This window comes from Carcharodon carcharias, chromosome 15, assembly GCF_017639515.1.
Source record: "Carcharodon carcharias isolate sCarCar2 chromosome 15, sCarCar2.pri, whole genome shotgun sequence".
NCBI classification, from domain to species: domain Eukaryota; kingdom Metazoa; phylum Chordata; class Chondrichthyes; order Lamniformes; family Lamnidae; genus Carcharodon; species Carcharodon carcharias.
In genome coordinates this window covers 58,590,113-59,743,545 of record NC_054481.1, presented here as the reverse complement: position 1 = coordinate 59,743,545, position 1,153,433 = coordinate 58,590,113, and the positions used below count along the sequence as shown (strand labels likewise).

Genomic DNA, 1,153,433 nt, shown 5'->3' with positions numbered 1-1,153,433 from the left:
AGAATCCATTATTAAGGACACAATAATAGGGCACTTAGAAAATCATCATATGACTGGGCAGAGTTAACGCAGATTTATGAAAGGGAAATAGTGTTTGACAAATCTATTGAGTTTTTGAGGTCGTATCTAAGGTGGTGGAGGGGGAAACCAATGAATGCAACGTACTTGGATTTTCAAAAAGCATTCAATAGGGTGTTGTACAAGAGGTTGTTATACAAAGTTAGGGCTCTTGGGATTGGAGGTAACATATTAGCATGGATTGAGAACGGGTTAACAGACAAAAAGCAGTAAGAATAAAGAAATCATTGATAAGACTAACGAATGGGGTACCGTAAGGCTCTGTGTTGGGCCTCAGGTATTTACAATTTATAGCAATAGCTTAGATTAATGGGATTGAATGTAATGTATCCAAGTTTGTTGCTGATACAAAACTAGCAAAAGTAAGTTGAGAGAATGGAGCGCAAAGAATCTGCAAAATGATAATAAATATTAAAAGTTACTGGCAAGAACATGGCAGATGAAATAGAATGTAAAGAAATGCAAAGTTGTCTTTTTTTTCACATCATTCATGAGATGTGCGGTAGTGAGCCACCTTCTTGAACCGCTGCAGTCCATGTGTTCTAGGAACATCCACAGTGCTATTAGGAAGCAAGTTCAAGGATTTTGACTCAGCGAGTGAAGGAACAGCAATATAGTTCCACGTCTCGATGTTGTGGGGCTTGGAGGGGAACTTGCATGTGGTGGAATTCCATGCATCTGCTGCTCTTATCCTTCTAGGTGGTAGAGGTCACGGGTATGGAAGGTGCTGTCAAAGGAAGTTTGGTGAGTTGCTGCAGTGAATCTTGTAAATGGAACACACTGCTGCCACTGTGCATTGGTGCCCATGGACAGAGTGAATGTTGAAGGTAGTGGGCGGGGTACCAAACAAGTTGCTTTGTCTTGGATGATGTTGAGCTTCTTGAGTTGTTGGAGCCGCACTCATCCAGACAAGTGGACAATATTCCATCACACTCCTGACTCGTGCCTTGCAGATGGATGACAGGCTTTGGGGAGTCAGAAGGCAAGTTACTTGCCGCAGAATTCCTAGTCTCTGACCGGCTCTTGTAGCCACAGCATTTATGTGGCTAGTCCAGTTCATTTTTCGGTCAATGGTAACCCCCAGAATGTTGATGGGGTGGACTTAGCAATGGTAATGCTATTCAATGTCATAGGAGATGGTTATATTGTCTCTTGTTGGAGAAAGTCATTGCCTGACACTTGTGTGGTATGAATGTTACTTGCCACTTTATCAGCCCAAGCCTCTAAGTGTTGACCAGGTCTTGCTGCATATGGACTCGGTTTGCTTCAGTATCAGTGGAGTGAGGAATGGTGAACATTGTGCAATCATCAGCCAATTTCCGCACTTCTGACCTTATGATGGAGGGAAGGCCATTGATGAAGCAGCTGAAGATAGATGGGGCCTTGGGCGTTACCTGTAGCCATGTCCCAGGGTGGAAATGATTGACCTCCAACAACCACAATTATCTTCCATCGTGCTAGGGTATGACTTCAACCAGCAGAAAGTTCCCGCCCCCCGCCGATTCCCACTGACTCCAGTTTTGCTCAGGCTCCTTGATGCCTTACTGTCAAAAGTGGACTTGATGTCAAGGGAAGTCACTCACCTCGAGGTCAGCTCTTTTGCCCATATTTGAACCAAGGCTGCAATGAGATCAGGAGCGAACTAGCCCTAGTGGAAACCAAACTGAGCATCAGTGAGCAGATTATTGCTGCTTAAATGCTGCCTGATAGCACTGTCGATGAACCGTTCCATCACTTTGTTAATGATCGAGAATAGACTGATTGGGGCAGTAATTGGCCAGGTTGGATTTGTTTTGCATTTTGTGGATAGACATAACCGGGCAATTTTCCAAATGGCGGGGTATATGCCAGTGTTGTAGCTGTACTGGAACAGTTTGGCTAGGGGTGTGGCTAATTCTGGAGCACAGGACTTCAATCTTATTGCCAGAATGTTGTTAGGGCCCATAGCCTTTGCGTTATCCAATGCCTTTTGTTGTATGTTGGTATCATGTGGAGTGAATCGAATTGGTGCAAGACTGGCATCTGTGATGCTGGGGACCTCAAGAAACCAAGATGGATCATCCACCCGGTGCTTCCAGCTGAAGATGGCTACAAATGCTTCAGCCTTGTCTTTTGCACTGATGTGCTGGGCTCCCCCATTTGATGGTGGGGATGTTTGTGGATACTCTGCCTCCAGCAAGTTGTTTAATTGTCCACCACCATTCACAACTGGATGTGGCAGGACTGGAGTGTTTAGATCCGACCTGTTGGTTGTGGGATCACTTCGCTCGGACTATCACATGCTGCTTCCACTGTCTGACATGCAAGTAGTCCTGTTTTATAGCTTCACCAGGTTGACACCTCATTTTTTAAGTATGCCTGGTGCTGCTCCTGGCACATCCTCCTGCACTCTTCATTGAACCAGGGTCGAACCCCTGGCTTGATGGTAATGGTAGAGCGGGGAACATGCCGGGCCATGAGGTTACAGATTGTGGTCGAATACAATTCTGCTGCTGCTGATGGCCCACAGTGCCTCATGTATGCCCAGTTCTGAGCTATTAGATCTGTTCAAAATCTATCCCATCTAGCACGATGGTCATGCCACACAACACAATGGAGAATACCCTCAATGTGAAGGTGGCACTTTGTCTCCCCAAGGGCTGTACAGTGGGTCACTCCTACCAATACTGTCATACACAGATGCACATGCAACAGGTAGGTTGATGAGGACGAGGTCAAGTAGTTTTTTCCCTCTTGTTGATTCCCTCACCATCTGCCGCAGATTCAGTCTGCTAGCTATGTCCTTTAGGCCTAGGCCACCTTGGTCAGTTGTACTACTACTAAGCTACTCTTGGTGATGGACATTGAAGTCACCCACCCAGAGCACATTTTGAGCTCTGAGCACCCTTGGTGGATCTTCCAATTGGTATTCAACATGGAAGAGAACTGATTCATCAGCTGAAGTGGGGTGGTAAGTGGTAACCAGCATGTTTGATCTGATGCCATGAGACTATAAGGGGTCCAGAGTCAATGTTGAGGACTCCCAGGGCAACTCCTTCCCAACTGTGCTGCCACCTCTGATGGGTCCTTCCTGCCAGTGGGACAGGACATACCCAGAGGTGGGGATGCTGACTTGCCTGTGGGGCAGCTCTCCCAATTTTGGAACAAGCCCCGGATGTTAGTAGGGAGGACTTTGCAGAGTTGACAGAGCTGGTTTTACTGCTGTTGTTGATGGTGGGTTGATGCTGGGGGGTCCGTCCGGTTTCATTCTTTTTAGACCGCGTAGCAGTTTGATACAATGGAGTAGCTTGCTTGGCCTTTTCAGAGGGCATTTAAGATCCAACCCCATTGCTGAGAGTCTGGAGTCACATGTAGGCCAGACCAAGTAAGGATGGTAGATTTCCTTCCCTTAAGGACATTAGTGAACGACATGGGTTTTTACAACAATTGCAATGACTTCATGGTCATAACTGAGACTAGCTTTTTAACTCCAGCGTTTACAAATTGAGTTTAAATTCCACCAGCTGCCATGATGGAATTTGAGCCCATGTGCCCAGGGTATTAGCCTGAGCCTCTGGATTACTAGTCCAGTGACAATAGAATTAAGCCACCATCTGGGTTGGAAAAATAGACAATAGAATATCTTTTAAAATGGCAAGAGACGTGGAATTGTTGGTATTCAGAGGAATCTGCAAGTCCTTGAACACAAATCACAAAGTCTACATGCAGGTACAGCAAGCAATTTGGAAAGCAAATGGCATGTATAATCTACTCCATTTCCACTTTGCACTAAAGGCTAAAAACAAAGAAGTCTGACTGCAATAGTTAGGGCCTTAGTGAGACCACACCTGGAGTTTAGTGCATCATTTTGGTCTCCTTATCTAAGGAAAGGTATACATGCCTTAGAGGGAGTGCAACTAATGTTCATTGGACTGATTTCTGGGATGAGGGTACTGCCCTAAGAGGAGAGTTTGAGTATAATCGACCTATATACCTTCTCATTTAAAAGAATGAATCTTCGTGAATCACAAAGTTAATAAAGGGTTTGACAGAATAGATGCTGGGAGAATGTTTCCCCTGTCTGATTGAGTCCAGAAATAGACGTCCTACTCTCAGAATATGGGGTTGGTTACTTATGACTGGGATGAGGAGAAATGTTTTTACTCAATGCATCGTGAACCTTTGGAATACTCTACAAGAGAGAGCTGTCATTGCTCAGATGTTGGGTATGTTCGAATCGTAGATCAATGGATTTTTGGCTATGAAGGGACTCAGAGGAATTGGGGACACTACAGGGTGATGTAGCTGAGGTAGAACAGCCATTATCACTGCGTGACAGAGCAGGCCCAAAGGGCTGAATGGTCTATTCATGTTGTGTTCTTAGAAGCAGGCCATTTGGCCCAAGTGGTCCGTGTCTCTATTAATGCACCATATGAGCCTCCTTCCACCCTACTTCACCTAAAACTCATTTAATGCTTGGATTTTGGTGCAGGTCTCAAACAGGTTAATTATATATATGCAGAGTAAACAATAAGAATCAGAATGAATTGCTGGCAATCTCCAGCATCTCCATGGATACCAGTCAGGTTTTAGCCTTGCCAATTTCTCTGAGCTGGTCTGAGAAATCTGATACTGGGTTCCAGGATCTTTCGCTACAGCTAGAGAATATATTTTCTTTCTTCCAAGTAGAACCACCAGTGAACCTCCAAAATAGTAGATCATATACAGGCAGGAATTCAACTTGGGGGGTAGGGAACAAAACCCAGTGTCTCATGAAAGTTCAGGAAATACAAACTGTGATTATAATAGATGGATCTTACAGAATTTTGCCACTTTTTGCTCATTGCTCACTTTGGCTGTATAGAAGTCTGAATAGGCCCTAAGCCTCCATATTATGATCTTTACAAGAATGCTGGCTTGTGGTACTAGGTTCCTTTATGTTGGTGTTGACCTAAAGGTATCCTATCCATTGCATTCTAAATTGTACAGTCTGTGATTTATGAATTCAGTCAACACACCATAGCTAATTGAAAACAATGGAACATTTCAACTGGACTTCACCCAGAATTCATGCCAATTTATGTCTTTCCTTTTCTTCCCTTAACCACAAAACATGCCACCAAAAAGAAGTGGATGGCTTCTGCTCTCCATGTATTTTTAAAAAGGTGGTGTTTTTCAAATCAAAATAACCCAGAGGGTTCCAAGGCAGTGTTTACTTTCTCTCTTCTTCCTCGCCAACCACTACTCCATTACCTGATTGATGGCAGGTAACATTTAAAACTTTGCTACTATTTAATGCAGTGCTTGGATGAATTTTCTCTGCTTTCAAGGTGATGGCTAGGATGGTTTCAAAATGAGGGTACTCAGTGTTTCTAATCCATCAGCTGCATAAGTCAAGCTTGCCTTGATTGTAGGAGAGAGGCCACAGGAAGCTTACTGGTAATTACTAGGGACAACCTCCATGGTTTCAATCATGTGCCAACACATAATTGTTCTAATTCCATCCAAACCTGCCATTAAATTGCCAAAGCCTCTCAGGAGAATCAGATCAAGTAAGCTTTCCATGCATAAGGTAATTATGGTGCAGTATTACAGCAAAATACATCATAAAAGGAAAATGAATAAATGCAGAGAATAATACTCAGTTTTTCTTCATAGGAACACTACTGCACCTATGTGCACCTAATGAGTAATATCAGACCTCATTTAGTCTTGATTGCCAGGGATCCTCAGTGTGCATCTGTAAAGGGATAGCATTAAGTTAATTTTAAAACTAAATGTCATCTGCATTACAAGGTCCACCTGGGCCAGGAATGGTATTAAATTTTGTCTTCATGTGGAGAGCAGGCTGACCACTGCTGACCTAAGTCAACATTCAGGCCAAGCATTGCTATCAACCAGCCCCACAACCCACACATGGTTATCAGGAAGTTCTAAACTGTTTATTGATTGGCATGTTCACTCACGTTGAAGTCAGGTGGGAATATCTATTGCCAAATCAACATGGAGAATTGACCATTGTGAATCGACTTAGTATGTTCACTTTCCTGTACAGTTTCACTACAACATGCTAGCTACACCCTCCCAAACAGCGCACAGATTAATGGCATACTCCAACACAAAAATCAAAGAGAATCTTTGGAAAATTACAATTTACTAATTCAATCAAGAGGTGAGATGGTGTCACTCGCAGTAAAGAGCAAATAGGTTGTGTTTGTAAATCTGAACAAAATCATAATCTCTCAGTGCAGAAGAGGCCCTTCGGCCCATCGATTCTGCACCTACACGAGAAACACCTGACCTACCTACCTAATCCCATTTACCAGCACTTGGCCCATAGCCTGGGATGTTATGAAGTGCCAAGTGCTCATCCAGGTAATTTTTAAAGGATGTGAAGCAACCCGCCTCCACCACCCTCCCAGGCAGCGCATTCCAGACCGTCACCACCCTCTGGGTAAAAATGTTTCTCCTCACATCCCCCCTAAACCTTATGTCCCCTTATGACTGACCTTTCAACGAAGGGGAACAGCTGCTCCCTATCCTCCCTGTCCATGCCCCTCATAATTCTTGTACACCTCAGTCAGGTCACCCTCAGTCTTCTCTGCTCCAACGAAAACAACCCAAGTCCATCCAACCTCTCTTCATAACTTAAATGTTTCATCCCAGGCAACATCCTGGTGAACCTCCTCTGCACCCCCTCCAGTGCAATCACATCCTTCCTATAATGTGATGGCCAGAACTGCACACAGTACTCCAGCTGCGGCCTCACCAAGGCTCTATACAACTCCAACATGAGCTCCCTACTTTTGTAATCAATGCGATTGATAAAAGCAAGTGTCCCATATGCCTTTTGCACTACACCATTAACATGCCCCTCCGCCTTCAGAGATCTATGGACACACGCGCCATGGTCCCTTTGTTCCTCAGAACTTCCTAGTGTCATGCCGTTCATTGAATACTTCCTTGTCAAATTACTCCTTCCAAAGTGTATCACCTCACGCTTTTCAGGGTTAAATTCCATCTGCCACTTATCTACCCATTTGACCATCCCATCTATATCTTCCTATAGCCCAAGACACACAACCTCTCCGTTAACCAAGAGAAAAAAAAAAACTGCAGATGCTGGAAATCCAAAACAAAAACAGAATTACCTGGAAAAACTCAGCAGGTCTGGTAGCATCGACAGAGAAGAGTTGACGTTTCGAGTCCTCATGACCCTTCAACAGAACCGAGTGAATATTTGGAGACGGATGAAATATAAGCTGGTTTAAGCTGGAGAGAAGTGGGGGGGGGGGGTGGGTGTGGTTGTAGGGACAAGCAAGCAGTGATAGGAGCAGATAATCAAAAGATGTCACAGACAAAGAAACAAAGAGGTGTTGAAGGTGGTAATATTATCTAAACGAATGTGCTAATTAAGAATGGAGGGCAGGGCACTCAAGGAACAGCTCTGGTGGGGGTGGGGTGGAAAGACTAGCAAGGCTTACAAGATTTAAAAGTAATGGAAATAGGTGGGAAAAGAAAAATCTATAAAAATTATTGGAATAAACAAAAGGAAGGGGGAAGAAACAGAAAGGGGGTGGGGATGGAGGAGGGAGTTCAAGATCTAAAATTGTTGAATTCAATATTCAGTCCAGAAGGCTGTAAAGTGCCTATTCGGAAGATGAGGTGCTGTTCCTCCAGTTTGCGTTGGGCTTCACTGGAACAATGCAGCAAGCCAAGGACAGACATGTGGGCAAGAGAACAGGGTGGAGTGTTAAAATGGCAAGCGACAGGGAGGTTTGGGTCATTCTTGCGGACAGACCGCAGGTGTTCTGCAAAGCAGTCGCCCAGTTTACGTTTAGTCTCTCCAATGTAGAGGAGACCGCATTGGGAGCAACGAATGCAATAGACTAAGTTGGGGGAAATGAAAGTGAAATGCTGCTTCACTTGAAAGGAGTGTTTGGGCCCTTGGACGGTGAGGAGAGAGGAAGTGAAGGGGCAGGTGTTGCATCTTTTACGTGGGCATGGGGAGGTGCCATAGGTAGGGGTTGAGGAGTAGGGGGTGATGGAGTAGTGGACCAGGGTGTCCTGGAGGGAACGATCCCTATGGAATGCCACCGGAGGGGTGAAGGGAAGATGTGTTTGGTGGTGGAATCGTGCTGGAGTTGGCGGAAATGGCGGAGGATGATCCTTTGAATGCGGAGGCTGGTGGGGTGATGCGAGGACAAGGGGGACCCTATCATGTTTCTGGGAGGGAGGATGCGCGGGAGATGGGCCGGACACGGTTGAGGGCCCTGTCAACTACCATGGGTGGAAAACCTCGGTTAAGGAAGGAGGAGGACATGTCAGAGGAACTGTTTTTGAAGGTAGCATCATCAGAACAAATGCGATGGAGGCGAAGGAACTGAGAGAATGGGATGGAGTCCTTACAGGAAGCTGGGTGTGAGGAGCTGTAGTCAAGATAGCTGTGGGAGTCGGTAGGCTTGTAATGGATATTGGTGGACAGTCTATCACCAGAAATTGAGACAGAGAGGTCAAGGAAGGGAAGGGAAGTGTCAGAGATGGACGATGTGAAAATGATGGAGGGATGGAGATTGGAAGCAAAATTAATACATTTTTCCAAGTCCCGACGAGAGCATGAAGCAGCATCAAAGTAATCATCAATGTACCGGAGAAAGAGTTGTGGGAGGGGGCCAGAGTAGGACTGGAACAAGGAATGTTCCACATATCCCATAAAGAGACAGGCATAGCTGGGGCCCATGTGGGTACCCATAGCCACACCTTTTATTTGGAGGAAGTGAGAGGAGTTAAAGGAGAAATTGTTCAGTGTGAGAACAAGTTCAGCCAGACGGAGGAGAGTAGTGGTGGTTGGGGATTGTTCAGACCTCTGTTCGAGGAAGAAGCTAAGGGCCCTCAGACCATCCTGATGGGGGATGGAGGTGTAGAGGGATTGGACGTCCATGGTGAAGAGGAAGCGGTTGGGGCCAGGGAACTGGAAATCGTTGATGTGACGTAAAGTGTCAGAGGAATCACGGATGTAGGTGGGAAGGGACTGGACAAGGGGAGAGAGAAGTGAGTCAAGATTACAAGAAATGAATTCCGTGGGGCAGGAACAGGATGACACGATCGGTCTACCGGGACAGTTCTGTGTGTGGATTTTGGGTAGGAGGTAGAAGCAGGCCGTCTGAGGTTGGGCGATATCAGGTTGGAAGCTGTGGGAAGAAGATCTCCAGAGGAGATGAGGTCAGTAATAGTCCTGGAAACAATGGCTTGATGTTCAGTGGTGGGGTCATGGTCCAGGGAGAGGTAGGAGGAAGTGTCTGCGAGTTGACGCTCAGCCTCCATGAGGTAGAGGTCAGTGCGCCAGACAACAACAGCACCACCCTTGTCAGCGGGTTTGATGACAATGTTGGGGTTGGACCTGAGAGAACGGAGTGCATTAAGTTCAGAGAGAGACAGATTAGAATTGGTGAGAGGAGCAGAGAAATTGAGACGACTAATGTCACGCTGTTAACCACCCGGCCAATCTTTGCGTCATCCGCAAACTAACTAATCCTCCCCCCCACATGGTCATCTATGTCGTTTGTATAAATGGCGAGTAATAGGGGACCCAGCACAGATCCCTGTAGTACACCACTGGACACCGGCTTCCAGTCAATAAAGCATCTTTCTGTCATCACCCTCTGCCTCCTACATCTAAGCCAATTTTGAATCTACCTCTTCAAACTACCCTGTGGTCCCATGTGCATTTGCCTTCAACATAAATCTCTCATTGTAGGACCTTGTCAAAAGCTTTGCTGAAATCCATATAAACTACATCAACTGCACTACCCTCGTCTACACACTTGGCCACCTCCTCAAAAAATTCAATCAAATTTGTTAGGCATGACCTCCCACTGCTCCTCTGTAGATTTCCCTACAAGTAGCTGCTCACAGACTACCTAGGCCAGATCCTGCCTTATTTTACTAAAATCCACTCTCCCCCAGTCCAAAACATTTTTTTGCAACTTGTCTATTTCTTTGCCCATAACAAACTTAAATTGTACCATGTTGTGGTCACTGTCACGAAAATGCTCCCCCACCACCACCTCAGCCACCTGTCCGGCTTCATTCCCCAAAATTAGGTCCAGCACTGTGTCGTCCCTTGTTGGACCCTCCACATATTGACCTAAAAAGTTCTCCTGTACACATTTCAAGATATCCACTCCATCCAAGCCCTTAACACTATGTCTATCCCAATTAATGTTGGGAAAGTTGAAATCACCTAATATAATTACCCTGTTGTTATTGTTTTTACATGCCTCCGCAAATTGTGCCCATATTTGCTCCTCAATTTCCCACTGACTATCTGGGGGTCTATAATAAACACCTAACAACGTGACTGCCCTTTTTTTATTCCTAAGCTCTACCCACAAAGCTTCATTCAATGCCCCCTCCAAGATATCATCTCTCCTTTCTGCAGTAACTGACTCCTTAACTAATAATGCAATGCCTCCTCCTCTTTTACCCACTCCCCTGTCTCACATGAAGATTCTTTATCCTGGAATGTTGAGCTGCCAATCTTACCCCTCCCTCAACCATGTCTCAGTGATGACTACTTTATCACAATTCCACGTGTCAATCCTCACCCTTAACTCATCCGTTTTACCTGTAATACTCCTGGCATTAAAGTAGAGGCCATCCAGCCTTGCCTTACTCCCTTGAAACTTAATGCAGCTGTACTCCCTCTGACTTGATTGTTTTACTGTAGTATGATGTGTCCCTATTCTGCTAACATTCTGTGTCCCCTCCCCCTGCCAAATTAGTTTAAACTCCTCCCAACAGTACTAGCAAACGTGCCCACAAGGATGTTAGTCCCGCTCTGGTTCAGATGTAGACCGTCCTGATTGTACAAGTGCCACTTTCCCCACAAATGGTCCCAGTGATCCAGGAATCTAAAACCCTTCCTCCTGCACCAACTCTTAAGCCATGTATTCATCTGCGCTATTCTCCTATTTCTCAGCTCACTAGCACATGGCACTGGGAGTAATCCAGAGAATACAACCCGATAGGTCTTGCTTTTTAGTCTACTGCCTAACTCCCTGAATTCTTGATACAAGACCTCATCCCTCTTTCTACCCACATCATTGCTACCAACATGTACCATGACCTCTGCCTTATCACCCTCCTCCTTCAGGATGACCTGCAGCCGTTCAGTGACATCCCGAACCCTGGCACCAGGGAGGCAACACACCATCCTGGAGTCACATTGACGGCCACAGTAGCACCTATCTGTTCCCCTGACTATAGAATCCCCTATTACTTTTGCTCTTCCTCCTCTCCTATATAGACAGGCTGCTTGTGGTGCAAGAAGCTTGGCTTTGTCTGCACTCCCTGGAGGAACCAGTGCCCTCATCAGCCTCCAAAATGGAATACAGATTTGTGAGCGGGGCCCCAGAGGACTCCTGAACTACCTCCCTGTTTCTCTTGGACTGCCTGGTGATCACCCATTCCCTTCTTTCCTCAAGTCCCTTCATCTGCGGGGTGACTACCTCTCTAAATGTGCTATCCACAATGCACTCAGACTGGCCGATGCTCCACAGTGTCCCCAGACGCCGTTCCAGCTCTGAAACCCAAGCTTCCAGGAGCTACAGCTGGACACACTTCCTGCACACATGCTGGTCCCGGGCGCTGGAAACGTTCCCAGCTTCCCACATGGCACATGAGGAGCACACCATCGCTTTGAGCTCACCTGCCATGACTTATCCCTTTAAATTAAACCTTTTAAATCAATTACTCTAGGGTCCTTCTTTCCTGATCCTCGTTACTACAGAATATACAAACTATAAACCATAAAAAGACCTTAAACTATAAGTGATGAAAGTATTAAATACTTACCCGACCTTACCCACTACTTACCCAATCATTCCTTTCCCTTCTAGCCTCTACTGCTGCAGCAGGGCAACACCACTCGCTGAAGATTTAAGAAGTTGGATAGCAAAGGAAAAAATGCAAAGAGCACCCCTTGCCCTGTGCACCAAAATTGCCAATACCCACACTCACTATGGCTGTGTCTCACTCACGATGAGCTTTCTCCCCTGTTCGTGTGCCCGCCCTCCCCCACCCCCCCAGGCAGCACTGAGCATTTCAGCGCAAACTTCACACTTGCTGGCAGTTAATTGGCCAGCCAGTGTGAAATCGCGGTCGGGATGGACCTCTAATTTATAACACTATAAAGTTATCTATCTACACTTTAATAACTGAGTCTTGGACCCCTCTTTGCTTGCTGATTGGTGCAGTAGTGCTCAATTACAGAATTTGAGGGAAATAGTGGACACTGGAAAACTGAAAATGCAGAGATCAATCAGAACCACAACATTCAGATACTGCACAGCTACAAAATTTTGCAGTTTTCTCTTAAATGGAGGCTTCGCCTCATGAGGGAATGATGCAAGCTTAAGTTTCCACACAGTTTTCCCCAGAAACAACTTGAAATTGGGAATACAGAAAGACTATAAATTAATCTTAAGGATTAGATGGAAATAGATCACTATGCGCCTACCCAAAAACAAACATGAAAAGTTTTAAGAGTGTGGAAGTAAAATCATGAACTAAAATTATTCTGATCACAGAAAGCTCACTGCACCTTCTTCAAAAAGAAATGTTAGGGACATGGAAGTAGGTTCAGTTTCTGTGTCATGTCATAGAACTGGACTACAGCCCCCTTTGAAAGCCCAGACAACTCAGACTTAGACTTATATGCACTTAAATTTCTCTCCCCACTAACTCCCCCTCCTTTACTGCAAGTCCTGAAAGCTGCATTAGTGTTGCTACCCTATTGGTGGAAAAATCATAAATCACTACCCTAATATCATTAACTTGAAGTATCTGCAGATTGATGGGAAAATTGATTTAAATGTGTGCACACTTCCTACCAAGACGCTTCAACGTGGGCATTTCTACAGAGGGCTGTGGTTTTTGTGCAAGAGAGGGCATGCAATGGGGAAGAGAGCTCCTCACAATAGCTCTAAAATGTTTTTTAAATGAGAAGTGCATCATTTAATAGCACAGGAGAAGTCTGATCACAATATTAGCATTCTGTAAGACTCCAAATGAACACAAAAATTAGCACCATTCTTAGCCCAGGTGGGCCTTGTAACGCAGATGACCGAGTTTTAAAAATAACAATGCTATTCCTGTACAGATGCACATGGAGGGTCCCTGACAATCAAGTCTACATGAGATCTGATATTACTCATTAGATGCATGTACAACAGGAAAAGCTTTTAAAATTGCACCTAAGCCACATAAAAGACACTTCAGAGAGACATGCAAGTCTGTTAACACCATCAAACATAAAACACAACAGACACGCCAGGAAGTAAAGCAAGCTGGCTGAACTCAACCTATATCCCCAGTCAGTAAGCACAAGCAAACCAGCAGATATTACGTGAACAATCACTGACACAATCTCCTCGTTTTTCAGGGAGTGCAAAATCAAGCCACAGTGAGATAGTTACAGAAAGGAAGGGAATGGACGGGAAGACAGAAGGAAAAAGAGAATGGAAAGAAAATATAAAGCTTTAGTCACCTGACTGGTTAGGGGAGTGGCTGACCAAATCCCGAATGGGAGGCATGCCTAAGAAAAAGCAAGAGAACCATAAAAGGTGTCAGGGTTCAATATATTCTCAGTTCACTCCTGATCAAAGAGTAAAACTGAATTCTCCCTCATCACAGTTAAAACAATAAAAATACCAATATATTTTTCAAAATTTTACCCACCAGCTTATCAGTCACCCTTAATTCTAATTGTGTGGCTTTTAAATTGAAGCTGTCCCAGAACACAAAGTGCGCCGGACAGTGGCTCTCAATAGCACTATACTGCAGAAAAACAAACTCATTTAACAGCACTCAAATGCAACAATTTCTATCAGGAATAAACTCACGAAAGGCAGCCCAAATCACAAGAATCAGACATAATTAAGTGAGAGTGCTTCGATACAACATGAATTCTGGGATGGGAAGGAAAACCCAAAAAAAGGAAGAGGTACAAGTGGAGTGTGACATTGAAGTTCTGTTTCACCATTGCATGTGGCATGAGCAAGTGAAAAGGCTGGTGAGCTACTAGGCTAAATTCACTTATGAAGACAGTCAGGGCTGCTTTTTTTCAGATGAGGGTGGATGCAAAAGATCCCAACCCATTAATGGAAGAGCAGGATATTTAGGCCTGCATTTATCCCTCAACCAACATCTGAAAAACACAGATGTACTAGTCAATTCTCTCCCTAACATGGTATGCAGTGAGTTAAGATTACAAAACACAGGAGATAATATGAAAGCATATTTGACATGTTAATGATATAGGACCCCAATGAGAAAATTTAACACAATGGGCAGCAATAAACAGAAATCATTAGTCAACAGCTTGTGTAGTCACAATATCAACAAATAAACGTAAAACATTCTGCTTTAATATCCAATATATGAGAAAACTTCAATGACCTCTTAAAGGGGCTATGCAATTGAAATGATAATGGGGCGGGGCGGTAGTTATATTTTCAATACAAAGGAGAAAGTCAGCTTAGAGATGAGCCACCAATTGGTGCATTAAGTACGAAGGACACGATCCTTAGATTGCCAAATGTTTGAAAGATTCCTGCCTTCCTGGGCCAACTTGTTTTGATTATTTTCAATAAATTTGCTTCAATACTAATAAATACTTAGTGATCCAGGCACAGATATCAGGAGGAACTTGATGACAATATTGACTCCAACATATACTTCAGTTCTCACATTACACCCCCATTCATCCCTTTCTTTACCATTTGCATCTAAAACTTAAATGTTACTTTTACAATCTGATCTATCACGTCCTTCCCAAAATGTAAAAAAAATCAAGCACACTTAGCAACAAGTACTCAGCATTCAAGTTAAATTGTCATGACAGGGCTGGGCAAGGAGAAAGATGGCAATCTCTTCTGTATTTGTGAAGAGCTAGTAAAGGTTCGGCAAAGCAAAAGTGATCAGCTGGCTGACAATGGCAAAATATTATCACTTTCAGAAAGTATACAGCTTCTGTCAATGGCAATATTAACAAAATTATGCCTGCTGGAGGCAGCCATGTCTTGGTTGCCACTTAGAGGGAAACAGTGGGCAAAGTACAATGGTCATAGAGTTACAAGTGGGTGTGTGCATCACCCATGGAAACTGACCTACAATATATAAACAGAGAACTTTTTAGCGTGAGAATACATGGTTGGTGCTGAAATATAATTGTGCAAGTCTTCTTGGCAAATTTTTAATCATGATTTTATAAAAGGGAACTGGATAAGCACTGAAGGGAGTGGGACCTACAGAAAAGGGCAGGGTGTGGGACTAGCTAAATTGTACTTGCAAGAGACCAAGCATGGACTCAATGGGCCAAATGGCCTCTTTTTTGATGTAACTATTTTATGTATATCAGGATGGCATTAATCACATATTAAAATATCTAAAAATTAGAAAAGGATTTGTTGAGTATCTATTAAATAACACACCCGAAATTTTAAAAAAATTTAAATCGCAGGAGCTTAAAGTAGCTATAATCGCCAGCAATTAGATTGAGCATTTTCACAATAGGATCCCTCAATTTATACGGGTTCATCATTATTAAAGACAGTTTGAAATGATCCCTTCATTTGTGCTATCTGGCCAGGAAGACTACACCCCATGATTGGGAGGGAGTACAAGAACAAAAGAACAAAGTAAAATACATAGCAGCAAAATGTACTGATACCCAAGTGCGTTATGACAGAGTAGGAACCCTATAAAATTTAGGGTGCATCTGCAGAATAGTTTAATGCATATGCACTTAAATTAGTGCCAGAGTCTAGCATTACAACCACTTGTCTCTTCAGGTGAATTTTCCAGATGTTAGCATAAACGTCGCCACACTCATGGTTAGAGAATTCAGATAACTGAGCAAGTACATTGGCAGCAACAAACCCAGCTAACAGAATTCTTATCTGAAGGCAGCTGTATTCCAAAACAATTCCAAAACATTCATAAGGAATACAAAAAAGATGCACAGTTAATTGATCCTTTCCCAGAAGGTCGAAATCAAACCCTTAACTAAACCTCATACTACAGTCACTGCCATTATTCTCAGTATAGTGATTAGGTGGTGATCAGTGCTAAAACAATAATAAGAATGTATAGTCAAGTTACTGCAACTGTGCAGATCTGGTGTAATATCAGAATGAAATTTTATCATTTTAAGTGAAGAAGTATTTCTTAGCCTTATTTACATTCTGCAGAGGCAGTTACCTGGCTGAATTTTGCTGCTGTATTGCAGCTGCCCGTTGGTCAATGGCTGCAGAGTAACAGCACTGCCTCCAGACAGGCTGGTCAGTACTGGTGTTGCGGTCCCAGATGCTGATGGTAGCTGCTGGCCCCTTTTCAGCAGTTGCTTTTGCTCCTGGTGTCGAAAGCGTGGCGGTACTTCACGAGGTGGATATCGAGACAAGGCTTGCTGCTGAGTGTTGGATGGGACCCGCTTGGCATTGCTATTGTTGCTGGTAGTTATGGAAGTGCCGCTGTTAGGGTTGGCAGGCTGAGGCTGGCTTTGACTGGTCTTGGTTGGTTCTGGCACTTGATGGGGGGAGGGGGGGGAAAAAAATGATCAGTTAGTATTACTGCATGGACAGTTTATTGAACATTCACTGCATCAATGAACACTGGTGAACATGAAAGGGGTGTTTTTTGCAAGGAAGTGGGGGAGTGGGGGAAGAGAACAGAACACCTCAATCTGGTTAATTTCATATCCAAATTTCTGTTAAATACAGCAGTGGATAGCAAAATTCCAGAGCTTCCTTTCACTGAGGTGCTTTACCAGGAAAAGAACTGAGCAAGTTTCCAGGAAAGAAATGGGGTGTACAAGTGCAGAGTGAAATCTTAAGTACCTTAAAGAATTCAAACATAATTTACAAGAATATTCATACCAGGCTAGCCTGAATACAGTTGGTTAATTTGGAGCCCCATGTGGGAGCTCGTGCAGTTAATGTCAATCTAAGTACTGAGCTGCAGTGTCGCTTAAATAAGGAGCAAATACTCAATTATACTGAATGAAGAGAAGGCCGAACAGAAAAATTCTCCTGGAGTCTGTTGGTAAAGCACGCCAAGTGTCTCTTGCAATGCGTAAGGTGTAACGTTCTTTCAATGTGTAAAACCCAGGAACAGTAGCCTTTGCCAAACTATTTTTATTGGTTGGATCTCTGCAGATTCCAAATGAGTTTCACCATTGCATCTTAATGCCTTTAAAACATTATTTGCCAAATTAGGAACCCTGACAACATTTTCAGAGATGGAATTTAACCTAGAGCTCAGTATAGTATTCAACCAAATATACACAGATAGTAAATGTATATCAGGCAATATATGTGATGGAGGCTGTTCCCATGCAACATTCTGCGTGGCTCATGTAACAAAATGTTACACAAAATTACTGCATTCCACAACATACACAAAAGACAAACTTCTGACCACAGTAAAAATGCATATCCATTACCGTTCTTATTAACCACCTGGAGTAGAAACGGACAAGGCCCGTTGAACATTGATCAGCAATGCTCACATTCCCAGTCCATATAGCCAACATCACACACACTAAACTACTGAAATCATGGAAGGCTCGGCATTATTCCATTGTCTTCAACCACCTTATATAAAAGGCTGAGAAGAAAATCCTTCTGTAGACACCACCACCCCCACCCAGCAAAATACTGCAGATGAAAACAAACTTGTTATAAGCTTCATACAGAATTATATTGGAGTGCTATGGCTATAGTACATAAAATTGTCACATTATTAGAGCTCAATGCAAAAGAGAAGCAGCTACAAACCTCAACATCATTTTCAAGGACACAGAAAATAGGTATTTAGTCCAGAGTAAAAGAAGCCAACCTTGCCCCTGACCCCCACCAACCCAAAGCAGGGTTGGCACGGTGCTGACCTAATTTTCTGTTATTTCACAGCTGAGTGAGTACTGACAAGAGGCAGGCAGAAGAGCTGTCCATGCACATGGCGGTTGAAAGCAGACAGCTCAGTGGACGCTCACAATACTGCACATCTGATTACCTGAATTCTTCTGAAGCAAACTGCTGGATTGTCCTCCAAACAATACACCTTAGTCGTGCTCTCTTCCTGCCAAAAATTCTAAACTGCATCCTCTTAGTTAGCTGGGCTCTTATTATTTTGATTGAATTTGTGAGCAGTGTCTGTGCTAATATGGTTGTGTGGAATATTAAGCTGGATGGGTTCATGTAGCTCCCTTAGCTCATTAGTTTTACTGTACATTTCCAAATTCCAAGGGCCACCCCATTTGCCCTCCCCTCCCCACCACCCGCCGCAAGCCCCCCACCCCACCACTGCATTGCAGACACTTACTTTCTGTTGCATTCTAGGTTATAAACTTTGAAGATCAGTGTCAGAGCGAATGCTACATATCTAAACATTAATGTATCTTGTGTTTGCTACACAAATGTTCAACTATGCAAGCCAGCTAACAGTAGCAATATCTTTGAATCTGAAGGCTTGGCTAGGAACAAATACATCTTCATTACAATTGAGTAGATGAATCAAGCTCAAATGCTTTTGAAAAATTGTGCACATAAATAAATTCTTGGTAATATATGAAGACTGAACTTCACAGTAACTAGAGTTTTCAAAATATGTCTGGAGGTCAGCTGTCAAACATACTTTAAATATTAAAATTGAACAGACAATTCAGTTGCTGCAGGGAAGAAATACAGATTCAGCACAACTGTTACTAGGATACAGAAATCAATTATTTACTAACAGCAACGCAGCTAAACTGGCATAACCAAAGATGATGCACTTATAAGGTGATGTATAATTTTTTTAGTCAGGCTTTATGCCATTTTCTTAATACAAAGATTTTGCATCCAATAGGGCATTACCACATCACAGAAATGTCTCAAAGCACTTCACTGCAAATTATCTATAAGCGCAGTGACTTGTGCAGACAAATGCAGCAGCCATTTTGGACACAGCAGGATCCCACTAACAACTGACAAGGGGTTTCAGCAGTGTTTGATGAGGGAGGAATGCTGTCCTGATTGAGTTTAGATAACTAAACACACTAATTCTTTGTTTAACATTGTAGCTGCATTCCTGAAAAGTGCAACTTTAAATGAAAAAAAGTTAAGCAAACCAGGTTTTCCCATTACAACCAATAAGCTTCAGTTAGGACCTTTTCCGTCAGGGAGAAAATTAAAACACTAACACCCTGTAAGCTTAAGTACTTTACATTGCTAAATTAGCATATTCATAAGCTAAGTAACTTTAAAAATATAAAATAAACATGCTAACATTTTCTCCATGCACACCCCCACCAAGCCCGCAACCAATCATGCGCCCCAGCCCGCCGCTGTCGACCCTCCCACCTGTTGCCAACTATGCTCCCTGACCCTCCTGCTCGCTGCCACCGACAACCCCCGCTTGCTGCTTCTTCCCCCCTCAACCCTAAGTATCAGTAAGGGCTCAGGAGATGAGCAGCAGGAAGCAACCTGAGTATCAACAGCATCAAGCTGCAAGATCCAGAGGTAAGCTGAAGCGGTGACGAGCAGGAGGTTCAGCCAGTGGCGGGTCATGGAGTGGGAGAGGCCACTCCAAAATGGTGCCAACTGGGTAACATGACCCCAATTTACACCCACTGCAAAACAACATTATTGCGAATCCATAACGCTAAATGCAAGTACTGGCCCTGTTAAAAACAATGTTAAAATGAAACGACTTACAATGGGTTGGCTTGAAGCAAGGACTGTTTTTGAATATTAATAGTTCTCACAATAATAGCCAAATATCACAAGATCCCAAGAACAACAGGAACCACTACAACCAAGATTAGTTTGTAGTGGTGCTGAATCACCACTGCTGAATCAGTTATACAGATGATTTTTAAAGCATATTTATTCAGAATCTGACTGGAGCTTGAATCCTTGCTTTCGCATCTTCAAACAATATTCACATTAACGCTTTGCAGTATTAATTCAATTCAGAATATAATAAATTAGACTCAACTAACAACTTGAAGTTCACTTAATAATCAAGTCTGGATGAAATTCTGATGTCTCCCAGTACTGTTCTTCCAGCTTCAAAACATCCAAGTGACAGTTGTCTGTAAATTCATCATTACCTAAGGAAGAACTGCATGCACCACAGGCGCAGAGGAGGAGGAGAGGGGCTCACAGAATTCATTCAATGAGTTAACTGGAAAGTCCCAGGTTAAATCATCAGTTCATACTGAGCTAACAAACCTCAGCCATGCCAACAGTAGTGGTGCTACAACTAACCTCAGACATGCTGTAAAAGTCAGCTTCTGATCACTATTCACCGGCCCTTGTTTAAATGTTTATTTGTGAATGGCAGGTGAGGATGGGTGGCTGTGATTTTGTGTACTGGTTGATTGCTTGCAAACATGAAGAAAGGACACCTGGGAAAGCTGCTGGAAAAGGCCAGGTGACTAAGGAAGGAGTCAATCTCTCTGGGGCAGGTGGGGTGCAGGAAAAGAAATGCATACAAGAAATGGTAGAACAAGAGAAAGGCAATCCTACAACAGCACCATATGAGCACTGAAGGACTTTAACATCTAGCAATACCTGTCCCATAACCTAATTTTCATTATATTACGAATGGGATAAAATAATATTGAACTATCGAAATAAACTGACACTGCAAAATCCTCCTACCAACATCTGGGGACTTTGCCAAAATTGGGAAAGCTGTCCCACAGGCTAGTCAAACAACAATCCAACAGTCATATAGTTACCAAATCATACCTTACAGCCAATGTCCCTGATCCCTCCATCACCATTCCTGGGTATGTCATGTCCCACCGACAGGACAGAACCACCAGAGGTGCCAGCACAGTGGTATACAGTGAAAAGGGGGTTGTCCTGGGGGCTCTCAACATTGACTCTGGACACTATGAAGACGGTACTGAAGGAACACTGCACAGGGTGGGGGAGAGTGTCTCCGTTGGAAAAAGGGAGGTACTGAGGGAGTGCCGCCCTGTAAAAGTAACACTTTGGGACAGGTAGGAAAAGTGGAATAAGGCCAATCTTATTGCACGGTGGAGCAGGCTTATTCATTCCTTATTCTTTCCTGGGATGTGGGCATCGCTGGCTAGGGCTGGGGGTCACATGTAGGACAGATTTCAGGAAATCTGACATCATTAAATCTGACATCCAACATTAGTGAACCAGATGGGTTTTTGCAACAATCGGCAATGGTTTCATGGTTAGATCATAAGACTTTTAATTTTTATTGAATTCAAATTTCACCATCTGCCATGGTGGGATTCGAACCCCGGTCTCTAGAGTGTTACCCCAAGTCTCTGGAATACTAGTCCAATGACAATACCACTATGCCACCGCCTCCCCTCCTATTTCTTACTATCTTACTGCTCCATGCTGAACATCGCCTGAAAGAAGCACCGAGGGTAGCAAAGACACAGGATATACTATGAGCAAGGGCTTCAATATCCATCACTAAGAGTTGCTTGGTAGCACCGCTATTGACTGAGCCCTGAAGGACATATACCTGGACTGAGCCTGCAGCAGGTGGTAAAGGAACCAAGGGGTAAACTTACTTGACCTCGTTCTCACCAGCCTACCTGCCACAAATGCATCAGGCCATGGCAGCATTAATAAGAGTGACCACTGCACAGTCCTTGTGGAGACACAAAGTTTCATCTTCACACGGAGGGTATTGTCAATTGTGTTGTGTGGTGCTATCAACATGTTAAATGTGATAGATTCAGAACAGATATGGCAGCTAAAACCAGGCATCCACGACGGCTGTGGGCCATCAGCAGAATTGCATTAAATCACAATCTATGACCTCATGGCACAGCATATCACTCATTCTACCACAGCCATAAGCCAGGGGATCAACGCTGGTTCAATGAGGAGAGCTGGAGGGTATGCCAGGACCAGTGGCAGGCAAACCTTAAAAATGAGTTGCCAACTTATGAAGCGACAACACAGGACCACATGCATGTTAAACAGTCGAAGCAGTACGCAATAAACAGAGCTAAGCGATCGTACAACCAACAGGTCAGATCAAAGCTCTGCAGTCCTGCCATATCCAGTCGTGAATGTTGGGGGACAATTAAACAACCAACTGGAGGAGGAATTTCCATAAACATTCCCATCCTCAATGATGGGGAAGCATTTGAAACCATCTTCAGCCACAAGTGCCGACTGGATAATACAACCCAGCCTCCTCTGTGGTCCTCAACATCACAGAAGTCAGTCTTTAGCAATTCAATTCACTCCTTGTGATATCAAGAAATGGCTGAAGGCACTGGATACAGTAAAGGCTATTGGCTCTGACAACATCCCAGAAGTACTGAAGACTTGTGTTCCAGAATTAGCCACACTCCAAATCAAGCAGCTCTGGCATCTACCTGACAATGTGGAAAATTGCCCAAATATGGCCTAAACATGAAAAGGTCAAATAAATCTGTCCAATTACCACCCCACCATTCAACCCTCAATCATCAGCAAAGTGATGGGAGGTGGCATTGATAATTCCCTCAAGATTAGCCATGACCTTAATGGCAGAGCAGGCTCAACGGGCCATATGGTCTATTCCTGCTCTTATCTCGTGTTCTTGTGACACTTATTCAACAATAACCTGCTCACCAATGCCCAGTTTGGGTTCCAACACGACTACTCAGTTCCTGACCTCATTACAGCCTAGGCCCAAACATGGTCAAAAGAGCTGAATACAAGAGGGGAGGTGAGAGTAACAGCCTTGACATGATGGCAGCATTTAACCATGTGCATGGCATTGAGGAGCCCTTGCAAAATTGAATTCAATGGAAACAGGCGAAATGTTCCACTGTGGGAGTAATGCCTAGCACAAAGGAAGATGGTTATGATGTTGGAGGCCAAACATCTTCAGCTGCTTCATCAGGGACCATCTCTTCATCATAAGGTTAGAAATGGAGATGTTCGCTGATGATTGCAGAGTGTTCAATACCTGGTGGGCTGATATGTGGCAACTAACATTCGTGCCACATAACTGCCAAGCAATGACCATCTCCAATGAGAGAAAATCCAAACATCTCCTCATGACATTCAATGGCATTATCGCCACCAAATCCCTCATCATCAACATCCTGAGGGTCACCGTTGACTAGAAACTGAATGGGATCACCCATACAAGTACTGTGGCTACAAGAGGTTGTCAGAGGCTGGGAATTCTGCAGTAAGTAACTCACTTCCTAAGTCCCTAAAGCCTGTCCACTATCAACAAGGCACCCGTCAGGAGTGTGATGGAATGCTCACCACTTGCCTGGATGAGTGCAACTTCAATAACACTGAAGAAGCTTCACACTATCCAGTACAAAGCAGCTCACTTGACTGGGGCCCCACCATAATAGTTCACTCTCTCCACCAGTGCACAGTTCAGCAACTTGCCAAGCCTCTTTTGACAGCACCGTACAAGCTTGCAACCTATACCACCCTAGAAGGACAAGGGCAGAACACCATTACCTTCAAGCTCCCCTCCAAGCCCCACACCATCCGGACTTGGAACTTTATCACTGTTCCTTCGATGTCACTGGGTCAGAAACCTGGAACTTGCCTCCTAACAACACAGGTGTACCTAAACCAGATGGACTCCCTGCTGTTCACCATACTCTCAAGGGCAATTAATGATGGGCAACAAATGCTGGACTGACCAGCCCTGCTCATATCCCATGAAAGAATAAAATGCAAAATTCCATATCTGATATTTAAAGTTTTCTAGACATCATATTCAAGGTAATGCCTTTACAGTCCTTGAGGCTCCGCATTATCACTGGACAGCACTAACAAAGGATCTACCCTCTTTATAGAAGATCACAAGACTTATCCTTGCAGCACATAAAGGAACCTGGGCAAATTTTTAATACACACCATTACCTTTGTTACCTTCTAGCAAACAGTATTTTACTGTTCACTTTCCTAGTTTTATATTGTTACTGACCAGCTAGCGTAAATAAGAACACCAACACAATTTGCAATGTTTGAGGTACATACAGAAATAGTCACAAGACATGCTCACAATACACTGCTTGTAATGAAAACTGTGTTCAGGTGCTACAACTTCACTGCTAAACAAGAATGTGATTGCCCAGCCATGTTTTTAATGTAACAGTTATGAATTGAAGGATTAGTTCCACTGTTCCAAGTTTGGTCTCCAGTCTGTGCTGAGTTAGCAGATCACAGTTCAGAAGTAATAATGGTGCTACAACTGGCCATTGCACTTCCGTTTAGAGACGTCAGCCAAGCCAGGATTCCCACTCCAGATCACTCTGGAGTGACGCCTCTGGAAATCACCTGTAGAAGTCTGAAATGGACAGGATGGGACTTGGACATGATATCCTCTACAGTTAGATAATGGGTTTAGGAGTTATGTTGGGATGCACACTAAAATCTTTTCCAGGTGATGAAGTTTAACACCTTCAGGAAGACAAAAGTTGGAGAAGACAAGCAGAAAAATGCTAAGGGTGAAGAGTAGTGAAGTGAGGTCAAAGATGACTTACAATCACAGCAAGTGCCAACACCCAGAAGCAACCTATTATGCACTGAAGACAATTAAATCAACAGTCACCTGTAACAATATTAAATGGACTTTGGTTTCTGGGATTTCCTGTAAGCTGGCTTCCCAGACCATTACAAACCCCTTCCACTTTTACTCACTGACTGGGCAACACAGAACCATCTCAGTTCTTGCGCACATTATATAGTTTGATACTCCATTGCAGTATTCGGAATGCTGTATTGTCCAAGAGATGACATGTTGAACCAAGGTCCTGCCTACCTGCTCAGGTGAAAGTAAAAAGATTCCACAACACTACTGGAAGACAGGCTTAATTGCCACGCAGGACAATGGGTAGCAAGACTCCACCACTAGTCCCTGTCCATCGCAATCTCTCTTGCTCCAGCCCAGATGGTGTCCTATTCTTTAAGGTCCTCCATAAATGTTCTTTGTTAGGTCTTCTTTGACCAGCCCCAACAACTTTTTCCATCTGGGGTGCCCATTCCACTGACACTCTGGTGGGGTCTAAGTCCAGCAGGCAAAATACATGTCCTGCAAGCCTCAATCATCTCTCTATCATGATATCCTGCAGGCACCTCTGACTGGTCCTCTGTAGTGCTTCTTCATTGGTGGTACTCTCTCTCCATGTGATGCTCAGGATCTTATGCAGGCAGCACTGATAAAAGCCATCCAACTTATGTGACACCCCTTCCATGTCTTGCTGGCATAGGTTGCAGTTGATACTACTATGGACATGCAGAACAGTAGCTTCATAGCAGTGCTGATGGTTTGGCTGCCCAGATATCGTGGAGCCACTGGAAGACGATGCTGCTTTGCCAAATTTTTGTTTGGACATCAATCTCTACATGGCCCTCCCTGGAAATGTTGCTTCCTAGGGACGGGAAATGGTCACGTCCTCAATGTCCTGTCACCCGACGGTGATGGGCAGGCCTTGCAGTTGTCCATTTGTCATCGCCTTGGTCTTCTCGCAGCTGATGTGTAGAGCAACCTTGGCGCATCTACTCTGAAGACTGGTGGTTATGTCTTGGAGTGCACATGCGCAATTCATCGGCCAGCAACGAGATGTCATCTGCAAAATCCAGGTCTGTCAACCGGTGGTGTTGCCACGGGATGCGAAAGTTTGCAGCCGCCATCGCTGACTTCATGATGAAATCAATAACCAAGAGGAAAAGGAACGGGGAGAGTAGGAAGACTACTGAAAGAGTAGGAGGGTATTCTTCTTCTTTCTTGGCCAACATTAATTCCTCAAGCAACAAAAACAGACTAAATGGTGAAATATTCGCCTGTGCTGCTGTGTGTTAGACTCTGTTGCATCCCAATTTCCTGCTGTATTTGTCTTCATAAGTCACTGAAAATATTTAAAAGAAAAGGGTGCAGTGCCACAGACTGGCAGATAGTTAAAGTCGGAACTGTATAAAATGCTGGTTAGGCCACAGCTAGAATGTTGCATGCAGTTCTGGAATCTGCTTTATAGGAAGGATATGATTGCACTAGAGAGAGTGCAGAGGAGATTTACCAGGATGTTGCCTGGGCTGGAATGTTTTAATTATGAGGAGAGATTGGATAAACTGGGGTTATTTTCCCTGGAGTAGAGGAGATTGAGGGGGGACATGATTGAGGTGTATAAAATTATGAGGGGCATAGATAGGGTAGACAGGAAGGAACTTTTCCCCTTGGTGGAGGGATCAATAATCAGTGGGCATAGATTGAAGGTAAGGGGCAGGAGGTTTAGAGGGGATGTGAGGATGAGCTTTTTCACCCAGAGGGTGGTGGAATCTGGAACTCACCGCTTGAAAGGGTGGTAGAGGCAGAACCCCTCATAACACTTAAGTATTTGGATGCGTACTTGCGATGCCATAGCATACAAGGCTATAGGCCCAATGCTGGAAAATGGGATTAGAATAGTTAGGTTCTTGTTTGACCAGCGCAGACTCGATGGGCCTTCTTCTGTGCTGTAGACCCCTATGACTCTAATTCCTATTCCAAGGGGGACAGGGAATTATAGACCAGTTTAACGTCAATGGTAGGAAAAATAATAGAATCCTTACTAAAGGAGAGAATAGAAGAACATCTAGAAATTAATAATAATAAATAGTCAACATGGATTTCAAAAGGAAAAATTTTGCTTGATGAACTTTATTGATTTTATTTAAAGGAAGTTATAGAGTGGACAATAATAACAGTAGAAATAACTTATCTGGATTTTCAAAAGGGCTTTGAGAAATAGCCCCATAATAATCCCGTAAAAATGGCTGAGGAGTAAACTTAAAAGTGGTATGAATAGTTTTGGTAGAGCAGATAGAGAGAATGTTTCCTCTTGTGGGGAAGAGAGTCACCAAGAAATCCAATAGGAATTCAGAAGAAATAACAGAAAACGCTGGAAAACTTCAGCAGGTTTGGCAGCATCTGTGGCTGCCAGACCCAAGTTTTTCCAGCACTTTGTTTTTATTTCAAACCTCTAGTATCCACACTAACTTGCTTTTGATTTACAAATTCAGAATCTCACAGTGCAGAAGAGGCCCTTCGGCCCATCAAGTCTTCACCGACACTTGAGAAACACCTGACCTACCTACCTAATACCATTTATCAGCACTTGGCCCATAGCCTTGAATGTTATGACCTGCCAAGTGCTCATCCAGGTACTTTTTAAAGGATGTGAGGCAACCCACCTCCTCCACCCTCCCAGGCAGTGCATTCCAGACCGTCACCACCCTCTGGGTAAAAAAGTTTTTCCTCACATCCCCCCTAAATCTCCTGCTTCTCACCTTGAACTTATGCTCCCTTGTGACTGACCTTTCAACTAAGGGGAACAGCCGCTCCGTATCCATCCTGTCCATGCCCCTCTAATCTTGTACATCTCAAATCAGGTAGCCCCCTCAGTCTTCTCTGCTCCAACCAAAACAACCCAAGTGCATCCAACCTCTCTTCATAACTGAAATGTGTCATCCCAGGCAACATCCTGGTGAATCTCCTCTGCACCCCCTCCAGCACAATCACATCCTTCCTATAATGTGGCGACCAAAACTGCACTCATAACTCCAGCTGTGGCCTCACCAAGGTTCTATCCAACTCCAACATGACCTCCCTACTTTTGTAATCTATGCCTCGATTGATAAAGGCAAGTGTCCCATATGCCTTTTTCACCATCCCACTAACATGCCCCTCCGCCTTCAGAGATCTATGGACACACACGCCAAGGTCCCTTTGTTCCTCAGAACTTCCTAGTGTCATGCCGTTCACTGAATACTTCCTTGTCAAATTACTCCTTCCAAAGTGTATCACCTCACGCTTTTCAGGGTTAAATTCCATCTGCCACTTATCTGCCCATTTGACCATCCCATCTATACCTTCCTGTAGCCCAAGATACTCAATCTCATTGTTAACCACCCGGCCAATCTTTGCGTCATCCGCAACCTAATCCTCCCTCCCACATAGTCATCTATGTTGTTTATATAAATGGCGAATAATAGGGGACCCAGCACAGATCTCTGTGGCACGCCGCTGGATACTGGCTTCCAGTCACTAAAGCATCCTTCTGTCATCACCTGTCTCTTACAACTAAGCCAATTTTGAATCCAAGAAGAAACTTCTTCACTCAAAGAGTGGTCAGAATATGGAACTTGCTACCATAGGACCTGGTTGAAGTGAATAGTATAGATGCATTTAAGGGGAAGCTAGACAAGCATTTGAGGGAGAAGAGAATTGAGGGGTATGATGATTGATTTAGATGAGGAAAGATGAGAGGAGGCTCAAGTGTAGCATAAATGCAGACATGGATTGTTTAGGCCGAATAGCCCGTTTCTGTGCTGTCTATCCTATGTGATATATGTAAACAATTTGTCAAAATCCTGCACCTACTGCATGATGGTATGGTTGAACGTATTTGTGCTTACTGTAAGATGACAGGTTCCTTCGCAGTAACCAGCAGCATAAATCAAAAATGCGCCTTGCCTCCATCCATGCAGCACCCACCCCCGCCTTGACTCTTCAATCTCTTCTTTGCTGCAATGCTTCAGGAAGCCACCAGAATCATGCCTGCAAATATCACATTCGATCCCATTCAGAGAAACTCTTCAAGCTCTCCAGGCTATGTGCCTCCACCAAAGTCAGAGGCAGTAATCAAGAGCTTCTGAATGCAAATGACTGTGCCCTAATTGCCCACAAGGAAGACATCCAGACTATGAAAAAAAAATTCTCAAATACTGCCAAAATTTTTGGTCTCCAAAATTCTCTCGCTTTGTTAATGTGTTCTCTACAGGTGCCATTATTGATGAATGTATCCATGCACACATCCAGAAAGCAAATTCTGGCTACAGCTGATTCCATGATTGTGCATTAAGCTGTAGACTAAAATCAAACCCCACCAGACCTCTGTCCTTACCACCTTTGGTACCAAATCCTGGTTGGCTGTAGGCGCCACATCAAAACTCTGGAATGCTTCCAAAGACACCCAAGGTCCATCATAAACAACAAGATCTTCCATGTGCTGGCCTCAAACAGCATGGAGAACACCCTCCAGAAAATTCAATTTAAATGACCAGGTAAAGTCTCCTATATGGTTGATTACAGGAGGCCCAAGCAGATCTTCTATGAGGAACTGTCTCAGGGCAAATTACATCAAAGTGATCAGTGCAAACAATAAAAAGGCAGCCAAAAAAAAAGCCTTACAAACTTCTGCATTCTAGACCAACCCTTTTCAGAAAACACTGCAGCCAATCTTCACAGAAGCAAGCACAAACTTGGTTCAATATGTTGAGGACCATCTGTGCCAAACTCAACAGCTGATTGGCCCAGAGGAAGGCCAGAGGTGGTGCAGCTGCAGAAGTTCCCCAGGCCCAACAACATGAACTGCCAGTTCTGTGGGCACCCTTGCTGATTCTGCATTGGGCTCTTCAGTCATGACAGGACCCTCAGGAGGCTATGAAATCATTTACAGCTTGGACATTTTCGAACAAGGAATCTACCATGATATGACAACATATAAAAGCAATTTACTGGTGTGAAGCAGTGAGGTTTTCAGGTCACTAGAAGGCAGCAAATGCAAGTGAAAGCTCCACCTTTACTTCAAAACTTTTTTCTAAGTTTGGAGTATAGGAAACCAAATATTAATACTCTTTCTTTGAACTCTGAATTTAAACATTTATTGAAGCAAAATGGTTTGGGGCGGAGAAAGCAAAGCTCCCAGTGCTGATTGTTGCCCTGGTGCATGCATTTCCAGTGGGCATGATGGGTAAAAACAAAATCATGTTCAGTACAGCATCCTCCACATGTAAACAATCTTGATTATTGACCAGAAGCTTGCTGGTACCCATGAAACCCTACCCCAGCAATATCAGAACATGAGGAATAAATTCTTGGGGATGGGGAAAGACACCAGTCTCAAATCAGTTTGTATTTAGGAAATGGATCAACAAACGAGGTCTTATTTGCTGGTGTACTTTGCACAAACATAAAACTTACAAAATAGGAACAGGAACCCTGAGGTCTAGTGACCATTAAGCAGGGAATTATAGTGACTAGTTTGCATACAGAAAGGTCCTATAAAAGTGAATAACCAGTTAATCTGTTACTGACAGTGGAGATTAAGGGAGAATTGTTAGTAGGATACTGGGAACTAATTACTCATCATATAAATGCTGAGATCTCTTTAACGGTTAGTTGTCATTCTAGGCAGTTCTGTATTAAAAATGAGCCACTGAAGCAATTGTATTTTTGACTGCCAAATATAAAACTAACAACCCAATGGTACCACAAATTCACATTTGCATTGGCCACGAGACTCCACCAACCTCTTAATAGTAATATTTTTTTCAGGAGCACCAGCACCAAAGAGATAGGAGTGGAATCACTGGTCTCTTTGGCTACTCTTGGGGGCCACACAATTATGTCTTCCCCCACTCCTGCTATGCAGAATCCCCTCACCCTTGAAGCTCTCCCAAATTCCAGACAATTCTGGTATTCACACAGACTGCCCCCACCACCACATTATCCTACCATAAGCAACGTCATGGGAGACCAACTAGTTTAATATACAACCAGCTAAGCGCTCCAACAAATTATCCAGTCAGAGTGGAACACTCTTAGCAAGGACCATTCATCAACTTTCCACAGAATGCTGTCAGACACGATCAGTCAGAAAAGCTGCTGCCCACAAAGTCAGTTCTTATAGCCATAAAAAGCCTACAAAGCAATCAACTGAGTTATGGTATTTTGTACTGGACAAATGTTTATTCAATGGGATATTATAATATGCTGGCAAAAGCACCAGCTACAAACAGCAACTCAACAAAACCCATAAATGTTTCCTTTCTACTGTTGAGTGCCCCTTGTTTCCTGACCATCAGAATGTTATCTGCACAGCATACCTACCCAGGTCCCAAGAAATTAAAAAGGGCTACTGCTTGAGATGCAATTCCTGAGTTGCACAAAACCATTCATTATTCCAATCTTTACCACCAGGCAACTTTTTGCTAAACAAAGGTATTTTGGGGAAGGTATTCCTCTCCAAGCAACGTGCAATCCTTGTACAAACTCTTTAGGTTACAGGTTTATCTCCTATAGAGATTTAAGCAATTGTGCAAATGCAGTTTTCCTGCTGGTGCTGAATCTGTCCAGCAACACTAGATGGATGCAGCAACAGCTCATTCAGCTCCAAAATCCCATAAAATAGAAACAGGATCAAAGCCTCAATTAAAGTACAATGACATATAGAAAGGGTTTCTATATTATCTGCTCTAAACTCCATGCCATTTCTCAGTGACTGCTATAATGAGCATCCACTCATTGAGGCCAACCAAGTGGAAAGCAACTGCTTTTGCAGCTTCAAATTCTCATGTATTAACCATCACATTTATCTCTGGAGTAAAAAAAAACAAGTGCAATGCTATTAGCTGTAAGTCACTACTTAGTAATAAATATTTACTTATGCATGAACCAGATTTTTTGGTCATCACAATGGAGGCAAGGCTTGCAAATTGGGGTGTGCTTCCTAAACATCAGTCATTCCCCACCCAGCCCAACCTCACCACAGTAGTCAAAAGTAAAATGACATCTTTCTATAAAAGGACTCAAGATAATTGTCCTTCAGAGGGACACGGTAGAACAAAGAGATGAGGGAACAGCATTCCGATCATCCAAAATGCTGTGTTCTTGTTAGGATTCCCTTTGATTCTGCCACATAGGAATAAATATTTATATCTGAATGCATCCTGAGAACCTTCAGCTTCTTCCCATCTTGAGCAGAGCCCTTATCCTCACCACCCTGCCCATCACCAAACTCTTTAATCGGGAAAAGCTTCACCTAAATTTGCATTCATTACAGTTGCTGGCAATCCCACAAATTAATCAAGATTAAAGTAGCTGCTCATCAAGTTTCATATAGCCTCTTAATCGTAGTTTCATTTTCCTTGCTGCTCTGAAATCTGATAGGAATATATTTGCCATGGATTATGTTTAATGAACAATTGAACTCCACTTCTGGCTCTACTTTTCAATTGTTGAACCTCACTCTTGTGGTCACTTATTTTTAAGTTTAACAGACAAAAGCTTGGCATCACCAAATCCTGCAAGATTACATTTGAAAGAACACACCACCACAACCAACCCTGCAAAAACTGGATGCAAGGCTTAAAGTCATAGGTCCAATTAGTTCACTCCAAGCTCAATTTACCCAATGCAGCCTAAATGCAAGAGCACTACTGGCAGAGAGCAAGAAGCAAAATAGAATATTCCAGGAAAAACAGGACCTTTCCACTGAGAAATGTGCACCAAACAGCCAACTGTTAAACTCGATTGTGTTGCTCAAGGGAGCCTTCCTATCAAACAACCAGAAGCTCTGAAACACCAAGGTTTGAATTTAGAAAACAGACCAATTAGAGAATAATCACACCAGAAAAATACAATGCAAATGCTTATGTTAACCTCCCTGGCCCATTGCCCATGAATAAACTCTATTAGTCCCCTGCATCCACCTTCAGATAGCAACTTGTATTTATATAGCACCTTTAAAATAAAAAATAATTCCAAGGCACTTCATAGGAGCATTATGAAACAAAATATGACAGCCACACGGAGGAGACAATAGTGCATGTGACTAGTGGGTTTTGTTGTATTATGGGTTCTTCTGATGTCTCAATGGTGAGATCTTGAGACTTGTATGTTTAAACATGAACCATTTATTGTTAATCTTTAACTATGTACAGGTCCCAGTTAATGGCATGCATGGCGCTGCTACCAACTGCTTGTAGAATGTTGAATCTAATACAATGTGACTCTATACATCATAATGAGCGGTGCTATTCTCCAGTCACACCTTAACCCTTGCTCTGCTGAACATCTTTACATCACAATGGCATGCAGGTGCATACAACAACATCTTTCTTCTCAAAAGCAAACTTTCCTCCCTTCCAACGGAGTATAACTATTTACGATACAATCATCCTTACTTGCTATTCCTTCTCCCCGGTCTCAAGTCTCTGACTTTATAAATTCAGGTAGTCTTGAGGCTTGACAGTTCTGTCACATCTTGGTCTGTCACATTTGGAGGAATGGTAGTACTACTCTGGGTTTCTAGTACTTGGTTATCTCCATGTGATTCGCCTTTTGCAATCCTTCCAATTGCGTTCCTTTATTAGCCATCAGCTTTCTTCGGACACTGAGTTTGTCCTGCTCCTTCCAAGGAAACACGTACTCCTGGAGTGGACTCAAATTTTCTTTTTCCATGATGTCTACCGTGTTCTTGCCTGGTGCATACCTTTCGCAAATGGGGCTTCATTTCCACTTGTTTCACAATTTCAACCAAACATTTGTTTGCTGTTTTATTTTCAGATTGTTTTGCAAGCTTATGAACCTTTTCATTCAGGACAATGGTTCTCCGTACATCTGAGGCATCCAGTGCTTTTTCTTCTTCTGGTTCCTTGTGCTTCTTTGTTGGAATTACATTTTCTGATCTTATTACTGTCTTTTCTTTTTCTGTCTGCAGCATAACTTTGTCCTTCTCCTTCAGTTTGGATTCACTGTTGGTCAGGTCTGTCTCCAGCAAGTCTTAACTTGTTTCAGTTCTGTAATTGTGCTACTCATGGCTTCATTGTCCACTTGCAGCTTGGAAAGTTCTACGGGCTTTTCCTTTCAATGCCTCATTTTCATTCAACTGCTTCTTCAGCTCTTCAGTCTGTTTCTTGTAGCTTTTGGCTTCCTCCTGGGACATAGAATTTTTTTTTATTCATTCATAGGATGTAGGTATCACTGGCTATTAATTGCCCATCCCCAATTGCTCTGGAGAAGGTGGTAGTGAGCTGCCTTCTTGAACCACTGAAGTCCATGCTGAATCTTCTCTGTCAACTGGTCCTTCAATTTATTTAAAGTGACATTAAATTAACTTTCCTTCTCTTCCAAATTTTCCAGAGGAATAAACTTAGTCCTCAGGGATTCTTGCTGCACCTGAAGGTTCTTCAACAGGGTTTTCTTTTCTTTGCAAAGCTCGCTTGCTTCATTTTGAGCTTTTCTGTAATTCAGTAGAGTCTCTGAGTTTCTTCTGCTGTGCTTCCAATCTGCTGCTAAAGACAGTCTTCATTTCTTCATGCTGCTGAAAGGTTACGCATTTCTTTTGCATTTGATTTTGAAGGACAACCAACTATTCTTTCAACTGTTTATTTTCTTGTTGACCACATGTCAACTCACTCTGGGCTTCAGGGCATTGTTTAATTGAAACTGCTACTTCCACCGCAACTTTTTCTAAAGTAACATTCAGTATCCTTTTTAGCTTGTTTTTCCATGCCTACATATTGATTTTGCAAGGGGTCTTCCAAGGTCACAATATCTGTGTGCCTTTTCTGCCTGCTGTTTTGACTGGCTGTACACCTGGTTGAGTTCCCCGAACTCCTGCTTTGATTTGCCAACCTTGAAATTGGTCATTATTTCCTCCTGGTACCTTTGCGTCGTCTATGAAATGTTTGTTCAGATCTCAAACAGCTTGGTTCATGGAAGATTTCAGTTTGCCATGCGTTTTCAAACATATATACTCAGCTCGAATCTGGCACTTCAAATCTTCCAGTTTGGCTCTGGTGCGAGCATTTTCCTGTAGAACAACCTTCAGTTGCATTTTGCACGTTTTGCTCCTTTTGAGTTAGCTCAGATAGCCTTTCTTCATTCACAGTCATCTGCTCACTCCGCAGTGCCATCTGCTGTTTAATGTTGGGTACTGTCAACATTTTCAAAAATCTATTTTTAAGCTTCTTGGCTGCTTCTCAGCTGCTTTTTTCTGCACTAAACTCTTTGGCTCATGCATTTCATTGCACTGATATGGTCTGCAAACATCTTGTGATTTATTTGAATATTGTCTCCCTCGTTCTGGGGTTTTCTGTCATCCTCGCTCTGGAGACTTCTGTTGCCCTTGGTGGTTTATTTGGGGGGGGGGGGGGGGGTCTAGGCTATTTTCTAGGGTCTGCGTTCTCTGCAACTTGAGTTAAAAATATCTGTCAAAAGCCTTTTAATATCTCACCAAGTATTGTTGAGTATTGACCTATACATTGGGCATGGAGTACTTCACCATATGAACCAGCAAAGATGAATAAAAACTTATCAACGTGTACTTCCTCTGATTCCTTATTTAATCCTGTAATTCTCCTGTAAACAAAAAATTCTCTTCTCCAAGGCTCCCAGTCTTTGGTCTAGGTTAGCCCTTTCCATAGCAAAAAGATGTCTGGCTCTTCTAATTTTCTATCCATGGCCCTTTTCTTATAGTAGTTACAGCTTAAATTATCTTTGTCCCTTTTGGGGCTATGTGTGCAGTAACCTTTTTTTACTCATGCTGTCTGCAGCTGTCAGTTTCTTTGTCTGTGATTTTCTCTCACTTTTTCAGGTTCAACAGGATGTCCACGGTTGTGGACCGGTTTTATTTTTAAACTTTCAAGATTTAACTTTGCAGCAGAAGCTTTTTACTTATCCCGATTGAAAAAAAGTTCCCTCACAATCGCAAGACGTTTCTCTTTTTTAAAAAGCCTTTAAATCTGCAGCAACTCACTCCTCTGAGCTGCAAAATCAATTTCAGGGCGATTCTTCTTTCTTAAACTCTGTAGGTCTCTTTTTTTCACTTTGCAGAGTCGTCTTCTGCTCTGTCTACTATTTCTTCTCTGCAACATTTTTTTAAACTTGCAGCTATCTTCCAACATCGGCAATTTGCTGAGCCCCTGAGGCTGTCACTTGTTCTATAACGTAAGTACATCTTTTTTGTAATTTTGATTACCTGTATCTGACCAGGTTCCTCAACTCTGTGCCACTCAGGGTCTTAGCTTCTTTTTTTGTATTTTTGCTCACCCATCTTATGATCTAAGCAGATTTTTATTTTACTTGCGTCACTCAACAGTCTTGCAATAGTCTCACTCTGGTGGATTCCTCAACTTCTAAATCTGTAGTGAAGCTTCTTCAACTGTTCAATTTTTCTTCTTAGGCAAATGTCTCTCTAGTTAGGCTGCAGCTGTTTTTGGTTTTCCATATCTTGTGATACTGTTCTGGGTTCATTGCTTAAAATGCTACCTTTCTTATCATTGCTGATCACCATGTTGTGTTATGGGTTTGTCTGATGTCTCAATGATGAGATCTTGAGACTTTTATGTCTAAATATGAACCATTTATTGTTAATCTTTAACTATGTGCAGATCCCAGTTAATGACATGCATGTTGCTGCTACCAACTGCTTCTAGAATGTTCTGAGTCTAATACCATGTGACTCTATACATCATTGTGGATGGTGCTATTCTTCATTTGCATGTTAACTCGTGCTCTGCTGGGCACCTTTACATCACAATGGAGTGCAGGCACTTAAAATATCATGCAACAGGTTTTAAGGAGTGTCGTACAGGGGCAATGAGAGGTAGAGGGGCAAGCAGGTTTAAACAGGGAATTCCAAAGCTTAGAGCCCAGGCAGCCTAAGACACTGCCATCCAGTGGTAGCGTGATTCAAATTAGGGATGCTCAAAAGGGAATTAGAAACTGGAGGAGATTAAAAATAGGGAGAGACAAGGACATGGAGGGATCTGAAAACAAGGATGAGAACTTTAAGACTGTGGCACTGTTTAGCTGGGAGTCAACGTAAGTCAGCAAGCACAGGGGTGAGGGGTGAACAGGATTTGATGCGAGGAACGACAAGAGTTTTCGATGATGTCATTCAAATAACTCAATGGGTAAGTGTACCACATGTGGCAAGTACCACAGGTTTGATCACGGGTTTTGAAGCACATTTACCAAATGCAAGTGAGGAAGTTATTGGGTGAAGCACATGGAAATGTGGAGGGGGGTGGGGAGGAACGGACAGACAACACTTTTAGCCAACCACTCCTAATCAATCTCCAAAGAATTTTGTAGAGATGTACATCCTATAAAGGTTGGATCTGGCGATGTCCCCACATTAGATATCCCAACAACCTTGTTTGTATGGACTTGTAATAGAAGTAATCTGTATAAGGTACAAAGATAACATATTTGTGTATTGGAGCATGAATCACAATCAGGACCTACAGGGCTATGGACTAGGTGCGATTAGGCTGGATTACTCTTTCTCAGCCAGCACAGACATGATGGGCTAAATGGCCTCCTTCTGTGCTGTAAATAGTCTAGGACGCATGCAAGGAGGAAAGAAAGTCCAAAGGAAAATTAGAGGATGTTTAAGTGGAAGTGAAAAACATCCTTAATTTTACATCATAAATCTATGTGCCATAAATCCCCCTCAAAATTCACTTCACAGCCCTCCTCCCCCTAACCAGTTTTCTCAACATCCTTTACTCTTGCTGCTTTTATGCTATTCTTTTACTTAGGAATCAAAGGCAGCTCCCAGCCTTCATACTCTTCCTTCAGTCCGTTATAGCCTTAAAGCAGACTTATTCATCCAGGTAAAATCAAACCTGTCTACGGGCTACAGGAAACTATCAGTATGATTATCATCAGGAACAGGAACACAAGTGCCAAACTAAAGGAACATTTTAAAAGCAGCTCAAGTTGTTTCATCCCATTTGCGCCAGAATAAATCTATAATGCTTACTGTAGGAATATAACCAATGGGAGACATGAATGATCTATCATTACACCACACTCCACTAATAAAACAATTAAATTGCCATATTTCACTGCATGGCCCAACATACGTAAAAGTAAAGAGAGGGCAGAGAGAACAACACGGGAGATTGTGCTCCTGAGAAACTGGCTGGAAAAAAAAAGGCACTTTTAAACTGTCTTGGTTTGATAATCACATTATCATTTCTTCCTTAGTTTTTCAATTACTGTTGTTAACAACTAAACCCTTTGAGGCCAAACAGACAAGTTATTACATTTTTTTTTTGCATTTCCAAAAGTCATGTTTCAAAGAACTAGTAACACAAACTTAGCTATTAAAGCTATTGGGTCTCTTCCAATATAATGAAATAATCACCCAAAGTAAAACACTTTGGTGGTGTACAATGTTTGACTGTTATCGCCAATGTCCATAATTACAAGAGTTCAAATCAGGTATATCCGCTGGAAAATTATTCCTCCATTTACAGCTACTTCTCTACATGCTTTTACAGTGCACCTCACACAGATCCTTTAAAAATAGCTTCAAACCTCAACTGCTCAACATACAAGTTACAAGTCATTTCAAAAGATCTCATTAATTCAGCAGCTGTTACAGATTTCCCCTGGGGCACCATTTTTAGGTGCTTCTGGAGATGAAATTCAGCTACGTTTTTAAGTATTTACACATTCTCCCAACAAATGCCTTTTAAAAACGTACACTTTCAGAAAACAAAGAACCTGTATGCACACAATCTACAACTAACCTGAACAGAAGCCACAATTTGGGATGGCAGCAGAGGGGAGTTGGGAGAACAGGGGGAGTGGTAAATTACGGCAACAGTTTGAAAGGCTTTTCCAACTTCTGTTTGCTTTTCTGCAAACTTCATTAGAAAATGGAGAAGAAGCATGGTATCATTTTACTGATACAAAAGAGCAATGTTTGCCAACTCTTCCAGTAGTAGGGGCCCAACGCAAAGCTGGGTTAATTTAAGAAAAGTCTGGCAACTTCCTACACCATCAAGAATAAATCAAAGGCAGATGGGACAGCTTCAGACAACCAGAATCAATACAGCTCATCAATACAACTCAGCAACACAAACCTAAAACTGCAAACAGCCGCAACAGTATGCAAAAATATTTTCAGCATGCAGACCTACAGCCAAACAGGTTTCTTTCCTGCTCTCCTCTGCAGTTTTTACTGTACATTTCCTATACTTGTCATGCCCCAAGGAGATATCAGTTAAGGAATGTTGAGGGCCAAGCAAAGGGAAATTTGACTTTCAGGCAGACAAACGTATCTTGCGGTGCTGGAAATTCTGTAGATGTGGGGTGGGGAGTGAAGAGGAAAAGTAACTGAATTTGTATCAAAGCTAACCTAGCAATATCTCAATGGCAAGCAACACATGCCAAACTCTGCTTCGTTCAACACATGAATTACCAGTACATTCATTAACAATTTGACTGGGTAAAATCAAAAACACCCATACTTTTCCTGATTTTCAATGAGCCCAACCAAAAAAAGGAACACTATCTCCTGACACTGAACTGGAACAGGAAGTTGGCACCCAGTTCGCCCACTGACATCATTGCTGTGTGGCCACTGAACGCTCACCACTCACTCACTGCCTCCCTCCAATCCCTTGCTACCTCCCGCTCACCATCCCTTCCTGACCTCTCACTGCCTCCCACTCGCAACCCTGTTCCCGGCCTCTCGCTGCCTCATGCTTGCCACCCCATTTCTGGCCCCTCGCTCTTGACTCCTCTCACTGTCCCCCTTGCGTACTGCGAGTGAGAGCTCGAGCAACAGCAAGCAAGACAGCCAAGGATTGACAGCAGGGCTTGGGCTAGCGGGGCAGTGACAGCACATCAAGAGGAGTGGTAAACAGAGCGGTAAGGGAGACTGCAGTAATCAGGAGGAACCAAAACAGTGTCCTTTGATCTAGGCAGCTGCTGTGGCGATGTCAGCAGTGACGTCAGAGGCACTGGGACCGCATGCGCAGTAAGTGCGTCCCCTACAGTTGCAGTGCCAGCAAGTAGCCAAAAAGGGAAAGAACAAGAGAGCTCGCATTAGTACAGTGTCCCTCACAGCCTCAGGATGTCCAAAAGCACTCTACTGCCAAGTAACTACTTTTTTAAACTGCAGTCACAGTTGTAATGTAAAGAAATGAAGCAATTTATGCTTGCACAGTGAAGCCCCACAAACAGCAATGAAATGCTAATCAGAATCTATTTTCAGCGATAATGGCCAAGGGATAAATATCAGCCCAAGATACTGGGGCAGAACATGCTGTTCATTTAATATCATATCTGGAAGACAATTCAATGCAGCACTCCCTCAAAACTGCATTGAAGCATCAACCTAGATTATATGCTAATCTCTCCACAGGGGATTGAACCCACAAGTTTGACTCAGTGTGCTAACGCTGTGCCAAAACTGACACCAAATGATCTTCTAACTACTGACCCTGGTACTGTAAATAGTAATAGCAAATATTTAGTTCTATTGATGAGAAAAGTAGAACATTTTCAGCTTCGGAGCTCTGACAGTGTAGCTCAGTAAATGTCAAATCCTGTCCAGAATAGCAATAGTGGAGAACTCAAGGATGGACACCCAAGGAATTGAAGGGCGCAGCTGGGCAAATTATCCAAGAGCTTTGTGGAACACCTCTGTTCAGTCTACAATCATGACCCCGAGCTTCCGGTGGCCTACCATTTTAATTCTCCATCTTGCTCTCATGCTAACATGTGTCCTTGGCTCACTGCAGTGTTCCAATGAAGCTCAACGCAAGCTCACCGAACAGCCACTCCTCTTTCAATTAGGCACTTGACAGCCTCTTGGACTGAAGTTTGAGTTCAACAGTTACAGACCATAATCTCTGCTCCCCTATTTTGTTTCCATTTCTCTGTAGGGTTCGCTCTTAGTCATTTTTTTCTCATTTTTGCTTTCCAATGGCAGTTGCTCATACACACCTCCTCTGGGTTCATATTTTTTGTTTCTTTACTTGCTGCAATACTACTCCCTTTAGCTCTGCCCCACCAACTATTTTGTCATTTAATGTCCCTTTTCTGCTCTATTAGAGACCTTCCCTGTTATTCTTTTTCCACCCTCCCCCATTTCATCTCTTTTAAAGCCATTACATTTTTGACTTTCCCCCAGTTCTAATGAAATATCATGACCTGAAATGTTAACTGTTTCTCTCTCCACAGATGGCTCCAGTCCTGAGTATTTCCAGAATTTTCTATTTTTATTTCAGATTTCCAGCATCAACAGTATTTTGCTTTTAAATTAATCTAAGGGACCTGGGCCATAAAGGATTCTTAATTGGATTGGTTTGCTGCTTGGGCTGAGCTGAAATGTTGGGTGTGGGTTTTCCATGTGACAAGGTCCAATATCTGCAGTAAAAACAGAAACGTTAACTGTTTCTCTCACCACAGATGCCACTTTACCTGCTTTTCAACTAGAGTCCAATGTCCGCAGAGTGCACTCCACGTTCTTCTCGACCCACCTCAATGCAGCTGGCTCTTGATTAAGATTGGGTACCAGAGGGAAGTGAACCTGGGAAATTCTGAAAGATTGAAGGCTGCTACTTCAAATAAATTAAGTCATCTATCTCCATGCATTCATTTATTCCCGATACTAGCAAGTCAATGGATCAAACTCCAAAGCAATGTAATTTGAAGGAACACAAAACAAAAACAGAATTACCTGGAAAAACTCAGCAGGTCTGGCAGCATCGGCGGAGAAGAATAAAGTTGACGTTTCAAGTCCTCATGACCCTTCATTCTGTTGAAGGGTCATGAGGACTTGAAACGTCAACTTTATTCTTCTCCGCCGATGCTGCCAGAACTGCTGAGTTTTTCCAGATATTCTGTTTTTGTTTTGGATTTCCAGCATCTGCAGTTTTTTTGTTTTTATTACTTTGAAGGAAGGATTGGTAATCTAAGCCAAGTCCTGGCCAACATTCCTCCGATCAGCCATCACCACTAAAAAAAAGTGAACTGGTTACGGTACTTGACTCTGAGCTATTTGGCGGCTGTGTTTGCTTCTACAACAATGTCAAAAAAAAACATTTGCTGCCATGTGTTTTGGAACCTCCCGAGAACATGAGAAGTGCTACGTCAATGCAAATTTTTTCACTGTGCCAAACCTAGTTATCGTAACAGGAATAACTTTAGTTGGTAAACTAAGACACAGAATTCAGGACAAGAACTTGCCCGCCATTAAGTATGACCCCCGCCTACCCACCTTCCTGCCATTCCCCTCAATCACTTCCCATGATCAGGACACATTTATTTGCTCTTGAATAAAAGCAAAATACCGCAGATGCTGGCAATCGTAAATAAAAACAGAAAATGCTGGAAAGGCTCAGCAGGTCTGGCAGTATGTGAAGACCAACTGAAAATTTAACTCCGTCTCTCCACAGATGCTGCCAGTCCTAGAGTTTTTCTAGCATTTTTTTTGTTTTTATTTGTTCTTGAACACATTCAGTGCCCATATTCAATGAATCTCCTGTTCTACTTATTCCACTTATCCTTTGGGAGAAAAGATCCACCAGAACTCCCTTCTTATTTCAAACTTCTTTATGTTAAGCAGTCTCCTCAAGTACAAGTTCTAAACCAATGAGCTTAAAAAGGTAAAATAAAAACAGAAATACCTGGAAAAACTCAGCAGGTCTGGCAGCATCGGCGGAGAAGAAAAGAGTTGACGTTTCGAGTCCTCATGACCCGTCAACAGAACTGAGTGAATATTAGGAGACGGGTGAAATATAAGCTGGTTTAAGCTGGAGAGAAGTTGGGGGGTGGTGTGTGTGTGTGTGTGGTTGTAGGGACAAGCAAGCAGTGATAGGAGCAGATAATCAAAAGATGTCACAGACAAAAGAACAAAGAGGTGTTGAAAGTGGTAATATTATCTAAATGAATGTGCTAACTAAGAATGGATGGCAGACACGCAAGGTACAGCTCTAGTGGGGGTGGGGTGGAAAGGCTAACAGGGCATAAAAGATATAGATTTAAAAATAATGGAAATAGGTGGGAAAAGAAAAATCTATATAAATTATTGGAAAAAACAAAAGGAAGGGAGAAGAAACCAATGTGGGGATGGAGGAGGGAGTTCTAGATCTAAAGTTATTGAACTCAATATTCAGTCCAGAAGGCTGTAAAGTGCCTAGTCGGAAGATGAGGTGCTGTTCCTCCAGTTTGCGTTGAGCTTCACTGGAACAATGCAGCAAGCCAAGGACAGACATGTGGGCAAGACAGCAGGGTGGAGTGTTAAAATGGCAAGCGACAGGGAGGTTTGGGTCTTTCTTGCAGACAGACCGCAGGTGTTCTGCAAAGCGGTCGCCCAGTTTACGTTTGGTCTCTCCAATGTAGAGGAGACCGCATTGGGAGCGACGAATGCAGTAGATTAAGTTAGGGGAAATGCAAGTGAAATGCTGCTTCACTTGAAAGGAGTGTTTGGGCCCTTGGACAGTGAGGAGAGAGGAAGTGAAGGGGCAGGTGTTGCATCTTTCACGTGGACATGGGGAGGTGCCATAGGTGGGGATTGAGGAATAGGGGGTGATGGAGGAGTGGACCAGGGTGTCCCGGAGGGAACGATCCCTACGGAATGCCGCCGGGGGGGTGAAGGGAAGATGTGTTTGGTAAAAAGCTTAAAAAGGTGTCCAATTTAGGGCTTTAGCACTTGAATCACAGAATGGTTACAACACAGAAGTTTAACACTATCCTCCTTCCAGTTCACAATACTTCCAAGTTTTGTGCCATCTGCAAATTTTGCAATTACGCCCTTACATCCAAGTCTAGGTTACTAATATATAGCAGAGAGAGCAGGGGACCTACACCCTTACTTACCTCTGCATGCTTGGATGCATTTCATTCGGTCCTGGTGGTTTATCAGCTTTAAGTACAGTCAGCCTATCTAATACCTAATGGACTTAAAAGTTTCCCAGCTTGTTTCCTTCCATTTGGTAGAGGTAGTGAACATGGCCACAGGTTTCTTGTGATCTCATTTTCAAACGATATGGATAACTGAATGGATTTTGATAGTCCACACAAACTTGTGCGCCACAGCAAAAAGCGGCATTTCAGACTTGCAAGTGGCTACAGAATAACTTAGTAAAACAAACATGAAATCCAAGAACAATCAAGAATTTCAGATAAAGCCCAGTTTCTGTTAAGGGACGCTAAATTCACGGATCGAACCAAAATCTACCGCCACCAGCTTTTGAGAAATCCTCAATCCCAACAGTAATGACATTGTCAGGTTCAAATGGGAAAAAGCACAATTTCACCCATTTGACAACTCCAACATTACTAGTTATAATAAAGAAAATATACTCTATGTCATAAGCATGGAAGGGTTTCTGCATAATGGTGTCAGCTGTAGCTCAGTTGTCAGCAAGCTTGAGTTAAAAGGTTTCGATTCAAATTACATTCCAGGGCTTAAGTACAAAAATCAAGGCTGATAATCCAGTGCACTGCACTGTCTGAAGTGCTGTCTTTCAAATGAGATATTAAACTGAGGTCTCATTTAACTGCTTGAGTGGATGTAAAAGATTCCTTGGCACTATTTCAAAGGGCAGGGGAGTTACCCCCAGTGTTCTGGCTAATATTTATCCCTCAATGATCAAGTAAAAAAAATCATCTGGTTATCATCACATTGCGGGAGTGGGAGTTTGCTGTATGCATATTGGCTGCTGTATCTCCTGCATTACAAGAGTGGCTACACTTCAAAAAAAGTACTTCAGTGGCGATAGAATGCTTTTCAACATCCGATGGTCACGAAAAGTGTTTTATAAATGCTTGACACTTTATAAATAAGAACCTGACTTGGAAAACCACACACCAATTTCTGAGGCCATGTCAGAACATTTTCAATTGCCTTGATACTTGTGCTGCCTCATAAAACAAAATCATACCTCTCAGGTGGGATTCATTTCCGGCATTAAGAACAGGTAATCACTTGTACTTTGCAAAGCATAACTTTCAAATTACTGGAGATCCAAAGTGCCATGCTTGCTCCTATTGCAGCAAACTATTTTTAAAATCTGCATAAAATTCTTGAAGCATAAGCAGGGAGTTATCACTGTACTGGGATCAAAAGGAGGTTACAATAATTTACTAAAAAGCTAAGATCCATTCCCAATATGCTTAACACAACAATATTTTTTTTAATGAGTCTCTGGTTGTACAGCGCCTTCACAAAGGCCCCATTTATAGCGATTTGGCTATGCTCCACCAAATCACTGAAAATATATCTGGATGGGAAGTAATCATACCTTAACATCCTTAAAAGATTCTAACGACTTGTAGGAAAGTTTGTTTTTCGCTCCATCCTCCATTTACACTCCAGTCTTGACCAAGGTACTACTGCAAACAACCTACCCACTGGTGTAAAGCATAAATATTTTGAAAATATATTACTAGCTGGAGTTTTGGGAATTGGATAAACGGAAAACAGATTCTATGGTTTGACACATACAACATTTATCAAGCATCACTGCATTGTGCACAGCAAGATGGTCTAAAAGATCTTGATTTAATGCATTATGAAGTGTCGTTTCTATAGATTTGTTGTTTATGGTACATTAGTATACAATACTTAGTACGTTTAGATATTCAGATCAGGCAATCAATTCTTGCTGAATTTTAAGTCACGAATCATTTCCCTGAAGAGAAACCTTGACCAGGCAACTGAAAATCAATTTCACAGCAATCAGCAGCAGTCAACCTAAACAGTGTCAAATGTAAAGATCAAGAAGCAAATGCGATAAAATGAGCCACTGAATATAGGCACAAGGTTAACTTTATCATTCAGGGATTAAAGCTAACAGTGTGATAGGAAGAGCATGTTTGTAAAGTGAAAATACTGCTTCCACAATCTTTATGGTATATTGGTTAAATACAAAGACATGACTTATTTGGTCTCGATAAACCTTTATTGTAAAACAGAGGATCATTGCAATGCATCAATCCAGCTTTACAATGCTACAGGCCTCATTTCACCAACCAACTTGACATAATTGTATAGTGAAGTTCAATGCAGGCTTGAGTAACAGCACCTCATCTTCTGATTAGGTACTTTACAGACTTCTGGGTGCAACACTTGAGTTCAACAACTTCAATGGCTGAAGGGGGACAGCACCAGGAGTAAGGGGGGGCCGAAGGCGGCAGCGCCAGGAGTGGGCAGGGTCCAAGGGCAGTGACACAAGGACTGGTCAGGGGCGGAGCTGCAACAAAGAAACTAATTTCACATGTGTTTTGCGGGTCTCTGTTAGTATTTAATAATTTATTAGAAAAAGGTTAATGCTAGAGGGCAGGCGGATAGCTAATGAAATTTCAATATTTAAGGGGGACCGAACATTGCCAGGGAATAAGGGACCAGTTAGTTCACCATTAGTGGTGAAAAATAATTTACTTTCTCCTTTAGGAGGGATTCTAAGACCACTAGGAAAGAAAAATATAACAAATAGCATAATTTCAAAAGCAAAAATATTGCTTGAACAACCTTATTACATTTTGAGGTTACAGAGAGTAGACAAGTGATGCAGCAGTTGTACATTTTCTGGGTTTCCAAATGGCATTTGATAAGGTGGCCCATAAAAGACTAATGAATGAAGAAGGCCGAGAGGTGTCTTAGTAAAGGTTTTTAAAATTATGGGAGGTTTTGATAGAGTGGACACAATATTCCATTTGTTGGGAGAGAACATTCCTAGAGGCCATCAATATAAGATAGTCACCAAGAAATCCAATAGGGAATTCAGAAGAAACTTATTTGCCCAAAGAGTGGTGAGAACGTGGAACTCTGTCATGGAGTGGGTGAAGCAAATAGTATAGATACATTTAAGGGAAAGCTCGACATGCATATGGGGATGGTGGCAATGGAGGATTACAATTCTAGATTCAGATGAAGAAAGATGGGAGGTGGTTTTGAGTGGAACACAAATGCTTGTATGGACTGGTTGGGCCAAATGGCCTGTTTCCGTGACCTATATCCAATGTAATTACATACCAGTCCTAGTCCCACAAACCCTTGCTTAGAGTGTTACATGTGCTGAACTTGCCAGAGTTGTGTGCTTTTGCAATAGAGTATGCATAAAGATTAAAAGTCATTGGTAGTATAATGTTTGTAGATCATGATTGTAGACCCATGACATTGATCACAATATTTCAATCTTTCCCCCACCCCAGGCACGCCACAATAGAGGGTTTTTAAGGCCTTCCTATGGCAATAACTTTTAAAGAAAAGACGTGCAAAATTAAAAAGGAACTCAGACTATGTCTGATAAAGGAAAGGGATACTTTGCAAAACAAAAATGAAAGAAACTGAAATGGTTGCAGAACTAACATTTTTACTGGACTTTAAAGTCATGAGAAAACTCTTTCAGAAAACCTCAAATCCAATGATTCAACCTCTCATAAGGAAAGCGAGAAATGTCTTTGAGTGCCTCCTGCCCACCTCTAGTTAACTGTTTTCAACAATGAAAGAGGCCATGCTCTTGGTCCTATATTACTATTCAACTAATTCTAAACTCTGTGGTCAAATCATATATTCAAAGGCTGCTAGTATGGTAAATTTCACCAAGCTGAACATTTGTTTTCTAATGAACCAGCCATCAGAAATATTTCTATCCTTGCAGTAGCCAAGGCATTATACCTAGGAACAAATGTCTTCCAACAGAAGATACCAAGCTGGGTGCAAGTCAAAAGACCACCTCATAGAATAAACATGTCTAATTACTAAATTTAAATACAATGTGTGCCTTTAGATAAAGCCATAAAACACAGATGACGGCATTACACGTCATGGCCTTGTCTTTCGTAGCAAGTTCATATCATGTCATGAAAAATCTGTCAGTTGAAAGGTGTTGTCATTAACCCACCCAGATACTGAGCCAGAGAATTTCCTCATTTATGTAGCTCAGCACCATGCTAAGTGCTGCCTTTAACCACTTACTTAAGAATAAGTGGAAGATAAGAATCAGCGAGCAAGTAGTCAGAGTGAAGAGTTGTACACCAAAGCCCTTGGAAGCATGGTAACTGGTCACCCATTCACATACCTCACCACAAGCTACTCCTCTAACTCATAAGCTAGTACTCACTTTCGGATCTGAAATGGCTGATCTCAGGCAGGCTAAGGCTGGAGCAATGCAAAAGGCCTCAGCCGCATTAGGAGGAAAGAAATCAGTAAGGATCCCAACTTCCAATTACTATCCACTGATCCCTGCGTGCTGGTGGATGTCTCATGAGGTGAGGATCAACACAACTGCAAAGGCCTCTCTGAACTTATAGCAAATCAAAGCTGGGAATTCTGAGGTCTTTATGGCTCAATATCTCAAAGGGTTCAAGACAAAGCAATTCAACCAGCAGATTATTGCTAAGAAACCACAAAGCGTGTGGATGGATTTGATAAAAGACTAAGTTCATCCAAGTGGTCAATGAGAGGATGGTTTTAAAATCAACCAGCAAGTTAGATAAAAATCTGTAATACCATGGCCCCCTCAGTGGAAGGTACAAAGGCCATTATTTTCATAAGAGCTTTGAAATCAGATGATGAGACAATGAAATTTGATATTGAAGTAGTGAAGCAAACATTGAGCAGGTACAATTTTCTGATTAAATGTATGCAGTAATTACATTTTTCAATCAATACTCAGTTTGCTTAGCTAATAGGTGGAAGACTAAAAATACAGTTGAGTGTTTCATATTATTACCTCAACTTGCCAACCTTCTAAACAAAAGGACATACTCACTGAATCAAATGTGTACACCAGCTTGGCTGTAGCACATCTTTGGAATTGAAAGTGGGATAATAAAACAATGTTTGTGAAAACAGAAAGCCAATATCAAGCATCGTGAGATAATAATTTCACTGAAGATCACATTCTAATCAAGACCCACACTGCATATCTACAGGGCTCATCAAGCACTTGCTGTGCTCTCCACCTTCCAGTCCTATCAAGTTTGCTTTTAAAAAAGCACTTGCATCTTCCAGGCTAGATATTTTGAAAATAAATTACTAATTTATAGTTGGTGTAGATGAGCAGTTTATTCACTGTCTGGATTCCTGTAGAAAATCTGACTCTGGCTTCAAAGTAAGTCAGGCAAATAGGACCACAGTACAACTTTAAGTTATCAAAAAGCACATTTAAAACCACTTAGCCAGGGTAATCTCTTGATTCACAAAGGTGATACATGTTTGGAACAACCTGTCATGTAGGTAATAGAGAGAAAAATATCTGAGGTTCAAAAATACAGTTAAATATTGCAATGGGACAGTAGGAATACCAGAGGAGTAAATTTCAATGCTAGAATTAGAGTACCAGAGGCAATCGCAATGAACTATCCTTCCAATCCTTCTCAACCTGTTTGCAGCCTTTGACACTGTTAAACCACAGCACCCTCCTCCAATGCACCCCTGCCATTATTTGGCTGGTGGAACTGCTCTAAGCTTGGTTCCATCCTTATTTAGCTAATTGTTGCTAGACATATCAATCACCTGTAATGGCTTCTCTTCCTGCACTGCTACATCTGGTGTCCCCCAAGGATTAATCTTTGGCCCCCTTCTATTTCTCATCTGCAAGCTACCCCTTGGCAATACCATCTCTATCTCATTACTGCCTCTCTTGACCCCTCCACTGTCTCCAATTTGTCACACCGACTGACAAGAGAATGTTGAGCGAGCAGACATTTCCTTCAACTAAATATTGGAAAGGCTGGAAGTCATTGTCCTTGGTCCACAAATTCCTTTCCCTGGCTACCATTTCCATCCCTGGTAACCATCTTTTGCTGAATAAGACTATTTACAACAGGCTTGCCCAACCAGCAAGCCCCTCAATGGAGCCCCGGGAGCCACTGTTCAAAACGTGGGTAAGGAGGGAAGACGACTCCTGCTACTAGCCTAGTAAAGGCAGAATCAGACATTGCTGCAATCATTTTGGTGCAGTAGCCCACTAAAATTCTTTGTCTCTGCTCACAGATGAAAACTGACCATAGCATGTTTTTCCAGGATGGAGTGACTCCAGGTTTGCCACCAGGCACTCAAGTCATGACCTCCACTGTAATCAATGAAATCATTGCAACTGCAAAGGTTTCTCCATGTCATAGACACGACTGCAGCAGCCTGAAGGCAAGCATAACTAATATAATGGATTTTTGCTTAAGTAAATGGATGGACACGAAGAAAAGTTATGGCATAATTTGTTTTCTCTGAATACACAATATGGGAGGTAGGGAGAGGGCACTTTGAACAAAATGTTATTTGAATTTATAAAAGATAACGAACCAAAATCGTTCACCAGCATGTTACTCAGCAAAAAGAAACAATCACTGCTTAGTGCTGAACACATGGTACAGTGGCATAGCTTCACTTGCAGTTTTTCATTTGGAACTTGCAAGTTCAATGTACAGATTATGGTCATTAATGCCTTCCGTGACTTTTTTTTAAAACCTAGTTGTAGTTAAGTTTTTAAAGGTGTTCCCACTAGATTATGTTGATTGATCATTTAACACTGAACCGGAACGGCCACATGGCTTTGAGGGTAGAACACTGCTCCCAACCTCCTTTGCTGGTAACCTCCAATTTACTTTGTCATCTCCCTATTCCCTTCTCCTAACAGCAACAACAAACCACCGCACTTTAAACTCATTGTGAACCATAATACTACATAGTGAAAGTATTATGCAGACACCACTAGCCCTATTTAGTCAGAAAGCTAAGTTACATAGCAACACTACCAAAGAGACACAGTAAAAACTAACCAGAAAACATACAATAACCGAGCAACAGAGGTCATCTTACCTTTGTTTTTTTGTTCAATTGCCTGTAACAAAAGAAAGCCGGTCAGTATAAAAATAAACCTTATGCCTAAATCACCAAAGCAGCTACATAAATAGATTATGCCCTCTTGCTAAAAACACATCCTATAAATTTTTTTAAAATCAGAGACACTTTACTACAAAAACTTATGCACCACAGCCAACTGATACATCAGAACAATTGCAGAAACAAATTTTCACAGTAGTACATTTTCAACAAAAGCAGATATTTATTAGAGAGAGACACCTTGCATTACACATGGGCAGACTTCTAGGTGTTAGATGCATTCCTACCCTCCCAACAATGCAAATGAGTCTATGAATATGTTGAATTAAGACAGATACCATAAAAGGTGGGCAACTAATCAGTGATGTTACCATTGATATAGCAATGAGGTTTCCTCATTGCACAACAGCACCTAGCCAAAGTAAAGGTGAGTGATGTGTGCAGATCACTCTTCAGAAAGGAACTGTTAGAGAAGCTTTGCCAGACTCTCCTCAGGTTCCATCTTGTATAGTGTATTCCATTTTGTAGATAATAGCTTCTGGACAGGCAGGGTCTGGAATGCATCCAAAATAAACCTCATGGTCCCGACATAGCTGGTACAAGCTGGAATCAAAGATAATTTTCCGCTCTTCTGACCTGCTGGTAGATAAATCCATCAAGTGCTTCTACCCTTTCCCACAGATGTAAAATAGCTTATGCTATAAGTCTTGAAGCCGACTATAAACTTAGATGAACGACGGCCATGGAGGCTGCACCCACTGATAGCATTATCACTACAATCTTAAATCCCAGCTACATAAGTAACTACCACTTCAAAAGTGCTTTATCACTGTAAAACACTTGGGACATCCTGAGGTCATGAAAATCACTATATAAATGCAAGTCTTTCTTTCATTACTAGTTAATGTAAACCAAGGGTAAAAGCCATGTAAGAGTTAGAACGTAATGAGGTGGATTTGAGTATAAAACAGGACCAATGTGATGCAAAATTGGATTGCGAGTTGGCCACAGATTAGTGCTGATAACATCCTCTGCATCACTGGGTGCCGTTGTCTGAGCATTGTTTCCGCTAATAAATCTGTAAGCAAGAGTCTCTGCATCAAGAGAGCAGTTCCAAGGTTGCCTCTAATATATCAAATAAATATAATAAAAACACCTCAAATGGGAGTGGGTTAGGTGTTTTTGTATAGCTATGTAGTATGGCACCAGCTTATTTGGAAGGCTATCCCTTAAGATGTAATTTTAAAAATCTTCCTAGTACATGGGCAAGAATTCCTGCTTCCTTCAAAGGATAGACTATATGGAGTGTCCTATAGATGTTTAGATCTTCACAATTAGACGGGATCATTAATTGGTGGGGTTGGGGTCCTTACCATGTAACCCTACAGAAGTGCACAAATGTGGGGGCTGTGCATGTGCGCTTGAGAAAACATTGAAATTTTTCTCCAAATCAACAGAATAGCTTTCGCCTAAAATGTCAAAGCTTTCCAATAAAAATGTTACTCCAAGCTACATCCTTCACTGCCTACCCCACAATTATGCACCAGTACTTTGAATATCCTTAAATATCTTTTGAGAAAGGGTGTATTTCATTTGAGCATTATGTTGCCCCTTCAAAAGTAAAGGACAATAAATACTATACCTTCTTCAAAGCGGCTTCCTTTTTTTTCTTGTCGTCTTTTCTCTTTTTCCTTTCTTCCATCAACTGTTCTTCCTTTTCTTGCACTCTATCCCTTTGGAACAAAAACAACAAGATTCAGGGTGCGCACACACTACCAAGACCAATTATCTGTTGGTTGCTGGAATAAAAGACTTGATCTGATATAACTGGAAAATAGGAACAGTTCTGTCTAATCTACTTATGGGATTACCCTTACATTAACCTTTCAATTAGTAGCTCATAAAACGTTGTACCTATATGTAACAGGGCACTAGGCTTCAGAATTCAATCTGTTTTTAAAAACATATTGCTCAAAGTACCTTGATTTTACAAGTGCTTCTGAATCGCCCAAGTAATTAGAATGGAAAAATTAAAAGTTTACACTAACATATGCACGTTTCTAACCAAATAGCTCTTAGCTAGGCTGTATGAGCACAAACACATTCTGGAGAATACAGCATTACTTGGATTTAGTGTCTCAAAAATAAACTAGCCTAATGGACAACTGAAACATTTCTTCAGGTATTGGAGGATGATTGGTCTCTTGGCGCCACTCTTCATTGTTTCCATTTACTATTAATAACTATTGGGGTGTGCAAGGCCAAACCCAACAATACAATGGCCTGGTCTGGGAATACTTGTACCTTCAGGTTGAAGAGTTGAGGAAACTTACAATTTGACTTTTCCCTACCATTACAAAAGGATCATGAAAAGCTTTGGCTGAACAGAATTTAGCAAATATTCTTATTTTTCTTCCCCCTCAATTGCAGTTCTCTGGCCACTGATTGCTGCTAATGTAAGCCTGCCAACTCCCCTTGTTCCAGCTGTTGGATAAATCCTTTCTCATGCATTGTAAGAGCTGCCACTGTATGTGCCCCCTCCACACACACACACTGGCACCAAGAGACCAATCATCCTCCAAAACCGATCACTAAAACAAACTTGCTTTGAGAAACCTAGATGAAGGGAAAAGGCCCATGGTGCAGTGCTCCAGAATTGCTGGTTCAAAGCATTTAGAAAAAGGCTCTTACCACCACTGCTGTAATAATTTAAGTTCCACTTCAGCAAGGACATGATTGGAAATACAGGGTTATGGTAAAAGAAAATTTCATCCATATCACTACAGGAAAAGGGAAATTCCACACGTCAGTTTATTGCTGTCTTGAAACATAATGAGGGAAACAAGGAGCGGCAGACAGTGAATGCATAGATTTCCTTTTATGGTGTCAGCTTGGCTCTGTTGGTAGCACTTTCATCTGCAATGCAAAGCTGTGGGTACCAGTTCTACTTCAGGGCATGAGCAATTATGTGGATCTACACTGCATTGCGTTATTGCATTGTCAGAAATGTTAAACTGATCTAGGCAGTGGACATAAAATATCCCATGGCATCTCTACTCCAGGCAATTACAACCAAGGAAGGCCAATCAAACCATTTTTATCCATTGTCACGTCAAGAAGGCATGAAGGGGGAAAAAAACGAAAAGAAATTTGTTTCTGTTCCATATTCTGTTTAAATTTTTTTTTTAAATGAGCAATTGCTGGGCTGATAAAATGACCACAGCTAGTCACATGCTGGTAGTTCTGTAAAATTTTTCTTTTTAAAAAAATTCATGGGATATGGGCATCACTGGCTAGGCCAGCATCCATTGCTCATCCCCAATTCCCTTGTTCAGGGGGGCATATTTTAAGAGTCAAGCACATTGCTGTGTGCCTGGAGTCACATGTAGGCCAAACCAAGGAAGGACAGCAGATTTTCTTCCCTAAAGGGCATTAGTGAATCAGGTTGATTTTTACAACAATCAGCAATGGTTTTGCGGTCATCAGACTTATATGGAATTCAAATTTCACCATTGCCATGGTGGGATCTGAACTCCCCAGTGCATTACCATGATGCCACTGCCTCCCCCTGAGCAATTATGAGCAGTTCCAATGGGCAAAGGCAAACTCATCAAGCTCCTGGAACATGTGAACACTTCAGCCAAGCAAACACAAAATGCAAGTCGATGAAACATCTGCCCCAGCCAGCACTGAACAAAGGAAGAGCTATTTGTGACTCATCTTCAATGTTGTACTAACTGTTCTACAGTTACCTGTTCAAAATACAATGGGTTTTAACAAGCAGGCCTTAAGGTACATTAGCTGAATGGCTCGACCGGAAACCACCTTGTCACATGACCTAGAATGGAGCTGTTTGAGTTATTTTAACTACACAGCTTTTGGACTGTTTTCAGTTATGTTTAACCTCAGAGATAGCAGCACTCCAGGATATAGCAGCCTGCCTCTGACCTCCATCTCTCTCAAAGCCTGGTCTCCAGAAAGAATCCTACAGTTCACCTACAAAGTGAACTAATTCCCAGAACACAAGCATCCTCACCGGCCTCAGCCTTCAACCGAACTCCTAAAAAGACCAGGACTTCTGCCAGACAAAGCCAGCTGAAAGAACCTCCTTGGACAGTGACTCAATGGGCTCTGGACTTAAGTGAAACAATAGTTCTTTTTTCTGTAGTCTTTGCCCTGTAGCTCTTTCATGCCCATATTTCTCTTTCATTGTGTGAATGTACCGCGGTTATGTAGCGACACACCCTCTCCGCATTTTTAGTGTGTGTAAAAAAACTAACCCTCTGATTTCACCCTATGTCGAGTTTGCTGCAGGGTTAATAGAGGGCGGGGTCACTCCAAAAGTGAAGGGTGGGGGAAGAAAACGGCACCACTTATAAAGGGGAAAATCAAGAATCAAAACTACCTTTGTTTCCAAATGGTGGCAAGGGGGAAAATCAGGGCTGTTTAAATTAAACCCCCTCCTGTGTAACACTATGCACCCAGGAAGATCCATAAGTACAACAACTGCAGTGCCCAAATTATTTCATCAATGAATTCAAGGTCTTTGCTTTCAGTACTCTTATGCAAAGGTCTGTTCCTTACTGATCATTCTGTGGGAAGAACACCCCAATCAGTTCTAAAACAAACCTTTACTAATTTGAACTCATGCCTCCTTATTCTACTCAAAGTAATTCTGGATTCCTCCTTTTTTTTTAAATTCATTTAACTACTTCAACTATCTTTTTTAAAAATTCACCTCAGTTGCTTCCTTTTCAAAATCAAATGCCCACATTTCTCCAGTCTTTCAAGATCTCCCAAATTCAAGGATGATATTTGAGGCTATTATTTGCACTCCAGGGCTTGAATGCTTTGGAGATCAGAACTAGATGAAGTATTCAAGATGCAGTCTCACTATCACATTACAAATTTGATTTTCTGACTTGTACTACTTTTGTTGATTTTCTACATTTGGCAGATTCAACTCAAGTCTGACCAAGACTCTAAAGCCACTGTTGGTTATGTCCTTACCTATTTTATTATAAATCATGAAGTACTGATGCATCTATTTTTCCTTCCCTTTTTATTCTTTCACGGGACGTGGACGTCACTGGCAAGGCCAGCATTTTTATTGCCCATCCCCAATTGCCCTCGAGAAGGTAGCAGTGAGCCATATCCTTGAACTGTTGCAGTCCATGTGGTGTAGGTACACCCACAGTTCTGTTAGTGACTGTCAGGAAGAGATATTAATGTAAATAATGTTATTGGAATTTTTTTTTTAAAATAGTCTGTGTTAATTGGATTAAAGCCAGCTAGTCTGGATGATTTGATGGATAGTAGTTTTGAAATATAAACAGAGATAGACGGTACATTTGCATTTTGTTGAACAGAGCACTTAAAATGAGTGAAATCTTGCACCTAGCTAGGAGATACCAAGCGCTGTTTATATTATGAATAAAATTGGTACTATGAAAGGGGTTTTATTGTTAGAAGAGGCGGAGATCAAAGGGCCTGGTGATACAAAGAGAACTTGCATTCAAAGGGAAGGCTAGGTATAGTCTGATGAGAGTTTGTATGCAGGTCAGAGGCATGTAATATCTAAGCAGCTGTAAAGCTACAACTGTCTGCAAAGGAAACAAATTGAAAAGAACCCCATTTTGAATTCATAAGGTGAAAATGCTTTGCTTGGTGTCTGGTTAAGTTGGTTATTGTTGCCTTAGTGGAGATTAATTTTGGAATTTATTACAAGTTATGATAGTGGTAATTTGTAGCCACGTGTATGTGTTTAATTTGTAAATTAATAAATGTCTCGTCTACTTTGATATAAAAACCTCTATGATGGTCTTATTCCTGAATTTAGAACTGAAATTCAAAACATACCAACAGAAAATATAAGTTATGACAATTATTTAAAGTTTCCCTCTGGGATTTTAAATAACAGCCTTTACCAACTGCTGTGTCATGACAAGGATGATGGTCCAAGATTTTGACCCAGCGACAGTGAAGGAACGGCGATAATAGTTCCAAGTCAAGGTGACGCGGGGCTTGGAGGGGAACTTGCAGGTGGTGGTATTCCCATGCATTTGCTGCCTTTGTCCTTCTAGGTGGTAGAGGTTAACGGTTTAGAAGGTGCAGCACTTTATACATGCCCACATTAAATTCCCATCTGCCCACTTATATATTTTGTTCAACTAGTTCTGAAGTTCAGTTCACTCCCTTAACCAACACAGGCAAAAATATTAACTGCTCATTAACTTATTTGTGGCACCTTGTGTATGTTGGCTGCTGTTTTAGCCTGCACAACAATGATGGCACTGAAAAAAATAATTCAATGGCTGTAAGGTGTTTTGGGATCGCTTGAGGATGTGATAAACACTACAAATGCAAGTTCTTCCTGTCTAGCATTTAGGATTATGAGACTGTTCTGCAGAATATGAGGTCCCTTACCTCGCTCTTTCAATCCTGGTGCAATAATGATCTAGAAAGTAATTTTTCTTTAAAAATTAATTTGTAACTCAGTTTGGGGATGTGCAAATCAGACTTATTTCCTAAGTTTTCAGCTGGGTGTTAGAGCTACACCACTGGTCCTGTCCCCCAAGGAAGGGAGATTCAGTGACGATTCCCACTGCAAATGGATGCCAGGCAAGTACCGTCAATTTAATCTGCTCTGGGGATGGGAAGGGCTTGTGAATGCCCCCTGAGAACATGACTAGGGGCAGATACGTAGCTCCCATGGTAAAATAGCCTTCCCAACGTTCAAGGTCTAGACCACATGTGATAGCATAGATATGTAACCACAAATATCCTTTTTACTGGATATCCCCTGGAGGTCTTGTGGCTCAGCAGATAACGCCCCTGCCCTTGAGCCAGAGGCTTCAGGTTCAAGTCCCACTCCAGGACTTCTCGACCATGGAAGGAGTGTTCATGACGTGGTTCAAACCGTTTGATAATAGGCCTAGTCTAATCCCTCCAACATTTCCCCACTATTCCCCAAATCCCTCCAGCACTTCCCCACTATTTCCCAAAGGGGGAAAGTGTGAGAAGGGATACAAAACAAAAACTGGAAAGCCCAATAATTTTTAAGAAAACAGGCAGGATATTAATCAAGGACACACTTGCCATTCCTTAACTGCATGGCACACATATCAATCGCACTACAACACAAGTGTGCACTGATAGCACTGATTAGTGTCTGCACAAAAGCTGTTTTCACTTCACATCAACCATTAGGCTAATTCCATCAGGAATGAAACAAACGAGCCTCCAGTGTCAGACTGGTTCTGATTCAGGTTCTATTTACACTATCAGTGTGAAATCAAACCACTTACTGAGAATCAAAGACTCAGGATACCAGAGCAATCTTTTTGAAATGTGCATCAAGTGAAAAAACATGACAAGAAAAAGTGTCAAGTTTTATAAGAGTTTAAATTTTACATATACACTGGGGCCCCATGATAATGTGGTCCACAAAGACAATCTCGAGACCACGTTATAGGTGAGAACACGTTATGACAAGATCCGTTCAAAAGCACCAAGTCAGTAGCCAGAATAATGCAGAACCACAGATAAATTGATATACAATCTTTAACAGATAAACCATCTAATTTGTTGCAAACAAGACTTCTAGGAACAGAATTTAAATGTACAATCCGATGACTTAAATCCACAGATCATCAGGTCTTGCTTATACGGAGTATACAAAAACATTTTGAGTGCACACAAGCAAAATCATAGGTCATTAATTGAATGGATGGATGCATATTAAAGGAGTAAATTAAACTGCTCATATTTACTCCTCGCCTCTGCTAGATGTTGGATGTTCTGAAGATGTGTCACATTTGCAGTTGATCTTGCGTTGGTTTCCAACCACCTCAGCAATTCTTCTAGGTAGTGGATAACTATATGGAATGATGGGAGAGGCTCAGACTTGGCATTATTCTCGTCATCTTCTTCAGCTTGCTGAATGCCTTGAGGGCTTGGATCTGTTATACAGTCCAATATTTCATCATTCATCATCATCTCTAATAGCTTGTAGGTTGTCAATATTCAGCCATGCATTGTTGCCAGTATCTAGATCAGCTCCAAGTAAGGGCCCTGTGTTGTTTAGATCGTGGGCACTAAACTTATAATAGTCCACAATTCAATTCTCCTTGTCCTCTCTGTTGATACTAGTGATACCAGGTTCTCTGGGGGTGGGTATGCAGGGCAGATGCCAAGCAGGAAGGTGGCCTTCTTTGGTAGTTTGTTCCAAAATGTTTTATGAGAGTTAAGAGTTCATGGTAGTCTTCAAAAACTGATGAAGTCATCTAGGCTTTAGCACTACAGTACTGACATGGTGATGATTTTAGGTTTAGATAGTGCAAGCGGCATGGTTTGTTGAATTTTTTGATGATGAGCAGACTCTGCTTATGTCAGTCAGTTTTGGGGCAGCAAAGGACTGGAAATCTCGTCTTTATCTAATTAAATCCAAGTCTTTTGTTGGTGTTATTTCCTTTTGCCAATGGCTTCCCTGCCAACATTTTCTAGTACAGGGCCATCTAGTCAGTTGTAGATCTGTTCTTCGGCGTATCATCCTTTGCCCAAAATCATCTTTAATTCAACGAGAAGTGATGTTGGGGCTAAATTATCAGCAAATCATCGTTCTCTTTTTAAAGTAACTTGCAAAATTTTATGCAGGTTCTTGAATCTTGTAGCCATCTTTTCTTGGCTTAAAACTGTATTTGGATGCTGGTATTTTTACTAATTTGTTGGCAAAACAATTTAGGCAGAGCTTGAACAACAGGACCAGAAATGGAAGGGAATGCCTTTGGCTCTCTGCTGGGTGAGCCACATGTATACAGCTGTGTCGAGATGTATGTTATTGGCATTCAGGGCTTGCTTTCTCACTTGGCTACCTTCATCCATCCTAATTGACACCCTTCTCAACTTCCTGTTCATCATTAAGCCACACAAAGCGTTGATTCAGCGACTCCCATTCTTTTCAAAACAGATGCTTGCACAGCGTCTTCCTTGATCCGGTCGATTATTTTCAGCTTCTCGACAATGGTTAAGATTTTTTTTTTAGTGACTCAATGGACAATTTTATGGGTATCATTGAAAGTACATATGGCCATATCCTAAATTTGACATGCATTTTTTACAGAGGAAAACGGTGTTCATATGTTAGGAAAATTTCATCACCATATCCCTTAAATTCTCATGAGGCTGCCATCTCATTGGCTGATTCAAACTACATGCTTTATCAAAAATTTATTATAACAATGAAAATATAACCAATAATCCAGCAGTTAATGAACGGTTTTGTGAATATTATATAGTATATTTATTTAAATTTATATTTCCATATGAAGTGTGCCCTGAAATTTAAAAATTTGACAATAAAGTTTAATTTTATTGAATCGCTTGTTGTGTGGCAACAAATTTAAATGAAAAACTCTGGGGTCCAAGACAGACCCATGAGTTCCAGGATATAGCGGGCCACATCATAGTGGGGCCCCAGTGTAGCATGATGGTCATTGCTGTGTCAGGGCTAAGAGAAGAAAAGTCTTTTCTCATGAGAAGCATGACTCCAGATCAAAAGTACTACAGGAAAAAAAATTGGAAACAAGGCATTATATTTAGGACTTCATGCCATACATATTGACCCATGCAAAGCCTGTTCAATAAAGAACATTTCCACCCCAACTGTGAATTGAAAGGTGCACATTTCGGAATAATTGGTGGGAGGAGTGAAATATTCTCTATGTTCATCCCTCACCCCAAAACTAAGACTAAACTCAGATGTAAGGAAACCAGAAAAATTATGAGCACTGATCATTTAAACAGATTTTCAAAAATCAGGTAAATGCCAGATTTGAGTGTACAGATTAAAAAACTCCCTGCTCACTACCAAAATACTCAGTAAGAAATTTTGAAATTAGTAGATTAAAACCAATTGTATGGTGAAATTTTAATTTATTAAGCTGCTCCTGAAGCCTAGTCACAAAGAAAAATAAAACCCAAGTTATCTAAAACTGCATGCTTGATAATCGAGATGTGACCGGTATACTGTAATAACCGCTAGGCCTCTGGAGTACACTGAAATGCCTCACATGCATGTTTTGGCCATGAGCGAACACATGAGTGCTCTAAACTCACCGGAGACCACTACTGACAGAAATTTGGTGCGGCTCCATTACAATACTGTACCAAGCTCATAAGTCCAAACCTTCTGCCTCTGGGGATCACTTTGCATACTATGGAGCCTTGTGGGCCACTTGGAAGATTCAAATCAATGTTTCCATTAACCTACAAACAGAACTTGGAGGTGGCTTTTTTTGGCTTTGTCCACCAAAGGGGGTAGCAAAACTAGGAACTGCCCTAACCAGACTTTTAAGGTACCTGAAGTTCAAACAAGTCAAACCAATGAGCAAGAAATAATTGCAAACAGAACTGAACTGCTAGGATCCATGGTCACCCTGTCAGCAATGTAGAATCTTGCTCACACCACTCAATTCAATCACACAATTCCGTAGAATTTAATAACACAGCCATTTCTCCCTTCTACAGCCAACTCTCAACTCAAGCCCTCCAATTCATCAGTATATTTGCAACCTTCCATAGTATAAATTTGGTTTGGTCATGACAATGAGCCCTTAAAAAACTCAATTCACAATGGTCAGTACACCAGAGCTCAGCTAGTTGATAAAACTGGTATAACTGAACTATAAGGCAACTGGCATGGTGAGCTGTTGACTCAGCACATGCTGATCTCAATTCCTCTCCTCATTCAAAACAAGCCAGCTGAACACAGAAAAAGCCACAACTTATGAATAGTAAACAAAGAGTCAGTTAGGTTGTTTTGTTCTACAGTAATCTTGTTATAGCTCACATCAACTAGCTTTTATAGATATGTCTTGTATTGGAATCTGGGTCATGCCCTTTAGTCTTCAGTATGCATAAGCTTGATGCCTCAAACATTTCTATTAAAATCACAAAGGGCAGAGAATGATACAAACAGCCACAAATCTCAAAGAAACAAAATGACAGAGTATGAACTCAATGTCATTTTACAGAAAGGACCTGCATTTGGAAGGCCCTTATTAACTGATAGGGTAGTGGCTAGTGACACCAAATGTCAAACGGTAAAAGTTCAAGAGATTAGAATAAACATCACAGAAATGGACCATTCAGCTCCATTAGTCTATGCGCCACTCGTGCTTTGTCCCTTCCTTCCTCATCTAACTATCAGCATAACCCTCTGTACTGGAAATACACAGCTCAGCTAGTATTGTACAGAGAGAAGACAGATTATGACATTTAGGTTTACCTCTCAAAATGTTCTAATAAGGGTTACACACCTGAATAATCATAAACTGTCTTTTTTCTTTATAGGTACTGACAGGCTTGTTTATTTCAAATTTCCAGCATTCACAGTCTTCCATTTTTATGTAATGATGTGAGAAAACATTCATTGGACAGAATACAAACATGCACCGCAAAGCTAACACAACATATCTGGACTGAGGAACAGGGAACAGACAAACACTGGTTTGTTTGATGCCAAGGCAGGAAAAGCCCAACCAGCTTTGAAGTGCATCTACAAGCCTATTAGTGACACACAATCTCCAACTTCATTTATACAATTCTGTCAATCATTAGCTCCAATAACTGGTTACCGTGACATTAGATTTCAGTAGTAAAGGCACCAATTGCGTACAATGTGCAGTTTCACCCAAGTTTTTATGAGTTCTAAATGTCAGCATGAGGCTGGCATACTCTCCGAAGCAAGCACAAGATAGCAGCTCATGACTTAAGTGCAGATCAAATCAGTGTAAGCTTGAGAACTTACTGAGGGAATTTTAAGGGTTAATGTTCTAAAATCTAGTCAAATTTGCACTTAGCATTTTGTCTACAATTTACCACTAAAGTTAAGTTTTTCTGAGTCTTCACCAGGGATAAACAAGCTCCCTGCTGGAGAGACCATTAATTAGTTAATTAGGAAGCTGGTTCAAATTGGTTTCTCCATCCAGCAGTGCCTGACACAGCTTTGTAGAATTTCAGCTAGTAAACATACAAGTGGCACAAAGACAGCACAGCTCGAGACCAAGCACAGCCCAAGATTTTGGTTAGTGATGGAACTCAGTGCAAGGGAGGAGATGCCGTTCTGACCTTTTATAAAATCGGACTGGTCCAAGAGAGGAAGCTGGAGACCAGTAGCATGAAGGGAGGTTTGGAAAGTTAGAGAGAAAGGACAAGGCATTAATGCAGGGCAAAGATATCCAGAGTGCGACAGGAAGGGGCAGGGCGTACCAGAGTGTACCAGCAAATAATGTCAGAGTAGGTAAAACCAGTAAAAGGCAGAATTAAAGGCTCTTTATTTAAATGCTCATAGCATTTGTAACAATATGGATGAAGTGATAGCACAAATAGAAGTAAATGAGTACAATATGAAAGTCATCACAGAGACATAGTTGCAAGGTAACAAACGCTGGCACCTGAATATTCAAGGATATTTGACACTTCAGAAGTACAGGAGGAATGGGAAAGGAGGTGGGGTAGTTGTGTTAATAAAGGGTGATATCAGTACAATAATGAGAAGTGATCTTGGTTCAAAAGATCAAGATGTAGCTTGGGTGGAGATAATAAATATCCAAGGAAATAAGTCACTGGTAGTAGTTTATAGGGCCCCAAACAGTGGCTACACAGCAGGACAGAATATACATCAAGAAAGAATGGGGCTTTGAAAAAGGGTATTGCAATAACCATGGGCGACTTTAATCTTCACATCGATTACACAAATCAAATTGGCAAAGATAGCCTTGAGGATGAGTTAGTGTGTTTTCGGAACAATTTCTTAGAACAATACGTTCAGGAACCTACCAGGGAACAGGCTATTTTGGACCAGGCAATGTGCAATAAGACAGGATTAATTAATGACCTCATAGTAAAGGATGCTCTAGGCAAGAGTGATCATAATATGAGGGAATTTCATATTCAGTTTGAATGTGAGAAATGTGGGCCCCAAAACTGATGTGTTAAACTTAAGTAAAGGCAATTAGAAGAGTTAGCTAAAGTGAGTTGGATACATAGGTTAAAAGGTAAGAAGGTCTTAAGGAGATATTTCATAACTCTCAACAAAGATTTATTCCATTGAGGAAAAAAAGGCTCCACCAGAAGGTAGCACCATCTGTGGCTAAGGAAGTTAAAGGTGTATCAAATTGAAAGAAAAGACGCACAATGCTGTGAAGATTAGTGATAGGCCAGAGGTTGGGAGGTCCTAGAAACCAGCAAAGGATGAATGAAAGAATAAAGAGGGAAAAACTGGGGTATGAGAGAAAACAAACAATAAATATAAATACAAGCAGTAAAAGCTTCTACAAGTATATAAAAAGGAAAAGGGTAGCTAAAATGAACACTGATCCCTTAGCGGGCAAGACTGGGGAATTAATAAGGGGAAATGAGGAGGCTTTGACCAAGTATTTTCTATCTGTCTTCAGAGTAGAAGGCACAAAGTATCCCAAGAATAACAAAATCAAGAAACAAATGGGAAGAAAGAACTAAACAATCACTATCACGAGAGAAAAAGAAATGGGAAAACTAATGACCAGTCCCTTGGAACTGATGGCCTGCAACCTAGGGCCTTAAGAAGTGGCTGCAGAGATAATGGATGCATTGGTTGTAAAATTCCAAAATTCCCTAGACTCTGGAAAGATCCTGGCAGATTGGAAACCCCCAAATTTAACACCTATCTTGAACAAAGGAGGGAGATAGAAAGCAGAAAACCATAGGCCACTTAACCTGTCTGTCCTTGAGAAAATGCTACATTATTAAAAGGGGTAGGCAGGCAGAACATGTAGAAAATCATAACACTATCAGGTAGAGTCAACATGGTTTTATGAAAGAGAAACTGTGTTCGACAAATTTATTAGAGTTCTTTGAGGAAGTAACATGTGAGGTGGGTAAAGGGGAACCAGTACATTTGGTGTACCTGAATTTCCCAATGGCATTAAAATAAGTACCACATAAAAGGTTACTACATAAAAGTTTATGGTTTTAGGGGTGATATATTAGGGTGGATAGAGGACTGGTAAACTAACAGGATAACAGCTTTCCTAATTACCTGCTGTGCCTGCATACTAGTGAGTCATGCAGTAGGACACCCACCCTCTGAATCTCAGAGCTGTGCAATCTCTCACCTTTTAGATATTAAGTTTTTTTTATTCTTCTTGCCAAAATGCACCATTTCATATTTGCCCACATTATACTGCATTTGCCAGATCTTTGCCCACTCACTTAACCTATGTTCTTTTGTAGCCTCCTTATGTCCTGTTCAAAATTTACTTTCCTACCTACCTTTATGTCGTCAGCAATTTTCACAAACATACCTTCATCCAAGTCATTTATGTAAATTGTAAAAAGTTGAGGCCCCAGTGCTGATCCTGTGGCACATCACTCGCTACATTCTGCAAAACTCAGTAAAAGACCCATTTATGCCTACTCTGCTTCCTTTTAGCTAGCAAATCTTCTATCCATGTTACCGCCAACGCCATGAGCTTTCATTTTCCACAATAACCTCTGATGTGGCAACTTAACAAATGTCTTCTGGAAATCCTAAGTACAGTACATCCACCCTATATCGACAGCATATGTGACTCAAAGGGCTCCAATAAATTGGTTAAACATGATTTCTCTTTCAAAAAAACATGTTGACTTTGTCTGATTGCCTTGAATTCTTCTAAGTGCCCTGCTATAACATCTTTAATAGCTTCTAATATTTTTCCTATAACAGATGTTAGCCTAGTTGGTCTGTAGTTTCCAGCTTTCTGTCTCCCTTTTTTAAATAAAGGAGCTTTATTTACTATTTTCCAATCTAATAGAACCTTGCCTGAATTTAGGGTATTTTGGAAAATTAAAACCAAGACATCAATATCTCAGTAGCCATTTTTTTCAAGACCCTAGGATGAAGTCCATCCGGACCCAGGAATTTATCAGCCCACAGCCCCATCAATTTGCTCAATCCTGAGTTGCTGCCTCCCTTCCATTTCTTGATTTACAGCTATTTCTGCGATGTCACTTGTACCTTCTATAGTGAAAACCGATGCAAAATACATGTTCAATTAATTTGCCATCTCCCTACTTTCCATTTTCAATTCCCCTGACATACTTTCTATAGGGCCAACGCTCAATTTGTTAACTCTTATCTTATTTAAATATCTATAGAAACTCTTACTATCCATCTTTCTATTTCTAGCTATCTTTCCCTCATACTAATTTTTCTCTCCTTAATGTTTTTTCTATTCGTTGTTGTTCTTTATGTTCTGTCCAAACTTCCGACCTGCCACCCTTTTCTGCACAATTATATGCTTTTTAAGTTCGATACTGTCTGACTTTTTTAATTAAGCACGGATGGTGGGTCCTCCCCTTGCAATGCACCTATTCTGAAATATCCCTTTACATGTCTGCCACTGCATCTCTATTGGCCTATCCCTTAACCTCATTTGCCAATTCACTTTAGCTAGTTCTGTTTTCATGCCCTCTTAAATGCCCTCATTTAAGTTTAAAATACTAGCTTCGACACACTTCTCTCCCTCAAACTGAATGCAAAATTCAATTACATTCTGATCTGCGCCTTCGCTATCAAGTAATCCTATCTTGTTGTACAATCCCAGGTCTAGCATATCCTGCTCTCTAGTTGCCTCCAGAATGTGCTGTTCTAAGAAACTATCACAAAAACATTTTATGAACTCATCTACACTACCTCTGGCCATCTGATATTTCTAGTCTATATGTAGATTAAAACTCCCATGATTATCGCTGTACCTACAGACAAACTCCCATTATCTCTTCCTTTATACTTTGTCCTGCTGTGTGATTACAATTAGGGGACCTGTACACTGCTCCCACAAGTGACCCAGGGTAATGCTCTGGGTACCCAGGTTTGAATCCCACCATGGCAGATGGTGAAAATTGAATTCAATAAAAATCTGGAATAAAAGTCAGATGATAACCACGAAATATTGCTGACTGTTGTAAGAACCCATCTGGTTCACCAATGTCCTTTAAGGAAATCTGCCGTCCTTACCTGGTCTGGCCTACATGTGACTTAAGACCCACAGCAATGTGGTTGACTCTTAAATGCCCTCTGAACAAGGGCAATAAGGGATGGACAATAAATGCTGGCCTAGCCAGCGATGCCCACATCCCATGAACAAATTTTTAAAAGTGACTTCTTACTTTTATTATTCCTCATCTCAACCCAAACCACTTCTATACCCTGTTTTCCTGAACTCCGGTCATCCCTTTCTAATGTGTTAATGCCATCATTAATTAACAGAGCCACCACTCCACCTTATCCTAACTTCCTGTCCTTCCGAAATGTCACGCACTAACATTTAGGTCCAAACCTCTGTCACCCTGCAGCCATGTCTCTGTAATGGCAATTAGAATGTACTTATTTCCATTTGCGCTGTTTTTTTTCAAATGCTATGTACAATTAGATACAGAGCCTTATCTGTTGATTTACTCTTAGATTTGTACTCTGTTCCTTCATGTCCTGCAAAACACTTGGATGAAGGGACTGACTACATTGTAGTCAATTTGTTGATGATATGAAGACAGGTGGGAAAGCAAGTTGTGAGGAGGACACAAAGTCTCTAAAGGGACATGGATAGGTTAAGTGAGTGGGCAAAAATTTAGTAGATGGCATATTATGTGGATAAATCTGAGGTTGTCCACTTTGGCAAAAAGAATAGAAAAGCAAAATATTATTTAAATTGAGAGGCACTACAGGATGCTGTAGTACAGAGCGACCTGGGTGTCCTTGTACACGGATCATTACAAGTCAGCATGCAGGTACAGCAAGTATATTTTTATTTGTTCACAGGATGTGGGCATCACTGGCTATGCCAGTATTTATTGCCCATCCCTAACTGCCCTTGAGAAGATGGTGGAACCTTCTTGATCCGCTGCAGTCCATGAATTAGGTAGACAAATGAGAACGTTGGCCATTATTGCAAGGGAGTGAAGTACCAAATTAGGGAAGTCTTGGCTACAGCTATACAAGGCACTGGTGAGACCACACCTACAGTACTGTACACAGTTTTAGTCACCTTATTTAAGAAGGGACACATTTGCATTGGAAGCAGTTCAAAAAGGTTCACTAGGCTGATTCTTGGGATGTGGGGTTTGTCATATGGGGAAGGGTTGAGCAGGTTGGACTTATACCCGTTGGAATTTAGAAGACTTGAGAGGTGATCTTATCGAAACATATAAAGGCTGAGGGAGTTTGACAGGGTAGATGTTGAGAGGATGTTGTTTCTTCTAGGGGAATCTAGAACCAGAGGGGTCATGTCCCATTTATGAAGAAGTTGAGGAGGAATTTCGTGTCTCAGAGGATTATTAGTCTTTGGAATTCTCTTCCCCAACAAGCAGTGAAGGCTGGGTCACTGAATATATTCAAGGCTGAGTTAGACAGATTTTTGATTGATAAGGGAGTCAAGGGTTTTGGGGGGCAGGCAGGAAAGTGGAGTAAGGCCACATCAGAGCAGCCATGATCTTGTTGAATGGTGGAGCAGGTTTAAAAGGCCAAATAACCTACTCCTGCTGCCATTTTTAAAGTTCCATCACGTCCTTTCAGGTTTTGCTCAGGCAGGCAAAGGAGAAGGCAGTTTTTAAAAAGTTAACTTAAAGTTTTGATTTCAATGTGGAAAACTCAATTACTGCAGATCCAGTTCAAGACCTTTTAAATGAATTGAGAAATCATTTTATAAATGAAATATTAGAAATTCAAATCAGCTGTGGGGAAAAGTATATCAAAAATATTGGATTGATGATGTAGGGATCCTGAAAAACAGATGCCCTTCTGGAATTTCTGTCTTACCAAAATATCTATTGACCTGAACCACAAACCCTTCCTTCTCAATCTACTCACTTTATTCTGATACGTATTGAATTGGGGACTTTGTAAGGGCTGCCTTGTCTTCTGCCATACCTCTACTCAGTGCTTAAAAATGCACTTTAATTGCATTCACTGTTTCTCTCAAAATTGTAAATGCTTAGCAACCATTACACATACAGCAAAATCTCAAAACAATGGGACTGGTTACTCTGTCACTAATCGTGCTGGTTTAAGGCAGGAAATAAAACTTAATAGGAATAGTCCATTCGGCCCTTCAAACCTGTAAAGTCAATATTATGGCTGATATTCAACCTCAATTCCACCTTCCCACCCTACAACTGATATCCTACAATTCAACAGAAATATTTTGGAAATTTTGGTTATCCATAGCTCCAATACATTTCAACTATAATCTTGTTAAATCCAGATGGGGGAGGGAGCAGTAAAAAAAAATGTCTTGCCGGTATATGCACAATATCAATGGGAAGTTGCAGCACCTCATTGCTGGCTATGAACTTCAGACAGGGAGAAAAGATCCGGATTTAACCAGGTTAGGGTATAAATATGTTGGAGCTACAGAATGCCAAGAACTCCAAAATATTTCCATGTTGAATTGCAGGAAACCATTCCAATTCTAAACAACTTAATGAAAAAAAATCCAACTTCAGTTCTTAAAACAAATGCAATATTCCTGCATTCCTGTTCTGCAGTAAAATAAACTGCCACAGGGCTCACAGCCTCCTCCTAAGTATACTGCGATCAAGACATCAGCCCAGATTATGGGATTTTTAAAAAATAGTGCCCATAATTATCTTCAGATAGCACTACACTATAATTTGTGTAATGGATGCTTTTGCTGGTTTAATGGATTAATGAATATTTAACTGCTGGAGCCCTACAATCACTGTAACAAACTGCTGACCTGTTAACCTACTTGGGTCACTGGGTTCTACAACACTGCACTATGCATCTCATTTCAGAGACTTCAATCTGAGCAGAGAACTGTTTCAGTATTTACAAATCTGATCCTCAGTCAGAAAGAGAATGGTTGTGCAAGGTGTGTGTGGGGTGGTGGGACGGGGCACTGAGGGTGGTAGGAAAGGAGAGAGCAAGGCTGCTGTTGTAAGACCTATGCAAAATATTGGTTTCATTTCTTCGAGAATGTTAACTGGCAATTAAACACAAATGATTTTTTTGGTTAAAAGACAATAAACTCCACTCCACATCATAGCTGTAATAGTACACTGTCTGGAGTGTATCTCGATATGTGCAACAAGGAGCCTCATTTGACATTCTAACTAACGAAATATGGATTCAAATTCAAGATGCAAAGCATATCTCTCTCTCTCAAATGGTTGCACTAACATTGCACACTCAGGAAGTGGTCAGGTTAAGGATGTCACATGAGTAAATATGGGAAATTGGTCTGTGTTTGCACACTTTGGGTGTCCTTATTGTATGATAGAACCCAGCATCTTTACAGACATCAGGTCCCAACATGGAATGAGAGACAAGAGACAACAATCCACCAAAAGTACTCCCAACTACCAAGAATGGTTTTGTGCTAGATTTCTCTTGGGATTTCACTCAAAGTTGTTAGTGCCTCTTCAATTCAGAAGACCAAGTAAGGCGCCAACATAAAAACAAAAAAACTGCGGATGCTGGAAATCCAAAACAAAAACAGAATTACCTGGAAAAACTCAGCAGGTCTGGCAGCATCGGCGGAGAAGAAAAGAGTTGACGTTTCGAGTCCTCATGACCCTTCGAAGGGTCATGAGGACTCGAAACGTCAACTCTTTTCTTCTCCGCCGATGCTGCCAGACCTGCTGAGTTTTTCCAAGGCGCCAACATCATTGGAACAAGACCACCAGTCTATGGTTTCCTAAGAAAATGGATGGAATCAAGAAATTCAGCACCCAAAATCAGCGACAAAGATTCTAGAAAATTATAGAAACTCATGCAATAAGAACAAAGTTTTATTTTTTTAGTTGCCGTTACCCAGTGACCATAACTATGAACAGACAGAATTCTGTAATTTGACCCTATAAAACACAGGAAAATCCTGGAAACGGAGGTAAAACAGCAATGAACATTTTTTTGATAAAAGCAAAATACTTTGCAGCTGGAAATCTGAAATAGAAACAGAAAAAAACTAGAAAAACTCAACAGGTTAGGCATCATCTGTGGGGCAGGAAACAGGATTAATGTTTCGAGTCTGTATTAACTCTGCTTCTCTCTCCACAGATGCTGCCAGACCTGAGTTTTTCCAGCACTTTCTGTTTTTATTACTGAACATATTTGGTCACCATACAGCAGAAACCCTGGCCATGAACTGACCAACTTGCTAAATGATAAGGTGATGGGAGGAGATAGGAGCTCATTGTTCATTTTGTAATATCCATATAAATCTAAGCTCTGCATAGCCTTCCATTTTCATGACTGCAACTACCTATTTTTGAAGATGGTTTTTTCATGAGGCAAGTGGGAGTCAAATCAGAGAGCACAATACAAATTAGAAATACTTGCTCTACTACTTGCTAATTTCCCCAAGTTCCAAACTTGGGTGAAAACCACAAATGCTGAAGCCTAAAAATTTCACAAGTGGTGACCATACCCAGTTAAAGATCAAGGTAGACAAAACGCACAAGTCAAGTCAGATTCTGCTGCAAAGCCCTACTACTGAATGTTATAGTAATTAAACTCGAGGATAAGAACACACAAAATACAACCCAAGCATCCAGCCACCTTGGAGTATTTTTTTAAGAACAAATTTGAGGCAGATCAATAAATTGAAGTCCATTTTTGCAACAAGCTTTATAATGCAACCATATGAAATCTCTTTTTGGATCTATGATGGCATGAATAGCTGCCTGGGAGACCCAATCCCAAGAAGCTTTTTGCCTTTTCCTGTCCATCTACATTGCCCAAGGAATCGAGCATGACGGACTTGATGAAAATGTGGCTTTGGTATAACTGGGCATTACCATATCTAGTGAGCATTTACAAGACACCATAAGGACAAACGTCAAACTTATCAGCATCAACTACTGAGACAAGCTTACAAATCAGTCCTCTAGCAGCATCGTGAATTGCTACTAAAAATATTAACAGCTGCAAAGAATTCAACGTGATATCATGATTGGATTGAAAGCACCAAGTCCATCTGGTGAGCTGAAACAGGTTTGGCCTTCTATTGTTGAAGATAAATTTCACCCAGCACCACACCACCCCAGCTGTTTCAGAGAGATGAGTGACATATTTGGAAATTCTGTTTTATCCCCACAAACGTAAATACAACTATGAAGAATACATTGATTACTGTTGATTCTTCTAACCATTTCAGATCTTTTGTAAAAATACCATCTTTTGTAAAAATACCAATCTCTTGCAACCCCCTCGAGTGCCTTTTTGCATAAACCATATAAACAAAGGTGATTCCAGGTTGCCACCATTTGCCCAAATTGGCCTCAACAATTCAATAATATGGAGGGGAAACAGGAATTAACAAGTAGCTACTGTTAGAAAAAGAGAGGGGAAATGTTTCCCAAATACAATTACGATGATTTATGCTACAGGCTGCCTGGAATAAAAAGGACTGGCAGTGAAGACACCAACTCTCAGGAAAAACTTTCAATAAATTTCCTGCCAGCAGCACCTAGATCTGGTCTGCCAATTTAAACCTGGATTAGCACATCTCTGGGTTTTCAGTACAGGCTAGTGACATCTGCAACATGCATTCACTCTTCCTAACTGGTATGGATCTTCTTTCACCATCAAGGAAGGAACCACCCAAACTGAAGTGTTATTCATAATTTTCAATCAATTGCATATATGCAACTTTTCATTACTACAAAGTTCCCCCTCTAGTATAAACAGGTTTAGTTGCAGCGACCAGTGCAAGTTCCTAACGCATTGGTCTTATTGTTGGCAACCTGAAGATAAAATCTGCTAGGTTTCACCAAGGCCTCAGTGAATCTTGGCAGATTTACCTTTGGGATTTGGATGCCAAGCAAGATCCTTGTGTTGTGAACTGGTGGTGCAAGAACAAGCTTCACATCTAATAAAAGCAGCTCAAATTATACAAAAGCAGGAACAATGAGGTCTCCATGTAAAGCACATAGTTCGGGAAGTAAGTAATTGTGCAGAGAAGGAATTTATCAAATTGATCGGAGGCAGCAAAAACTTCCCCACGTTCTTAGTCAAAAGCTTGATTCTAAATACACATTTCTCTTTTATATATTTAAGATGTAAAAATAATCTCAAACTCCTCCTAAAACCCAATTTTGATATTTTGAAGATGGGAGAACTGAACAAATGGAGTGTTTTTAAACCAATAGTCTGAAAAGCCATGAACAATCATTCAACAACCAATGTTGTGCTCATTTGCACTTGAATGTGGCCCTTCACTCCCTTACCGTGTTTGGGAGACAGTTTAACAGTGCCCTTTAATAACAGTCTTTTCTCCTGCTGGCCAGCAGTTGGCTTTGTAGCAACAATGGGGCAATTGTTCCACTCCAGACAGCCTTACACAAACGTTCACAGCTACTACCACCCGCTGCAAAGTACATCCCTTATTACCAAACCTGACCTCTCTTTTCAAGGTCAAATACTGACAGAGGGAGTTTGCAATAGACTGTCTGCAAGTATGGCCTACAGGATTAACAAAAACCCTGACCACAACAGCAACAATCTGACAAGCCAATATGAATTGCAGTTGCTGCATGTAATATGAAAATGCATTTCATTAGGCTGGGATAAAGGGTATTTTGGCCAACATCCCCTCATTTACAGTCAAATATGTACCAGGTTGGACAAATCAGCTTTTTGAACGGGTCTTAATTGGCCATTTTGATCTACACCACTAACACCAAGTAAGCCAGATCCACTCTTGCAACCTCCTTCCGTGTCTCAGTTTAATTTTCTTGTCATTAAGATAGGACACAGATGAAAGGCATGTTATGCTTCTCTATCTCCTTCAGCCATGTACCTTTTTGTAGCTGGTGGGAGGAAAGAACCCAAACTCATGCATCTACCTATGTCACATCCTATCAACTTCACTCACTGTATAATTTCCTGTAAATGACACAGCACAATTTTGTATAACATGAGACAATCACAGGTGCAAAGGGTGTGTACTGACACTCCATCCCACACTCTTCTCATTCGATTTACATTATACAAGCCAGTGTGGTTAACCCATAGCCCTCATGGCTCAAGCACATGAAGTGAGTAGCTGAAAGTACAGGCCAGGGAAGTCCCAGCTGCAACTCACCAAGTGCATGCGTGTGGAAATCAGCCCATACTGTTTGCCAATCTGTGCCCAGTCATTGGGAGTAGATGGTAGCATTAGGCTTTGGTTTTGGTGCCTCATACAGCTGAATAACTAAAACTTACTATCAATGCACACAAATAGCAGCTATCTGGGTGAGGTAATGAAAGGTAAACAGTACCCATGTAGCTGTCCCCCCATTAAGGTATGAATTTCTGAGAAGTGGGGGGAAACTAGTCAGAAATGAAGAGAAGCAAACTGCCCAGATAGTAATTTGAAGGCAGAAATCAGCAGAGCTAGTCAACTAACAAAATCTATCCATCGTATTTAACATCACTGTCACTTACTCACCATTATCGTCCCCAGTTCCCTGCTGTATAGACTGCATTGACATAGTTCAAATTTGAAGGGATATTTTATGAAGCAATGCTGATATGATAACTCAGCATTACAAATGCACAGCAGCATGATAAGAACCCTATGTATTAAATGTGTGGTTCAAAAGGCTTACTACTGAATGTTGACCCATATACAGAAATGTAAAACAAAGGATCAGAATCCAAGCTGGACTTAACTGATTTCCTTCCCCTCTGTTGCACAGATTAAAATAAAAGCAATCTGCATGAAGAAAGTTAAGCCGTGACTAACACTGTCACCCCTTCTCATCCATACCTGATTCCCATCAGACAGTGGCTCAGCATTGGCCGTTTAAGAAATAAGAGCAGGAGGAGGCCATACAGCCTCTTGAGCATGCTCCGCTATTTAATAAAAAATCATTACTGATCTTGGACCTCAACTTCAACTTCCAATCTGATATTCACTGATCCCTTAAGAGTCCAAAAATTTATTGATCTTAGCTTTGAATCAACACCTCTTTGTTCTTTTGTCTGTGACATCTTTTGATTATCTGCTCCTATCACTGCTTGCTTGTCCCTACAACTATCCATCCCCATCCCCCCCCCCGCCAAAAGCATCCACACTTTTTTGTTTTTATGCTCTATGCTAACCCTGCTTCAGTTATGTTGAAGCGGGTAGACCACTTTCACCGGAGATGATGAGGGCTGTCGAGACCGATGATGTTGATGGTCATACTAGCTCTCACTTCCCCTCGTCCATTACTAACGAGCCAAGCTGAATGCTTAAGTTGAAACTGGATGTAGAATCTTTGTCAACACCAGGTTGGGCTGACGACCATGAGCCCCTAGGGCCAAGTATTAGTTTCTAGTTCCTTATGCCCTCTGCAGGGCCATGGCCAGTGACTAAAGTGATGCTGAGTTTGTGTTAATTGAGTTGCTTGGGAATTGAAAGTAAAATTCAGGGCCATGGATATTGTAACAAGATTGGCGTGAAATTTACATTAAACTACTTGTTTGGAGGAGACAAGTAGCCACTGGTTAATCCTTTGAAATTGTCACATAGGCCCCCAGTTGGGAACCCCTAATCTAAGCCATTAAAATAGATTGTAAAGATAGGATTGCATAGAATTACACAGGATATATGGCAAAAAAAATGTTTTGGATTGGGGGAGAATGGATTTTAGTAAAATAAGGCAGGATAGGAGGATAACCAGTGAAAGAGTAGGGCCCATAAGGGACCAAGGGGGCAATCTATGGGTGGAGCCAGAGGACAACGCTAGAGTGTTGAATGAATACTGCACGTCCATCTGCACCCAAGAGAATGAGGATGAAGGTAATGAACTCAGGATGAGAGACGAGATTCTTGAGCAAATTGATATAGGGAGTGACAAGGTATTGGAGGTGTTGGCAGGCTTAAAAGTGGGCAAATCTCCAGGTCCAGATGATGTGTGTCCCAGGCTGCTGATGGGGGCAAGGGAGGAGATCGCAGGGGCTTTGACCCAAATTTTTAATTCCTCTCTGGCCACGGGGGAGGTGCCAGATGACTGGAGAACAGCTAATGTGGTTCCGCTACTTAAGAAGGGTTGTAGAGATAACCCAGGGAACTACAAGCCAGTGAGTGTCACGTCAGTGGTAGGAAACTATTGAAGAAAATTCTGAAGGAGAGAGTCTATCTCCACTTGGAGAGGCAAGGTTTGATCAGGGATAGTCAACATGGCTTTGTCAGAGGGAGGTCATACCTAACAAATTTGATTGAATTTTTTGAGGAGGTGACCAGGTGTGTAGATGAGGGTAGTGCAGTTGATGTAATTTATATGGATTTCAGCAAAGCCTTTGACAAGGTCCCACATGGGAGACATATAAAGAAGGAAAAGGCACATGGGACACAGGGCAATTTGAAAAGGTGGATTCAAAATTGGCTTAGTTGTAGGAGACAGAGGGTAATGACAGAAGGATGCTTTAGTGACTGGAAGCCAGTGTCCAGTGGCATACCACAGGGATCTGTGCTCGGTCCCCTATTATTCATCATTTATATAAATGACATAGGTGACTATGTGGGGGGTAGGATTAGTAAGTTTGCAGATGACACAAAGATTGGCCGGGTGGTTAACGGAGAGGTTGAGTGTCTTGGGCTACAGGAAGATATAGACGGGATGGTCAAAAGGGCAGAAACATTTAAGTTACGAACAGAGGTTGGATAGACTCGGGTTGTTTTCGTTGGAGCAGAGAAGACTGAGGGGGCTACCTGATTTGAGATGTACAAGATTTTGAGGGGCATGGACAGGATGGATACGGAGCAGCTGTTCCCCTTAGTTGAAAGGTCAGTCACAAGGGGGCATAAGTTCAAGGTGAGAAGCAGGAGGTTTAGAGGGGATGTGAGAAAAAACTTTTTTACCCAGAGGGTGGTGACTGTCTGGAATGTGCTGCCTGGGAGGGTGGTGGAGGCAGGTTGCCTCACATCCTTTAAAAAGTACCTGGATGAGCACTTGGCACATCATAACATTCAAGGCTATGGGCCAAGTGCTGGTAAATGGTATTAGGTAGGTAGGTCAGGTGTTTCTCACGTGTCAGTGCAGACTTGATGGGCTGAAGGGCCTCTTCTGAACTGTGATTCTGTGAAACAAGCCATTCAGCCCACGTGGCGTTTATGTTCCACCCGCTTCCTCCCATCATTTCTCATCTAAATCTACCATCTATTTCCTTCTTCCTCAATGTGCTTGTCAGGTTTTCCCTTAAATATATCAATATTAATTGCTTCAGCTACTCCCTTTATTAATGAATTCCACATTCTTACCACTCTTAGATTATGGAAGTTTCTTCTGAATTCTTTCTATACACTCTATCAAAACCTTTCATAATTTTAACGACCTCTATCAGATCACCCCTCAGCCTTCTTTTTTCCCTCTAGGGGAAGAGGGAACCAGCCTGTCAATCCTTCCCTGATACATTTACCCATGCATTTCTGCTATCCATCCTTGTATATCTTCTCAGCAAATTCCCAGTGCCTCTATATCCTTCTTCTAATATGGCAACTAGAACTGTGTTAGTCTAACCAAGATTCAATAAAGGTTTAGCACAACTTCCCAACTTTTCAATTCTATCCCTCTAGAAATAAAACCCAGTGCTTGGTTTGCTTTTTTAAATGGCCTGCTAACCTGTGGCACAACTTTTAGCAATTGTTATTATTTGTACTCTGATTCTTTTGTTTCTCTATGCCATCTAGACTTACGCCTTCAAGTAATGAGCGACATCCATATTCTTCCTACCAAAAGGTAGTACTTCACATTTACCCACGTTGAACTTCATTTGTCAACTATTTGCCCATTCTGCAAGTTTATTAATGTCCTCCTGTAACTTGTTTCAGTCCTTCTCAGTATTGAATATACACCTCCTTTCCAATTACATCATCCACAAATTCAAAAATTGTGGTTTTGATTTCAAAGACCAAACCATTATTGTAAATTGTGAATAGCCACTCTGAATAACTACCCTTTATTCCCACACTCTGCTTTGTTTCAAAGCCAACTAGCAATCCAATCCTGTCATTTGACCAGACTCCACATTCTCTGACCTTACTCAGTCTATTATGGGGCAACTTATCGAAGGCCTCTTGAAAATCCAGATAAATTACATCAGCTGCATTACCATTGTCTACTCTGTCTGATAACTCAAATTCAATAAGGTTTGTCAAGCAAGGTTTTCGCTTTTAAAATTCAATTTATTACAAATAAGTACAGCTACTCCACACCCTATAATGACTATTCATTATTATATGTTTTATTTCTAGATGTTCTTCGATTCACTCCTGAGGATTCCAATGTTTTTTCTACCATTGATATTAAGCAGACTGGATCTATAATTCTCCGGACATGTTCTGTCCCGCTTCTTAAATAAAGGAATTACAATAGCCATCCATCAGTCCTCTGGCACTACACCTTTTTCTAACAGATATGAGCAGTAATGCTAGATTCTTCTAAAATATCTGGATGCAATCCATCTGGACCAATGGCTTTATCCTGAGACTTTTAGTTCATTCAATGCATATTTTTCTATTTTAAGTGCACTTATCTCATTACTCGTATCATTCAATATCATGCCCACTGTTCTCTCGCTTTAGTAAATACCAAAGCAAAATAATTATTTAATATTTCTACCATCTCTCTCGTCACCCGTGGTATTATTCTGCCTATCTTTTAATATTCCTATTCCCATCCCAGCCTTTCCGTTTTTAATTGATGTGCCTATACAATATTTTACTATTTTGTTTCACGTTCCTTGATAATTTAATTTCAGAGCTTGCCTTTGCTTTTTTTTAAAAAAACTTGTCTCGTAATCTCTTCATATTCTCTCTGATCATACATTAAGTACATAGACAGCAGAAGAGCAAATGCCTCTTTCCTAACCACCAATAGCTCTCTAATGTCCTTATTCATCTACGGGGTCCCACTAGTGTTTAGGTTTTTTTCCCCGTTTAGCTGAATATATTTTCCCTGCATTCTGTTGAACATCATTTTAAATGTTTCCCATGTTGTTCTACATCACTGTTTGTCAATTTAGTTGCCCATTTTATTTTCACCAAGTTCTATTCTCAGATCCTCAAAATCAGCTTTTCTCCAATCCAAGTTCTTGGCTTTTGTCATAATTGTATCCTTCTCTACCACCTTAAAACATATGTGGTTTCCTGTTTCCTCCCTCCTTCAATAGCGGTATTACATTTGCTACATTCCAACCAGTTTCAGAATTTAAACCAATGCATCCACTAACTCTGCAGCTACCTCCCTCAGACCCCTAGAATGTAGGCCATGAGGTCCAGGAAATTTGTTGGCATTTAGTTCTATTAAATTAATACTAGTAAAGAGAAAGTACTGGAGAAATGAAGTTCCTCACTCTCATAACACTCTTGGTTCCCCAATATTTGATTTTCTCTTCCAAAGGCAAAAGTATTTAACGACTCTGCCATTTTCTTATCCCCCATTATAATTTCACCACCTCAAGCTGTAAGAGACATACATTTACTTTTGCCACTTCCTTCCTTATTGCATCCTTGTATAAGCTCTTACAATCTGTTTCCTATATTACAACAGTGACTACACTTCAAAAAGTAGTTCACTTGTCTTGTACAGTGCCTTATTATGTCCTGTGATTGCTAAAGGCATAAAATAAATGCAATTTTTTTTCCATTTTTATACTTCTGGCTAGTGTACTAGCTCCATTTTCTCACTCGCCAATTTTTTGGTGGTTTCTAAAGCTCTCCCAATCCTCAGGTTTATCACTGCTCTCGGCAACATAAGCCTCTTCTTTTAATTTAGTACTATTATTAACTGGCATGCCCCCCATATTCTACCCTCTGTAAACCTGACGTTACCTAAAACTCTGCTGCCCATATCGCAATTCACACCAAGTCCTGTTCGCTCATCACCTTGTGCTCACTAATCTACATAGCTTAATCAGGAGAGAACACCTCAATTTTAAAATTCTCATCCTTGTCTTCAAGTCCCTCCATGGCCTTACCCCTTGCTGTCATATTTTGCCCCACAATCCTCAGAAATTTTCACTAGTTTAATTCTAGTCGATGGAGCATTCCCAATTCTAATCACTCCGTCACTGGTGGCTGCCTGAATGCTAAGCTCTAGAATTCCCTCTCCACCTCACTTTAAAATGCTCCTTAAAACTTGCCTCTGACCAAGCTTTTGGTCATCTAATATTTCCTTATGTAGCTTGAACTTTTGTTTTATGCTGCTGTGAAGTATCTTGAGGTGTTGTATCGTGTTAAAGGTGCTCTATAAATACAAGTTGCTATTAACCTTTCAATGGAATGTAAATTGAAAGAATCATGAAATACTGTATTTCTTTAAATGTCTGTCAGATTAAAAGGCATGATTGTCAATTGTAGATTAAATTAAGATAGGCAAATTTCTTAATCCTCCTTAGCCAACTTGCCCCTCATATCTATGCAATTGGATTTAAGTGCAATACTCTAGTTTCAGGCTTAAGTATGCCTCTCAAGAATTCAATGTGAAATAATATCATATGATCACTCTTCCCTAGAGGACCATCTAAGAGATTATTAACGCTATCACATTACACAAGGCTAGATTCAAAATAGCCTCAGCCCTTGTTAGTACCATGATGCATTGTCCTAGGAAACTGTTCCGGACTCAGTCCATGAACTCCTTCTCCAAGCTACTTTCGCAGTTTGATTTGTCTGGTCTATATGAAAATTGAAATCCTCCATGATTATTGCATTATTCTTATTATAAGTTCCCCTTGTCTTTTTATTAATACAATGCTCAGCAGCATAGATGTTGCTAGGGAGCATATAATAGCTTTCTGACCATTGCTATTTCTTATCACTACCCATGCTGATACTACTCTGTGCTTTGTCGAACCAAAACCCTGCCTCACTACTATCCTTATGTTATTCCTAATATTAGGGTTCCACCCACCTTTTTTCCATTTTACTTTGCACCAGTGTCATGCCATCATGAGTCACCCAAGGACAGATGGTCTGGTAAAGTTTCGTTGGAGAGAACTGCATAAATTCTCCAGCTCCAAATATGATATTGTTTTCCTGATTATTGTTCAGAGGTGCTATAGGGCCGCACCCTGGCCATCTTTTGAAGAAAAGGTCAGGCAGAAGACAGAGGTGATTCGTTTCTAAATATACACGGTCAGAATCCCTATCTTACCATCCTGCAAAACTATCTATTGCAATTGCTCTAGGCCTTTGAGAGAACGTCAAGTAATGCCGAAAAACAAATGTTTTGCATGCAAATCTTGTCAAAACCATCAAGGACAAAAAAAACAACATACTAGTGAGCAACAGGAACCCACAGAGCTAATACTTGACCTCTACCAGGATGATCATGGCAGGGAAGCCCTGATGTGGCTTTTTGATCAGCGCATTTGTTTAACTAACCAATTTAACAATCAATCATGAAGCAGTCTCAATTTATTTTTCATCCAGAAACAAGCAGTCAACAGCTAGGTCCATCTCATTTCCTTCCTTGCCTCACTAAGGTGACTTGGCAAAATGCACTTAGCTATCAACATTATAAAAAAAAACATTTTAATGGATACTTTACATATAACTGTTAGTCAGTTTCTAAACCAGCGCTCTACAAAAGGGGAGGTAGTGGCATAGTGGTATTGACACTGGGCTGGTAATCCCAGAGTAATGCTCTAAGAGCCTGGATTCGAATCCCACCATGGCAGATGGTGGAATTTGAATTCAATAAAAAAAACTGGAATCAAAAGTCTAATAGCCACCATAAATAAAACCATTGCTGATTGTCGGAAAAACCCATCCAGTTCACTAATGTCCTTATCCGGTCTGGAGTACATGTGACTCCAGATCCACAGCAATGTGGTTGACCCTTAAATGCCCTCTGAAATGGCCTAGCAAGCCACTCAGATCAAGGGCAATTAGGGACAGGCAATAAATGCTGGCTTAGCCAGCAGAACCCACATCCCATCAACGAATTTTAAAAGAAGTACTTGTTCAATCAGAGCCCAGTGCTAGAATAACAGACCTGCTCAGTCTGATTTGTCAAGGGGCTCATTATAATGACGCTCAATTTTTTCAATTACTATAGTTTGGTCAATCTAACAAGGTGCATACAGGTTTCTGCTGCCACTTATTATTGTAACAATATTTCCTGGCATCTTCTCTTCACATTGCAGTCCCCACCATTCCCTAATCAAGAGAACAAACATCTGTTCATAGATCTCTGCTGATCGCGAGGTTTGAATGCAGCCAATTCCCCTCAAAATAATACATGCTGATGTAGAATCATCTGACTCTAACGTAGCTTGCCAGAACTCATACTTGATATGCGGGGGCAATCATACCAATGGCCTAGTGCTCTCAGTTCTGCAGTCTGCATCATGATCATACAACAAAATACCTATGGTAGCAACAAAACTCAATCTATCTTTGTCTGTTCCTATTTATCTTTCTCAGCCATGGTGCCAAAGGCACAAGGACCATGTCTCATGATCCATGCCCACTTTTGCTTTGAAATCTCCCAATAGTTCATGTTCTGACATAGAAATTCTGATGTTGTCAAGTTCCTCGTAGATCTGGTCTTTTGCCTCTGCATGGAACAGTATTGGCAGCATTGATATTCATAAGGTTAACTAATCCTGTTTGAGTGGACAGGAGAATGGAGAATATTCTATCATCAAGAGTAGCAAGTTCCTTACTGCTCAAGTGTTTCTTCTGAAATCTTCCCCCATCAGTTGAATACGTAATGTTTTTCTTTCATTCTGCAAGCCTTGTCCCTTGTAGGGAAGCAACGTCAATGTCCAGCCTATTAAGTTCCATGTCGATCACAGCTGTCTTGTACCCATTATTAACCAGCTGCAAGTCATCAGTCAGCACACTAAGTAACATACCAGGGAACAAAATAATGTCCACAGCAAACAGTAGTTACCAACAGATGAGGGCTGGGGTGTAATGGAACCAAACACTCCGACAGCCAGCCAGAAATCAGAGTCTGTACTCACTGTAGCAAACAGGTTAACTGAAGCACAACATCTGCATTAACAGAAAGGGCCAAATAGTTAGTCACACCCCTCTATTGTAGCAAAGCATTACCGAACATGAGGTTCCAGGTTTGACAGGCCAGTACCAATCTGAGACTGAGGCATAAAGCCTGCATATGCATGACCTCACCCAGTCCACACCTAGTCCTCAATATTTATCTCTCTCTTTGGAGTGCCCACCAAGCCCAGGAACTAGCATGAGTAGAATCGTAGGTATGAAGTGGAACATTGGCCCATTCTGCCATCAAAAGCACTCAGTTAAAACAAACTCCAACATGCCAAAGATTTTTTTGCAGAGCTTCCGCAGTAAGCTCTGTTCCAAGTATTTTTATGAACACCAGCATTATGAAATTATGAACCCATGTCGACACTGTTTTCAAAACCCTTTTCTGAACCATACACTGATCCTGCAGGAAGCCAGAAAAACGTATTAAAACAACAGGGCTTGTCTACAAAACTTAAGAGTTGAGATTTTGACAAGTTCAAATATGCATTTGTGAAAGTACATCTGGTATGGTACACCAACTCTGGTTGTACCATGCATTGGTATATTTTTACAAAGGAACACAGCAGTTCGAAGTTTTAATTAGGCTAATTTAGACAAACTGCATGTTTCTGGGTCTCAAAAGTTGCCAGACAAAAAATGCTGGCACTTCTATCTGAAACATCAAGAATAAACGGCTTATTCACTCTTTTACTGAAGTTGTTGTTAAAATCCAGCTTGAAATGCAAATCTATGCTGGTGTGCTTATCAAATTTAACAATCCAGAGACTTTCCCCTGATGGTTCAGACTCCATCCTTGGAGGAGATGCAGCGGGACTTGTACTGAGTTAAATCATTTTAGCCAGAGCGATAACTGGGTCATTATAATTAGTTTAGTGCCTCCAGTTAAAGGGACATGGATAGGGCTATCCAGGTTACTGATTCTGATCATCAATATCTCTTATTGAAAATGCACGTGCATAGATATCAGATGATGGTTATTTCAACGACCTGTAAATCAAGGTCCAAATCAAACAACGGCAAGTTGAACAAGGTACCAGAGAACACTGAATGAATCGTTCCCAAATGTGGAAACTCTCTTCAGGACAGATAGGGTGGTGAAAAAGACTGGAGGGAGTGAAACAGCATTGTGATGTAACAGAACGAACACACCTGTAATTATCTACAGCACCAAAAGAAGAACCTGAATTTAGGCCAGGTGATGCAGGCAAGTAGTAGATATCAGGTAAACAAAGGGAGAGATGCACTGGAAGGTCCATCAATATAGCAATTCTTGAGGTGCCATTGCTAAATTAGAAATTAATGATGAGCATTACCCATCTTCAGCCAGTTCCATCAACTATCTATTTTTTCTTAACTTTAAAGCTCTGGTTACTGCACTAGGGTTTTCACAGTCTGATTCGAAACCAAGACCCACTCATAAGTGGAAATTATCAGTGCTTCCTGCTCCCTTTCACCCTCAGTTATGTTATTCAATTTAGCTGCAACTTCATTTGAGCAAATATTCTCCAGCTTGAAGGACATATTTTCCCTCATGCAGTAATGCAGTTTCATCACAGGTCATTAAAAACATGGATCATTGAAAACACCCCTAATTATTGCCGAGAATAATTACTAGAAACAGCTCTCAAACTTTGGAAGCTTTGAAGAACTTTGAAAAAACAATTGTAACTTAACAGGTTAACACTAAGACACTCGCCAGAGAAGTTAAGGGCACAGTTTGCGGGTGGGAAGAGGAGAAAGGACATAAATGTTGGAAATCCTTGCAGTAACGTAACACCTCGATCAATCGCAGAATGTGTCAAAGTTTCACATGCTTCAACTATTATGCAAGTTAACTGGGGAGCAAATATCCTTCAGTTTAAGGGCACATTTTCACCTTAATATTTTCAGCACTGACACAATTAAATAAAACAAGGAGTCCAATTTACATTAAGCCTGATAAAATCCCAACCAGGTATCTAACACCCACATTTCGATCTGAAGTTTCAGCCATTTAAAATAATTCCCATCATCTCCTAAATTCAATCAATCAGCTTTTAAACAAAATCTTGCGACATATTTGTAAAATTAAGAAAACTTGTTCACAAACCCAAATGCCTATTATCACCATTTTGGTCACATTTTTCTGTTAATATTTACCATTGAAATCTGCTCCTTAAGACTTCCTATTTATTTTATTAGGTCAGCTGTTACAATGAAGTGCAGGATGCTTCTGAAGCCTCACTTCTAATTCTGTTGCCAACCTACATAGAAAAAAAAATCTTATACTGATCAACTGAATTTTGGTAACAGTCAGTTTAGCAAGATTACAAATGGTATATTAGAAAATTTACAGGTATAGGTCAAGGGTATATGATTCAAACCAGCAAAGAACATTTAGGATTTCCAGATAAAGTGGGGGTGATGAGGAAGAGAGAAAGTAACTAAGATCTTGCTAGGTGAATGAATGAACTAAATGACTATCCCTTTCTCCAGTTATCAGGTGACCTTGCACTTCTATAGCGCCTTAACCCTCCACAGGCTAAGACAAAGTGCTTTATAATCAATTAATGGCTTACAAAGTGCTGTTTCATGGCAATTTTCACATCAAACCCAAAAGACAGCTGGGGTCTTTATTTAACATCTCAATACAAGAGACAACGCCTCCCACAATGCAGCACTCTCTCAGTACTGCCCTGGAGTGTACAACCAAATCCTATCTTTTACACCTGCAGCAGGAATTGAACCCACAACTGTTTCAGACTAGAGAGCAACCAAGGAGTTAAGTCATGACCAATTAACTGAGTCAGCATTGTTATAATGCAAAGCACAGATTCTCGTGCTCTATTCTGTTCCTTCCATCTCCCCTCCCTCAACATGCCTAAGGAACACTTTCGAAGCTTCAGCAGATAAACCCAAGCCCAAGAAAGAATTTGTAATCATATGGCATTTTTCACATGCTCATGTCATCTTACATGCTGCACAGCTGACTTTGAAGTGTGATAATTACATAAGCAAATTTGGCAGCTAATCTGAACACAAGATGACCCCATAAACAGTACATCAGATAAATGACTAGTTGATTAGCCCAATATGGTCTTCTCATTTTCAAAACAATGGGTAGGATATGAAGAGATGTGATAGACTGATTAGCTCTTGTCACTGGAGGTATGACAGGGACACTAGCTATATTGGCACAGCAGTCAATGAATGGAGAACTAATATCCTTAAAATTACTTTTAAAAACACCATCCATTCCTAAAGGTTCAGAAACTCAAAGAAACGTAACTGCCTTGATAAAGTGTGAAATGGGCTTTGCAACTGTTTGCATTGAAAAAGGATACAGCATCGAAAATATTAAAATGCAGAATTCAGTACTGCAGCTAGGGAATACCTGTGTACAATAAACAAAATACTCTGTCTAAAGCTGAACAGTAATAGAAGTATTTCTTTGAGTAGCTCCAATGCCTCTGAAGTTTGTAGGGCGAGGGAAGAATAATCTATGAAAGGGAGAATTGGAGGGTAGTACCTCCATGAACTGGGAAAACAGAACAGTACTTTAAAGTCTAATGGAATGTTGGTCATTATGTCTAGAGAACTAGAATACAAGGGGCTAGAAGCTATGCTCTGGTTATGGTTAAACCATACCTGGAGTACTGAGAGCAATTCTGGGCACCACCTTATGAAGGATATATTGGCCTTCAAGGGAATGCAGCATAGATTTCTTCGAGTTTTCTGCCCAAAGGCAGGTCCAACCCACAGCACCGCGATCTCCACCACAGGTAGGGCAAAGAGGCAGGTCCCAAATCAATCCCAGCCAAAACAGGGACATTGAACACTCTGCTGTTGCACCAATCTGATCCATACCAGCCTTCTAATCAACTGAGCCAACCAGGTCCCCAAGGAGCCCAAGTTGCTGTGGCAACATACACTTTTATATGCATGTTGTAGCCTGGAGCTATGGATAATGATGGTAGATGCTCCAATTTCTTCCACTCACACGGCTGACCAGGGGTCTCTCCCACTTTTACTACCTGCCATTGGTGTAGTGGTATTGTCACTGAACTAGTAATCCAGAGGCCCAGGGTAATTCTCTGGGGGCCCGGGCTCAAATCCCGCCATGGCGGATGGTGGAATTTGAATTCAATAAAAATCTGGAACTAAAAGTCCGATGATGGCTAAGTCAATTGTTGTTAAAAACCCACCTGGTTCACTAATGTCCTTTAGGGAAGGAAATCCACCATCCTTACCTGGTCTGGCCTACATGTGATTCCAGACTCATAGCAACATGGTTGACTCTTAAATGCCCTCTGAACTAGGGCAACTAGGGACGGGTAATAAATGCTGGCCTGGCCAGCGACACCCACATCCAATGAAAAAATTGAAAAGAATGGGAGAAAAAAATTAACACTAAATCGACAGGGCAGTGGTCCCCAGATGGGAGAAGTGCCAGGAACAAGCCATCTTCCATAACAATGGTCACTGAAGGGTTAAGTTACTTCAATATAATATCAGGCTAAACAACAGTTACTTTTCTGTAAGAAATTAGGGAATTTTTGGCACAATCAGCTGCAATTTTCCAGTGGCCTTGGCTCTAAATTAAGATGAAGTCCATCATGTGGGTTTGGGGGGGGTGGTGTCAACATACAGAGGAGAACAATGGGGAAAAAAATCATTCTTTACAGCTTTTCCTTTCACGTAACCCAGGGTTCTGGATAAATAAATTAATGAAAAAAGCGATATTATTTTCAATTTTCTGTTACCTGGCTTTGACACTCAAGAGTTGCTATACTACAGATTAATAATGGAGATAATCTCAAAAGGGAGAGACAGATATAAAGAAAAACAATTAATCCATAAAAATAATTCAGGAGCTAAAATGTTTAAATAAAATCAAACATTGAAACTTTATTCTTAAAATGGGCATTCTTACATTGCTCCTCAGTTTTAGTTCTTTGAACAAATACATAACAAATTTATATACTGGTATAGAACGATTTTGCCAATATTACATAGCATAATTTCAACCCACTTGTATGTACCTGCTAACTATTAAGGATACACTTACCTCAAAACTTCCTCAGGTTGTAATCATACAGCCTCATTCTGCACAGAGAATTTCCCTGAATCCATCCCACTTGCTTATAGTGAGGGCAAATTCCCTCCCAGCTACCTTGGAGTCAACTACAGTGAAGGCTCAAAACACGCTTTCCATTTTTAAAGATTTAAATCTCCATTTAAGTACATATTCAATGCATCTCTCAAAGACTTTATCATTTTACATTAGAATTCCATTAAGGAAATTGTTCTTTAAACAAGTGCATCCTATTTCTCTCCAGGTGAGTTGGAGAAATAGGTTGGCACATGTTAATATTCACCATCATACCATTCTTAAATGCTAAGCCAAAATTGGAAACTTTAAATACAATTTGCTCAGCTCTCTTTACATGCAAAATTGTCAAGGAGGACTGCTAGTGTATTTTTACATTTCAAGCTTATATGTGGCATCAAAACCACAACGTTCAAATCCACTCAAACCAGTACCAATGTTAAGTAGCATTGCAAAGGACTTTAAAAAAAACAAAAGCTTACCTACCAGATATAAAAACGTTGGCTAGGATCCTAGCAGGCTCAGCCACTGATCTATTCTAGGTGTTCCAATAAACCCAGCTTTGTTTGTACAACAAGAGCAGTGTGTGTCTAGCACTAATTGGGAAAGCAATCCATGTGAGATACAAATACAAGGAAACTTCTGGAGTATGGAGCATGTATTTTCCACAAACCAGAAACAACCAGGGAGTTAGAGGGCATGTAATTCATGCTAAAGTACAATGAAAAATGAAAGGTCACCATTCAGTCACTGAGCCTTCTGCATGATAATGATCATCTGCCTTCCTATTTAAGAGATACCTTCAACATGACTCAGTCCTGGTTTACTGAAGCTCTGGATCACAGCCACTGATAAACCAACTTCCATTTTAGTCAAACAAATTATAGTTTTTAAAAATACTGACAGCTGCTTCCTACATTTATTAGTGCTATGTAACTTACAGTAACTTTAACCAAGTGGCAAAACACATGCAATTATAATTACAACCATAAAACTGTAACCAACAGAAATCGACGAATGCAGGAGTCTTGATATATTCGAATACCTTCAATATATTTTGTTGTCCCAGTCCCTCAAGTAAAACTTCAGCTATCCTAAGTAGTTGTAAATTATTGTACATATGACAGTATTAGGAATAGTGGGTCCACAGGATGAGCCAAGAGATCAAGACTTCAATCATCAGCAGCATGCATCAGAATCAGCTGATTCAAATTTAAGTTATCTTCCTCTGGTACTGGAAAGCTAGTTAAGCTCTAAATATTGAAATTTCAGCATATACCAGTGCTTATCAAGTTCACCTTTGGCTATTTGGAAACTCCAGAGTAAAGATGAGGAACAAAAGAAGCTTTCCAGTAAAAATTAACACCCTAGTTTTCCTGGGCAAAACTGATTAAGCACACAATTGCTCACTTTTTCTCTTCTCTGCTGGCCCAGCAATAAACCAAGCATAATGCAGAAGTACACAAAGTACATATCCCTAAAACTATCCTCTGCTATGGTTCAGAGTCAGGTTTGATCCTGAGCCTGTGCTGAATTAGACAATCTCAGCCAGGATGAGTGCTACAGTAGGTTACGGGAGGGAAAAAGTTGATCTGAATCCCTACTCCTGATAACTATCCAATAACACAGGGATTGAGCTCAGCTAAATTCCTTGTTCGTAGACACTGTTAAGACCTCCATATGTTGCACATTAACTTGGATGAGTCCTAGCCATTGAACAGTTCCCTAGAGAGTCAGTCCTTGGAACAGGAAAGGCACTAAAACTGAAGGGAGTGGAAGGGGACTGTAGAGAAAAAGAGTAAGTTTTTTTTTAAATTCTCAAATGCCTCCCCGCAGCATCAAAATTGCCTTTTTGAATATAATTCAAGCCAACCGCTGGAAATTAGATTTAAACTCCAATTTTTTAAAAATCACCTTTACTTGCCTCTTTCTATGTGATATCTCAGAAACCCAGCGTCTGGGGGTAAAAGATGGATACAAGGCCAACATAAGTTAATGTAGCACCTTTTACAGCCTCAGGGCATCCCAAAACTCTTCAAACAAATGATGCATGTTTTAAAGTGGTTACTGTTGTAATTTAGGAAGCAGGGTAGCCAATTTGCACACAGCAAGGACTCACAAATGTGATAATGACTAGATAATTTATTTTTGTATTGCTGATTGAGGGACAAATATTGACCAAGACACTGAGAAGAACTCCCCTGCTCTTCTTTGAATATTACCATGGGATTTTTTATGTCCTTTTAAGACAGCAAAGTCTAGTTTAATATCTCATGTGAAAGACAACACTTCTGACCGTGCAGCATTGCCTCAGTACTGCAGTGGAATGTTAGGCTAGATTTGTGTTCAAGTCCCTGAAGTAGGACTTGAACCCACAAACCTCTGACTCAAAGTCAAAGTCAAGATTGCTCCTAGCTAAGCCAAAGTTGACACGTTGATCTGATCTCTTATCTACAGGAAGCATCTTTAACCTTGTCCCATAGCATAGTGAGAGGGGAAGTACTGGAAGGGCAGGCATCCTTGAAGGTGGATAAATTACCAGGGCCAGATGGATTGTATCCCAGGCTGTTGAAGGAAGCCAGGGAGGAAATAGCGGATGCTCTGAGGATCATTTTCCAACCCTCGCTAGGTACAGGCAGGGTACCAGAGGATTGGAGTTCTGCAAACGTTGGACCATCATTCAAAAAGGGTGCAAGGTCTAGGCTAGAAAATTATAGGCCAGTCAGTCTGATTTCAGTGGTGGGCAAATTATTGGAAACAATTCTGAAAGACCGGATATACTATCATTTAGAAAGGCATAGATTGATCAGGGATAGCCAGCATGATTTTGTAAGGGGAAGACCATGTCTTACTAACTTAATAGAATTTTTTGAGGAATTAACAAGGAGGATTAACGAGGGTAGTGCAGTGAATATTGTCTACATGGATTTCAGTAAGGCATTTGACAATGTCCCACATGGCAGACTGGTCAGGAAAATGAGATCTCATGGGATACGGGGAAAGGTAGTGCATTGGATCCAAAATTGGCTCAGTGACAGGAAATAAGAGGTCATGATTGATGTATGTTCTTGCAAATGGAAAATGGTGTTCCAGAGGACTGTGTTGGGGCCCTTGCTGTTTGTTGTATATTTCACTGATTTAGACTTAAATGTGAGAGGCATGATTGGGAACTTTGCAGATGACACAAAAATTGGCCATGTAGCAGATAGTGAAGAGGATAGCTGCAGACTCCAGAATGATATCAATGGTTTGGTTGAGTGGATGGAGAAGTGGCAACTGGAATTCAATCCAGAAAAGTGTGAGGTAATGCATTGGGAGAGGGCAAACAAAGCAAGAGAATACTCAATAAATGGGAAGTTATTGAGAAGGGTTGAGGAAGTGAAAGACCTTGGAGTGCATGTCCACAGGTCCTTCAAGGTGGCAGGACAGGTGGGTAAGGTGGTCAAGAATGTATATGGAATGCTTTCCTTTATTGGGCGAGCTCCTGAATACAAAAGCAGGGATGTAATGTTGGAACTGTGTAAACTGCTAACCAACTGGAATTGGGTAGAGTGTGCTGGTCAGGAAGGGCATAATTGCAGAGTGCAGAGGAGATTTACAAGAATGTTGCAGCTATGAGGAGAGATTGGATAGACAAGGGTTGTTTTCCTTAAAATGGAGGAGGCTAAGGGGTGACCTAATTGAGTTGTAAAAATTATGAGGGGCCTAAATATGGTAGACAGGAAAGACTTGTTTCTCCTACATGAGGGGTCAATTACAAGGGGGCATAGGTTTAAGGTGATTGGGGACATGAAGAAAAACCTTTTCACTTAGAAGTTGGTGGGCATCTGGAATTCACTGTCTAAGTTGGTGGTCGAGGCTGAAATGCTCAAATCATTTAAAAAAGGTACCTGGATCTGCACCTGAAGTGCTGTAACCTGCAAGGCTACGGATCAGATGCTGGAAAGTGGGATTAAAATGAACAGCTAGTTTCTTTTTTCTCTTTTTTTTTTGGCCAGTGTAAACACGGTGGGCTGAATGGCCTCTCTCTGCACCGTAACCTTTCTATGGTTCTGTTCAGGAGCTTACCAATTGAGGAAGTGCAAGTACAGACTTATGTCAACATATGACTGCACTGGCCATAGAAGAAACTTTCGCTTAATTCAGATTTATTTACAACCTCAGCATCATATTTGACTTTGCGTTGATCTACTGATCCCATATCTTCTCCATGACAAAGGCAACCTACCTCCGCCTCAATAATGCATGCCTCTATCCGACGGTCATTGAAACCAATGCCATGAGCATGAGACCCCGCCGCTAAACTTGACTATTAAGGCGTTCTCCTGGTCAGTTGCACAGCCTTCACCTGTGTACATCAGCTCAATTAAAAAACTTTATTGCTTGTATCCTACCACACACCATGGCAAAAATCACCCCTCACAACAGTTCCCCAACAGTTCAAATATTAAATGCTTATCCACAGAAACAGGCAGGAAGAGAGACTGGATTGATATAACACCTTTCATGAATAGCAAAATACCCAAGGCACCTCAAAAAGCCTTAACAAATTTGATAATCACATAAGGAGATATCACAGCAGATTAAAGAGAAAGGTTTTCAAGAAGCATCTTAAAAGAGTAAAGAGGTACTGAGGTTTAGGGAGGGAATTTCATTGTACTAACTCATTCGCAATCGATTTTTCTTCTTGGGCCTAACAATGAATATTTGCGAAGGCATCTCTATATTCTAACTAGCCAGAGCCAAACGGATATCAAAAAACCCACATGACCTCTCACTAAAAAACTTAATTTCCTGTAAAATTTTCAAAACTCTATAACATTTGATGTTATCTTTATTGTTAGATCCACAGTGAATGATGCTTTAATCACAGGATCCAGAGACAGATCCAGCGCCTTGAGTTTTTTTAGTAATGTCAGTAGGTATTTGAATTTCTAACTTAGGGAATCCCAATCCTCCATTCTTACTTCTGGCATCTGAAACACTATCTGAGCTTAGCACCTTGGCAGCTGAAAGTGCAGCCACCAATGGTAGAGCAATTAAAATGGGAGATGCATAAGAAGCTAGAATTGGAGGAACACAGATCTAAGAGTTTTAGGGCTGGAGGAGGTTACAGGGGTAGGAAAGGCCAAGGCCACAAAGGGATTTGGAAACAAGGGATGAGAATTTTAAAGTCAACACTTTGCTTAACCAGGAGCCAACGTAGGTCAGTGAGCACAGGATGATGGATGAAATGGACTTGGTGAGGGTTAGGGCATGGACTGGAGTTTTAAATAAGCTTAAATTTTGAGAGTGTAAGATGAAGTGTTTTTGAAGTGTAGTCATTGATGTAGAAAATTCTTATTCTTCTGATAAATCCCTCCACAGCATCTCTTCTCCCATCCACATAACTTAATTCAACCCTACATTAATATCCCAAACTCTCCATCCCTCCCCCTTCCTTTGCATCATCATTGGTGGCAATAGCTTCAGCTACTTAGGCCTCATTCTCTGAATATCTCCCTGAATGTCTCTGCCTCTCCACCTCATAAGGAACTACCTGAGAGTTACACAACAGGTAAGATCAATCTTTTGCTGAGTGACTCCTTGTGCCTCAATGTCTCAGAAATATCTTGGAACATTTCTCTACATTTATAGATGCTACATAAATGACAAGTTGCTTTGTGAATACTATAAAAATGAAAAGGTATGAGGATTCGACATTCTTCTTGGCTTTTGAGACATGCACTACATGTCTGTGTGATTCAACAGCAAAGGCAAGACAATAGCCATAAACAGCAGTCTCAATTTTGTATCAGCTAACATCTTGACATCCACCCATCTCATTAGCTGACCTTTGATATATTTGCATTCATCCAAAACTCTACTGCGAGTCCCGTTCATCCCTGTGCTCCCTGGCATACGTTTTACAATTCGCATCCTATGTTCAAATCCCTCCATGGCATTTCCCCTCCCCTTCTCTGCACCCCCTCCCACCAGCCTCCTGAGAAACTTCCAACACAGGCCTCCACTGCACCCCACCTTCCTTCTCACCACCGTTGATCATGCCTTAGCTGCCTGGTCCGCAAGCTCTGGAAATCTCTCCGTCTCTTTCCCCCCTTTAAGATACTGCTTACAACCTACCTCCTTAAATCAAGCTTTTGATCATCTGTCCTTACGTTTTCTTTCACTCGGTGTAAATTTATGTCTGATTATGCTCCTATGAAGCATTTTCAGATATTTTATTACATTAAAAAGGTGCTACAAAAATGAAAGTTGTGAAAAATAGGCACTCTGGTAAGGTTCAAGAGATACCCATCACCCAAGAATGGTAGTGACTGCCTTCAGAAAAGGAGCAAACTAAATACTTCCAACATGACTGTGTTAAAGCCTCCTTTGGAGTAATTTTAACAGCAATCTATTTCCAGCCATCCTGTAATAACTAATGTAATCAATTACATATACTAATTAAGCAGCCAGCTGAAAGGTTAATCACACTTGAAAACCTCTGCTGAATTATTTTGAAATCGGCAGAGACCATCTCTTCCTCCAGTCCGTTTTTTACATTCTTTCTCTTGCAGTGAGGCTGATCGATTCCTGCGAAATGCACTCAGTTAGGATCCAATTCTGTGAAAAGGCAATACAGCCCCTCATAGGTTAACATGCCTTTCCCTTTTAGATGCCAACTGGCCTCATTTCCAATGTTATTTCTTTCAGCTTATTATTTCCAACATTTTCAAGTTTTGTATTTATTCTATTTTTCTTCACAGCTGAATTCATAGATGGAATGGGGGGTGGTGGGGAGCTTTATTTGTATTGAACTAGTGGTTGCTGAAGGTCACACGTTTTCCTTCCCAAATTCAGTGTGTGTGTATAATATGATGTGTGTGTGTATATAAAAAAACTGCAAAATGAATTAAAAGCAAATCTTACCTGTTTAGTTTCTCTTGAGCTTCTTTGGTAGCGTTAGCCTCCAATCCTCTGCAATTAAACAGGCTAGAATCAGAAAGCCATTATACGTGTTATTTTTAAAAACAGAACCGCAGTGAAAGGCCTTGAAATGAGAGCGCTGCAATGCGGGATTTGCACACAGGCCCAGTCCTGACGGCTGCAACAGCCGAGGGGCCCAGTTGCCCTGCCTGCCTCACTCTGTCTGCCTCCCAGCCCCCTCCCCCGACGGGCCCCCGTTTAGCGGCGGCACGGCATCAAAGAAAACGGTCGGAGGGACTGCGAGTGCCCAAGCCGGCTCACTTCCCGCAGTCCCGAGGGAAGGCAATTCTACTCACCTCATTAATGTAAAGTGCAGCAGTGAGAAATTCGAAAGCTAAACATGCGTGTAAGGCTTTAACAGTGAGTGTGCGAGTGGCCGCGGCGCCAAACACAGCGCTCCCTTTCCACAGCCGCCATCTTCTTCTAACTGACAGGAACTGGCCCAGGAGCGCGCGGCTGGGCACTTCCGGTCCGCAAATGGCTGATCACATGGTAACCAGGTGGGAGGACGCCATGGCAACCAGGGCGAGAGGACAGGCCGCAGGTTGAAAGTTAGGACTCAGCCGTATGCATATGAATAATAAAGCGTACTGGAGTTGGAGAAGGAGTTGAGTGAGTCTGACTAGTTGGATGTTTTCTTTCAAAGATCCAGCACAGGCATGATGGATCGAAAAGCATCTTTCTCTGCTGTACGCATGAATCTCACTTTTGGAGGAAAACTAAATGCAATATTCCTCATACCAGTTTCTCTTTTCCCTGCGCTGGTCACCCTCGCCCATTCTTCATGGAGTGTCAGTGTGATATTTTACTGGAGAAAACATCACTGCACAGTCTTCATCAGGTCATCACATACCTGCTCTTTCCAACCACTAGTTTCCAAACTCCGTTTTACTGTTCTCATAGAATGTTCTGCCCTTGGCACTTTCGCTTACTCCAGCGGCTGAGTTCACTCAAGTTTTCATTCTGTAGAACTATCTCTGCAGTTGATCTACAAATTCTTTCATTCAGTCCTTATTTATTTTGTTATACACACTCCAGTTTACAATCTTAAATTTTATGGTGAGTTGTGCTACTCACCAAAGTTATAGATACGTGTTGGTGAATTGAACAATTCCCTCATATTTTGTGTTGAGTACCAGCATTAAATATAGCAAAGAGTAAAGGGACTCTAACACCTTGAGGTCAAGCACATCATGAATTAAGTATAGAATAAAACTGCCTCAACAATATTACATCCAACACTTTCAGGCCAAGTACAGCAAAGGTTTGGTATAGAGTAAAGCTCTGTCAACACTGTCCTGTTAAACACGGCCAGGGCAGATACGACATGAGTTAGATATAGAGTAAAGCTCCCTTTACATAGCAGTCCCAGGGCAGTTTACAGCACAATTTAAATGAGAAGTAAAGTTTTTTCCACACTGACAATTCCTATTTCAGAAACCAATGTGAAATTTTCCTTTCCCACGACCCCTGTCCTGTGCTTTGTTAGATTGAATCTGAAACTTAGTGATGACTTCTGGCATTTTTACCTCTGCCACTGAAGATGGGAAAGAGGTAATGTTTCACCCATTAGTCTGTTTATCTGTAAACAATATATCTCAAAAACTAATGGATGGACTTCAACAAACTTGATACACAGTTTGGCTATGGTACAAGGAAGAACTGATTATTATTAAGCCAGGATGTGGATCCGAATCCAGATCCTGGTGTTTTTTAAAAGATCTGTTAACATTGGGAGATGGAGTGAATTGACTTGTTATAGAATGTTGTGGGTTGTTTTATTAAGAATGTTGTTCATTGTTTTAGAATGTTGTGGATTGTCTCAGCTGCTGTGGTGGAAAGTGTCACAGTTGTGAAAGTGTGAGCAGAATTTTCAGAGCAGGTTGTTGGATGTGGATTGGTCCCTGTGACGTGGAAGGTCTTAATGAAATTATTTCTCTTTTCACTTTGTAATTACAGAGCATCAACCAGTCAGGGAAAAGCCTCAAGGAAGAGCTGCATAATTGTATTAATGTTGAATTAACACAGCATGGCAGAAGTATGCACTCTATCAAGTACCCTCTTTACTTGTTCTATGTTTTGCTCGCACTCTTTTATGTCATCAATTGAATCAGTATCTGTACCCTAATCATTGATCTGAATTATTCTATACAGAGTTCTTAATTCATTGATCGTGAGAAGTATAAAATAACAATGAACAGTAACAGGAGGCTGATGAATTGGAAGGGGCAAAATGATACCTGTGATCTGAAGCTGAGCATGCAAGGTGCAGATCCCTTTGTTTGTCCCACAAGTTGTAATGGATTTCCAAATCCAGTGTACATTGCTGGGGATTGTAGCCTAGTGGGCTTAACATAATTGCATTTATGCATATACCTATATTATATACATAAGTTAAGCCCATCCACCAGAGGTGGATGAAGTCTTGAGTTATTCTTTGCTCAGTTTCCACACTGAACTGCAGCAATCTGAGGCTGTCACTCCTGATACAGCAAGAGGGAAAATGAAGATAAGATTCCCTCCAGTGATCCCTGGCACCTCCTGACCATCGGACACAAGAGACATTGGCAGTGAACTGCGAGCAGATTATATATTCATCCTCCTGTCTGCTTCAATTGGCCTTAGCACATCTTACAATGAGTCGGGGAAAGATCAGCCAGCTTTCTCTATTCTCATCACTATGAAATGGCTCAAATGGACACTGGGTGAGTACAGGATGGGACTTGGTTGTTATTCACGGTAAAATTACCTGCTGACATGCCTCAGCTGAGACTAGCACAACATCCAGGCTTGGGCTGAAAAGTGGCAGGTAATACCACTGGCAAACAATTCCCTTATGCAACAAGAAAAAGCTTAATCACTCTGTCCTGATCTGCAACAGCAGCATCAATAAAAATATTTCCATCAGCAATACCTTTGGAGTCACCATTGACTAGAAGCTTAAATAAACCAGCCATTGAACATTCTGGCTACAGGAGCAGGGCAAAGGCTGAGTAATCTGTGATGTCAGTCACCTCCTGATCCTCCAGAGCTTCTCCAACAGCTACAGGGCTGAAGTCAGGAGTGTAATGGAATGCTCACCACTCACATGGATGCATGCAGCTGTCATGAAGGTTAACACCATCCAGAATTGATTAATACTCCTTTATTGGATTCAATATTCATCCCTTCCACTACCAGTGCATCGTGGTTGCAGTATTTATGGTCTACAGGAAGCAATGCAGCAACTCACTAAGCTTACTACTACAGAATCTCTCAGTTCCACTTGGGAATCCACAAATTGCCGAATGGAGAGTTGAGTCTGCTGACACTCACCAAGAAATTCAGCTTTAAGCAAACTTCACCAAGTCTAAAAATCTCTCTGTCCAAAGGTTGACTGATTCCAACAGATGATCGTACCAGCACCAACAGGGAAGGGACCAGGAGCCATGACTTGTAACAATTCAAGATGTGCCAGTGCAAAGATATAAATAGAATGGAGATGGATATCACAACTGAGTCTCATATTGCCTTCACTCAACTTCCACAATTCCTCACCTTTCTTCAGGGGTCATCAGATATGAGAAGAGGCAAATCCTCAGTTAATTTTTTCTCTTCTCTAACCCGGGGGTACTGAGGACAAGTATAGCACCCAGTTGAAACTAGCCAATTCCCCAAAGACTTGATTATATCGTCAGAATAATGTCACTTACTCAAAGCTCTCTCATTTTGTAGGATAGAAAGTTTCTTTCATCCTGTTTCCTTCATTCACTCTTCTTCTATCCCTCGTAATTTAAGATACAAAAAAGCAGACATGCCAGCCCCACGACCTCATAAATCATGAGACAAACTCTTGAAAGTCAAGAGATTTGGCATAAAAACTGGTACTATATAAAAAAGTTTCTATTTTTTCAAGCACAATCCAATATAGGTTAACAGTTGTTGTATATACCTCATTAGTGGCTTAGTTAATCTCCAACAGGCCAGAGCTCTTTACAAAAACTGCATCTGAAAAAGCTTCACAAAAAAACCTATCTCAAATTCCCACCAGTTATCCAAGTATAATCAGGTCTATCCGATTTTTTTCCCACACCCTGCATTTTCCCCATAGCCCTGCAACATTCTCTTTTTCAAGCACATATAAAGGAACTAGCTCTTCTCTCCCCAGTCACTGTCAATAGAAGGAGTGAGTGACTGCTTTACACACAGCATTGAAACACCTTGGAGAAACAGAAATGCAATGCATACTAGAACCTTGGTTGAACAGAACAGAAACCCAAACAGAAAACATGAAGATATAAAGCTGTTGGATATTTAAAGCCCTTATTGTCAGAGGAAGGGCAGAATGAGGGAGGGGAGAGGAGTGCTCAATTTGATATTCAAGGAATGTTGTTGCTCTGTGCTCCTTATGGTAAGCTCCTGAAGTCAAAATTAACACAATATTCTGAGAGCTGAACAGAGTATTGTGAGGACCCAACTCTCAGAGGAAGAGTCTTGTGTCTGTTACTCATCGTCTCCCAAATTGAGCCTGAATATGCCTGGCATCACTTGGAACTTCAGTTAGAGTTTCAGGGTGTCACATAAAAGCACAATGAGGAACAAGACAAGATGGAAATCCCTGTGAGAGACAACTTCACTCAGGTGCAGGTTTAACAAAGCAATGTACTTCAGCAGACCCCTCTACTATTAGCACTCTGGAATCTAGGCTCATGTATGGGCGTAACCAATGGGTGGTCATGCACAGTCCCAGACCTGGTAAGCAGTCACAAAAGGATTGTTAAAAATTCAGAGTTTTTAGCACCCTCCCACATGATTGCAAGAGAGGCTCAATTTGATGAGAAATCGCATCTGTCAACTCACCCCCCCCCCCCCCCCCCCCCCCCCCCCCCCCCCACCATATTCCCCACCAACACACAGCCATGTAATCTCCTGGGACAGAAAAGATTTTTTTAAATGCCTCAAGCCAATTCAGGGAAAGGCGGATTCTGGGAAATTTCTCTCTGACCACCAAAAGCAATCATAAACCAGTTTCAAGAACTCCATGCATGAAGGAGCTCTTAAAGAGAGAGGCCATCTTGTGAGAACGCAGGATTTTTGTTTCAACAATCTGTTTTGAAGTTTCTCTATACTTTCCCTGTATATTGGCAAAATCTTGACCTTGCCAAATATGATTATAAACTACCATAAAATGTTGTGGATATATCGCACACTTTTATATTGTGGCCATTACACTGTGCAAAGTGCAAACTGCAGGCTGAGAGCAGTCATTTCAAAGGTACACTGTTGATATCTGATATACGATGCTGTGTATGGTTATGCCAATTTTTTCATCTTTAAACATAAAGATATATAATAACTCAGTAAATTCACAATGTTTAATGATTGGAAGGACATAATGCATTTGAAATGTCGGATGTAAGTAGGGATTGTCAGTTTATTGACAATATTCTTTTAACAACTGAGTGGGCTTTGCAGCCAGAAATGATTGTTGCATTTGTGTGACACCATACAATACTCACCAGGTCTGGCTTTGTGCAAGGCAGGTTCATTTGAAAAGGTCAAATAAAAAGGGCAACTTTAATCTTTTCAATTTATGATGGATTTGCCCAACCTTCCTGGAGACTGCTCCCTGCCGCCAGGCCGGAACTTGACATTCAACAAGCTCTGTGCTTGTGTAGGTGCAGTTGATCTCTCTGAAGATGGAAGAGAACTTTTAAACTTGCTCAGTGCCCACAATGACTCAGTGGATCAATAGTGTACAACTGAGCCTGAGTCTCTTGGTCACACTCATAATCCAGCTTGGCACAAGCAAAGTGGGCAATGGGGTTAAGTTATTGGAGGATGCTTGGTGCCTGTTGAACTGTAGCCCAGGATTTGTCAGGACCTTAAGGAGAGATTTGGTGAAAGGGAGAATGCTGAGAAAAGAGGCAAGGTTCTCTAGTATAGTTCATTAATGGTGCTCAGCATGGGTGCAGCAGTCGTTTTGCCACCTTGTCCAAATGGCCATTCTTCATATGTGGCCTTACATAATAAGTGTCATCAGACTATTATGTGGCATAACATCTGAGCTTGTCGTCAACACAAAGAGAGTTGCAACATAGCAAACCCTGCCTAGCTTTTAACTGAGAATGAGCATGTATCTTCTGCTGTTCTTGACCTGGAAGAACTTCAGGAGAAAAGTCAGGTGAAAATTGTGAAGAAAGAAAACACTATTCGCTGAATTCCACCTCAAAAAGAAACTCGCACAAAATATCAGAACATTTCCCAAAGAGTGAAAGAGCAGAAAAGAAACAGGTATAATTCTATAAGCAAAAATATATAACAGAGTGAATGGGAAAGGTATGGTCCATTGGGGTTACATATAATGTGAGTGAATAGAAGAGGGTTTTGTCCATTGGAATTTTATGAAATGGGAGTGAATAGGAAGGGGTTTGGTTCTTTGGCATTCTCCACAATGGAAATAGAGGGAGCATTTTTTACCCAAAAGTTACCCATATGTTACAAACAGAAATTAAATGATCAACATGTTAATCTGATTTTTGGTGGTGCAGGTTGAAAGAAACACTGACCAGATACTGGAAAAACCTTTTCAGCAGTGCCTTTAGACTGGATCAGGTAACAGGGCCTTAGCAAGGTTCAATTTGCAGCAAGTAGTTGATCTCTGTGCAAATTTGCAAAGACTATTTATTCCTTTTTGAAGATCTTCCCATCCCTAAATGCCTGCAAGACACAATTCCATGGGTGCAGCAGTCGTTTTGCCACCTTGTCCAAATGGCCATTCTTCATATGTGGCCTTACACAATAAGTGGCATCAGACTATTATGTGGCATAACATCTGAGCTTGTCGTCAACACAAAGAGAGTTGCAACATAGCGAACCCTGCCTAGCTTTTAACTGAGAATGAGCATGTATCTTCTGCTGTTCTTGACCTGGAAGAACTTCAGGAGAAAAGTCAGGTGAAAATTGTGAAGAAAGAAAACACTATTCGCTGAATTCCACCTCAAAATGAACTCGCACAAAATATCAGAACATTTCCCAAAGAGTGAAAGAGCAGAAAAGAAACAGGTATAATTCTATAAGCAAAAATATAAAAGGATAGGCAGAACGGTAGGGGCCAAGGTTTCATGGTCTAAATGGTGCTGTAATTTAAATTCGTAATAGAGAGAAAAGGGTCTCTAAAATGTTAGTTCAAAATTTAAATTAGGTTCATTTGTATTATGTAACTATTTTTTGTTAATATATTGTATAGGTTATACCTTTAATGCCCACAAACCTTACTTTCTGTTTTCACAATTTTGGTTGTGATTTTCTAATCACATTCACCATTGTTATTTGCCACGTCAACTGTCACAATTACAGGTTCTGACCACTGGGTGGCTCTGTAAGGGGAGTTTCAGAACTCCCTCAACTCTGACATCAACTTAAATAATAAAAACTTCTATATGTCAAGAGATTGTGAGCAATTCATTAATATTCCTATAATAATGCATTTAATAACATTAATCGATGTAACATCACGGTTTATAATCTAACAGTGGACAGCGAGAGACCTCAGTTTACTTTGTAATGCATGTGCTGGATTTAAATCCCAATTAACTGAAGAGAACAATGCTCAAATTGAGAGTTCAGAAATTATGCAATTGTAACAATTCTGCTCCTAACAGAACACCAAACGATTTGATGAGACCACTCTGGCATTCGTTGTCGTCAGCTGTCCCTCAGTTTGAGGACGATGTCTACTCAGGGTCGCAAGTTTCTGCATGGCCATAGATCTCTGGGCGCATGGGGCAGGGCAACCCGCAAGGTAGTGGGATCCAGAGGGCAGGATTTGCTTTCTTTTCTTTCCTTCTCTGTCGCCGCTCTGCCTCATCATTAAGATGTTTGGACACAAATCATGATGCAGCTGAATGGACAAGTTGTTGCCATTTTGAACAATTGGTAGCAAGCTCCTCCCAATCAATGTCAATGCTGCTCTGCTTCATGGAGAGCTTCTGAACATCTTTGTAGCATTTTCTTTGTCCTCTCCAGAACGCTGGCCACTTGAGAGATGAGAAAACAGGACCTGGCTGGGGAGAGGCTTTTTTGGCCATCCAGACAGTGTGTCCAGTCCATCGAAGTTGATTTTGCAGGAGTTTTGCCTGAATGCTTGCGGAATTGACTTCAAGAAGGACACAAGTGCTTGTTTAATGGTCCTCCCATTGAATACTGAGGATATGGTGAAGGCATCACTGGTGAAATTTCACTAACGTTCTTATGTGTCGCTGATACACAGTCCAGGTCTCACTGCAGTACAGGAGAGTGGTGACGACAACTGCTCTGTACACAGGGACTTTTGTTTACTTGTGGAGGTCTTTGTTGTCAAACACTTACTGCTGTAGTTTGTAGGAGGCTGAGCTAGCACACTGATCGAGTTAATCTTTTGAGAGAGGTGGTTGCCAAGGAAGTGCTCAACATATTCCAGAGTCCATCCTTCAATATATATGGAAGGTGGAATATTTCAAGACTGGCCAAGTCTTGGTTGATATATGGGTTTTGTTTTGGCAACGTTCGAGGACCAGCCAAGTCTCTTGTATGCAGAGTTGAAGAGATCAAGAGTGGCATTACACAGCACAAACAATACTTTAAACATTATCTCACTGAACCTTCCATCAGCTTGTAGTTCCTGTGAGAGTCTGCTATACACCTCAACCATTCTCTTCTATTGTCTGTGACAGAGGCAATTTCACAATTCTAGACAAAAACAGAATTACCTGGAAAAACTCAGCAGGTCTGACAGCATCGGCGGAGAAGAACAAAGTTTACATTTCGAGTCCTCATGACCCTTCAACAGAACTAAGTAAAAATAGGAGAGGGGTGAAATATAAGCTGGTTTAAGACGGGGGGGGGGTGGGGGAAGAGATGTTGGGGGGTGGTGGTTGTGGGGACAAGCAAGCAGTGATAGGAGCAGATAATCAAAAGATGTCACAGACAAAAGAACAGAGAGGTGTTGAAGGTGGTGATATTATCTAAAAGAATGTGCTAATTAAGAATGGATGGCAGGACGCGCAAGGTACAACTCTAGTGGGGGTGGGGTGAAATAAGACTAAAAGGGCATAAAAGGTATAGATTTAAAAATAATGGAAATAGGTGGGAAAAGAAAAATCGATATAAATTATTGGAAAAAAACAAAAGGGAGGGAGAAGAAATGGAAAGGGGGTGGAGATAGAGGAGGGAATTCAAGATCTAAAGTTGTTGAATTCAATATTCAGTCCGGAAGGCTGTAAAGTACCTAGTCGGAAGATGAGGTGCTGTTCCTCCAGTTTGCGTTGAGCTTCACTGGAACAATGCAGCAAGCCAAGGACAGACATGTGGGCAAGAGAGCAGGGTGGAGTGTTAAAATGGCAAACGACAGGGAGGTCTGGGTCATTCTTGCGGACAGACCGAAGGTGTTCTGCAAAGCGCTCGGCCAGTCTGAGTTTGGTCTCTTCAATGCAGAGGAGACCGCATTGGGAGCAATGAATGAAGTTGGGGGAAATGCAAGTGAAATGCGGCTTCACCTGAAAGGAGTGTTTGGGCCCTTGGACGGTGAAGAGAGAGGAATTGAAGAGGCAGGTGTTGCATCTTTTGCGAATGTATGGGGAGGTGCCATAGGTGGGGGTTGAGGAGTAGGGGGTGATGGAGGAGTGGACCAGGGTGTCCCAGAGGGAACGATCCCTACGGAATGCCGCCGGTGGGGTGAAGGGAAGATGTGTTTGGTGGTGGCATCATGCTGGAGTTGGCGGAAATGGCCGAGGATGATCCTTTGAATGCAGAGGCTGGTGGAGTGATACGTGAGGACAAGGAGCACCCTATCATGTTTCTGGGAGGGAGGAGAAGGAGTGAGGGCAGTTCAAAAACAGTTCCTCTGACATGTCCTCCTTCTTCCTTAACTGAGGTTTTCCACCCATGGTCGTTGATAGGGCCCTCAACCATGTCCAGCCCATCTCCCACGCATCCGCCCTCATGCCTTCTCCTCCCTCCCGGAAACATGATAGGGTCCCCCTTGTCCTCACTTATCACCCCACCAGCCTCCGCATTCAAAGGATCATCTTTCGCCATTTCCGTCAACTCCAGCATGATGCCACCACCAAACACATCTTCCCTTCACCCCCCCAAGTGGCATTCCGTAGGGATCGTTCCCTCCGGGACACCCTGGTCCACTCCTCCATCACCCCCTATTCCTCAACCCCCACCTATGGCACCTCCCCATGCATACGTAAAAGATTCAACACCTGCCCCTTCACTTCCTCTCTCCTCACCGTCCAAGGGCCCAAACACTTCTTTCAAGTGAAGCAGCATTTCAGTTGTATTTGCCCCAACTTCATTTGTTGCTCCCAATGCGGTCGCCTCTACATTGGAGAGACCAAACGCAGACTGGGCGACCGCTTTGCAGAACACCTTCGGTCTGTCCACAAGAATGACCCAGACCTCCCTGTCGTTTGCCATTTTAACATTCTACTCTGCTCTCTTGCCCACTTGTCTGTCCTTGACTTGCTGCATTTTCCAGTGAAGCTCAACGCAAACTGGAGGAACAGCACCTCATCTTTCGACTAGGCACTTTACAGCCTTCCGGAATGAATATTGAATTCAACAACTTTAGATCTTGAACTCCCTCCTCCATCCCCACCCCCTTTCCGTTTCTTCCCCCTCCCTTTTGTTTTTTTCAATAATTTATATCGATTTTTCTTTTCCCACCTATTTCCATTATTTTTAAATCTATACCTTTTATGCCCTTTTAGTCTTATTTCACCCCACCCCCACTAGAGCTGTACCTTGCGTGTCCTGCCATCCATTCTTAATTAGCACATTCTTTTAGATAATATCACCACCTTCAACACCTCTCTGTTCTTTTGTCTGTGATATCTTTTGATTATCTGCTTCTATCACTGCTTGCTTGTCCTTACAACCCCCCCACCAACTTCTCTCCCCCCACACACCTCCCCCCCCCACTTTAAACCAGCTTATATTTCACCCCTCTCCTATTTTTACTTAGTTCTGTTGAAAGGTCATGAGGACTCGAAATGTAAACTTTGTTCTTCTCCGCTGATGCTACCAGACCTGCTGAGTTTTTCCAGGTAATTCTGTTTTTGATTTGGATTTCCAGCATCCGCAGTTTTTTGTTTTTATTTTTAATTTCACAATTCTACATGGGACCACTAGTTGAGTCACTGAGGACCAATCGATACCATGTATCCCTTAGGGGTGGTGCATTGTAAAATGACAACAGTCATATGCTTCTTGATTACAAGTCTGAAGAGTTCCATGTTTAACACCATCTCATCGAAGATTAGCTTTACTGAGAGATAGAATATGATCAAGGAGAGATTTTTATCAGCTTACTTCTGTTTGGTCTAAGGCAAACCTTGCCTCGCTGTGAAATACCTTTCACCTAACTTCAACTATCTTGAAAATCCCGGAGTTAAATACGTATAGAAATGTTCAGTTACTCCCAAACTGATAAAATGAGCAGCACTGACACAACTCGTTTTTTTAATTACAGAGAGATAAAAACAAAAAAACTGCGGATGCTGGAAATCCAAAACAAAAACAGAATTACCTGGAAAAACTCAGCAGGTCTGGCAGCATCGGCGGAGAAGGGTCATGACGACTCGAAACGTCAACTCTTTTCTTCTCCGCCGATGCTGCCAGACCTGCTGAGTTTTTCCAGGTAATTCTGTTTTTGTTTTCGTTTTTTTAATTCCCTACTCCCAATGTTTCTTCCTTCGCTCTCTTGTTGGCTCATTGCCACACAGAAACAAGTCATTCTAATCTCTGTCAGTGCTTTCCTTCTTATCTATTGTAAACCCATTTAGATACCCTATTATATTCTTCTCAGATATCCAACTTTTTAAAAAATTAAGTCATGAACCATGCTTATTTCAGAAAATTCTGCATTTTACCTACGCCTTGTGTAAACATTCTTTTTTAATCACCCCTTATCCTGATGCTTTAAATTTGTGCCTGTTCACTTATTTCCGTACACCTCTTGCAGGGGAACAGATCTCTTGTAATTCAGCCAAAAAAACCTCATACCTAAGCCTAGACAGTATGTGCCAGTTATTCATCAACAGGGGGCATCATATCCGAACTTGATTCTAATCATATATAGGCACACCGCCATCTGTGTCTCCGACTGACTTTCTGGGAGACGGCAATGCTGTGAGACATTGCTCCAGAATTTCCACATGGTGAGTTACATCTCTGTTCCAGCAATAAAAATAGATTTGCGAACGCCGATTATCTCGATCTCGGTAGGTATTTACGAGGGTTTTCTGAATTGATTCATTTGCATACCCATTGGATTAGTGTTTAGTGTAAATCCCATTTAAAACAGGTTTATCAGCTGAACAGCATGAAAATTGGAGTTATAGCCTTTAAAAAGACAAATCAGCTTGCACACGACAGCAGCAGACTGTGACAACCGGATGGAGCAGTGCTTGGCTCTCTCACTTGACTTGCAGAAAGCTTCATTGCATCAGTCTTTTCATCATACTGTTCAAGATAGTCCACAGCAGGAGATGGCACCAAGCAGGAGAAAAGGACACTGCAGGTCATCGTGATGTTATCCCCTATTCAGTTCTGGCTTCCTCCCCAGCAATGTCAACGTCGTGAAGGGCACAGCAGACTAGAAGTATTTGTGGCACACGATCTAATGCCCTTCCTAACCTATCCAGTTAGTGAAAGCGAGTCTTAAGATCCAAATAGTGCTTTTCTCTACCAACCTTAAAGAGGCCATGTGTTCCTCTGTGGCTGTTATAGTCACCCTTACTGGGGTTATTGTCCACGGGAACAGGGGGCAAACTAAGACCGTGACACCAGGTTGACCTGATTTTCTTCTTTGAAGCAGAGAAAGCCAAATTTTTAAATATGAAAATAGTGTGATAATTTCTAGCACATCTGGTATTGGTATATACATATACACATTGAGGGAGTGGAAACCTTTCCCTTTGGGGTGGTTGAGCGCTTTCTGTGGGAGCCCTTGGGGAAGCCAGCAACCCTAAAAAGTGGATGGACCCATCTCGTTGTTGCTAGCTGTGATGACGAAGGTGATGAATTTGCCAATAGAAGTTGTTGGTCACCTGACGAATGCAGCTGCACGCATCCTGGCTGATATCACAGAGATTGTTTGTGGCTGTCTGGAATGAATGCATTGTCCACGTCCTTAGCTACAGTGCGGGCAGTTGACAATGGCAGCAGGCCCTCATGCAGTAGGTGACACTCTCCTATTGTGTAGCGCACTTCTTATGCGCATCTCCTCAAAGGTTCTCATATATCTGTGCTGCCCGCTTTTCTATGAGGAGAGGGCTTGCGTCTTCCTTAAATGCTGCCTATGTCTCCATTGCCCAACCAATGCTGTGCCTTCTCCGTTATAATGGATACAAGCACTTTCCCAAAGGGAATGTTATATCTTATCCAGGGTAGCCTCGCTATGGGTAGACGATGAAAGCGATTCAGGATAGCTGGTGCGAGACGGGAGCACTAATGGAATAACCCTGTTGGATACAGTGACTAGCAAGTCCAGATGCTGTAAGCAGAATGGCAACAAAATAATGACTGTACAAAGTGATTCTCCGCTCCAGAAAGCGCAACTGAAACTCGAGATTTTCCTGCCTCATAAATTCCTGACGTGCAGCTTCTGAACCCCAGACTGGACCAAGCAGGAAACTGGGGACTGCAGTGCATTGGCCTTCAATGATAATATATTAATGAGATCTCGGCAGATGGAAAGTTTCAAACTGCACAAGAGAACCTGGGGCAAAGCGACGCAATGGCGGAAATTGGGTAGAAATGGCTTCTGCCAGGAGAAAAAGTGTATTATTTGTACATCGCTAACACACTGAAAACAGCGAGGAAATTCACCCCACTATCTTTGATCAAGATTACCATTTTATTATGAAAGCAAAAAACTGCGGATGCTGGAAATCTAAAACAAAAATAAAAATACCTAGGAAAACTCAGCAGATCTGACAGCATCTGCGGAGAGGAACTCAGTTAAAGTTTCGAGTCCGTATGACTCTTCAAGAAGAGGTGAAATATAAACTGGTTTAAGGGGGGGAGGGGTGGGACAGGTAGAGCTGTATAGGTGGAGATTGCCAAAAGGTGTCATTGACAAAAGGACAAAGAAGTGTTGAAGGTGGTGATATTATCTTAGGAATGTGCTAATAGGTGACATTAAGGGTAGAAAGCAGGACGAGCAAGGTACAGATAATCCTAGTGGAGGTGGGGTGGGGGGAATGTAAAAGGTAGAGATAAAACAATGGATGGAAATACATTTAAAAATAATGGAAATAGGCGGGAAAAGAAAAATCTGTATAAATTATTGGAAAAAAGGGGGATCGGAAAGGGACTGGGGATGGAGAAGAGGGTTCATGATCTAAAATTGTTGAACTCAATATTCAGTCCGGAAGGCTGTAAAGTGCCTAGTCGGAAGATGAGGTGCTGTTCCTCCAGTTTGCATTGAGCTTCACTGGAACAATGCAGCAGGCCAAGGACGGACATGTGGGCATGAGAGCTGGGTAGTGTGTTGAAATGGCAAGCAACAGGGAGGTCTGGGTCATGCTTGCAGACAGACCGAAGGTGTTTCGCAAAACGGTCACCCACGATTTTATTTCTGTGTTTTAATACAGAGCAGAACTGCCTTCAGTTATTCTCCTAGGTCTATAAATAGCTACAGAGCTAGGCTGTTACTGTAATTAGATCTGAATTGTTGTGTTTAACTTATCTCCTTGAAATAGTGGCACAAACCCAGCGCCGTTCATTATCAGTTATTAGTTTTCTCTCTCAGAACCTTCTTGCACTGTCTAGTTTGTGTGTTTTTTGTTTAGCAGGATGAAGGACAAGGCTGGATTGTAAATAATCACACGTTCCCAAACACTGCAGCCTGTCTGCTGTCAAGGTTACGGGGCTCATAAAAGTCCCAGGGTTCTGTATCTAATGCGGTGGAGTGATGCACATCAATAACACTGACAGTCCTAGCTTTTAAATTAAATGTAATTGATTCTGTATATGAACGCTGTAAAGAATGTTGATATTTGAAATGCTTCATAAACTTTCTGCCTGTTTCCCCGATCCCACATTAAAGACATACTTGAGCACGGGGCCAGCCACATGTCATTTCTGTTTCCGCAGGAAAGCCCGATTTAAAGGTGGACATTCTCGCTGACACTACAATGTCGGAACTTCTTTTAGAGGGATAGTCTTGCCGTGGGTTTTTTTTAATTATATGGAGATTGAACTTGAACTTGATCTGCAGCTGAAATGTAGATTGGGCAATAGTGAATTGCTGGCCTGTTTCCATCCTCAATTTTCTTTTCCACCAAAAATCGGACTGGCGGCTGATTCGCTATCTCCTGTTTTGCATAACTGCTCAAGACCAATTTTACCTGTGTCAGCTGTGGCTGTACTGATATCTCTCCTCTCTGATTCATGAGGGACTGAGTTCAAGTCCCAGTGCAGAGATTAGAGCACAAAGTCTAGGGTTAATACTCCAGTGCAGAACTGAGGGAGTGCTGCAGTGTCAGAGTTACCATCTTTCGGGTGAGACATTAAACTGAGGCTTCATCTGTCCTCTCAGGTGGACATAAATATCCCATCGCACTTTTATAAGAAGAGCAGGTGTGTTCTCCCTTATCTCCTAACCAATATTTATCCTTCAACCAGTGTCACAAGAAGAGATTATCTGTTCATTACCTGCTGTTTTTGGGAACTAGATTGCAGAAATTGGCTGCCGTGTTTCCTACATTACAACGCCGACTACACTTCAAAAAGTACTGTAAAATGTTTTGAAATGTCCTGAGATCCTGAAAGTATGATAGAAATGCAAGAATTTCTTTCATAGTCTCATCAGTACACCACCTTGTGGATCCCCATTTTTTTTATCTTCCCTCCACTCTTGATTCATTGTAAACTACAGTACTACATATACTTAGCTACTCAACTGTCCATTTTCCATGAATAACGGTTGGCACGGGCCACACTAGTCACAGCATTAGCCCACTGAGCTCTCAAAAACCAGCATCGGGAATTTCCTCAGAGTTAGTAGAGCACTAGGATGGTCAAGTCTGGAATAAGAAAGGTACAGTGTTTCATCAACAAATGTGCTGAGATAGGTAAAGGCTGAGGCAGGATGGGGAGGATATGAGGTCAAAAGCTCAGCTAAGGGGCAGATATGACACCATGTTTGCAAATAACCTGCTTCAGCCTGACAGTGGCCAGCAATAAGGCTGGAATTGTACCAAGGAGATAAACTTTGTGGCAAGGTCTGAAGATGATAGCTTTGGTCTTCCTGATGTTGAGCTGGAGTAAATTGCAGCTCACCCTACACTGAGGCAGATGCCCATGAATGGTTCCATTGTGCTGTATTATTAAGGCCCTGAGAATCCTGAAGAATCAGACAGCCTTTTGGGTTGCGCCTCTGTCCAAGACTGGGATGTTAGACAAGGACCTTGACAGCATAGAAACAGTGAAGGGAGGGGTTGAGAGGGGCAATGGAGAGGTAGAGTTGGATGTCGTTGGTGTATATGTGAAAACTGTCCCATGTCTGAGAATGATATCAAGTGACAGCATGTCAGTGAGGAAAAGGAGGAGTCTAATGACAGATCCTTGGAGGACTCCAGAGGTAACAATGTGGGGATGGGAAGGGAAACCATTGCTGGAGATGCTCTGACTATGGGCAGACAGGGTAAGAGCAGTTCCACTGAGCTGGGCAATGGGTAAAGGTATTGGCAAAAGCGTTATGTGTTCAGCTGTGTCAAAGACTAATAACAGAGTTTGAGGAAGGATAATGTATCTCTTAATTTCTTGGCAAGCAAGTTAAATATTTTTCCTCCCTTCTCTCCTGCAGGCGCTAACTCTTGCTGTGGGACAGATCCATGGGTGCCAGCAGCACTCCTGTACACACTCAAGAGGTAATACCATGACCTGCAACTCCAGTGGGAATTTATGCTCATACCAACAACTTGCATTTATATAGTGCCCTTAACAGAGTAAAATATCTAAAGGTGCTTTGCTGGAGTATTATTGGGCAAAATTTAACACTAAGCCACATGAAGAGATATTAGGACAGTGACATGGTTTTAAGGAGCCATTTAAAGGAGAGGGGGCAGAGATGTTTAGGGAAGGATTTCCATTAGAGCCTCGGCAACTGAAGCCACGGAATATTGGAGCAATTAAAATTTGGATATGCAAGAGGCTAGAATTGGAGGAACATAAAGATCTTGGAGGGTTGTAGAGCTAGAGAAAGTTAGAGAGATAGGGAGAGCCAAGACCATGTAGAGTTTTGAATACCAGGATGAGAATTTTAAAATCAAGGTGTTGCTGGACTGGTAGCCTGTGTAAGTCAGTGAACACATCTATGACCTGTGCTTCTTGCAGTCAAGCTCCCTGCTACCAACACAAGATTGTAGAAACAACCCTTACATGTGAGCTGAGACAGTCAGTGTCAGTCAGCTATTCTATCACAGGAGCTTCACTTAAATACCAATCAAACTCAATATCCACACGTGCATTATATTGAAACATGTAGTGAATGGAAGCAGGAACCTTAGTGAATTCTAGTCTCTATCTCAGGACATAAGTCCAATTCTAATGGCCTGAATGCTGCCCTGAAAATTGAATCTGGAACCTACAAGTATGTAGATCTTAATGTAAGACAGGACGAAGCTTTTGCCCACAAGGCCAAAAGGGGAGGTGTTGCTGATGTGCTTATCAGGGTTTAACTAAAGAAACCTGATCAAGAATGAAGAAAAAGGTAGCTGATTATACAAATGACATTTAAAAGATTAATGTTTTCCTTGGAACTGCTGGATGCACGTGGACGACACAGAGCTCTGTCACATGGTCATACATGATTAAACAGCTGCTGCCTCTCATATCCCCATGGTAATGAGCAGCCATTAGTTCTGGGCTCATAGATTCACTGCCTTGCCTCAAGGCTTCAATTCCATTTGGAGCATTATTACAGCATGCGAAGTGCTTGCAGCCCGGAGAACAGGCACCGAAGTTATTAAACACAGAATTCAATCCCAGCCTTTAAATTACTGAGAATTATGGAAGAACGACCTTTTGCTGCTGTTTTAAGTCAAGGCAAGCTGGATAGCCTGGCTGAGCAATGTATGCATGTGGAAGAACTGCAAGATGGAGTCATTCAGGCTCAGTTGCACTCTGAATGACCCTGGCACTGTCAGAACAACAGCCAGACTATACACAACCAGAGCAAGAGATAAATTGGTACAAGCAGCAAGCAGAAAGAAGAGGAGAGGGTTAGCACAAGGACTGTGAGACCTGTGTCTAACATTTCCTAGATTATAAATTTCTAATCCTATTACATCAAAATGGAAATTTCTTCCATCTGAACTAGGATTCCCAACCTCCCAGGATTGTACTTAAATCTCGAAAAATGGAAGATTAATCTCCCAGTCAATTTTTGCAAGAGAAAAATCATAGGGCCACTAACAATGCTGTGATTCATTTTCCATTTTCTCTGAACACTTTTGTTTATTAGTTCTAAAACTAATTAGGGAGGACAGTTGAGTGTGGTAATGTCACTGGATTAGTAATCCAGAGGCCTGGGCTAATCTTCTGGGGGTTCAAATCTAACTGCAGCAGCTGGTGGAATTTAAACTCAACGAATAAAATTTAAAATCGAAAGCTAGCCTCAGTAATGGTGACCATGAAACTATCATCGGTTGACATAAAAACCCATCTGGTTAACTAATTCACAAGTAACAAGTATCAGGCAATGATGATCTCCAACAAGAAAGAATCCAACCATCGCCCCTGATGTTCAATGGCATTACCATCACTGAATCCCCCACTATCAACATCTTGGTGGTTACCACTGACCAAAAATTGAACTGGTCTAGCCATATAAATACTGTGGCTACAAGAGCAGGTCTGAGGCTAGAAATCGTGCAACACGTAACCCACCTCCTGACTCCCCAAAGCCTGTCCACCATCTACAAGGCACAAATCAGGAGTGTGATGGAATACTCCCCACTTGCCTGGATGAGTGTAGCCCCCACAACAGTCAAGAAACTTGACACTGTCCAGAATAAAGCAGCCCGCTTGTTTGGCACCACATCCACTCCCTCCACAACCGACACACAGTAGCAGCAGTGTGTACCATCTACAAGATGCATTGCAGGAATTCACCAAGGCTCCTTCGACAGCACCTTCCAAACCCATGACCATTACCATCTAGAAGGACAAAGGCAACAGATAGATGGGAACACCACCGCCTGGAAGTTCCCCTCCAAGTCACTCAACATCCTGACTTGGAAATATATCATCATTCCTTCACTGTCGCTGGGTCAAAATCCTGGAACTCCCTAACAGCACTGTGGGTGTACATACACCACATGGACAGCAGTGGTTCAAAAAGGCACCACCACCTTCTTAAGGACAATTAGGAATGGGCAATAAATGCTGGCCCAGCTAGCAAAGTCCACACCACATGAAGAATTTTTTAAAAATGTCCTTTAGGGAAGAAAATCTGCCATCCTTACTTGGTCTGGCCACGATGTGATTCCAGGCATGCAGCATTGTAGTTGACTCTGAACTGCCCTCTGAAATGGCCTAGTAAGCCACTCAGTTCAAGGGAAAATTAGGGATGGGAAACAAATGCTGGCCTTTCCAGCAATGCCCACATCCAACGAAAGAATTAAAAAAAAAACAGATCGGCAAAAAAAGAGCTGTTTGTCTGGTGGTCACAGGCAAGTCTGTTCCCTTTCCAGTTGCCTATGGAATGGCGGTGTGCTACAGGAATGGGTGTATCAGGAGACTAATGGGGGTGCAGTACTGTTGGAGGCAGGATATCATCTGATGAAACCTCTTGTAATACATCCAATCAGAGTTGGCAATTCTATCCTGGACTCTCACTCCAATTCATTACGATTTCATCTCCTATAATCTCCAGACATTTGTCCTCAGATCATTATTTCTTGATCTACCTAGTCAACTCTTGTACTCATTCCAATCTTGTTGGTGTCTTGCACCATCCTTCACCCAAGTGTCCTAAAAAAGAAAAAGCACATAAAGAGTCTGAGTGGAGGATGGTGCAGAACAAGAGGCAGAGTCACTGTGGAATATTCTCAGCAATCTCCAGGCAGCTGACTTCCAGACTGGTAATGGCAGAGATCTGGGAACAGTTTATCCACCCTCTTGGCTGCAGATCCTATGTAGCCCATCAAAACTAGAGCACTGGGAAGGGGAGTGTCATGGATGTTGCATTTGCTTGTTTCACCTTTAATGAAACAAGCAGCCATTCTTTCTGATTCTCAACCAAATTGGTTCACTGATTTAAATTGTTCATGTGCCCATCAATGTAAATGGAGCAGGGGGAGATGACATTTGATATTGTATGAATGAGCTAATTGTGTGTCCATTCTGAATGATTGGTTGCATGGCAGCTGACAGACAAATTTGACTGGAAATTTGTGAATTGAGTGACACATTGCAGATATTTCTGCTTAAAAGGTCTGAGTCTTATTGAGAGCTATGCTTGCCTCGATTTATTTATTTGGTATTTTTATATTGAACATTTTTGTATTTATGAATCTAGGGGGCGAATTTCTGTGGGGCATTTGTGCTGTTTCTCCCATTATGTAATTAGGATTGTTTGGAAATCTGACAAAAGAATTCAAGGATTAAAACCAAGTCTCCTAACCAGTAATCATAACTCTTGTGACTTCTAGGCATTGACTTGACCAAAGGCTGAATGTAAATCCTTGATGTTGTTCTATTATTCGATACAGTCTATGTGGTTCTACTGATACATAAGAAGTTACAGCTGATTGCATACATCTTGCAGGTAATCAGGATTTGTTTCTTAAACTAAATTGGATATACTAGTTCTTCCAACATTCTTTTTATTCTTTCATAGGATGTAAGCATCGCTGGCAAGGCCAGTATTTGGAGCTTATTCTTAATTGCTCTTGAGAAGGTGATGGTGAGGTGCCTTACAGGAGTAACTGACATATTATGGACCACTACTTCATTTAGTTTAATAAATCATACTGCTTGCATTTAGTCAAACTTTTGTGGTTCATATCACTATTTAACGTGAAAGAACAATAATAATTGTGGTCTGTAAAACCAACACCCCACAGTAACAGTGATAATGTCAAACAAGACTATGTAAGATGTAAGGGGGTTACTCAACAAGTTGAGTATTTGTTAATCCCCAGCCAGGCAGTTCTGCAAAAATACTCTATAGAAAGGTGCAGGATCTGGAGGGGAAAGACCAAAGTCACCTTTTTTAATTCAGTTATGGAATATGGGTGAAGCTGTCAAGGTCAGCATCTATTGTCAACTCCTAATTGCCCTTCACAAAGTGATTGTGAGCTGCCTTCTTGAAACGCTGCTGTCCATGTGGTGAAAGTACCTTCACAGTGCTGTTAGGTAGGGAGTTCCAAGATTTTGACCAGGCGGCCATATATTTCCATGTCAAGATGGAATGTAACTTGAAGGGGAACTTGCAGGTGGTGGCTCCCATGCATCTGCTGCCTTTGCCCTTCTAGATGGTAGATGGCAAAGGTTTAGGAGGTGCCGTCAAACAATTCTTAGCCTGGAGCAAGTTGGTCCAGTACAACCTGTAGATGATATACATTGCAGTCATGGTGAGCCAGTGGTGGCGGGAGATTAAATTTAAAGTGGTGGATGGGATGCCAGTCAAACAGATACCTGGATGGTGTTGAGCTTCGTGAGGCATTCATCCAGGCAAGTGGAGTGTATTCCCTCACACCCTTGTCTTGTGCTTTGTACATGGTGAAAAGGCTTTGAGAAGTCAGGAGGTGAGTCACTCACCACAGAATTTCCAGCCTCTGTTCTGCTTTGCAGCCAAAGTATTTATATGACTGATCCAGTTAGGCATCTGGTTAATTGTTGGTGGTTGGGGATTTGTTAACAATAATGTCATTGAATATCAAGGAGAGGTGGTTAGACTTTCTCTTTTAGGGGATGGTCATTGCTTAAACTCTTGTATGCTGCAGATGTTAGTTGCCCCATATCAGCCTAAGCCTGTATGTTGTCCAGGTCTTGCTGCAATTGGGCATGCACTGCTTCATTATATGAGGAATTGCGAATGGAACTGAACATACTGTAAGCATCAGTGAACACCTCCACTTCTGACCTTATACTGAAGGGAAGGTGATTCATGAAGCTTTTTAAGATGTTGGGCCAAGCACATTGCCCTGAAGAACTCATGTAGCAATGTCCTGGGGCTGACCTGATTAGCCTCTAATAATGAGCCTGAGAAAAACTGGAGTCAATGGGAATCGAGGTGGGGGGGAGCTCTCCACTGGTTGGTGTCAAAGCTAGGACAGAGAAAGATGGTTGTGGTTTGTTGGAGGTCAATCATCTCAGTTCCAGCACATCACTGCAGGAGTTCCTCAGGATAGAGTCCTCGGCCCAACCATCTTCAGCTGCTTCATAAATGACTTTCCTTCCATTATAAAGTCAGAAGTGGGGATGTTTGCTGATGATTGCACAATGTTCTGCACCATCCGCGACGACTCAGATACTGAAGCAGTCCATGTCCAAATGCAGCAAGACCTGGACAATGTCCAGGCTTGGGCTGACAAATGGCAAGTAACATTCACGCCACACAAGTGCCAGGCAATGACCTTCTCAACAAGAGAGAATCTAACTGTCGCCCCTTGGGATTCAATGGCATTACCAATGCTGAATCCCCCACTAACAACATCCTAGGAGTTACCATTGTCCAGAAGCTGAACTGGACTGGCCACATAAATACTGTGGCTACAAGAGCAGGTCAGAGGTTCTGTTGAAGGGTCATGAGGACTCGAAACGTCAACTCTTTTCTTCTCCGCCGATGCTGCCAGACCTGCTGAGTTTTTCCAGGTAATTCTGTTTTTGTTTTGGATTTCCAGCATCCGCAGTTTTTTTGTTTTTAGCTCAGAATCCTGTGGCTGGTAACTCACCTCCTGACTCCCCAAAGCCTGTCCACCATCTACAAGGCGCAAGTCAGAAGTGTGACTCTCCACTTGCCTGGATGAGTGCAGCTCCAACAACACAAGAAACTTGACACCATCTAGGACAAAGCAACCCGCTTGACTGGCACCCCTTCCACAAACATTCACTGCCTCCACCACTGATGCACAGTGGCAGCAGTGTGTACCATCTACAAGATGCACTGCAGAAACTCACCAAAGCTCCTTAGACAGCATCTTCAATCACTTCCATCTAGAAGGACAAGGGCAGCAAATACACCACCACCTGGAAGTTCCCCTTCAAGCCACTCACCATCCTGACTTAGAAATATATGAGCGTTTCTTCACTGTTGCTGGGTCAAAATCCTGGAACTCCCTCCCTAATTGTACTGTGGGTGAACCTACACCACAGGGACTGCAGCAGTTCAAGAAGGCAGCTCACCACCACCTTCTCAAGGGCAATTAGGGATGGGCAATAAATGCTGGCCTAGTTAGCGATGCCCAATTCCCATAAATGAATTTTAAAAAACCATCTTTCTTTGTGTCAGGCATGACTCCATCCAGTGGAGAGTCCCCCCCCCCCCCCACCCGCCCAACCTCCAATTTCTATTGATTCATTCATGGGACGATATCCATTTCACCAGGGTTTCTTGATGCTTGCTTTGTAAAATGCTGCCTTGATGTCAAGGGTAATCATCTCAAACACTTCTGGAATTCAGCCTTTTTTTTATGTTGTTTGGACCATGGCTGTAATGAGATCTAGAGCTGTGTGGTCCTGGCAGGTCTGAAAGCAACTGTAATTGAAGATGCTTTTAAATATACCTCAACTCCATACACCCACATATTGAACCCCCACACAAAACACCCACTCACTGTACCGTCACATATGGTACTGTCACACTTTAGCCCAATACTGTAACCCCATGTACACTGTACTCCCCACAATGTAATACCCACACTGTATCCCTATAGAGCTACCTGCAAACTGTACCCCCAAACACACTGTGCCCTGCCACAGTGTACCCCCACACTGCAAACCCGCATAACGTACCTCCATATTGTACCCCAAACACTGCACATGCAACACAGTAACACCCACATGATGTATCCCTAAACACTGTATCTCCAAAACACTGTAGCCCCATTATTTCTATGCCACCAAACTGCACATCCACATTGTTGATTGGATAAAAGTGTCATGAAAATGTGCTTTTTGTCAAATAATGATTTTAAATACATTGGATGGAAACCTGAATTAAACTTTAGAAAACAGAGACTTTTTAATTACAGTGTCGAAAGGTGACTTGAGCTTGCAGCCTAGATGGCTACCCTAATTTGCATTACTATGCATTCCACAAACCACATTCCAATCCATTAGAATGGAGACAGGTTTTTCTGAAATATTATCAAAGACAATGACCTCAGGGAAATTTGAAGGACACACAACTCCTCTCTCATTAGCAAGGCATTAAGGCAATCACTGAGGTATTCAACATCTGGATGAACCATTAAGCCTAATCACTTGGTCAATGGGACCCTGGCTATGACAGCTTCGCAGACATGATCTAATCAAATTACCTTTGGAATACATTGACAAGACCTTATTTGGTTCCTCTGGGCAATTGGAGGGAGGTCATGTGACAAGTCAACCCTTTGCATGTTTAAGCACCCGTTGCTCCACAGAACTGAGGACAATCAGCTGAGACACAGAGAGAAGATCTGAATGGGGTCCCTGTTCCCCCCCCTCTCTCTCTCTCCAATTCACCTTGCAAGCTTTTGAACCCTGCTTGGTCACCATGACCATCCAAGGACATCCCTGCTGCAGGTAGAGACTTCTTAAAAAAATTTAACTCAGAACTACCTTGTCCAGAAGAACAACCAAATCAGTAATCCACATTTTAAAATCGGAAGCATCGGAACCACCAAAGGAAAGCTGCAAGACCACCGAAGTCAGCCTGAAGCCAGCCGAGTCACCAAACTACAGACTGTATATTCCTTCTGCTTTTTAGGGACTCTTATTATTTGACCAACCTATCCTTCCCCATTCTATAATCTGTGTGTGTGTGAAAGTTGGAGCGTATTTTATTGTTTTACTCAGATTGGTTTAAGTATAATAAAGCTAACCTTTTTCTTTGTTAAACTCAAGAACACCTGTCCATTTGGTTCTTTATGATCACAGTACGTAAACCGTTAAGTATCCACTGAATTGGCAAGTATGTCCTTTTCAACAAAAGAACTTGTCAAATGAGGAGAGGAAAAGGAGGGGAGCCATTCAGCCCCTCCTGTGACCATGAATGCGAATTCGATCCCAAGCTGGTTGGTGAAGTATAAAACTAAACACTAGTTTTTTTTAATAAGAGGTTTATTTACAGAATGCAACATTACATGTGCCTGCTTCGTAAGAACAAAAGAAATAGGAGCAGGAGTAAGCCACTTGGCCACTCGAACCTGCTCCGCTATTCAATAAGATCATGATTGATCAGCTTGTGTTTCAAATTCCATACTCCCATCTACCCTCAATAACTTTTGATTCCCTTGCCTAACAAGAATCTATCCACCTTCGCCTTATAAATATTCAATATCGTCTCCAACACCTTCAGAGGCAGAGTTCCAAAGTTTCACAACCCTCAGAAAAAAAATCTCCCCTCATCTCTGTCCTAAATGGCAACCCCTAATTTTAAAACAGTGTCCCCTAGTTTTGGTCTCATCCACAAGAGGAAACATCCTTTCCATGGCCCAGCTTGTCAAGACCATTCAGGATCTTATATACTTATATCAAATCACCCCTCACTATTCTAAACTCCAGTGGAAACAAGCCCAGTCTATCCAACCTTTCCTCATAAGACATCCACTCATTCTGGGTATCAATTTAGTAAATCTCCTCTGAACTACATCCAACACATTTACATCCTTCCTTAAATAAGGACACCGAAACTGCACACAGTATTTGAATGCCCCGTATAACCAAAGCATAATATCCTTACTTTTATGTTCAATTCCTCTTGCAATAAAGGATAGCACTCCATTAGCCTCCTTAATTACTTGCTGTACCTGCATACTAACTTTTTGTGACTCATATACTAGCACACCTATATCCCTCTGCATCTTGGAATTCTCCAGTCGTTCTTCATTAAAAAATACTCTGCTTTTTTATTCTTCCTGCCAAAGTGAACAGCTTTACATTTTACCATATTAAACTCCATTTTCCAGATTTTTACCCAATCACTCAACCTATCCAAATCTGTCTGCAACCTCCTTATGTCCTCTTCACAACATACTTTCCTACCTATCTTTGTGTCTCCTGCAAATTTAGCTACCATGTCATTGCTCCCCTCATCTAAGTCATTGATGTAAATTGTAAAAAGTTGAAACCCCAGCACAGACCCTTGCAGGACTCCACCTGTCACTCTTACCAATTAGAAAAAGATCCATTTATGCATACTCTGTTTTCTGCCAGCCAGCCAATCTTCTATCCATGCTAATATGTTACCCCCTACACCATGAGCTTTTATTTTCTGCAATAACCTTTGATATGGCACCTTAGCAAATGTCTTTTGGAAATCCAAGTACAGTATGTCTACAGGCTTCCCTTTATACACAGCACATGTTACTCCTTCAAAAAGCTCCAATAAATTGGTTAAATATGATTTCCCTTTCACAAAACCATGCTGACTCTTCCTGATTACCTCGAGGTTCTCTAAGTGCCCAACTATAATCTCCTTAATGATTGATTCTAACAACTTACCCACAACAGATGTCAAGCTAACTGGCCTATAATCCTGTTTTCTGGCTCCCTCCCTTCTTGAATAGAGGGGCTATATTTGCTACTTTCCAGTCTGATGGAACCTTTCCAGAATCTAGTGAATTTTGGAAAATTAACACCAGTGCATCTACTACCTCATTAGCCACCTCTTTTAAGACCTGAGGATATAATCCATCAGGACCTGAGACTTGTCAGCCCGCAGCTCCATCAGATTGCTCAGTACCACTTTCCTAGTGATTGCAATTTCACCAAGTTCCTCTCTCCCTTCACCTCCTGATTTACCTACTAACCTGGTGACCCAGCAGTCTTTCTTTATAAATTCTCCAAGTACTTAATTAAACAATTGTCCTTCTCCTGTATTTGTAAATGATATAATTGACACACCACTAACAGATTCCCTTTTCTTTAAACAAAAACTTTATAACACGCTCAAATAATTACAAAACAAATCAGAAAAATTGATTTTCCATATTTCATAAAGCCTATCATAATATAGGTCATCCCTCTTTTAGGATCTCCAGTAATTTCTTTGAGCAAGTGTTCCTTTTTTTAAAGCAGTCTGATAACTGGTGACTTGTGTTGAGCCATTTTATCTTAGAGATCTCTTTTCTCTCTAACCCTTCTTTTATACTAGCAAGGTCAATCTTTAACCTTTTCTTTGTCACACTCTTTGTTGAATGTACATTATCCCATAGAGAAAGGTACTCCACTTGGCATTCAATGAGCAAACTTTTCTCAGAATGCCCCTTGTATAGGATTTACCTCAAAACGTTTGATGAGTAAAATCCCATATATATCACTTCTACTAGAGCCAGTGTTTCTGCAACTAGGGTACTTTAACTACATTTTTTATTTTCTTGGCTTCATAGGCCAAGGGACAACACTTTTCATTTTTACCCACCAAGAATACTCTAAATCTAGCTGTTCTCGAATACCCATCTAGAAGATTGGCATGAGAAGCATCACTAAAAATCTAATGTTGGGTCCTTTGAGTCACCCAAGGCTGGAAACCTGAGTACACATTTCTCCAAATTTAATTTCTTTAATTTTTCTTTTTGCCCTCAAAACCTCAAATGTAGCTTATTGGTACTTATTTCCAATAATCATAACTGTCATTGGGTCTTGTCTGAGTAGATATTCAATTTAACTGTCCAATCAAGCTTCTTAACTGCTCAGTTTCTTCTTCGGATGCAAGATCATCTTTCTGTGGCAACCTAGCCTGATTTATCAGGATACGTGGAACACTTTCGAGATATGATTGTTGATTCAAGGTTACCCCCAACCTATGTCAATTAATGTTGAAGATAATATATTTAAAAGCTGCCCAAAGCCTGACTTCCAATCTTAAATTCTCCTTTGATCTTACCTATAATAAATTGCTCAAATTCCTCCCCATAGAAAGTCATCAATATGCATTATAAAGATGCCTGGGAGTTTCTCTTTGTCATAAAGTAGAACAGTGCTAGATTTGCTTTCAGTTGAGTATAGCCTGCTTTCAGCAAGACAGACCAAACAGAGAAATATCATACCCTTGACATATCATTCAATCCATAAACACATGTTTATGGAAAATAATGTTCATAGCTTCCCTTTTACATTACTCATTTCTTTAGGTGGTTCCAAAAACACTTCTCTTTGAAATTTCTCACCCTGCAAAACTGCAGGTTTTATATTAATTGACCGACATTACCACCTATATATAGCCAATAGAGCTAAGAAAATTCTCAAGATTGCTTTTCTTGTTGTGAGGGAGCCACTCTAGCATCTTGATCTCCAATTCTCTCTTCAAAATCCTGAGCCACTGGTCTTTAGCCTTACATGTGCCATCTGGGAGTATTTTTTCCATACATATACATGTGTGTGATAAGGTGAGCTGACCCCTACCTGGCACTTCAGAGTAGACACCAAATTCCTTCCAACTATCCAACTCTTTTTCTTTGGCCTCTCCTCTTAAAAATTACCTTCCCATTTATGTGCAGCCACCAAAACTTCCCGGTCATAAGGGCTTCTACTTCTAGTAGTGTTCCTTGATTGTTCTGTAGTCCTTGTTCTATTGCATAGCCTAGTCAAGCTATGGCATCTACTTCCCCTCCTATCCCTTTCTGGAATACGGTTGCAGGATCTTTCCCTCCCATGATCAGAGGTTCTGTAACCCATATGTGATCATTTCCTAGTGCCTGAGTCACTTCCAGATCCACCATGGGGACTTGGACTACATTTTCTTGCTTTCCACTATTTCACCTCATTTTGCCAGTCCCTAGATCTCACCTCTTGTCCATGATCTTGGACATTTGTCCAAAGTTCACCTTTGTTGGTAGCTTTCTCTGTTCTGCCTACAATGATTGCATCCCTATATTCACTGGACCCTTCTGGTACATTACCTTAGTACTGACTTTAGGCAGTTATCCTTTGGGTACAGTAGCACTGTTCTGTGCATTGGTATCATTTTGACCACTGTTATCTGGCCTGTTATCTACCATAATCTGTTCTTCATAACTCAAACATATAAACATAGGAGGTATAGGGCGCCTCATTGCCTTCTGTTAATTGCTCAGATTCTGAAAGTTTATAATAATTCTGACTTACTGAAGTGAATGGATCTTAATAGTTTGACTACCATGTTGGAGATCCATGGTCTTCCCATCACATCCTACTACCTTACCTGGACCTTTCTACTCCCTGACCCTCTCATTTATAGTATACCAAATCCCCAGGATTAAAGTTTATCTCTGATGGTCTTTTGCAATATCATAAGGCTTGCCAAATTTTCTCAGACTTCTGCCTTGATAAAGGCCCTTCTCCCTGCATTCAAGTGAACAGAAAAAGTGGGACTAATTGTGGTCCCCTCTAGGAGGGGGGTATTATCACACAGCACAGAAGATATTTTGGGATTATTCCCATAGACCAATTGATACACTGCAAACCATTTGAAGTGAATTCTTTGCATGGACTACCCCGCCAGGGCAGATATTAGCTTGCAATTTGGTTGGTTGGCCAAGATTTACGGAGCATCCCATTAATCACTGTGATTTCTTTCACAGAGTCCATTTCTGAAAGAGTTTTCAGTTGCAATGTTCATAACTACAATGTTCATATTTTCGCACCTATGTAAATTCATCACTGGAAATCCACCACCACCCCCCCCTCTCCCATTGTCATTCAGGAATTTAGCCAGTGCTCCCAGTCCAGTCCCTATCCATTTTGCCAATGATTTTATCTACAATCACTCTTTTGTTTTTACCATGTCTTGCTATAAAAAGGCTGAATCTGGTTGCCATGTCTATAAAATGCAAGATGGAAATGTTCCTGTCCTCATCATACATCTTTAAATCCATAGTACTACTTCATTAAAGGCTCATGCTGTTGTGAGACTTATAGTAGGCCGTGATGGCATCCTCCATTACTTTTTGCATAGGTCACATTTTTCACTAATCTCTTCAATGAGCTTTGTGTACTTACCATCAACCACCCCTGCATCCTTTAGTAGGTTTTTAAATCTGTGACAAGAGGGATCAGCAAATTGTCGATTTACTTCAAGGCAATTTGTTTTTTCTCTCAAATTCCTATCACCTGATGCTATTAGCGTTTATTTAACATTCTGAATAGAAATACCAGATTTTGTTAAAGGGGTGCAATAATGTCCTGAATGGGTAAATTTCAAATCGACTGACTTCCAAAGACAATTGTTTTATCATGGTCCATGTCCAGTTTTATATGTGCCTTTTTCGTGGAAGGCCTGCTCAGCACTAAGGGTATCTCACTAGATATCACAGTTGCACTAATAAAGTGGCTTACTCCAGCTATTTTTCATGGAATCACCACTCTTTTCAATTACCTCAATGTGTTGTTATCCCTAAACCTGAAACAAATAGAACTTTCATATTCCCTGAGCTTACCTCGAATCTAAGTTACACTTTAACCAATCCATTCCACGTACTGTCGATGCGCAGCCACTGTCCAACATGGTGCAATTAAACAAATCTGCAACTAATACACTCGTTACCAGACTGAAGCTTCTTGTGACCACTACAATTCCCTCAGAGTGATCAATATCATCATTTTTAACTTCCGAAGTTTCCATGTCTTGCGTCACTTCAAAAATCCTATTGTTCCGCTTTGGATAATTTACAGTATAATGATATTTGGAATCATATCTGAAGCACCTGTTAACAGTTTCCCGGGCATTCCTGGGGTTCATTCATCTAATATTATTACTCCAATCCTGCCATTTGCCAGATCTGCCAAAAATGTCTTCATTCTCATCTGTTTTGACTGTGATTCCGTTGCACTGACGCCTGCACCCTGTATCTGATCAATCTTGAAAGGCTAAAATCATTGAGTCCTCTGTCTTCTATGACACTGCCGAATGTCTCATTTGTGCCATGTAGGCTGCTGAAAATGACTGCTTTCCCAGGAATATTTTTTTAAGTATCAGGAATCTGATCCAAAAGTTTTCTCTTTCTGAGAACCTAACTCCAGCTAAGACCAGGAGCCTATCCGTGTGTGACACTTTAGCACAATCCGATAATTTGAAAGTGAGCACTAAACAAGGAATTTCCATTTGGAATTTCTGAAATCTTTTATATGTTATATTTACTTTATATATTAAAATCCATGATATATTCCTCCAAGGAATAACTGTCCATCTTTCTAAATCAATCAAAGTCTGACCATGCCTCGTAGGCATTTAATATATCATCTTTCTTATAAATTTTATCCATGAAACTTAATAGAACTTCCAAACCTTCATCAGTGTCCAACTGATGGGAAGCCAATTCACAAAAAAATTTGCTACTGATTTTGCTTTTGTCAGGAAGTGACAATGCCAAGGCCTTGTTTAGTAATTGGTAAAGCTGTGATCCGTGTCCACATATCCACTCTATTTTTCCATTGGTCATTAAGCTTGGATTTGGAGAACACTTTATACCTGTCTTCAGTCATTTGTTTTCACAAAAGTAACTCAGATTACAATCTTTGATCTGAAAAATCATTTCTTAGTTTCCAATCTTCACTGTAGGCAACCACCCTCTGCCACCATGTTAACTCAATCCCAAGCCAGTTGGCAAAGTATGAAACTAGACACTAATACTTTTCTTGATAATAGGTTTATTTACAGAACACAGCATTACAAATGTCCACTTCCAACCTACTAATTCAATGTTCCAGCAATGTCTCTTTATAGGAGCTCTAAGTACTTCATTAAACAATGCCCTTTTATCTGTGTATTTTAATAGTATAATTAACACACCATTGTCAATTAAGCTGTTGACTGTTGTCAGAACCCAACTGGTTCACTAATGTCCTTGAAGGAAGGATTCCAACCATTCTTACCCAATTTGGCCAGTATACGACTCCTGCCCCACACCAAAATGGCTAACTCTTGACTGCCCTCTGAAGTGGCTGAGCAAGTTTCTGTGTTCTATCAAAGTGCTACAATCAAATGAACAGCAGCAGTGCAAGAGGCAGTGAACCTCCATCTTCTCAGGGCAACGAAGGATTGGCAATAAATGCTGGCCTTGCCAGTACATGCTCACACCTGAGAACGATAAACGGACAGTGATACCCATAGGGAACAGTTTCATCATTTTCCTCAACCAGCCTGCAATATGCTAAAAAAAGACAGCTATTTAAAACTGAACATAACTAGCATGACAGACACGGAGGCAAGTACTGATCCCCGATCTAAACAACTAGACAGGAGAACTACTTGTGTGAAGGCCACAGAAACTCTGGGTCCAGATGTGACAGACACACAGGAGCTTTTGCTACGAATTATCTGCCTTGATCTGAATTGGCTGCCACTGCTTAAAAGGATAGCTGTGCTGATCACACTCTCTCTTTAACTCTGTTGACTTGCCCCTAAGGCTCCCTACATCTATATCCAGGCAATAAAATTCCAGCCTGCATCGAAAGGCTTTCAATTATCTCAAATGCACTTCCTAATATGCTGGCAATTCCTTTAGACAGATGAATGCAGAGTGAAAGGCCTTCACAGGACTCTGTGGGGAATTACAGGAATGTGGATGGAATTACACTCCCTCCACCCTTTCTGAGAGCAAAGGCAAAGCTGTGAGCATGTGTATTTATGTGTATGTCTATGTTTGTGTGTGCCTGAGTGCGTGTGCGTGTCTAAGCATATGCCTTGGTGTCTATTTGTCTGTGTATCTGTCTGTCTGACTACATGTGTCTGTATGTATGACAATGTGAACACATATCAGTTTGTGTCTGTTATAGTGTGTGTATGAATATGTGTCTGTTTGAATCTGTCTGTTTGTACGTGTGTCTATTTGTCCTTATGCATGTATGTCTGTTCATTTGTCCTTGTGTGTTTCAGTCTGTCTCTCTGTATGTGTTTGCCTATGTGTGTGTCTGTGTATGGGTGCATTAAGTACTTATAGATCAGAGGGAAGAGACTGAGTGGAATTAAGTCCCAACCGTCGACTATGAGAACATCAAATATTATAACATTAGTATTAATATTATGGTTTTGGAGGCTCTCTTTTTCTCATTATTACCACATTGACATTCACATGTATATAAATGAGCATACACAAATACAAAAGCAAATAAATACATGTATGGAGACAAACACATGCATAGATGTGAATACAGAAACATACATAGCCATATATAAATGGGCATACACAGCCACACAGACATCAAAGTATCCACTAGTAACACAAGTACAGCTATGCACATGTATGACTGCTTTTGTGCATCTGTGTATGTGTACATGTATTTTGCCATTTGTGGATGTCTGCATAGGTGTGTATGCCCATTTATGTGCGGCTATGTACGTTTCTGTGTTTGCATTTATGCATGTATTTGTCTCTGTACCTTTATGTATTTATTTGCTTCTGTGTATGTATATGCTCATTTATATACATGTGAATGTCATGTGTATATGTATTTGCATGTGTCTGCATGTATATATGTATATGCATATATATTTTTATATACACACACACAGATACATGCATATATATTATGTTATATATATATATATTTATACACATACACACACATATTTGGGCAGAACATAGATTAACGGTTTGTAGGATCTTCTGAACTAGGTTACTCTCACCTGGATTTCCTCTCTGCTGGTTTCAGGCTTTGGGAAGACTGCAGTGCCTGGGCTCCTAATAGCGAGCCCACAAGGCAGGGTGTGGACTCCATGTACATTTTTCACTCAGATTAAGAAGGTGATTTGACCAGTCACAGCACTGCTCCTACCCAGACCTACTCAAAAGTTACTTGGGGTGGAATTTTTCGCTCGGTGGGTGGGCGCACGCCCGACCATGAAATGATGCGCATTGATGTCAGACGAGCGTCCCAACGTCAATGCGCATTCTCATGATATTTCAGTCAGCAGGCGCACGTGGGAGATGGAGCCACGCGCACCGTTAATTAAGACACCAGTTAAGGCCCTTGTCACTCCAATTGTTGGCGATTTTATGTAGCCCATGCGATTTGTCAGCTGTCGCACAGGCAAAACGAGCAGGCCACAATTTGCAAAAGCTCATCCACAGGCGGGATAAGAAGGGTCCGCATTATTGTCAATGTGAGTAATGAGGAGTTTTGGAGATCGTGAGCTGCTGGTTACTTATTTGAAATGGACAGCTTCATCTTGCTTCAGAACTTCATTCTGAGCATTTCTAGGTTTCATTTCAGGACTCATTGTTGTTTTCCAGGCCCTGGAGGATTCAGACTGTGTGGGCCTTTCCAGGTATCAGACAGCATTCCATAGCCCTGGTAATGGGGATTGTGGTCTCTGCTGGAGGTACTTCCTCTGAGGAGGAATAGAGGGTCAGAAGGGAGAGGTAGCCAAGTGTCCCAATGCAGCTTCCAGAGGAGTGACCTGTGGGAGGAGAGGCGCAGGCACAGGGTGGGCAGAGCCAGCAGGAAGTCCAAGGTGGAAGGGGCCGCAGAAGACACCACTATGCTGCTGCTAGGGTTTACAGGTGGCAATGCAGCTACCTTAATATGTCTGAGCTGCAATGCCCAAGGAGGCTCTGCCTCTCAAGGGAGACCATTAACTCCATTTGTCAGATGATCGGGCCTGAGATCAGCTCTGACTGTGTGAGTGACACCCCATTCCAGTGGCTCTGAAAGTCACATTCACCCTCAACTTCTATGCCTCTGGCTCTTTCCAGGGCTCGAGGGGGATCTGTGTGGAGTCTCCCAATCAGCAGCCCACAGTTGCATCAAACTGGTGACAGAAGCTCTGTTCAGGCGTGCATTGCCTTTCATTCATTTCCACACGGACAAGGCCAGTCAGGCTGAGCGAGCCAGAGGCTTTGCAGTGATTGCTGGGTTCCCTTGCGTCCGGGGTGCCATTGACTGCACACATGTGGCCATCAAGGCGCCAACGGGTGAGCCTGGTGCCTTCGGCAACAGGAAGGGATTCTACTCCATGAACATGCAGATACCATGTGATCACAAGATGCATATTCTGCAAGTCTGTGCCAGGTACCTGAGCAGCTCCCATGATGCTTTCATCCTGAGACACTCCCAGGTGCTGAGGTTCTTCAGTGCATCTGAGTGGATGGAAGGCTTCTGGGTGACAAGGGCTATCCCCTGAACAGGTGGCTCCTGACGCCTCTCCGTCACCCCAAGAACAGAGGCCGAGCAGCGGTACAACTGAAGCCATGCCTCCACAAGAGCAGTGGTAGAGAAGACCATTGGTCTTCTCAGGATGTGGTTCCAATGCCTAGACTGTTCAGGGGGCACAATGCAATACCCCTGAGTGGGTGTCACTGATAGTGATGGCATGCTGCACTCTCCACAATCTGGCACTGACAAGGGAGTCCCAGCGGAGGAAGAGGATGTTGACTCATCTCCACAGGCAACAGATAAAGAGTCCAGTAGTGAATCCAAGGATGAGCATAGTGAGGAGAATGCTGAGGGTGTGAAGGCAGACCTGGGTAGCCTCCAGAGAGGCAGGGACACCCGTGACACATTGATCCAACGCTCCTTCAGCTAGGCTACCAAATAAGAACCACCACGACATGTCAGGGCTGCAGCCTCCATACTCGATCCCAGAGAACAGCATTTCCTTGGCCACCAACATGCACTCAATGCCTGTGCAATAAAATTTCGAGAGACACGCGTCCATCATTAAGTATTGGCCTGCGCTGCACCTACAGAACAAATGAAGCATACTCAGGCCAATAACACAAAATCAAATGTCATTTAATGTTGCAAGTGACAGATTGCTGAACTAGACATTAACCAATGTTGGTTGTCACACCATTAAATAACTAAAAGCAAAATGGGGGAACAAAATATCACTTGTGACAAGCCTGTTTTGTGCTTAGGGTTCTTTAAATTTATGTTTGCACGTGCTACGTCTAGGTGCTCCCACCTCGCTGGCACCAGTATTGGAGACAGCCTGCTGACTCTGCTGTCTTGTTGGCCTTGATGAACTTGGCGGTTGTCCTCTGGCCAGTGGAGCCTGTGCTGACCTTGCCTGGGAGGGAGCGACCAGTCCCACGGCTGGCATCTCCTCAGTTGCCACAGTCTCGTCAGATGCCACAGTCACTGGCAGAGGGGCAGAGGAGCTGCTGCCATCATCCCGAGCACCCTGTGGGGAGCCCACAGAGATGACAAGCTGCTCATGCACCAATGTGAGGTCACTCTGGACCTCCCTGCTCACCATTGATGGACAGGCACCTAGCTGGGATACTGGGTGCCCCATCCATCTTACACATGGACACTGACCAGCTGAGGTCATTGCCTGTGTGTGGGCTTGCAGGCCTGAGTGCATCCCCAGGCACCCTTGATTCTGTCTCTGGAGCAGCCTCTCCATGAGAGTCGCCACTTTCTCCATGGATGAGGCATTGCGCTTGGCCATGAGGGTCAACACAGTTGTCCTGCTCCACAGGGACTCCTCCAAAACAGAGACCATGGCACACAGACCCTCATGGATCTCCACCAAATCCTCCCGCACACCCCGCTGGACATCCAGCATCTGCCACCTAACGGACGGCTCCGGAGGCCCATCATCAGCCTTTGACTGAGCAGCGCCCTGGTCTCCAGCAGTCCTCTTACTGTTGGCACCCTGGACACTCTCTGCCTCCATCTGCACCTCAAGCAAGTGTGAAGTGCCCTCACCAATGTGCACCGAGATAATAGACAGTGATCTAATGCCCACTAAGGTGCTGGTATCTGTGCTAGTGCCTGCTTTACAGAGCGGGTGTGATGCAGGTGTGTGGGGAGCATGGTGGTCCTTCGGGGTCAGGGGTGGCCCTTCAGGGTCTTCAGTGCGAATGCCTGCTGATGAACGTAAAAGGGAGAAGAAGAACATGTCATTGTGAAACTCATCACACTGTCACTGTGCATGCCAGGCACCCTGGTGAGACAACGGAGATCTGCTTCATGGTGTCCTCATTTTTCGATTATCAATGGGGACTCCAGGTTCCAAGCTCACATCAATGAAGAGACTACACTAGAGTGATTGCACAAGCCAAAATTCTTACCTCTGTGCACTGTACTCTTACCTTTGACACCCCAACCTCACTGTGGCTGGTTGACTAAGGTGCATGCCACCTCTCAAGCTCCAAGGCCTCCTGCTCATAGCAGGTGAGGATGAGGAGGTGTGGGGGTCCCCTGCCAGTCCATGACCTCTCAATACTGTTATGGGATGTCTTCTCCTAAAATGATGGAGGAGCATTGATTAGTCCACTCTCTACCTGCTGCGTCATTGGCAGCCTGGCCAACCCCACCTGAGGAACACCTAGCATGGCACATCCGATCCGATGCAAGGCATTCAGTCCAAGCAGCCAGGGCTTACCCCCTTGGCCAACTCTGACGTCATTGATAGGTGCCACTCAGACTCTGACAGCCATGAAGTCCACGGGGAGATGACCAGCCCATAACTGTTCTCCACACTGACCCATGCTAACACGGTACTCAAGCTTCCTGAGCGCAGCAGATCATTGAAGCGCTTCTGGCACTGGAGCCAGGTGTGCCACACCACGTCACAGCTACCCACCCGGGATGCCTCCTCCTCCCTTGCCTTCTTGGTGAGGTGCGGTGGCCTCCTCCTCCTGTCTCTGGGGACAAGAGTGTCCCTTCTGTCAGTCATCTCCTCCAGGAGGGCAGCAAGGCACTCGGAGAAATGCGGGGCCCGCCAACCTCACCTCCCATGTGGATTCTCCTTCTTGGGTCACAGCCATGTCGCTGCTGCAACTCTGACACAGAGGGCCTCCCTGGGGCTGCCTGTGCCACTTTTGAATCAGCCGCAGAATTGCCATTGGACACAGCAGATAACAGGCCACCACCCCACCTGCCCCTTTTCGTAGGATCTCCAGCCGCCTTTCATGCTAGGCGGGCCTTAATTGGCCTGCCAGCGTGAAATCGCCTTCTGGCCATGAACGTGGGCGGCAGTCAGCTGCCCAACCGCCCCCGCCAAGCCTGCCCAACAAGGGCAAAATTCTGCCCTTGATGTTCTTACACAAAGAGGGCAATCTCCTTTTAAATACAGTCCTTCTCATTCCCAAGCCACACTTGATCCAGGAAAGTAATCTAGGATCAAAGGTAAGTACGTTAATCACACTAGCAATCTTGATATAAATAAAAGATTATAAGAGTCTAATAAACCTATGTGCAGGAAGAAGCATCAATACTTCGAACGCCTAATATTATAAGGTTAGTTCTGAGATACGCAGGGCCAGGGAACCATTCTCTGTTTATGGTATCTGAGACTATTAATAATAATACAGATATTATAAAATAAGTCAGAGATCATCCAATATGAACAACATTGGAAAAACACTGTTTGAGGACTCCAAACAGGAGCTCCGTACCTACATCTGACATCTTGGTATATTTAATATAATGCAGGATATGAAGATAGGCGGCCATTCCATTCCATTTTACTTGTTGAACTCCCAGGCATTTGCAGGAGTCCAAAACTGAACTATAGGCATCATAATGTAGAAAATCATCTCATAGTAATTCTGATCTGCCCTGTATGTCTGCAGCACACTCTATCTATCCAGGAGGCAGTCTTTACTGAATGCAATTGTGATATCTATTGTGCCGGAAAGCAACATTATTTTACTGACCAGGTTTCTAGTTTAAACTTAAAATCTCATTTCACTCAGAATCCTTGGAGAGAGAGGAGTTTTATTTTAATTCCTTCTTGGGATGTGTGTGTTGCTGGAAAGGTCAGCATATGACCATTTCTAATTGTCCTGAGAAGGTGGTGGTATAACTGAATGGCTTGCTAGAGCACTTCAGAGGGCACTCAAGAGTGAAACACATTGGTATAGGACTGTTAAAGGGTAAACCTACTCAAACAGTCTAAAGTATGTAAATAAGTTGCATAATGCAAAAAATAGGCACACCCTTGTAAGATTATTAGGTTATTAACAAGAATCCTAATTGTTAAAATCTAACCTGATTAGAAATTAACATCTAACCTTTTGGTTTACTAACACTTGACTTTATAGGTATTCCTCTTTGTATGATAATAAAGTGGGAAAACTTAGAAGCAGGGCACAGTATAGGAAAGATGCCAAGGTAGAGGAACTCTGGGAGTTTATATCACATTATAAAGAGCTTGCTCACAGCAAAAATAGATAAGACCTTGAAGACTGTCTGAGAAAAACTGTTTGCAAGTATGGAATGTTAATGACTATCTCTATCATAAAGAGCTATGGCATGTAAAAGCATTGAGATTCAAAGGACATTACTTACGTAAATATGTAAGGTTAGCAACAGCCACATAAACTATTCCTGGTTGGTCAAGGAAAGTGTTATCACAAAAAGGGTTGAGGATGATTGGGGTAAGGGAGGGGTTAACTGGATAACATCCACAATAAACGTCACATCAACAATTTCCAGTTCCCTGGCCCCAACCGCCTCCTCTTCATCATGGACGTCCAATCCCTCGACACCTCCATCCCCCACTGGGATGGTCTGAGGGCTCTCAGCTTCTTCCTCAAACAGAGGCCTGAACAATCCCCATCCACCACTACTCTCCTCTGTCTGGCTGAACTTGTTCTCACACAGAACAATTTCTCCTTTAACTCCTCTCACTTCCTCCAAATAAAAGGTGTGGCTATGGGTACCCGCATGGGCCCCAGCTATGCCTGTCTCTTTATGGGGTAAGTGGAATATTCCTTGTTCCAGTCCTACTCCGACCCCACCCACAACTCTTTCTCCGGTACATCGATGATTACTTCGGTGTTGCTTCATGCTCTCGTCAAAACCTGGAAAAATATATTAATTTTGCTTCCGATCTCCACCCCTCCATCATTTTTACATGGTCCATCTCTGACAATTCCCTTCCCTTCCTTGACCTCTCTGTCTCAATTTCTGGTGATAGACTGTCCACCAATATCCATTACAAGCCTACCGACTCCCACAGCTACCTCGACTATAGCTCCTCACACCCCGCTTCCTGTAAGGACTTCATCACATTCTCTCGGTCCCTTCGCCTCCGTCGCATCTGTTCTGATGATGCTACCTTCAAAAACAGCTCCTCTAACATGTCATCCTTCCTCCTTAACCAAGGTTTTCCACCCACGGTAGTTGACAGGGCCTTCAACCGTATCCAGGCCATCTCCCGCGCATCCTCCCTCACGCCTTCTCCTCCCTCCCAGAAACATGATAGGGTCCCCCTTGTCCTCACTATCACCCCACCAGCCTCTGCATTCAAAGTATCATCCTCCGCCATTTCCGCCAACTCCAGCATGATGCCACCACCAAACACATCTTCCCTTCAACACCCCTGGCGACATACCGTAGAGATCGTTCCCTCCGTGACACCCTGGTCCACTCCTCCATCACCCCCTATTCCTCAACCCCCTCCTACGGCACCTCCCCATGTGAACGCAAGATATGAACACCTACCCCTTCACTTCCTCTTTCCTCACCATTCAAGGGCCCAAACACTCCTTTCAAGTGAAGCAGCATTTCACTTGCATTTCCCCCAGCTTAGTCTACTGCATTCGTTGCTCCTAATGTGGTTTCCTCTACATTGGAGAGACCAAATGCAGACTGGTTGACCGCTTTGCAGAACACCTTCGGTCTGTCTGCAAGCATCACCCAAACCTCCCTGTCGCTTGCCATTTTAACACTCCACCCTGCTCTCTTGCTCACATGTCTGTCCTTGGCTTGCTGCATTGTTCCAGTGAAGCTCAATGCAAACAGGAGGAACAGGAACTCATCTTCCAACCAGGCACTTTACAGCCTTCTGGACTGAATATTGAGTTCAACAGTTTTAGATCTTAAAATCCCTCCTCCATCCCCACCCCATTTCCGTTCCTTCCCTCTCCCTTTTTTTTTTCCAATAATTTATATAGATTTTTCTTTTCCCACCTATTTCCATTATTTTTAATGTATTCCACCGATCATTTATCTATACCTTTTATGCCCTTTTAGTCTTATTTCACCTCACGCCCACTAGAGCTATCTGTACCTTGCTTGTCTTGCTATCCATTCTTAATTAGCACATTCTTTTAGATAATATCACCACCTTCAACATCTCTTTGTTCTTTTGTCTGTGACATCTTTTGGTTATCTGCTCCTATCATTGTTTGCTTGTCCCAACAACCACCGCCCCCCCTTAAACCAGCTTATATTTCAAGAATAATAAAAACAAAAAACTGCGGATGCTGGAAATCCAAAACAAAAACAGAAATACCTGGAAAAACTCAGCTGGTCTGGCAGCATTGGCGGAGAAGAACACAGTTATCGTTTCGAGTCCTCATGACCCTTCAACAGAACTAAGTAAAAATAGGAGTGGAGTGAAAGATAAGCTGGTTTAAGGTGGGGTGGGGTCGGGGGGCAGGGGGTGCACGGAGTGGAGGGGTGGGGTGGTTGTAGGGACAAGCAAGCAGTGATAGGAGCAGATAACCAAAAGATGTCACAGACAAAAGAACAAAGAGGTGTTGAAGGTGGTGATATTATCTAAAAGATTGTGCTAATTAAGAATGGATAGCAGGACACACAAGGTACAGATAGCTCTAGTGGGGGTGGGGTGAAATAAGACTAAAAGGGCATAAGAGGTATAGATTTAAAAATAATGGAAATAGGCGGGAAAAGAAAAATCTATATAAATTATTGGAAAAAACAAAAGGGAGGGGGAAGAAACGTTAAGAGGATGGGGATGGAGGAGGGAGTTCAAGATCTAAAGTTGTTGAACTCGATATTCAGTCCAGAAGGCTGTAAAGTGCCTAGTCAGAAGATGAGGTGCTGTTCTTCCAATTTGCATTGAATTTCACTGGAACAATGCAGCAAGCCAAGGACAGACATATGGGCAAGAGAGCAAGGTGGAGTGTTAAAATGGCAAGCGACAGGAAAGTCTGGGTCATTCTTGCGGACAGACCGAAAGGTGTTCTGCAAAGCGGTCGCCCAATCTGTGTTTGGTCTCTCCAATGTAGAGGAGACCGCATTGGGAACAACGAATGCAGTAGACTAAGTTGGGGGAAATGCAAGTGAAATGCTGCTTCACTTGAAAGGAGTGTTTGGGTCCTTGGATGGTGAGGAGAGAGGAAGTGAAGGGGCAGGTGTTGCATATTTTGCGTATGCATGAGGAGGTGCGGTAGGTGAGGGTTGAGGAGTAGGAGTGATGGAGGAGTGGACCAGGGTGTCACGGAGGGAACGATCCCTACGGAATGCCGCCGGGGAGGTGGGTGAAGGGAAGATGTGTTTGGTGGTGGCATCATGCTGGAGTTGGCGGAAATGGCGGAGGATGATCCTTTGAATACGGAGGCTGGTGGGGTGATAAGTGAGGACAAGGGGTCCAATCATGTTTCTGGGAGGGAGGAGAAGGCGTGACAGAGGATGGGAAATGGGCCAGACACGGTTGAGGGCCCTGTCAACTACCATGGGTGGAAAACCTCAGTTAATGAAGAAGGAAGACATGTCAGAGGAACTGTTTTTGAAGATAGCATCATCAGAACAGATGTGACAGAAATGGGCCAGACACGGTTGAGGGCCCTGTCAACTACCATGGGTGGAAAACCTCAGTTAAGGAAGAAGGAAGACATGTCAGAGGAACTGTTTTTGAAGGTAGCATCATCAGAACGGATGCGACGGAGGCGAAGGAACTGAGAGAATGGGATGGAGTCCTTACAGGAAGTGGGGTGTGAGGAGCTGTAGTCGAGGTAGCTGTGAGAGTCGGTAGGCTTGTAATGGATATTGGTGGACAGTCTATCACCAGAAATTGAGACAGAGAGGTCAAGGAAGGGAAGGCAAGTATCAGAGATGGACCATGTAAAAATGATGGAGGGGTGGAGATTGGAAGCAAAATTAATAAATTTTTCCAGGGCCCGACGAGAGCATGAAGCAGCACCGAAGTAATCATCGATGTACCAGAGAAAGAGTTGTAGGAGGGGGCCGGAGTAGGACTGGAACAAGGAATGTTCCACATACCCCATAAAGAGACAGGCATAGCTGGGGCCCATGCGGGTACCCATAGCCACACCTTTTATCTGGAGGAAGTGAGAGGAGTTAAAGGAGAAATTGTTCAATGTGAGAACAAGTTCAGCCAGACAGAGGAGAGTAGTGGTGGATGGAGATTGTTCGGGCTTCTGTTCGAGGCAGAAGCTGAGAGCCCTCAGACCATCCTGGTGGGGGATGGAGGTGTAGAGGGATTGGACGTCCATGGTGAAGAGGAAGCAGTTGGGGCCAGGGAACTGGAAATTGTTAATGTGATGTAAGGTGTCAGAGGAATCACGGATGTAGGTGGGAAGGGACTGGACAAGGGGAGAGAGAAGGGAGTCAAGATAACGAGAAATGAGTTCCGTGGGGCAGGAACAGGCTGACACGATCAGTCTGCCGGGACAGTCCTGTTTGTGGATTTTGGGTAGGAGGTAGAAGTGGGTCGTCTGAGGTTGGGAGACTATCAGGTTGGAAGCTGTGGGCGGAAGTTCTCCAGAGGAGATGAGGTCAGTGACAGTCCTGGAAACAATGGCTTGATGTTCAGTGGTCCAGGGAGAGGTAGGAGGAAATGTCTGCGTGTTGACGCTCAGCCTCCACGAGGTAGAGGTCAGTGCGCCAGGCAACAACAGCACCACCCTTGTCAGCAGGTTTGAGGACAATGTTAGGGTTGGACCTGAAAGAACCGAGTGCAGTAAGTTCAGAGAAGACAGGTTAGAATGGGTGAGAGGAGGAGAGAAAGTGAGATGACCAATGTCACGCCGACAGTTCTCAATGAAAAGATCAAGAGAAGCTAAGAATCCAGAGGGAGTGGTCCAGGTGGAGGGAGAATATTGGAGGTGGGTAAAAGGATCCGTTGAACTGGGAGAGGACTCCTACCCAAAGAAGTGAGCATGGAGATGAAGGCGGCGAAAGAAGAGTTCAGCATCGTGCCAAGCCCGAAATTCATTGAGATGAGGGCGTAAGGGTATGAAACTAAGTCAGTGTCGGAGAAGGGAAGTTCAGGGAGTATAGTGAACACACGGCCAGGGCTGGGATTGGAAGATGGGGTGGGGACGGAGGGACAGGCAGGGGTGGATAATCCTAGATTGGTGTTGGTGTCGATGAGTTGTTGGAGCTTGCGTTCTTTAACACTTGAGAGAAAGACAAAAAGTTTCTTGTTGAGGCGTCGGATGAGACGAAGAATAAAATGAAACTGGGGACACATGCAGCTTTGAAAAAGGGTGCGGCAGTGCTGCTGGAGGGAGAGGTCGAGTGTGTTCATATGGCGGCGCATGGCACTGAGTGTGGATCTCAGAATGCGATGGGAACAGCAGTCCGAGAGACTTTTTATGTCCCGGAGATACCTGTAATCCTGGGTGGGTTCGAAACATGAGGGATGGAATTTCAGTTGAGATCCACGTGGGGTAAGCCAGAGACGGAGACAGTCACTGAGAAAGGAAATATGGCTGTGAAAGCGGGTTTTAGTAAACACCTTGTCAAACACCAGGAGAAACTCGCAGACACTTCCTCCTACCTCTCCCTGGACCATGACCCCACCACTGAACATCAAGTCATTGTTTCCAGGACTGTCACTGACCTCATCTCCTCTGGAGATCTTCCTCCCACAGATTCCAACCTGATGGTCGCCCAGCCTCGGACGGCCCGCTTCTACCTCCTACCCAAGATCCACAAACAGGACTCTCCTGGCAGACCGAGCGTGTCAGCCTATTCCTGCCCCATGGAACTCATTTCTCGTTACCTTGACTCCCTTCTCTCTCCCCTTGTCCAGTCCCTTCCCACCTACATCCGTGATTCCTCTGACACCTTACGTCACATCAACAATTTCCAGTTCCCTGGTCCCAACCGCCTCTCCTTCACCAATCCCTCTACACCTCCATCCCCTACCAGGATGGTCTAAGGGCTCTCAGCTTCTTCCTCGAACAGAGGCCCAAACAATCCCCATCCACCACTACTCTCCTCCGTCTGGCTGAACTTGTTCTCACACTGAACAATTTCTCCTTTAACTCCTCTCACTTCCTCCAGATAAAAGGTGTGGCTATGGGTACCCGCATGGGCCCCAGCTATGCCTGTCTCTTTATGGGGTATGTGGAACATTCCTTGTTCCAGTCCTACTCCGGCCCCCTCCTACAACTCTTTCTCTGGTACATCAATGATTACTTCGGTGCTGCTTCATGCTCTCGTCGGGCCCTGGAAAAATTTATTAATTTTGCTTCCAATCTCCACCCCTCCATCATTTTTACATGGTCCATCTCTGACACTTGCCTTCCCTTCCTTGACCTCTCTGTCTCAATTTCTGGTGCTAGATTGTCCACCAATATCCATTACAAGCCTACCGACTTCCACAGCTACCTTGACTGCAGCTCCTCACACCCAGCTTCCTGTAAGGACTCCATCCCATTCTCTCAGTTCCTTCGCCTCCGTTGCATCTGTTCTGATGATGCTACCTTCAAAAACAGTTCCTCTGACATGTCCTCCTTCTTCCTTAACCAAGGTTTTCCACCCACGGTAGTTGACAGGGCCCTCAACCGTGTCTGACCCATCTCCCGCGCATCTGCCCTCACGCCTTCTCCTCCCTCCCAGAAACATGATAGGGTCCCCCTTGTCTCACTTATCACCCCACCAGCCTCCGCATTCAAAGGATCATCCTCCGCCATTTCTGCCAACTCCAGCATGATGCCACCACCAAACACATCTTCCCTTAAAACCCCCCCCCCGTGGCATTCTGTGACACCCTGGTTCACTCCTCCATCACCCCCTATTCCTCAACCTCCACCTACGACACCTTCCCATGCAAACGCAAAATATGGAACACCTGCCTCTTCCCTTCCTCTCTCCTCACCGTCCAAGGGCCCAAACACTCCTTTCAAGTGAAGCAGCATTTCACTTGCACTTCCCCCAACTTAGTCTACTGCATTCGTTGCTCCCAATGCAGTTTCCTCTACATTGGAGAGACCAAACTCAGACTGGGCGACCGCCTTGCCGAACACCTTCGGTCTGTCTGCAAGAATGACCCAGATCTCCCTGTCGCTTGCCATTTTAGCACTCCACCCTGCTCTCTTGCCCACATATCTGTCTTTGGCTTGCTGCATTGTTCCAGTGAAGCTCAATGCAAACTGGAGGAACAGCATCTCATCTTCCGACTAAGCACTTTACAGCTTTCCGGACTGAATATTGAGTTCAACAACATTAGATCATGAGCTCCCTCCTCCATCCCCACCCCCTTTCTGTTTCTTCCCCCTCCCTTTTGTTTTTTCCAATAATTTATATAGATTTTTCTTTTCCCACCTATTTCCTTTATTTTTAAATCTATACCTTTTATGCCCTTTTAGTCTTATTTCACCCCACCCCCAACTAGAGCTATCTGTACCTTGTGTGTCCTGCTATCCATTCTTAATTAGCACATTCTTTTAGATAATATCACCACCTTCAATGCCTCTTTGTTCTTTTGATTGTGACATCTTTTGGTTGTCTGCTCCTATCACAGCTTGCTTGTCCCTACAACCACCCCCGCCCCACTTCTCCCCCCACTCCCCCACCTTAAACCAGCTTATATTTCACCCCTCTCCTATTTTTACTTAGTTCTGTTGAAGGTTCATAAGGAGTCGAAACGTCAACTTTGTTCTTCTCCACCGATGCTGCCAGACCTGCTGAGTTTTTCCATGTATTTCTGTTTTTATTTGAGCTTATATTTCACCCCTCTCCTATTTTTACTTAGTTCTGTTGAAGGATCATGAGGACTCGAAACGTCAACTTTGCTCTTCTCCGCCGATGCTGCCAGACCTGCTGAGTTTTTCCAGGTATTTCTGTTTTTGTAAAAGATCCCCTGAGTTTGCTTTCAGCACAGTGAAGAGAAAGACCATCCAGAGACGAACAAAGGAAGACTAGAAACAAGGGAGAGAGAGAGAGGCTCAAAGACCAAAAGGGAGAGAAACCATCTTGCGCGCTCTGCCATCCAGATCTTGACACAGGAGTATATTCTGCGTTAAACTGTACATCACCACCTGAGTTTGTTGACATAGTTTATTTGAGAACTTAGTAAACTTGCCCTGAATTTGTCTCAATAAAGTGGATTCACAGCAAAGCTTTGCAGTCTGTTCCTGCCTTAAAGGGGTGCAGGAACCCACAGAACCTTACACCCTCAAAGGCAAAAGCAGCAAGTTGCATACTCTGTGGTCAGGGCTGGGGCAGGGGAAGATCTGCTCAACTGAGCCTAGGGTAGGTTGTGGCCTGGTTACAAAATATTTTATATAGGCCTGAGAAAAGGTCACATAAACCTCCCCTCAACCCAGTGATTTCAGACTGTTTGTGAGTAGTCCTACACCAATGTTTTTGACTTTAAATATCCTCTGAAGTGCATTCAAAATGAGCTAAATCAGGACAAACCAGGAAGTAACAGGGTGACAGTTTACTGGTCAATGTGTCAGAGATCCCCACCTTATGAAACAGGGACTCTCAATTCCAACTAGCTGTTCTGACAGTCAACTGTCTTTTGCAGCCTGTTGACAACAGTGAGCTGTGCCATTGGATAATTGGTGCTGGGAGCCCCTGCAGTGTTACTGCTGTGTTACTGGCTGTTCTGCTTATAGCAAAACCAGATGGCAGCAATCAGTCTGTCGCAGGTCAGCAACTTGACAGAGAACCGAGTCTGCAAGTCACAGTACACAGTAATTACACATTTCTTTCCAGCAATGTCTCTATACTTCACGTGCGGATGAACACAGGTAACAAGCACCTGGAAATCCCCATGATTTATAAACTGACCCCAGGTGAAATGGAATGAAATGGAGTCCCTACTCCTCTGGCCACAGCAAGGCTCTGGCAGCCCAGAATCAATGGATCTACTTCCACTGTTTTGGCTAAGTCTTAAAGTTAGTAGGACCATGTACCACGTATGAGTAACAGCACACACAATAGGCAAATCCTATCAGGAAGAGGATCCAGACTCCTAAGGATTATCCCAGTCCCATTCTATTTACACCACAGCCTCAGTATAAGGCTCTTGATCATAACATCTTGGATGTTATGCCCAAACTTTAGTTTAAGACTCTCCCCTTCCAGTCATAATACACTCCCTGTTACACCCTGTCCTCAGTATAAGGACAGTGTAAAGGGAGATTTATGTTGTATCTAACCAATTTCGTAGGTGCTCTGGGAGTGCTTGAGGGGACAGTGTAGAGGGAACTTTATATCTAACTTGTGCTGTACCTGACCTGACATTTGGATAGCATTCCATTTTTCACTACTAACATCCCAGAAAATTCACTTGGTAGTGTGCTGAGAAGGTAAAGATAAAGTAAAACAATATATAAGAACAGAAAGAGAGGATTTCTGGATGCCACCAGATTTATTGCCTACATCCCAAATCCCTTTTGGCTGATTGACGTTCCCTGATTAACTGCTTATTTCTGGTATTTAATTACACAAATCAATAATAGATGACACATGTCCTCTCCAATTTACTGCAGCATACAGTGCGTAGCTAGGGAGTCCAGTGCTAGGCAACCATTGCAATTACACACTGGCTTAGATAGAGAGAACAATGGGACATAGAGAATGAGCACTGGGGGACAATGGAATATAAAGAGGGTGTACACTGGAGAACATTGGGATATAGAGGATACATGCGAGAAACAGTGGATAGAAAGGGGACACACAGGGAACAGAGGGATATAAAAGATACACACTGGAATCTGGGATACATAAATAGTATACACTGGGGAGCAGGGGAATATGGAGAATATGTGCTGGGAACAGTGGGATATAGAAAGGGCACACGAGAGACAATGAAATATACAGGATACATACTGGAACCAGTGGGATACATAAAGGATAGACAGTAGGATATGAAGAATTCATGCTGGGAGCAGTGATATAGAGGGGACAATTTGGGAACAGTGGGATACAGACACAGTAGAAACAGTGAGTTCTAGAGGATAGTCTTTAGAACAATGGAATATAGAGGGGACACACCAGGAACAGTGGGATATGGAAGAAAGACACTGGGGAACAGTGAGATATAGAGGGCAAAGACTGGGACCAGTGGGATATTGAGGATAGCCACCAGCAGGATATAGAAGGGTCACATTGGGGAAGAGTGGGATATGGAGGAAACACAATGAGCACAGTGCGATATACAGGATAAACACTGGGAACAGTTGAAAATAGAGAAGGTTCACTGGAGAATCATGGGATATAGAGGGGACATAGGGAACAATGTGATATAGAGGAACACACTGGTGAGAGTGGGATATAGAGGGGACACACTGGGAATAATGGATAGAGAAGGTACATGATGGAAACATGCAATGTAGAGACACACCAGGAACAGTGGTATATGGAGAGAACACTGGAAACAGTGGGATATGGAGGGTAATGAACAGGAACAGTGGGACATACGCTGGGAACAGTGGGATATAGTGGGGACACACAGGGAACCGATGAATATCGAGAAGATACATCACCAACCGTGAGATATAAAGGGGACACACTGGAAATAGTGGAATATAGTTGGGACACACTGGGGACAGTGGAATTTAGAGGACACATTAGGAACAGTGAAATATAGAGGGGACACATTATGAATAGTGGAATGTAGGGGGACACACTGGGAGCAGCGGGATATAGAAAGGACACAATGGGGGCAGTATAATATAAAGGGTGCAAACTAGGCACAATGGAATATAAAGGATAAAGACTGGGAACAAAGGGATTTAGAAGGGACACTGAGGACCGTGCGATATAGAGGTACATACTGGGGAACTATGGGATGTAGGGTATTCACACTGGGGAAGTGTGGGATAGTAAGGATATTCACTATGAACAGTGAGATACAGAAGATTTGCACCTTGGCTGGTGTCCATTCTCCCTATTTTGAGCTTTGATAGTAACTCTGAGCACAGTATTCAAATGTTAGAAGCATCACTGCCTAGCCCAATCCTGCTGCTGCATAGATGGCTTCATTTTCTCCTCTGTACCTCAGGCATTAGCCAGGTGCTGAATTGAAACACTCTTATTCACTGCCATGGTCAGTATTAGATTACTCAGCATGAGTGAATTCCACATTAAGCCACTGCTTGTGTCCAAAGAACACTCTTATTGAACCACTGAACTTTCTCTTTAGATTTCACATATACATTCCTATGTAACAAACTGCAGGAAAATACCCTATATGACGAAGATGCAGGAGCCAAGAAATGTTTCCTTGCAATACAACAGTGGCTACACTTCAAAAGAACTTCACTAGCTGTAAAGCACTTTGGGATGTCCTGAGGTCATGATAGGCACTATAGTCTTTCTTTTTCTTTTATGATGCACATATGGAATACAAAGGTGAATGGGTAACTCCGGACTGATCCAAGAAACTGTTGTGTTATTAAGTATATTATTTTATTTGGAGCTATTGTTTATATCATTAGTGGAGGCATAAGGTATTGGTTACAATAATTGTTTTTATTAGACGATATTCAACCAACTTAATGTCATGCACCCCTATTAATTCATTAAGATACAGGGCTAAGCAACTGATGGAGTCCATGGGGCAGGAACAGTATATTATGGAGCAGTAACATACTGAGCAGACTGAGCTGAAGGATCAAATGTTTAGTAATGTTATTTGTGTCTGTGTGTCCTATACCAGCCATTATGGCAGATTAAGTAATTATGAGGGTTAAATATCATTAAAAGTGGAATTGTGGTAATAGGTTGGAGCCTGTTTGCAAATTGAATATTAATATCAAAAATTGTTACTTCTTTTCTCTGTGGGGAAAAGATGACTAAAATGCTGCCAAGCCTAATTATATATGGCTTTAAATTAATCAATCCTGCTTAATGCGTTGCTGTGGTGATTAAGAAGGCCTTTGTGTACAATGGTTCTGACTTCTGTTCAAACAGATTTTCACAGGAGCTGGGAATCAGAACATTGAGTCGATCACAGGCACTCAACACCATAGAGAGAGAGAAAAAAAGACTGTGACACAGTTTGGAAAGGGACTAATTAATTCCTTCAATAATTAATTCAAACGCTCATGGACATCACAGACTCTGTCCTAAGTGCTGCTTCAGGCTTCCCTCTTAATCCACACTTCTGCAGCTGATATTGCACAGGCTGATTTCAACCCCTTACTATTCCCTGGGTGCTGATTTGTTGCTAGTATCTTTTTTCTGGTGCTGGCGTATCAGTTCATGAGATCACAGAGTGGTTTGGGACTTTCCTGATTGTCTCTCCACCCTTCCTCCCATGCCCAGTGGGCTGCAGGAGATAGTGCAGCCATGAACTGGCCCCTCCTCCAACTCCAATACAAGGAGGGAAATTGGGCATGCAAGGCACCACACACTTGCTCTCATTCACCTCCTTCTGTAGGAGACCGGCAGTAGCAGGCACCCAGGGACAAAATGCCTACTTGCTAGGCTGACACAGTCTGCGACACAGGCAGAATTAGAGGGGCGGAGTGATCACAGAAACAAAGGCAACGTTAGTAGCCTTAAGCACAGGAGATCCTGGGTATACGGTTAAAGAATACTTGGAGAGTACGATTGTGCTCCAGTATGGGACTTTCTTTCTAAGCAGACTGGAAGTGGACTGCACTATCTGTGAATGAGTTCATGTTTTTATGGACACATTTGTACAGCTTGTGAAATGACAACTGAGAGCAATTTAAAATAGCTAATAGAATGAAAAGGGCAGAGATGCAAAAAGGCAACTTTGCATTGTGGGGTTTCTGCTAAGGCCCTGTTTGTGGCCCCAACATTTTGTGAGCCATTGGCAGTAAATACTAGTCTTTCTTTATAAATTTCTGAGTTGTGAACATCACTGGCAACACCAGCATTTATTGCCCATCCACAACTTCCCTCAAGAAGTGAGCCGCCTTTTTGAGTCATTGCAGTCTCCATGGTGTAAGTACACTTGGAGAAGGAATTCAGGATTTTGACCTAGTGACAGCGAAGGAACAGTGATTCCAAGTACAGTAGTTCCAAGTCAAGATAGTACCAACCGAGGTGGTGGCGTTCTCATGCGTCTGCTGGACGGCTGGTTTGTGGTGCAGAGTGACACCAACAGCATGGGTTCAATTCCTGTACCGGCTGAGGTTATGCATGAAGGCCCTGCCTTCTCAACCTCCCCTCTCACGTGAGGTGTGGTTAAACCAGTTGTCTCTCTTTGATGAGAGAGCAGCCAATAGTCCTCTGGGGCTACAGCGACTTCCATAACTAACTAGCTGCCCATGTACTTCCAGGTGATAGAGGTTGTGGGCTTGGGAGGTGGCAGTGTTGCAATTGTTAAAAGCAAAAATAAATGTTTGTATCAAACTAACTGTACATTTGTTTCTGTGGTGGCTGTAACTTGATTTATATAATGTACCCATTCATTTAAACTGTCAGAACCGGAAGCGATTGCATTGCCTTCAGTGCAACCACTGAGGGCTGGGATACAGCAAGTTTGGGAGGCTGGGCAGATCTTGGATCCTGAACTCAGGACCTGTCCCTGACAATGCTCCCTGATCCACGGCCCCCTGATCACCCTCCCCACCACCCAACTCCTCTCCTCAGCCCCCAACCTCACCCCTAGCCCCCTGACCCTGCTCCCCAGCTCCTGACCCTACATTCCCCACCCCCCCACCCGCCCGCTGCCGCTTCTCAGTCTCCTGACCCCTCTTTCTGGCCCCTGACTCACTTCCCAAATAATTCTCCCCGGACCTGCTCTTCCAGCATTTCCACCCACCCCACCTGCCCCAGTCCCCTCTGCTCCATAAATCGAACAAAGAATTCTGCTACTCCCTAATGTTTCAAATCAACCTAATGAAGTTGTGCCTGTCAGGCTACGCTAACCAATGTAATTCACTACATGAACTAGAGGGGATATCTATACAATTCACCTCAACCACTCCCTGTTGGTCTAAGTTCCACATTCTCTGGGAAAATTCACTCTTGGAATTATTAGTGGCTATCTTATTTGTGGTCTCCCCAACAAGTAAAACATTTTTTCTCTGCCTACCCCACCAAACCCTTACAGGCTTTTAAATGATGAATCAGGTTGCCTCTCAGCCTTAAAATAAAAACAGAAAATGCTGGAAAAACTCAGCATGTCTGGCAGCATCTGTGGAGAGAGAGCCTCTCCTTCAGAGCCATATGGACTCCAAACATTAACTCTGTTTCTCTCCATGCAGATGCTGCCAGACCTGATGAGTTTTTCCAGTATTTTCTGTTTTTATTTCAGGTTTCCAGCATCCACAGTATTTTGCTTTTAACCTCTTAGCCTTCTCTTTTCTAGAGAAATGATTTTCAATGATATGTTAGCTCTGTTTTTCTCTCCAGATGTTAGACCTGCTGAGTGTTTCCAGCATTTTCTGTTTTGATTTATAGATTATAACCAGCTCAAACTTTCTCTCCCTTTCTCTCTGTCTACCCCTCTGGCTGCATTTCTTTTGTGTGACTCTCCCCACTCTCACCTGCCTGTCACTCGAGAATTGGACAAGTACAAAGACCTCGGAGGAAGATCTAGGATGGAAGAGTTAAGAGGTAGGGTGGGGTGAGGCAATGGAGGGAATTGTAAACCTAGATGAAACTTTTAAATTTGAGGCGTGGCTGAACTGGAAGTCTGCAAATAACCCTAAGAACGAGACACTTCTGTTACGTGGAGAGATTGGAGAATTTGGAGTTATTTATTTTCTTCAGAGTGGAGAAGCTTAAGGGAACATTCAGTGAGTTGTTCAAAATCAAGAAAGATTTGATAGAGTAGATAGGCAGAGACTGTTTCCACTGGCAGGAGGTACAGTAACCAAAGGGCGTAGATTTAACACAATTGTCAATGAAACCACGGTGGGGGGGGAAAAATGAGGAAACATTTTTTTAAACACAGCATATTGTTATGGTCTGGAATGCACTGTCTGAAGTTTTGGTGGGAGCAGATTCAATCCTAACTTCCAAAATACAATTAGATAAATACTTGTAGAGGAAAACTTACCAGGGCTATGGAGAAGGAGCAGGGAAATGTGGAATTGGATAGCTCTTTCAAAGAACTAGTACAAGCATGATGGATTGAATGGCTTTCTTCTGCGTGTAAGGTTCTATGCTGTAATATTATTAACATTTCACTGTCCTGCTGCAGATGGGACCTCGAATTAAAGACCTGAATAATGGAAATGGTTTCATGCTATATTGGGGCCAAATTACCTTTTATTCCAGGCCCAGTCTCTGCTTTACTTATTCCTCAGGGTGTGTCTGCGACACTATCAATGTCTGCACTCTCAGATGGATGCAAAGGAACCCAAGACATTACACGAAGAACAAGAAGTTCTCCTCAGAGACCTCTTAAGTACTATTCCTTCAACCAGCATTACCAAAATAGATTATCTGGCCATTGTCACAGTGTTTGTGGGATCTTGCCTTACATAAATTGGCTGCCATGTTTCCTATATTACAGCAGTGGCTACACTTCAAAAGTAATTAATTGGCTGTAAAGCGCTTTAGGTGTCCTGAGTTGATGAAAGGTTCTATATAAGTTCAAGTTGGTCCATCCTTTACATTTGCAGAGAATATGCTGGTTATCCAGGAGAGTTTGAGGAAAGAGGAATGGGCTCCCACCTAAGTGTTATGAAATAGGTGGGACTGCAAATGGGAGCAAGACCATGTCACTGCACATTGGCAACTATTATATAGAACAGCATGTTTGAGCTTTGGTTGAGAGGCAATTCTTTAAAGAAAACATTAAAATGTTTGCAATGTGAAAAAAATCTCAGAGAACTGTGGAATCTCTTCTTGTATAATAATGTAATTAACTGATCAGTAAAAGGGAACAGGACTTGTGTAACTGTTCAGTTTGAGATGCAAATTAATTCTGAAAGCTGAGAATGTGCAGCGTATTGAGTAAACTGGGATTCAGCATGGCAGCGAGCCCCTTCCTGTCGGAGTCCAGTACATGGTAGCAGATCCGCAGTTTCCAAATAGCTAGGGAGATGGTGGTGGCAGGGAGATGCTCTTTGGAGCTGCTATCTTTTAATGAGGCTCCTGTTTCTCCCTCATCCAAAATATCGCAACGGTATCTGCAGTTTGGAACTGGGGGGGGAGGGACGGGTGTGGTCTGCTCTTAGCACTTGCTATGCTTATGGGTCGAGCCACAGACAGCAACCGGTGCTTTGTGTGTGGATGCAGCAAATGCAAATTTATCTGAAGCGAAAGAAAAGCATCGAGCCAAAAACAGTAAGAGATTCACTGGGTGGGAGGGAATTTGTGCAGTAATCGAGTTTCCGCACATTGCACAAAGAAGTAAGAATCGACTAACACCTTGAACACACAGATACACACAGATGTTTTATTAGCTCATGATTAATTCCGTGTCGGTGAAGGATCTAGACCCGCACTGGGTCCAGAACCCTCTCATCACTCTTCCTCACTTTAGAACCATAGAATGGTTACAACACCAGAGGTCATTCCGCCCATCGTGTCTGTGCTAGTTCTCTATAAAAGTCACTCAGCTGGTCACGCTCCCTACCTTTCCCAGTAGCTCTGCAAATTGTTTCTCTTCAGATACTTGTCCAATGCTCTTTTGAAAACCACACTTGGATCTGCCTCCACCACATTCTCAGGCAGTACATTCCAGACCCTAAACACTCGTTGTGTAATTTCTTTCCCTCATGTCACCATTGCTTGTTTTGCCAATCACCTTAAATTCCCTGGTTCTCTACCCTTCCACCAACAGGAACAGTTTCACGTGGTCTACCTGTTCAGAACGCTCATGATTTTGAGCACCTTTATCAAATCTCTGAACCATCTTTTTGCTAAGGAGAACAGCTCCAGCTTCTCCAGTCTATCCACATAATTGAAGTCCCTCATCCCTGGAACCATTCTTGTAAATCATTTCTGCACCCTCTCCAATGCCTTCACATCTTTCCTAGTGTGGTGCCCAAAATTGAACATGATATTCTTGCTGAAACCAAACCAGTGTTCATCATACCTTCCTTGCTTTTGTACTCGATGCCTCCATTTATAAATCCCGTATGCCTTATTAACCACTTTCTCAACCTGCCCTGCCATCTTCAAAAATTTGTGCACGTATATCCCCAAGTCCCTCTGCTCCTTTACTCCCTTTAGAGTTGTATCCTTTATTTTATATTGCTTCTGCTCATTCTTCTTACTAAAATGTATCATTTCATATTTCTCCACATTAAATTTCATCTGCCATGTGTCCACCCATTCCACCAGCTTCTCTTGAAATGTATTACTATCCTCCTCACACAACACTTCCATGTTTTATGACATCTGCAAATTTTCTCTAATTTTTGTATTTTTTCAATATCCATGGTTAAAATTTAAAAATGTTAACTTTGTTTTTTTAAATATTTTTCAGGTTTCTTAGTTCCCTCGGTCTGGAATACGTTTTCATTCTTGATTAGTTTTGTTCTGTAGGTTTTTCTGTGCCTTTCTGTGCCACTCCCTGTCTCTCCTCAAGGGCAAGATCCTGGTGCTGATGCCCTTCACATTCTCTCATAGCCTCAGTAAGATTATTTGGTTGTTAGGAAGGGGATAGTGGGTTCTACTGTTTTTTTCACTAGTTTTATATTAATTATCAATTGCAGACACCATTCCCCCATCTTCTCCTCTGACTTGCCCTCCCAATTCTCAAGAGGTCCCTTCATATCCCTGACTGCCTCTCCCAACTCACTCAAAACCTTCCTGAATTAGGACTATCCTATCAATACATGGCAGTACCAATGGCAGCATCACCATCAATACGGGGAAGCTGCATTTAACACTAGTTTGTCAGAAAGATGGTCATTGCAGAGGGAGAGATGGCCACTGCTCAGAAACAGAAATGGCCGTTACCGAGAAGTGTGGTTACTACACTGAGAGAGGTGTTCACTGCACAGAAAGTTGGTCACTACAAAGAGAAAGATGGTCACTGCACAGAGAGGGATGGTCAAGACGCAGATCGAGGAATGGCCACTTCACAGAAGGAAAGATGGTCACTACAAAGAGAGGGAAATGGTCATGACACCAAGAGAGATGGTTACCAAATACAGGGAAATTGTCTTCACAGGGAATGTTGGTCATAAGAGATAGAGGGCTATACAGAGGGAGAGAGATGTTCACTACACAAAGAGAGATGATCAGTAAAGAGAGAGATAACCACAACACAGAAAGAAGAATGGTCACTATAGTGAGAGAAATGGTCACTGCACAAAGAGAGATAGATGGTCACTGCAGAGAGAAAGCCCACCATAGGTAGAGATAGTTATTACACTGAGCATGATCACTATACAGAAAGATGGTCACAAGAGAGAGATATGTCCACAACATAGATAAATAAATGGCCACTACAAGAGTGGTAGTCACTACGCTGAGAAAGATGGTTACAATACAAAGAGAGCATGAGTTGCTCACTGTACACAGAGAGAGGTGATTACTACAGAGAGAGAGAGATGATCACTACACAGGTATGGTCACCCTACAGAAAGCATGATGGTCACTGTAGAAAAAGAGAAAGAGAGGTGGTCACTACACAGAGTAATGATACCTACACAGAGGAAGATGGTGACAACAGAGAGAGAGAGATGGTCACTACGAACATTATTCTCACCATGGAGAGAAATGGTCACTCCACAGAGAGAGATAGTCAGTACAGAGAGACAGCGATGACCACGACACAGAGAAAAGAAAAAGTTACTACATAGGAGACATAGACACAGGTTGAGAGGAGATTTGATAGAGGTATTCAAAATCACTAGGAGCCTGGCCAGGGCAGATAGGGAGAAACTGCTCCCAGTCATGAAAGTAATTGGTAAAAGAAAGAAAAGTGATATGAGGAGAAACATTTTTTAAGCAGCGAGTGGTTAGGGTTTGGTATGCACTGTCTGAGAGTGTGGTGGAGGCAGGTTCAGTTGAAACATTCAAGGGATATAGACTGTTATCTGAAAAGGAAGAATGTACAGGATTACGAGGAGAAGGCAGGGGAATGGTACTAGATGAGTTGCTCATTCGGAGGACTGTTGTAGACACAATGGGCCAAATGGCCTCCTCCTGTGCCGTAACAACTCTGATTATGTGATAAGGTTGCTATAGAGAGAGAGAGATAGTTCAAGGAAAGATGATCATGACACAGAGAAAAATGGTCCCCATACAGATAGAGATGGTCACGACACTGGGAGAGAGATCATCAAAATACAAGAGAGGAATGGTTATGACAGAGATAGAGATGGTCACAAAATTATCCAGAGAGAGAGATTATCACTACACAGAGCATAAGGTCACTGCAGAGAGAGGGAGAGATGGTTACTACAGAAAAAGATAGATGGTATTACAGAGAAAAATGTTAACCACACAAAGAAAAATGATCACTACACAGGAAGAGAAATGGTCACTAAACTTGGAGAAATAGTTACTGCACACAGAGAGAGGGTTACCATCTATGGAGAGAGATGATCACTACAGGAATGGGGAGGTAGTCACTATAGAGAGGGATGTTCACTGCACAGAATGAGGTAGTTACTAGGCTGAGAGAAAATGATCATCACTAAACAGAGAAGCATTTGGTCACTACATAGAGAGAGACAGTCACTGCACAGAGTCAGAAGGTCAATACAGGGAGAGATATCATCACTGGAGAGTGATCTGGATGGCACAACAGAGAGATAGAGATGGTAACTACGCAGAGATTGTTGTTACATTGAAAGAGATATTCACCAAACAGGGTGTTGTAAATATCTGATTCCATAACTCATATGTTTTAGAGGTTTAACTTTTAGCTTTAGGAATTAAAGTGTTAGAGGTCGGTAAATGGAAACACTTGGCTGAGGAACTAGTAAATAGACCTGGAGTAATTACAGTCCAGAGTGTTTCTTTAATGAGGTCAGAATTAGAAGAGGGAACACTTAAACAATGGATGATCCATCTCTAAATTTGTGATAATGGAGGTCTATATCAGCTCAATAAAAATATTAGATTATTTATGTAGATTCCAGATGAAAAGAAGTTCAAGGAGGGAGTTTCTTGGTGGAACTAGCAAGAATGGAGAAGAGGGCTGTAACTCCATTAGAGATATAAATTAGTCATGTGGATCACTGAATCAAGGGTGTTGATTTGAAGATAAAAGATAGTTGATTTATGTTTCTGTTTGGAACATCCCAAATGGGATGTGTGCCACACTATAGGAAGGATGTGATCGCCTTGGAGAGAGTGCAGAAGAAGTTTACAAGAATGGTTCCAGGAATGAGAAATTTGAGTTGTGAAGCTAGATTGGAGAGGTTGAGACTGCTCTCCTTGGAGAGGAGAAGGCTAAGAGGAGATTTGTTAGAGGTGTTCAAAATCATGAGGGGGCTGGATTAAAGTAGATAGGGAGAAATTGTTCTCGCTTGTAAAGAGATCGAGAACAAGAGGGCACAGATTTAAAGTGATTTGCAAAAGAAGCAAATGTGATGTGAGAAAAAACTTTTTCACACAGCAAGTGGTTCGAGTCTGGAATTCTAGAAGTGTGGTGGAGGCAGGTTCAATCAAGGCATTCAAGAGGGCATTAGATGATTATTTGAAAAGAAGCAATGTGCAAGGGTACGGGGAAAAAGCAGGAAAATGGCACTAAGTCATGATGCTCATTTGGAGAGCCGGTGCAGACACGATGGGCCGAATGGCCTCCCTTCTGCACCATAACAATTCTGTGATTCTGTCACATTGCCATGGCAATGGGCCGTGGGTTAGGGAGGTTCATTTGGTTTTGTGTGTGTGTGCGCGAGCGCTTCCTGAAGCAGGCAGCTCAGTTTAGGAACAGGCAGAGACAGTTGCAGTGTACTGAGTTGATATTAGCTGGGCCTGCACCTTAAACAGAGAGAGAAAATACTAACTTTATTGTTCACAATGCAGAATGCGGGCGGCAGCTCCAGTTTAGTTTGGAGACAGAGTTTGTAAGGGAAAAGGGTCTGGAAGATTTTCCTAGCTTGAAGCTAGAGGAAGAAATATACAGTAACCCTCACAGTGAAATCACACAATTAGCTTGGAGAAGGCAGAGAGAGAAGAGAGTCTGCCAGAAGATATGTCTGCCCAAAGCCAGCACTAGGATTGTAGAGGCCATTAGTAATGACCATGTTGAAATGTCTGTAATATTCATTGATTGTATTAAAGCACCTCATGATCCATGTGGGAAACGTGTATCTGTTTGCATTTTTTGTGATGGCCATTTTGAAATGTTTTGTAATGTTCTTTCAGATATTTTATGAATAAAGTATATTTTTCAAAAAAAGAGGCCATTAGTAACCAGGGTTGTTCCTGATTTTTAAATCACTGAGCAAAAATGCAGTGAAGTCCATGCTTGAGCTGAGAAGTCCACAGTTGTGAGGTTTTGAAGAAAGGTTACAGGATTGCTTAGCCAAAAGCTAATGGAAGGATCTTGTACCTTGGGAAATAGCTGGTACACTGAGGGGCGAAATCAAAGTGAATTCTGGAGCGCTGTGACATACTTGGTTTGAATTCCAAAAGGAGAAGTGAATATATTCTAAATCTTAACAAACTATTGTGTTAAATTAGTAGTGCTTGCTTTGTTTTTTTTTAGTTTACAGTGAAGTTCGTTTTTATTTAAAAATGTGAAGTCTTGTGGCGAAATCTCTTTCAGTTAATTACTGGGTGTTGAAATTTCTCTTTAAACATTAACTGCTGGGATCATAACAAGGGAGAGAAATGGTCATTACACAGAGAAAATTGTACTATACAGAAGGACAGAGTATCACTACAGAGATATATAATCACTACAGAGAGAGAGGGAGCTTGTCACTACAGAGAAAGATGGTCAACACACAGAGGGAGAGCAATGGTTACTGCACAGAAAGGTATATGGTCAAAAGACAGAGAGATGCTCATGACACAGAGAAAAATGATCACTACACAGTGAAACAGTGACTACACAGAGTGGAACATGGCATTAAAGAGAAAAATGGTCAACACAGAGAGAGAAGAATGTTCACACACAGAGGGCTGGATTTTGTCCTACTGTCGATATGTCCACCAGTGGGCCCAGAACAAGTCGGGAATCTTGGAGCAGGAAGGATGCAGCCCCTTGTACCCTATCACGTGACATTAAGTTCATGAATACATATGACACAGGTTTGCTACCAGATCATGTGGCGGGTCCATGCTGAAAAAAGAGGAATGACCTCCTCCACCCTGCAAGGGTGAGTTTGAGTTTCATGCTGTCAAGAAGTGTATAAAAGGTGGGCAGGAAAAGTAGAGACATTGAATGGTTAAGGGCTAGGACAAGCTTTGAAGTGTAAAGTGTTCCCCCTCACTAGCCTCCATAGTTGCATAAGGCTGCACATGTGTACATCACCAGTATGTGCACCTTCTTCTGTGCCTTGCCCAGATTCCCTGACAACATGAGAATTGGAACAACAGGTGGGCACCTGACACTCTGTGGGACCAGGAGAACCCAACAGTCAGGCATTTTCCTCAGCATCACTGGAAACCTCACCTTTTCTCCCCTAATGCTTGCAGGACAAAAGTGCCCACAACATCATGGTGGGGGTGGAGGTGGGGTGGCAGGGATTGGTGGGGGTGGCAGGTAGCAGAGTTCTGGAGGTCCATCTACTGATGAGGCAGAGACGGAAGCCCTGGAACTGGCAAAAGGAGTAGGGTGGTCGGTCCATATCTGTGACGCTGAGTTTGGATTGGCCAAGGTAGAGAGTGAGGAAGAGTTGCACTTCGGCATTATTTCTGGCTACCATGGCAACCTGCTGCAACCATAAATGGTAGTAGCCCTTAACATCATCACTCCAGTAATTGCTTTTATGCTTCATTTCCAGGGTCAACTGCCACAGAGAGCTGTGACCAACCCCAAGTGTTCCACCTGACACCTCGGAGGAGGACAAGTCTGTATGTCCCCAAGGGCACAATGTCACACCTGTCCCCTGCACCCAGCACCAGCATAGATACACACACCTTGGTAGGGATTTGATCACATCCCGATCCGGGGTCACAATCTAGTGAGTACCACACACAGTCATGGAGATGCAGATGATGGAGGCAGTGACAGGCAAGGCCACTGACAGTTGGAGGGCAGCTACCTGCTGCGTCCCAGGCTGTGTCACACTGAGCCTGTTGGGAGTTGCAGAGGCAAGCTGGAAGAATCTGAGGCTTTGAGCTGACATGCATGACAGGATCTCTGCCATGTCTCAGGTAGGAGAATGCATTACTTCTTCCATGGAAATGGTGGTGACCGCCATGAAGAGGCAGGCCCAGGAGACCAAACATGGATGACATATGTCAGAGCAATCCTGCAGACCACCAATGACGCCATAAGCTCAATGCCACAGTGGGCCAGGGAGAGGTTGTTGGTAACCCTGGACACCCTTTCAGGTACACCTCAGTAAATGGGAAGCAGGGCAATGCCATGTTGCACCAAGTGGCCAGAGGAGATGCAGCTTGACACACTTGAGACAGTCCAAGTGTTGTCAGGAGCCTCCCAGCCCCTCTGACCACAAAGGATCCGCCTGCACTGGGATAGAGAGAGCAGCAGATTGTTCTCACCACATCCGTTGATGTTGGGGATGCACCTCGCCGTAGCACACGGAAACATTTCAAAAAGTTCACTTTCACACAGTTAGGCAGCACTGGTGTTTATATCATTAGGTTAAGGAAGAAGTATTAGTGTCACATGAAAAGTTGTTGTACTTTATTCAGCATGTTTTTTTTTCAAATGAGGGTCTCATGATGTTTCCCCTTCAGAGATGTATGATGTTTAATATCATGTGTTAAAAGGCACTGACTGCTTGATCACAGATTGAGATGTGGGCCTCAATGTGATGACCGAGGAAGAGCATTGCAATATCTTAGATTTAACAATATCCATTGGAAAACAGGTAAGGCTGTTGATTTTATGTCATCTGATGGTGACCAGGCGGTTGGAAGCAGGTCAGTATGAACTGGGCCCTTGCCTCCCATGTGTTTTTTTTCATGGTACATGCATCAGCAGCAGCCTGGTCATGTGGATCTCCTTCCATTGTCATTCTCTACTTCAGAACTTCAAAACTTTGAAAGCAAAGACCCTGGAACAGATGGAATCCCTGCTGAAATTCTGAAACATAGTGGGAAGACATTCTGGGCATGGCAGTATAACCTCATTTCCTCATCCGGGAAGAAAAGCACATTCCAGGGATCTCAGGGACACTGTTATCCTGACTTTTTTCAAGAAGGAAAGCAAGTCTGATGCAGTAACAACAGAGGAGTCTCCCTGCTGTCTGCCACAGGGAAGATTATTGCAAGGATCTTCCTAAACCGCCTCTTCCTAGTGGCTGAGGAACTCCTTCCAAAGTTGTAATGTGGTTTCTGCCCATTGACAAGCACCACAGACGTGATCTTCACAGCATGGAAAATTCAAGAAAAGTGCGAGGAACAGCACCAATTACTGTACATAGCTTTCTCGACCTCACAAAAGCCTTAAACTCTGTCAACTGCAAAGTCTTAATGAGTATATTCCTTAAATTTGGCTCCCCTCAGAAATTTGTCACCATCCTCTGCTTACTCCATGATGAAATGCAAGCCGTGATCCTCACCAACGGAATCACCACAAACCCTATTACAATGAAAACTGCGGTCAAACAAGGCTGTGTCATTACACCAATTCTCTTCTCCAATTTTCCTCACTACAATAATGCACCTCACCTCCAGCAAATTACCCACAGACTTGGAGATAATCTACAGAACAGACTGGAAGCTGTTCAACCTACACCGCCTCAATCCAAAACCAAAATCACTCCAATCTCTGTCTTAGAGCTTCCGTATGCAGATAACCCTTGTGTGTGCATTCACTCAGAAGCTTAGCTGCAGGCCATTGTCAACTCCTTCTCCGAAGCATTTGAGAAAATGGGCCTTTCACTAAACACCTGGAAAACTAAGGTCCCCTTCTAACCAGCTCCTGGAGCAAAACACCTCCCCCTTGTCGATTAAGATCAACTGCAAGATCCTTTTCATATCTTGGGAGTCTGCTCTGGATGAAGACAGACATAAAGGACGAAATTCATCATTGCCTCCAATGTGCCAGCTCAGCCCTCAGCTAGCTGAGGAAGAGTTTTTGAGAACTAGGATCTCAAACCCGAGACGAAAGTCACAGTTTACACGGCAGCAGTGGTCTCTGTGTTCCTATATGCTTCAAAGACTTGGACAACCTAGATCAGGCACCTCAAAGCACTGGAGAAGTACTGCCAGCAGTGCCTTTGCAAGATGCTCCAAATCCAGTGGCTAGAAAGGTGGTCCAACAGCAGCGTCCTCTCCCAAGCACAGCATTGAGGCACTAATCACTCAAAACTAGCTGTGCTGTGGCAGGACATGTCATTCATATGCCTGACACCAGAATCCCAAAGTAATAGCTCTACTCTGAACAGCAGGAGACTCCCAAGGGGACAGCAGAAATGCTTTAGGAATGTCCTCGAAGCATCCCTGAAGTGGTCAAACATCCCCATCAACTCATGGGAGTCCCTGGCTTGTGACTGACCAAAATGGAGAATGGAGAAGGCTCATTTGGGAAGGCACCAAACACACTGAGCATCTTTGCAGAGGTGAAGTCAAGGTGTCAGGGAGGGCACAAACCTCCAAACAACCTATCTACCCAACCATTCAAGTACCACCTGCTCCATATGTGACAGAGTCTGCAGATCGTGCATTGGACTTATCAGCTATTTCAGAACCCTTTGAATCAGAGTGGAAGCACGTCATCCTCGAACCCAAGGGACTGCCTAAGAAGAAGAGAAGACTTTCTACTTTCCTGTGCACCTAGTCGGATGAGGCTTCTGCCTCCTCTTCTTCCTTTGGGTTTACGTTGTCACCCATCTGCATGGTGATATTATGCAGCATACAATGACTATCTGTGACGCCTTTACTGGGTCATACTGGAGAACAGTTCTGGAACGATCAAGGCAATGGAAGTGTATCTTCAGCAGATCAATAGTTTGCTCTATGATGTTCCTTGTTATGCTGTGGCTGACATTGAACCTCTTTTGCCTCACTGAGGGTTTCTGATGGGCATCATCAGCCATGCACAAGGAGGGTAACCCTTGTCACGTAGGATCCATCCCTTGGTTTGTGGCCTAGGCACAAACGAGTGTGGCACCTACGAGTGTCGAAGCACATAGACATCATAGCTATTGCCAGGATAGCAAGCACACACCTGCATGATTCAATTCATGAGGTCACAGATTAACTGCACATTGAGGGAATAGAATCCTTTTCTGTAAATAAACACAGCTAGTTGCTTGGATGGTGCCTTGATGGCAATATGGGCTCAATCTATTATAACTTGAACATGCGCAAAGCTGGCAATGGATGTGAATCCCATTGCCCTCTCCACCTGGCTGTCCTTATCCATTCAGAATCTCATGAATTCTCCAGCCCTCTTGTACAATGTATTTGTTACCTCCTTGATGCAGTGGTGAGTGGCTGCTTGGGAGATGTTGCAGATGTCACATATAAACCCCTGGAAGGAACTGGCTGCATAGAAGTTAAGAGGTGCAGTAACTTTCAATGCCACAGGCATAGGGCGCCCACTGTATTCCCGTGGATGCAGTTCATCCTGCGTTAGGGCATATAGTTCTGTGACAATCTCTCCAACATACTTAGGTACATCGTCCTGGTCCTGTAAACTCTCAGATGCACCAGCAGCCTGCATCTGCCTCTACCTTGCTGCCTGGCCTCCTGAGGTTGTTCTTCCTTCTGTTGCCACTGCTGGGCTGCCTGCACTGGTTCTTGTGCAGTGCTGATCCCCTCCAGTGCTCAAGGCTGAAGGAGTACAGGGTGAATGGTTCCCATTGTGCAACACCCTCTCCTTTTCTTTCAGGAAGGGTTGCCAACTGTGATTAAATGTATTCCTGGAAGTTTCATCACATGACTTCCCCCCCACCCCCACCCCGCACTCCAGCCATTAGTCGGCCAACACCTCCAACCTTGTGTGATGTACTGCCTTCCTATGCCAACTGGAAAGCAAAAAGACTCATTATCTAATTGGCTAACACTTGACTGTCAGCAAACAGCCTTTTTTGCCCCCCATTTTCAATATTTTTCTATCTGTTAAATTTTGAGAAATGTTGAAAGAAAATGACAAAAAACCCACATTTTTTTAAATGTTCCAACGATTTTTCTCTAGGGTTGCACACAGCAGTGTCCTGGTGAATTAATCTTCAATTCTTGGTGGCTCCAGCCAATCCTGGAGGATTGGCAACCATACTTTCAAATCAGCCTCTGAAGTGCCCTCACCTTAGGCACTCAGATATATATAATGCCACTTTAATGATCGGCCTGTATGACCCTAGGCTATGCTCTACCCTTTAATTTTTGGGAACCAACACTTTAGGCTTAGCCAATTCCTACCTCAGACTCTGCCCCTCAAGAATGTAAGATCATCAAGTTTGAAGAGAGAAAAACTCTCCAAAGGAAATGCAGCTCTATGTGACTCACTCTCCTGCAAGTCAGAAGGGCTCTCACAGTGAGTCAGGTAAGCCACATTTAAGCTGCCAATATTCAATGGGCAGGTTATTGAAGGCATAGGAGACTCATGTCAGTCTCATTTACTGGGGAAGGGGGCTGCATTAAGTCCTGGCAAATTACATTTAAATTGCTTGCAAATGGTCGATGTTGAATATTTATGAGGTCCCTCAAGGATAACGGGCGAGTTTCCTGCTTGCTTCCCCTCCCACCGCTGTCAAAATCAGAAAGTTTTACTGCTGCCAGTGTTCCGACATATGGTTCCCTGCACAATTCTCTGAGCCCACCCACTATCTTGCCCATTCCAGTGGGCTCCACAACATTTGGCTCAGAGAAGGAGATGGTCACCACACAGAGAGACAGTTGGTCACAACACATACACAGATGGTATTATGAAGAGAGGAATGATCATGACACAGAGAGGAATGGTTACAGAAAGACAGATGGTCCCTACAGAAAACTAAGATAACTATATTGAGAGATTTTCACTATACTGACCATTGATGATTACTGAACTGAGACCAACACTCTCTCTACCTTAAATCAGTCCAACCATTTGTCAATAAGACTTCATTCTGCCCATTGCCCAAACAATTTAAAGCAAATATTTACATATAAGATGCAAAATATTGTTGAGAGAAATGGACAGAAGCTGAGCCTATGACTAGCCCTCGGCCATTGGAGACTCTACTATTATTTAATAATTTAAGCCAACAATCTTTGACATTACATGATTAGTCACTAGCTCTGAATGGTGGGAATGTTCATAACTTAAGGTAAATCAAGGTTATGTTTGGAAAACAATTAAGAGGTAATTATTTGAGCAAATATTGATTTCCTCGCGTCTGCAGAGTCAACAGAGGCTGGATGCAAATTATGGGGACCTGCTTTGACATGAAGTTATACTGGACACAGAGACAGAAAATCAAAAAGATGAAAGGAAAATATCAGGTCTCAAAGGAATAGGAGTTTGCTATTCAGCCCCTCAAGCCAGTTCCACCCTTTAATCAATCATAGCTGCTCGTACATAAACTCTGTTTACTCATCTTTGCTCCATATCTCTGGATACTCCCACTCAACAAAAAAAACTATCAATCTCCATCTTGAAACCCCCAACTGACCTCCAGCATCCAAAGCCTTTCTAGGGTAAGAGTTTCAAATTTGCACAACTCTTAAATTGGACAAGTGTTTCCTGACATCACCTCAGCCCTAATTTTAAGGTAATATCCCCTTGTTCTGGGTTTCCCGCTGTGGTGACCCATTTGCTTTGGGAAAAGCCCATATTTTCTCGTTGTGCAATGTCCCATTTAAGACCAAAGTGAAATTGAGAGGGATTCTGAAAGGGTTGTAAGTGGATTTTCTAGCAGATAGCTTAGTTCCAAGAAATGTGACCTGAGGTTGCCACGGAGTTGAAAAGCTAAAAAGCAAAGGTAAATAGAAAGATAATTGCAGTAATGTCAGGTTTCAGCCTGTCTTTGTGGCACACAGTTAAGAACAGAATCTGCAGTTCAAAACAGATCCTGGTGTTGAAACAGGTATCTGAGAATAAAGCAGACACTGTTACTGTGTGTGGTATACAGTTCGAAAGCTCTTCGAAGAGCTGAAGACAGGAACAGCAGGGAATGTGGATTGAACAAGATAAGACTGCTGTTTCAGTGTTGTCAGAGCCAACTATGCATTTAAAGGGATAGGAAAAGAGAGTCTCTGGGATTCTGTGTCTTCTGGTCTGTCATGACCCGAGTGAGAGAGGGTTTATAGACATGTGCCACATCAGTGCTAAAAGTGCCCGGTGACTTTGGATGGAATAAGGCTGTTGGTGAATGCAACTCAAGGGCCAAAACAATTGATTGGGAAGTGACAGACCCTACATAAGTGACAGACCCTACAAAATAGAGGTTGAGTTGGAAAGGCTGTGAGATTGAATGTGATGCCACACTTGTATGGGACATAATGTGAGCTTCTAACTACTTGGGGTTAATCTTTGTTGTACTGACTATTTAAAGTGAAATTTACCTTTTTATTTGAAATATCCTTCACCTGTTAATTAATGTTGGTGTTAGGTTGATTTTAGTTGCTTTGTTACAGTCAAAGTTTTTAAAAGTGAAATCTCGTCCAGCTGTTGGCATTACAGAGATTCCTTTCCTTTAAAAAAAGTTATTAGTCTCTACGGGGATCGTAACTACCAGTGGGAAAAGTTTCTCTCTATCTCCCTTATGGAACAGGATTAACCATTGTGTTTGGAAACACTGTAGATTTCCATAGCCTTTATGGCCTTTCCAACTTATTTCCATTCTTTTCCCCCCTGACAGTTTAGTAAATATTGGGGGGAAGTGGGTAGAGCAGCCCAACTCCCAATCAACTCTCTCCAGTCCACAACTGATGGATGATGTTATCACACAGAAGAAACAGCATTGAAATAGGCCATTTGGTCTGTGCTGGTGTTTATGCCACACACATGCCTTCTCCTACCCCTCTTAATCTAATCCTATAAATTGTTTCCTTCTGTTCCTTTTTCCCTCATTTTTACCTCATTTCCCCTTAAATGTTACACTGGCACTATCCACTCCAACTGCTGATTAGACTCCATTCTGGATCTTGTGAGGGGTATCAGGGTGGTGGTGAGGAAGTTATCAGCACACCCAGAGGCTAGACAAACTCAGGTACAGTCTGATAAAAGCAAAATACTGCGAATGCTGGAAATCTGAAACAAAAACAGAAAATGTTGGAAAAACTCAGCAGTGGTAAGTCCATATGACCCTTCTTCATACAGACTCGAAACGTTACTTCTGTTTCTCTCTCCATAGATGCTGCTAAACCTGCTGAGTTTTTCCAGCATTTTCTGTTTTTGTTTCAGGTACAATCTCCTCCCCAGCTCCCCACTTTATATCTCAAGCTGAGCTCTATCCTTTCCCTGTTAAACATGAAGCCACCTTCTTGTATCAGTTCTCGCAGCTCATTAATACGCTCCTCCCAGCTCTGATTCTCACTGATTGCTTACTCAGTGTAACCCTCTATTGCTATTCAAATTCAAATCATTAATTGCAGTAAAATTACCACCGTAGGAACAAGTGTGATTAAACATGTCAGACAGACACCACTCACAGTCAGCAGTCAGATTGCCTGATTATAATGTTCCAGTTCATGGAGCAAGCATCATCTAATATTCCATTGTCTTCCCTTTGTACTTTAGTGACAAGGCAGTGAAGTGCTCTTTCCTGGCTTTTGAGTCTTTAAACCAGGCCCTCATGTTTACATAATCAGAGAATAGAGGTTATTAACTAGGTGGCACAGACTCAAGTTGTGGAGAGCTTTAACAGGACATGTCCTTTCCCTCAGTCCCTCAGTCACTCCCTCTCTGTCTCCCTCCCTCAGTCACTCATTGACTCCCCTCACAGCCCCTCCTCCCCTCAGTCTGCCCTTTATCCCACAGCCTCCCCTCCCTCTCAGATTCTCATTTAATTCCACTAATTGTCTGTCCTACCCCTCATAGGCTATGCAATGGAAGAGAGACTTGCTTCCGTCTCTCAGTCCCTTGTTCATTCACAAAGCCATGAGGTAGATGCAAATTAAAAATATCATTTCAGCCATTCGAGGAGCCCCAGACCCTCTTTAATCATCAGCATTTCTTATTTTTCACTCTTCAGGATATGGGCATGCTGAGAAGGCTGACATTTTTTGCACACCAATGCTGATGGTGAGCCATCTTGAACCATCGCAGTCTATTCAGTGAAGTTTCTCTCACAATGCAGTATCAGCCATGTCTCAGTGAGTTGCACTCTTGCCTCTGAGTCAGGGGATCATATGTTTGAGTCCCTCTCTGAACACCTAAATACAATATTTAGGTTGACACTTTAGTGCAGTACTGAGAGCGTCACATTGTTGGAAGTGTTATCTATTAAAACATGACATGAAACTGGTCAGTCCTCACGGATGGACATAAAAGATCCCACAGCAGTATTTCCAAGAAGAACTGTGGAAATTCTCTTGGCGTCCTAGCCAATATTCATCCCTCAACCAACATCACTAAACCAAATTATCTGCTTGTTGGATCTCACTGTGTGCAAGTTGGCAGCTGTGTTTCCTACATTACATTCCTATTAATTGGCTGTAAAGTGCTTTGGAACATTCCGAGGTTGTGAAAGGTGCTATAGAAATGCAAGTTCCAGGATTTTGACCCAGCAATAGAAGGAACAGCCAATATACATCCAAGTGGGTGGAGAGGAACTTGGAAGTGGTGTTCCCATGCATCTGCTGCCCTGGATGTTGTGGATGTGGGAGGTGCTGCTGACAATGAACTGATCCCATCATGAGGTCAGTGAAATTGGTGAAACAAATTAGCCTGATTCAACCGAAATGCAAGAAATGTCATTGAGGCCATCACCCCATTGAAACTAATCATAATAAAATCCAGTCATAAAAAACTGAAGTGAACCTTCTGGGAGGATTTATCAGCTTGGCCGATTCTCCTTTATCCAGTCCAGGAGCACTACAGACAATTGAAGCTGCCCTATCAATGTCTGGTCAGAGTTCCTCAGGGTAGTGTCCTAGACCCAACCATCTTCAGCTGCTTCATCAATGACCTTCCCTCCATCATAAGGTCAGAAGTTGGGATGTTCGCTGATAATTGCACAATGTTCCATTCATGACTCCTCAGACACTGAAGCAGTCCATGTCCATATGCAGCAAGACCTGGACAACATTCCAGGTTTAGGCTGATAAGTGGAAAATAACATTCAAACCAATGCCAAGCAATGACCATCTCTAAGAAGAGACAATCTAACCATCTCCCCTTGACATTCAATGGCATTACCATCACTAAATCCCCCAACTATCAACATCCTGGAAGTCATCATTAACTGGAAACTGAACTGGACTAGCCATATAAATACTGTGGCTACAAAAGCAGGGAATTTAGTGATGACTAACTCACCTCCTGACTCCCCAAAGCCTGACCACCATTTACAAGGCAAAAATTAGGAGTGTGATGGAATACTCTCTACTTGCCTGGATGAGTGCAGCTCCAACAACACTCAAGAAGCTTGACACCATCCAGGGCAAAGCAGCCCACTTGATTGGCACCCCATCTATAAACATTCACAGAATCACAGAATCTTTACACTGCAGAAGGAGGCCATTCGGCCCATCGAGTCTGCACTGGCTCTCTGAATGAGCATTCCACCTAGTCCCACTTTCCTGCTTTATCCCCGTAAACTTGCATATTATTTTCTTTTCAGGTAACAATCATTCACTTTTGAATACATCGATCAAACCTGCCTCCTTCCTTTCAGGAAGTTTGTTCCAGACTCCAACCACCCTCTGAATAAAAAGATTTCTCCTTGCATCACATTTACTCCTTTGTCAACTATTTTGAATCTGTGCCCTTTAGTTCTCAATGCTGTCTTAGTGGGAACAGTTTCTCACTAGTTACCCTGCCAATACCCCTCAGGATCTTGAATACCTCTATCAAGACTCCTGTCAGCTTTCTTTTCGCTCCCTCCACCATCGATGCAGTGGCAGCAGTGTGTACTATCTACAAGATGCACTGCAGCAACTCACAAAGGTTCCTTCAACAGCACCTTCCAAACCTGCAACCTCTTCCACCTAGAAGGACATGGACAGCAGATGCATGGGAACACCACCACCTACCTACAAGTACCCCTTCAAATCACACACCAACCTGATTTGGAACTATATTACCTTCACTGTCGCTGGGTCAAAATCCTGGATCTCCCTTCCTAACAGCACTGTGGGTGTACCTACACCACATGGACTGCAGCAGTTGAAGAAGGCGTGTAAACACTACCTTCACAAGGGCAGTTAGGGAAGGGCAATGTGACACCCAAATCCTATGTATAAATAAATCAAAAAAAGCTAACACTTAACAGACTGGGGATGGAACCTGGGTCCTCTTGGCTATGTGTGGCTCAGTACCACATTGGGAAATGTATTCACCCAATGAGCCACCTGTTGGTTGATAGAATGCTTCATTAACCCTTAGCATTTAAAAAAAAGTGTTAGAAGTAGAGTCACCAATCTCTGACCCTTGACCAAGAGGCAGGTACATGGGCCACAATAGGGAAAAGCTACCACTTCAAACACTTGTTATCAATACAACAATCCACCCTTTTGATTCCATCAGCTCCATTTAGAGTCCCTCCCCCAATTATATCATTTCAAAGCACAATTATTGACAAATTGTCAGAATTTGTCATATTCTGACAAATTACGGATATTTTTTCCCCATCGGCCACATAAATGTATAGTCTAAATGGCTGTGCGCAGACTCTTGGTCACGCTACAGTGTGTGGATAATGCCCAGATTTCTCTCCGCCACCTTGCCTCTTATTGAAATAATGTCCAATCTACCTGCAGCTTCAGATCTTGCTGATTTCAGGATATTGCCGTGTAAAGGGTCATTTCTTGTTTTAATTATCATGCTGACCATCACTTATGAGTTTTCTACAGCCAAAGATTGCTCAACAAGCACCAACCAGATGCTTAGCAGCATATACTGTCCCAACATTTTAATGAGCTGTTATCTCCTTCTGCCTGCTGTGAACAGCAGTTTCGACTTGACTAGATTAGCAGCAAAAATGGGGAGCAGAACAGGGTTAAGAATCATAGTTTACCAAGTAATGGAAGAGATAATATACAGACTAATAATATACACACTGACACAATGTGTATTTCCGTAGCTCTTTTAATATAGTAAAACACCCACAGGAGTGTTATCAAACAGAATTTGACAACTATTTGAGTCACAAAAGGAGATATTATCACAGGTAACCATGAACTTGGTCAAAGAGGTAGGTTTTAAGGATTGTCTAAAAAGGAGGAAAGAGAGGTGGAGAGATTTAGGGAAGGAATTCCAGAGGTTATGGCCTTGGTACCTGAAGGCACGGCCGCCAATGGTGAAGTGACAGAAATTGGGAATGTGCAAGAAACTAGAGTTGGAGAAATGCAGAAATCTCAAAGGGTTGTGGGACTGGAGGAAGATATGGATGGACAATGCCATGGAAGGTTTCGTTTTCATAAACAAGGTTGCCAAATTCACTGGTCACTGGTAAAGGGGATGACTGTGAAAGGTGAATACATGTGGTGACTGAAGACCTCCATCTATCCACAAAGGCATATCATGGCAGCATTTGAATGAGATACGTGTACTATAAAGGAATGATTCGGTAGAAGGGAAGGTTCAATTGAGGCCAATAGCCTGGGTTAGACACATAACAACAGGAGGAGGCCATTCAGCCCCTCAAACCTCTTCCCCCATTCAATGAGATCATAGCTGAGCTGTATCCTAAATCATTCCAACTTCCTTGTCTCCTATCCCTTAATACCCTTGGCTAGCAAAAGTCTATATATCTCATTCAAAATTATAAATTGAACTAGTATCTTCTAATTTTTGTGAGAAACAGTTCCACACTTCCACTGCCCTTTACATGAAGAAATGTTTCCTAACTGTCCTTGTCCTACACATCCCCAACAGCAGAAATAGTTTCTCTCTATCTACTCAATCAATTATTTTTAAACTGTTAAAAACCTCAATCACATCATCCCGTAATCTTCTACATTGAAGGGAATACAAGCTTAGTTTATGTAGTCTTTCCTTATAATCTAAAACTTGGAGCTCTGGTAACATTGTGGTGAATCTGAACTGCACTCCTTCCAAGACCAATATATCCTTTTGAAGGTGTGGTGCCTGGAACTGCTCCCAGTATTCAAGATGTGGGATAACCAGGGCTTTGTATAGCTGTAGTAAAACATCCTCCTCATTATATTCTAGCCTTCTAGTTGTAAAGACTAACATCCCATTAATGTTTTTTTTTATATATCTTGTATATTTAGTGATTTGAGTATGTGGATCCCTTTTGGGAGCTCTAATGTCCCTGGCTTTTCACCATTTAAATAATACTGTCTTCTTTTTTGGACCAGAATGGATGACCTTACACTTACCTGAGATCCATTGGTCACAGTTTCACCCATTCACATAATCGAACAATATTTCTTCAGAATTTTACGCTGCAGCCTTTACAACTCATCACCAATAAGTACACTTGTATATATGACTCTCTATTGTATTATCACAGTCATTAATAAATACAGAGAATACTTGAGACCCAAGCACAGACCCTGTGAGTCACTTCCTCCGATTGTTGTACATACCCATTTTCCCTTCTCTCTGCCTTCTATTGCCTAACCAATTACAGTGATAAGAGATGTTGGAGTTATGAAACTCATGATTGATCAACTATGGCCAATATCAAGGATACAGAATCCATTTTATTTATTTAAAGATGGTGTGGGGAGGGGGAGTCACTTGGAAAGGGTGTTGGGTAGGATCTTCAAGGTGGCTGCAAGGTAGATACCAAATTCACTGCCAATGACATGTACAGATCATCAAGGGGCGGTGTCTTCATTACAGCACCTCTTCAAATTACACACTCTTGTTCCAAGTCATGATTGGTCCTTGCCTGTCATCATCATCCCTGGCAAATTCAGCTTCTGCCCCACTCGGTCTCTCCAGCTCACTTCCTCCAGGTGCTCCTCCATCACACAGCGCCCCCCCAAACTCAATTCCTGGAAATAGGAGGGAGCTTGCGTGAAATGTCAACACCAGTTTAGACATTTCTGTGCTGCAGATTCTATGTGATTCTAACACAGGTTTGATGAAGAGTGAAGTGTGATGTGGTTGAGACTGAGTGGGTGCAGGGATGAGAAGCAGCAGAGGCGAGATGGGGTTGGTCAGAGATGAAACATGGCAGGGTAAGATGGGACTGTGGCAGAACAGGATGGGGTGGGAACGAGGGTGAAAAGAGAATGGGTGTGTGATGTGGTGGGACAAGACAGGGCAGGGAAAGGTGGGGTGGGGTGAGACAGGATGTGGTGAGATGGAACAAGGGCATTATGGGGTGGGGATATCAAGATAGGGAGCAGCAAAAGAGGGAAATGTGGTGGGGCTGAGATGGGGCAGGGGCAAGATCAGGATGAGATGAGATGGAACCCAACCGAGACGGTCGAAACAGGGTGGGGGCAGGGTGTGACCAGATGGGAGGGCATGGTGGAATGAAGACAGGGCGCATCAAGACAGGGTTAGGAATGAGATGGTCAGGCAGGTGAAGACCGTCTGTTGCGACAGACACAGCTGCAGACTCGGACTGTCACCAGGAATAGCTGACAATTCACAAACCAAAGACTTGCTCTGCTGATACATGCATTTTCTAACACGCTGAGCACATCACTCACTTTCGCACTGCCTGTGAGTTATTGGGAGCAGTTTACTGTCTGTGAGCCCCTGGAATTAGACACAAAGCTTTTGTAATTAGAAAATGAAACAAGCTGCTTTGATGCCAGGCCTTTTGCTGAGCTGATAATACAATAATAGGCCTTCCCCTTGGATAAGCTGCTGATGTCTGAAAGCTTTATTCAACTGCCAGCATATCTAGCATTGAGACCAAACACTCCGAGGGCAGGTCCAGCACAGGTTAGAACGCTCCCTCGACATTGCCCCATCAAACATTCTCAGGACAGGTACAGCATGGGTTAGTTATAGAGTAAAGCTTCCTCTGAAAGTTTCTAATAATGTGTTTGTATCGAAGCCCATTGTGTAACGATACCATTTCTCATATAATCACTCCCTGAGCAATCAAAATAACAATTCTTAGGATAAGGGCAGCATTGGCAAGGCTGCATTCATTGCCCATTTCTAGTTGCCCTGTGAAGATGATGGACCTTCTTTTAGAAGCAACATTTTTTTTACAATGGTGTTGCTTGTGAGAGGTGATAGTCTCAAAATTAAGAACACCAATTGGGTTTGTTACCAGAATGCTTTTCTGAAACTAGTGTCTCATGACAGGTCCCTAATATTTTGAAGAAGAGCAGGGGAGTTCTCCCCACATGTTACAGGAGATGCAGCACCTATTCTTTTACCTCCACCTTTCTCGTGGTCCAAGGCCCAAACAAGTGAAACAATGGTTTACATGCCAGGGATGGGGTAAGATTTCTGCTCCTGAGGTCCTGAGGAAGGTGTTCCTGAAAGGAGGTGGCATGGGGCTCTCACTTGCTCTCCAACTGGTGGGCAAGACCCCTGTAGCCTTCATCAAAAACCACCCATTAACTGTTTCTGTCTCCACAGATGCTGCCTGACTGTTGAGTATATCCGCATTTCTGTTTTTAGTTCTCCCTGGTGTCCTGGCCATTATTTACCTACTTAACTAAAACACACTATCTGGTCATTATCACACTGCTGTTTGTGCTTCCTTTTTGCTTGCATGTTGGCTGCCATATTTCCTACATTACAATAGTAAATATATTTCAAAAGTAGTTCATTAGCTGTAAAGTGCTTTGGAACAACCTGAGCATGTGAAAGATACTGTAGAAATACAAGTTATTTCTTATTCTTTCTGAGTTTGATTGTAATGGCTACTTGCTCCTTGCTCCCTGCAGCAGTGTTTAAGTGACCTGCTTCCTAACACTGGAAAGAAACTTCACCTCCTGCTACCTGCACAAGACAAGACATGAGGGAGCCATCAGCCGAGAATGTGCAGCCAAAGACTAGCTCAACCAGCAATCTGCAGCACAAGTTGACTAATCCTAGACTTCAGGGCTAATGGATCTTGACAGAAAGGAGGGCCCTAGAATGAATGGCATACTCAACGTAAAATGTGCCAAGCAATAATTTAGCAAGTAACCTCTGCCAGGAAGTACAGCAAAGAGGGCAGGCGCAGGACTCCATGTGATACTCCTCATGGAGGATCAGCTGCTAACTACCACTGTTTGGATTGATAGATGATGAATACTCTGCAGATCCTCACTCCATGAAAGCCAGTTGGAGAGGAAGTACTTCAGGAAACAAAGTAGAGTTCAGAAAGATGGCTGTATTAATGCTTCTTGTCTCTCTTTTTTATATAAAACCAATGGCAAATGTTTATCAATTAAAAGTAGTAATAAATGCCCTCTTCCTAAAGGGACAGCAATAATAAGCTAACAAACAAAATTCAAAGGAAATTTCACTTAAGGGGGCATTGCAAAGGCAAATAGATTTCTGCTTCTTCATTGTAAACCAATCACAAGTCTTTATCAATTAAAAGAGGTAATAAGTGCCTCCTTCTGAAAGGGGCACCACTAATAAACTATAACAAAAAAACCCAGAAGTTTAGAGGTGACTTAACAAAACAAATTAAATGAACTTCCGGGGCGATGATGCACTCGAGTCTTTCTGGTGCCCATCAGCTATGAAAAACCTCACGTGTACCAGATGATGCCTCGTGCTCCCTGCCAGGGATACCTGTGCATGATGCTCCTTATCTATCAGTACTCAGTATTGTGACAATGTTTGGAGGCTGATGTAACAGGGAGATGTACTTTTATCTCTCTGTAATAATTGTCCAATATCACAGCCTCCGGCTACACCTGTTCTTTAAGAGGCTCCTCTATTTCATCTGCAAAATTAACTTAATTATGTCAGTCATTTGTCATTTTCAAGAGGGTTTTTATATTAAAGGCATTTAGAAGAGATTAAAGCAGCACATCCATCCCTTGCTGCTGCTCCAACACTGATTATTGATGCCTTTCATCACTGCCAGCAGCAGTTAATTCCATACAAGTGACTGGTGACAGGGGCCAATCAGTCCCTGTGATCCATACGTGTCAGTGCTGTTCACTGCTGGTGTGCCCACATCATTGAATATCAGAGGACCCAAGTTAACAGGTCCAGAAGGCTGGGTTGAGAGGTCAGTTCAGAATGTGGATTTTCCTGGTTTGGAATATGCCTACTCAGCACTCACCTGACAGAAGACCTGTGAGAGGTAGATTAATGCTGTGCTAATGTTACTGGATGAATAATTCAGAGAATCTGAGTTCAAATCTCTCTGTAAGCAGTTTGAAAATTTGAATTCAAAATTGAAACAAAAAGCTAGGACCAGTAAAAGTGATGATGAAGCTATCAGATTGTCATAAAAACCCTACTTGATCATCAATACCCTTTAGGGAAAGAAATCTGCCATCCTTACCCAATCTGGGCCTATATGTGAATCCAGTCCCACAACAAGGTGGTTGACTCTTAACTGCCCTTTGAAGTGATATAGAAAGACACTTTATTGCATCAAACCAGCAGTTCAAGAAGAAATAAAAACAAAAAAACTGCGGATGCTGGAAATCCAAAACAAAAACAGAATTGCCTGGAAAAACTCAGCAGGTCTGGCAGCATCGGCGGAGAAGAAAAGAGTTGACGTTTCGAGTCCTCATGACCCTTCGACAGAACTACAAGAAGGAAGCCCAGCACAACTTTCTCAAGGCAATTAGGAATGGGCAATAAGTGCCAGCCAAGGAAACACAACATTACATCACACCGATAGAAGAAATAATAATTGTGTATAAACTGTTGGTTAGCCCACAGATAGAGCATAATTTTGGGATCCCCATGGAATGATCATTAAAGCCATTGAGGGAATCATAGAAATTTACAGCTCAGAAGGAGGCCATTCAATCCATCATGGCCATGCTGGCTGACAAGTAGCCTTCCAGCCTAAACCCACTTCTCAGCTCTTGGACTATAGTCTTGTAGCTTACGGAACTTTAAGTTTGTATCCAAGTACTTTTTAAATGTTATGAGGGTTTTTGTCTCTACCATACTTTTAGGAAGTGAGTTCCTGATCCCCACCATCTTCTGGGTGAAAACATTTCCCCTTGAACCCCTCTAAATTCCTACTTCTTACGTTAAATCAATGTCCCCTGGTTATGGATCGCTCAATCAAGTGGAATAGAGTGGATAGGAAGGTCCTATTTGTATCTCTCAGAATTTTATACACTTCAATTAGGTCTCCCCTCAGCCTCTTCTGTTCTAAACAACCCTAGACTACCCAACCTTTACTCATAACTAACATTCTCCAGTCTCGGCAACATCCTTGTAAATCCCCTCTATACCCTCCCTGGTGCAATCACATCTTTTCTATAGTGCAGTGCATGCAGTCCTTCAGCTGGGGCCTAATCAATGTTTTATACAGTTCCACCATAATCTCCCAGCTCTTATATTCTGTGCCTCAGCTAATAAAGGCAAGCATCCTTCCTTTAACAAATCCTTGCTGACTGTCCAAAGTATACTGTGTACATTCTAAATTATAGTTATGAAGAGAGGCAATGAGGTTACATATAGGAAACCTCTAGATCCAGTGTTTGGAGATGGGAAGAAGTGCTGATTTGGAGTGTGGGTTTTCATGGACCAAAGGATTTTCTTCCTACCACCAAATCTCTGATTTTATGATTGAATTTTATCAATTATCCAGAGCATAAGACCGTCTTCTAGCTGTGGAGCTCTGAGTCAGTCTATGACTTGCATTTATATAGTGCCCTTTTGGCATTAAAACATCTAAAGGTGCTTCACAATGCAAATAAAATTTGAAAACAAGCCATATAAGAAGATTTTTGGACAGGTGACCAGAGGTTTGGTCAAAGAGGGTGGTTTTAAGGAGTGTCTTAAAGGAGGAGAGAGGAATATGAGGAGGGGCTTAGGGAATGAATTTCAGAGCTTATGGCCTAGTTAACTAAAAGTGGAGCAATTGAAATTGGGAATGCACAAGAAGCTAGAATTGAAGAGTTGTAGAGAAGTCAGAGGCTTGTAGGGCTGGAGGAGGTTACAGAGATAGGAAAGGACGCAGCCATGGAGGGATTTGAAAACAAGGTGAATTTTAAGACCAAGGCATTTTGGAACTGGGAGCCAATGTGGGTCAGCAAGCATGGGGACAGGGAGTGATAAGTGAAATTGACAGCAGAGTCAGACAGAAACAGGGGTTTCTGATTATTAATGAGAAGGAGGAAGAAGAGCCTAATCCCCTCTATCCTCCTTAGAGGAGAGACACTGAGGTCAGGTTTAATGCCTCTATTATTATTATCATCAGGTCTAACATTCCTTTCTGATGCAAAAACATACAGGAAAAGCATCCAACCATGGCTAACAAAAGAAATTAAGGATAGTATTAGATCCAAAGAGGTGTCATATAAAGTTGCTAGAAAAAGCAGCAAGCCTGAGAATTAGAAGCAGTTTAGAATTCAGCAAAGGAGGACCAAGAGATTGATTAAGAGGGGAAAAATACAGTATGAGAGTAAACTTGCAAGGAACATAAAAGCAGATTGTAAAAGCTTCTATAAGTATGTAAAAAGAAAAAGATTAGTGAAGACAAATGTAGGTCTGTTGCAGTCTGAAACAGGAGAATTTATAATAGAGAACAAGGAAATGGCAGAGCCATTAAGCAACTACTTTAGTTCTGTCTTCACGGGGGAAGACACAAATAACTTCCCAGAAATATTAGGGAACCAAGGGTCTAGTGAGAAGGAGGAATTGAAGGAAATTAGTATTACTAAAAAAATAATGCTGGAGAAATTAATGAGACTAAAAGCCAATAAATCCTCAGGGCCTGATAATCTACACCTCAAGGTACTAGAGGAGGTGGCCATGGATATAGTGGATGCATTGGTTGTCATCTTCCAAAATTCTATTGATCCTGGAACAGTCCCGGCAGATTGGATGGTGGCAAATATAACCCCACTATTTAAAAAAGGAGGGAGGGAGAAAACACGGAGCTTCAGTGGTGGGGAAATTCTACAGTCTATCACCAAGGATGTGATAACAGGACACTTAGAAAATATCAATGGGATTAGACAAAGTTAACATGGATTTATGAAAGGGAAATCATGTTTGACAAACCTACTGGATTTTTTGAGGATGTAGCTAGCAGAATAGATAAGGGAGAACCAGTGGATGTGGTGTATTGGGATTTTCAGAAAGTTTTTGATAAAGTCCCACATACGAGTTTAGTGTGTAAAATTAAAGCACATGGGATTGGGAGTAATTTATTGGCATGGATTGGGAATTGGTTAACAGGTTGGAAACAGAGAGTAGGAATAAATGGATCTTTTTTGGAGTGGCAGGTGGTGACTACTGGGGTAGACAAGTTGAGTGAGTGGGCAAATACATGGCAGATGCAGTATAATGTGGATAAGTGTAAAGTTGTCTTACTTTGGTAGGAAAAACAGAATGGCAGAGTATTATTTAAATAGTGATAGATTGCAAAATATAGATGTACGAAGTATACCTGGGTATACATGTACACCAATCATTGAAAGCAAGCATTTAGGTGCAGCAAACAGTTAAGAAGGCAAATGCACATTGGCCTTCATTGCGATTTGAGTACAGGAGCAAGGATGTCTTACTGTAGCTGTACAGGGCCTTGGTAAGATCACATCTGGAGTATTGTGTACAGTTTTGATCTTCCTACCCAAGAATGGATATACTTGCAATAGACGGAGTGCAGCAAAGGTTCACCAGACTGATTCCTGGGATGGCAGGATTGTCGTATGAGGAGAGACTGGGCCAGCTAGGCCTTTATTCACTGGAGTTTAGAAGAATGAGAGGAGATCTCATTGAAACATATAAAATTTTGACAGGGCTGGACAGACTGGATGCAGGGATGATGCTTCCTCAGCCAGAGGGTCCAAAACAAGGGGTCACAGTCTCAGGATATGGGGCCGGCCACTTAGAACTGAGATGAAGAGAAACTTCTTCACTCAGAGGGTGGTGAACCTGTGGAATTCTCTACCCCAGAAGGCTATGGAGGCCAAGTCACTGAGTATATTTAAAAAGAAAAGAGATAGATTTCTGGACTCTAAAGGCATCAAGGGGTATGGGAAGAGAGCAGGAGTGTGGCGTTGAGATAGAGGATCAACCATGATCATATTGAATGGCGGAGCAGGCTCAAAAGGCTGAATGACCTACTCCTGCTCCTATTTTCTATGGTAATGGTGAAAGAAGTACATCATCCTACCCAGCAGTGATCCTCAGACATTCCTGATTTGTGTAACTCAATACCACACTGCACAGTACATTGACAACTGAGCTCTGGAACTCCCTTCCTCTGTCTTCCTGCACATCCCCCGACTCCTAGTCCCTTCACCCCACTGTTAGTGATGGTGCCTTCAGTTGAGTAGGCTAAAAGCTCTAAAACCCTTCCACTCTCTCTGCTCCTTTAAGACCCTTATTATAACCCAATTCTTTGGAGCAAGCTTCTGGTCGTTCGGCTTTATATCTCCATTTTTATAATTGCATGCCCGTTGTTTGTGCGATATCCTAGTGAAGCTAGACCAAAAGGTCCGAGATTAAGAGGTGTTTTATAAAGAAAGCCTTGCTCTTATACGGAATAACCTCAGGACGAAAATTGGGCGGGGCATCTTCGTTGCGCCCGATCAGTGTTCCCTGACCGGCGGTACTGGGTTAAAATTGACCCGAACTCTATGCGTGGCAAGGATATCACCACCTGTTCGGACTGGGTTGAATCTTTTCCTTTTCCCGAGTGATTTATCTCTCTTTGTGGCACTGATCCTTAAGCAAAAGACCAATAATTCGATCAGTTTGCCTGTATCTTTCAGCAACTGCTCGTCCTTTCCGAACTGCATCCGCTTTCCCCTGCTCTCGAGAGAGCTGGGCTCTGCCAGGATTGAATCTCAATTAGACAGATTCGGGGCTCCGGCCTCTCTACAGTTTTTTAAACTCGAGCCCTAACTGCAGCTATCAGCCGCTCCAAAATTAAACCGCTGGACACAGGGAGTAACTTGACCCCTGGTTCATTTCACATCAGAAATACAGCAGATGAAATTAACACTTCCACTGCCAACCGAATATTTTCACCACCCACATCAACCCAATTGCTGCTGCACTTTATTGGAAGAGGGATTTTTCGCGGCTGTTTCAACGTCAGTATATTTTTAAATTGCAAAATAATTGCTTTAACTCAGCACTTAAAACAGCAACTTCACATTTCAACATTCATCCCTCTTAAATTGTCAACTGTACCAACATCCTTTTATTTTTTATTTTTGGTTTGCAAACGTATGATTAAAAAAAAGACAATCGTCATTAACCGGGTTGCCCAGACTCCGCAGCCGGCAGCCAACAAAAGGACGACATGTTCGCTGAATTGCTTCAAGGATTTTATTTAAAGAGGTTAAACTGTGATTTCTGCTCTGGCAGGAATCTTGGCTCCAGGTCCGACATCCGTCTTGGACACATTGATTTAAATTAAAGAGCGATTATAATACAAGAAATGAGAGAGAAAGGAAGTAAATCAAGTAAAATTTTTAAAAAGCCATGTTGGATCGCACATAGTACGAGGAATACGAGTGTACAAAAAGACGGATCTAGACAGGGAGAGGGATTTATACACACAGAGGGGAGATCTGTGCACACAGTGAACTCGACATTGGTGGCTATTGACTGTGCGCCTGTGTAATTTCGCCTGATGAAATTGCCCGCCTATTTACACCCAACGCCGCGCCACGCATGCTAATGAGTTACACTGGGTAAACCCACAAATTAATTAGTGAAAGTAACTGTTAACTTACCGAATCACCAGTCCCGCTGCCGAGTGATGTTCAGCTCGCCTTCCTGCGAAGTGGTGTCTCTGTGCTGAGGACCATGCTATTACACTCCGTGTCAGGCTGTGAAGGTGAAGATTCAGGAAAAGCTGCTTTATATTTTTCCTATTTAAATTTCTGAGGGTCTCAGGTAACATTAAGGGATCACATGTTGCTCGCTGGTATCGGTCCACCTGGTCACATGACAAGGGTCACAAGTCACATGATAATAGGGGCCGATGAAGTGTCATTTCACCGATAACCGTGGACACTAAGGGGTCTTTCCCCGGTTCACAGTCTGGGTATTGGATATTGAACGGAAAAGCTCTACGGACGGAAGAATCAAACACAATTTTCTTTTTCTGTAAAGAACCGGAGTGCAGTAAAATGCCAAGGCGGTTATATTTTCATGTATAATTGATGTGTCCTCCTCCCTCCCTCCCACTTTACAAGCTCTGCTATTTTGGACTAGTGCCAACTTCATTTCAATATTCTCCTTTGTTAACTTCTGAAGCTGCGACTCCCGTCCTCCCAGCTTCAGCACTGCAGTGTGCCGTGTACTGCGCAAAATGAGAACCCATGGACTGTGCACACAGAATCATTGAGGATCTGTGCATTGGATACAGTGGAACTGTGTGTCTGTATACTTGGACATATGTTTAGTAGATAAAGAAAGACTTGCATTTAAAGAAAGACTTTGCCTTTCACGATTTTCCTAATCGTTTTAAATGTAAGAACGACAGCAGCCAATTTGCAGCAAACTTCAGTTTAATGTCTCATCTGAAATTGGTTACCTCTGACAGTGCAGCACTCCCTCAACACTGCACTGGAGTGTCAGCCTTGATGTTTATGCTCAAGTCCTGAAGTAAAAAAAGATGGTAGATCCTGTCGGATGGTTCCCTGAGCAGATTGTCAAAGTAATTTGGCAGAATGCCTCATTGCCAGAACTTTCCAACAAGCACCAAGATGTAGCTTGGCTGATGATGAGAAAGGCCCTCCCTGTCAGATCCTTCCAACACGCCAGGTGTCTCACCCCCTCTGCACATTGCCCTTGAGGTGGCTGTGGTGGGGAAGAGACTGTTGTAAACCTCCTTGTGGAATATACCTTTGCAAAGAAGGTCTGGAGAGAGATGCAGTGTTTTTTGTCGAGGTTCATCCCTAGCAGTCCTGTGACACAGGACTCTGTGCTCCATGGGCTGTTCAAGGGACACACACCGAGACAAATGTCAACTGCAGCTGGAGGATCATCAACTCTGTGAAAGACACTCTTTGGTCTGCCCGAAACTTGTTGGTCTTCCAGTGCAAAGAGTTGTCCCTGACTGAGTGTTGCAGCCTGGCACATTCCAAGGTCCAGGACTACATGCTGAGGGACGCACTAAAGCTTGGGACAGCTGCCGCAAAGGCGCAATGGGGAAAGGTCACTGTCTAAGACCTTTCTGACATTGTGCACCAAGGGGCTGGGAATTTTATAGACACCTCAGGGTGTATGGCTCACAAAAAATGTATGCATTGAATACTAATTGTATTATAATTGTATTGAAGCACCTCAGATTGCAACATGATGTGTGTTGATAACTCCAATGCCATTGCACTGACTGTCTGTAATAACCATATTGAAATGACTATAATGTTCATTGATTGTACTGAAGAACCTCATGATCCATGTGTAAAAGTTGAATTTGATTGCACATATTGTGATGGCAATTTAGAAATGTTTTGTAATGTTCTTCCCGATATTTTATGAGTAAAGAATATTTTTCCAGAAAAAGTCCTGAAGTGGAATTTGACAGAGGCAAAAGTGCTACCAAACCAACCATGACTGATGCTATATACTGCATGTGGAGTAGTGTGTGCGCTGTGCATGTAAAAGTACAGCATAATTATATACACCAGGGTGCTGTAGACTACATACACCGTAGTGTCATATAATAGCTACAATAAGGTATCTCATATTGCCCATAAACTAAAGGATTATATACACTGAGGTAGTACATACATCAAGGAATCATGCACTGTGTTTGCTGAGCCATGTGCACTGCACATACTGAGGTCCGTGTAACCTATATTGAGCTGTGTGTGCTATACAAACTGAGGTGTGTCTACCCTATACTGAAGTGCATGTACTGTATCCACTGAGATGCATGTACTATGTGTACTGAGGTGTGTCTACCTGGTATTAAGATGCATGTACCTGGTACTGAAGTGTCCATACTGTGCATTACTGAGTGTATCTGCCCTATACATACCCTATACTCAGGTATGTGTACTGCATATACTAAAGTTTGTGCGTCATTTACTAAGGTGTGTGCATTGCACAAACTGAAGTACTGTATCTTATACTAGAATGCATGCACTGCAGATACTGAGTAATGTGTGCCCTAAACTCAGATTTGCGTATTACACATACTGAGGCGCATGGACCCTATACTTAGATATGAATATTGCACATACCGATGTCCATGTACTCTATAGAAGGTGTGTGCAGTGCACAAAGTGAGCTAAGTGTACCCTATAATGGTGTGCATGTACATTATGCTAAGGTACATATACTGAGGTCTATGTATCCAATACTCAGGTGTGTGCATTGCACGTATGAGGTGTGTATACTCTATACTAACTGTATGTACTATGCATAGTGAAGTGCATGTACTCTATACTAAGGTATGTGTGCCCTATACTGAGGTGTGTGTAGCATATACAGGAATGCATATTTTGAAGTACATGAACCTTATACTGAAGTGCATGTACCCTATACTGAGGTATGTGCACCCTATAATGGAGTAGCCTATACTGAGGTACATGTGCTGCACCTATCAAGATTCATGTACCATATCCTGAGATATATTGACCCTATATTGAAGTGCATTTACCCTATATTGAGGTGTATACAAAATATACTGAGGTGAGCATACTGCACATACAGAGATGTGTGTAACCTTTACTGAGGTGCATGTATTGCACGTGCTGACATATGTGAATCCTCTCTAAGATATGTTTACCCCATTCCAAGCTGTATATACCCAAACTAAAGTGGGTGTACTATATACTTAAATGTGTGTATTGCACATATTGAGGTGCATGTACCCAATATTGATGTGCATGTGTTGTTTATATAGTTGTGTACTATGTACCAAAATGTGTGTACTGCACATATGGTACCATATACTGAAGTGTGTACCCTATACTGAGATACGTGTAACTTTTACTGAGGTGAGCGTACGGTACATACTGAGGCATGTGTAACCTATACCGAGGTATGTGTACCTTATACTGAAGGGCATTTATTACGCATACTGAGGTGCTTGTATCCTATACCAAGTGTGTGTTACCCTATTCCCAGGTGTGTATACTGTAGAGATTGAGGTGTGTGCACCCTATGCTGAGATGCCTGTACTCTATTTGAGTTGTGTGTTCCCCAAACTGAGGCGCACATATCTATACTGAGGTGCACATACCCTTTACTGAAGTTCATGTACTGTATACAGAGGTACATGTGCCCTATAATGAGTGTACCTATACTGAAATGTATGTACTATCCATACTCAGATGTGTGTACCCTATGCTGGAGCATGTACCCTAAACTGAGGTGCATGTGGCCTATATTGATGTGTGTGTATTGCATAAACTGAAGTGCATGTGATGAATGTACTGTGCATACTGAAATGTGTGTACCCTATACCGAGGCATACAAACCCTATACTTTGTGCGTGTACCCTATATTGAGGTGCATGTACCTTATGCTGAAATGTATGCACTACCCATACTCAGGTGTATGTACTCTATACTGAGGTACATGCACCCTATACTGATGTGCATGTACTCTCTACTGAGGTGTGTGCAATCTGTACATAGGTGTGTACTGCATGTACTGAGGTGCATGTACTGCATTTACTGATGCACATACTATGCATATTGGGATGCACATTAATCTATACTGATGTGCATGTATCCTACACTAAGATGTGTGTACCCAACACTGAGATCTGTGTCCATTGTACTGCAGTGCACAAATGCTATATTGAGGTCTGTTAATTTTTTTTAAATTATTCATTCATGCTATGCAGGCATTGCTGGCTAGGCTAGCATTTATTGCCCATCCCTAATTGCCCTTGTTCAGAGGGCATTTAAGAGTCAACCACATTACTATGGGTCTGGAGTCACATGTAGGCCAGACCAGGTAAGGACAACAGATTTCCTTCCCTCTTACATCTCCTAAAGGGATTGGGTAGGTAGATCAGGTGTTTCTCACGTGTCGGTGCAGACTCGATGGGCCGAAGTGCCTCTTCTGCACTGTGTGATTCTGTGATTCTGTGAAAGGAGGTCCACCAATATTCATGACAAGCCCACCAATACCCACAGCTACCTTGATTACAGCTCCCAGCTCCTCACAGCCTGCTTCCTGTGAGGACTCCATCCCATTCTCTCAGTTCCTTCACCTCCGTTGCATCTATTCTGATATTGCCACTTTCCAAAACGGTGCTTCTGACATGTCTTCCTTCTTCCTTAACCGAGGTTTCCCAACCACTGTGGTTGACAAGGCCCTCAACCATGTCCGACCCATCTCTCGCGCCTCTGCCCTCATACCTTTCTCTCCCTCCCAGAACCAATGTGGGGGTCCCCCTTGTCCTCACTTTTCACTCCACCAGCCTCCACATTCAAGATCATCCTCCGCCATTTCCGTCAACTCCAGCATGATGCCACCACCAAACACAACTTCCCCTTAACTGCACCCCCCACCCCCGTCAGCATTCTGTAGGGACCTTTCCCTCTGGGACACCCTGGTCCACTCCTCCATCACCCCAACACCTCATCCCTTTCCCACAGCACCTTCCTATGTAATTGCAGAAGGTGCAACATCTGCCCCTTTACCTCCTCCCTCCTCACCATCCAAGGGCCCAAATAATCCTTTCAAGAGAAGCAGAGCTTCACTTGCACCTCCTTCAATTTGGTCTATTACATTTGCTGTTCCCAATGCAGTCTCCTCTACAATGGGGAGACCAAACGCAGACTGGGTGACTGCTTTGTGGAACACCTTCGGTCTGTTCACAAGCATGACCCAGACCTTTCTGTTGCTTACCATTTCAACACACCATCCTGCTCTCAGGCCCACATGCCCATCCTTGGCCTGCTGCAATGTTCCAGTGAAGCCCAACACAAGCTGGAGGAACAGCACCTCATCTTCCGATTAGGCACTTTACAGCCTTCCGGAATTTAACATTGAATTCAACAACTTCGCACTCCTCCATTTACATGCTTTTTAAATTCATTTTTCAAAATTCATTTTTATATTTTATCCACTTATTTTTATTTTTATTCATTTTTATTTTCATTCATTTATTCATTGTTTTATCCCCATTTTAATCCCCCTTTCTTATCCCATTTCAATCCCTATATTGAGGTGCATGTACCCTATACTGAGGTATGTATACCCTGTACTGAGGTGTGTGTACTCGATTCTGAGGTGTGTGTACTCTATACTGAGGTGTTTGTACCCTGTACTGAGGTATGTGTACCCTATACTGAGGTGTGTATACCCTAAACTGAGGCGTATGTACCCTATACGGAGGTGTTTGTACCCTATACTGAGATGCACAAACACTACACTGAGGTGTATAAACATTATATTGAAATATGTGCATACATCACCAAGGAACTAAGTATTATGTGTCTTTAAGTGTTGTGTTTCTGCACATTTTTCTAAATAGCTCATTTCACTGCCAGTTTTTGTAGTCTGCATAAAAATCAATTTAATGCTTTTGTTTTAATTCTGCTCTCTGTTCTCAATTTCACCTTGCTTCATTTTGTTTTCTCTCTTTCTCTGTGATTTCCTGATTCTTTGTTTGTTTCTTGCGTATCTATTTTCTCCCCATTCCATTTCTTTTCCCTCTCTGTCGTTATTCCTGCTTGTCCTCTCTGTCACTGCCTCCTTTTCTGTCTCAGTCAGAATATCGACTTAATATATGCAAATAATTTGAATTAAACTGAATATATTTTTCCAACATTTTCTCCTACACTCTTTCTCAGGAATGAGAAAATGTATGAAATTTGAACGTACATTCCTAAAATAATAGCTTAAAATATAAAGCTTGTTTGTGTTTAATTTGATGTGTGTAGGAGTGTATGTGCGTGAGTGTACATACACACTGTGGCACCTGAATACCTCAGTGTCTCGGCCAATCCTTATAATTAATAATAATTTAATTGCTTTCTCAATTTACATTTTTAATACGATGGATTTAGAATCGGGGCTCCTATGTCAATACTCAGACTAAAATTTCATTTGAAAATAAAATCACCTCCTAAAATTAAATGCATTTACCGACTCGACATTCATTTAAATTCTTAGCACATGGCATTCAGTGCCTGACAGTTACAACGCAGCACTAGGACGATGAAAGGCTTGACTTGGAGCTCGACCTACATCGCCCAGGAACTACCCGCTTCCTTCCATGAACCTGCTATTCTCACAGAATCCTTCACCCACCCTCTCTCCCCCCACCCCCGCCCCCTCCTCCTCACCGCACCCCCCCCCCACCCCCCCCCCCCCCCCCCCCCCCCCCCCTATTGTCCTGTCCAAGGCCATTCCGCCCCTCTGCCATTGTCATGGAGATTCTGCTGATACTAGCTCCGAGGTGAGAGGTAACCTCACAAACTAGTGTCAGAGACTGTCGGAATGCGCTGTCTGAACAAGTCTGTTGTGTCTGCTCTCCCAGCAACTGCTGTTTGCCCATGTCCCGCTATGTTCCAGGATAACCTTGTGTAGGACACCGCATCTACATATCGAGTTATTCTTTTCTCCTCGGTGTTTTCTCAACAGTTTCACAGTCTTGTTAACCTATGTGGCCCCTTTAATTAATGATGTAACATAACATTAGGTTTATGTTTCTGGTATAAAGAAAGCGCGTAAATGTTTTCAGAAACCAATGAACACCATTTTTGACGTGGATTCATTTCCAGAGCCAACACTGGACAAACCCAGGCCCTTTCTTCCCGCCACACCTGCCTACTTGAGCCTTTTCCCCAACTCCTCCATGTTCACCTCAAACACCAACTAATAAGAGTTGATGGATTTTTCACCTCTAACATGGAGACATCATCCTCCACCTCTCCCACTCGCCCTCCTGCCCCCACTCACTCTCCCTCACTTTCTCCCCACCCTCTAGCTCCTCCTGGGCCTCCCGCCCCATTCCCTCCCATCCACCCCACCCTCCTTCTCTCCTTCCCTGCCACCCTCAATCACCCTCCTTCCCTTCCATTCTCCTTCCCACCCCCACTGATTTTCTCTCCTTCCCTCTCTCCTCCCTCCCTTAACCTCTTTCCCTGCAAGGTGACCAGAGGTTCACGTTTGGTAAACTGATGGTGAAACTGGCAAATGTGATCAGGAAAGCTCCTGGGGGTCAGATAAACCCAATGGGTTCACCACTGACGGTGCCCCTTCCCCTTCCCAACTACTCTTCACTAACTCCAGTTCCACAGCACCCCCTATGCCCTCTGGAGTGACTGAGGGTGTCACTCAGTTGTGCAATAACCACTCATAGTCTTCTCACTGTAATAGAGGCATTCGAGACCAAACAAAAAAAGAAACATGATTTCCATCCATCACTTCGAATGATGCCGGTGGGAGAAATGCGGAGGTTGGTTTTGATAGGTAATCACTGTGAAGGGCTTTTCATCATTTACAGTTACCAGGAGGTGAATTTGCCCTGGCCATGATGGTGGTGGAGGCTAGGTTGGGAGGTATCGGGCGATATTCCAGGTGCCCCTATGAATGGTGCCAATATGAAGGGTTCTTGATTGGGCCCAACCACTTTCAGCGAGAATTGTGTGTCCTTTTGGGGGCAATCATTCAGCCCTTGTTGGTGAGCAAAGCCCAGGGTCTGGTTCATCTGCTCAGCAAGGGGTGAGATGCATTTTTTTTTCAAGCCAAAGACATATAGTACAAATAGTATAAAAGCAAAATACTGTGGATGCTGGAAATCTGAAATAAAAACAGAAAATGCTGGAAAAACTCAGCAGGCCTGACAGCATCTGTGGAGAGAGAAACAGAGTTAACGATTTGAGCCATCACCAATCTTCTATTACTAATAGTTTGCCATTCTCTGCACATCCTGAAAGCCCAGTTCGTCATCGAACTCTGAACTGTCTGAAACTCTTTGGGTAGTCTGAACAATGAGACTGTAAATACATAATACAGCTTAATTAATGCACTGCCTGGCCAGCACGTCACTACTGGGAGAAGCAACACTGTCGCTGATTAAAATAACAACTATCTCAGGATTTACATTAGATTTTAGTCCAGTTATTAAACAAAGCAAAATCCCGATTTGTGTTAAGCATTTTTGCCAATAAACTTAGACTAATTTTTCTAATGAATTCTAGCTAAGCATCTTTTTATTGGTTCCAAGCAGGTATTTTGTTAAAATAACGAATTACTGGGGAAAAGCTCTGTAGAATCCAGATGGATGCTTTCCTCTTTTATAGTTGGATACAGCTCCCTCTACACTGGCCCATCAAACACTTCCAGATGAAGTACAATATCAGTGTGTGCCGAAGATGATAAAGTTCAGAATGTCTTGCCACCTCCAAACATTCATATTTGCACATAAATTCAATGATACCCAGTCAATAATAATTAGTCTTGTGCAATGGTCAAATCACAGTGTTGCATGTTGCTCTGAGCTCCCAGTAACAGGGAAAATACATGGAGAGGAAAACAAGTGAAGATTCAGTTCAGGAGTGTGATATTAGTGTCATGAAGAAAGTGCTTTAAAAATTTAAGCTTGGTCATTGGGACAGAACAGGTTAAGGAGACATCTGGCAGAGGGTTTCAACACTGTGAAAGGTTTTAAGTAGTGAATCGGTAACAAGGGGCATCTAGACTCAAGATTATCATTAGAATGGAGAAGAGATTTAGATTCAATGTTTTTAGTCATACATCATGAATAGCTTGACCACAAGAAGCTATTGGAACAGACTAAAATATAATTTAAAATGGATTTTGATCCATATTTGAAAAATATAGTAAAATAATATAGAGAAGTTGATTTAAGAGTAGATAGCAGGTCTGACAGCATCTGTGGAGAGAGAAAAACAAAGTTAACATTTCAAGTCCACATGACCCTTCTTCAGAGCTGAAGAGAAGTGGAAATGTGATGAAATTTATACTATTTAAGGGGGGGTGAGGCAAGTAGAGCTGGATAAAAGGCCAGTGATAGGTGGGAATAAATCTTTTTTATCCCATTTTCTATCCTTTGTTTTCCCCACCACTATCCCCTCCCCCCAACCCATCCCCCACAGGGCCATCTGCCACTTGTACCATGTTGTTCTTTCACACAATACTACTCTTGTTCTGCTTTAATCACATTCTGCTTTCTTACCTTTACACCACTATTAGCACCTTTTTTTAGCACTACCATTACCAATCCCCTTGTCCTTTAGTTCATGACATCTTTGACAATCCCTCCTTTGTCCCCACCTATCACTGGCTTTCTATCCAGCTCTGCCTGCTCCCCCCGCCCACCGCCCCCCCACTTAAATAGTATAAATTTCATCACATTTCCACTTCTCTTCAGCTCTGAAGAAGGGTCATATGGAGTCAAAACGTTAACTTTGTTTTTCTCTCTCCACGGATGCTGTCAGTCCTGTTGTGTTTTTCCAGCATTTTCTGTTTTTGTTTCAGATTTCCAGCATCTGCATTTTGCTTTTATTTAAGAGTAGATAGCTTCAGTTCAACAGCTAGGCACAATGTCAATGGCACACAAATGGTTACAGCTGTCTGAAATCCTTGCCAGTTGCTTCATGAGTGTATTCACTGAGTGCAAGTTTTCTTGATCGCTCTTCACAAGAATAAGTTGAGGACAGCATCTTTGAATGTTCCCTTCTCATTGCTCAGTTTATCTGCTCCCGTCAGCCTGTTTTTTGTCCCTTTTGTTATAGTTTTAAGTTATCCTGGAAAGTTCCCTAAAATAGAATTTCTACCCACCAACTCCTCCAGTTAAGGTTCTAGTTCCTGCTCTGTATAGTTCTAGATTTCTAAATACTCAATATTTTCTGCTAAGGATTTCACATCCTACTTTGCAGGGTTGAATGGTGGAACTCTTAATTTCTGGAGGTAATTGATTGTGAGAATCGGGGATCTTCATTTTTTGCTGTTAGATTTTTTTTATTGACCTGTTGGAAAACTTGGTCCAAAATATTGACGGGGATCATATTCCCCTTCATTCATTCCCACCAGACACCTGGAAAAAAACCACTCACCCTCCCACAAGCTGTAAATCATTCAACCCCTGTCTTGACATATTTAGATCTCCCCTATCCTTCACCTTCATCATCCAACCAAATGCCTTCCCTTATGGCTGCCATAACCAATCACGCCCCCCAGCCCTCCATTAGTGGCAGAGCCTTTCACCATCCCGGCCTATCTTTCTGATTGATTCCCAGGCCTGCGATAATTATGACAATAAAAAAAAAACACATTGCAGCAGCGACCCTATTTTTGTTCATTACATTCATATCGTATAGGCCTGCTCTGGAGCAATAAAGAATGACCAGATGAATTCATTAAGTGCTATCCTCAGTTACAATGAATGCACTGAAAGTGAGATTCCTATTTATTATCACTTGAATTTTTAATTCAGTTGAGCTTTTAGAGGCAGCTTATGGTTCATTGCTGGTATCAAGACAGACTGAGTTTGGATAGAAAGGTAAACAGCAATACCTCATTCGCAAATGAGTGTACCTACACCACATGGACCGTGGCAGTTCAAGAAGGCAGCTCACCACCACCTTCTCAAGGCCAATAATTATCAAGGACAATAAATGCTGTCCCAGCCATCGACTCCTACATCCCATGAATGAATTTTTAAAAAGTTAACAGTCTACTGACCCAGGAAGTTGGTCTTTCTCAAGTACCAGCTGGAACAGAAATCAATTTTCTTTGTTCCTGCCCTATGTTCAAATTAAGTAGCTCAGTGGTAGCACACACATCTTTGAGAATGTCGAATATCCAAGCCCCACTCCAGAGTTTTGAGCACATGATTCAGGGTGACACTGCAGTGCGGGCATGCTCGAGTCTCTGGAGTGGGATTGGAACCAAGCCAAGGCTGACACTTGAAAACAAAAATAAAAATACCTGGAAAAACTCAGCGAGTCTGGCAGCATCTGCGGAGAAGAACACAGTTAACGTTTCGAGTCCGTATGACTCTTCAACAGAACTAATTAAAAATAGAAAAGAGGTGAAATATAAGCTGGTTTAAGGGGGTGGGGAGAGTAGAGCTGGATAGAAGGCCAATGATAGGTGGAGATTGCCAAAAGATGTACAGACAAAAGGACAAAGATGTTGAAGCTAGTGATATTATCTAAGGAATGTGCTAATTAAGGGTAGAAAGCAGGACAAGCAAGGTACAGATAGCCCGAGTGGGGGTGGGGTGGGGTGAAGGAATCGAAAAAGGCTAAAAGGTAGAGATAAAACAATGGATGGCAATACATTTAAAAATAATGGAAATAGGTGGGAAAAGAAAAATCTGTATAAATTATTGGAAAAAAAGGGGGGATCGGAAAGGGGGTGGGGATGGAAGAGAGAGTTCATGATCTGAAATTGTTGAACTCAATATTCAGTCCGGTAGGCTGTAAAGCGCCTAGTTGGAAGATGAGGTGCTGTTCCGCCAGTTTGCATTGAGCTTCACTGGAATAATGCAGCAGGCCAAGGACAGACATGTGGGCATGAGAGCAGGATGAAGTGTTGAAATGGCAAGTGACAGGGAGATCTGGGTCATGCTTGCAGACAGACTGAAGGTGTTCTGCAAAGTGGTCACCCAGTCTGCGCTTGGTCTCTCCAATGTAGAGGAAACCACATTGGGAGCAACGAATGCAGTAGACTAAATTGAGGGAAGTGCAAGTGAAATGCTGCTTCACCTGAAAGAAGTGTTTGGGCCCTTGGACGGTGAGGAGAGGGGAAGTAAAAGGGCAGGTGTTGCACCTTCTGCGGTTGCATGGGAAGGTGCCGTGGGAGGGGGTTGAGGTTTAGGGGGTGATGGAGGAGTGGACCAAGGTGTCACAGAGGGAACGATCCCTGCGGAATGCCGCTGGGGGCGGGGGGGTGGGGGGAGGGGGTTGGGGTGGGGGGAGGGAAGATGTGTTTGGTGGTGGCATCATGCTGGAGTTGGCAGAAATGGCGGAGGATGATCCTTTGAATACGGAGGCTGGTGGGGTGATAAGTGAGGACAAGGGGGAACCTATCATGTTTTTGGGAAGGAGAGGAAGGTGTGAGGGCGGATGCGCGGGAGATGGGCCAGACACGGTTGAGGGCCCTGTCAACCACCGTGGGTGGAAAACCTTGATTAAGGAAGAAGGAAGACATGTCAGAGGAACTGTTTTTGAAAGTGGCATCATCAGAATGGATGCGATGGAGGCGAAGGAACTGAGAGAATGGGATGGAGCCCTTACAGGAAGCGGGGTGTGAGGAGCTGTAGTCGAGGTAGCTGTGGAAGTCGGTAGGTTTGTAATGGATATTGGTGGACAGTCTATTACCAGAAATTGAGACAGAGAGGTCAAGGAAGGGAAGGGAAGTGTCAGAGATGGACCATGTGAAAATGATGGAGGGGTGAAAATTGGAAGCAAAATTAATACATTTTTCCAGGTCCAGATGAGAGCATGAAGCAGCACTGAAGCAATCATCGATGTACTGGAGAAAGAGTTGTAGGAGGGGCCGGAGTAGGACTAGAACAAGGAACGTTCCACATACCCCATAAAGAAACAGGCATAACTGGGGCCCATGCGGGTACCCATAGTCACACCTTTTATTTGGAGGAAGTGAGAGGAGTTTAAGGAGAAATTGTTCAATGTGAGAACAGTTCAGCCAAATGGAGGAAAGTAGTGGTGGATAGGGATTGTTTGGGCCTCTGTTCGAGGAAGAAGCTGAGAGCCATCAGACTATCCCAGTGGGAGATGGAGGTGTAGAGGGATTGGACATCCATGGTGAAGAGGAGGCAGTTGGGGCCAGGGAACTGGAAATTGTTGATATGATGCAGGGTGTCAGAGGAATCACGGATGTAGGTGGGAAGGGACCAGTCAAGGGGGGAGAGAATGGAGTCAAGATAGCAAGAAATGAGTTCCGTGGGACAGGAACAGGCTGACACGATCGGTCTGCCGGGACAGTCCTGTTTGTGGATTTTGGGTAGGAGGTAGAAGCGGGCTGTCCGAGGCTGGGAGACTATCAGGTTGGAAGCTGTGGAAGGAAGATCTCCAGAGGAGATGAGGTCAGTAACAGTCCTGGAAACAATGGCTTGATGTTCAGTGGTGGGGTCATGGTCCAGGCTGAGCGTCAACTCGCATACACTTCCTCCTACCTCCCCCTAGGGCTATCTGTACCTTGCTTTTCCTGCTTTCTACTCTTAATTAGCACATTCCTTAGATAATATCACCAGCTTCAACACCTCTTTGTCCTTTTGTCTATGACATCTTTTAGCTAAGTCCACTTATCACTGGCCCTCTATCCAGCTCTACCCTCCCCCCTTAAACCAGCTTATATTTCACCTCTTTTCTATTTTTACTTCTTTCTGTTGAAGAGTCATACGGACTCGAAAAGTTAACTGTGTTCCTCTCCACAAATGCTGCCAGACCTGCTGAGTTTTTCCAGGTATTTTTATTTTTGGTTTGGATTTCCAGCATCCGCAGTTTTTTGTTTTTATGCTGACACTTGAAAGTTAGGTTTATACAACAGGTGGAATACAAATTTTAGAAGGATTAGTGCAGATATAGAAGGTGTGGAATGAGTTTTTTGGCAGACTATGAGATTTACTGTGTATTTAACTCATGCTGTACCTGCTTTGGGAGTGTTGGGGCAGTGAGGAGGAAGTGTTGGAGTCATAAAATGTTAGAATCTTACAGCACAGACGCAGGCTTTTGAACCCATCATGGCTGTGCCAGCTCTTTGAAACAGCAATCCAGTTTAGTCCCACATCCATTTCTCCCCCAAAACCCTGCAAATCAGTCCTCTTCACATAATTGTCCAAGTACCATTTGAATGTTCCGATGGAATCTGATTCCACCTCCTGCACTTTCAGGCACTGTGTTTCAGATTTTAACAATTCTGTGCATGTCTCCTCATTCTCCACTTTTTGTGAATTATTTTAAATCTATGTCCCTTGGCTACTGATCCATTTGCCAGAGGTAATAGTTTATCCCTACTTGCTCTATCAGAACTCCTCATAATTTTGAATAACTCTATTAGGTCTCCCTTTAACCTCCTCTGGTTAAGGAGAACAATTCCAGCTTCTCCAATCTCTCCAAATAATTGAACTCTCTCATCCCAGGATCATTCTGGTAAACGTCCTCTAAACCCTCTCCAGGGCCTTGATATTCTTCCTAAAGTGTGGGGCCCAGAATTGTAAACAATACTCCAGGTGAGGCCTAACTAGACATTTATTAAGGTTTAGCATGCCTTCCTGGGATAATTTGATAGGACAATGTACTCTGTATTTAGCCCATGCTGTATCTGACTGGGGAGTGCTTGGTAGGGCAGGGTACAGGGAGCTTTATTCTGTCTTTAACCAATGCTATACTTAACTTGAGTGCTTAAGTAAATATAAAATTAATAATTTTTGAGCAAAATATATTATTTAAAAAATTGTCAATCTTACTATCACCCTTGCTCACATCTTATGATTTTTGAAATATAAATGTCATTTAATATTAAATATTAAATTAAAATAAATTTTATTGAACAACATTCTGTTTCATTCTCAACCAGATTGTGACGTTCATCCATTGATACACAATTAACAACAAATTGACACCATGAGTGGCTTTAAAGCAATTCATTAGGAATCATAATTAAATATGTTACACAGGATGAAACTAACAATTACTCTGAACAAATCATGATTCTAATCATCTGTTCAATTATTAATAGGAGTGGCAAACCATTCATCAGCACGCACAGAGAAACGGATTCACCGATAGTCATTGGAAGAATTACATCTGATGACAAAGGGTCTGGTAGGAGGCAGAATAGGGAGTGGGGTGTTCAAGGAGGGGCCTAGGTCTGGAAGGAGCTAAAACTGAAAGTCTGACTTCCCCCTCCACTAGCATTAATGAGATTGGAAATCTCCAATGCTGGAAGTTAAGACTATGAACTCAACCCACTTCTCACCTCAATACTCTGTGTCATCTCCTCATACCCTCTGCTGCCAGTAGTTTTTAAGAGTGACAATCAGGATAGGAATCAGAGAGCAAAACAAACTTACATCTGTACAGCACCTCATCACGTTTCTCAGAAATGCCCTAAAGTTCTCATGGGAGGCCATTCAGCCTTTTATATCTGTGCCAACTCTTTGCTAGTATAGTGTTATCCAATACATTAGTCATTAGCTACATGTGATTATTTGGAAATATGGATGTGGCTAATTACAATTCTGACTGGTAAAAGACACTATGGTTGGGCATTGATCTCAATGCTCATATTCACATGGTGCATTTTGTGCATTTGCTGGTATAATAATAACATGAAAAGCAGAGTGTTTGTATGTTTTTAATTATTGTGAATGTTTTATTTCCTTGGTTACTGAATGATGGCAGAGGTTTAGGAAAATACACACATGACATACATTTACCCGATTGGGTTTAAGGTGTTTTCCAATAAAATTAGCGCAAGTGACTAAAATAATGTTTCTGTGGTTATATCTATGACCTGTCAGTCTTTACCATTGTACAATACTGTGATTGAGTAACCTAACCTAATTTCAGTGCCCTGTTCTCTCCCTGTGGTCCTCTGTCTCCATGTGCATGGATCCCTTTCTCCCTCCTTCCCATCATGTCTCCCTCCCTTCCTCTCTCCCTCCCTCCCTGTCACCCCCTCTCCCTAAGAGAACCTCTCCCATTATCTCTCTCTCTTTTCCTTCAATGCAGCAGGTGTAGCAAGCAGCAGAATGGAAAGAAATATTCCAATGTGCTCAAGACCTGCCTCTTAATCACTAGTCACTGGGCATGGACTAGAGATACTTTATGTCTCGATACTGTTAGTTACACCCCGCTAATTTAAGAGCGAGGGGGTAACCAAGCTAATAACACATTCTCACAGGTCAAACCTGATCTGTGTTCTCTCACCTGACTGTGCTTCTAAAGAACATCACAAGCAGTTAAGAAGAAGTGAATGAAGGAATGTGCAGCTTAAAACAACAATCAATAAATGAGTTTCAGTAGCTGATAGTTTCTGATTATGAATGAACTCCCCGACAGTAATCAATTTGTACAATCTGTTTCTTTTTAAACAGCCAGAAAATTGAATTATCTGACAATCCTGATCTCCCGTGTGTGCTTATCATTGATAACATCAGCTATTTGAAGTCTCAGGATTAATGTCAATTCCATGTGGGAACAAATGAAGTTAACTGGGAAAAAAATAACCTGTGGAGATGCCGTTGATTGGGGCAAGTATCTCTAGGACACTCTGATAGATCAACATTAGTATGTGGTGTTTGGAGCAGCAAATAATCAAGGGGGGGCACATGCAGGGATGGGGAAAATCAAAACTACACAACAGAAAATTTTACTGAGAAGTGAATTGTGTTTTTGTAGCTTTTCATCTTGCACTCAGCAGGACAAATGCAAGAATGCCAAACTTTAAATGACCCTAACAATTTATACTACAGGAAAAAAAGGATGTTGATTTGTTGACAACTTGACTCTGATTGGCCAAGGCATTGCCATGGGGAAAGCAATAGGAAATTATAGGCTCCCCAAATTCCCAAGTAATTCAAAAAAGGTGCAAAGCTTGAATGTATGCCATTTGTTTGCCGAGAACAAGTCCCTTTGTATGAATGTGTGTCACTTCTAGAAAGAATAAATGAGCAACATTGTGAGCTTGACTGATTATCTTATATTGGTTGTTAGTGTAGCTATTGATGCACTCAGGATTTTTAACCAAGTGCTGCCCAAACACAAATCCCATCTAATTGTAGGCATTTTGTTTTGGGTTTTGCAAGCACAGCTTGGTTGAGTATTGTCTATACTCTGTTTATTACGAACAACTGAAGGAACATGCTGTTTGATTCTATCAGCCGATCCTTAAAACCATAAGGTCATGAAATGTAGGAGCAGAAGTAGGCCATTTCTACTTTGAGTCTGCTCCTCCATTCAATGAGATCAGGCTGATCTGATAATCCTCAACTCCACTTTCCTGCCTTTTCCCATAACCCCTGATTCCCTTACTGATTAAAACTCTGTCTATCTCAACCTTGAATATATTTAACGACCCAGCCTCTACAGCCCTCTGTGGTAAAGAATTCAACAGATTCACTACCCTCTGAGAGAAGAAATTCCTTCCCATCTCTGCCTTAAATGGGCGGCACCTTGCTCTGAGACTATGCCCTCTGGTCCTACATTCTCTCAACATCTACTGTGTCAAGCCCCTTAAGAATTTTATATGTTTCAATAAGGTCACCTCTCATTCTTCTAAACTCCAATTAGTACAGGCCCAAACTACTCAACCTTTCCTCTTAAGAAAATCCCTCCATACCTAGGATCAACCTAGTGAACCTTCTCTGGACTGCCTTCAATGCCAGTATATCTTTCCTTAGGTAAAAGGACCAAAACTGTTCACAGTATTCTAGGTGTGGTCTAACTAGTGCCTTGTATAGTTTTAGCAAGACTTCCCTATTTTTATGTTTGATTCCCTTTGAAATAAAGGCCAACATTCCATTTCCTTCCCTATTACCTGCTGACCTTGTATATTAGCTTTCTGGGATTCATGCAGGAGGACCCCCAAAACCCTTTGTGCTGCAATTTTCTGCAGTCTTTCTCCATTTAAATAATATTCAGCTCCTCTATTCTTCCTGTCAAAATGCATAACCTCACATTTTCCCACATTATATTCCATCTGCCAATTTTTTGCCCGACCTCTTAACCTGCCTATATCTCTCTGTAGACTTTTTGTGTCATCCTCACCACTTGCATTCCCACCTAGTTTTGTGTCATCCACAAACTTGGCAATAGTACATTTGCTTCCCTCATCCAAGTCATTAATATATATTGTAAATAATTGTGGCTCACACTGATCCTTGTGGCACTCCACTAGTTACAGGCTGCCATCCTGAAAATGCTCCCTTTATCCCAATTCTCTGTCTTCTATGAGTTAGCCAACCCTCTATCCACGCTGATATACTACACCCATGACAATGACTATCCTGATCGAATCACTGTACACTCTGTATTGTGCAAACTCACAAATGGACCAAAGACTGCCACTTTTGGACCAGAAAAGTGCTTGTTCTACTTCAATATATTCTATAAAGGCAACATATCTCAAAAGTTTGAGCAACAGGTTGAGCAAGCCATTTTATGCTGCTACTAAGCAGTGGTTATGCGAGTGGTATTTTCCACTAACAGAATGCTGCCATCAGTCCAAAAAGGTATTCTGCTTACTGCACAATTGAGCAACATCTTGTATGAATCTCAGTGCCGGTGTGATGCCAGGCATGTAGGCTATACTCTCAGTGATTGGCTGATTGAATCAAGCAGCATGTTCCTTCAGTTTTTTTTATTCTACAGAGTACAGATCATACCCAAACAACCTGCACTTGCAAAACCCAACACAAAATGCCTATTATTAGATGTGACTGCAACTGAGCAGCACTTCCTGAACAATCCTAAGTGCACTACTAGCTACACTGACAACCAGTTTAAGATAATCAGTGGAGCTTGTAATGTGGCTCAGTTATGCTTGCCAGAAGTGATATATGGTCATACACAGGAACTTATTCTCAGCAAATAAAATTAATATGTTTAAACCTTGTGTCTTTTTTGAATTAACCAGGAGCTTGGGGAGCCTGGCTTGTCAACCAATCAGCAACCTTCTTTCCTGTACTGTAAATTGTTGTGATTGTTTCAAATTTGGCATTCTTGTGTTTGCCTGATGAGTGCAAGACAAAAAGCTTTGGCAAGATGTCTCTCTTCTCAGCAATGAAACAGAAAATGCCATGACATACAGAGGTCAGTGAACATTCTAGAGACACGTTATATAATAGGGAAAGGACCATGATCCTTCTTCTTAGGCAGACTGATAAGTCCAATGCAGATTCTGCCAACTGTGGGCCATGTGGTGCTTGAAGGGTGCAGCAGATGAAATGCGTGGAGGTTTGTGCACTCTCTCTGACCCCCTGACACAATGTATGATAGACACAGGAAACACTTCCCACTTCCCTAGTCCCTTTGTTGTAATTTGAGTTCAACCATTATTGCCCTTTCAATCACATTACACTCTCCATTCACCTTAATTTTGCTGGGGTATAAAATGTAATTGAGCCTCTCTGTGCTTGATCACTCCCTGGATTGTGAATGCAATGTGGTTTGCCAATATTTGTTAAATGCTCCATTACATTGAGTGTGTGCAGGAGCTCACAACATTATGGAGCAGTGGGATGTTGGTGTTAATCTTTAACCTCTGAATCTGTGGAACAGCGTATCTCTGTCACAATATTGGGGGTGATAGCCAATAACCTAGGGAGGTAATGGGAAGGAGTCCTCCCTGGACACCTATCGCTTCTTTCTGGAAGCTGATAAACTTTAACATGGGTAGGTGCAATTTACCCCTCTGCCATTAGACTAATTATGGAACCAGAGGGAGGAAATAGGGGGAAATGTTTTACATATAAGTCCAGACAAGTCTTCTTTATTGAGGAATGAATCTAAAAATAATATACCTATTGACAAGAAGAGAAACAAAACTAATACACACAGAGCAATGTCAAGGAGACAGTGTGATGGATATAGTTGAGTTATTACATCTGAGAAAGAGATATTGTTAAGGTTTCTTACCCTAAATGAAGGAAGGAGGAAGATGGTGTCAATTAATGAAGAAGGTTGGGTTGCCAGTAAGACCTCTGATATATGCTTTAATACCATGTTACACAACTAGAGCAGGCAGTGTATTAAATCACTAGACCTCTATGTAACAATTAGAAATGAAGAAGAGATATAATGCTGACCAAGAGCTGGTAATAGAGTTTATGATACAAGTTACTGGGTCAAGGTGATTTTGTGAACACTGGGTCAATAGACCAGTGTAATTCCATAAAGTGTTCTGGATGTGTAGGTATGATCGCTGGAGTCAGTCACTCTCTGCACTTGTGAGCTGAAAACACTTTAGACTAGAGGATTTGGAGATATGTTTCTGTATAAAGAGTTTAACAATGATCCTCATCTTAATTATGAGTCAGACACAGAATATGATATTGGCAGTAGATCAGAGATATGTGAATATTGTGGTGCAGCAAAGTGGAACAAAAGAGCCACCTTCAATGTGTTCCACAAACTGTGAAGTACAATTGCCACCCTCAATTGAGCTACCTGGCTTAACAAATGTTCTTTTTATGGGAACAACAAAATAAAAACACTTCTTGAAAACATCAGTAAATAACAGGTGAGTAGGATTTATTTTCACTCAAGGAAGAACTTCTAAAATGGTCTATCATGAAACATTTAAGGTTTCAACAAACACTGGAAATGCAGATTCTGACGCTGAAAATGTATAGAGTGATGCTACAGATGTTGCTTTGATGCTGATAGTGAAATATTCAGAGTATTAACAAACATTAAGGAAATAAGTGTAAATGATTTTGATCATGAGGATTTTGTGAGTGACACTGAGGATGTAGAGAATGATTAGTAGAAATCATATAAAACTGCAAATCTAATTAAACTAGAATCAGGCCAAGTAAAGTAAATTAAAGTAGATTCATTGTGAAAATGAACATCTTTTTGTCAAATGAGTATAATAATTTTGTGTGAATTTAAGTATTTGTGTTTCATATTTGTGGGATTAAAATTGTTAATTAAAATAATTGTGAGAAAGAAGGTAATTAGGTGAATCACTGAATGAAATCTGCTGGATATAAGGAATACTGCAAATAAATTACTTCATTGAAACGCTTTTGTAGTCTGATTTTCAGCTTTAATTATTATCTCATTCAACCCATATGCCCGCAGGGCAAACATCTCAGCTTATTACTTCATAAAAACATTTTCTTTGTCTTATTTTTAAAAATTTTATTTTTAACTTTCATCCCTTTAATTCCTGGACATAAGACGGGTGGCCCAGCTTGTGTCTACAATATATCTAAACATTTCTACAGTGTATTCAAATTTATCTACAATATATCTAAAAATATCCAATATATTTCAACTATCTACAATGTCTCCAAACATATGATCATGATCTTACAAAACTCGTTTGATTCAGGAATTGCCCCCCTGGATTGTCAATGTCATTCCGTTATCTAAGAAAGGCAGGAGAGATGATGTAGAAAATTATAAGTTGTGGGGAAGATACTGGAATCTATTTTTTAGGGAAAAAGTGACTGATCACTTGGATTAACATGAGTTATCAGAGAAAGCTAGCATGAACTTGTAAAGGGGAGGTAATTGCTAATGAACCTAGTTGAATTAATTAAGGAGGTAAATGAAAGTGGTAGATAAAGGACTATCATTGGATGCTACTTTTATGAACTTCAAGAAGGCATTCGACAAGGTTCCTCTACATTGGAGAGACCAAACATAAACTGGGCGACCGCTTTGCAGAACACCTGCGGTCTGTCCGCAAGAATGACCCAAACCTCCCTGAATGGCAATTTCAACACTCCACCCTGCTCTCTTGCCCACATGTCTGTCCTTGGCTTGCTGCATTGTTCCAGTGAAGCCCAACACAAACTGGAGGAACAACACCTCATCTTCCGACTAGGCACTTTACAGCCTTCCGGACTGAATATTGAATTCAACAACTTTAGGTCTTGACCTCCCTCCTCCATCCCCACCCCCTTTCTGTTTCTTCCCCCTTCCTTTTGTTTTTTTCCAATAAATTATATAGATTTTTCTTTTTCCCACCTATTTCCATTATTCTAAAAGATTTTTAAATCTTTTATGCTCCTCCCAGCCCCACTAGAGCTATACCTTGAGTGCCCTACCATCCATTCTTAATTAGCACATTCATTTAGATATATATCACCAACTTCAACACCTATGTGTTCTTTTATTCTGTTGTCTGTGACATCTTTTTATGATTTGCTTCTATCACTGCTTGCTTGTCCCTACAACCATAACCCCCCTCCACTTCTCTCCCCCCACCCAACACCCCCCCCACCTCCCACCTCCCCGCCGCCCCCCCCCCACACATACCTTAAACCAGCTTATATTTCACCCCTTCCTTGGATTCACCTAGTTCTGTTGAAGGGTCATGAGGACACGAAACCTCAACTCTTTTCTTCTCCGCCGATGCCGCCAAACCTGCTGAGTTTTTCCAGGTAATTCTGTTTTTGTTTTGGATTTCCAGCATCCGCAGTTTTTTATTTTTGTTTTTATCTATGTGTTTTTTTGTTCTGTTGTCTGTGACATCTTTTGATGATCTGCTTCTATCACTGCTTGTTTGTCCCTACAACCACACCAACCCCCTCCACTTCTCTCCCCACCCCCCCACCCACCCCCGCCCCAACACCTTAAACCAGCTTATATTTCGCCCCTTCCTTGGATTCACTCAGCTTTGTTGAAGGGTCACGAGGACTCGAAATGTTAACTCTTTTCTTCTCCGCCAATGCTGCCAGACCTGCTGAGTTTTTCCAGGTAATTCTGTTTTTGTTTTGGATTTCCAGCATCCGCAGTTTTTTTGTTTTTATTCCATCAAAAGATTGTGAGGAGGTGTAATGTGTCTCAGGGTTTAATTGTGTCTACATGGAATTGGATTGTGTGTAAATGATATTAATTACATTTGAAATAATGTGAAGATGGCTTATCTTTTTTTATTCACTCATAGAATTTGAGCATTGTTGGTAAGGCCAGCATTTATTGCCCGTCCCTAATTTCCCTTGAGGTGGTGGTGAGCTGCCTTCTTGAACTGCTGCAGTCCGTATGGTGTAGGCACACCCACAGTGCTGTTAAGGGAGGGAGTTCCAGGATTTTGACCCAGCAACAGTGGAGGAACAGCAATGTATTTCCAAGTTAGGATTGTGTGTAACTTGGAGGGAAACTTGCAGTTGGAGGTATTCCCATGCCCTTGTCCTAGGTGGTAGAGTTTGCAGGTTTGGAAGGTGCTATCGAAGGAGTTGCTGCAGTGCATCTTGCAGATGCTAAACGCTACTGCCGCTGTCACCAGTGGTGGAGGGAAGAAATGGTTAAGGAAGGAGATGGGGTGCTGATCAAGCAGGCTTTTTTGTCCTGGATGGTGTCAAGCTTCTTGAATGTTGTTGGAGCTACACTCATCCAGGCAAATGGATCATATGCCATCACTCCCCTAAACTGCCTTGTAGGTGATGGGAAGGCTTTTAGGAGTCAGGAGGTGAACTGTAGAATTCCAAGTCTCAGACCTGCTTGTGTAACCTCAGTATTTATAGGGCTGATCCAGTTAAGTTCCTAGTCAATAGCAACCCTCAGGCTATTGATGGTTGGGGATTCAGCGATGGTAATATTACTGAATGTCAAGGGGAGATGGTTATTCTTCTTGTTGGATGTGGTCATTGCCTAACACTTGTGGTGTGTGAATGTTACTTTCTGCTTATCAGCTCAAGCCTGAATGTTATCCAGCTCTTGCTGCATGTGGGCATGGACTGTCTCAGTACCTGAGGAGCTGTGAATGATATTAAACACTGTGCAAACATCACCATTTTTTACCGTATGATGAAGGGGAGGTAACTGTTGAAACAGTTACTGAAGATGATTTGGAGTAGGACACTACCCTGAGGAACACTTGCAGCGATGTCCTGGAGCTGAGATGATTGGCCCCCAACAACCACAACCATCTTCCTTTGTCCTAGGTATGGCTCCAGACAATCAAGCATTTCTCCCTTGATTCCCATCAACTTCCATTTTGCTAGCGTTCCTTGGTGCTGCATTTGGCTTAATACTGCCTTGATGTCATGAACATCTTGGAGAAGGTGGTGGGTACATTCATTGATTTAATGAAGCACATTCCCTTCAGGAAGATGACAGCATATTAACCCAAAATGCATATCCTTCCTTTATCCCACAATAGAAAAATCTAGTCATTAAACTTGAAACAAGTGTTTTTATAGAGTGGTGATTTCCTGGTTCTTCTCTATTCAGTCTGGTTTACAATGAATACAGCACACAACACAAGGCATGGAGCAACCAAACCAGAACAGCACTACACAGGAACTGTGTCAGAAAAGCCTTATCCATAGTCCATCAAAAGGTGGAGTTCTACGATGAAGTTCAGACAATGGATCTGAAAAAGAATTGTGCTCTGAGGATCCATTTAGTTAAGGACATTCTTAACTGTTCTTCATTGTAGGCATTGGAGTCCAATGTGAAAGGAAGCTCTAGCAGTGTCCACAAAGTCAGCCCCATTCCCAGCTCTCTCACACAATTGTTCCGCTCTCCCCAGCCACGACTTACTCATATCTCTCAGAGCCTCTTGTGGTGAACTATTGTCATTTGGCAGCTAATTTATTGCATTTAGGTATATTTCCCTCACTCTGTGATTCTGCTTTCTGAACTGCACCATTGTTTCAAACTCTGTGCCAGGCAGATTATAAAATAATCATCCTGTTTTTATGAGCCCAGGCTCTTGGACGGATTCCAGAGCTCTTATTGCAGTGCACTCAGCTTCTTGTTTGGGCCAAGAGCTCTGATACACAAGAGAAACTCTCAGCCAAAACCTTAACCTTGGCTAACAGACAAATGGAGATGCCAGGAAACACTCTGCTGGCCTCCACTCCTTCCACAGTGTCAGCTGTGTCTCAGTGGGTAGCACTCTTGCTTCTGATTATTAACTTTGTTAGAGTTCACCTCCTTGACACATTTGTGTAAATAATAAGGCTTAAGTTATAAAATTGTACTGTACATAAGCTTAATGATGAAAAGACTTAATTTGTATGTATTATCGGGATGTTGTTAAGTCTTTAAGTTGGCATCTCTATGTGACAAATACTGTACTGTAGCTTTAAGAAAGAACATGTGGAGTTATAGCTCGGGCACACTTGGACTCCTGTGAGTCTAGAATTAGCAGTAAACGGAAACCAAGACTGTGATACTGATTGGCTAGAAGGATGGCCTGAGGGCTACATCTACCAAGGCCTCTGGTCAAAAGAGTACAAACTAAGATTTGTTTGTTGGAGGGAAGCCAGAAGCACTCTTACCATTGGTCAATAATTGCAAACATTTGATTAGAAGTTGCTAGTTGTGTTGACCCAGGTACGCATAGTGGGGCTAAATTTTGCAAGGTTACTTGCAAAAAACGGGAAAAATAGGGATGCATCAATAGGGTCTTATCACTTGCCAAGGGATAGCATTGATCAGAAGATACTTGTTGGGGGAATTTGGTGGGAGAGAAAAGTTAGGAGTAGGGCACTTGCTAGGACGTTGGCATTTACATGGGACATTGCCGGTGGAGGGGTAATTGTCAGAGGTTGGGTGTTGCCATAAGAACACAGATTGACTAACATAATTGTCACTGGTTGAGAACTATCATAAGAATCCAGTATAGAGATCAGTATTAAGAATCCAATATTAAGGCTAAATATAATCACCTTAAGAGAAAGTGTATATTCTTTGTTAGGAAGCAGCCTTCAGCTTGAGAGAGAGAGAGAGAGAGAGAGAGAGAGACTCAGCAGCAGCTGTAAAGTGTGTAGCTTGAAAGAGAGAGAGGGACAGAGAAACATTCAGCAAGCAGCTATGAAATGTGCAGCTTCAGCAGTTAAGATGGAGTGAAAGCTACACCAGATAAATAGGCTTGGAAACTAGAGTTGAGGTCTTAAAGCTGTAAAGAGAGTTTGTATATATGTTAAAGTTAAGTTGACAAGTTGAGAACCTGAAGGATATTGGGAGTCAAAAGATCAAGGAGAGGAGAAGACCCCAGAAATTCTGGGGTCCATGGAAAGACTGATTGAACATGTGTATCATGCCATGCCTTGACTAGTGGAATGTTAAGTGTTAATATTTGTTAAAATAAAAGCAAAATACTGCGGATGCTGGAAATCTGAAACAAAAATAAAAATAAAAATAGCTGGAAAAACTCAGCAGGTCTGACAACATCTGCGGAGAGGAATACAGTTAACATTTCGAGTCCAAATGACTCTTCATCAGAACTAGGGAATATAGAAATGAGGTGAAATATAAGCTGGTTGAGGGGGGGTGGGACAGGTAGAGCTGGAATGAGGGCCAGTGATAGCTGGAGGCAAAGAAGAGATTGCCAAAGATGTCATAGACAAAAGGACAAAGGAATGTTGACGGTGCTGCTATTAGCTAAGAAATGTGCTAATGGTGACATTAAGGGTAGAAAGCAGGACGAGCAAGTGACAGATAGCCCTAGTGAGGGTGGGGTGGGGGAATGGATCGAAATAGGCTAAAAGGTGGAGATGAAACAATGGATGGAAATACATAAAAAATAATGCAAATATTTGAGAAAAGAAATATATATGAAAAATATAAATGATTGGAAAAAGGGGGATTGGAAAGGGGGTGGGGAATGGAGGAAAGAGTTCATGACCTGAATCTCACAGAATCACAGTGCAGAAGAGGCTCTTTGGCCCAACAAGTCTGCACCAACGAAGTTGTTGAACTCAATGATAAAAACAAAAAACTGCGGATGCTGGAAATCCAAAACAAAAACAGAATTACCTGGAGAAACTCAGCAGGTCTGGCAGCATCGGTAGAGAAGAAAAGAGTTGACGTTTCGAGTCCTCATGACCCTTCAACAGAACCGATTGAATATTAGAAGAGGGGTGAAATATAAGCTGGTTTAAGGTGTTGGGGGGGGGTGGGGGGGGGGGGAAGAGAAGTTCGGGGGGGGGGGGGGGGGGTGCTAAGTCCAGCAGGCTGTAAAGTGCCTAGTTGGAAGATGAGGTGCTGTTCCTCCAGTTTGCGTTGAGCTTCTCTGGAACATTGCAGCAGGCCAAGGATGGACATGTGGGCATGAGAGCAGGGTGGAGTGTTGAAATGGCAAGCAACAGGGAGGTCTGGGTCATGCTTGCGGACAGACCGAAGGTGTTCCGCAAAGCAGTCACCCAATTTGCTTTTGGTCTCTCCAATGTAGAGGAAACTGCATTGGGAGCAACAAACGCAGTAGACTAAATTGAGGGAAGTGCAAGTGAAATGCTGCTTCACTTGAAAGGAGTGTTTGGCCCTTGGACAGTGAGGAGGGGGGAAGTAAAGGGACAGCTGTTGCACCTTCTGCGGTTGCATGGGAAGGTGCCGTGGGAGGGGGTAGAAGGTGATGGAGGAGTGGACCAGGGTGTCCTGGAGGGAATGATCCCTGTGGAATGCCACCAGGGGGGTTGAAGGGAAGATCTGTTTGGTGGTGGCATCATGCTGGAGTTGGCGGAGGATGATCCTTTGAATGCGGAGGCTGGTGGGGTGACAAATGAGGGCAAGGGGGACCCTATCATGGCTCTTGGAGGGAGAGGAAGGTGTCAGGGCGGATGCGCAGGAGATGGGCCGGACACAGTTGAGGGCCCTGTCAACCACCGTGGGTAGAAAACCTCGGTTAAGGAAGAAGGAAGGCATGTCAGAGGAACTGTTTTTGAAAGTGGCATCATCAGAACAGATGCAATGGAGGCAAAGGAACTGAGAGAATGGGATGGAGTCCTTACAGGAAGAATTATTAGTATTTGTTGTTCAATAACCTTGTTAGTTTACATTCTAAATTAGTGATTATCCTTTTTGCTAATAAGGCTATTCCTTGACAAGAATTTTCTTGCTTGGTGTTTAGTAGAATCCAAATCCTTCCAAATTGTAGGTTTAGGTCAAGCTCTGACACTGGAGCCTATAATTCAGGTTGACACTCCTTTGCTGAGGGAGTGTGGCATTGTCAGAGGCACCATCTTTTGGATCAGAAATTAAACACAGGCTTCATCTGCCCTCAGGTGGATGTAAAAGATCCCAGTGCACTCTTTTGAAGAGAAGCAGTGGAGCTCTCCCTGCACCTTCCCAATATTTATCTCTTAATCAACATTACCAAAACAGTTCTCTCCACAGGTTGCCAGACCTGCAGAGTTTTTCCAACACTTTGTTTTTATTTCAGATCTCCAGCATCTTCAGTATTTTGCTTTTATTACCAAAACTGCTTATCTGATCATTATCATTGCTATTTGTCAGATCTTGCTGTGTGTAAATTGGCTGCCGCGTTTCCTGCAACAGTGACTGTACTTCATTGATTGTAAAGCACTTTGGGATGCCGAGGCAGTGAAAAACATTAGTTAATAGAGGAACAAACTTGTATTTATATAAAGACAAGCTTAAAAACCAGACATGGAACACTTGCCATCAATGGCTATCACACAGTAATATCAGCCTCGCAGTGATGCAGATCTCAACAAAAACAAATCAAAATGTTACAATGAATCTCTCTTCATTTTGTTCATTCCAGCAGTTTAAATTCCAAACAAATGACTCCTAAAGTAGCTGGATTGGATTTGTCCAAATTATATATTTTTAAACCTAGAGCGTGAGGGCCAGGACAGCAGAGGCAACTCCAGAGAATTCTCCCATGACTTTTTTTTCCACCAAACAATAATCCTGGAATTGTTTTCAGCTGTCATGAAATATAAGCAAAGCCAATTAGGTTATAGAGACTTGGCATAATGACTATGCCCACTGCTGCCTCAGCGTCTCAGACCACAGTGGGGAAGAGGAGGGGACAGAACAATAATAAAAAAAATATTCAGGGAGAGAAAAGTGCATGGTGCTCAGTGATGCTCCCTTCCTCTGCCCTGCTGCAGCGCTGTTTTTCCACCTAACGTGAACAGTCGCAGTTTAGGCAGCAACAAAGCATAACATGGTTCTCATATAAATTAAGCGAAGGAATTTCAGCACATTACTAATTAACCACCTCTCATTTACCTCTCAGCCAAATGGCCATTTCATCTGCTTCTTTTCAAAATGTCCCACTCGATGAAGAAAGATACAGTAAAATTGAGTCCAAAATGTTTGTCTAAATGGGGCAGGAACAACAACAGCCCCTATTTGCCAGGAGCTACCGGAATGCAAATTAAGATTTGTGTGAGGGAATTCTGCCTGTTAAGGCCCTGCACACATGACACTGAAAAGATTTATATCAGAGCTGAGGGGGTGAAACTATCAGGAAAATCTAACAAACTGAGATTTTTCTTTTCTCTAGATAAAGATGACTTGGATGTGACCTAATCGTGGTCTTTAAAGTTATGAAGGATTAAATAAGATAAATGTATTAAAAATGTTTCCACTTGTGGAGGAATCTAAATTTAGAGGCTCCAAATAGGATAGCCTCCCGAATGTTTTGGACAACTAATTGTATGTTGATTTCACTGTCCCATACCTTTAAGACTTTGAAATTATCATTCCCTTTGGGGACAATTGCCCTGAAAATTTGGTTAGTTTTCTGAATTGATTTTAGGGCTGAAGTTTGCAGTCAAACTTATTTGCATATTTATAACCTTAAAATCTTTCATGATTCAACGCAATTTAGAACATAGTTGTTTATTTTTTCCCTGCATTAAAAACAATTCTTGACATATTTAAGAGTAACATGGTGCAGTTTTAATACAATTGAAGATGGGGTTATCACAAAAAATAAGCATTTTTAAATAGGTGTGCCTGAGTGTAACCATTTCATTAATGTACGCATCACTTTTTTAATAAATGGAATATTTTGTAATATTTAAAAGGTATCTAATTTTGAGGGAGTCTTTGAAGGGCCACAAACAGACGTAATTAGCGGAAACTTGCAATGGTGTGGGAATATAGCCAATTTTGTGGCGGCAGGATCAGCTTCTCGTGGAGTGTTTTTTAAACCAATGGAGATGATTGAAGAAAGTCGATTTGTGCTGGATGTAACTTGCGCTTGAAATTCCTCGATCTTTTGCACTGATTTGCCAATTTTAGGTGAAGTGCGCTGTAAAAAGTGCGACCTAGCAGGAACTCACGTCAGTGTTTTGTGAAGGCGAGTAATATTAACTCCTTTGTTCCTGATAACATTGCTATGTACAGCATACAATAATCATTTCGTTACCCTTCGACTTAACAATTTTCTAACAATTACCGTGATCCTGCCAATACTGTTAACTTTGGTCCAATTCCATGATCAGTCTCAATTTATTAGTGCCTCTAAAGTGTTAATTATTCATGTGTGAATAACGGCTATTAATTAGGAACAGCCTCCTCTAGACTTTTGATACAGAAGCGATTGCAAAACATCCTATCTGAAATCAGCTACCACCCTGCAGAGCAGGGATTGAATGTGATCACTGGTAGTCTGTAAGGAGTTACTGAGATGCCAAACAAATAGGAAACACCACCATAAACAATACGAAAATATTTCAACATTACAGTAAAAGGAGACAATTTCTCGTGATTTTCTGCTAGTTTGAGGCCCTAGAATGATCAGTGTTTTGGTTGCACTGCCATCTAGGGGCTGTCTCTGTATAACCAACAAGAAACAAATAATTATGGTTATACAAGCACCTTTCATTACCTCAATATATGCCAAAATACTTCACAGCCAATCAAATAGTTTTGAATTGTAATCACTCTTGTAATATAGGAAACATAGCGGCCAATTTGCACACAAGATCCCACAAAGAACAATGTGACAACCAGATAACCCTATTCTTCTACAGATAGTACCATGACATATTTTACATCCACTTGCAAAGTCAGACAAGGGTTCCTCAATACTGTAGTAGTGCGTCAGCAGAACATCTTTTTGGCTTGATGGCAGCATCCATCAGTAACGTGGTATGTAAATTTCAGTGCCAGTGTGATGCCAGGTTTGTAGACCATACCTCCCAACAACAAAGTACAGACCATGCATGTAAAACTCAAAACGGTGTCCAGCATTGGATGTGATTCTGCGATTGGACAGTACTTGCCAAACAATCCTGATAAGAATTACACTGAAAACCAATTTGAGGTCAGGCTTGCACTGTGGCTCACTTACACATGCTAGAAGCTGTCACTGGAGTATTATTACTGGAGTGGAACATGAAGCCACAACTTTCTAACTCAGGCAAACGTGCTACCCAATAGGCCACAGCTGACACCTAACCTGAACAGCATCTCCTAGGTTAATTTACCATTTGAACGCAGTGTCTCAAAGGATGATGAAATGGGTGGGAACCAGCATGAAACAGTCCAAGAAATAGGCAGAGAAAGAGACTATATTAACATCGGAAAACCTCAGGTCTTTGTAAAGTGTAACACAAAGTCAAGCTTGTGCAAGAAAAATAAATAACTTGAAAAATATAGCACCTTATCACAGCCTTAGACCTTCAGGCCTAATGAATCATAACCTTCCAATACATGAACATTCAGCTGCCTAGTTTTTAAAGAGTTTCTGATTTGGTCCCATGTTCTAAGCTGTATTCCCCATGTTTTGAATTTGATGCAGTCTTTCATGTATGAATTTCAAAAGTTTTCTTAAAATTCAAATGCATTTATGTCACAGGGGTACCACCATCTACCATTCCTCCACAAATTCACATAACTTGAGTATTGCTAAAAAAAGATATGCTTTTCAACCTGCAATCAAGACAGTTTGCAAGAATCTCAATAGTAAAGGAACAATTTACACTGCATAAGAGTGCAGATTGGTTGGTTGGCAAGTGGACTCTGATTGGCAGAGTTGTTGCCATGGCGAATGCACCAGGGAACAATTAACTGTTCAAATTCAAACCACGGTCAACTGCAATTGGTCAAGGCTTTGTTCAAGAATGAACCAGGGAGAGGCTGTGCCTTAAGCTTAGTTTTATTGAAAAAGAGGCAATGCATGGACATGCTCTGTTTGCAAAGGACAGCAGTGTATATGTGTGAATATATGTAGCTTCTAGCATGTGTAAGTGAGCCACAGTGCAAACCTGACCTGAAATTGGTTTTCAGTGTAATTCTCATCAGGATTGTTTAGCAAGTGCTGTCCAATCGCAGAATCGCAACCAATGCTGGACACCATTTTGAGTTTTACATGCATGGTCTGTACTTTGTTGTTGGGCGGTATGGTCTACAAACCTGGCATCACGCTGGCACTGAAATTTATATACACGTTACTGACGGATGCTGCCATCAAGCCAAAAAGATGTTCTGCCTAACACACAAGTAACGTGGATATAAATCTTAGTGCTGGTGTGATGCCAGGTATGTAGGCCATTCCTCCAGACAACCAATTGATCGTATCAAACAGCATGCCCCTTCAGCTGTTTTCACAATAGGCAAAGTGCAGTTTGTAACCAACCAGCCCGTGTCCCAAAATTAGATGTGATTCCACAATTGGACATTTGCTAAACAATTTTGAATGTACTAATTACACCGAAAACCAATTTAAGATTATCAGTCGAGCTTGCGGCGTGGCTCACTTATGCATGATAGAAGCTATATATATTCACACACAGGGCCCTGTCCTTTGCAGACAGAAGGGGCATGTCCGTACATTGCTTTTCTCAACTATACAGAGCTCGGGAGACAGCCATTTCCTGGTTCATTCCCCATGGAAATACTTTGACCAGGTTCAACCTGTCTGGTTTGTATTTGAACAGAAGCTTGGCAGTAAACTATTCCCTTGTGCATTCTCCATGGCAACACTTCTACCAGAGTCCACTTGCCAACCAATCAGCACTCTCTTATGAAGTATACGTTGTTGCTCCCTTTGTTGATATTCAGCCAAGTTGATAGACGGAGTGACAGGTTTTGGGGATCAGCTAGCACAAATCAAGGAATTCAGTATTGGATCACTTGGAAATTTTGTCAAGCCACTCAATAAAGGTTGTTTAAAATAAATTTCCCACTGGTAGCTTAGTCATCTCAGATCTTGAGCTCAAATTGCATTGTGACAAGAAATTCAATAAATTTGCTACTCCGTGGTTTGACACCAGAAAGTGACCATGAAAATGTCAAAACATCCAACTTGTTCACTAGGATATTTCAGGAACAGAAACTAGCTATCCCTGAACATACATGTGACTTCAGTGCTATACATGGTTGAGTCTTAATGGCCTAAGTATTACACAATTTACAGCAGGAACAGGACATTTGGTCTAATGTCTATGCCAGTTCATGCTTCACACAAAGCTCCTCCAACCCTTCATCTAATCCCATTAACAGATCCTTCTATCCCCTTCACTTGTTCCCTTGAATATACCTATGCTATCCATCTCAATGACATAATTTGGTGGCATTTTCCATATTCTAATCACAAGCTGGGTAAAATTACTCGATCACATTTCTATTTCGTTCTGAAGAGTCATATTGGACTCAAAACGTTAACTGTTTCAGTCTTCACAAATGCTGCCAGACCTGAGTTTTTCCAGTGCTTTATTTCAGATCTCCAGCATCCAAAGCATTTTGCTTTTATCCTGAATTTCCTATTGGATTTATGATTATTTTATATTGATAGCCTGTAGCTCTAATCCTATTTGCAAATAGAAATATCTTCTCTATGTCCACCCTGTCACAATCTAGAGAACTTAATCAGGTCACTCCTGTCCTTGATTGCCTAGAAAGCCTGTTCGATCTTTCCTCAGATATAACCTGTAGGAATGGGCAATAAATTCTGGCTTGCCAGAGTTGCCCATATCCAAACAACCCTAAAACTAATTCTCTATTCAGACCTATAACTACATGTTTCAAACCCCAGAACAGCTGGATGGGTTACAATAATCTTTGCCCCCATGCTGTTTGTTCCCTCCACTCTCAGCAGCTACTTGAATATTCTGTATGCATTACTCTCCAATATTCAAATTGACAAAAATTGACGAGTGCATTGAGAACATTAAACAAGGACTAAGCTGTGTAATTATAGCAATCATTGTGACTAGTGATAAGAAATTGTATTACTAGATAATAAAATTCATTGCTCTTCCAATAGATATCACAAGGTTAACCTAATTGCATTAGTCTATATTGAATGAAAAAAGTTAGAAGCTTGAAATTCAAATATTTCTCAAAGTGGCCTATACCACAGCACAGAGGTTACCATGAAGGTCAGGCTACAAAAGGCTTTTGGGTCCAGCAGGATCTGCTGTGTGAACAGGTGTGGCAAGCTGCACCCAGTTCTTGAAACCTCCTGTTTCTTACCCTCATCCTCCTTGCAGTTCATTGTGTCTATCTCTCAAGAATTCAAACCAGTGACTTTTAACATCAGGCATTCCCACCCCTCGCCTTCCTAGACTGAGCTCAGTTAAGCTTGCAGAGATAATAGTGTTCAGTTTTTGTATATGCGGGCTTTGTCTGATATTTGAAAAATGTTTGGGTCAACAGGAGCTGCTGGACATTTTCTAGACCTGGACTGACACTATAATGGAGTTATATCGCCCATATGGTGTCAAATGAAAGTGCTTCAAGAATTGCCTGCCAGAGTCTTGCCATCAGCAGAGGCCACTCAAAACCTACGTTTGGACTTCATGTGTAAAGCTGCAAAAACTTTTCACTGATGTCAAACTTCTGTTAATCCACCCAGTATCTTTAAAAATATTTGCTACAGCTTCATATGGCCGGGTTGGAAACACTTTCTCCTATCATCAGTACTCTGCCTAAAAAGCAGCCAACCCTGTATGAGAGATATTCTGAATATTACCCCACTCACGACGAACCCAACCAGCCCATAAATGAAACCCTTACTATTATCTCTTATGAAAAAACATTGGCTGCCCTACTTGAAACCCTCATTTCCACCTCACTAATGAAGCAGAGCAAGTATCTGCAAGTCTTGACGTCATTAACCAAAAGAAAATACTGTGGGAGTGAAATCTTTTGTGATGCACGAGTGCTATTCTTGGTGGTATTAGTGCGGTGGGGAAGAGCAGTGACACATGGTAGTTGCAATGACTAATGAATTCAATGAAAATTTATTCAGTCAAAAGATGACACAGTGAGGCTTTTACTTTATACTGCAAATCATCAGGCAAAACATTTACATTAATTACACTGTCAGCTTGTATACACAGCTATAAAAAAAAGTTTAGTGAAAAATTTTCACAGTAGTTCCCAGTGTAGTCTGATAGTTTACTTAAAAATGCTGCAGCATAATCTGCCCATACCCATGGTCAAACATAATTCTGTACAAAAACTAATTTATAAACCTTCAATATTACAGAAAACAAAATCTTTGAAGTTGCAGTAGACTCAGCGCAGAATAGCAATGTCCGAGTGAATATTTACAAAGCTTCTAATGTATTTATTACAGGATCTGATCAAACATTCCAGCCACCCCATCTAATCAGTTTCTGCTGTTCGTAAGATGACAGATGATCGGACCTTCTGGTCGCTGTCCTTGTCCTTCTCTTTGTCCTTGCTTTTTTTAGACTTTTTCTTTTTATGTTTGTGTTTCTGTGTTTTGTCAAGTTCAGATTCAATGCCCAAGTGTTTCTTGTGCTTTTTGTGCTTCTTGTGTTTTTTATGTTTCTTTTTCTCCTTTTTCTTCTTTTTCTTCTTGCTGTCCTGAGTGTCCTCCGAGCTGACACTGCTACTGCGGCTGCGAGTCTGGCTCTCACTTGGGCTGTGACTCCGACTGCAAATGGGGCTCAAGCTGTTTTGGATGTGACTTTTAGCGTTGCTGTTTCTGGAGCCCACCTTGACCTCTCTAGATTGGTCCAAGATTTCTTTTGCCTCCCTTCCCTCCCTCAGTGCATGCTCCTCCTCACTCTCACTCTCACTATAGTCAGGTTCAAAGGCTGCCTCATCAGTTTCTCTGGCCAGGTCCAGGGAGTGTCGAGAATGCCGAGCAGAGCGACTGACAGGCCCTGGGGGTTTGTTCCGACTGTGGTCTTTGTCACCCCGCCCAAGAGAATGCTCTTGATCGCTCTTTTCAGCTGATATTTCAGTCCGGTGAGAAACCTTATTCCCACTCACTAGCCTGTCCTTATTGCTCCTCATTTCCAACGTGCGTTTCTCCTTCTCTCGGCTGGAAATGGTTGATTTTGGTTCTTCAATGGCACTTCTAGACTCTGACCCACTCCTGTGATCTGCCTGTGGCTTCCTGTCTTTCCCAGGACTTTGGTCATTTTTCTTGGGCTCAGTACTACCTTTCCTGCTATCTGTCTGTTGCTCCTTGCCTTTTTGACTGTGTGTCAGCTCTTCACACATACTGGGAGAATCGCGTCTCCTAATATCTTTGCTTCGTTCCTCTCTGCGCTTGGATATCGGAATTTGCCTGTCAACACTTTCCACCTTCCCATCAACACAAGGAACTGTGTCTTTGTTTGAAGCTCCTCTACTGCCTGGCTCTAACTTCTCAACTACTCGTTCTTTTGAAAATTGAAGAGAGTTTCTACCAATTGCTGACTCGATATCCCGCTCTGCAACTGCTGGCTTGTCGGGCTGAACCAGAACTTTCTTCTTGTCTGCAGTCTCCTTGTCTGATACATGCTCCCTATCTTTGGTCTTCAAACCTTTCTCACTTAGAGTTGAGATTTTTGCAGGTGCTTTGGGTTCCTGCTGAACCTCATCAAGGTTTGGTTCTTTAGCAGTTTTTGGGGCTCTCTCGGTAGGACCAGCCTCTTTATCGGTTTGCTTTGTTGGGTTTACAGACTTCACACTGGCACCCGGTCCAGAGCTGGCAGCTTTCCCAACAGTTAATGCAGCAGCTGCTGCTGTCTTCCCTTCATCTTCATCAGTTTCATAATCCTCCTTCTCCCACTTGGAACGAGGAACTTGCACAATGACAATTTCATCTTCAGCTGGGGGTCTAGTATCGCTATTATACTCCTCCATAGTTTTGATCACTGTCTTCTTTGCATCCATTTTCTCTTCTGCTTTCCTAATGGGGCTCCCTCCAGCAGAACTGGTACTGGGGTGGAAAAATAAGAGTACAATTTTATCATGTTTACTGTCAGTTCTCCCTTCCCCACATCAATAGCCACAATTCCTAATTATGGTCACGTAGAAAGGTTCATACAATGCAGTAGACACACCAAGCATTCAAGCACTAAGCTGAAATAGCACATGTCAAGCACACACAACTCGCCCCACCAAATCCACCTCAGCTTTGTTGGAATGCACTTGCCTGTATGGAGAGGAAGTCAGAGCGAATGTCAGTAGAGTGATCTCATGCACCCACCCTAAACCCGTTGGATATGGTTGGTGCATAATTAATTTGGGTTTGGTGGAGAACATTCTGCTAGACCAGTTGATCTTGTATGCAATGGTGGGTTTGAAATAACATTAGTTTTATGCGGCGAAAGCAGACGATTTTTCAAAGCAAGTCTGATTCTAGCTGAACAGGACGTTTTATATAGTTGCTGCAATTAAGAATCAAATGACAATGGGAAAAATAAATACAAACAGCCACACAAAGATGTGCTTATAGTGAGAAGACAGATGGTTTCCTCCTTGCTCCCACAACTGGATTTAAAACTGCAATAGCATGCTCAACATACAGATTTTTTGTTGTGGAAGGTGGGAGTTTAAAATGTTTTGACAATCACTAAAGTTGGCACTGGAATTTTGTGGCTTTGGCTATCAATTTCATTTGGAATCAGGGAATGCCAAAACTTGGTTGTGGTAACCAATCCATATCACAGGAACACTAACTGGGTACCTTGATAGCACTTCAAGTAAAATACACAGAACCACACTTAGTTCCCCCCTTTCCCAGAAACCAGGCCATCCAATGATAACCATGCCAAACAAGAATAAGATCTGAAGTGCACTAACCTTGTGTAATCCACAAGAGTTGAACCAGCCGCTTCGCCCCCAGCCACTTTCCTTCTCGTCTTTGTTCTCACTTTCTCAGGTTTGGATTTCCCGCCGTTCATTTCCGCTAACTCCGTAGGCTCTTCAAGTGCAGCTGGGGACTCCCCGCTCACTATCTTTTTGCCACTCTCCCGGTTTATTTTGATCTTCCTCACTGGCACATTTGCTGGAGTGACCTTCTCCTCTTCAGTAGGCAGGTCCATATGTTTTTCTGTTGATTTCTCAGTGCCAGAGTTGAATTTGCCTTTCACTGAAGGTTTTGATGCCTCTGGTGTGTCTACTTTTGATGATTTAGTTGGAGGTGTTCCAAGTTCCCGCTCTGTCACTTTTTCGTCAGTTTTTCTTTTACGCTTGTCAGCTTTTACCTCTGCTTTACTTGGCTTTTCATCTGCTTTAACTGCCTTTTTTGATTTGTCTTCCCTGTTGACTGCTTTTTCATGTTTCTCGTGTTTGGTCTCGTCCCTAGGGTAATCCTTTCTTTGCTTTTCCTCTTTTGCAATCTTCATCTCCTGGTATTCACGTCCCATTTTAAGCTGCACCTTCCTGGGCAGGAAGAACTTCTCGCTTTTTGGCAGCAGATGGATTTTTGCCCCCTCTACCTTGGGAGGACATTCCTCCCTTGCTTTCTTTGTGCTGGACTCACTGTAAGGGGATTTATCCCTTTCCCTCTCTATGAGCTTTTCTTGAGGTGCTTTTGCTGTTTTCCCTGAGGATTCTTTCTTGGGCGTGCCACTCTCTGCTTTGCGTTTCAACTTTTCACCTTTTGCTTTCGACTTTTCCTTTCTGTCCTTGTCAGATGTGGATTTGTAAGGAACCGAGTCTCCTTCCATGGGCTCATCTCTCACAGGTGTCGCATCATCCCTGCTGAGGGGCAGAAACACGGTGGACCCTTTCCCTTCATCACCTGCAATCTCCCCAGTCTTCTTCCCGTCCTGAGAAGATTCTGGGTTAGTGACCATCTCGGTTTCATCTTTTTTCTTCTTCCTGTGTTTTTTATGCTTCGTTCCTTTAGACTCAGGACGAAGATTTTGTGCTTCTTTTTCCTTTGACCCCCCCTGTTCTTTCGCAGCGTGACTCTCTTTGTAGGGATATTTTTCTGGATAATTACCAGCACTAGCCACATTACGACTCCGGGAAGCCTGTTCTGCTGGATAATCATCCCGACGGCCTCGGCTGTGAGGTGAACTGTCGCGCCTGGCACCAGCTGTGCCAAAGCGTTCTGGAGAGAAGTGGTCCTTATTTGAGGGAGACCGAGGTCGTGGCTGATTACCACTGCTGTAGCCCTTATAATATTCGTACCACGCTCTGCATCGTCTTTCCCACTCTCTGTACCGCTCCCTCTCGTAAGAGTCTCTTGGATCACGAGGCCTATCATAAAGTTCTCTGTAGTCGAACGGAGGTGGCGGTTCTCTGTAGCGATCATAATACTCACGATCATTTTCACCCTGTGGGGCACTTCGTTTGTAAGGAGAATGGGTTTTGTAATTCGGAGATCGGGAACGGGAGCGATAGCTCCTGTAGGATGGTGACCTGGATCTGGACCTGTGGAACCCACGAGACCGTGATCTGGATCGATAAACTCGACTCTTCCCACTACCTCTTCGATACGAAGGAGATCTTGAATAGGAACGACTTGGGGATCGACTGACTGACCGAGAATAAGATCGTGAGGAATGAGATCTGGACTTGGAATAAGAGTAAGAGCTTCCACTGAACGATGATCCACTATATGAACGTGACCTGGACCTGAGCAGCAAAAGAGAAAAGGGGATTACATATCAAACGTTACAATCAGATATTGCGAACAAATAATTGAAGTGCATAAATTTTCTACCATATGTCTGAAAAGGCAGCCATTTGGATTGTGGGTTATAGGTTTCCCAATATATAAGGAATAATGGAACCAAGGAAAAGGTGCAAGAAATATTTATTAGAATTCTTCTGTGGTCAGATGAGTTATGTTCAGAGACTTGAAAAAAACTAGGGCTACATTTAACTAAGCTGGGACGGTAATGGGTTAGGGGAAATGGAGCAAAATTTAAAAAGGGGGTGGCGATCGGGGAAGGGGAAAGGGTTGGAGCGGGGATCTACAGGCAGTCAGCCTGAATGGAAGCAGGTTCTGGCTATACACTCTGCTTTATCTGCTGCCTCCAGATTTCAGCTGTTCCAAAACTTGATGACGTCCATTACAGTAACTCCTCACTTTAAATCAAACCACTTAACATTGTTTTGTTTTCACATAACTTATTCTTAGGGCCTTTTATCCATTTTGCATCATTTTCGCTTTAATGCCCTTTGCACTCTAGGCCAGTCGTCATCATGTTTTGATGCTAGAGTTGGGGGGGATTGGCGGCAAAGGAGGGAGAGAGAAAAGAGACAGTGGGAAATGAGAGAGAGTAAAAGGAAAGCAAGCAAAAAGTTGAGCTGAGTGCTGTAGGTGAGACAGTAGCTAATCCATTGTGTTATACTATAAATACTTAAATGAGATGTGTTATATTCAGTGATTTATTTTACTTACAAGTTATTCTAGCTAGGAATTCAGTGCTGCACATGTATGATACAGTATTTCAACTTGTACATTGGTTTCTCCGGGAAAGAAATGTCATTAACACTAAATTAATTATGGGTGCCCATAGGAATCCAAGTTGCTTCACTTAAAGTCGCGATTTTCAGGAACGTAACCATAACTTTAAGTGAGAACTTAATGCATTCTGAAACCATGTTGAGCATTACACTTGGAGTAGCAAACTTCTAATACAAGCTTTTGAAATTACAGAAAACTAAGCACTGCAGAAAATGTCGGAGAAAAACAATATTTATCTGGGTGACATCACAAGTCCACTCTGTAATACCACAATAGGGACAGAGGTCTGAGGTACCAATCATGATATGCAAAGACACCAGAGAGCTTTGATCTCTTCATGAGAGAGGGAGATGAAACTCCTCTGAATGTAAAATTGCAGGCAGAGGGAAGATTAAGTCAGCAAGTGCATAAACCTTACTTTGTATCATTTAAGGTTAGTTGTGCACCGAGGACACTCTGCTCCGTCAAACATTAAATTGCAAGTATTCCAGCAACGGACAGAAAATAGGACTGAGAGAAGAGTAGGGATTGAGACACCTTCAGTGTAAAAGTACTTACACCACCCCCAACAGTTTTATAGGGATCAAAGAAATGATGATGATGATGATTACAGGAGAATGCCATTTTGTTACACCAGCACAATAGTACTTGTGGTTGCCAGATCAGACTGTCCCTCCATCTACAGGCTAAATAAATGAGCATCCCAAACAAGTTTCACTTTTTACCTGCTGCAGGACTCACTGAGATCTGCTTATGGTCAGATTTCACTACAAGCCAATTACCTGGAGTAGGAGCGTCTGCGTTCCTTTTGGATTTTTCTATACTCCATTAACTCTTTAGCGAAATCATTGGTAAACTCATCAAGCTTCGACTTTTTCTTCTCCCTAAAATGTTTTTGGTGGCAGAGGGTGGGGGAAGGACAGAACGTGAAAAAGACCAAAACTTAATAAAACAAATATTGCAGGACTTTAAATATTTAACACAGCAAACACATTGCAAATGTAGGCTCTCTTAAAATGCTAACAGCAGCAGTGTTAACTGTCGTACTTTTATACACATGAAATATAGAACTGAATCTGGTTACAAGTTGCATCATGTGAAGTAAAGCTACAACCCTGCAGCCTCCTCACTTAGAACCATTTCAAGAAATAGATTGTAATACAGCCTAAGTCTGTTGGTCACACAACAGCTTGCTCTCTTACAAGCAGTGTACAGCCAGTAAAACAGTAAAATATTCAATTTGCACAGCCACACAAGCTGCTTCCCTCTACTTAGCACTAAAATACGGAAAAGAAACTTGCACAAGGAGCATTTATAGTATTTGCAAATGCTGAGCTGCAGCAGGATTATTAAATACTGTAGAAGAAAACATCCATGCTGGTCTCCTCCTCTGATCATTAAGCCATCGCATGCACTTTATGACAGGACAGTCAAGTTGTTGATGATCTTGAGGCTGCCATGAGCACTAGTGCAGGACTGACCAGCAGATAATAGACAGTTGGACAATGGCTGCTTTTCACTGGATTCACCAGAAGTAGTGCTACACCAAGGGAAAATAAAATCACAGCTGTTGGAGGGTTTGGGCCCATCCTGCCAATTGTCAGCCCACTCAATGGATAGTGTTCTTATTCATTGCCAGTCAAAAACAATGTTTGTCCTGCATGAACCTGTTAGTCACTTGCAGCCTGAGAAGACTGAAATGCTACACAGCATTGACGTTGTTAAAATTCAGCCCAGTGCTTATGTCAACACTAAACAACATTTGATTCAATTTGTGTTCTCGGGTTGCATGGAACAACCAGGGGCACACTGAATGAAATGCTGGGGCTCTTTACAGACAGATTTTGTTCCAATTTTTTTTTGCAATTACTATGGCTATTGCTGAAAAGAAACATATGTTGCCAAGCTTTTAGTCTCACAGAACTCATCAGCACAAGAATATCAAATTTCAAATGATAACAAATACACTAGAGGAGAAAAGGGTGCTGATTGGTTGGCAAGTTCACTGATTGCTTTCTTTATGACAACACCTCAGCCAATGGGTAACACAAACAAACAGCTAATTGTTACGCAAACAATCATTTTAAAATAATCAGTTGAGCTTGTAACGTGGCTCATTTATGTAAGAAATATCATACATTCATACACAGGGGCCTGTTCTGAGCAAACAAAAGGAGAATTACTGTGAGTGTCAAGCCCCTGTCCTGCATTCAAGGGTCAACAAGATAAACTCAAAACAAACATATGCTTATATGTTTATAGCAGGACTACACAGAATTGTATACCATAGATAAAGATCATTAGCTATTGAACCAGAATTGGGCAAAGATGCTTCCATCTCACAGTAACTCTTGGCATGACTCCTGAAAGTAGCAACTGAACTTCAATTACATTTAATGTAATTATTGCTAGAAAATTATGAATGTCTGTAGTTCAGTCAGCATCTGAAATATAGGCTTTTAATGTGTGGGGTAGAAAATCATCAGAACAGTTCTGATGAAGGGCCCCATCTGAAACATTCACGGATGCTGAATAACCTGATACGTGTGATTTGCATTTTTATTCAGATTTTCAAAAGTTATGGTGCAAATAATGCATCTAATGACAGTTCAACTGTAGCCAGCTTCTCAAAGGAAGAACCCCATTATATACACAGACAACAGAAAATACAAAGACCACTCACTCCTCTTTTAGGCGTCGCTGCTCCCTGTAGAACTCCTCCCTGGACAGCGGAGGTGCTTGTGTAACTGTTGGTATTACACTGGCAGGAGCCGCTGGGGTGGCAGGAGGTACCCATGGGGCAGAAATTGTGGCAGGAGCTGGAGGGAATCCTGGAGGTGGGATGCTAAATCCCGTGGGTGGGGGTTGGCCAGGAGGAAACTGTGGAGGAAACTGAGGGGGAGGCACTCCTGGAGGAAGAGGGACAGGGTGAGGTGGTGGAGGATACAAGGCTGGGGGGTGCACATACACTGGTGGGGGGTTTGTTGCCTGTGTTCGGTTCCTTGGAACACGATCACCCTGCTGATGTCCTCTGTTAGGTGGCCTAGGGGAACAGATTAAACAAAGATAAGCAGAAATACTAAGTCGCAGTAGAAGATCATCTATAAGCACCTGAGAAAGGTTTCATGTTTGCCACATGATACCCATTTTGAGAACTTTCCATTATTGCAGATGCATTGGTAGGTATTCTCAAACATGGTTTTTCAAGGTAAATGTTTTAGCACCCTGTGGGAAATTGGGAAACCAAGATGTCAAGGAGCAATACTGGCTCCCAGAGATTGTTGTGGGCAGCTCAACTAGAAACTGAACTGAAAGTCATCATACTCAATTTACACTGCTTGCTGAAAAATCATAGAACCATGCAAAATTATACTTGCTACAATCTGTAATGATGGAAATTTATTCTTAAATGGAATTAGGATTTATTGAAAAAATGCAAATAAAGATCTGAATGAAATAGTTAAGAATGCCTAAAAGAGTCAGTACCATTTGAAATACATTGATTCCTATAACCATATATCTATGAAATAAAATTAGAAATCAGCTAAACAACAGCTTTATTTCGGTAATTATGTTGAATGGAATGAGGGAGGGGAAGTATTATTACGTTTATGTAGGGCTCCATCACATTAAAACATCTCAAGTATTCCACACCACCTGTGCTTCAGCACACAGTCCTGCTGCTGGGAGCACCTTAGTTAGAATGTAGCCCAGGCCAACTTGATGAGTGTCCTTCTCTTTTCTGGTTGCAAGAAAATCCCACCCAGGAACTAGTGGCTGCAAGTGGCCAATACAGAAGTGCTCACAATTCAAAATGTCAAATCCACACAGGAAAGCCACAATGCAATCAAGATGTGGGTAACTGGAAATGCTACAGCTGGAAATGGTACAGTTGCTTTTCTGAAGTTGGGACCATAGTTAAGAATGTTAGGGGAAAATCCACAGAAAGCTTTATGCTATACTTATTCTGTGTTACACGCAACCTGGGAGGGCTTGCCAAGTCAGGTTAAGGATTTCTAAATCAACGTCTAACCCTAATAGCAGGATTTTCACTACAAAAGGGGAAAAAAACTATTCCCAAAAGTAGAATTAGCATTCATAGATCCATAAGATTGAAAACTATCTAGGAAGATACAATTTGTTGAATTTGGACACAAACTCAGACTGGCTCCTACTTACACTTCCCAGCCAGGTCTGTTTCCTGGTGGTCGTACCCCACCGGTCCTCATTGGCTGACCTAAAGAAAGTACATAGAAATTAATGCTTTGATTTGGTTGTTATAACAAAGTCAATCTGAAAACAATTTCTGAACAAACCTGTTGTGGGTATGGACTGTCCATGTGAAGCAGGATGACCAAGAACAGGAACCTGATAACCCTGAAATGGAACCAAATGACAATTAAGCCAGTCAAAGTAATGGCACATCACTAACTGGGCAGATTACAAGTTAATTCACAGCTTTAACCAAGTGCAAGAAAACAAACCAAGGTTCTTCCAAGTTATTCCCACTGAACAGAATTCCAATGGTTCTCATTTATAAAATTGCAACAAACCAAACTTCAATTTCTAATGCAATCTCAATGGATCAAAAATCTTGCCCCACAGCATAAGATTTCAATGGAACACACTGCACCTCACTTATTCCCATTGCATAATTACGGCTTTTTACCTCCTTACAGGTAAAAGATAGTACAATTTATCAGTATGTTGGCTAGACTGCAAGGAAGTACACTTCCAAGTTCTAACCACTAGTGTTGCTTTTGGTTAATCATACCGCATTGTTGTGCATGCTAAGGTCAATGACCCATTAGTCACCGATCCTCTCAAAAAGCCTGCATTTAGAGTTTTATATCCCGCTTTCCATTTTGGTCCCTGTTTAGCATTCTATTTCTTCCTGGCCTCTTCCATTACTCTTTCCTATATCTTCATTTTCCCACTCCTAGTCCCAAATGTTGCGTGCAATAAATTGCCTCTTTTCATAGCTTCTGTGAGCTGAATTCAGTGCATGAAATGAAATTGAGGGATGAGGATGCTTTTTATAAGGTGTATGCAAATTACCCTATGTCTGTCAGTGCATCATGCAAGACAACTACGTATAACTGTAAAACAAAGAAACGTGATAAATGACTTACCTTCAATGAAGAAGTACTGCTTGTGGACATAGATGGGCTGCTAGTGGTTATTCCAGTAGTGGCAGTAACTACAACAGTTTTGCTGAGTTCACTGAACATGAAAAAAGAATAAAACACTTTTGCTTTTAATTCAATTGAGATTTAACTTCAACACTTACTGCCTGTTTAGCGATTGTGGGAATGGGTGAGTGTTCACTTGAATTAGTTCCCAAGGTGATTTTATGATTATTTGAACAATATCCTGTTCTGCATTTATGCCATGTGTTATAGAATGCTGATATAGGAGTCCAAATTCTTCAGCCTACTCCCATTGTAGTTTTGGCCAAATGTTATTATAACCAGCTTCCTCCATTTACGTAATCTAATAGCTGCACAGAATAAACAGTTTACAGTGACATACTGCCTTTAAAAGAGATAAGTTGACAATTAAGAATGGTGATTAAGGAAGGCAACAGAGTAAAACCAGGGAATTATAGACAAGTTAGCCTAACATGTTGTTGAGAAGTTGCCATAGTTTATAATTAAGATTAGGGTGACTGAGAACATTGCCAGCTGATTAGAGAGCACCAGTGTGGATTTGAAAAGGGTAGATCAAGCCTGAATAATCTGATTGAATGTTTTGAACAGACAGCTAAAGTCGTGGGCAAAGGAATGTCGATGGATCAATGGATGCCATCTGATGAAGTCCCTCATAAGAGGCTTTTATCTAAAGTCGAAGTTCGTAGAACTGATGACAAATTATTGACCTGATTAGGAAACTGGCTAAGCAGAAGGAGAGACAGAGGGAAGGAGAGAGTAGGGGTAATGGGCAGGTATCCCAATTGGCAGGAAGTGACTTGGTGTCCTGCAAGGATCTGTGTTGGGAGTTTCAACTATTCACGTATTTATTCACAATTTAGATGGCGGGATAGAAAGCCACATATCCAAATTTGCCAGTGACACAAAGATAGGCAACACTATAAGCAATGTAGATGGAAAAGATATCAATCCACAAAATGAATGGGCAAAACCATGGCTAATGGATTTCAATGCAGGTAAATGTAAAGTCATGCACATGCAGAAATGTGGGAAGGTGGAATAGTCTTAGACAAACTGCAGAACTTGGGATGACAACAGCTGAAGTTTCGCCATTAATGGACAAGAGGGAAAAAGGATTGGGACACAGCAGTCCAAACTCAAAACAATAAACTGGGATACATATCATTGGTGTTTAAAAAAAGAGTCACCTTTCACTGTTCTGGACAATGCTCATCTCACCCACCACCACCCCCCACCAAAGTGGATGGTGTCATGAAAATCATTTGAAGACACAAGCAACTGAATAATGAAAAAAAAAACTAACCACTGATGCTAATGGCTGTAAAGACGTTCTATATAAGTCATCCAGCTTGGTTAATATCATAAAGAAGTGGTTGATAAATGTCACATTACTTGCTGGAATCCAATCAAGGGTTTTGGAACAGATATCCAGGGTTAAGTTACAGACAGTATTTTATCTGAATATTGATCTGGTGTTCTGGATTGTAAAGTGGAAGCAAAGATTTTGGAATTGCTCAAGAGTTAGTTAGGTACTGTCATGGGGTTGTATTCTGTCCATGGAAGAATAAAGATGATTAGCTGAGTGGTTTATTATTGTTGGCTGATGGTTTATATATAACAAATGTTCAGTAATTAGATAGGAAAGGGTGAAATTTTGATTGTGATAGTAGGAACATGTTGAACCAGTTGGACATTTAATGTGAGGCGGCAGCACAAAATCTATGGGCTAAATGGCCTGGTTTTGTGCAGAAATCCCTGTGGTGATCTACTAAACAACTTCCCTGAAAAGCTGACAGCAAGATGCTACTGCAATCGCTAAAAGGTTTGTCAAGAAATAAACTTACAGAATATCCCCTTCTTCGTGCTTTGGAGGTAGATGATGAACATGAACTGCAGCTGTTGACAAATCTGGAGCAGTGTCGTTGGCAGTGGAGGGAGCTCTAACAGTTTTCACAGGGGAAGGAGCACGTACTGGGGCAGGGGCTGCACTTGGAAGGGAAGCTGGGGCAGATGTGTGGCCAGTCGGAGTAGTGGTGTTGACTGGCATGTCGGGTGGCTTTGAGATGGCTACTCTGTTTACAGGGAGAACAGGCTGAGGGTTGAGCTGGGGTAATGGCCTCAGAGCAGACTGTTGATTATGCATTTGATGAGATGGAACTTGTCGCTGCTGCTGAGTCTGCTGTTGCTTGCGAGTTCTTTTTGTGTAACCAGTTTCATTTTTGAAGTTGTTAACAGCCTGCAAATAAAAGAATACTGTGGCTGAGAATAAGTTCGAAATTCTATCCCATTCTATTCTCAACACACAGCTCGATAATTTGTTCTTCCATCTGCACTCAGATTTTTAGGATTTTACTCAAACAGCAGTTTAAGGATGCAGTTCATACCATAGGTAGATGTGATAAAACTAACTTGGTGCTACCAAACTAAAAGTTGCACAGCAAATTTACATTGTAACAAATTAGATTTAGAATGACAATGCAATTACCTGAGAGATCCATTTTACTTTATATACATGTCTTTACCAAGGAAGATGCTACCCAGGTAAACTAGGAGGTAATTCAGACACTAGATAAGTTTAAAATTGAAAAGGTGGTGGCATTGTTTAAGTATCTGTACTTAAAGTTGATAAGGCACCAGGATCAGATGAGATGCATCCAAGGGTATGGAGGGAAGAGAGAATGGAAATTGCAGAGGGGCTGGCCATAATTTTTCAGTATTCCATAGACTCATTGATGGTCCTGGAGGACTGGAGAATTGCAAACATTACACCCTTAGAACATAAGAACTAGGAACAGGAATAGGCAATTCAGCCCCTCGAGCCTGCCCCACCATTCATTACGATCATGGCTGATCTAATTTCGGCCTCAACTCCAATTTCCCACCCTCTCCCCATAACGTTTCAACCCATTACTAATTAAAAATCTGTCCATCTCCTCAAATTTATTCAGCGTCCCGGCATCCACTGCACTCTGAGGTAGTGAATTCCACAGACTCACGACCCTTTGAGAATCTCTGATTTAAATCTACCACCCCTTAGCCTAAAACTATGGGCTCTCGTTCTAGAATGCCCTACGAGGGGAAACATCCGCTCCACGTCTACTTTGTCTATCCCCTTTAGCATCTCATATACCTCAATTAGATCTCCTCTCATCCTTCTAAACTCTAGCGCATATAGGCCTAAACTGCTCAATCTCTCCTTATAAGATGAGCCCTGCATCTCTGGAATCAATCTAGTGAACCTCCTCTGAACCGCCTCCAGTGCAACCACATCTTTCCTCAAGTAAGGGGACCAAAACTGTGCACAGTAGTCCAGGTGCAATCTCACCAATGCCTTGTTCAGTTGCAACAACACTTCCCTATTTTTATACTCTATTCCTGGAACAATAAATGCCAAAATTCCATCTGCCTTCCTTATTACCTGCTGTACCTGCATACTAGCTTTCAGCGATTCATGCACGAGGACACCCAGATCCCTCTGCACTGAAGCATTCTGAAGTTTCTCTCCATTTAAATAAAAAGTCGCCTCTTTATTCTTCCGACCAAAATGGATAACCTCACGCCTATCCATGTTATACTCCGTCTGCCAAATTTTGGCCCATTCACCTAACCCGTCCGTATCCATTTGTAAATTTCTTATTTCTTCATGGCAACTTACTTTCCCACCTATTTTGATGTCATCTGCAAATTTAGCTATAGTACCTTCTATCCCTGAATCCAAGTCATTAATATAGATTGTAAATGGTTGGGGCCCAAAGACCGAACCCTGTGGCACCCTACTAGTTACAGCTTGCCATCCAGAAAAAGACCCATTTATCCTGACTCTCTGCTTTGTTGGTTAGCCAATCCTCTATCCAAGCAGATATATTACCCCTAACTCCATGTGATCTTATCTTGTATATTAATCTTTTGTGCGGCACCTTATCAAAGGCCTTCTGGAAGTCCAGATATACAACATCTACAGGATCCCCATTATCTACTTGGCTTGTCACATCTTCAAAGAGCTCTAGCAAATTAGTCAAACACGATTTATTCTTCATAAAACCATGGTGACTCTGATGAATTGCATTTTGACTTTCCAAATGCCCCATTACTACTTCCTTAACAATGGATTGCAACAATTTCCCAATGACAGATGTTAAACTAACTGGTCTGTAGTTTCCTACTTTCTGCCTCCTCGTCTTTTTGAATAAGGGCATTATATTAGCATTTTTCCCAATCCACTGGAACCTTTCCAGAGTCCAGGAAATTTTGGAATATTATAGCCAATGCATCCACTATCTCTGCTGCCACTTCCTTTAAGACCCTGGGATGTAGGACATCAGGTCCTGGGGTCTTGTCACCCTTTAATCCCAATAGTTTGCTCAGTACTTTTTCTCTAGTGATGGTGATTGTTCTAAGTTCCTCCTTCTCTATATCCTCTGCACTACCTGTTACTATTGGAGTGGTACTAGTGTCCTCCACTGTGAAAACAGAGGCAAAATATTGATTAAAGCGTCTCTGCCATTTCTGCATTTCCCACTATTAACTCCCCAGTCTCGTCCTCCAAGGGACCAACATTCACTTTAGCTACTCTCTTTCCTTTTATATACTTGTAGCAGCTTTTGCTATCAGTTTTTACATTTTGCACTAATTATTTTTCATAATTTACTTTTGCTCTTATTATTTTTTAAGTAACCCTTTGTTGATCTTTAAAAGTTCCCAATCTTCCAGCCTGCCGCTGACCTTTGCAATTTGGTATGCCTTAGTTTTTGCCTTTAAGTTATTTTTAACTTCTTTGCTTAGCCATGGATGCTTTTTCCCCCTCTTACCATCTTTCTTCCTCATAGGGATATATTTTACTTGGGAGGAATTGAATATCTCCTTAAATATCTGCCACTGTTTATCAACTATTCTACCTTGTAGTCTTCCTGCCCAGTCCACTGGGGCCAAATCTGCCCTCATGCCTATGTAGTTACCTTTGCTTAACTCCAGAACATTAGTGTGGGACTCAAGTTTCTCGCTCTCAAACTGAACTTGAAATTCTAGCATGCCATGATCACTCTTCCTTAGAGAATCCTTTACTATGAGATCATTAATTAATCCCATCTCATTACACAAAACCAAAACCAGAATAGCCTGCTCCCTGGTTGGTTCCACAACATATTGCTCCAAGAAACAATCTCTAATACATTCTATGAACCAATTTGATTAGTCCAGTCTATATGCATATTAAAATCACCCATGATTATTGCTGTGCCTTTCTTGCATGCTCCTAGTATCTCCTGGTTTATACTGTGCCCTACTGCTAAACTACTGTTTGGGGATCTATAGATTACTCCCACCAGGGACTTCTTTCCCTTGCTTTTTCTCATTTCTACTCAGACTGACTCTACATCTTGCTCTCCAGTGCCTACATCATTCCTCACGATAGCACTGATCTCTTCTTTTACTAAAAAAGCTACACCACCTCTTTTTCCTTCCTGCCTATCCTTCCGAAACAGAGCACCCTTGGATATTCATCTCCCAAACTGTTCTCCCTGTAGCCACATCTCAGTAATCGCCACCAAATCATACCTATTTACCCCAAACAAAAACACCTGGAAAAACTCAGCAGCTCTGATAGCATCTGTGGAGGGGAATACAGTTGATGTTTCGAGTCCGTATGACTCTTCATCAGACCTATTTATCTCTTGTTCATAAAGAGGGTGTAAATATAAGCCCAGCAAGTATAGTCAGTTTAACTTTGGTGGTGGTGAAACTTCTGGAAACGATAATCTGGGACAAAATTAATAGTCACATGTACAAATGCGGGTTAACTAAGGAAAACCAGCATGGATTTTAAGGGAAAATAATGTTTATCTAACTTGGAGAATTTTGAAGAGGTAACAGGGAGGGTTAACGAGGGCAGTGGTGTTGGCATGTGTACATAGACTTCCAAAATGTGTCTGATAGTGTTGTATGACAGACTTGTGAGCCAAGTTATAGCTCATGGAGTAAAAAGGACAGTAGCAATACGGATATGGAATTGACTGAGCAACAGGAAACAAAGTAGTGGTTAATGGATGTTTTTTTGTGAAGGTTTGTAGTAGAATTCCTCAGCGGTCAATGTTGGGACCCTTGATATTCCTGATATATACTGATGACCTAGACCTTAGTGTACAAAGCACAATTTCAAAGTTTGCAGACGATACAAAACTTGGAAGCATTGTGAACTGTGAGGAGTGTCATGAAGCCCATTGACCTGTGGAGCTTGTAACATTCAACAGGACATCCAATTCTGGTTACACTGGTTCCTGCCTAGTAACAAAGGCGGGACCCTCTAGGAGTATTTTGATAGGTTGCCCAGGTCAGTTCAAGGGTCAGTGAACTCAGGCAGTCTGCTAGCTGAGAGGTGTCACAGACATAGGGACAGCAATAGGCCCTGTTAAGTAAAAGAAAGGAGCAAAGAAATAGGCCTCGATTTAAAGAGAGAGCTGCAGTTAGCAGACTGACTCCATACTGTGGACTGTTGAGGCAAAGGTATCCCTTTGGAGCAATGACATTCTGCATGACACGGCCATGGGTCTGAAAGTGTGCTGGTGAGCTAGTGTTGAGTCACTCAGGAATCCAAGGAGAAGGAACCTCAGAAGGCAAGATTGAAAGCCTGCGAGGTGGGCCATTGCTAAAGCCGTCTGAGTGGGAGACACGTTTGGAGAGAATTCCAAGGCAGAATCTTCCAAGGTGGAGATTGGAAACACTCGTGAGAAGGATAAATTCTAGTAAGATTGGTTGACTTGCAGTGGGACTAGCCTCTGGGCGATTTCTTGAGAAATCTACGGACTCTTTGTCTTGGTTGCATCTATCATTTACACTGAAGTGTGTGTGTTTGACCACAGTTTGTCTATCAATTCACATGTACCTGAGTGTTAGAGTAGAAGATACATATTGTAAATTGCTTTATCGTTCTGGACTTTAGAAAATTGTGTTTGTTTGTTCAGAACCTGTGAAATCTTGTAGCTTCATTCCAAAAGTGGATGTCTTGAATCTCAACCTTTATGTACTTTAAACAAAACATTACTGGCCCCTAACTGGATCTCCCCCCACGTCCCGGGGTCTGGCCAAGGACCATAACAGGAGGATCGTGCAGGACTTCAAAGGTGGACAAGTGGCTGATGAAGTTCAATACGGAGAAATGTGATGAGATATATTTTGGTAGGAAGAACATGGAGAACAAGATAAAGGGTACAAGTCTAACAGGGGTGCAAGAGCAGAGGGACCTGGGTGCCTATGTACCCAAGTCATTAAAGGTAGCAGGACAGGTTGAGACAGCGGTTAACAAAGCGTTGTTTCCTGGGCTTTATTAATAGGGGCAGAATACAACAGCAAGGAGCTTTTTTGAGCCTGTATAAATGACTAGCTCAGCCTCAGCTAGAGTATTGCATCCAGTTCTGGGCACCACATCTTAGGAAGGCATTAAAGAGGGGGCAGAAAAGATTCATGAGAATAGTTCCAGGGATGAGGAACTTCAGTTATGAAGACAGACTAGAGAAGTTACGACTGTTTTCCTAAGAGAAAAAAGAGGGCCAAGAAGAGATTTGATAGAGGTATTTAAAATCATGAAGAGGTTGGACAGAGTAAACAGGGAGAAACTGTGAAAGGATAGCGAATGAGAGGGCAGAGATTTAAATTAATTAATAGAAGCAGCAAAAAAAAAGTGATACGAGGAAAAACATTTTCACGGAGTGAGTGGTTAGGGTCTGAAATGCACTGCCTGAAAGTGTGATGGCGGCAGGTTCAGTTGAAGCATTCAAAGGGAATTAGATTTGTTAACTGAAAGGGAAGAATATACAGGTTTATGGAGAAGGTGGGGGAATGACAAGATTAGCTGCTCATTTGCACAGCTGGTGCAGGCATGATGGGCCAAATGGTCTCCTGCTGCGGCAAAACCGTTCTGTGATTTGTATAAGTTAGGAGCTATTAAACTTTGAATTAGGAATTCTAGGTTTGGTGAAATACCTGTCTTAAAAATTTGTTTGCAATCAAAGCATCAGGAGAAACATCTGTCTGGTGGCAAGTTGGGCAGGTGTGTTCCTCAGACTCCAGTAGTGATGTTCTAATACCTGCACATAGGAATTGGAGAAGGAAAAAATTACTGTTAAGACTAAAAAAAAGTACTTAGCAGTACAAAAAACACAGATCATCGCAGGAGAAATGATGGTGAATGGAAGACAACGACTTGCGTTTATAGCGTTTTTTTACGATCACTGGATATCTCAAAGTGCTTTACAGCCAATGAAGTATTTTTGAAGCGTAGTTATTAATGTAATGTGAGAAACATGGCACTCAATACATGCACAGCAAACTCCCACAGACAGTAACGGGATAATGACCAGGTGATCTGTTCCTTTTGTGGTGTTGATTGATGGATGAATATTGGCCAGGGCACTTGCTCTTTTTTTGAAATAGTGCCGTGGGATCTTAAACATCCAGCCAAACTGGCAAATGGGGCCTTGGTTTATCTGATGATCAAGATGAGACCTCCTTTCACTCAGTACTGCACTGGAGTGTCAGCCTTGATTTTTGTCAAGTCCTGGAGTGGGACTTGAACCCAGAACCTGTTGACTCAGAGGTGAGAGTGCTACCCACTGAACCATAGCTGACTGTAGAGGAATCCCAGTGTCCAACCAGCTTAGGCACTTGCTTGAATAGCAATGCATCCCCCAGATGGTCACTTACAATCATCACAATAACTGTTCCCACAGCATGGTATGACAACAGCATCCATCATAAGATCCTTGCAGATAAGGCACAACAGTTCATCAGGGATTGGATCTTCCTCTTCTGATGATGATGAGGGCTCCTCAGGCAAGAATGGTGGCTTTTCCTTCTTGCCCTGTGCATATGCTTCTCTAGAATAGAGAATATTTAATGGTTAGGTATTCAACCAGCAGCAGAGGCAACAATTAAGAGACGGTGCTTTAATCGATCTATTCCCTTAAAGACTGCAGAGAGATTTTATGTTTGATTACTTCATGCAGAGGTTGGTTAACATGGGGAATGACTGCCCAGGAAGCTAATTAAGGAAGGTAGTTTGGAAAATGTTCTAACAGGAGAATTGCACAGTTGTGGACCCATAACCCTTGCAATCAGATTAGCCCTATGCATGCATTAGGGGTTTTTAATTAAGGCTAAGTATTCACCAGACAAGCAGCTCAGTATTGTAGGTTAATAGAAATTCAAGTACTTACGCATCAATTGTGGGTATAGCGTATTTCCCAGTATTGGTGAGCATTGCACCCTTCATGTTTGGGTCATCAACTTCTACCATAAAACTGCGGGGAATCCCTGTGCTTTTCTTAATCCTTGGCACAGCTTCAAAATTTTTGTCCTGAATTTTATCAAAAGAAGTTGAAGTATTTATTTTTAAAATATATGCAACTGTCTTGCTGACAATACAGCTGCTCCAATGCGTTAGTAATCTTCTGCAGTTGCAGAGAATTTAGTGTTGAGCTAGCATACCTCCCAGAACTATTACCTTGACTTTGAAGCTCATCCATAATTATGAAGATTCAGTTGCATAGTTTATCGCAGAGTAGTGAGAACACATTAAAGCCAAGTGTAGGGCCAATTTCACACAGAACAGGTTTCACTTTTCCTGACAAGTCCAATCCAGGACAAAACACAAACTGAATAGTTTTAATCCTATAATTTGCTATGTTCCAACTCTACCAAAAAAGATTAAAAGGAAATTCATCCATCCCAGCAGCGAATAATGGATGACTGAATGAAGTTGCCTAACACTGTTTGATCTGGCCACGTATCTAGCAGATGACCAAGTACTTCAAGTGGACACCACAAAGTAAAGGATCAAAAGCACCATTCTAGATAACACTAGGTCAATACAATAAAAGTACAGCCTCCAGCAATATTGTTCTGCCACTAGGACAAATTTTAGATGTATTTCTGAAGCATTTCCGACTGGACCAACTTGTTCCTCCAGTTTAACCATTGGCCAGAGAAGGCAGGGAGTTTCAGGATCCCACTTCAAGAGCAACACAGTATTGTTACTACAAAATAAAAGGTTGAACCATGTTTACCCACCCCATTTGTTGGGCAGTTTTTAATGTAATGGCCAGGTTTTCCACAACGAAAACAAGTATAAGTTGGAGGAGGAGGACCCAAAGGTTTCTTCATGTAACTAGGAAAGAAAAAAAAAATAATATATGCTATCAATTGCCACCTGTGGAATATCAACCTTTATTGAAATTTTGAATTGTGTTCTCTTTCCAACTTACTTGACTGGATCATATTCTTGGCCAGACTGAGTCATCATTGCCTTAATTTTATCTTCCTCTGAGGCGTTAGCTTCAGCCAGATTGGCCGTCTGTTTGATAGGCGTGTGTTACAAAAAAGATTACCACCCAGAATTTATTGTACACTCCAGTCCACATCCTGTAAAGAGTAGCAGGAAACCCTGTCCCTATTGCTCTTAAAAGTATGTCCACTTATATATACAGTACCACCTTCCATCCAGCTTGTTGATTGGGGTGGGGGCAGATTTATGGGAGGAAGGATTTGTCAAGCCTGTTATCTGCAGCAGAATTATAATACTTTCAGGAAGTCAAAGGCATTATATAATGCTCAATGTAATGTTAAAAGGACCCCAGTGAAGCCCTCAGTGCCAGGTCACAGCCCCAGTGAAGAAATTGGAGTCAATGTGAGCATCTGAAATTTTCAAAGACCAAAATAATCCTAAATCAAATTATATTTCTTTCTATTCTTTGAAAAAATGGAAATTCTGCAAAACAAAAAGCAGTAGAAACGCTGTTTAAAAAGAAAGCTTGGAAGAATTTTTACTGAAGCAGACTATTTGGGGGCTGCTAGTCAAATGAGAATGATGGACATGCTTCATGGAATCTGTCACTTGTCTCAGAAATAGGACAAAGCCAACGATGAATACTCGGTCAATGACAGAATGAACTGGATGAATATCATTCTTGCTTCTGGATCAATGCTGCAACCTCAGTGTAACAAACTCAAAGACCCAGTTCATCTAAAATGTAAATGTAAAAATATAATTTGAATTGTTCTGCATTAAATAAGGAGGAAATACAAACTTGCATGAAGCAAAAACAGCAGCTGTGAAGAAGCTTATTTTAGGTTGGGGGAGAGGGGTGTGACTTAAGGTCAGCATCTTCTCTTCCGTCAATTTACAGCAATTAACATCTCTAGCTCTTCTGACAGTCCAAAACATGAGAGATCTAACATAGCAGAGTTCTTTGGAGATCTCACATAACCACACCCAGCCTTTTGGGTTCTATTCCACACAATTTACCTAGCCATTTGGGTTCTATTCCACACAGCTTACACTCCCTCAGCACCATTTCAAACACTAGCAGCACACACATGTACAGTAAAACCCTTGGTAAGACCAACTCTGCTGACTTTTCATTGGAAACTGACAATTAAATACCAGCAATTTTCTGTGTGGGTGACTGCTCACCAGTTTCCCAACCTATGTTTTCATTGGGTATTTAGGCATTTTGATTAGAAATTAAAACTCTGAACTTAGACATTACAACTGATGAGCTTATTTTAATTGTCTGTGAACATGAAGTTAATAGGACTTATTTTTAAAAATTGCATAAGAGGAGGAAAGATTTTGCATTGGGTTCACTAATCTGCAATAAGCCTCCAATTGTGGCCATGTCATCAGGGTAAAAACTGCAATTTCCAATAAATTAAAGATGGATGGTGACATAAGACAACGCAGCCCAGTCCTGTAGTCCTGCCATCACCCAGTTCAAGGGAAGACTGGGTTTTCCGGAAAAAATCTAAATGTTAGTGGCATTTATTCCTATGGAATCATGTAGGATAACTTGCAGAGCATCAACTTCTGAGGTTCTCTCATTGTCACTGGTTATTAGAGATTATGAGTTGGATTTCACAATATCTAAAGGAGCACACAGGCAAAAATCACTCTGGCCCTATCAGGCACTGCACCAAGATTGTTAATAGGATGCTGTAACTCAAAACATTCAGAATTTGCACTCACACACTGAAACCTTCTGTCTGAAACAAAATTATCCACACAATAAGTGGGGGCAACTTGACAGCTTTTCTCTTAATTTTAAGAGCAAAATACAATCCAGTCACCAACTTGTAGTTCAGATACTACGCACGACACAGACATTCTCAATTAAGCATGGAACCCCTTTTAATATAAACACAGATAACTCCTGCATCATGACAAATTATCACCCTGAAGTAAACTATTGTAATGGGGTTAAATCCCACTCCTAATAGTTCAGGCAGCTACCAAATTATAATTGATAAAACTCCCCATGTCAGAATCCAGCCTAACTACAAACTCATAGCTTTGATTACTCCCACATTAGAATAAATAATTTTCTTTCTGTACAACATGGATTATTTTCTCATTCCTTATTATAACTGGATAAATTCCCCACTTGCCTCATTATAACATGGATAACCACCCCTATAACCCGGAGGAACTACTCAATCTCCAATAAATTAGTTATGCACAACTATAATCTGAGTATCTCCCTCACATTTCTTAGATATCCATCCCTGTAAGCTGGGTAACTCAAGCTCTTCCACCAACAGATTTTGGCAAACACTTCACAAAGCTCTACATATCCATGGCCTTAATGTCAAAACCCATTTCAGAGCAGAAATTAAATATCAGCTTTTTAGAAAATTGAATGGTAACAATGTGTAAGAAATACAGTATTGCACCAAATATTTTACCAGTTTTACATTAACCTTAATGGACTCATTGAGTCTTGCAGATGGAAAACAACTTCAGTTGCATGGAGAAATACTCTCCATCTCTTATATCACGGTGACCAGAAAATGGGCCTGTATCTGTTTTGCTAGCCCCGAAGGGCTTGTTCTAGTGCTCCCACCTTTAACTGCAGTTATCCTGATCCTTCAGGTTATTCCACACAGGAAAAAAAAAAAATCAGATTTTAAACTGATCCTGTATTCATGATTTTCATTCCTGCACCACCTAATTCAGGGAGCGCTCCCCATGGTCATTTTTTTTTAATATAATACAAGACCAAAGGCAAATTAAAAACCATAATGTTCAGCAAGGAATCCAGCCTAGTTAAATACCTATCAATGTTGGTAAGTTTCTATTCCAATGGCTATGCAAAAGCTACCTATAGAGAAAGCAACACAGAAATCAAATCTGTATTGAGTCGCCTGACAGGACAACCAGGGGTTTTGGGAGGTGGGAGGGAGGGGGAGTCCTGCAAACTTGTTAATCGTAAACAGCTGATTTTGGAGGGGAAAGAAAACCAGAGGACATATTTTCCTTTCTAGTTACGTAACGGTAGAAAATAGGCTCCACACCAATGGACATTGCAAAGGAATTAGTAGCATTGGCTGATCCAAATTTCAATACAGTTAAATAGTTTGTGCTCTAAATTGTGATCAAGATCTTCTCAAAGTCTCATGAATGATTGAAATAGGATTTCAAAGAGTGGTTACCAGAGTGGTAGGAAAATGTTGAATTACATGGAATTCAGGCATCACATTGTTCAGGAATTTCAGTCAAGATTCAAAAACTGTGGTCTTTCCACATGGCAAATGAATTAACGGTATGAAGTGACTAAGGTATGTAATTATCTTCACCTTGCTCTGGCTCAAACAGCCTGTGTGTGCAACTTGATATACCAACCACCTGTGGCTTCTTTGAGTGTCAGCTTGTGCTAGTCAGATTCAGAGTACGTGCTTCAATTCGGATGTCTAGTTTTCCAGTTGCTGGATGATTGAGGCCTTTCCCAGGCAGGAACTTGGATGCTGATATACTGTAGCACTTACCTTCATGAAAGCAGGCTTTTGGCCCTTGTGCAGCATAATTTAAACTTCTGTAAATCACAGATTCCATGCACAGCTGAGATACCAAGTAAGTTTTGCAGCACTCCCCAAATATAGTCACAGCATGATTTGAACATATTCCCTGATACCACCCAATTAAGTCAGCTGGAAAAGGTCTGGATTGAAAACAGGTTCCTTCCTTCCTTGTGGCATTTGGAGTTTTATGTTGAAGTATTTGCATTTGATATCAACTCTGAATATTTCTGAGTCAGTTATGAAACATTGATCAGTACTGGACCTCTTCTTTTTGGATGCTCCTTACAACTTGGCAGAACCTGTATGAAGAGTGAATAGGCAAGTACGAGCCACAGCTAGGAAAAGCCCTTCTTTGTAGGTGCAGCAGATTTTCAAGCCAGACTCTGGAACCAGTCTTTGTAGTACTGGCTAAGAGGAAATATTCTTACTCTTCCAGGCAACACAAAAACCACCCATGCAGATGGATGAAAAGTAAGATATCCACATGGGATGTTGATACATAAAAGTAAACAAGAGGGAAGTTACATGTTGCTGAACATCCACTGTGATCTGTCCTATTAGATCATCTGACCTGTGATGTTGAGAACGAGATGATGATATTCTCGAGCAACCTCTATTTCAGACAGAATTCAGAAATTGCATTTAAATATATCCGAGAAGTGATTAGGTTCAAATCACAGTATGCTGCACAAAGAAACCACTTATTTCAACGGATAAACGTCTGCTTGAATAGCATTCAACAAAATGCCCACGGAAACACAACGCAATGCTGTGAGGCTTGCAAATTAAGAGAGCATCAGGTGAGAGAACCTCACTGCTCACCCGTTCTTTAGATGTTATTTAGTAATTTAGCTTTAATTCCATGATACAGCAAATAGAGATTGATCCCATCAAGGTTTAACTGTACTGCTCACACAAAACATATTTGTTTGAACCCAAACAGCATTTCACTTTAGATAAACACATGGCTAGAAATGATCAACTGCAGATACCAGTGAATGCATGTGGAGTTCTGCAGGTATACAAATCTTCCACCCCTAAAATGAAGATGTGTTTCCTGTGCACAAAGTAACACTGGATTTAAATTCAGATGATCTAGAGAGGTCTACAAACCAGGAGGACAAGTACAGTAAGTTAAGGCAATGTAAATACAATGAGTGGTAACTGGTATCTGCATTTTTTGCTCCTAATGGCACAAACATCCACTAATATGACTAGCACTTGTCTCTCCCTACAGATTAGCCAAGATGCAGCAACAAAAAACAATTTCACAAAGGTTTACAGTCTGTGTTCAAACAAATGACCACCCATATACACCCTTTCCAACATCTGGTCTTAAGAGAAGATAGTTTATTGTATTTAGCGGTTTACATTTACATGGTCAATGCTAAGCTATGCAAGGGTCAATACAACACGGGATTGGCATACATGTATTCAATTCATGGTTATTTGAGTGTAGACATTTGCTATAAAATTCAGGAAAAACTTACACACAAGATTTATACTTTCAATAACAACAGAGATAGCTTTTATTTCTTGGCTGTATTGCTGAGATAACAGTCTTTATGCTTACAGCCATACACAGATTTGACGGTGCTAAAGGTAAGAACCTTCATACCAATCACTGTATCCAGTGATCTGGGCTTTTTTCATTCTTCTATCGCCTTCTTTACTAGCGAGATGTTCAAAGCCAACAAAGGTGAAATAACCCATTTAGCATTCACCACACCCCAGATTAACAAAAAGACAATTAGCTAAGGTTTAATCTTGCTGTTATTTTCAAAGCTGACTGGGGTAGACGAGCATTATGGTAACTAGGTGAGGCTGTCGAGGGACTCCCCTTCCATCTTCCCCATATCACTCACTCTTTACAGGATATTCAGTATATATTGTTTCAAGTTACTAACATTTTACACAAATTACAATACTTTTCATGACAATATAAATGCATTTGAATATATGTAACATTATGCAAAATGATAATATACAATGCATTAATGTAAATTTGCACTGGATAATGTATGGGACAATTACAGATTAGTGCAACATTTAATACAATTAAACTTTGCAATGAATTGAATTGGCAGGGGGAAAAAACACCACTAACAGCAAAAAAGAAACATTTTCTACCTTTGTAAGCTGGGCCAGAGAGATAGATGTTCCAGAGTCATCAATCTGTTAACGGAAGAATTAAATACAGACATTCACATTTAAACCATGATAAGGCACATAGTTCAAACCCAAATAGACAGTCCGGTCATTACTCACATTTTAGTAACAAACTCACCTGAATAAGCATTTGTTTATAATGCGCATTGCTAATGTACATGCATTGAGTGTGTATGTGCTGGGATGGGAGAAAGTTTAAAAAATTCACACTACAATGAAACCTTAATTATAACTTTTGGATTCAGACTGTATTTTAATAGGTGAACAGATGAATAACAGTATGAGCTCTAAAGCAGAAGTGACTGCATACAGTTGCCACTGCAACACAGAACAGAACTGACTGACATGAGGTTTGAAATATTTTGCAGAAAAGCTACATGAAGTGTGAGAGAGAAAAAGGGTTTAATATTCTACCCAAAGTATTGTTGTGTTGGGTGGAAGGCAAAGTGTCAGCTCCATGTACTGAGCACAATCTTTTGAGCTGCTAAGGATGTAGTGATGAAAATGGGGTTTAATATAGTAAGATCCAAAACTGCAATCCATAGATTAATAGTATTGCTTTTTTGGGGGGGGGGGGGGTGATGACTTCATTCAGATAATTTTCAGTTAGTAAATTCAAATGTGTTGGGAACATAAACACTTACAGAATCAGCAAGCATTGAATTGAGTTCTTTACACTTAAGACAGATCACAAAAGTGAGGCTGAAAGACGGTCGACATCTTGGAAAGGCATGAAGAACCAAGTAATCCACCCCTAGAAACCTTTGACAGTGGGAAACAGTATACAAGAATGCTGCCTACACAGTATGGCAGATGCTCTTGATGCACTCTATTTCCATTGTGCACCATGAAACAGACTAGTAGCAATGTCTCCTCCCTTCATTCCACATGTCAATTATAGTGAAACTTTTTCTGCCATGACACGTTAACTCATGTGAACATAAAACAATAATAGTTGATCTCTGAACTTAAAGAATAGATTAAGTCTACATGTATCGGCCTGTATATGTTGTTTCCTGCTACTACATTGCTCACCTCCTGGTACTATGCATTTCTAATTGCATGATTCAATACAAGTCAATGCTCTGTGGTCTTGCTCACAGATGGTGAGGGAATAGCATGTCCGTTAAATGTGTGAGTAGTAACAGATTGAGTGTGCCTAAATTGCCTTCTCTGGAATCGACAAGAACAGGTTATTTTTGTAATTGTGTTCTTTTGGAGTGGCAGCACTAACTGTGGATCAAGAACAGAAGTCGTTACAGCATTGCCGACTTAAACTAAAAATGAAATTAGAGGATGGGACTTAATTGGACCATGTCAAAAGGACTGGACATAATTCACCCTGCTCATGCACGCTGCCCTTACTTGATTTGATATGATGTATAACAGCAAAATTCGGAAATTTGTGAAGCAGCAAAGTAGAATTGATTGCAGCACAGAAGTTTCATTGCAGTACAGGCTGAGGGAACCTGGGAGGCGTAAAACTGAGGTCCTTCAGTGTCAACACTGGCAGGAAGGTCTAATTAGTGTGACATGCAATCTCCCATTGAAGTGCACACAAAACCAAGATCACATTCAGTTGTGTGTTTGGGTGGGGATCAGGTAGGAGGAATAATTGGACCAGGAGACAGTTAATATTCAGTCCCTATTTTGAATGTTCTATTTCATATATTCTGTTGTTAAATTTTTTATGTAGAAAAGCTTAGTGCCATTTTCAAAGTAAAGTTGGTTTGGCTATCTGCAGTATAGGTAGAGGAGCTGGGAAGGCAAAACTAATGTGCTACAGTGCAACCACTGGCAAGAGAGCATATAAATATGACAAGTTGAGATATATAGTTCCTATTATACATATGGACACAAATCAATAAATAGAATTACTGAATGAGTACAGCACAGGAGGATGACATTCGACCCTTCACACCTGTGCTAATTCTCTTTAAGAGCAACCGTTAGCCCCACTTCCTTGCCCTTCCTCTCTATACCTTGTACATTTTCTCGCTGTAGGTACATATCCAATTTCCTTTTGAAACGCACACTAGAATCTGCCTCCATTACACTTGGACAGTGCATTCCAGATGCTAAACACTTGCTGTGTAAAATAGATTTTCCTTATGTTACTGTTGGTCTTTTGCCATTCACCTTAAATCAGTGTCCTCTGGTCCTTGACTTTTCCAACAACAGGAATAGTTTTTATCTCAACCCTGATGATTTTGGAAACCTCTATCAAATCTCATCTCAATTTTGTCCCTAAAGAGAAAAACTCTAGCTTCTCCAATTTATTCTCATAAAAGTCCCTCATTCCTGGAACTATTTTCTGCATTTGCTATAAAACCTTCACATCCCTCCTAAAGTGCAGTGCAGGTGAGGCTGAACCAGTCTTTTATAAAGGTCCATCAGAACTTACTATCCTTTACACACTATACCTTGGTTTATAAAGTGCAGGGTCCCATTTGTCTTTCTCAACCTGTCCTGCCACCTTTAACAATTTGTGCACATATATCCCAGATCTGGGTTCCTGCAGCCCTATAGAATTGTGCTCTATTTTACATTGCCTCTTCAATCCCATCCTTCCTACCAAAAATATATATAGTGGAGAGAGTAGCTATTGTCTCCAGAATGATATCAATGGTTTGGTTGAATGGGTGGAAAAGTGGCAAATGGAATTCAATCCAGAAAAGTGCAAGGTAATCCATTTGGAGAGGTTAGGATAATTTGGTTAAAAAATGATGTATGGTTAAAAAAGAAAACGTGATTAAAAATTATAATGTGGTTAGGCCACAGCTGGAATTGTGTACGCAGTTCTACTCACATTACAGGAAGGACGTAATTGCTTTGGGGAGAGTACAGAGGAGATTTACAAGAATTTTGCCAGGGCTGGAAAATTGCAGCTACAAGGAAAGACTGGATAGACTAGGGTTGTTTTCCTTTGAACGGAGGAAGTGGGGAGGTGACCTAATTGAGCTGGACAGAATTATGAGCGACCCTAGAAAAGGTAGACAGGAAAGATCTGTTTCCAGGGAGGTCAATTACCAGGAGGCATAGATTAAAGGTGATTGGTAGAAGGATTAGAGGAGGCATGAAGACTTTTTCACCCAGAGGGTAGCGGATGTCTGGAATTCACGGCCTAAATCGGTTGAAATGCTCAGCTCATTTAAAGGGTACCTGGCTCTGCACCTGAAGTGCTGTAACCTGCATGGCTACAGACTAGGTGCTGAAAGATGGGATTAAAAATGAGTGGCTAACTTCTTTTTTTGGCCGGCGCAGACACAATGGGCTGAATGGCCTCTATGGTTCTATATATATTACTTCACAATTCTCTGCATTAAATTTCAGCTGCCATCTGACCAGCCATTGCACTGGCCTGTCTGTTCTTTCAAAATCTATCACTATCCTCTTCAATACAAAATACTTCCAAGTTTTGTCTCATCAGCAAATTTTGAAAATGTGTCCTGTACACCCATGTCTAGGCCTTTAATATGCATCAATTGCATTCCTGCCACCTGCCTGAAAAAAAGGATTCACCATTATCTTGTTTCTTGCCATTCAGCCAAATTTTTATCTAATCTACCACTATTCGTGTAAAGGTTAACAGGATATGCTTATTTAAGATACATATGCCTTTATTATGGAAAGGAAATGTTAACCCATTCTCCAAACTTACATTTATGACCCTGGGAACATTTTTGAAGAGGACTGATTTTTGCATTTGTGAACTTCATTTGTATAAATTAAAAGTTGGACTTCATTTTAAGCTTAATTTAGATCAATGCCTTGTTAATTCCTGCAACAGGAGTACCCAAGGTTTTGGTCTCTGTTAACCACAAAGGTACATAGAAGAGTTTCAAGGGTTTCCCATTGATTTGTACACATATTTGGCCTTGGTGATTTGAAGAAATCTTAGCATCTTAATATAGTAAGGATTCCCAAAGAATTAAATGGAAGCACAGTGAAAATGCATCAGTGTGTTACCAGACAATTATGTAGAGAAACTGGAGGTAAATCATTTTTCCCTGGACCTCAGAAACCTAAGGGATTTGGTAGAGTACATCAAGACAATGAATAATAAATAAGTAAATAGAGAGTCATTGTTTGCATGTGTCACAAAGATGGTAACAAGAGGGAACAAATTTATATCAAGAAAGTTAGAATAATTTACATATAGGGAAGGTGGAATGTGGAATACTCTGCCATCAGCCATTGCTGCAACAAAGTCTATAAATTCTCTTAGAAGGAATTTAGATAGTTGCTTGAAAAAAGGATATGCAGCGCAAGGAAAGTAGATTTGGACGAGCTGCCTCATATGGAGAATTATTCCATAGAAGGCTTAATGGTCAGAATGGGTCGTTTTAGTGCGGCCAAATTCTATGATTATGGTTTTAAAATATTGAACTGTGAATACACCCAACTGAAGTTTAAGATTTGGCAAATATGAGGGTTGACAAAAGCAATTTTCCCCACTCCCCAAAAACACATTTTTTTTGAACCAGGACATATATAAAACAGTTAAAACCAATCTGTGCCTAAATAGTATAATATATATAGTACACACAGACAAACAGTTAGCTTATCAGCCTGGCGAGTTATCCTGTCACTTCCACATTGCAAAATGATTCTGGATCCATTGATGCATATGTAGTAAAAGGCATTTTAGACTCCTCTTCTGTGCAATTCTATTTCACTCACTCAAAGGGAGATAGTTGATAACTGGCTGTTGGACCCCGTTAGTCAAACATACAACTCCCCAAGTGCCACGACAATGTCGACAGACAAGTAATTAAGCAAGCATATACCTACTGGAATTCTGGATGAAAGCCTCTTCCCCTCTGTTGGACTAAAACAAGCTTTATATTTAGACAGTGTGAACATGCTTTATTGGATTTAAGTTAATTCCCTCATTGGGCTGAATTTAGTGTTACATTCATGGTATTCAAGGACAAAATGAAGCACAGATCTGCTTTTGTTATGAAATGTTTTTGATGCAATGTTGCAACAACTCCAGTCCAAGTGATGTCTTCACAAGCAGTGATATATTTTAAACTTTGTTACTCTTCAGGTTGGCCAATGATGCTCTAGTTAGTTGTAATAAAAAGGGACCACATATCTTCAACAATTTTCCAAATTTCCTAATTTACGCGATTCTCTGAGATTAAAAAATACATAAAAAAGTACTGAGGGCTCGCATATGTAACAGCAGGATTGAGTATCTTGCTGGGACAACACGGGAGTTTCATTCTGCATCTGATCTATATTTCAAACTATGCTGAGTACACAATGTTAATATGGTGCAAAATACATTGCATTGCTCATCTAAAGTGAACAGAATTATCCAACTGTGACACAACCACCCCATCCACCGCCACAAAATACTATCCAACGTCTAAATAGATAAATAAATCTAATCATCACCTACAACTCAAGTGTTAACAATACTACAAGACTTGTTTATATCTCTGGCTAGTGCTCCTATCCAGCATTAACAACAATGTAATAAAACTGTTAATTAGCACAAACTCCATGTATTGGAACCACATACCAGCTAAATATTTAAAGAGCATCACTGAACTCAATAAAAAGCTGCTTATGGTCCAATATTTGCATAGCTTCAGTATCAAAAACAGCCCTAATGGTCACCTGCTAGATTGTGCCTGCAGAAAAATTATATTGAATTGGGAGATCATTAAGGCCTTCACAAAGTATTAGATGAGGGAGAGTTATATTCTATACAGCAAATAGTTTTACTTGAGCTACTTTCACACAATGTGCTGCCCAATCTTAGTAGATTCTGATAGACAGGGTTTGAGAAACTGGCTACAATCTGGAAGTGATGTTTTTGGTATTTTCTAACGCAGCAGCAGGCAGACATGACAGAAATAAACCAGGCGACTAACCCCAACATGTTTACACGCTTGTTGCCAGCTGCCTGAAATTGGTGTGCTGGGGACTGCTATTGTCAGCATGGTTACAAAAGCAACCTTGAGTGTCAACATGAGAGAAAAAAATTTATTTAAAATTATACATGAAAATGCTGGTAGTAGCCAAGTTTAAACTGCGACAAGACAAAACCAGCAGTCTTTTTATAAAAAGGGAGCAAGCATGGCTGATGTAGGAAACAGAAGAGTCACAGTTACTGTGGAGTATTCAGGAATTGGGAATTAACCACATGAAGAATAATGGCATTACATTTGCAAAAAAAGAGTCAGATAAACTATATTCTTTTATAAAAAGATTTATTTAGGTGAACAGAGCAAGTGGGATCTTAACATGGCTAAACTGCAAGGGCAAGCTCTGAAGAAGAGTCATATGGACTCGAAACGTTAACTCTGTTTCTTTCTCCACAGATGCTGTCAGACCTGAGTTTTTCCAGCATTTTCTGTTTTTAATAAAAATTGTTGCATTGGCCATAGGTGAGATTCGCCTCACCTTGAAACTGTTGAACACAAAACAATAGAAAAGCACAAGTACTGTACTCAGGCTTCTTCAAAGAGGAAAAAGTTAACTGATTTTTGATAGAAATTCCTCCATTTAACTTGGAAGCCTTGCTGTCAGAAAACGATTTAGTGTAAAAGTCTGAAATAATTTCAAAACTTGCTCGTGACCCAATGCATTTTGCGGTGCACATAAGCTGCTCTTATCACAATGTTTATTGCCAGTTCAATGATCTCCAAGACCTCTAAAAGCAGCCTAGAATCAACTTTTAAAAAGGTCCAAGGCTGATGATATGATTTTGGCAAATCAGTTATCTTTATAAACACCAACTGGTCATGTGGAGAAAACTACAAACTGTCCACAACTACCAACCCCACCCCACCACAAACACAATGAGCTCCACTAAGTTCAAAAAGATGGTTCATGTTTTAAATATTTCCATGTTGTCTTGGTTTATTGCTGCCAGTGAGCAGTGGGTAAACTATTTACCCAGATGAGCATTGCTCAGAGACATTTGTAAAACAGGGCAGCTTGAGATAAAATGCTTAATTACTTTGTAGCAGCTATTTTTGGGTCAGATGTGCAAGCATATTGCTAATTCTATGCACTTACTTTTCAAAATGGCCATCCATCCACTTCTCCATTACAGAGTAAACCACCAATTCCAGCAGACCAAAGTCTCGCTGAACTATATTAAGCCCTAATGCATTCCCTAGGATACGGTCCCTCTACTACCAGCGCTTAAGGCTTTCAAAATGCTCAATATTGATTTAGCGTGCAGTGACTGGCTTGGAGAACTGCACAAGGCTGCAACATAACTGCCATCATTTACTATAAACAGCAAAACTAAACATTTTTGGTGCTTTCACCTTTATACTGAATATGGACATGTCTGATAATTCAGAGTAGATTTAGCCAAATAATCTGCAGCATTCCTATTATTGTAATATCATATATTGTGGATATGGAATGCATTGGCTGCTACTACAAGTCAGTTAAACATCTGGTCCATATAGATAAGGCTGCCAAGTGCTGCTGAAGTGTCATCAAGACACGAGCTCCAGGATTAACAGTCAAACACATCAAATTTAGCACATTCAATTTGAAACTAGTTTTGAAGCCTTGAGGTTAAATGAGGCAGCTCATTCTTAGTTGGCTAAAATTATTTCATTTCTAACACTATATAAAAATACTCTGATTTATCCAGCTATTTATAGTATCATCCAACCCCCAACAAGTCATTTAGCTATTTGGACCAACTTTGGCAAGTATACTGTCTCTATCTCAAATGTGATCAGAGGAAGAGGTTTCCTTTGATACATGGTATATAAACATTTAAAGTTTGCATACAATATAATAACTGAAAGGAATGGTTTCAGGCCTCAATAATTTAATCTTCATGACCAATTGATAGCACAAGGGACCTAATTGCCCTGATAAAATCAATATCCTAAAGAGACTAAACAAGGTTTTGACAGCTAATGTTTTTGAGATGAACAAAGATGGCAGAATTCTGCCTGCAAAGAGTACATACAAGATGCTCACATTGAGATGAATGTAAAATGCCCCATGGTACTATTCAAAAGCAGGATACTTCCCTGGTATTCTGGCCAACATAAAATTCTGTGGGACTGTGCTGTGTGCAAATTGGATCTTGCATTTACCCATGCATCAGTGACTACATTCCAAAATTAATTCATTGGATCTGAACAGTGAAGTGTTCCAAGAACTGAAAGTGTATATATAAACAATTTTTTTCTCTGAGTGATTAAAAAAAACTCAAGTGGTCGAGTTGAAGGAGCTTCATATATTAACCAACTGTCTAGTAACTGATTAGTTATTACTGATAATCAACTGCCATTTCCAAACACGGGCATCTTCAGATTCTGACAACTTAACCTATGAAAATAGCATTGCCACACAGTGGAACACGAGAGCATCAAGTTCTGCACTATCAAGTGGTATGATGTGGGTTTTGTGCATTGATGCCTAACCCTGCTGATTTATCTGTCGCAATCAAATTGCTGTGGATAAACACTAAGCAGGGGCGGAGTACCCAGGCTACTCTTTTATACCACCTTACAGCCAATTAAAAATAGCATAAGGCAAACAATGGCTTGGGGGAGGTAAAATAGTATCAGAATACTTCAGGGCTTTAGATTAAGTGTCAAATTCCACCAGTTTTCTGAGCCACATTTTTAACACACCTAACTTAAAAAAAAATATAAAACATTCTGTTAATGACTGCTTAATTTCAGGAAGTAAATTGCCTGAAGTTGGTAGGAAACAGTTTTTGAACTATATGTGAATTAAAAGGTAATAAAGGACGAGCAGATGGATCTGGCATGAAACAAATTGGGTTTTAAATAGATCAGGTCTTAAGTGGGGATTTGAAAACAACTCTTTCTTCCAATGAAACTCACCTATCTTTTCTGTTTATACCAAAAACATCCTACTTAGTATGCTTGTATATCCCATTACCACTGCTAAACACTGACCTCGCTTAGCTTTCCCTGCAGTCTGGTAACTAGGTCTGTAACCTCTTTCTCTTGCCTTCCCCTGCTGCCTCCGTAAGCAAAAGGATAAAACTTGACAAAACAGAATGAAGGAAAACTATGAATTCAAAAAACAGTAGAAAATGCAAATAAAGAGAAACAGGTCAAGACAAAGTGGAAAACTGTTTCACAAATACAAATGATTTAAACATTGCTGAGCGGCAGTTACTGAATGTTGGCATTATGAATACAGGAATATAAAAGCAAGGGAAAGCCCTGATATACCCATAACTAAAGGAAGATAAATGCTCTCAGATTAAGGGAAGGTTGAGAAAAGTAAAGCACACCATTCATACCTTACTGCTACAAAATAGCAAGTAGTCAGATATTAACTAGTTAACATTTCTTCATTACTGAGGGCTCGGTCAATAATTACAACACTAAGTTTAAACATTCAGTACAGTATTTCTTTGCAAGAAATAGTTTAAGCGCGTCCATGAAATTAGTCAATTGTGGTGGTACATGGGCAAGCTAATGAATCGTGAATTTACAGATTATTATCAAAGATTTTAACAACTGTGTACATTGTTATCCTAGTGTTTTAATTTAAGTACAAGAGCTCCCCCACTGTAAACTTTCCCCAATGGTCAGTTCTTTCTTTGAAATAACTGCCATCTTAGATTGTTACAAACTGCAAAAATCTGAATACAGTCTACACTTCAAATGATCTGATCAAATTTCCACTTGGCTGATTTACATTGCTTAGTACAAAGCAAAGTAATAGCGTAAATATACTTCCAATTAACGAGTGTTAAGTGTATGCTTATTCCTGTATTTCTGGATGAGGATGCACCCAACACACTTAAACATGGAAGTACAGTAACATGAAAGATCATTCTCTCGCCATTTCTATCTTAAGAATAGGATTAACTGGTACAAATGTTCTAAACTCAAGATCAGAGGGCTTCCTATGTTCATTCTCAGTGATCTGAGTCACATACCAGAACAACCTGTAACATTGTAGGTTTAACAGAGTAGTTTCAATGGTATTCCTGCATTTTTGTGCATTTTGCTAATGTTGTTAAAAATTAGCAGTTGGTTTTTCAATAAGGTCACCTAATGTTTAACTAAGCATTTAGGTCTCATCCTTTGGATAAGACATTAAAGTAAGGTCACATTTACCTGGTCCAGTGGTTGAGGCAAATGCTTAAGACTGCATGACACAATTAAGAACAGGGAGCTCAGAGATCCTAACCAACAATCCTCCTTCAACCATCAATAAAAAAACTTGGCCCATTCATCTTAGTGCTGTTTGTAGGATGTTGTTGTAAAATGGCTGTTGCACTTACATGTTCAACAGCCACTCCATTTCAAAACAAATTCCTCCTGTGCAGCACTTTGAGACTTGACAAGAGAAACTACATAAATGCCAATATCTCATCTGTGAAGGTTCATCAGGAATCTATTTTTGTTTTGATAAGGTCACCTGCACTATTATTTTTGTGGCAGGAGGATTGAGAATATGGGGAACCCATGACATCATCATGGTTCAACATCCTGGTGCATTTTTCTATTCACACCGAGGGTGGGGACAAATTGGCCTGTATATGCAGTCACAGAATGGAGCTGATTCTGCTCATGTTTCTAAAGCTTACTTAAACTACCCCATCTTTCTTGATTTTTAAAAGAAACTTCTATATCCATAGCTTTTATTAGCCTGATTTTTACCATAATTTGGCTAGCAAATTTGGTGCATTAAAACACTGCCCCACTGTACCTTGGTGAAGGTCAAGGATGTGGCCAGAATGCATCGAAATCTCTTGACACACAACTTAGTACGGGGCTCAGAAATCTCAGTGCAAGTTACGTGGAACTTCCACCATTCACTTTTCCCCATCACCCCCTGCCCCAGAGTGGAATTAATTTAACCCTTAGCTGTCAGTGTTCAACACATACACATATATAGATTTACTTATATTTAAAGTGAATCGTAAGTAGGTGTTAAGTACTTTTAAAACAGACAGCACATAACTAAGCCTCAAAAAAAAACAGCAGCATTAGCTCTCAGCAAAGTAAGAGACAGAAAAGGCCCTAATTTTATAATCTGAAATTTACCTGGCCTGTAATAGTAAATCTGCAATTTTTTTACTGTAAAGTAAACCTCATTTAACAAGGTAAATGTCATGGCAGACACCACCCCTGTTAACAGCCTCTTTCAGCTAAGTTGAAACTTCCAAAAATGCAGAACAAGTCACAGAAGCAGTTTTATGAAGATTAGAGAATTGACTGGAAAGGTTTGCAAGCTACTTTTCAAGTTTAAGTTTCCTAAATGCGTGGAGATTCAAAATCAAACCATACATTTAGTGTTGATATTAACTGGCTATACCCATTAATAAAGTAGACAACCAAATTCTTAGTGCGCCTCATTAGCACACTCAACATAATGAAAGTTTATTATTTTAGGATATATATTTTATTTAACAGGCTCAAACAAAAAGCATTCAACTTTTACTTCACAGGTAACACACAGAAGGGCAAAACAGCCAGAATTAAGCTTTAAATTGTCAAGTCAGGGGATTTCTGTGGTGTGCAAGTGAAAAATCATGTACATACGGTATGGAATAGTTTATTACCAATACAAACATAAAAAATATACCAGTTTAAGTAGCACCACAAAAGCCTACTGACTTCCATTTATTTGCAAAGTTCTGTAGCCAGAAAAGGAAAATCAAGTAACAGAAGGATTGAATATTTCTGTTATTTAGTGATACTTGTCAAATTTTAGTTTGTTTGAGCTCAAAGTTTTTTAAAAAAGCGCTGTTATGGAAATGGATTATCGAGGAAGGAAGTGTTAAACTGCACAAATTCATCATCTGCTTTATATCCATCAGGTACTAGAGTCTAATGTGGATTTTTCATGTGCCTTATCATAGTGTAAAGAAACCTGTTTCATAACTATTAAATCATAAAAAGTTGAGTGATACAATGTGAAATGGAAGATAATACACTTCAAACATTCTTTATTTGAATAAACAGAATGCACATAGCCTATACACATGTAATACTAAATAAAGACAGACATCACAGGAACACTTTCATGTTCACCATAGTAGACCATTGAACCACAAGCTCTGAAAATGATCATACACTGATCTGTACAACATTAAGTCATACAGAAATTAACTAGCATTTTCAATGTGAAATACAGTGCATTATATTGCACCATTAGGTCACACATACAGATAATATGTGCATATACGGGCAATTATTTCTAAATATTATCCATCAGTATTTTAAAATACTACGAATGCATTTTAGTAGGCATTACAGAACATACCCTGGTCAAATGTGTACCATGATTTACTTAAGTTTATGCATTGCTTTTAAAACTATTTAAAAATCATTAACATTATTGTCTAGTGGTTATCAATCATTTAAAAATAGCAACTTAGATGTAACAAATCAAGAAAAGAAAGGTTCAGATTGTATTTTTGTTTTACATACTGCTTTCGATGTTCCACTTGCTGGTTCAGAACGATCTCTGGAAAGCAGAAGACAGTTTGTAAAGATGTTATAATCATGGGTTTTGCATTTACAAGAAAAACGTAAAAGATACCCCCAAACAACATGAAGATGAAGAGGGACAAAACATCATTTTCTGGCAAAGTGTGCAGCATCACAGAACTACAGAATCCTTCTATTAGGAATTCTCAATCAAAAATATTTCCACAGTGGGCTCTGAAAAATCTTGAGGGACTATTCACGAATAAAATAAAGAACAATCTTAAGTTGTACATCTCAAAAAAAAAGGATACATGATTCACTCTCAGTGAGGAAAGGCCATTTGATCCAGTGTGCCTTATCATCTTGGTCGAATGCATCTGTATGACGATGGATAAAGGCACACAACATATTCTGATTCAAAATAGTTTTGAAGTCAAACACCAATAAAATTTAGCATCAATGACAGATCCATACACAGACAGTCAACACAAGGAGCTTAAAAACATTTCTGTGGACTGATATAAATTAATCTAACTTAAAAATTATGGACGACATTTATCTTGGCATTCTCATCCAGAGCTCAAAATAATAGAAACTGGTTGACATAATCTGGACTGTCCCGAAACTACCTGCAGCAATTCCACTGACCCAAGCAAGAGATCAACAGGTTACTAAATCTAATTAGTGCACTTTACCAAATAAAATTATAGGATAGAGCACTTGAGGTTGACACTACTGCAGCACTCTGGGGATGCATTAATTCCACTGTTTTAAGTGGATGTTTACAATGCCATGACATCTTCTAAAAAGCTAGTTTTCCTAGCATCCTAACCAACATTTTTTTGCCCCTTTAGCCAATAACAGATTAGTAGTCAATTATCTCATTGCTGTTTGTGGGATCTTGCTGAGCACAAATTAACAGCATTTGTCAACATAACACATGCTGCAAATCAAAGTAATTTGTTGTACTTGAAATGCTATGCAGCATTTGGGATGGAATACTGTAAGAATGCTTGTCTTTTTTCAATTGTATATAACCTATTCGACTCAAAGTCAATTAAGTCAATTATCCAAATTCACATCTTAAGCACTTAATTCCCACTTTTGATATTTACACTTAATTCAATACTGGGTATAACTTAAGTACAAAAAATAGATGAATCAGAAGAGTAAAAACTTTTGATGCAACACAATAACCTTGTTAGACAATTTCAGTCAATGCCTCATCAAGTTTAAAGAATTTACACTTAGATTCTCTAGTTCAGCAGTAAGACATCACCATTAAAAGACTTTGAAATAGAGAGAAAATGCTGGAAATACTCCGCAGGTCAGGCACCTGTGCAGAGAAACAGTTAAGATTTCATGTCGGTGACTCTCTAACTGCTGAGTGTTTCCAGCATTTTCAGATTACCAGCATCTGCAATATTTTGCTTCCTGCTTGGGACATGTGAAAATGCCCCAAGTTGCAACTAAATTAAGTCAAAAGCCTAAGAACTAACAAAGTACATTACACCAAAAGAACTGTATATTATATTGCACAGGAATGCAACCAACATTCTCCACCAGCAGGAGAACAGGCACTTCATACATACAGCACAGAAAAAGGCCATTCTACCCAAGTCCATTCAGGTGTTTATGCTCTACACGAGTCTCTTCCCACCCTACTTCATCTAACCCCAATGTATCCTTCTATGTTTTTCCTCCTCATTTATATCCAGTTTCCCCTTAAATACATCTATGCTTTTAGTCTTAGTTACTCCTTGTGCCAGCAAGTTTCACATTCCCACCACAATGAGTGAAGAAGTTTCTCCTGAATTCCTTACTGGATTAATTAGTGACTATCATTTTTATGGCACCTAGTTCTGGTCTCACCCTTACAAACCCTTAGTCAGTCTTAAAGCCTTGGTCAGGTCACCTTCTCCAGTTTAACCTTTCCAGATAGCAGGGTCTAATCAAGCTTCTAAACCTCCTCAGCTTTTCAATTCTATTCCTCTAGAAATGAACCCCAATGCATAATTTGCCTTTATGGTTATTGGCATTGTTAAATTTAATTTGTCGAACTGTACCCTCCAAATCCCTGTAGATGTTGATTTTCAGAACAGTATGTGATCTCCTTATCCTCCTTATAAAATTATACCACCTCTCACTTTTCTACATTGAAGTTCATTTGCCAGCTATACATTATACACCCATTCTACAAGTTTATTTATGCCTTCCTGTATTTTGTTACAGCTCTCCTATTAACTATAACCCCAGTTTATGGCAAATTGAAATGGTGCTTCCAACACCAGTTTAAATCATTTATCATTGGTGAACAATAGTGGACCCAGCACTGATCCTTGTGGGACATCCATTCTCAGTTTGCCAGTCTTATGACACTAGGTTTGAATCAATGGAACTTGAATTATCATGGTCTTACAATATCAAGATGCGAAAACATGCTCCCTGTGTGTTAAATATAATAGTAACATGAAAAAGATGCAACAAGAAAATTTAAATATTAAAATGTTACTTTAAGGTAATTTACTTAAACTTAAGTTTTACATCTCTTCTCATACAAAGGAGCAGAAACAGAACTAGTTTATTTTGGATTAAATGCCATGCTTTCCCTAGTGTGAATAGAATGGCATTACTGTGGAACGCTCCACATTTCCAGTTACCACTGATAGTATTAACTCTCATTGTAAAAAAATGCCTTTATATTCTTCCCAGCACATCCTCTTGAACTGTTAGAATATGCCCCCATCAAGAAATCACTATCCTCAAAATGCATTTACAGACCAACCAAAAATCACATTCAGGTACTCCTCCACAGATTGGTAATTTGGATAAGGTTCAGCCACTATGCCAAGTGATCACTTCCAGAAAGTTAATTTAGGGTTCAGACAACTGCCCCAAAAGCACAATGGCCAATTTAAAAAATATTTCACTAGACTCTGCTGTATTTATTTAGCTAGGTTCAGAAGGAGGTAAACTGAGAACATACAACATAAACAGTTGCAAGAAATGCATACTGCTGGTGCTTGGTAGGAAAGGACAGGGCAAAAACAAGAGAAAAATTAAGTCATAAGATTAAGATGGTCATAGAACACGACCATTACCAACTCCCAAGGGTTTACAGCTCAGTTCTATTTGTGCATTATGCTTCTTGTTTTGAAAGGCTGTACCTGTTATGGATAAATCCTAAGAATATCCATATTAGTTTACTTCTGCAGCTTGAGGCACATAATGGGAATATCAATGTAAACTTTGTAATATGGTCTATCTATTGACCTAAACAGCCCACGAAGTCAAAGTAATGAATACTGTATTAAAATTTAGCAATGTCAGATTTATTGGCAGTATTTCAGTAATAAGAGACTTGGGGTGACTGATTAGCTCATGAAAGGGACAAGATCTACCTGATGAATCAGATTAGGCTTGGACTGCTATCAGCTAAGTTTGTTTGATGCATGATAACAAGAGGCGAACACAATGGGCAACAACACAATGAGAGCCCATTCTTGTCTCTTCCAGGTCAAAACCCCAGTTTTGCCTGTCGCATAAGGCACTCTATCCTTTAACATTATAAAAAATAATTCTAAAATGCAGTACAGCATATCTACAATTTTATGCATTTGCTAGGCACTTTGCGATTATACTGAAACAACCAACGACCATCCATTGTTATTGCAGACATCCAGGCAGCTTGTTGTTTCCTTCAACACAATGGCATATGCATATTCACAACATTCAAAATATTTGATAGGTTGATAAATGACAGAACTATGAGATACTGCAATACATTGTTGGCCTTACATACTCACTAAAATCTTATCTGCTGCCATTCACATCTAAAATGAAAAACAAAAGGCTGCAGAGTGCATCTCCAGTTAACATTCAAACATATGAATTAGGAGTAGGCCCCTTGTCCCTTCAAACCTGCTCCACCATTCAAGATGATCATGGCTGATCTGATTGTAACCTCAACTCCACATTCCTATCTACCCCAATAACCTTTCACCCCCTTGTTAACCAAGAATCAATCTAGCTCTGCCTTAAAAATATTCAAAGGCTCCGCTTCCACTGCCTTTTGAGGAAGTGAGTTCCAAAGACTCTCGACCCTCGGAAAAAATTTCTCCTCATGTCTTAAATGAATGATCCCTTATTTCCCAGTTCTAGATTTTCCCATAGGAGGAAACATCCTCTATGCATCCACCCTGTCAAGACCACTCAGGGTCTTAAAGGTTTCAATTAAGTCACCTCCTACTTTTCTAAATCAGTGAATAGAAGCCTGGCCTGTCCAACCTTTCCTCATAAGACAACCCACCCATTCTTGGTATTAATCTAGTAAACCTTCTCTGAACTGCTTCTAATGCATGTACATATTTCCTCAAATAAGGAGGGCAATACTGTGCACAGTGCTTCAGATATGGTCTAATCAGTGCCCTGTACAACTGAAGTATAACCTCCCTACTTTTGTAATCAATTCCCCTCACAATAAATGATAACATTCTTTTAGCTTTCCTAATTACTTACCATACCTGCATACTAACATTTTGAGATTCATGCACTAGGACACCCAGATCCCTCTGAATCTCAGAGCTCTGCAACCTCTCACCATTTAGATATTTTTCTTCTTCCTAACAAAATGGACAATTTTACATTTGCCCACACTATCCTCCACTGGCTAGATCATTGCCCACTCACTTAACCTATGTCCTTTTGTAGCCTCCTAACGTCCTCTTCACAACTTACTTTCCTACCTATTTTTGTGTTGTCAGCAAATTTAGCAACCATACCTTCAGTCCCTTCATCCAAGTAATTTATATAAATTGCAAGTTGAGGCCCCAGCACTGACCCCTGTGGCACACCAATTGTTACCTCCTGCCAATCAGAAAAAGACCCATTTATGCCAACTCTCTGCTTCCTGTCAGCTAGCCAGCCAATCTTCTATCCATGCCAACATGTTAACCCTATACCATGAGCTTATATTTTCTGCAATAATCTTTGATGGGGCACCTTATTAAATGCCTTCTGGAAATCCAAATATAGTAAATTCCCCGGCTCCCCCTTAATCCATAGGACATGCGACTCCTTCAAAGAACTCCAATAAATTGGTTTCAGACGATTTCCCTTTCACAAAACCATGTTGACTCTGCCTGATTGCTTTGAATTCATCTAAGTGCCCTGCTATAATGCCTTTATAATAGCTTCTAACATTTTCCTGATGACAGATGTTAAGCTAATTGGCCTGCTGTTTCCTGCTTTCTGTCTCCGTCCCTTTTTGATTGAGAGTTGCATTTGCTATTTTGCAATTGAATGGAACCATCCCTGAATCCAGGGAATTTTGGAAAATTAAAACCAATGCATCAACTATCAACACCAGCCACTTCTTTTTAAGATCCTAGGATGAAGTCCATCAGAACCCGGGAACATATCAGTCCACAGCTCCAACAATTTGCTCAGTATCACTTCCCCGGTGATTGCAATTTTCCCGAGTTCCTCCCTCCCTCCCATTTCCTGATTTACAGTTATTTCTAGGATGTTACATGTATCCTCAATGGTGAAGACCAATGCAAAATGCCTGTTCAATTCACCTGCCACTTCATTTTCCATTATTAATTCCCCGGACTCACTTTCTATAGGGCCAATGTTAACTCTAACTCTTTTCTTATTTAAATATCTATAGAAACTCTTACTATGTCTTTCTATTTCTAGTTATCTTTCTCTCGTACTCTAATTTTTCCCTCTTTTTTAACCTTTGTCATTCTTTGCTGGTTTTTATATTTTGTTCAATCTTCTGACCTGACACCCTTCTTTGTGCTATATGATTTTTCTTTAAGTTTGATATTGTCTTTAACTTTAATTAACCCTCCCCTTGGAATTTTTCTCTCTCATTAAAATGTATCTATTTTGCATATTCTGAAATATCCTTTTAAGTGTCTGCCACTGCATCTCTATTGACCTATCCCTTAACCTCATTTGCCAGTTCACTTTAGTTAGCTCTGCTTTCATGCCCTCAATTACCCTTATTGAAGTTTAAAATGCTAATTCTGGACCCATTCTTCTCCTCAAACAGAATTTAAAATTGAATCATATTATGATCATTGCTACCTCGGGGTGCCTTCACTGAGGTTATTAATTAATCCTATCTCGTTGCACAACACCTGGTCTATAGCTTGCTCACTGGTTGCCTTCAGAATGTGCTGTTCTAAGAAACTATCCTGCAAACATATGAACTCATCTACACTACCTTAGCCCACCTGATTTTTCTAGTCTATATGTAGGCAGGAATTCCCCATTTTTATTGCTATACCTTTCTGACAAACTCCCATTATCTCTTCCTTTATACCCAGCCTACCATGTAGTTACAATTAGGGGGCCTATACACCACTCCCACATGTGACGCCCTGCCTTCTGCACTTCTCATCTCAACCCAAACTGCTTCTACGTCTTGGTTTCCTGAGCTTAGGTCATCCCTCTCTAATGTGCTAATAACATTAATTAACAGAGCCACTCTGCCACCTTTTCCTAGTTTCTTGTCCTTCCTAAAGTCACATACCTTTCAAAATTTAGGTCCCTATCTGTCATCCTGTAGCCATGTCTTTAAAGGGTATCAGATTGTACTTGTTTATTTCTATTTGCACCATCAATTCTTCTGTTTTGTTTCAAATGCTACATGCATTTAGATACAGAGCCTTTAGTTTTGTTATATTATTTTTGTAGCATCTAGTCTTATCTGATTTACTCAGAGCTATGCTGTTTCTTCCTGTCACAGTCAGTTTATTATTTCCCATATTATTAAGTCCATTATCCATTAATATTAAGTTCACATCTGCTGTAACTGTCACACAACCTCCTACTATTCATTTAAAAGTGAACGTGCTTCTGCCATGCATCTACTAAAGAACAAGATTGGATTGCATTTTAGCAATTAGCAGAGACCCCTTCAGCTCTCAAAGGCATCATTCTCAAGCTCTGAAGATGTCACTCCTTAACACACAGGTATATTTTGCATGAAAAAAATTGCAGATACTTACATGACAAATGTTTTGCCTGCAGATTTCACACCTCCAATAGGAATTCTTTTTATAATGACAGATGAATTCTTCGGGATTAAAGCATTATCATCCGTGTATTCTGTAAATTAAGGAAACCATTATTCTACAGGTGTCAGATTACGAAGAATAACTTTCTTCCGAAATGTGTGATACAACTGCAGAATGCATGTCAATTTCATTCAATTGCTTTAATAATTCACAAATTATATGGATCAGACATCAGTTTCTTTCTAGGAAGAATGGTTTTTGGAGAGGAGGGTGTCACACACTTTTGGTAATGTGGTGGGAGATTATCAACATAACAGTAAAATTTATTTTTTCCCAACAATTTGGAAGATGGTTGCTAGAGAAACAGAACTTATTTAATAAAATAAGTTCATTTAAACTGAAGAAAGTCAATCCAGTAGACTGGATTTGTTAAACCAAAGAGCTTGTCAATTTAAAGTGCTTCTTGGGGGGGCTGTGGCAGGGGAATCCCTAAAGCAATTTACTAGAAAGCTCTATTGATAAAAATGCAGTGCTGATTAATCTTGAATGAGCCCAAAGCAAGAGAGGACTTGAGCGCTGTGACACATCTTAATTTAAAATAGCATTTCAACATAGAAATATGCACAGGAATCCTATGGTCTAAAACCACCTCATCAGCATCTTTCCTTTTCAGTTATATTAATTCTGACACTTGTAGAGCAAGGTGCTCATTTCATTGCTCAACAGAAGTCTAGCAGATTGCTAGTTTCAATATGTCAGAAGCATGTGATCATGGAAGTCTTGTATGTGCAACAGGAGACAGTGGAACAGAACACATGTCAAGCTAAATTGTATGGTACTTTTACTGACACAAGCTTTTCTACTTATGATTTTGCAAACTGAATTTAAATTTTCAAACTGCCAATTCTCTGGAATATTGTTTAAGGTACATGGGTTACAAGTCCAATGGCATAACTGCAACTTGCATGAGACCACAGGCTAAATAAACTTGCTAAATTGGCTAATTTTCATGACTTACTATTTGATTTCCTCTGATGTCACAAAACATAGCATTCCTGCCCTCAGTAAATCAGAAGATGTCATTTAATATTTAAACAGGAGGAAAATATTTTGCTTCAAAGGAGCATAAGAAAACCCAAGTAAAATGTAATAGCTGTTTTGTCAGAGAATTTTGCAAATCACCGAATGGTGTCTCCAAATCAGAGCAAAAGTTTAAACTGGTCTTCCCTTTTGAAGATGAACTTTTTGATGATTGCAGATGACTCCTGATTGGTCAGCTCCCTACCCTTTTGCTTCTTCTCCCCAAATCTGCTCACTTCCACTATTTAAGCTCCCTGGCTCTAATGGTGAGTGCCTTTTAGTCCTAACTACAAGTTAATTGCTAGTTTAAATGACCACTATACTATCACTGACCATACTGGCTCTCGTTTTCCCCAGCAAGCACAGTTTTTTTCTCTCCCTCAAATTTGGACTTCTCTGAACATCAAGTTTATGCTTCTGCACTGCAGCGCACTAAAAATTCTCACCAGGATACTGTCATGCTTTTCTCCCTCAGCCTCTGCATCAAGGGGCTTCTCATACTTGGTGATTTCAAATTCCATCTCAACATGCTCTCTCTTCTCAGAATTCAGTGTACCCCATCCTTCCTTAATCTCTCCCTTCAGATAAACTTCCCAATCCATATTCACAGCCATCCCATTGACCTTGCCTTCTCAAGTGACCTCACTCCTCCCATTGTGTAAATCATGCAAGACCATTTCAAATGACTTCCTCGTATCCCTCTCCTCTCACATCCCCTTCCCATCAATCCAGCCCCTGGGAAGGGAAAAAACTCTCTCCGGTTCCTTTAAACCTGTACTTTGAAAATCCCAACTGGCTTGCCTTAGGCACTCCATTCACCTCAATACATCTGCTCACGCACATTCTCAGCTCATCCGCTGAAGCCCAAATCTTCATTACAACCATTTACCTCTCTCACACTGGGCCCTCCCCATGGTACAACCTTTATTCTGACCTCAAGTCCAAGGGATGCAGACTGGAGTGGATACTTTAGACAACCAGTTTAGCCACTCACCTACAGATCTTGCAGGACCATGTAAAACATTACTGGGTTGTTTTTTTCATCTGCCAAAACTGCTCCTCATTCCAGGACCTTCCTGGAATGCAAAGATAAGCCCCAGCTTCTTTTCTCTACAGCAAACTGTCTTAATACCCTCTCTCCATCCCCTCTATGCTCAACTCCAACATTCAAGGAGCTCATGGACTTTGTTACTAAGATTGAGAACAGCCAAGTAGGTACCTCTGCCTTCCCCTTTCCGAGCCCACCAGGTTAAACCTTACCTAAGAGCTACCTGTCCCAAACCCTGAACTTGCTCTTTCGCTACTTTTTTCTCTCTCTCAAAGCTCAGCTTGTTCTCCTGCTCCCTCAACCCTATTCCTACTAAGCTGTTGATCACCCCATGTCCCACCCTGGCCTCCATGATAGTTGGTATTAACCTCTCTGTTCTCCTCCCTTCAAATCTGCCATCATCGCGCCCTTAAAAACCCAACCCTTGAACCCCTTCAGCCTTGCAAACTTCTGCCCCATTTCCAACGTCCCATTTCTCTGCAAAAATCCTTTAACATAATGTCAACTCTCAAATTCATGCCTATGTCATTGATATATTAAAGGTCGGAGTTAGACCTTAAATTTTTGATCAAAGATTTTAGTCAAAGGTTACGGGGACAGTCAAGAAAGTGGAGTTAAGGCCACAATGAGATCAGCCACGATCTTGCCGAATGGTGGAGCAAACGTGAGACACCAAATGAGCTACCACTTCTGCTATTTTTCATATGATTCCAGGAACGCAATCCCTTCAATCAGGTTTCTTCGCTCACAGCATCAAAATAATTCAAAGACACAGACAATATCCTATGTGGCTGGAATGTTGTTAAACTATCCCTCCTCAGCCTTCCTGACCTGTCTACAGCCTTTGACACAGTTGACCACACTACCTGCCTTCAATGTCTCCACATTATCCAGTTATATAGGAATGCACTCACCAGGTTCCATGCTTATCCATTCAGTCATCAACTGCTCCTGTACTCTTACCTCTGGTGTCTCTATCAGAGCCCAAGCCAGACATTTATCAATCTATGTTTCATATTTGACCCAGAGAACAACTTCAGACCATATATCCTAGCCATCATTAAGGCTATTTTCATTTGCGTAACAGGGGAAGTGGTGGCACAGTCACAGGACTTATATTCTAAAGACTCAGGGTAATGCTCTGGGGACTTGGGTTCGAATCCCACCACGGCAAGTGGTGAAACCTGGAATTAAAAGCCTGATGATGGCCATGAAACCACTGCCAATTGTCATAAAAGCCCATCTGGTTCACTAATGTCCTTTAGTGCTGTCCTTACCTGGTCTGGCCTACATGCAACTCCAGACCCACAGCAATGTGGTTGGCTCTTAAATGCCCTCTGAACAAAGGCAAGTAGGGATGGGCAATAAATGCTGACCCAGCCAGCAACGCCCACATCCCATGAATGAAGAGAAAAGCAAAATACTGCAATGCTGGAAATCCAGAACAAAAACAAAAATACCTGGAAAAACTCAGCAGTTCTGACAGCATCTGCAGAGAGGGATACAGTTGACGTTGAATCCGTATGACCCTTCATCAGAACTAAGAAATACAGAAATGAGCAAAAAAAACATTGCCTGACTCTGCCCTGCCTCAGTTCGTCTGATACTGAGAACCTCACCCATGCCTCTGAAGTCAAGACGAATATTCCAAAACACCCATATCACATTCCCATCACATCAAACTGGAAAAATCATACACATGGAGTGGAGTCCTGAAATTAAGGAACTCAAGATCATAAAATACCTCCTATAATGACTTAAGTTCTAACCCCCATAAATTTGGAGTCATCTAAAACTTTTCTGTTCATGTTTAAACTCGCCCAAGTCTTATAACCCATGCTCATTGGCCTACAGTGTCTTCGATTTACAATTGTCATCCTAGTTTAAAGAATCCACTATAGGCTTGCCCCCCATCTCTAATCCCTCCCCATACTCATATTTGCGCTCGTTCGATTCCAGCCTCTTTAACAAACCCATTTTTAAATGCTTCCATGAGCCGCCATGCCTTCAGTTGCCAAGACCCTGAGCTCTTTAAATTGTATGTTCTGGATTTGGAGAAATGCAATAGCCTGGTATGTTGTTTAAACTATTTTCTCAGTCCCAAAACAACCCAAAGTAAAAATGTGGCTGTTTTTAATTTTTATTTTATTGGCTATTTAAATGAAACCAATTTTAAAAACATGGAGATATAAATGACTGGTATACACTGATGTTCAATGCCACTAATACATGGCCTAGTCACTACACCTATCAGGCATACAGAAGACAATGGAACAAGGTTTTTGGGGGTGGGGGGGGCAGGGAAAGAAGAACCAGGCAATAATTTGCATGTGGGAAATAATAAAGCAGTTATAGAAAGAGCAAGAGCTTCTCAGGTTACAATTTATTACTGCAATCCCCATCAGGTTTTCCAAGAGGCGGATAAAATTCTGTGGAGCCAAATGCTATTTGACAAAGTAGCATTAAAATGCCACCATATTTATAAACTGTCAAAATAAAATCAAACTCCAGTAGAATTTCATATCACATACCCATCACATCAAACTGGATCAATCATACACACTGAGTGGAGTCCTGAAATTAAGGAACTCAAGGTCATAAAATAGCTATAATTACTTTTTTCTCCAATTCAAACTGGAAAATATATAAAGTTACACACATTTCTTGAAATATTCTTCAACTTGTAGCAGGCAACACAAGAACCAGCATAAATCACAAAAGATCAACATGCAAAGACTCAAAGACCAAACTCTTTTGAAATTATGCACCAATATATCTAGCTGGTCCAATGTACTGCATCATTGTTTATTCCACTGGGTCAAGATCAAATGAAGACACACATAACCCATTTAACTTTCTTGTTTGAGAACTCACTACTAAAACAAGACATCTTAAATTATGTTGCATATACACCAAACAGATTTAATAAAAGAGCACGTATGATGACTGGCTTATCACAGATCTCAATAACTTCAATTTATATAACACCATTAACGTGGTAAAACATCCCAAGGTGCTTCACAGCAGTGTAATCAGATAAAAATTGACATTGTGAAAGGAGCCGACACTAGGACAGGTGACTAAAAGCTTGGTCAAAGACATAGGTTTAAGAAATTTCAACGACAAGAGGTGGAAAGGTGTTGGAAGGGAATTCGAGGATCTGAAAGCATGATCATCAATGGAGGGTGAACAAAGTGTGGGATGCATTAGAGAGCACAGTTCTTTGAAGACTTTAAGTCTGAAAGAAGTTAAAAAGACGAGGAGAGAACCGGTTGAGGGAATTCAAATAATATCAGAATTTTAAAATTGAAGTGTTACAGGATTTGTTAGTGTTTGGTGGTGATGGTGAATGGAACTTGGCTAACTTTGGAAAGGGTACCGAAGTCTAGGATGAGCTTAAGTTTATGGAGACAGACCAAGAGAACAGTGGAATTAGTTAAGTTCAAGTATGACGGCAAGGCTGTGAACAGCCTGTTTCTGCCTGATACATTGGCCAGGAAGGCAGATTAAATCAGTAGCAAGGGAGTGCAGTTTGCGGCATTGGCTAAACACAATAGCTTTGATCTTCCCAATATTTAGCAGGGAGAAATTTCAGCAGCCTGACAACAGTCAGCAGAGAGGTCAAGAGAAATGTTGGTTAAATAGAGCTGGATGTTGTCAACACACACATGGAACTCGATGTTGTGTTATGGATGATTTAACAATTACAAAAACTATGCTTAGGAAGAGTTTCATTGTCTGTAATACGATCTTGGATGCCCTGTGAAAGGTGTTAGGTGCAAGTCTTAAGCCTTTCATATCTGCAAAATATTGTAGGAGTGGCAAAGAATAGATTCCATGGAACTCGATATAACTTTATGGAAGCATGAGACGCCATTGCAAGACATTCTTTGATGATGACTCCATAGGTAAGAGTGGAACCAAGTGAGGGTAATCTCAATTAGCCGGACAGAGGCAGCACATTGGAAGATGATTTTTAAAATTCTTTCATGAGGTTGGCATCACTGGCTAGGCCAGCACTTATTGCCCATTCCTAATTGCCCAAGAAGGTGGTGGCGAACCACTGCCTTGAACTGCTGCAGTCCATGTGGTTGGTACAGGTACAACCAGTGCTGTTAAGAAGAGTTTCATGATTTCACTGGTTAAATGTCAAATGCAGCAGGCAGGTCAAGAGGAGGAAGTACATCATGGTCACAGTGAATGTCATTCCTGACTGACAGCATAAGCTACAGAAACTGTGCTGAAAAGGCAGCAAAATACTTCTCCAATTAGACTGCATGTTCAAATATCTACATTCTACGACTTCACTGATGAGAATTTGCAATAAAATGGCAGCATATACAGACCCAACTCATTTTTCCTCCAACATTATAGAATTTTCATTCTGTTCAGAGGACAGCCAATCAACCCTACTAATTCCCATTAGGAAAAATGTACAGCAGATGGTAGAAAACTCTAAAGCCAGCAGTCACTGCAATTCAAAAACGAGTATTTAGGAATGAAATGGTACACAATATTTAAGTCACGTGAAAATTCATCTTAAAATCGATTTGTATGCGGCAATTTGTTTTTAAAATTAATATTTTCAAGAGGATGCAATCCAGATTCCTACAGGCTCGAACATTAAAATATTTGCCAATTGCTGTCATTATGTGCACATTGATTCAGACCGTCATCGTCTGAAGGGCACTCTTCGAGACGACGCAGTAGAGAAGGCGAGATGACCTCCAAGGAACATTAGCAGGGAGACTGAGCTCTAGCACGAGTTCTTGAAGTTTCATGATTTACCCATGGAGGCGGGACGGCATGAATGAATTTATGAACGACAAAGGGCAAGGAAAGCATTTTTATCTTGGAAAAAAAGTCACAGGAAAAAGCAGATGTTGCCTGCCGGTGACTTAAAAAAAAACTGCTTTAACTAGCAGTGAAGATCAAAAGGATAATGCTGGAGAAGTTATATCATGGCGCCATACACATTTAATGCGCTCGGTTTGGTGTGCCCCAACGTGCAAATATGTGTCCTTACGAATTCGGAAAAATCCAGCAAACGTGCGCCATCTTGTCTACCATAACATATGAGTTAGAGGCAACACTAAACAAAGGACAGATAGGTAAACAGTATTTAAATGGAAAGAAGTCACTGCGGTTAATTTACCTTCCTTAGTCTGTGCGTTGGTGATCTGTAAATCGCAGTCTGCCGCCTTCAGCTTCTCTCTGGCCATGATGGTCTTCTTTAGATCACTCAAAGAAATATGAAGCCCATCGAAAGTGACCGTGTCATAGTTCAGTTTAGAAGAAAATTTGTAATGTACACACGACATTTTTGTTTTTTTTTAAATGGGACAAGCCTTACCCACAAAAAAGTTTTACCCTTTTACCACTGCAAAACACAAAAACAAAAAAAAAAATCCTCTTTTGCACAATTTAATATCTGAAATTCAAGTATTTTAGACTTTGTTGTATTAAAGCAATTTATAAAAAACACTATACTGGATGGTAAAGTCAGGAAATAACTGGCTTTCTTTCAAATGCACATTGCACAAAATTAAATACTAGCTGCTTTACTCACTAATAAACCGATAGTTCAAAAGTCAATGGTATAGTTTAAATGTCCAAGAAATTGTACGAAGTCCAAAGGATTTATTTCCCAAGGTAAAGTGTTCAAAAATATTCAGTTTATTTTCCCTCTTCCTTTTTATTACAAAGCCGCAATGCAGTAGATCTCGGCGCAGTTTTTTTTTAAACTAAGAAAATCAGATCCACGTTTGAGTCTTGGTTTCATTCGGAAAATCCTGTTGCAACGATTGTGCCTAGCTTCGTTTCTCACCCACAGACACTGTCTTCAGGGGCATCTCTAAGTATCGTCTCCTTTTAAGATTGGGAGGGTTTGTTTTAAACGAAAAAAGTCACTCGTATTAATGGTAAAGTAAAAGAGGGAACAACAACACATAACACACACAAGGATCTAGTACCACCAGAGGTGCGCCTCTTTTTCCTCGGCAAGCGTAACTCAGGAGCAAGTGGAATCCATGGCCTATTGTCCGAAAGACTGAGGGGACAAATAGGAAATAAAGGGGGGTGGGGGTGGGGGTGGGGAGGGGGGTGGGAGGAATGGGGAGCTGGATGTGATACAGGAACGCAAGAATCCGCGCTCCAAATGGACGGCACACTAGACAGGCCGACTTCCTGGCGGGTGGTTCCTAGGCTCAGCTCCAATCGAGAGGCCCGTCAGCGTCTCTCAGACACATCTTCGTACTGCAGCACCCTAACGCTCACCCATCACTACACCTCGCATAGCCAACACTTAAAAAAAAAATAACCATTCAAGTACTAAACTGCTACACAGGGGCGGCGCATTAATGCCAAGTCTGAAGCAAGTCCCGCAGTTTCAAACCAACACCACCTCTCCGCCACAACAATGGCGTCTCCAACGCAATAACGCCAGGGGCTTCCCACAGCCAAGTGCAGGGGCGTTTGCGTCATAATCACCACGAGAGTGTGTCCACGCTGCGGAAGTGACGCGCCCCGCCTGTCAATCACAGTGCTTTGTTCCCCCGCCCTCACTGACACAGCGCCAATTCCACCGCCGCCAAAAAACCGCGAGATTGAGGTAGGTGCTCGAGCTTTATCGTCTCCCTCAGATTTAAGATGGCGTTCGTTGGAACAGGGGTAGGTATCTCCTTGTAAAAGTTGTTTTTCTTTAGCTTTTAAAAAAAACGTGCATATGTTATCGCTTTCTTCGGCTTGCTAAGAGCCAATAATGAACGCGAAGATCTGACGGCTAGAGTGGCAGTTCGTTTATAGCGAACTATTTTTGTGTTTATTTCTCAATGTTTTAATATAAATTATGAAGGAAGTTAACTTGCTTTTTGAAAATATTTCTGTATATTCATATAGAAGCAGTTGGGGTTATACTGATAAACTGGACAGTTATTTTCCCAGCATTAGCTGCTTATCCTGTGTCCTCAGGACGGGTTGCCCCAGCTCAATCAAGCTGCTCTCACCTTCTGTCATGTCGTGTCCAATCATTTGGCAGATCTGTGTATTTCATGTAATCCTAATAAAACTGGTAAGTAACTGTGTTAAAACGTGCAGTAACTGGTGCGTAAATTCTGCTACCAAATTCCACCGCCCCCAAAAAAGTTTTCCTTACATTCCAGATCTGTCATTCGGCAGCTGTTCATTTTAAAAAAATTGAGGCAATGCAATGTAGCCTTAACCTGAAAGTCTATTGTTAAATATGGTCCTCTCATTGAGTAGTCTAAGAATGCTGATGCCAAATGGGCAACAAAAACTGCTTTGTCACTGGGTGTATTAATGTACTGGTTTGAATGCAATATTGGGAAACCACACGTCAATTTTGAATGGTATTTTTATTTTTCCCATCAAATTTCTTCTGTTGCCATCACTTGTGACAAGCTTGCAATCACTAGTGTCTTATCCTACTTCAGACACCTCACAATGTTCATTCAATATTTAATCCCTCATTGCACATACAATTCAATATTGGAAGAACAGAGTTTACAATTGTGCTGTAGGGTGTTTATCCACAGTTTCTGTGGACACAATCCGAGAACTTTTGGTCATTCACCATTCCTTTTTATTGATGTGGTAATGAAAACAGAAGTAATGTAAAGGCTGAGCAAAATTTATATTCCTATGACACTTTGGTGGTATAATGTTGGTTATTTTCAAACTGATCAGGGTTGGAAACATACAAAATAAATCCTGTGCATAAGTTTCAATAGCCGTGAATGAAGTTTTGTCTTCTCATTCCAGTGTTGTGCAGTGTAACTACAGCTCCCTGTTCTACTTGCTGCTATAAAAAGTGACTGCATAAAAAAATCAAGAAAAAGCTACGGGGTTGAATATGCAGCTGGATAGATTTCTTTTGGTGCTATGAGTGTGAACCATCAGAACAAAGTTATGAGGACCCGATTTAATGACATCTTTAAAACAATGTATACTGATATAGGTATGAATGCGATAACTTTTAAGGAGGGAGACCTGATCCTCCTCTGTTTAAAAAACTGAAAATGCAGGAATATTCAGCAGGGCAGATAGCATCAATTTTAGGTCCATGACCTTTCATTAGAACCTCCATCGATTGTACTTCATAGTGTGAACAGGACCAGCTTCCTTATCCTGCCAGCATTGTAGACATCTGCTGTTGTAAACATGGTTGGGAAGCTAGCATATTGCTGTTTGTTTCCCATCATTGGACCCAAATTACTGAATGTAAATGCTTTAGATTAGGTGAGATGCATGGTGATGCATATCAAGTATGGATATGAGAGAAGGGAATTTTACGATGTTTTGAATAGTGAAAAATTTTAATGCGTATTTCAAGAAAAAGTCTTCGTATTGTGACTTTTAGGGAGCTGGGTAAAACCATTTTATAAATATTTTGTGCAATGTTTGGAGGAACTGCTTTAAAAAATAAATATAAATGTCATATTGGTGTATCAATTAATTTCACAGTTTTGTGGGTTGTAAAATTACTTGTGATCATGTGGTTTAGTTATTGTGTTGACATGCTTGCTTTTGTGAGAAAGGTTTGCATTTTTGTTTTCAAACTTTGTACCCTGTTGCAGCACTCGTTGTGTCTCATTTCCCTCCTATTTCCTTGTATTTCTTTTAAAAACACCTCTTTTCACTTTTATCAAATGTAACACCCCTACTCAGGAAAGGAGGGAAACAGAAAGCAGGAAACTGTAGGGCAATTAGCCTAACATTTGTCATTGGGAAAATACTGGAATCCAATACTAAGGAAGTAGTAGCAGGACATTTAGAAAATCAATCAAGCAGAGTCAGTGTCATTTTATGAAAATAAAAACGTGTTTGACAAATTTGTTAGAGTTCTTTGAGGATGTAACAAGCAGGGGAGATAAAGGGGAGCTAGAAGATGTAGTGTATTTGGATTTCTAAAAGACATCCAATAAGGTATCATATGAAAGGTTACTATGCAAGATGGTCTTGGGGATAATATATTAGCATGGATTGAGTCTTAGCTAACTAACAGTAAGCACAGAGTCAGGATAAATGTGTCATTTTAAGGTTGGCAAATAAACTGTAACTCATGGGGTGCCACAGGAATCAGTGCTTAGGCCTCACCTATTTGCAATCTATTTTAATGATATGGAACAATGAATCCGGCTGATTCCTGAGATGAAAGTCTTATAAGGAAAAGTTGAGCAGGTCGGACCGATACTCATTGGAGTTTAGAAGAATGAGGGGTGATCTTATTGAAGATATCCAACTCTACCTGCCCATGACAATATTGGTTGGAATGACCACTGCATTGCCCTTGTGGAAGTGAAGTCCTGTCTTCATATTGAGAATACCCTTCATCGTGTTGTGTGGCACCACCATCGTGCTAAATGGAATAGATTTCGAACAGATCTAGCAACTCAAAACTGGGCAATCTTGAGGCTCTGTGGGCCATCTGTAGAATTGGATTTAACCACAACCTGTAACCTCATAGCCTGGCATATCCCTCGCCCTACCACCAAGCCAGGGGATCAACCCTGGTTTAATGAAGAGTGCAGGAGGACATACCAGGAATGGCACCAGCCATACCTGAATCTGAATCTAGCCTTAAGTCCACTTCCCTGCCTGCCTCCCATAACCTATTCATTCCCTTGTGGATCAAAACTCTGCCTAATCCAGCCTTGAATATATTTAATGACCCAGCCTCCACTACTCTGGTGGAGAATTCCAAAGAGTAAATGACCAAGAAATTCCTCCTAATCTCCTGGGAAAGCTACAACACAGGACTACTCGCATGCTGAACAGCAAGCAATAGACAGAGCTAAGCGATCCCACAACCAATGAATCAGATCTAAGCTCTGCAGCCCTGCCACATCCAGTCGTGAATGGTGGTAGACAATTAAGCAATGAACATGAGGAGATTCCACAAATGTTCCCATCCTCAATAATGGGGGAGTCCAACACATCAGTGCAAAAGACAAGGCTGAAGCATTTGCAGTCATCTTTGGCTAGAAGTGCCGAGTGGGTAATCATCTTGGCCTTCTTCTGAGGTCCCCAGCATTACAGATGCCAGTCTTCAGCAAATTCGATTTAGTCTACATAATGCCTGAAGGCATTGGATACTGCAAATCTAGCAGAATGACAACATTCTGGCAGTAGTACTGAAGACTTGTGCTCTAGATCTAGCTGCACCCCTAGCCAAGCTGTTCCAGTATAGCTATAATGCAGGCAACTACCCGGCAGTGTGGAAAATTTGTCCAGGTATGTTCTGTCCACCAAAAGCGGAACAAATCCAACCTGGTCGATTACTGCCATCAGCAAAGAGATGGAAAGTGTCATTGACAGTGCTATCAGGTGGCGTTTACTCAGCCGTAATCTGCTCGCTGGCGCTCAGTTGGGTTTCCATCAAAGATCAGCATTAAACAAAAACTGAATGGGACCAGGCATATAAATACTGTGGCTGCAAGAGCAGGTCAGAGGCTGGGAATTTTATGGCGAGTAACTCACTTCCTGATTCACTAAAACCTCTCCTCCATCTACAAGGCAAAGTCAAGAGTGTGATGGAATGCTTTCACTTGCCTGGATGAGTGCAGCTCTAACAATGCTCAAGAAGCTCGACACCATCCAGGACAAAGCAGTCCGTTTGATTGGAACTCCATTCAAAAACATTTGCTCTCTCCTCCACTGACACACAGTTGCAGCAGTGTGTACCATCTACAAGATGAACGGTAGCAATTTGCCAAAGTTCCTCTGATAATAGATTCCAACCTGCAACCTCTATCACCTAGAAAGGCAAGGGTAGTAGATGCATGGAAACACCACCACTTGCAAATTCCCCTCCACACATGGATCATCCTGACTTGGAACTATATCTCCATTCCTTCACTGTCATTGGGTCAAAATCAAGGAACTCCCTTCCTAACAACACTGTGGATCTACTGACACCACATGGACTGCACCAGTTCAAGAAAGGGTTCACCATCGCCTTCTTGAGCACAATTAGGAATGGGCAAAAAATGCTGGCCTAGCCAGCGCCACCTACATCCTGTGAAAGAATGGAAAAAAAGATTCTGAGGGGGCTTGATAGGTAGATGTTGAGAGAATGTTTCCTATCATGGGAGAATCGAGAACTAGGGGCTACAGTTTTAAAGTGAGGGGTCTTCCATTTAATATGGAGATTAGGAGGAATTTTTTGGTCATTTACTCTTTGGAATTCTCCACCAGAGTAGTGGAGGCTGGATCATTAAATACATTCAAGGCTGGATTAGGCAGAGTTTTGATCCACAAGGGAATGAATAGGTTATGGGAGGCAGGCAGGAAAGTGGACTTAAAGGCTAGATTCAGATTCACCATGACCTTATTGAATTGCGAGCAAGCATAAGGGGCTGGATGGCCTACTCCTTTTTCTTATGCTCTTATCAGTTTTGCTTCTGACACCACTTCTACTCTACGTTATGGACTTGTTTCTCTTAAACGCTTTTGCTGCTACAACTCCCTCACACTTTGGCCTCTTTGACCAAGCTTTTGATCAGCCGTCCTAATATCTTCTTTTGATTTTATTCCCAAAATTTATACCCAGTGACAAGGCAAGGAAACATGCCTTGAAGAAAACTGCCCATGGAGATCTAATAATTTCTCTGATGTAGTTTTCTTCTTTGCCAACATTGTTTCACTGGTGTCGAGTCAAGAGGATGTTTTGGCATGCAGGAGCAATGATGTCAGCAAACAGGCAATCACAATGAAGTATTCACATACTGCAAACCAAGAAGTTAGAAGGAAATAGTCATTTGGTAGTACAGAACTTGAGTATTGCTGAAAAAAGACACTTTGTCAAAGTTTTTCATCTTGCATTCATCAGGACAATCGCAAGAATACCAATGTCAGGGGAAGCAACAACTTTATACTGTGAGAGGAGAGTGCTGGTTGGTTGGCAAATGGACTCTGGTAGCGGCATTGCCATGGAGAATGCACCAGTTAATTGTGACTGACAGTTAACCGCCAAGCATTGCTTGAAATTTTAAACCAAGCAACATGATTCTGATTGGTCAAGGCATTGTCCTGAGCAATTAACCAGTGAACGGCTATCACTTATTTAACTGAAAGAGGCGCAATGTGTGTACATGTCCTTTCTGTCTGCAAAGAACAGGGTACTGTGTATTAATATATGTGGCTTCCAGTATGTGCAAATGTGCTATACGGCGAGCCGACTGACGATCTTAAATTGGTTGTCAGCACTATCTTTAGCACAATGAGGATTATTTAGCAAATGTTGTCCAATTGTGGAATCACAGCTATTGTTGGACACACTGTTTTGAGTCTTTTTCAGCAATACTCAAGTTAGAAGCACTTGGATGTTCTTCACTTTTAATTTAAACTTTCAGATATTAAAATAAATGATTATGAATGGATTAAGATAGAAGCTAAAAAAATTAATAATGTGGACCTTTTTAACATGACTGATATTCTGCAGAAGAAATTCGCTTTTCAGGGCCAGTGAGGGTGTTTACCAGTAATTAATTAGGTTAGTATGCAGTTAAGAAAATTCAACACTTTTTCAAGGGTTTTGACAGCAAAACTAATAGCATAAGAGTGGAAGTTCTCATCAATTCAATTTATTTCCATTGGTTGCAGTCTCAACAGTGTACCCTGTGACAAAACATGGAATCACTGACAGCACTTCTGGATTTCCGCGTTATCATTCTGTGAACAGCTTCTAGAATCTGCCGTCAGTTTCAGTAGAATAATGATAGTGAATGCTGACAATTTTGCCTTCATTATTACTGTAAAATCTGGGCCTTTTTTATGATTTTTAATGTTTTTACATTGTGACTAAGTGCACACCAACTAGGGTCAGTGCCTTTCCCAATTTGATTTCTACCAATGTTTTTGTAATACAGAGCTCTTTTGGAGTTGGTTCTGTAGAATATGGGAGCAAGAACAGAGATAAACAGCAATTAAACTTGTTAGTTGATTGATAGAACCATAGAAAAGTTAACAGTGCAGAAAGAGGCCATTCAGCCCATTGTGTCTGTGCTGGCCAAAAAACAAACTAGCTGCTCATTTTAATCCCACTTTCTAGCACCTGGTCCATTGTCTCGTAGATTGCAGCATTTCAGGTGCAGATACAGGTACCTTTTTAAATGAGTTGCATGTTTCAAGTTTAACCACCAACTCAGACAGTGAATTCCAGATGCCCACACCCTCTGGGTGAAAAAGTTTTTCCTCATGACCCCTCTAATCCTTCTACCAATCACCTTAAATCAACGCCCCCTGGTAATTGACTCCTCAGCTAGGGGCAACAGGTCTTTTCTGCCTACCCTATCTAGGCCCCTCATAATTTTGTCCACCTCAATTAGGTCACCCTTCAGCCTCCTTGGTTCTAAGGAAAACAACCCTAGCCGATCCAATCTTTCCTCATAGCTGCAAATGTTCAAGCCCAGGCAACATTCTTGTAAATCTCCTCTGTACTCTCTCCAGAGCAATTATGTCCTTTCTGTAGTGTGGTGACCAGATCTGTGTACACAATTCCAGCTGTGGCCTAACCAGGCTTTTATACAGTTCCAGCATTACATCCCTGCTTTTGTATTCAACATCTCGTCCAATAAAATAAAGCATTCCATATGCTTTCTTTACCACCTTATCCACATGTCCTACCACCTTCAGGGACCTGAGGACATGCACTCCAAGGTCTCTCACTTCCTCAACCCCTCTCAATATCCTCCCGTTTATTGAGTATTCACTTGCTTTGTTTTCCCTCTCAAAATGCACTACCTCACACCTCTCCAGATTGAATTCCATTTGCCAATTTTCTGCCTATTTGACCAAACCATTGATATCATTATGGAGTTGACAACTATTCTCTTCACTATCAACTACATGGCCAATTTTTGTGTCGTTTGCAAATTTTCCGATCATACTTGCCACATTTAAGTCCAAATTGTTAATATATACAACAAACAGCAAAGGCCCCAACACTGAGCCCTATGGAATGCCACTGGAAACCGCTTTCCATTTGCAAAAGCATTCATCAATCATTACCCTTTGTTTCCTGTCACTGAGCCAATTTTGGATCCAACACGCCACCTTCCCTTGTAACCCATGAGTTCTTACTTTTCTGACCAGTCTGCCATGTGGGACCTTCTCAAATGCCTTATTAAAATCCATGTAGACAACATCCACTGCACTACCCTCAATTCTCATCAATCCTCCTTATTACTTCCTCAAAAAAATATCAACTAAGTTAATAAGATGTGAACTCCCCTAATACAACCATGCTGACTATCCCTGATCAATCTGTGCCTTTCTAAGTGACAGTTTATCCTGGATCTCAGAATTGATTCCAAAAATTTGTCCAGTACCAAATTCAGACTAACTCAAATGCCTATAATTTTCTGGCCTATGCCTTGCACCTTTTTTAAATAATGGTCCAAATTTTACAGACCTCCAATTGTCTGGTACCTCGCTTGTATCTAGTGAGGATTGGGAAATGATCCTCAGAGCACCTGCTATTTCCTCCCTGGCTCCCTTCAACAGCCTGGGATACAGTCCATCTGGCCCTGGTGATTTATCCACCTTGAAAGATGTCAGTCCCTCTCTCATTTTGCTTATTGTATCTAATATTTCACACTGCTCCTCATTAACTAGAATGTCTGCATCATCCCTCTCCTTTGTGATGACAGAGACAAAGTACTCACTAAGAACCCTGCCCACATCTGCATCAACACATAAGTTATCTTGTACATCCCTGATGGGCCCTACTCTTTCCTTAATTATTCTCTTGCTCTTAGTGTACTGGTAAAACATCTTTGGGTTTTCTTTGATTTTACCTGCCAATATTTTTCTGTATCCTCTCTTTGCTTTGCTAAGTTCCCTTTTTACTTCACCTCTGTACTTTCTGTACTCCTCTAGACTTTCTACAGTATTAAGCTTTTTGTGACTGTTGTAAAGTTTCTTTTTCTGCTTTATCTTACCCTGTATGCTTCTCGATAACCAGGGGGCTCTAGATTTGGCAATATCATCCTTTTTCTTTGTGGGGACATGTCCACACTGTGGCCATAGAATCTCGCTTTTGAATGCCCCCCACTAGTTTATCACTGCTTTCCCTTCTTGTAACTGTATCCAGTCCACTTCATCTCAGCTTTGTAAAAGTTTGTATTTCCCTAATTTAGAACTTTTACTCCTGTTCTATCTTTGTCCTTTTCCATAATGATGCTAAATCTAACTATATTATGGTCACTATCTCCAAAATGGTCCCCACCGCTACTTCATCCACTTGCCCAGCTTCATTTCCTAAGACTAAATCTAGAATTGCACCCCGTCATTGGGCTTGTACATGCTGGCTAAAAAGAATTCTCTTGAATACAGTCAAGAATTTTGTGCCCCTCTGTACTCTTCACACTGTTTGTATCCCAATTGATATTAGAGTAGTTGAAGTCTCCAACTATTATTGCCCTATTGTTTTTGCACTCAGAAATTTACCTACATATTTGCTCTTCCAGCTCCCTTCCAATATTTGGGGGTCTACAGTACACTCCTCGCAGTGTGGCTGCTCCTTTTTTCTATTTCTGAGCTCAACCCATATGTCCCCATTTGATGCTTTATTTAGTATATTATCCCTCTTCACAGTTGCAATTGATTTTTTAACCAATAATGCTACACCCTCATCTTTTTTTATCCCCCTCTCTATCCTGCCTGAAAGCCTTGTATCCAGGGATGTTGAGCTGCCATTTTTGCCCTTTAAGCTAAGTTTCCATTATAGTGATGATAACATGCTGCCGTGTGTCTATCTGTGCCCTCCGCTCATCATGGTTTTTGTCAGTGTTTGTGCTCCGCGTGTGCCTCCACCCACCCCTTTTCTTCTCCACTTGTCGGTGTGTCCTTCTGTTCCTTTCTCCCTCATGTGGGTCTGGCTTCCCCTTGAATGTGTTCATGCTATTCACCTCAACCACTCGCTGTGGTAGTGAGTTCCACATCCGGCTTGTACAGATCCCACCTTCCCCAGAACCAGTCCCAATGCCTCAGAAGTCTGATGCCCTCCTTTCTATACCAGCTGGTCTTGCTTTTCAATCTCCTTCTTAGCTCTCTACAATCTGCTTTCAGGACCTCATCCCCTTCCTACTTAAGTCATTTATACCAGCGTGAACCATGAGCTGTGGCTGACCGCCTTTCCCCAGAAGAATGTCCTGCAGCCACTCTGTGGTATCCTTGACCCTGTCACTCGGGAGACAATAGACGATCCTGGAGTCATGTCTAGAGCCATGGAAACACCTATCTGTTCTGGTAACTAACAAATCCCCTATCACTACTGCTCTTCCTTTCTTCCTCCTCCCCTCCTGTACAGCAGTGCTGCCTGTTTGAAAAAGAACTTTTGAAGATTAAACCAGTACTGGATTCAACCTCAATGGCTTCTGAACTTAGAAAATAGATGCATCTCCTGAATAAGTATTGAACAATTTATCAAAAAAGCAGCTTTCATTGATATAATGCTTTTAAAGTCAAAAACACTAGTGTTTTATTTGGTGGGGGGAGGTGGGGTTGTGGTTGGGGGTAGGTGTGTGGTCGAGGAAAGGATACAGATACTAGAACTGGATAAGGGAACAGAAACCCAGCATTGAAGGCAAAGGATAGAAGGGTCAATTAGAATAAATGTTTGAGAAGGTTAATTTTTTTGAAAGGGGAGAGAAGGCAAATGGTGCAAGGGTTGAGGGTGCTGTCATGTTTCCTCTGAGTGGGAGAAGATTTCACAAAAAGTCTACAATTACGAACACTGGTTTGAATCTCAAACATTAAGGAAAGACGAAGTCAAGGAGGCTATTTTTGTTCCAAGTACCCTAATCATTTTCTTTAAAAGAAGAAAGTAAGTTGTACTGTAAATTTCTTTTGACATTTTCTTTTAAGTTGGAGATCCTGAAATGAATTCTGTTGCCTTCAGGGCCATTTCAGTACTGTCAGTTATAAATAAGATAGTTATAAGTTTCCATGCAGGTCCGTAGCAAACAGTGGTTTGTGAGATTTCAAATTTGTGCATGAATATTTGTAGAGCAGGGTGACGCTGGGAAAATTTGTATTCCCAGCCAGTAAATTAGTTTGAATTTGTGCCGCATCCTTTTTGCTATTGGAATCATTCTGGTATGCAGTCTGGTCTTAGTCTCATCATTGGAATAGCCTAGCAGGGAAACTCAATTTGAAGATCTTCATGTGGGTATAAACTGGCTTGGAAAGTATCCTGCCTTCAAGAATTATTCATATAATGGCATGCCTGCTGCTGGATTTGTGCAATATATTTTCTTTGTAATTTGTAATCTTAAACTTTGTTTCTCATATGCTCATAAGACTCACTCATCCCAAAGAACATTGGGCCCAGTTATTCCTTTCTTTCTCCTTCTCTCCAAGTGAGGTGTTGGGGAGGGAAAAAACAAATTCAGCTTGAATTTAACAAATTAAAAGCTTACTAAGAAATACAATTAATATTTGTATCCCTGAATTGTAGATTGTTGCTGGGTAAACTCATCGTGTGTGATGATTAAACACAGTTTATTCAATTTATTTAATTGATCTGGGCATTCTTCTGTGTCAAGGTAGAGCCAACCAGAAAAAAAATGCTGAATGCTGAACAAAACCACTCTTCAGAAATTATATTGGGTTATTGAAAAGAAAAAAGCAACTAGTTTAGAAAATGATCTTAGGTTTCTAATAGTTTTGGAGTTTTATCTGTGCCCTAGGGTGTTATTAATGCATTGCGACCACTTCCATGTATCTGTCAGTCAATATAGATATTTTTGTAAACGGAACTCTGTTTATTAAGAAATATGGTGGCAAAATTGCAAACTTTTTTATTTTGACCATTCGTTGTCCAGATGCCCAGGTCAGTTTAGACTCTTAAAATCTAACTCATCATGTTACTTATTTTCAAGGTTACTGATGCATCGTGTGTTTTGTACCATTTGTCATTAGCAGAGAGCTGGTGGCAAGAATTAATTAGTCCTGAGGAATAATTTGCCTGCTAAAATGAGATTTCCATTTCCCTGGGTGTATTTTTGCCACTGCTGCCCTGTCCCAAAAGTATATTTTTTAAAATATAATTTTCTTGCTCAATGCTTCATATGCCCTAATTTTGAGTTGCTGTATACATTCTGCATGTTTTATCCAACTGTAGCTTTTACATCAGGTTTAGCTATTTTATTTAAAAGAAAAGATAGATCAGTACCAACATCTTATTTTGCATTCTATTGCTAAGGAAAGCCAGTTCTTTTCTTGCCATTTCTGTTTTGTGATACAATTATGAACACACAATAGATTGATCAGGCATTTTACCACCCTAGACTACATAACTTAAAATGGACTGTGGCAGTGCTCGTGTATTGACATTTTCACCTATTCCTGGACTTGGAGTTGTCAAGTAATGACCAGAATTGAGATTTCTTGTCTAACTTTTTTTTTGAAAGATACAAAGGAGTTCCCTAATTTTATTCCCTCTTCACTTGTTTCCCGTTACCCTTGTTCCTTCTAAATGCCAGACCAACCCACCACCACCCCGCCCTCTTAACAATCCATTTGAACTTTGAGCTTGTGTAGGGTTGGAGGATAGTACAGTGTCAAGCACCCAAAGTCTTCACATAGATTATATATTCTTGTTTCTGGCTCCTAGTGATGTTATCAGCTTTGGTTATGGAATGAGCTGAATGCAGAATTAAGCCCTCTTGTTATTCTGGTTCCAATGATCTACCTCTATTCCATCCTAATAGGCAACTCCACTAACTGCAGTGGATTTCGCCTTACATCAACTGTTACCAGGCCTCTTAAGTGACACTCAATTGAGTACTCAGTAATAAACCATTGTCTCCACACTCTCGCATCAACTACTTCTGGTAAATTTTTGACAATCAGCTACCTAAATGAATTTCACTTTTTAGTTGTGTGAAAGACAAAGACCTAAAATGCAGGATTCCACAGCAGAGATTAAAAATAATAGGATAGAAGATGAGGTAAATTAATTAGTTAATTAATTAGTTAAATTAATTAAATTAATCCAGTTCTGTCGAAGGGTCATGAGGACTCGAAACGTCAACTCTTTTCTTCTCCGCCGATGCTGCCAGACCTGCTGAGTTTTTCCAGGTAATTCTGTTTTTGTTTTAAATTAATTAGTTGTGGCTGGTAACTCCAAAATGGCTGCATAGAGAGGTGAGTGAGAGTTTTGCAGTTGAGATCCTGAGCAGAAACCGCTGTTTTAAGCCATGGTTTAAACATGGTGTGGTTGAATTGAGAAGAAGTGTGGTTAGGATAATCTTGTTATATAATTGGGCTTGCAATTCAGAGACCTGGTTTAATAATTCACAGAATGTGAGTTCAAATTTCACCATGGGAGTTCAGATATTTCAATTCAATGGCGAATTATGATGTAGGACATTACTGAGAAGCATTTATAATGGCGTTCAACAGAACCAAGGAAAAATATATATTCTGGCTCAACAGTAGTGAGACACTGGCTGAATAAAGAAAGATATAAGGAAAAAATTGAGGGTGAGGAAGGGGATGTACATTGCGTACATGGACAACATAAGACCAGGGAGAATATAAAGCAATCAGAAAAGAAGGCGAATAGGAACTATTAAATTATCAAGGAACATTAAACAAAGCCATAAAATATTCTACAGGCAAAAATTTTAAAAATGTTTGTATGTTAAGGAGCAGTTGGAATAAAACCAAAGGCAAGGATGGCTAAATGGAAGAAATAAAATAATTATTTTGTTTCACTATTTAACCACTGAGTTAGATCAAGTGAACATGATGTTGGAAGATAAGATTAGAAATTATATAACCACATTTTAAATAAAAAGAAATATTAAAGAAGCTAATCAAAACTCAGGATAAAATCCCTGGTCTGGATGGAATGCATCACAGATTTAGAGAAGAGATAGGAGAGACTCTATTAGACAAATTTAATATATTTTGTTTAAAAAAGATGTAATGCCATTGGACTGATTGCTATCTATATTTAAAAATTAATGTCCAAAGAACTATAGATCAATTATCTTAAGATCAACATTAGGAAAATCAAATCTTGCTTCACTAGCCTCATTGAATTCTTGGTAGAGGGGTAGAATTGAAAAGTAGAGCGGTTCTGCTCAACTTGTTTTGGACCTTGATTAACCGATATCTGGAATACTTTGTACATATGTCATATAAAATGATACAGAGGGACTGGAGACAGTCCAAAAAATGTTTACAAGGATAATACCTGATGATGCAAGCTTTTACCTATCGGGAAAGGTTGAACAGGCTGGGTCTCTTTTGTCTTGAAAAGAAAAGACTGAGGGGTAACCTAATAGGTGGTCTTTTAAAATTCTGAAAGGTTCTGATGGAGTAGTCAGAGTGGGGAAGAGCAAAACTGGACCCCATCACCATAAGCCAGTCACCAAGAAGTCAAATGAATTCAGAAGAGACTTCTTTACTCAGAGGGTGGTGAGAATGTGGAACTCATTATTCACCTGAACTACTCCTTGAAGTAGTGTAGATAAATTTAAGGGGAAGCTAGTCCAGTTTATGAGGAAGAAGGGAACTAAGGAGATTATCCTGATAAAGGTAACTGAGGAACAATGGGAGGAACCTTAGAACATAAATGCCAGACGTTTTGGATGGGCTGAATGGCTTATTTTTGGGCTGCATATACTATGCAATTCAGTTTAAAAGTGAATTTGCCAACCATGACCGAGAATAACGTGGTATCAGGACCAGTGACTGTTGTTTTAAAAATCCAATTAATTCATCACAACTGCAAGAACAACTTGCATTTACATAGTGCCTTTAACACAAAACATGCCAAAGAGTGTTATAAAATAAAATTTGACACTGAACCATGAGATATTGAGACAGATGATCGAAAAATTTAAAGCTTTAAAGAGGATCTTGAAGGAGGCAAGAGAGATGGAGAGTTTAGGGAGGTAACTCCAGAGCTTAGGGCCATGGCTGGTGAAAGTATGGTTACCAATGGTGGAGCAGTTAAAATAGGATGTGCAAGAGATGTTGCGACCACAACAGATGCTATTTGCTGAGCAAGCCAAATCCCAGAGGTAAACTTGTCTTACTGATCATAAACTTTTTTGTATTTTGAAAATGAGGGAAAAACCACTGACCCCAGAAGAATAGAATCCCAGTAACATATTTAGAATTTTAAAATTAAAAGATTTATTGACAAGAAAAAAAAAACAACTCAAGATTAAAGTTTCACAGTTAAAACAGTTTTATAAAGCATCTCCCAAGAAACCCCACTTGGTCAGAACACACAAGTAAACTACTTAGCAACAGCTCCCTTATAGATACTTAACCATAAAAATCCAGTAATATTACAAGGCAGTAACTGCTGTCACTTTAGTAAAAGGTATACTACATGTCTCCTCACTCTCTTCCACTCCGCTGTGGAAATCCAAAAGAAAGGTTCAGAAACAGGCTATTTTCTGAGGCAAAAAACTTCTCTGGTTTGACTGGATGGCTTTTTCAGATTTCACACGTTTTCTTGGCACAGAGCTGGTTTCAGGGCAACTCCCCCACACAGCCACCATAACTCAACTAAACATCTTTCCTTAAATATCTTTTCCCCTTTCATCTTGGATTCCGTTGTCCTGAAACACCTCTTTGAAGTCAACTTTTCCAAAATATAAAAGTCTCATGTTTTTCTATTGCATCCACTTTTGGGTCAAATAAAATTTAATAACGTTCCCTTGTTTACTGATTAAACCTTTAAGTTGTATAAGTCCCTTGACATTTCCAAACTCCCCTTTGAAATTTAACAGCTGAAAATCCAAGTCTCTATCTCTTAATACAAATGTTTACACCTAACCTATTTACTTATAAATCCACTTTACCATAGCTTCTCATTATAAATGCATGCATCTAGCATCTTTACTGTTCATCTCTCAGTTCCCACAAGCAAACTCTTTACTAACCTTCCCTTACTTTAATTAATCATGCATACATACATGCATGCATGTACGCACGTACAGCCTTCTTTACAAAATGCCACCACATTCCCAAAAATATTTTTAAAAATCCACCTTCACAGAGATTAAAATGGAACGCGTGTTCAGATCTTGGACACAAATGTCCTTTTGATTAACAATGAGATTTCTTTCACATAATCAGGCTTGTCTGTGGCTTGTAGCTGTTTGAAGTCAAGCAATTCAGTTGTTTCAAACCATTCGAGAAGTAGGTCCACCACCATCACCATCTGAGGCCAGCTAGGAATGGGCAGTAAATGCTGGAAGTGTCCACATTTTGAAAATAAATGAAGTTCAACAAATGTTCAGAGATATAGAATATTAATTAAAATAGAGAAGGACAAGAGAGTTGAAGCCTGGATGTGAGAGAAGAAATGCATTTCAAATGACACAATATAAAGGCAAAATACTATGGATGCTGGAGATCTCAACTAAGTGTTGGAAAAAAATCAGGTCTGGCAACATCTGTGGAGAGAGAAACTGAGTTAACGTTTTGAGTTGAATATTACTCTTGGAACTGAAGAGGTATAAATGGAATGGGTTTTATGCTGTTGAAAAATGGGGTGGGGCATGGGTCAAGCAGAACCTAATGGGTGATCAGGGAAGATTAAATACCAAAGATGTCATTGTACAAAAGGCAAAGGGATTGACAATGGTAGTTAGTAAAGAAACAAAGCATTGGTCCAGAGTAGGTGTTAATAGCAGAATAAAGGTCAGCTTTGTCTGAAAGCAAAAGCATGAAAACAAAATACAAACTGGCACTTTGGGGGGGTGGGGGCTGGGGGAGTGTTCAAAATGGAGAACAGAGTTCATGGTCTGAAGTTGTTGAACTCAATGTTGAGTCCACAAGGCTGCAAAGTGCCTAATAGGAAGATGAGGTGCTGTTCCTCTAGCTTGCATTGGGGTTCACTGGAACATTGCAGCAGGCAGAGGATGGAAATGTGAGCGTGAGAGCAAGATGGTGAATTGAAATGGCAGGTGACTGGAAGGTTAATGTTATGCTTGCAGCCTGAGTGGAGATATTCCACAAAGCAGTCACCCAGTCTATGTTTGTTCTCCCCAGTGTAGAGGAGATCATGTTGTGAGCAATTATGACAGAATACTAAATTAAAAGAAGTACAAGCAAATCACTGCTTCACCTGGAAGGAGTGTTTGGGGCCTTGGACAGTGAGGAGAGAGGAAATGAAAGGGCAGCTGCTATAAGGGAATGGATTGTTGGGGACGGTAGACGAGTGGAGCAGGGTGTTATGGAGGGAACAAGATACATTGTTGCTTTTATTCCTTTCAGCTGGAAGAGCATCACCAGAATTGCTAAGTATTCAAGCCTTAACTTGTGAATTTAATTTTCAACTTAAAAAGGTTTCAGATAGGAAGTTAAAAATCTTAATTCATTTAATGTAGAGTTAAGAAGACACACAGCTGTACCATTGTTTCTATTCATGAGTCAATTAGATCTTAATTTGCTTGGAATTTTAAATAAGATGCTTATTTTTCAAACATGAATTTTTTTTAATGTTGAAAACAAAAGAAGAAAGCAATTCATGTTGGAAAGTGTGCTTTCTAATGTCACTCTTGATCTATTGTTAAGCTACATTTTCAAATACTAGAGGCTTGCTAAGAATGTTGAACAGATTAACTAAAAGTAAACTAAAAGTTGTCACAGAGTTTTAGTGCCACTAAAGTACTTGTCCTAGAAATGGTTGATACTGTTATAAAAAGTGAAAACTCTTTAGTTTCTTCAGACTGACATCCCATTTTGAGGATCACTAAAATTATTCACTAGATATTGAAAAAAAAATTATTTTGAAGCCTTTTGCACTCGTTGCTCATCAGCCTCTTGCTCTAGCCAAGAAAGAGAGAAATAACAAGCAGGTTTTTTTATGGCGCTATTACTGTGTCATACTCCTCAGTTACTTGTGCATTATTTCTGTCTTCATGTGGATATCATAGTAAATAAATGGCTGCTTTCCTGAATTAACAAATTGCTAAAAATTAAGGAGCGTTCAGATTTTTTGGGTTTCATGTGTTTTCTTGTGTTCCCATAAATGAATGTATACACATATTCAGTGACATTCAGATGCCCTCTGCAGTGAGGGAAACAGAGAGACTGCAAGCTTAATGGAACTGAATTACTGTGGTTGGGGAAAATTATTTTGAGGCCTAGGATCAAGTAGCTTGTTGTCCTCTTTTGAGTGTTTAACAAGTACCTCTGGATGCTGTGCAAGGATGGTAGAGGACTTGCTTTTCAACTAGTGCAAAGCAATTGGACAAATGTTTCTTCAATTAATTTGTAACTATCTATTGCAGGTTTTGGTCTGAAACATGGCTGAAAGAAAGCCTGGAGAGTCTTGTGACCAAGCATACCAGCAGGCCTGGCTGCAGAAGTGTAAGCTGGCATATAACTGCAAGGAAGCGCTGAATGTAACCAGCTACACTGATGGTTCTACTGCATCAGTCGAGGCTATTAGACTTCAGGAATTACTGTACAGAATCTTATGTCTCATACGGCTGGTAAATACTTTATTTTAACCAAAATATTTATGTTTTGATTTGAAAGGTTTCACAGCACTTAAAAATGTTGGTCTTGTTTCTCAAAGGAGTCATTTTCCATTGATGCACTGAGCAGTGCAGGCTCAGACACAATTGATTCAATTTTTTCATCTGATTTCAAAAAATTGTAAAAAATCTGGTTCAAAAGGACAAAAATGATGTCTTTGTAAAGAAAAACTGGATTTCCAACTCTAGATTACATGGTTTTCCTTCCATGGTTCAAGTTAATCCAGCCACAAAGTACAGACCACTTTCTGAACCAGAATTATTGAATGCTACAATAAAATAAATAAAAATATGAAGGTAACTTGGGTGCTGTGGGGAAGTTGTTCCCAATGGTTTTGCAGTTACCCATTTAAATTTTATGTAAATTCAGCAGTGAATCATGGGAAGGAATAGAATGCACTATGTTGAGGTACTGCATTGGCAACCTGGAAAATGGTTTTGGGCGAGGCAGTGGGTGGAGGAGTGGAAAAATACTTGGTTTAAGGCCTTTTTTACAGATTGAGAATAATGCCTGCCTTCAGGTATGCTTTGATTAACCTATTGATAGCAACAGAGGAATCTTAAATGCCAATAGGACTGATGGGAATAAAGTTTGAAACCGCAGCAACAATTCAGACTTATTCTGAATGGCTTCTCGTGTTTAGATTAAACTGCTGTTTTCTTGAGTAAGCTTGCTGTCTTCTGAGCCAAAACATGTTTATTATTTGCCACATATGGATTAATATAGCACTGGTTTAACAGTTACATCCGACTCATGATGAATTGCTTGCTGGGAAATTGTGAGATGGCCATCACATTCTGCTGTCACCTGAAAAGGTGGAGAAAGCAGCATCAGCCCATGACTGCATACAAAAAAGGTCAATATTTATTAACGAATAAAAGCGACAAATCAGCCAGGTACTATTTAATGCATTATGCCATGGAGAGGTAGAACTAATTAATTTACCATATTCCAAAAAACTGCTTCTTACAGTCCCTGTAGGTAACACCCTCCTTTGTATTAAACAGCTTTCTGTCTCCTATTTCATTTGGGATGAGATATTTCAAATGGAATGCATGAACTTCAAATATTCATGAAGTTCATGACTGTTTAGGACAGGATTGAGGAATATTGAAAAATAAGCAATATTGTACCTTTTTGGGCTTTAAAGACAAGACAACAGGTGCTTATGAACAACGGCAGAATACATGAGAATAATATTAGCTTAACACCGTCTGCATCATAAGTACCTGATAAAATTTGACTATCAGCTTGCACCCAGCATGAAGCAAACCAGATATTCTTTTCATCAGTAATTTCTAGACTTAATATAAATCTGCTCGTTTTGAATGTTGGATTGAAAAGGGAAAAGACTTTGTGTTTGTTAGCTATCAAAGAGCCCTTCCCTTAATTGATTTTTGAATAGAGGGTAGTGTTTCATTGCATACAGCTATCAAGTCTCCTGCCTTCAATTCTAATCCTTAGTAAATAGAGAGCAGCCACCTTTTAAAATAAAGATAAATTCCCATTTGGACAGATTTTGGAATTTTCAAAATGCAGCAATCAAACACTCAGTTTGTACTGAGTAATAAAATATATATTTTTTGAATTACCCAGAAGCATGGGGAGCCTATAACTTCTCTGTAACTTTGACCAAGGCATTGCCATGGAGAATCAGAATAGACTTGCCAATCAATCAGCGCCCATTTTCTGCTGTAGAATAAATCGTTATGATCATTTGAAATTTGGCATTCTTGTGTTTGCCCTGATGAGTGTAAGATGAAAAGCTTCAGCTACATGTATGCCTCTCTTTTCAGCCATATTCATGTTCTGTACTACCAAGTGACTTAAAATAAAATGCTTGATTTGAATCCATCATTTTAGCGTATATATATTTCGTCTATTCCATTCTGCTGAAAACTGCATTTCAATAACTGAAACCCATGGTGATTTCAATGTTTATCTTGGTACGTGTAAATGCACAAGCCTTACTTTACATCAAGATGCTGGGGAAGCCATGTGAGTTCTCGCAGCATTTCGTTTTGTAACTACAGAAGGTAAAATAGATTTATATGTTGAAATTGTGCTGTTAGAACATAGTTGTAGGAAAAACATACATAACTGGCACGCTTATTACTAATTGAGCTTTTGTTGCGAATTGTGCAGATTGTAATGTAAGGCCATTCAGAAAGCATCAAATTAATTTTCCTTTTTATTTTAGTTTTATTAATAAATTTGATTAGCAAAAATACTATATGTCACATTTATTTATGCATGTCATTTCTTGAGATTCATTTAATCTTTTAAGAGTTTATGCACTTCATGCAGGAAACCGATTTTCAACGTTTTGTATATATAGTTCAATGACCGTATGTCTCTTTTGAAAATAAAGTAAAATGTGTAAGTGACTCTCTCTGCAGAAATGCTTTTCAGGAAGATAACCCAGTTCATTGCAGGATGGATAATTGAAGTTGCAGCTTCTGTTTACTAGATGCTGTTTCTGATGGCTTCTCCTTCTGTAGCTACTTATTTTATTTAATGTATTTTTATTTTCTGTAACATCTACCTTGCTGCTCCCTCCTTCAATCCCTACCCCCAGAAATAATACTATGCTGTACTCCATAACAGTGGGTTGGTGTCTTGTTCTTTGGCAAACCATTTTTTTGATCTACGGAAGGATGAAAACATTTTCATTTCCATTACCTTGCTAGTCCCTGTTGAGTCATTACAGGGGAAGAATTCTACTTGCAAATGTTGGAAGCAGGAAATTTAATTCTGCCAAGCTGTTCCTGGAAACCTAAAAACTAGAACACCCAAAGAGGCCATTTGGTCTATCCCACCTGTGCCATCAACTGGAGTAGTTGGTTCTAATTCAATTTCTCTGCCCTATCCTTGTATGAAATTTATATTTTATCCTTGAATTGTTACCCAGTTTCTTTTTTAGATGATGCATTTGCCACTATCTCAATAGTTACTTCAAGGTAACAAGTTCATAAAGTTTTTTTTAAGCTCCTCTCTCTCTCTGTTCAATCTCCCAGTAATAATTCTGACTATATATCTCCATTTTGCTTTCATTCTAATCATTGTAGAATTGTAGCACAGCGCTCTTGGAGCTCAGTCAATACTGATCTCTCGCTACAAAGTGATGTACAAGAGTGACCCTGGAGAAACACGTGGCCTTTGTTGTACACTTCTGCTGACATGAGGTACTTAGTGTGTGAGTAATGATAAACTCAGACTTCCTTTGTTCCACTCTGTGACACAGCACACTGGTATCCCTGTGTTCTGTGCTACCACTGTTGCTGAAATGGAAGAGTAATATTATTTGTAACAGAGTTAATGGATCTGTTCCCTATGCTCTGTCTGCAGAGCCATGAGGCAAGCATCACATTTATTAGAGTTCATAGTGCGAGGATATTTTGTGATATTTGATACAAAATTGAAGGAAAAGCGACTTGCATTAAAATAATGTCTTTATCTTTCTCAAACCTCCTAAAGTGCCCTTGTACAACAGACTACTTTTTAAAGCCATGGTTAAGCGGGTGAGCAAAGAAGTCATTTTGCATGCCACAAGGTCCCTCGTAAGATGAATGGGCAGTTAATTTTTTGGCTGTGGTGGCTGAAAGTGGACACAGAGAACTGTCTAAGATAAAAGCAAAATATTGCGAATGCTGGAAACCTGAAACAAAATCAAAAATTGCTGGAAAAACTCAGTGGGTCTGACAGCATCAGTGGAGAGGAAGACAGAGTTAATGTTTTGAGTCCATATGACTTCAGATATATTTCACATTTTTCTTTCTCTTTAGTTCTGAAGAAGAGTCATATGGACTCAAAATGTGAACTCTGTCTTTCTCTCCACTGATGCTGTCAGAGCTGCTGAGTTTTTCCAGCAGTTTTTGTTTTTGTTTGTGATAGAGAACTGCCTGTTCTTTGAAGAGTGCTGGAGAATCTTTAGCATCAATATAAGCCAACGCACAGTAGGCAGAATCTTAGATTAATGTCTGATAGCACTCTGGTGTGATATTGAGCATCAATTAAATTGTGCTTGATCTCAACCTTCTGACTAAAGGGATAAGACTTTTGCTAAGTCAAATTAGTGCACATATTATTGTGAATGTTTTTCATTTGTTTATACATATCTCTATTCACATGCGTGTTTGAAAACAATATCATTCATGCCTATTAACTTCCAAATATGTAGATTTCCGGCTAGTATCTTGCATTCCTCAGTTTATGTAGTTGAAAAACAGGTAGTGTGCAATATTGTATGTGTGTTTTTACAGCGTTCAAAACACATTCAACTAGTTTACTGTGAATTGTTTGACAGTCATGTCTTCCCTAGATGAGTCCAGGGCACCTGAGAAGATGCAGGTATATTTTACTTAATAAAAACAATAGGCTGTGTATCGTTGCCTGACACTGATTATTTCTTAAAGTTGCTAAACTGGCTTGAATTTTACTCTTGTGATTTGATAGAGACATTGTTTAGTTGAACTACTATCTGTAATTCTCTGTCAACTATCTGCTGAGTGTATTTTTCAAAATACTGTTACAGATGGGGAGAGGTGGTGAGGTAACTTTTCCCCTTTTACCTTACCTCTCGGTTGTTTGCAACAAGATGTATATTTTAGAGGGAGTGTTTTAAACCTTTTGAGTGTTGTGACTTTAAAGGATAAAACACAAAACAAGCTTTCGGGTAAGTTGAAATCAAAAGACAAGATACACGTTTATTCACACAACACCCAGAATGTAAACACAATACAACACTCATTCCCTCAAACACACAGGCATATACACACAAGGAAATATATATTTTACAGATGACTTGTGCACTTCGATTTTCTTACTATTCTGTTATTAATCTATCACATGTTTGAACCGATCCTTTAAGGTGAACTTGTTGCAGGCCTGGATGGGGGCCCTCTCTTGTGGTTCTTTGAAAGTGAATGGAGATTGGAAATCTCTAGATTTTCAGACGAAGTTGCATTCGAGCTTCTGTAGACAAAAGAGATTTTTTTTTTGCAGATGGGAACGAATTAGCCCCTCTCCCACTGCCTTGGTTGACTGATTGTTAGGCAGAGATCTGTCTTCTTCCTGGAGGATGGTCCCTCTTGTGTCCTATGTGTTGTCTCTAGCAAGTTTTGATCATGTGACCGTGTGATCCATGGTTCTATAATCCACACAGACGATATGATGTTAGAAACCATTACCACACAATGGGGGATGTTCACATCTGCTTTTAATAAACTGGGTTCTCCCCAACTCTCTAAAACAAAAACGAAAATACCTGGAAAAACTCAGCAGGTCTGGCAGCATCTGCGGAGAGGAACACAGTTAACGTTTCGAGTCCGTATGGCTCTTCAACAGAACTAAGTGAAAATAGAAGAGAGGTGAAATATAAGCTGGTTTAAGGGGGAGTGGGACAGGTAGCGCTGGATAGAGGGCCAGTGATAGGTGGAGATAACCAAAAGATGTCATAGACAAAAGGACAAAGAGGTGTTGAAGGGGATGATATTATCTAAGGAATGTGCTAATTAAAGGTAGAAAGCAGGACAAGCAAGGTACAGATAGCAGATAGCCCTGGTGGGGTGAAGGAATCGAAATAGGCTAAAAGGCAGAGATAAAACAATGGATGGAAATACTTTTAAAAATAATGGAAATAGGTGGGAAAAGAAAAGTCTATATAAATTATTGGAAAAAAAGGGGGGGGGGATCGGAAAGGGGGTGGAGATAGAGGAGAGAGTTCATGATCTAAAATTGTTGAACTCAATATTCAGTCCGGAAGACTGTAAAGTGCCTAGTAGGAAGATGAGGTGCTGTTCCTCCAGTTTGCGTTGAGCTTCACTGGAACAATGCAGCAGACCAAGGACGGACATGTGGGCATGAGAGCAGGGTGGAGTGTTGAAATGGCAAGCGACAGGGAGGTCTGGGTCATGCTTGCGAACACACCGAAGGTGTTCTGCAAAGCGGTCACCCAGTCTGCGTTTGGTCTTTCCAATGTAGAGGAAACCGCATTGGGAGCAACAAATGCAGTAGATTAAATTGAGGGAAGTGCAAGTGAAATGCTGAGATGTTTGGGCCCTTGGACGGTGAGGAGAGGGGAAGTAAAGGGGCAGGTGTTGCACCTGCTGTGGTTGCATGGGAATGTGCCGTGGTTTTATCTCCCCAACTCTCTGTTAGCTTTCAAGCTATCACATACTGAGTTGGAGGGGAGTGTGGTAGTTTCTGTAAATATCCAGACAATAAGATGGTGGTGGGGGATGGTGGTGTAATGGTAATGTCGCTGGACCAGTCATCCAGAGGCCCAGGCTAACATTCTGGTTCAAATCCTACCACGGCAGCTGATGGAATTTAAATTCAGTTATTAAATCTGGAATATAACGCTAGTCCAACTATCAGCAATTGTTGTAAAAACCCATCTGGTTCACTAATGTCCTTTTGGGGAAGGAAATCTTCCATCCTTCCCTGGTCTGGTTTACATGTCCTCCTGACCCCCACAGCAATGTGTTTGACTCTTAACTGCCCTCTGAAATGGTCTAGCAAGCCACTCAGTTGAAGGACAATTAGGGATGATCTTGGCCTTGCCAATGAGGCCCACATCCCATGAAAAACTAAAAAAAAAAAGAGATAAAATGAGAGGTGGTTTCGTATCCAGAATGCCCCTTCAAGGGAAGAGCACACCACCCACGGACATTTGCCATTTAATGACTTTACAGAGACATGAGCTTGTTCTTTGTCTGTGCAGAAATTACAGAAGTCTCCTGACCCCCATGCTCCATTTTGGGGCAAGATACATTATCCAAAATGTCCATTGTTTTCATACGCTTGCGGGTTTGATGCAAGCATGACATTACCCAGAGCTTGTTATTTAAAGATTTTTGTACTTTCTGGTGAGCCCACAAATTCTTTTTTCTGTGAAGTGATTTACACATTGCGGAAAAATTTGAGTTGCAGTTGGATTAAAGGAACTGTAACTAAACATGATTGACAGAATAGTGACTGGAATTTTTTTACCATTGCTGTCTTTGAAAAGTAACTATTGCTAACGTTTTCAGCACTAATACATTTTGTTTAGTATGAAGGAAACCTGCCTGTTGCACATTTCTCTGGAAAGAAGATGGGAAAGTTGAGGGACTGTACCATCCCCCAGTTGGGAGCAAGTATCTGCTCACATTTTCCCCCAGAAAATGGTCTCTGATGTGAGTGGATTTTTTTTTTAAGCAAAGAGTGAACCAAAATTTCTTTGTTTTAATATTTGTTGCAGAGAGTAATTTTGAAATCAGATAGGGCACCTACAGTTCTGGCTTTCTGAGCTTGCTGCACTGCCAGCAGGAAACCCAAATTTAAATCCATTTTAGTGTTTCGAGTCTAACATGATTCTTCTTCAGAACTCCAAGTCATATTGGACTTGATGTCTCTTCTTCTCTCCACAGATGCTGCCAGAATTGCTTGGTTTTTTCAGCATTTTGTTTTTATTTCAGATTTCCAGCTTCCGCAGTAGTTTTTTATTTGAATCCATTTTGTTGGACATGTTATAATTGGGCTTCCTTCACATTTTGTCAACATCTGCCAGTGCACAAGGACGGCACAGGGAACAGAAACTGGAACACTGTCTTGGTTAAGATGTTTTAATACCCTGCTCAAGTTACGTTCCCAGTTGGATATGCAAAGGAGTGAGAAGGAAACAAATTATGTTCATGGGGCAGATGTAAATGATCCCTCGGCAGTATTTGAAGAATGGGGACATTTTTGTGTGTCAGCTAAAGTTTATCCCTCTGCTAACATCTTAAAACAAATCTGATCCCTTAACTCAGTGGTATTGGCTGTTGTGTTTACCTACATAACACAGTGGACAACCAATAAACATTGTTGGTGCATTCTGAAGACATGAAAGGTGCTTTATAAATGAAAGTTTGTCATTAAGATGCAGATTGACGGAGCCAAGGGTTATTGATTAACTTTGGGGCTGGAATTACTGCTTGTCCAGCTCCGATTGCCATACCTGTCTGAAAATTGGATTTTCTTTAGCTAAGTCAGAAAAATCCAAGCCTCCAGTAATTGGTCCATTCTTACAGCTTTTATTGCTGAGGCAGGCAAACTGACCGATAATCAACAATGTCCTGGAGTAATGCATACTTGTAGGGTTCTTGTATTGGATGACCTAATCTTAAGCTTCTATCACCAGTTTTGTAATTTTCGGCCAAAAGGGACCTGTTTTTATATCTTCCTTCTTACAAGAAGAGTTGCAAATCAGTTATTAGCCAACTGATGACTGTGGATTTGTGTCCTTGTATATCCCATGGAGTGGTATTTTCACCAGTTGGAAGTGTAGCAGTTCGGCAACACCTCCTTTTCACAGCCCAATCATGATGGATATTGAATCCTGGATATATGTTTGCATATTCTCATCTGTGGCCTCCAGGTAAAAATCTTCCAGCAGTAGTCAATTTGATTTTGGGTTTTCTCAACAGCAATTACCTTTGTTGTGGTGGAATGACCTACAATAGGATACTGTGTTGTGTTAGCCACAGTGTTGTTGAGATGGTTCGCTTATCCCCAACAGCTTAATTGTGCTCATCTTAAAGGTATTAAGGAATATGAGGCTAAAGGAGATATAGAGTTAGGTTGCAGATCAGCTACAATTTCATTGGATGGCAGAACAAGCTTAAAGGGCTAAATGATCTACTCATGTTCCACTGTTTCTAAAGAGGTGCATCTGCTATGAGACTGCCTCCAGTGTCCACAGTGATAGGTTGACATAGGCCCTGAATTCATCTCAATGCTTTGTTCTGGATCTTGAATCAGGTGAAGACCCAGAGGCCATGAAGAGCTCTTTCAGACAGGTCTTGTACACCTTATGCTTGCCTTGGATTAGGAAGTGGCTGTTGCTGAAGAAAGACCATTTGAATAGGGTCCTGAAGGAGTGACTTCCAGGACCCTGAAAGATGACAATGAATCAGAAATGTATATATCTTGTAAAACCCTTTTAAGATCCCCTCTTAGGCTCTATAAAGAGGCACTATATCTGAGATGACCTACTACTATATTTCACAGTTTAACCCGCTGATTCACATTCTGGATAGAGTGCACTGGGCCCCAGGTGAGTCTGCTATTGTCTGCAAAAAGGAGCACCACGATACTTTCAAAAAACATGTACAACTGACATTAAGTCCAGTCCTTAGATATAATTCCAAAATATAATGGATGAAGGACAGTGGACAGCCTCTCATTGGCTATGTGATCTTGTTACCCAGCCTTTTAGTATTTGAGATCTGAAGTACTTTTTTCTCAATGACGGTTTGAACTATTTTGTTGCAGTTGGATAAAGGTAACAATGTGGAAGGCAGTGTTCTAGGAATCCCGAACACCAGGAACAAAAATCCATGTAATTGGCAGCATGGAAAGAACTTGCAGTTTTACTGATAGGTAAATTTATTGAGAGTTCAGGAAACCATGGAACTGAGCTGAAAAGAAGCTGAATCATACATTTACTCAATATGTAACTTATACTGGACCAATGACAAGTGTTACTGATGGGTTGATGACATTGAGGAAATAACATTCAATGTACTTGCTAAAAAGTGCCTGATTTAATGTATAATGTAATGCTTTTCCTCAAAGCTAAATGGACCTAATCATGCAATGCTTTCCAAAAGCTAAGAAGGTATTGTATTTATTCACTTTGTGAATAGGAGACTAAAAATGTTCTGTTCATGATATGAAGGGGTGAGATTGGCAGGCACTTTTCAGGAAAACATTGACTGGCTACCTACCTACAAGTTTACAAACATGTCTTCACAGTATTGTCTGCAATGAATATAACTATAATAGATGTACTACACAAGATTTACAACCCAGTTAAATATAATTTGCACATGTATGAGCTTAATTGCAGGGCGAGAGTCACTATTTTCCTAAATTTACTGAATTGTTGCCAGTCTGCAAAGTTCAAAGAGAAGGATGGTGATTGAATGTAGGGAAATATTTGTGATGGGTAGATGTTAGTTTGGAGACTGTATCCAAGGCTAGGCATTGGAAGTGCTTTGCAGCATATACCTGCAACATTGCCTCTTTTTTAAGAAAAAGTCAATCATGGGATGTGGACATCCATGGCATTTATTGTCCATCCCCAGTTGCCTTGAGAAGGCGATAGACCATCTTCTTGAACAGCTGATAGAGGTTTCGTACAACAAAGTGCCTTGCTGGGGCAATTAAGAGTCAACCACATTGTTATGGGAACTAGAGTCACTTATAGGCCAGACCGGGTGGTAGGTTTCCTTCCGTAAAGGACATTAGTGAATCATTAGGGCTTTTATGGCAATCCGACGGTCCTTCATAGTATTGCCATTTTATTTCAACATTTCTTTTGAACTGAATTAAATTTGTCAAACTGCCCTGGTAGGATTTTAGCTCATTTTTCTCTGAATTATTACTTCAGGCACCTTGACTACTAGTCCAGTAACAACTACCTAACTGAAACAGTTGCTCTTGCTTTTTTTAAAAAAAACCACCAGATGGGGTAAACAGTAGGTGGGAAGAGAAGGTGATGAAAAACAAAACATTGTTTGATACTGGGCTGACTTAGAATAAGAATGAAAAAGATACAAATGTTTCTTGGCATGTTTTTATTATATGGCTAACTTGATTCGTGCTTAGCTTGTAGCAATTAGTCTATGATTTTGAGAAGAGATGATCTTTCAGTTGGCCTTGAAGGTATTAATTGCAGAGTACACTTGCAGCTAACATACTAAGTCACACAGCTGCATTTTTAATTATTAATGAGGGTATTGATTGTGGTGACAATTGGTCAAAGTAACAAAAGTTAAAATTGAATTTTAAAAGTCTATGAAGAATGCGATCAGGAATTAACTCCTGATTTTGCCTGTGGCTGGGTGAAGATAGTCAAGATGTTCTTTTGAATGAGAGAGAGAGAGACACTCGCACATTCAAAGGGCTTGGTGACTCAATTTAATGTAATTGGGCATCTAACATGGTTAAAGAAGAAAATTTTTTCCATTTGTAAAACTGGTCCATGAAGTTCAGGATGTGGTAACAACTTTTCAATAACTGCACTTTTTCCATAGGTGTTCCTCAGTTCCATTGGTGCTAACCAAATACTGTAAATGTCATTCATGCACTTTTGTTATTTCTAATCTTAAGAATAAGGTTGGACTTAGCCTACAAATTACCCTATTTAACAATAATGCTCTACATTAGAATCCATGTTGGATTTTGACTACTTTGCCTGTCTCTTGAAAAGTGGAAAAAACATATTTGGAACCAGACTGGTGTAGCCTGAAATTATTTCTTCAGTTTATTTGTGTCAATTCAATTTACAAAAGCAAAGATACAAGATAATTAATACATGTAAAATGTCTGGAGACGTTCTACAGAGAGCAACTTAACATTCTTTCAGCTTCATACTCTGATGCTAAAAAAGAAACAGTCCTGTATACTCTGTGCCAACAATGCCTTTGAGTTCAATCAAGGTTTTCTTTCATAATGTAAGCTTTTGTTACAAAGCTGCTTCATCCTGATGTGCGTTCACTGAGAGAGAAAGCTGATGAACCATGACACACTTTTAAAATTTACATGCAGGTTGTGGTTGATGGAAAAGTCACAATTTTATTGCCCATCCTTAGTGGCTCTGAGGAAGTAGTTATGGGTCTTTTCCTTAAACTGCTGCAGTCTTTGTGCTAATGGAGCTCTCATTGTGTTAAGTAAGGAGTTGAATCATAGCCTGTGTACAAGTCAGGATGGTGGAGAACTTGAAGGTGCTGGTGTTCCCATGCTCTTTCCTGTGGTAGAGGTTGCAGGACTGAAAGGTGCTGTTGACTTAAGCTTTGTAAGTTGTGACTGTGTCCTGCAGATCGTACATACTGCAACCACAGTGTAATAGTGATGGAGGCGTGATATATTGAGGTAACAAGCAGATTGCACTGTTCTGACTTGTTGAAACCATCTTGAATATTGTGGCAGCTGTACCAAAATAGGAGAGCGAAGTATTCCACTATGTTGTCAACTTGACCCTAGTAGGTGGCAGCAGGCCAAGGGATGAGCTACTTATTGGAGTACCCTGCCTCAGCCCGGCTTTCAACCATGGTGCTTCAATTAAGCATCTGGTCAAGATGTTGATGGTAGGTCATTTGCAATGATGGTGTCATTTAAGTTCAGCAAGAAGTGTGTTTTTTGTTAGAGATGGTTATTTCCTGACACTCGGGTAGTGTGAAAGGTATCTGTAACTTGTCAGCCAAATGTTATCCAGGTTCTGCTGTAGACTTGCATGTGCTCCTTCATTATTAGAAGAGTTGGGAATGGAGCTGAAAATTGGGAAATGGTTGATAAGCAATTACAATTATGAATTTATATTGGAGGAAAGGTCATTCATCAAATGGCTGAAGATGGTTGAGCCAAGGAAGCCGTTCTGAGGCACACCAGCAGCAAAAAGTCTTGAGGCTGCGATGATTGGCCTTGCCAATCACGACTGTCTTCCTTTAACTATGATTCCAGCCTTGATGGCAGCCGCTGTTTGCTTTTCCTCTGATAATTAGCTTGTCTTAATATCTCGATGATGGTGTTGATGAGATCCGAAGCTTTTGAAGATGTGATTACTCAGCGACTATCTCAGTAATAATGCTGTTCCCCTATATAACAACACAGATTCTCATAAGATTTACCCGAGGCTGAAATGCATTATTATGGAAACCAACCACTGGAGACAGCTGAAGGACCTTTTTGAAATAAATTAGCACAATCTGCAGTGGGGGTTTGTAGTTTGCAGTGTCCTGTCAACATTTTAAACAAACTGTTCTCATCAAATGGATCCTTTTTTCCTAATTAACTCTTGATGAAAGAGAAACTGCCTATTTTATTCAACAGATGTTAATGTCCATCATTTTAAACTTGGGGAAGGGACAACCTCTATTTTAAATTTCAGTTTCTTTTGCAATCTTTCATGTGGTTAGGTTTCTTCCATGAAATAACAAGGAGGACTTTACAGAATCATAGAAATTACAACATAGGCAGTCAATCAGTCATAGCTAATGCTAGTTTATCAAGTCCCCCATTAAATACGTGCCCTTGCCACTAATTTCATAATTTTTGACCACTTGTCTAAGACTGCATCATTCATTTGCACCCTTGGCATCGTGTTCAACCTTGAATTGACCTTCAGTCCTTATACTCTTTCCATCATAAAGACTGCTTACTCTCACCTGTGCAACATTGCCCACCTCTTCCCATTTCCGTGCCTATTCCACTGAGACCCTCAACATGCCTTTGTTTCTTCAGATTTGATTGTTAAACACTCTCCTTGCTGGCCTTACAGTCTCTATCCTCTTAAACCCCCACTTATTCAAATCTCTGCTACAGATAACATATCCCTCTTACCAATTCCTTGCTGATGTACATGAGCTTCCGGTCCTTCAAAGTATGAATGTAAAATCCTTGTTTTCATCCTTAAATCTTTTTGTGGTCTTATTGCAACCTCATTTACCCACAAGCAGCCTGTTTTTCTGATGCTGCTTCTTGCACGTTTCATCCTTACTTTGTCCTTCTATTGCTGGTATATACTTCAGCTGGTATATCCTCCCTTCTTTGCATGGGGGGAGAGGAGGTTAATTTTACAATGAAAATAGCTTGCATGCATTTGAAATAAGCATTGGCAAGCACGTTTTTGTTATTTTTAAATGTGTATTTGCTGTGTTTCACATGTAGTTCATTGGCAGAGCATGGAGCACACTGTCGCAGATCTAGGTGTGCTCTTAGTTTTTGGAGGGGTGCAGATGAGGAAAATGGGAGAGGTATAAATTGAATGTAATGCGTAATATTGTCCTTAGGTGAATACAAACAATCTAAATTTTAACACTTTTTAAATTGTATGTTATGTGATGGATTTTGCCAGTAAACATGGGAATAGTATTAAATATTAGTTATTGTGTAGTATTTTGGCACTTGATTGAATGTAAATATTTTTGTATTTCTTTACAGAAAAATTACAAAGAGGCTGAAGAAGATTGTAAAAGTGGTAAGTTGCATAAAATGGCTTCCATTAATTATATGTTTAAATGTAATATAATGTTTTCTGTTGCGGTTTTTTAGGAATTGTTCTTAAAGTTTGAATGTTGAAAAAAAAACAACCTATATATATTTAGTATGGCTTTTGGTGATAGATGTATTTTTCACATGTTAATTAATTAACTGTTCTGTTCCCAAGTTTTATGCTTCCATGAAATTCTGGGGGAAAACCTGTTAAGAGATGTGTTGGCATCACTGGTTCTAGAGGGAAAACTGAAGGATGTTTATGATGCTTTGTGCGATTGTAAGACTGAAGACTGTATGGTAGGTCAGCATTTTGGCGATTGAAATTCGTTTTTTTAATTAATGCAATTTCAGTAGAATTCATAGCGCACAAAGCACATGTCGCTTTATGCTTCCAGAATGGAGCCTCCTTAAGTCATCTGAGACGGCTGCTGCACTTACTGACGGAGTTGCAGGTAAGAGATTAACGTATGATTATAGAACTTAAATATGTTTCCCTTGAAACAAGTAATGCGAGAGCAGGTAACTGTTCTGTGCGTTTTTGGGAGGCTGGGAATTTGAGTATACTGCATTATTTCATTCGATACAGAATGGATGATATGTTAGGGTTAAGTTCCTCCTACTGTCACTGACAATATGCCTCATCTCCAATCTCTGAGAAGCACACCCAGCTATGTCAGTGTGATATGGTAATTTGTTAAATCAACAATCTGTTGGTGAGAATGCTATATTAGGTGCTGATTCTATTTTGTGTATGGATTCATGGCTACTGGGAAACAACCCTCTGAACTAGGACCCCAGCATCTGGTAGAGACCAATGATGATCTGGGCTAGATCAATTTAAGGCACAAAAGTTGAGAATTTGAACACTGCTATTGTATTGCCATTATTAGTAGTTTTTGAGATCTTGTCTATTGCTTTATTATCAAAGATTCTTTCTGGCTAAGTTGCTAAAAATGGTTAACCCCCCTCCACGGGCCCGACGTGACTTCGCCCTCCCAGGCCGCCAAAACCTCGCCCTCCAGGAGCCTGACGTACCTGGTTCCCTGGGCTCCAGCCTCGACGTTCCAGGCTTCCTGGGCTCCGGCCCTGCCATACCTTTGCTTCCCTCGGTCCAGTAGGCCTCAACACACTCATCAACGCCATAGTTTTCTGTCCTCCAATCAGAAACTGTTTCTTTCCCTCATGTGGGAGAGAAGCAGTCTCTGATTGGACGAGCAGCTCCATGCAGAACCTTCTATCAAAACTCAGCTATTTTACCCGAATTTTGAAAACTGGCTCTGGGGGCTGCATCCTGTGTGGGCTGTACATTGGACAAGCCTGCGTTAGAATGTTTGAAGTTTCAGTGTGCATTATGTTAACAGTGAATGCTCTGGACTTTCTCAGAACAATATAACAAGCAATTGTAAATACTTACATTTCCAGTTCTAGATAGGACCCAGGTACCATACCGTACCTTGTTAAAGCAGGTCATAACAGTTCCGAAGGTAGAGAATATTATGTGACTCATGTACAGTGGTTTGCACGATCTATTATAAATGTGTTGCAGATACTTAGTTACATTTGTAAACAGTGATGCAGAAGATTAACAGAAACTTTAAGGATTTTAATTATTTATGTGAAGTTTCTTCTTTTTTTAAGCAGGCTGCAACTAATGGTGCTCTCTTTTCATCAGAGCAAGATGCCAAAGGTGTGTGCTGACATTGTGAAGCTAAATTCATTCCTGCAACAAATGATAATGCTCTTAAAAAAAAGAACAGTGTCACCTCTGACACTGACAGAATCTTTATTGGTATGTCTCCCTGATAGGAGAAAGTTGTGCACACTTCACTGAGATTGCACCTCACCTGGTGTTTGAGTAGCTTTGCTAGAGGTGGCTTTAGAAAATGGCTAATACAGCGCTATTTTAATATTCGTTATTATTTGGCACAAATGTAGTATCTATATAAAAAGAAAACTAGGGTGATGTTTGGACCCTTCAACCTATTTATAGAACAAATCAAAACTTACAGTGAGTTATTAAAACAGTGGTATTATGCTACATATTTTCAGGGATGCTTATTTATCAACACTGGGGGTGGCCCTGGGATTTGAGATCACTGGGAAAGGGGCTTCAGATGTAGTCACACTTGGTGGGTCGTTCTTGTGGTCTAGGAGTACAGGAGAGTTGGGGGATGGGGGGGGGGCAATGGTGGTTGGTAGTGGTAGCGGTGCACCTGAAATCATTGGCACAGGACTCCTAGGATCTGGAGTATTGTAGAAGGAGGTTCCAGTGTTTGGGTGCATTGTGTTGGTTTGAGATTAAAGAACGCTGAATAGTACAAGGATTGAACAATGCAATATAGAGGTTCTGAGCATGAAGGGATCTTGGAATCGGGAAGGAGTTTTGAGGAAGCATTCTTGGGCTCCAGCAAGACTGTTTATAAGCTTCTTTATTTAGGAGGAATTGCCAAAAGACTTGAGAATGCTGCATTGAATTTCTAAAAATATTCCTGGTCTATATGTGCATGCACATTGTTCCACCTCCTTTCCACATGGTGCAACAGGAGCTGTCTTTAATTGGATCATACCTAATTTTTATGGAAAACTTAGTGAACTGAAGTTAAAATAAATCTTTGATGTTTGGTCTTTTTACTTAAAAAAATTGGAGTATGGGATGGTTTGTGGAGCAGTAAATGGTGTTATGGAGTGAAATGAGAAGAGTTTTAAGTTGGTGTTTCATTTGAGAGCAAGGATGAAAGTTAGAGGAAGATCAGATTTTCTTTGCTCTTTTGAGGCTTTTGAGAGTTGATTTGAGGAGCAGCACTGAGAGTAAGCTGCCTATTTTGCATAGAAGAATAGAATAGAATGATAGACCATTCCTGTGTCGACTCTTTGAAAGAGCCCTCCATTAAACCCCACTCTCTTGCATTTTGGCCCGTAGCTCTGCAAAAGTTTCCTTTTATAAATGTATATCCAATTCTTTTTTTGAAAATTACTGTTGAAATACATAATTCAATCATGTATCTAAAATCCTCTTTTGAAAGGGGAAGAATAATAACATCTTCCCCACATTTTTGATGGCAGGAGGGAGGTGTTGCAACTGATAATAATTGAACTAATAAACTAATAAATAGTATAACTCTTTGGTGAAGAGCCAAAAACATGGGGGAGAAAGATTTTTGGTTCTTTTCAGTCTTATGGTTAACCATGCTGATTGATTGTAGAGAGACAGGATGGTGGTTTATCACTGACCTTTCCCACATGGCACATTTGGGTTTCAGCTAGAGCCATTTGGGAATATGGCTTCCTTAAGTGATGTGAAGAAAATCAGAAGGGAAGAATCTTCTAAAATTCTACTGTCTGCATCTTTTTATCCAGGATGCTGACATTGATTAGCTACTAATCGTGATCACTGGACCAGATTCTTGCTTACACCCTGGGGAGGCTGAATGCATGTTATGGAGACCTTAGACAGAAAAGTAATTTTTTCAATTGTCTTTCAGAAAGTGAATGTCGATGGAAGTTCCGTCCACCCCCACGAGGTGTTGTTGGAATTGATGAGTATTCCTTGTGTTGCCAGTAAGTTTATGATTATTAATGCCTGATACAATACCCTAGTGATGTTAGTAGTGCTGTGCTGTATTTATAAAAATCAGAAAATGCTGGAAGTCCTCAATGCCAGGTAGCATTGGTGGAGAGAGAAAGAGTTAACTTTTCAGGTTGATGACCTTTCATCAGTATTGGAAAAAAGTTAGAGAAATAGCAGGTTTAAGCAAATACAAAGGCAGGAGGAGGGGAAGAACGATCTCCACTTTTGTTCTGTGGTAGGATGGAAGGCAAGAGAGGTTAAATGACAAAAGGAATAATGATGCAAGATGAAAGAGGGTGATATTGGGATTGATATCATCAGCTGGTGTTCCATGGTGATAGTCTGTGGTGTGCTAGGGTATTGGTTTCCTGATCAAGATTTCTCACTTGGTGAAATAATTATTTCAGCTGTACTTTGGAGGACATTTACTAAATTGATGCAAGTCTTGCATCCTTAGTGTCTGAACTTGTTTTCATTGGGGATAAATTTTATTAAGGGAGGGTGGAGAGGTGGGATCCAGATTTTTAAGATGTTGATATGTGTAAGCAGGCTTTTTGGCTTCAACTTGGTGTAGAATTACAAGGCAGAGCCCTAATACTTAATGGGTCTAGCCCTAATACTTAATGGGTCTCAGTGGAGCCTACAAGGCTTATTGTTACTCAGTGGTGAATGTGTAGAACTGATTCCCAGATTAAGTAGTTGAAGCTGTATTGAATCTTTGGTTCCTTTTTACTTGCTTTGAAAGAGTTAGTACCTTCATTGGAAATGGAGTTGAAAGCTGAAGGGGTTTTTATTGACTGAGATGGTTGAATACTTTATGGAATACATGATTCCTCAGCTACTAATTCCCTTGTCTTTAAATCTGCCATCATTAACACTCTGCAAAAAAAAAGAACCCTTGACCTCTCTGTGCTTGCAAAGTATCACCCCATCTCCAACCTCCCTTTTCTCTCCAAAGTTACCTCCTGAATTCTTGCCCATCTTTCCAAGAACTCTATATTTGAATCTCTCCAATTAGCTTTCAATTTTTGCCACAGTATGACAACTGCTTTTATCAATTGCTATGATCCTAGCTGCTGTTAATACTGGACAAGTTGGATCCCAGAGTGAAACCTGGCTTAGTAGATCCTTTTGTTTAAAGAAACTGGAGGGAAGTTACTGAACAAATTTAGAGGAGTCTGCTGAAGAACTTTTAATACAAAGGACAAAATATTTATTAGAACAAGGAAAGTGAACTATCTTACACAGGACAAAAACGTTGGAATGATCACAATACAAACTCAATATGACGATTCAAAGTCCCATTATTTCTTTACCCCAGCAATAACTTTACAGACACATAAACCAGTGAAGAGTAACCACTAGCTTAACACACAGACTTGGGACTGGTATAGTTGTAAGTGGGCTTCTTCCGGTGAATTCCTGAGCATTCACTTGATGCTTCTCACTCAATTTGTATCTCTCCCTGAGACATCCAAAAAACACACTTTAAACTCACTGTTTTGTCAACTGCAGAGCAAACAAATGAGTTACCTAAACTCAGTCTTCCAGTGGTGCCTCTGCTAAAGTGATCACTTTACTGAGTCCTATAGCTAACTATTCAGTTAACTACTGTCCCAAAAGCCTTGTAGTTTTTTTCTTATCGGAGAGCTTAAAACCCCTGTCTTCTCTCGCCCTGGCATACCCTTTGAACCGCGCTCTGTCAACTCCTGTCTTTTTTGTGTCATTGGATTGCTGTTGCTAGGCACGAGTAGAGCTTTTTTACTTTGTGTTTTTTCCCCAGAATCACTTAACTTTCAACCTTTTTTAACCCATCTCTCTAACTTCAGGGGTTGTAATACCTCATTAAAAATGTGTATATACAAACAAACCTAAAAGACCTGAAAGCAGTCACGAGTCTATCCAGACTCCCAGGGCAATGTTTTCCCCCCCGTTGAGGGCGATGTGTGGGCGTGGGCAGCCGAGCTCCCAATTGGCGCCCCCAGTTGGGGCGCGCCGCTGTTTTACGTGGGCGGGCCAATTAAGGCTCTGTCACATGAGTTGGAACATGTCCATAACTTTTATTTTGAAATATTCCGAGATTTTTAAATCACTTATGAAACCTCATCCTGCCCGTGGGTGAGGTTTCGTGCTTTTTCAGAAGCCCACCACAGCTCATGGCCTGCCTGCCAACCTTAAGGTTGGACGGGCAGGTCCATTAATGATTTCAATTAGTTTTTTAATGGCCTTAATAAGCCGTTGACAGGTAGGTGGGCATACAGCCGCTGACCTGAAAATCTAAGTGATGTGGGGTGACGTCAGTATGCATGCCTGTCAGTGTCGGTGAGCAGGCTTCGGCCCGCTTGCCGAACAGAAGATTCTGCCCCCAAGCACCAAGGTTCATAAACAAAACCTAAGTGAAACTGAAACAATTTTTACCTTTCTTAATACACAAGATTTTATATATATATATATAGATATAAAAACATATATATAAATTCAACTTAATATTATACATTGTTTATTACACCACCCTGCAGAAAAAAATGAGAAGGCATCGTTAAGAGAAGTTTTCATTTTCTATTAAACAATCCTCTCTTATCACTATCTCCATCTTAGTTATACAGACCTTCCTCTAGCAGTAACAATGTATTTACATGAATTGTACAAGCATACCTGACTTTTCAATGAAAATTATATTTCACGACATCCATGCTACTCCACACTTAAGCTCTTGATAAAGCGTCTGCTAGGATATTGTCTCTTCTTGCTACATGAATAATTTTCAAATTATATGGTTGTAGCATTAAATTCCAATGAAATAGTCTCAGATTCTTGGAATTAAATTTTTTTAAAAAAGTTAGAGGATTATGGCCTGTATAAATAACAGTATCTGCAGGGTTGTTAGAGATGTAGAATTCAAAAGGTTGTAGAGCCAACAACAAACTCAGTCTCTTTATCCACAGTTGAATTCAGCTTTCGAGAAAATTAACTAACTGGCCGTTTGAACTTAATCTCATCCTCCTGCAATACAACTGTACCAGCACCTACATTGCTGGTGTCAATTGCCAGATTAAACGGTTTAATGTAATTCGGAGCTGCTAAAACCATTGTGGTAGTCAGTACGGCTTTCAGGCTGTCTAAAGCACTTTTACATTCCTTTGCCCACTCAAATTTCTTGCTTTTCTTTAACAAGCTTGTCAGGAGAGCCACTACAGTGCTGAAATTTGGAACGAACTTCCGATAGAATGCATTTGATAGAATATATCCCAAGATCTCTTGTTTTGTCTCAGGCACTGGAAAATCCATAATAGCCCTTATTTTTGCTTCTCTAGTCCCTAGTGGGCCTTGTCCCTCAGTGGTGGCTCAATTAAGTTACTTTCATTTTCATAAGTTTACTTTTTGCCGAGTTTATGACCAAACTGGCTCTTTGTAACCAATCGAACAGTTTGTTCAAGTGTGGAAATGCTCCTCCCAGGTTTGGCTGAACACAAAGAAATCATCGATATATACCACCCAGTTGCACAATTCTTCAATGACCTTTTTGGTTAATCTTTGAAAAGTTGCTGGTGCAACTTTTTATTCTGAAAGACATGACATTGCATTATTAAAGTCCATCTGGGGTCATAAAAGTTGATATTTCTTTGGCTGTATTGGTCAATGGAACTTATCAATATCTCTTCAATAATCAATTTTTGTAACGAGCATTGCCTGTCCAATCTTCTCAATGCAGTCAACTAACTGTAGAATTGCATATGAACCTGTCTTCATTACCACGTTAACTTTGTGATAATCTAAATATAATCGCTGTGATCCATCCGGTTTCAATACCATTACAATAGATGAGTTGCGGATACTGTGAGTCGGTTCAATAAGGTCATTTTCCATTATGAACTTGGTCTCTTCGCTCACTTGAGGTAATTCTTTGTAATTAGTCTGGGTAATGCATCCCCTACATAATCCTCATGTATGGCCAAAGATGTTTTCCCTGGCCTATTCCCACTCATGAGTTTGTAATAGTTTTCATAAGTTACCTCGATAATTTTCTGGAAGATAGCTTATTATTGCATCTAACTTTTTAAACATCTCCATATTATTCAATCTGATTACCGGAGGGTTGACTTCAGAATTTTCAACTTCTGATTGATTCGGAGTGTTCTGACACCTTTATTTCACTTCCTATTTTTTTTACTACTGTAAATGCATTCCTATCCTGCCTATCTTCCCTCTCATAATTTTGTTTTAACATATTAACATGACACACTCACTGACTCTTCCTCCTGTCTGGAACACTCATTATATAATTTACATCATTGATTTTCTTTTTGATTTGGTAAGATCCAATGAATATCGCTTTTAACAGTTCACCAGAGACGGGTAATAATACTAATACCTTGTGCCCAGCAACAAATTTCCATCTTTGGCATTTTTATCTGTTCTAATTCCATTGTTCGTTGGTGATTTTCAAATGCTCTTTGGCCAATTCACTTCCTTTAGTTAATTTCTCCTGGAAATTTGACACACAGGTCAGAAGTGTAGTCTGTGAGTTTTGGTTTATAAAGCTTTCCTTAATTAATTTAATGGATCCTCTCACCTCATGCCCATGTATCAGTTCAAAAGGACTGAATCCTGTTGATTCATTAGAGGCACCCCTAATGGTAAATAGTAAAAATGAAATTCCCTTATCCCAATTGTTAGGACATTCCTGGTGATGGGCTTTAATCATGGTTTTAAAAATTTGATGCCATCTTTCTAATGCTCCTTGCGACTGTGAATGATAAACTGAAGACTTAAGTAGTTTTATTCCCAAACTATTCATTATTTCTTTGCATATTCGTGACATAAAATTTGAGCCTTGATCAGATTGCATTTCCTTAGGTAATCCGTATCCTGTTTAAAAAAAAATTGAATGAACTTTCACTTTTGACTTCCACTTTTCATGATCACTTTTGCTGTAATTCTCCCCGAAGGCACCGCCTTAGGAAGTCTTGTCTCAACACCCATAATTGTTAAAAGATATTGATGCTCATTTCTGGTTTTAGGTAGGGTCCTACACAGTCTGTTAAGACCCAAATAAACGGTTCTTCAAAAACTGGTATCAGAATTAAAAGTGCAGATTTAATTAGTGATTGGGGTTTCTCCACTACCTGACATGTCTGGCAGAATTTAATCATGTCTTTATACTATACTGGCCAAAAAAGTGTTTCATTATTTTAGCCTGTGTTCTCTAAATACCTAAGTGACCTGCTATTGGAATTTCGTGAGCTACTCGTAAAATTTGCTGTGATACTTGGATGGAACTGCCACATGGTGAACCACTGCCCACTCCTCATCTGCTGGTATTTGAGATGGTCTCCATTTCCTCATTAGCTCTTTGTCTTTTAAATTATAACACTCTGGTATTTGTCCTGATTCAGGCTGGGAGTAGATTGTTTGATACAGTTTTCTCACATTAGGATCAGCCTGTTGCATTTCTACTAAAGATGGGCTAAACATGTCAGCCTCATTTTTTTACCTTCCTCCTTTTTGCTCAGGGTTTTGAAAATAGTGTCTGATAACTGAATTTCTACTTCAGCTCCCTTTTTCATAGATTTCTCTTCCTGTCTAATTTTGTGAGCCTGAGATCTAGTCACGACATAGTCAAGAAACAATCCATGATGTTTCTCCTGTAGCATCTCAGTTACTTTCACTTCCACTGGTTGTTCCAACATCCTCAGTGAAGTTCATATTTTTGAGCCAGCCAGGTCACTTCCAAGATAAAATCAATTTCTGCATAGGCATTTTATGCACTACTCCAACTGTAGCCTCTCCAGCCACTAAATCATTACTAAATCTTTAATCCAATTCGATATTGGAACCAGTTTATGACATCTGTGGATACCTCTATTTAATACTTTTTTTCTTCATTAACCATTCTGGAGGACAAATTGTATCATCAGCCAACGTTACTGACTGATTTGCTCCAGGGTCTCTCAATATCCTTATTGGTTTACCTCCTTGATTAGAAGAATAAGGAAATATACTTCCTTTATAAAGAAAATCTTCAATCCTTTCTGTAATTTGTTTTTCCAAATTTTCTTGACTACTCTGAGGAATTATCTCTACCGCTGTTAGATTCTGAGCCTTCACTTTGCACTGGCACTATGGCTAATGTTTTGTCACTTGTCTCCTTCCCTAAGTTACTTTTTGCTGAAGATTCTTTAGGCATCCCTATTATTGCAATAAACCTCAATTAATTACCAGCAATTAGCCTTAGTATGTCCAGTTTTATTGCAATAGAAGCATACTATTTTCTTTACATTGCTTTTAGGCTCTAGCTTATCTCCTTTATTATTTTGGAGTCCCTCCGTCTGTTCCCTAGAACTAGCTCCTTTTCCATCATCAGATTTTCTATTCCTCCAATTTCCCTGTTGATCCCCAAATAAGCATTTCATGACATGTAACTGTCTGTGTGAAATATCATAGTTATCCGCCAAAACTGCCGCTTCTTGGATCTTTGATAATTGATGCTCATCTAAGTATGGTCTTAATGATTACTGGAGTGCTATTTCAGAATTCTTCTATAATTATAATTTCTCTCACATTAATAAAAGCCTGTTACACCTTTAATGAATGAAACCGTGGATCCCACAACATTTCTTTTTCTCTTGCAAATTCAATAACTGTCTGATTAGGCTTTTCCCTTATGTTCCTAAACTTTAATCGATAAGCTTCGGGGACAAGCTCATAAGCATAAAGTATTGTCCTTTTAACCGCTTCATAGTCTGCAAACTGCTCTCCTCACAGACTAGTGTACACGTTATTGTTTCATGGTCAGCATTACTGAGACAAGCTCTATATTCCAGATTTTTTATTTGTTGAATTTCACCAGCTGCTGAGGTGGGATTTGAACCCATGCCCCTAAAGCATTAACCTGGGCCACTGGATTACGAGCGCAGTGACATTACCACTTATAGCTGTACCTGTCAGGGCACTTTAGGGTCCAAACATCTTTTGTCCACTTCAACTTCAGAGCTATCTTTTCAAATGATATGAAGTATCTATGAACTCCATCCTCTGTAAGCTTAGGTACTAAACAAAGACTTTCAGTTAAATCAAAATCCTCAATGGAATCAGACTCATCTTCTGAACCACTATCTTTCCTTTCTTTCTTTAATCTAAGCTTTTTCCCAGCCAAGTCATGCTGTATGATTTCTTTTTCTGTTTGAAGCTCAGGCTTTCACATTTTCATTTCTTCTAATCTTTCCTTTTCCTCTTTTCTTATTCTCATTTCATTTTATTTTTCTATTTCAAGTTGCTTCATTTGCAACTGAATTCTAGCTAACTCTAGTTGTGATACACCAGTTTCAGATTTCTCTTCTTTTAATTCTAAATGCTGGGTAATCACTTTAATCATATCATCGTTATGAAATCCTGCTTTTATTTCTGCATTCAATTGATCTGTTAACGCTTAGTGCAACCTTAGTCAAGCATTTCGAACAACATTTTCTACTCCCAGAAAAGTGTCAGCAACAGTCAAACAGTCATTTTTGCGTTCCAACAAATGTAAAATAGTTCACAACTAATCCTGTGCCTCCATGTACTTGTTTATTTAAGGATTCACAGATCTCACTTAAATTCAAGGATTTTTGATCCCAGGCGAGCCTCCACTCTGTTACGATCCTAGCTGCTGTTAGCACTAGACAAGTCAGACTGCAGAGTAAAATATCTGGCTTGATAGATCCTAACATTTTTTTTAAGGAACAATGGAGGGAAGTTATGTGAACAAATTCACAGGAGCCTGCTGATGAACCTTTAATACAAAGAGCAAGATATTTATTAAAACAAGTAAAGTGAATTATATTACACGAGACAAAAAGGTTGGAAGATCTCAATACAAACACAATATGACAACTCAAATTTCCACCACCCCAGTAATATCTTTACAGGCACATAAACCAGTGAGGAGTTACACTAGTTTGGCACATAGGCTTCTTATTTGGGACTGGCACAGTTGCAAACAGTTTTCTTTCAGTGAATTCGTGAGCATTCACTTGATGCTTCTCACTCAACTTGTACCTCTCCCTGAGCCACTCAGAAAACGCACTCTAAACTCATTGTTTCGTCAACTGCAGAGCAAACGAATGATTTGCCTAGATTTAGTCCTCCACTAAACTGATGGTACGACCATAGAAATTAGGAGCAGGAGTAGGCCACTTGGCCCCTCGCACCTGCTTTGCCATTCAAAAGATCATGGCTGATTTGAATGTAACCCCACATTCCTTCCTACACCCGATAACGTTTCACCCCCTTGTTAATCAAGAATCTATCTAGCTCTTCCTTAGAAATGTTCAAAGACTCTGCTTCCATCACCTTTTGAAAGAGAGTTCCAAAGACAACCGTCTGAGAAAAAATCTCTCCTCATCTCTATCTTAAATGAGTGACCTGTTTTTTATAAACAGTGACCCCTAGTTCTAGATTCTCCCACAAGAGGAAACATCCTTACTGAGTCTTACAACTGATAATTCAGTTCCCATTAGCCTTGTAGTTTTTGCTTCTCAGAGAGCTTGAAATCCCTGTCTTCTCTCTCTGCCACACTCTGAACCCTGCTCTGTCCATTCCTGTCTTTTATGTGTCATTGGATCACTGTTGTTAAGCAACAGTAAAGCTTGTCTACTTTTTGTTTTTTCGTAGAATTGCTTAACTTTCAACCCCTTTTAACCCATCTCTTTAACATCAGGGGTTGTAAGACCTTATTAAAAATGTATATATACAAACAAACCCAAAAGACCTGAAACTTTTAGGTCACAAGTCTATCCAGATTCCTAGGCATCAAGTTCATAAACAAAACCTAACTGAAACTGAAACAATTTTTACCTTAACACACAAATGTATATATAAATTCAGCTTAAAATTATACATTGTTCATAACACAATGTCACTAGTTGCATCCTATGTGACTGTAACAAACGTAAGCTATCCTTCTCAACTTAGCTGCAAACTTGGACACGGTTGACAACACCATCCATCACCAGCCCTCTCCTTCGTCATCTAGTTTTGTGGGACGGCCTATTTACACTTCCATTACATCAGCCGACTCAGCATTCACCTCAGCTCATCTGCTAAACCTTCATTCATGCCTTTGTTGCCTCTGGAATTGACCACTCCAATTAACTCCTGGCCAAAAATGTGTTGCTGGTATATTCAATCAGACCAAATCTTATTCATCCATCAATGCTGTGCCTGCCGACCTACATTGGCTGCTGATCAAACAATGTCTGATTTTAAAATTTTCATCCTTGTTTCAAATCCCAACATGGCCTCACCCCTCCATACCTCTGCCACCTCATCCAGCCCGACAGTCCTCTGCGATATCTATCTGCCCTCCTGTAATTCTGATCTCTTGGGCATCCCCAGTCTCAATTGCTGCACCATTGGCAGCTGTGCCTTCAGTTATCAAGGCTCTAAGCACTGGCATTCCCACCTTAAAGCTCTCCACCTCTCTGCCTTTCTTTCTTCCTTTAAGATGCTCCGTAAAGCCTATCTCTTTGACTATGCTTTTGGACATCGGCCCTAGTATTCTCTGATGTGGCTTAGTGTCAAGTTTTGTTTGACACTCCTGTGAAGTGCCTTGGGACATTTTACTACATTAAAGGCTATATAAATGTAAGTTGTTGTCCTGTTCATATTGTTCTGTGCTGTTAACATTATTTCATCTTAATCCCATGGAGTACAGTAATGTAGTGCAAATGTTTATTTGAACTTATTGAGCAATTTCACCAACTTAATGAAGAGGTAAAAGCGTTTTGTACCTTGCATACATCTCATCCTCCTCCTACGAGATATTCTTGTGGTTTCCTGTCTTTCTTGTCTCCAATTCTGCATGCTTCAGTACTGTGCGGTCCACTATGGAATATGACAATACTTAGTCCTATTGGCATAAGTGGTACTGTATCTACTGTTATAAACCTGTTTGGACATTAAAATCAATTAAGCCAGTTTGTGCAGTTATATTACATACGAGTTTTCAGGAGCAAGCTGATATTACAGATAAGGTGGTGTGACTATGGCATAGCATGCTAACTTAAAAAACAATATATACTTATACAGTGCCTTTAATGTAGAAATATGCCATGATACTTCAAAGGATACAATAATAATGCTGACATAGCTTAGAAAATGTCCATTTATTGAATCGGGCTTAACATATCTATATTCAATATTCCACTCTGGCACAGATATTTGGAATGTGGAGCATGTCATTTTGAGGATTTCTGTGTGTTTGCTCACTCTGACGCTGAACTGCTGGAATGGAGAGAACGACATGCTTACAGACGACTTCAGTATCAGCAGCAAAGGGAGCAGCATCAGCAAGGTGCCAATTATAGTGAAAGATTGATCGAGAAATGGATTAATAATCCAAGCCCAGACAGAGTGGTAAGATAAAATGCCATTGTTTGCATAGCACCTTTGGTGTAACCTTGTATCATTTTACGTTGCACACTTCCTTGCATATTAGATTTACCAAGTTGTATGCAATTTTCAGAAATGAATCTTCCTGCGGATACAATTGTCAGTCCCCACTTCAATGGATGTGTCGGGGAGGCTGAGACAGTCTCCTAGTTTATGGATTCTGCAGGGTTGAAATGGCCTTTAGCTGAAGGAAGATTAGAACAAAATTAGTTCTATGTGGAAGACTATCAACTCAAGTGGGACAAGGCAAATCTACAGTTTCCCACAGCACTGTTGATGATTGATCAGGCAGCCTGGGTCATTGATGGGAAATGGGGCTGGAGGAAGAGAATTGTCATCAGGAGCTGGAATTCCCCCAAAAACCTCTGTGTAATTCAGTAAGTTAGTGTCCTAATGGGTAGCAGATCCTAGCATGACGAGCAGCAGGTACTTTGTCTATATACAAAACTTGGACTTTGCTAATTTGTGCTTAAAATATCCTTGCCTATCAGACATCACGCCACTCGACAACTCTTTTGTCTCAATTAACCCTCGCAATACTAGTGTCATATTGTGTTTACTGCATTATGTTCCTATTTGAGATTAGGGTTGGTTGCAACTGGGTGGAGCTAGACGGACTTAGTGGTCACCTCGCTTGTCATATTTACAAACATACAAACAAGGAGCAGGAGTAGGCCATTTGGCCCCTTGAGCCTGCTCCGCTATTTAATATGATCATGACTGATCTGATAGTAACCTCAAATCTGCACCCCACCTATGCCCGATAACCTAGCACCGCTTTGCATACCAAGAATCTATCCACTTCTGCCTTAAAAATATTCAAAGACTGCTTCCACTGCCTTTTTAGAAAGAGAGTTCCAAAGACTCATGACCCTCTGAGAGAAAAAAATTCACCTTATCTCTGTCTTTAATGGGCGACCCCATATTTTTAAACAGTGACCCCTCGTTCTAGATTCTTCCAGAAGAGGAAACATCCTCACCAGATCCACCCTGTCAAAACCCCTCAGAATCTTTTATGTTTCGATCAAGTTGCCTCTTACTCTTCTAAACTCCAGTGGATACAAGCCTAACCTGTCCAACCTTTCATCATAAGACAACCTGCTCATTCCAGGTATTAGTCTAGTAAACCTTCTCTGAACTGCTTCCAAAGCATTTACATCCTTCCTTAGATAAGGTGACCAATGCTGTACACAGTACTCCAGATGTGGTCTCACTAGTGCTCTGTATAACTGAAGCATAACCTGACCACTTTTGTATTCAATTCCCCATGCAATAAATGATAACATTCTATTAGCTTTCCTGATTACTTGCTGTTCCTGCACGCTAGCCTTTTGTGATTCATGCACTAAGACACCCAGATCCCTCTGTTATCTCAGAGCTCTGCAATCTTTCACCATTTAGATGATATGCTTCTCTTTTATTCTTCCTGCCAAAATGGACAATTTTATATTATACTCATTTGCCAGATCTTTGCCCACTTACTTAACCTATCTATATCCTTTTGTGGCCTCCCTACTTCCTCTTCACAAATTGCTTTCCTACTTATCTTTGTGTCAACAGCAAATTTGGCAAACATCCAAACCATCCCTTCATCCAAGTCATTTATATAAATTGTAAACAGTTGAGTCCCAGCACTGATCCCTGTGGCACACTACTTGTTACATCTTGCCAACCTGAAAAAGATCCATTTATGCCTATCTCTGCCTCCTGTAAGACATACATTCTTCTATCCATGCCAATATGTTAACCCCTATACCATGAGCTCTTATTTTACATAATGACCTTTGATGTGGCACTTTATCAAATGCCTTCTGGAAACCTAAGTACAGTACATCCATCGGTTTCCCCTATATCCACAGCACATATTACTTTCTCAAAGAACTCCAGTAAGTTGGTTAAACATGATTTCCTTTTCACAAAACCATGTTGACTCTGTTTGATTACCTTGAATTTATCCAAGTTCCCTGCTATAACATATTTGATAATAGCTTCTAACATTTACCCTATGACAGATGTTAAACTAACTGGCCTGTAGTGTCCCACTTTCTGTCTCCCTCCCTTTTTGAAAAATGGAGTTACATTTGCTATCTTCCAATTTAATGGGACCTTCACCAAATATAGGGAGATTTGGAAAATTCAAACCAATGCAACAACTATCTCACTAGCCACTTCTTTTAAGACCTTAAGATGAAGTCCCATCCGGATCCGAGCACTTGTCAGCCCGCAGCTCCAACGATTTACTCAGTATCACTTCTCTGGTTATTGTAATGTTCCTGAGTTCCTCCCTCCCTTTCATTTCCTGATTTATGATTTATAGCTGCTTCTGGGATGTTACTTGTATCCTCTATAGCAAAGACTGATGCAAAATACCTGTTCATTTCATCTGCCATTCCTTTGTTTTCCATTATCAATTCTCCAGACTTGCTTTTTTTTAAGCTTGATACAAATCTTAACCTTTCTAGTTAACCATGGATGATGTTTCCATCCCTTAGACTTTTTCATACTTGTTGGAATTTATCTATTCTGTGTTCTGAAATATCCCCTTAAATGTTTTCCACTGCATCTCTATTGACCTATCCCTTAACCTAATTTGCCAATTCACTTCTGCTAGCTCTGCTTTGATGCCCTCAAAATTGCCTTAATTTAAGTTTAAAAACATAGCCTTGGACTCACTCCTTTCTCCCTCACACTGAATGTAAAATTTGGATGTTTGTAATAGGAATTAGATTTCTTGGCATAAGTTAGCAGGACTGGACTTTACACCTTCATGAACGATTATGACACAGCTCGATGGAAAGGCTGAGTTGTTTAAATTCCAGGGGGAAAGTTGAAACAACTGTCATAACCAATTTTTACAATTTGTATGTTTGAGATGCAGGCTTTGAATTCAGTTCTAATAAGACCACTGAGTCTCCAGAGGTTTTTAAAAAAACTAAATTAAACATTTATTAATTAAAAGATTGCAAGCACATACATGTGTCTACAAACTACTACTATAATAACTTCTAAAAATCCCTCAATTAATCTGACTCCTGCTTACACCTCCCTTAAAGCAACAGTAACACGCACAGATTTAAGTGGACTCCGGGCAAAGCAAACTCTGGACAGTTGAATTCAAAATGAGTTCCTTTCGACTCAGGGTCCTTGCAGACAGCAGCTTGAGACTTACAGGCTGGAGGCTTTAGATCTTAGAATCCTCCCCTTTTACCAACAGCTTTCTCTTCCTTTACACATATTTTCCTCCTTGAATGCAAATTCTCATTCTATCACCAGGTTTTTTGAACTTTACCTCTTCTAACAATAAAACCCTTTCATAACACCAATTTTCTTTGTAAGCTTTGTAAAAAGTAAACACATTGTGAATGGTTTATTTAAAAATGCAAATTCCCCCTTTACACTGCACCTTGTAACTTCCCCCAAGGTTACCTAATTAACATTTTAAACCTACTCCTCCTCTATACAGCAAAACTTCTAGACCAGCTGGCTTTAATCCAGTTAAGACACACACGCGCATACACAGACACAGTCACCACTAGAACTCTACTTTAAAATAATTTCCAATAACATTATAGACATTATTATATCTTCTTGACATCCCCCTCTTTATAGAAACATGAACCGTCATAATCCTAAATAATGGCTTGTCAAGAAGATATAAGAATGTCTATAATGATATCGGAAATTATTTAAAAATAGAGTTCTAGTGGTGTCTACATCTATGTGAGTGCGCGTGTGTGTGTTTGTGCTTAATTGGATTAAAACCAGCTGGCCTAGAGGCGTTGATGTACAGAAAAGAACTAGGTTTGAAATGTTAATTAGGTAAATTATAAGGTGAAGTGTAAAGGGGGCAATTTGCATCTTTAAATAAACCATTCAAAAGAATGGGTGAAATATTACACCTAGCCAGAATAAGCCAAACAAAATTTTTACTTTTTCCAAAGCCTACTAATAAAGTGGGTATTATGAAAGGGTCTTATTATTAGAAGAGGTAAAGTTCATTGATACTTTCCTCTTCGAATGCAATTTTCATTGTGTGTTTAGAGGACGAAAAGGTTGTTGGTAAAAAGGAGAGGGTTTATAAGATCTAAAGTCCCCAGCCTGTAAGCCTCAAGTCGCTATCTGCAAGGACCCAGAGCTGAAAGAAACTTATTTTGAATGCAACTGTCCAGAGTGTGCTTTGCCAGGGGTCTGTTTAAATCTGTGTTTTACTGTTGCCTTAATGGAGGTGTAAGTGGGAGCCAGATTAATTAGGGGATTTTTGTAGTTATTATAGTAGTAATTTTGTAGACATATGTATGTGCTTATAATCGTTCTTGTTTTGATAAATGTTTAATTTAGTTTTATAAAAAACCACTTGAGACATGGTGGTCTTATTACTACTGAATTCAAAGCCTGCATCTTGAAACATACAAATTGCAAAATTGGTTATGACAGTTGTTTCAAGCTTCCCTCTGGGATTTGAGCAGCTCGGCACTTTAACATAACTATTATATATATATATATTTTATATATATATATATATATATATATATATATATATATGGTTGCAGTAATAACCTCTGTCTGAATAGCCTTGTATTTCTGTCTGGAAATTTGTGCAGAAACTTGAAAAGGTTATGGTCTGTATAAGCAATTGTGTCTGATGAATTCTTTGCCACATAAATTTCAAAATGCTGCAATGCTAACACCAACGCCTCCTTTTTGATCATTGAATATCTTCTCGGTTGTGCATTCAACTTCCATGAAGAATGCCATATCGGTTTTTCAATTACTGTGTTGTCATCTTGTATGCCCCCATTACATATATCGCTTGCGTTAACAGCCAACTTAAATTGCTTAGCGTAATTGCTACTGCCAAAACTGGTGTCGTAGTTAATACAGTTTTCAACTGTCAAATACCTTCTGATATTTCTGCGTCCATTGAAACTTATTGTTCTTTTTTAATAGTTCTGTCAGTGGAGCAACTACTCTGCTAAAATTTGCTACAAATTTCTTACAAAACCTATTCATGCCCAGAAATCTCAAAGCTTCTCATTTTGTAGGCACTGTGTAATCCACGATAGCTTTGACTTTCACATCTCTCGGAGCCACCTTACCATGTCCAATGGCATGGCCTAGATACGTAACTTACGCTTTTGCAAATTCACTTTTAGCCAAGTTCATCATCAAATTAGCTTCTTGTAATCGAGTAAATAATTCTCCCAGATGTTGTAATGCTCTTCCCACATCTGACTGAAAACTATTAAGTCATCTATTAAACAGCACAATTGCTTAGACCTACAAATACTTTGTTAGTCTTTGAAATGTCGCAGGCATATTCTTCATACCAAATGACATGACTTTAAACCGATATAGTCCATTTGGTGTCACAAAAGCCAATATCTCCTTTTCTCTCTCCAATAATGGTACTTACCAATATTCTTTTAGCAAGTCAATTTTTGGATAAATTTTGATTGTCTCACTTTCTCAATACAATCCCCCAATCATGGTATAGAATATGAATCTACTTTGTCACCACATTCGCCTTCCGATAGTCCACACACACATTGTGTTCCATCCAGTTTCGATACCAGTACAATAGGCGAATTCTAGTTACTGCAACTAGACTCAATGACTTCATGTTTCAAAATGATATCAATTTCTTTCTGTAATTGTGATAACCTTGCCTTAGGATGTTGCCTTATCGAAAATGAAGCTTCTAAAGAGACATCATGTATAGCTAAATCTGTCCTCCCAACTTATTTCCATGAATAGCTTTGTGTGACTGCAATAGTTTTTCCAAATCGCTTTGACACTTGTCTGGAAGGTAACTCAATATTACATTTAAGATTTCAAGTACCCCCTCATTACCCAGTTTGCTAAGAGGAAAATCAATTTCAGAATCCTCCATTTCTACTTCTTTCTCATTATCTACCATCACTAACAACTCCTTTTCTCTCTCTTCCCTGTCAAAGTACTTTTTAAGCATATTTACATGACACACCCTCTGCTTCTTTCTCCCATCTGGAGTATTTATGAAATAATTTACTTCAATTTTTTTTTTCTTTCATTTTTTTTTTCATTCGTGTAAGGCCCATTAAACCTTGCCTTTAATGAGTCACCCAGTACTGGTAACAGAAGTAGCACTCTCTCTCCACCAACAAAATTTTGAGCTGTAGCCTTCCTGTCTGCTTTCACTTTCATCACTTGCTGTGATATCTTTAAATGTTCCCTAGCCAGTTTACACGCTCTGTCTAATCTCTCTCTCAGGTTCAATATGTAATCCAGGAGAGTGGTTTCTGAATTTTGACCTATCAATTTCTCATGAGTCAATTTCAGTGGTCCCCTCACCTCATGACTATAAACTAGTTCAAAAGGGCTAAAATCAGTCGATGCATTAGGAGTGTCTCTGATAGCAAATTACAAGAATGGAATTCCCCTATCCCTCCTGTGGCTAAACCTGACAGTACGCTCTTATCATAGTTTTTAAAGTTTGAAGCCATCTTTCCAAAGCCCCTTGTGACTCAGAATGATGAGCTGTTGACTTAAACTGTTTTATTCCCAAACTGTTCATTATTTCCTTAAAGAGCTGTGACAAGAAATTTGACCCCTGAACTGATTATATTTCTTTAGGTAAACCATATCTTGTAAAAAATTTAGCTAACTCTCCCACAATCTTCTTTGTTGTAATGTTTCTCAAAGGTATTGCTTCAGGAAACCTGATAGACACATTCATTATTGTCAGTAAATACTGATTTCTGCTTTTAGTCTTAGGGAGGGGTCCTACACAATCAATCATGACCCTAGTAAAAGGTTCTTCAAATGCTGGAATAGGATTAAAGGTGCCAGATTAATCACTATTTGTGGTTTCCCCATCACCTGACATGTGTTTGACATGTTCTACAGAATTTGACTACATCCCGATGCAAACCAGGCCAATAAAAATATTTCTCTATTTTAGTTTGTGTTTTCCTAATTCCTAAATGTCTCCCCATTGGAATTTCATGAGCTATCCTCAGAATCTCATTTCTATACCCAAATGGGATAACAATCTGATGTACCTCCCTCCAATTTTCGTTTGCTGAGTCAAGATCCGGCCACCACTTTCTCATTAAAATGTCACGCTTAAGGTAATCACATTCTGGAATACATTTTGCCTCTGTTTCCGTGTAAGTTGTCTGATATAACTGTTTGAATTGCAAATCCTTTTGTTGCAACTCAATTAACTGCCTTGAGCTAAACACCTCAACTGCCTTTTCCTCTGCTGTGTCTTTCTGAACAACGTTATCAAACACAGTGCCTGCTAATTGTATTTCAATACCTTCTTTCTGCCTTTGAACTGCCTGCCTGTCCTTGTTTTTCTTGTTTCAACCTATTAACCTCATTATCACACAACTGGAAACAATCCAGGACGCTCCTTTTGCAACACTTCTTGTTGAAAAAAAACTTCTACTGGCTGCTCAACTACCATAGGCATCACCCAAATCTGTGACCCAGCTATATCATTACCCAAAATAAATTGAACACCTGCAATGGACAATTTTTCCACTATTTCAACTGTCACCTCATCTGTGTTCCATTTATGCTTTAAATTTATCTTCCACAAGGGAATAGGTTTAGCATTTCCATGAACTCCACTTATTATCACCAGCTCCTGTTATGTTCCCTCTGAATAACTGTCACTGTCCCACAACATTAAGGATTGACTAGCCCCTGTGTCTCTTAAAATTTTAACATCTTTACCTATACCCTGTTCACATGGAAAGACTTTCCCTTCACATACAAAATCTCTAAAGATTTCTGCAACCTGCTCCTCCAAATTCTTTTGGGTAAATTGTGAACACATTCCCACTTCTTTACCTATCACTGATTCTTCCTGTTTTACCTACACACAAAACACTGATTTTTTCCCATGCCTGAACCTCAGAGCCCACAGTACTCTTACTTCCAGAACTTGTCTGCAAACCTATAATTCCAACAGGTTTTCCCTGCAATTTCCAGCACACTGACTTTGTGTGTCCAACTTTATTACAATGAAAACACCTCAATTTTCGAATGTTTCTTCTACTCTCAGCATCTTCCTTTTTATTCTGAGAAAAAACTTCCTGGGAATTTCCACCTACTTCTTCTCTTCCCTGAGTACCCGCCTTCCTTTCACCTTCCCACTTGCTATCCTTCTTGGATTTGAAAGGGTGACAATAAAAGGTTTAGCTCTATGAACTAGCTTTTAATCATCAGCCTTCTCTGCTGCTTGTCTCACCATTTGAACCCTCTGTTCCTCCACATGACTTCTCACTATTGAAGGAATTGAATCTTGAAATTCTTCCAAAAAATTACTTCTCTAAAACTGCATATATTGTTCCTATTTTTAATGCCTTTATCACCTGCCAAAATTACTTTGTTTTACTCTTTCAAATTCAAAATAAGTTTGCCCAGGCTATTTTCTCATGTTCCTAAATTTCTGTATGTATGCCTCAGGAACCAATTCTTAGGCATTCAAAATAGCCTTGTTTTACCACATCATAATTCACCAACATTTCTTCTGACAGCCAAGCATATACTTCATGTGCTCTACCCACCAACCTGGATTGCAGCAACAACGTCCAGTTTTCGTGAGGCCATTTAATCTGTTTAGCTATCTTCTCAAATGAAATAAAGAATGTTTCAAGATCTTTTCACTCAAACTTTGGAAGAGCTTGTATAAATTTAAACATCTCCCCACTGGGTTTTAGGTGAAAGGTTTTTTATTATCATTGGAACTTTCCTCAGAATCTGATGTCCCTTTTTTTAACTTCCAGCCTTTTAAGCTGGTATCCCCTTTCTCTTTCCTTCTCTCTCTTTCCCTTGCCTCTTTCTTTATCCCTCTCTCTTGCCTGGAATTTCACTCCCAGCTTCCTATCTTTCTCCTGTCTTTTTGCTTGCTCCATTTGAAATGCCCTTTCGTTTTCTGCTGCCTCTGGCTCAAGTTTTTTCCATTGCTTGTTCAAGTCAAGCTTCTTCATTTCTAACCGAAGCTTCATTACTTCCAGCTGTGACTCACTAGTGCCAGGTATCGCTTCCAACTTTAAGTGCAGTGCTATCATTTCAACCATGTCTGCTTTCTTTGCCCCTACAGGTAACCCCAATTGTAATTTATCTGCCAATTCTGTTAACTCATTCTTGGACACTTTCTGTAACCCAATCAGAGTTATAACTTCTACTTCCAAAAAAGATTTAGCCATGATTACAGCCATTTTTGCAGTCTCACCACTTCAAAAATATCTCACACTCAACTCCTGAATTCATAGTGCTTCTCATACTTGTAACCTTAAGATTCACCAATTTCAAACCAATCAAGGAATTAAATATATATCCCACAAAGAGCCCCTAATTATTATGACACAGCCAATTGTGAAGGATGAGTTGTTCAAATCCCAGAGGGAAACTTGCAACAACTGTCATGTCCAATTTTTGCAAATTGTATGTTCGAGATGCAGGCTTTGAACTCAGTTATAATAGGACCACCGAGACTTCAGAGGTTTTTATAAAACTAAATTAAACATTTATCAATTGAAAGATTATAAGCACATACAGATGTCTACAAACTACTACGATAATAACTTCTAAAAATTCCCTAATTAATCTGATTCCCAGTTGCACCTCAGCTAAGGCAACAATAACACACAGATTTAAACAGACCCCTGGAAAAGCACACTCTGGACAGTTGAATTCAAAATGAGTTTCTTTCAGCTCTGGGTCCTTGCAAACAGCAGCTTGAGCCGTACAGGCTGGAGGCTTTAGACTTTAGAATCTCTCCCTTTTACCAACAGCCTTCTGTTCCTTTATACATATTTTCCTCTTTGAATGCAAATTCTCATTGTATCACTAGGTTTGTTGAACTTTACCTCTTCTAACAATGAAGCCCTTTCATAACACCAATTTTCTTTGTCAGCTTTGTAAAAAGTAAACACATTGTTTGGCTTCTGGCGTGGTGTAATACTTCACCCATTCTTTTGAATGGTTTATTTAAAATTGCAAATCCCCCCCTTTACATTGCACCTTGTAACTTCCCCTATGTTTACCTAATTAACATTTCAAACCTACTTCTCTTCTATACATCAAAGCCTCTAGACCAGCTGGCTTCAATCCAATTAAGACATACACACAGACACAGACTCCACTAGAACTCTATTTTAAAATAATTTCCAATAACATTATAGACACTATAATACCTTCTTGACATGAACCCTAAAACTATTGGCAGAATCTTCTGGGTTTGTTTAAGTCCCACAACTGTTCCATATTCATAATCGTGATTTGATGAGCACAAACTATCTGGTAAAGTTCTGAAAATGATCTGAACATAAACCTGGGCCTTTGATTACTGCACCTCACTGCAATGCAAAGGTCAAAAGAAGAATATTTGTCATAAGTTCTATAACATAATTGAACTAGACAGGAGCAACATTAGGGAAGAGATTTGGTAGACACAGACAATAATTCATGGAGTCAGTAGACAGTGGGGAGATTTAAGAAACAATTTGATGCTACAAAGGGCAGGTTAGGATTTCTCTAGATCAGGCTTGTGCAACATGTACATGCCTCTATCGGGCCCGCCAGGCTTCATTATCCAGTCCGCCAGGCCTCTTTATCCGACTGTGTTCAAAACGTAAGAGAATTCGAAGACTCTTGAAAGAACTGCTCCTCCAATCACAGGCCATTTCTCTCCTGCGTTTGTGGTTGCTAGAAGGGGAGAGGGAAAACTAGCTGCAGGCAGGCTGGGGGGGGAGGGAAGGGACTGGCTGCGGATGGGTAGGGAGGAAACTGGTTGCTGGTGTGTGTGGGGGAAAGGACTGGCTGCGGGTGGGTGGGTGGGGAGGGTAAACTGGCTGCTGGTGGGTGTGGGGGGAGGGGAAACTGGCTGCTGAAGAGTGTCTGGCTCAGTCCCAAACTTAGGGTTCGCTCTTACCTTCATCCCCACACACAAACACGCTCACACTAACTCACAGAGTGGGGGTGGGTGAGGGTGAGGGAATAAGTACCCTGAGACTGCGCGTGAGCTGGAAAAACACAATTTAACCCTCTCTAATGGTCATCTTTATTAATCACTCATTATTTTAAATTATTAATTTATTGCTTTGACATTGCTTTACTTTTGCTCAGCAAGTTGTTTCCTTTCTTCGTACATCAACATTATATTGAGATTCATGTGTAATGTTGCGCCAAACTTTATCTTTTCGATAAAGGCAAAAAACTGCGGATGCTGGAAATCCAAAACAAAAATAAAAATACCTGGAAAAACTCAGCAGGTCTGACAGCATCTGCAGAGAGGAATACAGTTAACATTTCTAGTCCGAATGACTCTTCAACAGAGCTAAGGAAAAATAGAAGAGAGGTGAAATATAAGCTGGTTTAAGGGTGGGTGGGACAGGTAGAGCTTGATAGAGGGCCAGTGATAGGTGGAGATTGCCAAAAGATGTCATAGACAAAAGGACAAAGAGGTGTTGATGGTGGTGATATTAGTTAAGAAAATGCTAATAGGTGACATTGAGGGCAGGACGAGCAAGGTAAAGATAACCCTAGTGGGGGTGGGGTGTGGGGAAGGGATCGAAATAGGCTAAAAGGCAGAGATAAAACAATGGATGGAAATACATTTAAAAATAATGGAAATAGGTGGGAAAAGAAAAATCTATATAAATTATTGGAAAAAAGGGGGATCGGAAAGGGGGTGGGGGTGGGGGGGAGAGTTCATGATCTAAAGTTGTTGAACTCAATATTCAGTCTGGAAGGCTGTAAAGTGCCTAGTCGGAAGATGAGGTGCTGTTCTCCCAGTTTGCATTGAGCTTCACTGGAATATTGCAGCAGGCCAAGGACGGACATTTGGGCATGAGAGCGGGATGGACTGTTGAAATGGCAAGCGACAGGGAGGTCTGGGTCATGCTTGCGGACAGACCGAAGGTGTTCCGCAAAGCAGTCACCCAGTCTGTGTTTGGTCTCTCCAATGTAGAGGAAACCGCATTGGGAGCAATGAATGCAGTAGACTAAATTGAGGGAAGTGCAAATGAAATGCTGCTTCACTTGAAAGGAGTGTTTGGGCCCTTGGACGGTGAGGAGAGGGGAAGTAAAGGGGCAGGTGTTGCACCTTCTGCGATTGCATGGGAAGGTGCTGTGTGGGGGGTGATGGAGGAGTGGACCAGGATGTCCCAGAGGGAACGATCCCTGCAGAATGCTGCCAGAGGGAGTGAAGGGAAGATGTGTTTGGTGGTGGCATCAAGCTGGAGTTGGCAGAAATGGCGGAGGATGATCCTTTGAATGCGGAGGCTGGTGGGCTGATAAGTAAGGACAAGGGGGACCCTATCATGGTTCTGGGAGGGAGAGGAAGATGTGAGGACAGATACGCGGGAGATGGGCTGGACATGTTTGAGAGCCCTGTCAACCACCATGGATGGAAAACCTCAGTTAAGGAAGAAGGAGGACATGTCAGAGGAACTGTTTTTGAAAGTGGCATCATCAGAACATCTTATTTTTTCGACATTTGCTCATTGGCCCCTTGAGTGAGAAAAAAATTGAAATGTGGCCCCTCGCATGAAAAGGTTGGACAAGCCTGCTCTAGATAGATGAATTCAAAGATGAATGGCCTTCTTCAACTGCAATTATCTTGTGAATGTTGAGCTATTTTGGCTCGTTGCAATTCTGTGCAATGAGAATGAATAAGCAGTAGCTGATTAAACAAAATTCATTGCTCTAAAGTTTGGATTTGATGTTTCTCTTCGTAATCAGTGGGAAGAATGTCTAGTCCAGATTCTTCCCACTGAGTGATGCTATGATGGATTTTAACTGAACTACAAAGAACTGTTTCTATATACCATGATTGCCAATTGCCACCAAATGAAGGTATCCAGGATCTAAGTGATTTAACAAAAATGAAAAAGAGCAGATAAATTTAATAGGCCTTAAAATAAAGTGAGAGGAAGATCAAGGGGAAAAATAGAAACATGGATGATGAATATTCAAGGTTTAGCAATTTGTTTTAGAATCAGCTTATTAGTTTAATGTTTTTTCAAAAGAAATTGTTTCTCTCTCTAAATCAGCAACCCAGGATTTTCATTTCTGTGTTTCTAATATTTCCACCGCCCTTTCTTTCACATATCCTTTTCTCTGCTTTGGTGAGCATTCAAGGTACCTAATTGGTACTGTACATACACAGATCAGATACTAAAATATACATAATTTGTACAGCATCAGACGTTAAGGAATTATTTCCTTTACCCAATGTGTACAGTACTGTAATCTATTGGTGTTGCCACGCAGTACGTTTTAAACACATTGTGTGCGGAAATCCCTTGAAAACGTTGCTACAACTCTGGTACACCAAGTCCTAAAAGACCATTTCAGTTAATTGAAGAAAAACATTGCTATTATTGTAGAAAACTTTTTAAAAATACATCAACAACAATCATGTGCTACTCAACAAATAAATGCTATGAGTGGTGGACAGAAATCTGGATTTCCTGGAGGGCTTGCCTAGGTTCCGGCAACTGCACTTTAAAAACCTAGATGTAGATGGATGTGAATTGTGGCCTCTTTGCATTCCAAAATCAATTCAAGGCTAAATTTACCTTTTTTGTATGGTAACTAATTATTCACTATTGTTGTTTGTTTATTTAAATGTGATTTTCTTCACTAGGTGAGTGGGGCTATTGAAGGTGTGAGAGTGGAATGCAATCAGGAGCTGAATCAGGTCTCTGATGGCAGAAAATGTGACTTTTTGTGGACATTTGTTTTTACTTGTGATGTAAGTTCCAAAAAAACTGGTCATTTTTAGCTCACTTGCATACTTGCAATGTTGCTACATACTTGATAAAAATCCAGGCATATGGATAAGAGTTAATTTATAAATGAAAGATTTTGGTCATTTCTAGCAGATGAGGGCTACTGTAGGCCTTTTTCATCCCTGAACTTGGGAGACAAAAAAAATCAATATTTCTGCTTTTAGTCAGTCTTCAGATTTCAGAAAATGAACTGTTCCCATGAACAGTACAGGATCTGAGTTCATCATTGCTCCTTGTTCTACCACGGAGAACTATGACTACTATAACTTCATATCGACAGTTAAGCACCACTCGTCCTGACCTATCTCCTGCACAATTTTCTCTCCTTAGTTCTTGAAAGAACTTATTCCTTGATAACCTACAGCTCCACAGGCAACAGCAACCTGCTGAAAGTGCATGGGTAGACATCAAGTGAGAACAGGATTAGGCTGGATCAACAGGAACAACCTGAACTTACTGTCTAGATTGGCTATTGGAATGAGATATGAAAAGAATGTGGATCCCATTTCGATATCCTGTTTTCTGTCTTTTTATATTTTATATTTACATTTTATATGATTTATAGTTGAATAGCAAACATTACACAAAGCGAAAAAGTAAAATTGGTTGCGGTGTTGAAGGTCTCTGCAGTGCACAGTTGGGAGATGCAAAAATGAAGCCCAACAGTGCCACCACTAATGGGAAGATATAATTAAATTTTACAAAGGCAGTTTCCATTATAAAGATGGACCCAAGAGTTTATGTTGAAAATAATTGGCAACAGGAAGTAAATTTTTGTATGCTAGTGTATGCAGGCATGTAATTTTTCACTATGTTACAAACAGATTTATCAGGTTCATCAGCCGTTTTCCATACCATCTGTACTGAATGCTTAAAACGCTAGAACTAGACAAAAGAATTTGGAATATTTTGTACCTGTTTTTCAAGAAAGCTTTGATGTTGAGGGTTTCTATAGAGGATATGATCACTTCTTATTCTGTGCAAAGTTATTGTAAAGTCCTTTTTTCATTTTCCAACAGCCTCCACAGTTACTCCACCATGTTGCATTTCTGACTAATGCCTACACATCATGCTTCCACATTGCTTCTATTGCTGCTGGTGACTCTGACAGTCTTCATCCATATTCCATATTGTCCAAATGTCAAGAATGGAGTCGAAGCTCAAGTGGCCAGAACAGGATTGAGGAGCATGTTTACCAAATTGCAGTCAAATTTTCTTCAGAAGTCTTTGGAAATTTTCAGCAAACCATATTTTTTGATTTTGGGTCAGAGCCAGTGCTGATGCAGACGGTTACTGTGTCTGCCCTATCAGATAAAGGTATTTAGTTGCTTTTCACAGTTTGTATTTGTTAAACTAAGGTGAAGGCCATGGCTCTTAATGTAGGACACAATCAAGATTGAACAAGATAAATTGGTAAGCAGTGATGCAAAGTTTGTTCTTCAAAAGCCTGCTGGTTGTAAATGGAAGAGAAAACAAAGAGGTTAAGACCTCCACAATCCTGTAGTTCTGGGAAAAAATCAGTTTGAGTAAGTCCGTCTTGATTTCAACACCATAAAATTATGTCTTAGAAGATCTGTAAAATCAAGTATTGAAGTGGCACCCCAGGTTTAGAATAGAAATGGAGTAGTCCAGTATTGCAGTGTGAGCTTTAACATGCTGTGCCATGGAATCTTTGATGTTGGCTTATGTCTAATGTAATGCATTACATAGTGCATTAGTTCCAGGACTGTTCCAATGCAACAATTGCATTAATATATTCCCTCTACTGCAGAACATATGCTGGCTTTTTAGAAAAGCCAGATGAGAAACGGACATTGACCCATGGTGCAAGATTTAGGGAAGTTGACTGAAAGCTTCGTTGAAGGGAGAGGTATTGGAAAAAGTTTATACGATGGTGAAATAAGTGGAGGATGTTTAGAGGGAGGAATGTCAAATTGGGCGAAGATAGCTAAAGGGGGTGTCACCAATGGCTGATGGAGCAAGATGGATTGAATGACTGCCTCATTCTTTCTTTCTTTCTTTCTTGGGTCTTTTCCTGGTTTGATCTCAATCATGAGAAACTGCAGAAGATGATTTCATAGCTTTTGAATGTGGGAGAAATATTTGTATTGTGAAGAGGGCGATGGCGGCGTAATGGTAATGTCACTGGATTAGTAATTCAGAGGCCCAGGCTAATGCTCTGGGGACATAGGTTCAAATGAAACCATGGCAGCTGGTGGAAATTAAACTCAATTTATAAGCCTGGAATATAAAGCTTAGTCTTAGTAATGGTGACCATGACAACTATCGTTTATTGTCATAAAACCCACCTGGTTCACTAATTCCCTTTTAAGGAAAGAAATCTGCTGTCCTTACCCAGCCTGACCTACATGTGACTCCAGACCCACAGCAATATGGGTGACTCTTAACTTCCTTCTGAAATGGCCTAGCAAGCCATTCAGTTCAAGGGTAATTGGGAATGGGCAACAAATGCTGGCCTTGCTAGCGATTCTCTCATCCCAGGAAAGAAAAAAATGGCATTGAATGTTGTTCCTTAGCTGGAAAGAGGGTTAAGAAGTGAAACTATTTGATTTACTTAGATACCCTTTTTTTAACAGGTACAGATGCATTGCTACAGCATCAGCAGCAATCCCTAACGACATCACAACGCTGGGATTCAACATGTAAGCAAGTCGTTGATTTTCGACCTCAAGAGCAATCTGATCTTGATTTGACACTGTTGGTGACCTATCAAATTCCTGCTGCTGCTGACCAATTGTTCACCCGGTCAGTTCTGGACAAAGCCTTGAACAGACACAACTATCATTCTCGCTTCCATGATCTTCTCTACATTGAAGAAAATGCACAAAATAAAGATATAAGCAAGTAAGGTCTTTTCACATTTGAATTTTCTGGGAAAGCTGGAGGCTTGGCTACTGCTGAAACTTTGAGAATGTGCCAATTTACCTGTCATCTACAATCTAATCCCTCAATGTAGGATGGCTCGAGGTTACCTCAGAAAGATGACATCCTTTAGTTTCCCTCCTCCCAACATTCTATTTTGTTGTCTTCTCATTTTCTCTGCATTGACATAGTGCCTCAACCTCATACGGACAACCCTGGTGTGAGCCTCTGTGTTGGTATGCTATTTGACCATGCAGAGCTACCCATACTAGAACATTGGTATTAGATGTTACTGGATGGCAATGTTGGCTGCTTTTTCTTCATCTCCTTGGCCCAGGATGTTAATATTAATTGTAGTGACTTGATCACTGACCACGCTGATGCGTGCAGATCCAGAACCGTTTTAACTGATTGGTTCAGCTACACACTGTATACTGACTGTGCCAGCATCCAGCCAATTTTTTCCCCCATAGCTAAATTTAAAACTAGAACAAAATGTGCCAAGAATGCATAGATTTTGAGTGCAGTTTTGAAAATTGTTAGTGATACTTCTTTTAAACACAAAAGGAGCTAGGAAAGTTCCACTTTTCTTTGCAGAGGGCAGAAGGAAAGGACATCTTAGGCCAAGGTTCCTAACCTTGATGCTTAACTTGTGATTCAGACTGTGTTATGATCTCAGTTTGGGAAAAAAAGGACAAAATGTGAAATATTGGTTATTTACTAAAAGAATGAAGCCACTGTTTAAAACAAGAAGAATTTTTGCTAAACAAGAATCAAACAGAGCAAACACTTAACACTATCTTAGCTAACCATCTATACTCTAACACTCAGAATCAACATAAGTTAAACATGAATTAACAGGCAAAAAATTGGGACCAGATATACACTACGAATTACATATTGAATGGCAGATACAACTAAGACAGATCTAATGAATCGGCTCAACAGTCTCTTCAGCATGAGGATCATCAAACATGGTCACAAAGTCCTTCAAAATGATGTTGTCCTTGCAAAAAATTTCAGGCCCTCTGTTTGTAGCAGCTAGCCTGATCCCCTGCCACCAGCAGTGCACAACCAACCCGAGTTCCACAAGTACGGTCTTCACCAAAACTTATACAGGTCTGTAGAATTGCCTGAACTCTGCTTATGATGGTCTGATGACATAGATCCACTAATGTTTTCTTCAAGTAACAGAAACAGCAGCAGCAACTATCTCTTTGCTTATTCTCAGCTTCTGGTTCTGGCCTTTCTTCTTCAGCTTGCTTATACTGCACCACTGAACTCATCAACTGTTAACACTGAGCTTGGATTGATCTGTGTCCTTTTTTTATCTTTCATCCAGGCCCAGTCTCCCTTGAAGTTTTGGTTTCCAATCACGGTTTTAGTTTTCATTTCCATAGAAACTGGGAGGGTCAGTTTCCTTTCCAGTTTCCTTCTTCTGTTTCCCTTTTCAGGTTCTGTTTTCAGTTAAGGTCTGTCTCAAAAAATACAAACTTTGAAAGCACAGATTCCATCACGGCTGGAAAGTGCACATGTGTAGCTATCTGATGAGGTGAGGATAAGATCAGGTTTGCCTATGTTACCCACACAATCAAATAGCTGGACATAGATGAAGAATGGCTCCTGAGCAAGTTATTGGAAAGTATGCATGAAACTTGATAAGAATAAGGATCTTGAGCAGAGAAGAAGAAAAAAAGATGTAAATTATTCAAATAAAGGGCAGAATTTTGCCCTCGGATGTGGGCCCCACCGGCTTGATGGTGGGCGGCCAGCTGACCCCCGCCACTGAAATGGGGCCCTCCGCCATTTTAAGTGGGCGGGCCAATTAAGGCCCGCTGAGCGGCATTCCCAACAGGAAGCGCTATGCACTTCCTGTTCTGGGGGCTGAGGGATTCCCCATCTGTCAAAGTGCACTCTTTCACGCATGCGCGCGAAAGAGCGCACTTCTCCCTGAGGCAAATTGCTGCCTCAGGGAGATTCGTGACAGGTAAGTTAAGTGTAAAAATAGAAACATTAAAAAATTATTAACATGCCCCCCCTCGTGACAATGTCACACGAGATGGGACATGTTAATAAAAAACACATAAACTTTATTTTTTACAAAACGGACATGAAACTTCATCCCGCCAGTGGATGAGGTTTCATGAATAATCTGGAGCCTGCTGGGGCTCCTGGCCTGCCCGCCAGCTTTAAGGTTGGCCGGACAGGTCTTTAATTACTTTAATTAGCCTGTTAATGGCCTGAATTGGCCATTGACAGGTCGGCGGGCAGACAGCTGATTTCACTGTCCGTCCACCTTCCTAAAAATTCAAACGGACAGGGATGACGTTGGGGATTCCTCCCGACGTCATCCCACGTCATTTGCCCCTCGGCAAGTGGGCCCTGCCCCCAAATCGCCAAGGGGAAAATCCTGGCCAAGGCTTTTTATTTACCTCAAATAAGCTTTTGAGCTTTGGTGCTGTTTTCTCTAACATTGTTGAAATCTTAAAATTAGATTCTTACTTTGTATATGAGATTCATCTGTTGTTCTGTAGATCCTTTAGCAAATTTTTTAAAAAATTGCTGTTCTTTGATTAGTTTTAAGTTTTTTCTTTTTGTACTAGGTTTAATATCAAAGCAAATTTGCACATAACGACGTCCTATGCAGTTCCTGGCAATCATGGTGCTGCTCGGCATGTTCAGAATGGTCAACTGTTTGCCTGTGTTTTGTTGAGTGATACCGTGATAACCAAAGACACTGCTGCTGGGAGACTCGTGATGGAAAAGGTCACCAGTGTTCTGCTGATACCCCTCAGCAAAAAAAAGGGTCTTGGATCGAATCAGGGGAATAAGGAAAAAGTGTACGAAGCACTTGTGGAAGACAGGTCCAGGGAGTGTATGTTGCTGAGGCTCTCCAAAGAGTGCTGTGAAGATCTGAAACTTCGACCGGAGAGAGACATAGAGGCAAGTTTATGTGAAATTTGTACCCTTAAAGTTTTGAGGTATTGCCTGTTAACAGAAATTTCTTCCCTCCTCCTTAGATCATTGCTTAGAAGCCAGAAACAAAACTTGGATTGAGGAATTCAGTCTGTGAATCGGAAAACCTAAGATCTCTGAAGGAATGCTTGCTTATCTCTCAACCCACTAAGCAGAATAGAACAGCAAACATAAAGTACCATAGCAGGCAACAGCACCTCATCTTCCGATTAGGCACTTTACAGCCTTCCAGACTTAACATTGAGTTCAACAACCTCAGATCATAAACTGTCTCCTCCATCTTTACCCCTTTTTTATCCCCTTTTTATCAAATAATTATTTTTTAATTTTTATATGTATATATTCCCCCCCACCTATTTCTATTATTATTTTTAAAATTTATTTCCATTCGTTGTTCTTTCCCCACCTTTGGGCCTATTTCGATCTTTTCTCCCACACCGTCCCGTCCCCCCACCCCACCCCCACTAGGGCTATCTATCACTTGCTCATCCTGCTTTCTACTGTTAATGTCACCATTAGCACCTTCTTTAGCCAGTATCACCACCATCAACACCCCCTTGACCTTTTATTTATGACATCTTTTGCCATCTCTCCTTTGTCTCCACCTATCACTGGCCTTCCATTCAGCGTCACCTGTCCCACCCCCCTTAAACAGTATATATTTCACCACATTTCTACTTCTTTTTAGTTCTGAAGAAGAGTCATACGGACTCGAAACGTTAACTCTGTCTTTCCCTCCACAGATGCAGTCAGACCTGCTGAGTTTTTCCTGCAATTTTTGTTTTTGTTTCAGATTTCCAGCATCCGCAGTATTTTGCTTTTATCTTAGGGTTTTAACAAAGCCTTCTCTTCAGCATTCACCTGTAAAATTAATTAAATATAATTTATATCTCATGTTTTTAAAAATATCTTGTATTGCAACTAACAACAAGGATAGTTGGCAGCCCGATTTATCACTTTCATCTTGGAATTATTAATCTAAGTTTCTGAAGCTGAACGTCTTTATTCAAGATGTGGTCAGACCACCACTTCTGTTATTGAAGAAATTTAGCAGACATCATCTGATTTATATTCGAATGAATTGTTTATAATGCTATTTAATTTATGCTCCATGATGACTAGCTACATAAAGCACCAAGTTTAACAACAGTAGATTTGCTTTAATTTTACCCTTCAATGTATTGTTCATGTGGTATGCATATCATTGTTTTTTACAAAATCAACAAATTATGAAGAAATTCTTGTGTGCAGCACTTGCATATGTTTAAATTGAATTTGTATGCTGCTGGTCACCCACTTTGTGATTTTAACATCCTAGCATTGGGTTTAAAATTGCTTGGAAGATGCATGGAGTTCACAGGAAGTCACAAAAAAAAAACCTTGTGAAAGACCCAATGCTGAAGATCCATGGCTTCAACTTTCTGTGAAGCTCATGGTAAACAGTAAGCAGCATCAAGTTCTACCATGACAGATATGGATACTTCATGCAAAAATGGAAAATTAAAAAATCTTCACTGTGTATGATATAATATTGATGGAAGAGCAGTAGAGTTGTAAAGCCAAAATGGCATATAAGGAGTCCATTCAACCCATCGGGTCCTTATTGGCATCAAGCTCCAGGTCATGACCACTTGCTGTGCAAAATCGTTCTTCCTCACATATGCCCCCGTCTTCATATCTTGTCTCAAACCTTAAATCTGTGTCCTCTAGTCCTTGTGCTAATTAAGATAGAAATTAAAGCGTCCAACTTAATCAGAATCAGAAATGAGCTGAGGGAGCCTAGTCATAACCAGATGTCTAGCACAATCTAATCTTTGAGTTTTACTCTTTGAACGTTTTGTAGATAAGTTCTGAAGTTACCTTTATCTCTCGAAATGTATGCCTGATTTGTGTTATTTCCATAATGTTGGTGAGAGCAAAATAGTATAGGAGAAGAAGGATGATTTTTACAGGTACTTCGCTGTGGATTACCAGTAATTAAGCGGTTTGGATGACTATGTTACTGTTTGGAGGAAATCAGCTGCTGTTGGTTTATAATGTGCTCAGTATTCTGTTCTTTCCCTCAGTATTTCTGTAATGCTTGCTATAGTCTATTAATAATCTCAAGTCTAAAAAAGTGGCATCTTTTGCCAAAAGCTTAACAGTATCTGCCACATCAATTGCTGTGTTACCTAATACAAAATCAGTGGGCTGGATGTCTGTCATTATCTACTTCACAAAAATAAAATTAGATATTGCTGCTTTGAGTCTGTAAGATGCAAAATGGGGTTTTCTGCTGTCTTAAGTAGCAAATTCCAGTGCAGAATTTGGCTCTATAGATCGTGTGGACTGTGTTTTCGATGGGCATCATGCATTATGAGTACTGTGCACCAGTAAAGACCAGAAGTAGCTACACTCCACTTGTAGTATTCCATTTGACGTCAGCAAGTTGAGTGTAGCATCAGAAAACCACCCCAACACTCTTGCTGCCCATTGCACATCAGTCCCATGCCCATTCATTGCAACCCTCTGCAAAGTATAGCAAATTGAAGAAAATCAATGTCTCCCCCTGCACCAGGATCTCAGAATTGTCCCTCAACGCTATCTGAAGTCACACAAGCCCTTTTGGACTCTCAAGCTTAAATTTCAACAATATAACTTCAATCCTGATGGGGCTTGTAAGCTGCATGGAGTTCACAAGAAGTCACAACAAAGCACCTTGTGACAGACGAAATGCTGAAGGTCCCTGGCTTCAACCTTCTGTAAAGCTCATGGTCACTGGGCAGCATCAAGACACACCATGACAAATATGGATACTTCATGCAAAAATGGACAATTAAAAAATCTTCAATGTACATTTGCAGCCACCCAGGACAAATCATGGAATAGATAATGGCTGAGTGCCTGATTGACAAATGCAAAAGTGATTCACTTTTCTACTCTTGACTTATTTATCTGGCTTAATCACCTGAATGTAAAATTACAGTTGTTGCTCTACAACTACATCAGCCATAAGAAAAGAAATGTGAGCCGAAAATCAAAGCTAAGAACAATGCAATTGTGAGTCACTCTAGTATTGTCCAGCTTACTTGTGCATTGAAAAATAAAATGGGAAACTGAGGGTTTTTCTCCCCTTGCTCTGCTTACTATAGAATTGTCAGGTATTGGACAAAACTCACATAAATTGGTTGTATGAGCTTTTCAAAGTGCATTCTGTTTCTTTAATGTTTTTGAATTGCTTAGTGATCTTTTGGTTCAACCAACAGGTGGAGCTTCAGTTTCAGTTGAACCGTTTGCCGCTCTGTGAGATGCATCTAGCTTTGGATAATCTTAAAGACTGCAGCCTGGTCTCCCCAGATATTTCTCCTCTTCTGATGCTTGATTTGCCAGACAGGTATGGAACACTTTTGGTGTGTTTTCTGGTGGCTGCCAAATGCAGTGTTTTTTCCAAATAGCTTATTTGCATTTTGTATGAAATCCTTTGGGATGCAATAGGGGTGGTGGAAGGGAGGAGAAACATAACAGAGACAATTAAAATTATAATGGTTATAGAATCAGCAACTTTCAATGCCATTTAAGGAAAGGTGACACCGATATTATATCCTCAGAAAATGCTGGAAGGACTCAGCTTTAGCTATGAGAATCAAGTGACATACAGACAGAAAGTTCTTTGATATCAGTCTGTTTATTATCCTTTGCAGCAGTAGATTGTGGACAGCCTTGCAATGATGCTTGTTTTTAGGTGAAAACTAACAATTATTTGCTAAATTATGTGTGTTAGAAAAATAATAACTAATTTGTGGATGCTCTCCTATTTTTGTTCTCAAGTCACTAAAGACATTCATTTGGGGTTGTGACCTCAGCTGGGATTTTTCTCTTACTTTTACCTCTGTCTCAAGATTGTTGAAGGTCAGTTGATATCAGTCCTACACCAAACTTTCAAAATAATGATTTCCTCTTTGTCTCACAGAGACTGGGGAAAGCAGTTGGATCTAAGGCTGAATTCCAAGCAGAGAAAAGCAGCTGATATCATTACAGCTCCTACATCATTCAGTCTCCCACCAATTCTTCTGACCGGGCCATGTGGCACTGGGAAAACTTTCACTTTGGCACAAGCAATTAAACAATTGGTGAAAGACTCTGACAAAAGGTAGAGTGAAGTTGATTGATAGACCTGAAAATAATTGTAAAATAATCCAGCCTTTGCCACATGAGTGCACAAATAGGCATATGTTGAAGTGTTTTAGGATTGTGCCAGTTTCCTTGATGAATGGATAAGGAAAATACTTTCAAGTTTATTTTTTTGCCTTGCAACACAATTTTTTTTCTCCAGCTTTCTCTCCTTGCCCACTTCAGATGGTGACACTTGCTGGCAAATGATTGTTTCTTGAACCTTACCCCAAGTACTTGTTTCAAATCTGAGTCTGCACACTGAGTGTTGATTGGCTATGCTCGAGTTGACTGTATCTGACCAAGATCTGTTATATTAGAAGTCTGCATATGCACTTCTAGCAGGAATCAGTGCGTAGTAAGGGTGAGTGGGAATCGGGGGTGTGTGTGGGATTTCTCCTCCTTCTTCCCCGAGCTGTTGAAGCCAGTTGCGGCCTTCCTAGCGTTCCAGCTGAGACAAGCTAATTGAACAGAGACCAGAAACTGATGCTTCTGAATAGCTCAGTACCACATCATATGACACATTTACTGACTGAACCACTGCAGTTGAACCTTTATGACCAGAAGAATTCCTGATATTAGAAATCAGTTTCTGTGTGGTGTTGGGGGCAAGAGGAGAGAAAGCGAGAGATGGATGAACACACAGATTACTATCACAGATCTTAAGGTACATTGTGTCATGTTTTCCATTTTACAGCTGACTCACATTTGTGTTTCTTCCTGTCTCAGGATTCTGTTCTGTGCACATTCAGATACTGCAGCAGACAGTTTCATAAAGGACTACCTCTCTCCTATTTTTGAAAACGATGCCAGTGATGTGAGACTTCTCAGGTGAGGGCACTATCCATGATAACATTAGCAACACGCTTCCAGATCATAGTCCTCGCAAAAGTTCATGCTCACTTAACTCTCCCACCCAGTTTTTAACAGATTTGTGATCTGTTCACTTGGAATTGGTAGTCTGTGCATTCTCCTCTAAGTAAGGAAAAAAAGAAAGCTTTTCTGTGTCTTCACAAAAAACACCAAATAGCAACTTCCAAGATGATTTAAGGGTGGGTGGGTGGAGCGAACAATTTTGTTACAGAGGGGCACCATTTGATGCATTGTAGCTGACTATCCCACAGGAACTGTCCCGTTGAATCTCATTTCCTTGCTCTTCTCTGAACATTGTAAATTTTTTGTTGTTTTTATCTATGTACTTCTTATTTGTAAAGTCATAGTAAATCCTACGATTTCTTATTTAGATTGCATATCACTAATGGTCATGCTGCGGTATGTTACGAAAGGGGGGGTGCCTGGGAACTCCAAGTCCTTACAATCCATGTGAGCTTCCACGCATGCGTGGACTGAAAAGGGACTAGGCATGCATGATTCAGCGTTTTAAATTCTGTGGCCCAAGGGTGGTCCCATTGTGCCTGTGTAAAAAGAAAAATGGCGTGAAAAATCAGGTCATTTGACCCAGAAGCGCGGCACCATATCTTGGCGAAGAATCCCAAGCAGGGGACAGGGAGAAGTCCCTGCTCAAGAGAATGAGGAGCAGCGAAAGAGGCTCCAAGCAGCAAAAGGGCTGCAGTTGGCAGACTTTGTGATGAGGGCTCAGGAGAAGCCCTGGCAATGGAGGCAGCAAAAGGTTGATGATTCCGGCTGTAGGCCGTTGGGGCAAAGGTACCCCTTTGGATGTGCCGTATTCTGTTCGGTATGGCTGAAGAACTGAAGTTGTGCTTGTGAGTTGGCACTTGAGTGCAGATTTGGGAATCCAGGGGAACGGAGTCTTGGGAGGCGAGATTGAAATCCTGCAAGGTGGGCCGTCGTTGAGGCCATCCGAGTTGGAGTGACTTTTTGAGAGAATTCCAAGGCTAAATTTTCTAAGGTGAAGACTGGAATCCCTTGTGAGAGAGTTCCAACGAGATTGGTTGACTTGGTGTTTATTGATGTCTGGGTGGGTTACTGAGAAATTCGTGTAATCTGTCTTGGTTTCATCTGTCATTATTATGTGGTGTGTTGGAGTTTGCCTGTTAATTCACATGTACCTCATATATTGACCTTTAAATATTAGAGTGCAAGATAGATATTGTAGATTGTTTTATCTTTCTGATTTTGTATAATAAAGTTTGTTTTTGTTTGTTCAAAACCCATGGAGTTCTGTGGCTTTATTCTCTTAGTAAGTACTTTAGATCTCAAACTTTGTCTACTTTAAATAAAAAGTTATTGGTCCCTAACTGGATCGTACCAAAAACCTGGGGGTCTGGTCCAGGGGTATAACATATATATTGGGGTCTCTTGTAGGATTTCGAATCCACAAACAGATACAAGTACTGGTACTTGCTGAGGTTAAGATTAATAAGATTTCCATGATTAATTTTACTATACTGGTGAAAAGCAGAATGACTTTGTCAATTGCTACAATTTGTCTGGAGAGGAAAGATTTATGCCTGAATGATTTGCAACAAATAATCAAGGCTAAGTTAATTGCATTAACAGACAAATTAGTGCTAAATGCAGGGGCTAAGAAAACAAATAATTGAGGAAATAGCGCAGCATCTGGGTTTGGAAGAAGGAAGAATTAATCCAGGTAGCAATTTAGTTGAGTTAGCTAGAATTCAGTTGCAGATGAACTAGCTTAAGATAATGAATGAAATGAAGCAGCTTGAAATAGAAAGAGGTAGAGAAAAGCAAAAACTTGAACTTGGAAAAGAGGAAGAAGAAGAGTGAAAGAAATGGAAATGTGAAAGCTTGAGCTTGAGTGTCAAAGGGAGAAAGAAATCAGATGGTATGAATTTGCTAGAGAAAAGCTTCGGTTAAGGAGTCAAGTTCGGATGAGGAATCTAGTCCCACTTTGAGCTTCGATAAAACAAAAAATCTTCGCATTGTGCCTAAATTCACCGAAGACTGAGTTGAGAGTTTTTTTTCTCATTTGAAAAAGTGGCTACAAAGTTAAAGTGGCCAAAGGACATATGGACTCTCATTTTGCAAAGTGTTTTAGGTAGTAAAGCAATGGATGTGCATTTTAGCCTTTTGGAAGAACAATCCTCAGACTTTAAGGTAGTTACTGTGGTACTTAATGCTTATGAGCTTGTTCCTGAAGCAAATCAGTTGAAATTTCCGACTTTAAAGAAAAGACCGAATAAAAAGCGCAGAATTTGTTAGGGAGAAAGAAATGTTGTGGGACCAGTAGTTTTGGACACGAAGTTGAACAGAATTGAGAATGTGAGAGAGTTAATACTAGAAGAATTTTGAAACAGCATTCCAATAGCTATTAGGTCACACCTGGAAGACCTTAAGGTTCCTAAGGTACAGGCAGCAGTGGTTCTGACAGATGGGTATGATATATCACATAGGTAGCTAGGGGGCAGTAGATCTCCATTTGTAAACTTATGAGGGAACTGGAGGAATAGAAAGGAGTCTAGCTTTAGGGAGAAGGCAGAAGGTGTTCCAGTCAATAAATATTATAGTAGTGAAGTTGAAGTGATGTAAAGAGCCAGTATGTTTTTATTGCCATAAGACACTGCATTTCAAAGCCAGTTGTTGGAGCTGAACAGTAAACTGGTGGCAGCGATAGGAATGCTAAACTAGCCTTCAGAAAAAGCTGTATCAGAAAAGGAAATGGGTGTTAAAATCTACTAGAGAGGGGAATGCAGCTTAGGATAGTCAAGTGGATTCTTCTTCGAATACTGCTGAAGTGAGCCAGGTTGGTGGAGGTTACAGAGGTTTTGTCTCTAAGTATTCCCTTTTTTCTCCAACAAAAGTAAAAAAACTAATATTTTGAGAGATATTGGGGCAGATTCATCATTGATGTGGCTGATGATATGATTTATGTTCCAGATGGTTTGATGAAAAGAAATGTATTAACGGGGTATTCATGGAATTTATGAACCTCTTCCCTTGTATGAAGTCAGTTTATGAAGTGATTTAGTAAACTGAATTGTTACTGTGGCAATTCTTCCTAGTTTACCCATTGAAGGGGTAGATTTTATATTGCATAATGATATGGCCAGCGTAGGTGGTAACATGGCGACGACTATGTTGCAGCAGTTGCTTCATTATGCTGATCTTGCCAAACTCCTCAAAACGTGAGAAGTTTATTGCCGATAATGAGCAATTCAAGGAAGGCCTGCTGAGTGTAGAGAACCAACTTCCACGCATGAAAGAAACGTTTACTAATGAAAAACGAGAATGGGTGAGAAACCGGGAGCGTTGGTCACAGGATGTTCTTTTTTATCATTCACAGGATGTGGGTGTCGCTTGCTCGGCCAGAATTTTTGCCCACCCCTAATTTCCTTTCAGGAGGTGGTGGTGAACTGCTGCCTTTAATCACTGCAGTCCATGTGGTGGACACTACAGTTTTGGTAGGGAGGGAGTTCCAGGATTTTGACCCAGCGACAGTAAAGGAACGGCAACAAATTTCCAAGTCAGGGTGGTGAGTGGCTTAGAATGGAACTTGTAGGTGATGGAGTTCCCATGTGCCTGCTGCCCTTGTCCTTCTAGATGGTAGTGGTTGTGCATATAGAAGGTGCTGTTTAAGGAGCTGTGGTGAGTTCCTGCAATGCATCTTATAGATGGTACACACTGTTGCCATTGTGGTGGTGGAGGGATCAAATTTTGTGGATGGGGTGCCAATCAAGTGGGCTGCTTTGTCTTGGATGGTGTTGAGCTTCTTGTGTGTTGTTGGAGTTGCACTCATCCAGGCAAGTGGAGAGTGTTCCATCACATTCTTGACTTGTGCCTTATAGATGGTGGACAGGCTTTGGGGAGACAGGAGGTGAGTTACTTGCTGTAGGACTCGTAGGTTCTGACTTGCTCTTGTAGCCATAGTGTTTATATGGCTGGTCCAGTTCAGTTTCTGGTCAATGGTAACCCCCAGGATGTTGTTAGTGGGGGATTCAACGATGGTAATGTCATTGAATGTCAAGGGGTGATTGTTAGATCCTCTCTTATTGGAGATGGCCATTGCCTGACACTTGTGTGGCACGAATGTTACTTGCCACTTGTCAGCCCAAGACTGGATGTTATCCAGGTCTTGCTGAATTTGGACATGGACTGCTTCAGTTTCTGAGGAGCTGTGAATGGTGCTAACATTGTGTAATCATCAGTGAACATCCCCACTTCTGACCTTGTGATGGGAGGAGGTCATTGATGAAGCAGCTGAAGATGGTTGGGCCTAGGCCACTAGCCTGAGGAACTTGTGCAATGATGTTCCGGAACTGAGATGACTAACCTCCAACAACCACAATCATCTTCCTTTGTGCTAGGAAGAACTCCAACCAGCAGAGAGTTTCCCCCCGATTCCCATTGACTCCAGTTTTGGCAGGGCTTTTTGATGCCACCTGCTGTCAAGTGCGGCCTTGATGTCAAGGTAGTGATCTCAGGATTACTACCAGTGCCACATGCTTAGTCAGAGTAAAAATAGCAGGATATGTTGGATAAATACGTGGCTGAAGAGATGGTGTGAGGGGGAGGGTTTCAGATTCCTGGGACACTGGGACCGGTTCTGGGGGGAGGTGGGACCAGTACAAACTGGGCGGGTTACACCTGGGCAGGACCAGGACTGATATCCAAGGGGGAATATTTGCTAGAGTGGTTGGGGAAAGTTTAAACTAAAATCACAGCGGGGTGGGAACCTATGCAAGGAGTCAGAGGAGAGGGAATCAAGAACAGGAACAAAAGACAGAAAGGAGAATAAGAAAAGTATAGGCAGAGAAATCAAGAGCAAGAATCAAACAGGGCCTCAGTGAAAAATAGTGGGAACGGGACAAGTAATGTTAAAAAGACCAGTCTTAAGGCTTTGTGCCTTAACAGGAGGAGCATTCACAATAAAGTAAATAAATTAGCTGCTCAAATAGATGTAAACAGGTATGATATAGTCAGGATTATGGAGACATGGCTGCAGGGTGACCAGGGATGGGAACTGAACATCCAGGGATATTCAGTATTTAGGAAGGACAGACAAAAAGGAAAAGGCGGTGGAGTTGCATTGCTGGTTAAAGAGAAAATTAAGGCAATCGTGAGGAAAGATATTAGCTCCGATGATGTGGAATCTGTATGGGTAGAGCTGAGAAACACCAAGGGGCAAAAAAATCGTTAGTGGGGGTTATATATAGACTCCCAAACTGCAGTGGTGATGTTGGGAATAGCATTAAAGAGGAAATTAGAGATGCATGCAACAAAGGAACATCTGTAATTATGGGTGACTTTAATCTGCATATAGATTGGGCAAATCAAATTAGTAACAATGCTGTAGAGGAGGAATTCCTGGAGTGTACATGGGATGTTTTTCTGGACCAATATGTTGAGGAACCAACTAAAGAACAGGCCATCTTTGATTGGGTATTGTGCAATGCGAAAGGAATAATTGGCAATCTAGTTGTGCGAGGCCCCTTGGAGATGAGCGACCATAATATGATAGAATTCTTCATCAAGATGGAGAGTGACGTAGTTGATTCTGAGACTAGGGTCCTGAATCTTAATAAAGGAAACTACGATGGTATGAGGCAGGAGTTGGCTATGATGGATTGGGAAACATTACTTAAAGAGATGATGGTGGATAGGGAATGGCAAACATTCAAAGAGCGCATGGGTGAACTGCAACAATTGTTTATTCCTGTCTGTCGCAAAAGTAAAACAGAAAAGGTAGCCAAACCATGGCCTACAAGGGAAATTAGAGATAGTATTAGATCCAAGGAAGAGGCATTCAAATTGGCTAAAAAAAAACAACAGACCTGAGGATTGGGAGCAGTTCAGAATTCAGCAAAGGAGGACGACGGGATTGATTAAGAAGGGGAAAATAGAGTACGAGAGTAAGCTTTCGGGGAGAATAAAAACTGACTGTAAAAGTTTCTATAGGTATGTGAAGAGAAAAAGATTTGTGAAGACAAATGTAGGTCCCTTACAGGCAGAAACAGGGAAATTTATAGTTGGCAACAAAGAAATGGCTGACCAACTAATTGCATACTTTGGTTCTGTCTTCACAAAGGAGGACACAAATAACATACCAGAAATGTTGGGGAACACAGGGTTTAGTGACAGGGAGGAACTGAAAGAAATCAGTATTGGTAAGGAAATGGTGTTGGGGAAATTGATGGGATTGAAGGCCGATAAATCCCCAGGGCCTGATAATCTACATCCCAGAGTACTTAAGGAAGTGGCCCTAGAAATAGTGGATGCATTGGTGGTCATCTTCCAAGATTCTATAAACTCTGGAACAGTTCCTACAGATTGGAGGATAGCTAATGTAACCCCACTATTTAAAAAGGGAGGTAGAGAGAAAACAGGGAATTATAGACCAGTTAGCCTGATGTTGGTAATGGGGAAAATTCTAGAGTCCATTATAAAAGATTTAATAGCTGAGCACTTGGAAAACAGTGGCAGAATCAGACAGAGTTATCATGGATTTACAAAAGGGAAATCATGCTTGACAAATCTATTGGAATTTTTTGAGGATGTAACTAGTAGAGTTGATGAGGGGGCCCCAGTGGATGTGGTTTATTTGGACTTTCAGAATGCTTTCGACAAAGCCCCACATAAGAGATTAGCATGTAAAATTAAAGCGCATGGGATTGGGAGTAGTGTATTGAGATGGATAGAAAACTGGTTAGCAGACAGGAAACAAAGAGTAGGAATAAACGGGTCTTTTTCCGAACGGCAGGCAGTGACTAGTGGGGTACCACAAGGATCGGTGCTGGGACCTCAGATATTCACAATATATATTAATGATTTAGATGAGGGAACTAAATGTACTATCTCCAAATTTGCAGATGACACAAAGGTGGGTGGGAGGGTGAGCTATGAGTAGGATGCAGAGATGCTTCAGTGTGATTTGGACAAGCTGAGTGAGCGGGAAAATGCATGGCTGATGCAGTATAATGTGGATAAATGTGAGCTTATCCACTTTGGTAGCAAAAACAGGAGGGCAGATTATTATCTGAATGGCTATAAATTGAGAGAGGGGAAATGTGCAATGAGACCTGGATGTCCTCGTACACCAATCGCTGAAGGTAAGCATGCAGGTGCAGCAGGTGGTGAAGAAGGCAAATGGCATGTTGGCCTTCACAGCAAGAGGATTCGAGTACAGGAGTAGGGATGTCTTGCTGCAATTATACAGGGCCTTGGTGAGACCACACCTGGAATAGTGTGTGCAGTTTTGGCCTCCTTATCTGAGGAAGGATGTTCTTGCTTTAGAGGGAGTGCAGCAAAGGTTTATCAGACTGATTCCTGGGATGGCGGAACTGACATATGAGGAGAAATTGAGTCGCTTAGGATTACAGGAGAACTTTTTAGGTCAATATGTGGAGGGTTCAACAAGGGACGGCGCTGCGCTGGACCCAATTCTGGAGAATGAAACTGGACAGGTGGCTGAGGTGGTGGTGGGTGAGCATTTTAGCGATAGCAACCACAACATGGTACAGTTTAAGTTTGTAATGGACAAAGAAATCGACAATTTGCAAAACAATGTTTTGGATTGGGGGAGAGTGGATATTAGTCTGGCCAAGGTAGAATGGGAACAGTTACTTGTGGGGAAATCTGCAGAGGAACAGTGGGGGGTGTTCAAAAAGGAAATGGGGAGGGTACAGGCTCAACATGTTCCCTCTAGGGTGATGGGAAGGAGTAACAAGCCCAGAGAACCATGAATGACCAGAGTTATTCAGGTTACGATAAGAAGGCTTTTAGCAGGTACAAGGGAAGCAAATCAGCAGAGGCATTAGTGGAGTACAGAACGTGCAGGGTGGAGGTTAAGAAAGCAATTAGGAGAGCAAAAAATGGATATGAGAAAGCCCTGGCTGGTAAAAGTAGGGAAAATCCCAAGATATTCTATAAGTATATCAATGGGAAGAGGATAACCAGGGAAAGAGTAAGGCCCATAAGGGACCAAGGGGGCAATCTATGGGTGGAGCCTGAGGACATCGCGAGACTGTTGAATGAATACTTCACACCTGTCTTCACCCAAGAGAATGAGGATGAAAGTATCGAACTCGGGGAGAGAAACTGAGAGGTTCTTAAGTGACAAAGTATTGGAGGTAAAAGCAAGGGTCATACGGACTCGAAACGTTAACTGTATTCCCCTCTGCAGATGTTTGTTGGACCTGCTGAGTTTTTCCAGGTATTTTTATTTTTGTAAGGTATTGAAGGTGTTGGCAGGCTTAAAAGTGGACAAATCTCCGGGTCCAGATAATTTGTGTCTCAGACTGCTGAGGGAGGTAAGGGAGGAGATCGCAGTGGCTCTGACCCAAATTTTTAATTCCTCTCTGGCCACGGGGGAGGTGCCAGAGAACTGGAGAACAGCTAATGTGGTTCCGCTATTTAAGAAGGGTTGTAGAGATAACCCAGGGAACTACAGGCCAGTGAGTCTAACGTCAGTGGTAGGGAAACTATTGGAGAAAATTCTGAAGGAGAGAATCTATCTCCACTTAGAGAGGCAAGGTTTGATCAGGGATAGCCAGCATGGCTTTGTCAGAGAGAGGTCATGCCTAACGAATTTGATTGAATTTTTTGAGAAGGTGACCAGGTGTATAGATGAGGGTAGTGCAGTTGATGTAGTTTATATGGATTTCAGCAAAGCCTTTGACAAGGTCCCACATGGGAGACTTATAAAGAAGGCAAAGGCACATGGGATATAGGGTAATTTGATAAGGTGGATTCAAAGTTGGCTTAGTTGTAGGAGACAGAGAGTGATGACAGAAGGATGCTTTATTGACTGGAAGCCAGTGTCCAGTGGTGTACCACAGGGATCTGTGCTGGGTCCCCTATTATTTGTCGTTTATATAAACGACATAGATAACTATATGGGGGGTAGGATTAGTAAGTTTGCAGATGACACAAAGATTGGTTGGGTGGTTAACAGTGAGGTTGAGTGTCTTGGGCTACAGGAAGATATAGACGGGATGGTCAAATGGGCGGATAAGTGGCAGATGGAATTTAACCCTGAAAAATGTGAGGTGATACACTTTGGAAGGAGTAATTTGACAAGGAAGTATTCAATGAACGGCATGACACTAGGAAATTCTGAGGAACAAAGGGACCAAAGCGTGTGTGTCCATAGATCTCTGAAGGCAGAGGGGCATGTTAGTGGGGTGGTGAAAAAGGCATACGGGACACTTGCTTTTATCAATCGAAGCATAGATTACAAAAGTAGGGAGGTCATGTTGGAGTTGTATAGAACCTTGGTGAGGCCACAGCTGGAGTACTGTGTGCAGCTCTGGTTGCCACATTATAGGAAGGATGTGATTGCACTGGAGGGGGTACAGAGGAGATTCACCAGGATGTTGTCTGGGATGAAACATTTAAATTATGAAGAGAGGTTGGATAGACTTGGGTTGTTTTCATTGGAGCAGAGAAGACTGAGGGGGCGACCTGATTGAGGTGTACAAGATTATAATGGGTATGGCCAGGGTGGATAGGGAGCAGCTGTTCCCCTTAGTTGAAAGGTCAGTCACAAGGGAGCATAAGTTCAAGGTGAGTGGCAAGAGGTTTAGGGGGGGATGAGGGGAAAAAACGTTTTTACCTAGAGGGTGGTGATGGTCTGGAATGCATGGCCTGGGAAGGTGGAGGTGGGTTGCCTCACATCCTTTAAAAAGTACCTGGATGAGCACTTGGCACGTCATAACATTCAAGGCTATGGGCCAAGTGCTGGTAAATGGGATTAGGTAGGTAGGTCAGGTGTTTCTCACGTGCAGGTGCAGACTCGATGGGCCGAAGGGCCTCTTCTGCACTGTGATTCTATATCTGCTGGAGTTCAGAAGAATGAGAAGGGATCTCATAGAAACCTATAAAATTCTAATAGGACTAGACAGGGTAGATGTAGGAAAGATGTTCCCGATGGTGGGGGAGTCCAGAACCGTGGGTCACAGTCTGAGGATACAGGGTAGACCATTTAGGACTGAGATGAGGAGAAATTTCTTCACCCAGAGAACGGTGAGCCTGTGGAATTTGCTACTACAGAAAGTAGTTGAGGCCAAAACATTGTATGTTTTCAAGAAGGAGTTAGACATAGCTCTTGGGGTGAAAGGAATCAAAGGATATGGGGAGAATGCGGGAGCGGGCTATTGAGTTGGATGATCAGCCATGATCATGATGAACGGTGGAGCAGGCTCGAAGGGATGAATGGCTTCCTCCTGCTCCTATTTTCTATGTTTCTATGTCAAGGGCAGTCACTGACAACTCACATCTGGAGTTCAGCTCTTTTGTCCGTGTTTAAACCAAGGCTGTTATGAGGTCAGGAGCTGAGTAGCCCTGGCAGACCCCAAACTGAGCATCAGTGAGTAAGTTATTGCTAAGCAAGTGCAGCTTGATAGCACTGTTGATGACCCCTTCCATCCCTTTACTGATGATCGAGAGTAGGCTGATGGGGCTGTAATTGGCCGGGTTGGACTTGTCCAGTTTTTTGTGGACAGGGTCTGTCTGGGCAATTTTCTACATTGCTGGGTATATGTCAGTGTTGTAGCTGTACTGGAACAGCTTGGCTAGGGATGCGGTATGTCCTGGAGCACAAGTCTTCAGTATTATTGCTGGAATGTCATCAGGGCCCATAGCTTTTGAAATATCCACTGCCTTCAGCTGTTTCTTGATATCATTTGGAATGAATCGAATTGGCTGAAGACTGGCATCTGTGATGCTTGCGGCCTCTGAAGTAGGCTGAGATGGATCATCCATTTGGCATTTTTGACTGAAGATTGTTGCAAATGCTTCAGCCTTATCTTTTGCACTGATGAGCTAAGCTCCCCCATCATTGAGGTTAGGGATATTTCTGGAGCCGCCTCCTCCAGTGATTTGTTTAATAGTGCACCATCATTCATGACTGGATGTGGCAGGACTGCAGAGCTTAGATTTGATCCATTGTTTGTGGAATTGCTTATCTCCGTCTATCACTTGCTGCTTATGCTGCTTATGCTGCTTGGCATGCAAATAGTCCTGTGTTGGAGATTCATCAGGTTAACACCTCATTTTTAGGCATGCTTGGTGCTGCTCCTGGCATGCCCTCCTGCATTCTTCATTTAACCAGGGTTGATCCCCTGGCTTGGTGGTAATGTTAGAGTGGGGGGATATGCCGAGCCATGAGGTTACAGATTGTGGTTGAGTACAATTCTGCTGCTGCTGATGGCCCACAGTGCTTCATGGGTTCCCAGTCTTGAGTTGCTAGAACTGTTCGAAATCTATCCCATTTAGCAGTGTCATACAGAGCCACACAAAATGATGGAGGCTATCCTCAATGTGAAGACAGGACTTTGTTTCCAGAAAGACTGCGCAGTCGTCACTCCTACTGATACTGTCAATGGCAGATCCATCTGTGACAGGCATGTTGGTGAAGATGAGGCATGTCTTTCACTCTTGTTGGTTCCTTCACCACCTGCCGCGACTCAGTCTAGCAGCCATGTCCTTTAGGACTCTGCCAGCTTGGTCTGTGGTGGTGCTACCGAGCCAAGCTTGGTGAAGGACGTTGAAGTCCCCTACCCAGCGCACATTCTGTGCCCTTGCCACCCTCAGTGCTTCCCCAAGTGATGTTCAACATGGAGGAGTACTGATTCATCAGCTGGGGGTGGGTGGGGGGTGGGGTAGCAGTATGTGGTAATCAGCAGGAGGTTTCCTTGCCCATGTTTGGCCTGATGCCATGAGCCTCTATGGGGTCTGCAGTTGATGTTGAGGATTCCCAGGGCAACTCCCTGTCAACTGTATACCATTGTGCTGCCACCTCTTCTAGGTCTGCCCTGCTGGTGGGACAGGACATATCCAGGGATGGTGATGGATGGTATGTTTCCGTGAGTTTGATTATGTCAGGCTGACTAGTCTGTAAGACAGCTCTTCCAATTCTGGCATTAGTCCCCAGATGTTAGTAAGGAGGACTTTGCAGGATCAACAAAGCTGAGTTCGCCATCGTCGTTTCCAGTGCCTAGGTTGATGCTGGGTCGTCCGTCTATTCTATTCCTTTTAGACTCTAGTGATTTTAATACAACTGAGTGGCTGGCTAGGTCGTTTCAGAGGACAGTTAAGAGTCAACCACATTACTGTGGATCTGGAGTCACATGTAGGCCAGACGAGGTGGGGACAGTAGATTTCCTTCTCTAAATAACATTTGTGAATCAGATGGGTTTTTATGACAATCCCTGTACACAGGTCCCTGAAGGCAGCAGTTCAAGTAGACAAGGCTGTAAAGAAGGCATATGGAATGCTCTCCTTCATTGGCAGAGATATAGAATATAAAAGTAAGGATATAATGTTGGAATTGTATAAAACACTGGTGAGGCCACAACTGGAGTATTGTGTGCAGTTCTGGTCACCACATTACAGGAAGGACATAATAGCTCTGGAGAGAGTGCAAAGGAGGTTTACAAGAATGTTGCCAGGGTTAAAAAAGAGTAGCTACGAAGAGAGCTTGGATAGGTTGGGGTTATTATCAGATGTCCCTCTTAATTGTCGTGAAAAATGCCTTGAACAGGAAAAGGAATTGCTGATGCATAGAACAATTGGTTTAATGCTGAATTTAAAGACTGATGAACTGTTGGAACTTTGCAATGAAAAGAGCAATGAACTTCTTGAACTCTGATTCTATCTGGAGAACAACAATGAGATGAGGGGTATGGAGGAACAGATCCAAACTTTAAAAGCAGTTAAGGACATTTTTAAGAAACAAATTGAGGATCTAATGAGTGAATTGGAAAAGCCCAAGGAGCAGTAACCATGGAGGAAAGATTCCGAACATCTTGTATAAGGGTTCTGCACATGACTTTGAAAGAAAGAAAACTGAATTGACCTGATCAGTTGTTGAGCTGAATGAAAAGATTAATAAGCCTGGAAAACGTAGAGTAAACAAATATTTGGATGAAATTGTGAAAGAAGTAGAGATGAAAATTCAATTTTTCAAGCACTAGTGAGAAGAATATGAATGTGTCCAGAAGGCTGTTGCACATCTCTTGATAAGCTAGAAAGTAACATGAGTAAAGAGAGAAAACTCCCCTGGTGCAGGTTTATTCATCTGGTGTTGATCAAAACAATGAAACAAGTGTTACGGAATCTGTTACGGAAGAAGTGAGTGAAGAAGATAATTTTGAAACTGATTGTTATCAGGCAAACACGGTTTCCATAGCAAACTTAAAGGACCCATTAAAGGCATATTCCCATTACCAGAGGGAAAGAGCAAGAAAAGCCCCATGTTCTTCTGTATTAAAGTTAAGAAACCTATACAAAAGTTAATTGTAGCATATAGCATGCCTAATATGCATCCTTATGAGAAGAGGGGAAGACCACCAGAGTATTGCTTTGTAGTTACGCTAGAAAGATTAAAAACCCATGGTACAAGATAGAAATGTAAGCTGGTCAAGATGTTTCTGAAGAAAACGTGAATGTATCTTCACAACCTTTGGTTAACTGTGAAAAGATTATAGAAAAATCACGCAACTGTTGATGTTCTATTCAGAGTTTAAGAGTGTAGGAGAAAAGGCAGGTGCTGAGACATGCTGATTCTATGATGTTTGAATGCTGCAAATCCTACTTGTTACATGTACTGGCTCTTGTTTTGTTTATACCTTTTGTAACTTTATAATATATGTTGCCAGAGCCACCTAGCTCCTGATCTCACTACAGCGTTGGTCTAAACATGGACAAAAGGGCTGAACTCAAAAAGTAAGGTGAGAGGGGTTGCCCTCAATAACAAAGCAGCATAAAAGCAGGGATAAAAGCCTGCTGAGGCTTTATAAGGCTCTGGTCAGACCACATTTAAAATGAGCAATTTTGGGTCCTGTATCTCAGGAAGGATGTGCTGGCCCTGGAGAGGGTTCAGAGGTGGTTCACGAGAATGATCCCAGGAATGAAAGGCTTAACATATGAGGAATGTTTGAGGACTCTGGGTCTATACTCGATGGAGTTTACAAGGATGAGGCCGGGTCTGATTGAAACTTACTGAATACTGAAAGGCCTAGAGTGGACGTGGGGAAGATGTTTCCATTAGTAGGAGAGACTAGGACCCGAGGGCACAGCCTCAGAGTAAAGGGAAGACCTTTTAGAACAGAGATGAGGAGAAACTTCTTTAGCCAGAGAGCGGTGAATCTATGGAATTCATTGCCACAGAAGGCTGTGGAGGCCAGGTCATATAAGACTGAGATGGATAGGTTCTTGATTGGTAAGGGGATCAAAGGTTACGGAGAGAAGGCGGGAGAATGGGTTTGAGAAACTTATCAGCCATGATTGAATGGCGGAGCAGCCTCAATGGGCTGAATGGCCTAATTTCTGCTCCTATGTCTTATGGTCTTATGTGTAATTGTGAAACAAAGTGGAAAGTTTATCTGTACAATATGTAATAAGCTATTCGTTAGAAGTTTGATGTTAAGTACTTCTTAGAAAGAAATTTTAAAGACATTGAAACCTTCACTAAGGTGAAACTTTCTTCCAAAAGAATTGGTCTTACGAAAGCCAGACTTACCTCATCAGAGAGCAGGTGCCCACAACTCCCAAGTCCTGACAATCCCTTTGAGGTGTGGACTGGGAAGGGGTGGTGCATGCGTAATTCAATATTTTAAGTTCTTCAGGCTGATGACGGGCCCAGCACACCTGCGCAACAAGAAAATGATGCAAATAAACCGGGCCATGTGACCCAGATGCGGGGCATCATATTTCAGAGCAGATTCCCAGGCAAGGAACTGGGAGAGGTCTCAAAGGGAGAGGAGAGAGGAAGAAGTCCCAGTTAAGGAGGAAAAGGAGCAGAGAAGGATGCTCCAAGCAGAAAAAGGGCTGCAGTTGGCAGACATGGTGAGAGCTCAGGAGCAGCCCTGGTGATTGAAGAACCCTGGCGATCGAAGGAGGCAGCAGAAGGTTGGTGATTCCGTGCTGCGAGCTGTTGGGTCAAAGGTACCCCTTTTGGCGCAACAGTATTCTGCTCAGTGTGGCCAAAGAAGTTGTGATTGTGAATTGGTACTTGAGTGCAGATTTAGGAATCCAGGGGAACGGAGCCTCAGAAGGTGAGATTGAAATCCTGCGAGGTGGGCTGTCGTTGTGGCAGTCCAAGTTGAAGTGTCCTTTGGAGAGAATTCCAAGGCTAGATCTTCGAAGATAACGACTGGAATCCCTTGTAAGAGAGAGAGAGAGTTCCAACGAGATTGGTTGACTTGGTGTTTACTGATGTCTGGGTGGGTTACTGAGAAATCCATAGAATCTGTTGCATCTGTCATTTATTGTGCAGTATGGTGTGTTTGACCACAATATGTGTGTTAATTTACATGTATCTCATTTTAACTCTTGAATATTAGAGTATAAGATAGATATTGTAGATTGTTTTACATTTTTGACCTTGTATAATAAAGTTTATTTCTGTTTGTTCAAAACCGTTGGAGTCTTGTGGCTTTATTCTCTGAGTAAGTGTCTTGAATCCCAAACGTTGTCTACTTTAAACAAAACTCGATTGTGCCAAAAACTTGTGCGTCTGGTTCCAATCATAACAGGTGTACTTCGACCATTAATATTAAACTTATTGGCTAAATATGTTGACTGATTATGTAGGGGATATAGAAGGGAATGTTTACATTTAACCACATTATTACACCCTTTTTTCAAGATGGTAATGGATTAGTGTGTAATGTTAGTGACATCTTGGTGCAGATATCTTATGTTCTTAAGCGTCAGATTTTGCATAATTTGAATGCATTCTTTTTAGCTAACTCAATTATTTACTCAAATATATTTGGGCTGTACTGTAGAATCTTGCACAGAAGGAGGATTTTTGGCCCATTGAGTTTATGCTGGCTCTTTGAAAGAGCAAACCAGTCATCCTAGTTCTCCCCCCAGCCCTTTTTCCCATAAAATGTTGAAGGAATTACCCTTTTTAAGTATTAATCCAGTTCTAGTTTTTGAAAGTTATTGTTGCACCTGCTACTCCCATCCTTTCATGCAGTGCATTCCAAATCACAAAAGCTTGCTGGGCAAATAAAACCTACCTCAAACTCCCCTCTGGTTCTTTTGTCAATTAGTGTATATCTGAATCCTCTGGTTAAAACTCAGCCTTCTTTTCTAGAATTTATCACAAGAACAAGTGTGTGAAAACTGTGCATCCCACACTACAGCGCTATTGTCTAATTGCTCGGAACCAGTCTGCATTCCTGCTGCCAAGGAAAGAGGACGTACTCAGGTGCCAGGTGGTTGTGACAACTGTGAGTTCATCAAAATACCTCTGTTGTGCTGACCTGCAACATGGTACGTTTACATCATGCTCTGAACTTAGATTATATGTCTGCACTGCCCAGTAATATATTTTTGATGCATTTATTTCTCCAACACTAGAGGTCCTTCTGACACTTTTAAAATAAAGGTAAAATAAATTGATCAAGCTGTACAGGTCCTGGAATTGAGGCTGCTCCCTGGAAACTAGGAAATGCTGCTCTCTTTCTCACAAGTGAGAGTGGTCCAGTAAATTGAGTTAGTTAGAAAACCAGTCCCACGAGTGAGAATAAGGACACTTAGCACCTTTCCACCCAGGAATTTTTGTGGCATATATCGCAAATGTATTTTCAGTAAACAATAAGAAGTTAGAAGCATTCAGGACTGTTTACCTGCTTCCTGATCTTTCAGTGGTTTGAGTAATGAAACTGTAACCAAAGCAGTATTTTGCATACTATTTGCTTTGCAGCAGGAGGCCACAACAGAAGAAATATTATCAGCACCATGAGAGTGCATTGTCCACTCTTGAAAATTTGGGCTTAGACTCATTGGAGTTCAGAAGGGATGAAAGGTGATCTTATTGAAACATATAAGATCCTGAGGGCACTTGACAGGGTGGATGATGAGGGGATGTTTTCCCCTCGTGAGGGAGTCTAGATCTAGGAAACACGGTTTAAAAATTGGGGATCCCCAATTTAAGACTGAGATGAGAATTTTTTTTCTTGGAGGGTCATTAGTCTGTGGAATTCTCTTCCTCAGAGAGCAGTAGAGGCTGGGTCATGAACTACATACAAAGCAAAGTGAGATTTTTGATCAACAAGGAAGTCGAGGATTATGGGAGGGCAGGCAAGTAAGTCAGTTGAGGCCACAATCAGATCAGCCTTGATCTTACCAAATGGCAGTGCAAACTTGAGGGGCCGAATAGCCTATTCCTAATTACATACATACGTACATATGAATTAGGAGCAGGAGTAGACCACTCAGCCCCTTGAGCCTGCTCTGCCATTCAAGACTAAGTTCATGGCTGATCTGATTGTAACCACAACTCCACATTTCCACCTACCCCTGATAACTTTTCACCCTCTTACTTATCAAGAATCTACCTACCTCTGCCTTAAAAATATTCAAAGACTCTGCTTCCACCGCCTCTTGAGGAAGTGAGTTCCAAAGACTCATGACCCTCTGAGAGAAAAAAATTCTCCCCATCTCTGGATTTAATGGGTGACCCTTTTATTTTAAAACAGTGACCCCTAGTTCTAGATTCCCTCACAAGAGGAAACATGCTTTTCACTCTGTCAAGACCTCTCAGGAGCTTATATGTTTCAATCAACTCTCCTCTTACTCTTCATACTCCAGCAGGTATAAGCCTAGCCTGTCCAATCTTTCCTTATAAAACAACCCGCCCATTCCAGGTATTAGTCTAGTAAGCCTTCTCTGAACTGCTTCCAATGCATTTACATCCTTCCTTAAATAAGGAGACCAAAACTGTGCACAGTACTCCAGATTTGGTCTCACCAATGTTCTGCATAACTGAAGCATAACTTTTCTACTTTTTATTCAATTCCCCTTGCAATAAATGATAACTTTCTGTTAGCTTTTCTAATTTCTTGCTGTATCTGCACACTAACATTTTGCGATTCATGCACTAGGACACTCAGAGCTTTGAGATGCAGAGGGATCTACAATCTCTCACCAGTTTGATAATATGCTTCTCTTTTACTCTTCCTGCCAAAATGAACAATTTCGCATTTTCCCACGTTAAACTCAATTTACCAGTTCCTTGCCCACTCATTTAACCTATCTGTGTCCCTTTGTAGTCTTATGTCCTTTTCACAATTTACTTTTCTACCTATCTTTGTGTCATCAGCAAATTTAGCAACCATACCTTCAGTCCCTTTATCCAAGTCATTTATGTAAATTGTAAAGAGTTGAGGCCCTACCACTGATCCTTGTGGCACACCACTCATTGCATCTTGCCAACCAGAAAATGACCCATTTATGCCCACTCTCTGTTTCCTGATAACTAGCCAATCTTCTATCTATGCCAATATGTTACTCCCTACACCTTGAGCTTTTATTTTTCCACAATAACCTTTGAAGTAGCACCTTATCAAAAGCCTTCTGGAAATCCAAGTACAGTACATCCACCAGTTCCCCTTTATCCATAGCAGATGTTGCTTCTTCAAAGAATTCCAATAAATTGGTTAAACATGATTTCCCTTTCACAAAAGATCATTGACTCTTGATTACCTTGAATTTTTCTAACTGCCTTGCTATAACATGCTGAATAATAGCTTCTAACATTTTTTTATGACAAATGTTAAGCTAACTGGCCTGTGATTTCCTGCTTTCTGTCTCTGTCTCTATTTGAATAAAGGAGTTACATTTGTTATTTTCCAATCGAATGGAACCTTCCCTGAATCAAGGGAAGTTTGGAAAATTAAAACCAATGCATCATGCATCTCATTAGCCACTACTTTCAAGACTCTTGGATGAAATCCATCAGGACCCGGGGACTTGTCAGGCTGCAGCTCCAACAATTGCTCAATTCCAGTTCCTTGGTCATTGTAATTTTCTTGAGTTGTTCCCTTCCTTGCGTTTGCTGATTTACATCTAATTCTGGGATGTTACTTGTATCCGCTATAGTGAAGAATGATGCAAAATACCTGTTCAATTCATTTTCCATCTCCTTATTTTCCATTATTTATTCCCTAGACTCACTTTCTATAGGACCAATGCTCACTTTGTTAATTCTCTTTTTTAAATACCTATAGAAGCCCTTACTGACTGTCTTTATATTTCTAGCTAGCTCTCTCTCGTACTCTAATTTTTTCCTCCTTATTAACACTTTAGTCATTCTTTGCTGTTTTTTAATACTGTCCAGTCTCCTGACCTGCCATCCATCTTTGTGCAATTAAATGTTTTTTCTTTCAGTTTGATAATATCTTTAACATTTTTAGTTAACCACAGATGGTGGGTCCTCCCCTTGAAATTTTTCTTTCTCATTGAAATGCATCTATTCTGTGTATTCTGAAATATCCCCTTTAATGTCTGCCACTGCATCTCTATTGACCTGTCCCTTAACCTAATTTGCCAGTTGACTTTAGCTAGATCTACTTTCATGCATTCTATTTGCCCTTATTTAAGTTTACAATACTAGTCTTCGACGCATTCTTCTATCCCTCAAACTAAATGTAAAATTCACTCATATTATGATCGCTGCTACCAGGGGTCCCTTCACTATGAGGTCATTAATTAATCCTATCTCATTGCACAATGCCTGGTCTATTATAGCTTGATCTCTGGTTCCAGAATGTGCTGTTCTAAGAAACTATCCCGAAAACATTCTATGAATTTCATATCAAGGCTACCTTTGCCCTTCTGATTTTTCCAGTCTATGTGTAGATTAAAATTGCCCATGATTGTCGCTGTACCTTTCTGACAAGCTCCCATTATTTCTTCCCCAACCTACCACGTGGTTACTGTAAGGAGGCCTATTGGGCACTCCCACAAGCGACTTCTTGCCTTTTATCATCTCTCATGTCTCCCCAAACTGCTTCTCCATCCTGGTCTCCTGAACTTGGGTCATCCCCCTCTAATGTGCTAATACGATTGGTGATTAACAGAGCCACCACTCCACCTTTTCCTAGCTTCCTTTCCTAAATGTCATGTACCCTTTAATATTCAGGTCTTGTGTTCATTTCTTGTCAATTCTTGCTGATCTGTTTGTGATGTGTGATGCTGCAGAAAAATAGATACTTGATGTGAAAGAAATACTGATCTGCTAATTTTCCAGTAATATTGGGGTAGTTGGAGTAGTTGTTGCATGTAAATTTTCCTTGTTAGATCAAATGCCAATCTTAGCTGTATTCTCTGAGGGAGATGGAGAGAGGCATGGAGAAAGAGTGACAGAAAAGACAACAATTAGCTCATTAAAGAAGTGTTTCACAGATATCTGTAGCCAATTTGCTTATTCTAGCTGAGAATAACATTATACAAAAGGATTTGAAAGTGTACAGAAACTGTTGGAAGGGTATTTTTTTCCCTCAAAGTGCACCTGAAGTTTGGAATTCAATCAGGTAAAACTGTTGCATTTTAGAAGAATCTTTGTTTAAGATTCAAAGCAGATTATGGACTGTAATTTCCAAGAGAGTGGCAGCTGAGTCGGATTGGCACTCCGCTTGAAAGTTCTTAGCTTGAAATCCAGGCAATCCTATCTTGCCTGATCTTCCAACTCAGGCTGGACGCGATCTGGGCAGTGCAGCATGTCTTCGGGGCCTAGTGTCAAGGGCTGTAGAGTCGTAGGTAAGGAAGCCATGACCCCTTTTTTTAACAGCACTAGTTGCCGTAAACCAGGTAGGTTTAAAGGTCCTTGACAAGCCAGGGAGAAGGTAAGTACATAGGGTAAGTGGATAGTATTGGCAGGGATGATGGGCGGGGGATGCAGTCGGGTTGGGCCTGGGGTGTGGGTTGGATATAGGTTTGGCTTGGTGGGTGGGCTGGGTTGGTGTTGCTTCGGGCCTTGGGTGGGGGGAAGTAATGCCTGGGATGATTGGTGTCAAGTCGGGCCTGAAGTAGCTGGTGGGTATCAGGTTGAGCCTTGTGGGAGAGGGCGCGTGTCAAGTCGGACCTTGGGGAATGGGGCGGGTGGAGGTCAGCAGTGGCCTTGGCGAGGGGAGGGGTTGTGTGAGGTCAGCTGGTGGAGGTTTGTGGAGTGGGTGGAGAGAGTCAGTTCTCGTGGGGGTGGGGAGAATCTTGTGTGTTGGGGGGTGTGGTCCCTTGGAGGTGGGGGAAGTCCCAAGGGTGGGAGTGGTGGCAGTGGGAGTTGGTGGTTGTGGTGGGAGTAGTTGAAGTGGGGGGTGTCTCCTGCGTATTTGTGGGGGTGGGGGTGGTGGGCTAATCGACGGGTGGGTAGCAGGTGTGGGTCTGTACAATATTTACCCAGAAGCTAGAATTGGTTCTAATTCTTCTAACTTTTTCTGCATAACTATTGATGTAAGACAGTTGGAACCATCAAAGTTTGAGATTTTAGTTGCATTTTCAGTATGTTTCCAGTGCAGGGCAATTGCCCCGGGAAGTTTGAACTTCCCCGGCAATTGTCATGCAAAACTTACCTGGGAACTTCTGGTGTGCTTTTTGGGTGATGCTCTGGAGCTTGGAAGTTATGGCCAATATGTTTGTTTTAATCTAAATCCAAACCTTGCACCTACTAACAGTTATTTTTGTTATGGCCTGATTCTGCAGCAATGAAACATTAAACTTTCAAAATAGAAAATGTAAATTTGTTACAATGATGACAAATGTAATTTGTCTAAAAACAAGATTTTACATTTTTGGCGATAAGTGAATTATTTTAGTGTTCACTTCCCCAAAATCCTGGGATAAAGTTGAAAGTAACATTGAAGGGATCAAATTTGAAATGGTGAGGCCATTAACTTGCATTAGTAAACTTCCCAAGTATTTGGAAGTTGAATGGATGTATGTGGCTTATAAGGTGAGGCAGCAAGGCAAGTATGATTTGTAATATGGGTTTATGCTTTGCGTCCAATACTAAGTTGCTATACAGAATTGAGTTGCTATATCTGAACTGTGTTCACAGGAAACTGAAGCAATAATGCTCTTGAATATTTGAAAAGAATAGATACAATAAAGTGGAAAAATTTAATTTATGAAGCATCTTAGTACATCCCAGAATACTTCACAGCTAATGTTGTAACATATGCAAAAGTGGCAGTCAGTTAGCATACAGTTATGTGCCAGAAAAATTAATGAAATTAATAACCAATTAATTTGTTTTGGTTGTGTTGGTTAAGGACAGATGTTGGTTAGAGCACAAGAAGAAATTTATGCATTTGCTTGAATAGTTGTCCACCTTAACATGCAGAAAGGTTCATTTAATACCTTATCAGCACTACGGTGTTAGTTTGGTTTGCATGCTTAAGTTTCCTGAGTAATGCTTGTGAATGGTTAAATTGACGCATAAAAAAAGCATGTGGAGAAGGGCTGTGAAGATGAGAAAAGATGTAACTAATTAAGCTAGGAAGAGTAGTGAACATAACTAATTTGTTCCTAAGAATGAGAAAAAGATAGGGAAGAGGAAGAAAACATGATCCAATATTTAAAATAATGTAGCAAATTGATATACAAAATTGTATACAAAAACTTAAGGTTTCAAGAACTAGTGGGTGAAATTGCAAGCCAAGCTTATGGAATACTTCATTTAGAGTTGCCTTATAAATAACAGTGCAAATGTAAATAACTAATGTTGTAAATCTGAAATGAAAACACAAAGTATCAGATATATAGCATCTCAGTTAGTATCTGAAAGAGATGAGAGGTTAATGTTTCAGGTGTGGCTCTTCATTAGTACTAATAAAATATTCATGTTATGAGTATAGCCATTCCTTCTCCTCTGTGCATTTCGATGGAAACCTGACATGGAGTTTGTTGACAGACAGATGGATACCAGGATTAAACTGCAAAACTTTGTTTTTCCTGTGCTAATGATATTTTGAATATAAATTATCGCAGGATATTCTGTGCATTAAGTGAATTTCAAGAGAGACATTGAAAGCTTGCTCCACATTATAAATTGTAGAATGATTGAAAATGAGGTAATATAAAGTTAATCTTGATGTTTCATTGACCTTGGAAGCACCGCCTTCAAAAGAAATACTGTAGTAAGCTATTAAACAGCAGCAACAGCAGGACCACTAAAGTAAGTACAGTAGATTGCAAATGAATAAACTTAAGACATTGTCTAGATAAGCCTACTTGCAGTCAGTTAATGTCAAATGTTACCTTTGTTCATTCTATTGATTTTACCTTTTCTAAACCTTTTATACCCGGAGCTTTTTAACCAGTTTTTACTTCCTTCTTGTATAATGATCCCCACGAAGAAACTATTAAGAATTACCGAATACTGTATTTGACATCAAGACTTAACCATTTAATACTTCATGACATACTTCAAGAATATATTTGATCTGATTCTAGTCATAGCCTATAGTGCAAACTGGAATAGTGATTTTTGTCTGTTTCTTGTATCTCTTTTCACAGTAAAGTGAAACGGTAACAACACCTTTTGACTAGGTACATGAGGCATATAAACAAAATCTAAAAATGTTCAAATAGGGCTCCTAGTTGCCAATAACAAAATAAGAGTTGGTTGTTCCCATAAAATTAGCCCTTTTAGCACTTGACCATAACAGACCAGAATCTGCAAGCGGAATCTGCTAAGTACACAGTTTTTGCTTTCAGTTAGAAATGGTTACCATTTTTGTAAACAAAATTGACTAAGTAAATTAATTTGGCCTTTGCTCCCCATTCCCCTAAGATTTATCTTGTTATGAGAACATCTGATGAAAAGTCATGCACCTGAAATGTTAACTCGACTTCTCTTTCCACAGATGCTGCCAGACCCGTTGAGTATTTTCAGCATTTTCTATTTTCCTTTAGTATGCCAATTGCTTGGGCTTAATTTGTTTTGGGAACATTGAAATTGGTGGCATCAAGTTAAAACATCATGGAGAACTAATTCAAATATAAGCCACAACTGTAGCCTTCAGTAACTGCTTACAATACTTATGGTGAGCAGTTAAGCTTTTTGCCTCAAAGATACATAGCATATTTGACCCAACCAGTCTGTGTCAGCATTTACTCTCCATGCTGTTCCTTTAGCTCTTCATTCACCTATCCATGGTATGGTCTGGTATCAAGTACAGAAGCATGTTGAATTGAAAGTAAAAATAAATATTTTATTTAATTTTGTTTTTTAAGATACCTTGGAATGCAGTTATCTTAGCTTTCAAAGTAAAGCTCTAATCTTAGAATGTTATCAGCCTTTTTATGAAATCAAGTAATTATATAGACTGGTGTTCATACTCCATTGTATTTGTTTTGTTTGTATTACAATTGATTTTCCTGATTCGGTAATTATTTGAATCCAGCAAGAGAGGCATTCCTGGTTTCAACTGCCTTATCTAATTATGCGCAAGAAGATCCTTGAAGAATGTATGTGTGTTTCTGTACATGTATTGAATCATACTGAGTGCCCAGTTTATGTGTGGTGACCAAATGCCTCACCCAATGGTCCTTGCAGATATTAATACAAACATTTTTCTAGACTTTGACGAAGTAGGTAACATTTCTTGCTCATTCTTCAATTTATGGAGACTGTAGTTGTAAAAACATAAATCAGAGTGTCATGGTCATCATGGAATGAAATTGGTGAAACATTGGTTTTACTGCAATTCATGTGAAATCTTTAATGTGACTAGCATGTGTAATGTTCCATATCTACAAGGATGGTGTGCATCAAATTATAGTTTTCACCTTCCTTGCGTGCCTTCATTATTCTTGGTGTTCTGCAGTGATGACATATTAAGCAAGAACGAGCTAGCATTTGTATAGTATCTTGTGTCCTCTGGATGCTTTAGTGCTTCATATTCTGTGAATTTATTTCTGAAGTATAGCCACTTGTTCATTTAGATAAATTTGGAAAACAATATGGAAATTTGCATAGAACAAGTTTTCAAAAAGTGAGAGAAATGACCTATTCTGAACTCTGTACTCTCCTACAAGTAGTGTCATGAGTTTTTCTATGTCTACCTAAAAAGGCATAGGGCCTGGAGTTTAATGTCTCACCTGAAAGATAACAGTGACAATGCAGAACTCCCTCAGTACTGTAGTAAACTCTCACCTCAGATTGTATGCAGCCCTGGTTTGGGGCATGAACTTAGGCAAGAGTGTTACTAACTGATTCAAGCTGAAAATGTGATCAAGATCAGTGTATTGTAGCAATGGAATTAATCGTCACAGGCATTGTTTATAGTTTATTGAGAACATAATGAATTGTAGAATATTTGATTGCAAGTGAGGAGCAAGCAGTGTTTTAATCGAATGATTTTTGCCATTGAGGCCATTAATAAAAGTCACATTATTATCACGTGCAAAGAAATTGAGAGCTGGAAATTGGTGATAAAACTGAATTCAGATTAAGTGTTTGTAGATGTGTTATGGCGTGGCAGATGATGTGTGCCAGGTGGACCAAATCCATAAGGGAAACTTGGTTGTGCTAACACAATGGTTTTGCCATTTGATTTTTTTGAGATTTAAAAAATTAAATTAAAACATTTGTTAACAAAATAAAAGATTCAAGCACACACATAAGACTACAATTCTTAATACTATAACAACTCCTAAAATTCCTAATTAACCTGACTCCCAGTTACACACCTGCTTTAAGGCAACTGTCCAAAATAGATTTTATATTTAAAAACAAAACGAGCAAGTTAACACAGTACGCTCTTGACAGTGGAATTCCAAATGCTTTTCTCCAACTTCAGTTACATAACAGACTAATGCACAAATTGGCTGGAGGCTCTTTGAAGGCTGTTTCACACACACCTGTGAGAACTTACATGGCCTTCTCCTCACATAGCCTTTCATTCTCCTTTATATATGTTTCTCTCTCTTAAATATGTAAATTCTGTTGTTCCAAAAGTCTTTGGAATGATACCTTTCCCATAATATATAAACTTTCATGTTGCCAATATTGTCAGTAAACTTCAGGAAAAATAAACACAATCCTTAGCCTTGCTTATCTGACTAGTTGTAAACAGACTAACATCCTTTTGAAATCCAAACAATCCCTTCACTTATCTAAGAATGCAAATTCTCTTCACACCTTACATGCCAAGCCAGCATCCATGTTTACTCATTAGCATTTCAAGCACATTACTACATCTTACTTCTTTTGATAATTCCAAACTTACAGTCTACCTGACTCCAAATGTAATTAAATCACACAGACAGACACAACTATACTCACACCCGTAAACCTACTTTACAATAAACCAGAAATGTATTATGAAAATTATTATACTTTCATATCAGATGATATCATAAGCCATAAGAACAAAGTTCAAGTAGTTTGTAGAGGTCATTTGAAGCTGGAAATGAATTCTAAGTCTTATTGTTCCTATCCCCCTTTCAATCTTTTTGTGTCTAAAGTATTTTAAGTCATATAGAACAATGTTTCTTTAAAATAAACTTAGTAAATCAAGGAAGGATAATGAACAAGATAATGACTTACAGAAAAAAGACTCATTTATTTATGTAGGTGGGGAATGTGCAGAAAAGAAATAGTTTGTATTATACACAATCATTTTCTTCTCCCCTTAAGGCGATCAACTTAATAGTTGAGTTTTTCATGTACCTAGTAATAAGTTTTAGCAAAGCTACTCTACAGCTAATGTGCATCTTCCTCTTTTCTTTCCACTAATGCTTTGTATTACTTACTAAAGCACTATTCATTGTTAGCAGATAATTTCAAAAGCAAGGTACAGCTCTTGCTGCTCAGCTGTTTGAGCTAACAGCTCACAATGTCTTTTAGCAGTCTGGTTTTGTCTGTACTATATTTTGCACGAGGCAAGGTCGGAAGTCTAGGACAGTAGCTGTCAAACTGTGGTCTGTGGACCCCTGGACCCACAAAATAATACGAGTGCTTATTGACCTGAGTCAGCCTTTTGGGTGGGTGACAGAGGTGGCTGGAGGCAGGCATGGTGTGAGGTGGGAGTGGACTACTGACAGCACAGAATGGGCTGGCAGTCTCACTGTGGAGGGAGGCGTGCACGGAGATGGGCTGAGTGTGACATGGAGATCCTTATATCTGGAAATGTTCTCAATAAATATTCTGTAATTGCTAATCTATTTGAAAAGGGGCCCTTCAACCAAAAAGGCTGGAGGACCACTGATCTCAGACAATGAAAGAAAATAATTTTAACAACATGATTTAATTTGACAACCTTTTGTTGTAGACATACTTTTGAACGTTTCATTTCTCACTGTTTATATCATACTTTTCACCAGGTTCCGCTACACTACCATTTTTCAATTGTTGAAATATTCCGAAACAGGCTTGTCATTTCAAGGGGGATGTTATGTTTTATTTGCCCCCTCAATAATCGAAATACTCATGAAGTCACTCATGAAGTGAGTTACAGGCTGTAATTTAATTAAAGTGATGCCGGACGATGCCCTTTTACATGGAGCTTGAGTAGCCTGGAAGGAGAACGGGGGATGGAGTGGGAGGTCTGTATGGAGGGCGGGTGAATGGAGAACAGGTCTGGCGTGAAAGAGGGGGCTGGGCAAGCATTGTGTAAGTCAACATTCTCAGCGACCACTCTGCTGGGCAGAAGTCTAGATGCTACACTAAGACATGATATGCCTCATTAAATTCAGAATTTCAGACTTTAGTGGAAGAGAAAGACTGCAAAGTTTTGTACTGAAAGGTGGTAGATGTTTATTCAGTGAAAAAACATGTAAAGTATATTGTATGTGAGACATTTTCAACTAAAATGAATGGTTATGGCTAAACCAGTGTTGCTGGAGCATGTGGCTAGTCATTGGTTTCTGTTGTTCAGTACTGTACAACAGGCAAAGTAAGAAATGTTCACTCAAGCTATTCAGTTGCCTACCCAATCCCTTCCAGTTAGTTGCTTCAGAACCAGATCTGATTGTATTCATTTTCATTTCTTAACCTGAAAATAAACATATCCTGGTTATTCGTTAAATCAGGAATTTGCTGAACTAATTATTGACTTGTCAGGTGCTTCATAGCAGTCTCCATGATGGCCGTGTAAGGTGACCATCCGTTCCACAATTTAGAAATTGTAATTGTGAATTTAATACTTTACAGTGAGTATCTTTTACAGTTGGAGACTATTCTCAGATGTAGATTTATCCTCTTCCAGCAAGCATCTTCATACTATGTTGCAGTTCTATTTGTGCATGCATTCAAAAAGTCAGTTTTATGTTGAATTTGCATGTTGTTTTCCATCTGGTAAATGGGCTTCAGACTCTGAATTTCCAAATTACTTTAGGCTGTGTTATCAATTGTTTTTACATGTAGAGTCGTCCAAATGTTTTTGACCTCTGGATAATAGGGCATGCTGATTGACAGCGTTGATGCTTGATAAAAATTGATCAATTACACAAATCAATGCTTGTTTCAGGTTATTCTTTATGGGGGGGGTGGGGGGGCAAGCAGCATTGCTCACTAATCGTGGCTTTACTGTTATTTAGAGGCAAAGCAACTCTGTCTTCGGACTGTCAACTTAGAGCAAAAATGCAACAACTAGTATTTATTCTGAACAGTATTGAAACTTTTTTCTTTTTTATGCACTGCATTTTTAATGTCCGCAGCTGTTCAACTGTTTTCCTACCTCTGACCTCCCACCTCCTTAGTACCCACTTTGCCCAGGAAGTGGCTGATGCCTGGTCTCTGTGCTGTCAACGTAAGGTGCACTTCTGCAATAATTTAAGGCATGGAAGCAACTTCCACTCTAATTTTTCTTTGTTGTGTGCAGCCTGTTTATTGTACCATGTGGTACATTCCAGATTGCTGCACAGCTGCAAACCCATGCAACTTAAAGGTCTCATTGCATGAACTGGCAGAAATGCAAGAGTCTGTGATGACATAATTATGTCCCTTGAATAGAAAACACCTCTTTTGTTTGCACTGTTCCTGACAAAACTGGAGTAGAGGTCATATTAGTTATTTATGTGATATGGGAATGTAATATTTATGTGTTCACTCTTTGGGGTTCACATGGCCAGGAAGTGAGGTAGTAGTTATAATTTCAAAGTTGAAAGTATGCCTAATTGAAATTTTGAAAATTATAGAGAATTAAAATAGATCTAAGCAAGTTGTTCACCCATAAATTTTTACAACCAGAGGACACATTTAAATGTTAAAATAGTAAAGAAAGTAAGACAGGAATTATCACCTTCTGGTTTATCAGGTTATGGAGTGCAAAACAATTCAAGGGCATTGAGACAGACAGTGTAAATAAGTTCAAGACGTAATTTGGTTGTGTTACTGGAGAAGGATAGAGTTGAGGTAAACAGTAGATGTGGTTGATCCATTAAAAAAAAGCCATGAGTTCATGGGCCCAACGGTCTTTTTTTCTGTTCTTTCATAATACCTTAGAACCTTTTGTTTCACTGCATCTACTGCACTGCTATAGCTGATTACGTTCTGCACCAACTTTTAATTTTGTGAATTGTTGCGACCGGTCCCCGGGTGAGGTCCTCCAATTTGTTATGATCCTGGATGAGATCCCTCAAGTTGTTAACTTCCCGAATGGGACCCCAATTTGTTATGCTCCCAGTTGAGGAGGAATAAGCTGGCTCCCCTTCTTTATTCAACCCCTTTGGTTGGTTGCAAGAAGGTTTAATTTAAAAGGGATCCCTTCCCTTGTGGGTACCTTTTCCTGGTCAACATGTATTTATGTTTTAGAATGAGCCAATTTAACCAGGCTTTCTTGAGTCAAAGAAAGAGTAAGTTTATTAGTTACTAAAAACCTGAGAAAAAATAATAAGACACAACATTACATTCACATAGATCAAAAATGAGAAGTTGAGTCCAAAAATAAAAGTTAAAAAAGATGTATGAATTAGTCTTTGGCTTGCCCATGAAGAGTAAATGGCGAAACGTTGCAGCTGTTAAGTTGGGTGATTCCGGTATAGCTGACTTTAGCAGTTGGTTTGGAGATACTTGGTTCTTCAGGTTAGCTAAAGGAGTTGTCCTGTTTCCTTTTTGACTGTGGCTTTACTGACTTGCCTCCAGCCAGAGAGAGAGAGATAGACTTTTACCTGCAAGCTGCAGGATGTCTAGTTGATGTTCTTTTGCTGTGACCTTCACAACGCACACTAGCACATCAGAACTAGAACACCCATGTCAGGTTTGCAGCTGGCTTTTTAACCCATTTCTTTGTGTATTCATGGAAGGGAGAAAACAAACGTGACTTTCGCCCAGAATCTCCTTTCTTTCAACTCAGACCATTTCCACAATCTGAGATATAACTCAATGGGAGATGGTTTCTGCTGAGATGTGGTAATCAGTCTCCATTGTCTCCGCAACCACAGGAGATTAGAGTTCAGTCTTTTACATTGCATCTCTTTTCAAATATTTCTGTGAGAAATAGGACATGACACCATTTTTAGGTGCTACATTCCATGTTTGCACTCTGGACTAGTTGGTCAAGTATAATCCACATAGGAATTTTCTAGGAAGTGCTTACTTTATATTCTCAGACATACAAGCAAACGATGGCTGACTTTCTTTAAAAAGTTCAATATGTCCATAAGTAATTCGGGGCTGTGATCTGCTGCCATGCCAGAATGTTTTCTGTCACAACTTATTGCGTAGAACAGGATTTTCCTATCTTATGTATACAGAGTTCTGATGTCAGCTGCATTGTTAAAAAGCTAAAGAGGTAAGTTCACAACTGTCTAATGAGGGATTAGCTGCCAAATGTGTTGTCCCTGGGGAGATATTGAGGAACAGCTAGAATGATGTTTATGCTGGGTCAGACTGAACTCGCGCAGTACTGATCCCTTGTTGTAGTGTCAATGAGTTTGCCTGATGGAGGGTAAAACATCTGTTCATTTTAGGATCAAGTGCAGGACATCTGGGGCATAAAAAACAAATTAAGGAAGTAGTTGTTAAATATATTTCACAGAATATAGACATTACTGACCAGGAAGGCATTAAATGTCCATCCTTGCTACTCATAAGAAGGTAAGGTTGGGCATAATGTTTCAATTACAGCTGCTCAGGTGGGTAAGATGTCCCACAATGCTGATAAGTTGGAAGTTCCAGAATTCTGATGCAGTGGCAATGAAGGAACAATGGTATATATCCAAGTTGGAATGGTATGTGACTTGGTTTTGGAGGTGATGGTGCTCCCCTGTTCCTACTGCCCTTCTTCAGCACCTCTCAAACACACAACCTCTACCACGGTGGAGGTCATGTGTTTAGGAGGTGCTGAAGAAACCTTGGTGAATTGCTGTAGATAGTGTACCCTGGCTCCGACAAATTAGAGGGATGCTCAGCCCACTCCTGTTGTAAACTAGGGTCTGCAGGGCACGCCCTTGGAACCCCGTGGCCACACCAGAGGTTCCAAGGAAGTAGTTCACAGTAAGTTGGCCAATGATCGATGGCTAGAGGTGGGTGCTTCTCAAGGATTGTGGCCACCATCTTTGAGGAGGTGAGCGCATGTGCAAGAGCACAGAGCAGCACAAGGTAAGTGTGCCTTCAAGCTTACTTGATTACTGCAGTTTTGATTTACATTGTAATTTTCCAAGTATATACACTGGAATTTCAAATCTTCAGCTTATTTTTCACTTGGGTTTAAAAACTCCTTTTTATAAGTTAATTCAACTCCCATTAAGTTTTGTTTTTCCATTTTCTTACCTGAAGGTGCTGATTCTTGGCGAGGTCTAGTATCATGGGTGCCGGCAGTCCTTTAGTATCTTACTCAAGCAGCCGCTCTTTACTCAGAGTGCAGACCTGCATATATTGGCAGGCTGCTTGCCACTGTAGCCAGCCCCTATCCTATACAGAACTGATGCACACTTTTGAGCTGATGTAACCACAGTTCCTTTCTTCCCTGTCCCTCTTCTGATGCTGAGGAAAGCTGCTGTCTTGATTTAAATCAGCCAACAGCCCAGACCAGGATTTGAACCTGGGACCTTCAGGTCTGCTTTGACATAATAAAACACTGAAGAATGCCTTTACTCATTAGAATGGTTATATATATATATACAATCTATTAAAAAAAAATCTTGTGTCTGTGTTTACGTCCTGTCAACTTTTTACATTTATAGTGATACCAGGGATGAGGAGCTTCAGCTAAGTTTGGAGATGATTAAGGGCGGATTCATTGAAGTGTTCAAAATCATGAAGAGTATTGATTCAGTAATTAAGGAAGAATTGTTTCTGGTGACCGAAGGGTCAGTAACCAGAGGACACAGAATTAAAGTAATTGGCAAAAGAACCCGAAGGGAGCAAAATTATAGACCCAACAAAGGCTTGATTTACAATTCTGCTGGATAAGGGATTGAAATATAGAGCATAGATGCTGTGGTAACTGCGGCGAGTCTCAGGATATGTATGATTGAAGGTTTCCATAAGCAGTCTTGTGACCTTTTAACAAGCTCTTCCACTGTGATCAATGGATGGATCCTGGCAAATTGCATGTTAAACACTGGTGCACATTCTCAAGGGTGGATGGGAAAACAGAATCAGCCATAATCTTATCGAATGGCAGAGCAGGCTTGAGGGGACGAATGGCCTAATTCTGTTCCTATTTCGTAAGTTTGTATGTTCATATCTAAGTTCCCAAATATCTGCAAGCTGGGACAGAAAATCCTTGTTTGGCTCCAGCTATTTTGCGAACAAATATTTTCCATTAAATCTCACTTCTAGTCAACTGACCGGCATCTCAGCTACTTATTGCCAATTCTCAGAAGACGAACGTAATAAGGTATGTAGAAAGGAAATGTTTGGCTAAGACAAATGTGGGTTCGTTACAGGCAGAGCCAGAAAATTCTCATGGAGAATAGAGAAATAGCAGAGAAGCTGTCTTCACTGAGGAGGGTACAAGAAATCTCCCAGAATTGGATATTCAAGGGACTTGGGAGAATGAGGAATTGAAGGAAATTAGTAAGAAGGTTGTATTGGAGAAAATTAACGGGACTGAAGTTTGTTAATTCCCCAGGACCTGATATTCTACATCCCAGAATGTTGAAAGAGGTAGCTATGGAGATAGTGGATGCATTGGTGAACATCTTCTAAAATTCCATAGATTCCAGAATAGTTCCTGCAGATTAGAAAGTAGCAAATGTCACCCCACTATTTAAGAAAGGAGGGAGAGAGAAAACTGGGAACTACAGACCAACAACCTTCCAGAACAACTACAGAACTGCAGCCTTACATCAGTAATCAGGAAAATGCTGGTATCAGTTATAAAGAATGTGATAAATGGACACTTGGATAATAATAATCTGACTGGATTTAGTCAACATGGATTTATGAATGGGAAATCATGTTTGACAAACCTGTTGGAGTTTTTTGAGGATGTTACTAACAGAATTGTTAAAGGGGAGTTTGTGGACGTAATGTACTTGGATTTTCAGAAGGCTTTCGAATAAGTCCCCCACAGGAGCTTGTTTAGCAAAATTAAGGCACATGGGATAGGAGTTAATATACCGGCATGGATCGAGGATTGGTTAAGAGGCAGAAAACAGAGCAGGAATAAACGAGTCATTCTTGCATTGGTAGGCTGTGCAATGGGTACTGCAAGGAGCAGTATTTGGGCCACAGCTGTTCACAATATATATCAATGATTTGGATGTGGGGACCAAATATAATAGTTCCAAGTTCGTGGGTGACACAAAGCTAGGTGGGGATATGTATTGTGAGGAAGATACAAAGTGGCTTCAAGAGGATTTGGACAGATTTAGTAAGTGGGCAAGAACATGGCAGATGGAATATAATGTGGAAAAATGTGAGGTTATCCACTTTGGTAGGAGGAACTGATGTGCAGAGTATTTCTTAAATGATAAGAGATTGAAAAGTGTAGGTGTACAAAGGGATCTGGGTGTCCTCCTAAATAAGTCATTGAAAGCTAATATGCAGGTGCAGCCAGAAATTGGGAAGGTTAATGTTATGCTAGCCTTTATCACAAGAGGATTTGTGTGTAGGAGTCGCGAAGTCTTGCTTCAATTCTGTGGAACCTTGGTTAGACTGCACCTGGAGTGCTGTGTGCAGTTTTGGTCCCCTTATCTTAGGAAGGATATTATTGCCATGGAGGGAGTGCAGCATAGGTTCACCAGACCTGGTCTTGGGATGGCGGGACTGTCTTATGAAGAGGGATTGTGCAAACTGGGCCTGTACTTCTCTAGAATTTCGAAGAATGAGAGATGATCGCATAGAAACTTGAAAGAATTTAAAGGAATAGACAGGGCTGATGCAGGTAAGATGTTTCCCCTGGTTAGGGAGTCTAGAACCAGGAGACATGATTTCAAAATAAGGGGGAAGAAATAGGACTGAGATGGGGAGAAACTGTTTTACTCTGACGGTTGTGCATCTTTGGAATTTTCTATCCCAGAGGGCTGTGGAAGCTCAGTCATAGTGTATATTTAAAGCAGAGATTGACATGTGTCTAAATACCAGTGACATAAAAGGATAAGGGGGATGGATAGTCTGGGGTAAAAGGCATTGAAGTGCATAATCAGTCATGATCTAACTGAATGGCATAGCAGGCTTGACAAGCTGAACTGCATACTCCTCCTCTGTTCCTAGAAGAATTACTCTGGACTTTGATGCCATTGTAAAGAGGGGTGACCAACTGCATTATTCAAACTAAGTCAAGGAGTGTGAAAAAGGGGCTCATTTCGTTTAATTATTGTAATGCTTGTTATTTTGTTGTATGGTTGAGGTCTAGACAGGGGTTTTGGGGATTGCCTATTCTCCCAGTATGCTGCTCGAGACTGTAGTTTTTCAAAACCTTCACTCTTTATTTACAGTAAGTATTTACACATTTGGACATTTAAATGAGGTTGGAGCTTCTCCTTCCAGGTCTCTCTTGATGCCAGATCACATGACTGAGAGCATTATTACATAGGCATCATGTATGTTTCTGATAACCCTTTACTCTACATTAATGATGGTATAATTATCATAATAAAGGTTTCTTGTTTATTTGTATCAATATTTATCTTTGGTTGTTCATTTCTTGAGCATTGATGGTCCCCCGTACAATTTCCATACCCAGATTTGGTCCACTGGCTGAAAAATTTGCCTACCCCTGCTTTATAACATGGATGAATAACTAGAAATAGTGTGGTTACGGGATGTTTTCATATTTGAGAACTTGTAGCTTATTTTAAATTTCTGGAAAAAATGGCTGGTGCAAATTTCTAATGATGTAGCATTTGAGATTTGGAGAGAACCATTGATTAATTTGAGTTCATAGGGATCTTGGAGTATACTTACAACCCTATATTCTTATTTCTGTGAATTCTGTTTTGGTAATGAGCATCCTTATTAATTGCCAGGAGGGTAATTCCCTTATTTGAGGTGAAATGCCTTGCTGCGAGGTTTTATTGTAGGCTATAGTGTCTATCTGTACTGGAGTTGGCCATTGTTATAGCCTTTGCACTGCTTGAATTCAATGATTGAGCACAGGAAGAGAGAGGGAGTGTGTGTGCTCCAGCAGGTTGTGGGGGAGGGAGTGAGCAGGAAGTGCCACTGGGGTGTTCAGCTTGCAACCCAGAAATTATTTTTTGGGGAAAGACCAAGATTGGCAAACATGTACCATTCAATACAGCTGCTCATTTGAGTTCAGTGCGGTGTTAGCCTCAGCATTCTAACTGTTACACCTTGAACTCTGGCACTCACCATTTTAGATGAATTAAACTAAAAAATCTTCTGACCTGAAACCAGCAACCCCTATTTGTATGCTGTGGAGTGGATGTAGGGTTTGAAAATAAACCTGGTGCGTAGCAGTACATAAGGAATACATAATGTTAGATTGAGCTTTAGTGGGCATCCAGATTGATGGACTGAGTTGGTGGTGGGGGAGGAGTGGATTTAGGGACTGGAATACAGTTTCTTAATGGGGTTAAGGGGGCTGAACAGGATGGCTTTGTCCAATTTTGCCAGTGTTGAGCTGCTGAAAGTTCTGGTTTATTCATGATCTTATATGGGATAGGCAGTCAGATGGCATGGGGACAGTTGTAGAATGAAGTGCAGCAGCACAGAGTTGAAGATGGAAATCATTGCCGTGTCTGTGAAAGCCATTCACAATTTGCATGTAGATGAAGCATAGGAGGGGAACAAGAATGATCAAGGGGTGATCATGCAGGCATGGAAGGAGAAACCAATCGTAGGAAATACACCAGCTCATATGAAACATGTAGGAATATGAGGACATGGAGAAGTGCTGGAGGACAATGATGTGGTTAACTATTAAAAGCTGAACAGCACAAAGAGGGATGTTGCACTGGTGTCAAAGTCAGAGAATGTCATTCTGATTTTGAACAGGGCAATCTCAATGTTGTAAGCAGGATTTGAACAGGAAGTCATGGGCAATGAAGTGTAATGAACAGTCAGTCATGCTGTTAGCCAAGATGAGTAATGACCCCATTTACCAGAAGTAAGCATAGCCAAACTCAAGAGAAATTAATGCCATAACAGCAGGGGCTTCTTGTGTAGTTGGTGTGTTTTACCTCGTGTTATAAAAATTCTGTTGATATACTCTGGACTACCTCTAATAGTTTCATTAGACTGCTCTTGAGCAAAAAAATAAAAATTCGAAGCTGCAGTGATGAATCGTTAGCAGTGTAAGTTCAAGCTGATTGTTTTTGTGTGAATAAGGAAAAAACAACAGTACAAAAGTTTCTGTCCTTCATGAGGTAATCGATAATCTTTTTATAGGGATCTTTTTATGTTGCAGCAGGTCATAATCCTCATCTGACGGATGGGATTGTTATTGATGCTGCACAAGAAATGCAAACCATCATGATCTCACAATAAAAGTTGCAGTCGGGGAAGTAAAGTGACCACTCTTCCAGCATTGATCTTAAGCACCTGATTGGCCAATTGGCTCTTTTGACTTGGTAGAAAATGTATGAGCAATATGGCTGTTGAAAAAGAAAGAGGTTGTATTTGTAAAGTATTTTTCATATTTACAGGATCTTTCTCAGTCCAACTAGGAAAGAGGCATTGCTGGATCTGTTGCTATGGGATGAGCTGGGCCAGATGGACAAAATGTCAGTGGGGGAACACATAGGTAAGAGTGATCAGTAATGGAGAAGAGAAAGGAACAATTTAAAATAGAACTTTTAAATTGGAAGACAGCTAACTTCAATGGGATGAGAAAGGATCTAACCAGGGTAAAATGGGACCGAAGTTTGACACAAAAAACAGCAACAGCACAATGGGTAATCTTGAAGGAAGAGATGTTTTAGGTACAGGCCAACAAGAGGGAGTGGCAGGGGAACCAAAGCTAGGGCTCCTTGGATGAAGAGGGAGATAGAGAATATGATGAAATGAAAAAAAAATGGTGTACGAGAAATATCAGGTGAATTTTTCGTGCAAGAACCAGACCAAATACAATGAAATGGATTAGACTGTTATTTGAAAAGGAAGAATGTGCAGGGTTACGAGGAGAAAGCAAGGGAATGACACTCTTGTGAATTGCTCATTTGGAGAGCCAGTGTAGACATAATGGACCAAATGGCCTCCATCTGTGCTCTAACAATTCTGTGATTCCAAAGTGCCTTGCAGTCAATGAATTTCTTTTGAGGTGCTATGTGGTACTGCTCTGGCCGTGTGTTTCATCAGGGAGCCCTTACTTGATAAAATAAGCAAACGGTACAACTATGCTCCTCTGGAACCTATGGCTGCTTTGTACTGGGCTGTAACTTTTTAAATTGCTAATTATATGGTTGCTGTTAATCTAATACCTGCTGATTGATGTGCTAGTAGCTCTAGTAAAGTACTAAAGCTTGGAGGAGCAGAGATCAAGCCTAGCTACTATGATTACAAGGAACACAATCTCTGCTTGAGGCTGACCAATTGCTGCCTGGTGAAAAAATTGGACTAACAGGGAAGATCCTAAGGTTCTAACCCGGTGTGAACAGTGTGATTGTTTCTGTGCTGGTTTGAATCAGAGACACATTGATAGTTGATTGGTCTGATAGAAACTCTGAAATGATTGAGATGTGAAGGATGATGAAGTTGCCATTTAAATGACTAGCATCTCTTAAGGGAGGCGATGGGCAGTCTGCAGGAATAAATGCAGATGTTGGTGCTTGGAAATGATGAGTTTGGATATTTTTATGTTAATGACTTGCTAACTGGATATAGATAATTAGATGATGGGTATCCTCAAAGCCACATCATGTGCAAAATATATCTCGCACATGGCTTCTGCTATGCCAATGTTGCAGTCTTTCTGACTTTGGACAAAGTGCAAGAAGAGATTTGCATAACTAGTCTGATTTCTTTCTTCCTCCCTTTGATGCCTGATTCATGTTTTATATAGTGGAGGCAATGGCGTAGTGGTATTGTTGCTGGACTAGCAATCTAGAGACCCAGGGTAGTGTTCTGGGGACCTGGGTTCGAATTCTGTCACGGCAGATGGTAGAATTTGAATTCAATAAAAATTTGGAATTAAAAGTCTAATGATGACCATGAAACCATTGATGATTGCTGTAAAAACCCAGCTGGTTCATTTAATGCCCTTTAGGGAAGGAAATCTTCCGCCCTTACCTGGTCTGGCCTACATGTGACTCCAGACACACAGCAATGTGGTTGACTCTTAAATGCCCTCTGAACAAGGGCAATTAGGGACGAGCAATAAATGCTGGCCCATGATGCCCACATCCCATGAATGAATTAAAAAAAAAGCTCCTTGTGGCACAGTTATGATCACAAGCTTTGTAGTGAATTGTAGGTGTAAAGCTGTGTTGCACCACTCTGTGGCACTGCTACTTTTAAAATCTGTTCATTTGAAGCTGAAAGCCAAACTAGAATTTGACACTGAAGTTGGCTCCTTCCTATAATGTGGCGCCCAGATCTGTACACAATACTCCACCTGAGGTCTAACAAGTGTCTTATATAAATTCAGCATAACCTCCGTGCTCTTGTACCCTATGCCCCTATTAATAATTAGAATTTCAAGGTAGTGGAAAGCCACCACAGTGGTGGTAAAGTTATTGAAAAGAGTGACTGCTCAATTAAAAATTATTTTACTGACTTTCTCTGTGGAACAATGAGTGAAATCTGCCCAGGTTTCAGATATCCTTTTCTGAAATATTTTTTTCTAAAAACCCTGATCAATCCTTCTAATATAGGCAAAAAAAAAATCATGCAGGTTTGCTGAAGTACCTCGTGTCTTTGTTTTATTTGTTTTGATACTGGCTTTTAAATCATTCATGCTGCTTGCAGTCATCCATAATTCCAGTTGAAGTTCAAGTGTCTTGTTTTAAGAGCTTTCTAAGAGTGGATTCAAATTAAGAAATCATGGTGGGATGTTGGTATAGTATGCTATATTTAACTCGCAACTAGCTAAATTGTGTTAGTCATAAATTCTGATTGGCCCTTCTGTTCAGGCAACTCTGGGATGAATTTAATAAGAAGTTAAGCACAGTCCAGACTGAAACTGTAAGAATTATATTAAAATACAAGAAACATTGTTAACCATGATGGGCTTTTGGTTGGGGTCCTGTCAGTTATTAAAGAACTATGCAGTACCTGACAATTTTGAACACCTGTTGATTTTCATTCAATATTCAATAACTGGGGAAGAAATTCTATTTTTGATGCCAAGAATAGTTTGAGACAAGTTGATATTTTCTGGAAAAATGTTGCAATTTGACACTGTGTAAATTGAACCTCTGCATGTGTGGAGAGTATAGATGATAGGGAGTATGTTGTACGGTCATATTGTGCTGGAATGGGCTGAGGTGATCTTGTCTCTGAACTTTGAGGTTTTTAATATTAATGCAACAATTGTGAAGGATTTTGTTTTGCTAATTCCTTTTTCTCATGTGAATGACTCAATGATAGTTTCTAGAAAAGCAGAACCTGCACATTTTAATCTGGTACGCTGAGTTAATGTCACTCTGGTCTCTCAATGACTCTTGACTAAATTAAATTGTGTGGACTACAGGCAATGTCTTTATCATATACATAAATGTCTTTATTGTATTAATCGGAAAATGGAAAATATTGCACAGATTTTTCCAATAAAACTGGTTTGCAGAAGAATAAGCAAAATATCTTGCAACACAATTGATAATTTACAATATATGCAACTGTGAATCTGTCCACTCAGTTTCTCTTAGCAGTCTCTTGAAAATGCACCAGCCAGGGAACAGGCCCTTTTACACCTGGTAATGAGACAGGATTAATTAATTTACATCATAGTAAAGGATCCTCTAGGCAAGAGAAATGAGAAATTGAATAACATGAAAAATTTTTGCATGCAATTTTAGTATGAGAAACTTGAGTTTGAAACTAGTGTCTTTAACTTAACTAAAGGCAATTATAAAGGTATGAAGACAGCAAAGGATGACTAAAAAAAGTAAAGATGGAGAACTTAGAATACAATTGTAAACTAGTAAGAGCTTCTATAAGTATATAAAAAAGAAGAGACCAGCTAAATTAAGCATTGGCCCTTTAGAGGATGAGACTGGGGAGTTAATCATGGAAACAAGGAAATGGCAGATTATTTGAATAAGCATTTGTATCTGCCTTCATGGTATAAGGCACACAAAGCATCGCAAGAATAGAAGGAAATCAAAGGGCAAAAGAGTGGGAGAACTTTTTAAAAATTAATTCATGGGATGCAGGCATCACCGGCCAGGGTAGCAATTATTGCCCACTCCTAATTGCCCTTGAGAAGGTGTGCTGCCTTCTTGAACTGCTGCTCTCCATGTGTTGTAGAATGCCAGGGTTTTAATCCAGCGACAGTGAAGAATGTTGATGTAATTCCAGATTAGGTTGGTAAATGACTTGGAGGGGAACTTGCAGGTGGTGGGTGGTAGAGGTCGTGGATTTGGGAGGTGCTGTCAAAGGAGGCTTGGTGAGTTGCTGTAGTGCATTTTGTGGCTGGTACACACTGCTGCCACTGTGTGTTGGTGGTGTAGGGAGTGAATGTTGAAGGTGGTGGATGGGATGCCAGTCAAGCCAGCTGCTTTGTCCTGGATGGTGTCAAGCTTCTTGAATGTTGTTGAAGCTGCAGTCATCTGGGTAATTGGAGAATGTTTAATCACACTCTTGACTTGTGCCTTGTAGATGGTGGACAGGCTTTGGGGAGTCAGGTGCTGAGTTACTCACCACAGAATTCTCAACCTCTGACCTACTCTTGTGGCCGCAGTATTTATGCGGTTAGTCCAGTTCGGTTTCTGGTCAATGGTAACCCCCAGGATGTTGATAATGGTGGATTCAGTGGTGGTAATGCTGTTGAATGTCATGGGGAGATGGTTACGTTCTTTCTTGTTGGAGATGGTCATTACCCTGCACTCATGTGGCGCCTATGTTACTTGCCACTTGTCAGCCCTAGTCTGAATATTGTCGACGTCTTGCTGCATATGGACGCGGACTGCTTCAGTGTCTGACGAGTTGCAAATGGCGCTGAACATTGTGCAATCATCAGTTAATATCCCCACTTCTGACCTTGTGGTGGAGGGAAGGTCATTGATGAAACAGCTGGAGATGGTTGGATCCAGGGCACTACCCTGAGGAACTTCTGCAGCTATCTCCCAGGATTGAGTTGATCGAACTCCAACAGCTACAACCGCCTTCCTTTGTGCCAGGTATGACTCCAACCTCTGGAGCATTTTACCACTGATTCCAATTGACTTTCATTTTGTTAGGGCTTCTTGATGCCACACTCCGTCAAATGCTGCCTTGATGTCAAGGGCAATCACTCTCACTTCACCTCTGGAGCTCAGCTGTTTGGTCTGTTTTTGGACCAAGGCTGTGGTGAGATCAGGAGCTCAGTGGCCCTGGCAGAACCCAAACTGAGCGTCAATGAGCAGGTTATTGTTGACCTACTTGACAGCACTGGCAATGGCACTTTCCATCACTTTTCTGATGATCGAGAGCAGACTGATGGGATGGTAATTGGTTGGGTTGGATTTGTCCTGTTTTTTGTGGACAAAACATAACTAGTCAATTTCCCCCATTGCTAGGTAAATAACAATGTTGTAGCTGTACTGAACAGCTAGGGATGTGGCTAGTTCTGGAGCACGAGTTTTTTTTTTAATTCAGTCACAGGATGTGGGCTTTGTTGGCTGGGCCAGCATTTATTGCCCATCCCTAGCTGCCCTGGAGAAGGTGGTGATGAGCTGCCTTCTTGAACCACTGCAGCCCATGTGGTGTAGTTACACCCACAGTGTTGTTAGGAAGGGAGTCCCACGATTTTGACCCTGTGACAGTGAAGGAATGGCGATATATTTCCAAGTCAGGATGGTGAGTTACTTGGAACGGAACCTCCAGTTGTGATGTTCCTATCTATCTGCTGCCCTTGTCCTGGGTGGTAGTGGTCGTCAGTTTGGAAGGTACTGTCTAAGGAGCCTTGGTGGATTCCTGCAGTGCATCTCGTAGATGGTACACACAGCTTCTACTGTGTGTTGGTGATGGAGGAAGTGAATGTTTGTGGAAGGGGTGTCAATCAAGCAGGCTGCTTTGTCCTTGACGGTGTCCAGCTTCTTGTGGGAGCTGCACTCATCCAGGCAGTTGGGGAGTATCCCATCACACTCCTGATTTGTGCCTTGTAGATGGTGGACAGGCTTTGGGGAGTCAGGAAGCGAATTACTCATCACAGGATTCCTAGCTTCTGACCTGCTCTTGTAGCCACAGTATTTATATGGCTAGTTCAGTTCAGTTTCTGGTCAGTAGTAACCCTCAGGATGTTGATAGCGGGCGATTCAGTGATGGTAATGCCATTGAACATAAAGGGGCGACGGTTGGATTCTCTCTTGTTGGAGATGGTCACTGCTGGACGCTTGTGTGGTGTGAATGTTACTTGCCACTTGTCAGCCCAAGCCTGGATATTGTCCAGGTCTTGCTGCACTGGGACATGGACTGCTTCAGTATCTGAGGAGTCACAAATGGTGCTGAACATTGTGCAATCATCAGTGAACATCCCCATTTCTGACCTGATGTGTTGGGTCTTTTGATGTGCTGGGCTCCCCCATCATTGACGATGGGGATATTTGTGGAGCCTCCTCCGCCAGTTAGTTATTCAATTGTCCACCACCATCCATGACTGGATGTGGCACGAGTGCAGAGCTTAGATCTGATCCATTGATCATGAGATTGCTTAGCTCTGTCTATCACATGCTGCTTCTGGTGTTTGACATACAAGTAGTCCTGTGTTGTAGCTTCACCAGGTTGACACCTGTCACAGGACTCTGCCCCTTTAGTTTGGAAATATGACTTTTAAACTTCCAATTGACTAGAAATTTTGCAATTTGAGATGAAACAGAAAAATCTACTTAAAAATACAAGGCCACTTTCCAAGGTGAGGGTGAAAAACAAATCAATCAACTTCGCGGGGACAGGAAAGAGAGAGAGAGACAGGGACAGGAAAAAGAGAGAGAGAGAGACCTGCAGGGACAGGAAAGAGAGAGAGACCTGCAGGGACAGGAAAGAGAGAGAGACAGACAGGGACAGGAAAGAGAGAGAGCGAGGCAGGGAAGGGAAAGAGAGAGAGGGGCAGGGACGGGAAAGAGAGATACGGAGGCTGGAATGGGAAAGACACAGGATCTGGAAAAGGAGAGTGAGGCAGGGACGAGGAAGAGAGAGAGGGGGCAGGGACGGGAAAGGGATACGGAGGCTGGAATGGGAAAGAGAGAGACGCAAGAGCTGGAAAGGGAGAGAGGAGCAGGGACGGGAAAGAGAGAGAGCGTGTTAGGGACGAGAAAGGGATACGGAGGCTGGAATTGGAAAGAGAGAGATGCAAGAGCTGGAAAGGGAGAGAGAGGCAGGGACGAGGAAGAGAGAGAGAGAGAGAGAGGCAGGGACGAGGAAGAGAGAGAGAGGCAAGGACAGGAAAGAGAGAGAGAGAGGGCAGGGATGGGAAAGAGAGAGCGTGTTAGGGGTGGGAAAGGGATACGGAGGCTGGAATGGGAAAGAGAGAGATGCAAGAGCTGGAAAGGGAGAGAGAGGCAGGGACGAGGAAGAGAAAGAGAGAGGCAGCGCAGGAAGGGGAGAGAGAGGCATGGGTGGTAAAAAGAGAGAGAGAGACAGAGAAAGGGCAGGGGAGGGATGAGCAAGAGACAAAGGGAGGCCAGAATGGGAAGGAGAGAGGGAGAGGCAGTTGTGGGAATGGGAGAGGGAGAGGCAGGGATGGGAAAGAGAGAGAGAGAGAGAGGCAGAGACAGGAAGGAGAGAGGGGCTGGGACAGGAAAAAAAGAGAGGCGGGAACCGGAAAAAGAAAGAGAGGGGGAAGGGACGGGAAAGAGAGAGAGGCAGGATACCGGAAAGAGAGAGAGGCAGGATACCGGAAAGAGAGAGAGGCAGGATACCGGAAAGAGAGAGAGGCAGGATACCGGAAAGAGAGAGAGGCAGGATACCGGAAAGAGAGAGAGGCAGGATACCGGAAAGAGAGAGAGGCAGGATACCGGAAAGAGAGAGAGGCAGGATACCGGAAAGAGAGAGAGGCAGGATACCGGAAAGAGAGAGAGGCAGGATACCGGAAAGAGAGAGAGGCAGGATACCGGAAAGAGAGAGAGGCAGGATACCGGAAAGAGAGAGAGGCAGGATACCGGAAAGAGAGAAGGAGGCAGAGACGGGAAAGAGAGAGAGGGGGGAAGGGACGGGAATGAGAGAGAGGGGGGAAGGGACGGGAATGAGAGAGAGAGGCATGGACGGGAAGGAGAGAGACAGCGATGGGAAAAAGAGACGTGGGGGACAGGGATGGGCGAGAGAGGGAGGTGTGAGTGGGAAAGACATAGAGAGAGGGACAGGGGCAGGAGTGGGAATGGGGGAGAGAGAGAGGGGCAGGGACGGGAAAGAGAGAGAGAGGGGCAGGGACGGGAAAGAGAGAGAGAGGGGCAGTGACGGGAAAGAGAGAGAGAGGGGCAGTGACGGGAAAGAGAGAGAGAGGGGCAGTGACGGGAAAGAGAGAGAGAGGGGCAGTGACGGGAAAGAGAGAGAGAGGGGCAGTGACGGGAAAGAGAGAGAGAGGGGCAGTGACGGGAAAGAGAGAGAGAGGGGCAGTGACGGGAAAGAGAGAGAGAGGGGCAGTGACGGGAAAGAGAGAGAGAGGGGCAGGGACGGGAAAGAGAGAGAGAGGGGCAGGGACGGGAAAGAGAGAGAGAGGGGCAGTGACGGGAAAGAGAGAGAGAGGGGCAGGGACGGGAAAGAGAGAGAGAGGCAGGGACGGGAAAGAGAGAGAGAGGGGCAGGGACGGGAAAGAGAGAGAGAGGGGCAGGGACGGGAAAGAGAGAGAGAGGGGCAGGGACGGGAAAGAGAGAGAGAGGCAGGGCAGGAAGGTGAGAGAGAGGCATGGAAGGGAAGGAGAGAGAGAGACAGCAATGGGAAAAAGAGAGGTGGCGGGTAGGGATGGGAAAAAGAGAGACGGAGGTGGGAATGGGGAAGAGATAGAGGGAGAGGGGCAGGGACGGGAAAGTTAGAATGAGAAAGAGGGCGAGGTAGGGATGTGGACAAGAGAGAGAGGCAAGGACGGGCAAGGGAGAGTGAGGGGCAGGGACGGGAAAGGGAGTGAGGGGCAGGGACGGGAAGGAGATTGAGGGGCAGGGACGGGAAAGAGAGTGAGGGGCAGGGACGGGAAAGAGAGAGAGAGGGGCAGGGACGGGAAAGAGAGAGAGAGGGGCAGGGACGGGAAAGAGAGAGAGAGGGGCAGGGACGGGAAAGAGAGAGAGAGGGGCAGGGACGGGAAAGAGAGAGAGAGGGGCAGGGACGGGAAAGAGAGAGAGAGGGGCAGGGACGGGAAAGAGAGAGAGAGGGGCAGGGACGGGAAAGAGAGAGAGAGGGGCAGGGACGGGAAAGAGAGAGAGAGGGGCAGGGACGGGAAAGAGAGAGAGAGGGGCAGGGACGGGAAAGAGAGAGAGAGGGGCAGGGACGGGAAAGAGAGAGAGAGGGGCAGGGACGGGAAAGAGAGAGAGAGGGGCAGGGACGGGAAAGAGAGAGAGAGGGGCAGGGACGGGAAAGAGAGAGAGAGGGGCAGGGACGGGAAAGAGAGAGAGAGGGGCAGGGACGGGAAAGAGAGAGAGAGGGGCAGGGACGGGAAAGAGAGAGAGAGGGGCAGGGACGGGAAAGAGAGAGAGAGGGGCAGGGACGGGAAAGAGAGAGAGAGGGGCAGGGACGGGAAAGCGAGAGAGGGGCAGTGACGGAAAAGAGAGAGAGAAAGGGAGAGAAAGAGAGAGAGAAGGGCAGAGACGGGTGAGAGAGAGAGGGGCAGAGCCGGGTAAGAGAGAGAGAGGCAGGGACGGGAGAGAGAGAAGGAGGCGGAGATGAGAAAGAGGGATGGCAAGGTTGGGAAAGGGAAAGAGGCAGGGATGGGAAAGATAGAATGAGAGAGGGAGGGGCAGGGATGGGGGCGAGAGAGAGAGGCAAGGACGGAACGGGATAGAGAGAGGCAGGGATGGGCAAGGGAGAGTGAGAGGTGGGGACAGGAAAGAGTGAGAGAGGCAGAGCAGGAAGGTAAGAGAGAGGCATGGACGGGAAGGAGAGGGACAGCGATGGGAAAAAGAGAGGTGGGGGACAGGGATGGGCGAGAGAGGGAGGTGGGAATGGGAAAGCGATAGAGAGAGGGACAGGGGCAGGAGTGGGAATGGGGGAGAGAGAGAGGGGCAGGGACGGGAACGAGAGAGAGAGGGGCAGGGACGGGAACGAGAGAGAGGGGCAGGGACGGGAAAGAGAGAGAGAGGGGCAGGGACGGGAAAGAGGGAGAGAGAGGCAGGGACGGGAAAGAGAGAGAGAGGGGCAGGGACGGGAAAGAGGGAGAGAGGGGCAGGGACGGGAAAGAGGGAGAGAGGGGTAGGGACGGGAAAGAGGGAGAGAGGGGCAGGGACGGGAAAGAGGGAGAGAGGGGCAGGGACGGGAAAGAGAGAGAGGGGCAGGTACGGGAAAGTTAGAATGAGAAAGAGGGCGAGGTAGGGATGTGGACAAGAGAGAGAGGCAAGGACGGGCAAGGGAGAGTGAGGGGCAGGGACGGGAAAGGGAGTGAGGGGCAGGGACGGGAAGGAGATTGAGGGGCAGGGACGGGAAAGAGAGTGAGGGGCAGCGACGGGAAAGAGAGGGAGGGGCAGGGACAGGAAAGAGAGGGTGGGGCAGGGACGGGAAAGAGAGGGAGGGGCAGGGTCGGGAAAGAGAGGGAGGGGGAGGTGGGGACTGGAAAGAGGGAGGGTGGCTGGACTGGGAAAAAGAGATAGAGAGACTGAGGCAGGAGTTGGAATGGGCAACAGAAAGAGAGATGGAGGCAGGGATGGGAAAGAGAGAGAGGCAGGAGCTGGCAAGTGAAAGAGAGAGAGAGAGAGCAGGGATGGAATAGAGAGAGAGAGAGAGGCAGAAATGGAATTGCGAGGGAGGCTGGGACGGAATAAAGAAAGAGAGAGGCAGGGTTGATATAGAGCTAGACGAATGGGAAAGAGACATAGAGAGAGTGAGGCAGAATTGGGAGAGAGAGAGAGGCAGGGACGGGACAGAGAGAGGGACGGGCAGGATACGGGAAAGAGAGCGTCAGGGATGGGAAAGGGAAGAGAGAGAGAGAGAGGCAGAGACGGGAAAGACAGGGACGGAAAGAGGGAGAGAGGCGGGGAACGGAAAGAGAGAGAGAGGCGGGGAACGGAAAGAGAGAGAGAGGCGGGGAACGGAAAGGGAGAGAGAGAGGCGGGGAACGGAAAGGGAGAGAGAGAGGCGGGGAACGGAAAGGGAGAGAGAGAGGTGGGGAACGGAAAGGGAGAGAGAGAGAGGCGGGGAACGGAAAGGGAGAGAGAGAGAGGGGGAACTGAAAGAGAGAAAGGCGGGGAACGGAAAGAGAGAGAGAGGGACAGGCAGGATACCGGAAAAAGAGAGAGAGAGGGACAGGCAGGATACCGGAAAAAGAGAGAGAGAGGGACAGGCAGGATACCGGTAAAAGAGAGAGAGAGGGACAGGCAGGATACCGGAAAAAGAGAGAGAGAGGGACAGGCAGGATACCAGAAAAAGAGAGAGAGAGGGACAGGCAGGATACTGGAAAAAGAGAGAGAGAGAGACAGGCTGGGACAGGAAAGAGAGAGCGACAGGTAGGATACTGGAAAGAGAGCGAGAGAGAGGCAGAGACAGGAAAGAGTGAGAGAGAGAGGCAGGGATGGAAAAAAGAGAGAGGCAGGGATGGAAAAAAGAGAGAGAGAGGCAGGGACAGGAAAGAGACAGAGAGGGCCAGCGACTTGAAGAGAGAGAGAGGCAGGGGTGGGAAAGAGAGAAAGAGAGGCAGGGTTGGAAAAAATAGAGGATGAGAGAAAGAGTCAGGGACAGGAAATAGAGATGCAAGGAAAGGAAAGAGAGAGGGAGAGGCAGTGACAGGAAAGAGAGAGGGAGAGGCATTGACATGAAGAGAGAGAGGCAGGGGTGGGAAGAGAGAGAGAGAGGCAGGGGTGGGGAGAGAGAGAGAAGCAGGGGTGGGAAAGAGAGAGAGAGGCAGGAGTGGGATAGAGAGAGAGAGAGGCAGGGGCGGGAAAGAGAGAGAGGCAGAGATGGGGAAGAGCGAGAGAGGCCGGAATGGGAAAGAGATGGAGAGGCATTAGTTGGAATGAGAGAGAGAGAGGGAGGGAGGCAGGGACGGGAAAGAGAGGGAGGGAGGCAGGGACGGGAAAGAGAGGGAGGGAGGCAGGGACGGGAAAGAGAGGGAGGGAGGCAGGGACGGGAAAGAGAGGGAGGGAGGCAGGGACGGGAAAGAGAGGGAGGGAGGCAGGGACGGGAAAGAGAGGGAGGGAGGCAGGGACGGGAAAGAGAGGGAGGGAGGCAGGGACGGGAAAGAGAGGGAGGGAGGCAGGGACGGGAAAGAGAGGGAGGGAGGCAGGGACGGGAAAGAGAGGGAGGGAGGCAGGGACGGGAAAGAGAGGGAGGGAGGCAGGGACGGGAAAGAGAGGGAGGGAGGCAGGGACGGGAAAGAGAGGGAGGGAGGCAGGGACGGGAAAGAGAGGGAGGGAGGCAGGGACGGGAAAGAGAGGGAGGGAGGCAGGGACGGGAAAGAGAGGGAGGGAGGCAGGGACGGGAAAGAGAGGGAGGGAGGCAGGGACGGGAAAGAGAGGGAGGGAGGCAGGGACGGGAAAGAGAGGGAGGGAGGCAGGGACGGGAAAGAGAGGGAGGGAGGCAGGGACGGGAAAGAGAGGGAGGGAGGCAGGGACGGGAAAGAGAGGGAGGGAGGCAGGGACGGGAAAGAGAGGGAGGGAGGCAGGGACGGGAAAGAGAGGGAGGGAGGCAGGGACGGGAAAGAGAGGGAGGGAGGCAGGGACGGGAAAGAGAGGGAGGGAGGCAGGGACGGGAAAGAGAGGGAGGGAGGCAGGGACGGGAGAGAGAGGGAGGGAGGCAGGGACGGGAAGAGAGGAGGGAGGCAGGGACGGGAAAGAGAGGAGAGGAGGCAGGGACGGGAAAGAGAGGGAGGGAGGCAGGGACGGGAAAGAGAGGGAGGGAGGCAGGGACGGGAAAGAGAGGGAGGGAGGCAGGGACGGGAAAGAGAGGGAGGGAGGCAGGGACGGGAAAGAGAGGGAGGGAGGCAGGGACGGGAAAGAGAGGGAGGGAGGCAGGGACGGGAAAGAGAGGGAGGGAGGCAGGGACGGGAAAGAGAGGGAGGGAGGCAGGGACGGGAAAGAGAGGGAGGGAGGCAGGGACGGGAAAGAGAGGGAGTGAGAGAAAGGCAGGGACGGGAAAGAGAGGGAGTGAGAGAAAGGCAGGGACGGGAAAGAGAGGGAGTGAGAGAAAGGCAGGGACGGGATAGAGAGGGAGTGAGAGAAAGGCAGGGACAGGATAGAGAGGGAGTGAGAGAAAGGCAGGGACAGGATAGAGAGAGCAAGCGAGGCAGGGATAGAAAAAGAGAGAGGCAGGAACAAGAATGAGAGAGAGAGAGGCAGGGACAGTTATGAGAGATAGAGAAAGGGGCAGGAGTGGGAATGAGCTAGAGAGTGAGGCAGGGGCAGGAAAGAGGGAGAGACATACGGGTGGGAAAGAGAGAGGCATGGGCAGGAAAGGGAGAGAGAGGCAGGGACAGTTATATGAGAGCGAGAGAGGGGCAGAAGTGGGAATGGGGGTGACAGCGAGGCAGGGACAGGAAAGAGAGATGATAGGAAAGAGAGAGAGAGAGAGGGACTGGAAAGAGAGAGAGAGACAGGCCCGATATTGGAAAGAGAGAGAGAGGCGGAGACAGGAAAGAGAGGGAGGGAGGCAGGGATGGGAAAAGAGAGGGAGGTTGGGACGAGAGAGGAAAGGGAGAGAGAGGCAGAGATGGGAAAGAGAGAGAGAGAGAGAGAGGCAGGAACGGGAAAGAGAGAGAGAGCAACAAGGGCAGGCAAGTGAAAGAGAGGGAGGGAGAGAAAGGCAGGGACAGGAAAGAGCGAGAGGTAGGGATGGGAAAGAGAGAGGCGGGCGGAAAAGAGAGATAGAGGCAGGCGTCGGAATGGGAGAGCGTGAGGCGGGGATGGCAAAGTGAGAGAATGGCAGGGACGGGTAGGACAGAGTGGCAGGGAAGGGAAAGAGAGAGAGATGGGCAGAGACAGGAAAGAGAGTGAAAGAGGGAGGGACGGGAAAGAGAGAGACACAGGCAGGATACTGGAAAGAGAGAGAGACGGGCAGGATACTGGAAAGAGAGAGAGACGGGCAGGATACTGGAAAGAGAGAGAGACGGGCAGGATACTGGAAAGAGAGAGAGACGGGCAGGATACTGGAAAGAGAGAGAGACGGGCAGGATACTGGAAAGAGAGAGAGACGGGCAGGATACTGGAAAGAGAGAGAGACGGGCAGGATACTGGAAAGAGAGAGAGACGGGCAGGATACTGGAAAGAGAGAGAGACGGGCAGGATACTGGAAAGAGAGAGAGACGGGCAGGATACTGGAAAGAGAGAGAGACGGGCAGGATACTGGAAAGAGAGAGAGACGGGCAGGATACTGGAAAGAGAGAGAGACGGGCAGGATACTGGAAAGAGAGAGAGACGGGCAGGATACTGGAAAGAGAGAGAGACGGGCAGGATACTGGAAAGAGAGAGAGACGGGCAGGATACTGGAAAGAGAGAGAGACGGGCAGGATACTGGAAAGAGAGAGAGACGGGCAGGATACTGGAAAGAGAGAGAGACGGGCAGGATACTGGAAAGAGAGAGAGACGGGCAGGATACTGGAAAGAGAGAGAGACGGGCAGGATACTGGAAAGAGAGAGAGACGGGCAGGATACTGGAAAGAGAGAGAGACGGGCAGGATACTGAAAAGAGAGAGAGACGGGCAGGATACTGGAAAGAGAGAGAGACGGGCAGGATACTGGAAAGAGAGAGAGACGGGCAGGATACTGGAAAGAGAGAGAGACGGGCAGGATACTGGAAAGAGAGAGAGACGGGCAGGATACTGGAAAGAGAGAGAGACGGGCAGGATACTGGAAAGAGAGAGAGACGGGCAGGATACTGGAAAGAGAGAGAGACGGGCAGGATACTGGAAAGAGAGAGAGACGGGCAGGATACTGGAAAGAGAGAGAGACGGGCAGGATACTGGAAAGAGAGAGAGACGGGCAGGATACTGGAAAGAGAGAGAGACGGGCAGGATACTGGAAAGAGAGAGAGACGGGCAGGATACTGGAAAGAGAGAGAGACGGGCAGGATACTGGAAAGAGAGAGAGACGGGCAGGATACTGGAAAGAGAGAGAGACGGGCAGGATACTGGAAAGAGAGCGAGATGTAGGGATGGGAATGAGAGAGAGAGAGAAGCAGGGATGGGCAAGGGAGAGTGGGAGGCCAGAATGGGAAAGAGAGAGAGGCAGGTGTGGGAATGGGAGAGGGAGAGAGAGGCAGGAACAGGTAAGAGAGGGAGAGGCACAAATGGGAAATGAAGTTTAAATTCATGCAGCTTGAGCTGAGAAGAGAGGTTCCCACGTGTCCAATGAAGACTCCCCTAGTTCAGACTGAAGGCCGAGCTATTCAAGTTTGCCTATTTAATTCCTAAGTTTGATGAAGAGTTGGAGGCCTTCTTTATCTCTTTTGAGCAGGAAGCATAGTAGTTAGTGGGCAGCTGAACACTGGTCTTTGCTGTTAGTGTAAGCTTGCAGGAAAAGCTCGTGAGGTTTACTCCCTCTTGCCTGAGCAAAGTGCAATAAGGTGTGAGACAGCAAAAACAGCTATTTGAAGTGCGTACCAGTTGGTGACAGAGGTATACTGTCAGAAATTCCGTACCCTCATGAAATTGCCTGACCAGACGTTCCTGGAATTTGAATGGCTTAAGCAGCTTGCTTTTTACCAGCTGAGGCCACCTATGAAAACTTTGTGAAATAATTCTCCTTGAGGAGTTCAAAAACTCCATGCCCTTCCCAATGGAACTCATATACAGGAACAGAGAGTAATAGGGACCAGGCAGGCAACAACTTTAAATTATGGTTGAGCTTATCCACAAACCCTCATCCCAAAGGAAACCCTTCCTTAGTTACCCCCAACTAATTGAGAAGGATAGGAGGTGTGAGAGTGATAGGAAACTGAGCATCCTTGGGAGAGAAGGAACAGCTGGAAACACAGGGGGCCTTCCTTAACCCAGAAAGGATGGTGCTGAGAACAGGAGTGAGGCCAAGAAACCTATGTGTTTTAACTGCCGCAAGGCAGGACACCTCCTTGCTGATTGCTGGGGATTATGGGAAAAACACATGGGATTTGTTGAGGCACACATGCCCAGCAAAGAAACTGGAAGTCAGACAGAAAGCTTAGCAGACCAAACTGTGGCTCTGACTGTGGCAGCAAATCCCTGCAGATGCAGTACTGTGAGCGTGGGTGAGTTTAAAAAAAAATCCCATTAGAGTTACAAAGATTTTGTATCAAACGGAAGAGTGACTACATCTCCCCAGAGCGAGGCAAGTAAGCCTATTGTGATACTGAGAGATACAAGGGCCAACCAAATTCTGCTGCTAGAAAAAGACATGACCTTTCACAAGAGAGTGCAGTAAGTGCCAAGGTCCTGGTAAAGGGTATTGAAGGAGGGTACGTGCCCATCCCTTTATGTCGGGTGCACCTGGAGTGCAACCTTATGTCAGGACTGGTGATCATGGGAGTTGTCCCCAGTTTGCCAGTTGATGGGGTAGACCTGCTCCTTCGCAATGATCTGGCAGAATCAAAAGTGATGGCATCCCCAGTATTCTCAGAGAAGGCGACCAAGACAGAACAGCTGCAGGAGAAAGTGCCTGGCATTTGCCCTGACTGTGGTGATCTGGTCTATGGAAAGACAAACTCCATCAGAGGAGGCTGAAGTGGCACTGCAGACAGTTGACCCTGCTGTCTGGTTTTCTGAGACCTTTCTAAGGGACCCTAAGGAGGTAATAAGTTTGTCTTCCTTGATTGTGGCCAACTTCCATAGTTGATAAAACAGTTAGCTCAGACTGCCCAAACTGAAGCTGAGACAGAGCAATCCCTAAATACTATTACATTAAAAATGAGGTGCTGATGATGAAGTGGTGATCCCCTCTCAGACCTGCAAACCAGGAGTGGACAGTGATCCACCCGGTAGTGGTGCTGTCGAGGCGCTGAGAAGAAATATTATGGCTAACATACAAAACTCCAATGGCTGGGCATGTTGAAATATAAAAAACCCAAGTCCACATCATCCAGCATTTTTACTGGCCACACCTCCACAAGGATGCAGAAAGGTTTTGCAGAATCTGCCACACCTGCCGGATTGTGGGAAAACTCTAACCTGTAGTAAAATCTGCACCTATGATTCCCATGCTGCCTTTTGTGGAAATATGCAGCATGTGCTAATGGACTCTATGGGCCTGCTGCCCAAAACAAAAGGAGGCTACCAGTACATCCTTACCATCATGGACATGGCTACCCAATTCCCAGAGGCCATTCCCCTGAGAACCCATATCTGCCATGATAGCAGTGGGGAATTAACACAATTCTTTACCTGATATGGATTGCTCACTGTGATCCAGTTGGATCAGGGCTCAAATTTTGTGTCCTGAATCGTCCAGGAAGTTATGGGTAAACTGGGCATGACCCAGTTGAAATCCTCAGCATATCACCCTCAGTCGCAAGAGGTGCTAGAAAGGTCCCACCAGACTCTAAAAACAATGATTAGGGCCTACTGCCACGAGTACCCCCATGACTGGAATAAAGGAATTGGTTTCCCTCTGTTCACAACCAGAGACCTATCCAGTGAGTCCACCGGTTTTACTCCATTTGAATTGGTTTAAGGACACCCAGAGAGAGGTCCTCTGAGACTCATCAAGGAGAAATTTTTAGAACAGCAGGAGAAAATCTCCATGTTAGATTACATAATGGTATTCCATGAGCAACTCACGAGTGCTTTTGATTTTGCTCAGGACACTTAAAAATCTCCCAAACAACTATGAAGAAACAGACTGATAAACATGCCAGGGCCTGAACCTTTCAGTCAGGAGAATACATGCTAGTGTTCCTACAAATACTGGGTGAACCCCTAAAAGCCCAGCTCAGTGGCCCATACAGAGTATCAAAGAAGCCTGGGGAGGTAAACTACCTAATTGACACCCCAGACTGCAGGAAAAAGCAAAGGCTGTGTCATGCCAACATGACAAAACAATATCATAGCTGAGAAGGTGACAACCAGATAATGACCTGTCCCATAACAACAGACCTCACGGATAAGAGGAACAGTGAGAGTTAGCGAATTTGGATTCCATATTCATCCATATAAATGCAGGACAGTGAGGAGACCTCACAAAGCTACTACTGCATTTGAAAACATCTGTAGAGACAAGCCAGCCTGCACCGCTTTAGCCCTACATGATGTGGATGTGGGAGAGGCCTCTACCATAAGGCAACATCCCTACTATCTGGGTCCAGAAAAGCTGGCCCAGGTTCAGGAGGAGATTATTTACGTGCTGGAGTACCAAACTATAGAGCCAAGTCACTGGAGTTCCCTGGTTATGCTCGTCCCCAAGCTAGATGACCCACAAGGCTCTGCATTGATGGCTGATGTTAATGCAATGACCAGAGCTGACTCCGACCTGATATCCTGCCTGGAAGACTGCATTGATCTGGTAGGTAACGCAGTCTACGTTACAAAGGTTGATTTACTCAGGGATACTGGCAGGTTCCCTTGACTGCCCGTGTGAAGGATATTTCTGCCTTTGTGACTCCGGATGGATTATACCAGTGTTGAATCATGCCATTTGGACTCGGAAATACCCCAGCCCCCTTTCACAGGATGAATCAAGTAGTGGCGTTATTATCTAATTATGTAGTGTACCTAAATGACGCCTCAGTGTGCACCGACAACTGGGAAATTCACTTAGAGCAATTGAAGTCCTCTTCCAGAAATTAAGCTGACCCCACAAATTCGCTAAGGCTCAGGTAACCTATCTAGGTAGCGGGTCAAGGAAAAGTACTGCCCAGGACTGCAAAGTTACAAGCAGTAATATGTTTTCCCATTCCCACAATGAAATGGGAAATCATGAGAATTATACCAATGTGTGGGGTCTACTGCAAGTTCATCCTGAACTTTAGCACTGTAGCTGCTCTGTTGACACACCAGCTACAGAAAAAAAGTAAAAGTAGTGTGGACTGAGAAATGCCAGGCAGCTTTTGAGGAGCTGAAGGCCATTTTAATAAATGAATTGGTACTCGCAGCTCCAGACTTTAACCAAGCATTTAAAGTAGTCATCGATGCTACTGACTTCAGTATATGGGCAGTCCTCCTCCAGGAAGATGAATTAGGAATAGAGAAACCAATCGGGTACTTCTCCAAAATCTGAACAAACATCAGAAAAGTTCCACAGCAGAAAAATAAACCTACTGGCTCTCAAACACTTTGAGATATATGTCCAAAATATATGCAGAGACACCATAGTCTATATTAACTTACAGCCCTTTAGTCTATGTAGAGAATTTCAAAGCTCAGAATGCAAGATTATTCCTTTGGAGTTTGTTTCTCCAACCATATCACCGAAAAATCACCCACATTGAAGGGAAATCAAATGTGATTGCGGATGCCCTGTCCAGAATTTAGAGACCCAGTTAGAACTGATGGGATAATCAACACCAAGGCTGAGAGTGAATGTGATTTTTTTTTGTTTTGCATTTTTTTTATACCTTGTAATGAAATGAGAGTGAATCTCATTTCATTTCTTGTGATGCAGAAGTGCCATGAGACCAAGGCCCTTTATTTTTTTGGAAAAATTATTTTTTAACTTTCAACTGACTGGAAATTTTGTAATGTGAACTGAGACAAGAAAGTACTTAAAAATGCAAGGCGGCCTTCCAAGGTGAAAGTGAAAAACAAATCAGTCACCCTTGAAAGTTAAAGAGAGAGACATTTCCTATAATTTAGAGACCCAATGAAACTCGTCACTGTCTAAGGAAGAGACTTTAAAATGCTAAGTACTAGTTATTGAAATAATGGCTGCCACAGTCATACAATCTCTCTCTCCGTCTCTCTGACTCTCTCTCTCTGTCTCTCTGCCGCTCTCTCTCTCGCCCTTGCTCTCTCTCTCTTGCCCTCACCCTCTCGCCCTCGCCCTCGCCCTCTCTCATGCCCTCCCTCTCTCTCGCCGTCGTTCTCTCGCTCTTTCGCTCTCTCTTGCTCTCACTCTGTCTCTCGCTCTCTCATTCTGTCTCTCGCTCTCTTCATGTGTGCCTCTCTCTCTCTTTCTCTCTGACTCTTTCTCTCTATCTCTCCTTGTGTCTCTCTCTTTGTCTCTCTTTCTGTTTCTCTTTCTCTCTGTCCCTCTGTGTCTTTCTCTCTCTCTCTTTGTCTCTCTGTGTCCCCCTCTCTGTATGTATGTCTCTCTCTCTTTGTCTCTCTCTCTGTCTCTCTGTGTCTGTCACTCTCTCTCTCTCTCTCTCTCTGTGTCCCTCTGTCTCTGTGTCTCTATCTCTCTCTCTCTCTGTGTCTCTGTCTCTCTCTCTCTCACACTCTGTCTCTGTCTCTTTATCTCTCTCTCTCCATCTCCCTCCCTATCTCTCTCTCGGTATCTCTATCTCTCTGTCCCTGTCTCTCTCTCTCTCTCTCTGTCTCTCTCTCCTTGTGTGTGTGTCTATGTCTGTCTGTCTCTCTCTCTCTCTCTCTTACAGTCTCTCTTTGTATCCCTCTCTCTTTGTCCCTCTGTCTTTCTCTCTCTCGGTCTATCTCTCTCTCTATCTCTCTGTATCTCTCTCTCTCTGTACGTCTATCCCTCTCTCTGTATCTCTATCTCTCTCTCTGTCTCTGCCTCTTTCTCTTATGTTTGTGTGTGTCTCTTTTTTTGGTCTACCTTTCTCTCTTTGTATCTCTGTCTCTTTGTCCCTGTGTCTTTCTCTCTCTCTCTCTCTCTTTGTCTCTGCCTATCTCTCTCTGTCTGTCTGTCTCTCTCTCTTTCTCTGTCTTTGCCTCTGTCTCTCTTTCTCTCTCTCTGTCTCTCTTTGTCTCTCTCTCTCTATCTCTTTGTATGTGTGTGCACCTCTCTCTGACTCACCGTCTCCCTCTCTCTGACTCTCCGTCTCCCTCTCTCTGACTCTCCGTCTCCCTCTCTCTGACTCTCCGTCTCCCTCTCTCTGACTCTCCGTCTCCCTCTCTCTGACTCTCCGTCTCCCTCTCTCTGACTCTCCGTCTCCCTCTCTCTGACTCTCCGTCTCCCTCTCTCTGACTCTCCGTCTCCCTCTCTCTGACTCTCCGTCTCCCTCTCTCTGACTCTCCGTCTCCCTCTCTCTGACTCTCCGTCTCCCTCTCTCTGACTCTCTCTCTCCCTCTCTCTGACTCTCTCTCTCCCACTCTTTGACTCTCTCTCTCCCTTTGTCTGTCTCTCTCTCTCTTTCTTTTGGGACAAGTGTATTACCTGTTTTGAAAGCCAACGTTCCTAGAAATCTACCAGCGAACCGAGATCTTGTAATTGCAACATCTACATGACCGCATCCACGAAACCAGCTAATCCAAATCTGCCTTAAAAATCTACGCCTCAAGGACAATGGAAGGACACTTATGGGTATATTCTTTTAATTTTTTTATTGGACTCTAACTTCTAAATTTCTGATACTTGTGTGTTTGTGGTATTACGTTTTTATTATTTTTTTCCCTGGGATTTAATGGTTAATAAATTTGCTCTTTCTTTGACTCAAGAAAACCTTGTCAGATTGGTTCCTAATTGCTTAAATAGTTAAGTACATTTGGATTCGGAAAAGGCATTTCCCCATGAAAAAGAAACTTAAACCTTTGTTGTGACCAGCTGAGGAGGTTGAATAGAGGGGAGTCAGTTCACCCCTTCACACTTCATTTTTAGGTATGCCTGGCATGCCCTCCTGTGCTCTTTATTTGAACCAGGGTTGATCCCCTTTAATGGTAATGGTAGAGTGGGGGATATGCTGGGCCAGAAGATTACTGGTTGTGGTTGTATACAATCTTGCTGCTGCTGATGGCCTGCAGTGTCTCATGGATGCCCAGTTTTGAGTGGCTAGATCTGTTTGAAATCAAAGCCATTTAACACAGTGGTAGTGCCACACAACACGACGGAGGGGTATCCTCAATGTGAAGACGGGTCCTTGTCCCCACAAGGACTGTGTGGTGGTCACTTGTACCAAAACTGTCATGGATAGATGTATCTGCAACAGGTACACTGGTGAGGGTGGTCAAGTAGGTTTTTCCTTCTTGGTTTCCTCACCATTTTCCAAAGGGCTAATGTAGCAGTTATGTCCTTAGAACTTGGCCAGCTCGGTCAGTAGTGGTGCTACCGAGCCCACCAATGAAGGATACTCCTCCATTGTGTTGTGTGGCACTACCACTGTGCTGAATTTCAAACAGATCCAGCAACTCTTGATGATGGACATTGAAGTTCCCCACCCAGGGTATGTTCTGTGCCCTTGCCACCCTGAGTGGTATTCAACATGGAGGGTTCATTAGCTGAGGGGCGATAGTAGGTGGTAATAAGCAGGAGGTTTCCTTGCCCATGTTTGACCTGATGCTGTGAGACTTCATGAGGTCCAGAGCTGATGATGAGGACCCCAAGGACAACTCCCTCCTGACTGTTAACCACTGTACCATCACTTCTAGTGGATCTGTCCTGGTCGGTGGGACAGCATATACCCCACGGTTGGTGATGGTGGTGTCTGGGACATTGCCTGTCAGGTATGATTCTGAGTATGATGATGTCAGTCATTTGCTTGACTAGTCTGAGGGACAGCTCTCCCAATTTTGGCTCAAGCCCCCAGATGTTAGTAAAAAGGACTTTGCAGGGTCGACAGGGCTGAGTGTGCAGTTATCGTTTCCAGTGCCTAAGTCAAAGCCAGGTGGTCTGTTGGTTTTATTCCTTTCAGACTTTGTAGCGATTTGACACAACTGAGTAGTTGCTAGGACATTACAGAGGACAGTTAAGAGTCAACCACATCACTGTGGGCCTGGAGTCACATGTAGGCCAGACCGGGTAAGGGCGACAGATTTCCTTCCCTAAAGGACATTAGTGAACCTGATGGGTTTTTATGACAATCGACACTGGTTTTGTCGTCACCATTAGACTAGCTTTTAATTTCAAATTTATTAATTGGATTTAAATTCCACCAGCTGCTGTGATAGAATTTGAACCTGTGTCACCAGATTGATAGCTTGTGCCTCTGGATTACTAGTCCAGTGACATTATCAGTACGCCATTGCCTCCCCTTAAATGTAACTTATTGCTAAAGAAAAAGCACTAGGAAAACTAATGGGACTAAAGGCTGAAGAGTTCCCTGTTCTGCATCCAAGGGTCTTAAAACAAGTGGCTGCAGAGATTGTAAATGCCTTGGTTATAATCTTGCAAAATTCCATAGATTCTGGAAAAGGTCCAAACAAATTGGAAAACTGCAAATGTAATGCCTCTATTCAAGAAGGAGGGAGACAGAAATCAGGAAGCTATAGGCTGGTTAGCCTAATATCTGCCCTTGGGAAAATGCTGGAATCCATTATTAAGGAAGTAGTAGCAGGACATTTAGAAAATTAAAATGCAATCAAGCAGAGTCAACATGGTTGTCCGAAGGGGAAATCACGTTTGACAAATTTATTAGAGTTCTTTGAGGATGTAATAAGCAGGATAGATAAAGGGGGATGAGTAGATGTAGTGTATTTGGATTTCCAGAAGGCACCACATAAAAGGTTACTACACAAGATAAGAACTCATGGTATTGGGGGTAATATTTTAGCATGGATACAGGATTGGTTTAATTAATAGCAAACAGAGAGTCAAGATAAATGGGTCATTTCAGATTGTGTTACGATCCCCGTTGAAATTGATTAACTCTTTAAAGTTTTTAGGAGTTGAATTTCCAAAAGAACCAACAGAAATAACTGAAGGACAGGGTTTCACTTTCTAAGATTTTAACTTTAACAAACTAAAATTAACATTGATCAAACATTAATTAATAGACAATTAAAACATTAAACCAAAGAAAACAGTAAGTTTGGCATTAACTAACACAACCAAAATATACCTTACGAAATACTTTTATTCTGTGCCATGCTTCTGGCAGATATGCAACATTAAAGGGACAGCCTCAAATTCACTCCCAGCTCTCCAGCAGAAGTTCACCTCTCCCAGCCATGCCAGGTCTAAATTTCAATGTCCTTTCATTCCACCTGTGTTTTCTGGATCTGATTATCAAGATGCATCTTGACGAATCACCCTCTCTCATGATAGCCGTGACAATCCACAATTCCAGAGATTCCTGGGTTGAACCTCTTTATGCTGTTTAGTTGATAAAACTGCTTTCCCCATAGATAGCTTTACTTCTACTCCCCATAATTTTCTACAGTCCTGAACTGTCCCTGGGAGAGTTCCAATTCTTTTCCTGGCCTGCTGTTTTTTGTTCTGAAATGCTGCATGAGGTCCTAAATTTGTCACTTGACACCTCAATGGATTTCAATTTAAGTTCTCTCTCCCCATAGCAACCTGAGATCACATGGGTGCTTTTCCAAACTGTGGTGTTTACCAGGAATTCACCAATCTCCTTTTCAGAACTATCTGTTTTATTTTAAAGTAACATTTTAAAACATAATTGTCTTGTAAAATTCAATGTTCATGACAGTTGGCAAACTGTACTTAAGAGTGCCACAGGGATCAGTGCTGGGGCTCCAACTACTTGCACTGTATACCAATGACTTGGACGAGGAAGCAGAGTTTACTGTATCCAAATTTACTGAAGATACAAATATAGGAAAGCAAGTTGTGAGGACATAGAGTCTGCAGAGGGATATAGTTAGGTTAAGTAAGTGGGCAAAAATTTGGCAGATTGGGCATAATGTGAGAAAATGTGAGGTTGTCCACTTTGATAAGAGGAATTGACAAGCATTGTATTATTTAAATTGAGTGTGACCACAGAATGCTGCGGTACAAAGAGATCTAAATGCCCTCACAAAAGAATCACAAAATGTTAGCATGCAGGTACAGCAAATAGTTAGAAAGGCAAATGAAATGTCAACCTTTATTGCAAGTGGGGTGGAGTACTTTTTAAAAATTCATTCATGGGATGTGGGCTTCGCTGGCTGGGCCAATATTTACTGCCCATCCCTAGTAGCCTTTGAGAAGATGGTGGTGAGCTGCCTTCTTGAACTGCTGTAGTCCATGTGGTGTAATTCCTAACAATGCTGTTAGGAAGGGAGTTCCAGGATTTTGACCCAGCGACAGAGATATATTTCCAAGTCAGGATGGTGAGTGACTTCGAGGGAAACTTCTAGGCGGTGGTGTTCCCATCTGTCTTGTCCTTGTCCTTCTAGATGTTAGTAGTCATGGGTTTGGAAGGTGCTGCCTAAGGAGCCTTGTGAATTCCTGCAATGCATCTTGTAGATGGTACAACTGCTGCTACCGTGCATTGGTGGTGGAGGGAATGAATTTTTGTGGATGTGGTTTCAAGCAGACTGCTTTGTCCTGGATGGTGTCAAACTTCTTGAGCGTTGTGGGAGCTGCACTCATCCAGGCAAGTGGGGAGTATTTCATCACACTCTTGACTTCTGCCTTGTAGATGGTGAACAGGCTTAGGGGAGTCAGGAGGTGAGTTACTTGTCACATGATTCCTAGCCTCTGACCTGCTCTTGTAGCCACAGTATTTATATGGCTAGTCCAGTTCAGCTTCTAGTCAATGGTAACCCCCAGGATGTTGATAGTGGGGGATTCAGTGATGGTTATGCCATTGAACATCAAGGGGCGATGTCTTGTTGGAGATGGTCATTGCCTGACACTTGTGTGGTGCGAATGTTACTTGCCACTTGTTAGCCCAAGCCTGGATATTGTCCAGGTCTTGCAGCTTTTGGACATGGACTGCTTCAGTATCTGAGGAGTCGCAAATGGCGCTGAACATTGTGCACTCATCAGCAAACATCTCTGACCTTATGATGGAAGGAAGATGGATGAAGCAGCTGAAGACGGTTGGGCCAAGGACATTATCCTGAGGAATTCCTGCAGTGATGCCCTGGAGCAGAGATGACTGATCTCCAACAACCACAATCATCTTCCTTTGTGCTAGGTATGACTCCATCCAGTGGAGAATACTCCCCCTGATTCCCCTTGACTCCAATTTTGCTAGGGCTCCTTGATGCCACAATGTCAAATGTGGCCTTGATGTCAAGGGCAGTCACTCTCACCTCATCTCAGAAGTTCAGCTCTTTTGTCCATGTTTGAACCAAGGCTGTATTGAGAAGAGGAGCTGATTTAGCCAGTTTTATGGCAAACTGGGCATCAGGGCTGAGTCCAGTGCCTAGGTCGATGCCAGGTGGTCAGTCCGGTTTCATTCCTTTTTTGTGACTTTTGTAGGAACTGGGTGGCTTGCTAGGCCATTTCAGAGGGCATTTAAGAACCATTTAGCATTTAGTGAACCAGATGGGTTTTTACAATAATCGACAATGGTTTCATGGTCACCATTAGACTTTTAATTCCAGATTTCAAATTCTACCATGGTGGGATTCGAACCTGGGTCCCCAGTGCATTACCCTGGATCACTAGTGCAGCAATCGCCTCCTCCGTGAAAAATTAGGCAAATCTTACTACAACTGGATAGGGCATTAGCGGGACCACACCTGGAGTACTGTGTACAGTTTTGGCCTCCTTATTTAAGGAGGGAAGAAGTTGCACTGGGGCAGTTCAGAGAAGGTTCAAAGGTTGATTCTGGGATGAGGATGTTTTATGAGGAAAGGTTGAGCAGGTTACACCTATACTCTTTGGAGTTTAGAAGAATGAAAGGTTATCTTATTGAAACATATACAATTCTGAGGGGACTTGAAAGGGTGAATGCTAGGAGGATGTTTCCCCTCATGGGGAATCTAGAACTAGGAGGCACAATTTAACAATAAGCGGTCTTCCATTTAAGACTGAGATAAGGAGGAATTTCTTCTCTTCCTTGGAGAGCAGTGGAGACTGGGTCATTGAATATATTCAAGGCTGAGTTATACAGATTTTTGATCTACAAGGGAGTCCAGGTTTATGGTGGGGGCAGGAAGGAAAGTGGAGTTAAAGCCACAATCAGATAAGCCATGATCTTGTTGAATGGTGAAGCAGGCTCGAGAGCCAGATGGTACACTCCAACTCCCATTTCCTATGTACTTATGTACATTGTCTGCCTGGTGTTAAATATGCAAGGGCTGAACACTGCTATGCATACACCTGAATGATGAGCAAAACTGAAATCTAGCAGCCAGTTCTGCAACTTATATCCAACTGATCTCATCTGAGGTCAAAGTATGGTTGACTGAAGAATGCAAAAAAAACAAAATGTTTGTCTGATTAATAGGCAGCAGAGATAAGGGCTTTTAATCATTGTATTTCCTTTTTGCATCACCATAAGATTGCAATTCACAGCAGCATTATTGTAGATGCTTATGCTAATGAATGTGCTGCTAGGATAAGGAAGTTGCTTTTAGCAGTGTAACTGCAGAGATCCTGGCGCACAAGTTATTGGTGCACATCCACATACCTTTATTCTGATTCAATGTCATTCTGCCCCTGTCTGACCAGCTTTTAAAAAGAATAAGATAAAAACACAGCAGTAGCAAGTACCTGCAAATGCTACTGTGTGCAGATGTCTGGACTGCAGAATGTGGGAGTTTGTGGACAGCAAGACTGTCTGAAGGAAACGTATCTGCAGGAGATGTCTCCATCTCGAATTTCTCTGGTGCAGGGTTATTGAACTGGAGTGTGAGGGGGAGAGACTCTGACACGTAAGGTAAGAATTTCTGAACAGTTTTATCCAGAATACAGTCGCATCCCAGAGTAAAACATAGGTTCAGGAAAGGGAGGGTGTGACTGACAGGGAGCCGGGTAGTGGGGATTTAGGAGAGGTTGAAAAGGAGTTCCGCAGAAACTGGTCCTGTCCAACAGGTTTGACGTACTTGCTATTTGTGAGGAAAAGGAGAAAGACTGCAAGGAAGACAGCCACAATGCAGATCAAGGCACTGTGGGTCAGAAGGGGTTGGGGGTGATTGGTGGGGGGGAAGAGCTGAATAGAAATGTGGTAGTATTAGAGGATTCAATAATTAGGGGATGGATAGCATCCTCTACAGCCAAAGAACAAGAATCCTGAAGGGTATGTTGCCTACCTGGTGTCAGGGTAAGGGATATGTCACGGCAACTGGAGAGGAACTTGGAATGAGGGGATGAATTAAATTGTTGCAATCCGTGTTGGAACAAACAACATAAGTAACAACTAGGAGGAAGTCCTATTGAAAGAGTGCCAAGAGTCAGGCTCTAACTTATAAAGCAGAAAGTCGAAAATAATGTCTGGATTTTTGCTTGAAACACATGCAAATTGGCATACGAGGAGACAGATCAGGAGAATTAGTACATGGCTAAAGGGCTGGTGTGGTGTGGAGTTGTTCCTATTCTTGGGATGTTGGCATCAGTCCTGGGATAGGAATTGATGGGATTGGCTCCTCCTGAACAGGGATGGTTAGAGGGAGAATGTTTCCTCTTGTGGATAAGAGCATAACTGGAGGTCATCAATCCAAAGGGAATTTAGAAGAAACTTCTTTACCAAAGAGAGGTGAGAATGTGGAGCACTCTACCACAGGGAGCTGCTGAAGCGAATCAGATAAATGCATTAAAGGGGAAGTTAGACAAGCAAATGAGGGAGAAGGGTATAGAGGGTTACAATAAGAGATTTAAATGATGATAGATGGGAGGAGGCTAGAGTGGAGCATAAACACTAGCATGGACTTTTTGGGCTGAATGGTCTGTTTCTGTGCTGTACATCCTGTTATCCTTTGTAAAAACTACAACAGATGATTGATTGATTGACTTCAGTTAGACTGCATCTATTAAGCAATTGTCGGGCCTGATTAAAGCCTGAATGTGGTTGCATCCTGCTATGGCTGAGGCACAAGAAATAGGAGCAGGAGTAGACCATATGGCCCATCGAGCCTGTTCCACCATACCATCGTGGATGATGTTGAGCTTCAACTCCACTTTCCTGTCAGCTCCTCATATCCCTTGATTTTCTGAGACACCAAAAATCTGTCCATTTCAGTCTCCAATCTAGTCAGCGATGGAGCATCCATAATCCTTGGAAGTAGAAAACTCCAGAGATTCACAACTCTTTGAGTGAAGTAATTTGTCTTCTTCCCAGTCCGAAATCATCTATCCTTAAATCTTGAGACTGAACCCCCGTGTTCTAGATTATTCATTCTTCCTTGTTAAGTCCTTGACATCAAGGCCGCATTTGACCAAGTGTGGCATCAAGGAGTCTAGCAAAATTGGAGCCAGTGGGAATCAGGGGGAAAACTGTTTGCTGGTTGGAGTTATACCTAGCACAAAGGAAGATGGCTCTGGTTTTTGAGGGTCAGTCATCTCAGCTTCAGGACATCACAGCAGGAGTTCCTTAGGGTAGTGCCCTCAGCCCAACCATCTTCAGCTGTTTCATCCATGACCTTCCTTCCATCATAAGGTTGGGGATATTCACTGATGATTGCACATTATTCAGCACCACTTGCAACTCCTCAGATACTGAAGCAGTCCATGTCCCAATGCAGCAAGAGCTGGACAATATCCAATATTCAGGCTGCCAAGTGGCAAGTAACATTCGCCCCACACAAATGTCAGGCAATGACCATCTCCAACAAGAGAGAATCTAACCATCACTCCTTGATGTTCATTGGCATTACCATCACTGAATCCCCCACTATCAATACCCTGAGGGTTACCATTGACCAGAAACTGAACTGGACTAGCCATATAAATAATGTGGCTACAAAGGAGGTCAGAGGCTAGGAATCCTGCGACAAGTAACTAACCACCTGACTCCTCAAAGCCTGTCCACCATCTACAAGGCACAAGTCAGGAGTGGTTTGGAATACTCCCCACTTGCCTGGATGAGTGCAGCTCCCACAACACTCAAGGAGCTTGACACCATTCAGAACAAAGCAGCCCGATTGATTGGCATCACATCCACAAACATTCACTGCCTCCACCACCGACGCACAGTGGCAGCAGTGTGTACCATCTACAAGATGCACTGCAGGAATTCACCAAGGCTCCTCCAACATCACCTTCCCAACCCATGACCACTACCATCTAAGGACAAGAGCAGCAGAAAGGTAGCAATACCACCACCTGGAAGTTCCCCATCAAGTCACTCACCATCCTGACTTGGAAATATATCACTGCACCTTCACTGTCGCTGGGTTAAAATCCTGGAAGTCCCTTCCTAACAGCACTATGGGTGTACCTACACCACATGGACTGCAGCGGTTTAAGAAGGCAGATCACCACCATCTTCTCAAGGGCAACTAGGGATGGGCAATATATGCTGGCCCAGCCATTGACGTTCACAGCCTGTGAATGAATAAAATAAAAGTGCCTTCAGAATCTTGTATGTTTCAATGGGATCACTTCTCATTTGTCTAAACTCCAGAGAATATAGGCCCAATTTACTCAGTCTCTCATCACAGGACAACCCTTTCATCCCAGGGACACATTTGATGAGCCTTCACTGTACTGCCTCCAATCTAAGTATATCTTTGCTTAAGCATAGAGACCAAAACTGCACACAGCACTCCAGGTGTGGTCTCACCAAAGTACTGTACAATTGTAGCGAGATGTCCTTATTCTTATTCTCCAACCCCCTTGCAATAAAGGCCAACATACCTTTTGCCTCCTTAGTTGCTTGGTGTATCTGTATGCTAACTTTCTGTGCTGCTTGCAGGAGCACACCCAAGTCTCTTTGTGCGTCAACATTTACAAATTCCACACTTTTAAAAAAAAGTTCTGCTTTTTAATTCTTACGACCAAAGCGTATAACCTCACACTTCAGCACATACTCCATCTGCCATCTTGTTGCACGCTCAGTTAACCTGTCTATATCTCTATGCAGTCTCCCTCTGTCCTCCTCACGGCTTGCATTCCAACCTAGCTTTGTATCTTCAGCAAACTTAGATATAGCACTCTGTCTTTTTGTCTAAGTCATTAATATAAATTGTAAATAGCTGAGGCTATAGCACTGATCCTGCTTGGCCTAAATAGCCAAGTGGTTATGGAAAACAAAAACAAAAACAGAATTACCTGGAAAAACTCAGCAGGTCTGGCAGGGTACTGGGTTTGTAACCCCAAGATCAAGAGTTCAAATCTCACAATGGCAAGCTATGAAACAATGTAACTTCATCTGAAACAGATGGAAACGGGTTTGTACTCGAAAGAGTTATAGCACTGATCCTTGCAGCATTCCACCAGTCATAGCCTGCCAACTTGCGAATGCCTAATTTATGCATATTCTTTGCTTCCTGTGTATTAGTCTAAGTCATTAATATAAATTGTAAATAGCTGAGGCTATAGTACTGATCCTTGCAGCATTCCACCAGTCATAGCCTGCCAACTTGCGAATGCCTAATTTATGCATATTCTTTGCTTCCTGTGTATTAACAGTCTTCTGTCCATACAAATATATAACCCCCAATTCCCTGAACCCTTATCTGGTCTATTAAACTTCTGTGTGGCACCTTTATCGAATGCCTTTTGAAATCCAGGTATACTACATCTACTGTTTCCCCTTATCTACCTTACTGGTTACATCCTCAAAAACTGTATTAAATTTGTTAAATACTATTTCTCTTTTGTAAAACCATATTGACTTTGTCTGATCATACTATGATCTTCTAAATGTATTAAGACTTTCTTAATAATAGATGGCAGCACTTCCTCAAAGAATGATGTCAGGCTAACTGACCTGTAGTTCTGTTTTCTCTGTGCCTCCTTTTTTGAATAGCAGTGTTACAATTGCTAACTTCCAATCTACTGGGACCATTCCAGAATGTAGAGAAATTTGGAAAATCATAGTCTGTGCATCCACTGTCTCTGCAACTATCCCTTTTAGAACCCTAGTATGCAGACCATCAAGTTCTGGGGATTTGTTGGATTTTAGTTCCTTAAGTTTCTCCAGTACTTTTTCTGTGCTGATATTAATTTTCTTAATTTCCTCACTCTTACTTTTTCGCACCTAGGTTAACCTCTATTTCTGGTATGCAATTTGTGTCTCCTAGTGTGAAGACAGGCACAGAATATTTGTTCAATGTTTCTGCCATTTCCTCATTTCCCTGTAATAATTTTTCCTGTCTCTGTCCATAAAGGACCAACATTTACTTTAGCTGCTGTCTTTTCATATACATGTAAAAGCTCTTACAATCTGTTTTTATATTCCTGCCTAGTTTGCTCTCATTCTATTCCCTATTTTATCAACTTTTTGATGGTCTTTTGATTTCTAGAACACTCCCAATCCTCAATTTCGCTAATATTCTTCGGAAGAGAGGAGCAAGCTTATGGTGTTGCATCTTTACAATTTCTGGTGGGGGAATATGATGGGCTGTTAGGGGTCTTTCCCAACTCAAGATGATCAAAGCATCTATTTTTGTTTTATTTAGCCAAATGGTAACAGTGGAGAGCAAGGAACAATGCAGTCTTTTTGTTATAGGTTACAACTGCATGCTGCAGTGATGGGTATATATCTAATCCTGTAAATTAAGATTGATGGGAAACCCTTCTGTCACTGATTAGGGATTTGTCTGATCGTTGCATTCAGTTCACAGTGGGTGACAGCTACACAAAAAGAAATAGTGATTTAGTCTTTTTCATTTCAGTTAGATACCTGCATGTATGAAACAGGAGAAATCCTGATATCGGGTCACCCTTAGTGACCTTAACATTTAATTAACAGATGTCCTTGGGTTTTCTCATATTTTTATTATTGACCAGTTTGATATTTATTCTGATTCCTCTGCCTTTATTACGTGTGACGGTAAGCATCTCCTGGATCTCCACCTCATGCAGTCAAACCTGATTTGGAGCTGCTGCAGTTTTCAACCAACTTTTTGAGAAAGTGGGGATATATGGATTTAAATTAATTGTTTGCCTTATATGTATAGCATCTTGCTGTTCTCTTTTATCTGAAATTGCCATTGAATGAACTTGTGTCTTTAGTTTGTAAAACAGAAGCTTTTATTTACTGGGATTGCCCTCTTATTCCTTGGAGAACACTGAGCTGAGAATTAACGACTTTTTACTTTTGGAATTTCACAACCTAATCAAAATTGTGTATCACACATTGAAAATTGTATGCATGTTATCATGAAAAAAAATCACTAACTTTTGGTGATATGAGTGGGCTAGCTGCTTTAGAAGAGTAATCTTACCCTTTGGGGACCATCTAGTACCAACCCATGACCATAATTTAGCCACAGGTTTACTTAATTTATTATAAATATTATCAGGCTCTTGTAATAATCTATCAGATTTTTCTAGGGGTGTATCATCCAGTAGTTCTCATGAGAACAGCAGATCTGGGTTTTGTCTCTGTAGGAACAGGAGCTCCTAGAACATGCTCCACCATTAGCATATCCTTCCAGCACTCTAAATTTGCAATCCTTACTCAAAGTGGCCATTGGCTCAACTTTATTTGACCTGGTTAATGCCAAAATGAAACATTGCTTGGTCTAAGATGTGTGTTTAGCCTATGAAGATGTTGGTTGAAGAAAAGGCTTAAATTACCATCCTGGCAATTGTCAATCGGATCTGAAATCCAGATGGGCGAGTGAGCTGCTGAGTGTTTGATGATTGAATCCTTCACAGAGATGCCCTAATTTTTACAATGATAGAAAGCTACAGTTAGCTTGAGAGGCGGGATTGGCTCTTCACAATACCTGTAGATTTTTGGAGCATGCCTGGAGGCTTCAGCTCTTGGAAGAGGCAGTAGAACATACACTTTGCCATGTGCAATGTAGGAGGACTCCGATGGACAGTGATGTACATCTTCCTATAAGTATCCAATTTGACAGATCTGGTTGAGGAACAGATTGGTGCTCTTTTTAATGAGCTCCCTACAGAACCAGCTGAAGATCTTGCAGATCTGTTGCGTTTTGTAAGGTCAGTGGACTGCTCCTTCATTAGGTGATCCCTATCTTCCATTCCCATTCACACTTCAACTCCCTTTCTTTCTGTCCAAACTTGCAAGAAAATGTGTACGGTGTCAATTTAAATGAGTGAAATATGTTGGATAATTTCAGAAGATAATAAATTAAGTCCCACTTGTAAGCTGTTACTATAGATTTTTTTTGCTTTTGGATCATTGTATGTGAGGGAGTTGGTGTCACGACTATCAGCGAGCATCAGTTTTGCCATAATGGGGCATGGTCAGTCAATAACAAGAAAATCCGATATTTTGATAAGGTGATGAGAATTTTCTTCAGGGTTAAACTGTTTGTCCGTTATCATGAAGCTACTATGTATATAATATTTTTGGAAAATATTTTTCTTTTAAAAGAGGTTTAGTCTGCGGTTGTGTCTTAATTGGATTAAAACCAGTTAGCCCCTGGGTGCTTTGATGAGTACTAGTTTTGATATGTGAAGAAAGATAGTGTGCATCTGCATTTTTTGAATAGAACTTTCAAAAAGTGAGGTCAAAACTTGACACCTATCTAGCAGCTTCCAAGCAATATCTTAATATTACTAATAAAATTGGTACGATGAAAGGGGTATCATTGTTAAAAGGTAAAGTTCAAAGAGGCTGGTGTGACAATGAGAATTTGAATTCAAAAAATGGCGGTAGGTATAACTTCAGTTTTCAGGTGTGCAGAGCAGAGGCAATGTAAGATCAAAAGGCAGCTGCAAGCTTCCAACTGGCTCCACAGATTTTGAATTCGTAAGGTGAAAATACTTTGCCTGGTGTTTGGTTAAGTATATGGGTTTCTGTTGCCTTAATGGAGATTAATTTGGGAATTTGTTAAAAGCTATGATAGTAGTAATTTGTAGCCATGTGTACATATATTTTAACCTGTATAAATTAATAAAATGTTTCATTTAGTTTAATGTAAAATCTCAAGAACCAGTGGTCTGATTCCTGAGTTTAGAGTCATATCTCAAACCTAACACTCAAATTATTGGTTATGACAGCTGTTTAAAGTTTCCCTGGGATTTTTTAAATAGCTCCGCTTTCCAACTGCAGCAGCCATAACAATTGGGGGCTCGTCCAGGATAAATTATATTTCTAATTCCTCGATTGGCTAGGAATTGGTGAATCTTAAGCTTAAGAGTACAAGGCACTTTGAATTCAGGAGTTGGTGAGGTATTTTAGAAATGGTGAGACTGCAAAATGGCTTTGGCAATTGCTAAGACTTATCTGGGAGTAGAAGCTCTGATTGGGTTGGAGAAAATAACTAAAAGTAAGTTAACAATTGGGGCTACCTGAGGGAGCTAGGAAATCTGATATGGTTAAAAGTATAGCACAGCATCTATAGTTGGAAGTGAAACCTGACACTAGTGAATCACAGCTGCAGATAGTGAGATTTCAGTTGCAATTAAATTAGAAACAAAGGATAGAGAAATGGTTTTTAAAAGAGAATTAGAAATTGTGAAGATGGAGAAGGAGGAAAGAGAAAGGAAGAGAGAGAGAGAATTCCAACTGAAAATATTGACATTTAGACAAGAGATGTCAGTAGGTGAGGAAGGATTTATCCCTGGAGTAGAACCCAGTGGGGATATGTTTAAATCTTTACAAGCTCTTCCAAAGTTTGAGGAATTGGATATTGAAGCAATCTTAATTTCATTTGAAAAGCTAGCTAAACAGATGAAATGGCCACAGGAAAACTGGACATTATTATTAGTTGAAGTTGTTAGGTAGGGGGCTTGAGGTATATGCTTCGCTTTCAGAAGAAATTTCGGTGAATTATAACGTGGTGAAAAAAGCTATTTTGAGTGCACAAGTTGGTTCCTGAAACATACAGTCAGAAATTTAGAAATATGAGAAAACAGCCTGGGCAAACTTATATTGAATTTGAAAGAGTAAAACAAAGTAATTTTGACTGGTGGACATGGGTGTTAAAATAGAGACAACATATGCAGCTCTTAGGGAAATCATTCTTTGCAAGAATTTAAAGTTTCAACCCTTCAGTAGTGAGAACTCATGTGGAGGAACAGACGGTTGATTCTTTAAGACAAGCAGCACAGATAGCTGATGATTATGAGTTAGTTCATAGAACTAAACCTTTTTCCCATTACCCTTTCAAACTGGAATAGGATAAAAAGTGGGAAGGTGAAAGGAAGGCAGGTAGTTAGGGAAGGGAAGGAGTAGCTGGAAGTTCCCAGGAAGTTGTTTTCTCCGAACAAAAGGAAGGTGCTGAAGGTAGATTTGACATTCAAAAATTGAGGTGTTTTCATTGTAATTAAGTGGAGCACATGAAGTCAGTGTGTTGGAGATTGCAGCAAAAATCTGTAGGAATTATTGGGGTACAGAAAAGCTTTGGAAGTAAAAGTACTATGGGTTCTGAGGTTCAGGCAGACGAGAAGCCAGTGGTTTGTGTATAGGTGAAACAGGGAGAATCAGTGAAAGGTAAAGAAGTGAGAATGTGTTCACAGTTTACACAGGAGAACTCTGGGGAGCAGGTTGCAGAAATGTTTAAAGACTTTGTATGTGAAGGGAACGTCTTTCCATGTGTATAGGGTGGAGTAAGTAAAGATGTTAAAATTTTAAGAGACACGGGCTAGTCAATCCTTAATGTTGTGGGATAGTGATATTTGTTGTTCAGGGGGAGTGTTGCTGGAGAAGGTAATAATAAGTGGGGTTCATGGAGATGCTAAATCTATTCCGTTATGGAAGGTAAATTTCAAGAGCAGATGGAAGCTGGGTGAAGCTATAGTTGAAGTGGTGGAAAAATTGCCCACTGCAGGGGTTCAGTTAATTCTGGGTAATGGTATAGCCGGATTGCAAATGTGGGTGATGCCTGTGGTAGTTGAGCAGCCTGGAGAAGTGTTTTCAACAGAAGTGATACAGGAGGAACATCCTGGATCGTTTCCTGATTGTGTTATAATGAGATCAGAGTTCCATCGGGAAGAACAAAATAAACACGATAAGCAGACAGTTCACAGGCAAGAAGAAGGTGTCGAAATTCAATTAGCTGGCACTATATTTGATAACACTGTTCAGAGGAAGAAATGCAGGACTGTTCAGTTGAAGTGTTTAATTCAAAGTGGTTAGTGGAGTTACAGAAAAATGATTTGCAATTAAACAGTTTTATCAGAAAGCTTATTCAGAAACCGAAGCAAAATGTATTCTAGTATGTTATTATTTTTGAGGGAATATATTAATAAGAAAGTGGCAGTCGGATTACGTCTCAACAAATGAAGGGTGGAGGGAGGTGCATCAGATTGTTATCCCATTAGGTTATAGAAATGAGATTTTAAGGATTGCTCATGAAGTTCCAATGGAGGGACATTTAGGAATTAGGAAAACACAGGAAAAGATACAGAGGCTTTTTTGGCCAGGATTGCATAGGGATGTAGTCAAATTCTATAGAACCTGTCATATATGTCAAGTAGCGGGAAAATCACAGTGATTAGGCCGGTGCCTTTAATTCCAATACCAGCATTTGAAGAACCTTTTACCAGGGTCACGATTGATTGTGTAGGACCCGTCTCTAAGACTAAAAGTGGAAATCAGTATTTATTAACAATAATGGATGTCTGCTAGGTTTCCTGAAGCGAATCCTTTAAGAAGTATTACAACAAAGAAGATTGTGGAAGAGTTAATTAAATCTTTTACATGATATGATTTACCTAAAGAATACAATCAGTTCAGGGGTCAAATTTCATGTCACAGCTGTTTAAGGAAGGAATGAACAGTTTGGGGATAAAACAGTTTATGTCAACAGCTTATCTTCTGGAGTCACAAGCAGCTTTGGAAAGATGGCATCAACCTATAAAAACTATGATAAAAGCATACTGTCTTGATTATGCACAAGATTGGGATGTGGGAATTCCATTTTTGTTATTTGCTTTTAATGCATTTACTGGTTTTAGCCCTTTTGAACTAGTTTATGGTCATGAGGTAAGGGGACCTCTGAAATTGATTCATGTTAAATTGGTGGGTCAAAATTCAGAAACTACTCTCCTGGATTACGTATCAAATATCAGGGAAAAATTGAATAGAGCATGAGAGTTGGCTAGGGAACATTTAAAGATATCTCAGCAAGCGATGAAAGTGAAAGCAGATAAGAAGGCTAAAACTCACAGTTTTGTTTCTGGAAAGAAAGTATTAGTTTTGTCACCAGTACTAGGGGATTCCTTAAATGCAAGATTTAGTGGGCCTTACAGGATTGAAAGGAAATTGAGTGAAGTAAATTATTTAATAAATACTCCAGACAGAAGAAAGAAGCAGAGGGTGTGTTGTGTAAATATACTTGCAAAGTACTTTGACAGGGAAGAGGAACAAAAAGAAGTATTAGTGATGATAGATGATGAGAACGAGGTAGAAGTGCAGGATTCTGAAATTGATTTTCCTCAAATTGGATAATGAGGGGGTGCTTGAAAATTTAAATGAAATATTGAGTTACCTTCAAGCATAAGTCAAAGTGATTTGGAAAAGCTATTGCATTCACACAAACCTATTTGTAGAAATCAGTTGGGAAATACACATTTAGCTTCACATGATATATGTATAGAAATATCATGCTCAGTGAGGTAACAACTTTATAGATTAAATCCAGCAAAGTAATCACAGGTACAAAAAGAAATTGATTTCATGCTTCAAAATGGTAATATTGAGTCTAGTTGCAATAACTGGAGTTCGTCTATTGTACTGGTACCAAAACCGGGTGGAACACACAGACTGTGTGTGGACTACTGAAAGGTGAATGCGGTGACAAATGTGAATTCATATCCTATACCATGTTTGGAGGATTGCATTGAGAAAGTGGAGCAATCAAAATTTATCACAAAGATTGTCTTGCTAAAAGGACATTGGCAGTTACCATTGTTGGAGAGGGCAAAGGAGATATAGTCCACTTGGTGTTACAAAAGCTGATATCAGATTAAAGTCATGCCATTTGGTACGAAGAATGCACCTGCGACATTTCAAAGACTGACAAACAAAGTAATTGTGGGTCTAAACAATTGTGTGTTTATATTGGTGATCTAATAGTTTTGTCAAATGTGGGAGGAGCACTTACAGCATCTGGAAGAATTATTTACTCGATTACAAGAAGCTAATTTGGTGATGAACTTGGCTAAAAGTGAATTTGCAAAACGCAAGTTACACATCTAGGCCATACCGTTGGACATAGTGAGGTGGCTCTGAGATGTGAAAGTCAAGAATATAGTGGATTTCCCAGAGCCTACAACAAAATGAGATGTTTTGAGATTTCTGGGCTTGAATGGGTTTTACTGGAAATTTGTACCAAATTTTAGCCGTGTGGTTGCTCCACTGACTGAACCATTAAAAAAGAACAAGAAGTTTCAACGGACACTGGAATGTCAGAAGTAATTTGATAGTTTGAAAACAGTATTAACTACGACACCAGTGTTGACAGTACCCAATTATGCCAAACAATTCATGTTGGCCATTGATGCAAGCAACATAGGCATTGGGGCTGTACAAGATGACGACACTGGAATTGAAAAACCGATAGTGTATTTTTCACGGAATCTAAATGTACAACAGAAGATATTCAATGATTGAAAAAGAGACTGAGTTTGGTGTTAGCACTGCAGCATTTTGAAATTTATGTTGCAAACAATTAATCAGAAACAATTGTTTATGCAGACCATAAGCCTTTGAAGTTTTTGGACAATTTCGAGACATAAGTGCAAGGCTTTTCAGATGGACTCTATTATTACAACCATTTAATCTACGTATTATACATATTGCTGGAAGAGAAAATCTGTTCGCAGATGCATTATCAAGAGTTTGAAGCTTAAAGGAAATTGAGACATTTTAAAAAAAAAACCTGGATACTGAACTGGAGTGATTCCTGTTGATACCAAGGACTTTTGTATGTATATATTGTTATGTTAATGCATGCATCTGGTAATGGAATAGTGTAATACATATAGGAGATAGTGAGATGGGTTATTAAAATGAAGCTGTCTTTTAGAATTATGACGGTTCATTTTTTGATAAGGGGGGATATCATGAAGCTATTAATGTATATAACATTTTGGAAAATATTTTTCTTTTAAAATAGAGGTTTAGTCTGCAGGTGTGTCTTAATTGGATTGAAGCCAGCTAGCCTGGGTGCTTTGATGGGTACTAGTTTTGATATGGTCTAGTCTGGTTTATTTAAAAATCCAAATGTTCTCTTGACACTTACGTTTCTAAACTTTCCCCATGTTTAACATGTTTACATCAAAGCCTTCAGAACAGCTACCTTTAATCCAATTAAGTCTCGTGCGCGCGCACACACACACAAGCGCACATCTAGAACAGATACCACTATTTTACAATAAATTCCATAACATTGAGAATTATATCTTCCTGACAACATAAGGAGGCTACAAAATGATGTAGGTGAAGTTATCAAGCAAAGATCTGGCAAATGGAATATAACGTGGGCAAATGTGAAACTGTCCATTTTGGCGGGAAGATTAAAAAAGCATATCTAAATGGTGAGAGGTTGCCGAGCTCTGAGATTCAGAGGGATCTGGGTATCCTAGTGCATGAATCACAAAAGACTAGAATGTGGTACAGCATGTAATTAGGAAAGCTAAGAGAATTTTATTGTTTCTTCTGAAGGGAATGGATTACAAAAGTTGGGAGGTTATGCTTCAGTTATACAGGGCAGTGGTGAGACTGTATCTGGAGCACTGTGTACAGTTTTGGTCTCCTTATTTAAGGATGGATATAAATGTGTTATAAGTAGTTCAGAGAAGGTTTACTAAACTAACACCAGTAATGTGTGAGTTGCCTTATGAGGAAAGGTTGGACAGGTTAGGCTCTTATCCATTGGAGTTTAGAAGAATAATTGAATGATTGAAACCTTTACGATCCTGAGAGGTATTGACAAGGTGGGTGTGGAGAGGACGTTTCCTCATGTCGGAGAATCTAGAAGCGGGGATCACTATTTAAAAATAAGAGGTCACTCATTTAAGACAGAGATGAGGGAATTTTTTTTCTGAGAGTAGTGAGTCTTTGGAACTCTCTTCCTCAAAAGGCAGTAGAATTAGAGTCTTTGAATATTTTTAAGGCAGGGCTAGATAGTTTCTTTTTAACCAAAGGGGTAGGCAGGAATGCAGAGTGGAGTTTACAATCAGATCAGCCATGATATTGGATGGTGGAGCAAGCTTAAGAGGCCTACTCCTTCTAATTCGTATGTTCGTATGTATTTAAATTGCTGAATGTTTTTTTTTGTGTTCCCAGTCAGTTTCTGTTTGCTCTCTGTGGTTCCACACAACTGTTCACTGATGTCATGGGCTGAATCTCTTTACAGCTTCTTGGTTCAGGATTTTACAGAGGGAAGCTGTTAATACAAAATAAGTAATACATGTGTGGTTTAGAGGCAGGTTTTTGAACTTTGCAAGCACTGAGATTTTATCAATCTTAACAAGATTGTTTAGCTTCAACGTTCGTTTTGGGAATCATTTTTATTTTCCATCAGCCTTGACAAAAAGAGGGGCTGCTGGGATAAGAATTTGCAAGCAGTCGCCTGCATGAACCTCAATCTCTCTCTCCTGCCATTGTTTCCCCCACCATCATGGAATCTCGTGGTCTTTGCTTAACTGCTTTCCCGATGAAATGGCTGAGATATGTATCTCCTGATTTGAAACAAGCCTTGGTATGTTCTATTGTGAAGTAGCACAGTAGAACTTCATTAAGTTGTGCCATTGTGAAGACATGTTGGGGGTCAGCTTCCACATTTGCGCTGATGACACCCAGCCCCACCTCTCCAACACCTCTCAATCTCTGCACTGCCTATTGTTAGTGCTGTCAGATAAACCTTCATCTTTGCCTTCAGCACTTAGATTCTACGTATTCCATTGTTGACCTGGCTGACCTCCCACCTTACACCCTACCTAAAGTTCAGCTCGCCTAAAACTCTGCCACCAGTACTCTTTTATGCACAAACTCCTGCTCAACCCACCACTGCCTGCTCTGCTCACTCATAACTCCCTACCTTTATAGCCTCACCTCTTAGTCTCTAACCTTAGTTCAGCTATACTAGTACCACCGCAACACTTCCCAACCCCGACAAAGAACTCCATCCATCTCTCCGACTTCTGGCCTGTTGCGGACCCTGCCCCTTTTTCCTCCCTCCATTGAAAACCAAGCCTTCAGTTGCTCAAATCCCTTTCCATGGAATTTACTCCTGAAGCCTCTCCATCACCCTCCTTTCACATTCTTTTAAATCCTCTTAAAAATTGCTGTTTTGGCTGAGTTTTTGGTCACCTCAAATAATTGGTGTCAAATCATTTTTGGCTACTCCTCAGTGAAACCAATTGGGACAACGTAGAGCATTAAAAGCACCATGTAAAGGCAAATAGTTGTGTTGGGATTTGAACAGCTTATACATTAATAATTAACTCTTATTTTAATTTAATAGTGCACTTATTAAAAATGAGAAATGATCCTAATGATAAGTAGTAGTTATGCTGGGATGGAAGGGCCAGAAGGGAATAGAGGGAATCCGTTGGCATATGTTGCATAATGGGTCCAATTTCACTGAATAGACATTATTTCAGATGGTCAGCAGACTCCACAGAGAAGCCCAGTAAACAATGTTTGCCTAAAATAATGCATATAAGTCGCTTTTGTTAGCTGTACATAACCTAAAATTGAAGATGAGGTATTTTCTAATGAATACTGTACAATACTTTTGAGCTCTGTGCAGATTCTCTTTTGCATTAAATGTATTGTTTCTCCACAGGCTACTTCACACACATTTTAGTGGATGATGCTTCTCGAGCAATTGAGTGTGAAACCATTATGGCTCTTGGGTTAGCTGACAAAACCACTAGAATAGTCCTGGCTGGAGATCCTATGCAGGTATATCATATTACAAAACATTTTATTTTAATATTGGCAGTTTGTTACACTAAGTCTTTGTTCGGAAAGTAATTGGTTCATCATGAAAGGAACAATGTCTCTTATTCCTGCCAAATATAGTCAGAGTACCCATTTTTCAAATTTAAAGTTGCACTTCTCAGTGTAAGTTCAATTATTTTACTTATTCTTGCTTATACTCTTCTGTATAAACACTGTCAGTTCAGTGATTGATAGAGATACTGGACATATTTCACAAATGTTGAATTTACACTTGAATCTAACTTTGTAATTCCAGAATGTTTGTAGAAATACACTTGTATCCTGATTTCAAAAATCAGTTTAATGCCTTTTAGTGCTTTCCTAAAATAAAATCTTACCTCCCTAAACCTGAATTACAAGTGTCAAACTTCTAATTCTAAAACGCCTTGGTGGACCCATTATCAGACCTTAATGAAGATGCTTAAAATCATGATTACAGTCAGACACATTTATTTTGTGTTTCATTAATATGCCTGTTTGTGGTAAGAATCGGATGTTCTCCAATTCCAACTTGATTAATTTCCATTGATTTCACATGGTTAATCAGTACTCTATTTCTATATCCAAAGCAAATTCCAAAAAAAATCAGGTTACCATTGTAATAAAAGAAACACTATTGATTTTGATTTTTTTTTAAGCTGCAGTTTCTGGCTGTCTGAAATGATAAAACAATATAGAACAAGTTTGTAAAATGAAAAGACCAATTTATTGCAGTTTGGTCCCAGCTCAAGCACTATTGAAAAACAGTTGTCCACATTGCAAAAACCTCTTCTCAAACTGTTGTGTGTTTCCAGATGGTTCTGTTTGTGTGAATCTGGATCAGTGTTAAAATTACTCTGATGAATCTTGGTGTTTTAAAAACTATGGTTTTTAGATTTAGAAACTTAATGAGGTGAAATAGGGGGTAATGGATAGCAGAATTTAGGATTTTTCTGGATGGATGAATAAAGATAAGTTAAATGGCCTGTCTCATGCATAATTATCAGCACATCCTGTGACCATAATTTTTTTTTAAATCAAGTAACACTACTGGACAGTTTGGTCTAAGCTAACTGTACACAAGACTAAATTGAAGCCCCTCTTTAGGTGCATTTATATTGTGAAATTTTTGCTAGTGTCAGTGCTTTTAGCAGGCCTTTCAGGTCACTGGTCTCACCAAATATTGGTAGTTTTTACCCCTGCTTTACAGCAGGCTAAGCTGTGGCTATTTTGGGAATACAGCAAAAATCTAAAAGTGCCCATTGATGTTGAACTGATCCTGAGGAATGTTGCTACTGCAGTCTTTAGTTGTGATCTTTCCCTTTGAGATATTTGGAGAGAGTCTAAAATATTAAGTTTTAAATGACATCACTTTGCGTTATAATGTACTGAAAAAAGTTGTCTTTTGTCTGGACAAAAGATATCGTACTTCAATAAATTATCAGCTAATTAACTTTGTCATGATAAAATATTTTAATATCACATCAGCATATTGATTTTGACCATGCAACAAAAATAAGTTTTTCCAAATTAATAGGCATTAACCAGGTCTAACTATATGCATTGAATCCAAAAGTCTTCTATTCGGCATATAAATAGTAAAAAAGTAGTAAGAGGAGGGGCAGGGCCAATTAAGGACCAAAAAGATAGAAGAAGCAGAGGTTGAAAAATGTCCAGCACAGGAATTTGGCAGTGTTAAAAAGACATATATTTAAATGCAAGGAATATAGCAAGCAATGCCGATGAGCTGAGGGCACAGAGAGACACATGGCAATATGATATAATTACTATGACGGACACTTGGCTTAAATAGGGGCAAAAATGGCAGCTCAACATCCCTGGACTATAGGGTTTTCAGACAGGATAGAGAGGGGGCTAAAATAAGTGGGGGTATAGCATCATTGGTTAAAGAATCAATTGCAGCCATGAGGCCATATGGGTTGAACTGAGAAATAAAAAAAGGGGCAACCACATTACTAGGCGTGTACTATAGACTCCCAAATGAGAGGAAGACAGAAGAGCAAATATGTAGGCAAATTTCTGAGTATGAAAACAATAGGGCAATAATAGTTGGGAACTTCAACTACCTTCATGTCAACTGGTATACGAACAGTGTAATAGGCACAGAGGGCATTCAAGAGAATCTTTTTAGCCAGCCCGTAACAAGCCCAACAAGGGAAGGCAATTCTAGATTTAGTCTTAGGAAATGAAGCTGGGCAAGTGGATGAAGTAGCAATGGGTGACCATTTTGGAGACGGTGACCTGAATACAGTTAGATTTAGCATAATTATGGAAAAGGATATAACAGGAGTATGTGTTCTAAATTGGGGAAAGGCAAATTTTACAAAGCTGAGGGGTGATCTGGTGAAAGTGGACTAGTTACAGCTACTTGAAGGGAAATCAGTGACAGACCAGTGGGAGGCATTCAAAAGCAAGATTCTATGGGCACAGTGTGGACATGTCCCCACAAAGAAAAAGGGTGGTCCTGCCAAATCTAGAGCCCTCTGGTTATCTAGAAGCACAGGGTAAGATAAAGCAGAAAAAGAAAGTTCATGACAGTCACACAAAAAAATTATGTTAGAAAGACTAGAGGAGTATAGAAAGTACAGGGATGAAGTAAAAAGGAAACCAGGAAAGCAAAGTGGAAATATTAAAAAAAATATTGGCAGTAAAATAAAGAAAAACCCAAAAATATTTTATTAGGATAAGAGCAAGAGGATAACTAAGGAAAGGGTATGGCTTATCAGGGATGTACAAGGTAACTTGTGTTAATGCATATGTGGGCAGGGTTCTTAGTGAGTACTTTGTCTCAGATTTGAGAAGGAGGGATGCAGACATTCTAGTTGAGGAGGAGGAGTGTGAAATATCAGATACAATAAGCATAATGAGAGAGGAAGTACTGGAGGGACTGACATCCTTTGATATGGTACCAGGTCCAGATGGACTGTATCCCAGGCTGTTAAAGGAAGCCAGAGAGGAAATATTAGATGCCCTTCGGATCATTTCTCAACCCTCACTAGATACAGGTGAGGTACCAGAGGATTAGAGGTCTGCAAACGTTGCACTATTGTTTAAAAAAGGGTGCAAGTGATAAGCCAGAAAATTATAGACCAGTCAGTCTGACTTCAGATGGTGGGCAAATTATTGGAATCAGTTCTGAGAGCCAGGATAAACAGTCATTTAGAAAGGAATGGATTTAATCAGGGATAGTCAGTATGGTTTTGTTAAGGATAAGTCATGTCTTACTAAACTAATTGAATTATTTGAGCAAGTAACAGGGAGGATTGATGAGGCTAGTGCAGTGGATGTGGTCTACATGGATTTTAATAACGCATTTGACAAGGTCCCACATGGTAGACTGATCAGAAAAGTAAATACAAGGGAAGCTGGTGATTTGGATCCAAAATTGGCTCGGTGACAGGAAACAAAGGACAATGATCGACCGATGTTTTTTGTGGATGGAAAGCGGTTTCCAGTGGCATTCCGCAGGGCTCGGTGTTGGAGCCTATGCTATTTGGTGTATATCTTTTCATGATTTGGACTTAAATGTGGGAGGCATGATTGGGAAATTTGCAGCTGACAAAAATTGGCCATGTAGTTGATAGCATTGAGGATAGCTGTGGACTCCAAAATGATATCAATGGTTTGGTTGAGTGGGCAGAGGAGTGGCAAATGGAATTCAATCCAGAGAAGTGTGATGTAATGTGTTTGGGAGGGCAAACAAAGCAAGGGTATACACAATAAATGGGAGGGTATTGAGGGGGGTGATAGAGGAAGTGAGACACCTTGGAGTGTATGTCCATAAGTCCCTGAAGGTGGCAGGACAGGTATATAAAAAGGTGGTGAAGGCAGCATTTGGAATTGTTATGATCCCAGCTAATATTACTGTACAAGTCAGATCCCAGGGTGGAACCTGGCTCGAAAGATCCTAACTTTTATTTTTTGTTTAAAGTTACAGGAATCTGCCAATGAACTTCTAACAAAAAAAGAGTAAAACATTTGTTAAACAAGGAAAAAGAACTATATTACACTATCCCTTCACCCACAACTATACCTTTACAGATATATACAAATTCGTAAAGATAACACAAGTTACAAAGTCTATCTTATACTCCAGTGATCACAGTAAGTATACAGTCCATGAAACCAATAGGTGATTGGTGATGTCGGATACACCACACTCCAAGATCACATAATAGATACCAACCAAAGCAGATGCTATGGATTTCTCATCAACCCCATCCAGATGCTTGTTACACTGTGAGCCAGTTGGTCTCATGGAAGCTCTGCCTTTCTCACGAGGGTTTCCAATCTCTACTTTCAAAGAACTTGCTTTGGAATTTTTTCCCCCAAACGATGCTTTTTCTCGGACGTCTTCAACAGGGATCCGCCTCCAGGGTTTTGATCTCCTTCTCCTCTCCCCGGATCGTTACATGCATTCAAGCTTTGCCTTCCACTCAGCCGTGCCAAGCAGAATATCGTTGCTCCAAAAGCCCGCCGTAAGGAGTCACCGACCTTCGGCTGTCTCCTTCGATCTTATGGCTTCTCGCAAGCCCACTTTGTTCTAAGTCTGGTCTCTGCAGCTCTGTGTTTTTAACTCGGAGCCTTTTCTTCTGCTCTTTACTTTCAATTCCAGTGAACAGGACCTGTTTCTAATCTGTCCTTGTTCCTTGGCTTGACTAACTTCCTGGGACCACTTTCTATTCCACTTTCTGATTTTTAGACCTTTCTTTTTTTTCCTTTGGGACTTGCTCCCTGCATCTCCCACTCATGTCCAGCTTCTTCTGGCACCTTCTGTAGAATGGGGTTCTCTTCTGGGTCACCTGATCCTCCCTCCCCCATGCTGTTTCCCTTTCTCTGTGCAAGCGCAGAGCTGACTTTAAATCTAAAAACCCAAAAAAGAACAAACTACGCATGTGCATAGGGCCCTCTACCTGCCTGAAGATGTGAACTGCAACTGCATATGTGCAGCCATTCTTCAGCCGGCGCATGCACAGAAGCCAAAAATCATAAAAAGGAACGATCTGCGCATGTGTGAAGACTGCTGAGGCCCATTGAGAATTGTAATTACCAAACTCCTGAGGCCCAATCTCTTTTTTTAAGAAAGGTAAGGTTTCTTCTTTCTTTTCTTGGGCTCATAACAGAATGCTTTCCTTGATAGGACAAGGTATAGAATTCAAAAGCAGGGATGTAATGCTGGAACTGCATAAAACACTGGTTAGGCCACAGCTAGAATTTTGCATACAGTCCTGGTCACCACATTACAGGAAGAACATAATTGTTCTGGAGAGAGTACAGTCAACTCCACCTTTCACAGGGGTTCTGTTCCTGCGAAATCTTGAAGGGTGAAATCACGAATGGTGAACTTGCGCATACGCAGAGATGGCACATGTGCAGTGTGCATTTCCTACTCGGAAAAGACATGAGAAGGGTGAGAGTTTAACATTCTAAACTGCAGATAAGCAAAGTTTTGGGGCCTGCATACTGCAATTTGGTGTACATGCATGTTCATGTTTGTGAACAAATTTATGATAGAGGGGGTTGTGAATGACAGGAGTTGACTGTACAGAGGAGGTTTACAAGAATGTTGCCAGGGCTTGAAAATTGCAGCTATGAGGAAAGATTGGGTAGGCGGGGGTCATTTTCCTTAGAACAGAGGAAGCTGAGGGGTGACTTGATTGAGCTGTATGAAACTGAAAGGCCTAGACAGAAGAGACAGGGTGGACTTGTTTCCCCTAGCGGACAGGTAAATTACCAGGGAGCACAGATTTAAGGTGATTGGTATAAGGATTAGAAGGAAAAAAACTTTTTCACCCAGAGGGTGGTAGGTGTCAGGAATTCACTGCATGGATTGGCGATTGAGGCAGAAACCCTCAATTCAAAAAAGGTACCTGAATCTGCACCAATTGCTGTAACTTGTAAGGCTACCGACTGGGTGCTGGAAGGTGGGATTGAAATGGGCGGCAAGTTTTTGCAACTGGCGCAGCTAGTGGGCTGAATGGCTTCTTTCTGTGCTGTAACTTTTCTATGGTTTCTATGTTTCTAAAAGGCGGTGCTATGCATGGGGGCAGAGTACACAGCTGAGGTACTAAATGAGTACTTTGCACTGGTCTTGATCAAGGAGGAACATACTGTTGAAGTTGTAGTAAAGAGAAAACAGTTGAGATGTTGGATGGACTAACAATCAATAAAGGAGGTATTCAAAAGGATAGCTGTACTTAAAAGTTGATAAGTCACCAGGATCCAAGATGAATCCAAGGATACCAAGGGAAATAAGGGTGGAAATTGCAGAGACTGACCATAATCTTCCAGTACTCCATAGATACAGGGGTGGTGCCAGAGGACTGGAGAATTGCAAATGTAACACCCTTGTTGAGAAAAGGATGCAAGGGTAAGCCCAGCAACTACAGTTTCACCTTAGTGGTAGGAAAGCTTTTAGAAAAGATAATCCAGGCCAAAATTAACAATCACTTGGACAAATGTGGTTTAATTAAGGAAATCCAGCATGAATTTGTTAAATCAAGTTAGTAAAACACAGCTTGCCTTTATTATTTTGAAGAAGTATGAGAGAGGGTTGATGAAGGTATTCCATTTAATGAGGTGTACATAAACTTTTAAAAAGGCATTTGATAAATTGTCACACAATTGGTTTACCAGCAAAATTGAAGCCTATAGAATGAAAGGGACATTGGCAGCACAGATATAAAGTAAGTTCAGTCTCAGGAAACGGAGAGTAGTGATAAACGGTTGTTTTTCAGTCTGGAGTATAAAGTGTGGTTCCTCAGGAGTCAGTACTAGGACAATTGCTTTTCATGATCCTTGGGGGGGGTGGGGTGGTGGCGTTAGCGTAATGGTATTGTCACTGGACTGGTAATGCTCTGGGGACCTGGGTTCAAATCCCACCATGGCAACTTAAAAGTCTAATGAAGTATGGATGTTCGCTGATAATTGCGCAATGTTCAGCACTATTTATGATTTCTCAGATGCTGAAGCAGTCAGTATCCAGACTTGGGCTGACAAGTGGCAAGTAACATTGGTGCCACACAAGTGCCAAGTAATGAACATCTCCAACAAGAGAGGACCTAACCATCGGCCCTTGACATTCAATGGTATTACCATTGCTGAATCACCCACTAACATCCTAGGGATTACCTTTGACCAGAAACTGAACTGTACTGGCCACATAAATACAGTGGCTACAAAAGCAGGTCGGAGGCAAGTAACTCACCTCCTGACTCCCCAAAGCCACAAGTCAGGAGTGTGATGGAATACTCTCCACTTGCCTGGATGAGTGCAGCTTATCCAACAACACTCAACAAGCTTGAGACCATCCAGGACAAAGCAGCCTGCTTGATTGGCACCCCTCCCACAAACATTCACCACTGAACATTCATCATTGACGAAGTGGCAGCAGTGCATAGATGCACTGTAGAGATTCACCAAGGCTCCTTAGGCAGCACCTTCCAAAGCCACGACTGCTACCAGCTAGAAGGACAAGGGCAGCAGATAGGTGGGAACACTACCCCCTGGCCACTCACTATCCTGACTTTGAAATAAATTGTTGTGTTCTTTCACTGTCAATGGGGTCAAAATCCTGGAACTCCCTTCCTAACAGCACTGTGGGAGTGCCTACACCACATGGACTGCAATGGGTCAAGAAGGCAGCTTACCACCACCACCTTCTTAAGGGCATCTAGGGATGGGCAATAAATGCTGGCCTAGCCAGTGATGCCCTAGATAGGCAACGATGTGCAAGACACAATTTCAAAATTTGCAAATGACACAGCTTGCAAATATTGTGAACCATGAGATGGAGAGTGATGGACTTCAAGAGGGCATAGAGGGGCTGGTAAATGGGTGGACTTGTGATAGATGAAATTTAATGCAGAGGAGTGTGAAGTGATACATTTTGGAAGGAAGAATGAGGAGAAGCAAAATAAACTGAAGGGTACAATTCTAAAAGGGCTGCAGGAGCAGAGGGACTTGGGATATATATATATATGCACAAATTGAAGGGTACATTGAGAAAAAAAGTGGTTAAAAAAATCATATGGGATCTTGGGCTTTATAAGTTGGGGTTTAGAGTACAAAAGCAAAGAAGTTATGATGAAACTTCATAAAACTCCTAGTTTGGCCTCGACTGAAATATTGTGTTTGGTCCTGGGTACCACACTTTAGGAAAGATATGAAGGTTTTAAGAGAGGGCCCAGGAAAAGCTTACAAGTGGTTTTATGGATGAGAGACTTAAGTTACATAGATGATTGGAGAAAGAAGAGGAAGTTGAGAGGAGATTTAATAGAGGTGTTCAAAATCAAAGGATATGGAGAGAGTTGATAGGAGAAACTTCCCTTTTGCAAAAGGATCGAGAACCAGAGGACACCTGAAAAGAAAAATGGTGACATAAGGAATGCACTGCCAAAATGTGGTGGAGGCAAAATGAATTATGCCTTTCAAAAAGGGTACTGGACAAGCAGCTGAGAAAAGAAAATTGCTAGACCAAGGGTAAAGAACAGGGGCGTAGGATTAGCAGAGTTGCTCTTGTAGAGAGCTGGCATGGGCACAATGAGCCAAATGTCTCCTTCTGTGCTGTAACCAGTGTGGTGTTGCTCTGCCTGTTAGAGAATTGTTTCATAGATGGCATTGAACCTGCATTATATGTGGCTGTCATGAAAGCATCCGATGGCACTATTCATACGATAAGAAGGGAATATAATTTGGGCAAAGAAATCCCCTCAAGATCAGTAATTTCAGCTTTCAGAGGTTTTAAAAAGAAAACGATTCCCTCTGCTGGCTGAGCTTACTTATCTGGTAGGTAAACCAGTCAGACCAGGAGAGTTTCAGGTTCAGACTCTGGATTGTGCTGGGCTCAGTTGGTAATAGTTGTGCAACAAATCAGACTCAATTTGTTTGAGCTAGAATGTAAAACTGGCTGGGCTTCCTATAACTATGTCAGTAAACATTGCTGGAAAAGATTATATAAAAACAGAAAATGCTGGAAATACACAGATCTGACAGCACCTGTGGAGAGAGAAACAGAGTTAATGTTTTTGATCGATGACCTTCCATCAGAAAAGCTGAAGTTGGGTCTGGAGAGAATAAGGTTTAGCTGAGATCCTCTTTCCATACTCCCCTTCTTGGCAAAAATCTTGGGCATTTTGTTGAACTATTGGAGAATGGCAGGCAGCTGTGGAAATTGAGCCAGAAAATAGTGGATTAAAGAATCCAGCTCTTTTTTGGTGAAGCAAAATACTGCAGATGCTGGTAATCTGAAATTAAAATAGAATATGCTGAAAAAAACTCAGGTCTGGCAGCATTTATGGAAAGAGAAACAGAGTTAACGTTTTGAGTCCACATGACTCTTCAGAGCTGAGGAAGAGTCATGCAGACTCATTGTTTCTCGCACAGATGCTGTCAGACCTGCTGAGCTTTTCCAATATTTTCTTTTTATTTCAGCTCCTTTTGGTCCCCCTTTCTCCTTATCCCAACAGATGTTATTCCTAGTTTGTAACTTTTTACTGGGTAAATTTCTGTCACATTTTAAAGGTGTTTGGAAGCTTGTGTGTGACAGATATCCAATATTATAAAAAGTTTTGTAATTAATATAGTAGCTTTTTCATTGATTGATTAAGTAGTAAATTGTTCTCTTATCTCTTTAAATGCCCACGTTGCAGCAGAACAATTTCTTCTAAAAATGCAACAAAAATATAATTAAGGAGCTATGCGCTTCAGTTCCCTGGCATCCTTAGCTGTTGTCTAGCAGCAGCTTTAAGCTACTTGGAATCCTGGCTGGAAACTGAAAATGTAGACAGGAGGCCAGGTCAATAAAATAGGTTTTCCTGAAATAAATTTTCAGGCAAGATCTGGATTACAAAAGTGAAAATTTTATGATTTTGTACTGTTCATGTATTTGGCAGAGGTTTATGCAATTGCAGAATGTTGGTGACATAATGGAGATGCTATGGTGGCAGTTACTGAGCTCAACAGTGTGAGGGAGCTGAATGAACACAGTTGAAATGGCATGCTCACTGTTCCAATCCACTGATGCCAAGCAGTGCCCCCTCCCTCCAGCCTTGCATTAGTGACTATCTCTTGATTATCAGCTTCTTCACTCTTTTTGGGTTAGCTTACATGTGATGTAAGCAATTGATAAAAATGAGCTGCTTTCAAAATAAAAAAAAAGAGAAGTGCAGTTGCCTGGTTTTGATTAATCCTGCATGTGAAATGTGGAAGAAATGACAAATGAAAGGATTGAGATGCAGTGATAGCTGGGAATTTCGTCTTGTTTTAGGAGAAGGGGTGCAGAACACAACTGATTCTGCTTTTGGTGTTCTTTTAAAAAATTGCCACCTAATGTTTAAAAATATTCCTGCTCAGACCAACCTAAATAGGCCCTTATGTTGTTAACCAAAGTCACTAGAGGCATGTCTGAGCCCACACAGCCTTCAGCTAAATAGATTCAAATTTAAAGAATGTAGTTTTGTAAATCACACATCTTGGCTGCAGGTAGAAAGTGTGATTAGAGATTTTGGTTTCCTTTTGAGCTCTAATAAAACTCAGGTTAGTCCTGTTGCACCATTAATATCCTTTGTCTCAGCAATTGCAGCACTCGTCACTGGCTTTCCCAAAAATATCAGCTCTGAGCCCCTTATTGCTCACTGCTGGTTAGTATCTCATCCAAGCTGCTCCCCATCAGACTAACCATCCCTGTGTCCTCATTTCACCTTCCATTGAACCTTGATCTATCCTACTGGTGGCATAACAGCTGTTGACTATATAGTCCTCAAAAATGTCTGCTGCCTCACAAACTACATCTTCGTCATCCAACAAGGTGAATCTATTGGTGTCCTGGGGCTCTAAAACCTGACTCCCCCACCTAATGTTAGCTTCCCCACCTGTTTACACATGACCCACACAAATGATGGCAGCAGTGTGGCTTTTGTCAAGTCTAATCTAAAAGCAAAATAGCTGCTGGAAATGGTTCTGATGAAAGGCCCTGACCTAAAATGTTAACTTTCTCTCCCCACGGGTGCTAACAGACTTGCTGATTATTTCCAGCATTTACTGTTTTTATTTTTTTTTTAAATCAAGTCTCAACTCTGTTGCAATTCCTTGGGCACTGTTTCTCATTCACTATGCCCTTTCACCTTTTACTTCAGATCGTTTTCATTTCCTGCCCTCAAATCCCAATTTAGCTTCTTCTGAATCAGATTGATGCCAAGGATGGGAATCTTTGAGAAAGACTGGGGAATACTGGAATGTTCCATCTGGGGCAGGGAGAAGATTAAGAGGAATTATAGCAAGTTTTTATAGGCTAGCTAGTGAAAGACCAGTGAAAATTGCTCATAAGGGGTCTGACAATAAAGGAAAACTTTCATACAGCAATGGAAATTAGTGGAAAGCAGAATGAGATTACTAAAATTACTAACAATGTTCTGAAGACCTAAAAGGAGAGAGAGCATGAGAGGAGCAGTGGGGCCTTTAACAGCGAGTGAGAGACCATTAAAGAGCACGGAGAGTAGGATTAGTGAGTATTTCTAGTCTTTAAAGTAAAAGCAAAGTCTTTAGTTTGTGTTTAGGTCTCTAGTTTTTTTTCCTACAAGTATAAGATCAATACTGGTGTGTAAAAAAAATTACAATAAAGTGTAAAGAGCAGGGGCGCTAGAGTAATTTAATCAAATACGATAACGATGGCAGGACAGGTGATGTGTTGCTGCTGCAGCATGTGGGAGCTGCAAGGTGATCCAGAGTGAATACATCTGTAGTAATTGTTTGCAGCTCGAGGAACTTTGGATCACAGTTAAAGAGCTGGAGTCTGAACTGCAGACATTGCACCACATCAGGGAACAGGAAAGTTACCTGGACACTTTGCTCCAGGAGGCGGTCACACCCCTCAGCTTAGGTAATTCAAATTTGGTCTGTGATCAGGGACAGGAGGGTGTGTCTGCAGATGAAGCAGGTATGGGGATCCATGGGGTAGTGTTCGAGGAGTCTCAGCCCCTGCAATTGTCCAATGGTTACACGATTCTTGCAAGCTGTGTGGTTGAGAGCGGGGACTGCAGGGAGGATGGGCGAATTGACCATGGCACTGTGTTATAAGGAGCCATTCAAGTGGGGTGGGGGAAAGTAGGAACATAGTAGGGTGATAGGAGACAGTATAATTACAGGGATAGATACTGTTCTTTGCAGCCATGAGTGTGAGTCCCCAAGGCTGTGTTGCCTGCCAGTGCCAAGGTTAAGGACATCTCAGGGCTGGAGAGGAATTTGGAGTGAGAGGGGAGGGATCCAGTTGTTGTCATCCACGTTGGTACCAACAACATTGATAGGATTAGAAAGGAGGTTCTGCTAAAAGAATTTGAACTGTTAGGAGTTAAATTAAAAACAGAACCTCCAAGGTAATAATCTTAGGATTACTACCTGAGCCACAGGCAAACAATGTAAATAAAGTCAAGGAGTTAAATGCATGGCTCAAAGATTGCTGTGGGAGGAATGGATTTCAGTTCATGGGGCACCAGCACTAGGGTCGAGGGCAGCTGTTCTGGTGGGACAGGCTTCACTTGAACCGTGCTGGGACCAGTGTCCTGGCGAATCGAATAACTAGGGCTTTAGACTAAATGGGGGGTGGTTCTGGAGAGGGCATACTAGGCTAACAAAGCAAAAGGACATGGCAGCATTGCAGGGCAGCTCTTTAGATATTGATACCCAGAATGTGACAGGAAGGGACAGAGTACAAACATAAAAAAGGCACCAACTAGGGCCAAAGGGGAAAATAATGGTAAAAAGGCAAAATTATTGGCTCTTTACTTAGATGCACGTAGTATTTGGAGCAAAATAAATAGAGGTTAATGGGTATGACCTTATAGCCATTTCAGAGACATGATTACAAGGAGATCAAAGCTGGGAACTGGGGGTATGTGACTTTGAAAGGACAGGTAGGAAGGAAAGTGGTGGGGTAGCTTTGTTAGTGCGAAATGGAATATGTACAATAGCAAGAAATGATCTTGGATCAGAAGATGTAGAATCCATATGGGGGAGGTAAGAAATAACAAGGGGAAAGAAGACACTGGTGGGAGTACTCTTTAGGCCCCCTAACAGTAGTTATACTGTAGGACAGGGAATCAATCAGGAAATGATGAGGGCATGTAAAAATGGCAGTGCATTAATCATGGGTGACTTTAATCTTCATGTAGATTGGGAAAAATCAAATTGGCAGAGGTAGCCATGAGCAAGGATTCATAGAGTGTATTCAGGACAGTTTCCTAGAACAATATGTTTTAGATCCAACCAGAGATCAGGCTATTTTGGATCTGGTAACGTGTAATGAGGCAGGTTTAATAAAATGATCTCCGAGTAAAAGATCCCATAGGAAACAGTGACCATAACATGTAGAATTTAGCATTCAGTTTGAGTGAGAGAAACCTGGGTCAGAAACAACTATGCTAAACTTAAATAAGGGTAATTATGAAGGAACGAGGGCAGATTTGGCTGGAGTGTACTGGGAAAGGAGTTTAGCAGAAAAAATGGTTGATAAACAATGGTAGACCTTTAAGAAAATAGTTCATGACTTACAACAAAGATATATCCCAGTGAGGAAGAAAGATTCTAGGAAGGGGGATAAACTAACCATGGTTAACTAAGGAAGTTAAGGATGGTATTAAATTGAAAGAAAAAAAACATGCATTGCGGCAAAGATTAGTGGTTAGCCAGAGGATTAGGATTGTTTTAAATACTAACAAAAGATAACCAAAAAAGATAAAGAGGGAGAAAATAAACTTTGGAGGGTAAACTAGCAAGTAATATAAAAACAGACAGTGAGAGCTTCTTTAAATGTATAAAAAGGAAAAGAGGCCAAAATGAACTAAGGCCCCTTAGAGAATGAGGCTGCAGAAATAATTATGGGAAACCAGGAAATGGCAAGAGGAGGTGAGTAAATACTTTGCATCGGTCTTCACAGTAGAAGACACTAATAGCATTCCAAAAATAATAAATAATGGGCAAAAGAGGAGGAGGAAATAAATACAATAACTATCACTAGAGAAAAAGTACTAGGGAAACTAATGGGGCTAAAGGCTGATATGTCCCCTGGACCTGATGGGTTGCATCCTAGGACATTAAAGGAAGTAGCTACCCAAATAGTGGATGCACTGGTAGTAATCTTCCAAGAATCCTTAGATTCTGGAAAAGTTCCAGAAGATTGGAAAACTGCCGATGTAATGCCCTTATTCAAAAAGGGCAGGAGACAAAAACAAGGTAACTATAGGCCAGTTAGCTTAACATCTGTCACTGGGAAAATGGTAAAGTCTGTTATAAAGATGTGATCACAGAGCATTTAGAAATGCATAAAGTCAAGCAGAGGCAGCATGGCTTCATGAAGGAGAAATTATGCCTTACAAGTTTATTAGAATTCTTTGAGGTGGTAACAAACAGTAGATGTAATATATTTGGATTTCCAAAAGGCGTTCGATAAGATACCGCATTTCAGGCTACTTAATAAGAGCCCATGGTGTTGAGGGTAGCATATTAGCATGGATAGAGGATTGGCTAACTAATAGAAGGCACAGAGTTGGGATAAGGGGGGCATTTTCAGGATGGCAACCTGAAACTAGTGGAGTGCCACAGGGATCAGTGCTGGGGCCATAATTATTTACAATATATATATTAATGACTTAGATAAGAGAAGTGAATGTCCTATTGCCAAGTTTGCAGATGACACAAAAGTAGGTGGGAAGGCAAGTAGTTAGGATGACACAAGGAGTCCAGAGGGATATAGACAGGTTAAGTGAGCGGCCAAACTCTTGGCAGATGGAAAGTAATGTGGGAAAACATGAGGTTATGCATTTTGGCATGAAGAAGAGGAGCTGAATGTTATTTAAATGGAGAAAGACCGCAGAAAGCTGCAGCACAGAGGGATTTGGGGGTCCGCATGCATGATTCCCAAAAAGCTAGCAGACAAGTTCAGCGGTAATAGGGAAGGCAAATGGAATGTTGGCCTTTATTTCAAAGGGAATGGAGTATAAAAATAGGGATGTCTTGCTAAAACTATACAAGGCACTAGTTAGACCACACCTAGAATACTGTAACCAGTTTTGGTCCCCTTATCTAAGGAAAGGTATACTTGCATTGGAAGGCTGTTATTCATAATAGGAGGTTGTGGTGGAAGAATTAATCCAGTCTGGTCTCTTGGTTAAAGCTGGTTTATTTCCAAGACAGTTATGAAGAGAGGTTGGATAGACTTGGGTTGTTTTCATTGGAGCAGAGAAGACTGAGGGGTTGACCTGATCGAGTTGTATAAGATTATGAGGGGCATGGACAGGGAGCAGCTGTTCCCCTTAGTTGAAGGGTCAGTCACAAGGAGACATAAGTGCAAGGTGAAGGGCAGGAGATTTAGGGGGGGGGGGGGGATGTGAGGAAAAATGTTTTTACCCAGAGGGTGGTGACAGTCTGGAATGCACTGCCTGGGAGGGTGATGGAGGCAGGTTGCCTTACATCCTTTAAAAAGTACCTGGATGAGCACTTGGCACGTCATAACATTCAAGGCTATGGGCCAAGTGCTGGTGAATGGAATTAGGTAGGTAGGTCAGATGTTTTTCATGTGTTGGTGCAGACTCGATGGGCCGAAGGGCCTCTTCCGCACTGTGAACTCCTCAGTGCTACCAATTTCCTAGTAGCTTCCAAAGTGTTCGAGCTGTATCTTTATTCTATTTAGATGGGATAATTAATGCCCATCACCTGGTTAACTAGCAATTGGTTGTAACAAGATGATTCCATATAAACAGATTCCCCTCTTTTTAAAACTTGAACACTTTTTTTTAAAAACAAAAAGAAAATAATGTCACATATTTCCACATCTATAGTTCCTGAATTTCTTTTAGTATACACACACAAAAATTATAAAAACAATTTTTCATTGCATTATAAGACACCCTCTTCCAACACATTTACAAAAGTGACTGCTGTGAGAAATTATTAAAACAGTCTGACAGTTGGTGATTTGTGTCAACCCATCTTACCTTAGATCTTTTTTACTCTCTAACATCTGTTTTGCTGGCTAAGTCTAGTCGTAGTCTTTTTCCCGTGACTTTGTGGAATGAACGTTGTTCCAAAGAGACCGGTTATCAACATAACATTCTATGGGCAAACATTTCCCACATTGCCCTTATCCAATATATTGACAGGAATATTTTATAAATAAACCCTTATACCTAATGCTTCTACTAAGGCTAACGTTTCAGCAGTTAAGGTGCTTTTCACTACCTTTATTTTCTTGGCCTCCCAAGCCAGTGGGCAACATTTGTCATTCTTTCCCACCAAGAATATGATGAACCCTGCTGTGATAGAGTACCCATCTGGAAGATTGGCACATGAAGCTTCACTAAAAGTGACCAACCTCATATCTTCTGGATCACCCAAAGCTGGAAACCTGAGCACACATCTCAATTTTAAATGTTTTATTTGATCTCAGAACTTGTTCAACTGTAGCATGTTTCATCATGGTACTCAGCTCCAACACATCATAACTAGCGTCAGGCCTAGTCTGAGTGCACAACCAGTTCAACTGCCCAAACTTCTCAACTGTTCCATTTCTTCCTTGGTAGCAGGATCCTCTTTTTGTGAGGATCTACCATGAGTTATTGGGATTTAACTAACATTTTCTAGATAAGATTATTGATTCAATTGACACTCTTAACTTGCTCTGCTTAATGTCTAAACCTACGTATCTAAAGGTCCCAGAAGCCTGACTTCCAACCAGGAATTCCTTCTTTATCTTCTTGATTCAAATTCTACATATCCTCCCCACAGGAAATCATCAACATGCATGATAAAGATCCCAGCTAGTTTCTTCTTATGGTAGAACATCGCGGGGTCTGCCTTTAACTGAATGCAACCTGTTTTCAACAAGATGGACCTCACAGAAAAATACCACATTCTTGATATATCATTCAACCCATAAACCCATACTTATTCAATTTCCATAGCTTTCCTTCTACAGCCTTGGCTTCTTTGGGTGGTTTCAAAAATACTTCTCCCCCTCAAAAAACACAGCCTCTATATCAATCAATTTGCACTCCCCGGAATAGGATGCCAAAATAGCTAAAAAATATTCAAACTCACTTTCCTTGCAGTAGGTGAGTCCACTCTGACATCCTGATCTCCTAGTCTTTCTTCAAAGCCTTGGGCTATTAATTTTGCTTTGGCCTTATATGTGCCATCTGGGAGAACCTTCTTGTACAGATCCATTTGTGAGATAAAGCTGGCTGTCCTCTGTCAGTTATTTCAGAATATACCCCAAATTCCTTCCAACTTTTTAACTCCTTCCTTTTGGCCTCCTTTATTAGCTTACTTTCCAATTTATTAGCAGCTACTAGAATCTGTCATAAGGACATCTATTGAGATTGCTAGCTTGCTCTCTATTCCTCCTTGGTAAGCTACGGCCTCCACTCACATTCCTCTCCCTTTCTGGACTGCTACTGTATGATTGTCCTCCCATGCGACCAGAACTCTGTTCGCAGGCCCATGATTTTTTTTTCCTAGGGTCATGACCACTTTCTGGTCCACTGTCAGAATTCATACTGCGCTTTCTGGGTTTCCACATCTTTAACTCAGTTTGCCAATCGGTAGGTCTTGTCTCCTATCCTTCATCCTGCACATTTAGCCAATGTTTGCATTTACTAGTGGCCTTTCCTGCTCTCCCTATGATGGTGGCATCCTTCCACACACTGGTCCCTTCTGGCATGTTTGTTACCTTTCTTTCTACTTTGGGTAATTGCCCTGTTGGACATATAGCATTGTCCTGTACCTCAGTATTACTTTATTCCTAGTCAGTCAACCCTGTATCTGCCGTTGTCTGCTCCTCATAACAACCCAGTGTTTATGTGAAGTGTATGGTGCCTCCCTGCATTCTATGTCTTGTTCAGAATCTGAAAAGGTATAGTCAGTACCAATTAACTGTGAAGATTGTACCCTAACAGTTTGATTACTGTGTTGCACAATTACTACTTTCCCATCACACCCTATAACCTTGGCAGGTCCTTTCCACTCTTTCTAGCCTTCCCTCTTATAATATACCATGTCTCCTTGTCTAAACTTTATTCCTGATGGTCTCATGCAGTGCCGTAGGGCCTGCTGAATTTTCCTCGAAACCTCAGCTTTAATGAAAGCTTTTCTGCCTGCATGCAAAGTGTTTAGATGAGCAGAAAAAGTGGAGCTAATGCTAGTCCCTTCTAGAGCAGGGGGAGCATCTGACAACACCAAAGGTAACTTTGGATTTCTTCCGTACACCAACTGATACAGACTGTACCCCTCAACCATTTGCAGAGAGTTCTTTGCGTGCACCACCCATGCTAGTGCCATTTGCAGTTTAAAAACTGGCTGATCAGCTAATATTTTATGTAACATGTTGTCTATTACAGCATGGTTTCTTTCACAAAGACCATTACTAAATGGGCTCTCTGCTGCAGTGTGCATAACTATGTTTAAATTTTTGCACATATCTCAAAATTCCTCATTGGCGAATTCCCCATCGTTATTTGTGATGAACTTCATTGGTGTTTCTACCCATTTCTCCATGACCTTATTGACAATGGTCCTTTTGTCTTTACTATGTATCGCAGTGGATAGACTAAATCTGGTTGCCATATCTATGAAGTGTAGGAAAAAAAAATACCTCAACCCTTGTCCCAAACTTTCAAGTCCATTGTCACTGCATTGTTAAACTCCCTGGCTAGTGGCAAGCTCACAACAGATCATGGTGGTGTCTTGCGATATTTAAAGCAAATTTCACACTCAGCAGTGACTTGTTCAATAAGATCATCATATCCTTTTTTGACCACTCCCACATCTCGAAGCAGAGTCTTCAGTTTCTGTGGCTCCTGATGTGCAAACTGTCTATGGAATTTCTAAATTATCTTCTTGTCCACCAAATTCTTATTCTCAGCAGTTAACAAAACTTCATGAACTTTTTGATGAGAAATCTCTGGCTTCCTTAGTGGCAAGCAGTAATGGCCTGACCAAGTAAAATGCAGATCCACCTTTTCCCCCCAAACACAACTGCTCTATCATTCTTCATATCTAGCGTCATCTGAGCCGCCTTCATCACAGATCGACTCAACAATAGCTGTATCTCACTAGAAACCACATCAGTACTGATAAAGAGATTGATCCCTGCTATCTTACAAGGGAGGACCACCCTTTTGGAGGATGTTAATGTATTGTCATCTTCGAATTGGAAGCAGGTAGAGCTTTCATACTCCTTGACCTTCCACCGGTCTACCTAATCGAGAGATTCCAGATAGCAGTCAAGCCTGTCCATGCCGCACACTATATAAGTGCAACCACTGTTCAGAACTGCACAGTTGAAGGAATCTATCATCAAGATACTCATCACTGGATTCAAACTCTGATCAATACAATTCCATCATGGCAGTCACCATCACCATTTTCAGTTTCAGATAAATCCGTCTCATGGGTCACTTCAAAAACACGATTCCTTCGCTGTGGGCAGTTCATTGCATAATGGTACTGGGAATCACACCGAAAATACCAATTAACCATTCCCCATACATTTTTTGGGTTTAATCGTCTACAGTCACCATCCCAGACATACTTTGTCCAGACTCTCAAATTGGCTAGGGTTATGACCATTTTCAGTCTTCTTGTCATTAACCCCATCTTTGTATTGGAATCTTCATCTAATATTTGGTCAACCATAAAATATGGTCACCATTGAATCCTCTATCCTTTGTTTTACAGCATAGTTGTTCACATTTGCTGAAAAAGTGGCAGGGAACAACTGTTTCCACAGAAATATTTTCAGGGCAGCAGCCATTTGATCTAAGAGAGAGATTCTTTCCCCCGGAACTGAACTCCTATTAGTACTAAAAGACTATCAACATGGGAAATGGAAGGACAGTCCAGTAATTTAAATGCTAATACCAATTCTGGAATTTCAAGTTCAAATCACTGTAGTTTCCTGTACTAATTATCAAAATCCATGATATGTTCTTCCATGGACTGATCATCTGATTTCCTAAACCTACCAAAGATCATCCAAGCTTCATACACTTGCAATAACTCATCCTTTTTGTAGAATTTATCCAAAAATTGTATCAGACAGTTCAATCCCTCTTCATGATCCAAAACATCCACTTTCCACTCTGAAAATACTTTACTCCTTTTGGCTGGTAATGATAACACCAAAGCCATACCTTGCTTCTTCCTGAGTATAGCAGTAACCCAGGTCCACATTTCAACTTCAGCCTTCCATTGCTGGTTCAGAGTCAGAAAAAATTGGTGGATAGTCAAAGCTTGCAATTTTGCACCATCCTTCTGCCATTCCATAACTTAAATTGTTAGCAACAGTACATTTCTTTTCCCTCAGAGGACTGAGATAGAAAGCTTCATATACAGCAATCAATTAGCAAAGCTTAAAGTTCATCCTCTGCTACCATGTTACTCACAATAAGAGGTTGTTGTGGTGGAAGAATTAATCCAGGCTGGTCTCTGAATTAAAGCTGGTTTATTTCCAAGACAACTCCTCAGTACTACTAATTTCCACACAAAGTATTCGAGCTGTACCTTTTTATTCTATTTAGAAGGGATAATTAATGCCCATCACCTGTTTAACTAGCAATTGGTTTTAACAAGATGATTGCTATATTAACAGAGGCAGTCCAGAGAAGGTTCACTATGTTGATCCTGGGTATGGAGGGATTTTCTTATGAGGAGAGGTTGAGTAGGTTGGGCTTGTAGTCATTGGAGTTTAGAAGAATACGAGGCGACCTTATTGAAACATATAAAATTCTTAGGGGGATTAACAGGATGGATGCTGAGATGTTGTTTCCCCTTGTGGGAGAGTCGAGGACCAGAGGGCAAAATCTCAGAGTAACTCTTTCGAGTACAAACCCGTTTCCATCTGTTCCTATTCAGATGAAGTTACATTGTTTCATAGTTTGCCATTGTGAGATTTGAACTCTTGATTTTGGGGTTACAAACCCAGTACCATAACCACTTGGCTATTTAGGCCAAGCAAAATCTCAGAGTAAGGGGCCACCCATTTAAGACAGAGATAAGGAGGAATTTTTTCCTCTCAGAGGGTAGTGAATCTGTGGAATTCTTTATCGCAGAGGACTGTAGAGGCTGGGTCGTTAAGTATGTTCAAGGCCGAGATAGACAGACTTTTAATCATTAAGGGAATCAAGGGTTGTGGGGAAAAGGCAGGAAAGTGGAGTTGAGGACTATCAGATCAGCCATGATCTCATTGAATGGCAGAGCAGACTCGATGGGCCGAATGGCCTACTTCTGCTCCTACATCTTATGGTCTTATGGGCTCTTAACTCTGGTGTGTTGAGAGAGTGACAAAGGGTGATCAATTTAAAAATAACGTTTTAAATGGAAAGGTGAGAGGTTAGATGAAGTTTCTGTATACAGGGTTATTGGACCATGAAATCCTTTCTTAGGGAGTAGTTGAGACTGATAAATGCATCTTTTAAAGGAAAATGGGTAAGTAGGTCCAAGGATGACACAGAGCTATGAGGAAAGAGTGAGGCAGTGGGATTAGTTTTGGATTACTGTAGCAAAGAGCTGACGCAAGCCACAATGGGATTTATGACTTCCTTCTGTGCTGTAAATGTCTGTGGTTCTATGGTTTATCACTGAAATGTCATTTTCTCTCTCCTCCCTAAGTCTTTTTATCACAACTTCTCATCTTCTCTGAAATAAAATCCTATTTGGTTTCCCTTTTGCTACCTCATATTGCTCAGAGATTTTATTGAATGACAATTATTCCAGGGTTCTTTCTTGATCTGTTATCCTTAACTGGTAATTGTGCATGGTTGAAACATGCCTGAAGTTTCCTGACACCACTCACAACCACCCTCACCACACCACACCCCCCACCCCCCAACATTGCCACAAGTAGACTGGTTCACCTAAGACTTCTAGATTGCACTGTGGGCCTTTAAAATAATTCACCCCTGGAACATTTCCATGTCAGCTGAGAATTTAAAAACTACTCCATTCAAGACCTTAAGAATCAGAATCGCAGAATTGTTACAGTGTAGAAGAAGGCCATTCAGCTCATTGTGTCTGCACCTGCTCTCAAAATGAGCTTAATGTCATTCCCCTGCCATCTCCCTATTATGCTGCGCATTGTTCCTCTTGAAATAAGTCTAATGCCCTTTTGAATGCCTCAGTTGAAACTACCTCCACCACACTCTCAGACAGTGCATTCCAGACCTTAACCACTCACTGCGTGAAAAATCATTTCTCCTGTCACTTTTGCTTCTTTTGCAAATTACTTTAAATCTGTACCCTCTCATTCTTGATTCTGTCATGAGTGAGAACAGATTCTCCCTGTCTACTCTGTCCTGTCCCCTCATGATTTTGAAGATTTTGAATACCTCCATCAAATCTCCTCTCGGCCTTCTCTTCTCCAAGGAAAACAGTCCTAACTACTCCAATCTATCTTCGTACCTGAAGTTCCTCATCCCTGGAACCAATTTCGCGAATCTTTAAATAAATCAGTAATGCAAATGATTAATGGTTCAACCAGAATTTTATCCAGTTAAACTTTTGGTTGACTAAAGCCATAATTTTCAACCTCTAGCAACACCAGTATTGTCACCGATTCCATGCTCCTTCCTTCCTATGCTGCTCACTTAGGCTGGATCGTGCTGACTGCAACTTTGATGTTTTGTCAAATCCAGACAGACCCAGAAATGAGCTTTAGAGCTTTTTCATGCCCATCAACAAGGCTGTTTACTTTCATCTCTGCAACCGTACTTGCTTCTGCTCCTACCATTCTCCCACTGTGACTGAAGCCCATACTCACATATTTGCGATCCTGCAGATGTGATCTCTTCAGTGTCCTCCTTCAAGCATCCTGCCGTTTACTCTCCGTTAATTCCAAATTGTCCAAAGGTCCTGCCTACCCATCATCCCCATTCGCACTGACTTATTTGCTTGCCGTCCCCCAGAGGACCAGCTCTAAAATCCTCATATATATTAATATCCTACTAAGTCTCACCATTATACCTTTGCAACCTTCTTGAGCCTTACTTTCTGATCTCTTCTAGGTTCCCGCTTTCTATTTTTCTTCAGGACATTTTTCTGTTCTTATCCTAGCTGATTCCAAATTTAGGGAAGAATACTATCTTTTCTCCTTTCATGAGTGCTTAGTTGAAGGACGTGTAGATTTTATGTGACAGAAATAGAATTAAAAATAAATAATTGATTCAGATGTTGATGGCCATATAAAAGTTATGAGAACTAGTATTTCTAAAGCAGATACAAGTTGCTAACTGTTTAAAAACTTATGCTGTTCTAATACATGCATGATAATTGTCTGTTTAGATATATTAGGAGGGAGAGGCTTACATTCTGGATGATTCATATATTGGAAGTGAGACTTCTCCACTTGGCTGGAGATAAAAGTCCACTTGACTGCCTCTGGTCATTAAACTGTCACACTAGGTGAATATTGCCCTATCTCACCAATGCAGATTCATTCCTGCACCCAAATTATCCTGATACAAACAGAAAATGCTGGATAAAGCTCAGCAGGTTAGGCATCATCTGTGTAGAGAGAGAAACAGAGTTAACATTTCAGTGTGTGACCTCTTATCACAATTGGGAAAAGTTAGAGATGTAATAGGTTTTGAGCAAGGGATGGGTGGGACAGGGACAAATGGAAGGCCTGTGATAGAGTGGAAAACAGGAGGAACTGAACGACAGAAGTTTTAGTCCTCCAAGGCCAAAGAGAGTGGGGATAGGGCAAGAAAAGAAACAAAAAAAACAAAAGATGTGCCTAGAGCAGGTGTGCTGCTGACTGAAAGGAATAAACCAAAATAAGCAAAGGAAACAAAATGGTATTGAAAACAGAACTAGACTGACAGTAAATTGCTGCTTCACTTGGGAAGGAATGTTTGGGGCCTTGGATGATGTGGAGAGTGGAAGTAAAAAGGCAGGTGTAACTTCTCCTGCATTTGATTGAATAGGTGCCATGGGAAGGGGATGGTGTGTTGGGGTGACAGAGGAGTGGACTAGGGTATCATGGAGGGAACAGTCCCTTCGAATGCTGAAAGGGGAGGGGACGATGTGTTCGGTGGTGGCATCATGCTGGAGGTTGGGGAAATGGCAGAAAATGATTTGTTGAACATGGAGGATGGTGGGTTGGAAGGTGAGGACAAGAGGAACCCTATCAGGTTCTGGGAGAGAGAGGAAGGGATAAGAGCAGAAGTATGGGAAATATGGTGGACACAGTTGAGAGCCTTGTCAACCATAATGGGGGAGTCCTCAGTTGAGGGAAAAAAAAAGGACATCTCAGAAGCACTGTTGTGGAAGGTTGCATCATCGGAACAGTTGTGATAGAGACAGGGGAATTGGGAATGGAATGCCATGGAATCCTTAGAGAGGAGGTAGTGGGCTTATAATGAATATTATTTGCTAGCCTAAGCCAGAACATGTAAGAATGGGAAGGGAAGAGTCTGAGATGGACCATGGAAACTGAGAGAAGAGTAGAAATTAGAAGCAAAGTTGGAGAAGTTTCCCAATTCAGGGCAAGAGCAGGACATGGACCATTTCCACCACCTTTACTGTGCTGTCACTACCAAACACATCTTTCCCTTTCAGCATTCCAAAGGGACTGTTCCCTCCGTGGTACCCTGCCAATTCCTCAGTAGCCCATAACACCCCATCCCCTTCCCATGGCACCTTTCCATGCAAATGCAAGAGATGTATCAGCCTTTTACCACCTCTCTCCTCACTATCTAAGGCCCCAAACACTCTGTCCAGGTGAAGCAATGATTGTGGCATTGGGGAGACAAAGTATGGATTGGATCTCTGCTTTGTGGCACACCACTGCTCTGTCCGCAAGCATGACCCCGAAGTTCCAGTGGCCTGTCATTTTAATTTTCCACCTTGCTCTCAGGCTGACATCTTAGTGCCTGCTGTACTGTTGCAGTGAGGCTCAAAATAAGCTCCAGGAACAACATCTCTTCTTTCACTTAGGCACTTTACAGCCTTCTGGACTCAACATTGTGTTCAACAATTTCAGACTGTAAACTCTGTCCTCCATTTTGTTTTGTTTTCTTTGTTTTTTTTTCTTTCAGTCAGCAGCACACTTGCTCCGGGGACATCTTTCATTTTTATCTTTTCTTGCCCTGTAACCGTTCTCTTTGGCTCTGGAGGACTAACTTTTCTGTCATTCAGTCTCTCTTTTCTCCCAACCTATCAGAGACTTTTCTATCTCCTTGTCCCACCCACCCCTGTCCAAAACCAATTACATCTCTAACTTTTCTCAGTTCTGGTGAAAGGTTACAGACCTGAAATGTTAACTTTGTTTTTCTCCCTACATAGATGCTGCCTAATCTGCTAAGTTTTTTCCAGCATTTTCTCTTTCTATTTCAGATTTCCAGCATCTGCAGTATTCTACTTCTCGATTATCCCAATACATGTTTAATTAGCACATTCTGCATTCAGCACAGTGGCAAAAGAACGTTAGTAGCATTGCCTGAGAGCAACTCCATAATAGAACATCAGCAATTGTACAAATCTCTCAATTTCAATAATCCCTTTCCCCCATTGCAGAATTAAGTCTTAAGTCATGTTGGCGTAATGATGTTACTAAAATTAGACATTTGTTGAGAGTTACTTGTACTTTTTATTAAAACCCTTTTGCTTTTGCAATAGTGCAAGGCTTTCCTGAACTTGCCATCTTTTTTGCAAACCAGGACATCATAGTGGAAAAATCACTCAAACTACAGCATTTTCCCGTGGGAATTGAACCTGGCATTTTTTGGCTTGTCTTATACAGGGTGATGACTTTACCCACAATGCATCATGGGTGCTTGGGATCATTGTGAAGCTGGCGGCAATGGAATCGAAATATTTGTTTGTGGCATTTTTGTTTAATGTTGTCCTGAATCCATATTTTGATTATTTTGCAGTGTTGTATTATTCAAAAGCAACAAATAACTGCCAGAAGTTGTACAGCACCTTTTGGTGCATTTAGTATCTAACTCAAACATTCGTGAAGTGACATATACTATGGCCACGATTTTCGGTGCCTGCTGGCATCGGGTGTGCTCGGTGATGTGAGTGGGCAATATGGTAAGAAGGCCAAAAATTGGTCTCATGACATCAAGAAACCAGTTTGTGATCATCCGTTCTGCCGGCGGGGCGGTGGGGGGAGGTTCCAGGCATGTTTCCTGCCATTGGACATCAGGAACCTCATTACATTACATCTGCATATCATTATAAGCGCAGCCTGCTGGAATCGTTAACACCACCACCACCACCCCACCACCCCACCCTTTGCTGGACTGTCTACCCACATTGGTATTCACAACAGCATATAAGAGGCATGCACTTGGCGGCTGCTTTTTGAGGGTTACTCAGAGGTGAGTACATAGTAACGTTGTGGAGTGCTCGCCAAGGTTGCTTGTTGGACTTCAAGATTGAGGCGCGAGGGGGGGCGAGGGCTATTGTGTGGTCGAGATAACTTTGATGGGGGTGGGGGGGGGGCGGTGTCAAGGGCTGCCCCGCGGTTGAGGTGACTTGTCCAGGGGTGCAAGGGCTGCCCTGCAGTTGAGGCACGTTGGGGTAGCAGCAAGGCTGCCTGTGGTTGAATCGACTTGGGGAGGGTGTGGGGGGTAAGGGCTGCCCTGTGATTGAAGCAACTTGGTGAGGGGAGGTGGGAGCAAGGGCTACACTGCGGTTGAAGGTAGCACATAAGCTCGTGCGGGTTGGGTGGGGGTTGGTGGGCAAGGTTGAAAAAAGTGACCTTTCCTCTGCAACTGACACAGTTCAGGCACGGTCACATTGACATGATTGGAGTTGGGCCTCTATCTACTGTGCCCACTCAAGCAACACTAGAGGCATCTAAGTGCCACCCCGTGCTCCAGAGCTTTTCACCCCTCGGGCACAGACTGCAAATTAATGAGCGTTTTAGTGGACTGCAGAACAGCTGGACAACTGGGCATGTTGTACGATCTCCTTGGCCATGGAGCAGTCACCGGTGCAGGTGCTCACAGCCCCATGCCATGTCATCATCCCGGTTTGGACCAGTCCCCCCATGGTTCAAGCTAACAGTGCAGCCTTGTGGCGTGGTTTAGGAGAATACCTGCACCTGAGCTGAGAGCACAGCATGCAGTCCAATGGGCAAAGCTTCTGCCAGTCGGTCGGGTGGAGGTGGGTGAGGTTTTGGCAAGTCAGGCAGCGCACTAATCTCTGGCCATCAAAGTGGCGGCCAGCGCTCTCCGGGATGCGTAAAGGGGCCTTTAGACGTAACCAGGAGAGGTTCCTAGTACACCTACTCTAACCCATCATCTCTTTCTTTCATTCATCCTGCAGGGTCATGAAGCCTGGTGACCTAGCTATATGCTTCATGGCTTACAGAGAGTGAAGACAACAGAGAAGAAACTGACTGAGGCACCTGGCCGTGTAGAGTGAGGAGCAGCATCCTGTGGAAGAAGGGGCAGCTGGGGCTCCCGCACACGCTGCCAAAGAGCCACAGCAAGTTGTTGCTGGTTGGCACCTAGCTAGATCCAGGGTCTATAGATGCCGCCTTTCATGCCTCCAGATGACCGAGAAGCAGTGTTGCCGAAGACTGCGCATATCTAGGAAACTGGTTGGTCACATCTGCCAGCTACTGCAGGATTTGGCACCTTGGGGACATGTAGGGCATCCACTGTCAGTGGCTGTGAAGGTGACAGCGGCGCTCAATTTCTATACCAGTGACTCCTTTTATGGCTCCACAGGTGACCTCTGGGATCTCACAAGCCTCCACCCACAAATGCATCCATGAGATCATGAATGCCATCTTCACGAGGGCACACAAGTTTGTGCATTTCACCTGGGACCAGGAGAACCAGGACACAAGAGCAATTGGATTTGCCCAGATCTCGGGTTTCCCACAGGTGCAGGATGCCATCAACTGCACTCACGTGGTGCTCTGTCACAACACGCGGTCAACTATGTCAGCCACAAGGGATTCCATTTGTAGAATGTGCAGCTGGTGTGTGAGACCACCACAAACACATCCTGCAGGTCTGCGCAAGGTTTCCAGGGAGTGTGCACGGCTCCCACATTCTCACTCAGTCACAGATCCCTGAGGTCTTCCAGGGTCCACAGAAGCTGCAGGGATGGCTCCTTGTGGACAAGGGCTACCCACAGAGGACGTGACTGATGACACCCGTATGGGGGCCTCAGACTGCAGCAGAGCAAAGGTATAATAGGCTTATGCTGTAACTTGCAACTTGATGGAGCAGACCATCGGGATGCTGAAAATTAGTTTCCCTTGCCTAGACTGGTCTGGTGGAGCCCTGCAATATAGTCCACAGAGGGTGTCATGCATCGTTGTTGTCTGCTGTGCCCTCTACAGCCTGGCGCTGCAATGGGGAGAGGAGCCGGCTGAGCAGGAGCTGGAGGTCACCCCCGATGATGAGGACGCCGACAGGGTTGAGGGTGAAGAGGCCCTCGAAAGTGACGATGATAGGGATGAGGCCCTCGCACTGGCCAGACCAGGCAGGCATGCTCGGGAGGCCCTCATAGCTGCTAGATTTGTGGAGGATGATGACAACACGCAGTGAAGAGACACCATAAGATTCTCACATTGTACCTATGAACATTTGACTCCAGTCTGGCTCATGGCAACGCACATAACCTCTGTGATAACGCTCTTGTCATGGAGATGCAGCGGAGGCCCTAATAGTCAATTGATTGCCGGAGGATGATGACGACATGCAGTGAGGACACTCCATAGATCTTCACATAGCTTATGAGAATGTGCGACTCCTGTCTGGCCGAGGGCAGCTCGGTTGCACTATGTGATGAGGGTCATATCATGGAGACACAGCCATGAAACTTTAAAAGCATCTAATCCTTTGTCCGCCTTCAGCACCCGAGCCCTTAAGGGGCACAGTGTCACTGGTCACAGATGCTGAAGAGATGGGGGCAGCCCCATGTTAAAGGTGCTGAGAGCACACACAGAGAATGATGGCACCCTGTGACGTCTGCGCACAATATTCTGGCAGCATTGACAAGCACCATTGAGATGCAGGCATCAGGAATGTGTCTAGGGAATGAGAGGCCAGACTATCACTTTGGTCTGAAGGCTGCACAAAGCACAGGGAAGAGGCCTTGGACTGAGACACCAGCCTTTACCTTTGCAGAAAGGTTTCACATCTGAGTGACAGGAAGACTGCTCATCAGAACAAGGAGCCTTAGGCAGGGAGACACTCCAGGGAGTTTATTGACAATAGTGAATGGTATGTACAAGTGATGAACATCTGTGCCCAGGCTGTGCAGCTACATCATCTTCACTTTCCAAACACTGCCACTACATCTTGGTGTTCCCTGGCCATCCACAGCAGAGGTGGAGGCAGCCTGCTGACTGCTATGCCCTGTCTATGATGACTTTGGTGGACGCCCTCTGGAGGGCTGAGATCTGGAGGGCCCTGGCCTGCTTTTGGGGTCCTGCTGTGTGGCTGGGGCACCCTCCTTGGCCTGTGGAGCTGGAGCTGCTGAGGTCATAGGAAGAGAGGATTTGGATGGGCCAGACATACCCGGAGTCACCTGGATGGATGGCCCTGGTGGTACACCTGCTGATCCTTCTCCCTACGGGTGCCCATGGTCCCTGGCTGTCTCTTTGAGGACAAGTGGTAGCTGGTGTGAGATTGAGCTGCTCCGCACCTCTCTCGCATACACACTGTTGGAGGCCAACTATGGCGTCAGCGATGGAGTTGACAGTGCTGGAGTGACATCTTGGACCAAGGTCTCCATGGTGCCCATCATCCTACCAACGTTGACCTCAGTGCTTTGGCATGCTGGCGCTATCACCTCAGCCTGAAGGTGGACGGCCTCCTCCATCGTGTCCTTCAGGATGTTCCTGAGCTTGCTTTTGAAGCTCCTGCAACTGTGACATGACCGAGTCCTGACTCGGACTCAGCATATTTCTGGTCTCCAGAAGTCCTCCGAGTGCTGGACACCTCGGAAGTCTCTGCCACTGCCTGCTGTGGATCAGACAGTGTGATGTGCTCACCATATTGTGATCCCGAGGGTACTGTGAAACTCGGTCCCGCCAAGGTGTGTGTCTCTGCACTGGTGGAGGGTCTGGATGAGTGCTGTGATGGAACTTGAGGAATCTGGAGGCACCATCTTTATCAGAGGTTTCTTTGGGGCTTGATTGGAGGCCCTGGATCGTGGACTCCGTTAGCTGTTTGGCAGATGTGCCTGCGAAAGCAAGGAGAGACAGTACACGTCAGTCACAGCAGGTTGTCTGATGGATGTTGCAATGCTGGATTCTCACTTGGTAGAGCACCGTTGACCTCACCTTCAGCCCAGGAATGATCCAGATCGTCGCTGACCAGCTTTTCAAAATCCATGAGGACTTCGATTTCAGACATTCCTCCACTGGTCTGTGACCTGTGTGCCAGCTTGTCCTGCTTGAATAGAGATGGAGAGAGTGCAAGCAGGATACCTGCCAGGCCAGATGATAAGTACGCCTGGCATGTATGGGTGGTGAGTAGTCCCATGGACAGGGTGAGGATAATGAAGGTGTGTGTGTCAGAGAGTGAATGATGATGTCCCTTGAACTGGCAGAGAGTGAGGGCCCTGTGGATGTGTGATGTGTTTGTGAGTGTGAGAGTTGAGAGTGATAAGAGGCGTAACTTGACCTGGCGAAATAAAGCAGATCATTCATCCTCTTGCGGCACTAGGTGGTTGTCCTCTTTTGAAGGGCTTTGGCACTGACCACCGCGGCCAGCACCTCCTAAACCTGGTTGGTTACGCCGCTGCCCATATTGCGGCCAGAGCGGGGGTAGAGGACACCATGGCGAGCCTCCACGGCATCCAAAAGGCGCTCGATGGACACATCATTGAACCTGGGGGCTGCAGTCTTTTTGCCTTTCAGGGCCATGTCTGCTTTGCAGCAGTGATGGGCTGAAAGCACTGAGAGGAATGCACGCGGCTGGACTTTAAATATGGCGCCTGGCATGATGAAGTGGAGAAGTGATAGCGTGGTGGGCAAATGAGAGCCTGCCCGCGATGGAAACGGTGTGTTTCCCAGGAATGCATAATTAATGCGTCGGGTTTGGGACAATATGGCGTGAAAAGCCACTGTTGCGGCCAGTGGATAAAATGTTGTTTCACCCGCCCGTTACCGAACTTGGTGGAAATCTGGGATGTTTCCGCCCTATGTCTTTGCGAATTTCTGGCTGTATGCAGTGTTGGTTGAATCTTTTCCTTCTGCTAGATAGACTTTATATTTTTAAATGCATTCTTTTTTACGTGCACTTTCTTCAAACTATGTTGAATTCAAACACTGGCAACATCAGCAGCCAGCCACAGGCCTGGGGTGTACCAGCTGGCAGGAAGTGTGCAAATATACACTTGGGGTAGGAGTATCAGAGACAGATTGGTGTGGGAGTGTTAATGAAATACAGAGAACTTTGGCAGTGGGGAATGGGAGTCAGCTGTTGTTGAGGAAAGACGTCTTCTGGGTAACTGATATTTGAGTGACGAATATAGGGAAGAGGGATTTTAAAGAAGCAAAAGGATGTTGTTTCTGCCATGTAGATAGCACTTGAGCGAGAAGAAATTGAGATGTACTTATAGAACAAGGCAACATATGCTGGGATAAAACATGTGGTTTACTTAGCTCTTGCAGGGATGTAAGCACTTAATGGAACAGCATCCATTCTCCAGTGCGTAGAGACATGACTGCAATAAAAGAATGTCAAAAAAAAGACATTTCAGTTAACTGAGTGCAAAGCATTTTCTCTTCTCTAGGTCATAATGCTCATTTGGAGAGCCGGTGCAGACACGATGGGCTGAATGGCCTCCTGTGCCGTTAAAATTCTTTGATTCTGTGAATTCTGTGATTCATTTTGTGGTTTCTTTGGCTGATTATCTAGTTCTTCCCTGGTTTTGCACAAAGAGCTTTCCATTTCTATCCCACCAATTCACATCTTTTTAAGATCATTGAATAAAAGGATGCTATAGCAGAGAAATTGGCATTTGGCCAATTGTGCCTTTGCTGGCTCTTCAGTAGAGGTATTCAATTTGTTTCACTCACAAGATTATAAGAAATAGTAAATCATAAGGCCTATTGATCCTGCTGTACCGTTCAGTATAATCATGGCTGATTTTGGCTTCAACTCCACTTTCCCGCCTGCTTCCCATATCTTTACTTTCCCTAAGAGGCAAAAAGTTCGTCTATTCTCACAACTCACTGGGGATAGTGTGCAGTAATATCAAGCATCACTTTTCTTCAAGCTGCAACAAATGTGAAAAGTTTGGCCAAACCACTAGATTGCCCCAATTCCAACTAACTGTTTAATTTAGGTTAACAGAATATGAGCACCAGGTTTGTAAGCTTAATAAATAAATAACTGTTTGTTGAACAAACTAGTCTTTAACTAGTGGCAAAAGAAAGAAATATGAACTGTGAACTTCTAGCTTTTTAGTGTCTCTACTGTTGATTTTCCCCTTTTCCTCTTGACAGGGGTTATCAGAGAAAGCAGGTTACAGAGATGTGAGGAATAGCCAGCTAGGTATTATGGCAGAATTGCTGGAATCTTACAAACACAGGAGTGAGAGGTTTCGGGTCATTCCTCTTTTCAGACAAGGAGCTGTTATGCCTGCACTGTTACCATATAAAACCCTGCCACCTGGTTAGGAGCCAATTAAAATGCTGTCATCAGGCAGTTCCCCTTAGTCCAGAACCCCTTTCCAGCACCATCCTGTTCTCTTATGGCACCCTATATTCCAGGATAGCAACATTGTAGATATCCCTTATCCTGCTCCAGTGAACAAGTCTTTCAACTACAGCCATGATAGTTTTTTTAAAGTCACAGTACAAGAAAAATAAAAAAAAGGTTCTTTACACTATCCTAGCCTTAAATGTTTGCAATAATGGAGCATTCACAATTTTGAGAGAGAGAATTCCAAAGATTCATAACCTTTTCTCCTCATCCAAGTCCTGAATGATTGTCTCCTTATTCTGAGACTGTACCCCCAACTAGTGGAAACAATCTCTCAGCACCACACCCTATAAAGAGCCTTCAGAATCTGTGTGCTTCTATGAGATCACCTCATTCTTCTAAATTGCGGATAGTACAAGCTCAATTTATGCAGCCTCGCATAGCAGAACAACCTCATCCCAGGGACCCATTTAATTAACCTTCACTGTATCAGTATATGATGGGGGAGCTCAGCACATCAGTGCAAAACATAAGACTGAAACATTTACTACAATCTTCAGCTAGAAGTGCCAAGTGGATGATCCAACTTGGCCTCCTCCGGAGGTCCCCAGCATTACAGATGCCACTCTCCAGCCAATTCGATGCACACCACGTGATATCAATAAACAGCTGAAGGCACTGGATAGTGCAAAGGCTGTGGGGCCTGACAATATTCCGGCAATAGTACTGAAGGTTTGTGCTTCAGAACTTGCCACACCTCTAGCCAAACTGTTCCAGTACAGTTACAACACTGGCATCTACCTGGCTATGTGGAAAATTGCCCAGGTATGTCCTGTACACAAAAACCAGGACAAATCCAACGTGGCCAATTAGCACCCCTTTAGCCTACTCTCAATAATCAGTGAAGTAATGGAGGGAGTCATCAATAGTGCTATCAATCGGCACTTGCTTAGCGATAACCTGCTCACTGACTCCCAGTTTGGATTTCGCCAGGCCACTGAGCTCCTGACCTTATAACAGCCCTGGTTCAAACATAGACAAAAGAACTGAACTCCTGAGGTGAAGTGAGAGTGACTGCCCTTGACATCAAGGCCACATTTGACCGAGTGTGACATCAAGGAGCCCTAGCAAAGCTGGAGTCAATGGGAATCAGGGGGAAATCTCTCAGCTGGTTGGAGTCATACCTAGCACAAAGGAAGATGGTTGTGGTTTTTGGAAGTCAGTCATTTCAGCTGCAGGACATCACTGCAGGAGTTCCTCAGGGTAGTGTCGTAGGCCCAACCATCTTTAACTGCTTCATCTTTCTTTCCATCATAAGGTCAGAAGTGGGGATGTTCACTGATGATTATACAATGTTCAACACCATTCGCAATTCCTCAGATACTGAAGCAGTCCATGTCCAAATTCAGCAAGTCCCGGACAATATCCAGGCTTGAGCTGACAAATGGCAAGTAACATTCGCACCACACAAATGTCAGGCAATAACCATCTCCAACTAGAGAGAATTTAACTACTGTCCCCTGATGTTCAATGGCATTACCATCACTGAATCCCCCACTATCAACAATCTGGGGCTTACCATTGACCAGAAACTGAACTGGACTAGCCATATAAATACTGTGGCTACAAGAGCAAGTGAGAGGTTAGGAATCCTGTGATGAGTAACTCATCTCCTGACTCCTCAAAGCCTGTCCACCATCTACAATGCACAAGTCAGGAGTGCGATGGAATACTCTCCACTTGCCTGGATGAGTGCAGCTTCCACAACACTCAAAAAGCTTGGCACCGTCCTGGATAAAGCAGCCCGCGTGATTGGCACCACATCCACAAACATTCAGTCCCTCCACTACCAATGCACAGTGGCAGCAGTGTGTACCATCTACAAGTTGCACTGCAGGAATTCACCAAGGCTCCTTAGACAGCAGCTTCCAAACCCATGACCACTGCCATCTAGAAGGACAAGGGCAGCAGATAGATGGGAACACCACTGCCTGGAAGTTCCCCTTCAAGTCACTCATTGTCCTGACTTGGAAATATATCGCTGTTCCTTCACAGTGGCTGGGTTAAAATCCTGGAGCTCCATTCCTAACGGCACTGTGGGTGTACCTTCACCACATGGACTGCAGCGGTTCAAGAAGGCAGCTCACCACCACCTTCTTGAGGGCAACCAGGGATGGGCAATAAATGCTGGTCCAGCCAGCGAAGCCCACATCCCGTGAATGAATAAATAAAAATACAAGATCATTCACCTGCTCTTTTTTGCCATAGCCCTGCTTCATTACTGCTTCCAGACAAATCTTTCTCTGATCCAAGCCTAATATTTTTCCTTCCAAGTATTTTCTAATTTTCATTTGAATGTTTCCATTGAAACCGCTTCCACCACTTCCAGTCATTGCGTTCCAGATCAGAGCAACTCACTGCATTTAAAAAGTTTCCTTCTGCAATTGGCAGAAGACTTAAAGATCAAATCTCTTTCCGCTGGTTACTGATCTTTCTACGCCCTCCTTGTAATAGAAGTCCCTGATTCCTGGTATTATCCTAGGGCAACGGTAGAATACTGGTAATGTTACTGGTAATTCAGAAGCCTGGATTTGTGCTCCAGAGAAATGGGTCCAAATCCTACCACAGTAGCTGTAGGAATTTAAATTCAATTAACTAATACATTTGCAATTTGCATTTAAAATGCTTTTCTCACGAATTAATAATGATATGAAACTACTGGAAAAAAATTAATTGTTTCACGAATATCCTCCAGGGAAGGAAATCTGCTATCCTTATCCAGTCTGGCCTACCTGTGACTCCCTACCCACAGCAATATGGTTGGCTCTTAACTGTCTTCTGAAATGGCCCCAGAAGCCATTCAGCTATACAAAACTGCTACAGAAAAGTCAAATAAGGATAAAACTGGACAGATGACCTGGCGTTGACTGAGGCAGCAGAACAGAGAGGTACACACTGCCCAGTCAATCCTGCAATGTCTTCTTGCTGGACTTGTGTAAGAGTGATGAGCTGCCGCATGATATATATGACACGGTTCGTCCTCACGGCTCGCTGCGTCCGCGTATGTATGGACTGCCCAAGATGCACAAAAGTGATGTCCCTTTATGCCTTACCTTACCTATGACTGGTTCTGCACAGCATGAATTGGCCAAATGGTTGGGTGAGTTGTTTCAACCAGTTTTCCAGATACATGGTGAAGGATTCCTTCACATTTGTGAAGACCATACAGAACTTGCATATTGATAGCAATACTGTGTCCATGTGCTCATTGGACATTGCTAGCCTATTCACCAATATTCCACTTAAGGAACCCATAGATATTTGTGCTGCAGCACTATACCACAGTGGTCTAGACCCGTCACCATTGCATGTATCAGTATTCATTGAACTTATGAACTCGGCAACTTGTACATTTGAGTTCAGCTTTGACGACATCATGTATGACCAAATAGATGGTGTTGCCATGGGATCCCCTCTAGGCCCAGCTCTTGCAAACATCTTTATTGGGTTCCTTGAGAAATGTGTCTTCGATGGAATGACACCGAACCTCCACCCACTTGCACATTTCCGAGATGTGGACGATACGTTTGCTTTATTTGAGTCTGTAACGGCATGTAATAATTTCCTTGCATGTCGTAATGGGCACTATGCTGCACTCAAATTTACCTTGAAATGGAGCAGTCAAATTAACTCCCTTTTCTTGATGTACCAGTTGAGAAATCTGCCAGGAGTTTATCTACCAAGGCCTACAGTAAGCCTATCCTCATTGGTCAATACAAGTGTTGGGGTTCTTACAGTCCACGTGCTGTAAGATTGGCCTTATCAACAACTTCGTAAATAGGGCCCAAGCCATTTGCTCACCATGTATGCCTGATGCTGAAATGGAGTGAAGTAGAGACATCCTGCAGGATAATGGCTACCCTGATCAGATTATTTCACGCTGTACATTGCGCAAAGTCATAACAGGCCTAAGGCTGTCACTTTTGCCCCTGAAAAGTGCCCAGTCTACCTCAGGTTACCCTGGAAGGGCAAGATATCTCAAACATTTGAGGAAGCTAGCTGCTTCACACTGCTATATCCAGTAGCAGCAGGAGTGGTATTCGTCACTAACAGGTTGCTGCTGTCAAGCCAAAAAGACATTTTGCCTCGCACACAAATGAGTAACATGAATTTCAGTGCCAGTGTGATGCTAGATACGTAGGTCGTAGGTCCCAAAGACTGGTAGATCATATCAAAAAGCATGTCCCTTCTGCTGTTGGCAGTGGGCAAGGTACATACCGTACTCAACCAGCTTGTGCTTGCAAAGCTCAAAACATAGTGTCCAACATTAGATGTGATTCTGAGATTGGACAACATTTGTTAAATAATCCTCAGTGTGCTAAAAAAATTACGCCGACAGCCAATTTAAGGTTGTCATTTGGGTTTGCAGTGTGGCACATTTGCGTATACTTGAAGCTGCATATATTAATACATAGGCCCTGTTCTTCACAAACTGAAAGAACATATAAACACATTGCGCCTGTTTCAGCTAAACTAAATAAGTAATACCCTTTAGCTGGTTCATTCCTCAGGGTAATGCCTTGAGCAATCAGAGTTAAGCTGCCTGATTTAAATTGCAAACAATGCTCGGCATTTAACTGTCAGTCACCATTAAGTGGTGCATTCTCCATGGCAACGCCTCTACAGAGTTCACTTGCCAATCAATCAGCACTCTCTCTTCTCAAATAGTATAAAGTTGTTGCTTCCCCTGACATTGGTATCCTTGTGAATGTCCTGTTGAATGCAAGTTGAAAAACTTCGACAGAATGTCTTTTTTCAGCAATACTCAAAGTCGTCTTCGTTAACATCTGAAGACTTGTACCAAAATTGAGAGAGCTGTCCCATAGACTAATCAAGCAATAGCCAGGACTGTGTGGCACTATGACTGTGCTAAAAGGGATAGATTCAGAACAGATCTAGCAGCTCAAAACTAGGTATCTATGAGGTGCTGTGGGCCATCATCAGTAGCAGAATTGTATTTAATCACAATCTACAATTTCATGGCCCAGCACATCCCTCACTCTACCATTACAATCAAGCCAGGGGACCAACCCTCTTTCAATGAGGAGTATTGAAGACCATGCTGGGGCATCACTGGGCATACATAAAAATGAGTTGGCAACCTAGTGAAGCTTCAACACAGGACACCATGCATGCTAAACAGTGGAGGCAGCACACTATAGACAGAGATAAGTAATCCCATAACCAACACATGAGATCAAAGATCTGCAGGCCTGCTATTTCCAGTCATGAATGGCAATGGATAATTAAACAATTAACCAGAGAAGTAGTCTCCAAAAACATTCTGAATTGCAATGATTAAGAAGCCTAGCTTATTGAGCATTTGCATTTTGCAACCACCTTCAGCCAGAAGTGCCAAGTGGATGATTCATCTCTGCCTCCTTCTGAGGTCCCCTTCATTGTAGATGCTAGTCTGCAGGCAATCCAACTCCCTGTGATATGAAGAAATGGCTTAAGGTACTTGATACAGCAAAGGCTATGGGCCCTGACAATATCTGTCTATAGTATTGAAGATGTGTGCTCCAGAACTAGATGCACCCTTAGCCAAGCTGTTCCAGAATAGCCATAACATTGATATCTACTGACATGTGCAAAATTTCCCAGGTATGTCCTGACCATACAAAAACACTTACTCAACAATAGCTTTTGACCTCATTGCAACCTTGGTCCAAACAAAAGAACTGAACTCCAGAGGTGAGTGAGAGTGACTGTCCTTGCCATTGAAGCAACATTTGACCAAGTGTGGCATCAAGGAGCCCTAGCAAAATTGCAAACAGTGGGGAATCAGGGGAATAACACTCCACTGGTTGGAGTCATACCTAGCATAAAGGAAGATGTTCGTGGTTGTTGGAGGTTAATCACTTCAGCCCCAGGACATTGCTGCAGGAGTTCCTCAAGGTAGTGTCCTAGACTCAATCATCCTTTGACCGCTTCATCAATGGCGACCTTTCCTCCATCATAAGGTCAGAAGTGGTTACGTTTGCTGATTGCACAGTGTTCAGTACCATTTGTAACTCCTCAGATACTGAAGCAATCTGTGCCAATGTGCAGCAGGAACTGGACAACATTCAAGTTTGATCTGATAAGTGGCAAGAACCTAACCATCTCCCCTTGACTTTCAGCAGCATTACCATTGCTGAATCCCTCACAGTCAAGGTCCTGGGGGTCCCTGTTGACCAGAAACTTACCTGGACCAGCCATATAAATACTATAGTTACAGAGGCTGGGAATTCTGTGGCGAGTTACTTGCCTCCTGACTTGCTAAAGCCTGTCCACAAGGCACAAGTCAGGTGTGTGAAGGAATACTGTCCACTTTGCTGGATGAGTACAGCTCCAACACCACTTAGGAAGCTCAATACCATTCAGGACAAAAGGAAGAAGATTGGCACCCAATTGACCACCTTCAACATTCATTCCCTCCACCACCGGAGCGTGGTGGCTACAGTGTGTACCACCTGAAAGGTGCATTGCAGCAACTCACCAAGCCTCCTTCAATAGCACATTCTAAACCCGTGACCTCTACTGCCTAAAAGGACAAGGACAGCAGGCGCATGGAAACACAACCACCTGCAAGTTCGCCCCCAAGCCATACAACTTGCTGATTTGGCACTATATTGCTGTTCCTTCATTGTCACTGCACGAAAATCGTGTTTTCAAATCCCTTCATAGTGTCGTCATGCCCTATCTATGTATTTTCCTCTAACCCTATAAGCCTTTGAAATCTCTGCACTCCAATTCTGCTGTCCTGTGTATCCCTGATTTTAATTGCTGCACCACTGGTGGTTGTACTTTCTTTTGCCTTGGCCCTCAGCTCTGCAGTTGTCTCCCTAAAGCTCTCTGCCTCTCCTCTTTTGAAATGCTTTTAAAACCCCACCTCTCTTTCCTCATTTCTTCTCCTCTGATTCTGTGCCAAAAATGTTTTAATTGATATTGCTCTGGTTTTAGTGCCTTAGGACATTTTACAACATTAAATGTGCTATATAAATGTAAGCTATTGTCACCTTCAAAGATTTGTGTGCCTACACCCCAAGGTATCTCTGTTTCTCTACCCCTTGAAAATTGTACCATTTTTTTCATATATTTTCTACTTATTCTTCCTACCAAAATGTGTCACTTCACACTTAAAAGTCAAATTTCATCAGCCAAAACACCTGTTTGCGCCTCCTGAAGCCCATTTCTTTTCTCCTCATTGTTTACTACATTTCTGAGTTTGTCATCTGCAAACTTTGAAATTATGACCTTTATACCTTAGTCTAAATCATTAATATACCAAAGAGTAGTGATCCTAAAACCAATCATGGGGAATTCTACCATATAATATATCTCTCTCCAGCCTGAAATATAACCATTCACCACTAGCTTTCTGTCCCTTTTCTAATTTGTCTCTATGCTGATACTGTTCCTTTAAGCTCATGGGTTTTAATTTTGCTAATAAGTCTCTTCTGTGGCACTTTGTTAAATGCCTTTTAGTCCATGTATACAACATCAACAACACTACCCTCATCAACTTTTTTTATTTCATTAAACATTTTAGATCCTTTTTAAAATACAAAATTTCACATATTAGTAATTTTCCATAGTGTCTTGTTCCCTCTCTTCCAATATCTATGTTTGTGTACGCATGGTGACCATGACAGAGTCACCTTCACTGCATTGATATTTGAAGCAGCATTTGAAACTCTACCACACAGTTTAGAGATGCAAAGCCTGCTTCAGCTGCCTCTCCAAATAGGTGCTGTGTTAGAATGCCTGGAGGAAAAAGGAATTAGATGACTCCTTCCATATCATATCTATGGCTGCTTTTGACCACTCCAGGCGGCAAGATGGTCTGCCAAGATGGTCACATTGAGGTAGCCAAAGCCATATGACATGGACTGGCAGTTAAAATTGAATTTAACTACTTGTCCCCATTGTTTTCAACTTCTTGACATAACTCTTAAACTAAAGCACATTGTGACTTAAGAATTTCACTTGTTGTGAAGATTTATTCAATTATATTCGACCTTTTGTATGGATTGATTTTGGTTTCACCTCTTCTGCAGTAAAGCAATAGGGTTTATTTATAATGTCTTACTGAATTGACTTATTCCCATTAGATAAATAAAAAACTTACAGACACTGCAGTATTTTTACAGTAAATGGCAGCTGTTTGAAATACTCAAAGCTTCCGCTAAATTGAGCTGATTTCCTGAACAAAATTAAATAAAATGTCTGGTGAAGCATTGCTTTTGTTCAGCGTAAGGAGCAAGTAACATACAGCTGGGAATGCCTTAACTAGCTCAATACAGCAGACAACTGTCCCTGGTCAGTTAGACTGTAAAAATGTGTACACATACCTTTATTGGTTATGGAGGCATTCTCCTCCAGATAATTATTCTCTATATTTGGAGTATCCCCATCACTTTTTTATCTTGTAGTATATTCAGCAGATTATTTGGCAGAAGATACAGAGCCACATCTAATCACATACACGGTCTGTTCTGTTATTGCCTATCCAGAGGCTTCAGCATTAACTTAATGTAAAAATAAAAGCTTGCTAAATATTTTTTTTTCCATTTGGGTGCTTCCTTTTCATCTGAGAACACTGGACATCCTTTTCCTCTGAGGTGCGAAGGGACTACCTTTACCCTCTGAGGACATTTGGGGGCAGCCTTTTCCCCTTTTGGAGGTGGTTAATATATGTCTCATCAATCCCAGGGTAACATTGTCTCCCTGCAACCTCATAGAATTCGCTGGTTTCAGTCTTGACATGATGTACGTGTGAGGATTATTTTGAAAACTGAGCGAATCAATCTCTGCTGGTCGTTAATGCATAAATATGAGGTGCTCGATCTTGGAGTTAGTTGGAGAGGAAAAACTGACACAGACTGATTCAATCTACTGAATCATGCCTCCTGTCTAACAATTGTAGATGCAGTGCTGGTGGCTGTGGAAACATCTCACTCCCAGATCCTGCCAAATTCAACTTGGATGCATTTGGTTTTATGAGGCATTGGTGGGTTGGAATGCAAAGAGGGAATATTTGTGCACTAAAGCTCCAAGGTATTGAATGTTCGAATAGGATTTTATTAGCATTATTCCCCACAGAAGTAGAAGGGAGGCTTGTTTTATTGTGTAGTCACCCCCAGCCTTTAGTTCCTGAAATGAGATGCACTGTTAGGACTGAGTTGGGATATGGTTTGTCAAAGTGACAGGAAAAGAAAGTCATTACTGTCTCTCTCCCCTCCTTATTCTCCATTAACCCAACAAAAAATTTAGTCACGAAGAGCAGTTTGTTTGTGGACTTGTTTGCTTACTACCTGTAATGTAGTAAAATATTTTTGACTTGCATTTTTCTTCACAATTAGTAGATTATTAATCAAGCATATGGAATACTGGGTTCTATAAACTGAGACAAAGGCTGGAATTTTCCGGCCCCAGGTTCCCCCATGGCTGAGCCGGTGAGCCTTGAAATCGCCGTACACATTGGCGGGACCGGAAGATCTCGCCAGCATGAGCAGCTGGAAAATTCCCGCCATAGAGTCCAAAAGCTAGCAGGTTATGCTAAATTGATATAGAAACCTAGTTTGACTCCAGCTGGAGTGTTGTGTCCAATACATCAGGAAGGACGTGAAGGCTTTGGGGAGGATGCAGAAGAGATTTACTAGAATGGTTCAGAATGATGAGTTACTGTTCTGTGAATGGACTGGAGAAGCTGGGATTGTCCTCCATAGATCAGAGAAAATTAAGAGGGGATTTGATAGAGCTATTTAAAATCATGAAGGGTTTAGTTTGAGTAAATAAAGAGAAACTGTTTCCATGGCTGAAGATTTGATGACCAGAGGGCACAGATTTAAGGTGATTGCCAAAATAACTAGAGGTGACATAAGGAAAAGCTTTTTACGCAATGGTTAGAATTTGCAATGTGCTGCCTTATAGGGTGTTAGAAACAGATTCAACAGTGTCCTTCAAAAAGGAATTGGATAAATACTTGAAAGAGAAAACATTGCAGTGAAATGGAGAAAAAAATGAGGGAGTGGGGCAAACTGGATTGTCATTTGCAAGAGCTGGCACTGAGTCAATGGGTTGAATGGCTTCCTTCTGCGCTATACTATTCTGTAGTTCTAACATTGTCCTCCCTCACCTATTTGCCTCCTTCAGTGCAAACAGTTGCAATTAATGCTGCTGCACTCAGGAAAAGGGAATGCTAAACCAGTTCATTTTGTATTAATCTTCTACTATCTTGGAGGAGGGGGGGCGAGAATGGGGTAGAGAAAGGAAGGAGGCTGCAGGTTTATTAATGGGGGAATGTAGAGAAGGAGTCATGACCCCCAAATCCTTGGTTAAATCCCTATTTAGGGCTATTGTCTTGATCCTACAGTGTGGTCGGTGAGACTTGACTAAGGTTTATGTGCTCTGGGAGATGAAAATAGCTACTTTTCTAGGTCAATTTTTTATGCTCGATCCCCTTAAGAGTTTGATTTGTATCTCAGTACAGTTGTATAGGTGTCAGTTACCTCTCAAGTAACAAGGTGGCCATTCTTTGTGTGAATGTACCAAAAGGGTCTTCAAAGCCAAGCATCTCCTGTCCTTGTTCAGCATCTACACACCTGCACTCATATCAAAATTCACCAGAGAAGATGAGGAGTAGGAGCTTTGTTTACTTACCCACCTTGCCCTGCATCCCTGTAACTTCCTTAACTAAAAGTTCCTGACACTGATTATAGTGCGTAAGATTAGCTAATTTAGCACAGGCTGGGAAATCAAGCCCAGAACCACCTTGATTTGGTTGGCTTGCTTGCCTGCTGAGCCATTGGGAAAGTGCATGTTGATTGCTTCACAAAATAATCTGTACTTTACTATTTTAGTTTGGACAGAAGCAAAAACAGTTTTGATTTAAATCTGTAAACCAACTCCCATTTTGCCTTCCAGCTCAATCCTGTCGTATATAGCGAATTTGCTCGAGAACGAAACCTCCATATTTCTTTGATCAAGCGCTTATCACAGCTCTACCCTCCTGATTTCTGCTGTCATATATCACTAGCAGAACAGTACAGATCGCATGAAGTCATCATCAGGTATTGCTGAAATTTTTCAGCTGGTATGTTGAATGTTTTATTTGAATATGTATTTAATTGTGGTAATATACCTGAGCTTGTAGATTTGTCAAACTGCTTGACAGTATGTCATGTCAGATTGTTCTTGTGCCGGTTTAAGAGATCTGGTTACCATTATTAATACTTGACTGCAGCTGCACTTTGTTGAAAACAGTATCATCTGACATCATAATTTGCAGTCAGAAACACAATACTGACACTTTGCAGTTGGATCAAAGTGGGGCCGTTGTATTTACATCATATTATTTTTTGAAATGCTGATACAGGAGTTAATGCAGGTTGCATAATTGCACATTTTTTGCACTCAATTTCCTTGGAATTTTCTCTTTAACCCCTTCTCTACATTTCTCCTGTTAACAAACCTGAACCCACCTTCCTTTTCCTACCCTCTTCTCGCCACCCCTCTCCAAAATAGTGACTTTTCTTGGGGTATAGTTCTGCAGACATTTGTTTGTAGAGAATTGGTGGGCAATTCTACTGTGGCATCATCACACCCTGGACTCTTCTGGACGTTGGGTGAGGACAAGAGGAGTTACGGACAGGCTAGAGATGAGGAGTGTGAACCTCAGTTAAAGAAGACACAGGTTGATTTCAATATCCATATCCTGATTAGTGATTAAGATACTGTGGATGCTGGAAATCTGAAACAAAAACAAAAATAGCTGGAAAAACTCAGCAGGTCTGACAGCATCTGGTGGAGAGGAAGACGGAGTTAACATTTCGAGTCTGTATGACTCTTCATCAGAACATGCTCTTCTGATGAAGTCATACGGACTTGAAACGTTAACTCCGAATTCCTCTCCACAGATGCTGTCAAACCTGCATGGTTTTTCCAGCTATTTTTGTTTTTGTTGCTGATTAGTGACAATGGCTAAGTATGTACATATGGAAGATCAAGCCTGAAACCACCTTCCTCTGTACAGCTCAGAAACATAAGATAGACTGAGGGATCAAGGGAAGCTACTATTTTTTTAAAAAATGACATTTTCAATATTTTGCTCTGATTGCTGTTCATGTCATCTGAGGTCAGGTGGTTAATCACATAGCTCTGAAATCTGTCAGTGCTTTGCCAAAACCAGCAACCAAGAGGAAATCTGGAGTAATCCATAATGTACTTTAGGTGGAAGAAAGGGCAATGGGGCACTTAAACATGTCATAGACATCCTCACTGATAACACCTGGTCGTCTCCCATTCAAGAATCCACATGTGGTCCAAACCTCCATGTGGTCATTTTGGAACTGAGTAATTCCTTGTCCTGTTGCCAGCAGTAATTATATATCAAGTGACAATGTATTGCACCACAGTCCAGAATATAATGTTGGTAATACCAGTACCAGTGAGCTAGTACTGAATAAGCTCACATAACATTCCTCTGTCCACATTGCAATGCAGACGTTAACTCTAAAATCTGATGTTTGCTTGCTAATGTTGTCTACAGTAATATCTGGGCTCTTAGTATAGCTTTTCATTATAGGTTCATTTATATAACATAATTTTGAATATTTTTGTACACATTTCCTTTTATTTTCACGTTTAAAATTTGAGACTTGAACCTTGCTGCTTCAACATTTTTAAAATCTGCACTTACAATGGATCATTCCCAGTGACTGACACCCAGGAAAAGTGTTTGCGTTACATGATAATGAACCATCTATTACAAAAATCAATGAGTGAATTGCAACATTCCATTTAAAAATCCATTGACAACTTGTATGTTAGTCTCAGTCTCAAAATTGGTAATTGCTGTAATTGGCTGTTCTCTAATACCAATCTGTCATGGTAATGTTAGCCCAATAAAACAAGCTTCGAGACAGTAAACTAAATGCTGGCCCAATAAAACAAGCTTTGAGACAGTAAACTAACTTTAATGAACTGCCCTGTACTTCCATACACTGGCCACCTGAAAAGGAGTTGGAGTTGGACTCCCTGGCTCCTCGGTCACCCCAATATACATTCGCTTTTTCCTCTCAATTAAACGACCCAAAACTGTTGGGACATTTGCTTTAAGCCATTCAGCCATTGACAAACCACTCCCATATTGTATTCCATCTATCAGTATTGAAGCATTGTGAATGGAAAGCATGCAGTGCTTTGCACCATCTCACAACTATCCCACCCCATTCTCGGATCCACTGTGAGAAACAAACACAAGATCAAGAGGGAAGTAATTAATCCAGAGATTAATTTTGTTGCTGTTATGGGGTGGAATAATGAACATTTACTCTGCCACTAAAGTCCCTCCACAGTATTATTGTTAATTTCAGGGTCTGCTTGACAGTTGCAGATGAACCTCCACGGAATGGAATATTGGGTTTGGAGGAAGAAAGATTTAGCACACGGGCGCCATTCCCCAAAACAATCATCACAGACTCTAAATGTCAGCTTTGTAGGGTGTCTTCAGTGACTGACTTACACCTGTTCCTGTGCTCATTGAACTTCTGAGCCCATTCCACCATTCAGGAGATTATGGCTGACCTGCAACCTAACTCTATATACCCACCTTTGTTCTGTATTGCTTAATGCCTTAGGCTAACAAAAATCTATCAATCTCTGTTTTAAAATTAACAGTTGATCAAACATCAATTGCTGTTTGCAGAAGCTTCCAGCACTATTTGCATGAAGAAATATTTCCAAATTTCACTCCTGAAAGATCTGGCTCTAATTTTTAGACAATGCCCCCTCGTCCTAAATTCTCTAACTAGCAGAAATAGTTTACCTTTATCTACCATTGTTGTTACCATTGACCAGAAACTGAACTGGACCAACCACATAAATACTGTGGCTACAAGATCAGGTCAGAGGCTGGGAATTCTGCAGCGAGTAATTTGCCTCCTGACTCCCCAAAGCCTGCTACTATCTACAAGGCACAAGTCAGGAGTGTGATGGAATATACTCCACTTGCATGGATGAGTGCAGCTCCAGCAATACTTAAGAACTTGAACACCTTCCAAGATAAAGCAGCCTGCTTGATTGGCTCCCCATCTCCACCTTCAACATTCACTCCCTCCACCACTGATGTAGAGTGGCAACAGTGTGTACCATCTACAAGATGCACTGCAGCAACTCACCAAGGCCCCCTTCGACAGCACCTTCCAAACCTGCGACCTCTACCACCTGGAAGGGCAAGGACAGCCGATGCATGGGAATGCAATACTGGCCCAGCCAGCAAAGCCCACATCCTGTGAATGAATGTAAAAAAAAAACACTTTCAAATTCTCCTCCAAGCCACACACCACCCTGACTTGGAATGATATTGTCATTCCTTCACTGTTGCTGAGTCAAAATCCTGGAACTCCCTCCCTAACAGCACTGTGAGTGTTCCTGCAACACATGGATTGCAGCAGTTCAAGAAGGTGGCTCACCACCACCTTCTCAGGGGTATGGGCAATAAATGCTAATCTAACCAGGCTTGCCCACGTTCCATGAGCAAATAAATTTTAAAAAACCCATCTATTCTCCTTAAGATCTTGAAAACCTCAATTAAATCACCCCTTAACAGACCAAATTTCTACGCAATACAACCCTAGCTTGTTAATCTACAAAGAAAAATTAAACCTTTGGAGCCCAGATATCATGTTAGTATTATGATGTGGCAGATAATGTATGCTAGGTGGACCAAATCTATGAGGGCAACTTGGTCACGCTATTACAACAGTTTTACAATTGCATTTATTATGAGATATGTGCACTGAATTCAGAAGTAATAAGTCCACTAAGAACTTTAGAGATTTTTTAGGAAAGTTAAATTAAAACATTTATTAACAAAATAAAAGATGTTAAGCACATACATAAGACTACAATTACTGCTATAATAACTCCTAAAATTCCTAATTAACCTGACCCCTAGTTACATTCTCTTTAAGGCAACAGTCCACAATAGATTTTAGATTTAAAACAGACTCAGCAAGTTAACACAATACCCTGGACAGTGGAATTCCATATGGCTTTTCTCTAGTTTCAGTTCCGTTAGATAAGCAGTCTTATGCACAAATGCTGGAGCGTTCATTAAAGCTATTGCACACACTCCTGTTAGATCTTACATGGCCTTCTGACACACAATCTTTCATTCTCCTTTATATATGTTTCTCTCTTTTTAATATGTAAGTTCTATTGTTCCATGTGTCTTTGAAACTGTATCTCCCTCATAATATAAAAACTTTCATGTTGTCACTACATATTGTCAGTAACCTTTGGGAAAAATAAACACATTCCTTAGCCTTGCTTATCTGGCTAGTTCTAAACAGACTGAGGTCCCTTTGAAATCCAAATCTCCCTTAATTTATCTAAAAATGCAAATTCCTTTCACACTTTACATGCTAAGCCAGCATTCATGTTTACTCATTACTATGTCAAGCACCTAGATTCTTTTGATGAGTTAAAGCTTACGGTCTACTTGACTCCAAATGTAATTAAATCACACACACCCGACAGACCCTACTATATTTACCCCCATAAACCTACTTCACAATAGACCAGAAAAAATATTATGAAAGTATATGTTAGTTTCAGAACACTAGTAAATCTATGCTGCACTCTCTCTAAGGTCAATATATCCTTCCTAAGGTGTGGTGTCCAGGATTGCTCTCAGTGCTCCAGGTATGTCCAACTAGGGCTTTCTATGGCTGAAGGATGACTTCAACCCTGCTGTATTCTATTCCTATGGATATAAAAGCCAGCATTCCATTAGCCTTTTTGATTATTTTCTATATTTGTTGCTGACATTTTGATGACCTGTGTAGGTGGACCCCCGAATCTCTTTGGCACTTCACTATTTCTAGCTTTTCACCATTCAGGAAATACCCTGCTTTATCCTTTTTAGTTCCAAAGTGGATGATCTCACATTTGTCAACATCGAAATCCATTTGCTAGTCTTGCCCATTCACCTAATCTATCAAAATCTCTAATTTTATGCTTCCATTTGCACTGCTTACAATGCTGCCTATGTATCAAAGGCAAAATCAGTTATGTGACTTTCTATCCCATCATCTAATTAATGAATACCATGAATGGTTGAGGCCCCAACACAGACCCTTGCAGGACACCACTATTCACATCCTGCCAATTAGAATATCTGCCCATTATGTCTATTCCTTGTCTCGTTTTACTCGGCCAAATTCCTAACCAGGTCAAAAGTTTGCCTTCAATTCTGTGAACTTCGACTTTAGCTAACAGTCTCTTGTGAGAGACTTTCTCAAATGTCCTCTGGAAGAATACTGAGTAACATCCATAGACATTCTCCTGTTCACTACTTTAGGCGTCTCTTCAAAAAAACTCAGGTTCATCAAGCATGATCTACCCTTTACAAATCCATACTGGCTTTCTCTGACCAGCTGAAAATTTTTAAGATGTTCAGACACCATAACCTTAATTATAGACTCCAGCAATTTCCTGACAGCAGATGTTAGGCTAACATGCCTTTAATTCCCTGATTTCACTCTGCTGGCTTTCTTAAATAGAGGAGTGACTAGTGCAATTTTCCACTTTAATGGATGGTTCCTGAATTGTGAAAACTTTGAAAGATTATAGTTAAGCTATCTATAATGTTCTCATCTATCTCTTTTAAACCCTAGGATAGAAACTATCTGGCCCTGAGAATTTGACATTCTTCAGTGTCATTAATCTCTCCATATGTTATCTTGTTTATATTAATTTTAATGAGTCCCTGTCACTGATTCAGGAATAGTTCCCTTGGGATGCCTGGCATTCCTCTACTGTAAATACTGATACAAAGTAATTATTCAGCATGCCTGCCATTTCCTTATTTTCATCAAAAAATCACAATTATCAGTTTTCGAGGGGTCCACATTACTTCTCACCATCTTCTCTTTCCTAATGCAAAAGTTTTGTTTGTTAATGTTAATTTCCTTTTCATACTCCCTCTTTGTAGCTCTTGCTATCTGTTTTGTCACCCATTGCCGCTTTTTGTATCTTTTCCATTTGCCAGGATTCATGCTACTTTTTGCAATTTTATATGTTTTTTCTTTTATATTTAATGTTGTCTCTTACCTCATTAATTGCCCACGCAGTTTGTTTTGGCAAGTATATCTCTTAATCTTATGGTTTGAAACTGGTTCCGTATCATGTTAAATTCTTTTTCCAACACTTGCCATTGATCTTCTGTTTACTCATTAATAGATTTGTCCAGTTTACTGTGGACAGTCCCTATCTCATCCCATTGAAGTCAGCCATAGCTAAATCTAGTATCTTATAGCTGATTCGTATTTCTCCCTTTCAAACTCTACGTTGAATTTGATCACATGATGATGATTGGCTTTCAATAAATGTTCATGCACCATTAGGCTGTTAACTAAATCTGGCTTATTGCTCTGTCTAATATGCCTGCCTTCTTGTTGATTCTAGGACACAATGTTTCAGAAAGCTATCCTGGATATACTTAAGAAATTTACTAACCTTCTGACATGTGCTAGCCTGCTTATCCCAAACTATATGACAGTTAAAATGCCCCATTGAAACCACCCAGCTTTTGCTACATGTGTATTCTCAGCATTTATAAAAGCTACTACTTCACAGCTACTACTAGGGAGTGTATGTGCAACTCCCACTATAATTTTAATTCCTTTTCTATTTCTTAATTCTACCCATAAGGTCTCCATTGCCGGCTTACCCTCCTATCATTGAAGTGGTTTCACCCATAATCATTAAGGCTATACTCCTCTATCAATTTTGCCTATCTTTCCTGTAGACCTGGATTACAGCTCAAAGTTTTATGGTGGAGGGCATAAATTAATTAAATATACCTGTCTTTAAAAAAAGAGTAATGCTATCTGTTTCAATCTTGTCCACAATGGATTCCCATTAGATAATCCATACAGGGTGCTCACCTGTATATTCTTTGCTGGAATGGGGCCTTGCTATAGTAATTGGTTAAATTTGATCAGTTTTGAAAGTGTAGCACTTGGAGTCAAGTGGAGCACTGCACCATCTAGAGTTTTATCTGAATTCCGTTTAGTTGATGTTTTCTCCTAAAACGACGGTGGAACTGATATTTCAATGTGAATTTTGAGCAAATACCCTTCATTTATATGAGTGAAATTATGCATCATACAGGTTAATTGAACAGTGCTGTATTTTTTTTTGTAGCTGTATGTCAGTTTAATTTTTTCTTGCTGTTCTTTCATTAGTCTTGCATCAGAACTATTCTACAGAGGGAACCTTACGGCTAACAGCAAACAGCCAACTCACAAAGATTTTTATCCCCTCACGTTTTGTGTGGCCTGGGGAGCAGACATACAAGACAAAAACAGTGCCAGCTATTACAACTGTTCTGAGGTTAGCACTGGCTGGTTCTACACTACTTTGATGTACTTGAGCATGAGATGGAGGGGATTCATTTTTAATATTGTCCAAAGATGTATAATGAGATTAGTTACATTGAGCAGTGATGAAAAACGTTATAAACAACTGTTTATCTTTCACTTGATTTGAAGTGTGAAAGATTATTGCTTTTCAGAAATGTGCTAATAATTCTTCTAGCTGCTTTGCCTGATTGTTATTGATTTCTTGCTGTCTGTTGGCATGGTCAATCTCCTTTATCTAATGATCCAATTAGCCTAATTTCTCTCAAATATAAGTTTAACAGGGCAGCAGTTTTTTTTAATAATGTAATTTATATTTTTGAGGTGTGAAATGATCTCTATTATATCATTTATGTTTACCTTTTTTGATCTGGAGACTTATGTTGTGGCCTTGCAACCAACAATATGATGGTTTGGTATCCGCTCACTGTAGGTGGTGTCTCCACCCATGGTGCTCTGAATCACTCAGTGATTTATAACAGCAACGTCAACAACTTATATTTAACAACTCCAACAACTCATTGATACCAAGACCCATCCAGGACCCTCCACCCCTTCCCATCATTCTGACCCCATCCTGTCATCTAATCCCAGCCTTTGCCGTATATTCTCCATACCTTCTGGCCTTCCCCTCTCTGATGCTATACGTTCAGTACTCAGCAAAGGACTCAGTTTCATACCCTTACGCCTTCGCCTCAATGAATTCTGGGCTCAGCACGATGCTGAACTCTCCTTCCGTTGCCTTCAACTCCGTGCACACTTCTTTGGGCAGGAGTCCTCCCGGTGTTCTACAGATCCTTTTACCCGCCTCCAGTATTCTCCATCCACCTGGACCACTCCCTCTAGTCTCTTACCTGCTCTTGATCTTTTCACCTTCGAACTGTCCGCAAGCATGACCCAGATCTTCCTGTCACTTGCCATTTCAACACACCATCCTGCTCTCATGCCCAGATGTCCATCCTTGACCTGCTTCAATGTTCCAGTGAAGCCCAACGCAAACTGGAGGAACAGCACCTCATCTACCGATTAGGCACTTTACAGCCTTCTGGACTTAACATTGAGCTCAATAACTTCAGACCATGAACTCTCTCCTCCATCCTCACCCCTTTTTTATCCCAATTTTCATTTTTTCATTTTTATTCTTTCATTTTTTCATTTTTATTTTTATCCACTTATTTTAATTTTTATTTAATTTCATTTTATTCATTGTTTTATCCCCACCTTTTATCCTATTTTCAATCTTTTTTCCCACCGCCATCCCCACCCCACCCTACAAGGGCCATCTGTCATGTTCATATTGTTCATGTTGTTCTTTCCAGAATGTTTACCCTTGTCCTGCTGTTATCACATTCTGCTTTCTGAACTTAATGCCACCATCAGCACCTCGTTTAGCCAGTACCACTACCATTAACACCCCTTTGTCATTTTGTTCATGACATCTCTGGCAATCTCTCCTTTACCGCCACCTATTGCTGGCCTTCTATCCAACTTCACCTGCTCCAGCCCCCTTAAGCAGTATAAATTTCATCACATTTTTACTTCTCTTTAGCTCTGAAGAAGAGTCATACGGACTCGAAACGTTAACTCTTTTTTTCTTTCTGTAGATGCTGTTAGACCTGAGTTTTACCAGCATTTTCTGTTTTTATTTTAAATTTATTTAGCACCTTTTATTAATAAAACATCCCAAGGTACTTCACAGCAGCATTGTAAAGCAAGACATGGCTTTTGAAAACTTTCACCATGAGTGGGAGTGGGTGCTATTCATTACATAGGTGCTAAGCATATATTTTCCCTTTTACAGTGCCAATGTGGCACATCATGGTAATTTCCCTGCATTCTTCCAAATAAATCTCTGTGGTCAGATAATGGGATGGTTTCAAAAACTGACCCAGGAATGTAATTTTATTCATGGGATGTGGGCAGTCCCTAATTGACATTTAGCCACATTATCATGACTCACCGGCAGGTAAGGATAGCAGATTCCTTTCCTTAAAGGGCGTTAGTGAACCAGATGGGTTTCTACAACAATGGTTTCATGGTCATCATTAGACTTTTTAATGCCAGATTCTTATTGAATTCAAATTCCACCATCTGCTATGGTGGGATTCAAACCCGGGTCCCCAGAGTATTATCTTAGGTCTCTGGATTACCAGTCCAGTGACAATACCACTACACCATCACCTCCCCTGCAAGTGGTTTAGTAAGATATAACACAAAACCCTAAATTCCTACTTAAAATTGTGTCTGAATTTCACTTACCCTTGGAAATTAACAGTGTTGGAACTGTATTACCCCTTGTATAATTTCCTTGAAGAAAAACGTTCTCTCTGATCAAATTGTTTGCTTTGTATATAGAGCCAAAGGTGTCTGCTTATACATGGTGACAAAATGCCATGTTATTAACCAGCATTCTGCTAAAAAGATTGCAGGATGAATTTTGTTATCTTACCCCTGGATAAAGTATTGAATCCCCCCCACCACCCCCCCCAGCCCCCGCAGATCCTGAGCAAATGTGAAAGCCCATTCCAATTGTGTCAGCTTCGATGATGGTACATCTGGCGAGTGCAGTTGGGGTACAAGGAAGACTGGAAGAGCAATAGTGATATTAGTGGTAATTCGATAGTATGGGGAATAGATAGGTGTTTTGGTGGCTGCAGATGTGAGTCCAGGATGGTGTGTTCCCTTCCTCGTGCCAAGGATGTCACTAAGCAGCTGCAGAGCATCTTGAGCGGGGAGCGGCCACCAGTCATGGTCCACATGGGTACAAACGATACAGGCAGAAATATGAATGTGGTCCTGCTGTCAGAATTTAGGGAGTTAGGTAGGAAATCAGCAAGCAGGACCTCAAAATTAGTAATCTTCGGATTACTTCCAGTACCATGTGCAAATGAGTAAAGAAATAGGAGGGTAAAGCAGATGAATGTGTGGCTGGAGAAATGGTGCAGGAGGAAAGCCTTTAGATTCTTGTGACGTTGGGACCAGCTCTGAAGAAGATGGGACCTGTACAGGCCGGATGGGTTGCACCTAAATAGAGCCAGGATTGAGTTCCTTACGGGGCATTTTGCTGGTGCTATTAGGAAGGGATTAAACTAACTTGGCACAGGTGTGGGAACCAGAAGGAAATCTCAGAGAGGAATACCAAGGTGTACAGAATACTAAGGGAGAGAGAGAGCACTAAAATAAGGAATATTAAGTTAATGGGTGGGGTCAGAGTAAGGGGGAAGGTAATAAAATCTAAATCAGGGTTACTGTGCATTTATGTGAATGCATGGAGTCTGGTAAATAAGATTTGCAGTCACAGATAGTCATGCGGAAATATGATGTTGTGGCAATAACAGAGACCTGGCTCAAAGAAAGGCAGGACTTGATGTTAAATATTCCTGGATACAAGGTGTTCAGGAAAAATTGGAAAGGAAGAAAAGGGGGAGAGTTGGTTCTATTGCTTAAGGAGAGGATTGCAATGCTGGAGAAAGAGGATGACCCAGAGAGGCCCAGGACAGAGTCAATTTGGCTGGAGCTATGGAACAAAAAAGGTGCGATTACATTGCTCAGTGTAGCCTATAAGCCAAAAACTAATGGGAAAGATGTAGAGGAACAAATCTGCAAGGAAATTACAGAGTGGAGCAAAAATTTTTAATGTAGTTATAATGGGTGACTTTAGAATATAGACAGATAGTGGTAGTGTAAAGGGCAGAGGTGGGCAAGAGTTCCCTGTGTGTGTTCAAGAAAATTTTCTACAGCAGTATGTTTCTAGTCCAACAAGAAAGGAGGCACTTCTAGACCTGTTCTTGGGAATGAGGTGAGCCAATTGGACCAAATGTCAGTAAGAGAACGTTTAGGAGACAGCGATTATTGTATCATCAAGTTTAGGCTGACTATAGCACAGGACAAAGAAAAATCCAGAGTAAGAATAATTAACTAGAGAAAAGCCAATTTCAATGGGTTAAGGATGGATCTGGGCTGAATAAATTCAGCCAAAGGTTGCCAGGAAAAAGGATAGCTGAACAATGGGTACAGTCAAGGTAAATTCCCTTGAAAGGGAAAGATAGGGCAAACAAATCCAGAGATCCCTGGATGACAAAAGAGATAGAAATTAAGATAAAGAAGAAAAAGTGTGCTTATGGCAAATGTCAAGTAGCAAACACAATTGAGAAACAGGCTGAATATAGAACGTTCAGAGGGGAGTTGGGAAGCAAAGATGAAGCATAAAAAGACGCTGGCAGATAACATAAGAGAATCCCAAAGTCTTCCATAGGCAAATAAATAGTAAAAGGATGGTAAAACGAGGAGTAAGGCCAATTAAGAACCAAAAAGAGAATTTGTGCATGGAAGCAGAGGGCATAATTGAGTTAGTAAATTAATACTTTGCATCTGTCTTTACCAAGGAGGAAGATGCTACCCAGGCCATGGTGACATAGAAGATCATTCAGATGCTAGAAAGATTAACAATTAATAAGGAGGAGGTATTGGATAGTCTGTCTTTATTGAAAGTTGACAAGGCACCATGCATGGATGAGATGCATCCAAGGATACAGAGGGAAGTGAAAGTGGGAATTTCAGAGGCACTGGCCATAATTTTTCATTCTTCCTTAGACTCTGGAGTGGTGCCAGAGGATTGGAGAATTGTAAACATTACACCCTTGTTCAAAAAGAGTGTAAAGATAAGCCCAGCAACTACACACTAGTCAATTTAACTTACGTGGTGGAGAATCTTTTAGAAACAATAATCCGGGACAAAATTAAGAGTCACCTGGACAAATGCAGGTTAATTAAGGAAAGCCAGCATGGATTTTTTAAAAGGAAAATCTTGCTTAATGAGCTTGCTGGAGTCTTTTGAAGAGGTAACAGAGCGGGTTGATAACGACAATGCTGTTGATGTGATATGGACTTCCAAAAGGCATTTGTTATGATGCTACACAACAGACTTATGAGCAAAGCCATAGCTCATGGAATAAAATTGAATGTAACAACATGGATACAAAATTGGCTGAGTGATAGAAAACAGAGACTAGCAGTTAATGGATGTTTTGCAGGCTGGAGGAAGGTTTGCATTTGAGCTCCCCAGGTGTCAGTGTTGGGACCCTTGCTTTTCCTGATGTATATTAATGACCTAGATCGTGGTGTACAGAGCATAATTTCAAAGTTTTTGGATGATATGAAACTTGGAAACATTGTGAACTGTGAGGAGGATAACGTAGAACTTCAAAAAGACATAAATAGGTTGGTGGAATGGGTGGACAGGTGGCAGGTAAAGTTCAATGTGGAGAAATATGAAGTGATTCATTTTGGTAGGGAGACCATGGAGAAAGACTATAAAATAAAGGGTACAATTCTGAAGGGGATGCAGCAGCAGAGGAACCGGAACCTGGGTATATATGTGCATAAATTATTGAAGGTGGCAGTTCAGGTTGAGAGAGCGGTTAATAAAGCACACAGTATCCTCGGCTTTGTTAATAGGGGTACAGAATACGAGAGCAAGGAGGTTATGTTGAACATGTATAGGACACCAGTTCGGCCTCAGCTAGAGTATTATGTCCAGTTCTGTTAGGAAGGATGTGAAGGCATTGGAGAGAATGAAGAAAAGATTCATGAGAATGGTTCCAGGGATAAGAAACTTCAGATATGAAGATAGATTGGAGCAGCTGGGACTATTTTCCTTGGAGAAAAGAAAGCCAAGAGGAGATTTGATAGAAATAGTCAAAAAATTGAGGGGTCTGAACAGAAATGATATAGAGAAACATCCCAGTTGTGAAATGATTGTGAACGAGAGGGCACAGATTTTAAGTAATTGGCAAAAGAAGCAAAAGTGATATGAGAAAAACCTTTTGCACGCAGCGTGTGGTTAAGGTCTGAAATGCATTGCTTGAGAATTTGGTGGAGTGTGGTTCAACTGAAGTATTCAAAAAAGAATTAGATTGTTATGTTATGGGGAGGAGGTAGGGAAATGACACTTGGCGAATTGCTCATTCGGAGAGCTGGTGAGGACGCGATGGGCTTTCTTTCTGCGCTGTAACAACTCTGTGATTCTGTGATATTACTCTCTGGTTTGGCAACTCAAGATAACCAGTGTTTGGCTGGTCTCTGCATCAAATCATAGAATCCACACCTCTAATTGTTTTCTTTCTGAATTTGTTGTAATTTGGCTATAATATGGTGACTTACTGAGGATAATTTGAAGTTTTATTGCTGGACAAAAGATGGGTGGTGGTGGTTTGACAACCCTTTTACACCTCACCCAGTTTACTTTTCTGCACCTGTTCTGTCACCTGTTTTTTGTTTGACAATTTAAGTTATAATTAACCCCTCTGATCCAAAGCATTCATTGCCTCTTGTTGATATGTGCCTCCACATTCTTTGAATGTATTTCAGCCTTCGTGTGCAGACCTCTTTCCCGTTCTTATCCTCCATCCTCTGATCTCACACATTTTGTTTATCTGCACAGCTTTCTTATCCATAGAATCATAGAAACTAACAGTGCAGAAGGAGGCCATTCAGCCTGTTGTACCTGTGGTGGCTCTTTCAAAGGATAGTCATGCTTCGTTCCACATCCCTGATTTTTGTCCTTAATCGTTTAAGTTCCTTATCCTTAAGTACCTGCTCCAACTCCCTTTTAAATTTTTTATGAAAACAGCTTCCATCATCTTTTCAGATGGAACATTTCAGATCCAAATGACTCAGTGAGGAAAATCTCCTCATCTCCCCTTTGGATCTTTTGTCAATGATTTTAAATCTATTCCCTCTGTTGAGCAGGTTAATAACCAGACATCGTAGTTTTTATCTCTCTATTCTATCAAAATCTCTCATAATAAGCCATGTTCATGTCCAGAATGAGGAATGCTTCCAGTATGAGACTACTTACATGGTATTGGTGGGAAGAGCATGACTGTTGCAGTGCTCAACTCTAAAAGGAAGTGGTAGCTGGACATTTAGAAAATCAAAATACAATCAAGCAAAGTTGACATGATTTTATGAATGGAAAATCATGTTTGCCATATGAGGACGTAACGAGTAGGGTGGATAAAGGGGAACCAGTTGATATTGTGCATTTAGATTTCCTAAAGGCATTCAATAAGATGCACATAACAGGTTATAACATAAGCTAAGAGCTTTTGGAAGTAAAGATTATCATGGTGGAAGATTGGCTAACTAACAGGAAACAGAGTTTGGATTAATAGGTCATTTCAGGTTGGCAAACTAATTAGTGGAGCACCACAAGGATTAGTGCTTGGGCTTCAACTATTTGCAATCTATATTAAAGACTTGGATGAAGGAAGAGGATATTTGCTGATGATACAAAGATAGGAAAGTAAGTTTTGAGGAGCACACAAAGAGTCTGAAAAGGGATATTGACAGATTAAGTCAATGGGCAAAAGTTTGGCAGATGGAGTATAATGTGGGAAAATGTGAGGTTGTCCAATTTGGTGGGAAGACTAGAAATGCAGAATATTATTTAAATGGAGAGAGACTGCAGAGTGACGCAGTACAGAAGGATCTGGGTGTCCTTGTACTGAATTGCAGAAAGTTAGCATGCAGGTACGGCAAGTAATTAGGAAGGCTAATGCAACGTTGGCCTTTATTGCAAGGGAGACGTAGTATAAAAGTAGGGGAGGCTTGCTGCAGCTGTACAGAGCATTGGTGAGACCACACCTAGTGTGCTGCACACAGTTTTGGTCTCCTTATTTAAATAAGGACATACTTGCTTTGGGAGCAGTTCAGAGAAGGTTCACTCAGTTGTTTCCTGGGATGCAAGGATTGTCATGAGCAAAAGTTGAGCAGGCTGGCCTATATTCACTGGAGTTTAAAAGAATGAGAAAGAACCTTATTGAAACATAAAGTTCTGAAGGGGCTTGACAGGCTAGATGCTGAGAGAATGTTTCCCTTTTGGGGGGAATCTAGAACTAGGGGCACAGTTTCAAAATAAGGGGTCTCCCATTTAAGACAGGTGAGGAGGGATTTCTTCCCTGAGGTTGTTGATCTTTGGAATTCTCTACCTCAGAGGGCAGTGGTCATTGAATACTTTCAAGGCTGAGTTAGATTTTTGATCAATATGGAGTCAAGGTTTATGGGGGGCATACAGGAAAGTGTGTTGAAGGCCACAATCAGATCAGCCATGACCCTATTGAATGGTGGAGCAGGCTTGAGGGGCCAAATTGCTTACTTCTGCTCCTATTTCTTATGTTCTTATGTACGCTGGCTTTTTTTGCCTGCTTCTTAGGTTGCTGTCATTCAGCTTTTATATGGATATTGAACAATATGCAAAGATTGAGGAAGGTACAACTTGGTGGCAAATTACTGTTCTTCCAGTAACCATTCATTCTTTAATTGACACAAAATTTTAAAAATCACCAATTAAGTCTAAAGTTAAACAATGGGAATAAAAAGAAAGGCCCTCTGCAAGGTAATCCACCTTTTTTTGGGTAAGGGCTGAACATGCCTCTGTGTGCAAGGCCCTAAATGAATTTTCCATTCTCTGCTAATTGATCCACAATGAGGATATTGATCAACACAAGATTCCATAGACCTGCTTACTGCCATGGGCCACTAGTGAGATCAAATGAGCAGATTCAGGGTGAGTTCATGCCCCAAATACCAGTCATTCCTAGAACAGACTCCTGCTCCAAGTCTGGAGAATTCAAAATAGTTTGTTATGCTTTTTCCAAATTAGAGGGAATATTGCTGTTGAAAGTACTTTTACACAGTTGCCATCTATACTTCAACAGCAAAAGGTTTTGAGACCCTTGATTTTTAGTGGAAGCGTTTTAATAATGTAGTGGCTAAGTACATCTTTGTGGGTGCTTGCAACTTTAGGGCTGTGGCTGACCTGTAAATGCTCTAATGTACAAAATGTAGTCTCTATTATGGAGCTTCCACTGTCCATTCTCATTTCACACCTGTTCTTCTTGAAGAACTAATTGGCCTCTTGAAATCATGCAACTGTAATATCACTGTCAGACAAATTAAACACCAATGTTTAAACCTAGGCACTAGTCCAGTTCCAGTGCAGAAGTTGTTGATGTTGATACATCATTTTGATAGTTACTGATAAGAGGTGATAACAAATAGTCACAAGGGCAGCATTCAATGCTCATCCCTAGCTGCCCTTGAGAAAGTGGTGGTGTGCCGATTTCTTAAAGCATTGGAGTCTGTATGGTGTGGCAACGCCCACAGTGCAGTTAGGGAAGGAGTTCCAGGATTTTGACCCAGTGCCAGTGAAGGAATGGTGAGATAATTCCAAGGCAGGATGCTGTGTGACTCGAAGGAAAAAGACATTTCCATCCCATGAACGACCTAAAAAAAAGGATGCTGGGACCTGCCAGCAGGCAGAGTTGCTGCAAATTGGAACTCTCCAATGCTACATGTTTATATCTGTAACTATTGCAACCCCTCTGAGAATTTAACTGGAATGTTTATCTGTGGAATCTATCTAGTTTTATCTCTGCAAATCCCATTAAATATAATATATACTTTTATGCATGGCATTTAAGATATACATTTTTAATTTGAATAAATTGCATATCACAAGATAATTTTGTGAGAGTGTTACGATCCTATTTGGGACTGTTAATATTTAAAGAGAAATCTTTAAATCAATAAAACCACACCACAAGACTTTACCTTTTTAAACAAAACCCAAAATTTATTGTATATGGAACAAATTAAACAAAGCAAATATGATTAACACCTTAGCTTATGCCCTTAAGTTTACTTCTTACTTTCCCCAAGAATTCTCTTGTGTTACAATATCTTAAAAGTTATTTCCTCCTGTAGGGATCACATGCCACAGTCCTTTGGAAGCAACTTTAATTCTCCTTAGTTCCAGATCTTCTCAGAGGTAAAACTTTCATTTACCATTGCTTGACTACACATATCACAATCCCTTGTTCTGGGTTCCTTCCCAATACTTCCTGGCTAAACTGCTGATCACAGAGAGTAGGCATAAATGGGTCTTTTTCAGGTTGGCAAGATGTAACGAATGGTGTGCCACAGGGATCAGTGCTGGGACCTCAACTATTTACAATTTATATAAATGACTTGGATGAAGGGATTGAAGTGATGGTTGCCAAATTTGCTGATGACACAAGTTAGGTAGGAAAGTAAGTTGTGAAGAGGTCATAAGGAGGCTACATAAAGATATAGAAAGGTTAAGTGAATGGGCAAAGATCTGACAAATGGAGTATAATGTGGGAAAATGTGAAATTCTCTGTTTTGGCAGGAAGGATAAAAGAGAAGCATATTATCTAAATGGTGAGAGATTGCAGAGCTCTGAGATGCAGAGGGATCTGGGCATCCTAGTGCATGAATCACAAAAGGCTAATATGCAAGTACAGCAAGTAATTAGGAAAGCTAACAGAATGTCATCATTTATTGCGCAGGGAATTGAATACAAAAGTAGGGAGGTTATGCTTGAGTTGTACAGTTTACTAGTGAGATCACATTTGGAGTACTGTGTACAGTATTGGTCATCTTATTTAGGGAAGGATGTAAATGTGTTGGAAGCAGTTCAGAGGAGGTTTACCAGACTAATACCTGGAATGGGTGGGTTGTTTTATGAGTAAAAGTTAGACAGACTAGTCTTGTATCTGCTGGAGTTTAGAAGATTAAGAGGTAGTTTGATTGAAACATATAAGATCCTGAGGGGTCGTGACAGAGTGGATATGGAGAGGATGTTTCCTCTTCTGGAAAAATCTAGAATGAGGGGTCACTGTTTTAAAAATAAAGGGTCGCCGTTTCAAACAGAGTTGAGAAGAAATTTTTGCACTCAGAGCATCATGAGTCTTTGGAACTCTCTTCCTGAAAAGATGGTGGAAGCAGAGTCTTTGAATAGTTTTTAAGGCACAGGTGGATAGATTCTTGGTAAGCAAGGGAGTTATAGGTTATCACTGGTAGGTGGGATGCAGATTTCAGGTTACTATCAGATCAGCTATGATCTTATTAAATGGTGGGGCAGGCTTGAGGGGCTTAATGGCCCACTCCTGTTCCTTGTCCGTATGTTCTTTTGCCACAAGAGTCTTTGAGGACCACTGTAGGTCTTTCCACTGACTTCAAACTAGGTAATTTTTTTTCCCTCGTGAAATCCAAACTGAGATTAAACCCTACCTGCATTCCTGCATGGCAAATTATGAAGTTAGCCTTTTCTCTACATATAGTGCAGGCCCGACTAACTGTCATTTACTTTGACTATCTTCTCCCAGTGAGCTGTAAACTGCACACACTAGGTCCAAGTTGCATCTCGCTCTCAGCAAACATGCAGATAAATTGAAACTAGGAATCTTCCTGAACTCCACCCATCTCCACGGTGATGTGGTGTGCTCTGGGATGTCCTCAAACAAACCTTTTGGTTAAGTAACCCTTGTTTAAAATTACTTCTTTGATCTGAAGAAAAAAATGGATTTTACAACTGTTCAGGGTTTCCAAATGCTTTTAAACTAATTTACTCATACTGCAAGGATTGCAAGCATCTTGTTTCCATTTCTTTAGCTAAGTAAGCCCACCTGCTGTTTTTTGATCTTACCTTTCCAGATGGTAACCTCTTAAGTCAACATGGCCCCAACCTTTTAAGTGTAATAAACTCCAAACTTGTTTGAACTGTGTTCACCCCAGGGTTGCTCACCAATTTCTAAACCAAATACCTCAATTTTCTACAGTTAAACTTTAATTCCTAAAAATAAAAGTTATATTCTAAAACATATGAAATATGAACTAGATATTCACAACCAGAGGAAAGATGTTTGATCCTGGTTCATTCAACCAGCTGGAATTACTTTAAAGTCCCCCATTATTGCATCCAATTGTTTTCGACATTATGTAGTGTTTTCACCTCCACTTCTCAATTTGGAAATCTATTCAATGTGATGGCCACAGCCTGAAGAACTATTTGATATTGATAGTCGCTTGGTAGTACTGCACGTGAGTATTACTGAAAAGTGCTGTCCGATCACGGAGTCACACCTGATGTTAGACATTATGTTCTGAGTTTTGCAAGCCAAAAAGATATTCTGCCTACCAGACAAATGAATAATGTGGTATATGAATTTCAGTGCCAACGCAGTCTCGGGTTCATAGAATGTATGTCCCAACGACTGGCGGATCAAACAGCACATCCTTTCAGCTGACCGTATTCAACCAGCCTATGCTTGCAAAATTCAGAACCTACCAGGCTATATGTATGAATGTAGATGTGTGTTGGGACCCTGTGGAAGTCATGAAGCGTGGACCTCCGTGGGAATTGCCCGCTTGCTCCCCTCCTTGTTGCACGAATGTCTCTGGCTCTGAGTTAGAGTTGGAGATTTGGGACAGTTCCATGGTACTTACCTCGGTCATTACCCAGAAAATGTTAGACAGAAAAAATCTAGTCTTACATCCGGGTCACTACTCAACTGACCCCCAGTCACCCTCTGACTATCCCCAACCCTCTGACTACCCCTCCGAGCACCCGACTACCTCCCAACTCAATCCTACTATTCCCCCCAACAAAACCCCCGACCCGACCCAACTACCTCCCCTGATCCAAGTACCTCCAACCACCTGAGTACACCCCGACCCAAATATCAACCCCCCCACAACCTGACCCAACTATTTACCCGACCCGACTACCCACTCATTGACCTACTCCCCTACCCACTTAACCCCTCACCCACCTACCCCCTAATCACTTAGCCACCTCACCAACCCACACAGTCCACCCACTCCACAGACTCCACCTGTTCACTAATATTCAAACTGGACCTTTAAACTTACCATATGGAAGCTGGTACCATAAAAAGGCAGCAGGCATTGTCCTGTCTTCCCCCAACTCTGCTCTGAGTACTTCTGTGAATGCCGGGCTCTGAAGTCCCTGGTAGAAATGCATAACAGCATTGAGACAGGTGAATTTTCGAGCACAGCGGCAATGAGAGATCATTGCCGCTGCATGGAAGACCTGAGCCAATATCTAATGTTAGATGTTACTCCGTGATTGGACAGCACTTACTGAACAATCCAGAGTCCACTAAGAATTACACCAACAACAAATTTATGACTATCAGTTGGGCTCGTAATGTGGCCCACTTACGCTTGCTGGACACCACATATATTGGTTCACAGGAACCAGTCCTCTCCAGGCAAAAGGAACATGTCCAGACATTGTAGCTTTTTTGAATTAAACAGAAGTGTGGGACAATAGTTCCTGGATATTCTCCTTGGCAATGCCTCAACCAATGAGAGTCAACTTGCCAACCAATCAGCATCATTTTCTCATGCAGTTTAAATTACTGCTCCCTTTGAAATTTGGCATTCCTGCGCATGTTCCAGCGTCCCTGATGACTATGTAGTCGGAAGGTGTGTCCAAATGCAGCTTCTAGTTAACCGGATTTCGGAGCTGGAGCTGCGGAAAGACTCATTGTGGAGCATCCGTGATGCTGAGCAAGTCGTGGATAGCATGTTTAATGAAGTGGTCACACCGCAGGTGAAGATTACACAGGCAGAAAGGGAATGGGTGACCATCAGGAACAGTAAAAGATTCAGGAAGGTAGTACCGGAGTCCCTGCGGTCATCCCCCTCTCTAACAGATATACTGCTTTGGATACTGTTGAGGGGGATGGCCTCTCAATGGAAAGCAGCAACAGCCAAGTTCATGGCACCGTGGGTGGCTCTGCTGCTCAGAGGGATGGGAGGAAAACAAGTGGCGGGGCTATAGTGATAGGGGATTCAATAGTTAGGGGCACAGACGGATGCTTCTGTGGCTGAAAACGTGTATCAAGGATGGTATGTTGCCTCCCTGGTACCAGGATGTCACAGAGCGGCTGCAGGACATTCTGGGGAGGGAAGGTAAACAGCCAGTGGTCGTGGTACGCTTTGGTACCAATGACATAGGTAAACTAAGGGATGAGGACCTGCAAGCTCAGTACAGGAAGTTAGGAGATAAATTAAAATGCAGGACCTCAAATGTAGTAATCTCAGGATTACTCCCAGTTCCATGTGCTAGCGAGAGCAGGAATAAGAGGATAGACCAAATGAACATGTAGCTGGATAGATGGTGTAGCCAGGAGGGATTCAGATTCTTGAGGCATTGGGACCGGTTTTGGGAAAGGTGGGACCTGTACAAACCGGACGGGCTGCGCCCAGGCAGTGTCCTTGTGGGGGCTTTTGCTAATTCTGTTGGGGAGTATTTAAACTAGTGTGGCAGGGGGATGGGATCCCAGGAGTAGGATCAGATAGGTCAGATTCAGATCAGAAAAATGGAGGTGGAACATTAGCTAGGGACGTTGTGATGGACGTGGAGATACAGGGGAAGCAAAGTTTACAAAGTGTCCAGCAAGGGAAATTGACGGGGATAAACTATTTATACTTCAATACAAGGAGTATTACAAACAAGGTAGCTGAGTTAAGGGCACAAGTAGACACATTGCTATAACGGAGACCTGGCTATAGGAGGGACAAAACTGGCAGCTTAATATCCCTAGTTACAGAATCTTCAGACACGATAGAGTAGGAGATAAAAGAAAGGGGGGTGGGGGGGGCAGTAGCACTAATGATTAAAGAATCAATTCCAGTTGTGAGAAGGGATGATATACTAAATGGGTCAACAAATGAGGCTTTATGGATTGAGCTTAGAAATAAAAAAGGGTTAGTCACACTATTGGGAGTATGCTACAGACCCCCAAATAGTGCCAGGGAGATAGAAGAACAAATATGTAGGCAAATTTCTGCTTGTAAGAACAAGAGGGCAATAATAGTAGGAGACTTCAACTATCCTAACATCAACTGGGATTCAAACAATATAATGGGCACTGAGGGAGAAAAATTCATGCAGTGTGTCCAGGAAAATTTTTTCAACCAGTTAGTGACAAACCCAACGAGAGGAGATGCAATTCTAGACCTAGTCTTGAGGAATGAAGAAGGGCAAGTGGGTGTAGTGACAGTTGGCGACCTTTTCGGGGACAGTGATCACAATTCAGTTAGATTTAGCATTACCGTGGAAAAGGACAGAGATAAGTCATGAGTAAAAGTCTTGAACTGGGGGAAGGCAAGTTTTGCAGAAATGAGAAGGGACTTGGCTGAGGTGGACTGGACATCACTGCTGGAGGAAGCACTAAAAAGCGAGATCCTAATAGTACAAAGTAGACATGCCCCCTACAAAAATAAGAGTGGTATTATCAAATCTAGACCCCCCTGGTTGTCTAGAGGAATACAGGGGAAGATCAAACAGAAAAAGAAAGCGTATGATAGGCACAAGGAACTAAGCACTGCAGATAGCCTAGATGAATGTCGGAAGTGCAGGGACGAAGTAAAAAAGGAAGTAAGGAAATCAAAGAGAGGGCATGAAAAAAAATTAGCAAGTAAAGTTAAAGATAACCCAAAGATGTTTTACCAATAGATTATTGCGAAAAGGTTAGTTAAGGAAAAAGTGGGACCTATTAGAGATGAAGATGGAAACTTGTGTGTAGATGTACAGACTGTGGGAAGGGTTTTGAATGAATATTTTGTCTCCGTGTTTACAAAGGAAAGGGAGGATGTAGATATATTAGTTCAGGAAGAACACTGCGAGATATTGGACGGGATAGTTATAAAGAGAGAGGAAGTACTCGAAGGGTTGAAATCCTTGAAAGTCGATAAGTCACCAGGACCAGATGGATTGTTTCTGAGGCTGCTGAAGGAAGTCAGGGAAGAGATAGCAGATGCTCTGAGGATGATTTTCCAATCTTCACTAGGTACAGGGGAGGTACTGGAGGACTGGAGAAATGCAAATGTAGTTCCATTGTTTAAAAAGGGATCAAAGGAAATGCCAAACAATTATAGGCCAGTTAGTCTTACATCGGTGGTGAGCAAATTAGTAGAATCAATTCTGAGAGATAGGATTAATTGTCATGTGGAAAGGCATGGACTAGTCAGGGATGGTCAGCATGGATTTACTAAAGGAAGGTCTTGCCTCACAAATTTGATTCAATTCTTTGAGGAAATGACAAGAAGGGTTGATAGTGCAGTGGATGTTGTGTACATGGATTTTAGCAAGGCATTTGACAAGGTACCACATGGCAGATTGGTCAGGAAAGTAAAAGCCCATGGGATTCAGGGTAATGTGGCAAACTGGATAAAAGGTTGGCTTTGTAACAGGAAACAAAGGGTAATGGTCGATGGATGCCTTTGCGAATGGAAAGTTGTCTCAAGTGGTGTTCCACAGGGCTCAGTGTTGGCACCCTTGCTGTTTGTGTTATATATTAATGATTTGGATGTGAACGTGGGAAATTTGCAGATGACACAAAGTTTGGCCGAGTAGTGGATAGTGTAGAGGGTAGCCATAATCTCCAAAACGATATAGATGGGTTGGTGGAGTGGGCAGTAAAGTGGCAGATGGATTTTAACATAGAGAAGTATAAGGTCACACATTTAGGGAGGTCAGTTACAGGGATTACACAATAAATGGAAATATACTAAGAGGGGTAGATGAAGTGAGAGATCATGGTGTACAAGTACACAGGTTCCTGAAGGCAGCAGTTCAAGTAGAAAAGATTGTAAAGAAGGCATATGGAATGCTCTCCTTTATTGGCAGAGGGATAGAATATAAAAGTAAGGATATAATGTTGGAATTGTGTAAAACACTGGTGAGGCCACAGCTGGAGTATTGCGTGCAGTTCTGGTCAACACATTACAGGAAGGATATAATAGCTCTGGAGAGTGTGCAGAGAAGGTTTACAAGAATGTTGCCAGAGTTAGAAAAGTGCAGCTACGAGGAGAGACTCGATAGGTTGGGGTTATTTTCCTTAGAACAAAGAAGGCTAAGAGGTGATTTGTTTGAGGTGTACAAAATTATGAGGGGAATAGATAGAGTGGACAGGATAAAATTGTTTCCCTTGGTGGAGAATTCTAGAACAAGGGGACATAGTTTCAAGATAAGTGGCAGAAGGTGTAGGGAGGACATGAGGAAGAACTTTTTTATGCAGAGGGTAGTGGGTGTCTGGAATTCGCTGCCCAAGTTGGTGGTAGAGGCAGAAACTTTAAACTCTTTTAAAAAGTACCTGGATCTGTGCCTTAAGTGCTGTAAGCTGCAGGGCTATGGGCCAGGTGCAGGAAGGTGGGATTAGAAAGGGCACCTGGGTATCCTTAGGCTGGCATGGACAAGATAGGCCAAATGGCCTCCTTCTGTGCTGTAACTTTTCTATGGTTCTATGGAGTGCAAGACCAGAAGCTTCAACAGCATGTCTCTTTTTTCAGCAGTACTTTTTGATCTTAGTTCTAATTTTCATTTAAATTACTTTGAACCCTTGTCGAAGTCTTACAATTTAGCTTAAAGTCATTTTCAGGATTTTAATTTTCTATAAAACTGTGTTTTATGCCTCTAAAGATTGTGTTTCAGGTACTTCCTTTCAGAACAGAAATGCCTAAGATTCTTCAATCTTTGCTCATAATTTGTGACAATAGAGTCATTCTTCTTCTAATTCCCTCCAGTTCTTGAGTGTTTCTATTTTGTCTCAATGGCCAGACTGGACATACTTCCCGAGATGCAGGTGGATCAGAACCCTGTACAGTTTGCTCAGGATTTCCTCTACCTGTATCTACTGTTTTGGCCTATTTTATCAAGTTAATTGATACACTGCTGTGCATTGGTTGAACCAGTGTAACGTTGAGTCTAAGACTCGGGCCTCTTCCAACTTCATCCTTAACTATTTCAACATCATTCATGGAGCATGTGTCAATTCTATGTGCAACATCTTATATCTATCCATATTAAATTTCACTCATTGTTGCTCTGCCCAATTAAATAATCTGTCGAACTCATTTTGTAATTTCTGAGCTGCCCTTTGTGATCTAACTGCCCTTTCTAGTTTGGTACCATCTATAAATTTGACCAATTTACACTGAGTTTCTGAATCAGCCATTAATATAAATTTGAAACAAAAGTGGCATCAACATTGAACCACTTCACTCAGGACCGGCACCTCACATAAAATGACTGTAAAAAAGAAGCAGTTAAGGTGTCCATAGACTCATATATGATACAGTTTTATATACACATGTGGGTTAGGCCTGCAATGAGTGGATGCAATCAAGTTTCAGACATGAAAGGAAAGTCCGTAATGGACATAGAATGAGAGAAGTTTATAGAGTTGAAATAAGATCTTGAGAGAGGAGAGCAAGTGCATGAGAAGCATCCTGAGATGGGGAGGCAGAGAAAAGGTGACATCAAGGGCAAGAGAAGATCTCGCCGGGTGACTAAAATCAGACATACATCCAGAGACAATGAGAAAGGTTTTAAGAAGCGTACAGATGGGAGAGAAACTGTTGAAGTGGCACATGTAGAGAGAAAACAAGAGAAGGTGTAGGGCAACAAATAATTGTATTTATTTGGCACTTTATCATGTAAGCAAAAGGTCTCAAAGTAATTCATGCAGAAATAATTGGAGATGGGAAAATGCGTAGAGACGTCTTTACAGGAAAAGTGATCAATAAATGGGTTTGCTTGTGAACAGATGTTAATTACTTTTTGAAGTATATTACGTATTGCTCATGCTGAATCACAAGCAACAATTCCTTGAAAGAATGTGGTGGCCCTTTGAAACATAGAAGTCCATCATTGGTTTGTAATCTGTCATGAATTAGTGCCTTCATTGATATTAATTAATTATATCTGTTTCTGTTGGCAGGATAGGCTGAGCTTAAGGTCAAGGTGGCTAAACATTTTAATTTACCATAGGATCAATGCCGTATTGAACATCTTAAAGTGGAGTACTGGACATATACATCGGTGTTTGGTCAAAGGCATATTTCTTGAATCAGATATGGTACCAAAACTGGAGTTAATAAATGCTACAGTGAAGATGTTGCACTTAATGTATTGATTCCTGGTACACAAGCTATCTGTTTCAGTATTTTATTTGGAGCTCCAGGGCTGTGAGATATTTAATGACCTTGTTAATAAATGGTGCAAGATCCATCTGCTACTATGAATTTTATCTTTTCCAGTCAATGCATGTTTTTTGAAATGTTTGTAAGTAGGTATTGTTTTGTCTGCAGCACAGAATTACTATGCTGAGCAGTTTACTTATCAGAACAGCCAATCTAGGAAGTGAGCCCGTCCAAATTGACCATTCAAGTACCAATGACCTTTTAAATAAGTTGCAGCCTGAAATACTCCCAGTTTCTGTGCAAGTTGGTCACTGCCAAATAATTTTACTACTTTGTCTTCCTGAAGTAGCATTTTTAAGAGGGTGCTAAGCAAACCTGTTTGTTTTTGGGAGGTTATGAATCATGGGAGGATAATGATTATACTATTTAAATGTAATCTGTTTCAGGTTTTGGAAGTAGCTGAGCAAGTGGAAGAATTGCAGAGGAGATGGCCAGTGGCCTGGGGGAAGCTGGATGAAAATAGCATAGGAGTTGTGACGCCATATGCCAATCAAGCCATGCGAATCCGTGCAGAGATGCAGAAAAAGAAACTTAATGATGTCACTGTTGAACATGTCTTGAACATACAAGGTGAGTGCCCTGAATGTCTTCTCTAAAACTTGCCTGTAGGTCTGGCAGTATGGGAAGAAGTGAAAACAGATGAACTTTGGAAGCCCTTTGTCAAAACTGCTGGCATGTTGATGCCCTGATGTTCACAGATCTTCTGTATTGTCTGTTTTATTTCACATCTCTAAAATTTACAGTTTTCTTTGTATCTTAAATATCTATTTAATTAACTTTGTGCAAACAAGCCCCACTAAACTAATAATCATTGTGTATCATGAATGTGTTGATACAGTCTGGTTTAATATTTATGTTTGTTGAGGTTATATTAAAAAACCTATTTGAAGTGCTGTGAGGTGTTCATGAGAGTAAGTATCCCTCAGAAGAACCATCCCATGCAGCGTTGCCTGGTTGTGTACAAAGAATGTTCAATGTGTGATATATTGTGAACATGGGCAGTGCTTGGCACAATGGAATCATCATAAATTTACAATAACTTCAAAAAGCTTGTTTTTTCAGTGCTGAGTAGCAACTGCCTCTCGGACTGCTGTTTCGGACACATTCTGAGATCCACGCTCAGTGCCATGCGCTGCCATATGAACACACTCGACCTCTCCCTCCAGCAGCACCACCTTTTTCAAAGCTGCGCGTGCCCCCAGTTTCATTTTATTCTTCGTCTCATCCGACGCCTCAATAAGAAACTTTTTCTCTTTCTCTCAAGTGCTAAAGAATGCAAGCTCCAACAACTCATCGACACCAACACCCATCTAGGACCCTCCACCCTTGCCTGTCCCTCCGTCCCCACCCCATCTTCCAATCCCAGCCCCAGCCGTGTATTCACTATACACTCTGACCTTCCCCTCTCCGACGCTGAACGTTCAGTACTCAGCAAAGGACTTAGTTTCATACCCTTACGCCCTCATCTCAATGAATTTCGGGCTCGGCACGATGCTTCTTCCGCCATCTTCTTCTCCGGGCTCACTTCTTTGGGCATGAGTCTCCCCGTTCAACGGATCCTTTTACCCACCTCCAATATGCTCCCTCCACCTGGACCCCTCCCTCTGGATTCTTACCTTCTCTTGATCTTTTCATTGAGAACTGTTGGCGTGACATTAGTCGTCTCAATTTCTCTGCTCCTCTCACCCATTCTAATCTCTCTCCCTCTGAACTTACTTCACTCTGTTCTCTCAGGTCCAACCCCAACATTGTCATCAAACCCGCTGACAAGGGTGGTGCTGTTGTTGTCTGGCGCACTGACCTCTACCTCGCGGAGGCTGAGCGTCAACTTGCAGACACTTCCTCCTACCTCTCCCTGGACCATGATCCCACCACTGAACAGCAAGCCATTGTTTCCAGGACTGTCACTGACCTCATTTCCTCTGGAGATCTTCCTCCCACAGCTTCCAACCTGATAGTCACCCAACCTCGGATGGCCCGCTTCTACCTCCTACCCAAAATCCACAAACAGAACTGTCCCGGTAGATCGATCGTGTCAGCTTGCTCCTGCCCCACGGAACTAATTTCTCGTTATCTTGACTCCCTTTTCTCTCCCCTTGTCCAGTCCCTTCCCACCTACATCCGTGATTCCTCTGACACCTTACGTCACATTAACAATTTCCAGTTCCCTGGCCCCAACCGCTTCCTCTTCACCATGGACATCCAATCCCTCTACACCTCCATCCCCCACCAGAATGGTCTGAGGGCCCTTAGCTTCTTCCTCGAACAGAGGCCCGAACAATCCCCATCCACCACTACTCTCCTCCGTCTGGCTGAACTTGTTCCCACACTGAAAAATTTCTCCTTCAGCTTCTCTCACTTCCTCCAAATAAAAGGTGTGGCTATGGGTATCCGCATGGGCCCCAGCTATGCCTGTCTCTTTATGGGGTATGTGGAACAATCCTTGTTCCAGTCCTACTCCGGCCCCCTTCCACAACTCTTTCTCCGGTACATCGATGATTACTTCGGTGCTGCTTCATGCTCTCGTCGGGACTTGGAAAAATTTATTAATTTGCTTCCAATCTCCATCCCTCCATCATTTTCACATGGTCCATCTCTGACACTTCCCTTCCCTCCCTTGACCTCTCTGTCTCAATCTCTGGTGATAGACTGTCCACCAATATCCATTACAAGCCTACCAACTCCCACAGCTACCTCGACTACAGCTCCTCACACCCCGCTTCCTGTAAGGACTCCATCCCATTCTCTCAGTTCCTTCGCCTCCGTTGCATCTGTTCTGATGATGCTACCTTCAAAAACACTTCCTCTGAAATGTCCTCCTTCTTCCTTAACTGAGGTTTTCCACCCACGGTCGTTGACAGGGCCCTCAACAATGTCCGGCCCATCTCCCGCGCATCCGCCCTCACGCCTTCTCCTCCCTCCCAAAAACATGATAAGGTCTCCCTTGTCCTCAATTATCATCCCACCAGCCTCTGCATTCAAAGGATCATCCTCCGCCATTTCCGCCAACTCCAGCATGATGCCACCACCAAACACATCTTCCCTTCACCCCCCCTATCGGCATTCCTTAGGGATCGTTCCCTCTGGGGCACCCTGGTCCACTCCTCCATCACCCCCTACTCCTCAATCCCCACCTATGGCACCTCCCCATGCCCACACAAAAGATGCAACACCTGCCCCTTCACTTCCTCTCTCCTCACTGTCCAAAGGCCCAAACACTCCTTTCAAGTGAAGCAGCATTTCACTTGCATTTCCTCCAACTTAGTCTACTGCATTCGTTGCTCCCAATGTGGTCTCCTCTACATTGGAGAGACCAAACATAAACTGGGCGACCGCTTTGCAGGACATCTGTGGTCTGTCCACAAGAATGACCCAAATCTCCCTGTCGCTTGCCATTTTAACACTCCACCCTGCTCTCTTGCCCACATGTCTGTCCTTGGCTTGCTGCATTGTTCCAGTGAAGCCCAACGCAAACTGGAGGAACAGCACCTCATCTTCTGACTAGGCACTTTACAGCCTTCCGGACTGAATATTGAATTCAACAACTTTAGATCTTGAACTCCCTCCTCCTTCCCCACCCCTTTCTGTTTCTTCCCCCTTCCTTTTGTTTTTTTCCAATAATTTATATAGATTTTTCTTTTCCCACCTATTTCCATTATTTTTAAATCTTGTATGCCCCCCCACCCCCACTAGGGCTATACCTTGAGTGCCCTACCATCCATTCTTAATTAGCACATTCGTTTAGATAATATCACCAACTTCAACACCTCTGTGTTCTTTTGTCTGTGACATATTTTGATTATCTGCTCCTATCACTGCTTGCTTGTCCCTACAACCACACCACACCACCACCCCCCCAAACTTAAACCGGCTTATATTTCACCCCTCTCCTTGGATTCACCCCGCTGAAGGGTCATGAGGACTCGAAATGTCAACTCTTTTCTTCTCAGCCGATGCTGCCAGACCTGCTGAGTTTTTCCAGGTAATTCTGTTTTTGTTTTGGATTTCCAGCATCTGCAGTTTTTTATTTTTATGCCTTTAAATGTTAGTCACAAATTAGAGAATGTAGTAAAACCCAAGTTCACAAGCTCTGATTCCATGTACATGGAGTTCCTTCTCTCTGCTGAGAATAAATTGGACTGAGGCCTGGTTGCTCTTCTGTAAGGAGGCAGGGGAAAACTTTAATGTATCACCTCAAGGCTCTCATTCCTTCTAAACAACTGTTTATTGGCAGTATAATGTAAGACGTCTGGGAGTAGCTGCCTATTGGTTCTGTGAGGAATGGAAATTGTGGAGCCGTTTTTGTAAGTTTGAAAAAAATACTGTTGCATTTTCTCCTTTTTTGAAGGTGCTGGCATTGAGCTTCTTGAGCTTTTGTCACCTATGGTACTTGTAACAGCCATTCTTCATGCATGAACCTAGGCAGTAAGCATGCGTAACTTATTCCGATGGAAGTATCACATCCAAGCCTAAATGTGTGTCTCAGTTTCTCACTGGTATACACACATATATATGTAATTTCCAACAAGTCACTGGTATTGATCAAAAGTTGAAATAGGCAGGAAAGTGGAGTTGTGAATGATGTGGTCAGACTGGGTATAATGGAACCTTCATGTAGTTGAACTATGCAAACTTTACCAAATGAGCCATTAAGTGAGCTGGAAAAGACATTAATCTGTGAAAATGAATGGGCTATGATTTTCTACTTTGTGACACTGGACACAAGTTGAAAGACAAAATTGTATCTGTTGATGCTTTTAACAAAATATGTTGTAAAAGTCCTAAAATACTGCTGACAATTTGCAAGAAAGCTGCCACTCCTGATTTTGTTTAGTCTACTACTTGTACTGTAAAAGAAATGCTGAATCAATTATAAAGTAATTGCCCTTCAAGGTTATGATAGGTTAATGAGCATTTGTATTGGCCTGAAGCTAATTGCTGGCTATTGATGCATTCCAGACCTATAATGAGGTTTATTAAATTGTCAGTTACAAGCAGTTGGATTCAGTATGGTAATTACAAGCCTTTGTATCTTTTGATTTTGACAACCTGAGATCTGTTTTCATTCAAATACCTTAAGTCCAGGTAACTTTACAGAATCGTGCAAATTCCTGGAACTTACTTGCACTATTATGTAAACCATCAATATTGTTTGTATCTTTGCCAAATCAAACATCAGAAAGTGGTGGAATCTGTCACAACACAGTCATTGTATGATGACTTCAGGTTGAATGATTTGATTACTCTAATGTTGATGTAATGGCCAGGGTAAGCACCAAGAAAGTTAAAGCTGTGTTGTGTTAAAATAAATACAATGATGATCTGTAGATGTTGAGAATGACTCATCCCATGAGTGTTTAGGTTAATGTGTCCCAACTTGGAATGATGTCAGAGAGATGAACCAAATCCAGGAGGGAACTCCTGAGATCCTACCTTCATTTCTGATTGCACAAATTACTGCCAAGCTTGACTTCACCAAGTATTTGCAGCTTTTAAGCAGATTTTTTGAGATATCCCACATGTGCATTCTGGTGGGCAGGATTGGTTAGTTAGTGTGATGTGTAGCACAGTTATTTCCTAATAAGTGCATGCATATCTGATCAGCACTGACTGTCAGATGTGACATTTTACTTTAACCCTGATGCATTATCATTCTCCCCTATTTTTTACCCCAACAGTATGGATGCTCTGCAACCAGTTGCTAGAAGCAGGTTATACAGAGGCAATTGTTCTCCACCCACTGCTTCCACCTCCCCCAACTCTGGTTACTACCTTATAGGACAATATTGGAAAGGCTGTGAGTTTGCTATTTGGTTAGGCATAATGTTGAAACCAAGTTTACACTATTGTGCAGAATGTTGGTTTGCTTAATGACAACATTAAATGCAAGAATTGAACATCAGTGCATCAAACTACTGGTTTCAAAGCATACGATAAAACCCTCTTCTGTGGTATTGATCTGTTTTTCTTCATCTTTAGAAATAAGCCCTACTCATCCACACTGGAAGAAATATCAACATTTACTATCCTCAAAAATACTGTCTGAACTAAGGCTTAGGTTTAAAAAAAAATATGTTGTGTTACTCACGCTTCATATTTAAAAAAAGACTTGCCTTATATGCACCACATTATTACATTAGATCTCCTTTTGTAGATCTCATGGTGAGTTTAACATTCTGAACTGGCTGATACATCATCCTGGTGAGCATTGGACAAAGAGATTCTGAGATCAGGGAACATAAGGGATAGTACAGGCCCCTATCAGTATTAAATGTGTAGATTGGGAAACTGAGAGGGTGTCTAGTGGTAGGTGGTGATGGGTGAAAGAGCCTTTGTGAGGCAGGTCTAGCTTGACATTGGAGGGTGATTGGAGTCTGGCAATATTAGGTAGTTGATGGGGTCAGATATAAACATTAAAAAAAATTAATAATCTATTGGGATAGAGGTGTCCAGGGGATATTCAACCAGTTTTTGGCCTTTTTTAATGTATCATCTACTCATCTCACTGTATTTCAATCTGTGACCTGCCTTCTCTGGTCCATTTAAAGACTTAGTACACTGTTGGCCCATCACATTTACTGCTTTCCCTGTTGTAGGATGGTTCCTGTCTTTATTTTCCTGCTTTGGTGCTGTGATTGACATGGGCAGTAGAAGAAAGCTAATAACATAAATGCATCTTCTGGCAGTGTTTAAGTCACTTGGAAAATAAACTGAAATTCTCTTCAACCTTTCCACTGAGATAGCTAATACATTCTCTGTGAATAATCTTTGATTACTTTCTAACAATCAAAAAACTAACCTTGTTAAGCACAGGTGTTGACTAAGTAAACAGTTCATAACAGAAAATGCATATTAGTTAATGTTTCATATCTCAGATCTGCATGAAATAAAGCTTGGAGAGCTCATCTCCACTTTGTGTCCATGAATACATTTATGTGAAAGATGATTGACATGTTGTCTTTGAGTAATGTGTTTACATGTCTCTTTGTTATTTGGACCATTGCTCAAATGCATCTGAGGTCAGCCATTGCCCATTTTTGCTTATGCACCAGTGGGATCCTGTTTCAATAATATTGAGTGGGTACTGCAATTTTGGAGGTGCCACATTTTTAGTGAGATGGTAAACTGAAAGTCCTGCCTGACTGTTCAATAATGAAGGCTTGCATGATGATAGCTTGAGGGGCTGAATGGTCAATTCCATTTCCTATGTAAAGAGTGTTGCATCTGCTGTTGTGTGAATTATAGTTTTGTGTGTTATTAAAACAATAATTTGTAACAGCCGAATTATTGGTTAACAATGAGGTGGTTTGGCAACAATGCCCTTTTGAATCATTTGCATTTTAGATTGAGTCACTGAGGGAGATATCTAATTAACAGCAGGGCCATGACCTGTAACATGGCAATTTTTATCTGCAGTTCATAGATATTCTGATCACAGATCTTGTCAAAAATCAGTAGCATGTATATTGAGATTTGACTGTACACCATGATTAGCATTCTACATCAGTGCTTTTAATCTAGGATTCCCACTTGCATGCTGCTGGTTTTTTCTATTTTGAATAACCATAGAATTTACACTTCGCCAGGATGTGGATTTTTGCCCCAATTCTTGAGCAAATTTTTAAATTATTACCAGTTATAAAAAAAGTGGAAACTCAGCATGTTGTGCTGTGCTGAATAAATTGGTTGCTTGCAAAGTATGAAAGGGAAGCTCTTGCGCATCATGGGACTGTAATGGAATTAAATGTTGCTAATCCCCTGAAGTCATCTTGGAGTAGCCATTCAAAAATTAGAATTGACTTCATCTGTTATGGTTTGAAGTTAGATTTTTAGTTGCAAGGAGGGGAAATGGAAGATATTCCTCTCTGATTTAAAGGTAAAAGTTGTTGGAGATCTGGATTTGCTGAGGAAACATTAGTTTAACATAATTGTGTGACATAGTGTAATTGGCAACTTGGGTGGAAGGCTTAATGCAATTGTCCAGTCTGGTTTCTCTTTCATATCTTAACATGTTGATGTATACATTTCTCAGTTCACTCAAGAATTTAGTCTTGTGTTATGCCTTTCCTGTGACAAGTAATCAAAGGTGAATTGCAGGAAACAAAGGACACAATCCTGGAAATGGGAGACAAGTAGCAGAGGTGATTGAGGGCACAATAAAATCAGTAAATACTCCAGGGCCATGGTGGATGAAGAAAGACAGTCATACAGTCTGTCAGAGACAGAAGAGTAAAGTGTGAAACAAAAACAAACAATGCTGGAAAAACCCAGCAGGCCTAACAGCATCTGTGGAGAGAAAGACAGAGTTAACGTTTTGAGTCCGTATCTTGGCGTCAAATTTTGTTTGATAAAGCTCCTGTGAAGCACCTTTGGATGTTTTACAACCTTAAAGGTACTATGTAAATGCAAATTGTAGTTTAGGCCTGAAAATATATGCACTAGTGCATTTTTTGTCATTGCTTTTCCCATCCTTATTGGCAAGACTTTGCCTCCACAGTTGCTTTTCTCCTTCTCCCAGCTGCTAAGCTAATGTCAGGAGCTGATTGATAGAAGCACACCTCAGAAACCCGTTCCATATCTTGTTCTGACATTGGGCTTACATAGTTCAAATCAAATCCAGAAATGTTGAAGGACATTAGTGATGTAGGTGCAAGCTGGCCATTATTTTGGACGAGAGGGCAGAGGGACAAGTTTACAAACTTCAAATTAGCCTTAGGATTGGAAGAAATTTCCTCCTATAACATAGTGTGTGCATGGAACAGAATCTCCAAAAGGGCAGTTGATGTTGTGTGTGCCACTGCTTTCTGTATAGTGACTATTGATCTTAAGAGCTCACATTAATTGACCATTGAATAAATACAGCTCTTGGATTACTTTGCTGTGAGATCACCTCTACTGATTGCACGAGGTGTTTTTATTGAAGTTGCAGGACTGATTTCAGGAGAGGATTGCTTTATTAGCTTTTTGGTACCGTGTCATACCAAAGTGCACTTCTGCAACATTTTACAGAACCTATGCAAAATGTCTCAGTGGTGCTGAAAAAATATAATGTGGCCTATTTATATTTCCAAGGGCAGCCAATGTCCAAAGAACAGCATTTGCCTTTGGCTGCAGCTTTATGTATCAGAAACACCTTTATAAATTTATTATACCAGAATCTGTGTAGTTTCCTCTATTTATAGACTTTGCCGGACCTGAGACCCTCTATATTGATAAAACCAAATTACTGCGAATGCTGGAAATCTGGAACAAAAACAAAAAATGCTGCAAAAACTCAGCAGGTCTAGCAGCATCTGTGGAGAGAGAAACAGAGTTAATGTTTTGAGTCCGTAAGATCCTTCTTCAGAGCTGGAGAAGCTCTGTTTCTCTCTCCACAGATGCTGCTAGACCTACTGAGTTTTTCCAGCATTTTCTTTTTTTTTTGTTTCAGATCTCTTATATTGCCTGTTTTTGTTTCTGATTATTATTGTTTGTTTTGTGTGGACAGTGTGCACATTTATGTATTTGTTTCAACAAACCCCTTGATTTTAAAAATTTGGTCCAAGTCCACAGTGCTTTTGTAGCAATTATACACCTATTCTGTTTTCCTAGGTCTTGATCATAGTTTATTTGATAATTTGATTAAGCTTTAAACTGCTTTCAGCCAACTGTTGGTAAATCCAGGAAAACATTCATCATTCAGTTATTAAACTTAATATTAGTTTGGGAATTTTCAGCTCTTCTGGCACAAACTAATAATATGTAAAGATAATAAATGGATTCCAGTGATTTACATATTACGGAAAATGGTGGGGTGAATGGTAAGACGTTTTATTCAGATTAAATTCATCAGTTGAAAACCAGTGTAACTACACTCTATAGTCTGTGACAATATGATGAAAAGACAGTTATGCCAGATGTTCTGTGCTGCTGAATATCTAATGAGAATTTCAGGTGCTGAGTGGCTTGCTGTTATTTTCCAAGTTTTCATTCTTTTTCAAATGATGAACCACCCAGGAGCTTTTTTCTTGAAGCCATAGTTTCATTCTAAAATGTGAATTTGGTATAGATGTAGTCAGACATTACACTTCATTCTGTTTATCAAATGATTGGCATGTTTTGGGGCCATTATATTAGATATTTGCTTGAGTTAATCATCACCAACTACAACCCTGTGAATAATGGACTAGATAAACATTTTTATAGAATCAAGTCACAGGCTTGGAACTGAAGTGTTTTTATTCTTATTGAATAAATGAACGCACAGCAACAAGTGAGATTTATGTCTCCCTGCACTCCTCGTTTTATAAGACAACAAACATAACTTGTCCCTTCAAACAGAGAACATTTACTGTAATATTCTCTGGCAATACCATCCTGGTTTAGCTGGCCAAGGCTTGTAAGATGTGACAGCTGTTTTGGCTATGCCAGTTACAAACTTGAGAGGCCCTCTCTCACTGATTCCAGATTGTCAATATAAATCTCGAGGAAGAATTCTCTGCCAATTCTGAATCAATTACAGGGAACGCCACCCAGTCGCACTCCATCTTCTTCTCATTGTTCTCAACAACAATTGTCACTCAAAGTTACTACTGTACCTGTAGTCGGAGCCAACCCTTTAAGTGGTGCACAAGGGCCTTCTTGTTATCTTCTAGCTAAAACAGCTTGAATTAAAGAACATCTTAAGTGGCAAGGCACTTCTGACAACGTTACAAAATATTTGGAGCTGGAAATTTGTTTGGCCCGATTTTTGGATGCAGGGGCCATGATTCCCGACCTGTCTGCACACGTTGGAAATAAGGTAGGCAGCACGTAAGATTTGTATACCGACCTCATTTCCTCAATTGAAGCATTTGCACCGGCAGCCTGTTCCCTGGACTTCATTGTGCGGCCAGTATTCATACACACCATAGGGGGCTGAGTAGCATTGTGAAGAAACTGCGTGTTACATGCAGCCTTTCCTTTTTAAAGGTGAAGTCCTTATGAAAGCGAGGTTACTGCAATGCATTTTGGCACTGAGGGAGAAGGAGAATGGCACACCCGGTGAAGGAAAGGCCTCCCTACTTTAGTAACACCACCTTGGGGACATCAGTCAGAGATTGGGAGGAGGCCACATTTGTGCTGGGGGGAAGGAAGCATCAATAAAGAGTTTCTGCAGGGAATGGGAGCAAATAGTTGATCGTTGTGTGATTCCTAGAACCTGGCAGCAGTCTCAGCCAAAGTTTAATGACCTTACTTGAGTGGTCAAGATGAGTGAATGTAGCTGCATGTCACATCTCACACCACCCACTTCCCACATTGCTCAATGCATCACGCCCCCATCACTCACCCAGAGGAACTCCCAGACTCACCCCTGACATATACTGCACCTCACTTGCAATCAGGCCAGCCATGCATGCAACTCTACCCACTTCCCCAAATCTGCAGCTATTCAGCTAAGGCAGGCACATCATCCAACCACAGTGACAAACAGACTCTGACATTCTGCCTTCTCTTTTGCAGAAGGAGGTCACCCACAACAGAAGGGAATACAAATAGAACCAACAATGAACCAGTACACCTGCATCCTGTTAGCAGTTTCAAGGAGATGCTGCATAGGATTATGGGCATCAATGCTATTTCCTGCGGCACCTGGTGCTGCCAGGCCATCCAGAATGATGGTAAATTGTCACCTTATGCACCATCTCAACTCACTCCTCATCCTGAAAGGTGCCATGAAATGGAAACTGCAAATGGACTGAACTTGGACTTCCTGCTTTCCTCTCTACCTACTCTTTCATCACTCCTAACCCCCGCTAATGCTTTTGTGCTTTCAGATAGTCAAGAACTGCCAGCTGCTCAGCCATTGTACCCTCAAGCAGAAGGGCAAGAAAAAGGGGAGACCTCTTAGGGAGAAGCACTATGACTTGACCTTACACTCACAATTGCAGCCACTAACTCAGATACAGGATTGCAGGTACTTTAGAAGCTAGTAAAGTCAGGATCTGCATGCGGTGAATCACCAGGCAGGAGTGAGCTTTGGTCAGGCTAGAGGGATGGGTCAGCTGGTATGCAAACCTCCCGAAGTGCGAGATCACAGACCAGTTCTGCCACGGGGGCTCAGATGAGGAAAATGCTGATGATGATGCACACCAAAATGCTTGGAACATTGGCAGGCCAGCCAGGTAGCCTCCAGTCACTGGCTAGGAGCATGGAGTAGTCTGGCTCCACCATGACACAGGGCATTAAGCAGAGCTTAGAGCCCATCCTTTCCACTGTGGAAATGGTGGTGAGCTCTATGCCAGCAATGCCAGATCGACCCATGATGGAGCATCTGCATGCCGCTGTCTCAACTTTCACTACAGCACAGATGGAGGCCTCCCAATATTTTGGCGCTGCCTTGGAAGTTCAGACAGAGGTCATGAAATCCCTGGCTATTGGTATGCAGGCCCAGACTGCTGCCATCCAGTGGATGCAATCTCAGTGCTCAAAGGCTCTCTTGTCAGTCCAGCAATCAATGCTCCAGCAAATTGAGGATTGCTGAATGCTGTCCCATGGGAGTGACAGCGGGAGATGGGAGCAAGAATCTGCTGTCCTTTTTCAAGATGACACCATTTGTGCTCACACCACCATCACTCTGCCACTGCCCTTGCTGACCCAGGCAACCCAGACTGCTGCCACATTTGTTGAGATGGTGCAGCCCCAAGTAGGGCCCTCAAGGCCCAGGGCTACTTCAGAGTATCCTGCAAGATCATCTACAGTTGCTCCAGTGAAAGTCGGCAGCCTTCTGCCAGCTGTGCTGCAGCCACTAGGAGTGCTAAAACAGCCAAAGGCGCCTGCAAAACGGGCACTAAAGGGATTCACAAGGATGATTCGTTCTTTTGTTTGTATTATTGATGTACTTCTGGATTAATTTATTCAGTGAGGGTTTTTGCTGTTGGTCTTTATTGAATGATACTGACCAAAGGGATTTTGTAATGGGAAGTCTGAAATGACTGCACTGTTAGGGAATGGTCGATCCATGTTGTGGGTGGGAAGGTCATTTTAACAGAAGCAAAGCCTCATAGTGCTGTTGCTCTCACTCCATCCATTTGCACCTTCCTGTTCCCTCACCTTCCAAGGGTGGTGGCCTCTCAGGAGGTAGTGGCTGTGCCCTCTTAATTGCAAGGTTTTGGAGGGTGCAGCATATCACACGTCGTGGACCCTGCACCCCCCACCTCCTCCCCCACCCACCACCCCCCTCCAGGTATGTACTGCAGAGATAAACCCACTCCTAATGCACCCGCCCCCCCCCCCCCCACCACCACCACCCGCCGCTCCTCTCCATGATCTCTGAATAATCTAAGCAGCACAACCTTTGTTTTGGGGGAGCAATGGCTCACTTCATAGTGTTGCAGGCAGCTCCATGGTTTTCATTGATGTCCTCTGGCCTCATGGGTTGGGATGACTGATGTGGGTCATGAGTCATATGTTCAGGGGTCATCCTTGTTGCTCATCAGCCATTGTGTGGTGTGCCTTGCAAGCCCGAAGATGGTTGACATTGCTGTTTGTCACAGGATAAAAATATGGGTGCTGGCAAGATAGTGGACATTCATTGAGATGACCATCTTGGTCTGGTTGTGCACCAACAGCACATTGTGGCATTGCTTCCTGTTAACATGGCGAGGGGTCTACATCTTTGGGCAGCCCAATACCCTGGCGAACCAACCTGGTGTTCCCTCCTTAAGGAGAAAAGGCTGGTCCTCTCTCCTTCTGTACAGTCCTTTTGTCACCTTGCTGATGCTTCTGTGCATGGTGATCTGTGAAACTCTGCCAATATTACCTGCTCCTGCCTTGAAGGATTCCATTCAGTACAATGTAAGGGTGGTGGTAATCCTCATAGCTGCTGGGAGGCCAGTCATTGCCCTGGTTTGAGGCTCCAGGTTGTCTTGCTTTGTCAACCTTTGTGAAGCATAGCCTGGCTCATTACAACATAAAAGTGGTGCTCCTGGATAATTTTTATGGCTATGGCCTCTGTACCAAGCCCCCCTCCTTGTCTTTTGTCACAAGTGGCTCTGTTCTATTCCTTTATATGTTCTGCTCATGTTGCAGAGCAAGCGACAGTGCCACTACTGCCCCCCTATCTATATAAAGCAATGTTATTTTCTGATTTTTCTTACAAAAGTGCTACCACAAATTCTGCCTGAGAACAAGTAGGTTAAAAACACCTCAGACTTGTAGAGCGGCTCTTTAAATAGCACCAGGGCAGGGCCAATCTTCCTTCTTAATGCTTGTAGTTTCAGGAATGATTAAGGAAGATGCTTCCTGCACACTTGTTGATCAGTTTTGGTATCCTGGCATTGCATCAGCCCATTGGTGTCAATAATGCCATGATCATGTCCTTTCAATGCCTTCATGTGCCACTCCAGTTCAGATATGCCACACGGGAAGTGGGCAGCAGCACTTTGTGGGCAGGGCTAATGAAGTTCGGATCCTTGGAATTTCAAATAGCATATCCTGGGATGATAAATCATTTTTAAATTCATTTACGGGATGTGGGTGTCACTGGCTAGGCCAGCACTTATTGCCCATCCCTAATTGCCCTTGAGAAGGTGGTGGTGCGCTGCCTTCTTGAGCTCACAGTGCTGTTAGGGAGGGAGTTCCAGTATTTTGACCCCGCGAACGTGAAGGAATGGCAATGTATTTCCTCGTCAGGATGGTGAATGGCCGAAGGAGCCTTGGTAAGTTTCTGCATTGCATCTTGTAGATGGTACACACTGCTGTCACTGTTCGTCAGTGGTGGAAGGGAGTGAACGTTTGTGGAAGGGGCGCCAATTAAATGGGCTGATTTGTCCTGGATGGTGTCAAGCTTCTTGAGTGTTGTTGGAGCTGCACCCATCCAGGCAAGTGGAGAGTATTCCATCACACTCCTGACTTGTGCCTTGTAGATGATGGACAGGCTTTGGAGAGTCAGGAGGTAAATTATTTGCTGCTGGATTCCTGGCCTCTGACCTGCTCTTGTAGCCACAGTTTTTATATGGCTAGTCCAGTTCGGTTTCTGGTCAATGGTAACCCCCAGGATATTGATAGTGGGGAATTCAGCAATGGTAATGCCATTGAATGTCAAGGGGGGGTTGGTTAGATTCTCCCTTGTTGGGAATGGTCATTGCCTGGCACTTGTGTGGTGGGAATGTTACTTGCCACTTGTCGCCCCAAGCCTGGATATTATCTAGGTCTTGCTGCATTTGGACATGGACTGCTTCAGTGTCTGAGGAGTTGCGAATAGTGCTGAACATTGTGCAATCATCAACTACTTCCCTACTTCTGACCTTATGACGGAAGGAAGGTCATTGATGAAGCAGCTGAAGATGGTTGGGCATAGGAAACTACCACTATTGAGTGCACAAAACACCTGGAGGAGCGCTTACCCAGACAACTGTCATAAGCTCAGAACTACCTGGTGACAGGAAACCTTTTCATGGCTTTGTGACTTAACCCACTTAAGTGTTAATGCTAGCAGTACAAAAAAAAGCTAAAAAAATCAATGAATACTGCAATCAGTTTTTCCATAATCCCAAACATTTGACATAATAAACTCATGTTGCCCATCCACAGCAACCACTTTTTCTATAGTGAGACATCAAAAATAGCAATGGAATTAAAATTGGTTTTTGGTGGTGTTGGTTGGGGGGAAAATGTTGGTCAGACCGACAGGAAGACATATTGCATCTTTTTCAATAGTGCTGTGGGATCTACCCAAAGCAGCTGACATGTCCTCAGTTTAATGTCTCATCTGAAGTACAGCACCTTCAACTGGGGTTGCGAAATTTGTTTGGAAGTTTTATTGAAGGTTTTGTCATATGACCTCCTTCCAACTCCCATTGGTTGCCTGTTGTGTCCAACCTCACAGTGCGTCACCTTCCCTTCTGATGATTCTTGACTATTGGTCAAAGAGCCCATGCTTGATATTTTTTATGCCTCTGAGACTTTTCCCCTGTGCTGCTCAGAACAGTGTCTGAGAGATTAATCTTAAATTCAGGAGACTCTGGAACAATTTTCACAAGCGTGAGTAGACCTATTCCAGCAATACAGCCTTCCTTTAGAACTGGACTTAAATGCCAGTTTGCTTTATTTGCTGTGCTCTTAGAGTGAAGTACTGAAATTGCCTCTGTAAGTTGCTGAATGATTATATATCTGGAAAAACCTCCTCCTTGAGGACCCTAAAGGATATTTTCCAGACATATTTCAATACTCAATTTTTGAAATTATTCTGTTGCGGCAGACTGAACGCATGTGACTAGAGGCTGACCTATGAAATGTTTATGTGCATGTCGTAACAACTGTGTTCTTATTTCACATTTTATAGCCACATATATCAAGGTTGAAATAGAACACTTTATTAAGGTTAAAATAAACTATATGCAGCAGCTTACTATTTGCTGACAGAACATCATCTTCAGTCATCTGCCTGGAGCAGTGTGCCACAAACTCAGCTACTATTTGACGCACTGTCAGATACTCAAGGCAACATGTCTTAATTACATGCTGAAACCAATATCTGGCATTGAGATTTAGTGAAGAAAAAGACACCTGTAAATGCTCATGCTTAATTATTGCATCAACCTCTGAACTGTGCACATTCAAACTTTAGGAGACCAGACACAGAGAATTACATTTCTTTTTGTTAAAAGTGGTACAGAGTGCCATGCGGATGATCCATCTCGCCTACTCCAGAGGTCCCAAGCATCACAGATGCCAGTCTTCAGCCAATTTGATTCACTCCATGTGATATGTGATATCAAGAAATGGCTGAAGGCACTGGATACTGCAAAGGCTATGGGCCCTGGCAATATTCCGGCAATAGTACTGAAGACTCGTGCTTCAGAACTTGCCGCACCCCTAGCCAAGCAGTTCCAGTACAGCTACAACACCGGCATCTACCTGGCTATGTGGAACATTGCCCAGCTATGTCCTGTACACAAAAAGCAGGACAAAGCCAACCTGGCAAATTACCACCCCATTAGTTGACTCTCAATCATCAGTAAAGTAATGGAAGGGGTCATTAACAGCGCAATCACGCGGCACTTGCTTAGCAATAACCTGCTCACTGACGCCCAGTTTGGGTTCCGCCAGGGCCACTCAGCTCCTGACCTCATCGCAGTCTTGGTTCAAACATGGACAAAAGAGCTGAACTCCCGAGGTGAGGTGAGAGTGACTGTCCTTGACATCAAGGCCACATTTGACCTAGTGTGGCATCAAGGAGCCCTAGCAAAACTGAAGCCAATGGGAATTGCGGGGAAACCTCTCTGCTGGTTAGAGTCATACCTAGCACAAAGGAAGATGGTTGTGATTGTTGGAGGTCAGTCATGTCAGCTCGAGGATATCAATGCAGGAGTTCCTCAGGGTAGTGTCCTCAGCCCAACAACTTTCAGCTGCTTCATCAATGACCTTCCTTCTATCATGTCAGAAGTGGGGATGTTCGCTGATGATTGCACAATGTTCAGCACCATTCCAGCCTCCTCACATACTGAAGCAGTCCATGTCCAAATGCAGCAAGAACTGGACAATATCCAGGCTTGGGCTGACAAGTGGCAAGTAACATTCGTGCCACACAAGTGTCAGGCAATGATCATCTCCAACAAAAGAGAACCCAATCATCGCTCACTGATGATCAATGGCATTACCATCACTCAGTTCCTCACTATGAACTTACTGGGGGTTACCATTGACCAGAAACTGAACTGGACTAGCCATATAAATACTGTGGCTACAAGAGCAGGCCAGAGGCTAGGAATTGCGTGATGAGTAACTCACCTCCTGACTCCCCAAAGCCTGTCCATCATCTACAATGCACAAGTCAGGAGTGCAATGGTATACTCCCCACTTGCCTGGATGAGTGCAGCTCCCACAACACTCAAGAAGCTTGACATCATCCAGGACAAATCAGCCCACTTGAAAGGCACCACATCCACAAACATTCACTCCCTCTACCACCGATGCACAGTAGCAGTATGTACCATCTACAAGATGCACTGCAGGAATTCACCAAGAATCCTTAGACAGCTCCTTCCAAACCTATGACTTCTATCTAGAAGGACAAGGGCAGCAGATAGATGGGAACACCACCACCTGGAAGTTCCCCTCCAGGTCACTCAATATCCTGACTTGGAAATATATCGCTGTTCCTTCACTGTCGCTGGGTCAAAATCCTGGAACTCCCTTTCTAACAGCACTATGGGTGTACCTACACCACATGGTCTGCAGTGGCTCAAGAAGGCAGCTCACCACCACCATCTCAAGGGCAACTAGGGATGGGCAATAAATGCTGGCCCACCCAGCGAAGCCTACACCCCATGAACGAATTTTTAAAAAATGTAATTTTGTACTTTAAAAGAGGCCATCCTCTTACGAAGGACACAACAGTATTATTCAAATATAGTCATGCATAAAATTGGCAAAATATGCTTGTGCTTTTTCATAATCGGTCAGCCTTTTATGCTGGTGACCTTCACAGTGAGAGGCAATCGCTTGCATTGAGTTATTGAGAATGTTATTAAAAAAAAAAAACTGCGGATGCTGGAAATCCAAAACAAAAACAGAAATACCTGGAAAACTCAGCAGGTCTGGCAGCATCGGTGGAGAAGAGCACAGTTGACGTTTCGAGTCCTCATGACCCTAAGTAAAAATAGGAGAGGGGTGAAATATAAGCTGGTTTAAGGTGGGTGGGGTGGGGGAGGGAAGGGGGGTGGGGGTGGTTGTAGGGATAAGCAAGCAGTGATAGGAGGAGATAACCAAAAGATGTCACAGACAAAAGAACAAAGAGGTGTTGAAGGTGGTGATATTATCTAAATGAATGTGCTATTTAAGAATGGATAGCAGGACAAGCAAGGTACAGTTGGCTCTAGTGGGGATGGGGTGAAATAAGACTTAAAGGGCATAAAAGGTATAGATTTAAAAATAATGGAAATAGGTGGGAAAAGAAAAATCTATATAAACTATTGGAAAAAACAAAAGGGAGGGGGGAAGAAACGGAAAAGGGGTGGGGATGGAGGAGGGAGTTCAAGATCTAAAGTTGTTGAACTCAATATTCATTCCGGAAGGCTGTAAAGTTCCTAGGAGAAAGATGAGGTGCTGTTCCTCCAGTTTGTGTTGAGCTTCACTGGAACAATGCAGCAAGCCAAGGACAGACAAGTGGGCAAGAGAGCAGGGTGGAGTGTTAAAATGGCAAGCGACAGGGAGGTCTGGGTAATGCTTGCGGACAGACTGAAGGTGTTCTGCAAAGCGGTCGCCTAGTCTGCGTTTGGCCTCTCCAATGTAGAGGAGACCACATTGGGAGCAACGAATGCAGTAGACTAAGCTGGGGGAAATGCAAGTGAAATGCTGCTTCACTTGAAAGGAGTGTTTGGGCCCTTGGACGGTGAGGAGGGAGGAAGTGAAGGGGCAGGTGTTGCATCTTTTACGTTTGCATGGGGAGGTGCCATAGGTGGGGGTTGAGGAGTAGGGAGTGATGGAGGAGTGGACCAGGGTGTCACGGAGGGAACGATCCCTACGGAATGCCGCTGGGGGGGTGGGTGAAGGGAAGATGTGTTTGGTGGTGGCATCATGCTGGAGTTGGCGGAAATGGCGGAGGATGATCCTTTGAATGCGGAGGCTGGTGGGGTGATAAGTGAGGACAGAATGTTATTGTTTGTTGTGAGAGGAATTGAATATAAAATTCGGGAGATTATGCTTCAGTTGTACAGGACACTGGTAAGACCACATCTGGAGTACTGTGTACAGTATTAGTCTCCTTATTTAAGGAAGGATGTAAATGCATTAGAAGCAGTTCAGAGGAGGTTTACTAGACTAATACCTGGAATGGTCAGTTTGTCTTAGGAGGAAATATTGGACAGGCTAGGCTGTATCCGCCGGAGTTCAGAAGAGTAAGGCGGCTGATTGAACATATAAGATCCTGGGGGGCCTTGATGGGGTGGATGTGGAAAGGGTGTTTCCTCTTGTGGGTGAATCTAGAACTAGGGGTCACTGTTTAACAATAAGGGTTTGCCCATTTAAGACAAAGATGAGAAGAAATTTTTTCTCTGAGGGTAATAAGTCTTTGGAACTCCCTTCCTCAAAAGCAGTGTCTTTGAATGTTTTCAAGGCAGAGGTTGATAGATTCTTGATAAACAAGGGGGTGAAGGATTATCGGGGGTAGGCTGAGGTCAGATCAGCTATGATCGTATTCAAAGGCGGAGCAGGCTCAAAGGGCCAAGCAGCCTACTCGTGCCCCTAACTCATATGATCAAAAGGAAGAACCAAAATTGAGTGCTTGATCGATTTTCCGATCTATTTAAATGTTAGACTGAATTCCAAGTTCCAAAATTACAAAGTGAAATGTTTATTGCGTTTTCCAGAAAGGGCCTTGTTTTTGAATTTTTTTTTTAACCGGATGAGCATTAATTGATGAAATGGACTTCAAATTTTTGAATTGTAAATTTAAACTCATCTTCCATTTTTAAGAAGGCCGAGTTTTTCTTCCTAAATCTTGATGGAAGTGACTTGTTCAAATGCAGAGATAAGGTAATGAACAAGTAATTTACCAGCTTGGGACAGTCAGTATTAAATATAAAATAAAAAATGTTGTAGCTGAATGTGTTGATACCTAATTGGAGCCAACAGCATGTCAGCCATCCAGATGCAACATTTGTGCAATTCAGATAGTTGACATTTACATTAAGAAAGCCTGAGGCAGGCTCTGATTTATTGCATGTAAACCAAATCTCTTCATTTTCCATCAGCAAAGTCAAAGCTTCAGTCACATTAATGTTCCAACAGTGGCTGCCATGTCATGTTGACAGTTCCGTATGTACAGTGTTTGTGGCATTCAAGCTACCTGAACGGATTCCTAAGCTAAGGAGAGGGAGTGATGAAATAATAACAAAAAATGCTGGAAATGCTCAACAGGTCAGGCAGTATCTATTGAGAGAAACAAAGTTAACATTTCAGGTTGATGACCGTTCGTCATTTCTGATGTCTATTCACTTATGAACAAAGGCTTGCCACTCTTGGGCTTATCATTGATGATTGTATGAGCATCATAGAATGGTTACAGCACAGAAGGAGTCCATTTGGCCCATCATTCTGTCTTTTCATCTTTGTGCCTCAGTGATGAATGACTAGTAACTAAGTACACATCTGACATAACATGTGTACAAGTCATCTGTACTATGGAGTTGCATCAACCATTACAGCTCCCAAGCCGCTTGCCAACTCAAGAGCAAATCAGCTAGTCCCATTCCCCTGCCCAATTCCCAGCAATGTTTTCCAGCATCTCGTCAGTCGCCTCTCATGTTTTCTCGAAGCTCAGTTTGTTCATGAGACCCACTTCCTGCTCCTTCGGCCTTATTCCAGTAAAAAACTGCTGGCCACCCAACTTCCTTTCCTGATTCTCATATTAGAAAATATCGTTAACAAATCCCTCTCTTTAGATGTTATCAAATCTGCTGTCATCTAGCTTCATCAGAAAACCAACCCTTGACCCCACCACCCTTGCAAACTAGCCTCCACCTCCAACCTCCCTTTCCTCTCCAACGTCCTTGAATGTGGTCTCACCTCCCAAATACCTTTCTCACAAATCCATGTTTGAATCCCTGCAATCAAGTCTCTGCCCTGCCACGGTAGCTAAACAGCTCTTACTATGTCACTGCAACAAAGTTAAACCTTCCTGTGTTCCTCCTTATTATTCTTGACCTACTTGCTGTTTTTGACACAGTTGACCATACCATCCTCCTTCGATGTGTTTCCACTGTCCTCCAGCTGGGTGAACCTCTTTCGAGTACAAACCCGTTTCCATCTGTTTCAGATGAAGTTACATTGTTTCGTAGTTTGCCATCGTGAGATTTGAACTCTTGATACTCTTTTGAGTAAACCTGTTTCCATCTGTTTCAGATGAAGTTACATTGTTTCATAGTTTGCCATTGTGAGATTTGAACTCTTGATCTTGGGGTTACAAGCCCAGTACCATAACCACTTGGCTATTTAGGCCAAGCAACTCCAGCTGGGTGAACCTGCATTCGCGTGGTTGTATTCTGAACTACCTAATCAAAGTTGAGAATCACCTGCAATGACTTCTCTTCCTGCCCTTGTATTGTTGCCTCTGGTGACTCCCAAGAATCTATCCGTTGACATCTGCTTATTTCTTATCTACATGTGGCCTCTTGGCAAAGTCATTTGAAAACACAGCATTATCTTGTACCTCATCACCACTACCTCTCTTGACTCCTCTACTATCTCTAAATTGCTTGCTCGATATCCCATTCTGGATGAGCAGAAATTTCTTCTAATTAAATATTGAGAGGACCGGAGCCATTGTCTTTGGTGCCCGCTACAAACTCCTTTTCCAAGCCACTGACTCCATACTTCTCCCATGCAACTGTCTGAGGCCGAACCAGACTATTTGCAACTTTGGTATCATGTTTCATCTTGGGAAGAACTTCCAACCACATTTCTGTGCCATCATTAAGACCGCCTATTTCCACCTGCAAAATGTCACCTGACTGCCCCTTCCTGATCTCTTCTGCTGCTGAAACCTTCATCCATGTCTTTGTTGCCTCAAGACATGACTATTCCAGTGTACTGCTGGCTGACCTCCCACATTCTACCTTTGTAAACTTGAGGTGGTCCAAAATTCTGCTGCCTGTGTCCTTACTTGCACCATCCTGTTCAGCCATCGCCCCTGTGCTCACTGACTTACATTGGCTCCCACTTAAAAGCAACACCTTGATTTTAAAATTCTCAACCTTGTTTTCAAATTTCCCTATGGCTACGCCGGTCTCCTACAACCCTTCAAGATATCTGTGCTCCTCTAATCTTAGCCTTGTGAGTATCTCTAATTTTAATTGCTCCACCATTGGTGGTTGTGGCTTCAGCTGTCAAGGCCCTGAGCTCTGGAATTTCCTCGCTGAACCTCTTTGTCCCCCATTTATCCTTTGAGATGCTCCTTAAAACCTACCACTTTGACCAAACATTTGGTTATCTGCCCTAATCTCCTTATGTGGCTCTGTGTCAAATTTTGTTTTATAGTGCTTCTTTAAAGTGCCTGTGGAATGCTTCATTCCTTTAAAGGTACTATGTGTTATAATGTGGCAGGTGGTAATTGCCGGGTTAACCAAATGCCAAAGGGAAACTTGGCCAGGCTATCACAACGATTTGCAATCTGTACTTTTATTACGAGAAGGTATGTGCATTGAAGTCAGAAGTAAAGACTCCATTACCACTTTTGGAGATATTAAATATTAAATTATAACAATTAACTAATAAAATAAAAGAAAACTTAAACACTCAAGATTACAGTTACCCAGTTAAATTTATTCTGATTACATTTCCCAAAATATTTCTATTTAGCTAGACTCCCAAATAAACACACTTTTCCAGGCAACTGTCCAAATAGATTCTTAATCTATAAAACACCCAGTAATATTACAACAAGGCACCCACTGTTGCTATAAGGAAGATATTTCTCATGCTTCCCTCTCCCTTTCATTCAACGATGGATAGCCAAGGCTAAAACAAAAACTTGCTTTTTGGATCAACCAAGCACTTTTTTGAGGTGGCTAGAGGCTGCTCTTCACAGAGCCCACCTTTCAAGATGTCACATGGCCACTCACCTCATACAGCTATCAATCTTCCCTTAACTGTATTTACTCCCCTTTTATCTCTAATTGCATTGTTCTAAAATTTCTTTAGAAGTTACCTTTCCCAGAATATAAAAATCTTTTATGTTGTCTTTATGGCCAGGACTTTCGGGGAAAAATAAACTTAATAACTTTGCCTTATTTGTTTTCGATTTTTGCCAGTTGTAAAACTTCCTGTTATGCTTCTTTGAAATTCAACAGCTAACAATTCACTCCTCACTTATCTCCTGATGCAAATTCCCATTGATACTGTATCTACTGGGATCTCATCTTAGCTCGCCCATCTCCATTTCAGAATGCCTGCTTTTCCACCTAATCTCTTTGATGATTTAAACCTTGCAGCCTGACTGTTTTCAGTTAAATTAGTCACACACACACAGCCCCCACAAGCCTGCTTTACAGTATTTCACAGTAATATTAGGAAAAATGATATTCTCTTTACACTATATAAATACAAGTTGTTGTTGAATGTGTGTGTGTGAGATAGACAATGCTGGTACCCATATTTATGTGTTGTATACATGTTAGTGCACCTTTCACACCCCAAATACAAAGCAATGCTCCCAGGTCATGGTTGTCAGTTATGACTTCATTTCTATTCTATTTGTTTTGCAGTAATTATCCTCTAATATAAACACGCATTTGCAAAATCCTCTTTAAATAGTTTTTTTTTTACTGATCATGGAATTTGAAAAAACAGATTAATATTTAATAATGGAGTTGACAATCCATTATGTGATGGGGCTACAGCTGTATTAGCTGCAATTTGTTCAGCTGTTAATGGATCTGTTGTGCGCATTATGCTAAATAGCACACATGATTCACTCTGTTCTCGGGCAGCAATCAATTTGAGATTTTTTTTTTGTGAATGACATGGACACCTGTTAAAGTGTCAGCCAAGGTAATATGGCCAAGTTGTGGAGTGGGCTGAGATTGCTACCAGCTGACCCAACTTGATAGGTTCCTGACAGGCCCCAGTTATGCCTGTCTCTTTATGGGGTATGTGGAACGTTCCTTGTTCCAGTCCAACTCAGGCCTCCTCCCACAACTCTTTCTCTGGTACATCGATGACTGCTTCGGTGCCGCTTCATGCTCTCGTCTGGACCTGGAAAAATTTATTAATTTTGCTTCCAATTTCCATCCCTCCATCATTTTCACGTGGTCCATCACTGACACTTCCCTTCCCTTCCTTGACCTCTCTGTCTCAATTTCTGGTGATAGACTGTCCACCAACATTCATTACAAGCCTACCGACTCCCACAGCTACCTCGACTACAACTCCTCACACCCTGCTTCCTGTAAGGACTCCATCCCATTCTCTCAGTTCCTTCACCTCCATCGCATCTGTTCTGATGATGCCACTTTCCAAAACAGTTTCTCTGACATGTCTTCCTTCCTTAACCAAGGTTTTCCACCCACGGTGGTTGACAGGGCCTTCAACCGTGTCCGGCCCTTCTCCCGCGTATCCATCCTCACACCTTCCTCTCCCTTCCAGAACCATAATGGGGTCCCCCTTGTCCTCACTTATCATCCCATCAGCCTCCGCATTCAAAGGATCATCCTCTGCCATTTCCGCCAACTCCAGCATGATGCCACCACCAAACACATCTTCCCTTCACCCCCTCTGGCAGCATTCCGCAGGGATCGTTCCTTCCGGGACACCCTAGTCTACTCCTCCATTATCCCCTACACCTCAACCCCCTCCCACGGCACCTTCCCATGCAACCGCGGAAGGTGCAACACCTGCCCCTTTACTTCCCCCCTCCTCACCGTCCAAGGGCCCAAACACTGCTTTCAAGTGAAGCAGCACTTCACTTGCACTTCCCTCAATTTAGTCTACTGCATTCGCTGCTCCCAATGCGGTCTCCTCTACACTGGAGAGACCAAACGCAGACTGAGTGACCACTTTGCTGAACACCTTCGGTCTGTCCGCAAGCATGACCCATATCTCCCTGTCGCTTGCCATTTCAACACACCACCCTGCTCTCCTGCCCACATGTGCATCCTTGGCCTGCTGCAATGTTCCAGTGAAGCCCAATGCAAACTGGAGGAACAGCACCTCATCTTCCGACTGGGCACTTTACAGCCTGCCGGACTTAACATTGAGTTCAACAACTTCAGATCATGAACTCTCTCCTCCATCCCCACCCCCTTTCCGATCCCCCTTTTCCCAATTATTTATATTTTTTAAATATATTTTTCTTTTCCCACCTATTTCCATTATTTTTAAATGTATTTCCATCCATTGTTTCATCTCCACCTTTTAGCCTATTTTGATCCCTTCCCCCCACCCCACCCCCACTGTTACTTGCTCGTCCTGCTTTCTACCCTTAATGTCACCATTAGCACATTTCTTAGCTAATATCACCACTGTTAACACCCCTTTGTCCTTTTGTCTATGACATCTTTGGCAATCTCCACCTCCACCTATCACTGGCCCTCTACCCAGCTCTACCTGTCCCACCCCCCTCAACCAGCTTATATTTCACTTCATTTCTATATTCCCTCAGTTCCAATGAAGAGTCATACGGACTTGAAACGTTAACTGTATTCCTCTCCGCAGATGCTGTCAGACCTGCTGAGTTTTTCTAGTTATTTTTATTTTTATTTCAGATTTCCAGCATCTGCAGCATTTTGTTTTTATTATTATGTTGTGATAAGGTTCCTTGTGTTGATCTTCAACAAATGAGGATAATTTCCTCTGTGCAACAAATTTGGAAACCTGCTCTTCATTAACGCACAGTACACACAGAAGTTCTCCCCTTCTCTCCCCCATCCCCATTTGTTGGAGCTTGTTATAGATTTCATGTATGTTGTACACCATTGATCCAGTGTCATAGGTTACTCCTATGAGATTTTTATAGCTCACAGAAGAGAAGAAATATTAATACCTTATCACTGGAATGAAGTTGATGTTAAACTCATGAAAGCAATTCGCAAATTATAAAAGTAAATCTTCATGGTTTTGAGTGTGTATGCCCATTTGTGTGTGTCCATCCTATCGCGTTCCATTCTCAAGATCTTGTACAGCGCACTTTACCCTTTCCCATACAGTTTTATATGAAAATATTTGGAAGCACATCACACAATGGTTTACTTTTGAATTGTATTGAATATTAGTTTTGAAATAAAGGCAGCAACTGTTTAAGTGTAGCAAGTTCTCTCAAGCAGCAGGGAGTTCTATAGATGGTTAGGTGATTGATGGAAGGATGTTCACCAGTACACCAGGGAACTCCTTTGTTCTGTGTCAAAGCGCTACAAAATCCATTGAAGCATCCAGACAGGACCGTGGACTTCTGTCTTTGGATAAAGGGTGGAACTCTTGACATTCCAAAATTCATTTTGCATTGTACTGGAATATCAGCCAGACTATGTATTCAAACCTACCCCTTTGACCCAGAAATTATCATGCTTTCAATTGGGCAAAGTTGACATGCCCTACAACTACAATGCTCTTTTTGATAAAACAGGTCAATTGCAATTGCAGGACTGTGATTTATTATCACAGTATTTGTGTCTTTTAGAGTTTGTTCCTGCTACTTAAAAATGGATTTTTAGAGCAAAATATTTCAATTATTCAGTAATCTGAGGGAAGCCACTTCATTATTACATTCGGTCCTGAGTGGACTTTTCAATTTATTTAGGCAAAAAATTGAAAGTGCTGGTGAATAATAATATTTGGGAATCATACAAGTAAACCTATGTTGTATTCCCACAAGGCCAATATATCCTTTCTAAAATGTGGTACCCAAAACTGTTTGTAGTATCCCAGATGTAGTGTAACTGGAGTTTTGTAGAATGACCTCTATGACCCTATTGTTCTAGTCTCTTAAGTAGAACGACCAACTTTCCATTAGCCTTTTTGATTATTTTTCGTACCTATTCATGATGTACTGTTGATATGTGTACCTGGATCCTCATCTTTTTGGCTCACCCACTATTTCCAGCTTTACATCATTTCGGAAATACTCAATTCTTTTTAGGTCCAGAGTAGATGACCTCACGTTTGCATATATCGAAATCCATTTGTCACAATTTTGACCATTCACTTAATGTATTAATATCTTTGTAATTTTATGCTTCCATCTACACTGCTTATAATGTTGTCCATCTTTTTGTCATTGGAAATTTGGATATGTGGTTTTCTATAACACTGTCTAAGTCATTAATGAATATAGTGAATTGTTGAGGCCCCAACATAGACCCGTTCAGGACAGCAGTAGTCACATTCTGCCAATTAGCCATACTCATTGTCTCCTTCCACCCGGCCAATTTCCTAACAATTTGCCTTCAATTCTTTGAGCTTCAACTTTAATTAATAGTTGTTTATGAGGGACTTCATCAAAAACCTTCTTGCTGTCCATATAAGTAACATCTATAGACATTCCAAACTTTTCAAGGTATGCAGTCACCATATAATTAATTATAGAAGTTAGCAATTTCCCAACAACAGATGATAGGCTAGCTGGACTATAATTCCTTGGTTTCCCCCTGACACCTTTCTTAAATAATGGAATGATTTGCAATTTTCCAACCTAAAGTAATGGTTCCCGAATTGAGAGAACATTGCCAGATTACAGCTATGGCATCTACAATGTACAAACTTGCTTCCTTTAAATCCCTTGGATGTAAACCATTTGGTCCCGTGGGTTGTCTCTCTTTAATGACATAATTTCTCCATCACAATTATCTTGCTTTTGATTGTTTTGTTGAAATTCTGTCCCTGATTTATTACTAATTTTCTTGGGGTGTCTGGCAAATACTAACTTTTTCCTCTACTGCAAATACTGCTGCAAATTAATTATTCAGCATGTCCGCCATTTCCATGGTTTCATAACATCATAACATAAGTTATCAGCTTTAAAAGGCCCACGTTGCTTCTGTTGAACCTAATTATTCTGATGTAATTATAAATGCTTTTCTATTATTTTGATATCCTTCTCATGTTTCTTTTAATATTGCCATTTGCCACTCTTGTTATATGTTTTGTCAATCTTTGCTGCCCTTTGCATCTTTCCCATTTGTCAGGATCTGATTGTTTTTGCAATTTTAAGCTATTTTTAGTTTTGTGTTGTCTCTTCCCCCTTTACTGTCCATAAATATCTTGTGTTGGCAAATAGAACTCTTACCCTTTCGGGATATAAACTCATTCTGTTTATGGTCTTTTGCACACCTCCACATCTTCTGCCATTTTATCCATTAATAGATTTGCCCAGTTTACTGTGAACAGTCTCTGTCTCATTGCTTCAAAGTCAACTTTATTCAAATCTAGAATCTTAATAGCTGTTTCATGTTTCTCCCTTTCAAACACATTAAAATCGTTATTACTATAAAACAAATGTTCACATATCACCAAACTTTTAACTAAACCTGGCTTATTACTCATTCCTAATTCAATTATGGCCTGCCCCCTTGTTGGTTCTAGGACATACTGCTGCAGAAGACTTCCTGGACCCAGTCAAAAAATTTGCTACCTTTCTGATCTGCTAGCCTGCTTATCCCAATCTGTTTTCATTTTCTTCTTGAGTTCTGCCCACAGCACCATGATCTTCACTATGGGAACGGCAAGGAGGCAGATTCTGAATCCACCCCAGTCAGAAAGAGGATCGAATCCCATGCTGTTGGCACCAATCCGATCCACACCAGCATCCAGCCAAGTGCCAGTGCACACCCCCCTCCCCTCAACCAAGGAGTCCTTGTTGCTGTGGCAACATATATTTTTACATGCATGTTGTAGCCTGGAGCTATAGGCAATGATGATAGAGGCTCCGATTTCTTTGTATCACATGGCTGGGTATCCCACCCACTCTTATCGCCTGCCATTAACATATGTTGGAAGGATTTACAAGTTGATACGTAATCTGTTTGGCCACGTTATGAATGCTGGGCATCTTCCTTGGCCATCAAGTCCTGCAGGTTTCTGATCACAAAGGAGCCTCAGCCTTTGCTATTCTTCTACACTTAACGAGATTCTTTCTTCCTGTGCGGATGAGAACAAAGACTGCAGGGACTATGGGCAAATAGTACAAGACACCATTCTGTTGCAAGGATGTAAAATAACGTATTAGTTATCAAGGATAGTATAGTCAGAGGGATTGACACTGTTCTCTGCAGCTGCCACTGGCATGTCCTGTACGTAGGCTATGTTGCCTGCCCAGTGTCAGTTAAAGACATCTTCTAGTGGCAGCAGAAGAACTTGGAGAAGGAGGGGGAGGATCTAGTTGTTGTGGATCATGGAGGGAGCAGTGACTACGAATGAAGTTTTGTTGAAAGATTTTGAAGAACAGAGTACAAATTAAAAAGCAGAACCTTTAATAATCTTTGGCTTACCTGAGCAATGCACAAATTGGCATAGAGATAAACAGATTTGAGGCTTAAATGTGGACTGCAAGAGGTGGGGGAGGCAGGAGTTTCAATTCATGGGGCATTGGCACAAGTACTGTTTTATTGGGACAAGCTCCAGGCTGGGACCAGTTTCAATAAATCTAATAACAAAGGTGACAGGCATTTAAACTAATAAGAGAGAGAGGGTTCAGGTAAGGGTAAATTTAAGTCTGTGTGTCTGAAGAACTCTAAATCTGTGTGTCTGAAGAGAAGAGATAAATCTGTAGAGTAGCTTTTTGGGTAAAATCAACTACATTGTGCCTTGAAGGCATGGAGAGTTTAACAGTGTTAATATGACATTGTCTAAGGCCAAATCAGGAAAAATATTAAAATGTTAAAATTGAAGGTGCTATATATGAATGCGTAAGGCATTTATAACACAACAGATGAATTAATGGCATAAATAGATATAAATGAATTTGATCTAGTAGCCACTACTGAGATATGTGTGACCGAAGTTGGAAACTAAATATTCCAGGATATTTGATAAATGATAAGTAAAATTGAAAAGGTTATGGTATAATAAAAGATTAGATAAAGGCAGTAGTGAGGATCTTAGCCCAGAAAAGCAGGATGTAGAATCAATATGCATGGAGCTACAAAATATCAAAGAACGGAAAACACTGGTGTGCGTTTATAGTGTTGGACTGAGTAAATGTCAGCTGATAAAAGAAGCACATAACAAGGCTAATGCAGAAATTGTGGAGGAACTTTAATCTCCTTGTAGATTGAGCAAACCAAGTTTGCAAAATGACTTGCAGGGTGAGGTCATTGAATACATTTCAGACAGTTTTCCAAAACAAAATGTTGAGGAACCAACTAGTACAAGCTATTTTAAATCTAGTATTGTGTCATGAGACAGGGTTAATTGGCATTCATAATAAAGGATCTTTTTGGGAATAGTGATCATAATATGATCGAATTTCATACTAAGTTTGAGTATGGTGTGGTTAAGTCTGAAATTACATTTAAACAAATTGAAACCAAGCACATTATGGAGGTAGAAATGAGTTGATTGAAGTAGATTGGGATTTAGATTAAAAGTTATGACTGTAGATAAGCTATGACAAACATTTAAAGAAATAATTAATTCTCAAGTGTACATTTTGTTGAGGAAGAAAAATTCCACTGGAACTGTGATACAACTCTAATTAACTAAAAAAGTACAGTAGAATATTAGGTTAAAAGGAGAGACTTCCAATGTTGCCATAAAAGATTAATAAGCCTGAGGATTTTAAAAATCAGCAAAGGATGACCAACGAGGTGAAAAAGGGAAAAAATAGAATGAGAGTAAATAAGCAAGCAATATAAATCACATTGTAAGACCCACTACAAGTATGTGGAAGGCACAGCTTAGCGAAAGGCAGAGTGAGGAGAGGTTCTGGGGAACAAGGAGATGGCAGAAACAATAAATAATTATTTTGTGACTGAATTCACAGTGCGAGACAAAAGAATATACTGGAAATTGTGGGGAACCCAAGGTCCAAACAGAGCGAGGAGCTTAAAGTAATTAATATAAGTTAAGAAGAGTACTGGAGAAATTAATGGAACTACCTGTCAACAAATCCCCTGGACTGGATGACTACAAGCTAAGGTTTTAAAAGAGATGGTTGCTCTGGTTTTGATCTTCCAGAATTTCCCAGATTTTGGAATGGTCCTCTTGAATTGGGAAGTAGCAAATGTAAGCTTAATGTTCAATAAAGGATGCAGAGAGAAAACAGGGAGCTATTATCCTGACATCAGTCGAAAGTAAAACACTAGAATCTATTATTGTGGTTCATTGGGTTGATTCCTGGGATGAAGGAGTTGTCTTATGAGGAAAGGTTGATCAGGTTGGGTCTGTGCCCATTGGGGTTTAGAAGAATGAGAGGTGATCTTATGAAACATTTAAGATTCTGAGGGGGCTTGATGGGGTAGATGTTGAGGGAATGTTCCCCCTCATGGGGGAATCTAGAACTGGAGGCACAGTTTCAAAGTAAGGGGTCTCCCGTTTAAGACTGAGCTGAGGAGGAATTCTTTCTCTGGGGGTTGTTAATCTTCGGAATTCTCTACCCCAGAAAGAGGTGGAGGCTAGGTCATTGAATATGCTTAATGCTGAGTTAAAGAGATTTTTGATCTACAAAGGAGTTAAGGATAATGGAGAGAGGGCAGGCAGGAAAGTGGATCTAGACCACAATCAGATCACAGTTTAAAACAGTGAGAGGAGAGCCAGGATTTTTGCAGTTTGAAACAGTGGGAGGACAGCTGGGATTTTTACTGTTTGAAACAGCAAGGTGAGCCAGGAGTTTGGACACGGAGAGCGGACCTGCGTGAGAAGGGCAGTAGCGGCGGGAGATAAAAACTGGCAGCAGTGAGCTCCTTCAACCTATTTCCACCTGTCAGAGCTGAAATGTGATGTCAAAGGAAAACAGGCAGGTGGGTTTCTTTTCCATGTCTCTTTTGATGGACCTAGTGGTTTAAATCAGGAGATGTTATTACAACTGAAGAGTACAGTTAAGAAATTCACTTTTTTAAAGTAGTTAACATCCAAATTAATTAAATAGAATAGAGATGGCTTGGCATGCTATGTGTTGCAGCTTTAGCATGTGGGAGCTGTTGGACACTGCTGCGATCCACGGTGACCACATCTGCAGCAAGTGTTGGCTGCTCAAGAAACTTCAGTTCAGAGTTGATGACCTGGGTTCCGAGCTGCAGAGACTGTGATACATTAGGGAGGGGGAGAGTTACCTGGACACTGTTTCAGGAGGCAGTCACACTCCTTGGATTAATTACATCAAATTTGGTCTGTGGTCAGAGACAGGAGGGTGTGACTGTGAGCGAAGCAGGCCTGGGGATCCAGAATTTAGCTTTGGAGGCGCCTCAACTGGCATCCTTGTCCAGTAGGTATGAGCTTCTTGCTCCCAGTGTGGACCAGGGCACAGATTACAGGGAGGATGAGCAAATTGACCACAGCACCGTGGTACAGAGCGCCATTCAAGCCGGGGGAGAAAAGAGAAATGTAGTAGTAATAGGGGATAGCATAGTTAGGTGAATAGATATTGTTCTCTGCAGCAAAGACAGAGTCTCGAAGGCTGTGTTGCCTACTTGGTGCTCTCTTCTGGGCTGGCGAGGAACTTGGAGTGGTAGGGGAAGGATCCAGTTGTCGTGGTCCACGTAGGTACCAATGACATAGGTAGGACTAGGAAAGAGGTTCTGCTGAGGGACTACGAGTAGCTCGGGGCTAAATTAAAAGCAGAACCACAAAGATAATAATCTCCGGATTACTACCTGAGCCACGTGCAAATTGGCATAGGGCGTAAGATTAGAAAGACATGGCTCACAGAGTGGTGTGGGAGAAATGGGTTCCGATTCATGGGGCACTGGTACCAGTACTGGGGAAGGAGAGAGCTGTTTTGTTGGGACAGGCTTCATTTGAACCATGCTGGGACCAGTGTCCTGGTGAATCGTATAACTAGGGTTGTAGATAGGACCTTAAACTAATTAGTGGGAGGGAGGGTTCAATTGAAGGGAAGTTTAAAAAATCAAAAAGAAACGAGAGAGCAGAGGTGCAGGATAGCGAAGAGATGAGCAATAATCAAAGTGTGACAGGAAGGGCAAGAAAATATAAGTAGAAAAGTGCAGCAGAAATTAGAACCTGAATGAGTGATAATGGTAAAAAGTCAAAACTTAAGGCCCTTTAACTGAATGCACGCAGCATTTGTAACAAGATAGATGAGCTGACAGCACAAAAAGAAATAAATGGATATGACTTGATAGCTATTACAGAGACATGGTTGAAGGGTGTCCAAGACTGGGAACTCAATTTTCAAGGGTATTCAACGTTCCAGAAAAATAGGCAGAAAGGAAAAAGAGGTGGGGTAGCTTTGTTAATACAGGAAGGTATCAGTGCGGTGATATAGGTGCAATAGGTCATGACGTGGAATCAGTTTGGGTGGAAATAAGGAATAGCAAGGGGAAGAAGTCACAGATGGGAGTCATCTATAAGCCCCCAAAAAGTTGCCTCACTTTAGAACAAAGTATAAATCGGGAAATAATGGAGGCATGTAAGAAGGGCACTACAATTGTCATGGGTGATCTTAATCTGCATATTGACTGGAAAAATCAGATTGGCAGGGGTAACATGGAAGATGAGTTTGTAGAGTGCATCAGGGATTGTTTCTTAGAATAATACATTGCAGAACCTACCCGGGAACAAGCTATTTTAGATCTAGTAATGTGTAATGAGGTAGGATTAATAAGAGATCTTGTAGCCAAGGATCCTCTAGGGTTTAGCGATCACGACATGATAAAATTTCAAATTCAGTTTGAGGGCAAACAACTCGGGTCTCAAACCAATGTCCTCAAATAATTAAATAAGGGCAATTACAGAGCTATGAAGAAAGAGTTGTCTAAAGCTGGCTGGGAAAATAGACTAAAAGTTGAGCAGTGGCAGACATTTAAGCAGATATTTCATAACGCTCAGCAAAAATTTATCCCAGTCAAAAAGAAGGACTCGATGAGAAGGATGAACCACCCGTGATGAACAAAGGTGGTCAAGGAGAGTATCCAATCACAAGCTAAGGCATACAAAGTGGCGAAAACTAATGGTAGGCCGGATGATTGGGAATTTTTAGGAAGCAGCAGCAGATGACTAAAAAGCTAATAAAGGGGGAGAAAATTGATTATGAAAGTAAATTGGCAAGAAATATAAAAACAAACAGCAAGAGCTTCTACAGGTATATAAAAAGAAAGAGAGTAGCTGAAATTGGAGGACGCAACTGGAGAATTGATAACGGGGAACATGGAAATAACAGATAATTTAAACTAATATTTTGCATCGATCGTCACTGTAAACACAAGTATATCAGATAAGCAAGGAACTAATTGGAGGAAAGATCTTGTAACAGTCTCTATCACGAGGGACAAAGTATTTGACAAACTATTGGGACTAAAGGCAGACCTAGTGGCCTGCATCCAAAGGTTTTAAAGGAAGTGGCTGCAGAGATAGTGGAGGCATTGGTCGAAATATTCCAGAACTCACTGGATTCCGGGAGGGTCCCAGCGGATTGGAAAACCACTAATATGATGTCCCTGTTCAAGAAGGGAGGGAGACAAAAAGCAGGAAACTATAGGCCAGTCAGCCTAGCATCTGTCGTTGGGAAAATGCTAGAGTCCATTATTAAGGAAGAAATAGGACATTTAGGAAAGCTTAACGCAATCAAACAGAGTCAACATGGTTTTGTGAAAAGGAAATCATGTTTGATAAGTTTGCTAGAGTTCTTTGAGGATATAACAAGCAGAGTTGATAAAGGGGAACTGCTAGATGTTGTGTATTTGGATTTCCAGAAGGCATTCGCTAAGGTGCCACATAAAAGATATTGAACAAAATAGGAGCTCACGGAATTGGGGGTAATGTATTAGCATGGATTGAGGATTGGTTGACACACAGAAGACAGAGAGTTGGGATTAATGGGTCTTTTTATTTGGAAAGACGTAACTAGTGGGGTGCCACAAGGATCAGTTCTAGGGCCTCAATTATTTACTGCCTATAATAATGACTTGGAGGAGGGGGCAAAGTGTAATGTATCCACATTTTCTGATGATACAAAAATAGGTGGGAGGGCATGTTGTGAAAAGGACATAAAGAGCCTGCAAGGGGATACAGGCAGGTTGAATGAGTGGGAAAAACTTGGCAGATGGCGTTTAATGTAGGAAAGTGTGAGGTGATGCACCTTGGCAGGAAAAATCAAAAGGCAGACTATTATTTAAATGGAGAGAGACTCCAAAAAAGCACAGCATAGAGGGATCTGGGTGTTCTTGTGCATGAAACATAAAGAGTTAGTCTGCAGGTGCAGCAAGTAATTAAGAAGGCAAATGGAATTTTGGTCTGTATTGCTTGGGGGTTGGGGTTTAAAAATAGTGAAGTCTTGTTCCAACAGTATAGGGTGTTGGTGAGGCTGCACCTTAAGTACTGTGTACAGTTTTGGTCCCCGTATTTAAGAAAGGATATACTGGCATTGGAAGCAGTTCAAAAGAGATTCACTAAACTGATTCCTGGGATGTAACGGTTGATTTAGCAAGAACAGCTAAACAGGTTAGGCCTTTATTCATTAGAGTTTAGAAGAATGAGAGGTGATCTTATTAAAATGTGCAAGATTCTGAGGGGGCTTGACAGGGTAGATGTTGAGAAGATGTTTCCACTAGTGGGGGAATCTCAAACTAGGGGACGTAGTTATAGAATAAGGGGACACTCATTTAAAACTGAGATGTTAAGGAATTTCTTTTCTCAGAGGATAGTGAATGTCTGGAATTCTGGAGCTGTGGTAAGAGTGGGAGAGATTCCTGGTCAGCCATGTGCTGGAAAGAAACTTGGAGCCTCTACCATCGCTATTGTTACGATCTCAGCTGATGTTACTACTGGACAAGTCAGATCCCAGGGTGGAACCCGGCTTGATAGATCCTTAGAAACATGGAGGGCTACTGAACAGAGTAACAGGAGTCAGCTGATGCCTTTTAACAAAAGAATAAAGCATTTATTAAACAAAAAAAGATGAACCATATTCCAATACTCCTTCACCCACAACTATACCTTTACAGATATATACAGATTTGTAAGGATAACACAAGTTACAAAAGCTACCTTATACCCAAAAGTTCACAGTAAGTACACTGACAATGTAAACCAATAGGCAACCTGTGGTCAGGCATACCATGTTCTGAAATCAAGTGACAGTTGCCATCCCAGATAGATGCTATGGATCTGTCATCAAACCCCCCCCAAACCTCCCCTGATGTTTGTCACACCATGAGCCAACTGGTCTCACTGAACTCTGTCTTTCACACAAAGGTTTCTAATCTCCACTCCCGAAGAACTCGCTTTGGAATCTTCTCCCAAACTATGCTTTTTCTCAGATGCCTTCCACACAGGTCCACTTCCAGGGTTTCAAACTCTCCTTCTGATGTTCCTCTCCCCTGGATTGCCACACGCATTGAAGCTTTGCATTCCACGCACTCTCTCTCAAATGCTCAGCTGTGCCAACAGAACACCACTGCTTCACATGCTCATAGTAAAGAATTACAGATCTTCGGCTGCCTCCTTGGATCTTCTGGCTTCTCTCGAGCCTATTTTGCTTTAAGTCTGCATCCTACAGCTTTCTCCCTTTCATCCTGGAGCCTTCCTCTCTGCTCCTTGCTTTTAACTTCTCTTAATAGGACCTTTTCCAGATTCCTGCCCTTGTCTTTTGACTTAACTGTCCTCTTGGGACCTTTCCTGTTTCACTCCCCGGTTTTGGGACTTTCTTTTTTGGTTTGGGACTTGTTCTCTCTCCCTTTCGCGTGTCCAGCTTCTTCGGGCACTGTCTTCCGAATGGTATTCTCTTCTGGGTTGCCTGATCCTCTTTTTGTGCTGTTTCAATTTCATTACCTTTCTTCTTCTGCCCAAGCGCAGAGGTGGCTTTAAATCTTAAAAACAAAACTGCTTATGTACGCAGGACCGGTCTACATGCTGGCACATGTGCAGAAGCCATAGATGGCAAGAAGGAATGATCTGCACATGTGCAGCTATTCCAGGGCTGGCACATGCGCAGAAACCGCTGACGCCCATCGGGAACTGTAGTTCCCAACTCCAAGGGCCTGCCCTTCATTTTTTAAAAGCTAAGTTTTTACTATTTCATATCTGGGATCCGTAACACTATCCATAGCTTCAGACTACAACAAGCATATAAAAGTACATGTTGCCAAAACAATTCAGACTCCCCGAGTGATCTGTAACACATCACCACCACTTATCCAATTACCTTTTGAAATCATTGATTGGCTCTGCTTCCACCACCTTTGTAGGCAACAAGTTCCAGGTTATTACCACTCACTGCATTTAAAAACATGTTCTTCCTCGCAAACCCCCTTGTAGCTCTTGCCCAAAACCTTAAATCTCTGTCCCCTAGTACTTGCACCATCAGCTAATAGGAACAGCTTTTCTTTTGTCTACCATATCTAAACTTGCCATAATCCTGCACACCTTGATCAGATCTCCCCTTAGTCTCCTTTGTTTTGAGGAGACTAACTCCAGTTTCTCCAACCTAATGTTGTATCTAAATTACCTACCCCTGGAACCATTTGGGTAAATCTACTCTGTTGCCTCTCAAGGACATTCACATCCTTCCTAAAGTTTGGAGACCAGAACTGGGTGCAATGCTTCTTCTTAGGCAGAACCTCGGGATCAGGGGTGACTTTCTCCCACTCTGATTCAACAGGTTCTGAAATAGCGGATTGACCCAATGTGCAATCTGCATACTCTACCACATTGGGGCAGGTGGTGCTCCAAGGGTCAAGTAGATGAGTTGTTTGGAGGTTTGTGCACTCTCTCCAACACCTCGACTTTGCCTCTGTGTGTTCCCGATGAAGTATCTCGATGTGTTCGGTGCCTTCCTGAATGAACTTTCTCCGTTTTGGTTGGTCACAGGCCGGGGACTCCTATGAGTTGGAAGGGATGTTTGACCTCTTCAGGAATGCTCTGAGAACATCCCTAAAGCATTTCTGCTGTCTTCCTGGCAGTCTCCTGCCCTGACCAAGTTCCAAGAAGAGCAGTTGCTTTGGTGTCAGACATATGAACAACATGTCCTCTCCAGTAGAGCTGGTTTTGAGTGATTAGCACCTCAATGCTGGGCATGTTAGCTTGGGAGAGCACACTGTCATTGGACTGCAATTCTTGCCACCAGATCAATCTTGCAAAGGCAGCACTGGTGGTACTGCTCTAGTGCTTTGAGGTGGCTGCAGTAGGTTTCTAAGCCTCAAGCATATGGGAGCGCGGCGATCACTGCTGCCTGGTAAACCGTGACTTTATTCTCTGGTTTGAGATCCTGGTCCTCAGTCTTATTTTCCTCTTCATATCCCCCTTCAACTTATTGTATTTGGCTTGGTTGTCACTTGAAGAATTCACCTGACATGCATTATACACTTTTTTACGTTTCATCATATTCTTGTTCTCCTTCATCGTCCAATAAGCCCTCATTTTGATCTCTTTGCCATTCTCTCTTGTTAGAATGTACTTTGCCTGTACCTGAAGCATGTCTTCCATTGTTCAGTTTTTCCTGTCAAACTTTGGTTCCATTTTATTCTGGCTAGACCTCCTTTCATTCCATTGAAGTTAATAGATAATCTTTCGGTTGTTCTTTGCTCTTCTCCATTACTGATCTAAAACTTATGATATGATGATCACTCTTATCCAAGTGTTCCCCCCTCCACCCAGAGATACTCCGCCCACTTGGCCCAGGTTATTCCCCAGCACCAGATCCAGCAGTGCCACCTCAGAGTTGGACTGAGAACATATGTCCTGAACACATTTCAGAAATTCCTTCCTCTCCTTTTCCTTTAACATTACCCTAATCACCATTTTGGCTAATTAAGTCCCCCAATATTTTTGCACATTTCTGTGATTTCTCTGCAGATTTGCCCCTCCACCTCTCTCCTGGAGGCCAATAGGATATCCCGAGGAATGTGATCATACCCTTTTTGCTTCTCAGCTCTAACTAAATGGTTTCTGTCCTTTCCCCCTCAAAGACATCCTCCCTCCAATATTACAATCTCTTCCTTAGTCAGTACTGCATCCCAATTTCCTTCTCTATCTTTTCTGAACCCTTTGTATCCATGAGTGCTAAATGCCCAGACCTCTCAATTTTTAAGCCATGCTTGTTATTGCCACTACATCATATTCCCATATGGTTATTTGTGCTTGTAACTTGCCAACTTTATTCACCCACTTTGTATATTTGCATAAATGCATTGGTGATGATACAAAACCAGGTGAAAAAATAATCTGTGAGGAGAATGTAAAGAAACTGTTAAGGGATGAAAAACATGTTAAGAGATTGGACTAGAAGATGATAGATGGAACATTATGTGGGCAAGTGTGGAATTATTCACTTTGGTAAGAAAAATGGAAAAGCAGAATATTTGTCAAAAGATAGGAGACTAGTAAATATTGGGACCCAAAGGGATTTGTGTGACCTAGTAAGTCCTCACTTAAAGTTGCGGTTGCAATCAATTTAAGTAAAACAACAATAAGTGAATCATAGGTTCCAGTGGGAATCAATTTTAAAGCTGGAGTTTGGTTCCGTCGGACATTTTTGCCCGGAAAAAACAATATACAAGTTAAAATACTGTACTGTACTTGTACAGCACTGTGCATTCCCAACTGGAATAACTTGCAAGATAAAATAAATGACTGAATATAAAGAAATACCATATTAATTCAAATTAGATAACACTAAATCACCCAAACAAGCCCTGAGTAGCGCAACTTCTGTGTCTCACCCACAGCACCCCTGAAACTCACCAAAATTTTTGCTTGCTTTCTTTTTCCACTGTGTTTGTGTGTGTGTGTGTGTGTGTGTGTGTGTCTGTGTCTGTGTCTGTCTCTCTCTTTTCCCCCTCTCTCTCCTCTCCCATTCTGTCTGTCTCTCCTTTCCCACTCTGTCTCTCTCTCTCTCCCTTTTTCTGTCCAGAGTCTGGACCCTTTCCTGACAGCTTGCAGGAGGTGCCATGGATGGAGCTAAGGGGCAGTGGAAAGAGCAAAGGCCTCTAACCCTCCCCCACCACCCTGATTGACTCGCATTTCATCACCCGATCAGCCTCTGGCAGCTTCCTGTCCTTGCCCTACGCTTCTGCTCCCAGATCTCGGGTCTCACTCCCTCCCTGTGGCCTGGGCCTTTGGTGACTGTGGCAGTGGCTTTGGCATCAGAACACGGCGACGGCTGGCCCAGAGTTCAGCATGGGGGCAGGGCCTGAATGCAGATGACATAAAACCAAAAATGGCGACACAAATTGTTTTTTTAAAATGCCCTAAAGAATAAACAATGTTAAACTGAAACAACTTTTAGCAGAGTGTCTTAAAGTGAGGACTTAATGTAAACAAATCAGAAAGTTAATGTGCAGGAACAGCAAGCAATTAGGAAGGCAAATGGTATGTTGGCCTTTATTGCAAGGGGGCTTCAGCATGACAGATAGGAAATCTTGCTGCAATTATATGGCTCTTTTTGAGACCACATCTGGAATACTGTGTACTGCTTTGGTTTCCTTAATTAAGGAAGGAGGTACTTGTTTCAGAGGAAGTGCAACTGAGGTTCACAAGACTGAGTCCTGGGATCAGGGGATTGTCTTATGAGTAGCAATTGAGTTGAGTTGGCCTCAAATGTGTCAGCCCTGGCTCAGTTAGTAGCACTATCATCTCCAAGTCAAGGTTACAGCCTCAAGTTCCACTGCAGGGCTTGAGCACAAAAATCAATGCTGACACTTCAGCGCAGTAGTGAGGGAGGTACCATTTTACGGATGAGATGTTAAACGTAGGCCACATCTGCCTGTTCAGGTGGATATAAAGAACTTATGGCATGGGCTCGAAGAAGACGCAGGGAGCTATCCCTGGTGTCCTGGCCAATATTTATCCTTCAGTCAATGTCCAAGTTAGATTATTTGGTCATTATCTCATTGCTGTTTGTGGGAATTTGCTATGCACATATTGGCTGCTGCATTTCTTACATTACACCAGTGCCTACACTTTAAGACTACTTTATTGGCTGTAAAGTGCTTTGAGCCATCCAATGGTTATGAGAAATGTTACAGTAATGAGATTTATAATATTGTTATGTTCTGGGGCTGTGTCTTTAATTTAAGGTAAAATGAAAGGGGTCATGTGACCTGTTCTGAAGTTTGCCTGACAGAGAACCTGGGTAATTTGATTGTTATAGGTTAAAGGCGCCCCAGATTATTTTATTGGGAAGAAAGCGCAAGGTGTTTACACTTAATACACAGGCTGCTGCCATTGTTTCTAACAGTGGATAGATTTGTCCAAAGTCCCAGAAAAGTTTGAGAATGTTGGGTTGTAAGTAAATGTGCTTTAAACTACCCATTTACTTCCAAGGTAAAAGAGAGTTGGGATCTCAAGGATAAATAATGAGCACTTCGACCTAGATATGAGGCCCACGTGATTCACATTGCCCTGGAGATGGGCTTTGAGAATACAAGGATCTAAGGTATTCCTGAGAATTCACAGACAAGGTTAGTTTGCCAGGATCCGGGAGTGGGGGAGGGCAGTTATAGACAGCAAGACGCTGTGCTTCACTACGCAGGTGTGGAATGTGTGTGCGAGCTCATGCTTGGATTGAAAAGACTAAGTTCATGAGAAGTTAAAATGAGGCTAGAAGATTCGCCAAACTTGCAGTAAAAAAAGAATTTCCAAGGGAAAACCTCAATCTGAAAGATATTTCTGAGATTAAAAGTTCCCCCAGGCTAAGAAAGAAAAATAACAGAAGTATCTCTCTCTCTCTCCTTTTTCTCTCTCTCTTTTTTCTTGCTCTCTCTCTCCTTTTCTCTCTTTTCTCTCCATTTCTCTCTTCTTTTTCCCTCTCTCTTTCCTCTTTCTCCTTTTCCCTCTCTCCTTTTCTCTCTCGTGCTCTCTCTCTCTCTATCAGAGATGAACAATTTCTTCACTCAAGGGAATTCTCTACCCCAGAGGGATACGATGCTCAGTTGTTGAGTATATTCAGGACTGAGAAAGATGGATTTTTGGCTGTTTATGGAATCAAAGGATCTGGAGACAAGACAGGAAATTGTACTTGGTGTAAAATTCAGCCATGATGTAATGTAGCCTACTCCTCCCAACATCCTATGGTATTTAATGAGTTCTGATATCATGATTTGGTGGATTTTTATATTTGAGGGTGAAGTCCATTTTCAAGTCATTTCTTTAAAACTAGAGTATGTGACATGATTACAGATCCTGTTGATGAACAGTAAATTCATAGAAGATCTTTTTTCTGCTGTTTACAGACAGACCATTCAGAGTGCTGTTTCTGAGCACAGTCAGAACACGGCACACCTACAAAGAACCACCAACGTCTTTGAGACGGAGAGATGCTCAGCTAGAAGAGTCCACAGAGGACCTGGAATATGGCTTCTTGTCTAGTTATAGAATGCTGAATACCATTCTCACCAGGACACAGTCCCTTGTGGCAGTAGTTGGAGATCCGGTAGCTCTTTGTTCCATTGGCAAATGTCGGTGAGTTGATGGTTTTCTGTTGCAGTTAGGATGTGTAAGTAGCAAGAGTGTATTGATATAGTTGAAGTAACTTAATTGGTGTGACAATTACTTGAATGTTATTGATGTGCACCATGATTGCATTATCATTGTATACTCATGTGCTTTCAGGTTGTGATTAGATATTTGATATATCTTCAATAATCATGAGGTTGGAATGACATAAGCAAGGAAAATGGTCCTTGAGTTGTTGACTGAGATCAATGACTGGCTTTCCCTCGCTCTGTATCAGCTATAATTTGAAAAATTATGCTGTGTTCCCAATAAAATAAACCATACTAATGACAATTACAAGTAGTGCTGAAATGTTCTAATTGAAGACTAAAGAAGGTATTGAGATGATTTGTACTGTATCACACTCAATCCAAAATAGAGTATAATAAAGGATTAATTTAGTTGCTCTTGAGCAGAACCACAGTCCTTATACTGTTGCTTGGTGATTTAATGTAGAGAACCTAATGAAGAAATGAATGGAAAAATGAGCATTATAGTCAACAATTTTATGCCAAATGTTACATTGTAATATGTAAGTGTTAAACCCAACTTGGGTATTCTAGCAGTGCTAGAATCCAATGTTGGTATCTCGCACACAATTGCTGGAATCCAGCGTTGATATTACCTACAAAAATATCCTAACCTCATCTTGAAATTGGTGTAACTTATTCATGCCCGACTCCTTTATGACTTTTCAATCTCAGCAATGTTCTCAAGAGAGATACAAAATGGTGCCCTGATGCTTAGCCACTGGAGGATGGAAATATTGATGGATGAGTCAGGTTGTATGTATGCCTATGTGGCTGGTTACAATGTGTTATTGACAGAGTCCTGGGAGGAACTAGATTGCCTAACCCCTAAGCTACAGTATGGTGCAGGATGGCCTCCAAATAAAATCTTTATCCTTGACAACTGGGGTTACTGCTGCATTGGTGAAAACTAAGAGAAAGACTTCCTTTGTTACACAGCATGAAGCTGCAACACAAACCTGCAACCAGGAATGGCCATAGAAAAGAAGAATTATCAATGGGAAGTGAAGATGGGAACTTTAAAAAAACCATTGAGCGATAACCAAAAAATTTATACAGAATTTTAACATCAGTATGTACAGAGTTTGATTGACAACAAAATTGCTCTACCTTTTATTTCATTGACAACAAAGAATCAGAGTCCAGAACATGCCTGTTATCAGTTGGATTACTGTGAAGTGGTCATTCTTAAGATAATCCTTAGTCTTTGAGGTGAAGTTTTTCTGCAGAATTTGCCACCAATATATTTTCATCCTTTATTAAAACATAATTGATTCCCTACTGAAATAATGCCCTATAAATTTCTAAGGATTATTACCAATGTAATGCTAAACTTTTGGTGAATACTAAGCCCCTTTTCTATCAGAGACCCATATAATTTAAATGATGCAGGACGGTGGAATCAAGCAGCAGTGACCCAATGTCTCAGTGATCAAGTGGAAATATTATGAGCAGTTTGCACTGTTTGTCAATGACAAATTATGATGCAGCATAGGACTTGTGCGCAGGCACTGAATAACTTCCATGTTTGTTTACAAAACAGTAATTAGTTGTGCGAAGCACTTTGAGACCTGCTGAAAATGTGATCTATACAACTGCAAATATTACCATTATGTCAGTGGCATAACTTGTTAGGAGTTGGACTTTAGATGGTGACAGATTTGCATGAGCCTTTCACATTTATTATTAGAGTTGAGGATGGAGAGAGCAAGATGAAAATGATTCAAGAAGGCCATTGGTAGAGAAAAAGAACCAGGTGGATCTTTGATCTTCAGGATGTCATCTTGACAGTAAAGAGCAAATCCCAGTAGGACTTGCTGTGATCAAGCCAGAACTGATGATGGTTGACTATGTGCGCCAGGGACACTCAACACTGCACCACTTGGACTTGGGATGAGAATGGAGGTTGTAGCGGGGGAATGATCAGGATGACGGATTTAAGATTTTGTTGAGAATGAGAGCATCAGAGTGGACAAATTGTAGGAGGGATTATCATGATGAATGGAGGGCCAAATACTAGGCAGCTCTGACTTTGAGAGGGCAGATGTAAGTGCCTTGGAGAAGAGCTTTTACCTGGTAGATTCTGATGGAAACAGTCTCAATGGATAAAAAAAATACAGATAGAACAGTGATATAAAATGCATTATATTAGAGTAAGGATGTGATAGCATTAAAACAGGAGCTGAATTATTTCTATGACCCTGATACAATTATCCCTTTCTTAACTCCACTTAGCCATAACTCTGTGTCCACTGCCATGGGAGATATGCTAATATGATATAAATATGATAACGATGCTGTTGGCTTTGTTATCTCATCTGTTAGGTCAGATTGGTATAGATTTAGATTGTGCTTTAATTCTAGAAGTATTAATATTGAATTTTGGTTGAGGAAATTGTACCTTTAGGAAAATTGGATGGACTTTTATCTTGAACCCTTCAAATATCCAGTCACGATATGATAGTATTGAGTAAAACTGTCTGAACACAGTGATACCTGATCTATGGGGCTGGGAACAGATCAGTGACTTGACCACAAAGCAAGCTTTCTGTATGACAATGTGTCAACAAACAAAATGAACAAAGAACAAAACCCCAATATTAGTGCTGTTAATTGAGGAAGAAAGTTGGGCAGGACATGAGACCTCTTAAATAATGCTGGAACAAATTGTTTAAAATCTCCTCTGAAATAGAAAACCTCTGATGGTATAGCACTATTTCAGTACTGCACTAGATTGTCAACCTAGTTTGGAGCTCGACATGGCATAGGTCAAGGCAGGAGTGCCACCAACTAAACAAAACCGACTTCTATCATGAGCTGCTGCATATGTGCATGCATATTGGAATGAAGTAATTTGTGTAATGATGCTGCTTGTGTACAGCTCCTGTAAATCTACTGATAGGAATTTATTGAGTTGGATCCCACTATCCAAGAGCTGGCTTGGTTTAGACTTGGTTAAAACAAGAAAGCTGCTTGCTAAATGGCCACAGAGGATAGCCAAATTATAGTCATGTATTCTCTTTACCCCTGTTATCCTTTACCCCTTCTACTTTTTCTGTTTCATTGTTTTCCTTCCTAACATTCCCCTTACCTGTGACTCTTCCTTTGATTTCTTTTGTATAATATGCAATTCATTTGTATGTTGCTCCACAGCTTAAAAGCACATTTTTTTGCTTGGAGTATTTTATTATTCATTTAAAAAAACACATTTGCTGACTTAGAAGTTGAATTTATGTTTCAATTGAGATGAGTTGCAGGAATTCCTGTCCTTTCTGCGGTACAAGAATGTTAGAGTTTATCGGAGAGAAGTTTAATGTTACTATTTTTGTTGGATTTTTAAAAATTCTTTCATGGGATGTGGGTGTCGCTGGCATGCCCAGCATTTGTTGCCTATCCCTAATTGCCCTTGAAAGGTTATTTCAGAGGGCAGTTAAGAGTCAGCCACATTGTTGTAGGTCTAGAGTAACATGTAGGGTAAGGATGGTAGAATAAGGACCAGGTAAGGATGGCAGATTTCCTCCCCTAAAGAACATTAGTGAACCATTAGTGATTTTTGCAACAATTGATGATAGTTTCATGGTCACTATCACTGAAACTAGTTTTGTATTCCAGATTTATTAACTGAATTCAAATTCCACCAGCTGCTGTGGTGGGATTTGAACCATGTCCCCAGAGTATTAGCCTGGGTCTCTGGAATACTAGTCCAGCCAGTAATTTACCACAATGCCACTGTCTCTCCTACATGGATAGACCATGACATATTTTAGGAAGATGGCAGTAGCATGAAATAGTTTTCAGTTAGGTATGAAATGTGAACTTACCTTTGAATAGCAGCGTTTTATTATTGTGATGAATACAACTGATCAGCTCCGGACAGTACTATCATATTGGAAAGCTGCTTATCTGGTCTATTTGAGGTCACTTACCCCACTGCTATGTTTAACAAGCTTGCTGGAGTCTTTTGAAGAGGTAATAGAGTGGTTGATAATGGCAATGCTGCTGATGGCACAATTTCAAAGTTTGTGGACGATATGAAACTTGGAACATTGTGAACTATGAGGAGGATAACGTAGAACTTCAAAAGGACATAAACAGGTTCGTGGAATGGGTGGACAGGTGGCAGATGAAGTTCCATGTGGAGAGATGTGAAGTGATTCATTTTGGTAGGAAGACCATGGAGAGAGAATATAAAATAAAGGGTACCATTCTGAAGGGGATGCAATAGCAGAGGAACCTGGGTGTATATGTGCATAAATCATTGAAGGTGGTAGGTCAGGTTGAGAGAGCGGTTAATAAAGCGCACGGTATCCTTGGCTTTATTAATAGGGGCACAAAATACAAGAGCAAGGAGGTTATGTTGAACTTGCATAGGACACTAGTTCGGCCTCAGCTGGAGTATTGTATCCAGTTCTGGGCCCTGCTCTTTAAGAAGGATATGAAGGCATTGGAAAGAGTGAAGAAAAGATTCACAAGAATGATTCCAAGGATGAGGAATTTCAGTTATGAGGATAGATTGGAGCAGCTGGGATTATTTTTCTTGGAGAAAAGAAAGCCAAGAGGAGATTTGATAGAAGTAGTCAAAATCATGAGGGATCTGAACAGAATAGATACAGAGAAACATCCCAGTTGTGAAATGATCACGAACGAGAGGGCACAGATTTAAAGTAATTGGCAAACGAAGCAAAAGTGACATGAGAAAAAAGTTTTTCATGTAGCGTGTGGTTAAGGTCTGAAATGCATTGCCTGAGAGTGTGGTGGAGGCTAGTTCAATCAACGTATTCAAAAGAGAATTAGACTGTTATCTGAAAAGGAAGAATGTGCAGAGTTATGGGGAGGAGAGGGGGGCGGGGAATGACACTTGGTGAATCACTCATACGATGGGCTGGATTGTCTCTTTCTGCACCTTGACTTCTATGCTGATGCTTTGTGACTTAATTGAGCATTAGTGCCCACTTAAGAGTTTGCCAAATATATCATCAGATTTGAGGTTGTGTGAACACCATTTATTGATTCTGTTGTTCTAATTTTTCTAAAAAAATAAACTAAAATTAAAAATTGGAATATCGAGGAAAGTGGTTTCTGCTTTGATCAACTCTGTAGCCTATGTAATACTATGTCCAGAGGATGTCGAGCACACAACCTTACTGAAAGATCTCCAGTATGCAGACTTTGTGCTTTTAATCATGAGGGTTCAATGTACAAATGACAAGTAGTCACTTGGTAGAACTTGACTATTGTTGAAAAAAGAGACATGCTGTTGAAACTTCTCATCTTGCGCTCATCAAGATAGATGCAAGAATGCCAAATTTCAAAGATAGCAACAATTTGTATTGCATGAGAAAAGGGCACTGATTGGTTGGCAATTTGGCTCTGATTGGTTGAGGCTTTGCTATGGAGAATGCATCAGGGTGTTATTATCCTCCATGCTTTTGTTCATTGTAAAAAAGACGCAAATTATTGTTCCCTGCAGAGGAATATATGTAACTTTTAACTTTTAGTAAGCATAAGTGCTACATTGTGAGTCCGACTGTTAATCCTAAATTGGCTGTTTAGCATAATTCTTAGCACACTTGGGATTGTTCAGCAAATGCTGCCCAATGTTAGACATTATGTTCTGAGTCTTGCAAGCACAGGCTGGTTGAGTACATTCAGTACTCTGCCATTGCGAACAGCTGAAGGGTCATGCCATTTGATATGATGAGCAAATTGTTGGGATGTACTGTCTACTCACTTGGCGTCGCAACAGCACTGAAATTTATATACTACGTTACTTATTTGTGTGGTAAGCAGAATGCCTTTAGTTAGTGGAAAATGCCACTTGTGTTGCTACTGCACATTAGCAGAGTGAAACGGCTAGCTTCACCTGTTATTCAAATTTTTGAGATATCTTCCCCTTCAAGGGTAACCTGAGGTAGACCAGGCAGTTTTCAGGTCTGAAAGTGGTGGCTTTAGGTCCATTTGTGAGTATGCATGAGAGAAAGACAATGACCTGATTGAAGTAGCCATTATCCTGCTGGATAGCTTTGATATGCACTATTTCAGCATCAAGCTTGCATGGTGAGCAAGTGTGCTCAAGCCCTATTTACGGCATTACCAATAAGGCCAATCCTCCAGCACATATATTGGCCAGTGAAGGTAGTCTTCTGGTAGACGTTAATAGAGAACCTATTAGCAGATTTCTCAACTAGCATGTCGAGGAAAGAGAGCTTTTTATACTGCTCCATTTCAAAGGTGAATTTGAGCACGGAATGGAATGCATTAAGGTGTGTAAGGAAATTCCTACAGCTGCAGAATCAAATAAAGCAAGCATGTCATCTATGTATTGGAAAACTGTAAGGGATTAGGGGTTTGAGTGTCATTTCACCAAAAATTCATTTCTTGTGGGAACTGATGAAAATGCCAGTGAGAGCTGGGCCTAGGGGGGAAATCATGGCAAATCCGTCTATTTGGGCATACATAGTGTCATTAAAGTTGAACTCAACTCTGAGAGCTGCTAAGTTCATAAGTTCAGTGAATAAAGATTCAGAAAATGGTAGCACGCCTAGATTGCCATGATATAATGATGTTGCGCAAAAAGGTCTATGGCTTCCTTGAGTAACACATTTGTGAATAGGTTCGCAATGTTGAACAAGCACATTGACATGGCATTGCTATCGATATGCAGGTTGCATATAGTCGTCGCGAATGTAAAGGAATCCTTTAACATGCATGTGAAACACTCACGCAGAACTGGTTGTCGAAACTCACTCAACTATTTGGCTAATTCATATTTTCAGAACCAGCAATAATCATGTGACATCACTTTTGTGTGTCTTGGGCAGCCCGTACAAACATAGATATAGTACCCAGGTGATTTTCTGGACACTTTGCTAATGGGATAGGATGTTCTTAATGGCAGGTCCAAATACGTATCCGTTTGATCTGCCACCAAGCTTGACCTCAAGGCCCTGCTCAAAAGCAAGGTACAAAAAGATTTGTTAGACTTGTGTAAAAGTAATGATAGCCTAGTGGCATATATATTAGGATTTGTCCTCATGGTACACTGTGTCCAAGTATGTATGGGCTGCCCAAGATACACATAAGTGATGTCCCATTGTGCCCTATCTTGTTTATAACTGGTTGTGCATGACATGAAGTGGCCAAATGGTTGACTGAATTGCTACTACCAGTTCTGAGTAAGTATTCCACATACACAGTTAAGGATCCTTTAACATTTGCAAAGACTATGTGCAATCTGCATATCGATAGCAATGCCATGCCTACGTGCTCATTCAACATTGCGAGCCTATTCACTAATGTGCTGCTCAAGTAAACCATAGACACTTGGCCCATGTTATTATATCACAGCAATCTAGACGTGACACCATTTTCTGAATCTGTATTCATTGAGCATATGAACTTAACAACTTGCGAAGTTGAGTTCAGCTTTAAAGACACCATGTCATCTGGAGTTTAGAAGAATGAGAGGTGATATCATTCAAACATACAAAATTCTTATGGAGCTCGACAGGGTAGATGCAGGAAGGATGAATCCCCTGGCTGAGGGGTTTAGAACCAGGGGACACAGCCTCAGAATAAGGGGCAGGCCAGTTAGGACTGAGATGAGGAGGGTTTTCTTCACTCAGAGGGTGGTGAATTTTTGGAATTCTCTGCTCCAGTGGGCTGTGGAGGCTCAGTTGTTGAGTATGTTCAAAACTGAGATCCATAGATTTTTACATATTAAAAACATCAAGGGATATGGAGATAGTGTTGAAATAGAAGATCAGCCATGATCTTATTGAATGGCGGAGCAGGCCCAAAGGCCTGAATGGCCTACTCCTGCTCCTATTTCTAATGTTCTTATATATGCCCAAATAGATAGTGTTGCCATGGGTTCCCCTCTAGGCCCAGTTCTCGCTAACATTTTCATTGGTTTCCATGAAAAAAGCATTTTTGATGGTATGACCCTCTACCTCTTGCATTTTTGCAATACGGAAATGATACGTTTGCTAAATTTGAATCTGCAGCTGCATGTAAGAATTTTCTTACACACCTTAATGCGTTCCGTCCCACGTTCAAATTCACCTTTGAAGTGGAGTGATCTAATCAGTTCCCTTTCCTTGACACGCTAGATGAGAAATCCAGTAATGGGATCTCCACTACTGTCTACTGAAAGTCTATCTTCAATGGTCAATATAAGCTTTGGGATACCTATAGCTCCACACGCTAAAAGGTTGGTCTTATTGACAATCCCTTGAATAGAGTCCAAGCCATTTGCTTACTGTGCAAGCTTGATGCCTAAATTGGGCACATCAAAGGTATCCTGCGGGATAATGGCTACCTTGATTAAATCATTGCTCGCTCTGTATCACTATACTCACAAATGGACCTCCACATTGGGACCTGATAAGTGCTCAGTCTACCTCAAGTTACCCTGGAAGAGTAAGGTATCTCAAAAATTTGAGTAATGGATGAGGCTAGCCATTTCACTCTGCTACTGTGCAGTAGCAACACGAGTGGTATTTTTCACTAACAGGATACTGCCGTCAAGCCAAAATGATGTTCTGCCTACCACAGAAATGCGTAATGTGATATTTGAATTTAAGTGCCAGTATGATGCAGGTACATAGGCCATACATTCTAACAACTGGTGGTTTGGATCAAACAGCATGTCCCTTTGACTGTTCACAATAGGCAGTGTACTGATCGTACTCAACCAGCTCGTGCTTGCAAAACTCAGAACAACATGTCTAATGTTAGGTGTGATCCTGTGATTGGGCAACACTTGCTGAAGAATCCCAAGTATGCTAAGAATTAGACTACCAACCAATTTAAGATTATCAGTCGGGCTAACAATGTAACTCACATACACTTGCTAGAAGCTACATATATTCATACGCAGGGACCTATCCTCTGCAGGTAGGAAGAATTTGTCCAGGCATTGAACCTAATTGAACAAAAGCGTTGGGGGGGCCATAGCTCCCTGATGCACTCTTCATTCTAACATCTTGACCAATCAGAGCTGATGTGCCAACCAATCAGCACCTTTTTCTCATGCAGTATAAATTCCTGCTACCTTTGAAATTTGTCATTCTCGCGCCCTGTTCTGATGAGTGTAAAACAAAAAGCTTTGACAGATGTATTTTTTTCAGCAGTACAAATGACACACTATAAGTCAAAATGTTGATGGTTTGATGCTCACTGTGATTTCAGACAAAAGTGCTTGGTTTGAATTGCTAAACTTTGAGCTCTGTAAGAAACAATTACTGGGATTGTTCTTTCTGTAGGAAAATTTGGGAGCATTTCATATTCCTTTGTCACAAGAATGGAAGCCTCCATGGAGCCACACTACATGAGATCAGGACACAGCTTGATAACCTGGAACTCAGCAGAGGCTGTGTACTGAACCCCTTGGCCCCTGAATTCATCCCTCGAGCCATTCAAAACTTTACAGCCTTTTCCAGCAGACTCCAAGCATCACCAGCAAAGACTTGTTCTCAGGTAACCCATTTTTCATGTGTGCAGTTTATTGCTGGAGCAGAAATAACTAAAACAATATTGACAAGATACACCTACCAATAAACAGCATGTGCAGTGTTCTTGCTGTGCTGTGCATTATGCAGCGACAAGAAGAGCAGTTCTTTTGTATGTTCAGAAACAGTGAGATAGATTGCAAACCTATTAGAGCTGTGATTAATCTAAAGGAATGAAACTGTAAAGAATACAAATAAGTGGATGAGAACCCAATCAGTCAAGCAATATGCTCGCAGGCAGAGTGGTTCTGCCCACAGATCCCAGAAGAATAGCTGATCAGATACTCTGTTTTTAAGATACGTCATATTGTTGTTCTTTTGAAGCACATTTTAGGCCTCTAAAATGCACATTTAATTCTTGTATTCTTTTGTACTATCCAAGCCATAGTCTTTGGGGTATCAACCATTGACGCTGCAGTCGGTATTCCATTTTAGGAATGCTGATAGTAAATTGATTTCTACTGCACAAAGAGCAACTAAAATTCGCTACAATGTGAACCTGTGCTTTGGTGTAAAATTCTAATGCACGATATCATTAATTAACAATTTATTTTTTATATTAATGAAGACCTTTCCTGGATTGTTGCTTTTCAAAGATTATTTACTACTTCTGCATATAGATTACAGTCGTGGATATAGCTGAAGGTCAAGATATTTTTGTATTCTACGTCAGAACTTAATCTCATTGCCTACAAAACTGTTTGTACTTGTGAAGTAATTCTTAGCAGTTGAGAACAAAATGAACATTAATGGGTTGTGCTACAGAATATTAAGAAGCACTTTGGCACTTGTAATCTCTCAGATGGTTCTATTATGAGCAGTGGTCAACTGTTCCCCTAAAGATGAAGAGCGGGATAAAAAAGCAGAAGCGCTGACTCCTGATTGTCAATGCAAGCATCATAGCAGCCATTTTCAGAGCAGCATTACTAGTTTCCTGGGAACAGGCCAAGTGCTTGTTCTTTTTGGTTGAGGATGGCACTCAAACTCTTGAAGAAAGAATTTGATTCAGCTACTTCTAAAGGTATTTTAATCCATCTCTTCAAAAACTGGAGCTTATTGCCCTTCTGGAGTCAGTATCCACAGAATAACAATATTCAACTGCCTGAAGTACTTGGATTTTCTTGACTTGTATGCATGTGGTTGTGACCTCTGATTTTTGAACTTGTGTACACACTGCCCTGGCCCTCCTGACTCACTCAAAATAGTGTCTTATGTACAGGAAACTGAAATAAAATGGAATATATGCAGAATTGGAGTTAGTCATAAGCTAGTAAAGTAATGCAGGAGATAGAAATTTAGCTTAGTCCCAAGCTACCAGTTTTCATGTTAACGCCATCAAACGTTCAGGGCAAAGTATGCTTTTAACACATTTTCTCTTGTATTACATTTCTACCTTCTTAACCTTATAACTGCAATCTGTGTGCGCACTACATAACAGTAACAGTACAGAAGTTAACGTATACATAAAACAAGTACAGAAGAATCGGTGGTTATGATCATTTATCATGACGTTACTGCACCCATTGTGCACCTTGCGTGATTGTGAACAGGCCTTTGTAGACAAGGGCAGAGAGAGACCAAGCAGAGGCAACTCGCTATGTTAGAGGTAAGATGAATCAACTCGGGCTATTTGTTTGCACTGCATATTGGGTACGGTACAAGCTAACTTGAAGAATGGATGAAAGATAATTCCTGCTGACTCAATTTCACCAAGTACCTGGAACTGTATTAAAAGCATAATTTTTTCTTACCTGGAATGCGAAGGGTAAATTATGCTGATCATAAATCATCATCTTCTTCATATATTATCTAGGCTGGATTACAGCCTGTAACGTGGTTCCAAAATCTATTGTTATTTTTGTAAACCATCCAAACCCCTCAATTAGATTCCAGTCAGTAACTCACGCCCAGATATTGGCAATTCTGTATATAAAAAGTTGTAAGATGTTGTGTGTAGTTCGGTATGCCTCATGAAGAGGTTCTGAGTCTTGTTTAGTTGAACAGTCTTTGTTAACCACTTGTAACCATATACATATGTACAGTATAAGGTTTAAGCTAGGAGCTGTCTCCATGCTTGCCTCTACACACATCTCTGTTCAATACTTGCCCTCTAGACACAGGTCATGTGTCCCTTACATCACACTGTGGGAGGTACTGTATCTAGTCCCAAATTAACCCTTTCTATGCCCCTTATACTACAACTCACCCAATTTTTATCCAATGTATTTACAATGCATTCCTAATTACCCAACATATTTATATTATTTCTACTACCCTGTCTCTCCCCTTCCGCACCCCCCCACCCCCCTCAAGTCTGAGTCTACAGGGTTAAGGGGTTTGGGGACTTTATAATTCTTCCAGATATTGTCTTTACAACCATTAGAGGAGTGGTAGACTTTGTTGTACCTGGTAAACCTTGACGAATAGGAGGTTGTTTTGGATGTGGTCATTCTGGCGTTTGGTCATCGTCTTCAATTTCTCTCCAATGTATAGTGGGAAGTTCACCTTGAAGGATGAGGAAAAGACTCCTCCTGTTCCTCCTGACCATACCTTCCGGAGTACTGATTAGGCGTGACCGTGTTTGGTCATCGTCTCTCTAGACAATAATGTCCTCTCTATCAAGGTTCTTAATTGAGACACTGTCGTCCTTGTGTAAATGTGGCAGGTGTCTGGTGCGGCAACTTTTGTTGTAGGTGGAAGACTGCTTCTGCCTTTAGGATTGCTTTCTGTCCTGGATGTTTTGGTAATCTTTGGCTGCAAACCCTGGTATTAGTTTCTGTAGCAAGATTAGGAATTGTGTGCAGAGTTTTCTGTCCATCAGCAGTTCAGATAGGTCTAAACTGCATTGTAGTGGGGTGGGCCTATAGTTTAACAGTGCTGTTGAGAAGTCATTGTTCTTCCTCAAGAGAGCTTTTATAATGCAGACTCCTTTTTCTGCTTTCCTGTTCAACTGTGGGTATCTTGGGAAGCTAGTATGGTGCTGAAAGCCGTAAGTGATGGTAAATCGGGTGAAGTATTCATTTGCAAATTGTGGACTGTTATGTGACACTATTTGGTTTGGGATACCATGGCTTGATGCCAGCCACTTCCGCGGTGTGGTTGGGAACTGTGTGGGGATAAGGGGCTCCCTCTGGTTTTGCTTGTGTAGCACACGCACCGAGCAGTTTGTTACAATATCTTCATTGCCCATGAAATGCCTGGCCACCACACTGCAGATTGGGCCCGTGCACTGCATTTGGTAATGCCCAGGTATCCTGGTGTATTTTTTGGAGGATCTCTGGCCGAAGGGAGGTTGCAATGATCAGTCACTCTTTGTACACCAGCAGATCGTTGATGACAGTAAAAAACATCTGCTGGTCAAACCAAGTCTTCGTGGTGCTACCACTCAGTCTCTACTGTGGCCACTTTTGTTGACAGTAATGGCCGATGCGGGCACATTGCTCATCTCGCATTTGTTCTTGACGGATTTCCTGGAATTTTCTTGTGGCAACCGGCAGGTGTCTTCTCACTAATTGGAAGTACAATTCGAGCTCCTTGATTAGGTTGACATCATGTTTCAATGGCAGGTCCACTGTGGCCCTGGAAAGTGTGTCCGCTGTTGTTTTTTTTCCCCTGAACATATACTGTCTCATATGAAAACCTCATGAGGCACAGATGGAATCTTTGGATTCCAGTGGCTAATGGTCTCTTTCAATGCTGAACTTTAGGCCAATAATGTAGTCTGAAAACTTCTCACACACCCACTTGACAGTGGGAGCTTCTTTTTCGATCACTGTGTAGCTTGCCTCTGTGTCCGACAGTCCTCTAGAAGGGAAATCCGCTGGCCGGTGATATCAGTCCAGTTGTTCCTGAAATAAGACTACTCTGAGGCCTGTGGATGAAGCACACTCTGCTATGGTAGTGGACAGGGATGGGTCATTGCTCTTGGCGTGTGTCCCAGCCATGCCTGGTCATTCTTGAGAAGGTGCCACAGCGGTTCTGTGGCCTGTGCCAGATTGGGTAAGCAGGAATCTCCGGAGGTCCGGAATCGACAATGGGGTTGGGAACTTGCTGATAGCTTTTGTTTTCTGTGGGTCCACCATGATGCCTTTGTTACTGACGATGTGCCCAAAGAACCGAATAGAGATCTTGGAGAATTCGCATTTCTCATTCAGTGGCAGCCCTGCATCCTGCAAGCATTCTAGGATCACTGTGAGCTTTATGTCATGTTCTTCTGCTGTTGAGCCATGGATCAAAACATCTTCCATATGGCAGATGACATCCCCTGGACCTTGCAAAATAGATGACATCATGCATTGAAAGATTTCCATGGCAGAGGCGAATCCAAATGGTAAGCTGTTGAAGCAGAATCTGCCCAAGGGAGCGATGAATGTGATCAGCAATCTGGACTTTTCATCTAGTGGGAGTTGCCAAAAGTCGCTGGTAGCATCGAGCTTTGAAAACACTGTGCTTTTAGAAAGTTTGGTCAGGCTGTCGTCCACTGAGGACATTGGATGGACTTCTCTCACCATGGCGTTGTTGAGCTGTGCCAAGTCGATGCAGATACAGATGGACCCGTTCTATTTTGGGAGTGGGACTGTCCTGAAACACCATTCGGTAGGCCGAGTGACAAGGGAGATGATGTCTTATGATGTGAGTTTATGTCATCCCGTCCATTAGTTGCTGCGCTTGCTTCATGAGTGGATGGGGTATTTTTCATGGTGTGAACAGGCACATGGGCTTAGCATCTTCCCTCAGCGTAATCCTGTATATGATTCTCAGTCTCCCCAGTCTGGTAAAGAGTTTCGGGAACTGCTTTTTAAATTTGGAACTGGGCCCTTGCTGGTTGACCTCATCAATTTTCATGTAGGAGGTTGAGGCCGATACAGGCATTCTTGGATGTGGATGATGAACAGGGTCTCTCATATTCTTTTATCTTTGTATCTGAGTGTTGTATGCAGAGTACGTTTCACCAGGAGTTTGATGCCGCCTGCTCCATACAGCTGTGTTGTGGGTGGCATCAGCTGTTGGGTCACCAGCCATGATTCCATGAAGACTGTAACAATGGCTTCCATGTCCAATTTAAAGTTTGTGAGATAACCATTAACTGAAATGTCTGCATTCCAAAAATGAAAATCTCTGATCTTTGAACTTACCTAAGAAGCCTGGTTGTGTTTCCTCCAATGTGATACCTCGACCTCGTGAATCATCTGGGATCATCTGTTCGTCTGGTTGTGTTCGCTTTGCATAGTTTTCCAAAGTGTCCTTTGTGGTTGCAATTAAAACACTATACTGAGACTGCCAGACATTGATCACGCCCGTGGAGTCGCTTGGCTTCGTTGCACTGCCCAACCTCTAGTGGTCAGTTAGGGTATTGCTTTCCTTGGCCTTCAGTGTCCCTGCTCCTCTGCTGGCTTGACGATGGGGTTTGCTCTGTACCATGGCTTGCTTTCACCCCTTAAGATGCATCTGTGCTGTAAGCAGATTTCAGATTGCCTGACAATCTGAATGGCCTTTCCAAGAGTTAAGTCTCCCTTAGCTTGTAGAATGTCAGAGAATGCATCGTCCTCCACTCCAATAACAATTCTGTCCCTAATTAGCTCTGATTTAAGGTCACCGTAGTCATAGCCTTTCTGTGCAGCTCATTAATAAAGGAGGCAACAGGCTTTCCTGGCGGTTGGACAGGTTTGTTAAACTTTGCTCTCTCAAGGATCTTGTTACTGCTCAAATTAAAATATGTGTCACATTATTTTAAAATTTTGTCAAATTTTGCTGAGGATTCATTGATCCCTTATCTAGCTATTATATTGTTGGCTATTGGGCCTACTAAATAAAGTGGTGTGTTAACCTGTTCAGCTTCTGTCTTTTTGTTTAGACCTGAAGCAATCATGTATATAAAGAATCTTTCTCCAAAGTCACAAATTTTGTGACTGGTCTGGGCCTTGGATGAGTCCAAACTGGTCTTCTAAGGTAGACTTTTGATCCATGGTCATTTACAATTTAAAGTGTTATAGCTTTAAATGCTGTAAACAAATTCAAGATGGTGTTACCATACACTTATTCTTGCGCTTGTTGGTTTTGGCGGACTCTTGTAGTCATGGCGGCCGCAATTTCTGTGTTTAAAATTATTAGCGGCGAGTCCCTTGATTGTCCTTTTTTAAGTCTTCCCCTCAGTATCTAAGTATTTTCAGGTTGTGAAGCTGTGGATTCCCAGCTTTTGCTGGGTCTTTTAACTGTCGATTATTTTTTAATTATATATTTTCTCAATCAGAGTGAGCTTGGCCGCAACGTGTTCAGGTGCCGACTTGAGCTTTTCGTGGTGTGTCTAAAACAGCAATTCTGACTGCTGCCAACTTTAAAAACTTTTTCAAACCTATTCCAGTTTATTTAGCTCACTCTGCCAGGCCTTCTGACGCTGTACCCTTTGAATATTGAAGATGGACTTCCACAGGATGCAATGGAACCTTCTGTAGTATGGAGTTTTATTTCTGCCTTTTGCTTCCAGTCCTGCTTTGGAGCTTTTCTCTGGCGATGTCCTTCTGCGCCTTCACTTCTGGTGCTTTTTGTCAGGTCAGAATGCTGCTTTTTCATTCTTCCCGGGTTTTAAATTTCTTCTCCAGCTTCTGAGGTTCTAGCTTCTTCCGAAAGCTGCCATTGTGTTGTAAGATGTTGTATGGAGTTCGGTAGGTCTCATAAAGAGGTCCTGATTCTTGTATAGTTTAACAGTAAGTGTTCATTAACTACTTGTAATTATATACATATATTTAGTATAAGGTATAAGCTAGGAGTTGTCTCCATGCTTGCTGCTACACACATTTCTGTCCAGTTACAAGACTGTCCTCTAGACTCGGGCCATATGTTCCTTTACATCACGCTGTGGGTGATACTGTACCCTGTCCCGCATTGACCTTTCTATGCCAGACCCTTATACTACATAAACCACCCTAACCACTGATTCGGTTCTAAACTAATTACTTCTGGTCATGAGTTATGTGTACCTGAATGTGTGTGCCTTAATGGATTTTGAAGTTGATCACCAAATAGTTTGCCCTGTTGAAAGAGTTTCAGACCAAATGTTTGACAGCTTGGAACCTCAAGTGCTGTGGTCTTATCTGGAATTTAAAAAAAGAGCTTCAAAAAGACTAGCCTAAGATCTTGTAAGAAAATTAGTATTTTTACTTTTTGCATGCCGAAGGTGTGCTTTGTGATGCATGTGAAATGGGGTGGAAGCTCAAAATAGAGTAAGAATTTAAAAAGTTTGTGGCTTGGTCACCGATTCTTTTCAATGAAATATTAGCAATGCTGATTATATTCTTAAAGATTGCTCGTCTGTCTTGCCAAACTTTGGCCTGCAGAGCTTTCAAATGCTTTATTTGATTGTCAATCACGTTTCCCTCCTCTGTACTAAGATGAAGGAGCCACAGATGGAAAGAACATGGATGACCTTGGGCAGTGCAGGCTCTTTGCACAATGTGCACAATGCGAGCAATCTGTTGTGTTTCTCTTGTCTCTCTTGAGGTCTTTCTAAGCTTGTACCCTGCTCTAATTAAGAATGTATATTGATCACTGAGATGAAAAAGTAATAATTGATAGCAGCTCATTAAACTGTTCTGAGGAGTTACAATGTAACTCTGGATCGCACAGACAGTTTTCACCTGGTTTGTTGACACTGAGGAAATGTACTCAATGCTTGTAGTTCACTGAGTGTTGTAGGTGTTTGTCTTTCCTAATGCACATAATTTAAACCTGCCACTTGTAACTAGAATGACCGACATTGCCTTAGCAATGCAGGCTGCACAAGTATATTCAATGAGCCGCCTCCAATATGAATTCAAAATTCTTGTTCTCTTCTACCAATAAATTTCCAAAAGCTGCCCTCATTTTAAACTAACAGCAAAGTATTATTCAGCAACGAGTACAGATATCCAACTGCTACAATCATGGAGGCTAAGCAGGTATGGTACACTAAATGAGACAACTGCTTCACTTTAGCTTGTACCTGGTTTATACTATGATCTGATGATACAATTTAAAGTTGAAAGCCGGGATAGAAGAAGGGAGAAGCTTATGTTTTCATATAAATTCAGTAGGCTATAAACCTATTTGAGATTTCAATTAAATTAAGTGGAAAGGATCTTCTCAAACCCTTGCACAGTTTCAAACCCATACAATGACATGAGCACTCCTGCAGCTGCCACCCCTCCCTCACTGCGCAGCCCCCCCACCCCGCCAACCCATCAGGTATGCAAGAAAGAAATTGAGCCCCAGTTACCTGTAACTATTCTCCTGCACCTCTCAGCAGTCAGCTACACAGCATCATTGACTGAAGGACAGAGGAAAGAAATGCCTAGCTTAATGGCTGAAAAACAACAAGACTTTTGCAGTGGTATGGAGTGGGAGTGAAAGTGATGATCTCAAAAAGTCAGACTGTCAACTATCAATTCATCAACAAACCTGCGAATATTGAGTCTTTATCTTAAGTAAAACTTCCAAGTGGCACCAATGCTTTTGGGAAGAGTACTTCATGGCATGGGAAAAGAAGGTAGTTTGTTCCTAATGAGAAAATCTAATTTATTAAGTTAGTTCCTGATGTGCTGACACCACAAAGTGATACTGACAGAAACTAATCAAGTTGTTGCTCAGCACCGTGGAGGCAGATTATTATGAAATGGCATGGGAAGTAAGTGCCTTGTAAATAGCATGAAGTCCAGCTTGATAGATTATCATTTTGACAGATTACTTGCTTAACTTGGAGCCTTTAGCAAGTGAAGAAATTTGGCACTTTGAGGGAAGAGGTGCTCTTCTGGTCTTTTACAAAACAAGGAGTGGTCTGAGAGGGGGAGTGGTCTGAGAGGGGGAGCGGGAGACCGGAGAGTTAGTTAGTGAAGTTAGTTAAGCAGGTAGGTGATTATTGGTGAGTTTTAAGGCTTCTTTTTTCTCTAAACTAGGGTGGGGACCTGGGAAAGTATAAGCACTATGTTAAAATTATAGCTTAACTAGTTAAATGACTTGATTTAACTACAAACAATTGTTGAATAAAGACTTTATTTGATTAAATAAATAAAATAAGGCTGGTCTAAGATATGGCAGAGCCAGTTGTGTGACTGGACTGCAGAGTTTGGGAGTTTGTGGACGGCGAGACTTTCCCGAATAAACGCAACTGCAGGGAATGTCTTCGATTCTAATTTCTCCATCTCAGAATCATTGAGTTGGAGAGACACTGACACATGAGAGAGGGGGAGGAATTTCTGGACTGTTTTATCCAGAATACAGTCACATACCAGAGGAAGGCACAGGTTCAGAAAAGGAGAGGTGTGACTGATTAGGGAGCCCGGTAACAGAGATTTAGGAAAGGCTGAGAAGGAGATCCTGCGACAGTGGCCCAGTCCAACAGGTGTGATGTATCCGCTATCAGTCAGCACAAGGAGAAAGACTACAGGGAGGATAGCTGCAGTGCAGACCAAGGCACTGTCGCTCGGAAGGCTGTCTGTGTGGGTGTGGTGGTGGTGATGGGAGCGTGGAAGAGTAGAATAGGAAATGTGATAGTCATAGGGCACTCTAACTAGGGGATAGATAGCATTCTCTGCAGCCAAGAATGGGCATTCAAAAATGTGTAACTCACCTAGTCCCAGGGTAAGGGATGCTTCATGGCGGCTGGAGAGGAACTTGGAAAGGCTGTGTTGGAGTAGGACCATCCTAGACAGTATAATACCACAGGTAATGATAGAGAGATGGCAGAATATTAAGTAATTATTTCACTTTGGCATTTATCAAGGAAGAACAGATAGACACAACATTGAATTGCTTAATGAGATAAGTGCAATTAAAATAAAATGGGGATGTGTTGAATAAAATGAACAAACTCTAAGAGGATAAAGCCTTGGGTCCAGATGGATTGCATACATCTATTTGAAAAGAATCTAGGGAAGAGATAGCAGAGGCCTTACTACTCGTATTTAATAATTTGTTAGAACAATGTGTAGTGCGAATAGACTTGTGGGTAGCTAATGTAATTCCTATATTTAGGAAGGCTGATAGAACATGTCCATGCAACTATAGACCAGTCAGCTGAACATTGGTGGTAGGAAAAAATAATGGAATCACTACTAAAGGAGACAATAGAAAAACAGATAGAAACAACAAATATAATCATGAATTGTTAGCAAGGATTTCAAAAGGTAAAATCTTGCTTGACCAACCTTATTGAGTTTTTTGAGGAGGGAACAGAGAGATTAGTAGAAGTAATTTATCTGGATTTTCAAAAATTCTTCAATAAGGTGTCCATAGGCTAATGACTAAGGTCAGAGAATATGGAGTCAGGGAAGAAGTATCAGAATGGCTTGAAAGTTGGTTTCAAGACAGAAAGCAGAGAATGGAAGTAGTTATTCAGAGTGGCAGAAGGTGAGAAGTAATGTTCCACAAGGATCAGTGCTAGGACCACTGATATTCACAATTTATATTAGTGATTTGGACTTTGGCATTGAAAACACAATTTCTAAATTTGCGGATGACATCAGATTGGGCGGGGATATAGTCAATACTGAGGCAGATGCAACAAAGTACAGAAGGACAATAATAAACTTGCAAAATAGTCAAATAATTGGTAAACCAAATTCAAAAAAGATAAAATGTGAGGTATTTTGGGAGGAAGAAGGAGAAGGTCACTTATTAGTTGGAAGGTGCAAGTGTAGGTGGGATAGAAGAACAAAGGGATTTCAGAGTACAAATGCACCAATCACTAAAGGTTGCACCACAGGTTAGCAAGGCCACAAAAAAAAAGAAAACCAAGCACTTGGCTTTATTTCTAGAAGGATAGTGTTGAAATGTAGGGAAGTTATGCTAAATTTGTATGGAATGTTGGCTAGACCACACTTAAGTACTATGTGCAGTTCTGATCATCACATTATTGAAAGGATATGGGGGCACTAGAGAGGTTATAGAGAAGATCAACGAGGATGATTCATGAAATGTGTGGTTATACGTATCAGGAAAGGATGAAAAGGCTGGATCTCTTTTCTCTTGAGAAAATAAGGCTGAGGGGTGTCCTAATAGAGGCCTTTAATATAATGAAGGGTTTTGATAGACTAGATAAAGAGAGAATGTTTCCTCTTGTGGGGAAGGACATAATTAGAGGCCATTAATATCAGGAAGTCACCAAGAAATCCACGAGGGAATTCATAAGAAGCTTCTTCACCCAAAGAGTGATGAGAATGTGGAACTTGTGACCACAGTGGGTGGTTGAAGTGAACCGGTACTGATGCATTTAATGGGAAGCTGACAAGCATATGAGGGAGAAAGGAATAGAGGGTTTTGATGATAGATTTAGATGAAGAAAGATGGGAGGAGGCTCAAGTGGACCATAAACACCAGCATAGACTGGTTGGGCTGAAAGACCTGTTTCTGTACCATATATCCTGTGCAATGCTATATGAAGTCAAAAATTACTTTTAACATGTTGTGGAACTAGATGCTCCTAATTGTGTAGTATATTGTGCAGTGACTTCTATTTAATTCGACTGAGAGCTAGGAAATAATTTTAATAGTTTTAATGTGAGACGGTTAGGCAAGACTGGACCCGCTGAAATCCAGCTTATTTTGGGTAGTCACTGGCTGCATGCATGGGAGGCAGTGGAGGAAGTCCACAGCACTTCCCCCAGCGTAGCATCAGGTCAAATATAGGCAAGGAAAGCGCCTGTTAATTACCACCTAACGCCTCCCTCAGATGATGAATCATTTGGAAGAAACTCAGGTAGCAAGGGCACAGGATGTAATCTGGTTAGGAGGCTTCAATGCCCATCACCAAGAGTGGCTCTGTAGCACGTTACTGACTGAGCTGGCCAAAACTTGAAGAACTGTCAGACTGGACTGTGGCATGTGTGTCAGAACTGACACAAGGGAGAAACCTACTTGACCTTGTCCTTGCCTGTTGTGGGTGCATCTTTCCTTGACAGTATTGGTAGGAGTGACCGCCATGTAGTTCCTGTGAAGACAAAGTTCTGTCTTCATGCTGAGGATGAAACCGTCCATTGTGTTATGTGGTGTAACTATTGTACTAAATGGACTAGATTCAGAACTGATGTAGCAGCTCAAAACTGGTCTCCATGAGGCACTGTGGGCCATCATCAGCAGCAGAATTGTATTCCGCCACAATCATCTGTCAATCTGTTAGCTCATGCCCTGGCATATCCCTCACTCTACCATTACCATCAAGTGCAGTGACTATTTATTATTCAGTGAGGAGTGTGGAAGAACGTGCCACCCTGGTGAAGTTACAATAAAGGACTATATGCATGCTAAAGAGCAGATGTGACATGCTATAGACAGTGCTAAATAATCACACAGCCAATCAGACCAAAACTCTGCAGTCCTGCTACACCCAGTGCTGAATGGTGACAGGCAATTAAACAGCTAATGGGAGGCAAAAACAGAAAATGCTGAAAAAACTCAGCAGGTCCAGCAGCATCTGTGGAGAGAGAAACAGTGTTAACGTTTCGATCTGTATGACCCTTCTTCAGAGCTATGGGAGGCAAATGGCTTCAAGAACATCCCATCCTCAATGATGGTAGAGGCTAGCATGTCAGCGTAAAAGACAACGCTGAAGCATTTGCAACCATCTTTAGCCAGAGGTGCTGAATGGGTGATCCATCTTGGCCTCCCTGAGAACTCCATCTTTACAAAAGCCAATCTTCCCAGCCAATTCAGCTCCCTCCAAATGATATCAAGAACTGGCTGAGTGCACTGGATGCAGCAAGGGCTATGGGCCCAATGTCGTTTTGGTGCTGGAGACTTGTGCTTCAGAACGAACTGAGTCTCTAGCCAGGCTGTTCTAATACAGCTATAACATTAGCATCTACCTGACAATGTGGCAAATTGCTCAGGTATATTCTGTCCACAAAACCAAATACTGACACAAAGACAAACCCAAGCATTGCCCCTACAGCAAAACGATGGAAGGCTGTCATTAACAGTGTTATCAAGCATCATTTACTCAATAATAACCTGCTCATTGATGTTCAGCTTGGGTTTTGCCAGGACCTCTCAGCTTCAGACCTCAATGCAGCCTTGACCCAAACACAGATAAAAGGGCTGAATTCTATATGTGAGATGAGAATGGCTATCCTTGACATCAAGACTATATTTGACTAAGTGTGGCATCAAGAAGCTGCAGTAAAATTGAAATAAATGGGATCGGACAAAGGGTAAAGGTTGTTTTTGTCGGAGATCAATCATCCCAGCCCCAAGACATCACTGCAGGAGTTCCTCAGGACAGTGTCCTTGGCCCATTCACCCTCAACTGCTTTATAATGACCTTCCCTCCATCATTAGGCCTGAATTGGGGATGTTTGCTGGTGATTGCAGAATGTTCAGTATTGCCTTTAACTTCTCAGGTAATGAAGCAATCCATACTCACATGCATCAAGATCTGGACAACATTCAGCGTGGGCTGATAAGTCCCAAGTAACATTTGTGCCACACAAGTGCCAGGCAATGACCACCTTCAGTGAGAAAATCTAACCTTCTCCCTTGACATTCAATAGCATTACCATCACTGAATGCTGCACCAACAACATTCTGGGGGTTACCATTGGCCAGAAACTCTGGACCAGCTACAAGAGCAGGTCAGAGACTGGGAATTGTGTAGCAACTACCTCCTCTCCTGACTCCCCAAAGCCTGTCCACAATCTAGAAGGCACACGTCAGGAGTACTTTTTGCTTGTCTGGATGAGTACAGCTCCAACAGCACTCAAAAAGCTTGACACTATCCAAGGCAAAGGATCCTGCTGGATTGACACCACAACCACCACCTTAAACATTCACTCCCTCCATCACTGGTGCACAGTGGAGGTAGTGTGTATCATCTACAAAATGCATTGCAACAACTCATCAAGTCTTTGACAACTCCTCCCAAATCTGCAATGTCTACCACCCAAGAAGGACAAGGGCTGGAGACACATGGGAACACCACCACTTCCAAGCCACACACCATTCTAACTTGGAAATATATTGCCATTCCTCATCAACGCTGGATCAAAACAACACCATGGGAGCACCTTTAGCCCATGAACTGCAGCAGTTCAAGAAGGCCATTTAACATCACCTTTTTGAGGGTAATTTTTCTTAATTCATTCATAGCATGTGGCTGTCGTTGGCTAGGCCAGCATTTATTGCCCATCCCTAATTACCCTTGAGAACCTTCTGGTGGTGAGCTGCCTTCTTGAACTGCTGCTGTCCATGTGGTGTAAGTGAACCCACAGGACTGTGAGGGAGTGAGTGCCAGGAGTTTGACACAGCAACAGTGAAAGAAAGGCGATATATTTCCAAGTCAGGATGGTGTGTGGCTTGGAGGGGAACTTCCAAGTGGTGGTGTTCCCATGTATCTGCTGCCCTTGTCCTTCTAGATGCCCATGCATCTGCTGCACTTGTCCTTCTAGATGGTGGTGGTTGTGGGTTTGGAAGGTGCTGTCGAAGGAACAATGGTGAGTTCCTGCAGTGCATCTTGTAGATGGTACATATTGCTGCCACTGTGCGTTCATAACAGAGAGAGTGGATGTTTGTGGATGGGGTGCCAATCAAGTGGACTGCTTTGTCCTGGAGGGTGTTGAGCTTCTTGAGTGTTGTGGGAGCTGCACTCATCCAGGCAAGTGAAGAGCATTCTATCACAATCCTGGCTTGTGCCTTGTACATGGTGGACAGGCTTTGGAAGGCAGGAGGTGGGTTACTCAGCGTAGGATTCCTAGTTTTGACCTGCTCTTGTAGCCACAGTATTTACATGGCTAAGTTCAGTTTCTGGTCAATGGTAACCCCCAGGATGTTGATAGTGGGGGGATTCAGTGATGCTAATGCCATTGAATGCCAAGGGGTAATGGTTAGATTCTATCTTGTTAGAGATGGTCATTGCCTGGCACTTGTGTGGCGTGAATGTTATTTGTCAGTCCAAGCCTGGATATTGTCCAGGTCTTGCTGCATTTGGATAAAGACTGCTTCAGTATCGCGAATAGTGCTGAACATTGAACATCCCCAGTTCTGACCTTATGATGGAAGGAAGGTCATTGATGAAGATGGTTCAGCCAAGGACAATAATTGCTGGCCTTACCAGAAACTCACTCACCCCATGAATGAATTTTTAAAAATCCATAAATGCGTGTCTTACTAAATGCTTGACCAACTACTATTCAATTTGCACATAAAACAAAGCATTTTGATTCCTTACTAATTTCAAATTCAGTCTACTTGGCCTAGGTCCATTAAATATAGCTTCCTGGCCTCTGTTTTGTAAATATTTCTTGTTGCTTTAAAATACTACATCATAAATCCAGAAAAATATTCCACAATTGTGTATGGTATATGTCAACAGTTAGAGGAAACCTCAAGATTACGATCAAGAACAGAATTCAAATACCCATGAATGCAGTAATGAGGACAGGGCATGTAAGCTGGCATTTTTTTCTCCTTCCTTTATCATGCACCAATGCTCAGAGGTACTGTATTTATATGCATAAATGTTTTCAAAATAAAATTAAGTAAAATGACACACTTTAGAAATAGATGAAGGAAAAGACTGAATAGCATCTAGTTTCCTGAATTGCGTTTTGATGATTGGCAGGGTTGGGTGTCAGGTTGTAGTGATGGTGCTTTACACAGGAACAGCGGGAGGTCAACTTCTAACCTTAAAAATTAGAGCACGCCCATTCAGAACTGAAATCAGGAAGCAATCATTACAAGGTTATTGGAAGTCTAGAATTCTTTCCTCAAGAGTTTGTAAATGTTGGGTTAGTTGAAATTTTCAGTTTTGAGATTGTCAGATTTTTTTGGGGGGTAAGGCTATCAAGGGATAAATGGCGCAAAGATGGGTAAATGGGGTGCTAATTAAATGGTAGAACAGTTTAAAGATCTGGTAGACAAAAATAACATCAAAATGAACCTGCTCGTGCTGTAGATTTTTACCTTGTGCTCTTCAATTTAAGTGTATGTTTGTGTATTATTGCTGAAATCAGCCCTGTGTGCAGATGTTAGCAATATAATACGAGGAATTTTCTGCAGCGTTGTTTGCAACCTCAGGATGTCACAAAGAGCTTTACAACCAATGAAACACTTCTGGAGTGTAGTCACTGTTCTAATGTAGGGAAATGCAACAGCAAATTTGTGTACATCAAGGTCACACAGACAGCAATGAGGTAAGCAATCAGATAACCTGTTGTTAGTTGGTTGAAAGATAAATGTTATTCGAGACACTGGGAAAACTCACCTGCTCTTCGAATTGTGCCTTGGGGTCTGTGAGGGCAGACAGGTCTCTGTTTAACGTTTCATGAGCAATGCAGCAGCTCCAGCAGCATAGCAATCCCTCAATATTGTTGAGTGTCAGCCTGAATTTTATGGTCCAGCCTTTGCAGTAGGACTTGAACCTACGACCTTATGACTTCGATCAGAGTGCCAACTTAATACAAAGCCATCTAATCCCAGACTCCATCTTCATTATCCCACTACAAGGTTACTTTTAGATTTAGAGAGCAACCATCAATGCTGGAAATCTGAAATGCACATCAGTCAGAATCAGGAGGACAAATTAACCTTCCAGATGAGACTCTTAATCTGAATGCAGTGAACACTTGCATTGTCTCAGGAGTTGTTCATTCTGGTTCCTGCATGCTTTGGATATTCCTCCCAGTATCATGGCCAGAAAAAGACAAATTTTCTCCAATTAAGACTTTGCTATCCTGTGTCATTGCTGCCTCTTATCTCATACCACCGATAACTTGAATTGCGATAAAGCCAATTGACTTGTCTATACATGAGAGTAAAAGAAGTAGGAGAATACTGCCTCATGGTGTTGAAAAATTGCCTAAAGTTCACACAATTAAGTACTTTTGCAGTTTCTTTGTTTGTTCCGTATCTTCTCACACACTTCTTTTCACTGTGGGGAATAGTGGGGAAGTGTTCGAGGGATTAGCAGGCTGATTATCAACCTGTTTGAACTGCGTTATGAATTCTCCTTTCATGACCAGCAAGTCCTGGAGTGGGACTTGAAGCCAGAGCATCTGGCTCAGAGGCAGGGGTGCTACCTACTGAGCCACAAGACCCACACTTTTTGCCATGCACTGCCTATTATGTATGCTTGCCCCATCTTATTAAATATATTTTATTCTCCTGTATAACAGGTGTATATTTAATTTAATGATTGCTTCATAAGTCTGCGTTTATTCAGTGTAATGCTAATGTATTACTGTGGGGCACACCAATCCTCTTTAACCAAAAGCTTGCAACCGTTTTTTAAATTCATTAAACAGTTCTGCAGCATATTGATAAGAAATGGATTTGAGGGTTATTGAAAAGTCATTGAAATCATAAGCCCAGGATATGGCCCAGCAGAATAGGCAAATGGGTGTATTGTGTTCTCGTAATAGAGAAGTTGGTCACTGATCTGCAGTGTATATTGTATCATATGAATGATTATATTGAATGACATAGAACGTAGAGCACAGAAACAGGCCATTTAACCCAACAGGTCTGTACTGGTGTTATGCTCCATCCAAGCCTCTTCCCACCCATCTTCAGTAGCTCAGCATATGCTTCTATTCCTTTCTCCCTCGCGTTCATTTAGCTTCCCCTTTAATTACATTTTTGCTACTGAATGATGGTGTTAAAGGAAGCAAAAAAAGCTCAATCATTATACAAAACAAATGATTTTTTGGGATATGTTAATGTCTGGCTGAGGACCGGGAGAGTATGTAAGATGCAATAAAACTTAATTTGGATAAGTAGAAATCCATAAAGACAATTTGTCCTCTTTTTAATGGATGTAAACTCAAAGAACAATGGGCAGTTTTCTTCCAAATTGCATTAGGTCTGTATTATACAACTGGATTAAAATAGTCAACTTCTAGATTCACATATGGGTCTATCAACATGGAAACTATATCAAAACTGATGTTCTAATTCTAAAACGTATCCTATGGCACGCATACAAGGCTTTAGTGGCTTGTGTGTAAAACCTTGACTTAGGATTGTATTACTATGTAGAATCCTTTGACCCAATGCAGTTGCTCGTCGTGTTAGGCAGATGTGTCCAATTGGTCTTTAATGCTATATGTGACTCATTGTGCACCGAATAATGTGCAGAAGTTTAAACCTTTTGGAGAGTGCATGCCAACGTGCTGTGAGCAGTGATGTTCAATTAACCTGCAGCAATTGGTGGTTCAATTAAAATTTTTTGTTGTGACTTAGTAACTAATTTTAATAGGACCACATGAACGTGCTATTGGAGACAGTTTATGGAAGTCAGTATAATTTCTTTCACCCAGCACCACCCATCCCTGCTTCCCTTGCAGGTAAAGTGAAAACATTTGGAATGGGTTGGTGGGACCAGACCATTTTATCTTATTATCTGAATTGTTTAATGCATGAAATGCTACTTGCCATGAATCTTTCCCTTCACTCTAGAAGCAGCTCAGAATAGACTAATTTTATTTATCTAAGAACTAAATGAACCTGCAAATGACAGCGAGAAAGATATTATTTCTGTAGGATGTGTAGTTCTCTGCAAATTACCATGACAACACTTGAATTCACTCTATACTGTACTAGGTATAATAGATGTTTTAGAACTGTAGACTAACATGGTAACCTGAAATATCTTTTTTTAATACTGGGGTTCAGTAAGCACCCTACTGCCATACCAAGTTATTGCTGGTATTCTCTTTCTCCATATATCTTTCTGTCTTAATATTTTGTTCCCTCAGTTTTGTCCTGACTCCAGCATTTATCACTCACTGGCCAGTTAAGGGAAAAAAAATACAGGCTGCTTAGCTACTTGCCAATATATATTTCCTCTTTACTTTTAAAATAACAAGACGTTTAGTGCATCTTGTTTAATTATTGAAAATCGTATTTAATTTATCTTTTTGTTACCATGTTAATGTGATTCTTGAAGAGATAAATACTTTCGTGATTTCTTTTTGTTTTGCTTGGACATCCTGGGCTGAATTTTCCCAGAATTGCACTAAGTGCAGTAGCGGGCTGGTAAAATGGAGTCCTACCCGCCGATGAAAATGGTGGGTGTTCACGCTGGATCTTCCTGAGCCCGCCTCATTATATATTCACTCTCACGAAACACGCCGTTTCCATGGCGGGTGTGCTTTCGTTTGCCTGCTCGCCATCACCCCACTGTTGCATCATGCCAGCCGCCATTTTTAAAAGGCAGCCACCAGCAAAGCACTCATTGCCACCACCTCACCATCACTGCCTGGGAGACATGGCCTGCAAAGGCAAAAAGACTGCAGCCCCCTGCTTCAACAACAGGCTCCTCGAGCGACTGCTGGATGCCGTGGAGGCCTGCTGGGATGTGCTCTACCCCTGCTCTGGCTGCAGGATAGGTAGCAATGTCACCAACATGGCTTGGGAGGCAGTGGCCGGCACCAACACCCTTCAGAATAGGACAGCCACCCAGTGCTGCAAAAGGATGAATGATCTCCGTTCCGCCAGTGTAAGTCACTCTTTTCATCACTTCCAACTCTAACACTCACAAAACCCATCACACACCCACAGGGCGCTCATTCATTGTCAGAGCAAGGGACATCACCATTCACTCACACACACCATCATTGTTCTCATCCCATCCATGGGACCACTCCCCACTCACACAGGCCAGGAATACTTATCATTTGGTCCAGCAGGCGTCCTGATACACTCTCCCCATCTCTATCCATGCAGGACAAACTGGCTCACAACAGGCGGGAAAGGTTGCAGACAGGTGGAGGGATGCCGGAATTCAAAGTTCTCACAAAGTTTGAAACAGCCATCCAGCTGGTCAGTGATGACCTGGAAAGGTCCTGTGCTGATGGTGAGGTCAGTGCTGCTCTACCAATTGAGGATCGAGCAGTGCAATACCCATCAGATAACCATGCCATGAGTGATGTGCCTCTTTCACAGACCACTACCATGCACTAATTATCTCCCCTTGCTTTCGCAGGTACATCTGGGAAGCAGCAGACGGAGTCCACAACCCAGAGCCTCCAAGCAAGCTCTGAAGAAACCTTCAAAGAGGAATCTGAAGACACCCTCCCTGAAGTCCCATCACAATGCTCACCCACACCTGCGCAGAGACATACACCTCGGTGGGACCTCGCTTTAGCGTAGCCTTGGGACCACAATCTGGTGAGCACGTCGCACTTTCTGATCCAGAGCAGGTGGAGGCAGGCACTCCCCAGGCCCCCGGCATTCGGAAGACTTGCTGGAGACCAGAATGTTGTTGAGTCTGAGTCAGATGATGAGCCTCTGGACTCGGTCATGGCACAGTTGCTGGACCTGCAAAGGCAAGCTTGGGAACATTAGGAAGGGATGGCCACTGCACTCTTCAGATTGCAAGGCATGATGGAGGAGCCCATCCGTCTTCAGACTGAGGTGATAACGCTGGCATTGCAGCTCACCAAGGTCAAAACTGGCAGGATGGCAGCCGCCATGGAGACCTTGGTCCAGGATGTCACTCCTGCACTGCTGATGCCATTGTTGGCCTCCAACAGTTTGTACGCAAGAGGGGTGCAGGGCAGCTTGATCTCACTCCAGCTGCCCCTTTCACTCACAGAGTCAGCCAGGGGCCCCTGGGCATCCATAGGGAGGAGGACCAACAGGTGTACGCTCCGGGGCCACCCACCCATGTTACTCTGGGAGTGAATGGCCCATCTGACTCCCCTCATCCTGTGATCCAGCAGATCCAGCTTCACAGGCTGAGGAGGGTGCCACTGCCACACAGCAGGACCCTGAAAGCAGGCCGGGGCCCTCCAAATCTCGGCCCTCCTGTGGACGCCTGCCAAAGTCATCACAGACAGTGTGTCACAATCAGCAGACTGCCTCCACCTCCGCTGTGGATGTCCGGGGAGCACCAAGACATAGTGGCAGTTAAGGAGAATTAGTTGCACAGCCTGGGCACAGGTGTTCATCACTGGTACATAATGTTCACTATTGTCAGTAAACTCCCAAGAATGTCTCCCTGCCTATGGCTCCTTGTTCTGATGAGCAGTTTTCTTGTCACGGAGATGTGAAACCTTTCTGCACAAGATAAAAGGCAGGTGTCTTAGTCCAGGGCCTCTTCCCTCTGCTCTGGGTGGCCTTCAGACCACAGTGATGGTCCAGCCTCACACTCCCTGGAAACATTACTGATGCCTGCATCTTAGCAACGTTGCCCATTGCTGCCAGAATGTAGTGAGCAGGTGCCACCGAGTTCTCATACTATCTATGTGCTCTCAGCAACTTTTAAGGTGGGGCTGGCCCCCATCACACCAGCATCTGAGACCAGCACCTGAAGGGCTGAGGTGCTGAAGGCGGACACAGCATCAGATGCATCTAAAGTTTCATGGCTGCGTCTCTGAGATGGCCCTGTTCATGGCGCACAAGCGAGCTGCCCTCGGCCAGACAGGAGTCAGACATTCTCAGAGGCCAGAGTGAAGATCTATGGAGTGTCTTCACTGCATGTTGTCATCATCCTCCTGCGATCGAGTGACTGTTAGGGCCTCCACTGCATCTCCATGACAGGAGCATTCTCTCAGAGGGTACTGACACTGAGATAAGCCAGGCTGGATTCAAATGTTCACAACTGTAATGTGAGGATCTATGGGGTCACCTCACTGAATATCGTCATCATCCTCCACAAATCTGGCAGCTGTGAGGGCTTCCTGAGTGCGCCTGCCTCGTCTAGCCAGTGCGAGAGCCTCATCTCCGTCATTGTCACCACCTCTGAGGACCCCCTCACCCTCATCTCCATCAGCATTCTCATTGGAGGAGACATGCAGCACCTCCATCTCCTCCTCAGCCAGCTCCTCAACCCATTACAGCACCAGGTTGTAAAGGGTGCAGCAGACGTTGACGATGCTTGACACCCTCTGCGGACTGCATTACAGGGCTCCACCAGACCGGTTCATGCACTGGAACCACATCTTCAACATCCCAATGGTCTACTCCACCAAGTTGTGAGCTGCTGCATGAGCCTCATTATAGCGTTGCTCTGCTGCCGTCTGAGGCCACCGCTCAGGTGTCATCAGCCACAGCTTCTGCGGGTAGCCCATGTCCCCAAGGAGCCAACCCTGCAGCCTTTGTGGATTCTGGAAGATTGCAGGGATCTGCGAGCGACTCGGGATGTAGGCATGTGCACACTCCTTGGAAACCGTGCACATAGATGCAGGATGCGTTTCTGGTGGTCGCATACCAGCTGCACATTCAGTGAGTGGAAGCCCTTGCAGTTGATGAAGTCCACTGAGTATAACGATGGAGACATGAGCGCCACATGAGTGCAGTCAATCTCACCTTGCACCTCTGGGAATCCTGAGATCAGGGCGGATCCAATGGCCCTTGCATCCTGGCTGTCCCATCCTGGGCGAAATGCACAAAGTTGTGTGCCATGGAGAAGATGGCATTTGTGACCTCATGGATGCATTTGTGGGTGGCAGATTGTGAAATCCCACAGATGCACCTGTGGAGCCCTGAAACGAGCCACTGGCATAGAAATTGAGCGCCGTGGTCACTCTCAGCCACTGGCAGTGGATGTCCTCCATGTCCCCTTGGCGCCAAGTCCTGCAGTAAGTGGCAGGTGTGAGCCACCAGGTCCCTAGACATGCGCAGTCGTTGGTGACACTGGTTCTCAGTCATCTGTAGGAATGGCAGGCGGCTTCTATAGACCCTGGATGTCACTAAGTGCCAACCAGTCACAGCTCGTTGCCGCTCCTGGGCAGCATTTGTTGGAGTTCCTGCTGCCCCTTCTTCATGAGGTTGCTGCTCCTGCCTTTGCGCGCCCAGGTGCCTCAGTCGCTCTCTACTCCGTCTTCTACAGTCTCTGTAGGAGATCAGGCATACAGCTAGGTCACCAGGATCCATGATCCTGATGTCGTCCTCCTGCAGCATGAAAGAGAGAGAGACGTGGTCATCATGGTTGTACTCATGGTCATCACTTGCGTCCAGACACTCCTCACCTCTCCTGGCCCTGTGTGACCACCCCTTAATGCTTCCCGAAAAGTGTTGGTCACTCCCCGGATGGCCAGAGATGAGTGCACTCCATGGCTGCCCTGTCAACCTGTGACATGGGGGACACTGGTCCAAACCAGGATGCTGAGATTGCAAGGGGCTGTGAGCATCTCCAGCAATGACTGCTACATGGTCAGCATTGGTGAGGAGATTGTAAAACGTGCGCAGTCTAATTGCCCTGCGGTCCAATAAAGTGGTGGCGGACTCGAAGTCTGTCCCAGGTGGGTCGGGGGGGAATGAGGTATGGAGCGCTAGGTGGCCCTTTGATGCCTCCACGTTGCTTGCATGGGTGGGCAGGCTAGGAGTCTGACCCCAATCATATTACTCTGGCTGCGCCTGATCTGTCTTAATTGCAGAGGCATTGTCAGTTTATACAGTTGTCCTTAATGCGTGGCCATTTCCCTCGCTTACCCTGCCCCCCTACCTCGATTGCCTGTGCACGGGATGCAGCGCCAGGGCAGCCTCCCCACCCTCAGCAGTTGCCTCTGAGGCTGGCCAGCACTTGCCTGCAGATACCAGCCCCCCCAACTCCTCAGAAGTCGCCTCTGAGGCTGGTCAACACTAGCGTCCAGACACTCCCCACCCCTGAGCAGTCACCTGCAGGGCCGGACAGCAGTTTTCCCTGCCCGCTGGCAAGCCATGGAGAACGCTGCTGTTCACTCACTTCAGTTCCTCCAAAGTGAAGGCTGCCAAGTGCATGCTGTTGTGAAACATGTGCTTTCCGACCAACATGGACAGACGATATGGCGGGGTTCCAAGCGCCTGGAGGGATGGCCTTTTAATTATATGCTAATGTATTACAATTAGCTCCCCACTGACCGATGGCGGGAAATGTGGTCTGCCGTCGGCATGCTGAGCGGAAGATTGAGACCTGCCTTCACGCCGTCGTGAAGCGGGCCCCGCCATATTTTCCATGCAAACCACCTATCATGCCCGCCACCACAGGGCTCTGAAAATTCTGCTCACTAGGTTCATCTTTCATAAATAAAATTGTGTTATTCATATCAGAATCAATGCCATACAAATATTTTGTGACATCCATAACATAATAGTAATTGAATTTGTTACACATGCACATTCCTATGGCAAATTATTTTAAAAGAAAAAGATTGGAGAAGAAGTTTTTTTATTTCAGTTTCCAAAGTTTACTAATAGCTACCATTCTGAAGAGAAAATTTCCATATAAAATGTCTTCTACCTGACCCCAGAATCTGCATAGTTGTTTTGCTCAGGATGTATTTACAGCATTTGGGCCCTTTTGGTCTTAAACAGTGGGCCATTTAACATGAAGAACAATCTAAGCATAATAAGATTTGTTAGATGGTGTAATGCTCATCTCCTTATAAAACAACATACCTTTTGATGGTCTAGTAGCATGTAGTAAAGCCTGGTTCTCCAGCAGAGGTTTAATGGAAGAACATAGTTTCTGGTTTGTGCGACAGAACATACAGATTGGCCCTCAATTTTACAGCTATAGCTTCATAAACAAAATACTGAAATGGTCTCTGCTGTTTTATTAAATAACAGTTATATAGAAAATAATGCCACTGTGGGGTGACAACTCTCCAGGACCAGATGGTTTCCATCCTAGGGTTATAAAGCTGAGGGTGAAACTGTGGAATTAAAGGCCAGTTAGCCTAACAGCTGAACTTCCTAGATTCTTTAGTTAAGGATAGGGAGGTGAACACCTTGAAAGTTTTCAGCTGATCAGAGAGAACCAGTATAGATCTATAAAGGTTAGGCCATGCCTGATGAATCTGATTGAATTTTTTAAGAGGTGACTAAATTAGTGGACAAGGGAATGTCTATGGATGTTATTTATGTGGACTTGCAGAAATATTTGATAAAATCCCTTGTAAGAGACTCTCAGCTGAAGCTCGTGGAATTGAAGGCAAATTATTGACTTTGTTAGGAAATCAACTGAGGGGCAGGAGACGAGTATAAGGTTAATGGGCAGGGACTCTAAGTGGCAAGATGTGACTATTGATGTCCCACAAGGATCTTTGTTGGGGCCTCAATTATTCACTATGTTATTAACTTAAAAAGTCACATACCTGTCTTTATTGATGACCCAAAGATAGATGGCATTGTAAGCACTGTAGATGGAAGCATAACATTACAAAGAGCTTTTGATGTGACGGAGCAAAATTGTGGCAAATAAATTACAACGTAGGCAAATGTGAAGTTATCCACCTTGAACCAAAAATGGATAGAACAGAGTACTTTTTCAATGGTGAAAAGGTAGAAACAATGGAGGTCCAAAAAGACTTGATCCAAATACACAGATCATTAAAATGTCATGAACAAGTGCAGAAAATAATCATATAGGCTAATGGATTGCTGGCCTTTACATCTGGAGCACTGGAATACAAGGGGATAGAAGTCATGCTACAACTATAAAAAGCCCTGGTTCGACCACAGCTGAAGTATTAAGGGCAGTTCTGGGCACCACACCACATCTTAGAAAGGGTATATTGACCTTGGAGGGAGTGCAAAGTAGATTTACCAGAATGTTACTTGGACTCCAGGGTTAAATTGCAAGGCGAAATGCACAAACTAGATTTGTATTTGTTGAAATTTAGAAAGTTAAGGGTGATTTCATTGAAATTTTCAAGATAGTAAGGGGAACAGATAGGGTTGATAGCTGCTGTTTGGGGAGTTTAAGAATATGAAGCACTGTCTAAAACATAGAACCGGGCCTTTCAGGAGTGATGGTAGGAAACACCTTTACATACAATGGATGGTAAAAGTTTGGAACATTTTTCTGCACATGGCAATTGATGCTAGATCAATTGTTAATGTTAAATTTGATATTTAGATTTTTGTTAGCTAAAAGTGTTAAGGGATATGGGGCAAAGATGTATACAAGGAGATGCGACACATATTAGCCATGATCACATTGGATGGTGGAGCAGGCTTGAAGGGCTGAATTTATTTAGGGCTGCATTATATAATGCTTGTTATTCAGGTGGATGAAAGTAAGTGAGACATGTATTTAATTTGGAACTCATAAATGGTTAAATTGAAGTTTATTTGTCAATGACAATAGCTCTTTGTAAGGTCAGCTATTCATGGTACTGAATGCAGAATCTGTATCTAGACACACAGGTGTCCAAGCTACATATCTCGGCTTCCATAGATTTTAGTTTAATTGTTGGACCTGAAGGAAGATATTTGGAAAATAGGAGTGTTTTAATCAATCTCTTCTCATGTAGTATAAATTGTTGTTCCCTTTGAGATTTAGTATTCTTGAAAATCTGTCCTGATGAGTGCAGGGCGGAAAGTTTCGACAGCATGTCTTTTTTTTAGCCATATCTTTTCCTTAATTAATATTTCAATTGTTAATTAGAAATGAACTAGAAAAATAATGGAGTGTGAATTTGATATTTATTCAGGTATTCAGTTATTCAGGAACTTCATTGGTCTAGACTGACAGCTGTGATGTAGAGTCTTTTCTCGTTAATTGGTTGTTAATGCCCTTTTCAGGGTTGCACATCACTCTTTTAAATTTATTGGTAAATTTATCACGGTGACCAGTGTCCATTTAACATATGAACCCTGAGAACAAATGCAGCATTGACAATGAGGAGGCTTCATTCAAAGAGAGTGTGTCAAAAATTGAGCTGCACCACTTCTACCGGTTATCTGATTCACGCTCCCTTAGAGCTTGGCTCTCTGCTGGATATATAAAATTATTGAGTTTACTTTTTATTGTAAACAATCCGATTAAAGGATGCAATCATAATTTAGTGAGTCTCTTAAATAGAAGGAAATATCTGTCTTAGTGATGAAAAGGAGATGAAGTTGTGCTTTCCCTTGTCTTGTGTTTTGGAGTCAAAAATGATGGTGGAGAGATTGAGGCAGGAGCTATTAGTGTGTGTATGAAGTTTCATTGCATGCTGATGAGCAATGTAACTGATGGGCAGCACAATAACGGAACATGTGGGAGCTAAGGATGGAATTTTGTAGTATTCCCTAGGTCACTATGCAATGATGAGAGGAAGAGCCATTGCAGATTTGCCAGCTGAGCTAGGACAGGAAGAAGTAATGATACAGAAGACTGCCTCAGCGATGGAACATGAGGGGTGGGGTGGGGGTGTGGGTATGGTTTGCTGATATGTGTATTGAGGGTTACCAATAGCCATACATTGTTACACAGAATCTTTGACACTGAGACTCTGTCCTTGCATAAATGTCTTTACGTTACACAGTACAACTTCCTTATGCATGGTCTTCCTTTATTGAAAGGTAAAATTATAATTTGGTATTTTTTGGAAAAGACTAGGGTGAAGATGGTATTGCTGATTAGAGGAGGTACAATAGTATGGAATGAGAAAAGGTCACGCAATCCAAACCCTTTCTTTGCATAAATACGTTTGCTTAACGAATGCACAAACAAAAAAAATCAAGAAAAAGAAACCAGGCTGTCTGTGTCACTTTATTTTTTGCTTGATTTAACTGTGGTGGGAGATGTTTGTGGCATCCTCCATTAGAAGAAATAAAAATATACAGTGTAAGCAAAGTTGTTTGAAGAGGAAGCTTTGTGTACTCTTATTCACATGTTCCCATTCTTTGAATTGATCTTTTACGGGATGAAAATACAGAGATCACTTGGAGTGGGATGGTGGCTTGGATTCTGTCTGAATTCAGAAATATTCTCTGGCAACGTGCAGTCACTTGAAGAGGAGAAAAGAAAGACATTGGCAAAAGCTTTTGCAATTTTTTTCGAAGTGGTTACTTCATAAAAGAGGAAATCTCAATTGCTGTGCAGATGAAGCTTTTCTGATAAGGAGAGTGCATTTTCTGAATTTGTACTGATTGCTGATAACACAGAATGTGTTTTCAATATATGCACCTGCTGGTGAATAAAGAAAAATGGGAATTAAGTTAACTGCTTCTGAGTCACTTCCTGAAGATAGTATCCAGATGCGCAGGGAAATAATCAGCCTGGAAATTGTGTGCACATTTAAATAGCAAACGGCAAATGCAATTGGCATTGGTTTTGAGTATTAGGCCATTTGTATGATTATCTGTACAAAATTGTTTTTCATTTGCACTGCCTGAGGAGTACAAATGTTTTTTTTTAAAAAAGCAAGCTGAGGACTGATGTAAGGAAACTTTTCATTACAGAAAAAGTAATGAATATAGTAACTGGAAAAAGGGAAAAATTTCTGGATTGATTCAAAAACAGTTAAGATACTATGATGATCTAGAATGATCTTCCATATTATTCATTATTTAGCTTGATAAATAAGGACTTAAAGTATAAAAACAAGAAGGTAATAGTAAACTTCTACAAGGCAAAGTCTGAACAGTCTTTCTCATTAGTACTTATCCTTGCGATAACCATCCTTTGTGTGATTCAGAAAGACAACAAGATGAAACCAGTTATAAACACCTCTGTTTTGGAACATCCCAGATACAGGAGGAATCAATGTGATGTCAGGTCTATAGGTCCCTCAAGGCTCCATGTTCAGGTTGGAATAAGAAAAAAGTAAGAAAGTAAAGTTTGACATCTGTAGCTGCAACAAATTAAAATTAGAACTGCAATTGCAAAAACCAGCCAACACATTCAATACAGCAAGGTAATTTTTAAGTTTTACATTTTATTTGAACTTCCAGGATCCTTCCATTTATTTTAATAGATGATAAATATATATAATTATGCATAATTTTACAGATATATATAAAATAAAAAATATTTGGCATCCCACTGGGTTTTCATTCAACTTCCCTTTTACGATTGAATCTTGCTTTTCTTCCAAGCATAGTTCAAATCGTGGACAAACATACTCAGGCATATTTCTCAACCATTTAAGAGGGGGCTCCTTCGATCTGTTGAATGACTTCAATAGCAACCCTACCTCGAAGGGAATTTTTTATTTTGATCTTTCTAAACATGATTCAATTTCCGTGGAGTGTGTTGACCTCATTGCTGCTGAACTTATAACTAGTAAATAACTATGACTTCTGATCCACTTTGCTGGGATTTAATATGATCAAGTGTTCGCTCATTTTTACAGTTCCTGTGAGAAATTGGACAGAAATGAGAGACAGAACCCAAAACACTGGCAAAATTCCTGAAATCTAATAAGACTGGAGTTTGACTTAGTCACCAAGATCAGTGACCTTGATTATGGTTGCACCATGAAAGAGGATAAAAAGGAGAAGAAAAAGATACAGTCATAATGGTCTTCAGTTCACCCAGTCTTGCTTGCTTAAAATTCCATCCCTCAACTTCTCCTCTTCCCTTTCATCCTTTTAAAAATGGTTACTATTCCTAACCTTACCCTCACTGGCATGGGTTCTGGTTTTCTTGCACCAATCTGTGAAGCATCTTGCCTTGTTACTTGCATTATGGATGCAAGTTCATATTGGTATTTGCATCATTCATTGGTTTTGAGATACCTCCACAATGTGTTGGGTATTCTGTACATACATGTTATAATGTCTGTACCAATGAAAGGATGAGTGCAACATTTCAAGTTATACCATAATTATTTCATTTAGTACAAATCTATTAATAATTTGATGATACCTCCAAACTGTTACTGTTATGGCACAGCTAATGCTAAATGCTGAGCTGTTCAAATCCCAGAGGGAAACTTGAAACAACTGCCACAACTTGTTTTGCAATTTGTATAAATTTCAAGATGCGTGCCTTGAATTCTTTAGTAATAAGACCACCAAGTCTTATAGGTTTCTTACAAAACTAAATTAAGCCTTCATTAATAGAGGAAATAATTTTAAATACATATATAGATCTACAAATTTCTACTATGATGACTTCTAAATCCCCTAATTAATCTAACTCCCAGTTACACTTTTGTTAAGGCAACAGTATGACACATAGATTTTAAAAGACCCATGCAAAGAAACATGATACCCTGAACAATCCAATTCAAAGTGAGTTTTCTTAACTTCGGTTTGTTGTAGACAGCAGCTGGGATGAGGGGGGAGATGCTGAATGCTTTTCACAATTGTTAGATCTTAACATGCCTTCCCTTACACACAACCTTCACTCTTTTATACATATGTTCCCCTTCAAGTGACTGCCTTTGACATCAAGGCCACATTTGACCGAGTGTGACACCAAGGAGCCCTAGCAAACCTGGAGTCATTGGGAATCAGGAGGGAAATGCCCCACTGGTTGGAGTCATTCCCAGCAAAAAGAAAGATGGTTGTGGTTGTTGGAGGTCAGTCATCTCAGCTCCAGGACATCACTGCAGGAGTTTCTGAGGGTAGTGTCCTCGGCCCAACCATCTTCAGCTGCATCATCAGTGACCTTCCTTCCATCATAAGGTCAGAAGTGTGGATGTTCGCTGTTGATTGCACAATGTCCTGCACCATTCGCGACTCCTCAGATACTAAAGAAGTCCATATCCAAATGCAGCAAGACCTGGACAATATCCAGGCTTGGGCTGACAAGTGGCAAGTAACATTCATGTCACACAAGTGGTTGGCAATGACCATCTCCAACAAGAGAGAATCCAACTGTTGCCCCTTGATGTTCAATGGCATTATCATCACTGAATCCCCCACTATCAACATCCTGGGGGTTACCATTGACCAGAAACTGATCTGGACTAGCCATATAAATACTGTGGCTACAAGAGCAGGTCAGAGGCTAGGAATCGTGCAACAAGTAACTCACCTCCTAACTCCCAGAAGCCTGTCCACCATCTACAAGGCATAAGTCAGGAGTGTGATGGAATACTCCCCACCTGCCTGGATGAATGCAACTCCCACAACACTTAAGAAGCTGGACACTGTCCAGGAGAAAGCAGTCTGCTTGATTGGCATCACATCCACAAAAATTCACTCCCTCCACCACCGAGTCACAGTAGCAGCAGTGTGTACCATCTACAAGATGTACTGCAGGAATTCACCAAGGCTCCTTTGACAGCACCTTCCAAACCCACAACGACTACCACTTAGACGGACAAGGGCAGCAGATAGATGGGAACACCACCACATGGAAGTTCCCCTCGAAGTCACTCACCATTCTGACTTGGAAATATATCGCTGTTCCTTCACTGTCGCTGGGTCAAAATCCTGGAACTCCCTTCCTAACAGCAGTGTGTGTGTATCTACACCACATGAACTGCAGCGGTTCAAGAAGGCAGTTCACCACCACCTTCTCAAGGGCAACTAGTGATGGGCAATAAATGCTGGCCCAGCCAGCGAAGCCCACATCTCATGAATGGAAAAAAAAAGGAATGCAAATACCCATTGTTTCACTCTGCCTTTTGACTTTACCTTTCTGATAATAAAAATCTCTCATTGTACTAATTTTACTTGCAATCTTTGGGAAAAATAAACACACTTTCTGAACTTCACCTGGCTAGATGACACATTTCACCCCTCCTTTGAAAACAATCTAGATTGGTTTATTTAAAAATGCAAATGTTCCCTTCACACCTATGTCTAGCTACTTAACATTTCAAGCCTAGCTTATCCTCTAATACATTGAAGTCTTCACCAGCTGCCTTTAATTCAATTAAATCGCACACACAGAGACAAAGACACAGGCCCCACTCTTATTCTACTTAACAGTAAATTTCAATAACATTATGACAATTATTATATCTCCCCAAGATAAAAGCAAAATACTGCAGATGCTGGAAATCTGAAACAAAAACAGAAACTGTTGGAAAAACTCAGCAGGTCTAACAGCATCAGTCAAATGGACACTTCTGTTCTGAAGAAGAGTCATACGGACTCGAAACGTTAACTCTGTTTTTCTCTCCACAGCTGCTGTTAGACCTGCTGAGTTTTTCCAGTGTTTTCTGTTTTTGTTGCATTATATCTTACTGACAGTTACTCCCCAGGCCTGTAAACCGAGATAGATCAGTCCCTTGTATGTGGCCAGGAGATGTAAGCTCAAGGAATTGAAAGCAAATTGTTGTGTATTAGACAGCCCTGTGCCAGAAATTTTCTTGACTACCAGCTCTAAAGATTACATGTGCAGAGGACCACACCAGAGACAACCATCCAAAATAAAAGTGTAAGAGATCATTGAATGGACTGGAATTATACTCAAAACCAGGGATTTTCATGAATGAACATTTGTACAATTGCAGTGAGGCGTATATGTGAGGATATTCAAAGGAGTGTTGTAGCAGAGCAGGAGATTAGGGCTGAATGAATAGCTTCCGAAAGCTGCTAATATTTTATTCTGTCATGGAATTCTGTCCCCAAACCCGTTCTCACTTCATCTCTCTCTCTACCTATAAAACTGTGCTCAAAACCCACTCATTTTGTCAGTCATCTCCCCAATCATACTTATTTGGTTCATCTCCCTATATTTGTGAAGCATCTTGGCTTCACATAAGCATGATAGAAGCACAAGTTAGTCATGCATATGCCAAGCATTCATTGTACCGCTTAACTGCAGATTTGTGGAAGCTTATATTGGTGCAAAATTATGTGAATTTATTTGCAGTGTCAGCTAATAACTTGATTTTCAGTTCCTTTGCTTGGTCTGATTTCAACGGGGAACTGGAGGTGTGAGTGACTTCCCTGGAGGACATGGCATTTCAAGTTTTTGTTTCAATTATCCAACTAATTTTTCCTTAACCTTTCCTAGATTTAAATTTACTTCCTTTTCAAAAACTTTCCTGATTACTCTTCATGAATATGTAAGATTCAACATTGTCTTGATTACCTCTCACATCCCACATCTTCTCAGTCTTGTTGCAATCTAGGATCATTCAAGCACTGTTGAGTGCGACAATTGGCTTGCTTTCAATTTAGAACAATACAAAACCTTGTCAGTTAGTCTGTGCAATAATATGAACCATTGTGTCCTTGCTTCCAACAGTTATATTTCAGACCTGGGAACAAATCTAACTAAAACTTCCTCTCAGGATCTTAGTTTTTAGATCTCTAAAGAAAACTTCGCAATCATAGAATGGTTACAGCATAGAAGGACGCCATTCAGCTTGCCCTGTTTGTGCTGGCTCTCTGCAAGAGCAACTCGGGTAGTCCCATTCCCCAACCCTTCTCCATAGCTCTGCAATTTTTTCCTGTTTAGATAATTATTCAACACCTTTTGAAAGCCATGATTGAATCTGCCCCCATCATAATTTCAGGCAGTACATTGCAGATCCTAAGCGCACTCTGTGTAAAGAAAAAAAAAATTTCTCAATTTTTCTTTTCAAAATCATGAGGGGTCTGAGCAGAGTAGATAAGGAGAAACTCTTCCCACTTGTGAAAGGATCAAGAATGAGAGGGCACAGATTTAAAGTAATTGGCAAAAGAAGCAAAAGCGATAGGAGAAAAAACTTTTTCATACAGCGAGTGGTTAAGGTCTTAAATGCACTGCCTGTTTTGGTGGAGGCTGGTTCAATTGAAGCATTCAGAAGAGAATTAGATTGTTATCTGAAAAGGAAGAATGCGCAGGGTTATGGGAAGAAGGCAGGAGAATGGCACTAAGTGAATTGCTCATTTGGAGAACTGGTGCAGACATGATGGGCCAAATGGCCAGCTCCTGCACTGAGAAGGAGGAGTCATAGGGACAAAGGACATAGGAACACAGGATTTAGGAACAGGAGTAGGCCTTCGGCCCATCAGGCCTGGTCCTCCATTCGATAAGATCATGGCTGACCTGGTTATTGTCTCAACTGCATTTTCCTGTCTTCCCCTCCATAACCCTTGACACCTTTGTCTGTCAAAAATCTATCTAATTCAGCCTTGAGGATATTCAATGATGCAACCTCCACTGCTTTCTGGGGAAGAGAATTCCACGTACCAACAACCCTCTGAGAGAAAAAGTTTCTCCATCTCCATCTCAAAAGGGAGACCTCTTATTCTTAAACTGTGTCCCCCAGTTTTTGTCTCCCCCCCCAAAAGAAGAAACATCCTCCTGGTATCCACCTATCAAGTCCCCTCAGGATCTTTTATATTTCAATAAGATCACCTCTCATCCTTCTAAACCCCAATGGGTATAGGCCCAACTTGTTCAACCTTTCATCATAAGATAAGCCCTTCATCCCAGGAATAAGTTGAATGAACCTTCTCTGAACTGCTTCTAACATAATTATATCATTTTCTGAATAAGGAGACCAAAACTGTACACAGTACTCCAGATGCGATCTCAACAGACTCTTTACAGCTGCAGTAAAACTTCCCTACTTTCATATTCCATTCTCCTTGCAATAAATGCCAGCATTCCATTTGCCTTCCTAATCACCCGACGTACCTGCATACTAACGTTTTGTGATTCGTGTACCAGTGCACCCAGATCCCTCTGTACCACCGAGCCCTGCAGTCTCTCTCCGTTTAAATAGTATACTATTTTCCTATTCTTCCTTACAAATTTGGACAAGTTACCATCTTCCCACATTATACTCAGTCTGCTCACTCAGATAACTTACCTATATTCCTTTGCAGACTTTGTACCTCCTCTTGACAACTTACTTTCCTACCTATCTTGGTGTCATCAGCAAATTTAGCCACTGTACGTTCAGTCCCTTCATCCACGTCATTGATATAAATTGTAAATAGTTGAGGCCCCAGCACTGATCCCTGTGGCACTCCACTAGTTACAGCCTGCCAACCCAAAAAAGACCCATTTATTGCTACTCTGTGCTCCCTGTTAGCTAACCAATTCTTTATCCATGTTAATATGTTATCCCCAAACCATGTGCACTTATCTGTTATTGATGTTGGCACCTTATCAAATGCCTTTTGGAAATTCAAATACACCATATCTACAGGCCCCCCTTTATCCACCTGATGTGTTCCTCCCACAGAAAACTCAAATAAATTAGCTTAACATATGAAAAATGGAGGTTATTCTTTTTAATATTTTTGGGGAATGCTGTGTTATTCTGTAAAGGGGAGATGGTGGCGTAGTGGTATTGTCACTGGACTGTTAATCCAGAGACCCAGCATAATACACTGGGGACCCGGGTTCAAATCCCACCACAGTAGATGATGGAATTTGAATTCAATAAATATATGGAATTAAAAGTCTAATGATGACCATGAAACCATTGTCGATTGTCGTAAAAACCCATCTGGTTCACTAATGTCCTTTAGGGATGGAAATCTGCTGTCCTCACCTGGTCTGGCCTACATGTGACTCCAGAACCACAGCAATGTGTTGACGCTTAAAAATGCCCTCTGAATAAGGGCAATTAGGGATGGGCAATAAATGCAAAAGTTATTAGAAGGCAGGTTGTCTGGGAGGGTTTAAAACATGAAAGGACAGAGGTGTAGGGCTTGAGGTACAAGTGAATAGGTTGGATCTAACATTCGCGTTTGTAGATAAGTTAAAAGTTTGTTTGAATATCAAAGGCAAGTCAGAGATGACAAGAAAATGTTTGCATCTTGCAGGAGCTCCATAGGTAAACAGAAGAGGGTATATTTTATTGACCTGAAAGCAGAGACAAAATAGGGAACATGAAAGATTTTGTATTTGGAAAGATTTGAGTTTCAAAGAGGTGTGATTACAATGGAACCCAAGATGAAAGGGGAAAAAAGGTATTTTAGAGTTACTGTGGAGAGCTTAGGGGGCTGAACTGTTAGCTGTGTTGGGAGCTGTAGTTCTAGGCTGGGAGAAGATGCAGTTTGAATCAGCCACCCAGTCAAGCCAGAGAAGTCTTGGGCTGTAATAGTTTTGTTCTGAAGTCTTGGATTTCCAGAGCAGAGTGAAAGAGAGTTAGAGATCATGCGGTATATCTTTATTAAAGCTAGAGCAGTCTGCCTTGGGTAATATTACTGGATTTTTATGGTTAAACATCTGTAAGGGAGTTTGCCTGGAAGATGTTGACTTGTGGGTCTGACTAAGGAGAGTGTCTTTTCGGGGGAGTGTTTTGCAAGACTAATTTTTAACTATGCAACTGTAATCTTGTGTGCTTAAGTTTTCTTGTTAATAAAACTTAATTTTTAAAATTCTAAAAGTATTAGTGGACTTCTTGTTGCGGAGATCAGTACATTGTCGTCTTGTTTTCAAACACAAAACAAAAAGGGTATGGCCTGTAAATCCTTCTGGGATTTGGTTTGCACAGTAATTAACATTGGCTCTGGTCATAACAAACACTATTTCCCTTTCGCAAAACCATGTTGACTCTGCCTGATCCCATTAAGACTTTCTAAGTGTCCAACTTTGACCTCTGTAATAACGATTCTAGCAATTTCCCTATGGCAAACGTTTGGCTGACTGGCCAATAATCTCCTGCTTTCTGTCGTCTCATTTTTTGAATAAAGGTGTTCCAATTCCTATTTTCCAATCCGCTGGGACTCTTCCAGAATCTAAGGAAAATTAGAAGATTATAACCAATGCCTCCATTATCTCTGCAGCTACTTCTTTTAAGACTCTAGGATGCAGACCATCTGGACCTGGGGGCTTTTCAGCCTTTAGGTCTAATAGTTTTTCCAGCACCTTTTCCCTGGTGATTATCATTGTTTTATGTTTCTCCCTCCCTTTCACCTCTTGATTTTCAATTATCATTGGGAAGTTTTCTTAGTCTTCTACAGTGAAGACAGACACAAAAAACCTGTTCAACACCTCCGCCATTTGCTTGTTTTCCATTATCAGCTCCCCAGACACACTCTCTGGAGGGCTTACACTAGCTTTAGTTATTCTTTTCGTATTCAAATATATGTAGAAACTCTTACTACCTGTTTTTATATGACTGGCTCTACTTTCTCCCTCTTTGTTATATTTTTCATCATCCCTTGCTGGTTCTTAAAATTTGTCCAATCATCTGGCCTCCCACTAATCTTGGCAGATTTGTACAGTGTTTCTTTCAATTTGACACAATGGTTAACTTCCTTATTTATTCATGGATAATGCATCCGTCTCAAAGAGCCTTCTTTCTCACTAGGACAAATCTTTTCCAAGAATTATTAAATATCTCCTTAAAGGCCTGCCAATGCATCTTTACTGTCCTACCTTTTAACCTCATTCACTTTAGCCAGCTCTGCCTTTATGCCCTGATAGCTACCTTCAATTAGGTTTAAAACACGAGTCTTAGACCCACACTTCTCCCTGTGAAATTTTATTTTATTATGATCACTGTCACCTAAAGGCTCCTTTACATGAGCTTATCGATTAATTCTACCTCATTGCACATTACCAAGTCTAGAATAGCTTGCTCTCTGGTTGGCCCTAGAAGGTACTACTCAAAGAAATCGTTCTGACTATAATGTATGAACTCATTTTCCAGGCCAACTTTGCCAATCTGATTCTCTCAATCTACATGTAGATTAAAATCACCCATGATTATTGCTGTACCTTTCTTACACACCCTATCTATTCCTCCATACATGCTGTCCTATAGTGTAACCGCTGTTAGGGGTCCTATAAACTGCTACCACATGTGACCTCTTACCTTTCCTATTTTGTTATCTCTACCCAAACTGATTCTACATTTTGCTCTTTCAAGTCATCTCTCACTACTGTACTAGTGACATCTTTAATTAACAGATCTACCCCACCACCTTTTCCTGGCTTCCTGTCTTTCAAAATTAAAATAGCTTTCAATATCCAGGTCCCAGCCTTGGTCACCTTGCAGCCATGTCTCCATGATGGCATCAGGTCATACATATTTATTTCTATCTGTGCTAATAATTCACCCATTTTGTTATGAATGTTACATGCATTCAGGCACAGAGCTTTAACTTCATCTTTTTACCATTTTTGTAATCTCTGGCCATATCTGCTGGTGCACTCAAATTTGTATGTTCTGTCCCATCTTGCCACACTCTGGTTATCATTACCCAAATTTCTACCCTGTTCTATTACCCCATTGTTTCCCATATTTACTACATCTCCTCTCATATGATTCCTATTTCCCCACCCCACTCCAACCATTATTTAGTTTGGGTCTCTGTTGTCCTGGTTATATGAGATGGTCTAGGTGAAGACCATCCAATGGTGGAGGCACCATTTTCCCCAGTTCTGGTAACAGTGCCCCATGAATTGAAATCCATTTTTCCCATACCTGCCTTGGAGCCACACATTCATCTCTCTAATCTTACTTGCCCCATGCCACTTGTCAAGCTTGGGCTGACAAGTGGTAAGTAACATTCGTGCCACACAAGTGCCAGGCAATGACCATCTCCAACAAGAGAGAATCTAGCCATCATCCTTTGACATTCAATGACGTTACCATTGCAAAATTCCCCACTATCAACATCCTGGGGGTTACCATTGACCAGAAACTGAACTGGACTAACTAAAAATACTGTGGCGACAAGAGCAGATCAGAGGCTGGGAATCCTGCAGTGAGTAACTCACCTCCTGACTCCCCAAAGCCTTTTCACCATCTATAAGGCACAAATCAGGAATGTGATAATATACTCTCCATTTTCCTGGATGAGTGCAACTCTCAACAACCTTGAAGAAGTTTGACACCATCCATGAAAAAGCAGCCTGTTTGATTGGCACCCCATCCACAAAAATTTACTCCCTCCACCACTGTTGCACAGTGGCAGCAGTGTGTACCATCTACAAAATGCACTGCAGGAACTGACCAAGGCTCCTTAGACAGCTCCTTCCAAACTCACGGTCACTCCCATCTAGAAGGACAAGGGCAGTAGACACATGGGAACACCATCACCTGGAAGTTCCCCTCCAAGCCCCGCACCATCCTGAATTGGAAATATATCGCTGTTCCTTCACTGTTGCTAGGTTAAAATCCTGACACACACTCCCTCACAGCATGTGGGTGTATCTACACCACATGGACTGCAGTGGTTCCAGAAAGCAGTTCACCACCACCTTCTCAAGGGCATTTAGGGATGGGCAATAAATGCTGGCATAGCCAGCGATGCCCACATCCTATGAACGATTTTTTAAAATATTGCTCGTGGGTCTGGTTCAGAGATACTTAGCTTTGAGGTTCTGCTTTTTTAATTTAGCCCCTAGCTGCTCATATTCCCTATGCAGAACCTCTTGCTTAGTACTATCTACGTCTTTTGTGCCCACGTGGGCCACAACAACTGGATCCTGCCCCTCTCACTGCAAGTTCTTCTCCAGCCCCGAGCAGATGTGCCGAACCCTGGCACCTCAGGCAACACAGGACTCTTTTGGACTCTCTCTCAGCTGCAGAGAACTGCGTCTATCCCCCTGATTCCATTATCTGCTACTACCACTACATTCCTATTTACTCCCCCGACTTGAATGACTCCCTGTACTGTGGTGCCATGGCCCATTCACTCTATCCTGAGAAGGTAGAAGTGAAGGGCTGAGGCTCCTTCACTTCTACCTTCTCAATCCCCTTACCTGCCCCACTTGCAGTCACGTGCTCCTGTCTCTGAGCATGGACCAAATTGGAAGACCCTAACCTAAGGTGCGTGACTGCCTTCTGGAACTAAGGTCTCCAGATAACTTTCCCTCTCCCTGATGCATCACAATGCCCACAGCTCAGCCTCCAGCTCAATGACTTTGAGCCGAAGCTCCTCAAGCCTCAGACAATTAACTGGAGATGTGGTTGCCCTCGATCTCACAGATGACCATCATACATACTGCACTCGCAATACATCATCTGCCTGCCATCTTTATTATGTGTTAATTTATTTTTCTTAATTTATTTAAAATTAATAAGCCTTACTACTAATAAGCTTTATTTTTAGTAAACCTTTGTTATTAATAAAAGCTTACAATTACTGATAAATTATCCTTGTTTTGAAAGATAAACGAGAAAATACTCATCATCCAATCACTTGTGTGCTTCACTGTCACACCACACTTTGATTTTTCTCAGATCCGCTCTGGAGCCAGGAAACTTTCGCTGCTGCCATCCCCTCGCTCTGCATTGTGGCTTCTCGCCGCTGCCCTCCCCTTGTGCTGCATTACGACTTCTTGGTGCTGCCCTCCCCTCGCACTGCATTGTGACCTCTTGCCGCTGCCCTGCCCTCACACTGCATTGTGGCTTCTCGCTGCTGCCCTCCCCTCGCACTGCATTGTGACCTCTTGCTGCCCTCCCCTCGCACTGCATTGTGGCTTCTTGCTGCTGCCCTCCCCTCGCGCTATGTTGTGGCTTCTTGCCGCTGCCCTCCCCTCGCAGTGCATTGTGACCTCTTGCTGCTGCCCTCCCCTCGGGCTGCATTGTGGCTTCTTGCTGCTGCCCTCCCCTCGCACTGCATTGTGCCCTCTTGCTGCTGCCCTCCCCTCACGCTTCGTTGTGACTTCTTGCTGCTGCCCTTCCTTGCACTGCATTGCAAACTCTTGCCGCTGTCCTTCCCTCACGCTGCATTGCGGCCTCTCGCTGCTGCCCTCCCCTAGTTCTGCATTGTGGCCCCACGCCACTGCCTTCTCCTCACGCTGCATTGCAGCCTCTTGCTGCTGTCTTTCCCTTGCACTGCATTGTGACCGCCTTCCCCTTTTTCTGCTGTGTGGCCTCTCACCACTGCCCTCCAATCACGCTGCATTGCAGCCTCTTGTCAGGGCCCTCTGCTCATGCTGTATTGCGGCGTCTTGCTGCTGCCCTCCGCTCTCGCTGCATTGCGGCTTCTTTCACTGCTCTCTTCCCCCCAGTTGTGCTGCGTTGTGGTCCATCTCTCAGCCCAGGATCCTGTATGCCATATTAACTGTTTTCTAAACCTACCCTGCCACCTTCAAAGATTTGTGCACATATACCCTCCAGTCCTTCTGCTTCTGTACCACCTTTAGATTTGTATCCTTCAGTTTATATTGTCTCTCCTCATTCTTCTTACCATAATTCATCAGTTAACACTTCTCTGCATTAAATTTCACTTGCATGTGTTTGCCTATTCCACCAGACTGTCCATGTCCTTTTGAAGTCTATATCTGTCCTCATAGTTCACAATATATCCAAGTTATATATCATCTGAAAATATTGGAACTGTGCACTGCACAATATATATCAAGAATTTGCAGAATGATTCTAGTATCCACCATTGGTGAGCCCAAAATATTTACCATCATCCAGTCTGAAAAACAATCATTCACCACAGCTTCCTGTTTCCTGTCCCTCAGCCAACTTTATATCCATGCTGTCACTATCCTTTTTATTCCATGGGCTTCAACTTTGCTGTCAGAGCTATTATGTGGCACATTATCAAACATCTTTTGGAAGTTCATGTAGACCACATCAACTGCATTACCTCATCAACCATCTCTGTGACTTCATTGAAAAGCAGAATCAGATTAGTTAAGTATGAATTGCCCTTTCAAATCCATGCTGGCTTTCCTTGGTTAATCAACATTTGCCCAAGAGACTGTTGATTTTGTCCCAGATTATCATTTCTAAAAGCTTTCCCACCACTGAAGTTAAACTGACTGGCCTGTAGTTACTGGGTTTATCCTTACACCTTTTTTAGAACAAGGATGTTAGTAACATTTGCAATTCTTCAGTCCTCTGGCACTACCTCTGTATCTAAGATGAATTGGAAGATTTTGGCCTATGCCTGCTTACATCTGAGGATACTTCCTCTAGTATCCTTAGATGTATCTGACCCAGTCCTGGTGACTAATCAGATTTTAGTGAAGCCAGACTTTCTACTATCTCCTCTTTATCAATTTTAGCCCATCTAGTATCTGAGCTACCTCCTCTTTCACTACGACTTTGGCAGCACTTCAACATTGGTGAAGACAGATACAAAGTACTATTTTGTACCTCAACCATGCTCGCTGCCTTCATGCGTAAATCTCTTTATTTGGCCCTACTCTTCCTTTTATCACCCTTCCATACTTTTTATGTCTATGCAGATTTTTAGATTCCCTTTAATGTTGGCTGCCAGTCTCTTCTTGTACTCTCTCTTTGCTGCTCTTATTTCTTTTTTAAATTCCCTTCTGAGATTTCTACATTCAGCCGGTTCTCACTTGTATTATCAGCCTGATGTCTATCATATGTACCCTTTTTCTGCTTCAATCTAGCTTGTTCATCCTTTCTTGACATGTATACCCATAGTTATCATGCTTGTAAATCTTCCTTGGTATAGCAGGGCAGGAGTGGAACATTCCCAAAGCAGTGCAAAGCTGACCGACAGCGTGGCTGTGTGAAGCTGACTGACAGTGTGGCTGTGTGAAGTTGACTGACAGTGTGGCTGTGTGAAGCTGACTGACAGTGTGGCTGTGTGAAGCTGACTGACAGTGTGGCTGTGTGAAGCTGACTGACAGTGTGGCTGTGTGAAGCTGACTGACAGTGTGGCTGTGTGAAGCTGACTGACAGTGTGGCTGTGTGAAGCTGACTGACAGTGTGGCTGTGTGAAGCTGACTGACAGTGTGGCTGTGTGAAGCTGACTGACAGTGTGGCTGTGTGAAGCTGACTGACAGTGTGGCTGTGTGAAGCTGACTGACAGTGTGGCTGTGTGAAGCTGACTGACAGTGTGGCTGTGTGAAGCTGACTGACAGTGTGGCTGTGTGAAGCTGACTGACAGTGTGGCTGTGTGAAGCTGACTGACAGTGTGGCTGTGTGAAGCTGACTGACAGTGTGGCTGTGTGAAGCTGACTGACAGTGTGGCTGTGTGAAGCTGACTGACAGTGTGGCTGTGTGAAGCTGACTGACAGTGTGGCTGTGTGAAGCTGACTGACAGTGTGGCTGTGTGAAGCTGACTGACAGTGTGGCTGTGTGAAGCTGACTGACAGTGTGGCTGTGTGAAGCTGACTGACAGTGTGGCTGTGTGAAGCTGACTGACAGTGTGGCTGTGTGAAGCTGACTGACAGTGTGGCTGTGTGAAGCTGGCCGGCAGTGTGGCCGTGTGAAGCTGATCGACATTGTGGCCGTGTGAAGCTGATCGACATTGTGGCCGTGTGAAGCTGATCGACATTGTGGCCGTGTGAAGCTGACCGGCAGTGTGGCCGTATGGAGCTGACTGACAGTGTGGCCTTGTGAAGCTGACCGGCAGTATGGCTGTATGAGACAAACAGGCAGTGTTGCCTTGTAAAGCAGTCTGCAAGGTGTGCCTTGAAGCCATCCGCCACTGTGGCGACATGAAGCAGACTGGGATTGGGCTGTGAGTCTGAACTGAATGGGAAAGAAGAAAAAAATTGCCAAGGAGTCACGTGAGGTGAATTTTTTGGTAAGCTTTCAATCTAATCTAGATTAACCAACTGTAAAGTTAGACTTGATCAACTAATTAGTATAAAAATCTAAAGCCATTAAGATTAATTTATTATGTAATTAAAATCAGTGCTCTGTTAATTAATCAGATCTAGGGGATAAAGTTAAAATTAAGTAATGAGTGAGACTAAAACTAAAGTCTGAATTTTTCAACATATTAAAGTCTAGGGTTTTTAGATAATGAGTGATGTTAAATCATTTCAGTTATCCCCCCGCCCCCCCATAAAATAAATCGTCACCAGTGCAGTAAAAGCAGTTGATTGGTGAATAACTAGTGAGTTTTTAAGTAGTAAGTTTGATAGTCTAATAAATAGAAACATGGCAGGGCAGCTTGGTCCCATGGAGTGCGCATCCTGTTCCATGTGGAAAATCCAGGACATTTTTTGTGTCCTGGATAATCACACGTGCAAGAAATGTTGTCAGCTGCAGCAGCTCAAGCTCCAAGATTTGGATGTGCAGCACTTGGCATCACTGCGGTGAGACTTGAGACTGAGAGTTATGTGAATAGCATGATTATAGATGTGGTCAGCCCTGCAGCTTAAGGGTATTCAGGCAGAGAGGGAATGGCCGACCGAAAGGCAGTCAAGTAGGACTAGACAGGTGATGCAAGAGTACCCTGAGTGCATTTCACTCTCCAACCAATGTTCCATTCTGAATACTAGTGTGAGTGATGGTTCCTCTGGGGTGTGCAGTCAGAGTCTAGTCCATGGGTGGCTCAGCTGTATGGGATGGGGGAGGGGGTTTGTAGGGGCAAGATTGGAAAGGCAATTGTGATAGTGGATTTGATATTTAGCTTTTTCTGCAGTCACAGAGGTGAGTGTAGGATGCTATGTTGCCTCTTTGGTACCAGAGTCAAGGATATCACTGAGCGACTGCAGTTCACTTTAAGGGCAGAGGATGAGCAGACAGTGGCCGTGGTTCATACTGGTACCAATAACATGGGCAGAAAAAGGGGTCAGTTCCAGCAGACAGAATTTGGGGAGCTAGTAAAGAAACCACCAAGCAGAACAGTAAAGTTAGTAATCTCCGGATTATATGCAGTTGAAATGGGAGAATAGAGCGGATGAATGTGTGGCTGGAGAGATGGAGCAGGAAGAAGGGCTTTAGATTCCTGGGACATTGGGATCAGGTTGGTGGGAGATGGGAGCTGTACAGGCCAGATAGGTTGCACCAGAACAGAGCCAGGACCAATATTCTTGCAGGGTGAGTTGTTAATGTTATTGTTGAGGATTTTAAACCATTCTGCACAGAGAATTGGAAGATACAGGTAGCACTGGAGTAGGAAATAGTAAAGGATTGGGTGGGTTCAGAGTAAGAGGGTTTGTAATAAGATCTAAATTAGGTTTGCTGTGTATGTATGTGAATGTGTGGAGTGTGATAAATAATGTTGTTGAGCTGCAGGCACAGATAGCCATGTAGAAATATGATGTTTTGGTGACAACGGAAACCTGGCTTGAAAAAGAATGGGACTAGGTACTAATACTCCTGGATACAAGGTGTTCAGGAAAGATAAGGAAGGAAAGTGAGGAGAAGGTGTAGCAGAATTGATGAAGGAAAGTATTACAGTGCAGGAGGGAGAGGATGTCCTAGAGGGGTCAAGGACAGAATCTATTTGGTTAGACCTAAGAAACAATAGAGGTACCATTACACTGCTGGGTGTATTCTATAGGCCATCAACCAAGAGGAACAAACTTGTAAGGAAATTAGAGAGGTGCAAGAATTATGGAATATTTATAAAGGGGGGCTTTAATTATCCTAATAAATTGGGATAATAGTGTAAAAGGCAGAGTGGGGCAAGTGTTTCTAGAGTGTGCTCAGGAGAATTTTCTGCAGTATGTTTCCAGTCGAATGAGGAAGGAGGCTTGCTGGATCGGATTCTAAGGAATGAGGTGGATCAATTGATGAAAGTGTCAGCGGGGTAGCATTTAGGGGATATTGATCATGGTATCATAAGGTTTAGGTTACTTGTGAAAATGTACAAGGACCAATCCAGTGCAAAAATAAATATTTGGGGGAATGCCAACTTCAGTGGGGTGAGAATTGATCTGGCCCAGGTAAATTGGAATCAAAAATTGGCAGGCAGAACTACAATTTGAACAATGGGCGCCTTGAAAGACAATATAGCTTATGTACAATCGAAGGGGAAAGTTAGGGCAGACAAAAGCCAGAATTATCTGGATGACAAAAGAAATAGAGAGTAAGATGAAGCAGATAAAGGATGCATAGGATAGATGTCAGGGGGACAATATAATTGAGAACCAGGCTGAATATAGAAACTTTAGAAGCGAAGTGAAAAAACAAATGAGAGGCTAAGGAAAAGTATGAGAAGAGACTGGCAGCTACAATAAAAGGAATCCAAAAGCCTTCTATTGGCATATAATTAGTGAAAGGGTAGTGTAAGGTGGAGCAGGGCAGTTCGGTTACCTAAAAGAGGATTTACGCATGAAGGCCAGGGCATGGCTGAGGTACTAAATGACTACTTTGCATCTGTCTTTCCCAAAGAAGATGCGCACTAAGTCATAGTGAAACAGGAGGTAGTTAAGAAACTTGATGGGCTAAAAATTGATGAAGAGGAAGTACTAGATAGGCTGGATGTACTTAAGTCAAATGAGATGCATTCAAGAAAATGGGGGGGAAGTAAGAATGGAAATTGCAGAGGCATTGGCCAAATTACTTCCAATCCTCCTTAGATATGGGGATGGTGCCAGAGGATTTGAGAATTGCAAAGTTACACCCTTGTTCAAAAAACGGGAAAGGATAAGCCAGCAGCTACAGGTCAGTCAGTTTAATCTCGGTTAACGTTCTGTGTCCGTATGACTTTTCATCAGAACTGATGAAGAGTCAAACGGACTCGAAACGTTAACTGTGTTTCTCTCTGCAGATGCTGTCAGACCTGCTGAATTTTTCCAGCTATTTTTATTTTTGTTTCAGATTTTCAGCATCAGCAGTATTTTGCTTTTATATTAGTTTAATCTCAGTGTTGGGAAAGCTTTTCGAAATCATAATTTGTGAAAAAAATTAACAATCACTTGGGCGAATGTAGATTTATTAAGGAAGGCCATCACTGACTTTCTATGGGCAAATGGTGTTTATGAATTTGCTGAGTTTATGGTAGAGGTAACAGAGAGGGTTGCTGGGGGCAATGGGATGGATGTGGTGTACGTGAACTTCCAAAAGGCATTTGATAAATTGCCACATAGCATATTTGTCAGCAAATTTAGAACTCATGGAATAAAAGAGGCAGTGACAGCACAGACAAAGTTGGCTAAGTGAGAGGAAACAGAGCAATAGTGAATTGTTGTTTTTGGACTGGAGGAAGGTATATAATGTTCTCCAGGGGTTGGTGTTAGGACCACTGCTTTTCTTGATCAATATTAATGATCTAGACTTGGGTGTACAGGGCACAATTTCAAAATCTGTGGATGGCACAAAACTTGTAAGTATTGTGAACTGTGAGGAAGATAGTGATAAACTTCAAGAGGAGATAGACAGGCTGTGGAATGGGCAAACACACGGTAGGTGAAATTTAATGAAGAGAAGTGTGAAGTGATTAATTTTGGGAGGAAGAATGATAAGAGGCAATATAAAGGGCATAATTCTAAGGAGGGTACAGGAGCAGGGAGACCCGGGGTAAATTTGCACAAATCTTTGAAGGTGGCGTGGCAGTTTGAAAAAGCAATTGAAGCATACGGGATCCTGGGCTTTATAAATGGGGCAATAGAGTGCAAAAGCAGGGACGTTAAGAATATAAAATACTGGCTCGGCCAGTGTTGTGTCCAGTTCTGGGCACCACACTTTATGAAGGATGTGAAGGCATTAGAGACCATGTAAATAGATTCACAAAAATAGCTCCAGGGATGAGTAATTTCAGTTACATGGATAGATTGGAAAAGTTGGGGCTCTTCTCCTTGTGGAAGAGAAGATTAAGAGAAGATCTGATGGAGGTGCTCAAAATCATGAGAGGCCTAGACAGATTAGAAAAGGGGAAACTGTTCCCATTGGCATAAGAATCGAGAACCAGACAACGCTGATTTAAGGTGATTGACAAAAGAAACAATGGCAGTGTGAGGAAAAACGTTTTTCACGCAGCGAGTGGTTAGGATCTGCAATGTACTGCTTTAGAGTGTAGGATGCAGATTTAAGGCCTTCAAAAGAGAATTGGATAATTGTAGTAATTATAGTCTTGAAAGACAAAGAAGGACTGTAGCTTTAAGAATAATCCTGTGTTATAAGATCACATCATCTGTGTAAATCAGTCACCTTGTAGCATGGGGAACTTCTAATTCTAGTTATAGAGTTAGATGCACACATGTAGCTGCTCCCTTGTAAATAAAGTTCAATGTTTCCACCAAGAAAAGTTGCCTGAAAAGTCAGCTCTATAACAAACTGACGATGAGGATAAACCAGATCCGGTGTTGTCCCTCGCCCAGCAATTTTGGGTACCTATGATAATTAAAAACAAAGGAAGATATACTCATCCGAGATGCCACAGTTTGGCAGAATTGATCCCTTTGAGCCAGACACAGACTGCTGGTCTCAATATATAGGGCATTTTGGGTCCTACTTTCAAGCCAACGAAATCACAGGGGAGGAAAAGAGGAGAGTGATTCTCCTAAGTGTTCGTGGGAGTAAGACCTACAATTTAATTCAAAGCTTGATAGCCCCCAGTGTCCCTGATTCGAAGGCCTTTAGTGAATTAGTAGACTTCATTAAGGGACATTTTCAACCCAAGCCCTCAGTCACAATGTTAAGGTTCAGGTTCAATTCACAGAATAGAGCCCCAGGGGAGACCATTGCCACCTATGTGGTGAAATTAAAACAATTAAACAGAATATTGTGATTTCAGTGAAACCCTGAATGGTATGCTGATGGATTATTTGGTCTGTGGTGTGCAAGATGATGCTATTCAGCGAAGATTGCTGGCTGAAGTGGATCTTGATTTTAAGAAAGTGTTAGAAATAGTGCTTGCGATGGAAAGCGCTGTAAAGAATTCACGTGCAATTCAAGTTGCACAAAATGACACCGTTTTCCTAGTGAGCCGGGAACAGTCGAAAGTGGCGCAAAACGGAAAACAGCCCCCACTACCCGAAAATTTATAAGAAACAGCTCAGCAGCAAATTCAAAAATTAATAGTTATCGACGTGGAAACAATCCTACTCCTAACGATTGCCGGTTTAAAGAGGTGAAGTGCTATTTTTGTTACAAAAGAGGGCACATTTTGCAATGCAAGATTAAAACAGACTTCCAGGTGTTATGGCACAGCCGCTGGTAAATGCTGAGTTGTTCAAATCCCAAAGGGAAACTTGAAGCAATTGCTACAACTTGTTTTGCAATTTGTATAAATTTCAAGATGCGTTCTTTGAATTCCCCTACTTAACTGACTCCCAGTTACACTTTCGTTAAGGCAACAGTAAGGCGCACAGATTTTAAAAAACCCAGACAAGGTGACACACAATACCCTGAACCAGTCAATTTCAAAGTGAGTTTTCTTAACTTCAGTTCTTTGTAAACAATAGTTTGAGGCATAGATGCTGAAGGTTTTTCACGCTTGTTAGATCTTAATGCTTACCCTTACACACAGCCTTCGCTCCTTTGTGCATATTTTCCCCTTTGACTGCAAATTCCGATTGTTTCACTATGTCTTTGGGCTTTACCTTTCTGATAATAAAAATCTCTCATAGTACTAAGCTTTACCAGTAATCTTTGAGGTAAATAAACACACTGTTTCTAAACTTCACCTGGCTAGGTGACATATTTCACTCCTCCTTTGAAAACAATCTAAGTCTGGTTTATTTAAAAATGCAAATGTCCTTTTACACCTTACATTCTAAATTTCCCCCATATTTACTTCAAAGCCTTCAGACCAGCTGCCTTTAATCCAATTAAGACACACACACACACGCATCCACTATATTTTATAATACATTCCAATAACATTATATCTTCCTGACACCAGGCAACAAACAACGACAAATGAAGTTTTTAATGTAGAAGAACCAGAAACAACCAATTCTGACATTTATTCATTATTTAACATGAAAGTAGGGAAGGCAGAACCAATCACTGTCACTTTACAGGTGAATGGGAAACCCATAAAAATGGAAGTAGACACTGGTGCTTCTAGCACTGTAGTAGGAGAGCACACCTTCAGATATTTACATAAAGGTGCTCAATAATTAAATTTGGAACAGACGTCTGCCAAGTTGAAAACATATACAGGCGAAGAAATCCAATTAAAGGATATTATCGGTGTACCTGTTATTATAAAAACCAAACAGAACAATTACCAGTGATGGTGGTAGAAGGTGAAGGACCAAGCCGTCTAGGTCGTGATTAATTGAAAAAGATTAAATTAAACTGGTCCGAAATCTTCCAGTTGCAAGTAGGAGGACTGCCAGAGCTGCTTAAAAAAAGTATGACACCATCTTCCGGGATGAATTGGGGAAAATCAAAGGCCTACAGGCCAACATTTACGTGGACTCAGAAGCAACTTCTCGCTTCTTGAAAGCGAGACCAGTGCCATCTGCCCTGAGAGAGAAGGTTGACACTGAGTTGAACCAGCTAGAGAGGCTGGGTGTCATAAAAGTGGTTCAGCTCTCAGGGTGGGCAGCACCTATATTCCCTGTCTTAAAACCAGATCAGACCATCTGGATCTGTAGGGACTATAAACTAACGGTCAACAAAGCAGCCAAACTGGCAGGTACCCTATTCCCAAGATTGAATACCTCCATGCCAAACTAGCAGGAGAGACAGCATATACAAAGCTTGATTTGAGTCACACATATCAGCAACTGGAATTAGATGATGCCTCCAGAGAATTTGTGACCACAATCACCCATAAATCATTTCAGGATTTCCTCCAAATAAGCCAAGTATTCCATTTCTATGAATCCAGTTATTAGTACATTGTCCAGGTGGACCACGACTTGAGTTATTTTTGTCTTGTTGGTTGCTGTGTCCCTTTTTTCTACAGTAATTGTTATCCTGAATTACAACAGCTACTCCACCTTCCCCATTTCCCTCTCTTTTCTTTGTAAATGTGTTGTACCCTGCAATGCTTAATTCTCAGTCCTGAATTTTCTGTAGCCATGTATCAGTTTCTTTCCTAGCTCCCTAAAATTTGCTAACTGGCATCATTGCTTTTTGTATCTATTTTGTTGGTATATGGCGTGGATCATGCCACTGGCTGTTAACCTTCCACCCCCCACAACCCACCTCCCCCCACCCCCCGACAAACCCTTAGAGTGCTCAACAGTAACACGGTGATGTCCTAGACCCTGGTACCAGGGTGGCAGCATACCATCCTGGATTCGTGTCTGCCATTTGTGATTGTGTGTAAAATATATACATACCCCTGTCTATATTTATATATGTGTGTTTGTGTGTAGGCACACAGTGCTATGCTGGATTAATGTTCATTCTGTCAATGCAAAGGGGGACAGTAATTTTTTGACAGCTGTTTGGTGTCAGTTAAAAGTAAAATACTCCATGAATTTTTCACAGGGGTCACTTTCCTTCATGCTTCAATGGTCTGCCACTTTATGCTGCAGTCCTGTGTTAATGCAGATATGACCCATACTTGTGGTACATTTCTGAACCTTCTCGTGTTCTTAACCTTTTACCTGCAATCGATTCCTGATCTACCCCGGGCTACATGCCTTTGCACTTTATGAAGTAATGTTATTCTGTGCTTTTATCTGGGATGTGATTGTTTTGCCTACATAGCATGTCTGTCTGTTCTTTTGCACTCATTGTGCAGTACATTTGTCTGTTGTTACTCTTGGTTCTGAGGTCATAGGTTCACTGCTTGAATCTTGTGACACTGTTGGACCAACATCTTATCAAATGGAGCACTGGACATAGTTGAATGCAATGAAAGCAGTTTATTAGAACACAGCCGCAGGCTAACAACACAGTGGAATGGCTTCGCTCTGCACACAATAATGGAGTGTGACATAAATAAAACAACTGCAGTCAGGGAAATAAAACATGTCATACTGTAACATTCTCTATTATAAGTGAAAAGTTTTAAGGGGATTACAGCAGAGAGTTCCAATAAGTAAACTAAAGTAAGGACAATGATCTAATATTTTAAAGTAGGATTTGCATTTCTTTTTTAAATATAGATTGCATGTAGAATAATACTCGGGATTGTACTGCAAGGCTGCAATGTAGATGACAGAGAAACGCAGAAAATGTTGAAAATACATAATAAGCCTGTCAGCATAAGTTAAGAAATAAAAATTAACCTTTCTACAAATGCTGTTGGTCCTGTTGTGCATCTCTAATGTTTTCTGTTTTTAATCTCAGATTTCAGTGAACCTGAAACTACCTGATAGTCATAAAACCCCATCTAGTTCACTGATGCCCTTCAAGGAATGAAAATTACCGTCCTGACTCAACCTGGCCTGCATGTGACTCCAGACCCACAGCAGTGTGATTGACTCTTAACTGCCCTCTGAAATAGCCTAGTAGGCCACTCAGTTGTATTACACCACTATAGAAATGTTGAAAAGAATAAAACCAGACAGACCACCCAGCATTGACTTAGGCACGAGAAACAACAAAGTCACACCATACCGAGTCAATACTGCCAAGTCCTCCTCGCTAACATCCGGGAATGTGCAAAAATTGGGAGCGTTGTCTCAACAGTAACAATCATGCTCATCAAAACTTACCCCTACAGCCAATTTCCCAGACTCCCCAGTTACCATACCTGGGTATGTCCTGTCCCAACAGATCCACCAGAGATGGTGGCACAGTGATATACAGTCATGAGGGAGTGCCTCTGGGAGACCTCAACATTGACTTTGGACCCCATGGATTAGGTCAAACATGGGCAAGGAAACGTCCTGCTGCTTACCACCCAACTGCCCTCCTTCAGCTGATGAATCAGTGAGCCTCCATGTTCCACACCACTTGAAAGAAGCACTGAGGGTGGCAAAGGCACAGAATGTACTCTGGATGGGGGATTTCAATCAACAAGAGTAGCTTGGTAAAACCACCTCTGATCAAGCTGGCCAGTCCTGAAGGATACTGCTATACTGGGCCTTCGGCAAGTGGTGAGAGAACCAACAAAAAGGAAAAACCTACTTGACATCGCCCTCCCCAATCTACCTGTTGCAGATGCATCTGTCTAGAATAGTATTGGTAAAATTAACCACCACACACAACTTTCTTCACACTGAGGATAGCCTCCACTGTGTTGTGTGGCACTACTGCACATCAGAATAGACCTAACACCTCAAAGCTAGCAAAACTAAAGTCAATGGGAATTAGGGGGAAAGCTCTCCATTTGTTGGAGTCATACCTAGTTGTGGTTGTTGGAGTCCAGTTACCTTTGCTCCAAGACATCACTCCAGGAGTACCTCAGGGTAGTGTCTTAGGCCTCTGTTTAGGTAATAAACCATTTAACATTTTTTGGCTGCTTTATCAATGACCTTCCCTCCATCATAAGGTCAGAAGTGTGGATGTTCACTAATGATTGCACTATATTCAGTACTATTTGTGATCCTTCTGAAACTGAAGCAGTCTATGTCCATTTGCAGCCAGACCCAGATGATATACAGGCTTGGGCTGATAAGTGGCAAGTAGTATTTGCACCACACAAGCGCCAGGCAATGATTATCTCCAACAACAGAGTATCTAAACATCTCCCTTTGATATTACAATGGCTGAATCTCCCCAGTAGCAACATCCTGGGATTTACCAGTGACCAGATGCTTAACTGCAACAGTCATATTACAATAGTTGTGGTTGTATAATGTGGGAAATATGAATTTGTTCACTTTGGCAGGAAGAATAAAAAAAAAGAGTATTACTTAAACGGAGGATGACTGCAGAATTCCGAGGTACAGAGGGATCTTAGTGTTCTCATACATGAGTTACAAAAAGTTAGCGTGCAGGTACAGCATGTAATCAAGAAGGCTAATGGAATGCAATGCTTTATTACGAGAGCAATTGAACGTCTAAGTAAAGATGTTATGCTTCAGTTATACAGGGCATTGGTAAGACTGTATTTCGAATATTTTTAAGGCAGAGTTAGACATTCTTGTTAGGCAAGAGAATCAAAGATTATTGGGACTGGTGGGAGTATAGAACTTGAAACGCAAACCGATCAGCACTGATCTTATTGAATGGCAGAGCAGGCTAAAGGAGCCGAGTGGCTTGCTTCTGCTCCTATTTTGTATGTTCATATATTAGTACTGTAGCTACAAGAGCAAGCCAGAGGATGGAATTCTACGGCAAGTATCTCACTTCCTCACTCGCGTGTCCACCATCTACAGGAAGGCACAAGTTTGGAATGTGATGGGATACTCTCCACTTGTCTGGAGGAATGCAGCTCCATCAGCACTCAAGAAGCTCAACACCATCAAGGACAAAGCATCCCACTTGTTTGGCACCCCATCCACAACCTTAAACGTTCACTCCCTCCACTGCCGGTACACAGTGGCAGAAGTATGTACCATCTACTAGATGCACTGCAGAACTCACCAAGCTTTTTTTGACAGTACCTTCTAAACCTGTGACCTGTACCACTTGGAAGGGTAGCAGACATAGATACACCATCACCTTCAAGTTCCTCTCCAAGCCACACCATCTTAACTTGGAACTGTATCACTGTTCCTTCACTGTTGCTGGGTCAAAATCCTGGGACTGCCTTCCTAACCACACCCTAGGGATACCTACACCAGATGGACTGTAGCAATTCAATAAGGTAGCTTATCAGCACCTTCCAAAGGGCAGTTAGAGATTGGCAGCCAATACTGCCCTTGCCAGTGATGCTCTCAACCCATGAAAGAATTAAAGCAATAAACTGAGCATCCATGGGGCACTGTGGGCCATCAGCAGCAGCAGAATTGTATTCAACCACAATCTGTAAATTCGTGGCCTGTAATATTCTTCACTGGACATTTACCATCAAGGCACAGTATAACTCTGGTTCCATGAGGAAAATCAGAGAGCATGCCAGAAGCCGCACCAGACAAATCTGAAAATGGAGATGCCAACCTGATGAAGCTACAACGCTGTGGAAGTAGCATGCAATAGATAGTGCAAAGCAACCTGAAAAACAACAGATCAAATCAAAGCTCTGCAACCCTGCCACACAAGTCATGAATGGTAGTGGACAATTTAACAGCTCATCAAAAGATGAGGCTCCACGGATATCCCCATGCTCTGTTATGGGGGGAACTAGCATGTCAGTGCAAAGGACAAGGCCGAAGGATTTGCAACCATCTTTAGCCAGGTTGATGATCCATCTTGACTTCCTCCTCCCAGAATCAGATACCAGTCTTCAGCCAATTTGATTTATTCCATGTGATATCAAGAAATGGCTTAAAGCACTGGATACAACAAAGAGCAAAGGCCATGGGTCCTGACAACATTATGCTGTAGCACAGAAGACGTGCTCTGGAGTGAGCCATACCCCTAGCCAAGCTGTTCCAGTACAACACTGGCGCCTAGCTGACAATGTGGTAAATTGCCCAGGCCTGTCCTATCCTTAAAGCAGGACAAATCCAAGCTGGCCAATTACCATCCCATCAGGTTACTCTCAATCATCAGCAAAGTGATGGAAGATGTCGCTGACAATGCTATCAAGTGGCACTTACTCATCAGAACCTACTTACTGATGCTCAGTTTTTGCTCTGCCAGAACTGCTCTGCTCCTGTCCTCATTACAGCCTTAGTCCAAATATGGATAGAAGAGTTGAATTCCATACTGAGTTGAAAGTGACCAATGAGCATCGATGAGCCCCAGAAAAGCTGAAGTCAATGGGAATCAAGGGTTAGGAAGATGAAGGAAGATGGTTGTGTTTATTGATGGCCAATCATGTCAGCCTTAGGAAATAACTGCAGAAGTTCCTTATAATTTTTGGACTCAACTATTTTCAGCTGCTTCATTAATGATCTTCCCTCCATCATAAGGTCAAAAATAGGGATGTTTGCTGATGATCTCACAGTGTTCAGTACTATTTGCGTTGTCTCAGATACTGAAGCATTTCATGCCAACATGCAACAAGATCTGGACAACTTTCAGTCTTTTGATGCTTTGTGGCAAGTAACATTCATATGCCAATGAGCTGCCAGGCAATGACCATTGTATGAATCCTGGGAAATACCTACATTGGGTTTCTTGCTAACTGAAAACAAATGCTTTGACTTGCTGTACATTTCTGTAATTTCATTATTACACTTATAGTGAGTGATATTTTTATTCCCGTTTGTGATACACTTTAGGTAAAAACAGTTTTGTGGTGACTTGATGTGGAATTATGTTTTTTGGCCCTGATGGTTTGGAAAGGGACCAAATCGCAAAAAGATAAAGTTCAGCAGAAATCTTGCAAGCATGAAAGTAGGCAGCCTGTTGTATGAGAACTAAAAAATAAACGCCTTAGCAGAATTCCAGAGGCCCAGCTAGAGAGCAGTGAAAGTAATAGCACCTCGAATCCTAGACAAGGCATCTGAGTGCCAGGGCTTTAGTCAAGCTTGGCAGTGGATTGCTTACAAGCTGATAGGAGTCTGAGTGTGGGAAAACAGGGATCTTGAGAATTTGACCTGGCTTGGGAAGGCAGACAGATAAATGTCATCTTTTGTAATTGGGCGGTTCAAACAATAGCAAGACAATGATTGGGTTAAATCATTCTCCAAAGGCTAGTTTCGTATAGAAAGTATTAGAGACAGTTCCCCGAGCACAGATATTATAGCGGTATTACATGTCACATTCACTGATGCAGTAGTACCTGGGGCACAACTGGGGCATAGTTATGTGGAGATTGTGCTTCTACCCAGATTGTAATGGTAATGCTGTTGTGCTTTGATATTGCTGCTCAGACATTAGCATGTGTTAAGTCTTTCTTATATAGAATAATATATAATCACTGTCACTAATAAGAGTTATCGTATCGAAACATTTCCGAATTTGGAAGAAGGGGATGAAGGATTAATTGATCCTGATACCCCAAATTCAGAAACTTAATTTGATCAGCCAATTAAGTACTATGGCTATAAGAACAGGTCAAAGGCTGGAATTTCTGTGGCAAGTAACTCATCTCCCAACTCCCCAAAGTCTGTGGATCATCTGGAAAGCACAAGTTGGGGGTGTGGTGGAAAATCATCTGCCTGCTTGGATGAGTGCAGCTCCAACAACATTCAAGTAGCTCTACACCATTCAGGACAAAGCAGCACACTTGATTGGCACCCCCTCCACCACTGATACACAATGGCTATCGTGTGTACCATCCACAAGATGCAGTGTAGCAACTTGCCAAGCCTCCTTTGACAGCACCTTCCAAACCAAGATCTCTACCACCCAGAAGCACAAGGGCAGCAGACACATGGGAACACCACCACCTGCAAGTTCCCTTCCAAGGCCACATCATCCTGACTTTGAACTATGTCGTATGACCTGTCAGTACTTCATTGTCACTGGGTCGCAATCCTGGAACTCCCAACAACACTGTGGATGTATCTATGCCACATTGACCACAGTGGTTCGAGGAGGTTGCTCACCACCACCTTCTCAGAGGCAACTAGGGATGAGCAACAAATGCTAGCATTGCTAGCGACCCATGAACGAATAAAATAAAGTTGTGATGTTGCAGGTTTACTGTAGGTTAAAGAAAAATACTGCAGATGCTGGAAATCTGAAATAAAAATAGAAAGTGCTGGAATGTGACTCTTCTTTGGAACTGATTCATTTCTGGTTTTATTAGTGTGGATTAATTTATTTTTGATTGGAGCAAAATTCTTCACCTAATATTTGATTTTGTGCGACATCAAATATCCTACCCCTGTTCTTTTCTGCCGAGGTCCTTTCTTGGCAGTATGATTTAGGTAGTCTGTGCATTTAACACAACCAATTATTGTCCCTGTTTTATCCTCTTCATAAATGTAATCCTTTAATTATTCATCTAAGCAGTCTGTTTAATGCCAACTTATTAATTATCTCTAGTACTGGAGCTGCGCCAATGTAAATGTCATTCTTCAGACGGTTTGAAGATGCCTTGCACTTTCCTGGTACTGTAAATATAAAACCAATTTCTATATTGGCTTTCAGACTCCAGCAGACTTTATTTGTATTTGAATTGTGTAAACTTCATAGTGCCTTTATAAAATGGTGTTAAACCAATCTGCATAGCAGTGTGGTTTTTATTTCGCTTTCTCCTCCAACCACCAAGGTACAATACAGCTTTCTATGCTTTTGGGACTATTCCGCTGTAAAAGTTGCTTGGCCTTTCTGGGTATGATTCCAAGAGTACTGGCACCTCCCCTGCAACTTGTCCTTGTGACCATTCTTTGTGTGTAACTTCAAGTAATAAATGGCACCGGTTCTTCTGACTGTAGGAAATCACAGTTCAACTTGTCTGTAATCATTTCCAATAGTGATCATAGCTTCCTAATCCTTATTAGTACTCATGGCTGAAATCAGTCAATAACATTCAAATGGTGAATAAAATCTGACCAATCCCCAAGATTCCCTACTTTGGGGCCTGTCCCTGATTGTTTGTGTCTGTAGGGCAGAACTGAATTGCTATGTATTTAAGGAGCTGAAATGAGATTAAGGCTATTGCCAGAATTTTATGTTGATCGGGCCAGCGCGAGCCCGACCCAAATGCATGTGAAATTGCATGAAATGACGTTGGGTGTTTGTCCTGATGTCATTGCACAGGCAAGCAATATTGAGGTCAGCGGGCACACGTGGGAGTTGGAGCAATGGCTGCCAACAATTAAAGAGCCAATTAAAGCCATTAAGAAGTCCACGATTTTACATTGCCCGTGTGATTTCGTGCTCATTGCATGGGCAAAGTGGGCAAGCAGGAAGTCCATTTTTAACAAACCTCATCCAAGGGTGGGATAAAAAGGGTCACATTGCCATTGTGAGTAATGAGGAGTTTAGGAGATAGTGTGCTGCTAGTTGCTTAATGAAACTTGACAGCTTTATTTCTGTTTTCAGCTTCAGTCTTTGAATTGCTAACATTCATTTCAGGACTCATTGATGTCTCCAAGGCCCCTGGAGGACTTATACCATGTGGACCCTTCCAGTAACCAGACAGCCTTCTGTTTCTCTGGTAATGGGGATTGCCTACTTCAATGGTGCACCTCCTCTGAGGAGGAAGAGAGGGCAGAAGGGAGAGGAAGCCAGGTGTCCATGGGCAGCATCCAAGGGAGCGAGCTGCGGAAGGAAAGGCGCAGGCACAGGGGGCGCAGGGCCAGCAGGGAGTCCAAGGCAGATGGTGCCGCAGAAGACGCCACTATCTTGCTGCCAGAGTGTACGGGTGGCGATGCAGCTATCTCAACACACCAAAGGTGCAGTGCCAAAGGAGGCTCCGACTCTCCAGAGAGACTGTGATCTCCATATGTCAGATGGTTGGGCCAGAGATCACCTCCAACTGTATGGGTGGCCACCCAATGCAGTGGCACTGAAGGTCACTGTGGCCCTCAACTACTATGCCTCTGGCTCTTTCCAGCAGTCAGTGGAGGGTCTGTGTGGCGTGTCCCCACAATCAATTATCCCTAGTTACATGAAGCTGGTGACTGACGCACTGTTCAGTTGAGTCATGACGCTTATTCATTTCCAGATGGATGAGGCCAGCCAGGCTGAGTGAGCCAAAGACGTCGTTGCTATTGTGGGGTGCTATCGACTGCACACAGGTGGCCATCAAGGTGCCAGCAGGTGAGCCCGGTGCCTTCGTCAACAGAAAGGGCTTCCACTCCATGAACGTCCAGGTAGTTTGTGACCATAGGACGCAGATTCTGCAAGTCTGTGCAAGGTACCCTGGCAGCTCCCATGATGCGTACATTCTCTGACCTCACAGATGCCAAGGCTGTTCATGGCTGCAGCTCAACTGGATGGATGGCTGCTGGGTGACAGGGCTATCCTTTGAAAAGGTGGCTTATGACGCCTCTCTGGCACCCAAGGACAGAAGCAGCGCAGAGGTATAATAGGAGTCATGCCTCCACAAGGGCAGTGATAGAGAGGAACATAGGTTTGCTGAAGATGAGATTCAGATGCCTGGACCGTTCAGGGGGGCACTTCAATACCCTTTAGAGCATCTGTCTCTGATAGTCCTTGCATGCTGCGCTCTCCACAATCTGGCTTTGGTAAGAGGGGACCCACTGGAGGAAGAGGATCTTGAGGCAGCTCCACAGGCCACAGATGATGACTCCAGTGGTGGATCAGATGAGGAGCCTGGGGAAAAACATGTTGATGCACTCAAGGGAGGCAGGGACACCAGGAAGGCCTTGATTCAATGCTCCTTCAGTTAGTCTGCCAAGGCACTGCTTCCACTTCATGCCAGGGCGCCACCTCCTTACGGAATGTTTGAAATGACCCATTTGAAAGTCCACAGTGCCTATGCAATAAAGTTTAGAGCCACTGATGTTCAGAATGAGATACTGGTGTGCCCTACACCTACAAAACAAGTGAAGTATACTCAGGCCATTAAAACAAAGCAAAATTTATATAATGTTGGCACTCAACGGAAACGAACATAACAATATAAAATGCTAATGGTCACACCAGTAAACAATTTAACAAAACATGGCAGAACAGAAGATTACCTGTGAACAGTCCCTCTTGTGCTCATGGTGCCTTAAACTCACGTTTGTGAGTGCTGTGTCTTGGTGATGTGCCCCCCCCCAGCACCACTCGCTGACATTGGCATTAGAGGCAGCCTGCTAACTGTGCTGTCCTGTTCGCGGTGGCAGAGGGACGGAGGAGCTGCTGCCATCATCCAGAGCACCCTGAGAGGAGCCCGCAGAGATGACTCGAAGCTTGTGGGTTAACACATTGAAGGACGGGCACCTAACAGAGATATTAGGTGCCTTATCCATCTCTCACACTAGCAGTGACCTCCTGAGATCATTGCCTGTACGAGGGTTTGCAGGCCTGAACACAACCCCAGGAACCCCTGATCCTGTTCCTGGAGCTGTCTCTCCATGAGAGTCTCCACTGTCTCAATGGAGGAGGCGGTGCCCTCTGTGCTGAGGGTCAGTGCAGTATTCTTGCTCTGGATGGAATCCTCCATGACAGAGCCAATGCCACACAAACCCTCAGGAATCTCTGCCATATTCTCCCATGCATCCCGCTGGACATCCAGCATTTGCTGCCTAATGGACGACTCCAGAGGCTCGTCATATGTCGCAGACTTAGCATGGTCCTGGTCTCCAGCAGTCCTCTGACTGCCAGCGCCCTGGATGCTCTCTGCCTCTGCCTGCTCCTCCTGCGAGTGTGCAGTGCCCTCACTGAATTTTAGCCAACAATGTAATGCCCACCAAGCTACTGGTATCTGTGCTGGTGCCTGGTGTAGTAGGAGGGTGTGATGCAGGTGCGCCTGACAGGCACTGGTCCTCTGGGGTCAAGGGTGGCTCATTGGGGTCCTACAATTGTTTGCTGGATGCTGATTCTAGGGGAGAAAAATGACATGTCATTAATATTTGTCATCACACTGACACTATGCACACTAGGCGGGCTGGTGAGACAATGGGGATCTGTATCATGGTGCCATCATCTTTCAATGAATAGTAGGGACTTCAGGTTTGAGGTTTCCACTACAGATGGGACAATACAACAACATTGACACACTCCGACACACTCACACCTGTGCACTGCACTCTTACTTTTGTCAGAGACCCCTGCCTCCATAACCGCTGGAACGAGCTGGGTTTTAGCACTCCATCTCTAAGGCTTCCATCTCATTCCTCGTCAATGTGAGCAGGTTTGGGGGGCCTCTGCCTGTCTTTGACTTCTCCATGTTGTTATGGCTTTTCTCCTGAAAGGACAGAGGAGCACTGATTAGTCCACTCTCTACCTGAAGCGCCATTTCAGCCTGAGGAACACCCTGCAGGGCATATTTGAATCGTGGACCTCAACCTGCAAAGCAATCAGGCCAAGCAGCCAGAGCTCAACGCCATGAGCGGTGCCGATGTCATTGACGGTTGGCACTCAGACTCTTACACCCCTGAGCACCATGGTTGGATGACCAACCATTAACACTTCTCTACACAGATCCATGCCAACTCGGTACTCAACCTTGCCAAGTGTAGCAGATCGTTGAACCTTTTGTGGCACTATACCCATTTGTGCCAAACAACATCATGGCTGGTGACCTGGTTGCCACCTCTGCCCATACTTTCTTGGTCAAGTGAGGCGGCCTCCTCTTACCATCCCTGGGAATGAGGATATCCCGCCTGGCACTGACCTCTTCCATGAGGATTCTCAGGCAATCATCTGAGAACCAGGGAGCCAAGTACTCACAGGACTTGCCCTCCTGCCTGGCATGCCCAGCAGATGCAGATGCCATTGCAGCTGAAAAAAAAATTTAATTCAACAACTCCAAAGCTTCAAAGTGTCCCCTGGCAGCTTTCAGGGAGCTGCCTCTGCTACTTTTAAATCCACCACCGGGTCGTCATTGGACCTGGCACCCGACAGGCTCCTACTCCAATCGGCCCTTCTGACCATTGAGCCAACACGTTTCGTGCTGGGCAGCCCTTAATTGGCTACCCAGCGTGAAGTCGTGTTGGAAATGCGATCTCGCCCAGGAGCGGATTATACGTCCGCTTCCAGGCCCGCTGACTTGGCGCACGTGCCAACCGTGAAATTCAGTCTTATATTTTACCAGGTATGTGATCATTCCACAATATTTATTATTGTATGGATGACAAGTGATTTATTTTTGAATGCTATTGTGATCCTTGAAATGTAGGGCTGAAAATGCCATTGCAAACAAAAATCTGTGTTAGTGATCCAACTATTTGAAATGAAGTACACATTTGTGCTAGTAAAACACTTACTGCTGCAATGGCAGCTCCATTATCCAAAAAAAAATTGACGACATGGGTCAGTGGTGCTCACAAGTTATGCTGATTTGAAAACAAATCTGTTGCCAAGATTCTACCAGATTTACACAAGTATTATCTCAGCTCTATTTATCACTTGCCCATTAATTAATAAATGGAGTTTCTGTGTAAGTTCAGTCTTTTTCCACATAATCTTGCTTTCCCCCAAAAAACTGAATTTATAAACTGGTGGGAGGGTTGTGGGATTGTCGGGGTGAGAATATTTGTGGTTTTTAAGCTAATCTTCAGCTGGTAGAGTCACCAGTTTCTCCCAGTATGCATGCTGATCTTGTCCCTAGTATTTAAAGGGTAACTCTAATGTTTTATCCACAAATGAGCAATCTGCTTTTCCGGAACATGGAGCAGATGAACAAAGGATAATTTAATGAAAATCTGACCTAGCTGAAGTGCTGCTGTTGAGATAGGATCCTTTTTTTGCATTGTCTGCTGCTATTTCGAAGAAGAATTATCTTTCTACCTTATCGCTGTTATCATTATTATGTGGAAATTTGACCAAGGCATTGCCATTCACTTAGTCTTAGGGTCATCTTCAGAAACCTGGTTTGCCTGTGATGACTGCTAACTCATTGTTAATTACCCGGATTTTTTTATATTCATTCATGGGATGTGGGCATCACTGACTAGGCCAGCATTTATTGCCCATCCCTAATTGCCCTTGTTTAGAGGGCATTTAAGAGTCAAGACCCACATTGCTGTCTTGAGTCACACATAGGCCAGACCAGGTAAGGACAGCAGATATCCTTAGTGAAAATTAGATGATTAGAACCCATTTCAGATGGGTTTTCTGAGAATTGGCAATGGTTTTGTGGTCATCATCAAACTTTTAATTCCAGACTTTTATTGAATTCAAATTTCACCATCTGCCGTGATAGGATTTGAACCTGGCACCCCAGAACATTACCCTGGATTTCTGAAATACTAGTCCAATGACAATACCACTATGCTACCACCTCTGCCACTCTTTTTAAAATGGGTACTAGGTTAGCCACTCTCCAGTTCTCCAACTCTCATCCACTCAATAGAGCACTGAATTATAATATCTTGGACCTCAGCAACAGCTCATGGAACAATGTTTCAGATGAGCGATCCTGCTATGTTCCCCATATCAGCAATGTCTACCATCTGCCTGGATGGGCAGTGATGTGGATTCAGTAGTTACTTCCAAAGGGGAATTGGATATATCCTAAAATTTGCAGGGCTGTGGATTCAGAGCAAGGGAATGATGCCAAAATTGTGTTGAATGTCACCACGTACATACTTTGGCATACAAAGATTTCAGAAAAAGTTTATGCACAGCATGAGTAACCCTCTGTGCAAGAAGCCTCTTTAAGTGATGCTCTTAAATTTATTCCCTTTAGCCAGTGATTGGCAGATCAGTGGAAATGGTCTCTCTCTATTTACCTTGAGAAAGCCCAGCATGGTTTTCTGTTCCCTCATTGTTGGCTCCAATATTCTAACATCAAATTAAAACTAACCTTGTAAATCAGTGGCCGGTCTGAAATCTTGACTTGAATCAAATGAAACAGATTGCAGTCACTAACATCAAGCAATTGTCCCTTTGTGGCAATATGGTTAAATTTTAAAACATCCTGATTTACCATTCATGATAATCTGCTTGAGACAACGTTCTACCATGAGGATGGGTATCATCTATTTAAGAGCACTTCTGGCTTCTTTTTGTTCACCGCCACGTCTACTGCCTGTCTCCATGTTGATGTTAAAAAAATTGAAATGGAAATCTTGCTGTACCTGTCATACTATTCCGTTCAAATGCTTTTCATTCATTGTGAACAGTGCATTACTAAAGCAAATTACTTAGAGTCATCCTGTCTGTACCTCTATAGACTTTGCTCAGCCATCCACGAAAACTCATTGTGCCTTATCAGGTGCATTAATATTTCAGCGTTTAAAAGCAGCCTGTTTCCTAGCGACCCTGAATTCTCAATGTTAGCTATCCATTTATATCATATTCAAACAGTTTTCATGAGTTGGTGCTTTCATCTGGTGCATCTTCATTTCTACTTTAGCAATACACTATGCAATGTGTACCTGCTGTTAAGGAGTGTCTTATGATTAAATGAATAGAATTGGCATTGAGATTCAAACCGCATAAGGTGGTGAACAAGATTTGTGGTTAATAGGAAGGATTTGGGAAAAGATTTGGGGAAAATGTATCTGTAACCTTGAAAACCATTTGAGAAAGTTCTGATATGTCCTTTAAATTGTAAATGACTTTCTTGTAGTTAGCTATACATGCTCAAAGCCCACATTGAGCCAGCTTCCTCACCCTTAACAATTCTGGTGGCAATTTGTAAACAGTCTCATTGAATCAGTGCATCTCGATATATTATCATTTTGACAGTGCCAATTTCATTTACCTCACCCCCGTCCCAGCAAAGTCTACATTAAAATAAGATGAAAAGGCTGGGATTAAATTTAACTGCAGTAGGATTTCAGCAATTAAATAGTTGTATGGTTGACAAATAGTGTCTACACGAACTGCACCTGTAGCTTTAAAATAATCAGTCATTTTGTTTTATCATTCCATTATAATCACAAAGTAAAATAACACAATTAGATTTTTAGCACTTTGGCACTCGGACTCTCTTTAAAATTCTGTTAACGTGCAGTGACGCTTGTCATTCTAATTTTGAACAGCAAGCCACTGCAGTCAGCTTTGTATTGTAATTTTCTTATTTAGCACAGAAATTGAAATTCAGTCTAAAAGCTATGAAGTAGGCAAATAAAAAAAGGTTCAGTAGAATTTCATTACTACACTCGTTCATGTTTACACTTAACAAAAAAATGAAAGCAGTCTCGTTTTGCTGAAGGATGTAATGAAAATGTCAAATATAATCTCAAAAATAGCTACTGAAGATATTGAGATAATTTTACAGATTAACAATAAATGTTTACTAATGCATTCTTTTTTCTTTTTGAAAATGCGAATGTTGTGATGTGCACCTTTTAAATAACTGTTCTCTTCACCACCATCCCTCAGAAAACGCAACATTTGTTTAAAAAATTCATTCACGGGATGCGGGCTTTGTTAGCTGGGCCAGCATTTATTGCTCACCCTTTGTTGCCCTTGAGAAGGTGGTGGTGAGCTGCCTTCTTGAACCGCTGCAGTCCATGTGGTGTAGGTACACCCACAGTGCTGTTAGGAAGGCAGTTCCAGAATTTTGACTCAGCGACAGTGAAGGAATGGCGCTATGTTTCCAAGTCAGGATGGTGAGTGACTTGGAGGGGAACTTCCACGCGGTGGTGTTCCCATTTACCTGCTGCTCTTGTCCTTCTAGGTGGTAGTGGTTGTTGGTTTGGAAGGAATCTTGGTTAATTCCTGCAGTGCATCTTGTAGCTGGTACACACTGCTGCTACTATGCATCGGTGGTGGAGGGCATGAATGTTTGTGGATGTGGCCAATCAAGCGGATTGCTTTGTCCTGGACGGTGCCCAGCTTCTCCAGTGTGGTAGGAGCTGCACTCATCCAGGCAAGTGGGGAGTATTCCATCACATTCCTGACTCGTGCTTTGTAGATGGTGGACAGGCTTTGAGGAGTCAGGAGGTGAGTTACTCGTCCCACGATTCCTAGCCTTTGACCTGCTGTTGTAGCCACTGTATTTATATGGCTAGTCCAGTTCAGTTTCTGGTCAATGGTAATCCCCAGGCTGTTGAAAGTGGGAGAATCAGTGATGATAATGCCATTGAACATCAAGGGGCGATGGTTGGATTCTCTTGTTGGAGATGGTCATTGCCTGACACTTGTGTGGTGTGAATGTTACTTGTCGGTTGTCAGCCCGAGCCTGGACATTGTCCAGGTCTTGCTACATTTGGACATGGACTGCTTCAGTATCTGAGGAGTTGTGAATGGTGCTGAACATTGTGCAATCATCAGCGAACATCCCCACTTCTGACCTTATGATGGAAGGAAGGTCATTGATGAAGCCGCTGAAGATGTTTGGGCCTAAGACATTACTCTAAGGAACTCCTGCAGTGATGTCCTGGAGCTGAGATGACTGAGCTCCAATAGCCACAACCATCTTCCTTAGTGCTAGGTATGACTCCAACCAGCAGAGAATTCTCTCCCTGATCCCCATTGACTTTAGTTTTGCTAGGGCTCCTTGATGCCACACTTGGTCAAGTGCTACCTTGATGTCAAGGGGAGTCACTCTCACCTCACCTCAGGAATTCAGCTCTTTTGTCCATGTTTGAATGAAGGCTGTAATGAGGTCAGGAGCTGAGTGGCCCTGGCGGAACCCAAACTGGGCATTAGTGAGCAGGTTATTGCTAAGCAAGTGCCGCTTGATAACACTGTTGATGATCCCTTCCATTCTTTTACTGATGATCGAGAGAAGACTGATGGGGCGGTAATTGGCTGGGTTGGATTTGTCCTGCTTTTTGTGTACAGGACATACCTGGGTAATTTTCCACATAACCGGGTGGATGCCAGGGTTGTAGCTATACTGGAACAGCTTGTCTAGGGGCATGGCAAGTTCTGGCGCACAAGTCTTCGTTACTATTGCCAGAATATTGTCAGGGCCCATAGCCTTTGCAGTATCCAGTGCCGGCAGCCATTTCTTGATGTCATGTGGAGTAGACTGAATTGGCTGAAGACTGGCATCTGTGATGCTGGGGACCTCAGGAGGAGGCCGAGATGGATCATCTACTTGGCACTTCTGGCTGAAGGTTGCTGCAAATGCTTATGCCTTACCGTATGCACTGCTGTGCTGGGCTCCTCCATTATTGAGGATGGGGATATTTGTGGAGCCTCCTCCCCCAGTGAGTTGTTTAATTGTCCACCACCATTCACAACTGGATGTGGCAGGACTGCAGAGCTTAGACCTGATCCGTTGGTTGTGGGATCGCATAGCTCTGTCTATCACTTGCTGCTTATGCTGTTTGGCAAGCAAGTAGTCCTTTTTTATAGCTTCACCAGGTTGACACCTCATTTTTAGGTATGCCTGGTGCACCCTCCTGCACTCTTCATTGAACCAGGGTTGATCCCCTGGCTTGGTGGTAATGGTAGAGTGGGAGATATGTCGGGCCATGAAACCATTGTGTTCAAGTACAGTTCTGCTGCTGCCCCACAGTGCTTCATGGATGCCCAGTCTTGAGTTGCTAGATCTGTTCGAGATCTATCCCATTTAGCATGGTGGTAGTGCCACACAACACGATGGGAGGCAGGACGTCATCTCCACAAGGACTGTGCGGCTGTCACTCCTCCTGATACTGTCATGGACAGATGCATAAACGGCAGGCAGTTTGGTGAGGATGAGGTCAAGTATGTTTTCCCCTCACCATCTGTCACAGACCCAACCTAGGAGCTATGTCATTTAGGACTCCGCCAGCTCAGTCAGTAGTGGTGGTACCGAGCCACTCTTGGTGATGAGTATTGAAGTCATTCCCCCACCCAGAGTACATTCTGTGTCCTTGCCACCCTCAGTGCTTCCTGTTCAACATGGAAGGAGGGCAGTTTCTTTGTCCATATTTGGCCTGATTCCATGGGTCCGGAGTCAATGGTGAGGATTCCCAGGGCAACTCCTTCCTGACTGTATACCACTGTTGCCGCCACCTTTGCCGGTGGGACAGGTGGTGCGTCTGGGTCATTATCTGTAAGGTATGATTCCGTGAGGATGACTATGTCAGGCTTGACTAGTATGTGAGACAGCACTAGCCCCCAGATGTTAGTAAAGAGGATTGGGCTGCGATTGCCATTTCCGATGCTGGGTGGTCTGTCTGGTTTCATTCCTTTTTTGTGTCTTTGTAGTGGTTTGTTACAATAGAGTGACTTGCATTTCAGAGTCAACCACATTGCTGTGGGTCTAGAACCACATGTAGACCAGACCAGGTAAGGACAACAATTTCCTACCTTAAAGGCATTAGTGAATCAGATGGGTTTTTACAATAACCGACAATGGTTTCATGGCCATCATTGGACTTCTAATTCCATATGTTTATTGAATTCAAATCCCACCATCTGCCATGGCAAGATTTGAACCCAGGTTCCCAGAGCATTACCCTGGGTCTCTGGACTACTAGTCCAGCAAAAATACCACTACACCATCGCCTCCCACATTGAGGGTGTTTTATAATTTGCAGTGCATATTATTTGAGCAAAGTGGCTGTAAGATTACTTGTGATTATTGATTTGCTTAAGTACTGTATTATTTCACATTTATGATGCAGAAAACGTTTGATAAATCCGAGTCCTTGACAAAGATGCAATATAAAGCATTTTGTAAAGACAAGAAGAGCTGATTTACTTATGTTTGTTGAAACTCTATTTAGGTGACCTGGTTGGGATACCAGAACAGATTCGCATTAGACCCAAGGCTTGTGGCTCGTCAGGCTGCCATGGCATATAATTTCAAGTTGTTACAGACTCAAGGAAGGCTTTCACCTGGTCCTTATAACCTTGGGACTTCGCCACATCAGTCACACATTGACAGGGATCTGGAACATGCAAAATCTGGTGAGTTATTTATTGTCCATAAAATTTAATCCATCTGTGGGGTACAATGTTTGGATTCAATTTTCAAAAATTCAGAATAGGCATCAATGTAGAGCATGTGGCCAGAATTGAATACTAGGTATATAAACATGGATTAACATTCTGTAGTGGAACTTGAGTATTGCTGAAAAAAGACATTTTGCAAGAATATCAATGTCAGGGGAAGCAACAACTTTTTACAGTATGAGAAGAGACTGCTGATTGGTTGGCAAGTGGATTTTGATTGGTAGTGGCATTCCATGGAGAATGCACCAGTTAACAGTGACTGATAGTTAACTGCCAAGAATTGTTTGAAATTTAAACCAGACAACTTGACTCTGATTGGTAAAGGCATTCCTGAGGAATGAACCAGTGAATGGCTATTACTTAATTTGTTTAACTCAAACAGACGCAATGTGTGTATACGTTCTTTCTGTCTGCAAAGAACAGGGCCTAGTGTATTAATATATGTAGCTTCCAGTCCATGCAAATGTGCCACCCTGTGAGCCCAACTGACAATATTAAATTGGTTGTCAGTGTAATTTTTAGTACACTGAGGATTATTTAGCAAATGTTGTCCAGCCACAAAATCGCATTTAATGTTATACACTGTGTTTTGAGCTATGCAAGCACAGGCTGTTGGGTACGGTCTGTACCTTGCCCATTGCAAACAGCAGAAGGGACATGCTGTTTGATACGATTTGCCAGTCTTTGGAATGTACAGCCTACATACCTAGCATCACACTGGCACTGAAATTCATATACCACATTACTCATTTGTGCGATAGGCAGAATGTCTTTTTGATTTGACAGCAGCATCCTGTTATTGGCAAATACCTCTTGTGTTGCTACTGCATAATAAATAGCAGCATGAAACAGCTAGCTTCACCTGTTGCTCAAATGTTTGAGATACCTTGATCTTTCACGGTAATCTGAGGTAGACAAGGCATTCCTCAGGGCTGAAAGTGACAGCCTTAGGGCTGTTCATTAGTTTACATGATATACAGCACAAAGTGACCTGATCAAGGTAGCCATTATCCCGCAGGATGCCTTTGATGTGCCCTATTTCAGCATCAAGCTTGCATAATGAGCAAATGGCTTGGGCCCTATTTACGAGGTTGCCGATTAGACGAATTTTACAGTGCTTGGAACTGTAAAAATCCCAATGCGTGTATTGACCAGTGAAAATAAGCTTGTGGTAGACTGTGGTAGAGAACCCCCTGGCAGATTTCTCAACTAGTACTTCAAGGAAAGAGAGTTAATTTGTCTGCTCCACTCAAAGGTGAATTTGAGTGCAGGATGAAGCCCATTAAGACATGCAAGGAAATTAATACATACAGCTACAGATTTAAATATAGCAAATGTATCATCCACATAATGGAAATATGTAAGGGGTAGGAGGTTAGGTGTCATTCCATCGAAGACACATTTATCTATGACCGGTTCTGCACAGCATGAATTGGCCAAATGGTTGGGCAAATTGTTACAACCAGTTTTTAACTAGTTTTTCAGATACAAGGTGAAGGATTCCTTCACGTTTGCGAAGACCATACAGAACTTGCATACGATAGCTGTGTCCGTGTACGCATTTGACATTGCTAACCTACTCACCAATATTCCACTTAAGGAAGCCATAGAGATTTGTGCTACAGCTCTATGTCATGGCGATCTAGACCTGCCACCATTATGTGAATCAGTATGCATTGAGCTTATGAACTCAGCAACTCACACAGTTGAGTTCAGTTTTAATTACACCATGTGTGCCCAAATAGATGGTGTTGCCATGGGATCCCCTAGGCCTATCTCTTGCAAACATCTTTGTTGGGTTCCATGAAAAACACGTCCTCGATGGAATGACACCTAACGTCCTACCCCTTGCCTATTTCCGATATGTGGATGATACGTTTGCTATATTTAATTCTGTAGAAGCATGTAATAATTTCCTTGTATGTCTTAATGGGCACCATCCTGCGCTCAAAGTCAAGTTTGAAATAGAGCAGTCAAATTAACTCCCTTTCCTTGACGTACTAGTTGAGAAATCTGCTAGGGAGTTCTCTACCATGGTCTACCACAAGCCTACCTTCACTGGTCAATACATGCGTTGGGATTCTTACAGTTCTACATGCTATAAAATTGGCCTTTTCGGCAAACTTGTAAATCGGGCCCAAGCCATTTGCTCACCACCTTGATGCTGAAATAGGGCACATCAAAAACATTCTGTAGAATAATGGCTACCCCGATCAGGTCATTTCACACTATATCACGCAAACTCATGAACGGCCCTAAGGCTGTCACTTTAGGCACTTTGAGCAACAGGTGAAGCTAGCTGTTTCATGCTGCTTCCTATGCAGTAGCCATACGAGTGATATTCACCACTGACAGGATGCTGCTGTCAAGCCAAAAAGTCATTCTGCAATGATCACTTCCAACAAGAGAGATTCTCACTAATTCCCCTTGATGTTCAATGGCATTACCATCATTGAATCCCCCACCTTCAACATTTTGGGGGTTACTATTGACCAGAAATTTAACTGATCCAGCCATATAAATACTGTGGCTACAAAAGCAGGTCAGAGGCTGGGAATTTTGTGGTGCGTAACTCACCTCCTGACCCACCACTCCCCAATGTCTTTCCACCTACCACAAGGCACAAGTCAGGTGTGTGATGGAATACTCTCCATTTGCCTGGATGCGTGTAGCTCCAACAACTCAAGAAGCTCAATGCCATGTAAGATAAAGCAGCCTACTCAATTGGCGCCCGACCCATCACCCTACACATTCGCTCCCTCCACCACACAGTGGCAGCAATGTGTATGGTCTTTGAGATGCACTGCTGCAATTTGCCAAGTCTCCTTTGACCGCACCTTCCAAACCTTGATCCCTACCACTTGGAAGGACAAGGGCAGCAGATAGATGGGCACACAAACACCTGCAAGTTCCCCTCAAGCCACACACCTTCCTGACTGGAACTATATTCCTCCACTGTCGCTGGGTCAAAAATCTGTAACTCTCTTTCTTACAGCACTATTGCTACACCTACACCAGTTGGACAGCAGTGGATCAGGAAGGCAGCTCACCACTAACTTCTCAAGGGAAATTAACGATGGACAACAAATGTTGGCCTTTCCAGCGTCCCATGAACGAATGTATAAAAAAAATTATGGCCTGTTTTCCACTACAACTATGGATAGCTAATGCTTCAGGGAGTTGGGGCGGGGTGGGGATGGTTGGATGGGGAGAGGATATTTAACTCCAGATTTGAAGCAACTGTTGTGTAATTGGAACTTCCTGGGGAATTCTGGAGTTTTTAACTGCTGTACTTTAACTGACGATATAATATCAATTGGTATTGAACATGGATCATTGTATTTCATGCATTTCTATATTTATAATCACGGGAAAGTATCTGGATTTGTGATAAATACATCTTTCAGTGTGGTAATCTGGAGACCATAAATGCTGGAAACCTGAAACAGAAGCAAAGCAAAAGCTCTGTCAGCATCTGAAATAGAAAAAAGGAAAAAGGTGCCAGCCATCTCAGGTATATCTTGAAGTTTTGAACTTTAACCTGTCCCTCCTTTTTCAAATGCTGATGGCCTGCTATGAACATCCACTGGTTTTATTTCATTCACTGGTAGACAGGCTGTTTATTGCAGTCAAATCCTCTTGTCCAGTGTCCAAGTTGATTTGACATCCTTTAACCAAGTAGTTCTGTTAATCCTTCTGCACCTTCTTATAGGGAGGCCAGCAAGCAATTCCATTTCCTGAACTTGTTGAGTTAAAGATCAACAAACAAAACTGAAGTATAATTTAATATTTTCTCTCAAAAAGGAATCCTTAAAACTGGTTGAAATCAATTAAGGCTGAAATGTTTTCATTGTTGGATTGTGTATCAGCGACACAGAAGAACACTAGACGAATTCCATCAGCAATGCCTCTGCCACATCCTCCAGATTAAATGGGAGGACATTCGAACAAATGCTAGTGTCCTCCTTGAAGCCAACTCCACAAGCGTTCAGACAAAACTGCAAAATCAACTTTTATGGATTGGATACTGTCTTTTTAGCTGAAAACTGCTGCCCCCACCAGAACTGTTTTCTCAACACTCAAATGGCCAGTGTTCCTGGGGGGATCAAAGAAAACGCTTCAAATGCTTTCTGAAACTCTCCTTGAAGTGTGTCAGCGTTTACATTCAATGGCATTACCATCGTTAAATCCCCCCACTATCAACATCCTGGGGTTACCATTGACCAGAAACTGAACTGGACTAGCCATATAAATACTGTGGCTACAAGAGCAGGTCAGAGGCTAGAAATCCTGCGGCAAGTAACTCACTTCCTAACTCCCCAAAGCCTGTCCACAATCTACAAGGCACAAGTCAGGAGTGTGATGGAATACTCTGAGTGCAGCTCCAACAACACGCAAGAAGCTTAACACCATCCAGGATCAAAGCAACCAGCTTGATTGACACCCCCTCCTCAAACATTCACTCTGTCCACCACCGACTGCAGAAACTCACCAAGGCTCCTTCGACAGCACCTTCCAACCCACGACCAAAATTGAGCACTGGTTGAGTAGAAATTTCTATCAATTTAACATTGGGAAGACCATAGTTATTGGGCTAGATTTTCATGGAATCAGAGAGACTCCGTGAAGGTGTAAAAATGGCGGCTGAGACCTGACTCCAGGATTCACAACACCATTCCTGGAGTTTCCAATTTTCACCAGTGTGGGTTAAGGGTGTAGGCTCACGCAAGTCACAAGCCCCACCCTGCCTTCCTGCTGGGATTGGCTATGGCTGGCTCCATAGCGGCAATAGGCAGGTCCTAATCCTGTGGAATTTTCATGGAGTCGGGCCAGCTTTTAAAGTATTTGTGGTTCATGGCACCTCAGAGGTGTCGTGAACCATTATCTGGATGGGGGAACCTTTTGAAAGGGAAGTTCCAAAGGTCTTACCCACACACCCCCATACCAACCTATGCTCCCCCCCCCCCATGGCCTCTTATAACCTCTGTGCAAAGCTGTGCCCCTCCACCCAAACCCCCATGACCCCTCATACCCTCCATGCCAATCTATTCCGCTTCCAAGCCCAAAAAAATGTTTAAAACTTATTCATTCCTAACTTACCACTTTCTTTAAAAAAAACTCCTTTCACTACATCCCAATAAAAGTGCAATCATCCAGACTCTTTCAATATCAGTAGCAGAAACTGCAAGCACTTAAATCCTCTTCCACCTTGTGTAAAGTATACATTGTACAATTGACAGAATAGATCAGAAAGCCAGAGCTGTCAATCAAAAAAGTTTTCCCTGGTGTGCAGATGTTTCATCACTCAAATGGATGTCTGGGCTCTCAGCCAAGAATGCATAATGAGGCTTGGTTGAGAGCTTAGACATTGATTAGAGTCTTGAAACAGTTGCGCCCCAGGGAAAATATTGCTTGATTAACAGCTCTGGCTCTCTGATGTCTTCAATCAATTGCACAATGTTTATTTACATAAGATAAAGAGGTGCCAAGTGCTTGCAGTTCTTGCAATTGATGCATTAAAGGGTCTGGATGATTGACCCTTTTATTGCACTGTAGTGAAAGGATTTTTTTTAACAAAATGGAAAGTTATGAATGAATGGCTTTTTTAAAGTATTTTTAACACATCCTGTTGTTACTGTAGGGTTCATTGGTTCTATACAGATTTTATGGTGGGTGAATGGGCATGGAAGTGTCATAGATTGGCATAGAGGGTGTGAGGGGCCATGAGGGTCGATGGGGCGGCATGAGGTAGCTGCCCAACAGGGGCATGTGGAGTGTGTGGGAGTGTGAGCTATGAGGGCTAGTGGGCCTTACTGTTTTTATTATAATTGGGACAAAGTCCCAAAGCACCAAGGCAGCCTTAACAGCCTGCCTTGGTACCCGGCAGCCACCATGGCTGTCTCCGAATTCTTTCCAGGGGCGGCAGACCTGACTTGTTATCATCCACCCCCCACCGGAACAAAAACCCCATCTTTGTTGGCACTTTCTGTCAAGGTGGGCCGTGACAAGCTGGTAAATTCCCTGACTTCCACTATCCACCTCGAAGATGAAAACCCAGATCATTATCTCCAACAGACAATCGCTGTTTCCTGGCCATTGATTCCTTCCCCCTCCTTGACCATTGTCTCAGGCCCACAGGTCTATGAAATACTGGTATGCTTGAAATCTACTCTTTTTCTTTCCGTTTACTTTCTCCAAATTATATAGCTAAATAATTCTCCAAAGTCAAAGCTGGAATGCATCAGATGCGCATCTTGTAGATATTTGTGTCAAGTGTTCAAACCACATGTCTCTAATAACTATAAAAATATGAAGCAAGAGGTATTTTCATTCTGGATGCAGATTATCGTTGTCAATCACATCCCAGCTTCTGCCCCTGTATACCTGGCCAGCTGTATCATGTAGATAAATAAATGTAAATGAAGATTTATCTATTTAGTTTTGATTAACTCTTACCATGGTGTATAAGAACTCTACAACTCCACACAAAATAGTACAAATAGCAATTTCAATGGTTTGCTACATTGTTACAAATGTGAGGTTTTATAAGATTATGTTTTAAACTGTCTTTTTAACTTAAGGTCAAATGGAGTAGTGAAGAGGGTAATGTGCCTAACAACAAGTCTAGTGTTCAAACTGCACGTCTCTAATATTCATAAAAATATGAAGTAAGAGGTGTTTTCATTCTGGTTGCAGATCGTCGTTGTCTAAGCATGATTGCCATGGAGACCGGGGGTCAGGGCCATGTTGAAACTTACTGGGAGGAAGGTGTAAAATGTTCACATCTGAAAACAAAGGCCAGAGCAGTTGGGTTACTGTGGACTTTCAGTCTCCCAAGTTTTTGAACAGAAAAGGGAGAGAAGTCTCTCAGACAAAACGCGGGTGTGGTCAGCAGAGAGAAGGCTGCGAGTTCTCTGCGAGCTACCAGGCAGAGTTTGGGAGAATGGATGATCTCTGGTCGTAGAGATGCAATTCATTGCAATCTAAAGACTCTGGAAGGTTTGTCCTAGCAAAGCTGGGAGAAGATGTTGCTGGAGTGGATCTTACTGCTGTTAGTTAGTTTAGAAATTCCCTGAAAATTGAGAAAAGCGCCTTTAGATGGTCACTCGATTTTACAATTTGGCTAAACAGGGAAACGTGAACCCATTGAAAGCTGGGAGTGGCTGTGGACTGTTTCCTTTCAATAGTGTAATCTTGCGGAGAGCTTGTTATAATGTATATGTATGTGGTGTAGGGTTATTTGCCACATTAGAACATTGAAAAGGATTAACGTTTCTGTAGTTTAGAGTGTCAGTTACTTTCTAAGGAACATATAGTCAATGTTGCTTTTAGTTCATTACAGTAAAAGTCTTAAAACCTGAAATCTCATTGTGCAATTCCTTTAAGTCGGTGATTGGGAATTCAAATTTCTTGTTCAAAGTTATTGGTTTCCACATGATCATAACAATATACAATGTGTATGTATATCAGGGAAGGGCATCTCAAATTCACCTTATGATTTGATTTTCTAAAAAGCCTTTGATGAATTAAACTGTCAAATATTATTTTACAAACTAAAATCTGTCTTTCACAAGGATAAACCTTTGGCATGGATTGGTAACTGAGCAAAAGAGCAGAAACAGAAAGTCATTGTAAGAGGAGCTAGGTTGAAATGTGGGAGTAATTGTGTTGGGTGTTGCAGGGTCCTAGCTGAAACCTCACTTGTCTTGTGGAATTACAGTCTTAATTCACAGTAGTTAAATTCAGATGTTAGCAAGCTAACAAGGCACCTTGGACTCAGAGGAGGCAGTCAAGCTCTTACAAGGTGAGCTTTCAAAGTTCATACCTGGTCTGATTGCAAGTAATTCTGAAACAAAAATCACTGAAATTAATTACTGAATATCCAAAAACCTGAAAACTTCCCCCACATATGGGACTTGAATTCTACTTCTGTCCAAGTTGGAAATGCTACCTTACCTTTGGACTTCCTCAACAAGAACTGGATGTTTGCGCGAAGCCAGATGGTGATGTTTCAGCAATTTGGTGATGGCTGAACTCAGACATTGTAGTCTGAGGATGGTGAATAACCACAAATTCAAGGTGGTAATTAGAGCTTGGAGAATAGGGAAGAACCTTCTGGCTCAGTAACACACCAATAATGGCTTCAGCAAATCTACTATTGGGAAGTTTTGAGGAAAAATAAGATACTTTCTCATCTTGTAAATAACTGAGAAGTGGAAGAAAGATTTGGGGACAAGATGAGGGAAGAATGAATAAGCAAGCATAAGAGCATCTTGAACAATAGCATAAATCTACCATAAGAGATATAGCTAAACTGTGTTGAAAATCAACTGTTACTTTCTAGGTCCTTGAATGACTACCATCCAGCAACACTTATTTAATTAAAGTGCAATCCAATTAAATTCACGGATATTTTACCACAAATTCTGATGGGCCATTCACTGAGCTAAATGCATAGATCCTTACCTAAACAGTTCAGTGGTGCACGCAGATATCTTTTATCACAAAGCGCTCAGAATAAATCACTGCAGGCTTGTGAACCTGAGGTGTTGGTAAACCTCAGTGACAGTGCACACTAAGTTCAATCAGTTGTGATACTAACTTCACAACTGAGGTGCACATGGGCTATTTCTTTAGCTTTTCTTTTCATGTCAGAAGGCTTAATCTGTTCATGTCAGGTGACCTTTTTCACTTGCTAATACGGTGTATTGTGTTCTCCGTTGTTTTTTGCAATATAGTGCTTCTTTAGTATATAGTATAGAGGCTGAGAAATCAGCTTCTCTGTTCTGACTGAGGGCTATTACCCTGAATGAAATTAAAATGACTTGTTTTACCTTGAAGGCTAGCTCCACAGTGTCTTGCCAATGTATTAAAATAAATAAAGACAAAGTATCTCTGGCCGTTCCTACTTCTGGTCTGTTTTTCCAAGAAGCCTGTCTTGGCTGTCTGTGCAGTTCTGCCAAGGAGTTTCTGGTTGTCTTTTTCCCTTTCTCAAGATCCTTTTCCTGTAATCTGCTTCTCTAATGAACAGCATCTCTGACTGCCCACACTGCACTTTTGTTTTGAGGAGTCTCTGTGGCTGCTCCCACTCCATATCTCCTGTGTATCTGCCCGGCTACTGCTTCATTTGACAGTAGTCAACATTACAGTGTCTTGCTACCTCATGTATTTATGTGTGTATGCATATGTATATTACTGGAATTTCGCTGACGCTCTTATGTGTTGCTGATACACAGTCCAGGTCTCACTGCAGTACAGGAGTCTGGTGACAGCAACTGCTTTGAACATTAAGATTTTGTTGATTTGCGGAGGTCTTTGTTGTCAAACACTCACTTCCATAGATTTTCCATCAGCAATGCCTCTGCTGCATCCTCCAGATTCAGTGGGAGGACTGTTGAACAAGCAGTAGTGTCCTTCTTGAAGCCAGCGTTCAGGCAAAATTCCTGCAAAATGAACTTCGAAGGACTGGATGGTATGTCCAGATGACTGAAAACAGTCTCCACTGCCAGGTCCTGTTCTCTCAACTCTCAAATGGTCAACAGTCTGGGGAAGACAAAGAAAACACTTCAAACACACACTGAAGCTTTCCTTGAAGCATGGCAGCATTGATCTTAATGACTGGGAGCAGCTTGCTACCAATCGTTCAAAGCGGCAACAACTTGTCCATCAAACTCTATTACCCTTTGAGTCACAATGTCTTAATGATAAGGCAGAGCAGCAGCAAAGAAGGAAAGAAAAGGAAACAATTCCTGAATGCCAGATCCGACTATTGCATGGGACATCCTGCCCATGTGCTCAAAAACGTGTGGATTAAAAATCGGCCTGTTCCAATCACATGAAGATGCATGGCAGAAACTCGTAACCCTGAGTAGATGTCACACTCAAATTGAGGGACAGTTGGTGAAGATGCTGGTTTTTCTTGATTTGAAATTTTAATAGCATTGTTTTGCTTCATTTTTTTTATAGGACTTGCAAACAAAGACACCTGGTTTTATTTTTTCTCTCAGAGGGTAGCAAGTTTTGTTTTTTTATTCATTCACAGGATGAAGGGCATTGTTGGCTGGGCCAGCATTTATTGCCCATCCCTAATTGCCCTTGAGAAGGTGATGGTGAGCTGCCTTCTTGCACCGCTGCAGTCCATGTGGTGTAGGTACACACAAAGTGCTGTTGGGGAGGGAGTTCCAGGATTTTGGCCCAGTGGCAACAAAGAAACAGTGATATATTTCCAATTCAGGATGGTGTGTGGCTTAGAGGGGAACTTCCAGGTGGTGGTGTTCCCATGTGTCTGCTGCCCTTGTCCTTCTAGGTGGTAGCGATCGTGGGTTTGGAAGGTGCTGTCGAAGGAGGCTTGGTGAGTTCCTGCAGTGTATCTTGTGGATGGCACACACCGTTGCCACTGTGCGTCGGTGGTGGAAGGAGCAAATGTTTGTGGATGGGTTGTCAATCAAGCAAGCTGCTTTGTCCTGTGTGGTGTTGAGCTTCTTGAGTGTTGTTGGAGCTACACTCATCCAGGCAAGTGGAGAATATTTCATCACACTCCTGATTGGTGTAAGGTAGATGGTGGGCAGGCTTTGTCAGGAAGTGAGTTACTCATCACAGGATTTCTAGCCTCTGACCTGCTCTTGTAGCCACAGTATTTATATGGCTCGTCCAGTTCATTTTCTGGTCAATGGTAAACCTCAGTATGTTGATAGTGGGAGATTCAGTGATGATAACGCCATTGAATGTCAAAGGGTGAGGGTTAGATTTTCTCTTGTAGGAGATAGCCATTGCCCAGCACTATGTGACACGAATGTTACTTGCCACTTGTCGGCCTAAGCCTGGATATTGTCCAGGTCTTGCTGCATTTGGATATGAACTGTTCCAGTATCTGAAGAGTCACAAATGGTGATGAACATTGTGTAATCATCAGCGAACTCCCCACTTCTGGCCTTATGATGGAAGGAAGGTCATTGGTGAAGCAGCTGAAGATGTTTGGGCCTAGGACACTACCCTGAGGAACTCCTGCAATGATATTCTGGAACTGAGATGATTGACCTCCAACAGCCATAACCATCTTCCTTTGTGCTAGGTATCATTCCAATCAGTGAAGAGCTTTCTCCTAATTCACATTGACTCCAGTTTTACTAGGGCTCCTTGATGTCATACTCGGTCGACTGCTGCATTGATCTCAAGCGCAGTCACTCTCAGCTCGCCTCTGGAATTCAGCTCTTTTGTCCATGTTTGAACCAAGGCTGTAATGAGGTCAGGAGCTGAGTGACCCTGGCAGAACCCAAACTGAGCCTCAGTGAGCAGGTTATTTCTAAGCAAGTGCTACTTGATAGCACTGTTGATGACCCCTTCCATCACTTTGGAACTCTCTTCCTCAAAAGGCAGTGGAAGCAGTCTTTCAATATTTTTAAGGCAGAAGTAGATAGATTCTTGTTAAGCAAGGAGGCGAAAAATTATCAGGGGTAAGTGGGAAAGTGGTGTTGAGGTTGAGAATGTGGAGTTCAGGTTGCAATCAAATCAGCCATGATCTTACTGAATGGCGGAACAGGCTCAAGGGGCCAAGTGGCCTACTCCTCTTAATTCATACCTTCATATGTTCATATGTACATTGTGCAGTAAACAATCATTCACAGAAGCAGAATCTACAGATTGCAAGGGCAGATTGGTTAAAAATAGGGTGGCACAGTTTTTCAGTTGTCAAAGACAATAATCTTTTCAAGAAGCCCTGCTATAGTTGTTCCTACCTGTCCAATTTACTGCAGAAATAAGACTTCTGGTTGGAGGATGGGAAATAATTAGACCAGCATGCACAGATGCAAAGTCAGTCCCATTTTAAAGTTATATATTCTATCATTTTTGTTTCAATTATAAATTTCTATGTGCACATTTATCATGGAAACTGCTTATGTAAACTTAGCATACTTCATATAAAATAACCCTTGTGCTAGCAGATAGTTATACTGCATTACCTTTATTCGGTGAGGATGTAACTGGGGAAGCAATAAAGAGGCAGTCTCTTTAGGAAAACAGCAAAATGAAGACAATTTCAGTAGGAGGTTGAGTTTGTAAGAGGAAAGGTTGCAGTCAGTTCCAAGAAACCAGCAAAGAACAACATATGATTTGTGATGATGAGAATGGAGAATGAAAAAGTGTGCTAAGTAGATGTGAAAGGAGAAGCTTGACGCCTTGAGTGGAGGAGTTGCAGAGAATAGGACAACAGACAGGTAGTAGTGGCAGCAAAGCAGGACATAACAGAAACGCAAATAAACTTTAAGTTAACAAAACAGCAGATAGAGCTTGGAACAGCAACAGTGCCACATAGCATTTAGAAGACAGAAAAACGTGTAAAATAGTAAGTAGATGTACCCTACAATCTGTTATGTTAAAAGTAATACCCAGATGTGATCAGCATGATGGAAGTAGCATTACACAAATTATTTACATATTTATTAAAAACACTGCATCGGCAGTGTACTATTTGTTCACCACTGTTGCTTCATGCTAACTGGGGCAGTGTGTGCTCAGTACAAATGTTTGGTTTGTGGCCCCTCCATTAAATAGGCACTGATATCAAATACTTATCCCTGGATCTGCAGGCAGCACTTAACTGTAATTGGTACCTTTCCTCATTTTAACTTGAACTCTTTTTTTTAATCATTCAAAGTGACAAGTGAATTTTGGAAGTATACTAAACTTTTCATTGTCACTTGTGTTTTGTTCATGATTAGAAAAAGTAAACATTCTTATTATTGACATTTATTGGACAGAGGAGAAGACTGATGGCTAAAGACACATATATACTGAGGGAAACGCAGACAATGAGAGAAACCTCCAGAAACCAAAAGACCAAAATTAAAATTTGAAGCGATTTCTTAGAAAGTTATTCTGGATGATCTAGAATGCCCCCTCCCATGCTGCACTCTTTGATCATCCTGATGGTACCAGGAATCCACCTGTCAACCCAACCTGAAATCCCTCCCATAAACATGCCAAACCAAAAGATCCTTCTCATTTCATCAAACCCCAACAACTCCACAATCTCCATGCCGTTGCTATTCTAGGATTTGCACCAGTTCCAGAAAATCACAGACTGCTTTCCATAAAGCCAAACCCACATCCTACCCATTATTGTTGGATACCAGGGGCTAAAAATTGAATTTCCTGGATTTTTGGGCATGAGGGGTCACAATTCGTGACCTACCCATGCTCATGCAGATCGAGGTGGACACCATACAATCTTTGTACACCCATCTCATCTGCATGATTGTAGCATTGGCATGACTGACTCTCATATTGCTGTTTATTCCTCCAAGCTGCTGCAGCCTCTGCACATAGCAGCGGAGGCTGGCAGTGCTTGTTGATCACAGCCAGCCTGCTCTTAAAGGTAGGCTGTATCTTAAGGAGAAGCTGCACAAAATGATTGCTGCATTGTAAGTTCTTGCAAAGTGGATACCAAGGTAGACACCAGAGTGACGACACTGAAACTATTAATGGCTCAGGTGGGCAGGAGGAGAGGCACCATTGGGTCCAGGAGGCTCTGAAGGACCATCCTCAGAAGAGAACGAGAATAGATGGCTAGGGAGGTCAACTCCTAGAGCCTGGACCTAAGAACCTGGCAGCAATCCCACAAGAAATCTAATGATCTCACCTCATCAAGGTAGTCAAGGTCAATGAATGAATCTTCACTTGACATTTCCTACCAACCACAACACTAGTCTGTTTCACTACATCACAACCCATCATTCAGCCATCAGCACTCCCTAGCATTCAGGACTTGCATCTAACATCCAGTTGCCCCATCTCACTCCCTTGCACACCTTCCATTGCTGCCAGAATCCCAATCATCTTTTGCTGCCTCCACATACCTGCAGCTATTCAGCAATGTCTTGTACATCATCCTAACACAATGCTGCACAGCTCTCTCTCTTGCAGGAATAGGTGGCACACGATGAAAGGGAGTAGACAAGAACTAATAGGGGACAAGGATGCCTGCATCTCCTGAGCCCTACAAAAGAAATGGATGTTTGCATTATGGGGTTGGCTGCCATGGAGCCCATGGCATCCACGGTCATTGAGAAAATTGAGGATCATGGCATGTCATATGCCCCTTATGCCTCTTTGCATCTCCCAGCCACCCTCCTCCTGGTATGATAAGCAAACTGCAAATGGTATGGCCATGGACCTGTTGCTTCTCACCCCATCCCAATATCCTCACCCCAGCCTTCCCTTTCTAAGTTCCTGCTTTCGTACAACCAAGAACTGCTGCCTGCCAAATGATAGCAACCTTAGGATGAGGTGAGAGAGCATTAGCATAGCACTGATGAAGAAGCCCTGTCACTTGATCTGGCACTTGCAGGCTCCAGCTTAAATATTGGAACTGCATGTACTTTGGAGGCTCGTAAAGATTTGGGACCAGCGTCTGGTTTGTCATCCAGGTAAGAATGGCCTGTAGCCAGATCAGGGGCAAAGGATGACTCATCTGCCAGAAGGTGAAATGGCAGATGAGTTCTGTGAAGCGGACTTGGATGACAATCTTGATGGAGTGGCATAAAGTAGAGAAGTTCTGGGCACGTATGCTAACGCTGGGTACATTGCTGGTTTGCCAGATAGTTTCCTGTCACTGTCAGAGAGGACGGAGGAACCCAGCTCCCAATTTGGCAATTGCAACAACAACAACTTTTTTTTAGCACCTTTATTGTAATGATTGTCCCAAGGCACTTCACCGGAGCAGTATAAAACAAACTTTAACCCTGAGCCACATAAGGAAATATTGGGCCAGATGACCAAACGTTTAGTCAAAAAGGTAGGTTTTAAGGAGCCTCTTAAAAGAGGAAAGTGATGTAGAAAGGTGGAAAGGTGTAGGGAAGGGTTTCCAGAGCTTGGGGCTTAAGCAACTGAAGGCACAGCCACTAATAGTGCCGCAATTATAATTGGGGATGCACAAGAGACCAGAATTTGAGGAACGAGGATATTTCTGGTGGTTGTAGGGTTGGAGAAGATTACAGAGATAGGGGCATGGCCAAGGAGGAATTTGAAAACAAGGGATGAGAATTTTAAACTGAAGATCTTGCTTGACCGAGAGCTTATGTAAGTAGGCTGACCAAAGCCAAATCCAGAATCTGGATAAACATCCCTTTTGGAATCATTGTGGAGAAGGAAGGTCACATGACCCAAGCCTCTGGCCTTCTGGACAGTTTAGTATTATATCTTTGGTTTTTGCAGAGAGTTTGCTGTTTAACATCCAACTGGTAAAACACAAAGAAGCAGGCTCCTCCAGACAGAACAACCTATCCATCTACAACAACAAAAACAAAAATACCTGGAAAAACTCAGCAGGTCTGACAGCATCTGCGAAGAGGAACACAGTTAACGTTTCGAGTCCGTATGACTCTTCAACAGAACCTATCCATCTAACCTGACTCTGCTGGAAGATTCTGTACCATTGCCTGCAGAACCGATTCATTTGTGTATGCCTACCTCATCTTGCAGCATTAGCTCCAATAGTAAAGTGAATCCTACAATGCTGTTATTCAGCCAGCTGAACTCGAACACTTAGGTGAAAGAATTCCTCTTGGACTCTGAATTTAGGCTCTGGAACTCATGTGAACCAATATGCATTTTTTTGTGGGCCTTGTATGATAAAACTTCTTTCTCTATCCCTCCCTTTACTGTGTGAATGTGCAGAGTGGGATGTAGCAGGCGCTCCTTTTTGTGGGTTTTGAATGTGTAAAATAAACTAACTCCTGAGTTAGTCCCAACTTGAGTTTGCTGTGGATTATTAATAAAGTTGGATCACAAATCCCGAGTAGTTGGTAAAAATCGCTACCACTTATTCTTTGAAAACTTATTCAAACACCTTCTGCTTACGGACTTTTGGTAAGAGGAAATCAGTGCAATTTAAACTGTCTCTCCTGTCCGTAACAGAAATTGGGGGTTCGTCCGGGATGACCCATTCGAACCACAAGTTGATCAAATGAGCCGAATTTGATGTAAAAGAACCAATTGGAAGCCAAGAAGAAAAAATCCAGTGGCTGGTACGATTTTTTTTTGAAACACAGGAAACTACCGCACTAAATTCCTTTCCCCTAACAGTAAGAAAAATCAGCAACTTTCGATGCATTGATGTGGGTAAAGCAAAGCAACTTAAATGGCAAAACATTAACATCCCTAATCACAGAGCAACTGAAAGCTGTAGCTAGGGCGGTACAATTGAAACTAGTCAGTAAGGTGAAACAGAGTGAACCAATCCAGATGCTAGCAGAGCATTTCAACCCCACATATCAAACAGAGCAGGTGGATGAGGAATTCAACCCTGATCCTGAATCCCTTCCCCTAGCCAAATTCGAGACTGAAAAACTCAGGATACAGCTAGAATTTTGGTAGAGATAGAGAAAGAAGCTTAGGAAAGGAAAAGAGAACGAGAAAGGGAGAGAGAAGAATTCCAGCTCCGAAAATTGAAAATGGAGTTAGCAGCTCAAAGAGAAAGAGAGACCAGACAGCTGGAAGCTGCAAGGGAAAATCTCTCTCGACTCGATAGCATCCCCTATCTCCCTAACGTCGAATCACTCTGAGGCCCTTAAGTACGCCAGATTCATTCCCAAATTTGAAAAGGGTGACGTGGCGTCATTTTTCGCCACTTTTGGAAAAAAATAGCAAGACAGTTAAAATGGCCGTCAGATATCTGGGCATTTTTAATTCAAGGGTGGCTGTCAGGGAGAGCCCAACAGGTCTACTGCATGCTGACTCCTGATGTGTCCACTAATTATGAACAGACCAAGGCTGCCATCCTCAGTGCCTATGAGCTAGTCCTGGAGGCATATCGCTAGCAATTCCAGAATGCTCATAAGAAACCTATTCAAACCTATATAGAACAGCTGAAGCAAATTGAGATCGACTGTTGGGCCCATTCTTTAAAAATCCAGCGCATCTATGAGGGATTATGCAACTTGATATTGTTAGAGGAATTCAAAAACTGCTTACCCTCCAAACTACAGATATACTTGCAGGAGCAGAGAATCCTCACTGCCAGGGATGCAGCTGTCACAGTAGACAGCTATGACCTCACCCATAGACCTGGAAACTCAGGCAGACCTTTCCAAACCATCCCCATTTCCAAACCACTCTCATGATCATTGGAAAGAAAAGAAGGATGGCATGGATAGGATAGGCCCTCCACCCAGAAAGGAAAATCCAAATGAAGGTGCAAGAAGTCCTCTTGCAGCCCAAAAGGAAAACCTCAATGGGTAGTGCAGCAGAACAGGCAGGGACCTTTGGAGAGCATGGCACTATGTTAGGCCGAGCTGGACAAACTCTCAGAGAGCTTTCAGAATTTTTTTCCTTTCAGGAACTGTGTCCCTGTACCCCACTACCCATCCCAGAATGTAAGTCCGTTGTACTGCTCTGGGACACAGGTGTCACTCAGTCCTTAATGTTGAGGGGAAACATAAGCACCCCCTGCCACCCCCGCGAATCCTTCAGACTTCAATCTTCTTCAATATTTAATTGGAAGCAATTTCTGCTCATCCAGTACTGAATGTCAGATAAGTAGTCTGATATTTACGTGGAGGAGTTGAGAGATGCAGTGGTGAGGTAGAGCTGGGTTATGCCAACGTACATGTGAAAACTAACCCTGTGCTTTTAGATGATGTTGCCGAGGGTAACCTGTACATAAGAAATAGGAGGGGACCAAGAATAAATCCTTGGGGACACCAGAGGAAATGGTGCCGTAGTAGGAAAAGATATGATTGCAAGTGATTCTCAGGCTACGATTGGATAGATAAGAATGGAACCATGTAAGAGCATGTCACAGCCAAAGGGCAGAGGGGATGGCGCAGAGCTTGCTCTCTCCGCAGCTTCCACTCTATCTCCCTGCCATGCTGCAAACCCAGAAACACTGCTACTGGTATCCCCAAACCTGTTGCAGTCTTTGAACAGGTTACCTAATCCACTGCCCAACTCCACCCACCATCCCCTCACTCCAGCAAGGATATGGCAACACTGGAAAATTCAGGAACTCACCAAAACACCTCCATAAATAGTCCAGACTACTTGCAGAAACTTTGCAATAGGAAAAGTTCTAAAAATAACTTTACCTGCAATATGGGTGCCTGGCACTTTAAGAAATGCTATTGTAGGTCCCACCTTGCAACTTAATGCTTCTCGTTTGCAGAGTGATTTAGGAATACATTGTTTGCATGCTGTCTTTCCGAATTAGAAATCCGGGCATCATGGTTAAACTGGTTGAACTGTGTGACGTCAGGATAGGTCCATTCTCAGCCTTCTGGCACACCCTTCTACTACTAGAACACCACACAGGATGTGGTAGGGGTAGGGGTGGCATGTGAGAGTGGCACAACACCACTGCAAGTGACACTACATGAGGCAATTTTTCACCCCGGATCCTCAACTCCAACTGGCACATCTTGCATATCATTTGGCTGTGCACTTGGAGCTTTTAAAACTGGTCAAGGATAAAAATTAAATGTATAGTAAGGGAATATATGAAAAAAGCAATCATTTATAGGCTAGAATTTTGACCTTGATGAGCAGGCGGGCTCTGCTGCCGAAACGGGGCTGGCAGCCATTTTGAGTGGGCCGGCCACCATTTTGAGTGGGCGGGCCAATTAAGGCCCGACCAGTGGCCTGCCCGACAGGAAGTGCTATGCGCTTCCTGTTGCGGGGGTGGGGGGGTGAGGGATTCCCCATCTGTCAAAGTGTGCTCTTTTGCGCATGTTCGCACTAAGTGCTGTCTCAGGGAGAGTGCTGAATGTTTAAAAAACTTTAAAAATAGAGAAAGAAAAACTTTATTAACATGTCCCCCTCATGTGACACTGTCCACAAGATGAGACATGTTAATAAATATGAGTGAAACTTTAATAAACTTTTTAAAAGCAGAGATGAAACTTCATCCCGCCAGTACATGAGGTTTTATCTTTTTTCAGGAGCCATTGGCCATTGACAGGTTGGTGGGCAAACAGCTGTTTTTGCTGTCCGCCTGCCTTCCTAAAAATTTAAATGGACCGGGATAACGTCAGGGGTTCCTCCCAATGTCATCCCGTGTCATTTTCCTGTCGGCGAGCGGGCCCCGCCCCCAGATCACCAACGGGAAAATTCTGGTTACAGTTTCAATTGAATAATATTCAGAATCATTGAATTTGATATCCAAAGCATCTATAAAAATCCAAGAATACATTTTAAAACATGGAGCTTAGATTGTTCCATCACCATAATTCAGTGCCCTGAAGTTAGCCCCCTCAAATATTTTCACACGATCCACTCTTGGACGGCCAACCTCCAGCTTTTGTTTTATAACTTAGCAAAGTGACCATTCTTCATTCATGAACCTAAAAGGAAAATGTTTCAATTTCCTTATGATACCAAGGTTGCCAAAATATATGTGAGAACTCTAACACAGTGAACACAATTGGGGTTGTGCGGGAGTGAATGTGAGCAGGCGGGTTCCCGATTGTTGCACCGGCATTTTACATGGGTGGGCCAATTAAGGCCGCCAGGAAGCGCTACGCACTCCCTGTGCAGGCGGGGGGTGGGGGGGGGGGATTCCCTGAGCCGGGCGTGTATGCATGTGCGTGAAAGAGCGCACAGATCTTCCTGAGGCAAAGTGCTGCCTCAGGGAGATCGGCTCAGGTTTGAAAGTTTCAATAAAGAAGGGGAAAAAAATTACTGACATGTCCACTCATGCCATTGTCACATGAGCTGGGACATGTCAATTTCTTTTATTTAAACATTTTATAAAAATTTTAATACCCTTATGAAACCTCATCCCGCCCATGGATGAGGTTTCATGCTTTTTCAGAAGCCCCCTTAAGGTTGGACGGGCAGGTCCATTAATGATGTTATTTACTTTTTTAATGGCCTTAATAGGCTTTTAACAGATTGCCGAGCACGCGGCGGGGTGACGTCGGGATGCACGCCTGACCTCACCCCATGTCATTATACGTGTCAGTGAGCGGGCACCATCCCCCACTCGCCGAACAAAAGATTCTGCCCAATTTTACTTCCTGCTGACTTTGTTTCAGTATTCTATGACACTTTTTATTTTGTAAACCAGGATATTGTGGATACTATTAGCTAAAATAAAAACAGAAAAAGCTGGAAATCTGTAGCAAGTCCATTAACATCTGAAAGAGAGAAGACATTTCAGATATAGAACCAGACTAAAGAACTTCAAACCAAATTAAAAGAGTTTGCTAACAATAAATCAGAGTAGAAAGCATGGATCATGAGCTCAGTCTTTGCAGGAGCTCCGATAGTGTTAGTATCTTTTTGATGGTTCAAGATTCCTGAGGGAGAGTAATAACATCAAGTAAAATATGTAATAAATCTAAAAGTCCTCCCTGAAGGCAATCAATCACTCTTAGTTGTTAATCTAAATTGAGCTGGAAAATAGGATGGGTTCTCAGTAAACATCTGTTCACAACTAAAAATGGACTTTCAAACCTCAATTCAGTAACTTTGAATTACTTTGGCAAGGGCTACTCTACACTGTGCAATTTGCACTATCCAATTTTTTTTTGCAAAATTATCTTAAGATAGATTAGATATGGGAGTAAGCTACTGGTCATTAATGTAGAACATACATTTCAGTAAGGAAAAATATTTTCATTTGTATTGCATCATTTATTACATCAGGCCAAACTACAAAAGACTCAACTTCTTTAAAAAAAAGAGGAGACAATTATTGCTGTAGACCATCACCTTTATAACCATTCCATCTTCTCTAATTCTGAAATTAAAACAGAAAATGCTGGAAAAGCCCTGCAAGACTGGCAGCATCTGTGGAGAGAGAAACAGTTAATGTATGACTCTTTTTCAGAGCTGAAGAGAGGTAGAAATGTAATGGGTTTTAAACTGTTGAAGAGGTGGAGCAAAATAGAAGGTCAGAGATAGGTGGCAACTCAGGAGAGATTTGACAAAGGTGTCATGGACACAAGACAAAGGGAGTGGTAATGATAGTGTTAAAGACTAAGGTAGGTGCTCATAGTGGCATAAAGGTCAGACAGCAGAATGTGTGAATAGCAGAACAAGGATCAGCATTCTCTGAGAGCAAAACATAAGAACAAGTCACAGACTGACCCTGTGGGGGAAGAAGGTTGGGAAACAAAATATCAAAATGGAGGACAGAGTTCATGGTCTAAAGTTGTTGAACTCGATGTTAAGCCCAGAAGGCTGTAAAGTGCCTAATTGGAAGATGAGGTGCTGTTCCGCTAGTTTGCGTTGGGCTTCGCTGGAACATTGTATCAGGCCCATCAGAAATGTGGGCATGAGAGCAAGATGGTTAATTGAAATGGCAAGAGACAAGAAGGCCGGGGCCATGCTTGCAGACTGAGTGAAGGTGTTCCACAAAGTGGTAACCCAGTCTGCATTTAGTCCCCACCAATGTAGAGGAGAACGCATTGTGAGTAGTCTTATTCTGATTCTCTAATTCTGAATTCAGTTCCAGTCAGACAGCAACCCTTTAGTTTGCCTTCAATTAGCTGTTCTTGATTCTTTCTATATGAGTCTTAGGTTTATCTACTTATGGAGAAACTTGTAGCACTTGCTGTGTGAGTCTTTGGCATGGAAACCATCTAATAAGGTTCTTGCAGTGAAAAAGAATTCTGAAATCTCAAGAATAGAAGCAAAATACTACAGAAGTTGGAACTACTCAGCAGCTGAAATAAAAATGCTGGAAATACTCAGCAGATCTGGTAGCATCTGGAGAGAAAACGAAGTTGACATTTCAGGTTGATGACCTTTTATCAGAGAAGGATCATTGACCTGAAACCTCTGATGAAAGGTTATTGACCTGAAAGGTTAATTTTGTTTCTGTCCCTATGGATGCTTCCTGACCTGCTTAGTATTTCCAGCATTCTCTGTTGTTACATCTGCAAACTTAAAACTGCGCATAATGTTAAAAATTAGAAATAAAAATCTGAAGCAAGCTTTCTAACTATCAACTGCTTATCATAGTGTTACAGGCAGTGTGATCATGCCCTATGCTGCCTCAGTGCAAAATGCACCGTCCCTTAAAGGGTAGGAGCAGACTTGTGAACATTAGCCTCAAGTTGGACAGATGTAATTTTCTCCATTTATACTTCTGTACCCATAGTCAGCTTCAGTCAGGAGTAAAACTGAAATGCCCGAATAAAAAAACAGTTATGCTAGTCCATTTTTTTTTTTTGCATTTTCTGGCATGTTGCACACCTGCAAGCGCAAAAGAAAATGATTGAAGTTAGTAGTCATGCAGGACAACTTTGTGTTTCAGTTCCAGAATGGCTTATTGCTTATGATACTGCCTCACTGTGCTAAACACAAAGGCATCAGTACTACATCACAAATAATCATTCTTGTTCATTTTCAGGTAGAGAAAGGATGACACCAAGATCGGATGTGGGATCGTTTTGGACTTCAGGCAGAAAGAATAATGACATAAGGGAAAAGGTAGCTGTCTCTTTAAATCATAAATTACAATTTTAATTAACAATAGGGAAAATGACCTTAATCTATCTCCTGACAATGGATTAGAAATGTAATTGCAATGGGGATGTGTGATTTTGGGGGCAACTGAATTATAGATGTGTCCAGCTTACTTTGAATCCCAAATGGTTAACCTGGATTGATGATGATTGGAGGATCAAGAAAAAGCAGTTGTGATGTGAAATACCACATCTGCTTTAATATCGTGTGTTGCTCTGGTCATTCAGCTCTGGAACCTGTGAATCAAGCAATGTTTACTGCTGTACCCGAATTCTATTAGTGAAGTTATGGAGAAGCCATTAACATTCAGGGGAGCAGTCCAACAAAGAAATCTACCTCCTTTCAACTTTTTGAAAGCAATCTCTGTCTCAGCCTCTCTTGTAATGTGTGGTTGTGGCATCAAGATCCATTACCTTCGCCAGTGTTTTCCTGCATGTGCCACCATATCTATTCCCACTCAGCGGCTCTTCATATCCTTTTATGTCTTTCTTTCTCAGGAAGCTAAATAATTCTCTTTTTAAAAATATTCATGGACTCTGCTTCAACAATTTGTGGCAGAGAATTCATCATTCTAACCATTGCCTTTGTGTAACTTCCCCTTTGATTTGTGGTCTCTTACCATCTAGATACAAAATCAAGGGTTCTGTTTGCCTTTTCTAGGAATTATCTACTGGGGCTTCCACAATTAATGACAGCATTTGCAAACCCAGGCCCCTCTGCTTCTTCACTGCATTTAAAATTTTACTTTAAGATGTACTTCTGGGAAAGATTTTAATTTTAACTAGCAGATTTCAGCTATGTGGCACCATGGCAACTTTAACCAAAATTGAAGGGAAACAACTGCTGGCCTCCACACCACTGGGCAGCTATTGGCTGCCCACCTGCACGCAGGAAAGTATTGGAAAGAAGCTTTCGGAGTGTGGTTTTCTCCTGCCTCACAAAGCAAAGTAAAACATTTTACATTTAGGGGCTCTCCAGCTCCCCAGTCCTCTTCATGCTGGCTTCACCGTGGCGACATCCCCACTCGTTAAAGTTAAAATTGCTGCCTGGGACCCACAGGCCAGAATCTTCAGGTCAGCATGCGGGGCAGGTGTGCGTCCCGACATCACCGCGCATCATTCCGATTTTCAGTTTGGTGGGCGCGCACCGGAGTCAGCCCACCAAACTGTCAAAGGCCTATTAAGGCCAATTAAAACTAATTAAAATACTTAACGGAGCTGTCCTTCTAACCTTAAGGTTGGTGGGCAGGCGAAGAGCCCTGGTGGCTTTTGCATTTATCATGAAACCTCATCCACGGGCGGGATGAGATTTCATGAAATGTTTATGAATTGAATAAAAAATGTTATTAAAGTTCATTAACATGTGCCAGCTCACATGACACTGTCACATGAGGGACATGTCTTAAACATTTTTATTTTCTTTATTAAAATTTTTGATAATCAAACTAATCTCCCTGAGGCAGCTCTGTGCTCCGTGCCTGCCTGCGCCCACTCCCGCTCAACCCCCTGACGGGGAGAAAATTCTCCCCATAATGTTATCAGAACAGATTAACATATGTGAATTAAAATGTGGCAGGCAGGGCTCAGGTGGGCAGATTAACCGCCTGTCCAGAAACATTCATTAAAATTGGAAATGGAGGATCCCAATTGCATTTCAACATGTGAGGAATTTTAAATGCTCACATACCTGGTTTTTGCCAGTTAAGCATGTTGAAAATCATCCCCTTACAATAGGTATTTCTTTTTACACTGAACTCCATGTGTCCATCTTGCTTCCCAACCATGTCTCCTCCAGTTTTTCATAGTACTTGTCACAATTTGTCATGGTACGCAACCTGCTGCACCAGCATATTTTGATATTGTTCCCCTAATTCTCAAGCCCAAATGTATTTATATATGTTCGTAATAAATAATAATATCCCCAACAAACAACCCTATGCAACATCACATTATTGCTGTCAAAAAAAAACTTCCCTTTACACCACCTCTTTTGATTTCAATGCTACAATCGTCTCCATCCATGGATATATTTCCCCTTAAGCACATGTGCTATATCTTTTGCCATAAGTCTCCTATATGGTATCCTATCAAATAATTTTTGCAAGCCCACAAAATACAAAACAAAATACTGTAGATGCTGGTAATCTGAAATAAAAATGGAAAGTGCTGGAAAGGTTTCAGTGGAGCATAAATGCTGATATGAACAGGTTGGACCAAATGGCATGTTTCTGTGCTGTATATTCTATGAAATCATTGGCAGATCAAGCATCATTTGCAAAATTAACAATTTAGAATTAACAAGAAACAGAATTAACAATTTAGGTTGATTACCTTTAATCAGAACCTATTTATTTGTGATGCCAGTTCTGATACAAGATAATCAATCTGAAACTTTAACTCTGTTTCTCCTTCCGTAGATGCTGTCTCAACTGATGGATATTTCCAGCATTTTCAGTTTTTATCCCACTTTATCTTTTATGTGTCCTCTCTGGTAATTTCTTTAAATCATTCCATAAGGTCTCTGACCAACAGCTGAAGTAAGACTAATTGGTTGGTATAAAATTTACTAGCTATCCTGTCTCCATTTTTGTAGCGAGGTATGACCTCGCAGTCCTTTCACACAATGCGTAGACATATTCGCCAACATTTAAAAATACCAGTCATGCATACCCATCACAGTTCAGAGTTACAGAAGTATTTAAAAAGGGACTATCATTTAATATTGATTTCAAAATCACAGGTGTGATAGAGAGACATGCTCTTTTGAAATTTGCTATATAACCATTTCAAATGGGATTTCCAGGGTTAAAATGTTAACATTTATATTCCATTATTCTGGTAGCTAGTACTTTAAAGGGCAATCCAATCTTCAGTGACAACACTGATCTGTCACTATTGTGGATTATGCCATAATTATCCTTATCTCACAGGTTATTCAATTATTTTTAATTGAGGTTTTTCTGTGAAGATTTTAGTTTAACAGGTACATTAAAAATACATGCTTCAAAATGTACCTATTGATTATTTTGTCTTTTATATGCTATCCTTAAAGTTTTTGCTTCATTAAGACCTCAGTCTAACTCCCAAGTTAGAGAGAACCCCAAACCACATCAAGTTTGTACATTCAGCAGAATTTTTCAATATGCAATTTATGTCTGCCCCTTCACTGTAAAAAGTTCTGAGAATTTTCTTGCTTTTTCTAAAAGAATTTGAAAGTAATTGGAGATTGAAGTCTCAGATTTATTGCAGGCATGTGATCACATCTATATGATATATTATATTTATAGAGATGTTGTTGAGGGAGGGGCAGGATTGGCAGCTCAGCATTCCGGGATATAGAATCTTTAGGCGAGACAGGGGAGGGGGTAAAAGAGGAGGAGGCATTGCATTATTATTTAAGGAGTCAATTACTGCAGTAAGGAGAGATGATATCTTAGAGGGGGCATCGAATGAAGCTTTGTGGATAGAGCATAGGAATAAAAAAGGGGTAGCCACATTGTTAGGTGTTTATTATAGACCCCCAGATAGTCAGCGGGAAATTGAGGAGCAGGTATGTGCACAATTTGTAGAGGTGTGTAAAAACAATAACAACAGGGTAATTATATTAGGTGATTTCAACATTCCCAACATTAATTGGGATAGCCATAGTATTAAGAGCTTGGATGGAATGGACTTCTTGAAATGTGTACAGGAGAACTTTTTAGATCAATATGTAGAGGGTCCAACAAGGGACGGCGCATTGCTGGACCTAATTCTGGGGAACGAAGCTGGACAGGTGGCTGAGGTGCTGGTGGGGGAGCATTTTCGTGATAGCAACCACAACATGGTACAATTTAAGCTTGTTATGGACAAAGAAATAGACAAGTTGCAAAAAGTTGTTTTGGATTGGGGGAGAACGGATTTTAGTAAAATAAGGCAGGATCTGGCCAAGGTAGACTGAGAACAGCTACTTGTGGGGAAATCTACAGAAGAGCAGTGGGGGTGTGTTCAAAAAGGAAATGGGGAGGGTACAGGCTCAACATGTTCCTTCTAAGGTGATAGGAAGAAGTAACAAGCCCAGAGAACCATGGATGACCAGAGATATTCAGGAAATGATGAGAAGGAAAAGAGAGGCTTTTAGGAGGTGCAAGGGGAGCAAATCAATGGAGGCATTAGTGGAGTACAGAAAGTGCAGGGTGGAGCTTAAGAAAGCAATTAGGAGAGCAAAGAGGGGATATGAGAAAGCTCTGGCTGGTAAAAGTAGGGAAAATCCCAAGCTATTCCATAAGTATACCAATGGGAAGAGGACAAGGGAAAGAGTAGGGTCTATAAGGGACCAAAGGGGCAATCTATGGGTGGAGCCAGAGGACATCGGTAGAGTGTTGAACGAATACTTCAAATCGGTCTTCACCCAAGAGAATGCGGATGAAGGTATGGAACTCTGGGAGAGAAACTGTGAGGTTCTTAAGCAAATTGATATAGAGAGTGACAAGGTATTGGAGGTGTTGGCAGGCTTAAAAGTGGACAAATCTCCAGGTCTGGATGATTTGTGTTCCAGACTGCTGAGGGAGGCAAGGAAGCAGATCGCAGGGGCCCTGACACAAATTTTTAATTCTCTCTGGCCAAGGGGGAGGTGCCAGAGGACTGGAGAACAGCAATTTGGTTCTGCTATTTAAGAAGGGTTGTAGAGATAAACTACAGACCAGTGAGTCTCACATCAGTGGTAGGGAAACTATTGGAGAAAATTCTGAAAGAGAGAATCTATCTGCACTTGGAGAGGCAAGGTTTGATCAGGGATAGTCAGCATGGCTTTGTCAGAGGGAGATCATGCCTAACAAATTTGACTGAATTCTTTTGAGGTGGTGACCAGATGTGTAGATGAGGGGTAGTGCATTTGATGTAGTTTATATGGATTTCAGCAAAGCCTTTGACAAGGTCCCACATGGGAGAGTTATAAAGAAGGCAAATGCACATGGGATACTGGGTAATTTGATAAGGTGGATTCAAAATTGGCTTAGTTATAGGAGACAGAAGGTGATGACAGAAGGATGCTTTAATGACTGGAAGCCTGTGTTCAGTGGCGTACCACAGGGATCTGTGGTGGGTCCCCTATTATTCGTCATTTATACAAATGACATAGTTGACTATGTGGGGGTAGGATTAGTAAGTTTGCGGATGACACAAAGATTGGCTGGGTGGTTAACAGTGCGGTTAAGTGTCTTGGGCTACAGGAAGATATGGACATAATGGTCAAATGGGCAGATACGTGGCAGATGGAATTTAACCCTGAAAAGTGTGAGGTGATATACTTTGGAAGGAGTAATTTGACAAGGAAGTATTCAATGAACGGCATGACACTAGGAAGTTCTGAGGAACAAAGGGACCTTGGCTTGTGTGTCCATAGATCTCTGAATGTAGAGGGGCATGCTAGTGGGGTGGTGAAAAAGGCATATGGGACACTTGCCTTTATCAATTAAGGCGTAGATTGCAAAAGTAGGGAGGTCAAGTTGGAGTTGTATAGAACCTTGATGAGGCCACAGCTGGAGTACTGTGTGCAGTTCTGGTTGCCACATTATAGGAAGGATGTGATTGCACTGGAGGGGGTACAGAGGAGATTCACCAGGATGTTGCCTGGGATGAAACATTTAAGTTATGAGTGGTTGGATAGACTTGGGTTGTTTTCATTGGAGCAGAGAAGACTGAGGGGCGACCCTGATTGAGGTCTACAAGATTATGAGGGACATGGACAGGGTGGATAGGGAGCAGCTGTTCCCCTTAGTTGAAGGGTCAGTCATGAGGGGACACAAGTTTAAGGTGAGGGGCAGGAGGTTTGGGGGGGATGTGAGGAAAAACTTTTTTACCCAGATGGTGGTGACGGTCAGGAATGTGCTACCTGGGAGGGTGGTGGAGGCAGGTTGCTTCACATCCTTTAAAAAGTACCTGGATGAGCACTTGGCACGTCATAACATTCAAGGCTATGGGCCAAGTGCTGGTAAATGGCGTTAGGTAGGTAGGTCAGGTGTTTCTCACTTGTTGGTACAGACTCAATGGGCCAAAGGGCCTCTTCTGCACAGTGAGATTCTGTGATATAAATTTGTTACAGATTTTCTGTGATAAACTCCTCACTGATGGGCAATATCTATGAGAGATAGTGGGCAGGATTTTATGGCCCCTCCCACCCGACGGAATATTACGGTCCCATTGAACTGAATGGAGATTGAAGTGGCTTGTTGCATCCCCGAGGGGAGACATCACGGCGGAGCCATAAAATCCTAGCCAGTATGCATGAACAGCAATACCTGTTATCATGGTGCTTTTGATGATTAGAAGACAAACAAAACCTAATGGAATGTTAGTCTTTATTGCAAGAGGATTTGAGTACAGGAGTGATGAAAACTTGCTTTAATTATATAGAAGCTTGGTTAGACTGCACCTGGAGTACTGTGTGCTGTTTTGATCCCATTACCTCAGAAAGAATATCATTGCCATTGAGGGAGTGAAACGAAGGTTCACCAGACTTGTTCCAGGGATGGTGGCATTGTTTTACGAAGAGAGATTGGGGAAACTGGGCCTGTATTCTCTAGAGTGTTGAAGAATGAGAGGTGATCTCATTGAAACCTACAAAATACTTACAGGAATAGACAGGGTAGATGCAGGTAAGATGTTTCCCCTGGTTGGGGAATCTAAATCAGAGGACACAATTTCAAAATAAGGGGGAAGCCACTTAGGACCGAGATGAGGAGAAATTTCTCTAAAGGGTTAAGGGGATAGCGAGGGTAAAAGGCATAGAAATGTTCGATCAGCCATGATCATATTGAATGGCAGAGCAGACTCGAAGGACTGAATGGTCTTCCCCTGTTCTTATGTTCCCATGTTCCTAAAACATTTTTCATAGGGAATAGATTCCTGTTCATTGTCCTTGAAAATTCAATGAATAAACCTCCTCTATGCCATTTTTGACCAAGTTTGTTTACAGAATAAATAATGTGAACAAAATGAGGCCACTGCACCAAGATTAATTGTTGGGTCTTTAAAAGGTTTTTTTGCTTGTGGAATATGCAAATAATGAAGATCATAATGTTATGCAACACCAGTTCTTAATTCTATATGTATTTAATTCTGAGAAACAAAATTTAGAACTAAATTGACAATGGAGAAAGTAATTGTAGGTGTATGTGAAGATGCAAAAGGGGTATGGACACACTGAGGAAATAAACTCATCAGTGGGAAATGGTGCAGATTTAGGGACTGTTGATTTGAAGGAGGGGGCCAATGGCAGTTTGATTTTCATTCTCCTGGGCCTTATTAGCCAACATTGCTGTTGGACTGCACTCCAATATGCCAGATCCGAGCAACCACCAAAACTCTGAAACCCTTTCTTCCCTGCCAAGTTGGTTATGCTGGCACATCTGCTGGTCAAGATATATTTCCAGATTGTAATGTATTTTGGGACACATTTCATCACACATTGTTTACACACAAAAAGTTTTGTTACTTTTATTAAAGAGGAAGGGGCTAATGTTATGACCCCCACACTTCTTATATTTATATAAATTTGCTACAGATTTTCTGTGATAAACTTCTCACAGATGTTGCCCATCTGTGAGAGATAGTGGGCTGGATTTTCCATACCCCGCCCACCGCCATGATTTAACAGTCCTGCCGCAAGCTTTCTGGCTAGGGCGCTGCCTCGCCCATGGCGAGTCCCACCTGCGACGGGGATGGAAAATCCCGGTCAGAATGTGTGAACAGCAACACATATTATCATGGTTCCTTTGATGGTTAGAAAATAAAAAAAACATTTTTTATAAGGAATGGATTGCTGTTTATTCTTTAAAACATATCTTTATGATCAAGCTTTTGGTTATCTGATCTTAGTATCAAATAAAGAGTGTCTTATTTTGTTTTACTGTATAGTAATGCTCCTGTGAAGTGTCTTGGGGCATATTATTATGTTAAAGGTACTATATAAATAGATGTTAATGTTTTCTTCTGAAGGAACCTCGGTTGATTGTCCCACAAGCTACTGTCTATCCACAAAGAATCTTCTCCAGCAATTAGCTTCTAATTGGTTATATGATGTGCCTGTATAGAGTAATTTGTTCTTGTTTCCTTAAAGAGCTGCTCTAAGTTACCTACATTTCTGCCATTGCAGCAGAATAAAGCACTGTATATTTTGTAATATGCTCTCAATATTTAAGAAAGCAATAGAAAAGACTTCTATTTATACAACTAGTGCCTTTCACAATCACTGGACATCCCAAAGTGCTTTACAGCCAGTGAAGCACTTTTGAAGTATAGTCACTGTTGTATTGTAGGAATTGGGCACAAATGAAATCATAATCCTTATCCTTGGGAAAGTGAGTCGGTTATGCTGAAACAACTGTCAATAAAAGTTGAATAAAATAAGAGCAATATCCTGCCGCAAGTAATCCATCATACTTACAATGGGGCCATCATAATAAGCCCAGCTGATTTAGTCTCTACACATTCAGCAGACAGATTTGTTTATCTTGATTCTCTTATCACCTGGACCTCTCAGAATACATAAATCCAGAAACATTGAGCACCATCTTCTGTGTATGCTGGACAAGGTTGAATAGTTTCTACAGGTTATCTTGTTATATTACCAGCTGATCATGATCCATAACTGCATTTTAACAAGACCACTTTCTCTCTCCTCAAAGTTGTAACTTCCTGCGCAAACCTTTCAACACGTAATACTCATTAGTTGATATTTATTGCAAAACCTTTGATTCAGTGCAAAGACTCATTTTTTTCCCTTGTGTATTTAATTTAAGAAATACCTCGCACAAAGCAAGATGGTTGTAGTTATTGAAGGCCAATCACCTCAACCCCAGGGCATCGCTGCAGGAGTTCCACAGGGTAGTGTCCTATCCTCAGCCATCTTCAGCTGTCACATCAATGACCTTCCAACATAAGGTCAGAAGTGGGGATGTTCGCTGATGGTTGCACAGTGTTTGGTATCATTTGCAACTCCTTTGATACCGAAGCAGTCTGTCCCTTCATGCAGGAAGACCTGGACAACATTCAGGCTTGGGCTGACAAGTGGCAAGTAACATTCATGTCACACAAATGTCAGGCAATAACCATTTTCAACAAATTGAATCTAGCCATCTCACCTTAACATTGAATGGCTTTACCATTGCTGAATTCCTCCAGAATCAACAGCTTGGGGGTTACCATTGATCAGAAACTTAACTGGACCAATCATATAAATACTAGTCATATAAATATTGTAGCTACAAGAGCAGGTCAGAAACTGGGAATTCTGCAACAAGCAACTCACCTCCTAACTCCCCAAAGCCTGTCCTTTATCTAAATGGTGCAAATCAGGAATGTGATGGAATACTCTCCACTTGCCTGGACGAGCTCAGCTCCAGCAACACTCAAGAAGCTCAATGCCATCAAAGACAAAGTAGACCACTTGATCAGTACCACATGCCTTAAGCATCCACTCCCTCCACCACTGGCACACAATGGCAGCAGTCTGTACCATCTACAAAATGCACTGCAGCAACTCGCCAAGTCTCCTTCCAAGGCACCTTTCAAACCTGTGACCTCTACCACCGAGAAGGATAAGGGCAGCAGGCTCATAGGAACATGTGCAAATTCCCCTCCAAGCCACTCCCAATTGCTTTACTGTCACTGGTCACAAAATCCTGATCAGAAACACATTCATGATCAGGCCCTCTCTAACCGCAAAGAGGTTGTACCTACACCACATGGACTGCATGGACTTTGAGAAAATATATTCTGTCTACCTAAAAGGAAAACTGTAAATTTGCAGAAAAAAACTATTAACACAAAGCAGCAGAGTTAATATATCATTAATTCAAGAAATATAGAATTCTCAAGACCTTGGGCAAAATCTTTTGGTTGGGAGGTGGGGCCCACTCGCTGACGCATAAAATGACGCGGGGTGACGTCGGGCGTGCGTCCCAATGTCACCCCGCGTCATTTACATTTTCAATTCAGCGGGCACGCAGCCAAATTGGCTGCATGCCCACCGATCTGTCAAAGGCCTAATAAGGCCATTAAAAAAGTAATTAACATCATTAATGGACCTGCCTGTCCAACCTTAAGGTTGGCGGGCAGGCCAGGAGCCTAGGCGGGCTTCTGAAAAAACAAGAAACCTCATCCACGGGCGAGATGAGGTTTCATGAGGGTATTAAAATTTTTAAATAAAAGAAATTGACATGTCCCAGCTCATGTGACAATGGTACATGAATGGAAATGTCAATAATTTTTTTCCCCTTCTTTATTGCAACTTTCAAACCTGAGCTGATCTCCCTGAGGCAGCACTTTGCCTCAGGGAGATTTGTGTGCTCTTTTGCGCGCGTGCATGCGCTCCCGGCTCAGGGAATTCCCCCCACCCCGCCCGCAGAGGGAGCACATAATTGGCCCGCCCACGTAAAATGGCGGCACGCCCCTGACTGGGGGTGCCGATCGGCAACCTGCCCGCTCCCACACAACCCCTCAACGGGGGGAAGATCCTTCTCATGGCTGGAATTTTATGGCCTTGTTATGGCGAGGACAGGACTGTAAAATATGATGAGCCATTCTAAGCTCCATTGACTTTGGGGGGAATGTAAAATCCCACTGTCATAAAATTCTGCCCCATGTGTTGTTTTCTGCAATTCATGTGAGCAGGTAACCTGCTTCCAGGCTTTGATAAATATCATGAATGAATCACTTCACTGAGAAACTCCGTCCTGCCTGCTGGAGATGCCATTATGCAGTGCTTGGTGCCTCCCATAAGTGTTATGGTTGAGCTCAAGAATTTCCTGAATATACTGTGCTGTTAGATTTGCTGTAAACAGCTTTGTTTCAGCCATGTTTAAAATATCTGGAATACTTCAGTTTGTTGTAGTTCAGCCCAAAATAATGCCCTGGTCCATTCAAAAAGAGTTGCACATTCAGAGTTGTTTGAGAGAAGGAACCTTTCCAGTTCCATCTTCATTTACATGTGCAGAATTGAATGACCTGGTTAATTAATAAGCTAAGAACAGAACACATTGACTCGCACAAATCAATGATGATAGTTTGTCTTGAAGTTTTCATTTTATAGGCCCTCAGTTTCCATGTGAAATGTACATGAATCTGATTTCCTATTTATTTCTCTTTCAGGTTCAAGGTGGCCCTGTATGGCTTTCTGACAACTTGATGAATATGACTCCAGCTATAAAGTTTAGTCCTGGTCACAAACACATTCATGATCAGGCCCACTCACAGTTAATGTCACAACAAGGCTTTTGTTCACAGAATGTTCAGAGTTCCAGTCGACCCTTTAACCAGCAAAACCTGTGCAGTCCCCAGAAGCATTCTTCAGTTTCTCCACTCTCCTCTGGACAGATTCCGGGTCATTCTTGTTACATCCAGGCTCAGGCAGCTCTGCCAAGTCAGTTCGAGAATAACAACAGAGGTCAGCTGTCACCACACGTTACAATACATCACCAGCTGCCACCTGCTTCAGCATCCAGCTCAACCAATCTCTCCGAGCATCATGGAGCTCATCATGTTCATTTTGAAGAGCATGACCACGTTCTCCGAGGGCAAACTCTCTTGGGTAAGTGTCTAAAGCTTTGTTGACATTAAGCCCTTTCCAAGACTTCTCAAGTAACTTAATGGGTGAGCATGCTGCTTCTGAGCAACTAAAGCTCCACTGACCAGGATTGTTACTGATATGATCCCTTCCCTGTGTTGAATTAGCTGACCTCAGCTAAAGCAGCAACGTGGTCACTAGATTTGGCTTCATTACCCCTGAACTGGGAAGAATCATCTGGAATTCTGTTTGTGAAGTGCATGTTTGTGTATGTATGTGTATGTCTATCTGTGCCTATCCAGAGGAAGTGGATTATTCTCAGGTTTTCTTGAAACACTGGAAGGAGTCTGGCATCCGAGCACAGGTCAGAACTTTGAAGGATAGAAAGTTGGGGCGGAGAATATTTCAAGAATGTCTGTATTTCACCAGGCACAAGAAAACACTTTGTGAAATAGTGACATGCATTTATGCCTGATTTAGTTTTTGGTGATGTATTTTGGTTTATAAACTGTAAGTTTAATGAGGCCTGTTATGAGCAAGTACATTCAATGTCCATCTGGGTGTCTATAATTCAACCTAATAATAGATGTAATACATCACTTACAATGTGCTAAATTTGATGGTTCTAAATTAGAGTAAATCTTTTAATGAAAGCTTTCATGGAAAATTTCACCTGTGCCAAGTAAGATTCTTTACAAAATCTTTAGTCTAAGTTTTCATAATGCTACGCAACAACTATTTTAGACTTTGGTTTGCTATTCCTCCTGTTAATGAACCTGTTCTGTTGAACTTCAGGATCCAGTAGGGGAGTGTATGTGAACAAAAAGGAGTAATGTAAACTGAGCAATAATATTAAGGTATAATCATAGAATCTTTCAAAACATAAGGAGTCGTTTAGACTATTGTACCTGTGCCAGCTCTTTGAAATACCTGTCTAATTTTGTCCCAGTCTCCAGTTTTCCTCATCACCCTGAAAACTAGTTTTCTTCAAGTAGCCAATTCCCCATTGAAATTTCCTATGGAATCTGCTTTCATGTAGTGTGTTCCAGATCTTAACAAACCTTTGTGTGAAAAAGGTTCTCCTCTATTTCTTTTGCCAATTATTTTAAATCCATGATCTCTGGTTACCGATTCCCACTTGCAAGAGGAAAACAGTTTCTCCTTCCTTACTCTATCAAAACCCTACATAATTTTAAATTCCTCTAATAAGTCTCCCCTTAACCTTCTCTACATCAAGGAGAGCATAGGAACAAGAATAGGCTATTTAATCCCTTGACCCTGTTCCACCGTCATTCAGTAACTGATCTGCTACCTAACTCCATATACCCACCTTTGTCCCATAATTCCTTCATACCTTTGGTTAATATAAATCTGTTGGTCTCAGATTTGACATTAACAATTGATCTAGCATCAATTGCCATTTGGGGCAGAGTATTCCAAACAATGCTACTTTATGTAATCTCTCCTTGTACTTGAACCCTTAAAGTGCAGGTATCATTTTGGTAAATCCATGGCAATATTTCCTTCCTAGGTTGTGCAACCAGAACTGTTCACATTACTGCAGGTGTAGTCTAATCAGGACTTTTGATTATTAGCCTTTTATTATTTTCTGTACCTGGCATTTTAATGTACGTACCTGGACCCCAAGTGACTCTGGAGCTCCACTGTTCTTCAGTTTTTACCATTTAGAAATTGTATCCTTTTTAGGTTCAAAGCAGGTGCCTTGCAGTTGCCTATATTGAAATCCATTTGAATCAGTTTTGCTCATTCACAAAACTTGCATAATCTATCAGCATCACTGTAATGTTATACTTCCATTACCCTTTGTGTGAATAAATGTTTTTTAACTTCCCTCCTGAAAGGGCTGGTTCTAATATTTAGATCATCAGAAATAATTCCTCTCTATCTAAACTATCTATTCCCCCTAATATCTTGAAAACTTCAGTGAAATCACTTTTAACTTTCTAAATTCCAAGGAATACAAACCTGGTTTGTGCAATCTCCCTTTATAATGTAACCCTTGGAGCCCAGGTATCACTCTGGTAAATCTACACTATACTCCCCCAAGGTCAGTATATCCTTCCTAAGGTATGGCGCCCACAGCTGCTCACTGTACTGCAGCTGTGATCAAACCAGGCTTTTTTATGACTGTAGCATAACTTCTATCCCCTTGTATTCTAGTCTTTTAGATATAACAGCCAGGGAAGGAAATCTGCTGTCCTTACCTGGTCTGGCCTACATGTGACTCCAGACCTACAACAAGGTGGTTGACTCTTAAATGCCCTCTGAACAAGGGCAATTAGGGATGGGCAATAAATGCTGGCCTAGCCAGCAACGCCCACATCCCCTGAACGAATAGTAAAAAAAATCCATTGGCCCTTTTGAATATTTTCTGTTCCTGTTCATAGCATTTTAATGATCTTGGACTGCCGCCACCCCACCCCCGCCAATGTCTTTGGACCTCTAGCTTTTCATCTCACTCTATTCTATCCATTTTGGGTGTAAAGTGGATGACTTCACATCTGCATGCATTAAAATTACTATAGTTTTGTGCAATTATATAGTCTACAGTACCTCTTTGTAATGTTATGCTTCCATCTACACCGCTTACAATTCCTCCAATCTTTTTGTCATCAGCAATCTTGAATATGTGTCTTTCTGTCCCATCATCTAAGTCATTAATAAATATGATAAATAGTCAAAACCTCGACACAGATCCTTCTGGGACACCACTCGTCACGCCAGTTAGAGTACCTGTTCATTGTCCTTACTCTGAATTCTGCCTCTCAGCCAATTTCCTTACTAGATCAACAACTTGCCATTAATTCCATGAGCTTCAACTTCAGCTAACTGTCTCTGATGATAAGCTTTATCAAGTACTTTCTGGAAGTCCATATAGATAGCATTCAGAGGCTTTCCCCTGTACACAACTTTGACCACCTCTACAAAAAATTCAGTCAGGTTCGTCAGGCATGAGCTACTTTTTACAAATCCGTGAGGTTCTCTCTAATCAGCTGAAAATTTTCAAAGTGTTGAGCTACCCTATCTTTGGTTAAAAACTAGCAATTTCCTGACAACACATGTGAGGCTAACTTGTCAATAATTTTCTGGTTTCCTTAAGTCACATTAAGTAGCGGAGTGACATGCACAATTTTCCAATCTCAAGAATTGAGAGAACTTTCGAAGGTTATAAATAGGACATGTGTAATGTTCTTACCTACTTCATTCAAAACCTTGGGATGGGATCCACCTGGTTCTGGAGATTTATCATTCCTCAGTGCTGTTATTTTCTCCATTACTGTTATTTTACTAATGTAATTTGTTTCATTCCTGTCCCTGATTCACTACTAGATTCACTGGAATGTTTGCCATGTTGACCTGTTCCTCTATTGTAAATACTTATGCAGAATCATTATTCAGCATGCCCATTATTTCCTTATTTTTATTGACAAAAGCACTATTGCCAGTTTTCAAAGGGCCACGTTTCTCCTGACCATCCTCTTTTCCCTAATATAATTGTAATTTTTTTGTGCGTGTTGATTTTGACATCCACCTTTCTCTCCAGAATGGTGCCATCACCAAAGTCTTCCCTTATCTTCACTGTTTTCTGAAAGGACCTTTCCCTCTGCGACACTCTAATCCACTCTTCAATCATCCCCAACAACCCCTCTCTTCCTATGACGCCTTCCCATGCAAGTACAGGAGATGCAATACCTGCCCTTTTACCTCTTCTCTCCCCACCGCCCAGGGCCCCAAACATCCCTTCCAGATAAAACAGCGATTTACTTGTACCACTTCCAATTTAGTGTACTGTATCCACAGCTCCTGGCACAGTCTCCTCTACATTGGAAGCCTAAACGCAGATTGGGTGATCACTTTGCAGATCGCCTCTGTTTTAAGCATTACTCTGAGTTTCTAGTCACCTGCCATTTTAATTCTCTGCTCCAGTCTAACTTCTCTGACCTGGCCTCCTCCACTATTCAAATTAAACTCAAGGAAAGCTTTAAACACTTTATGTAGTCTCCAGACTCACCATTGAGTACAGCATTTTCAGATCATATGCACTGCACCCATTTATTGGACAGCAGTTGTTTAGAATGATTCCATTATTACCATTTACAGTTGCTCTAGACTAATCTATTATTTTGTACTTGTCCCACTTCATGTCCTTTTGGTTTACAACTTCATCCCTTTTTGCCATTTCTTCTCTCCTGCCTTCTGCCCTGTTACAGACCTTTTTGTTCTTTCATCCCTTAACATTTCCCTGTCTTGGTACTTGCTTTAAACCTGATACAGTTCTAACTTTTTCCTGTTCTGGTGAAAGGCCTTTGACCTGAAACATTCACTCTCTCTTTCCACAGATAATGCCTGACATGAGTATTCCCAGCACTTTCCATTTTTATTTCAGATGTCCAGCCTCTGCAGTATTTTGCTTTGTATTCAGAAGGATCTTTTCTGCCCTCATCCTTTTCCTCCTTTCCTTCCTTCCTCCACATACTTACATACAATTACAAGTCCTAATTATGGTTTATTTGTTGGATATTGAGGAATTCTCAAAACTAATACATTTCTCAATAGTCAATTTTTCTTTGGAAATCATTCAGCAACCAAGATGAAACATCAGAATTTTTTCCCAGGCACAACAAATTCCTTGTTGAAGTCCCATGTTCAGAAGAGTAATCGGCTCCATTCCAGACTCAGCCAGTGGACTGAACACAGCTACTCAAATCCAGTGCCCAAATTGCTCGACTGTAGTGGTGCTCTGGACTCTCCAAACTCCCACAAAGCCCTGCTTCAGGAACATGCTTCCAAGTTCAGTCTGCAGCCCTTCTACAGTCACATAGGAGAACTGCATGGAGACATCCCAGTATATGTGCAGAAGAGGTAAGTGTATGCTTTCAATATTCCGATATTTTTCTTTATATTGCAATTTGCTGTAGGTCTTTCGAGGCACACATGATACCCAGCTCTGGTATCTTACTCATAGGTTTCTGCCAATGACAGGTATAAGACAATTACTTAATAATAACTGATTTTATGACTTCAGCAAAATGCATCCTTTTAACCTATGCCCATTCCCAAGTCCCTTTCCATTCCTCCTCATACCCTACAAGTTCTTAAACCTGAAAAACAAGCCTGTGTTCTAGCAAATTAAGTTATTGACAGTATGGTACAAGAGATACTCACTATTCTGAAGTTTGTTTATATTTCTGGTGCTAGTAATTTTTTCAAAATTTGGAATTGTAGATATTACAGAAGTATAATGTTATTAGGACTTGTTTGCAGTCTTCCTACTAAGTACTGGTAATTGGGACAATCCTGCCTAATGTGGTTGTCATGGTCATATCAACATTAGGATTCTCAGGAATGGGAAAAAACTAATAAGCTCAATAAGTCCCTCCCTTTTTGACAGGCTATTTGCAACTACCTATCATAGCCCCAAATCCCTTCTATCTCTAGAAATGTATCTATAGTACTCTAATTAATTTGTCACATTAGTAAGGTTCCCTAATAAGTTATTCCATAACTCTGTTATTGTTTTGATGAAAAATCTTTGTCTAAATTCCTTTCATTTTCTCATTACTAATTGCTCTGTAATATTTGACTCTTGCAGCTTTGCCTAAGCCAACTTTGTTGGTTGCATTCATTATCTTGAAAACATAATTGTTAAACATTGTAACATATATTCTATTAATATCCACTCGCTACATTGCACATGTTAAAAGGATATTTCATAATTGTAATTAAAAAATACTGTTGTTTATGCACCAATATAACTTTTCTGATCTATCTTTGGGATGGATAATATTTGATACACAATTGCTTTTCAACTTTACATACAGCATATTGAGGGTGAACAATGCTATTTATTTCTTTTACTAAAGTGCAGAACAGCCATCAACATGGAATCAACCTCGAAGCCCTGAGCTAACAGAGATGCCACCTCAGTCCAGGCTAATTCAATATTGCCAAAACCAGCTGCAGAATACAAGGCAACAAAATTCACATCATCTCTATGACAGGATGGTTAAAGACCCTCCAAAATACCCCCTGTGTGGCCTTTATCCTTTCCCATCTCCCGAGCTACCACCAAACAACTGTTACCCTTTTCATCTGCAGAACCCTCTGCTCTTGGACTTCACTCAGACATCTCATGCTCCCTTTGCACAGAATTATGGGAGAGGAACATCTTCAGAGCTATTGGATATGCATCCACTGGAAACTATAGGTCACAGCCCAAACTCCACAGTCATATCCAACAAAATGTATCCAGGACACCACTACCAGCAGGAGCCAGAGATATCCTATCATTCCAGTATTAATTCAAAGACATTTCAAGGAACAAATGAGGTAGGGGATATTAAAACTTATGGTTCTGGCTAATTCCATACTGTTGCTTGACCTTTTTAAAAAATATATCAATGTTGAAATCAATAATGTATTTTAAACTCTCTTGTGGAAAGTTGTGATTTTACTTGTTCTTCACTAGGCTTATTCAACCTTTTCATGTTGGAGGGGTGCCACATTTCAATTTTTCTCACATGGGAGGGGGGAGTGTTGGCAGGGGGTGATAAACAAATTTCAGAAAGATAAGGTTTGGCACATGAAACATGAATTTCAAAAAAAAGCTGATGTATGAAAAGAAACAACTTGCTGAGCAAAAAACTGTTAAAACAATAAATTGATAATTTTTAAAATAGTGTAATAAATAAAGACAACCATTAGAGTGTGAAAGGATGAGAGTGTATGTGTGCCCAACTTACTCCCAGGCTCAGGGTGCTCAGTCACTTATCCTTACCCATAGAGAGAGTGGGTGAGAGTGCGTGTTGGTGTGTGGGGGTGAGGGTGAATGAGAATCCTGAGAATGGGAGTGAGCCAGACACACACTCTCCCTGACCTCTCACCCCTCTCTCTATCTCTTTCTCTCTCTCTCACACACACGCACACACACACACACACACACACACGCCCTCTCTCTCTCTCATACACACACCTCACACATACAATCTGTCCCCTCTTTCACACATAGATTCATCCTTTCACATACGCTCAACTCTCTCACACTCACCCCACTCTCACACACAACTCGTCTCTCGCTCTCTCAAACACACACACTCGCACCCCTCATACACACACACTCCCCCCTCTCCCCCACACATGCATACACTCACTCCCCTCTCTCACACAGGCACACACACACCCTTCCTCTCACACATACATACGCACTCATCCCTCCACTCTCACGCACAAACATACTCACCCATCTCTCTCACACATGCACACACTCACCCCTTCTCTCACACACACATTTATAATTAACATGACAAGAATGGTCAGTCCTGTATTTGGATGGGTAATAACAGTAAACATTAGGTCAGTCAGGTATCTGGATTGGATATTTACATTAAAAATAATATCAGTAATCCATATGGATGTGTGTTCAACATTCCAGTTTTGCTAAGACAAATTGGATCATGCTGTAACAGACAATCTTAGTTGAAAATCCACTTACTGTATGGTTCAGGGACATTGTCTATGTGTAAACCACTCACCCACCCACACTCGCTCACTTGCCCACCCTCCATTACTCTTGGCCATCGTCCTCGTCCACCCCTCCTTGCTCGTCCACCCCTCCTTGCCCACCCACCCACCCTTTCCCACCGACCCTCGCTCTCGCCCCACCCGCAGTCGCTCTTCCCACCCGCCCTCGCTGTCACTCACTAAATCAGCAGTGGGGGTAGGTGCAATGAAAGCTGAAGAGAGACCTGGAGCGAGGCCTGAAGCCTAGAGGCTCCCCAATGTGGATGTCCACCGAGAGGAGTGCTGAGAGCCAGGAAAAAGCAGCGGGAGTTTAGGGGCAATTGGTGGGAGCAGGGGGAGGAAGTGGAGATGGTGGTGAATTTGCCAGAGCTAGGGGAAAGCAGGGAGACCCGGGTAGTAGAGGTGGCAAGAGCAGGGGGAAAGCCTGGAGAGAGGTGGCCCCGTGCATCCAAGAGTCTCTCTGTATCTCCACATACTCGCAGTTGCCAGTGTTCGCTAGCCCTCCAGTCACAGCCTGTTTCTCTCCCATGTTTGCTGCTGATAGGCTTATGAGCCTACTCACTAGCCTATCAGCAGCAAATGCAGGAGAGGAATGGCCTGTGATTGGAGGAGCAGCCTGCTGCAGAAACTTTCAACCTCACTGACCTGCCTTACCGGCATTTTAAACAGTTACTCTGGGGGGGCCACATAGAAGAGCTTTCTGGACCACAACCTGGCCCTCAGGCCATGGGTTGGACTACCGTTCTACACAGTATTAAAGTGTACACTGTCCTTTGAGTAGGATTTTTTCTTCAGACTAGATTTATACACCAAACCATTTCTATTTATTCCCATTTTATACCGATTTCTACTCTGATCCCAGCACTAGATTCTGCCAGAGATGGATCTGCCACAAAGAGCAGTCGATGCAAATGGACTGGGCTAGGAAATTTGGGAGCATTGGTCATTGAGCAGACATTGTGTCTTTTGGTGCCCAACAGGTGCCCTCTCCTGAGAAAAGTCAGCCCTCAAATGTACCAACTGCATTTCAGCTTTCAGCCAGGCTGGACTATAGTTTTTTTCCACTTGTAAAATTTCTTTGAATCAGAAGCTGTTTTCTATCATTGTGTTCTATGTATTTTATGACTACTTTCTGTTCACAGCAACTGTCCTTTCTGTTTAGTACTCAAGTGTTACATATGGAGCTCATTTGTCAGAATAGAGCTTTTAAAAAAAATTAGAGTTATAGAGGTCTACAGCACAGAAAAAAGGCCCTTCGGCCCATTGAGTCTACGCTGGTCAAGCAAGTACCGAACTATTCTAATCCCATTTTTCAGCAGTAGGCCCATAGCCTTGTATACCGTGGCATCGCAAGTGCACATCCAAATACTTCTTAAATGTTATGAGGGTTTCTGCCTCTACCACCCTTTCAGGCAGTGAGTTCCAGATTCCCACCGCCCTCTGGGTGAAAAAATTCTTCCTCACATCCCCTCTAAATCTCCTACCCCTTATCTTAAATCTATGCCCCCTGATTATTGATCCCTCCACCAAAGGGAAAAGCTCCTTCCTGTCTACCCTATCTATGCCCCTCATAACTTTACCTCATCATGTCCCCACTCAATCTCCTCTGCTCCAGAGAAAATAACCACAGTCTATCCAATCTCTCCTCATAACTAAAACTTTCCAGCCCAGGCAACATCCTGGCAAATCTCCTCTGTACTCTCTCTGGTGCAATCACATCCTTCCTACAATGCAGATTCCAAAATTGCACGCAGTACTCTAACTGTGGCCTAACCAGTGTTTTATTTAGTTCCAGCATAACTTCCCTGCTCTTATATTCTATGCCTCGGCTAATAAAGGCAAATATCCCGTATGCCTTCTTAACCACCTTATCTACCTGTCCTGCTGCCGTAAGGGAGTGGTGGACAAGCAAACCAAGGTCCCTCTGATCCTCAGTACTTCCCAGGGTCCTACCATTCATCGTGTATTCCTGTGCCTTGTTTGTTCTGCCCAAGTGCACCACCTCACACTTATCCGGAGGAAATTCCATTTGCCACTGATCAGCCCGTCTGACCAGCCCGTCTATATCCTCCTGTAATCTAAGACTATCTTGCTCACTGTTCGTCACCCCACCAATTTTCGTATCATCCGCGAACTTACTGATCAACCCTCCAATATTCAAGTCTAAATCGTTCATATACACCACAAACTGCAAGGGACCCAACATCGATCCCTGTGGAACCCCACTGGACACAGGCATCCAGTCACAAAAACGCCCCTTGACCATCACCCTCTGCTTCCTCCCACTCAGCCAATTCTGGATCCAATTTGCCAAATTGCCATAGATCCCATGGGCTCTTACATTTGTTATCAGTCTCCCACGTGGGACCTTATCAAAAGGGTTGCTGAAGTCCAAGTAGACTATGTCAAATGCATTGCCCTCATCCAAGCACTTGGTCACCTCTTCGAAAAATTCAATCAAATTGGTCAGACATGACCTCCCCTTAACAAAACCACGTTGACTGTCCTTGATTAACCCTTGCCTCTTCAAGTGTAGATTAATTCTGTCCCTCAGAATTGTTTCCAATAGTTTCCCCACCACTGAGGTTAGACTGACTGGCCTGTAGTTCCCTGGTTTATCCCTTCCTCCCTTCTTGAATAACGGTACCACATTGGCTGTCCTCCAGTCCTCTGGCACCTCTCCTGTGGTCAGAGAGGTATTGAAAATTATTGCCAATGCCCCTGCTACCTCCTCCCTTGCCTCACTTAACAGCCTGGGATACATTTCATCTGGGCCTGGAGATTTATCTACTTTTAAGCCTGCCAGACCACTTAGAACCTCCTCCTTTTCTATGCTAATTTCTTTAATTATATCACAGTCCTTCTGCCTGATTTCCATACCCTTGTCGTCCCTCTCACTTCTGAACACCGACACAAAGTATTTATTTAGAACCCTACCTACGTCTTCCAGCTCCACACGCAAATTACCACTATGGTCCTTGATGGGGCCCTACCCTTTCCCTAGTTACCCTTTTACTCTTAACGTACTTGTAAAATAACTTTGGATTTTCCTTTATTTTACCTGCCAATGTTTCTTCATGCGCCCTTTTTGTTCTCCTAATTTCCTTTTTAAGTTCCCCCCTACACATTCTATACTCCTTTAGGGCTTCCATTGTTTTGAGCCCTCAGTATCTTCCATAAGCCACCCTTTTTCTCTTTATCCAATCCTGTATATCCTTCAACATCCAGGGTTCCCTGGATTTGTTGGTCCCACCCTTTATCTTTACTGGAATATGTTGCCCCTGTACTCTCCCTATTTCCTTCTTGAATGAGTCCCATTACTCATTTACCAGATTTACCTAGGAGTAGCTGTTCCCAGTCCACTCTGGCGAAATCATATCTTATTAAAATCGGCCTTCCCCCAATTTAGAACTCTGATTTCTGGCCCATCCTTGCCCTTTTCCATAACAACCTTGAATCTAATGGAGTTATGATTACTATCTGCAAAACGTTCCCCCAATGATACTTCTACCACTTGCCCGGCTTCATTCCCTAAAGTTAAGTCCAGGACCACCCCCTCTCTTGTAGAACCTTCTACATACTGGTTTGAAAAGCTCTCTTGGATGCATTTTAAGAATTCCGCTCCCTCTAAACCTACCACACTATGACTAACCCAGTTAATGTTGGGGAAGTTGAAATCCCCCACTATTACTACCCTATTATTTTTACACTTCTCTGAAAGTTGCCTACATATCTGCTCTTCTGTTTCTGTCTGACTGTTTGGGGGCCTATAGTACACTCCCAGCAATGTGATTGCTCCTTTTTTATTTTTAAGTTCTACCCATATGGCTTCATTTGAGGAGCCTTCTAAGCTGTGTCCCTCCTTACTGCTGTAATTGATTCCTTGGTCAATATTGCGATACCCCCTCCTCTTTTGCTTCCTTCCCTGTCTCCCCTGAAGACCCTGCATCCTGGAATATTGAGCTGCCAATCCTGCCCCTTTCTCAACCATGTCTCTGTGACAGCAATGACATCATACTTCTTTGTGTTAATTTGTGCCCTCAACTCATCTGCCTTATTTGTCAGACTCCTTGCATTAAAATAAATACCATCCAACCTTGCCAAACTCCCTTGTGCCTTTACTGGCTTATAATTTCTATGGCTTCCAGACTCAGTTGCTCTCTCTTCTAATTTTGGCTGTGCATTTTCCCCTGCTGAACCTCCTCTCAGGATCTCCCATCCCCCTGCCAAGTTAGTTAGTTCCCCAACAGCACTAGCAAACCTCCCCTCAAGGATGTTAGTCCCATTCCGGTTCAGGTGCAACCCGTCCACCCTTCTACAGGTCCCACCACCCCAGAAATGGTCCCAATGTCCCAGAAATCTAAAGCCCTCTCTCCTGCACCATCTCTCTAGCCACACATTCACCTGGACTAACCTGCTATTTCGATACGCACTAGCATGTGACACCAGAAGTAATCCAGAGATTACTACCTTTGAGGTCCTGTTTTTTAATCTGCTTCCTTGCTCCCTAAATTCTGCTTGCAGGACCTCATCCCTCTTTCTACCTAAGTCGTTGGTACCAATATGTACCACAATCTCTGTCTGTTTGCCCTTAATATTGAGTCTCCTACCACTATTGCTCTTCCCCTCTTTTTCCTCCCCCACTGTGCAGCTGAGCCACTCACAGTGCTATGAGTGTGGCTACACTCCCCAGAGGAACCATCACTCTCACTCTTTTCCAACACAGAAAAACGGTTCTGTGCACCCTGGAGATTTCCTGAATACCTCCCTGACACCTTTGTTCTGACTGATTGTCACCCATTCCCTTTCTGTCTGCACTTCCATAAGCTGTGGGGTGACCACATTTAAAAATGCGCTATCCACGAAACTCTCAGCCTTGCGGATGCACCTCAGTGCCTCCAGCTGCCGCTCAAGCTCTGAAACTTGGAGCTCAAGTAGCTGCATCTTGAAGTATATCATTCTTAAAAATAATAGTAAATCTCCATGTTTGGATGGATTTGACCTCAGTGCTTAGTTGGTATATGTATTGCTTAACGTGAAACTTGGGTATACTGGAAGACTCCAGGCTTGATTGTTGACATCGGTCATATGGATGCTATAAATGGTTCCAGTTCCTCCCAACTAAGGAAAGGAAAAGTCACTAATAGATCCTGCTTCTGATCATATCCAGTGATCCTTGCTAAAAAAAAATGTGCCTATCTGAATCTTGAATGAGGACTAGGTCAGCACCAGCCATGCTGGTGGCCTTAATTTCAAATAATTACTTCTCCATTTTGCTGCAGAAGGAAGATTAACTTTTAGTTAATGTTTTAGCATGTGACAGTAGCTTTTTTATAACTAAAATTGAGAATGAGGAGAAAATCAGCTTCAGAGCGCTGAGCTGCGAGGATATTAACCTTGTATGTGCTTTCTTTCTACAAAACTTACTTCCTGTTATGTTTTAGTTATAGTTTTGTGTCAGCTTTTTTCATTTATAAATTCATGTTTAGAATGGAAATTCGCCATGTCAACTTGTCACATGTAATTACACTTCCTGGCAATGGTAGGGCTGTAATGCCTCGGTATTACATCTCACAGCTCTCCAGTCAATACAACATAAAATTTCCTATAATCCAATCTGCTTCACTTCTCTGCTTCCCAAATTTCCCAAAGTTTTTCTATTTAACCATAAACAATACAAAGTTAAAGTATTGTATCAAAATAAGAACTGACTATATGACTTTAAAATGGAGGTTGAATTATACCTGTTTGCTCTGACCCAATTATTCCCCCATCCTTGAATGGCACTTCTTCTGAACATAGTCTTGACTTCCAGTGTGTACAAGAAATTGACTTAGGTTTATGTATAAAAATCATTTTGATGAGTAAAGGCACTCTCCAAATGCTTCCTTGGAACCTACATTGATAGCTGAAGACATAGGGCAGGATTTTTCACCCGCACCTGCAGCGGGTAGGAGTGGAAAATATCGCAAGATTGGATAAATTAGTTTATCGCTGTCGTAAAAGCAGTCCGGGATCGTCCGCTCCAGCCTTAATGGCGGGCCCTGTTTCCCGCCACAGCAGGTCAGGAACATCATTTTAACACATTTAGATCTCGTTATAAGGGCTGCTGGCCAGAATCATCCCCCCACGCTGGATCAAGAGGGCACATCAATGTCCAATTAGATCGGCGTGTTTCGCTGTGGTATATAAGCGACGCGTACCTGGCGACCTGTACTTTGCTCGTGACTTCGAAGTTCATTTGCCTACATTACATTGTGCAGCACTCGTAGCAACTGAGATGCAGTACCAGGCTTCACAGGCAACATCACATCACTTTCAGAGGGGTGTCAGACCATTGGTAAGGCTTTTAATGTGCTGCAGGGCAAGGACTCCACTGGGGAAATGGGGAAATTGGCCTGAGGGATGGGAATGTGCTGCAAGGCAAGGACTCCACTGGGAAAATTGCACCCAGACACATGAAAGGGAGGGAGAATGGTGGCGGGCAAGCTTCTTCAGTGCCTGGGTGGGGAGAGAGTCAGTCACAAAATGACATATGCGGCTTTGGGCCAGAATGGGAAGATCGCTGAGTGGAGAAGTGCTTCAGTGTTGAGCTTGCAAAGGCTGTCCATGTCCCAGTCCAGGTAGGGGGAGGGCATGTCAGTCCAGTCTCAGTCATGCCCAGGATGTTGTACACAGGGCATTGTTGTAACATGTGTGTTGGTCCATGTGCTTTTCTGATATCATAGTGGCCACAGATGGCACACTTAGTCAGGGGAGGCATCTGCAGCCTTTAGATGGGGGAAAAGGTATTGTGGCTATATTCAAGGGTGTCGGAAGAGAGGGGGTGGTTGTATATGTCAGACTATGCAAGTGTCCTCAAGACTGAGGTCCACGCAAGGCATAGGCACATCTACCTCACCATGCTCAGGGGGTAGCAAAGAGATATCCATCACAATCACAATGGGATCAAGGATTCCAGGGAGAGGATTGAGAGTTTATTGGAGGGAGGAAACCTGAACGTTAAACTGCTCCAGGACAATGGGAAAGATTTCTACACTTATACAGGGAGGGTTCAGGCTGGTCTAGTAGTGAGACCTCAGCACCACCATCTACCAACCTGCAGCAATGGCGCAGTACAAAATTACAGTGAAAAAATACTCTGCTGGTGAGGGCTGATTGGAAGGCAGGTGCATGCACAGGGGTGGGGGGGGGCGATTAAAGGGGCACCCAACTGAACTGTGCATATTCAAATGAGGAGATATACACAGTTGAGACATGTTAGGAGCCTTTCAGTGACAATGCAGGGAATCAGGAAAGTGAAGCTATGATGTGCATTCATTTGAGACTAATCCCACAAAGTGGCACTAATTGATCTCCTTGTATTAACCCCTTGTTCACGGCATGGAGATTCCCCAGAGCAGTAAGGCACTCCAAAGAAATTGGGCGACTGGACTAACTTCAGATGCATGTTACAATTGTGGTTCTGGCAGCTTCACAGAAGAGAAGCCTCAGGCCCCCTCAAATAATCTCAATTCCTGACTAAACATTTTCCCTCATGCATATTCCAAAGAGTATGGTATTAGAGTGCAGTGAATGAGGATCCAAGCGCCTGGGCTGAAAGTAGCACATCCAAGTGCCTGGCCAAAGCAATCTCATATCAGTCAGTCAAGTTAAGGAAGGGTGCGGCAGTGTGGAAGGTGCACCTTGAAGCGAACCCTGCACTGGCCTGGATTTTTGGGATGATTAGTTTCCAACACTGGAACAAAGCCCTTGAACCCACATTTCACTGACGAGTCATTGACAAAATTGGACCTTTGCAGGCTGATGCTTATATCCGTTTCTCATTGATGCTGCCGTGAGGACACCATCAGGAAGATGGAGCCTGGATTTATTGCTGCCTGCATAATTGTATACAGGCAGGAGAGAAGGAGGAGAAGATTGTGCCAGAGGTGCCAGGCTCGCCATAAGGAGGAGCTAAACCCTCAAAACCAAGAGGCAGCAGGGCTCCCTCCGGATGCAGAGGATGAGGTTTACAGAGACGTTGTGCTTTGGCACCTCACAAGACCAAGAGTGTACAGAACTCGCATGTCTTAATGCACCTGAGCAAGAGACCGTATCGCCAATACTTCTGCTTGTTCAGGGATCTGGTCACTCAAATTTGCCACATTGTACAGGAACCTGCATCACGGGGCCTGGGAGGGCATCCATTGCCATTGGCTGTGAAAGTAACAGCTACACTGAACTTCTACATGAGTGACCCTTTCCAGGGCTCTATGGGGGACCCCTGCAGGATCTCTCAAGTGTCCACTCATAAATGCATGCATGAGGTGACAGATGCCCTTTTTGCCAAGGCCCACAATTACATCAATTTCAACAGAGATCAAGCAACTCAGGACGCCAGAACAGTGGGCTTTACAGCGATTTCCAGATTTCCATAGGTGCAGGGTGCCATTGACTGCACTCGTGGCTATAAAAGCTCCTTGGCAACAGGTATTCCAACACATAAACAGGAAAAGATTCCAGCCACTCAACGTACAGCTCTGATAAGGAACATATCATGCATGTTTGTGTCAGATACCCAGAAAGTGTCATGGCTGATACATCTTGAATAGATTTCAGATCCCAGACATCTTTGAGGAACCACACAGTATCCAGGCTTGGCCCCTCTGTGACAAGGGGTACCTACAAAGGACATGGCTGATGGCGCCTGTGTGGCAGCCAAGTAACCCTGCAGAGGGAAGGTACGATGCTAATGCCACACCTGAACGTTGATGGAGTGCACCTTCGGCGTCTTAAAGATGTGATTCCGATGCCTGGACAGATCTGGCGGTGCACTCCATCACAGTCCCCAGAGGGTCTCACGGATCATTGCGGCTTGTTGCGCACTACACAACTTGGCAGTGCAAAGGGGAAGGATTTGTCTGATGCCAACATGGAGGAGCTGCACATTTCCTCCGATGAGGAGGGAATATAAGGGGATAAGAGAGTTGAGTTTGAGGAAGTCTAGGCTGTAGGGGAAGAGGCCATAGCACAGGCCAGGTGAGGCAGGTGTGCACATGAGACCCTCATAGCCACCAGATTCCACGAGGAGGACGAAGAGTTGCAGTGAGAGCCTTCTTGGACAAATGCCCTCCATCATTGGCAAACATTAAAACTGGCATTGCTATTCCTCTCATTTCAAACATGCACTCCAATATGAGAGTGATCAGCTACACATGAGTTTCACATTATCCTGATCCTTTGAAGGATGATGAAGCCTCAGGAGCATGTGTCCTTGCTAAGATGAGGCGCTAACTGGAGGAGGAAGTCCCAGCATCAGTCATCAGACGGTGCTATCTCTTCAAGTGTCTCTTCAAAATCCCACTCGCAATGGCAGCCTACAAGAGTCAGTAACTGTTCCACTATCCTCAGTGGGGTCGTAGCTGTATGCCTTTAACCTGACAAAGCTCCTCAAGGAGGTCCATCTCCAGCAATGGGACAACACATTCTGTGTAATCTCAGTGGTGAAACTGATGGGTGACACTTAGGCCAAGGCAGGGAGGATATTCCGCAGGTGTGCATCTAATCAAAGATGACTCAATCCTCTGTGTCTCCTTTTTCTATCACATTAAGACCCAGCAGTCTCAGTTAGGAATGCTGGCCCACTTTTACCCTCCACCCTCACCTTACTATGCATGTGGACCACCTGAAGATGACAATTTTCAACACTTGCATGCCAAACATTAAAATGCCTCCTCTTTAAGACACGTGTTGTGCTCTCATGACTAGCCTTGGCCCTTGCGAACTCCAACTCAGACATCATGAGGCCCTCAAGGTGACAAGTCATTTCAGTACATCCTTGCTCCTATCCCATTGCTCCCCTCAACATTGTCTAAAGCTACAATGTGTACTTCCAGCGTATGCTCAAAAGCTCTATTGACCACCAAAAATCGCCATTTGCAATTAGCATCACACATCTTGGCGAGTGCTTAGGTGATGGGACATACAGCTCTGCATCGCAACATTGTGACGAGAGCCTTGTGGCCACAATACAGACAATTACAGGTTGAGAAACAATCAAGTTTTGTAGGTTCGAGTGCCAGGACAATAATGTGGTTGAGAGAGGCAGCACTTCGGCACCCTAAGGTAGTAAGATGCTCCCTCTTATTGGGGAAACGGTGGTGTAGTGGTAATGTAGTTGGAATAGTAACCCAGAGGCCCAGGTTAATGCCCTGGGCACATGGGTTCAAATCCCACCATGACAAATGGTGGAATTTAAGTTCAGTTAATAAAAATCTGGAATAGAAAACTTGTCTCAGTGATGATGACCATGAAACTATTATTGATTGTTGTAAAACATCCATCTGGTTCACTAATGCCCTTTAGGGAAGGAAATCTGCCATCCTTACTCGGACTGGCCTAGATATGACTTCAGGCCCACAGCAATGTGGTTGACTCTTAACTGGCCTCTGAAATGGCCCAGCAAACCACTCCGTTCAAGGGGCAACAAATGCTGGCCTTGCTGGCAATGCCAACATGAAAGAATAAAGAAAGAAAAATGTACACTCGATGAGTCGGAAATGCAGTTGGCAGACAGGAGCACACACAAGCTCTGTGTATGGGCTCATAGCATGAGAACCTTGCCGGATGATGAGGAGCACATGGAGCTGCACAATATATGATCCTTCTTTGTGCATAAACACATCTCTTCTTGTACACTACACCTTCACCTTTCAAGAATGCAGATCAGCTAGGAGAACACCTTTGCCTCAATCTTACACAGCTAAGAATAAACATGACATGACCCTGCAAAGCATGTGAATGAGGTTCCTTCCACAAGCACACTGATCATTAAGGTAGAGGCATCACTGATGTCGAGAGCGATCTGAAAAAGGGATGGTGATATGGATCATTCAAGAAGAAATTAGGGAGAGTACAGGGCCAACATATTCCAGTAAAGATAAAGAGTGGGACCAACAAATCCAGGGAACTCTGGATGTCGAAGGATATACAGGATTGGATAAAGAGAAAAAAGGAGGTTTATGGCAGATACCGAGAGCTCAAAACAGCGGAAGCTGGAGAGGAGTATAGAATGTGTAGAGGGGATCGTAAAAAAGAAATTAGGAGATCAAAAAGGGGGCATGAAGAAACATTGGCAGGTAAAATAAAAGAAAACCCAAAGTTATTTTACAAGTACATTAAGAGTAAGAGGATAATGAGGGAAAGAGTAGGGCCCATTAAGGACCATAGTAGTAATTTGTGTGTGGAGCTGGAAGGGTAGAGTTCTAAATGAACACTTTGTGTCAGTGTTCACAAGTGAGAGGGACGACAAGGATATGGAAATCAGGCAGAAGGACCGTGATATAATTAAAGAAATTAGCATAGAAAAGGAGGAGGTTCTAAGCAGGCTTAAAAGTAGATAAATCTCCAGGCCCAGATGAAATGTATCCCAGGCTGTTGAGTGAGGCAAGAGAGGAGAAAGCAGGGGTGCTGGCAATAATTTTCAACACCTCTCTGGCCACAGGAGATATGCCATAGGACTAAAGGACAGCCAATGTGGTACCATTATTCAAGAAGGGAGGAAAGGATAAACCAGAGAACTACAGGCCAATCAGTCTAACCAAAACTATTGGAAGCAATTCTGAGGGACAGAATTAATCTACACTTGAAGAGGCAGGGATTAATCAAGGACAGTCAACATGGTTTTGTTAAGGGAGATCATGTCTGACCAATTTGATTGAATTTTTTGAAGAGGTGACTGGATGTGTAGATGAGGGCAATGCATTTGACATAGTCTACTTGGACTTCAGCAACGCTTTTGATAAGGTCCCGCATGGGAGACTGATAACGAAGGTAAGAGCCCATGGGATCTATGGCAAATTGGATCCAGAATTGGCTGAGTGGGAGGAAGCAGAGGGTGATGGTCAAGAGGTGTTTTTGTGACTGGATGCCTGTGTCCAGTGGGGTTCCACAGGGACCGGTGTTGGGTCCCTTGCAGTTTGTGGTGTATATGAACGATTTAGACTTGAATGTAGGACGGTTGATCAGTAAGTTCGCGGATGACACGAAAATTGGTGGGGTGGTAAATAGTGAAGAGGATAGCCTTAGATTACAGGAGGTTATAAACGGGCTGGTCAGATGGGCTGATCAGTGGCAAATGGAATTTAGTCCGGATAAGTGTGAGGTGATGCACTTGGGCAGGACAAACAAGGCACAGGAATACACAATGAATGGTAGGACCCTGGGAAGTACCAAGGATCAGAGGGACCTTGGTGTGCATATCCACCAGTCCCTTAAGATAGCAGGACAGGTAGATAAGGCATATGGAATACTTGCCTTTATGAGCTGAGGCGTAGAATATAAGAGCAGGGAGATTATGCTGGAAATGTATAAAATGCTGGTTAGGCCACAGCTAGAGTATTGCGTGCAGTTCTGGAATCTGCATTATAGGAAGGATGTGATTGCACTAGAGAGAATGCAGAGGAGATTTACCGGGATGTTGCCTGGACTGGAGAGCTTTAGTTATGAGGAGAGATTGGATAGACTGGGGTTATTTTCCCTGGAGCAGAGGAGATTGAGGGGGGACATGACTGAGGTGTATAAAATTATGAGAGGAACAGATAGGGTAGACAGGAAGGAACTTTTCCCCTTGATGGAGGGATCAATAACCAGGGGCCATAGGTTTAAGATAAGGGGCAGGAGGTTTAGAGGGGATGTAAGGAAGAATTTTTTCACCCAGATGGTGTTGGGAATCTGGAACTCACTGCCTGAAAGGGTGGTAGAGGCAGAAACCCTCATAACATTTAAGAAGTATTTGGAAGTGCACTTGCGATGCCATGGCATACAAGGCTATGGGCCTAGTGCTGGAAAATGGGATTAGAATAGTTAGGTACTTGTTTGACTGCTGCAGACTTGATGAGCCAAAGGGCCTTTTTCTGTGCTGTAGACCTCTATGTGTCTCTACGTAGATGAGAGGCCCATGAAAGCGATGTCTGTAAGTGGGTGGCACCATGGTATCACACTTGATTGACAGGTACACGGCTCATCAAAATAAGGAGGTATAGACAAGAAGAGATGTGAAATGGGTGCAGTTCTGTTTACATTTGTGAATATTATGTTGTGAACACCCATTCCACTGTTATGCTCATCATTTTTTTTTACTTTTCCTAACCCTACTGCTACATCTGGGTGCACCCATGACATCCATAGTGGAGGTGGAGGCAGCCTGCTGACTACTATGCCCTGTTGCCTGTGATGACTTTGGTGGGCGTCCTCTGGAGGGCCCCAGCCTGCTTTAGGTGTCTTGATGTGCGGTAGGTGGTCTTGCCTTGGCCTGTGGAGCTGGAGGTGATTGGATCATGGAAAAGGGCATTGGGATCAGCTGGAGACTCCTGGAGTCACCTGGGTGGATGGCCTCGAGGCATCCATCTGCTAGTCGTCCTCCCAATGAGTGCCTGAGAGCCCCTGCTGACTCCTTGAGTAGAAGGGGCAACTGGAGTGAGATCAGGGTGCCCCACCCTTTCGCGCATGCCCACTGATGGATGCCACCAATGGCTACAGTGATGGAGTGCAGCTCCTGCATCAGTGCAGAACTGATGTCCTGGACCAAGGTCTCCATGGGGGCTGCAATCCTGCCAGTGTTGACCTCAGTGCGTTGGCATGCTAGTGTTGACCTCAGTGCGTTGGCATGCCAGCTTTATCACCTCAGACAGAACGTGGATGGACTCTTCCATCCATTGCAATTTGAGGAATGCAGCTGACACCCCTTCCTGATGTTCCCGTAATTGTGCTACAGCTTCACCAACTGATTTAGGACTGAGTCTGGTGGCTTCTCACCTGCCTTGGACTCGGTAGAATCCTGGCCTCCAGCAGTCCTCTGATTGCTGACAACCTCAGATGACTCTGCCTCTGCCTGTTGTGGGCCAGATTGTGTGCTATACTCACCGGATTGTAATCCTGAGCCTGCTCTAGAATTAGGTCCCACTGAAGTGTGTGTCTCTGCACTGGTGGTGGGGGGCGGGTGTGAGTGAGTGCTGTGATGGGTCTTCTGCTGTGGTGTCCTCAGGATCCTCATCCAAGGTGTTATCAGGGCTCAAGCTAAGGGCTTGGCTGATTGAGGCCATCGGATGCTTGGCTGAAATTCCTATGCAAGAAAGTAGAGATAATTAGTACATGGCAGGCAGCTTTAAAACAGAACAATGCACTTACAGTGTGGTTGACTAAGGGATGAATTGGTGTAGGATCCTCATGTGGGTGTTTGCCGCCAACCTCACCATCACCGCAGGCATGGTCCACATCCTCTCTGGCCAGCTCAATGATTCAATTTTCAAACTTAGATAGGACCTTGAGTTTTGGCATTCCGTCCCCACCCGCCCCCCCTCCCCCAAATTTGGGACCTCTGCCTGAAATTGTGTGTGATCTTGTCCAGCATAAAGACAGATCGCGAGACTGTGAGCAAGATGCATGCCAAGGCAGATGATAAGGATGCCTGGCATGTCTGGGTGGTGAGGGGTGCCATGGATGGAATGAGGATGTGATCTCCAGAGATGAGCCCAGATGGAGATGTGAGGGCATGTGTGAGAGTGGGCAGTGATGTCCGTTGAAGTGGCAGTGAGCAAGATGCCTTTGAATGTGTGGTTGGCTTGTGAATTGAGAGTGATGGGATGATTGACTTATCCTGGTGGCACGGATGAGATCATTCATCCTCTTTCTGCACTGGGTGCCTGACCTCTTCTGTGCAGCGCTGGCACTGACCACCGATGCCACCACCTCCCAAACTGGATTAGTGAGCTTGCCGGACCTCCTGCGGCCAGAACGGAGAGAGGATATCATGACGGGCCTCAACTGAGTCCAAATGGCGTTGCAATGAGGTGTCACTGAATTTGGGGGCTGCTGTCTTCTTGGCTTTCAGGGCCATGTCTTCAGTGGAACAGTCCTGGGCTGCAGACATTGTGAACACTGTGCATGGCTGCACTTTAAATATGGCGCCTGGAGTGAGGAAACGGTAAGCTCATAGCAGGGCAGACATATCAGATGCTGCCTGTCAGCAATCCAGCGTGTTTCCACGCGTGCATATTTAATAAGGCGGGAAGAGGACGATACAGCGCGAAAACCTGCCATTGCAGCCAGTGGGTACAATGCCAATTTTCACACCCGTCGCCGCATTAGTGCACTGAGTAGAAAATCCCACCCATGAGATGTGAATCAAAGCCCCAATAGCCTTTCTTCCCTGAGTTTATCTATCCTCGTCATTTTGAAAGGCGAGAGAGAGTTCCTATGTTTACATTTCAACTATCCAGACAATTAACAAAAAAGCTATTTGAAATAACAATCAATGCAAATTAACAGACTGTGACATTTAATTATTCTACTGAAGAATTGAAAGTAAAGGTTTGCAGATATTAACACCCCATCTTACAAAATGTGAGACTTGAATGCTAAGTGCAACTTATAAAGAATCCCCAAGATGTAAATCACAGTGCGTGTTGTTATGGTCTGCTGTTCTGAATGTAATGGAGGAAGGCATTTATCTGGTTCCACCTGAAGTTGTTCCTTCTTTTAATTACTCCTGAAACATTAAAAATAGCAAGTTGCGGTCAATGAGGCAATGAGGTGGTTGGAGAGTGGTGTGCAGGGTGTGGGGTGGGGGGGGTGTGGTGTGGGTGGTGGGGCTGGAAATAAATGCTTCTTGCTCTTCCACTCATGGTTTCACATGCTGAGTTCCCAATCATTCCCAAACTGCCAGACACATCTGCCGAGTGGGAACTTGGCTATTCTCATCTTGCCAACTCCTAACACACACCAACCCACATGCTGGCAAAAAGAGCTGGTGAGTAACTCTAGGCTAAATATGTACATGTTCCAGCTACTGACACATGGAAATTCAAAAAATAAATTTGAACTGTGAGGAGGATTACAAATTACTTGCATAGTTTTAAATTTTTATGGCATTCTTTCTAATAGATTTAATATACAATGATGCAAAGTAATTATGGCACCAAACATAAGTGGGTATAGATAAGTTGGAACTGTGCACTGCTGAGTGACATCAGCATTACAAGGTAATAAGTAAAGAGACGGGAAATAAACAGAGAAATAAGTGAAATGGCTGTAGACTATCAGGCGCAAACAGGAGAGGAAGGGGATCAGGATAGGTGGGTGGAGAAGTGTGGGTTGCGAGATAGCTCAATGAAACCAATATCACAGTATACGAAAGCAATAAGTAATAAAACAAATCTTGGGGTATCTAGCCATAGAGAGAGCACAAGGACACAGACCCCTGGAGGTAGTGATGAGGCCAATCGTAAGGCCATACTTGGGGTTGATATATACACCCAGGGCATTGGAGACAACAACAGCAATCAAACTAATACTTATCTTAAGGCATCTGATCTATGAGAAGTGGTTGAAAAGCTTGGATTTTTACTCTAAAGAAGAGAAGGTTCTAGGGAAGCATTATTCAAGTTTTCAAGATTCTTAAGGGCATACATCATTTGAATGGTAATGATATATTTGAGATTGTAATAAACTCTAGAACCAGAGGACATGGAATCAAGCTTAACAGAGAGCAGGTGAAGACAGTTCCAAATTTAATGCTTAGTGCAAAGGCTGCTAAACATGTGAAGTAGACCTCATGGTGAGGCAATGCAGGCAGATTGTATGGATAATATAAGGGAGAATTGGATATATATTTGGCAGTGGATAATTGAAGGGTATTAGTCCTAGATGAACTGCAGAATTTTTCCAGTCCTGTACTACTTATTATGAAATGGCAGTTGGTATTTGCTAGGCTGACCAAATTCCAAAGGGAAGCTTGGCCATGCTAAAGCAACGATTTTGCAACTTGTATTTATTATGAGAAGGTTTGTATACTGAAGTGAGAAGTAAAGAGTCCACTACCACTTTTGGAGATTTTAAAGATTAAATTAAAACATTTATTAACAAAAAAAAACATACCCACAAGATTACAGTTACACAGTTACATTTGGTTTTATAACAGTTCCCATAAGATTGCCACTTAACTAGACTCCCAACTACACACCCCTTTCAGGCAACAGTCCAGATAGATTCTTAATCTATAAAACATCCAGCAATATTACCACAAGCACCCACTGTCACTATAAAGGAGATATTTCACGGCTTCTCTCTCCCCCTCACTTGACAGTGGAACTCCAAAGGCTTTTAACACAACCTTAGTTACTGGAACAGCAAACTTCTCCAGGGTGACTAGAGGCTTTTTCCATAAGTCTGTTTCACACAGTGCTCCTTTCAAGGTCTCACACTGCCACTCCACACATAGCTTTCCATCTTTCTTTAAATATATTTTCTCCTTTTGATCTGTAAATCCTGTTGTTTCACCCTTGCTTAGGAAGTTACTTTTCCCAGAATATAAAAATCTTTCGTGTTGTCATTATGGCCAGCACTTTAGGGAAAAATAAACTTAATAACTTTACCTTATTTATATTGCTAGTTGTAAACATCTTATCATGTCCCTTTGCAAATCAAACAATCTCTCAACTTCTCTAAAAATACAAATTCTATTCACATTGTATCTGTTGAGACTTCATCCCAGCTTCCCCATCTCCATTTCAAATGCCTGTTTTACACCTAACCCCCTTTGATGATTCAACCTTGCAGTCTGACTGTGTGCAGTTTAATTAAGCTGGACACACACACATGCACATACAAACATCCATGCACACAGTCCCCATAAGCCTGCTTCAGTATCCCACTGTATTATTAGAAAAAAATTATAGTTCCTTTACATTCCTTACGTTCTAACAATTTACCAGCGTCAGTGTGATGAAAGAGGCTTTACAGGAAGGGACAATCCTTGAGATTGAGAGAGTGACCGCCCTTGATATCAAGGCTGCATTTGACCGAGTGAGGCATCAAAGAGCCCTAGCAAAACTGGAGTCAGTGGAAATCAGGGGGAAAACTCTCCACTGGTTGGATTCATACCTAGCACAAAGAAAAATGGTTGTGGTTGTTGGAGGTCAGTCATCTCAGCTCCAGACATCACTGCAGGAGACCCTCAGGGTACTGTCATGGGCCCAACCATCTTCAGCTGCTTCATCAATGACCTTCCTTCCATCAAAAGGTCAGAAGTGAGGATGTTCGCTGATGATTGCACAATGTTCAGCACCAATCACAACTCAGATACTGAAGCAGTCCATGTCCAAATGCAGCAAGACCTGGACAATGTCCAGACTTGGGCTGACATCGGGCAAGTAGCATTCGTGCCAAACAAGTGCCAGGCAATGACCATCTCCAGCAAGAGAGAATCTAACCATCCCTCCTTGAGATTCAATGGCATTACAATCACTGAATTCCTCACTATCAACATCCTGGGGATTACCTTTGACCAGAAACTGAACTGGGCTAGCCATATAAATACAAGAGCAGATCAGAGGCTAGGGATCCTGCGTCGAGTAATTTACCTCCTGACTCCCCAAAATCTGTCCACCATCTACAAGACACAAGTCAGGAGTGTGAAGGAATACTCCCCACTTGCCTGGATGAATGCAGCTCCCATAACACTCAAGAAACTTGACACACCCAGGACAAAGCAGCCCGCTTGATTGGCACCACATTCATAAACATTCACTCCCTCCACCACTGATGCACAATAGCAGCAATGTGTACCATCTACAAGATGCACTGCAGGAATTCACCAAGGCTCCCTAGACAGTACTTTCCAAACCTACAACCACTACCATTTAGAAGGACAAGGGCAACAGATAGATGGGAACACCACCACGTGGAAGTTCCCCTGCAAGTCTCTCAACATCCTGACTTGGAACTACATCACCGTTCCTTCACTGTCGCTGGGTCAAAATCTTGGAACTCCTTTTCTAACAGCACTGTGGTGTACCTACACCACATGGACTGCAGCGGTTCAAGAAGGCAGCTCACCACCACCTTCTCAAGGCCAACCAGAGATGGGCAATAAATGCTGGTCCAGCCAGCGAAGCCCACATCCCATGAATGAATTTAAAAAAAAAGGTTTTGCACTGGATGTTATGCTGCAATAACTGGAAATAGAGTAGAATTTTGTCTGGTCACAATGGATCTTTTTCTTTGTTGATAATTCACCATTTAAGTTCAGAAGTAGAAGGGATTAGGCAGGGCAAATACAAGACAGTCTCAGGTGAGTTAGAAGGTGCACATAATATGGTAAATAAGGTTGGTGAGCTGCAAACGCAAGTCATCACATGAGACTGTGATCTCGTGACAATAACAGATACTTAGCTCAAAGAAGGGGAAGATTAGTAATTAATATTCCTGAATCTAATGCATTCAGGAAAGATCTGGGATGAAATAAAAGGGAGGAGCTGGCTGCAGTTTTGTTCAAAGAAACTACTAAAGCACTGATCAGGAAGAATGTAGTTGAGGGGTCAAGGACAGATACTATTTGGTTAGAATTAAGGAGCAATAGAGGACCTATTACACTGTTGACCTATTATACTGTAGATTAGTTGAAAAGAGATCTAGGTGGATTGGAACAATAAATTGGTAGACAAAATAGTAATTGAAAAATGAGGCCTTCAGAGAGGAGATGTTCAGGGAAGGAGCAGACACAATATCACGGGGGAAGAAGTGCATCCACAGAGCTTCCTGGATGACTAATGATCAATGAGACAGGAAAAAGGGGGCTTTTGACAATTGAAAGTTTAATGAAACAATAGAGAACCAAGCTGAATATAGGAAGTATGGAGGAGAACTAAAAAGAGCATAAGAGGGGAAAAAAAGAGTACCAGAATAGATTAGTGGCTTAACATAGAAGGCAACCTGAAAGTCCTCTATTAGCACATAAATTGTACAAAGATGGTCAAAGGAAATGTCGGCCAATTAGGAACCAAAAAGATATTATTGTGGAGGCGGAGGGCATGATGGAGGTACTGAGTACTTTGTATCTGTCTTCAATAGAGAAGAGAATGACGTCAGTAAAGGAGGCAGTAGTAAATTTGGATAAGATTAAGATAAATAAATATGAGCTACTTGAAAGGCTGGCAGTTGTCAAAGTAGAAAAGTCACCCATTGCAGGTGAGATACATCCTAGGTTACTGAGGGAATTAAGGGCGGAAATTGTGGACACTCTGGCCAGAATCTTCTCATCCTACTTGGGTAGGAGGATGTTTAAAAAAGGAGAGAGGGATAAGCCCAGCAACTACTGGCCTGTCAACCTACAGGTCTATGGGGAAAGAGCAGCGAAGTGAGATTAATTAGATAACTACTAAAAAGCTGACACAGGCACAATGAACCAAATGTTCTCCTTCTGTGCTATATCATTTTATGATTCTGTGAAGTCGATGACATTTGTCTTCATTAGAGTTGCCGATAGCTGCACCCTATTATACCGTGTGATATTGAGAAAAAACCTCATGTTCAATTATCAAGACAAACTTAGTGGAGAGAACACATCACAAATGATGTTGTTACATAAAAATGAATCAATATTACCACTGGAGTAAAAGCAGATTATAGTTTCCTCTGAAAATGCAAATAATATGTATAAGTCTCTTTAGGCATCTTTCATCCTATATTGCTTTTAATTAAGAAGCAGTTACAGGCATGTGATACATGAGTGATTTGATCCTAAATGTCAGCCTCTGTTGATAAGAAATTTAATTACATCGGTTTAAAATTTACATGTTGTTTCCAAAAGCCTAAAACAGTATTCTAAACATTTGACATTCAAGTGGTGCCCATCTCATGTGAGCTCATAGCAGTATTTGAGAGCAAGACTTAATATCCATGAAGTTCCCAAGCCTCTACAATACAACTGCTATGGTTCAAGCTTGTTATAGAATCGTTGCCTTTCTAGCATAGCTTCAGGCCCCCATAATGGCAGAGTGTTCTGTCATTACACACCTGTACTCAAATTCCCTTCCTTAATCTCTGTACCTCGCAACTTGTTTCCTACTCCCGCTGACCTCTAATTATGCCACCACATCACCTAAACACCTCTTACCTACTGCTGGGTGTTCATTGCCTCACCTATAAAACACTCTGACTTACGAAACATTGCAATAATGACTACACTTTAAAAATACTAAATGAGCTTTGAGATATCCTGAGGTGAAAGATGATATATCAAGTAAATTATTTTTATATTAGATTTAAATTGTTATATTAAATTGTTGTTTAGATCTTGCTATAAAGGGTGATGTTTCTGGAAATGTTGTTCCAATTCCTTAAGGTAAAATTACAGTCACCCAGCTCCATTTTGGTGGTTGTATTTTGATCCCAAGTTTTTGGATTGCGCCTGTGCATATTTTGAAAACTGCTAATTTGTTGTTTAGTACTGTTCATCTTTCCTTTTTACTACCTCAGTGGAAACAACCCAAACAATGAGTGACTCAACTGGATGGGAATTGCAAAAGGTCACAAGGTGCAAGAAATTTTTACATGAGGCTTTTTTAAAAGGGCATGTTGCTTCCCCTGTTGGATAATTGCCAGTTCACATGAAGAATGAACTGTAGTCGAATACAGAGGAAAGTCTCATTTTCACCTCTTTTAAACCTATGGGGCAGAATATTCAGTGAGTGGGGGCGGGGCCCGCTTGCCGAGGCGTAAAATGATGCGCGGTGACATTGGGCATGTGTCCCAATGACACTGTGTGTCATTTAGATTTTCACTTCGGCGGGCGTGCAGCCGACTCGACTGCGCACCTGTCAAACTGTCAAAGGCCTATTAAGGCCATTTAAATATCAATTAAACTAATAGATTGAGCTGGCTGTCCAACCTTAAGGTTGGCGGGCAGGCAAAGAGCCCAGGCAGCTTTCACACTTTTCATGGAACCTCATCCACAGGCTTCATGTACGTTTTTAAAGTGCTTTAAAAGTTTTTAATAAAATTAATGGATATGTCCCAGCTCATGTGACAGTTTCACATGAGGGTACATGTCGTTAAATTTTTTTTTCAATCTTTAATCAATGTTTTACAAGTGAAAGTAATCTCCCTGAGGCACCTCTGTGCCTCAGGGAGATTTAGGCCGCACTCAGGCAACCCTTCCACCCACCCGCACAGGGAGTGCTCAATGCTTCCGAGTGCGCGTCACACTGGGCGGGCCTTAATCAGCCCGCCCAGGTAAAATGGCGGCGCCCAGCCAATAGGGGGTACTGATCGGCTGCGCGCCCGCCCACCCCCACACAACCCCCCAACAGGGAGAAAATTCTCCCCAAGGCTTTTGATTCCAATGCCATCTCTGTTAAAAGGCTGCAGTGTTGTGGACATTCAATGTCGCGTTTACCTTGCTGTAAGTGCACAAGATGCTTTGCTCCTGATGCATGTATTGTGGTAAGGCTGAATGAGGTGATTTTCCTACACTACAACAGTGACTACACTCCAAATGTACTTCATTAGCTGTAAAGCACTTTGAGACATCTGGTGGTCATGAAAAATGCTATATAAATGCAAGTCATTCTTTCTTTCTTTTGAATGTAGATCATGGAGAGTGGAGTTTAGGACACTGTGACCTCAGTATTAACAGTGAGCGTGACATATTGCTGTGGAGTGTTGGGGCAGGTTTCCTGCTCACAATGCTGAGTTAACCAGGGAACTATGGAGAGACTAGGCACTTCCGCACAGAAAGAAAAGCCATTGCCAGTCTATTCTCTTAGCTCTCCAGCCCGGCCAATTACCGCCCCATCAGTCTACTCTTGAGCATCGGTAAAGTAATGGAACGGGTCATCAACAGTGCTGTCAAGCGGCACTTGCTTGGCAATAACCTGCTCACTGACACCCAGTTTGGGTTTTGCCAGGGCCATTCAATTCCTCACCTTATTACAGCCTTGGTTCAAACATAGACAAAAGAGCTGAACTCCAAAGGTGAGGTGAGAGTTACTGCCCTTGACATCAAGGCAGCATTTGACAGATTATGGCATCAAGGAGCCCTAGCAAAACTGGAGTCAATGGGAATCAGGAGGAAAACTCTCCGCTGGTTGGAGTCATATCTAGCACAAAGAAAAATGGTTGTGGTTGTTGGAGGTCAGTTATCTCAGCTCCAGGATATCATTGCAGGAGTTCCTCGGCCTAGTGTCATTGGCCCAACCATTTTCAGCTGCTTCATCAATGACCTCCCTTCCATCATAAGGTCAGAAGTGAAGATGTTCGCTGATGATTGCACAATGTTCACCATTTGCGACTCCTCAGATACTGAAGCAGTCCGTGTCCAAATGCAGTGAGACCTGGACAATATCCAGGCTTGGGCTGACAAGTGGCAAGTAATATTTGCGCCACTCAAGTGTCAGGCAATGATCATCTCCAACAAGTCGGAATCCAACCATCGCCCCTTGATGTTCAATGGCATTACCATCACTGAATCCCCCACTATCAACTTCCTGGGGGTTACCATTGAACAAAAACTGAATTGGACTAGCCATATAAATACTGTGGCTACAAGAGCAGATCAGAGGCTAGGAATCCTGCGACTTACTCCCCAAAGCCCATCCACCATCTACAAGGCACAAGCCAGGAGTGTGATGGAATACTCTCGACTTGCCTGGATGAGTGCAGCTCCCACAACACTCAAGAGGCTTGACACCATCCAGGACAAAGCAGCCCACTTGATTGGCACCACATCCACAAACATTCACTCCCTCCTCCACCACTGAGGCACAGTAGCAGCAGCGTGTACCATCTACAAGATGCACTGCAGGAATTCACCAAGGCTCCTTCGACAGCGCCTTCCAAACCCATGACCACTACCATTTAGAAGGACAAGGGCAACAGATAGATGGAAACACCACCACCTGGAAGCTCCCCTTAAAGTCACTCACCATCTTGACTTGGAAATATATCGCCGTTCCTTCGCTGTGCTGGGTCAAAATCCTGGAACTCCCTCTCTAACACCACCGTGGGTGTACCTACACCACTGGGTTGCAGCAGTTCAAGAAGGCAGCACACCACCATTTTCTCAAGGGCAACTAGAGATGGGGCAATAAATGCTGGCCCAGCCAGCGAAGCCCACATCCCGTGAATGAAAAAGCAATTGATCAACCCTCGTTCAAGGAGCACTTCCTGAACTTCGCTTTTCAATTTATCTATCCATGTCCCTTTGACCCGCAATTATGGTTTAACTTGTAAAAGTGCTCCGTATTAAGTGCTACCCTCACTCCCTAACAAAAAGAATTTGAGCACATCAATGGTTGTTTCACAGATTTGTGCCATAGTGAGATTGGGCTCTCTGTGAGAAAGCTTCATCCCTTCTGACTAGGATAATATCGTGTTTGGAAAGCTGAATTGCTATTTATGAGCATTTCGCTACTATAGAATCTGTGAAATTACTTTTCTCCAATTCATATAATTGTTTCATTAAAATTAGAGTGCCTTCATTTTAAAATATATTTGTGTATTTAAATGCAATCAACATCAGTAATTAGTATTTATACAACATTCCTCACATGCAGGACTAGCGCTATATTCTGAGGATGAAAGGAATACAGTTGACTCAGTTCTGAAGAAAAGAAATTTGTCTGTCAAGAAATCCCTGCAGTAATTCATTTGTTGCTTGGTTGCATAGCCTGATTGATAGATCCTGTGGACCATCCCATTTCATTTCATTTCTTTCTTTATTTGTGTGATTCTTGCAATTAATCAGCGCTTTGAAATATTTCCAATTAAAATTTTATGGATTATTAACTTGAAAGGGATAGTGGTTTAATATTGCAGTCAGGCTGGGCAGAAACATACAGCAATATTTTGTCTGTTATCTGAAATAACTCATTAATTTTAAATGGTGTGATTTGAGCAGCAAAGGAGTGAATAGGATGGTAATTCATCCATGATTTACAGCTAGTGCAGCTACTAATTTCAGGTACAAAGGCTCAAATATCTTAAGTGAAATTCTTCTGGTCTGCTTTGAGAAATGATTACCGCCACTGATGTCAGCTGCAAAGCACAATGGGATAGATGTTTTCATTCTTCTGAATTTCGGAGTATCAGCTGCATTGAATTGCTTAGGGCAACTCAGCAGATGCGACTGTATGCGTACAAAAGCAGTTTAGTCCAATGTGCTTTGGGGGCTGTCTACTCGCCACAGCTGAAAATGAAATCCTGCCATGAACATGAATCAACATTAATCCTACATGTTTACCGGGGAATAGCCTACAGTACCATCGAACCCAAGAGCATTTCTAATCAAATTCAAGGTGAAGACTACTAGGTATTCCAAGATGATCTTAGCTGCATTATCTCCATATCTTTCCCAATACATGCTATTTTATCTAATAAGACACTTCAATGTTAAATTGCTTTTGTAATAGGGAAACTATATAATAAGCCTAGCATATGAAATTACTTAAAGAATTATGCATAGAATAATATAGCACAAAAGGAAGTCATTTTGCCCTTCATCACATGTGTCAACTCTTTGGAAGAACAAAGAATCTACTATAGTATTGGATAAAACACTGAAATTCTACTTAGGTCCTGTGTTGCAGGACAGAACATACACTTCAGTGTGAGCAACTTGGTGCTTGCTGTGACGGGAGCATGTGGCCTGTGCCAGATGTGTAGTAATGACTTCCAATTCAGTCTTTTTAAGCACTTTTTGCCTCTAACTACTAACCATTTCCATCTCCCTTTCACTGCCTGCATCCCCCCCCCCCCCCCCCAACCTCCCCCACATCCTTCAGATTCTAGAATTGAGGAGTTCATGGACTTAGTTGCCAAGTTAATATGTTCAGCTGGCTTTGCCTCCTGTGTAACTTACTCTCCTCTGCCCTTGCTATGCCTCACTCCAGTCCAGCTCCCAACTCCCTATATACTCTGCAGTTTCTTCAACTTAAATCTCAAAACCTATTTCCCCCACTATTCTCTCAAGTTCCTTCCAACCTATGTCTGCAACAGACAACTTGCCCTTCTTGACCATCTTTTCTGGCATTCTTCCCATCCTCTTGAAACTGCTGCTACCGCACTACTCCCTAAAACAACTACCCACAACACTTTTATCCTCACATAGTTTATCTCTAGTCTTCCTCACCCCAATGTCATTGAATGCATCATTGCATTGCCTTTTCCCATCACTTACTGTTCAAGTCTCTCCAATGCAGTTTCAGAACAGTTCTTAGCACTGAGACCATACTGATCAAAATCACCATTGGTATTCTGTGTGACTGGGGCTTTCCATCTTTTCTTGTCCTTGCCCATACACTGTGCATAGAGTTAGTTCAGTAGCTGGTTAAGTAGCAGATGCAGTTTGCTGCCAAAAAGTCTAAAGTTGAGATTTGACAAATGAAAAGATAATGAGGGTTTATAAAAGAAAGAAAAAAAATGCATTTAGCAAGCACCTTTCATGACCACAAGACATCTCAAAGCACTTTTTGAAGTGTAGTCCCTGTCACGATGTAGGAAGCACAGCAGCCAGTTTAGAGACAGCAAGGTTCCACAAACAGCAATGAAATAATGACCAATAATAAGTCTTTTTTTTTTAATTATGTTGGTTGAGGGTTAATGTTGGCCAGGACACCAGGGAGAACTCCCTTGCTACGTCTCAACTTGGATTATTTCAATGCACTCCTGGTTGGCCTCCTATTTTCTAATCTCTGTAAACTTGAGGTCATCCAAAAATCTGTTGCCCATGTCCTAACATACTTCAAGACCAGGCCTCCTATTGTCCCTGTGCTCGCTGACTTACATTGGCTCCTGGTTAAGCCACACCTCAACTTTAAAATTTTCAATCTTGTTTTCAAATCCCTCCATGTCCTCACCACTTCTTACCTCCGTAATCTCCTTCAGCCTGGAACCTTCTGAGATAGCTGCAGTCCTCAAATTCTGGGCTCGTGCACATCCCTAATTTTAATCATTCCACCAACGGCCTTCATTTGCCAAGGCACCAACCTCTGAAATTCCCTTCCAAACCTCACTACCTCTCTACCTCTCTTTCCTCCTTTAAGATGCTTCTGAAATCTATCTCTTGGATCATCTGCCCTAATATCATCTTATGTGATTTGGAGTTAAATTTTGTTTTATAACACTCCTGTAAAGTGCCTTGGGACATTTGACTGTGTTAAATGTACTATTTAAATACAAGTTGTTGTTCTTGTTGTTCTCAAAAGAAATAGTGCCATGGATTCTTTTACATCCACCTGAGATAACAGATTAGGCTTCAGTTTAGCATTTGAAAGACTCGCCTCTGGCAGTGCTGCACTGCGACTGTCAGCTTGGATTGATGGGCTCAAGCCTCTGGAGTGGGGTTTCAACTTGCAATCTTTTGACTCAGAGGCAAGAGTGTGTGCTGTGTCCTTTAAGTAGATAAATCAAGGAAAGTAATTCTAAAATTGTAGCTGACTTTTGTAAGATCATATTGGATGAAGTATGGAGCCAGGCAGATAATCAGAACTAAGGAACAGGTTTGAAAGAGGGTAGCTACTCAGGGGCATTTCCCGCTTGGAAAGAGAAGTTGGAGGAGTAAGTTAACAGAATTATTGAAGCTTTTGGAAAATTTGAAGTCAAATTTGTCTGCTGTTGCAAAATTCAAAATAGATCAAAATTCAAATGAGATCATAATGTCAAATGAATGGCAACTTAAAAAAAGGATATCCAGGCAAAAAGTATTTCAATGAAAGGGTTACAAAATACCTGAAACAGACTGCCAGAAAAAATGGAGGAACAATAAATCGTGAAAGGGCTCAAAAGGGACAAAATTAATTCTGTCAGTTTATAGGATGTGGGATAGCTTGATTGAGAAATCCATTAAGAGGAATCTTGTGGGATGTTGGATGGCTAGGGTAGATAACACTGGTGCTTCTGCCAGAACATCTTACTGTTGTGCTTGGGATCTGTGCTAGTTTGTTAGAAAAATTGAAGCTGGAACATGCAACTTCAAAACTGGTGATTTAGGACAATTCAGTTTAAATTATAGTTAGTCACTTAGGCAGTTTCCTGTGAGGAATTTCACCCCTTCGCCCCCTCCTCTTAATGACATTGCAACATAATCCAGTGCATTTGTCACACCCAAGACTTCATTTGGAGAGCAAAATATTGCTTGTGTTAATGTTTGAATTGAATCCTTCTTCAAGGCTATGAAAACCTTAAGGGCAGTGTGATCAAATCCAAATTTTCCGATAATTCAGTTTTCACCCAGGTTACCCAAAAGAGTTGGAACATTATTCTAATTCCCTGAACTATGATTTATTTCCAGTATGCGTTATCATTATTCCTTTTGAAACTCTTATTGAGGAATAGGACCTGTCTGCCAGGCAGTGAGAGCAGACTATGCATGTTGTGCCACACAGCCTGCACTTAGGTTGCTTCCTACACAATCCACAGGAAACCCATAGCAACAAGCAATATATCATTCAACAATTGGAAAAAAAGGCTTTGACCTTTCCAGGTACATCTGTACGACAACACAGCTTGAAAAATATCCTTGTTTTTAATAGAAACTTCCATAGATTATAGATCAGCTATGTAAACCAATCTAACTAGTTTCAGTTTTTTTTTAAAAATTCCCTTTTACTTTTCAAATGTGTTCTTCTCACTCTGTATTGAGCATGATTGTCTATCCAAGATAGTAGACATACATCATGATCCCGCTCCTTTTAGACATTCACTTCGATTTTGTCCTCTGCCTCTGTTTAATGTCTCCTCCCTAAACCAGACAGAGGCCCAGTCAAAGCTGGGAATAGGGCACCTGGGGATCCTCTGTGGTTTCTGAATTCCAATGCTGTAATGCAGCACTGCGATGCGTCCACTGGCTTACTCACATTCTGTTTCTGTAGTAAGGCATTAAGATTGAGCTCTGGTATTCATTATTTTTAACAGGGATGTAGGATGGTTTCATTGCACATAATGTTATCTCACAAGTTCTTGCATCTATATCCTTTGCTTGAATTCCAATGCCTCCCCCAATGCCATGGTTGCATCACACTAAAGATCTTACCACTGTTTTATAAGGATTATTAATTATTTATTTCGATGGAGAATTTATGTATTGAATTATTTTTAACTATCGCACATTGGGAGTTCACCTGCGGTTTACCCTATTGAGACTAGCTAAACAGTACTCAAAATCACAACTGATGCAAATAAAATTCCTTTTCAAAAGAACAGGCACACTATAGTGGAATGGGAAAAGATTTCAGTCTCTGTCAAATCAAAAACTGTAGTGCGTGCTTCTGAGAGTAATTCAGGAATTATTCACAAACTTTTATTGAATGTCTGCTTTACATGTTGTGGTGAAGAAATTCTTCTCATCACCAACACTGTCTTTACTGTTCATGCACTACTAGTTCAGTGATTAATGTCCAAGTTAAATAACCTATTTGTTATGCATGCCTGGAAACATGTTAAATATGTGCATAATGTCCCATATCCATTCTTTGTAATAAAAATAATCCTAATTTTATGAATCTGCTTTTTTTCATCAGCCAATGTGCTCTTGAGAATTGCGAACCTAGAATTATTTATAACCTAAACTTGACCTTATAAATAAGTTATGCAAAGTTTAAATATTCCTTATTGCAACAAAATGCACTTGAGTTGCATCTCACTACTTGTTAACAGCTTCCTGTCAATTATCATGCCCAGTTCTGTGTCCATCTTTTCTGACTGAACAATACAGACCAGGAAAATCCCAGGTTTAATTCACAGTCTCTGCTGTGTTCAGTGTCCAGTAATCCTGACTGGAATGTCTGTGTGGTCACTTGGTGTCAATGCAGCAAGGATTGGGCATTCAGGGAACCAAGTCCCAGCATGAATCTACACCTACAAAAGTGATTGAATGAAAAATCATCCCAACACTCATATGAGTATTTTTGCCCTCTGAGAAATGACTTGGCTTTATATAGGTAGGATTCTTCGAATTACAGAAAGTTTAAATGTGTTCTCTGGGCGGGTTGGACACCAAGCAGGTAGTAAAGGAATTTAATGGGGTTGGCAGGGAACCAAAGGCACAGTTGAAGTGATATTTCTCTACTAGGTATAGGGGTTGTGAGGTAAAATGAAGAAGTGTTCAAAGGCAGGGATGCAGTGACTGAAGAATTGGCTTTCAATAGTGAAACAAAAAGAGTGCAGGAAAAGCTATAAACTGAAATTACAGGAGGGTGTAGTGTGGTATTTCTGTCAGAAGATTTCTCAAGCTTTTACAGTGAGAGCACAAAGACATTTCAAAGCAAGAATTTTGAGGCACAGAGAGGAACTCAGCTAGGATTTGGGGTGATGTTGCACAGAAAGAATCTTGGCCATAACACTCAGCAGTTTATGGATGGTGGAATTGGGGAGGGCAGCGAGGAGATCATCAGAGAAACTGGCCTCAAGGTACACATAAGTGGTTCAGCAGCAGAATGGTAACATTAATTGTTAATCTAGAAAGAATCCAACTAGGGTCAAGGTATAAAGGAGAAATGAAAGAATTAAAAACTGAAAGTGAATGTGTCTGCCTCAAAGTTGAAAAGCAAGTGTGAACTGGGAGTCTCCTCCAAACTCTAGTCTTTGGTCAAACATTACTTTGCTTTAACAGTGTTTTCACGTTTTCTGTGAATGTCTTTTCATTGATGTTTAGTTTTCATGTAGAAAAACAATTAATCCAGAATTAGATTAGTTTTTCGTTTTTGAAAATTACATGAGGTTCTGAAAATAATCCATTTGTAATCTGTCTGTGTAGACTACAGCTCACAAGGCTTTATATAATGAGTTGGCTTTAGATTTAAATGTATTGTTATGCACAGAATATGAAAATGCTATATGGGACTGCCCTGGCTATGACAGGGCAGAAATTGATCAAATACAGAGAGGCCTGGACAGGTTGAGGGGCTGAACTGATGAGTGTCAGATATCATTTAATATGGATAAAGGCAAAGCCATGAGATTGGGATAGAATAATAAACCATGGCAACATAAGCTAAATAATAGTATTGTACAGGGCATAACACAAAGAAGTGGTAGTGCATAGTGACATTTGCAATCTTTGTTTCATGCATAGTTGAAATTATTCATAAAGGACAGTGGGAATAAACAATGAAAACACCGATGAGAGTCGATAAATCCAGTTGATAAATTATTACAGGCACAATGGGCCAAATGGCCATCTTCTATGCTGTAATTTCTATAGTTTCATAGGCCAGAATTTTCCCGTTGGCATGCAGGGCCCACCCCCGCACGCCGACACGTAAAATGACGCACGGTGATGTTGGGTGAGTCTCCCGACATCACCGCACGTCATCGCAATATTTAGGTGGGCGGGTGTGCAATGTTCTCCAATGCGTGCCCACCATTAATTATTCATGTAGTTAAGACCCTTGTGGCAACAATTGACTGCAATTTTTCAGGGCCCATGCGAGCTTCAGGACATCACATGGACGTAACAGGCAGGCGGGTAGGAGACATTTGTATAAACCTCATCTACAGGCGGGATAAGAGGAGTGAATGGGGTTGCGAATGTTATCTGTCAGATATTTAATTGTGGAAGTCACTGGTACTTGCTTGTGTGAGCAGGAATACTCAAAACTCATACCAGCAGCTTGGACAGGAGTAAAAGCCATCAGGTCAGGACTCTACAGTAAAGATCATTTTTGGGGCCTGCAGGTTTCAGGAAGCCTTCCCTTAGCCTGGGAATGGGAGTTGTGCTCTCTACTGGAGGCACCTTCTGTGAGGAGGAATGGAGGGCCATAAAGCGGAGGAGGCCAGGAGTCCACATTCAGCTTCCAGGGGAGCCACCTTTGGGAGGAGAGGTGCAAGGCCAATAGGAAGTCCAAGGCGGAAGGGGCCGCAGAAGATGCCACTATCCTGCTGCCAGGGTATACAGGCGGTGAAGCAGCTGCTTAAATATGTCTGAGATGCAGTGCCGAAGGAGGCTCTGTCTCTCAAGGGAGACAGTTACCTCCATCTGTCAGATGATAGGCCCTGAGATCTGGGCACCCCATGCCAGTGGTGCTAAAGGTCACAGCTGCCCTCAACTTCTATGCTCTTTCCAGGGGTCATTGGGTTATCTTTGCGGAGTCTCCCAATCAGCTGTCCATACTTGTGTCAAGCAGGTGACAAGATGCTCTGTTCAGGCATGCGTTGACTTTCATCCACTACTGCTGGGAAGAGGCCAGCCAGACAGAGCGAGCCAGAGGCTTCGCGGCCATTGCTGGCTTCCTCCGTATCCAGGGCACAATAGACTGCATACATGTGGTCATCAAGGTGCCAGCAGGTGAGCCCAGTTTGTTCATCAACAGGAAGGGATTCCACTCCATGAATGTGCAGATAGTGTGTGATCACAGGATACTAATTCTGCAAGTCTGTGCAAGGTACCCGGGAAGCTCCCACGACACTTAGATACTCAGATGCTCCCAGGTGCTAAGACTCTTCAGTGCTCCAGCCCGGCTGGATGGATGGCTGCTGGGTGACAAGGGCTATTCCCTCAGAAGGTGGCTCATGACGCCTCTCCGCCATCCAAGAACAGAAGCTGAGCAGCGGTAAAATAGGAGCCACGGCACCACAAGAGCTATGGCGGAGAGATCCATCGGTCTTCTCAAGATGCGCTTCCGATGCTTGGACCATTCAGGGGATGCACTCCAATACCCCCCCAGAACTTGTGTTGCTGTTAGTGGTTGCATGCTGCGCTCTCCACAATCTGGCGCTGGAAAGGGGGGATGCAGTGGACGAGGAAGACGTAGACGCAGTTGCTCCGGATGCACACAATGAGTCCAGCAGTGAGTCTGAGGATGAGCACGCACAGGAGAATGCTGAAGGGGTAGGCACTGACCCGGGCATACTCCAGGGAAGCAGGGACACCTGGGAGGCTTTAATCCAAAGAACCTTCAGCTAGTGGGCCATAGATGGACCTTCAACACACGCCAGGGCTGCAGGCTCCATACTCAATACCTGAGTGCTAAATCTGCCTGGATAGTAACATTAACTAAAGGCCTTATCAATAAAGCTCAGTGTCAAATAACTCACTCGTAACATCATGGGTTCCTGTCCACCTGCAGAAATTAAGGAATCACCCTGAGGCATGGCAATATATCAAAATTTATTGAGATAGCAAACGTAAGTTCAGAAACCAAAAAAAGTGTTGCACATCACACCAAGTCTTCAATGAACTACAGTGGGCCAACATAAAAGCACTAGTGAGAAACCCATGGTGTGCCCAAGGTGCCTTAAATTTATGCTTACGGGTGCTACATCTAGGTGCTGTCCCCTCACTGGCACTGGCATCTGAGACAGCCTGCTCACTGTGCTGTCCTGTTGGCCTTGATGACCTTGGTGGCCGTCCTCTGGCCCGTGAAGCCTTTGGTGGCCCCGCCTGGGAGGGAGTGGCCAGTTTCACAGCTGGCTTCTCCCCAGTCGCCGCAGCCTCATCGGATGCCACGGTCACTGGCAGAGGGGTGGAGGAGCTGCCGCCCTCATCTAGAGCACCCTGAGAGGAGGCTGCAGAGATGAAGGCAGCTGCTGCGTCGATGTGAGGTCGCTTCAGACCTCCCTGCTCACCGTAAATGGATGAGCACCAAGCTGAGATACTTGATGCCCAAACCATTTCCCACACTGGCAATGACCAGCTGAGGTCAATGCAGCTGTGAGGTTTTGCAGGTCCAAGCGCAACCCCAGGAGGCCCTGATTGTTCTCCTGGAGGAGCCTCTCCACGAGAGTCGCCTCTCTCTCCATGGTGGAAGCATAGTGCTCAGCCATGAGGCTCATTGCATCAGTGATGCTCTGCATGGGCTCCTCCAGCATGGGCACCATGCCACACATAGCCTCATGTATCTCCGCCAGATTCTCCCGTATACCCTGCTGCACTTTCAGTGTTTGTTGCCTCATGGGCAACTCCAGAGGCACATCATCAGCCACCAACCGAGCATGTGCCTAGTCCCCAGCAGTCCCTCGACTGCCGGCACCCTGGGCATTCTCTGCCTCTGCCTGCACCTCAAACGAGTGTGAAGTGCCCTCACCGTCATTCCACAGGACACTAGACGAAGATCTAATTCCCACCGAGGTGCTAGTATCTGTGCTGGTGCCTGCCTGGCAGAGATGGTGTGACGCTGGTGAGTTGATTTCCCCTGGGCCCTCAGTTATGAGAGGTGGCCCCTCTCCCTCCTCCTCCTCCCGGCCCCACTCTGGTGATGCTGAAAGGAAGAACAAGGACACATTTAAATCAATTCTCCCATTAATCTGCAGATACCTCAAGTTAATGATATTAGGATTGTGATTTATGATTTTTCCACCAATAGGGTAGCAACACTAACGCACCTTTCAGGACTTGCAGTGAGGTAAGGGGAGTTAGTGGGGAGAGAAATTTAAGTGCTTGTAAGTCTAAGTCTGAGTTGTCTGGGCTTTCAAAGACTAGTTTGGAAGGGGGCTGTAGTCCAGTTCTATGACATGATACAGAAACTGAACCTACTTCCATGTCCCCAACATTTCTTTTTGAGGAAGGTGCAGTGAGCTTTCTGAATAATCAGAGTGATCAGAATAATTTTAGTTCATGATTTTACTTCCACACTCTTAAAACTTTTCATATTTGTTTTTGGGTAGGCGCATAGTGATCTATTTCCATCTAATCCTTAAGATTAATTTATAGTCTTTCTGTAATCCCAATTTCAAATTGTTTCTGGGGAAAACTGTGTGGAAACTTAAGCTTGCATCATTCCCTCATGAGGCGAAGCCTCCATTTAAGAGAAAACTGCGAAATTTTGTAGCTGTACAGTATCTGAAGGTTGTGGTTCTGATTAATCTCTGCATTTTCAGTTTTCCAGTGACCACTATTTCCCTCAAATTCTGTAATTGAGCACCACTGCACCAATCAGCAAGCAAAGAGGGGTCCAAGACTCAGTTATAAAAGTGTAGATAGATAACTTTATAGTGTTATAAATTAGAGGTCCATCCCGACCGCGATTTCACACTGGCTGGCTAATTAACTGCCAGCAAGTGTGAAGTTTGCGCTGAAATGCTCAGTGCTGCCTGGGGGGTGGGCACACGAACAGGAGAGAGAGATCATTGTGAGTAAGACACAGTCAGAGTGAGTGTGGGTACTGGTAATTTTGGTGCACAGGGGAAGAGATGCTCTTTGCGTTTTTTCCTTTGCTATCCAACTTCTTAAATCTTCAGCGAGTGGTGTTGCCCTGCTGCAGCAGTAGAGGCTAGAAGGGAAAGGAATGATTGGTAAGTAGTGGGTAAGGTTGGGTAAGTATTTACTACTTTCATCATTTATAGTTTAAGGTCTTTTTATGGTTTAAAGTTTGTATATTCTGTAGTTTCAAGGATCAGGAAAGAAAGACCCTAGAGTAATTGATTTAAAAGGTTTAATTTAAAGGGATAAGTCATGGCAGGTGAGCTCAAAGCCATGGTGTGCTCCTCGTGCTCCATGTGGGAAGCTGGGAACATTTCCGGTGCCCGGGACCAGCATGTGTGCAGGAAGTGTGTCCAGCTGCCGCTCCTGGAAGCTCGGGTTTCAAAGCTGGAACGGCAGCTGGGGACACTGTGGAGCATCAGCCAGTCTGAGAGCATTGTGGATAGCACGTTTAGAGAAGTGGTCATACCGCAGATGAAGGGACTTGAGAAGAGAAGGGAATGGGTGACCACCAGGCAGTCCAAGAGAAACAAGCAGTTAGTTCAGGAGTCCCCTGGGGCCCTGCTTGCAAATCTGTATTCCATTTTGGAGGCTGATGAGGACACTGGTTCCTCCAGGGAGTGCAGACAGAGCCAAACTTCTTGCACCACAAGCAGCCTATCCATATAGGAGGGGAGGAAGAGCAAAAGTAATAGGGGATTCTATAGTCAGGGGAACTGTGGCCGTCAACGTGACTCCAGAATGGTGTGTTGCCTCCCTGGTGCCAGGGTCTGGGATGTCACTGAACGGCAGCAGGGCATCCTGAAGGAGGAGGGTGATAAGGCAGAGGTCATGGTACATGTTGGTAGCATTGACGTGGGTAGAAAGAGGGATGAGGTCTTGCATCAAGAATTCAGGGAGTTAGGCAGTAGACTAAAAAGCAAGACCTATCGGGTTGTAATCTCTGGATTACTCCCAATGCCACATGCTAGTGAGCTGAGAAATAGGAAAATAGCGCAAATGAATACGTGGCTTAAGAGTTGGTGCAAGAGGGAGATTCCTGGATCACTGGGACCGTTTCTGGAGAAGGTGGGACCTGTACAAATGGGACGGTCTACATCTGAACCAGAGTGGGACCAACATCCTTGCGGGCGGGTTTGCTGGTGCTGTTGGGAGGAGTTTAAATTAATTTGGCAGGGGGAGGGGCACAGAATGTTAGCAGAATAGGGACACGTAATACAGTAAAACAATCAAGTCAGAGAGAATACAGCTGCATTAAGCTTCAAGGGAGTAAGGCAAGGCTGGATGGCCTCTACTTTAATGCCAGGTAAAACAGATGAGTTAAGGGTGAGGATTGACACGTGGAATTGTGATAAAGTAGTCATCACTGACACGTAGTTGAGGGAGGGGCAGGATAGGCAGCTCAACATTCCGGGATATAGAACCTTCAGACGAGACAGGGGAGGGGGTAAAAGAGGAGGAGGCATTGCATTAATAGTTAAGGAGTCAGTTACTGCAGAAAGGAGAGATGATATCTTGGAGGGGGCATCGAATGAAGCTTTGTGGGTAGAGTTTAGGAATAAAAAAAGAGCAGCCACATTGTTAGGTGTTTATTATAGACCCCCAGATAGTCAGCGGGAAATTGAGGAGCAAATATGTGCACAATTTGCGGAGATATGTAAAAACAATAACAACAGGGTAATTATATTAGGTGATTTCAACTTTCCCAACATTAATTGGGATTGACATAGCATTAAGGGCTTGGATGGAGTGGATATCTTGAAATGTGTACAGGAGAACTTTTTAGGTCAATATGTAGAGGGCCCAACAAGGGACAACGCAGTGCTGGATCTAATTCTGGGGAACGAAGCTGGACAGGGTGGCTGAGGTGGTGGTGGGGCAGCATTTTAGTGACAGTGATCACAACATGGTACAATTTAAGCTTATTATGGGCAAAGAAATAGACAAGTTGCAAAAAAAATGTTTTGGATTGGGGAGAGTGGATTTTAGTAAAATAAGGCAGGATTGGTCTAGGTAGTCTGGGAGCAGCTACTTGTGGGGAAATCTACAGAGAAGCAGTGGGGGGCATTCAAAAAGGAAATGGGGAGGGTACAGGCTCAACATGTTCCCTCTTGGGTGATAGGAAGAAGTAACAAGCCCAGAGAACCATGGATGACCAGAGATATTCAGGAAATGATGAGAAGGAAAAGAGAGGCTTTTAGCAGGTACAAAGGGAGCAAATCAGCGGAGGCATTGGTAGAGTACAAAAAGTGCAGGGTGGAGCTGAAAGCAATTAGGAGAGCAAAGAGGGGATATGAGAAAGCTCTGGCTGGTAAAAGTAGGGAAAATCCCAAGATATTCTATAAGTATTTCAATGGGAAGAGGATAACCAGGGAAAGAGTAGGGCCCATAAGGGACCAAAGGGGCAATCTATGGGTGGAGCCAGAGGACATCGGTAGAGTGTTGAACAAATATTTCGCATCCGTCTTCACCCAAGAGAATGAGGATGAAGGTATTGAACTCGGGGAGAGAGACTCCGAGGTTCTCGAGCAAATTGATATAGAGAGTGACAAGGTATTGGAGGTGTTGGCAGGCTTAAAAGTGGAGAAATCTCCAGGTCCAGATGATTTGTGTCCCAGACTGTTGAGGGAGGCAAGGAAGGAGATTGCAGGAGCTCTGACCCAAATTTTTAATTCCTCTCTGGCCACGGGGGAGGTGCCAGAGGACTGGAGAACAGCTAATGTGGTTCTGCTATTTAAGAAGGGTTGTAGAGAGAAGCCAGGGAACTACAGGTCAGTGAGTCTCACGTCAGTGGTAGGGAAACTATTAGAGAAAATTCTGAAGGAGAGAATCTATCACTACTTGGAGAGGCAAGGTTTGATCAGGAATAGCCAGCGTGGCTTTGTCAGAGGGAGGTCATGCCTAACAAATTTGATTGATTTTTTTTGAGGAGGTGACCAGATGTGTAGATGAGGGTAGTGCAGTTGATGTAGTTTATATGGATTTCAGCAAAGCCTTTGACAAGGTCCCACAATGGGAGATTTATGAAGAAGGCAAATGCACATGGGACACAGGGTAGTTTGAGATGGATTCAAAATTGGCTTAGATGTAGGAGGCAGAGGGTGATGACAGAAGGATGCTTTATTGACTGGAAGCCAGTGTCCAGTGGCGTACCTCAGGGATCTGTGCTCGGTTCCCTAATATTCGCCATTTATATAAACGACATAGATGACCAAGGGGGGAGGGGGAATTCGTAAGTTTGCGGGTGACGCAAAGATTGGCCGGGTGGTTAATGGAGAGGTTGAGTGTCTTGGGCTGCAGGAAGATGTAGACGGGATGGTCAAATGGGCAGATAAGTGGCAGTTGGAATTTAACCCTGAAAAGCGTGAGGTGATACACTTTGGAAGGAATAATTTGTCAAGGAAGTATTCAATGAACAGCATGACACTAGGACGTTCTGAGGAACAAAGGGACCATGGCATGTGTGTCCATAGATCTCTGAAGGTGGAGGGGCATGTTAGTGGGATGGTGAAAAAGGCATATGGGACATTTGCCTTTATCAATCAAGGCATAGATTACAAAAGTAGGGAGGTCATGTTGGAGTTGTATAGAACCTTGATGAGGCCACAGCTGGAGTACTGTGTGCAGTTCTGGTTGCCACATTATAGGAAGGATGTGATTGCATTGGAGGGGGTGCAGAGGAGATTCACCAGGATGTTGCCTGGGATGAAACATTTAAGTTATGAAGAGAGGTTGGATAGGCTCGGGTTGTTTTTGTTGGAGCACAGAAGACTGAGGGGGCATCCTGATTGAGGTGTACAAGGTTATGAGGGGCATGGACAGGGTGGGTAGGGAGCAGCTGTTCCCCTTAGTTGAAGGGTCAGTCATATGGGGACATAGGTTCAAGGTGAGGGGCAGGAGGTTTAGGGGGGATATGAGGAAAAACATTTTTACCCAGAGGGTGGTGACGGTCTGGAGTGTGCTGCCTGGGAGGGTGGTGGAGGCGGGTTGCTTCACATCCTTTAAAAAGTACCTGGATGAGCACTTGGTACGACATAACATCCAAGGCTATGGGCCACGTGCTGGTAAATGGGATTGGGTAGATAGGTCAGATGTTTCTTACATGTCTCAATGGGCCGAAGGGCCTCTTCTGTACTGAGATTCTGTGATTTTATTTTGTTCAGACATTTGATTAGTTACAGTACAGACAATGTCAACTTGCATGCTGGTCCCCTGGATCATTATGCGTTCATCCTTCCAAAATCAATGGTCAACCCCTGTTGCAAACTTCAAGCACTGAGCATTCAGCAGTGCCATGGCTTTTGGGACACACATGGTGACCTAAGTGCTCAGCAAACGTACCTCCCCATGGCACCGCAGCCTCAACCACCACCGGTGGACCTGGGCACATGGCGCCTCTCCAGATCCATGGGTTGCTGCTCAAAAGGTGTCAGGAAGGTGTCAGGATCACCAACTGGGCATGGCCTCCGCCAGTCCACATCCGTTCTGTGGAATTGTGCGCAGCCTTCTCCTGAAAAGGAGAGAAGAGCATTGATTAGTCCAGCCTGTACCTAGATTTCTATTGCATCTCTGTCAACCCAAACAGAGTGGGACATTGCAGGACTCTAGTTCTTTGTTACCCCACAGCTGCCACACACTCACGCAAAGAAGCCAGGGCTGACCCCCCGCCCCCTTGCCCAAATGCTGCCTCTTTCACATCTGGCACCACAAGTTGTAACTTTGCTAAGCAAGGAGACACAAGCACGTGAAGCGCAAAGGCCAGCAGATGGATTGGTGCCCTGACACCTGGAAGCTCCCCTCCCAGCATGTTAGCACCCTGACTTTGACTTGCTTCCCAGTTCCAGCACTATGTCTAGGTACAGATCCTTCAGTTTTACCCCCATTCTATACTCTGGGTGTCAGTGTCACACATGCTGCAGATGCAGAACCCATCTTAGCTCAACCATCTCAGGGTGAACTAGGCATGGGCAATATCTGCTGGCACACCCAGCGAGGGATACATGCCGTGAAGGATTCAATGCCGTTACTGTACTCTGGGGGGGCTGGGGGGAGGGGGAGGAAGTGGTGGGGGGAAGGAAGTTGGGGGGAGAGGAAGGGTGATGGCTACATAAAGTGACCTCAGCCAATGTGGTACTCACCCTTCCTGAGCGCAGGAGGTCGTTGAATCTTTTACGGCACAGGACCCATGTGCATCACACCACATCATGGGAGCTTACACTCTCAGCCACCTCCTCCCACGCATGTTTGGTCAGGTGGGGAGGCCTCCGCCTCCCGTCCCTCGGAAGCAGGATCTCCCGCTGTGCCAGGAGGGCAGCTAGGCACTCATCCAAGAAACGAGGGGCACACTGCCCCGCTGCCCTACCCTCCAGCCTGGCCTGCCCCACTGGCCTACCCTCTGGACTTGCGTGCTGTACAGTAGCCCTCTGCTCTGCTCTTCTGCCGGCCATTGTGAGCAGCCTTGCAAAAGTTGCCAGGATTTCATTTAAACAGGCAGCCGAGTCGCTCTTGGACCCAGTGGTCTGTGCATGCCCGCCGCCACCCACCCACTCCCACTATCCTCAGAAGTCGAGAAATACGCTGGGCGTGCCTTAATTAGCCCGCCCGCGTAAAAGGACGGCGATAAGGTCCGCACCAGCACCTGCTCCCGCTCGGCCCACCCGACGTGGAAAATTCTCCCCATAAAGTTTGAATTCCACTGAATCCTATAAAAGTAATTTGTTTCCAGTGGTGCTACAAAGCCCTGTAACTTAAGACTGTGAGATATAATACACCATAACATTTTTAGTGCGATTACCTGTGGTTTCCAATTGGACCTTCTTGCTTTTCTTATCACGGTCTAGTTTACATTCTTGGCTGCTGCTTCTCTTGTTGATTGCTATCTTGGGCTTATTCTTACATTGTACAGACCTACAGTTAGCTGGGGAACCAAGCCAAGGGTTTAACCTTATCATGGGCAGAAACAACTTGGCTGCAAGTTGAAATGTTTAGACAGCCGTACTAAGCATTTAAATAGCAATGAACTTAAATTAGTTAAAGATGTACTTGTTTTTGGAGCTTGGGTTCTGGTTAAACACCCCGCATCACCCACCTCCCCCCCCACCAACCCCCACACATCCAAATTCACTTCTGTTTGATGCTGTTTTTAAAATTAAGGAAGAATACTGTGAATGAGATGACTGATGTATTCCCTGAAGGGCGATGCCTTGCTGTGTACAAGATGTCTTTTTATTTAAAGACCATTTACCGGGGAAAACACCTGGAGGGAAAATTAACTGAGCGCTCATTATACTGGAAATCTGCTTTGTGTATAGACATATAAATATATAACACTCACACAGAGATCTTGAAATCCCATTTTGCCAAATGTTAGACTGTATCATTGGTGCATTGATATATTTGTTTCACTCTCACCGCTATCATTCCTAGTTAATTGTAAACTGCTGTGATATGCGAAGGTTAGTGCTGCCAAATGCAGTTTAATGAAATAAATGATAGTTGCACCTTTAAGGAATGATGGTCTGAGTTCATTTCAGGTGCACGAGCTCCATGTGCTGCTGGCAGCAGATGCTTTTCTCTGTGCTTAACTCTGTAATTAGATTAAAGTATCATATTAATCATGCTGTCTTTTATGCGTCTGCATGCTGCTAATTCCTATATACACATCATGGCATGTTTATTTAGTTAACTTAGCATAACTCTTGTGCAGGATACTTTTCACTTGAAAACTAATTTTGGAACTTTTAAGAGCAAACTGCACATCTTTTCAATGTTGTCTGAATGAATACATTTTTGTTTTATCCATATTTATGCTTTTAATCAGTTTAACTCGTTTTAGGAAGTTTCCCAGTTCTCAAATAGTTCTATTTGTTTCTTTGAACCCTTGGTTGTAGTGGGATACATCATAACTCAGCAAAGAAAAAACAAATAGAAACTCTGCCAAAGATGCTCTTCCTCTTGGAGTTGTGTCTCTCTTAAAAGATGTCCTACCCCATTTATAGGTGAAATGTCTGACTTCAGCATCACATTACATCCTGACTTATAGCTTGATTGAGATGAATGACAGTATATAGAGATTTGAGCATGAATTTTTATGTTAGAACTTTTATTTTCCTCCCATGCAAACTGTCACAATATTTGGCGTTGCAGGGGAGTGTAAGGGCAGGAGCTTTGCTCTATAGGGTATCGTGCCAAATATAGCCAAGGAAGCAGGTAGGGAGCCACGCCGTTCGAGGTTTACCCTATTGCTCCTTCCTATGGAGCAGTTTGCTACCATTGTGCCACGGCACAGGGATGGTGCTCCTTCAATTATTCTTGGCTTAATATTCTTGACTTGGGCTGGGAGTCAACAGAAGCAGTGCAGAGGAGAGCATGGGCTTTTTCCCAGTATATTGGGAGACTCCCCAAAGCCTGTCTACCATCTACAAGGCACATGTCAGGAATGTGATGGAATACTCTCCACTTGCCTGGATGAGTGCAGCTCCAGCAACGCTCAAGAAGCTTGACACTATCCAGGACAAAGTAGCCCACTTGATTAGCAATCCATCCACAAACATTCACTCTCTCCACCACCAATGCACAGTGGCATCAGTGTGTACCATCTACAAGATGCACTACAGGAACTCACTAAGGCTCCTTAGGCAGCATCTTCCAAGCCCACGATCACTACCATGTAGAAGGACAAGGGCAGCAGACAGATGGGAACACCACCACCTGGAAGTTCCCGTCCAAGCCACTCAACATCCTGACTTGGAATTATATCGCTGTTCCTTCACCGTCGCTGGGTCAAAATCCTAGAGCTCCCTCCCTAACAGTGCTGTGGGTGAACCTATACCATAATGGTTCAAGGAGGCAGTCCACCACCTTCTCAAGGGCAATTAGGGATGGGCAATAAATGCTGGAATAGCCAGCAACGACCACATCCCATGAACTAATAAAACAAATTCACAGTTAAAGATGAATTTAACTGTCCTAATCTCTTCTCCCAAGACTCAGCATGCCTGTCCCTATCTGTTTTTAGTTGAAGTGCTTTGAGATGTTTTTACGCTTATAGTGCTATATCACTGAAGTTGCTGGTAAATGAAAACCACAGAGCTCCTATGAAATTCTGCTACCTGTAACTTATGCAACATCTTGGTTGCATTTTGAACTTCTGTTTTCACTTAATTTTTGAGTGTGTTTCTGTATTTTTTATGCAGCAACATTTTTCATGTCCTGAAACCGCTTCCATTGAAGCAAAAAACTAAATCCTATTCAGAGATAATCCAAAATGGCTATGACAGTATAGTCCACAGGAATGAATCCAATAAAGTAAGCTCCATCTTTGTTGTTACGATCCAGTTAGGGACCAGTAACTCTTTGTTTAAAGTAGACAGTTTGAAATCCCAGTTATCCATTAGGAGAATAAAGCCACAAGATTCTATGATTTTAAACAAACGTAATAAACTTTATTATACAAAGTCATAAAAGTAAAACAATTACAATATCTATCTTATATTCTAACATTCAGAATTAACATGAGGTTAATATGAATTGACAGGCAAACTGTGGTCGAACACACAACACTACACGTTAAATGGCAAATGCGACCAAGACAGATCCCATGGATTTCTCAGCAACCCAAGGCCTCCATCCTAACTCTCTCACTTTGATCTTTTAATTGTGCTCTGCTGCATTTCTTCGCTCCCTCTCTGTGCTCCACTATTTCTGGCAAAGCCATTAGTCCTGTATCCTGAATTACCTTCCAAAACCCTTGCACCTTGTTCCATTGTTCCCGATTTTCAAAAGCTGCAGCAAAATCACTCTCTGAAACCAAGCCTTCAGTCTTCTCCTCTAACCCTTCTAACTCTGTTCTCCATGAAGTGCATTAGGAAGTTTTGCGGAAATGTCAGTACTATGTGATGGCATGATTTGTGGATTACATTGAGATAGATCATAAATTCTGCAACATGAAAATTTCCTTTTAATATTGTTGGATAGTCAGGCTGATGATGGTTACATTTGGTGATAAGATATTATAATGTAAATAGCTGATGATTATTTTGAGAGCATGTATTAGGAGATGAATAGCTGGAGGTTATATTGAGGGTAGTGATAGTTACTTGAGGAGTTGATGGTTACATTGTTTTGTAGAAGTTGGTTAGACTGGGAGTGGGGACACAGGAATTGCTAGACGTAAAACAAAAAGACCATGGTACGTATCGTGCGCTTTCTATCATCTTTGTAGTTGAATGATACAGTGATAAGGGAGATGCTGACTAATCATAGTAATCAAGCTCTATCAATAAGTCTTATAATAGACCCAGATGTGAGCCAAGGAAAACCCCAGCAATGAAGAACTTTGGGAACCAGAGGTTCAAGGCTGTCTGGTCATCCCAAACTGTGCTACACTCACCACCAGTGTGAAGTTGCACAGCAACCTAAAAGTTCCCGTGCAGAGCACGCACAGATCAGCCCCTTTATGCTACTGAACATGCAAATAAAATTTAGAGGAGCTGCACATTTCAAACAAATCATGTGAGTACATTGTTCACCACACCTCGTGTCTTTCTGTAAGAAAGCTAATTGGCTTTTGAATGAATCAATAACACCTTGCATTTATATAGTGCTTTTAACATGGAAAAACATTCCAAGGCACTTCACAAGGCATCATCAAACAAAGTTTGACACTGACCCTCATAAGATGACAGATAACCAAAAGCCTGGTTGAAGAGGTACGTTTTAAGGAACGTCTTAAATGAGGAGAGAGATCCAGAGCGGTTTAGGTTGGAATTCCACAGCCTATAGCCTTGGCAACTGAAAGCACAGCCATCAGTGGTAGAACAATTAAAATTGGAAGGCACAAGAGGCTAGAATTGGAGGAACTCAGAGATATTAAAGTGTTGTAGGGGCTGAAGCAAGTTACAGTGATAGGGAGAGGTGAGGGCACCAAGGGATTGAAAACAAGGGTGAGAATTTTAAAATCGAGGCATTGCTGGACCATGAATAGCTTAGGTCAGCGAGCACAGGGTTTTGAGTGAACAGAACTTTGCTGCCAGTGTCCTAATTCGCTCCGGGTTTTGGATGAGCTCAAGTTTATGGAGGGTCAGGAAAACATTGGAATGGTCAAGTCTAGAGGTGGACCATAAGATGTAGGAGCAGAAGTAGGACATTCAGCCCATCGAGTCTGCCCCACCATTCAATGAAATAATGGCTGATCTGATAATCCTCAACTCCACTTTCCTGCCTTTTCCCATAACCCTTGATTCCCTTACTGATTAAAAATCTGTCAATCTCAGCCTTGAATATACTTAATGACCCAGCCTCTGTAGCCTTCTGCAGTAAAGAATTCCACAGATTCACTACCCTCTGAGAGGAAGAAATTCCTCCTTATCTCTGTTTTAAATGGGTGACCCCTTACTCTGAGATTATGCCCTCTGGTCCTAGACTCTCCCACAAGGGGAAACAACCTCTCAGCATCTACCCTGTCAAGCCCCTTAAGAATCTTACATATTTCAATGAGGTCGCCTCTCATTCTTCTAAACTCCAATGAGTACAGGCCCAACCTAATCAACCTCTCCTCATAAGAAACTCCCTCCATACCCGGGATCAACCTAGTGAACCTTCTCTGGACTGCCTCTAATGCCAGTATATCTTTTCTTAGATAAGGGGACCAAAAAAGTTCACAGTATTCCAGGTGTAGTCTAACTAGGGCCTTGTACAGTTTTAGCAAGACGTCCCTATTTTTATACTCCACTCCCTTTGAAATTAAGGCTAACATTCCATTTGCCTTCCCTATTACCTGCTGAACTTGTATGCTAGCTTTTTGGAATCCATGCATGAGGACCCCCAAATTCCTCTGTGCTGTAGCTTTCTGCAGTCTTTCTCCATTTAAATAATGTTCAGCTCCTCTATTCTTCCTGCCAAAATGCATAACCTCACATTTTCCCACATTATATTCCATCTGCCAAGCTTTTGCCCTCTCAATTAACCTGTCTGTATCCCTCTGTAGACTCCTTGTGCCATCTTCATCACTTACTTTCCCACCTATTTTTGTGTCATCCGCATACTTGGCGATAGTAAATTCCTTTCCCTCATCCAAGTCATTAATATATTTTGTAAATAATTGAGGCCCCAGCACTGATCCCTGTGGTACTCCACTAGTTACAGGTTGCCACCCTGAAAATGCCCGCCTTATCCTGATTCACTGTTAGCCAATCCTCTATCCATGCTAATATACTACCCCCAACACAATAGGTTCTTATCTTATTACGTAGCCTTATGTGTGGTACCTTATCAAACGCCTTTTGTAAATCCAAATATATTACATTTACTGGTTCCCCTTTATCTATCCTGCTTGTTACCTCCTCAAAAAATTCTAATAAATTTGTTAGGCATGATTTCCGCTTCATGAAGCCATGCTGACTCTGCTTGATGCTATGTTATGCAATTATAAATGCTTTGCTATTACATCATTTCTAATAGACTCAACATTTTCCCAATAACCGATGTTAAGCTAACTGGCCTATAGTTACCTGTTTTTTGTCTACCGCCCTTCTTGAATAGGGGTGTTACATTGGCCGTACTCCAATCCTCTGGAATTTTTCCAGAATCTACGGATTCTTGGAAGATTACCACCAGTGCATCCACTATCTCTGTAGCTACTCCCTTTTAACATCCTAGGATGCAACCCATCAGGTCCAGGGGACTTATCGACCTTTAGCCCCATTAGTTTCCCTAGTACTTTTTCTCTAGTGATAGTTATTGTATTTATTTCCTTCCCTCCATTTGCCCCTTGATTATCTGGTATTTTTGGAACGCTATTAATGTCTTCTAATGTGAAGACTGATGCAAAGTAACTCCTTTGCCATTTCCTGGTTCCCCATTATTATTTCACTAACCTCATTCTCTAAGAGGTCTATGTTCACTTTGGCCTCTCTCTTCCTGTTTATATCTTTAAAGAAGCTCTTGCTGTCCATTTTTATACTACTTGATGGTTTACCCTCAAGTTTATTTTCCCTCTCTTTATTACTTTTTTGGTCTTTTGTTGGCTTTTAAAACTTTCCTAATCCTCTGGCTTCCCACTAATCTTTGCTACATTGTATGTTTTTCTTTCAATTTGATACTATCTTTAACTTCCTTGGTTAACCATGGTTGGTTTATCCTCTTCCTAGATTCCTTCTTCCTCACTGGGATATATCTTTGTTGTGAGTCATGGACTATTTTTTTAAGCATCTGCCATTGTTCACCAACCATCTTTTCTGCTAAGCTTCTTTCCCAGTCCACTCCAGCCAACTCTGCCCTCATTCCTTTGTAATTACCGTTATTTAAGTTTAGCACAGTTGTTTCTGACCCAAATTTCTCACTCTCAAACTGAATACTAAATTCTACCATGTTATGGCCACTGTTTCCTAGGGGATCTTATACCCGGAGATCATTTATTAACTCCATCTCATTACACATTACCAGATCCAAAATAGCCTTACTTCTGGTTGGATCCACAACATATTGTTCTAGGAAACTGTCCTGAATGCACTTTATGAATTCTTGCTTGTGGCCACCTCTGCCAATTTTATTTTCCCAATCTACATGAAAATTAAAGTCACCGATGATTAAGACAGAGATGAAGAGGAATTTCCTCCTCTCAGAGGGTACCAACATGGACCAAGACAACTGGATCCCTCCCCTCCCACTCCAATTTCCTCTCCAGTCATGAGGAGGTGTCCCTAACACTGGTGCTGGGCAGGCAACACTGCCTTTGGAACTCATGCTCACGGCTGCAGAGAACAGGATCTTTATCCCTAATTAAACTGTCTTCTACCACTACTACGTTCTGATTTCTTCCCTCCACTTGAACCAACGATCTTGATAGGACTAGAAAGGAGGTTCTGCTGAAAGAATTTGAACAGTTAGGAGCTAAATTGAAAAGCAGAACCTCCAAGGTAATAATCTCAGGATTACTACCTGAGCCAAGGGCAAACTGGCATAGGGTAAATAAAGTCAAGGAGTTTATTGCGTGGCTCAAAGATTGGTGTGGGAGGAATGGGTTTCAGTTCATGGGGTGCTGGCACCAGTACTGGAGTAGAAGGGAGCTGTTCCGTTGGGAAGGACTTCGCTTGAACCGTGCTGGGACCAGTATCCTGGCGAACTGAATCACTAGGGCCGTAGAGAGGCTATAAACTAAATAGAGGAGAGGAGGATCCTGGAGAAGGAATACGTAGGATTACAAAGCAAAAGGATATGGCAGCATTGCAGAGTGGCTATTTAGGTAATGATACCCAAAATGTGATAGGAAGGGACAGAGTGTAGAAACATAAAGAAAAAAGCAGCAAATAGGACAAATGGGAAAAAATGGTAAAAAGGCAAAATTAATGGCTCTTTACTTAAATGCACATAGTATTTGGAACAAAATAAATGAATTAACAACACAAATACCATGGTGCCATGGTCAGTTTGCTCATCCTCCCTGCAGTCCCCGCTTTTATCCACACAGCTTGCAAGAGCCTTGTAACTGTTGGACGATTGCAGGGGCTGAGGCTCCTCGAATGCTACCTCCTCAGTCCCCATACCTGCCTCACCTGCAGTCAGACCCTTCTGTCCCTGATCACAGACCAAATTTGAATTACCTAATCTGAGGGGTATGACCACCTCCTGGAGCAAAGTGTCCGGTAACTTTCCCCCTCCTTGATGTGGCGCAGTGTCTGCAGCTCGGACTCCAGCTACTCAACTCGGATCCGATGTTCCTCAAGCTACAAACACTTACTACAGATGTGTTCGCTCTGGATCACCTTGATGTCCAGCAGTTCCCATAAGCTACAGCAGCAACACCTCACCTGTCCTGCCATCGCTATTGAATTTAATTTATTAATTAATTAAAAGAAAGGCACAGGTAATAAAGGCACAGGCGACAGATTCAGCAGCAGATAAGCTCAAACAGGCAGAGTCGGCGATGTTATGGAAATGGAAATAGGAGTCTTGACAATGGACTGGAAACGCAATCGGAAGCTCCTGTCGAGGTCAGATAGGACGTCAAGGTTGAAAACAGTCTTGTTCAACCTCAGACAGTGACCAGGAAGAGGGATTGCATTGCTGGCAAGGGAGTACTAACTGTTCCACAGAGCAGCCACTATTCAACTATTATTTCCATGGATTAATTTTGAGTTTGCTCTACTTCAGTCACCAGTCATGTTCTCTGGTTCTGCTATTCTGTACCTAGTGAAATAGCTTTTTATGGTCTATATTAATCTAGTCTGTTTAGAATCCTAAAACAGCAATTATATCACCTCTTGTCTTTCACCCTTCGGTGAGAATGTGCCCAACTTAGATAATCGCTTCTCACAATTCAATCCATCTATGCCCTCAATTATTCAGTTTACTCTCTTCCATATACTTTCAATGGTTGCCTTTATTCAATTGTATAAAGTTATCTTGAAACAGTGTAGATTGCTTATATCTGAATAGGCTAATAAAAGGTGCAGGCCATACTCATGAATGAATGGCTTCAATCTACATTCATACCTGCTTTCTCAGAACAGCAATCTTTTTTCAATGCGCTACAGAAAATAATTGTCCCTATCTTTTAGCACTCCATCAATGGTTTATAGTTGGTAGTAAATGACATTGCCCAAGGGAGTGAGTGCTGGGCCTGTGAATGAAAGAAGCCAGGGAGTGGTACTGCGAGGCCCATGAGCAGGGAAGAAGAGAGCAGGCAGCATTCAAAATCCTGTAACTGACTAAAGAGAGGAATCAAGCAAGTTGGAAGAACCACAAGTCGACCAATGGGTCGGAGGTCAGTGAGTGGACAGAGGCATGCAGGTAGGAAGAGAGGACCTATATGCATAGGTCTCTTAAATAGGAAGGTGACAGGACATATCAACTTTTATGTATTATAGATGGATGTTGTGCAAAGTTGAGCATGTCTTTGAGAGTGAGCCATATGGTGGAAAGCAAGTCAGTAACTCCGTGAGAAAATATCAGTGCAGGATCCATTTGTGGGGTGGGAGTGTTCTATTTTCCAGATCTGATCAGGTCCTAACTTAAATGCTGTTGCTAATGCTCAGATGCTAGTAAAAATGTTTTCAAAAAGTAAATTTACTGTTTACATTCATGTAGAATATTTCTGTAATCTTAGTAACTGTGCATAAGCATGGCCATGTTGCTATTTGCAAATAAGCTTTTTCAGTAAACAGCTGTGTTTGAAGATAGTGGGCTACAGGCTTACTGATTATGTTAATTTGATATTAAAATATTTTCAGATGTAGATAGTAATCTTTTTAAATTATATTTATGCTTGAAAAATTAACAACTATGGAATATTCTGCATACAAATTTCAAGGAGTAGTTTTTCTCATAAAGTCAGCAATATATGAACTTCTTTCATGGCATGATACGATGGGACAGAATGAGTGTCTGCAATGCACAGGGTTACGAGTAACCAGATATTTTTTGTTGCAACATTTTTTTTGAGTTTCCTGTGTCCTCTCATTATTCGCCAACTAACTCTGTCTACCAAGGCCACTTGTAGATAGTCACCGCAAGAGATGCCAGAACTTTCCGGTGTGAATGTCCCTCCTATTTTCCTGTCTTTTCCTTACAATGAAGTATTAGACCTTGTCCCAGTCCCTCTCCATGATAGCACTGCTGAGATCTTGGAACTCATGGGCACATACCTACATTCTGCCACTGACCAACACTTTGAATTGCCAACATGCCAACCAAGTGCCCAAGATGTTAAGATAAAATACCTTAAATTTAACAAATCAAACATTGTAAAATTCTTCATTTGTTGCCTCTGATGGCAACAGCAGCAGAACAGAACTATCTAGCAAGAAAATAGAAAAGCCCTCAGGTTTAATCCCTGGGCTATGCTGAGGTACCTGAACTCAGGCAGAGAACCCATTGGTTTGCTGTGCTCCAGCATCTCAGGTAGAGAGGGGAAGTATCAGCCACAGTTCCTGCTGTTTACAACGTTTCACTGGCACTTTTCATGCAGTACATGGGGATCCACATTGTCTGTTTTAGATCGTCTCAGCTGCATTTGTATTGCTACAATTGAGAGGAACTTGTCCAATAGGATATTCAACCTGTGCACCTGAACTATATATTTTTTGCCCAGTTCTGAGTTCAAAATATGTGCAGGAAGCTGCATCTGCAAACAGGAGTACAGCTGGTATTGTTATTACCTTCCGATAGACCCTGATTAAAATTTAGGAGAGATCCAAGAAAAGGAAACACTAGCAACTTAAGTATCTCATAAAATAAAAGTGAGATGATGGAATTTGATGTCTTTCATGGGGAAACCTATACAGTGTTCATTAATCCCAAATCTAACCTGTTTGGTTGGCCAGATTTTGACACGTAGCGCACAGTTCTGGACACCTCATTGTAGAGTAAAGGATAGGCATGGAAAATAATTATTAGAGTACCAAAAATGAGTTATGAAAGAAGGATTTAGAAATTGGAACATTTTCCCTGGAATAGAGGAGGCTGAGGGGTACCTAACAGAGGCATTCAAAATTATGAAGGATTTAGGGTAAGTAATTAGTGAAGATTATTTCCACTGGTTTATGAACTAATAACGGGGGAGTGGGGGGGGGGGGTGCATAAATTCAGAATTATCATCAGAAGAACAACAGGTAAAGTTAGATTATTTTTCACTCTGGAGTATTGGAACATTTTGTATCACAAGTGACTATTTAGGCTGCAATATAATCTACTGCAAAGTCTTCCTTACTATCATATGGGGGCATGTGCCAAAATTGGGAGAGCTGTCCCACAGATTAGTCAAGCAACAGCCTGACATTGTTATACTCATACAGAATCTTACCTTACAAATAACGTCCTGGACACCAACATCATAATCCCTGGGTATTGGCAGGATAGACCCAGCAGAAGTGGTGGCACAGTGGTATACAGTCGGGAAGGAATCTGGAATCCTGAACATCGACTCCACAGCCCAAGAAGTCTCATGGCATCAGATCAAACATGGGCAAGGCAACCTCCTGCTGAATACCATGTACCGGCCCCTTTCAGCTGATGAATTAGTACTCCTCCATGTTGACCATCACTTAGAGGAAGTGCTAGGGTGGCAAGGGCACAGAATGTACTCTGGGTGGGGCTCATCAATGTCCATCACCAAGAGAGGCTCAGTAGCACCACTACTGACCAAGCTAGTCGAGTCCTAAAGGATATGAGTGATATATAAAGGGTGGCGAAAAAGGCAAATGGGACACTTGCCTTTTTCAATCGAGGCATAGATTACAAAAGTAGGGAGGTCATGTTGGAGTTGTATAGAACCTTGATGAGGCCACAACTGGAGTACTGTGTGCAGTTCTGGTTGCCACATTATAGGAAGGATGTGATTGCACTGGAGGGGGTGCAGAAGAGATTCACCAGGATGTTGCTTGGGATGAAACATTTAAGTTATGAAGAGAGGTTGGATAAACTTGGGTTGTTTTCATTGGAGAAGACTGAGGGGGCGACCTGATCGCGGTGTACAAGATTATGAGGGGCGTGGACAGGGTGGATAGGGAACAGCTGTTCCCCTTAGTTGAAGGGTCAGTCACAAGGGGGCATAAGTTCAAGGTGAGGGGCAGGAGGTTTAGGGGGGATATAAGGAAAAACTTTTTTACCCAGAGGGTGGTGACAGCCTGGAATGCACTGCCTGGGAGGGTGGTGGAGGCGGGTTGCCTCACATCCTTTAAAAAGTACCTGGATGAGCACTTGGCACGTCATAACATTCAAGGCTATGGGCCAAGTGCTGGTAAATAGGATTGGGTAGGTAAGTCAGGTGTTTCTCACATGTCAATGCAGACCCGATGGGCCGAAGGGCCTCTTCTGCACTGTGTGATTCTGTGATTCCGATTCTGTGTTATAGCTGCTAGACTGTGGTGGGTGGTGAGGGAACCAACAGGAGGGAAAAACATATTTATCCTCATCCCCACCAGTCTGGCTGCTGCAGATGCATCTTTCCATCACAATATCGGTAGGAGTGACCAGTCCCATCTTCGCATTGAGAATACCCTCCATCGTCCTGCGTGGCACACCACCACGCTAAATAGATCTAGTAACTCAAAACTAGGCTTTCGTGGGGCACTGTGGGCCATCAGAAACAGCAGAATTGGACTCAACCATTATCTGTAACCTCATGGCCCAGCATATCCCCCACTCTAACATTACTACCAAGCCAGGGGACCAACCCTGCTTCAATGAAGAGTGCAGGAGGGCGTGCCAGGAGCAGCATCAAGCATACCTAAAAATGAGGTGCCAGTGTGGCGAAGCTACAACTCAACATGCCAAACAGTATAAGCAACATGCAAAAGACATAGCTAAGCGATCCCACAACCAAAGGATCAGATCTAAGCTCTGCAGTCCTGCCACATCCAATCGTGGATGGTGGTGGACAATTAAACAATTCACTGGAGGAAGAGTCTCAACCAATATCCCCATCCTCAATGATGGAAGAGCCCAGCACATCAGTGCTAAAGAAAAGACAGAAGCATTTGCAACAATCTTCAGCCAGATGTGCCGTGTGGATGGTCCATCTCAGCCTCCTCCGAAGGTCCCCAGTTTAACAGATGCCAGTCTTCAGCCAATTGATTCACTCCATGTGATATCAAGAAATGGCTGAAGGCACTGGATACTGCAAAGGCTATGGGACCTGACAATATTCCGGCAATAGTACTGAAGACTTGTGATCCAAAACTTGCCGCGCCCCTAGCTAAGTTCTAGTACAGCTCTGGCATCTACCTGGCAATGTGGAAAATTGTCCAGGTATGTCCAGTCCACAAAAAGCAGGACAAATCCAACCCAGCCAATTACCGCCTCATCAGCAAAGTGATGGAAGGGGTCATCAATAGTGCTATCAAGCGGCACTTGCTTAGCAATAACCTGCTCACTGTTGTTCAGTTTGGATTCTGCCAGGATTACTCGGCTCCTGACCTCAAGGCTTCCTGGTTTGTGTTCAAATATGGACAAAAGAGCTGAACTCCAGAGCTGAGGTGAGAGTGGCTACCCTTGACATCTGTTTGACATCTGTGGCATCAAGGAGTCCTGACAAAACTGGAGTCAATGGGAATTGGGGAAAATTCTCCGCTGGTTGGAGTCATACCTAGCACAAAGGAAGATGGTTGTGGTTGTTGGAGGTCAGTCATCTCAGTTTCAGGACATCACTGCAGGAATTCCTCAGGGTAGGAATGACTCAACCATCTTCAGCTGCTTCATCAATTACCTGCCTTTCATCATAAGGTCAGAAGTGGGGATGTTTGCTGATGATTGCACAATGTTCAGCACCATTCACAACTCCTCAGATACTGAAGCAGTCCATGTCTAAATGCAGCAAGACCTGGATAATATCCAGGTTTGGACTGACAAGTTGCAAGTAACATTCGTGCCACACAAGTGCCAGGCAATGACCATTTCCAACAAGAGAGAATCTAACTATCGCCTCTTAACATTCAAAGGCATTACCATTGCTGAATCCCCCACTATCAATTTCCTGGGGGTTACCATTGACCAGAAACTGAACTGGACTCGCCATATAAATACTGTGGCTACAAGAGCAAGTCAAAGGCTAGGAATCCTGCAGCAAATAACTCAACTCTTGACTCCCCAAAGCCTGTCCACCATCTACAGGGCACAAGTCAGGAATGTGATGGAATACTCTCCGCTTGCCTGGATGGGAGCAGCTCCGACAACACTGAAGGAGCTTGACACCAGCCAGGACAAAGCAGCTGGCTTGACTAGCATCCCTTCCAAAAACATTCACTCCCTCCACAACCAATGATCAGTGGCAGCAGTGTGTACCATCTACAAGGTGCAATGCAGAAACTCACCAAGTCTCCTGAGACAGCATCTGCCAAACCCTGACCACTAGAAGAACAAGGGCAGCAGACACAAGGGAGCACCACCCCCATCCTGACTTGGAAATATATCGCCGTCCATTCCAAAATCCTGGAACTCCCTCCCTAACAGCACTGTGGGTGTACCTACACCACATGGACTGCAGCGGTTCAAGAAGGCAGTTCACCACCACCTTCTCAGGGGCAATTAGGTTTGAGCAATAAATGCTGGCCTAGCCAGCGATGGCCACATCTGATGAATGAATTAAAAAAAGGTAAGTGGATCATTATTTGAAAGGAAACAATATGAAAGAATATGGGATAGGACAATATAGCAAATTGTGACAAAATTAAACATTCCTGATAAAAATTTAAAGTGGTATTTTAAAAATTGTAATATGTAAAATTTTGTTTAAAAAGAATATTTTAGTTCATGTTAACCCAATTGTTGCTAAATTAATGATTAATGCTGGGCAGTGCCTGAGGTAGGAGAGAGGTCAGTGAATTCAAATACATGTAACTTGTGACATTTGTTCAATCATGTTTTTGATTGGTAAGTTTCTCAATTTAACAGTGATTGAACTCCACATGGTCTTGGTACTTTTTTGAAGATATTTATGCACTTGTCTTTCACAAATCAGTGACTCTGTATTGAATCTTCAACGATAGATAATCAGGCCAGATAGTTTAATAGATGGTGAGGAAAAGAAAATATCCAATATGTAAGAAAATGACTTGTATCATAGTTTACCATAGCAATTATCTCACCACCTCTGTCGACCCCTCTATTGTCCCTAAATTATTAGACTGCTTGTGTGGCATGAGCAGAAATATTCTCCAAATAAATATTTGGAAACTGAAACCATTGTCTGTTCACTAGTCATTACTCTATTCCCCTCCCTAGCAACTGTCTGAGGCTAAACCAAATTGTTCATAACCTTGGTGTCATATTTGAGCCCAGGATGATCTTCTGGCCACAGATCCGTGTCGTCACCAAGACTGCCTACTTCTACCTCTGTAATAGTGCCCAACTCTGTCTCTCTTCAGCTCATTTGCTGCTGAAACTGTCATCTGAGGCTTTGTTATATCTAAGCTTAAGTATTCCAATGCTCTCCTGGCTGACTCCCATCTTCTCCCTTCCATAAACTTAAACTCATTCAAAACTTTGCTGCTTGTATCATAATTTGCACCATGTCTTGTTCATCCATCACCCCTGTTCACTCATCATACATTGTGTTTGTTAACCTACATTGGTTCCACGGCTGGCAACGCCTTAATTTTAGAATTCTTATTCTTGTTTTCAATTCCTCCATGGCCTCTCTCCTCCATATCTCTGTAGCATTCCCCAACCCCACAACCCTCCTAGATCTCCCTGCTCCTCAAATCTGTGTATCTCCTTTTTTAATAATTCTGCCATTGGCAGCCATGCCTTTGGCTGCTAAGACTTTAAGCTCTAGAATTTCTTCCTTAAATCGCTCCAGCTCCTCACCACTTTTTCCTCCTATAAGACTGTTCTTAAAATATATCTCCTTATGAGCCTCGATGTTAGATTTTGGTTGATAATGCATCTGTGAAACATTGTGGCACATTTTACTATGTTAAAAGTGCTTTGTAAATACAAATTGTTATTGCTATTGTCATAATCATCTAGTTTCATGGTTTATGTTGGTAACTTTTAGTTTTGGGGAAATTAAATTTGTAAGGGTTTATAATTAAAATTCAGTATTTTAGAAATTGCCAGACCAACTGAAGTAATGACAGTTCAATAGATGACCCAACTCTGGTAGGGACAGGAGGTCTGCAATTATTTCAATAAGGGATTTAAATTATTAATGTAGTTCCCAGATCAAAGAAGCTAAAAGCACCTTTGTAAACAAGAGGGTTTCTTGGTGGAACCAGCAAGTCTGGAAAAAGCGCTGTTAACTCCTTTTAAGACATAAATTACTCATGTGGGTCATAGAATCAAAGGGTTGTTGTGAAAGTAAAAAATAATCAGTTTAAATTTCTGTTTGGAACTGTCATGCTCAGTAAATATATCATATTCCTGACTTTGTAGGTACATACTTTAATCATTGTGGATTTTTCAAAATTCACTTTAAAAAGTGGACAATGTGCTGCAGAGATGGCTGCCAAGGGTCAGGTGATGTTTTGTTATTTCTGCACAGGCAAAGAATTAATCAGGTCTCTGGAAAGCTCTTAAAATGTAAATGGCCATAGGTAGAATGCCCTCCCTTGAAAAGACATTCAAAATATGAAACCACTTGTGAATTTACACCTCCTATTGACTGGGCATTTACCGAAACTCAAAGTCAATAGCCTCCCAGACTCAATGTCTGCAAGCTCAAAACTTAACAAAGAGAGTTGCAGGGAAACCAGTTTATCACAAGCAGTTGTGAACAGCTGCCATTCATTCCCCATTATGTAGCAGCAGCTTCTAACTTCAAATTCTTGGTGGGAATAATAGAAGTATTTATCATGTGGTCACCTGATTGAAACTGATTTCAGATAACAAATCTTATTACTCTGGAAGAGAAGCTAGCAAGTCAATCTGGAAATCAGTAGGACAAGAGGAACCATTCCTTTTATAAGAAGAATAGAACCCTGCCTGAACAACCAGTCAACCCAGGCACTGAGAGAGAAGAGCTAATTTGTCTTCACCTTCAAAAATTTGTCTCTACAGAAACTTGGGCACAACTTCGTCTGGAAATCCAGAGCTTCCAACTTCCACCATCCAAAGAATCATCCAAGCCTGCAGCAAGTGCATCTTAAATTAAATTTAAACACATGATTTGGTCTTTGTATTTCTGTTAATAACCTAAATGCAAGCTCCAAATCTAGAATCTGTTTTTACTTGTGTGTGTGAGGGTCTGTGTCTGCAAGAGGGAATGAGTGGGTGGAATTGTCCCAGATTTGCACTAAGTGCGATAGCAGGCGAGAAAAACAATGTTTTACCCAACTGATACAAAGGCGGCTTCACATGCTGTATCATCCCAAACTCGCTGCATTAACAATGTATTCCCAAGAAACACAACATTTCCATGGCAGGTGGACTCTCATTCACCTGCCACATCTTGCTGCTTCATCACATTGGGCACCATATTTAAAGTACAGCCGCACGCAAACCCCTCACTGCTTTCAGCCCTTGACTGCTGCATAGAAGACATGGCCCTGAAAGGCAGAAAGACTGCCGCCCCCAGATCTAATGACATATCTCTCAAGCGCCTTTTGGACGCAGTGGAGGCCCACCGTGGTGTCCTTTGCCCCCACACTGGCTGCAGGATGGGCAGCAACATCACCAACCTGTCTTGGGAAGCAGTGGCAGCGGTGGTCAGCGCCAATGCCCTGCAGAAGAGGACAGCCACCCAGTGCTGCAAGAGCATGAATGATCACCTCCGTTCCACCAGGATAAGTCATTCTTCTCATCACTGTCAACTCACATACTCACAAACCCATCACACACCCATAGGGATCTCACAATACAAGGGACAACACCACTACCTCTCACACACACCCTCACATATCCTCAGGTGCTCATGTCTTCATCCCATCGATGTCTCTGCTCACTGCACAAACATTCCATGTAGTGCCATGTACCCTGCTCACACCCTCTCCATCTGTTTTCATGCAGGAGAAGCTTGTTGACATCAACAGGGAGAGGTCCTAGACTGGGGGTAGAGCAGCCCACATTGGGCCTCTCACTCACTTTGAGGAATGTGCCATTGCACTGACTGATGAGGACGTGGACCCTGCCTGAAGTGACGTTCAGGTTGGCGACAAACACCCTCATGAGGATCCTGCACCACATCATCCCCCTCTCAATGCAAATGTGAGTGCTCCCTTTCCTGTTTTTGATGTGCTGACATGCACTAATTATCTCTACTTTGGTTCACAGGGAGGTCTGCCAAGTGACCGACACCCTCAGCCAGCCAGTCCCTCAGCTCCATCCACGTCCTCACCTCCAGCCAAGAGGACTCCTCCTCCATTGAAGAGCTGGAAATAAGCAGCCTGGAACACCCATCACAGTGCTTACTCACACCTTACACCAGCACAGGGATACACACCTCGGTGGAACCTAGATCCAAAGCAGGCTCAAGATCACAATCTGCTGGTCACTGCATGGACATGTGTCCGCAGCAGGAGGAGGCAGGCTTGGCTGAACTCCCCTGCACTTGGAGGACTGCTGGGAAGAGGCATCTGTGAGGTCCAAGTCAGATGATGAACCTCTGGATTTGGCCCTCCAACTCATCCTGGAGAATGGTGGGGGAACATCACGCAGAGTTGTTGGAAGCCCTCAACAGAGTGGCACTCAAGTCAGGGCGAATCCTGCAGTGGCGTCGCGGGAGGGAAACGGGACACTTTGATGTTCCCCAGGTGCTCCTACCTCTCAAAGAGTCAGGCCAGGGCACCCGAAGGGAGGAGGAACAGCAGCTGGACATCCCTGAGTCATGCACTCAGGAACCTCAGAAGCTGTCCTTTACCTCCTACTCCCCTTTGCCTGTGAGCCCCTCAACGTTGTCCTCTGTCACCACAGAGGGAGCAGCTGGCCCACAGGAGGATAGCTAGAGGCCCCAAGGCCTCGGCTCTCCAGAGGAGCCACACCAAAGGCATCAGAGACAACAGGGCCATCCACTGCACAGGCTGTTTCCACCCCTGCTGTCGATATCAGGGCAGCAAATAGAAGTCTAAGGCTTTCAAAAGTTAAGCAATTCTGATCACAGTTGATTGCATGGGTGAACACATTTTGTCACTTTACAATCTGGAAATATATTCACTTGCACTGAATAATTTGTAATGATGTCTTTCAGCTTCATTGACAGGCTTTGCTATCCTCCCAATGCACCCCCGCCACCCACCCACCCTACCCGACGCCCCCCCTTCCACTAGCAGTTCAGCTGCACGCAGCCAATCTGTGAGTGATTCTGGAGGGAGATATGCGTGTATGTGGCAGGGTCTTTCGGAGCCTCATGCAAGCACTCTCCCATGCACATGGATCTGTCCTGCATCACCTGCTGGGGTTCGCTTTCAGTTGAGTATCTGAGCATCTGACCTGCATCTCCACCCACACACTGATCACACTCCCATTCAACACCTGATTTCACCCACCACGACTTTCGTTTCACTTTCGATTTAGCCAGCATAGTGAAATACAGTTTTTCTTTCACTCCCCCCATCCTTTCCCCTCCCCCAGGCACCCATTTCCTTTTCCCCGTTTTTCCAACCCCTTGGATCACCTTCCACCTCCCCTCCATGACCTACCAGCCACAGCCCTTGTCTTCCCTTCCTTCCTGAAAATACCACCCCCATCCATGTTGACCACCCTGACCTCGTCCTTCCCACCCCCAGGGTCCATGTCTGCCTACAAGGCTCCACCAACCACCCTCGCCATCCCTCTGCCAATACCATTGAACCCTCACCCTCCCACCCTCCTGCCTCACTCTGCCCTCAGTCGTTCTCACCATTCCCTAGTACCACATCCACCCTCAGTTCATTCCCCAGGAGGCAGTCATCAGAGCCCTCCCTTGCATGTTCACCTGGACACCCCCCCTATCCAGACTCTTCCCACCTTGGAATCCCTTCCCCCTCCTTGTAACCCTTTTCCCCCATGGAACCCCTTCCCCCTTGGAACCTCTTCCCCCCTTGGAACTCCTTCCTCCCTGGAGCCCCTGCCCCCCTCCCTGGATTTTCCCCCCACTTAGTTCCCCCCTCCCCTGGACTCCATCCCCCCACCTCGTCCTTCCCCCCTCCTGACTCCTTTAGACACCTTACTTCTGTAACTCTTAGTCCTTTTCCCTTCCCAACTCCTTCCTCCAGCCTTACTTCTTCCTCTAGCCTTACTTCTTCCTGCAGTTTTAATCCTTCTCTCTTCCTGACTCCTTCAGACACTCTTACTCACCCACTCCCCGCACTCCCTCCTCCACCCTTCTTCCCCCCCGGACACCTTCCTGCCCCTGGACTCCCTCCTCCCTCCCCCCTCCGCAATCCTTCCTCCCCTGGACTCCGTCGCCTTTCCATATACCTTCCTCCTCCTGGATTCCTTCCCCTCTCCACATTGATTTCCCCCCCAACTCCGAATTCCTTCCCGTACACCTTCCACCCCCCCTTATACCTACATTCCCCAGTTGCCGCCTTCTCCCCATTACCCACTGCTGCCCGTGTAGTCCCTGTCCCCTCCCAACCTCCCTCCCCAATACCTTCATTGCCCCCAACCTCACCCTACCGACACCTTAGTTCCCCCCCTCCCATTCTCACCCCCGCGATACCTTAGTTCCCCCCACCCCAACCTCACACCCCCCTGACACCCCTTCCTCTCCCAGTCAATCCTAGACTTTCCTCTCCCACTCCTGTGCATCTTCCTCTCCCAAACACAGCTGGACCTTCCTCTACATCACCTTGACCATCATCCATTGTGAGCATAAAAACAAAAAACACTGGAAAAATTCAGCAGGCCTGGCAACATCTGTGGAGAGAAAAACAGAGTGAACGTTTCGAGTCCTTATGACTCTTCAGGGCATTTTGCTTTCATCCATTGCGATGACTTTCCACCTTCCGTGAGCTGCTTCGCGGCAGAGCCATATCCATGAGAATCTACCCAGCATGCCATGTACATTCCTCCAGGGTCCTGTTGCTGTCAGGCTCCAGCACCTCCTGCTCCTCGAATGTCCGCGATGTGAGCACATCCCTGATGGTAAAGTCCTGACTTCTGCACATCACACTTGTCAAGTCGTGTTCTACACCAGCGTGTTTTCCCATCGGCATGGGTGGACAGTTGAGCGTGGGGGGATGATTCCGGCGGGCTGGCCTTATAATGATCTACTGATGTATTACAATGAGGTTCCTGACATCCGAAGGTGGGAAAAGCAGCCCACCATCAACGGGCTGAGCGGACGATTGCAAACTGGTTTCAGGACATCGCGAAACCGATTTTTAGCTTTCTCGCCATATTGTCCGCTCATGCCGCTGTACACACCTGATGCCGGCGGGTTTGGAAAATTTCGCCCTTTATCTTCTGAATTAAACTTAATCGACAGTCTGCTTCATTGCTGCATTGGTTGAAATTTGCTTCCCAGGATATGGCAGCATGGAGTTATGTTGGTTAAACCTGTACAGAACTCCATACAGTTTGTAGAAGGACCACTTTTTTGGTCTAGTATGAGGCTCCCAATATGGATCAGTGGTGATTATAGAGAGGTTGTTTCTTAAGAGAAACAGATGGTCTTTGATCTTAGAGATGCATAGCCACTATGCAGTGCTCTGGAAAATTACTTTTAAGCTTTCGAGTTAGTGTCACCAACAGGAAACTCCTTACTAAAAGTCACAACACTCAAAAGGTTTAAATCACTCCTTCTAAGTGTACATCTTTTTGCAGACAACTGAGAGGGGAGGAGAAATGGGGAAAAGTTACCCCACCACCTCTCTTCTGCCTGTAACAGAACATCCCAGGTATACCATGTTGGAGATAGGTTGCAGGTGACTGCCCTTTTGTGTGGGCTTTATCTTTGCTTTTGCTCACAGAAGCAAGCAGTTTAGCTTGGGAACAGACTGGGAGTTGAGGAAGCAAAAGAGATAAATGTTAGCCAGACATGCATCTTAAGCCGAGAAAATGCTAACTTTATCTTTCACCGCACGGAATGTGAATGGGGGCTCACACTCAGTTAGGAGACAGAATTCATGAGAAGAAAAGAAGCTGAAGATTTGCCTAGTTTGGAGCTAGAGGAAGAAATCTACAGTAACCCTCGGAGTGAAAAGTCCCAGACCTTATAAGGCAGCTGTGAAAATGTTTGGATCTGGCCATAAGAAAGTGAATAACTTTCAAGACCTTGATAAATAGCCAAAGACTTTCTGGGGACAATCATAGTGGAAAAGACAAAGTTCAGTTGAGAATTTTAGTCTAGAGTATATGTGATTGTGTTTTATTATGCTGTTCAATGTAAAGTACAAGTCATCACCTAATGCAGTGTTTATTTGCTTTACTTGACTCGTGTCTAGTAAAATTCATTTGTTTTAAGTCGTGGAGTCTTGTGGCTTCTTTCTTTCACTAGATAACTGAGATTTTGAATTTCTCTTTAAATATTAATGGTCTTGATGGAGATTGTAACACTACCAATTATTTTCAATGCAAAGAACCAGCTAAACTTAAAGTCACTAAAATATTATATGCTGTTACTCCTACATTTCAGTTATTCTTCTTTTATTTAAGAAGTTAAAACCTAAGTTAAGACCTAGCAGTGTTACTTTGCCAACTTCTGAACATTAGGGGGATCATGGGATCAAACGAGTAGCTGAAATAGTCTGAAATATGGAAACCAGAAATATTGGGAGTGAAAAAGAGTAAACAAGTTCCAAAAATGTAATCAAGATTAATTTAGATGACTCCAGTTGAAGACCCTACACCCATACAGACACATTGGGTCAAATGACCTCATTTTGTACTGTAGTGCTTATGACCTTGCTGTTCTGATTAATACCAGACAGAAAAGCTAGTAAAAAAACATCTGGGAAAGCAGAAATGCTGGTTTTGCTGCACTGATTGAAATTTGCTTCCCAGGATATGGCAGCATGGAGTTATGTTGGTTAAACCTGTACAGAACTCCATACAGTAGAAGGACCATTTTTTGGTCTAGTATGAGGCTCCCTTACGCAATGTGGATCAGTGGTGATTATAGAGAGGTTGTTCCTCAAGAGAAACAGATGGCCTTTGATCTTAAAGATGCGTAGCCATCATGCAGTGCTCTGGAAAATTACTTTTAAGCTTTCAAGTTAGTGTCACCAAGTGAAGCCAAACAATTTATTTCTGTCCCCTCGACAGCCTTTGGACATCTTTATTTTCAATGGATCTATCAAGTCCACTAGGCTTGAGGCAGTTGGGTGACTCTTGACAGGTCAATATTGGGAATGCAAGTAATGACCTTCCCTGTTCTTGTTCCCCCCAGGGAAGATAAAGCCCAAAAACATGTGGAATTGTAGAGATCCCTTCATTAAGAATAAAGTTGAATAGTAGTTAAATCTTCCTGCTATATCCAGTTTTTCTTACTGGCAGCGTGGAGTTAGTGCTTTTGATAGTAAGATTACCATTAAACTGCAAGAAAAGAGACATTAGAGATACTTAATTCAGATGTTTAAAGCAAGTGATAAGATCGGCTCACATCTGTAACTTCAGACAAGCTGTCTTATGATAGCCCAGCGGCCTCATGCATCTATGTACCATTCCGTATGTCCTCAGCCTTTTTTTCATTCTCTAGGCTGCAGCTATTGAGAAACTGACTGTGGTAGTGAAGATGTCATATTAAATACTGAATAAGCGTAAATGGAAAAATACAATTGAGTGCTAAATTACCATTTTATTGCTGATATTTTTCCCATTAGGAATTGAATGTGACTTTTAAACGATACTCACCATGCTGTAATTAGAAGTTTCAGCCACTGTGATCATTAATAATTCGCACTTTAACCCACATCTGACTGGGAAGTGCTATTTTTCTGACTCCAATATAACAAAATTCTGATTTGATTGATAAATGCTCATTGAAGGGTGTAATGGGTTGCACAAACTAGGCTTGTGTATAAACTGACAATCAGGGTGTTCACACAGGACTTTGTAATGATTTGTGTGGATCAGGGCAGGCAGTTATTTCCTGATTTCAGGGTTGCATTCATGAGAATTCAATTGGATTGTCTTGAAAGCTTTGACATCTGGGAATAAACCATTTTTAAAAAAAACCTGACCTTTATTTGAATTTAAAAGAAAAGATTTCCTCCTGTAACGCAGCATGTCAGCCAGCTTTTCTTTGAGAAGGTCATGGTATATAGTACTTAACCTTTAAAGGAGGCAATCAGCTCGATGGGCTCCATCTGAGCCATTCAGACATTTTATCCTTTCAGCTTCATGTGGAAGCATAGCTACAAAATCACCAGTTATAATAGAGGTGACTTTGCATCAGAAACTGTACTGAGAGTTTTAAAATCTACAAGTCCAATGACAAAGTATTTTACTACTCTTATATATGCACTCTTCTACTCTGAAACTTCTTACTTTCTCAGTCTATGATCTACAGGCTTCTAAAACTCAAGCTAATCCCTGATTGTTTATAGTCCTCTACTTTTTTGGCATCCTGTTTTATGGGGCCTTGGCCCTATACCTGGGTTTCTGAATTTAAAAAAAAAATCAAATGCAGTATATTTGATCTAACACAGAAACGTAAAAACGTTTACAGATATAATTATCTGTGTAAGCATAATTTAGTGATAAGCTGACTTAAATTATTTTTTTACTATATAAGGAGAAATGGTACTAAAAAAGTTGCTCACCCTTAAGTTAAACAAATCACCAAGACTAATAGTTCACATCTGAATGTCCTGAGGGAACAAATAGAGGAGGCTATAATTATAGTTTTTCCAGAATTCTGTGGAATTGAAAAGTGTGCCATTGTGCCTGAAGAATGTGGATGGAGGTAAATGTGATACTTCTCTTGAAAAAAAGGAGAGCAAGATAAGCCACAACATCAGCCCAGTTAATCAGTTGTTGGTAGACTATTAGAATTTAGAATATAGATGAAATTATTAAATATTTGGAAAAATATGGCCAGTACAGATTTCTAAAGTGATCATATGATCAATCTTTGAAAAAATGGGAAGGCTTCTGGGACCTTGGGGCAGAAGGAAACTGTTCAAGGTAGATAGGTTGCACCTGAACAGAACTGGAACCAAAATCCTTGTGGACAGGTTAACTGGTGCTGTTGGGAAGGGTTTAAGTTAATTCGACAGGAGGTTGGGCACCAGGATGAAAGATTGAAAAGTAGAAACAAGGTGCACAAAGAAATGGGAGAGACAGTTAGAACTAAGACAGAATTGGGTGGAATCATGAGAAAATATAGAGAGGTCTAAGTTGAGTTTGGAGACTATTGCCAGGATTTTTCCCTTGTCGGGTGGGCTTGGCGGGGGCAGGCCGGACTGGTCGGGAAGCCAACCGCTGCCTGCAATCGGGGCTAGACCGCGGCTTCACGCTGGTGGGCCAATTAAGGCCCACCCAACGTGAAATGCATGCTGCAATGCTGCCTGTGTGTGTGGGGGCTGGGGGGTCAGGGGGGGCGGGAGGGTGAGTATGCGCATGTGCATCGGTGCTTCCTCAAGGAGATGAAGAGTTGTGAAAAATAAAAATAAATATTTTTAAAATGTTCAACAACATGTCCCCTCGTGTGACTTTGTCATGAGCAGGACATGTTATTAATGAAAATTTAAAGTTTTTATTTTATTTTTAATTGCTGTTGGAAACCTTATCCCGCGTAGATGAGGTTTCCTAAAAAATGAAAAGGCTGCTTGGCTTTTTTGCTTGCCTGTCAACCGTAAGGTTGGAAGGGCAGCAAAAAATGTAATTCAATTACCTTTTTAATGGCCTTAACATATCTTTTAATTGTTGGTGGTTACGCTGCTGACTCCCATGTGTGCCCGCCGACATGATGTCTTCGCGCGACATGATATACTCAGTCGGGTCGGGCGCGTGCCTGCCCAACGAGCATTATATTCTGGGCTATGTGTGTAAATGCATGAAATGTGGCTAATAAAGTTGGTGAGAAGGCCCAAAGAGCTACATGGAAATATGACGTAATTACAATACCTGAGACCTCACCCAAAAAGAGAGAGGATTGGATTTTTAATATTCCAGGGTACAGATATTCAGGAATGATAGGGAAGGGCAAAATAGGAGAGCTAGCAGTTCTGATGTGGTTGCAAGAAAGAGAGAATGTCCTTGAGGCCAAAGAGAGAATCTATTTGTCTAGAATTGAGAAACAATAAAGGGGCTATTACCCTATGTGTTGTATTTTCTAAACTAATGAACTGTGGGAAGGAGGTAGAGGAGAACATCCACAAGAAATTACTGAGGGTTAATAAGATCTATTAGGTAGTGATACTGGGAAAATTTAACTAATGCAATATTGAATGGACCATTGATTATGGACAGAGAAAGGGAGGAATTTCAGGATTGTTTTCCTGATTAGTATGTTTCCTGCCCAATGAGGAAGGAGGCGTTGCTGGATCGAGTTCTGGGAAATGAAGTGGGTCAAATGGGAAATGTCATAACAGGTGCATCTCTGGAATAGCGATCATAGTGTTGTAAGGTTTAGAATAGTTATGGAGAAGGCTTTGGAACTAGAAGACACAGACTTAAAATGATTGGCAAAAAGAACCAAAGTTTACATAAGGAAAAACGTTTTTTAATGCAGTGAGTAGTTATGATCTAAAATGCACGGCTTGAAAGAATGGTAGAGCAAATTCAATTGTGGCTTTCAAAAGGGAATCGAATAAGCTCCTGAAGAGAAACAATTTGCAGGGTTATGAGGAAAGAGTGGAGGGAGTTGAGTTAGGTAAATTGGAGCACTCTAGAATAAAAATACTTAATTGGAGGAGGACTAATTTTTACAAATTCAGGAGGGATCTGGCCCGGGTAAATTGGAGTCAAAGACCGGCAGGCAGAACTGTAATGAAACAATGGTCAGCCATTAAAAAGGAGATGGTTCATGTGCAATCTAGGTATATTTTCACAAGTGGGAAAGGGAGGACAGCCAAAGCCAGAGCTCCCTGCATAACAAGACAGTTAGAAAGTAAGATAGAATCATAGAATAGAATCTTAGAATGGTTACAGCACAGAAGGAGGTCATTCAGCCTGCAAACCCCTGCTGGCTCTTGGCAAGAGCAATTTAGCTCATCTTTTTGAGATTTGTGTTGGCCCTATTTTGACACATCTGACGATGGAAGTTTAGGACCAACTCAACTATGAATGGTGAACACAGTTATCCAATACCTGAGCCATTGGCAGAAAATCAGGGACTTAGGTGAATGGGGGAAGGTCATATACTGGGAAGCACAGAAGCAGAAATCCCCAGCCATGATCTTCAAATTGATACCGTGAAGCTAGGTGATCAACCCTGGTCTAATGAGGACTGTGGAAAAGCATGCTAGGAGCAGCACCAGGTGTACCTGAAGATTATGTGCCAACCTGGTGGAGCTACAGCATAGGACTTACATGTATGCTGAATCACAAAATCATATCCATTCAGGCTATCACACCTGTGCCAGCTCTTTGAAAGAGTTATTCAATTTAGTCCCACACTCCTTTTTCCCCATAGCCCTGCAAATTAGTCCTCTTCAAGTACATGTCTCCACACACCCATACCCTATCCACAGGTACCACACACACATATAGGGAAAAATTTTCCCCCCATTGGGGTGGAAGTGTGGGAGCGGGCTCGCGCACCATTTTATGTGGGCAGGCCAATTAAGGCCTGCCCAGCATGACATCCACTCGGAAGTGCTATGCACTCCCTGTGCAGGCGGGTGGGGGGGCGGGGGGGGGAGTTCCCTCAGCCGGGAGTGTATTCTTTCACGCATGTGCGTGAAAGAGCACACAGATCTCCCTGAGGCTAAGTGGTGCCTCAGGGAGATCGGCTCGGAATTAAACTTTTTAATACAAATGATTCAAAAATTTCCCTGACATGTCCCCTCATGTGACATTGTTACATGAGTTGGGACATGTCCATAACTTTTACTGAAAGATTGGATAAAAATTTAAATACCCTCATGAAATCTCATCCCGCCCGTGGATGAGGTTTCATGCTTTTTCCGAAGCCCGCCAGGGCTCCTGGCCTGTCCGCCAACCTTAAGGTTGGACGGGCAAGTCCACTAATGACTTTAATTAGTTTATCAATGGCCTTAATAGGCCGACCTGAAAATGGACATGACGCGGGGTGATGTTGGGAGTTCCATTTTACACGTTGGCGAACGGGCCTCGCTGCCACTCGCCAACCGGAAGATCCTGCCCATAATGAATTTTTTTTAAGTTGTAGACTTGATCTTGGCCACTTCATTCTGAATTAAAAAACTTCTATCACTTCCTGAAGGGGAAAAAATTCAATGAAGTAACTAATCCACTAATTAGGGTATAAAGTATGTTATTTTATCAGCCAAGGACAACAGTAATTACAATTGCAGGACACTCGATAACAGAGGATTTTCACAAAATTAATCACTTTGCGCATTTTACCATATCACCATTCTCACATGATTTGCACCTTCCTCAGTTATATAGTTCAATCATAGCTTTGAAACCTGATTGTCTATCTGACTATGACTGAATCAACTTTCTAGACAAACTTTTGGGTGTGTTCTGGCCTCCAAGAAGACCAATCAGAAATATGGATTTTGCACATGTGAATAAACACAACCATATTTAATACACATGCACTTTTCCTAAAAGTGTTTAACGACAGAACTTGGAGCAAAACCTTCTCTAAATGCCTCAGGTCAGGCTAGTCACAGATAAAGCTCCCTCTAAATGTGACCATAAATTGGTTGGCCTCTGTATGTTTGATGTTTAAAATAGTTCTGATAGTAAGCAAATATTCTCTACTGTAGCACTGAAAAGCTCATACTGTATACTGAGCTACCTCATTCAGTTTTGATTAAGGTTTTTTCTATGATTAAGTACTTCACCTATTTCCCTTTCCAGGCTGAAGTCCGAGTGTCAGGCAGACCACTGTATCAGAGGCATTCTGCATCCAGCCCTCTGGGAGCATCCTCCATGGAAAGTAGCCAGGGACCAAGTCCATACTGCAGCCCAGATCAGCAGCTATCACCTGTCCCAACCAACCAGTTGTCGGGGGATCCTGATGCAGAGCTTTATAATACCATCAGCAATTACAGTGTCCAGTCCCCTGCATTGAGTCCAGAAAGAATTGCCTACAATGGGCAGTTTTTACCAGGTATTTGCATTTCACTTTGTAATAATTGGACCCCGTTAATGTTTTTAAAAGATTTTTCTCCCAGTTTAGTAGTGGTGATGACCTATTGTAAAGTAATTACTAAAATAAAAGCAAAATACTGCAGATGCTTGAGGTCGGAAACAAAAACAAAGTGCCAGAGAAACTCAGCAGATCAGGCAGCATCTTGGTGAGTTAATGGGCTAAATTTTGCCATCGGTGAGCAGGGGGCAGGGCCCGCTCACCGACACGCAAAATGACGCATTTTGCGTCTCATTTAAATCTTCAGGAAGGTGGGGGCACAGCAAAATCAGCTGTGCGCCCTCCAACCCGTCAATGGCCAATTGAGGCCATTGACAGGATCATTAACACAATTAAAGGTCCTGCCCATCCAACCTTAAGGGTGGCGGGCAGGCCAGGAGCCCCGGCAGGCTTCTGAAAAAACATGAAACCTCATCCACTGGCGGGATGAGGTTTCATGTAGGGTTTAAAAAAGTGTAATAAAGTTTTTGTGAAAATTATTAACATGTCCCATCTTGTGTGACATTGTCATGTGAGGGGAACATGTTACAGATTTTTTTTTTCTATTTTTAAAGTTTATACAGCTGTCAGCGATCTCCCTGAGGCAGCACTTAGCCTCAGGGAGATGTGCGTTCTTTCATGCGCATGCACGAAACAGCGCGCTCTTGCATTTAGGGAATGCCCCCCTGCCCGCATAGGAAGCGCATAGTGCTTCCCGCTGGGCGTCACACTGGGCGGACCTCAATTGGCCCGCCCACTTAAAATGGCAGCAGAGCCCGCTTCTCCGGCAGAGATCGGCTCCCCACCCGCTGGAGATTGGGTTGGGCCCACTCGCCCGGTAGGCAGAAAATTCTGCCCAATGTTTCAACTCCAATATGACTCTTCTTTGGAATTCTGTTACTCTGTTTCTTTCTCTGCAGATGATGGCAGAACTGCTGAGTTTTTTCAGCACTTCTTTTTTTTGTTAAAATAAGTACTGTTTGTTTTTGGGGAAGAGGCATTGTTGCTGCACTGAATAGTTCACGGAATAGTAGGATATGAGATCATGGCTAGGAGATGTGGTGCTACTGCAAACAGGAAAAAGCAAAAGAAGCATTCCTGTTTCAACACTTTATCAGAATTATTTTTGAGGAATTTTTCCTGGTGCTCATTTGCATTTGATTGAACTAATTAATCGATTTGGGAAACTTGGTGTATCAATTGCAATGAGCATGCCTGAAATAATTTTTGTTCAGAGCTTCTTACAACCTGTGTTGGATCAAAGCTTTTCTGTTGTTGATGGGAAAATCATAAGAGAGGTTTTTCCAGCTGTCCATATACAAATGCTTGTTATTGACAGACCCAATTCCTTTTTGTGCTTTTATGAATACAAACTAGTTAATTCCTGCATTAAACTAGCACAGGGGAGAAATATAGTATGAGGTAGCTGGTGGAATTTAAATTCAGTTAATAAATCTGGAATTTAAAGCTAGTCTCAGTAATAATGACCATGAAACCATTATGAATTGTCACAAAAACCCATTCACTAATGTCCTGTGGGAAGGAAATCTACCATCCTTACCTGGTCTGGCCCACATGGGACTCCAGATGCACAGCAATGTAGTTGACTCTTAAAAGCCCTCTGAAATAGTCTAGCAGGCCACTCAGTTGTATCAAACCACTAGGCACCAGAAACAACAATGGCAAACCCAGCCCTGTGGACCTTGCAAAGTCCTCCTCACTAACATCTAGGAGCTTTTGCCAAAGTTTGGAGAGCTGTCTCACAGACTAGTCAAGCAACAGCCTGGCATTGTCTGTAAGATATGATTCCATGAGTGTGACCATGTCCCAGACACCACCATCAACCCTCCCTGCGTATGTCCTTTCCCACTGACAGGACAGACCCACCAGAGGTGGTGGCACAATAGTATACAGTCAGGACAGAGTTGCCCTGAGGGTCCTCAGCATCGACACTGCTTTGGACCCCATAAAGTCTCGTGGCATCAGGTCAAACAGGGACAAGGAAACATCCTGCTGGTTACTATCCACCATGCCCAGCCTCCCCACCCTACCCCCTCAGCTGATGAATCAGTACTCCACCATGCTGAACACATCTTAGAGGGAGCAATGAGGGTGGCACGGGCACAGAATGTACTCTGGGTGAGAGACTTCAATGTCCATCGCAAAAGAGCAGCTTGGTAGCACCACTACTGACTGTGCTGGCTGAGTCCTAAAGGACATAGCTATCAGACTGGGACTGCAGAAGGTGGTGAGGGAACCAACAAGGGAGGAAAAAACTACTTGACCTCATCCTCACCAGTCTTATCTGTCACGGATGCATTTGTCAATGACAGTACTGGTAAGAGTGACACTGCACAGTCCTTGTGGTGACAAAGTCCTGTCTTCAAATTGAGGATACCCTCCATTGTGTTGTGTGGCACTATCACCATGCTAAATGGGATAGATTCCGAACATATTTAGCAACACAAAACTGGGCATCCATGAGGCGCTGTGGGTCATCAACAGCAACAGAGTTGTATTCAAAGCCAATCTGTAACCTCATGGCCTGGCATAAACTTAAATAAGGGTAATTACAATGGAATGAGGACAGAGTTGGCTGGAGTGTACAGGGAAAGCAGTTTAGCAGAAAAGACGGTTGATGAACAATGGCAGACGTTTAAGAAAACAGTTCATGACTTTCAACAAAGATATATCCTAGTGAGAAAGAAGGATTCAAGGAAGGGGATAAACCAACCATGGTTACCAAGGAATTTAAGCACAGTATCAAATTGAAAGAAAAAACATACAATGTGGCAAAGATTAGTGGTAAGACAGAGGATTGGGAAAGTTTAAAAAAACTAACAAAAGATGACCAAAAAAAAAGGAAAAAATAAACTTTGAGGGTAAACTAGCAAGTAATATAAAGACAGCCAGTAAGAGCTTCTTTAAATATATAAAAAGGAAGAGAGAGGCCAAAGTGAACATAGGCCCTTTAGAGAATGAGGCTGGGGATATAATAATGAGGAACTAGAAAATGGCAGCGGAGTTGAATAAGTACTTTGCTTCAGTCTTCCTGGTAGAAGATACTAATAGCTTTCCAAAAATATTAAATAATCAAGGGGCAAAAGCTGAGGAGGAAATGAATACAATAACTATCATTAAAGAAGAAATACTAGGGAAACTAATGTGACTAAAGGCCTATAAATTCCCTGGATCTGATGGGTTGCATCCTAGGATATTAAAGGAAGTAGCTACAGAGAAATTGGATGCACTGGTAGTAATCTTCCAAGAATCATTAGATTCTGGAAAAGTTACAGAGGATTGGAGAACGGCCAATGTAACACCCTTATTCATAAAGGGAGGGAGACAAAAAACAAGTAACTATAGGCCAGTTAGCTTAACATCTGTCATTGGGAAAATGTTGGAGTCTATTATAAAGGATGTAATAGCAGAGCATTTAGAAATATATAATCTAATCAAGCAGAGTCAGCATGGCTTCATGAAGGCGAAATCATGCCTAATAAATTTATTAGAATTCTTTGAGGAGATAACAAGCAGGATAGATAAAGGTACCAGTAAACCAGTAAATGTAATATATTTGGATTTCCAAAAGGCGTTCAATAAAGTACCACACATAAGGCTACTTAATAAGATAAGAGCCCATGGTGTTGGTGGTAGTATGTTAGCATGAATAGAGGATTGGCTAATGAATAGAAGACAGAGTTGGGATAAAGGGGGCCTTTTTAGGGTAGCTACCTTTAACTAGTGGAGTGCCACAGGAATCTGTGCTGGGGCCTCAATTATTTACAATATATATTAATGACTTAGATGAGGGAAACATACAATGTGGCAAAGATTAGTGGTAAGACAAGTACTATCGCCAAGTTTGTGGATGACACAAAACTAGGTGGGAAGGCAAGTGATGAGGATGGCACAAGGAGTCTACATCTTTTGCACTGATGTCATGGAGGATGAGGATATAGACAGGTTAAGTGAGCGGGCAAAAAATTGGCAGATGGAATATAATGTGGAAAAATGTGAGTTTATGCATTTTGGCAGGAAGAATATAGGAGCTGAACATTATTTAAATGGAGAAAGGCTGCAGAAGGCTGCAGCACAGAGGGATTTAGGAGTCCTTGTGCATGATTCCCAAAAACTTAACATACAAGTTCAGCAGGTAATAGGGAAGGCAAATGGCATGTTGGCCTTTATTTCAAAGGGAATGGAGTATAAAAATAGGGATGTCTTGCTAAAACTATACAAGGCACTAGTTAGACCACACCTAGAATACTGTGAACAATTTTGGTCCCCTTATCTAAGGAAAGATATACTGGCATTGGAGGCAGTCCAGAGAAGGTTCACTAGGTTGATCCTGGGCATGGAGGGAGTTTCTTATGAGGAGAGGTTGAGTAGGTTAGGCCTGTACTCATTGGAGTTTAGAAGAATGAGAGTCTACCTTATTGAAACATATGAGATTCTTAGGGGGCTTGACAGTATAGATGCTGAGATGTTGTTTCCCCTTATGGGAAAGCCTAGGGCCAGAGGGCATAATCTCAGAGTAAGGGGTCACCCATTTAAGACAGAGATGAGGAAGAATTTCTTGTTCTCAGAGGGTAGTGAATCTGTGGAATTCTTTACTGCAGATGTCTGTGGGAGCTGGGTCATTAAGTATATTCAAGGCTGAGATAGACATATTTTTAATCAGTAAGGGAATCAAGGATTATGGGGAAAAGGCAGGAAAGTGGAGTTGAGGATTATCAGATCAGCCATGATCTCATTGGATGGTGGAGCAGATTCAATGGCCTAAATGGCCTACTTCTGCTCCTACATCTTATGGTCTTATATCCCTCACTCTACCATTACCATCAAGCCAGGGAATCAACCCTGGTTCAATGAAGAGTGCAGGAAGGCATGTCAGGAGCAGCACCAGGCATTCCTAAAAATGAGGTCTCAATCTGGCAAAACTACAACACAGTACTACTTGCATGCCAAACAGCGGAAGCGGAAGACAGAGCTAAGCAATTCCATGACCAATGGATCAGATCGAAGGTCTGCAGTCCTGCCATATCCAGTCATGAATGGTGATAGACAATTAAACAACTAACTGGAGACTCCACAAATATCCTCATCCTCCATGACATCAGTGCAAAAGACGAGGCTAAAGCATTTTCAACCACCTTCAGCCAGATGTGCCAAGTGGATGATCCATTTCAGCCTCCTCTAGGGGTCCCCAGCATCACAGATGCCAGTCTTTAGCCAATTCGATTCACTCCATGTGATATCAAGAAACGGCTGAAGGCAACGGATACAGCAAAGGCGATGAGCCCTGACAACATTCTGGCAATAATACTGAAGACTTGTGCTCCAGAACAAGGCACGCCTCTAGCCAAGCTGTTCCAGTACAGCTACAACATTGGCATCTAATCAGCAATGTGGAAAATTGCCCAGGTTTGTCCTGTTCAAAAAATCAAGTCAAATCCAACCTGGCCAGTTACTGGTCAGCCTACTCTCAATCATCAACCAAGTAATGGACGATGTTGCCGATGGTGCTATCAAGCAGCACTTACTCTGCAATAACCTGCTCACTGATGCTCAGTTTGAGTTCTACCAGGGCCACTCAGTTTGTGACCTCATTATAACCTTGGTCCAGACATGGACAAAAGAGCTGAACTGAAGAGGTGAGGTGAAGGTGACTGCCCTTGACATCCAGGCAGCATTTGACTGACTGTGGCCACAAGGAACTTTAGCAAAACTGGAGTCAATGAAAATAAGGAGGAAAACTCTCCACTGGTTGAGGGAATACATAGTGCAAAGGAAAATGGTTGTGCTTGTTGGAGGTCAATCAACTCAGTCCCAAGACATCACTGCAGAAGTTCCTCAGGGTAGTGTCCAAGGCCCAACCATCTTCAGCTGTTTCATCAACAAGCCCTCCACCATAAGGTCGGAAGTGGGGATGTTTGCTGACGATGACACAATGTCCAGCACCATTCGCGACTCCCCAGATACTGATGCAGTCTATGTCCATATGCAGCAAGACCTGGGGCAGGACTTTCCCCTCGTTGGGTGGGTATGGCGCGCATGTCAGGGAAAGGCCGCAAGGCCAACCGTTGCCCACGACTGGGCTTGGACCACGATTTCACGCTGGCTGGCCAATTAACGGCCAGCCAGCGTGAAATGTGTACTAAGACCATCAGCGCTGCCGGGGTGGGGGCAGGAGGAGTGCGAGTGCTGAAGTGTGCGCATGCGCGGAGGAGCACTCACTGAAAGCTCCCTGAAGGTACAGAGCTGCCTCAGGGAACTGAAGAATTTTAAATACAAAAATAAACTTTTTACAAATGATATAAACATGTCCCCACATGTGACTCAGTCACATGAAGAGGGACATGTAAAAAAGAATGTTGCAAAATTTTTACTTTTTTTTTAGTAACAGTTGGAAACTTCATCCAGCCCATGGATGAGATTTCATGAAAAATAGAAAGGCCGCCTGGCCTATTCGTCCACCCGCCAACTAAACGGTTGAGTGAGCAGTGAAAAATTCAACTTAATTAATTGCTTAAGGGCCTTAATAGGTCTCTTAATTGTTGATGGGCATGCTGCCAACTCTCACATGCACCCGCCGACCCAAAGATCATGAGAGTGCCCGATGACATGGGGACGCTCGGCTGACATCATCACACACTATTTCACTCCCATTCAGGTTGGACGCGCGCCTGCCCATGGGATGAAAAATTCTGTGCCTGGACAACTTTTAGATGAGGGCTGATAAGTGGAAAGAAACATTTACACCACACAAGTGGCAATGGCCATCTTCAACAAGAGAGAATCCAAACATCCTTCCTTCACATTCAATGGCATTATGAATCCCCCAGTATCAACATTTTGGGGGTTACCATTGCCCAGGAACTGGACCAGCCATATAAATACTGTGGCTACAAGATCAGGTCAGAAACTGGAAATTCTGTGACGAGTAACTCCCATCCTGACTCCCCAAAGACTGTCCACCATCTGCAAGGCACAAGTCAGGAGTGTGATGGAATACTCTCCACTTGTCTGGATGAGTGCAGCTCCCACAACACTGAAGAAGCTCGACACCTTCCAGTAGAAAGCAATCTGCTTGACTGGCACCCTGTCCACACTTTCAACGTCCATTCACTCCACCACTGACGCACAGTGGCAGCAGTGCGTACCATCTATAAGATGCACTGCAGCAACTCACCAAGGCTCCTTAGACAGAACCTTCCAAACACATGACCTCTACCACCTAGAAGGGCAAGGGCAGCAGATGCATGGGAACACCACCACCTGCAAGTTCCCCATCAAGCCACACACCTGACTTGGGACTATATCGCTGTTCCTTCACTGTCGTTGAGTCAAATTCCTAGAACTCCCTTCTTAACAACACCGTGGGTGTACCTAGAACACATCGACTGCAGCGGTTCAAGAAGGCAGCTCACTACCACCTCCTAAAGGGCAATTATGGATGGGCAAAAAATGGTGGCCTAGCCAATGATGCCCACACTCCCGTGAAAGAATAAAAAATTCCAGCAATTAAGCATTTGTATAAGAACAACTGTGACTGGAAAATCATCTAATGGTTACAGAAATCCTGTTTAGTATTGAAGTGTTTTCAGCCAGTTCAAATGAACTAGAAAATACTATACACATTTGTGGCAAGAACTGACCCTTATTTGATGGTAATCCACTGTAAACATCAACTATAGTTAATTCATCACAATCATTAATCATTCAGTATGGACATGATAGCTGTCAGCGGCCAAATCCAACTTGCCACAAACACCTCAGTATGTATTACACCAAAGAAATAACATGCAACAGTGATTTTATTTTTCCCTTTGTTGGTTCTGCACGCTGGGCAGGCCTGGGAGCAGCTGCGAAAATGACCACCACTCGCAATCGAGCCCCGACCGTACTTTCATGCTGGTGGGCCAATTAAGGCTTGCCCAGTGTGAAACATGGCTCTTCACTGGTCGGCGGGCAGGAGCTTGTCAGCCGCTGGGTCCCATGGCGACATGGCCACTGGTTTAAAAGCGGCCCAGGCAGCTGGCACTATGGACCTGAGTGCAGCTGGGCACGGCAGGCGAAAGGGCAGGTCGGGTGGGCACTCGGTACTCCCCCTTCTCTGATAAGCACGTCACCATATTCCTGGAGGAGATGCCTGCCAGGAGGGACATCCTTGTCCGCAGGGATGAGAGGAGGAGGCCATCGCACCAAGACAGCATGGGAGGAGGTGGCAGTGCTGGTCAGCAGTCGTGAGGTGATGCGGCATTCCTGGGTGCAGTGCTGGAAGCGCTTCAGTGACATGCTGTGTACATGAAGGGTGAGTACCATGTTGGCATGGGTCAATGCACAGATGTGTTTAGGTCTGGCCGTCCCCCCCACCGGACTTCCATGGTGCTAAAGTCTGAATGCCAACTGCCAATCATGCCAGAGCTGGCCAAGGGGGTGAGCCCTGGGCTGCTTGGACTGAGTGCCTTGCAGCTCAAGGGCCAGGACTCAGATGTGCCCTGCCGGATGCTCCTCAGCTGGGGTTGGCCAGGCTGCAATGACGCTGCAGGTGCAGAGTGGACTAATTAATGCTCCTCTGTTGTTTCAGGAGAAGATGACCCACAACAATATAGAAAGTTCATGGACTGGTGGAGGCCCTGCTAGCCTCCTAATCCTAAGCAAGGCACCCTGGAGCTCGAGAGCTGGCATGCCCCACATGCAACTGAGCATGGAGAGGCGCAGGTGCAATAAGAGTGCAGTGCATAGAGGTAAGCCTCGAACCTGGAGTCCCCATTGATCAATGGAATACGAGGGCACCATGATGCAGATCTCTGTTGTCTCACCAGAGTGCCTGGCATTCAGAGTGACAGTGTGATGACTTTAACTAATGACATGTCCTTCTCCCTTTTAGGTTCGCCAGCAGGCGTTCGATCTCTGGATCCCAAAGGGCCACCCCTGACACTGGAGGACCCCGGGCGTCATTTGCACTGCGTCACACCCGCTCTCCGATGCAGGCACCTGTACATATACCAGCACCTCGTGGGCATTAGAGTGGCGGCTATTATCTTGGCACATCACAATCGCTTGAGGTGCAGGTGGAGGCAGAGAGTATCCAGGGCACCGGCAGTCAGAGGACTGCTGGGAACCTAGACGATGCTCAGTCGAAGGCTGATGATGAGCCTCTGGAGCTGTCCATTAGGTGCCTGGATGTGCGCGATGTGCGGGAGGATCTGGCAGAGATCCATGAGGGTGTACGTACCATGGTTTTTGTGATGGAGGAATTCATGGAGAGGCAGCTCTGGGGACAGAATGAGGAGTTCCTAGGGTTTCGCTCGGACCTGCAAGCCTTCACATAGGCACTGACCTTAGGTGATCAGTGTCAGTGCCTGTCCATCAATCGTGTGCAGGAAGGACCAGAGCGACCTCATGTTGACGCACAAGCTGCCTCTCGTCTCTGCTGGCTCCTGTCAGGGCACTCTGGATGACGGCAGCAGCTCTGCTGCCCCTCCACCAGTGACCGTGGCATCTGATGAGGCTGCAGCGACTGGGGAGATGCCAGCCATGGCACTGGCCGCTCCCTCCCAGACAGGGCCAATACAGGCTCCACTGGCCAGAGGATGACCTCCAAGGTCATCAAAGCCAACAAGACAGTAGAGTCAGCAGGCTGTCTTCAATACCAGTGCCAGCGAGCACCTAGACGTAGCACTCGCAAACGTAAGTTTAAGGCACCATGAGCACGAGGGACAGGTCACGGGCAATTCTATGTTCATTTTTGTTTACTTAATATATACTGGTTTAATGTTGAATACCAGAAACGTTTCTGTTAAGGTTATTGAACTGTTAGAATGATATAAATTGTGTTTTTGTCGTCATGGCCTGAGTATGCTTCACCTTTTTATTTAATTCGTCCGGGAAACACCAGTATGTAATGCTGGACATCTGTGGCTCTGTGCTTTATTGCACAGGCACTAAGTGTTCTTTGTGTTCAAATGAAAGGGTCCTTTCAGACATCCTGGAAATGCTAAGCCCCGAATAGAGATGAAGCTGCCACGTACCAATAAGCAACGAGCTGCAAACTATCTCCAAAACTCCTCACTAACACTGGTAATGCTGCTGACCCTTTTTATCCCGCCTTTGGATGAAGTTTGTGAAAATGTCAGCAGGCCGTCTGCCTGTTTTGCCCATGTGGTGAGCAGAAAATCGCACGGGCAAGAAAAAAATCACAATCAATTAGACTGTTAAGGGCCTTAAGTGGCCTCTTAATTAATGGTGGGTGCCAGTCTGGCACCCATGTGCATCTGCCGAGCAAAATATCGCGCGAGTGCACGATGACATCAGGAGGCTCGCCCAACATGCACTGTTTTACTCCCAGTCAGGTCAGGCGTGTGCCCACTCGCGGGACAAAACATTCTGCCCCATATGTGTACAAAAGCAAAATACGGTGGACACTGGAATCTGAAATAAAAACAGAAAATTCTGGATGTACTCAGCAGGTCAGGGGAAAAACACAGGGGACATTTCAGGTTCATGACCTTGCATGTAATAGGTTTTAAGCAAGTGAAAGGTGGGAGGGTGAATAAGAACAAAACAGAAGATCTGTGACAGGTTGACAAGGGAGATTAAATGACAACATTGTTGGTGGTATAAGGCCAAAGAGAGTGATAACGGGACATATAAAGAAACAAAAGATTGTCTAGAGGCGGTGTGTAATGGCTGAATGATAAGCAACTGCTGTTTGAAAGCAAAAACAGAGTAGGACAAGAGAAGAAATGAAACCTGCAAAGAAAAAGGAAAAAAAATGGAAGCATATGATAGACTGAAATTGTTGAACTTGAGTTTGAATTTGGAAGGCTATAAAGTGCCTAATCGAAAGATGAGGTGCTATTCCTCAAACTTGTGTTGACCTTCATTGGAACACTGCAGGGGTCCGAGGACAGAAGGTCAGAGTGAGAGCAAGGTGGAGAATTAAAATGATAGACGACCAGAAGCTCGAGGTCACTTATGGACTGAATAGAGAAAACTGCATTGTGAGCAGCGAATACAATATATTAAATTGAAAGAAGTACATGTAAATTGCTGCTTCACCTGCAAGGAGTGTTTGAGGCCTTGGATGATGAGGCCTTGGATGGTGAGGAGAGAGGAGGTGAAAGGGCAGGTATTGCATCTCCTGTACTTACATGGAAAGGTGCTGTGAGAAGGGGAGGGGTTGTTGGCAAAGATTAAGGAGTGGACCAGAGTTTTGCAGAGAGAATAGTCCCTTCAGAATGCTGAAAGGCGAATGGAATAGAAGATGTGTTTGGTGATGGCATTAGGCTGAAGGTGGTGATACTGAGATGCATCCACAAGGATGAAAATTTCTTGGCTAGCACATTTGTTGATGTGGACACCCTGCAGCTTAAGGGTATGTAGTTAGAGGGAGAATGGGTGACTGCCAGGCAGTTAAGGAGGACCAGGCAGGTGATGAGGAGTCCCTAGAGTGCATTTTGCTCTCCAACTGATATTCAGCTCTGAATACTGATGAGAATGATGGTTCCTCTGGGAAATGCAGCCAGATCCAAGTCAACAATACCATGGCTGTTTCAGCTGTGCAGTGGGGTGGGTGCATGAGGAAGATTGGGAAACAATAGCAATAGGAGATTCTATAATTAGGGGAATAGACAGGCATTTCTGCAGCCGCAGATGTGAATCCAGCTTGGTTTGTTGCCTCCCTAGTGCCAGGGTCCATTTTGTTGCTGAGCGGCTGCAAAGCATTCTGAAGGGTGTATGAGTAGCCAGTGGATGTGGCCTATATTGGACCAATAATATATGTAGAAAGAGGGATGAGGTTCCACCAGTAGATTAAAGGGAGCCAGGAAAGAAACCAGCAAACAAATGTAACAATCTCTGGATTATTCCTGGTGCCACACACTAGCTAGAATAGAGAAAGGAGGATAGAGCAGGGGAATGCATGGCTGGAGAGATGGTGCAGGAGGAAGGGCTTTGAATTCCTGGGACACTGCAAATGTTCTGCACAAGAAGGGACCTGTACAGGCTGGACGGGCGGCACCTGAACAGAGCTGGAACCAATGTCCTTCTGGGATGGTTTGCTGATGCTTTTGCAGAAGGTTTAAACTAACTTAGTGGTGTAGGAAGCAGAAGGTAACATTATTGAGGAAAAGCAAGGTGCACAAAGAATTGGGAGAGGCAGATAGCTCTAGAGTAAGAAATAATAAGCTATTAGGTGGGGTCAGAGTAAGAGGTAATCCAGTAAAGCTTAAAATAGGATTATTGTGCATGTACATGAATGCATGGAGATTGGTAAATAAAATTAGTCAACTGCGGGCACAGATAGACATGTTCTTTTTTATTCATTCACGGGATTTGGGCTTCGCTGGCTGGGCCAGCATTTTTATTGCCGATCCCTAGTTGCCCCTGAGAAGGTGGTGATGAGCTACCTTCTTGAACCTCTGCAGGCCATGTGGTGTAGGTACACCCACAGTGCTGTTAGGAAGGGACTTCCAGGATTTTGACCCAGCAACATTGAAGGAACAGTGATATATTTCCAAGCCAGGATGGTGAGTTACTTGGAGGGGAACCTTCAGGTGGTGGTGTTCCCATCTATCTGCTGCCCTTGTCCTCCTAGGTGGTAATGGTCGTCGGTTTGGAAGGTGCTATCTAAGGAGCCGTGGTGAATTCCTGCAGTGCATCTTGTAGACGGTAAACACTGCTACTACTGTGCGTCGGTGGTGGAGGGGGTGAATGTTTGTGGATGTGGTGCCAATCAAGCAGGCTGCTTTGTCCTGTTGGCATGCAGGATAGTGTTCAGCTTCTTGAGTGTTGTGAGAGCTGCACTCATCCAGGCAAGTAGGGAGCATTCCATCATCCTCCTGACTTGTGCCTTATAAATGGTGAAAGGCTTTGGGGAGTCAGGAGGTGGGTTACTCGTCGCACGATTCCTAGCTTCTGACCTGCTCTTGTGACCACAGTATATATGTGGCTAGTCCAGTTCAGTTTCTGGTCGGGCCTAGGACACTACACTGAGGAACTCCTGCAGTGATGTCCTGGAGCTGAGATGATTGACCTCCAACAACCACAACCATCTTCCTTTATGCTTGGTATGACTGCAACCAGCAGAGTGTTTTCCTCCTGATTCCCATTGACTCCAGTTTTGCTAGGGCTCCTTGAAGCCACACTCGGTCAAGTGCTGCCTTGATGTCAAGGACAGTCACTCTCACCTCACTTTGGGAGTTCAGCTCTTTTGTCCATGTTTGAACCAAGGTTGTTTAAACCAAGGCTGTAATGAGGTCAGGAGCTGAGTGGACCTGGTGGAACCCAAACTGGGCATCAGTGAGCAGGTTATTGCTAAGCAAGTGCCGCTTGATAGCACTGTTTGGCGCCAGAACATCCAATGCTCGCAGTGTGAGACCAACGGTTGCGCAAGTGCGGGGTAGGGGAGCAAGACTGATTTAGTCCGCTCGATGCCTTGTTCTCTCAGTGTGTGTTTGTATGAGGGAGTGGGGGGAAAACATTACTTCCATTACTTTACTGATTGAGCGTAGGCTGGTGGGGTGGTAATTGGTCGGGTTGGATTTGTCCTTTTTGTGTACAGGACATACCTAGGTAATTTTCCACATAGCTGGGTAGATGCCAGTGTTGTAGCTGTACTGGAACAGTATGGCTAGGGGCGTGGCAAGTTCTGGAGCACAGATCTTCAGTACCTTTGCCAGAATATTGTCAGGGCCCATAGCCTTTGCAGTATCCAGTGCCTTCAGCCATTTCTTTATATCACGTGGAATGAATCGATTTGGCTGAAGACTGGCATCTGTCATGCTTGGGGCCTCCGGAGGAGGCCGAGATGGATCATCCACTCGGCACTTTTGGCTAAATATTGTTGCGAATGCTTCAGCCTTATCTTTTGCACTGCTGTGTTGGGCTCCTCCTTCATTGAGGATGGGAATATTTGTGGAGCCCCCTCCTCCAGTGAGTTGTTTAATTGTCCACCACCATTCACGACTAGATGTGGCAGGACTGCAGAGCTTAAATCTGATCTGTTGGTTGTAGGGTCGCTTAGCTCTGCCTATCACTTGCTTCTTATGCTGTTTGGCACGCAAATAGTCCTGTATTATAGCTTCACCAGGTTGACACCTATGCCTGGTGCTGCTCCTGGCATGCCCTCCTGCACTCTTCATTGAACCAGCTTTGATCCCCTGGCTTGGTGGTAATGGTAGAGTGAGGGATATGCAATACATATTGTGTTCAAGTACAGTTCTGCTGCTGCTGATGGCCCACAGTGCCTCATGGATGCCCAGTCTTGAGTTGCTAAATCTGTTCAAAATCTATCCCATTTAGCACGGTGGTAGTGCCACACAACATGATGGAGAGCACCCTCAGTGTGAAGGCGGGTCTTCATCTCCACAATGACTGTGCGGTGGTCACTTCCACCAATACTGTCATGGACAGATGCATCTGAGGGAGGCAGGTTGGCAAATATGTTTCTCCCCTCTTGTTGATTCCCTCACTACCTGCTGCAGACCCAGTCTAGCAACTATGTCATTTAGGACTCGGCCAGCTTGATCAGTAGTGGATATTGAAGTCCCCCAGAGTACATTCTGCGTCCTTGCCACCAGCGCTTCCTCCAAGTGATGTTCAACATGGAGGAGCACTGATTCATCAGCTGAGGGAGGGAAGTACATGGTAATCAGGAGGTTTCCTTGACAATGTTTGACCTGATGCCATGAGACTTCATGGGGTCCAAAGTCAATGTTCAGGACTCCCAGGGCAACTCCCTCCCAATTGTATGCCACTGCGCCATCACCTCTCCTAGGTCTGTCCTGCTGGTGGGAGAGGCCATACCCAGGGATGGTGATGGTGGAGTCTGGGACATTATCTGTAAGGTATGATTCCATGAGGATGACTATGTCAGGCTGTTGCTTGACTAGTCTGTGAGACAGCTCTCCCAATTTTGGCGGTGGCCCCCAGATGTTAGTTAGGAGATATTTGTAGGGTCGACAGGGCTGCAATTGCCATTATTGTTTCTGGTGAATGCCGGGGGCGGGGGTGTCCAGTTTAATTCCTTCTTGTGACTTTGTAGAGGTTTGTTATAACTGAATGGCCTACACTTCAGAGGGCATTTAAGAGTCACCTACTGTGGGTCCAGAGTCACGGGTAGGGTAGACCAGGTAAGGACACCAGATCCCCTTCCCTAAAGGGGATTAGTGAACCAGACAGGTCCATCATTAGACTTTTAATTCCAGATTTTTATTGAATTCAAATTCCACCATATGCCGTGGGATTTGAACGCGGGTCCCCAGAGCATTACTGTGGGTCTCTGGATTATTAGGCCAGCGACAATACCGCTACACCATTGCCTCCTCCATATGTGGAAATATGATGTGGCGATAATGGCTCAAAAAAGGTCAGGACTGGGTACTAAATATTCCAGGATACAAGGTGTTCAAGAAAGATGGGGAAGGAGGCAAAGGAGAAGGGGTGGCAGTATTGATGAAGGACAATATTACAGTGCTGGAAAAAGATGTCGCAGAGGGGTCAAGGACAGAATTTATATGCTTACAGCTAAAAAACAATCGGGGTACCTTCACATTACTGGATGTATTCTATAGAGCAACAACTAGTGGGAAAGATAGAGCAACAATTTTGCAAGGAAATTACAGGGAGATGCAAAAACTATAGAGTATTTGTAATGGGAGGCTTTAATTATCCTGATATAGGCTGGAATGGTAATAGTGTAAAAGTAGAGAGAGGGAAGAGTTTATCAGTTGTCAGTAGGGAAGCATTTAGGGGATAGTGATCATAAGGCTAGGTTAGCCATGGAAAAGGACAAAAAGCAATCCCAAGGGAAACTAATTAATTGGGGGAGGGCTAATTTCAATCAGGTGAGAATGGAACTGGCCCAGTTAATTGGAACTAAAGATTTGCATGTAAAACTGTTATGGAACAATGGGTTGCCTTTAAAGAGAAGATAGGTCGGGTACAGTTGAGGTATGTTCCCAAGACGGGGAAAGGTAAGGCAAACAAAGCCAACATTCCTTGGATGGCATAAGAAATAGAGGATAAGGTGAAGCAGAAAAAGGGTGCATATGACAGATTGATAATACAAGTGAGAACCAGGCTGAATATTGAAAGCTCAGAATGGAAGTGAAAAAAGAAATGAGAGGTATAGAGAGAATATGAGAAAAGATTGGCAACTAACATAGGGCTGAATTTAATGCACATGGTGGTGGCCCTGTCCATCATCCAGAAAGCCAGGGGCAGTCCTGCTGTGGCCATTTTCGGAAGCCATGACTGATTTCAATGGCAATCAGGTGGTTAATTCCCTGCTGTCACTCCCTTTAAGAGGGAAGATTCCAGATCCCATCTTTAAGAGCTGTTGGCCAATCAGATGGCCAGCAGCTCTTCAATTCCAGCAACCCCATTAGAGGAGGCCCCAGAATTAAAGTGAATTTGTAGGCCTTGCTGGAACTACTTAGGTAGGCCCTGGTGAGGGGGAGGGGATCAGTCATGAGGGAAAGGGTGTGCATCTTTGTGCTGGGGGTGGCCCTTGCTGTTGGGGATCTGTCCATGGCCCACAGGGTGCCCAATTAGTAGGGGCCCCCTTTCTCCCCCTCCTAGAGCCTGCAGGTAAACTGCCAACTTTTACTGGGAGGCCACCCTAAATGGATTACAGCCCCAACTTGTGTAGCAGCAGGATGAGGCCCTTAACTGGGTGGTGCAGGAGAAGAGGGACCTGGGGTTTACGTGCCCAAATTGTCAAGTGCAGGTTGAAGAAACAGTAAAGCACATGGGATCCTGGGCATTATAAATAGAGGTACATAGCATGACTTCCTCGCTTTTGTACTAAGCATTTACAAAACACTAGGTCAGTCTCAACAGGAGTATTGTGTCCAATCTTGGACACCACACTTTAGAAAGGATGTGAAAGTAAAAGAGAGGGTGCAGAAAAGATTTACAAGAATGGTTCCAGGGATGAGGAACTTTAGTTACGTGGATAGATTGGAGAAGCTAGGGTGTTTTCCTTTGAGAAGGCAATGTTGAGAGGAGATTTGATTGAAGTGTTCAAAATCACGAGGGTCTAGACAGAGTAGATAGAGAGAAACTGTTCTCATTGGCAGAAAGGTTGAAAACCAGAGGACACCAATTGAAGGTGATTGGCAAGAGAGAAGCGACAGCAGCATGAGGAAATTTTTTTACATAGTGAGTGGTTAAGAGCTGGATGCACTACCTGTAAGTGTGGTGGGGACAGATACAATTGGGGATTTCAAAAAGGAATTGAATAAGCACCTGAAGAGAAAAAAATTGTAGAGCTTCAGAATAAAGGATTAAAGTGAGACTAGGTGAATTGCTCTTGCGCATAGCCTGCACGGACAGGATGGGCTGAAAGTTTCCCTCTGTGCTGTAACCGTTCTATGATTCTGTTTATCCAATTTCCTTTTGAAGGCTACTGTTAAATCTGTACCAACTATCCTAACAGGCAGTGCATTCCAAATTCTAAACACTTGTGTAAGAATGTTTTTCTTCACATAGCCTTTGGTTGTTTTGCTGATTGCAGTAAATCTGTACCATTTCCTTATAAACCCTTCAGCTATTGAAAACAATTTATCCTAATTTACTCTATCTAAACCTTTTATGATGTTAAACACCTCTATCAAATCTCCTGCTGGCCTTCTCTGCCAGTGGAGAACAACTATAGCTTCTCCAGTCTAACCACATAATGGTAAACCCCCATTCCTGGAACTATTATAGTAAAATTTCTTCTGTGCTCTCTCAAGCCTTCAAGTCCTTCCTAAAGTATGATGCCCAGAACTGAACACAATACTAACTGGAGCCTGTTCTGTGTTCAGTTAGTTCATATCTTATCTCTATCTACTTGCCTTGGTTGAATAACCCTTAACACCCTTGTCTAACATAAATCTATCAATCTCAGTTTTGAAATTTTCTGTTGACTCATGGTTTCAATAGATTTTTGGGAGAGAGATTTCCAGATTTCCATCACCTTATGTGAAGAGGTGCTTCCTGACATCATGACATCACCCCTGAATCAGCCTAGCTGTAATTTTAAGGTTACGCCCTCTTGTTCTGAACTTTCCTTGCCAGAGGAAGTAGTTATTCTCAGTCTACTCTATCACGTCATTTAATCATCCTAAAACACCTCAATTAAATCTCTCCTGAATCTTCCATACTCATGGGCCTACAAGATTATTCTATGAAATCTATCCTCAGACTTGTAATCTGATGCAAAAAATAACAATTATCATATTGTGAGGATGGAGTGTCCAATATGCTTCGTGTCTGAATGATGTGATACAAGTTTGTACCATCCATATCGTCCCTACCAGATGATCCAGCTTCCTTGAGTGGAGCCAGGTGATGCTTACTACACTCCCAGATACTATTGCAGAGTGACATTGTATAGATCAGTGGAAGCTTTGGGTAACCTTGTAAGAGGACCAAGAGGGGGAATGAAGGGGACAATTAAATCTGTTACAGAAATAAATGTTGAAATTTTCATCTGTAGAAAAGTTTAGAGAAGTTACATTTTTACATGTTATTATTCTATTATTTATCTCTCTTTTTAGGACATGGTGCTCCAGGTTTTGAGACCGAGGAGGATGCTGGTTGTAATAAAAGTAGTTCCAGTGTAAGCCCTCTCACACAGCCCAATCCACTTCAATACCAGAGTCCATCTAAGTCTGTAGAAGGCAAAGGTGCTGCCTCTTATGCCAGCGTTCTTCGAGCTCCGCCCAAGACTAGATTGAAGTTGTCTTCAGAAGCAGATAGGAAGCCCATTGATCCTATTTCTATATTGCAGGACCTGAGTAAGAGGTCATCCTTAAACGACAGTGGCTACTATTCTTATTTCGAATAATTGAAGTAGCAGATTATGATCACATGGTTTAATTTATGATGCACTTCTCATTGTTTTCTTTTGAGACATTATTGCTTTTTTTTAGAACCTTTTTTGTAAGATACTATTGCGTGCACTTAAAGATTTCTATAGATGCTATATTGGACATGTAGAAAGGCGTCATTCGTGAAAAAGTTTCTTTTTACAAAAGCTCTTCATCTCTGCTTATTTGCACATGAACCAGGTGAATTCTTTTGAAATGAGTATTGTGAGTTTTTGTGGGGTTTGTTCTATTTATTTTGTATTTTTTGGGAGGGGAAATGTTGTTGTACCAAAGTTTAATTTATACTTTTTATTTTGCTGGTGTTGGTTTTTGTATTAAAATGAGCGTGACTTGTGACTGCAGCCCTCCTCCAGCCATAGAGGAAAGCCAAACACGCTTCTCATAATCACTCTGCCATATTCACAAAGAGCATGGTTGGTAACCTGTTGCAATTGATGTGAGAGAGAAGCTAAGCCCATTAATTTATAATAATCAGTGTTTGAAAGATCAAGAGTGACATTGCAGGAGAAACACAGTGATATTTTAACATTTGTTATTTTCTAAATTTACAAATCTCTATTCTCACTGAGCTTTGTATTTGTGTTACTGGGAGATTATGCTCTATCGAAGCTGTGATTCTGTCTTCCATCGTGAAGATATGACATGGCAAATGTGATGAGCTTTTAGCACTGCCACATCTGACCTTTTGCATTTTCACTTTTCTTTTGAACCTGAAAGTCCAAGTTATATATTTGACATTACCCAAAGTCTGTAGTGTTCCTCGATTCTCTTTATGTAGTAATGTATTTAATATGGTATTTAAAAAAAACCTTGACTGCGTTTAGCATTTGTGACTGTTGTAATTTTTCAGTTGCTAAGCTACGCTTTGATTTCTTAAATCGCATGGTGTCTACCTTAAATGGTAATGACCTCCTTCCTCTGAATTTTCAGTTACTTTCCTCTATTGCACAGAAAGCCTAATTCAAAACTGTACTAACAGTTGTATGTTTCCAATCTACAGACAGCTCACGCTGTTCACTTCAACAAACTGTGCGGAAAAAAATATTTGATTTGTCCATTTTGATCTTGCTTTATTTTGGCGAAGTTCCCGCTATTTTTGTTATTTATTGTACATAAAACAACTAATTAAATATTTTGGTGAAAAAACAAAAGCTGTTTCATATTTTAATTAAGAAGTCTTGCAAAGAGCCATGTCAAACCTCATGTTATGGATAACTTAGTGCAATTTACAGTAGGTTGTTGGAAAAGAGGCAAAAGTTGGTAGAAGCTTTGAATTGACCTTAGGAAGGCACACCAATCAGATCTTGGGCTGTTATAGAACAAAACTTGATCTTAGAATTTTTCATCATGTCTCACCTGCTGTAATGCACCTGTCATTATAAATCAGCAAATCTTTCAACTTACCAGAAGCAACATCACACAACATCTGCTAATACATTCTTATAATCTGTTCTATATTAAAATCACAAGATGGGTCACAATCTTCATTCTGAGTTCATGGAAAACATCTCTGTTAGGTTTCTATATGAAGATTCGTTATTAAAATATCCATAATAGATGGCATGTATGCAGTGCTGTTTCTAATGCAATTAATTCTTTTGCTTATGAACCAAAGTTGCATAATTGGCTCCCTTCATCTAGGTTCAATATTGTTTCTCTTTGGGAAAGCAGACTTGCCAGTTGTCTCAAAAATGAGTAGGTACATATCAAATTTGAAATCTTTTAGAATATAAAGAACATAGAACAAAGACTGATCATTCTTAAAATGAATGCTTCACTAGTTTGGGTGTCCTGCTGCACCTCAACCGAGTCTATCAACACTTGAGAAGAAATCCTGAAGAACCAAGTCAGCACAGCCTACCAATTAATGAGATGAACCAATAGTGTCTCAGGTATGGGCTCAAAATAATATATCCAACATTTTTAAAAATCCTCTCAATGATCGTTCTGATAAATAGATGCAATGCATTGTATCTGTGCTCAAGAGCTGTTTGAGTGTCATTAGCTTGGAACCTGATCTTTTATGGGTAAAATAATGGAAACAATGTGGATTGTCATAACCTGAAGATACCATGACTTCTGCCTTGGGAGTGGGATCAACCTACATGATCCTGAACTGATGCACAGACAAACCAATGTTCACGGAATAACATTTTATGCATTTCATGAAGATATTATTAGATAACAAGAATACACTCACCGATGCCCTGTCCTGGGGAAATCATGCCATTTTGGAAAAAGTGGAGGGTCCTTTCCTGCTGTTGCCGGCTGTCCATTGGAAAAGTGATATAATTGCTTCCTCTGTCAAAAAAAGTATTAGTCACCTGCTTAACATATCTGTGAAATGTAGATGGGCTGATGTTGCTGATGAACCCTGTGACTGCCTGGAATCGGTCAGAACCCTAAACGTTAAGTGCTGTGGTACCCTTAACAGACTTGAACAATGCAGAGGAGGAGTTTGACCAGAGGCTATAGCATGTAACACAATTCTATCACAGCTTCCCTTATGAATTACAATCTATAAAGGTGCTAAGTGTGCCTCTGCTTATAAATCTGAGTTGGAGGGTAATGACAGTTGCGACTGTCTTTGTATGGTGTAGTCGCATCTACCTGGCAACCCTCCTTTTATCCTTCCCTTTCTTTCCGAATAACAAATATACCAGTATTTCCTTGGAGAAAACCATGTGAATTTCAATAAATGAAAACACAACACTTGATGCAAATGCCTAAACTTTCCAAATATAATAGCACGGTGCTCCGGTGGTTTCTGGCATAAGCCTCAATTTAATAATTCAGGCAAGCTCCCTTTGTTATCACTGCCTCTGTTGGGAGGCAGTCAGGAAGTAAAGGCCTGGAGCTCCTTTAATATCTTGAAAAAACAATTTGGCCTGTAAGTCAATGTCAATCTGATGTGCTGGAGGGCCCCCATTTTACAATGATATAGTTAAAATGCTTCTCTCAGAAGTTAAACTGAACAGAATTATTTTCCTACAGATATGTTTTGTTTCGCCCTGGTAGCTGCCCCTTTAAATCAGGCACAATTTGTCATACAATAGCCTCTGGCTAAATTGTTACGTACGTTGTGAATTTTGTCATCATTTTTCTGCTCATAACAAACTTAAGAGGAGGTCAAACTCAAAAATTCAAAAATAATCAGCCTCTGCAATTGGTTGTTATTTTATATGACAGCCTGTTATTTTTTTTGAGTGCAGCTGGCAGTTATAAACCTTGATAAAAGGTCGAGAGCTATAAAAAGGAGTCGACTGAGAACAGCGCTTTGAGCTGAGCTGAGTTGAATAAACTGAAGTCTTCACAGAAAGGCAGGTTGATTCTGCTCACTGACACCTGGGTTTCACTGCATCTCATGGATAACAAAGGTATTTCTTGCACTGTCTTCAAGGAAGAGGGAGAAACAGACAAGGTCAGGCTGCTCAAGATGTGCAGCCTATAAGGTCCAGTGGCTTAGCTATTATGGGATAAGGTAACTCATGCATGCCTGCCATTTGGGTGGCTCTAGATTAGAGTTAAAAATTTGCACTCATGTGGGCACCAAAGGAAATAGAGTACTGTAGTTAAGCATGGATCCATGCACACACAATGGCCTCTGATGAAAATTAGGCATGAAGTCATTGGCTGTTCAGACATCGTTCTTGGAGAGGTGTGATAGCAACATTGATGTCATGACATGAATGGGAGCAGACAGGAAACATTTTGAATTTAATGCCTTGTTAGGGGTATGAATTGGGGGATGTACACAACACTGTTAATGCAATGGCCAGCTGAAGGAGTCAAGATGAGCTGTCCTGCATATGTACCTTGTAGCCAGGAAAAGATTGCCCTCCACACCCTCTTCAGGTTTCTGCTGTTTCTTGAGAATATGCAGATAAGGGCACCCCTTGCCTCAAGCTGATGTCTAATGCAGCCATACAGGCCCAGTGCTAATGCATTCCTCCTCCTCTTCCATTAAATTAATTGGAGGAAAAATTATTTTGGGTTTTATCTGAAGGTTGAAGGGAAGACCACCCCAGAGCAATCAGCACTTCCTTGCTCTCCTTCCCTAAGTCACATTGGCATTGCTTTGCTGTTTCTTTAAATCACACTGCCAATGCCTTGGAATTACACTCTATCCAAGCTCTCTTCCACTGGATCACCAAACAGCACCATTCTGTTTGTTCCTAAATCACCCAGGTAATATCTTGCGCTCTCCTAATCAGTCTGATAGTTCTTGGCTTGCTCTCTCTCTTTCTCCCTGCCCTCCCCCTCCTCTTACCCCCACCACCAACGCCCCCCCCCCCCCCCCAACCAAACCCACACCATCAATGCCCATGGCAATGTTCTTACATTAGCCTGTTGAACAAAGCTCCCCATACATCATTCTGACTGATCATCCCTTCCCATTTCAGCCTTTCAATCACCTACAATTCAAACTCAGGAAATCGACTTTCCCTTTCTCAAACCTACTCTTATTACAGCAAAACTTGCATTTATAAAACAAATTGTTCCAATTAATTACCTTTTAAATGAATTTGTATTTAATAGGAGCTATGCACAGCACATTCAGTTAGGACAATCAGCTGCTTTAGGTCTAACCAATAGTATCAGAGTGAAAAGGTCAATGTTGAAGCACAAGTCTTATTCCCCTGACTGTGCAAAGAGTTGCATTTCTATAGCATCTTTCGCAGCCTCAGGACATTCCAAAGTGCTTCAGAATCAATTTAGTATTTTGAAGCAAATGCAAAATTCTGCAGATGCTGGGAATCTGAAATAAATGCAGAAAATGCTGGAAATACTCAGCAGAACAGGCAGCATCTGTAGAGAGAAACACAGATAACATTTCAGGGCTGTGACTTTTCATCAGAACAGTTCTGATGAAAAGTACTTTTGAAGTGTACTCAATATTGTAGGAATGTGGCAACCAATGCTGAGGTAAGTTCAGCAAATTACCACATGTATCAATACGATGATGGTCAGATAATTGTTTTTAATGACTGCTTGAAGGATAAATGTTTGCCAGGATACCAGGGAGAATTCCCCAGCTCTTCATTGAAATAGTACCATGGGATCTTGTACATCAACCTTAGAGAATAGATGGAGTCTTTTTTTAAAAAAATTATTCATTCATAGAATTTGGGCATTACTGATAAGACCACCATTTATTGCCTATTGCCCTTGAGAAGGCGGTAGTGAGCCACCTTCTTGAATCACTTAATGTCTCGCATGAAAGATGGCACCTCTGACAATGCAGCACTTGCTCAGTACTGCAGAGTGTCAGCCTGGGTTATGTACTTAAATCTCCAAAGTGGACCTTGAACCCACAGTCTTCTAACTCGTAGATAAAAGAGATACCCACGGAGCCATAGCTGATACCATGATGCTAAAGGAACAGCCTTTTTCCAGCAATCAGGAGGAAGCCTTTACAGTTGTCCAGCTTAATTTAGAAACTGAAGTTGCTGCACCTCACGATTTTCTCACCCATGTCACCCGCGATCTGTGCTGACCTGCTCCCCCATCCCTGCATAGCGATGGAGAACTCATCGACAAAATACATGCAGTAGAATCTCAACAGGATGGTTGACAGCAGCAGAGGTGGCATCAAAAGGCAACAAAAATGGACAGTAAGTGGTGCTAAAGCAAACTGGACCAGACCCAGAAATGAAGAGCAAAATGGTAAGTGAGATAGATTCTTTGTTTATAGATTGCAGGTAAAATCATGTGCCAAGATTAGAGTCAATTTTTAAAATATTCTTTCAAGGGATGTGGGTGTTGCTGAATAAGCCAACATTTATTGCCCATCCCAAAATGTCCTTGAGTAGCTAGTCATGTGCTGCCTTCTTGAACCGCTGCAGCCCACATATTTTAGGAATGCCCATTGTGCTGTTAGGAAGGAGGTTCCAGAATTTTGACCCAAAAACAATGAAGGGATGGCAGAATAGTTCCAAGTCAGCATGGCGTGTCTCGGAGGGGAACTTGCAGGTGGCGCTGTTCCCATGCATTGGCCGTCCTTGTCCTTCTAGGCGATAGAGGTCGCGGATTTGGAAGGTGCTGTTGATGGAAACTTGGTGATTTGCTGCAGTGCACCTTGTAAATGGTACACACTGCTGTCACTGTGCATCGCTGGTGGAGGGAGTGAATGTTGAAGGTGGTGGATGGGGTGCCAATCAAGCAACTGTTTTGTTCTGAATGGTGTCAAGCTCCTTGAGTGTTATTGGAGCTGCAGTCAACCAGGCAAATGGACAGTTCACACTCCTGATTTGTGCCTGGTAGATGGTGGACAGGCTTTGGGGAGTCAGGAGTTGAGTTACTCTCCCCAGAATTCCTGTTTTTGTAGCCACAGTATTTATATGGCTGTCCCAGTTCAGTTTCTGGTCAACGGTTACCCCCAGAATGTTGATAGTGGGGGATTCAGCGATGGTAATGCCATTGAAAGTCAAGGAGAGATGGTTAGATTCTCTCTTGTTGGAGATGGCCATTGCCTGGCACTTTTGGTGGCATGAATTTGTAGAGTAACATAGGGCTGAATTTTCCCCCCGTCGGGAGGGGGGAAAAGTTGAATGGCAGACGCGCACAGGCGCGCTTCCGATTGGTGCCACCGATTGGGGGCGCAGCGCTATTAAGTAGGTGGGCTAATTAAGGCCTGCCCAGCATGATGTCCACACAGAAGTGCTATGCGCTGCCTGTGCGGATGGGAAGCAATCCCAAAATTGAGAATGCGCTCTTTCACGCATGCCAATGAAAGAGTGCACTCATCTCCTTGAGGCTAAGTGCTGCCTCAGGGAGATCGGTTGTAAATGTCAAAAAGATAAAAATAGAAAAATAAAATTTCCCTAACATGTCCCCTCATGTCAATGTCACATGAGTTGGGACATGTCCATAATTTTCACACACTTTATTAAAACATCATCCTGCCCGTAGATGGGGTTTCATGCTTTTTCCAATTCGCTCTGGGGCTCCTGACCTGCCCGCCAACCTTAAGGTTGGATGGGCAGGTCCTTTAATTACTTAATAGTCTCTGTCAATGGCCTCAATTGGCAGGTGATTTTGTTGCGCCCCCACCTTCCTGAAAATTTAAATGGGGCGTGGTGACCTCGGGAGCTCCCCCAACTCGCCGATGGGTCAAATTCTGCCCATAGTTTACTGTAGGTGATGATGAAAAGGGCATCACATTAGGAACATAGGACCATTGGAACAGGAGTAGGCTATTTGGCCCTTCAGGCCTGCTCTGCCATTTGATAAGATCATGGCTGATCTGATTGTGGTCTCAATTCCACCTTCCTGTTTGCACCCATAACCCTTTACTCACTTGTTTCTTAAAATCTGTCCAACACAGCCTTGAATAATTCAATGATCCAGCTTCCACTGCTTTCCAGGGAAGAGATCCAAGACCCTCTGAGAGAAAAATTTCTCCTCATCTCCATCTTGAATGGGAGACTTATATTTCCATCCCCTAGTTCTAGTCTCTCCTACAAGGGGAAATATTCTCCTAGTATCCACCCTATTAAGTCCCCTCAGGATCTTATATTTTTCAATAAGGTCATCCCTCATTCTTCTAAACCCCAATGGGTATAAACCCGACAAGTTCAACCTTTCTTGGTAAGATAAGCTCATCGTCCCACAAATGAGTCAAGTGTTCTCTGAGTGTTATACTGTACACTTGATAAATACTGTAATCTCCATAAACTCTGGGAATGTTCCTGACAGTCTGCTTCTCATGTAAGTCAGTGGAGATGTTTACTGAGGGTTTCTTATCATCTGAAATTCCTTTCCTGTTTTTGACCACATATGAATCATGGATTGTACAAAGTGAATTACTTCACTGTACATGCATACCTCAAGTTTATTCGCACTGACATTAGACTTTGTACAGAGCTTCTCCTAATCCTCTTAATGTCTGCAACTATTGCACATTAGCACTCAATATTATGTCACCAATTTTTCCTACAATACTCAGCTTAGTTATAGAACTGTGATAAGAAGCTATTCAAGGCCTAGCCCATTGCCTTAATTGTTGTGTTTATAAGATTATATATTTCTGTGATCCTTTCTTGTGAAAACTGGTGAAACTTTCTTAAATCAGCCTAATCCTGATGCTTCAACTAATCTGCTAGTCTAGGCTCTGAGAGGTCTGACCAATTCCTGATTTGCCACTTGCAAATCATAACTGGAAAGTATTGTTTTATTGCTCCTGATATTAATTGCAATTTTAAATTCTAATCTCCACTAGTCTCTGTTTCCTGTTACTCAGCCAATTTCATATCCATGTTGCACTGTCCCTTTATTCCACGGGCTTCAACTTTGCTGGCAAGCTTATTATGTGGCACTTTTTCAAACACATTTTGGAAGTCCATATAGACCATATCACCAAATTATCCAAATTAACCCTCTCTGTTACATCATCAAAAAAAAAAATTGTTCAACATGAATTGCCTTTAACAAATCCATGCTGGCTTTCCTTAATTAATTTGTCCAATTGGCTGTAAATTATATGCCAGATCATTATTTCTAAAAGATGTCCCACCATCATGGTTAAATTGAATGGCCTGCAGTAGTTGGGTTTATCCTTACCTGTTTTTTAAACAGGGGTGCAGCATTTGCAATTCAGCAGTCCTTTGACACCACTCCTGTATCTGAGGAGGATTGGAAGATTATGGCCAATACCTCCACAATTTTCACCCTTCCTTCTTTCAGCATCCTTGGATGCATCCCATCTGGTCCAGTTGACTTATCAACTTTAAGTACAGCCAGACTCTCTAATATCTCCCCTTTATTAATTTTCAGACCATTCAGTTATCTCAACTACCTGCTCTTTCACTATGACTTTGGCATTATCTTCATCCTTGGTGAAGACAGATTCAAAGTATTCATTTAATACCTCAGCCATACCCTATGCCTTCATGCATAAATCCCCTTAGTCCCACCACTCCTCTTACTATCATTTTAGAATTAAATACCACAGAAGATTTTTAAAATCCCTTTAAAAATAGTTGCTATTCTCTACACATACTTTCTACTTGTATTTCTTTTATTGCTTCACCTCTGAACTTTCTTTATTCAGCTTTGTTCTCATTTTTTTATAACTTGACATCTTCATACACATTTTTTTCTGCTTCCTCTATCTTTTTTTCATCCAGGGAGCTCCAGCTTTGCTTGTGTTTGCTCTCCTCCTTGTGAGGATGCACCTTGATTGTACCACCTCCTTTCTAAAGGCAGTCCATTGTTCAGTTATAGTTTTGCCTGCTAATCTTTCATTCCTATTTAGCTCTGACCATTCTCAACCCACTGATCCCCCTCCAATTAATTATTTTTACTCTAGTAGATTGGTCCTTATCATTTTCCATAGCTAATCTAAACTTTATGATACCATGATCACTGTCCCCTAAATGTTCACCTTGTGATTCTTGATCCACTTGGCCCACCTCTTTCTCCAGAACCAGATTCAGCAATGCCTCTTTCCTTGGATAAAAGCAAAAAACTGAAAATGCTGGAAAAACTCAGCAGGTATGACAGCATCTATGGAGAGAAAAACAGAGCTGACGTTTCGAGTCTGTATGACTCTTCTTCAGGCTATTATTTTCCCAGTCTATGTTAGGATAGCTAAAATCCCTCCTTATTATCACTACTGGCACCTCTCTCTAATTTCCCAGCAAATTTACTCCTCTATGCCTTTCACATTAGTTGGACTATAGAATACACCCAGTAGTGTAATGGTACTCCTATTGTTTCTTAACTCCGAAAAAATAGATCCTGACCTTGAAACCTGTCCTCTCTTCAACACTGTCATATTCTTCTTAATCAATACTTCCACCACTCCTTCTTTTGTTCCTTGCCTATTTTTCCTGAAGTCCTTGTAGCCAGGAACTTTTAGTACCTAGTCCTACCCAATTTTAGGCCAGCTCTGTTATTGCTACATCAACAGTGTCCCATAAGCCTATTTGCACCGGCAGCTTGCTATGCTTATTTACCGTGCTTTGTGCATTTATATTATTGCACTAGACTTACCAGTCAATGGAAATAGGGTATCTGGAAAGAAACTATCAGTTCCCCTTGATATCTTGAAAACTTCTATCAAACCACTTAAGCTTCTAAATTCCAAAGAATACAACCATAGTTTGTGTAATCTCTCCTCAATTTAATGTTTGGAGTCCAGGTATCATTTTGGTAAACTATCCCTCCAACATTAATATATCCTTCCTAGGATATAGTTCTCTGAACTACTCACATCCTCTCAGTGTGGTCTAGTCAGGGCTTTGTATAGCTGTAACTTGTCTTTAAGCCCTTCTATTCTAGTCCTGTAGACATTAAGGCCAACATTCCATTAAACATTTTGATTTGTTTCTCTACCTGTCCATGACATTTTCATGATCTTTGGTTGTCCACAGTTGGTAGTTTTTCACCATTTAGAAAGTACCCTGTTCTAATCTTTTTGGATCCAAAGTGGATGACATCAGGTTTATCTACACTGAAATCCGTTTGCTACAATTTTGCTGTTTGCTTTATCTATCACCATCTCTTTGTACTTTTATGCTTCTATCCAGACTGCTGGATATGTTTATACCATTGACAAACTTGAATCTGTGGCTTTCTATCCCATCATCTTTAAGTCATTAATGTACAGTTGAGGGCCTTAACACATTTGAGGGCCTAGTGGGATAGCAGTCACATTCTGCTATTTAAAGTGTCTGCCCATTATCCCCACTCTCTGCCTGCTGTCCCACCAGGTCAATGATTACCTTTTATGATACTTTATCAAATGCCTTCTGGAACCCCATCTCGATCAAATTTATAGCCGTTTTTTTCTGTCCACCTCAAAAACGTGACGCGCGTTGGAGCAAATCGGTACTTATATTAAACGCTGATAAACGAGTCCTCGTTACTCACCGACTTTTCCTGGCAGGTTGAAAGTATCTGAACAAAATCTCAGATAAATAAGAAACGACAAATTTTGAATGTCCTTGTGCGTTTATTTCTGCTGTTGAATTTTTACATAAATCACCGAGGTTCATTTTCTAATTTTGTGCTTTTGGCAGCTAAACTATTTAATTTGAACTGCGTTTATTTTATTCAGAATGTTAATAAAATATGAAGGCATTAAAATGCTAGAATTGAACCAATGCTCCTCTTATAAAAACTAAGTAGTCTGTTATAATGGGAAGGCTGTCAGTGAAAAGGAGAGTTCAGAAGACACATGCAGAGAAAAATGGCGCGATTTTATCGGTAGTGTCCAGGCGATAATTGAACAGGAGAAATTTTCAGTTGGTCTTAAGTAGAAAATATTTTATGACACTAAACACTTCCCGAGGATCATCTAATCTCAGGCACCGAAATTTGCCTCCGATTTCACGTCGAAATGTTACCAACCAGACACAGCGGCCCGGTCTCTGCAGACAAAATCCTGCCCAAAGAGCCAGATCTCCTCCTTGAAGAGAGTCTTTCCTTCCGGGAGCTTGGCCCGCTCTGGACAGTCGCTGCACACGCGCACAGGGAGGCATTGAGACGCTACTCATAGCTGGTCAAACCAAGAGTGGTTGGGTGTCAGACGGGAGTGGTGCGCCTGTTGGCCGGGTTTGCATGAAGAGTTTCCTTCGAGTCTTTGGGAATGCAGTTGCGAACCTGCAGGAACTTGGGATCCCGTTCGGAAGCGAGATTAGTTGCGACAACTGCTTTTGAAGGGTCCCTGGACAGCGTGTACATTGATATCTCATTTGACGGCGGCACAGTGTAGGCCTTACCCCCGACTGGAGATGGGTCCCTGGACCGAGGTTCTGTGGAACGTGAACTCGACCTTCGCCTGAACCGATATCTGTAGCTGGGAATTCGGGCAAGAGTCGATTTCTTCAGGACATCGGTGCGGGACTTCATCCTCAGCTGTCGGTGTTTGTCAATGTACATGTGCACTGCTAACACTCCCACCGTCTCAGCGATGATGAACGACAGAGCCCCAAAGTAGAAGGACCATCCGTAAGAATAATTGTTCTTTTTAGAATCGCTTTGTCCAGGGTCTCCGGCATTAGCCGATATGTACACAATAATTCCTATTATGTTGCTTAAACCTGAGAAGAGGGGAAGAGGACAGCGTCATGATTACTGGGTGCGATGCAACTTTGATAGTATCAAGAGAGCCATAAAATACAGTGCAACCAAAACAATGTTAGGGTGGATTAGGAAAGAAAGACTTTGCCTTTTTACAGCGCCTTTCGCGGCTGCAGGAGGTCCCAAAACGCTCTACAGTCCATTACAGGTGAGTTACTATTGCAACATGTAAGAAACACAAGATCCCACAAAAACAATTAGATAATGACCAGATTTGTGTGTGTGTGTGTGTATTGGTAGAGGGATTAATTGGTCAGGACACTGGGAGAATTTCTTGTTCCTCAAACTAGTGCTGCAGAATCGTTCGAAGATGGCACCTCCATAAGTGCAAGATACTCTTACAGCCCTGCACCGGAGTATCAGCCTAGACTATGTGCTGAATTCCCTGAAGTGGGAATTGAATCCACAACATCCCGATTGTTGAGTGGAGTGTAACAGAAAGGCAGATATTACCTAGTTTAGGAATGAGGGGTGGGTAGAGAGTTAGATGGAGTAAGTGGGAGTTGGGCTAGTGAAGGGTTGAACTTCTACATTCAATGAAAAGGCACTCTGGATGAACAGAGAGTGAATCAAATACATCATCCCCTGAAAATGAAGATAGCTGGAGGCACAGACCAACAGCATCTGGATTTTATAAATAGGGTTGTAGAATATAAAAGAAGTTGTGATGAAAGGACTGATCCAGTCCCAGTGTTGAAAGAACAGTAGCTGACCCACTGCCCCACCCAGTCCACTTTTGATTTGAATTGTTTATGGTAAACAAATGGCTGTAAAGTTTAGAGTCAAAGTTGAATGGGAAGCATTGGTTGAAAGTCAGGAAATTTAATTTATCCATTTAAATCCATTTAAAAATGACAAACCTGCTGCTACAAAAAAAATCCCAGAACTGAGGACAACATTGTGTTTGCTCTTGTAGAATTCACCAGCTGCAACACAGACACCTCCAAGAAACAGTAATCCCACACTCAGTATCGGGAATATACTGGAAGCCCTGACGATTCCTGCAGGGAGAATGAGGAGTCAGAGTAAGAAGTGCCGTGGGGCTGCATACCATCATTAATGTGGTCAGATTGTGGGACAAATACAAGTTAGTGATCAAACATGCAATTAAAGGTGGGGAGTGGTAGTGATGATGGTGGAAAATGTTCTATTACCGCATTTATTTTATGATGCAGTTCATAGCAGGAAGGACAGCCAATTATGTTTACAATTCTTTGGAAGTTGAGGAAGCTGATTTGACGTGTCACCAATAACACGAAGGAATAAATTCACCAATCTCACGCTCTCAATATGGAGCTGTGTTTGAAGGGATTGTGGGCCAGAGGCCAGAATTTCTGGCCTTCTGCACTCCCTTCAGAATACAGCTTCCCACACATTCATGTGCGATTGGTGAATTTACCATAAAATGAAGTAGTGTGGCTTGGGTTAATAAACATGTGCGTAGGGTTACAATTGGGAGTCTACTACACACCGTCTGGCAGATTAAGATGAATGACAACAAACATCTGAGGAGGTAAGAAAGATATTTGGAAATAATGTTATAATGGGCGATTTCATCTATTTCACCTCCACATTGCTTACCTCTGCCCCTCCCTCACCCTTTTGATCCTAAAATCTTCATCTACACTGTCTTTTCCTACAGGCTCAACAACCCCTAACTAACCTCCCAAGCTCCATTCTACTTAAACTACAACTTGCCAATTGTCACTGTTGCCTGAGCTCTATCCCAATCCAATCTCATCTCCCTATTTATTTTTATTCATTCATGGGATGTGGGCTTTGCTAGTTGGGCCAGCATTTATTGCCCATCCCTAGTCACCCTTGAAAAGGTGGTGGTGAGCTGCCTTCTTGAACCATTGCAGTCCATGTGGTGTAGGTACCCACAGTGCTGTTAGGAAGGGAGTTCCAGGATTTTGACCCAGCGACAGTGAAGGAACGACGATATATTTCCAAGTCAAGATGGTGAGTGACTTGGAGGGGAACTTCCAGGTGGTGATGTTCCTATCTATCTGCTGCCCTTGTCCTTCTAGATGGTAGTGATTGTGGGTTTGGAAGGTGCTACCTAAGGAGCCTTGGTGAATTCCTGCAGTGCATCTTGTAGATGGTACACACTGCTGCTACTGTGCATCGGTGGAGGGAGTGAATGTTTGTGCATGTGGTGCCAATCAAGCTGGCTGATCTGTCCTGGATAGTGTAGTGTCAAGTTTCTTAAGTGTTGTGGGAGCTGCACTCATCCAGGCAAGTGGGGAGTATTCCATCACACTCCTGACTTGTGCCTTGTAGATGATGGACAGGCTTTGGGGAGTCAGGAGGTGAGTTACTCGTCACAGGATTCCTGGCCTCTGACCTACTTTTGTAGCCACAGTATTTATATGGCTAGTCCAGTTGAGTTTCTGGTCAATGGTAACCCCCAGGATGTTGATATTGGGGAATTCAGTGATGGTAATGTCATTGAACATCAAGGGGTGATGGTTAGATTCTGTCTTGTTGGAGATGGTCATTGCCTGGCACTTGTGTGGCACAAATGTTACTTGCCACTTGTCAGCCCAAGCCTGGATGTTGTCCAGGTCTCGTTGCATTTGGACATGGACTGCTTCAGTATATGAGGAGTTGCCAATGGTGCTGAACATCGTGCAATCTTCAGCAAACATCCCCACTTCTGACCTTATGTTGGAAGGAAGGTCATTGATGAAGCAGCTGAAGATGGTTGGGCCGAGGACATTAGGCTGAGGAGCTCCTGCAGTGATGTTCTGGAACTGAGATGAATGATCTCTGACAACCACAACCATCTTCTTTTGTGCTAGGTATGACACCAACCTGTGGAGAGTTTTCTCCCAGATTCCTATTGATTCCAGTTTTGTTAGGGCTCCTTGATGCCACATTCGATAAAATGCGGCTTGGTGTCAAGGGCAGTCACTCTCACCTCACTTCTGGCATTCAGCTTTTTTGTCCATGTTTGAACGAAGGCTGTAACGAGGTCAGAGCTGAGTGGCCCTGGCAGGATCCAAACTGCGTGACAGTGAACAGGTTATTGCTTAGTAAGTGCCGCTTGATGACTGTTGATGACCCCCTTCCATCACTTTACTGCCTCTGGCCTCACCAATCCAATTCCTAATGCAATCAATTTAAAATCTTTGTTCTTATCTAAAAAAACTCTCCGTGGTCTTGCTCTTCTCTGCACTACAACTGCCTCAGGACCCATGTGCCTAATAGGAGAGGGACATCAGAATCAAATAGTAATGACAAAATATGTTAAGGGTCCAACTGACAACTTGTACTTGGACCTAGTTCCACAATTTTAGCAAAATATGCAATTATAAGAACATAATGTGGCAATGTGGTTAACTCTTAAAAATGCCCTCTGAACAAGGGCAATTAGGGATGGACAATAAATGCTGGCCTAGCCAGCAATGCCCACTTCCTACGAGCGAATAAAAAAGAAATAGGAACAGAAGTTGGCCATACAGCACCATGAACTTGCTCTACCATTCAGCAGGATGAGGCTGATCCTTGACCTCAACTTCACTTTCCCTCCTGATCCCTGATTCCCTTAGATTCCAAGAATCTATCAATCTCAGATTGAATATACTGATCTTTAAGCACAATAAAGCACCAAAGCATTTCACACTCCCCAAAGAGAAAGAAGGAACTTGCAATCTTATAGTGCTATTCATGTCCTCAGGCTAACTGAAAGTGTTGTATCGCCAATGAATTAGTTTTGAAGTACAGTCACAGTTGCTTTTTAGGCAAAAGTGTAGCAGTCATTTTGTGTACAGCAAGGTCCCATAAACAATAATGAGATGGATAACAAGTTAATCTGTAATGGCGCTGTTCATTGAGGGAGAACTCCCTGCTCTTCTTACAATAGCACCATGGGATCATTTATATCCATCTGAGAAAGCAGATGGGGCCTCAGCTTAACATTCCATCCAAAGATTGCGCCACTTACAATGTAGTGCTCTTGCAGTACTGCACTAAAATGCCTGAATCATGCACTCAGATTCTGGAGTGGAGCTTGAACCCATGATTATCTATTTCAATAGCAAAAAATATACCACTGAATGGTCTACATTGATAAAAAACTTAGGAGAAATGACCAAAAACATGATTAAAGCAGAAGGTTCTGAGGAAGCTTTGGAGAGGAAGGGAGGTTGCAAGATGACTGGTTAAGGGAGAGTGTTCCTGATTATGGGAAGGTTGACTGAAGGCTTAGCCATCAATGCTTTGAGCAGAGGAAACAGAAAAGCAGAGGAGACCAAAGTTGAGGGCAAAAACTATCACATAGGGCTTTAGGAAGTTGCAAGGTAGAGAGAAACAAGACCATGAAGAGATTTTTTTTAAGAGAAGCACAAAGATTTTGAATCAAATGTATTAGAAATTGAGTTGGAGGGGATGGAAAGCTGGGTTTAGTGGGGGATAGAATGCAAGCAGTGGAAGTGTGAAGAAGTTGTGGTTTACATAGAGTGGAGCTTGGGAGATTAGCGAGGAGAACATTGGAGTAGTAGATCCTATAGGAGAAAGTGGCACAGATGAGGCTTTTAGGAAGTGTGGTAAGAGAGGGGCAATGTGGAAGTGAAAATTGGAGCCTTGGTGTGGAACCAGATATCATATTTAAAGCTTAGCTTAGTGTCAAAAACAGAAAACTTTGGTTGTCAATGTCCAAGTCAGACTGGTTGATCAGTTGGGTTGAGTGATAAGTCAGGTGTCAAAGTTGGAGGTGTTTTTTCCAATGTCCAAATAAGGTGTCTTCAATCTTGCCAATCCTAAGCTTGAGAAACTTTTCACTCATGCAGGACATGATGTTGGAGATGGACTCGAGAAGGTGGCAGAGACACTGAGCTGATGAAGGCTGACCCTCAACTAGAGCCCTGATTATGGATGGTGTCATCTCAGTACAACACAAAGAAGAGGAAATGAAAAAGACAGTATCCATAATTTAGAGGAAATGGAATCTCTGGGGACTAGTGAGCATAGTATGATCAATTTTAAGATAGTCTGTCAATCAGCACCAAAACAGGAATATATGGCCTTGAAGTGACACTGTATGAAGATTGCCATAGGAATTTGAAATAAACAGATCAATCAATCACTGTCTCTGTTAAAATAGCAGACAAAGGATTTTAATGAAAACTCATGAAGCTTTTTTACAGTCATTTTCATGTAATGTAATTTCAAAGCTTATGACTTTTAAAAAGGAAAACTTCAAAGGAATGAGGGTTGAATTAAATAAATGAACTGAAATGTATTATTTAAAAAAAAATTTAGTTCAGGAAAAATTCAACACTTTTAATCTATAATATGGAGAAGACTGGATGAAGGACAGAATAAGAACATGCAAAATATGAGCAGGAGGAGACCATTCAGCTCTTTGAGCCTGCTCTGTTATTCAGTAAAATCAAGGCTGAACTGCACCTTCCCAAATTATCCCCTTCCCCTCAAGTGCCTTAGATCCCAAGAACCTATCAATCTCTGTTTTGAATATACTTAAAGGCTGAGCAAGTATAGCTCTCTGAGGCAGAGAACTCCAAAGATTCACAACACTTTGAGTGAAGAAACTCCCCATCTCAGTCCTAAATGGTCAATCCCTTTTTCTGAAACTGTGACCCCATGTTCTTCACCTCCCAGCCAGGGAACATTCTCCCAATATCCAGTCGTTAATGATGGTGGACAATTAAACAACACACTGGAGGAGGAGGCTCCACAAATATCCCCATCCTCAATGATGGGGCAGCCCAGCACATCAGTGCAAAAGATAAAGTTGAAGCATTTGCAACAGTCTTCAGCCAGAAGTGTCAATTGGATGATCCATCTCGGCCTCCCCCGGAGGTCCTCAGCATCATATATGCCAGTCTTCAGCCAATTCAGTTCAATCCATGTGATATCAAGAAACAGCTGAAGGCACTGGATACTGCAAAGGCTATGGGCCCTGACAATCTTCTGGCAATAGTACGTAAGACTTGTGCTCCAGAACTTGCTGCACCGCTAGCCAAGTTGTTCAAGTACAGCTACAACACTGGCATCCACCTGTCAATGTGGAGAGTTGCCCAGGTAACCCCTGAAAGCAAAAGGCAGGACAAATCCAACCCAGCCAATTAATGCCCATCAGTCTAATCTTGATCATCAGTAAAGTGATGGAAGGGGGTCATCAACAGTGCTATCAAGCGGCACTTGCTTAGCAATAACCTGCTCATTGATGCACAGTTTGGGTTCCACCAGTGTCACACAGCTCCTGACCTCATTACAGCCTTGGTTCAAACATGGACAAAAGAGCTGATCTCCAGAGGTGAGATGAGAGTGACGGCCCTTGACATCAAGCCGCATTTTACTGAGTGTGGTATCAAGGAGCCCTAGAAAAACTGTAGTTGATGGGAATCTGGGGAAAACTCTCTGCTAGTTGGAGTCATACCTAGCACAAAGGAAGATGGTTGTAGTTGTTAATCATCTCAGTTCCAGGACATCACTGCAGGAGCTCCTCAGGGTAGTGGCCTAGGTCCAACCATCTTCAACTGCTTCAACAATGACCTTCCATCCTAAGGTCAGAAGTGGGGTGTTCACTGATGATTGCACAATGTTCAGCACCATTTGCGACTCCTCAGATACTGAAGCAGTCCATGTCCAAACGCAGTAAGACTTGGACAATATCCAGGCTTGGGCTGACAAGCGGCTATTAAGTTTGTGCCGCAGAAGTGCTAGGCAGTGACCATCTCCAACATTGCCCCTTGACATTCAATGGCATTACCATCACTGAATCTCCCACTAACAACATCCTGGGGGTTACCATTGACCAGAAACTGAACTGGACTAGCCACATAAATACTGTGTCTAAAAGAGCAAGTCAGAGCCTAGGAATTGTAAGGCGAGTAACTCACCACCTTACTCCCCAAAGCCTGTCCACTATCTACAAGGCACAAGCCAGGTGTGTGATGGAATGGTCTCCACTTGCCTAGGTGAGTGCAGCTCCAAAAACACTCAAGAAGCTTGAAATCATCCAGGACAAAGCAGCCCACTTGATTGGCACCGCATCCACAAACATTCACTTCCTCCACCACCGATGCACAGTGGCAGCAGTGTATACCATCTACAAGATGCACTGCAGCCACTCACTCCTTAGACAGCACCTTCCAAACCCACGACCACAAGGACAAGAGCAGCAAACACATGGGAACACCACCACCTGGAATTTCCCCTCCAAGCCACTCACTGTCCTGATTTGGAAATATATCGCCATTCCTTCACTGTCGTTGGGTCAAAATCCTGGAACTCCCTCCCTAACAGCACTGGGTGTACCTATACCACATGGACTGCAGCAGTTAAAGAAGGCAGCTCACCACCACCTTCTCAAGGGCAATTAGCCAGCAATGCCATATCCCATGAATGAGTAAAAAAAAAATTACCCTGTCAATAAAAGCAAAATGCTACGGATGCTGGAGATCCAAAATCAAAACAGAAAGTGCTGGAAAAACTCAGCAGGTCTGACAGCATCTGTGGAGAGAGAAACCGAATCAATGGTTCAAGTCCAATATGATTATTCTTCGAACCCTGTCAAGTCCCTTAAGAACTTTGTTGTAATGAGATCACTTCTTATTCTCCTAAACTGTAGGGAATGTCAGCCTAGTCTACTTAATCTCTCCTCATCCCAGGAATCAGTCTACTGAACATTCGTTGCATTCTCTTTAAGGCAATTATATCCTTCCTTAAGTAAGGAGACCAAAAGTACACGTTACTCTGGGTGTGGGCTCATCAAGGCATTATATTACAGTAAGACTTCTTTATTGTTATACTCTCAATTTTTTTGTAATGAAGGCAAACATGCTTTTCTAATTGCTTGCTGTACCTACACATTAACTTAATATGATTCATGTACAAGGGCACCCAAGTTCCTTTGAATCCCAACATTTCCCAGTCTCTCACCATTTAAAAAATATCCTGCTTTTCTATTAATTCTCCACGTTGTTTTTCATCTGCCAGGTCTTTTCCACGTTTTTAACCTCCTTATATCTCTTTGCAGCCTCTTTGTGTTCTCCTAAAAGCTTACTTTCTCACCTAGCTTTCCAACATTAGCAAACTTGGATGCACTACACACAATCCCCTTAAATGTAAGTTGTTCTTGCACTTGCACAATCCATTTTCTTCAGATTCCCTACTCCATTGTTTAGAAATTGAGGCCAAAAATTTGGCTTCGAAGTGCTGCTGGAGTCAGTGCTATAGAAGCCAGAGATGCTGAAACTGGGGCTGCACTGCTTCTGGCAGGACCCACATAGCACAGCATGCCAGTAAGAGTCCTAGTGCGTGTGTGCACCTGAAGCTTTCAGACTAGGCAGTTTTTGACATCAAACAGCCTCACAGGATGCTTTGACAGACATTCTGCCAAGTTGGACTGTGCAGGCCCAGTTGCTCCTGTGACTTAAATATTCCCAACTGAAGGTCACGGGACCCAAAACTAGCATTATTTAAAGGGTCAGTAACCAACTTGCTAGTGACTTGTCTGACTTATTTTTGATCTTACCAAGTTTTTGGAATTATTGTGGTGTGTTCTTGGAGGTGTTTTGGTGATTACTTGGATTTTGAAGGGAATGTTGCTGCATCCTAACAGGGAGTTTAGGGTTTTCTGCCCTGTCAACACACAGCCTGCCAGAGTTATGGGGAGATAGTTGCTGTCTATCTTGGGTTGCAACACGACAGAGAGATTGAGCACAAGCAGCAGAGAGGGGAATATCTGCACAGAGGGAGAAGGAGGAGAGGTCTCCACAGAAAACCCTGTCCACCAAAGGTTTTCAAGAAGCATTCCCCTAGCTCCAGCTCAGCCAGAAGTTGTGTGGGAGGCCAACGATTCACCAAGGAGGTGGTCACTGAGTTATGCCACCTCCTTCAACAGAGCCTAGAGCTGCATGGCAGGATGAAAACGATCCTGCCAGTGGTCATCAAGGTCTGTGTTGTCCTCAGATTCTGCAGAAGCTGATCCTTCCAGGTGGAAGCAAGTGATGAAACCAACATTTCCCAGTTTGCTGTTCATCATTGCATCAGGGAAGTGACAGAGGCCCTGTATGCTAGGACTTCATTGTCCTCTTTCTTCCCAGAGGGAAGCAGTTGGAGTGGGCATGTTACTTTGCCAGAATAATGGGTTCCCAATAGTGCAAGGAGCCATTGACTACAAGCAAATGACTCTGTGGGCCCCACATGTAAACAGGAGAGGTGGGAAGCGTAAGGGCTACCATCTCATCAGTGTGGCTGACCATGCCCAGAAAATGTTGCCCACCATCCTGGCAGCAGCCATGACACCTTCATCCTGGGGTAGTCAGCCATTGTCGCCATCTTTGTGCCACCATGACAAACCAGAGAATAACTGCTTCAGGACATGGGATACCCTCAGTACACATGGCTCATGACTCACACCCACTGCCTGACCATGCAAGGGCAATGAGTCTATAGCAAGAACTATGCAGCCACATGAAGCAAACCAACAACATCCTGAAGCAATGGTTCCACTGCCTGAAGTGCATTGGAGTGAGCCCTTTAACATTCACTGAGGGTGTATCCAAGATCATGGTTTTCTGCTAAGTCTTCCACAACTTCGCTATCATGAGGGTGCAAACCTTGCCACCATGCATCCTGAGACCACCTCAGGAGGAGGAGAAAGCACGGCGGAGGCATCCCAAGTACCTTCACCCCAGATGGGCTAAATGTGAAGGGCTACGAGACTCCATTTCTCCTAAAGCCTCACACCCTCAGTACCATCTCCCAAAAATTTCCCAAGCATCCCCTTGACCAAAATTCTGAAATAAAAGCCACCAACAAATCCTTTTCATAATAACCTTACACAAGAACACTTCTAACATGCATTGTGCTGGATCTGCTTCGCATTCTTTCGTAGGTTGCATATTAAATTCATTCAAATGAGCAGACAGTATAAAGTTTGCATGCTGCCTGCCTCAATGGGACTGGGCACATGCTAATCATGAATCACAACTGCACACCTGAAAACACGTGCAATCAAATTTTTCCCCTTGACTGTTACTTGCGGTCCACAGTCTCTTCATGTTAATTCTGCTCCATTCATTTTATATTTAGGTGACATTTATATTCACACAATGTGTCGTACTTTTAATTTCCATTTATCTGCCCAACTGATTCAAATCCTTCTGAAATCATCAGTTGCATCCTCTACTGCTAACACGGTTTTGATGCTTTCTACAAATTTAGCATTACATTTGGTTTAAGTGTGTAGATCATTTACGTAAAGAAGCAGCAACAAAGGTTCAAGCATTGACGCCTGTAGAACATCTTCTAATAATTTTCTCTTAATCTGACTCTATACCTCGCCAGTATTCTCTTGATGCCCTGTTTTCATTAACCAACCAATTTAATCAGTCCCCAGGGTTTTAGTTTAATTATAAGTCCTTTACATGGAACTTTGCTATTTTCTGAAAATCCAAATGTATCATATGGAGTTTCATTATATTTGCAAAGAAGTCTAAATCCATTTCTGGCTCATTCTTAAGTATTACCATAACCCAGGAAACAATTAAAGCCAACCTTTTAGACCAAGCTTTTGGTTATCTGTCATAATATCTCCTTAACAAAAACAGAATTACCTGGAAAAACTCAGCAGGTCTGGCAGCATCGGTGGAGAAGAAAAGAGTTGACGTTTCGAGTCCTCATGACCCTTCGACAGAACTTTTGTCGAAGGGTCATGAGGACTCGAAACGTCAACTCTTTTCTTCTCCACCGATGCTGCCAGACCTGCTGAGTTTTTCCAGGTAATTCTGTTTTTGTTTTGGATTTCCAGCATCCGCAGTTTTTTTGTTTTTATAATATCTCCTTATGTGGTTTGGGATTGCATTTTGTGTTATAATGTTCCTATGAATTACCATGGGATGTGTTATGATGTTAAAGAAGCTATATAAATTCAAGTTTTTGGTGTTGCTTAGAATGGAGAAGGAAGTGGTTCAATATTGGGTCCACTTTTGTTCTCTGTATCACTCACTTCTGCTTTGTCTCTCTCCTGCTCGCTATTTGATCACACACTCTCTCTCACTCTATCAAATATAAAAAAGGTTATTTGGACTTAGCCATTGAGAATGCAATACAAAATTTTCTGTTAACACGAAAGTTGGAGTTTTACAAGAACTGTAAAAGACTTTAGGAGACTTAGGAGGTTAGCAGAAAGTGTCCATAGGAGGAAATTGTTGCCAAGAAATGCAAGATGGTGTCTTTTGGAAGAAAGAACAAGGAATTGGGAATATGAATGCAATAGATTATAGACTCATGGGTTTGAATACATAATTCATTGAAAGTGCAATTAAAAGCGCCAATACCATTTTGTGGTTCATAAGTAGAGGCATGGAGTACTAGAACAAAGAGGTTATATTAAATTTGTATATGCTTGTAGTTACAGTTGGGGGACAATGCAGAGTTTTGAAGACCCTGTTATAAGAAAGGACATTAAACCATAGAGAGGATGTAGAGTAAATTCAAAGTAAGTGTAGAAGTTGGGAGAAATTACATTAGAAATTGCATTGTTGTAGTATGGGATGCTTTGCTACAAGAGATGTGTTTGAGGTAGAAATCATTGAATTTTAAGAAGAGGAGATAATTATTTGAAGCAAAAAAGGCACAGAGCTAAAGGGAAAGAGTGGAGTTGTGGGAATTTGTTTTTAATTGCTGCAGCCAAAGGACAGCGATGACATGATGGTCCAAGTGGCCTCTTTCTGTTCTGTAAACTCTTATGATTCAACAGATGTAGGGAAAGCCAACTCCAAATATATTGGGAGTGAGCTATAAGATTAGAGAAGTTGCAGATCTATAGTCTATGGTGAAGAAGATTAAATAGGGGTGGGGGGCATCTCATCAGAGTAAATATTAAACAAGTAATTCAAGGTGAAGCTAGAATATTACTTAAACATAGGCCAAGCTAGTGGACCTATATTTAAATAAGGCAAAAGTAACAACAAAAAAATAACATGCTTCTTTATTTAAAGGTTGCTAAAAATTTGGAATAATCTAAAGAGCAGGGTAATAGATCTTAAAACATTTGGGGTGCTAAAAATGTTGTGTTATTCTGGTTTGGGTGAGTTGGGTTATTTGAGTGCTGAACTGAGCAGCCTTTGCTCATCACTGACTTTACTGGCCCCTATCTTAAAAATATGTTCAACAAATTAGTTGGATTTGTAACTAATGCAGAGAGATTATTTGCGCCTTGAATTTAAAAATGCCCTACACAATGAAACAAGACCATTCAAACTGTGTAAAGCTCTCTCTCTCTGGAAACTTACGCAGCAAATATTCCGCAGTGTCCTGCTCATAGTCTGCATCCTCTGGAAAATGATCAATTATTTTGCAGATTCCTTTGAAGGTACCTGTTTGGAACACACATTTTAGAATCCAGCACTTAAATATGTATAAAAATAGATACATGAGAATTTTTTCAAAAAGAAAAAAATCAAAATACATCAACGTGGAAGAAAATTAAGTGTAATTAAATTGCAGTCTAATATCGCTTTTCACATCCAGAACTCGACTTCACCGAGAACCTCTTCACTGCTCATCACTGATCCCTTAGTGCAAGGGGCCTCTTTCAAAAATGCATCTGGAGCTGAAGGCAATGCAATCATCATATCAGCGTGAAATCCTGCACCTTTGTTGGTCCTAGTTAGAATCATTCCCCAATCTGATTCTCTCTCCATTCTCTTCCTCTTTCCTCTTTCTCAATGTCTTCATTCTCTTCCTCTTTTCTCCTTTCATCATTCTTTTCCTTCTTGATCTTCCTCTGTCCTCTCCCAATTCTTTCTCTTTCCATTCTTATCCTCCATTATCTTCTGTTCTTCTCCTCCCACCATTCTCTTCCTCTCCCAATTCTCTTTCCTCCTCTTTTCATTCTCATTCCCTCTTTTACTGGATACCATTGCACCCTTTCAGCTAACTTTATTTTAATACATTAACCAAGTGTTTTAGTCCTGAGTAAATGTTCACTGAGTAATTGCTAGTATTTGTAATATTTTATATTGAATAAAAGAATGTGAGGAAGGATGTTTCATTCCCTATTCAGTGCAGACACCATCAGTCTGTAAATGTAATTTGTCTTTTGATCCCAGGTGGTTGGAGTCTATTTTATGGATCAACCTCTTGCTTTATATCATCAACAAATGGTGCCTTTATTTGAAAAATAATGAAGGAAGTGCGATTTAAACTTATTTACAGCACAGGGGTAGGGAGAATACTCTATTTTCTTTCATTTACCAATAAGAACCACAGAAAGCCTGGAGACTTGTATGTATAAAAGAGCTTTTCACGACCACTAGACATCTGAAAGCACATTACAGTCAATGAAGTACTTCTTGAAATGTGGTCAATGTGGTAATATAGGAACTGCAGCACCTAATTAGCACAACGCAAACTCCCACAGACAGCAATGTGATAATGACCAGATAACCTGTTTTTATGTGATTTTGATTGAGGGATAAACATTGGCCAGGACACAGGGATAACTCCTCCTCTCTTCTTCAAAAAAGTGACACGGGATCTTTTACATTCACTCAAGCATGCAGATGGGGCCTCAGTTTAACCTCTCATTCCAAAAGACAGCATCTCTAACAATGAAGCACTCCCTCAGTACTGTACTGGAGTGTCAGCCTTGATTTTTGTACTCAAGCTCTGGAATGGGACTTGAACCAAGAGACTTGGAGGCAGGGGTGCTATTAATTGAACCACAGCTGACACTTTTAAGCTTTTAAAGAGAGAATCATGTTGGTCTGGAGCTTTGGACTGGATAATAGAACAGAACCAATTGCATCTATTGAGTGAGGTTAGCACATTCATTTGATCTTAAGTTCCAGAAACTTATGCAACCAGCTTGGTCTCATTCCTGCTAATGCCCCTCCCCTAGTGTATTTCTCAGATTGACAGGTCTTTAACATCACTTGCCTATGGTTATTAGCAAGAAGAAAAAGAATAATGTCGAGTGATTATCTAAATGAACACTGTATTGTGAAGACTAGAAAACAGTTGAAAATCATTAACCAGAACATAACTACTTTAGAAACAGGTATAGATCATTCAGCCCCTCATGGACTTCACTTCTATTTATACATCTTTACTCCATATCTCTTCTATACCTGACAAAAATTTATCGATCTCAGTCTTGAAAACTCCAAGTGTCACCCAGCATCCACATTATAAATTAAACAGATGAATGAGTAAAGTAAGGATGAAGAAATTTTGTCTCAAGGCTGCAGTTGGCAGATCTTTTTGAAGCTGAATACTTTACTTCTGTTTATTAGATTTTAGTTCACAAGTATAAACCCAATTGTCAATTCCTCCCTCTAAACCTAACTCTGCCACTTTCCAGATACTGCCTTCCAAGAGACTGTTGCTTTAATTCTGTTTGGATTGCATTTTGTCCTTCTCTCCATCATTTGATCCAATATTGCTTTCTTCCCTTTTCTTCTGGCCGGTAGCTGCTGTCCGATCCCAAAAACTCAACAGGACAGACTTCAGCCTTTCAGTCTCTGCTCTCTGCACATCTGTCTCTTTCATTCTCACTCTGTCCATTTCTCTATATTATAACATGTCTACCTGTGTAACATCATCCTCAAACAACTTTTATTGTCAATGCAGTGCTCTGTTATTTTCTGTGCAATGCCTGTGGTTCAAACTGACCATGCCAGCAATGATTGTGTGGATAAAAGAACAGAATATCCTAGCACTGACTGAGTGTATGATATGGCTGGATGCAAATTGTTGGAGCTGCAGGCTGACAAGTCCCCAGGTCCTGATGGACTTCATCCTAGGGTCTTAAAAGAAGTGGCTAGTGAGATAGTTGATGTGTTCATTTTAATTTTCCGAAATTCCCTAGGTTCAGGGAAGGTTCTATTCGATAAGAAAATAGCGAATGTAACTCCTTTGTTCAAAAACGGAGGGAGACAGAAAGCAGGAAACTACAGGCCAGTTAGTTTAACATCTGTCATAAGGAAAATGTTAGACAGTATTCTTAAAGATGTTATAACAGGGTATTTAGATAAATTCAAGGCAATCAGTCAGATTCAACATGGCTTTGTGAGGAGGAAATCGTGTTTAACCAATTTATTGGAGTTCTTTGAAAAAGTAACATCTGCTGTGGATAAAGGGGAACTGGTGGATGTACTGTACTTAGATTTCCAGAAGGTTTTTTTCTGGTTGGCAAGATGTATGAGTGGTGTGCCACAGGGATCAGTGCTGGGGCCTCAACTTCTTACAATTCATATAAATGAATTGGATGAAGGGACCAAAGGTGTGGTTGCTAAATTTGCTGATGATACAAAGATGGGTAGGAAAGTGAGTTGTGAGGAGGACATAAGGAGGCTACAGAGGGATATAGATAGGTTAAGTGAATGGGCAAAGATCTGGCAAATGGAGTATAATGTGGGAAAATGTGAAATTGTCCATTTTGGCTGGAAGAATAAAAAGGAAACATATTATCTAAATGGTGAGAGATTGCAGAGCTCTGAGGTACAGAGGGATTTGGGTGACCTAGTGCATGAATGGCAGAATGTCAATATGCAGGTACAGCATGTAATTAGGAAAGCTAATAGGATGGTATCATCTATTGTGAGGGGAATTGAATACAAAAGTAGGGAGGTTATCCTTCAGTTATACAAGGCATTGGTGAGACCACATCTGGAGTACTGTGTACAGTGCTGGTCTCCTTATTTAAGGAAGGATGTAAATATGTTGCAAGTAGTTGAGAGAAGGTTTACTAGGCTAATACCTGGAATGGGATGGAATGGAATTGTCTTATGAGGAAAAGCTGGACAGGTTAGGCTTGTATCTGCTGGAGTTTAGAAGAGTAAGAGGTGACTTGATTGAAACATTTAGGATGCTGAGGGGTCTTGACAGGGTGGATGTGGAGAGGATGTTTCCTCTTGTGGCAGAATCTAGAACTAGGAGGTCACTGTTTAAAAATAAAGGGTCACTCATTTAAGACAGAGATGAGGGGATTTTTTTTCTCTCGGAGGGTCATGAGTCTTTGGAACCCTCTTAGAACCATAGAAATGTTACGGTACAGAAAGAGGCCATTCAGTCCATCATGTCTGCACCAGCCAACAAAAGAGGAATATAGAAACTAGTCGCTCAATTTTAATCCCACTCTCCAGCATCTGGTCCGTAGCCTTGCAGGTTACAGCACTTCAGGTGCAGATCCAGGTACCTTTTAAATGTGTTGAGCATTTCAGCCTCAACCACCAGCTTAGACAGTGAATTCCAGATATCCATCACTCTCTGGGTGAAAAGGTTTTTCCTCATGTCCCTTCTAATCCTTCTACCAGTCACCTTAAATGTATGCCCCCTGGTAATTGACCCCTCAGCGAGGGGTAATAGGTCTTTCCAGTCTCCCCTATCTAGGCCCCTCATAATTTTGTACACTTCAATTAGATCGCCCCTCAGCCTGCTTTGTTCTAAAGAAAACAACCATAGCCTATGCAATTTTTCCTGGAGGCTGCAATTTTCCAGCCCTGGCCTCTTCCTCAAAAGGCAATGGAAGCAGAGTCTTTGAGTATTTTTAAGACAGAGCTAGATGGATTCTTGATAAACAATGGGGTGAAAGGCTTTCGAGGGTAGGTGGGGATGTGGGGTTAAGGTTACAGTCAGATTAGCCATGATCTTATTGAATGGCGGAGCAGGCTCGAGGGATCGCGTGACCTACTCCTGTTCCTAATTCGTAAGTTCATATATACGTTCATATATGTCCCAGCATTGACTGTGTATAACAGGACAGGACACTCGAGGAGGTCTAGGCAAGTAGTGTAGAAGTCCCGTGAGTGCATCTTACTCCCTAACCCATACTCTCAGTTCTGAATACTGGTCCTCCTCAAATCTGGCTGCCCTCAGAAATTTGTCACCGTCCTCTGCTACTCCATGATGACATGCAAGTTGTGATTCTCACCAACAGAACCACCACAGACCCCATTTCACTGAAAACTGGGGTCAAACAAGGCTGTGTCTTTGCAGCAACTCACTTCTCCGATTTTCCTCGTTGCAATAATGCATCTCACCTCCAGCAAATTACCCACAGACTTCAATCCAAAACCAAATTCACTTCAACCTCTGCCATAGAGCTTCAGTATGCAGATAGTACTTGTGTGTGCGTTCACTCAGAAACTGAACTGCAGGCCATTGTCAACTCATTCTCCAAAGCATATGAGAAAATGGGCCTTTCACTAAACACCTGGAATACCAAGGTCTTCATCCACAGCAAAACACTTTCCCCTCATCGATTAAGATCAACAGCAAGATCCCGGGAAATATGGATAACTTTTCATATCTTGGGAGCCTGCTCTGGATGAAGGTAGGCATAATTGATGAAATTCATCATCACCTTCAATGTGCCAGCTCAGCCTTTGGCCAACTGAGGAAAAGAGTATTTGAGAACCAGGATCTCAAGCCCAAGACCAAGGTCATAGTTTACAGGGCAGCAATGATTCCCATGCTCCTAAATTTCTCAGAGACCTGGGCAACCTAAGCAGACACCTTAAAGCACTAGAGAAGTACCGCCAACGGTGCCTTCGAAAGATCCTCCAAATTTGGTGCCAGGAAAGGCAGTCCAACAGCAGTGTCCTCTCCCAAGCTGGTCAGGACATGTCTGACACCAGACTCCTGAAGCAACTGCACTACTTGGAACTCAGTCACAGCAGAAGACTCCCAGGAGGATTGTAGAAATGCTTCAGAAATGTCCTTTAAGCATTCCAAAGAGGTCAAACATTCCAGCCAACTAATGAGAGACCCTGGCTTGTGACTGACCAAATGGAGATTGCTTATTTGGGAAGGCATTGAATACATTGAGAGACTGCGTCCCCCTGTAAACCTTAGTCTAGGGTTTGAGATCCTGGCCCTCAAATACTCTTTACCTCATCGGCCGAAGGCTAAGCTAGGACATTGAAGGCAATGATAAATTTCAGTCATTTATGTCTACCTTCGCCCAGAGCAGGCTCCCACAATATGTAAAATTATCCATATTTTCCAGGATCTTGCGATTGATCTTAATCGACGAGGGGGGAAGTGTTGTGCTGTGGATGAAGACCATAGTTTTCCAGGTGTTTAGTGAAAGGCCCTTGTCATCGTCTAGGCATTGGACAGACTGCACAAACCTCCAAACAATCCATCTACTCAACCATTCAAGCACGATTGCCCCACATGTGGCAGAGTCTGTAGATTGCGCATGGATTTAACAGCCATCTCAGAACCAATCGAACTGGAGTGAAAGCTACTCATCCTGGATCCCAAGGGACTGCCTAAGAAGAAGGAGAAGACTGGTGAGGTTGATGATTCCTCAGGGGGATATAACCATGGGTGGATCAGCTGTATGGGTAGGGAGGAGGAACGTCAGGAAAGGAATAGTGATAGGAGGTTCAATAGTTAGGATAATAAATAGGTATTTATGAATTTGTGGATATGACTCCAGGAGGCTTGTTGCCTCCCTGGTGCAGGGTCCAATATGTCGTTAAGCAACTGCAGAGCGTTCTGAAGGGAGGGGTGGGGGTGGTGAACAGCAAGAGGTCATGATCAATATTGATACCAATGACACAGTTGGAAAGAGGGGTGAGGTCCTGCAGGCAGCTAAGAAATAAAAAAAGGACTTCAAAGGTAGTAATCTTTGGATTACTGCCAATGCTATGAGTTGGTGAGTACAGGAGCAGGAGGACAGTGCAGCTGAATGTGTGGCTGGGAAGATGGTGCAGGGGAGGACTTTAGATTGCTGGAGCATTGGAACTAGTTCTGGTGGCGGAGAGACCTGTAAAAGCTGGACAGGTTTGCACCTCAACAGGTCCAGGATCAATATTGTGGTAGGATGTTTTGATCATGATGTTTAAATTAGCTCGGTAGGGAGAATAGAAACCTGAGCATAAATTCAGAAGCAAGGGTCAAAATATTTCTGTTTTTTTCAAGGGCTTTTCTTGAAATTTTCTCAAGGGCTACTTTTTGAGTTTCAGGGGTTACTTTTTAATTTTCACATAAGAAGTTCCTTGGTATTTCCTCTCAAATTTGGATTCTAAACACAATTTCCAATTTACAATAATAAACTAAGATCAGATTCATCTCAAATTCCAACTATTTGACACAATGAAACAGAAATTGCGGGGCTATAGAGAAAGAGCATGGCCGTAAATCTCTAGAAAATGTTTAATATAAGGAATGAGATTCAATGTTGTAATCTAATCAAAAATTTCAATTGTAATCCAGCTGAGCTTCACTGACAACTTAGATGAGTCTTCCCTCACTGTGCAGGATAAATAACATCCTTGCAAGTCAATTTTGGTTTATGATGCCTTGTTAGAAATATCAGTTCCAAGCACCAAGTTACTGAGCAGAATTGAATAAAACTGAACCACAAGACAATGTTCTACACTGCTCTCCAACCTCCACTGGGGTTCATCCACTTTTCATCTGTTTTCACAAAAGCAAGAGATAGAGCAGACATTATAGTTAAGGAGGAGGAATGTGAAATATTGGATGGGGTAAACATTGTAATGGAGTAAATATAATGGCTTAGCATCCTTGAAATAAATCACGAGACCCAGATGAAATATATCTAGCCTGCTAAGAGAAACAAGGGAAGAAAAGGTGAAGGCTCTGACCGTCATTTTTCAATCCTGTCTGGCTACAGGTGTGATGCCAGAGGACCGGAGGACAGCTAACGTTCTACCATCATTTAAAAAAGGAGGAAGGAATAGACCAAGTAACTGCAGTCCTGTCAGCCTAGTGGGCTGGTGGGAAAATGATTGGAGGAACCTCTGAAATGCAGCATAAACCATCATTTACAAAGGCATTGATTAATCAGCATGACTTGTTTAGGAAAGCTTGTGCCTGACTAACTTGATTGAATATTTTGAGGAGGTAAGAAGGAGGATGAATAAGGGTAGTGCATTTGATGTATGTGTATTTCAGCAAGGCTTTTGATAAGGACCCACAAGGCAGACCTAGTTAAAACACATGGGATCCAAGCAGTAGTGGCAAGTTGGATCCAACATTTGCACAATAGCAGGAAGCAAAGGGTAATGGTTTTCGATGTTTTTGCGACTGAAAGGCTGTTTCCAGAGGGGTTCTGCAGGGCTCAGCGCTGGTTCCCTTCCTGTTCAAGGGAATGATTTAGATTTAAATGAAGGGAGATGACTTAGAAGTTCGTGGATAATACAGAAATTGGCCATGTTGTTGATTGTGAAGAAAACAGCAGATATCAACGTCAGGTGGGCAGAAAAATGGCAGATGGAAGTCATTCAAAGAAGCAAGGGGTAATGCATTTGGAGAGGGCAAACTGAGCAAGGGAATACACAATATTTCACAGAAGCCTGAAGGTAGCAGGACAAGTGGATAAAGTGGTTAAGAAGGCATACAGGATGTAAGGGTCCTTGAGCGGGCACAGGGGAGATTTACCAGAATAGTTCCAGGGTTGAGGGATTTTAGTTACAAGATTAGATGGCGAAGCTGGGATTGTTTTCCTTGGAGAAAAGGAAATTGAGGGGGAGTTTTGATAGAGGTATATAAGATTATGACAGGTTTGGATAAGGTAGTCAAGGAAAAACTGTTCCCAATAGCTGATGGTGCAAGATATGGGCATACAGATTTATGGGTTTTGGGCTAGAGATGTAAGGAAGAATTTTTTTTACACAGTGAGCAGTAATGACTTGGAACTCACTGCCTCTGAGTGTGGTGGAAGCAGGGACGATCAATGATTTCTAAAGGAAACTGGAAGGGGACTTGAAAAAAATAAATTTGCAGGCCTACAGGGATAGAGTAGGGGAATGGGACTGACTGGATTGCTCTATGGACTTGGTGGGCTGAATGCCTCCTTCTGTGCTATATTTGGTACACCAAAAATCATTTTATTGGCCGAGACAGAGTATAAGAACAGAGCGGTTATGCTGGAACTGTATAAAACACCAGCTAAACTGCAGCCAGTGAACTGCGTACTGGTCTCTGCAATACAGGAAGGATGTGATTGTATTAAAGAAGAATTACAAAGTTGTTGCCAGGAATGGAAAATTTTAGTTTTGAGGAAAGATTGAATAGGCTGGGATGCTTTCTTCAGAACATAAGAGGCTGAGGGAATATTTAATTGAGGTGCACAAAATTATGAAGTCCCTGGATGGAGTGGCTATGAAGGACCTATTTCAGTTAGCAGAGAGGTCAACAACGGTGGGGTGTAGATTTGAAGTAATTTGGAGAAGAATTAGAGGGGAGTTGAGGAGAAATTGTTTCACCCAGAGGATGGTGGGAATCTGGAACTCACTGCCGGAAAGGGTGTTTGAGGCAGGTTCCCTTATCACACTTAAAAAGTAACTGAATATTCGATTGAAATGTCATAACCTATAACATTACAGACCAAGAGCTGGAAAGTGGGGTTAGGCTGGGTAGCTGTTTTATGGTTGGCACAGACATGATGGCTGAATGGCTTCCCTCTGCGCTGTAAATTTTCTATGTTTTTTATGATTAAATATTGCAGCACTGACTGTGTGTGAGAATTTTACTACCACTCCTGGTTTTAACTATTCATAAAACTGGGCCTCTTTAACTTACGCTGGTTTAATGATCCCTGGGTAGAACAGATGCTGCTTGTCAAATCAGTTGTGAAGCTGAATTTATGTGTGATTACAGATAATTGATTAGCTGAACAGCAACAATTTTTCTGGAACTGAATTTTGGATAGAAATAGATTTGGACCGAAGAACAATAAATATCCTATGTCATTAAATTCAGCTAACTTTTAATTGGTGTTATGTTGCGGTTAGTGGAGACTGCCTCTAACCTGCTTGGTTTAGGAATGGGGTAGTCAAGTTGGTTCGTAGACAATCATTTTAGTCCTGACCACAGTTAAAATCTTTCTTCAGTATTGAGAATTGGCATACTTTCAACATAGGCGTTGAGCATTCTCACACAATCCTGTGTCTTGTTACTACGCTGTTGTGTTTTGGGTAATTGATAGAGCTGATCAGTAATTCAGACAGACTTTCCTTTCTTCCTCCAGCTGACAGCTTTTAAAACCCGTGTCTGATACCGTCTAATCATTGTTTTCTATTCCAAATCTTACCCAGTCTGGGCCTTTATATGACTCCAGTCCTACCCCAACATGATTGACTTCTAACTACCCTCTGAAGTTGTCTGGCAAGCCACCCTGTTGTGTCACCACCTACTCAGGGCAATTCATGATGGGCAATGAATACCGGCTTTGCCAGTGAGATCGAATTCCAAGATTGAATAAAACCCACTTAATGTTGTCTCCCCTCCTAACTTTTTGCTTGTATCAGCTTGGGCTTCCTATCAAAATAAAAAACTGTTTCATGACCCAAAATGTCGCTTAAATCAATACAGATAAGTTTAATATGTTTTTAATTCTTCTCTTGTTGGGGAAGGGCTGACAGGTTTGACTTTATTTGATAGTCAGCTGGGGTCTGCTCTGAAGAAGTGACTGTGTACGGCTGTGTTTGTGGCGAGTCAGGGTCTCAGGCTGTCACTGATTCATGACCTGGTTTTATTTTACTGGGGAGGGACTGAAGTCATTTAATAAAACCCCAGGCCATATGAAGCACCCTATTTGTGTGACTCACCAGCTGACAATAATATTGAGCGTTCAATAATGATTACATTAATCGACAAATTTCAGTGGCACATTTAGTTGACTAACTTCGTGACTTCCATTAAAGTAACCTCTTTTGCCAACTGCAATGGAAAATTCAATAACAGCTCTTGTCTATGGCTGGGGGCAGTTGGAGAACTGCTCCAGATCTTCCAATACACCAACTGGTCAATTGATCATCAAGAAATAACATCTGAAGGACTCTGTTCACCCAGTTATGCTCTTCTGGTATCAGGCTGAGGGGCAGCATTTACTGGCAGAGGTGGGGTGGTGAGGATCCGACAAAGAGATTGTTTAAATTATTCTTAAATATCTGCATTAATTTTTGTTTTCAGTATAGAAGACGAGGCCAGTCAGGGATAATTGAAGTCGATCAAAGAACATCCCTCCAGTATTTCAACTTTCTCACTCAAACCCATCTCTCTGGTACATTAACTTCCACTGAGTTAACAAGTTTTTCCAAATCTCCGGAGTGGGGCTTGCGACCACAACTTTATGTTATTAGAGGCAAGAATCCTATCACTGAGCCAAGTGACTGAGCCAAATAGCTTATCTTTACAAGCTATAGACACAATCTCTGATTCATAGTCACTAAATCCTGTAACATGGGTTGTAGTAATACTTCCTTAGGTTCTCAGATCCACAATTTGGGACTCTTATGATGTGAATCCTTGTAACATCTCCTCATTTATCTGATTTGCATTAACCACCCAATATAGACGCAATATAGGAAATTAAAAACATAAAATGCTTGAAACATGCAGCTGGTTAGGGGAGGCAGTGGCATAGTGGTATTATCACGGACCAGAAATAAAGGGTAATGCTCTGGGAACCTGGGTTCAAATCCAGCAGTTGGTGAAATTTGTATTCAATTTTTTTAAAAATCTGGAATTAAGAGTTGAATGAAGACCATTGTCGGTTGGTGTAAAAACTCATCTCATTCACTAATGCCCTTTAGGGAAGGAAATCTGCATGTGACACCAGGCCCTCTGAAATGGCATAGCAAGCCACTCAGCTATGTCAAATGGCTATGAAGCCTAAAGAGAATGGAACTGAACAGCCAACCTCAGCACCGGAAACAATGGCAAAATCAGCCCTGTCAACCCTGCAAAGTCCTCCTTACTAACATCTGGGGGCTGGTGCCAAAATTGGGAGAACTGTCTTGCAGACTAGTCAAGCAATAGTCATACTCACGGAATCATACCTTACAGACAATGTCCCAGACATCATCCCATGGTAACTCCTGTCCCATCAGTAGGAAAGACCCAGCAGACGTGGTGGCACAGTGATATACAGTTGGGAGGGAGTTGCCCTGAGAGTTCTCAATATCGACTCCACACCCCATGAAGTCAGATGGCATCAGGTCAAACATGGGCAAGGAGACCTTCTGCTGATTACCACCTACTGTCCCCCCTCAGCTGATGAATGAGTACACCTCTATGTTGAACATCACTTGGAGAAAGCACTGAGGGTGGCAAGGGCACAATGTACTCTGGTTGGGGGCATCAATGTCTATCACCAAGAGTGGCTTGGTAGCACCACTGCTGGCCGAGTCCTAAAGGACATAGCTACTAGACTGGGTCTATGGCAGGTGAGGAGGGAACCAAAAAGAGGGAAAAACATACTTGACTTCATTCTCACCAATCTTCCTGCCCCAAATGCATCTGTCCATGACAGTATCGGTGGAGTGACCACCGCACAGTCCTTGTGGAGATAAATTTCGAACAGATCTAGCAACTCAAGACTGGGCATCTATGATGCATTGTGGGTCAGCAGAATTGTACTCAACCACAATCTGTAATCTCATGGTCTGGCATATTCCCCACTCTACCAAGCCAGAGGTTTCAAGGAAGAGTGCAGGAGGGCATGTCAGGAGCAGCACCAGGTGTGCCTAAAAATGAGGTGTCAACCTGGTGAAACTACTTGCATGCCAAACAGCATAAGCAGCAAGTGATTCCACAATCAACAGATCAGATCTAAGCTCTGCAGTCCTGCCACATCCAGTCGTGAATGATGGTGGACAATTAACTCACTGGAGGAGAAGGCTGCACAAATATCCCCATCTTCAATGGTGGGGGAACCCAGCACGTCAGTGCAAAAAATAAGGCTGAAGCATTTGCAACAAACTTCAGCCAGAAGTGCTGAGTGGATGATCCATCTCGGCCTCCTCCGGAGGTCCCTAGCATCATAGATGCCAGTCTTCAGCCAATTCGATTCACTCCATGTGATATCAACAAACAGCTAAAGGCACTGGATACTGCAAAGGCTATGGGCTCTGACAGTACTCCAGCAATAGTACCGAAGACTTGTGCTCCAGAACTTGCCATGCCCCTAGCCAAGCTGGTCCAGTACAGCTACAACACTGGCATCTACTTGACTATGTGGAAAATTGTCCAGGTATGTCCAGTCCACAAAAAGCAGGACAAATCCACCCCGATTAATTACCACCCCATCGGTCTACTCTCAATCATCAGTAAAGTGATGGAAGGGGTCATCAACAGTGCTATCAAGCGGTACTTGCTTAGCAATAACCTGCTCACTGATGCTCAGTTTGAGTTCTGCCAGGGCCACTCAATTCCAAGTACAGACAAAAGAGCTGAACTCCCAAGGTGAGGTGAGAGTGACTGCCCTTGACATCAAGGCAGCATTTAACCGAGTGTGGCATCAAGGAGCCCTAGCAAAACTGGAGTCAATGGGAATCAGGAGAAAACTCTCCACTGGTTGGAGTCATACCTAGCACAAAGGAAGATGGTTGTGATTGCTGGAGGTCGATCATCTCAGTTCCAGGACATCACTGCAGGAGCTCCTCAGGGTAGTGTCCTAGGCCCCCAACCATCTTCAGCTGCTTCATCAATGACCTTTCTTCCATCATAAGGTCAGAAGTGGGGATGTTTGCTGATGATTGCACATTGTTCAGCACCATTTGCGGCGACTCAGATATTGAAGCAGTCCATGTCCAAATGCAGCAAGACCTGAACAATATTCAGGCTTGGGCTGACAAGTGGCAAGGAACATTTGCACCACACAAGTACCATGCAATGACTATCTCCAACAAGACAGAATCTAACCATTGCCCCAAGACATTCAATGACATTACTATTGCTGAATCCCCCACTCTCAACATCCTGGGGGTTACCATTGACCAGAAACTGAACTGGACTAGCCATATAAATAGTGGCTACAAGAGCAGATCAGAGGCTAGGAATCCTGCGACGAGTAACTCAACTCCTGACTCCCCAAAGCCTGTCCACTACCTACAAGGCATAAGTGAGGAGTGTGATGGAAAACTCTCCACTTGCCTGGATGAGTGCAGCACCTAGCTATCAAGTAGCATGACACCATCCAGGACTAAGCAACCCACTTGATTGGTACCCCATCCACAAACATTTCAGTCCCTCACCACTGACACACAATGGCAGCAGTGTGTACCATCTACAAGATGCACTGCAGCCACTCACCAAGCCTCCTTAGACAGCACCTTCCAAACCTATGATCACTACCATCTAGAAGGACAAGGGCAGCAGACACATGGGAACACCACCAACTGGAAGTTCCCCTCCAAGTCACTCACCATCCTGACTTGGAAATATTTTGCAGTTCCTTCACTGTCGCAGGGTCAAAATCCTGAAACTGCCTCCCTAACAGCACTGTGGGTGTACCTACACCACATGAACTGCAGTAATTCAAGAAGGCAGCTCATCAGCACCTTCTCAAGGGCAATTAGGGATGGGCAATAAATGCTGGCCTGGACAGTGATGCCCATATCTCATGAATGATTAGAAGAAGGTCTGGCAGGATCTGTTGACAAAGAAACTGGTTGTGATGAAGGGTCATCGACTTGAAACGTGAAGCCTGTCTCCACAGATGCTACCTGATTTGCGGTATGTTCCCAGCGTTTTATTTTTTTATTTCAGATTTCCAGAATTTAGAATGTTTGTCACAATAATTAAAGGTAGTGTGGCTGCTTCCTGTTCCTTGGCTTGACAAACTTGTGCCCATTGCCTCCTAGACCTGTGATTAATTGGGAAACCCAGGGTCAAGGCCCATCATAAGTGTAGCACCAAGTTTGAAAAGAATAAAACAGAAGACAAGATAAATCAGCAAGTAGATTTTAGGTGACGCCCAGCTTAGGTTTTAAAAGCCAGTACAATATGGGAGGAAAGGATAATGACGGGATTTATCAATGTTAAAGCAGAGATGTGAACAGAATATCTAGTGAATGAGTAACAAATGTATATTCCAGGCTATCTAACAGAGAGCAAGGCCAATTGAGGAATGTGTTGCTAATTGAATTGAACTGGTGCTGACCCTTCACTGTGTATAACACACATCCAGTGCCTAGGGTGGGTCGATGGGGATGGGGGCTTGGGTGAAGCAGAATGGGTTGGACCATCCAATGGAAGGATTGCTCAGTGACCATCTGTTTTGAGTTATAGCAATGCACACAAAGTGGAAGAGATACTGGGGAATAATTACTGTGTATCTCACCAGGGGACTCAGTTCCGGCATGGATTGGTCTGTAAATGAGGATGCTGATCAGTTGTTGTTTTACTGGCAGTTGCGATAACATTTGGTAAATATTATTACTTCTGTGGCAAAGGCTCTGACTCTATTTTTATCAACAACATATTTTTCTGATACTAAAGTTTATAATAAATGGAATACTTTAAATTTTAAACTAATCAAATAAGTAGATCACATGCAAAGCTGGTTTATAAACTCACCTGAGATCAGAATTGACATAGATCACATGGATCCCATTTGTGACCCAACTTTACACAACTTGTTCACACTGAGTGTGTCGCAGTAAACATCAGCAGCTGCTGTGTTCTGCTCATCTCATTCATAGTGACATAGCACTGAATTGTACAATTATGACATAATATAATTTTGAGTAATTTTACTGAGTGACACCTCTCATGTTTCTTTCCTACAGAGATCTTTGACAAATGTCTCCTTTTCACATAATATGAAGAAAAGAGAACTCCAAACTCTTCCTCCACTCTCATATAATCCTCCTTATTCCCTTCCCCAGTTGCCTTTCAGTTAGGATTAGTTAGCCTAGTTGGCTAGATAGCTAGAATGTGGTACAGAATGATGCCAGTTGTGCGGGTTCAATCCCTGTACTGGCTCTGGTAGTTCATGCAGGAGGCTGCCTCTTTACCTTGTCCTATTCTTGATATGGATTGGTGCTTCTTAAGCTATAAAACCACTTTTCTTTAACAAAGAGATGCCTATGGTCTTTTTTGGACAATGACTAATTACCTAGTTGCCTTTCTGGACTTGATATTCTGATTATCCTAACAGCTCGGGAATGATTAAGGTTTGCACAATATTCAATTCCTTCTGTTTATAGTGAGCCTTATAATCCTCAGCTGGAACTAAAAATTATATCCAGCTATTTTACTGGTTATAATTGTTATCAGTGGCTTTTCTGTATCTTGGGGTCTGGCTCTGTATTGAGGATCTCCTAGCTGCTTCCTTTGTTCTTTTAGATATAGAGCAGATGTTTCCACCCGTGACTTAGATCAGAAGTAAGGACCATAAATAGAAGATAGTCCATAGGGAATTCAGAAGAAACTTCTTTATCCAGATAGTGGCGAGTACGTGGAACTTGCTGCCATAACATGCAGTTGAGGCAAATAGCATATATACATTTAAGAGAAATCTAAATAAGCACACAAAGAATAAAAAGAAATAGAAGGTTATACAGATGGGATTAGACAAAAGGGGGAGGTGGAGGTTCATGTGAAGCATTAGCACTGACATGGACCATTAGCACTGACATGGACCATTTGGACAGAATGGCATGCAGTGCTGTACATTCTGCAGAATTGTATTCTATTCTATGTAATAGTGATTGTAAATGTATTCTTTCAAATCACTGACTCACCAACCAGTGGAAGTAGATTTTGATACGGTTAATAGGGAAAGACATCATAATTTCGAGCACCTCTGTTAGATCTCCTCTTAACATATAGTGCTTGATGAATAAAAAGCCAGTTTCTCTGGTCTCTCCTCACCAATAAAACACATCCCTGGGGTCAGTAAATTTCTTCTGCACTCGCTCCATTGTCTTATAAAATAGAATCAAACTGGACGCAATGTTCTAACTTTGGCCTAACCAATTATTTGTCAAGGATCAAGCATTACCCTTTTGTTCTCATACTTCATACCACTCAAGGCACTGGGTTATCTTTACTGCTGTCTTATCAAGCAATTAGTACGTTACATAGCAACAAAGTAACAATGCCCAGGATTCCCAGGAGGACACAGTGAGAGAATAGGAACATACAAACCTGTACATCGATGATTAAAACAGAATTACCTGGAAAAACTCAGCAGGTCTGGCAGCATCAGCGGAGAAGAAAAGAGTTGACGTTTCGAGTCCTCATGACCCTTCGACAGAACAGTTCTGTCGAAGGGTCATGAGGACTCGAAACGTGAACTCTTTTCTTCTCCGCCGATGCTGCCAGACCTGCTGAGTTTTTCCAGGTAATTCTGTTTTTGTTTTGGATTTCCAGCATCCGCAGTTTTTTTGTTTTTACATCGATGATTACTTTGGTGCTGCTTCATGCTCTCGTCAGGACTTGGAAAAATTTATTAATTTTGCTTCCAATCTCCACCCCTCTGTCATTTTCACATGGTCCATCTCTGACATTTCCCTTCCCTTCCTTGACCTCTCTGTCTCAATTTCTGGTGATAGACTGTCCACCAATATCCATTACAAGCCTACCGACTCCCACAGCTACCTCGATTACAGCTCCTCACACCCCACTTCCTGTAAGGACTCCATCCCATTCTCTCAGTTCCTTCGCCTCCTTCGCGTCTGTTCCGATGATGCTACCTTCAAAAACAGTTCCTCTGACATGTTCTCCTTCTTCCTTAACCGAGGTTTTCCACCCACGGTCGGTGACAGGGCCCTCAACCGTGTACGGCCCATCTCCCGCGCATCCGCCCTCATGCCTTCTCCTCCCTCCCAGAAACATGATAGGGTCCCCCTTGTACTCACTTATCACCCACCAGCCTCCGCATTCAAAGGATCATCCTCCACCACTTCCGCCAACTCCAGCATGATGCCACCACCAAACACACCTTCCCTTCACCCCCCCTATCGGCATTCCGTAGGGATCGTTCCCTCCGGGACACCCTAGTCCACTCCTCCATCACCCCCTACTCCTCAACCCCCTCCTATGGCACCACCCCATGCCCACGCAAAAGATGTAACACCTGCCCCTTCACTTCCTCTCTCCTCACCGTCCAAGGGCCCAAACACTCCTTTCAAGTGAAGCAGCATTTCACTTGCATTTCCCCCAACTTAGTCTACTGCATTCGTTGCTCCCAATGTGGTCTCCTCTACATTGGAGAGACCAAACGTAAACTGGGCGACCACTTTGCAGAACACCTGCGGTCTGTCTGCAAGAATGACCCAAACCTCCCTGTCGCTTGCCATTTTAACACTCCACCCTGCTTTCTTGCCCACATGTCTGTCCTTGGCTTGCTGCATTGTTCCAGTGAAGCCCAACGCAAACTGGAGGAACAACACCTCATCTTCCGACTAGGCACTTTACAGCTTTCCGGACTGAATATTGAATTCAACAACTTTAGGTCTTGAGCTCCCTCCTCCATCCCCACCCCCTTTCTGTTTCCCCCTTCCTTTTGTTTTTTCCAATAAATTATATAGATTTTTCTTTTCCCACCTATTTCCATTATTTTTAAATATTTTTAAATCTTTTATGCTCCCCCCACCCCCACTAGAGCTATACCTTGAGTGCCCTACCATCCATTCTTAATTAGCACATTCGTTTAGATAATATCACCAACTTTAACACCTATGTGTTCTTTTGTTCTGTTGTTTGTGACATCTTTTGATGATCTGCTTCTATTACTGCTTGTTTGTCCCTACAACCACACCAACCCCCTCCACTTCTCTCTCTCTCCCCCCACCCAAACCACGCCCCCCCCACACACATACCTTAAACCAGCTTATATTTCACCTCTTTCCTGGACTCACTCAAGTTCTTTCGAAGGGTCATGAGGACTCGAAATGTCAACTCTTTTCTTCTCCGCCGATGCTGCCAGACCTGCTGAGTTTTTCCAGGTAATTCTGTTTTTGTTTTGGATTTCCAGCATCCGTAGTTTTTTTGTTTTTAACCAGGAGGAGGCCATTCGGCTGCTTGTGCCCATTTCGCTGTTCATTCAGATCAAGGTCTTCTGAATCTTAATTTCATCTGTGTCTTGATTCCGTAAGCAGCTTATGAACTTGGGTGTCAGAGCATGGGAGGGCACCGTCCCTCATCCTGCTAAAGATTCTTCAGCGAAAGGCTGTTTGAAGACAGTCCTTTGAGACAGTCGTTTGCTCTTCAGTTATTCCCAGAGATACCTGAGTTTATCGTGCTGGAAGTGCAAAGATCAGGACCCTTGAATTTGAGAGGCCATGGTTGAGTTTGAGAAATGGGACTGCACATTGAAATCACATCCTTGAGATTCCTGAAATATTCTGCAGGTACAAAATGGAACAACATTGTTCCATTTGTCAAACTTGGTGCACCTGTTCTCAACAACCACACTCCTAAGCCATCAATGTTTCTGTTGCTTTCCAAAGGATGGCAGTAGAATTAGTAAAAGGGCAGGAAAGATATTGGAAATTGACTAACAAGTCTGTCACTTTTTCAGAGATCGGCCCACGCTTTTCATTTCTCTGATCCGTCAATTCCTTCTGTCTCTAAAAGTACATTCAAGTGCTCCTTAAACCAATGTGCCTCAATGCCCTTCCACAACCTGACTGCCCTTTGATTCAGCGGAGCACATGGGTTAGTTTCTGACAGATCTGTTAATGTATTGATATGGGTGCTTGGGGATCAAAATTGAGTTTCAATTAATATCCACAGCCAGGCTCTGAATGTTGTCTTTCCTCTGCCCAGCAGGACCACAATAATATGCCTACTAATAGGACCCCCACTGCCCCATCAGACAAGTGGCCTGCTACAAGCCTTGGGAAGTACAGAAGGGAATCTGCATTTTGTGCATTCAGTTTCTGAAATGACACTGTCTTGTTTTTGGAAACACCCACTTAAACAAATGCCAGACTTCAGATGTCAGCTGTGTTTCAATGGGTAGCATCCTCACCTCTTACTCAGAAGGTCATGGGTTCAAGTTCCACTCCAGAGACTTGAGCACAAAATCAAGGCTGACACATACCCAGTGCAGTGCTGAGGGAGCACTGCTCAGTCAGAGGTGTCACCAGATGAGACATTAGACTAAGGCCCATGCTACCCTCTCAGGTGGATGGATAAAGATCTCATGACACTATTCAAACAAAAGCACAGGGGTTCTCCCCAGTATCCTGGCCAAGATTTATCCCTTACCCAACAACCAACCAGGAAATAATGCTCAGCCAATGTAAAACACTAATTCAGTCCCAGCTGGAGTATTGTGACCAATTCTGGGTACCACACTTTAGAAAGGATGTGAAGGCTTTGAAGAGGGAACAGAGCAATTTACTAGAATGGATCCAGAGGTTAAGGATTGCATTTACTTGGATGGACTGGAGAAGCTGAGGTTGTTCTCCTGAGAGTGGAGAAAATTAAGGAGGGATTTGGCAGGTGTTTAAAACCATTAAAAGTTCAGAAAGAATAAAAGAAGTGAAATTGTTCCCAGTGCCTGAAGGGTTGAAAGCCAGAGGACACAGATTTAAGGTGATTGACAAAGGAATCAGAAGTGACATGAAGAAAAAGATTTTAGCCAATGAGCTATTAGATTTGGAATGCACTGTCTGATAGGGTAGTGGAAACAAATGTTATTGTTGCTTTCAAAAAGCTGAATGCTTGACAGAAAAATTTGCAGGGATATGGGGAATGGGACCACTAGATTGCAGTTCAAAAGTGTTGATACCAGCTCAAAAACAACAACTTGTACTTATATAGCACCTTTAACATAGTTAACTGTCCCTTCACAGCAGTGTTATCAAACAGAAGTCAACATTGAGCCATATAAGGAAGTATTAAAGTAAGTGATAGAGGCAGATTATAAGGAGCATCTTAAAGCAGAGAGGCAGATAGGGAAAGAATTCCAGAGGTTAGGGCATTGGCAGCTGAAGGCATGGCCACCAATGATGGAGCAATGAAAACTAGGAATGCTGAAGAGGCCAGAATTGGAGGAGTGCAGATATCTTGGAGAGTTTTAGAGCTGGAGGAGATTACATAGATAGGGATAGCTAAGGCTGTGGAGGGATTTTTAAAAAAGGATGAGAATTTTAATATTGAGGCACTGCTTAAGTGGGAGCCAATGTAGCACAGTGAGTATGGGGCGGTGTGTTGGGCGAACAGGACAGGAGTTAGTTTGGAACAGTCAAGAATAAAGGTAACAGGCATATATGTGAACTAGTGTATCATCAGCAGATGAGCAGAGGCAAGGGCAGAGTTGGACAATGTTACCTGGGTGGAAATAAACAGTCTCAGTGTTTCCACATGTTAAGGCCTTGGCATATTTGATCTCTGGTTCAAAGCTGACACCAACATTACAAACAGTCTGGTTCAGCCTCACAGGCAGTTGCCAGGGAGAGGGACAAAGTTGAAGGCCAGGGAAAGGGGATTGTGGAGATGGGAGAGGATGTTTTTAGGCTTCCCAATATTTAGTTGGAGAAAATTTCTGCTCATCCAGTAGGATGTCAGACAAACTATCTGACAATTTAGAGACAGTGAGGGAAGGGGGTGTAGGTAGTTAAGAGCGGTGATGAGGTAGAGCTGGATGTCGTCAGTGTACATGTGGAACTGACGCTGTCTTTTCGGATGATGTCACTGAGAGGCAACATGAGATGAAAAATAAAATAGGAAATAAATGTGTAAACTGAACAGCTTCAATTTGTGCTGTACTATTCTAGAATTCTATGATAAAAACAGATTAACTGGTTATTTTCTTACTGCTGTTTGTGGAAGTTTGCTGTGTGCAAATTGGCTTCTGTATTTCCTACATTACACTAGTTAATTCACCTTGGGATGTTTTGAGGTGGTGTAAGTCTTTCTTTGTTGGCTGGGGTTGGCTGGAGGGAGCTTTCACAAGTCAATGGAACATTACCTTATTTTACTGAAGGTCACTTTTTCATGAAAACTTGTTTAATAAAAAACACGTTATTTAACAGGGAGGAGAAACATTCCATCATGTTTCTTACAGTGGCTTCATGTTTAAGTGACACATTTCAAGATGATTTACTTCATGACAGCATCGACTGAAAAAAAACTTGCCAATTTTTTTTTCTTAAAGGTGGCAATCCATTTCAATGTAACTTCTCTGATAACAGACTGGTTAATTCCCTCCTGTGTTGTTTACTTCCCCTATAATCATATTAAACCACTGAGCCTGTTTTCTCCTGTCTGCTGCATCCTGACCTTAAACAGTGAGAAAATCTCATGTGCTTTGTGTGTTTTTTTTTTGCCTAGAAAGTCACAAAGATCATAGCGCTGCAGTGAATGGGAGATTCCAGTAGCAGTAACACAGACTGAGCAAGTGGCATCTAGGGCACAGCCAAGGTAACCATGGCAACTGGCACCTCAGCTACTGCCAGGGTGGCCATGGCAACTGGTACCTCAGCTACAGCCAGGGTGGCCATGGCAACTGGTACCTCAGCTACAGCCAGGGCGACCATGGCAACTGGTACCTCAGCTACAGCCAGGGCGGCCATGGCAACTGGTACCTCAGCTACAGCCAGGGCGACCATGGCAACTGGTACCTCAGCTACAGCCAGGGCGGCCATGGCAACTGGTACCTCAGCTACAGCCAGGGCGACCATGGCAACTGGTACCTCAGCTACAGCCAGGGCGGCCATGGCAACTGGTACCTCAGCTACAGCCAGGGTGACCCTACTATTACTACATCACTCACGATGTGTCCTGTATATGTAGGGATGTCGAGTTTGGTTCATTTGCGGGCTATGCGAGGTTTGCTGTCTTCTGTCGGGATTCCTGGTTTTGCGTTTGTAGGTTGTGTGGGTTACAAGCTTTGCAGACTTGTGCTGTGTGAGTTGGGGCTCTACTGGGTGCTGTAACAATAAAAAAACTCAATTATAATAGTCTGCTATATATGCCAGGGCAAATACTCCGTTTTCCTGTTTTTAAGGAAGCATTTCTCCTGCTTTAATGGGGTATTTATGCAGCGTTCACGCCTCACGATCGGGATTAGGGTTTATCTTCGATCTTCGGTTCTTAAAATGTTAAATTATGAAGTTATAATCCTGTCATTTAAATTGAAAAATGACCTTCTATCCCACTATTAGTCAATTGTCCGGACATTAAGCGGGGGAAGCAGTCTCTCATTCTCACAACTGGCTCCATCTCCTCTCTCCCTCTACCTTTATCCGTGTTCCACTATTTTTCTTTAATCTCTGCCTTTATCGCTTTCTTTCTCTCTCTCTCTCTCTCTGGATGTCTCTCTCACTGTTCCCTCTCTGCCCGCTCTCTTTAATGGGACCGGGCTGCTGTTCGCGTCCGGACGCCTACCCTATGCCGCCGGCTCTCTGCGCACTGGCGCCAGGGTCTGTGTGGAAGGTGGACAGACCAGCGGCAGCTGGGAGCTGCCCCAGAGAGTGGCCGCTGCCACCGCTCCCTCCAACTGCTTCTCATACATTTGGATGGATGGAAGGAGCGAGAGCCGCCTGGAGCGCAACTCTCCATAGCCTGGGCTAAGAACATGGAGGCGAGTCAGGGGAAAGATCAAGAAATGGGATAGGGAATAAGGATCACTGACTGAGACAGGGATTAGGAAGGATTTCGAATTTGGATCGGGTATTGTATCAATGGAAGAGACGAGATACCAAAGGGCTGGACCGGACATCGAGGATGGGCTATGAGTGGGGATGAGGCAAGGGAGAGCTCCCAGGAATGGGTGAATCAATCTGGGAGTGCGATAGGGGATGAGGGGCTGGAGAAGGAATGGGACAGGGCAATTGGGATGGGGAGAGAGATCCAGGGATGGGAGTAAGATTCGGGGCTTGGCTGGGAGAATGGACAGAGCAGAGACAATCTGGGCAAATACCTTCCAGACAACAAGTCCTCCAGAGTCCCGAGTGGGTCATCACTTCCTCGTTTTTTCTGACCGTATCGTTGTCGCTGTTGGACTTGCTCCTGCAGACTCCCCGGGAGTATAGCCAGTAATCGGTGCCCACCGCAATGGTCATCAGGCTGAAAGCGGCGAAAGCTCCCACTGTGGTCAGCAACATCTGCATCCCACGGTCACACACCCCCATCATGGTGCAAACCCCGGGCCGCCGCTCTGCTCTGCTCTGCCCGTTCTCCTGGGGGCATTCCCGGCTCTCACCTCCCTAACTCCGGCTCGGCTGCATCCCTCACCCTCGCCCAATGAGGCAACCCCGGGAATCGGAGCAGGTCCCGGTACCAGTCCGCACATCGGCGGCTCTAGAGGTAGAGGAGGAGGAGGGAGCTGTCAGCCCCCTCTCGTCACTACCGCCTCCACGACGTGTCTGTCTCCCTCCCTCCCGAGTCAGTCGGGGTCACAAGGTGCTCAACACCGGCTGCAGACTGAGCTCCTCAGGTCCGTGTAACACCCCGAGTACCGGACACAGCAGCAGCCTGGAGCCCGAGCCCAGCCACAGCTACCGTCTGCCCAGCCGCTCAATACCATCCCCATGGGCTGCGAGCTGGGCTCTCTTCTCTTTAACCATCTTCACTCCATCTGCGGATGAAAAGGGGAAACAGGCAGCAGCAGGAGGCCAGCTGTTCATATAGGGAGAGTCAGCACACACACACACACACAAATAAACACCAGAACACACACACACACAAACAAATAAACACCAGGACACACACACACACAAATACACTCCAGGACACACAAACAAATAAAATCCAGGACACACAGACACACACACAGACACAAATAAACCCCAGGACACAGACACACACACATACAGACACACAAATAAATTCCAGGACACAGACACACACACACACAGACATACAAATAAACCCCAGGACACACACACATACAGACACACAAATAAACACCAGGACACGGACACACACAAACTCCAGGACACACACACACAAATTCCAAGACATACACACACACACATAAACTCCAAGACATACACACACACACAAATAAACTCCAGGACACACACACACACACACACACACACAAACTCCAGGGCACACGCACTCGAAAATAAACTCCAGGACACACGCACGCACACACACAAATAAACACCAGGACAAACACGCACACACATACACATAAACTCCAGGACATATACACATAAACTCTAGGAAACAATATGAAGCACAGAAAAAACAGTCAATTCTTAGAAAAATCCCAGAAAAAAATCAATTAAATCCAGGGGAAAGTGTTAAATCCCAGAAACTCCACGCTGCAGAGCGCAGGGATGCAGTAACTCGGGCTGTTCGGGAGCCTGTCCTGGGATCAGTCAGTTGACAGTTGAAAGTCTCCGGGGCTTGCTCTTCCCCACGCCAGGAATGACCTCAATGTTCCCAATCCAGGACATGTTAACATTGACACTGTGAATTTCTGCTCCGGCTTGATCTACACGCAATCCTCGCCGCTTCTCTAATGAGCCTAAGCGTTCAAAACCCTCGCCTTTTCTGATATTTAAATTAATTGTTAAGCTCTTTAGAGATTTGCGTCCCATTAAGGCCCCGGTTCAGGAAATCGCCTCTTAACTCTGTATATTTAGAAAATGTCATTTTTACTTTATAAAGAACGGGTTCCACGCCTGCTGGTTCTTGGCGTTGCACCTGAGACCGACTCCATTCATAAACTGGCTCGCTGGAGTTTGTAACAAAAAGTTATTTTATGTATGCATCGACAGGTTAATGTTGGGAATATCAGGAATCAATGCTTGAACTTTGCTTGCGGCTTTAACAGAGTATTAACCAGTTTAAAATAAACGGTTAACCCCCTCGATGAAAAGAGCTTAAAGCAGGCGAGCAATCCCGAGTGACTCTGGAATAGGAGGTAAAACTCCCGGGGGAAAAATATTTTTATTGCTTCATAAGATGCGGACATTGCTGGCAAGGCCAGCTTATTAATGCCCATCCCTCATTGTTCTTGAGGGGGGTGCTGAGCCAACCTCTTAAAAACTCTGCAATCCATGTGGTATAGGTACACCCACAGTGCTGTTAGGGAGGGGGTTCCAGGATTTTGACCCAGGTATAGTGAAGGGACGGAGATATATTTCCACGTCAGGATGGTGGAGGGGAACTTCCAGCAATTGGTGTCCTAATCTATCTGCTGCCCCTATTCTTGGCAGAGGTCTCATCAGGTTTGGAAGGTGCTGCTGAAGAAGCCTTCATTAGTCACTCCTGTGCATCTTGAAGATGTCTTGCCTTGGTGCTGGAGGGAGTGAAGGTTTAATGCAGTGAATGGGGCAATGATCAGCGGGCTTCTTTGTCCTGAATGGTGTCAAACTTCTTGAGTGTTGAAGCTGCACTCATCCGGGCAAATGGAGAGTATTCCACCCCACTCCTGACCTGTACCTTGTAGATGGTGGACAGGTTTTAGGGAATCAAGAATTGAGTTACTTGCTGCAGAATTTCCAGCCTCTGACCTGCTTTTGTTGCCATGGTATTTGAATGGCTGGTCCAGTTCTGCTTTGGTCAGTGGTGATTCCCCCAGGAATTTGAAGAGGGGGATCTGACATTTGTAATCCAGTTGAATATCATGGGGAGGTGGTTAGACTTTCTCTTGTTCAACATGGTCCTGGCAGGTGTGTGGTGCACATATTACTTGTCATTTATCAACCCAAGCCTGAATGTTGTCCACTTCAGATCTTATGTTGGAGATAAGGATATTGATGGAGCAGCTGAAAATATTTGGGCCTAGGACACTGCCCTGAGGAATTCCTACAGTGAATGTCCTGGGGCTGAGATGATTGGCTTCCAACAATCACAATCATCTTCCTTTGTGCTAGATATGGTTCCAACCAGTGGCGACTTTATCCCTGATTCTCATTTACTTCAATTTTCTAAGGCTACTTAGTGTTTCACTCAGTCAAATGCTGCCTTGATGTCAAGGGCAGTCTATCTCATCTCTGGAATTCATCTCTTTTGTCCATGGTTGGACCAAGGCTGTAATTGGGTCTTGAGCCAAATGGTCCTGGCAAAAATCTAAACTGAGCATCAATGGACAGGTTATTGATGAGTAAGGCTGCTTGATACACTGCCAATGACACCTACCATCACTTTGCTATGATTGAGAGCAGGTTGATGGTAAGTTGCTGGATTGGATTTGTCCTGCTTTTGTGAACACAACATACCTGGGCAATTGTACACTTTGGCTAGGCAAATTTAGTGTTGTAGCTGTACTGGAAAAATGGTAGAGATTTGGCTAGTTCTGGAGTACAATTTATCAGCACTACATCCAAGATATTGTTAGATGTTTGCTGTATCCAGTGTGCTTAGCTATTTCCTGATATCACATGAATTGAATTGGCAACTGGTACCTGTGATTGTGGGAACCTCAGGAAGAGGTTGTGATGATTCATCCACTCGGCACTTCTGGCTGAAGATGGCTGAAAATGCTTCACTCCTGCCATGTTCCAATATTGTTGAAGATGGGAATGTTTATGGGGCCTCTCCTCCCATTGCTGTTTAATTGTCCACCACCATCATGACTTGATATAGCAGACCTGTGGAGCTTTGATCTGATCCATTGGTTCTGGAATCACTTAGCTGTCTATAGCATGATGCTTCCACTGTTTAGCATGCATGTGGTTCTGTGTTGTAGCTTCAGAAGTTTAATGCTTCATTTTTAGGTACACTTGGTGCTGTTCCTTGCATGCTTTTCTACGTTGAACCAGGATTGGTCCCTTTGGCTTGGAAATAGTAGAGTGAGGGGGCATGCCAATCTATGAGGTTACAGCTTGTGATTGAAGACAATTCTGCTGCTGCTGATTGCCCACAGCCCCTCATAAATGCCCAATTTTGAATTGCTAGATCCATCCTGGATTTGCCCCATTTATCATAGTGGTCACAGTTATCACAGAAGATGGAGAGTGTTCTTAGTATGAGGGTGGAACTTCATTTTGACAAGGACTGTATGGTGTTCATCCCTACCATTAGTATCATGGGCAGATGCATCTGTGACAGGTAGATTGATGAGAAAAATGTCAAATAGGTTTTTCTGTCTTGCTGGCTCTCTCACCACCTGCTCCAAGCCCAACCTGGTAGATACATCTTTCAGGACTCAGCCAGCTCGGTCAGTAATATCCTTGCTACCCTCAGTACCTCTTCCAAGTGGTGTTCAAAATGGAGGAGTACTGATTGATCAGTTGAGATGGTAGGGTGGGTGGGGTCAAGTAGGTGGTAAGTGGTAACCAACCAGAGGTTTGCTTGCCCATGTTTGGCTCGATGCTGTAAGACTTCTTGGGATCTGGGGTCAAGATTGCATACTCCCAGGGCCAAGTCCTCCCAACTGTATATCATTGTGTCACCACCTCTGGTGAGTTTGTCCAGCGGGTCAGACAGGACATACCCCATTATGGTGATGGAGGAATTTGGGACATTGACTGAAAGATATGATTTGGTATGATAATGCCAGGTTTTTGATTGACCAACACATGGTAAAAATATGCAAGTTTTGGCCCAAGTTTCCAAATGTTATTAAGGAGGATTTTACAAAATTTGCTGGGAAGGATGTGCCTTTGCTATATCCGACTCCAATGTCTAAGTCAATGCCGAGTGATCTGTCAGGTTTTATCCTTTGTATGCTTTTTCATAGCGGTTTTTTGCAACTGAGCAGCTTGTTAGGTGATTCCAGAGGTAGAGTCCACCATATTGCTGCGGGTCTAGAGTCACATACATACCAGATCCAGTAAGGATAGCAAATTTCCTTCATTAAAAGATATTAGTGAAGCAGATGGGTTTCTATGACAATCTGGTTGTTTCATGGTCACTATTACTGATCCAAGCTTTCTATTTCAAATTTATTTAGTTAACTGAATTTAAATTTCCCAGCTGTTGTGGTAGGATTTGAATTTGTGTCTCATGTACACTGCTGTACCATAGGGTAATGGAAGACAAAATTGGCAACTTGGGACTAATGAGCTATAGAATATGTACAATGGGACACAGATTGTTTCTGTTTGTCATTGCTGTGTTTGTGTTTGTTGATTGAAAGAAAGACTTGCATTTGTCTAGCATTTGTTACAACCCCAAGTACTTTACAGCCAATTAAGTACTTTTGAAGTATAGTCACTCTTGTAATAAATATATTGGAGCCATTTTGTGCACAGCAAGATTCTGCAAGTAATAATGTTTTAAACACAAGATCATCAGTTTTAATGAGATAAAAACAGAAAATGCTGAGCAGAGAAAAATAAGAGTTAATGTTTCAGATGCATTAACTTTGATTCTTTTTCCACAGATGCTGCCAGACCTACTTTCAGCTTTTATTTTAGATCATTAACATTTGCAGTATTTTGCTTTTGTATCTGCTTTAATGATGTTGGTGACTGATAAGCATTTGCTAGGATATCAAGAAGAATGCCTCTGTTCTTCTTTGAAATAGTGCGTTGGGATCTTTTGCATTCACTTGAGAAGGCAGGCATGGCCTGGAACATCCTCATCCAAAAGCCAGGTCCTACAACAGTACAGCACTCCCTTAGCAATGCATTGAAGTATCTGCCTAGATTACATGCTTCAGTTTACTGTGACAGGATTTGAACCCACGATCTCCTGATACAGGAACCTGAACACTGCCACTGAGCTACAGCTGATGCCTGTACTATTCATTTCTCATGTAATCATTCTTTTAATAATTAACTGTTGCAAATGTATCTGCAATACTTGTACAAGTTCTGGTTGTTATCTGAATGGTAATTAGATTTTAGGAACTAAGCAAACATTATTAATTTTCCAGTTGTTTTTGAATTAGAAATTGAATATTTCTGAAAGTTTCATTTGCTCGCAGCATTGCCATTCAACTGAATCCACTGCCATCCCTGTAGCATTAAGCTGTAACTGATTGCATAGTTTCTGGAGCACAAGCAGGTTATCTCCTAGAACCAGTGTCTCTCCTCCTGTACGCATTTTTCCTTAATCCATCCTCTGCATTTCAATTGATTTGCTTGAAATTCTTTTGCACAAAAGTGGATTTAAGCAAAAGGAAAGCAGTAGAACATCCCCATAAAATGAATGAAAAACTCTGGGGACCTCCTCCCTTGAAGGTCACTTGGCTCCATTATTCGCAGTGCTTGAATGGAACTTTAATGAGGTGGAGTTCTGTTGACTGTGGATGGTATAATTGTTGTTGTACACTATCTCCTCTTTTGAACAGTCTTTGCTCTCAGAATCTGTGTATTAATCACTTGCATCATGATGACAGGACGTCACTTCAAGGAAGACTATAGAGATTCTCATTAATATCCAGCAGCTGCTGAAAGAATAAGAAAAGGGCATTCAGCTCTTTGAACCAGCACACTGCACACAATTTACAGCGCCGCAGATCCTATTGGTTTACTTAATCTTAGGGAGGTGAACGTGGAGAAAATATATTCTCCTAATGGAGAAACATTGTACAGATAGTTGTGGTAGGATGGAAGATTTTGACAAAATTGAAATATTTTGTCTTGGTTTCACGTAGTGCCTGTTCCTTAAATCCATCTGAAACATAAACTTGAGCACAAAACTAAAGGTGTCAGCGCAATGCTAAGAAGTGCTCCACTGTTGGAGGTGCGGTCTTTCAGATGAGATGTTACCCCGAGGACCCACCTGTCTGTTCAGTGGATGTGAAAGATCCTATGATATCCAATTTTGAAGAAGAGCAGGGAGTTATCCCTGGTGTCCTGGCTAATGTTTATCCTTCAATCAGCACCACATAAAACAGATTATCAGGTCAATATCACATTGCTGTTTGTGTGAGTTCGCTGTGCGCAAATTGGCTGCCATGTTTCCTACTTTACAACAGTGACCACACTTCAAAAAGTAGTTCATTGGCTGTAAAGCATTTTGAGAAATGCAGTTGTTGTGAAAAGAATTATATAAATACAAATCTTTTTATTTAAATACCAGGAAATTCCTCATGGCTTCCTCCATTCAGCTAAGGTAGCTTTGGTGGAAGACTGGAATGCCCATGTAAGCAGGACTTCTGTCAAAGTTATATTGATTGATGGGGAGAATAGCCAACGAGAATAACAGTGAGGCAGTTTTCAAAAAACCAACTCTACTTTGGAAACTTGTGGCAAGATTATATTGAAAGAATGTCTGCAAATTTTGCTAGTTATTTTATGAAGAGAGTAATGCAAAGTTGTGTGATTAGTTCAATTTTTATATGACTGATAAGTTTAAAATACAATTTGACTGAGGAGGTATTCAAGGTTCAGGATGCCCTGCTAATTCTTTTCTGACATAACAGTTTGAAACTTCTAAAGGAGGTAAATTGATTCCAATTTCCAAGAAACTGTTTACACTCCCATAGCAATAAGAAATTCTAGAAAAATAAAAATTGTGTATCATTTAAAAGTTATTTCTAAAGCATCAGTTCTGGTCATTGTATTATTTTATTCAGTTAAGGAAATGATGTCTACAATAAACATATAAGTAGAGAACGGTATGGGGAGTTGTGTGGGGGTTAGTAGTTTCCAAATACCTGATTATGCAGTGATTTCCACCCCCAAACTCCCAGCAGCTCTTCCTGCCAGTCTGCTTTATAGAGCAGAGGTCTCCATGCTGTTATTCACTTGTTCATCTTCTACAAAGCAAATTTAAAACTTTGAAAGAAGTTTGAAAAATGCACTACAGCTTTTGAAGACATAAGATAAGGCCAGTACTTGAAAGGAATAAGACATAGAGTTTAATGTTCATTTCTTGGGCACCTTACCAAAAGGTAAACTAAACCTGAAGACAGGATACTCTCAAAAGTATAGGCAGCTGGAATTCACCTGAGAATGAGCTAAGATATGAGGATTTAAGTGACTGAGAGTAAGAGCATTATGAGACCCAAAAATGTTATCATGGATAATGGTAAGCACTGTGTTTCTTGAATCATTATCATTTATTGATAGATGGAACTGTTTGTGCATTGGGATGTTTAGGCTCCAGGACAAATGTGCTTTCAGTGAGAAGCTGGCCTTCCTGTCTGCAGGTGAGATTTATCATCCAAGCCTTGTGACTATCATTGTTCTTTTCCAGTGTTAGCTAACGACCCTTTTTGTCTTTCTGTATACGGTAACTCAATTCCATATGGTGAGGTTGTGCAAAATAAAACAAAAGCTGTGAATTTGGAGACATTGGTTGGAATATACTATCGGTCATCTCCAATCTGTCCAAGCATTGGAACTGCTGTTTCAACATGCTGATTACATACGCTACAATGAAGCTGGTAGAAGCATTGTTGCTTCATTATATTGGTGTTCTGCTCCTAGCCGACCTCCTATCTTCTACCCTCCATAAATTGGAGCTGAAAAAAAGTATTGCTGGCTATATCCTAACTTGCACCAAGTATTAATTGTATGCAGGTGGTGGGCATTAATAGGGTTTCATTTGTGGCCCTAAAAATAGACCCAGTCTGAAACTCTGGTGGTTGGGTTAGAAAATGCAAACATGTAACTCTGTAAAAAGTTTGTAAAGACTGGCTTCAGTTTGATCCTTGACCAACTCGCTTTCTGGAATAGATAACCAAGTCCTGTTCAACACCATCCCTGTGCTCACATAACTACGTTTGTACCCAGTTGAACAACACCTCAATTTTAAAACTCTCAACTTTGCTTTCAAGCCCCTTCATGACCTCACCCTCCCCCCATCTTCCCTATCGCATAGCATCCTCAAGCCCTAAAACCTCTAAGATAGCTGTGCACCTTCAATCCTGACCTCTTGTGTATCTTGGTTTTAATAGCTATACCATTGGAAGCTGTGCTTTCAGCTGCCCAGGCCTTAAACTTTGGAATTCCATTCCTAAATCTCTCCGCCTCTCTATCTGTTTCTCCTCCTTCAAGAAGTGCTTTAAAACTTTTCATCAGCTACCCTAATATTTCCTTACGTGGCTTGGTGTTAAACTTTGTTTGATGATGCTCCTGTGAAGCAACTTGGACCATTTTACTAGGTTAAAGGTGCTATATAAATGCAAGCTATTGTTGATGACTATCACAAAGTTGATCAGAAATCAAGCCTCTACTGATCACGAAGGATCCAGTCATCCAATCTTCCACCTCCTCTGAATATTTGTGGTATATGGGATTAGTGTAAAGGGTTGTATTGTGTCCACTGCTAGGATATTGGGAATTGATTTGCTTTGGTTGATGCCTGCGAGCGTAAGAAACAGATGAATAGGAAAACCAGCTGATCCAATGAATCTGTTACATTTAAGCATCATGACCCCCCCCCTCCCGGTTCACCCCAATCAACTGCAGCCTTGTAATATCCTGGGACAGGTAACTGAATAATAAAAAGGCCCTCAGCCAATTGTGTGAAACTCCTGTTCAACTCCAAAGCATGATCAAAAATGAGTTCAAGAAGACTACAATAACCATGAGGCCAACCTCCTAACATCCCACCTACATCTGTACAAGTTGCAGTCTCAGCCAGTTGCAGATTTATTTGTACTTCATTCTGTTCATGAACAGCATAGAGTTGGTGATATGGGAATTGGCCAGCTGTATGCCATCTACAATGCCTTGCACTTTGTGGAAACCCACTGTCTAATAAGAGCATTAAGACCATTTGTCTCACTCAACCTTTCCGCAGATGCTTCGGTCAACTGGTTGAACAGTGGCTGATTTATTTGGTGGCTGTTGAGGCATCAAGTCATCCCTAGTCAATGCCAGGTAAAACTACTCTACTCAAAAAGTCCCAATCTTGGAGGAGCAGCCATTATCATGCAGGTGCGATATTTCCAATTCCCACACCACCTGTGAGTGAAGGGTTAATGAAATGGGTCTGTTATTCATTTTTCTTTACGTTAACTTAACTTTTCAATTGGAACTGATCTCATGAGCAGTTTAATATGGACAGGGGTTGAAACAAGATCTTGGGAGGCTTTTAGGAGCTGGTAGAGATATATAGATAGATTGGCACCCTTGTGGATTATTTTATATTGATACAGAAACGGCTGTAGGCAAAGGCCACCTTGCAAGGCAATAGCTGTTGAAAAGAATTCTGTCTTGGGTGTTAGAAGAGTAATATGTGTACAGGAGTGTAAGAATAGCTTTGCTAGTTCTTGAATTTCTTTAACTCTCTTCAGCCTAAGGATTTAATTGACAAATCTGTCAGGATGTGTAAAACTGAAGTCATTGACAGGTGCCATGAAAGGAATATTAGGTACTACTAAAACATGACAGTTTTGGAAAAAAATGATATAGGTTTCAGGGAGCGGGACCTCAGGATGTGCTGAAGCTCTCATCCATTTACAATATTGTTGCTGAGAGTATCTAGCCATAATAATGGGAATCTTATTATTTTGAGGAGAAACATAAGTAACAACACCCATCCTCTAAAAAGGAATGAAATTGGATGGACCACCCAGCATCGACCTAGGCACCGGAAACAACAGCAATCTCAGCCCTGCTGACCCAGCAAAGTCCTGTTTACTAACATCTGGGGGGTGTGCCAAAATTGGGAAAGCTGTTTCACTGACCAGTCAAGCAACAGCCCACCTTTACAGATAATGTCCCAGACACCATCATCACCATCCCTGGGTATGTCCTGTCCCACCAGCAGGACAGACCCAGCAGAGGTGGTGACACAGTGGTATACAGTCAGAAAAGATTTGTCCTGAGAGTCCACAATATCGACTCTGGACCTCATGGTATCAGGGCAAACATGGGCAAGGAAACCTCCTGCTGATTACCATGTACAATCCTCCCTCAGCTGATGAATCAGTGCTTCACCATGTTGAACACCACTTGGAGGAAGCACTGAGGGTGACAAGGGCGCAGAACGTGCTCTGGGTGGGAGACATCAAAGTCCATCACCAAGAGTGGCTTGGTAGCACCACTACTGACCGAGCTGGCTGAGTCCTAAAGGACATAGCTGTTAGACTGGATCTGTGACAGGTGGTGAGGGAACCAACAAGAGGGGAAAACATACTTAGCCTCATCCTCACCAACCTGCCTGCTGCTGATGCACCTGTCCATGACAGTATTGGTAGGAGTGACCACTGTACAGTCCATGTGGAGATGAAGTTCTGTCTTCACACTGAGGGTATCTTCCATTGTGTTGTGTGGCATTACCACAGTGCTAAATGGGCTAGATTTTGAATAGATTTAGCAACTCAAGACTGGGCATCCATGAGGTGCTGTGGGCCATTAGCAGCAGCAGAATTGTACTCAACCACAATCTGTAACACATGGTCCCATTTATTCCCCTCTCTACCATTACCAGCATGCCGGGGGGTCAACCCCAGTTCAATGAAGTGTGCAGGTGGGCATGCCAGGAGCAGCACTAGGCATAGCTAAAAATGAGGTGTCAACCTGGTGAAGCTATTACACAGGACTACTTGAGTGCCAAACAGCATAAGCAGCAAGTGATAGACAGAGCTAATCGATTCCACAACCAACGGATCAGATCTAAGCTCTGCAGTCCTGACACATCCAGTCGTGAATAGTGATGGAGAATTAAACAACTCACTGGAGGAGGGGGCTCCACAAGTATCCCCATCGTCAATGATGGAGGAGCCCAACACATCAGTGCAAAAGATAAGGCTGAAGCATTTCTTCAACTAATCTTCAACCAGAAATGCCAAGTAGATGTTCACAGATGCCAGTCTTCAGCCAATTCAATTCACCCCATGTGATATCAAGAAATGGCTAAAGGCACTGGATACTGCAAAGGCTATGGGCCCTGGCAGTACTCCAGCAATAGTACTGAAGACTTCTGCTCCAGAATTTGCCACACCCAGAGCCAAGCTGTTTCAGTATAGCTGCAACACTGGCATCTACTTGGCTATGTGGAAAATTATCCAGGTATGTCCAGTCCACAAAAAGCAAGACAAATCCAACTCAACCAATTACTGCCACATCAATCCACTCTCGATCATCAGTAAAGTGACGGAAGGGGTTATCAACAGTGCTATCAAGCAGCACTTGCTTAGCAATAACCTGCTCACTGATGCCCAGTTTGGGTTCCGCCAGGGCCACTCAGCTCCTGACCTCATTATAGCCTTGGCGGTGGGTGGGTGGGGGGGGGTTACCATTGACCAGAAACTGAACTGGACTAACCATATAAATACTGTGGCTACAAGAACAGATCAGAGTCTAGGAATCCTGTGGCAAGTAACTCACCTCCTGACTCCCCAAAGCCTGTCCACCATCTACAAGACACAAGTCAGGAGTGTGAAGGAATACTCTCCACTTGCCTGGATGACTGCAGCTCCAATAACACTCTAGAAGCTTGACACCGTCCAGGAAAAAGCAGCCCCTTGATTGATACCACTTCCATAAACATTCACTCCCTCCACCACCAATGAACAGTGGCAGCAATGTGTACCATCGACAAGATGCACTGCAGAAATTCACCAAGGTTCCTTAGGCAGCACCTTCCAAACCCATGACCACTACCATCTAGTAGGACAAGGGCAGCAGATAGATGGGAACACCACCACCTGGAAATCCCTCTCCAGCCATTCACCATCCTGACTTGGAAATATATCGCAGCTCTTTCACTATTGCTGGGTCATAATCCTGGAACTCCCTCTTTAACAGCACTGTGGGTGCACTTGCACCACAGGGATTGCAGTGGTTCAAGAAGGCAGCTTACCACCACCTTCTCAAGGGCAGTTAGGGATGGGCAATAAATGCTGGCCTAGCCAGTGATGCCCACATCGCGTAAAGTGAATAAAAGTGATTTTGTTGGTGCTCTCAATGACATTGGAATCAGTGCAACATTGGAACCATCTGTGTTTTGGGCCTTTTTCTACAGGAGCTGGCTGAAACTGACCACAGTATGAAGGGAGGAGAATTTAATTGCTTCAGTATGCAATGAGAGCCAAGGGGATAATGATTTAACAAACCACCACATGCTAACCTGTTACTCAGGCATCTGCTGATCGATTTAGCCTGATTGCTTGTACCTTCTGTATAATGTGCCTTGATTTATTGAGCGTCAGAATTGATGTAGCAGAAGTCATGTTAAAGTAATGCCATATTCAGACCAATTCTGATATCACTTGACAATTCATGGATACCAGATGCATAGGCATAGACTGTAACTTCTGCCCAACCCTCTACCCAAGTGAGTACTACATACTTTGCTGCAAATGTTTCATTACAGAATTTTATTTCAATTTTTGAGATAGAGCAACTCAACAGTTTGGAAGCACCCGTGCATGAACATTCTGCCAACAGAGAGACCGATACACAAAAGTCATGCAAATTAATTCATTCAGTAATTATTGCAATACATTTTTTGTTTATTTTTTGGCAAGCTTCAAAACACATTGCAAAATAAATTAATCAACTGTAAGAACACTCAGTGTGATCCTGTGAAAAAGATGCATAGACGTCACAAGGAAAGAAACCTTTGAGTACATTACATTCCATGAGATGTAACTGAATAGAAAACATTTACAAACATAATATGGAAGACACTGTTCTTAAAAAGGTTCGGTTTGCTTTACAATTAGTTCATCCATGGTTAAATTTGTCTTATCCCGTTTTCCTTTCGCATTAATTTTCACCCCTAAACTCTCCTTAGTACCAAGCTCCATTCTTTAAGGTTGATTGAATTTCCTCAGTATTTGCACCTAAAGCCACACCTGGAAATCAATTCTGAAACTTTAAAGATTGTGGAATTTTGAACATTGAGTTAGTTATGTTAATATCCTTGATTTTTTTAATAGTTGTTTATCAACATCTGAATGTATCTCTGTCCATAAACCTAGCCCATCCTCAAGTTCAGGATGGGATAAATGGAAGAACCTGGTTCATTGCAAATCAATGAAGATCGCCTTGTGTGATATGAACTCATGTACCCTTGATAACTAGTCCAAAGATCTGGATTACTAGTCCAGTAACATAACCATTACACTATTATATCCTAAAATTGGAGATAAACCAAAAAAGTTTACATTAAATTAAAATAATAAATTACAAAGATATGTGAAAAAATCTTACAGAAAACATCTTAATATTGGATAAAAACAAAAAAACTGCGGATGCTGGAGATCCAAAACAAAAACAGAATTACCTGGAAAAACTCAGCAGGTCTGGCAGCATCGGCGGAGAAGAGTTGACGTTTCGAGTCCTCATGACCCTTCGACAGAACTGTCGAAGGGTCATGAGGACTCGAAACGTCAACTCTTTTCTTCTCCGCCGATGCTGCCAGACCTGCTGAGTTTTTCCAGGTAATTCTGTTTTTGTTTTGGATCTTAATATTGGAGTTGTTTCTGTAGGTTGGTCTCAGCAGAGTTGGGAGTGAATGAAATGATAACAAAGGAGGCACTTCATTACATGGTCAGAGTAGGCTATTGAGAAGTATCCATAGAAATGAGCAGTTCAAATAACAATGAAGTATTTTAAAGTGTAATGTGTGTGACACCCAGGCATAATAGGTGTAGGGGAACAGAACTACCAGCAGAGAAACATTCATGATGCAGTAAGTTGAAAGGAAAAATAGACAGGACGTACAAATTATGTACATCACTTTTCATCTATTACTAGTGGACCTCGCATGGCATTAATCGATTTCCTTGTATTTGATTCACATGTTTCCAGCCTCAATTCTGATTTGCTGCTGTTTTACTGGAAGACAACCATCAAAGTGTGATGGCTGAAATGTGACACAAAATAAGTGTGATGCTAACAAGAATTGCATATTATAGGTAACATTTTTAATACATTTTTGATTGATAAATATAGCTCTAGACCCAATATCAAAAAAATGTTTAAAATGTAAATTAATTTTCCCCACTTACAATGTCTTATGTGATACAGTAGACATAATGTGGGTATTAAGCAGGTGCCTAAGCCCCCAATGTGGCAGACAAAAAGCACTCCCTCATTACAAGTCGGAAGTGCGCCCGCCGCTATATTTGTGCAGACATCCAGGGCTCAGGCCTGAAATAGTCGTTAGCCTTTTGCATTACCAAGTAAGGGGTCTAACGTCTGTTTGAAGCTCCCTATGCAAGATTGGGCAGCGGCCTTAAATTCGAAGCCTCTTTGCCCACAACCTGCCTGCTGATTCCCAGTGGACATTCACTGCTTTCATGTAAACGAGGCCCGATATTGGGTGTGCCCCAGGCTGACCCATTCGGGTGCAGAGGTTGTCCTCTACACCCAGTTTGCACTGGCCTGAATTTCTAAGTAATGTTGCTTACGAGATCCTTCTAGCTTCAACATTCACCTAAACAGGGAGGACAGGACCTCAGTTCCACACCTGGCTGTAGATCGGTGCTGCTGACAGTGCAGTACACTCTCAGTGTTGCGCTGAACTATGGCCACATTAGTTCTCCATTGTTTTCAGTCACTACCAAACCCTGATTCTCCACTCTGCCTTCCCCTATCTGCTCCCTGTCTGGATTTGGGATCAGCAACAGGTCAGAATCCACACTCCTTATCTTACATGTCTTCTCGATTCCGACCACTATCGGTGATTATTTACAAACACCGAGATAGAATCAGGTTTAAAATGTCGCGTGGCGCTGTATTAAAAACCTCATGTTGAACTCGGGATCTGAAGGAAGGAAGATCAATATTTAAAAACTTTGTATCCTGTGTTTCGGATTAAAAATACAACGGGGGTTAAAGAAATGAGGCTTCGTGCGATCCTTAAACCTGAATAACAAATTCAGGATTCACGTAGGAAAATCCTGCAAATTCATTCTGATCCAGGTTCATGATGAAGAGCTTGTCAGTGGGTGTGAGCTGCACAGGCTGCCGGGTGAATTCACGGTCAAAGTTGCCGGTGTCTCTGTGAGTTTTCTGTCAGGAGATTAAAAAAAAGTTTTCAGCATATGTGTTTCTGCAACATGTGTTTGGCAACATGATTTACCGCCATCCCACCGTCATCTGACAGTGTAACTCTTTCTACCGTCTATCCTTCACTGGTGATAGCTCAGGATTTTGCAGTCTCGGCACCGACAGGAACTTCCCTTGGTGATGGGAGCGGGTAGACTGGGATTTATATAAACATCGACCTCCAGACCAGGAGCAAGGCTCACTCTACAAAGCCACACACACCAGGGTGGACAACATCAAATTGCACTGTGAGTGACTGTCCCTGTTAAAAAAAAGTGGCTTTATTACCCTCCCGATCTCTCACCATAACTTGGGCAGCACCTTAGGAGAAATGGGGAAATAGTCATTTATCCCGATCCCCCATCGGTATTGGGACAAACACTCAAATTTACAGCCAAGATCCTGTGCAATACCTGTACCATATAGATGGTAACATATTTGCCCTGTTATTATGTTTAAGTGATGTTTCACCTCTTGACTGGCACTTAACATTATCCTGAATGCAAACATAATTGATCCATATTTTTGGCCAATTCCGCCCTCGATTGACTAATTCCTGGGAGCAGTGGAGCTGAAAATCGGGCTTGCTATACATTTCAGCTCCCAGCCACTGATCGCTGTTGGCAACGTGAACGTAACATTTCAGACTGCAATCGATTGGGGTGTTCGTGAGTGTTTATGGGACTAGCAAATGTACTGAGGATTGGGGTAGTGGGTCTGTCTAGGATCTGGCAGATACTGGGTAATGGGTCTACCTGAGAACCAACACTGGTGTAATGTGGTTGGCTGAAAGCTGGCTCTGAGATAGTGTGATTGACTGGGAGCCAACACTGAGTAATGCGACTTTCTGGGAGCAGATACTGGGTAATAGGATAGTCTGGGAGCTGGCATTGGAGTATATGACTGGCAGGGAGCAGACACTATTGCAATGTGACTGTCCGGAAGGCTGTGCTGGGATAATGCAACTGTCTGGGAGCAGCTACTGGGTAATTGGACTGTCTTGGGGCAGACACAGATAATGTGACTGTGAGGGACAATTCAGGGTAATCGAACTGTCTTGGAATAGACACTGGGGAAATGCAACGGTAACAGACCAGGAATGCCCTCAAAACTGCTTGCACTCTGTGACAAAAATAAACCTTCACAAATTTTTCAATAGGTTGTCATGGAGATATCTTTGGCAATTTTAATGGTTCTGTTATCAAGAATCACACAATATCACTGACTCATCCCCAGATTCTATAGGTTGATGAACCAGATAAACTCCCCCTACATCATATGAACATAGGAAATATGAGGAGTAGGCCATTCAGCCCCTCGAGGTCATGGCTGATCTTCTACCTCAAGGCCATTTTCCCCACACACTCTCCATATCCCTTCATATCTTTAATCTCATCAACCTTATATCTGGAATCCATTCACCTACACCCCTCACTGACCAACATTTGCTTTATCTGACAGGATGGATGCAGTAGCATTGGGAAACATATATTCTCAGAAAAGGAATATTCCAATGTAAATGATTTCATAAGGGAGGGACTAATCTGAGTTCAGGTGATGCAAGATCAAATGCTTGTCCTACTCCTGCCCAGAAAAACTTTAAATTATTCGCTTACCTGTGCTGCTGTATTTCCTGCCCTAAGTGCAGCTCTTGGTGTGACCCATTCTGTGGCTCTGCTTGAAGAGCTGGTGGAATAAGGGTCAGAACAGGCACTGTACCTTGTTTTTAGAGGCACAGGCTATCTTAAAATTAATGGGCCCTGTACACAGATACAACCCCCTAATAACACAGAATAGTAGAGCTTCCAATAAACAGATTAGAGAGCCTCCTTCCCCCAAAAAGACAGGAATCCTCAAAAAAATGACAAGTGAGAGAACCCCAAAAAACACAGAACTGATGCTTCTAACAAATAATCACCAAAGACTCCATGAAAAACAGATAGGAATTCCCAATAACGATGTGCAAGCGAATAAGCTTGCAATCCCAATAAGCATAGACTCACCTCACAAATAAAGGTCAGGCACCTATTAAAAACAAATTAGACACAGCAAGTATGGCCACTTGGGAAAACAGAGGGTACTGTAAAAGGTTCCACAGCACTATATTATCGGCACCCACCTTTGTGAGAACCCTGAAGATTCCCATACCCACGTCACCCCTGGTCGGTCATCAATAAACAAAGACCTGACATAGTCTAATAAAACAGACCCTAATAAAGAGAGACCACAGATTTGAGTGATACATGAACAAATATCTGCCACAGATGTATAACAAACACAGACTGGAGCCTACAATTCAAACAGATTTGAGCCCCTAATTAATGCAAATTAGTCACAATAAATAGAGATTTTTAAAAAATTACAATTAACATATACCAGAATATGCCAATGAAGGGAAACCAGAGACTTCAAAACAAAAAGCTGTGCATTCAAAAGATAACCACAGCTATGAGTAGATAAACCCAACTATATATCCATATCCTCAATGGATAAAGACCAGGGACTCCCAAAATAGACAAACCTGGGACCACCCAATAAACACAGATCAAAACCCCTAATAAATAGACACCAGAGCTTCCAACAAACTCCCAAACAAATGAGCATGAAACCTAAAGTTGCGGATTACAATATGTCCTCAATAAACACAGACCACAATTAATAAATGCAGCTCAAGGATTTCAATACATACTATACAGAAACACTTGCAAACACAGAGCAGAATCTACAATAATTACAGGCTAGAACGATCCCCTTAGCAACACAGACTAGAGGCCTCCAACAACATGGACCAAAATTCCCCAGGAGAAACAAACCAAATTATTGGAGGTTCTGTTTTGTGCTAATTGTTGGCCTGTAAAAGAAATCCCCAATAATCACTTACTAATTTCAAAAACATGAATGTGAGCTTTCCAACAAACACAGACAAACAAAAGGGAACTCCCCATCAAACAACGTCCCAGTAACTAACTGACCAGAGAGAGCCACCATTAAACCTGGACTGGAGATCCCAAAAATATAAAACAAAGAAACTCCAAATTAACACATATTATGTCTAAATAACAGAACATCCACAAGCAATGAACAAGAGGATGTCCTTTAATAGATCTTAGCCCCCCAAAAAAATCACATACCAGATAGACTCAAAATAAAAACTGTAAAGACTTTGATTAAATAAAAACCAGAGACAGTACTAGAAGATACAGATCAGAAACCATCGGATAAACACAAACTAATGACCACCCATAAATACAGACCAAAGCAAGAAATCCAGACCAACACCATGAAGATACTAATACAGAGAACGGCAAACCAAGAAACACAATCCAGAGACCCCAATATACTCAGATCAGAGATCCCAAAATATACAGACTAGAGACTCAAACTATAAAGCCTAAAGACTCCAGATATACAGATAACAGACATCAACAGACACACACCAGGCACCACAAGAAATACTGACCAGAGACTCAAACTATAAAGACTGAAACTTCCACTTACAACGTCAAAGGATATCAACATATACAGATCAGACATCAGAAGAAATATAGATAAGAGACACCAAGGCATTCAGACCAGAGACAAGATATACATACCTGAGATCTCAGCACCTGCAGACCAAATACCCCAAGATATACAGACCAGAGATCTCAATATATACTGACAAAGGACTCCAAGATATAGAGCCTTCTCATTTCAACATAGGATAGGGACTGCAGGATATACACACCAGAGACTCTAGATATAAAGAGAGAGATCCCAAGAGATATAGACCCCAAGATATACAGACCAAAGATGTCAATATATACAGACCATAAACCCAAGATATAAAGAACAGATCTCAAGATCAAAAACACCAACATATGCAGATCAGAGATTCCAGGAAATATAGATCAGAGAACACAACATAAATAGACTAGACATCCCAAAACAAATAAAAAGCCTCGATATCCAGACCAGGCAGTCTAAGATATACCACTAGACCTCAAGGTTGGAGAAATTAACACATACAGACCCCTAGAATTACAAAAATCTCACTATTTACAGACTAAAATCCTGGAGATATAAAAACTGGAGACCCAAAGTAATACACTCCAAAACCACCAAGATGTACAGACTAAAGACCTTCAAGAAATTCAGACAAGACACCCCAAGAAATACAGAACAAAGCCACAAGATATACAGAACAGAGATCCCTAGTTACACAGTGCTGAGACTCCAACAAGTAAAGATTTCAGACCTTAATAAATACAGTTGAAGGAAGCATTAAAATATAGACTACACATCTTAACATATATAGACCACAAACCTCAATATAAAGAGGTCTGACACCACAAGATATACAGACCAGAGACCCAAAAATATACAGAAACATCAAGGTACACAGACCAGAGACCCCAAAGACATATAGATCGGAGAAACGAACATATGCAGACTACAAAAACCCAAGGTATACAGACAAAAGTTCCCAAGATGTACACACCAGAAATTTTAACATATACATACCAGAAATCTCCATAAATACAGACTAGACAACCCAACATACACAGTCCAGACATCCCAAGAAATACAGGTGAGAGACACTAAGATATGGATACCTGAGATCTCAACATGTAAAGATCAAAGACCCCAATGTATACAGACTAGAGATCTCAACATACACAGACCAGAGATCTGAACATATACAGACTAAACACCCCAAGAAATAGACTCTGAAGACACCTGGATATATAAACTAAACACCAAGAGATACTTACCTGAGATAATGTACAGAGACCCAAAGATATACACACCAGAGGCAACTAGAGATACGTACCTGTGATATGCAGACCAGAGGCAACTAGAGATACGTACCTGTGATATACAGACCAGAGGCAACTAGAGATACATATCTGTGATATACAGGCCAGAGACAAATAGAGATACATACCTGTGATCTCAACATATACAGACCAAAGACTCCAAGATATCCAGACCTGAGAATTCAACATATACAGATCACAAACCCTAAGATGACCATCACATATAAAGACAAGAGACATCAAGATATATAGATTAAAAGCCTTAAGAAATGGAGACCAGACAGCCCAAGATATACCACCAGACCTCAAGATACACAGATGAGACACATGGACATATACAGACCAGGGACCCCAAGATATACAGACAAGAGATCTCAACATATACACTAGTGACCCCCAGATAGACAGGCCTGGCCCTCCAAGATACACAGGCCTGAAAACCCATGACCTACAAAGACACTGCCAGATATGCTGGTCTGATGTTTCAACATATACAGACCACAAAAAATACAAACCAGGGATCTCAACACGTACAGTCACACACCCCAAGATATATGGACCAAAGATCTGAACATATATAGATTGCAAGACCCAACAAATACTGACCAAAGATATCAACATATACAGACCAGAGACCCCAAGGTAGTGACTACAACATATACAGTCAAGACCCCCCAGGTTAAAGAGAGCACAATATATACAGTCAAGAACCCCCCCCACCCAAAGGTATAGAGAGCACAATATATACAGACCAGAGACCAAGATATATAGAGGGGAGACCTCAACATATACAGTGCAGAGTCACCAATATATATGTACCAGTGACCTCAACATTTACAAACCAGAAATCCCACAATGTACAGACCACAGATCTCGACATATACATATCAGTGACCTCAGGATATACAGACAAAATCTCTCAACGTATACAGACCATAGTTCTGAAGAAATACATGCTAAAGACCACAATGTATAGAGACCAGAGATTCCAAGATATCCAGACTGGAAATCTCAACATATACAGACCAGAAGCTGCAAGAAATACAGACAAGAGACATTACAAAGTACAGACCAGACACATTAAGAAATGCTGACCAGAGTCCTCAAGAATTACAGACCAGGGATCTGAACATACACAGATTAGATCTGAACATATACAAACCAGAGGCCGCAGCAAATACAGACCAGAGACATCAGCATATACAGATCAGAGACCTGAACATGTACAGACCAGAAACTCCATTTCCAAAAACTTAGACCAGAGCAGGTGTTCCTCTGCAGTATCCATTGTAAGAAGGGGCATGCATTCACTATATGCTGGAGTAAAAGGGGCATTCATGCATTGCTTCCTAAGGAGAGACAGTTATTTACTGCATGCTTGGTATCATGGTGCACTTCACCTCTTCTCATACTCTTAGAGACGACACTGGTAAACATGTGGGATAAAAGGGAGCATATAACAATTCAAAATGAGTAAGAGGGGTATTATTTTAGTGAATTTAGGTAGGGTGATATTCATGCAATTCATGCTGCGTTCCACATGGCATTTGTTTCTTGGGAGGGGAGATAATCATGCATTGCATGCTGAGTAAGGAATGCCATTTGTTCTGTGCATTCTGGATAGCAAGAGGTATTCCTAGAGTGCATGCTGGTCAGATAAGGATATTAAACACAGAATAATACATGCTTTGTCATGAAAAATGATTTATACTGTTGACATTGACTAACAGTATATCCTAAGGGGAGACTGTCAAATCAGTGCAGATCAGGTAACATGATACCCTTGGCATCATTTGCACTGAGTAACAATGCAGATTAAATAATAAGAAATAATGAATACTGTACACACTTGAGAAACAGGAAATGGCCCATAATGTGCAAATAGTAACAATGCAAATTGAGTACAGGAAATGGATAATAATGTACATATGGTGTAACAAGAAATGGTTAGTACTGCATACACAAAATAACAGGGAAAATTGTGATAATATACACATAATAATGAGGCAAACTGAATGGGAAAGAATTAATACTATATACAGGAAAAAATATCCGATGTACTGAATAACAATACAAGCCAAGTAACAGAAAAATAATGTACATAAGTAGCACGAAATGATTGATAAAAATACCACAGTGAGCAACACTGTGAATAGGTATCAGAAAATAATATTGTACAAATCAGTCACAAGAAATGATTAATATACATTGAGTAACAATGCAGTGCAACACAAAATAATACGGTGCATGAGTACAAGAAAAAATTAATGTACATACTAATAATGCAAACTGAGTAACAGGATGCAATTGTTACTGTATATACTGAGTAAGGGATGGTGTTACATCAGGGTGAGATTGCATTGTTACATTTGTGTTGTATTTGTTAAAGTCTGTTGTATCAGTGAGTTCAGCTGAGGGTGCGATAAGTTATTAAGGATGTTTACATCAATGTTATGTTAGTGTCAATATATTTTATATTTGAGTGATATAATGTATCAGTGAGGGATGGTGTTATATAAGGGTACAGTCTATCAATGACAGGTTGCTATCCATGTGGATGTGTTACATCAGTATGAAGGTCTGTTACATCAATTAAGGGGTGTGTCATATATTCACTAGAATGTTGTGAACGGCTTTGACAGGGTAAATAGTAACAGATTGTGATGAATTAGTAACAAAGGCATAGATAATGGTCATCACTACAAGAATGAGGCAGAAGTTTGAAGAAACTTTTTCACAGAGAATGCTATTAGAGCACGGATTGATTTACCACAAGAGACTATTGAGAGGGAATTCGATATGTATTTGAAAAGGAAGAATATAAGAGGTTAATGGAAAAGACAGGGAAATGACATTAGAGTAAATATCCCTGGTTGAAGAACTTGTATTGGTACAGGTGGGATCCCTGGTTCCTCCTTCAGTGTTGTAAATTCTGTGATGCTGTGTGATATTTTGCATTATATATATTAAGTTTCATACACTTTTTTACCCATGTGTACACAGATGAATGACTCTGCCTGAAAATTATCACGGACTAGAAAGGACCCCTCAGTTAAAGCATCTCCACTGTGCCTAAACTGCATTAGGCATTGTTCTTTTGTGAGGTCCTGACAGTTATGCCCATTGAGTAGATCCACTATCGGGAGTAGTTCTATAAGCTGTGCATCTTCTGCACCTGGACTCCGTCATCACTGTCACTTCAATGTCCTACAGTGCCCATGGTATGAGGATGAAAGCCCATTGAACTATTCACTGCTCTGTTCCAACTCTGGAATCTAGCCCTTTCTTCAGAAAGCCAACCTACAGGTCTTACTGAGAGTAGGGAACTGCATAATTATCCTAACCTGAGCTAAGGTGCATGAGTTTAAGAGAAAAGGACTTTATCTTGAACAATCACACTATTCCTGGGAGCAAGGCCTGAAGTGGAGAAACAGAAGGAAATGCGTTGTTCTTGATCTTCACTCATCTCTGCCTCTCCATACTAAGGTCTACCCTTTCCTATCACACTCGGCTGAGTTCTACCTCTTCATCCATCTCTACCACTCTTCCTGTCTCTTTATCACTCTTCCCTTCCATTTCTATCCTTCTTTGTTGTGCTGTATCCCTCCCTATCTCCACACACAATCCTTTCTGCAGTATTGTCTACTCCTTTCTATCAATAGTCTCCCATTTTCTCGCCAGGTTAATCTTTACTGACAACATGATGAAACCCAAATTATTTGAGACTGGGGGAGGGACGGAAGCAAAAACGTTATTAAAATACCGACACATCACGATGATGGTTCTCCAGCCACTCCTTTAGTAGAATATTGGCATGCACTGAAAACCAGAAACCAAGGTAAGTGCACGCCAGATAAGGGGTGCCATTTGTTTTGTATATTCTAGGTAGCCAGAGGTATTCCAAGCAACGGAGAACTCAACAGGTCAGCAGAGTCAGTTTTTCCAGGTGACAAACATGCGCTTTATTCGCTGCGATCAGTCGTTTTGTTTATTGTTTTTGTGAGCATGGGAAGTGTGTTCATGAGTGACTCGGCCGGAAAATCTACTCCTAACCACAATTTCTACTTCAGAAAAATGACGACTTAATGTACAGCAGGTAAGGATTACTTTGTGATTGCACAGAGCTGATATCTAATCAGTGAGGTAAGGGTGACCGAGAGATACGTGGAATTGCTGCTGCCTTGGTACTTGAATGCCTACATTTTCTCCCAGGAGTATTACTTCCTCGGATGGTTGATGCATTTTGTAATTTTTAACGGGACGTTGGGGGGCGGGTAGTGGCGGATTAAAGTGGAGTAACTGTTTAAGAGACTGAAACCAGTGTGTCAATGAGGTGAAACAAAAATAAAATTACCTGGAAAAACTCAGCAGGTCTGGCAGCATCGGCGGAGAAGAAGAGTTGACGTTTCGAGTCCTCATGACCCTTCGACAGAACTTGAGTTCGAGTCCAAGAAAGAGTTGAAATATAAGCTTATATTTCAACTCTTTCTTGGACTCGAACTCAAGTTCTGTCGAAGGGTCATGAGGACTCGAAACGTCAACTCTTTTCTTCTCCGCCGATGCTGCCAGACCTGCTGAGTTTTTCCAGGTAATTCTGTTTTTGTTTTGGATTTCCAGCATCCGCAGTTTTTTTGTTTTTATCTCTGTGTCAATGAGGTGACCTGTTTGGGGCTGATATGACTCGGAACTTCTGATAAGCAGTCAGCGTCAGTTTTAGGCAGATTTAATTAACTTACTTCCTGGGCAAGCACTGTGGTAAAGTAAATATCCGAACAGAAAAATAGAAGCAGCTGTTAAACAGGTGACTAAAGTGATGCTGAGCTTTTTTTCTTTTGGGTGCGATTTTTTTATTGTATATCAATACTGGAAAAATATTTGGCACATCAACTGCAGGCGTTGTTAGCAACATACTACAAAACAACGGTCATGCATCACTTTATTTCTTTTTAAAATTTCTTGCAAGGTTTCATTATCACTTTAAAACATGCCGGCGCCCTCCTGAAGGATTCACCAACAGCCAGCCAATATCATTGAACCCAAAGGGAGGAGGTTACTGTTTCACACTAGCATGGAAAAAGGAGACAGTCACGATGATCACTTCTAAAACTAAAGCAGCATTCACAAACACTAGTTTCGATTCAAACAACACGTCAGGCGCCAGGGGTTACATCATATGGGAAATAAAACATTTAAAAAAGTTAGTTTAACACATTTTAGAATAGCTGAGATCGACATTCTAAACCTGTTGACGAAGATTTTCCTGGTTCGTATTTTGCACACGGGCCACAGACAGATTTCGCTAAAAACACCGACCACAGGAAACTTTCACGGGAACACTGGCGATGTCACGGCAGCTCTCACTCTGCAGTACCAATGAGGGGTCTGTTTTGCGACGAGGAGAGCGACAGGAAAGTCACTGGGTTGAGGCAGTTAATTAAACTATAGAACAGCTTTTGGCAATCACGCAGCAAATAATTTTGCAAAGCATCTTCATTATAGACTTAATATAAAGGGAAGCACCTGCAGTATGAACTGTTCAGCAGCACCGGTCACAGCCGCTGTGTGCACTTTGTGTCTCGCTGTGTGATGAGGTGATGGATGAAATACAGCATTCCCAAAACGCTTTGAGAGATTTGCAAAGCAAACATCACGGAACAGTGAACAGCCTCTGAACATGCTGCACAACCCAGAACAAGGGCCCCTATTCTGAAGAGGACAGCTGACCCCCCTCTCCTTTCCCCCCATTCCTCCCCAGGCGCCTTTAACATGTGACTTCAGGCTTTAGAAACTCCGTGTTAATAAAGGAGAAGCCCTCGAACTCTGCCTGGTCAATATTCATGATGACCTCTTGGTCAGGTGGAGTTAAGACTGGCGGATGACGGGTGAAAAATCGGTCGAAGTTCTCGGCGTTGCGCCCGCACTGTGGGAGGAGAAAGAAAAAGGATGATGCGATGGAGTGGGATTTAAAAACGGGTTAGCTCTGTAAAATAAAACAAACCAAACCTCGGAGGGTGTAAATGCAATGGATACAGGTGTAATCGATTTATATAACACGATGGAAGCCAGTGTCCAGTGGCGTACCACAGGGATTTATGCTCGGTCACCTATTATTTGTCATTTATGTAAACGGCGTAGATGACTATGTTGGGGGGGGGGGGGGTAGGATTAGTAAATTTGCAGATGACACAAAGATTGGCCTGGTGGTTAACAGTGAGGTTGAGTGTCTTGGGCTGCAGGAAGATATAGACGGGATGGTCAAATGGCCAGATAAGTGGCAGATGGAATTTAACCCTGAAAAGTGTGAGGTGATACACTTTGGGAGGAGTAATTTGACAAGGAAGTATTCAATGAGCGGCATGACACTAGGAAGTTCTGAGGAACAAAGGGACCTTGGCGTGTGTGTCCATGGATTTCTGAAGGCAGAGGGGCATGTTAGTGGTGAGGGGCAGGAGGTTTAGGACAGATATGAGGAAAAGCTTTTTTACCCAGAGGGTGGTGACAGTCTGGAATGCGCTGCCTGGGAGGGTGGTGGAGGCAGGTTGCCTCACATCCTTTAAAAAGTACCTGGATGAGCACTTGGCACGTCATAACATTCAAGGCTATGGGCCAAGTGCTGGTACATGGGATTAGGTAGGTAGGTCAGGTGTTTCTCATATGTCAGTGCAGACTCAATGGGCCAAAGGGCCTCTTCTGCACTGTTATTCTGTGATTCACTCCGCTCTACAATTACCAAACTGAGCAGTTAACATTTTTTTTGAACATAGGAACAGGAGGTGGCCGTTCAGCCCCTCAAGACTGTTCAGCCACTCAACTCCATTTGCCAAACTCCATTCACCTGGAGCTCTGACTGGTTCTGTATGGGTTCAGTGTCATGGACACTTGGTGCGCCGGTCTAGTGACCATTCTTCCTGTAAGGGGAAGGCAGTCAATATTCATATAACTTTGCGGTATGGAACTTACCGTTCAGCAGTTCTGGTGAAAAGTAATTGACCTGAAACTCTTTCTCTCTCTCACACATCACAGAACTTTATCAGCACAGGAGACGGCCATTCAGCCCATCGTGTCTGCACCGGCTCTCCAAACCAGTATTATGACCTGCCTTTTCCCCTGTACCCCCGCTCATTGTTTCTATTCAAATAATTATCTGCTTGACCTGAAAATTTCCAGCATATTCTGTTTTTATTTCAGTAGTTGAAGACTTGTGGCATGAAGTGGGCATGGGAAAGAAGAGTAAGGCAGAGATTAAGTTCCCAGGGAATGAATTGGGTCGAGCCTTCACCAGGATTGTGCTGCTCTTCTGGGACAACCAATGGACTTTCTGGAGGTAATATCTAGGCAAAGCAGAGTTGATCAACTCTAGGAGGGAGTTGAGTCTTGCATGAAGAGGAGGCAAGATCAACTGACGATTCATAGTGGATGGGGGTGTGGGACTGAGAAGGCATGTTGTTGGAAAACAGTGGAGAGGAGGAAAATGGAATAATGGAAGACAGGGGCTCAGGTAGATGGGAGATGACCTGAGCAAAAATAGCAGATAGAAATATAAGGTGACCAAACCTGCAGTGGTAATCAATATATATGTTCAATCAGGTATGAGACAAGAGCCCAATTTAAGCAGACAAATTAAAAAACACTTGTATCTCATTCTGCCAGATATATTTCTTAAACATATCCCTCATATACATACATCCTTCATATAAATCTTGCACCTTTCACTTCTTTCATCTCTCAAGAGTACAAAAGCAAGGAAGTTATATTACACCTGCATAAAACACTGATTCGGCCTCAGCTGGAATATTGCATCCAGTTCTGGGCACCATGCTTTCAGAAGGATGTGGAGGCATTAGAGAGAGTGCAGAAAAGATTCACAAGAACAGTTCCAGGGATGAGGAACTTCAGTTACATAAGTAGATTGGAAAAGTTGTTCCCTCTGGAGGAGAAGTTGAGAGGAGATTTGATAGAAGTGTTCAAAATCTTGAGGGGTCTGGATGGAGTAAATAGGGAGAAACTGTTCCCATTGGTGGAAGAATCAAGAACCAGAGGACACAGATATAAGGTAATTGGCAAAAGAACCAATGGAGACAACAGGAAAAACCTTTGCACAGTGAGTGGTTAAGATCTCGAATGCACTGCCTTACAGTGAGGTGGAGACAAGTTCATTTGAGGCATTCAAGAGGGAATTGGATTATTATCTGAAAAGGAAGAATGTGCACTGCTCTGGGGAGGTGGGAGTGGCGCTAGGTGAATTGTTCTTGTAGAGAGTCAGCACAAACATGACAGGCCAAATGGCGTCCTTCTGTCCTGTAACCATTCTATGATTCTACATAAACTATTTACCCCTAATGTACTTCCCCTTCCAGAGATTACTTAGCATGAATTTTTCATAAAATACTTGTTTAAATTGCTGTTTCCCCTCAGCCCAGCTACTTGTCTCTCTGATTCAGCTAACCCATCTTGATCCTGCTCTCCATAGCCCAACACACTCCTGCTCCCCTCTTGCTCCATTGAACCTAACCACTCTAACTCCCTCTTTCTCCCTTGTAATCTAACCACTTACACCTCTGAACCCACATAATTGCAGCTTCCTTACTTTTCTCTAACTGAGCCATTCCCACCCTCTTGCTTCCATCTTTCACTTGCTCCTCTCTAACCCACTTAGCTATCTTCATCATACTCCTCTTTAACCCAATCACTCCTCTCTAATCCATTCACCTAACTCCCTAGCACTCCTCTTTAATCCAATCACTCCCATTTCCCACTTGGTCCTCCTTAACCCAGTCATGCCCACCTCCCAATTGCTCCTCTCTAGTCCAGTCACACTGAACTCCCTCATGTCTCTCTCTAACTCAGCTGCTCCCATCTCCCTTGTGCTCCTCACTAACCAAACTGCTTCCATGTCCTGATACCTAGACGCTCCCACTTTCCTCCTGTTATCCTCTAAACCACTTTCTACTCTGTCTGCTCTCTTTCAACCAAATCATAACAACCAAGGCAGGGAGACACATACACACACACACAGAAACAAACAGACATAACTGGTAGAGATACTGATACAGCTCTAAATTTTCCAAGTGTATTTTGATGATAAATGTTTTAAATTTTCTTTGAACACTTTTGTTTATTAGGTATAAAAATATTGGAGATGGGGGAAAATGGCTGTGAACGGGTCAGGTGGTCGGAGATGAGGTCATGTGATTAAATCTCCATGAATATTTCCATTAAAGTTGGCAACCCTAATACATGCATTTATATACAACATAACCAGAGAGGCTGATTCAGGGAGACAGAATCTCAGTGATACCAGTTCTCAGTTTAATGTTCTGAGTGCTGGGCTGATGTTACCCATTGTGCTGGAGTGTTTTCATGAGGGCAATGAGAGTTAATATAAAACTACAGATTATATCTTACTGTGAACCTATGGTAAACATCTGTTGAACATCCCAAGATCACGATGAAATGCCTGGCAGATTTCAACCCATTTAGTGACTCCCTTCTACTGAACAATTAGATTTTCTTTAGAACATTCAGGAATTCTCCACTCCCGAAAAATTGCAAACTATTTTAAACATACTTTGTAACTTTATATTTGTAAGACAATCACACTGATGTGGTAAGGCCTGACATAGAAACCTTGTCCTCACAGGAAGAGTCTGCAATCACAAGTTGCAGACTCGGGTTCCCAATGACCTTCAAAGCTTCAATGTCTAAGCTGATGGGATTCAAGGAGATCACAAGGCACCACAATCGGGTCTCAAATTCCATAAAATAACAAATACTAGAAAGCCAGGTTTTCCTTATGGGCCCACTTTCAGTCAGAATTTTAAAACTGCTGCTTAATTCCAAGTTTGACTTGCACAGAGGGTCCACACAGGGTAGCATGAGACAGCAGTATTATCAGGGTGCATGTTTACTGGGGAATCTGCACTGGGCGTATGTTTCTCAGGGAGTCTACATAGGGTAAATGGTTATCAGGAATAGTAATGTGAGATAGCATTACCTGACAGGCAAGGAGTTGCTATTCCACTCTTGTTTCCTCTGTCTCTGCCCCTACAAGTTAGGACTCAACTGTTCAGTGTTTGCAGCATCATCTCCTGGGACAGTGGCTGGGGAGGGGCAGCTAAATACAACTTACCGCCTTTGGTTTGAACGGAGGCTGAATCTCCATGCGTTCCAACTTTTCCCAATCAATCCATCGGAAAAAGGCATGTTCCTTGATGTCTCGCTCACCCTCAGGCGCGCACCCCAGACGTTTGGCTGGATGCTTTGTTAAAAGCTGTGACCAGAAAGTACATCACAAAATAAACAGATGATGAAGTCAGCCTTCCCACTCATCTTAGCTCATCCATAATGAGGAAAACTTACATTAACAAACATGTCATCTAACTATCTTGAATAACAGCGCTTCACCTCCATTATTCAAACTGAAAACCGCTTCAGCTATTCTTCAGTTTGTGTACGAAGAAATGAAATGGTGCCCAAATTGTCCTTATACTGGTTTTAAATGATGCCCCCTGCTGCATGGCCTTGTCATTCTTTGTCAGCTAACTTTTGGCTGAGACATTAAACTGAAGCCCCATCTGCCCTCTCAGGGGAATGTCAAAGATCCCATAGCGTTATTTTGAAAATCAGGGGACTTCTCCCTGGAGTCCTGACCAATATTTATTCCTCAGCCAATATCCCTAAAAAAAACAAATTATCTGGTCATTATCACATTGCCTTTTTGGGAGCTTGCCGTGTACAAATTGGCTGCCACATTTCCTACTTTACAACTGTGGCTATACTTAAAGTAATTTTTTGGCTGTAAAGCACTTTAGGACATCGTGGGAGCTGGAATAGGCCATTTAGCCCCATGAGCTTGTTCTGCCATTGGATGAGATTATGACTGATCTGCAACTCAATCCATATACCCACCTTTATACCATATCTTTAATACCGTTGGATAACAAAAAACTTTCAATCTCATTTTTAAAATTAACAAGTGCTCTAGCATCAATTTCCATTTTCAAAAGTGTGTTCCAAACTATTAGCACCCTTTGCGTGAGGAAGTGTTTCCTAATTTCACTCTGGAACGGTCTGGCTCTGATATTTTTGACATGTCACCTAGTCCTAGACACTCTAATCAGCAGAAATAGTTTTTTCCCCCCAATCCACCCTATCTGCTCCTCGAAATATTTTGAAAACTTTGATCAAATCACCCTCCATCTTCTAAATTCCAAGGAATACAACCCTAGTTTGTTTACTTTCTCCTTGTAGCTTAACCCTTGGAGTGCAGGTATCATTCTAGTAGATCTACTCTGCAATGCCTCCGAGGCCAATATATCCTTCCTAATGTACAGTTCCCAGAACCGCTCACAGACCTCCAAAAAAGTGTGGCCGAACCAGGACTTTGTACACCTGAAATATGACTTTGTATTCAATTAGCTAGTTATAAAGGCCAGTATTCCATTAGCCTTTTTAATTATTTCATATATCAGTTTATGACTTAATAATGATCCGTGTACATGGACCTCCAAGTCTCTTTAGACATCCACAGCTTCTAACTTTTCACCATTTAAAAAGTACCTTGTTCTGCCTGTTTTAGAACCAAAGTGGATGACCTCATGTTTGCAACATTGAAATCCATTTACCACAGTTTTGCACACTCACTTAATCTATCAATACCTCAGTAATTTTATGCTTTCATCTACACTGTTTACAATTCCCCCATCTTGTTGTCATCAGCAAATTTGGATACATGGCTTTCTATCCCATCTAAGTCATTAATGAATACAGTGAATAGCTGAGGCCTTAACACAGATCCTGGCAGGACACCACTAGTCACATCCTGCAATTACAGTTACTGCTTATTATCTCTATTCTCTGTCTCATTCCACTCAAGAATTTCTTAACTAGGTCATTAATTTTCCTTCAATTCCATCAGATTCAACCTTAGCTAACAATCTCTTATGAGGGACTTTGTCAAATGCCTTCTGGAAGCTCAATAATATAACAGCCATAGACATTCCCCTATCCACCCTTTACTCACCTCCTCAAAAAATTCAATCAGATTCATTAGGCATCGTTTACATTTGTAAGTGTAAGAAAGTGCTGGCTTTCTCTGATCAGCTGAAACTTTTCAAGGCGTTCAGTCACTATATTCTTAATCATAGACTCTAGCAATTTCCCGACAACAGACATTAGGCTAACTGGCCTGAAGGAACACGGATCCCTAGAGCAGGAAGAAGATCAGGGCGAGGCCGTAGGAGATAGAAATGGAAAGTAATATATAAACTGGTCTATAATTCGTTGATTTCCCCTTTCACCTTTCTTAAATATCAGAGTGACGTGCAATTTTCCAATCTAAAGGAACATTTCCTGAGTTGAGAGAACTTTGGGAAGGTTATAATTAGAGCATTTGCAATGTTCTCACCTACTTCTTTTAAAACTCTCGGATGGAAACCGTCTGGTCCTGGGGTTTTGCCTTTCTTTAGTGCCATTAACTTTTTCTATTAGTTATGTTGCTTACATAATTATTGTTCAGTCCCTGTCCCTGTTTCAATAATAGGTTCCATGCAATGTCTGGCATGGAGATTGTAAATACTGACACAAAGTAATTAGTCAACATGTCTGCCATTTCCTTATTTTCATTAACATCATCATTAAGGCTATCCTCCTCCTCTACCAATTTCCCATAGATCTTATAACCTGCTACAGTTAGGTTGTAGTACTGTCCATCTTGTAACCATGTCTCCATAGTTCTTGGTACTCTCCAAACAGGTCCTCTTGCCCTACTTTGTTGGTCCCAATACAGACCACAACAACTGGATACTCCCCTTGCTCTCCAATATTCTCTTCAGCTGGTACAAGATGTCTCTCATTCTGGCACCAGGTAGGCAACAAAGCATGTGAGACTCTTGATTATGCCAAAGGGTTCTATTTATCCCCCATGTTCCTAAGTACTGAATATTTCACAACTACTACGTTAAGGCTTTCCTCGTCCTCCCGTTCTCCCCCCACACCCGCTCCAATGTCTCATTGTCACCATTCTCACCATCCTTCTGACAGTCTTTATACTTAAGCTCACAGGTAACAAGTACATTGTTGCTGTTGAATAGGATCAGTTCCTGTGTTTCCTCGGTCTCCAACTCACCTGGGTTCCTCTTAATCTATACACTGTTGGTCACACCAATCTTATTCTGAACCTGTACCTCTCTACAAGTTGAGACAGCGTCTGGAGCAAATTGTTCAAATACTGCTCCCCCTCTCTCGTACATTTGAGTGTCTCCAACAGACACTCTCCACCAGAATCATCCTGAAGACAGCTAAGAGAGAGAGAGAGAGAGAGAGAGAGAGTGAGTGCACGCACGCGTGATGGTTTGTGGCGGGGGGGAGGTGCACGAGCCTGTGCGTGCGCGTATGTATGGGGGCTGTGAGAATGTGCACGCACACGAGGGGGCTAATTGTGTGGGTGGGGGGAAGAGTGAGAGTCTGTGTGTGTTGGGGGTGGGGTGGTGGCGAAGAGTTTGTATGTGTGTGTGTGCGGGGGGGGGGGGGGGGGGGGGGGGGGCGAAAGAGTGTATGCGTGCCGGTGGGGGTGGGGGGGGGGGGGGGGGGGAAGAGAGAGAGGCGGGGCAGCACGCACGGTGGGGAGAAGAGAGTGTGCTTGTACGTGCATGCACAAGAGGACAAGTGTGTGTGCGTGCGCTTGCACGTATGTTCATGCATACGTGCTTGAGGAGGTGAGTGTGTGTGTGTATGTGTGGGGGGGGGGGGTGGTTGGGGGTGAAGTGGGAGTCTGTGTGCGTTTGAGAGGGTACAGCTGTGTGTGTGCGGGTGAAGGATGGGTGGGAGTGTGTGAGGGGGGAGGGGTGAAGTGGGAGTGTGTGAGGGGGGAGGGGTGAAGTGGGAGTGTGTGAGGGGGGAGGGGTGAAGTGGGAGTGTGAGAGGGGGGAGGGGTGAAGTGGGAGTGTGTGAGGGGGGGAGGAAACGGGAGTGTGTGAGGGGGGAGGAAACGGGAGTGTGTGAGGGGGGAGGAAACGGGAGTGTGTGAGGGGGGAGGAAACGGGAGTGTGTGAGGGGGGAGGAAACGGGAGTGTGTGAGGGGGGAGGAAATGGGAGTGTGTGAGGGGGGGAGGAAACGGGAGTGTGTGAGGGGGGGAGGAAACGGGAGTGTGTGAGGGGGGGAGGAAACGGGAGTGTGTGAGGGGGGAGGAAACGGGAGTGTGTGAGGGGGGAGGAAACGGGAGTGTGTGAGGGGGGAGGAAATGGGAGTGTGTGAGGGGGGAGGAAATGGGAGTGTGTGAGGGGGGAGGAAACGGGAGTGAGAGAGGGGGGAGGAAATGGGAGTGAGAGAGGGGGGGAGGAAATGGGAGTGAGAGAGGGGGGGAGGAAATGGGAGTGTGTGAGGGAGGAAGAAATGGGAATGAGAGAGGGGGGAGGAAATGGGAGTGAGAGAGGGGGGGAGGAAATGGGAGTGTGTGAGGGAGGAGGAAATGGGAATGAGAGAGGGGGGAGGAAATGGGAGTGAGAGAGGGGGGGAGGAAATGGGAGTGTGTGAGGGAGGAGGAAATGGGAGTGTGTGAGGGAGGAGGAAATGGGAGTGTGTGAGGGAGGAGGAAATGGGAGTGTGTGAGGGGGAGGGAGGAAATGGGAGTGAGAGAGGGGGGAGGAAATGGGAATGTGTGAGGGGGGAGGAAATGGGAGTGTGTGAGGGGGAGGAAATGGGAGTGAGAGAGGGGGAGGAAATGGGAGTGTGTGAGGGAGGAGGAAATGGGAGTGTGTGAGGGGGAGGAAATGGGAGTGTGTGAGGGAGGAGGAAATGGGAGTGTGTGAGGGAGGAGGAAATGGGAGTGTGTGAGGGAGGAGGAAATGGGAGTGTGTGAGGGAGGAGGAAATGGGAGTGAGAGAGGGAGGAGGAAATGGGAGTGAGAGAGGGGGGAGGAAATGGGAGTGTGTGAGGGGGGAGGAAATGGGAGTGTGTGAGGGGGGAGGAAATGGGAGTGAGAGAGGGGGGAGGAAATGGGAGTGAGAGAGGGGGAGGAAATGGGAGTGAGAGAGGGGGAGGAAATGGGAGTGAGAGAGGGGGAGGAAATTGGAGTGTGTGAGGGAGAGGAAATGGGAGTGAGAGAGGGGGAGGAAATGGGAGTGAGAGAGGGGGGAGGAAATGGGAGTGAGAGAGGGGGGAGGAAATGGGAGTGAGAGAGGGGGAGGAAATGGGAGTGAGAGAGGGGGAGGAAATGGGAGTGAGAGAGGGGGAGGAAATTGGAGTGTGTGAGGGAGAGGAAATGGGAGTGAGAGAGGGGGAGGAAATGGGAGTGAGAGAGGGGGGAGGAAATGGGAGTGAGAGAGGGGGGAGGAAATGGGAGTGAGAGAGGGGGGAGGAAATGGGAGTGAGAGAGGGGGGAGGAAATGGGAGTGAGAGAGGGGGAGGAAATGGGAGTGAGAGAGGGGGAGGAAATGGCAGTGAGAGTGGGGGGAGGAAATGGCAGTGAGAGTGGGGGGAGGAAATGGGAGTGAGGGGGGAGGAAATGGGAGTGAGGGGGGAGGAAATGGGAGTGAGAGTGGGGGGAGGAAATGGGAGTGAGAGGGGGAGGAAATGGGAGTGAGAGAGGGGGGAGGAAATGGGAGTGAGAGAGGGGGGAGGAAATGGGAGTGTGTGAGGGAGGAGGAAATGGGAGTGTGTGAAGGAGGAGGAAATGGGAGTGAGAGAGGGGGAGGAAATGGGAGTGAGAGAGGGGGGAGGAAATGGGAGTGAGAGAGGGGGGAGGAAATGGGAGTGAGAGAGGGGGGAGGATGTGGAAGTGTATGGGGGGGAGGATGTGGAAGTGTGTGGGGGGAGGGGGAAATGGGAGTGTGTGAGTGGGGAGGAAGTTCGTGCGTGTGACGGGGGAGAGGAAGTTAGAGTGTGGGGGGGGGAGTGGGAGTGTGGGAGGGGGGAGTGGGAGTGTCTGAGGGGGGAGTGGGAGTGTCTGAGGGGGGAGTGGGAGTGTCTGAGGGGGGAGTGGGAGTGTGGGAGGGGGCTGAGGGGGAGTGGGAGTGTGGGAGGGGGGAGTGGGAGTGTCTGAGGGGGGAGTGGGAGTGTGGGAGGGGGGAGTGGGAGTGTGGGAGGGGGGAGTGGGAGTGTGGGAGGGGGCAGTGGGAGTGTGGGAGGGGGGAGTGGGAGTGTGGGAGGGGGGAGTGGGAGTGTGGGAGGGGGGAGTGGGAGTGTGGGAGGGGGGAGTGGGAGTGTGGGAGGGGGGAGTGGGAGTGTGGGAGGGGGGAGTGGGAGTGTGGGAGGGGGGAGTGTGGGAGAGTCAGTGCCATATTTTATTATGTTACTTAGACTGGGTTAAGTATGACAAAGCTATTCTTCTTTATTAAACTTAAGAAAACCTATCCAGTTGGCTCTTTTATGATTACAGCCTGTGAACACTTAAACACTCACTGAATTAGGAAGTATATCCTTTCACAAACACCCTATTACAGTCAAATGAGGAATGTGAAAGAGGCCATTTAATCTCTCCTCACCTGATCGTAACAATATGGTTGGAGATAGTGATTACTTATGTAGATCTTTATGAATCAAATCTAAATTACAATTGCGAACTCAGCTTCCTGCTCATAGTAATTAGCACCTACAGCTTACAGCTGATTGACAGTTAACTGCCATTGACTGGCAGTTTCTATTAACCAGGTAGCTTAACTAGCTTGCAGTTTCTTTTCCAGTTTTTAAAACTCAAGTCAAATTCTAAATGTTAAACTAAATTTCAGTTGGAGGAATACCAGAGAATTCTCACTTTCACCAAATTCCTGACTTTAACACTGTTCTCATGTTATGACCACTTTGCAGCCACTCTCATGAACGGCACTATATCAGCTCATGAAAGGTGCTGCATGAATGTATTTAGCATTCTTTCTTGAAGTAATGGTCCTAGTTCTCTTATCTGTCCCATTTCATGTCTAGTCTACTTATGTAAATTAACTTTTAGTCATTTCCTTTAATTTTTGGAGTCTCAAATTTCTCCAGTCTTTCCTTCCAATTCAGTTCAGCTCAGCCTGTTGACCTCCTCCATGGCTTGAATATTTCCCTTGGGTCTCTGATCTGCTGCGTATTTTTTGCTTTGTGAGCTCTGGCAAAACCTCTGGACCTGATTCTCAAACATGGCTTCCAAATTGCTGGACAACTCTGGGCTTAAAGACCACACTTGTGTGTGTACTACATTGGCTACATCATTAGACATAGCTCCCATCTCTGATCTGCTGCTCTATTGTTCTATTTTTACCATAACTTTGATCAGTTTACAGCCCTTCCCACAATGCTTGTGTGACAGAGAGGCTTCAATCTCCTGCTGAGCATGTGACTGGTCTCTAGTTATACTGGTTTTCAGGTTCAGTTTCAGTCACTTGACCAAAAAAACACTCACCTGGAGTACAAACCGTTGCAGCTTCTGGATTTTACGGTGACCACTAACTTCACTATCATCTTTCTGTCCAGCGGCCAATTCTGTACAACTCCTGGATCTTAATTCCCAAGGCAATACCTCCATCATTGCATCCTCTGATTCTCTACCAAACAGCTTCACCTGAACTTCACTCACTACACTTGTCTCTGAATTCGGACAATATTTCATCAATGATACATGCTGACTCCACTCTACCTAATTCAACATTATCCTACCCTGAAACCTCTTGACTTTGGGCCAGATTTTTGCTACATAGGCAGGTAGCTTGAGTCAGGAAATTCCCTGGCTCAGCAGACCCACCTCGGTTTAAATAGATAGTACCCTCTATCTACTACCATATTGTTACAATCAGGTGAGGGGGGCTCGAATGGCTCCCTTCTTTCCCATTCCTCATTTGACTGTAATAGGGTTTTTGTGAAAAGGATATATTTTGCTAATTCATTGAGTGTTTAACCGTTCACACGCTGTAATCATAAAAGAACCAACTGGATAGGCTTTATTTTAATTGCACACGTTTCTCTCCAGGGAGGTGGGTGTATCTTGGGGTCAGGCCAGCCAATCCTGGAAGTAGATCCTACATGGCCAGAGGGGAGGGCTAGTGCTGAGGTGGGCTGGTTCGAAGGCCCACCTTGGTACTCTGGGACTATGTCCCAGTTGTAATAAAAGCAATTAAAAGCCCTCTAACCTTCACCCATTCCCCATGGCCCCTCATTCCCTGCCAGCCATTTCTCAAGACCCCTCATATTCTCCTTGCCAACTTTTACCCCTAGCTACTCCCCATGGCCCCTCATACTCTCCGTGCCAATTACTGCTCCCAGCCACACCCCATTGTCCCTCAGTCTATGTCAATTCAATGTCAACCTATGCCCCTTCCATGCCCATTCACCCAAAATACACTATGTACATAACCAATGAGCATTTAACAACAATGGCAAGTGTGGAACTGCTGAGAAAAAAACCTCTTAGTAATGTTCTTCAGTCGGACATCTGGGTTTCCACCTGTCCTCATTATGCATGAGAGCTTAGACCAATAAAAGCATGAGCTCATTAGGAATTCTGTTTTGACAAGTGAAGTTAGTTGTTGACTTTGCTTCACTGATATCTTTAAGTGGTTAGAATAAGTTATTCTTTCCGTGATCTCTTTTGTCAATATCTCAATATTTATTTTGATAAGATTGAGTTGGGAAGTGTCTGAAACCTCCGTTATTGATATTTTAATGAGATGTCTGACTGATACTTTTACATGGTTGTAGGAATAACAGTTTCTTTCCAAGCAACATTTGTGAATCGGTGTTTTTTTATCCATGGGACCCACTTATTACTCCCTTGACCACTAAACTGCTGACCATCCAACTTCCCTTCTTGGTCCTGATATTGTTAACCATTCTTTCTCTGCAGTTGCTGTTCCTCTCCCCTTTAAATCTGCCATCATCACCTCCTTGCTCGAGAACCAAACCTTGATCCCACAGTTTTTGCAAACTACTACCCTTTCTCCAAGCACCTTTTCCTCTCCAAAGCCCTTGAACATGTTTGTCACCTTCCTAATCCAAGCCCATCTTTCCTGAAATTCCACTTTTGAGTCCCTTCAGTCAGGTTTCTGCCCTGCCACTGTATTGAAATGGCTCGTATCATAGTCACAGATGACATTCAGTCCGATTGTGACAAAGATAAACTATCCCTTCCCAATATGTCTGCAGCCTTTAACATGGTTGACCACACCATCCTTCTCCAACTCATTTCCATTGTTGTCCAGCTGGCTGGGACTGCACTCACCTGGTACCATTCTTGTCTATGTAACAGTAGCCAGAATATCACTTGCAATGGCTACTCTTCCCACTCCCACATCGTTACCTCTGGTGTCCCCCCCAAGGGATTTATCCTTGATCCACTCCTATATCTCATCTACATGCTGCTCCTCAGCAACATCACCTGAAAGCACAGCATTAGTTTTCATATGTATGCTGACAAAACCCAGCCCTATCTCAGACACCCAGCCCTACTTCACAACCATCTCCTTTGATTCCTCCACTGTTGCTAGATTATCAGACTGCTTGTCCGACATCTAGTACTGGATAAGCAGAAGCCTTTTCCAATTGGGAAGTCCAAAGCCAAAATCTTCAGTTCCTACCATGAACAACTGTGAGGCTGACCAACTGTTAGCAAACTTGGTGTCACACTTGACCGTGAGATGAACATCTGACCACATATCCATGCCGTCACAATTACCACGCATTTCCATCTCCACAATCTCACCCGACTCTGTCCCTGCCTCAGCTCTTCTGTTGCTAAAATCCTCATTCATGCCTTCGCTACCTCTAGGCTTGACTATTCCAGCGGACACCTGACTTCACTTCCTCATTATACCCTTTGTGAACTTGAGGCCATCCAAAACCTTACTTGCACCAAATCCTGTTCACCCATCACCCTATACTCGCTGACTAACACGGGCTTCCAGTGAAACAATATCCAACATTACAGTGATCCAACAGAGGGTGCTGGTGAGAAGTGACTGAAGCATTCTGGGAGAAGTCATCGCAGCCACCACAACTCAGGAGAGAATTGAGGAGAACCCACTGTCAAAGAATGGAATAGCCCCAAACATTACATTGCTGTAGTGTTTCCATCCCTCCCTCCTCCTCAAACCTAAAAAAAGAGAGGAAGAGGCAGTGCCTTCAGGAGTGTACCAGACCTGCGAGGGACACTCTTCTGAAAAGTGGATTTTAAAGAAAAAGCAGCTAATTGGTGAGTAAATCCTGAAAGCAGATTCGGAGGGAGGAACACTGGAGCGGTAAGTATAAATCTAGCTTACCTCAGGGATTCGTGGCCTTGTCTCCAGGGAGCAGACTCGGAGGGAGGAGCACTGGAACGGTGGACCTTTGGTAACTGAAGCCAAAACTGAAAAAAGTGATGTCACAGGAAAGCTGTGACCTGATTGGTTGGTAGGAAACATGCACCAAATTTGAAAAAAAAAACTGCAAAGCTAATTAATAAATTAATTATCTAAGTAGAGATGGCTGGGTAGGTGATGTGCTGTAGCTGTATGATGTGGGAGCTGGCAGATCCCATTGCGAGCTGCAGTGACCACATCTGCAGCAAGTGTTGGTTGCTGGAGGAATTCCAGCTCAGAATTGATGAGCTGGAGTCTGAGCTCCGGATGCTGCGGTACATCCGGGAGAGGGAGAGTTACTTGGACGCTTTGTATCAGGAGGTGGTCACACTCGATAGACTAAGTACCTCAAGTCCTGTCAGTGGTCAGGGCCAGCAGGGTGTGACTGCAAGTGAGGGAGGTAGAGGGATCCTGTGTTCAGGAGCAGAAGAGCCTCAGCTCTTGAGCTTGTCCAACAGGTATGAGGTATTTGCTCCCTGTGTGGATGAGGAAGAGGGCTGTAGGGAGGATGAGCCAGCTGACCACGGCACCGTGGCACAGGAGGCTATTCAAGAGGGAGGAGCAAAAAGACAAGTGGCAGTTGTAGGGGATTCTATAATTAGGGGAACTGATAGCTTCCTTTGTAAGCAGGATCAAGAGACCCGCATGGTATGTTGCCTGCCCGATGCAAGAGTGAGGGACATCTCTGACTGGCTTGAAAGGATATTGGAAAGGGAGGGGGAGGATCCAGTTGTTGTGGTCCACGTCGGGACAAATAACACAGGTAAAACTAGGAAAGAAGACCTGTTTGGGGATTATCAGGAACTAGGAACTAAATTAAAGAACAGGTCCTCAAGGGTTATAATCTCCGGATTACTACCCGAGCCACATGCAAATTGGCATAGGGACGTAAGAATAAGGGAAGTAAACACGTGGCTAAAGGAGTGGTGTGGGAAAGAGGGGTTCCATTTCGTGGGGCACTGGCATCAGTATTGGAACAGGAGGGATCTGTACCGTTGGGACGGTCTCCACCTGAACCGATCTGGGACCAATGTTCTAACGAAAAGGCTAAATAGGGTGGTCAACAAGAATTTAAACTAGAAACTGGGGGGGAGGGAAGGGTAAAACTCTAAGAAGTATGACTGGGAAACAAAGCAGCAGGTTAACATGTGGGGGGGGGGGCTGTGGATTCAACTTCATGGAAAATTATGAAAAAACTGAAAAGAAAGGAGAGCCCAGGAGAGGCTCTTAAAGTCTCAAGAACCCAAAATAGGACAGAGTGTTTGGAAAGGGCTAGGAATCTAACTTCAAGCACATCAGATAAAGGGACGACAATGAGAAAGGGGACAGGAAATACAGGACTGAAGGTGTTGTATCTGAATGCACGCAGTATACGAAATAAGGTAAATGATCTTGTGGCATAGATTGAAATTGGCAGGTATGATGTGATGGGCATCACGGAGACATGGCTGCAAGGGGATCAGGACTGGGAGCTAAATTTCCAAGGATATACATCCTATTGAAAGTATAGGCAGGTTGGCAGAGGGGGTGGGGTTGCTTTGTTAGTAAGAAATGAAATTAAATCGATAGCAAGAAATGATGTAGGGTCAGATGATGTAGAATCTGTGTGGGTAGAGTTGAGGAACCGCAAAGGTAAAAAAACCATAATGGGAGTTATGTACAGGTCTCCAAACAGTAGTCAGGGTGTGGGGCACAAGATACACCAGGAGATAGAAAAGGTGTGTAAGAAAGGCAAGGTTACAGTGATCATGGGGGATTTCAATACGCAGGTAGACTGGGATAATCAGGTTGGTAGTAGATCCCAAGAAAAGGAATTTGTGAAATGTCTACGAGATGGCTTTTTGGAGCAGCTTGTGGTGGAGCCCACTAGGGAACAGGCAATTCTAGATTTAGTGATGTGTAATGAGGCAGATTTGATAAGGGAGCTTAAGGTGAAGGAACCCTTAGGAGGAAGTGACCATAATATGATAGAATTTACCCTGCAATTTGAGAGGAAAAAGCTGGAATCAGATGTAACGCTATTACAGTTGAATAAAGGCAACTACAGAGGCATGAGGGAGGAGCTGGCCAGAATTGACTGGGAGATGAGCCTAGCAGGAAAGACAGTGGAACAGCAATGGCAGGAGTTTCTGGGAGTAATTTGGGAGACACAGCAAAAATTCATCCCTAGGAAGAAGCAGCATACTAAAGGGAGGACGAGGCAACCATGGCTGATAAGGGATGTCAGGGACAACATAAATGCTAAAGAGAAAGCATACAATGCGGCAAAGAGCAGTGGGAAACCAGGGGATTGGGAAGCCTACAAAGACTAACAGAGGACAACTAAAAAAATAAGGAGGAAGAAGATTAAATATGAGGGTAAACTAACCAGTAATATAAAAGAAGATTGCAAGAGTTTTTTTTAGATATACAAAGGGTAAGAGAGAGGCAAAAGTGGACATTGGGCCACTGGAAAATGACACTGGAGAAGTAATAATGGGGAACAAAGAAGTGGCAGAGGAACTGAATAGGTACTTTGCTTCAGTTTTCACAGTGGAAAACACGAGTGACATCCCCAAAGTTCAAGAGAGTCAGGGGGCAGAGGTGAGTATGGTGGCCATTACCAAGAAGGTGCTAGGGAAACTGAAACGTCTGAAGTTGGTAGATCACCTGGACCAGATGGATTACACCCCAGAGTTCTGAAGGAGATAGCTGAAGAGATAGTGGAGGCGTTGGTGGTGATCTTTCAGGAATCACTGGAGTCAGGGAGTGTCCCAGAGGACTGGAAAATCACTAATGTAGCCCCCGTTTAAGAAGGGAGTGAGGTAAAAGATGGGAAATTACAGGCCGATTAGACTGACCTGGGTCGTTGGTAAGATTTTAGAGTCCATTATTAAGGATGAGATTTCAGAATACTTGGATGTGCATGGTAAAATCGGGCAAAGTCAGCATGGTTTCATCAAGGGGAGGTCATGCCTGACAAATCTGTTAGAATTCTTTGAGGAGGTAATGAGTAGGTTAGACAAAGGAGAGCCAATGGATGTTATCTACTTGGACTTCCAGAAGGCCTTTGACAAGGTGCCGCACAGGAGGCTGCTCAGTAAGATAAGAGCCCATGGTGTTAGAGGCAAGGTACTAGCATGGATAGAAGATTGGCTGTCTGGCAGGAGGCAGAGAGTGGGGATAAGGGGGTCCTTCCCAGGATGGCGGCCGGTGACTAGTGGAGTTCCGCAGGGGTCAGTGTTGGGACCACAACTTTTCACTTTATACATTAATGATCTAGATGAAGGAACTGAGGGCATCCTGGCTAAGTTTGCAGATGATACAAAGAGAGGTGGAGGGACCGGTAGTATTGAGGAGGTGGGGAGGCTGCAGAAGGATATGGACAGGTTAGGAGAATGGGCAAAGAAGTGGCAGATGGAATACAACATGGGGAAGTGTGAGGACACGCACTTTGGTAGGAAGAATAGAGGCAGAGACTATTTTCTAATTGGGGAGAGAATTCAGAAGTCTGGAGTGCAAAGGGACTTGGGAGTCCTGTATTCTCTAAAGGTTAACTTGCAGGTTGAGTCAGTAGTTAGGAAGGCAAATGCAATGTTGGCATTTATTTTGAGGGGACTAGAATATAAAAGCAGGGATGTGCTGCTGACGCTTTATAAGGCTTTGGTCAGACCACATTTAGAATATTGTGAGCAATTTTGGGCCCCGTATCTCAGGAAGGTTGTGCTAGCCCTGGAGAAGGTCCAGAGGAGGTTCACGAGAATAATCCCAGGAATGAAAGGCTTAACATATGAGGAATGTTTGAGGACTCTGGGTCTATACTTGATGGAGTTTAGAAGGATGAGGGGGGATCTGATTGAAATTTACAGGATACTGAAAGGCCTGGATAGAGTGGACGTGGGGAAGATGTTTTCATTAGTAGGAGAGACTAGGACCCAAGGGCACAGCCTCAGAGTACAGGGAAGAGCTTTTAGAACAGAGATGAGGAGAAACTTCTTTAGCCAGAGAGTGGTGAATCTATGGAATTCATTGCCACAGAAGGCTGTGGAGGTCAGGTCATTGAGTGTATCTAAGACCGAGATAGATAGGTTCTTGATTGGTAAGGGGATCAAAAGTTACAGGGAGAAGGTGGGAGAATGGGGTTGAGAAACTTATCAGCCATGATTGAATGGCGGAGTAGACTCGATGGACCAAATGGCCTATTTTCTGCTCCTATGTCTTATGGTCTAATATCTTGATTTTAAAACGCTTGCCCTTGTTAACAAATCCCTTGATTGGCTTGCCCCTATTAACATCTGTAGCTCCTCCAGACACAGTACCCACCCCGAGACATCTGTATTCATCTAATTCTGTCCCCTTAAGTATCCCCAATCTCATTTGTTCCACATTGGTGGCCCTATCTTCAGCAGCTTATGCCCTATGCTCTGGCATTCCCACCCTAAACACCTGTCTTTCTACTTCTCTTCTATTCTTTAAGATGCTCCTTAAAACCCACTTCTTTGATCAAGGTTTTGGCCATCTGTCTTAATATTGCCTTGTGTGGCTCATTGTCAAACTTCACTTTGGTACACTTCTATGAAGTGTCTTGAGATGTTTTAATGTGTTAAATACAAATTGTTGTTGTCAGCAGTGGTGACCAAGATTGAACATATTACTCGAGTTCTGTGACCGGGGTATCACATTCCAACATGCTAAACAGAAAGCAAACCTTGCAATATAATTCAGCATTCAACTTGTTTTGTTCATGGCTATCCTGTGGCGATTTTAATATATTAAGTGCAGAATTTACTATTACAACCAGATGCCTTTTCATCTTTAGTTATTTCTACCCCATCCATGTTAAACCCATGACATCCTTCAAATGTACAGAGCCTTTCACTTGTATGTTGGCAAATGGCATTTGATACAGATAGGTTTTATCAACCAGTTTTGCAGGTTTTTGCTTTTGTCCAAATTAACAGCCCCACCCATGAATCTGCCTGCGTGCATTGAGTTTGGATCTACGTCATTATAATAGATTGGAAGAGGTCAAGGGCCAGGACAGTTCTGTGGGGCACCTCACTCTGCATACATACAAACATCCTCCTAACAAGAGCCATATGCTGTCTATTCCTTCTGTCAATTCCTTATCTACACCCAGTTTACCTTCAGATTCAATTGCTTTTCAGCCTTTGAAACTTACACAAAGTCCCATGGAGCTGATTTTAGTCTTTTGACTTTGAATGAGTGGGAGACAGATGTGGAGGATTAATATCCCCCAAACCTTGCAGAACCAGGCTGAGTGCAGGATTTAGCCATAGAGGTCTACAGCACAGAAAAAGGCCCTTCGGCCCATCAAGTCTGCACCGGTCAAACATGTACCTAACTATTCTAATCCCATTTTCCAGCACTAAGCCCATAGCCTTGTATGCCATGGCATCGCAAGTGCACATCCAAATACTTCTTAAATGTTATGAGGGTTTCTGCCTCTACCACCCTTTCAGGCAGTGAGTTCCAGATTCCCACCACCCTCTGGGTGAAAAAAGTCTTCCTCACATCCCCTCTAAACCTCCTACCTCTTACCTTAAATCTATGCCCCCTGATTATTGATCCCCACACCAACGGGAAAAGTTCCTTCCTGTCTACCCTGTCCATGCACCTCATAATTTTATACACTTGAATCCTGTCCCCCCTCAATCTCCTCTGCTCCAAGGAAAATAACCCCAGTCTATCCAATCTCTCCTTGTAACTAAAACTCTCCAGCCCAGACAACATCCTGGTAAATCTCCTCTGCACTCTCTCTAGTGCAATCACATCCTTCTTATAATGCGGATTCCAGAACTGCACGCAATACTCTAACTGTGGCCTAACCAGCACTTTATACAGTTCCAGCATAACCTCCCTGCTCTTATATTCAATGCCTCAGCTAATAAAGGCAAGTATCCCATATGCCTTCTTAACCACCTTATCTACCTGTCCTGCTCCTTTAAGGGACCAGTGAACATGCACACCAAGGTCCCTCTGATCCTCGGTACTTCCCAGGGTCCTACCATTCATCGTGTATTCCTGTGCCTTGTTTGTCCTGCCCCAGTGCATCATCTCACACTTCTCTGGATTAAATTCCATTTGCCATTGATCAGCCCATCTGACCAGCCTGTCTATTTCCTCCTGTAATCTAAGGCTACCCTCTTCACTATTTACTACCCCAACAATTTTGTGTCATCTGCAAACTTACTGATCAACCCTCTTACATTCAAGCCCAAATCGTTTATATATACTACAAGCAGCAAGAGACCCAACGCTGATCCCTGTGGAACCCCACTGGACACAGGCATCCAGTCACAAAAACACCCCTCGACCATCACCCTCTGCTTCCTGCCACTCAGCCAATTCTGGAACTAATTTTGACAAATTGCCTTGGATCCCATGGGCTCTTACCTTTGTTATCAGTCTCATATGCGGGAGCTTATCAAAAGCCTTGCTGAAGTCCTCATCTACACACCTGGTCACCTCTTCAAAAAATTTAATCAAATTGGTCAGACATGACCTCCCTTTAACAAAATCATGCTGACTGTCCTTGATTTATCCCTGCCTCTCCAAGTGTAGATTAATTCTGTCCCTCAGAATTGTTTCCAATAGTTTCCCCACCACTGAGGTTAGACTGACTGGCCTGTAGTTCCCTGGTTTATCCCTTCCTCCCTTCTTGAATAACGGTACCACATTGACTGTCCTCCAGTCCTCTCGCACCTCTCCTGTGGTCAGAGAGGTATTGAAAATTATTGCCAATGCCCCTATCTCCTCTCTTGCCTCACTCAACAACCTGGGATACATTTCATCCAGGCCTGGAGATTTATCTACTTTTAAGCCTGCCAGACCACTTAGAACCTCCTCCCTTTCTATGCTAATTTCTTTAATTATATCACAGTCCTTCTGTCTGATTTCCATACCCATGTCGTCCCTCCCACTTGTGAACACCAACACAAAGTATTCATTTCGAACCCACCTACATCTTCCAGCTCCACACACAAATTACCACTATGGTCCTTAATGGGCCCTACTCTTTCCCTAGTTATGCTCTTAACGTACTTGTAAAGTAACTTTGGATTTTCCTTTATTTTACCTGCCAATATTTTTTATGCCCCGTTTTTGCTCTCCCTTAACTTCCTTTTTAAGTTCCCCCTACACATTCTATACTCCTCTCGGGCTTCTGCTGTTTTGAGCCCTCGGTATCTGCCATAAACCTCCCTTTTTCTCTTTGTCCAATCCTGTATATCCCACGACATCCAGTGTTCCCTGGATTTGTTGGTCCCACCTTTATCTTTACTGGAACATGTTGGCCCTGTACTCTTCCTAATTCCTTCTTGAATGAGTCCCGCTGCTCTGATGCAGATTTACCTAAAAGTAGCTGCTCCCAGTCCACTCTGGCCAAATCATATCTGATGTTATTAAAATCGGCCTTCCCCCAATTTAGAACCCTGATTTCTGGCCCATCCTTGTCCTTTTCCATAGCAACCTTGAATCTAATGGCGATATGATCACTATCTGCAAAATGCTCCCCCACTGATACCTCTACCACTTGCCCATCTTCATTCCCTAAAATTAAGTCCAGGACCACCCCCTCTCTTGTAGGACCTTCTACGTACCAGCTTAAAATGCTCTCCTGGATGCATTTTAAGAATTCTGCTCCCTCTAAACCTACCACACTATGACTAACCCAGTTAACGTTGGGGAAGTTGAAATCCCCCACTATTACTACCCTATTATTTTTACACTTCTCTGAAATTTGCCTACATATCTGCTCTTCTATTTCTGACTGTTTGGGGGCCTACTGATTTCCAATCAGCAATATACCGATGCTGAGATACAGATGTGAATAGCAACTGGGATTGGCAGCTTGGACTCTTCTCAATGTGACCTATGACTTTTTAGTGCTTTAGCGTCCTTTTTCTTATATGCTCCAACCTCACAAGAAGCAGATTCTACCACGCGGTAGCCTGTCGTGTTCGGTTATGCTGCTGTTGGCAATGAATAGGTTAAACTTGATCTGTGGTTGCTATGATGAGTACATGTATCTTTCTCATGCTGGACACATGGAAAAATATTAAGACTAGATCAGCTTTGATAAAGCGACTAACAGTTTTGAGCTGAAACAAGTCACGTGATATATTGCAGAACTGGTTTAAGTCAGGTTTAGACAAAGGACTATCATTTGGTGCTAGGGTTACATCAAGTGTGGAACTAACACGATAGCTTTTAAAAGAGTCAGCACAGGCATGATGGGCTAAATTACCTCCTCTGAGCTGTAAAGTTCTATGATCTCTGGTTGTGGGACTTGAGAGTCGCTGGCAAGGCTAGCATTTATTGCTCATCCCTAAATGCCCTCGAGAAGGTGATGGTTACTCATTAAGAACCACCTTAGAGAGAGTCAGCACTTAGTTTCCAATGGGTATCCTATTTGTGAGTATATCGATGTATTGCCTACTCACAATATCTCTAAAGTTGATCTAACTCTCATGTCCAAGCCTTTTATTATTCAGGATTTTATAGAGAATCCCAACAGTCACACCATGAGTTGCCTCAACCTTTTGGACGATGAGTACCTCCAGTGCTGAGTAACTGAATGGAGCTATTCAATTCATAGCATTTTGGGAAATACTTCTAGATAACAGAAAAGGAAGACAAAAATGCAGTTCTTTCATTCCAACACCATAATGTAATATATTTCGTATCCATCTGGAATTTTACCAGGAGGAAAGAGCTGACAGCTGAAAAGGCTAATCCTAGAGCTGAGTGCACCTTCAAAAAAATGACTCAATGAGCCAGTGACATGAATGAGTAAAACAGGGATTCTACACAGATACACGGCATTGTATGATGTTTAAAGAACTTGCAGCCAGGCAGACTAATGTAACAGCTACAAGCATGACAATGCTTTTGGAGAGTGATTCATTTCTAATTGTTTCACATAACATACAATTATATTAAAGAAATCTTTACCTATACTTGCCCTATGGTTTAATTTTGTTGTAAGAATCAGTTTGTTAAAGAGTTGAAAGTAAGATTTTTGATTTTTACATTGTGTTCAATGAAGGTTTATGACTCAAAGTGGGTGTTTAAAGATTTCCTATGCCACTCTTATCCACATTCCTCCTACACTTCTTCAATCGCTCTGCGAACACTAACTTGACCAAACACTTCACTAAGTGAAACTGCTGGTCTTGTAGCTTTTTTGTTTTATTTTTGCAGCAGCTGATCCTATAGCCACGTGATAAGTCATTGCATTATGGATAACAGATGCTGCAATAATTATCTCTTCATTGACAGCATTCTGCTTTCCGGTTTGAGTGACACTATGGGAAATAAAGCTGACAGATAAGATTTAGTGTTGTTCCAATTTGCAAAGCTTCTGGGCGATTGTCCATGAAGCTCAGTGCTATAATTCAATTCAGCCTAAGAGAGTAGCACGCCACTTAATGCTCTGATTTACCAGCCGATGAGTGGAAACAGATTGGATGCAAATCCATGGCAAGTTGTCTATCCATACTGGATTCTCCCTGATGTCTTTCATGTGCACAGTCTGTGTGTGCACCTTGTTATGCAGATTGATGGCTAACCCTGCTGGGATGTTTAAACCTCCAGATTTATTTCAGAAGATGCTATCAGCTGTAAATTGCAGCGTATTATAACCTACTGTATAATAACATGAACTGTATACTCTATAGTCTTATAACCTGTGTAACACATATTGGCTGCTTATTACATTGTATTATAAACTATATAAGATGTATCAGATGTATATTACATGCATTATAGTGTATAACATATCTGAAGTATATTACAACTCCATAACATGCATCATGAAAGCAAAAAACACGGGCCAGGAGTTTATCAGAACTGCTTCTACTTTGCTTTACAGTAGCAGGGAGGAGATGTCAATGAGAAAACTTAAATGGAGCTGAGGGCTGACCCTGTAAGGATCTAGGTTGAAAATGCAACCAGAAGAATACGAAGAGATTTTTTTGTTCCAAATCCGCTCCGAGCTTCCTAACATTTAGTGCCTTGCAGAGCTATGCCAGTGGTTTCCTTCTACTAAATGTAGCATTCATTGGAAAAGTAGTTAGAATCAGAGATTAATCAACACTTACTCCTTTACATATGGATACCGCTTCTTTGGACATGGATTTGGGGTAAGTTACATTGTGTTCCATGATAGATTGGAAAAGCTCATCTTCATCCTCACCATCGAAAGGAGGCTGGAGGGAAGAAGAAAAAGGACAACAATTAAAATTAGTAATGTGTGTGTAAAACTGGTAAGTGGAGAAACATGGACCCAGACATAACAGACCCAGATGTACACAGACCCAAACACAAATGGGCATGCACATGCAGACTGAGACATACACATAGACCCAGACACAAATTAGCATGTGCACACACACCCAAATACAGATCCATGTATGCACTACCCAGTCTCTACTCCCTCACTCCATCCCACAGCCATAAACATTTATTCCAATTTCTCGAACCTTTCTGAAGACTTCTAATTAAACCATTACCTGTCCTGCCAGCATTTCGTACAGTAACACTCCATACGCCCACCAATCCACAGATTTTCCATATGGCTGGTAGGCAATGATCTGGAAAGACAGGAATTATTGTATTAGTTTGTCAGATGCTGCAGCAACTGCACAGAACAAATATCACATCAGGATTATCTGTCCATGCTCCAACAAACTGTGCCACCAAGTACCAAGACAAGGATCATGGCTGGAGATGTGTCACATCAAGAGGGACAGCAGTCACTGATGTGATCAAGGCTCGGCTACAGAAACACAACCACCATTAGGGAGTTAGACAGGACCTGACAGATGACACTACAATTTCCATTTTTTCCCTCTCCTAGTATTGTGTTGTAAGGAAATAGTTTTGGAGCAAATAGATGAGGCATAATTCAACTGACAGAAACTCTGATATGAGAGACAAAAAGAAGCACTCCAGATCAATGGAAATCTGCCAGGTAACAGCTGGAAGCCTGATGTAGACTGGTTAAGGCTTCATTTGTTCCATTGTAATAAAGCCCGTTTCCAAATACAACACAGTCCAGGCCTCAGGCATCATCATCTGCTGCTTCTGATCAGCAGAATTTGAGTTTGCAGTTACAGCTGAAAAAAAGTCCTACATCACAGACAGAGCCAACAGCTCACAGCAGGCACGACTCCATTGTCCATGTAATAGGCTCATTTCAATTGTATTATACAGTGCCAGAGACTTCAGAAAGAGAAAGCATAAAACAGAGGGGGAGGACAGGAAAGAGAAAATACATGCAAGAGAGGGACAGTACCTGCAAGAGAGGAACGTCAAGCCCATAAGAGAGACAGAGAACATGCAAGGGGGAGAGAACATGGGTGCAAAGAGAGAGCAAGGGAGAGAAAGAGACTTGGTCTGCACACTGAGCCAAAGCTATCAACCTGCTCCTTAACTCTTTAGATTTGGGAACCATAATGGAACATAATGGGGCTCCATACTGGGCAGACAAATTCTACTTGTGTTTCCTTGTATCCCAGATATCCAGCTGATCCTATCTTCTCAAAATAAAATCTAATTCTGAGAATGCACAGAGTGGCTTAAACATTCCAAGAACAAAAATATCCAATTCCTGCACCTCTTCTGAACACGACTGGAACAACCCCTGAAATAAGACCTTGAACTAAGTATTAGAACTCATTCAGTCAGATCAATGGTCAAAAAACATAACCTGCAACTGGGCAGCGGCAGTTCAGCTGCAACTTCAATCCCGAGACTGTCCAACAGAGATTCTCATGGGCACACCTTATTCTCATTTTCGCACTTGGCTACAGGATAAACATACCCCATCTGATCGCCCCCAATTGTGGATCACCTCAAACTCAGTGTTTGGATGAAAGCACAGGTACTGGCATTGTCAGTGAGATCTCAAACATGACAACCAGTCTACACAATATTGGTTCCCCATGCATATCCAAAGCAGGTGGTAATATAGATCTGCAATCCTTTGTCCAGAGAGGGGAAGTTGTACAGATCTAAGGAGACAGGGCCTCAATATTGAAGGCCCCACTTCCCTTGTAAATGTAATGGAGAAGGAACAACAGTCAGCAAAGACTATTTCATACAAAGCCAAAACCCTCTTCCCCAAAAGCTGCTGAGACTAGGGGTCAACTGAGAATTTCAAAACTGAGATTGATAGAGTTTTGTTGGTGGGTAAGGGTATTAACGAATACGGAGTTACGGTGGTTAAATGGAGTTTAGATACAGATCAATCATGATCTAATTAAAAGGCAAGACAGGCTCAAAGAGGTTGAATGGCCTAATCTTGTTCTTAAGTAAGCCTGTTAATATTGCTCAGATTCTTCATATTGCTCCCATTCAGGAGTGTGTACTTGTTCAAAGCTGGTGTGACACCAATGGAAAAGTAAAAGGTAAGTTAATCCATACCTCAGGTGCGATGTAGTCAGGTGTACCACAGAAGGTTTTGGTTGTTACCCCATCCCACATATTCTCCTTACACATGCCAAAGTCAGCTATTTTTATATGTCCTTCCGCATCCAGCATCACATTATCCAACTTCAGGTCTCTGTTAGGAGATTTAATAGCAGTTGAAATGCAGATAATCATCCGTTAACATGTGCTTACATTACTTGTATAATGAGAACACGTGGAGCATGCACTTTCCCTTTTGACACTGTCGGAACCCCCAGACCTGCTGCCTTGGTCAAGGTTCTTCGTAGATACCTGTTAGGCTGCCAGTAGAATCCCCATTGCTAAGAAGGAACCTACCATTACCCAGTCACAAAGTCCTGGAGATACTGTAATAAAACAGAAAATGTTGGAAAAACTCAGCAGGTCTGGCAGCTTCTGTGGAGAGAAAAACAGTGTTAACATTTTGAGTCCAATACGATGACTCTTCTTCTCCTGGTGATACTGTGGTGGCGTCATCACATGAAGTGTCCTGGCACTTAAAGGGACACAAATACCTGGAGACCAGCAACTCAGTTTTGATGGAGACTGAGTACTCAAAGATAGAGGTTGGAATGGAGAGAGAGAAGCTGCTAGAAGACCATCTCCCTCCACCTAAGGAGCTCAGCGTTGTTAATGCTACATCCTGAGAGCTGCTCTCACCTGTCCCTTGGTTTCTCTGAGAGGTGGCAGTAACAGGGGTAGGCATGAGGGAAAGCTGACAGGAACCTGGGCCCTGTTACCACTTATGTGCGGAAGGCAGGGTTGGAGCAGCTAGCAGCTGTTCCAGAAGGCAGCAAGGCCCGAACCTCATTTTCTGTCTGATTTTGTGGTAGATTGCGGAGAAGAATTTAGCTCTCATAAACTAAAAAAAATTTTTATGACTTCTCTAGAAGGGGATATGGGGATTGCCTGATCTGCAGGAAGGAGGTGCACTGGTAGCCAAGAATGGGCTTCCTAGCATTGATTGAGAGCTGCGGTAGAATGAAGACTAGCAGGGGCCAAGAACAGACCAACAGCGGTCAAGACTAGACCAAACTGCATGTGAATATTTTGTACATTGGGTCAGTAGCAAGTTGATACAGCAGAAAACAAACAGATGGGCAGGTAGCTGGGAGAACACAGGATTCAACAAGGATCGGAGGTACAGCAGGACAGCGAGCAAGAGTCCCAATCAGAGTATGGTGCATGGGGAGGGGAGAATGTACAAAATCACAAGTCACATGTACAAGTGAGGAAGGGGCAGGAGGTATCAGGCAGAGGTAGAATGGGCCTGACATACTAGCCTTAAGGAAACAGGGATCCCTAGAGCAGGAGGAAGATCAGGGAGAGGTTGTAGGCTAGAGGAGATAGAAATAGAAAGTAAAATACAATCAAGCAAATCAAAATTCAAAAGCAAGGAAAATTACTCAAAGACAAAACACACCATAGCTTCACAGCAGGATTCATAATAAATGTGCAAAGAGGAATTTATGGTCAAGTAAAGGGGAGGCAGTAGCATAGTGGTATTGTCACTGGACTGGTATTCGAGATTCCAGGGTAATGCTCTGGGGACCTGGATTCAAATCCTACCAGGCAGATGGTGAAATTTGAATCCAGTAAAAATCTGGAATTAAAAGCTGATCATGAAAACATTGCCGAGTGTTGTAAAAACCCATCTGATTCATTAATGTCCAAGGAAATCTGCCATCCTTACCTGGTCTGGCCTGCGTGAGGGCAATTAGGGATGGGAAATAAATGCTGACTTAGCCAGTGACGCCCATATCCCATGATCGAAATTTTAAAAAAGTACATTGACACAAAACACATAACCTGAGTACCTTTGATCAAGGAACTCCACCTCCTCCCAGAAGTGACAAGTTGGCTGCACAGTTTTACTTGTCGTGCATGTCACATGTTGGCAAGCCTACCTGCCACTGGGTTAATACCAGGGGCACCGAGATGAGGCTCTCAATAGTAGATAATTTATTGGCCACTTAAGGGTTGGGAAGGTTGACCTTGGGCCTCCCTGCCCAGAACTTAATTGTGGCAGAGACAGAAAGGTGTACACCACCATTCCACCTAATTAAATACCTTTCCCACCTCCAAACTCGCCACCAGTGAGAGCAGAAGATTCTGCTCATAGTTCCAAGTCAGCATGGTGTGTGGTTTGAAGATTGTGGTGTTCCCATGCGCTTGATGCCCTTGACCTAATTGGTAGAGGTCACAGGTTTGAAAGGTGATGTTGGAGGAGGCTTGGCGAGTTGCTGCAGTGATCTTGTTTATGGTACACACTGCTGCCACTGTGTGCTGGTGATGGAGAGAGCTTTTGCCAGGGGTAAGTCCTGTTCCCATCTGTGCTCGCTGATAAGTCTCATCCCTGTTCTCAAATCCTGCCAGGGTCTTGCTCCTTTCTAAATCTGGCCTGTTGTGCATTCCCAATTTTAACTGCTCCACCATTGGTGGCCGTGCCTTGAGTTGCCCAGGCCCCAAGCTCGGGAATTTCCTTTCCTCCACCTCTCTATCTTGCTTTCTTCTTTTAAGACACTCCTCAAAACCTCTTTGATCAACCTTTTGGTCATCTAACATCTCCTTATGTGACTCAGTGTAATTTGCTTGATAATGCTCCCGTGAAGTACCATGGGACGTTTGATTACATTAAAGGTGCTACATAAATATAAGTTGTTGCTATTGTTGTTGAGCGAATGTTTAAGTGGTGAATGAGGTGCTGGTAAAGCTGAAACAAAAACAGAATTACCTGGAAAAACTCAGCAGGTCTGGCAGCATCGGCGGAGAAGAAAAGAGTTGACGTTTCGAGTCCTCATGACCCTTCGACAGAAGCTGGTTGCTTTGACCTAGATGGTTTTTATTTTCCAACAGGTATTGCTGACTAGGCCAGCCCTAATTGCCCTAGAGAAGGTACTGGTGAGCCGCTTTCTTGAATTGCTGCAGTCCATGTGGTGTAGGTATATCCACAGTGCTGTTACAAAGGGAGTTCCAGGGTTGTCCCATACAGTTCTGAAATCTTGTGCATCATACAGGCATGCACGACTCAGCTGGAGCTATTTTCTCCCAGCAATTTTCTGGGCAGAGGCAAAAGCCAGATTGAAAAGCAAACATGCCAGTTGGGGAAAACATTCTTCTCTGAATCCAGTTTTGGGACATCAAAATTAGTTCAGGGGAGCACACTGATCCTGATTTCTATCACAGGATGCCTAGCTCTTGTATGAGGTGATGTACACTCTCGTCAGCTGCAGCCTGAAATACGGAGAGAGATCGGGCTGACAGCCGGTTCCAGACATACAGATAGAAGTTAAAGAATGTGCTGCCAGCTTGATGTGAAAGTTGTATCAATGTGATCCAGACTCCTCTCAACCACAGTACGCTGTAACTGTTCAGTGATTGATGGCAGTGATGCAGTGCATTCATCAGCTTTTGGTGAGGCTTTTTCTAAAATCTAAGGAGGGGGAGACATAAATAAGTCTTTTCAAACCAGTGCCAAACATATGGGGGGGGGGAGGAATTGGGAGGAGCTATTTGCTTCATCCATCTTGACTACGTGAGTATTAAATGCCATGACGATTCACAATCACTGTCACCTGCTTGTGTCAAACAGCATAATCGCAGCACCTGGCCCCTATGAATTATTAGTTGAATAGACCATGATTCGTAATGACTAGCACACTTTTTTGGCTTACTATTGATTTACCGTGCAGTCAGCAATGGTTCAATTTGTCATACTGTTCCGCTGGAGTGAGCCGCTGTCACACTTACCTATAAACGATGCCATGACTGTGCAGGAAAAATAGACCAACAGCAATCTCGGCTGCATAGAACCTAAAAAATGACAGAGACTAGGGTAAGTAATATTCCAAAGTTGACCAGGGCTTCCCAAACTTTTTCCCAGCATGACCCCATTTTAATGCCTCAGACTTCGTATGACCTGGAGGTGAAAATCTGAGGGTTGGGGGTGGGGGGAGGGGCAGTAGGAGAATTGTTGAGCAGGGGGAGTGGGTGCGGAGGAGGCTTCAGTTGTTGAGCACGATCATCTACCCTACCTTCACTGCCCCCAACTCCCCATCTCCCCCACCTTCAACCGCCATCACCTCCCTCACGGGGAGGGAGGGTGGGAGAATTGATAATAAGGCAGGATTTCTCCAAAAATAAGCAAGCTACCTATTCACAGCCTTTTTTTTTGCAATAGCAATCAGGCCTCAGAGAGCAGTCAATTAGACCACAACCACCAACAAAATACAATGGGAGGATTTAAAGAGACCTTGCAGCTGTCAGAAATCTGTCTGAACCTTCACAGCAGCCTCAGAAATCGGGACCTAAAAATCTCATCCAATTGGGGGTCACAGTCAACACTTTGGGAAGTCCTGAGATAGGCGCCAGCCGGCCACTATAGCCACAGGAAAGTCAGATTAGCTTTTAATGTGCTCTAACTTCTAAGAAATTTAATTCCACAATGTGGACATTGCTGGCATTTATTGCCCATCCCCAGTGACCCCGAGATTATAAGAATATTTCGCTAGGTCACTTCAGAGGGTGATTACAAGTTAACCACAATGCTATGGGACGGGAGTCATATATAAGGTCGACTGGGAAGAATGGCAAGTTTTCTCCTGAGTACTTTAGTTTATGCAACAATCTGATAGCTTTATGGAGCACTTCTCTGATAATCTTTTCCCCAGATTTTATAAAATTGAATTCAAATTCAATTTGGCTTGGGGCAGTGTGTACAACTTGCATTTAAAAGTCAGAAGATCATGGGTTTAAGCACCACTCCAGAAATTTTAGTACAAAATCAGAACTGACACTCGTATGCAATGCTGAGGGAGCACTATACTGTTGGAGGGGCCATGATTCGAATGATTTTGAAGAAGGGAAAGGAACTTCTCCCTGGTGTTATGGCCAATATTTATTTGTCAATGAACATCACTAAAAATGAATTATCTGATCATTACCTCATTGTTGTTTGTGAGATCTTGCTGTGCACAATTTACTGCATTCCCCTACATTACAACAGTAACACTTAGACCAGAATTTTATGCCTCGCGGGTGAGCGCGCGCCCAACTTGAAGGGTCGTGAAATAGCGTGAGATGACATCAGGCGAGCGTCCTGACTTAATCCCACATGCGAGCAATCATCAGGTTGGTGGGCACGCGCCAGTCAGAAGTGTGCCCACTGACAGTTAAGCCCAACAAAAAGAGGCAATTGAAAGCGCTTTTGTGGCCCAACCACTTTTCCGGCTGGCGGACGGGCCAGTCGGGCAGGCAGCCTTTAATTTTTTGCTCAAACCTCGATCCAGGGTGGGATGAAATCTCCGTGGGGAAATAAAATAAAAAAAGAGATATTTGGGGACTATTTATATATATGAGGTATGCTTTCAGATGCCTGATTGTGCTGCATGGACAATCTTGCAGCATTTTTGCTGTTTTGTTTATTCTGTGGAGGTCTGCAGCCCCCTGCCTTCAGAGAGCTCACTGGGAGCGCTCGCCAGCACCCGCAGTGATGTCAGTGCCCGTCCTCTTCCTGCCCCCACTGGCAGTGCTGGCTGTTAGTTGGCCGGCCAGCGTGAAATCGCGGTTGGGGGCTGATCGCCTGTCTCCCATCCCCACCCGGGCACGCCGATTGCACACACCCGATGAGTGAAAAATTCAGGCCTTACAGTATTTAATTGGTTTTGAATCATTTTGGGATGGCCTGAAGTTGAGGAAGGAGCTGTAGTAATGCAAGTCTCTCTTCCTTCTCAAACTGCCATGATGGAATTTGAACTCGCATTCTTTGGATTATCAGTCCAGTTCTCTGGATTACTAGGGCATCGATGGGGAGTGGGAGTGGAAGACTGGGGAGAGGGAACCAAGATGTGGAGAGGAGTAAAAAATTAAGAACAGGGAGCAACACACAACGTATGTGAACAAATAGCATGCAGAATAGCACATGGCTCACATTGTGCTGCAAGTCTTAGCTGCATTGCAACTAATTCTAGATGACTTCTGTCCAGCACATTCAACACAGAAAGAAGGAGAAACTTCATTTATGTAGCTTCCTTTTACAGCCAGCATGCCCCAAAGGGCTTTGCAGCCAATAAAGTGCTTTTTAATGTAATCACTGCTGCAGTATAGGAAACACAGCAGGCATTTTGTGAAAAGCCAGGTCCCACAAATAGCATTGTGATAATGACCAGATCATCAGTGATACCGATTAAGGGGTATATGTTCACCAGCACAACTCCTCTCTTCTTTGAATAGTGTCATGGGATCTTGAAGGCCTGGGTTTGTTGCCTCTGATAAATGCTGCGCTGACTACACTGAAGTATCCGCCTGGATGATGTGCTCAGGTTTCTGTCATGTTGCTTGATCCCACAACTTCTGACTCAGAGGCAAGAGAGCTATCTCTGACTCATGACTGTGACTTTGCCCTGGGGGACTGACGGGTGAAACTAAACAAATTTTGGGATATTCCACCTGAGTAAGAACATTACTGAAATGAAGAGGGATGGGGAATTCTGCGCTGAGGCAGATACTTACACAGCATGGGGCTCCTTGAATCTGCCAACCTGCTGGATCTGGTACATGAGATCACCTCCATTAACATATTCCATTACAAAGTACAAACGCTCCTGATGGAGGAATAAAGAGGCAGTGACTTAATAATTCTTTACACAGAAGGCAAGCTTAACAGGAATTCATATACAGCTCTACAACACAGTGTAATATGGGTGAAACTTAACGCCCTCCCATGTGGTGAGTTGGTGGGGACACTGCTACCTTCCTGCCTCTATCCCAATTAAGACCTTGGCAGGAAAGTCTGTGGACAGTGTTCCCACCCCAATGCCAATTGATGGCATTATATGGGCAATTAATGACCACCTAATGACCTCAATCCACCATTGCTAGTATGAATCAAGGTGTAAAGGAACTCACCAGGGCAGGGAGCACATCACCACAACTATGCGGCTTTGCTAACTGGCTCCCCATGGAGTGGCCCTTGTTCAAAGGCACACAATGCCACCTACCCTTGCTGCCAACCCGTGCCCCTTTTTACCCTGCCAACCCCTCCCCCCGTCACTCAAGTGGCCTGGGCTCCAGCAACAATCTTGGGCCTCAGGTGGGCGTTATACCAATGGCACTGAGGTTCAGCAGCGCTGCTGGCCTCTGATTGGCTGACAGCACTAGGCAGGTGGGATTTCTGTCCCCGGGGTCCTTGGTCCCGGCTGGGGGAGTGGGGTGCCATCGCTGTCCAGTGGCACTTAATTTGGAAAACCTTCCCTAACAGAGGCAATATGCAGCTCTCGCTGACACTCCAGGCGGCAGGAGAGACCCCTTTGCCTCTACTGAATATCACCCGATAACACCTTCAACATTCATTATCCAATTTCCATCTTCAATTTGAACTCTCCTTTTCTATGATTTTTAAAAATATCACTTGGGAACTGAAGAGCAATTAAACAGGAGATAAGATTAAATAAGGAAAGTGGACAAAGTCAACACAATCCAATATATAAATTACGTAGGATATGCAGCACAGAAACAGGCTATTCGACCCAACCAATCCATGCAGCCTTTACACTCCACTTCAGTCTCTGCACATCCTTTTTCAACCAACTCTCAGAATAACCCTCTACTCCCTTCTCCCTCTAATGCTTATCTAGTCTCCCCTTAGCATCAATACTATTTACCTCACACTCCCTGTCTAAGTGTTCCTCATTCCCAACACTTGCTGGCTAAAGGAGTTGCTTCTGAACTCCCTTTTGGATTTCCTGGTGACCATCTTATATTGATGGCCTATAGGTTTGCTCTTTCCCACTCTCTAGCCAGAATTTTCCAGCCCCTTGCACCGGTCGGATCTTCCAGTTCTGCCAGTGTAAATGGAGATCCCAATGGCTTGAAGAGACATGGGTTTTACATCAGGTCGCTGGTGGGGATGCCTAAAATTTGCCCGCCCCGCCATAACCTCAGGACTTCAGTAATCCGGGTGCCATATTTAAAGGACGCCCCTGTATAGATCAAGCACTCTCTAAGTGATCAGAAACTGCTGGAAAGTCATGGCTGCCAAAGGGAGAAAACATTCTGACCCTAAATTTAGCGACGCCTCTCTCGAATGCCTACTGGATGCAGTGGAGGCCCCCCACAAAGTCCTCTACCCCCACTCTGGGTGAAGACCAGCAAGCAAGGTCACCAACCCAGCATGGAAGGTGGTGGCAGTGGTGGTCAGCGCCATTACTCTGCAAAAGAGGACAGCCATCCAGTGCCGAAAGAGGGTGAATGATCATCTCCTTTTCACCAGGGTAAGTCACTCTTCTCATCACTCTCAACCCCATCACATCCAAAGGGATCTCACTCACTGCCAGTTCAAGGGACATCACCATTCACACACTCACACACACACACATCTTCATCTGCGTTGCGAATCAAGTCCTCATCCCATCTATGGCACCACTCAGCACCCATACATGCCTGGCATCCTTATCATCTGGCCTGGCAGGCATCCTGCTAACACAATACACAATCTCCATCTGTATTCATGCAGGACAAGCTGACACACAACAAAAGGGAGAGATCGCAGACTGATGGAGGAATACCCGACATCAAGGTCCTCACAGATTTTGAAAATAGACTCCTCTACCTGACCGGCGACAATCTGGTCCGTTCCTGCACTGACGGTGAGGTCGGTGGTGCTCAACTAAGTGAGGATTCAGCAGTGCAACATCCATTAGACAACCATGCTGTGAGTGAGGTCCCTGTTCCACAGTCTCCTACCATGCACTAATTATCTCTCCTTGCCTTCACAGGCACATCTGGGAAGCAACCAAGGGTCACAAGCCAGGCCCTCGAATCAAGCCCCGAAGACACCTCAGAAGAAGAATCTGATGACCCCCTAATTGAAGACCCATCACAGTGCTCACTCTCACCCTCCACCAGCGCAGAGACACACACCTCGGTGGGATCTAGCTTTAGAATAGCCTCAGGATCACAATCTGGTGAGCACATCGCACTGTGTGATCAGCAGCAGGTGGAGGCAGGGACTTCCCAGGCTCCTGGCACTTGGAGGACAGCTGGAGGCCAGAAATTTGCTGAGTCTGAATCAGATGAGGAGCCTCTGGACCTGATTATGTCTCAGTTGCTGGAACTGCAAAGACAAGCTCAGGAACATCAGGAAGGGGATGTCCGCTGCACTCCTCAGGTTGCAAGGCACAATGGAGGAGTCCCTCCGCCTTCAGCCTGAGATGATACCACTGGCATTGCCAATGCACCAAGGTCAACACTAGTAGGATGGCATCACTGAGACACTTGCAGGCATCCATCAGTGCCAATGCGATCTTGAGCTCAATCCAGCTGCCCCTTTCTCTCAAGGAGTCCACCAGGGGCCCTTGAGCACCCACAGCAGGATGATCAGCAGGTGCATACCCTGGGGCCATCCACCCAGGTGACTCCAGGAGTGTCCAACCCAACCAAATCCCATCTTCCTGTGATCCCAACAGCTCCAACTCCACAGGCTGAGGAGGACCACACAGCAGGACCCTGAAAGCAGGCTGGGGCCCTCCAGAGAATGCTCGCCAAGGTCATTACAGACAGGGCGTTGCAGTCAGCAGGCCATCTCCACCTCCGCTGCAGAGGTCAGGCGAGCACCAAGATGTAGTGGCCGGGTTAGAAAGGTCAAGAAGTTTTAGGGCAGAATCGTGTGTACCGCGAGTGGGCATGCACCCAACCTGAACAGGAGTAAAAAAAAAAGTGCGCAATGACGTTGGGCGAGCGTCCCAACATCATCACGCACTCTTGTGGCCTTTCTGGTGGCAGGCACGGGCAAGCGGCGGCAGCAAGGGGCCTTAAGCAATTAATTAATTTGTATTTTACACTGCCCACTCAACCATTCAGTTGGTGAATGGGTGAATCAGCCAGACAGCCTTTGGATTTTTTACGAAACCTCACCCACGGGCGGAATGAGGTTTCCAACTGTGACTAAAAAAAGTGTTTTTAACATCATATTTAACATGTCTCTCTTCATGTGACTGAGTCACATGTGGGGACATATTTATATATTCATTTGTAAAATGTTTATTTCTGTAATTAAAATCCTTCAGCTCCCTGAGGCAGCTCTGTGCCTTCAGGGAGCTTTCAATGCGTGCTCTCCTGCACATGCACACACTTCAGCGCTTGTGCTCTTCCCACCCACCCTGGCAGCGCGGAGGCTCTTAGCACATGTTTCACACTGGCTGGCCGTTAATTGGTCAGCCAGTGTGAAATCGCAGCCGGAGCCTGATTGCAGGTGGCGGTCCATCTTGCGGCCATTCCCAGGCCCGCCTGCCACACTTGCCCGACAAGGGGAAAATACCCTGCCATAAAGTTGCCCAATGTGGACACGGGTGTTAATCACTTGTACTTAATGTTGACCATTGTAAATACACTCCCAAGAATGCCTCCTTGTCTATGGTTCCTTGTTGTGTTGAGCAGTGCTCATGTCAATCAGATGTGAAACCTTGTTGCCTGCACAAAACGAAGGTTACTGTCGCAGTCCAGGGCCTCGTCCCTATGCAGAGTGTAACTGTTTGAACTAAGTGATTGTCCGGTTTCAAAGTCACTGCCCAGATTAGTGATGCCTGAACCTCAACGTGGGTTTTATTTGATGCAAGAATCTCATACACAAGCATCACTGGGATCCGTGATGTTCTCTGTGCTCTCAGCACCTTCGAGGCGGGGCTGCCCCCCCATCTTGACCCCGTTCCTGACAGGTGAAGGTGTGGTGCCGAAGGGAAGAGGTGATGAAGCCTGCCAAAGGATCAAGTTGTCTTAAAGTCCATGTACCTGCTGTATCTCAGCAGCGTCTCTATGATATGAGCCTCTTCACAGAGCGTTTGTGCGCTGCCCTCAGCCAGACAGGTGTCAGACGTTCCCAGGTGCAATGTGAAGATCTCAGGAGTGTCCTGACTACATTTCGTCATCATCCTCCTGGAATCCTGAGGCAATGAGGGCTTCACGATTACACCTGCCTCGTCTGGCCAGTGCAATGGCCTCTTCGCCTGTACCCTCACCTTCCAGGACCTCATCACCCTCATCCCCTTCGACTTCCTCCTCATCGGAGGAGATGTGCAACTCTTGTCTCTCCTCATCATTCAGGTCCTCCCCCCTTTGCATCACCAGGTTGTGTAGCACGCAGAAAGCCACTATGATGCACGACACCCTCGGGAGTGTGTAATGCCGTGCTGCACCAGGTCTGCCCAGGCACCGAAACTCATTTTCAGGATGTCAATTGTGTGGTTAACCAAACTCCAGATTGTGGCCTGAGCCTCATTGTACCTTCTCTCACCAGGAGCCTGAGGCTGCTGCATGGGTGTCATCAGCCATGTCCTTTGTGGGTAGCCCTTGTGCCCAAGGACCCAACCCTGCATCCTGTGTGGTCCCTGGAATATCTCAGGGATCTGAGACTTGCTGAGGATGTAAAAGTCGCGGACACTTCCGGAGTATCTTGCACACACCTGCATGATCCATTTGTTATGGTCACAGACCAGCTGAACATTGAGTGGAAGCCTTTGTTGTTCATGTACTGGACTGCTTGTTGCATCTGTGGGAATCCAGAAATCTCAGCAACTCCCAGCACTCTTGACTCCTGGCTTGCCTGATCCCAGTCGAAATTGACAAAGTTGTGTGCCTTGGCACAAAGGGTGTCCATGACTTCCTGGGTACATTTGTGAGTGGAGGCTTGTGCGATCCCATAAAGGTCCTCAGTGGAGCCTTGGAAGGAGCCACTGCTGTAAAAATTGAGCGTGGCAGTAACTTTGCCACTGGCAGTGGATGCCCTCCAAGTCCCCATGGTGCCAAATCCTGCAGAAGGTGGCACGTGTGCATAACCAGTTCCCTTGACATGTGCAGGCATTGGTGACACCGGTTCTCGCTCAACTGCAGGTAGCACATGTCATCTTGTAGACCAAGTCTAGCAATGCACCTATGAACGATGGCTCTGTGGGGTTCATTCTCTGTGTGCGAAGGAGGCTGTGCTGCCCCTTGGTCTTCAGGGTTCTGCTCCCCACTTTGGCGAGCCAGGTATTTCCGTCGCATTCTTCTCCATCCTATAAGCAATCAGGCAGGCAGCGAGATCATCAGAAAGTCCAGGCCACCACATTGATACCCAGTGTTTAGTATAGATGATGGCTCACCATGTGGGCAGTACTGGGTGTGGACATCAGATCACCGTGTAGCGGCAGCTTCAGCCACTCGACTGCTTCCTGAACCCTCATCTCAGGCACAGGCTTTTCCTAACCTGGACACCAAGGCTTTGCTTGCACCATGTGGGTGACTTTTCAATGTCACTGAAACATAAAGCAAGGGACTAGGAGCGCACCCCTCTGTCAGTGTTCGATGGGCACCTTTTCCAACAGGATCCTCAGGATTCCCCAGTCACGCAATGGTTCTGCAGCACCATAGCACGCATTCAAGTTTGAAGTGTGCACATGAGGGATTAACAGTGGAGGAGTAATCATTGGCACTGTCAGTGCTGCTTGAGTGGGCACAATTGCTTGATCAGGCTGACACCAAGTATGTCAATTGAGCTCAAGCTAAATGTTCTCAGCTGCAATGCAGTATTCACCTTTGATATGTTTTGCCCTTAGCCTGGCCGTTTCCTTCCACCTTCCCCCACCCCCACATGTTTGTGCTCAAACTTCAGTTGGTGCTGCCGTGACCCCCCCAGCACTATCACCCTCGTCCAAGGTTGCCTTCTCCCCCTTCCTCTCTTTGTACTGTTGCCCTTGCCCCAAGGTTGCCTTTTCCCCCTTCCCACTGTTGCCCTTGCCCCGACACCACAAGCCATACACGAAGAAGCCGCTGTGGAGACTTGCCTGTGCAACCCCCCCCCCACCCCCCGACTCTGCAGAGCCACTGAAATAATTGTGAACGCTGCAAGTTGTGTGCACTCACACCTCTGAGTTCCCTTCGAAGTGAAGGTTGCCAAGTTCACGCCCTTTAAAGGCGGCTGTAAATCACACCGATGTGGGATTTAAGTTTGATGTGGGAGGATGATTCCGGAGTGTGGGCGCAATAATTAGATGCTAATTTATTACAATTAAGTTCCTGACGTTCGGAGGGGACAATCGTGTTCCGGATTTATGTCATCAGGAAATGTGACTAGGGCCTTCCCGCGAGATTCTCTGATCTGGACACTGAACATGTCTGCCGCAAACAGGCAGAAAATCATGGCCTAAGTCATGAATATAAATGTTAAACAATTGTAGCTCCAGCACTGATCCTTATAGGGCCTGTTATTCATCTCTGCCACTCTGTATAGCTACTCTCCCCTCTGCTTTTTCTCTTTCAGCCAGCCAGTTATTCATTCTGCTACTTGTTCTGACTTCATTAGCTGTGATCTTACTCATTGTTTTATTATCTGGTTCCTTAGCAAAAGCCTTTTTGGAAATCTAGATAAACTACATCTACGACATAACACTTGTCTACTTTCTCTTATAGAGTTCGATGAGGATGGTCAAGTAAGACTTTCCCTTTTGAATTCCATGTTGACTGTTATTATATTACTTTTGGTTTCTAGATGGTTTTCTAAAGTGAAGACACTTTCACAATTCATGGAGCCACTTTGAATTTTTTTTAACACACTTAATCACTGGCACTAGATGTGTTACAGGGTACACACCATAGAAAAAGGGACCTGGGAAAGGAGAGAAAGAGGTGGAGGATGAGATCGGGGCACTGGTATATAGAAATAGATGGAAAGAAGAAGAAACAGTGAAAGAGAGGATAGACGACTGGAGAAACAAAGAAGCATGGATGAAAAAGACACCAACATGGGAATACAGGGAAAGAGATGCGAGGACAGAGATAGATAAATAGCAAGACACACTGGGAAAGAAACAAAGCTAAATAGGTGAAGAGATAGCACAAAATCTGCATTGCATAGACCATGGGATGGAGAGCCAGTTAAAATGGAGTGATGAACTTACCCACTGGCTTGCTGCATCTGACTGACTGACTGCAATTTTAAATTCTTGGCTGTAAGGGCATTCACTGAAACTTGCTGGCCCCACATTAGGTCTTCCCTGTCTAAGATTTCCCTCCCATGATCTTCATCAGGATCCCCACAATGCTGAGGACAATCCCCTTGGTCCTGATGACTGCCTCCTATCACCTAATCTTCAAAGCCAGGCGGGTGCTATCCACCAGTAGCACGTAAATGAAGCTTGTCATTAAAACCAGCTGGCTGGTCGCCTGCTAGATGGCCTCCCTGCTAAACCAGGCCAACCTGGTGGCAAGAGGAGCTTTGGTATGAAGAGGTTCAGAAAAGGAGGATCTTTTATCATGGAATGATATAGTACCTGTGCCAGTCTTTGGTAGAGCTTTCAAATTAGTGTTATGGTCCTGCTCTTTTCCCATTCCCTTGTAGATTTTCCTTTCAAGTTTTCAAACTTATTATTGGATCTGCTTCCACCACCTTTTCAGGCAGACTCCAGGTCAAGACAACTCGCCGTGTAAAAAATAAATTCTTATGTTGCCTATGGTTCCTTTGTCAGTCACTTCAAATCCGAGAATTTTAGTTACTTCGTGTTTTCTTTGTGGTCAAAAAGAGGAATAGACAAAAGCCTAGAGACAAACTTCTTCTGGAGAATTTAAACACAGAGCGCTCTTGTCCAAAGACCAAAGTAAAACTAAAAATGCCTTTATTTCTAGCTTTAAAAGGTTTGGGCCCTGACACCTCCCCATGGTTTTGCAGCCTATTAAAATTCTGCAGTACTGGGCTTCTGCCACCAGAGGTCCCCGTGGTGAGCTCAACAGATAGCACAAAGTCTGCCCTGGTGGCAGAGACCTGGTACTGCAGAGTTTAAATTTACTCCAAATCCTTTGGGCCTTGACAGATTTTCAAATTGCTGTCTCCTTTTCACAAAATAACAGATAAAAAATGAACACACGTGTTTTATGATCGGAGACATTTCAAACACAAAACATTTTCCAAGAATAACTTCTACCACTCCCTTCAAGGAAGTTATGAATTTCACTTATGGAGGATTTCGACAAGTGTTTACTCTTTGTAACTAATAACAGAAAACATTTAATTTATACTTCATGTTCAGTTATCCTGTGGGCCTGTTTTCCCCTTTCCTCTCCTCCTCTTGCTGAGGTGCTATTCTTCGATGGGCATGGCTGGTGAGTAAATGTTATTGAGTGATTCAATCACAGGAGGCACAGCTTTGAGACCAATCCTGTCCTTGCCTGAAGTGCACACAATTTACTAAATAACAATAAGGAGCAACCTTTTCATTACTCAGGAGCATGGAGGCTAAATACAGCACTTTCTTCAGCCTAGATGAGTTAATGCCTCATTGGCCAGACCCAGGTCTAATTCTGATCTGTTCGACTTAACCAGGCACAGGTTTAACCAACCTAGGCTTTAAGTACAGTCACCCTGGCTTTTCTCACTCTGTTGTGAGAAGTGGAGGGGAATGGGATATATGATTTTCATAGATTCAGCGTGGAGATCTCACGATGGCCCACCCTTAAACGTTCAGAATGAGACACAGGAGCAAAGTACACCTCAGATTCAAATATTTTGTCATTATGTTAAATGTTAAAATGATCGCAATAATCAGATACTACATTGCCTTAGTTTATTACAGAAAAACCAATGAGGTGCAGACTGTGATTAAAATTGTTTCCATAGTGAGCATACGACTCAGAACAATGCTGTTAATAACTGGTTTGAAATGTACATTTCATACCAGCTGAAATCTGTGTTAAGAGGCTTTAAGCGAAGTACTGGATACACTATTGTTCTGGTGAGAGACACAGGCCCATTGAAACACGTCGCAACAGGTCAGGGATCAAGGAAGATGGATTGGTTAATTATCTATGCTGCAGCCACTGGAGAGATGGGATTTGTTCAAGGTCATTTTGCAGCTGATTTAAGCGGATTAATTTGGCGCTGGTTAGAGGTAGCTCTGATGTAAATGAGTTGTCGTGTTTCCATTTAATGAAGTGCATGTGTGTATAATGTTAGCAATAACTAATGACAACAATTATGTGACTCACTGCCACTGATGCTATCGTAACTGAGGCTCTGAAATGAATGCAAACTCTCATTTTACCAGCGTCTGTTTTATATCAGACTGGGTTTTTAGTGAGCGTTGAGTTCTCTCATTCTCAGAAGCATGTTATTAGGCCCTACCTGCCCCACTTGGCCTTAAGGAGCCATGTGATGACTCTGTCCAGTACTGCTACTGCCAACCTCAAAATTGACTGATGCCCATAAACATTGAATATAAGACATTCCCCAGCTAGTAATTGAACTTTAATGTTGATATTTCAGCTGATGTAACTGAGGATGTGATGTGCAAAACAGAACTGAGTTTAGGGAACTGGTGGTTGCTCTGAAGTTGAAGTAATGGTGAGTTTAGATTGCAGTTTTTGGGTGCCTCAGGGAACGATACAAGCTGAAGAAAAGGATCTAGTGAATGCTCAGAAGTCTGCCAGGAGAAAACTGTTTGAAACTGAGTTAACCCAAGCAAGAAGCCTTGGCGTTGAGACAATGGTAAAATTTTCACTGGGGTTTTGTGTCTGTAAGGGTTGCTGGGATAAAAGGAATAGTGTGAGTTAGAATCATTTTTCGGTATCGATATTGAAATTTTTCCAACCTTTTTGTCTAGTGTAATATAGTTCATTTTTCTTATTTAATAAACATTTTATTCTGTGTGTTAATAGAAGACTCTTGTGAATGTGTTCAATAACCGACCTTCACAGTTTCTAAAGAAAAACTAAAGTTAAGATCTGCTAAGCCAGGTTTCACTCTGGGACCTGACTTGTCCAGCATTAATATCAGCAGGGATCATAACATAGGTCATGACTTTTATAGTGTAAACTTCTGGTGGACAAAAAGGTAGAGAAATTTGTAGCCCGCCCAGTACAAAGAAAATTTAGAGGAAACATTGGATCCAATGTGGTTCATTTCCAAGGGGCCAAAATCTTCACCCACATGGTAGAGGAAGTTTTATTTGCAACGTAACGAAAGTAGTAATGGCAGAGATGCTTCCCGCTGCTTCCCAACTTACCATTGTCTGAAAGCAGGAGTGGAGTTGAGTCAGGAACTGGGGCTTTCCAGGAGCAGCCAGCACTCTCTTCTCTACCATGGTGCACTCCACATCATCATCTTGGATCACCACATCCTTCTTCAGGATCTTGATGGCATAGAGCTCATCAGTGCCCTTCCTTTCAGCCAGCATCACCTGCAAGGCACAGAGAGAACACACATACACCACTTATGCTGAGGAATGAGTTAAATAAGTCTAATGTCGCCAATTTCCTTCCCCCCTTCACCTTATCCTGGAGTGATGGACACCAGCTCACTGTCTGGTACTTACTGACCAAGCTTCATTGTGGAACTAAGTACTGGGTGTCTTCAGCATTAGAGGATATTGCAGCTGAGCTTGAATTTGTCTTTACTTAACATTGACCCATCCAAAACTTGGGTTGCTAAATTGTGAAGCAGGAATCCTGAGTTTTTTATCGCAGGAGGAGAGAGATCAATTGTAGCACCTGTACCGCTGCCCCATTTCTCATTGAGGCTATCGTAGCACAGACCAAAGATCAAACCTTGCTGGGTTGTGTGGCTTCGTGTCACTCTAGGCCAAACTTCTGTCCCTTGAAACAATAAAGTGAGCTACGTGGTCCGAGTATTAATTAGAACACCATAAAGAGGAAGGTTCATTGGGAGGTGACAACACAGAGGACCTTAGGAAGAAGGATGTGGTAGATTGGAGTGTGTGGGCTGTATTAATGTCTGTGCGTAGTGTCCAACATAAACACAGAGGGCTTACAAGCTAGTTTGATCCAAATATAGAGGCTGGCTGCATTACTGCTTTTGGAAAATGCAATTATAAACTCTTCCCTGGAATGCTGTGAACTGTTTACACCAATTCTCTGGAGTTTCCCCAGATCTTCCACTGAAGTTACAGTGGGAAAAATTCTCCTCTGGATCGTTAAGCCACCCAAAACACATTTCTCCTTGAACTTTATATTTTTCCACCAGTACTAAATCTCTGAACATGGCCTGCACTAAACGCATTTCTTTACACTTGTGTTCCAGAGTCAGCTATGTTATCAGCAACACATCACACACACAATACCATAACAAATCACCACACCAAAAAACCTAACATAACATTACACCAGCAACACAACAAACAACACAAAGTAACATGGTGATACAGAACCAAATAAAATGCAATATAGCATCAAGCCAGCACAATAACACATGTTATAATAAAATGCAACATTATATAATTACATACCAAAATAGATTACACCACAAATGCATCAACCAATAAAATAACACAACACAAAATAAATAGAACACAACAGAATACAATATTAATACCTCACCATATGACATGTCAACAATGCTGATCCTCAGAATCTGGACCATTCACCGCACACATTCCCCTCTTGCCCCCACGGATACCATAAGTTTTTTCCATTTCCTGTTGTTACCATAGACCTTTTATGATAATGGGAGAAGGTCTATACTAGAGTTCAACCAGTTGATGGACATTATAAATTGCTGGCCTTGGTAGGTGATTTAATTTTCCTCAGAGGATAGCATTATAATTTTAAACAAGTTTCAGCAAATCTACAATTTTGGTCTTGGGACAGTGTAGAGGGAGTTTTATTCTGCATCTAACTGGTGCTATACCTGCCCTGGAAGTGTTTGACAGATCAGTGCAGAACGAGCTCTGCTTTGCATTTTACCGATTCTGTTCTTAAAAAATTATTCATTGGGTGAGAGAATCACTGGCAAGGCCTTTAATTGCCCATCCCTACACAACTGAATAGTTTGCCAGGCATTTCAGAACGCAGTTAAGAGTTAAGTGTGGGTCTGGAGTCACACACACAAACAGCAGCTAAGGACTGCAGATTTCCTTCCCTATAGGGCATTAGTGAAGCAGATTCATGGTCACTATTACTGATATTAGCTGTTTGTTCCAAATGTATTTAATTAACTGGATTTAAGATTTTCCAGCTGCTTTGGTGAACTCCCCGGATTATTAGATCAAGCCTCTGGATTACTAGTCCACTATCGTAATCACTATGCCATTGTACCTCTGTATCTGCTCAGGGCAGCGTTTGATGGGATAATGCAAAGGGAAAGCGTTTGAATGGAGATCAATGAGACGGCCCCACAACACTTGGTGACCCTGACTCAGAATTTTGCCTTGGGTGGCGTGGAAGCTACACCCAAATTAACCATTATGTCATTTATTCTTCCATTGTAAGTAAACAAAGAAATTATGTCCAGCTTTTGATTATAAAAATTTCTGTGCAACCAAACTTAAAAATCAGACAACCTAGATCAAACTGACCAGATGATTGACTTATTTCATTATAGGACATTAGTAGGACGTTTGGGGTGAGAGACTGGAAGGCAGTGAAAATGTATTCATATCCAGATCAGAGTTAATGGGATTTTAGAACAGAGAATTCCTTAAGCTCCTCCTGGCCACAGGACTGATTACAAATACCAATTGAGAGCCATCTGCTTGGAATGACTGCAGTGGATGTGAATGATAAACTGGAGGCCCAACTCTTGTTCATTCAATTTTGATTTATATCCTCAGGATGTGGAGTGAGCATCATGAATCAAATGACAGTTTCCAGCCATCTAATTCAGAATGTATACCTCACTCTTCACAACAGCAAACACATTAGAGAGACTCAGTGAAACACCCCAGTGCAATGTTCTCTTAGACATGAAAAAAAGAGAATGCACAAGATTATTTTCAGCTAATTCACTGACTCACAGCTCTCTCAGCAACTCATAGGCTTAATCAGTGTTGTATCTACCTGATGGTATAAGGGGAACTTACATGGACCATGGCTTTCCTGCATCAAGCAATTCCTGTCCACTGTGTTGGAGGTCAGCCATGCTTCAGTGGGTAGCACTCTCACCTAAGTCAAAAGGTCATGGTTTCCAGGCCAACACACCAGTGTAGTACTACGAGAGTGTTGCACAGCCGGAGGTGCGGCCTTTTGGATAAGACTTTAAACTTAGGCTCTCTCAGGTAGATGGAAAAGATTCCACCGTGCTGTTTGGAAGAGAGAGCGCTCCCAATTCTTGACCAAACATTTATCCCTCAGACAACCAACACTAAAATGAAAAGCAGATTATCTCATTGCTGCTGCAGTTTGGGGAATGTTTCCCCACTTGTAATACTTGAGCAGAGTTTATGCAAGTGTACATTGGGCATACACACACAACAACAGATAGAACCAATGGGGCAACGAGACTCTTACTTTCCCAAAGCTGCCCTTCCCCAGCACCATCAAGAAGTTGAAGTCAGTCAGCTTCATCCGATCCCGGTTGCCATTGTTGTCAATTTTGGACCACGAGCTGGATCTCTTCTCCTCAGCCGCCTTAGAACCCGGCCCAATTCTGGCTCTCTGCAAATAAAATTAAACAATACAGCAGCTAAACTAAAGCTGTGGGAAGCATTTGGGCTGCCCATAGAGTGGGAGGGGCTATTACCGACTCCCAAGAGCAGAAGCAGCTGGAGGTGGAGTCAGTATAGTGGGGGGGGCTAAGGTGGAGACACAGGAAGGGCGGAAGCACAAGTCAGAGTGGCTGGAACAGAGCTTCCAAGAGTGGCCACTGCTACAGGAATACCGGGGGAGGGGAATACTATTACATCAGTGGCCGGCACTGGAAACAGTGTCTCCGGAATAGGAGGCACAAGGGAAAATGCTGAGGGTGGAGGATCAGGATGGGCTGGTGGTGTTGTTGAGAGGTGGTTTTGTAATGTTGCATGGGGCCCTGGGAGTACAAGTGGCTTTGGTCCCAGTAGTGGCATTGGATGGGAAGTCTGGGAGTCACTGGCTGTGCCTGGAAGGGGATACCATAGGAGGTTCTGGGATTGAGCTCCAGAAATGACAGGGCAGGGGATTGAAAGAAATGCTGAGGATGTGGGGATCCTGAGAATGGTTTGAAATGAATGTGTGAGGATGCAAGATGTACGCTGTCGAAGCTGACCCCAGTGCAACACCACAAACAGCAGGGTATTGCAATAAAATCCAAAATAAAATAACAGATGCTGCACAATTCAATGAGAATAACATTTTAAAGTGATCCAACCTTCGATCAGCATCATTCAGCCAGGCTCTCCAATCAATGCTGCTTCTATTCTTCACAGAATTCAAGCAACTTAAACAACAGTGTAATCTCCCTGAATGTTTCACCAGACTTCTTCCTCCTGAATAGGATTCCTGCCTGCAACTCACTCCCCAGGTATCAATTATTCTAAACATAAGCACCTGACCCTGCAATTAGATTCCAGCATTTAATTCACTTGCAGGTATTTGTTATTCTATCCATAAACCTTGCTGTAATATTCCCACAGCAGTGTGGTTCTAGAGGAGTGATAGATACAGTGGACTGTCAGACTGAAGAATAATATTCTCACCCTAACAAATGGAATTATTTACATTGCCCCAACATTCCTGCCTCTTTGAATTGAGTGCAGTCAGTTATCAGTGAGCAGCCAGCAGCAATCACAGCAGCAACACCAGGATAAATGAGGAGTGTGAGGCAGCGAACACAGCCAATAAAGGTTACTTAGCAGACTGATAGAAAGAGATGGGTGATGTGTGTGCAGACAGAATTTCAATTAATTGTACAGATAAATGCCACAGGCTGCACAATCCATTTGTCTGGAGTACTGACAATAAATGCTGCTCCTCTGGGTCATTCAGTGGACAAACAGTCCATCACCAGCATTTTCTTACATTATAAATAACGCAGGAAAGAATAACTTTAAACTGCTTGCAGCACACACATTTTAAGAAGGGCTCTTTTCAAATTTCCCACTGACCCTCCTGGACTCCAAATAGAACATCTGCATGGTTTCCCTATATCCTCACATATTTCCCAGGTAATATATTGACAGTTCACTCTCTACAACTTTGAACCCCCATCAAGTTTAGTGGATAGTAGTATGAGCGAGAGTTACGGGCAAGAATGCAATTGAGGGGCACCATGGCTTATATACAGAGTAATAGATACCCAGGAGTGAGTTACAGACTGGAAACTAATTGATGCATTTTGAATGCGTTACAGGCTGAATATTAAGATTATGTGGTCAGAGTTTGCATTGCATTACAGGGTGTTCAGCTCTCTTTGCCTATGTTAACTATTCACTTTATGTTCTTAAAAGAACCACTTCCTCTGGTTCTCTTTTGTGACCTACCTCAAACTTCTGCCTCAGCTCCTCATTTCCTTCAGTGTCCTCTTCAGGTGGCACTGGCACGTTGTAATATTCGCCCTCCTCCTGGCTCAGCAACTTGTACCTGTGTAACAGGGGATTTATTTTGTGTTTTGAACTGGCTGTCCCTTTTGGCGTATTTACAATCCAGCAAACTCAGCTTTTGGTTTAAAACATTTCAAAAAATGAGTAAAGGAAAATTTATATCTTGAATGTAAACAATTTAGTATTAATGCTACATTTCCTGATTGAGGCCCTTATGTATTCAGCAGTTCGGACTGGAGCAGGGTCCCCTCTCTGCAGCAGTGCAGTAAATGCTTTGCTGACCATTACACATTCCCCAGTACAGCTGGATGGCGAAAAGCAGCTGTAGAGAAGCTGCACCTAGAGTTCACTGCCATGGCATAGTTAAGGGGAAATCTAAGCGAGAACGTGGAGATATCAACACCCAACTTCACCACCAAAATATAATCACAGATACACACAATCACGGTGAGAACGAGAACTGGCTGGGCTGTGGCCAGCTGCACAACCTGTAAAAACTGACTGCATGAGTGTGCCCACCTGGGTAAGGTAGGAAGTCAAAATGCCACAGCCCAGGAAGAAGTCATTACCCCTGGGAGAAGAGAACAACAAAAACAGAAAATCTCCTAGCTGCAAGGTTGGGGGGCAGGGAGGAGAGAACGGGACACTGAATCATTTATAAATCATCTCCTACCAGAAAACTTGACAATTTGCATTCAACAGGCATCATATGCGCTTATTTGTGATCACCTGCGCTCAAAATGATCATCTAGTCATGATTTGACATCCCAGATAATCAAATAGTGATCATCTGGGATCATTAGTCATCAACTGACATCAAATTAAATCGCACAAAGCTCAAGCATCATTTGCGACCATTTAGCACATTTAATTAACTTCAAAGTGCTCAGAAGCATTCAATTGACACCAATGGTGATCAACAGACACCAAATGAAATCATACAGTACTCAAACAACATCATTTGTCATCATTTAGTATCATTTAATTGCCTTCAAAGCACTCAGAAGCATTCAACTGACTTCAAAAGCGATCACAGAGCTTGTTTGTGAGAATGTGCTGCCCGGGAGGGTGGTGGAGGCGGGTTGCCTCACATCCTTTAAAAAGTACTTGGATGAGCACTTGGCACATCATAACATTCAAGGCTATGGGCCAAGTGCTGATAAATGGGATTAGGTAGGTAGGTCAGGTGTTTCTCATGTGTCGCTGCAGATTCGATGGGCCGAAGAGCCTCTTCTGCATTGTGAGATTCTGTGAAAAATCTAAGTTCTAGTGATCAGAACAGAATTTGACAAAGTTTCAGACATCGGATGGTATCAACAAAATCATGCCATGGATTTTTTTTTTGAAATAAGTCCCAGCTGATGCAGTATGTTATACATGCATTGTGTACTGTGCTCATCCAGAGCCCATTGAGGCACACTGCCATTTCTGGGTTTTGGCACAAGTGAGAGTGTCGGAATTTGCAGAATGATTGTGGCCCTCAACAGCTGCGAATGTCTCAGTGTTCACCACTCTTGGGAGAGGAAAATCTACTGGAAAAGCCATTGACAAAGATAAAGCTGCAAAACAATCCTATCTTCTACATCCAAGCCTGGACACACCATCAACCAATAGGATTGTTTTAAATGTGGCAACAAGAGTGAGGATTGCATTAATGTTTACACTTCTGGATCCCGCCCAGAGGCTTTAGTGGCTGTGACCCAATGTGCTATCCACCACAGTGTCAGGGAACTTGTAAATGCTTTAATGTGTGACACAGCAGCCTCCTTGCCTTATTCAGCAGGGGTTGTCAGCAGTAACATGAGAAACATACTTGAATGGAAGACAATTCAACTTCCCAGGAGCATAGGCACAGTAGACAAAAATGTAATCATTTCAGCTCCCATTGCACTTCCTCACTGTCAAACTTCAATAAAAAAAGGACTTATACCATATGACCACATCTCAGAAACACACACAAGTTTACCTGCATTCTGAGCAAAGTTTGAACCGAAACCACCTGCCTTTAACTTGCTTTGTGATTGGGAGATTTAGAGGCCACGCTCACAGTACCTCATGTGCAGCCTCAGAGAGCCTTCCTGCACTGGGCTGTCTTCATGCTGCTGTCTCCCGAGTGAGGCGCTGGACAGAGCCGAGAATGGGGTCGAGAGTGAGGCCACAGCTGGGAGGAGACCAAAGGAGTTCAGCCAGGGAGAGTGCGAGGCCATGGAGGCTGAGATTTGGGGCCTGGAGTGCAAGCGGGGCAGAGGGGTGGAAGCTCACTCGCATTTGGGCAGGATGGAAAGATCCAGGTTGGTGGCGGGAGGGATGAGTGAGTGAGTGGAGATGGGAGGAAGGGTATGAGTGGAGCTGAGTGGGAATGGCAAGGAGTTTGTAAGTGTGGGCTGACTGAGGGTGGGAGGGAGGACATATGAGTGAGTGTGTGGGGGCGGGGCGGTGGGTAGCCTAATCATCGTTTTTGATGCCTCATTGCAAATTATATCTTTGATGTTAAATGATGTTACTGAACGTTTTGAGTGCATTTGAATGCAAATGATGTCAAAAATTTCTGGTGGGGATAATTCTCTCCCCTCACTGAAATTAGGAACCTGAAAGACGATACCCCAGGACTAACACTGCTACCAACAATTTAAAAGTTAAAATTGGCATAGCCATCAGAGATATAGAAAAGCAAATTTAAGTAAATTGAGTTGAGCGTCAGGTCAGACATGATGTATCTGAATGGCAGAACAGGTTTTTGAGTGCAAATGGTCTCTCCTCACTGCTACGGGGCCGAATGGTCTCTCCTCACTGCTACGGGGCCGAATGGTCTCTCCTCACTGCTACGGGGCCGAATGGTCTCTCCTCACTGCTACGGGGCCGAATGGTCTCTCCTCACTGCTACGGGGCCGAATGGTCTCTCCTCACTGCTACGGGGCCGAATGGTCTCTCCTCACTGCTACGGGGCCGAATGGTCTCTCCTCACTGCTACGGGGCCGAATGGTCTCTCCTCACTGCTACGGGGCCGAATGGTCTCTCCTCACTGCTACGGGGCCGAATGGTCTCTCCTCACTGCTACGGGGCCGAATGGTCTCTCCTCACTGCTACGGGGCCGAATGGTCTCTCCTCACTGCTACGGGGCCGAATGGTCTCTCCTCACTGCTACGGGGCCGAATGGTCTCTCCTCACTGCTACGGGGCCGAATGGTCTCTCCTCACTGCTACGGGGCCGAATGGTCTCTCCTCACTGCTACGGGGCCGAATGGTCTCTCCTCACTGCTACGGGGCCGAATGGTCTCTCCTCACTGCTACGGGGCCGAATGGTCTCTCCTCACTGCTACGGGGCCGAATGGTCTCTCCTCACTGCTACGGGGCCGAATGGTCTCTCCTCACTGCTACGGGGCCGAATGGTCTCTCCTCACTGCTACGGGGCCGAATGGTCTCTCCTCACTGCTACGGGGCCGAATGGTCTCTCCTCACTGCTACGGGGCCGAATGGTCTCTCCTCACTGCTACGGGGCCGAATGGTCTCTCCTCACTGCTACGGGGCCGAATGGTCTCTCCTCACTGCTATGGGGCCGAATGGTCTCTTCTCACTGCTATGGGGCCGAATAGTCTTCTCTCCCATTGCTATGAAGTGAGTTTTACTGATGAGTGGACAGTCAGGGTGTTCAACTGAAAAGAAGGTGACTGCAAAGTAACCTTGGCCCTGACTGTGGTCGGTGTGGTTAAGCCATACTTCATTGGCATTCATTGACCTGACATTATTCAAACCACTTTGCTTATAACAGGTAGTAACAAGTGCCTGATAACAACACATTAAATGGATAGTCGCTTGGTCATACCAAACTTCAATGTTGCTGAAAAAAGACAAGCTGTCAAAGTTTTTCATCCTGCACTCATCAGTACAGATTCTCAAGAACATCAAATCTCAAAGGGAACAATTTATACTGCATGAGAAGAGGGTGATGATTGGTTGGCGAGTGCACTGATAGGTAGAGGCATTCCCATGAAGAATGCACCAGGGAACAGTTAACTGTCAAGCTTCTATTTAAATTCAAACCAGGCAGGTTGACTCTGATCAGTCAAGGCATTGCCATGGGGAAGGAACCAGGGAATGGCTGTCCCCTAAGCTTTGTATAGTTGAAAAAGGCAATATGTGGACATGCTCCTTCTGCCTGCAAAGGACAGGGCTGTGTGTGATTGTATGTAGCTTCTAGCATGTGTAAGTGAGCCACACTGTAAGCCCAACAGATAATCTTAAATTAGTTGCCATGTAATTGTTTTCACAACCAGAATTGTTTAGCAAGTGTTGTCTAATCGCAGAATCACATCTAATGTCAGACACGATGTTCTGAGTATTACAAGCACGGGCTGGTTGGGTATGGTCCATACTTTGCCTGTTGCAAAGAGATGTGCTGCTTGATACAATCAACCAGCCGTTGGGACATAAGACTTACATACCTGGCATCAGACCGGCACTGAAATTCATTGACCACATTACTCATTGCTGCAGTAGGCAGAACATCTTTTTAGCTTGACGACAACATCCTGTTAGTGGAGCATTTCTCTCTTGTCAGTATTACATTAAATGGAGTTTCTTAGTTCCCATCACTTTCAGTCAGAGAGAAAGTATCACAATGCAAGTAAAGGAACATTCTTCCACTCACCAGCCATTGACCCCAGATTTCTGCAGCTCCGAAATCCCAAAAGACAGGGATCCCATGAAATCATTCCTGGTGGTTAGATCCCAGTCCCATATTCCGATAGAAAGTCTCCGATCCTTATCGGAATCCTTTAGATTGCTGTTGGTGGAAAATAGACATGAAGATTAAGTTGGGGGAAAGAGAGTTATTAGAGGAACTGTACAGAGACTAAGGTACTAGACTTGGACCATGAGCATAGAACCAGAGCCACACAGCTTGGAGTGAATAAGCCTCCCACAAGACCATGCCCATCAATAACAGGTATAAAGCTGATTCACGCTTAAATCAGCTGAGGCTGTGTTTTAAAACATCACTCTCAGACATGGGGTAGCTGACAGCTCTGACATTTACTGCCCATCGCTAGTTTTCCCTCGAGAAGGAGTGGTGAGCTTTTGCCTTAAACCGCATGGTGAAGGTTCTCCCACAGTGCTGATAGGTAGGGGGCTTGAAGATTTTGACCAGCCACGATCAAGGAACTATGTCTCTAAGACAGGATGGTGCACCTCCTTCTAGTTAGTAAAGATCACAGTTTAGGAAAGTGTTGCCAAAGAATCTTCAGTAAATTATTGCAGGGCATGCAGTAGGCAGCATACACTGCAGTCATTGTGTGCAGTTTTGAAGGGAGTGAATGTTTAAGGTGGTGGGTTGGGCTGCCAATCAAATGGACTTAGTCCTAGCTGGTTAATTTGATAAAATAAAAGCTGGGTAAATATTTGCTTAACATTTGGACTATGGTTTATAAAAAAAGATGAGGACATAAACACAGTCAGGGTCAGAGCTCACCCCATAAACATGATACCACCCCAATGTCACTCGTGCTCACACAATGAACGCCCCTTACTTCCAGAACTTTCTACACAGTTTGGATGATTGTTTATGCCCTTACAAAGTGAAACACTCGTTCCAGGTTGGGTTCAGGGAGCATTTGATGGTCCTGGTTTTCTGTTTGCTCTCACTCTTAGGATCAGGGATCAGTTTCAGCTTCACGTATGGATCTGATAGACCATTGGGGTCCATTGGAACCAAATTCTTAGCCTCCTTCACTGTTAAAAATATAATTCAAAGAGGAAAAAAAGGATTTAAAACAAGATATCATTTGTAAGAATACAGTATTAGTATTGTATTAGTATTATTTTTGTTTCAGATTTCCAGCATCTGCAGTAATTTGCTTTTATCTTAGTATTGTAGATGTTGTTTTATTTTAATAAACATTAACATTACATATCGGTTCGAATGTGATTTTAGGAAATATTTCCTCCACCAATCACTGACAACACACATTCATAGAATTAATAGCACAGGTCACCATTCAGCCATCATACAAATGCTGAATCAATTAGGTTATAGACTGTGTTCCCAGTTTTCATTTATTATAATCATTATGTCATGTTATCTGAGATGTCAGCAGGATAGTATAGAGAGAGTTAACTCTGTATCTAACCCATGCAGTACCTGTCCTGGGAGTGTTTGATAGGGACAGAATAGAAATAGTTACCTCTGTATCTAACTCATGCAGTACCTGTCCTGGGAGTATTTGATAGGGCAGTGTAGAGGGAGGTTTACTCTGTACCTAACCTGTCCTGGGAGTGTTTGATGGGACAGTGAAGAGGGAGATTTAACTCTGTATCCAACCCATGTTGTACATGCCCTGGGAGTGTTTGATGATTATGATGCTCAGGTTTTTGATTATTGTTTCACTGCCAGTGTTATGAAAATACTAATTAAAAGGCCTCAGCTAACTGAAATGGAAGTGTTCTGATGCCTAGTAGCAATATCGTCCATTTGGATGAGCACAATAAAACCATTAAAACCAGTATCAAATGCCTGAGATTAAACATTTTACAGAATTTAAATAGTTGGATGATTCTCTGGTTTGAGCTGCTTGAAACTTTTCCAGGTTAAAGCTCAAAAGCAGCATAGGGAACACACACTGAAAATGGGGCAAATTCAGCACTGATGTCAGAGGCTCTTCATAAAGGACCAGCAAGTGGAATGGAATTATGAGTAGGGGGGTGGAGCTAAAACCCAGAAACACAGAGTGAAACCTTGTGACGGTCATACACAAACCCCACTCAAACACGTCAGAGACGCAGCAGGCAAGCTGTACGCTGTTGAACCTCTAGTGGTGGTAGTGGCACACAGCAAGATGGAAATCTTCAGCAAAAACTCAAAATATTTAGAAAGCAGCTAATCACATCTCTCAGAAGCATTCAACACATCACACACACAATAATTAAATGTGTAGCAACTGTCACAAACTGCAGCCAATTGTGCACAGCAAGATCCCAACAACAGGAATGTAAATGAATTAATGACCAGTTAATTGGTTCTGGAGGTAACAGTTGAGAGAGGAACCCTGGATGAACGCCCTGGTGATTACTAATGCACAAAATGGGATCTTTAACATTGACCTGAACCATCAGACGGGATCTTGATTTAATGTCACAATCTGGTGTCTCAAGTGCAATGTATTTTGTCACATCCAGGTTCAGGAGTAGCTCGGACCAACACCTACTCCTAAATGATAAAGCATTGCCCTCTGGTGACAAGTTTACAAATTATACCATAAGACTAACTTCAATTTAAATTGCATCTTTTACAGCCTCATGGGTGTCCCAAAGTACTTTGCAATCAAATAATGTAATTTGGTGTTGTTTTGGAGATCCCTCCTCTCAACCCAAGCCCATATAATTGTCCACTCTTAATTACCCCCTTAATCGTAAACTATTAATTTTCAAATATATCCAGTTAAATGTTACATCTGACTTCTTTGATCAATCCTGCTGATCCTTCTCATTTGTTTACATTTGGTTTTCTGCAGCTGGATGGATATTTCACTTGCTATGGGATAAAGGAAGGGGCAGCTGATGCAACCTGATGCGGATCACTTGCTGCTGGGAACAACTGTCATGGACAGTGCGGAGTAACACAAGCTGTAAAACGAGATCCTTGAGCTTTCCTCGATTTCCCTTGGGCTCAGTTTCACTTGTGATTATTTAACTACCTGACGAGAGCAAATTGTATGAAGGAGAGTTCGTGATGACACAGGTTGCTCAGGGGCCGTTAGAGAAGTGGAGGGAGATTGGAAGAGAGGGGGAAGAGGGTGTGCGAGAAAACAAGTGAATTTGGGGTCAGAAGATAGAAGGATAAAAAAATGGAGGGGCAATGGGTGGAGGAGTGGGACATGTGCGGTTAACTCTTTCAATTTAATTATGAGTCACAATGTGTGAGCCTAACCCTCAACCCAGAATTGTAAATCTATCCATCGTTCCAGGATCAACCCAGACCAGTAAACAGAAAAAATCTTGCATTTATATAGCACCTTTCATGACTGTGGGACATCCCAAAGTGCTTTACAGCCAATTAAGTACTGTTTTGAAAAGTAGTCCCTGTTGTAATGTACAGAAATGCAGCAGTCAATTTGCACGCAGAAAGACCTCACAAACAGAAATGTGATAACGATCAGATCATCTGTTTTAGTGGAAACTGAGCATTAATTACCCTACTCTACTCTGAATAGTGCCATGGGATAGTTGCATCCTCTTGAAAGCACAGATGGGACTTAAGTTTTGTGTCTCATCTGAAAGGCAGCACCTTCAATAGTGCGCAAACTCTCATTGGAACGTTAGTTCTGGAGTGAGACTTGAACCCAATTTTTTGACATTCGCATTAACCCCACTCAGGCACATCCAAGAGAATCAACATGCAAGAATCCTTCTGACTGAGTCAGAGGCGCAAGTACAACCCACTGAGCCACAGCTGACAATGTAGGATGCCAGCTGAGGTTACCCCATGACCTAAAGATTACAATTTTCGTGACACGTGCAAGAGTGGGAAGATTGAGTGTCTGACCCTGCAGGGTTTTTCCTGCACCCCTCTGCCCCAGCAGGGTGTTTTCTGCACTGCTTATGATTGAGCAGAATGTTTACCTGTTTTAATGTATTTCTTCCACAAGATGGCACCAATACACCACTAGTTGCTGCAGTATATTAATACATCCTGTTGGCTTGATCCATGCCAGGCTAGAAATTTAAAAATCCATGTTCATATTTTTAAAACATTTATATGCACTTGTTTCAGATGCAAATTGGGCCTGGTGTAAACAGGTCCCTGAAGGTCAGAAACACACTCTTAACAGGCTATGATCCCAGAAAAACAATGTTATACTTACCTAACACGGTGAGTAGATCTTTGACTATCTCAGCCTTAATGAAAATGCGGCCCCTTCGTTCAGTGTGATCCATCCCACACATGCTGGGCACGTTGGATACGCATCGCTTGTGCACATTCATCATACAGGCTGAAAAACAAAATGTCTTCAAGTCTTCTACTTTCCTCCTTTTATCATCTATCAGTTTGCCTAGTCCTCTCCCGAGTGCTGACCTGTGCTGTAGCCAGCCGCCCTCTGGGATCTCACAGAAGTGCCCGTTCTCCATGTTTGGTCTTGGGCAGCTTAGCACAACACAGCTGGACCTCACCCAACCCTGACACACACCACTAACCAGCAGAGGTCACATGTAGTGACCATCCCCATGAGGCATTGGATGGTCATTACCCACCCCTCACCCTGAATAGTCACAACTCTCCACAAGTCCAGAGGTGCTCTGGATAACTACTGCATCAACCTGAATTCATTCGACTGAACTTAGCTAACACAATACAGGCCTCACTGCAAGCTGGGGCCTCCTGGTCAATTGTTCAGACCCCAAATCCCCAGAATGCTGAACTAGTCCTTAAAATCCAGAATTTTAATCTTCCTTAAACATGAACACAAACTCCAAAATATTACCCACACATCAACCCAAAAATATGAATCTCCAACCACAGAAACATTTTCACATTAACCCCAAAACCTCTCAAACATTACTTTCTCAGGCCATTCGCCCCCAACATCACAACCCCCAAATTCCCAAACATTAACCCTCACACTGGAAAATATTAACCCCTGAAACCTCAGCAAATCCTGCCTATTGCTTCAGCGGGCCACTATTTATTGTGCATTTGTAAACACTGACTCTGCTATAAGAAACAATACCTTATGTTTGAGGCAGGAGGGCTCTTTGTTCCACCCAATTATCCTCATTCCCTCTACATCCTTCATTAAACATGAAGCCCTTCAGATGTAACTCTTTCGAGAACACGTTTTTCCATCTGTTTTTCAGATGAAGTTACATTGTTTCATAGTTTGCCATTGTGAGATTTGAACTCTTGATCTTGGGGTTACAAACCCAGTACCATAACCACTTGGCTATTTAGGCCAAGCCTTCAGATGTAGGTGTACGGTGGTGTAATGGATTATTACTGCTCTAATAGTCCGAGAACATTAATTGGGATCCCACCATGGAGAATTTGAATATAGTTTAAAACACATCTGGAAACATTGTTAAAAACCCAAATGCCCCTTAGGGAAGGAAACTTGCAGTCATTACTGATCCAGCCTATGTGGTTCCAGACCCACACCCATGTGGTCAACCCTAAATTGTCCTCCTAAGTGGCCAACAACATACTCAATTATATCAGTTATCAGCAGCTCAAGAAGCTGGTCCACTCTCACCTGCTTAGGACTAGGGATGGGCTACAAATGCTGGCCTTGTCAGTGGTGTTCACATCCCTCCCTTTTGAAAATCTTTATATTTGCCTATCTCTAGCCATACTACAGTAAACAGCAGTGGAAGGACAAAGTTGCAGTCTGAATTTATGGCACTTACAGTCACATTTCATGCCCTGGTGAATGAGGCCATACAGCAGGGAACCACAATGGTCGCAGAACGTTGGACTGGAATAGGTGTGAACCCTAAAACCATGTTTGTTCCGGGGATCCTGAAATAAAAAGAAAATCAAGAAATGGGGTTAGAAGGTCAGCAACCAGTAAAACAAGCCTTTGGAGTTGATGAATGGGGGGGAGACATCGCAGAGAAGGACAGAGATATACTGCTGGCTCTGAACCCACTAAAACTCACGATCAGTGTAATCTATAACTAAACATCACAGAAAAAGCACCAAGAGCTTAAAGCAGTAAAAGCATTGGCAGTTGGTTAACAAACATTCCTCATTGTTTTACAGGGAGAAGCAAGCACTGAGGAGAGTCCAAAAAGTAACAGTCAAACAAATGGGCACCAAGCAGAGTTTAGATGCAAAGAGAGAGATAGCTTAACAAAGAAAATGGGGGCACATGCTCCAGGGAGTGAATGGCTTACTCCTGTTTGTGTGCTCCCAGTGGAGACCAGGCCAGAAAGCAGGGGCAGAGAAGGATGAAGACGAACAGAAGGAAGAGCACGGGTACTGAGTTGATAAGCTTGAAGAAGGATGGAAAGGAGAGGCCATGGACAGAATCAAAGATAAGGATAAGCATTTTGAAATAAAAGGGAGGTCAGGAAGACAGCAGAGATCAGGAAGATAGTTGTGTCAGATAAAATACACGCTGTGGACCTTATCAGTGCATGTGAGGCAACCTGCATGGGCACACCGTTCTCTTTCCAGATTTCTCTTGAACTTTTCTCAAGTCCATCACTGTTGGAAAGCCCTAACAAAGCTACTGGTTTAATGGCTGTTACCGTAGCAATTATGGGCAGGTGCAGTAAATGAGAGCATGAGTGTGAAGTATAATCACGGACATGGACCTATTGGGCTGAATGATGTACTTTGCTGTACGTTATAGGTTGTCTCTGGTGTCTGCCGAGGATCTATCCTTGGTACTCTCCTATTTCTCTACCTCTCAAGTCCTCCACTGTTACTAAATTATCAGACAGCTTATTCGACATCCAGTACTGGATGAGCAGAAATTTTCCTTAACAAGTATTGGGAAAACTGAGGCAATTGTTTTCAGTCCCACTCCAAACTCCGTTCCCTAGCAACTGACTCCATCCTTCTTCATGACAATAGTCTGAGATTAAGCCAGTCTGTTCATAACCTGAGTGTCACATTTGACCCTAAGATGAGCTTCCAGCTTCATATTCGCAATATCACTAAGACAGGCTATTTCCACAGCTGTAACATGGCTGACTTCACTCTTGTCTCAGCTCATCTGCTGCAGAAACCCTCACTCGTGCCTTTATTACCTCTAGATTGACTATCTCAATGTGCTCCTGGCTGGTGTCTCACATTCTACTCACTATAAACTTTAGGTCATCCATAAATCTGCTGCCCGTGTCTTAACTCACGCCAAGTCCCATTCCCTCACTGACCTACATTGGCTCCCGGTCAAGCAACATCTTGATTTTAAAATTCTCATCCTTGTTTTCAAACCCCTCCATGGTCTTGCTCCTTCCTATCTCTGTAATCATCTCCAGCCCCACAACCCTTCGAGATATCCGAGCCCCTCTAATTCTGGCCTCTTCAGCACCCTTGATTTCAATTGCTGCACTTTTGGTGGCTGTACCTTCAGTTGCCTCAGCCCTAAGCTCGGGAAATCCCTCCTTACACCTCTCTGCCTCTCCACCTTGCTTTCCTCCTTTAAGACACACCTTAAAACCTATCTCATTGATCAAAGCTTTTGGTCATTTGACCTAATATTTCCTTATGCGGCTCACTGTCATGTTTTGTTTTATAATGCTCCTGCGAAGCACCTTGGCGCTATATAAATATATGTTGCTGTTGTTGTAAAACCATGTCTGACAACTGTCAAAATGTGAGACAGAAAGAAAAATGGAGCAAGAGAGAAGAAAGAGAATAATAAGGAGACTAAAGGTACAAGGTACACTGTGGCCAGAGAGAGAAAAACAGACACAGAGACTACGCAGGAGCATAGCGAGACAGACAGAAACTGAGCTGAGACAGACAAAACTGCCAGAGCAAACATGTGGATAGGGCTTTAATTGGCTGAACAGTCTCCTCCTGTTCCTCTGATAGTGGAGGAGAGAGGGAAAGATGCAGAAAGAGAGAAACTCTGAAAGACAAAGAACACAGGTATAAGACAGAAAACAAGACAAAGAATGTGCCAGAGATCAATGAAAAAAAGGAGGAACAGAGATATTGACAATGAAAGAACAGTCATGAATTCACAAGAATGTGAAAGAACTGTTGGGAGTGTGTGGAAAGCAGTACGAGCTGAAAGCAAAGGTAGAATAGTGGGAATTTCAGAAGATGTTGGAAACTGAAAAGCTGAGTCTGGTGAGAAGTTCACTAAAGAGCAGCCATTTTTGTTCGTCATTTCGGACTTTTCTGCCTTCCTGAAAGCAACACAGTCAAAAGAGGAGTAACGTCACATCACAGACTGACTCTCACACACACCCACACACATGTACACACACAGGCACAATTCCCAGGTTAACAGCAGATTATTCCTTGCTATCCTGCGTCTTGCTATAACATTGCACACAGTCAGCCTCATTATGGGAATGCTATAACATTCATGTAGCACAGCAACAATCCGTGCTCAGGCTGCATCTTCATTAATGTATAAAACCCAATACTATTCCACTGACAAGACAGTCAAGTTACACAAACTTGGGAACAATCACAGATTTGAGGGACAAACGATGCCTGGGAATGTAAAGCAGGCACTGTGGGAAGGGATCTCTTGTGCAGCACAAGATACCTTTCTATGCCAACACTGCAGTGTCACTGCCACCAACTTCTCCACAACCTGAGATGGGGAGCATGAGGATTACACCAGGTGAGAGACATGTGGAAAAGCAAAAGGACAGTAGCCCAGTCGATCAGTTTGGTTCCTTGCACAGCTGCTCTATCTCAAGATTTGAATCTCGAAGGGCTTCTGAGGAAAAGTGATTCCATTCTAAGCAAAATGGTCCATGGGAGTCCCATGATCTGTACAAAACATCTTGAACAATCTGATTAAGATTTGAAGGAGGCTACTAGCCACCTCTGTGATCATGGAGAAGTTGCCTGGCCTACTGTGGAGTTTTCAACAATTCCGGGTGTATTTGCAGCAAAGAATGCCTGTGCGTGACTTGCACGGGGCAATTTTAACCTAAGTCACTTGTCAGAAAATTGGGGCCAGTGCTGGTTTTGTACATCACCCAAGATTACACTTTACTGAGTCACAATTTTGCTCCCCTGAACTATGTAAACTCGGCATTTCACCGTAGGTTTTCCACCCAATGGGATAGATTAAAATTACCCTCAAGTGCCTGTATATGTATATTTTTGTGTGTTTGCATGTGCGCACGTGCACACAAGTATGTGCACATGTATGAGACTGCGAATACATGAATGAGTGTGTGTGCATCTATCTAACCACTGATCCCTAGAGAATTGTGGATCTGACATTTAACTGGTGGTTGCATTCCTCTAGGTTCCCATCAGCAATCCTGCTCTAAAGTCATTAAAACCTCAATTGGATCCTCTTGCACTGCATATTCAACAAAGTCATTTTCTGATTTTAGAAAGTTCAGACCGAGCAGCATAAGTGCGCTCAACACAATGGTTCATTCACATGTACCACTCAACAGAAAGTGTTAACACACAGGATTACAAATAAAAGAGCCTTATAAACATTGGGAGGGTTACTGAGAACTTTCAAAGTAAATTGGTTGCTAATTCTCAATACCTTTTTCAGACTAGCTCTTGGTTGTAAAGAAACAACCTCACAGTGGCCAGGTATTTTTAACACTACAGTAAGCCAACCAACACTGACAGGTTGAGCTGTGCTTCAGTGATGTTCATTGGGGAGGGAATGTCTACACCAACTGTTTGAAGTGAAAAAAGCAAGGCTTTAAATGACACAGCTCACTAGAGGACCGAGCAACAATAGCATCAATGCAAGGCAAACCCTTCCTCAGCAGGATGGGAGGAGTCTCTCTCAAAATTCCAACAGAGGGTCATTCGCAGTTTGATATTCAAGGGCATATCACACTTGTTTTTTATGCATTAAGACAGAGGACTTCAAGCAGCCTGCTCATTACTTCCCAATATACATGACAAGAGGGACAAGGCTGCCCAGCTACATAACCTCAGAAAAGTGGCTCTGTTAAACGATTTTTTATAGTCCCACCATGAATAGAATTATGCTCAAATCTTGATTTCACATTTGCTCAGAGGATTCTACACAATTAGAGACTTGTAACCTCGCATAGCATTGAGAATTTAGAAAAGTAACATTTCCAATTAATTTGAAAGTCTCTAGCTTGTTACACAGTGCAAGGAACATTAGAATTTGAAAAACTGTTTGACCCATCAAACCCTTTCTCTCCTTCCACAGTCTGTCATTGGCGAAATGGTAGAATCCATTATCAAAAAGGTAGCGGCAGGGCATTTAGAAAGTTACAATGCAGTCAGGCAGAGTCATGGTTTTGTAAAAGGGAAATTGTGTTTAACAAATTTATCAGAGTACTTTGAGGATGTAACAAGCAGGATGGTTAAAAGGGAACCAGTAGATGTACTGCATTTTGATTACCAAATGGCAGTCAGGCACCACATAAAAGGTTACTGCACAAGAGCTAATGGTGTTGGAGTAATATTTTAGAGTGGTTAAAAGTTTGGTTAACTAACAGGAAACAGAGTTGGGATAAATGGGTAATTTCAGGATGACAAACTGTAACTAGTGGAATGCCACAGGAATTAGTTCTGGGGCCTCAACTATTTACAATCTATATTAATAACTTGGATGAAGGGACTGAATGTATGGTAGCCAAATTTGCTGATGATATGAAGATGGGTAGGAAAGCAAGTTGTGAGGAGGATACAAATAGTCTGCAAAAGGATTACAGATAGGTTGAGTGAGTAGAAAAAAAATTGGCAGATGAATTATTATGTGAGGTTGCCCACTGGCAGGAAGAATAAGAGAACTGAATTATTATTTAAATGGAATGAGACTGAAAAATGCTGCAGGAAAGAGGGACCTGGGTGTCCTTATACATAAATCAAAAAGTGTCAGCATGCAGGGACAGCAAGTTATAAGGAAGGCAAACGGAATGTTGGCCTTTCTTGCAAGGAGGATGCAGTGGGAAGTCTTTACAACTGTACAGGAGACTGGTGAGACCACACCTACAGTACTGTGTATGGTTTCCAGACTTGCATTGGAAGCAGTTCAGAGAAGGTTCAAAAGGCTGATTCCTGGGATGCAGGGTTTATCTTATGAGGAAAGGTTGAGCGGGTTGGGCCTGTGCTCATTGGAGTTTAGAAGAATGAGGGGTAATCCTATTGAAACCTAAGATTTTGACAGGGTGGATACTGAGAGGGTGTTTCCTCTTATGAGGGAAACTAGAACTAGAGGGCATAGTTTAAAAATAAGGGGTCTCCCATTTAACACACAGATGAGAGAATTTCTTCTCTCAGTGGTTGTTAGTGTTTGGAACTCTCTACCCAATGAGCAGTGGAGGCTGGATCATTGAATGCATTCAAGGTTGAGTTAGACAGATATTTTCCATTAACAAGGGAGTGAAGGGTTATAAGGGGCAGGCAGGAAAGTGGAGTTAAGGTCACAATCAGGTCAGCCACCATTTTGTTGAATAGTGGAGCAGATTTGACGGGCCGAATGACCTACTCCTGCTCTTATTTCTTATGTTCTAATATTCTTAGATCAGTCAGGGACCCCCAATCCCTCATATACGCTCACCTCCTTATATGCACTCATTTCCCTATCTCCAGGTGAATCAAATAGAACTGATTTAGGTCTTAAAATTATAAAGGGTTCAATCGGGTGGTGTGGAGAAACTGGTTCTATTTTTGGGCGAATCCAGGACAAGAGGATCACTAACACTTAGGAGGAATTTATTTACACATCTATTGGCAAGAAGTGGAATTCACTGCTACATGGACTGGTTGAAGCATTGATTCATTTGAATGGAGGCCTGATGCATACATGAGGTAGAAGGGCAGAGTACAGAGTATGAAGAGGCTGATATTTAGTATAACTGTTTGGACTAAATGGCTCCTTTGGGTTCTGCAGCTTCCATGGCCCTGATATTAACTTGGAGGCTGGGAGTGAGGAGGGAGGGGGCTGTTTTGGAGGCTGGGAGCGAGGAGGGAGGGGGCTGTTTTGGAGGCTGGGAGCGAGGAGGGAGGGGGCTGTTTTGGAGGCTGGGAGCGAGGAGGGAGGGGGCTGTTTTGGAGGCTGGGAGCGAGGAGAGAGGGGGCTGTTTTGGAGGCTGGGAGCGAGGAGGGAGGGGGCTGTTTTGGAGGCTGGGAGCGAGGGGGCTGTTTTGGAGGCTGGGAGCGAGGAGGGAGGGGGCTGTTTTGGAGGCTGGGAGCGAGGAGGGAGGGGGCTGTTTTGGAGGCTGGGAGCGAGGAGGGAGGGGGCTGTTTTGGAGGCTGGGAGCGAGGAGGGAAGGGGCTGTTTTGGAGGCTGGGAGCGAGGAGGGAAGGGGCTGTTTTGGAGGCTGGGAGCAAGGAGGGAGGGGGCTGTTTTGGAGGCTGGGAGTGAAGAGGGAGGGGGCTGTTTTGCGATCAAGAAACCAGAAGAATGAGTTTCCCTCAGGCTCTGCCAAATTTACTGGCAACAAAAACTTGTTCTTTACCCTAGCCTTGAACTCACATCTTTCTCTAGCTTCTTCTATCTCCCCTCATGGTGTCCCTGGGCTCACCTTGTCCATAAGACCCACCTGCAGCTCCCTTAATTTTCCACTAAGCTGCTGACCACCTAACCTCCCTTCCTGTTCCCCATGTTAGCTGATATTGTTAATGGTTTTCTTTCTTCACATACTTTCCCTCTCACCTTTAAATTTGCTGTCATGAGCCTTCTCCTCAAAAAAAACCCTTGACTCCACCATCCTTGCAAATGATCATCCCATCTCCAGCTCCTTTTCTTCTCCGATATCCTTGAATGTGTTGTTTACTTCCAAGTCTCTGTCCATTTTACCCAAAACTCTATTTCTCAAACTCTCCAATCAGGTTCCCTGCCAAAGTACCAAAAATTCTCAAAGTTACAAATGATGGTGACAAAGGTAAACTTACCCTCCTCATCCTTCTCTAACTGTCTACAGCGTTTGGCACAGCTGAGCACATCATCCTCCTCCAACACCTCTCAACTGGTTGTCCAGCTGGATGGAACTGCACTTTCCTGGCTCCATTCTTATCTGATTGTAGCCAGAGTATCGCTTACAATGGCTTCTCATTCTGCCTCTACACTATTTGCTTCTAGAATCCCCAAGGATCTATCCTCATCCCCCAAACCCCCATTTCTCCTCTAAATGTTGCCCCTCAGCAACATTATTTTGAAAAGAGTGTTAGTTTTCACAAATTCATGGGCGACACCCAGCTCTACCTGACTGCCACCTCTCTCGACTCCTCCACTGTTGCTAGATCATCAGACTGCTTATCTGACATCCAGCACTGGGTAAGCAGAAATTTCCTCCAGGCTAGCATTGGGGAAGACCAGAGCCACTCTCTTCAGACCCCACCACAAATTCTGATCCATAGCTATCAACATCACGCCTCTCCCTGGCAACTGTCTGAGGCTGAACTACACTATTTGCAACCTTGGTATCATATCTGATCCTGAGGTGAGCTGCCGACTACTTATCCGTGTCAGGGGCTGTTGGTCATGGTGGCAGTGGGGGGAAGGAGGGAAAGCAGGATAAGGCAGGTACCTGGAAAGGCATTTGAAAGACATTTTGCTGCTGTGTGCAGCATGTCTCACCTTTCCTTCACTACTAGGTTTCCCAATGCCTGCAAAACCTACCTGGCCAGGGTGCAATTTGAAATGGAGTTTACGTCTCAGGCATACACCCTGATTATAATATTTAAAATGATCAACCAGCCTCCTGGGGGCAGATTAGTCACCCACCTGACCCTCTGATCTGACCTCCATTAAAACTAAAAATTTGCAGGTTCAAGGTGGGTTTGAGGTTTAAAATGTTTTTTCACATTTTGCCCGACTCTAACCCACCTGTTTCTGAAAGATGAAATTCCCACTTTTATTCCCCTTTCTCATTAGCTATTGAGTCAATTTATTCTCAAACGGTGTCGACTGTTATAACGTGCTGCTCATTCACTGAGCAAAGGAGGAATCTGGAGCCAGTCTTTCCTTAACATAAGTTTATTCACAAAACCCAGGGAACACAGGGACAGACTCCCTTTTCCTTCCCCCAGACAGGTGGAAACCGGTTCTTATATATACTTAAGAATAATGCCCAAATCTTTCCCCATTTAATAACAGCGGCTCTCACTTACAACTAAAACATGCATTCACTGTGATAGGATTCCAACATTAACAGATTCCCTTCTTTCTCAGAAAAAAATTAAGTGCATATTTATAGACAAAATAATTTTTAAAAACTGAAGAAAGAGAAAAATAAATCTCTCACTCTCAAGACTCTCATCACGAGCTATCCTTCTTCTACGACTCCCAATAACATCTCACTGGAAGCGTTCCTTTTGATAAAGCAGTCAGACAATTGATGGCTTATATCCACCCATTTGAGTTTGGAGATTTCGTTTTTCTCCAACATTTGTTTCAGACTCAATGTCAATTCTTCATCTCTTCTCATTTACACATTTTGTGGAGTGTACATTATCCCAAAGGGATTGATTGTCTATATAACATTCTATTGGTGCGGTTTCTTCAGCATCTCCATGATATAGAATTTGCCTTGGCAAGAGCAAGAGTCTCAGCAGCCAGGGTACTTTTTACTATTCTCATTTTCTTGGCTTCCCAAGCCCAGGGACTCCCTTAAGAATTATTATAAAACTGGCCCCGCTCGAAAACCCATCATAAAGATTTGCATGAGACGTAGTGAAAACAATCAATTTTATACACTTAGGGTCACCCAAAGGGGGGCCTCCAGGTCTAGACACTCCAAAGCACGTCCACCAAGGTCATCACAGACAGGATGAAGCAGTCAGCAGGCTGCCTCCACCTCCACTGTGGATGTCTAGGGAGCACCAAGATGTATCAGCAGGTTAGGAAGGTTAAGAAAACGTAGTTGCACAGCCTGGGCATGGGTATTAATTATTTCTATATAATGGTCACTATTGTCAATAAACTCCCAAGAATGTCTCCCTGCCTTTGGGGTTCCTTGTTATGATGAGCAGTGTTCATGTCACTCAGATGTGAAACCTTTCTGCACAAGGTAAAGGCAGATGTCTCAGTCCAGCGCCTTTTCCCTGTGCTTTGTGCAGCTTTCAGACCAAAGTGATGGTCTGGGTCACAGGCCCTGGACACATTACTGATGCCTGCATTTCAATGGTGCTTGTCATTGCTGCCAGAATATCGTGGGCAGGCATCACAGAGTTCCGTCATTCTCGGTGTGCTCTCAGCACCTTTAAGGTGGGGCTGGCCCCTTTCTCTTCAGCATCTGTGACCACTGACACTGTGCTCCTGAAGGGCTCAGACAAAGGATCAGATGCTTCTAAAATTTCACGGCTGCATCTCTATGATATGACCCTAATCACAGAGCGTAAGCGAGCTACCCTCGGCTAGACAGGAGTCAGGCGTTCTTAGAGGCTATGTAAAGATCTATGAAGTGATGAAGTCATCATCATGCTCCGCAATCAAGCGACTACTGGGGCCTCCACTGCATCTCCATGACAGGAGCATTGTCATAGAGGGTACGTGCACTGCTATAAGCCAGACTGGAGTCAAACATTCATAGATGCAATGTAAGAATCTTATGGTGTCTTTTCACCATATGTCGTCATCATCCTCCACAAATCTAGTGGCTACGAGGGTTTTCTGAGCACGCCTGCCTCATCAGGCCAGTGTAAGGGCCTCATCGCTGTCATCATTGCCTTCGAGGACCTTCTCACCCTCATCACCATCGAAATCCTCCTCATTGGAGGAGACCTCCAGCTCTTGCATCTCCTCCTCAGCTAGCTCCTTTCCCCCACTGCAGTGCCAGGTTGTAAAAGGTGCAACAAGTGATGATGGTGCATGACACTCTGTGCGGACTGTATTGCAGGGCTCCACCAGAGCAGTCCGGGCACCAGAACCTCATCTTCAGCATCCCGAAGGTCGGCTCCAAGTTGCGAGTTGCAGCGTAAGCCTTATTATAGCGTCACTCTGCTGCAGTCTGAGGCCACCGCATGAGTGTCATCAGCCACGGCCTCTGTAGGTAGCCCTTGTCCCCGAGGAGTCAACCCTGCAGCTTCTGTGGATCCTAGAAGACTTCAGGGATCTGTGACCGACTGAGAATGTAGGAGTCATGCACACTCCCTGGAAACCGTGCAGAGACCTGCAGGATGCGTTTGTGGTGGTCACACACCAGCTGCACATTCAGCGAGTGGAATCCCTTGTGGTTGACATAGTTGACCATGTATTGCGACAGGGACCCAAGTGCAGTCGATGGCACCCTGCACCTGTGGAAAACCCTAGATCTGGGCAAATTCAGTTGCTCTTGCATTCTGGCTGTCCTGGTCCCAGGTAAAATGCACAAAATTGTGTGCCCTCGCGAAGATGGCATCTGTGACCCCATGGATGCATTTGTGGGTGGAGGCTTGTGATATTCCACAGAGGTTACCCGTGGAGCCCTGAAAGGAACCACTGGTGTAGAAATTGAGTGCTGCCATCACTTTCACGGCCACTGGCAGTGGATGCCCTCCATGTCCACACGGTGCCAAATTCTGCAGTAGTTGGCAGATGTGACCAACCAGTTCCCTAGAGATGCGCAGCCTTCGGCAATACAGGCTCTCGGTTATCTGCAGGAATGAAAGGGCCTATAGACCCTGGGTCCAGCTAGGTGCCAACTGCAGGGCAGGCTTTGCACCCCCACCCCCACAATGCGCCTCAACCTTGAAGTTCACCAGGTGTCCCTCGCGAGTGCTCCTCAACGTTACTGTGCGCTCACCTCTGAGTTCCCCTCAATGTGCAGCCTGCCAAATGCGCGCCTTTTCTATGTTGTTATGAAACACGTCAATGTGATGGGCGTGCGATCTAGCGTGGGGGGGATGGAGTCCGGCGGGTTAGCCTTATAATGATATGCAAATGAATTACAATGAGGTTCCTGACGTCCGACGGCAGGAAGCACGGACCAGAAAACACAGGCACAGACTCCCTTTTCCTGCCCCTACACAGTTGGAAACCGGTTCTTAGATATACTTAAAAAAATAATGCTCAATACTTCTCCCAAGTAGCAACAGCAGCTCTCACTTACAACTAGAGCATGCACTTCATTGTGACAAGATTGCAACATGATCAACTGGGCTACAATTAATTACTTTCTTTGGGAGTCTGTCACATAGCCACTATCCTGTGGGAAGAGGATTCTCTTGGTCTCCTGTGGGGACCAGAAAACAACTCAAGGAAAGTAGCATAAATGAGCCTTTTCAGAATCCTCCTGTCTCCCGATAAACTTAGAAGATTGTGAGAACTCCTGTGCAATTTTGGGCTGAAAATATTTGTAATTTTCTTTACCAAGCGATTATTTTATTTTATTTGGTGTTTGAGCAATTGTTTTATTGGGAAACACACTTTCAAAAAAATACATAGCTCCCCCGTTCGTTACTGAAGGGGTTGAACCCCTGTTGGGGTTAAATTTCCATCAGCTCCTTGGAAAATTGTGCACCCAATCGCATCAAGTTGCAATATATTAGAAGTAATAATTTCCCAAATCCAATCATCATTGGGCCCAACTGTCATGCCCAGTAAAGACAATCATATGCCTAACTTTCAAGGTACAAATAGCTTTATGCAATGTTGACTCTGTCCACTTTTTAAAAAGAAAAATCAATTTCAATGTGCTGCAAGGATGGCTGAAGGTCAGGTGACCCTTTTCAGGTTTCCAGACGGACAAGGATTCACTCATGTCTGAACGCGATTTTGGAAAGTCACTAATATTTAAATTGCCGTGGGTGGATTTCCCTCCCTTGAATAGGTATGCTGGAATCAAAACCACTTGTGAATTTACACCTCGTGTCTGCCTATTTACTGAAGTTCAAATTCAGTGGTCCTCCCACACCCTCCCCCACAGCCTAGCCCCTGACTCTGGCCTGAATTTTCACTGAAGTTGGAGCACAGAGTCAGGAAAATTCCTGGCACTGCAAACTCTGACCCAGGAGAAAGTGCCCCAGATTGTCTAATTTTCCTTCTGGGGGACAGGTGCATGGAGTTGGGCCTGCCATCCCCAGAAGAGGTGCGGAGGCAGCCACAGGGGCTGCTGGGTGCGGAGGCACGATGTGCATTACCTCGGTGATCTGGTACTGCACCCAGCTGTAAAATAAAAATAAAAGGCAGCCTTCCAGCCCTCTCCTCGCACCCCTTCATTTTCCCCTTCATGCCCCCACCCACCTCCCTGGTCCCTCATACACTCTATGCCAACCTATGCCCAACTACCTACTCTCCATGGTTCTTCGTACCCTCCAGGCAAAGCTATGTCCCTCCATCCACCCCATGGCTATTTATAGTCCCATGCCAACTTAGTCTCAACTCATGCCAACCCATGCCCTCCACACACCATCCTTAGCCCTTATATCTCCATGTCAGCTCACTCAGTACCCATCATGGGCAGACCTCAGGACCCATGCTGAGATGAAATGAATAGAATTCCTAAGGCCTGAATTTTCACTACGATGGAGAGCTTCCCCATTGTGGTGAAAATGGCTGATGCAGCCGGAAATTTGAAGTCCCACCCCCGAACATGCACCTATTTGTGCAGGAGTGAATGGGCCTGGATCACACTTGTGTGTGTATGTCACAGAGGCAACTACTCATTTAGATCAGCAGCTGCCTCCGCTCAAGCCAGATTTTGGTGTCTCAGGTGTCTGAAATGCCATCTGTGCAATGGAGACCTGGCAGGAGCAGGTCTGAACACTGAGCATTTCTTTGGATAGCCAGAATACCCCTTTGGAGGGGTCAGATTCCCTGTGGAACAGGATTTCAATTTGTCTTAATTGTCAAGGAATTGGCAAAAACTCAATTCAAACTCTCTTGTTTTAACCCAAGATTGTACAAGGGTGGGTCTGCTGGACTTGCAGGGCGGTTTTATTAGCCCGGACTGACTTGTGCACCCAAGTGCCACAAAGAACTTTATGCTCTAGAAGGGCACATTACACTTTGTGCGAAGGAACATACAAAACGGGCATGGCACCTCGGCACATGAACGTCATAGAGCCAGTCACTGTGAACAGCAGGAGGCCAGAGAGAGGGCAGAAAGTAAGGCAGCACCAAAGGAACCAGGAGAGAGGAGGAGTGGCAGAACAACCAGGTACTACCCTATGGGAAGGTTTTGCATACCTAAGATATCATACCTCAATATGACGGAGAACAGTACTGAAGGTGACTGAGATTAAGCCATAACATGGTGAATGACATATGTCACATGGTCCAGCAACAACTCGAGCCACACTCAGTTGACCCCCATGGCCTGTCAGTGGCTGTAAATGTAACTGTCACTCTCAATTTTTATGCCTCAGGCTCTTTCCAGGGCTCAGCAGGGAATCTGTCTGGTATATTCCAGTCAGCAGCACACAGTTGCAGTAAGGCTGTAACTAATGCTCTGTTGGCTCGTGTGGATGTTCACATTAATTACCCGTGGATTTGGTGTCTCAGGCACAAAGAGCCACAGCCTTTGCCCGTGTAATTAGCAGGTTTCCTCAGGTGCAGGTGTTATTGGTTGTGTCCATATTGCCATAAAAAGGCTCCAACTCTCAAATCTGGACACTTTCATCAACCAAAAGTCCTTCCACTCACTTAATGTACAGTTGGTTTGTGACCACAACAAGGTCTTCTTTCAAGTGTGTGCAAGGCTCCCTGACAGCTACCACAACTCCTTTGGTATGAAGGAGTTCCCAATTTCCTCAGCAGATCAGAACTTAGCTAATGACCCACTTTAGGATCCCTCAAATGGAGGCAGAGCACAACTATAACAGTAGCCATGTTGTCACAAGAAGCACAATCAAGTAGGCCATTAGCATTTTAAAATGTGCTTCAGGTGCTGCGATCAGGTGGGGCACTGTAGTATGCCCCACCAAGGGTATCAAGAATAGTAGTGGTGTGCTGCAAACTGCACAACACTGCACAGCAGAGGGGCCTAGAAATCCATGGCAATGATGCCAATGAGAAGGGTTATATCTAAGTAGCTCCTTCTGTGTCTCACACAGGTTCCAGCTTTTCTCCCTCACCACCCTGTGCCAGATAATCCCTTGAGCATCAAGAGGAGGAAGAGATGTCTGAGGAGACAGCATCACATCCGACGACCCCAAACTCCGCCAACTTGGATCCCAGCACATTGGAATGATGTAGCGCATTTGTATAGAGTGGGTGGCAGAGGGCTGGAGTGCAGGGAGAGGTGTTATTGTCAAACATCTATGCACAGTTCCCCTTGGAGGGGGGAGGAAAGCCACAATGATGCTCCAGTGCGCAGGGACATGGAGTCACCTTTTGGGACATAATATTTAATAATCTGTAGCAGAACGGGTGGAGTTCCGTGAGGCAGTGGGAGCTCTAGGGCTGTGAATGGAGGAGTCCATCGCTGTCATGAGCTCCACATTGACCTGGGGGCTCAACTGAATGACCTCCAGCCATGAGAGATTAGCCAGTCTCATGGAGGTACACTTGCAGCAGCTCTTGGAGTGGATGTGTGAGCAGCGCCTTGGCCAGAAAATGGTGCAAGTCTCTGTCAGTAACCTGGATCAGTCTGCTTAGAGTGTGAGCACGGACATCCACAGAATACATGAGGAGCAGTGTACCCTTAACAGGACAGGTGCACTGTTGATGGAGCAGTTGCTGGAATGGACAACTGCTGCACACCAGCAGCAGCCCCATCGACCCCACCTAAAGGCCAATCCAGCACCCTCATCTTCCTCCACCTCCCCAGCCCCTCCGCCAGAGCTCTCGTCAGCTCCATATATGCCAGTCATCACCACTGCCCATGGAGACATGCAGAAGTCACAGTTTGAAGGAGATCCCCAAAGGGTACCTACACAACAAGGCTAGCAAACATGCTCCTTATTGCCATGTACACTGAGAAGCGAGCAGCCTGTCTCTACCTCCTCTAAGGCAACACCGGGGAGCATATGGTAGGAATTTGAGTGCACACAGAATCTGTCTCACCCAGAGCACTAACGGGTTCACCAACGTTACACGTTTTACATTATACAAATCACATTTGAGCACTTCTTGAATATCTTTACATATACCCGTGGATGATTCGGTGTGTGCTTGTACACCACAGAACTCCAAAAGAATGGTAATATTGTGAAGGGCGTTCTTACCAGTGATAATGAAGGTGGCATGTGAGGTCCATCTCAAGGTGAAGTCACCAGGAACAAGGGTGTGACCATATTTGTTGAGGCATCAGAGGGCTTCTTCCTTCTCTGGTCTATCACATATGAATCCAGTGTTCAAAGGCTCAAGCACCGAGATGCTCTTTGCTTCTTTCATTGCCCATTTAAACTTGACTTTAAGGGAGGCTCAGTGATCAGACTCCATCAAGAGATGCTGGGCAGCATGTGTGTTGGGCATAAGGCACTCATCCACATGGTGCTGTCATGCATTGGCCAAAGTGTAAGCATTGCAATATAACATGCCATGTATGCTCTAGAGAGTATTGCTCGTCTGCTGTCCCCGCTACTTTGGCAGCATTTGCATTCCAGGTGGCAAAGGATGTGCTTTATGAGGGAAGTGGAGGTTTTTGGAAGCCTGGAATGTTGCATATGGTGCCACTTCAGAAACTGCACCATCAGCCGGAATGGATGATTCCCAGGGTTTTCAAGGAGCTGCTGTTTGCGTGATTGTGGATCATGCACAATATGCCTTATCTGCATGTTTGCTGGCACGTACAATCATATCAGCATGTAGATGGTAAAGCCTTATGTCATGCCACTCTCAGCATTGTGGGCATGGTTTGATTATGGGCAAGGTGGCAGCTTTGGTACCTCATTTACAGGCACTGATATTTGAGCGAGGGGGCCAGGTTATGAAGGACTTACCATGTGTGTTTGTAATATGTTGAAGTCCATAGTTATGATGGTGAGGGTTTCAGCCATTTTAATGTAACTGCGTCACACTTATTGATGTTGATTCTCTCCCCTGTGGGGGATTGGCATTCCTCTGAGTAACTGTGGTGTCAATGTAAAAGCTTCTTTACTTGGAAGTTGCTCATCAGGGACTGGCTGATGGTAATTGTGAAATAGGACCTTATATGAATTGATTTTGCACAAGGACATGTCTGGTGATCATCATCCCCTGCAGAGTAAGCCCAGCATAGGTGTGTGGCCATGCCTCCCAACTACTCTGCCATTGGTGGCATTCTCATCTCCTTTGTATGGAAATCATCAGAATGGACAGGGGTTTCCTCCTCCTTTTGACACAAAAGGAGCTACTTAGATATAGTCCTTGTCATTGTGAAAACGCGCTCTGATACACGCCACTGCCTCAACCAAGCTCGCACTGCCCTTTATGATGCAAACCCATCCTTTTGCTCCCCCCTCATGCCAACATCCCCTTGTGCTCAGTGAACTGACGTCATGAACTCCATGCTCCAAGGTATTTTCAACACCGCCTAACAGTGCTAACAGTGATTCACCATCACCAGATAGCTGCTCAGGGACCCTGGCAACCTCCATGGCCACCTGTTCATCCAAGCAAATTGTTCTCAGCCAGGACCAAGTCTTTAGTGTTCTTCATCCTTTTCAGTTGCACCAACATGATTTCATGTTAGCCTAACGTATAGTGAATGGAAGGATATTGTTCTTAATGTGTCCGCAAATCATATTGCTCGTTCACGTGTTCCATGTGCACGTACATGAGCTGTGTACACATACCTCTGCTACAGCATTGAGGTTGAATGTGCCAGCTCTCTCACTTTAGCTGCAATATGCAGATGTGACCCTTCTCTTGGAGCTGTGCACGCTTGGGCCAAGCTATTCATCTTGCCAGAATGCAGGTCATTGAACCTTTTCTGGCACTGAATCCATGAGCATCAATGGTTTCCTGCTGTGCTCACCGCAGCTGCTATTTGAATCCAGGCCTTCTTGGTTGTTGCAGGTGTTGTACTCCAGCCAGCAGGATACAGAACTAGTCTCCTGGATCTATTCCACAAAAACTTGTAGATCTTGATCAGAAAAATTAGGGTAGCTGGGCCCATCCTTCCCTCTGTGTCCTGTGTGACATTCCATCAATAAAAACTTAAGGCGAAAAGGGTTATAAGCAATTCAGATTACAAAGCTCTCTTTCACTTTTGTGTGCTTACCTGCACTAACACATTTTCACCCATGTCATCAATAATTACTGTTAAGGTCTGGTGGAGAAAATGGCTCTGCACAAATACTTGGTGCCATGGATGTTGCGGCAGAGACTCCAAGGTAGCATGGTGTGATCCACTGACAGTCCTACTGGTTTACTCCCTCTTCGTCACACTGTTATGCCATGATACTGTATAGATGTGAGGGACCAGGTCAAGGCTTAACTCTGTGGGTCCTTCCTGATAGTTGTGTGGCAAGGGGGTAACAGCCATGGTACTGTTCATCATTCATCCGCTGAGTTTTGGCAACTAACTACATGACTGCAGAATATCTGTACCAGATAGTGGTGGCAAGACAATGCCATTGCCATGGCTTTGTCATGTGAATCTACTCCATGGTTTCAGTGCTTCAGTGCTGTACAGTGAATAGACAGTAACAAGGACATATTTTTCCCAAGGGAAAGCCCATGATGGGCCATCTATTCCAGGATCAGCTAATAGCTGGACAACATTTCCAGAGGTCCCACTCACCTGGCAACTCAATGACCTGAGGCAGGTACTTCACCATGAGCAAACAACCTCTCAAATGGGCCTGATGGTCCACTTTTTATCTGCACCCAAGTTGCCCAACCACACGCTGGGCCCTCCTCCAACCCCTCATTACTTATAGAGTCACCCGCCCTGTCTCCTAATATAGCCTGACCCACCCGGACCCAAAGATCAGACATTTGGTCAAACATTTTTATAAGTCAGGTTTACGGAGCCAGGAATTCTCAAATTCTGTGCATCCGACTCATGGGTGAAACTTTAGGCCTATGTGTCTATTATAAACTGTACATTTTTAAATTAAAAAACACTCATTTATGAAAACGCATTCACTAAATTTACATTCCTTCAGCTACATAATCCCTTATAAAAACAAAGATTTCATTCAAGTGCTTCATCCCTCATAAAAATAACATTTGTATTCATAGCTCCACAAAGACTTTATAACCACTTGGAGCTATCAATCAAACTGTGAACTGTGAGGCACCCCACTGTGATAATGATAGGTTGTGAAATCAGTAATGCAGCAAAAATCCTACAATGATAATCCTCAGGCTTATGTCAACAGAATAAAATAGCAAGCACTTATTTCAAACTGCAGCAATTTTAAAAAATGTAAAGCCCAGGAGATTTAAATGCCTAGACAGCTTGACAGTCCCCTTGACAGTTCCAATCAATGTGAAAGTTTAAATGAGTTTATCCACATTTTAGGCATATTCATGTCCACTTTTAATGCTCTCAAAAGGGCACTTGACCTCTCCCCAAAGATGTCCCTGGACCTATCCAAAAGGGTACCTCACCTCTCCAAAAGGATATTCTACCTCTCCATTCCAACAGCTTTAGACTTTCTCCTGAAAGGTCTAAAGGCCACAAGTCGGGTTTTGGAAATCCAAGTTACAAAAATTGATCTGTTTAAAGACAGCTGCACTTTTACATGTGCCAGGTTCAGGGGCAGGATTTCCAGAATCAGGTCTCCGGCACCATTTTGGCTAAATCAGAGATCCTCTCTACCTTAATGAAAATTCAGACCTCAGTGTTTGCAAGCTCAAAACCTAGAGGTGCAGAGAAACCAGTTTATTACACGCAGGTGTGAACAGCCACCATTCATCCCCCATTGTATAGCAATGGCATCCAACTTCGAATCATTTGTGTGGACAATAGAAATAGTGATCATGTGGTTATATGACTAAAACTGACTTTAGATTAAAAAAAACGTATTACTCAAAAATCCAGCCAGAGACAAGTTAGTCTGGAAACCAACAGGGCACAAAAGGGACCATTCTTCCAGCAGGAAGACAGAACACTGCCTAACAAGCAGTCAACCAAGGCAACACATCTGGTTAATTTGTTCTCATCTGCAAAAGTATATCTTTTTCTACAGAAGCTCAGCCACAACGTGATCTGAAAACCCAGAGACTTCCAAACTCCTTACACCATCAAAGAACCATGAGAGAGAACCCCATGCATGCCCGCAACAAGTTCACCTTAAAGGGCTAACTTAAACACATGATTCGTTTTCTCATTATTCTGTTAATACCCAAGCTCATCTGTAAAACTCAGTTTCTCTTGTGTGTATCTTTGTGTTTGAGAGAATGAGCATTTTGTTGCATTTATTTTTCAGGCATAGTGTGAATAAACATTTATCTTTTCTTCACAGAATTATAGAATTTTAACGGCACAGTAGGAGGCCATTCAGCCCATCGTGTCTGCGCCAGCTCTCCAAATGAGCATTATGATATACTGCCATTGGCCTGCCTTTTCCCTGTACACTTGCACATTGTTTCTATTCAAATAATCATCTAATGCCCTCTTGAATGCCTCGATTGAACCTGCCTCCACCACACTTTCAGGCAGTGTATTCCAGACCCAAACCACTTAGGCCTTTTGAAAGTCCATGTACACCATATCAACAGCATTACCCTCATCGACCTTTTCTGTTATCTCTTCAAAAACTCCAGCAAGTTACTGAAACACAATTTCCCCATTGGAAACCCATGCTGGCTCTTCCTTATCAACCCATATTTTTTCATGTGACTACTAGTTCTATCCTGAATAATTGTTTCTAGAATCTTGCCCACCGCTGAGGATAAACTGACTGGTCTGTAATTGCTGGGCTTATCCTTAAAGCCTTTTTTGAATAAAGGCGTTATGTTTGCAATTCTCCAGTCCTCTGGCGCCACCCCCGAATCTAGGGAAGACTGAAAAATTATGGTCAGTGCCCCTGCAATGTCTTCTCTTACTTCTTTCAATATCCTTGGATGCATCTCGTCTAATCTCCGGTGCCTTGTCAACTTTAAGTACCAACAGTCTATTCAACACTTTTCTTCCAATTTAAAATGACCAGAAAACCTGTTTTGTGTCTATTATTAAAAGTCACAACACCTAAAAGGGATTTTGAAAAACATTCTATCTTAAAATATACACCTTGTTGTGAACAACCAAGTGATGACAGAACATGGGAAAAGTTATCCCACCGCCACCGCTCCCTGTCTGCAACATATCACAAGAACATAAAAAATAGGAGCAAGAATAGGCCAGAGTCCCTTGAACCTGCTGTGTCATTCAACAAGATCATGGCTGATCTGAATGGGGCCTTAACTCCAATTTCCTGCTTGTTCCCCATAACCTTTGATTCTCTTCACAATCAAAAATCTGTCTAACACAGCTCCAAATATATTCAATGATCCAGCCTCCACTGCTCACTGGGGAAGAGAATTCCAAATAAGATGAGCCTCAGAAGAAATTCTCCCTCATCTCTGTCTTAAGTAGGAGATCCCTTATTTTTAAACCCCTAGATCTATATGCTCCCAGAACAGCAATTAGCCTTTCAGCATCTATCCTGTCAAGCCCCCTCATAATCTTCTATGTTTCAAAAAGCTCACCTCTCATTCTTCTAAACTCCTATGAGTACAGGCCCAACCTACTCAAACTTTCCGTATAAGACAAACCCCTCATCCCTTGAATCAGCCTGGTGAACCTTCTCTGAACTGTTTCCAATGCAATTATGTCACTCCCTAAATAAAGGGACCAAAACTATACATAGTATTGTAGGTACAGTCTCACCAATGCCCTGTATAGATATGGTAAGATTTCCCTACTTATAAACTCCAACCCCCTTGCAATAAAAGGTCAATGTTCCGTTTACTTTCCTGATTACTTGCTGCATCTGCATGCTGACCTTTTGTGATTCATGTACAAGGACACCTAAGTCCCTCTGTAACACTGCATTCTGCACTCCCCCTCTATTTAAATAATATTCTGCTTTTATATTCTTCCTGTCAAAGTGGGCAACGTCAGATTTTCCCACATTATATTCCATCTGCCAAATTTTTGCCCACTCACTTAACCTATTTATCTATATCACTTTGGAGATCTTTGCAGCCTCCTCACAACTTACTTTCTTATCTATCTTCCCATCATCAGCAAATTTACTTACAATAGTCAGTCCCTTCATCCAAGTCATTAATATCATGCCTGTGCCGGGACTCTGAAAGAGCTATCCAATTTCTCCCATTCCCTTGCTCTTCCTCTACAGCCCTGTATGTTTCTCTGTTCAAGCATTTATCCAATTCACTTTGAATGTTATTAGATCTGCCTCCGTCACCCTTTCAGGCAGTGCATTCCAGATTTAAGCATACGGCTGTGAAGAAAGTTCTAATCTTGCCTCCGGTTCTATTGCCAATTATCTTTAAATCTGTGTCCTGAGATTACTGATGCTCCTGTCAGTGGAAATATTTTCTCCCTATTTACTCGATCAAAATGCCTCATAATTTTGAGCATCTCTAAGTGATTGTGAAGTTTTCAATCCTCGTTTTTGAGAAAAGGAAATTTATATTTGCAGATGACCAAATGGCAGAGAATAAAGTGTTAAAGAGTCATTCAGTAGGGTGCTTTGTGAATGTAGAAACCTCACAGTCAACAGTGGGGTACAACATACAGAAATCGTCCTCTTTAAACACCTTCTGCAACTCCCTCCTGAATAAACATTGAAGCTTGGGAGAAGGAACATGAGATGAAACAGGAGGTTTTTTTTTTTAAGTTTGATCTTTAAATTGTTGTTTGCTTGTTAGAGGGCTGCTTTGTGTGCGTGCGCGCACGTATATACACAAGTAATATAAATTAAGGCAGAATACTGCGAATGCTGGACATCTGAACCACAAAATAATGCTGGAAAAGCTCAGCAGGTCTGACAGCATCTGTGGAGGGAAAGACATAGTTACCGTTGAGTGTGTGTATATAATATAAATAAAGGTCAGTAGAGGGAGTGCTGAGCCACTAGGTATAAAAAGAAATCGACAGCCCTGCTTTTTGGATGCAGCAGTCATGATTCATGATCTACCCATGCCTATCTCATCTGCATGATTGTAGATGGAGCTGAGCAGTCCCTACGCTCTGCATCTCCAAGCTACTGGCAGCCACTGCGCATGGCAGGGCGACTGGCGTTTGCAGACTCCATGGTACAGCCAGCCTCCTCTTCTTGCTAACAGGCTGTACCCAAAGGGGAAGCTGCAAATATTGCTGCAATATAAATTATTGCAAAGGACATCAGAGCAGAGAGAGGGTTCCAGAGTGACAGAGGTGGTGAAGGCATAGTGGTGGATGTGGACAGGACAGAAACCATAGTTACATGGAGGGCCAGAAGACCCTCAAGGACCACCCCTAGAAGAGAATGGAGCAGGTTGCCAAGAAGGGATGGTGGGTGAAGCTAAAATTCCATGCTCAGACCATCTTCTGATAGCTCATCATACCAGGATAAGGGTATGCTGGGAGCTGAGAAGGGACGTAAGGCAGGAAGATGCCATCATCTTCAATATTCTCAGTAACGTTGGATGCCATGGGCCTTGTCACAGCTGTCCCCACGATGCAGAGAACCATCTCCTGCAAAGGGCTCAGGAAATGCAGGCGTCCTTGTTCCTGACTGGTTTGTTCTGGTTTGCTCCTTTCTATTGTATGCCACCTTGTCCTGCAAGAAAAAGGACAGAGTCCTGGAACCAAGGACCTGACAGCAAGAAGTCTAATGCCCTCCCCTAGCTGGCCAAAGCCCATGAATGTATTTTCACATGATACCTCCTGCCCCCCGTGACATCAGCTTCACTCATCCAGCAGAACTCCCTAGCAGTCAAGACTCATGGCTAGCATTCAATTACCTCACCTCACCCCCTGCACATCTACCAATGCTGTCTGGATCACATCCACCTCACGCTGCCTCCACATACCTCCAGCTATTCAGCTACGACAGGAAGGCCACCCAAACACAGTGCTACAAGACCACTGTTACTCTGTCCTTTTTCTTGCAGGACAAGGTGGCATACAATAGAAAGGAGCAAACCAGAACAAACCAGTCAGGAACAAGGACGCCTGCATCTCCTGAGCCCTTTGCAGGAAATGGTTCTCTGCATCATGGGGACAGCTGTGACAAGGCCCATGGCATCCAACGTTATTGAGAATATTGAAGATGATGGCATCTTCCTGCCTTACGTCCCTTCTCAGCTCCCAGCATACCCTTATCCTGGTATGATGAGCTAGCAGAAGATGGTGTGAGCGTGGACCTTTAGCTTCACCCACCATCCCACTTTCCTCATCCAACCCTCAGCTTATGAGGTTCTGCTTTTAGACACCCAAGAACTGCCGCCTGCCCTGCCAAAGTAATTTCAGGAGGTATACACAGAGCAAAGCCACAGCATCCTGTCAACTCAGATTTGGCACTGCTCAAACTTTGGAGGCTAGTGTCGATTTGGGATCAGCATACGGTGAGTCGGCTGGGCACGAGTGGCCAACAACCAAGTCAGGGCAAAGGATAGTTCATTTGCCAGTTCACCAGAGGCCATGGTGGCAGATAAGTACAGCTGCAGAGGGCACAGATGAGAACCTTGGTGGGGCAGTATACAGGAAAGTACAGATGGGCATACACACTGATAAAAACAAAAACAGAATCACCTGGAAAAACTCAGCAGGTCTGGCAACATCGGCAGAGAAGAAGAGTTGACGTTTTGAGTCCTCATGACCCTTCAACAGAACTGATTGAATATTAGGAAAGGGGTGAAATATAAGCTGGTTTAAGGTGGGGGGGTGCGGGCGGTGGGGGAACAGAAGTGGCGAGGGGTGTGGTTGTAGGGACAAGCAAGCAGTGATAGGAGCAGAAAATCAAAAGATGTCACAGACAAAGGAACAAACAAGTGTTGAAGGTGGTGATGTTATCTAAACGAATGTGCTAATTAAGAATGGATGGCAGGGCACTCAAGGTACGGCTCTAGTAGGGGTGGGGTGGAAAGACTAGCAGGGCATACAAGATTTAAAAATAATGGAAATAGGTGGGAAAAGAAAAATCTATATAAATTATTGGAAAAAACAAAAGGAAGGGGGAAGAAATGGAAAGGGGGTGGAGATGGAGGAGGGAGTTCAAGATCTAAAGTTGTTGAATTCAATATTCAGTCCGGAAGGCTGTAAAATGCCTAGTTGGAAGATGAGGTGCTGTTCCTCCAGTTTGCGTTGGGCTTCACTGGAACAATGCAGCAAGCCAAGGACAGACATGTGGGCAAGAGAGCAGGGTGGAGTGTTAAAATGGCATGCGACAGGGAGGTTTGGGTCTTTCTTGCAGACAGACCGCAGGTGTTCTGTAAAGCGGTCGCCCAGTTTACGTTTGGTGTCTCCAATTTAGAGGTGACCACATTGGGAGCAACGAATGCAGTAAACTAAGTTGGGGGAAATGCAAGTGAAATGCTGCTTCACTTGAAAGGAATGTTTGGGCCCTTGGGCAATGAGGAGAGAGGAAGTGAAGGGGCAGGTATTGCATCTTTTGCGTGGGCATGGGGAGGTGCCATAGGTAGGGGTTGAGGAGTAGGAGGTGATGGAGGAGTGGACCAGGGTGTCCCGGAGGGAACGATCCCTACGGAATGCCGCTGGGGGAATGTGAAGGGAAGATGTGTTTGGTGGTGGCATCATGCTGGAGTTGGCGGAAATGGCAGAGGATGATCCTTTGAATGCGGAGGCTGGTGGGGTGATAAGTGAGGACAAGGGGGACCCTATCCGGTCCATCTCCTGTGCATCCACCCTCATGCCTTCTCCTCCCTCCCAGAAACATGATAGGGTCCCCCTTGTCCTCACTTATCACCCCACCAGCCTTCGCATTCAAAGGATCATCCTCCGCCATTTCCGCCAACTCCAGCATGATGCCACCACCAAACACATCTTCCCTTCATATTCCCCCAGCGGCATTCCGTAGGGATTGTTCCCTTCGGGACACCCTGGTCCACTCCTCCATCACCCCCTACTCCTCAACCCCCTCCTATGGCACCATCCCATGCCCACGCAAAAGATGCAACACCTGCCCCTTCACTTCCTCTCTCCTCACCGTCCAAGGGCCTAAACACTCCTCTCAAGTGAAGCAGCATTTCACTTGCATTTCCCCCAACTTAGTCTACTGCATTCGTTGCTCCCAATGTGGTCTCCTCTACATTGGAGACACCAAACATAAACTGGGTGACCACTTTGCAGAACACCTGCGGTCTGTCCGCAAGACAGACCCAAACCTCCCTGTCGCTTGCCATTTTAACACTCTATTCTGCTCTCTTGCCCACATGTCTGTCCTTGGCTTGCTGCATTGTTCCAGTGAAGCCCAAAGCAAACTGGAGGAACAGCACCTCATCTTCCAACTAGGCATTTTACAGCCTTCCGGACTGAATACTGAATTCAACAACTTTAGATCTTGAACTCCCTCCTCCATCCCCACCCCCTTTCCATTTCTTCCCCCTTCCTTTTGTTTGTTTCCAATAATTTATATAGATTTTTCTTTTCCCACCTATTTCCATTATTTTTAAATCTTGTATGCCCTGCTACTCTTTCCACCCCACCCCCACTAGAGCTGTACCTTGAGTGCCCTGCCATCTATTCTTAATTAGCACATTCGTTTAGATAATATCACCACCTTCAACACATCTTTGTTCCTTTGTCTGTGACATCTTTTGATTATCTGCTCCTATCACTGCTTGCTTGTCCCTACAACCACACCACCCCCCCCACACCTTAAACCAGTTTATATTTCATCCCTTTCCTAATATTCAATCAGTTCTGTTGAAGGGTCATGAGAGCTTGAAATGTCAACTCTTTTCTTCTCCGCCGATGCTGCCAGACCTGCTGAGTTTTTCCAGGTAATTCTGTTTTTGTTTTGGATTTCCAGCATCCGCAGTTTTTTGTTTTTATACACACTGAGATGCAGTGTGCATTGGCTAACCTGCCAGACAGCCTCCTGTCACTGTCAAGGAGCATGGAGGAGCTTGACAGAGAGAATGGTGCAGGGCTTGCCCTCTGGAAATTCTGCTCCATCTCCCTGTCCTTCTGCAGACCCAGAGACACTGGCACTGCTTCCCCCCATACCTGTTGCTGCCTTTGTGTGGACAAGTCACCAAAACCTCTGGCTATCCACTGTCAGGATGCAGCAACATGCTGGCAAAATCAGGAATTTAGCAAAAACCCACCAAGAATATTCCAGAGTACTTCCAGACACTTCGCAGTGGGAAACATTCCAAACAATCTCCTTACCTGCAAGTTGAGTGCCTGGCCCTTTAAATAATGCTACTGCAAGGCACATCTTGTAGCTTCATAGTTGGTTTGCAGAGTGAATGAAGAGACTGCTGAGGGGGATACAAGATTACCATTTTCCCCTGCTAGGAGAAAAAGGCTTGAGGCTTGATTTGTGAACAAGCACTTAAATAATAGGAAACAAACGGGTCCAATGGGGCTAAAGTGTAGACTACACACCTAAAGGACATTCTGGAATTGTTCCCACCATTACCTCTGCTAACACTTGGCTGATGGGCTTGTGACTAATCAGAATTGTAAAATGTTAATTGAAATACAGAAAATTTACATCACAGAAGCAGGTCATTTGACTCATCATGTCCATGGTGAAAAAAAGCTATCCAGCCAAATGCTACTTTTCAGCTCTTGATCCATAATCTTGTAGTTTATGGCACTTCAAGTTCATATTCAAGCACCTTTTTGAATGCCATGAGGGTTTTTGCCTCTACTATCCTTTTAGGCTGAGTGCGCCAAACCCCTCTATCCACTGGGGGAAAAAAGCTTTCCCCAAATTCCCTCTAATCCTTCTACCAATTACTTTTAAGTCTATGCCCCCTGGTTACTGACCTCTACTAACACAAATAGCTCCCCCCTCTCCATTCTATCAAAGTCCATCACAATCTTATACACCTCAATTAAATCTCCCCTCAGCCTCCAGTATTCTAAAGAAAACGACTGCAGCCTATCCAATAGCTGAAATTTTCCATTCCCAGCAGCATCCTTCTAAATTTCATCCGTACTCTTCCCAATGGATTGAGAATGCAGTAACCAGAACAGTGTGCAATACTCTAGCTGTGGTCTAACCAGGGTTTCATGCAGTTCTATCATAACCTCTCTATAGTTATACTCCATGCCTCAGCCTATAAAGCAAAGTACTACATCTGCCTTATTAACCAACTTATCTATCTGTCCTGCTACCTTCCAGAGTCTGTGGACATGCACTCCAAGGTCCCTCGGTTCATCTACGCTTTTCAGTATGCTACCAATTATGGTGTATTACCTTGTCTTGCTCGCCCTCCCCAAATGCATTAGCTCACACTTCTCCAGATTAAATTCCGTTTCTCACTTTTCTGCTCACCTAACTAATCCATTGACATCTACCTCAGGCTATAGCTTTATTCCTCACTGTAACAACATGGCCAACTTTCATACCGTTTTAATCATGCCTCTAGATTCCAGGTTAAATCACTGATTTAAGGCACAAATTGCAAAGGACTTAGGTGCTGAACTCTGCAAAACCCAACAGAAGCAGCCTTATAGTCACAAGAACACATGCCAACCATTACCCTTTGCTTCCTGCCACTGAGCCAATTTTGGATTCAACTTGTCCCTTGTTCTTGGATCCCATGAGGTTTTAATCTTCTGTCAAGTGGGACTTTGTCAAAAGCCTTGCAAAAATCCAAACATCAAATATGCGACTTTGTTGTCATCTTTGCAAAAAATCCAATCAAGCTAGTCAGACACAACCTTCCTTTACAAAATCCATGCTGACTGTCCTAGATTAATCCATGCCATTTTAAAATGATGAATTATACTGTTCCTCATAATTTTTTTCCAATAATTTGTCCATCATTGATCTTAGGTTGCCTGGTCTATATAATACCCAGGCTATCCCTTCCTTCTTTTAAAACAATGGTACAATGTTAGCAGTTCTCCAACACCACACCCATAGCCAGAGAAGGTTGGAAAATGAGGGTCAGAGCCTCCACCATTTCTTCCTTTGCTTCTCTTAGCAGTTGGGGTTACATTTTATCCAGGCCTGGGAATTTATCCATTTTGAAGATGGTAAACCCCTTAATATTTGCCCCCTCACTATACTAATCCCATCCAATGTTTCACACCCCCTCTCCTCAACCACGGCCAGGATTTTCACTTCTGAGCAGAGCCAGGAAATCTCTTGGCTCACTGTGCCTGGCTCATGAAAAATGCCAGGAATGGCGGAGTAGGGGGTTGTGGAATGAAGTTGGGCCTGCCACCACCTGGATGCAGATCGGAGGTGGCCACAGGGGCTGGCAAGTACTGGAGCAGGCTGGTTAAAAAGTCTGCCTTGGTTCTCTGGAACTTTATCACAGTTAGTTTCCGAAACATTAGGCCCTCTAGGCCCCGCACTGCCACCCACTCCCCATCCCCATACGTGCCAACTCATGACTCCCCACTCATCCCCATGGCCCTATGCCAACTCATGCAATATCCACCATGGGCAGACCTCAGGAGCCATGCTAAGAAATAAAAGAAAAGTTCTAAATATCTATTACAGACTTCACTACATAAGAAAACTCTCATTCTTGAAAGCCCATTTAAAACAGTTAACTTCTCTCAACTACCTAAATCCTGATAAAAAAAAAACATACTCAAAACCCCACATCAAATCCTTTAATAACCTTTGAGCTGTCAATCAAACTGTGAATTTACAGGCCCCCCCCCCCACTATGATAATGATAGTACTGGCAAAGCAGTCAAGCAGTAATAATGCTATAATTATAGTACTTAGGGTTACATCAACAAACATCTATTGAGAGTGCTAGCATAGATTTTTTCAACTCACAGACACAGGAAGGCAGTTTTTTTCAATTTTTAAAGAGCAGGCCATTTAAATAACTGCACAGCTTGACAGTTTTACAGACCTTACCCAGCCTTCATGACTACTCTAAACATTCATAACTCTCACACTCCAGGATAAGGTCCTCACTCCTGTGAAAATATTTGAACTCATGTGAGCGACATGTCTCACCCCCATAACCCCTTGGCAAAAATAAGATCTTTCAGAAATGGAGCTGGGACTTCCTGATCCAGCTCCACTTGCCATTTTTAAGTGGTCCTGGAGTCACCATGATTCAGCAAAAATCTAGGCCTACACGTCTGATTCATCCGCTACTTTTGTCAAAACAGATGCAAATTATTAATTAAGAGCCATTGCCACGTCTTTTGCCTCGACACACAAGTTACCCTTTTGGTCTCCAATCAGTCCAATTCTTTCCTGTTTTTCTCTTGCTCTTTTTGTATTTATAAACACACTTTTGGGTTGTCCTCGATTTTACTTGATATTTTTTAATGTCCTCTATGTTTTCCTTTTGAATTTCACCCATGTACTTTTTATATTCCTCTAGGTTTTCTACTGTATTGAGCTTTTGGCACCTGACATATGCTTCCCTTTGATGTGTTGTTCTACTCAATCCAAGGGGCTTTTGATTTTGGATTCCTACTCTTTTTCTTAGTCAAAACAAACTTGTTCTGAACCCTCTCTATCTCCTCCTTGAATGCCTCCCACTGTTCTGACATTGATTTACCTTTGGGTAAATGTTTCCAGTCCATTTTTTGCCAAATCACATCTCAGCCAAGTTTAAGCAAGAGCAGAGGAAAGAAGAGGCTGTGGGAAGAGGGGAAAGGCACATGGTGGCTGGCAGGGAAGAGGAAGCATCAAAAGGCAGAAGGCAGGATCAAATTAAATGTCAAAAGAGATGATAAGACAAGGGGTGGTAAAAGTATAAGTAAAGAAACAAAAGATGGGTCCAGAGAAGCTATAAAATCTGGATTATTAAAACAGTTTCTCTCTGCAGAGATGCCGCCTGACCCACCGAGTATTTTCAGCACTTTTGGTTCATATTTTGCCTTTTAGATTATGGTCTAGTTATCTGTTTGTTCCTCATTTGTTTCCTCAATTCAACAATGAACTTAATTGCCACCTGCCCACGTGAATCAGTTAACAATTTGCCAGGCATTCTTGGAGGAAAACATAGGAACAGGATTAGGCCACTCAGCTCCTTGAGCCTGTTCTGATGTTCAATTAGATTGTAACTAATTTGTACCTCAACTTTATTAAGCACCTTTGTTCCATATCCCTTAATTCCCTTACCTAATTTGAAAATAATACTGTTGACCTGTGTTGGAAATTTCAAATGACCCCCAATATGCACAGCTTTTTGTAGGGAGAGTGTTCCAGACTTCCACTTCCAAGTGCTCCCTGATTTTGCTCCTGAACAACCTAGCTCTAATTTTAAGTTCATGCCCCCTCCAGAGAAAATAGTTTCTCTCCATCCACCCTATTGAATCCTTATGAACTCTTCAATCAGATCACCTCTCAGCCTTTCAAACTCAAGGGGAGTATAGGCTACTTTCATGTGATCAAGCCACAATTTAACCCTTTAAGCCCCAATGAATTCTGGTGAACCTGTGGAGTTATAAATCCTTCGAAGGAGAAGTCCTGACCATGAATTTAAACTATATTTGTAATAAATATGTTATTTACCTTAAAATATAGGTCTACATAATTATTATTACTGAGCTAGAACTGGAACTTGGTTTGAGAGAAGTTAAAAAATAACTTCCCAGCTACTTACTTCAATAAGGATTTAATGACAGAATGGGCTTGGTTGGGTTTTAGAAATATTGAAAACACTGAAGGATTTTTATTTAACTAAAATGAAAATGAAGAGCTTTGATAATGGAATGGGATGATGTAATATATAATCTTTGAGCAGGAATGACCATCCTGCTGTCCCAGGGAAACCTCCTCATAAATCAGTGCGACATTCAACACTCCACAAACCTATCAGCAGCTACCGTACAGGAAGACAAATGATTTACTGCGTACAGTGAAAGGCCCAGAACGGTTTCATCCCAATCATTATTGCCTCCTGGCTCCCAATACTGACCTCAATTCCTCCCCCAAGGTTTTGCAGTCCCAGCCTCAGGGTGGAGGCTCCATTCTCTGCATCAGATGGTGTGCAATGTAGTGTCAGCCACAAGGTTTCCGTATACTCTGATAGAAGTCCAGAAATAAGGCAGAACTTGCTTTTAAACGCTAAGTTTGCTGCCAGTTTCACACTTTTATGTTCTAGCTACCTTCTATATTCTGGAGCTGTTTCAATGTTTTTTTTCTAGTTCTGCTTCATCTGTTGTGATTAAAAACCTGATCACACCTCCCCTCTGTCTTTAAACAAAGAGAATAATCCAAGTTCCTGAGGTAGCTGTGATTCACTTCTGCTCCAAAATTCTATTCAATCAAATCACTTCTAGAAATTGACTAAGCAAGTGTACTGGTTACTGGAATAGCAATTGTTTAGTGTAGTGGTTACCGGACTGTCAATCGATTAGCAATGTTTATGTTTCTTGATTACTCCAGAAACCTGGACTAATGTTCCAGAGAATGCAAATTCAAATCCCACCCTGGCAGTTTGAGAATTTAATTCAGTGTTTTAAGAATTTGGAAATTAGAATTTGGCATCAGTAAGAATGATCATGAAGCTCTTGGATTGTCATTAAAAAACTAACTGGTTCACTAATATTCATTAAGGATGGAAACCCACCATCCTTACCCTGTATAGCTTATATGTGACTCCAGTCCTGCACCAGCATTGTTGACTCTTAATTGTCCTCTTAAGTGGCCTATTGAGCATCTCAGTTGTATCAAAACAGATTTTCGAGAAGGCAGCTCACCCACCACCATCCCAAGGCTTTTAGAAATGGCAACAGGTGCTGACCTTGCCAGCAATGCCTACAATCCTGTGAATTAATTTTTTAAAATTTAAAATATGGATTAGGTTCATTAAGTGATGGGCTCCAGCAGATGAGTTTGTTATGACGAACTTGCAGGGTAACAGCAGAGACACCCGCACTGTGGAGGCAGGTAGAGTGTGGGGAAGGGCATGGGGTTTTTCACCGGGACTGTGGAGGATAAGAGTTGATTGTTTACTAAAGGGAAGCAGGAACTGAAGTGGTAACTTCGCATCCCATACTTGGGACATACAACGGGACAAAGCATAGCACAATGCTGGGCATTTGCAGGGATATTCGGTATAACAATAAGATTGAAATGACTGCTTCTGACACATGGTACAGCAACAGCAGTGCTGTCTGTGCAAGACGTGCAAAGTTGTACTGAACAGAGCAGAGCTGACGAACTTCTTGATTCTAGGCTAGATTTCCTGAGTGTGGTGAGGTACTACACACATCATGGGCAGGATCTGCACCGAAAGAGTCACCGTAAAACTCGCCTATGTTCTGGCAGGCTACCCCGCAGTCATTTAACGCTCTGAGAGGGACACGGATGCACAGGTCGAAGTGGGGGGAGGCAGTGTGTGGGCACCCTGTAGGGGCCTGTGAAAGAGACTCCCCTCCCCGTCTTTCCCATCTGAAGTCCTTGCCTTACTTCCCGCCCATCGCAACTTCCTCCCACCAGCCAAAAAATTGCAGCTGGGCACAAGTGGCCATCAACTGGTCACTCAAGAGCATCAATTGTCCAGAGGGTGGCTGGGCCGCCAAAGGCATTGCCAGTTGCCTGATAAATCACGTTCAGGCTGGGGGGGAGCGTTGGTAGCCACAAGTGAGTAGGCAGTGGGAAAGGCACCCTCAAACTTTTATGGAGCCCCTGCCTGTAAACCTGCTCACAGGGGACTGTTATATTTTGCTCCATGAATGCATATTGGAAAACAGATGAAGAATTGTGGCAACTGGGCTCTCAATTCTACATTGTTTGCTTGTAGGAGGTGAGATACCTTGTAACAGGAGAGGATTTAGAAAATCTCTCTTTAGTGTGTCTAAACTTATTTGTAAATTTAAAGTCCAAAATCCTGATGCCCATATCCTGACTCACACCAAGACCTGACCCATCAATCCTGTGCTCACTAACTTACATTGGCTCATGGTCCAGCAACATTTCAAATTTAAAATACTCATTCTTTTTTTTGCAAATTCCTCCATGGTCTCATTACCTCCGTACCTCATCCAGTCCTTTAACTCTTCAAGATCTCTGCGTTCCTCCAGCTCTGGGCTCCTGCACATCCTTGATTCCTTTCGAATCCCCATTGGCAGTTGCGCCTCAAGCTACTTGGCCCCAAGATCTGGGAATTCCCTCACTAAATCTCGTCATTTCTCAGTACCTTTCTTTCCTCCTTTAAGATGATCCTTAGAACTTATGCCTTTGATCCAGCTATTGGTCGTCTGTCCTATTATCTCCATATATAACTCAGTGTCGGATTTTTATCTGCTTGGGCTACTGAGAAGTGCATTTGGGACATTTCATTATATTAAGGTTCTTTATAAATGGGAGTTGTTATTGCATTGATTTGATTGTGAAAACCCTGAAATAAATTTTTACCTTCATTGCTGGGGCAGTTATCTGAGAGTAGATCAGTGATTTTATAGAACCTGCATTTCAGTGGAATCATAAGCAGACAGTTTCCATTAAGGGCAGGGGGTCCATTAGACCAGACCACTAGCAAGGTAGCAAAGATGAACATTTACCCTGTTGTATCGAGAATGGAAATTTATGGTTTTGGTTATCAGGTTCGCTTTGACCGGTGATGCGCCCTCGATATTAACACATTAGTTGATGTTTGAAACAACATAGGCAGAGAGAGACCGAGTAACTGAACAAACAGTGGTGGTTTATTGGAACTAAGAACATAGCATGAACACCATGGACAGAATTTTTGGCTCGTCCGGCAGATGTGCGCCCGACCCAAACAAATGTAAAATGACGCGTGTTGATGCTGGGCGAGCTTCCTGACGTCATTGCGCAATATTTCGGTCGGCGGGTGTGCACGGGAGTGGGCAGCACGCCCACTGACAATTAAGTAGCCAATCAAGGCCCTTAATCAACTAACTGATAGGAATTTTTCGCTGCCTGTCCAACTGTTCGGATGGCGGGTGGGCGAAAAGGCCAAGCGGCCTTTGCATTTTTGGCAAAACCTCTTCCACAAGCCAGTGATTAAAAGTAATAAAAACTTTTTGCACTCATGATTTACATGTCCCTGCTCATGTGACAATGAAAACATGTCCTCTCATGTGACTCTATTTTAAAATTATTTACTTTTATTGATGAAAATCTTCAGTTCCCTGAGGAAGCTGTGTGTCACAGGGAACTTTTAGTGCCCGCACCCGTGCGCGAATTTCAGCCCTTGCGCTCCTCCCACTCCTCCCACCCCCACAGCGCTGCAGCACACTAGCCGATAACTGGCCAGCCAGCGTGAAATCGCGGTTGGGGTCTATCGTGGCCGGTGGTCCGTTTTGCGGTCACTCCTGCTCACCCCCGCCGAACTCACCCAACGATCAGAAAATCCTGGCCTGTGTGTGCTTCTTCAATCACCCCCAGCTCTAGACTTCCCAGTTACTCAAGTAGCCTGCACTGTGTAACGATTGGTCGATACAGTCACATGGTCAATTAACTACATTCTCATAAAGGCACATAGCACTTCCCTTCCTCTTTAGTGAAAGTACAATTGACAATCTTCACAACATCCCAATTATTTACAAGAATAACTATTTACTAGTCAAGTCTCTCAGGAGACATGTCCTCGGACATGTCAGGCACTGTAGCTCAATGGCCTTGGCTGGTTTTCCTGAGAGCCCCTTCTCAGGGGTCAACTGTCCACCAGGCTCTTCGGTGGAAGTGGGCAAGTTTGTGTCTTCGACCCTGTCGGATCTAATAGGCCCCGTCAGTACTTCCAAATCGTGTGACATTTCTTTCATGTGCGGAGGATGCAAGTGACAATGGCATTCCTTCTTGTGGGACTCTCTCTCTCTCTCTTCTGCGGAGTTGATCCACATGTTGTTTAATTATTCGTCCGTTTACCGATACATTATAGAAGAGAGGTCCTCTCACGGCACTCACTTTGCCTACTAGCCAAATCGAGCCCATCTCGAAAGTTCTTCGCAAGAACTGTGTTCCCCACAGTGAAATTTCTCTCATGATTGTGGGCATCATGTCCAGCCTTCTGGGCCCCTTAGCTTCTCTCCACCCTCCCCTCTAAATTCAGCCTGATAAGAGTTCAATGGGTGCAGAGATGTCTCCTCATTAGTAATTCAGCAGGGGTAATACCGTGTGTGGCGTCATGCAGTATGCGAACAGGAACCATGACAATCTGGTGCTGATGGAATTCCTGTCCAGCTTTTTCAGCCCAGACTTAAAAGCCAAACCATTAGAGGCGGGGTGGTAAGGCGAAGTGTTAATATGAGTTATTTCGTTGAGGGTTGTAAACCTGTGGAACTCCCCACTGGCAAATGCAGTCCTGTTGTCCGACACATGCACTGCAAAACTCTGTCGCAAACAATCAATGCCGGCAGATGTGGGTGACCGGACTTCATAGACATCCATCCACTTGGAGTGGGTGTCTGTCAGTAAAAGGAACATCGTGCCCAAGAAGGCCCCACCTAGTCGATCTGGTGGTACACCCATGGCCGCCCCAGCCATTCTCAAGGGTGCAATGGAGTTAAGGGGGGTAGCTTTTGTACCTGCTGCCATCGAAGACAACGTTTGACTAGAATTTTGATGTCCACATCCATCCACGGCCACCACAAGTAGCTGCGCGTGAGCATCTTCACCCTAATGCCAGGGTGAGTGCTATGTAATTCAGCCGGTAACAGCCTTCGCCCTCTCACTGGCACAATAATCCTTGCTCCCCAGAGCAATATGAGCTCATATCTGCGATTGAAATAAGGCTTCATGTCATCCAACTTTAGCTTGCCTGACCATCCATTCAAGACCTGCTCCAGGGCATGAGATAAAAGCGGATCTCGGCTTGTCCATTCATGGATTTGTTTGGCCTGGACAGGGGAGGAGTCCAAAAAATTTAGCACCAAGACAAGTTCCTGGGGAACTGGAGCCTTCACATTATCTATTAGGGGAAGGCAGCTCAACATGTCAGCATGTGCGATCTGGCTTCCTGATTTGTGAATAAAAGTATATTCATATCCAGCCAATATCAGTGCCCGCCTATGGATGCGAGCAGATGCGATGGGGGCTATTGCCTTCTCCTTTCCAAATAATCCCAGCAGTGGTTTGTGATCGGATATAATGTGAAAAGGCACCTGTGGAGGTATTGATAGAATTTCTCAACACAACAGACAGGTCTTCCTTCTCAATTTGAGAATATCGTTGCTCTGCAGCACTGAGCGTGTGAGATGTATAACCAATGGGTCTTTTGGAGCCATCCACCATCCGATGTAAAAGTACAGCCCCTATTCCATAAGGGGATACATTTCACGTTAAAATCCACTATCTTTTTGGTCAAAGTGGACCAGTACGGCCAATGATCTTAACAATTGCTTTACCTTCAGAAACGCATCCTGGTGTGGAGCTTGCCAAATCCATTTATGGTTTTTCTTAAGCAAGGTGTGTAACGCAGCCAGTATGGTTGATAGATTTGGGAGAAATCACCAACAGTAGTTTATCATGCCTATGACGGCCTTTAGCGCTGTAGTGTTTCTCGGTGCAGGTGCCTCATGAATAGCCTTGACCTTTTCTTCCACAGGATGCAGGCCCTGTGTGTCTATCTTATGTCCCAAGTAAGCTCTATCTTTGGCTTGGAAAAGACATTTTTCATGCTTCAAGCGCACCCCCTGCTTGTGAGGAACGTTTCAGCACCTCCTTCAAATTAGCTAATTGTTCTTTGTCACCTCGCCCAGTGACTAAGACATCATTCAGATAAACATCAAAATGGGGCAGTCTTTGAAGCAGATTTTGCCTGGTGCATTGGAAAATAGCATACACCACTGAGACCCCAAAGGGTAGGCGAGTATATTGATACCCTCCTCGATATGTATTGATGGTCACGAATTCCCTAGAGCCTTCTTCCAACTCTACCTGCTGGTTGGCAAGGCTCATTTCAAGTTTTGAATTTATGGTGCCCCGTGCCAGTTTTGAATATAATTCATCAATCTTCTGTATCAGGTATCTATCAAGTTTGGTCATTCTGTTTACAGTTAACTTATAGTCACCACATAAGTGAACAGTTTGGGCTGGCTTCAGGATGAGTACTATAGGTGCTGCCCACTCGGAAAATTGCACCGGTTGTAAGATACCCAACTTTTCCAGCCTGTTTATTTTGGTCTCCACCTTGTCCTGTACAGCATAAGGGACTGGTCTGGCTCTGATAAATCTAGGGGTTGCATTAGGGTTTACGTGGATCTGGCTTGTAGTCCACGAATCCTTCCTCAGCTCGCCACTGAAAACGGAAGTGTAATTTTGTAACAGTTCCTGTAAGTTTCTCGCTCTGATTTGAAAAATCTCAGCCCATTGCAATTTAATCTTTTTGAGCCAGTTGCGATCAATTAAACTGGTGCCCGCCCCAGCTACTACTGTAAGGGGTAAATTTGCATACTGATCCCCATACTGCACCAGGACTTGACATATACCAATCGCTTATTTCTTCACCCGTATATGTTTTTAATTTAGTGTCTTTCAACCTTAAAGGATGAACTCCTCTATTCAAGTGTCTGAGCACATGTTCTCCTATGACATACATTGATGCCCCAGTAATGACCTCAGTCTTGATGGGTTGTTCATTGATTCTAATGGCTACCTGGATTGGCTCAGTTTTATCCACTTTCAGGTTCTATAATGAATAGATGTCAGATTCTGCTTTCTCTGGTTCTTCAACGAGACAGATTTTGTGATTTCTACCTTTGTTTTTATCTTGACAGTGCCGCATTATGTGACCATTGCAGTGGCCTGAAATAGCTTTTGATATTTCTGAACTGCTGATCGCCTGCAGGCTGCCTGAATGCATTTCTCTCATTAATGTTGTGGGTTTTCACTGTAGTACTGTTGTCCTTCAATGGGTCTATGGTGGGCATTCACAACCTTTCTGCGGAGTCTGACATTTTCACACCTTTTGTTATCAGCCCTTCCCGCCCCGCAACATGGACAGTGTCATTTTGTGCATCTTTTTATTACCTCTGAGTCTCTAACAGCATGCTCCATGGCTCTTGCCAATTCTAATGCCTTACTGAAGTCTAGATTAGTTTCAGATAGTAATTGCTTTTGAATAGCATCGTCCACGATTCCACATACCAATCAGTCTCTCAACCTATCATTAATTGAAGTTCCAAACTCTCAATATTCCATTAACTCCATTAAAGCAGTCACACAGCCAGCGATTGTCTCCCCTGGAAGCCTATTCCTCGAATTGAATTTAAAATGCTGCATAGTGACTGAGGGCTTTGGCTTCAGGCAGTTTTTTTATAATGTTTACTAACTCGTCAGAAGTCTTCGTATCAGGGATATTAGATGATGTGAGGCTTTGCATCAGCCCATACGATTGTGGGCAAAAGAATCGCCCTCTTCTTATCCTCCCTTGTGCTGTCATTAGCGTTAAAGAAGAACGCTAGGCGTTTGACGTAATGAGACCAGACATTGGAAACAAGTCGAATGGTTCAAGATGCCCAAACTGCGGCACACAATGTCTAAGGAGACTACGCTTTCAAACAGCTTTCAAAGTGGCAAAGTAAAGTAGCTGGCTTACCGCAGCTTTCTTGATTGCTGTCAATGGATCCAGTTTATCCTCGTCACCAGTTTTATGTTTTTGGTTATCAGGTTCGCTTTGCCCAGCAAACGCTAGCTGTGCCCTTGATAGTAACACATTAATTGGTGCTTGAAACAATATAGGCAGAGAGACACCAAGTAACTGAACACTGGTGGTTTATTGGAACTAAGGACAGAGCATTAACACTATTTGTGCTTCTTCAATCAGCCCCAGCTCTAGACTTCCCAGCTATCCAAGTAGCCCATGCTGTGTAATGATTGGTTGATACAGTCACATGATCAATTAACAACATTCTCTTAAAGGTACATAGCCCTCCATTTTACCACAGGAACCCAACACAGTTGGATAAAGCAAGCTATGGAAATATATTAGCCAATGACTGATGTTTTAGCACCAAGTACAGATCTGACTTCACCATCTATTGGGAACAGCTTGTGGACCCTCTGTCCCTTGAACTTTAGGGGAAGAATCCAACTAATTATATTCATATAGCATCTTTAAAACAGAAAACACCCTAATCTGGTTCACAGAGGAAAGAAGTGGACATCAAGCAGCCGTGAGGAGACTCAGTGAGAAGATTGAAAGCATGTCCAAAAGGACAGATCTTGAGGAGAGGAGAAGATTAAAAGGCAAAGTGATTTAGAGAGACTGCTGTATCACCAATAGCAGCTCAGATAAGGGATATTTAATGTTGGTTAGGCTGAGGAGTTAAAGGAAACCTAAATTCAAATAATGGCTGAGATTGCCAAGATCAGGTAGCCCAATCTCCCAGCATTAATAGCAGGAAATGAAAACAGGAATGGAATAGAAAAAGGGAAGCTAATAAATCAGAACTCCTGACCTTCAGCCACTGCCTTTTCCATTGGGTACATGTATAACATTAGAAGCCCAGTCAACTGGATGAAACTAATCAGGTTATTGTAATCCCATGAAACCACTTTTTGCTTCCGAACTTTCCAACCAATTTCTTTTCCTATCCTTTCCATTACACTAGTTGGGAACACTGCAAAACAAAACATGTCTAACGATGATGCTGCTACTCACCAACCTTAGAGAGAGAACACTAATACTGGTCTCAATAGATTCTGTTTGTCATTGTATTACAGTGTCTATTTACTTCCTCCCCTTTGTCTCAGCTACCCCAGATGTAGGCTGGTGGAAATGCAGAATTTCTAATGAACTGTTCATTAAACATGTCATTGGGTATTATGGTTTCCATAAGCTGTGGAGCAACAATGTGATTAATTTTCAGATCCTTTGGCAACCAACACCTATTAGAAATACAAATCTGTCTCAGTTTTATACATGTACTCTCACATAAATGTACACACACACACAAACAATTGTATACACTCAAAATCATATGAACACACCCAACTGCATTCACATAACTTGTATTTATATAGCACTTTTAATGTTGTAATAGGTCCAAAGGCACTTCACAGGAACGTTACAAGGCAAAGTTTGAAACATATATTAGCTATGAATGATATATTAGGGCAGATGACTAAAAGCTTGGTCAAAGAGGTACGGTTTAATGAGGAAAGGAGGTAAAGTGGCAGAGAGGTTTAGGAAGGAAGTTCCAGGACCTTGGCAGCTACAGGCAAGAGCATTAATTGTGGAGCAATTAAAATTGATAATATTCAAAAGAGCAGAACTAGAGAGCCATGGATATCATGCAAGGATGTAAGGTTTAAGGAGATTACAAATGGGTGGAGAGGGTGGGGGGAACAAGGCCATGGAGAGATTTGAAAACAAAGACGAGAATTTTAAAATCAAGGCGCTGCTTGAGTGTGAGCCAATGATGGTCAATGAGCACAGGAGTAATAGGTGAATGGGACTTTGAGTTAGAACACAGGCAAAGTGTTTGATGGCCTTGATTTATGGAGGGTAGAATGAGAGAATGGAGATTGTAGTGGAGGATTCAGTCTTCCCAATACTTAATTGAGGAAATTTCTGCTCATCTAGTACTGGATGTCAGGCAACCAGTCACACTCTCAGAATTGTATGCATGCACACTCATACCACTGCCATGACAAAGAGTGCCCAGTCTTATGCTCTCTGACAGGACATGAAATTCAGCAGCACTGGGTAGAGATAAGAATCCAGTCTCTACAGATGCAGGAAGCAGCAGCATTGAAGATACAGGAGAATAAATAAAATTTCTACTGAGAAGTTCCTCTTGGATGGTTTTGCTATTTTCACCTTCAGTACTACAAAGAGTCTGAAAGTAAAGCAGATTCAACAATCATAAGGTTGTATCTGATTACCTTTATTTATCATGTAGTTTGAAACTTCAGCTGTATTTAGTGATAGCATCCCATCACCAACTAATTATATTCTTTTACAAAGAGCCAGCTTAAGAGCACACTTCCCTTTTTATTCCCATGTGTTTGCACTGTTTTCTTGCCAGACGCTTCACCTTAACACACCAGCTTGTTGCCAGAACCAGATGGTGAAAGAGAGACAGCACAACTTTTGCAATACTGACACACTAGACTGAGAACTTCATGGATTTAGAAACCACAGTGTGGGAGGAATTTCTTGATTAAAATAAAAGAATCCCACTGAGGCTTAAAATCACGTTTGTCCAGTGACCAATGGGCATGGCTGGATACTCCATGTGCGGTCACGATGATGTCTTCCCAGGGTCTTCATTCCATGAAGCAGTCCATGCCCAAATGCAGCATGACTTGGACAATATCCAGACTTGGGCTGACAAGTGGCAAGTAACATTCACACCACACAAGTGCCAGGTAATGACCATCTCCAACAAGAGAGAATCTAACCATCGTCCCGTGACGTTCAATGGCATTACCATCACTGAATCCCCCAATATCAACATCCTCGGGTTACCATTGACCAGAAACTGAACTGGACTAGCCATATAAATACAGTGGCTACAAGAGCAGGTCAGAGGTTAGGAGTCCTACAGCGAGTAGCTCACCTCCTGACTCCCCAAAGCCTGTCCACCATCTACAAAGGTAAAAGTCAGGGGTGTGCTGAAATACTCTCCTGTTGCTTGGACGAGTGCAGCTCCAACAACACTCAAGAAGCTTGACACCATCCAGGACAAAGCAGGCGCTTGATTGGCACTTGATCCACAAACATTCACTGCCTCCACCACCGACACACAGTAGCAGCAGTGTGCACCATCTACAAGATGTGCCACAGAAACTCACCAAGGCTTTTTAGACAGCACCTTCCAAACCCACGACTACTATCTTGAAGGACAAGTGCAGCAGATACATGGGAACACCAACATCTGGAAGTTCCTCTCCAAGCCACTCACCATCCTGGTTTGGAAATATATCGGCTTTCCTTCGATGTTGCTGGGTCAAAATCCTTGAACTCCCTCCCTAACAGCACTGCGAATGTACCTGCACCATATGGATTGCAGCAGTTCAAGGCAGCAGCTCACCATCACCTTCTCAAGTGCAATTAGGGATGGGCAATAAATGCTAGCCTAGCCAGTGACACCCACATCTCATGAATGAAGTAAAGAAAAAATCCACTTAATATCTACTTAACCCTCTACTCAAAATTTGTAATTGACCACCAGCATTCATGAGTGGATGTGGCAGGACTTCAGATCTTTGATCTAATCTGCTGAATGTGGGATTGCATAGCTTTATCTATTGTGTGCTGATCCACTGTTTAGCATGCTTGTGGTCCTGTGTTGTAGTTTCCTCAGTTTTAGGTATGCCTGAAGCCACACCTAGCATGTTTCTTTGCATGCCTCATTGAGCCAGGGTTGGTCCCCTGGCTTGATGGTAACAGTAAAGTGAGGAATATTTTGGGCCATAAGATTGCAGATTATAGTGGCATATAATTCTGCTGTTAGCCTGCAACATCTTATGGATGCCCAGTTTTGAGCTGATGGAGCTTTTCTGAATCTGTCCCATTTAGCATAGTGGTAGTGCCACACAACATAATGGAGCATGTCCTCAGTGTGGAGTTAGGACTTGGTCTCCACAAGAAATTTGCGGTGGTTACTCTGATCGATACTGTCATGTGTAGATGCATCTGCAACAGGTTGATTGGTGAGGATGCCGTTCAGTAGGTTCTTCCCTCATTGGTTGTCTCAGCACCTGCCACAGCTCTAGTGTGGTAGGAATGTCCTTTAGAATTCCGCCAGCTCGATCAGTTGTGGTGCTACTGAGCCAGTCTTGTTATGGACATTGAAGTCCCCACCCAAAGCACATTCTGTGCACTTGCTATCCTCAGTGCTTGTTCCAAGAGCAGTACTGATTCATCAGTTGAGGGAGGTGGTAATCAGCCAGAGGTTTCCTTGCCCATGTTTGACCTGATGCCTTGAGACTTCATGGGGTCTGGAGTCAATGTTGAGGACTCCCAGGGCAACTCCCTCCAGATTATCTATTGTGCACCACCACTGGTGGGTCTGTCCTGCTGTCCTGTCCCAGGGATGGTGGACGAGGAGTCTGGAACATTGTCTGAAAGGAATAATTTTGTCAGTAGGACTATTAGGTTGTTGCTCGACTAGTCTGTGAGACAGCTCTTCCAATTTTGTCACAAGCTCTTCGATCCTAATGAGGAGGATTTTGCAGGGTTGACTGGGCTGTGCAAAACATGATTGTGGCTGCTGTCAAGGTTGATATCGGGTGGTCCATACTATTTTTTTCTCATTACAGTTTTGTGTTGCACTTTGATACAACTGAGTGGCTTGGTAGACCTTTTCAGAGAGCAGTTAAGAGTCAACCACATTGTTATGGGACTGGAGTCACTTGTAGGTCAAACTGGATAAAGATTTCCTTCCCCAAAGGACATTAGTGAATCCAATAGGTTCTTTATGACAATCCTATAGTTTCACGGTCACGATGACTGATACTAGTTTTTTTCCCCCCAAGACTTATTTAATTAGCTGCATTTAAATTAAACAGCTATCATGGTGAGATTTGAACTCATGTCTTTAGATCATTAGTCCAGTTGAGAACATTACCAACATGCATTTTGAAATTAATCTGGTCACCCTTACCACTGGGGCTTGGCAGTTTTTTGTACTTTGAATGCTGCGCATTACGACAGTCTTGCTTTTCTTTAGCCTGCCTCTGTGTTGAGTTATTGAACAGGTATATCCAATTTAGCTCCATTGATACAATGCAGCCATGCTGCTCCTAACACTACTTCAGCTCAGAAACGAGAAGTAAGGAAAACACTGGCGCTATTGCCAGATACCCAGGATACCAAGCAAGCTGCCATCAAATGGGGTTCCAGTGTCTACCTGTTGACTGCTTTAGTCGTTTAGTGTACCTGAACAAAGTTGCAGGCCCAGTTAGTACCTTGCTTCAGCTTAGGTCCATGTGTTTATTATATTAAATAACATTTGAGCAGTTTAAGAGCTGGGGGAAGAGAAAAGGCAGGTGGGGGTGGATGTGGGGCGCGGGAAGACTGTAGGCAGTGTGCTCCTAACTCAGGCTGAATACTACAGGCTGCTGTTTAATTACTGCATTAAATTCTTGGTTTTACTCCAGCTCTGGGCTGTGGGAGTTTTTGATAATCAGGCTGAGAAACCTGCTGTCATTAATGAGAGAATATTTACAATATTTGAGAGGAAGAGGGATAGATGCATTATAATGTGTGCTCGTGCCTACTTAATGACTTTCCTGAGGATTCTGGCAGTTTCTTTTTGTTCAGGAAATGTGAAGGCAGCAGCTGCTCAATGCCTGACTTGATGACTTTAAACCAGACAAGAAAGGATTTATCTTTCCACTAGAACTTCTACAGGTAAATATATAAAGGAACGATGAGTGAATTTCCTGTTCACTATGTCCCAGTTGTACTGGGGTTTTAACTGTCTCACAACACTGTTCTGGTACTGCTGTGTCCCAGTATTGCTTGTGACATCATTGCACCCATGCGGCAATGGCCCAATCAGATACATGGCTGTGTTGAAACTTCTCTGATAGCAAACAGATTTTTTTTTTTAATCTTCCTCTCTTTAAAACATGAAACACAAGTTGGTGCAGAGAAAGACGTGAAGCATTAATGTTTATCAGTTCTCTTCTGCAGACCCAGCAACAGTTTTCAGGCCTGACTATTTGTACTAGTCCTTCATTATTAAGGGGTTCTTGCGCTTTCCACAAGTAATGGCAATCTTCAATACACACAAACTGCTCTTGCTCATAGCAGTCTCTCTAACTATCAGTGAAAACCAATTAACCTGCACAGCTTCATACCATCATGTGTCAGGACAAGAAGACTATTTTTAAACTCGGATCTTGCAGCCTCCTAACCCGTTGCTTATGTTGCCTTTCCAGATTGCGAAATCATTGTCAAAATGGTAGTGCACCTTAAATCAGCCAGGATTCTCAGCCATTGTAGCAATGCTAATTGAACAGCTAGTAACAGAAAATGAGCAGAGTTCAGTCTCATGATATTTCTGCCCATTTTTTCAGACTGGTGTTGCATCTGCCGGGCACAGGGTTATCTCATCAGTGCTTAGTGTACTCATTTATTTTAAAATTCCTGTCTGGAATATAGCATTTAGTTCAGTACACCACAGTTAAGGAAGGATATACTGATGTTGTTGGGGGTGCAGCACAGAATGCCCGAAGTCCTGCTGGGCATAATCCTTGACCAAGAGGGTTTCAGTGAACCCACAAGGCAGATGTATTGGCCCATGTTTTTTTTTTAAAAAGGCCTTTTTGTCTTTAAAATGCTCAATTCTACTTCTCACCAGATGTTGGTCCAAATCCAGTCAAAGCAGCCAAATGATTCCAAATCAACTCCTTTTTTCGAGAGTCTGCATCACATGCCTTCCCTCTTGGAGGATTAATGCTTAAAATCTAATCTTGTTTGGCTTATGTATTTTGTTTATGTGTTCCCTAGTTCCAAACTCGCTCATTATTTTCAGATTAAATATTTTGCTTATTTCATCTGTACCAAATAAATAGATGTGAACTTTCAACAGCAACAGTGACAATGCCATACTAGCAAAGACCCACAAAACATTTGTGGCTAAAATAACAGGCTGTAACATCCAAGCTCCAGGGCATCATATCTGGGGAGTACCCCAAGGATGCGCTGGGGCACCCCCAACCCCCGGAAGATCCCAGGTAAGGTGTACAAGGCAATTTCCTGGCAAGTACAAATTTCCCCTGGGCAATTGCCCTGCACTTGGAACTATCCAAAGAATGCGATTTAAATCGCAAACTTCGATGGTTCTGACTGTGATACATCAATAGTTACCCAGAAACAGTTAGAAGAATTAAAACCACTTCTAGCTTCTGGGTAACTGTTGTGCAAACCCACACTGATCACCGCTCTCCTCTGCAACCCCCCCTCCCCCACCCACCACACACACACAAACACGGGACTTCCCTCATACACCTCACATCCACAGGGGACTCGTACCACCACCTGACCACTCCCTTGCCATGGGATTTCCCCAGGTCTCGCCACAGGACATTCCCCTCCACAGGTCTCCACACACATCCCTCCACCACCGCCCCCATACCCCCCCCCACCATGGGACAATGGGACACCCACATCATCCACTCCACAGGATTTCCCCACTGTTGCCCAGCACCCCCCACCACAGGACTTCCTCCAACCCCTTACTACCCCTCAAGGTCAGCCCGAACACCCCAACCCCCCCAGGCCCAACTTGATTGGACCTCCCTCCTACTGAGACCTGACCCAAACGCACCCCTACCCCCCTAGGCCCAACCCAAACCACCAACCACACCCTCCACCCCCCCACCTTCAAGGTCTAACCGAACCCCACCCCTCCAAGGCCCGACCTGACTGGACCAGACCCCACCTCCCTTCAAAGCCCAAGCCGAACAGCCCCCAAGATCCTACCCACTTGCCTTATACACTTACCTTGTGAAAAACCTTTAAACCTGGCTGGACCTTTAAACTGACCTGATTTATGGCTGCTAGTGCTGTGAAAAGGGGGGCATGGCATACTTACCTTTGACTCTCCAGCCCTCGACACGAGGCCCTGGGAACACACTGCACTGCCCAGATCTTGGCCAGCCTGAGTCAGAAGGCCGGGTGGGTGAGATAGGACTGCCTGGATTTCAAGGTAAGAGCTTTCAAGTGGAGTGGCAATCTGAAGTTACAGCCCAGTATCTTTATTGCAACAATACTTCTTTAAATATAGGATTCTCATTATTCTTTCACCAAAGACTTTAGCAGAAATCAAAAATTCTCACCCTGAAAAAAGCTACATAAAGCTGTGCAAGTGTACAAACAGGCTCAGCAATATAAATGCACATTTTGTCAAGAGTCAAGCCTTGTGATCTGCTTATAGTCCTGGAAATCTAATTGGGAACAGTTTTACCCTGAGTTGAAAGGCAGTTTATAGCTGATGGGATGACATTATTCAAGGAATAACATTCTATTCCTTTGAAATGTTCCTGTTATAAGTCAACATCTATCATCAAAGAAAGCAGCTTCCCAACGATAAATTTTGCTCTCTGTTAAAGTCCTTGTTTAGGATTCAAGTTTCAGAGCAACATTTTAACTGCTCCTTTCTTGAATCTAAGCGCAAATCTGGGATGATTCTGCCCAAAGTGCGGTAGTGAGCGTGAAGGAAGTTGTTTTACCCGCTGGTCGCAATGGTGTGTTTTCATGCCATATTGTCCCATTGCCAGCTTGTTCCAGTGCATTCACAGGAAACGCTGGATCGCTGGTGGGGCGACCTCAGATTCACCTGCCTCATCGTCACTTCAGGCCTTCAGTAATCTGGGCGCCATATTTAAAGGGTGCCTGTTCACAGAGCTAACTCTCTCTAAGGGATTGGAAGCTGCTGGAAAGTCAGGGCTGCCGAAGGGAGGAAAAATGCTGCCCCAAATTTAGCTTTGCCTCCCTCAGGCACCTACTGGACACAGCAGAGGCTCCACTGTGAAGTCTTCTACCCCTGCTCTGGGTGAAGACCAGCAAGCAAGGTCACCAACCCAGCATGGGGGGGCAGTGGCAGCAGGGGTCAGCGCCAACGCTCCGCTAAAGAGAACAGCCACCTAGTGCAAAAACAGGATGAATGATCTCCCCCGGTCTGCCAGGGTAAGTCGCTCTTCTCATCACTCTCAACTCACACTCACAAACCCATCACACATCCACAGGGATCTCACTCACTGCCAGTTCAAGGGACATCACCATTCACTCTCACGCACACCTTCATCCACCCTGCAGATTGTGTCCTCACCCATCCACGGTATCTCTCACCACCCACACATGCCAGGCATCCTTCTCATCTGGCCTGGCAAGTGTCCTGCATACACACTCTCCATCTGTATTCATGCAGGACAAGCTGGCAAACACAAGGGAGAGATCGCAGACTGGTGGAGGAATACCCAACATAAAGACTTTGAAAGTAGAACCACCCAGCTGGCTGGCGGGGATCTGGACCATTCCCGTGCTGACGATGAGGTCGGCGCTGATCAACCAAGCGAGAATCCAGCAGCGCAACATCCATCAGACAACCGTGCTATGAGTGAGGTCCCCTGTTCCGCAGTCCCCTGCCATGCACTAATTATCTCTTTGCTTTCGCAGACGCATCTGGGAGTGTCTGGCCCATCCAAATCCCTTCTTCCTGTGACCTCCAGCTCCACAGGCTGAGGAGAGTGTCACTGCTACACAGCAGGTTCCCAAAAGCAGGCCAGAGCCCTCTAGGTCTCAGCCCTCCAGAGGACGCCTGTCAAGGAAATCAAAAATGGCGTAGCAGTCAGCAGGTTGCCCCCACCTCTGCTGTGGATGTCAGGGGAGCACCAACTCAAAGTGGCAGGGTTAGGAGGTTAAGGTGATGCAGTTGCACAGCCCGGGCATGGGTGTTAATCACCTGTATATAATGTTCACTATTGTAAATAAACCCTTAAGAATGTCTTCTTGTCTATGGTTTCTTGTTGTGATGAGCAGTGCTCATGTCACTCAGATGTGAAACCTTTATGAGCAAGATAAAGCCAGGCGTCTCAGTTTAGGGCCTCTTCCCTGTGCAATGTGTGACTTTCAGAACAAAGTGATGCCTGCACCTCGATGGTGCTTGTCATTGCTGCCAGAACCTAGTGGCAGGCATCACAGAGTTCCATCATTCTCTCTGTGTGCTCTCAGCACCTTTGAGGTGGGGCTGGCCCCCCATCTCTTCAGCATCTGTGACCAGTTATGCTGTGCTCCTGAAGGGGACAGGTGCGGAAGGCTGACAAAGGATCAGGTGCATTTAAAGTTTCACAGCTGTGTCTCCATGATATGATCCTGATCACAGAGCGCAAGTGAGCTGCCCTCAGCCAGACAAGGGTTAGACGTTCACAGAGGCTATGTGAAGATCTATGGAATGTCCTCACTGCATGTCGTCATCACCCTCCTGGAATCTAACGACTATTAGGGTCTCCAATGCATCTCCATGACATGAGCCTGAGCACTGAGAGTATGTGCGCTGCCATCAGCCACACAGGAATCAAACATTCACAGATGCAAGGTGAGGATGTCAGGACTGTCTCATCATCCTCCATGAACCTTGTAGCTATGAGGGCCTCCTGAGTGCGCCTGCCTTGATTAGCCAATCCGATGGCCTCACTGCTGGTATCCTCGCCCTCACTGGAGGAGACATGCAGCTCTTCCATCTCCTCGTAGCCTGGTCCTTACCACAATGCAGTGCCAAGTTGAGTAGTGCGCAGCAAGCTATGATGATGCACAGCACCCTCTGGGGACTGTACTGTAGAGCTCCAAAAGACCTGTCGAGGCAGAAGAACCTTATTTTCAATATGCCTATCGTCTGCTCCACCAAAGACCGGGTCACGGCATGAGCCTTGTTATACCGTCTCTGCTGCAGTCTGAGGCTACCGCACAGGTGTCATCAGCCACGTCCTCTGGATAGCCCTTGTTGAAGTGCCTTCGCAAAGATGGCATCCGCGACCCCATGGATGCACATCTTGCAAGATCCTGTACAGATTACCTCTGGAGCCCTGGATGGAGCCACTGGCATAAAAAATTGAGCACCATGGTCACTTTCACAACCACTGGCAATGGATGCCCGCTATGTCCTCGAGGCACCAAATCCTGCAGCACGTGGCATGTGACACCGACCAGTTCCCTAGACATGCACCATCTTCAGCGACACTGGTTCTCAATCATCTGCAAGAATAACAGGCACCATCCATAGGCCCTAGGTCTAACGAGGCACCTACAAGCAACGGGTCTCCGTGGATCTTCAGCTGCGTGTGCAGCAGGCCCTGCTGCCCCTTCATCTTGAGGGAGGTGTTCCTTTCTTTGCCGAGCCAGGTGCCTCTGTCACACTACTCTTTCTCTGCACCATGTAAGCCATGAGTCATACCGCTAAATCACCACGTTCCATGATCCTGATGTTCTCCTCCTGCAGGATCAAAGAGGGAGGCATGTGGGTTGACATGTGTGTCCTAGGGACCTCTCTTGGGCAAGTCTGAAGGCATCTTCACAATGCAGGAGAGTGCTGGCCACCACCAGTGTGCAGTGTGCTCATTGGCTGTCCAAAACCCCGCCTGCCTCTGCCCCACTCCACTTGACCAATTGGCAGAAGCTTCGGCCATTGGACTGCATGCTTTGCTCTCAGCTCAGGGGCAGGCATTCTTCTAACCTGCACTGCAAGGCTAAGCTCTTAGTTTGAACCATTAGGGATACTGGTCCAAACCTTAATAAAGACATTGCAAGAGGCTGTGAGTGCCTCCACCAGTGACTGAGCCATGCCCACCTTTCACAAGGGGAATCTACAACTTTCCCAGTCGTCCAGTTGTTCTGCTGCCCCCTAAAACGCACATTAATTTGCAGCCTGTGCCTGAGGGGTAAAAAATCCTGCAGCATTCGGTGGCACCTTCATGCTTTTGCATTGCTTGACTCAGCAGAAAATCATCAGAGGCCTGAACCCATGTCAACGGAGCTGCAGCTGTGGAAGAATGCTCACTTTTGACAAACTTTTCCAAGTGTGTGGTCACATTCCATCACCTCCCACCTCCGGTACATACTTGTGTACTTCCTTCGGTCTGTGCTGCCTTGCCCCCAACCTCCCCCCCAGCCTCAACCACGCTGGAGCCCTTACTCCGGCACTGCATCGAAAGCCATCTGGGAAAAAGCGACTTGCCTGTGCAGTGGCCCCCATCCCCTCCCGCCCCCAAACACCCCCGGAATGCACAGCACCTCTTCCTTGATGTCTTACGGCCAATGCTCGCGATTGCTGAGCAAGGTTGTGTGCACTCACCTTCAAGTTCCCCTCGAAGTTTAGGTTGCCAGGTGCACGTTTTTAAAAGGCTGTTGTGAAGCACACTGTTTTGCAGTCATGCCGACATAGGTGGTAAATTTGACGTGGGGTGGGGGGGGGGAATGATTCCAGCGAGCAGGGCTTATAATGCAATGTTAAATTATTGAAATTAGGTTCAATGCAGCGGTGGGAAATGCAGCCCGCCAATGACAGGTGGAGCTGGCGATTGGGCAATCGCAAACTGGTTTCACGGTGGTCTGAAACTGATTTTTGGCTCCCTTGCCATATTGCCCCACCCCACCCACCATGATGCCTGATGCCAACAGGACTGGGTGATTTTACTCTAGGTTTGTGAGATGGCATGCCAATTGGAGTTAGACTAGATTCGTTCATGGGATGTGGGCATTGCTGGAGAGCCCAGTATTTATTGCTCATATTTAATTGCCCTTGTTCATATTGCTGTGGGTCTGGAATCACAAGTAGGCTTTCCCTGTAGGACATTAGAGAACCAGATGGATTTTTATGACAATCAGCAATGGTTTTATGATCATCAGACTTTTAATTCATTCGAATTTTATTGCATTCGAATTTCACCATCTGCTGTGATGTAATTTGAACCCAGATCCCAGGGCATTACCCTGGGTCTCTGGAAGACTAGTCCAGTGACAATACCACTAAACCATCGCCTCCGTAACTGTTACCATCTTCATCTATTGTATCACTGCTGACATATTCTTTTAGTTCAGCTTTTCTAAAACTTTTTAATTCACATCAAGTGAATCTTAATTTTTAGCACAAAGAATAGCTTTAGAACATTTAACCAATTCCATGATCTCATCCACCCATCCCATGCTATCCATTCCCTCATTTGCTATCCATGTCCCATTCCATCCTTCCCATGTCATCCCCATCCATCCATCTCTCCCATGCCTACCCCATCCCATTTCATCCTTCCCATATCATCGCATGCCTCTCATGCCATCCCTGTCCCTCTTAGCTCTCACAGAAACACTCTCTCCAGTCAGGATAACTTTGCCGTTGGGCTCCCCTTTCCACCCGCTTTTTTTTCCAACACCCTCATACCGCCCTGCCACTACCATCAACCATTTTTGCAGTAGGATGGATGTCATGCACTCCAGTCCTCTGAGTGCATATGCCTCAGAATGCACCAGACACCACCCACCAAATAAATCACCAGGTGTGGTGCTTAAACTGACTAATCAAAACAGTCCAGTCAGACAAAAACTGAGATTATTATAGATTCAAACAAACAGATGTTTTCTTTGGGCTTAGCTCAACATGGTTTTGACTAGTCTACTTGACTGCCCAGAGTGTGCCTGTTGCAAGTGGAGTCTGCTGTGTACAAGACACCTCAAGATAGAACAGCTTCTGTTAGTCTTGGTTCCTGGTGGTGTACATTTGGTCTGTTTGAAGTGGAAGGCAGAGGCAATGGAAAAACAACTTTATTGGGGTTAGGAGCAGAAGAAATCAAGTTAACTGACTGGAAAATAAATGTAAAACAGAGATAAAGAAGTATTCTTTGCTCAAACGATGAGAAATACTTCTACTAAGGGTAGTATCAATTGTATGTTTTATTTTATAAAGTACTTACAGGACTGGTTTGATTTGCAAACTTGCTAGTGGTGTGATTTTTCATTAATCACCAGTTTTGGAAGAAAAAGAGAGAGAGAGGGAGAGAGAGGCGAGATAGAAGAGAGGGAGAGAGAGAGAGAGAGGCGAGATAGAAGAGAGGGAGAGAGGGGCAAGATAGAAGAGAGAGAACGAGAGACAAGATAGAAGATAGAGACGAGATAGGAGAGTCGAGATAGGAAAGAGAGAGATGAGATGAGATAGAAAGAGAGAGAGAGAGAGGCGAGGGGATGTGAGAGGTGTCACCCACAGTGTGATGTAAAGGGTCACATGGCAAGGGACCTGGGTCAGTCTAAGAGTATGCAGAGACCTGTGTAGGAGTAAGCTTGGAGTTAGCTTATAGTTTGGGCCATACTTTGTACATATGTAAATATTGCTCCATGTTAACAAAAAACACCACTGTTCAACCTTACAACTCTCTGAACCTCTTAGGTGAGACCTACTGAACAAACCCTTACAACATGGTGGCAGCACATGAACGAACCCAGAGCCGAAGAAACTGATGAAGAACACCAGAGTCTGAAAAACCAAAGGAACAGCGTCCTGCCCTGACTGAGGTGCACTTGAACTGAAGACTCAGCCAGAGATTGCCTAAAAAGCTCCAATGAAAACACAGAGGCTGAAGGGCAGAAGAGAAATCCACTGGGCAGCTAAAAGTCTCCATCAGAGCCCATGCAGGGCCATTGTGAATCCCCATCAACTGCAGAGTCAAAGGACCTAGCCAAGGTGAGCAAAAAATACAGTTCTAAAGGCTGAAGTAGACTTTAAACATCTTCAGGCTATTAATCAGTCAGAGCAGCCCATTTTCTCAATCACTATAGCCAACCAGGGCTCAGAGATGGAGATCATACCACATGGCTGCAGAGCACTGTTGAAAATAAATGAAGTTTTTAGAAACACAGCCAAAGCTGGGAATTGCCTTTCAATCACCTTAACACACACCAACAACGTTCTAAAGAGCCCAAATCTTTGATTACAAAATTCACTGTAAGAAATCAGTCCCTTTGCGATTGCCACAGGAGCCTGCCAAAACCTGAGGAACGTGGGAAGAAGCACTGAAAAACTGGCTACTGCCGTACCATCTTTATAAAGCGAAACAACATTTAAAGCTGTACCTCCCTGAGCCGAAAACAACCATGGACAATAAATCAATCCTACCAGATCAACTTGGACTGGTACAAGGGCCAAACCAGGTGCAGAATTGGGGGCTTTGGCAAAGAAGACTTTCAAGATAAGTGATGGGCTGTAACACCCAAGCTCCAGGGCACTGTAACAGGGGGGTACTCCAAAGATGCACTGGGGAACCCGCGCCACGCCCCCACAACAGAGATTCCCAGGTAAGGATTGCACAGCAATTGCCCAGGAAGTGCAAACTTCCTCTGAACATTTGCCCTGCACTGGGAACCATACAAAAATGTGATTTAAATCGACAACTTTGGATGGTTCTGACTGGGTTACATCAATAGTTACTCAGAAAAAGTTAGGAGGTTTAAAACCGCTTCTAGCTTCTGGGTAACTCATTCAGACCCACACTGAGCCTTCACGGGACTCCACCGAACCCCAATGGGACTCCCACCACCAACCATCCCCTGACAACCCTCCATCCCCCCTCCGCTTTCCCCAAACCCTCAGGAGACTCCTCCAAACCACCTAGCTACCCAACCCTCCAGGGGACTCCTCCAAACCCCTTCGAAGCCTGACCTGACCTCACCCACCACCACCACACCTCCCCAGCCAACTGCCCGACCCACCCCTGCACCCCAACTGTCCGAACCCCCCTGCTCCACCTTGACCACCTGACTCTCTTCCCCAGCAAATGCTACCCACTTACCCTACAAGCTTAACTTCTCCCTGGCTTGAAAATGGCTGGACCTTCTAAACTCACCTGATTGAAGGCAGCCAGTGTCATTAAAGAAAAAAATGGGGACATGGCCTCCTTGTGTATGACTCTGAAGCCCTTGACAGAAGGCCCCAGGAGCATGCTGCCTTACACAGTTTTCATCCGACCTGAGACAGAAGGTTGGGTAAGAGGGTCGAAAGGATTTTGGAGGTAGAAGAGTTGGAGCCAAGTGGCAATTTGACTCTGATTGTCACTCTGCAGATATTCAGGCCCTATAGCTTCGGGGTTAGATAAGAACTGGGGCTGAACTAGTGAGTAGATTACTATATTCAGTTGATCCAATAGCTGATGACATCGTTGCAAGGCAAGGAACAAATGAATCTTAAGTTTGAAGGTGATCTGAAATCCTTTGATACCTACTTTAAGCAGTAATACAATTTTAGTGCAAGCGAAATTCAACAAGTGATTCCAGCAGCCTGGTGAACCCTTTGACTCTTTCTTCAATGAGTTATACAGATTGGCTGAAGGCTGTGACTACAGAGGCCTTAAGTCAGAGCTCATAAGAGACTAATAGAGTAGCTGATGATGCCCTTTCAGATATACAACAGGCAAAAGAAGACCTGACTCTAAAAGAGGGCACCCAAATAGTCAGGCAATCTGAAATTCACCAACACCACTGATTCAACTTACGTGGCGAAGTTAAGCCACGGTATAGAACAACCCCGACTGTCCACAAAACAAAAGGGCAGTGAGACTCAAGACCAAGGAAGACAATACCCAAACAGACCACAAGATGGTGAGAGACCATGTCAATGTTGTGGAGCCAAAACACCTCACAGGTGAGAGCAATGTCCAGCAATCTCTGCGCAGTGCTTCAACAGCAACCAGCTGGGACACTGGGAAAGCCATGCAAGTCTAAGACATCGAGAGGTGTGGAGGATCCCAAAACAGACCAAGAGTTTGAGGTACCACACCAGGAAGAAGTTCAACTGTGCCTTTTGGGCAAGATCATGGATCCTGGATTCTTCTTTTGGAATGCTGACAGCTTGGTAAATGGTCAACTCACCAATTTCAAATTAGACAGGGGAGCCACGTGTGATGGTCTGTTCAGGTAAGGAACTGTGGCTAAAAGACCTCTAGCTACGAACAACAGACACACCAATCTAAGGCCCTGAGGGAATCAGACTTCCAATCATAAACATGATCCTCTGGTATAATGACAAGCAAATATTCAAGATTTTGAGCGTCATCTGAAACCAATCCTTTTCTTCCTTAAGCAGGAATGCTTGTGTTGCCTTTAACCTCCTCAAAACAGCTGACAACGTCAAAACAACCTCTGTCATCAAACACACGGAACTGCAAGTTCCCAAGAGGTGAATAGACTCGTGACTGAGACTTCAGGTCTGAATTATCTTCATTCTTTGCAGAGCCAACTCCCTTGCAAGTGACTGAAGCTCCTCTTTGGTCAGACCAGCCAAACCTTCAGTTAAGTATCACCCCCATACTTCGAGTGGAAGACACACATGAGAATAACCAACAATAGAATGATGAGCCCCAACTCAGGCTCCAACGGTTGCTGTTACACAACTGGGGAATGCCATGGCAAAGAAACTGCAATTTCCAGCAGAAGCACACAGCAGCAAGGTGATGCAGGAGCAGGAGAGTAGTGATATCAACTCATCAGAGCACACCTCGGTGAGGTACAAGGGCACAGGAAAGAACACAGTGTCGTGATGAAAGCCAAACTGCTGGGTAAGTTAATGGATGAAGACCATTCAAACGGAATGGAGATACTCCTTCAACTCCCAAAAAAATCATTGCAAACCCCATGGAGACTACATACTACAAGGGAACAGAGTGAATATTCCCTTCGGAAGGAATGGGACAAGCCTATGGTGTTCAAACAAAGCAGATGGTTGTTGATAAGAAGAGTTCAACTCCAAGGAGTGAAATAAACAAATCAGATGGAGACAACCAAGTGCCAGAAATACAGAATCCTACAACTTCAACTCCAAGCCAACAAAGCTTGCCCAAAGCAACTGAGCTTACCACTCCCCCAAATGTGACCAGAGCGAAATCTGGAAGAATTGTCCAGCCTCTAGACCGTTTGAATTTATAAAGTCGAAGGCTTGAGATGAGGAGAAGGGGTAGCACAAAGAAAAATTATATTGTAAACATGTTGGGTAAAGACTTGACGGAAGTGTAGTACAAGGATGTTTGACATAGCAAGGATTAATGGAGAGCTGGAGAACAGTACTGCCCAGTGTGATGTAAAGGGTTGCATGACAAGGGACTTGGGTTGATCCAAGAGTACGCAGAGACCTGTGTGGAAAGCTCACAGTTTGGGCTATACCGCGTACATCTGTAAATAGTTGTGTTACCAATAAACACCGCTGTTCAAACTTACAAACCTCAAACTCTTAATGAAACCTACTGAACAAACCTCTTTAACAGAAAAGAGAGTGTGCACAAGGCGGCGGGGGGGGGGGGGGGGGGGGGGGGGGGGGGGGGGGGGGGGGGGGGGGGGGGGGGGGGGGGAGGCTAGTGAGGTGGGGAGGCAAGCAAGGAGATTCTAACTCTCTCTTCCTCAGAGTCCCAGTATTGAAACCAGGAATAAGATGTACTGATGAGCAAAGATCTTCATGTGTTGTTGAGGTGGATTTAAACAGAAATGGTAGAAAGATAACAGCATAAGTGGAATAGGCTGTTGGGAAATGAAAGTAAGCTTTAACTGTACAGGTAACATTAGTAGAAAATTTGAGTGAGATTAAAAAAAATGGATGGGACAGTATTAAAAAAAATCAGTATATCTAGAAAATATCATCAAGAAAACACAAACAAGTATATAAATGCACGGATCAAATTGGGGAAATTGAGTCATTGCATTGGATTAACTCTTTATTGGGGTGTTGGAGAGGGCTTTGGGGCTTTTTCCAAAGCCTTTTGCTGGTTTAGTCCTATGCAAACATGTTTTGACAGTTCTGCTGACTGTACTGGGGGTCCCTAAATGGGAAAGAATGATGTAGCTTTGCTTCAAAACATTCTGGTGCCTGCAGCAGACTAAAGACTGTGACCCAGCTATCTAGTGGTATGTGTGGGCCTCAAGAGACATACTGCCAAACCTGAGTGAGTGGGTATCAATTGACTGCAGTTGCTTGTGCTCACTGGGGAGGATCATTTACATTTTAGACCCCCTTGCATCCTTCTTCAAAATGACTGCTACAGTATTGGCTGCAGTGATGCCTTTAAAATCAGGCCTATACTTGAAATCCCACCTCCATTCCACATGTATCAGTGCTAACTGGCTGCCAAACCCACCCTCCAGCTGGTTGCCTCTGCCAAAATCTGAGTCAGGTTCTAAAAATGTAGGCCATTCTTGACTAACCTTGTAGAATTATTTGAGGGACTAACAGTATTAGAAAATAGAGATAATTTAACTAAGTTATATTGGTATTTATGGGTGTTAGGAATGAGTTTTAGTTTTAACATTTACATTTGATTTGTATTTCTGTAGCTGTGTGTTAAGAAAAACTCAATTTGAGTTTTAGTTTCACTCTAAAAATGTGCCTGCATTTCTAATGAGAGTTTTATGACTTAAGTTAAGCAAACTAGAGGAAAAACAGTGCTGTTGCCTAGCAACAGGGGTCAAGAGGAGCAGGTCCCTCCTACAGACACACAGGAGGACAACAGCAGTTTGATTTTGGAAGCTGTTTGAGTTCAGTTGGTTTTGAAGGTAGCTGCCAGGAGATACTGGAGCAAAAGAAACAGATAATCAGCTCCATGCTAAAGAAAAGACCCCAAAATCCAGGGGAGTGGAACAGGAGAAAGTCCCAAGCAGACCTTCTAGTCAAAGGATGGACAGGAACCTGGAAAAGGTCCTGTTAAATGAAGTTAAAATGAAGGGCAGAGAGAAAGGCTCCAAGCTTCAGATTAAAAGAGACAATAGCTGCAGAAAGCAGATTTAAAGTCAGAACAGCTTGCAAGAGGCAAGAAGGTCCAAGGAGATAATTGAAGGTCTGCAACTCTTTGCTATGGGCATGTGAAGCAGTGGTACTGTTGACAGCTGAGTCAGTGAGAGTGCATGTGTGGAAGACAACTTGAATGCATGAGGAGAAATTTCTTCACCAGAGTGGTGAGCCTGTGGAATTCGCTACACAGAAAGTAGTTGAGGCCAAAACATTGTATGTTTTCAAGAAGGAGTTAGATATAGCTTTTGGGATGAAAGGGATCAAAGGATATGGCGAGAAAGCAGGAGCAGGCTATTGAACTGGATGATCAGCCATGATCATAATGAATGGCGGAGCAGGCTTGAAGGGCCAAATGGTCTACTCCTGCTCCTATTTTCTATGTTTCTATGATGACCTAGGAGAGGGGAACATCAAAAGGGGAGTTCAAAACTCTGGAGGTAATTCATTGTGGAAGACATCTGAGAGAAAGCATCAGTTTGGGAGAAGATTCCAAGGTGAGGTCTTGGAGAGTGGAGGATGGAAACCCTCTCGTGAAACATGGAGTGCAGTGAGACCCGCTGGCTCATGGTGTAACAAGCATCCGGGGGCGGGTGGGGGGAGTTGAGGAGAGATCCATAGCATCTTTTTGACATGGCATCTGTCAATTCGTTTCAGAGTGTGGTGTGTCTGACCACAAGGTGCCTATGGGTTTATATGGACTGCGTATTTACTATGAACTTTGAAGTATAAGATATCTTTTGTATCTTGTATTATCCTTAAAAATCTGTATATATCTGTAAAGGTACAATTGTGGGCAAAGGCGTATTGTAATATAGTCCATCTTTTCTTGTTGAAGAAATAAAAAGTTCATCAGCTGACTCTTGTGACTCTGTTCAGCAGCCACTCTTCAAGTATTTAAACAAACAAATTAAAAGTTAGGATCTAAAAAGCTGGGTTCCTCTCTGGGATCAGGCTTGTCCAGGATCATAACCTCATCTAGGATCATAACAACAGTGAGAATAGATAAAGGTAATCTGATACAGCTCTTCAAGATTTTGAAGGCTCAAGATAAACGGTGTAGATTGTTCCATTGACAATGAAGTCAGGAATGAGAAGTCACAAATTCAAAATAATCACAAAAACAATTAAAGGAGAAATAAGATAAAAAGTCTTTCTGCAGATTGTAGCTAGAATATGAAATTTTCTGCCATAAAAGATTGCTGGAACAGAATTCATAAATTCTCTTGAAATTGAATGAGGCAGCGCTTTAAAAAAAAAGGAATACTAAAAGGAAATGAGGAGTGCACAGGAGAATGAGATTTGACTAGTGCTTCAGGTGGCATAGATTTGATGAAACCAATGTTCTATTTCTGTGTTGGATCCAATAAAAGTTGTCTCATTTGTAATCTGTGTTCTGAGCTATTGGAGACAGAAAACTGAAATGATAGCAGCTTGTGCAAACATCACCTTGTTTGTCCAAGCTTAGCACTATTTCCAGGCAGTCAGTTTCAGCAACTGATCTGTCAATCTCTGAAAGACCAGAGGGGGCCTGGAGTGGATGTCTCGGAGATGTCTTTTTGCTAATCTACTTTATGAACGTTGAATACAAATGTAATTTAATTGGAGTTTGGCACCACATGTAAAGAAAATTTAATGAATAATCTTGTGACAAAGCCAAGAAATGAATATTGACTTTGCTTCTATGACACATAGCCATGATAAATGCAAAGACTGTAAGCAGATCTTAGCCCCTAACTGCACAATTAACTTATTTGCTAACTGAAGACTCTGTTTCAAGATTATATATCTGTACAGCTCCCTGCTGCACCAGGACACAGCATCACAGTCCATGTGAAAGACTGCACATAGAAGAGAGAAAAACCACAGCCCAGGGGGAAAATTGCACGAGTACCTGTGTGCACTTGGCTATGATAAAGAAGGAGCCCACCATTTTTGGAATGGTGAGGAAGGTAGTTTGAATATTGTTCACTTACAGTTGTAGACTGCAACATTGAGAAATGACATAGCGTGATATCACAGAATCACAGTTCAGAAGAGGCCCTTCAGCCCATCGAGTCTGCACTGACATGTGAGAAAAACCTGACCTACCTACCTAACCCCATTTACCAGCACTTGGCCCATAGCCTTGAATGTTATGACGTGCCAAGTGCTCATCCAGGTACTTTTTAAAGGATGTGAGGCAACCCACCTCCACCACCCTCCCAGGGAATGCATTCCAGACCATCACCACCTTCTGGGCAAAAAGGTTTTTTCTCACAACCCCCCTAAACCTCCCGCCCCTAACCTTGAACTTGTGCCCTCTTGTGACTGACCCTTCAACTAAGGGGAACAGCTGCTCCCTATCTACCCTGTCCATGCCCCTCAATCTTGTACACCTTGATCAGGTCCCACCTCAGTGTTCTCTGCTCCAACGAAAACAACCCAAGTCTATCCAACCTCTCTTCATAACTTAAATGTTTCATCCCAGGCAACATCCTGGTGAGTGTCCTCTGCACCCCCTCCAGTGCAATTACATCCTCCCTATAATGTGGCCTTCCTATAACTGCACACAGTACTCCAGCTGTGGCCTCACTAAGGTTCTATACAACTCCAACATGACCTCCCTACTTTTGTAATCCATGCCTCTATTGATAAAGGCAAGTGTCCCATATGCCTTTTTCACCACCCCACTAACATGCCCCTCCACCTTCAGAGATCTATGGACACACACGCCAAAGTCCCTTTGTTACTCAGAACTTCCTATTGTCATGCCGTTCATTGAATACTTCCTTGTCAAATTACTCCTTCCAAAGTGTATCACCTCACACTTTTCAGCGTTAAATTCCATCTGCCATTTATCTGCCCATTTGACTATCCCGTCTACATCTTCCTGTAGCCCAAGACACTCAACCTCACTGTTAATCAGCCAGCCAATCTTTGTGTCATCCGCAAACTTACTAATCCTTCCCCCCACATAGTCATCTATGTTGTTTATATAAATGACAAATAATAGGGGACCGAGCACAGATCCCTGTGGTACGCCACTGGACACTGGCTTCCGGTCATGAAAGCAGCCTTCTGTCATCACCCTCTGTCTCATTGGTGTTCAAACTTGAAGTGCCATCCCTTTTTGCTACATTGTTGGGTTAGCACCAAATTTATCTTCATTTTGATCTCTTTCTTTGCCACAGCTGCCTTGATCTCCCTGAAGCCATCTTTCCATTTTTTCTTCACCTTCAGATAAGGATGAGAGGGGACTGGCATAAATGAAGGCTTCATTACAGCTTCCAGGGATGGCATTGTCCTGTACGATTCAGTGCAAGTTTTCATGTATCACCTGGATATTGAGCTAATAATGTCCCTTTTGTCTAATTTATGGGTTACATTGTACAGGAAGCCCCAATGAGAGTAAACCGCAATTCCATGGATTCAGCGAGAAACAGCAGCTCCCTTTTTTTGCTGTTGCTTCAACGGAGAAAGTGATAACTATGTTGACCCTAGTGGGTGATGCATCTCTCATCTTCTGACACAGTAGATATCCCCAATATTAACATTAAAAGGAGCTAGATGCAAATTCAGCTTGTCTGAAGTGCTTTCTTAAGGAGATGGCACAGCTGCCCTGCTCAACCTCTTTAAGCACACAAATGTCCATAATTACTGGATGTCTGTACATGGTGCAGTAGGCTTTGCATTCCACTTAGAATTTTGGGCAGCCCTTTCCTGCTCTTGCCAAAGCAGCTGAAGGGTTTTCCACCAATGGTGGGGCAAAGGGAAGAGATACACAAAGATCTGAGTTAAAAGACAAAAAGCATACAGGAGAGGGTGCAAGGGTGGAGGTGGTTGTGGAGATTGATTGGGAGAGCCTATGGATGGGTTAGAAGTCAAGGGTGTGAATGGAAAATTTAATGATCTATGGGATCATTGTCTGTAGTCATGAGCAGGGGATGCACAAGTGGGTGTGTAGTCTGGCACAGGATGCAGGTGACCAAATATTGGTGTTATGATCCCTGAAGATTCCAAAAAACTAAAAGAACCAAATTTACCAAATGATCCCAATGGAAGAAAATATAAGTTTTTCTTTATCAAACCAAAATCAACACAAATTAATACCACGCCAGCCATGAAATCCTTCAAAACTCCTTCTTCCTCAGGTAGAGTTCAACCCCCTCTCTTCCCGCAGGAATTAATCATCGAGTTGTTTTTACTTCTTCAGAGACCACGACACAGTCGTGAACAAAAGGGGGCACTTCTTCGCTCAGCTCACAGCGATTCTGACAGGAGTGTTCCCCAAAATAACTGAAGCAGCGCTAGTGACGTTATTTCCCCAGCTTTCGGGTTCCATTCTTTTCAGCTGTCTCACACACGTGCACACATTTTCGATTTTTGTTCCCGGGGGGCAGGCTGGATTAGAAGTCGGGCCCATTGCCCCCAGAATGAGAGCGGAGGCTGCTAGGAGCGGACGTGGGCTGGGTGCAAGGCCTGCGTCTGTTCTCCAGAACTTTGTTGAATGTAATAAACAAAATTATTAAAACAAGAAACAGCTCTCCAGCCCTCACTCCCCCATACACTCCCATACCCCATCCATGCCAACCAATGCCACCACCCACCCCCATGGCCCCTCATACACCCTATGTCACATCCCTTCTACCCAACTCTATGGTCTCTCATAGCCCTATGCCCCCCAAATCCCATAGCCCTTTATAATTCTTATGCCAACTTAGTGCCAACTCATGCCCCCATCCATCACCCTTTGCCCTTACCCCCTCCCTGCCAACTCACCTACTTCCTGCCATGGACAAACCTTAGGAGCAAAGCTGACAAAATAAAATTGTGTCTATTGATGACTATTTTAAAGAAAAAAAAGTCCATAGAAATTCATTCAACCATTCTCTTATGAAATCAAAGATTTCTTTTCTACAACTGCTTTGAGCTGTCAGTCAAACTGTTCATTTAACAGGCACCCTACTGTGATAATGTTTGTTTGTAACATCAGTCATTGCAGCACAAATCCTACCAGGAAATTTCAAGCACTAATTTTTTTTGAACTCCAGACTTTTTTCAACCAATTGACAGCTTTGACAATTCCGATGAGTTTCGTCAGTTCCAATGCATTTTGACAGTTCATTGACAGCTTTGACAGTTCCAATGAGTTTATGCACTTTTTATGCACAATCATGTTTACTTTCAACAATCCAAAAATATATCTAACTTCTCCAAAGGATGCCTTACCTCTCCAAAGGTATCCCGGGACCATATTCAAAGGAGTACCCTGGCTATCCAAATGAGTCTTCCAAGATCAGGCCAGCTCTTACCTGGTTTAATCTACATATGCCAGATTTCACACTCTTGGGCTACCTAAATCCCATTTCAGTGGAGACAGTTAATGATTTAAATGGCCAGTTGCCTGTGTAAAATGCGCATGCATGAACCCTGGCCCAACTCTAGATTGATACCTGGAATGAGCGGGTTGTCTTATGACAAAACGTTAGACAGAGTGGGCTTCCTTCCACTGGAGTTTAGGAAAGTGGAGGGTGACTCAATTGAAGTATATAAGATACTAAACAGTATTGACAGGGTGGATGTGAAAATGATGTTTCCTCTGGTGAGAGAGTCCAGAACTAGAGGGTACCGTTTTAAAATTAGGGGTTGCCATTTTAGGGCAGAAATGAGGGGAAATTTTTTCTCCCAGGGTTGTGCAACTTTGGAACACTCTGCCTCTGAAGGTGATAGACTGGGGCGTGGTTGGGTGGTCATTCAATATTTTTAAGGTAGAGGTAAATAGATTCTGGTTAGGCAGGGGAATCATAGATTATTGGGGGTAGATGCGAATGTGGAATTCAAAACAGATCAGCCATGACCTTATTGAATGGCAGAGCAGGCTCGAGGGGCCGAATGGCCTACTTCTGCTCCGATTTTGTTTGTTCGTATGACTTGTCGTGCACCTTGCAAAAATTGGAAATACCGTGTTTGGGGGTGGGATTTAGGATCTTTTGGCCATTTCCGCTATTTTCACCACGATGGAGAGGGTCTCTGCGCCTTAGTTTCTCTTTCAGTTAGAGACTGTCTCAAATGCAGGCTTTGAAACCAAAGTCAGTGCAGACAACATGCTCCCCCTGCCCCGGTCACTGTGAAAACAGAAGACCTAATCACAATTGCTTGGATTGAAATTTAGAGGGTGGAGAACGGGGTGCTGTCAAATGAGACATTGGGGTAACCGAATCAGGTGCTGACAAAACCGCGAATGAGGGTTTCAGGGACAGAGGAGCCGAGGTAGGGTCTGAAGTGATCTGCGTGATGGATGGATTGTACAGTTTGAAGTAGAACTCCAAGTCAAGCAAGGTTAATTACCATAATACTATACCACACAGAACCAAACTTTCTCAATAGCAAAATGGAATAGGCAGGAAATAGATACTACACAACACTCCAAAATTAATGCTTAATAACCTATCAATATCACAGTAGCTGGACTCAACAGGAATAGTAATTGACATGTTTAGATATTTAATTAATCTCATCAGATAATAAAAGTACCATGGTGGAAGCAATAAAAAAAAACTTTTACTCCAGCTCTTAAAAGACTTTTTGACTTCCTTAAACAGCACCTTCCAAACCCATGACCACAACGATCTAGAAAGACAAGGGCAGCAGGCACATGGAGATACCACCAGCTGGAAGTTCCCCTCCAAGCCACAAACAATTCTGACTTGAAAATATATCACTGTTTCTTTACTGTCAGTGGGTCAAAATCTTGGAACTCCCTCCTTAACAGGGCTGTGGGTATACTTACACTATTGGACTGCAGCGGTTCAAGGCGGCAGCTCACCACCACCTTCTCAAGGGCAATTAGGGATGGGCAATAAATGCTAGCCTAGGCAGTGATGCCCACATCCCATGAATGAATAGAAGTAAAATCCCCAAGACAAACTTTGACCTAAGATAAGGGAATTGACAGTTTCTACATTTTGTTTTCTCTGCAGAGACTGGTTGCTGTCCCAAATTGTTCACTCCACAAATCAACTTCCCCCAGATGCCCCACTAATTTTTTTTCCTCATCACCTGTTCACATACCTTACGGTGCAACATATCATGTTTTACATATTGCCCAGGTCCCTAGGTAGCACGAGGCTGAAACTGCTCAACAGTTCCAGCAGACTTCCGTTTTAACCTTGGAGTGATGACAAACTCCACAGGAACCCTTGTCCCCAGCCCAGAGGTAAGGATCTTGACCTCTATGAATACTACTGAGCTCATTTTCAACCTCAGCACCTGTGAGGGTGGGGGTGGGGGTGTTGGGGGGCAGGGGTAGGGGTAGATCTGGTAGAACAGATCATCTTGTTGTAGAATGGATTGATTTTCATCCCATCGGTTTCAGCATTATGGTTCGACAAGGGGTGAACAATCCGCTTCACCAAAATCCCACTCAGGTGAAAATGATCCCTCCAAGGGGTCTAGCTAACTGAGACTGTGCAAATGCTTACACTGCAAAGCAACCAGAAGCAGCTGAACAGGTTGTTTTAGCGAGATCTAGGGCTTTGTAAGATCAACATAGGGAGACGAAGAAGTTTAACATAGCATGGTCTCATTTTGAATTTCCCAATGATTAATTAATCCTCCTGTGATGTTAAGGAACTGAGCAGAATCTAATGCAAGGCAATTTACATGCTGATAAAGTAACGTCTTTGCTGTTTTATACTGACCCATCTTAACCAATGATAAGCTCAGCCATTACCAGGTACAGCAAATATTGTTTTTTTTCCCACCATTTGTTAACTTAAATAAAAATGTTGCTGTGATTATGAAGTACTATATATTCACACCTAGTCTTTCACGAACACCATGAAATAATTGAAAATCCACCACACTAGAAACCACAACTACCAGAATCACAGATAACTTCTTTAATGGGTTCGAGTGACATGTTAATTTTATCCTCTGCTAAAATAGCAAGTTAACTTCTGCATCAAAGCAGGTCATAGGATCAGAGTTATACAGCACAGAAACAGGCCCTTTGGCCCATTGTATCTGTGCCAGCCATCAAGCACCTATCTATTCTAATCCCATTTTCCAGCACTTGGCCTGTAGTCCTGTATGCTATGGCGTTTCAAGTGCTCATCTAAATACTTCTTAAATGTTGAGGGTTCCCGCCTCTACCACCCTCTCAGACAGTGTGTTCCGCATTCCAACCACCCTCTGGGTGAAAAGATTTTTCCTCAAATTCCCCCCTAAGCCTCCTGCCCCTTACCTTAAAAAGATGCCCCCTAGTTATTGACACCTCCACTAAGGGGAAAAGTTTCTTCCTATCTACCCTATCTATGCCCTTCATAATTTTGTACACCTCAATCATATAAACATGTTAAGCCTTTGTACCACTGATATCACCATTAGTAATTATTAGGCTTACATCTCCTGTGAAACTGACCTTGAAGGATTGAAGTTATGCGCCAATACCCCAGCCTTCATTCAGCATGCCCACTCCAGGGGTAAGCCATTTATGAGAGATACATGGGATACCCAGCAATCATAACCTGCCTGGCAGGCCATCAACCAACTCCCTAACGTTACACACTAGCAATTAACCTCCAATAATCTGGCACACACAGACTGACCTAATCTTTTATTATAAATGCAGTTCATCAATCTATTACAATGAAGTTAGTGAACATCTGGCAGATGTGACTTCAGTTATTTAAGGGCTACTCCATGTAAACATGAGGCAGCACAAGCATGGCCCTTTTGGGTGGTAAATAAAAGAGAAAAGCTTCTCTCTGCTTGCTGATATAACGAGGCACCTCACATTCTTAGGCCCAACTCCGTTAAGTTAAGGCCAGGGATAGGTTCCTGATAAAGGAGGATGTGAAAACAGGGATGCTCCGAAATGCTGACTGCTTGTAACCCTGCATAAATAACCATTTCGTTATTATGAAAAATATGTGTGGGCACAAATTTGTGAGCGAGCCAGGAGATTTCAGCAGTTTGAGATTACTTAATTATTCTGAAGAATTTGCATTATTGCAGTGAGTAAATAGTGCGTGGGCACATTCCAGGGGAATACTGCAGAATGAAATTGTGAATGTGTGCCACCGCACCACTCACTCCACCGGGCAGCCGAGGTATACATGTTTGCCTCATCATGTCCAGCAAACTTCTAGTCATTTTATGAAAGAATTGCCAGACCAGTCAGGGAGAACACCAAAGTTCAGCATTAATGAGAATGAATATGCATTTCCTTTAAGAGAAAAGAGCACCTCCCCATTGCTCACGAGGCAGATTTGATAACCATTTTTTTTTTTAAAAGGAGTTGCATCTTTTTTCTTTTTAAGCAGTCATGCACTCAAAAACAACTGTGATGAGATTTAACTTTAGGGAAAAAAGGGAGTTGTGGGAAAAGACTGTAAACCCAGGCTCTGGTAACCAAAACTCCATCATCTTAATTAAGAGAAGGCTTGCCACCTTAAAGCACATGGTAACACCTAGCCACACACACTAACCCCCTCCACATTTTCCTAATTCCACTCCAAGCAAGTGTGACCTCTGCTCTAACCAAATCACAACCACTGCACACCTCCCCAAACATTTTTTTTGGGGGTGGGCTCCTTAACACCAGAGAGAGGTCCCAGCTGGATCTCCATCACAGGGAGGGAATAGGAAGATGAGGCAGCATTGCACCACAGAGGACACGATGGTCTCAAATAGGGTAGAGAAATTCTGAAGATAGGAGTAACATTTTTATGGAATGGTTGGATTGGTGGGGTGTGGAGATGGGGGTGGGGCAGGGGCAATACTCGGCCCTTGCCTTCTGTGGCATGATTGAGGACGATTGCCACCACTACCCTGGGACTACTGAAATACATCTCTTAGAAATGGCAGTGGCAGCAAAGGAAATTGTGCAGAAGCCTGGGTACCACCCTCCTGCTGCCATTAACATATGATGGATGAGGAAAAGGCAGCAGTGGCCTTCCTTGTACAGAAAGATGATTAAGGTTAGGGCCTGAAGGCAATGGAAATTGGCCGATTTAAATGATCTTCTACCCTCTCCCTCAGAGTAAATAGTGCCCACGCACTATTTACTCACTGTAGTAATGCAGAATCCTTCAGAATAATTACTAATCTCAAACTGCAGAAATCTCCTAGCTCTCTCTCAAATTTGTGCCCACACACATTTTTCGTAATAATGAAATGGTTATTTATGCAGGGTTAAAAGCGCATGGGCTGTGCATCTTCAAACTTCCATTACACTCCCACATTGATCTCTACAACCCAAACCTTACTTAAAATGCAACAACAAATCTCTACAACCTAACCATCAGGAATACTGCATTCTAAACTCCCTAAATCTCCATAGCAGCAATGTACCTTATTCAAACCTCTGTCACCGGAGTTCAGCATTTATAATACTTCTGGCACACTCATTCCTACATGATCACCAATGGATATACTAGAAACCTTTAAGCACTGACAAAAAAGTTCTTACCTCAGAGGCTGGCCCTGTATCTGCACCTGGGCAGGAGAAGGTGACAAATTCATGACATCGTTTGTGGACTACAAAGGAGCAAACTGTAAATAAGAACATGGAATATTATCAGTCAAATGATACACCAACCAACACACATCAACTAAAGCATATCAACCAATAAATCAATAAGATAGAAACCAATCAATACACATCAACTAATCAGTGTGGTTAGAGCAAATAATTGAGTGTTCATTGCAGTTGGGATTCAGGTGAGCCTGAAAAGGAATGAAAATTTGGACCGACTTGTAACTCTTTCCAGTACAAACACGTTTCCATCTGTTCCTATTCAGATGAAGTTACATTGTTTCATAGTTTGCCATTGTGAGATTTGAACTCTTGATCTTGGGGTTACAAACCCAGTACCATAACCACTTGGCTATTTAGGCCAAACATTGAAAATTGTCCTCAAAGATCACAAAAGTGAGAGAGAGGAGAGAAGGTGAGAAATGGAACTCAGCCATTAATGGATATACTGCACCTTTTTCTTGCTCTGATACAAAATTAACTTTGCTTTCATGGTTTAAGCTTTGTTCAACCTCTATCGGAACCATTCATGGTGCAAAGTAACAGTGAAGACCAACAGAAGCATCCAGAACATCTGAGTAATGTGTATGAACTAATGGCTCCTCTTCAAGAGCTCAATTACAACTGAAATGAATTATTTCATTGAGCTGAAGAAATGATTGCACCCATCAGCCTTTGAAGGATGCCCAGAGAGTCGTACCAACTGCAGCCACTTCATTAGGTGCATTTGGTGTGCTACCAGCTCATTCCATTTATTTGAATTGCCTCTCAGTGTTAGCCTGAGAATGAAATGCTGCAAGGAAAGAGTTCCTTACAACACTAATTTTTACTACTGCAAAGCTCAGTTAGATTTCAGTGCAAGCACAAGGGGCAGTCTCCTATTCTTCCCCTTTCTCTTCATTGCTCTTGAAGAGTAATAGCTCATGACTACCAGCAATTCTTAGTGGCTCATTCAAAAGTCTATTCAGTTGTGAAAATATAAAAGCTTTTCAAAACATTTTTAAGGGTTAATTTATACTTATGGTCAGATGTCAGTCCAATTTGTGCATCCTCTGTCAGCATCAAATACACCCAGGTACAGCAAGGGTTAGATAAAGATCAAAGCTCCTTCTACACTGACCCAAATACACCCAGGGAAGGTAAAGCACTGGTCAGATATATAAAGCTCCATCTATACTGCTCCTAGGCACAGCACAAGTTTTTTGATTCTTTCATGGGATGGGAGAGTCACTGACAAGGTCAGCATTTGTTACCTATCCCTAATTGCCCTTGAGAAGATGGTGGTGAGCTGCCACCTTTAACCACTCCAGTCCATTTGCTACAGGTACACCTACAGTGTTGTTAGGGAGGGAGTTCCAGATTTTTGATGCAGTGACATAGGAGGAACAGAGATATAGTCCCAAGTCAGGATGGTGCGCAACTTGAAAGGCAACTTGCAGGTGGTGGTATTCCAATGCGTCAGTTGCCCTTGGCCTTCTAGGTGGCATAGGTCATGGGTAATGGTGGGGTATTCAGCAATGGTAATGATGTAGAATCTCAAAGGGAGATGGTTAGATTCTCTCTTATTGGAGATGGTCATTGCCTGGCAGTTGTGTGGCATGAATGTTACTTGCCACTGATCAGCCCAAGCCTGAATATTATCCAGGTCTTGCTGCATATGGGCACAGACAGGCTTAGTATCTGAGGAATGATATGAAGCACTTAGCAATCATCAGCAATAATGGAGGCAAGGTCATTGATGAAGCAGCTGAAGATGGTTGGGCCTAGGACACTACCCTGTAGCACGCCTGCAGCAATGTCCTGGGACTGAAATGTTTGGCCTCTGACAACCACAACCATCTTCCTTTGTGCTAGGTATGACTCCAACCAGTGGACTGTTGTGCTCATAATACCTATTGACTTCAATTTTCTAGGGCTCCTTGATGCCTCACTTGATCAAATGCTGCCTTAATGACAAGGGCAGTCACTCTCATCTCACCAAAGACTGCAATGAAATCAAGAGATCACTGGCCCCTGACTGAAACCCAACTGAGCACTGGTGAGCAGATTATTGCTGCGTAAGTGCCACTTTAAAGCACTGTTGATACCTTAAATCACTACTGATGGTTTTTTAAAATTCTTTCACAGGACTGAACGTCACTGGTAAGGCCAGCATTTACCGTCCATCCCTAGTTGCCCGCGAGAAGGATTGGAATTGGAATTTGCTGCATTGGATGTGTCCTTTTTTTTGTGAACAGGATATATCATAGCAATTTTCCACATTGCTGGGTAGATGCCAACATTGCCTCTGTGCTGGAAAAGCTTGGCTAGGGTTGTAGCTGGTTATGCAGCACAAGGCTTCCGTACTACTGCCGGGACGTTGGAGGGGCCCATAGCCTTTGCTGTACCCAATGCCTTCAACTGTTCCTTGATATCACTTGGAGTGAATTGAATTGGTTGAAGACTGGTAGCCGTGATGCTGGGGACCTCGGGGAGAGGTAATGATGGATTTCCACTCTGCACTTCTGGCTAAAGATGGTTGCATCTCATTCAGCCTCATCTTTAGTACTGATGTGCTGGACTGTTTGTGGAACCTCCTCCTCCAATTCGTTTTTTTAATTGTCCACCACCATTCAAGGTTGGATATGACAGGAATGCAGAACTTCGATCTGATCCATTTGTTGTGGGATCGCTGAGCTCTGTCTATCACAAGCTGCTTTCGCTGTTTAGCGTGCACATAGTCCTGTGTTGTAGTTTCACCAGATTGTCATCTCATTTGTAGGTATGCCTGCTGCTGTTCCTGGCATGCTCTCTTAGACTCTCCAGCAAACCAGGGTTGATCCCCTGGTTTGATGGTAATGGTAGAGTGAAGGGCATGCCGGACCATGAGATTACAGATGGTGGTTTAATATAATTCTGCTGTTGTTGATGGCCCACAGCCTTCATGGCTGCTCAGCTTTGAGCTGATAGATCTGTTTTGAACCTATCCCATTTAGCACGGTGGTAGTGGCACACAATATGATGGATGCTAACCTTAGTGTGAAGATGGGACTTCATCTCCACAAGTATGGCTCTGTGGTCACTCCTATCAATTCTGAATGTTCAAGTGCATCTGTGACAGGTAGTTTGGTGAGGGTGAGGCCAAGCAAGGTTTTCCCTCTTGTTGGTTCTCTCACCATCTAACACAGGCCGAATCATTCAGGACTCAGCAAGTGGTGGTACTACTGACCCATTCTTGGTGATGGGCTTCGAGATTCCCCCACCCAGGACATATTCTGTGTCCTTGCTAATGCTCAGTGCTTCTCCCAAGTGGTGTTCAACAGGAGGAGTACTGATTAATCTTCTGATGGAGGGTGGTAGGTGGTATTCAGCAGAAAGATTCCTTGCCCAGGTTTGACCTGATGCCATGAGACTTCCTGGGATCCGGAGTTAATGTTAAGGTCTCCCAAAGCCACATCCTCCTGATAGATACAACAGTATACAACTGTGCACCATCTCTGGTGACAGGTCATACCAAAGATTGGTGATGGAGGAATCTGGGGAATTGGCTACAAAGTATGATTCAATGAGTAGCACTTATTCAGGCTGCTGCTTGATTACTCTGCAGGACAGTTCTCCCAATTTTGACAATTCCCCCGAGAAAGGAGGACTTTGCTGGGTCGACTGGCAAGGTTGTCATTGTTGTTTCCAGTGTCAAGTGCTGGGTTATCTGTTTGGTTATATGCTTTTCCCAAATTTTCTGTAGCAGTTTGGCACATCAGCAAACAGCCCCACTTCTGACTTTATGATGGAAGGAAGGTCATTGATTAAATAGATGAAGATGGTTGGTCTTAGAACACTATCCTAAGGAACTCCTGCAGTGATATCCTGGAACAGAGATGATTGACCTCTAAAAATCACAACCATCTTCCTTTGTGTAAGGTATGACTCCAATCAGCAGAGAGATTTCCAGTGACACATCAAAACTGGAGTCAATCGGCATCAAGGGGGACGTTATTTATAAGGTATGATTCCATGTCAGGCTGTTGCTTGACTAGTCTGAGACAGCTCTCCCAATTTTGGCACTAGCCCCCAGATGTTAGTAAGGACGACTTTGCAGGGTCGACAGGGTCAAGTTTGCCATCGTCATTTCTAGTGGCCAGGCTGATGCCGGGTCGTCCATCTGATTTCATTCCTTTTAGCAGTTTGATACAACTGAGTGACCTGCTAGGCCATTTAAGAGTCAACCACATTGCTGTGGGTCTGGAGTCACATGTAGATCAGACCAGGTAGATTTCCTTCCCTAAAGGACATTAGCCAGATGGATTTTTACAACTATTGACAATGGTTGCATGGTCATCATCAGACTTTTGATTTTTGGGCTTCCCTCCTGCCCCTGAACTCCACCAGCTTGAAAATTAAGGCTAGAGGGTAAACAGCACATAAATGGTCAATAATTGGCCACATAAGGGCCTCTATTGGGACAAAGGCAGACAGACAGCCTAGGCCTTGCCCATCCAATCATAAAATTGCAGAAGTTAGGGCGGACAGGAACCCAGTGGGAAGGCCATCCCCCAGTCACCCCACCAGCTACAAACATGCTGGTGGGGGATTGTAAACTACTGCCCCATGTATCTTTGTGGCCTCAAATTTGTGGGGGTGGGGAGAGGTCCTCCTGATCATCCAAGGTTGTTTTCAAAAGATGAAAAAGATTTGCATTTATATAGCATTTTTCACAAACATCAGACATCTCCAAGCACCATACAACCAATTAAGTACTTTTAGAAGTGTAGTTGTTGTTGTAGTGTAGGAAACCTGACAGCTAATTTGCACACAAACTCCCACAAACAGCAATGTGATAATGACCAGATAATCTGCCTTTTGTGATGTTGATTGAGGGATAAATATTGGGCTGGACAAATTAAGTCAACATTCCTGCTGTTCTCCAAAATAGTGCCATGGGATCTTTTACATCCACCCATGCAGGCAGATGGGGCCTAAGTTTAACATCTCATCTGAAAGACAGCACCTCTGACAATGCAATGCTCCCTCAGTACTGCAGTAGAGTGCCAGCTCATGTCCTGAAGTAGGGCTTGAACCTGGAACCTTATAATTCAGAGGCAAAAGTGCTACCAACTGAACCACAGCTGACAGCGTTTTGGTAGAAGATTGGCAGAAAATGTCAAAAACTGTCATTTTAGCCATTTATCCCATTTCAAAAGGGTTTCACGGATCATCTGCTGGAGAGTCACTATGAACATTTCATGTGACTTGCCTGATAGATGCGAAAAAAGGAAAAATTTGTATCATTCACAATATCCCAAAGCACTTTACAGCCAATGATAATGTTGGGTAAGGGATAAATGTTGACACTATGGAAAAGTCCCTGCTCTTGTTAGAGTGATGCCCCAGATTCCTTTCTGCCCACCCAAAAGGACACACGGGGCCTCAGTTTAACATATTATCTAAGCAATGGCAGCTTTGACAATGGAATCCTGGATCAGCATTACAGTGAAGTATCAGTCTAGATCATGTGCTGAAGACTCTGGCTTGGGACTTTAATGCAAAACCACCTGACTTAGGCAACAGTGCTACCATTGAACCAAAGTGATACAGGAAGGATTTAACACCACAACAAGAATTATAAATCTGAGGTGTTGGTGGACTGGAAGCCAACATAGACCAGTGAGGATAAGGATGATTGATATGAAAGACTTAGTACAGAGTTTGGTATGAGCTCAAGTTTATGGAGTGCATTGGTTTAATTGAGTGTGAAGGTGACAAAGGATGAAGATTTCTGCAGTAATGGTTAAGGTAATGTTGGAGGTTGACAATGTTAGAGGTTGTAAGTAGGAGGTACATGGAGATGATTGAGGGTGGGAGGAAATAGAGAAAAAGGTATCACAAGAACAGTATTGGAAAAGAAGGGTGTGGCATAAGGATATTTCATAGGAAGAATATACAGAGGAATAATTTTAGCAGATATGTGTATTGCGCAATATTAAAAGCTATCCCACCCAATAAAGAAGTTGATAATTCTGGTTGGTATGCGAGAGGAAAATTTTTGAAAACAACTACAACTGACAACTATTGAATACACTGATTATTGTGCCTACATTCTACAATATTTGTTTGGTAGCTTTAAAAAACAAATTTGTTTAAATGTGCTTTTTCCTAAAGTGTGACGATACCAATATGGCAACCACTTCTGGTGATAACTTTGCCAAACTGAAAAACCCATCAAGTCTTTGACCTACTGCGGGCTATTTTAATGAGCCCATCAAGGGTAGTAGAAAAGGAGAATGCTTCTTCAACCAGTGGCTGGAGTTTCCTCTGCTATCATTACTCTCATACTTAAGGGTCCTCTACCTCTTCCCACTTCAACCTCAGCCCATTGTCCGAGTGTTGTGGATAATTCATTTGAGGAAAGTGCTCTGCCTTAACACTCATTGTGTGTCATAATTGACACTCACTCACATCTTTAAAAATGGCTCAAAAGAAAATCTCCATCAAGTAGAACATAAACAAGAACCAGATCCAAAAGCTGGAAAACAGCAGGTGAGGATAACAAAGCAATTCTGCCAGACAGCCACCATGGAAGACTGACAACATTTAATGGATGTAACAGCAATCACTTATAGCTGCTCTGTGCTTTCAACATCTTCCTCTTACCTCTCACAACCAGACAAAATAATTGCCTTCCTTATCATAAATAGGCATTTTTAAAAATTAACTCATTAGGTTCAAAATTCAGCCACAGTCCCTCCAAATCGGGCACACTGCACCATGCTGGGAAAGGTGCTCAGCTAAGTGTCCACTGCTTGTGCCAGTAATATCTGAACTAGTGCTGTCATGACATCACGCAGCCTTACTGGCTGATTTGGAGCTTCATAAAATATATAACAAAGGGTACATTTGGGTACATGTACATGACCTGAGGATACATGTGCACAAAATTGTTCAACATGGCAGGGCAGGTTGAGAAAGTGGTTAAAAAGCCATACAGGATCCTGGGCTTTATAAATGGAGGCATAGCGCTCAGACATGCATTACACTTGTTGAAACACTTGCGCTCCAGGGAAAACATTGCTCGGTTGACAGCTCAGGCTCTCTGATCACGGCTGTCAATGTTTATTTACACAATTTTATTTACAATGAATAAACAATGTTTATTTACTCCTCATTGCAGCCTTGGTTAAGACATGGAAAAAAGAGCTGACTTGAAGTGGTGAGGTGGGATTGACTGTCCTTGACATCAAGGCAGCATTTGACCGGGTGTGGCATCAAGGAACAATGGCAAAACCAAAGTCAATGGGAATCGGAGAAAAACTCTTTGCTCGTTGGAGTCATACCTAGCACAAAGGGAGATGGTTGTGATTGCTGGATGTCAATTAACTCAGTCCCGGGATATTGCTGCAGATGCTCCTCAGGGTAGTGTCCTAGGCCCGACCATCTTCAGCTGCTTCATCAATGACCTTCCCTCCAATATAAGGTCAGAAGTGGGAGATGTTCCCAGATGATTGAATAATGTTCAGCATCATTTGCGATGTCTCAGATACTGAATCAATCCGAGTCCATATGCAGCAAGGTCTGGACAATATCCAGGCTTGGGCTGATAAGTGGCAAGTTACATTCGTGCCTCACAAGTACCAGGCAATGAGATTTCCAACAAGAGAGAACCTAACCATTGCCCCATGACATTCAATGGCATTACCATCGCTGGATCCCCCACTATTAACATCCTGGGGGTTACCATTGACCAGAAATTGAACTGGACCAGCCATATAAATACTGTGGCTGCAAGAGCAGGTTAGACGCTGGGAATTCTGTAGTAAGCAACTCACCTCCTGACTCAGAATCACAGAATTGTTATGATGTAGGAGGCGGCCATTCGGCTCATCGTGTCTGCACCGAGCATTTTAACTTCATGTCAATCTCCTACCTTTTTCCCATAACCTGTACGTTGTTTCTATTTAACTAATCATCTCTTGAATGTCTCAAATGACTCTCCAAAGCCTGCCCCACCATCTACAAGACAAGTCAGGAGTGTGATGGAATACTCTCCACTTGCCTGGATGAGTGTAACCTCTACAACACTCAAGAAATTTGACACCATCCAGGGCAGAGCAGCCCACTTGACTAGCACCCCTTCCACCACCTTAAACATTCAATCCCTCCACCACTGACACATAGTACTCATTGCTGCCACTATCTACAAGAGGCACTGCAACAACTCACCAAGGCTCCTTCGACAAAACCTTCTAAACCCGCAACCTCTACCCCTATAAGGGCAAGGGAAGTAGATGCACAGGAACGCCATCATCGAGAGGTTCCCCTCCAAGCCACACACCACCCTGACTTAGAACTATATCATCGTTCCTTCGCTGTCGCTGGGTTAAAATCCTGGAATTCCCAATCCAATAGCACTATGGGTGTACCTACACCACATGGACTAAGGGGTTCAAGAAGGCAGCTCACCACCACCTTCTCGAGGGCAGTTAGGGACAGGCAATAAATGCTGGCCTAGCCAGTGACACCGAACAAATAAAAAAAAATGGTTAAATGGTTTCAAGGGTTTGTGGTTTTTGATACTTTAAAGGGTCTGGATGATTAACACTTTTATTGTCTTCTAAGTGAAATGACTTTTTTAAAATACATAGTTGGAAGTTATGAATGAATTACTTAATTTTTTTTTAAAAACACATCCTACTGTCACTATAAGGTTAATTTGGGTCAATGAGCATGGAAGGGCCATAGCTTGGCATTGGGGGTGTGATGGACCATGGGGGGTAGGTGGAAGGACAGAGCTTGGCATAGGGTGCATGGGGAGGACCTTTTGAACTCTCCTTTTAAAAGATCCACCCATGCAGATAAGGGTTCATGACCCCTCTGAGGGGCCATGAACCACAACTCTAAAAATCTGGCCTGAATCTATGAAAGTTGTGGAGGAGTAGGACATGCCTATCTCCACAACGGAACTGGCCAGGTCGGGAGTGCCGGGTGTGGGCTTTTGACAGGATCTAGCCCCCACCCTTAAAAGGCACTTCCAAAAATCTGGCAGCATAGGAATGGGGTTGGGAATTCCCAAATCGGGACTCCCTGCCATTTTTAAAGGGCTCCTGAGTCATCCCGACTCAGTGAAAATCTAAGCCTTTATGTCCAATTCTGGGCACCTTACTTTAAGGAAGATGCGGATGCTTTAGAGAGGATGCAAAAAAGATTCACGAGAATGGTTCCAGGGATGAAGGATTTTAGTTAGGTGGGTACATTGGATAAGCTCAGGTTGTTCTCCTTAAAAAGAAAGGCTGAGGGAGATATGATGAGGGTGTTCAAAATCATGAGGAGTCGAGGCAAAGTAGAGAGAATCTGTTCCATTTGGCAGAATAATCAAGAGAGAGAGGACACCAATTTAAGGTGATCAACAAAAGGACCAACAGCAACATGAGGGACATTTTTTATTGAGCAATTAGTAGCTGGAATTCACTGCCTAAGAAGTGATGGAGGCAGATTCAATTGTGGCATTCAAAAAGGGAATGATAAGGACCCAAAGAAAAAAAATGTAGATGACTACAGAGAAAGGGCACGGGACTGTGACTTGCCTGAGTTGCTCTTACAGAAAGCTGCCACAGATGCAATGGCCTCAAAGGCCTCCTTCTGTGCTGTAGCCATTCTACAATTCTATGATTCTATTTGCAAACTTAGACCACACAGGTCCATTGTAAGAATTTGCTCATCAGTCACGAAAGAACATGCGTTCAGCCGTGAGTAGGTTCCAGCACTGGTATTATTTGAAGGGTCCAGCAGCCAGCTTTCAGGTTAGACAAGTTAGAATAGCTTCTGCCAACGTACAGAGTCTTTGGAAGTACTGTGAAGTGTTTTTGGAAGCGCTGTGGTGAGTTCCCTGGATTCTGCAGGTAGTGTTGCTGCATTCTCACTAGAAGCGAAGTGGATTTGGTAACCTGTCCACACAAAGGCTGCAATAGGTATGGGGGCTACAGTTGCAGTTCATCTGGGTCTGCAACATGACAGGGAGATGGAGCAGAGGTGCGGACAAGGCAAGTTCTATGCCTCTGAAATTGGAGCTGGATTCCTTCATGCTCCTTGACAGTGACAGGAGGATGCAGACAGGCCAACCAATGAACCCAACATTCTCCTGTCTGCTGCCTCATTGAGGCTCTTATCTGGGTTCACTGTAGCAGAACATGGCTGTGACCCCATTCTCCAATGAGTCTGCATACAAACTATCCTTTCCCCTTGGCCTGGCTACAGCTAACTTATGCACAGTATTTCACCAGGCACAAATTCCAACTCTATACTAGGCACATGCAGTTGATATCTGGCAGTATCAGTTCAAGTGACTTCCTCTGTTGTGCTGTTGCTCTCTTTCCTCCTTCTACATGTGGTGAGCAGACAGGTGGCAGCTTTTGGGTGTCTGAAAGCAGGAAATCAGAAAGGGGAAGGTCAATGTGAGGGAAGTGGGGAGAGGAGGAAGGCAAGAGGTCCATGGTCACGCCATCTGCAGATTACTCATCATGTCAGACAGCAGGATGAGGGTGAGCTGGAAATTGAGAAGGTGCATACCACCATCCTCAATGTTCTTGGCGACATGTCTCTGGCAAGGTGCAGCTTGCCCCATATTGCAGAGAACCATAGGGATTAGGAGGAGGTAGAAGCATCCTCATCTGCCACAGATTCTGCTTTGCCCCCTTCTGTACTGTGCCACCTTGTCTTGCAAGAAAGAGGGTAGAATGTCAGTGATTATGTTGCACTGTGTTTGGGTGATGTGCAAACCGCCACAGCTCAATAGCTGGTTGTATGCAAAAGCAATGGGAGCTAGGTGTGAAGCCAGCATCATTGGGATTGTGAGGGTGAGTGTGGAGTGAGGTGAGAGTCCAGAGTGCCAGGGACTGCTAATGAGAGTGAGATGCCTTGAGCAGGTGAGATGTTTATGGTGTGGCGAGTAGGAGACACTGTGTCCCCCTGCCAGAAGACAGGAAGGAACATTATATATAATTTTACTTGCAAATGGACAAGGCTTTAATAAAAACAAAAAAAACTGCGGATGCTGGAAATCCAAAACAAAAACAGAATTACCTGGAAAAACTCAGCAGGTCTGGCAGCATCGGCGGAGAAGAAAAGAGTTGACATTTTGAGTTCTCATGACCCTTCGACAGAACTTGAGTTCGAGTCCAAGAAAGAGTTGAAATATAAGCTGGTTTAAGGTGTGTGGGGAGGGGGGGCGGAGAGAGAGAGAGAGAGAGAGAGAGAGAGAGAGAGAGAAGTGGAGGGGGTTGGTGTGGTTGTAGGGACAAACAAGCAGTGATAGAAGCAGATCATCAAAAGATGTCAACAACAATAGAACAAAAGAACACATAGGTGTTAAAGTTGGTGATATTATCTAAACGAATGTGCTAATTAAGAATGGATGGTAGGGCACTCAAGGTATAGCTCTAGTGGGGGTGGGGAGAGCATACAAGATTTTAAAATATTTAAAAATAATGGAAACAGGTGGGAAAAGAAAAATCTATATAATTTATTGGAAAAAAAAGGAAGGGGGAAACAGAAAGGGGGTGGGGATGGGGGAGGGAGCTCAAGACCTAAAGTTGTTGAATTCAATATTCAGTCCGGAAGGCTGTAAAGTGCCTAGTCGGAAGATGAGGTGTTGTTCCTCCAGTTTGCGGTGGGCTTCACTGGAACAATGCAGCAAGCCAAGGACAGACATGTGGGCAAGAGAGCAGGGTGGAGTGTTAAAATGGCAAGCGACAGGGAGGTTTGGGTCTTTCTTGCAGACAGACCGCAGGTGTTCTGCAAAGTGGTCACCCAGTTTACGTTTGGTGTCTCCAATGTAGAGGAGACCACATTGGGAGCAACGAATGCAGTAGACTAAGTTGGGGGAAATGCAAGTGAAATGCTGCTTCACTTGAAAGGAGTGTTTGGGCCCTTGGACGGTGAGGAGAGAGGAAGTGAAGGGGCAGGTGTTACATCTTTTGCGTGGGCATGGGGTGGTGCCATAGGAGGGGGTTGAGGAGTAGGGGGTGATGGAGGAGTGGACCAGGGTGTCCCGGAGGGAGCGACCCCTATGGAATGCCGATAAGGGGGTGAAGGGAAGATGTATTTGGTGGTGGCATCATGCTGGAGTTGGCGGAAATGGCGGAGGATGATCCTTTGAATGCGGAGGCTGGTGGGGTGATAAGTGAGGACAAGGGGGACCCTATCATGTTTCTGGGAGGGAGGAGAAGGCGTGAGGGCGGATGCGCGGGAGATGGGCCAGACACGGTTGAGGGCCCTGTCAACGACCTTGGGTGGAAAACCTCGGTTAAGGAAGAAGGAGGACATGTCAGAGGAACTATTTTTGAAGGTAGCATCATCGGAACAGATGCGACGGAGGTGAAGGAACTGAGAGAATGGGATGGAGTCCTTACAGGAAGCGGGGTGTGAGGAGCTGTAGTCGAGGTAGCTGTGGGAGTCGGTGGGTTTGTAATGGATATTGGTGGACAGTCTATCACCAGAGATTGAGACAGAGAGGTCAAGGAAGGGAAGGGAAGTGTCAGAGATAGACCACGTGAAAATGATGGAGGGGTGGAGACTGGAAGCAAAATTAATAAATTTTTCTAAGTCCCGACGAGAGCATGAAGCAGCACCGAAGTAATCATCGATGTACCGGAGAAAGAGTTGTCGAAGGGGGCCGGAGCAGGACTGGAACAAGGAATGTTCCACATACATGATAGGGTCCCCCTTGTCCTCACCTATCACCCCACCAGCCTCCGCATTCAAAGGATCATCCTCCGCCATTTCCGCCAACTCCAGCATGATGCCACCACCAAACACATCTTCCCTTCACCCCCCCTATCGGCATTCCGTAGGGATCGTTCCCTCCGGGACACCCTGGTCCACTCCTCCATCACCCCCTACTTCTCAACCCCCTCCTACGGCACCACCCCATGCCCACGCAAAAGATGCAACACCTGCCCCTTCACTTCCTCTCTCCTCACCGTCCAAGGGCCCAAACACTCCTTTCAAGTGAAGCAGCATTTCACTTGCATTTCCCCCAACTTAGTCTACTGCATTCGTTGCTCCCAATGTGGTCTCCTCTACATTGGAGGCACCAAACGTAAACTGGGCGACCACTTTGCAGAACACCTGCGGTCTGTCTGCAAGAATGACCCAAACCTCCCTGTCGCTTGCCATTTTAACACTCCACCCTGCTCTCTTGCCCACATGTCTGTCCTTGGCTTGCTGCATTGTTCCAGTGAAGCCCACCGCAAACTGGAGGAACAACACCTCATCTTCCGACTAGGCACTTTACAGCCTTCCGGACTGAATATTGAATTCAACAACTTTAGGTCTTGAGCTCCCTCCCCCATCCCCACCCCCTTTCTGTTTCCCCCTTCCTTTTTTTTCTCCAATAAATTATATAGATTTTTCTTTTCCCACCTATTTCCATTATTTTTAAATATTTTAAAATCTTGTATGCTCTCCCCACCCCCACTAGAGCTATACCTTGAGTGCCCTACCATCCATTCTTAATTAGCATATTCGTTTAGATAATATCACCAACTTTAACACCTATGTGTTCTTTTGTTGTTGACATCTTTTGATGATCTGCTTCTATCACTGCTTGTTTGTCCCTACAACCACACCAACCCCCTCCACTTCTCTCTCTCTCTCTCTGCACCACCCCACACACACACACACACACACACACACACACACACACACAAACACACAAACACACACAAACACACACACACCTTAAACCAGCTTATATTTCAACTCTTTCTTGGACTCGAACTCAAGTTCTGTCGAAGGGCCATGAGGACTCGAAACGTCAACTCTGTCTGGCTCTTCTATTAAACACCTCAAGATTCCAGACCTGAGAAAATACATCCTTTGACCAAGACCCAGGAGAAGTGGGAGGTATGTCACATGACCTCCCCCAAGCTGTTAGAACCTGTAATATTGCTATGTGGAACTGGGCCCAGGCAGTCTACCATTTTACCACCTAACAGGTAGCAGCAGAAAGAGCTGTCTAGATTTTATATTGCCTGGCCCTCATCTACACCGTGAACTACTGGAATATTGGAACTCTTGTATAGGTGCCAAGAAGACTAATTCATCTCTATGTGCCTTCTGCCATTGTGGAAGTCCTCGTTTCTGAAAAGTCAGATCACCATGCAGTTTCAGCCTGTGAACCTCTGAAAGAAAACGCCACTGGACTTTGGACTCACATGAAACCATAATTCTTATTTTCACTGTGCTCTTGCCCTGAACCCCTTTCTTCCCCATATCCCTCTTTTATTATGAGTGCAAAAAGGAGCAGATGTTGCGAAACCCCTTTCCTGCCTTGTCTGTGAATGTGCGTAGAATAAACAAACCCTCTTATTTTGTCTTATCTTCAGGTTGCTGTGGGGTTACTAATGGAGTTTTGGATTGCTCCAAACTGAACGGTTGGGGAAAACACACCACCACTTATAAAAGGGGGAAATCAGAAATCTAAAACACCTTTCTGCTTATGGATGGGTTGTGAGGGGGGAAATCAGGGCTGTTTAAATTGATCCCCCTCCTGTCCGTAACATATGTTAAGATGCATTCATTGACCCAAACACCACTGTTCGTTCATTAGACATCTTCTGACACAGCTGTCAGGTCCTCAGTTCAGGCTTCAGGACTTGACCTTCTTGGCCACTTGCTCCCAATACTTTCAGAGGGTGGTCTTTGAGAGTCTCCTGCCACCTCCACCCTCCACAGAACATGGCATCTCTCCTTCTATCCACCTCCATGACTAAAGCCTCCAGCCCTATAGCCATGAACCTGGGAGTTCTCTCTCTCTGCCCTGGCGTTTCATTTTCCTTCTTCAGAATTACAGAAATAGCATTCAACCTCATGGTACGCAGCATCCCTTTGAGGGGGACAGACTGCCTTTATGGTAACCAGGCTTGGCTGTAGCATGTGCTATTGGCACACACTGCTCAGCTCCTTGCTGGGCACTGAGGCAGCCAGCAGCACAGGCCCTGCTCAGACCAATGTAGATTCAGGTAAGTGAGAAGACAGCACCAGATTTCCACGGTGTCTACCTCCATGGTGACAGTACAGACAGGCTGTAAATCACAACCCTGTGCCCAAAAAACAGGGATGACCAATTTCTAGCCCATAAAGTCTCACGAGGACAAATAGAAACTTCAGCAGAGAAGGCAACTGTAGAGATGATTTTTTCAAAGATTGTAACGCCAATGATAAAAGACAAAGTGCAATGAGAAAACTCCACAGGGCTAACTGGGTGAGAGTCACTGGTATCGCACTTTTGCAATAACTTCTAATCAGTTATTACACGTTTGGCTTCTTCCTATTAGTTTTTTAAAGCCTGAACATTCCCCAGTAAGAGGGTTGGGCAGAAGTTCTTGTGCCACTAAGAGGTGAGTGAGCCAAGACAAGCTGAATTCATTAAGATAAAAGCAAAAAACTGCAGATGCTGGAAATCCAAAACAAAAATAAAAATACCTGGAAAATCTGAGCAGATCTGACAGCATCTGCAGAGAGGAACACAGTTAACCTTTCGAGTCCGTATGACTCTTCTGCTGAATTCATTCACTGATATTTCCTCTATCGTTGAGCATGACCAGCTGGCCTTTGAAGGCTTGCCTGAGGTCAAAATCTCAACACAGGGGAATTGTGAACCTGCAGCAGAGTGTTAGTATATTAATCGGCTGCGTTATTAGGCTGCACCAGAGTTAGTGCAGTTTAACAAGGAACAGTGGAAACTCTTTTGGGTTGAGGTTTTCAGAAAGAGAATCTTAATGTTGCTGTGAGAAAGCCAAAGAGGAAACAATAGAGGTTCAATCATAATTTGTCAAACCTCCTTGGATATGGAAATTGTGCCAAGGATCTGGAAGGTTGCCAAATTTACTACCTCCATTTAGGAAGAGAGAAAGCAATGAACCAGATAATTATATATCAGTCAACCTAACACTGTAGTGGGTAAGCTTTCAGAGGCTCTAACGTGATAAATGTAATAATCACGCAAAGACACGGGTTAATGAAGAACAGTCAGCACAGATTAGTAAAAAGTCAAGTTATGTCTGATAAATTTAACACAGTATAAAATGTGAATACAATGAGGCACAATAGTGTACCTGTACATTGTGAGACATGGTAAACCATATATGTTGCACTTGGAGCAACAAAATTTACAGGGTGGCATGTAGTATGATATACTTAGTACTAGGTAGTACATAGTACAGCATAACAGGTAAACTGTGGGTACATGGTAGGCCATATACAGTATATTATAATAATTGGTACACAGAGTACATCATAGTATTGTATAAAAGGTAGATGTGGTACATGTTTCCAATTTCAGTCAGATCTTTAAGGGCTAGCTCATCATAATCAAACAATTTCTTGGAGATAGAGGAAACACTGGCACAAATCTTCCTGTCTCCAGATTGTCGTAGACCAGAAGTTTGATGGAAGGTGCGTATCAGGACCCCGTTCAGGAAGTTCTGCTACACAGACCTACGTGGGAATTGCCCAGGATGTTTAAATTTCCACTGGGCAATTCCTCTGCTGTCCTGGATCCTCAGCAAATGCCTCCGACTTTGAGCAGGAGTTAGAGACTTGGAACAGATCCGTGTAACTTACCTTGACAGTTACCCAGGATACATGTTAGATAGGTTAAAACCTGGTCTAACACCTGGGTAACTCCACAACTGATTCTCCCAGTCACCTCCTCGACCACCTGACTCCCCCTTGACCAGATCTGGCTACACCCCTGACCCGACACGACTACCCCCAGCCCAACTACACCCCCCACTTGACCCGACCATAACCTCACCCGCCGACTAACCCCACCCCACCCCCCCAACCTGACCCAGCTAACCTCCGACCAGAGCCAGAGCCAGGAAGAGAAATCATGGGCCCAAGTGCTTCTCCTGTCTGTGCAACAGAACTTAAGAAGTCCCAGAACAGAGACCGAATGGTTCACAATTGTACCTGTTTTGTGATCAGCGAGTCTGAAGACACTGCTAATTGCTGCTTCTCACTGCATAATATTTTCAATGTCTACTATACAACACAACTTTATCACGATATTTCAAGACCTCAAAAAACTCATGAATAGCATGAAGATAGAGTGGGATAATTGGTAAGTAGGCAAAAGGACAAGATTGAAATCAACGGAAAAGACTCTTGAGAATCACATAGAGTGTAAAAACAGGTTACTGATTCACTATGAGCCCATTACACACTCCTGTCCTGGCAACCTCACCCCACAAAGCCCACTCACAGTAAACTAGCAACAAAATAAACAGGGATCTAGCCATGATTCCACCCTCTGTTGGCAAGGTAATTACAGATGACAAAGGCCATCTAGCCCAGCTCATCTCCTCCATCCAGAATGACATATGAACATGCGTATTGGGAGGAGTAGGCCATTCAGCCCCTCAAGCCCACTCTGCTGTTTGATAACATTGCCTACATCATACCACTGACTGCAACTCAGAAATACTTAATTGGCTGTTAAGCAATTTGGGACATTGTGAAAGGTGCTGTATAAATGTAGGTTTTGTCTTTCTTTTATTACGACTACATACAGTAGGCAGTGACTGTAGCAATGGTGAAATTTGAGGCCCAATGCTGATTCTCTAAGGATAGTTACAGAACAATCAACTGATGCTAGCAAAGTGGCTACAAAGAAATCACTACATGTGCAAAACAATTCAGATCTGTAGTTAATCTCCCCCCCCAACCTTCCCCCCAAAGCCCTCTCCAAAATACCACCCACCCCCACAGTATCTAATTGGTTCTAAAATTACAGGGAGTTTACTTATCATTTTTCAAGCAGCAACAATCAGTTGCTGCTGCTGCTTCTCACCTTTGGGCAGGTCCGTGGTTTCCTGGCAGGCTTTTCAAAAAAAAATCAGAATCACGAAGCTGCCCGAGGGTTGGAAGCAACAACAAGTGAAATTGACCTGACACTGACAGACTGGCATAAAAACATCAGAGCTCTCAACCTGACAGGTCTATTATTTTAAAACCGATCTTCCAGGTCAGCAGCTCTGACTGCTCAGTGCAGATGATGAGAAACTGTTTGAAACACCAGCCACCCACCCCCACTGCCCAGACTTTGGCCCTGGTGTTGGGCACCATCTGCACTCTCCTCTCCCAGGCCCTGGAGCCAACTACCCACTCACCCACCTACCTCATCACTCACTCACCCATTCACTAACCCACACTCAAAGACTGGACCTTTAAACATACCTGAATACGCCAGTTAGTGACATAAAAAGGAGGCACATCCTCTCTTTCCCCAACTCTACTCCACTCCGATGAAGCTGAGTGGCAGATGCTGCACTGCACATTTCTTTGTGACAGCTGGGATTAGATGGTCTTGGAAGAAATGTGCAGTAGCATCGGCTTGGGGAAAACTTCAGTCAGCGGCAACCCTCGCAGCATTACTGCCGAGCAGAGGATTCAGGCCATTGTGTTAGATATGATACCACAATGTATTGTGTAAGCAAATCATTTATTGCATATTATATATTACATACCATAATGTTCCACGTATAGAAAACCACAAACTTCTTACTATATCACGTACTACAATGCACTGTGTATACTATATCATGTTCCACAATCTACTGTGCATGCTTTATCACATACAACAAAACAAGTTTCCATACAAGATTCAATCTCAAAGGAGGGAGACAGCAGCCTTCACGTGGTCCTCATGTTAAAGCAAATTGTCCAACCCGAAAACCTACAAACTAATTCTGTTAAGTACAAGGTCCAAGCAGCAAAAAACCTACTGAAAAATGCATGTTATATCAAGTATAGATTTGCAAAAGGATATTGATAAGTTAGGTGAGTAGGCAACAAGGTGGAAAATGGAATATGATGTGAGGAAGTTTGAGGTTATTGACTTTGGTACTAAGAGTAAAGAAGCAGAATATTTTTTATAAAATACTTTTAAATGTTGATGTTCAGAGAGACATTGGGTGTACTTCTATAAGGAATATAGAAAGTTAGTGTGCAGGTACAGCATGCAATTAGAAGGTAGATGGCATGTTGGCCTTTATTGCAAGGGGATTAGAGTACAAGAATAAGGAAATCTAGCTACAATTGCACAGGACTTTGGTGGAACCACATCTAGAGTTCCATGCACAGTTTTGATTTCCATATCAAAGGAAGGATATACTTGCATTGGAGGCAGGACAGTGAAGATTCACTTGGTTGGTTGCTGTGTTAAGTAGGTTGTCCTACGTTGAGAGGCTGAGTAAATTGGGCCTGTACTCTTTGGAGTTTAGAAAATGAGGGTGGGATCTCATTGGAACATACAAGATCCTGATGGGGCTCAACAGGGAAGATACAGAGATTGTTTCCCTTGTCTGGGGAATCTAGAACAGGGGGGCACAGTTTTAGGATAAGGGGTCGACCTTTAGGAGCGGGATGAGGAGAAATGTCTTCACCAAGGGGGCTGTGGATCTTAGAGGAGTTTTTTTTTAACCCCAGAGGGTTGTGTATGCTCCATCTCTGGGTATATTCGAGACAGACAGATTTCTGGACTCTCAAGGTATCAAGGGGTATGGGGAGCGGGCGAGAAAGTGGAGCTGAAGCAAAGATTAGCCCTGATCATATTGAATAGCAGAGCAGGCTTGAAGGGCTGGATGGTCTACTCCTGCTCCTACTTATGTTCTTCCATAGCACAATGTACTGTTTTTGCTATATTACATTCCGCAATGTACTGGGTATATTCTAACATACTACAATGCACCGTGCACATTATATCATATATCACAAGATACTGTGTCTGATACTATATTCTATACCATATAACATAATATGCTATGCATATACAATGTATTTTGTATACTATACCATAACGTAGAACATATACATCGTGTACTGCATAAACTACACCATGTACCACAACGTATAGTGTACACAATTCCATTGGACAGAATAACTTGTGCTTGAATCACTATGGGCTTCTCTTGCATACTTCCTGATGCCCATCTCAGAGCTACCCAATAGCTATTGGCTGCTTTCAATTCAATAAACCTCCACGTTTGTCAGTAAATACACTAAAAAGAGGACTGTAAAAAAATTGGATGAAGGAAACTGACAGGTTGGCAAATTGATATACTAAAGAAAATAGACATGTTAATTGAACAGGAACTGACAGGAGGAAGAGTAGTTTTGTAGAGCAACTGTTATGGGAATAGAAAATGAAAACAATGAAAGATCATCAGTTTAGCAACAGAGTTAATTACAACATGAACAAAATCCAGTCAAACAGCCAAAGCTGAAATAAATGATAAAACAGCAGGGGGTAAAGAAATAGCACATTAGGAAAATAGTAATGCAGAATAAATTATTCTGAGAATTGAGAGCTGGTGCTCACTTTAGAAGTACGCAACCTATACTGAATGGTGTCAGTCTTGGCTCAGTTTAGCACTCATACCTTTGAGTCAACAGGTTGTGGGTTCAAGTCCCACTCCAGGGAGAAGTATATAATCTAGGGTTGACATTTCACTGTCAGTAGACGGTGCTGCACTTGGAGCTACCATCTTTCAGAAAAAACGTTAACTGAGGCCCCACTGTCTACCCACTCAGATGGGCATAAAAGATCTCATGGCAGTATTCTAACAGCGGAGTACAACCTGGTGTGCTTGCCAATGCTTATCACACAATTAAAATCACTAATACATTAACTGGTCATTACACCATTCGTATTTGTGTGGCCTTGCAATTGGCTGCCACATTTCCTAGATTACAACAGTGACCACTTAAATTTATTGTTTGTAAAATGCTCTGGGAAATTCTGAGGAGGCGAAAGACATTGTATAAATACATGTTTATTCTTTCTTTCTATAACATTAATTTCTCCAGTGTTTTTTGTTTATTAACACCAAGTTCTTCACTCATTAGATGCAGGTTTTTTTTTGCATCTTCTACTGCGAAGACAAACAAAATATGTTTAATGTCTCTGCCATTTTCTTTCTCCCTAACATAATTTCTCCTGTCTCAACTTCCAAGGAAGTCATATTTACTTTTGCTACTCTCTTCCTTTTTGCATACTTGTAGAAGATCTTACAATCCGCTTTTAGATTTCTTGCTAGTTTAGAGTCATTCTAATTTTCTTCCTCTATCAATTTTTTGGTTACCCTTTCCTGGTTTCTAAAACTCTACTAATCCTTAGGCTTACTATTCCATTTTTTAAATTTTGTGGGGTAGGCACCTTCTTTCAATCTAATACCAGCCTTAACCTTTTCAGTTAGTCACAGGTGGATCACTTTTCTCATGGAGTTTTTATTTCTCAATCGAATAGCTATTGAGAATTATGAAATATTTCCTTAAATGCTCACCATTGATTATATGTTTAAATGTTCATCATTGATTATCTCCCATAATAACTTTCCAACTCTACCTTAGCCCCTCATATCTGTGTAATTAGTTTAATTTAAGTCTAATAATCTCGTTTCGAATTTATGTATGCCACTCTAAAATTCAAAATGCCAAGCACTTTCAAGTATTTAGCTCCCAATCTTGGTCACCATGCAACCACATCTCTATAGCTATTAATTCAAACCCATTGTTTCTATTTGCACCATTATTTCATCCAACTTATTACCAATGCTTTGTGTATTCCGATAAAGAGCCTTAATTTTTTAAACTTATCAATTTTTCCTGATCTAACCTTATTCAATGACACACTATTATTGTTAAACTCTGTCCCTTTCTACCACACTGCTTATATTGACTCAAGTCACAACACTGTTCTATAGCCTTGTCATTAAGAATTTTAAAAACTGGACAAATTACCTAGCATTGACTTTGATACAAAGTGAGAAAGGCACATTGTGTCCAGTCAACCCTTCAAAGTCCTCCTCAATAACATATCGGAACCTATGACAAAATTGGGAGAGTTGTCCACAGATAAATCAAGCAACAGCCTGACAGTCATACTTACTGAATCATACCTTACAGCAAATGTCCCAGACTCCTCCATCACCATCCCTGAGCATGTCTGGTCTCAACAGCAAGAGTGATATTCAAGATGTGGTGACACCAAACAGTTGGGAGAAAGTGGCCCTGGGGAGTCCTCAACATTGACTGGGCTCCATGAAGTTTCATGATATCAGGTCAAACATAGGCAAGGAAACCTCTTACTGATTACCACTTAATTCTCTCAACTGATGAATCAGTGCTCCATCATGCTGAACGTCACTTGAAAGAAGCACTGCGGATAGCACAATGTACTCTGGGTGGGGGGTTTCAATGTCTAACACCAAGAGTGATTCTGCAGATCACTGTGGACTGTGCCAGACAAGTCCTGGAGGACATATCTACCAGGTTGGGTCTAAAACAGGTAGCGAGAGAATCAAAACAGTAGGAGAAACCTACTTGATCTTGTCCTCACCAATCCACCTGAGACAAATGCATTTGTGCATGCCAGTGTTGGTAGGAGTGACCACCGCACAGCCCTTATGGAGAGTGTAGGAGGGCTAAGGCCTCACAATCTATAATTTTATAATTATATATCCACATGGCTAATTTCTAAAATTTTAAAAACTGGACAAAAGACCCCTTATAAAATGGCTGAAGCTACGTATGTCTGTGACCCTCGAATAATCGGGGCTATTTGGCAGTATCAAGGAAATTTGCACCTCGTCATCTCTGAAGAGACTCTAATGAACCCCTGTGGGCCACAGAGACCAACTTCAAAGGGAACTATACAGAGGCCATCAACATTTCATAAACCAGACTCTGCCATTTTTCCAAAGACTAAGCAACAGCACAGTAAAGGGTTTCTGACCAAGTTTGAATACCTGGCCCCATCTACACTGTTTCAACTGGAACTTGTGTACAATCAGCTACAAGACTGATTCACTCTATGTAACTATATCATCATGGAAGTCAACTCTACTGGAGAAGTGAATTACCCAGCATCAGTTTTCAACCTGCTGATCTCTGTGAAAGAATACTCCACTGGATTTTAATTCTGGACTCACATGAAGCAATAATTCTTTTCTCTGCGGCAAACCTGTAAATGTTTCTTTCTCTATCCCGCTTTAACGTACGAGTGAAAAGGAGGCAATGTTGCTACCTTCCTCCCGCATTTGAGTGTGCAAATAAACTAACCCTTTGAGTTTACCTTATCTTGAGTTTGCTGTGGGGTTATTAATAGAAAATTGGATCAGCCCAAAATGGAGGAGTTGGGAAACATGCCACCGCTTATAAAGGGGGAAGCGAATCATAACACCTTTGTTTACAGACAAGAGAGAAGAGAAGAGAAATCAGGGCTACTTGATCCCCCCTCTTGTCCGAAACAAGAGGAAGAGCCATCTTAACATCTGAGGACACCATCTATCGTGTTGTCTGGCACCACCTCTGTTAAATAGGATAGATTCAGGATAGCTCAAAACGGGCCATCAGCAGCAGTATTATTTTATTCAACCACAATCTGTAACCTCATGGCCCGCCATATCTCTCACTGTACCATTACTATCAAGCTAGGGGATCAACAATGATTCAATGAGAAGTGCAGAAGAGCATGCCAAGAGCAGCAACAACCGTACCAAAAATTCACCCTGGTGAAACCACAACACAGGACTACATGTATGCTAAACAGCAGAGGTAGCATGGTATAGTTAGAGCTAAGCATTCCCACAATCAACAGTTAGATCTAAGCTCTGCAGTGCTGCCATATCCAGTTGTGAACAGTGGTAAATAATTAAACTAACTGGAAGAGAATGCTCTACAAAAATCCCACTCTCAGTAATGAGGGAGCCCCAGAACTTCAGTGCAAAAGACAAGACTGAGGGATATGCAAACATCTTCAGCCAGAAATGTGAAGTGGGTGATCATCCCGACCTCCTCCCGAGGTCCACAGCATCACAGATGCCATTCTTCTGCCAGTGCAATTATCAAGAACTGACTGAATGTAATGGATACAAAGGACACGAGCCCTGATATCGCCTGCTTGTAACATTGAAGAATTGTGTTCCAGAACTAGTCAGGCTCCTAGCTAAGTTGTTCTAGTACAGCTACAATACTGCCATCCACTGACAACGCAGAAAATTCCCCAGGTATGTCGGACAAATCCAATGACCATTCTATCAGTCTCATCTCAATCATCAGCAAGGTAATGGAATGCATCATCAACAGTGTTATCAAGCAGCACTTAATCAGCAATAATAACCTACTCACCAATGCTCAGTTTGGGTTCGGTCAGGGTCATTCCAAACCTCATTACCGTCATGGTCCAAAAATGGACAAAAAAGTTGAATCCCAGAGGTGAGATGAGAGTGACTGCCCCTTGACATCAAGGCAGCATTTGACTGAGTGTGGCATCAAGGAGCCTGAGAAAAATTGAAGTCAACGGGAATCAGAGGGAAAACTCTATTGGTTGGAGTCATCCTTAACACAAAGGAAGATAGTTATGGTTATTAGAGGCCAATCATCTCAGCCCTAGGACATCGCTGCGAGAGTTCCTCAGGGTACTGTCCTAGGCCCAAGAATCTTCAGCCGCTTCATTAACAGTCTTCCCAGCATCATAAGTTCAGAAGTGGGGGTATTCGATGATGATTGCAGTGTTGTGTGTCATTCCTAATTTGTAAGATACAGCAGCAGATCATGTCTGCATGCAGCAAAACCTAGACAACATTCAGGCTTGGGCTGATAAGTGGCAAGCAACGTTCATAGAATGGTTAAAGCAAAGGAGGCCATTTGGCCCATCGTCTCCATGCCAGTTCTCTAAGAGCAACTCAGCTAGTCCCACTCCTCCACCTTTTCCCTGCGGTCTTATAAATTTCTCTTCAGATAAATTATCCAATTCCATTTTGAAAGCCACAATTGAATCTGCCACCACCACATTCACAGGCACTGCATTCTGGATCCTAACCACACATTATATACAGAACTCTTTCCTCATGTTGCCTCTGGTTCTTATGCCAATTACCTTAGCCTTGCCACTTCCACCAATGGGAACAGTTTCTCTTTCTCTGTCTGACCACTCATGATTTTGAACACCTCACCAACTCTCCTCCAATTCTTCACTTCTCTAAGGAGGACAGTTCTAGCTTTGTTAAGCTATTCACATAACTGAAGTCTCTCATCCCCAGGACCACTCTTGTAAATCTTTTCTGCACCTTCTCCAATGCCAGCCCATCTTTCCAATAGTGAGATGCCCAGAATTAGAAACAATATTCCAGCTGAAGTGGATCCAGTGTTTTATAAAAGGTTCGCTATAACTTTATAGCTTTTGAACTCTATGCCTCTATTTATAAAGCCCAAGATCCAGTATGACTTAATAACCACTTATTCTACCTGCCCCGATACCTTTGACAATTTGTACACATATAACTCTAGGTCCCTCTGCTCCTGCAATCCTTTTAGAATATTATCCTTTATTTTATATTGTTTTTCCCCATTCTTCCAACCAAAATGTATCAATTCCCACTTCTCTGCAGGTTGGTGGGTTGGGCAGAAGGCCTGCCACGAGGCTTCTGCATGGTGTCCAAAGTTTAAAAGTAAAAATTAAAACATGAAACATCAATCCAACCCTCACCCCTCATGTCCCAGCCATGCAAATCCACGACACCTCAAGCCTCCCATTCACACCCTATAACCCCTCATACCTTGCATGTCAATCTATGCCACTGCACCCATCTCAGATTGCCCTTTACAGGCCCTATGCTAACTTAGTGCCAAATCATGCCACCTATCCACTACCTTTTGCCCTTTTCTACCACGCCAACTCACCTAGTATCCACCATGGGCAGAACTCAGGACCCATGCAGAGGTGAGACAAAATAAAGTTGTATAAAATAAAGTGTTTATTGCAGACTTCACTATATTGAAAAAAAACCTCATTCATAAAAACCCATTTACTATATTTACATTTTTCAACTAAATAAAGCCTTATAAGGAACATTACATTCAAATGCACAATCCCTTACAACAATAAACATTGGAATTCATAGTCCCACAAAGAGTCTATATGGTCTATGTAGCTGTAAATCAAACAGTAAAATGGCAGACACCTACTTGATAATGGGTGGTTGTGAAATCAGTCAGGCAGCACTAATCCAGTAATGGAAACCATCAGGCTTATATCAACAGACAGTGAAATCACAAGCAATCATTTTTTTTCAAACACTCCAGGCATATTTTTCAAATACTTAAAGGGCTGGACTTTTAAATGACAGGTATGACAATTGATTTTGAAAGGTCTGTTGACAGTTCCAATGAACTTTTTCTGCACATGTATGCCTACTTTTAACAATTTCAAAAGGCACCTGACTTCTACCAAAGGGCACTTTACCTCCACAAAGGTGTCCCAGAACCAGATCCAAAGGGGTATCTTACCTCCCTAAAGGGCTATTGCGGCTATCCAAACAAATCAAATTTCAGACCTGCTCTTGCCTGGTTGAATCTGCACACTTTGGGTTTCACCCTCCTGGCTTATCAAAATTGCACTCAGCGGAGGAAGCTGATGATTTCAATGGCCAGCTGCCTCAGTAAACCATGCATGCGTGAAACATGGCCCACCCCCAACTCTGCCCTCATGAAAATGGGAGCCTCTCATCATGGAGAAACTTTGGACCAAGTTTTGTGTTATTTTGAAATTGTGCACTGTACACCCAAATCTAGGTCATTAATATAGAGGAAGAAAAGCAGTGGTCCTAATATTGACATCAAAGGGACCCTATTGTATACCTATTTCCTGTACAGATAACATTGGTTTACCGCTATGTTTCCAGTCGCTCAGCCAAGTTCCCATCCAAGATGCCACTGTCCCTTTTTTCCCATGGCTTCATCTTTGCTGATAACTTGTGCTGTGGCAGCATGCAACATCAACCTCATCAACACAGTTACCTTATCAAAAAACTCAAACATGATTTATCTTTAACAAATCTGTGCTGACTTTCCTGAATTAATCCACATTTGTTTATTTGATTGTTAATATTCTCCTACATTATCGTTTTTAATACCTTATGCACCAAGGTAACGGACTAGCCTTGGTGGGTTTATCCTTACACCCTTTTTCTCCCCCACATGGAACAGGATATGTGTTCCACGAGACTGAGATGCCCAGCCATATCTCGATTTACAAGACTATTAATTTACTTAACAGAAATAAACTTAAGATTTAAATAACTAGACTCAATAGCTACACACCAATCAACTGCTACCCTTCTGCTGACAACACTATATTTGATAGAAGCAAAATACTGCGGAATCTGGAAATCTGAAACAAAAACAGAAAATGCTGGAAAAACTCAGGTCTAGCAGCACCTGTGGGGAAAGAAACAGAGTTAACGTTTCCAGTCCATATAACCCTTCTTCAGAGCTGAAGAGAAGTGGGGCAGGTGCAGCTGGATAGGAGGCCAGAGATAGGTGGGGACAAAGGAGAGATTGACAAATATGTCATGAACTAAAGGACAAAGGGATTGATAATGATAGTGGTTAGTGCTAAAAAAGGTGCTAATTGTGTTGTAAAGATAAGAAAGCAGAATGTGATAATAGCAGAACAAGGATAGCAGTATGTGTAAGAACAACATAGAACAAGTAACAGATGGCCTTTTAGGGGATGGGGGGAAGGGGCAGTGGTGGGGAAAAAAAGGATAGAAAATGGGATAGAATGGCGGATAAAACCACGGACAAATGAATGAAAATAAAATAAAAATGGATAAAAAATAAAAATGAATGTAGAAAAAGGGGTGAAGATGGAGGAGAGAGTTCATCGTCTGAAGTTGTTGAACTCAATGTTACTTCCTGAAGGCTGTAAAATGCCTCATCAGAAGATGAGGTGCTGTTTTTCCAGTTTGCATTGGGTTTCACTGGAACATTGCAGCAGGCCAAGGATGGACATGTGGGCATGAGAGCAGGGTGATGTGTTGAAATGGCAAGCGACTGGAAGATCTGGTTCCTGCTTGTGGACAGATCGAAGGTGTTCCACAAAGCGGTCACCCGGTCTGCGTTTGGTCTCTCCGATGTAGAGGGGACCACATTGGGGGCAGTAGATGCAGTAGACTAAATTGAAGGAGGTGCAAGTGAAGCGCTGCTTCACCTGAAAGGAGTGTTTGGGCCCTTGGACAGTGAGGAGGGAGGAGGTAAAGGGGCAGGTGTTGCACCTTCTGCGATTGCATAGGAAGGTGCCGTGGGAGGGGGATGAGGTGTTGGGGGTGATGGAGGAGTGGACCAGGGTGCCCTGGAGGGAATGGTCCCTATGGAATGCTATTTTTTTGGGGGGGGGTGGGGGGGGGGGGGGGGGGGGGGATGAAGGGAAGGTGCGTTTGGTGGTGGCATCATGCTGGAGTTAACAAAAAATGGCAGAGGATGATGCTTTGAATGCGGAGACTGGTGGGATGAAATGTGTGGACAAGGGGGACCCTATCATGGGTTTTGGGATGGGGATGTAGGGCAGAGCCACAGGAGACAGGTCAGACACAGCTGAGGACCCTGTCAACCACAGTGGGGGTCGGGGTGGGGGGGGGAACCTTGATGAAGGAAGACATGTCAGAAGCGCCATTTTGGAAAATGGCATCAGCGGAACAGATGCGACGGAGGTGAAGCAACTGAGAGAATGGGATGGAGTCCTTACAGGAAGCAGGATAGTCAAGGTAGTTGTGGGGGTTGGTGGGCTTGTAATGAATATTGGTGGACAGAAATGGAGACAGAGAAGTCAAGTAAGGGAAGGGAAGTGTTGGAGATGGACCACGTGAAGGCAATAGAGGGGTGGAAATTGGAAGCAAAATTGATGAATTTTTCCAGGTCCAGACAAGAGCATGAAGCAGCTCATTGATGTACTGAAAGAGAGTTGTGGGAGGGGGCCTGAGTAGGATTGGAACAAAGAATGTTCCACATACCCCATTTAGAGACAGGCATAACTGGAGCCCATGTGGGTACCCACAGCCACACCTTTTATTTGGAGGAAATGAGACAAGTTTAAGGAGAAATTGTTCAGTGAGACAAGTTCAGCCAGGCAGAGGAAAGTGATAGTGGATGGTGATTGTTTTAGCCTCTGTTCAAGGAAGAAGCAGAGAGCCCTCAGACCATCGTGATGGGGCATGGAAGTGTAGAGGGATTGGACATCGATGGTGAAGAAGCAGCGGTTCGGGCCAGGGAATTGGAAATTGTTGATATGGCAAAGGGCATCAGGGGAATTGCGGATGTAGGAGGGAAGGGATAGCAAGTTAAATGTTTTGCCTAACTGGACATATAAGCCATATAAATACTATGGCTACAGGAGCAAGTCTGAGGCTGGCTTGAGCATTTTGGGGGTACCTACACCATGTAGAGAGCAGTGGGTCAAAAAGGCAGCTCATCACCACCTTCAAGGGCAAATAGGGATGGGCAACAAATGCTGGCTTTGTCAGCAATTCTCACATACTATGAATGAGTAAAACAAAATTTCTATTGAATACTAAATAGTTGTATGGTCTACGTTATTATGAGCTCTTGGTGCCCAAAGCTTCTTGCCATTACTGTGAGTTGGAGAATCAACCAAGTGTGTATATGTATGTGGCAGAGATGTTTGAATGAAATATATTCATGAAATTTTCAATATTTGAAGTTATTTAAAAATAGTTTAGATGGTAAGTCAGCAAACTTAGTAAGTAAATGAGCTGAAAAGACAACACACATTTTCACTCCATCTCCAATCTGTGCTGAACTACATAAACTCAGATGTTTGGCAGTATGCTCACTACAATCTGTGCCCCCATGCCTGCACTTTAAAGTAGTAAATCAGCTAGGAGTGCTGCTCCTGATTGTTATCCAGTGATCACTGCTGAACGTGCACATGTGTGGTCCTCAAGTGAGGATTGACCTCAACTTTGGTGCTCCTTGCAATCAAACACCATGCAAAATTTATAGGTTTAGGTCATAGGTGGTAATGGAATTTAAGTGAGATACTGCTGGGCACCTATTGCTCTTAGGAGTCGTCAAACACATGAGAAGGGGAGGGTTGAATATTTTATAAAGGAGAGATTAATAGCTGATAGTGGTACATCTTTTCAGGGGTTTGGGTTAGGGAAGGGGTAGACCCAAAATCCCAAAGCTGATTGTAGCCATTTGTATTCGCAGGAGATCTTGCAGTAGATTGTCTGCTCATGTTCTCAGCTGGATCCTGAAGTCCATAATGGGAAGAGGAAGCAGTGATGATGAGGTAAAATTGATTGAGCTAAAATATTATTGTTTATGCTGTGTACAAATTCTCCAAGTTTGCTACATCCCATTCCCATAAAGTGATTTTGTTTTGAAAACTTGATAACTCTGCAGTTCCTAACGGAGCTAAAGTTGAATAATATTGAGTTGTTCCACCTGCTATGGGCATAATTGGTGGCTGCCAAATTTAGCGCACTCTGCAATCTCTGTCTATGGTGCTCTCCTTAAACTTTTAAGGGTCTTGGCAAGTTGAAGCAGCCAGCAGCTGTAAAGTGCACAAGTGTTACATTCACAGCATCAGTAGGACAAAGACCAGGAATGTTTCCACATGGAGATCATGCCTCCACCTCCATGCAATCCTGAGTGTCAAATCCAGGGTCAATGTAAAATAAAACAAACCTACAAATATTTATAATAATTCCCTGTGTACTTTAGGATGTTTACATCAGTCAGGTTTCCCAACAGCTACTAATACTGAACCATTTTTTCTGTTCTACTAATTACAGGCAGTTTAAATTGACTTCTACTTCAAAATTATCTAATTACATTCTAATTTAATGGATCACAACATCATCCACACATCTGAAAAACATGAAGTCGGAAGGAAAAAGGGCCACTCAGGTCACTTAGATTCATAAACCTGTTCCCTCCTACCTTAGTACCGAATTCCTATTCCTACACACCCTGTTTGATCAGGAAACTATTTGTGTGTGAATATTTCCTTTGAATCTGTGCTGGGTGACAGCACATATGGTAGTTTCATGATTTGAATGCTTAGGTGTTGTTCCTGAAGTTATGCTTAGAATGAGGTTCCCTTCATTTCTAATCCATGTGTGACTCTCAATGCTGAAAACTATCCCCTCACCACCAGTACCCTGCAGAGTTTTAAATGCTTGGATCATATTGCCTCCACAGTATCATTTAGCTTCTTCAGCCCTTGGCCCCTTTGTTGTATCACACTATAACAAGCACAATTTGCAGATAATGAACTCATTTAATGTAATAAATACAAGTCAAGACTCTTCATGAAACAGGAGCTGGAAAGGAACTAGAGGTTGGCTAAAATCTAAGTATAATTTAAGGGGGTTTTTGAAGCGGTAGAGAGATGAAGCAAGTTGGAGAGTTTTGAGAATAGTTTGAGAGTTCAGGGGGCATGAAGATTTAAGGCATCAATGGCAGAGCAAAAGGATAAAATACACAAAGTAGATCTGTGTTAGATTAGCAGAAGATACAGGGACATAGCTGAAGCAAATTGTTTTACTGAAATTATTTGCAAATGAATACATGGATATTGAAACTGTTATGTTATGGCAAAGAAGCCAGTGCAAGTAAAGAGGTAGTAATTAGAATCTTTTGTGGGATAGGATGTGAGTAGCAAAGTCTCACATGTGTTGGAGCTTCATAGGCTGGCAAAGAGGTGGCTAGAGAAGTCCACCTCGAAAGGTGATAAAGGCATGAGTGAGTTTTTCAGAGGCAGTGAGGCTAACTTGAGGATGGAGATGAGCAATGTCTCAAAGATGAAAATGAGCTGCCTTGGTAATGAATGTAACGTGAATTTGAATCTAAGGTCAAGGTAAGGCAGGACATTGAGGCTGTGCATCAGGTTGAACTTGAATGAGAACCAGTAGTGCAATTTTTTTTGAAAGTTTGTTCTTGGGATATGAGCACACTGGCAAAGCCAACATTTATTGTCCATCCCTATTTGTCTTTGTGAAGGTGATGGTGAACTGCTGTGCTGTAGGCACTCTTGCAGTGGTATTAGAGTGTGTGTTCCAGGATTTTGACCAGTGATAGCAAAGGAACAACAATATTGTTCCAAGTGTCTTGGAGGGGAACTAGCAGTCGGTGATGTTCCCATGTGTCTGCTGCCCTTGCCCTTCCAGGTGGTCACGGTCATGGTTTTGGAAGGTGATGTTGAAGGAGCCTTGGCAAATTGCTGCAGTGCATCTTGCAGATGGTACACACTGCTGCTCCTGTGCGCTGGTGGTGGACAGAATTGGCAGCTAAGATGTAGGATTGATGGCAGGTTTGAATAAGATGCTTTTGCTCCTGTCAATATTGCGCTGCTGAAATAAATCACTGATTTAAAACAAGCAGCGCACTGTTCACCCCGGGCTGTTGTAGATCTGAGAGTCTACGTCATCTGAAGCACCTTCAGCAACAAAACTAATCCGACTCTCTTATGAAAAAATAAACTGGAGCTTCTGACAGGACCAGTCCACGGGTGGTAGAGGGGGAGGCGTCTTGTAATGAAAGATTGGAAGCCGTTAATAATAATCGGCTTCCAATGCATCACCCCTGTTGTGACATTAGTACCTCCACTGTCTTTGTGCAGCCTTCAGTTAAAATGCAAACATACGGCTGAAAGCTGAATTTGCCGCAGGTGCTTAACTATGTGGGTGTGTTAATTTTTATGATCGAAGATTCTATTAGCAGTTCAAATGCATCAAGCAGTGTCACATTACTTCTTCTCACTGCATGCTTTTGAAGGCGTCACTCAGAAATTAATTATTAATAAATGCATTCAGTATCGATGGGATTAACACAGGTCTTTAAATGATAGGCTAGAGTGTACTTTCGAATTTTAAAACTCAGATGCCACATAGCAATTTAAATTTCCATTTCATCGGAAATTTAAAAGGCTAGAAATAAATCCAACTGCTGTTCGGTTCAAACTGAATTTTATTGCATTACAAGAAGATTCAAGGAAGGTTTAAAGCCAGTTTCTAGTACTAAAGGGACAAGGAGGTTGGACAGATGGACACCCTTTAAAGACAACACAGTACAGGAGCTACCTGTTCAAATTGTCAGTTGTAAAATACAGGAGCCTACAGGCCAAACATTGCAACAAAATATCTCAATTATATTATGTTTAATGGCTGGAGAGGTACAGGGTATTTATATGCCTGAGCTCTGAAGCTTTGTGTAGCATTGAGTTTCAGGCTGGATAGAGATATACAAGACAGTAGCATGTACAATCAAGGTGAAAATGAATGAAATCAAGATCAGAAAGATGCAGAAAAGGGTTGACTTAAATGTTGGCAGTCAAGGCCATTTACAGTGTTGACAAACACAATTCAAAATCGATCAACTGGTCAATGATTTTAAAAATGATTCATTATTTCAGGTGAGACAAATAGAATTGTTTCTTTTGTGTCAGTAAGCATAATGCAAATATCCATAACCATTACTCAAAGAAAAAGGATGAAGACTTTCGTCTGCTAGTTTGCCCTGGTGATGACATTGTCCCAAATCTCAAGGATGGAGGTACTTGCATAAGTGGCAGGCATATGTAAACCAAACCCACAGAAGTTGAGAATTTTGAAACTGCAGCTTGGCATTTCATTCGTCAGAAAGAAGTTTTACCAAATAGCTGATGGTAAAATTGTGCTGCTGATCTACTCAATTTCAATTACAATAATTGATTTCTGGTGAGTGCACCCTGCTTACAGTACTTGCATAGCAAGTGTGTCTGCATCATTCATGGCCACTGGCCATTCGATGGGAGGGACTTGTGGGGTTTCTGGGGCAAGGCCACCTCTCTGTCAGTCCAACTTCCAAATGTGATGTCAACATGGAGGGAGCTGATGGACTCTGTCCTACCAGTACTTAACTTATGAAATGGATCCCACCCCAAAATCCTCTTCTGCTCAGACTGCACCACACCCACACTCTAAACAGACAATAAATTTTAGTCTAACATCTTTCAAGCCTGCCTTTGTCAAAGTTCACAGCCAAAGAGACAGTCACGAGAGCAATTTAAGAGTACTTAAAAACTATCTTTGATGTAGTAAATGGTGTAAAACACTTCACAGATGAGCAAAATCAAACATCAAATCAAAAATCAATAAATTTATGCCACCTGCCTTTGATTAATCCACAAATTTTGAAATATTAACCCATTTTATTTCTAATTATGGATTCTAGGGGTTGGACTTTTGAAGAGTAGGGAAGAATCCACGGACCTTTAAAAATGGAGGATGGGAACTGGATGCAGAAATCCTGTCCTCTTTTCTGACAGGTCCAATTGTTGTCAAGGGGGCAGAAAGTGATTCTCACAGGTGGGAAAACTAGGACTCAGCAGGGCCATTTGAATTTACTGCTGAGTTCAAACAAACCCCATTTTGGCTGCTGCAAGGCCTTTAAACCTGCAGTGCGGGAGTCACGAATTGATGTAGGAGGTGTAAATGGTCTTGAAGGATGGATAAGGTCTCTATAATTTATGATCTGAAGTTTTTTCTAAATGCCCCGTTCTTTAAACATTTAAAACAGGCTGAAGCAGTCAGTGACAATTAAAAATCCCTCTAATGACGGCTCTGATTGACAGACCATCTGGTATAGGTTAGAAAAAATCATTAGCATCTGATCATGCAGCTTTGTTGACATTTCCCCAAGGACTGTTAACATGTTGTTGTGAATATTTGGCTGGGTTTCAAATGCTACAATTCTCAACTGGGGGGGGGGCTCTGAGTTTATAGTTTGACTGACAGTTTAAAGCAGCTATTAAAGGATTAGCTGTCTTTGATGTGGGGTCTGAATAGAAGTTTGTTTTTAAAAAGAGATTAACCACTTAAAGGAATTTAAAAGCTTTTAATAGATTTCATGAATGAGCTGTATTAGATTATTGTATTGTTAGGAGTTTTCTCATCGCCACATGGCAACTGAGTTTTGGTCATGGTGGACACTAGGTGACTGACTTTGGAAGCAGAATAGAGGCTACAAGGGGGCATGAGTTGGCATGGAGGGTTTGAGGACTATGGGGGTGGGTAGGTGCGAAGGCCGAGGGCTGGACAGCCCTACTGCTTGCAAAACAACTGGAATGAAGTCCCAGGGAATCAAGATGGGCCTTCTAACCAGCCCATCTTGGCACTCGCCTGCCCCCGTGGCCACCCACGCTCTGCTTTCAGGGTTAGCGGACTCAACTGTATCCTGCACCTGCCTTCCCAAAGCGACAATTGCGTACATCAGGACACTTTTACTGAGGCAGGTCTGGTGAGTTGGGAACGTGCCTTGGTAGGGACAATCTAGCCCCAAGAGATTGTCCACAACTGCTGTTAGACTAACTGGTCTATAGTTATCCTGGTTACCCTACCTGGCACAAAGTGCATTTTTAAGATTGTTTGATGATGGTCATTGCCTCAGCTATCTCCTGTTTGAGTTCCTTGAACACCTTTGGGTATAGTCAACATGGATCAGTCTCTTAGACTTCTGAATACTGCTATTTTTTTTTTTTAGAAAAGTTCAGTTCCTATAGTTATCTGCTATACTTGTTCGATTTCTTCCTCTAGTACATCTACATTCTCATGTCCACCATCATTGTGAAAACAATGCAAAATATTCATGTCAGTTGAAGTTTCACTCCAGGTTCTTGAACAAAAGACCTAGGCTCACTATGGATATAAAGTGAGAAAGTAGAGCTGAGGTAGGTGGTCAGCCATTGTCTTACTGAATGATAGAGCAGACTTGGAGCCCTATGGCCTACTCCTCCTCCTATTCTTCATCTTCTTTAGTTTACGTTCCATTGCAGTACTGAGAGAGCACTGCACTATCGGAGGCGCTATCTTTCAGATAAAGTGTTAAGATTTAAACTGAGGCTTCATCAGCCCTCACAGGTGGGTGTGAAAGATTCCATGGCACTATAGGAAGGAGAGCAGAGACCTGGACAACATTTATTCCTTAAACAATATCACTAAAACTGATTACCTGGTCATTACCATGTTGTTTGAGGCAGGCTATTTCCAACTGTACAACAGTGACTACACGCACTAAAGATACTTTATTGGCTGAAAAGTGCTTAGAGATGTCATGAGGTGTGAAAGCCATTATAAAATGCCAGTCAGTCACTTTTTTTTTTACACAGTAGCGCACATTTAAAGAATTCGGGTTGGATCTTCATCCACCATCCCACTTGAAATAGATAATAGCAGGAAAAATTAGACAGTAACACACCCTCATGTCTCCCATCCAAAACCCAACAAGCCATCCCAGTTCTCTCCTCACCAGCCCATTTCTCAGTCAATCTTAGAGATTGGATGTAACTTTGGTGTTTACCATCGAGTCAAGGTACCTGAAATTGCCCACTATCTCTATCTCGGTGCTTACAATCTCAACTTTTCCATTGCCATTTAGAGCAATAACATTAGTCTTTGCCTCATTTGCCTCACTGCGCCTTTTGGCTAGGCCTGCCCTAGTCTCTAGCTCTTCCTTTGTTCTGGCTATGAATGTGTCTCATTTGCATACCTGAGATTGTATACACTATGACTACCTATGATGCAGCCACATTTCTTTGTTAACTCTTCCTGCGTCATCCTCAATATCTCCTTTCTGCAGCATCAAACACATAGGTGACAGAAGACACCCCTGCCTGACTCTCTTCTCAAACTGGAATTGGTTTGTATGTCCATCACCAAGTCTGATGGCTCCTGAAACATTTCTTTATTGCTCTTATAATAGCCATTAAAGATGTTTGGGTAAGCCAAATTCTATACGCGTCTTCTATACAGCATCATAATGGACAGTGTCGAAAGTTCTGCCTTAGTCTAGGAACGTGAGCCAAAATTGGGCTTCCTGGTTATTTTCACATTTCTCCATGAGATTTCTGAGTACAAGCAGAGTGTCAGTGGGACCCTTTTCAGAATGAAGCCAAACTGTTCCTCTGCCACTTCTTTGCTCATGTGGGCGACTCTCTGCCTGATGACGTCAAGTAATACATTAGATGCATGACTGATGAGACTTAATGTACAATGTTTTGGATAGCTGTGTGCACTATTATCTTGTGTATTGTGACCATCTCAGATACAGTTCCCATTCACCTGTTGACCGTATCTCATCAATGATCTCTTTCATTGCACCTACCATAGTTTCACCTCACTTTTAGTGCTTCCACTAGTATCTGACCTTGGCTCAATGATAAACACTGAAGTTGCATCCAATAATGAAATCCAGGTTAGATTAGCTATGGTATGACCAGTGATTTAAGTAGCATCTGGAAGTCCTAAGGCATCAACATGCACCTGCAAAACATCTAGTACAGTCACTAGTACGGAGTGTTGCATTCTAGAGATGCAAGAGTTAGATTCTGAAGAAAGAGGACGAGAGGAGGATAACAGCTTTTGAAATGTGGGTAAGGTGGAGGATACTTAGGATCAGCTGGATGAACAGAAAGACAAATGAGTGGGTCAGATCAAAAGTAGTAGTTCAGGAATCAAAAGGGTTGTCAAGTATAGCTAAAGAAAGGTAGCCAAGTATTGACAATGGGAACAGAGACACAACTGTCTTGTCCTGGCATCAACTGAAGGAGAAATTGAGGGTAAAAACAGAATAGGGGGAAGAAAAAAAAATTAGATGGGTAGATGACATTGGGGTTTGGACTGAGGGAGGTTTGAACAAGGTGAAAGTGAAAGTTGAAAGTTCCAGAGGACCATAGGCTGCTCTCACCAAGGAGAGACAGCTACTGGTGAGCGTCACCACACCTGAGGCGAGGGGCAAGATTAAGGCTGCAGGGCCTTTATGAATGAACTCAGCTGGTATGGGAATTGCATCTGTGCTGTTGGCATCACTCTGCACCACAAACCAGCCATCCAGCCAACTGAGCTAACCGATCCTCAAACCAAAGTGGAGAAGCAAGATACTGTTAACTGCCCCACCAAGGCTGTGGTGAAGTTGAACAAACAAACTTAGAGACTGCCAGAAGGAAGCTAGGTGACAGATCCTGGAACTTGGGAGTAATCCCCTGATATTGCTGCATGGAGGGATAGGCCTCTTCCCTTTCCCAGGCATGAACAAGGCCTATAAAAAACATTGGTTCGCTGTACAGGGCCCCTTTGAAAGTCCAACAGTCTCTGCTTGCACTGCAGCAGCACAGGTGAGCTCCCTCCTTGTGATAGGGAATTCTGCCAGTCAGATCAGCCCTGTCCCAACAAAATGGGTCATGTTTGTTCAGCAGATGCAAGCCCTTCACACCGCTACTGTGCCAAGAGCAGAGTATGGCCTCTCCTGCCTCCCAGCGGGTTTATCCTTTCACGTGAATCCCCTGGAACTTCAACATATTTGTTCAAGTGAATTCAGGTAGGCTCCATCTTGGCAAACAGCCATTCTCCTCTTTAACAAAGCCTTTGGAATATTTATAACTTTCAAATAAAAGCAATTAATTCATGCTCCACTGAGCTATTTGATTAACACTACTCTAAAGAGAGGGTGAAAACATTTGACCACTTGCTGGAACAGAGAACTTTAAAAATGGCCAGCTGAAGAAATACAGAGGGGTAAACAAACAAGTGTAGAGTTACAAGGTAAGCTCTATAAACAAGTGGTGTAACAGATAGCATTCTAGTGACTTGGAGGTGGAGATACAGTTTCAAACTGTTCACATTCCACACAAACTGTAATTCAGCTGCCACAGAATGCCCAGCAAAGGTGCATTGCTTTCCAAATCTGCTTCCTCCTTAATATCTAATTCCTAGGCCCAGATTTTCACTACTGGGGTAGGTAGCCCAAGTCAGGAAATTTCCCGGCTTGACTCACCCAGCTCAGTAGAAAGGCCCCCCCAATGATGCTCCAATGTGGCAGATGTGGGATAGAATAGGCCTGGCGACTCCAGAAGCAGATTAGATGCGTGTTCCTGTGTACGGAATACATCTCAGATGCAGGATAAAAGGGCCAACCTGCTGTCAGGAAACTGGTGCTGTGCTGTTGGATTGTGGGAGGCAATGTCAATCACAAGTCAGGCAAGTACTTACTGTAAAAGTTGTCTAACTGGTTACTGCCACTGGAAGAGATGGCCTATCATGGGCCATAGGAAAGAGATTAATGCTGCCTATTGACCATGTGTAATGAAGGAGCACATGGTAATAACTTAAGGCTGGCAAAGTTTCACAAGACCAAGCCACGGAGATGGCAGCATCAGCTGGTCCAGACACTCTGCATTAACTCATTAGCAAAATGCCCCGGGGCCTGATTTTTAGACATCGCATGCAGTACCCTTTACCATTCCACTTACCCTGTCACCACCCACTTGTGCCTTGCTCATTCCCCTCACAGCAGCACACTATCTCGCAGACGAGTGAGACACAGAGGGAGCATGCCAACAGGGTCTTGTGCGCTCACAAGTGCAACATGCCATGGTGATGTGACAGGAACATTTGCCAGGCCACCCTGCATTCACACAGCTTCCCCAACATCCATCAGTACTTACTTAGAGAATCAGGTTCCTGCATGGGAGAAGGCATAGGTTATATGCGGCGATGAATTAAACCTTACTTGCCCATGTGCTTTCTTCATTCTCATGCCAGAATGTCACAGAGGAGGCTAGCTGTTGAAGGGAAGGCACCCTTCTACAGGAACTAGAATCTTCAGATTCTGGTCGAAGAACTGCAGCGGAGGAGAGAGATATGTATTCGAGAGGAAGGAGGAACATACCTAGAGTGAAGGAGAGAGTATGGCAAGAGATTGCATCCTCCTTGAGTGCAGATGAGCATCTACCTTCCTGGATCCAAGAGGTTCCACAACATGCTATGCTCCAGCAAGGTGAGCTGTTTGGCAGAAGCACTCAGAGGTCCCTGTGATGGATGGCTTCTGAATAGTGGGCCTAATGGGTGAAACTTGGCACATACCTCTCCAAACACATGGATAATTTTATGTCAAGGCACTAATGTAGGTCCAAGCAGTTATGGGTTGACATGTGAATGGCCACAGTGATCCACATTGAAAAGCTTTGTCCCTGGAGGCATTCTATGTTCTATTTGTAGGACAAGAGAGCTCAGAATGCCAGAGAGATGGCCTGGACTGGGGTTGGGCCCACAAGGCTCCAGGCAATTCACACTGTCGGGAAGGCAGCAACGGAAATAGCAAGGGTGCAAGCTGAGGTTATTATCAGTGATGGAGAATCACCCATAACAAGTGACAAAGGTGGTGTTAGAGATACTGTTGAACATCGCATCAATGGTGGTGGTGGTGCTGCTAGTGCATTAAGCAGGTGGTGATGTTAATATGAGAGGGAGTGCAAAGGATAAGGTGCATGATAGGGGTTCCACAAAGATGGTCGAAGGCACTGGCATGAATCCATGCATGCTCTCAAAACGTCAAGGGCTTACTCTAATTTACCTTCTCTAATTACCAGGTCCTGGTGGCTTTCACGCACCAACCCCCACACCCCCAGGCCAACTCACCCCTCAGGTACAGGAGGAGGTGGAGATGATATTTAAGGGTGCACCGTCACATCTGACTAGCCCACTATCTACCAACACAGACACTAAGACTTTGGAGGATGTTGTGTGCAAGTTGGTGGCATGTGGTGAAGGGAACCACACCAGGGTGCATGAGGAGGTGTCAGAATCAGAGACATCTGTGCAGAGTCCCCCCTCAGAGGAGGGAGGGCAGTGACAATGATGCTCCAGTAGGAACTGAGGTAGGGCCTCAGGAGTCACATGATGGGGCACAATATTTGGAGCATTAGCAGACATCTCATGGAGTTCATGAGGGCAATGTGAGCTCACGCACTTCAAATGGGGGAGTCCATGGCTGTGATGAGCTCTACCTTATCTCCAGGGCTTGACAGCATGAACTCCCACCATGAGAGAATGGCCAATCACATGGAGAGACACATGCAGCATCAGAGTACATGCAAGAGCAATGTGATACACTGCAAAGGGTTCAAGGCTCATTCAGTAGCCTGGAGCAGGCCGTTCATGGTATGAGTGCTGATCACTAAGGAGTACGTGAGGAGCTGCATACCTTAATAGGATGTTTATACTGGTGGCACAAATGCGGCTGGAAGGAGTGACTGCTGCGCCCCATCTATCCCACATGAAAGCCAACCAAGGCTGTGGAGGCGGGTGAGCAGGATAGGGGTTCCGAAAACATCTTGGCACACTCATCTTCTCCTACTTCCCCATTCTCTCTTTTGCAGTACATGTCCTAGGGACAACAGCTGTCCCTGCAGAAATGCAGAGTCTGCAGTCTCAGGTAGATCCCCATTGGATTATTGCATGATGAGGCCAGCCAACATGCTCCTCAATGTCACATAGCAGAAGTAAGGAGCCGGTCTCCACCTCCTCTGAGGCAACATGGAGAGCACTGCGTAGGAGTGTTCACAAGCACAGAGCACCACGGTGACTTGGTCAGTGATGGGTCCACCATGGTGTTATTTAATATGACTATGGTAGGAGTTAGATTCAAGCACTTTGTAAATAGACGTACTGTCTTCAATGGATGTGTTACTTTGTCATAGTATAGTAACAGCTTCAATTACCAATTTAGCAAAAGCAGCAGGTTCTTACCAGTGGATAAGGTCACACAAGGGAAAAACACCTTTCTGGCGGCCTACAGAAGCTCTTACAACTTGTCAATAAAGTCGCGAGTCACACAATACAGGTTCAGTCACTTCCAGTGATGAAAATCACATCTGTTCGAACTCTGCAGCACTTTTAAATGTCCTGGCAGATTCAGGGATTGCACATAGATGAAGCACATGTTGAAGGCCCCTTTCCCCTCCCAGCAAAAATGGTTTTTACTAGAAATGGAGGCAAGGCTTACAAATATGGGTCCCAGCTGCCATTTTGAATGCTCGATGGAGTCTCTAAAACTCCGTAAAAACCTGACCATCCTGTTAATTTTCCAGTCAAATAATAGAACAACTGAAGGTTGCTTCACCTGAAACTGAAGCCACGAAGAAGCATTTCAGCCACAGTGAGGACCTTGCGTAAAACTTTGGTTTTTGGGCCCCTACATTTTCCTAGACAACAATACCAAATACCAGCTGGTTAATCTGGTGTCAAACTCACATGCACATGATCGTGTTTGCAATAGACAATACAAATAGTTGCCCAAATAATCACGGATCAGCTATTAGTATTGAAGACTCCTTCACCGATTCCACTCCAAGCCTGTTCAATTGCACATGTTGCACAATCTTGCCACTGTCTCCGGATAAAGGTTGTTGCTTTTCTCCAGACTGATAAAAAATATCCCTTACCCTCGCATCTACTGCTCATTTAGAAATTATAAACTGTCCATTTCCTATCTTTTTGGAACTTAACAAAACACCACCAACCTGGAAGTTCCCCTCCAAGCCACTCATCACCCTGACTTGGAAATATATCACCGTTCCTTCAATCCTGGAACTTGCTCCCTAGCAGCACTTTGGGTGTACCTACACCACATGGATTGTAGCGGTTCAAGAAAGCAGCCCACCACCACCTTCTCAAGGGCAATTAGGGATGGGCAATAAATGCTGGCCTAGCCCAAATTCCGTAAATGAATAAAATAAAACTAAACAAAATTAATTATGGCAAAAATATTTGCAATTTTATGCAGGATAACAAATTCCTCAAAATGCTCACTTTTACACATTAAATCAAAAGGAGAGTGTAATTTTGACTTTGGGTGAAAGTGTAAAAATGGGCAGTGTTAGATCAATTGACTATTATACATATCTCCTGATTTTCATTTCAATTGGTTGATTGTTTCTCGCAATCACCAAATTCAAAATTATCCCCAAAGATATCTTCAGCTTAAGAAGATAAAATATTCCTCAGGGCAACATAATTCCTGTGTGTTGGGCTGGAGGAAAGTTAATCATTCAGACAGAAGGCCAAGGTTGTAATCGTAGAGCTGTGAAGATGGATGAATATTCTTTAACGTTCCTTTATAAATACTTTTTGATTCCAAAGGTAATACCGAACTTATCCTCAAAAGACAAAATGGGTGGGTAAAATCCATGATTTTCGAGACTGTACATGGGGAATGGAAGGAGATTCAGTGGGTGGGCAGGGTCCATGATAGGGAAAATGTGCATGAATTATTAATGGAACACGACTGAATTTGAATTGGATCTTCTCATTTCAAGCTTTCTTGCTATAGGACTGGAAGATTAGGAACATAGGAGTTAGGACCAGGAGGAGGAGGTCAGTCAGCCCTTCAAGCCTGCTCCACCATTTGATGATTATTTGAATAGAAACAATGTGCAAAGGCATGGGGGAAAGGCAGGAGAATGGCACTAAGTCATGATGCTCATTTGAAGAGCTGGTGCACACACAATAGGCCGAATAGCCTCTTTCTGCACCGTAACAATTGTGCAATCTCAAATCCACTTTCCTGTCTGCCCCCATAATCTGTGACTCCCTTGTCTAACAAAAATCTAACACAGCCTTGAATAAATTTGATGACCCAGCTTCCACTGCTTTCCAGGGAAGAGAATTCCACAGACTAACAACCCTCAAAAAAAAATTCTCATCACCACACCAAAAGGAAGGCTTCTTATTCTTAAACTGTTCTAATTGTTATGACATGGCAGATGTGTGCCAAGTGGACCAAATCCATGAGGGAAACTTGGTTGCGCTATCAATTTGTATTTATTACAAGATAAGCACACTGAATCCAGAGGTATTAAGTCCATCAAGACCTTCAGAGATGTTATTAAAATATTTATTAACAAACTAAAGGATGTCAAGCACATATATAAAACTAAAATTACTACTATAATAACTCCTAAAATTCCTAATTAACTTGACCTCCAGCTACACTCTCTTTAAGGCAACTATCCACAATAGATTATAGATTTAAACAAACTCAGCAAGTTAACACAATATCCTAGAGAGTGCAATTCCAAATGGCTTTTCTCCAGCTTCAGTTCCATTAGATAGCAGACTTATGTACAAATGCTGGAGGCTTCAATGTGGCTTTTCACACATCCTGTTAGATCTTACATGGCTTGACACAGAACCTTTCATTCTCCTTTATATATGTTTCTCTCTTTTTAATATTTAAATTCTGTTGTTCCATATGTCTTTGAAACTGTATCTCTCGCATAACATAAGAACTTTCATGTTGTCACTATGTATTATCAGTAACCTTTGGGAAAAATAAACACATTCCTTAGCCTTGCTTATCTGGCTAGTTGTAAACAGGCTAAAATCCCTTTGAAATCCAAATATCCCTTCATTTATCTAAAAATGCAAATTCCCTTCACACCTTACATACTAAGCCAGCATTCATGTTTACTCATTAGCACTCAATAACTAGCTTCTTTTGATGTTTTAAACTGTCTACATGACTCCAAATGTAATTAAATCTCTCACACATCCAACTATACTTACCCCCATAAACCTACTTCACAACAAACCAGAAAATATGAAAATTATATTTTCATGTCACTAATCTCCCCAAGAGGAAACAAACCCCAGTATCCACTCTATCAGGATCTTAAACATTTCAATAAGACCACCTCTCGTTCTTCTAAACTCCAATAGGTATCAGCCCAATCTGTTCAGCCTTTCTTCACAAGACAAACCCTTCAACCCAGGAATGAGTCAAGTGAACCTTTTCTGAACTGCTTCTAATGCAATTATATCTTTTTCCAAAATGAGGCCAAAACTGTAAATAGTACTCCAGATGTGGTCTCACCAAGGCCTTGTATAATAGCTACCAGTAAAACTTCCCTACTTTTATATTCCATTCCCCTTGCAATGAATGCTAAAATTTCATTTGCCTAACTACTTACTGTACTGCATGCTAACATTTTACAATTCATGTACCAGGACACCCAGATCCCTCTGTACCACCGAGTTCTGCAATCTCTCTCCATTTAAATAGTTAACTATTTTTCTATTCTTCCTGTCAAACTGGACAAGTTCACATTTTCCAACATTATACTCCATCTGCCAAATTTTTCTCCCCTGCTTAACTTATCCATACCCCTTTGCAGTCTCCCAGCCTCCTCTTGACAACTTACTTTCCCACCTATCCTGGTGTCATTGGCAAATTTAGCTACCATACATTGTCTCTTCATCCAGCTCATTGATAAAGACTGTAAATAGTTGAGGTTCCAGCACTGATCCCTGTGGCACTCCACTAGTTAAAGCTTGCCAACCTGAAAAAAAAACATTTATCCCTTCTCTCTACTTCTTGTTAGCTAACCAATCCTTCATCCATTCTAATATGTTACCCCATATACCATGTGCTCGTGTAGTAACCTTTGATATGGCACCTCACCAAATGCCTTTTGGAAATCCAAACACATCAAGTTTCCTCTTCATCCACCTTGTTACTTATTCAAAGAACTCGAATAAATTAGTTAAACATGATTTCCCTTTCACAAAATTATGTTGGCTCTTCCTGATCCAATTATGATTTTCTAAGTATCCTGCTATAACCTTCTTAATAATGGATTCTAGCAATTTTCCTATGACTGATGTTAAACCAACTGGCCTATAGTTTCCTGCTTTCTGTCCCCCCCTCCTTCCTTTAATAGTAGTCTTATATTTGCTATTTTCCAATTCACTGGAACCCTTCCGTAATTTAAGGAATTTTCAAAGATTATAACTGAAGTGTCTACTATCTCTGCAGCCTCTTTGTTTAAGACTCTAGGATGCAGGCCATCAGGTGCTGGGGACATTTAGTCTAGTTTTTCCAGGCAATGGTGATCATTTTAAGACAAAAAGACTTTCCATTTAATAGTGTTTTATCACAGAAATATGGGTGCCAGTTAGCTCATGGTTCAGAATAATGCCAACAGCACAGGTTCGATTCCTGTTCTGGCTGAGGCAGACTCGGGACCTGCCTCTGAAAGTGGAAGGCAATGGCAAACCACCATTGACAAAAACTGCCAATAAACAATTCAGGATGAAGCAACAGCAGACAATGAGTCAAGGACCTGCCATCAGACAGAGTACACATGACATGAGATCATAGAAATGTCCCAGGATACTTCAGATCAAAAGGATTATGTACTCAAATCACTGGAATAGGAATTAACCCTACAACTTTAGTCAGAGAGAGTGTGCTACCATAGACAACCAGACAGCAGATAAGTACCTCAGCACAAAGCAACACCTTCTGGTGAGAAGCGGAGAAAAAGGCGGCAGATTATCATCAATATGTGACTGAACAAGTATGAGAGCTTCCTTAATTACTCTGACAGGAAAAAATATCCATCCAGTATCACAATCATAGTTTAAAAAGCCCAGATCCCTTTATTTCAGCATTTTGAAGACCTAGCTTATATCTCTTTGCATCTTTTCTTCAAAGGATAATAAAAGATCTGTTCCAAGGGCTTAGAACTTTGAGTGCCAGAACCTTCCAATACATCAACGCTCCTTTTCAAAAATGACAGATAATACTTCAAGTGTGTCCTTATCTACCAATTACAAAAGATAAAGAGAGTAATTCAGTGCTCTCATGTATCTTCATACTTGATTAGCCTTATTGATGACAGCCTCACAAACAATTAGATGCTTAATGAATGTTTGATAATCACATTCAAATTATTTTCTTCTTCCCCTCTGTCAATGGGTACCTATCCTCTGTCCAGGCACGTTTCACATTTCCTGTATCAATCTGCATTGCCTTACATTTGTCCACATTGAATTCCATCTGCTATTTCTTAGCCCCACTTCCTGAATGCAGGTCTCGTTGGATGCCATCAATCACCAGCAGATCACTGACGCTATTCATCAACAGCACAGGACCCAGAATAAATCCTGTGGAACTCAAGTCGTTATTCCCAACCAAGGTTTTCTGTATTAATCACTGCCATTCCTTTCCATTGCAAAAATAATTTTCAAGGCAGCAACCTAACGTAACATTAGTTCCGAGCATTATCCTTACGACCATTAAAATAATGGATTTGGAACTGCATTAAATGCCTTCCGAAAAACTAAACCGTACCTACTGGCTATTCCTCAGGAATCAGTTTAATAGATTTGCAATGCATGGCTTTTTCTAAAATCTGAGCAACTGCTCCTTTTACTCTATTATCATGTAAATTCCTGGTGATTTCCACTCTACTGATGCTGGATTAAATAAGATCATTTATTTGTTCAACTAAGTTTGGAGGAATCTAATAATTTGTCTAAAAGGATAGTTTCAGCTGAATTAGTCATTCATAAAAGGAAGTGAGGGAAGGATGTCTAAACTGGTTAATCTTATTTGTGCTTTAGAAATTCTGAACCATCACAGGCTAGAAATTGGATAATCCCTTTTTCAGCAGGGGTCCTGATTTGTGACCAGCCCATGACCAGAGATTGGTAACAAAAATATTTAGTGTATCCATCTCATCTGTCAGGCAGTGTTGTTAGCAAACCACGTGGCCCAACCAGCCTGCCCTTCTCAAAGGTAGACTGCCTATTAAAGGGAAGCCACATTGCTAAAGTGAAGGCTGGTCATTCAACTGGGAAGACTACATGAAGCAGAATGGGACAACACACAAGGGAGCTGGCTCCCAGGTTTAGCGACTGCTTTGGAGATTCTGGTGGTTGAGGTGGAATTCAATAGAGATATTATGTTTCCCTAGATGAGCTGGAAGCTCTCATGCACCAACCTGAAAAGGGATTGGGAGCACATTGTCAGAGAGGCCAATAGCTGGAGTCTGGTATCAAGGACATGACAGCGATGCTGGGAAAAGTACAATGACTTGGTCAAGGTGAATGAATGTATTCTCACCATCAACCTCTCACTCTGTTCAATGTAGCAAAAACCTAAAAATCACCCAGCAGTGCTTCCTGGCACTCAGGAGTCACACTAACATTTACAAACTGTGCCTCACCCCCACACACTTTCCAATGCTGCTAGCATCTCTCACATTTTTTACTGCCTCCGCAGACTTCCAGCTATTCAGTTACAGCAGGCATTTCATCCAAGCACTGTGCTACACAAATCACTAAGAGTCTACCTCTCCCTTACATGAGAAGATTGCCCATAACACCATGGAGATCCGGAAATCTGGTAAAGGGCCTGTATAACTCAACCCCAAGTGACTCAAGGAGATGATGCTCAGGATTATGAGTCCAAGGGTGACAAAACCCATGGCATCTGTTGCTGCTGGGGCTAGCCAGGGTAGCAGCAAGTAACTGCCTTATACCTTTCTTGACTGATTCCTCATCCTAAGATATGGCATCAAATGGAAGTTGCAGATGGTGTGACCTTGGACCTACTGCTTTCATCCACCTTCCATCCCCCACCCAACTCTTCCCTTCTGCTTGTATACTTTCAAATACCAGGATATGTCTCATGGACAGCCTGAGAGCCAGGAGGAACAGCAGCAGCAACCCCAGAACAGTGCTGAGGATGCACCATCACCTGGTCTCAGTCTCCATCTAGCTCAGATACGGGCACTCTGCAAACACTAGAGGCTAGTATAGAGTCAAGATCAGTACATGGTGAGTCACCAGGCAAAAATGGGCTGCAGCCAAGCCAGGGGGAAAGGATAGGTTGTGTGTAAGCTCAGAGGGAAAATTCAGACAGGTTCTGCTGCAAGGGACTCAACTGAGAACATCAATGGGGCAACAGAGGATAATGCTGATAGCTATTCACATAGATCCTTGGAGGATTGGCAGACCTACTGGACAGCCTCCTGTCACTATCAAGGAGCATGGAGGAGACTGGCTATCACTTGGCACGGGGCATTGTGCAGAGCTAGGAGAGATGCTATCCAGTGTGGAATAGGTGGCAATACCATGACAACACTGGCAGACCCATCATGATGCAGATGCTGATGGCCACTGCCCCAGTTTACACTGCAGCACAAGCAGAATCCTCCTGACAACTTAGTGTTGCAATGGAAAATCAGACAAAGGTCACAACATTCATGCTTGCTGCTATGCAGGCTCAGGCTGCTGACATTAGGGGTGCAGGTTTCAGTGCATGGAAGCCAAGTAGGCTCTCAGAGCAGTCGAGAAATTTGTGCTCTTGCAGATTACTAGGATTGCTGAAGTGCTGCACCAGAGAAGTGGCAGTGGCCCATGGGGAACAAATCTGCTGTTTTCTCAGGTTGACAGTTTTTGTGCTCCCATCACTGCTATTTGCAGTGCCCTTGCTGGTGCCTCTCAGCCAGATTGCTGCCATCCATTTCAAAGTGGTACAGTCTGAAGCCAGGCCTGCAAGGCTGAATATGGTCAAAGGCAAAGCCATCTGCAGTCTCCCCCAGTGAAATTTAGCAGCCTTCCATTAGCCATGGTGCAGCATTATGTAGGAATCAGGGTAGGCAAGGGCACCAGTAAGTCACGCACTGAGGGAATGCTCAAGAGTGAATAGTTCATTTCTGTTTATATACTGGTAATTGGCTGTTTTGCTATATAAAGATGTTTTGTGAAGGTTTTTGTTAATGCCTTTTATTGTTTAATGTTGGCTAAGGGAATGTTGTGAATAGGAGTCTGAAGGGGGAGTGACAGAGGGGAATTGTGGATCCATGAGATAAAAATGTTTGTTTCACTGGAAGCGCAGCCTCAATCTGCTCTCTCTCACATTGCATCCAGTTGTAAATGCTCCTTTTTGCCTCCTTCCTGGCTCCTCTTGCCACTCATGCTGTTCTGCTGCTCCTCCATTTGTGACCTCTGATCCCAGGAGCTTAGGCTGTGCCTTCATCATAGCCAAGTTATGGAGGATATGGGAAACCACCACAAACATGGATTCTCTCTCCAGCACGTATTGTAATGAACCCACCACACCCCACCACCCCAACCACCAAATATACAGATGGATCATCCTGATGGTTCAGCAGGAGACTGATTGCCTACTCCATGTTGTTATGTGTGGCTCCCTGGCTCTCACTGCACATCTGCTCTGTTCAGGATGGTGGAAGGGGGTTATGTGTAGACAGCATAACTCTGGACCCATTAGCCAGCATCTAGTTCTTCTCTCTGACCCTAATACAGAGGGTAGGCTAGACTGGTGAAGGATGAACACATCATGGCTGTTGCCACTGGGATGAGCATCTTGGTATGGTTGCAATGAACTGCACATTTTTTGAGTGGTCTCCCTTGCAAGTTGGTATTCCTCTCTATTGAGATGGGAGGCCCCCAGAGCCACATGTATTGTTGATGCCATCCTGAATCATCAGGATGCTTCATTTACATTTAGGCCTTCTGCTGAGATGCCCTGCATTGCAGATGACAATCTTCAGCCAATTTGATTCACTGTAGATGATATCAAGAAATGGGTGAATGCACCAAATACAGCAAGTGCTATGGGCCCTGACAACATCCCATTGAGGTACTGAAATCTTGTTCTCCAGGACTAGCCACACTCTTAGCCAAGCTGTTCCAGTACAGTTAAAACATTAGCATCTAACCAACAATGTGGAAAATTGTCCAGGTACACCCAGTCCACAAAAAGCAGGACAAATCTAATCCAGCCAATTACTGCCCCAACAATCATCAGCAGAGTGAGGGTAGGTGTTGTCGACAGTGCTAGCAAACGACACTTGCTCACCGACATTCAGTTTGGGTTTCACCAGAGCCATTCACTACAGGCCTCGTTACAGCCTTGATCCTAACATGGATGGAACAGCAGCATTCCAGAGGAGAGGTGAGAGAGTGGCTGCACTTGACATTAAAGCAGTATTTGACTAAGTGTGACATCAAGGTGCACGAGCAAATTTCAGGTCAATGGGAATCCAGGGGTAAACACTCTACTGGTTGGAGCCATAACTATCAAAAAGGAAGATGTTGTGGGTTGGAGGCCAATCATCACAGCCCAGAACGTCACTTCAGGAGCTCAAGGATCCGAGGCCCCTCCATCTTCAGCTGCTTCATCAATCACCTGGCCTTATGATGTAAGGAAGAAGTAGTATTTTCGCTAATGATTAAACAGCATTCAGTACCATTTACAACTCCTTAGATATTGAATCAGTCCATGCCTGCATGCAGCAAAACCTGGACAACATCCAGGCTTTGGCTGGTGTGTGGAAAGTAACATTTGCACCAGGTAATAACAACCATCTCCAACAAGAGAGAACCTAATCATCTCCACTCAATGAATTGCTCACCATCAACATCCTGGGGGGTTACCATTGACCAGAAACTTAACTGGACCAGCCAAAAAAACTGTGGTTACAAATGCAGGTCAGAAGCTGGGAATTGTCTGGCAAGTATTTCACCTCTTGACTCCTCAAAGCCCATCCACCATCTATAAGCAACAAGTCAGGGGTATGTTGGAATATTCTCCACTCGCCTGAATGAGTGCAGCTTCTACAACACTCAAGCTCAGCACAATTCAGGGAAAGTAGCTGCTTGATCAAGATCCCATCCAGTACCTTAAACATTCATCCTTCCACCACTGGTGGAGAGTGGTAGTAGTGTACACAAACCACAAGATGCACTGCAGCATCTTGCAGCATTGTCCCAGCTCCTTCAACACCACCTTCCAAACCCATGGCCTCTACCCCCTAGAAGAACAAGGGCAGTAGACACATGGGAACACCACCTGCAAGACTCCCTCCAAGCCACACATCATCCTGATTTGGAACTATATCACTGTTCCTCCACTGCCACTGGGTCGAGATCCTGTAACACTCTGACAACAGTGTGGATGCACTTCCGTCACACAGACTGCAGCGATTCTAGGCGGCAGCTCACCACCACCTTCTCAAGGACAATTAGGGATGGATGACGACTGTTGGCCTTGTCATTAACACTCATGTTCCGTGAACAAATATATAAAAACAAAACCGTGCTCTTCTATTGCTGCAATGCCGCGCAGGACATGCGGAAAGCATCTGGTAATGCACTGTGCCCCCTGGAAGTGGCATTGGGCCTGTGCAGCACCATTCAAGATGGCACCATGCAATCAAATTTCTAGCTTTATATGTCTCGTGGTGTGGCGAGTATGCATTTAAGAGAAGAGAAAGCAGCAACAAGGCAGATCCAGGGTGTAACAGTAACAATCTCTAGACTAGACAGAAGGTTAATAGATGATCTATTGAAGGACATAAATGGGATGGAGAAGGAAAATCTTGAATATTGCTGCATAGTAAACAAGAAAAAAAATAGGAGCAGGAATAAATGGAAATCAGTGAAAAGTAAATTTAAAACTCATTTTCAGGAAAAACAGTCTGATATGCAGCAAAGGAGTGTCAGCTGTTAAGCTCCAATGGTTGCTTGGCAAAAAAGACCGAGACCAAGACAGACTCCTTCAGATAGAGTTTTATTTCTGATGCATAAAACTCTCTACAGTCAAAAACGTGATTCCCTTGTTTTCCTTTTTATACATACCAGATGGGTACTCGGGTTGTTAACTAATAATTGCCAAATGAACTCCTTGTGAGTTAATTGTTTCCTCCCCCGACAGATTCCCCTCTTCTTAAGATGAAAGTAATCCTTAAGTGTATAACACAAACATCAATATATATTTTTCCATTCAATAAATCCTCCTTGTTCCCCCTTCTTAGAAAAAAAATTGTATAGAAATGTCTAAACATTTTTCTTCTTTTTGTTCCTTTTTGTCTTCTCAAAGGAAAAGACATCCCTCTAAGGACCAATGACATTTTGGAGCTCACTCCTCTCTTCACGCAGCAGTCAGATAATTGATAGCCGCTATCAATCTATTTGATCTTGGCAATCTCCTTATTCTCTCACATCTGTTTTAAGCTTGCAATGTCAATTCGCTATCTCTTTTCATGAACACACTTCGTAGAGTGAATATTTTCCTCAAAGTGACTTATTGTCTAAAAGACATTCGATAGATAGCATTTCTGAATACCCTTTCCCATTTAAAATTTCTGCCAGCATGAAGAATGCCATATGTACTACCTCAACAAGAGAGAGTCTCTGCTGCCAACAAACTTTTCACAACTCCTCATATCTTTTTAGCTTCCCATGCCAAAGGGTAACATTTACCTTGTTTTCCCCCAGGAGAAATATTATAAATCCTCCTGCACTTGAAAACCATCACATAGATTTGCATAAGATGAACACAATCAGTTTCATTTCTCTAACATCACCCAAAGATGGGAATTTCAAAACACAATGCTCCATTTTTAATTTTGTCAATGTTTTGTTTGCTCGAATAATTTCTTCAACCTTGGGATCGTTCATTTTAGTGCTCAATTCTAAAATGTCAGAACTGATGTCCGGCCTTTTTTATTTGCCTAGCCAACTGAGTTGCCCAATTCGACTTCTGAGTTCCCCTCTTTTTCTGTTTCAGAAGCTGCTGCATCTTTCTGGGAGGCCCCACCATGACTAATTGCAATGGAATTGACATTCTCCAAGTAGGATTCCTGATGTAAAATGACATGTGATCCACTCTGCCCGATTTCTAATCCAATGTAATTTAAATACACCAGAAGCCAGACTTCCAATCTTGAACTCTGTTCTGAGCCCATTAATGACAACTGTATCAAATTCACTACTACCGCCCCACAAAAAAAATCATTTACACACATCATGAAGATGCCTGCAAGTTTCCCTCCACGGTGCCAATAAAACATTGCTGGGTTTGCTTCCAACTGAAGACAGCCCAATTTTAACAAAACTGACCTTACTGAGAAATACCAAACTGTGGAGGCTTCATTTAAACCATACACGCATTTAAGTTCCAGAATGCCCCTTCTGCATTTGGTGCCTCTTTCGGTGGATGGAGAAAAACTTCCCTTTGAAGTTGGTGTCCCTGCAAAAAGGCAGCTTTAATATCAATTGACTTGCGTTCCCAAGCATTTGTAGCCCACAAAGCCAAGATGATCTTCAGAATAACTTTTCCTGCTGTAGGTGAATCTACTCTTTTACCCTGGTCACCCAATTTTTCTTAAAAACCTCATGCCACTAGCCTGGCTTTAGCTTGATAAATTCCATCAGGAAGCATATCAATCTATGAGACAGAGCTGGTTGTCCTCTATCTGGCACCTCTGTGTATACCCCAAATTCTTTCCAACCATGTAGTTGGAAAGAATTTGGGGTAAGAAAAAACAACTATGTAGTTCTGGCTGTTTGGCATCCTTTATTATGTATCATCTAATTAGTTTGAAACTCCTAAGACTTGTCGATCACATGGGCTTTAGCTCCTTGTAGCATAACAGTCTGTGCCATATTCCTTGACCTTGTTAAGCTAGGTCCTCTATCCCACTCCAGACTGTTACTGTTTGATCCCCCTCTCCTAGTTACAGACATTCTTTCAACAGTTCTCTTCTTAGAGGCATGTTCACTCCCAGACCCACTTTCTGAATTGAAGGTACGTTTTTGTACCTTCCATTTTTGTACTTCATGATCTAAATCCATAGGTCTAACTTCCTGTCCTTTATCTCATACACTTAACCGGTTTTTATATTTTCCAGTGGCCTTCCCTGCTCGACCTACAATCGCTGCATCCTTCGATTGGCTAGCCCCTTCTGGTAAGTATGTAACTGTGACCTTCAGCAACCTGGTCCTCACAATCATGCAGCATATGGGTATGAGAAGTACACAGTTCCTCATCCCTTCTGATATTCCTTTCCGGACCTGCAAATTTGTAATCCGTGCCAACTAACATTGATGAGTGTACCCGAATAGTCTGGTTCCCATGCTGTAAAATGACTGTTTTACCATCTTAACCAAAACCTTTCCACTCGTTAAGTCCTTCTCTTTTATTGTATACCATGTCTTCCTGATTAAAAATAATTTTCAATGGTCGTACATTGCGTCTTAAAGCTCGCTGAATTCATTCGGAAACTTCAGCTTTAAGGAACACTCTTCTACCCACACATAGTGCATTTAAATGCTCAGAAAAGGCAGAATTAGAGTTCCCTCCCAAGCAGGGGGATGGTCACTCAGGACTTAAGGAATTTTTGGATTTCTACCAAAAGCCAAAGGATATGGACTATAGCCCCCAACCATCAGCAGTGAATTCTTGGCACGGACAGCCCATGCTAGAGCTGATGTTAATTTACAGCTTGGTGTATCCACCAATATTTTACAAAGCATCTCATCTAACACCATGTGATTCCTTTCTCACACCCCTAAAAGGGCTTTCTACTGCTGTATTCATAACTATTATATTCATGTTTTCGCACATATCCTGAAACTAATCATTAGCAAATCCCTCGCCATTATCAGTGAGGAATTTTGCCAGTGGTCCCAATCCACTTTTCCATTACCGGATCCACAATTATTTTCTTTTCTTTACTGTGTATGACTTCAACTGGCTAAACCTTGTTGCCAGAAGTACAAAATGCAAAATAAAAATGTTTTCTTTACCCCACACCTTTAAATCCATCGCCACAACTTCATTGAAAACTCTCGCTAAGGGTAGACTATCGGCCGTGACTGTGTCCTTTTCTATTTCTTACATATATCACATGTTTATCTCCCCTATAAGTTTAGTGTACTCTCCATCCTTTATTCCTGCATCCCTTAGCAAAATTTTTATCTTTAGGAAGAAGGGTGGGCAAATTGCCAATGTAATTTTAACGCAATTAGCTTTTTTGTCCCATAAATTCCTGTCCCCTGATGCTAACAGCACTTACTTAATTTCCTTAGTAGAAAAGTTAGGTTTCATTAAAGGAATACAGTAGTGTCCAGATTGTGTAAATTGTAAGTCCACAAGTTTTCCAAATAAAATAACAGCCTTGTCATTTTCTATGTTCAGCTTCATTTGCGCTTTCTTCGTCGATGGCCTGGTCAACAGTAATGGTATTTTGCTAGACTTTACGCCTGTGCTGATGAAATGATTGACTCCAGCTTTATAAGAGGGAATCACTACACTTTTTAAAGATTTTAGGGTATTATCATCTCCAAATCTAAAACTGGTGGAACTCTCAAATTCCTTAACCTTATTCTGGTCCTTGTCATTTAAGGAGTCCAGTTAGCATTTTAACCAGTCTGTTCCACAGACTGTAGATGTACATCTGCTATCTAGCACCACACAGTTGAAGGACTCTGCAACCAAGACATTCATCACCAGGTTGAAACTTCTTGTAACTAATTCAGTGCCCTCTCTTTGGTCAATATTGCCATCATCTTCTGAGTCTTCTGTCTCTGTTTAATTTCGAACACATTATATAGTTTAGGACAGTTCATTGCAAAATGGCATTTTGAATCATATCTAAAACACCGATTGACCACACTCTGGGCATTTTTGGGGCTCATCCTTTTGTTGCAATTCCCCAATTCTTTTTTCCTGTCATAAAGTGTCCTCATCATTTCTAGTTACAAATCTTCAAACATTCAACCTGTATCCTGTTTCTAGGCAACCTCGCCATCCCATTAACATTGTACCCTCCATTTTCTGTCTTAGCACCGAGCAACCCATTTGCGCCTTGAGTGCTGCTGAAATGTTTTCCGAGGAATTTTTTTTTTTTAGCGCTTCTGACATCTGTTCTAGCAGTGTCTGTCTCTCGGCAAGTTTAACTCCCGTCAAAACTAGAAGTCTGTCCGTATTCGATACTTTGGCACAGCCTAGTAACTTAAATGCCAGCCCTGATTGTAAGATTGTAAAAGCTTCTTGTAAATTCCCCAGTCTACTGAATTGCATTATGTAATCTTCCATGGAACTATCCTCCAACTTTCTAAATTTGTCAAAATCTGACAGTGTAAGCGCTTAATAAGTCATCCTTCTGATAGATCTTATCCATAAAATCTAATAACGGTTCCAAACCTTCATCTGTGTTCAAATGCTCAGGCTCCAACTTAGAAAATACTTTGCATCTTATTTTGCTTTCATATGGTAGCGAGTGCCAAGGCCATTCCCTGTTTTTGCTTTGGCGAGGACATAACCCGTGTCCACATGGTTACTTCATTTTTCCATTGGTCATATGGTTGACGTTCAGAAAACGGGTGGGTAATCAAACCCCGACACTCTACATTTTGATTCAGCCATTTCTATGTGACTCCAAACCACTCTTCTTAAAGTTAACTCCAAATACAGTCTTTTGTCTGAAGAAAACTTAGTTTCCAATCTTTTACTTAAAAGCAGCAACCATCCTCTGCTACCATTATTAAGCTCCAATGACTGTTTGTCAATAAAGACAGAGACCAAGACTGACGCCTTCAGATAAAGTTTAATTTCTGGCACATAAAGCTCTCTACATCCAAAAACTTGTCTAACCTGTTTTCCATTTTATACATACCAAAGGGTACTTAAGTAATAATTATCAATTGAACTCCTTGTGAGTTAACTGTTTCCTTCCCCAACATCAGCTGTGATGTCAGCTGTCATGTCACTACCCAAACTATACCACTTCCGAGAACCCATTCCCGAGTTACTTGAACTCTCCTTCTCCACCTGCCACAAGCAAACAAATTTTTCTTCCATCTGCTTCTGTTGCCACCATTTCAGGGTCCTGCTTGGGGAATAGAGAGGCAGGCTTCATGACATAGCGGTAATGATCTGCCATGGACTGAAAATACCCTGAAGCAGTCTCCTCTCCCTCCAGTGACTTAACCCTGCAACAACAATTTGTATGTATACAGCATCTGTATAACTGAAAAATCTTGGTGGTTCACAGGCCAGACAAAATGTGACATTGAGCCAAAGGAGGTATTTGGACTGTTAATCAAATGTTTGACAAGAGATAGACATGTTAAGGAGTATCTTAAAAGGAGGATAGAGAAGTTTAGGGAGGGAATTCCAGAGTTAATGTCCTAAGACAGCAGAAGGCATAGCTGTCAATGGCTGAACAAAATTAGTCAGGGATGCACAATAACCAAAATTGGAGAAACAGAGATCTGAGACGGTTGTAGAGCAGCTGGAGGTTACAGTGATAGAGAGGTGTGAGGCCATGAATGGATTTAAAAACTAGCAGCTTTCGTATACAGAGCTGCATAATAAAATACTAGGAACAGGTGCAGGTAATAGTATGCTGTCTGAATACTGCACACTCAGCGCAGTAGAATAGGAATACAGCCCTAACCAAAGCGGTGATTATGAAAGAGTAGATGTGACAGGATATCAAAGCAGGGCTGTGTGACCATTGCATTCAGGTTCAGTATTGACGTTTTCTCAACAATGGAGTTGTTTTATCATTTTTACGATGATTGATTATTGTTTGTTAAAATTTGATATACGAATGCAGGAGAAGGTCTGCAGAGCAAATGGGTATGCACGCAAGCAAAAACTGCAGACTGTAAAAACTGCAGACACAAAAAGATTAAGAAGGCAGCTTTGCTTTAATTTGTTTACAAGAACAGACATTACATCTACCCTGGATGCTGCTGCTTTAAGGAACAATTCTTTTAAGGATATTTTCCCTTCCTGCAGTTCCAGAAATTTTAGAAGGAATCACTGTTGTTTGAATGACTATATTTGTCTTTTATATGATTACTTGACAGTGGAAAATTTCACTAAACTTCAATACGAGAAAATTTTACAATGGAACAAAAGCAAAGGCACAAGTAACTCCCAAGTTGTGGGGTTCTCTCCAATCTTTAATTAAAACATCAAAATTTATAGGACCCACTTTCAGTGGAGGGATGTGCTGTTTCTCAGCAGAGTTTTGTGTGGATGTGCAGAAAATGAGAAAAGGTTTATATTTGAAATATTCTCTCAGGAGAGATGTTCAATAAATTTGATATTTATAAAGGCATTTTCTTGAGCTGCATCGGAGGCAGTCTCTCAGAACGTGGGCAGGAGTGTATAGAATTACAGAAAAGGTCCAACACTGCACCTCACCATGAAGAGCCACAGTTTAGCGCTGTTGGTGGGGGGAAACAAACTAGAGGGATTGTCAAGCCCAAGAACCTCACTGGTATAACAGAAAAGCAAGACACTGGAAATCTGAAATGAAAACAGAAAATGCTAGGAATACTCAGCAGATCAGACAGCATCTGTGGACAGAAACAGACTTAACGTTTCAGGACATGACCTTTCATCAGAACTAAGGAAAGATAGCGATATAATAGGTTTTGAGCAAGTGGAAGGGGGGAGGGTGTGGAACAACAATCTGTTCTGCCACTTGTTCAAAATGTATTATATTTCTTTTTCCTCAGTTCTGATGAAGGGTCATGTCCTGAAACATTAACTCTGTTCCTCTACTAGGTGCTGTGTGACCTGAGTATTTCCAGCATTTTCTGTTTTTATTATTAACCTCACTGGCGTATTACCTAACCATTAGTCCTTGACTGGGACTGGGTCATCTAGCATTGTCAGCTGTTTAAGGGATGTGACACTGGGAGACCTGCTGGGTACAGAAATGTCACAAATAAAAAGCCTAGTCAATGAGAAAAACAGTGCTCCTCCCATCATGAATGCAGTCAGTTGATCAAAGAATTATTGAAGCCAACTATGGCGCAGTTTGTAGCACTCTTGCCTGAGTCACAAGGTTGTGGGTTCAAGTCCTAATCCAGAACAACCACCTAGATTAACATTCCATGATACCATGCAGTACTGAGGGAGTGCTGCACTGTTGGAGATATTGTTTTTGTTGAACTTAAGACTCTATCTACCCTCTAGTGTAGACATTAAAGGTCAATGGCACTATTTCAATGAAGGGCAGGGGAATTATCCCTGGTGTCCTGGCCATTATTTATTCCTCAATCAATATCACAAGAATAGATTATCTAGTAATTATCACATTGCTTATGTGGGGGCTTGCTGTGTGCAAATTGGCTGCCATGTTTCCTACATCACAATAGCGAATGCACTTCAAAAAGTACCTCTCATTGGCTGCAGAGCATCTGGGTGCTCATAAAAGGTGCTATATAAATGCAATGTTTTTTTTAATTTAGCAATGCATAGGAGAAAACCGATTCCTGGATATATAACCACGTCAACTAAACTTGCAAATTGTCAATCCGGAAAGATAAATACAAATTGAATTAATAAAGGACATTAAGGAAAGGGCATTCAGGAAATGAAAGATAGCTAGACAACCAACCGCAATTATGCTCAACTAAACAGCTCTTTGACATATGCTGAAAAGCATCAAATATATTAAATAATCAGACAACATTATTTCATCAAATTGATAAACTTACTTAGGGAGCATCTCAACATACAAATCCTCTCATTAGAGGCAGATGCTGATATGAGTGCAATTTCTGATCACACAACGCCATAAACACAGGTGGTTTTCAATGGCAGAATCAGATAGTAGAGGACACTCACGACAAAACTAGTACCACTAGCATCCTGCCATGTTTGCTTTTGCCAACACGGGTGAGCATCTTATAAAGTAGTCACCGGAAAGTCAAAGGGAGATAATATCTGTCTCACATTCATCATCTGTCACTAAAACTCAAGCAATGTCAAAGTAGCACCCCCTTCAGACAGGGCCAGGCACAGCAAGGTCCCTGGTAATGTTAAGACTTTTGTAAGCTCTCACCAGGTCCGAGTTAATCTCTTCTTATGGAATATTATGGGTAAGCAACATAATAAAGGATTTCTCCTTCCACCCTTTAGTCAACATCCCAATAATAAGATGCACCTAAAAGCAGGATATTTTGCACAACTCTGCAGTAATATTATTTACCAAGAAGAATGTGGGGAAATAAAGCAAGTACCTTATTTTGTATTATTATAATGAAAGACAAGCTATACAGTTTGAGCTAAGTGAATCTGATCATAACAGTCTTCTTTTATGCACTCATTATGAAACAAAACAGCTTTTAATCACTTGTATCTGGCTTTGTTTTACCAACTGTTTTCTTGGTCTGCTTTTGAAAAGGGTGAAGTAGTATACACGCAAAAAACTTCAATATCCAATTCAAATCACAAAGAGATGCTACTATTATTCCCTTGAATTGCTTCACTATAATTAAAATGTTGGACATACTCCAAAATGTAAAATGTTCAGATTGTTTAGGGGTGTGAATAGCTCCATTGTGTGCAAGGGACTAACTTCGGGTAAAACTCTAGATTTTTAAATACTGGGGTAATTTTCATTTTCATTGCCTTCATGTTAATCTGACAAGCCCTGCTCACCTGTTTCACAACATATCTAATTTTAATCCAATTACTTTCAATAGGATGAGAATTGGGTGGGTTCTCTAGTGGGCAAGTGATCCACTCCTCCTGCTTGCCACCCAAACATTGCAGGTAAAGATTACCCCCAATGTGTTAGATAGAAGTTAGAATAGAGTAACATGAATCATTCTGGGACTTGAGGCTCTAAGTGATGAGAAGATTGAAGGTTAACTGAAATTCTCTTTATTGGGAGAAAAAGATCAATGGAGATGCATGGGGAGGTGTTCCTCTTCACTGTGTTGAGTTAATTAACTCCTTCAAAATGAGTATGGATTGTGAGGATACAAGGATAGTCACAGGTTAGGATGATCACACAATGTTTATTTTGCTGCTTAGGTGGAGTGGGGTGTCTGTAGCACTGGCTAGACTCAAATACTGCAGGTGTGGAGGTGGATGTATTTTCTGGAGTTTTGTTTATCTTTAGTGATCAGGAGTATTTGTACAAAACTTTGTCATGGGGGGTGACTGGGTGGGGTAGAGTCTAGGGTGGATAATATATGGAGCGTGGAAGGAGTGATCTTGCTGGGTCAAATAATATTTTCTTCACAATGTTTTCTTCAGATACTTTGGGAAAGATTCTCCGTGACACTATCAGTCAATAGCAGGGAAGGGGGCATGTACAGATGGGTCAGGTGGCTGTTCTGTGCCATCCCAGTGTCCAGCACCATTTTGACAATTTCCCATGATAACTGATGGAGAAAATGGAATCACTGCCCAAATGGGTGGACATATTTAAATCAAGCTAATTAAATGAATACATCACCAGCACAATAACCTTGGTCATGCACAACACCAATGATCTGACAAGAGGTGCAAGGAATCACTGCTCTAATAAACATTATAATCAGTGTGAAGGACATATTGATTGTTCCTAATAAATCACATGTTGCTCATCAAGTGGTGCAAATATTAATAGGTTCATCTTGAAAGTCTGTCAGAAGAGATAGGATAAAGGAACTATTCCACAACCAAACAACTACTTTCACAAGTTTGTCAGGAATACAAAAGCTCCAGTTTACACTATAAGCCCTTCATCTCTGTTTCTTGCCCTCTAACAGCCTTTCAGTGATGTAGAACAAGTACAATATGTTTGAGCCAGGAGATTATAGTAATATTCCAAAAGCAGACTTTTTTTTTTATTTGTTCATTCATGGCTGTCACTGGCATTATCCTACATAATTAATCGCTCCTTAGCTTTTCCCATAGTCCTATTTTATAAAGAAGCCACATTTAAAGTCAGGACCACTGATTCAAATTGAAAATATATCCTGGCATTTTATGCATTACACTGCTTCCTGCTAACTCCTCCCAGTTGTAAACTTTTCAAAAGTTAGTTTCCCTTTTGCTGACTTTTGCTCAGCTTTTATGGGCTATTCCTTGTAATTTATCTTCTCTTTGCCAACAGCCTCCTCATTTAGATTAAGACCCTTTGAAGGCCAAGGTTTTTCTCTTAAAATTGCACTCCAGATCAAAAAGATTAATATTTGATCTCCTGTGCCAAAACATTTCCCAGCCCTGTCACTTTGATTTCCTCCGAGCCTCTGATTTTTATTATCATTGTTTTTCTTTTGAGCCTTTTTCACGTATTCCACCTCCAAAATGGAGGTGAGGCTGGGACACAGTTACTTTCGAGGCTCAATAAAATGGAAGGTTCCAGTGGCCCATAAGGACAAATTTCCTCCATGAGCATGGACAGTGATTTGGGGGCAGCATCAAGGGTCAAGGCTGAGATTGGTGCTACAGCTGATGGTAAATGCTGAGCTGCTTAAATCCCAAAGGGAAACTTGAAACAACTGCCACAACTGTTTTGCAATTTGTATATATTTCATGATGTGCCCCTTAAATTCAGTGATAATAAGGTCGTGCCTTATAGATTTCTTACAAAAATAAATTAAACCTTTATTAATAGAAGAAATGATTTTAAGTACATACATAGATCTACAAATTACTACTACAACTTCTACATCCCCTAGCTAATCTAACTCCCAGTTACACTTTTGTTAAGGCAACAGTAAGACAAAGATTTTAAAAGACCCAGGCAAAGGAACACACAATACCTGAACAGCCGAATTCAAAGTGAGTTTTTCTCAGCTTCGATTCCTTGCAGACAGCAGCTTGAGGCTTTTCACACTTGTGCTAGGTCTTAGAATTCCTGCCCTTACACACTGCCTTCTCTCCTTTATACATATTTTTCCCTTTGAATGCAAATTCTCATTGTTTCACTATGTCTTTGGACTTTACCTCTCTAATAATTAAAATCTATCATAGTACCAATTTTACCAGTAATCTTTGGGAAAAATAAACACTGGCTAGGTGAAACATTTCACCCCCCCTTTTGAATTGAAGCTAGTCTGGTTTATTTAAAAATGCAAATGTTCCCTTCACACCTCACATTCTAAAACTTCCCCTATGTTTACCTATTAAACATTTCAAACCTAGCTTATCTTCTGATACACCAAAGCCTTCAGATCAGCTGCCTTTAATTCAATTCCCACACAAAGACATAGACACAGACCCCACTATTACTCTACAATAATTTCAATAACATTACGAAAATTATATCTTCCTGACATTGGCAATCACACAGACAGTTGTCAGCAACAATTAGTCAGTAGCGATTTGGAGCAGAACCCTGCAGATGTTTCCCCTCCCCAGTCCATGGCCACTTGAGGTCAACCATAGTATGACAGAAAAAGATAAACTCCAGTATTTAAATCAGGCATAAAGCTCTCAGCTGGAAGAATTGGTACCATGTTATGTGCACACATTCTTGGATGGCAACCATGCCAGATATAGAATCCAGGTTGGGCACCGTGATATGCAAGACAATCACGGGAACCAATAGACTCAAACATCAGTCCAATAACTTAGAGCTGAGCTGTTTGCAATTTGTTCTGAAAAGTAGTAAATTTCAGTATCTGCATACAGATCCAAATGTGGCAGAAACTAGGAATTTTCTAGCCCTGTTTATGTCGGACGTCATAGCAGGTGGGGGAGGGGGGACACAATATGGCGAGAAGGCCAAAAATCAGTTTCATGCTGTCATGAAACCAGTTTGCAATCATTTGCTCCATCCGTCAATGGTGGCTCACATTTCCCAACACCACACGTTGGGAACGTCATTTTGATACGTTTACATTTTATCATAAGCCTTGCTCGCCAGAATCATCCCCCAATGCTGGACCATCCGGGCACATTGGTGTGATTACACGCTGACATGTTTCACAACCATACATAAGTGATGTGCGCCTGGCGAGCCGCATTTCGCTTGGGACTTAGAAGTTTGTTTGCCTACCTTGCTTCGGGCAGTACTCGCAGTCATCAATGCTAGGCTTCACAGGCAGCACATCACTTTCAGTGGGGCTCACGGGCAGATCTCTACTTACCAGACCAGCCATAAGGCAGTGGTGGCTTTTCAACAGCTGCAGGGCTAGGGCTTGGCTTGGGGAAGGGGAACAAGTGGCCTCAGGAAAGGGAAGAGGCTGCAGGGTGAGGGCTGTACTGGGAGAAGGGGGATAGACCAAGGTGTGTGTGGGGGCACATTTGATCTGTGCAAATGGCCTCAAGATGGTGAGGGCAGAGGAGATGAGGTCAGATGAAGATGTGAGGGTGTGAGCGAAGAGGTGATGTCCCTTGAGCTGGCAATGTGAGAGATGTTAGTGAACGTGTGATGGCCTTGTGAGTGAGAGTGTTTTTAAGTGATAAAATGATTGTCTTACTATGGCAGCACGGATGAGATCATTCATCGTTTTCTGCACTGGATGCCCAATCTCGCATGCAGTGGCGACACTGACCATTACTGCCACTGCCCCCCAAGCCAGACTAGTGAGACTGATGGGGCCTCCTGTGGCCAGAGCAGGCAGGCCTCCGCATGTCCAGAAGGCATCACTGGATTTGAGGGGCTGCACTCTTCCCGGCTTTTGGGGTCATATCTTCACAGGAGCAGTCCTGGGCTGCAAGCATTGAGAAGTGCAGGCACGCGGCTACAGTTTAAATATGACGCCCTGTGTGAGGAAGCAGCAAGGTAACGTCATAGAGGGCAAATCGGAGGCTGCCCGCCAGTGAGACAGCGCGTTTCCTGTGGCTGCATAATTAATGAGGCAGGAATGGGACAATATAATGTGAAAATCTGCCATTGTGGACGGCAGATAAATTTACTTTTTCCCTGCCTGCTACTGCACTGTGCACAAATCTGGGATGATTCCACCCTAGGTAGAATTGTTGTAGAAACCCATGGCAATATCATCAGTGGAACGGAACCATTTAGAGTCTACTGTTGCATATTAGTGCTACACTGAGATCTTGAGAGTTGCTTATTTTCATTGTGTGAAAACTTGTCTTGACATTTTACTTTTGGTCATTCACTTCTCTTTGGAGGGGAATTTATTCTTGGGGTGGGGGTGTCACAAAGCCAAATTAATCACCCATCTTAGTTGCCCTTTAAGAAACTGTTGGTGAGCCTTTTCTTGAACTGCTGCAGTCCTTGTGGTGATCATGGTCCAACAATGGTGCTGGATAAGAAATTTCAGCATTCTTACTCAAAAACAAACTAGAGCAAATTGAGGTTGGAGATCACACATGGCATGTTGGAAGGAGATGGCTCAAGAGGCAATACAATAGATGGGAAAAACAATATGTTTTCATCAGAAAGTCTTGCTCACTTGCAAGAAACAACTAAAAATAATTTCATCGACAGATTTCTTATCCAACTGCAATCAGTCTGGGACATCAGCTGCATTACAGCACAGGAATCAACCTTGTGGATGAAAGAATAAGTCTGCATTCAAAGTCCAAATTTTTTAAAACTTCTTTCATGGTATGTGCCTGGCACAGGCAAGGCCAGCATTTGTTGCCCATCCCAAAATGCCCTTGAGAGGCCATTTCAGAGATACGGATTCTTGTCAGCTTTGTTAACACTCCTAAAGTCGATTTGTCAATCTAGAGATACTTGGATTCCAATGTTGGAATTAATCCAAATCAATATCATTGAATTCTGACTGTAGGTCAAAACACAGCCAGAATTTGAGACTTCAGGCATCTGCTCTTTATGTGTTTTCTACCCCACTAGTTCCCACACTCCCATGGAGTGGGGGGGGGGGGGGTGTGGAAATGGCAGCAGGGTGCATTGGTGGGGAAGGATAACAAAATACATCATAAACCCTCTAGGGTCCATAAAATCAGATGAAATTAGTGAGTACTGTAAAGAGTTTTTATACTTCACTAATTTAATTTTTTGAGGTAATCACACACAGACAATGGGGGTGCGGATGATGCTGCAAGTGTAAATGGTCAGAAGTTACCAAGTAAACAGATACAGTTCAATACAAATATAGTTTATTTCAGGAAAAGAACAAAGAAGGATTCCAGAAATAGTAAGATTCTTAACAGAGTGGAAGGACACACTGGTAGCGATTTTAACTATCCTCACTTGGCACAAAATCCATGAGAAGCTGGGCAATACCAATTTTACCCCTGCCAATGTTACTCTCGACAGACTGAGTTAAGTTAAAACACATCCATAGATCTTTACCCTTCATCATCACCGCTCTCCTCAAAAAAAACTCACTCTTGACTCCTCCATCCTTGCAAACTATCACTCCATCTCCAATCTTCCTTTTCTCTCCAAAGACCTTGAACATATTGTCAATTCCCATATCTGTGCCTGTCTTTATCCAATTCAATGTTTGAATCCCTCCAGACTGTTCCCCCCAAGCCCCTGGAATACAGAAACAGCCCTTCACCCTATTCACAAATGAAGAGTTAGCACTGACTCAAGTGCAATGAAATTCTGTGCTGTAATTTCTATGATTTAGCATAAACCAGGCAAACACGCTCTTAGAGTGTGTGCCAGTTCCACTCATTCATCGGACTTATCTACTCTATCATTTCCTTGCACCTTCCTCATAACTTTATTTTTCTTCAAATGTTTTTGAATTTCATTCCAACTGCAGTGACTGAGTGCACTTCAATAGTTTTTATATTAACTTATTCCAATTTCTAATAACCCTTCACGTGCACATTTCTTCTAAGTGCCCCAACTAGTGCTCCTGGTGCTTTTCCTAAATTTGTACACCCTTGTTACCAATTCACAACCAGTGGAAATAATGTTTCCGTTTATCCTCTCAAACCATCTCTTACTTTTAAACACTTCTACTTGTTCCTCCTTAACATCCTCTATTCAAGCTATCCCAACTATAGCTTTAAAAAAATCAATTGAAGCCCTACAAATTAAAAGTACAAAATGAAACATAGCTCCACATAGCACAAGTAGAGACTTATGGCCTATTTAATTTCCAGTGACAGCTGGTTGGTGTTTGGGACATTTTGACTATTTGAACCACAACAATCTTTACTGTACAATCACAAAGGTCAATGCAAATCTCATATGTGACTCTACATAGAATATACAACACAGAAACAGGCCATTCGGCCCAACTATGCCAGGGTTTATGCTCCATGTGTGCCTTCTCCAATTCTATTTATTTTCACCATAACATTTTTTCTATTCCTTTCTACCATGTACTTAACTAGCTTTCCCTGAAACACAGCTGACTCTGGACTATTGGACAGATTATTGATAAAGCAAACATTTGATAACACCAGTTTTGTCCCACATCAATGTGCTCCTTAAATCGACGATCACTGACTGCAACAGTGGTCTGTTAGGACAATAAACCATATGTACCAGAACTCAGCTGCAGCAACAGGTGGCGTTTTCCCCTCCTGCCTGCAGCAGCTTTTGTAGCAAGGGGGCGGGCAGAAGTGCCAAACATTGGATTCCTGCCAGCGGAAAAACAGTTTGATATCCCCCCCGCCTCACTTTTTTCATGGTGGGTTGATGGCAGGTCTGGTATCCCGCTGGTCAGTGTCAGGAATGCCAGTTGCATTCACTACCATCTCATGAATGCTCATTAAATATGCTACTTGACAAATCACATTCTGCCTTCCAAACTTGCTTCACACTAGCAGGAATTCAGACCAGTCTGAAACACGTTTAAAAATGAGTGGCGTCCATCAGTCAGCCCTCACTTCACTTGTGACATGGTGGAGTGCAACATTCAAAACCTACCTGCAATAGCGCGGCTCCGGTTTCTTAGTGATAGCAGTGGAATGCCACACTGCTGGGGGTGTAGGGTTGCTCTGCTCATGGTGGGTGCCTTCATACTCTGGGAGGACACCACTGTGCAGCAGCTCTCAGACAGAGAGCTGCACCCTCAAACTGGGAGCAGCTTTGTGGCCTGGCTGGTGGGGCGGGGAAGGAAGACAGACCATGGCGGACAAGGGATATAAAGGGGCAGGGGAGGGGTGATGGATACATTGGGGGGGGGGGGGGGGGGGGGGGGGCGTATGAAGGGTTTAGAAGGAGGGGTGGGAGGGAGAACAATGGCAGGTAGAGGGGAGACGGAGAGTGGGGAAGCTGGAGCCCAACACGAAAGGCTAGAACACAGCCACATACAGAGGTGGATATGAATCAAGCTGTTTTAATAGGAGGGACGTATGCAGACTCCAGAAAAGGGTGGGTGCGTGTTAGTGTGGTACAAGAGGGATGGATTGCATAGAGATTCATGGAAGGGAGTGGAGAGACTGTGTTGTGGTCATGAGGGTATGGGGGAGCTCATTGCAAGACAGTCTGTCCCTAGTCTGAGGCCAACAGGTTGGACTGAGAGAGTAAAGGTAGCCCTGGGGCTTTGTGGGCCATGCTACAGGGCTATCCATGCTGTCATACACCTGTACCAGGGAGGGGCAAAGTCTGTGTGTTCAATTGGGATAAGGCACAGCTTGGTATGCAGGGCGTGTTCAGAGTTAGTGGTGATGGGCTTTTGTGGCTCGGTACTGGGCTGCAGATGGGATGGCCATGGTTAGGGAAGTATCTGCAGCCTGTTAGTGGGATAACATAATAAGGCAGGGGAAACTCTCCTGGGATGGAGGGGTCTCCTCTGAATGTGACCGTGTATACACACAGTCTCCAGATGGGGAGGGGTAAGGTTAACATGGGGCATGGGGTGGTGGGTTCAGCAGGGAGGGTTGGAATGTCCACCACAATGACAATGGGATCCAGGGTTACTGGGGGAGGCTGGAGAATAACTGGAGGGTGATCTACCTGCACATCATGAGGTTCCAGGAAAATTGGAGGGACCCTGAACACTGACAGGGGGAGAGTCGAAGCTGGTCTCAAAATGAAAATGGAACACCACCACCTTGAAGCCATGAAGTAATTGCACAGTTTAAAATCAAAACTAGAAACTAATCTGCACAGGAAGGGTCTGAGGCAGTGTGGGAAGAGCACAGGGCTGGACTAAGGGGCCCTTCAGAGGTAACCCTCAAACTAATTAGAGATACAACATTGAAATAGAGTTGAGAGGCAAGAGGAGCCAATGCCTTTTGGTGCACTTCGAGAGACTGCAGGAGTCATTGGCTTCATCTGTTTTAGATGAAGTTACATTGTTTCATAGTTTGCCATTGTGAGATTTGAACTTTTGATAATCTTTTAAATCTTTCGAGTACAAACACGTTTCCATCTGTTCCCATTCAGATGAGGTTACATTGTTTCATAGTTTGCCATTGTGAGATTTGAACCCTTGATCTTGGGGTTACAAACCCAGTATCATAACCACTTGGCTATTTAGGCCAAGCAAACACATTTCTATCTGTTCCTATTCAGATGAAATTACATTGTTTCATAATTTGCCATGGTGAGATTTTGAACTCTTGATTTTGGGGTTACAAGCCCAGTACCATAACCACTTGGCTATTTAGGCCAAGCTTAGAAGATGTAACTCTTTCGAGTACAAACCCATTTCCATCTGTTTCAGATGAAGTTACATTGTTTCATAGTTTGCCATTGTGAGATTTGAACTCTTGATCTCTTGATCTTGGGGTACCATAACCACTTGGCTATTTAGGCCAAGCCCTCATTGGCTTCATAACACAGTTGCTCTATTTGAGCATTAAACAGACAGGAATGTGATAATGGAGAATGCAGACAACCATTAAGGAGGCACAGCTGCTGCATATCTTCCAGATCATCAATGAAAGTCCTTAATGCTTTCTCCAACTGGCACGGATAATGGGCCAAACGGCATCAATCATTGCTCATGTGCAAGTTAATCCTAATCAGTACACCAGGGAGATTGCAGGAGTGCTTTTGGAAAGGTGGTGTATTTCATAAATGAGTCCAAACCTCTCCCAACCTCTGTGGGATTGTGATGACAAATATCAGGGTTGGCATCGTTGTCAGCTCAATCTGTGAATTTGCACCTCAGCTGCAAGGCTGGATCAATGACAAGCTAGTAGAACAGGCACACCTCTAGGGCATGATAGTGGCTTTATGTTTCTGAGCGGGAGCTTTACTATATTTCCCCAGTATTGATTAATCTGTTGCATCTATCAGTCCACAGGGAGGAGAAGAAAAGAATAATGGAGCCCGGGTCCAATGTAACTTTTTGATGGTAATGATCAAATGGAGGGGGAGGAGGGATGCCTGGTACCTCAGTGTAGCTTCGGGAGGAGGTCCTGCCTGAGGTCCATGGCCCAGGGGAGCCCCAGCAAGAACCAGACGATGAGGATGTTAAAACTATCCCACTGAGGCAACTTGCGTGATTCAAGGGTCTACTGAAGCAAACTTTCCTATCTGGAGAAGTGTGAGAGACAATGCCACATGTGTCTGCATTTGTTTAGAGATCCAGTGGATCACATCTGCCACATTCTGAGGGAGGATCTAATGCCCCACGGACTGGGTTGACATACCCTGTCAACGCTCCTGAAGATCACCGCTGCACTCAAGTTTTTTGCCTGCAGTTCATTTCAGGGATCCACAGGGGACCTGTGCAGTATCTCAGTCCTCCACACATAAACGTATCAAGGTGATGACGGATGCCCTGTACAGTAAGGCTCATCATTATGTGACATGTACACTCCGTGAAGCTAGCCAGGAGTTTGCAGCTGTCTGAGGCTTCCCTAGAGTAAAGGGTGCAATCGATTGCACTCATCTAGCTTTGAGGGCTCCATGGCAGCAGTCCAACCATAAGAAAAGGTTCCACTCCCTAAACATTCAACTGGTGCAAGATCATCAGATGCACGCCATGTATGTTTGTGCCACGTACCCTGGGGGTCCCCATGACTTATATGAGTGACTCCCAGGTGACTTACATATTCAAAGGGCCTCCGTGAATACAGGGCCGAGTGCTTGGGGATAAGTGGTACCCGCTCAAACAATGGCTCATGACACCCATGTGTCATCCTTACAGTGCCTCAGAGGAGAAGATATAACACAGCGCATAGATCCACACAATCCATCACCAAGCAGACCATTGGCATCCTGAAGATGCGCTTCCAATGTCTGGACCGCTCAGGTGGGGCTTTGCAGTACTCTCCAGAGAGGGTATCCAGCACAGTCATGGTCTGTTGCACCCTTCACAACCTGGTGCTTCTGAGAGAGGATCCCTTGCTCGAGGATGATATGGAGGAGGCTGAGAGCTCCTCTGTTGAAGAAGAGCAGGAAAGACAAGAACTTGAAGGGGAAGATGAGGGTCAGCTTCCATGTGACAATACTATCGAAGAAGCACAATGTGGAGAGGTGGCTGTGCCACACTGATAGCCACAAGATTCCAGGAGGAGTAAGGTGCAGGTAACAGGAGCCATTCCTCCTGTCTCTCAATGCCATGCCAGTGCAACAAGAGGTCTTTATAACCAGCAATATTGAGAGCAAGTTCTGCATTCAGACTTGCACCTTCAAGCCTCATGATTCACCAGGCCCTAATCTTTGGAAAAGTCAGCAGTGAACGCTATATCTGTGCACTCTGGGAAATGAAAGTTGGCACAACAGCATGAATGCTGCATCTAAAGACTTGATGCAGTCGTCACCACCTTAATGAGAAACTTTAGTAGACAATGAGATGCGCACATGGTTGGAGAGACCATCATGGCTTCAGGTCTTATGCTTTGGCACCACCAATGAGGAGACACAAATGCAGCTATCCCTCCAAGGCCATTGAGCAGGCCTCACTCCATGTTGCCTTGTGAGGAGTAGAGGTTACAAATGCATTTAGCACACATTTCCAATAAAGATTTTGAGACATCTCCCTGATATAACACAAGGGTCCAGTAACTATCATGAGTCAGGTAGACATTACACGAATGTGAAGCTCACAAAGGGAGGCAATCACTGAGTGGGAAGATGGCTCACCCTCACAATAAGAGGGCATATAGATGCATATGCACAATCCTGTCAAATGAGGCCATACTCATGAGCAGCAAATGTATTTACAAATGCACAAGATATATACAGTGATTGAACACCTGTCGCCCAGGAGTGATGTCAATATTTCTTAATTTTCCTAACCCTACCACTACGCCTGGGTGCAGCTCCGACATCCACAGCAGAGGTGGAGGCAGCCTGCTGACTTGTACATCCTGATATTGATGACGACCTTGGCAGACGTCCGCAGGAGGCCTGAGGCCGGGAGGGCCCCGGCCTGATAAGGGTCACCTGCTCATGGACAGATGCACCCTCCTCAGCCAGGCCAGCTGGAGTGGAAGGGGTCACAGGCAGAGGGGATTCAGAGCAGCTGGACACCCTGGGAGTATCCTATGTGGAGGCCCCCAGGGTGTCCAGTTGATGCTCATTCTCCCTTTGGAGTGCAGGTCTGAGCACACATCCGGCAGAACCTGCTGGACCAACATCCCCAATGTGGACGCCACCCTTCCCATTTGACCTCGAGGTGCTCGCATGTCAGAGCCACAACATCAGACAGAACGGTAATGGACTCCTCCATCCTTCACTCTAGTCTGTTGACTGTCTCTCGTAACTCTGCCTGATGTTCCAATGTCTGTCGTCGCATCTCCAGCATTGTTTCAGCAGCCATTCAGAGGCCCATCATCTGTGGCTGCCTGATCTCCAGCAGTCCTCTGAGTTCCAGAGACCTGGGCTTTCACTGCCTCTGACTGTTATGGGACGTGTCAGTGAGGTGTTCTCCAGAAAGTGACCCTGAGTCTAATCTAGAACTATGAGCCACTGAGATGTGTGCCTCTGCATTGATGGACGGTGCAGGCGAATGCAGTGATGGATCTTCATGGGATGGCTCCTCAGCAACCTCTGAGGTGGCCTGGGACTTGGGGCTTATGTTGGCCTTACTCCGCTGCCCGGACTTGCTGCTCCGTGTGTGAGAGAGAAGATAGATGTAGTTCACGAACAGGCTGAATACAAGATTTCATGTCACTCACTGTGAATGTGATCAACCCCTGGAGGGTTCATCTGTACTGGAGAGAAGCTGATCTCACCTTCCCTACAGAAGTGATCCCTATCCTCCCTGCCAGCTCGGCAGCATCCTCCTCAGAGGGACTGAGCTCCTGGCTTGTCTGCCGTCCCTCCTCCAGTTTGGGATCTTTCCCTCCTGTTGTGAGCAAGCTGGGCCTGCATGTAGACAAAGGGATGGGATGTGATGAGAAAGGATGGAGCAGAGGTTGGGAAGCACTCAGGCCGGCACTCAGCCCTCCCCAGTAAGGGCTGAGGATGGAGTTTGTGCAGCATGATGGACAAGATGCTGGTGATGTAAAAGTCCCTGTGGGACAATCAGTGCTGATATGTCCCCCAATAATACCGTGTGCAAGCACTGAGCAGTGTAGCCCTTTGAATGCATGATAAGTGTGTGAGATTGGAGTGGAGTGATCAGTTCTACAGCAAGTTATTTTATGGATGGAGTCAAAGAAGCCCATTTATTCTGTGGGCCCTGGAGCAATAATCAGGGTCTGTTACCTACCTGGGACCTTAACTCCACAGTATTCCGGCCCCTCCACAAACTCACTCAACTCCTAGCCATTCAAACCTGATTATAAAACCATCTAACCCCACAACTTACCTGATGTTGGGACCACTTTGTTGCTGAGTATGTGGCCACCCACTGCTCTCATCTAGTTTGTCATCGAAAAACCAATAAAGACCCCATTGTGTTCACTGGAGACAAATAAAGCTAACAAGCAACAGCACATAGCCTTTAACATACACTTGAAGAATATTTTTCAATGCAAAGTTGCTAGCATTTTCCTGCACAATTAATTTCACTCAGAGGCATTGTGCTATAAGTTCTAAAATTTGCAGCCAATTTATGTGAGCAGATATTGCAGAAAAAAATGATTTATGGTACAGTTAAACCTCAAAGAACAGAAAAATGTTGCCTGTATCCTCCTTGCATCACTTCTGCAGTGCAGGGCTGTAGGTAGATGAATTAACACGTACATTAAATCTAGAATAGAGTGTTAATAAGTGCATACAGTCTCATCCATGGTTCAATTGGTAGCAATCTCTCATGTGTCACAGGTTATGGGTTCAAGTTTCACTCCAGGGTTTGGGTACAAACATCAAAGCCGACACTCTTCTGCAGTGGCGGGGAAGAGCTGCACTGTCCTTCAGATGATATGTTAAATAGAGGTAATAACAAAAAAACTGCAGATGCTGGAAATCCAAAACAAAAACAAAAACAGAATTACCTGGAAAAACTCAGCAGGTCTGGCAGCATTGGCGGAGAAGAAAAGAGTTGACGTTTCGAGTCCTCATGACCCTTCGACAGAACTTGAGTTCGAGTCCAAGAAAGAGTTGAAATATAAGAATTTCAACTCTTTCTTGGACTCGAACTCAAGTTCTGTCGAAGGGTCATGAGGACTCGAAACGTCAACTCTTTTCTTCTCCGCCGATGCTGCCAGACCTGCTGAGTTTTTCCAGGTAATTCTGTTTTTGTTTTTATGTTAAATAGAGGCCCTGTCTAAATTCTCAGATGGGCATAAAAGATCTCACAGTACTATTTTGAAGAAGAGCACAGCAGTTATCCCCAGTGTCCAGGTAAATATTTATCCCTCAATCAACATCATAAGATCAGATTATCTTGTCATTATTTGACGGAATTTGCTGTGTACAAATTGGCTGTTGCATTTCCTACATACAACAGTGACTATACTTCAAAAGTACTTCATCGGATGTAAAGTGCTTTGATTTAGAAATGCAAGTCTTGCTAATATAGCAGGAATCACATTCTGCTGCCTGATCTTTTTCCTGGCAGAGCATGTAGATAGCAGGCAACAGAAGCAGGTTGACAATTTATGTAGCTAAAAAGGAATCTTAAACTTCTCTTCCGCAATGAATATTTGCTGATTTCAGAGCTGTCTGATGTGATTAGAGCAAGAGGGAAGCCAATATCACAGCAGCACTGACAGCAGCTGCAGACTGTTGTGATAATTTTGTCTTTACACAGGCTGTGAAATGCTGTTGGATTTATATTGTGATAACATCAAGAGCACTTCTTTATCTGTCTTTTTCCCCCTCTCCCTCCTTCAGCCTGCTGCCTGGAAACCTGCCTTACACAAGCAACATAGAACAATTACTCCACATTCAGTTGCCTATAGAAGATTTTCTTTCTTCCTCACAAGAACATAAAGTCAGAGATGCAAATAAAACATTTTGAATCATCAAATCTCATCATTAACATTGTCATCATTCCAAGTACAGCAGAACCTCAGTACTTTAATTACCATGGTTTTGATTATTCTTAATGTTTAGAACAATCCAATGTTTTCAATAATCCTGCCACATTTCAGGAGCTTTCTGATCATTTTCCCATTAAATGGATTTGAGGAAAGGAATTATGTTTAATGCTGGGTTGCTAAAAACAATGGAATCAATTTTCATGCCTGGCATTAAGAGGGCAGTAACAATCTCAATGGGTTTGATAGCCTTACCATCCTGTTAACACCAGTAGGGGCTGGCAACATTTTGAAGTGACCTACTGCTGGATGCCTAAAGGACATGCCTGTCTCAGGGTGGACAAGTGCAATGTTACAGTACTGCCTCACTGCTAAAATTTCAGCCTGAACTAATTATACAAAACAATTATTTTGTACTGCTCTTCACTTTCTTTTTCACATTTAGTTGAAGCAATTTTGCCATCAATACAACATCCTCTAAAGGATTGTTAAGAATACAAATCTGCAAAAAAATTTCACTGTCTCTGGGAGTAATGGTAAGACCAGGAATGTGAAATGCCAACAATTCAGTTTGTATAGCCTACCTCTCATGAATTATGGGGCTTTCAAAAGCTTCCAGTAGTTTTCCTGGACACGCAGCTGTCTGTGCTGAACCAACAATTTCCCAATTCCTTGAATGGAACTTCTCTATTTAATTCCCCAATTACTGCTCTCAAGAGTAAAGCTTCTCAGAGAATATTGATGCAAACAAAGTGTAAGTTGGCAATCAAAGATCATGTTCTTTACGATTACAGTACCACATTGGAACAGTTAGAATGCACAGGACCTCTGATGTATTTTGACACTGTTCCTTAAATCTTAGGAATGTTTTTTGTAGCATTGATCCTGGGGTAAGATAAAAAGAAACCATACATTATGCAGCTGACTTAGAAATCTGAACAGTACGGGTAAATTTGAACCCTTGCCTAATTTTAGCTACATGGAACAGGACTTCAAATATCAATAATTCCATGAAATATAAAGGTGAAATACAAGAATTATGGACAATGGTGAACATTGATACAGCTGAATTGCAGAATAAGGAATATAAAATTCTGGGTATCATCCTTAGTTACAAATAATTGAGAGATAAACCATCTGACAGATAACTCTCCACAACTTTATCTTCCATAATAGCGTGGTAGATTTACCAAGATTGTCATAGAGTCTTCAGGAATGAAAATTTCATCCCCTGGCCACTGCTAAGAGAAACCTGGGAGAAAAAAAATCACTGTGGCTTTAAAAAAAATTTTTCTTTCATTGTTCTTTGAACAATTTCATTTATTGGTTATAAAAATATGGGAAATGGAAAAAACAATTGAATGGGATGGTTGGAGTCAGGTAGTCACGAAAGAGTTATAGAATGGTTATAACACAAAAGGATGCCATCTGGCCTGTAGGGTTCATGCTAGCTCTCTAATAACAACTCAGCTAGTCCCACTTCCCTGCCTATGGTCCTGCAAATTATCTTCAGATAATTATCCAATTCCCTTTGAAAGCCACAATTGAATCTGCCACCACCACATCTCAAGGCAGTGCATTCCTGAAATTAACCACATGTAGTGTAAAACAGTTTTTCCTCATGCCTTCTCTGGTTCTTCTGCCAATAACCTCAAATCAGTGTCCTGTGGCTCTTGACCCTTACACTAATGGGCACAGTTTGAATCCATCCTGGCCCCTCATGATTTTGACACCTCTATCAAATCTCCTCTCAATATTTTCTTCTTGAAGGAGAACAGCTCCAGTTTTACCAACTATCCATGTAACTGAAGTCTCCCATCCACAGAATCAATCTCAAATCTTTTCTGCACCCTTTCCAATGCATTCCCATCCTTCCTAAAGCGGGTGCCCAGAATTAGTTAAGGCTAAACAAATGTTTTACAAAGGTTCATCATTACTTCCTTGCTTTTGTACTGTGTGCCTCTATTTATAAAGGCCAGGGTCATATATGTCTTACTAAATGCTTTCTCAACCTGCCCTATTTTCAATGATTGTCCTGATTTCAATCACAGTGGATGAGTTTTCCTTTGCCCTCTTGTTCCTCTTTAGTTATTCCATTTCTTTTTCACTATTTAACTTTTTTACCATTTGGTTTCTTGCTACACCACAAGCCCAGTGAGATACTGAGAGTACAGTATCCGTGTGAATTGCTGATGCTGTTTCCATGCACAAGAGGTGCTTCTTTGTACTGCAGTTTTACTACAATGCTATTTTAGAATTTAATGCTACATAGTTTGATAATTATGTTTGAAAAGCAATTTTGATGTATTGAAATGGTGACAGAGCAATGAATCATACTTGAGTCCCTTGGACAGCAAACTGTACTGGGCTAAAGTAAAAGGATCAGCACATGCATAAAGTAAATTTTCAGGCAGCTATTTCTAATTAGATTAATGTTGACAGTCACACAGACACTTTAAGGCAGTTGAGTTGTAAGCGAGGTCTTGAGGCTACAAGATTCAGCAGTGACGATGGCCACAACCATTATGTTAAAAGCCACTCTGCACCATTAAGTTATAAGTATTTTCATATTTTGCAACAAAGAGACAGAAAATATGATGATTGGGAGTTGGATAACACCACAGCTGACAACAAATGCACAGATCTGGTCATTTGAGATTTACTGTCCCTGGTACTCAAATATGATTCATTGCTCTGTCACCATTTCAATATAGCAATATTGCTTTTCAAACATAATTATCTGAACAATTGGCGGCTCCACTGAGGAGATAATTGTCTTCAAAATAAAACATTTTTCCATCTATGTTTTAAATTCGAGAGACCTGGAACCTGTCAAAGTAATGCTGACAGAACGCAGCATTCCACGCAGCCCACTGAATGGTTTTTATCCTAAAAATGATGAAGAGAAAATTGAGAGTAGTGGGGGTGGGAGTGGGAGCTCTTCTTATAATGCACAATATCTCAATGATGTATTACTATTGTGGAGGTGGGAGCAAGGGGAGTCAAGTTGAAAGTCAATTCTTCTGAAAGAAATTAAAATATTAAAAGTTGCCATTATATATACCCAAATATCCAATCATCACTGTTGCAGCCAAACCCCAATCAATACTGAGTCCTGTTACAATCAAATGCCATTAACCACTAGGTCCTAATACAGCCACACCCAATCTAATATGGAATCATATTACACTCAAACATTAATCACTGGGATCTATCACACCCAAAACGTCAATCGTCAATAGGCCTTGTTACAAGCAAACCCCATTCAATACTGGATCCTGTCACACTCAACCCCATTCAACACAGGATCCAGTAAAACATCACCAATCATTGGGCCCTATTACAGTAAAATATAAATCATTAGTCAAACCCCATTGGTCACTGTCATATTACAGTCACACCCCAGTTAAGGATTGGCTTTATCAATTTATTATTCCTTGTATTCTGTAGTAATCCCTAGGACAGATGCACACATCAAGACAATTTCCTGCAGCACCACTGATTTTAAAAACAGACAATTGTGCAGCACACATTTTCTAACATTGACCATTTCCACTGAGCCATATGTAGGTCAGTATCAGCTCCTGTACATGTATGATACACACTAGGTAAGAGGGGATAAAAGGTCTGGTACTGTCCATCTTGTTAGCTTTTGTATACAAATCATTAACCAGGTAAATGAGAATGATGCCATATCTGTGCTCTTGCTTGACCTAGAATTAGCTTTGTGCATGTACACCAGACACTAGGTAAAAGTAAATATTCACCCCCATCTTAGTATTCTACAGCTCCTGTGTTTCTCAGCAATTAGCAGTTTTGCAATGCAAGGAAAATAATGCCCGTGGAGAGGGGTAGTTTATGTTAGTGATGAAAAGACCCATGAGAGGTAGTCCAGTTAACTAGGAGGTAAGTAATAAGGGGGCTGGGAAGGAGGGGGCTGGGTTTTTTTTTGAAGTATTGGAAGAGGAATCAAGACAGGGAATCATGTGGAGTGAAGAATGCAGAAAGAAGGGATTAAATCAATATCACCAAAACAAAGATTACAGTATCTTGTCATTATTACAATGCTGTTGGTGGGAGCTTGCTATGTGCAAACTAGCTACTGCATTTCCTACATTACAGCAGCTCATTTCACAATTTAAATAAATGGCTTAGATGAAGGTACTGAAGAATGGTTGCTAAATTTGCTGACAACAAAAAGATAGGAAAGTAAATTGTGAAATTACATAAGGAACCTACAAATGGACATAAATAGGTTAAGTGAGTGGGCAAAGATCTGGCAAATGGAGTATAATGTGGGCAAATGTGAAATTGTTCTTTTTGGCAGGAAGAATAAAAAAGTTTCTTATCTAAATGGTGAGAGATTGCAGAGCTCTGAGATTCAGAGGGATCTGGGTGTCCGAGTGCATAAATCACAAGGTTAGAATGCAGGTACAGCAAGTAATTAGGAAAGCTTAGAACTAATAGAGGAAAGCTAATAAAGCTAATTTATGGTGAGGGGAACGGATTACAGAGGTAGGGAGGTTATGCTTCAGTTGTACAGGTCTCTGTGGTGAGACCACATCTGGAGTATTGTGTACACTGATGGTCACCTTATTTAAAGAAAGATGTAAATGCATTAGAAGCAGTTCAGAGAAGGTTTACTAGACTAATGCCAGGAATGTATCCACTAGAATTAAGAGTAAGAGACAACTTAATTGAAACTTTAAGATCCTGAAGGGTCTTGACAGAATATTTTTTATCCATGGGATGTCGGTGTCACTGTCTAGGTAGTCAGTGGTCATTCAAGAGTCAATCACATTGCTGTGGGTCTGCAGTCACATGTAGGCCCTAAAGTGAACCACATGGGTTTTTACAACAATCGACAATGTTTTTAATTCCAGATGTTTATTGGATTCATATTCCACCATCTGCCATGGTGGGATTTGAATCTAGGTCCCCAGAGCATTACCCTGGGTCTCTGGATTACTAGTCCAGTGACAATACCACTACGCCATTGCCTCCCAAGGGTGAGTGTGAAGAGAAGATTTCCTCTTGTGGAAGAATCTAGAACTAGGGGTCACTGTTTAGAACTAAAGGGTCGCTCATTTAAGAGAGACAAAGACAAATTTTTTCTCTGGGGGTTGAGGGTCTTTGGAACTCTCTTCCTCAAAATGTGGTGGAAGCAGAGTCTTTGAATATTTTTAAGGCAGAGCTAGATAGGTCCTTGATTAATAAAGGGGTGAAAGGTTATCAGGGGTAGACAGGAATGTGGGGTTGAGGTTTCATTCAGATCAGCCATGGTCTTATTGAATGGCAGAGCAGGCTCGAGGAGCCAAGTAGCCTCCTCCTGCTCCTAATTCGTATGTTCGTATGTTCAAATGTGCTTCATTGGCTGCAAAGCACTTTGCGACATTGAGTTCATGAAAGAAGCTATAGAAATGCAAGTTTTTCTTTATAAGGCAACTGATTGGGTTGCCAAAACATCAATTTTAGGGAGATGGACATTTCCTGTACTATTAATGCTTGGCGTTAGTGGTGAGAATGGAGGGAAGTGAAGGAGGGAAGAAGGTTGAAGACAGTGGGCATGATTTTCATAGTCCTAATTGGGACTGAAATGGAGGCAGGGTTGGGAAAAAAATTGGCAGCCAGGTTCCAGATCTGGAAGTACTGCCTCCATTCTCAATGCTGATTGGGAATGGGAAAGGGGGCAGCTTGTGACCCCCAGCCACCTATCGTTTAAAGTTGCTGGCACTGTTTTAAAGATGGTCAGCTCAGATCACCTGTGATTTTCAAGGAGGCAACCACAATCAGGAAGGCCTCCTGATTTACAGAATGAGGTCATGAACAGTGACTTGGAGGTAAGAAGAGTATTTCCTGCTTTACAATTCTTCAGGAGATGCTGCAATCTAAGGTGTATCTGTGTCACCTACAGTCAGAGCTGCAAGGGATTTGGATGGGGAAGTGTGTTTTTTTTCTCTCTAATGGCTTATCTGGATATTTTGATTTTATTTTGACATTTCTGTGGGCATTTGAAGGGATTGCAATGTGTTATTATGGGGCCAAAAATGAACACTTGGGGGAATGAGAAAGGGTGTAAAGGGGAGGGGGGGGGGAGAAAAAGAGGTGAAGGCTAGTATGGGGGAAAAGGCAGAATGAAGGCAGGGGAGTCATAAAACTGATTGGAATTGCTGTATTCATCAAGCTGATCTTCTCATCCATGAAGACAGGCCTTAAAATCAGACTGCATCAGCATTGGCTCATCTGTGTTTCTGGGCTCCTTTCTGCTTCCAGCTTGCCTCTGGAGGTGGCAAGTCTGTCTTCAGGTCATGTCCAGCTCCCTGACACAAAACATAAGGCAGACAGCCTCCTCCAGAACTTTTTGGGTCAGAGAGGTTGGGGGGGGGCGGGGGGCATGTTGGGAAAATTCCCTGACTCCCTATATCCATTTTAACCATGAAATGCCAGGCCAATATGACAAATGTCTATTGAAATTCAGCCCTTCATCACATTTACGTATGAATTAGCTAAAATCATGGTTTCCATTTGATATCTTTTGGGGGAATAACAGCATATGTCACCTTAGATTCAAGGAAGAAAACAGGAAGCCTAAAATAAAACAATAATGCAGAAGTAGAGACAGCTGTCAGGGTCCTAACCGAATGCCCTGGGATCAGCAACACTTCATTCAAGTAATTATACTCTTCTCAGAGAGATGTGCTCCAGCTGGCAATTGAAACTGTCAGATGTGTATCTTCAACAGCAATTAATTCAACAAGTTAATGTCTGGGTCACATCTTAAACAATATAGTATGTGGGTTGTCTTCACTACAATACAATACCATACCCATCTGGTTTGAAGGATGTGAGTAGGTGGAAGAGAGAAGTAATACTGAGCCCAAAATAATCCCCAAGATATAGCAATTAAAAAGGATATAAATGAATACACATTAGCAGGAGAAAGTGCTACAGATCCAGGATATCGTAAATGTTTAAGCTTTTCTTAAGCCATTACCAGTGGGTTCATTCACAAATAAAGGTATTTCATTTAAATGACAAGAATAAGGAGCTTGCTGATGTCCAGACTTGACTTCTCTATTATCAATGGATCAAGTCTGGCATCAAGAAGCCCTAGCCAAACTGGGGTCAATGGGAATCAGGGGGAAAACTCTCCACTGATTGGAGTCATGCCTAACACAAAGGAAGGTGGTTGTGGTTGTTGGAGGTCAGTCATCTCAGCTCCAGGACATCACTGCAGGAGTTCCTCAGGGTAGTGTCCTCAGCCCAACCATCTTTAGCTGCTTCATCAATGACCTTCTTTCCATCATAAGGTCAGAAGTGGGGATGTTCACTGATGATTGCACATTCAGCACCATTCACAACTCCTCAGGTACTGAAGCAGTCCATGTCCAAATGCAGCAAGACCTGGACAATATCCAGGCTTGGGCTGACAATTGACAAGTAACATTCGTGCCACACAAGTGTCAGGTGATGATCACCACCAACAGAGAATCTAACCATCACCCCATGACATTCAATGGCATTGCCATCACTGAATCCCTCACTATCAACATCTTGGGGGTTACCATTGACCAGAAACTGAACTGTACTGGCCATATAAATACTATGGCTACAAGAGCAGGTCAGAGGCTAGGAATCCTGTGGCAAGTAACTCACCTCCTGACTCCCCAAAGCCTGTTCACATCTACAAAGGCACAAGTGAGGAGTGTGATGGAGATAGAGTGTGTGACTCTCCACTTGCCTGGATGAGTGCAACTCCAACACTCAAGAAGCTTACCACCACCCAGGACAAAGCAGCCTGCTTGATTGGCACCCCATCCACATATATTCATTCCCTCCCTCCACCACCGACACATAGTGGCAGCAGTGTGTACCATCTACAAGATGAACAGCAGGAACTCACCAAGCCTCCTTAGCACCTTCCAAACCCATGACCACTATCATCTAGAAGGACAAGGGCAGCAGACCCATGGGAACACCTCCTGGAAGTTCCCCTCCAAGCCACTCACCATCCTGACTTGGAAATATATCGCCATTCCTTCACTGTCAACTGGGTCAAAATCCTGGAATTCCCTCCCTAACAGCATTGTGGGTCTACCTACAACACATGGACTGCAGTGGTTCATTAAGGCAGCTCCCTACCATCTTCTCAAGGGCATTTAGGGATGGGCAATAAATGCTGGCATAGCCAGTGATGCCCACATCCCATAAATGAATAAAAATAACACTCATAAGGGATTGGATAAACACATTGTGGGTTCATTTATTGAGGTCAGGCACATGAGAACAGATATAGATAGATAGAAAGCTTGAAGACATCAGCAGCCAAGCTGTTTGTGTCTGCTCTACTCAGAAGCAAAAGTGAAACTAATACTGGATTGTATGACGCACTTCCCTTTTAGTGATGTCATGCTGCTATCCCTTAAAAGGGATAGCAAACAACGCTGTTTAAAATGGCAAAAATATTAAGAGGGATAGTGAAAGAAAATGACAATGAAAGGAAGAAATCGAGAGATAGCAAAAAGAGGTACAAAAGGAGAGAGGTTGGTCTGAGCTTTTGATACAAAATTTCCATCACACAATCAGAATGAATTTCAATTGGCCCCCACAGCCAAAGCTTAATTATTAGTGATGAAATTAGGCAATGATGTCATCACCCACACATCCTGCTTCAGGGCTATAGCAATTTCTGCCTTTCTGCTAGAATTTGCATTTTCATTCACCTTAAATTTAAAACAAATATCAAATAACACTTGCCAATAATGAGTTACAGGGTGTGAACAATAAGATATATACTGTGCTTGACTCAGAGATATGGAAAGCTATACACACAGCTCACTGGGGAGAGAAATTCTGTGTCTAAGAAACACATGGAGCGTACATGCAGACCCTGATAAAAGCTGATCACAGTAGTTTGGGGAGAATAGGTATTTGACACAAAGTGGAATGGGGAGAGGTTCCCAAAGAGCCTTGGAAGGGAGGGCAGGAAGCTGCCCAAGAGATTGATAAATGCAAATCAGCAGGCAGTGTACAGCCAGATACACAGCCTATGAGGAGACAGGCAACAGGCCAAATCCCACCATTTGCTGGAGAAGAGTTCATGGGATGGTTCAAGTATACTGTTCACTGGGTCAATAATTAAAGTTGCAAAGCCAGTATAGACTCAGACCTGGAAGATGAAGATCACCTATTCCGTTTGGTGAAACTTGGTTTGATATCCATGACTCCTCAAATATGGTTACACCAAAGCTGGAACATCAATACCTGAGCACATAGCTCCCAAAAGAACCACATATTGAGATTACTTACAGTTCAAGTATAGCAACTGGTGGAGTACCAAGCATCAGTCATCATGGATCCCCAGAATTGGAGAAATAAGAGCTCCGCTGATGACTGGGCACAAGTACTGCTGCAATTCAATTTATTGCTCAGAGTTACCGAGCTTCACACTGATATTAGATGCATTTTCCAACTCTTGATATGAGTAAAATCAAAAAATTATCAACCTAGACAATGGTCTTGGCAAAATCTGCATCAACTTCCGCAGTCAGCCAGACAATGGCAGAAGTGGTGTTAAGTAATATACAATGATGACACTGTTCATCATGAATGTTCGAAGTCTAGCACTGGAGGTTATCTCCAGCTAATGTATGCAGCAAACAAGGTAAACTTCTTGAATCAATCACCAGTTGAATATGCTGTACAGGCATGTATCCTATATAAAAAACAGATTCAGCAATCGAGGAATTTTGATTTGTGTTTCCATTTGTGATTGCTAAGCAATGACATCTGTTGAAATGTGTACATGTACGGACATAAGGTGCAAACAATATCGGAGGAACTGTAATGTTTTCTATGGTTGAGAAGAGTGCTGATGGTCATTGTCTAGACTCTCACGTGAAGAATGACTCCTCAGGAAAATATATTTAATGGGCTGGCAGCATTCCAAACTCTACCCAGCGAGAGTCCGCAATTGTAGAAGAGTGGCAAAAGAGAAGAAAGCTTACGCTTCAGTTTCTGAGGGGCTGCACCAAAATCTTCAGAAACGGCCCGACGACAGGTGAAGCAGTTGCGGATGCAGGGGAGGGATTCAGGGTATTTTAAACACCCTGCAGAAAATTGAGCAAGGCATGCAGTTTAAATGAAGTGGGGAATTGGCCCCAATCTGGCCAACTGTCTCAGTTGATAATCTCACTGATACATGCAGAACAAGGTCTATAACGTCATCAGGGCCCAATAGCACTCACTGCTGACTGTCCACCCATTGTAATTTGATCTACCAGAAGAGGTAAGTATTAAATGTCCTATGGTAGAATCAGAAGGATCAGGGTTGTCCATCTGGGCCCTTCAAGGAAATCCTGGACATCTGTTGTCTGGTCTTCCCCTCTTCTTTTTACCCACAAGAACAATGCTGAAACTCCCCTGCCTTTCGCAACTTATCCCAGTGTCAATGGGTAGCTTCTCGGCCAGCCCATTAATCTTATCAGCAGTTGGTGAGTGAATATAAACCAGGCCCAGGAATCAAAATAGTCCAGGCCTGAGGCTCCTGAAGATATTACAGTCCAGGGTGAGGGTCTAACTCTCACCCTGCCTTCCATCCACCTGTGACCTAAAAGTCAAAATCCTTTTGTCAATGTGTGTGGAACAGCTACCTCACAATCTGCACCACGCAATCCAATAACATGAAAGTGAGACGACACAAATCAGCACTCAAAGCATCCTCCAGCATTGTCCCCCCACCCTCAAAATCCTTCCAAACACTCCAGAACATGGAGCAAGTTCACTGAAACATACAGCAAGAGGTGGCCATTCAGCCTGCTGCTCCTGTGCAGGCTCTTTGAAAGAGCATCCATTAGTCCCATTCCCCAACTGTCACTCATAGCTCTGCATATTTTTCCTGAACAAGTATTTGTCCAATTGTCTTTTGAAAGTTACGACTGAATTTATTTCCAGCACTCTTTCAGGCAGTGAAATCCAAATAATCATAACATGCCGCATAAAGCAATCCGTCCTAATCTCCCTTCTGGTTCTTTTGGTAATTACTTTAAATCTGTGCCCTCTGGTAACTGACACTCCAAATATGGACACAGTTTCTCCTTAAAGAGTAAACTCAACAAAATCTGTTGATAATAATTAGACCTTTGAATTTGGATAGTATTAATGAATTGGAAGGCTTGAATCCCAGCCTCATTAGAGCTTCTAAATTACTTTAATTCTCCATCGTTTGCAGCCCTGGCATTTTGATATCTGTGTAATCTAACCCAGTAGAGATGTTTTAAAGTCACTGGTGCTAGTAAACACCACATTAGGTGTGCTAGATGCTTTCAAGGTCAAGAACTTCCTAATTTGTGTTATGAAGAGGATCTGTTGACCTATATTCTTCCTCTTAACACAGACTAGGAACACATCAGAAAGTAGGAAGTCACACAAAAATATAGGATGCGGTGTAGAAATGTGCAATTAAAAGATTTTTGGGCTTTCTCCTACTCATTCTCAATAGAGAAAGAGGGTGAAGAGGCACTGAGGATCTTTGTTTCACTCAGTTTCCCAAAATGCATTGCCACCAACAGGAAGGAAATTGCTACTCTGGCCACTTCACCCACATTCATGTTATTAACCAATCCATGGGCACTTTCGCTGTACCTCTACAGGAAGCAGGAGGTTGAGGAGTAACATAATATCTTCTCTACTCATCTCATTAATATACTTTTGTGTAGCTATTAGTCTCAGCACATAATTCAGAGTCACATCAGATTAATCCCTTTTTGAGGCAACATTAGGATTAGGGAGAACAGAGTCATGTTGTGCTCCTGAGATCAGTACTCTGGTTGGTTAAGCTTGTGTATATTAGACATATTAAAAATTGTCAAATGCAGATTATTTGATAATGGATCCTGTGGTTGTGCTTCTTTAACAGAAACTGTTTAGCACCAGTCTGCATGCACTCGAACTGAAAAGTTAATAGACTTCAAATCTCCACTTTAATTTCTCCTACCTTGGCTCTCTGGTGTCAAATGCTTGCTCCCAGCCTTATGCTGATGTTACCATCAAGGAGGTTTGCTGTTAGCCCCGGGCTGACTTATCCTCCTATAATCCTCTCAGCACCTCAGCCTAACAAGTCACTATCATGCATCCTGCTCATCCAGTCCCACAATGTGGCATCAACATACTTCTATTTTATCTCAAAAGCAAAATACTGTGTAAGCTGGAAATCGGAAATGAAAACAGAAAACATTGGAAAACCTCAGCAGGTCTGTGAAAATAGAAAGAAAGTTAATATTTCAGGGTCTGTCACAGACCTGAAATGTTGCCTGTGGGCCAGATTTTTAATGCCAGAATCAAGTTGGAACAGATGCAGGTGACAGAGAAAAATGACACCAACATCATGCATCAAAGTTCTTGCCTCCATTTCCAAACCTACCAATTTTCCTAAGGGGGGGAGGAGAGCGTGTGGGTTGAGGGAAGTGTAAAGGGAAATCGCCCACATCATTAATGAGCATTTAGGTGGTATCTTTGTGTGCTTCCCATTGGGGATGTGTCCGAATCCCAGTATGAACACACCTCTCAAATCTTCCTTCCTCAGTCAAAATCCAATCCTCTTGGTTCTTTCTCCACAGATGCTGCAAGGTTTGAGTATTTTCAGCAAATTAAAAATGATATTAATAAGGAATTTTGCAGTTTTTATTCCACAGAATTGTAAAGAGTGATAGCCCAGTCCATATTACCATAAGAAGCCTACCAAAAAATGATGAAAATAAGCAAGAAATAAGGGAAGCTTGAGAATTAGAAAGGTTTTAAACAACAAAGGCATTAAATTAAGCTCTGGTACAACAAATTAAACATTATTTTAAGATCAACCCTCTCAGAATACAGTGTTCCCAATTGGCTGATACCTGAAACAGGACTGCGAGTTCCCAAGTTGCCTGCTTCCTCCATTATAGGAACAGTTATTGTACTAAAGAACCTTCACAACACTGGTAGCCACAGTAAAGTGAAATATTAATTAAGTCCTGGTTATAATGGATCAGGCTTTCACTATATTACTAAATAAATATGGTTTCATTCCACTAGCAACAGATTGTTGACTAAAGTCAGAGGTCAAACTGCAGCCTGCCTCCAACTGGTATCTATTCAATGCAGGATATCATCCACAGGAACAGCTTCCACTGGGGAGGAAATACATGAATTGGTTGTTCAGAGTACTGCATTTCCCTAAAGATTTATGAATACATTTCCTCCATTTACTAATGCTAGCAAAAGCTGCTTTATATTCACAGTGGCTTTTGCTAATGTAACAAACGGAGGAGACCATTAAATGTCAAGGTTATGAACAGTTTTTCATGAATTTATTGCATTGCAATGGAAAGTCTTTAACATGACTTTGACGGTTTTGGCACAGTTACGTTGTCAGTGTTTGGTGCATTATCTAAGGAGAAGAAAGCCACAGTATACTCTGATTAAAAGAAAAACACCTTTTCAAGCCTCTTATTCTGCAGATGGTATACATGCATTTATATAGTGACTTTTGTGACCTCAGGATATCACAAAGTGCTTTACAGCCAATTAAGTACTTCTAAAGTGTAAGTCACTGTTGTAATGAAAGAAATGTGGAAGCCAATTTGCACACAGCAAGGCCCCACAAACATGATAATGACAGATAATCTGTTTCGGTAAGGTTAACTGAGGGGTAAATATTGGCCAGGACACCAGCGACATCTCCCCTGCTCATTTTTGATACAGTCTTATTGAATCTTTTACGTCCACTGGAGAGAGCAACTGACATTTCAATTTAAACCTCATTAGGGCATTTCTGGCTATGCAGCACTGTCTCTTTACTACACTGAAGTGCCACCCTAGGTTTTGTGCTGAAGTCTCTGGAGTGGGATTTGAACCCACAACCTTCTGATTCAAAGAACAAAAGAGCACAAGAAATGGAAGTAGGAGTAGGCCATTTGGCCCTCAAGTCTGCTCCACCATTCAATAAGATCATGACGGCTGATTGTGGCCTTAACACCACATTCCTGCTTCTCTCTCTCCTCCGCCGCGCCCCCCCGCCAAACCACCACCACCACCACCACCATAACCCTGGACTCCCTTTGCAGGTCAAAAATCTGCCTAACTCAGCCTTGAATATATTTACTGAACCAGCTTTCACTTCTATCTGGGACAGAATATTCCAAAGGTTAATGAGCCTCTTGAGAAGAAATTTCTCCTCATCTCCATCTTAAATGGGAAATCCCTTATTCTGAAACTTCTCCACCTAGTTCCAGATTCCCCCCAAAGGAAAGCATCCTCTTAGTCTCCACCTTGTTAAGCCCCCTCAAAATCTTATATTTCAGTAATATCACCTCTCATTCCTCTACTGGTCCAACCTGCTCAACCTTCCCTCATCAGACAACCCTTTTATCCCAGGAATCAACCTTCTCTGAACTGCCAATGAAAGTATATCCATCCTTAACCAAGGAGGAAACCTAAACTGTGCACACTACTCTGGGTATGGGCACAACAGTGCCCTATACATTTGTAGCAAGACTTCCCTGCTTTCATACTCCATCCCCTGTACAATAAAGGCATTCCATTTGCCTTCCTAATTATTTGCTGTATCAGGGTAATAAATGTGTGACTCATGCCACAAGGGCACCCTCTGTACCACACTATCCTGCAGTCTCTCTCTATTTAAATAATATTCTGCTTTTCTATTCTTCCCACCAAAGTGGACAACTTCACATTTCCCACATGATACTCCAGCTATGAAGTTTTTGCCCCGCCCACTTAACCTATCTATATCCCTTTGCAGATTCTTTGGGTCAGAGTTTGGCTACTGAAGCAGGTAGCTGGAGTCGGGAAATTTCCCACCTCGGTTAAAAAATACCCCGAAATGCGATTTTTGCTCCAGGGGCTGGATGCAGGATAAATCCAAGCACCAGAAGCAGTGCGTAGACAGCCAAAGGGTGGGTGAGTGCCAAGGTTATCCAGTTAAAAGGCTCATCTAGGTTCTCAGGGCCTTTGTTCCAGTTGTTTTGGAAGTTTTTAGGCCCTCTAGCCCTCACTCCTCACACCGATGATCTTCCATGGCCCCTCACACCCTCAATGCTGACTCAATGCCCCCAGCCCACTCCACTCATGGTTCCTTATACCCTCCATGCCACTCACCCAATATCCATCATGAGCAGACCTTGGGAGACATGTGGAGGTGAAAAAAAAAAACATTTCTAACGATCTAACATAGCTTTCACTCCTACACACTTAGTGAAATTCATAAAACCCATTTAAAGCTTTTAAATCTGCTCAAGTGGTTAATCCCTTAAAAACAAAAACTTCTGTTCAGATCCCACAAAGACAGCAAATCCTTTAATAGGCTCAAGTATCAAAACTGTCAACTCAGGACCCCTGGCTAAGATTAATTACAGCTTTTGAAACTCAGCCAAGCATTCATAAAGACATAATAATAATAATAATAATAATAATAGCCCTTGAGGATATGTCAACAAAGAGCTCTATTGAAACTGCGCAACCAGATGCTACATTTTTTCTAACCTATGCTTCTCAATCAAAGCAGTCCAGCAGAGGCTTTTTTTAGACTCTCACTGACAGCTGCAGCCTGTTTTTTTTTTAAGTTTAAAGAGGTGACGTTTAAAAAGCTTCAGATCATGACAGTTATACAGACCTCATCCACCCATCAAAAGCATTTACATCTACTCCAATTTGTGACTCCTACAGTGTGGGCTAAGGCCTTTGCAATAATTAAAATAGGGTATATTTGAACTCAGCACTATGTTCAAATTTCCCTGCTGAATTCAGGTTTCTCTCCTGTGAGAATCATACCCTGTATCCTTTCCCCTGTTGGCAAAAATGGGATGTTTTGCATCCAGGTCCTGCCCATCATTTTTAAACGCTCAGAGTGTTCCTGTGTCCTTCTCACAACTTGCTTTCCTTCCTATCCTTGTGTCGGCAGAAACTTTGGCTACAAAACCCTCATTCCTTTCATCCAGATCATTAATATGGATCATAAATAGTTAAAGGTCTAACACTATTCCCCATGGCATTCCACTAGTTACTGTTTGTCAACCTGAAAATGACCGAATTATCCCAACTCCATTTCCTGCTAGTTAACAAATCCTCTATCCATGCTAATATATTATCTCCAACATCATGAGCTCTTTATCTTGAGTAGTAACATTTTATGTGGCACCTTACCATGTGCCTTTTGAAAATCTAAATACACTACATCTACTAGTTCCCCTTTATCCACTACTTTTTACAATTTCAAAGAACTCTCAAATTTGACAACTACAATTTTCCTTTCATAAGACCACAATGACTGTTTGATTATGATTGCACTATAATTTTCTAAATGTCCTTCTACTTCTTCTCTAATAACGAATTCCAGCATTTTACCAATGACAGATGTAAGGTTAAATAGTCTATAGTTTTCTACTTCCTTTCTTTAATAGTGGTGTTACATTTGTCGTTTTCCAGTCTGCTGGGGCCTTTCCAGAATCTAGAGAATTTTGGGAGATTACAATCAATGTATCCAATATCTCTGCTGCCAATTCTTTTAAGACCCTAGGATGCAGGCCATCAGGTCTAGAGGACTCATCAGCCTTTAGTCCCTTTAGCTTTCCTGGTACTTTTTCTCCAGTGATAGATTGAAGTTCATCCCTCCCCATTCCCCTTTGATTTTCTATTCTTGGGATGCTTTTTGTGTCTACTACTGTGAATGCAGGTACAACATACTTATTCAAATATGTTACCATTTGCTTGTTTCTCATTAATCCCCACTGTCATCCCTTAAGGGACCAATGTTTATTTTAGCTACTCTCTTCCTTTTTTATACACTTGTAGAAGCTCTTACTGTCTGCTTTTATATTTCTTGCTGATTCTCTCATTCTAATTTCTCTATTACCTTTAGTCATCCTTTGTTGATGTCTTAAATATTCCCAATCCTTTGGCCTACCACTAATCTTTTATATATCTTTTTCTTCAATTTGATACTGTCCTTAATTAGCTGTGGATGGTGCATCTTTCTGGTAGTGTTTTTCTTTCTTAGTGGAATATATCTTTGTTGAGAGTTATGAACTTTCCCTCTAAATGCCTGCCACTACTTTGCTACCATCTTACGTTTTAGCCTATTTTCCCAGTCCACTGTAGCCATTTTGGTCTTCACGCCTTTGTAATTAACTTTAAGTTTAAGGCACCAGTTTCATGCCCAAATTTCTCAACCTTAACATGACAGAATTCCACATTCAGTTTATGATCTCTCTGCCTAGAACATCCTTTACTATGAGATCATTAATTCATTGTGTCTCAATACACATTATCAGGCCTAAAATAGCCTGTTCCCTGGCTGGTTCTAGAACTTATTGTTCTAAGAAACTGTTATGAATACACTATATGAACTCATCCTCAAGGCTAACTTTGCCAATTTGATTCATCTAATCTATACAAAGATTAAAATCACCCACGATTATTGTAGCACTTTTCTTAGAAGTCTCCATTATTTCTTAACCTGTCCTACAATGTGGGCAACTGTTTGGAGACCTATAAACTATTCCCACCTGTGACTTTGTTCCCTTGCTATTTCTTTTCTTCACTCAAACTGATTCAACATCTTGATCTTCCAAGCCAATAATTTTTTTCGCTATCTCATCCTTTATTAACAGAGCTACCCTACCTCCTTTTCCTTTCTTCCTATTCATCCTAAATGTCAAACATCCTTAAGCATTCTGTTCTCAGCCTTAGTCACTTTGTAACCATGTCTCTGTAACGGCTATCATACACATTTATTTCTACTTGTACTATCAATTCATCCATCTTGTTCCAAAAGCTGCATACATTCAAAGAAATAGCCTCCAGTTCTGCCTTTTAACCATTTTCCCCTACCCTGACATTATTTGCTAGTTCATTTTTACTGTTTGTACACTTTGTCCCTTCCTGTAATATTCTGTTTATCATTACCCATATCACTACCCCACAGTTGCCTTGTCCTTTCTTAACTGTCTAAATTGTTTTTCAAGTGAACTCTTCCCCACACCACCCCTACTATTTAGTTTGAAAACCTCAAAAGGCCAAGAATAATGCCAACTAAGTCATTCTTACACCAGAATAAAGTTCCACTTAAAAGCGAGTGTCTCATATCTCATTTGGTACTGTATAGTTCATGTACATCTCACTATGCCAGTGCAGAAGAACCTTCATGAACTGTATATTTTATGTACCATAGGAGCTGATATTTGAGAGCAGAGGGTTGTGATTGTAGAGCCAGTATTTGTTTTACTGGATTTCTGATGGACGCCATAGTTATGTAAATGGGACTCAGCTTCAGGACAAATCAAGCACATCTCTCATAGGACAGGTGTAATAGTGTCACTTTTCACACACCCTGTACTGTATCCCGAAACCACAACCAAACGTCAGCCATGGGTTATTTTTAAATCTACTTCTGTAGAGCCATTTGTCACTCAAGGGTGACTTAAACTGCTGGTACTTTAGCTTTACAGTACATGGACACTAGCTGACATCCGAGAAGTAGGTTCTCAAGACAGGAGTTGAAATACATAGCAATACATGCTGTAATTCATACGATGCCCCAATGACGTATATTAAATTTAAAACCGTAGCAAATGAGACCTTCTGCACTTTCAACACTTAAAATTTACCCACACAGACAACAGTCTGGAGACTTTAATGTGGATCTAAGTAAACAGTCACTTATGTGCACACATTGGTTTACTTTATACACTTTCCCTTTTTTATTGAGATACCCAATTGAAGATGGCACCAAAACTAAAGAATAGGACAAAATAAATCAAATAGCATTAATCATGTGTCACCAAGCTCAAGTTCTAAAAGCCTGTAAGTTACAGGAAGAAAGAGTGAGTGAGAAAGGTAAAGGGACCCACAGTTTTGATGTTGAGACAAAGAATGCATTGGAGTAGGAAGAGTGACAAACCTTGATTTCAATACTATAGGAGTTCAAGCAGTGGTATGAATGTGTCTTTGTACCTTAAGGAAAACAAGAGAAAGCTAAGTTCAGAGGAGTATGATCAAAGCTGCATCAATAAAAGGAAGAAAGATTGAGACGAGGGAAAGACTAACTCGTCAACAACAGTTAGCAGAAAAAGGCTTTTCTGTCGTGTACGAACATGTCTGAGACATGCATGACTTTTTTCAGCTTAAGGCCAATTATTGCACTAACTAGACTACAGATTCACACAAAGAAAAAAAATCACAGATGAATGAGGCACCACATCATGTAGATGGAGGAAGCTCAAATCCCTTTTGCTAAGAACTCCAGAACTAACCCAGCTCAGGTTAGTAGCTGAAACATGCCATGAAACATGAGAACTGGAATGCTTGAAAGATGCTGTAGTCTTACATATTATATATTGAGTTATATCATCAAAGGTTTCCACGGTAAAACCTGTGAGCACAGCACCAGCTGCTATTACGCAAACCTCAGGCAAAATGGAACAGTAAGAAGAAAATTCATGAAAGCAACAATTTCTTTTATAAACAGAAAAATCAAAATGTAAAATGACCTAGGTGTCCTTTGCATTTGTGATGTGCCATTCCTAACACCTACAAAAAGTAAAAGTTCTGGTGCAACCTTTAAAAGGCAAAGCCACTATAAAGAGCAACACCACTTCTCAAAGGTGGCAGAGTATGCAAGAGACTTGGGTCCTTAGACAGTGACCTTTCCCCATTGCACCTTTATGGCAGCTGCCCCAAGCTTTAGTGCATCCCTCAGCACGTAGTCCTGGACCTTGGAATGTGTCAATCTGCAACACTCGAGTCAGGAACAATTCTTTGCACTGGAAGACTACCAAGTTTTGGGCAGACCAGAAGGAGTCTTTCATCGAGTTGATGATCCTCCAGCTACAGTTGATGTTTGTCTAGGTGTATGTTCCTGGGAACAGCCTGTGGAGCACAGGGTTGTGTGTCACAGAGCTGATCAGGATGCAAGAGACTTGGGTAATGTGTCAGGATCCATGGAGTTGCTGCTAGGCCAAGAAAGAATGTCCAATGGGAACTGAAGTAAGAGGTCCCATAGGCTAGTAATACAGGCCATCTGGAACAAGGTGGCAGTGGCAGACAATGCAACCTCCAAGCTGGTGAAAGTTCGCATCCTCTTTACAACTCTCACAAAAACCACTGCATTGCTCTCCAGACCTTTGCCAAGGCTTGTTCGATGAGGTGTGTAATGGGCTCCTCCCCACCACAGCCACCTTGAGGACAACGTGTGGAGGGGGGTGAGACTCCTGCCGTGTAGGAAGGATCTGACGGGGAGAGCCATTCTCACCAGCAGCCAAGCTACATCTTGGTGCTCATTGCAAAGTTCTGGCGATGAGACAGTCTGCTTGGGGAACCATCAGACAGGGTCCACCATCTCCTTTTCCTACAGGGCTTCTAGGACGATACGTGCCGACCACTGCCTGATGGATTTGTGGCCAAAGTTGTTTCTTTGGATAAATTTTTCCATGAGGGACAAGTGGTATGGCACAGTCCAACTACTTGGAGCGTACCGCGGCAGTGTGGCCAGACCCATCCTTCACAACACCGGGGACAGAGAGAACCTCAGCATGTAGTGACACTTGGTGTTTGCGTACCGAGGGTCTATGCACAGCTTGACGCAGCCACACACAAAGGTGGCCATCAGGATGAGGGCGATGTTGGGCATGTGTTTTCCCTCTTTATCTAGAGGTTTGTACGTTGTTCCCTGCGGACACGATCTATTTTTGACCTCCAGATAAAGTGAAAGGTGGATTGGGTGATCGCCATCGCGCAGGAGTGAGGAATGGGCCAGACCTGCGCCACGTACAGCAACAGCGAGAGTGCCTCATGCCTGATGACCAGGTTCTTACCCGCAATGGGGAGGAAGCATCGCTCCCACATGCCCAGTTTTCTTTGCACCATAGACACTCGCTCCTTCCAGTTTCCAATGCATGCCCCAGTCCCTCATATTATTATTCTTATGAATTAACGGCTTGCTGGGCCATTTCATAGGGTAATTAGGAGTCAACCACATTGCTGTGGATCTGAAATCACATTTGGGCTAGACTGGGCAAGAACAACAGATTTCCTTCCCTAAAAGATATTAGTGAACCAGAAGGATTTTCACAAGAATCCAGTAGTTTTATGATAACCATTATTGATATTAGATTTATGAAACTAAATGTAAATTCTCCAGCTGCCATGGAATTGTGGGATTTCAACTCGTGTTTCTGAATCATTAGTCCAGATCAATGGATAACTAGTGCACTCTGCTGCCGTTTCCATACGTATGATGAGTCTTGCCTAACTTTTAACAACCTTCTCATGCCATCTCACCTCCAATATTGCACTGTTACAGCTTCTCCTGTGCATCATCCTGCTAATTCTAACAGTTCTTCCTGTGGATTCAGAGTTTAAAGTGACTATTGGCCCTCTGTTTTGTAGCAGATGTACACCAATTTTTCTTTTGAATTGAGAAAGGACACATTACAGGCCTGAGAGTATCATAGAGACTTCCTCCTGCACCACTCATGCTGATGTGATCACGCATGCCATAATGATAAGGGGTGGAGCTGCCTTGTCCTTCTAAATGAACTGCATTTCAAGACCTTTTAGAAGGCAGTGTGAATTGAGAGAGGTTTCAAGTAAAGTAAGTGTTTGGAGAGGTTACTCTTCACAGAAGTAAGGTTCTGTGCCACCCAGGTGCTGAGAGAAAAGTAATATAGTAAATACGGAGGTGAGCGAAGCTGTGAGATTTGTAAAGAAGATGTGAACTTTCACTAGCTTGGAGGTTGCTTTGTCTGCTGCCACCTTGTTCCAGATGGCCTGTATTACTAGCCTATGGGACCTCTTACCTCAGTTCCCATTGGACATTCTTTCTTGGCCTAGCAGCAACTCCATGGATCCTGACACATTACCCAAGTCTCTTGCATCCTGATCAGCTCTGTGACACACAACCCTGTGCTCCACAGGCTGTTCCCAGGAACCTACACCTAGACAAACATCAACTGCAGCTGGAGGATCATCAACTCGATGAAAGACTCCTTCTGGTCTGCCCAAAACTCGTTGGTCTTCTAATGCAAAGAACTGTCCCTGACTCGAGTGTTGCAGATTGACACATTCCAAGGTCCATGACTACGTGCTGAGGGACGCACTAAAGCTTGGGGCAGCTGCCATAAAGGTGCAATGGGGATAGGTCACTGTCTAAGACCTTTCTGCCATAGTGCCCTGAGGGGCTGCGAACTGTATAGATCCCTCAGGCTGTATGACTCAGGTTGAATGTATGCAGTGAATACATCATGTATCACGACTGTAATGAAGCACCTCAGAGTGCAACATGATCTATGTAGAAAACTTGAATATTATTGCACTGTGATGGTCATTTTGAAATGTTTTATAATGTTCTTCCAGATATTTTATGAAAATAATTATAGCAAAAAAAACACAAACCAGACACACCTGGCATTGACCTAGATACTGGACATGACAAAGGTGCACCCAATCCAGTTGATCCTGCAGAGGCTACCTCGCTTATATTTGGGGACCAATGTTCCTGCTATGCTGCATGGCCCTGCAGAAGCCTGAGAGAATTAAGACTGGCTGGCACCAATGATAAATAATACGAGTGCGCAGCCACACAAAGATTTTGAAGGGACCGTGCACTGAAAAAGGTGGTCCCGCACAACAACTATACTTTAAATGGAACATTGCTGTGGACTTGTGCCAAGATTGGTAGATCTTTCCTACAGGCTAGTCAAGCAAAAGTCTGACATAGTCATACTCAGAATCATGTCTTTCAATTTCCCAGATTTCTCTATCATCCCTGGTAAGCTCTGTCCCACCAGCAGGATACACTCATGAGGTGGCAACAGTTGTATACTGTCTGGAGGGAGTGGCCTTGGGAGCCCTCAACATTGATTCTAGACGCCATGAAGCCTCATGGCATCAGATCAAACATGGGCAAGGAAACCACCTGATTACCATCAACTTCCCTACCTCAACTGATGAATTAGCACTCCATGTTGAACACCACATGGAAGAAGCACTGAGGGTAGCAAGGAGGAGGGGCGGGGGGGGGGGGGCGGATTTCAAAGTCCATCACTAAGAATGGCTCATTAGTACCACTATTAACCACAGTGGCTAAGTCACGAAGGACTGTCAGAATGGGTTGCAGCAGATGGTGACAGAAACAACATGAGTATAAAACCCATTTAACCTCATTCTTATCAAACTACCTTTCGCAGATGCATCTATCCAAGACAGTATTGGCAGGAATGACTATTACACTGTTTCTGCAGAGACAAAATCCAGTTTTCACACTGTGCAGAATTACCACCGTGCTAGACGTGATAGCTTCACCACAATGGCCTGGCACTTTACCACTACCATCATGCCAGGAGACCAACCCTGGTTCAATGAGGGCAGGAGGACAGCATGCCAGGAACAGCTCCAGGCACATCTAAAAATGAGGTGCTAACCTGGTGAAGCTACAAAATAGGAATACATGCCTGCAAAGCAAAAGAAGCAGCATGCTGTTGACATCATTAAGTATCCTGCAACCAATGGATCAGATCAAAGCTCTACAAGCCTACCACATCCAGTCATGAATGGTTGTGGACAATGAAACAATTAACCAGAGGCAGAGGCACCACAAATATCCACATCCGCAATCATGGTCGAGTCTAGCACATCAGTGCAAAAGACAAGGATAAGTGTTTACAACCATAGTCAGTCAAGTGGATGATCCATCTTGGCCTTCTCCTGAGGTCCCTATTATCACAGAAGTCAATTTTCAGACAATTCAAGTCACTCACACGATACCAAAAAGCCGCTGAGCAGACTGAATATAGGAAAAGAATGGGCACTCACAACATCCTGGCAATGGTGAAGATTTGCACTCCAGAACTAGCTGCACCTCTAGCTATGCTGTTCCAGCACACAGGCATTTACCCGACAATGTAGAAAATTGCCCAGTTATGTCCTGTCTACAAAAAGGACAACCCAATCTGGCCAATTACAGTCCCTTAAATCTGCCTTCAATCAGCAGCAAAGTGATGGACGGTGTTGTCAACAGCACTGTCAAACAGCACACACTTAGCATTAACCTGCTCACTAATGCTCAGTTTGGGTTCCACCAGGACTACTCCTCTCCAGACTACATTATTACCTTGGTCCAATCATGGACAGTCAGCTCAATTCTAAAGGTGAGGGAAGAGTGATTGCCCTTGACATCAAAGCAACATTTGGTCAAGTGTGGCATCAAGGACCCCTCGCAAAATTGGAATCTGGGGATAACATTCCACTGGCTGGAGTCATACCTAGCACAAAGGTTGTCGTTGTTGGACGGATTACCATCACTGAACCCCCACCATCAATGTCCTGAGGGTCAAGAGTTATCAGAAACTTAACTGGACTGACCACATAAATAATGTGTTTACAAGAGCAGGTCAGAGGTTGCGTGTTCTACAGTAACTTACCTCCTCAGCCCTAAAGCCTTTCCACCATCTACAAAGCACAGGTCAAGAGTGTGATGGAATATTGTCCACTTGCCTGGATGACTGCAGCTTCAACAATACTCAAGAAGCTCAACCCCATCCAGGACAAAGCAATCCGTTTGATTGGCGCCCTAGGTTAGAAGAACCTTAACCATTCACTCCTAGCTCTGCAGTGTGTACCATCTACGAGATGCAATGCAGCAACTCACAAAGGCTTTTTCAATAGTACCTTCCAAACCCATGATCTCTACTGTCTAGAAGAACAAATGCAGCAGATGCATGAGAACACCATCACCTGCAAGTTGTCCTCCAAGTCATATTTCATCTTGACTTGGAAGTATATCACCATTCCTTTGTTGTTGCTGGGTCAAAATCAGCACTATGGCCTTATCTACACTACACAGACATCAGCAATTCAAGAAGATGCTCACCACCAATTTCTCAAGGGAAATTAGTAATCAGCAATAAATGCTGGCCTTGCCAGAGATGTCCACATCACATGAACAAATTTTAAAAATGGGCTTCCATTAATGCTTTCCTTTTTCTGGCAGCTGTCGTTCCTGATCCATTTCCTTTCCTTACTCTCATGTTGTGGGGATGTCTAAGTAAGACTTTCTTCACTTCTGGACCCTGCTGAATGAGTGTCTACGGGTAAGGAAGAGATATCAGCAGCGACGTCTGACTCTAAGGACTGGATTTTCACTCCCGAATCAGGAGTGCAGAGTCAGGAAAATTCCCGACTCCACAAACCAAACTCGGGAGAAAGTGCCCCAAATCTTCAGATTTTCATTTCGGGTTTCGCAGTGGATGGGGAGTGCTAACAAGTGTTAGGTCTACCGAGCCTGGAAAGAGTTTGGAGGCAGCCCCAAGGGCTGCCAGGTGCTGAGGTGGGCTGTTTTTTTTTTTAAAAAAGGCCCACCTCAGTGCTCCAGGGCTTCATCCCAGTTACGATAAAAACAAAACATAAAAGAAGCCTCTAGTCCTCATGCCTCTCAGCCCCTCACCCCACGCCCTATCCATGCCCCTCATATCCTTTATGCCAACCCATGCTTCAAATCATCCCTGAGGTCCTTTATAGCCCCTATGCCAACTCAGTGTCAACTCATGCCAACCAATGAACCCCTACCCACCACCCTTTGCACCTACACCCTCTACGCCAATTCACCCATCTCCACCATGGCAGATCTCTTGAGCCATGATGAGATGAAATAAAGTGAAGTTCTAAGTGTCTATTGCAGACTCCATTATATAAAAAAAATTAATAACATTTAAATCCTTTCAAGTGTTTAATCCGTTATAAAAACAAATATTTCATTCAAGCACTTAATCCCTTTTGAAAACATACATTCAAATTCAGAGCCTCACATTAAAGACTGCTAATCTCTTATCACTTGGAGCTGTTAATCAAACTGTGAACCTACAAGGCCTCCATTGTGAAAACATTGCTTCCACAATCTGTCAAGCAACACCAATCCATATGTATATAAACAGCGAAATAGCAAACAATGTTTTGTTTCAACTGCAGACTGGGCAATTTATTTTTAAAAATTAAAAGGGCTGGGAATTTAAATGACTTGACAGCTTGACAGTTCCACAGAGCTTATCCACTTTTTATACACATTCATGTCTACTCTTAACAATCCCAAGGGGCTCCCTATCCTCTCCCAAAATGATTCCTAACCTCTCCCAATAACTCTGGCAGATTTAGACCTTTTCCTCAAATGTCTAAGCCCAGAAGTGGTGTTTTGGAAATCCCCGGTAACAAAATTCGATCTGTTTGAAGGCAGCTGAATGTGCAACTGCCTCCATGAGCAACAAATATGGCAGAGAGAGAGAGAGAGCACCTCCATCTACAGGCACCATCTCTGCAACGTTAACAAACTTGAACTATGGAAACACCCACAATTTTACACAAAATGCAAAATTCTGCCCTAACGGTCAGGTTTTTCCTAAAGCTGAATATCAACAGCAGAACACTGATGTTATGAGCACATTAGGGGTTGGATCAGGACTTCAGCTCCTGATTCTGAGGCTGTGATCAGGTAGCCAGGGGGCCCTCAGAATCTGCCCCGAATGCCGCCAGGAGGCCACCTCCATGCAGCTGTTGTGATGCCGACACTGTCTGGGGTGGGGGGTTAGCCAACTGGAAAATTTCTGATCCTTACCTTAATTGTCCTTTTAATTATCTTAATAGACTTACCCACTGCTTGCGGATGGGTAGCCGTTCACCTGCCCACCCCCATACAGCCTCCAAAATGGCTTGGGGGCAAGATGGTGCCAGCACACCAGCTTACAGCACCAGATTAAGCAACCACCCGATTCCATTCTTGCCCCTATATTGGGGTAAAAATTATTCCCCCAGTTTTCTGCAAAACACACACCAACACAGAAATAGATCTGCGCATCTGCACACCACAAGCAGGTGTACGGAAACATACAAACACAAAAGAACCTTAGCAAAAAGATCTAACCCAAAAGTTAGAGATGACTGTTAGTGATTGACAGCTGATTTAACATGTTAAAATTATTCTGTGAAATGTAGCAACCTAAGAAAATGTTGCACAAAATTAAGCTCATGTTTCCCCCCATCCTCCCTCTGTCACTCCAGAAATGCCATAAAAAGACTTGCATTTATTTAAAGCTTTTCACATCCATTAGATCTTTCAAAGTGCTTTACTCCCAATGAAGTGCTTTGAACTGTAGTCACTGTTGCCATGTAGAAAATGCATCAGCAAATATACGCACAGCAAGCTCCCACAAACAACAATGTGATAATTACCAAATAATCTTATTTTTTGATGTTGATTGAGGTGAGGAGACAGATGATGAGAAATTTTTTCTCTGAGGGTCATTGGTATGATTGCGGAATTCTCTTCCCCAGAGAGCGGCGGAGCCTGGGGTCATTGAATTCATTCAAGGCTTAGTTAGTTAGTTAGATTATTGATAAACAAGGGAGTCAAGGGTTATGGGGGGCAGACAGGAAAGTGGAGTAAGACCACAAGCAGATAAGCCATAATCTTATTGAATGGCAGAGGTTCAAAGGGCCTAATGGCCGACTCCTGCTCCTAATTCCTAAGTTCCTATATTCCTATGCTTCTATTTCCTATAAATATTGGCCAGATACTGGAGGGTAACCGCCTATCATGGGATCTTTTGCGCCCAACTGAATGAGCAGATGGGACCTCGGATTAATGTCTCATCTGAAAGACATTATGACAGTGCAGCAGCCCCTTAGCACTGCACTGGTGTGTCATCTTTTTAACTTTTTGTACTCAAGCCCTGAAGATTACAATGGTGACTGGTGCGCAGAGAATGGAGTAATCAGGAGTCCATCTGTGGCCCTGTTCGGAGTGAATACTGTCACAAGACAGGCATCATACAACCAGACATCTTGTATGCAGTACAAAGAGGATTTGAAAACCAGTGGCTCTGGCTTTCAGTTCAAATTTCTGCTAGAAATTGTTGACTACATTTTCTTTTAAAGTTGGCAATATCAACTGAGAGGTTGCAGAAGTTAAACAGGAACCTAAAACAAGTATGTGGTTGAACAGCTGTGAAGTCTGCAGTTGTATCTCACCTCGTGGGTAAGCAGCAGTGCAATGCAAATTGGGTTACTGCACGAGTTAGATCACAACTCTTTTGGTGACCAGTTATTTTTAGTTTAAAATCAGACCTCATTTTGAACATGAATGAACACAAATATTAAACAAAAAAAATCATTTAATGCTTGGTTGGTTACCTGGTTGGTTGGTCGGTTACGCTAATTAGTTAGGGCATTCTCCAAATGTTGATGTAGGAGAGCAGAGATGGCAATAGCTCAGCTGAGGACTCCAAAATGTGATACTACATTAGTTGGTGGCTATGAAACAGCCACAATAACAGATTTTCCCCATAGTTTTTAAAGAGATGCTGCACAGTAACTTTGTTATATGGGAGTCTTTACTCTGGATCCTACTACCTGATGCTTAAACTGTGTCTCTCAGTTTGAAAATTTAATTTATTCCCAGGATTATGATTGTCACTGGCAAGGCTAACCATTGTTGCCCAACCCTAGATGCCCTTGAGAAGACAGTGGTGGACATTTTTCTTAACTGAAGTCTGTGTGTTGAAAGCAATTCCACAGTACTGTTAGGTGGGGAATTCCAAGATTTTGACCAAGCAATGACGAAGAAATGGTGAAATGTATGCAAGTCAGAATGGTTATGTGACTTAGAAGTGATGGTGCTTCCATGCACCCACTTCCCTTGTCCTTCTAGGTGGTGGGAGTTGCAGGTTTGACATGCTGATAAAGAGGCCGTGGTGTTTTACTACAGTCATGCAGGCATTAATAATTGTAATACTATGGGACTCTTCTGTAAACAGCTCAACTCCAAGGACTTTGTGAATTCAAGGATTCTATGAGTTTGTAAAGATTCACATGGTTATTTTTGGTGCAGAATCTTACGATACACCAGGGATAATGTAGTACAGCAAGACCCTGCTTACCTCCTTTCCCAAAATGAGGAAGAATACTGTATATCAAGGGTTCTTAAATGATGGTGCACAAGAGATCGGCCAAAAATAACATGTGTAGAAAAAAATACAACTTGTACCCATAAATTACCTGCTTACTACATGGAAGAGATACCTACATTTGTCTTAGTGAGTTTGCCTACATAAACAGGGTCACTATAGTCTGAAGGCAATTAAGTCTTTGAAGTATTTTGAAAAGTCTAGACTAAGTTAAAGAGGTATTTAATGTTGTTAAAGATATTTATGTCTCAACATAAATTCAACTGGACAGAGACTGTCACGCAAAAGATCAGCCACAACAGAGAGAGGTGAAGGTACAAACAATGAGGGCGTCAATCATCTGACAGTGTGCTAGAGGAGCCTCTGCCTCATGGTTAGTGAGGTGTTTGGGGTGGGGGGCTTGGTTAAGGAGTTAGCGGGGAGGGGGGCATAATTAATATATCAGGTCAGTGAAACTTATAACCAGATTATAAAATATTCCTTCAGCATTGATTTTTGAGCGGTAGAAGACTTTTTTTCCTAAAAATGTGCTTTACAGATAAATGTTGGTGGGAGAATTAGGAGTTGTTGCTCAGCACCAGCAATAAGTTTCACATTAAGTAAATAAAACATGAACAATGTTTCATTGTGTAGCTAATTTTATATACAAGAAAGATACTTGTATTTTAGAGGCCTGTGTAATTTTTGATATGGGAGGGGAGCTTCAGAAGCAGAAAGGTTGAGAAACTCTGCCATGTATGGTCTTATTGAAAATAACTCTTACCCTTTCTTCTCAACTTATTATATGCAGATAGAAATCAACAAAACTGGATTCCATTTTTACTGATTCCTGCTGTGTTTGCCTTTCTTACTGATCTTGTATAGTAGATGGCCTAACACTCAGCGATAGTATCTAATGCCCCATAGCATAAGTAAATGCAGCAAAACCCATCCATTTCCCATGTTGCCAGCAGGTGATAGAAAGTGAGGCGTAAAGTTAAATAGTGAGCAAGAGAAGAGAAAATTTCCCCAACAAGTTATTGATGTGCCCGTGCTACATACCACATCGACATGGGAAGTGTGGGACGTTCCCTTCTGAACTGCCTGCATTCCTTCCAGTTATCAAACTTACATGATAGAGTATCCAGGAGGTAGATTTCTATGCTGATAACTTCCGACCTTGGCTTTGCCATCAAGTAGAGTTAGAAATCAAAGAATATCACATTTGAGTCGTTATCATGCACTTTCTGACAATAAGACTTAACAGTGATATTGCTTGGCCTAAATAGCCAAGTGGTTATGGTACTGGGCTTGCAACCCCAAGATCAAGAGTTCAAATCTCACAATGGCAAACTATGAAACAATGTAACTTCATCTGAATATGAACAGATGGAAATGTGTTTGTACTCGAAAGAGTTACAAGAGTTAACAGTGATATTGGGGGAGGCTGACATTAGCTCTCCTTTTACTCTGTCCAACCACAGAGACATAAAAGAATGCAAAAATAAATTTGCTCAAAATTGGCACTTGTATGTAGTAGGAACATGACTGTATTAGGAGGAAGCTGCAAGAGGCTAATCTCTACCATTATTATACACAGCATTGTTTACCTGTGAAAATTGGGACGAAAAAATTTAAAAACAACAGGAATTCAGCAACACTGAAGTGCTGTGTGTAATCGGGCATTTACTGAGTGACACAGGTCACTATGTATCCCACACTAGTACCACATGGTGGTGGGACACAACTTCCAAAGCTCTTTACTGCATTCAGTTACTGCTCTTAGCTACATCATAGTAGGAGACATTCAAGGCAAAATCAGAGGCACAGCCAGCTGTTTTTACTGATCCTTGTAGCTTGCTTTACAGCAGTATCAGCCATTTCCTATTCCACAGTCAGTCCACAGCCTGAGGTGATGAGGACAACATCAGGAAAATAAACAATAGGTACTAACATTTGACTTATATTTATGTTTTCCTATTGTCTAAGAGCAGATATTGTGTTGTCCTTTAGTCACTAAAATCAGGGGAGTCAAACATTATAAATAATAACAAAGGCAGTAGGGTCGAGATGGACAGAGGTAGTTATGTGGAGTGGAACGCTACAATATTTCTCGTTATGTAACTTTCCCAGCTAATTCTTTACAAAGTGGCAGAAAACAGCTTACTGCTGCACACAAATGAGATTCATGTTTGAAAGGGTTAGATTCCCACCTACACTGCCTTGAGTGTTTGCCTCTCACTCAGCACCCAGATGCAATTAACACACCTACTGAATTCTAATCGATCAAACCAGGAGTAAGGCGTGATTGTTCAATTATTTTCTAGCCTCCACCCTCCTCCTTACTGTCCTTTGACTTTTGTATTTTTTTTCCATTTTCCTCCTTTCTTCCTCTGAATAGTGATTTTGCACACCCAGATCCACTACTGCACTGCGGCTCAATGATTTTTGCTTCTCGTCAGCCTACTCCCAAATCTGACTACTTCACTCAAATTGTCCACAGGTTTTTTGCTCGCAGGATCCTCTAGAAACTTCATGGAGCAAGCGTGGTACTTTCCTGCTAGTATCTACTTGGGTTTGTTTGAGGAAGGATGAGAAAGTCTGGAGCAAGAAAAGTCCACTCAACATATAAAACCTGCTCAATCCCAGCATGATTATGGGCAGCGAATACATTATTCTAAATTGAAAGAAGTATAAGTAAATCTCTTTCACTTAAGAGAAATGATCCTGAACTTTCAATGGACGACTTCTAGTTCTTCACCCTACTCCCACTCTGACTTTTCTATCCACGGCCTTCAACGAAGCTCAAATGAAGCTTGAGGATCAGTTAGTTATGCTATATCCTACTGGACTCAACAATGAGTTCAGGTCATAACCACTGCCCCCATTGTTTTGGATAGTAGTTGCTAGTATTGTGTTACAATTATTAGGCTTAAGATTGTTATGTTTTGGGACTGTGCCTCAAAATTAAGATAAAATGAAGGGGTCATGCAACCTGTTTTGAAGTTTTCCTAGCAGCAAACCTGGGTGCTTTGATTGTTTGAAATGAAAGGGTGCAAGGTGATTACGCTCGGAGAAAATGGCAGCAACTTGCTAATAGTAGGTAGACTATAAGCCTGCAAAGTCCCAGGAAAAAGTGTTGAGAATGTTGGGTTGTAAACAGTTGTGCTTCAAACTGTCAATTTACTTCCAAGATGAGAGAGAGTTGGGGGTCTCAAAACTAATCAACATTTCTACCTGGATACAAGGCCCATGAGATTCACACTGCCACGGAGATGGACTTTGAGAGGGGAAAGGTTAAGATATCCCTGAAGCTCAGACAAGTTTAGTCTGCCAGGATCCAGGAGAGAGGGAGCAGTTATAGGCAGCCAGATGCTGTGGTTCACCATGCAGGAATGCAGGTGGGAGCTTGCAGCCTGATTGGAAAGGCCAAATTCATGAGGAGTTAAAACAAGGCTGGAAGACTTGCCTATCTTACGCTAGAGGAAAAATCTCTGGGTCAAAACTTTTACTGTGATAAACAGTTCTGAGTAAAAGTTCCCAGATTGAAAAAAGAAAAACAACAGCAGTAAACCCTCAGGAGCTAACAATCACCTTGGACTGGTTCCAGAAGAATTGAATGTCTACTTAAAGACAGTGTAAAGTACACGTGTGAAGTTGTTCTAAAAGGGGAATGTTCTGTATTGTGGTTTAAAGTGTAAGTTGCCTATAAGGACAGTGGTTTTAAAAAATTGTTACAGTAAAAGTCTTAAAACATGAAATCTTGTGTCATTCATTCAGTTAACTGGGAGATTGAATTTATTTTTAAAAGTTAATGGTCTCTATATTTGATGCCATTTACAGGTCCTCTGTCCTCAATTTTTGTTTCTTTACTTGTCCCATTATAACCTATTATTAAAAAAAACAGTAAAAACTGGGAAATAAGAATACTGGTCCAAACTGCTTTTTTTCCCCTTATGGGTTGTAACAACCTAGACCTTCCCTTTTATTTGTTCTTCCCCTCCATCCTTCCCCTTCCTCAGTGCTCACTTAAAACTTGCTATAGCTGTACCGTTTTCCAATTTTGATGCATGTTAACTTTGTTTCTGTCTGCACTGATGCTGCTTGAGCTACTCAGTATTTCCAGCATTTTCTGTTTATACTAAATTCTTTCCTGATGTAGATTAAGTGAATTGGAATCACCATGCCCAAGTATACTTTATGTAATAATCATAACCCTTCCTCCATTCGCTGAAATAACGTCAGAAGGATCAAATTCCATTTAATATGAAACCATTTAGCATCAAACTAGCTGAATATTTCAACAAAAGACAGAATATGAAACTTGCACTGATCAAACAATTCTGATATGGTGACTTTCTTGCAATTTCATTTCTATCTCTCAGCAGTTTGGGAAAGAGCCACAGCACACATGAAAAGCATTTTTAAGCCTATCACAGGTCCTTTTTTGAGTTACTAGTAAAACTTATCAAAAGCTACATTGAAACAAGTAATGTGACTGATCATCAACCAAAATCCCCTATGGCTTCTCTGCAAAGAAATGGAGCTTTAAGTTGTAAACACGCATCTGATATTCTGAAGGGCATCACTCAGCTTGGTGTGAGACAGGAAATGACTCCACAGCAATTTATCACCGTATGACAGAAAGATGACAAACGTCTCAGAACGATAAACTGTCAATAGGGCCCTCCGCATTTAAAGTCACTTGAGTCCCCAACATTTACATTCAACAGAACTCTTCCCTTTTATATTCACTGCATCTCCCACATTTATAGTCTACAGATCACGACTTAATGGCCAATTGAAATTGCACTGTTTACACAATTACCAGAGCCTGCAACATTTAATCACCTGAACCCCCACAATTTAATCAGAGCTCTCACCATTTTCACAACCACCAGAGTTCATAAAACTTACGCAATCAACAAGCATTTAATTCTCTCAAATCACCTGTATCACTTAGTTATCAAAGTTGCCACATTTGCACAATCGCAGGGCATCCATCGTTTACACAATCCCTCGAGCTCACAGCATTTATACAATCAGCAGTGCCTGCATCATTTGTGGACACCAAAGCCTTCACCATCAACACAATCACCAGTGCCCCCACCATTACAGTCACTAGAGTCTTGTATTTATAGTCAGCAGAGTCTTCACCATACATTCATCACAGCCTTCATTATTTACATCATTCATAGCCGCACCAGAGCTCCCATCATTTAGGCAATCATCAAATCCCCCAATATTTACACAAACCTATAGTCCACACTACTAATGGTCACCATGGCCTGGGCCATTTAGAATTACTGGAGTAATGTATGGTAGTGACCAATGAGCTACTGCCATTTTAAAGTCTTCACAGTCCCCACCATTTGCAGTTATCTAATCAGTTATAGATATAAGAACTGTCACCATTTACAGATAAACAAGTCCCATCATTTAGTTACCAGAGCCTCGTCTATCAACAGAATCAGAGTCCTCACCATGTACTTAATCACAAAGCCATCACCATTTACATACTGGAGCCTCCACTATTTATTGTCAGAGTACTCAGCATTTTAGGACCACAGGAGCCCCTACCATTTGCAATAACAGCAGCTTATATTTGCACTGCTTTTGTAACAAAGCATAAAGCATCTAACAAGAAAGGGTGGAAATCAAACATTGAACAGAAGTTGGGAGAAAATTTTTCAAGGAGGCTTTGATTATCGGATGAGATGCAAGGTAGATGGATTTAGAGAAGTTACTTTAGAGTGTAAGACCATAATGAATGGAGTCTCAGATATCAATTACGCAGTGAAGAGAAATATGCACAATGAAGCTCAGTGATGATGGGCAATTGGAACTTAACAACAGGAAAGACGTGAGCAGTATAATTATGGATGATCTGGAATTTGTATGGAGCTCAGGCTAGCAAACAGTGCATCAGAGAAATTATACCTGGAAGTGAACAGAGCCTCCAATACTTCCTACCAACAGCCCCCTCTATATAAACTCAATTTCCTCCCCCAATTTAGTTTGGAAATGTATTATAATGAAAATCATTAAAATCCTTCAGATTTCCAGTTTGAATATGTCAACCATAATTCAAATCTAACTCTATATTATCAGAACGAAACACATTAACAACGGAGGTCACTTTGCTCCAGGTCCTTGAAGACCAGTTACACACTCAACATTCTGTGACAGCAAAGCAGGATGAAGTTTGCTTTTGGATCCCAAAATGAGATGCAACTTCAAGAAAATTCCACACAATGCACTCTATTGCTTATAGACTGCACTAAATGGACATCTTGAAGTCTCAGCAAAAGGAAAAAACAGTTCGGACCGGTACTCTTACTTCCTAGCTTTTACTGTTTTTTCAGAGCCACTGTGATGAAGGACAGCACTCATCAGCTTATTTTCTCAGCGTAATGCCCTTTTAATCTGAAGTTTCAGATTGTCCAAAACAAATGCAAGACAATACACCAAGGCTCATTTTTCCATTGACCAATATTCTTCTTTGATTTTGCTATGGAGACTATTAGTTTCAATATTTATACAAGTTGAGAATATCTCATCATGTACTTTACATTGAAATTCTTTTCTTGGTTTTCTTTTTATACAGTTACTAAAACTGATCCGGTATCCACTTATTCCTCATGCCTCCAGCAAGGAGAAACAGCAGTAAGTGGCCTACTCCAAAATATAGATACAAAAAGTCTCTGCTCACCATTTTCTGATTCACCATAATTAGATTAGGAAACAGAGCATAATGAAATACAACCTACCTATGGCATACTCCATTTATCTCTCGAATGCTCCAATTGTTGCTATGGTTGCTTTGGAGCTTCAAGATTCCAGTTAATCAAGACTGGCTTCAACCCACACAGAAATAATTACAGACAACATAAGGGAGGAATTCTGCCACTTCCTGCATGCCCAGTATTCTTTACCCAGATCATGAGGAAAAGCCCAGGAACAGCCAGCTGTGTACCACCATGTAGCACTCCACAAACAACTGCAGATGTTGCTTCCAAAAGCTCCCATAAATTGGAGTAAAAGGAGTTTTGTTAAAAATGCTGTTATATCAGAATTCATCACAGGTACAAACAGGAGGCCTGCCAAACACCATGAATCTTAGCAGTTGACTGGTTCTAGGGACGAGAGCCTTCAGTCTGCGGATAGATTGAAGAAGTTGGGGTTGTTCTCCTTAGAGGAGAAGGTTGAGAGGAGACTTGATTGAGGTGTTCAAAATCATTAGAGGTCTGGACATCGGAGATGGAGAAACAATTCCTACTGGTGGAAGGATCAAGAACCAGAGGACACTGATTTAAGATGATTCGCAAAAGCAGCAGGCAACATGCAGAAATACTTGGTATATGCAGTTACTGGTTAGGATCTGGAATATACCGAATAAGATTGTGGCTTTCAAAAGGGAATTGGATAATTACCTGAAGAGAAAAGATTTGCAATGCTACAAGGAAAAGATGGGAGTGGGACTAGCTGTGTTACTCTCACAGAAAGCCAGCATGGACACATGGCATCCTTCTGTGTTGTAACCATTCTATGATTTCTTCAGCTATATCAAGTTTAAAGAGCAGGACACTTACACCTGATTGATGGTTGTGTCTTTCTGTTTTATTTGTCCTTTGTCAAATGAACACATGCACTGCAGGATCCTCTGCTCAAGGGAGTTTAGAAGTATAGAGGTCATCTTATTGATTCTGATAGAAGCTGAGATGATGTTTTTTCTCATGGGGGAATCTAGAACTAGGGGGCACAATTTAAAAATAAGGGGTCTCCCATTTAAGACAGAGATGAGGAGGAATTTCTTCTCTGAGGGTCATTAGTATTTGGAATTCTCATCCCTAGAGAGCACTGGAGACTGGGTCATTGAATATATTAAAGGCTGAATTGGACAGATTTTGCAATGGAGTAAAAGGTTCTGGGGAGCCAGCAAGAAAATGGAGTTAAGGCCAAAATCAGATCAGCCACGATCTCATTGAATGGCAAAGCAGGCTCAAGGGGCCAAATGGTTTACTCCTGCTCCTATTTCTTATGATCTTATGATTTCAAACAATAAATAAAATTTTCATTTTAATATTGTAAGAACACAAATACTTGTATTTATATAGAATCTTATTATGAAATTTTTCAAAGTCTGTCACATAGTACATTTATTTGAACTCCAATAACTTATTTAGTTGTTATGTTCCACGATATGTTAGTGGTAAATATTGCATATAGAGGAGTAATTTTAGCCAACTGCAGAGCTTGCTGGAAGAACCGGACAAAGACTTTCACACACCTGAATCTTTGGGTGCTGGCTTGGCTGCTAACTGTCCACGACCTGTTACTACTCTAACCATGGCAATACTGCATGACATATTGTAGAGCCTTTGCTTGATTATCCAAATATTTCAAATGCTGCTTTATCTTCCTAAATGTCTGTTTAGTAAGTGTCACCCATGTACTTCATTGTAACTTTGTGCTAGCATATTGTGGTTGTGAAGAGGTGTTATCAAACATGGTTGTACATGTGTAGGCATATCATTGAGGATTTCACTTTCCAGTCTCTCAAAACTGTGTTATTATTTATCATTAATTGTCTCAGAATGAAAGCATTAAGCACTATGTTGTGGTGGTGAGTCCGGGGATAGTGCGCTGTAATATCAAGCCCCACTGTTCCCCAAGCCACAACAAATGTGAAAAAGTTTGATCAAACTACCAGATTCCCCCAATTCTACCTGACCGTTTAATTTAGGTTAACAGAATACGAGCACCAGGTATGTAAACTTAATAAGTTTAATAACTGTTTATTGAACAAATTGTCTTTAGCCAGTGGCAAAAGGAATATGAACGGCTAATTTCTAACTCTATAGCCTAAACTCTACCCCTTCTTAAATCCATATACAAACACGTGGAAGACAAAGACTCAAAAAAACATGGCTTTTAAGGATGGGATAAAACAGTTCAATAGCACCAATTCCGGAGTACAGGATTCAATGGGTTGATTTTGATCAACGTCTTCCAAATTTCTTTCTGTTTTTGTTGATGACACGAAGTGGCTTTCCAGCATTTTCAATCTTTAGTTCACTGGTTGAGCACTTGCCTTTCAATGTCTCTAATAGTGATTTTCACCTTTGCCTCTTGACAGGGGTTTTCAAAGAGAGAGCAAGTTATAGACAGACGAGAAAAAGCCAGCTAGCTATTATTGTGGAATTACTGGAATCTCCCACACACAGGAGAAAAAGGCTTTAGGTCTTGTTCCTTTCAGGCTAGGAGCTATCCTGCTGCACTGGTCGCTCACAAACCTTGATCACCTGGTCAGGAGCCAATTAAAACATTGTTGCCAGCAGCTCCCTTGGTCTGGGACCCCTTTCCAGCACAATCCTGTCTTTCATGGCACTCTGTTCCAGGGCTGCAACATTGCATATAGGCAAAGCAGTCGCCTTCTTAGAGAAATGGGCAGCAATGAGCTGACTCCTATGTGGGTGCCAGGAATGCCTCTATGGCATTGAAATGTTTCTGTATGCCCTTAACTGTCATTAAGACAGTGCAGATGGTTGACTGCTCCTGCAGACCATCAGGCACCAAGTTGCAGATCAGTCACAGCATACTTACTGAACCTCATTATGTACTGCCTTTCCTCTGGTCTATATATCTGACCACTGTGGAACATCTATTACCTGAGAGAAGTTGTTCTCCGAACAATGCTTAACTGTTCCCCTTGGGCTGTCATGTATGACATGAGCTGCACTAAGAGATATCTGGCAGCAGCCACTGTACTCAAGTTGTGAAGGCTGAACACTGATCTATACTAATCACTTTCACTCATTTGTCAGTGTAATGCTGATGCTCCCAGGCATTAGGCATTATCCTTGGTTCAACTAACTAATGCCAGGTCTGAGCTGGAGTTTTCATTTTTATCATCCTATGTCATTCTGCATAAATTTTATATTTGTTGCTTTTAATGAAAGGTCTCAACAGGTAAAACTTCTGCTAAATAGCTACAAATCAGAGCATGACTCAGAGGAGTATAACAAATTCTACTGGCCGCTGTTTCTGTGCATCTGTTTGTCTATAAAACTAAACTCATTGAGAAAAGTCTGCTAATAGATGGTGCTCTGTGCCTTGTACCACTCTGCTGCAGTAGAATGTCTGAACAGTTGATTTCAGCAAGTTGAAGGGGAAGATTTTAAGAACAGGGAATGCTTTAAGTGCTTCTCCAGCCAGAGATCACGATAATCATTTTTCAAAAATTAGATTCAGTATTTGAAATGGTAAAAATAAGTTTGAGGGTGGGTGGGTGGGTGGGTGTTAGGGGCAAGGATGAGGGAATTGGATTAGAACAGACAGCAAAAAGTTTGCCATAGCAGGATCGATGGAGAAAATAATGATGTGCATTTGTACATCCCCTTTCATGACTTCAGTATGTCCAAAATATTTTACAGCCAACTAAGTACTTTTGAAGTGGAGTCACTGTTGTAATGCAACAGCCAATTTGCAAATAGTAAAGACCCACAAACAGCAATGTGATAACAACCAAATAATCACATCTGTGTGATGCTGACTGAGGAAGAAATATTGGCTAGGTCACTGGGATTAACTCCCCCTGCTCTTCTTTGAAATAATGGCACTTTACACCCATCTGAGAACACAAGGTTTACCCTCTCATTTGAAAGATAACACCTCCAACAATGCAGCATTCCCTCATACTGAATTAGAGTATTAGAATTGATTTTCTATTCAAGTCTTAATGATCTCCTGCTCTCTAATTTCAGGCAATAACTTCTTTCCATGACTTGGTACACTGATATCCCACAAATGGGAAGAACAGAAATTTAAGAAGTTATATAAATCAACCTCTCACTCCTCAGAGGCCGTGTAGTTTACTATTTCACATGAGATAACATAAACATATAGCACAAAAGGATGCAGTTTGGTTCATTGTACCTGTGCCAGCTCTTGGGAAGATCTATCCAATTAGTCCCACTCCCCAGCTTTTTCCCCTGTGGTCCTGTACTTTTTTTCCTTTTAAGTATATATTCAATTCCATTTTGAAAGGTGCACTAGTTGTGTGTGAATGGATGACCACTGATGTATCAATAATTATAAAGTAAAACTTTTTAAACTATTCAGGGTTGACTAAACAAATTTAAATGTCACATATCAATATTGTGTCATTTATCATACAGTCGTGTGATGTAACACATTGGAAAGCTATTTCTCCTTTTCCAGTCTTGGATGTAAATGTGTTTGGTATAAAAGCAAAATACTGCAGATACTGGAAATCTGAAGTAAAAACATAAAGTGCTGGAAATGTTAAGGTCATGCAGCATATGAAAGAAAGACTTGCATTTATATTGTGCTTTTCATGACCTCCTGACGTTTGAAAGTGCTTTACAGCCAATGAAGGAGAGAGAAACAAAGTTAATCTTTTATTAGAACCAATTTATGATGCTCCACAAATCTTGCCCAACCTGCTGAATATTTCCAGCATTTTCTGCTTTTATTGATGTTATATTTTGATGCTTTCTTTGGTGTCAGGAGTCACACTCACTACCCAATGTATTTAACAGTTGCAAAAAAATTGATTTTTTTTTACTTACATTGGCAAAGTGAAAGCCTGGCAATATATTCTAAATTGTCAATGCATTTTATCATAAGACTAAATATTCATACATCAAGATTTACTGGTACAAATTGATGCTCAAAAGGACTAGGAAGAACTTCAGTCCTGTTTGATGACTCAATGGAGACACTGTGGGAGGAAACCTGTGAATGTCTTATTCTCCTGCAATGAATTGAATCAGAATCAGCATAATCCTATCCAAACTGATACAGTATGGGCACTGTGACATAAAACCCCCACAGTTCCCAGTCCCAGCACAAATGGATGCAGTAGGGAGAAGATGAGTCAACCAAATATCGTCCTCTGCTCATGTGCAACCTCGAAAGTTCATTGGAAGACAAATAGTATAGGTATACATAGGACTGGGAACTACTTGTAGATATTCTAAAGGAAAACTGCAATCCAGCCAAAGCATGTTAAATGAGAATTCTCTTATACACTGTCCTCTTGATTGGTATAATATTCCATTCCTTCCATGCACTTTTTTTTAAATAGCTGTGTGTAAATATTACCTTAGAAAGAAAGCTCCAGTTGGCAGTGGGCTTAGAAAAAATTGCCTGTCCATCTTATCATTCACAGAATGGGATGTGATGCGGGAATGGGTATGAATTTGAAACAGGTCAAAGTATTTGAAAAGACATTCCATGTGTAACATGGACCAGGTTACACAAGTGGTGATTTATCCCAACACTTGCTCGGTGAGAGACGTATAACCTCCATTACATCAATGCCAGTTAGTTCGCAGGAGCATATTACAAGTCAGTAATGCTTACTAGGTTCAATTATAGTCAATTGAAGCCAGTTCTAACTCTTGACATAGTACAAAGGGGGACATTATAGAACCAAAGTATATTTATAGCACAGATGGTGGCTATTTAGCCCGTCATATCCTTGCTGGCTCTTTGCAAGAGAAATTCACTTAGCACCATTCTCCCGCTTTTCCTCCTAGCCCTGCAAATTTTGTCCTTTTCATATAAAAATCCAATCCCCTTTTAAATGATCTGATTGAATCTGCCTCCACCACCCTCTCAGGCAATGCATTCCAGATCCCATAACCACTCGCTGCACAAGAGTTTCCTCATGTCACCATGGCTTCTTTTGCCAATTACCTTGCATCTGTGCCCTCTGGTTCTCGATCCTTCCACCAATGGGAACTCAGTTTCTCTTTATCTACTCTGTCCAGTCCCCTCATAATTTTCAATACTTTTCTTAAATCTCTTCTCAACCTTTTCTCCAAGGAGAAGAGACCCAGTTCTCCAAACTATGTAACTAAACTGCACCACAGGTATCCGAGCATTTCCTTCATTCAATGGGTAATTCTGAATCTCTTTAGAAACATGAGGTGTGGCATAATCAAGACTTCAAAGAGAAAACGACAAAAAAAGCCTCATTGGGTCTGTGAGCAACCAAGACAATGGGACGTCCTTCCCCAGGTGTGCTCGAACACGGGACCCTGTTACTTTAAGGTCGCCAATGTGGGTTGAGGCATCAATTGACCAGCAGGAAACAGCTAAGGGACAAGGAAAGAAAACAAGATCTCTCTCTTGGCCTCCTTAGCTCTGAAGAAGAGTCATATGGACTCTAAATGCTAACTGTTTCTTTCTCCACATATGCTGCAAGGCCTGCTGAGTTTTACCAGCATTTTCTCTTTGTTGGCTAGAGTTATATTCTACCATACAACCATTAAGCTTTATTTGGAAAGCGGAGGATTTGTGGCATTTCCTTAGCGTTGGTAGCATGCTGCCCCATATTATTCCCCAGCAGCTGGTTCACAGCAGCATTGAAAGGCAAGGAGACGCCTCAGCCCGGGAGAGCAAAGAAATGAGCAAAAAAGTACAGAACCCGAAGTAAGTACTCACAGGCGAGGATACACAGACACTGCAGATATGGCGCCATTTTGAACTAAATGGCCAAATCTACAAGGACTACATTGAGAGGGGCTCACCTCTCCATCACCTTATTTTCCTAGTAGCCAACAAACTCTGTTCTAAGGTAAAACATCATGTGAGTGTTAATCGGGGTATTCTATTTATTAAGTAACATACATACAGCAGTCGGTCACTCACTGGTACTTGTCAAAATATTTATGCAAGTGTTTAATATAGTTTTATTTAAATCATTACTAGAATGGCTACATTTCAAAATTTATTTCATTGACTGTAAAGCATCTTGGGCTGTCCTGAACAGCACCACATAAATACAAGTCTTTTTTCTTCCATTCAATTGTGCCATGGATGTGCCAAATTTTTAGACAGGCTTGAACTAATGCTATAACATTATTGGGAGTATAAGCACAGGCTGAGATCTTCAGAGATGCACATTGGCCATGAAATTGCAAGTGTATGAAAGTACCATCCAGATAATGTCGGATGGTTTCCCAGTGAGTTTAGCGGTTGAGGTTACAGCTGCACAAGCACGACACGAGCAGCATTAATGCAGAATAACCCTACTGCAGTGAGGGGGGAAAAATTAACTCGAGAATTCACTGAATGCTCAAGAGCAAAGTGCTTCTTCCAGGCATACAGGATACTGGAGTTAAAGACCCAACAAGCCATTGCACCAGGACTCCATAACAAAAGCATCTGGTAAGACCACAGCACTGGCAGGTTCTTAAATATGAAATGGGTTTTTGTGAAGCTCAATGTCATGAAGAGTATTATTTTCTTAATTAAAAATTTACAGGCTGGCGATGTGGAGGAAAATGATAGCAAGCATTTCAACTAAAGACATGACCATTCCATAGTGATGAATCCCCACTGTAGCTCAGAACTACAAAGTATGTGAACGATAGCAGAGCTATGGGATAGAGCAGGGGCTAATTAGATAGCTCCTTCAAAAGATCTGACACAAGCATGATTAGCCAAATGGCCACCTTCTATACTGTATGATCCTATATTTAACCTTGTTAAAGTTTAGTTCAATAGGTATTCACTTGTAATTTGTGCAATTTTCATTCCAAAATAATCAACTCGAAATGATTCAACAAATGTGACGTATCTGCACCTGCTTCAACAAGCTGTGAACTAACAGCCATTTCTGGCATAAGGATTGCTCCAAAAATGTTCAGAGTGTATGTGATATAAAAATAACATGCATCAATTTGATCTCAAATCAGCAATCTCATTCTGCCTTTCAAATGTCAATTACAAACCACAAAAATCTAATCTCATGTCATTACAACATCATAATCCCCAGATTAAATTATGACCGGTAACTCACTCCTGGGTATCATTCTATACATTAACCACTTGAACTCCTCAATTAACTCCCAACCAGTAACTTCTCATGTTCAAATCACCTCAGTGCCTTATTAAATCCCAACCTGTAACTCACTCCTTGATATCATTTCATATGTAAAGCACCCAAATTCTTTGGTTAATTTGACCCATAACACTTTGGGGTGTCCGTAATTCTATGTGCAAACCAAGCCCATTGATCAGATCCCAAACCGTAATTCATTCCCAGATATTTATTATTCTTTATACGACCATTGTAGTCTCGATACTTATGGTAAAACTATGAACTATTGACTGTCAAAAGGTTGCCAACATGCAAAAATGTCAGCTTTTAAGAGGAGTATGTACTGTGCAATGCTTACTCCATGAGAATTATCTCTCTTTGTTCATGACAAATACAACTTCACGGAACCCACAACCAAGCTTGATGGACTTTTAACTCTCAGATGCACCTTTTAGTCCAATGTTGTTTAAGAGGCTTTATCTAGGGGGAGACAGTGGTATAATGGTAATGTCACTAGATTAGTAATCCCGAGGCGCAGGTTAATACTCTGGGGATGTGGGTTCAAATCCCACCACAACAGCTGGTAGAATTTCAATTAATAAATCTGGAATATAAAGCTAGTCTAATGACCACGAAGTTATCAAAAACTCATCTAGTTCATTAATTTTTGCCATCCATTCTTACCTGGAATGGCCTACATATGACTCCAGACCCACAGCAAAATGGTTGGCTCCTGACTGTCCTTGGAAATGGCCTAGCAAGCCACTCAGTTCAAGGGCAATTAGGGATCGGCAACAAATGCCAGCCTTGCCAGTGATGCCCCCATCTCATTAATTAATAAATAAACCCACTGTTTTCCCACTTTTCATCAATTCTATGGAGAACCTATAACTCAGCAGGTTGGAATTTTGTTCATGGCAAGTGAATGTTCCTGACTAGGCCAGCAGTGGTTGCCCATCCCTAATTGCCCTTGAAAAGGTAGTGGTGAGCCACATTCTTGAATCACTGCAATCCATCCAGTGCAAGCACACCTACAGCACTGTTAGGGAGCAAGTTCCAGGCATTTCACCCAGCAACAGACATGGAACAGTGATATAGTTTTTTTAAAAAAGTATTCTTGGGATGAGGACACTGCTGGTGAGGCTAGCATTTATTGTCCATTCACGCATGCCCTTGAGAAGGTGAGCCGCCTTCTTTATCTGCCGCAACCCATGTGATGTAGGCATTTCCACAATGCAGTTAGGGAGTTCCAAGATTTCGACCCAATGACAATGAAGGAACAGCAATATAGTTCCCAATTAGGAAGGGTGTGCCTTGGAGGCAAACTTGCAGGTGGTGGTGTTTCCATGTGTCGCTGCTCTTGTCCTCCTAGACCGTAGAGGTCATGGGTTTGGAAGGTGCTGCAGTGCATCTTGTAGATGGTGCATATTACTGCTGCTATATGCAGGAGGTGGAGGGAGTGAATGTTGAAGGTGGTGAATGGCGTGCCAATCAAAGGTTCAAACATGGTCAAAAGAGCTGAACTCCGGAGGTCAGGTGAGAGTGTGACTGCCCTTGACATCAAGGTCGCATTTGACTGAGTGTGGCATCAAGGAGCCCTAGCAAAACTGGAGTCAATGGGAATCAGGGGCAAAACTCTCCACTTGTTGGAGTCATACTTAGCACAAGGGAAGGTGGTTGTGGTTGTTGGAGGTCAGTCATCTCAGTTCCAGGACATCACCACAGGAGTTCCTCAGGGAAGTGTCCAAGGCCCAACCATCTTCAGCTGCTTCATCAATGACCTTCCTTCCATCATAAGGTCAGAAGTAGGGATGTTCGCTGATGATTGCACAACATTCAGCGCCATTCGCGGCTCCCCAGATACTGAGGTAGTCCATGTCCAAATGCAGCAAGACCTGGGTTGACAACTTGCAAGCAACATTCACGCCACACAAGCATCAGGCAATGACCATCTCCAACAAGAGAGAACCAACCATCACCACTCGATGTTCAATAGCATTACCATCACTGAATCCCCCACTATTAAAATCCTGGGGGTTACCATTGACCAGTGACTGAACTGGACTTGCCTTATAAACACTGGCTACAAAAGCAGGTCTGGAGGCTCGGAATCTTGCTGCAAGTAACTCACTTCGTGACTCCCCAAAGCCTGTCCACAATCACACAAGGTACAAGTCAGGAGTGTGATAGAATACTCTCCACTTACCTGGACGAGTGCAACTCCACAACACTCAAGCAGCTTGACAACATCCAGGACAAAGCAGCCCACTTAATCGGCACCCCATCCACCAACTTAAACTTTAACTTCAAACTTCCTCCACCACAGGTTCAAAGTGGCAGCAGTACATACATTATGTAAGATGCACTGCATCAACTCAACAAGGCTCCTTCGATAGGACCTTCCAAACCCACAATGTCCACCACCTGAAAGGACAAGGGCAACAGATGGATGGGAACACCACTGCCTGGAAGTTCCCCTCCAAGCCACACCTTCCTGTGGAACTATATCACTGTTCCTTCACTGTCGCTTGATCAAAATCCTGGAACTCCCTTCCTAATGACACTAATTGTACCTCCACCATCTCCTCAAGGGCAGATTAGGGATGGGCAATAAATGCTTGCCAGCCCTGTCTACATGACATGAAAGAATAAAGTGAGGATATTTGCTGCTGATTGTTCAGTACCATTCCAACTCCCTAGATACTGAAGCAATTCATACCCACATGAAGCAAGGCCTGGACAATATTCAGGTTTGGCCTGATATGTGGCAAGTAACATTTGCGTCTCACAACTGCCAGGCAGTGGCAATCTCCAGGAGACATTCTAACCATTTCCCTTTGAGATTGAATTAATTACCATTGCAGAATCCCTCATTGTCAACATTCAGGGGGTTACCATTGACCAAAAACTTACCAGACCAGCTATATAAATACTGTGGCTACAAGAGCAGGTCAGAGGTTGGGAATTCTGTGGTCAGTAACTTAGCTCCTGAGTCCCAAAAGCCTGTCCACAATCAAGAAGGCACAGGTTAGGAGTGTGATGGAATACTTGCCACTTGTCTGAATGAGTGCAGCTCCGATAACACTAAAGCTCCATACCATCCTAGACAAAGGAGACCCCTTTTTTTAAAAAATTCATTCATGGGATGTGGGCTTCGCTGGCTGGCAGTATTTATTGCCCATCCCTAGTTGCCCTTGAGAAGGTGGTGGTGAGCTGCCTTCTTGAACCGCTGCAGTCCATGTGGTGTAGGTACACCCACATTGCTGTTAGGGAGTTCCAGGATTTTGACCCAGCAACAGCGAAGGAACGGCGATATATCTCCAAGCTAGGATGGTGAGCAACTTGGAGGGAACTTCCAGGTGTGTTCCCATCTACCTGCTGCCTTTGTCCTTCTAGATGGTAGTGGTCATGGGTTTGGAAGGTGCTGTCGAAGGAGCCTTGGCGAATTCCTGTGGTGCATCTTGTAGATGGTACACACTGCTGCTACTGTGTGGTGGTGGAGGGAATGAATGTTTGCAGATGTGGTGCCAATCGGGCAGGCTGCTTTGTCTTGGATGGTGTCAAGCTTCTTAAGTGTTGTGGGAGCTGCACACTCATCCAGGCAAATGGGGAGTATTCCATCACACTCCAACCAGCAGACAGTTTTCGCCCAAATTCTCATTGACTCCAGTTTTGCTAGGGCTCCCTGATGCCACACTCAGTCAAATGCTGCCTTGATGTCAAGACCAGTCACACTCAGCTCACATCTGGAGGTCAGCTCTTTTTCCACATTTGAATCAAAGCTCTAATGAGGTCAGGATCCGAGTGACCCTAGCAGAACCCAGGGTCAGCGAGCAAGTTATTGCTAAGCAAGTGCTGCTTGATAGCATTCTTGATGGCTCCATCCATCACTTTACTGACAATGGAGAGTAGACTGACAGGGCAGCAATTGACTAAGTTGGATTTCTCCTGCATTTTGTGGATAGGACATACCTGGGCAATTTTCCACACAGCCGGGTAGATGGCTGTGTTGTAGCTGTGTTGGAACAAGTTGGTTAGGGGTGCAGCAGGTTCTGGAGCACAAGTCTTCAGTAATATTGCCAGAATATTGTCAAGGCCCATAACCTTTGCAATATCCAGTGCCTTCAGCATTTTCTTGATATTGCATGAAGTGAATTGAATTGGCTGAAGGCTGGCATCCGTGATGCTGGGGACCTCCGCAGGTGGCCGAGATGAATCATCCACTCGGCACTTCTGACTGATGATTGTTGCAAACGCTCAACCTTATCTCTCCTGCGCTCTTCACTGAACCAGTGTAGAGCCCCTGGCTTGATGGTGATGGTAGAGTGGGGGAATATGCCAAGCCATGAGGTTACAGATTATGTTTGAGTACAATTCTGCTGCTGCTGATTTCCCACAGCACCTCATGGTTGCCCAGTATTGAGTTGCTAGATCTGTTCAAAATCTATCCCATTTAGCACGGTGGTAGTGCCACACAACACAATGGAGGGTACCCTCAGTGTGAAGACGGAACTTTGTCTCCTGCAGTGATTTCCTGGGCATGAGATCCCCAGTACTACAACACTGGTGGAAAATTGCCCAGGTATGTCCTGTCCACAAAAACCAGGACAAATACAACCCAACCAATTACCGCCCCATCAGTCTACTCTCGATCATCAATAAAGTAATGGAAGGGGTCATCAACAGTGCTTTCAAGCTGCACTTGCTTAGCAATAACCTGCTCACTAATGCCCAATTTGGGTTCTGCCAGGGCCAATCAACTCCTGACCTTGTTACAGCCTTTGTTCAAACATGGACTAAAGAGCTGAACTCCCGAGGTCAGGTGAGAGTGACTGCCCTTGACATCAAGGCAGTATTTGACCGAGTGTAGCAAAACTGGAGTCAATGGGAATCAGGGGGAAAATTCTCCGCTGGTTGGAGTCATATCTAGCACAAAAGAAGATGGCTGTGGTTGTTGGAGGTCAGTCATCTCAGCTCCAGGTCTTCACTGTAGGAGTTCCTCAGGGTAGTGTCCAAGGCCCAACCAACTTCAGCTGCTTCATCAATGACCTTTCTTCCATCATAAGGTCAGAAGTGGGGATGTCCGCTGATGATTATACAATGTTCAGCACCATTCACGACTCCTCAGCTACTGAAGCAGTCCATGTCCAGATGAAACAAGACCTGGACAATATCCAGGCTTGAGCTGACAAGTGGCAACATTCGCACCACACAAGTGTCAGGCAATGACCATCTCCAACAAGAGAGAATGCAACCATCACCCCTCAATATTCAATGGCATTACCATCAGTGAATCCCCCACCATCAACATACTGCGGGTTACCATTGACCAGAAACTGAACTGGACTAGCCATATAAATACTGTGGCTACAAGAGCAGGTCAAGGGCTAGGAATCATGTGACGAGTAACTCGCCTCCTGACTCTCCAAAGCCTGTCCACCATCTACAAAGGGACAAGTCAGGAGTGTGATGGAATACTCTCCACTTGCCTGGATGAGTGCAGCTCCTATAACACTGAAGAAGCTGGACACCGCTTGATTGGCACCACATCCACAAACATTCACTCCCTCTACTGACACACAATAGCAGTAGATTGCATCATCTACAAGATGCAATGCAGGAATTCACCAAGACTCCTTAGACAGTACCTTCCAAACCCTTGATCACTACCACCTAGAAGGACAAGGGCAGCAGATAGATGGGAACACCACCACCTGGAAGTTCCCTCCCAAGTCACTCACCATCCTGACTTGGAAATATATCACTGTTCCTTCACTGTTGCCATGTCAAAATCCTGGAACTCCCTTTCTAACAGCACTATGGATGTACCTACATCACATGGATTACAGTGGTTCAAGGTGGCAGATCACCACCATCTTCTCAAGGGCAACTAGGGATGGGCAATAAATGCTGGCCCAGCCAGTGAAGCCACATCCCGCGAATGAATTTTTAAGAACTCATTGGCCTTAAACTACGATCATCTTTTGTGTGAGATAGGATGCCAGTCAGAGGAGAAATTCTCTTGATTTCAATTTTGCTCGGACTCCAATGCTGCACTCATTCAAACGCTGCCTTGACATGAAGGATCACTCACCTCCCCTTGGGAATTCACCTCTTTTGTTCGTGTTTGGACCAGGCTGCAATGAGGTCTGGAGTCAAGTGGCCCTAGTGGAACTCAAATGGAGCATTGGCGAGCATGTCATTGCTGACTAAGTGCTGCTTGATTGCATTCGCAATGACACCTTTGGTTACTTTGCTTTGATTGTGAATAGACTGATAGGGGGTATTGGCCCGATATGAATTGTTCTGCTTTCTGTGGATGGGACATCTGTGGGCAATTTTCCACACTGTTGGGTAGATGCCAGTGTTGCTGCTATATTTGAGCAGATTGTCTAGGGGCAAGGCTAGTTCTGAAGCAAAAATCTTCAGTACCACAGCTAGGAGGTTGTTATGGCTGTATCCAGTGCCTTCAACCATTTCGTGATATGGCATGGGGTGCATTGAATCTACTGAAGGCTGGTATCTCTGACGGAGTCCTTAGGAGGCAGCCGAGATTGTTCATCCAGTTTGCACCTCAGGCTGAAGATGGTTACAAATGTTTCAACATTTACTTTTGCACTGATGTGCTGAACTCTCCCATCATTGAGAATGGGATGTTTGTGGAGCCTCATCTGGTTAGTTGTTTAATTACCTACCATGATTCTCGACTGGATGTGGCAGGACATCAGAACTTTGACCTGATTCGTTGGTTGTGGGATGCCCCTTCTCTTACACTGTAGCTGCCCAACTGGCTATTAGCTCACAAAAGTAAGTCCATAAATGGTTATGTAAAGATAAGGGAAGCCTTTTGGTCCATCTGATCTATCCTTTCATGTTACCAGCACAATATCCTTTCATGTCCTGACAGGTATTTCTGCAACTGAGTCACAGGCATGGCACAACCTACAGCTTAGGTCACTACATTAACAAAAAGTCACTTTTTCCTGAAGGTAATCCTTACTCAAAGATGTCCCCAGAGCCAGAAGTGTGAAATTCTGTAAACAAATCCAGATTTTGGCTCGTCAGCTACTCTGGTACCAATTTAGCAACTGGAATTCACTTTTATTTGAGGAAATTACTCATCAAAAAAGTTCTTTGGGCAGCAAGGAGATTTGAAGTAAGGAGTCCTAATTGAAAACCTGATGCCTATTCCATGAGATTACAGTATCAATGCTGGTAAATTTTAATTAACAATACACCCATTTCCTTCCTCAAAGTCACATTTTAGGAATAGAATTTTGATTTAGCTGTGCAAGTTAGCTTTCTAACAGTGTATAAAATAGCCAGTTTAGTCTCTGGTGGAAGTTTGGCTCAGTTGACACCATATCAGATGATTGAAGATACAAGTCCCCATCTCAGGATACCATTGTATAGTTAGACTGACAATGCAGTGTACTGTTGAATGAGTGCTGCATTGCCAGCAGTGCTGTCCTTGGATGAGCTGGTAAAAGTGGAGTGTTAACGTGCTTCTGATGCTAACCCCTCTGGAGTCTGTTAAAGATCTCACAGCACTGTTTGAAAAAGAATGAGAAATTCTCCATGAGTTCTCAATTAACATTACCAAACAATGGTTATTTATCTCATTGCCATTTGTGCAATATTGCTGTGTGCACATAACAGTTACTGCACTTCAATAAAAACTTCTTATGCATGAAGTGCTTGGGAGTTTTTCCAAGTTGTGAAAAGGAGTTTTATTAATGAAAGTCATTATTACTAAAATAATGACTCGAAAGACACTAGCTGAGGAGTCTAGGACTAGGGGATATAGCCTAACAATTAGGTCCAAGCCTTTAGGAGTAAAGTTAGGAAACACTTCCTTATACAAGGGGTGGCAGAAATTTGGAACACTTGTCAACCAGCAGTTGATCTTACGTCAGTTATTAATTTTAAATCTGAGTGAGCCAGATTCTTGTTAAGCAGGTATTTTAAGGGATAATGGACGAAGGCACTTGGTCACAGATCAACCATTATTTCATTGAATGGCAGGAGAGGCTCAAAGGGCTAAACGATGTTTCTTAAATACAATAAGGCAAAACTGTTGAATCAGGATTAGTCACTCGTCTAATTCATCTCCATTCTGTTTTTATAATAATAAATGTTTTGAACGAAAATTAACACAAAGATTACAGTCCTTTGACAAATGTGATTCCACACATATTACCCAAGGTTTGATTAATACACAGCTAAAAGAGGTGGGAGAATTGGGGAAACTATAGGCCAGTTAGCCTGACATGAATAGTAGGGAAAATGCTGAAATCTATTATTAGTGACATGATAACAAAGCAATTAGAGACTCATAGCATGGTTGGGCAGTCAATATTAATTTATTAAAGAGAAATCATATTTTACAAATCAGTTAGTCTTTTGATGTTGTAATTCGCATGGTAGATAAGGGGGAACCCTGTGGTGTAGTATATTGGATTTTCAAAAAATACTTGATAATATGCCACACAGAAGAGGTTATTATATAAAATTAGGGCCTATGGTGGGGGGGGGGGGTGGTGCTGGCTGGCAGGGGCAATATATTTTGCATGGATTGAGGATCGGTTAAAAGGATAGTGAACTAAGTAGGAATAAATGGCTGCAAGTTGTGCGATGCCTGTGACTCAGTTGCAGAAACACTTGTCAGGACATGACAAATGTTCTGCTGGTAACATGAAAGGTTAGATCAGATAGACCAAAAGGCTTCCCTTTTATATACTTAACCATTTATGGACTTGCTTTTGTGCACCTATAGCTATTTGAGCAGATATGGTGCAAGGGGCATCCCACAACCAACAAATTTTCATGTTAGTAGGCTGTGACCAGTGAAGTACCGCAAGGATCATTACTTGGGCCTCAGCCCAAGTTACAGTCTATATCAATGACTTAGATGAAGAGACTTAGTGCAATATATCGAGTTTTCTGACAAGGCTAAGTGAGAAAATAAGCTGCGGGGAGAATGCAAAGAGCCTGCAAAGGAAAATAGGGTCAGAACCTCGGCAGAGAATCGGATTGTCACTCATTTCTACTTTCTTACCTGAAATTTTTTTCAATCCTATCTCGCCCGATCTCTCGACTCAGGTCGGGTGAGCTCCAGGGCAGTGCAGCACGCCCCCAGGGCCTAGCATTGAGGACAGCTCAGTCAGATGTAAGGAGGCCATGCCCCTTTTTTATTAAATGGCACTAGAATGTAAGAAAGATTCTCAGTGCAGGACAATTGCCCAAGGGAAGTTTGCACTTCCCAGGCAACTGCTATGCAAATCATATCTGGAAACTTCCAGGGTCGGTGGTGGGGAATGGGGTGTGGGGTTCCCTTGCGCATCTTTGGGGTAATGCCCCAGTTACACTGCCCTGGCGCTCAAAAGTTATGGCCCATAGTAGGAATAGCAGAGTGGGAAGAACATGGCAAGTGGAACATAATGTGGGGAAGTGTGGAATTATTCACTTTGAAAGGAGAAGCATAAAACCCAGATTATTATTCAAATGATGACAGACTAGAGTATGTTGGTATTCAGACGGAAGTGTATGTCTTGGCACACTACTCACAGAAAGTTAACATGAAGGTACAGCAAGCAATTAAGGCAAATGGTATGTTAGGCTTTACTGCAAAAGGATTGGAGAATGAGAGTCAACAAGTCTTAATGCAATTTTATAGGGCCTTAGTGAAATAACCCTTAGAATACCTTATACAGTTTTGGTCTCTCGGAAGGCTTTACAACAAAGTTTCACTTGACTGATTCGTGGAATGAGGGGACTGTTCAAAAAAAAGTGATTGGGTAGACTAATCTTCTATTCCAAGGGAATATTCACCTAAAAAGTGATCCAATTAAAACATAAAATTCTTAAGAGGCTTGATCCCCAGTTGATCTTTCCCTTGGCTGGGGAATCTAGAACTAGGAATCATTGATCTAGAATAATGGATTTACCATTTAGGACTTAGATGAGGAGAAATCTCTTTACTTGAATGGTTATGAATCTTTGGAATTCTCTACACCAGAGGGTTGTGGATGCTCAGCTACTGAGCATATTAAGGACAGAAATTAATAGATTTTTGGAAACTAAAGCATACAGGAATAGCACAGATATATGGAGTTGAGGCAGAAAATCGGCTATGATCATACTGAACAGCACAGCAGGCCCAAAGGGTCAGAAGGCCTCTGCCTGTACTAACTGATGATTTTATGTTCTTACTCTTAAGAATCATTACTGAACATAAATAGCTTGATGGAAATCTTAAAACTGTAGTATTCGTCTCCCATCACCACTTTTAAAAAAAATTCATTTATGGGATGTGTACTCACTGGTTGGGCCAGCAATAATAGCCATCCTAATTGCCCTTGAGAAGGTGGTAGTGAGCTGCCTTCTTGAATTGCTGCAGCCCATGTGGTATAGGTACACACACAGTGCTGTTAAGAAGGGAGGTCCAGGATTTTGACCCAGTGATAGTGAAGGAACAGTGATATATTTCCAAGTCAGGATGGTGAGTGGCTTGGAGGGAAACTTCTAGATGGTGGTGTTCCCATCTATCTGCTGCCCTTGTCCTTCTAGACGGTAGTGGTCATGAGTTTGGAATGTGCTAAGGAGCCTTGTGAGTTTTTGCAGTGCATCTTGTAGATGGTACACACTACTGCTGTGCCTCGGTGGTGGAGGGAGTGAATGTTTGTGGATGTGGAGCCAAATCAAGTGGGCTGCTTTATCCTGGATGTTGTCAAACTGAGTGTTGTTGGAATGCACTCATACAAGCAAATGGAGAATATTCCATCACACTCCTGATTTATGCTTTGTAAATGGCGGAGAGGCTTTGGGGAAGTCAGGAGGTGAGTTACTGGTCGCAGGATTCCTAACCTCTGATCTGCTCTTGTGGCCACAGTATTTAGATGGCTAGTCCAGTTGAGTTTCTGGTCAATGGTAACCCCCAGGATGTTGACAGTGGGGGATTCAGTGATGGTAATGCCATTGAATGTCATGGGGCGATGATTAGGTTCTCTCTTGTTGGAGATGTTATTGCCAGGCACTGGTGTCATGTGGTTGTTATTCACTAATTGTCAGCCCAAGCTGGATATTGTCCAGGTCTTGCTGCATATCGACATGGACTGCTTCAATATCTGAGTGGCGAATGGTGAACATTGTGCAGTCATCAGTGAATATCCCCACTTCTGACCTTACGATGGAAGGAAGGTCACTGATGAAGCAGCTGAAGTTGGTTGGGCCTAGGACACTACACTGAAGAATTCCTGCTGTGATGTCCTGGAACTGAGGTGACTGACCTCCAACAACCACAACCATCTTCCTTTGTGCTAGGTATGACTCCAACCAGTGGAGAGTTTTCCTCCGATTTCCATTGACTCCAATTTTGCTAGGGCTCCTTGATGCTACACTCAGTCCAATGCTGCCTTGATGTCAAGGGCAGTCACTCTCGCCTCACCTCTGGTGTTCAGCTCTTTATCTATGCTTGAACCAAGGCTGCAATGAAGTCAAAAGCTGAGTAGCCCTTGCCGAGCCCAAACTGGGCATCAGTGAGCAGGTTTTTGCTGAGCAAGTGTTGCTTGATAGCACCGTTGATGGTCCTTTCCATCACTTTACTGATGATCGACAGAAGGTTATGGGGCAGTAATTTACTGGGTTGGGTTTGTCCTGCTTTTTGTGGACAGGACATACCTGGGCTGTTTTCCATATTGTTGGGTAAATACCAGTGTTGTAGCTGTACTGGAACAGCTTGGCTAGGTGCACCATAAATCCTGGAACACAAGTCTTCATGACTATTGTCAGAATCTTGTCAGGGTCCATAATGAATGAAAATAAAACTCCCAAGATTGTGTGGCCAGGGGTGAATACAAATCGCAATTTTATCCATGCTATTTTAGAGTTCTAAAGGGATTAGAATGTCAATATTTTATAAACAAGAACACTCTGCGTCTGTTCACACTGAGTCTGTGAAGCATATACAAATGCACAGCACCATGACATCACTCATTCACAGTCAGAATCAGCCTAAACAGATGGAGAAATCTCCACTTGCAAATCTTTTAACGAGTTTGAACTTCAGCAAAAAATAATCTTTCTTTAGAGAGTGGAATTCCCCTCCCCGCTATCACCTAAGTGAAGCCATTATTGGGAGCTAATGTTAATCTAAAGTATTTGCCACCTTAGAAACAATGCACGATACCTCTTCTTTAATGATGTCAGTCATATTGGCAACATTCTTGCCTGAGTCAGGAGGTTGTAGGTTTAAGTTCCACTCCAGAGACTCAAGTACAAAAGTCCAGGCTGAGGGAGCTACCATCTTTTAGATGAGATAATAACTGAAGCCCCATCAGCCCCCTCAAGTGAACATAAAGATGGCATGGCAGTATTTTGAATAGTAGCAGGGGCGTTATCCCTGGAGGCCTGGCCAATATCTATCCCTCAATCAACATCGCAGAAATAGACTATCTAGTCATCATAACATTGCTTTTTGGGGGAGCTTGCTGTGTGCAAATTCACTGCCACGTTTTTTGCATTACAAAGGTGACTACACTTCAAAAGTATTTCATTGATTGTAAAGCAGTTTGGGAAGTCCTGAGATTATGAAAGGCAATATAGAAATGCAAATCTTTCATTCTGCAACCACAAAAGCAAGTCAGATTTCCTGGCTGGAAAATATCAGCAGATGATGGTTGCTAGCCAGTTATCAATGAGCTGAGCATGAATTGGCTCACTTCTTGGTTCTGTGGCAATTGAAATGTCAATTCTGGGGAAGCTTCTGTCCGGTAGGTTCAGGAACTTTTTGCTGAATTCCAGCACTGGGGTTATTGATCTAGAAGTTCATCTTGCTACCAAAGAATCACAACTGAACCCAAATAATCCAAGAAGTCTTTTTCACTTGCAAACGATAACATGACAAATCTGCCCAATGCTGTTTCCTTTACATAAGAAACAGAAAATATCTCACAAACACTTTCATTTATTTCCTCTTCAACTGTATTTGGGTGGAGCACTTTAGGTTAATAGCACTCTTCCCGGTGTGCTGTTTACTCTTAAGTCACCAGATGCTGGAGGTAATTTCATCAAATCAGTCACCTTTGATTTCAATTTTCCTTTCTCCCTCTTATTTTAGATCACCCTATGCTATTTACCTATCAAAGGGGGTAACTTGTTCCAAGGTGTATGACAGCTTGAAGAAACTCACCCTCACATTTTATAGGGAAAGTCCTTCCTGCCAGTTGACCAAGTTGAAATTGTGACACTTCCACCTTAAAGGTCTCAGAAATACCTTTGGTTCATTTACATCAATCGCCATTCTGCTACTAAACGTGCAAAAAGTCCTGTTCTCAGGCCTCTTGCCAATTTCACTCCACCCCAACATTAGTTGACTCCCCACCTTTCCAATTCTGACCTCACCCATGCAACCGACTGCATAGGGTCAACTTGATTTTCAAAAATATCATTAGGAGGTATTGAGAAGCAGGGGCCAATGTAATCTGTAGTTATTGCACACTCGCCAACCATCTCCTCAATCAGACTGGAATGCCTTTCCCAGAGACTAGGAAAGCAGAAAATGTGTGAAATAGATTTAAAGCAAAGGGTAGAAGGAGCCAACAAACTCTAGCCACACGTGGGATGTGTGAAACAGCAGTACAGCTCTCTTTGGTGATCTTTTACAGTTAGCTGTGAACCCGTCAATATTCCATTCCCAGCACCACCGTCTCCTGATAACACCCCTCTTCAAACCCTTAAATACGAAACTAACTCTTCTATTTCTGTTACATAGACATACTTGAAGCTTCCGCTTAAAGGCAGGAAAGGGTGGGGTTAAGAAAAAGACATTGACAAAAAAAGACTGACACAATTATCCTTGCAAAAAAAAGTTGCACTTGTTACAATAAGGAAGTAAGTGATGTAGTTTAACAGCTGATTTTTGGAAAATGGGCAGAAAGACAGTAAAGAAAAGTAAAAACTGAAGAAACAAAGTGGACACAACTTTAATAAACGCGCTAATATGAAACAAGTTCAAGATCAATTCGAAAGGAAGTATCACAACGGGAGAGAGGGCGAGAACAACATTCAAATACACGGACACTTCGGGAAGCGGTCTTGTTAAAACTGAAACTAGGATAACGCCGTCCAAATTATGTTAAAAGTCACTGAGGAACTGATTGCTTTTTTTCCTTACACGAGTCTCCACCTGGTGGGTTCGGAAAATTGAAAAGTGAGGGATGCCACCTACATCCGGCTCTATTAACAGAAATACAACAAAATCTCCAGTTAATCTGCCAATATGTATAAACGTTTCGCACCTGGTGTTAAACAACCAAGCGACGCCCCTATACAGATATGACACCTCATAATTGCTATCGCAGGTAAAACATGTTCCACTCATTCGCCTAGTAGCTACCACTTCAGTTTAGCAGTTTAAGTTACTCGGGTTTGTAATGGCTGGAGTTTTCTCTCCATCTGAGCTGATACAGAGAATTGCATCGCCGCTCAATCTTCACAGCAAGTATCACGTGAGCACAGACTAAACTGTTAAGTGATTTTGGTGCAGATACTGTCCTGGGCACAAAACTGTCCAAATACTCCAAGCTGACACTTAAGACACTGTTGCTACTGTACCCGAGGGAACGCCCACCTTGACACTGGAATCCCTGCTTCCCGAATCCCCTGTTGAAACAAACAGAAACAAATAACATTAGTGACTTTTGAAGCGAAGCGTTTTCATGTAAGAGAATGCTGTAGTCTGGCATCAACGAGACCGTGCTCTCACCAGATAAAGTCGGTGCAGTGGCTGCAGAATGTGGGCTGCTTGAAGAAACGGGCGATGAATTTATGGTCTTTCACTTCGTGAACGTTTTTCTGCCTCAAAGCGCCTTTGCGGGCGAAGCGGATGGTGTTATCCTCGCCCTCCATCGCGTACACATTGTCGGACATCCTTCCAGCGCCGAGATACTGCTCAACGGTCACAACAACGACGACAGCAGCGACGACCAAATCGCGAGTCAACTCCTCGCTGTACTTCACCGGTTTGCGGTGCGGATCCAGGCACGCAGAAAACCAGCGGCTGAGCTAAGCTGAGCTAAGGCTGCGCCTTCCCCACACACAACGTCAGCACGCCCCGCCCCTTCCAAATCAACCCCCTATTTACATAATCATACCCAGCTACCAATTCTATCAATAAAATCTGCCTTTTCTATCCGCTTTTATATATGATATAAACCATTAACTCATGAGAATAGGGGCTGAAGACCCCTCTTAAAACAAAAGCGCTCAACAGGTTTTGCTCATGTGGATAGTCTCCAGTGAAAAGTGGATCAGTCACAATGCATTTCAGCCTCGACCAGAAGGAAACGGTGTTATCTCTCATCTGATTACTCGCAGCAGCTGATGAGAGTGAGCAACAAATAATCTTGCAATGTCCTTCCATTTTCCAATCTATGAGGAATTGAGAATTTAGTCAGCCACACGCTCGCTCTATTTCTGAACGCTTGCGCTTCTTCCATCTGTTCGCTGTCTATAAGGTGAAGTATAGAAAGATTGAGGAAAAACCCCAGCATCATTATATCGGTGTAAAACAGCTGAGAGGCTGAGGTGACTATAAATTGCCAGTGTGATATTTCAGGCGTTTTTAATGACCATATGAACTTCGGCAGAGATTAAAGGCTAGGAACTATTTCAGCGTATCTATATTTTGCATTTTAAGAATCGACACAGACCGACAAAGAACCATTGTGGCTGTTCCTTACAGCTATTTGCATACGTTGTCATAGAAATTATATCAGACCTTTTGCCCCTTCTTATTTGTGTCATGTCCTTCTTCAACTGAGGCTGCTTATTTTAATCCCTTTCCATATATCATTTTATATTCACTTGCATATACTTATTCTTTTTTAAATAATATATGGAGTTGCCTCCGTGGGTGCAACTGGAAATTTGTGCTCAAATATTCTCGCAAACGAATCATCACAAAGACCGAGCGTAAAATCAGCGCAATATCCCTGTGGATTTAAAGCGTAATTGGAACTGAGTGAAGGGGGCTGCAAGTAGCTCGGATATTGGGGGAGGGGCTATAAAAGTGCAGGGAAAATTTCTTTTCAGATTGAGGCTAGAGACTGTAAGGTCTCAGGTCTCCTGCAGTATCTTTTAAATTCATTTCAACTGTTCTTTTGAGAATCTGAACTGCCTTAATCTTTTCCATTTTTCCAAACAAGTAATCTCTGGACATATCTGCATGGAAAATGGGACATAACGTTGCTGAGAATGGATTTTAGTCCTTGATGGATGAGAGGAGGGTGAACTGACACCTTTTTTTATTAGTTTATGGGGTGTGGGCATTGCTGGCTAGGCCAGCTTTTATTGTCCATCCTTAATTGCCCTTGAGAAGGTGGTAATGAGCTGCCTTCTTGAACCGCTGCAGTCCATGTGGTGTAGGTACACCCACAGTGCTGTTAGGAAGAGAGTTCCAGGAATTTGGCCCAATAACAGTGAAGGAAGGGCGATATATTTCCAATTCAGGGTGGTGAGTAACTTGGAGGAGAACTTCCAGGTTGTGGTGTTCCCATCTATCTGCTGCCTTTGTCCTTCTAGATGGTCATGGGTTTGGAAGGTGCTGTCCTCATTGATATCCCAGCCCTCATATGCAGTGAGGTACAGCGTGGTGACAGATGTGCTGAGTGCCTTCTCAATTATCCCAAGGAAGAAATTCATTGACCTAACAAAATTTGGGAAGGGTATGAGATGAAGCAATCCTGGTGCTATGAAGGAGATGGGGGATGACTGAGAGAAGGTGGTAGAGGGGGTGGAGTGTTGGAGAGTAAAGTGAAACAGCCTTCAGAGAATAGAGGGAGAGGGCCCTGGCTAGTTATCCTGCTTATGCCCATCAAGCTGGGAGACAAGGGGGTGATGGTAAACTAGAGCTCTTCGCCTTGCTGCTTTCTCGGAGTGCAGCCTCAGGCCACCCCAAGCGGAGACAGAGTCAACAACTTTCCCCTTGGTCACCTTGTCATTTTTTGACCAGAATGAGCACTATCACTGAATTGCACAAATGTATATCTTTGAGCAATGGCATTGTGGCAAAAACTTAGTGCTACATATTTACATGCAGGGTGTGATGCTGTGCATCGCAGGCCACCTCCATATTTAGGGACCGGAATCCCTCGCTGTTCAGAAAATTCTGTGGGATTTCAATGGGAGCTTCCAGGATCAAGTGCAACTTATCATTCACTCCAATCACTCGTAGGTTAAACCAGACAAGTTGTCAGCACCCAAATTGTGTGTGTCCCTGAAGAAAATGTTAAAGAAACTACAAAAGATGTCTCTGTCTCAATAACTACCTATCATAAAATATTCCATATTCCAATAAAACCCTTGATGTGAAAAAAATCAAAGTCCTCTCTTTGTTCTTATGATAACTCTGTTAAACCCTTCATAACTTTGTAAACTTCAGTTGGATTTCCCCTGTTTCCCTCCTTTACATCAGTGAAAAAGCCCCAATCTTTTGATCTGTCTTTAACTTTGCATTCTTGCAGAACTCTTGAGTCTTTGGGTGGAATCATTGCCGATTGCACAAAGTGCGGTAGTGGGTGGGAAAAATAGCTGTTTCACCCACCAGCAGCAATGGTGGGTTTTCACGCAGTATCATCCCATTCCAAGTGCCTCCTACCTCATTAATAATGCATTCATGGGAAACACACCAGATTGCTGGCGGGTGGGCTCAGATTTGCCCACCCTGCCATGACCTCAGCGTTTCATTGGAAGGATGCCATGGCAACCTTGGTCCAGCAGAACGCAGAGATGCGTGCTGACCTGCACTCCATTGTAGTCGCCATTGGTGAGTTCCTGCAGTGGCAGTGCAAAAGGGAAACGGGGCACCTCAACATCCCCCCAGGTGTTCCTTCCCCTCAAGGAGTCAGGCCAGGGCCCTTGGGCACCTGAAGAGAGGAGGAGTGGCAGCTGGACACCCCTGGGTTATCCATTTAGGAAACTCAGAGGCTGACCTCTTCTGCCTAGTCCATTTTTCTGTGACCCCATCAAACCTCACCCTCAGTCACTGCAGAGGCAGTAGTTGGCCCGCAGGAGGACAGCCAAAGTAAGGTGGGGCCCCCAAGGACTCTGCTGTCCATAGGACGCACGCCAAAGTCATCAGAGGCAACAGGGCCATCCACTGCACAGGCTATCTCCACCCCTGCTGCAGATTTCAGGGCAGCACCTAGAAGTTGTAGGCCTAGAAAAGTTAAGAAATTCTGATCACAATTTGTTGCACAGGTGAACACATTTTGCCACTATGTAATCTGAAAATATATTCACTTTCACTGAATAATGTGTAATGTCTTTCACCTTCATTGACAGGCTTCACAAGTCCTCCCACTGCACATGCCCCGTCCCCCTGTCCCCCTGACCATTAGCAGATCAGCTGCACGCAGCCAGACTAGAAGTAGCTCTGGACGGAGAAGTGTGTGTGCGGCAGAGCCTTAGGGAGCCTCATGCAAACACTCTTCTACGCATGAGGAGCCTTCACCCATTACACTCATCTTACTGTCCCGAGCATTTCCAATGCTGCCTGCTGGGGTTCTCTTTCAGTTGTCCATCTGAGCTGACCTGCATCTGCGCCCACACACTGATCACACTCCCATGCAGCACCTATGCCCATCCAACACGAGGCTCCAGTAACTTTGGATTTTGACAACAATGGTCATAGTCAAGTTTTTGATCAAACCCCCGTCCTTTTCCCCATCACTGTTGATCCCCCAGCACCTTCTACCTTCCCACCATCACCAACCAACCTGAACCCTTGTCTTTCCAGTATGCCCACGTTATTGTGCATGTTACCTACCTTCCTGAGAATCCCACTCCCTTCACATTGACCACCTCCTTCCCACCCCCCGGGTCTGTATCTGCTTCCAAGTCCCCACCAACCACTCTTGCTGTCCCTTCTACCACTACCGAAGCACCCTCCCGGTTCACTCTGCCCCCTCTCATATTCATCATTCCCTCCTACCATGCCCACCCTCAGTCTGCTCTCCAGGAGGTAGTCATTGACTCACAGACCCCTCCCTTGCACGTTCACCTGGACACTCCCAACCCCTTAATTCCTCGTCCACCTGAACTCCTTCCCCCCTTGGAACTCCTTCCCCTCCCCCCTGAACTCCTTCCCCTTCAGAACTCCTCCCCTCCCCTCTGAACCTCTTTTCCTCCTTGGAATTCCTTCCCCCCCACTCAGAACTCCTTCCATTCCCCCCCCTCAGAACTCCTTCCATACTCCCCTTGGAACTCCTTCCATCCCCCTCGGAACCCCTTTCTCCCCTTCTCAGAACTCCATCCCCCCCGCCTCGGCATTCTTTCCCCCCCGGGAACTCCTCCCCCCCCCCCAGGAACTCCCTTACATCTTCCTCCCCACTTGCTGCATTTTCCCCATTACGCCCACCTCCCCTATACGCCCTCCTCCCCTTCCAACCTCACCCACCCTCACACATTCGTTGCCCCCTCCCAACCTCACCGCCCAACCCACTCCCCACCTCTCCCCCCGACCCCCCCACCACCACCACCACCACCACCACCACCACCACCACCCCCCTACCCTACACTCAGTATACACCTTCCTCTCACAGTCACACCTAGATCTTCCCCTCCATCCTCCCCGGTATGCCTTTCTCTCCCACTCACAGCTAGACCTTCCTCTTGACGCTCTCACCAATCATCCGTAGCAGCCCATGGTCAAGACTATGATGTTCAGGAGAAGTCCCACCTTCTGTGAACTGCTTTGCAGTGGAGCCATGTCCATGAGAATCCACCCAGCATGCAATGCACATATTCCTCCAGGGTCTGATAGCTGTAGAGCTCCAGCATCTCCTGCTTCTTGGATGTCCGTGACCTGAGCAAGGCCCTAATGGTAAAAAACATAGTAAATAGGAGTAGGAATAGGTCATTCGGCCCTTTGAGCCTGCTCCACCATTCAATATGATCATGCCTGATCCTCTATCTCAAAGACATACTCCCGCATTCTCTTCATACCCCTTGATGCCTTTAGATTATAGAAATCTATCTATTTCCTTCTTAAATATATTCAGTGACTTGGCCTCTACAGTCATCTGTGGTAGAGAATTCCATAGGTTCATCACCCTCTGAGTGAAGAAGTTTCTCCTCATCTCAGTCCTAAATGGTATACCTTGTAACCTGAGACTGTGACCCCTTATTCTAGACACACCCAGCCAGAAGAAACATTATCCCTGCATCCAGTCTGTCCAGCCCTGTCAGAATGTTATACGTTTCAATGAGATCTCCTCTCATTCTTCTAAAGTCCAGTGAATATAGACCTAGTCTACCCAATCTCTCATCATATGACAATCCTGCCATCTCAGGAATCAATCTGGTGAACCTTCATTGCACTCCCTCTACAGCAAGTATATCCTTTCTTAGGTAAGGAGATCAGGTATGTGGGGGTGTGGTCTCACCAAAGCCGTGTAAGTCTTGACTTCTGCACGTCACACTTATCTAGATGTGTTCTGCCTGCCAGCATAACGGTAAATCTGGCGTGGGAGGGACGATTCTGTTGGCCCTTACTTTGCAACCCATTAGCAGGATGCAAATTGGATTCATGCCAGCCTCCAGCGTGATTCGCATTCCACCTTGGCAGATACCATTGGATGATCCCGCTGTGCTTTCACACCAGTGTGAAACCAATTTTTGGCCTTCAGACCACTTTGGACCATCACCCCCCGCCACTACCTGACTCCAATGGGGTCAGAAAATTCTGGCCTTTTTCTTTTGATGTAGTCTTTTCATGACCTAATACCCTCCTATACTGAAATTGGTTTGCACAAAACTACATAAATCATGATGCCCAAACTAAAGTCTTGACAAATTCAACATATCTTTGCTTTTGTATTTAATGCCCCATGTATGGTCAAAATTCTATTTGCCTTGTTATACCCCTGCATTTCCACCTTTTAAAGGTATGTGTATCTGCACCTTGAATACCTCTGCTCATCCACTCTGTTAAGAATTTTACCATTTAGATAACTTTCTTTCAATGTTTTTCCCCCAAAATGTACTTCTTCACATTTCTTTGCTTTGTATCACCTGTCGGCCCACTTCTGTTAACCTATTTATGTCTCTTTGTAGTCTCTTGCAATTTCCCTCTAGAGTGCCACACTCTTAATTTGATATCACCTTTGCTATTATTCCTCCTGTGCCAATATTGAAATCATTTATATAAATGGAAAATTAAAGTCTCAAGATAGATCCTCAGGGCACAGAACTTACCACATCCTACCAAACCAAAATAATTCTCTCTCTCTTTTTAATCCATGCAGCTACATTCCATCGAATACCATGTCTCAATTTCTGCGACAGCTCTTTCATCCATGACCATTAACACTCACCCAAAATTAAATGTATGACATCTATGGTTATGAGTGCTTCACTAGTAAAATTGGAAAATAAGACACTGACACAGTAGTAAAGGAAAGGAGAGCAAATTGGAGGAGATGGTGTTGTTGTCATGCAAAGCATTAATCGTGCTCCTGGAGTACTCTGCAGTTCTGGTAAAGATTTTGCCAGACATAAGGAATTTAAATTGTTACAATTCCTGTGGGGAAATCCAAATTTACTAAATGATCTCCAAACAAAGAAACAACCAACAAGATTTCACATTTGTAACTTTTACTTTTAACATGAATTAGGACCAATGCAAATGAAATATGAATTAACGAGTAAATGATACTTCAGATAAAAAGGTAAATTTCACTTTAAATCATCAATATAACAAAGATACATCCCGCACAAACACAAGCATTTTCCTTCAGCATGTATTGCATTTACATATCTATACATTTCCATGATATGTTGTTCTTTATTCAAGCAGGGGAGGTCAAAGGTCCTATATGACAACAAATTTCAACCCCAAGTTTCACAGTACAATTATCATCATAAAGCAAGCTACACTTCTATGAACCCTGTCTCCCTGGGGTCGTGACAGTCCTGATGGTGTAGATTTCCAGAGTTCCTTTTCAACCAACCAATCAATAACACCCTGGTTTACAGTTTGGCTACTTCTGGAAAAACACTCAGCTCTTTTGTGTCCCTGAGCTAAGCACATATCTTTCCATATTTTAGACATTTTTTTTAGCTAGTTTACACAATACATCCAAGAGCTCCCATCTCCTTTTCCACCAAACAGAAAAATTGACCTCTTCCTGAGAGTGATTTGCTTCTTTTCCCCATAAGAATTCTCTGTGTCCATCTTTCCATCTCTGTCTGCTTTCTCTTTGTGTCTGCATCCGTGCACTTATCGCCTTCACTCCCCAGCTCCTCTGCTTATAGCTCTCCTTTGTGTTTGCAGCTCTCATTTGTGTCTGCCAGCTATATGGCTTTTGGTCTTAACTTCTTTCCTGTTGCTTCCACATCAAGGATCAGTATTTTCTTAATATCCAAGAAAATTGCAATCAATCCCTTTAGAATTCAGGTGAACTCTGCAATGTCCTTTTCAAATATTCTTAAAAACAATTACAGATTCCATGGACATTTAAAAGAAATTACAAGTGTTCCTTACTAAACTGCTTCTGGGTCAAAGGTAATCAAAAATTTAAATAAGGACAAGAACATTCTGGAAATGATCAAAAAGGTCAGGCAGCATCTATGGAGAGACAAACAGAGTTAGCATTTCAGGTAAATGACCTTGAATTAGATTTGGGCTTGTATAGGAAATGGGAGATTTGAAGTGACATAGCTGAATTTTAAGATTATGAAGGGAACTGGAAAGCTTATTGAAGAAAATTGTTCATTATAGTGATGAGTCCAAAGATAAGGAGACAGAAGTAAAACATTTGAAAAGTGAAAAGGAACTCCAACTGTTTTTTTTACTCACAAAATAATTGAAGCTGATTTTCTTGTTGTTAATATCTTTGCATTGCTGCACCTGTCCATGGATTGAAGGGCATTTAGTGTTGTCGAACAAAATAAAGAGAAAAACATTGCAGATGGCAATCATGAGATCATTAGAAATAGGAGCAGGAGTAGATCATTTTATCCAGTGAGCCTGCTCCACCATTCAATAAGATCATGGCTGATTTGATTGTGGCATTAACTCCACTTTCATGCCTGCCCCCCATAAGCCTTTACCCCTTGTCAATCAAAAATCTGTCTAACTCAGCCTTGAATAAATTCAATGACACAGCCTCCACTGCTCTCTGTGAAAAAGAATTCAGAAGGCTAACAATCCTCTGAGGGAATAAATTGTTCCTCGCCTCCATCTTGAATGGGAGACCCTTATTTTTAAACTGTGCCCTGGTTCTAGATTTCCTCACAAGGGGAAACATCCTTTCAGCATCTACCCTTTCAAAACCCTCAGAATAATTTTTATTCTTTCATAGGATGTGGGTGAGCTGGCAAGGTAGCATTTGTTGCCCATGCCTAATTGCCCCTGAGAAGGTGGTGATGAGCTGCCTTCTTGAACCATTGCAGTTCATCTGGTGTAAGTACACCCACAGTGCTGCTGGGAGGGGAGTTCCAGGATTTTGATCCTGCAACAATGAAGGAATGATGATATGGTTCCAAATGAAGATGGTGTGTGGCTTGGAGGGGAACTTGCAAGTTTTAGTGTTCCCATGCATCTGCTGCCCTTCTAGGTGGTATAGGCCATGGGTTTGGAAGGTGCTGTCAAAGGAGCCTTGGTGAGTTGCTGCAGTGCATCTTGTATGGAGCACACACTGCTGCCACTGTACATTGCTGGTGGCGAGAGTGAATGTTGAAGTTGGTGGATGCAGTCAGGGCCAGGAAGAGATATCGTGGGCCTTGGCTCTTTTCCTGTTTCTGGGCTGCTTATCCCCTTCCCCATCCCCCACCCCTTATCCCTCCCCTTCATATCCAGAATAAGTTTACCAAAATTTTTTGGTTTTTGTACTCTATGCCTCTATTTATAAAGCCCATCGAAAGCTCAGGTGTCAGAATGATACATTTTACAACCACAGCTTGGTTGTTTGTATTGAGCAACCAGCTCTTCTTCTTTAAACCTGGTCCTATGCAATATCTGGATATCAATACCCAATGGACTTGAAACTCACTTTGCAAACAACAATCCCATGTATAAATGAGAATATCTTGAACTAACAGTGATGTATTCTATTGGCACAGGACTCCTGGTTTCACCTCCAAATTTTAAAAACAGCATAATTGCCCAGGAAATCAGTACCAACCAATTCATCTGCAATAATGTACTATTTCCATCCACACGGATGGGCTTTGTTAACAGAAATAAATACACTTTGCATTAAATGATAAATATTTTCTTATTTTAAATTGAAACTAACCAGTCACAAATGCCCACTGTGGAATACGTAATAGGAGAGCAAAGTACTGCAGAGGCTGGAGATCTGAAATATAAACAGAAAATGCTTGAAATACTCAGCAAGCCAGGCAGCATCTGTTGAGAGAGAAACAAAGTCAATGCTTTAGGTCCAGAATTTCACGATCTTCACTAGTTCTGATGAAAAGTCATTTACCTCTGTTTCTCTCTGCACAGATGCTGCCAGATGCGCTGAGTATTTCCAACACTTCCTGTTTCCATTGGAGCAAGAAGAGCCCCTTTTGCCAGACCTCCAAGAAGCAATCAACCTCTTGTGAGCCTCTCATTCCCATTCAGCAAGAAACCCAGCAGCAGCTGCTTGAGATTTGGTTTGGTATAATATAAAATATCAATTTAACACTCCAGCTGCCCTGGGCCTCACTGCTGCTGCCACCACTCCTCCTCCTGGTCATCCCAGTCCGCCATCTTGACTCCTGTGGTGAGTTGGCATCTGCATTGGTGGGTGGTGAGAGCGCAGCCAAGGGCGGACTACACTCAGAATATGCACTCTATCAAAAAAAATGGCTGTACAGACTCGGGGTCTCACTCCAAGACAATTGGATCTCGAGCACTGGAACTTTGTCGCAGAGCAAAGTGCCCAACACATGCTTGTGTCCAGGCACATTGAGACATGAGGCAGCCAGATGAGAGCAGGAGCAGTGCTGCCAAAGCCCGGGCACTCCAAAGGCTTGGGCCCTGGTGAGTATCAGAAGGAACAACCCCTTTCCTGGGCCCTGGATGGGGTGCCGATTAAGCGGGCTGCTTTGTCCTAGATGGTGTCAAGTTTCTTGAGTGTTGTTGGAGCCACACTCATTCAGGCAAGTGGCGAGTATTCCATCACACTCCTGACACATGCCTTGGACAGGCTTTGGGGAGCCAGGAGGTGAGTTACTCATCTCTGAATTCCTAGCCTGTGACCTATGTTTGTTGTCACAGTACTTATAAGGCTGGTCCAGTTCAGTTTCTGGTAAATGATAGCCCCTAGGATCTTGTTAGTGAGGGGCTCAATGCTGGTAATACACTTTGATTGTCAAAGCAAGATGATTAGATTCCCTCTTGTTGGAGATGATCATTGTCTGGCACTTAGGTGGTGCGAATGTTACTTGCCACTTATCAACCCAACTATGAATGTTGTCCCATTCTTGTTGCGTATTGGTAGGGACTGCTTCTGTATCTAAGGAGTTGCAAATGGAACTGAACATTGTGCAATCATCAGCGAACATGCCCACTTCTGACCTTATGATAGAACGAAGGTCATTGATGAAACAGCTGAAGATGGTTGGGCCGGGGACACTACCCTGAGGAACTCCTGCAGTGATGTCCTGTGACTGAGATGATAGGCCTCCCACAACCATAACCATCTTCCTTTGTGCTAGGTATGACTCCAACCAGTGGAGAGCTTTTCCCCTGAAGCCCATTGACCTCAATGTTGCTAGGGCTCCTTAATGCCACACTCAGTCAAATGCTGGCTTGATGTCAAGGGCAGTCGCTCTTACCTCCCATCTTAAGTTCAGCTCTTTTATCCATATTTGGACCAAGGTCGTAATAAGGTCCTGGCAGAACCAAACTGAGCATCAGTAAGCAGGTTATTGCTGTATAAGTGCTGCTTGATACCACTGTCAATGATCAATAGGAGGCCGATAGGATGGTAATTGTCCAGGTTGGATTTGTCCTACTTTTTGAGGACAGGATATACCTGGGCAATTTTCCACATTGTCAGGTAGATTCCAATGTTGCAGCTGATATGTTTCTTATATGTTTCAATAAGATCACCTCTTAGACTTCGAAACTCCAATGAGTATAAACCCAATCTGCTCAACTTTCCTCATAACCCTTTCATCCCATGGATCTGTTTATTGAACCTTCTCTGAATAGCTTCCAATGAAAGTATATCCCTCCTTAGGTAAGGTGACCAAACAGTACTTTAGGTGAGGTCTCACCAATGCCTGTACATATGTAACAAGACTTCCCTACTTTTATACTCCATTACCCTTGCAATAAAGACCAAATGAGAGACAAAGAAATGTGCCTTGGATTGTTGGATATAATGATTATTTTTCTATTCCTAAACCTGCTTAAGCCTCACTTATTATCCAAGGGAAGACAATAGCAACAAGATAAAGTTTCTAAGAAAATCGAAAATCATGTCATTCTTTCAATTTGTTTGTGAGGTTTGTTTTATTCAGTTAGGGCTTTTTTTCTGGCAGCAGCTATGACTACAGTGATGTAGTGACAAGGATTAATGGGATGTCATTGCTGTAAGTCTATAGAGTGATAATTAATAGTTATTACTGAAATAATACAGTCAATATATGCAATATGTACACAGTACATAATTTATTATAAAGAAGTAGGATACAGATGACAAAGTACAAGAGCAAACTTTGAATGTTTCATTATCATCTCAACCCTACGATGCATTATGCCCTTGAAATGCTCTTCAGCTTGTATTAATTTATGAAACATATACACACAGGTGGAGTTGTGGGTGGCTTTGCAGCATTTTTTTTAAATAGCAGCATCAGTAATCATGTTGCAATGACAGCAACAGGATGCAGATCTCTGTGATTAAATCGTATAATTTCATCAAGGGTAACAGTAATATTTATTTCCCCCAAGCAATACAGGTCAATCCTTTGTTTTTGTTACACCACTATACAGGGGATGCTAAAGCCCGATTACATGATTTATAATTTATAAAAAAGCAAAGAAAATTGGCAATTATATAACACCTTATTACAGCTCTTAGAATATCCAAATGTTTCATACAATGAATATTACTTAGAATTGCAGTGTCTGTTGTTATGTGAGCAAACACAATACAGCAAGCTTACTTGTTATAATAGTGTTGTTTAAAACACTGGGAGAATTCTATACTCTTAAACGAATAAATTCTTAGAATTTTTAACATTCACCCGAATTATCAGATAGGCAAAGCGAACCCAGTTTAACATCTCATTTAGTGGCTGTATGCTGACAACACACTATGAATGTCAACGTGATCATGTTCGTAAATCCTAGAGTCTGGATTAAATCTAGTCTTCTGCCTGAGAGGCAAGAATGCAACCAATTGAGCAAACCAAACAAGAGAAGTTAGTAACTGTAGTTAAGCATGTATATTTGAATACCAGGAGCATTAGGAATAAGGTACTTGTGGTAAATGGATATCATGATATTATATTCACTTACATAAGCATGGGTAGGAAAGAAAGGGAAAGAGAAATAGCTGCATGTGTTGAAGATAGTTTAGAGCTAAGGAAGCTGATCTTGTGTCCTAGCAGAAGGACAAAATAAAATAGTCTGGGTGCAAACAACAAGTAGGCAAAGAACAGGGCTAATAATGGGGTCTATGTGACAAAATAGAACTTTCTGTTTTTGGTTTCGTAAAGGTCCAAGTAGTTGAGGTTTAAAATCAAGGCTGTCTTTTTCATCTGTTTTCAGACTGGAGGTAACGCTGGCCAAAATTCATTCTGAGCTGCTCCGATTATTTGTAAACTGTAGGCCACTTGAAGGGGCATCAGAAGTCAACTATGTTGTGTGGGGCTTGAGTTTCATGTAGGCCACACAAGATGAGGGTGGCAGGTTCCTTTACAGCAATTCAACTGTTTTAATGATTTTTCTGGTGCTAGCCCACATATTAATTGAATTCAATATCAATACGTGCCATGATGGGATTTGAACTGTGAAAATTGCTAGTCTAATATCATATTTGCTGCACTATAATACCCTTCCTGGCAATTAAAAATGTCAAATGGTAGGTTGGAGACATTCTATCTCCATAAACTAAGTAGAACTGTCTATAAATCAACTGATAACAAAAAATCTTTTAATGGCTGCGACAGTTTTAAATGGTAATAAATGTAGCATTGCCCAGGTAATAATGTAATTTCTCACTGCAAGTCATTTATCAAATTAAGTAGGTCAATATAATGGGGAAAGAAGCCCAAATTATTGGCTATTGTCCTACTGTAAAGCAAAGTGTAAAGACAAATCACTTTATTCACTTGACCATGTAAAAATTACATTAAAGAAGGTCCATGCAGTAATTGCTCTAGTTCCTGCTCATAATCTTTAGATTTTTTTTTACCTGCTGAGAAACTATTTATTTTTGGTATTGAGGGATATGGTTGTCCTTGTACACAAAATGTGGGTAAAGCAATCAATTAGGAAAGCAAATGTTACATTGGCCATTATTGCAAAGGGATTGGAGAACAAGACTAAAGAAGTTTTGCTGCAATTGTACAGGATTGACATTTGTAGTTCAGGTACACCCCTAAAGTACTGTGTACCTTATTGGTCTCTGTATCTAAAAAAGGGTATATTTGCCTTAGAGGGAGTGCAATGAAGGTTCATTAGACTGATTCCTGTGGTGAGAGGGCTGTTCTATGAGGAGAGATTGAGTAGGGTGGGCCTACATTCTCTGGACTTTAGAAGAATGAGAGGTGATTTCATTGAAATATATAAGATTCTGAGGGGGCTTGACAGAGTAGACACTGAGAAGCTGTCTTGCCATGCTGGAGAGTCTAGAACTAGAGGTCATAGTCTTAGGATAAGGGGTAAGCCACTTAGAAGTGAGATGAGGAGAAATGTGTTCACTTGTAGGGTTGGTGAATCTTTAGAATTCTTTACCCAAAAGGCTATGATTGCTCAGTCATTGTGTATGTGCAGTTGATAGATTTTTGGACTCTAAGGGAATCAAGGAATATGGGGATCTGCAGGAAATTGAAATAGAGATAGAGATCAGCCATGATCTTATTGAATGGAGAAACAGATGCTGTGCGGCCTATTCCTATTTATTATGTTCTTTTGTTTAGCTCCAGCTAAAAAAGACCTTAATCTTCTTGACTGAACATGGGTCATATTTTTTATATGTAACATCCCATCCTGACACTGGATTGTGTTTCATGCAAAATGAAGGCCCAGTTGACTTGTCTGAAGAGGCTATCACATTCAAATAAGTTGTAAAGACAATATCTTCACCCTTTGTGCACTGATTGCAGTTTTGTCATCAGTTTTATGTTTTTAATTATTTTGTCATATTTTCTTCTATGTATCATTTCACTTCTCAATACTTGAAAGAACAATATTTCTGCTAGTTAAAGCAGTTTAACAGTGTGATGTTTTGCATCATCCAGAAGACAGAACATGTGATGGACATCAAAAGTACTTCAATTTATGGCCAATTATTAGATCTGGACAACTGTAAGCCAAATATAGCAAAGAATAAAGATGCAAGGTTCAGTTTACTTATGGAAATTAGTGTCAAGCTATTTATACAGGAAAAGATCTTGCGAATAGCACCTAACTCAGGTTACAATGAGGACTTAAAAAGGAAACGTAAATAATAATAGGTAACCTCAATCACACAACTGAATCAGAATTAACAAATATGGTACAAATTGCTTCATGTTTATTGTGTAATGAACCCCATTATGAGTAATACACAAATTATTTTGAACATGGGTTTGGATTGGAAGTAGGTTAAAAACAGAGAGGATGAAATGTTTATTAGAGGAACAATGTCAGAGTGGGGAATGCATTAATCCAACTCCCACAGGGGTCAGTTTTTGGACTCCTGTTGTTTCTAAGTATATATTAATAACCCACATATTGAAACTAAGCTTAATCTTGTAAAATGTGCTGGTGACACTAAAATAGGGAGAATACTTGAGCCAAAAGATGCAGGAAAAGACGTGTAGAATTTTTTAGATCAGTTAGGAACTGGGCAAGAAATTGGCAGAAAAAAAGTCAACGCTGAGAAATGTAAGCTATTATACATTAATCAAAATAATCTCCCACATATGTATAAATGAATGGAGTTGAATTGGCAGTGGGAGGCATAGAGAAAAACCAGAGAATGATAATTTACTCATCATTTTCAATGCCTGGACAACGTAGAAAAGCAAATAGAATGCTGGATTATATCACTAGAAAACCAGAATACCAGTGAAAATGTTAGCGCTCTACAATCCATTGATTAGGTCACACTGGGAATACCATGGACTAGATTTTACACTCCCTTCCTGGCAGGTTTGAAGGCAGGGGGGTGGGGTTTGTAAAGCCAGTGCGTGGTGTTTCTGCCATCTATCCACCCACCATCTATTCCCCTGATCTGTGTGAAATTTTACGGGGAGTGGTGGAGATTTTGGGCAGCCTGCACAACCTTGGACCCATTGAGGTCCTTAAGTGGCCAATTAATGGCTACTTAAGAACCTCATCCCCTCCATGGCCCTATTTTGCTCATGACAAGGGGAGGCCCATGCCAAGCAGGTAGCCTGACAGCTTTAGCTATGTGAGTGGGTGTCAGGCAAGTGCAGGGATCTTTGTGAGCCCCCTGTGCCCACCAGAGGCACCCCAGCCCAAGATCATACTTCCCCTTTTAACCTGCCCCTGGTCTCTCATACCCAGCCCCCAGCCCTTCAAGCCCCTTGACTGGGCCTGCCAGCCTGACTCCAGGGAAACACAACCCCTATCCGACTTAACTTGGTATCCAACTCCAGTGATGATCTCCATTGGGGACTGCCTATAGTCTCATCAATGACCACTGTTTTGTTGTGTGGGTGGTCTAGGGGGTTTTGGGGATTGTCTATTCTCCCAAAGTATGCTGCTTGAGTCTGTGGTTTCTCAAAACCATTACTCTTTGTTTACATTTGGACCTCTACACGAGGTTGGAGCTTCTCCTCCTCCCAGGACTCTCTTATTTCTCAGTCATGTGACCTGACATAATTATTATATCAACATCATGTATGCTTCTGATATTAATTCTTTACATTTCCTCCCAAAGTCTCGGGCTTCACAGGGTTAGTCTCTGAGTTGCCTTGAGCAATCTCCCTGATCTCATTCTGATCTCCTTTGAGGTCGAGGATATTCCGTGCTCTCCCATCAGTCAGTGTGAGTGATCTTCTCCTGGGTGCTGTAGAGCCTGTAGTAAATCTTTCTTCTTCTTCCTCAGGATCTGAGTAGTAAGCCTAAGTTTCTAATGGGTTTCCCTCCAAGGATATTAAGGCATTGCGGTTTTTCCTTACGATACCCTGCACTGTCTCGATCTGTACGATATTAGTTGTGGAGTTTCTTCAATGATTGTGCCTTCCTGCTGTGGTCTCAAACCTATACTCTCTCCCCAGACTTCAGCACTGGTAACTCACATGCTCTATACTTGTGTGTTCTGAGCCCGGTTGTTTCTCTGTTCTTCCTCACACTGTTTTACCCTTTCGTGGTCATTCGTGGTGATATTGGGTTTGAAGTTTTGTTCTGGCGATGGAAGCTGTGTTCTCAATCTCCTAGCCATTAGTAACTCTGATGGTGAGGAACCATTTTGTAGTGGTGAGGTTCGGTAACTCAGAAGAGCTAGATTAAGGTCTTTGTTTCTCTTCAATAAATCTTACAGTTCATACCACTCTCTCAGCTTCTCCATTCACTTGAGGATAGTGAGGTTAAGAACAAAGAACAAAGAAAAGTACAGCACAGGAACAGGTCCTTCGGCCCTCCAAACCTGCGCCGATCATATTGCCTGTCAAACTAAAACATTTTGCACTTCCAGGGTCCATATCCCTCTATTCCCATCCTATTCATGTATTTGTCAAGCTGCCTCTTAAACATCACTATCGTACCTGCTTCCACCATCTCCTCTAGCAGCAAATTCCAGACACTCACTACCCTCTGCGTAAAAAACTTGCCCCACACATCTCTTCTAAAGTTTTCTCCTCTCACCTTAAATCTATGTCCCCTAGTAATTGACTCTTCCACCCTGGGAAAAAGCTTCTGACTATCTACTCTGTCCATGCCACTCATAATTTTGTAAACTTTTATCAAGTTGCCCCTCAATCTCTGTCACTCTAGTGAGAACAATCCGAGTTTCTCCAACCTCTCCTCATAGCTAATAACCTCCAGACCAGGCAGCATCCTGGTAAACCTCCTCTGCACCCTCTCCAATGCCTCCATATCCTTCTAGTAATGTGGCGACCAGAATTGCATGCAATATTCCAAGTGTGGCTTAACCAAGGTTTTATACAGCTGCAGCATGACTTCCCAGATTTTATACTCAATACCCCTGCTGATGAAGGCAAGCATGCCATATGCCTTCCTGACTACCTTATCCACCTGCGTTGCGACTTTCAGTGACCTGTGGACCTGTACACCCCGATCTCTCTGCCCGTCGATGCACTTAAGGGTTCTGCCATTTACTGTATAATTCCTACCTGTATTAGACCTTCCAAAATGCATAACCTTGCATTTGTCCGGATTAAACTCCATCTGCCATTTCTCCGCCCAAGTCTCCAACCGATCTATATCCCGTTGTATCTTTTGACAATTCTCTTCACTATCTGAAACTCCTCCAACCTTAGTGTCGTCTGCAAACTTACTAATTAGCCCAGTTACATTTTCCTCCAAATCATTTACATATACTACAAACAGCAAAGGTCTCAGCACTGATCCCTGCGGAACACACTAGTCACAGCTCTCCATTCAGATAAGCACCCTTCCGCTGCTACCCTCTGTCATCTATGACCAAGCCAATTCTGTATCCATCTTGCCAGCTCACCTCTGATCCCATGCGACTTTACCTTCTATACCAGTCTGCCATGAGGGACCTTGTCAAAGGCCTTACTGAAATCCATGTAGATAACATCCACTGCCATTCTGCCCTTCCATCGTCGATCATCTTTGTCCTCGAAAAACTCAATCAAGTTAGTAAGACACGACCTCCCCTTCACAAAACCATGCTGCCTCTCACTAATACGCCCATTTGCTTCCAAATGGTAGTAAATCCTGTCACGAAGAATCTTCTCCAATAATTTCCCTACCACTGACGTAAGGCTCACTGGCCTGTAATTTCCTGGATTATCCCTGCTACACTTCTTAAACAATGGAACAACATTGGCCATTCTCCAATCCTCTGGGACCTCACCCATAGGCAGTGAGGATACAAAGATTTCTGTCAAGGCCCCAGCAAACTCCTCCCTTGCCTACCTCAGTACTCTGGGGTAGCTCCCATCTGGCCCTGGGGACTTATCCACCTTAATATTCTTCAAGATGCCTAATACCTCTTTTTTGATCTCAACATGATCCAGGTTATCTTCACACCCTTCCCTAGACAAATTGACCGCTAAGTCCTTCTCTTTGGTGAATACTGATGGGACGTATTCATTTAATATCTCTCCCATTTCTTCTGGCTCTGCACACACATTCCCACCTCTGTCCTTGAGTGGGCCTACCCTTTCCCTGGCTACCCTCTTGCTTTTTACATCTGTATAAAAGGCCTTGGGATTTTCCTTAATCCTGGTTACCAATGACTTTTCATGACTTCCTTTAGCCCTCCTGATTCCTTGCTTAAGTTTCTTCCTAATTTCTTTGTATTCTCCATAGGCTTCACCTGTTCCCAGCCTTCTAGCCCTTAACTGGTTACATGAACAAAACCATATCCATTTGTGAAATTGTGGAATATCTCATTAGCAAATTGAGGCTCATTGTCAGATGGTACAATGTCCAGGATGCGGTGTGTTGCATAAATTCTCTTGAGGGATTGGATAACTGCTCTTGCTGTGATGCTATGCAATTTGTTTACTTGAATCCATCGTGAGTAGTAATCAATGACAATAAGTAAGGTTTTCCCCCTAAATTCAAATAAGTCCATTCCCAGGTGCTCTCACAGGCTGGATGGAAAAGTAGAAGGTAATAGTGTGTTTTTTGTTCTTGGATGTTTATGGCACAACTAAAGGGGTTAGAAATCATTTCTTCTATGCACCAAGTAATGCCTGATCATAAGACTGCTTTGCTCTTGCATGACATTTTGCTTTTCCTAGATAACCTTGGTGAAGTCTTTGATGATTATCAATCTGAAATGTTCTCAGTATGCCTATTCCCTTGTTGAAGACTAATAAGTTATCAATGATAATGAGGTGCTTGCACTGTTTGAAGTACTGCTGCAGTATTGGATTAGTGGGGATATGGTCTGGCCATCCTTCCAGACAATAATCCCGGACTTGGAGACATTCTTCATCCCATGGCTGGGCTTCTTTATTTCCCGCAACTTTTTTGCAGTGACTGGTAAGTGCTGAGTGATTAAGAATGTATATACCTCAATCTCCTTGATGAAGTGGAAATCCTCTTTTTTGGTATCTTCTGATGTTGTTCATGACAGTGTGTACACGTGTTATTTGCTAATTCCCTTGCACATACTCTGTGATGGAATCATATCTCATCAATCTTAATCTGAACTGCTGGATTCTGGGCAGCATCTTCACAATTTTTTTTGATGTTCAGAGGAGTGACTAGTGGCTTATGGTCTGTTCCAATTTTGAAATGCAACCCCATGACATAGCCTGAAATTTTTTTGCACACCCACATTACTCCCAATGCTTCTTTTTCTATTGTGGTGTATCTTTGTTCTGTTTCTGTTAGTGACCTAGAGGCATAATTGGCTGGTCTATGCTTGCTGTCTCTCTGCACTTGAAATAAAATGGCCCCCAGACCTATCGACAATGCATCTGCTGCTATAATGGTCAGTAATTCTGGATCATAATGTAGCGGGATTTCAGAAGAGATTAAAAGTTGTTAATTCATTTTGAAAGCATTTTTCTGGTCCTCATTCCAGTACAACTGTTGACCCTGTCTCAACAGCTGTCTCAAGGGCTTGTTGACCTCTGCTAAATTTGGTGGGAACTTGCCTACTTAGTTGACTATCCCAAGGAATCTTTGATTCAGTTATGTTCCTGGATTGTGGAAATTCTCTGATTAATTTTATTTTTTGTAGATCAACTGTGATTCCTGTGGTTTGTACTATGTGATCTATAAACTTGATCATAGGTTTAAGTGAATTCATGTTTTTCATTCGGTGTTAGGCCTGCATCCTGTAAGATTCTCAGGACTGCCCTGACTCTGTAATCATATTCTTGTGGAATCATGTATAAGTTTGTCACCCATATGGCATATCACTCCTTCCATACCTTCTAAAGTGTGAGACATTGTTCTCTGGAAAATTTCTGGAGTGATCACAATTCCGAAGAGCAATCTATTAAAACAATAACAACTGAATGGCATTATAAATCTGGTCAGAAATCTGGATTCTTTGTCCAGAGGCTACTGCCAAAATCTACTGTTTGCATTCAATTTGGTAAATAAATTACTCTTGGCTAGTTTGGCAAGGCTCTCATCCACTGAGGTCATCAGGTGGATCTCACGTTCCACTGATTTGTTAAGTTGAGTTAAATCCATGCAGATTCTTATGAAGCCTTTGGCTTTGGGACCATTCCTGAACACCATTTTGTTAGCAGGGTCACTGGTGAGATAACCTCTTGCTGCTGCATGTTTTCAGTTTAACCCTTGACTTTGTTCTAGGATGGATGAGGGAATTTCCTCAGTGTAAATTGGGCAAATTGGTTTAGCATCAGCTGTTAAGGGGATATGGTACTTGGTCTTTAGCTTCCCTAGGCCTGTAAACAAGTTTGGAAATTTGTTTTGAAACATACTGCTACATTTCTCATCAACAACTTCATTCACTTTTAGATTAATTTCAAATTTAGGCAAGACTTTCTGCTTAGTAGAAAGCACTCTTGATTTTGAATAACACAGAGAGATGAGAGGATTTCTCATTTTTTATATTTCAGCTTTGCCATGAGTTGGCCTTTTACTTTTAAAGTTGTCCCACCATGGCCTTGTAATTTGATAGATGAGGGTTGCAATAGTATCTGTTTGAACTGTTTGACTTCATCTGATAGAGAAATCCCTGTTCTTGTGTTTAGTTTAAACTCTGTGGGGTGTCTATCCATTTCGAGTTTAATACTCCAATACTTGTTTTCAGTATCATTTACCTCACCTGGAGGGTTAGTTCCCTTGCTTCTGGTTCTTCCAATTCTTGTATTGGACACTGTATTATTTTTTTCTCCCTCCTTTTACAGGATGTCAGCGTTTTTGAATAAAAACATTTTTGAAATGACCTATTTTTGTACAGTTGTGCACTCTGAGTCCCCACTGGACATTCTTCTTGTGTAGTTTGTTCCTGTCACACCAAAGACATTTCAAGATGGTGTTGGCATGCCTTTCCCCATTTTGGTGGGCTTAGGCTTTGGCACGCTCTCTGTTTTATGGCTGACAAACTGAATGATCTCATTCAATCTTCTCATGGAACCTCTCCTTCCCCATGAACTGATTCCTGAGTTCTTTTTGCCTCTCAATCTGCACTGCTTTCACTAGTGTTAAATCCTCTCTTGTCTATAAGAGGTCTAATAATGCTTCATCTAGGACTCTGACTATGATCCTGTTGCTAATCAGCTCATCCTTTAAGATTCCATAATTACAGTTCCATGCCAGCCTATAGAGATCATTGATGAAAGAATCCATGCTTTTGCCTGGTTTTTGCTTATTTTGATTAGATTTAGCCCTTTCTAGTATTAAATTCAGACAGATGCTGAAATAAAAGTTGAAAGCTTGCAAAAGAAGTTGAAGTCTCATCAACCCTCTGCCTTGCTACCATATCATCAGCAATAGATCCTACTGCATAAGGTAGTGTGCTAGCCTAGTGTTTTTGATCTTTTTTGTGTAATCTTTAAACAGTTCTGTACATTGTGAACATTTTTCTCCAGTTGTTCCATTTCTAGGACTTTTGCAAGCCTTCTGCACTCTGAAATGGATCTGGGAGTGATAGTGTGAGTTCCATGCTTCTGCAGAGCCCTGGAATTGTTCTGTGCTGCTGCTTGCTGCTTCGGGTCTGTACTCACTACTGTCTGGTCTCTGTGTCTTAGCTTGCATCTTGTTGCTCCTGCGATGTTCCAATGTCTTGGTGAGTCTTAAATTTCTTCTTTTGCCCTTCCTTTGAGGATTTCTTTTCTTGCCAGTCCTGTATCTTCCTTTGAAGGTTTGCATCATGCATGCTTCTGATGTTAAGCCTTAACTCTACAGCCACCACTCCCACATGGGATTTCCTATCCTGCCTCCAGCCAATTAATGATAAATTGGTTGTTAGATGACAGCAAAGCAGCCATTCTTCCTGTGGCAAGGTTCCCAACTGACATTTTAGCTGAGCTGGAGGTTGCATGGGGGAGGGGGGGGGGGGGGGCTGCGGTGTGGTGGTGGTTGTGGAACTGTGATGTCCCATAAAATCCAGTCCTATGTTCAGGCTGGACAAAAAATACATCCCCAACATTGGAGAAGATTTAGAGGAGAAAAACACAACTAATCCCAACTACTTCTGAATTTTTACTGCCTATTATTGCTAGTTAACAATCAAATACAAGCACTCACCTTTACCAGGTAAGTGGATATTCCCTTCTGGAATACGGTATTATCCAAATTATGCCATAATCTAAGAACATATAAATTGCATAGTCATGATTCATTTACATTGCCCCAACACATATGGCTAGGTAAGGTGCAATATAAATTAGATACAGAGTCAAATTCTCTTTTCTCTGCCTCTGGTCTGGTATAGCAGGGGTTAGGTGTAAAATTCCTTCTACACTTCCATATTCTGATTTAACACGATAGGTGAATAGAATATCTCTTGATATTGCCTCATCATCAACTCCAGCACTGTTGGTTGCAGATTAAATCTCCATCTACATTACCTATTTAAGGACTCCCAGGTCAGATGCAGCACTGGCTAGATGCACAGTAAGGCTGCCTCTAGGTTGCCCCATTATGCAGTCCCCTATCATGTAGAGCACGAATTACATGTCTCTCTATACATCCAAGGCAGGCATAATGTGTAAATGTGGAATATTTACTGGACCAGAGTGCCAAAACCATGTTCCACACAGTATTCCTTGTGATCTTTTTGAAATAACCTGTCAATTTGTGCCAGTTTATTGACACAGCATTGAAACAGTCCCAAACTCTTTTTACTTTGGTCTCTTAACAGGGGAATTGTCATTAGTCTGCCTCAATTCAGAGTTACAGTGTTCTAAGCCACTGCATCACCGGCTTCTGTGCTTTATATTTTTTTGCACCATTATGATAATCACACAATTGGCTCTTGCCAGATGTATGAGCGCATTTCATCTTATTCTTGGAAAATTGTGGCAGATAATATAGGCGGGAACATGAGACGCAGGTCTCCAATCATTGAAATTAAATTCTTGCCTCAATGTAATTATCTCTACTGTGTTGCTTGGCAACCTACAGACTGCAGTTATACTGTATCCATTGATCTCAGGTCACTACCTATGAAGTGAATCATGTAACCAGAAAATCAAAGTTATGCTGCCAGCTCTCTTCCCTTTGTTTTCTTGATGTTATAGAAAGTATAACCGAAAGAGATTGGCTTAGCAACATAGTTTCAAATAATAGGACTTTTTAAAAAATCACTACATCTCAGGATTTGTGTCAAGGAATTTATGACACTTGAAACTATTAAAGGGCATGGGAAAATAATAGAAAAATTCACTTATAGTAGACAGCACTAGCATTGGAAAATGGCCTAATTCATTGCTAAAGTAATTATGATTTTATGATGTGATTCTATTGCAATAGTATGCTTTGGAATGTTTGTCTCGATTGCCTTAATTTTGACCTTATGGTCGTGGTGCAGCACTATACAAGGTCTTTGCACAGAGCTTGTAAAATTCAGTTTAAAATCCAAATTGACACAGTATACTTGTCACTTTGTCATATTTTACTGAGGTGCATTCTCTGTATGCTCCTTCCTGAGTTCCTATTCATCCCAGTACCAGAAATATGACATATTATGTAAGCAGCCAGCACTCAGTGCACCTGTGTGTTATCATTCTTGGCACTCTCCATTTTACTGAAATGTTCTGCCCATTTACTGAAGTAGGAAATTATGTGTTGATATTATGCCTGTTCCCATGGATACCAAGCTCTGCAAACACTACGAGAGAAATGCAAAATAATGAAACACCTGCAGACCTACCTGCCATAGTCTGAAGAGAGCCAGTTAAATACTGGGTCTTTTCTCTTTTCAAGAGAGATCTTGGGCGTAATATAGAGAAAGAAAAAGGATAAATGGGACAAAGGAAAACATTTCTTGCTTATCTTGTACAAAGGGAAGATGAATGCAGACACAGATACAACAGATAAGAGTCAAATGAGTAAAAAAAATGAAAAGTGACAGATCTCACTCAACACTGACAGAAAAATATATAGAGACAAAAGGATGGTACTCATTATATCTGTAGGGAAATGAAGAATAACAAGTGATTGTGTAATACACTGGTAATCCCAGCAGGAAAGTGAATTTGTAAAGTGAGAAAAGAATTGAGTTACCATAAGAAACGTTGACGGAATGGTTACAACATAGGAGGCCATTTGTTTTGTTGTGCCTATGTTGTCTCTCTGCAAGAGCAACTCAGCCAGTCCCTCTCCTTAGCCCTTTCCCTATGGGCCTGGTGCTTATCCAATTCCTTTTTTAAAGCCACAACTGAATCTGTGTCCTACACATTGACAAGCAGCGCATTCCAGAATCCAACTACTTGTTGGCTAAAAAGGTTTTTCCTCATGAAATCATTGGTTCTTTTGCAAACCACCTTAAATCGGTGTTCTCTGGCTCTTGACCCCTCTGCCAATGGAAACAGTTTATCTTTATCCAGTCTGTCCCTCATGATTTTGAACACTCCTAACAAATCTCCTCTCAACTCTTCTGTTCTCTAAAGAAAGCAACCCACTTTCTCCAATCTACCCACATATCTGAAGTCCCTCATTCTTGGAACCATTCCCGTAAATCTTTTTGGCACCATCTCTGAAGTTTTCACATCCATTCTGAAGTGTGGTGCCCAGAATTGTGTACAATACTCCAGTTGAGGCCAAACCAGCATTTCATAAAAGTTCATCATTACTTCCAAGGATCCCATGTACCTTTTTTAACCAGTTTCTCAACTTGTCCTGCCACTTCAACAATTTGTACACATTTATCCCAGATCTCTCTATTCCTACACCCATTTTAGAATTGTACCCTTTATTTTTATATTGCCACTCCTCAATCTTCCTTTGAAAATGCATCACTTCATACTTCTCTGCATTATACATAATTGGCCACATGTCCATCCATTTCATCAGCCTATGTGCTCTTGGGGCAAGAACTTCCAGTCGGTGAGCGGGGGTGGGGCCCACTTGCCGACGCGAAAAATGATGTGGGATGATGTTGGGTGGAACTCCCGACTTCACCCTGCGTCATTTCCATTTTCAGATCAGCAGGGGAGCAGCCAAATCCGCTGCGCGCCCACCAACCTGTCAACGGCCATTGAGGCCATTGAGAAACTAATTAAAATCATTAATGGACCAGATTGGTGGGCAGGCCGGGAGCCCTGGCGGGCTTCAGAAAAAGCATGAAACCTCATCCATGGGCAGGATGAGGTCTCATGAGGGTATTTAAATTTTTCATAAAGGTTTCAGTTAAAGTTATGGACATGTCCCAGCTCATGTGACAGTGTCACATGAGGGGGGATGTCAGTGAAATTTTTCTATCATTTTTATTGCAAATTTTATTTTGGAGCCAATCTCCTTGAGGCAGCACTTAGCCTCAGGGAGATCAGTGCACTCTTTCATGCGCCTTAATTGGCCCGCCCATGTAAAATGGTGGCATGCCCCCGATAAGGGGCACCGATCGGAGGCGCACCCGCCCACAACCGCTCCCACACTTTTTCCCTTGAAGTCTATCACTATGTTCCATTTCAGAAAGCCATTTGGTGAAGGATATACAAATGTATATTTATTTACACATTACAAGCATATACCGCCTAACCTATTTATAGGGGCTCTAGTGACTTCCCAGTTAATGCCCACCACCAGCATACAATTAAACACAATTAATATATAATTAACAGATTTCCTTTTTTAAAAAAAAGTTAATAAATGCAACCAAAATTTCAAAACAAATTAAATCAAAAACCTCCAAATTCTGTACAAAGCATTATATTATGAGACAACTCTCCTCTGGGACCTGTTCTTCCCCTGAGCTGCATATTAAAGGCTCTCTATCTAAATGCATGTAGCATTCAAAACAAAATAGATGAACTGATAGTGCAAATAAATAAATACGATCTGATAGCCATCACAGAGACGTGGCTACAAGATGGCACAGATTTGGGACTGAATATTGAAGGGTGCATGACATTTAGGAAGGACAGGAAGTCAGGAAAAGGTGGAGGGGTGGCTCTGTTAATTAATGATGGTATTAGCACATTAGAGAGGTGTGGTAATCTGATGTGCAATACACCTTTAAGAGAATATGAGCAGATTGGCCAGGTGATTGTATTACCCAATTGCTGTGTAGCATGGGCTACAATGTAATCAGTAATTCAGAATAGGGTCTGGTTGGATAAGTACAGATGTGTTAGCACTCTGTTACTTGTGTTAATAAACAGCATGTGCTTCATCTTACATTGGTCTCTGAGTGTGCAGTATCTTGTTTACCAACTCACTCACCAGTAGATCCGCATGCAACCATGTTTGCTGAGCAAAGCAATCCAACAGAAAAGGAACATAACAAGAGGGATGGCCTAAGTTCAAGAAACCAGGATGAACAAGCAGTTTGGGTTGAGATGAGAAATGATAAAGGCAAGAAGTTACTGGTGGGAATGGTGTACAGGTCCCCTAATTGTAATTTCATGGTAGGACAAATTATAAAAGAAGAGATAATGGGAGCTCCTCAGGAATGTACAGCAATAATCATGGGGGATTTTAATCTACATATAGACTGGAAAAATCAGATGGACAAAGGTAGCAAAGATGAGGAGTTCATGGAATGATTTTGGGACAGTTTCTTATAACACATTCTGGAGCCAACCAGAGAGTAGGCTATACTAGACCTGGTATTGAGCAATGAGATAGGATTAATTGATAACCTCATAGTGAAGGCACCCCTAGGTAGCAGTGGGCATAATATAATTGAGTTTTACATTCATTTTGAGGGATAAATGAGTTCAAGACTGGTATTTTAAACTTAAATAAGGACAATTATTAGGGCATGAAAGCAGAGCTAGCCAAAGTGAACTGGCAAATGAGGTTAAGGGATAAGTCAACAGAGTTTCACTGGCAAACATTTAAAGTGATATTTCAAAAAACACAGAATATATACATCCCAATGAGAAAGAAAAATTCCAAGGGGAGGTCCCACCATCCGTAGTTAACTAAGAAAGTTAAAGACAGTATCAAACTTAAAGGGCAGAATTTTGCCGTCAGCCAGCAGGGGGCGGGGCCCGCTCGCCAACGCCTAAAATGACGCGGAATGACGTTCCTAAATTTTCAGGAAGGCAGGGGAGCAGCAAAATCAGCTGTCTGCCCGCCGACCTGTCAATGGCCAATTGAGGCCATTGACAGGATCATTTAAACAATTAAAGGACCTGCCTGTCCAACCTCAAGGAGCCCCGGCGGCACATAGAAAAAACAGCAGGATAAGGTTTCATGCAGGGTTCTAAAAAGTTTAATAAAGTTTTACTGTAATTTATGAACATGTCCCAACTCATGTGACATTGTCACATGAAGGGGACATGTTAGGGAATTCTTTTTTTAAAAGTGTAAGCGATCTCCCTGAGGCAGCACTTAGCCTCAGGGAGATTATGCTCTTTTGTGCGCATGCGCGAAACAACGCACTCGCTTTAGGGGAATTCCCCCCCACCCACACAGGAAGTGCATAGCACTTCCCGCCAGACATCACACTGGGCAGGCCTTAATTGGCCTGCTCACGTAAAATGGTGGCGGGGCCCGCTTCTCTGGAGGGGATTGGCTCCCCACCCGCCAGAGATTGGGTCGGGCCCACCCAACAGGTAGAAAATTCTGCCCAAAGAAAAAGAATATAATTAAGCAAAGACGGGTGGCAGGTCATAAAATTGGAAAGAATATAAAGAACAGCAAAGGATGACAAAAAGATTAATAAGGCGGGAAAAATTAGAGTACGAGAGAAAGCTAACTAGTAAAGTAAAGACAGATAGTAAGACTTTCTATAGATATTTAAATTTTAAAAAGTTAACAGTGAGGCTTTGGTCCTATAGAAAGTGTGTCTGGGGAATTGATAATGGAAAGTAGGGAGATGGGCAGATGAATTAAACAGGTATTTTGATTTGGTCTTTACTATAGAGGACACAAGCAACATCCTGGAAATAGCTGTAAATCAGGAAATAGAAGGGAGGAAGGAACTTGTGGAAAATTACAATCACCAGGGAAGTGGATGGACTTTACCCTAAGGTTTTGAAGAAATGGCTAGTGAGGTAGTTGATGCACTGGTTTTAATTTTCTAAAATTTCCTAGAATTAGAGATGGTTCCATTAGATTGGAAAATAGCAAATGTAACTCCTTTATTCAAAAAGGGAGGAAGACAGAAAGCAGGAAACCCCGGGCTAGTTAGCCTAATATCTGTCATAGGGAAAATGTTAGAAGCTATTATTAAAGATGTTATAGCAGGACACTTCAAAAAATTCAGGGCAATTAGGCAGAGTCAACATGGTTTTGTGAAAACGAAATCATGTTTAACCAATTTATTGGAGTTCTTTGAAGGAGTCACACGTGCTGTGGATAAAGGGGAACCAGTGGATGTACTGTACTTAGATTTCCAGAAGGCATTTGATGAAATACTACATCAAAGGCTATTGTGGAAAATAAAAGCTCATGGGAAGAATTTTTTCCCCGTCGGGTGATCTGGGCAGGAGTGGGCGTGGGTGGGCGTGCAGCCAATCACCGCCTGTGATCAGCTGTGCACCACCATTTTACATGGGCTGGGCAATTAAGGCTCGCCCAGCGTGACGCGCACCTGGAAGCGCTGAGCACTTCCTGTGTGGGCAGGGGGAGGAGGGAGAGTTGGGGCCTACGCTTTTTCGCGCATACGCGCAAAAGTGCACAGAAATCTTCCTGAGGCACGGTGCTGCTTCAGGGAGATTACTTTGATGTTGAAAAATTGAAATAAAGAGAAGAAAAATTATTCAGACATGTCCCCTCATGTGACAGTGTCACATGAGCTGGGACATGTCAATGAATTTTAATGAAAATTTTTATTTATTTTAGTAAGCTTTCATGAAACCTCATCCCTGTTAATTATTTCAAGTGGCTGTTAAATGGCCTTAATAGGCCTTTGACTGTTCGGTGGGCATGCAGCCGACTCTGGTGCACATCCGCCAAACCGAAGATCGGAATGACGTGCGGTAATGTTGGGATGCACACCCGACATCACCGCGCATCATTTTACGCGTTGGTGAGTGGGGCCGGCCCTCACACACCAACCAAAATATTCAGGCCCATGGCTTAGGGGATAACATCTTGTCATCGACAGAAGATTGGCTAACTAACAGGAAGCAGAAAATTGGCATAAATGGGTCTTTTTCTGGTTGGCAGGATGTGATGAATGGTGTGCAACAGAGATAAATTTATATAAATGACTTGGATGAGGGACTGAAGGAATGGTTGCTAAATTTGCTGATGACACAAAGCAAGGTAGGAAAGTAAATTCTTTGAATATTTTTAAGGCACAGGTAGATAGATGCTTGTTAGGCAAGGGAATCAAAGGTTATTGGGACGAGATGGGAATGTGGAATTCAAAACATAAGCAGATCAGTCTTGATCTTATTGAATGGTGGAGCAGGCTCAAGGGGCTGATTGGTTTATTCCTGTTCCTATTTCTTATGATCGTAAATTGTGAAGAGGACATAAGGAAGCTACAAAGGGACGTAGCTAGGTTAAGTGAGTGGTCAAAGCACTGGCAAATGGAGTATAATGTGGGCAAATGTGAAATTGTTCATTTTGGCAGGAAAAGTAAAAAAGTTTATTTTCTAAGTGGTGAGAGATTGAGGAGCTCTGAAATTCAGAGGGATCTGGATGTCCTAGTGCATGAACCACAAAAGGCTAGTATGCGGGTACAGCAAGTAATTAGGAAATCTAATAGTGTGTTATCATTTATTCTGAGGGAAATTGATTACAAAAGTAGGGAAGTTATGCTTTAGTTGTACAGGGTACTGGTAAGACCACATCTGGAGAATTGTGTACAGTACTGGTCTCCTTATTTAAGGAAAGATGTAAATGCGTTAGAAGCAGTTCAGAGAAGGCTTACTAGAGTAATACTGGGAATGGGTGGGTTGTTTTATGAGGAAAGATTGGACAGGTTAGGCTTGTATCCACTGGAATTTAGAAGAGTAAGAGGTGGCTTGCTTGAAACCTTTAAGATCCTGAGGGGTCTTGACAGGTGGATGTGGAGAGGATGTTTCCTCCTGTGGGAGAATCAAGAACTAGGGGGTGGGGGACACTGTTTATAAATAAGGGGTCACTCATTTAAGAGAGATGGGGGGAAATTTTTTCTCTCAGAGGACCATGAATCTTTGGAACTCTCTTCCTCAAAAGGCATTAGAAGCAGAGTCTTTGAATATTTTTAAGCCAGAGCTAGATAGATTCTTGATTAACAAGGGGATGAAAGGTTATTAGGGGTAGGCAGGAATGTGGGGTTGAGGTTACAATCAGATCAGCCATGATCTTATTGAATGGTGGGGCAGGCTCGAGGGGCCGAGTGGCCTACTCCTACTCCTACTTAGTATGTTTTTCTGTTTATATGTTCACCAGTGTGGCTGTGCAATACTGCACACGCAATTATTACAATCATGCACAGCCATGGTTAAGTGAGGTTTACTGCCATTCTACCTAATGAGCAAAAAACAAGTAGACTCCCTTATAGCAGGAAATTAATGGGCGAGAGCCAAGCCTGACATTAATCAGGTGGAAGTAACAGCTGAAATTCTCTCATGTCAGTTCCTGGAGCTGGAAGCTTGTCTTTCCTGCGGCCCACTCGCCAACCTCTCCTGCTTGCTGACCTTCCTGCTCGCTGACCCTCCTGCTCGCTATTTTCCCTCCCACTTGTTGCTTTCCTTCCTGACTCGCCACCTCCTGCTCACCTCTTCCCTACTGCATCCTCTGCAGTCCCTTTCAGTCCCTCGCTCTCTCACTTCTTCCCTCTTGCCATCCCTCTCCTGAGCCCTCACTCACACCAAGGATTTGGGAGAGGCAAGCGGCAAATGGGAGGCAGAGGCTGCAGCTAGGAGGATTACGGAGAGAAGCGGCGTGCAGGATGGAAGTGAGAGGGGTAGGCAAAGAAAATGGAGAGTTCGGGAGGGAGGTAGCGAGCAGGAAGTATGTTGAAAGAGTTAGTAGTTATTAAAAGTTACTAACTCAAGAGTTCGGAGGTCTTGTGGAGCTGTGGAAGTGTCCCTACAACAGCCAGAAGCTCTGGGTCCAAGTTCCATCCCAGGACTTGTTGGCCATGGAAGATGAGTGTGTGGTGTGGCCAACCAGGTTGACCTGTAAATCCTTCTGATATGCCAATGGCAGGTGGTAAAAGCAGAAGAGTCTTCTGGTCAGCTCCAGAACCGGCAGCAGCAAGCCGCTGCAGTACCTTGCTAAACATAACCATGGCCCAACACATGGAAGTCTATGGTCACCAAAATCTTCTTACGGCATGGTACCTGAAGGGAGAGAAAAGTTTAGAGTTGTTGAATTAGTAACAAGATTTTTGGGTAAGTTAACATCACTGTTCTAGTCATTCTGCTGCAGCTGGTTTTATAGAATTATTAAAGGAAAATTTATCTGAAAGACATTCAAAACATTAAAAACGTAAAGGCATTTGTGAAAAGCTTTGAATTCCTAGCCCAGATCTCCAAATAATAAGGCAGACGTTTTTCTGGGGTTATCTCATGGGACATTTTAAACTGTGCATATTCCCAAATACTACCTCTCCCCAATTCACTTTTGTATGCAATGTGGGAGACAGTTTACTTTAAAAATGGTGAACCGCGTTATTACTTCACAATTCATAGATTTTTAATCTAAAAAAAAGTATAGGTGGAATAGGAGGTCTTGTGGCACAGTGGTAACACCCCTATCTCCAGGCCAGAATCTGCAGGTCAAGTTCCACTTTGGGACCTGATGGCCACAGAAGGTGTGTTCATAATGTGGCCAAATTGGTTGATTACCAGTCTGTAAATCCTTCCAATACGCCTGATGGCAGGTGCTAAGAGTGGAGAGTTTCCCGGTCAGCCATACTGTAGAAGGCAACAGCAAACCACTGCAGTACTTTGCCAAGCATAACCATGGACCAATCCAATGGAAGTTCATGGTTGCCAATGCCCTCTTAGGGCATGACATGACACCTGAAGGAGGATAGGTGGAATAAGTGCCCCTACTTACCCAAAAATTACCTCAACACTCAAGGCTCTTTCCCAGTTCCCAGATGTAGCTTTCCCCTTCGGTATTCACTTAACACACAGGGACACTGTATCTCTCTGACCTTCAGCCTCCAGTTCACAAGAGCCAACCTCTCTCCAAATTCACAGAGGCACTTCACCTCTGCCTGTATGTCTGTTGATGTGAAGAAATTTCTAAGCTCTTTTCCTCACTACTCACAGCAGTTTTAATTAAAGAAAACACTCAGTAAGCTGAGAAAGTAAAAGTTGCCATTTCCACATTTTCTATCAGTTCAAAAGGCAAGCACCTTTAGCTATTTCTATTTTGATCTTGTCAAATTGAAACAAAAGATCCTTGCCTTGTCTTGAGCCATTCTCCCAAATCATTTTTCTTCTGTCAAGTAGCTAAAATACAAGCATACAATATAATAACTAATAAATACTGTTTCCTATGGTAGTGTAGTGGTTATGGTACTGAATTTAAAACACGCATGATTTGTACCCCATCCACAAACATACATTCCCTCCATCATCGACACACAGTAGCAGCAGTGTGCACCATCTACAAGATGCACTGCAGGAATTCACCAAAGTCCTTAGGCGGCATCTTCCAAACCCACAGTCACTATCATCTAGAAAGACAAGGCCAGCAGATACATGGGAACACCACCACCTGGAAGTTTCCACCCAAGCCGCTCACGATCCTTAAATGGATATATATCACTATTCCTTCACTGCCGCTGGGTTAAGATCCTGGAACTCCCTTCCTAACAGTACTGTGGGTGTACCTACACCACAGGGATTGCAGCTCACTACCACCTTCTACAGGACAATTAGGGATGGGCAATAAATGCTGGCCTAGTCAGTGATGCCCGCAATAAAAATTTTTAAAAACCTAGAGGTTGTGAGTTTATTTGCCACCATGGTAAATTTAAAATTTAATTAATTAAGTCTGGTAATTTGTGGACTAGCATGTTACCATATCAATGGCCGGGGTGGTATTCTTTCTCTTTCTTCCAAAAACTATGGTAACTTTTTAAAAACGTGCTCTAACCACTGCCTCCAAAAGAGTTGGTGTTTCAGCAGTAAAAGTACTTTTAACAACTTTTTAACAACCCTTTTCAAGCTAAAGGATAACATTTCCCATTTTCACCCATAAGAAAAATTATGAAACTAGCTGCAGTAGAATACTCATCCGGAAGATTAACATGTGAAGCACCATTTAAAATGACACGTTTCATGTTATTTGGCCACATACGGATGGAAACCTAAGTACACATTTCTCGAGATTTAATTTATATTTGCCCTTAAACATTCTCTACTTAGGGTGTTTCATCATAGTACTTAACTCCAACACATCGAAACTAGCATCTGCTCTGGTCAAAGTACTCAGCCAGTTCAGCAGAGCAATCAAGCTTCACATTTATTCTGTCTCTTCTTTAGATATAAATATCATCCTCTGGGATTACCTAGTATGATTAATTGGGATGAAAGTAACATTTTCTAAATAGGAATAATGATTTTAAGTTATCCCAGGCCTCTTCTGCTTCATAGCTAAATCAATACATTTGAAAACTCCCCACAAGTCTGACTCCCAATTTTAAATTTTACTCTAATTTTATTAACAACACACTGCTCAAATTCTGTATTACCCCTATAAGAAATCATCAATGTGCATCATGTAGATGCCTAGAGGTTTTTCTTCATGATACCAATAAAACTTTGCGGGCTTTGCTTTTTGTTGAACACATCCTATTTTCAGTAAAAGGGGTCCCACTGTAAAACACCACATTTTTTTATTCGTTCATGGGATGGTGGTGTTGCTGGCTGGACCAGTATTTATTGCCCATCCCTACTTGCCCTTGAGAAGCAAGTGGTGAGTTGCTTTCTTGAACCGCTGCAGTCCATCTAGTGTAGGTATTTCCATAGTGCTCTTTGGAAAAGAGTTCCACAATTTTGACACAGTGACATTGAAGGAACAGTGCTATATTTCCAAGTCAGGATGGTGAGTGGCTTGGAGGGGAGCTGGCAGGCAGTGGTGTTCCCATGCATCTACTCCCTTGTCCTTTTAGGTGGTAGGGGTCGTGGATTTGGAAGGTGTTGTCAATGGAGCCTTGGTGAGCTCCTGCAGTGCTATTGTGTGTCAGTGGTGGAGGAATTGAATGTTGTTGGTGGATGGGGTGCCAATCAAGTGGGCTGCTTTGTCCTGGATGGTGTTGAGCTTTCTCAGCGTTGTTGGAGCTGCAGTCAACCAGGCAAGTGGGGAATATTCCATCACACTCCTGATTTGTGCCTTGTAGATGGTGGACAGGCTTTGGGGAGTCAGGAGGTGTTACTCTCCACAGAATCCCAGAATCTAACCTGCTCTTATTGTCACAGTATTTATATGGCTAGTCCAGTTCAGTCTCTTGTCAATGGTAACCCCCAGGGTGTTGATAGTGAGGGATTCAGTGATGGTAATGCCATTGAATGTCGTGGGGAGATGGTTAGATTCTCTCTTGTTGGAGATGGTCATTGCCTGACACTTATGTGGTACGAACGGTACTTGCTGCTCATTAGCCAAAGCCTGAACGTCATCCAAATCTTGCTGCGTATGGACCCAGACAGGAGTTTCAAATGGCACTGAACATTGTGCAATCATCAGCGAACATCCACACTACTGACCTTATGATGGAGTGATGGTCATTGATAAAGCAACTGAAGATGGTTGGGCCTAGGACACTACCCTGAGGAACTCCTGCAGTGATGTACTGGAACTGAGATGATTGACCTCCAACAACTACAACCATCTTCCTTTGTGCTAGGTATGACTCCAAACAGCGGTGAGTTTTCCCCCTGATTCTCATTGACTTCAGTGTTGTTCGGGTTGATTGATGCTAAACTTAGCCAAATGCTGCCTCGATGTCAAGGGCAGTCACTCTCACCTCACCTCTTGAGTTCAGCTCTTTTGTTCATTTTTGGATCAAGGCTGTAATGAGGTCAGGAACTGAGAGGCCTTGGTGGAACCTAAATTATGCATCAGTGAGCAGGTTATTGCTGAGTAAGTGCCATTTGATAGCACTGCCAATGACCCCTTCCATCACTTTTCTGATGACCGAGAGAAGAATATTGAGGTGGTAATTAGCTGGGTTGGATTTGTCCTCCTTTTTGTGAACAGGGCATACCTGGGCAATTTTCCACATTGCCAGGTAGATGCCAGTATTTTAGCTGTAGTGGAACAGCTTGGCTAGGGGTGCAGCAAGTTCTGCAGCACAAGTCTTCATTACTATTGCTGGAATATTGTCAGGGCCCAAAGCCTTTGCAGTATCTAGTGCCTTTAGCCTCTGTTGTTGGGTCATCTTGCAAGTAGGGCATTTTACTCTTAGCAAGAGATCTGGCTGGAAGCAAAGATCCTTTTTCAAAGTAATCTTTATTTACATAATCAACAATGTACAGGTTTACAAAGTATAAAGAACATATCTTTTTTATTTCTGTTGGATCTTGGATTAAAATCACAATGGTTGCAGTTTGAAAGACATGTCCATTGGAATATTGTGATGGATCTTTACGCTGTTGCTGTCCTGGAACAGAGTATGCCATGAAAGACAGGATGGTGCTGAGGAGGAATCTGGTCTAATGGGGAACTGCCTGGCAACAATGCTTTAATTGGTTCCTGATCAGGTGACCAGGGTTTGTGTGAGAGCAGTGCAGCAGAATAGTTCTTAGCCTTAGGGGAAAAAGGTGTAAAACCTTTCTCTCCTGTGTGTGTAAGTTTCCAGTAATCCTACAATAATAGTGAGTTGGCTTTTTTTCCTCATATCTCTATAGCCTGCTCTCTCTCTGAAAACCCCTGTCAAGGGGCAAAGGGGAAAATCACCATTAGAGACATTGAAAGACAAATGCTCAATCAGTGAACTAAAGATTGAAAGTGCAGGAAGACCACCTTGTGTCATCAATAAAGAACTGAAAGGAATTTGGGGGACATGGATCAAAATCAACCCATCAAATCCTATACTCTGGAATTGGTGCTATTGAACTGTTTTATCCCACCTTTAAAATCCATGTTTTTGTGTGTCTTATATGTCTTGTATGTGTGTGTATAGGGACTTAAGGAGGGGTGGAGTTTAGGTTATAGGGTTAGAAATTAGCAGTTCATATTTCTTTTGCCACTGGTTAATGATAGCTTATTCAATAAACAATTATTTACTTATTAAGTTTACAAACCTGATGCTCGTATTCTGTAAACCTAAATTAAACAGTTAGGTGGGTTGGTCAAACCTTTCCACATTTGTCATGGCTCGGGGAGCAGTGAGACTTGATATTACAGCGCACTATCCCCAGTGAGTCCGTGACAAAAGCACAAGGGCAGCCCACTAGTCATCTCTGAGATTCACCTCATTCTCTTCTCTGTGACATCATTATTAGATAGCTCCTTACACACATGTTCAGTAGCTATTGTTGGAATAGTGTTAGAGTTAACCCTTTATACTCTACATCTCCCCCCCAAGTATTTATCTCTACATGCTCTGTGCATATCCTTCTTCATTTCCCCCAAATTCTCTGTTTTCAGAGGGATATTCTTGTTGGTGGTTTCACTAATCTCCTTGAATGTATACAGAGTTCTTTTTAAGGTCTTTGAGGATCTGTTCACTCCCAACTCATTCACTGAGAGTGGCATTAAGGTAAGAAAGCAGAATGTGATAATAGCAGGACAAGGGTAAGCACTCTGAAAAGAATAACATAAACAAGTGACAGATGGACCTTGTGGGATTGGGGTGGGGGGAGGGGATGGTGGTGGGGAAAAAGATCGAAAATAGGATAAAAGGTAGGGATAAAACAATGAATAAATTAATAAAAATGAAAATAAATAAAAATAAGTGGATAATAAATTTTTAAAAATGAATATTGAAAAAAGAGGGTAAAAAAGGGGTAAGGATAGAGGAGACAGTTCATGGTCTGAAGTTGTCGAACTCAATATTAAGTCTGGAAGGCTGTAAAGTGCCTAATCGGAAGATGAGGTGCTGTTCCTCCAGTTTGCGTAGAGCTTCACTGGAACATTGCAGCAGGCCAAGGACGGGCATGAGAGCAGGATGGTGTGTTGAAATGGCAAGCGACAGGAAGGTCTTGGTCATGTTTGCAGACAGAGTGAAGGTGTTCCGCAAAGCGGTCACCCAGTCTGCGTTTTGTCTCTCCAATGTAGAGGAGACTGCATTGGGAGCAGCGAATGCAGTAGACCAAGTTGAAGGAGGTGCAAGTGAAGCACTGCTTCACCTGAAAGGAGTGTTTGGGCCTTTGGACGGTGAGGAGGGAGGAGGTAAAAGAGCAGGTGTTGCACCTTCTGCGGTTACACGGGAAAATGCCATGGGAAGAGGAAGAGATGTTGGGGGTGATGGAGGAATGGACAAGAGTGTCCCAGAGGGAATGGTCCCTATGGAACGCTGACAGGCGCTGTGAGGGGAAGATGTGTTTGGTGGTAGCATCATGCTGGAGTTGGCAGAAATGGCGGAGGATGGTTCTTTGAATGCGGAGTTTGGTGGGGTGAAAAGTGAGGACATGTCATGGTTCTGGAAGGGAGAGGAATGTGTGAGGGCAGAGGTGCAGGAGATGGGTTGGGCACGGTTGAGGGCCCTGTCAACCACAGTGGGTGGGAAACCTGGTTAAGACATGTCAGAAGTGCCGTTTTGGAAAGTGGCATCACCAGAACAGATGTGACAAAGGCGAAGGAACTGAGATATTGGGATGGAGTCCTTACAGGATGCAGGGTGTGAGGAACTGTAGTCAAGGTGGATGTGGGAGTTGGTGGGATTGTAATGAACATGGGTGGTCAGTCTATCACCAGAAATTGAGACAGAGAGGTCAAGGAAGGGAAGGGAAGGAAAATGTCAGAGATAGACCATGTGAAGGTGTTAGAGGGGTGGAAATTGGAAGCAAAATTGATAAATTTTTCCAGGTCCAGATGAGAGCATGAAGCAGCACCAAAACAGTCATCGATGTACCGAGAAAAGGGTTGTGGAAGGGGGCCTGAGTAGGACTGGAACAAGGAATGTTCCACATACCCCATAAGGAGACAGGCATAACCGGGGCCCATGTGGGTACCCATAGCCACTTTTATTTGGCGGAAGTGAGACAAGTTTAAGGAGAAATTGTTCAGTGAGAGAACAAGTTTAGCTAGATGGAGGAGAGTGACGGTGGATGATTGTTCGGGCCTCTGTTCATGGAAGAAGCGGAGAACCTTCAGACCATCCTGGTGGGGGATGGAGGTGTGGAGGGATTGGACGTCCATGGTGAAGAGGAGGCCGTTAGGGCCAGGAAACTGGAAATTGTTGATATGACGTTCGGCATCAGAGGAATAACGGATGTAGGTGGGAAGAGATTGGACAAGGGGAGAGAGAGCAGGGTCAAGATAGGAAGAAATGAGCTCCGTGGGGAAGGAAAAGACTGACATGATCAGTCTACTGGGACAGTCTTGTTTGTAGATTTTAGGGAGGAGGTAGAAGCGGGCTGTCCGAGGTTGGGAGACTATGTCTCACAGAGCTGGTTGCATAATGTGCACGACCAAGTTATGTGTAATAGTCTGACGAAACAGTTGTTGGAAAGCATATCACACTGAAACCTAGGCTTCGGTTGGGCTTTATAAATAGGGACATAGAGTACAAAAGCCAAGAAATTTTGCTAAACCTATATAAAACAGCTCAACCCTACTGTGACAATGGTTCTCAATTCTGGGCACTGGAAGGATGTGAGAAGGAGGGTTAAAGTGGGAGGTGGGGTGCAATAAAGGGCCCAGAAACAGGAGAAGCACAAGGGCCCCAGGATTTCTCTCCCTGGCCCTGTTGGCCTGTGGCCTTTTCAGCAAACTTGTGACATATACAAATCCATATGATGTTGCAATGGATTGGAAACATTGGTTGGTGAATTGTGGCCCATTGTCAGAAATGACATGCGTGGAAAATATCATTTCCTTTATGGCTTCAGAGGTGAGCCTATGTTGCATTTGCACCTCAATCCACTGAGAATAATAACCTACAATGGTGAGAAATACTTTCCCTTTGAATTTGGAAAGACCCATACCAAGGCCTTCCTCTGACTGGATGGGAAGGAGGAGGGCAGAAGTGGTTCTTTCAGCTCCTGCCAGTGAATGGCACAGGTGATGCAGCTGGAGACCATGTCTTCGAGAAAGCACGAGATACCTGGCCACCATATGGATTGTTGCATCCTTGCCCTACACTTGGTAATACCAAGATATCCTTGATGAATCTTCTGGAGAGCCTCCAGGTGGAGAGCTCAAAGGACCACCAACCACTCATCATAGACCAAGATGTCATCAATGATGCTGATGTGGTGACATTGTTCAAAGTACTGCCTCAGGACGGGGTTACTGGAAACATACGGGCCACCCATCAAGGCAGTAAGTGTGAACCTGCACACGTTCCTCATCTTGCATTTGAGCCTCCCGAAACTCATGCAACCTCTGCACTGTCGCTGTCAAATATTGAACGGTTAAGGATGTGAAGACTCCAAAATCCTTGAAGAAGCCTTTTTCTTCTTGTTCTGGTAGTTGTTGAGTATCCGCAATAGAGTGTCAACAGTAGTTTGGTGTTTCCCTTGAACATACTCTGTAATAGTAAATTCATTGTCTTGTTTTTGGTTGTTGACTTCTTCAAATTTAAGGATTAGGTTCAGACCTATGCAGGCTTTCCTTCTTAACATGGAGCATTCCCGATTCTGAATGACACATGGTGTTTCTGAGATTTTTCTGCCTTTGTACCTTAATGTTGCATCAAGCTGACCTTTGACTTTTAGCTTGATTCCTCCTAGATCTTGAAGTTTGATTGATGAAGGTTGCAGAGTAACTTTTTGCAGCCATTTAACTTCATCAGACAGAACTGAGACTTCAGCTCCTGTATCCAATTAAAATTCTGTCTGTTGTCCATTAACTTCACCACTAGCATTCCAATATTGGCCTTTGTTCTCTTTGATTTCACTGAGAAAAGTGATTTCCAGGCTGCCTGGTTCCTATACTTCTTGGATAAAGCTTCCTTTAAAAGGTTTTTCTTTTTGCTTTGCGAACACTGGGTTTTTTGACTCACACTGCTTTAAAATGATCAACTTTGCCACATCTATGACATTCTGCGGTTCGGTGGGACATTCTTCACACCTTTGGACTGTCTTTCTGCCACAGCGGGGACATTATAAAATGGTGGTTGGTGCTCTTTCAGCGTGCTTCCTTGGTTGCTGCCCAAAAGCACTTTCAGTTTTGCACCCAATAAACTGAATGGCTTCCAACAGCTTTTCCCACAGGATTTCTTGTTTTTGCTCTTCAGCCTGCCTCACCAGTTGTATTCCTTTTTTCAAAGTCAAATCATCTCTAGGTTGTAGGAAGTCTGACAGGACTTCTTCCAAAACATTGGCAATAATGCTGTCTCTTATGAAATCATCTTTTAATGTTCTGTACTTACAATCTTCAGCCAAATGGTAGGGATCATTTATAAATGAATCGATTCCTTCACCTGATCTTTGGTTAAATTTTGCCTGCCCTATGATGATGTTTCAATGAAGGCTAAAATATGGGTCAAAGGCTTCAAGGCTGTCTCCTTGTTCACCAGCACCTCCCCCCCGACACCTGGTCAGCACGTCATCTGCGATGCCACCAACAGCATATAACAAGATAATAATTGGTCCTTATTATTCTTACTTGCAAGACCTGAAGCATTTCAATAATGAGTAAAATGCCTTTTCTAGTTTGCCATTGCTCAGCTTGTCTGTAGCCCTCTAGGTTCTGGAATTTAAAACAACCTATTTCCAGTACCCGACACAAAGTCACCACGATTCGGTTAAAACTTACAAAAATACAGGCAAAACACTATGTCCTGTCCTGAAACCTTAAGAAAAAAATCCTCAAACCAATAATGCCAAGATATGGCTGAAACAAGTTACAAGGTACCGGCAAAAAACACCAAGTTTTCGCCCCAAACCTTCACAAAACCCTCAGACCAATATCACTACGATTTCGCTGAAACTTACAATCCCCAACATGGCTGGTCTGTCCGCTATTGACTGACACCTTAGCACAATCCGCCTGAGTTAAGGTGTCCAAGCTTGACTCTTCTTCCAGCTGCAGCCCTAAACCTTAGATCTGCTCTTCTTTTATAATAACAACTCAGATATATCAAAACATTTTTCCTGTTGTTCCAATGCCCAATTAGTTGATTCCATACAAAGTCCAGACGAATGTCATCAGCTCCTGCAGGTTGAAACAATACAGGGTTTTCCATGGAAGATGTATCCAGACAAATATTATCAGTTCTCATTATATGAGGAATTCTCCTGCTGTTTGAGGTGGCGCAGTAACAGCACTTGATCCCAAAATTAATAAAGGTTTGAATGACCCTATTCCAGTACTATTGTCTGTGGTGGTTGAATAATTCCTTGAGTGTATTGTATTAATGATATGTCCTTTGTGCCATTGTATTGGGTGATCAGACTTCTTGATCGTGTTAGTCAATGTCCAAATCCTTTTGATGAGTCACTGTCTTTTCACTAAATGTTGCTACCCAGCCCTGTACTGCTGTTTGCAGCTTAGCTTTTTGAAATTTATAGTTCCAATCATGAGGTCAAAATACGCCCATGGGTTTGAAAGTATGTTCCATAAGTTTCCCAGTTGGAGGGGATTTTGATTCCACAGAATACAGGCCAAATCTCCCCAATGTCTCCTCATAAAACAATCTCACCATCCCAGGGATTAATCTGGTGAACCACCATTGCACTCTCTTTATAGCAAGTTAAAATTTAAAATGCTTTAACTGGCCTCAATCGGGAGGTGGACAGGATTGCTGACCCCCGAACTTCCCCTGCTCTGGTTAACATTGCCAGCACTGGGAATGGTATCTTGAAACTGACACATTGGCCAGTGCCGGTATTTTCGGGTCCCTTTCACCTCCATTCCCAGCCTTGATGTGGACCTGAATATTCAGCCCCTTGGATCAGTGTTACTGAGTAGTATTCAGATGATATATCACGGTGCTAAAGCAACAATTAATAACCTGGTAACAAAGCTATGCAGATATCAGGAATGGCTTTAAGAGCTTAATATTAATCCTAAATTATTAAAAAAATGTAAGATATGTTGGTAATTTCCCCTCAGAGGGTCTCCCAATCAGCTAATGTCATTTCAGCAGTGGATTAGCAGAAATGAAGAATAGATGCTTAAATAAGGTTTCCAGCAATCTTAAGCTGAAGTTCAGACTGCTTTTCCACCTGCCTTCCCCCATCCAAGGAAATTCCCAGAGACTGTCCTTTCTTTCCCCATTCTATCTTTCCAATTTTGTTATTTAACAATATTTTTTCTACCAAATCTAATGTAACCCTGTTCTCTTAAAAACATGTTAAAGCATTTGCCTTTCGGTGGTTCGTTTTATTCTTGGCTTCCATCATTTATTTTGAACTTCATCTTTTATAGGTTGCGAGTTGGCTCCCAACTGAGCCAAAAATCCAAAGTAAAAAGACTGAAGAGATTGCATCATTGACAAAGGCTGATTAAATCTTTGTCCTGTGCATCAAGGCTGATCAAAACTGGAACAGCTACTGACAATTAAACTTGTCAGTAATCCCTCCACCTTGTTGCTCAACTGTTGTTGATTTACATCAATTACTTGAACTCAGGAGTCCAATTAAAATGGTCAAATTTGCAGCAGACAAGCAGACTGGTGGCAGTGGAAATGGAGGAGGCAGCTCAGCTATTACGAACTGAGCTGAACAAAATGTGTAATTGGGCAGTGGCATTACATTTAATATTCAAATATAAGGTGCAACACATAGGAAGGAAAAGTTAGCAACAAATATATGGTTCTGTTTTAATGCCTTTGGAGAAGCTAAGGATGAAGTTACTGAAGCAGAAACTTATGAAGACTTTGAAAACATCCAACCACTGCAAAGCAGCAATCAGCAAAATCAGTGGGTTCGCATCCTGCCAAAGCAGATGGTGGAATTTGAATTCAATAAAAATCTAGAATTATAAGTCTAATGATGGCCATGAAACCATTCTTGATTGTTGTAAAAATCCATCTGGTTCACTAATGCCCTTTAGGGAAGGAAATCTGTCATCCTTCCATGGTCTGGCCTACATGTGACTCCAGACCCACAGACTCCTAAATGTCCTCTGAAGTGACCTAGCAAGCCACTTAGTTGTATCAAACTGCTACAAAGTCACAAAAAAGGAATGAAACTGGACGGACCACCCGGCATTAGCCTAGGCACCGGAAATTACAATGGCAATCGCAGCCCGGTTGACCCTGCAAAGTCCTCCTTACTAACATCTGGGGGCTAGTGCCAAAATTAGGACAGCAGTCTCACAGACTAGCCAAGTAACAACCTGACATAAGTCATCCTCACGGAATCATACCTTACAGATAATGTCCCAGACATCACCATTACCATCCCTGGGTATGTCCTGTCCCACTGGCAGGACAGACCCAGCAGAAGTGGCAGCTCAGTGGTATACAGTTGGGAGGAAGTTGCCCTGGGAGTCCTGAACATTGACTCTGGACCCCATGAAGTCTCATGGCATCAGGTCAAACATGGGCAAGGAAACCACCTGCTGATTACCATGTACCATCCTCCCTCAGCTGATGAATCCATGTCAAACACCACTTGGGGAGAGCACTAAGGATGGAAAGGGTGCAGAATGTACTCTGGGTGGGGAACTTCAATGTCCATCACCAAGAGTGGCTTGGTAGCACCACTACTGACCAAGCTGGCCGAATCCTAAATGACAAAGTTGCTAGACTGGGTCTGCGGCAGGTGGTGAGGGAACCAACAAGAGGGAAAAACATACTTGACCTCATCCTTACCAATCTACCTGCCCCAGATGCATCTGTCCATGACAATATCAGTGGGAATGATCACTGCACAGTTGTTGTGGAGACAAAGTCCCTCCTTCACATTGAGGATACCCTCTATCATGTTATGTTGCACTATTACCGTGCTAAATGGGCTAGATTTCAAACAGACCTAGCAACTCAAGACTGGGCATCCATGAGGTGCTGTGGGCCATCAGCAGCAGCAGAATTGTACTTGAATACAATCTGTAACCTAGTGGCCCAGCATATCCCCCATTTTACCATTACCATCAAGCCAGGGGATCAACCCTAGTTCAATGAAGAGTGCAGGAGGGCATGCCAGGAGCAGCACCAGGTATACCTAAAAGTGGGGTGTCAACCTGGTGAAGCTATAACACAGGACTACTTGCGTGCCAAACAACATAAGCAGCAAGTGATAGACAGAGCTAAGCGATCCCACAACCAATGGATCAGACCTAAGTTCTGCAGTCCTGAATGATGGTGCACACTGGAGCAGGAGGCTCCACAAATGTCCCCAACCTCAATGATGGGGGAGCCCAGCATATCAGTGCTAAAGATAAGGCTGAAGCATTTGCTACAATCCTCAGCCAGAAGTGCCGAGTGGATGATCCATCTCAGCCTCCATCGGAGTTCCCCTCCTTCATAGACGCCAGACTTCAGCCAATTCAATTCACTCCATGTGATATCAAGAAATGGTTGAAGGCACTGGATATTGCAAAGGCTACGGGCCCTGACAATATTCTGCAATAGTACTGAAGACCTGTGCTCCAGAAATTGCCGTATCCCGAGCCAAGCTGTTCCAGTACAGCTACAACACTGGCATCTACCTGGCTATGTGGAAAGTTTCACAGGTATGTCCTGTACACAAAAAACAGGACAAATCCAACCCAGCCAATTACCGCCCCATAAGTCTCAATCATCAGCAAAATAATGGAAGGGGTCATCGACAATGATATCATGCAGCACTTGCTTAGCAATAACCTGCTCACTGACGCCCAGTTTGGGTTCCGCCAGGGCTACTCAGCTCCTGACCTCATTGAACCCTTGGGTTAAACATGGACAAAAGAGCTGAACTCCCGAGGTACGGTGAGAGTGACTGCCCTTGACATCAAGGCAGCATTTAACCTAGTGTGGCATCAAGGAGCCCTAGCAAAACCGGTATCAATGGGAATCAGGGAGAAAATTTTTTTGCTGGTTGGAGTCATACCTAGCACAAAGGAAGATGGCTTTGGTTGTTGGAGGTCCGTCATCTCAGCTCCAGGACATCACTGTAGCAGTTCCTCAGGATAGTGTCCTAGGCCCAACCATCTTTAGCTGATTCATCAATGACCTTCCTTCCATCATAACGTCAGGAGTGGGGATGTTCACTGATGATTGCACAATGTTCAGCACCATTTGTGACTCCTCAGATACTGACGCAGTCCATGTCCAAATGCAGCAAGACCTGGACAATATCCAGGCTTGGGCTGACAACTGGCAAGAAACATTTGCGCCAAACAAGTGTCAGGCAATGACCATCTCCAACAAGAGACAATACAACCATCGCCTCTTGATGGTCAATGGCATTAACATCACTGAATCCCCCACTATCAACACCCCGGGGATTACCATTGGCCAGAAACTAAACTGGACTAGCCATATAAATACTGTGGCTGAAAGAGCAGGTCAGGGGCTAGGAATCCTGTGACGAGTAACTCACGCCCTGATTCCCCAAAACCTGTCCACCATCTACAAAGCACAAGTCAGGAGTGTGATGGAATACTCCCCACTTGCCTGGATGAGTGCAGCTCCTGCAACACTCAAGAAGCTTGACACCATCCAGGATAAAGCAGCCCGCTTGATTGGCTTCACATTCACAAACATTCACTCCCTCCACCACCGAAGCAAAGTGGCAGCAGCGTGTACCATCTACAAGATGCACTGCAGGAGTTCACCAAGGTTCCTTCTACAGCACCTTCCACATCCACATCCACTAGCATCTAGAAGGACAAGGGCAGCAGATAGATGGGAACATCACCACCTGGAAGTTCCCCTCCATATCACTCACCATCCTCACTTGGAAAGATATTTCCGTTCCCTTCACTGTCAGTGGGTCAAAATCCTGGAACTTCCTTCCTAATAGCACTGTGGGTGTACCTACAGCACATGGACTGCAGCCATTCAAGAAAGCAGCTCACCACCACCTTCTCAGGGGCAACTAGGAATGTGCAATAAATGCTGGCGCAGCCAACAAAACCCACATGCCCTAAATGAATAAAAAAGAACCGAAATAGAATACAAGGCAGATGAAAGCCCATTACATTGTGCAGTATTTAGGTCAGGCAACAACAATTTATATTTATACAGCACTTTTATTGTAATAAAATACCTCAAAGGGCTTTATAGGACCATTATAAAACAAAATATGACACTGAGCAACATAAGGAGCGACTACGTCAGATGACCTAAAGCTTTTTTTCCTTCTTTCACAGGACGTGGGCGCCGTTGGTTAGGCCAACATTTTTTATTGCCGATTTCTAATTGTCCTTAAAAAGGTGGTGGTGAGACACTTTCTTGAACCCTGCGGTCAATGTGATTTAGGTACACACATTGTTAGGGAGGGTAGTCCAGGATTTTGACCCAGCCACAGTGAAGAAACGGTGACATAATTTCAAAGCAAGGATGGCTTGTGTGTTTGGAGGGGAACTTGCAGGCAGTGATATTCCCATGCATCCACCGCCATTGTCCTTCGAGGTGGTAGAGGTCGTGGGTTTGGAAGATGCTGTCAAAGGAGCCTTGGTGAATTCCTGCAGTGCATCTTGTAGACGGTACACACTGCTGCCACTGGTGGAGGGAATGGATGTTGAAAGTGATGGATCGGGTGCCAATCAAGTGGGCTGCTTTGTCCTGGATCGTGTCAAGCTTCTTGAGTGTTGTTGGACCTGCACTTATCCAGGCAAGTGGAGATTATTCCATCACACTCCTGACTTCTGTCTTGTAGATGGTGGATAGGCTTTGGGGAGTCAGGAGGTGAGTTACTCTCCACAGAATTCCCAGCCTCTGACCTGTTCTTCATATGGCTGATCCAGTTCACCATCTGATGAATGGTAACCTCTCGGATGCTGATAATGGGAGATCCAGTGATGATAATGCAATTGAATGTCAAGGGGAAATGGTTGGATTCTCCCTTGTTGGAGATAGTCATTGCCTGACACTTGTGTGGTGTGAATGTTACTTGCCACTTATCAGCCCAAGCCTGGACATTGTCCAGGTCTTACTGCTTATGGGCACAGATTGCTTCAGTATCTGAGATGGTGCTGAACATTGTGCAATCATCAGCGAATATTTCCAACTTCTGACCTTATGATGGCGGGAAAGTCATTGATGAAGCAGCTGAAGATGGTTGGGCTGTGAACACTACCCTGAGGAACTCCTGCGGTGAAGTCCTTGGATTGAGATGATTGACCTCTAACAACTGCAACCATCTTACTTTGTGCTAGGTATGACTCCAACCAATGGAGAGTTTTCCCCCTGATTCTCATTGACCCCAGTTTTACAACATTCCCGCCAGAAATGCTGAGTGGATGATCCATCTTCGCCTCCTCGCCACAGCATTGCAGATGCCAGTCTTCATCCAATTCAATTCACTCCATGTGATATCAAGAGATGGCTGAAGACCCTGAATACTGCAAAGGCTATGGGTCCTGACAATGTCCCAACATTAGTACTGAATACTCCAGAACTTGCCGTGCCCCTGGCCAAGCTGTTCTAGTACAGCTACAACATTGGCATCTACCTGGAAATGTGGAACATTGCCTAGGAATGTCCTGTACACAAGAAGCAGGACAAATCCAAATGGGTCAATTACTGCTGCACCAGTCTACTCTCACTTGTCAGTAAAGTAATGAAAGGGGTCATCAGCAGCGCTATCAAATAGCACTTGCTTAGCAACAACCTGCTCAGTGATGCCTAGTTTGGGTTCCACCAGGGCCACTCAGCTCCTGACCTCATTACAGCCTTGGTTCAAACATGGACAAAAGGGCTGAACTCCTGAGGTGAGGTGAGAGTGACTGCCCTTGGTATCAGTAGTGTGACATCAAGAAGCTCTAGAAATACTGGCTTCAATGGGAATCAGGGTGAAAACTCTCTGCTGGTTGGAGTCTACAGCAAGAGAGAATCTAATCTTGGCCCCATGACATTCAATGGCATTACCATCACTGAGGCCCCCGCTATCAACATCTTGGAGATAACCATTGACCAGAAACTGAACTGGACTAGCCATATAAACACTATATCTACAGAAACAGGTCAGAGACTAGGAATCCTGCAAAGAGTAACTCACCTCCTGACTCCCAAAGTCTGTCCACCATCTACAAGGCACAAATCAGGAGTGTGACAGTACAGTCTTCATTTGCCCTGAATGAGTGCAGCTGCAACAACACTGAAGAAGCTTGACACCATTCTGGAAGAAGCAGCCTGTTTGATTGGCACCACATCCACAAACATTCACTCCCTCCACCATTGACGCACAATGGCAGCAGTGTGTACCATCTAGAAGATGCACTGCAGGAACTCACCAAGTCTCCTTCGACAGCACCTTCTAAACCCACAGCCACTACCATCTAGCAGGACAAGGGCAGCAAACACATTGGAAGACGATCATCTGGAAATTCCCGTCCAGGGCACTCACCATCCTGACTTGGAAATATATCGTTGTTCCTTCACTAATGCTGGGTCAAAATCCTGGAACTCCCTTCCTAACAGCACTGTGGGTGTACCTACACCACATGGACTGCAGTGGCTCAAGAAGGTAGCTCACCACCACCTTCTCAAAGTCAATTATGGATGGGCAATAAATGCTGGCCTAGCCAGCGATGCCCACTTCCCATGAATGAATGAATGGGTGCCCTGTTTTGAGTTGTTAGATCTGTTTGAAGTCTACCCCATTTAGCATGGTGGTAGTGCTACACAACACAATAGAAAGTATCCTCAATGTGAAGATAGGACTTTGTCTCCACAAGGATTTTGTGGTGGTCACTCCTATCAATACTGTCATGGGCAAATGCATCTGTGACAGGTAGATTGGTGAGGACAAGGTCAAGTAGTTTTTTCCTCTTGGTTCCCTCACTATCTGTCGCAAATCTGGTCTAGCAGCTATGCCCTTTGGGACTTGGTTAGCTCGTCAGTAGCTTGGTCAAAGAGATATGTTTAAGGAATTTCTTAAATGAAGACAGTGAAGTGGGGAGGCGCAGGGTATAAGGGAGGGAATTCCAGAGCTTAGAGACTAGGCAACTGAAGGTGGAGTGTTTTAAATCAGGGATACTCAAGAGGCCATAATTAGATGAGTGTAGATATCTCGGTATGTTGTAGAACTGGAGAGAAAGGGAGGGGCAAGGCCTTGGAGGGATTTGAAAACAAGCATGAAAATTTTAACATAAAGACACCATTTGACAGGGAGTCAATGTAGGTCAGCGAGCATAGGGGTGATAGGTGAACTGGACTTGGTGCGAGTTAGGACATGGGTAGCAGGGTTTTGAATAACCTCAAGTTTACAGAGGGTAGAATGTGGAATACCAGCCAGGAAAGTTTTCATCTGATATGGCAGATGGTATTTGCCAGGCTGACCAAATCCCAAAGAGAAACTTGGCCATGCTATCACAAGAAGTTTTACAATTTTTATTTATTACGAGAAGGTTTTTACACTGAAGTCAGAAGTAACGAGTCCACTACCATCTTTAGAGACTTTAAAGATTAAATTACAACATTTATTAACAAAAGAAAAGAAGGCTTAAACACACAAGATTACAGTTACACAGTTACATTTAGTTTTATAACAGTTCTCGCAAGATTTCTACTTAACTAGCCTCCCAGGCAACAGTCAAAATAAATTCTTAATCTATTAAACATCCAGCAATATTACCACAAGCACCCACTGTTGCTGGAATGGAGGTATTTCACAGATTTTTCTCCCTCTCACTCGACAATGGAATTCCAAAGCTTTTAACACAACCTTGATTACTGAAAAAGCAAACTTCTCCAGGGTGGCTAGAGGCTTTTTCCACAAGTCTGTTTCACACAGTGCACCTTTCAAGATCTCACACAGCCACACCACACACAGCTTTCAATCTTTCTTTAGATATATGTTCTCCCTTTTGATCTGTAAATCCCTTTGTTTCAACCTTTCTTTGGGAGTTACTTTTCCCAGAATATAAAGATCTTTCCTGTTGTCATTATGGCCAGCACTTCTGGGAAAAAAAAATTTAATAACTTTGCCTTATTTATCTTGCATCTTATCATGTTCCTTTGAAAATCAAACAACGTCTCAACTTATCTAAAAATACAAATTCCATTCACACTGTATGTGCTGAGACTTCATCTTAGCTTATGCATCTCCATTTCAAATGCTTGTTTTACACCTAATCCCTTTTGATGATTCCAACCTTGCAGTCTGACTGTCTGCAGTTTAATTAAACTAGACATACACACATTCCCCATAAGCCTGCTTCAGTATCCCACTGTAATATTAGAAAAAAATGATATTGAATTTACAAAAAGCCAAATCTATAGGTAACAAAGGCATGATGGAGGATTTCAATAGTAGATAAGCTGAGACAGGGGCAAAGTTGGGTGATGTTAAGGAAGTGGATATATGTGGTTTTAATGATGACATGAATACAAGGCTGGTAGCTCATCTCAGGGTCAGGGATGACACAAATGTTGTGAACAGGCTGGTTTAGGCTTAGATTGTTGCCAGGGAGAGGGATGAATTCAGGAACTAGGAGATGGAGTTTGGAACGGGGCCCAGAATGGTGCTTTCAGTCTTCTCAATATTTAATTGGAGGAAATTTCTGCTCATCCAGTACTGGATGTCAGATAAGCAGTCTGATAATTTAATATTGGGGAGGAGTCAAAAGAGGTGGTAGTGAGGTAGAGCTGGGTGTCATCAGCGTACATGTGAAAATTAACGCTATGTTGCCATGCAGATTGCATCTTAACTACTGTATCCAGTTCTGGACATGAAGACACAAGGGAGGTTCAAGCCCTAGAGGCAGTGCAAGAATATAAGAACATCAGAATTAGAAGCAGGAGTGGGTTATTCGGCCCATCAAGCCTGCTCCGCCATTTGATAAGATCATGGCTGAACTGATTGTGGCCTTAGCTCCACTTTCCTGCTTCCCCTCCCCATAATTCTTGATTTCATTGTAGATCAAAAATCTGTCTAGCTCAGCCTTGAATATATTGAATAACACAGTCTCCACTGCTCTCTGGGGTAGAGAATTCCATAGAGTAATGGTTCAAGAACCATATGGATGATTCCCAGTCTTAGAAGTCTCAGGTTTGAAGAAAGACTAAAGGAACTTGGGCTGTTTGGCCTTGAAATAAAATGTCAGAGATATGATCGTATTGAATGATACCAAGAGGCAGCTGCTAGGAACACACCCAGGTCATTTAGCACAGAAATTCTTCTTCATGATAGCATTGTCACTCTGATTAAGCCACTGCTGACAATGATTCATGATAGTCTAGAAATGACTGATTTGAGACTTCTAAAGACTAAACTTGGGGTAGCTAATACTGGAGCAATCACTTTGATGATATAGGTAACAACTCGAAGAAGTGAAGTCATTGTTGCCAGTTCTGGAAACTACAGGAAAGCTGCAAATTGTTGCAACTATAGAGAAAATTCTGGCAATAACTGGCAAGCTTTGATGCATTCCAACATTAATGGAGTGTGAGAAATGGTTGTCTAATCTAATGACCTTTAAAAAAATTTAGGAAATTAATTGAATATGATAGCAATAGCTCTCTCTCTCTCTGGTGAAGTGTTTCCAGGAAACTGTTTCTGCTGACATGAATAAGGTATTTTCATCAAGCCATTATCTGAGCAACAACATAGTGTAGGAACAGACTTTTGCATAAACATGGTCAGGCCTGATAAGAAGTTGGGAGAAGAAGTAACATCCACATATCTTAAAACTGTCTGAAAGAAAGTGGCAAGATATCCACATTAGCAAGGGGGTTGGAATAGGAAGGGTCCACTTTGGTTACTGTCACCTTGTAACTCTTTCGAGTACAAACCCATTTCCATCTGTTTCAGATGAAGTTACATTGTTTCATAGTTTGCCATTGTGAGATTTGAACTTTTGATAATCTTTTAAATCTCTTTCAAGTACAAACCCATTTCCATCTGTTTCAGATGAAGTTACATTGTTTCATAGTTTGCCATTGTGAGATTTGAACTCTTGATCTTGGGGTTACAAACCCAGTACCATAACCACTTGGCTATTTAGGCCAAGCCTACTGTCACCTTGTAATTGAACAATTGAATGGGAATATGTAATTGACCGAGTGAACGAGCATCCACCAGCCCCTGAAAATGAGGTATATAAATAGGCAGCCGAGGAAGGAAAAACACGTAGGATAGGAGGAAAGCTCCCTGAGGTGGATCCATGCTGACTTCAGTTTAATGCCTTGCTCAGCTGTTACCCTCAAGGTGAATCCATGCTAGCTTTGGCTTAACAGCTCCAGTCAGTTCAAGAGATGACCAAAGGAGAAGAGATCATTACCGCAAGGTGCAGAGATCAAACTGCTTCACCTCATCACTCCATCTGTCTGTCCAATCTGGAGTCAATAAACAATCTTCACCTGTTATGGGTCAAATGTTTACTTATTCTGATTAAGTGTAGTATCTGATTTGAACCATCACTTCTTAATAAAAAGCTCATAACTTCTCAACTTCTTTGTATAATCTATGACCCTTGATCAAAGCTTACAGAAGGAAATTGCAGAAGGTCCCTTAATTAGGAAGGAAATGTTAAACTTCTAATGACCAGTTGGTGAAAGAGGAGGCCAGAAGTCAATCTTTACTCAGTTAGAGATTTATTCACAAAGGGTGATATTACAAATATATAGATCCTAACTCTACAACCCATTACCAGTGTCAGTGTCTCATTATACCTGTGCAAGTCGTTACCAATGAGTGCCCTCCGTCTTTAGACACATAACCTTAGTTTATGCAATTTACAGAAAACAGAGCAGCTGGAGCTGATCTGAAATTAAGTTAGCAATTAATTGCTAGCTAGAACATGGACATTCCATTAGTATTTAAAAATAGATAAAGGCCAGCAGAGAAAGGTTAATGACAAAAAATACTTAAAAACAAGACCAAAAAATAAAATGGAGCACCTCTCACTTGCAGCATGTGACAATCTACTTCTATTAGTTTATTTCTGAATCCATTTATCATTCACTCCTTAAAGACATAAATTAAAGTATTATTGACAAATACACAACACAGCCAAAGGAAAATAATTGTACTAAATGTTAGCAGGCTGTTTTTTTAATAGAAGTAGCTTGCTTTTATTATTGAGATCTTCACAGGTAGTAATATTGATTTTTTTATTTTTAAACATATTTTCTATACATTACTCTGATATGGCACTGGGCAAGCTAACTCAGAACTGGGCAGAGCACCCATGGGCTAATTTTGAGGACTTAGCAACATCTGTAGACCACTGCACAGTCCAAATTACTGCTAGAGACTTACTTATGGATACAACTATATGGAGGAGCAAAAGAAAAGACGGGTAAAACAGGCAATGCAATAGATGTGAGAGAACTGGAATGAATGCATATTTTAATGAATTTTTAGCTTGGCGGGTGGGCACACGCCCAACCTGGCTGAGCGTAAAATGACGTGCAAAGGTGTTGGACGAGCATGCTAACATAATAGCGCTCTCAGGTGATATTTCGGTTGGCAGGCATGCGCCAGAGTCGGCAGCACAGCCGTCGACAATTAAAAGGCCTATTAAGGCCATTAAAGAGAAATTCTTTGCTGCCCATCCAACCTTACAGTTGACAGGCAGGCAAAAAGGCCAAGCAGCTTTTGCATTTTTTTGGAAACCTCATCCATGGGTGGTATGAGGTTTCCAACATCAAATAAAAAATAAAATAAATTTTTAAAAATGTATCTAATAACCTATCCCTCTGTCACATGAGGGGACATGTTTTATAGCCTTTTTAAGATCTTTATTTTTTATTTTGAAAACTATTCATCTCCCTGAGGCAGCTCTGTGCCTCGGAGATTTTCAAGCATGCACCTACGCACATGCGCGAAGTTCGTGCTTGCCTTCCTCCACCCCACTTCACAGGCAGCGCTGAATGCTGCTGTCCGCATTTCACACTGGGCGAGCCTTAATTGGCCCGCCAGTGTGAAATTGCAGTCCGGCCCCAGTCGCGGGTGGTGGTTAGCTTCCCGACTGCCCCCGCCCACCCCTGCCCATCGCCGCCAAGCCTGCCCGACAAGGGCAAAACTCTGCCTATAAGAGTTTTATACAACTTCCTGAAATGTAACAGTTCCTTTGGAAGAATCAATTTATCCTATTTTCATTACATCCACTTCACAAGAGAGGCTATTACAGAACTATGCTGCCTGATCCAGGCTGGCCCACAAACAATCTCTAGGGTTAGCTGATCCATATTAGTGCCCGTTATGCTACTGAATCCTTCCAAGCTATGCAAGGGGCATTTCCAGATCAGCCGCTTTGCATGAACATTTGTGTCCATATTTGGAGATTTTAGGCTGAGCTCCTGTCAGCCTGTTGCTTGCCAATATTGTTGCCAATTTTATTTTCCCAATTTCCATTCTCGGCCCTGCAAAATTGACTCTTCTCCAATCTATGTCCTTCTCTTAAATCATATTATATTGTGGTTACTATAACCTAGATGTTCCCTGATTTTTTACTTTTTTTTATCTGCTCTGGTTCATTCCCCATTACTAGATCCACTAGTGAATCTTCTCTTATTGGACTTTTTACATTTTGGATTAGAAAAGAGTCCTGTGCACATTGTAGAAACTCCTTTCCCTTATTCCCTTTAACTACCTCTTCTGTCTAATTAATAACAGGCTCGTTGAAGTCCCCTATGATTATTATTCCATATTTTTTACTCAATTCCCTAATTTATCTGTATATTCGTTCCTCTACCTCCCTTTCACTGTTAGGTGGTCTGCAGATCACACCTATTAGAGTGGTTGACCCTTTATTATCTTTTATTTCTACCCATATGGATTTATTTTTGTCTTGCTCATAGTTGCACCCCTTTTTTCCACTGCCATTATGTTATCCCTAATAATTATCGCTATTCCACCTCCGTGTTTCCTTTCGATCTTTTCCAAATATGTTATACCCTGCGATGTTTCGTTCCCTGTTCTGATTTTATGTAGCCATGTCTCAGTAATCCTTACTTTGTCGTCCCAATGCATGATTACCTCCAATTCCCTTGTTTTATTCTGGACACAATGGCCTGGATTTTCACTGAGTCGGGGTGACTCAGAAGCCCTTTAAAAATGGCAGGTGGGTCCCAATTCTGGGATCCTGACCCCATTCCCGGGGTGTCTGATTTTTGGGAGTGCCTTTAAAGGGTACGGGTTGGTTCCTGTCAAAAGCCTGAATCTGACACACCCGACATGGCCAGCTCCATTATGGAGATAGACATCCACTTCTCTGCAATTTTCATGAAGATGGGCCAGGTTTTTAAAGAGCTATGGTTCCCGGTCCCTCAGAGGAGTCACGAACCCTAGTCTGCAATGAGGGGTCCTTGTAAAAGGTAAGTTCCAAAGGTCCTCCTCATGCCCCCTGTGCCAAGCCCCTATGGCCCATCATATTCCCATGCCAAAATGTGCCCTTCCACCCATCTCCTATGACCCCTCATATGTCCTATGCCTAGCTATGGCACTTCTATGCCCATTGACCCACTATAACTGTCTAGAACCAATGAATCCGATAGTGTATAGCAGAATACGTAAAAAAGCCTTGAAAGTAAAGTAATTTATAACTTTCTCCTATGTTGAAAAAAGTGTCATTTCACTACAAGCTAATAAGTGCCAATCATCCAGATCCTTTAAAATATCAATAACAAAAACCCCATATGCTTGAAACTACTTAACTTGCGTGAACAAACTTTGTGAAATTGACAGCAGAGATCAGAGAGCCCAAGCTGTCAATCAAACAATGTTTCTTCTGGGGCGCAAGGTTTTAGTACACTAATGGGTGTCTGGGCTCTCAGCCAAACATACATAATGAGGCCATGAGGCCATTAGCTATCTTCCTTCTTAAAGAGTCCCATTCTTATAGAGTGCCCTAATACTATCCCATTATATTCTGCTCTTTCCTCCCCCAGCCAGCCTCCTGAGCCATGGTGCCTTGGTCTGCAATTTGGCTTCCCAGCTGCAGATTTTCTCATTGTACTCACAGGTAGTGAGCACATTATACCTGCTGGACAGGACCCATGTCTGCAGGTCCTGCTTTTCAATCTTTCCTAAATCCTTGCTACAGGGGTCCCTAACAGCCACGTGAGAGGGTGAGAAATTGGGCTCCTTAGTGACTGTTTTTTGGGGGCTACACATTTTGGGCAGCTCTGAAATAGCATCTGTGGTACGTATACACACACATGGAATGAGTTGTGCTGGACACCATATGGGGGCAGTTGTTTGTTTAGTGTGCACTGGGCACTTGCTGAGCACAAGAACATAAGGAATAGGAGCAGGAGTAGGCCATTCATTGCTTCAAACCTGCCCTGCCATTCAATAAGATCATGCTGATCTGCGCCAGGCCTCAACTCCTCTTTCATGCCAGCTCCTCATAGTCCTCAACTCCCTGATATTTCAAAAATCTATCTACCTCCTCTTTAAATACTTTCAGCGATCTAGCCTCCACAACTCTGAGGTAGAGAATTCCAGACATTCACTACCCTCTGAAAGAAATCTCTTCGCATCTCAGTTTTAAATGAGTGTCTCCTTATTCTGTAACTATGTCCCCTAGTTCAAGATTCCCCCACTAGTGGAAACATCTTCTCAACACCTACCCTGTCAAGCCCCCTCAGAATCTTGTACGTTTCAATAAGATCACCCCTCATTCTTCTAAACTCTAATGAATAAAGGCCTAACCTGTTTAGCCATTCTTGATAAGTCAACCTCTTCATCCCAGGAATCAGCCTTGTGAATCTCTTTTGAACTGTCTCAAATGCCAGTATATCCTTTCTTAAATATGGGGACCAAAACTGTACACAGTACCCCAGGTGCGGCCTTACAGTTGTAACAAGACTTCCCTATTTTTAAATTCTAACCACCTAGCAATTCAGGCCAAAATTCCACTTGTCTTTTTAATTACTTGCTGCACCTGCATGCTAACTTTTTGTATTTCATGCACAAGAACACGCAGATCCCTCTGTACTTCACTATTTTTGGAGTGTCTCTCCATTTAAATAATAGTCTGCCTTTTGATTTTTCCTCACACTTTCCTACATTAAACTCCATCTGCCAAGTTTTTGCCTACTCACTCACTCAATCTATCTATATCCCCTTGCAGTTTCCTTACTTCCTCATCACAACATGCCCTCCCATCTACTTTTGTATCATCAGCGAATTTGGATACATTACACTCTGCCCCCCTCCTCCAAGTCATTAATATAGCTAGTAAATAATTGAGCCCCTAGGACTGATCCTTGTGGGACTCCACTAGTTACATCTTTCCAACCTGAAAAAGACCCATTAATCCCAACTCTCTGTCTCCCGCATGTTAACCAATCCTCAATCCTATCTTGTGCAGTAACCTTTTACATAGCACCTTATCGAATGTCTTCTGGAAACCTAAATACACTACATCTACTGGTTCCCCTTTATCAACTGTGCTTGTTATATCCTCAAAGAACCCTAGCAAATTTGTCAAACATGATTTCCCTTTCACAAATCCATTTTGACTGTTTGATGTTGTTAAACTTTTCTAAATGTCCTATTTCTTCCTTAATAATTGACTCTAGCATTTTCCCAATGACAGATGTTAGACTGACTGGCCTGTAGTTTCCTGCTTTTTGTCTCCCTCCCTTCTTGAACAGCAGCATCACATTAGCAGTTCTCCAATCTGCTGGGAGGCTCCTGGAATCCAGTGAGTTCTGGAACATTTCAACCAATGCCTCCACTATCTCTGCTTATCTGATATCTTTGGAATGTTTATAGTGTCCTCCACCGTGAAGGCCAATGCAAAATGTTGGTTTAAATTATCTGTCATTTCCCTGTTCCCCGTTATCAATTCTCCAGTTGCTTCCTCCAAGGGTCCCATGCTCACTTTAGCTACTCTTTCTTTTTATATTCCCGTAGAAGCTCTTGCTGTTTGTTTTTATATTTCTTGTCAATTTACCTTCATAATCAATTTTCTCTCTCTTTATTAGCTTTTTAGTCATCTGCTGCTGGTTCCTAAAAAATCCCCAATCCTCTGGCCTACCACTAGTTTTCACTGTTTTGTATGCTTTAGTTTTAAATTGGATACTCTCTTTGAACACTTTTGTTAACCATGGATTGTTCATCCTTCTCATCGAATCCTTCTTTTTGACCAGGATTTTTTTCTGAGCGTTATGAAATACCTACTTAAATGTCTGCCACTTCTCATCCACTGACCTTCCCCTTTGTCTATTTTCCCAGCCAGCTTCAGACAATTCTTTTTCCATACCCCTGTAATTGCCCTTATTTAAGTTGAGGACACTGGTTTGAGATCTGAGTTGCTCATTCTTAAACTGAATTTGAAATTCTACCATGTCGTGATCACTACCCCCTAGAAGATCCTTAATTATGAGATCTCTTATTAATCCCACTTCAATACACATTTCTAGATCTAAAATAGCCTGTTCCTGGGTAGGTTCTGCGATGTATTGCTCTAAGAAACAATCCCTGATGCACTCTACAAATCCGTTTTCCATGTTACCCCTGCCAATCTGATTTGTCCAATCAATTTGCAGATTAAAATCACCCATGACAATTGTAGCACCCTTCTTACATGCCTCCATTATTTTCCGAGTTATACTTTGTCCTACAGTGAGGCAACTCTTCAGAGGCTTATAGACGACTCCCACCCGTAACTTCTTCCCCTTGCTATTCCTTACTTCCACCAAAACTGATTCCACATCATGATCTATTGCACCTATATCACTACCCACCATTGCACTGATACTTTCCTTCATTAACAAAGCTACCCCACCTCCTTTTCCTTTTTGCCTATTTTTCCGGAACGTTGAATACCCTTGAATATTGAGTTCCCAGTCTTGGTCACCCTGCAACCACATCTCTGTAATAGCTATCAAGTCATATCCATTTATTTCTGTTTGTGCCATCAACTCACCTACCTTGTTACAAATGCTGCGTGCGTTCAGATAAAGGGCCTTAAGCTTTGACTTTTTACCATTATTGCTCATTCTGGTTCTAATTTCTGCTGCACTTTTCTGTTTATATTTTCTGCCCCTTCCTGTCATACTTTGATTTTCATTCACCTTTTTATTACCCTGCACCTCTGCTCTCTCATTTATTTTTGATTTTCTAAACTTCTCTTCAATTCCCTCCCCCCCAACTAATTAGTTTAAAGTCCTATCTACAATCCTATTTATACGATTCACCAGGGCACTGGTCCCAGCATGGTCCAAATGAAGCCCATTCCAATGGAACAGCTCTCTCCTTCCCCAGCATTGGTGTCAGTGCCCCATGAATTGGAACCCATTTCTCCCACACCAATCTTTGAGCCACACATTTACCTCTCTAATCTTATTTACCCTACACCAATTTGCACATGGTTCAGGTAGTAATCGGGAGATTATTACCTTTGTGGTTCTGCTTTTTAATTTAGTCCCTAGTTGCTCGTAATCCCTCAGCAGAACCTCTTTCCTGGTCCTACCTGTGTCATTGGTACCAACATGGACCATGACAACTGGATCCTTCCCCTCCCAATCCAAGTTCCTCACCAGCTGGGAAGAGATGTCCTTAACCTTGGCACCAGGTAGGTAACACAGCCTTCGGGATTCTCTGTCTCTGCTGCAGAGAACAGTATCTATTCCCATAGCTATGCTATGCTCTATTACTACTACATTTCTCATTTATCCCCCCACTTGAATGGCGCTCTGTGATCCTTGGGTGAGTTGCTGGATCTGTTTGAAATCTATCCCATTTAGCACAGTGATAGTGCCACGCAAACACGATGAGGGGTATCCTCAATGTGAAGGCAGGATTTCATCTCCATAGTGACTGTGTGGTGGTCACTCCTACCGATACTGTTATGGACAGATGCATCAGTGGCAGGCAGATTGGTGAGGATGAGGTCAAGTATATTTTCCCTCTTGTTGGTTCCCTCACCACCTGTCGCAGACCCAGTCTAGCAGCCATGCCCTTTAGGACTTGGGCAGCTCGGTCAGTAGTGGTTCTACTGAGTCACTCTTGATGATAGCCATTGAAGTCCCCACCCAGAGTTCACTCTGTGTCTTTGCCACCCCGACTACTTCCTCCAAGTGATGTTCAACATGGAGGAGCACTGATTTATCAGCTGAGGGAAGACAATACGTGGTAATTGGCAGGAGGTTTCCTTGCCCATGTTTCAACCAACTATTAACAGGCTCATGCATGCCCTTTGACCCAAAGCACCAAGCATTTTCTTGTGCATACACATCAGTCTTCTGCATATGCTGCACCAGTGACATCTTCATCTGAGTCCTCTGTAATAAGACCTGTGAGTGCCCTCATCCTCTGGCAAGCTGGCCCCTGTGGAATCCTTGTTCTCTGCTTGACTGCAGCTCGCTCCTGTTCAGTGTCTCACCAGGCGCAGATTTTGCCTCTATGCTTTCCACTAAATTACAGCATTTGTATCTGAGCTGTTGATTACGAGTGTGAAATCAAATGAATGTGCATCTTCATCATCATGGTCACTTTGTGCATGACTGGCAGCATCTGCTGCAACCATAATCCTTTTAAGAAATGCTATTTAAGCCACTCAGGAGATTTTGGGTCTCCTGTTGATGCCTGCAGACAATGAACAGCATGGTTAGCACTGATTGGACCTTGAAATGAGCTGGCAGCACGAAGTTGGTGCATCATGATCCCTGGGCCTATTTTTAGTGGCTAACCAATTTAACTCCTGGAATCCCTGGATGCAGAGGAACACCTTCACTATTGCTATTAAAAACAAATTGTGGAAGATACTTTTATTAGATTTGATCCAGTGCAAAACTCAAAAAATGAGCACAATCTGAGAAAACAAAAACATGTTTTGGTTTCCATGGAAACCAAGTCAAGATCTTTCATAGAGCACTGAGGAACAGAACAGAGATTTTGAACAATATTATCCCAAAATGTTATGCAAAACCATTTTGTGTATTAACATTTATATAATATTACAGAGTTTTCAGTGTTATGTTGTATTTGAAACTGTGCAGAATGTCATAATCTTTCTTGTACTTACTTAATTTCCAAAATTTTCTTTATTGTTTTCAAATGGAGAACTTGAGCTTGTAAGGTAACTTTAGGTCAGGAAATTAATTTTCCAGCCTTAGATTTTTAAATAAAGAACTTCTCTGTAGACAGACAACATGTCCCAATCTTTAGTTGAGTAGCTGTCTTGGAACAGTTCACCAAAATTGTTACTGATTTTGATTTTTTAAGTAAGAGAGAGCAGCAGGCATCTATATCCCTGCGAGTGGCAAGTAAGTAATGTGGCTGGCTGGGAACAATGGGTCAGAAGGTACTTCAGTCCAATTAGACTGGAGCTAAGTCAAATTTCTTCCTGCACTTTGATGGCACCTCAAATATTTTTTTACCCAGTTGGTACAGAAAACAGTAGAAACAAGTGCTCATAGGCTAAGGGCGGAATCATCCCTGATCTACATTAAGTGTGGTAACGAGCGGGAAAAAGACGTTTTACCCACTGACCGCAATGGTGGGTTTTCGTGCTGTATTGTCTCAATCCCACCTCATTAATCATGCATTCCTGGGAAACATGCCGTCTTGCTGGCGGTCGACCTCCATTTCGACCACCATGCCATCACCTCACTGCTTTTTCACACCGGGCACAATATTTAAAGTGCAGCTGCGTGTACACCTCTCAGTGCTTCCAGTCCAGGACTGCTGCACAGAAGATATGGCCCCGAAAGGCAAGAGACTGCAGCCTCCCAATTCAATGGCATACCCCGGAACACCTGTTGGACACTGTTGGAGCCCCCTGTGATGTCCGTTACCCATGCTCTGGCCACAGGAGGCCCATCAGTGTCACCACGCTGGCTTGAGAAGCGGTGGCAGTGGTGGTCAGTGCTAACGCTGTGCAGAAGAGGTATTTGTATGGCTGGTTCAATTAAATTTATGGTCAATGGTAACCCCCAGGCTGCTGACAGTCAGAGATTCGATGATAGTAATGCCATTGAATGTCAAGGGGAGATTGTTAGATTATCTCTTGTTGGAGTTAGTTATTGCCTAGCATTTGTGTGATTTGAATGTTATTAGCCACTTATCAGTCCAAGTCTGAATGTTGTTCAGACTTGTTGTGTGTGGACACAGACTGCTTCAGTATTTGAGGAATTGCGAATAGTACTGAACATTGTGCAATCTTTAATGAACATCTCCACATCTAGCCTTATGTTGGAGGGAAGATCATTGATGAATGAGCTGAAGATGATTGGCCTAGGACACTACCCTGAGGAACTCCTGCAGTGATGTACTAGGACTAAGATGATGGACCTCCAACAACAACCATCTTCATTTGTGCTATGATTGACTCCAAACAGTGGAGAGATTTCCCCCTCATTTCCATTGACTTCAATTTTTCCAGGATTCCTTGGTACCACACTTGATTAAACACTGTCTTGATGTCAAGGGCAGTCACTCTGACCTCACCTCTAGAATTCAGCTTGTTTGTATATGTTTGAACTGAGGCTGTAATGAGCTCTGGAGCTGAGTGGCCCCGGCAGAACTCAATTTGAGCACTGATGATCAACTATGCATGACAGGTGCTGCATCAGGATTTCCTGAGCAGGAGCACAAATGTGTAGATGCAGCTCCTTCCTGTCATTAGATCTCTCAGCTTCTTCATATGACTGGATATCCATTCATGGTTGGGCTAAGACCATTGTTTTTAAGAACTTCTGCAGCAATGTCCTGGGACTGAGATGTTGAACCACGACCATCTTCCTTTGTGCTAGGTATGAATCTAGTGGAGAATTTTCCTGCTGACTTTGATTTTATATGAGCTCTTTGATGCTGCACTGTCTGATTCTGTACTCTGTCAATGCTGCCTTGATACCAATGGCTGTCACTCTTACCTGTAGTATTCAGCTTTTTAGTCCATGTTTGTACCAAGGCCGTAATGAGATCTGAAGCTGAGTGGTCATCTTGGAAACCCAAACTGAGCATCAGTGAGCACGTTATTGATGAACAAATGCTGCTTGACAGCACTGTCAACAAAACCTTCCATCACCTTGCTAATGATTGAGTGAAAACTGATGGGGTGGTAATTGGCAGGATTGGATTTGCCCTGCATTTTGTGGACACGATGTACCTGGGCAATTTTCTATATTATTGAGTAGAAACCTGTGTTGCAGCTATACTGGAACAGCTTGGATAGGGGCACAGCAGGTTCTGGAGCACAAGTCTTCAGCACTATAGCTGGAATACTGTTGGGCCATGAGGTTACAGATTATGGTAGAATACAATTCTGCTGCAGCTGATGGCCCACATAAACCTCATGATGCCTAGATTTGAGTTTGCCTATCTGTTCTGAACTTATTACATTTAGCACAATGGTAGTGCCGCACATGGCACGCAAGGTCAATGTTGGGGACTCCCAGGACCATTCCATCCTGGCTATTTGCCACTGTGCTGCTGCCTCTGGTGGGACACGACATATCCAGGGATGATTGATTGAAAGTTATGATTCTGTGAATATGGCTGCCAGTCTGCTGCTTGACTAGTGTATGGGACAGCTTTCCCAATTTTGGCACGTCTTCAGATGATTTTGCATGGTTGACTGGGTGCGCTTTTATCGTTTCCAGTACTTTGATTGATGCAGGGTGGTCTGTCCTGTTTTTTTCTTATTCAGTGTTTTTACAACAATTTGACACAACTGATTGTCTAGCTAGGCCATTTCAGGGGATATTTAAGACTCACCGATATTGCAGTCATGAGTAGGCTAGACCAGGGTAAGTAAGCCATATTTCCTATCTTAAAGAACATTAGTGAGCCAGATGGGTTTTCACGACAATCCGGTAATTTCATGGTCACATTACTGAAACTTTTTATTTCAGATGTATGGAATTGATTGAATTAAATTCTCCAGCTGCCATGATGGAATGTCTCTGGAGCATTAGTCTAGGCCACAGGTTGACTAATCCAGTGACGTGGCCGCTATTCTAATGTTCCAAGCATAACTTTTCTATTTTTCAATTCTACCCCATTAGAAATAAATCCCAGTGCTTGGTTTATTTTTGCTATGGTCTTGTTGATCACAACTTGTAGTGATTTGTGTATTTCTGCTCCCAGACCCCGGTGCTCCTTTACCGCATTTACATTCAGATTTTCCATATAAGACCTCCTCAATTTTCTTATCAAAATGCAATACTTCACATCTATCTATGGCCAGAATTTTACGTTGATTGGGCGGGCGCACGCCTGACCCGAATGCACATGGAATTGCATGAAATGACGTTGGGCGTGCATCCCAACGTCATTGCGTATGCGAGCAATATTGAGGTCGGCAGGTGCACGTGGGAGTCGGAGCCATGTCCACCGACAATTAAAGGGCCAATTAGGACCATTAAAAACCCTATTTTTCACAATTTTACATTGCCCGTAAGATTTGGCACTCATTGCACAGGCAAAACAGGCAGGCAGACAGGCAGGCCATTTTTAATGAAACCTCATCCAAGGATGGGATGAAATGTCTGGGGTGAAATATAATAAAAAATGATATCTAGGGACTCATGTTTTTTGAGTTCTGCTGTCAGGTGTTTAAATGCGTTGCATAGACACAGTTTGGTGATTTTTTTTTCTTGCCATTTAACCTGTACAGGTCTGCAGCTCCCTGAGGCAGCTCCTCAGCAGCTGTCAGCCTTCAGGGAGCTTGCTAGAAGCGCCCACCCGCACCCTCACTTTTGTTGGCACCTGCCCTTGTCCTGCCCCCCTCGGCAGCACTGAGGCTTTCCCAGCATGAAATTCAGGCCTATGTTATAACAAATTTGTCAATTGCCTTCCCTTTCTCCAAGTTTATTAATACCTTTCTGTAATTTGTAACTCACCCCACCCTTTCCACCTTGCCCAATTTTGGTGTCATCCACAGTGTAGAAATTGGGTTTTTGATTACAAAGTTGAAATAATTAATCTAAGTAGTAAACAACTGTGATCTCAGCAACGATTCTTGTGAAACTCCGCTTCCAATCTTTGCTTCTATGAATAGTTACCCTTTACTCCTATTCTGTACTTTCTGTCTTACAGCCAGTTAATTATCCATTCAGCTACTTAACCCCTGGCCTTATCAAAGGCCTTTTAGAAATTTAGATAAATTACATCTACTGAATTACCCGTCTATTCTCTTTGGGCAGAAATTTCCCCTCATTGGGGGTGCTGTGCGGGGGCGAGCGCAAACCTGATTGGCGCTCCCAATCGGGGCTGCGCAGCCATTTTACGTGGGCGAGCCAATTAAGGCCCACCTACTGCGACGCATGCCTGGAAGCGCTGAGCGCTCCCTGTGCAGGCAGGAGGGGATTCCCTGAGTGGTTCCCTGCGCTCTTCTGTGCACATGCAGAGATCTCCCTGAGGCATGGAGGTGCCTCAGGGAGATTTGTTTAACTTATGGAAATTTGAATAAAGGTGGGAAAAAAATTTAAGGACATGTCTCCTCATGTGAAACTGTCAAATGAGCTGGGACATGTCCATTATTTATTTCAAAATTTTTAATCTAAATAATAAGCCCTTCATGAAACTTCATCCCTCCCATGGATGAAGTTTCATGGAAAACGTGAAGGCCCCCTGGACTCTTCACCTGCCCGCCAGCCTTAAGGTTGGACGGGCAGCTCAGTTAATTACGTTAATTACTTTTTAACAGGCCTTAATAGGCCTTTGACAGTTCGGCGGGCTGCAGCTGCCAAACTGACAATCTAAATGACGTGCGGTGATGTCAGGACGCATGCCAGACGTCACCACGCATCATTTTATGCATCAGTGAGCGCCCCCCCCCCCACCACCCCGCCGCTCGCCAACCCAAAAATTCCTTCCGTTGTTACCTCTTCAAAAATATATTGAAGTTGGTTGATATCCATGTTGATAGCCATTAATGTATTCTTGGTTTCTCAATGCTTTTCTATTTTCTCCTTTAGTAGGGGCTCCATTATTTTTCCTACTCCTGGTGGTAAACTGACTGGACTATAAGAAAATAAGAAATAGGTGCAGGAGTAGGCCCCTCTAGCCTACTCTTCCATTCAGTAAGATTATGGCTGACCTTTGATTTCAACTCCACTTTCTTGTCTACTCCCCATATCCCTTAATTGCATTAGAGTCCAGACTCTATCAATTTCAGCCTTGAATATATTCAGTGACTGAGTATCCACACAGAATTCTAAAGATTCACAAACCTCTGAGTGAAGAAACCTTTCCTAACCTCATTTTTAAACAGCTTACTCCTTTAACCTGAAGCTATGCCCTCTAGTTTTAGACTCTCCGGCCAGGGGAAACAGACTAATACCAAATTCTCAACTTTAACACTCTGTTTATGTTGCTTCCTGTTTTTATGCCCATTCTGTGCATAATTCCTGAACATGTTCCATCTCCATTCTTAAATAATATTGGCTATCTGCCAGTCCTCTGGCACGACACAGTTTCTGACAAATTATTAATTGTGTGTAATAATGCCTTTATTATCTCTTCCCCAAATTCTTTTAAAATGCCCGGATGCAATCCATCTACACCAGGGGTTTATCCTCTTTGAGTTTGATTAGTTATTTTATATTTATAGACATAGAATCATGTATGACACAGAAAGAGGCCATTCAACATATCTAGTCCATGCTAGCTCCCTGTGGACCAATCCAGTCAGTCCCATTCCCCATTTGATCCCCATAGCTCTTCAAGTTTATTTCTTTCAAGTGCCCATCCAATTCCCTTTTGAAATCATCGATTGTTTCTACTTCCATCTCTCCCATGGGCAGTGAGTTCCAGGTCATTACCACTCACTGAGTTAAAAATGTTCTTCCTCGCATTCCCCGCATCTCTTGCCCAAAATCTTAAATCTGTGTCCCTTAGTCCTATACCATCAACTAACAGGAAGAGTTTTTCTTTGTGTACCTTATCTAAGCCTGTCACAATCTTGTATACCACTATCAAATCTCCCCTCAATCTCCTTTGCTCCAAGGAGAACAAGTCCAGCCTTTCCAACCTAACCTTGTAACTAAAAATCCTAATTTCTGAAATTGTTACGGTAAATCTCTTCTGCACCCTCTCCTTCACATCTTTCCTAAAATGTGGTGACCAGAAGTGGATGCAATATTCTAGTTGGGACCTAACCAGAGCTTTATATAGGTTCAGCATAATTGTACTCAATGCCTCTATTAAGCTCAAGATCCCATATGGTTTGCTAACCACATTCTTAATATGTCCTTCCAAATTCAAAGACTGATGCACATGCACCCCCCATGTCACTCTGTTCCTGCACACTCTTTAAAATTGTGCCATTAAGCCTATATTGCCCTTCCCTATCCCTGCTGCCAAAATGCATCACATCACACTTCTCGGTATTAACTTCCATCACTGCCCATTCTGCTAGCTTATCTATGTCCAGGTGCAGGCAATTCGTAACATCCTCACTGTTTGCTACTCCTCCAAGTTTGATAAATTTTGATATTTTATACTATATTCTAAGATCCATATCATCTATATATAGCGAAAAAAACAGTGTCCCTAGCAATGACTTTTGGGAAATACCACTGTCTACCACCCTCCAGTCCGAAAAGCAACCATCTACCATGGCTTTATGTCCTCAAGCCAATTTTTAACTGATTGGACACTGACCATCCTATTCCATAATCCTCAATTTTGTAACCAGCCTTTTATGTGGTACCTTGTCAAACACTTTTTTAAAAATCCATATAGACAACATCCGCCTACATCTACTTTTTCAGTTACTTCAAAAAAATTCAAAAAGACAAGTCAAGCATGATCTGCTTTTCACAAATGTGTGCTGGCTCTCCTTAATTAACTCAAACCTCTTCATATGCCTGTTGATTTTTCCCTGATTGTGAATTCCATTATGGAAACCTTACCCACCCACCACTGATGTTAAACTAACTGGCCTGTAGTTGTGAGGACTGCCCTTACACCCTTTCTCGAATAAGGGTGTCACATTTGCCACTCTCCAATCCTCTGGCACCTCCCCCATATCTAGGGAAGATTAAAGACTAAGGCAAGTCCTTAATGTGTTCTTTTTATATTAAAGTCAGTTAAGTAGGGTGGAATCATCCTAGATTTGCGCTAAGTGTAGGGGGGTGGGGTAAAATGACGTTTTACCAGCTGGCTGCAATGACAGCTTTTCAAGCCGTATGATCCCAAACCTGCTGCATTAATTATGCAGTCCCAGGATACACTCCATTTCCATGGCGGGCGGGCTCCGATTTGCCTGCCATGCTGTCACCTTGCTGCTTCATCACGCCAGGCACCACATTTAAAATACAAGCCGTACTTAGTGCTTCCACCCCGGGACTGCAACAAAGCAGACATGGCCCCAAAAGGCAAGAAGACTGCAGTCCTCAAGTGCCTTTTGGGCACTGTGGAGACCCGCTCAGATGTCCTCTACCCCCACTCTGGCTGCAAAAGGGGCAGCTACATACCACTCCAGCTTAGTAGGCAATGGCAGTGGTGATCAGTGCCAATGTTGCACAGAAGAGGTTGGTCATCCAATGCAGATAGAGGATGAATGATCTCATCCATGCAGCCAGGGTATGGCAACAATCTCATCACTCTAAACTTACACTCAAGCCCATCACACATTCACTGGCATCTCACTCACTGCCAGTTCAAGGGTCATCACCACCCATTCTCACACGTATGCCCTCACATGTCCATCTGACCTCATCTCCTCTGGAAACTGACTCTTCAGCCCTTGCCATCTTGAGGCCACTTGCACAGATCAACATGTGACCACACACACACCCTGGAATATCCTCCTTCTCCAGTATAGCTCTCATCCTGAGGCAACTTCTCCCTCTTCCCCAAGCAAAAACTTGCCCTGCAGCCATTGAAAAGCCACCCGCATATGGCTGATCTGGTCAGTAGAGACCTATCCCTGAGCCCTCCTAAAAGTGATGTGGTGCTGCTTTTGAAGCCTGGTGCTGATGACTGGGAGTGCTGACTGAAGCAAGGTAGGGAAACAAACCTTGAAGTCCTGAGCAAAGTGCAGCCTGCCAAGTGCACGCCTTATATATGTTGTTGTGAAACACATCAGCGGGAAGGGTGGACAATCCGGCGGGGGGCAGATGAGTCCGGTGGGCAGGCCTTATAATGATATGTGGATGTATTAAAATGAGGTTCCTGGCATCCAATGGCAGGGAACGTGGCCTGCCATCAGTGGGCGGAGTGGACGATCACAAACTGGTTTCATGACGTTGTGAAACTGAATTTTGGCCTTCTCGCCATATTGTCCACTCACGTCACCGAATACGCCCGACACCGGCAGGCATGGAAAATCCCGGCCATAATTTCCAGTCATATTTTCTGATGTCATGTCCCCCTGATTCAGCTCCCTGGTAAATACTAAAACAAAATAATTATTTAATATTGCCAATACTGCCATTTTTCTATTGCTGCCTGTAATTTTATCCTGTCCATCTCTTAGTGGTTCCATACCGATTGTGATTTTTAAAAAAATTCTTGTGCCTGTAGAATATTTTATTATTTCTTTTATATTCTTGATAATTAAATTTATTTTACTCCCTCATTTTTTGAGTTCCCTCCTGTTCATTTCCTGTTCTCCCTTGTCAAGTTTTTCCCTTTATGTCTCTTTCCTCCAGTTTTTCCCTTTTGTATTTATTCATTCATGACACGGAGTCACATTAGTGTTTAGTTTGTTCTTGTTTTTTAGCAGGATATGTTTTTCCTGGCCTCTGTTGTGCATCATTTTAAATGCTTTCCATTGCTGTTCTACACTATTGTTTGAAATTACTCTTGTCTATTTCATTTGCCCAAGTTCTATTCTCGCCTCATCAAAATCAGCTTTCTCCAATCCATCAAGCAACAGCATCACATGGTCACAGAAGCGTACCTTTCAACTAACATCCCAGACTACTTGTGTCAACATCCCTGGTATGTCCTGTCCCACTTGCAGGACGGCCCCACCAAAGGCGGCGGCACAGTGGTGTAAAGTTAGGAGGGACTGGCCCTGGAGTCCTGAACAGTGACCTTGTGTGCCATGAAGGCTTGTAGACCAGTAGAACATAAGCAAGGAAACCTCCTGCTGATTACTACCTACCACCTTCCTATGATTCCTATTAATTGATGAATTAATACTCCTCCACATTGAACACCACTTTGGAGGAGCACTGAGGGTAGCAAGGGTACAGAACATACACTGGTGGGTGACTAAAATGTCCTACTGAGAGTGGCTCGGCTGCATCACCACTGACTGAACTGGTTGAGTCCTGAAGGACATATCTGTCAGACTAGGCCTGCGACAAGTGATGAGAGAAACAACTTGAGAGAAAAACCTATTTGAACTCATTGTCACCGATCTAGCAACTACAGATGCATCCGTCCATGACAGTATTGGTAGGATTGACCACTGCATAGTTTTTATGGAAACAAAGTCCCACCTTCAAACTGAGGACTCGCTCCGTTGTGTGGAATTACTACAATACTAAATGGAATAGATTCAGTACAGGTTTAGCAGCTGAAAACTGAGCTTCCATCAGGTGCTGTTGGCCATCATCTGCAGCAGAATAGTATTCAACCATAATCTGTAATCTCTATCCCTTACTCTACCATTACCATTAAGCCAGGATACCAGCCCTGGTTCAGTGAGGAGTGTAGGAGAGCATGCCAGAAGCAGACACCAGGAGCAACTAAATTGGATGTGTCAAGGTAATGCTACACACAAGATTACATGCATGCTAAATGGAGGAAGCAACATGCTATAGGCAATACCACAAAGAAAAGATCTGATCAAAGCTCTGCAGTCTTCACAGTTAGTCGTGAATTGTGGTGGACAATTGAACTCCAGCCAGTGTATAGTTTTCCTACTGATTCCCATTGACTTCAATTTTACTAGGGGCTTTGATGCTAAATTTGGTCAAATACTGCCTTGATGTTAGGTGTAGTCATTCGCACCTCAGCTCCAGAATTCAGCTCTTTCATCCATGATTGAACCAAGAGTGTAGTGTGGTATGGGGAGCTGAGTGGTCCTGGTTAAACCCAAACTGCAGCAGTTCAAGAAGATGGCTCACCACCATCTTCTCAAGAGCAATTGGAGTTGAACAATGAATGCTGGCCTTGCCAACAATGCCCACATCCTGTGAATAAACGTTAAAAAAATACCCTGGTCTTTATTGTGCTTATGTTCTTCTCAATTATTATTCAAAATTAGGTAATTAGCTATAGTACACAAGGGACCATAGACATCTTCCTCTGTTAGGGAGAGACAAGTGATTATATAGCTGGAGGGGCAGCACTCTGTATCAAGCATGGGGCAAGGCAAGCAAGCAGGCTTCCATGAACTACTTCAGCTGGTACAGAGATTGAACCCACACTGTTGGCATCATTCTACACACCTTTCTATCTATCTAGCCAACTCAGCTAACCAACACCCACATTATCCAAAACAGTATTAGATTATGGTCACTATTTATGTTAATTTTTTTCCCCATCCTGGAACTTCACAGTCCAACATCATTGTGCCAGCAGCAAAGGTCCTGCACTACTGTGCAAGAACTAAAAATAAATTAAGAAATCGCCAATTATTTTATATATTTATATTAAAAATATATATATGAATTATACATATCTAGGCAATTATTACTATCCAGCACTCAACTGTTTCATTCTTCATAAACTTGCAGTGATTATGTTGCTCACCCTACAATGTAGAGGTCAAGATGGTTCAACAAAACAGATCAGACTGACACCCAGGGGTCAACACCAAGGAAGGTTGCCAGTAAATCGTCTGAAACCAAATAAAACCATCTGTGAAATTCATGATATACATCATTGGATATGGAATTATTCTAAGACCTGAAATCTCAAAGAAGAATCAAATTACAATTATAAACTACTTGGATCTTGACTATCATGATCCATACACTGATTATTGCATTCTATATTTTGTTTCCCATTATGTTTTAATTTAAGATGTAAGGTAGTAACTGACTAAATAAGTATGTATCTGTTATGGACAGGAAGCAGTTTAATTTAAACAGCCCTGATTTCTCCTCCCACCACCCATCTGTAAACAGAAGAATGTTTTGATTTTATAAGCGGTGGTGTATTTCCCAACCCTTCAGTTTTGTTGTGATCCAATTTCTATTAATAACCCCATAACAAACCCAAAATGGGGTGAATTCAGAGGGTTAGATTATTTGCAAGGGGGTGGCTTGGTGTCGCTGTGTAATCCCCAGTGCATTCATACAATAAAAGAGGGATAGAGAAAGAAAGATTCAGAGGGCAAAGGCCACAGAATAAAGAATTATTGTTTCATGTGAGTCCTGAGTCCAGAATCAAAGTCTGGTGATGTATTCTTTCACAGAGTTCGGCAGGCTAAAGACTAATGCTGGAGTCCACTTGCCAACCTATCAGCACTCTCATCATATACAGTATAAATTATTGCTTCCCCTTAAATTGGTATTTGTGTGACGAGTATTTGTGCAAGACAAAAAACTTTACCATGTCTCTTTTTTCAGCAATACTCAAGTTCTGTACTACCAAACGACTATATTTTTTTCATAAAAATATAGGGCAGAATTTTGCCCTTGATGGGCAGGTGGGCCCCATTGGCTCAGCGGTGGGTGGGCAGCCGATCGCTGCCGCCAAAACAGGCCCAGCCGCCATTTTAAGTGGGATGGGCCAATTAAGACCCACCCAGCAGGCCGCCCGATGGGAAGCGCTATGTGCTTACTCTGCGGGCGGGGGGGGGGGGGGGGGGGGGGGAAATTCCCCAACTGCCAGAGTGCGTTCTTTTGCGCATGCGCACGAAAGAGCGTACATCTCCCTGAGACTAAGTGCTGCCTCAGGGAGAGTGCTGAAAGTTTTTGAAAGTTTAAAAATAGAAAATAAAAAAATTATTAACATGTCCCCCTCATGTGACAATGTCACACGAGATGGGACATGTTAATAAATATCACAGAAACTTTATTAAAGTTTTTAAAAACCGACACGAAACCTCATCCCGCCGGTGAATGAGGTTTCATGTTTTTTCAGAAGCCTGCTGGGGCTCCTGGCCTGCCCCCAACCTTAAGGTTGGACGGGCATGGCCTTTAATTGATTTAACTACCATGTAAATGGCCTCAATTGGCCATTGACAGGTCGGCAGACGGACAGCTGATCGCGCTGTCCCCCTGCCTTCCTGAATATTTAAATGGGGCGGGATGACGTCGGGGGTTCCCCCTGATGTCATCCCACGTCATTTTTGTGTCGGCGATCGGGCCCCGGCCCCAGCTCGCCGACAGAAAAATTCTGCTCATATTGTGAGGTCTTAGCTCCATTACACATCATAAAATGGTTGTTTATTTAACTGTATGAATGTTTAATTTAGAAATGATAAAATTAATTTGGAGACAAATTCCTAAGAATCCTAAACTGATTAAAGTGTTTAAATCAGTGTTTCTAATGTTCTGAACTTCTGGTGTGTTTCTCAAGAGTTGTTGGCATTTCTGTCCCATTGGTCTTCAAAACTATTATGCTACAAGCTTGTTATGTACGGTAAATACTTAGAAAAGCTGCATTTTATAATCTAATATGAGCTGTGCAATAACTAATTAATCTAAAATTATAACAAAAATGCTGGAAACATCAACGGGTCTGGCAGCTTCTGTGGAGTGAAAAGAGTTAATATTTGACCTGAAATGTTAACTCTGCTTCTCTTGTCACAGATGCTATTATACCTGCTGAATATTTCCAGCATTTCTTGTTTTTATTTCAGATTTCCAGTATTTGCAGTATTTTGCTTTTGTAATCTAAAATGATAATAGATAGAGTGTCCTTACACTGGATCATCATTGCAATTCATCTTAATACCCTATATGCCTTTGTGTCATTTAAATAGAGTTGGGCAATTATGTAATAAGGTGCTGCTGTACTTATTCTGGGTCTTACACTTCATCTGTGTGGGCATTCACATCCTAACAATGCCAAACAGTGTGGAAGAAAACAAGATTGCTCCAAACAACTTATTATAGAAGGAAATGAACAGAATGGAGAATAAGAGCTTTCAATGACTCATCAGGAATGATTCAAATAAGCTTGTTTTAAAACAGCACTTCATTTGCATTATTTTAATAACTCAATGACAGACACACTATTAAAAACTGTAATTATAAACAATGTGATTCAAATAATAGCAAACCATACCACTTCAGAAGGATTTCTGAAATACACATTTTTACATATTATTGTCAAACTAGTGGATAGATTCAGTACATTTCAGCTGCTACATTTGCGGCATAATATTTCAGGTATTGAATTTCAAAGTTTTAGGGGTTATTTTGGGGAAAGGGTGAAAACAGGCAATAAGTAGATGCTGTATTAACAAGACATGTCTGTTTAGAAGTCTGGTATTCAAAAGGGAATTGGATTGCTACCTGAAAGAGAGAATGTGCAAGATTACAGGGATAAGGCAGGGAAGTGGGACTAGCTGCAATGCTCTTTCAGAGAACCAGCGTGGACTCGATGGGCTGAATTGCCTCCTTCTGCACTGTGAAGATACTGTAATACTGGTCTTAGTCCACAATTTTGGAACTAATTGCTAATTACCATGACTCAAACATACCCAGAGGCACTAAACCAGAGATCTGTACTTTCAGCACTCAGCTGTTGATTAGAAACAATTTTCATGAAGCAAAATATGGCCTCCATGCACACTTCCATTGAAGGTGTACAGTATACTGGCAAACGGTCAACAGTATGTATCAGGATAGATCAGACACTGAAGGAGAGGGTTTACAGGTACTCTGAAGCAGCACTGGAGATCTTGGTGGAAGGGATACAGCAGAGGAGACATGACCTGACATCAAGAGGGGAGGGAGACCACAAGAGCAACTAATACGGCAGATGTGAGAGCAAGTCACCAAGGAGGTCACAGCCAGGCTCATTCCCCTCCCGGGACATGGCTCCAGTGAGGCAAAGAAAATGAATGATTTAATGTGAATTATCAAGATAAGAATAACTCCACCACAACCTGCATCACAACCTCAACATATGTTGCCAAAGCTTTTCATCTTGCACTCAGGGAAAATGCAAGAATGCCAATTTTTAAATGATCACAACAATCTATATTATAGGAGAAAAGGGTGCACTAATAGCTACACCAACAACCAATTAAGATAATCAGTTGAACACATAATGTGGCTCATTGACGTTTGTTAGAAATTACACATATTCATACGCAGGGACCTGCTCTCTGCAAATGAAGGAATATGTTCAAGCCTTGTGCCTTTTTTGAATTACCAGGATCTTAGGGAGCCTATAGTTCCCCATTGCTTTCTCCATGGCAACACCTTAGCCAATCAAAATTGCCTTGCCAACTAATCAGGACCTTTTTCTCCTCAGTAAAAATTGTTTAGATTGTTAGAAATTAGAAGTTCTTACATTTGTCCTGATGAGTGCAAGATGAAAAGCTTCATCAACATGTCCCTGTTTTCAGCAATATTCAAGTTCTGTACTACTAAGTGACAATCTCCACACACTGCACCTACCATCTAACTTTAAATTGACATTCATACAACACAGAGCATTATATCCCTCAGGCACTACAAATACATATCACAGCTCTTCAACCATGTGAGGAATCTCGCACACATACACAGCCATATTATTGCACTCATTCGCAAACACTGCTCTTTCTGTTCCAGGATCTTACCTGGGGAGGGGAAGCTTGTCTCTGTAAGATCATTCCCCTTGAGAAGGAAATATTGTAGTAATCAGGAGGGGGCTGGCAGATGGTGTGGCTAAAGGGGACATATTGTCTAGAGGTATGTGACCACTCCAGCTACCTTGCATATTCACAAATATACCTGACTCCTAATCTCCCAACCATAACCTCACTAACAAGTTCCATATAGTCTCATCAAACACACTTTCCTATAGTGGCCATATGTGCTTCACCCTAACCGTTTTAGCTTTATCAGTGCAAGTTTCCAGGAGCAAGAACAGCTTGCACCACTCTTCCCTCCAGCCCGTCCCACTCCTGCCCCAGGAGAAGTGAAAGAGGAGCCACATTCTCCACAGTAGGAAGTGGGAGAGGAGGAGGAGAAGAGCAAGAAGAAGAGCAAGGAATATGGCACTGGGTCAATCACTACCACTGTCACAGGCACAAGCCAGAGACTGGCACTACATTTAACTTAGAGGCCAGGGTTGAACATGGATCTGTGCATTGGGTTGCTCTAGACAAAAGTGGGCAGCATGCTTCAGGTGAAAGGGATACCACAGAGGGCATCTTGCTGGGGGTAAAGGTTGCATACTGGTTCTGCTGTGGTGAATTTAGATGAGGACTGTGCAACGCCAAAATTCAGAAGAAGACTGATGGGTTTGACAAACCAAATTTTTGGTGCAATAGACAGGCTGTCTGATAATGTATGGGTTGAAGCCAGGGGAAAGGAGAAGTCCACCTTCAGCTTGGCCTCTGGTTTGATGAGCCTGGAAACGAACCTCACCACTGTGGCGAGGCTAGCCAATTCCATAGATTGATATTTGGAACCTAGCATCTTGCAACATCCGATAACTGAAGTTTCAGCTTCCAATGCAGTCATAGCAGCTTCCATGGAATGGCAAACAGCTTCAGTGGAACAACAACATACAAGAAGACTGTAAAACAGTCAGGAATTGAATATTCCAGATTATAAGGTCTACAGGAGAGATAGGGAAAATGATAGGTGGGGGTCACTTAGTAATTAAGGATAAAATCGCTTCAATGGTTATAGAGAATACAATAAAAGATAAGCAGGCAGTGGAGACCTCATGAGTAGAATAAGAAAAGTAAAGGATTTAAGACTTATTATGAGATCCGAACTTACCTTGTTGAGAGCGGGACTGGGAACTACAACTCCCAGCATGCCTCAGGAGTTTCCGCATATATGTGGGAGCAGGTGGCACATGCACAAACCAGTGTTTTGTCGTTCTTTGGGTGGAGGATGGGCCAAGTGTGCCTGTGTAAAAAGAAATGGCATGCTAAGGGGGTCATGTGACCTTGAAGCCAAGCATCAGAATCAAGTAAAGACCATAAGACATAGGTGCAGAAATTAGGCCATTTGGCCCATCGAGTCTGCTCTGCCATTCCATCATGGCTGATAAGTTTCTCAACCCTATTCTCCCCGTAACCTTTGATCCCCTTACCAATCAAGAATCTATCTATCTCGGTCTTAAATACACTTAAAGTTCCAGGCAGGGCACAGGGAGAGGGGATGGGGAGACACTCTAGTAAAGAAGAAAGAGAGAGGAGCAGAGAAAGAGCCTCCAAGCAGAAAAAGGGCTGCGGCTGGCAGTCCTTAAGTGGAGAGGGCTCAGCAGAAGCCCTGGCAATTGAAGAGAACTCAATAGAAGCCCTGGAAATTGAAGGAGGCAGCAGAAGGTTG

General features: G+C 42.6%; 5 protein-coding genes across 19 annotated transcripts in view; 1 reads left to right on the top strand and 4 right to left on the bottom strand.

Annotated features, from left to right (window-relative positions):
* Positions 1–95,013, bottom strand: part of LOC121288670 (trinucleotide repeat-containing gene 6A protein-like) — a 184,802-nt gene extending 89,789 nt beyond the window's left edge. For 7 of the 10 annotated variants that reach the window (XR_005945407.1, XR_005945408.1, XM_041207375.1 and 4 more), the window contains exons 1-6: positions 94,882–95,013; positions 94,529–94,576; positions 52,134–52,224; positions 50,468–50,489; positions 16,321–16,644; positions 13,607–13,654 (exon numbers count right to left, since the gene is read on the bottom strand). Coding sequence is in view for 8 of the 10 variants with exons in the window: in XM_041207375.1 (XP_041063309.1) it covers positions 13,607–13,654; positions 16,321–16,644; positions 50,468–50,489; positions 52,134–52,224; positions 94,529–94,576; positions 94,882–94,886 (538 nt within the window). In the remaining 2 variants the exon portion in view is untranslated. Of the gene's footprint in view, positions 1–13,606; positions 13,655–16,320; positions 16,645–48,419; positions 48,457–50,467; positions 50,490–52,133; positions 52,225–94,528; positions 94,577–94,881 lie in introns of those variants that run through there. The other 3 variants (XM_041207377.1, XM_041207383.1, XM_041207378.1) reach the window with 2 other exon arrangements.
* A 118,310-nt stretch (positions 95,014–213,323) lies between these two features.
* Positions 213,324–267,987, bottom strand: rbbp6 (retinoblastoma binding protein 6). 2 transcript variants are annotated; one of them, XM_041206534.1, is made up of 17 exons: positions 266,690–267,987; positions 259,398–259,497; positions 252,376–252,412; positions 239,912–239,956; positions 234,193–234,281; positions 233,999–234,095; positions 233,146–233,285; positions 232,634–232,806; positions 231,914–232,017; positions 225,784–226,175; positions 223,901–223,991; positions 223,085–223,145; positions 222,948–223,005; positions 221,452–221,811; positions 219,551–219,652; positions 216,146–217,930; positions 213,324–215,279 (listed from the first exon to the last, which is right to left on the bottom strand). In XM_041206534.1, exons 1-17 carry the CDS (start codon positions 266,853–266,855, stop codon positions 213,707–213,709), a joined length of 5,373 nt encoding a protein of 1,790 aa, XP_041062468.1. In that variant the 5' UTR covers positions 266,856–267,987; the 3' UTR covers positions 213,324–213,706. The 2 variants fall into 2 exon arrangements, with proteins under 2 accessions (XP_041062468.1, XP_041062469.1); XM_041206535.1 differs by lacking the exons at positions 213,324–215,279; positions 216,146–217,930; positions 219,551–219,652; ... (9 more) ...; positions 234,193–234,281; positions 239,912–239,956 and having other exon boundaries at positions 251,875–252,412.
* A 130-nt stretch (positions 267,988–268,117) lies between these two features.
* Positions 268,118–739,950, top strand: LOC121288094 (probable helicase with zinc finger domain). 4 transcript variants are annotated; one of them, XM_041206412.1, is made up of 31 exons: positions 268,149–268,203; positions 268,432–268,603; positions 269,314–269,509; positions 285,825–286,028; positions 300,043–300,079; positions 300,269–300,393; positions 300,492–300,548; positions 301,738–301,783; positions 303,579–303,654; positions 313,861–314,059; positions 327,741–327,848; positions 328,905–329,202; positions 330,483–330,750; positions 333,372–333,711; positions 336,990–337,117; positions 337,694–337,873; positions 338,623–338,724; positions 354,881–355,059; positions 417,651–417,769; positions 461,455–461,600; positions 468,783–468,930; positions 488,225–488,408; positions 530,633–530,861; positions 540,190–540,403; positions 608,609–608,792; positions 631,189–631,268; positions 642,434–642,872; positions 647,453–647,732; positions 648,734–649,199; positions 719,659–719,911; positions 738,487–739,950. In XM_041206412.1, exons 4-31 carry the CDS (start codon positions 285,840–285,842, stop codon positions 738,774–738,776), a joined length of 5,364 nt encoding a protein of 1,787 aa, XP_041062346.1. In that variant the 5' UTR covers positions 268,149–268,203; positions 268,432–268,603; positions 269,314–269,509; positions 285,825–285,839; the 3' UTR covers positions 738,777–739,950. The 4 variants fall into 4 exon arrangements, with proteins under 4 accessions (XP_041062345.1, XP_041062344.1, XP_041062346.1 ...); XM_041206411.1 differs by lacking the exons at positions 268,149–268,203; positions 268,432–268,603; positions 269,314–269,509 and adding an exon at positions 268,118–268,144 and having other exon boundaries at positions 301,735–301,783; XM_041206410.1 differs by lacking the exons at positions 268,432–268,603; positions 269,314–269,509 and having other exon boundaries at positions 268,140–268,203; positions 301,735–301,783.
* A 10,326-nt stretch (positions 739,951–750,276) lies between these two features.
* LOC121287759 (voltage-dependent calcium channel gamma-3 subunit) lies at positions 750,277–786,746 on the bottom strand. The gene is made up of 4 exons (XM_041205668.1): positions 786,536–786,746; positions 763,179–763,262; positions 751,767–751,907; positions 750,277–750,866 (listed from the first exon to the last, which is right to left on the bottom strand). Exons 1-4 carry the CDS (start codon positions 786,744–786,746, stop codon positions 750,349–750,351), a joined length of 954 nt encoding a protein of 317 aa, XP_041061602.1. The 3' UTR covers positions 750,277–750,348.
* A 15,469-nt stretch (positions 786,747–802,215) lies between these two features.
* prkcba (protein kinase C, beta a) lies at positions 802,216–1,075,658 on the bottom strand. Of its 2 annotated transcripts, none has more exons than XM_041205666.1 (17): positions 1,075,337–1,075,658; positions 1,075,202–1,075,233; positions 941,431–941,513; positions 872,637–872,748; positions 871,100–871,228; positions 867,815–867,971; positions 866,893–867,027; positions 862,186–862,285; positions 860,240–860,386; positions 857,002–857,175; positions 846,488–846,579; positions 843,728–843,790; positions 839,954–840,092; positions 838,039–838,119; positions 837,628–837,735; positions 817,350–817,490; positions 802,216–802,385 (listed from the first exon to the last, which is right to left on the bottom strand). In XM_041205666.1, exons 1-17 carry the CDS (start codon positions 1,075,498–1,075,500, stop codon positions 802,233–802,235), a joined length of 2,010 nt encoding a protein of 669 aa, XP_041061600.1. In that variant the 5' UTR covers positions 1,075,501–1,075,658; the 3' UTR covers positions 802,216–802,232. The 2 variants fall into 2 exon arrangements, with proteins under 2 accessions (XP_041061600.1, XP_041061599.1); XM_041205665.1 differs by lacking the exon at positions 802,216–802,385 and adding an exon at positions 812,043–813,140.
* Between the last annotated feature and the right edge of the window lie 77,775 nt (positions 1,075,659–1,153,433).

Coding starts and splice junctions, on each gene's coding strand:
- rbbp6 (XM_041206534.1), bottom strand. CDS start 266,855: ATGTCGTGTGTACATTACAAATTTTCTTCTAAACTGAACTATGACACG. Junction 239,957..252,375: donor CAAGTGGAACATCGAAAGCA/GTATGTAAAACA, acceptor TTCCGTTAACAG/ATTGATGACTCTGGAACATC. Junction 234,096..234,192: donor CAAGAATATGATCCAGTCAA/GTAAGTTGGAAA, acceptor TTTCTTTCCTAG/TTACATGAAGAAACCTTTGG.
- LOC121288094 (XM_041206411.1), top strand. CDS start 285,840: ATGGCTGAAAGAAAGCCTGGAGAGTCTTGTGACCAAGCATACCAGCAG. Junction 461,601..468,782: donor TCGCATGAAGTCATCATCAG/GTATTGCTGAAA, acceptor TTCTTTCATTAG/TCTTGCATCAGAACTATTCT. Junction 719,912..738,486: donor CAATGGGCAGTTTTTACCAG/GTATTTGCATTT, acceptor CTCTCTTTTTAG/GACATGGTGCTCCAGGTTTT.
- LOC121287759 (XM_041205668.1), bottom strand. CDS start 786,746: ATGGGGGTGTGTGACCGTGGGATGCAGATGTTGCTGACCACAGTGGGA. Junction 763,263..786,535: donor GAGGACTTGTTGTCTGGAAG/GTATTTGCCCAG, acceptor TGTTCCAAACAG/GTACCTTCAAAGGAATCTGC. Junction 750,867..751,766: donor GATTTTTTTTGTAGCAGCAG/GTTTGTCATTTT, acceptor CCCTCTTCTCAG/GTTTAAGCAACATAATAGGA.
- prkcba (XM_041205665.1), bottom strand. CDS start 1,075,500: ATGTCCGACAATGTGTACGCGATGGAGGGCGAGGATAACACCATCCGC. Junction 860,387..862,185: donor AGCTGAGGCAGAAGTTTGAG/GTAGGTCACAAA, acceptor TTTTATTTGCAG/AGAGCCAGAATTGGGCCGGG. Junction 857,176..860,239: donor GGAAGGGCAGCTTTGGGAAA/GTAAGAGTCTCG, acceptor TGTGCCTTGCAG/GTGATGCTGGCTGAAAGGAA.